Source organism: Aquarana catesbeiana, linkage group LG03 (genome assembly GCF_042186555.1).
Source record: "Aquarana catesbeiana isolate 2022-GZ linkage group LG03, ASM4218655v1, whole genome shotgun sequence".
Taxonomy (NCBI): Eukaryota; Metazoa; Chordata; class Amphibia; order Anura; family Ranidae; genus Aquarana; species Aquarana catesbeiana.
This window is the reverse complement of record NC_133326.1, coordinates 81,346,588-82,377,744: the sequence shown is the minus strand read 5'-3', so window position 1 is coordinate 82,377,744 and position 1,031,157 is coordinate 81,346,588. Positions and strand designations below refer to the sequence as shown.

At 41.2% G+C, this 1,031,157-nt stretch overlaps 2 protein-coding genes across 2 annotated transcripts in view; both read right to left on the bottom strand.

Annotated features, from left to right (window-relative positions):
* Positions 1 to 56,281: 56,281 nt before the first annotated feature.
* UNC13C (unc-13 homolog C) lies at positions 56,282 to 941,037 on the bottom strand. The gene is made up of 34 exons (XM_073618754.1): positions 940,347 to 941,037; positions 930,567 to 930,594; positions 920,755 to 923,933; positions 801,705 to 801,727; positions 801,097 to 801,161; positions 669,031 to 669,109; positions 658,133 to 658,138; positions 615,673 to 615,744; positions 611,316 to 611,535; positions 573,264 to 573,491; positions 567,428 to 567,569; positions 542,528 to 542,697; positions 507,878 to 507,993; positions 502,303 to 502,466; positions 498,298 to 498,448; positions 495,508 to 495,576; positions 480,386 to 480,475; positions 469,376 to 469,504; positions 416,310 to 416,443; positions 358,800 to 358,885; positions 322,316 to 322,442; positions 319,805 to 319,901; positions 318,475 to 318,618; positions 314,620 to 314,697; positions 287,025 to 287,102; positions 255,120 to 255,208; positions 252,196 to 252,345; positions 250,962 to 251,085; positions 240,210 to 240,266; positions 217,234 to 217,314; positions 207,759 to 207,906; positions 73,442 to 73,534; positions 69,533 to 69,692; positions 56,282 to 58,295 (listed from the first exon to the last, which is right to left on the bottom strand). Exons 3-34 carry the CDS (start codon positions 923,747 to 923,749, stop codon positions 58,013 to 58,015), a joined length of 6,648 nt encoding a protein of 2,215 aa, XP_073474855.1. The 5' UTR covers positions 923,750 to 923,933; positions 930,567 to 930,594; positions 940,347 to 941,037; the 3' UTR covers positions 56,282 to 58,012.
* Positions 941,038 to 980,863: 39,826 nt separating this feature from the next.
* Positions 980,864 to 1,031,157, bottom strand: part of LOC141131459 (protein unc-13 homolog B-like) — a 251,587-nt gene continuing 201,293 nt past the window's right edge. The window contains exon 8 of the mRNA XM_073618752.1: positions 980,864 to 982,608. Coding sequence (XP_073474853.1) covers positions 982,591 to 982,608 — 18 coding nt within the window. The 3' untranslated portion in view covers positions 980,864 to 982,590. The remainder of the gene's footprint in view (positions 982,609 to 1,031,157) is intronic.

The window sequence follows — 1,031,157 nt, the reverse complement described above, 5'->3', positions numbered from 1 at the left end:
TTTACACACAATGTTAAATTAACAAGGGACAACAATCTCATTGAGTTTGAAAAAAAACACACCAAAAATACATTACTAATGTTAATAATGTTCAAGTGGTGAGTCTTGAAAATCAAAAAAATTACGTAACCAAAAACGGTGCTTTGGGTTAACTTTATCTAAAAACTAAAAAATAAACACTATAAAAAAAAAAATAATAATGGGTTCTTTGTGTTAACTTTACAAACCTAAAAAAAAAAAAAAAAAAAAAAAAAGGGGGAAAAAGTATTATTAGTATGGAAACATTGTTTTAAAAAGGCATACTATATCATTCATGAGATCAAAGAGAAAAAGAATCCAGAAATCAGTTTGGGAGAACTCTGATTATGAACAGCAAAACACCTTCGTTCTTTAGAGCCTTCGTAAAGAAGAAATAAAATGCGCTGCATTGAACGATCACAGATTTTGCAGCGTGATGAATGTGCTACCTACAATACGAACACTAGTTTTACTAGACCGAGTGCTTCCGTTTAGTTTTTGCTTATGAGCATGCGTCGTTTTTTTGTCCGTCGGACTAGCATACAGACGAGCGGACTTCGGGGTCCGTCGTACTTACGACGTAAAGATTTGAAGCATGCTTCAAATCTAAAGTCCGTCGGATTTTAGGCTAAAAAAGTCCGTTGAAAGTCCGGAGAAGCCCACACACGATCGGATTACCAGCCAGCTTTAGTCCGTCAGCGTCCGTTGGACTTTTGTAGACGAAAAGTCCGACCGTGTGTACGCGGCATAAATGTTGTGCATAAAATGCCAGGACAGTTCAAACCCCCCCAAATGACCCCATTTTGAAAAGTACATACCCCAAGCTATTTGCTGAGAGGCATGTCGAGTCCATTGAATATTTTATATTGTGACACAAGTTGCGGGAAAAAGACAAATTTTTTTTTTTGCACAAAGTTGTCACTAAATGATATATTGCTCAAATATGCCATTGGAATATGTGAAATTACACCCCAAAATACATTCTGTTGCTTCTCCTGAGTATGGGGATACCACATGTGTGAGACTTTTTGGGAGCCTAGCTGCATACGGGACCCCAAAAACCAAGCACTGCCTTCAGGGTTTCTAAGGGTGTAAATTTATGATTTCACTCCTCACTGCCTATCACAGTTTTGGAGGCTATGGAATGCCCAGATGGCACAAACCCCCCCAAATGACCCCATTTTGGAAAGTAGACACCCCAAGCTATTTGCTGTGAGGTATGGTCAGTATTTTGCAGACCTCGCTTTTTGTCACAAAGTTTTGAAAATTGAAAAAAGAAAAAAAAAACATTTTTCTTTTCTTTCTTCATTTTCAAAAACAAATGAGAGCTGCAAAATACTCATGCGGGAATGTCAAATAACTCTGTAATCAATGGAATCAGATATCCTTTCGTTGTAATATGTTGGTACTCTGAAAATGTACACAATGTATTTAATCTCTCTCTGATACCTTTTTGATTGCAAAGGTATTAGTAATATCTATTCTGCATATTAGAAGATGTTCGAATTTCTGCTTCTTCCCCTTAGGTTACTGAATACCCAGCAGAATGTTGAACAGAATATTGAATATTCAGTTGCCATCTATTGTAGAAAAACCCCTATGAAAGTAAGCTACATTGAAATGTTTCATGTTTAGCACAATGTAACCCTAAAACTCCCACAATAAAGGACTTGAAAAATCCTTGACTTTGAGTACATTTTGAGATCAGTTTAAATTCAGTTTGGAATGTGTGTGAGATGCATTCACACAGATTTTTACAGAATAATGCAAAACTCAAACATTCCATATCCTTCAAAAATTCGTTATAAACCAATGTAAGAAGCACATCCCTAATTTTCCCTGGACTACGAGGTACATACCACTTGAACCCTGGTTTACGTCTATGCATTTTTAGTGCTTTTTTTTCATAATTGTATTTTTATTAAATTTTTAAAAGAAAATATACAATCTTGTTATACATTGTACATTACACTAGTAATAACAACGCAATGTTAACCAACATATTGAAATAGAAAGAAAAGTAAAGGTAATTATAAACCAATGATGTCCAAGGATACAGGACACAGGAGTGGTCTGTATCGCTTCTTAGCAGTGTATAAAACAGGTAACTCGTGGATACATATTAAAATTTAAGAGCAGTCACAAAATCACAGGACTTCTTTACAGGGTATGGCATAAGGATTATAGATATCAATAAGTGATCAATCAGTATATAGAGAGAAAAATAGAAGGAAGGAGGGTGTACAGGCAGGAATAGCATGAAGTTAATATTACTTAGGGTGTGCTGTTTGGCAGAGGCGTCCCAAAATCAGATAGATCCCAGGGTTCCCAAATCTTATTAAATTGAAAGATGGAATCATGTACGGAGGCCGTTAGAAACTCCATCCTTCGAATTTCAGCCACCAAATGTAAGAATCTGGACCACGAAGGAGGAGCGTTGGATAGCCAGCACAGTAGAATAAGCCCTCTGGCAGCTAATAAAATATAGGAAATTAACGGATTCCTTTTTTTTGGTTGTGTTTGGAAGGGGAAGGCCCCAACAAACAGTTCAGGGACTCCAACGGGAGGGACACACCAACCACCTTCTTTATGAGTATACTCACATCACGCCAAAAAGTTTGTATCAGAGAACACTGCCAAAAGATGTGAAATAAAGAGCCTGTATCGTTTCCGCAACGCCAACAGCGCGGCGAGACCAAGGGGTCAAATTTATGGATTACATCTGGGGACCTGTACCAGAACATAAGAATCTTAATGGATGTCTCTCTCTGGGTTACACATTTAGAAGACTTAAAAATAGAGGACCAAATCCTATCCCACATTTGTACCGTAATGGGTCGGACCATCTTCTCATATAATGATGTGTGGTCTCCTCAAGGGGAGTCGACTCATGGAGGATACGGTAGATGTATGAAATTAAGTGTAATTGGTGCGGACCCTGTGCACATAGGTATTCAAAAGCGGTAGGTATGTCTAGGGTCAGGGTGGAGGATTTAGAGTGAAAGAAGTGTCTTACCTGCATATAGAAATGGAAGAAATAGGAGGGTATATCAAATTTCTCACATAAAGTGTTGAAGGTATGTAATTTTCATGTAATGGGGTGGACTAGATTTTGGAGCTGAAAGAGGGATGGCGGTGAGCCATGGGAAGGAGACAGGGCAGGGGAGGGAGGAGCCGGATGTGGGCGAGGACGGATCGCTAGAGATGTGAGGCGGCAGCTCGGCGTCCCTCCAGCCGTGATGCAGACGACGCGCTCACAGAGTAAACACTAGCCTCCCCCCCCTCTCATCCCGGCGTGCTGCGACTACTGCGCGGAGCAAGCAGCCGACATCCCCCCCCCTGTTCGCCCCCCTCTCCTTCGGCATCCTCCCCAGCTCCCGAGATTGAAGGTAGGGAGGAGGGCAGTGGAGGCGGTGCCGCGATTCACGGAGACGGCGGTGGCAGCAAGAGAGGATCACGGCCGGGTCTGTGGCCGGGGATGCCATCACACCCCCCCTCCCGGAGATAAAGTAACCAGCTCTTAGGAAGCGATCTTCATCAGCGGTGAAATCACTGAAAGAGTTGCTGAAGTGCACGTAGCAGGAATTGAAGATTTCAATAGAGAAGCAAGTAAGTGGGAATCTAAGCACTGCGGGAAGCATCCAGGAGGTGCAAGGAGCCAGGAAGGGTAAGACTCTGCAAAATGCTAAACCCACGAGGAGGGTAAGTGACTGCCATAATGTGATTTACAGCTGGCTGGATATCTTTGCCCCCCCATCCCTGAAAAGATTGGGCCTCAAATCATGATGCTATCTGTAATATCTTGCAACATTAAGTGTCTGAAACCATTGTACAAAAACTATCTACTCAGTGCTAAATAATTAGTCCTAACCAGGATATAACTGAAGAAGGGGTAGATAGGAAGGGCGGGAGGAGTTAACGACGATCTCACAACGACATTGGTACCCCCAGAGCCCTTCACATTTGATAATACCCGGGATCATAATCGGGGGTGGAATAGTGGCATACGTTCCTGAGTCTACGACCATACCTTCTTGTCTCTTTATTTTTGTGACTGTCTTGAATATCAAGCACAACTAGTCTAGCAGTAGACCCCTAAGATTGAAATCCCAGGTACACTGCGAACACCATTTTGGGGTAACTCCTGGGGACCCCCTCACCTTCAGGGTCAGCATATCTCAGCGGCCTACCCCTTCAGGGGCCGGAAGAAACAGGGAAATGAGGGGCAAGTCAACCAGAGGGAATACGGCAAATCCACCCAGGACTAGCTCAAGTCCAGGTACAATCAGGAGATACATGACGAATGATGGTAGCAAAGAGAGTTTGAGCGAATTAACAGGGGCTACAGCGGCAGCAGTGATGACAGGCACAAAAAACAAGACACCGGAGCGGGCAGGCAAAACGGGAACAAGAAAACAAACGGCTGAAGGGGACACAAGACCTATAGGTCAAGATAGAGATGAGGAATCATCAGGCGAACTCCAGCAGGGTAGAATACTCCCCACGAAGGAAGAAATAGCAGAGATGTTCGCCAGACTGGAGGCCTCAATCAAGGGGGAGATCAATATAGTCCATGAAAATATGAGCCACCTACTGAAAAGAGTTGAAGAGGCGGAAACCATTGTGGGAACACAGGGAGCCGAAATCCAAAAAATGAAACACCAGATGGAAGCAATGCAGGTCGAACATAGAAATATCAAATACAGATTGGAGGACCAAGAAAATCGCAACAGAAGAAAGAATCTCCGGATCAGAGGCCTCCCGGAACCACTAGATGGAATAGAGAACCTCCAGCTTAAAATGGAAGAAATTTTTAATGATTTGTTGAACCCAATGGAAGTAGGCCGAAAGTTGAAAGTGGACAGGGTGCACAGAATTAGGAAACCACCTGATGTCAGAGGAAACCCACCACGAGATGTTATCGTGCGTTTCCACAATTTTGCAGACAAAGAACAAATAACCACCAATTTAAAGAGAAATCTCCAGGCTAAGTATAAAGATACAAACCTTCAAATCTTCCAAGACCTTGCAGCAGAGACGCTCAACAGGAGAAGAATTCAGAAACCTCTCCTGGCGACCCTAAAAACGCATGGAGTACAATACTCCTGGGGCTTCCCAGCCTGCCTGATCGGACGCAAAGAAGGCCGAAAGGCCGTGCTAAGATTCCCTGAAGAAACACAAAAATTCTGTGAACATTTAGAAATCACCCCGGTGGACATCCCGGGTTGGTGGGAGAAAAATACCAACCACGAACCAATAGGGGAAATACCTAGTTGGAGACCTGTTTGAAATCAGTAGTATACCTGCAAATAAAAAAAAAAAAAAAAAAAATAATAATAAAGAAAAAGGGAGAAAGAAGCAGGAATAAGGATAATCAGTGGCTTGTGTATAGACGTACAAACAGTCTACCCAGCGAGGATATAGTAGACCATGGGGCTGGTGGGGGATGGTGGAGGGGAGGTGACCAGGATGGGGGGGGAGGGGGAGAGGCATGAGGGAGGGAGAGCCGAGGCTGATAGCTCCTGTACAAGAAATGGAGCCCCGCGATCGCGACCAAACCCCGTACCGAGCTCAACTTCTGGGGGATAACCGGGGGGTTGAGTGGCGGTGGAGAACTTCGGTTATAATTCAAGGACCAAGTCAAGGCCTGCTACACCCCCAAAAAATAGGGGAAAGGGAAGGGGGGGGGGAAAGGGGTTATTGCGGGGTTTTGGAGGGTGGGGGGGGTCGATGGGGGGGGGAGGGGAGGGGAGTAAGGGAGAACCCAACGCAACCCATAGTATCAGGAGCTTGTCTCATAGAAAATAGAATATTAACAGAAAAGAGAGATGCCTGCTAACTTAATAATCATCTCTTACAATGTAAGGGGATTAAATGCCTGTGTTAAACGTGCAAATATTTTGGGGGAATTAAAATTCTTGAAGGCCGAGGTGGTAATGTTGCAAGAGACTCATTTTAGCACCAATAGGAATCAAACCATCTTCTCCAGGGAATTCCCAGAATGGTACTATAGTGATTCACCAATTAGGGGAGCAAGGGGAGTGGCCATAGGGTTTGCCGGGGGAACGAGATTCAAACTAGAGGAGAGGCTCTCCGATCTGGAGGGGAGGTATCTCTTCTTGAAAGGGAAAATTAACGGACGGAAGTACTCCCTGGCGAACATCTATTTGCCAAATAAAAATACTTACAGAACAGTAATGGCCATACTGACCAAATTTGAGACTTTTAAGACGGGGAGAGCAATCGTAGGAGGAGACTTTAACCTATGTCTCGACCCCAAGAGAGATTGTACGTCCCATGCTCGGGGGAAAAGAGGATTGTGGCCGGAGAAACTTAAAAAAAACTTCACCAGCTCCAACTAGTGGATGCCTGGAGGATACAACAGGGAGACACAAGAGACTACACCTACTACTCCCCCGTGCATGGGACATACTCAAGACTCGATTTTTTTTTGGTAGAACACAGGATGTTGGAGGAAATCGCAGAGGCTACCAATGGCAATATGTCCTTTTCGGACCATGCGCCTGTGAGTCTGCATTTAAAGATGGGTGAAACCGATGCACAGGGCACAGGATGGAGATTAAATGAGGATCTTTTAGCTGATAACGTTATCTTAAAAAGACTAAAGGAGGAACTAGAATGGTTTTTTAAAATTAATATCCCCGGTGAGGTGAATGAGGCCACAATTTGGGAAGCGCATAAAACATACATAAGGGGGATCTTTATGATGATAGGCGGGGAAAGAAATAAGAGAATGAAAAATCAAAGGCTTGCCCTGACCAGAGAGATTTACAAACTAGAGCAACAACACAAAACATCAGGGGGGAGGGAGATTTGGAGGACCCTACACCAAAAGAGAGAAGAGCTGAGGATATCCCTGGAACAAGAAACACGTAAAACTTACTACTTGGTCAAAAAAGAGAGGTACATAAATAGCAATAAGCCCGGTAGATACCTGGCAAGGACCCTAAAAAAGAAGAAAATAAGTGATTACATCGAAAGAATTAGAAACAGCTCGGGGGATATTAAATACAAAACGCAAGATATAGCCAAAACTTTTCAAAAGTTCTATGAGGCATTGTATGCAATTAAAGCAGGTAGCACTCAAGAACAGGTCATACATAGGCAAGAAGCCAGTAAAATGTTCCTAAAAGAGGCAAGCCTAAATAAAATCTCGGAAGAGGACAGTAACATGCTGGATGCCCCCGTGACCCTTCAGGAAGTCAGGAGGGCCATCCAGGATATTCCTAACGGGAAAAGCCCAGGACCCGATGGGCTGACTGCCCTCTATTATAAAAAGCTGCAGGAACCCTTCCTCCCTATATTATGCTCTTACATTAACGGGATCGGGGAAAATTGGGAGATAAGAAAGGAAGCATTAGAAGCGAAGATAACGGTTATAAAGAAGGAGGGGAAGGATGGCACCACATGTTCCGGTTACAGACCCATCTCTCTCCTGAACATCGATATAAAGATCTATGCAAAGATCCTTGCAGATAGACTGAAAAGGGTTATAAAAGAAATGATCCACCCCGACCAAGTGGGATTCGTACCAGGGAGGGAAGGGAGGGATAACGGTATAAAAACCCTAATGGTGACCCAGATAATGAAGGACAGGGGAGCCCCAGGACTACTCCTGTTGATCGATGCTGAAAAAGCATTCGACAGGGTAGACTGGGGCTTCATGTGGAATACTTTGGAGGAATTTGGGATTGGTAACAAAATGATTAATAAGATCAGGGCTTTATATACTTACCCCACGGCCAGAGTCAAAATTAATGGTACCCTGTCTGAGGCCGTTGAGTTGAAAAATGGCACCAGACAGGGTTGCCCACTTTCCCCGCTGCTGTTCGTGCTGACTCTGGAGCCGCTGCTTGCCACGATCAGACACAGCCCGGACATCAGCAGTATTAAAATAGGGGAAGACGAATATAAAATAGCAGCCTTCGCAGATGACGTCTTGTTATACGTCACCCGCCCAAGGATTACCCTCCCCAATATATTAGCGACCATTAGAAAATATGGGCGGCTATCAAACTTCCGGGTAAACGCGACAAAGTCAGAAGTAATGGAAGTCGTAGAAGAAAAAGGGGGGGATAAGGCCTACCAAAAGAGCATACCTTTTAAATGGGGGGTAAAGGAACTGAGCTATCTGGGAGTAAAAATAACATCAACAAAAGAAGAAATGTTTCAAGCCAATTTCATGAATCTCCTTAATGAGACTAGAGCAGAGCTAAATAGAGTTCCGCGGAATAGGCTATCATGGGGCGGGAGAATAAATTTACTTAAAATGTCAATTCTGCCCAAAATCACGTACAAAATTCAAATGCTACCTCTGGCAATCACACAGAATTCTTTGAATAAAATGCACACACTTTTTTTAAACTTCATATGGAGAGGGAAGAAGTCACGAGTAAAATATGCACAATTAGTGAGTAGCAAGAAGAGGGGGGGTTGGGGAGCACCAGACATCAAAAAATATTACACAGCTGTAATCTTATCATGTATACCAGATTGGATTAATAACAACAAGGAAAAGCAATGGGTGAAAATAGAAAATATAATGAGCGGGGTAGAACTGGGAAAAAATATTTGGATACCACCACAAGTTAGAAAATTAAACACTAAACCATTCGATATCACGAAACACGTTTTAAATACTTGGGATAAAATTCACACTAGAGAGAGGTGGAAATATAACTCGCCACTAGTCCCGCTTAAGGGCACAGATTATTTCCCGCCGGGGAGGGAAGACGTGGCTGGAAGATGGATCCTGAGTGAAGAGGTCCAACTTAAGGACATTACCAGCCAGGGAACATTACGTACCTTCCAGGATCTCAAAGTACGAGAATCTCGGCTGGTGATGGACAGCTGGAAATACAGGCAGCTCAAACATTTTGTGGAGTCACTCCCGCAGCCAATTAGATCAATAGAAGATCTCTACCCCCTTGAGAAAGCACTCATAAAGAAAAATAGGAGGGGAGGAATGTCAAGAATATACAGAAGCCTGATAGAAATGGGAGAGACAGGCCGACCAAGATTTCTTGGGAAATGGGAGGAGGAAATAGGAAATAAGATCAGTGACAATGAGGCGAGGAGAATTCTGAGTAGAGTAAATGGCATGTCAGTAAACTATAGGATTGCGGAGATGAACTATAGAGTTATGGCCAGAATGTACATCACTCCGGACTTAGCACATAAAATGCAGGATGAGACTTCGCAGTTCTGCTGGAGGGGGTGCGGGGAAGTTGGGACAGCAGCGCATATCTGGTGGTCGTGCCCAGAAATTAAAAAATTCTGGGAGGAGGTGCGAGAGACCACATACTTGATAACCAACAAGAAAATCCCGGGCGACCCCTGGGTTTGCCTGCACCATGGTAGCAATACACCATCCAAAATATATCGTAAAAGCCTAACACCACACCTCCTCAATGCGGCCAAGAGTCTCATCCCTAGACACTGGCGAGACAGTATGAGACCTTCAATGCGGGAGTGGCTCGACAAAATAGACGAAATCTATCATATGGAATATCTGAGGTACAGTGAAGGAACGGAGATGGAGGAGTATGAGGAGACATGGAGAGACTGGGACAAATTTAAGGCCTCCAACCAGGCAGCTGAGGTGTGGGAGGACAAAGCAGAAAACTCACCCTAAATGAAGCATCCTAATTAAGATTGAAGTTACCTATTGCGACAGGCTATAGAATCACTAGAAATAGTAGGAAGGGATTACCAACAGCTTGAGGTTGCGTTGGAGCTCTCTCTCTCAAATGGGGGGGGTTTCGGGAGGGGTGGGGGTGAGGGGGGAGGGTATATAGTAATAGGATACGGAATTAAACCATGAAGGTAAAAGGCAAATATTGTATAGAGTATATAGGGATTATAAGGTGTACCTGCCAATAGAAAACAGCCACAAGGATGTGAAAGTATTGAGGGATAAGTTTGACTGAAAAGTTGAAATAATATATCCTCATGAAAAGTACTTAGCTGATGTGGCAAGAAAAAAAAAAAAAAAAGAGGCGGTGAGCCATGGGAAGACCCTACCCAGGAACAGACTATCTGGTATGAGCAGGTTAGATAGCACATTAGCAAGAGGAGAACATGGCGAAGTGAGGGGGTAGTTTTTAAGACACTTACTCCAAATGGTTAAGGTAAAAGTCATTGGAGCAGTGCATTGGCGTTTGTATATGGGATCCAGGGAAGGGAGGGCGCCTCAACCACAGAACGTGGGTGAACTGGGTATAGCACTCCCTTTTCAATAGCAGTCCATTGATTAGATGCATGCAAAGAGGACCACGATGTGATAGCCCTCAAGTGTGTGGCGTAGTAATATTTAGTAATGACCAGAGCTCCCAGACCTCCCCTGGATCTCAGAGAAAATACTACCGTGCCTGCAATGCGGTGGGCTTTGCCGTTCCATATGAATTTTAGGAAACTCCTCTGGAGTGCTTTTAGTTGGGAGGAGGGTACAACTGGCAATGTCTCAAAGTGATAAAGCAATCTGGGTAGAATAGACCTTTTTGAGGACATTAATCCTACCTAACAGGGATAGAGGATATCTTGTCCAAGTCGATAGAGATTTATTAATGTCTAAAATCAAAGGGGGAAAATTTGCGGAGTAAAGGGAAGAGTAGGATGGGGTAAGTAATGCCTCGTACACACGGTCGGACTTTCTGGGAAGATAGGTCCGACGTACTTGCTGCCAGACTTCCGGCTGATTACCACCGGACTTTCTGAATGGACGGACTTGCCTACACATGACCGGACTTTCCGGCAGACTAGGTCCGCCGGTCTTTCTGACGGACTTTCAGAATGAACGGACTTGCCCACACACAGCCACGTCCGTTCATTTTGAACGTGACCCGGGTACGACGGGACTAGAAAAGGAAGTCAATCTCACCGCTTTTATCAGCGAGATTGACACCTTGCGAGGCCCTTAGGTCTGGTATGGATTTTAAGGGGAACCCCCTATGCCGAAAAAATGGCGTGGGGTCCCCCCAAAATCCATACCAGACCCCGATCCGAGCATGCAGCCCGGCCTTTCAGGAAAGGGGGTGGGGACGAGCGAGTGCCCCCCTCCTGAACTGTACCAGGCCGCATGCCCTCAACATGGGGGGTGGGTGCTTTGGGGGAGGGGGGCGCCCTGCGGCCCCCCACCCCAAAGCACCTTGTCCCCATGTTGATGAGGACAAGGGCCTCTTCCTGACAACCCTGGCCGTTGGATGTCGGGGTCTGCAGGCGGGGGGCTTATCGGAATCTGGGAGCCCCCTTTAATAAGGGGGCCCCCAGATCCCAGCCCCCCACCCTATGTGAATGAGTATGGGGTATCCTGAAGGGCCTGGTATGGAATTTAGGGGGACCCCTACGTCATTTTTTTTTTAAATTTTGGTTCAGAGTTCCCCTGTGGGGAATGCCCATGCCTTTTTTATCAATTAACTTTTATGTGTATTGTTGGACCGGCAATTCATTAATAGCCGCAAGTAGTTTTAAATGACTTTTTTTCCTTTGAAATGTCATTTTGCTGTCAGACTGTTCTAAACACGGGAAACATGCGCCCCTTTACAGGCATACTATAGACACCCCTCCAGGTACGAAATTTAAAGGAATATTACACTTTTATTGTTTCACTTTAAGTATTATTAAAATCACTGCTCCCGAAAAAACGGCCATTTTTTAAACTTTTTTTTTGCATTGATCCATCTCCCCTGGGGCCGGACCCAGGTCCCCAAACACTTTTTATGACAATAACTTGCATATAAGGCTTTAAAAATAGCACTTTTGATTATTCATGTTCGTGTCCCATAGACTTTAACAGTGTTCGCGTGTTCGAACAAATTTTTTGCTTGTTCGCATGTTCTGGTGCAAACCGAACAGGGGGGTGTTTGGCTCATCCCTAGTGAATACATCTTATGCGCTGGAGAATAAAACGTGAACTGTTTAGCAGAGGGATGTTTTATCCTCCATGAGTCGAATAACCGATGTGATCTAATACATCTACGAAAGGCAGCAGCTTGGGATATAATCTTTTTGGAAGGTACATTACCGAGGATCCCCCAGATGAAGGCACGTATACCCTGTTCCGAAGACGCGTAGGGGAGGGGCAGGACGGAGCTTTCTACACACAGACAGGCAGAGGATTGTACACCGCACCGCACACCACAGGATTCATCTGTATTGCATACTTTGGATAGGATGGTGCACTGACGCACCCAAGCATTGTGAGTACCCTCCTGGAGGGATTGTTTTTATGGCTTTTCAAATAAATTCCTGGCGGTATTATGCTATGAGTCTCCTTTCTTTTATATATGTCACCATTTGAGCGTGGTACAGATCATCACCAGCAGACCCTGTATGAGCCCTGGAGTGGCTCTAATGCGTGTTTTGACACTGTTTAGCCACTGTGTCACATGCTCTAAGGTGAGCGCATTATCCATTGGGGGTCACTGGAGAGCACTGCAGCATGCCATAACGTGCACATCTCTTAAGAAGAGCATGAGGAATATTTAGCACTTTTTCATAAATACAAGCATGAGGAATGCCTGCTATTTGTTTGAACACTATTGTGCACTTTGATTTATATACTCTTGTGAATGGTTTGGACTGAGATATATTCATTTGTATGAATTGGTTTCGGACACTTTATTTATCAAGTAGCACTTATATATTTTTGTTAATTATTTAAAGGATTTTTTTCTTTTCTTTCTCACATTTTTTTTTTTTTTTTTTTGCATGTTGCATGTTACCATTTATTCATATATTCAATTGTGGATTTTAGTCACTTTCTTCACAGGCGTTTGACACTGTTTGTAATTTTCAATATTGTATAGATTTATTATATTCTTTGTTCACGTATTTATAGCCTTTAGCGCATGCACATATATTTATTTTACATTACCGAGGAGGGTTTGTCTATCTCTAATGGGTGACATAATCAAATTGAAATCCCCGCCAATAACCATAAAAGGTTGTGAGTAGTATTGGGAGGAGTCAAAAAGTTTGTTAAGGAAATCGATCTGGCCTGTATTAGGAACACATAGGTTAACCAGAGTAAAAGAAGTGGACATAAATTCACAATCTAAAACAAGGAATCTTCCGTGGGGGTCAATGTGAGAATTTTTGACCTTAATAGGGCATGACTTCCTTATTAATATAGCCACACCTGCCTTGGGCATGGAATCAGAGGCAAGGAAGGAGGTGGGAAAAAACTTTGAGGCAAATTTAAATGAACCTCCTGCTTGGAAATGTGTTTCCTGTATCATTACCACATCAGTGCCAGAAGCCCTGAATTCCTTCAGGGCCATCCAGCGCTTGCTAATGGAACCTAAACCCTTCACATTATATGATAAGATCCTCAGGGCCATGGATGGGGTCTATTCAGATAAGCTAGTGTGAAAATAGTGAAAGGGGTAGAATGTATGATATCGGTTACATTGAGATAAACATAATGCTGTTTACGAGTATTATCAGTACTTGTTAGTACTTGGTATCTGGGTATGAACATACATAGCCTGTGGTGGAATCGCTCCAAAATAAAGGAGAAAGGATAATACAATTATAACCTATAGAGTAAATCTATAAACATGGACATAGGAATAAGGAAAATCAACAAACACAACACCAAAGAAAAAAGAAAAAAAAAAAAGAAAAGTTGTTGAAAACCTGAGAACAGACTACTTCTCAGGAGGCCTTGGATATGATCCAGGGCTTGGCAGGGGCGTGCATGAACTTCCATCAGGAGACTATAGATGGAGTACATGGAGGGCCTGCTGCTCATCTTATGAACTCAGTATCATGCAATATAAGTTTGACATTGAAAAATCTGTTTACCATGGGAGGAAAATGTCAGCAAATAAACAGAAACATTTTGTGATCTAAGACGTTAATACCTCTAATGGAAAAATCTCATGGGATGAGAAAAAAGAACTACTCCGAACAAGGAACAGAGTAGGCACCAAATTTTGTGAACCAGCACAACAAGTTCATTTCAATTAAGCCATAAGGAAACGGAACCACAAAAGGCATTGAAGTGTGGATCCAAAAAAAGGAAAAATAGGAAAAAAGAACACACAAAAAAAAACAATAAAAAGTTCAAGGAGGTTGTTTAGAGGGACGTAGACATTGAGGTGTAGAGAGATGTTTCTTGGATTTGCCCCATTGTCACGTACCTTACTGTGGAGTCTGAAATGACGAGGGTGGCCTCTTGCATGGTTCACGGTCCTAACATCCCTGGAGGTGGAGACAGGAATGCTAGGGCAATGGAAGGGTGCAGGTGCCTGTTGGCAGGATCAGGAACACCGGAGCCTTAGAGGTGCTGGAGAGATGTTGATCCTGGATTGGTTCAGGAAAGTCCAACAGGAGAACTTGCAAGGTCGGGAACAAGTAGGAGTCGACAACGTGCTGGCAGGAAGGTACACAATCCATAGGCAGGTTCGTAGTCAGGGGCTAGCGGAGGTTGGCAATGGGCTGGCAGAGAGGTACAAGATCGGAAGACAGAACCGTGGTCAGAAGTTCAAGCCGGGTTCGGTACAGGAAGCGAAAGTAAGCAGAGTTGCAGGGATAATCCAAAAGAGTAGTCAGGAAGGCCAAGGTTTCAGGATCAAGGTTCAATCAAACAGCAACAAGGATACAGGAACTAGCTGAGACAATCCAGCACTGATATTAGTATGCTGATCCTTTAAATAGGGCGCCCTGTGCCGTGATTCGTTGGCGTGCGGACGTGCCCACGCCAACGTGCACTCGTTCATATGAGAGTACTAACGTGCGTGCCTGGTCCGGGGTTCACACGTTCGTGCCGCACGTCTAGCTGGCGCACGGAAACGAGCGTTTGTAATGGTTCTCTGACACCCGTACAGGGATCCAAATGCGGCTAGGAGTGTTTGGAGGCAGGCGAACCTGAGCGGCAGGAGGTATCAGATCTTCGTCTGGAAGTGGAGGCAAGCCAAGATTTTTAAGGAAGGCGTCCGCTTCCTGCAGTTCACGCAGGGTAAATTGGTTTCCATATTTTGACACAGTAAGGCGAAAAAGGAAGCCCCAGTAGTATGGGATCTTATGATGTTGTAAATAAGAAGTGATTGGATGTAGGTTCCTTCGTTTAGCAAGGGTGATGGGCAAAAGGTCAGTAAAGATTTGCAATTTCGCACCCTTGTACATAATTTGGGATTTGTTACGTGTGGCCAGGATTAGTGCCTCTTTACTTTCAAAATAATGAAACCTCACCACGACATCTCTTGGTCTGGCTCCTGATGGGGGTTTTGTGCCCAGGGACCGGTGCGCTCTGTCCAGGCGCCAATCTATGTCCACGATTGTGGGGGCCAGGTTGTTAAAAAGACCCAGAAGGAATGAACACAGATCGGGGTCTCCCACTGTCTCCGGAATTCCCCTAAAGCGTAAGTTCTGTCGTCTCTCTCTGTTCTCTAAATCCTCCTGTTGCAGTTGTAGCTGGGAGACTGAGAGATGAAGATTGTGGTTTTCCTCTTCTATGGCTTGAACATAGCTTATCATCTCATCAAATTTATTTTCAAGAGTGTCCCCAATCTGGGTTATTTCCCCCCTCAATTCCGTGGCCAATTTGCTCACCTCCGCCGAGACATTAAACGTGATTTGTTGAAGCAAAAGCTGTAGTTTAGTGTCCAGGATATCAGGAGTGAGAGGCTCATGTGAGGGTGGTGAATTAGAGACTTGGGTCTGAGTAGTAGCTAATGAAGGATTCACTGGATCTTCCGTGTCCAAGGATGGATCCATTATGGTGAAAGGGTTCGCTGAAGGGTTCAGGGATGCAGCTTGTGACCTAGTGACAAAGCGTTCCATATTTAGACCCTCGTGGCTTGTAGTAACGTTGCTGCTGGCCAACTTTGCCCATGAGGTGCTCGTGGAGTATGGTGGTCAGTCAGGCTTACCTCTGTAGCTATGTGTGTTTAAAGAAGCATGTTGGAGGTCTCGGTGAGCAGGTGAGGGCCCTAAGTTCAATTAAGCGACATCCTCCACAAGAGTAGAAACAAGCTTTACAAACTGGGTGTCATCACTTATCAGTGTCCCTATAAACCAGCATTACAGAGGCACGGGCCAATAGAGCAGTAATGATGGGGCACAGCTGATAACACGGTGAAGATAATATTTTATTCTGCCGGGGTACAGGTTGTGGCAGTGGGAGGGCAGCACAATGTTGCTGGGGGGCAGCGTGTTAATGCGAGGATTGTGTCCCGTGTAGTAGGTCGTGGTGTGGTAGTAAGTAGCAGGCAAAGTCTGAGGATCTGGTGAGGGGATTAGAGATGCTGGGATGGTAGACTGCCTGCACCAGGCCAAGGCCCTTAAGGGAACACAGCTTCCATGAGGGTGGAGGCACTGGGGAGGAAAGACAGGATCACAGGTGCCCAGATGGTGGTACAGAGAGGGCAGTAGGAAACGTCCAGGGCCTAGCTTATGGCACAGGGAGAGCGGTGCCGCTATGTTGAAATAAAGTACCTGGTCCCGGAGGCTCTGTCCTGGTTAGTAGGCCGCAATATGGCGGTGGGCAGCGGGCCTCCAGGAACAGCCTCCGTGGAGCTTTCGGCGTCTTCTAGGGTCCCCCCACAGTGTGGCCCCCTCCCAGGGATGTCCGATGCCCGTGTGTGGCAATCCACTGCCTCTCCACCCGCAGATCGTGGTACCAGAGACCGGGGATGCAGGAGGCACAGTAGGCCTCAAGATGGCGATGGGCTGCTGTGTTGTAGGCCCGGCCGCGGACCTAAAGACACTCGATTGTCGGGCCAACCACTGCAATCCCCACTGGGGATAGTGTAGATGCTGTCTGGGGATGACTGGGGGGAGTTTGGAGGTTCTCCCACTGCTGATATCCGCAGTATGGCTGTGGATTGTGTCAGGCTCTGCGGAGCTCCTCTGGAGCACATCTTGCTCCTTCGACAGTCGGACACGCCCCCCCATTTAGTGCTTTTTTACAATTTGCAGATATGTACTGCAGTCTATTTAACATGGTTTCCTATGGAACACATTCTGTAGTGCAAATCTGCAAAATGCAAAAATCACTTAAAAATGCATAGGTGTGAATCAGGCCTAAGTACTGTATTGCATGAGAAATGCATGCTTGAAAATAGTTTTGCTTAGCTATGGTGAATGGGGATGGAATGGAGTCTGTGTGCTTAGATACTGTATATTCCAGAAATATTCATCGGATTAATTCTCAGTATCTTCTTATTGGCTTTTCCATGTAAACGTGGTTTACTAAAGCCAAATGGCTCTTTTGAATACTATAGCTACACTGGTATGTGCTACACAGTAACACATTGGATCCACCACCACAAAGGTCTTGATGAATCATTTTCTTGAAAGACTGCTTGCCATTTGTCAGTATAGGCAGAGATGTTATACTTATAAAATGATTGATATCATTCATTGTAACTGTTAGAGTCAGCACAAAAAGAGGCAATGTGACCCTATCTTTACTATTTTAAGTGACCAAAGTAACATGCGGTATGTCAGTAGGAGCTCAGATCTGTTGGCCTTCTGACAGCTCACTGACAGAGCTTTTCAGAGTCCCAAGGATATTTTTATATTATAATGACACCAAAAAAAGTTTAATTAATTGAAGTAGTCTAATTGTGTTAGCAGGCATGAGCTGATAAGATGTTCTTACATGTGTCAACATGTCATGGATAATAAACTAGCAGAACATCTGTGCTGAACAAAAGCAGAATGTTGTTGTACTCCAGTGCATAGAGCTGACAGACAAAGGTCATTTGTATATACAAAAAGGTTGGGATATGGAAGCTGGCAAAAGGAAACATATTTTATTTGTTTATGGCAAAATAATTTTTAATCTTAAAGTGATTGTAAGGGTTTGTTTTTATTTTTTAAAAATAACAAACATATCATACTTACCTCCACTGTGCAGCTCATTTTGCACAGAGTGGCCTCGAACCTGCTACCCCGGGGTCCCCCGGCAGCTCTCGGTCATGTTTTAACAAGGGGGTTACCTTGCGGGTGCGCTCTCGAGTCCAGCATTCGTCATCCATAGCTGCTGAATGTATGACTCGACCCCGCCCCCAGGCGCCCGCGTCATTGGATTTGATTGACAGCAGTGGGACCCAATGGATGCACTGCTATCAATTTATCCAATCAATAGCCGAGAACCCAGGGCAGAGAGACAGCGCGTCAAGTTCAAGGGCTCAGGTAAGTTAACGGGGGCTGGGGGGCCAGTCACTGCCAGGTGTTTTTTCACCTTAATGCATGGGATGCATTAAGGTGAAAAAACACAAAGGTTTACAACCCCTTTAAGTACAAAATGACTTTGCACCTTTCTGGCTACTGTAGACAACATAATTTTGCACAACTATTCCAGTGCTTTAATAAGTCTTTCCTTGATTCTCTATGTCTGCTTCTTGTTTATAAGTGGCTCTGCATTGTATCTCAGAAGTGCAGACAAACTGTTAACAGATCACCACTTTTATTAATCACACAAACTTCTTGCTCTGACTACTCTTAGTGTCCTTGAGTCTGTGTTCACACTAGTGCGTGTGGAACACTGCATGTGATTTGCACAGGAATTGCACCAGATTCCTGTGCACATCACAATGCAATGTTTGTGCGGTGCGGTGCGATTTGAACCATACATATTGTATGGCTCAAATCGCATCACATGCACACCGATATGGAGCAGGACCCTTTTTCCCCCCCCCCACCTGAATCCTATTGCATAGAAAACCCATGTGACGCAATTCTGGTAGTGCATCGCACTGCATTTTGCGATCTGTTTCATTAATCTAACATTGACACCTGCAGCAGATGCATGGATACTGTGCGATTGCCATGCAGTGCATTGCGATGTTGGGAAACACAGTGAATCTTGTGGAGTTTCCCACATTGCATCAGTGTGAACCAGGGCTTAGTCCTCATGCACACTGGATGTTTTTACAGCTGCTGTTTTTGGCTTCAGGTGTTTTTTCTGCAGCCAGTAAACTCCCCAGCATGTTATCCTATATAGGAAAAGAAACTGTAAATGCAAAAGATGGAGTAAATGTAAACGTATAAATGGATAGTAAGCTAATAATCATGTGAGACCATTAATCCTTAAAGCATCAGTTCTTAAAATGAATGGTGGCAGCTATCCTCAGAGGGAGCCAGCTCTGCGAACAGATAAGGAGGGGAAAACACAGGAAGCGCCACCTCAATGTAGTAGTAAAACAAAATGTTAATCCAAGGTATATAGTATACTCACGCTCATCTGTGTGTATGGGGGTGACTCTCCAGGCATCCAAGACCATCATCCAGGCATGAGGGAGATAGCAGGGGATCCGTTCTGTGGCCACCAGGAAGTCATCCGGAACCAGCGTGGAATGCACAGAAATGACGTTACCGAACGTGTACGGATATCAAGGAGAGACCATTCTAGACGGGCATAATAGGCAGGCTACACCCCCGGAGCATCAGCTCCTTCTACAGGTCTAACAAGGCAGTGCTGGAAAGGTGCTATTTATGTGCCCAGGCCGACCATGGGACAACAAGCTTCAGCGCATACAGTGCATCACCAGCACTCACACGGAAATAATAGTATGGGCCAGGATTTTAGTATAGACACTGATTACATAGCCAAAAAGATGGTACCTTGAGATATAAACATTTAAAATAGTTAAAAATGTGCAACATGCATGAAGAATGTATGCATACATAAATCATTATTCACAGCCACTAAAATAAAAAATATATACTTTAAAAATATATATACAGGCAGTCCCCGGGTTACAAACAAGACAGGGTCTGTAGGTTTGTTCTTAAGTTGAATCTGTTTGTAAGTCAGAACAGGTCCATTTTTTAATTGTTGCTCCAGCCAAAAAATCTATTTTTAAGCTTTTTGGACAACATAGGGAAGGGTTATCATCCCTGTATCGTTCATTTTGCTGTCTGTGCCCCTGTTCAGAAGATTTCACCTCACTTTCTGTCCCAATGGCAATTGGATTTTGAAAATTTTGGGTTGTTGTGGAAACCAGCCTTGGTGATAAAGCATCAGTGGAGACACCTTTTTCCCATAATACCTCTTACAGGAGAGAATTTCCCTTCCTAGGGGTAGATTTCCTCTCACTTCCTGTTGTCTCCCTCCGTTTGTAAGTAGGAGTCATTTGTAAGTTGGATGTTTGTAACTAGGGGACCGCCTGTTTATCAAAACTAATATGCAGAAAAATATATGAAAGAATATACACATAATAAGTCATAGATAGAAAATTATATATATGAGATATATGATATAAAAAAATCTACATAAAAAATATAAAATATATATTATTATTTTTATTATTATTATTATTATTATTATTATTATTATTATACAGGATTTATATAGCACCAACAGTTAGTGCAGCGCTTAACAAAATGAAGACAGACATTACAGTTACATTACAATTTGGTACAAGAGGAATCAGAGGGCTCTGCTCACTAGAGCTTACAATCTAAGAGGGAGGGTCAATTGATACAAAAGGTAATAGCTGTTGGGGATGAGCTGATGGAGAAAGTAAAACAGTGTATTAGTTAGAAGCAGGATAAGTTTCTTTAAAGAGAAGGTTTTTCAGGGATCGTCTAAAGATGGATAGATTAGGGGACAGTCGGACAGATTGGGGTAGGGAGTTCCAAAGGATGGGAGAAGCTCTAGAGAAGGCAAGCATGGGAGGAGGTGACAAGGGAGCTAGAGAGCAGGAGGTCTTGGGAGGACCTAAGAGAGCGGCTTGGTTGGTATTTTGAGACTAGTTTAGTGATGTAGCTGGTGACAGAGTTGTGGACAGCTTTGTAAATTATTGTTAGTACTTTGAATTTTATTTGTTGGGTGAGTGGAAGCCAGTGCAGGGATTGGCAGAGAGAGGTGGAAGTCACTGAACAGTTGGTAAGGTGGATCAGTCTTGCAGCAGCATTCATCAAGGACCGAAGGGGGGGATAGTGTATGTAAAGGTAGTCCAATGAGGAGTAAGTTGCAGTAGTCGAGGTGACCGATGACCAGGGAGTAAATTAGAAGCTTGGTGGTGTCATTGGTTAAAAGGGCGTATTTTAGAGATGTTGCGGAGGCTAAGGTGGCATGATTTGAGCAGGGATTGGATGTGGGCCTGAAAGGACAGTTCAGAATCTAAGATTACCCCTAGCACCCTGGCATGTGGTGATGGACTGATAGTTGTGCCAGTGATATATATATATATATATATATATATATATATATATATATATCCTATATGTCCATGCACACATAGGCTTTTATCAGCACTTTTTGGCAGGGGCATTTTCTGTCTGAAAAAAAAAACAGAACTAGTGGGCTCTAGCTCTGAAAAACACTGCAAAACGTGGCTATTCTGCTTTATGAGCATTTTTGAGTCATAAACTTTTGTGGGAGTATAGTTTTGCTAACAAACGCTAAAACTGCTAATGCAAAAATGCTGCAAGACATGGCAAAACTTGCGTTTTTAATGCGGCATTCTACAGCTAAAGCTACTAGCATTTTTATGACTCCCAGTGTGCATGAGGCCTTAAAGGATAAGTTCACCTTTACAGAAAAAATAATAAATGCACATTTTTTTGCAGGTAAAAAAAATGTGCATTTATTTATTTATTTATTTTTTTTGCAGAAGCCTGTAAAGCATTGCACCAGTGATCAGCAGATAGCTGATGCCATGCAGACCTGTCAGTGTATCTGCTTCCTCGTACGAGGAAGCCAATACATGCTGACAGGAAGAATGAATGAACTACCACAGTACTCACAGTGCCATGGCAGTTCATTGAAAACTACAAGCCGACACCCACAAAGGCTACCAGGCCTTGTCGTTTTTCTTTCACAGAGTGCTATGAATGAATTATGTAGCCGGGTGGGTGGAGCCCAGCACTGTCACGTTTTAATTTAAATTTTGACAGCGAGCCGGTGGAGAAGAACCCTAGAGGGGATCGGGAAGGTGTGGGGGCTGGTGCATTCATAACATGTTTCACCCCGAATATGGGTGTAATATGTAACATGTTATGAAAGGTGAACTTATCCTTTAAGCAGTAATACAAACTAATACACATAACTTAAAGGAGAAGTATGGGATTAAAAAAAAAAATCTATGTGATGCTGCAGCTGTCCCATGTTGTCTCTAAGAGAACTAAGCAATCACATGACCACTGATCACTCACTTCTGGGTCTTGGAGAGCAGTCATTGGCCTTCACTCTGACCCTCCAGTGCTCACTAGAGTATCAGGCTGAGGAGGGGGCAGGCTCAACTGGCTCTGACTCTCAGCTATGCACTGAAAAGCTGAGTGAGCTGTCAGTCAGTCAGAGGGGTGGATCCTGACGATATTGCCAAAATCATTTCCTAGCCTGGTGCTGATAGCCCAATGACAGAAGAATCTGGGTCACAGGAGGACAAAGCATTGTACTTCTGTGACCCTCAAGTGAAGTATAGCTAAAAAGGCTTTGGCTATACTTTTCTTTTAACAAATACACAACACCTCAGATATGTAAGTAAAAGAAACTTCAGACAAAAAAACAAAATCAGTAATCAAGTATTAGGTCTGTTTTTATTTTATTTTCGATGCACCATTTGGAAGTAATAAAATAATGTTCCTTAAATTCTTGACCTTCTAGAAGTAAATTTAACATATCTAAAACAACATTCTCCTTTTGTGCATGGAAAATATATACACTGCTGTGCCTATTGCCATTCTGTTCAGGGCTTAACCTTCCAAATATTGCTTTATTAACCTCTTCAGCCCCGGAAGAATTTTACCTCCTTCCTGACCAGAGCACTTTTTGCAATTCGGCACTGACAATTGCGCGGTTGCACGACGTTGCACCCAAATAAAATTGACGTCCTTTTTTTCTCACAAATAGAGCTATCTTTTGGTGGTATTTGATCACCTCGGTTATTATTTTTTGCGCTATAAACAAAAAAACTGCGACAATTTTGAAAAAAAACGCATTATTATTTACTTTTTGCTATAATAAATATCCCCCAAAAATATATAAAAAATTATTTTTTTCCTCAGTTTAGGCCAATATGTATTCTTCTACATATTTTTGGTAAAAAAAAATCGCAATAAGCGTATATTAATTGGTTTGCGCAGAAGTTATAGCGTCTACAAAATAGGGGATAGATTTATGGCATTTTTATTATTATTTTTTTTTTACTAGTAATGGCGGTGATCTGCGATTTTTATCAGGACTGTGACATTATTGCAGACATGTCGGACAATTTTGACACATTTTTGGGACCATTGCATTTATACAGCGATAAGTGCTATAAAAATGCATTGATTACTGTAAAAATGTCACTGGCAGGGAAGGGGTTAACACTAGGGGGTGATCAAGGGGTTAATGTGTTCCCTAATGTGTGTTCTAACTGAAGCGGGGAGTGGACTGTGTAGGGGAAGAAATAGATCACTGTTTATACTCTGTATGAACAGACAATCTGTCACTTCTCCCCTCAGAGAACAGGAAATTGTGCTATACACACACAGATCCGGGTTCTCCGTGTGCCCCGAGCGATCGCGGGAGCCCAGCGGTGATCGCGACCGCCGGGCACTCGCATCGGCTCCGTGGGCGAGCAGGGGGTGCGTGCGCTCCCCTAGTGGACAAAAAGGAAACCAACGTAACATGACAGCGATTCGCGCTGCTGAGCTATGTTGCCACAGTATAACTGCGTCGGCTGGTCAGCAAGTGGTTAAATGGAGAATGGGGACTTTTTAGTTTTAGGAATAATTTGTTCTTCTACCTTTTTTTTTTTTTTTTTTTTTTTTGGAGGCGGGGGATTTGTATCTCCATTGAAGAGATTTCACCTTACTTCCTGTTCACAAGCGTTCACATGTACAGCAAATTTTTGGAAATCTCCAGAATGTAGGGATAATTAAAAACAGCTTTTCTTAGTAGAGTAGGGAAGAGTTAGAACCTCTGAGGTATCCTCCTTTCCTAGTGACACCTGTTTTTCTGTTTTCCTGTCATAATGTCACAGATTAAAAAGAGAGAGGGAAATCTTCCTGATCGGTCAAATTTAGCAATAAAAGCTTAGCAGACGCTCTTTCCCTTTGCCCCAATTGATAAAAAGCTTTGCTTGAAGTTGGAATTAAATGAAAAATTGCTTCCAAGTGGCGTACTTTGTTTTCTTACAACATAAAGTATATTTATTGGCATATTGCAGGTGAGATGGTTTTCTGAACATCTGCAACTGTAATTTAATTCCAAATGAGCTTCCCTTCAGCACAATGTGACAGAAATGCATTCATTTTGACCACATTCTTGTGCCACATTAAACAACATTTAATTAGTAGGAAAGCAACTCTTATTAGATTCCAGCGTAGGCCACTGAGATTAGGTTTTGATGTATTTAATAGCAGATCAATTCCTCTGTGGCTCTGGGACAAGATTTTTAATTACAACTATGAAAAAATAAATGCCGTAATCTCAGGTTTATATATATAAAATGAAGGCATCACTGGCTTCAGGTGGTTTGGGAACTCATTGTTAGTCACATTAAAAAAATGAATGATAAAAGCATCATGCTGTATTGTATGAGGATATGCAGCTGCGGAATTTGAGAAGAGCCTAAGTATTATGAATTGATTCCAACAGTGTGTTAGCAACCAAAATCTCCCTTGGCTATCGGTTAGTATACAGGTAATAAATAGGATTTGCTTATAATAGGGTGCGTACAAGCAGAACATAAAATAGCCAAAGGATTGCTAATTCTTAATAATTCAGTTGATGCGTGTTTTGACCAGTGACTGCCACAGAGCAAGGCCCCCCTGTCATTCTCCAGGGCAGTGTTTCTCAACTCCAGTTCTCAAGGCGCCCCAACAGGTCAGGTTTTCAGGATTTCCCTCAGATGAAACAGCTGTGGTAATTACTAAGGCAGTGAAACTGATCAATTCATCTGTGCAAAATAATGGAAATCCTGAAAACATGACCTGTTGGGGCGCCTTGAGGACTGTAGTTGAGAAACACTGCTCTAGACCTCATTTATCGAAATGATTTTCATGAGGACTCTCTTTTTTGCATTAAGACAACCAATACATTCCAATCTGCCCTGACTGGATCTGGTTTGTTATCTTAATTTTCTTACATGTTGTTAGTCCTGACCATTCCAGTGTTATGGAATCACTCCAGCAGTGTGCAGCACTCTATAGCAAGTATACATGGAAAAAGAGTCATGGGGAAATATCAGAGTAATATGATAAGGTCATCATCCTTCATTTCAGTAATGTCACTTGCTTTGAGACCAGAAACCCAACAAATAAGCTTCTGTGGTTAGCAAAATTTGTTTGCCACAGTTAGCATGGCCACTTGGGTTTTGTAGATCAAATGGATTCATGCATAGCTTCCTTAATATCAGATCTATGTTGACTTTGATGCCATTCACATATTCAAAGGGTTTGATTTACTAAAAGAGTAAGGGCTGTATATTTTGAAAAGTATATATTGAGAAATAAAATGAAGTGGTATTCATTTTGAATACAATCATGTGCTAGCAAAAGTCCTTTCTTTATCGTACATCACAGGACACAGAGCACCATAATAATGACTATGTGGGTTATACGCTTACCTTTAGGTGATTGGACACTGGCAACCAATAGTAAGACGGTTCCTCCCATATAACTCCTCCTATACCGGAAGTACCTCAGTTTTTTCGCCAGTGTCTTGAAGGTGATGGTCATGGCTGTTGAAGCTCTTCAAATTTTGTCAAAAAATGTCCTACTGAGGACATTATAATCGGATCCATTCGGATGTCTTAACAAAGCTAAAGTGGATGGTACCCGAACCTCAGTTCAAGAACGAGGTATTGCTTGTAATGTGTCCTATATAGGCACTGGACCCTTGTTAAGTTGGTATTCCTGGTCAATCTTGCCCAAGGTAAACCAGAAAGGGTGCTTTACAGGTCCAGGGTGTGGACCCCAATATATGGGGGACCCGGTCCCTGAAGGTCCTTAGAGGCGCTACCCGCCGTGATGGGGGAAGATTGGGTCTGGTAAGACAGGCCCTGCTGCTTGGGATGGTGAGTACTCCCTTTAGGATTTAAATATATATATATATATATATATATATATATATATATGTGTGTGTATTTCCCTTTGAAACTGCTGGTAACCTTGAGCCTGTGTCTGGGATCACAGATGGATGGTTTTGGCGCGCATTTTTGAATACTGGCGTGTGCGAGTGTGTGCATGCGCGTGCGTGCCGCGTGCCCGCCGTGTGCGCGCCACCGGTGGGTGTGTGCACCCCTGGTGTGCGCCATCGGTATGCGCGTGTGCCGCTGCTGTGCAAGTTGCAGATGCGCCGCGTGCGTCAGGATGGCACATGCACCGTGCGGTGGGCGTGCTGCCAGTCGCTGATGCGCGCGCTCACTCTCAAGCTAATGCTTTATAGGCATGGAGCTCCTGGCATGCGTGTGGACAACACAGAGCGATAGTTGGGCACATGAGTCTGGTGGTCTTGGACACAGTGGTGATAGGTTAAAGGCTGGTTATAGTTTTTGGGGAGTACTCCTTTTCTTCCTCGTGTGTAAGCAATGTCTTCCAGAAAACGTGGTATAGAGAACAAGGCAAGCCAGGGGTAAGAGTACCTCCTTTAAAAACAGGAGACCAACCCCATGCTGATGCAGCCTCAGTTTCTTCTGAAAGACCTGCGGCATCTGGCCTGGCTGAGCCATTGCATTTGTCAGGCATAGTGGCCACTACTAATATACCTGCCTCGGCTTATGTTACAAATGAGGATTTGGAATCTGCCTTAGCGGCCTTGAGGGTAAAATAGTTGGCATGATTGCCTCTGTAACACAGGGGGGAGGAAGTGTAATAGATCTCCCTCCCCTGAGCCTGGGCCAAGTGGAGAGTCACTAGAGCACCAGGACTCTTATAGCCAGATGGGTCCAGGTGAGCTGGAACCAGAGTGGGCAGAGGATTTGGAAGAGGTGGTCATAAAGGACCGAGAGGAAGGAGAGGCTGAAGGATCCTCGGCTGAGGACTCTGGCTCTGAAGAGCCAATTTCAGCCTCCCATTCCCAAAAATTGTTTATCCAATCTCTAATTGAGATGGTACGAATTGGGTTTAAGTTACTCCCGGTTCAGGAGTCTGCACTCTCCTGTTCTACTTTGGGTTCTTTGCGACCTCTAAATTTCCCAAGCGTTCCCTTTGCATCCGTTACTGGAGCAGGTGGTTTACGCGGACTGGGAGCATCCTGACAGGATATACTTACCTCCAAAAGGTTTTCTATCTTATATCCTATGGAGGAGAAGTTCAGGAAGAAATGGGGCACACCGTTGGTGGATGCTGCCATATCTTCTGTAAACAAAAGTTTAACCTGTCCAGTGGATAATGCCCAGGTTTTCCAGGATCCGGCTGAAAAAAAGCTGGAGTCCTTATTAAAGGCCTCCTTTTCGGTGGCTGGTGCAGCAGTTCAGCCAGCAGTTGCAGCTATTGGGATTTGCCAATCCCTAAAGGATCACTTTAAAAGGTTGGTAAAGAACATATCTTGCCAGGAGGAATCTGCAGAGGAGTTATTGGAGATTCCACATGCCTTATGTTTTGCAGTAGACGCATTGAAAGACTCAATCCAACAGATGTCTCATTTTGCGTTACTGTTGATTCATATGTGCAGAGTCTTGTGGCTAAAGAACTGGTCTGCTGAGACACCATGTAAAAGACTACTCACAGCTTTTCCATTCCATGGAGAGCGCTTGTTTGGCGAGGATCTGGATAAATATATCCAAAATATCTCTGGAGGAAAGAGTGCCCTGCTCCCTATTAAAAAGAAAGGGAAGCAACCCTCTTATAAAATTCCTAATGCTCCAGGACCTGGTGCTTCTTCCCCTAAGCAGTATCAACGGCCTCAGCCATCTGGGTTTAAAAGACCCCAGAGTCAGAAGAAACCCTGGACCCAAAAGACACCCAAGCCCAACTCCATGTCTACCTTGTGAAGGGGCGCCCCCGCTCTCACGGGTGGGGGGCAGGCTTCGGCTGTTTGGGGAGGTCTGGGAAGAACTGGTTCAAGACAGATGGGTCATTTCCACTGTAAAATATGGTTACAGAATAGAGTTCCGGGAGATCCCCCCGAATCGGTTTCTGTACTCAAGGGTTCCGTCGGATCCAGAGAAAAGAAGATGCCTATTCCTAGCTTTACACCATCTGCTGATGCAGGGGGTAATTGTAAAGGTTCCGCACCAGCAAAGATTCAAGGGGTTTTACTCAAACCTATTTACTGTGCCGAAACGGTAAATCACGGTAAAACGGTAATAAAATCCCTGAGAAGGGGAGACTATTTAGCATCCATAGATATCAAGGACGCGTACCTTCATGTGCCAATCTTCGGTCCACATCAAAGATTCTTACGCTTCGCTGTAGAGGGCAGTCATTTCCAATTTGTGGCACTACCTTTTGGTTTGGCCACAGCCCCCTGCGTTTTCGCAAAGATTCTGGTGCCGGTGTTGGCTTCCCTAAGGTCTAAGAAAGTCTCCGTAGTAGGATATCTGGACAATCTTATTCTAAGGGAATGCTCTCGCCCCATACTGGTTCAAAACATATCAAGAACAGTACGGGTTTTACAACGCCTAGGTTGGATGCTAAATATGGACATGTCAGCTCTTTGTCTGACCCAAAGCTTGGTGTATCTGGGTCTGGTCTTGGACACCGCCCAAGAAAAGGTGTTTCTTCCTCCCTTAAAGGTTGCCTCCATAGTGGAACTTGTACAGAAGGTGAAAAGGAACTAACACCTTCTATTCGGCTGTGCATGAGGTTACTGGGCAAGATGGTGTCATCCTTCAGCGCGGTGCCATATGCACAGTTCCACTCCAGAGTGTTCCAGAACAGTATTCTAAAGGCCTGGGACAAGTCAGCTTGAACCCTGGATCAGCCTATGGTTCTATCTCCACAGGTTCTATGGAACCTCTCTTGGAGGTTAAGAACCAGCAACTTGAAAAGAGGGAAATCTTTCCCACCAGTAGCCTGGAAGGTCGTAACCACGGACGCCAGTCTTCTCGGTTGGGGAGCAGTCCTAGAGGAAGCGTCTGTTCAGGGAATATGGTCACAGACAGAAAGGACCCTGCCCATCAATCTATTGGAGATTCGGGCAGCTCATCTGGCTCTGCGGTTCTGGACATCCGGATTGTGGGGTCTTCCTGTCAGAGCCCAGTCCGACAACTCCATGGTAGTGGCATATATCAACCATGAGGAAGGTACCAGGAGTCGGGCAGCCCAAAGAGAAGTAGATCGTATATTGACTTGGGCATAAATACATGTGCTGTTTCTGTTGGCAGTGTTTATTCCGAGGGTGGACAATTGGCAGGCGAATTTCCTAAGTCGCCAGAAATTGTTACCAGGGGAATGGTCCCTGGTTTTTCTACAGATCTGCCAATACTGGGGGATCCCAGATGTGGATCTGCTGGCATCCAGATTCAATGCCAAGCTGGACGGGTTTGTATCCAGGACCAAGTATCCGCTGGCTGTTGGGATAGACACATTAGTAGTTCCTTGGGATCAGTATTCTCTGATATATGCCTTCCCTCTGATCCAAATTCTGCCGCACTTACTACGCAGAATACAGGAGGAACGAAAGCCGGTGATCTTAGTGGCTCCAGCGTGGCTCCTGGAGATCCTGGTACTCAGAGATTGTGAAGTTGGCAGTAGGGGACCCATTGGTCCTTCCTTGCCGTCCAGACCTGTTGTCTTAAGGGCCCATATTCCATCCTTCTTTACGGTTGCTGAATTTGATGGCCTGGCTATTGAGACCAGACTATTGAAAGACCCTGGTATTATGGGTTCAGTCTTGTCTACTTTGATAAATGCTAGAAAGTCAGTTTCTAGAGCTATCTATTATAGAGTCTGGAAGTCATACATTTCTTGGTGTGAGGAAAGAAAATGGAACCCTCGTAGGTATATGATTGGAAGAGTTCTCGCCTTTCTTCAAGCAGGAGTAGACTTACAGCTCGCTTTAGGGACAATTAAAGGACAGATTTTGGCCTTATCGTTTTTTTTCCAAAGACCAATTGCATCCCATTATTTGGTGCGAACCTTTGTCAAAGGAGTAGCACACCTGAGGCCACCGCTTAAACCACCGTTATGTCCCTGGGACCTAAATTTGGTACTGTCAGCCTTACAGAGTCAACCTATTGAACCTATTAGGCATGTTGCTTTTGTCCTATTGACCAGAAAATTTGTTTTTTTGGTGGCTATTACATCGGCTAGAAGGGTGTCAGAATTGGCCGCCCTTTCTTGCAAAGAACCTTTTATGATTCTTCATCAGGACGGAGTGGTCATGCACCCTCGTCCGGATTTTCTACCGAAGGTGGTTTCCAAATTTCATTTGAATAAGGATATCATTTTACCTTCCTTTTTTCCAAACCCTAAGACTAGGGAGGAAAGGTCGCTTCACTCACTGGATGTGGTGAGGGCGATAAAAGTTTACTTGGAAATGTCAGCTCCCTTTCGGAAGACTGACAGTTTTTTTGTCTTGCTTGAGGGTCCTAAAAAAGGACAGCCGGCAACAAGTTCAACTATATCCAGGTGGATTCGTCAGACTATTATCCAGGCGTATGGATTAAAGCGCAGGGTTCCACCCCGGGATTTAAAAGCACACTCTACTAGAGGGATTAGTGCATCATGGGCAGTACGCCAACAGGTGTCTATGGCTCAGGTTTGCAAAGCGGCCGCTTGGTCTTCAGTTCATACGTTCACCAGGTTTTACCAGGTGGATGTGAGATCTCAAAAAGAGGCTGTTTTTGGCCACAGCATGTTGCAGGCAGCTTTATAGTCTCAGGCCCGTTGGGCTTAGGGATAATGTGTTCCCCCCTCAGGTGCATTGCTTTAGGACATCCCACATAGTCATTATTATGGTGCTCTGTGTCCCATGATGTACGATAAAGAAAAACAGATTTTTAAAACAGCTTATCTGTAAAATCCTTTTCTTGGTGTACATCATGGGACACAGAGGTCCCTCCCCTCTTTCTGGGATTGTCATTGCTTGCTACAAAACTGAGGTACTTCCGGTATAGGAGGGGTTATATGGGAGGAACCGTCTTACTATTGGTTGCCAGTGTCCAACCACCTAAAGGTAAGCGTATAAACCACGCTCTGTGTCCTGTGATGTACTCCAAGAAAAGGATTTTACAGGTAAGCTGTTTTAAAAATCCGTTTTTTTCATAATTTCCTATACACATGAGTGGGTATTCAAAGTGAAATTTACTAACATGCACGCCTCAAAGTAAAAATTCACGCTGCCAAGCAGGGGCATTGCTAGGTCTGCAAAAGATCTGGGGCTAGAGCCCATAGCAGCGGTCACCAACCTTTTTTGCAGGCCCGGGGGAGGGGGGGTGGGCACGCTGGTGGTAAGCAATTTTTCGCGGGCAAAGGCTGGTGTTCGCGTTTCAATCATTATGGCACCATCGTTGATATGGTGTCAGGGTGATTGAAGCGCATTGTTTCTATTGCTACATTCTAATATATAATGAAGTAGTTCAACTCACCATAATGCAGAATCAGTGGGAGCCCTGGGCGTGTCATTTGCCACATCTCCTGCCACCAGATGCAGCTTTTTAACTTGCCACCGTCACCTGCCACTAGACGTGGACTGTCACTTGCCACATCACCTGCCACCATTTACAGATTGCCACGTCACCTGTCACCATTTGCAGATTGTCACTTGCCACGTCACCTGCCACAATTTGCAGATTGACACTTGCCACGTCACCTGCCACCATTTGCAGATTGTCACTTGCCACATCACTTGTCACATCACCTGCCACCATTTGCAGATTGTCACTTGCCATGTAACCTTCCACCATTTGCAGATTGTCACTGGACACGTCACCTGCCACCATTTGCAGATTGTCACTGGCCACATCACCTGTCACCATTTGCATATTGCCACGTCACCTGCCACCATTTGCAGATTGTCACTTGCCACGTAACCTGCCACCATTTGCAGATTGTCACTGGCCACATCACCTGTCACCATTTGCAGATTGCCACGTCACCTGCCACCATTTGCAGATTGTCACTTGCCAAGTCACCTGCCACAATTTGCAGATTAACACTTGCCACGTCGCCTGCCACCATTTGCAGATTGTCACTTGCCACATCACCTGCCACCTGATGTGGATTGTCACTTGCCACGTCACCTGCCACCATTTGCAGACTGTCACTTGCCACATCACCTGCCACTAGATGTGGATTGACACTTGCCATGCCAGCCAGTGCCACTAAATGTGCATTGTCGCTGCATTAGTGGCAGGCTGGCAGCACTGGTCCATTTAGTGAGGGCAGGAGAGCGGTGATGCGGAGTGGGCAGTGAGAGATGATGTAATCTCTCTGCTCCCAGCCACACCTCCGACATGGAAGAGGCCTGCGCTGTGAGGGCGGAAGAGCGCTGATGTGTGGCGGGCAGTGAGAGATGATGTCATCTCTCTGCTCCCCGCCACACATTGCTCCCCCATTGAAGTGGCCCGGTTGTGAGGGTAGAAGAGTGGTGATGTCATCTCTGCTCGTCCGCCTGCTAGTCTCTCTCCTCTACCTCTAATGCAGCCCGCCTGCCGAAACCGCGACCCTGTGGCATACCTCCCAACTTTTGAACTTCAGAATGAGGGACACTTGAGGCAGGAAGCAACCGGTGGCACACTACGTGAACGTGCTACGTGCACTACAGCATAAGTGGATGTGGTCAAACTTAACAGTGGGAGGGGCTTAATGGACATGGTTAAACAAAAGGTTAATGCAAAAGTTGACCTGGGCCCCCCACTACCACCTGCCACTTCCACCACATGCCAAGATAATCCAAGTGGCTAAAGAATCATTTCAGATCTTTATTTACATATTTAGAGGATCATTCAAAAGAATTTGGAGGAACAGCATGTCAAAATGTGGACAGTTTCTCCAAAACCTATTATATACTGCAGGTGTGAAGGATGCACTTTGTGAGAGCGCCCCAAACCTGCAGGTAATAACAGAAGTCTATGACTCAGTGCAGGCAACCTGCAGCTGCACCTATGGATCAGTTTGAAAGCAGCCCAGTATAGAAAACAGACATGTCCATTTCTGTTCGATTTTATAAAAAACTGACCCCAATCTTCATGGCTGCTGCTGTCCCCCAGGGCGGGTATGGCTGGCGGCTGCTGCTGTACCCCAAGGGCGGGTATGGCTGGTGGTGGCTGCTGCTGCTGTCCCCTAGGGTGGGTATGGCTGGCGGCTGCTGCTGTCCCCAGGGCAGGTATGGCTGGAGGCTGCTGCTGTCCCCAGGGCGGGTATGGCTGGCGGTTGCTGCTGTCCCCAGGGCAGGTATGGCTGGCGGTGGCTGCTGCTGCTGTTCCCCTAGGGAGGGTATGGCTGGCATGGCTGCTGCTGCTGCTGCTGCTGTGATCCAGGCGGGTATGGCTGGTGGCTGCTGCTGTCCCCCAGGCAGTTATACCCACCCTGGAGGGACAGCAAGCCAGCCAGCTATACCCACATGTGGCCCGCGGGCCAGCGGCTGAGCACCCCTGACATAATGTGACAGGGGGGTGGAACGGGCCCCTGGAGCATGGGCCCAGCACTATGCCATTATGTCCACAGAGGTCCCGCTGCTGCCTGCACACTACAAGTCCCAGCATGTTCAGAACTTATCCCTTCCACATGCTGGCTCCTGTCACTCCAGGGGGAATCCAGGGAAGTCTCAGTCCTCTTCTCTTTTAATAGAAGCCCCCAGCCCTGTCAGTTTCCTGGACAGTAGAATGTACTCAGTCACCCCCATCCTCTGCTCTCACCATAAACATGCTTGCTTGTAGGATCCACTGCTAGAAGGCAGGACCAGCTCCCGGAGGTGGCTGGACCAGCTCGTGTAGGGGAGGGACCAACTCACAGGGGCGGGATCAACTCGTGGAGGAGACGGGGCCAACTCACGGAGGTGCATGGATAGGGAGGAGAGTGGGTTGGGAGGCAGCGTCATTCTAAGTAAGAGAACAGCCCCTTAGCAGATGACCCGCCTCCTCCACTCAACAGCGTTCCAATGGCACCTGTGTACAGGGGAGGGGAGTGGTCTGTCCTATAACATACTGGCCCCTCATGCGAGCCCACTACCCACACACACCAGCGACATAAAATCAAATGTAACAGGGAGCCACACAGCCCCCCTGAAGCATGGGCAGGGTCACAGTTGCAGCTCCTCAAGCTACACACTTTGTCCCGGCCAGCAATGTATGCATGCTGGGTCTCCACTGGTTGGATGACAGAAGAGTGGGTCTGGGTAGCAGTCCCACCCATACCCAACATCACACTCTCGATTTGACAGGTGAAGTCTTTCTTCCTGACTGCACAGTGTACATCCAGCCAGCTTGTCCACCAATCCCTGGCTGTGCTGGATGATCACACTGCTGCAGGTCCTACTGAGCCAGAACCTATCACATAATCAACAAAATTATGTGGGACAGCAGGGCGGGACAGAGACTCTGGGCTTTGGGCTCCAGATTTGGGGCTCCAGCCTCGATAGCCACCCCCTGGCGACGCCTATGCTGCCAAGTAAACACCCAATATTTCTTTATGAAATCAACCACACAGTGTTATGCATGTTATTGTTCACATACAGTCTATACAAAAGTTTTTTTTTTTTTTTTTTGAGCATCAATACATTTTTTTAATGTATGTCCATATGGGTTTTGCTGTTTTCCTATATGTGCTATTAAAGTTCTCTCCTTAAAAAACCATGGTATGCTTCAGTATGCTGCAATAAAGCACAACATGAGGCTGATTTATTAGGCCTCATGCACACTGGACGTTATAAATATGCCAGCAGCGTTAACCGTAGCTGTAGAATGAGTTTTGGAGAGTTTTTTAGCTTTTTTTTAGCAAAACTATACTCCCACAAATGCCTTTGGCTCAAAAACTCTGATAAATGCCGAATAGCCAAGTTTTTCAGTGTTTTTTTCAGCTTTTATCAGTTAGAGAGTTTTTACAGCTGAAAAACTCTTCAAATCCACTAGTTCTGGGCTTTTTTCCAACCATAAAACGCCACTGCCAAAAAGCGCTGATAACAGCCTATGTGTACATGGACACATAGTATAACATTCTGGGGAGTTTATTATCTGCAGAAAAAAACACCTGAACCCAAAAACACCAGCTGTAAAAACATCCAGTGTGCACACCTATGCATTTTTTAGTGCATTTTCAATTTTGCAGAAACACGCTACAGTCTATTTAACATAGTTTCCTGTGGATGTAGTTCACATCTCTGCATTCTATGGAATGGGCCAGGGAATTTTTTCTGTTTTTTTGTTTCATAGACTTCAATGGATCAAAAGTGTGTATTGAAAAATGCAAAATGCACCTGGAATATGCAAACTGCAACTTGCATAGGTGTGAACCAGGCCTTAAAGGATTTGAGAATGTTGACAAAATAATAAGTGTGCACTTCAATTATTCAATCATATGATTCAAAGAAAATTCATGTTTACTTATTTCATCTTCACGTGATTAGATGATTTAAGTGCATATTCACTCAATTAATTGTATGATTACTGTCAAATCAGGCTCTATATATTAATGTTACAGCATTAATATTCATTTCAGTAGGCCCCTGAAAGTATGCATTCATGCAGCAAAATGTATGCACAGTATGTACAGGCCTAACTGACTTGTATAACAATTCTAATTTTGCTGTAGTGCTGCATGAAAACAGATTCAATGCAAAAAAAAGCATAATAATAGAAAAGCTAATATACACAATAAAACAACTACAAATTAGTTTTCTATTTTGGCTTGTTTCTAACCAAACCCTCATCATCAATGCCCATTTTCTGTTTATAAGACACCTCTGCCATGTGTCTTGGTTTTGATTGGGCTACATAATTGCCTAGGGTTGGGTCAAAGAGCCATGGCAATTGTATGCCTTATTGGGCACTCCACTATGACCTCATTTTAATCTATTCTGATAAACATATGGGTATGTTTTAATAGCAGTACCATTCCTCTTTAGAAAACAGGTTCAACACTGTATCACCAACACTTTCAGTGTAAAGCAAGAGTGTAAATTTTACACACAGTAGCATCTATCTAATAATTTTATTTTATCTTGCTGTTATGCACAGCAAGATAAGTTCGTTGTGAGCTGCACGCCACAGAGTTTGAAATTATTTTTGGACATTGCATTTTTCATTTTTACTGTATATGGTTGCTGGATGAAATACTTCAACTACAAAAAACAATAAAAAATAATGGCCTTCACAGTTTGTTAGCACAGGGAATCTATAAACTGAGAGTAACATTCATTTAAAACTGAATAAATATAAGTGTACTCTTTCAGGTGACTTGTGAAGACTTATATCCCATTTATAAAATGATTTAGTAACCTACTTACTCCTTATGTTTACATATGTGCAGTCAGATAATTCCCATCAGTGCATGTTTATATGTAATGCATTACATTTTTTTTCTAGTTTTTCTACCTACATGTAAATGAAAGGCTTTAATATAAATATTATAAATGTGAACCACTTTGATATATACTAAATAATCATGCAGCAAACTGCTGATGTTCATACAGTAACTCAACCCACTATAATGTCCAAAAACAATAGGCATGGAGATGCCTATACATCCAACTCAAATACAACAAAGCCTGCCTTTATGGGTCTTGGAACTTGACTGAAAGACAAATGTGCATGGATAGTTAATAATAATAAAGTTACCAATGTAACTAACTAATATTATAGTTGCTAAAAAATGCACAGATAGTTACTAATAATAAAGAGGATGGAACAGTCCCCATTGCACAAAGATTTCTCACACAGGATGCAAATTCTCTGTTTATGATAATGAATGTTTCAGGTAGAAAGTTTTGTGTTCAACCTCTAGGTAGCCAGAGCCCCAATTCTGAAAGGAGTTTGATTATGCAATATGGCATTTGTATTGCATACAGCCTAAATACAGGGAAATATCCTGTAACTGACCTTTTCCAATAAATATGATGTCACATATAACAGTGTTTGCATTTATCTTACTTATATTTTGGCTGAATCAGAAAGAACATTTTCAGGGGGTTCCAGTGGTACAACAATCAGTGTTCCCACTGTATACCCACTGACTATAGTGGGTATAGTCAGACACGTCACATTAACCACTTCTTGCCGAGCCTATAGGAAAATGATGGCCAGGCGAGAGCATTCTCAGTGGACACCACATGACATCCCACTAGAATCGGGTGATGCTTCGGGGCAATCTGTCACCTGCTGAGTCCACTGAATACATCGGATTACAGATCAGTGTACTGGCCTGGCCTCAATGTGACCAATCGCAGCAGATCACATGACAATCGTACACAATGCATGGCTTCCATTCATGCCATTCATTGTGTACTATTGTGTTGATCTCTGTGATTGAGTGAGAAAATGTCACCAGCACACCATGGATCTCCAGATAGGGTCCAAAGTGTTATTCAGCTATCATATCATTACAGCAAATAGTAACGTTTTGGAGCCTCGCAGGACCCCTTCTTCAGGCATGTGGCCACACATGCACATGGTTGAAGAAGGAGTCCTGCGAGGCTCCGAAATGTTGCTATTTGCTGTAACTATGTGATAAAGCTTTGGACCCATTCTGGACATGGTGTGCTCGTGACATTTTCTTGCTCTGACTATTTACAGTTCCAGCCGGTAGTCACTTCAGCACCCACTTATATACACAGCCATTTCTACATGAATGTGTGCACTGAAAATAGTGCGTTGGGATCTCTGTGATTGGTCACAGTGATCACATGGTGCAAACAGGGCCAATCACAGCCCATCTGTACCATGTGCTTAGCTGTGGCCAATCACAGCTAATCACAATAGTAAAGTTTGAACAAATGAATTTCATGCAGAAACAATGGTTGCTTTAACAGTGAAATTCACTGTTATAAGCAATCATAGTGTGTAAAATAAAAAATCCTGATCACCTCCCCAGAGTAGTACAGTGTTACTATGGTAATACTGTATTGCTCTGGTCACAGTATGTAAAGAAGATCATAGAAAAGGAAAAAAATGAATAAAAAGAAAAAAAAAATTAAAAGAAAAAAATATTTTTGTAATTTTTTTTTTGTATACTGGGCTCCATTCACAAAAATGATTGCATGCGGTATTTAGGTGTTTTCCCAAAAATTTCAATTCAATATTGCTTGATGCTGTATTTACCACATAAAGCAAAATGCTTGGTAAATAGCACATAAAACAGGAGTTAAATTTATTTCACAAAAGAAAAAAAAATGCATGCGGTAAACAAGTAGTGGTCCAAGCATGTGATATTTAAGGAACCGGCAGCCACTGGCATCCTTAGCAACCAGTAAACAGCAAAGAAAGATTATTTATTAGCAACATTTTATAACAGAAACAAAGAAAAACACAATTTAAAAAAAAATAGATTTTCGTTTATTTTCGGTTATTTATTGTGTGATACACATTTAATATGGGTACAGTTTTGCATGACTGCACAATTGTCATTCAAAATATGACAGCGCTGAAAGCTGAATATTGACCTGGGCAGGAAGTGGTTAAATTGTTCTCCATCAAGTTTAAGAGGTTGGTAATCTTAATGAGCTGTATCCATGAGCCTACCCATATATGGTGGCCACATGGACACAGTTCATTAGGATGCCTGGTTGAACAGTGTTACTTCTCTTATAAAATTTAAAGGAGACCTTTATTCTGACTAGTGGAACTCCAGTCAAAACCATGTTAACCCTTTCATGACTAAGCCTATTTTTGAAATTTGGTGTTTACAAGTTAAAATCCGTATTTTTTGCTAGAAAATTACTTAGAACCCCCAAACATTATGTATATTTTTTTAGCAGAGAATCTAGAGAATAAAATGGAGATCGTTGCAATATTTTATATCACACAGTATTTGTGCAGCGGTGTTTTAAACGCAAATTTTTGGAAAAGGGACACTTTCATGAATTTTAACCCCTTCCCGCCGACCGTACGCAGATATGCGTACTCGGCTTTCCGGGGTTATACCGGGATGATGCCCACAGCTGCAGGCATCATCCCAGTACCATTGTTTACAGAGGGCGATTGGCTACCCGAGTATAACAAACGATGCGGCTAAAAGCCGCTCGGTTGTTATACCAGAGGAGCGGGAGGGGACATCCCCCCTCCTGCCGCCTCCCGCCGCTGTTACCGGGCCTCCCGTGTGATCAGGAGGCCCGGTGTCCAATCGGGTACCTTCGGCAGCTGGGGGCGGGCTGGAACGAAGCTGTGGGTGGCTTCGTTCCAGCCTTCTCGTTGTAAACGCGGAAGCGACGTCATGACGTCACTTCCCGTTTACTCGGCTGCCAATTGCGCCGAATTTAAAAAAGTACACAGTATTCAGAATCGCTGTTTTCAGCGATCTGAATACTTTGAAGTGTAAAGGAGGGATGGGAGGTCTTTTAGACCCCCGATCCCTCCATAAAGAGTGTCTGTCACCACCTATTACTGTCAAAAGGGATGTTTACATTCCTTGTGACAGCAATAAAAGTAAAAAAAAAAATTTTTTTTAAAACACAATTTATAAAGTAAAAAAATAAATAAAATAAATAAAAAAAAAAAAAATTTTAAAGAGCCCCTGTCCCCGCGAGCTCGCGCAGCGAAGAAAACGCATACGGAAGTCGCGCCCGCATATGTAAACGGTGTTCAAATCACACATGTGAGGTATCGCCGCGATTGTCAGAGTGAGAGCAATAATTCTAGCCCTAGACCTCCTCTGTAACTCAAACCTGGTAACCGTAAAAAATTTTTAAAACGTCGCCTATGGAAATTCATAGGTACCGTAGTTTGTCGCCATTCCACGAGTGCGTGCAATTATAAAGGGTGACATGTTTGGTATCTATTTACTCAGCGTAACATCATCTTTCACATTATATAAAAAAATTGGGGTAACTTTACTGTTTGGATTTTTTAAAATTCATGAAAGTGTCCCTTTTCCAAAAATTTGCGTTTAAAACACCGCTGCACAAATACCGTGTGAAAAAAAATAGTGCAACAATCGCCATTTTATTCTCTAGATTCTCTGCTAAAAAAATATATATAATGTTTGGGAACTCTAAGTAATTTTCTAGCAAAAAATACGGATTTTAACTTGTAAACACCAAATTTCAAAAATAGGCTTAGTCATGAAAGGGTTAAAAAATCCAAACAGTACAGTTACCCCAATTTTTTTGTATAATGTGAAAGATGATGTTACGCCGAGTAAATAGATACCAAACATGTCACGCTTTATAATTGCACGCACTCGTGGAATGGCGACAAACTACGGTACCTACGAATTTCCATATGCGACACTTGAAATTTTTTTTACGGTTACCAGGTTAGAATTACAGAGGAGGTCTAGTACTAGAATTATTGCTCTCACTCTGACGATTGCGGCGATACCTCACATGTGTGATTTGAACACCGTTTACATATGCGTGCGCGACTTCCGTATGCGTTTTCTTTGCTGCGCGAGCTCGCGAGGACGGGGGCGCTTTAAATTTTTTTTTTCTTATTTATTTTATTTATTTTTAAATTCATAAATTGTGTTAAAAAAAAATGTTTTGATGACTTTTATTGCTGTCACAAGGACTGTAAACATCCCTTGTGACAGTAATAGGTGGTGACAGGTACTCTTTATGGAGAGATCGGGGGTGGGACCCCCCATCCCTCCTTTACACTTCAAAGCATTCAGATTGCCAAAAACGGCGATTCTGAATACTGTGTACTTTTTAAAAACCGGAGCCATTGGCAGCCGAGTAAACGGGAAGTGACATCATGACGTCGCTTCCGCGTTTACAATATGAAGGCTGGAACGAAGCCACCCACAGCTTCGTTCCAGCCCGCCCCCAGCTGCCGGAGGCATCGGATTGGTCACCGAGCCTCCGGATTGACCGGGAGGCCCGGTAAGAGCGGCGGGAGGCGGCGGGAGGGGGGACGTCCCCTCCCACTGCTCCGGTATAACAGCCGAGCGGCTTTTAGCCGCATCGGTTGTTATACACGGATAGCCAATCGCCGGCTCTAAACAACGGTACTGGGATATGCCTGCAGCTGCGGGCATCATCCCGGTATAACCCCTGAAAGCCGAGTACGCATTTCTGCATACGGTCGGTGGGAAGGGGTTAAAAAGGATAAACATTCATGAGATTGTTATGGCTGTCTTTGTGCCCATTGAGAATTGTTCCCTTTCTTCCATTCCTAGTAACCACACAAGTGTGGGGAATTTCCACAGCATGGGGTGATCTTGGGGAAGTTAACAGTCAGGGTTTGAAGGCCCATTTTTATTAAATATGAAAATAAAGTTCAACACAAACAGCTACTCTTACATGGTTTCCACCATGGGTTCAAACATAAGAAAAATTATACCAAGCCTCCTTGCTTCTTTTTGCAGCACTGCTGCACAGGCCTCAAGCTTTGGCATTGTGGCTGGTTGATCAGACCGTTACACAACACCCCTGTGCTCTCACACAAATCTGTGCCTCTCACAGCACTCTTTCTTGCAGCTCTCTCAGCTCACTCACTCTTTTTTTTAATCATTGCGCAGCCCATGCCCCGACCTCTTGATTGGGGACCTTCTGACTCCCGGATGAAGCCCTCCTGTCTTCTAGACTTCGACCCCCTGGTTCCTGGGTGCCCAGGCCTATGATTATAAAGGTGGTGCCCACCTGCACACACAGCCTGCCAGTCCCAAGTAAGGGCTTTCCTAAGACTCTTTGAAGACTCCAAACTCTGGAACCCAAACTGATAGTAACAAAACTGGGAGAAAGCTGTGAAATCAACTTTTCCAGCTCAGCACAGACACTCTGGAGCCCCTCGCGCTACATTTGTGATAACCACATGTCATTTTTACTTATTTTTACCAGGCCTTGAACTGTCATAAAGGATACGGAGAGTAACAAAATACTAATATAGATTCTTACCATCCCACATTCTGTGAATTATTCTGCTTGATTCCTGTCTTTGAAACCACACAAAAAGACTAAGAAAAAAATATGGCAGAATGGGTCTGTGCTCAGTGGATTTCTTGTTTATGAACCTTCATTACTGAAAACTCAGAAGCAAAATGCGTTCTCATTTTTGATGTAGATCTAAAATGCTATGAAAAATATTTTTTAGTTAGCCAAGGTTAAAAAAAAGGCACATAAAAAAAGAAAAATAGAAAGGTAAAAATAAGATGGCTATACACTTTGCATTTTTATTATTGGATTGTATGAATTTTGCTAGGTTTTTGTGGAGTTCTTTTTAATTAATATTATGGCAATGCTAACAGACCCGATCATTATCAGATTCTTTGATGCCAAGAGAAAGATTTGTAATTAACGCTGCTGGGATATTTAAAAAAAAAGCTAATAAAGTGACTGTATTAAATAAACAAAAACAGTAATCCTGAGAAATCACCCCGGTAAAGAATAGTGAATTTCTGGAAGCTGAGCTCCAGTCTGGTGGGAACACTTGTGGAGCCTACAGAAGGCAAAGTCAAATAATGTTGATTCAACATTCATGTTTGATCTCGGTATGACTCTTGTAAATCTTTGTTAATTAGGTTACAAATGTACAGTGGTGGGTTGGGAGGAGAGGTGTTTATTACAGCCACACTGATTGTATTTCAACTTAATTTTCTCATGTGTGTACATTGAGAACCCAAAGGAATGTAGGTATTAATTAAAACAGCAAGAAAAGCAGATCAAAAGAGGCTTCTATATCTGGGAATAGACTATTAATATGCACATTATCTGTTTTAATCTATTTGCTGTGCATTATGCAGTATTCATTACAATAATCACTTAAAAAGTCAAATTATCTAAGAAATGTTTTCATGAGATTTTAATTCACTTTTCAGAATTTTCATTTCAATTTTGCTCTCACTATTTTTCGGTTTTGAAAGTATGCATATAGCTTTGATGCCAACCAATAATAACATAATTCCCGATAAAATACATCATGCTCAGTTTTTAATTATTTCAAAAAACATAAAGACCTGTTACGTTTACACCATCTATTTAGAATCATAGTTGTCAATCCTGGTATCACAAAATAATTATCTGATTTTCTCCTTAGGAACAGTTTCTAAATAATCTTGGAATTTAGTGACTGAGTGCCTATGAGGAGTGCTGATCTTGTGCTTTCTGCACAATGTCAATACTTATAATGTTACTTTTTTCACTTTTAATACAATTTAAAAAAGTATCATTAAACAATGCATGCCCAAGAATTCAGGCTACATCCCCAAGGTAAGGAGGCAGCAAGCGTAAAAACACAGTATCAGCACCATGGAGAGCTCAGGCTGCCTAATTTACTTGCTGGTTAAAAGCTGTTTTTACAGATTACTGTAAGTGTGCTGTTTTCTAGATTTTACATTCATCAGGTATAGATTCACTCTATAAACAAACAACACATTTATAAACAAGGTAAATGTTACTGGGGAATGTTGGTGAATAAGTGAATATACCATAAAACAATCACTGGTGGATGGGCTGATGAGTGTTTTTAAATATGCTTTCATATAGGATTCCATAAATGTTCTACTTTTTTGGGGTTGATTTACTAAAGATAAAATAGGCTGTTTACTTCACAAAGGAAGTTGCACTTTCCAATGGAATTTGCCCCAGTGCTTAGTGAATTTGGTGAAGTTTCACTTCGCAAAGAATACCCAATGGAAAATTGGAACACAAGGAAAGTTTAAAAAAAACAAACAGATATTATTGTTAGCACATGTTTGGATGATAGAAGTTAGTAGAGCTTTGTCTAATTCACTAAGGTCTGGGGTGACTCCCCTTGCTAAATGCAACTTTCCTTGCAAAGTAAACCGCCTGTTTGCCTTTAGTAAATAAAGCACTTTTTTTCTTTTTGAAAATCATTAGAGAATCCCCTAAAAGCTGAACTCCAGTCAACACTAAAAAACAACAATGTAGAGACAGTAGTGCCCCAACACTCTTAGAATTTATGGACACATACAAGGGTTAAATGTCTATTTAGCCTAGGGGTTAATGAACTAACATTATACCTGATTCCACTTTCTTGCAGGCTTCCTCCCAGCTGTAGTATCATTTGTACAAGGCCACTCCTCTTAGCCAGAGGTCCTGCGTTGTAGGTGAAGGTGACCAGGGCTCTTCATAATGAGAGCAGAGGCGAGCACCGGCTGCCTAATAGACAAGGAATAAGGTTAGTATTCCTGCTTATTCCTTACCTCCTAGACTATGTAGGAAAGTCATGGAGGAAGATACCTACACATGACACCTCAAGAAAGTGTTTTAATAGCTAATCATGTTTTGTGTGGCAGTATTTAGTAAATAATAGAAAGTTTAGACATAAGTGATGGAATCTGTATAAAAGAAGCTTTGTTCTCCATAACGGACAGAAAAAGAGCAGCCTGGTGGTCCCTTTCCATGCTGTATGTTTAATAACCCTTCTGCAGATCAAAACCTCTGCTCTTACTGAAAACTATTCAAGATGTCTCTGTATTATGGTTTTAGGGTCTGTGAACCAAAAACCTAAAAGCCTAATATAAAAGGTGAACAGTAAATAGTTGCAGCTTTCAATAAGAATGCTATACTATATGCACAGATACACAAATGTCATTACTTGAAGCATTGTTAAACAATTCAGTGATAATTGGGGAGTGATAACATCTATTTGGAGAAGGAAAACATTTTTAAATGTTGGTGATAGGAAAAATAGCACATGTGAAACACTTGGGACGTGTTCATGAAAAGTCTGCAAAGCTGCTCCAAGCTGTTTTTTTAAATCAGCACTTATCTGAAATAGTCATCTCAAGACTTTTTGTTATTTAACTGTTCTTGTGAATAATTTACCTTAGCTGATAATTTAGCATAATAAAATAATCAAGTGTTTATTAGCCAACAAGACATGGCAGGAAGGAGGAAGGCAAGAACGATATGTTCATTTTACACACAGAGAAACATTACATTTCATTCAGAGGGGACTGGTAGGCTCAAGCAATTTAAAAAGATGAGTACCTTAAATTCAAATATTGGTATATTACAGATAATAATTTTCTACTACAGGCCCCATTAAAAGTGTGTTAACTTCTAAATGCCCTATGTATAAGGTTCACAATAATGAAAAATATTGTACTCCGGTAACTATATGTGTTTAATACCTGAAATGAGAGTATTCAGTAAATAAATTCCTTTTTTTTAATTTTACATGCAGGCCAAGCTGTCCAAATTGAAAGTTGATGATGGGGTACATACAGTGCTTAGCTTTTATTTACAGCATGCAGTTTCAACCTTTTTTTTACAAATGTTGCTTGATTAAAATCTAAAACTAAATTTCCATTTTACATTAACCTGTCTACGGGGTGGCATTGCTGCAGTAATTTAATTGTTGGCACTCCATTATATTACACAGAAAATTATTGGAACTACAGTTAGGATTAACAAGTACCATATTTATCTGCATATAACACGCACTTTTTCCCCTGAAAATAGGGGGCAAATCATGGGTGCGTGTTGTACGCCGATAGTGTACCTCGGAGGGGAAGAAGGGGGGCGAGCGCCGCCAGAATTCACTGAGCCGTCATCTCCTGTTTACTCGGCTCTCACATCACACACACAGTCCCACCTCCGCCACCAGCATTGGACCAGTGTTCTGCCTATCACAGGAGCTGGTCCAATGCTGATGGCGGAGGTGGGACTGTGTATGTGACTGCGGACTGAGAGCCAAGTAAACAGGAGATGACAGCTTGGTGATTTCCTGCACTGCATTGATGAGAGATGGTGAGGCTGCAGATGGGCATTAATCAGGCAGCTGCATTGATGGGAGATGGGCTGCAGATGGGCACAGATCAGGCTACAGATGGGCTCAGATTAGGCTGCATTGAAGCTGCAGATGGGCACAGATCAGGCTGCATTGAGACTGCAGATGGGCACTAATCAGTCTGCATTGAGGCTGGTCATGCCCAGTTCTACTTTAAAATAAAGCAAACATTGAATGCAAATGCATGGTCCACTTATCTTGGTGCACCCCCTCTCCATCTAAGGTTAAAGAGATACTTAAGTCTCATTTTTTTTTAGTTAAAAATAACAAACATGTTATACTTACCTGCACTATGCAGTGGATTTGCATGGAGCAGCCCAGATCCTCCTCTTCTCGGGTCCCTCTTGGATTCTCCTGGCCCCTCCATCCTGTTGAGTGCCCCCTCAGCAAGAAGCTTGCTGGGGGGGCACTTGAGCTGAGCCACAGCTCCCTGAGTCCACTCAGACACTAAACCGTGGCCCGCCCCCTTTCTCTCCTCATTGGCTGTCTGTCTTTAATTGACAGCAGCAGGAGCCAATTACACCGCGCTGCTGTCTCAGCCAATGAAGAGGGGAGTCCCAGGCAGCCGAAACACTCCTACAGCATTGCTGGATCTAGATGGGCTCAGGTAAGTATTAGGGGGGCCGAGAAGGGCTGCTGCTCACAGAAAACTTTTTATCTTAATGTATAGAATGAATTAAGATTAAAAAACCTTCTGCCTTTACAATCAGATTAAGTTAAAACAATCAAAGAATACAACATCAGAAAAAATATAAAAATATTCAAAATACACTTGGACCGCATGTCTAAGTGACAGGAACACCACTGAGACTCAGTGAGATGCAAGCTGAGGATCCCAAATTCCATAAAAAAATCATTCCTTCACATTGCAAAAGCATCTGCTTGTGAGATGCGTCATCCTCAGACTTCCCATAATTTGACAACGAAGTCCAGCAGTGGCATCAGCGCTTACAGGAAATGTGCAGAAAGTGAGGTGTAAGGAAATATATATTTTTTTTACATTTTTCATTAATTGTTTCAGCCCTGGAAGGATTTACCCCCTTAATGACCACTCTAAAATATATATATAAATCAGCATGAATATGTATATAAAATGGTGAGCAGCTGAACACCAGGGTCAAATAATCAAATCCCTAAAATGAATAAATATACAAATGGTGCAGCGCTAAATCAAACAAACACTAAATGAAAGTACATAAGTGAAATGATATTGAAAAACTGACACAATGCAGTGCAATTGTGTACTGATAAAATAAAATGATGAATATACTATATCAGTATCCGCAGAGCACATATGCAATGAGATCAAGTTCCAAAAAGCAATATCAAAAGTCCATTGAATCATCCAGTGAAATTCAACCAATCAAGTGTGATGAAACTGCATGCCGGTATAGGTGACTAATCGATGTGCCCTCCACCATTAATAAGAGTGGCCTCTCACCTGGCAACCAGGACCCTTTAATTACAGAGGGTCATACAGGCAATCCCATATGGGTCATAAAAGGATGTAGCACAGCGGATCAGCATACAAGACTTCCGTCAAATAGCAGGGTGTTGAAGATCAGGATACTCTGGGGAAGAGATGGCACCAGGATGCAGTATAGGAAGAAGGCAAGCAGTGTGATACTTTGGACAATGGTCTGCTGAAAACCTTGGGGTGGGTGTTACTTGACACGTATTACCTACCTAAACCAAGTGCACCCCTTCATGAAAATGATATTCTCTGATGGCAGTAGCCTCTGTTAGCAGCATAATGTGCCCTGCCACATTGCAAAAATTGTTCAAGGGAGGTTTGAGGAACACAACAACGAGTTTAGAGTGTTGACGCGGTCACCTACTGTAAATACCTTGCCTGTCAGCCATTTGAACAAAGAACAAGTTAACTTCCACTTTAAGGACAGATATATAATTAGAAAATGCATTTACCAAAGTATTTTACCACTAGGAAAGTATCACATTACAGATTCTCAAGACTTCATACAAGTATCAAATCTCTCCATCATAGAACTTACGGCAAATCCTTTGTTTTGCTTGAAGGTATTTCCATGAAGTAGAATGTATACCCTCACTAGTTATGAGATATTTTTATGAGACTAGAGTGGGCTGAGCATAGCACTGGAACTAAACACTCAAGTAGTGATCTATGTGACCATTTCACAGCTGGCTGCATTTCTTATGTATGGCTCAAAGTACATAATAAGACTCACTGATCAGTCATCTGGCTTCCAGGTGCCCCAGTCCAATCCTGCAATTAGTTTGTAATTTATGACTTGCTGACTTTTATAACTGATTGCCTTAAGAATGAAATGGGAAAAGTTAAACAAAGATGCCTCTACAAGTATCAGTTTGTTCTACAATAAGGAACACTATTGTTCAGACTCATCTGAATTATCAGCCAGGAAAACTATAATGTACTCCAGATGAGGGAGTGGGGGGCCACTCTGAAATGCGTTAAGATTTTTTCATGAATACAGAATCCTTTTGGAGCCTTTCTTCTGGATATTGATATTGTTCATGAGTGCTCAGCAGCATCCAGCCATGTGGGCTTTAAACACAAACAGGGTTCATTTACTAAAACTGGAGCATGCAAAACCTGGCGCAGCTCTGTATGGAAACCAATCAGCTTCCAGTTTTTTTGTAAAAGCTTGATCAAACAAGCTGACGTTAGAAGCTGATTGGCTACCATGCACAGCTCCATCAGATTTTGCACTCTCCAGTTTTAATAGGACAACCCCAAAGTGCTACTTGCCAAAAAGTAAGTGCATTCTAGCCAACATCTTGACAAGGTGGGCCTTTTCTTGGTATCAGTGTTTGATTAATACTGAACAGGTGGGATGTGCTTAGAGAAACCTACATTTGACTTTAAAGTGGTTGTAACCCTAAAAAATATATATCCTGTTCCTCTAAGGCATGATCTATTGCACAGTGCTTGTGGCATGTAATTTGTCCCTTTCTATGTTTTAAAATACCTGGTTGATCCTGTCTGTTCCTGTGCCCCCCCTGTGTGTGCTGAACACGATAATCATGGCTGCTGATCCCTGATAGCATGGTAAGTTTCTGTGCCTCCATTATTCCGCTGCGTGTTCTAAGTCTCTCCCCTCTCGCCCTCCCTCACTGCTTGTCAGTGTGAGAGCTGATCTCCTCCCCGCCCCTCACGCTGCAATATATAGCACAAATACTTGTATCCCCTCTGGTTTATACAATCATAAACTACAGTGTGTGTGTTTTTTTGCAAAGGTTAATGCTAAACACCTTTTCACACACAACCACTGTGCAGTCACGTGACCTGCCTCTGCTGGATGGCTGATGTCAGAGGGGAATCTCAGCCCTTCCCACTGCTCTTCTTAGATCGGGGAAGAAGAGCATAGGGCTATCACATGACTGCACAGCTGCTGTGTGAGAAAAGGTATTTTTTCACACGACAGCTGGGGATGCGGTGTTAATAGTGTTTCCAAGTTGATGGATGTAGCTCTTAAAGTAGTTGTAAAGTCACATTGCGACTTTGCTGGCATCCCCTCTGGTTACCTCTATACCATCAAAGTCACTATGTGACTTTACAACCACTTTAGGAGCTACATCCATCAACTTGGAAAGACTATCAACCTACCTGCTGTCGTTACAATTTTGTTTGCCATGATATAACGTGATCAAAAAACTGCTGTGCTGAAAAATACCTTACGGGCACTTTGTGCAGGTGTCTAATCTTTTACCACCAATAATATAAGCTAATATTTAACACCACGTGTAAAAAGGAACAACTAATGTATACAAATAAACACCAAATCCACAATAAAATGTGTAAATTAACACCACGTGCAATGAGACTTTAACTGTCCATCCATGTGTATTCGTTGGTACATCTGTGACTCCCTTCGCCTTGTCACACACAGCCTCTTACCGACAATGAAGATCCCACACTATAGGTGGTCAGTACTAAGCTTAGAGGTGTACGGACTCACTGCATTCAATCTTTCCACTCCTGGATCACAGATCTTGTCGAAAGAAGACACAGTGAGGTTCCTCTCCACAGACCTTACCCAGCAAAGCAAAACAAATGACAGTCTTCCACTGCATAAATCCATCAAATGTATTGATTTAAAAGCTGAATATCCACTCACATGAACTTCAATAAACAATGCATGTAAATTCACAGACACCACTGCTAGCACCCGCTCCAGTAGGCTTGAGTGACGTCAGCACCCCGACTTTTATTCGAAAAGACGCTCTAAAGGGGATCCTTTATAATATATAATGTTTTACTAACTGAAAAGCCAGGTGAGCCCACACTATTCCTGATACTCTTGAAGACACCCTTGTATCTCTTTTAACTTATACTATATATAGTTAAATCTGCCAGCCTCAGAAGACCAGTGTTGTTGCACTTTTCTTGGGAGGATTATTTAGAAGATTCTAATATGGAAGGAGTTCTGTTTTCATTCTAAGAACTGATCCTTTTTAAACATATTTATGTGAAACTCTGTTGTAGCTAATTTGCTGACTTATTTTGAAAATGCAACTTGCCTGGCAGTCAGATTGATGCTTTGACTTCAATCCTTTCTGAGTCACTGACCCAGAACAATAGAAGTATCATACCTTATATTATAAATTTAACCAGTGTAAGTACCTAGATTTATCTTGATATCAGCTTCTCATAATCTTCTGCGTGGCAGCACTTTAAAAGAGCGAGTCTAAGTTGAATAAATTGTGCACACATGCTAACAGAAAATATGACAGGAAGAAAGAGTACAGCGAACAATGTGTTGCCTCCCTTTCATTTATTGCAGCATGATAGGGATTTGTGCATGACTAAGCTATGCTACTGCTATGATGGGCTAAAGAAATGGAGGTGAAGTATGGATCACAAAACTAGCTGAACAGAATTACCTATGGCAGGAAAGGTAGCCAAACCTTTCCATATATGAATTTCATGTGTGTTTAGCTGCTTTTCTGAAGCTCCATGTCTGAAGGTGTCTTTTTTAACCTCTTGCCGACCGTCCGCCATCCTTTGATGGTGGCAGAATGGCTCCCCTGCATGAATCGCCGTAGCTGTAGGGGGTATAGGGGGCGTGTGCCCACCGCATCACTGAGGAGCCGATGCGCGTGCCCGACGGCCGTGATGTCCACTGGGCACCCGCGATCGCTCCTGACAGAGCCAGAACACGAATGTATGTGTGTAAACACACAAATCCACGTTCTGGCGGGGAGAGGAGACAGATCGTGTGCTCCTAGTATATAGGAACAACGATCAATCTCCTTCCCCAGGCAGTCCCATCCCCCTACAGTTAGAACACACTGAGGGAACACATTTAACCCCTTGATCGCTCCCTAGTGTTAACCCCTTCCCTGCCAATGACATTTATACAGTAATCAGTGGTTATTTTTAGCTCTGATCGCTGTATAAATGTCAATGGTCCCAAAAAAGAGTCAAAAGTGTCCGATTTGTCCGCCGCAATGACGCAATTCCAATAAAAATTGCCATTACTAGTAAAAAAAAAAATTAAAAATAAAAATGCCATAAATCTATCCCCTATTTTGTAGACGTGATAACTTTTGCACAAACCAATCAATATACGCTTGTTGCGATTTTTTTACCAAAAATATGTAGAAGAATATATATCGGCCTAAACTGAGGAAGAAATTTTTTTTTTTAATTTGGGATATTTATTATAGCAAAAAGTAAAAAATATTGTGTTTTTTTAAAAATTGTCAGTCTTTTTTTGTTTATAGCGCAAAAAATAAAAACCGCAGAGGCGATCAAATAACACCAAAAGAAAGCTCTATTTTTGGGAAAAACAGGACACAAATTTTGTTTGGGTACAGCATTGCATGACCATGCAATTGTCAGTTAAAGCAACGCAGTGCCATATCACAAAAAATGGCCCAGTCAGGAAGGGGGTAAATTGTTCCTCTCTATTCCTTCAAGGAACAGGTAGAAAAGGTCTTTCTAAACACCTTTCAATGCAGCCATGATATTCATTCCTTCCCCTATCGGTTTACAGTTTTTGAAAAAAATTAGTTCACATACATGAGAGACTTGACAATATCCCACAAAAATCAGGAGGAACAATGTAGACAATTGTGTTTTTACTGGTTGGTGTTCATGTGCTCCCAAGAATACAAGATAGCCTTTTCCAGGGGTTGATTTCCCTGTGCTCCTAAACACCTAGAGAGGCCCCAGCCAGTTTCCCCTCCCCCCTAATCCAGCACAACTTACTTATCTTATTTTTTCCTTTTCATATATTTATTTCCCCCCCTCTTTCCTTTTCTTGCCTTCTCCAGACATGTCTCTTTCTATTACTTCACCATCTCCCTCTCTTACTCTTTACGTTTGTGCATTACATTATATGTTGCTTTAACCACTTGCCGACCGCCGCACACCGATATACGTCGGCACAATAGCAGCGCTGGGCAAATGGACATACCTGTACGTTCCCTTTAAGAAGCCGTGCAGGGCACTCTCCGTGACCGTGCCTGCGGGCCCCATGAACTCGATGTTCACCGGTGTCCCGCGATCGTGTCACGGAGCAACAGAACGGGGAGATGCCGATCAAAACATTTCCCTGTTCTGCCTAGTGACAGGACAATGATCTTCTGCTCCTTGTCATCGGGATCAGTGATCAATGTCTTGTCACTGGTAGCCCACCCCCCCACACAGTTAGAATCACTCCCTAGGACACACTTAACCCCTTCCTTGCCCCCTACTGGTTAACCCCTTCCCTACCAGTGTCATTTACACAGTAATCAGTGCATTTTTATAGCATTGATCGCTGTATAAATGACAATGGTCCCAAAATAGCGTCAAAAGTGTCCAATGTGTCCGCCATAATTTCGCAGTCACAATAAAAATCACAGATCGCTGCCATTACTACTAAAAAAAAAATTATAATAAAAATGTCATAAATCTATCCCCTATTTTGTGTATGCTATAACTTTTGCGCAAACCAATCAATAAACGCTTATTGCGATTTTTTTTAACCAAAAATATGTAGAAGAATACGTATCGGCCTAAACTGAGGAGAGAAAAAGGTTTTTTTATATATTTTTGGGGGATATTTATTATATTATTGCTTTTTTTTTAAAATTGTCGCTCTTTTTTTGTTTACAGCACAAAAATTAAAAACCGCAGAGGTGATCAAATACCACCAAAAGAAAGCTCTATTTGTGAGGAAAAAGGACGTCAATTTTGTTCGGGTACAATGTCAGTTAAAGCGACGCAGTGCCGAATCACAAAAAGTGCTCTGATCAGGAAAGGGGTAAGTTCTTCCGGGGCTGAAGTGGTTAACTGTGCTCATACTGATCTAAACATATCTTATACTTGTGCAGGTGGTCCACTACTGCATGCTCACCATACTGGTTGACACTGTGCCTATGTTATTCATTTTAAAGGACCTGTAATTCTGAAACCTTATTAGCAATGTGTCATTTTCAGCAAAATACTATGTAACAATGCCCTTGGCTGTAATATCATCCTTGACTTTAAAAATAAAGAATTACAAAACAAAGTGCAGAAGAAAATAATAAAAGAAGCAATTGTTTTGCATATTAGGGCTCATTTGCACTTGCATGGGGGGGTTAAAAAAATGTGGTTGAGCTGTGTTTTTACTGCCTCCAACATCTTCCCCTTAAGCACCAAAAACAGCGGATGGGAGAGTACACATGCTGCAGCAAAGATGACTTGCAATAATTAAAGTATAAGTAAAGGCAAAACTTATTTTTTTTTATGTTTTGGATAGAGTAGAGAGGGATTAGAAGCCATGTCATTATTTATTGCACTCTGTGCCCCCGTTAATGAGATTCACCCACTCTATTTGTCCTGTTTACCATCATCATTGAAAGTTTGTCCCCGGAAAAGTAATAGAGGGGAAATCTTCCAATGGAACACTAGTTCTGGTGACCTGGGGGTCCCGAAGGAATTGCAGGAATTTTCTCTCACTTCCTGTTTGGCTATGGGACAGGAAGTGAAGGGAAATCTCTCCAATGGGACACAGATGGCGAAAGAAAATCTGACAGAGGTTATGACCCTCCCTTACACTATCTAAAATGAAAAACAAAAGTTGTGCCTGTAGTTCTACGTTAATCCCCCGAATGTGACCCATACAAGTGAAGGGGGCCATGCTGCATCTATTCCATGGCAACATGCAACGCATACAGTTGTGGCATGCTGGTGAAGGCTTAAGGCAGTAAGGAGATTACATAATGCATCTTCACCATTTGCTAAGTACCCTCTAAAGAATGGTCCACCATGGGCCGCTCCTCAGAGGGCTCACACTAGTGTAAATGAGGCCTTACAGAGGCCTCTAGCCAAACATACTATTAATCAGCAAAAAAGATACCTTTCTTTTCATTTTGTGTTCCCAAGTTTGTGTAATGCATACAATTTCATCTTGTGGAATGTGGCCTTTCTGTGTAAATTACTTTGTTGTATCTTGAAGAAGAAGTTGGAGCTTACAAACCAATAGAAGACTATAAACAGGAAAATTGAATTTATTAGTGTGACTCTTAATAGCCAATGCCCTTCTTCAATTGAAATGAAAACAGACATCTAATATGATATGCATAACAGGGGCTCATTTACTAGAGTTGCATATATATGTATACAGTGGGGCAAAAAAGTATTTAGTCAGCCACCAATTGTGCAAGTTCTCCCACTTAAAAAGATGAGAGAGGCCTGTAATTGTCATCATAGGTATACCTCAACTATGAGAGACAAAATGTGGAAACAAATCCAGACAATCACATTGGCTGATTTGAAAATAATTTTTTTGGAAATTATGGTGGAAAATAAGTATTTGGTCACCTACAAACAAGCAAGATTTCTGGCTCTCACAGACCTGTATCTTCTTCTTTAAGAGGCTCCTCGGTCCTCCACTCATTACCTGTATTAATGGCACCTGTTTGAACTTGTTATCAGTATAAAAGACACCTGTCCACAATCTCAAACAGTCACACTGCAAACTCCACTATGGTGAAGATCAAAGAGCTGTCGAAAGACACCAGAAACAAAATTGTAGACCTGCACCAGGCTGGGAAGACTGAATCTGCAATAGGCAAGCAGCTTGGTGTGAAGAAATCAACTGTGGGAGCAATAATTACAAAATGGAAGACATACAAGACCACTGATAATCTCCCTCAATCTGAGGCTCCACGCAAGATCTCACCCCGTGGGGTCAAAATGATCACAAGAACAGTGCAAAAATCCCAGAACCACACGGGGGACCTAGTGAATGACCTGCAGAGAGCTGGGACCACTGAAACAAAGGCTACCATCAGTAACACACTATGCCGCCAGGGACTCAGATTCTGCAGTGCCAGACATGTCCCTCTGCTTAAGCCAGTACATGTCCAGGCCCGTCTGAGGTTTGCTAGAGAGCATTTGGATGATCCAGAAGAGGATTGGGAGAATGTCATATGGTCAGATGAAACCAAAGTAGAACTGTTTGGTAGAAACACAACTCGTCATGTTTGGAGGAGAGAGAATGCTGAGTTGCAACCAAAGAACACCATACCTACTGTGAAGCATGGGGGTGGCAACATCATGCTTTGGGGCTGTTTCTCTGCAAAGGGAACAGGACGACTGATCTGTGTACATGAAAGAATGAATGGGGCCATGTATCATGAGATTTTGAGTGCAAACCTCCTCCCATCAGCAAGGGCATTGAAGATGAAACGTGGCTGGGTCTTTCAGCATGACAATGATCCCAAACACACCATCCGGGCAACGAAGGAGTGGCTTCGTAAGAAGCATTTCAAGGTCCTGGAGTGGCCTAGCCAGCCTCCAGATCTCAACCCCATAGAAAACCTTTGGAGGGAGTTGAAAGTCCGTGTTGCCCAGTGACAGCCCCAAAGCATCACTGCTCTAGAGGAGATCTGCATGGAGGAATGGGCCAACATACCAGCAACAGTGTGTGACAACCTTGTGAAGACTTACAGAAAACGTTTGACCTCTGTCATTACCAACAAAAGATATATAACAAAGTATTGAGATGAACTTTTGATATTGACCAAATAGTTATTTTCCACCATAATTTGCAAATAAATTATTTCTAAAATCAGACAATGTGATTGTCTGGATTTGTTTCCACATTTTTTCTCTCATAGTTGAAGTATACCTATGATGACAATTACCTCTCTCATCTTTTTAAGTGGGAGAACTTGCACAATTGGCGGTTGACTAAATACTTTTTTGCCCCACTGTATATATATATATATATATATATATATATATATATATATATATATATATATATTTTAAACAAAATATAACAAAAAAGTAAATTTCTTACTTTGGAAGAAACCTGCCATGAGACAAACATGAAAGCTGCTATTCATTGTTTTTTCCTCTAAGAGGTTGCCTGGCTATCATGTTAATCCATTGGCTTCAATACTTTGAGCCACAAGCCTGGAACAAGTGTGCAGATAAAGGTAACCTTGACCTGCCTATCTGTTCCTGGCCATGACTCCAGGTAGTAAAGCCAGGCAAATAGCATTTTGCAAAGGATATTAGCAACTGTATTGCTCTCATGACAGGTTTTCTTTAAATCCGATAAATAAATAAAACAAACTCTTTCTTCATATTTTATTTTACAATATGTCACTAAATATATTTACATAACAAGACTTTTGCCTCAGTGCAATACATTTTTTTATGTTGCATAAAGTACAAACTGTAGGATTTTTTTTTTCTTTAAAAAGAGACACTTGACTGCAGTTGCAGCTAAGTGTACAATGCAACATTTTCCAGTTTGCCACATTTCGTTTCCCTTAATGATACAGACAACACCCAGCTGCACACTGTTCTGAGCAATATCCTTAGTATTCATTACAATGTTTTAAGCACATACACTCTGGTAGATTTAGAGATTTTTTTAAAGGAAATTTTCTGTTCTTTTCTACACAGTACAAAAATACTGCAAATTTTATGGAAAATAACCCTTTGCTGTGCGAGAAGCTGAACAAACGACATGAGCAAAACTTAAGGAATGGTTTAAACACATTACCCCTCTAATATATTTTTACAAATGTACACTAACTCTTGACTTACAGAGCATACTGGGGCTGGTACACAAATCCCGATGGAAGGAAAAGGCAAAAGTGCTGTCCACACCAAAGGATCAGATTCTTTACATTTATGATCAACCAGTGCAAGAAGATGGCAGTTAAATCTGACTGGTTACGGTTAGCATCAGTTGTATTTTCTTCAGTGCTTCATTGTAAAAAAAACTTTAGCAAGAACTCTGAGCAAATCAGATTCTATTTTTTTTTAACTGTCAGTATCTTAAAATGACCCTGAGGCTGCTTTTTTGAACCCTACTTCTGAAAATGATAGTTGACTGGTTGCCACACTCAGCCTCCTGCTTTGGTATTTGTAATCACCGACCTAGAGCAAGTATGTAAGTAAGGACTTTTGACTTTTCTGATATACATATTTGTTCTTGGTCAATGACATTGAAGTTTTTGAAACCAAAGGGTCAACATAACAAACAGACTACTGACATTTTCAGATGGAGGTCAGCAATGGCAGCACTCTGGTTTGCTTTGTAGCATGGATCTGATTGGTGCCTGTCGGTTACACAGAAGGTTCTTATTTAAAGTGAGGCCATTGTGTTTAGCACTAATTGCAGAAAGATGCAATAAGATGAAAATGGAATACACAGCAGATATTACTGTATAAGAAAGGACAAGCGTCTTTACAAGTTATCTTCACAGTGATATACCAGAAAGGTTGTTTTGGATATACATAAAATAGCCCCATCCTTTCTTTTACGAAAAGGGAACAGTTCTAATCAGGAATGGATTTACAATGTACAAAACGTGTTGCAACAAACAATAATTTGATTATGCAATAAAGGCAGACGAAATAAACGATGATATGATTAAAGATAACAGGTCAGAAGAATTTGAGTATTACAGACTGCATGACAACACACATTTATTTAACAAATACAACTCAATGATCAATAGTTCATTACTCAATCAGGCTGAAAATTGGTAAGAAAACAATGTATACCAAAAATAACCAAGAGCATGTTTCAATTCTAAGGTGTAGGTTTTGGCACTTTATGGGAACAAGTCCTTGCCCAAAATCAGTCATATAAAAAGAAAATACAGTTCTTCTTGAATACGCCTTGCAAATATAGTACCAGTGTACTAGCAAACACTGAAACATATTGAATAAACATTCCCACTGATTTTCACATGCATACACTATTCAAAGAACAACACTGTATCAATGGTTTGTGTCTGTATTTAAAAAGAGTTCTTTGAGATCACTTCCCCCATGCAGCAGCAACCCTCTAGACCTCCTCTGGAGACCGCGTGTCTGATTTCAACTTGACAAACTCCTTGGAAACCTCGTCATTGGACCTCTGAGAAAGTATTCTTAGGATTGTCAATCCAGTTTCATCCATGCAGATGTTCTTTGTCAGTGGATACCAGGATGCACAGTTCCCTTTCTCCACAATGCCCTTTAGTTGGATGACTGTCATTCCAATGATGCGATCTTCCCTGGCAAAGCAGTAGTCTTTGACACACAGGTGAAGTTCATAGGCTGCTGGCTTTTCTTCATTGCCAAGAATACTGTGGATTAAAAAAATAATAATAACATTAGCAGCAAGGACTGTATAATAAGATCATCTTCTGCATTCACTAAGCTTAAAAGCTAACTTGACCTCATAGTTTGAAATGCATTCTTACATATAGTTACATAGGGTGTGATTTACTAAAACTGAAGTGTGCAAAATCTGGTGCAGTGGTGCATTAGAAACCAATCAGCTTCCAGGTATTAATTGTCAAAGCTTAATTGAACAAGCTGAAATTAGAAGCTGATTGGCTACCATGCACAGCTGCACCATATGTTTCACTCTCCAAGTTTAATAAATCAACCCCATAGTTAGTCTGGCTGAAAAAAGGCACAAGTCCATCTAGCTCAACCAATAAAAGGGCAAAAAAATTCTTAAGGCAATGATTTCATTTTCCCCATTGAAATATCATCAACGTCTCTTGACACCGTTTTTTGTTCATTGACAGTACTACCTTCTCATGATTTTGTTGCCTTTTCAAGAATATGTTTATACGTTTAATCCCACATATAAACACATGGCGGTTTGCATAGTGTTTCAGCGTAACTGCTGTTTTATACCATGTTTTTAATTATTTTTATATACTGTATAACCTTATATTTCAATATACAAAAATTGGATTTTGAGACTCATACAGGCTGTTTAAAGGACCTTGTATTGTCAAAGCATGCTGAGCTTTACAATAGGAAAATGGTAAGGTTCTCTTTTTTTATAACTAAGCACATTTCAAAATATTGTACCTCACTATAAGGCGACACTACTCATGGGACTCTTGGACTGGATCTTTAATGCCCAACATAAATTATGGGTATAACTAGGAACACAGCTCTCTGTGTGCTCTCTATACAACACCCAATGTAAATATTTTTTGTTATGTATTTCTGCTATTCTTCTAACATGAGATTCACAAGAGTTTCACTCTCCACTAATATAGGCCGTAAGAGTCCAATACTGGGGTACCCAAAATGTCCTCCCAGTTTGAATTGCTTTAAACAGTTTAAATTGACTTTCCTCCAAACCTTTTATTATCCGGGTTCTCATCTAGGAACTACCATTCATTATTTGGTCAAATACAAGCATCTGGTAGGCATGCATTCTCGGCTCCTCATTAAAGAATGTTGTGTAAAATATATGTATACAATTTTTCATGTCATGGTATGCAATTGTATGATTTATTATGTCAATTGACAAACAAAATCTCTTACGGTTGTTGTTTCTTTTGTAGTATTTTTTAAAAAAACTGCAACATTTTCAGAAGCTCCTGAGGAAGCTGTTTGAGCAAAACATGTAGAAGTGGTTGCACAGGATACTTAAGTGATATGCTATGTTTGAACCATTATGGTCATTTTAAAGAAACTCTGTTTGTCAATAAAGTTTATATTTGTATACTTTAAAAATCTTTGCATACTTTTTTGGTACCTTAAAAGTCCCATCCTTCTTCTAATTGATTCTATTTTCCAAGGTATGTGGTACCAACCAATGGACCTTCATTACCCAACCTTAAAAATTCCTTATCAAGGTTATGTTAAATAAGGGACACTTGTGACATCTTAAGTCCTAAATGAAAGATCAGACCATTCCCTGCTGAACTGGTTACTCTACATTCAGCTTAGAGATTATTATCATACTTTGCAACATCCGGTATCCCTACGTAGGGATCCTCATCTCTTTGAATCTCAATGCTTACAAAATATAGGCCCCATCAATTCTATCTCAACACTATAACCTTCTATTGTTATATGTATGTATCACCTTGCTCTCCTTATTACCTATCAGAATGTGAATGCTGTTTTCAAATCATATATTTTGACTCATCTATCCTTTATAGCTATTGATATTCAGGAAAGGTTTATTAAGATCCTCACTAGGTGGTATTGATGGCCCCATAAATTGCACAAACATTTCTCCCATGACCCAGACACTAGGGATGAGATCTGAGTTTACCATGGGTTTGGGTACATTTACAGGATTAGTAAAGTTATCAAACAGCAAACTTTTGGATGAGGCATTTGCAACTTCACTGTTAGAAATAAAGAACCAACTAAAATGTAGTGCATATCCTTTGTCCCAGATCTGCTGAATCTCAAAAGCCAATAATTTGAAGGAATAAATAACATAGATCCCTTCCTATAAATGTGAGGACTGCCAACATTTTGCCAGCTGCTAGGGAGAGATGCTGTTTTTAAAATGTTTATTCACCTATTTATTTTGGCATTTGTGCATATCCCCAATAATTTTGTTGGACAATAGCTTGCTTTTTAGCCCTACCAGAATCAAATAGAAAGATTTTGGATTTTTCATTTTTACTTTCGATGATAATGGCAAACATGACAAATAGAAAGGGGGAATCTCTCTAACAGGGGCACAGACAACAATATAAACATGAGAGGTATTTTAATCCCTCTCCATTCTATCCAAAACAAAACGAAAAGATTTGCCTTTAGCTATAATTTAAATAAACATAATCTCTAAAAAAAAAAAAAAATGTACTGAACATAGGGCTAGGCTACGTTGCTCCAGAAAAGGGAGTTTATATTCTCAAACTAAAATTGGAAAACTCCTTAAGGCCCTGTTTACACTTGCAGTTAGGGTGAGGGCAAAACATACAGTCAATTTAAGCTGCAAAAGGTAGAATCCTTTATCCCTCCTGTTGCGTTCTCCTAAATGGGGCCACAAAGCAACCGTGTGGAACCCACGTAGTTGACATACAGTTATGCAGGTTTTTAGGGCTTAAGACAGGCAGCTACCACCCATCAAATGCTACACTGCAGTGACCACTGTCTGAGAGGAGAATTCAGCTACTTTGGAGAGTTTTTCTCTTATTTGACATTGTGGCTACAGAACAGGAAGGGAAGGGAAATCTCCACATTAGAGCATGAATGGTGAAAAACAAAAAACTATTCCATTCTCTGTCCAAGAAGGAGAAAAAAAGCTTTGGCTTTAGATATACGTTAACGTTTCTGGCAGGTCTTACTTCGATCGTTTGTCCCCATAGGGGTTATTTCACTTCCTTTCTTTCAGAGAACTGCACAAAAAATGCACAAAAAAGGAGGTGCAGTTTTCATTGGAACAGGAAAGTGCAAATAGTAGTAAAAACATTGTCAGAAGTTCTAAACTTATTTCACTTCACTAGAAATATTGTTTTGTCAGACAGAAATAAAACCTAACAAAGCCTCTAACCTTGTCTTAAAACAAAATAAAAGCACTGCCGTGTTCGAGTTGTCTTTATTTGCTTTTTTCCTCCAGTCAGGGAATATATATTATTTAGAATGATTAGAAAAAATCCTTGTTTTATACACTTTGGTTTATGAGATCTTACCACAGTCAGTTAATTGGCATAGTATTAAAGAAAAGAAGGGTACAATAAATTACTGATAAAATAGCTCAGTGTGGTTAATTCCACATAGCTCCACAACAGACATATGACAGAGATCAGCAGTAACTCCCACAACACTGTGTGTAGGCAGCCTGGGGTCACTTCCATAGGGATAAGCACCTGCTTCTCATAAACTGAGCAGTAATAAGTGTCATATTTACTGTTTAAATAGAAAATGGCTAGAACAGGCCTGCTAGGTATCCTGAATTTAAGAGCTGTCACCATTGCCAAATGTAAGTCTCTATTATAGTCTATTATAGTCTAAACTTACTGCAGCCTATTGTTAGGAAAAAGAATTGTTTGTATAGTTCCATAAGAATGTTAATTTCTTACAAGCAAAATTATTTTAAAGTTGGAAGTTTCATTATTGTATTAACCTGTATAATTGTTATAATTGTACAAAACTGCTTATCAATTTTTACTTTAATCATCATTTACAAAACTGCTAAACCCTACTAATGGAACAGAAAGATTTGATATTTTGGATGTTGAACAAAATTCTAAAGACACATATACGTTTTGGACATTCTCATTCACATTCTCATTAGGTCCATATTTAAATTTAGAATGTTTTATTTTATTTTATTTATTATTATTTTTATTGTTATTGTTATTATTATCATTGTTGTTGTTTGTCTTTTTGCCCAGTTGATGAACTAAAATGATATGGTATATTATTCATGTGCTCACATTTGAGGTTTTTGTATATTGATTATCTATTTAATGTTCCTTGACATACATTTTTATACTTCCAATACTATTTGCTATTGGGTATATTGTTTTCAATATGACCTTGATGAGGGGATATTGTATTGATATCAGACTGAAATCGTGATGTTTCATTTTTTTTCTAGCTTTGATGAAGGGGTTTCTCTTGGACCCCCGAAATGTTCTGGATACACCTTGGATTGTCCCCGTGACTTTTATTGGAATTAAGTGGTATCTGAACCTCTTAGCAGTGTTGTGCATTTCAACTTCCATTTTTCTTAATTACACCAAGCCAAGGTGACCATGGAGATCCTGGGGGGTTTAGAAGCTGCCTGCCGGGAACCAGATCATTTATATCAACATCAATACTTTAAGACAGCAATACCAGTGAGATAACACCACTCAACTGCTCATGGTACTTTGGGCAGATTTAAAAGTTATTGTTTATTAATAGAAATACATTTGTTAACAAAAATTACAACCTAATAAAAGTTAATTGCTGTAAATATTTCCACACCTAACGTGAAAACACTGGCGGAAATTTACCAAAACTGGAATGTGCAAAATCTGGTGCAGCCCTGTCTACAAATCAATCCAGGATTTACTTCCAGGATTTACTGTCAAATCTTAATTAGAAGCTGATTGGCTACCATGCACACTTGCACCAGATTCTGAGTGTTCCAGTTTTAGTAAACTTCCCCCACTGCTCCTCCACATACTCAGCGAGCACTGTCACCCTAGAACAGGAAGTTTTTTCTAGCTGGTTCGTCGGGTAAAAAAAAGTAGAAAAATAGGTCTGAGAAAAAAACAAATGCAACTACCACACCTAAGGACTGGTAAGTAGGGATGAGCCAGATGTTGGAGAGAACATCAGGTGTTCGCCTGTTCGCCGAATAGCAAACAATTTGGGGTGTTCCCTGCAAATTTGAAAGCCGCAGAACACCCTTTGAAAGTCTATGGGAGAAATCAAAAGTGCTAATTGTGGTTTGAGTAGTTATCGTAAGGAGACAACTTATATGCTTGGTATTGTCATAAAAAGTGTTTGGGGACCTTGGTCTTGCCCCAGGAGACATGTATCAATGCAAAAAAAAGTTTTAAAAATGGCCATTTTTTTCAGGAGCAGTGATTTTAATAATGCTTAAAGTGAAACAATAAAAGTGAAATATTCCTTTAAATTTCATACCCGGGGGGGGGGGTGTCTATAGTATGTCTGTAAAGTGGCGCATTTTTCCCATGTTTAGAACAGTCCCTGCACAAAATGACATTTCTAAAGGAAAAAAAGTCATTTAAAACTACAATGCTATAATGAATTGTCGGGTCTCGGCAATACAGATAAAAGTCATTGAAAAAATGGCATGGGGGTCCCCCAAAAATCCATACCAGGGCCTTTGGGTCTGGTATGAATATTAAAGGGAACCCTGAACCAAAATTTAAAAAAAAATTGCATGGGGTCCCCCCAAATTCCATACCAGGCCCTTCAGGGGCAACCCTGTGCCAATTTTTTTTTAAATGGCGTAGGGGTCCCCCTCAAAGTCCATACCTGACCCTTCAGGTCTGGTTTGGATTTTATGGGGAACTCCGTGCCAAAATTTAAGAAAAAATGGCGTGGAGGTCCCCCCAAAAATCCATACCAGACCCTTTTCTGAGCAGGCAACCTGGCAGGCCACAGGAAAAGAGGGGAGGATGAGAGAGCACCCCCCTCCTCCTGAACCGTACCAGGCCACATGCCCTCAACATGGGGAGGGTGCTTTGGGGTAGCTCCCCAAAGCACCTTGTCCCCATGTTGATGGGGACAAGGGCCTCATCCCCTCAACCCTTGCCCAGTGGTTGTGGGGGGTCTGCGGGCGGGGGGCTTATTGGAATCTGGAAGCCCCCTTTAACAAGGGGACCCCCAGATCCCGCCCCCCCATTTGAAATGGTAACGGGTATATTGTACCCCTACCATTTCACAAAAAAAGTATCAAAATGTTAAAAAACCACAAGACACATCTTGGGACAAAAATGTTCTAATAGGGGAATGGCGCTGTTCACAGATAATGGAAAAATCAAAAAACGCAAAGCACAACCCACCAGAAAATGGGAAAGAAAAAATGTGAATAAAAAATGTGAAAAAACAATAAACGATAAATGTGCAGTCTGCACCAAAATCCACAGCAACCTATGTGAGAGAATCTAACTAAAATCCTGTAAATTAATCCATTACGTTAATTACATAGGGTGTGAATATGCAAGTCACTACCATAAGTGAAAAAATGCAAAATCATGCATAGTACAAGATGGATAAAAGTGACATAAAAAGTTATATCAGCATTTAAAAATCCCACTTATGTGCCCAATATCATAAACAATACATAAAATATACATGTAAATGAGCCAAATAAACATCTGTGATCTTCCTGATTTAAATAGTAAAAAATGTAAATAAAATTGTATATTGGAGGTGAATTAATCAAAAAATGAATTAATCAAAAAATGAGAATAATAAATATGTGCAATCAAACAAGTTATAAATAAATTGATGTATGTGATGCAATCAAAATCGTCCAATATAAATTGTCCAATGAAGGTATATCAGACAGGTATGTAATCCCCAACAAATTTCAATGTTAATGTGTCCGTGTCTGGCAGGCCCCCTCTTGTGCCCTCACTCACCAGAAAGCCCAACCCCTGCAGGGGTGAAGGGCATGAATCAATCCTGTGGCCGGAATACTGGAGACCCGGAATCCCCCTCTCAGGTTCAGCGAGCCCCTTCCAACTGGATCCGCGTTGTTAGCCAGTACTCTGCTCATGCGTGAGAGCTTCTTCTGCCAGTCCTTTGACGTCACCTCCGGGAGGTGACGTCAAAGGACTGGCGGAAGAAGCTCTCACGCAAATTCGTTGGGGATTACATACCTGTCTGATATACCTTCATTGGACAATTTATATTGGACGATTTTGATTGTATCACATACATCAATTTATTTATAACTTGTTTGATTGCACATATTTATTATTCTCATTTTTTGATTACCGTATTTATCGGCGTATAACACGCGCCGGCGTATAACACGCACCCCAAGTTTAGGTGGGAATTTTAAGGAAAAAAAACTTTTAGGAGGGAAGTTTAAGGAAAAAAACTTACATTAAAATGCCCATCAATGCAGCCTTATCTGTCCATCTGCAGCCTTTTCAGTGTCAGTGCAGCCTTGCCCCAGTGCAGTCTTGTCAGTGCAGCTTTGTCATTGCAGCCTTGTCAGTGCAGCTTTGCCCCAGTGCAGCCTTGTCAGTGTGCAGCCTTGTCAGTGTGCAGCCTTGTCAGTGCAGCTTTGCCCCAGTGCAGGTGCAGCCTTGCCCCAGTGCAGCTTTGTTAGTGCAGGTTTGCCCCAGTCCAGCCATGTCAGTGCAGCTTTGTGCACTCGGTATAGATTTAAATATGGCGCCGAGACTGCAGGGAGCCGAGATACACATACCCGAGTGTTCTCGGCTTTTTTCGGCGCCGCCGTCACGCCCAGTCCCGCCCCTGGACCTGTGTTATGTCCATCATAGGGCGGGACTGGGCGTGACTGTGAGCGGCGCCGAAAAAAGCCGAGAACACTCGGGTATGTGTATCTCAGCTCTTGTCGGAGCTGAGATACACATACCCGAGTGTTCTCGGCTTTTTTCGGCGCCGCTCACAGTCACGCCCAGTCCCGCCCTATGATGGACATAACACAGGTCCAGGGGCGGGACTGGGCGTGACGGCGCCGCCGAAAAAAGCCGAGAACACTCGGGTATGTGTATCTCGGCTCCCTGAAGTCTCGGCGCCATATTTAAATCTACCCACGGCTGTGTATGTCGGCGGCGACCGTGGCAATTGCCGCGATCGCTCTGATGACACAGAAATCGGCGGGGATCGGCCTATAACACGCACCCACGATTTTCCCCTGATTTTCAGGAGAAAAAAGTGCGTGTTATATGCCGATAAATACGGTAATTCATTTTTTGATTAATTCACCTCCAATATACATTTTTATTTACATTTTTTACTATTTAAATCAGGAAGATCACAGATGTTTATTTGGCTCATTTACATGTATATTTTATGTATTGTTTATGATATTGGGCACGTGAGTGGGATTTTTAAATGCTGGTATCACTTTTTATGTCACTTTTATCCATCTTATACTATGTATGATTTTGCATTTTTTCACTTATGGTAGTGACTTGCATATTCACACCCTATGTAATTAATGTAATGGATTAATTTACAGGATTTTAGTTAGATTCTCTCACATAGGTTGCTGTGGACTTTGGTGCACACTGCACATTTATTGTTTATTGTTTTTTCACATTTTTTATTCACATTTTTTCTTTCCCATTTTCTGGTGGGTTGTGCTTTGCGTTTTTTGATTTTTCCATTATCTGTGAACAGCGCCATTCCCCTATTAGAACATTTTGGTTATGTGGATTTCACTTCAGTGTTTCCATTTTGCTTGGGGGGCTGCAGTTCCTTGTTATTACTGATCCTAAACGCGGAATATTTGATTTCTAACATCTTGGGACAAGTCCTTTATTAAAAAATAAAAAAATAAAAATGTCCCACAAAGTCCATTCACCTTCTTCTCTCGCTCCGCCGACGGACCGAAAAAAAAACCTGCATGCCGCCACCGATCCGCCTTCATTGGAGGCACCCGCCATAATGACTGCCCTCTCAGGTGATAGTTCTTTTATAACTGAGTTCGGGGCCATATGGTGACATACCGGGGTAACCCCGCCCCCTCTGACGCTCGGGGACTTCCCAATGGCTTCCCCGTGGTGTCAGAGGGGGGCGGGACCACCCATTTACGTAAAAATGTGCTACTTTACAGGCATACTAAGGTCACCCCCCAGGCACGATATTTAAAGGAATATTTCATTTTTATTGTTTCACCTTAAGCATTATTATAATCACTGCTCCAATTTCTTCCATAGACAAATAATTATAGCCGCAAGTAGTTTTAAATGACTTTTTTTCCTTTAGAAATGTCATTTTGTGCAGGGACTGTTCTAAACACGGGAAAAATACACCACTTTACAGGCATACCATAGACACCCCCCCAGGTACGAAGTTTAAAGTAATATTTCACTTTTATTCTTTCACTTTAAGCATTATTATAAGCACTGCTCCCAAGTCCGTTTTTAAAACTTTTTTTTGCATTGATACATGTCCCCTGGAGCAGGACCCAGGTCCCCAAACACTTTTTATGAAAATAACTTGCATATTAACCCTTAAAATTAGCACTTTTGATTTTTCATGTTCGTGTCCCATAGTCTTTAACGGTGTTCGCACAAATTTTTTGCCTGTTCGCATGTTCTGCTGCGAACCGAACTGGGGGGTATTTGGCTCATTCCTATTGGTAAGCTGTTTTTTTTCTAGGGGGGGTTTAGATACTTTAAGTTTAAATATTGTTTTTTCCTTCTGTAAAGTAGCTACCCTGTCTAAGCCGCAGTTGCACTCTCAGCCTTTACGCACTTTCAGCAAGTTAAAAGTTAAGTGAGCTGATTGAGGAAAATTGCAAAAAATATGGATGCAACATTGGAGTTGTTCTCTTTAGTAACTAATCAGAAATGTTGGTTAACCCCTTCCTGCCACCACCTCCCAACTCTTTAAGAACTTCTAGATGCCGGGATGTGGAGGCCGGCATTCTGGTCGTGTGACCACTGTGATTGGCTTTTACAGTAGTTACATGTTTGGGAAATTCCCGATTGCAAGTATGCATTGGGAGCTTTCCAATCCCTGCCGGCAACTATGCTGGGAGCACATAGGGCATGCTCTCTCAGCACAGTAATGTGCCGGCCTCTCTGCGTTAAAGCACACCTGCCAGGAGGCCACATGCACACCTACTACTGGTGGGAAGAGGTTACATTTTACACGAAGTGAAATTAATTGTCTCCTTACGATAACTACTTAAACCACAATTGTAAAAAATAATGTTAGGGCTAAAAAGAAAAATTTTTACCTAGTGGAAAAAAATTTACAGCTTAATAATTCATTAATGGTTGTCCTCTAAATTCCAGATGCCTGAAAATATTCTCTCTGATAAAATAAGAATGAGCACTTTAATAATAGCTCTCAAATCACATCTTTAGAATTGTTTTAAATATAAAAAGCATAACTAAAGGAAAGGTGTTCTTTATTTGGGGGGGGGGGTGGATAGAGTGGAGAGAGACAGAACACCTTGTCCTTTTCATCTTTATGCCTTAAATGCCTATGGAAATGGGGCCAGTGGGAGTAATTGGCAGCACTGATGCCACTTGAACTCACCAATACATGTGGAGCATAACTTTTTCCAGTATGCTATCAATTTAGAAGAACAGCAGTGGTACAAATATAACCAACTGCCTAAAATATCAAGCACAGCTTTAGTATACACAGAAATAGGCAATGAAAAAAATGACAGCTGGACAAGCATGTTCCACTCCCTGCAGTGCTCAGATCAGATCCTCCCAGCGTGTACAGGATCACACATGATAGATTAGACATCCAGAGCTTTCATGCTAGTGCACTCTTATCTAATAATGGACCACTGTGCTCGGCACAGCTGGCAGCACTTGGAGCTCATTTAAGATGCATTTGGAGTGCATGAGCCCTAAATCAAAAATTTCAGCAGCAATTCTAATATGCAGGAGATGCTGAAAAGAGCAACAAAATATAACAAAAACAAAGAATATTCAGGTACAGGTCAAATAAAAACAGGGGAGACAAGGATTCAGAAATTAAATTCTTAAGGGATAAAAAGAATTGTTTTCAAGCATTTAAGAAAAAAATGTTGCGTGCAGCTACAGCGCTGCACTGAGTTATGTCATAAAAATGTGTTTGTTAATTGGGTAAGATGAAAAATAATTCCGTTAATACAAAACATAAATATAGACAAGGACCTGTGTTCTACAAGTAACACAAAAAGCATATAAATTAGATGTAAAACTTGAGAAAACTGGGAGAAGAGTAGGTTAATTGTGAACAATTGATGAAAATTAGAATTGAATTTGGCTAAGGTTAGGGGACCTCTGTCAGAGTCCAGTAATTAGCCATACCAATGTACTAGACTAGAAGGTCTGTTCAAATGCACATGCCGGGATAATAAAATCACAAATAACTCATAAGACCAGATGTCAGTGCAAAAAAAAAAGAAAAAAAAGTCTGATGAACTTACAATTGGAAAGTCTCATTGTATTTTGGTGACCAGGTGTTGCTTTTTGTTTTAGTGCTTAATTTCCTTTTCTTGTCAGCCAGACTGGGACCTAATACATAGACTTCAACAAAAGGCCGGAACATAGCTGTAGTCTGCCAAATCAAGCCATTGAGTGCCACAACTGCAACAAAAGAGAATAGTGAACATGGATCACAAATCATGTGATGTATGCTATACAAAACCACATTTTATGGTGTAGCTCAAGTTTGCTGGGTAAAAATGGAACTGTTTGTAGGTAAGCAACATACATAGCAAGGGTTTTAACAGTTTGTTTTGCTACTTTATTCTGAGCTTGACCACAGTTCGACTTTAAACTGATTTCTGAATGGTTAGCCTTTATTATACCCACCTGGTGCAGTTCAAGTGCTGTAATAAGAAAGGCTGTAGTGTCTCCATCCCTTTATGTTAGAATTAAACTTACATAGTATCTCAACAAAAATGAAACCCCTGTTGCATGTGATGAGTAAACATGAATATCACTGCAAACAATTGCACAAGCGGGAACTAGAATTCTGAATGGATGCCATGTGCATGCAAATTATGTACAGTTAATTTTTTTTTTTTATTGGGAATTTGAATGGAAAGGTAATTTTTATAAAATGTTTTAATTGAATGAAGTATCTTGTTGAGAAATTAAATAAGAATAGTAAATCTAAGAATATCTGGAGTCTTCTTTTAAATAACAAATCAATAGCGCAACATCACAGCCAATGGACTATATATTTTTCAGAAAGAAGTTACCAGTGGCAACTCCTGAATTTCTTTCAAGACAAAAGCTAAATATTTCTTTTTAGTTATGCACATTTATAATCAGGATTTTTTTTAAAGATATTTAAATTGTATAAAAAATATAAAACGATAATAACAAAATACAAAAACAGAAAGCTATACCAGGTATATATATATATATTAAAAAAAGATGAACAGTAAGCTGTTAGTGAATGTCCACTATATTAATGTAAATCTTAAACCAAAACTAAACTGAAATTAAATTAAAAGCAAAAGTACAAATCTTTTATCTGGGATTGGGTAGCACCTCAGCACAGCAGCATTAGCAGCACAATCTGCATATTAGATTGGGCATGGAGACTGCTGATGAAGAAGAACAAAATACAATTCTTTGGGCCTCATGCACACTGGCATTTGCTTAACTTCCCTGAACGCCTGTGCTCCTGACAGGAGAAGGGTGGCTTAAAAAGCCACGTTTAGCACATGCATTAAGGTGCATCAAACATTTGAGCGTTTATAGATTCCACTGGGCAGAATATAAATTTTATCGAAAAAACCTCAAGTGCTAAACAAGTCTAGCATTTAAGCATGTTTAGACGTGACTCCTCTACTAATGCACCTGTAAATGCCTATGTGTGCATGGACACATAAGCTAACATAGAGGGTACCAGTAAAAGCAGCATTTTTAAGCCCAGTGTACATGAACCCTTATAGTTGTTTTTTAGGGTGTGACAACACCACAACGCAGAGAAAGCCTCATTGCCTAGTCTTTTGGATGGGACCAGAAGTAAAATACTGATCAACAAGGAAAAAAAAGTATTATGATGGCCATGGAGACAGTTAAAAAGCAGGTCACTTTCCTATAATAGATCCATTGAGTGCAATCAAAGGACCAATAAGCTCATTGGGGAAGATAGCAATCTTGCTAGAAACCAAACAAGGACAATAAGAAAAGTTTAAGACATATTTACTAAAAGCAATTAAAACATGTCACTGCACTAATATAAAACACGTTATTGGCCCCTTCTTAGTGTATGCATTTAAACTGAAATTCCATCTCAAGCCTTTGCATAGCTGTCTCACATCCAACGCAGTTCCTGTATTAAAAGAACAGAGGTTGCAAGTGTGTGCAAATCCTAAAACAAATCATTCCCTAAACACAAGTTACCAGGATTGGTACTAGAAATGCTCTTGAAAAAAATAATTAAGAAAATAAACTGTGTACCTATTTAACCACTTAGTAACTCTTAGTTATTGGTAATCAGCCTTGCGTAACTCATTCCCTCTTGTCTCTTTGTTCTGCAACTGATTGTTTTTATTTCCAGTATTATTAAATTCCTTTTTTTATGACACATTTAAAAAAAGCACAAGATTGAAAAAAGAAAAAGAAAACCTTTATTTCATCTGTAAATAATTTGCTATGCTTTGTAATAGAAACCAAATTTTAGTGTCATTATGCCCACAAGAAGTTAAAGAATAAAATGTGCAATTTTTATTAACAGACAATTTGTTGTTCCAGTGCATTTCTTATTTTGTCACATCTTTCATCTAAAGATTGCATAGAAAATAAAACATTTTTCAAGGCAATTTTGTCAAGAGAAAGCCTTTCTTTTTTATAGCCGTACTCCAGGTAAATTAAAGGGATTGTAAAGTTTTTTTTTGTTTTGCTTTTTAAATAACAAACATGTTATACTTACCTCCTCTGTGCAAGGGTTTTGTCCTTGATCCTCCTCTTCTTGGGTCCCTCAGTGGCGCTCCTGGCTCCTCCTCACATCAAGTGCCCCCTCAGAGACCCGCATTCCAAGGGGACAAAGAAAAAATCACCGCTCTAGGAGGTTAATCAGGAACCTCTCCTCCAGACTGGAAGCCTCAGGGTCCGGCAATGCTAGTAGCTATAAATGTGAGAAAAGTCCTGGACAGCCACACTCAAAATGATAATTGCCTTTATTGATAAAAACAACAAACATACATGCCACAGCAAGAAGTACAGGAAAACTGACGCGTTTCACACTATAGTTAGTGCTTAATCATTAAGCACTAACTATAGTGTGAAACACGTCAGCTTTCCTGTACTTCTTGCTGTGGCATGTATTTTTGTTGTTTTTATCAATAAAGGCGATTATCATTTTGAGTGCGGCTGTCCAGAACTTTTCTCACAGTTATCATTCCAAGGGGACACCCGAGCGGGCATGCTCCCAAGTCCTGCTGCTGCGTCCGTTGACACAGACAGCAGGACTCGGCCCCTCCCCTGACTCCCGTGTCACTGGATTTGATTAACAACAGCAGAAGCCAATGGCTGCGGGGCTATTAATCTATCCAATGAGGACCCGAGACAGTGGCTGGAGCTGCTGTGCTCATCCACGTCGATGGAACGATCAGGTTCAGGTAAGTAAAAGAGGGGCTCTAGGGGGCTGCTGCACTACGGAAGGTTTTTCACCTTAATGCATAGAATGCTATAAGGTGAAAAACCAGGAGGGTTTACAACCTCTTTAAAAAACTATCCTTGCAGTGGGGCTCCTCCTTGCACTCTAAGGGTTAAATGCTAATTTTTGCCTAGGGTACCAGGAAGAAGGAATTACACTTACCCCACCCCTCACTCCCTCAGCAGCAAGCATTTACCTCTTCTCTCTGGAGAGGCTCTCAGTATCCTTACTTAAACTACCAGACTATTAGTCCTGCATTGTGATGACATCACAGCTGCAATTATCAAACAGGCTGCCAAAGAGAAGAGGCTTTGGGGACCTGTCACATGAAAGGCGGAATCAATGGAAAAGATAAGCCCCACTACAAGGGTCATTTTTTTCAGTTCCTCTGAGTTTAGCTAAAACTAATTGCAACATTACTGCTAATCAATAATCTGCATACATAGTTAATGCAAATATTACAGTAAATATTATAGTTATTTTCAGGTTCAATTTCTGGTATATAGGAAAAAAAATTATTGGATAGCATAATAAGACCCCTTGCAAATGAAGAATAACAAAACAAGACAAAAGTTTTTAAAGTGTGGATGATTACCGAAAATCTACCATGCAGTGGATGCAAAGTGTCATGGAGAAACAGTACTCCAACCCGCTGCTACCAGAAGAAATAATTCTGAGGTTGGGTTGCAATGAAGAATTTTGTTCATTTCTAGCTTACCCTTTACTGTAATCTTATGTTCACCATTCCCAGGATGAGTGACGATATCCACTTGAACGGAAATTTCTCCAACAGAGCTTTCTGAGGACTGGCCTGCAAGACATAAGTGAAAAGGTCAGGGCAATACTACCAGTAAAGGGCATAGCCTGTAACTGGATATACTATAAGGACAAGAGTTTGTCAGTTACAAGTCTAGATTTCTTGTCTGTTTCTCACCCGCCTTCTAATATAGAAAGGTCATTTATTTTTCTTTCAATTCAAGAGACCCCTTTAGGAAATAGTTTTGTATGCCAGTTTTGCCAGTTTACAGTATCAGTCAGGCCACCCTTCCCTCTAAATATAAAACTCTTGCTTTTTTTAATAAAATTCATATACATTGGAAGGATTCAGCAAATGTTATTTCTGATTCCTACCTACTTTGTCCATGACCCAGGACTCAATCCAAGACTCATATGAAACATTGCAAGACTGGCCCTGAGCTGGATGTAAAGACTTTATCAAAGTATATCATCAAAGTTGTAGAAAACCTTTCTAATATAAATAGCAGACCTATCTTAAGCAGACATTTTTCATAATAGTGTTTTACTGCAGTCCAGTGCTTAGTTCACACTAAGTTATATGCCAGGAACACCATAAAACATAAAAGAAGTGCACGTAATTTGGCTTTAGGTTCTGTGCTTAGTCCTTTGAGAGGGAGTAAGTCAAGCATAAATATGGAGGTGATAATCATTTTTTTAAATTTCTTTTGAACAAGGTAAATCAAAATACTATGGTGCTAGGGTAAGGGAGAGAAGAAGGAATCCAAATAATAAAGAAAAATGAAATATTAATCAAATAAAGAGTAATCCTGCAAAATGAGCATCCGAGGAATGATATACATAACAGTTTACTTAGTATGGCCGAGGTACACTGCCTAAATATTAATCATCTAAAACTAATCTTAATGTGTAATAATGGTTCCCAACCTGTTATGCCGTACCTGGAAAGGGCTAAGCTTAGCATTGTTTCCCTCTGCAGACACCTGCAGTGCTCTCTCCATGCAGTACCAAGCTAGAAGTCCTTCTGACAAAGCAGTTCCCACCACCAGCAAGGAACGTTGTTGTGATCACTGCCACATCTGTACTAAGATGCCCTCTGAGAACCTTTATGTGAATGTATTTTAGGAAAAACTTTCTTAAATAAATTGACCACAAAACTAGATCACTTTGGCTGTGTTTTGAACTACCCTCTTTGATTTGCTTAAGAACCTGTCGCCAGATTATTTATTTCATAAACAATCTTCCTATAAGTTTATATGTGCATTTAACATAATTTAGGCATATTATTTACCTGTAAACTCCTCCCTAGGCATTCAAAAGCCATGAGACTAGTGCTGGGAGATACCATCTTGGATGTGATGTCAGTGGCCCCAGCAGACTCAGAGCTGTCAACCGAGTGATATTCTATAGTATTCCCCTTCTCCCCACAACAACTACATAAAGATTTTTGTAGGAAGGGTAAGGGTTATAATGCTTGGCTGGCAGACAGTAATTAGACACTCCTAGAAGAGGAGAGAGCTATGATGTGCAAGGAGGAAGGAGCATGTGCTAGGGAGTTGACCTTTGTAAAATCATCAAGTTTTCTAGTTAGGCCTCATTTACACAGCGCTTAAAACTACTGCTTTTACAGGTGTTTGCCTTTTTTTTTCCAGCCTGTAAAAGCACCTCTATTAGCCTAGACATGTGTAGGCGCATTTGAGCACTAATGCATTCCAATGGGCAGAATAAATTAATATTCTGACCACTAGAATCCATGAAAAACCTTGACACTTTTTTCTGCCAGGAGTAAAAGGCATTCAGGGCAGAAAATCAAATGCCCTGTATGTATGAGGCCACAATGCAAGTTAATACAAAGAAAAATGCTGTTAGTAAGCATTTAAAGCACTTCATTTTTCAGTGCTTTTAATTTCAATTTTTTAAGCTGGTGACAGGGATCTGTGGAAGAGGAGGAGAGGGGATCAATATATGTCAGTTTGTATTACTATTTGTGTTGTTTTCTGTCGTGCTGAGAGTCCTCAGTGATAAGGATTAGCTCAGTCGTGTTTGGATCCTATTCTGAACCCACCTAAGCAAGCCCACCAGGATCCTGTCACTGTACTGGGTCAATCATAAGCAAGTGAGGAAACAATAAAGAGAAGCTAAATAATATGCCCAACTGGGCAACAATGTAAGATTATCTTCTGATTTGAGCTGTCTATGGTTACACTTCAGCCTCGTAGACACCTGATCGGACTTTCCAACAACAAAACCATGGAATTTTGTCCGAAGGGTGTTGGCTTTAACTTGTCTTGCATACACACGGTTACACAAATGTTGGCCAACATTTATGAACGTAGTGACATACTAGATGCACTACGTCGTTTTTCAGCTCTTTAGCTCCACCTTTGGGCTCCTTCTGCTAATGTCGTGTTAGTAGAAGTTTGGTGAGTGTTGATTGGCGCTTTTCTTTTTGTGTTTTTCATTTAGCGCTTTTAAGTTCTCGCTTTTCATTTCGTGCTTTTCAGTTCATTTCTGAACGGCCGCTCATCAACCAGACATGTTGCGGAATCAGAGGAGATAACGTGTTATTTATTATTGGCCTTGGAGTTATTGCTTTGACATTATTTTTTGGGTTGAATAATGATTTGTTTTAGCATATTTTCTATATTTTTGGATGCATAGAATGCACTTTTAGGTTAAGTTCTATTGGCAGATAGCATGTCTATTTTTTTTTTTTTTATTGCACAATAAAAACATTGTGGAGAATAATACTTGTGTTTTATTCTTGATATCACTAGAAAAAAAAAGCCTTTGAAAACTCGTTTGCAATAACTCCATCAGCATCACCAGCAAAGCAGCTTCATTATTATCCCATTAAAGAAGAAGAGAATTGTGCACTGCATTTGGAGATTTCATAATTTGCCACGTCATGAATTTTAATTCTCCATTACAAATGCTAGTTTAGAAGACCGACCGCTTCTGCTTCTGAGCATGCCTGTTTGTACTTTGGACTTTTGTCTGACGGACTTGTGTACACACAATCGGAAAATTCGACAACACACATTTGTTGGCGGAAATTTTGAAGACATGCTAGCCAACATTTGTTGGCGGAAAGTCCGACAACAAATGTCCAATGGAGCATACACACGGTCGGATTTTCCGCCAACAGGCTGACATCCAACATTTCCCATCGGAAAATCCGATCGCGTGTACGGGGATTTACACTTCAGGTTCCCCCAATGGCAGACCTAGGAAAATAGATCTTGCAATTATATCTATATCAATTATATATTAATTCTAAATGATATTTTTTTTAAACAAACATGTCATTTTCATCTGCTTTGTGCAGTGGTTTTGCACAGAGCAGCCCGACCCTCCTCTTCTCAGGTCTCCTGTCAGCGCTCCTGGCTCCTCCTCTTTGATGAGTGCCCCCATAAGAAGCTGCTTCTTATGAGGGCACTCGCTCCAAAGCATCACTACCTGTGTCTATAGACACAGACAGTGGGGCTGGCCAAGCCCCTGCTCCCTTATCAAAGGTTTTGATTGACAGCAGGCGCAAATGGCTCCCGATGCTATCAAGCTGCCCTATGAGGAGGGAGAGCGGAGGGAGCTGCTGCTCTCATGCATAGTGCTGGATCAAGATCCGGCTCAGGTAAGTATAAAGGGGGTGCGGACTTGGGGCTGAGCTGCAGAGAGAAGGCTTTTTACCTTAATGCCTTAAAGCAGAGTTCCACCCTGAATTTTTTTTTTCAGAATCGGACTCCTCTAAACCTAAAAAAAACATTTGAAGGCAAAATTTTTTTTTATACTTACCAGAATCGCCCTGTTGCTATGTAGTCCTCCTAATCTGCCACTTCCTGGTCCGCGGAGCTCCTCGTCACTTCCTCCCTCGCCTGTGCTCCTGGAAAATTATGTGTCATCATTTCCAAGGAGTCTGTGGGCAGTACTGTGATGTACTGTGTACTGTGTTGTTGCCATAACAACGGGGTGGGACCTTCCTCCATCGCTGCCCGTTGTTATGGCAACTTTAGAAACAATCAGCACCACAGCCAGTGAATCGCTCATGCACAAGATTGAGAGGTGCATGCTGGTTACCCAGCATGCACCACTCCAAAACTAATCTAGGAAGAGATCTTGATTGGGCTTCACATGCCCACAATCATGATGGCAACGGCCACAAACGGAGGCAGAAAACATTTGAGTAAGAAATTTATATTTATGCTAAATTGATCATGATCATTGTATAATCGTTTTTGTATTTCATTTGTAATAATGCTAGGATCAATTAAAAAAAAAAAAAAAAAATCGCCGAAACTCCGCTTTAAAAAAAAATCTTCACCTTTAGAACCACTTTAAGCACAGCAATACAGTATAAAATAGCTTGTATATGATATAAAAATCAGCCTGTCTATTATAATTTAAGAAATGTATTATAAATCATATATTTATGCAACAGTGAAGCTGCAAAATCCTTATACAGGATCATACAAAATATTTTCTTTATTAGCCATGTCTCTTTTTTCCCCGTGAGCTAATAAACTATGTTGCATTTCTTCTATTATGCAGCATGAAACTACTCTCCATTGTAATGCTGTATCAGCAATGCCAGTGAGCAATGACTAAATTGTAACCTTCTCTAGCAGTCTTGGCACAGTTCCAAAAACCTAGAGTGATACCACCTGTGAAATACAATGGCTGCACCAAAACAACCCATTGTTGTTGAAAACGTCAATGCAGGCACAAAGCAGATATGTTATCTGTGAATCTATATCACAGTGCTTTGACAGCAACAAGGCATAAACCATTTACTCATCAAATTTATATACCTATTACAGAGCATTCTGCAGAGGAAAATAAGCTTCATATTGGTTTATTCTATCTAGATTTCCAGTGTCGTAGTAGAATACTACATATGGTAAGGGGGCATAGATAAACCGAATATACTCTTACATTATTCTGGACACTAGTTCAAATATTTTACTTAATTTAAATATTAAGTTGCTGCATGTCAAAGTATTCTTTCTTTGGTTACAGAATCTCTTTTTAAGCCCATTAAAGTCACAAATGGACAACTTATTCGATCACTATGCCTCAAATGGGAAAGAGGATTTTGATTGATAGTTAAGATATAATCATAACTGTATGATTAATCATAAGTCATAAGATTAATCATATGATTAATCATAATTCATTGATTCTATCTCTGTTTCCAGCATGTAATCTCATAATCTGATCACTCAAAACATGACTGCGTTCATGAGCAAAGTATCATAGTGCTGCTGCCAATCGATGCAAATGATCGAAAAGTTTCCATCCTGGCCAATCGACTCAGTATCCAATTTGATCAAAATTGAGTCTAAATTGATCGTAAGGGAAGTTATGGCTAATTGATTGTTTGCAGAGTCAATTGTTTTGATCATCAATTAGATTGAAAAACTGGAGCATGTATGGCTACCATAACACACCACTTCTCTTAGGGTGGCCAAAGGTGGCTTAGCAAATTTTGTTTAAGAAATCCAAACAGGCAGGCAGAAAAAAAACTAGCTGAACAGTGACAACAGCCAATCAGATGTAGTCACTGTTTGTGTATCTCCCACTTTCGGCTATTGTATTCTGACAGCTGGCTCCTGTGGCTGTCAGAATACAATAGCTGACAGCAGGAGATTCAGCTATCCATGCTGTTTGGTTCCAAGCATGGATGGAGAAACCTGTGGATTTCTTTATGTGTATGGCTAACTGTACTCTGCAATTTGGTGTGAAACACATGTGCTGAGGGGTGTGAATGTTGCCTAGCTAAGCTAGCACAAAGCATTGTAATGTTAGCACGGGAAGCAGAATTTTACTGAGAGGAAAAGGTTATTTGTAAAAAGTTAAATATTACAAGTTATACTTGAAATGTAATAGACACAAATGTACCTTGCCCTTTTTGGTGTTCTTGAGCTGTTTCCTGAAATCTCACTAATATAAATCCTGCACCCTGGTTATTCCCTTACCTATTATTTTACATTGGGAACTGTTAGCACTGCAACTGATACCAAAAAATAACAGTTTAATTTGAAAAAATTGTACATAAAGTACTGTGCCCCATTATTCTTATATGCTAATTATACATGCATAAATACATAATAAATCACATGAAACAAAACATAAAAAGTCTTATTATGTATCCTTCATTTTTGCCCAAAAGTGATCAAATTTCATTTATTTTTGTGTCGTTTCATATGATTTTTTATTATTTATTTATGCATGTATAATTGGTATCTAAGATTTTAAGAGTACTTTTATATATAACAGTTTCCTATAATGAAGTTGTTTTGTTTTGGCAAAAATCATGTGGCACAGTTGTGTAACTTGGAATTGCATTCATTATTTTAATGCCTTGGCAATAACAGAACCAGTATAACACTTTGCATTGCTACTATCAGAAATTAAATAAAAAACTGAATATATAAATATTTTTTGCTAATTAAAGCTATTTTTGTTGTATAAAATTTAGAATTTACATAATACAAATAGAAATACCATAATTACTCAGTGCGCTAAATGAACATTTGGTTTATGGCTTAGCAAAATGGCAATAAATAAGCTGTCTTCTATAATTTTGATTATACAGATACTGCACAGATATTAACCACTTCAACCCTGGAAGACTTTACCCCCTTCCTGACCAGGCCATTTTTTGCGATACGGCACTGCGTTGCTTTAACTGACAATTATGCTGTACCCAAACAAAATTGACAACCTTTTTTTCCCACAAATAGAGCTTTCTTTTGGTGGTATTTGATCACCTCTGTGGTTTTAATTTTTTGCGTTATAAACAAAAAAACAGTGACAATTTTGAGAAAAAACACAATATATTTTATTTTTTCTACAATAAATATCCCAATTAAAAAAAATAAAAAATTCCTCAGTTTAGGCCGATATGTATTCTTCTACATATTTTTGGTAAAAAAAAATCCCAATAAGCATATATTTATTGATTTGCACAAAAGTTATAGCGTCTACAAAATAGGGGATAGATTTATAGCATTTATATTTTAATTTTTTTTGTTTTACTAGTAATGGTGGTGATCAGCAATTTTTATCTGGACTGCGATATTGCGGCGGACAAATCGGGCACTTTTGACAAATTTTTGGGACCAGTGACATTTTCACAGCGATCAGTGCTATATAAAATGCACTGATTACTGTATAAATGTCACTGGCAGGGAAGGGGATAACACTAGGGGGCGATCAAGGGGTTAACTGTGTTCCCTAGGTGTGCTCTAACTGTGGGGGGGTGGGACTGACTAGGGGAGGAGACCGATCAGTGTTCCTACTTAGTAGGAGCACACAATCTGTCTCCTCTCTCCTGAGAGAACCAGGATTTGTGTTTGTTTACACACACAGATCCCAGTTCTTGCTCTGTCACGAGCGATCACGGTTTCCCAGCGGTCATCAAGCCTATCGACACTCGCATTAGCTCCGGGGAAATGCTGCGGGTATGCGCGAGCGCCTCCTACAGCGTCTTAAAAGGCCAATGTACAGCTACGATGGTTAGTACAGGGGAGTCATCCTGCTGCAGTATAACTGTGGCGGCTGGTCCGGAACCAGTTAACCACTCTGCCCCGGAAGTTTTGGCTGCTCGATGACCAGGCCATTTTTTGCGATATGACACTGCGTTGCTTTAACTGACAATTGCGCGGCTGTACGATGTTGTACCCAAACAAAATTGATGACCTTTTTTTCCCACAAATAGAGCTTTCTTTTGGTGGTATTTGATCATCTCTGCAGTTTTTATTTTTTGCTCTATAAACAAAAAAAGACCGTCAATTTTGAAAAAAACACGATATTTTGTACTTTTTGCTATGATAAATATCCCTAATTTATTTTTAAAAGAAAGCTAATTTTTTTCCTCAGTTTAGGCTGATGTGTATTCTTCTACATATTTTTGGTAAGAAAAATCACAATAAGCGTATATTGATTGGTTTGCACAAAAGTTATAGCGTCTACAAAACAGGGGAAAGATTTATGGCATTTTTATTATTATTATTTTTTTTACTAGTAATGACGGCTATTATGGTGGACAGATCAGAAACTTTTGAAGCATTTTTGGGACCATTGGCATTTATACAGCGATCAGTGCTATAAAAATGCACTGATTACTGTGTAAATGTCACTGTTAACAGTAGGGGGCGATCAAGAGGTTAACTGTGTTACCTAGGGAGTGATTCTAACTGTTGGGGGATGGGACTGCCTGGGTGAGGAGTGTGATCTGTTGTTCATACTTAGTATGAACAACAGATTGCTCTCCTCACCCCTGACAGCACGGAGATCTGTCTGTTTACATTAACAGATCTCTGTTCTGTCTCTGTGTGGAGCAATCACTGGTGCCCGGCAGTCACATGCTCATTGGCTTTGGCATTGCACGCTCCCTAGTGGTCAAAAGGTGAACCAATGTACTGCTACGTTGGTTCGCCCAGGGGAGCCGACCTGCCGCTGTACAACTGAGGCGGCTGGTCAGGAAGGGGTTAAAGATAAACTCCCAAAAAAATCTAGAACTGCAATATCAACAATAATTTAGCAAATATATATATATATATATATATATATATATATATACATGCCTGTGAGTATGATACATTTAGAATAAATGTGTTTTTTGCCGCTGCTTGAGAGTTCAATACAAAATCACACAGATGAAATTAATTTGGCTGTGCTTCTTTGGGCATATGCTGCATATGCTGTGGCCATGCGCATTGGCTCCACATGTCCTAGCATCTGTGCAGCTGTGCATAGTAACCAATCAGCTTCCAGGTTTTATTGTCAAAGCTTAATTGAACAAGCTGAAGTTAGAAGCTTGATTGGCTACCATGAACAGCTGCACCAGATTCTGAGTGCTCCAGTTTTAGTAATTCCTCCCCTTAGCGTCCACTTAATAATCAAGGGTACACTATTTAAATGCCCAGCACTATATAAGACCCATCCCAAAGTCCCAATGTGCTATTTTTTTATGTCCCTAGTAATAAAATAGAATAGGTTTTGACAGGCTTGCTAGCCTTTACACCTTTACAAAACTGCAGTCACCCAACTTAGACACTCTACTAACTCTGGGAAAAAGTCCCCCAAGCGGGGTTTTTAGGCAGCTAGCTATAGATATGAGCAAGGCATTAAGTAAAATATTAAAATTTTTTATTGAAGGGTAATGAATAAATGTAACAACATATAAATATAAATTGGGAGCTCAAGTGGAAAAATACCAATTATATTTATATTTATATGTTGTTACATTTATTCATTACCCTTCAATAAAGAATTTTAATATTTTACTTAATGCCTTGCTCATATCTATAGCTAGCTGCCTAAAAACCCCGCTTGGGGGACTTTTTCCCATTTTTCTTGTCCATATTGGGGTGAGCAGCATTGATATCTCTCCTTAATGTGTCTTCCCTCTTTACTCCACTGACTCTAACCAAACCAAACTAGTAAGCCACATTCTCAATGTGTGTGATACCAAATTTCGATTAGTTCACATATTTTAGTGCCCAGGGTTCATTTTTGATCCTTCTTACATTTGCCCAGATTTTCTTCTATATCTCAGTCATCACTGCAGCAATAATGGAGATATCATTTTTTAGCCCCAGCAATTCTGCACAAAGTAAAAGTAATCCTAGTGGCTAAGAAGGCAGTGGAAGGGGGTCCCAGCACAACCTTTACTGCTTTTAGGATGCGACCAGTAGCATCCAGTTCTTGGAACACAGTGAAAGGGATGGATGTTGTTCCTCCCACTGTGTAATGTCAGAAACCAGAAGTGACAAGGATTTTATCACTTCTGGTTTCGGTCTCATGTAAACAAGCCATTACTGGCTTGAACAAACATCTGATCAAACAGATCTTGGTTTAATCAGATGCTTTAGAGGACAGATACAGGGTCTAAAAGACCCCAGATCTCCCATAAAAATTACCTGTCATGGCCCATGCCATCACAAGGGATATTGTTCATCTCTTGTGAAAGAAAAAAATAAATAAAGATACAGTGTGAACATTTTTTTATTTTAAATAAAATACAATTTAAAAGAAACATAAACTGCCCCCGCTCCTTCAGGCTTATGTGCAATTGCAAACACACACGTTGTCCCCACACACATATGTAAACTGCAACAAACCTGCATTTTGTCTTGAGCTGGGGCCAGGGGTGGGGTCAGGGGCATGGTTAAAGGGGGCCCCACCTGGTAGGCTGTACGGGGCCCCATGATTTCTAACAGCGGCCCTGGGTGGGGGAGTCAAATTAGCAGAACTGAATATTTATGTAGCTCCAGCCATTCTCTGGGGAGGTGTGCCCATATGGTGGTTGGGGAGTGCATAAATAGTTTGTAGCACCAGAGAGCAGGGTTCTTTTCCCTGAAGGAGAGGTTCTCAGCCAGGAGGGCTGCCAGCCCTTCTTGGTCACCTTCCCGAGGATCCAGTCTGCTAATCAAGTTCCCAGCTGGGGGTTTTATCTTTATAATAGTCCATGGGAGCCAAAGGGGTATAACTAAGGATCTTATCTGGGAACTCTACAGAGGAATCTGCCTGATGGAGTCTGAAGGAGTCATCCAAGCCCTAGGGACACTGTGAGTACAGACCAGAGAAAGAAAGGGATTGTTGTGACTTTTACTGCTGATAACCCTTGCCACACTCAGTTAAGGCTTGCCTGGCCTGGAACTTTGTTAAAGCCGATATTCATTGAATCTGAGCACTACAAACAAAAAACACTATTTAATTCATGTTTTAATATACACAGCAAACTTCACCATCCATCCATGTCTCTATGCTTTATTTTTGCTTTGAAAGACAACCTTCTAGCAGTTCTGGCTATGGTCATCTTGAGTAAGGGCAGATGATTCATAAAACATTTACTTCCTGGAATCCATCTGCCCTTCGCTCAAGCATGCAGGCAGGAGAGTTTGCTTAGCTGAGAAAACCACTCCTCCTCTCCTCTCCTACTGAAGACATCATTTGCCTAGGCAAGAAACCAGGAAGTAACTGAAAAAATGTAAATAAAAAAATGTTAATTGAAATGTAATTTAATTTAATTAAAATAATCAATGTTAATTAGGAGAGTGAAGTTCCAATTGTGTACCAGTGCTGTCCACTTAATATCCTAATACTTGGAGGACAGTGTTAAGAGGCTGCTGTGAAAGTATAGTGTCCTCACATTCTTGTTTAGTGTCCCAGAGTATTCCACAGCTCTCTGATCCCCATTCAAGTTGATCTGCAATAAAACTTCTAAAAAGCCAACCCATAGACTATTTCTCGAGCCAGAAGGGTGAAAGCTGTTGTTTGTCTAATGGGAAGCCCGGGACACAAAACAGCGGTCCTTTCAGAGGTAGCGCTACATAGGTATTACAGACTCAGGGTCACTTTAAGCTAAATCTTATATTCACCTTTATTTGGAGAAAAGCAACTTAGAACTGTTTCATTTATTCCTGTTTTTTTCAAATGCATTTTAAAGTATGAATACAGTGTTTAAACTGACCTGAACTAAAACACGGTATGCAAAAGCTTTTTAAAAGTCAAATTTAAACAAATTTTATATCTGCCGGTTTTCCTGCCAGTTGCTGAATAATAAAAGCTAAGAAATAAACAATTTTTGTTAGAGCTTCATCATCATGGCACTCGTATTTGCCTATTTTTGTGCTCCTGCATTAATAGGGCTGTTTATAAAACTAGCAGCAGTCATTGCCACTGTTAACAGTGGTTCAATGCCACAGAAACAAGTGTTTGTAATTGTGAAATTATGCAGTGTTTCAAGGATAAAAATATATAATTATTCCTAAGTGATGCAAAAAAAAATCATGAGTTTTACAAATGAGCATCTGCTAAAGTCTTTGTTCCTCTGGTAGACTAGTTTCTGTAGATTTGTTCCTCTGGTAGACTAGTTATTCTTAGGAAGACTCAGTAACACATGCTGTCTTCTATGCCCTATCTTCTAAATTTTTCATAGCTGATGTTGACAATTTTTACATCTTCTGTTTATAAACCAGAGAAAAGATTTCAAACCTCAAATGTGTCTCAAGTTTTATAAAGCTTTAATTTCCAGCCATCTGGCAGAATCCTGTTTAAAGGTTTGACAGGCTTGTTTTTAGGGAACAGTTGTTAAACAATGGTAAATTTACAAGAACAGATGGATTAATCTGGCTAAGGGATATGTGCTGTAAGAAGAAGCTGCTTTCTCAGTTTTGAGTGTGGTGTTGTGGCATTCTACCAATGACTATAACCCCTTGTCATTTTATGTTCTGCTAGTTGAGGAATATTTTTTCTTGTTGGATAACTGTCACATTTTAACCATAGATAAGACTCCTATTGTGACTAGAAAACGCAAGAAAATATTATTCAGATCCACTGGAGCATTGTTTCACATGCCTTGATAGCCATCTTATGACAACCTTACTAGTATGAGCAGCTTATATTATCTCGAACATTATATCTAAATCTGGCCACACAAGCAGCTTTCCAAGGTACCCACTGAACAATACAAATGTGATGTGTATGAATTGTTCCAATGTATAGATAATCTACATTTGACATTTCAAGAATTGTACATACATGTCACATAAAGGGATGCTCAGCACATATTCACAATACCAATCAAGCACTTCCTGACACTTAGTAGTATTGAGCTAAACTGCATACCAGTGCAAGGCATTTTCTACATGCATGGACGCAGTTTTATTGTTTTATTGTTCAGACTTTAAAAAAACTTATTGACACTATTTTACTAAAGTGTACCAGTGGGTTGAACAAGAAAAAACTCACAGACACCCTGCATCAACTCAACAATGTGTGATGCAGGGATCTCTCCTGCTGAGCTTTTGTATTCTGACAGAGGGGCTTCCCCCATCAGAATATACTGATTAGGGATGAGCCGAACACCCCCCCGGTTCGGTTCGGAATGTTAGAACCCCATTGACGTCTATGGGACTCGAACGTTCAAAAGTGCTAATTTTAAAGGCTAATTTGCATGGTATTGTCCTAAAAAGGGTTTGGGGACCTGGGTCCTGCCCCAGGGGACATGTATCAATGCAAAAAAACTTTTAAAAACAGACGTTTTTTCGGGAGCAGTGATTTTAATGATGCTTAAAGTAAAAAAAAAAAGTGAAATATTCCTTTAAATATCATACCTGGAGGGTGTCTATAGTATGCCTGTAAAGTGGCACGTGTTTCCCGTGCTTAGAACAGTCCCTACACAAAATTAAATTTTTAAAGGAAAAAAAGTAATTTAAAACTGCTTGCGGCTTTAACGTAATGTCGGGTCCTGGATGGATGAAAATCAGTGAGACAAATGGCATGGGTACCCTCCAGTCCATTACCAGGCCCTTTGGGTCCTGTATGGATATTAAGGGGAACCCCGCACCCAAATTAAAAAAAGGAAAGGCGTGGGGCCCCCAGGCCCTATATACTCTGAACAGCAGTATACAGGCTGTGCAAACAAGACAGGGACTGTAGGTTTGTTGTTAAGTAGAATCTGTTTGTAATTTTGAGCTGGTACATTTTTAAAGTGTAGCTCCAGCCAAAAAATCTGTTTTTAAGCTTTTTGGAAAACATAAGGAAGGGTTATCACCCCTGTTACATTTGTTTTGCTGTCTGTGCTCCTCTTCAGAAGATTTCACCTCACTTTTTGTCCCAATGAGAAATGTTTTTTGAAAATTTTGAGTTTTTAGTGAAACAAGGATTGGTGATAAAGCATCAGTGGAAAGGAGAAAAGTTTTTCCCATATTAATTCTTACAGAAGAGAATTTCCCTTCCTATGGAGTAGATTTCATCTCACTTCCTGTTGTCTCCTTCCGTTTGCAAGTAGGAGTCGTTTGTAAGTTGGATATTTGAAAGTAGGGGCCTGCCCTATATACTCAGCAGAAATTTGGGCCTTAGGTGTTGTTGTGGCCTCAACACTGTAAGCCCTCACAGGGCCCTGCTGTGAAATATTAGATCAAGAATTGTAATTACATGCCCCTGTTGAACAGGGCCAGAAAAATTGGGCCTTTGGTGATGGTGCTGGTGCCACAACACTGTAAGTCCTCACAGTTACTCTTGGTGGGCGCTGGAACGGGCCCTGCTGTGAAATATTAGATCAAGAATTGTAATTACATGCCCCTGTTGAACAGGGGCTGAAAAATTGGGCCTTTGGTGGTGGTGGTGGTGGTGTTGGTGCCACAACACTGTAAGTCCCCACAGTTAATCTTGGTGGGCGCAGAAACGGGCCCTGCTGTGAAATATTAGATCAAGAATTCTAATTACATGTCCCTGTTGAACAGGGGCTGAAAAATTGGGCCTTTGGTGGTGGTGGTGGTGTTGGTGCCACAACCCTGTAAGTCCTCACAGTTAATCTTGGTGGGCGCAGAAACGGGCCCTGCTGTGAAATATTAGATCAAGAATTCTAATTACATGTCCCTGTTGAACAGGGGCTGAAAAATTGGGCCTTAGGCACTGGTGCTGGTGCCACAACACTGCAACCCCTCACAGATACTCTAGTTGGAACACAGGAACGAGCCCTGCTGCAAAAGAATTGCATCAAAAATTGTAATTACACACCCCTGTTGAACAGGGGCTGAAAAATTGGGCCTTAGGCACTGGTGCTGGTGCCACAACACTGCAACCCCTCACAGATACTCTAGTTGGAGTGCAGGAACTAGCCCTGCTGCAAAGAATTGCATCAAAAATTGTAATTATATGCCCTTGTTAAACAGGGGCTTAAAAATTGGGCCTTAGGCACTGGTGGCGGCGCCCAGAACCAAAAATGTTCTTACAAGCTATCAGCATGATCATTGAGCAGGAAGAGGATAATTACTCAGCATAACAGGATAGTCACTCAGCATCAGCATAGGCAGTCTTTGAAGGGATCTGATATTGCAAAAAAAATTATTCGGTTACATCAGCATCAGGTGCTTGGTAGCTGGTGGTGATCCAAGACTGATTCATTTTTATGAAGGTCAGTCGATCGACCGAGTCGGTGGACAGACGCACCCTGTGATCGGTTACAAAGCCTCCAGCAGCACTGAATGTGTGTTCTGAAAGAATGCTGGATGCAGGACAGGCCAGTAGCTCAATTGCATACTGTGCAAGCTCTGGCCAGTGATCCATCCTCAAGACCCAGTAACCCAGAGGATTTTCGGTGGGAAAGGTGTCCAAGTCAGATCTTGCCCCTAGGTATTCCTGCAATATGTAAAACAGACACTGGCGATGGTTGCTGGAACCGATCATACCTTGGGGCTGCGGACTAAAAAATTGTCTGAACGCATCGGTCAGACGGCCACCTTCTCCACCACTCCTTCTTTGACTGACCGAAGCCTCAGCAACACGTTGTCCAGAAACAGGAGTTTGTAACCTCCCAGTCTCTGGGAACGCATTGCACAGACTTTCTGCAAGGCCTCCCGAAGATGTTTCATCCTCTGCTCCCTCTGCAACGGCAAGATAAGGTCTGCAACCTTACCCTTGTAACGTGGATCAAGGAGGGTTGCCAGCCAGTATTGGTCCTTCTCCTTGATACCATGAATACGAGGATCCTTACGCAGGCTTTGCAGGATCAGGGAGGCCATGCAGTGTAGGTTTGCTGAGGCATTCGGTCCGGAGTCCTCTGGGTCACTAAGGATGACATGGTCCACAGCCACCTCCTCCCAGTCACGTACAAGTCCATGTATTTCTTGGGACTGATCCCTTAAAGACTGCTGCTGATGCTGAGTGCCAGGCTCCACCTCCATACTGACACAATCCTCCTCCTCTTCCTCTTCCTCCTCCTCGTCCTCTTCCTGTGTGATCAGTGGGCACACAGGAACACTGTCTGGATAAAGGGGGCCTTGAGAGCTAAGGAAGTCCTCCTCTTCCTGCCTCTGTTCTGCCTCAAGTGCACTGTCCATTATTCCATGCAGCGTGTGCTCCAACAGGTGGACAAGGAGGACAGTGTCACTGATGCATGCACTGTCACTGCTCACCATCCTCGTGGCCTCCTCAAATGGTGATAGGACAGTGCATGCATCCCTGATAATGGCCCACTGGCGTGGGGAAAAAAAACAAGCTCCCCTGACCCTGCCCTGGTGCCATAATTGCACAGGTACTCATTGATGGCCCTCTGCTGCGTCTGCAGCCGCTGCAGCATGGCCAACGTTGAGTTTCACATGGTGGGCATGTCACAGATTAGGCGGTTCTTGGGCAGGTTAAACTCCTTTTGGAGGTCTGCCAGCCGAGTACTGGCATTATATGACCGGCGGAAATGCACACAGACTTTCCTGGCCTGCCTCAGGACATCTTGTAAGCCTGGGTACCTGCCCAAGAACCGCTGCACCACCAAGTTAAGGACATGAGCCAAACAGGGCACATGGGTCAGTTGTCCCTGTCAGAGGGCGGAGAGGAGGTTGGTGCCATTGTCGCAAACCACCATTCCTGCCTTAAGTTGGCGTTGCGTAAACCACATCTGAACCTACCCCTGCAGAGCTGACAGAACCTCTGCCCCAGTGTGGCTCCTGTCCCCCAAGCACACCAGCTCAAGCACCGCATGGCATCTTTTGGCCTGCGTATTTGCGTAGCCCTTTGAATGCCTACCGAGCACCGCTGGTTCCGAGGACAAAGCACAGGAAGAGGCCATGGAGGAAAAAGAAGAGGAGGGGGTGGAGAAGAGAGGTGTGTCACAATCATTAGTAGTGGCATTTTGGAGGCATTGTGGTGGAACAACCTCCAACACTACTGCACCTTGTCCTGCATCCTTCCCAGCTGCCGTGAAACTTAAGTAATGTCCCTGTCCATGCCTGCTGGACCATGAGTCAGCGGTAATATGCACCTTACCGCTGACCGCCCTGTCCAGCGAGGCCAGGACATTGCCTTCCACATGCCGGTAGAGAGCCGGAATCGCCTTCCATGAGAAAAAGTGGTGTTTGGGTACCTGCCACTGAGGAACCGGGGGGGCAGAGTCTACCAACTGAAAAGGTAGCAGTTGAAGTGCTAGCAATTTTTCCAGGCAAGCATTCAACTGCTGGGCATGTGGATGGCTGGGAGCGAACTTCTTTCGGCAGTGCAGCAGCTGGGGCAGGGAAATTTGCCTGGTACAATCTGAGGTTGGTGTACCGAAAGCAGATTGCCCACAAGTACTTGGCTGTGACACATCTAATTCTACACCTTCATTCCACTCAGTTTAGGTCTCAGAGAGGACTGAAGGTATAGTGGGGTTGGAGATCTCAGCTGATGAGGAGCAAGGAGAGGTCCTCTTTGTTCTTTGGTGTGGGTTTTTTAGATATGCTTGCCATCGAACTGCATGGCAGGTCAACATATGTCTGGTCAAGCATGTGGTGCCCAAGCGGGAGATGTTTTGGCCACGCGAGATACGCTTGAGACATATGTTGCAAATAGCAGCGGTGCGATCTGATGCACTCGTCTCAAAAAAGGTCCACACCAAAGACCTTTTGGAGTAACGCGCAGAGATAGCAGTGCCCTGCACATGCGGAGCTTTGCGGTGTGATGCAGTCAGTGTGCTGCCCTTAGGCTGGCCCCTGGAGGGCATCCTGCCTCGTTGGTGATATGCCTCCTCCTTCTCCTCCTCTCTCCTATCAGGCACCCATGTTGAGTCAGTGACCTCATCATCCCCTCCCTCCTCATCACTGGTGCAAACCTGGTAGTATGCTGCAGCAGGGGGAGCATGACTTCCAGATTGCTGTCCTTCTTAGGCACCCCCTCTGTCCGTGCTCACGTTACTGCCTTCATCTAGTTCCGTATCATCACTACACTACTGTGTAAATAATTTAGCTGCCTGCGGTAGTGATAGGATCAGGAAAACACCACCAACCTTCTACAGGTAGCATTAGCTGAACAGTGCAGAGGTCGCACTACACTAATGTGTAAATAATTTAGCTGCCTGCGGTAGTGATAGGATCAGGAAAACACCACCAACCTTCTACAGGTAGCTTTAGCTGAACAGTGCAGAGGTCGCACTACATTAACGTGTAAATACTTTAGCTGCCTGCGGTAGTTATAGGATCAGGAAAACACCACCAACCTTCTACAGGTAGCTTTAGCTGAACACTGTGCAGAGGTTGCACTACATTAACATGTAAATAATTTAGCTGCCTGCGGTAGTGATAGTATCAGGAAAACACCACCAACCTTCTACAGGTAGCTTCAGCTGAACAGTGCAGAGATCGCACTACACTAACGTGTAAATACTTTAGCTGCCTGTGGTAGTGATAGGATCAGGAAAACACCACCAACCTTCTACAGGTAGCTTTAGCTGAACACTGTGCAGAGGTTGCACTACATTAACGTGTAAATAATTTAGCTGCTTGCGGTAGTGATAGTATCAGGAAAACACCACCAACCTTCTACAGGTAGCTTTAGCTGAACAGTGCAGAGGTTGCACTACACTAACGTGTAAATACTTTAGCTGCCTGCGGTAGTGATAGGATCAGGAAAACACCACCAACCTTCTACAGGTAGCTTTAGCTGAACACTGTGCAGAGGTCGCACTGCACTAACGTGTTAATACTTTAGCTGCCTGCGGTAGTAATAGGATCAGGAAAACCACACCAACCTTCTACAGGTAGCTTTAGCTGAACACTGTGCAAAGGTCACATTACACTACACTTGTAGCTTTAGCTGACCACTGTGAGGAGGACACACTACACTAACTTGTAGCTTTAGATAAACACTGTTCAGAGGATGTACTACATTAACTTGTAGCTTTAGCTGAACACTGTGCAGAGGTCCAACTACACTAATGTGTAAATAATTTAGCTGCCTGCGGTAGTGATAGGATCAGGAAAACACCACCAACCTTCTACAGGTAGCATTAGCTGAACAGTGCAGAGGTCGCACTACACTAATGTGTAAATTATTTAGCTGCCTGCGGTAGTGATAGGATCAGGAAAACACCACCAACCTTCTACAGGTAGCTTTAGCTGAACAGTGCAGAGGTCGCACTACATTAACGTGTAAATGCTTTAGCTGCCTGCGGTAGTTATAGGATCAGGAAAACACCACCAACCTTCTACAGGTAGCTTTAGCTGAACACTGTGCAGAGGTCGCACTACACTAACGTGTAAAAACTTTAGCTGCCTGCGGTAGTGATAGGATCAGGAAAACCCCACCAACCTTCTACAGGTAACTTTAGCTGAACACTGTGCAAAGGTCACACTACACTACACTTGTAGCTTTAGCTGACCACTGTGAGGAGGACACACTACACTAACTTGTAGCTTTAGATAAACACTGTTCAGAGGATGCACTACACTAACTTGTAGCTTTAGCTGAACACTGTGCAGAGGTCGCACTACACTAACGTGTAAATACTTTAGCTGCCTGCGGTAGTGATAGGATCAGGAAAACACCACCAACCTTCTACAGGTAGCTTTAGCTGAACACTGTGCAAAGGTCACACTACACTACACTTGTAGCTTTAGCTGACCGCTGTGAGGAGGACACACTACACTAACTTGTAGCTTTAGATAAACACTGTTCAGAGGATGCATTACACTAACTTGTAGCTTTAGCTGAACACTGTGCAGAGGTCCAACTACACTAACGTGTAAATAATTTAGCTGCCTGCGGTAGTGATAGGATCAGGAAAACACCACCAACCTTCTACAGGTAGCTTTAGCTGAACAGTGCAGAGGTCGCACTACACTAATGTGTAAATAATTTAGCTGCCTGCGGTAGTGATAGGATCAGGAAAACACCACCAACCTTCTACAGGTAGCTTTAGCTGAACAGTGCAGAGGTCGCACTACACTAATGTGTAAATAATTTAGCTGCCTGCGGTAGTGATAGGATCAGGAAAACACCACCAACCTTCTACAGGTAGCTTTAGCTGAACAGTGCAGAGGTCGCACTACACTAACGTGTAAATACTTTTGCTGCCTGCGGTAGTGATAGGATCTGGAAAACACCACCAACCTTCTACAGGTAGCTTTAGCTGAACAGTGCAGAGGTCACACTACACTAACGTGTAAAAAATTTAGCTGCCTGCGGTAGTGATAGGTTCAGAAAAACACCACCAACCTTCCACAGGTAGCTTTAGCTGAAAAGTGCAGAGGTCGCACTGCACTAACGTGTAAATACTTTAGCTGCCTGCAGTAGTGATAGGATCAGGAAAACAACACCAACATTCTACAGGTAGCTTTAGCTGAACACTGTGCAGAGCTCGCATTACACCAATGTGTAAATACTTTAGCTGCCTGCGGTAGTGATAGGATCAGGAAAACCCCACCAACCTTCTACAGGTAGCTTTAGCTGAGCACTGTGCAAAGGTCGCACTACACTAACTTGTAGCTTAAGCTGAACACTGTGCAGAGGTTGCACTACACTAACTTGTAGCTTTAACTGACCACTGTGAGGAGGACGCACTACACTAACTTGTAGCTTTAGATAAACACTGTGAGGAGGACGCACTACACTAACTTGTAGCTTTAGCTGAACACTGTGCAGAGGTCGCACTACACTAACTTGTAGTTTTAGCTGAACACTGTGAGCAGGACGCATTACACTAACTTGTAGCTTTAACTGAACACTGTGCAGAGGTCACACTAAACTAACCTGTAGCTTTAGCTGAACACTGTGAGGAGGATGCACTACACTAACTTGTAGCTTTAGCTGAACACTGTGAGGAGGAAGCACTACACTAACTCGTAGCTTTAGCTGAACACTGTTCAGAGCACGCACTACACTAACTTGTAGCTTTAGCTGAACACTGTGCAGAGGTCGCACTACATTAACTTGTAGCTTTAGCTGAACACTGTTCAGAGGACGCACTACACTAACTTGTATCTTTAGCTGAACACTGTGAGGAGGATGCACTACACTAACTTGTAGCTTTAGATGAACACTGTTCAGAGGATGCGCTACACTAACTTGTAGCTTTAGCTGAACACTGTGCAGAGGTCACACTACACTAACTTGTAGCTTTAGCTGAATACTGTGAGGAGGACGCACTACACTAACATGTAGCTTTAGATAAACACTGTTCAGAGGACGCACTACACTAACTTGTAGCTTTAGCTGAACACTGTGCAGAGGTCGCACTACACTAACTTGTAGCTTTAGCTGAATACTGTGAGGAGGATGCACTACACTAACTTGTAGCTTTAGCTGAACACTCTGCAGAGGTCACACTAAACTAACTTGTAGCTTTAGCTGAACACTGTGAGGAGGACGCACTATACTAACTGTAAATAGTCTAGCTGCCTGACTGTGGTACTAATAGGATCAAAAGAACACCAGCAATTTTCTTCAGGTAGCTGTAAATACTGTAACAAGACAAGCCTGCCTGCCAGTAGGAAGATAACAGGAACGGATCTAGCTAAACTGAATACAGTGTATATATATATATATATATATATATATATATATATATATATATATATATATATATATACACAACACATGGGATGCATATATATACACAATACACTGTAAGTGCAGCTAACTGACTGACTGTCCTGCCCAATCTATCTAACTCAAATGAAATGACACTGTCTCTCTCTTTCTCTCTCTCTCTCTATCTCTCAGCACGCCGGAACACACTACACAAGGTCGCCGTGCAGGCGGCCTTATATAGTGTGGGGCGTGTTCTAAACCCCCTGAGCCATAATTGGCCAAAGCCACCCTGGCTTTGGCCAATTACAGCTCTCTCTACTGTCATAGTGCATGATTGGCCAATCATCAGCCAGCAATGCACTGCGATGCCGCAGTGAATTATGGGCCATGATGCGCCACACAAATTTGGTGCGAATGGCCCATATCGTTTGCAATTCAACGAACGGTCGAACAGATGATGTTCGAGTCGAACATGGGTTCGACTCGAACACGAAGCTCATCCCTAATACTGATCAGCGCTTGCAGACATTCGCTGCAAATGCTGATCAAATGCTGGTTTTCCAGTAGGATTGTTCAACAGAAGCTGGTCATTAGACCAGCTTCTGTTGAACAGACAGCAGTATACATGTACTGCAAATGTACTGCAAGTTGGCCGGTCACTGCTGAACCAGCAAATTTTCGATACTTGTGTACTGGATTTAAAGGATTTGAGAATAAATTGTATACATATTCACTTCAATTATCCAATCATGTGCAGATGAGATTAGTAAACAGGGGTTTTCTTTCCAGATGATTGGATAATTAAAGTGACTCTTGAACATTCTCAAGTCCTTTAGTAAATAGTGGCAGCTGGTGCTCAATATTTTGGGGGGACGGCACACAACCCACCCCCCTGGTGGGTCAGACTAGAAGGTGGCGATTCGTGACCTTACTTTCTGATGATGAGGTGGTGCTGGACCTGGGGTAGGGCTCTTCTAAGCTGCTGTTGCTGCCCCTCTGCCCGCTGCTCCTCGCTCCAGCGAGTTAGGGCCATTGCTTCTCCTCCTGGCTGAACAGAAAGTGGGTTCTGAGACCCAATTTGCCAGGATTCCTAAGACTTCCTGGCCAATCAGGTCTCAGGACCCGCTTCATGATTGACCAGAAGGAAAAACAGGAAGACATTAGTGAATATTAATTCACTAATGTCACACAACAGGGTGGGCTCAGGGCGCAGTACCCTGCGCCCCGAGCCCTCACTTTTTTTAAATCCAATTAGAGCCTCAGGCACCCTGCATGGATCGGCTTGGTCAAGTCCCTGCACCCCTTATGGAGCGGCCTCCATTGTTAGTAAATCAGCCTCATTGCATGAAGATCCTCTTCTTGTTTTATTCATCGTTTGCATGAGACAGCATGAGATTGGGAGTGTACATTGCTTTTAGAGTTTGGTAAAAGAGTATTGATTCAGCTGGACCATTTTGAGTGGGGGGCCAGCAAGAGGCACTGTAGGAGAGACAAGATTCCGTTGTTACAGAGTTTGAGAAGCTGCTGCACACTGACTTTGTGCTGTTTTTAGCCCACATTCAATTGTCCCTACCATGAAAAGGCCATTTGGTTTTGTTGACCTTCCAAGGTAACAGTTCCCAGTCCTGCCATGTAGCTGTGTGGTTCCTAGGAGGCAACACTCCTTCTGACCTAAATTGCATTTGCTTCAAGCAGGTTTTGCATTGCCATAGACATGTATTGGAATGCAAAACCCATCTACTGCAAACAAAAGCCCAATTGACACAGACCTTAAAAGACTGGAAGTTAGTTTGACATCATAAATTAAAGCACATGTGCATAGTAGGGGTGCTATGAATTCCTAAAGGTGTCATCATACCACCCCATAATGTAAATAAAATAGAAAAGGACAAGCGCACCCACACATTTTATAAAACATTTCATGTATTAAAATGACGGAAATACCTAACAAAGGGCACTTACAGTGCCTTAAAAAAGTATTTATATCCCTTGAAATTTTTCACATTTTGTCATGATACAACCAAAAACAGAAATGTATTTTATTGGCATTTTATGTGATTGACCAACACAAAGTGGCACATAATTGTGAAATGGAAGGAAAATGATTTTCAACATTTTTTACAAATAAATATCTGAAAAGTGTGGCGTGCATTTGTATTCAGCCCCCTTTACTCTGATATCCCTAACTAAAATCTAGTGGACACAAGAGCCTTCAGAAGTCACCTAATTAGTAAATAGAGTCCACCTGTGTGTAATTTAATCTCAGTATAAATACAGCTGTTCTGTGAAGCCCTCAGAGGTTTGCTAGAGAACCTTAGTGAACAAGCAGCATCATAAAGGCCAAGGAACACACCAGACAGGTCAGGAATAAAGATGTGGAGAAGTTAAAAACAGGGTTAGGTTATAAAAAAATATCCCAAGCTTTGAACAGCTTACGGAGCACTGTTCAATCCATCATCCGAAAATGGAAAAAGTATGGAACAACTGCAAATCTGCCAAGACATGACCGTCCACCTAAACTGACAGGTCGGGCAAGAAGAGCATTAATCAGAGAAATATTCTATATTATTCCCGCGCTACCACTTAAAGTGCAAATTGTGATCTGAAGAGCTGCTGACACTTAATAGTTTATCCATAACTATGGTGATGTATTTAATAAAGGTGTAGTGTCACGCTGTCCATCAGGATAAATAAAGTGACTCTTGTGCTATAAATTGTCATGTGTTTCCCAAAATTTTCATAAATCCACATATAGATATGAATGTAATATTGCTTCCAAAAAAATAAAGTGACTGAGTGATGCAATAGATAAATAGTGCTACAAGTAAATAATCAATATTTATGAAACACGCACATAGAGACTCTTCTTCATTAAAGTGCTGTCAGTGCAATGAAATTACTAATCCTTAGACATGTGCACACTGAAATATTTCGTTTCGGAATTTCGTTTTCGTCCGAAAAATAAATGTATTTAGTTACTCCCAAAATTAGTTTTTATTTATTTCATTTTTCGTTAAAAATTGCATTCGTCCGAAAATCCAAATTAAGGTTGAATCTGTCATTGAAGGCTTATGGTGTCTGTCGAATGTTCAAAGAAGATTCGACGGAGCAGCTAAACTGTACGACGCTGTATAGTTTACCTGCTCCATCGAATCTTCTTAGAACTTTCAACAGACACCATAAGCCAAAGTACGTGTGTACTTAGTTCTAGCTATTTTACTGCTCCTCCTCTTTGGTTACAATCAGCCAATAACATTCATCATCATCATTATTTTTATTTATCTTTTCTCCCCTACGTCGAATCTTTTCTCCCCTACGTCGAATCTTTTCTCCCCTACGTCGAATCTTTTCTCTCTATGTAGAATAATCTTGGACTAATAGAGTTAAGGTTAGGCACATTCGACCACAGGTTTGATGGACACAGATTGTTATTGTCATCATCATGTCGAATCTCCTATCTATATCGATCTATTGTAGCAACGAAAACGAAAATAAAGCATTTGTTTATGTCGGATCTTTCGTTTTTCGGATTCTGCACTTTCGTTATTGTTTGTTAAAATGATAACGAAAATACCTGAAATTCGGACGAAAATGCATTCGGACAAAAACGAATGCACATGTCTACTAATCCTGTTTATCAAGGCTGGACACTAAAACAAATGTGAATCCTCTCTTCGAATAAAGTGTTAACTGTGCAATAAATCAATAATCGTGTGTCTCAAGGCTGGACACTAAAGCAAATGCGAATCATATAAACCATAAAACAATTTATTTCTTTAATCAAAAATTCTTTGATTTCTTGGATAGTTGTCAGTGATTTATCCCTTCACCATGGTGAGAAATCCTTATAATTTGGTGACTTAATCCCTTTCTTCCTGTGCCACCTCCATGCTCTCTAGTCTCTCACCTTGGATATGCTTTAAATCAACATATGCGGTTGTCTCCCAGGGATTGTGGTATAACATGGAATCACCTGTAGCTTTTAACCATTTTGCATAAAATGTCATTAAGACAAAATTTTAAAATTCTAATATAAGCCAGCTTTTTTATAGAACCTATTTTTCATTTCAATTTTGTTTGATTAACATAATGTCCTGAACAGACTTCAATTGTATGGCCGACAGACGAATATAGATCACCAGAAACATGGGGGATGCTTAGATCTATGCAGATCCATTAGAAAATGGCCACCGTGTACAGCTACAAGAAAATTGCCACAATCATTGACCCTAAAACACTATAAAAAGACACTTCCATCTACCCTCCATTATCCCTGATGAAGTCACGTGACTGTGACGTAATGCGTAGGGCGTGAGTGGAGGAATACCAGAAGTGACGCCACACATGAACGAGTTTGGCACTCCTGGATTTTTGCTGGCAATCGGCTTTTTAGATGTGAGTTTTCAGCTGTTTATTTTTAATAAATTGTTTACATTACGGTAATACACTACGAGAGTCTTCTTTATCTACATACATTTGGGAGTACATGGAAGAGGCTATCCCTAGGATGTTTAAGTGACCCAGCATTTCCTAATAATAATTAGAGCACTGGAATCAGACAACAGAGGACCCCTAGAGGCGATTCCATGTTATACCATGGCACGGGAAGAAAGGGATTAAGTCACCAAATTATAAGGATTTCTCACTGTGGTGAAGGGATAGATCACAGAAAACTATCCAAGAGATCAAAGACTTTTTAATTAAAGAAATAAATTGTTTTATGGTTTATATGATTCACATTTGCTTTACTTTCCAGCCTTGAGACACACGACTGTTGATTTATTGCACAGTTAACACTTTAATGGAAGAGAGGATTCACATTTGTTTTAGTGTCCAGCCTTGAGACACATGATTAGTAATTTCATTGCACTGACAGCACTGTGGAGGAGAGTCTCTATGTGTGTATTTTATAAATATTGGTTATTTACTTGTAGCACTATTTAATTATTGCATCACTCAGTCACTTTATTTATTTGGAAGCGATATTACATTCATATCTATATGTGGATTTATGGAAATTTTTTGAAACACATGACACTTTACAGCACAAAAGTCACTTTATTTATCCTGATGGACAGCACAACACTACACCTTTATTAAATTAATCATAAAAGCGGTCAAAAGGACCATGGTGACTCTGGAGGAGCTGCAGAGATCTACAGCTCAGGTGGGAGCATCTTTCCACAGAACAACTATTAGTCGTGCACTTCACAAATCTGGCCTTTATGGAAGTGGCAAGAAAAAAGTCGAAAGAAAGAAGAAGAAAGAAGACGAAGGAAAGAAAGCCAAAAGAAGTTCTGTTTGCAGTTTGTGAGAAGCCATGTGGGGGACACAACAAACATGTGGAAAAAGGTGGTCTGGTCAGATGAGACCAAAATTGAACTTTTTGGCCTAAAAGCAAAACGCTATGTGTGGCGGAAAACAAACTCTGCACATCACCCTGAAGACACCATCCCCACAATGAAACATGGTAGTGGCAGCATCATGTTGTCAGGATGCTTTTCTTCAGCAGGGACAGGGAAGCTGGTCAGAATTAATAGGAAGATGGATGGAGCAAAATACAGGGCAATCCTACTAGAAACTTGTTAGAGTCTGCAAAAGACTGGGGTGGAGGTTCACCTTCCAGCAGGACAACAACCCTAAACATACATCCAGAGCTACAATGGCATGGTTTGGATCAAAGCATATTCATGTGTTAGAATGGCCCAGTCAAAGTCCATACCTAAAAATTGAGAATCTGTGGCAAGACTTGAAAATTTCTGTTCACAGATGCTCTCCATCCAATCTGACAGAGCTTCAGATAATTTGCAAAGAAGAATGGGCAAAAATGTCACTCTCTAGATGTGCAATACTGGTAGAGACATTGCAGTGAAAGGTGGTTCTACAAAGACTCGGGGTGCTGAATACAAATGCACCTCACACTTTTCAGATATTTATTTGTAAATATTTTGAAAAACCATTTATCATTTTCCTTCCACTTTACAATTATGTGCCACTTTGTGTTGGTCTATCACACAAAATCCTAATAAAATACATTTACTTTTTTGGTTGTAACATGACAAAATGTGGAAAATTTCAAGGGGTATAAATACTTTTTCAAGGCAATACCCTTTTATAAAATAACAGATATAATATGCAACAGTATGAGCAAAGTATGCAATGTATACAACTAAGCTCAGGCCTATAAGTTTACAATGACAATGGTAAAGACAAGGATTCATAAGAAACTAGCAATTGGCATAATAGTCAAGTATAAAGGAATGAGGTCCAGAAATCCAATGTTTTGGTACAAACATCCCTTTTTCAAGGAGGACCTGCACGGCCACTGTCCCTCTTTCCTTTAATGACACCGAAAACTTCTGCAGGCTGGCCCATCTGTCAAATCATGAGCTTGGAGGGGATGTCACGGCACATCACTTCCGATGCAGCTGGATTCTGGGCCAGTGCCAACTATGAGGTAAAGCAACCTGTGCACTAGGGCTGCTAGCTCCAAGACTAAAAAGCGGGGGGCAAGGCAGAGGGAATAAAATAGTTGGAAATGCACTAAAAGTGCACATACTACCTCAGATTATCCTATGGAGATGAATAAAGTACAATACTTCTTTTAATTTAAGTTATAGGCTAGAGACCCTAGTGATGCAACAACATTTCTACAGGAAAGGTAGACATTAATGTTTCAAATAATGACATGAAGCAAAATGTGTGTTTGTCATCAGGCGTAAGCATTCATACTCTAAACTCTACTTGAAAAGCAGCAGTGGTTGCAAAGGGAACATTGACCCTTATGTCAAAGATTACATTCTTGTTTTAGGCCTTTGAGAGATTATGTACATTTCAAAAGGAAAAAATAGAACAGTATGTGTAAATTTAGTATCTGTACTATTTCATTTTTTATTGGTAAGCACTACTAAACCCATTGTTGAATATTTACATTTTAGTTTTTTTTACATATTTTCGATAGAGTGTGTTAGTGTGAGATGTAAAAGCCACATGAATTTAGCATGACATTTCACAATGACTTTTTCTTTTATACACACACTGCAGGATGATATTATTAGAAAAAAACTGTTCCAAGAAAAGGCAAAATAGGAATGATGCATCTCTCAGTTTCTTGTAATCAAATATTAAGATGCATAATTTAGCACTGGCTCATTTTTCTGTTGTGTCAACAAAACTCATCTGGCAAAAGTCCCGACACTGAAGCACAATATACAAAAATAACAATTTCTTTTTTTTCATTTTTCTTTCTTTAAAATGTGTAAGGATTTTAACAGCAGTTCTATGTTTAATTTAGCCTTTACTTGCTGATCTGTCTTTCAATCATCAGCTGAAATATCACAGGTGGTGTTTTTTCTGTGTTCATAGCTGAGCTATGTTCTGTAGACATGTGCACACTGAAATATTTCGTTTCGGAATTTCGTTTTCATCCAAAAAATACATTTATTTTGTTACTCCCGAAATTCGTTTTTATTTATTTCGGTTTTCGTTAAAAATTGCATTCGTCCGAAAATCCTAATTAAGGTCCAATCTGTCATTGAATGCTTATGGTGTCTGTCGAATGTTCAAAGAAGATTCGACGGAGCAGCTAAACTGTGCGACGCCGTATAGTTTACCTGCTCCGTCGAATCTTCTTAGAACTTTCAACAGACACCATAAGCCAAAGTACGTGTGTACTTAGTTCTAGCTATTTTACTGCTCCTCCTCTTTGGTTACAATCAGCCAATAACATTCATCATCATCATTATTTTTATTTATCTTTCCTCCCCTACGTCGAATCTTTTCTCCCCTACGTCGAATCTTTCCTCCCCTACGTCGAATCTTTCCTCCCCTACGTCGAATCTTTTCTCTCTACGTCGAATCTTTTCTCTCTGTGTAGAATAATCTTGGACTAATAGAGCCAAGGTTAGGCACATTCGACCACAGGTTTGATGGACAAATTGTTATTGTCATCATCATGTCGAATCTCCTATCTATATCGAACTGTTGTAGCAACGAAAACGAAAATAAAGCATTTGTTTATGTCAGATCTTTCGTTTTTCGGACTCTGCACTTTCGGTATCGTTTGTTAAAACGATAACGAAAATACCTGAAATTCGGACGAAAATGCATTCGGACGAAAACGAATGCACATGTCTAATGTTCTGTTTACAATTAGGGTGAATAGACATTAGCCACCACTGGGAATGATCTTTCACAATGGTCACGGAGCCTTTTTATTGAACACTCTAGCAAAAATATCAGGGCATAAAAATCGAAATGTTGTGTTCCTGCTTGTTTTTGTTAGATGTATTAATAACGCTAAGGATCAATAGATATCTATCTACAGTACTGAATGATCTCTTTTTCCAAAGTAGTAAATGCAGCTCAATGCAAACACACAATTTATTGATAGGGAGGAGCCCGACGTTTGAGTCGAACGTAAGTTTGACTCGAACATCGGGTGTTCGCCCGTTCGCCGAATACCGAACATTATGGGTTATTGACAGGAAATTTGAGCGCCCGCGCAACGTGCCATAATGAACGGTGAGACCGTCAATGCACTGCAGTTGCACCTGACCTGCATGCTTTGGCCAATCACAGCGTGCTCTGCTGTGAGAGCCATGGTTGGCCAAAGGCACAGTGCCTTTGGTCAATCATGGCTCAGGGGGCTGAGTCCACGCCCCACACAATGTAAGGCTGCTTACACAGCAGCTGTACATAGTTTTATGAATGAGAGCAGAAAAATGACATTTGTAAAGGAAAACATGTAATTTAAAACTGCTTGCGGCTGTAATGTGTTGCCGGATCCTGGCAATATAGATAAAAATCATTGAAAAAAAAACGCATGGGTTCCCCCCTAGTCCATTACTAGGCCCTTCAGGTCTGGTATGGGTGTTAAGGGGAAATCCCAAGCCAAAGCACCTTGTCCCCATGTTGATGGGGACAAGGGCTTCACCCCCACAACCCTTGCCTGGTGGTTGTGGGGGTCTGCGGCGGGGGCTTATCAGAATCTGGAAGCCCCCTTTACAAGGGGATCCCCAGATTCCACCCCCCCATGTCAATGTGTATTGGGTACATTGTACTCCTACACATTCACCAAAAAAAATGTCAAAATGTTAAAAATGACAGGAGACAGTTTGGGACAAGTCCTTTATTTAAAAAAAAAAGTGTCCCGTGATGCAACTCCATCTCCAGCATACATCATGCTTTTCAGGATATAATTTAAAGCTTAGATATTCTTTACTTGCATTAAGAGATTGTATACTGAAGATAAGATCTAGTATCCTAATACTATCTAGAGCAGTGATGGTGAACCTTGGCACCCCAGTTGTTTTGGAACTACATTTCCCATGATGCTCATGCACTCTGCAGTGTAGCTGAGCATCATGGGAAATGTAGAAATGTAAAACATCTGGATTGCCAGGGTTCGCCATCACTGATCTAGAGCATGAGTGCTCAACCTACGGCCCTCCAGCTGTTGCAGAACTACAAGTCCCATGAGGAATTGCAAGCCTGACTCCCAAATGCAGAGGCATGATGGGACTTTGCAACAGCTTGAGGGCCATTGGTTGAGCACCCATGATCTAGAGTCTGACCTACAGACTTTTGTGTATATGTCTAAATCATTAATGCATGATTGACAGCACAGCTTACAGCAACCTGTTAGGGGACCAAACTTTTCATTTCCCAATCCACGAGATGCTGAGCAAAAAGTCCTATTCATCAGTTTATCATGGCTAAGCAGGTTTGAACCTAGCAATGAAAAACTCAGCCCCCAGGTGTAATGGAAATGTCACGTATTTGCGGGATGAGTGCATATATTGATAAGGTAAATTTTAGGTTACTATTTTTTTTCTTTGTTATGGCTTATTTCAATAACCTTATGTAGCAACAATGAAACTTCAATAGAAAAAGAGGAATTTGAGAAATGTACCTGGCACTATGCCCAGAGCCTTCTATAGAAGCTTCTTGCTTGTGTAAGTAGAAATATTTTATGTTCTGATATTGCGTTATTAAGCATGCCTTTGGATTGAAAGACATCCAGCCCAGAACCTCCCGCCTGCCCTGTGGGGCTGACAGACATCACCCCCCTGCCAGTCTACCTGATCTAGGGCTGGGGCAACCTCTCCTCTGGTGCGGGCAGCGGCTCCGTGTCCGCTCCTCCTGTGGCCTCTTCTGTCTCCTTCCTGTTCCTCTAAAGCTAGCATCCAATAGGAATGACTAACGCTTTGGCCAATCGGGAAACAGGTCTCACGACCTGCCTATACCTGCCCTATTTTGAAGCCTATCAGAGCCTCTGGCTCTAATCGGTGCTTCAAAAGATGTACTCCTGCCCCATCCCTGCAATTGTAATTCATTCATGGCCCCTTTCAGGATGCCAGGTGCATGGATGGGGGGCGGTGGTGGCAGGGATGGGAGGGCGGCACCCGTGCACACACAATGCACGGGCCGCCACTGGTCCATAGACCACACCCAAATAAATGGGTCTGTCCCCCATTGGTGGGAAACTATAGGTGGATATTCTTTATTAGTTTAATGGAAATATTGCCCCATCATATCCTGCTTTGTATACTGTACTTAAAGTGGTGTTCCGGCTGAAATTATACTTTTTAAATAAAAAAACCCCTATAATACACAGGGTTATTGTATTCTAGTAAAGTTAATCTGTAAACTAAGGTCTGTTTTGTTACTTTATAGCAGTAGTTTGTTATTTTATAAACTTACAGCAGGCCGTGGCCATCTTAAGTGTAGGCATCTGGAGCCAGACTGTATTTCTTCCTGGATCTCATCCTTGCAGATCTCGCACATGCTCAGTGCAGCACAAGCAGTGTAATAGGTTTCAGGTCAGGTTTCCATAGCAATGGCAGTGTCAGAGGAAGTTGCCGCCCCTTCCCAGAAGGCATTGCAAACAGGAAATTATGCGATGGGCCACGGCCAGGGAGGAGGAAGTGAAAAATGAATACAGCAGATATACAGTAAGTGCTGAGAAAATGTTTTTTTTAAATATCCAATTCGTTTACAGTGCACAGTTTAGTGAGGGATGCTGAAGAGTTCTAAAAGTGGGTGGAACTCCACTTTAAGATGCAGAAAAGAAGAAATAAAATGAGTAATGCTTTCATGACTTTCTGTGTTTGTGTCTGAGTGCATTGCTTCCGAAGCTTAGTGTCTGGGAGTGGGGAACGGAGGGTGTTGGTACAGGTTAGTATAGATAAGGTAGATAAGTACAGTAGGTGACCGCGATATTGTGTCAATCTCGCCGCATTTCTCTGCGAGATTTGACACCTGCGAGCCCCATCGCGGGAGCCAGTGCTGAGATGGCTCACTCATCGGGAAAGGAAAACTTTTTTCCTTTCGCGATGAGTGACAGGCAATGCTGACAGCTGTCTGGTATGAATCCTGAGGGGGGAACGCCGTGCCAAATTTTAAATAAAAAAACGGCGTGGGTTCCCCCGCTAATAAATTATTCTTAAAATCTGTGTACTTTGTTTTTTTTTATTGACACTTTTTTTCCTAGGTGAATGGGTAGGGGTACCATGTACCCCATACTCATTCACATAGAGTGGAGGGCCAGGATCTGGGGGCCCCCTTATTAAAGGGGGGCTCCCGGATTCCGATAAGCCCCCCGCCCGCAGACCCCGACAACCAACGGCCAGAGTTGTCGGGAAGAGGCCCTTGTCCTCATCAACATGGGGACAAGGTGCTTTGGGGTGGGGGGGCCGCAGGGTGCCCCCCTCCCCCAAGGCACTCACCCCCCATGTTGAGGGCATGCAGCCTGGTACGGCTCAGGAGGTGGGGCGCTCACTCGCCCCCACCCCCTTTCCTGGCCCGGCCAGGCTGCGTGCTCGGATAAAGGTCTGGTATGGGTTTTGGGGGGACCCCATGCCGATTTTTCGGCGTAGGGGGTTCCCCTTACAATCCATACCAGACCTAAGGGCCTGGTATGCCCCTGGGGGGGAACCCACGCCGTTTTTTTATTTAAAATTTGGCATGGCGTTCCCCCTCTCAGGATACATACCAGACAGCTGTCAGCACTGCCTGTCACTCATCGGGAAAGGAAAAAAAGTTTTCCTTTCCCGATGAGCAACCCAACGCGACATGCACAGTACCCTGTCGCCGAGAACCAGCGCGATGGTATCGCGCTGGAAACACAATCTCGCGGTCAGGTACTGTAATACAAAGGTAATAAAGCCCTTTGGTAGATATGTACTGTTAAGACGCTAGATATCTGGGATATTCTTTTAGTGGATTTTATAATGCAGTCTTGAAAAGCAATAATAGAATAGTGCTACTAATATACTCAAGGTCATGTGTGAGTAAATGAATAGCTAGGATCTTTAAGGTGTTGTACATGTTTGTTGTATTGTCAAAGCCAGATATTGGAAACACATTTGTGAAAACAAATTGCTTTCCCATCAAGGGAAAAAAAAAAACTTGTATTTCAGCTATTATTTTCCTGTTGGCTATATTGTACCGTGGGCTCATTGTAACACCTGTGGTTTTTGTCTTGCCACGGGTCACACAGCGCCTGTCGAATATATGTCACATAACCTCCCTACAGCGCACAGAGCCTGTAAAATACACAGCAGGACAAAACTGCTCATTATTATGCACAAAAGCAGCTCTGATGAGGAGCTGCCAATGTACTAAGCCAAAGCAATTCTGATTAAGACCTTTGCTGTGAGCAGCCAGTGTTTTTTTGTTCTGTCTTTTTTGTATCGTTCATTTTAAAATCTTCCTTTCTACATCTTGACTGTATGCTAATATTTTACAAGAAATAATTAAAGCTTCTTCATGCAACACATAACACCATAGTTTTCATCATGACAGGAGCTTATCCTTTTCTGAAGATGTTGTTTTTTTTTTTTTTTAATTGTCTAAGCCTGAGAATATATAATTTGTTATGAGCCGCTCACTTTTATATCTTGAAGATTTACTCAAGGAAGAGCATGTATTCTTTTTAACGGCTTTTTGACATTATTACTATCTTTATACCTTTGTCTTTATGCTTAAAATAACAGAAAAACATATGAAACAGAACTTTTATATAGCTGTTTCTTTTTCAGTTTTATTGTTTTGACTTTCTACATAGGATTCATCATATGATATTCTCTTTGGGAATGCTCTGACATTGCAGCTACAAGTTCCTGAATGTGTCAGGCAGAGAACTGATTGAAGGAATGTCTAGGTCAAGGAAAGCCAAGCATCACGCAGAGCTGTCTATTTACTGTTCACTGCTATTCCTAAACACACTTTCTGTGTTGACATGCAGAAAATAAATTAACTAGAAGAGCTGCTGTTATTACAATACTAACGGGTTGAGAAACATTATTGTAACAAGCACAGCTCAGGAAAATACAATAAAACTAAAATGTACAAACTAAAGGAAGGAACAAAATAAGAAGTTATACTCTAAATCAGAAGTAATAAGAATGCACCATTTAATGATAAAGTGACAGTACCAACCTGCTTTCTATAGCTGTACACCATAATTATCTTATTAAAGTGGTTGTGCACCCTATACAACCACTTTCACCTACAGGTAAACCTAGATTCAGGCTTACCTGTAGCAGCTGGAAATATCTCCTAAATCTACACGGTTTAGGAGATATTTACAATTCTACGTATGACGAGTTCTTCTGCGCATGTGCTGATGTATTTGGTGCATGCGCACTTTACAAAAGGCACGCTGTGCCGTTTCTAGCTGGGATCATGCCGTGACTGGCGGCTCCTGCGTGCATGTATGGGAGTGACATCACGCAACTCCGGCCAGTCACAGAGCTGGAGTTCGCAGCCTCGGAAGGAAAAGGGCTGAAGATGGTCGATTCCAGCTAGCGGGGACATCGGGGACATCGCAGGCTTCGGTTTCAGGTAAGTGACACATAATGGGCTACTATGCGATGCATAGTAGCCCATTATGCTTTACCTTTGCAGGGAAATAAAGAGGAAGTAAAACCCACCAGGGTTTACTTCCTCTTTAAATGTAAACCCCAATCAAAGTTCTAAATGAAATAGGTAATAAACCCAAAAGCAAACATTTATTATTAAGCAGCTTTATTATTAAGCAGCTTACCAATTCTTATATGTGATGGCTGCATTAGATTTATTTTTTAGGCTTTTTTCTTTTGATTGCACCTGGTGATCAGACCAGTAAGTTTGTTGTTTTTCTACATACCAACATGTAGCAGTTAGGGGGCTGAGACAAACTATTTAACACTAACAGGGGTACTTACAATTATCAGCTTTCATTTATGTAAAACCTTTATCCCAAGAAAACAACTGTTGCTGTAAACTGCCTAAATGGTGTGAGTTTGAGTTTGGCTTCAATTTTGTTTAGTGAATCTAAATCTGCTAGTACATCTAACACTACCCCCCCCCCCCGAATGACAATGCTAGTGTCCAAAGGTGTCCCTGCTGCTTTTTCATACTGAGTGGAAGCACTCAAAAGCAGGAGGTTTGTTGCTGGCCAGATTACCAAGTGAAAACAGAGGCATATAATAACCTAAAAAAGGAAACATGCAGCCACCACATCAAATGATTGGTAAGCTGAAATATATTACAATTTTAGTTTTGGGCTTAAGCCTCAAGATACAATTAGGGAGCAAAGCCTATCTACTCAGTATTTCAGATTTTGTACAGGCATTGTTGTAGCTGACTGGTTGACTTTTGGTGACCCCCTGCTTATGAATCAGAAAAGCAACTCCGAACACTGTAGACTGTTGTTCATACATAAAAAGGACTGGACTTAAAACAAACACCCGCCAACCAGAATCCAGTTCAGCTTTGTCTGCTCAAAATATGATTGGTGGTACAGGGAACAAAAAGAGTAAGTCACCCAGGAGACAACACCAATAGATCTTATGAGGTGCTTCCTCAATAATGGTAGCAGTGGACAACAGAAAACTCAAAATAAAGCAGAACTAAACCCTCCTATTATTACAGCCAAGGAAGCTGCCATCTTAGCCTCTGTTTGAGTCATAGTTGTCATGGTGCTGCGTATGTGATTATTTATGACACCAGACATTTGACGGTTTTGACAGTTTGGTTGAGGGAACAAGCAACTGTGACCGCTATCATTCAAGGAATGCCTTGGATCTAAGGGCTAGTTTACACTTGCTTCAAAACATGGCTTCGGACAGGCTTTGTTAAAGCTCTCTGAACGCCAGTCAAAACCCCTGTCACTAAATAAAATGGTTAGCTTACAGTCCTGTTTCCATTTTGCTTTTGCTTTGCTTTGGCTTCGCTTAAAAAATTATACAATGCTTTGGTGGGCTTCGATAAGGCTTCGGTGGGCTTCAAGCGAGCTTTGTCATAGACTTCTATGGAGGCTTTGAAGATTCTTTGAAGCACAACTAAAGCGACATGAGGTATAATTTTTGAAGCGAAGCCAAAGCAAAGCAAAGCAAAAGCAAGGTGTAAACAGGACTGTAATCTAACCATTTTATTTAGTGACAGGATCTTTGACCAGCGTTCAGAGAGCTTTAACAAAGCCTGTCCGAAGCCTTGTTTTGAAGCAAGTGTAAACTAGCCCTTAACGTGTGTTGAAGCCGAAGCAAGTGTAAATGAGCCCTAAGGGCTAGTTTACACTTGCTTCAAAACATGGCTTTGGACAGGCTTTCTTAAAGCTCTCTTAACGCTAGTCAAAGATCCTGTCACTAAATAAAATGGTTAGATTATGGTCCTGTTTACGCTTGGTGCTTCGATGAGGCTTTGGTGGGGCTGCGGTGAGGCTTTGGTGGAGCTTCGATGTGGCTTCGATCAGACTTTGGGGCTTTGGTGGGGCTTAAGTGAGGCTTCGATGAGGATTCAGTGGAGCTTCAGTGGGTCTTCAAGCGAGCCTTGCCATAGATTTTTATGGAGGCACCACTAAAGGTACATGGGGTATAATTTTTGAAGGGTAGCTGAAGCAAAGCAAAGCAAAAGCAAGGTATAAACAGGACTGTAAGCTAACAATTTTATTTAGTGGCAGGAGCTTTGACTAGCATTCAGAGAACTTTAACAAAGCCTGTCCAAAGTCTTGTTTTGAAACAAGTGTAAACTAGCCGTTAATGTGTGTTGAAGCCGAAGCAAGTGTAAATGAGCCCTTACTGTTTTGAGAAACAAGCGCAACTAAACCCATCAATCTAATGGTTTGAAAAAACAGGTATTATCATGGCAGGCTGGGAATGCTAACTGTCACATTTCCTTGACATATGCTCACATGTGCAATGACCAAACTATCAAATGGCTGGTGTTATAACTGATCACATGTGCAGCATCATGGCAGCTCAGATCAACCAGAAGCTAAGACAGCAGCTTCCTTGGATAAAATAAATAAGAGGATTTAGTTCCACTTTAAATTGATGGATTTAGGTCACTACTTTATTAGTGGTCTCTATAATAGTGTTCCTCTACAAATACCATTGGTGTTGAGAGCACAAGCAAATGTGACAGTTATCATTCAAGGCATTACTTGAATGCAACTATTTTGGGAAACCATTACATTGAAAGATTTAGTTCCGCTTTAAGTTAAACAGTGAACTTTCTGACTGCAGCACAGTTATGTCCGATACTCACGTTGAGATTATTGGATGAATGACCGTCCGTTTTTCTTTGCAAGCTAATCTCAGATCAAATCTGATGAGTTTACTAAAGTCACAAAAAATCTCATACGACAGAACAAAAATTCGTAAGTGATGCCATGTGTTGTAATGCATTTGTATTGCATTTTCAAATGACAACTGTATCGATTAAACAAAAATCGTACGATCTGGCATCATACGAAAAATAATTTCACGCATGTCCGATCAAATAATATCGAATGAACTGTCCAGATTCGCTCTTGAAAGCTCTGCACTAACGATCAGATTGTCGTACGATCGCCCTGAAATCTGCATTTTTCGTATGATTTTCTGATTCTGCCTTTAGGCTAGTGCTACTTGGACAACTATATGTCTTTGCTGCTGAGAGATGTAACTGCTTATTTGGTGTCACCTTATTTTCAGCAACTGAAATCAATGTGTTGTTAATGAGATAACTGCCAGCAAGCAGTTAAATCTTTCAGTAGCAAACAGATTTAGACACCTGTGTATACCTAGGCCTACGGCTCTTGCTGGAATGCAATAGTAGTTCACTGATTGGTTTCACTTGTTGCCTGAAATTGCTTTTTAACAGCCACACCTAAGTCAATAATGTGAAAATGTAGAGCCACAAGGAACTCTACTTAGGCTCGATTCACACCTATGCATGTTGCTTTTGAGCGTTTTTGGAGGTTTTTTTTTCATGCTTGGCACGTTTTTGAGCCGCGTTTTTGCCGCGTTTTTGCCGCGTTTTTTGCCGCGATTTGCGTTTTGCGTTTTTTTTTTTTTTTTTTTTTTTTTCATTTTTTTTACAGTCTTAAAAAAAAATTACAAAAAAAAAAAATAAAAAACGGCAAAAACGCACCAAAAACGCACCAAAAACGCATCAAAAACGCTGCAAAAACGGTGCACTTGCGTTTTTGATGCTTGTCCATTGAAAACCATTACATGCAAAACGCTGCTTTTTGCATGAAAAAAAGTCCCCGACCCTTTCCAAAAACGCAGAGATACAAAAAAGCATTGATGTGAACATGTTCCATAGGAACCCATGTTAAAAAATTCCCGTGCATTTCTGCAAAATGCAAAATGCATCAAAAAACGCGCTAGTGTGAATGGGGCCTAATGAGGTCTTCAGATAAGGAGCGAGTGGTTCGTATTACCCCTGGCTGATGTTATGAGATTTATGTTGGCTTAATCATTGTCCTTATAGAATGATAATAAATACAACCATTCCAAAATTATTGGAATAATTCCTAGTCTAATGGGTAAGTCATTATAATGATAGCTGTTACAACCACTTTATATACATGAGTAATATTACAAACTTTAGACTAGACAATGCATTAGACAGCTCAACTAGACAAATTTTAGTTAAAAACAGGTTGAGGGAATGTCGAGTAAATGCGCAGGGAAGGTAACTTTTCTTAAATAGGCTAAATGTTACAGAAAAAAAAATATTCCTATTAAAAAACATATGTTCCAGAGTGTCAGTAATTGTCATTTTCACTGGACATATCTTGGGCAAATGCAAATATCTTATCACTTGGCTCAATACATGGGGTGAATGCTCACTAAAGAACTTTGGGAAATTTTGCAAATTTTTTGGGAAACGCAAAACTATATGGCGTTAAACTGACAGTAACGCGCACAGAACTATATGGCGTCAAACTGGCAGTAACACGCACAAAACTATATGGCGTCAAACTGGCAGTAACACACACAAAACGATATGGCGTTAAACTGGCAGTAACGTACACAGAAGTAAATGGAGTTAAACTGGCAGTAATGCACACAGAAATATATGGCGCTAAACTGGCAGTACCACACACAAAACAATATGGCGTTAAACTGGCAGTAACTCACAAAGAAGTAAATGGCATTAAACTGGCAGTAACGCACACAAAACGATATGGCGTTAAACTGGCAGTAACACACACAGAACTATATGGCGTTAAACTGGCAGTTTCGCATGCAAAACTATATGATGTTAAACTGGCAGTAACGCACACAGAAGTAAATGGCATTAAACTGGCAGTAAAGCACAAAGAAGTAAAAGGCGTTAAACTGGCAGTAACCTAATCAAATAGACGGTGTTCAACCGTCACTACACTGACGCTAGGGATGAGCTTTGAGTTCGAGTTGAACTCATGTTCGACTCGAACACAGGCTGTTCGCCAGTTTGCTGAACAGCGAACAATTTGGGGTGTTCGCTGCAAATTTGAAAGCCGCGGAACACCCTTTAAAAGTCTATGGGAGAAATCAAAAGTGCTAATTTTAAAGGCTTATATGCAATTTATTGTCATAAAAAGTGTTTGGGGACCTGGGTCCTGCCCCAGGGGACATGGATCAATGCAAAAAAAGTTTAAAAAACTGCCGTTTTTTCAGGAGCAGTGATTTTAATAAAGCCTAAAGTGAAACAATAAAAGTGTAATATTCCTTTAAATTTCGTACCTGGGGGGTGTCTATAGTATGCCTGTAAAGGGGCACATGTTTCCCGTGTTTAGAACAGTCTGACAGTAAAATGACATTTCAAAGGAAAAAAAGTCATTTAAAACTACTCGCGGCTATTAATGAATTGCCGGTCCGACAATACACATAAAAGTTCATTGATAAAAATGGCATTGGAATTCCCCACAGGGGAACCCTGAACCAAAATTTAAAAAAAAATGACGTGGGGTCCCCCTAAATTCCATACCAGGTCCTTCAGTTCTGGCATGGATATTAAGGGGAACCCCGGCCAAAAAAAAAAAATGGCGTGGGGTCCCCCTCAAAATCTATACCAGACCCTTCAGGTCTGGTATGGATTTTAAGGGGAACCCCGCGCCAAATTTTTTTAAAAAATGGCGTGGGGTCTCCCTAAAAATCCATACTAGACCCTTATCCGAGCACGCAACCTGGCAGGCCGCAGGAAACGAGAGAGCGCCCCTCCCTCCTGAACTGTACCAGGCCACATGCCCTCTACATTGGTGCTTTGGGGTAGCCCCCCAAAACACCTTGTCCCCATGTTGATGGGAACAAGGGCCTCATCCCCACAACCCTTGCCCAGTGGTTGTGGGGGTCTGCGGGCAGGGGGCTTATCGGAATCTGGAAGCCCCCTTTAATAAGGGGACCCCCAGATCCCGGCCCTCCCCCTGTGTGAAATGGTAAGGGGGTACAAAAGTACCCCTACCATTTCACAAAAAAAGTGTCAAAAATGACAAGAGACAGTTTTTGACAATTCCTTTATTTAATTGCTTCTTCTTTCTTCTATCTTCTAGCTTCTTTCTTCTATCTTCCTTCGGTTTCTTCCTCCATCTTCATCTTCAATCATGACTTTGACAGTGCTCTGTGCCCTGATTGGCTGAAGCTTTCACTGCTTCAGCCAATCAGGGCTTGCAATGCACTATTCAGCGCCACAATGCATTGTGGTTGGTTGGGGGGGCGAACAAACGGTCAAATGACTCGTTTGTTCGGCTGTTCGCCGAATGTCCGAACAGCCAAAGTTCGGCCTGAACTTATGCTCGGGCCAAATCTTTCACCCATCCCTAATATTCACCTTGCACCCTGCTTTCCAGCAAAATTACTTAGGTAAGGGTAATATCACTGGGCCCTCTCCTAGAATACTGGTAATGCTAAGGAGCCCAAATCTTACAAAAAGTTATCAAGAGATTTTGGCTCTTTAGCATTCCTGGGATCCATGGAGAAGCCCAGTGGTATCACTCTTACCTAGGTTTACAGACACACTTGATGGAGATCACAGTTGATCTTCAGCAAGCTTCTCTGTGATCCAGCCAACCAGCTGCTAATATCCAGCAGAACTTGATACAGGTTAAAAAAAAAGCATTAGCAAAAAGCTTTAGCAAAGGTGTGAGTTTAGTATACAGTAATTAAATGAGGAGCTACACCTCCATATTTAGTAGCTGTGTTCATGGCACCTTTCACATGATGAATAAAAAGTTCTGTGATTGTTTTAGATCCTAGTCCATAATCTATCCCACAGCTTGGAAGCAAAATGATGAAAACTCTCTCAAGGTGGTGACAGGCACACCTGTGCATATTATTTTACAGTATAGACAAAACAGGTGCCCCATAAAAAGTTAGCAATCGTTTTTATGCTTTTAAATCTTTGTACAGTCTGTTGCTGCCAGTATAATTCCATGAACCCTTTCTTTTTCTAATTGATGTAGTCATTGTTAATGTGGTTGTTGATGCTAAATATAGGCATAATAGAAAATAAACAAGACATATAAGAGAAGATTGATTACAATAGATCAGAAAAAAAGGTAAATGTCAGTCCCTATTATTCAGTCTTTGAGAGGAAACACTGTGAAAGATACATGCTATTCTCTAATTGACTCCAGTGCTTTGAATTGTTTTTAACTAACAAAGGAGGCAGACCTAAAGGAGGTTCTCCATATGGAGACAAAACAGATGCTTACGAAGGTCAGTAAATGTTGCAGCGATATAGAATAAGAGTCAAATATCACTAGGGAAGTTTCATGTAGAAATGCCAGATAGATAGCAAAATTAGAGAGAAGCAATGGAAACTTTTAAACATGCCAATATAAAAGAGGATACTATGACCAATGGCATGTCATGACATTTAATATTACTAAAAATCCTGAATTTATCTGGCCAGAATTTGAAAGCTTAAAGTTGGGATTTTTCTATAAACCGAAGTCCAAGTCTTAGAGTGATAAATGACAGGCATATTGTTGTTGAAAGATGAAAACTATGCAAGAAACTTTACAAAAAATGTATCTTTAATTTGGCCACTCTGTGTGAGTTTTAAAACAGAACTTAACTCATTATACTTTCCTCTTCTCTAAATGTCTGAAGTCCGCAAGGGGTTTCTCACTGGCATCTGCTCGACTCCTTCTTGGTGACAAGATGAGCCATCTTTTGTCCTGGCTCTCTAAAGAGCAATCTTCCATGGTTTCTATAGCCAATATCAGAGATGCAGATGGCACCCTTGTATCTGACCCAGTAACAATCAATACTCAGTTTGTAGAATTTTATCAGAAGCTTTATTCATCCAGAGCCCAATATTCTGAGGGGGACCTCTACACTTATTTTGATGGTATAGAATTCTTACTTAAGAGCTGCAACATCAGTTAGAAGCCCCTATATCTTTGGAGGAGTTCCAGCAGGTTATTTACTCCCTGCAGTCTGGGAAAATCCCAGGAGTGGATGGTCTCCGCTCTGAATTTTATAAGACCCACATTGAGATGTTTGCTCCAAAACTACAGGAAATGTTGCATGCTGCTTTGAAGGAAGCTGTCACAAGCTATAGTTATTGTTCTTCCTAAACTAGGTAAAGTCCCTGAATTATACTTCTCACCTGATGATAAGTGGCCCCGGATCCAGATGCTGCAACTGTAAGGAGTAGGCTACACAGATCTGATAGGCAGCAGAAGTGGCCAGATGCTGCCTCTGGAAGCCCCAGATTTTAAAAATCCTTACAGTTGCAGCGTCTGGATCCAGGGCACCTATCATCAGGTGTGGGGATCGTGCCCTAATTGCCCGTGCTAGCACATAACCAGTGGAGGAAATAATGTTGAAAACTTCCTCTACCGGCTTCAGTGTTGACTGACAGCTTAGAAAGGAGAGTGCTGCCAGAGGTGGTGGAATGCTGAAAAAAAGCCCTGTGTAAAGCCCATGGAACTGCTTACGATCATAGAGTATGAATAATGGGAACTGGAGTGTACCAACTGATGGTCTCGGTGAACCATTTGAGATATCCTGGTAGATGACTCCTTGATACTTACCGTCTGGACATAACAAATCCAAAAGCATGATTTGATATATATCTGGTGAGTGCAATTCCTAAGGGACTGGAATCACGTGGTGTGGTGAAGGTGGAATCCCCATACAACTGACGATTTCCCATATGAACTGTCACTTAAGCACTTTAACTGGATTTTTTTCACTGGGTGTTTCCATAATACTTGGTGTATAGCAGGGATATGCAATTAGCGGACCTCCAGCTGTTGCAGAACTACAAGTCCCATGAGGCATAGCAAGACTCTGACAGCCACAAGCATGACACCCAGAGGCAGAGGCATGATGAGACTTGTAGTTTTTAGGTCAGCTAATTGCATATCCCTGATGTATAGTATATAATTGGAAAGTGCTGCTTTTCCTGAAGGACTATTTGAGACAAAATTTATGGCTTGTGGGTTATGATGTATTGTATTAATATAGCGGCTGCTAATTTAATCAAGTTCTCATTAAGAATTTCTTTACCCTCATCTACACTGAAGCGCCAGATAAGTGACCCTGGTTACTTTTACTTTGGCTTGTTAATACAAAACCCTGGACAGCGCTCTGTGTGCATCAACCATGGCTCAAAATGAAAGCTTCTGTCTACAGTCTACAGGGTGTGTCCAACAGTCACCACCTGTTGGACACACCCTTATGACACTTTCCACCCTGATTGGGCTTAGTTGTAGAGGTCCCTTCCAAAAAAGAGTTATTCCTAAATTACTGCTACAATGCCTTATGTATAAAGCCTTTACAGTATATTCTGCTGCACAATGAGGGAGATTCATCAAGCAGGTAGACAAATTGAGGAATATTTCTACTCCAACAGCTAATGCTGTCAATTATTTCAGTAGGTTTTGTCTGTTTGTGTAGCCCCTGAAGCTGAAGTCCTTGGCAGACAGATTCTTCAAAATACAAGCACTATCAAGAAGTGGTTAGGGTCATGTTCTATGTAGGCACAGATATGCTTTTGAGCAGCAGGGGGAATGTATAACTCAAGCAGTGATCTCATCATAAAGCTATCTCATTGCTCCTGTTTTGTGTTTGCTTGCTGTGCACAAAGATGAATAATTCCCCTAATGTCTTTATGTTGTTGCCATATAATTCTTGTACCTCCCTGAAATCGAAAAACCTACAGTATATTTAGTTTTGTCTAATTTAAACCCATGCTATTTATTTACAATATTATACTTTCAATTATTATCTTTCTATTACAATTGTTTTTGAGTTTTTTTAAGGTGTCAATAAAATGGATAGTCTGAGTGGGTGGCACCTTATTTTGATCTCTAAGGTATAAAATGAATCTTTGCAATCAAATCATACCCGAGGGGTCCCATCTATGCTGTGAACAAGATCCATGTATGTTCAAGTCCAATCCCAGGAGCAGGAGAAACGATTTTTCTATAAGTTATTTTTATACTTTTTTAATTTATTTTATTCAATGTTTTGGTCATTTTCAGAACTTTTTACAAAACAAATAAGCTGGCTTTCTAAGGAATGTACATTTGCTAAAGAGACTGTTGCATTCCCAAGTAAGTTTGTTGTAAGTTTTCTGATAATCTTTGTAAGACTGCACTGTGTGGCTGTATCCTCGTGTTTTCTGTAATTGATGTGGTTGCACAACAGAGAACAAGATGGGCAATCTAACTGCCTGCAGATTAATTCCACTGTGTGGAAATAAATTTATCTGTCATAGGCAGGGATAGATGTCAGTGCCAACAGCAGGAATCTGGATGTGTGTGGACAGTAAGAAAAGTGATCATGAAAAGATTCTAGCTCATAGGATAGCTTTAGGAATTTCAGAAGTAGGATTGACCTAGCTACACAACCCTTGGAAGGCACTAGATTGTATGCAAGATTTGCATCTGTCTGTATGTCCACCAATTTAGATTTTGGTGGAGTCTCCCTCTAGTGGTGGCTGGCAGTAAGAGACAATGAGTGGTGGTTTACACTAATGACCTGTACACATGACTGGTTTTCCTGTGAGAATAAACTCTGAAAGTTTTTCCGACTGAGTTCTGACGGAATTCCGCTCAAGCTGTCTTGCATACACACGGTCACACCAAATTCCGACCGTCCAGAATGTGGTGACGTACAACACGTACGACGGGTCTAGAAAACAGAAGTTCAATAGCCAGTAGCCAATAGCTTCCGTCTCATACTTGCTTCAGAGCATGCATCGTTTTTGGTACGTCGGAACAGCATAAAGACGAGCGGTTTTCCTGATAGGAAAAAATTTAGAACATGTTCTCTTTTTAGGTCTGTAACGAACCCCTGCTCGCTCGGTTCCACTCTCCCGACACTCCTCTGCGGCTATAGAATCAGATTGCAGATCGCAACATCTGATGGTTTGGTCATCCGATGCTCTGGGACTAGAACTACAGCTATGTGCTGTTCTAATCTAGTTGTGATAGCTCAGAACAAACACCAGGCAGGCTGTATGTAAGTTCAAACAGGGATCACTTTTATTGAAAAATACAGGCTCTTTTAGACACTAAAAGTGGAGGTGCATACCTCTGGCTCATATTACTCTGAACATAAACCTAATTAACATGGGCTAATTAACTAATCCCTTTAGACAGCCTAGATGACTCAGACATGACCTTTAGGCCAGACTGGCCATCTTGTAGCTCAGAAAATCCAATCAACATTATCACAATAGCAGAGTTAATTAACACAAGCAACAATGGGGATCTAATGACTCTTAGATCCCATACTAGAGACGTATTTACAATACACATTCTAGCAGGCAACAGACAGGTGGCGGGAATTGATGTCAGCATCTCCTAACAGTATTTGTCCCAGCATTATGAATCAACCACTATTTCTAATATGGCAAATCCAGGGTCCCCAGAGCCTGTGTGTCCTGGGGGACCAGGACCCGAATCCACAGTAATACCACCTCAAGGGTCCCCAGGCATACAGCTCACAAAGAGCACCGTTCCCCCAAATGCCAGGGCCCACGATCGACGGCAAGAGGCTAGCATTCAGTCCCCTCCAAAAGTCTCTCTCTCGGCTAGGTCTGTCACAAGGTCTGTCAGAATTTTCAACGTAAAAAGTAAGATGGGGCATGCACACGATCGGAATATACAATGAAAAGCTCCTGTCTGACTTTTTCTGTTGGACATTTCGCTCGTGTGTACATGCCATTACTCTATAAGTGTATTGCCTGGGTTAGCCAACCTGTAACTGCTAGTGAGAGTGTGGTCAGCCAGAACCAATGTGTCATTCTGCTTGAGTGCAAATTGTACTGATTGGAGGTGTCAAGGGCAAGGTTTCTGGAAGTTGTGAGTTGTGGCAACTTCATTGTTAGGGAGTTATTTACGAAAGGCAAATTCACTTTGCACTACGAGTGCACTTTCAAGTGCAGTCGCTGTAGATCTGAGGGGGACATGCAAGGAAAATAAAAAACAGCATTTTACCTTGCACACGATTGGATGATAAAATCAGCAGAGCTTCCCCTCATTTCAGATGTTCCCCTCAGATCTACAGCAGCTGCACTTCCAAGTGCACTTTCAGTGCACTTACAAGTGCACTTGCACTGCAACATGGATTTGCCTTTCGTAAATAACCCCCAACGTGTGTGTGTTGTGTTTGGTTGTTTCCTGTGTCTGGATTGGGGTACTCTAGGCTCTTGTCATAATTTTCTGCCATGTTGGTCAATTTCTGAGAGCAAGTGATGGATTGTGATGGATCGTGATACCTTGTATATCTTCCAGCTTCAATCACCCCTGTACCCTCATGTGAAACAATTGTTCTACAATTTATACTACTATCAAGTGTAAATCCTACATTGGCATTACTGTTGAAACTCGTAAAATTTTTGGTAAACTGTGATCATGGTGCATTGTAGTAGGAGGAGAGGATGAAATACTAGAGAATTCCAGAGCTATCTAAGTTTGTAGAAAAAAATAGCAGTAGTATAAACCAATTACTGTCCCATGGGAGTATTCTGCCTTCAAATGAAAGATTATTCCACCCTTCTGAAAGAACATTGCAAAAAAAAAAAAAAACAAGATTTTTATATGGCTAAACATAATGAATATACTAATATGGCTAATTTGTCTACATAAATTTAAACCTCGTGCTCCAAGGTAAAAATGGCATCTGAAACCTTCAGCTGCTAATAAAACATAGATTGTGTAAAGTGACAAACATACTGTATGGAAACCCATGAAATCGATTTAAATCATGGGCGTAAAATGGATACTCGACCCCTGCTTTGTGACACGAATCCAGGGGACAAGGTAAGTGTACAAGCACCACTTCAACAGCTGCCCACATACTAAATAATCTAACAAAATGCATTGCTGTTGTTATTCAACACATCTAAACATTTTTTTTTTAATTTATCTACACTCCCCGTTGCCACCACCAACTGTGGAACAGCCTTACCGCTCAAACAGTAAAGAACCCCTGATCCAAATTAAAATTGAACCGCTCTTCATCCAAGTTCATTGTGTGGCTGCATATCTTCTTTAGAGACCTTAGGTTAAATAGTTTTGTCCCAATGCTAGAGTCCCCATATTTGTATATTGTGATTATATTCCTTCTTAAGCGTCTCTTCTCCAGGGAGTATATGTTTAATTTCTATAGTTGTTCCTTGTAGCTGGGGTTCCCCAGTCCCCTCATTAGCTTTGCTGCCCTTCTCTGGATTCTCTCCAGCTCCAGCACATCCTTCCTTCCTGAGGATTAGTGACCAGAACTGGACAACATACATGAAATGTAGAAGAACCAGAGTTTTGTAAAGTAGTAGAATTACAGATTTGGCTCTTGAGTAAATACCTTTTTTAATGCATGCTAATAGTCTGCTGGACTTGCTTGCTGCAGTTTGGGATTGCATGCTATTGCTCAGCAGTGGCAGCTGTTTTTTTTTTTGGGGGGGGGCAGCAAACAACCACCCATGTCCCACCGGTCAGTCCAGCACTTACCCCATCGTGTCCGGTGGCGGGTGGCAGCCAGCGTGGTGCAGCGGCTCAGCTCCAAGTCCTCTGCTCCATGGCGGCTTCCAGCTCAGCCCCTCCTCCTCCTAGTTATCCAATAGGATCACCTGTCCTTTCAGCAAATCGGGTGACCGCTGTGATTGGCCGGGAGGAGGATCAGTATTACAACAGCGAATATTGATTAGCTGTTGTAACACACCTGGGTGGGCTCGGGGTGCACTCTCTGCGACCCTGAGCCCACCCTATAGTGAAGCCTATTAGCCTCTGGCTCTAATTTGTGCTTCAAAAAAACAGCCCCTCAGCATTGAAATCCATGCACCAGTGTCCTGATAGGGGTCGGAAGCATGGATAGGGGAGGCGGCGATGGACAGGAGGGCGGCACCCATGCGCTCCTAATGGATGGGTCGCCCCTGTTGCTCAGTCTGTGATCTACTAGGACGCTGGGATCCTTTTCAAACTTCAATTCCCCTAGAGGTCCCCCACAGCGAGTAACTTGCATTCATTTAGCTGCCCACCCCTCTGTTTTAACTAGGTCTTGTTGTAAATTGCTATGGCCTATTGTGAAGGTATTGCCTTGCTTAGCTTTGTGTCATCAAACACTGAGAATAAACTATGTATTCCAACCTCCATAGCATTTATGAACAAGTTAAATGGAACTGGTCCCAGGACAGGGCCTTGGGACATGCTGCTGTCCCTTAGAAAGGACTCATGCTGGAGGTTAGAATGTCACTGAAGGACTTTACAAGATGGTACATAGTATTATCTCTTAATACTTAAAGTGGATGTAACCCTAAAAAAAAAAAAAAGATTGTGCTCCTTTAACCACTTCAATACCCGCCCATTGTCATATGACACCCGCAGATGGGATCTCCCATCCTGGGCAGGCATCATATGACGTCCTCTGCTTACCGGTGGTATAGGGGGCGCACATGCCCGGCGGCCGCGGTGTCCGCCGGGCACCCACGATCGCTTATGACAAAGCAGGAGCGTGGATCTGTGTGTGTAAACACACAGATCCACTTCCTGTCAAGGGAGAGGAGACAGATTGTGTGTTCCTAGTATATAGGAACACTGATCGGTCTCCTGCCCTAGTCAGTCCTATCCCTCCACAGTTAGAATCACTCCCTAGGTAACACATTTAACACCTTGATCGCCCCCTACTGCTAACTCCTTCCCTGCCAGTGACATTTATACAGTAATCAGTGCATATTTATAGCACTGATTGCTGTATAAATGTCAATGGTCCCAAAATATTGTAAAAAGTGTCCAATCTGTCTGCCGTAATGTCACAGTCACAATAAAAATTGCAGATCACCGCCATTACTAGTAAAAAAAAAATAATAATAACAAAAAATGCCATAAATCAATACCCCATTTTGTAGGCGCTATAACTTTTGCGCAAACCAATCAATACACGCTTATTGCGATTTTTTACCAAAAATATGTAGAAGAATACTTATCGGCCTAAACTGAGGAAAAAAATTGTTTTTGTTTTTTTTTTTATATTTGGGATACATATTATAGCAAAAAGTAAAAAATATTGTGTTTTTTTTAACTTGTGGCTCTTTTTTTGTTTATAGCATAAAAAATAAAAACCACAGAGGTGATTAAATGCTACCAAAAGAAAGCTCTATTTGATGGGAAAAGAATTATAAAAATTTCATTTGGGGACAGAGTTGCATGACTGCGCAATTGTCATTCAAAATGTTACAGCGCTGAAAGATGCAAATTGGCCTTGGCAGGAAGGGGGTGAAAATGCCCTGTATTGAAAGGGTTAAAGGTCATACGCAGGAACTTGGATAATAGTAATAGTTACATTAAAAGAGAAGTGTGGGATTATTAGCCTCTAAAACCAAAGACTGAGTGATCAAAGACTGTCTTCACTAAGCAGAGAGTCTGAATAACAGCACAGTGCTTGTGCTGTGTAATTTGTCCCTTTCTATAATCTAAAATACCTGGCTGATCCTGCCTGGTGCTGCCCACCTCTGTAAACTGACCACGTTTATCATGGCTGCTGATCCATGATTGCTGTGTTCAGTTTACGTGCCTCCATCATCCGCTGTCTCTCCTCTCTCCCCCTCTCACCCTCCCTCCCTGCCTGTCAGCAAGTCTCTGCTGATCTGCTCCCCACCCCTCCCTTCCTGCTGCTAAAATAACAGTTTTTTTCCCTAGAATCCCCTGTGCTTGATTAAGTTATATGCCCCAGTGTATGATCTTTATAAAAAATTTGCCACTTTATACCTTATTTCAGAGTGCCACTCGGCACTCATGTGACTGCCCACCTGCTCTCCTCCCCTCCCCTGACTGACATCATAGGGGGATTCTTAGCTCCTCCCACTGTAGTTCTCAGATCAGGCGAGGAGAGCGGCAGGTGGTCACATGAGCACTGAGCGGCGCTCTGAAATAAGGTATAAAGCAGAATATCTTTTATAAAGAACATACACTGGGGCACATATTTTAATCTAACAATGGGGAATCTGGAAAATAAACAACATGTCTTTACATCCACGTTAAGAAGCCAAAAATAAGTATACTAATAGACGCAAATGGGGAGGGCTTAAAATACACTGAAAATGTGCTTACAAAATCCAGGAGATAGCACACTTTGTAATCTAGCATTTAATAGAAAGCATGTTGCACACAATTGCAATAATTTATGTTTACACATACAGTGATCTGATAGTGGAATTATGAACACATTTTATTGAATGAGATTTTCTCAGCACTTTATTTCATTTTGCAATCCAATCGCACATAAGATACATATCAGTTAAATCTCACCTCGGGAGTTTTTTCATTAACCCCCTGCTATCTTATAACTATCTTACACTGTGCTTGTGACGTCTATGACAATTCTTGTGATAATAAATTATAAGGATCGCTTGGTTGAAAAAAGTTAAGGTGCCTGTGCATCCATCCTTTCTCATATATCTTCTTTTCACCAAGATACTGTGAGACTGTACAAAATGACACAGTAAACACAGGAACATCCCAATAGATTTTACTAAGAAATGATGGACTTGGTTGTTCTTGTACAGGAGAGAGACAAATTATGTATAATGCGACTTTTAAGAGACATTTTTATTTAGAAAGGATGCTATGATTTACTATTCCAATATATTCTAGTAGATAAGCACCTGCAGCCATTTTTATGCTCGGATTATATAATGCATGTCTTTAAGTAGAATAATTTGCAAATGTACTGGCTGAGAATTTGACCTTTTAAACTAATCTTTAGATGAGATAGTTTTGCTATTACTATAAAGGAGACAGATGTTGAAGGAGAAACACTTCCTGTTCTCTTAAAACAAGCTTTTACTGTAACCACGAAAGGGCTCACTTTACTGGCAACCCAATCATATACTCACTTGTACTTTTCCTTTACATGTGTAGCACCCTCTACCAATAGGTAGGTGCTAGTAAGGGTTATTTTACTAGGATTTTTAGCAAAGGCAGATTTAGCCAGGCCTATGCTGCAAGCTAGGCCTGTCTGTTTTGATATGGGGGCTGGGAGTGATCAGAGTAGCAGTGGGTGTGACCACCTGTGCTCTAGTTCTGGGGCGCCGCCCCTGCTTCCAGGGAGAAGATTCTGGAAGAGGGGCTGGGCCATGAACTGGAGTGGCAGGCATCTCCTGTGGGAGCCCTGACCAATCCTCAATCGGCATTGGAAGGGTGCGGGTCTCCTATATAAGCTGAGGTGATATGCCACTGGGGAGAGAAGTCGGCTGAGTGAAGTGAGGAATGGAATGCTAGGCAGCAGCAGGAGGTCATCTCCATCTGGGGGGGTGCGCCGATCGCAGGTGAAGGCTGGGGAGAACTGTGAGGGAACATTGCCTCTACACGGTCATTGGCAATGTCTTTGTCAACACACGGTCGGCCTGGAGCAGAGGGGCAGGTGAAGCTGTCTGAATGCATGGTCCGGTCAAGTTCCTCATCAAGGACTCAGGGCTAGGGATGAGCTTCGTGTTCGAGTCGAACCCATGTTCGACTCGAACATCGGCTGTTCGATCGTTCGCCGAATTGCGAACGTTATGGGCCGTTCGCGCTAAATTCGTGTGGCGCGTCACGGCCCATAATTCACTGCGGCATCGCAGTGCATTGCTGGCTGATGATTGGCCAAGCATGCACTATGACCCGCATGCTTGGCCAATCACAGCGCTGTCAGTAGAGAGAGCTGTAATTGGCCAAAGCCAGGGTGGCTTTGGCCAATTACGGCTCAGGGCATTTAGTACACACCCCACACTATATAAGGCCGCCTGCACGGCGGCCCTGTGTAGTGTGTGTTCCGGTGTGCTGAGAGATAGAGAGAGAGAGAGACAGTGTCATTTGATTTGAGTTAGATAGATTAGGCAGAACAGTCAGTCAGTTAGCTGCACTTACAGTGTATTGTGTATATATATGCATCCCAGGTGTTGCATATATATATATACACTGTATTCAGTTTAGCTAGATCCGTTCCTGTTATCTTCTATCTAGACTATTTACATTTAATGCAGTGCGTCCTGCTCACAGTGTTCAGCTAGATCCGTTCCTGTTATCTTCTAGACTATTTACATTTAGTGCAGTGCGTCCTGCTCACAGTGTTCAGCTAGATCCGTTCCTGCTATTTACATTTAGTGCAGTGCGTCCTGCTCACAGTGTTCAGCTAGATCCGTTCCTGTTAAATTCCTACTGACCGGCAGGCTTGTCTGGTTACAGTATATAAAGCTACCTGAAGAAAATTACAGGTGTTCTATTTGATCCTATTAGTACCACGGTCAGGCAGCTAGACTATTTACATTTAGTACAGTGTGTCCTGCTCACAGTGTTCAGCTAGATCCGTTCCTGTTAAATTCCTACTGACCGGCAGGCTTGTCTGGTTACAGTATATAAAGCTACCTGAAGAAAATTACAGGTGTTCTATTTGATCCTATTAGTACCACGGTCAGGCAGCTAGACTATTTACATTTAGTACAGTGTGTCCTGCTCACAGTGTTCAGCTAGATCCGTTCCTGTTATCTTCCTACTGACAGGCAGGCTTGTCTGGTTACAGTATATAAAGCTACCTGAAGAAAATTACAGGTGTTCTATTTGATCCTATTAGTACCACGGTCAGGCAGCTAGACTATTTACATTTAGTACAGTGTGTCCTGCTCACAGTGTTCAGCTAGATCCGTTCCTGTTAAATTCCTACTGACCGGCAGGCTTGTCTGGTTACAGTATATAAAGCTACCTGAAGAAAATTACAGGTGTTCTATTTGATCCTATTAGTACCACGGTCAGGCAGCTAGACTATTTACATTTAGTACAGTGTGTCCTGCTCACAGTGTTCAGCTAGATCCGTTCCTGTTATCTTCCTACTGACAGGCAGGCTTGTCTGGTTACAGTATATAAAGCTACTTGAAGAAAATTACAGGTGTTCTATCCCAGCTTAGTGCAGCTACAGGCCATTAGTATGTCTGGAAGGCCAAGAAGGAGAGGCAGACAGTCACAAGCCAATAAGAGAGGGCAAGCAGGCTCTGTGTCTAGTGCTGGTCGTGGAGACGGTGCATCCTCATCAGCACGTGGCCATGGGACACGCTTGGCCTTTTTTTCGGCAGCTGGCCATGTTGAGCCGCAACATGCGGAAGACTTGGTCGAGTGGATGACCAAGCCGTCCTCATCCTCCTCATCCTCTCTCACCCATGCCCAGGGTGCTTTGTCTGGCAAAGCAGCGGCCTCTTCCCTCAGCTCAATGTCATCAGTGACTCCTTCCCTAGCTCCACCATGTCCTCATGAGGATTCCCTCGAACTGTTTGACCACAGTGTTGGGTACATGCTCCAGGAGGATGCCCAGCGTTTGGAAGGCTCTGATGACGATACTGAGCTCGATGAAGGCAGTAACATGAGCGCGGACAGAGGGGGTGCCCAAGAAGGACAGCAATCTGGCAGTCATGCTCCCCCTGCTGCAGCATACTGCCAGGTTTGCTCCAGTGATGAGGAGGGAGGGGATGATGAGGTCACTGACTCAACGTGGGTGCCTGATAGGAGAGAGGAGGAGGAGGAGGAGGAGGAGGAGGAGGAGGAGGAGGAGGAGGAGGAGGCGGCAGCACATCACCAACGAGGCAGGATGCCCTCCAGGGGCCAGCCTAAGGGCAGCACATTGACTGCATCACACCCCAAAGCTCCACATGTGCAGGGCGCTGCAGTCTCTGCGCGTTATTCAAAAAGTTCTTTGGTGTGGGCCTTTTTTGAGACGAGTGCATCAGATCGCACCGCTGCTATTTGCAACATATGTCTCAAGCGTATCTCGCGTGGCCAAAATATCTCCCGCTTGGGTACCACATGCTTGACCAGACATATGTTGACCTGCCATGCAGTTCGTTGGCAAGCGTATCTAAAAGACCCACACCAAAGAACAAAGAGGATCTCTCCTTGCTCCTCATCAGCTGAGATTTCCAACCCCACTAGACCTTCAGTCCTCTCTGAGACCTACAGTGAGAGGAATGAAGGTGTAGAATTAGGTGTGTCACAGCCAAGTACTTGTGGGCAATCTGCTTTTGGTACACCGACGTCAGATTGTACCAGGCAAATTTCCCTGCCCCAGCTGCTGCACCGCCGAAAGAAGTTTGCTCCCAGCCATCCACATGCCCAGCGGTTGAATGCTAGCTTGGCAAAATTGCTAGCACTTCAACTGCTGCCTTTTCAGTTGGTAGACTCTGCCCCCTTCCGTGAGTTTGTGGAATGTGCGGTTCCTCAGTGGCAGGTACCCAAACGCCACTTTTTCTCACGGAAGGCGATTCCGGCTCTCTACCGGCATGTGGAAGGCAATGTCCATGCCTCGCTGGACAGGGCGGTCAGCGGTAAGGTGCATATTACCGCTGACTCATGGTCCAGCAGGCATGGACAGGGACGTTACCTAAGTTTCACGGCGCATTGGGTGACTCTGCTGGCAGCTGGGAAGGATGCAGGACAAGGTGCAGTAGTGTTGGAGGTTGTTCCGCCACCACGCCTCCAAAATGCTGATTGTGACACACCTCTCTCCTCCACCCCCTCCTCTTCTTCTTCCTCCATGGCCTCTTCCTCGGAACCAGCGGTGCTCCGTAGGCGTTCAAGGGGCTACGCAAGTACGCAGGCCAAAAGATGCCATGCGGTGCTTGAGCTGGTGTGCTTGGGGGACAGGAGCCACACTGGGGCAGAGGTTCTGTCAGCTCTGCAGGGGCAGGTTCAGAGGTGGTTGACGCCACGCCAACTTAAGGCAGGAATGGTGGTTTGCGACAATGGCACCAACCTCCTCTCTGCCCTCCGACAGGGACAAATGACCCATGTGCCCTGTTTGGCTCACGTCCTTAACTTGGTGGTGCAGCGGTTCTTGGGCAGGTACCCGGGCTTACAGGATGTCCTGAGGCAGGCCAGGAAAGTCTGTGTGCATTTCCGCCGGTCATATAATGCCAGTGCTCGGCTGACGGACCTCCAAAAGGAGTTTAACCTGCCCAAGAACCGCCTAATCTGTGACATGCCCACCAGGTGGAACTCAACGTTGGCCATGCTGCAGCGGCTGCACACGCAGCAGAGGGCCATCAATGAGTACCTGTGCGACTATGGCACCAGGACAGGGTCAGGGGAGCTTGGTTTTTTTTCCCCACGCCAGTGGGCCATGATCAGGGATGCATGCACTGTCCTGTCACCATTCGAGGAGGCCACGAGGATGGTGAGCAGTGACAGTGCATGCATCAGTGACACTGTCCCCCTTGTCCACCTGTTGGAGCACACGCTGCGTGGAATAATGGACAGGGCACTTGAGGCAGAACAGAGGCAGGAAGAGGAGGACTTCCTTAGCTCTCAAGGCCCCCTTTATCCAGACAGTGTTCCTGCGTGCCCGCCGATCACACAGGAAGAGGACGAGGAGGAAGAGGAGGAGGAGGAAGATTGTGTCAGTATGGAGGTGGAGCCTGGCACTCAGCATCAGCAGCAGTCTTTAAGGGATCAGTCCCAAGAAACACATGGACTTGTACGTGGCTGGGAGGAGGTGGCTGCGGACCATGTCGTTCTTAGTGACCCAGAGGACTCCGGACCGAATGCCTCAGCAAACCTACGCTGCATGGCCTCCCTGATCCTGCAAAGCCTGCGTAAGGATCCTCGTATTCGTGGTATCAAGGAGAAGGACCAATACTGGCTGGCAACCCTCCTTGATCCACGTTACAAGGGTAAGGTTGCGGACCTTATCTTGCCATCGCAGAGGGAGCAGAGGATGAAACATCTTCGGGAGGCCTTGCAGAAAGGTCTGTGCAACGCGTTCCCAGAGACTGGGAGGTTACAAACTCCTGTTTCTGGACAACGTGTTGCTGAGGCTTCGGTCAGTCAAAGAAGGAGCGGTGGAGAAGGTGGCCGTCTGACCGATGCGTTCAGACAATTTTTTGGTCCGCAGCCCCAAGGTATGATCGGTTCCAGCAACCATCGCCAGCGTCTGTTTTACATGGTGCAGGAATACCTAGGGGCAAGATCAGACTTGGACACCTTTCCCACCGAAAATCCTCTGGGTTACTGGGTCTTGAGGATGGATCACTGGCCAGAGCTTGCACAGTATGCAATTGAGCTACTGGCCTGTCCTGCATCCAGCGTTCTTTCGGAACGCACATTCAGTGCTGCTGGAGGCGTGGTAACCGATCACAGGGTGCGTCTGTCCACCGACTCGGTCGATCGGCTGACCTTCATAAAAATGAATGAGTCTTGGATCACCACCAGCTACCAAGCACCTGATGCTGATGTAACCGAATAATTTTTTTTGAAATCTCAGATCCCTTCAAAGACTGCCTATGCTGATGCTGAGTGACTATCCCTGAGTAATTATCCTCTTCCTCCTCAATCATCACGCTGATAGCTTGTAAGAACATTTTTGGTTCTGGGCGCCACCACCAGTGCCTAAGGCACAATTTTTCAGCCCCTGTTTAACAGGGGCGTGTAATTACAATTTTTGATGTAATACTTTGCAGCAGGGCTCGTTCCTGCATTCCAACTAGAGTGTCTGTGAGGGGTTGCAGTGTTGTGGCACCAGCACCAGTGCCTAGGGCCCAATTTTTCTGCCCCTGTCTAACAGGGGCGTGTAATTACAATTTTTGATGCAATACTTTGCAGCAGGGCTCGTTCCTGCGTTCCAACTAGAGTGTCTGTGAGGGGTTGCAGTGTTGTGGCACCAGCACCAGTGCCTAAGGCCCAATTTTTCTGCCCCTGTCTAACAGGGGCGTGTAATTACAATTTTTGAAGCAATCATTTGCAGCAGGGCTCGTTCCTGCGTTCCAACTAGAGTGTCTGTGAGGGGTTGCAGTGTTGTGGCACCAGCACCAGTGCCTAAGGCCCAATTTTTCTGCCCCTGTCTAACAGGGGCGTGTAATTACAATTTTTGAAGCAATAATTTGCAGCAGGGCTCGTTCCTGCGTTCCAACTAGAGTGTCTGTGAGGGGTTGCAGTGTTGTGGCACCAGCACCAGTGCCTAAGGCCTAATTTTTCAGCTGCTGTTCAACAGGGGCATGTAATTACAATTCTTGATCTAATATTTCACAGCAGGGCCCTGTGAGGGCTTACAGTGTTGTGGCCACAGCAACACCTAAGGCCCAAATTTCTGCTGAGTATATAGGGCAGGACCCTACTTTCAAACATCTAACTTACAAACGACTCCTACTTGCAAACGGAAGGAGACAACAGGAAGTGAGATGAAATCTACCCCTAGGAAGGGAAATTCTCTCCTGTAAGAGTTAATATGGGAAAACAAGTTCTCCTTTCCACTGATGCTTTCCAATCCTTGTTCCACAAAAAAACCCAAATTTTCAAAAAACATTTTTCATTGGGACAAAAAAGTGAGGTGAAATCTTCTGAAGAGGAGGAAAGACAGCAAAACAAATGTCACAGGGGTGATAACCCTTCCCTATGTTTTCCAAAAAGCTTAGAAAAGATTTTTTGGCTGGAGCTAAACACGTTAAAAATGTTCAAAATTACAAACAGATTCTACTTAACAACAAACCTACAGTCCCTGTCTTGTTTGCACCGCCTGTATACTGCTGTTCAGAGTATATAGGGCCTGGTGGCCCCACACCTTTCCTTATTTTAATTTGGGTGCGGGGTTCCCCTTAATATCCATACAAGACCCAAAGGGACTGGTAATGGACTGGGGGGTACCCATGCCGTTTGTCTCACTGATTTTCATCCATATTGCCATGACCCGACATGACATTAAACCCGCAAGCAGTTTTAAATGAGATTTTTTCCTTTAAAAATGACATTTGGTGCAGGGACTGTTCTAAACATGGGAAACACGCGTCACTTTACAGGCATACTATAGACACCCCCCAGGTACGATATTTAAAGGAATATTTCACTTTTTTTTTTTTACTTTAAGCATCATTAAAATCACTGCTCCCGAAAAAACGGCCGTTTTTAAAAGTTTTTTTTGCATTGATACATGTCCCCTGGGGTAGGACCCGGGTCCCCAAACCCTTTTTAGGACAATACCATGCAAATTAGCCTTTAAAATGAGCACTTTTGATTTCGAACGTTCGAGTCCCATAGACGTCAATGGGGTTCTAACGTTCGTGCGAACTTTCGGTCCGTTCGCGGGTTCTGGTGCGAACCGAACCGGGGGGTGTTCGGCTCATCCCTACTCAGGGCTGAGGAAGGGCGGTGAGTGTTACCACCATGGATGGCTAGAGGTGCCAGGAAGTCTGTGAGGGAACTCTGCTTTTACACGGTCATTAGCAGAGTCTTCAGCAAACACACGGTGGATGATAGGGAGTCCTGGATCAGAGAAGAAACTGTGGAGATCTGTGTCAAGTTGATGTGGCCTGAGGGCACATAATTTGCAAGTTGGGCTGGCTGGGAAAAGTAGTCAACCACCTAAAGTAATGCTTTTAACCTACTAGGCCTTCGGGGAGAGGTTCTGCAGGCCTCAGGCCTAGTAGTAGTGAGCAGCCAGAGCCTGTAAAGGGACTTATTCAGAGTGGGCCCCTATTACCCATTAGAAGAAGATGTGACATACTTCATTTCAGTAACTACAAGTATTTGCAGGAGGAAACCAGTGTGGGTAGAAGGAAGCAAGTTTGTGCAGGAGGAGTAACAGTCTGCATGGAGATGCAGAAAGAGATTTACATTTATTGTCCATGCGCATCTAATCTTCTGGCTCTAACATTGTGCTTTTGTGCTTAAATTATAAATATGATGGCAAAGACAAATCCTATGAGCATCCCATATTCCTATCCAAGATGTACCCCCTAATAAAACAACAAAAGCAAAACCAGCAAAAGACTGTTCATTGTCTCTGGAAGTGATGTATGAAGTCTGGCAGTGGGGTGATTTGGCGGATTGTTTGTTACTAGCTGCAACACCATGGCTACACATGTCTGCCATTGTTTGTATAAAAAAAAGAGTTGTGCAAGTACAATGTTTGCATCACTCCTCCAAACATTAAAATGATGTAGATTTGCTCCTAATTAACAAGGTGGAACAAGCCTCTATGCTCATTAGGAGCAATTAGTTCTCTGTTCTGCCATGTCTGTGACAGGTAGCCCATGGAACATAAGCGCTGGCGTTGCATGTTCTGATATCTCTGCTGTCCCCACCCACCCTCGGCTCGGAGCGGAAGGGTGGAGGAAAAACTGCACGAGCAGAGAGAGGGATGTGAGCAATCTAATGACAGACCACATCCCATATGACAAAGACTCTGAAATAGAAACTGGCACAGGAGGCACAGGTAGACCTGAAGTCTGTCTGCTTAGTCAATGTGACAAACACCACTTGTGATAATTTCCTTATTTAATGTCTTTGTATCTCCATGTATGGAAGTTATTTCACTTATTCACATTCTCCTGTGTGATAGTGCTGGTGTTCGGCCAGGTGGGGTAGGGTGAGCTGCCACAAAAGCACACTTGTTGCTTGTATAACAAAAGGGTTGTTTTACTAAAGGCAAATAGACTGTGTACTTTTCAAGTGCAGTTGCAATCATTTTTTCTCAGAGCTTAGTGAATGTGGTGAAGCCAGGTGATTTTAAATAATCCAATCATGTGCAAGCAAAAATGTTGTTTTTTTATTTTTCTTGCACCTGATTATTCTTTCCAAAGTGAAGTTTCACTACAATCACTATTTAGAAGAGAAAACCCATCGTAAAGAGACTATGGGGTTGGTACTTTTTGTTCTATATATTCAATTAAGGGATGTTGGTAACACAATTTGGAGACTTAGGGTTTATTTACTAAAGGTAAAGCCACTTTGATACTTTGCACTACAAGTGCACTTGGAAGTGCAGTCGCTGTAGATCTGAGGGGAAGATCTGAAATGAGGGGAAGCTCTGCTGATGTGATCATCCAATCATGTACAAGCAAAAATGCTGTTTTTTATTTTCTTTACATGTCCCCCTCGGATCTACAGCAACTAAACTTCCAAGTACACTTGTAGTGCAAAGTGGATTTGCCTGTAGTAAATAAACCCTTAAGTCTCCAATGTGTGTTACCAACATCCCTTAATTGAATATATGGAACAAAAAGTACCCCCCGGTACTGTGGGACTTTATGGGCAGACTATAATAGATACTTGTATTTATTAAAATATTTCAATAAAGTTTATTAGAGTATTAAAAAAACGAGTATTGGTGCCAACATCACCATTAAAATACAAAATACAGGGGGCGTGGCCAGCAGCCGAGGAGAATGGCCGCAGTGTGAGAGAGCTCCGTCATCCACGGACATACCGGAGCACATAGAACGACTCCTGAGCCTTAGAGAGCGGCGATTTTTACCCACAGCAGGTCGGGCACATCCTGGGAACATGTCCAGGAAAAGAAAAGAGACCGGGAAACTCAGTAGAATGACGGACTTCTACACGCTTTCCCGCAGCACACAGGCCCAAGATGGCGCTGGTAAGCATAACGGCGGAGAGCGTGGCAGGCTCTCTAATCACAGCAGCAACACACAGCACTCCATGTCTCACCCTCACAAGGGGCACAAGGGGAAATACACGAATTCTCAGTCATCTTCCTCCTCATCCAGCCCAGTCAAGGCAAAACAACAACACATGCAAGGAGGAATTATGGCTGATGAGGAAACAGACACATCTCTTAATGACACCAGGGAGCTCCAGGACTCCATATTAGAATTCCCTACTAAAAACCAGCCAGTAATTGACACAACATTAAAGGACATGTTGGTGTCCCTCCACAACACCTTGCATGCGGATATATTAACCCTTACCAGCCATTTCAAAACAGAAATTAAAGCTGTCAATAATAGGGTTACCCATATAGAACATAAGATGGGAGAATTTGCTGGTGCCATCAATGAAGTGATTGATGCCCACAATGAAAAGGAAGATGAACTACACCAATTAAAGTCCAAAATGGCCGACCTCGAAGATCGTTCGAGAAGAAATAACATTAAAATCCGGGGGATACCCGAGTCGGTGAAACCACCAGAATTAAACGCTTACTTTCAAAACATCCTCCAAGAAATACTCCCTGATGCTTCAATGACAGACCTATCTATTGATAGGATTCATAGACTGCCAAAACCTAAACATTTGCCTGATCATCTGCCAAGAGATACGATTGCACGGATTCATTTCTACCAAACTAAAGAGAAGTTTCTTCAGTGCATGAGAAACCCTGATAATGCATTGCCCTGCATCTAAGGCCTTTCTTTTTATCCTGATTTGTCGGCATATACAATGCAAAGAAGGAAGAATATGGCCACCATTACCAAACCTTTGCGGAACCACCATGTTGCCTACAGATGGGCCTATCCTGCAAAACTGCTAATAACAAAGGATGGTAAAACGTTCCCTATCCAATCAGTGGAAGATGGTATATGGTTACTGAAAAAATGGGACATTCTAGACAAAACAGAGGATCCACCCTCCAGTGATTCATCACCCCGTCCACATTCTCCCACCTGGCCACGAGACGCAATTGATTGAGGTTCAGGCTGTACAGAGCTACTAATACACAACGTTGTGCTCTGGTGCACCCGTGGAACTTTATTCAGTTCTCTTTTCGTCCCTGAGAAGTTACGGGATTATATCCCCACAGATTCAGTTGAATTGTTACTTTTTTACTAGTTTTCTTTTTTCTATACTTTCCATTGGAGATTTCTCGTTTTTTTGTATTAATCTCTGAGACAATACCCTGACTGCTTCACAACAGCTGGACTCTGGCTCACTGTTAGATTAATTCATCTACACAACATTTTACTTCAGTCCATATCCCTTTACGATAAACAACATGGGGTTCAAAATCTCTTCGTTCAATGTTCGCGGACTGAACAGCCCACAGAAAAGATCAATGCTATGGAAAGAAACTCGAATCCTACAAAGCGACATTCTTTGTCTTCAAGAGACTCATTTCTCTGCATCAAAGCCTCCAAAATTTTCCCATCAGAACTTTCCAACAATTATTTGCTCCAATGCCCCAAAAAAGAAGAGGGGAGTGGCTATTCTCATCAAAGACACTATTTCCTTTCATCAGATCTACAAGGAAGCAGATGAAATGGGTAGATTTATTATACTGGTTGGTGAGGTAAACAACACAGTATATACCATAGTGAATGTTTATTTACCTAACGTGAAACAAATCTCTTTTTTAAACAAAGTGTGGAAACGGGTACGTGCAGTGCGAAAGGGGTACACCATAATTTGTGGAGATTTCAATGCTATACCAAACAAATCTTTAGATGTCTTGGCCGAGACCCCGAAGTGTCAGGAAAGAGTGACCCTTTCACGCTTCATGGCCTCAGAAAGCCTACACGACGTATGGAGATGTCAACACTCGACTGAGAGGGATTATTCCTACTTTTCGAGTGTGCATCACACATATTCAAGAATTGATTTCTTTTTGGTGGATAAATTCCTGCTGCAGAATATTAGTTCATCCAATGTACACAACATTACGTGGTCTGACCACGCTCCGGTCTCTATGGTGGTGGAGGGATCCCGCACTGAGACAAGGGCAAATAGATGGAAAAATTATATCTCACTTTTTACACATCCAGAACATAAACATAAAATTACTAAAGAACTACGCGAGTTCTTTACTACTAATGCCATGTCTGTGCCGGATCCCTTCACGGTCTGGAACTGTCACAAAGCATACATAAGAGGTATCCTCATAAAAATGAGCAGTGTGGCTAAGAAGCAAAGAAACAAACAACTAAATGATCTAATCCTTCAAATAGAAAATTTAGAATCGGTAAATAAGAAATCCCCTGATCCTAACATTAGTTCACAACTGGATAAAGTCAGACATGATCTTCGACTGCTACTTATCTCCCAACACAAGCACACGGTTCAAAAATGGAAGGCACATTACTATAGTCATGGTAACAAAGCAGGTAAATTGTTAGCAAATCAAGTAAAGGAAAAAACCATCAAACAAAAAATACCGTTTATCTCACACCTGATTACAGGCACTAGACTATCCAACCCAAAAGATATTGCTAATGCATTTAGGGATTACTATAACAATCTCTACAATCTAAAAGAAGACGCTTCTACCCATCAACCATCCCCTGAGATGATCCAGACATTTCTGGACTCTATCTCAATGCCCAAGTTAAACTCAGACCAACTACAAACTATAAATGAACCAATTTCCATGTCTGAACTTCACAAAACAATACTATCTCTCCCCAACAACAAATCCCCTGGCCCAGACGGATTCTCATCCGAATATTACCGTACATTTTACTCCATATTGGGTCCACACTTGTTAAAAGTTTATGCTTCAGCTATATCCACATCTTCATTCCCCTCAGAAATGTTAACAGCCACAATTGTGACTTTACCCAAACCTGGGAAATCACTCGATACTCCACAAAACTTCAGGCCTATATCTTTATTAAAAGTAGACCTGAAGATTTATGCCAAGATCTTAGCCAACAGACTGTCCCAATTCCTGCCCACTTTAGTAAAACATGACCAAGTTGGGTTTATCCCAGGTCGACAGGCGCCAGACGCCACACGAAGAATTATTAATTTACTCCACGCTGCAGAATCTTCAGGTAGTCCTTCTCTGCTTCTATCATTAGATGCAGAGAAGGCCTTTGATAGGATCCACTGGGGATATTTGAAACTCGTTTTAGATAAATTTGGTATTTCAGGAACAATTAATTCAGCTATTTTAGCACTATATACTAATCCCTCTGCAATGGTGTACACAGAAGGAATGTTCTCTGACAGCTTCAATATTACTAATGGGACGAGGCAGGGTTGCCCCCTGTCTCCCCTCATTTTTGCTCTGTTAATGGAACCCTTGGCCGAAAAAATTAGATCTCATCCAGACATTTCGGGTATCCCAATTTCCAAACAGGCACATACTATCTCCCTTTTCGCAGATGATGTGATTCTATCCCTTTCCGATCCCAATACTTCCCTACAAACAGTACACAACATATTAAAACACTTAAACCAAATCTCATACTGCAAAGTGAACGCATCCAAATCTAACCTACTTGTCATAAACATAGAAGAAAAACTCCGCAAATCTCTCTCTTCTCGATTTCCATACCCATGGGCTGACAAACCTATCCAATACCTAGGGATTCAGCTGACGACGCCAAGCCCTAATTTATTCAAAGTAAACCTAGTTCCCTTCATTTCCTCTATCCAACCAGATCTGAACAGGTTAAAATCCTTTTGTTTGTCTTGGATGGGAAGACTGGCGGCATACAAAATGCTTATTTTACCAAAAATACTTTACTACTTCAGAGCTCTCCCGATTTTCATACCAGCAAAATTTTTCAAAACAGCTCAATCGCAGTTACACAAGTTTGTATGGGCAGATAAAAAACCAAGATGCTCTCAGTCTTCCCTATCAAGACACGGAAAGGCGGGTGGGATGGGGTTCTCAATTTTAAGAGATTACTGGATCAAATAAAATATTGGTTCCAAAATCATTCTTCTAAACACTGGGCCACTATAGAGCAAGCCTGGTTAAACCCTAACTCCTTGAGATCCACATTACTAGCAAACTCATTCTTAAATACTCACCTCAAATTTAACTATCCCATTATACAACTAGTACTAGACACATGGAAAAAATTCTGCTCCGAAACAAGACACAACACAGAACTTACGGAAGTACCTACCCCACTGAATTCGATTTGCACATACATTAGTGATCTAAAACCAACACAATGGGAACATAAAGGAATTACCCTAATCTCGGACCTGTTTGATCGAGGAAAAATCATTCCCTTCAATGTACTAGCCCAAAAGTATTCTCTCCCCACTTCTGATTATTACATGTACATAAGAATTACGACATTCTTGAAAACTCACCCGCTACAACCTACTAAAATTCCACATAAGGCATGGACATACTGGAACGACACATCTACCACAAAAAAAGGAATTTCCTTATTCTACACTCTAATACAACAAAAAGACTCTTTTAATAAATTACCAGCACACCAAAGGTGGGAAACAGACCTCTCTATGACCTTTTCAGATGGTACTATACCCCCTATCTAACTGCCAAATTTTCTAAAAACAGCTCCAATGAGTGTTGGCGTGGTTGTGGAAAAGTAGGCACACTTCTTCACATGTTGTGGGAGTGCCCCAACCTTTGGAGCTTTTGGAAAGCAATATTCAGACTAATATCAAAAATCACAGGCTTTATTAGGAAAGGTGAAGCAGAATTGGCCATATTAAGTATATATATAGACCAATACCCACCTGCTCTTAGACCAATAGTGTTACAAATTCTGATGGCAGCCAGATTAACAATCACTAGCAAATGGAAATCTAACAGCTCACCGAATATTAGTGATGTCGTTAGAAAAGTAGATGAAGCTTATAAAGATTATGGCAAGTATGCATGGAAATACACCCCGTTTGTACAAACAATGGGATCCTTGGATTAGATTTAGACAAATTGCATAAAAAAACTTTCTTTGTGTGCTTCCTTTTTTTTCCTATCTGGTAACGGGGAGCCAGAGTCCCTACCCTTTCCATTAATAATGTTTTCTTTTTCCTTTGACAATCTATTGTCTTAGATACATATTCTCCAGTTCATTATATTGATTGACAATATATCTATATGCTGATTATAATCAATCAACGTTTGTTTAATCATAAGATGCTGTTATCGTTTTAAGATCTTATGAGGATATGTTAACTGAACTTGTTCAATTGTTATACCATTTTTGAAAATACCTTGTGTGGTATAATATTGTGAATTATTTTTTGAAAAATCTTTAATAAAAAATATTTGAAAAAAATAAATAAATAAAATAAAATACAAAATACATAGTACAATTAGAATATACCAGGCTCATAAAGAGCTAATGAAAGACATGAAAGTTGCTTCTCATGAGGCCTTTCAATGGTATTTCGATGGTGATGTTGGCACCAATACTCCTCTTTTTTTTTTTTTTAATACTCTAATAAATTTAATTGAAATATTTTAATCAATACAAACGTCTATTATAGTCTGCCCAAGTCCCACAGTACAGAGGGGTACTCTTTGTTCTATACACCACAATCACTAAGCTCTGGGGAAAATGAGTGCAATCGCAATTGCAAAGTGTACAGACTATTTGCCTTTAGTAAACCAACCCCAAAGACTCTATCACTTTGATCAGAGTAGGCAAGGTAATAGTGTCCCTTATGTGCAAAAAACCTTCTAAAAATTGTAGATCCATGAACTATATACAAATTCCAATATCTATTCAATGGGGTTGATTTACTAAAGCTGGAGAGTACAAACTTTTGTCCAGCTCTGCATAGAAACCAATCAGCTTCCAGATTTTATTGTCAAAGCTTAACTGAACAAGCTGAAGTTAGAAGCTGATTGGCTACCACGCACAGCTGCACCAGATTTGCATGCTCCAGTTTTAGTAAATCAACCCCAATGCGTATGTTTATAAGCAAGTTTTGAGTATCTCCAGAGTTCTTCTTTATTACAAGAAACCCAGTATACTCATGCAAATGAAAAATAAATATTACTCAGAGCCAGTGTATAAGCATGCTGGTGTTGCATAGGTAGATCAATATTGGCCACACAATATATACAATTAATCTTATGTTAAGTAAAGCACACAGGGCTCAGACCAGCACAGAATGAGTCATGCTACTGGTTGCTACTGTGCAAGTTAAATAAAAAAGTGCAAGCTACCGCTTCTAAAAGATTATGGAAACTTTAACAGCTAACAACATTAATGTTATTATGGTACGTGAAGTTATAAATTTGTAGATATAAGAACTCAGAAAGTACATTTCCACATATCAGGCAAGAAAGTCTGCCAGGCATTTATTGGCAAAATGAATATATAAAGCACACAGAAATTGATACAGTATTCTGAAACCTTCTCTGTAACTATGATCAAGCGCTAGTCATTAGGGCTTCAGGATAACAGTTTTGTTTAAAAAACGATCACTCCACTGCTTAACAAGCAAACTTTTTTCATTGTTCCTATCAAAGAACAAATCTGCTCTCTTTTTGTCCTAACCCATTCTTTGGGAGTGATTCAATAAAGCATTTGCAGCTCTTTTCTGGCATTATGCCCTATTAAAAAGTCCTGTTAAAATTTGTGTGCCAATTCACTCAAAGTCCTGCACCATGCAGCTGTTTTCTTGTTATTTCCTATGCAAATTTAGGTAATTTTTTATGTGCAGCTCTTTTACATTCTGGTGACGCTATGGCTGGGACAAGTTCATTATGAAACCCCTCATATTGATGATAAGAAAAGTGGAGGTAAACAAGACTTCTTCTGTGTTCGAGTAAATTATGTTGCATGTGTAAGTATTGTGTTTTGCAATTCTGCAACAGATTCATATATACCTTACCGAAAGTTACACAAATCTGTTATGCATTGCACCATTTGTTGCACTTATGGGAGGCAGATTTTTAACGACTGTCTGTGACACTCTTTATGAATTAATACATAGAGAGAGCAATCCTATATGTGCATTCGGTGCCTTCTAGTTTGAACTTTCAAGTCACAAAACTCCTGAAGGTAGGAACACCAGCTGGTAAATATTTCTAAAGGCATAGTTCTCCTTTATTGAAAAAACTGCCTATGCAGATAAGGGACATCTGTAGATAAAAACAACCCATGCAGCTTTGACCAGAATTAAACAATGCCCTTGCTAGAGGGGTAGTCTTTTTACATACCTCATGAAACCTGACTGGAAAACTCCTAGGATGTTGCTAAGAGAGCCTCTACCATTATAGTTTACATTCATCCACAGGAGTGAGCATTTTCTTTGATTCAACCCCCCCTCACACACACTTTTTCTCCTCTGATGTCATAGCTCTGAGCTCAGCATTTAAGAGCTCACTCCTGTGATGGTGAAGTTTAACAGTAACAGATAGGCATCCCTTAGCAAAGTCCTTAGCAACTTTCTAGTAGTGTTGGGCAAACCCGAATTGGCAGGGCATTTGACCGTTTGTTTAGCCCGCTGAGCGCCCCAAAATGCACTGCACACTGCACAGTGAATTCTAAACCCTGATTGGCTGAAGCAATGAAGGCTTTGCCCAACTGGGGCACAGAACACTGTCTGAGCCATGACTGGTGAAAGTCATGATGACTTAGGCCAATCATGACTCATTGCTCATAGACTCATCCCACACTATACAAGGTTCCTTCCCAGAGGAGCCATTTGCAGTGGGATATTGGAGTGGACATAGATAAAACAGGGGTCTGTTCATTGCTACTAGCTAGTTAGTGTGCTATACAGTACTATTTTGATTCTATTGTGAGTTTAGAGTGTCAGTGTACTATGATTAGTGCAATGTCAGTGTAGTTCGTCAGTGTCGTTTTACTGCAGTATATTGAAGTGCATCAGTGTAGTGCGTCCATGCAGTTTTACTGCACTATATTGAAATGTGTTAGTGTAGTGCGTCTGTGCAGTTTTACTGCAGTATATTGAAGTGCGTCAGTGTAGTGTGTCACTGCAGTATATTGAAGCGACAACTCTTTCAGCAGCAGTCCGCAAGTTAAAGTGCACCAAACACCACTTTCCATTGATTAAAGTGCATCCAATTACAAATTTCCCCATCTTTATTACATTTGGGTAATAAGCCCCCCCCCATCATGTCTGAAAGGCCAAAAAGGAGAGGCAAATGTTCTCATGCCACTATCAGGGGTCCAGCAGCGTCTGTGTCCATAGGCAAAGGTGGACGTGGTCCGTCTTTAGGCAAGGTACCATGTTCTCTCTTTAGTGATGTTGCCAGTGCTATCCAGCAACAGCATGCAGAGGAGGTGGTGGACTGGCTTACTAAACCATCCTCATCCTCATTCTTCATCCTCTATCACCCAAGTAGAGACTAGTGCACAGTCCACCGCATCTGCCAGAGCAGCTTATTCTGCCTCCTTGTCCACAGCTGAATTATTTGAATACAGCGTCAGCCACTTGCTCCTTGATGATGCACAGGCATTACTTGATTCTGATGTTGGTTCTGACTCTGAGGTTGAGGAATATAGGAACATGAGCCAACAGGGAGTGGAGAACACTGATAATCAACAAATTGGCAGTCATGTTCCCCCAGCTACAGCGTATTGCCAAGTTGGCTCCAGTGATGATGAGGATGGAGGGGGTGACGATGATATGGTCACTGGTGCGACTTGGGTGCTGGATAGAGCAGAGAAGGAAAGAGACGGTGAGGCACAACCCCAATGAGACAGGATGTCTTTTAGAGGCAGCCATCATGGAAGAGTAGAGAACAGCCACCCTATTCCATCAGATTATGGAACTGTTATCTCCTGGCCCACTTCCCACATCCCATCTGTCTGGGCTTTTTTTAGCACATGCGCAGCCAATCGTACTGTTGCAATTTGCAAACTTTGCCTCAAGCAGATTAAGAGTGGCAAAAACACCAGACATCTGGGTAACATATGCTTGACAAGGTATTTAACTTCTCACCACTCATTGGCAAGAGCACCTGAAAGCCACACAAACGTTATGCTATTCTTCTCCTCCTCACTCCTCACCTTTCAGGTCTACCCCTGCTATATCTCATGACCTGCCAGCAGCTTCCACTGACAGGGGTAATGGTAAAGCGAAGGGTGCCATAGGTCTTTGCAGCATGTCTGCCAGCAGCACACCACCAGCTGTAGAGTATAGCAGTCAAATTTCTCTGCCCCAGCTGCTGCAGTAAAAAAAAAATACAGTCACTGACACACACATGCCCAGCATCTAAATTCCAGCATGTCCAAGCTGCTGGCTCAAGAACTGTGCTGTACTACAATGACAGGTTCCCAGTCGCTATTTCTTTTTACGTAAGGCCGTTCCAGCTCTGTACCATCACATGGTAGGCAATGTTGTGGCATTGTTGGGCAAGGCAGTCAGCCACAAAGTCCACCTTACTGCTGACTTGTGGTTCACCAAGCATGGTCAGGGATGCTATATTTCGTTCACAGCACACTGGGTAACTCTGCTTGCAACTAGGAAGGATGCAGGACATACCTCAGTGCTGGAGCTTGTTTTGCTGTCACGTCTCAATATAGCTGGCGGTGATGATGCAAGATTTGTCAGATCCAGCCCCTCCTCCTCCTCCGTGCCCTCCTCTGCTGAATTGTCCTATGAACCACTAGTACCCCCTAAGCATTCAAGGGGCTATTCATAAAATCAGGCCAAAAGATGCCATGCAGTGCTTCAGCTGGTCTGTCAATGGGACAGGAGCCACACTGGAGATGAGATTCTTTCATCACTGTAGAGGCAGACCCGGAGGTGGTTCATGCCATGCCAGCTTAAAGCAGGAATGCAGGTGATGTGCGATAATGGCACTAACCTCCTGTCCAACCTTCAACAGGCAAAGTTGACACATTTGCCATGCCTGGCACATGTCCTCAATATGGTGGTGCAGTGCTTCTTAAACAGGTACCCTGGGTTGCAGGATCTTCTGAAGCAGGCCAGAAGAGTCTGTAGCCATTTCAGGGGGTCAAACACAACAAGTGTTTGGTTGGCTGAAGTTCAGTGGGAATTTCACCTGCCTCTAAAATGCCTGATTTGTGACATGCCCACCAGATGGAACTCAACTTTGGCAATGCTGCAGCAGCTGCACATGCAGCAGAGGGCTGTCAATGAGTACCTGTGTGAGTATGGCACAATGGCAGGCTCAGGACGGCTCGACCTTTTTTCCCCATGCCAATGGATGCTGATAAAGGATGTATGCACCGTACTGTCACTATTTGAGGAGGCGACAAGGATGACGAGCAGTGACAATGCATATATCAGTGACACAATCCCACTTGCGTTCCTGCTGGAGCAGACCCTCCATGGCTTTATGGACAGGGCACTTGAGGCAGAGCAGTGGGAGGAAGAGAAGGACTTCCTTTCCTCTCAAGGCCCGCTTTATGCAGGCATCATTCTTGTGACGCCATAGAACACACAAGAGGAGAGGGAGGAGGAGGATTCTAGCAGTTTTGGAGGCACCGAAGCATAGGAAGACATACATTAAATCTTAAGAAATTGGTTTTCTGTCCCCGGAACCCTTGGGAGTGGTACATGGCTGGCAGGAGGCAGTTGCAAATACTGTTATTCTCAGTGACCACGAGGACTCACTGCTTCTCATGCCTCTGCAAACTTGCGGTGTATGGCGTCCCTTATTCTTCAAAGCCTGCGAAAGGACCCAAGATTTCCTGGCCTCTAGGAGAAGGATCATTATTGGTTGGCAACCCACATTGACCACCGTTACAAAGGGAAAGTCTCGAAACTCATCCCATCCCCACAGAGGGAGCACAGATGAAATATCTTGAGGACACCTTAAAGAGAAGTTTATGTAACGCCTTTCCAGACTCTGGTAGGTTACAGTCTCATGGAATTCTTTGAGGAACAAAAAAGTAAGGCAACATAGATGGTTGAAAACCATAATTCGACAATCGGGAAGCGGTATTGACGGCACTATTGTGCTCAAACTCTGCCCAAGGTAAGAGGTCTGACCAGTTGTTATAGTGGTCAGAAATATTAGGGGGATACGCAGAGAAGAAGGTGTCAGGAATGGTTTCACCTGCTGGTGACGCTGTCAGATCTATGGGCCAGGGATCTGGTGTTGACCAGCAGGTGTCTCCTGACAGTCTGGAGCCGACATAATCTCCTACAATCAGGCATCATCTGAGACTGATTGCAGGAGGTGTACTTATACCTGGCAGATGCTTACACTCATTGCCTTGGTATTGTTCCTTGAGCCCTAACCTGTATTTGCTATCCTGAAACCTGTATGCCTGTAACGTGTACCTTGTATCCTGTGTTCCTGAACCCTGCATCCATCCCTGGACGCCTGTCTTGCAGACTGATTCCTTCCTCCTGCTTTCCTCTGTCCCATCCTGTTCCCTGTTCTATCTGATTGATCTCCCGTGTATGACCCTGGCTTGGTTATGTTTATATCTTAATCTTGTATATATGTTTGGTTTGGAGAGTTGTTATTGTGTGTCACCGTGGTTGGTTGCTGGTTTAGTGTTTGTCACATGAGGTGTTAAAACGATAACGAAAATACCTGAAATTCGGACGAAAATGCATTTGAACGAAAACTAATGCACATGTCTACTGGATATGTCCTGAGACTACAAGGTAAAATGTAAGGAATGAAAGGAAGGGTAGAGAGTACCAAGGCAGAAGGGGGTGCACCAAGTCTTTGATGTGCCGGAGGGGTGAGGTACCAAGGCAATGGTTAATACTTGAGTGAGTCGATGTGCATTCTTAATCATTAAGTGATTGAGACCCTTATAATCAATACAAGATCTCAGTTCACCACTCTTCTTTTTCAAAAAAAAGAAGAAGCCAGAACCAGCACCAGCAGGAAACGAGGATTTGCGGATGAACTCTAGAGAAAGTGCGTCACAACATACTCCTTCATGGCTTTATCCTCTGAGACAGACAAAGGGTAAACCTGGCTACAAGTGGGCATGGCACCAGGTTGAAGGTCAATTACACAATCATATGACCAGTGTGGGGGCAAATTACCACCTTGACCTTTGTCAAAGACATTGCTAAATTTGCGATACTCCTCTGGCAAGGAGGAGAGTGAAGAGGTGCACATGACCTTAGCCACTTTCTGAAAACATGTTTTACTGCATCATGGCAACCAGGAAAGAACCTCAGCATGAAGAGGGGTTGTGCCACTGTAGCCAAGGATAACCAAAAACCACCACAAAATGAGGTGAGGAAATTACTTGGAATTGGATTATCTCATGGCGCAGAGCCCCTATGGCCATGGTTAACAGAGCAGTCTCATGAGTCACATGGGCAGGCTGTAGAGGTCTCCCATCAATAGCCTCAATGGCAAGTGGAGTGGCAGGAAGCTGCAGCGGAATTGAGTGCTTAGACTCAAAGGCACTATCTATGAACAGGCCTGCAGCCCCAGAGTCGATTAGAGCCCGTGTCTCGATGGACGACTCAGACCAAGAAAGGGTAACCAGAATTAAAGGCTTATCCTTCAGGATAACTGGGGGCTTAACACCGCCACCTAAGGTCTATCCCCTACAGGACCTCAGGTGCAATGCGTTTCCCAGATGGGTAGGACAAGACTTCAAAAAGTGACCTGCTTGGCCACAATAAAGGCACAATCTCTCCCTCCTCCTAAAAGCCCTCTGATCTGCAGAGAGACGTGTGAAGCCCAGCTGCATGGGTTATACTTCACTGGTGGACTCGGTACCAGAAGGCATGGGAGGTGAGGGAGGCAAGGGTGGGACTGCAAAGCTTGGAGCCAAATGTACAGAAGGCTTCCGAAAGCGCTCTTTAAAGGAAGGTCTCTCACGGACTCTGGAGTCAATGAGAATGGCAAACGTGATCAACTTCTCCAGATCCGTAAGTATGTCTCGGGCTGCTATATCATCTTTTATGTTATCCAAAAAAACATCAAAGAAAAAGCAGCCACGAGGGTCTCATTGTTCCAAGCGATTCCCAGAGTACAGAATGTTTGAGGGACATGAGGCTCTTTTGTTTAGGCAGCAGAAGTGAAGTGTGCGGGAATGTCAAATACCATTTTAAAGGAAGCCACAAGCTCGGGGTAACTCAGAACAATGGGTTTTTGCATCTCCCATAGGGGGTTTGCCCAGGCCAAGGCTCTATCAGAAAGCAAAGAAATAATGAAGCTTACTTTGCTCCTGTCCGTGGGGAACGCCTGGGGCAACATCTGAAAGTATATCCCAACCTGGTTGAGAAACCCTCTGCATTGAACTGGAGCACCCCCAAATCACTGGGGAAGCAGAGGGGAACCAGACATACCTCATAGAGATAAAATTCGAAGCAGGTGCCCGCACAGAGACTGGAGCAGCAGCAGGGACGGGCTGCAGCACAGGCTGTACTGGAACAGCCACAGTGAGAGGATCCAGGTGAGCAGTGCGAATCAGGAGCATCTATAACGATATGCAAACTGATCCATGTGGTGGTCCTGCTCATTCAATCTGGAAAAAATATTACTGGTGGATTGCCTGCATCTTCTGAATTCATGGCCTTCACCTACTGTCAGGAACCATGAATCAGACGGAGACAGAAAATGCAGTAAAAATCACACCTTTTAATATAATCTTAAAAATGGTACAAATAGTAAACTTAGTCAAAACATAGCCAGGGTATGGTAGCCAAAGTGGGTAGTCAGAACAAGCCAGAGATCAGGAAGCCAGAGATCAGCGTAGTCAGAGGCAGCAGTCAGAATGAAGGACCAAAAGGGACGTCAGCCAGGCAAGTCTTCAACAGCAGAGAGTCTCCAGATATGTTTGACCAAGGCAAAGGCAAGGAAGAAATGAACCAGGCAGTTTAAATAGCCAGAAGGGGCTGGCTGTAGGCTGGACTGACAAGTGGGAAATGATCACCAGGTGAACCACTTTGGAATGATGAGTACTGACAATTAACCGACAGCTGAGCAACCTGAGCACTGAGAAGGGAGGGATGAGAGCCCAGTCCTGTAGGAACACGCTTGTTCATAGGCAAATCAGCACTAACTTGTTAAACCAATGCTGGCCATATACATATGTGGTGATCCAAATATTCAAAAATGGCTTCTTTAACAATCAGATGGCCTCTTCACTTGACATACACATCTGGACATATATGGAGTATAGTTCTTGATAGGTGGAAAAACAACAGTAAATCAGTTGAAATTGTTGTTTTTTTCCCACCTATAAATTATATTATTTATGAAATTAAAAGATAATACACCAAACGCTTGCATAAGCAAATGATGTACGAAAGAGTAATAAGGGAAAACAGGCAAATTTACAATGGCATTTTTCTGATCTCAAATCACTGTAATTTTGTGGCATGACATGGGCTTCCAACAAAGATCGCACTGCAATGTTAACATGGAAGAATATGAAATAGTAATTAAAAGAAGTGAAATAAATGGTAAGCCATGCTGTGCAAAGAATGGGTCATGAGTCAACTGGCATCCTGTCACCTGTTAAATCTGAACTCTAGGCAAAAATGAATTGCCACCCTTTTATCTAATTATACATTCTATACATATTTTAAAAAATGATATCTTCACATGCTAGTAGCCTAACCCTAAGTCTTTGTGTTACCTTTCCATAGTCCCTATAACACTAATGCCGCGTACACATGATCGGATTTGCCGACAACAAAATCCATGTTTTTTTTCCGACGGATGTTTGCTCAAACTTGTCTTACATACACACGGTCACACAAATCTTGTCGGAAATTCCAAACGTCAAGAACGCGGTGATGTACAACACGTACGACGAGCCGAGAAAAATTAGGTTCAATAGCCAGTGCGGCACTTCTGCTTGATTCCAAGCATGCGTGCAACTTTGTGCTTCGGAATTGTGTACACACGATCGGGATTTACAAGAACGGATTTTGTTGTCGGAAAATTTGAGATCCATGGAGCCTACACACGGTCGGAATTTCTGACAACAAGCTCCCATCAAACATTTCCCGTCGGAAAATCTGACCGTGTGTACGTGGCATAAGAATTAAAAGCTTCTGGAAACAGCAAAACATGTGAAAAAGAGCTGGCAGCGCAACCTGTTGTCTGCCTATAAAAATATAAACTATTTATATACAGTCATAATTTTCTGAACCTGTACTGGATAAACTATTGTGCTCGGTTAACACCACAACACTGGTGTAAGATATGCTATGGTACAGTGCAGAAAAGTGCAATATGTCTGCAACTTTCCACACACACTGGATGCCACTGCATGTTATTGCACTGAATTACAACACACCATGCTGCTGTGCAGCACCATGAATGAAGTATTACTATGTGCCACTTCAAATAGCATTAAAAAAAAGAAAACATTAGCTGTGCAATGCGCTAAAACACGCATTGCTCCATTCCTGCCAAAATTGATGCTGACAGCTGCTGAGTTTTGCCATTAAAGACAGTGTAATCCTAGTCTAAGACATAATTCCCACAAAAATTCTTATGCATGAACAGAGAGCAGCTTAGCAAGAATTAAGAAATAACTGATCCCTGTTACTGCATGCAAAAGGTTCTGGCTAACATAAATAATCAAATAAGTAAATGGATAACACTAGTTTTATCAGTCCGACAAAGAACGCATTCTACATCTCTATACCAGGGACAGGTCTGTATAGACAACAAATTCATTACCAGTTTAAAGGGCTAGTTTACACTAGCCGTAGCTCTCTGAAGATTGATCTGCAGTGGATTGTTTTTCAGAGGGCATTTGCTGTAGTTGCAGTTGTGGCATTACTCCATTCAATTGAATCAGTCGTGTTCAGCGGGCGGAATATACAAAATGATTCTGCGCTACCCCAAAAAAGAAAAACAAAAGCAGCCAACACGACCAACAAAGTATACATGTGAAAAGCAACAAAAAAGTGTAGCGCTAAACAATGTCACACATAAAGCGACTATGGACCAGTCAATGTGCAGTGAAAGGGATCAACTGTATCTGATATAAATAGGTAGTCCTCATGTAGACATTATGACTGAACCTTACAGGTAAGTAGTCCTTATAAGGATATGTTATAAACGAAATTATGAAAAATTATTTTGGCATCCCAAATGCGGACCAGCTCACTCCCACCGAGAGATGAAAAGGCTTACTGAATAAGGTGGACCCAATGGGGCATACGCCGAATTGGGTCAGATAAGGCTTAGGTGGTGAGTAGCTGTGTTGGGCAGGACCCCATTGTCGCCACTTTTTCTCACAGCGCTGTTTTATGTTTTGGATCTACATGTGAGTGTACATCTTTTTATTTTAAATAAACATTTTTTTGCTTTTCGGATTTACACTATGTGGCCCTTCTTTTCTTTCCTTATCCTACCACATTATTTCCTGGTCCGTGGAATGTTTCTTTGAGGGGTTTACCTACGGAACACCCCACCCTCCTAGAAGTTACGTGACCACCTATATCCGTGAGATTGCCTACATCCTTCATGATCCGGGTGCTACTTGGAGGAATACAGTAATCCGCGAGACAATATCCTTCTTTGAGCCCAACACAGCTACTCACCACCTAAGCCTTATCTGACCCAATTCGGCGTATGCCCCATTGGGTCCACCTTATTCGGTAAGCCTTTTCATCTCTCGGTGGGAGTGAGCTGGTCCGCATTTGGGATGCCAAAATAATTTTTCATAATTTAGTTTATAACATATCCTTATAAGGACTACTTACCTGTAAGGTTCAGTCATAATGTCTACATGAGGACCTATTTATATCAGATACAGTTGATTCCTTTCACTGCACATTGACTGGTCCATAGTCGCTTTATGTGTGACATTGTTTAGCGCTACACCTTTTTGTTGTGTTCAGCGGGCGGTACTGTCTGATAAACATTTAATTTTTGCTACGTCCGTGAAGTAAAGCATTGCAGCCATGGCATGTGAACACACCCATCTACTGTCTTTGCAGCTGAAGGCCTCATGCACACTGAGGCTCTTCTAAATGCTTTTCTCCTGGCAGGAGAAAAACAGCTGCAAAAACGCTTCTAAGCCACATTTTTTCAAGTGTGTATAGGCACGTCAATAAGTTAATATTCTGGTCAATGAAATGAATAAATGCTCAAGCACTATACGCACTTAGTATTAATGCGTGTTTAGGCACGTTTACCCGCATTTAGGGGTGTTAGGCATTTTTTATGCTTAAAAGCTCCTCCCCTGAATGTACAAGTGATGGATGTTTTTCCTGCCTCTAAACTATGTAAACTCCTATAGTGTGCATGGACACATAAGTTAACATGAAGGGATGTTTAAAGGCAGAAAAAAATAAGCTCAAACGCCTGTAAAAGTGTGCATGAGCCCTAAATGGGAGGGGATGCCGGCAGTAAAAACAAGGCTCAACCACATGTTTTTACTGGCTCCTCAACCACAACTGTAATTGAACCCTTAGAGCATGGATGCACTTTGCAAACAGCAAAGCAATAAACAAAAAAACAAAATATGTTTCCTGGTACCCTTACCAGCTAGGCAGTGAAAAATACCAGGTCTGCCTAAGTCTGTCTTATATGTCATTTAGCATTCATGTTTTAACTATCTTAATTGATCCAGTGCTATATTTGAACATGGTTGTCCAGGTTGGACATGTCTTACCATTGGAGTAACAGCTGTTTACTTTCAAAAGTGAATGTTGCCTGATCCTAGTCAATAAGATAAATTGATGTTCACTTTAAGCACCCAATCATGTCCAATTAAAAAACTGTTTTTTTTTTTTTTTCTTGCATGTGATTGAATGATATTGAAGTGAATGCAGCTTCACCTTAATACCTAAGCTCAAAGAACATTCACTCTCCTAAGGAAACAGCCTTTACTCCTGTAGTAAATCAACCCCATTGCATTCAGCAAGAAATCTCCATCTCGTTCTTCTTTGTATATGAAGAATAGCCCTCTGAGGAATTACCCTATGGAATATTTTTTCATGTTTTTGCCAGCAGACAATGAGCCCAAGTCCAAAACATTATGTGTTTTTCTATTGTAAACAAGGGACTTAAAAAGAGTTTGGATACAAACTTTCCTCTTGTGGCTATTTCTGTTTGTGGTCTCTCAAGCCATAAAAAGCTGTCAGAGACATTTCTTCACTTTGCCAATGTTCTATAATATAGTAAAAATATATAATAACCCAAAACTATTTAATGCAACACCCCCCAATGCATAACAAGATATTACACAAACAATTTCAAAAGTATATGTTATATTAAAAATACTTTACTAAGAACATTAGGTTTTGGATTGCTCAGTTGTTCATAGAGTCATTGACACAATATATATCTCAAGTTATCTCTAACTTTGCAGGTCTCCACAGGTAGCGAAGACTAAAATGGTTGTCACAGAAACTGCAGTTGATTAATATATTGGCAACTATGGATGATTGTTGTGCTGAGAGAATTTTGGAGTTTGTTGCTGAATTATATACCATACTGCTAGACTTGGCTACTTGTTTATATACTTTTATGGCTGTTCATTCTGCTGTCATGTCATATACCCCAGGTCTTAAAAAGTTCACACAACAGGAACAAGTGTCTTTCTCTTTTAGTAATGGTTTAACCTTTTCACTGCTAGCGTCCATAAGCCGTACGGAGCTCACATTCCTCCCTGTGTTATAAGCTCATGGTCACTTCAGTGACCATGAGCTTATATCAGAACTGTTCAGCAGACTCTGCTGAACAAAAGAATACCACTGATCAGCAGATGACATTCCGCTGATCAGAGCTATTCCCCAAAAAATGTGCATCCCCTGCCTGCTGCGACCGCTGTTACAATGTGACGGGAGTCGCTTTGGGTGGGGGGCCCGTGGAACCCAGAATCCCTTGGAGAGGTTGACCTACACTAACATTCCTCCCTGCTTTACCCTAAAGTACAGTAATTCCCCACCTAACTAATCCCTACAGCACCTCTGACTAAGTCTGTACACTAAAACTGTACACTCTCTGAACTCTCTTCAGTCCCTTTTTCTGTCTAAAAAAGAGACATTGGAGGTCTGTTTAGATCCCCCCAAAATTGTGAAAAAAAAAATTAAAATCATAGTAAGGCCCCTTTCACATGGGCGTCTCCATGGGACAGAATCTGCTTGCTCAACGGGAAGATCGGGTGAAAACAAACCGCCTGTCCATTTTCATCCGATCATATCTAATCTGATCTGCCAGAAAGATGGAAAATAGGACCACCATCCGTCTGTTTTTTGCGGGAAGGATCGAATCAGATAGTGGAGGAATGTCAACAGACATGTCAGCGCTGACATCCGCCGCTCCATAGGGGTGAATGAAGGGTCCGATCAGGTCAGCCTGAAAAACTGACAGCGGACCTGATCAGACAGCCTGTGTGAAAGGGCCCTAATGCCACGTACACATGAGCAGACTTTCCAGCAGAAAAGGTCAGATGGAACAAATCCGTCGGACATTCCGATCGTGTGTGGGCTTCATCGGACCTTTTCTGTCGAAAAATCTGACGGACCTTAGAAATAGAACATGTTTCAAATTTTTCCGACGGACTCAATCCCTATCGAAAAAAAAAAAACGTTTGTCTGTATGCTAGTCCGACGGACTGAGAACGACGCAAGGGCAGCTATTGGCTACTAGCTATTGAACTTCCTTTTCTAGTCCGGTCGTACGTCATCGCGTTCAAAATGATCGGACTTTGGTGGGATCGTGTGTAAGCAATTCCGTTTCGTCGGAACTCCGTTGAAAAGTCCTTCGGAGTTCAGTCCGACGAGAAGTCCGCTTATGTGTACGCGGCATTAGGGTAGATTTAGACATGCATCTAAATCACCCTTGCCTCTGAAGCCCAAGGCTACGCTCCAGAGACTACTGACAAGCGATGAGGAAGCGACACATTGCCTCCTCACATCCTGTTTTAACCCCATTTTTGATGATAAATGGGCCACAACTGCATGCATTGAATGCAGTTGCGGTGGTTTGCGGCACTGCCCCATTTATTTGAATGTGTAGCGTTCAGCAGCCGGTATTGCTACAAGTTAGGTCAACTTTGCCACGGGCGCAAAACATTGCAGCCCCAGCATGTAAACACCCCTCTCTGCTGCCTATTGCAGAAACACAGCTCAATCGTGCATTTTTACCACCCCCAACAGTCTAAACAAAGCCTAAGGCTTTGTTCAAGTGAGGCATATTACTACAGGGCCATGTTTAGCTTCAGAGGGATGCAGAGGTGTTTCATGCATCCCCATAAAGGCAGTCTCATTGATGTCAATTGGGACACAGCAGCTGCATGGGAATACACAGGCGTTCCGTGCATTCATGTGCCGGCAGTCCCATTCATGTCAATTGAGATGCGGCAGCTGTAAGGATACTGCTCCCACTGCATATTCCTGAACTCACACTGTCTGCATTTGGGTCCATGCACCTACACCTGCATGGATGCCAGAACTGTCCTTGCAGCTGCTGCGTCCCAATTGAAATGAATAAGACTTATGTTGTTATATTGTGTTTATGTGTGCAAATAAGGATGTTAGTGGTTTTTTTTGTGAAAATAGTGATTTGATAAACATTTGCGCAAACATTGTAAGGCCTTAAAAGTCAGTAGCACCTTCTTTTTTTCTAGAGGTCATATGCTTTCAGAAAATATATGGTTTGGGGGTCTTTCACAAATTTCGAAAGCTGTAAGGGAAAAATGAAGACCTTCAGATTTTTAGAGAAATTGGGATATTTACATTTTTGCGTACATTCGATTTCGACAATTTCGCAAAAAGGCGCAATTTAAAAGTTACAAATATTTGTTATTTATTAACTCAATACAGGTTAAGCTTTTATATTTAGTAGGAATTTTGTAGGAATTTAGTAACATTTGCTGTGTTTTTATCTGCTAATAATGATTTTAGTGTATGTTAAGCAGAAATATTGTTTTGTTAAACATTTTTGCAAATATTGTGAGGCCTTAAAAATCTGTAGCAACTTCTTTTTATTCTACTGGTCCTGTGCTTTCAGAAAATATATGCTTTGAGGGTCTTTTACAAACTCTGAAAGTTCTGTACACCTGTGGCCCGTATTCAGCCAACAGAGGGCTAAAATCTGCTGTCAACTGACATCACAGAGCACCTGGGAGACTGGGTCAGCTGCTCCCGCCCCCTGCACAGCCCTGTGAGCACTGGAGCGGCAGAGCAGAGAGCAGTGACTGACAGTCACAGACTCTCTGCTCAGTGAAGACCGAGAACTGAGCGATCAGCAGTCTTTGATCACTCTTTGGAGCAGTCTTTGGTTTTAGAGGCTAATAATCCCACACTTCTCTTTTAATGTAACTATTACTATTATCCAAGTTTCTGCGTATGACCTTTAACCACTTCAATACAAGGCATTTTCATCCACTTCCTGCCCAGGCCAATTTTCAGCTTTCAGCTCTGTAACATTTTGAATGACAATTGCGCAGTCATGCAAAACTATACCCAAATGAAATTTTAATAGTTTTTCCCCACAAATAGAGCTTTCTTTTGGTGGTATTTGCTCACCTCTGCGGTTTTAGTTTTTTGCACTATAAACAAAAAAAGAGTGCCAATTTTGAAAATGAATTTTTTTTTTTAAATGTTTTACTTTTTCCTATAATAAATATTTTCTCCTTAGTTTAGGCTGATATCCATTCTTTTACATTATTTTGGTAAAAAAAAAATCGCAATAAGCGTATATTGATTGGTTTGTGCAAAAGTTATAGCGCCTACAAAATAGGAGATAGATTTATGGCATTTTTATTATTATTATTTACTAGTAATGGCAGTGATCTGCGATTTTTATCATGACTGTGACATTGTGGCAGACACATTGGATACTTTTGACACTCTTTTGGGACCATTGACATTTATGCAGCGATCAGTGCTATAAATATGCACTGATTACTGTGTAAATGTCACTGTCAGGGAAGAAGTTAACACTAGGGGGCGATCAAGGGGTTAAATGTGTTACCTAGGGCATGACTCTAACTGTGGGGGGATGGGACTGACTAGGGGAGGAGACAGATCGGTGTTCCTATATACTAGGAACACACGAGTTGTCTCCTCTCCCCTGACAGGACGTGGATCTGTGTATTTACACACACAGATCCACATTCCTGCTCTGTCACCAGCAATTGTGGGTGCCCGGCAGACATCACGGCTGCCGGGCACGCGTGTTGGCTCCTGAGTGACACGGTGGGCGCGCGCGCCCCCTATACCATCGGGAAGCTGAGGATGTCATATGGCGCCCGCCCAGGATGGGAGATCCCACCTGCGGATGTCATATGACAATATGCGGGTATTGAAGTGGTTAAACATAGATCTACATGGGGTTGTACAAACTGCTGCAATTTTGTCAAAAAAAATGAAGACTTGAGATGTATAGAGGCAGAACTGCATTGCTGCTCAGATTTTGACCTTTCACCCAGGCATTGCTGTGCTACATTAGTCCACCCCACTTCCTTTATTGATAATCTGGCAATCTGATAACCCCTCTCTGTGAGGCAAAAGGGGGGTTCCCAAGTGCACCTAATGCATGTCGCTCACACCCAAAAAAAAAATAAATATAGTTAGAATTTCATTACATTTGTTAAAGTGGTTTTAAAGGCAGAATGTTTTTACCTTAATGCATGCTCCCCCCCCCAGGCTCCCAAAAATGTACCTGTGCCCCATCTCAATCCAGCGATGTGCATGAGAGCAGCGGCTCTCCCGAATCTCTCTCTCCTTATTGGCTCACACAGCAGCAGGAGCCATTGGCAATCACAGGGAGTGAGCCAATCCGGAGAGAGTGGGGGTGGGTCTGACCTACACTCTGTGTGTGAATGGACAATGTCCATTTACAGATGCACAGCTCAAGAGCTAGAATGCTCAAGTGCCCCCATAGCAAGAGGCTTGCTATTGTAGGCACTTGGCAGGGGGGAGGAGCCAAGAGCACTGGTGGGGGACCCAAAAAGAAGAGGATTGGGGCTGCTCTGTGCAAAACCATTGCACGGAGCAGATAAGTATGACATACTTGTTAAAAAAAAATAAATATATAACTTTAGTATCACTTTACATATATTTCAACCTGATGTAATTACTCATATCACACAGCATTGCTTTCTGTAAAGGATGTGCAAAGATCTCAGCAATATGCATATTAGCTAGGGTCAGGAGGCAAAGTGGAAAAAAAACAATATCACCAACCATGATCACCAATAAAGAAAAAATCATCACCTAGCATTATGGGAGGAAACTGCTCTAGCAGCAAGCTATAATACCAGATGTAAATTAAAGCTGCATATAATTCCTATTTTCTTTCTCTGATTCCATTCTAATATAGTGGCAAACTGCATCATTCTGGCGAATGCAAATGCTGCAAATAATATTACATTTAAATATTCTCCTCTCAGGATAATTCATAGAAGTTCTATCTACATTATTACATATGCCAGCTACTAATGTATGAAAATATGACTGCCTATTACCTTGATAAAATTTTGAAGGAAGTCCTTGTGCTTAATGTCAGGCTGATATATTATTATGGCTTCACAGGTCAGTTGGAGGAATTTACAAGGAATTATTTGGGAATATAAAATTGTTTAATATATTCGTGATCAAATAGTAGTTCATGTGCAGAAGATATAAATATCTAAATTAATCTGTACAATATAAACTTACTTAGCTCAGCTTGAAAACATAGAAAGAAGAATTTTTTTATTCTTATAACTAGCCCTTTTTGTTATCTTGGGTATCTTAGCACCACAGTTTTCTCCATATATTCAAATCAGTTTTAAAAGGTATGCAGTCTTTTCAGTGTTAAGTTAGATATACAGTACTGTGTAAATGTCTTGGGCAGGTGTGCAATAATGCTATAAATTAAGTATGCTTTCAGAAATAGAAGTGTTAATAGTTTATTGTTATCAATTAACACAATAGAAAGTAAACAGAAGAGAAATCCCAATCAAATCAATATTTGGTGTGACCATCCTTTGCCTTCCAATAAGCATCAATTCTAGGTACACTTGCCCACACTTTTGTAAGGAACTCGGTAGTTGGTTGTTCCAAACATCTTGGAGAACTAATCACAGATCTTTGGTGGACGTAGGCTACCTCACATCCTTCTATCTCTTCTTGTAATCCCAGACAGACACAGTGATGTTGAGATCAACATCCCATGCCTTCTTGATGGTATGGTATGATGAATGCCTGTATTTCTTAGCATTGAGGACACCATTGATCCTGACCAAATCTCCAATTTCATTTGCAGAAATGCAACACCAAACTTGCAAGGAACCTCCACCAAGTTTCACTGTTCCCTGCAGACACCCATGAATGCACCACTCTCCAGTCCTTCGCAAACAAACTGCCTCCTGCTACAGCCAAATATTTAAAATTTTGACCAGAGCACCTGCTGCCATTTTTCTGCACCGCAGTTCCTAAGTTTTCATGCATAGGACATGGAAACAAGGCTAAGCTACTCAACTATGAAAGTCCTGGAAGTAATGGTTCGATTTTGATTTGGTTACCACTAAGCCCTGATTTCCACATCATCAAGTCTATCTAGGATTATATGAAGAGACGGAAGGAATTGAGCCTGCCTACATTCACAGAAGATCTGTGGATAGTTCTCCAAGATGTTTGAAACAACCTACCTGCTGAGTTCCTTCAAAAACTGTGCAAGTGTACCTAGAAGAATTGAATAATTTATGCTGTTTTGAAGGCAAAGAGTGGACACACCAAATATAGATTTAATTTGGATTTCTCATCTGTTACTTTACTTTCCATTATATTTAATAAAAATAAAATACTAACACATCTATTTCTGAAAGCATTTCTAATTTGCAGCATTTTTTCACACCTGCCTAGGACTTTTGAACTGATTCATGTTTTACAGTTTTACACAGCTGTCCTGTTTTAATACTTATTACAATTTAAAGTGGATGTAAACCCGATTCATGAAATCTGAGCTGAGCACATATATCTGCATTGTTTTATTATCTCTCTTTAACCACTAGACATCCGCACTATGGCCGAATGACGGCCACAGCGCGGACCTGCATTCCCGGGAGGCCGTCATATGACGGTCTCCCCTGTGCACGCTCCCTGTGCGCGCCCTCCCGGGCACGCGTCGGGCGCGCTGTGATCACCGAGTCACTGAGACTCGGCTGATCACCGATCCGAGTAAGGGGCCGGTCCCGGCCCATTTACCATGTGATCAGCTGTCAGCCAATGACAGCTGATCACATGATGTAAACAAAAGATCGGTAATCGTTTTTTTTTTTTACTCGCGCTGACAGCGCGAGTAGAGAAAACAGCCGATCACTGGCTCAGATGTCAGGGACATCGTTCCCGAAGTGGATGCACAACATCTGCCTCATCAGTGCCACCTAAAAGTGCCACCTAACACTGCCCACTAGGGATGAGCTTCGAGTTCGAGTCGAACTCATGTTCGACTCGAACATTGGCTGTTCGCAAGTTCACCGAACAGCGAACAATTTGGGGTGTTCGCGGCAAATTCGAATGCCGCGGAACACCCTTTAAAAGTCTATGGGAGAAATCAAAAGTGCTAATTTTAAAGGCTAATATGCAAGTTATTGTCATAAAAAGTGTTTGGGGACCTGGGTCCTGCCCCAGGGGACATGGATCAATGCAAAAAAAAGTTTTAAAAACGGCCGTTTTTTCAGGAGCAGTGATTTTAATAATGCTTAAAGTCAATCAATAAAAGTGTAATATCCCTTTAAATTTCGTACCTGGGGGGTGTCTATAGTGTGCCTGTAAAGGGGCGCATGTTTCCTGTGTTTAGAACAGTCTGACAGCAAAATGACATTTTGAAGGAAAAAACTCATTTAAAACTACCCGCGGCTATTGCATTGCCGACAATACACATAGAAGTTCATTGATAAAAACGGCATGGGAATTCCCCAAAGGGGAACCCCGAACCAAAATTAAAAAAAAAAAATGACGTGGGGGTCCCCCTAAATTCCATACCAGGCCCTTCAGGTCTGGTATGGATATTAAGGGGAACCCCGGCCAAAATTTAAAAAAAAAAATGACGTGGGGTTCCCCCTAAATTCCATACCAAACCCTTCAGGTCTGGTATGGATTTTAAGGGGAACCCCGCGCCAAAAAAAAAAAAAAAAAAAACGGCGTGGGGTCCCCCAAAAATCCATACCAGACCCTTATCCGAGCACGCAACCTGGCAGGCCGCAGGAAAAGAGGGGGGGACGAGAGTGCGGCCCCCCTCCCTCCTGAACCGTACCAGGCCACATGCCCTCAACATTGGGAGGGTGCTTTGGGGTAGCCCCCCAAAACACCTTGTCCCCATGTTGATGAGGACAAGGGCCTCATCCCCACAACCCTGGCCGGTGGTTGTGGGGGTCTGCGGGCGGGGGGCTTATCGGAATCTGGAAGCCCCCTTTAACAAGGTGACCCCCAGATCCCGGCCCCCCCCTGTGTGAAATGGTAAGGGGGTACATAAGTACCCCTACCATTTCACGAAAAAAAGTGTCAAAAATGTTAAAAATGACAAGAGACAGTTTTTGACAATTCCTTTATTTAAATGCTTCTTCTATCTTCCTTCATCTTCTGGTTCTTCTGGCTCTTCTGGCTCTTCTGGCTCTTCTGGCTCTTCTGGTTCTTCCTCCGGCGTTCTCGTCCAGCATCTCCTCCGCGGCGTCTTCTATCTTCTTCTCCTCGGGCCGCTCCGCACCCATGGCATGGGGGGGAGGCTCCCGCTCTTCTCTTCTTCTCTTCTTCTCTTCTTCTTTTCTTCTCTTCTTCATTTTCTTCTCCGGGCCGCTCCGCAATCCATGCTGGCATGGAGGGAGGCTCCCGCTGTGTGACGGCGCTCCTCGTCTGACAGTTCTTAAATAACAGGGGGCGGGGCCACCCGGTGACCCCGCCCCCCTCTGACGCACGGTGACTTGACGGGACTTCCCTGTGACGTCACGGGGAATGCCACAGGGAAGTCCCGTCAAGTCACCGTGCGTCAGAGGGGGGCGGGGTCACCGGGTGGCCCCGCCCCCCCGTTATTTAAGAACTGTCAGACGAGGAGCGCTGTCACACAGTGGGAGCCTCCCTCCATGCCAGCATGGATTGCGGAGCGGCCCGGAGAAGAAAATGAAGAAGAGAAGAAGAGAAGAAGAGAAGAAGAGAAGAAAAGAAGAAGAGAAGAAGAGAAGAGCGGGAGCCTCCCCCCCATGCCATGGGTGCGGAGCGGCCCGAGGAGAAGAAGACAGAAGACGCCGCGGAGGAGATGCTGGACGAGAACGCCGGAGGAAGAACCAGAAGAACCAGAAGAGCCAGAAGAACCAGAAGATGAAGGAAGATAGAAGAAAGAAGAAGCATTTAAATAAAGGAATTGTCAAAAACTGTCTCTTGTCATTTTTAAAATTTTTGACACTTTTTTCGTGAAATGGTACCATTTCACACAGGGGGGGGCCGGGATCTGGGGGTCACCTTGTTAAAGGGGGCTTCCAGATTCCGATAAGCCCCCCGCCCGCAGACCCCCACAACCACCGGCCAGGGTTGTGGGCATGAGGCCCTTGTCCTCATCAACATGGGGACAAGGTGTTTTGGGGGGCTACCCCAAAGCACCCTCCCAATGTTGAGGGCATGTGGCCTGGTACGGTTCAGGAGGGAGGGGGGGCCGCACTCTCGTCCCCCCCTCTTTTCCTGCAGCCTGCCAGGTTGCGTGCTCGGATAAGGGTCTGGTATGGATTTTTGGGGGGACCCCACGCCGTTTTTTTTTTTTTTTTTGCCGCGGGGTTCCCCTTAAAATCCATACCAGACCCTTCTGGTATGGAATTTAGGGGGAACCCCACGTCATTTTTTTTTTTTAATTTTGGCCGGGGTTCCCCTTAATATCCATACCAGACCTGAAGGGCCTGGTATGGAATTTAGGAGGATTCCCACGTCATTTTTTTTTTTTAATTTTGGTTCGGGGTTCCCCTTTGGGGAATTCCCATGTCGTTTTTATCAATGAACTTCTATGTGTATTGTCGGCAATGCAATAGCCGCGGGTAGTTTTAAATGAGTTTTTTCCTTCAAAATGTCATTTTGCTGTCAGACTGTTCTAAACACAGGAAACATGCGCCCCTTTACAGGCATACTATAGACACCCCCCAGGTACGAAATTTAAAGGGATATTACACTTTTATTGTTTGACTTTAAGCATTATTAAAATCACTGCTCCTGAAAAAACGGCCGTTTTTAAAACTTTTTTTTGCATTGATCCATGTCCCCTGGGGCAGGACCCAGGTCCCCAAACACTTTTTATGACAATAACTTGCATATAAGCCTTTAAAATTAGCACTTTTGATTATTCATGTTCGTGTCCCATAGACTTTAACGGTGTTCGCATGTTCGAACGAACTTTTTTCCTGTTCGCATGTTCTGGTGCGAACCGAACAGGGGGGTGTTCGGCTCATCCCTACTGCCCACAGTGCCACCTAACAGTGCCCACAGTGCCACCTAACAGTGCCCACAGGTGTCACCTATCAATGCCAACAAGTGGCACCTATCAATGCCCACCTGTAGTGCCAATCAGTGCCACCTGCCAGTGCTGCCCATCACTGCCACCCATCAGTGCCCATTACTGCCGCCTATCAGTGCCCATCACTGCCGCCTCATCAGTGTACATCAATGAAGGAGAAAAATGACCCGTTTTAAATTTTTTATAACAAAATATAAAAAAATAATTTTTTTTTTTTTTTAAATTCAGTTTTTTACATTTTTTTAACAAAAAGTAAAAACCGCAGAGGTGAACAAATACCACCAAAAGAAAGCTCTATTTGTGGTGAAAAAATGATAAAAATTTCATTTGGGTACAGTGTTGTATGACCGCGCAATTGTCATTCAAAGTGCGTCAGTGCTGAAAGCTGAAAATTGGTCTGGATAGGAGGGGGGTTTAAGTGCCCAGTAAGCAAGTGGTTAAAGCACTAAGTTCCGTGGCTTTCTCCTGCTTCATTTTCCTGTTATCAGCATGATAACTTCTGACAAGTTCTCTGTCAACTGTGATAAAACCAGCCTGAAATTTGTGTCAGGGCGGGTGCTATAAATAGATTAGCAAAGAGCTGGTCCATTCACAGCACAGCTCTGCAAGTCTCTGCTTATAATGTGAGTAGGTGTGTGCCTTTCCTTCAATCAGCTATCTCACAGGCTATGGCAAGGCTCCCCTCCCCCTGCTGGAACAGGAAGAGAACATTCTAACACAATGTGCACTTTCTAAACAATATATAAAGCTGAAGACAGCAGATATACATGTAAAACTTATGTAGGGGGATTTGATTCATCTTTGTGTATCATCTGAGGCTGTTCACTTCACTGGGTATAGGTGAGGGTTTACATCCACTTTAAGTCTATGAATAAGGTGACCACGCTAAAAACAATACGCCAGCATCAGCCTTGAACCTTTACCATTTGTTGACAATTAATCAGCTTTGATCTGTGCTATGCACGGGTGACATATTTAGTAGACTTCAAGGTCAGAACTGCCTGTTGCAGTTCTGATCCAACACAGCAGGTATCAGTCCAGGTCCCCTCCTGCTGGGAGGTAATAGAGGGCGCTTGTGTGAAAAAGGCTTAAAGAAAAATATTAGATTATTTATGGTGCCATTATGGAGAAACAATGTAAAATTTTACTTTTACTTTTAAATAGGTAGTAAATGCATCATAAATTAAAACAAAAAAAAGTTGTGATTCTTTTTACATTATTGCTGCATTTTGTGAAAGAAAAATAATATTCCATTAACCTCAGGGTCAGTAAGGGGAAATGAAGCCTAAGGTCATGTACTTCATTTGTAGCCATGCATAATAAACATCAATCTAGCCATTATACACAATGAAGTTTTGTGTCGTGGTGAATCATCTTTATTTTACATGACCCTGCCAAAATGAATGTGCTTTTAGCTTCTGGGAAGAAAACTATATCAGTTTAGATATTGCTGTAGCTTACAAAAAAGCAGCACATTAACACAACATGATACTATGCAAGCATTGTGGCATTTACATTAAGACCTAGGGTCTGCTTTAAACAATAGGTACATTTATTACACAAAAAATTCCACCAGTATATAGAGAATAATTTTGGACAATGAGACAATTTAACAGGAGGGGGAGCTATCTTCAAAGGCTGATAAATGTCAAATACAGTAGTATTTAGTCCCAAATGTTCCTGTTATGAGTTGTTTACAAGCCCTGGGCTAGCAAGCTATTAAAGTTAATAAGAGTAACAGAAATTGTTTAAAAGCTTAGAAATGTAAGAGAAGAATACAATTGAGCACATTGTGCTTCAGAAGGTTTTTGGGTTGATCATTTACACTAGCATAGTTTTGGATAAATTGCCCTAAAATATACATGTAACATACTTTACAACTTTGGAACTTGAGAAAGGGGGACACTTCAGGATGGAGAAGACATGCATGGTTAAATTGTGCTGAATAATGGGTGGGATTTAAAGCAGCATGAGTAAAAAAAGCCTGAGCCTACATATTGCATACACTGTGCACAATATGTGTTTATTAACACAATTGCTGTGCTATGAGTGAGGGTTTCCCATGAACCAAAAGGATAGAAAAATGAGTATACACCATTGTCTAACTTTATCTGAGACTACCTTAAAGAAAATCATAATTAGTTACAAACTACACAGCAATTATTAATATTATTATTATTCAGGATATATATAGCGCCAACAGTTTACGCAGCGCTTTACAAAATAAAAGGGACACAATACAGTTACAATACAACAAAATACAAGAGGATTAAGAGGGCCCTGCTCAAAAGAGCTTACAATCTTAAAGGGTGGGGCAGGAGGTACAAAAGGTTGTAACTGTAGGGAATGAGCTGATGGAAGTTGTAAAAGATTAATTGGAGGCGTGATAGGCTTCCCTGAAAAGATGAGTTTTCAGGGAATGCCTGAAGGCAGCTAGAGTAGGAGATAGCCGGACAGGTTGAGGTAGAGAGTTCCAGAGGATGGGAGAGGCTCTGGAGAAATCCTGGAGATGAGCATGGGAGGAGGAGACAAGAAAGCTTGAGAGTAGTAGGTCTGTCTTGAGAGGAGTGGAGAGGATGGTTTGGGTGATATTTGTAGACAAGATTGGTGATGTAGCTTGGGGGGAGTTGTGAATGGCTTTGTATGTTGTGGTTAGTATTTTGAATTTAATTAGCTGGGCGACTGGGAGCCAGTGTAGGGATTGGTGGAGGGGGGTGGCAGACACTGATTGGTTGGTAAGATGGATAAGTCTGGCAGCAGCATTCAAGATAGACTAAAGAGGGGATAGCCTATGGAGAGATAGGCCAATGAGAAGTGAGTTGCAATAGTCAAGGCGAGAGACAACAAAGGAGTGAATAAGTAACTTGGTGGTTTCATTTGTTAAAAAGGGGCATATTTTAGAGATGTTACGGAGGTGTAGTCTAAAAGTTTTTGACAACGATTGGATTTGGGGCTCAAAGGACAGGTCAGAGTCTAGGATTACACCTAGTACCCTGGCATGAGGGGAGATATTGATGGTTGCATTATTGATTTTGATGGAAAAATCATGGAGGGGGGTGGGGGGAATATTACTAGCTCAGTTTTAGAGAGATTTTGTTTAAGGAAGCGATGCGACATTAATGCTGATATGTCAGTTATTAAGTTAGTAATGCGAGAGGAGACTGAAGGAGTGAGGTGAGGAATAGACAGATAGATTTGGGTGTCATCGGTGTATAGGTGATTTTGGAAGCCGTGGGTGGTTATCAAGTGACCAAGGGAGGAGGTGTAGATAGAGTAGAGTAGGGGTCCAAGAATAGAGCCTTGGGGGACCCCCATAGAAAGGGGCAATGGAGAGGAGAAGGCAGAGTTGTAGGTAACTCTGAAGGAGTGCTGTGAGAAGTAGGAGGAGAACCAGGATAGAGTAGAATCTGAAAATGGAGTTTACTGAAAAGGAGTGGGTGGTCAACAGTATCAAAGGCCACAGAGAGGTCAAGTAGTAGGGGTATGGAGTAGTGGCCATTGGTTTTAGCAGTTAGTAAATCATTAGTGAGTTTTAATAAGGCAGTTTCTGTAGAGTGCTGCGAGCAAAAGCCAGACTGTAAGGGGTCAAGAAGGTTATTTTCACTGAGGTAAGAGCTAAGACAGTTGTAGACTAAGCATTCTAGAAGTTTAGAGGTCAAGGAATAAACAAAAAAGGCGCCTCTTATTAGGATAGTAAAAATTTAATGTACAATAACATTAGCACACTCACATATAGAGACTGTGTAGTCCGGCAGGGGTAAAGTCAGTAGAGGCCATGTCCGTGCTCTCAGATGCCTGGTTCCTCACTGCTGGCTGCTGTCGTTGCACCGACTTCCGGGATCCGTGGATCGCTGTTCAGAACGAGGCTTGGTCAGGCAGTCAGGCAACGCGTTGCTTTAAAGCAGTACAGCTCCACCATTCCATCTGCGTTCCAGCCTTCCACCTGACTGCCCGACCAAGCCTCGTTCTGAACAGCGATCCATGGAACCCGGAAGTCGGCGCAACGACAGCAGCCAGCAGTGAGGAACCAGGCATCTGAGAGCATGGACATGGCCTCTACTGACTTTACCCCTGCCGGACTACACAGTCTCTATATGTGAGTGTGCTAATGTTATTGTACATTAAATTTTTACGATCCTACTAAGAGGTGCCTTTTTTTGTTTATTCCTTGTCTTACATATTGGAGTGGCTTCACCCCCTTGATAAGACTGCCCTAGCAACAGATTGTATACATCTCACGAATAGCTTTTCAAAGCTTAAAGGACTTCCTTAAATGTGCATTGGGACTTATTGTTACACACTGTAACCTGCGCTGCTTATTGGATTGTTTTTTCTTGTATCTTTGAAGCAAAATGTCTAGTGGCTGCAATCTTTAGTGTGTGTTTTAAACTCATGCCATTTATTGTCTATTATTTTGAAGTATTCATTTAGAGGTATCCCGTTTCCCTGAGGTTTTATATCTTACTCTTTAATTCACATCTTTTTTAGATATTGTCATTTATTTTACAATTTTGTCTTGGAGACTGATTTTAAACCTATTATCGAAAACTCTTTCACATTTTGAGCATATTACCGCATATATTGTATTTATATGTTTTAACCTACAATTTAATATCAGACTACTCCCAATATTTTAGGTAATTCTGTAACGCATATATGTGCATAGATGTGCGCATGTATGTGTATACATTGTATGACAGATTATTTTTATAATTTTCTTAGCCGTTATATACTATATGGGGATGGATTTCATTATGGAAATAGAGTCATTAAAATCCAGTATTCTGGAGGAACTATACAGCTTTTTACCCCCATCCATTTTTAGTCCAGATGTCTCTCTGGACAAAAATGTTCGGTATAAACTATGTGGGAGGTTCAAAAAACTGGAACGCCTCATACATTCCACCAATTCACAGTGGTGGGATAAGTACTTCCTCAATCAATATCTAAAAAGCAGAATCTCGCCACGGGGTCTTCATATCCTAAAAAACTGCTCCTTCCTAGAAACAGATGACGCCAAGGAATGGGGGAGTTTGGCAGAATTCTGTACCACAAAGTGGATGACTATATTGGTCAAACACAGGGATAAAGAGTTTGAGCAGCTTCAAAAAACTGTGCAAGCACTGTCTACAGAAATTATTAATATGGGACATAAAATTCCCTCTCCATGGTTAGATATTCTTAAAAACAATACCAAAAAACATGAAAATGAGCTCATATATAGCAAAATAGGGAAATTTAGGCGAGATATCCAAGATTATTCTAATAATAAGGTGTTTACATGGATGAAAAAACCAACATCGATTCCGCCACTAATGGGAGTAAATTTACCCCACCATAAGGCTTTACAACCACCCCAACTCACCCCCCTCCCTCAAGTAATACCTTTGTCATCTGCTCCACCAGAGAGGCCCAATATAGGTATTAGCCCAGATTGTTTCCCCCACACAGGTCAAAACATACGACAGTTATCGTATGTCAAACTTTCTATCCAATCACCAAAAGTTAAACTATTAACAAAACTAAATCAATTTTACAATCGGTCATGATCTGGCTCCAAGAACAGTATTCGTACCACCAGCGAACCCCCCCAACCACAAGAAACAGAAATGGAAATTTGTACTCCAGTATGTGTACCTAACAATAAAAGCAAAATGGGCCATAATCCCAAAAAAGAGTCTGCTATAACAACTTCTTCTGCAGCTAGAACAACTATTAGTCCAGCATCTAATGTTTCTCCCAGTTGTTCCATTCATCCATCCCACAGTCCCCCATTAATACTATTATCACACCAATAGGGATGAGTCGAACACCCCCCGGTTCGGTTCGCACCAGAACCCGCGAACGGACCGAAAGTTCGCACGAACGTTAGAACCCCATTGACGTCTATGGGACTCGAACGTTCGAAATCAAAAGTGCTCATTTTAAAGGCTAATTTGCATGGTATTGTCCTAAAAAGGGTTTGGGGACCCGGGTCCTACCCCAGGGGACATGTATCAATGCAAAAAAAACTTTTAAAAACGGCCGTTTTTTCGGGAGCAGTGATTTTAATGATGCTTAAAGTAAAAAAAAAAAAGTGAAATATTCCTTTAAATATCGTACCTGGGGGGTGTCTATAGTATGCCTGTAAAGTGACGCGTGTTTCCCATGTTTAGAACAGTCCCTGCACCAAATGTCATTTTTAAAGGAAAAAATCTCATTTAAAACTGCTTGCGGGTTTAATGTCATGTCGGGTCATGGCAATATGGATGAAAATCAGTGAGACAAACGGCATGGGTACCCCCCAGTCCATTACCAGGCCCTTTGGGTCTTGTATGGATATTAAGGGGAACCCTGCACCCAAATTAAAATAAGGAAAGGTGTGGGGCCACCAGGCCCTATATACTCTGAACAGCAGTATACAGGCGGTGCAAACAAGACAGGGACTGTAGGTTTGTTGTTAAGTAGAATCTGTTTGTAATTTTGAACATTTTTAACGTGTTTAGCTCCAGCCAAAAAATCTTTTCTAAGCTTTTTGGAAAACATAGGGAAGGGTTATCACCCCTGTGACATTTGTTTTGCTGTCTTTTCTCCTCTTCAGAAGATTTCACCTCACTTTTTTGTCCCAATGAAAAATGTTTTTTGAAAATTTGGGTTTTTTTGTGGAACAAGGATTGGAAAGCATCAGTGGAAAGGAGAAATTGTTTTCCCATATTAACTCTTACAGGAGAGAATTTCCCTTCCTAGGGGTAGATTTCATCTCACTTCCTGTTGTCTCCTTCCGTTTGCAAGTAGGAGTCGTTTGTAAGTTAGATGTTTGAAAGTAGGGTCCTGCCCTATATACTCAGCAGAAATTTGGGCCTTAGGTGTTGCTGTGGCCACAACACTGTAAGCCCTCACAGGGCCCTGCTGTGAAATATTAGATCAAGAATTGTAATTACATGCCCCTGTTGAACAGGAGCTGAAAAATTAGGCCTTAGGCACTGGTGCTGGTGCCACAACACTGCAACCCCTCACAGACACTCTAGTTGGAACGCAGGAACGAGCCCTGCTGCAAAGTATTGCTTCAAAAATTGTAATTACACGCCCCTGTTAGACAGGGGCAGAAAAATTGGGCCTTAGGCACTGGTGCTGGTGCCACAACACTGCAACCCCTCACAGACACTCTAGTTGGAACGCAGGAACGAGCCCTGCTGCAAAGTATTGCATCAAAAATTGTAATTACACGCCCCTGTTAGACAGGGGCAGAAAAATTGGGCCTTAGGCACTGGTGCTGGTGCCACAACACTGCAACCCCTCACAGACACTCTAGTTGGAACGCAGGAACGAGCCCTGCTGCAAAGTATTGCATCAAAAATTGTAATTACACGCCCCTGTTAGACGGGGCAGAAAAATTGGGCCTTAGGCACTGGTGCTGGTGCCACAACACTGCAACCCCTCACAGACACTCTATTTGGAATGCAGGAACGAGCCCTGCTGCAAAGTATTACATCAAAAATTGTAATTACACGCCCCTGTTAAACAGGGGCTGAAAAATTGTGCCTTAGGCACTGGTGGTGGCGCCCAGAACCAAAAATGTTCTTACAAGCTATCAGCGTGATGATTGAGGAGGAAGAGGATAATTACTCAGGGATAGTCACTCAGCATCAGCATAGGCAGTCTTTGAAGGGATCTGAGATTTCAAAAAAAATTATTCGGTTACATCAGCATCAGGTGCTTGGTAGCTGGTGGTGATCCAAGACTCATTCATTTTTATGAAGGTCAGCCGATCGACCGAGTCGGTGGACAGACGCACCCTGTGATCGGTTACCACGCCTCCAGCAGCACTGAATGTGCGTTCCGAAAGAACGCTGGATGCAGGACAGGCCAGTAGCTCAATTGCATACTGTGCAAGCTCTGGCCAGTGATCCATCCTCAAGACCCAGTAACCCAGAGGATTTTCGGTGGGAAAGGTGTCCAAGTCTGATCTTGCCCCTAGGTATTCCTGCACCATGTAAAACAGACGCTGGCGATGGTTGCTGGAACCGATCATACCTTGGGGCTGCGGACCAAAAAATTGTCTGAACGCATCGGTCAGACGGCCACCTTCTCCACCGCTCCTTCTTTGACTGACCGAAGCCTCAGCAACACGTTGTCCAGAAACAGGAGTTTGTAACCTCCCAGTCTCTGGGAACGCGTTGCACAGACCTTTCTGCAAGGCCTCCCGAAGATGTTTCATCCTCTGCTCCCTCTGCGATGGCAAGATAAGGTCCGCAACCTTACCCTTGTAACGTGGATCAAGGAGGGTTGCCAGCCAGTATTGGTCCTTCTCCTTGATACCACGAATACGAGGATCCTTACGCAGGCTTTGCAGGATCAGGGAGGCCATGCAGCGTAGGTTTGCTGAGGCATTCGGTCCGGAGTCCTCTGGGTCACTAAGAACGACATGGTCCGCAGCCACCTCCTCCCAGCCACGTACAAGTCCATGTGTTTCTTGGGACTGATCCCTTAAAGACTGCTGCTGATGCTGAGTGCCAGGCTCCACCTCCATACTGACACAATCTTCCTCCTCCTCCTCTTCCTCCTCGTCCTCTTCCTGTGTGATCGGCGGGCACGCAGGAACACTGTCTGGATAAAGGGGGCCTTGAGAGCTAAGGAAGTCCTCCTCTTCCTGCCTCTGTTCTGCCTCAAGTGCCCTGTCCATTATTCCACGCAGCGTGTGCTCCAACAGGTGGACAAGGGGGACAGTGTCACTGATGCATGCACTGTCACTGCTCACCATCCTCGTGGCCTCCTCGAATGGTGACAGGACAGTGCATGCATCCCTGATCATGGCCCACTGGCGTGGGGAAAAAAAACCAAGCTCCCCTGACCCTGTCCTGGTGCCATAGTCGCACAGGTACTCATTGATGGCCCTCTGCTGCGTGTGCAGCCGCTGCAGCATGGCCAACGTTGAGTTCCACCTGGTGGGCATGTCACAGATTAGGCGGTTCTTGGGCAGGTTAAACTCCTTTTGGAGGTCCGTCAGCCGAGCACTGGCATTATATGACCGGCGGAAATGCACACAGACTTTCCTGGCCTGCCTCAGGACATCCTGTAAGCCCGGGTACCTGCCCAAGAACCGCTGCACCACCAAGTTAAGGACATGAGCCAAACAGGGCACATGGGTCATTTGTCCCTGTCGGAGGGCAGAGAGGAGGTTGGTGCCATTGTCGCAAACCACCATTCCTGCCTTAAGTTGGCGTGGCGTCAACCACCTCTGAACCTGCCCCTGCAGAGCTGACAGAACCTCTGCCCCAGTGTGGCTCCTGTCCCCCAAGCACACCAGCTCAAGCACCGCATGGCATCTTTTGGCCTGCGTACTTGCGTAGCCCCTTGAACGCCTATGGAGCACCGCTGGTTCCGAGGAAGAGGCCATGGAGGAAGAAGAAGAGGAGGGGGTGGAGGAGAGAGGTGTGTCACAATCAGCATTTTGGAGGCGTGGTGGCGGAACAACCTCCAACACTACTGCACCTTGTCCTGCATCCTTCCCAGCTGCCAGCAGAGTCACCCAATGCGCCGTGAAACTTAGGTAACGTCCCTGTCCATGCCTGCTGGACCATGAGTCAGCGGTAATATGCACCTTACCGCTGACCGCCCTGTCCAGCGAGGCATGGACATTGCCTTCCACATGCCGGTAGAGAGCCAGAATCGCCTTCCGTGAGAAAAAGTGGCGTTTGGGTACCTGCCACTGAGGAACTGCACATTCCACAAACTCACGGAAGGGGGCAGAGTCTACCAACTGAAAAGGCAGCAGTTGAAGTGCTAGCAATTTTGCCAAGCTAGCATTCAACCGCTGGGCATGTGGATGGCTGGGAGCAAACTTCTTTCGGCGGTGCAGCAGCTGGGGCAGGGAAATTTGCCTGGTACAATCTGACGTCGGTGTACCAAAAGCAGATTGCCCACAAGTACTTGGCTGTGACACACCTAATTCTACACCTTCATTCCTCTCACTGCAGGTCTTAGAGAGGACTGAAGGTCTAGTGGGGTTGGAAATCTCAGCTGATGAGGAGCAAGGAGAGATCCTCTTTGTTCTTTGGTGTGGGTCTTTTAGATACGCTTGCCAACGAACTGCATGGCAGGTCAACATATGTCTGGTCAAGCATGTGGTACCCAAGCGGGAGATGTTTTGGCCACGCGAGATACGCTTGAGACATATGTTGCAAATAGCAGCGGTGCGATCTGATGCACTCGTCTCAAAAAAGGCCCACACCAAAGAACTTTTTGAATAACGCGCAGAGACTGCAGCGCCCTGCACATGTGGAGCTTTGGGGTGTGATGCAGTCAATGTGCTGCCCTTAGGCTGGCCCCTGGAGGGCATCCTGCCTCGTTGGTGATGTGCCGCCGCCTCCTCCTCCTCCTCCTCCTCCTCCTCTCTCCTATCAGGCACTCACGTTGAGTCAGTGACCTCATCATCCCCTCCCTCCTCATCACTGGAGCAAACCTGGCAGTATGCTACAGCAGGGGGAGCATGACTGCCAGATTGCTGTCCTTCTTGGGCACCCCCTCTGTCTGTGCTCACGTTACTGCCTTCATCGAGCTCAGTATCGTCATCAGAGCCTTCCAAACGCTGGGCATCCTCCTGGAGCATGTACCCAACACTGTGGTCAAACAGTTTGAGGGAATCCTCATGAGGACATGGTGGAGCTAGGGAAGGAGTCACTGATGACATTGAGCTGAGGGAAGAGGCCGCTGCTTTGCCAGACAAAGCACCCTGGGCATGGGTGAGAGAGGATGAGGAGGATGAGGACGGCTTGGTCATCCACTCGACCAAGTCTTCCGCATATTGCGGCTCAACACGGCCAGCTGCCGAAAAAAAGGCCAAGCGTGTCCCATGGCCACGTGCTGATGAGGATGCACCGTCTCCACGACCAGCACTAGACACAGAGCCTGCTTGCCCTCTCTTATTGGCTTGTGACTGTCTGCCTCTCCTTCTTGGCCTTCCAGACATACTAATGGCCTGTAGCTGCACTAAGCTGGGATAGAACACCTGTAATTTTCTTCAGGTAGCTTTATATACTGTAACCAGACAAGCCTGCCTGTCAGTAGGAAGATAACAGGAACGGATCTAGCTGAACACTGTGAGCAGGACGCACTGTACTAAATGTAAATAGTCTAGCTGCCTGACCGTGGTACTAATAGGATCAAATAGAACACCTGTAATTTTCTTCAGGTAGCTTTATATACTGTAACCAGACAAGCCTGCCTGTCAGTAGGAAGATAACAGGAACGGATCTAGCTGTACACTGTGAGCAGGACGCACTGTACTAAATGTAAATAGTCTAGCTGCCTGACCGTGGTACTAATAGGATCAAATAGAACACCTGTAATTTTCTTCAGGTAGCTTTATATACTGTAACCAGACAAGCCTGCCTGTCAGTAGGAAGATAACAGGAACGGATCTAGCTGAACACTGTGAGCAGGACGCACTGTACTAAATGTAAATAGTCTAGCTGCCTGACCGTGGTACTAATAGGATCAAATAGAACACCTGTAATTTTCTTCAGGTAGCTTTATATACTGTAACCAGACAAGCCTGCCTGTCAGTAGGAAGATAACAGGAACGGATCTAGCTGAACACTGTGAGCAGGACGCACTGCACTAAATGTAAATAGTCTAGAAGATAACAGGAACGGATCTAGCTGAACACTGTGAGCAGGACGCACTGCACTAAATGTAAATAGTCTAGAAGATAACAGGAACGGATCTAGCTGAACACTGTGAGCAGGACGCACTGCACTAAATGTAAATAGTCTAGAAGATAACAGGAACGGATCTAGCTGAACACTGTGAGCAGGACGCACTGCACTAAATGTAAATAGTCTAGAAGATAACAGGAACGGATCTAGCTGAACACTGTGAGCAGGACGCACTGCACTAAATGTAAATAGTCTAGAAGATAACAGGAACGGATCTAGCTGAACACTGTGAGCAGGACGCACTGCACTAAATGTAAATAGTCTAGAAGATAACAGGAACGGATCTAGCTGAACACTGTGAGCAGGACGCACTGCACTAAATGTAAATAGTCTAGAAGATAACAGGAACGGATCTAGCTGAACACTGTGAGCAGGACGCACTGCACTAAATGTAAATAGCAGGAACGGATCTAGCTGAACACTGTGAGCAGGACGCACTGCACTAAATGTAAATAGTCTAGAAGATAACAGGAACGGATCTAGCTGAACACTGTGAGCAGGACGCACTGCACTAAATGTAAATAGCAGGAACGGCTCTAGCTGAACACTGTGAGCAGGACGCACTGCACTAAATGTAAATAGCAGGAACGGATCTAGCTGAACACTGTGAGCAGGACGCACTGCACTAAATGTAAATAACAGGAACGGATCTAGCTGAACACTGTGAGCAGGACGCACTGCACTAAATGTAAATAGTCTAGAAGATAACAGGAACGGATCTAGCTGAACACTGTGAGCAGGACGCACTGCACTAAATGTAAATAGCAGGAACGGATCTAGCTGAACACTGTGAGCAGGACGCACTGCACTAAATGTAAATAGCAGGAACGGATCTAGCTGAACACTGTGAGCAGGACGCACTGCACTAAATGTAAATAGCAGGAACTGATCTAGCTGAACACTGTGAGCAGGACGCACTGCACTAAATGTAAATAACAGGAACGGATCTAGCTGAACACTGTGAGCAGGACGCACTGCACTAAATGTAAATAGCAGGAACGGATCTAGCTGAACACTGTGAGCAGGACGCACTGCACTAAATGTAAATAGCAGGAACGGATCTAGCTGAACACTGTGAGCAGGACGCACTGCACTAAATGTAAATTGCAGGAACGGATCTAGCTGAACACTGTGAGCAGGACGCACTGCACTAAATGTAAATAGTCTAGAAGATAACAGGAACGGATCTAGCTGAACACTGTGAGCAGGACGCACTGCACTAAATGTAAATAGCAGGAACGGATCTAGCTGAACACTGTGAGCAGGACGCACTGCATTAAATGTAAATAGTCTAGATAGAAGATAACAGGAACGGATCTAGCTAAACTGAATACAGTGTATATATATATATGCAACACCTGGGATGCATATATATACACAATACACTGTAAGTGCAGCTAACTGACTGACTGTTCTGCCTAATCTATCTAACTCAAATCAAATGACACTGTCTCTCTCTCTCTCTATCTCTCAGCACACCGGAACACACACTACACAGGGCCGCCGTGTAGGCGGCCTTATATAGTGTGGGGTGTGTACTAAATCCCCTGAGCCATAATTGGCCAAAGCCACCCTGGCTTTGGCCAATTACAGCTCTCTCTACTGACGGCGCTGTGATTGGCCAAGCATGCGGGTCATAGTGCATGCTTGGCCAATCATCAGCCAGCAATGCACTGCGATGCCGCAGTGAATTATGGGCCGTGACGCGCCACACGAATTTAGCGCGAACGGCCCATATCGTTCGCAATTCGGCGAACGGGCGAACAGCCAATGTTCGAGTCGAACATAGGTTCGACTCGAACACGAAGCTCATCCCTACACACCAATCACATTTGGTTTCAACAGTGTTTTAGAAAACCCAACTTTTTTATCCAAAAACCCCTCTCCAGCCATTCAGATGAAAAGAAAGTTCGTCGGAGAGGATGCAGAGGGGGAAGAAGCAGAAACAGATATACAAGTAAACAAAAATCAGAAACGGTCAAAATCTTTAATTTGTCCCAACACATCTTGTCCCCAGCAGAAATCTCCTTGTTGAATCAGGGTCTAAACTTCTCACCATCCAATAAACCAGATCCATTTATCTTATTCAAAGACCTCAATAGGTATTTTAGAAATCTTACATTGCATAGATATTTTCACATCCAAAACACAAAAAACAGTAGGAATAACAATAGTTCCCTCCCAGTAGACAAGGTTGATCATCCTTGTGAGGATCAAACATTTGACTTTGATGTTGAAACCATGGAAATGCTAGAGCAACTCTATCATGATGACTCATACACCGGATTAGATCTCTTTACTCAACATCTACACACTTCACCACCAGTCATACACACAGGACTATAACCAAAATCAGTCTTTTTTCCATATCAATCAAAAGGCCCACACCTCACCACTTTTTACAACATGGTATATTCAGAGTTGAAAAAAATGTGTGCTTGTACTGAAGTAAAGACCACCAATCTTGGTAGCCTTACATCAAAAGAAAAAGTAGCTCTTAAAACATTAACCGACAATAAAGACCTGATCATTAAAACCGCCGACAAGGGCGGCGGAATCGTGATCCAGAACAGATCGAACTATATCGAAGAAGCAAATCGTTTGCTTTCAGATAGGTCTACTTATCATAAACTAAGTTCTGATCCTCTACCTAAATTCCAAATAGAAATAAATTCACTTATAGATAGTGCTATTGAAACCAATATTATCAACAAAAATGAAACTTCATTTTTGCGAAGAGACTACTATAGGACCCCATATTTTTATCACATACCAAAAATTCATAAGAACCAGACCAACCCACCAGGAAGACCAATTATTGCTGCCATGGATAGTATTACCTCAGGACTATCAAAATACATTGACCATCATCTTCAACCTTTAGCACAAGGGTTGCAGTTCTATATTCGTGACGGAACCCACCTTTTGGACTTATTAAAATCCTATAGATGGGAAGATCAATACGTCTGGATATCTTTAGATGTGAATTCCTTGTATACATCTATCCCCCACACTTTTGGTATAGCAGCCCTCAATCATTTTCTGTTTCAGGACCCGTACATGAGTAACAAACAGGCCTCATTTATCCTGGATTGTGCAAGTTATTGTTTGACACATAATTACTTCACGTTTGACGAACAATACTATTTGCAGGTACAAGGAACAGCCATGGGGGCTAATTTTGCGCCCTCATACGCAAATTTGGCAATGGGACTATGGGAAGATAGGTACATCTGGCAAAATAACCCATTTCTTAGGCATATTATTTTCTATGGTCGCTTTATAGATGACATTATAATCATCTGGGATGGGCCAGATGCTGTCGTGAATGACTTTGTTTCCCATTGCAATGATAACCCACATGGCCTCAGTTTCACACATGTTATGGATAAAGACAAATTAGCCTTTTTGGACCTTGATCTGTACCATGAAGGCCACAAAATACACACTAAGAACTTTTTCAAACCCACGGCAGGAAATTCCCTATTACATTATAAGAGTTGTCACTACAATAAATGGAAACGAAACATCCCCAAGGGGCAGTTTTGCCGGTTGCGGAGAAATTGCACCAAAATATCTGCCTACATGGAACAAAGTCACTTGCTTAAGAAGAAACTCAAGGACAAGGGTTACCCAGACTCATTAGTGGAACAGGCACAAAAACATTACTTGCAATACATACCTGGAGCTCAAGAAAAAAATGATGGAGATTCCTATCAGTCCGGCGCTTCATCACTAGGTTTCACGCTAAGTTTTCTAAAATGGAAGCAATCTTTAAAAAGTACTGGCCAATCCTTTTAGAGGATCCACATCTTAAACCTGTTTTACCAAACTACCCAAAAATTACCTATAGAAAGGCCCCTAACATTAAAAATAAAATTGCCCCAAGCAAACTCAAATCCATCAAAGAAATTGCACCGACACAGGCCCACATGATTCCACTGAAGGGCATGTTTCGGTGCAAAAAAGCTATGTGTAAAACCTGCAATTTTGTCCAACATGGAAAAAAACATTTCTCCACCAAAGGAAAAACATATACGCTAGAGGAATTTTATAACTGTGGCTCAGACTTCCTGGTCTATGGCCTTAGTTGTCCTTGTGGCTTGATGTGGGACGCACTATCCGCCCTCTAAGGCAGAGATTTGGCGAACACAGAAGAAAGATAGAAGGTGGAAAGGACAAATATAGTGTCCCACACCATTTCTGTGAATACCATAAGAAAAGTACAGAAGGTCTCGAAGTATGGGTGATAGAGCAGATCCCCAAAAACCTCACTACAGCAGAGAGATTCTATAGATTATGCGAACGAGAGACCTTCTGGATATATTCCTTAGATACTTTAAACCCAGGCGGAATCAATGAAGAACTAGAAATCTAACAAAATTGCTGCAGATTCATAGTAGATATAGCAATAAGTTAATCTAACAATGTTCTAACTCTAGTATCTAGATGTATATACAGATATTATTCCTATTAATATATACAAATAGACCACTTATGAATTCTTTTCCTGGTAGATACATTTTTCTTTAAGGATTGGTAATGTTGTGTCAAGCATATGTACATGTATACTGGCAATTCTGTAGATATGGGTATATATGCATGCTCTAAGGACTATAGTATATTTAATAATCTTATCCCCTTATTTTAAAGTCTGCTCCCTAGCCCTTCTCTATTTAAAAACACAAAACGTTATATAAGCGATAATATTAATGTCACAGTTGTAATTGATAAGAGTCTTCCTCTCATTGTGTATGCAATAAATATATAGGCATGCATACATATATAGGTATATATGCATATATAGTGGCCGTAATAAGTATAAAAAAAGTAGTGTAACACAGAAAATATAATTACAATAAGGCAAGTTGCATGTTATAATTATAATTTTAATCTCAATTTTAATTCAATTTTAATCCATTTTAATTCTTTAATTCTTTGTTTTTAATATCTTATTTCTCTTACGCTTTCCCTTCATTGATGCTAAATAAATTTACCTTTAGATTACCCATTATGTCCATTAGGTGGCAGTGCTAGGTTAGCACATAAATAGGCCGCAAACACAGTAATCTAGTAATAAAGGAGCGCGCCGCAATGCGCATGCTCTGAAACGCATTGCTTTACAGCAGTACAGCGCCACTATTCCATCTGCGTTCCAGCCTTCCACCTGACTGCCCGACCAAGCCTCGTTCTGAACAGCGATCCACGGAACCCGGAAGTCGGCACAACGACAGCAGCCAGCAGTGAGGAACCAGGCATCTGAGAGCACGGACATGGCCTCTACTGACTTTACCCCTGCCGGACTACACAGTCTCTATATGTGAGTGTGCTAATGTTATTGTACATTACATTTTTACGATCCTATTAAGAGGCGCATTTTTTGTTTATTCCTTGTCTTACATATTGGAGTGGCTTCACCCCCTTGATAAGGCTGCCCTAGCAACAGATCGTATACATCTCACGAATAGCTTTTCAAAGCTTAAAGGACTTCCTTAAATGTGCATTGGGACTTATTGTTACACACTGTAACCTGTGCTGCTTATTGGATTGTTTTTTCTTAGAAGCTTACAGGTGAATGGAAGCAATGAGATGGGTCTTAAGTTGTTCAGGTTGGGGGGTCCAGTGAGGGCTTTTTAAGTATGGGAGTGATCTGCGCATGTTTTAGAGGGGGGGGTGCCATAAAAGAGGGAGGGATTGAAGATGTGAGTGAGGGAGCATAGGCTAGAATAGGAGGGTGACCATAGTAGTTGTGAGGGAACAGGATCCAGGGGATGATTGGTTAGGAGGGCATCTGAGAAGTGTTTTGTAACATCCTCAGTAGTAGCCAGTTCAAAAGAGGAAAGCGTTGACTGTGCTGTTAGGCAAGGTTTGTTGAGTCGGGAAGATGTACCCACAGCGGAGGTGTCCTCACGTATTGCATCAATCTTGTCTTTGAAATGATTCGCAATCTCTTGGGCTGTGAGTGAGTTAGTGGGTAGAGGGGGTGGGTGAGGAAGCAGAGAGTTAAAGGTTGAGAAGAGCTGACAGGGACTGGATGACAAGGTATTAATAAGAGAGACAAAGTAGGCTTGTTTGATAGCATGGAGGCAGGAATTGTATTTTAGAAGGGTAGATTTATACAGGGTGAAGTTCTGCTGGCTTTTGATTTTATGCCACAGTCTTTCAAGAGCACGGCAATGTCTCTTGAGGTTTCTGGTGTTGTCAGTTTTCCAGGGTTGTAACGGTCGGGGCCTGATTCTGCATGTAGTTAGAGGAGCAAGTGCAGCCAGTGATGAGAGTGAACTGTTGTAGATGGGGTGGCCAGATCAGAACAGGACAGGGGAGAGATTATGTCAAAGAGCTGGTCAGTAGCAGAATAGAGAAGAGAAGGGTTAAAGTGGCGAAGGTTCCTACAAGTAATAATTTTCTGCTTGGAGGGATGGGTGGTTGGAGGCAGGGATACATTGAAATTGATGAGGTTGTGATCAGAGTGAGGAAAGGGGGTGTTGGTGAGGTTGCCAGGAGTGCAGAGATGGGAGAATACAAGGTTGAAGGTATAACCGTTGGAGTGAGTTGAAGTGTGTGTCCATTGGGTTAGTTCAAAAGATGAGGTCAAGTTGAGAGGTTGAGCTGTAGCTGGACTGTTAACATTGACAGGGATGCTGAAGTCACCAAGAATGATAGTGGGCATTTCAGAGCAATGAAAGTAGGGTAGCCAGGCAGCAAAGTCATGCAAAAAGCATGATACTGGTCTAGGAGGCCTATAAATCACTGCAATCCTCAAAGAAATGGGAGAAAACAGATGAATACAGTGCATCTCGAAAGAAGATAGGGATAGAGAGGGAGGGATAGGAAGGACTTGGAAAGTGCTTGTAGGGATAGAAGAAATCCAACGCCACCTCCTTCCCGTCCATTGCAATAAGCAACTGTTGAGAAAATAAAGAAATTGGTCAGGACTATGTAATGCACAACACATCTTACAGCATTTTTATGGTACTCCCTGGCAGGTAATGTGGGCTTACCCAAGGCATAGAGTTTAAGTACCAGCTGGTCTTTACCAAAGCTCCTAATCATGGATATGGGCCAGAAACCTTAGCTGTTCTGGATTGATTTTGCTGCAAACTTCACCAGGTTGCAGACCCCAGGATTGCCCCACCATGAGGTTGCTGCAATAAAAGGGCTTTGGTGCGGAGACTGCCCACAATGCCATAAGCATCAGAGGTCGAGACATGCAGCAAAAAAGAGAATAGTCAAGTCCAAGCAATGGTCATGGCAGCTGATAGGCAAGAGAGTACTCAGGTCAAGCAGGTTGGCCACAAACAGGCAACTGAGAGGTAAGTAATATTGCTCTTTAGTGCTCTGGTAGCTGGTGTCAAGATACAGCACCAGCCACTTCAAAGGCTGGAGCTTAAATATCGTTCTATTTAGAGGACACACCCAGTGTCATTACTGGGAAGTTCTGGAGGTAGTGAAGGTCCTAGGAATCCTGAATATCTCAGCAGGAATTCTGGGAGGAATCTTGGAAAACCAGGCAGAGGTCCTGCCAGCAAACCCAAGAGAACCAACAGGGATTCTATGAGAAATCTTGGAATTCTCAGCAGGGATTCTGCAAGGAACCCCGGAAAACCTGGCAGGGATCTTGCAAGGAATCTTTGAAGACATGGCAAGGATCCTGTGAGTACTGTAATAAGAGTGCAGGGATCAAGTGTGTATATAATGTGCTATACAACACATATAGTGCAGCTGTCAGAACAATGTACAACACAGCATACAGAGTGCATCAGTAAGGCGTATGTGTCATAGGATCCCTTATGTGTCTGATTACCAACATGCAACATTAAAAAGAAAATGCTGGGCAGAGGCCAAAAACAGGTAAGCAGGATTCAGAGAAAAATAGGCATGATCAGAGGGCCAGAGATGGGCAGGTCAGGGCCAGAGAAAAGTGGGCAGGGGCCAGAGACAGGTGGGCAGCCATGGCAGGGTCTGTGTTCCAGTGGAATGGCCCTGTGTATTGCAAAGGAATTGCAAAACAACATCCTCTACAGGTGGGAGGTCTCCTTTTACTCCAGAGCTTCTAGTGTGTCTAGTAAAATTACCTTCTTCCTTGTTAAACAGACAGAAAGTGGGATAAAGCAGGGTGATGTGAGACAAACCAGAAGTACACTGGACTGCAGGATTCAGGTGAAAATGCAGGACAGTTCTGCACAACCCAGGACTGTTTGGAGGTATGGCTGCAATGTGAAATGTGTAGGCTTCCATTACTGACCCACTTCTGAAAATTCTGGTTGCCTGGCAGTTATGCTGATATCCATGCTTACTGAGTTGCTGACCAAAAATTATGCAGCCAGCGAGGTCAGATTGAAATAAAAATTAGTTACCTACATGCTTTTTCCAAGTCAATGACTCAGAGATTTTCAAAATGTCTGCATGACGACCAGAGGCTTAACATTTTCAGAAGAAGAGGCACTGCAAGTAAAAGAAGCCTTTGAATTTTCCTCATCACGGGTTTTCCTTTTGCTTGTTATAAACTTTAGATTATATATAGAGTTCTTTGGTACTCTTACTTCCAGCATTAACATCCATCTACAGCGTCTAGTTTTTCTCTGAATAGTAAACTGACATTTTCATTACAAGCTGGCATGATAAATGTCTTAAAATAAAAGCTACCTTTTATCTTTTTAATTTTAAATAAAGCTCTGAAGCTGATTTCACTGCAGTAAGAAGAGTATTGTCTATCAAAGGACGTGAATACTCAGATGTTTTACTGGCAGGATAAACAGGTATTTACCAAATGATCCAGAGAGCCCATTCTTACAAGTATGGGAAGCCAAAATCACACAGGTGATTTATAGTTTTATCATAGTTGTATTTTATCTGGAAATAGATTTACTATGTATTTATTGACCTCTTAAACTCTCACTTCTGTACACCACCAATAAATTTTACATTTCTGCTATGGGTCTATTGATTTGGCAATAACTTTATTACTTAAGATAACAATGTAATACATGTATTGTTTTTTTTTTTTTATTTTAAGACAAACAAGGCTTTCTGTTGGTGTTTTATTTTTATGCAATCCATTGACAAAAACGCAACTAAAGTATTACTGTAGATAATTAGAATACACTTTATTCTATCAGTTGTCCCATTAAAAATAACACTAAAATCACAATTCTGGCACAAAGCATTGCAAAGCTTGTAGCAGTCAGTCACATTCAGTTGGACATGTTCCATTATGTTGAATGTTGTCAAAGCTTCTCCAAGCCACTTCTTCAGTTCTAGTGAGAGTCAGAAGTATACCCCAGTATCTACATCAGTGCAGGTAGCAAAGATATCTTATTTCAAACACAATGGAATGTGTAGATTTTCCAAGAACAGGATAGGAGGAGTAAATATGTTTTAGAATCACCCCAGCCTGTACTGGGAGACCACTCTTTGACCAATTAAGGTAAATAGCACTCCCTTCAGTTAATGAACGCACTATCAAGGAGGTTATTTGTCCCATAGACTTCTATTTTATTTTTATTTTTAATTAATTTTTTTTTTGGGCTGTTGTGCAGTATCACTGCCCATTAATAAAGTTGGTGGGAAGGTGTGGTAGACAATGGTCACTTCCCTTCTTTGTTTTTTGTTTTTTATTTTCAGTTCCTGCTACCAATTCAACACGTAAACTGTGTTGGGAAATTGATACTGCATCCTCTGTGGGGCATGATAGGTTGAAAAGGAGGCTAGACCAGACCTCCAACCACGCCATCCACTGTCAGTGATGACTTAGTCTCTGCCTGAATAATTGGACTCTTGAGTGCTGCACCATTTACTATATGCTGGTAGGATGCCCATGAACGTGGGATGTGCCTCTTCTCATTATGCTATGCCAATATAGCTTTTGCATCATAAACTATTTGCTCTATTTTTTTGTTATTTACTAGAACTTAGTTTCTCCTATATAAATACCCCTGACAAAAGGGCTTGAACCTGAAATGCATCGGGTACCGAAGATTTTTCTCGGACATTGGAGAGTAACTACTCAGAACTTATGTACAAATTTATTCAACTGCAAGAAAATATGTGTTTTCGTTCAATGTCCATGTGTTGTTTTTACCAATCATCACCATGTGTGATAGATTTTTTAGTCAAGTTAAATAAACATACATTTTATTATAGTTTTGTAGTGTTGTTGCCATTTAAAGTCCCATCCAGGGAGTATTTCTTTCTTTCAACACATAGGGATGCGGCAACTCACTACAATGTTCTGCTATGGTGAAAACATATTTTTAGAATCACCCTATTCCAGATACATAGCCCCTACCTTTCTGTCTTAAAGTCTGCATAATTGTTAATTCCTCAATTTACATGGCTAGGTGTGAATTGTTGTCAAATTGCCAGGGTAGAGATGTTAAAATGGCAGTATATAAGGAAGACAGATGGCATTGAAGACTCCCTCCTTTTTAGTGATGGTTGTTACAGTTTGATGTCGATGGCCTTTTTCAGCGCAGCCATGTCTGAAGAAGCTATCCATGTACTTAAAATAGGTGGTGTTGAGACAAAGTTCCAGAATAGTACACACTTATCACAAGAGTTCAAGAGAAGCGTAAAAGAGGTTACCTACATCAAATGGAACAACCATTCCTGAACAGGTATGCAGGCCCTGAAAACATCTGTCTTCCACATGGGGGGGGGGGGGGTCTAAAACTGGTGCACACAGAATCTTGTGCAGCTGAGCATAGTAACCAATCACCTTCGAACTCCAGCTTGTTCAATCAGACTTTGACAATAAAACCTAGAAGCTGATTGGCTACTATGCACATTTGCACCAGATTCTGTGTACACCAGTTTTAGTAAATCTCCCCCACAATGTTGTTTTAACATCTCTACCACAGTAGTTTGACAACACTGCACATCTTTAGCAATGCAAATTCAGGGATTAATTTTATGCAGACTCTTTGAAATGAAGGAAGGGATTAGGTAATTACAACATGGTAGTTTCACAACATTCACACCTTCCATCTTGTTTTTGGATAATCAACATCTACACATTCCAAGGTGAATGAATCTGGTGGCTGTACTACCAGAATAGATATAAATGCTGGGGTACCTTCCTGAAACTCATAGGACCTAAAGAAGTGGCTTGGAGAAACTACTAAACATCTTTAACATTACAGAGCTAGTCCAGTTAAATGTTATTAGCTATACCATGACCTGGATAAATGAGAATTTTCACAGACTTGAAGCATTGCACATTTTTTACAAATAAAATGAAAGATAATTTTGTTCATTTCACATTTTTTTAAGTGTGACACTCAAAAACAAACAAAATGTTAGAAAACTAGATAGAATTAAGGGAAGAAGCAGAAGAAGGAGTTAATTAGTACTGATTAGGGTATGCTAAGGGTTGCAATGAAGAGAATCCCTTTGATCTTCAGATGAATGAAACAGAGAAGATACAAAAGTTACAATGGTACTTTGCATCTCTCTATCTCATATTTGAACTTAGTTTATAAACACTGTGTCAGAAGTTACATTTTCTGACAGCAGTAATTATTACAGCTGCTGTATTCACATGGCAACTCCTGACTGCTGGCAAGTGTGTGTGTGTGTGTGTGGGGGGGGGGGGGCAGCAAAGAGGCAGAGGGACACACATGTCCTATGCACATTTATGAGTTTTTTTTAGATCTGTGTAAGTACATCCAGTGTCAGCAACTGAATAAAGATAGTGAAACTCTAACTCCACTGTCTTTTAATTATTAAAGTACTGTCAAGATAATGTTCTTTTATTGTTAGTGTAACCCGATCCATTATTTTAAGCATGTTTGATCTAGTAATATATGGATGACCTAGTTTAAGGGTCTCTCATATAGATAACTGAAAGCATAGTAAGTGCAATTTAAATTGAATTTATTGAATACAAATTACTTAATTTTTTAGTTATTTTACATTTTAATTTCTTAAGTGATTAATTTTAAAAAAATTCAGAGAAACTTTTACTGCTTATCCTTGATGCAGGTAAACAAACAGTGGCTAGAGTGCACCCCTGCTATATTAATTATTAGAAACTCAAAACCACCTCTATTCCTGTCACTTTAACTTATGGATTTCTAAGGCATAAGTGACACTGGGTTAACACAGCATGTATAACGATGCTGTATATTATTGTCTAACAAATCTCCTTTAGCGAAAAACAAAATATTCAGACAAGTCTGGGGCTTTGGAGATAGTGATTCTCATGGAAACATATTGGAAAATTAAAGCTTGACTTTGGCATTTCAATCCACCTAAGATGAGCTTCCTTTGAAAGGAGATTTGTCAAATGAATTTCGAAACTACTATGATTGATTTCATCGTTCCAAACTTTTTCTGCTACTGTACATCAAGAATACGTGCCAATGACAGAATCAATAACGTGACCCTTTTGAAGGGAGAACAGATTCTCTTTTAGTACATTGTGGGAAGCGATTTTATTTATTACTTTCCTTTCATCAGAAAGAAAACATGGGAATGGGTATTAAAATAAATCTATGCTCAAAACTGAAAGTGCAACTAAACCCTTCTTTTAAAAACATTGCTGACAGGCAGGTTTTTATTGTAGAAGGGATTACATAAGTCTCTTCTGCAAAATTAAAGAATCTGACCTGCAGCTCAGTGTATAATCCTACCATTTGAGCATACACGGAAGTACCATCATCTCTGGCTGGCCAAACAAGATGGCCAAAGACAATGAACCTAGAAGAAGACCATGCAAAAATGTCAGTGGCCTTGGTGGAGCAACAAAGGAGATTGCAGCCATCACAATGTTGAAAGGATCCCTTTGGCAGGTAAGCCTTCAAAAATTTGCAAATATGCTGTGCATGCGTGCAGATTATGAATAAAACCCTAGACGCCAGCAGATGAATTTAATTTCGCTTTAACTTAAAGCGGAAATAAACCCATTTATTTAGCATGTGCCTGGAATGTAACACTCATATTGGTTATGCTCAACTCAACTGTGAAACCATCCAATGGCTGGTGTCATAACTGATCACTTGTGCAGCATCATGGCAGTTGTAGATTAAACAGAGGCCAAGATGGCAGCTTCCTTGGCTGAAAAACGATAGGAGGGTTTACTTCCACCTTAATGCTAGATTGCTGAGATAAATAAAGAATAAATAAAATAAATAAAGAGCAATAGAAGAGCTTAAATGCTCTTTCCAAGAGAGAATGCTGCTTCAGGCTTCCACCAGTGCTGATCATATGATTAAAAACCTAGGTATACTAACCTCCCCTCAGGGTATTACCTAAGCAAATGCCTGGTTATTTGGTTAGGTGACATAGAACTGGCAGTTACATTGAAGCAGCATATTTTCCAAGAACGTAAAGAATTTTACTGTTTATGTATTCATTTTAACAGGAATAACATAATTTCAACTTAAAATTTTAGCTATTTGCGTGTAGGTCTACTACCAAGAAAACATATCAAGAAATACAGCATATGGGCATTGTGAGTCAATGACCTTAAACACATATTAGAAACAATTATGTTTGACCTTATTTTTTTTCTTATTATTTTGCAGAATGCTTGTTCCACGTCCATTGACTCAGGAGCTAGACACAGAGATATGACTAGTACTTTCAGAAATGTTCTTTCTTACCTTGTTTAAGAAGTTTTGGCATGTGATCACGCATCTCTTCTTCCTGATAGTGGGTGGCAGGGTTACAAGGCACTGTGCAGACACACAGGGGTTTACAGTATTTACTAAAACTGGAGAGTGCAAAGTCAGGCTCATTTCCGCATAGAAACCAATCAGCTTCTAACCTCAGCTTGTACAATTAAGATTTGGCAACAAAACCCAGAAGCTTATTGGTTTCTATGCAGAAAAGAGCCTGATTTTGCACTCTCCAGTTTTAGTAAATAAACTCCAGTGCACCTATATTTCATAGTCTGTTCAGCCTGAGGACGAAAACTGGCTACGTTACAACAGATCAGCTTCTGTTCCTTCATGTGGTCAGTTTAGAACAAATAAGAAAGGTCACTGGCAGGATCAACCTAGTACCTTAAATGGAAGAAGTACATTAAAATGATACATACTAAGATTTATACAATACATAAATGTAGATTTTAAGTTAAAAAGTCCACCCAAAGTATATTTATATAACTGCTTGCAGCCTCTCTTAGGGCTTCTGAGAGGATTGCAGACGTTAGTCATATGATTCTGTACTCTGTAATCAATCTACAATGCACTATGGATGAAGTTGCTTCAATTAGGGGACATATTACCTTGTATTTCCACAAGCTCAGACATATGACTAGTTAAAAACAAGTACAATTTTATGGATTTAGCTATTGGAACATTACGGTGAAAAAAAAGATGCTAGTTTACTTTGTTTTCTTTAGATTAACACAAATAAAAAGAAAACAAAAACCATTCAGCAAGTACAATGTGCTCCCTTAATGAGTCTGAATACAAATGAAGAGTTAAGAATCAATAGGTTTTAGTGATTTCTGGTGGAATTGAAAAGGAGAAACAGAAGAATAGAAACCAGTAATTCACTGCAATATATTATTGGGTATGGATTCACTTAAATACTTTCATTAATATAAAAAGACAAGAGTGTGCTTTGCTTCAGTTGCGTCACTATGGGAGTGGGGGGGGTGCAGACAGGAGTGACACCTGCCATGGCGCTGCTGTCATTTTATCTGGAGGGAGCCGTCTACGGGAGGAAGAACAGCTGAGGTTAGAGGGTGGGGTTTCCAGAGTTAACAGCTGGTGACTGGTTGTTTGGATGCAGGGCGGTCCTAGCAACCAAATACCAGCTTGCAGCTCCAGCCCTCGGTCCAGACCCCCTGTGTCTCCAGCCCTCCAAACTGTCTATGTAAGGTAAGACAGGAGGAGGGGCAATGAGGGGGCAATGAAGGGGTGCTCAGGACAGTAATGGGGGAAGGGGGGAGCTGAGGACATTAATGGGGGAAAGGGGGGGAGCTGAGGACAGTAATGAAGAAACGGGAGGAGGGGGCTGAAGACAGTAATGGGGCCAAGGGGGAGCTTAGGACAGTAATGGGGCACTGCAAGGGAGGGGCTGAGGACAGTAATGGGGCGGGGGTAACTGAGGACAGTAATGGGGCACTGTGGGGGGGCAGGGGGAGCTGAGAACAGTAGTGGGAGTCCGGGGGAGTTGAGGACAGTAATAGGGCACTGTGGAGGTGGGGGAGCTGAGGACAGCAATGTGGGGTGCTGTGAGAGGGGAGATGAAGACAGTAATGGGGCGTGGGGGGACCTGAGGATAGTAATGGGGTGCTGTGAGGGCCTGAGGATAGTAATGGGGCTGTGAGGGGGGCTGAGGACAGTAATGAGGCACTGGGGGGAAACCTGAGGACAGTAATGGGGCGCTGTGAGGAGAGAACTGAGGACAGTAATGGGGTCCTGTGGGGGGGTGCTGAGGACAGTAATGGGGCACTGACGGGGAAACCTGAGGACAGTACTGGGGCTGTGAGGGGAGAACTGAGGACAGTAATTGGGTGCTGTGAGGAGGGGAGCTGTGGACAGTAACAGGCGCTGGCGGGGAATACTGAGGACAGTAATGGGTGCTGTGGGGGGGACTGAGGACAGTAATGGGGTCAATGAGGAATTAATGAGGGGACTGAGGACAGTAATGGGGTCAAATGAGGAAAGTAATGGTGTCACTGAGGACATTAATGGGGTCGCTAAAGACATTGATGGGGTAATTGAGGACATTATTGGGGGACCGAGGATATTATGGGGGGGTCTGAGGACAGTAATAGGGGCTTGAGGACAATAATGAGGACCTGAGAACCATAAATAGGTCACTGAGGACATTATTGGGGGGCCTGAGGACAGTAATTGGGTCACTGAGGAATTGGGGGACTGAGGACAGTAGTCGGGTCACTGAGGACATTAATTGGGGGGACTGAGGACAGTAATTGGGTTACAGAGGAAATTATTGGGGGGGACTGAGGACATTATTGGGGGGACTAAGGACAGCAATTGGGTCACTGAGGGCATTATTGGGGGGACTAAGGACAGCAATTGGGTCGCTGGGGACATTATTGGGGGGACTGAGGAAAGTGATGAGGAACTGAGGACATCATTGGGGGGACTAAGGACGGTAATAGGACAGGAATTGGGTCACTGAGGACAATAATGGGGGAAGAGCCTCGTCGGTGCGCTAGCCTGCTCAGTGTCACTCAGTGCACACGGCGGACACCAACCACTACTTTGCGCACAGGTCAGTATATCACATGTTGATAGCAAAAGGTAGTGAAATAGTAATTAGCTTTTCTGTTAGATGACTTATGCGCACTTGGTGCACACTTGGAGTTGAACCCAGTATTGTAAAAAGTCATCAGCTTGTCCATCAGATAGCCTATTTTAACTTAACACTAGAACATGCAAACCTAATTTTACTGGATTATAACCCAACACTAGTGTGGTGTGAGAAAAAAAACTTCAGAGCAGTTTATTGGGGACCTTACCATGGAGAGAAGCCAAATGCTGCACTGTCTGTACAAAAAAGAGCATCAATTCTGCATCTTTTTAATTCTGTATTGTTTTCGAAATTCTAGTTAGACAAAACTGAATTTCTGTAAGTTCCATAGACAAAAATTTGCGTTTTTTTAAATATGTTTTTTTACCTTTCTTCTAACCTTAAACATATCCCCTAAAATCTCAAATGCTACCAGTCCCATGCCCAACACTACATTCTGGTGTGAAAAAGCAACGGTTCCAGGTTCTCACAGCTCATCTACTGCAAAGGAAGACTGCTAAAATTGTACCCACATTTTAGTGATGACATCATTTGCTAGAGCAGTAGTTCCCAACCCTTTTTCACTTGCGTACCTATTGGCAGATTTTCATAAAGTGTACACCTCAATGGGGGTGGGACAGAGGGTGGGGTAGGAGACAAGTTAATGATAGTGCACAATGCCGAAATGGTGGGCATGGCCAAATTACCCTGACAGTGGGAGAGTCTAAAGGGGTATGAGCCTGCTCTACTCTGGGTTAAGAGTGTGCAATGCACAGAATGCAGGGATCGGGAGTGTGTAACAGAGTACAGGAGTTACGAGTAAGGCGAGTGCAAGGGTTTAGGAGTAAGGATGAGCCTGCCGTTCGAATCGAATGTAAGTTTGACTTGAACATCGGGTGTTTGTTTGTTCTAAAAGGAAACCAAACATACGGGGCGATCGCAGGAAATTTGAGCGCTGCAGAACGCCCCATAATGCACTACGAGATCGCAGTGCATTGCTGTATGATGATTGGCCAAAGCATGCAGCTGACCTGCATGCTTTGGCCAATCGCAGCGCGCTCTGCTGAGAGAGCCATAATCGGCCAAAGGCAAGGTGCCTTTGGCCAATCATGGCTCAGGGGGACTAAGTCCATGCCCCACACTATAAAAGGCTGCTTACATAGTGGCCGTGTATAGTGTGTGGATAGAGATAGGTTAGGCAGGCAGGTTAGTTAGTGGCAGTGTATTTTAAATATATATATATATATACAGTCTAGTATATATATATATATATATATATATATTCTGCATTTATCGTAGACTAGATATTAAGGGGTTGATTTACTAAAACTGGAGAGTGCAAATTCTGGTGCAACTGTGCATGGTAGCCAATCAGCTTCTAACTTCAGCTTGTTCAATTAAGCTTTGACAAAAAAACTGGTAGCTGATTGGTTTCTCTGCAGAGCTGCACCAGATTTTGCACTCTCCAGTTTTAGTAAATCAACCCCTAAGTGTAGACTCTATATTCAGTCAATGCAGGCAGTGTAGTTTATATAACACAGTGTATTGAAGTTGTTACCTGTTTATTATATTTAAGATTTAATATCTCAAAGATCTGATGTGGGTTAAATGAGAGTTCTTTGACCAAGAGTGAACGCTTTAACACAATAACAACATTTATTGGTAAGTATTTGAAAGTCTATCTAATACACAAGCATCTATCTATAGTCTACACCAAGGAAGAAAATATTAGGTTAAAATAAAAGAATTACATGAAAGAATACAGAGTATATTCCTTAACCAATTGACCACTGGGCACTTAAACCCCCTTAATAACCAGACCAATTTTCAGCTTTTGGTGCTCTCACATTTTGAATGACAATTACTCAGTCATACAACACTGTATCTATATGAATTTTTTGTCCTTTTTTTCACACAAATAGAGCTTTCTTTTGGTGGTATTTAATCACCGCTGGGTTCTTTATTTTTTGCGCTATAAAAGAAAAAAGACCGAAAAATCTGTAAAAAAATAAATTTTTCTTCGTTTCTGTTATAAAATTTTGAAAATTAGTAATTTTTCTTCATATATTTTGGCCAAAATTTATACCGCTACATATCTTTGGTAAAAATAACCCAAATCGGTGTATATTATTTGGTCTTTGTGAAAGTTATAGCATCCACAAGCTATGGTGCAAATAGCTGAAAATTGATCACACCTGAAGTACTGACGGTCTATCTCATTTCTTGAGACCCTAACATGCCAGAAAAGTACAAATACCCCCCAAATGACCCCTTTTTGGAAAGAAGACATTCCAAGGTATTTTGAAAGATGCATGGTGAGTTTTTTGAAGTTGTCATTTTTTCCCACAATTCTTTGCAAAATCAAGTTTTTTTTTTTCTTTTTTTTTTTTTTCACAAAATTGTCATATTAGCAGGTTATTTCTCACACACAGCATATGCATACCACAAATTACACCCCAAAACACATTCTGCTATTACTCCCGAGTACGGTGATACCACATGTGTGAGACTTTTACACAGCGTGGCCACATACAGAGGCCCAACATGCAGGGGAGCACCTTCAGGCGTTCTGGAGCACCCAGGCCAATTCTGACATTTCTCTCCTACATGTAAAAATCATCATTTATTTGCTAGAAAATTACATAGAACCCCAAAACATTATATATGTTTTTTTAGCAAAGACCCTAGAGAATACAATAGCGGTCATTGCTACTTTTTATCTCGCACGATATTTGCGCAGCAATTTTTCGAACGCTTTTTTTTGGAGAAAAAACTGTTTTTTGCTTTAAAAAAAAACAAAACAGTAAGGTTAGCCCAATGTTTTTGCATAATGTGAAAGATGAAGTTACGCCGAGTAAATAGATACCTAACATGTCACCTTTCAAAATTGCACACGCTTGTGGAATGGCGCCAAACTTCGCCACTTAAAAATCAGCATAGGCGACGCTTTAAAATGTTTTACTGGTTACAAATTTTGAGTTACAGAGGACAGGGCCAAAATGATTGCACTCGCTCTACCGATCGCAGCGATACCTCACATGTGTGGTTTGAACACCGTTTTCATATGTGGGCGGGACTTACGTATGCGTTCGCTTCTGCATGCGAGCACACGGACAGGAGCGCTTTAAAATTTTTTTAATTTTTTTTTTATTGTTCATTTTACTTTATTTATTTTAGTTTGACACTTTTTTCCAAAAAAAAATGTTTTTGATCACTTTTATTCCTATTACAAGGAATGTAAACATCCCTTGTAATAGGAGTATGGCATGACAGGTCCTCTTTACAGTGAGATATGGGGTCAATAAGACCCCACATCTCACCTCTAGGCTGTGCCTGAAATAAAAAAAAAAAAAAAAAAAAAAAAAGATCCTGGCTTCTATCTTAGCGGTGAGTCAGTAGAAGCACCGGAGGGCGGCGGGAGGGGGGACGTTCCCTCTCGCTTCCCGTAAGAACGATCAAGCAGTGGAACTGCCGCTATGATCATTCTTATGGTGTAGGGAATCACCGGCTGAAAAAGCTGATATCTGAATGATGCCTGTAGCTGCACCCATCATTCAGATATCCCCGCACAAAGTCAAGGACGTCGTATGACGGAAGGCGGGAGTGGTTAAAACGCTTTTTTTTTTTTAACACAAAGTTGTCCATTTATACAATATTTCTAACACATAACATGTACATACCAAAAATGACACTCCAAAATAGATTCTCCTACTCCTGAGTACGGCGATACCACATGTGTGAGACTTCCACAGCCTGGCCACATACAGAGGTTGGGTATGGCTGAGCATGGCTGAGTATGGCTGAGCATGGCCGAGTATGGCTGAGCATGGCTGGGTATTGCAGAGTATCGCCGAGTATGACTGGGTATGGCAGAGTATGGCTGGGTATCACCGAGTATTGCAGAGTATGGCTGGGTATGGCTGGGTATGGCAGAGTATGGCGGGTTATGGCAGAGTATTGCGGGTTATGGCAGAGTATTGCAGATTTTTGCGGGGTATTGCAGAGCATGGCTGGGTATGGCAGAGTATGGCAGAGTATAGCTGGGTATCACAGAGTATTGAAGAGTATGGCTGGGTATTGCGGGATATTTCAGGGTATTGCAGGGTATTTCAGGGTATTGCAGGGTATGGCAGAGTATTGGGGGGTATTGCAGGGTATGGCAGAGTATTGCGGGGTATTGCAGGGTATGGCAGAGTATTGCGGGGTATTGCAGGGTATGGCAGAATATTGCGGGGTATTTCAGGGTATGGCAGAGTATTGCAGAGTATTGCGGGGTATTGCAGGGTATGGCAGAGTATTGCGGGGTATTCTAGGGTATGGCAGAGTATTGCGGGGTATTGCAGGGTATGGCAGAGTATTGCGGGGTATTGTGGGGTATGGCAGAGTATTGCAGGGTATGGCAGAGTATTGCAGGGTATGGCAGAGTATTGCAGGGTATGGCAGAGTATTGCAGGGTATTGCAGGGTATGGCAGGGTATGGCAGAGTATTGCGGGGTATTCCAGGGTATGGCAGAGTATTGCGGGGTATTCCAGGGTATGGCAGAGTATTGTGGGGTATTACAGGGTATGGCAGAGTATTGCAGGGTATTCCAGGATATGGCAGAGTATTGCGGGGTATTCCAGGGTATGGCAGAGTATTGCGGGGTATTCCAGGGTATGGCAGAGTATTGCGGGGTATTCCAGGGTATGGCAGAGTATTGCGGGGTATTGCAGGATATGGCAGAGTATTGCGGGGTATTGCAGGGTATGGCAGAGTATTGCAGGGTATGGCAGAGTATTGCAGGGTATTGCAGGGTATGGCAGAGTATTGCGGGGTATTGCAGGGTATGGCAGAGTATTGCAGGGTATGGCAGAGTATTGCAGGGTATTGCAGGGTATGGCAGAGTATTGCGGGGTATTCCAGGGTATGGCAGAGTATTGCGGGGTATTCCAGGGTATGGCAGAGTATTGCGGGGTATTCCAGGGTATATCAGAGTATTGCGGGGTATTCCAGGGTATGGCAGAGTATTGCAGGGGTATTGCGGTGTATGGCAGAGTATTGTGGGGCATTGCAGAGGGCATTGCAGAGTAGTGGGGATGGCTGAGCATGGATGGCTGGATGTCTCTGTGCAGCGTTGTGGGCACTACAGATGCAGCCCACAGCGCTGCTACCATCCATCCATCCCCCTCTCCGCTCACAGTGTACCGATCGGAGAGGAACCGGCATCATCAGATGACGCCGGTTTGTTTACATGTGATCGCGCCGTCATTTGACGGCGCGATCACGTGGTAAACGGCCGCGATCAGCGGCCATTTACCGGGATCCATGATGCGCCGGGTCCTCAGGACCCGGCGGTCACGGATGCTCTCGAGTGCGCGCCCTGGGGGGCGCGCGAGAGCAGAACTCTGGGAGGACGTCCCTGGACGTCCTCCCAGAGTTAAGCAACCGCCCTGTAGCCGTCATTTGGCTATGGGCCGGTTGTTAAGTAGTTAAAACATTAATCTACAAACATATTTAGTTACAAGTAAAGGGCATACCTTTCCCATAATTATCCTTTCTTACCAAGGATCCATCCTGATGGCTGGTCTCCCCAAAAGAGAGCGTTTCCTCCCAGCTAGTCTGTGTATATCAATGCAGGCTGATGCCTCATTGATTGGCATAGCGTGACTTGTGATTGGTTAGCTACCCTTTACTTTATACTTTGCCTGTCAGCCCCCTTTAATGCAAATCCTTGTAAGCCAGAGATTGACTTTTTCTTTTTTTTTTTTAATTTTCCTGGGAAGTTAAGTATTGATTACGGGTTGGCCTCCGATCATTACATATCCCAGCATGGGATTCTTTGAATTGAGTTTGTGTACAACAATGAGGTTTGAATCCCATTGTACACAAAAGCCTGGGCCCCGTCTTGTCTGGTCTTTTCACAGATATGTGTGAAGATACTATCTTCCGGCCTGCATAGATACAAGCTAAATGATATATATTCCTAATTACAATATTTTACAGCTATTAATGGAGATTTCACATAAACTCATAAGGTAACAGAAATGGTTAGGGGGAATCCTGCGCCAAAATAAAAAAAAAAAAAATCTATCAAAAAATGGTGTGGGGTCCCCCCCTCAAAATCCATACCAGGCCCTCCAGGTCTGGTATGGATTTTAACCGCTTGCTGACCAGCGCACACCGATGTATGTTGGCAGAATGGCGCTGGTAGAAAAAGGGTGTACAGGTACATCCCCTTTAAGAAGCGGTGTCACGGGCACTGCCCGAGGCCAGCGGCACGTGACTGCGGGTCACTGCGCAGTCCCAATAAAAATCGTAGATCGCCATGATCTCCTATTTTGTAGACGCTATAAATTTTGTGCAAATCAATCAATTTATGCTTATTGTGATTTTTTTTACCAAAAATATGTAGAAGAATACATATTGGCCTAAACTGAGGAAAACATTTTTTTCAAAATTGTTGCTCTTTTTTTGTTTATAGCGCAAAAAATAAAAGGCGATCAAATACCACCAAAAGAAAGTTCTATTTGTGGGAAAAAAAGGACGTCAATTTTGTTTGGGTACAACGTCTACATTGCTATGAGTAAGCACTCTCGATAGTGTGAAACGCGTTAGCCTGTATTGCTTTGCTGTGGTTTGTACAGTGTGATCCTGTTTTTACAATAAAAGGCACGAGATACTTTTCTTTGTAGTGCGGCTGTCCAGAGTTGTCCAATTATCTTCGTTCGCTAAAGCGACGCAGTGCTGAATCGCAAAAAGTGCTCTGGTCAGGAAGGGCGTAAAATCCTTCGGGGCTGAAGTAACCGAGGTGACCCCACCCCTTATGATGTCATGTGACATCAGAAGCGGCATGGTATGGATTTTGGGGGGACTGGTATGGATTTTGGGGGGTCATGTGATGGCAGAAGGGGCGGGTATGGATTTTGAAGGGGTCTGGTATGGATTTTGGGGGATCTCCACGCCATTTTTTAAAAAATTTTGGCATGGAGTTCCCCTAAATATCCATTCCAGACCCGAAAAGCCTGGTAATGGACTTTTTTTCAATGATTTTTTATGTATATTGCCGGGATCCAACAATACATTACAGCCGCGAGCAATTTTAAATTACATTTTTTCCTTTAGAAATGTCATTTTGCTGTGGTATTGGTATAAACATGGGAAAGAGGCGCTACTTTACAGGCAGACTAAGGGGATCCCCCAGGCACAATATTTAAGGGAATATTTCATTTTTATTGTTTCACTTTAAGCATTAATAAAATCACTGCACCTGAAAAAACGGACGTTTTAAAAACTTTTTTTTGTATTGATTTATGTCCCCTGGGGCAGTACCCGGGCCCCCAAACACTTTTTATGGCAATAAATTGAATATAAGCCTTTAAAATTAACACTTTTGTTTTTTATATGTTCTTGTCCAATAGACTTTAACAGTGTTCGCATATATGCACAAATTTTTTATCTGTTTGCATGTTCTGGTGCGAACCGAATCGGGGGGTGTTCAGCTCATCCCTATTTAGGAGTAAGTAACATGCAGAGTGAACATGTCAAAAAGTACATAAAGCACAAATGCCTCTAAGAATGCCTCCTTCCAATACAATCACTTCCTCCCCCCTGACATATCCACCTCCAACACAAATTAGCCTCCTCCCTCTCCGAGTTGAAAATGCATGTATGAGAGTATGAATGAAAGTATGAATGTATGAAAGTACAGTACATGTACAGTATATATTCTGTGAATGGAAGAGGAGCAGCCAAACGACAGGATCTTTACTGCCCATGCACAGAACGTGATACATTGTGGGATAGTAGCAATATGGGCAATATCGTTTTGCTAGGGCAGAAGGAGGAAGGCAAGAGGCTCAACATTCCTCAGTAGCAGTGGCTGCTGTTAACTCTCACAGTGCCAGGAGAAAGTCACTCAGGGCAGTATCTGAAAACTATGAAAGAAGCAGAGACAAAACCAGAACCAGAATTCGTAGCTGCAGATAATGGGATACACAACATTAAACAAACTAATATGTTTGGTGCTGTATCCCACCCCCCACCCCCCCCAAAAAAAAATCTCATTACCTACGTATAACAAGAAATGCATATACAGTAAATCTCTCTCTCTCTCTTTTTACCAGGGGAGAAAAATGTAAACAAAGCATGTGTAAAAAAAAAAAAAAAAAGATAATAATGAAAAAAAAAGAAAATAAAAAAGTTAGATCAAGGTATTTTCTAGGTGATCGTTAGGGTTAATGTTATGGTCCAGGTAAGGGACAAAGGTCAAGGCCAGGGTCAATATATTTTTGGTAGGATTTAAACAAAACAGCATTTTTAAAATTAGCATCATTGTCAGTTAGTGTCAGTGTGTTTTAAGTAAGGATAAATAAGCACAAAATGCACACCAATGTTTCTGGGCCATACTATGGGTACAAACAACAAATAACATCCAAGTATGTGGTATCGCTGCGATCATCAGGAACAGGAAAATTTATTTTGGATTGTTCTTTGGTGGTAAATATTGCAAGAAATATGCAGCTAAATTGAAAAAAAATGTTTTTACTATTTTTCTTTTGTTTACAGATTTCCTTTGATAATAAAAAAAAACATCAGGATATATCTGATACCATCTAAGCAAAGACCAATTTATCCTGAAAAAAGGTCTAATCCACCTGGATACAAAAAGTAGTTTAAATCAGTTTTACTAACATATGTCAAAGTTGCAAAATTGGGTCTGGTTTGTTTCACCTTTGGACATAAAGGGGTTAAGAAGCTTTTGTGCGGACTCTTCCTTGCTATCCATTGCATTAATACAGGACTGCAAAAAAGCAAATAACTATAATAACTGTAATTCTGTTAACCATACAGTATATATTATGTCTTGGTTCCCTTTTTAACCCTTAATATACACTAAGAGTGACTGAAAACCCCTACATAAGCTATTTCATTTGGAAATTTATTTTTATAAAAAGGGAAATGGCACCTATCACCAGATATTTCTATTGAAAATTTCCTTTATTCACTAGCAACAAGGTACTATCTGCTGTATGCACAGGTTATTTCATATAATAGATAAGTTCTCAGAAATCTGCTGTATGCCTATACAGCCAATATCCTAAAAAAACTTTTGCCATTCATTCAGAATACATAAGTTACATAGAAAAAAAAATATATGCAATGAGTTCTGTTCACAATGTGTGTTTCAGTTATTGCTGTTAGCTTAAAAGCCTCATGACATGGCTTTTATATAGTATAATAATGGCAAGAGTTATGTGAAATGTACCAATATTTAAAAGTACTCTAAAATTACTTCTAATCAAACCCATTTAAATCAGTATCTAACTACGGGTTTAGTACCTTGGCATAAAAAAGAATTCTGAGAAATAAGAAAAAATATTTTCATAGGAATAAGTAGCAGTGTGCTTAGAAGTGGCCAAATTGCAACAGCAGGGTGCACGATAGGCTATGAGTTTCAATGTGCAATTTGTAGGGATTTCAAAGTCTCTCTCTTATGGAAACCACAGGGCCGACTATTATAATTAATATTCACAAAATCTAGTAAGTTCTAAAGTTACTGCTTAAACCATTTGTGCACATTTTGACTAATCTCAGCTCATTTAGAAAGTTGATAACTTTTAGTTCGCAAAACTAAGCTAGAAAATGCATGCCCACTAATAAATGTTTTTTGGGCTTTCAGAGATTCGTATTATGTTGATATACAGTACTTAGCATAATAAACATCACAAAACAATAGTGTAGCGCTTAGATAAATAACAATTTATGTGCAATACAATAGTACAATGCAAATATATCAAACTATTGAAAAAATAAAATAAAGAAATCCAAATATGAAGCCAAAAACTGTGAATTCAGTGGTTCTTCGATTATGAGGGAAATGACAGATGTGAATACCAAACGCCACCAAACGTCTTAATGATAAACCACACAGCACCTCAGTGTACAACAGAGGGAGGCTTACCAGAATCATAAACCCCCAATTAAGAGTGGTCAACCAGCACTTGTGTATCAACCTAAGATATCCAGCTTTCCTCAAAACCCCATGTCAAACGATGGTACTGCTGCATTGTAATAGATAGCTGTGCGTATATACTCAGTTGGACATACTGTAGTATTATGAAAAAGAAAAAGACACTATCTCTATAGTGTAATCCCGATTAAAACACCAATTTAATGGGGTAAATGCACTTACAATGAAGAGATGACAACCAGGCACTTTATATCATAGAAACAACTCATATTCCAGAATCCAAGATGGCCGTGGCGGGATTGCATATGCGTAGTGGCGTGTGTTCCACCTTTGCCCTACTAGTTTAGTCAAAGATGATGTCATCAGGAGCACAGGACACACGCTGCCACTCTTCCCTTTTATACACCATATACTGTATATATGTACAGTACATGTATATGTATGAAGAATCACTGAATTCACAGTTTTTGGCTTCACATTTGGATTTCTTTGTTTTATCTTTTTCAATTTGTGGTGACACATAATGGTTTGATATATTTGCATTGTATTTTGGTATTGTGCTAGATGCTCTGTTTTTTAATATCCAATAGAGACCTTTTAGTTCCCATTTATGATATATATTACTGCCCAAAAACACAATGCTTTAGCTGGACATTAACTTTTTGGGAAAGTATGCCATCTTAGCAAATCAGCCATGGTGGGTGACGAAATGTAAGTGGATTGTGCAAGGACGGGATTTAAAACCAAAGTGTTCTGATCATGGAACATGGGGAGAAAATGAAGAGAGAGAGAAGGGGCAGAGAGTAGATGATCATGGACAAAGAGAAGAGAAAGATGCTGGGGAAACTTTACCATTTACAGGAGATAGAGGGGATGTGCATGATCTGATCAAGGACCAATGGGTAAATAGGTAAAGTAGGGCTAAATATGGTTGGGGGACAGAAAGGAAGTTTATTATGGCTGGGAGAGAGAGGGATAAAGTGTGAGCTGATCCAAGCCAAGCCAGGAGAGAAGAGGCAGAGCAAGAATTGTTGTTAAGGGGTGGAAAGAGGAATGGTAGCTGATTACATTCCATTGTGAAGGAATGCAGAAAGTAACTGGTCATGGGCTAAAAGGTCAATAGGGAGCAGACAATACACTGGAAGAAGGGGTCATGCATGAGCCATTATTTTTTGAGGTACATACACTTTATCCTGATGTGGGTGAAATAATGGTGTAGCTTTTACACCTGCTATGCCACATTTCTGAAATTTCTGGGCTTTTTGGTAAGGGGCAAGGCTTGGATGCTTTGGAGTACTCTATGATAGGCTGGGGAAGGTATTCAGAGACAAAGAACTATAGAAATGATAGATTGATGGAGAATGGGGCATGCAGAATAACAGAGACACTGCCCACAAAACTGGTAATTAGGCAGCAGTCACAGAGCTTAGAGTTGAGATACTGTACAAAAGCATTGGGGATCCAAAAGTGTGTGGTGCTGATTATAACAGATGATAATGATCAAGATAGAGAACAGTGAGAACAGGTGAAATCATGATCATGGTTAAGTGTGGACAGTGGGATAGATATACAAGAGAAGCAACCACAGACAGTGAGGAGGGATCCTTCAAAGAATGTAATGCAGGTATTGGGGAGAGACCTGCCACACAATGTAGTCAGGGGAGATCTGCAAGAGAATACAGTGTTGTCCCACAATATAGTGTGAATCTGGGGAAAGGTGGGGGGGGGGGTTTGATAAAAGAATATCTCTACCAAAACATGGGCCCCATTAAGGCCGGGACCAGCTGAGTTTGGATCCATGAATGGGCACTGTGGGTCTACCAATCAACTTTTGTACATCTGCTCTGTCAGATTTGTCCAGCTCAATCAGCTCTGCCAGCTATAGCATTCAACCCTGATTGGTGTATTCTGATGGCAAAAAGTCTTCCTGGTGTCAGCATACAATGGCACAGCAGGGAGGATTCCCCTATCCACCTCAAAAGTTTTTTTGTTCAGCCCTCTGGTTGAACAAAAAGCAAATTGTATCATCTATGGACTGCCTAAGTGACCAATATGTGTGCTTAGAATCTGTCAACAAAACTCCACAAGGCATAAGGGGAGAGACGAAACACATATGCTTTTTTTCTATATCCATTCCTAGTGGCTAAACCCCAGCTAGTCAGGTATGATCACTCAAATCTCACAGGAAACACTGGCAAAAAACACAGTAAATAGGGGATGTATCAATCCCTCTTTTTCTTTTTAAATATACAATATATATATATATATATATATATATATATATATATATATATATATATATATCTTACACAACATTCTGCCACGGCCTTGGTGCACCCCCTCTACCTCTTATGCACTTGCTGCACTTTACCTCTAATGTCTATGTGTTGATAAACTCTGAGAGTGCAGTGGTAAAAGGGTAAGCTCTTTTCCAGTATATGTATCCTAGGTACTAATCCTACCCATGATACGGTACATATATTCCTTCATTTGCTTGCATGAGTTTGTGCTAGGTGCTTCTCTCACAATCCAAACAACTTACTTGTAGATTATTGAGCTTCCACCGAAACTGGCTCTAGAGTGTGTGTCAATATGACTCTAGATGTAGGGACTGTTGTTAAAGTGGAACAAAAGATAACAAATGATATGCTATGCTAAAAACATAAAGAGGCAGTTCTTTATTTCATTGATTTTATTATTGCATGTCTTTTCTTCGAGAACATACACCTAGCTGTCTGTTCAAAATCTCCTGTATAATGCTTATGCGCAGCTCAGTTTACATTCCGGCACATTTCCTGTGTGACGGGACGACTGCACTCCTGCGTATGCATGTCATCCTGTGACAGTCAAAAAAGGCTTAAGACCGGCAAGAAGCTAAGGAGAAGATGACGGTGCTGGTGAGGGACCTCGTAGGCTTTGGACTGTTGAAACTAAGGTAATTAATTTTGCCTTTAGTCTTGCTTTAATGCTTTGTTACTGTAGTAGAGTCTTGTACAGCGTTAAGTTGGCCATACATTATACAATTTTCTTGTTCAATTTCCTTTAGATTTGTCTTCAGCTGTGTAGTGCAAGGGCCTGCCTGATTGCAGGGCCGGATTTCCCACAAGGCCACCGAGGACAGGCCTCGGGGCAGCAGTGGTGCAGGGGCGGCGCCGCTCCTGCAGCGACTTCTTGGCTTTCGAGGCCACTCTGCCCGCCCCCGCACTGACATAGCAGCATGGCAGGTATGGCAGGTGCATGCCTTCTCTAATATCACTGCACTGCCCCCTCCCCACACTGCCTGTCTTATTTACACAAAACATGAAGCGTGGCCGCTCTAGACAAAGGGGGGACTATTTAAGTTAAGAAGTGGGTGATTGGTTGCTAGTCAGCGGGGCGGTCCCAGCAATAACTCACTTTTAACATGAAAAGTCCGTCCATTGTCCAGAGCAGCCAAGCTCCATGTCTTGTGTGAATAAGGTAGGGTTCTTTGGGGAGGGGGGAGTGCTGTGCTGTAAAGGAGTTTGATATTGAGAGAGGACTGTGATGGGGGCTCAGTCTGTGATTGGGGGGGTCAGTCTGTGATTTGGGGGGTCAGTCTGTGATGGGGAGTCTGTGATGGGTCAGGACCAGTTTGTGATGGGGGCTCAGTCTGTGATGGGGGGTCTGTGATGGGGGTCAGTCTATGATGGGGGGTCTGCTATGGGTCAGGTCAGTCTGTAATGGGGGTCTGTGATGGGGGTCAGTCTGTAATGAGGGGTCTGTGATTTGGGGGTCAGTCTGTGATGGGAGGGTCTGTGATGGGTCAGTCTGTGATGGGGGGGTCAGTCTGTGATGGGTCAGTCTGTAATGGGGGGTCTGTGATGGAGGTTTGTGATGAGGCGGTGGATGTGACGTAATGGGGGGGCTAAGGACACTGATGTAAAAGGGGTTTGTGATGTAAAAGAGGGTATGTGATTTAAAGATGGGACTGATGACACTGATGTAAAAGGGGGTCTGTGATGTGATGTGATGTGAAGGGGGGACTGAAGACACTGATGTAAAAGGGGGTCTGTGATTTCTGCACTAGCAAAACACAGGTCTCTGCAAGGGCAGTAGAAAACAATTGTTTTCTATGTGTCCTGTTCACACTGCAACAGTGCCACTGCGTGCTGAGCAGTGTGATGCAAAATGCATACTGTTTCTATGCACTGCAACTGAGCTGTGGTGCATAAAATTAATGAAATGTATTTGCATAAAGAACTATTTACGATCATCTTCGGGTCAAGATAGACTGAACAGTTTAGCTTTACTTGCCATTGAGTCTGAACTTTGAAATACTTTGTCCTACGAAGATATTATCGATGAGTTTGCCAAAAGAAAAGTTAGAACTAAACTTGTAGGGAGTTTCTTACTGCTATAATCTTTAACCACTTCAATACCAGGCACTTAGACACCTTCCCGCCCAGGCCAATTTTCACCTTTCAGTGCTGTCGCAATTTGAATGACAATTGCGCGGTCATGCTACACTGTACCCAAACAAATTTTTTATCATTTTGTTCCCACAAATAGAGCTTTCTTTTGGTGGTATTTAATCACCTCTGCGGTTTTTATTTTTTGCACAACAAATAAAAAAAGACCGAAAATTTCGAAAAAAAACAAGTTTTTCTTTGTTTCTGTTAAAATTTTTTGTAAATAAGTACGTTTTCTCCTTCAATGATGGGCACTGATATGGCTGCACTGATGGGCACTGATACGGCGGCACTGATGGGCACCGATGAGGTGGCACCAATGAGGTGGCACTGATGAGGTGGCACTAACGGGCACTGATGATGGGCACTGATAGGCGGCACTGATGGGCACTGATAGGTGGCACTGATGGGCACTGATAGGTGGCACTGGTATGCGGCACTGATGGGCACTCATAGGTGGCACCGATGGGCACTCATAGGCGGCACTGATGGGCACTAGTAGGTGGCATTGATTGGTACATATGGGTGGCACTGATGGGTACTTATGGGTGGCACTGATGTGTGGCACTGATGGGCACTGATAGGTGGGCACTGATGGGCACAGATGGGCACAGATGGGCACAGATGGGCACTGACAGGTGGCACCAATGGGCAATGGCAGGTGGCACCAATGGGCAATGACAGGTGGCACTGATAAAACATTGCTGGGCAGATCTGGACATTGCTGGGCAGATCAGTGATATAATGGTGCCAATCAGTGCCCATTTGTGCACACTGATTGGCACAGATTGGGCACATGTGGATGGCCATGGGGTACATACCTGGCCATCCATGTTGCCCCTTCCCTGGTGGTCCTAGTGGCGATCCCTGGTGGTCCAGTGTGGTGATCTGAAGGGGGGCTGCGCTGATAAACAATCAGTGCAGACCCCCCCTGCCAGGAGAGCCGCCGATCGGAGGCTCTTTACCAAGATCGGTGTAGCAGTGCGTCAGGCTGACACACCGCTCCACCGATCACCGCGATGCGCGCCCCCGGGGGCGCGCTGCGGCATGTTATCCTGCTGGACATCATATGACGTCCAGTCAGGATAACAGAACCACTTCCCGGACGTCAATCCGCTATAGGGCGGGCAGGAAGTCTTTAAAAAGCATTTTCTGTGTTACAGAGTATTTTCAGTCTGTACAATTAAAGCCAGTTATTTTCAGTGTTCTTGTGTGTGTAATTATGTTTTTAATCGATCTATTGTAGCCGTCATCGATAAAGGACGAAAATGGTGGTGTGTGTGGGGGGGGGGGCATGGAAGGACCCGGCCTTGGGGCGGCAAAGGGAGTAAATCTGGGCCTGCCTGATTGCATACAAATTTAACGTGTTTAGGTTTGACCTCATATTATATGGTTTTGGTAAATCTAAAGGAAAATTGAACAAGAAAATTGTATAATGTATGGCCAGCCTTAGCCACGTAAGGCAGAATTTGGCAATACTTAATATTTCAACTGTATGGAAGTTACATTTATGTGCAGTTATGCTCAATGTGTGTAATATACATGATTAAGATGAGCTGTAGTTTTCTAAATGTGAACAACAATATAAAGGTCCCTCTGTTGCTATCACAGAAGGCATTTCTATGTTATTATACAGGGGGGTATGAGAGCAAAATGTTAAAAAGCCATAAAAATTATATTTGAGTGTTATGCTACTTTTGTTACTTGAAGATGGCTTTCCTCCTTTAGACTAATAAGTTGAAACCCCTTCATTTTGCTTCTGAGCCCCACTAATAAGCTGTTTGAGCGCACACACAGCTTTTTGAATACATCTGTTTAGAGCTGTACAGAGGTTTCATGCATCCTAACCTATCATTACTGTGGGTAGAATGAAGAGGCTTTCTACCTAGTAGCCCAAAGGCAAAAGACAAAAGGATCCTAGCAGCACAAGAGCTTTATGTGCATTTTCTGTATTTAGGAAAAAAATGTATTCTTTTTATGTTTCCATTGCTGTATAATCAAATAACCCCATACAATCAACAAACAATAACATGTCTCTAGTTTGGGTTTTGCAGAAAAGAGAGAAGCTGTGCTAATTCATTAAAGACAATCTGGATAATCTACAGAATACTAATGAAGATGGCATCTCTGCCATTCCTTTAAATACTGTTGTTTATTTCCATATTGTTAGTACTTGTGGTGTTTACTGGAAGAATATAAATGAAATACACTTACCTTGAGATGTCTGAGTATCTATAAATTTTTTGATCAAAGCATCAGTAGTTTGAGTATATAAGCTAAGAGCATATTTCAGAGACTGGAGGTCTGGGCTCTTCTCCAAGAAATTTTTTTTCAGGCCGCTTCCCCCAGCATGAAAGTATTGCTATAGTAAAAACAGACATTAGGATAGGAGAAATTTATAAAGAATAGTAACTATGCTTCTATGCTGTAATCCTACATAATTAAAGGGCTGAATGCTTTATGAGTTTGATTATGAGAGCAGCAACAATAATATCAATCTACACCACTGAGTCCTACAACAATGATGGCTGCTTGTAAAAAAGACCCCTAACTAAGCTTCTTTACCTGTAAGCCTTGTTCTTTTGTATACAGCTGCTATAGGGAGATTAAAGTAAAAGTTCACCCTAAAAGTAAAATCTATAAAACTACAGACATCCACAATCTTTTGAAGCTGATCCGGTCTGGTCTTCAGCGGCGGAAGCTCTGTGCAGGAGACAACTGATAATGGTTGTTAAAAGCCAGGAAAGTGACCTCACCCATAGAGTTACTTTGGGGCTTCCGTTGTTGGCTGCTTCACAGCGAAGCCGCAGGTGACAGCTCAGCGCAGGGCCAGACCAAAGCGGCTTCAGAAAAGGTATGTATAGCGATTTCTTCTTTACAGGGCTAGATAGGTTAGTCATAGATCGTGGATGCCTGTAGATTTACAGATTTTAGTGCTAGGGTGAACTTCTACTTGTTGTATAGTTTATGGTGTCACTTACATTAATAGCAAGAGGTGTTGAATGAAAGCAGATTCTATTGCACTTACCTCTAACTTCTAAGTCTAACTTCTTAGTGAGGTGTTTTTGTTCTGACAAATATTATATATATTTGATATTCCATATTTTCATGGTTATATTTCATACATAGACTTACATATTATCTCTGTAGTAATGGTTTATCAGTCATTTAATCGCATGGTTAAAGCAGTATTAAACAAAAATGTAATATCCTGTAGCTTAGTAATCTGCTCTGCCTCTCTCTTGCCCAGCACTACAGTGAGTGCTAGAGGGGCAGAGCAGAGAGCGGTGACTAACACTCACCGCTCTGTGCTTAGAACAGACCCAAAAACTGAGCAATCAGCTGTTACATGATCGCTAAGTTCTTAGTCTTAGAGCCAATGGGGGACAACTGTTATATTATGTTATACTTACCTGCTCTGTATAGTGGTTTTGCACAGGGCAGTGAGGATCCTCCTCTCCTTGGGTCCCTCTTTGCTGCTCCTGGCCCCTCCTTCCCGTTGAGTGCCTCCAGAGCAAGTAGATTGCTATAGGGGCATCCGAGCCAAGTCACAGCTCCTTGTGTCCATTCAGACATGGAGCTGCGACCCGGCCCTGCCCCCTCTCTCTCCTGATTGGCTAACTGACTTTGATTGACAGCCAATGGCGTCACTGCTGTGTCTCAGCCAATCAGGAGGAGAGTCCTGGATGGCTAAGACACTCATGGACATTGCTGGAGAGAGATGAGTCTCAGGTAAGTATTAGGGCGTGCTGGGGAGGCTGCTGCATAAAAAACCTTCTGCCTTTACAACTCCTTTAACCAGAGTTCAATTTTAATATGTTGGTCAAGTCTATCTAAATCTGTAATTCTAACATTACTTTCCCCCAGAGTGATAATTCTGCTGTCCAAGGGTGGCTCCATTGCTTTTCTATCCAGAGTGGAGACATCTTAGGAGAGGAAGTGTTTTACCGGTTGGATCATAATTTGCACATAGAAGTGTGGGAGGATTATATGATGGAAAGGGCTAACCCAGCACTATACTGAAAGGTCATCGACCCAATTTAATTTATATCATCAAGAAAAAAGGGAAATTAAAGGTTGTTCAAAGAAGGCCCATCAGTATCAAAACTGCAGTAAATTCATAAAAACATATATATTTTCTTACAAAAAGTAATTTAAAATATAAAAAGTCATGTAAATCACAGATCCAAAATTGTATCACCATCTATAGATATTTTGGTATAGAAGTAGCAAATGGCAATTGTCATCTAACCAAAAAGTCAATGCGTTTCACAGTCATTGAAGTTTCTTCGGAACCTCACTTTTTCAAATGACAGATGCCTTGTTACATGTAATTTCAATTTAGAAGTCAAAACTGTAAACATAACATTGAAACATATGTTTGAATTTGTGACTTCTAGATTAAAATTACATGTAACAAGGCATCTGTCATTTGAAAATGTGAAGTCCTAAAAATGTGGCAACAACCACAAAACATGTTGACGTTTTGGATAGATGACAATTGACATTTGCAACTTCTATACCAAAACATCTATAGATGGTAATAACATTTGAGATCTGTGATTTATGACTTTTTGTATTTAAATGACTTTTTGTAATAAAATATGTATGTTTTTAGGAATCCAGTGTAATTGCGATACTGATGGGCCATCCTTTAGTTTTCCTTTTTTCTGGATGATATTTACTGGTTGGATCACCAGGTGAAACTAAAGAGGAAAAAAACCTAAATAGCAAAACTAATGGAGCCACCACATATAAGGATTGGTATGCTGCAGTATATAAGTCAAACCATAAAATTGATGTCAGTTGGTTTTAATCTAACAGTTCAACGTAATAAAGTTGAAGAGAGAGAAAAAAAAAACATCATGTACTGATAAAAAGCTATACCACCTGCTACAACTTAGAACCCATTCACTCCACTGCATTGCAAAAACATATTGTAACACATCAATCACAGTGTGATTTGTGGCTCTACCATTCATTTTTAATGACATCCCAGCACACCTACTAATCACATCTATGCTACACACAATGCAGCACACCGCAACACAATGTGCATTTTGGTAATAAGCAATAAAAAAAATACAAGCTGTTAATGAATAGGAAGATCTGCGTACTCATAGGAAGCTTTGAGTAAGCACTTTGTATAAGTGTGAAATGCATCAGCTGTTGAGCTGTACCACTCCAGTGGTGTCTCCTGTACCCTATGTTCCTGTTTTACAAATAAAAAAGAAGAATTTAATCTGTTTATCCTGGTGTGCGGCTATCCAGATCTTCCTATTCATTAACAGCTATAGTAGCAATTGCCAGCACCTGGGGCTCTCTCACTTCTTTCCGGAGGATGAGGAATTTCAGTTTGGCTTGTCCGGAGCGGTGGTAACTATTTCTGTTTCGTTTTAAAAAAAATACAACTGGAGCTATATCTCCTGCTTTGGAGCCCATTCAAAATTAACAGATGTACAGTGCTTTACTACATTGTAAAATGGTGCGATTGGGCTGTTAAATATACTGCTGATATTCATACTTGTTTAAAGTGTATTTCCCCTTGCGCAGCCTAAAAAATTCTTACAGTTTAGATGTTTTTTAGGAGAAGATATCATGGCCAGCCTCAAGCAATTTTCAATTGAAAAACTTATGACAGACTGAGTTTTTCCTCATTAACGCCCAGGCTTCTAAATCTTTAACTTTTTGTTAGTACTGACAGTGTCCAAATCCATTTTGCAACTGATAATGAGATCTGCCAGCACAGTTAATAATATCAATCACAGCTCCCCAGTCCCTCATAAACATAGAAAAACTAAGTAGAATTTTCCAGTGCTGGATTTATCAGAAATATGCTTCTAAAATGAGAAGCAACATTTTCATTCATTTATTTATTTTATTAAAGGTATGCTATATAAATGAAAACATGTCACAAATATAAAGTAGGTGTTATCCGAATTAAGGTGTAAAAGTAGAAATGCACTTCAGTGACTTGTAATTGTGCATTTTGCACACTTCTGCCATTCTGCCAAGCCAGGAAGAGTCAATGAGTACTTCCTGAGTCACTAGACAGAGCTAGAAATACTGATTTATTGTCTAGGAACCAGGCTGGAGGAACAGATAAAACATAGGATGCTGCAATCCCGAATCATGAAAAAAGTGTGCTATGTGCCTGACTGTACAGTGTGTGTAAATCACAGGAAAAGTAGTACAGAATCACAAAATCTGTAAAATTGTGTATAGTTAAAATGTGTAATTAGCTATTTGCTCACACTCCGACTTGAAACCTGAAATACTGTAATACATCAGGGCCTACATGACATTTAAGTGTCATCGCCAGGACTGTTTTATTTATAAACAATCATATGCATTTAAATATAATTTATCAAATGACATTTAAATAATAAAATGTAATGCCATGTCAGAATGCTAATTATTGAAAGCAAAATGCTTTGGAGAATACAATATTATTCTTGATTTATAATTGGCTTGTATAAATCTTCAACTGAAAAGGTAATTATGGAAGCCCGGGAGAGGTTTAACAATTCCATGCTAAAATTTGTTCTATTTTTTTTTCTTTTATTTTTTAGTTCATTTAGTTCATTTTGTTTCAAAGTGCAAACTTGGTTTGACTCTCCAGCTATACTTCCATTTGCCCACATTTACAGCAAAGTGTGTTCAATTGGCAGCACTGCCTTCAAGAAGCAGATTAATTAAAACATGATTTGCATTCAGACTTTAATTTCTCAGTTGATTTCATTTTCACACAACATTGTTTATTGTTTGTTCTGCCTGCTGCTCACTTAAAGGAGCCCTTACTGTAACATGCAGTTATTGAGAGGAACAGTTACATACTAGAGAGCAAGCATATTAAAGAGAACATTTTCCACTCTGACCAAAATTAAAATGTGTGCCTGGGCAATATAGAAAATACATTCTGTACATCTCTGCAATACATGCACCTTTGCCCATATTTTGTCTCTTTAACCCCTTAGATCTGGCCCTGCCAGCCCTTAAAGCGGTTTAGCATGCTGGGGCAGGGCTTACGGTCATGTGACCGCCGTGATTGGCGTTCACATGATCAAAAGGTTCCCGATCACAAGCTGCAAACAGGAGCTTTCAGTTAGCCACCAGTAACTGTGCCAGGAGCACGCTGGGTGGGCGCTCTCAGCACAGCTTTACTGGCGCTATTGCATGCAAATATGCGGTGCTCTGCACCAAGGCCCAGCCACTGTTAGATCCCATATTTGAGTGTGCTTGGTGCCAAGGAGTTAAAAAATCCTGTAAATACAAAAACTATCTATTCGTCTTGCTCAAAATCCAGTGAACTCTTAATTCCCTGTTTGAGCTGAGAACGCTAACAAGACAAGGAATTGGTCGCACACTGGAACTTCAAATTATCTCGATGATGTTTCACAAGCGATAGCTTGCTTGTTCAAACGTCTACCATTGCCTGTATCTGTCTGACCCTTTTGACAATAAACATGACATTGAGATAATTTGGAGTTCCAGTGTGCAACCAATTCCTTGTCTTGTTCGTCTTCCACAGTAGTGAGCCGAGGTCTGCACCTGTGATCCATCCTGCACCTGATTTTGCCTGGAGAGGTGTGCTTCTCTATGTTCTGAGCTGAGAAGTCTGCCAAAGTGAGGAGCCAATGGTCCCCCTGGCAAAGTCCCCCCTGCCCATGTTGAGGACATGTGGCCTGGTATGAGTCAGGAATTCCCCTGCTTTCCTTTCCAGCTAGGCTGCATGCTCAGAATAAGGGTCTGATATGCATTTTTAGGGGGGCTCACACAATTTTTTTTTGTGTTTTATTTGCATGAGGTACCACGCTTAAAATCCATACCAGACTCAAAGGGTCGGGTATGCATTTTTGGTGGCTCTACACAATTTTTCTGTAGGATGTGCTACCACAAAACTGACATTGAGCCCAGGTTCACACTGAGCTGTGGTAATGTGGTCGTTCGAGTTCAGCTGAACTCGAATGATTTCACTCCCGCATGTCAGTCCTGATTTCGTCCTTGATTTCAGAGACATCTGTGCAGGTTTCTGCACAGATGTCAATGTAAATCACAGCTCAAAATCAAAAAAAGTAGTACAGAAACTACTTTTTAAAATCGGTGCGGCGCTGCAAATGCAGTGTCGCACCGATTAGGATGGTGCCATTGCCGGCAATTGCCGCCGATTTGACATGTCAAATCATACCAATGCGAACCAGGGTTTACAAAGAAAAAATATGACAGTGTAAATTGCTAGCAAATAAAACTTTATAGCGCTGCGTAAATTGACGGCACTATATAAGTACCTGAAATAAATAAATAAAAATAAAATATTATTGCCAGCTTCTTAAAAAAAAAACAAAAAAAACACATAGACCCCTCCAAAGGTCCTTCACAATACATAATAGACCCTATGTGCCAATGTATCCTTTAAAAAGGAGGGAGATGTAATTTCCCTGTAATTTAAAACACATCATTTGTGTTTTGTAAATGTCAGTGCTTTAAAAAAAATTACTGCTCCCAGACACTTTGAAAAAAAAAAAAAAGTTTTGCATTGGTACATGCTTCCTAGGGAACTGCCCACTCCGATGCTATTTTTGACACCCTCTTGCCTATTAGTCCAGAAATTGGGCATTTTGAATTTGACAGAATCAAGTCCCATTGATTTCAATGGAGTTCGCGTTTGGCATTCAAACTCAAATTTGAAGTTCAACGCACCCTAGTCAAACTGATCCTAGAGCAGTTTGGCTCATCACTACTCTACTGTGCTGACATCTGAAAGTGCTGTCACCCCTGCTTGAGTTCTTCCCTTTTGGAATAGAATACTTTCAGTGTCCTTTATGTTGTGAGGATGATGGAAAGGGGGGAAATTCTGTAACCTAAACAAGAGACTGGGCAGGGCTGACAACATTGCTTGGGATTTCAGTGCAGCAGAAGCAGATTTGTCAGATCAGGCAGATCAGAGGAGAGAAGATTCAATATATCCGCTATGAAAATGTATGATTTACTGTTTATACATAAGGACATGGTTTACGGGAATATGCATATATTATAAATTATCATTAACCACTTCAGCCCCGGAAGGATTTACCCCCTTCCTGACCAGAGCACTTTTTACAATTTGGCAATGCGTCGCTTTAACTGCTAATTGCGCGGTCATGCAATGCTGTACCCAAACAGAATTTGCGTCCTTTTCTCCCCACAAATAGAGCTTTCTTTTGATGTTATTTGATCACCTCTGCGGTTTTTATTTTTTGCGCTATAAATGGAAAAAGACCGAAAATTTTGAAAAAAAATGAAATTTTCTACTTTTTGTTATTAAAAAAATCCAATAAACTCAATTTTAGTCATACATTTAGGCCAAAATGTATTCAGCCACATGTCTTTGGTAAAAAAAATGTCAATAAGTGTATATTTATTGGTTTGCGCAAAAGTTATAGCGTCTACAAACTAGGGTACATTTTCTGGAATTTACACAGCTTTTAGTTTATGACTGCCTATGTCATTTCTTGAGGTGCTAAAATGGCAGGGCAGTACAACCCCCACCAAATGACCCCATTTTGGAAAGTAGACACCCCAAGGAAATTGCTAAGAGGCATGTTGAGCCCATTGAATAGTAATTTTTTTTGTCCCAAGTGATTGAATAATGACAAAAAAAAAAAAAAAATTAGAAAAAGTTGTCACTAAATGATATATTGCTCACACAGGCCATGGACATATGTGGAATTGCACCCCAAAATACATTCAGCTGCTTCTCCTGAGTACGGGGATACCACATGTGTGGGACTTTTTGAGAGCCTAGCCGCGTACAGGGCCCCGAAAACCAATCACCGCCTTCAGGATTTCTAAGGGCGTAAATTTTTGATTTCACTCCTCACTACCTATCACAGTTTTGAAGGCCATAAAATGCCCAGATGGCACAAACCCCCCCTAAATGACCCAATTTTGGAAAGTAGACACCCCAAGCTATTTGCTGATAGGCATGTCGAGTCCATGGAATATTTTATATTGTGACACAAGTTGCGGGAAAAAGACAATTTTTTTTTTTGCACAAAGTTGTCACTAAATGATATATTGCTCACACATGCCATGGGAATATGTGAAATTACACCCCAACATACATTCTGTTGCTTCTCCTGAGTACGGGGATACCACATGTGTGAGACTTTTTGGGAGCCTAGCCGCGTACGGGACCCCGAAAACTAAGCACCACCTTCAGGCTTTCTAAGGGCGTAAATTTTTGATTTCACTCTTTACTGCCTATCACAGTTTCAAAGGCCATGGAAAGCCCAGGTGGCACAAAACCTATCCTAGACCTAAAAGGGGCTAACACTAACTGCCCTACCACACTAATGCCCCGTACACACGGTCGGATTTTCCGATGGACAATGTCCGATTGGAGCGTGTTGTCGGAAATTCCGACCGTGTGTGGGCTCCATCGGACATTTTCCATCGGATTTTCCGATACACAAAGTTTGAGAGCAGGATATAACATTTTCCGACATCAAAATCCGAGGAGAGATGACATCATTTCCTTTGCTGCTGTTTAGCATACAGCAGCAGAGGAATGATCTGATTGGCTGGGAGCGATCGCAAGGGGGGGGCCACGAATGGATGGTCTCCCCCTCACGTCCGATCACTCCCAGACACTAGCCGACCGCCTCGGGCACCGGGGGGGTCCGATCGCACCCCCGCCCGCGGGAGGCAGATCACGTACAGGTACGTGATTCTGCCTGCCCATGCCATTCTGCCGACGTACATCGGCGTGAGGCGGTCGGCAAGTGGTTAAAAATCTCAGAGTCTGAAATGATATATATATATATGGATTTTCAAAACTAAATTGACTATATATACAGTATATCATGTTTCCTATTATACAGTATACACTGAATGATTGTGCTTCAAGTCTCCCATTTCACTGCAAATGTTCAAACACTTCAATCTTAGCGATTTCAAAGTCACCAGTAAATCTGGGATTGAGTACTTGGTATTTATTTTTGATATTTCAGCTATGAAATCCTTAATTTCTCAAATATCCAACAAAAACAAGAAAGGACCCATTATTTTCACACTTTACCCAAAACTGCAAAATGATTTGGCTGAAATTCCACTTTAATTGGTAGAACAAGTGATAACCATTTGACTTTATCATCATCACCATTATCATTATAAGCTGCCTTTATCCTGTTTGTTACATGTTCTAAAAAAGACTGATTAACTGTAGCACTAGCTTTTTATAGAGACATGCTGTTGTATTTGATGCTCTATTGTCCAAGGACTGCACTATACTCTCACAATGTGCATTATAACCATTAGTCCACATACAGTAGTTATCATACCTGCATCTAATATTACCATATATTAGCCATCTTTTCTGATCATGCTGTTCGACATATTTCTCTCTGATTGCATCCTAAATTCTATAACAACAGTCTATTGGCAAAAAAATGCAAGGTCCAGTTGTCTCAAGGGTTCTAAATATTCTTTCTGTGCTGAGTAAAAGAAGAGTCAATGTGCAGTTAATATCTTTCCTACTCCCCAAGGCAAATTCTACCTCTGTAATGAAAATGATCAGATAAGCCATAGAACGTCCATTAAGTAGCAGAGAAATGATTCAGAAGTACCAGTTAATATATTTACAGGAGTCAGCAGCTGTAAAAAGATCAATTCACTTGTGCAAGATGTTCATAATGGATGTTCACGATACCTTAATAGTGGCGAGTACGACTTCCATAATGGAGCATTGGCGAGGAGTGAGGCTCCTGGCTTCCTCTCGAATGACATGGTCCTGAAAAAATGAAAAATAAAATAAATGAGGCCTTCTACACAGAAATATCTAAAATGTATCCAAAATGCTGATTAATATGAATTCTGCAGCATTTATTTCTTGGCCCATGTAGAAATATTATTCACAGTAGATTAACTGGGATTATTAAATCAAAGAAATTCATATAATTCATATGCACTCAACCATTTGCATCTGCCCAGTTAATAACAGGTGTAACCCTGTATGCAGCTGCAAACTATACAAACATCATATTACCCTGAGCTAATAACGATTATTCTTATGTCTTGCCAGAAATTATTTTTTTGTGTTGGTAATAGAAAAATGAGCTGTTGCTGGTAAAATCACTGCAAATCATCTACAATTTGGGGTAATGATATTTACAGGACTGAACTGGCAAGGTAGTGTTTACATTATCTGACCAAATGGTCTTTAAAGTGTTTGTTAACCCCCCCAAAAAAAGAAATGTAGATTCTGGCCCCTTAAAGCAGATTACACAGCACAGCGTTTGTGCTGCGTAATCCTGTCCCCCTCTAAACTGTAAAAAAAAAAAACCTGAACCTGGCACTTCCTGTATCCCCTCTCTAAATAGACCATGATAACCAGGGTAGCTCCGCCCTGATCACCGCAGTCTAAGTGCATTCCTCCATCATACGCTGTCCCCTCTGCTCTCCTCTCTTCACCCTCACTCCCCTCCTTCCTCCCTGTCATCTGCCTCTGTCTCCGGCCCTGACCCGCCCCCCCCCGCCGCTATTGCTTGTAAAATAAAATCATTAAATTTTCACTGCCAGACTCTCTATTAGAGGCTGGCATAGCACACTATGTCATTTTTTTTACAAAACGAGCAGTGTAAATACCTAATTTGAGCTGTCTTCAGGCCGGTCACATGACTCGAGGCCGCTTTACAGCTCAGAGACAGGGCTTCTGTGGAGGAGATGAGCGGTCACGTGGTCTCCCCGGGTGGCGTCAGAGAGAGATCATGGCCCCTCCCTCAGAAGCCATCCATCAGAGCTAGAAAGCGGCCCTGAGTCATGTCACCGGCCTGAAGACAGCTCAGATTAGGTATTTACACTGCTCGTTTTGTAAAATGAATGACATAGTGTGCTATGCCAGCCTCTAATAGAAGGGCTGGCATAGTTTTATATATATATGGGTTAACAAACCCTTTAACCAACTTAGCAACCGGCCCATTGTAGCATGACTGCTACAGGGCGGCCGTTCTGTGCAGAATCACAATTAGCGGGTGCTGGCCAATGGATGCCCACCAGCACCCACTGATCGATGAGGAGACAGACTGGATGGAGCTCTGTCTATGTAAACAAAGCAGAGCTCCATCCTGTAAGCGAGGATGTGCTGGATTTTGTTTCCCTGCAAAGCAGGGAATAAAATCCAGCACATCCCTTAGTGAAAGCAGCACATAGTACACACAAAAATACTAGTTAGGCACACAGTTAACCCTTTGATCACCCTAGATGTTTAACCCCTTCCCAGCCAGTGTCATTAGTACAGTGACAGTGTATATTTTTAGCACTAATCACTGTATTAGTGTCACTGGTGTCAAAAGTGTCAGTTAGTGTCAAATTGTCTGCTGCAATATCACAGTCCTGCTATAAGTCACTGATATAAGTCACTGGTCACCGCCATTACTAGTATAAAAATAAATGAATAAAAATTTGAGTATATACAGTATGCCATAGTTTGTAGACACTATAATTTTTGGGCAAACCAATCAATATACACTTAATGGGATTTTTTTTACCAAAAATATGTAGCAGAATACATAACAGCCTAAATGTATGAAGAAATTTGATTTTTAACATTTTTTATTGGATATGTTTAACCACCTTTTTGGCCGCTGCGCGCCGATATATGTCTGCACAATGGCAGCGGTGGGCAAATGGGCGTACATGTACGTCCCTTTTAAGAGGCAGGGATAGCAGGTGCACACGCCCCGTACAGCGGGACTGGCAAACTCGATGTCTGCCGGTCTCCTGGCGATCATGTCACGGAGCCGCAAAATGGGGAAGTGCAGACCAGGCATTTCCCCATTCTGCTTTGTGTTATGACAGAGATCACTGCTCCCTGTCATCGGGAGCAGTGATCGCTGTCATGTGAGTTGAAGCCCATGCCCCCACAGTTAGAATCACTTCCTAGGACACACTTAACCCCTTCATCGCCCTCTAGTGGTTAACCTCTTCCCTGCCAGTGTCATTTACACAGTAATCAGTGCATTTTTATAGCACTGATCGCTGTATAAATGACAATGGTCCCAAAATAGTGTCAAAAGTGTCCGATGTGTCTGCCATAATGTCACAGTCTCGATAAAAATCACAGATCGCCGCCATTACTAATAAAAAAAATAATAATAAAAATGCCATAAAACTATCCCCTATTTTGTAGATGCTATAACTTTTGCACAAACCAATCAATTTACACTTATTGCGATCAGCCTAAACTGAGGGGAAAAAAAATGTTTATATATTTTTGGGGGATATTTATTATAGCAAAAAGTAAAAAATATTTTTTTTTCAAAATTGACACTTTTTTTGATTACAGCGCAAAAAATAAAAACCACAGAGGTGATCAAATACCACCAAAAGAAAGCTCTATTTGTGTGAAAAAAAGGACGTCAATTTTGTTTGGGTGCAACGTTGTACGCCCGCGCAATTGTCAGTTAAAGCGACGCAGTGCCGAATTGCAAAAAGTGCTCTGGTCAGGAAGGGCATAAAATCTTCCGGGGCTGGGGCTAAATTAACCATCGCAAAACCCTGGAAGAAACCTAGAGTTTTGTTCCTTGGGTTTAAGAGGAAGGTCTCATGGATTATAGCGCAGGAGCAAATAGTGGCAAAACTAAGCGACAAAAGCGGTAATTTCTTTGCCATATGGGAACCCTGGGCCAGACACTGTGACGTTCCCCTGTTTCCGGGGTTACCGTAGACACCTAAAGATGCATGAAACTTACAGTTATTCCACCCCTCCCCTACTCTTCCCCTTTTCACACCTTTCTCTCTTTCTTTGACTGAGACACTCTTGTCTCCTATTTAGGATATAGATGGTCAGTTTTTCGCAAGATATACATCCGCTCAAGAAGAGTACTTGTAGGTAGTCCTATCTCTGTTGTATTTTGAAGTCAGGTTTGGGGTAGACTACATTAACTGAGTTTGGTGCTCCCCAGCCGAGTTCCCGGTAACGGGGGCTCGGGGGCTATTAGTGGGAAGACATGAGAGACTTCAAGGACAAAACGGGAGGGAGTAGACCCAGGACTGACAAGCGCTTCCACAGAGTGATCCCATTGGGGTGGAGTGCTGTTAGTCTGGGTGAGGTGTCGGATATCCTTCTTTTTGAATAAAAGGTATTCATACTACCCTACATTCGGAGTTTTAGTCGACCTCTCAAGCCTCTCTCTAAATACTCTTTATAGGCTGTCTTAAAGTTTTGGTTAGTCCTCTTGCTTGAAGGTATTTTTCATCGTTCCTCTGTCATTATATGTACAGCAAATGTTATGTACTTTCTTTTCTGCTATGTATGAACATTATCTCAATAAAATTAAAATGTAAAACTTTAAATCTTCCAGGGATGAAGCGGTTAATAGCAGAAAGTAAAAAAATATTATTTTTTTTTTAAATTGTCAATTTTTTTGCGTATAGCGCAAAAAGAAAAAAAAAAAACAGCAGTAATCAAGTATCACCAAAAGAAAGCCCTATTTGTGGGAAAAAAATTACATAAATATAATTTATGTACAGCGTTTCATGACTGCACAATTGTCAGTTAAAGTAACACAGTGCCGTATCTCAAAAAATGGCCTGGTCATGAAGGGGGGTAAATCTTCCAGAGGTCAAACGGTATAAATAGAAGACAGGCTGTTTGTGAGCTAAAATGTGCCAATCTGAGCAAGGCAGTGTCAATTATATCTTTACAGCAACTGGGACTTTCAGACTTGTTTGAATGCGATTTTGTTAATATGGAGTAACAGTAAAATAGCCATATATAATACATTCTATAAGCAGCTACCAAGTATTGCAGCCCTCCCTTGGCTAACTTCATGTTAACACTAACCTATTAAAAAAGGACCAGTTTCAGCTAGCCTCTCAATTTGAGTATATAAAACTATGAAGCTATGCACTACAGGGCAGTGGCATGCACCTATGGGAGCTGTAGCAAAGAATGTATCACAGTATTCAAAGCAGTGGCGGCCCTTCCATGTGGGGCTGAGGCTCTAATTGGCTTCAAAAAAAGGGTGGGCTTGGGGCTTTTAAGTTTATGGTGCCTTAAAAATCTGTGTTACTATTTGTAATATATATTGATTTTTTTATTTGTGCATTTTTTGGATGTGGCACCCCTTACCACCTTATGTAAGCATTGAAATCTATATCTAACAACATTATAACTGGATTTATTTATATAAATTATTTTTGTATTTTATGTTTAAAGACTTTTTAATTTTTTTTTTTTTTTTTTCCGTTAGTTTCCTTTCTGCAGTTGTGCTACATCTTTGTTGCTAACTATTAATTAAATCAGCAGAGGACAAGCCATTTGCTAAGCTCAAATCACCAATTACTTTATGAAAAAAATAAAATATATAAATTGTTTTGCTTTCTTAAATAAATCTGAATACAAACTGATCTTTCAGTTAATGCATAATCTGTTACAATCATTGTATAAAAATGTCTTCTTACTTCAGAATGCAGTGACAAAATAGGTAAAATAACAGTGACTTTGTAACTTCAGAAACAAGTTCTACACTGGCTCAGCGGTTTGTAGGATAACAGGCTACTCTATCATTACAGACAGCAGGAAAGCAACTTTGAATCTATTGAGAGCTACTAGAATCTCAGGGTAAAGCAATATTTAATACTTGTACTATAAAATACCCAACAAAGCTTTCATTATCCAACACAGAGTAACTGTTTGTAAATCCACTTATATAACATTCAAAGATATTCACTGAATTTAAAGAGTTCTAATCTAACTTTCTACTGGACAATGCCAGTCATTTACATGGATTTATATATGGTTGAGTGAGGATGCTAATTGCTGGAGCTCCTGTTCTATAGCATGTTTTCTTAACCCAGAAAAAGTACATCTTACCTTCTATCTGCTATGAAAAAAGTTCCAGAGAACCAACGAGACTCACAGGATCACCCCCCCAAGAAGAAAGAAATAAGTACTTTCATTAAGTGCAACAATTGCCCAGCTAACCCTGGTCCCAAGATGGCTTTGATTGAAGATGAGAAAGTTACCCAACTTCACCAACTCTCTGGATTTCCAGTACGATATTGGTTCCTCTGGCTCACAAAATTAATTTTACCATTCTGACTATCACATTCTTTGAAACCAAAATACTTAATACTATCTAAATAGACTGTTGACAAAAATAAATATTGGGGCATACTTATATAGCAATGAATGTTACATTTACAAAACATTCATTGCATTTGAATGTTCCAGGTACATGGCAGTGATTGATTCATCACTACAGAATATTTGGTGGAAGTCACATTCACTGCTTTACAAATAGAACCCATAGGGATTGATTTACTAAAGGCAAATAGACTGTTGCACTTTGCAACTGAATTTTCACCAGAGCTTAATAAATGAAGTAATGTTCTGCTGACTTTCATCATTCAAACATATGCAAGCAAAAATGCTGTTTTTTAAAAAAAATTCTCCTTACGTTTGATTATCCAATTATCTATATACCCATTGTTTGCAAAATGAAATTTTACCACATTCACTAATCTCTGGGGAAAATTCCCTTCCAAAGTGCAATTTCATTTGCAAATTGAACAGCCTATTTGCCTTTAGTAAATCAACCCAATAATGTCAATGTTCACTAGGAACTGATAACTCACAAAGGCATGCCATGGCTGAGCTTGAGATAGAACTTCACTGACCTTGAAAACAGGCAATGCCTAATTAATATAAGGCTCTAGAGTCTTTGAAGCCACAAGCCCAAACAGCCAGGGTACCACAGTACAAGTAATATTCAGTCTGGAGTGCATACTGAGTTTGACTGGGGCCACATACTTACCAGCTACAAGAGAAATCACCTTATTAGACTACACAGAGTTTTCTGTAGAGCCCATTTTTTTTTAAGTTATAGAGCACTCTAATAAAGTTCTTGTTTTCATGTTCCATCAATAGGAGAAAAAGAATGGAAAGTCATCAATCTTCAAAAATATCTAATACTTGACTACAATATTTAAGGCCTTGGTCTTTAACAGTGGGGTAAATTTTCTGTGAAATAAGCTGTTTATTTTGCAAGATAGTTACATAGTTATATAGTAGGTGAGGTTGAAAAAAGACCCAAGTCCATCAAGTCCAACCTATGTGTGTGATTATATGTCAGCATTACATTGTATATCCCTGTATGTTGTGGTCCCTGTTGTGGGGTCACTAGTAGGGTATTTGTATATTGAAATCATATGCCCTCTCAAGCATCTCTTCTTCAGAGAGAATAAGTTCAGTGCTCGCAACCTTTCCTCATAACGAATATCCTCCAGACCCTTTATTAGCTTTGTTGCCCTTATTTGTACTCGCTCCATTTCCAGTACATCCTTCCTGAGGACTGGTGCCCAGAATTGGACAGCATACTCTAGGTGCGGCCAGACCAGAGTCTTATAGAGCGGGAGAATTATCATTTTATCTCTGGAATTAATCCACTTTTTAATGCATGCCAATATTCTGTTTGCTTTGTTAGCAGCAGCTTGGCATTGCATGCCATTGCTGAGCCTATCATCTACTGGGACCCCCAGGTCCTTTTCCATCCTAGATTCTCCCAGAGGTTCTCCCCCCAGTGTATAGATTGCATTCATATTTTTGCTACCCAAATGCATTATTTTACATTTTTCTACATTGAACCTCATTTGCCATGTAGTTGCCCACCCCATTAATTTGTTCAGATCTTTTTGCAAGGTTTCTACATCCTGCTGAGAAGTTACTGCCCTGCTTAGCCTTAGTATCATCCGCAAATACAGGAATTGAACTGTTTAGCCCATCCTCCAGGTTGTTTGTGAACAAATTAAATAGGATTGGTCCCAGCACAGAACCCTGGGGGACCCCACTACCCACCCCTGACCATTCTGAGTACTCCCCATTTATCACCACCCTCTGTACTCGCCCTTGTAGCCAGTTTTTAATCCATGTACTCACCCTATGGTCCATGCCAATGGACCTTATTTTGTACAGTAAACATTTATAGGGAACTGTGTCAAATGCTTTTGCAAAATCCAGATACACCACGTCTACGGGCCTTCCTTTATCTAGATGGCAATTCACCTCCTTATAGAAAGTTAATAGAATGGTTTGGCAAGAACGATTCTTCATGAATCCATGCTGATTACTGCTAATGATACCGTTCTCATTACTAAAATCTTGTATATAGTCCCTTATCATCCCCTCCAAGAGTTTACATACTATTGATGTTAGGCTAACTGGTCTGTTATTCCCAGGGATGTATTTTGGGCCCTTTTTAAATATTGGTGCTACATTGGCTTTTCTCCAATCAGCTGGTACCATTCCAGTCAGTAGACTGCCAGTAAAAATTAGGAACAATGGTCTGGCAGTTACTTGACTCAGTTCCCTAAGTACCTTCGGGTGCAAGCCATCTGGTCCTGGTGATTTATTAATGTTAAGTTTCCCAAGTCTAATTTTAATTCTGTCCTCTGTTAACCATGGAGGTGCTTCCTGTGATGTGTCATGAGGCTAAACACTGCAGTTTTGGTTACTGAAGCCCCCCCGATTCCCTTGTGAAGACTGAGGAGAAGAATAAATTCAATACCTTCGCCATCTCTCCATCCTTTGTAACCAGATGCCCTTCCTCATTCTTTATGGGGCCAATATGGTCTGTCCTTCCTTTTTTACTGTTTACATACTTAAAAAATTTCTTGGGATTTTATTTTGCTCTCCTCCGCTATGTGTCTTATATGTTCTAGCTTAGCCTTCCTTATTGCACCGTTACATTTCTTGTTGAATTCTTTATAAAGTCTGAATGCTGATGATGATTCCTCAACCTTGTATTTTTTGACATTTAGGAACTGGCAAGCCTTAGATGAATGCGTGGTTTCCTCCGCCCAGTCTATGTCTGGATAATTAAAATTGTGATAGAAGATCTGTCTCCCCTTCCTGCCTCTGGTTAGGGGGCCTATAGCATACTCCCAGTATTATTTTCCCCTTAGCTTCATCCCTTTGGAGCTCTACCGATAAGGATTCCACCTCCACCCTAGCTCCCATAGTGATGTCATCTCTCACATTCACTTGTACATTATTCTTGATATATAGGCATACCCCTCCCCCTTTTTTACCCTCTCTTTCCTTGCAATAAAGGTTATATACCCTTGAATGGTTGCCAGCCAATTATGAGAGCTGTTGAACCAGGTCTCTGAAATTCCCACAAAATCTAAATCCTCCTCGCACAACAGTATCTCTAGTTCACCCATCTTGTCCGCCAGGCTCCCGGAATTGGTTAACATGCCACGTAGTTTAGACCGTTCGCATATTATCCTCTTATTGGGTGTTCCGAGGTTGCAACTAAGACTTGCTACTATACTTTCCTTGGGTTTATGTGCTTTGGTCAACCTACCACTAATGCCCCCAATACTACCCTCTAGAATATGTTCCGTGCTGACTATCTCTACCTCTGGACCCTGGAAAGATCATTTCAATGCTAAGAAAGACCTCACCCTTGCTCATGTAGAATGTTACATTTTATTTCACCTTTACAAGCTGACAAGCATTGATAGATCTAACCTTCTACCAATGACACCTTTTACTATACCAGACACCTTTTCTGTCACAGGAGACTCTACTTACTTTACCTAACTTTTTCATAACCTCACAAAAACACTTGAAAACTTTAGTTTCCTTGACACACTTTTGAATGCATATTTCCAGTTTGCCTCCACAGAGACAACACATTGCCATCTATCTCCTGTTCAAGTTTACTGAGGTTGTCCAATCCTAATAAACATAACCACTCAACTCAACACTTAGCTAAGCCCTCAAGCCCTAAAACTTAAACTTTTTCAATACTGACTGACCTCAAAGAATGTTTTAAACAGACATGTTATAGTTGTTAATTTAATTACCACATATGGACAATAATAAAATGTACCATGTAGTAAATCTGAAGCCCCACTATATTTAATTAAAAAAGTGTCGTAAAAAAAAAAGTGATACTTATCTGGCCCTAATTTTAGATTTATCCTAAAATTTAAACCTCAACGCTCACACTTAACCTATCCTCTGAAGTGAGCCCTTTATACTTTACAATGCCTAACTTCACCCTTTCACTCTTAAAATGCCACAATGCTTAACTAACAATACAAAACTAAACTCCCATCTTTTCAAGCAGTGCAAGCATAACCATCAAAAATAGATAAATCCTGCTATGAAAAAATTATCTGCACCCAATTGCTGATGTAAAACACCTGTTGTAATTCGCCCAAAAAATATGCAAAGTTTGAATCGCAGGTTGTGGTTTTGATGTGTTTATTGTTGTGTTCACAGAAGGTGAAATATGTGGATGGGGTCTTGTACTGACATTACTGTATTTCCTAACCTAGACCAATTGCCAACCATCTACTAAGTTGGCAATTGGGGATATCACTATCAGACTGTTTTTCACAGTGGTTTCAGATGAAGCTATTATACATTAGCCTTTGAAAAGTTCTTGCAAGCTAATGCCAGATTTGGAGCTTGCTACTCTGGGACTGCTATTGTGTGTTTTGTTTACAAGAGAATCCACAAGGTGGCATCATGAATTCGATAGCAGGTAGCAAATTTGTGCATCAAAGATTGTGCTGAAGAGACAAGTTTATGGCATGTCTAGAAAAAATATCTATCTATGTATCTTTGACACTTTTCATGTTAAGATTTAAAAAGGATAAATTGTATTTAGATGTTAAAATTTACTGTAATCCTTGTGTTCATATATCAGTATTTTGAGCTCCAAAGCTGCTTACTGCCTGTTATCAAATACTAAATGAGGGTAGAGTGATAGCTTAGCAGAATGCAGTCAGCATGTGGTATATTACTCTATTTTAGAGGAAAAGAATAAAGCAAATCATTTTCTTCATTCTATGCTATTTTACATTTCTGAATGCTTAAGAATTTTCCCATGGGAAAGACATTTGTTTTCATGACCATCTTGGTATTGGATCATGGCTTTGCTGCTTCATGTCAGACCTTTCCCCTCGATAACTGGTGATCTGATGACTGGTGGGGTAATGATAAAAAAAACATCAGGTAAATCCTTGCACTGCAGGTTCTCCCAGCTCATGGTTTTCTTGTCAGCAAGAAGAACAGTGAAGAGCTCAGCAGTCACATCATCAAATCTCACTACAAATGTTCTGAGGATAGAATACATCTCCTGTTACACATAATAAATACACAACATTTGTAGTGAGATTTAATGATGTCATTGCTGACCTCTTCACTGTTCTTCTTGCTGGAGAGAAAACCATAAGCTGGGAGAACCTGCAGTGCAAGGATATCCCTGATTTTTTTTGATCATTTCCCCACCAGTCGTCAGATCACAAGTTATCGGGGGGGGGGGGGGGGAGGAAGGTCTGAGACGATGCAGCAAAGCCATAATCCAATACAAAGATGGTTATCCCTACACAGAGCAAAATGTGGAACAACACATCTAAGTCAGAAATAGGGAAAATATTAGCTGTAGGTAGACCACAAGCAGTACTGGTGACTAGACCATCATCATCTTTCATTGGGCAAAACTTTTACAGTTTATATCCTCTCAAATCAATATTTATTATGTTTAAGAAAAGAATATTATTTTGGCAGACCGCTAGAAACAAAAGCAATTTCAAGGCACCCATACAGCAACAAAAATGAACAAACAAATTGACAGGTGTTTCTTGTCACCACGAAAAATGGCAAAATAAGTAAAAATTGGTTGAACAAGACTTAATGGTGTCTTTTTTCAATCAGATTATGTAACTCTGGGGTGTATTTACTGAAGGCAAATAGATTGTGCACCTTGCAAGTACAGTTGCACTTATTTTCCCAGAGCTTAGTAAATGTGGTAAAACTCAGCTGATTTCCATCATCCAATCAGGTACAAGAAAAATTTAATTTTTAAAAATGTTCCTTGCACCTGATTGGGTTTTCTTTTCAAAATTAATCTTTACCACATTTATATTTACTAAGGAAAATTTGCCTTTAATAAATCCAGCCTTATGTCTTGTAGAGCATGGCGAGTTAATATGAAAAGTTCTGGACACTGGTTGAGCACTCTTTTAAACTCTTTACAATGCCATATTCTTCCAGCATCAAGTTGATATTATACATAGTTGAGAGATCAGTGTTACATTAAATACTTGAGCACTGCAGAAGTTATATGGTTAGCAAATTCTGATCAAACAATGTATAGTATAAATGTTTGTAGTTAACTATCCACAAATGGACTGAGAACAAACAAAAAATACAAACAAATATGAATATCAATCTTTACACTATACTGTAGCATTTCTAAGGAAAATAAATGGGCAGAGTAAATAGATCACTGGGCTTTCATCTGCTAAAAAGAGTGATCAGCAAAAAAAGTAGTACAGGCTTCCGGGTTCGGTCATACCCTGGAAGCAGCGGCACCTGACTCCTCCCTCCCTGACGTGTTGCGTCACACCACATGTGACTTTATCAAAGAGATCACTTTTTTTGCTGATCGCTCTTTATTTCATGTAAGTCACTACAGCGTTCTTTATTAAAATATTTTACTTACTACACTATGAAGCCTATTTTTTCCTTTCACCATTCATTTGAGAACACTGAGTGTGGGAGAGTGCCATTTTTCCCTTACTAACTTATACCCCCCGGGAGCTGGGACCACGATTGGAAGCCAATTCTGAAAGCTGATCCTGTGTACACATTGCTGCCTACCTGTGAATTCTAGCTTGATTCGGCCCATTGGGCCTGCCACTACAGGTGAGAGGCTGGGGGAAATGGTTGCCGCACACCGGAACAAGATTGGATGAATTGTTTCTTGCTGCCACTGCACTTGCACTTTTCTCACTATTAGAAGATTTCCTCTTGCTGTCATTGGGAGTCGCATTGGAAGTCACATTGCATGGTGTTGGACTGCACTTTTAATTTTAATATATTTTTTTATTTTTATTGTCACTTCATTTTTTTGATGTTATTTCATGCTACCAGTTCACAGTCGATTGGACACACAGTATATTACGGGGCAATATTGACATTGTTTGTTTCTATTTGCTTGCCTGCATAATATTTTCTCATTTTATGCACATTGCACTTTGTTAGAATATTTTTTCTCTGGGCTGATATTGGGAGTCGCATTGGAAATTGCATTAAATGCTTTGAATTGCACTTTATTTTTCACATGTATTATTATCTTATTTGATGTCATTTCACGCTAGTAGTTCACATTGGATTGGACACGTATTATACTACGTGACATTGTTCACATTGTCTGTTTTCAATTTACTTGCTGCTCAATAGTGTAGTTTATTGCGTGTACAGTGCACTTTGTTGGTATATTATATATCAATTTTTGCACATATCAATTTTTGCACTTATCCCCATATAATACTTTGATACCTTATTTAGGTTTTAGAACTTATTATTATTACATATTGTTTTCACGATTTGGTTGGAGTTGTTACACTGAGACTGAGGTAGCGCTACATAATTTTATTACACTTGTCTATTACGGTTATGTGAGTACACTGTTTTATGTTGGCAGCTCCTTGTCTATTTTGATCTAAGAGTGTGGTTTCTTGCGCATTAGTTATTACCTTTTACTCATTGCAGAATAGTGCACACAATTATCACACGGCTTAGGGAGAAAGGGATAGGAATGGTGTACCAGAAGCCTGTATGTTATGCCATGTGAAATTTCCCCCTGGGTTACCATTTAAGTTCATCCATTAAAGAGAGAATTTGGCGGGGAGATTTTGTGGATATTTTGTCACTTCTTCCCTGCCAAAAAAGATTTTGCATTTAAATCGGACAGAAGGGGGGAGGAAAAGAAGGAGGAGGACAGGAGTAGAACTGTACCTAGATCCTTTCACAATTGGCTGTAAGCATATTGCATTTATGCTGGAGTAGCAGGGGAAAAGTGCCCAGAATTGTGTGGGGGTCTTTTCCAGCATCTGGACCACATTTTGGAGGCCTATAAAAATTTTGGGGGCTTGAGGTGATATTTTTATGACGATTCCTTTTGTCAGAAGCTGGCTATTCACCCGTCGCTCCGGTGGGGCATGAAAGTTGTGGGCCTATGGCTGAACCTGATTTTGCCCCAAAAACAGGTCGCTCCAAGAATCAATGCAGTTACGCTTGCTCAAGCAGCCTATAGAAAAGGCTGTTGCTTTGCATTCATTGAGAATCAGTGTCAGTTTAACACTTCATGCAAGTATAGGCATGAATGTGCCTTTTGTGATGGAGCGCATCCGGTGACTAAATGTTTGAGGAAATCTGCTTCCTCGGGTGCAGGCCATGCGCAGAAAGATATTTTTCCAAAGAGCCTGCACTCCAGTGAGGCTGGAAAAAATGCGATCATGGCTGGCCAAATATCCAGACAGGGCGAAAGCTCGATTGCTCATTGAAGGATTTTCCCAGGGCTTTCCTTTACCCCCCTTTTTGGGAGACGGGTGTGAGGTGATGGATAACCTGAAGTTGGTTGAAAGTTTTCCGGATATGGTTAGGGATAAGTTGTGGAAGGAGATTGCTGAGGGGCATGTAGAGGGCCCTTTCAGGGAGCCGCCTTTTAAAAATTTTCGCATATCCTCGCTTGGGGTAGTTCCCAAGAAGGAGTCCCATGCGATCCGATTCATCACCTGTCATTCCCGAAGGGAAAATTGCTGAATGATGAAATTGATGAGTCATTGTGTTCGGTGAAATATGCAACGTTTGATGAGGTCAGCGAGAAAAAAAGGACTTGTGACCAGGGGCTCTAATGGCCAAAGCCGACATACAATCAGCCTTTCAACTATTGCCAATCTCTCCGGTTTTAGCTCTCTGGGTATGCATTTTGATGATTGTTATTTTTTCAACAAATGTCTTCCAATGGGTTGCTCATTGTCGTGTTCATACTTCAAAGTTTTCTCTACTTTCCTTCATTGGGTGGTCTGTTCTCAGTCAGGATCTGACAGCTTGGTGCACTACCTATTTTTTGTTTGTGGGTCCGGCTGATGGGGCGCTTTGAGCAGAGTTGCTGCAGGCATTTCGGTCCATCTCACTTGATTTCGGAGTTCCGTTGGCGGAAGAGAAGATGTGTGCACCATCATCAGCTTTGGAGTTCCTTGGGATTCACATTGATACTGTTAGAATGGAATTTAGTTTGCCTGTGGCAAAGTTGGAAAAATTGAGATTTTTGTTGACCCAATTTTTGCAAAAGAAAAAAGTTTTTTTGAAGGAATTACAGTCATTATTGGGTAATTTGGCATTTGCATGTAGAATCATGCCGGTGGGAGGAATTTTTTCTTGGTGGCTTTATCTTGCTTGTTCTGGCCTGAAGTCTCCGTTTGCCCATGTAAGGTTGACTACCTCCCTGAAGGAGGATTTACGAGTTTGGCCAAAATTTTTGGAGTCGTATAACGGGTGGTCTTTGTTTCAGCAGGATTTTGTGTTTGCGCCGGATTTTCATTTATTTACTGATACAGCTGGCTCAAAAGGTTTTGCGGCCATCTGGGAATCTCATTGGTGTTGCGCAGCCTGGCCGGATTCTTGGATAAGTCAGAATGTCACGAGAAACATTGTGCTTTTGGAACTGTTCCCAGTCTTGGTATCAATTGAACTGTGGGGTGCATATTTTGCGAATAGAAGATTTTGGTCAAAACAGACAATAAAGGGGTTCTTTTTGCAGTGAATTGCATTTCTTCCAGCTCATTGTGGGTTATTATGGTGCTGCGTCGTCTTGTTTTCTTATGTCTTCAATACAATATTTGGTTGAAGGCTAAACATACTCCAGGGAAATTGAATGTTATAGCTGATTCCTTATCCCGGTTTCAGATGAACCGTTTTCGGCAATTGATGCCAGAGGCAGACATGGAAGGCACCAGGTGTCCGGAGCATGTGTGGACGTTGATCTGACGTTGGCATTAGAGGCTATCCAGGGATCAGTGGCGCCTAGGACTTGGGCCAGCTACTCGGCTGCGTGGCAGAATTGGTTATCCTTTGCAAGCTCAGCAGGCGTAGATGGCGACAGGCCATCGGAAATAGGGATTCTGGCTTTTGCGTCTTCCCTAATGCAGCAAGGTTTTTCAGGCAGTCACTTGTTGAAGTCTTTAGATGGAATTTCCTTTTTTTGTTGTTTTAAGGGCCTGCCGTCCCGTATGTCATATTTTTCGGTGAAGCAGGCAATTGAAGGGTACAAGAGAAAGTCTTTTGTTCCAGACAGCAGAAGGCCAATTTCGCTAACCATGCTTAGTGGCCTTTGTGCAGCTACATCAACAGTTTGCTATTCTGAATATGAAGCATTGCTTTTCAGAACAGCTTTTGTGTTAGGATTCTTTGGTGCTTTTCGCATCTCAGAGCTTGTGCCGGGCTCCAGATTTGGCAGCTCGGGCTTCCTTTATGAGCAAGTACATTTGGAACACTCAACGATTCACATATGGCTGCGGCGTTCTAAAACAGATCAATGCAGGAGGGGTACATGGATTACCTTGCGGGAGCATGATGATAAGTCTGTGTGCCGGTCTCTGCGGTACGACAATTCATTGAGGTCAGGTCCCAGGTAACCGGCCATTTACTCATTTATTGTAACTTGTACCGATGTCACAATATCAGTTTAATTCTGTGTTTAAAAATTGTTTGGGCATAATGGGTTTCCATGGCTTCCGGTTCTCTTCCCATTCTTTTAGAATAGGCGCAGCATCAGAAGCTGCCAGAAGGGGGATGGATGACTTGGCCATTAAAAAATTGGGGAGGTGGAAATCTAAGTGTTTCAAACTGTATGTAAGACCTAATTTGTTTATTTGATTTTCCAGACTTACATCGCACAGTATGGATTCTGGGACACTCTTTTATACATTGGGTGTGGAAAAGAGTGGCTCAATGAAAATATTCCACAAACTTGTCATTACCGCCTGAATCCTTTGAGTTATTTTGGAAGGGTGTGCGAGGCCTTCAAATGGCATCAATTATATTTTCATTTAACCAGATTGTTTCAGGTGTGGCCCCCGCCATTCATTTTAGTGCTACATGTCGGGGGTAACGATTTAGGTAACGTTAGAACATTAGATTTGTTATTTATGATCAGAAGGGATCTTCACCGATTTATGTTGATGTCTCTGGGCACGACTATCGTGTTTTCTGAGATAATCCCACATCTTTCTTGGCTGTCTTCGCCTCAGAAGAAAGTGAATGAAAGAATGAGAAGAAGGGTGAACAGAGCCGTGGGAAAATTCATGCCTAGTATTGGCAGTTTGTCATATAGGCACATAGATTTGGAGGGAGGGATCCCGGGTTTTAAAGGGCTGATAGGGTTCACCTCTCAGAAGTGGGTGTTGATTTGTTTAATTTAGGTCTGCAGTCGGGGATTGAGATGGCCGCGGTGGTGGGGGTGGGCCGGACTTGATTTCAAGTCCGGCTGGTAGGGATTTTTTGATATATGAAAACTGTGGTTCGTTTGCTGCTCGAGTTCTGATAACTGGGCAGTATATTTATTTGGTGTGAATTAAAGTTATGATAAGTTTAATTTGAAAAAAAGAAAGAATTTATGTTCAATTAATTATACCAATAAAGGTGCCGTGGCCAATTATTTGCCAAAATGGTGTATGGTATTATTATATTTAGCAGAGTTTGGATTTGGTTATATTAAGGGGACGGGTGTGTGGCCTACAATCTCATATAAAGGGGGGGGCACACATTCGGGGCCCACCTGTATGAGATTGTGGCCAGCACACATGCGTTATATTTGATCAGGTTAAATAGGGGTAAAGGTAGGCAGGAATTGGGTTACTGTCTCTTTAAATTTATGGTACAGGTAACAAGGGTCCAATCAGATCAATGGGGTGGTTCTGGAAGCCTGGAGGTGTCTATATAAGGAACCTGCAGTGGGGCTTATTTCCTTTTCCCCTTTGGTCCGGAGCAGTACCAGAAGAACTCCCTCCCTCCCTTGTCGCGTGCACCTCTTATGTGGTAGGATCACCCTGGATTTCAGGGGGGATTTTTTGATATATGAAAACTGTGGTTTGTTTGCTGCTCGAGTTCTGATAACTGGGCAGTGTATTTATTTGGTGTGAATTAAAGTTATGATAAGTTTAATTTGAATAAAAGAAAGAATTTATGTTCAATTAATTATACCAATAAAGGTGCCGTGGCCAATTATTTGCCAAAACAGTGTATGGTATTATTATATTTAGCAGAGTTGGGATTTGGTTATATTAAGGGGAAGGGTGTGTGGCCTACAATCTCATACAAACTGCACACTCACCAGAAACCATCCCTTATATTAGGCAAATAAGGCCAACATTACAAGATGCTCAACAGTAAGGTTCTTCTCTTTAGAACAGCTAAAAAAAATACCTAATTGCAGAGCTAAAGGTAGGTTAGTTTTATTAAGTTCTAAAAAGTTCCAGAAGTATTTGCAGGGGAAGACTATTACAGATACTGCTAGTACAGTACAGACCCAAATCCATCAATGTAACTGTTTCTCAAAACAGTTACTTTCAAAGGCATACAGTGAATAGTAACTGTCACAGTTGCCTGTGCTCTGAACCAAACTGTCAAACCATCAAATGGCCAGGGTCATAACTGATCACATGTGCAGAACCATTGCAACTGCAGATCAAAAAAAGACTACAGTGGCAACTTTTTTGGGCTGTAAATGATAGGAGGGGTTTAGTTCCATTTTAAGGTATTAGACTCCAGCTTGCATCATAAACTCATACTTCCTAGCAGTAGTATTTGTATATAAAGAGTAACATGATCATTCTTCATTCATTCATTCATTTACTGGACTACTGGGTCTCTTAACTAGCATGGACATTTTGATGAAAATAGGATTCATTATGATTCCAGCTTAGTCACATAATGGAGTTTATATTTAACCATTAGAAAATATTAAGTGGCTTTGTTTATACAATAATCCCAAAGGTTATATTATTAATGACATTACATTTTTCAATTGGGCAGTCATGTTTTCACACAAAATTTGGATTAAATGAAAAAAACAAAACAAACAAAAATACTAAAATGCACCCATACCTTGACTGATCCTTGGGGGGGTTTGAATTTAATGAATGGCAGACACCAGCTCAGACACTGACACATTCAAATCTAATACAACTGATGAGATGCAGGCAGGTCATAGCTGGTGGGGGAGGCCAGCACCCTGTCTCAGTACTCCTTTCAAGAGCCCGAAGTCCTGATGCAAGGTGTGGCCTGGCAGTTGGGTGGAGTTTTGCAAATACTAAAATTCCTTGATAAGTGGATGTTAGTCTAGAGGGGAGGGTATTCCCAAACAGACTGCATTAGCATGCAGACCAGTCTAGATAAAAACCACATATGATGCTGAGCCTCCATTATTGAAAAAAATGAAATCCACTGAATGAAACGGGTGGCTCAGGGCCAGTAAAACTGGGGAGGAAAGTGTTAGATGATGTTGGACTTCCTCTAGCCAGGAAATAGGATGGGCTCTATATGATTTGCTGCAACTTCTAATGCACACATTGAGAACCTCAAAGTGTGCAGTGAAATCTAAGCAAGAAGTTTCAGTACAGAAGTGGAGCCAATGCAACTCAAGACTGAAGATAAGGTTCAGCATTGATGAGTGATATCGCAGGGTAAGCAGCAAACCAATAACAACAGCTTTATTTTTTAAGTATTCTTTCATTGCAAGCACAGTGCCTTAGTGGTTAGCACTTCCGCTTTGTGGCTCTGGGGTCCTCGGTTCAAGTATTGGTCAGGACACGATCTGCATGAAGTTTGCATTTTCTCCCGTGGATTATGTGCTAAAGATATGCTGGTAGGTCAAGTTTCACCTGTCTAAATTTTGCCCTAGTATGATATTATCTGAGCGCCCCCAAGATGACTACCTCCCATCTCCCCAAAAGAAGATAGTGCTTTGTGTTCCTAAGGAAAAAAGGCACTAACAAAAAAAACTGAATAATGTATGCTAACTACTATACTCTTAGCATAACCACACCTGGCATAGTTAACCAAAAATGTATAATCAATCCAGAGCGCACAACATAAAACCTCAGGATACAACTTCTGTAAAAAAATTCAACTTTTATAGGGCGTCTTCTAATATATATTTATAGAGAACAATAAAAAAGAAAAATATCTGACTCTTATACAGCTAACTGTATAAAAAATAAACTTTATTACATAGAAAGTATAAAGACACACAGACACAAGTTCAAAAGCAAAGCTATACCTACTAAAACCCAAAATACCCCTAAAATAATCTTCAAAACATATATAAATGCATCCTACAGTATAAATCAATGAAACAAAAACACTTAAATCAAATATACAGATAAGAATGTAATAACTATACAGGTGGATTTAGCCTGCCATTAGTAGTGTATGAATGTCCACATGCAGACAAGAACCACCAAGCTTAGATGTGTAACTTGTATACATGGCTTGTACAGTTGGTACCTAATCATCCAGCCTCCAGGTGGATTTAACCTGTCATTAGTAGTACTCGAATGTCCACATGTAGGCTTCTACAGGGACCACCGAGCTCTTATATGCATGGCTTAGATGCATGGCTTAGATGTCACCCCAATTAGTTGAGGAGCCCATTAAGCAGGTGACCAAAGTAGAGGCAAATATACACTAGTGCCCTTACTCAAACAAAAATCAAATCACAAAGGCCTCATACCAGGTATAAAAGTAAAAGTCCATCCATCATAAAAAGGACACGGAGAACAGTTGGCTGTATACGAGTCAGATATTTTTCTTTTTTATTGTTTTCTATGAAAATATATATCAGAATTTTTGTGGAAACCCCATAGAAGTAAATATTTCTACAGATGTATACTCTTAGCATGCTTTAAATAAAGGGATTTTAAAACCTGCAAATTTTAGTCTTAAAGTGTTCCTGCCAAAGAGCCTCTAATTCTGTTTAGCCATTCTTGTGATTTACACAGCTTTGCTACACTGCACATAGGGGACAGTGGCAGCATTTTTCTCTACAAAATAGAAATACAACAAGTGCTTGATTGACAGTGCTGTGCAATGCAAATATGACTAATCGATTCACAAGAATAGCACTCCCTCTCAGTGGCAGTGAGTTCTGGTATTCAGAGTATAATAAGAAGTCAAAATAAAGAGAAATCATGAATATTTGCAGTATTTAAAAATACTTTTGGCATAAAGATTGTACTCAATTAAGAAACCCTAGGCCTCATCCACACAGGCGTACTTAAGCATACGCCCCTGTGAGGGCCATGTGTGCCCGCGCAGGGATACTAAGGTATTCTGTGCACCCCCATGCAGGCAGCTCGATTCATGTCAATCTGACAACTGTGCGGGTGGGCACCTGTGCATCCCTGTGCAGGTAAATATAGCCCTCGCAAGGGCGTGTGCTTAAATATGCCTGTGTGAATGAAGCCTTACTAAGCAGTTTTTGCAAACTTTCAAAAGTTTTGTCAACACTTTAAAACCAAACCCAAAAATATAACATCACCAATGTTTTAAGCTAACCACCTGATACCTAGGAAGGTTATGTTTAGAGAGGCGAGAAAAAAGGAGCGCCCGATGTCCAATAAGATACGTAAGTTGTAAGGTGAGTTAGAAGTTGTTTATTGAAAATAGCAACAAGTACATCGAGCCAATAAGTTTTGGGGGAACAGGGATTCCCCCTTCTTCAGGGCTGTTGCTCCATGCTGATAAATGGGAAGGGTTCCCAAATAGAGGTGTCAATGGAAAAAAATTAGAGGAATAACTGTCAGATACAACCGACACGCTGACAATTATCCCTTAGATTTTTTATTATTGACACACCTGTTTGGGCACCTTACCATTTATCAGCATGCAGAATGGTTCTTCACTGGGCATCTCTTGTTGGGCATATCCTGCTGTCACAAGGTCCCCTATGTGACTTTACCTAAGATTTCTTCAAGCCTCTGCAAGTGAGATGTTTATTACAATGTGCTAGCCCCCCCCCCCTTTTTCCTTACCCATAGGTGTGCTAATACTTCTATTCAGCAGATATAGGGCTCCCTATCATTGCCTCAATTACCTTTATGACATATGCTTTTTTAGATCTTTTGGTGGGCTCCTCAGTTTGGCGCAGTGGCCCTAGTGGCTACCGGCGGTGTTTATCCCCCATTCAGCCCTGACTGGCAACAGCATCCAGGATTGCTTTTAAACTATGTGTGGCTTTAAACGATTTACACATGCATTCTTTCAAACCATGAGTGTGTAAAAAAATTTAGACATGTATGTTATCGCTGCTTATGACTTTTTTTTTCCAAAAGATTTTTATTTGTTTATGGCTTATGACTTTTTATATTCTAATTGGAAATAATGATAACTGTAATTTATTGCAGGCATAATATATGTTGCTGTTTGATACTCCCCTGAAGAAAGGAAACTGAAATGCATTGGGTGTTTCTTCAACACATTAAAAGCATTTGATTTTGTGATATCATGTTATGCAGAAGGAACTATGCATGTTTATAATACATGAATATGAATATTTTATATGAATGCCATGCTTTGTTATGTGTTTCCAACAAACAAGCCACCCAGCAGTTTTTTCATGTTTTATGATTGTCAATAATAAAAATACCAAAAACTATTTAACTAACTAAATATTCTAGTGGTTACCTTAAAAGTCCCAAGGGGACAATTTACATTGGTCTTGGCTGCCCCTCTCCACTTCTGAATGGGTGGCATGAAATCTGCCAATTAGCCCCTGAAACCAGGAAGGAGGAGTTGAGGGGCATGATTTCCATGTCTAAGTCAGCCTCCACCTTTTTTGGAGAGAATTTTTAACCTTTGGTGTTAAAGATACTCTCCCACCACTCTTTAAAATCTGGTGGCCAGATGTTGTTGTCACATACATGTCTGATGCTGTCCCCTTCGGTGTTTCCATTATCCTCATCGTGCTCTTCTATTGAAAGAATTTGATTTTGGGACCTTGCAAACATGGTGTGTCTCCTCCAGAGGCTTCCAAAAAGCTCCCGTTTGGAAATGTAACATGATGAGTTAAAAGTCCAGTGTGAGAATGGGAGTTGGCAACTGAATGCAGGGAAATAATATATCCTCCACCACAGCAGTGACGTTTATTTATTGTTGGTGCAAGGAGTTAACATCCATAGTGCAGTGTGAAAAGCCCCTGAAGATAAGTTACACAACTTTCTTATTTCTCTTGGTTAGTGACATTTCTTCTCATAGGGGGCTGAGGCTTAGGCTTATGGATAATGAAAAAGTACTTTTTTTTTTTATAAATTAAAGTTGAACTCCAGGAAAGCAAATAAATTACATATATGAGATCTGTGTTACCTAAAATGATTTTGAGTTGGTGACCGGATCAGATCAAGCTGATCAAGCGCAAAGTAATACAACTATTTAAACTGAGAATTCAAAAGTTTTTTAACTTTTGCATACAATAATAAAAATTATTAATAATTTTGTTGTTTTAGAAAATGCATATTTTATATCTGCATAGCATTGCTGGGAGTTGCAGATGAAACTTACATAATTTAAGCACTGTCTGAGTTCAGTAACATTAGGATCTAAAAAATATGAACTGCTAAAAAATAATGTTCATGTTAAATAAGTAAAACATTTTCAGAATACATGTTAAAGTGCTGCTATCGTCTTCTGTTTTTCAGATAAAGTGATTTGTTCATCATGAATGGAAGAACTGTGACAGAAGTGAAATAACAAGGAGCTAAGGAAAAGCAGAATATAAAGTTACTGTGGCAGGTGATTAACTATTGATTTAACAGTATTACCTTTAATTTAGACAACTGTCCAAGGTCTTTAGCTGCACTGAAAATAATTTGTGGCCCCTGGAGAAAATAAAGACAACAAGTTATCGAAACAAGATCAATGATAATAGTCATGAATATTAATACTGTCACATTTAAATGGTATAATTGAAGCACAGGAACACCATGCAGAGTTTAGGCTTTGTTTAATTAATAGACAAAGTATTTGCAAAATCAAATTATCATTTACAGCGTTTACTTCCTTCACATACTGTAATTCCGGTAAGCCTAGATGAAAAGCAACTATTGTGTTCTCTCTGTAAAGGAACAACGATTGAAGCTACGTCACCTTTATATTTGTAAAAAAAGACAGAAAAATATACATTTTCATAAACCATAAATTAAGCATTCTATTGACACTTTCATGACCAGAGTTTTTCAACTTTAGACCAGTCGTTCTCAACCTTTTATATATGGGGGAACTCTTAAAATATTATTCCAGACTCAAGGAGCCCTTTCTAGTACTTAATATAATATTTATAGTTCATTAGTACATTAGTTCATTAGTGTGATGGTCACTGGGAAAAATGCCCCTTACAGAAAGCAAAAAAGATCATTGGTGTCAGTGGTTACTCACCTGAGAGGCAGAAGTTTTTCAAGGAACCCCTGAAAACCTCTGGAGCAACCCTAGGGTTCCACAAAACCCTGGTTGGGAAAGGCTGGCTTAGACACTCAGACTGAGTTTATCAGCTATTATGCGTCAGTTATCTTGACAATAACTCTCTGACTAATTGTTCTGACTGACAACGGAACTAGAAACATACAATCTGTACATTCCTAGTGTTGCAAGTTTAATGAACAGTCTCACGTAAAGGGGCATTTTACATTTATACTTATAAAGTCATGTTGTGGTTACAAAGGGTGTTAAACAGAAATACAGTGTTCAATGTATTCAGGGGAATTGGTGCTAAGAATCTTCCTTTAATGGAAAAATGAGTACAAACCCAAGTTGGCTTACAGTATGTAGGTGTTTAACAACGTTCACAGATATATGGAAAGTGAAATGTGAAAGCTAATTTCATATGCAAGGGTCTTATTAACCTGCAGGCAGACTCTTGTAAACCTTAAATGACTGCTTACAAAAAATATGCTACCCTGAAAATGCTATCATGTTAACCTCTTGCCGACTGCCTGCCATCATTTGATGACGGCAGAACGGCTCCCCTGCGCAAATCCCCGTAGCTGTACGCCGCCCGCTTTAAAGGGTATGGGGGCGCACTTGCCACGTCACTGAGGAGCCAGTGCTCGTGCCCGGCGGCCGTGATGTCCACCGGGCAACCGCAATCACTCCTGACAGAGCCAGAATGGGGATGTGTGTGTAAACACACACTTCCCTGTTTTGGCAGGGGAGAGGAGACAGATTGTGTGTTCCTAGTATATAGGAACAATGATCAGTCTCCTCCCCAGGCAGTCCCATCCCCCCTACAGTTAGAATACACTGAGGGAACACATTTAACCCCTTGATCGCCCCCTAGTGTTAACTCCTTCACTGCAAGTGACATTTATATAGTAATCAGTGGCTATTTTTAGCTCTGATCCCTGTATAAATGTCAATGGTCCCAAAAAAGTGTCAAAAGTGTCTGATCTGTCCGCGGCAATGTTGCAGCCCTGATAAAAATCGCAAATCGCAGATCGCTGCCATTACTATTAAAAAAAGAAATAATAAAAATGCCATAAATCTATCCCCTACTTTGTAGACACTATAACTTTTACGCAAATCAATCAATATACGCTTATTGTGATTTTTTTTAATCAAAAATATTATCAAAAAATTTATCAAAAATATGTGGAAGAATATATATATATAAACTGAGGGAGACATTTTTTTTTTAATTTGGGGATATTTATTATAGCAAAAACTGTCAGGCTTTTTTGTTTATAGTGCAAAGAATAAAAACCACAGAGGTGAGCAAATACCACCAAAAGAAAGCTCTATTTGTGGGAAAAAAAGGACATACATTTTGTTTGGGTACAGCATTGCACGACCACACAATTGTCAGTTAAAGTGACGCAGTGCCATATTGCAAAAAATGGCCCAGTCAGGACGGGGGTAAATTCTTCCGGGGTTAAGGCATTTAACTTAACATGGTGCAAAAAAGTCCAATTGGTGTGAATATGTTGTACATTACCTCCCTTCCCATAATTCTTCAATTCCTATGTAGATTACCACCGCACCACATGAGGCAATGATGGTGATGATATGTTCATTCCCCTTTTGTAGGCGGTTGATGCTTTGAGAATAGGTCTTTACTTTTAAGTCCCCCATCTTAATGCCCACATGGAGCTGAGGACCACACTGGCTGGTATATGCATGGTGGCTTATATACCCACATCATTCCATATTTTAAGACTTAATGCTTATGGAACTCTTGGATCTCTTTTTTTGTGAAAATTTTCAATTTTGGCGTAGCTTGGATAGTGCGGCAGATGGCAGCACACTAGAGAAGCCCCGCGAACCCTGGAGCTTTTCTAGAGCACAGTGATCTCCCGGAGGCACCGACATGGGCAAGACCCTCCACTACTCTTTCCAAAGCTGTCAGCAATGCACAGCAGCATCCTCCATGAGCAGGAACACCTCCTCAATGTTTAAAGCACAGGCTGCATCTCGTCCCGGTGTTGAGCAAGATGGCACAGGCCTGCCTCGAGGCAGACTACAGCAAGGAGTCCCTCTCAGCACATGAGGACAGGGTAAGAGATGTAACCTCCCCTGACTACGCATTAACCTATTTGGACATGACAACCATAGCCACAGACATAAAGGAAACCTTCTCCACAGCTATAACAGATCTCAAGGCAGATTTATTAGTGCTGACAGAGAAGCTGGCCCCTACAGAAAGGGCTGGGAAGCTCAGGGACAGATCCATACAGCACTTGGTGCATACTACTGACTCACATACTGCATATCTTATTGGGATGAACAGGCAAATAGAAGACTTAGACAACTGGGGCAGATGCAACAACATCAGGGTGAGAGGAGTCCCTGAATCTGTCCCTGAGCAAATCAAACAAGCTCTTCAAAAGATTTTTAACAGCCTGTTAGAAAGACCAGAAGATGCCTCTATTGACTTTGTCAGAGCTCATAGAGCTCTCCGCCCTAAAGGCCCAGATACCTCTTCCCCATGAGACATAATCTGCTGTCTGATGAACTTTCCGATGAAGGAAGATATACTGACGAAAGCGAGATTGAAAGACCAAATTATGTTTAACAATGAAGCCATTATTCTCTACAAGGATCTATTCCCTTTCAGACTCAGAAACAGAAGGGCCTTGCACTCCTGGTGGATGCCATTATACACAAAGGTCATTCATACAGATGGAAATTTCCTTTTGCCCTCAGTGTTAGGTACAATGGCAAAACACACCTGCTCCACACACCAGAAGACCTCCCATCATTCTGTGATGCCATACAAATCCCACAGATGGAGGTCCCAGAGTGGTATGTGAAATTCAGATCCCCAGAAATACCCAACAGCCCTCCAACTTCACCTCTCCTCTCAACGTATAAGCAACCCCACAAGAAGTCTAATTCCGCGTACACATGAGCGGATTTTCCATCGAAAAAACTTGGATGGTTTTACCAACAGGATTCCTCTCAAGCTTGTCTTGCATACACACAGTCACACAAAAGTCCTCTGAACTTTCGACCTTCAAGAACGCAGTGACGTACAACACTACGACGAGCCAAGAAAATGAAGTTCAATGCATCCGAGCATGCGTGGAATTATTTCCAACCATGCGTAGGAATTTTGCGCGTTGGAATTTGTACAGACGATCGCATTTACGTATAGGAACTTTTTCCAACTAAAAAATTGAGAACCTGCTCTCAATCTTTTCTGGTGGGAATTTTGCCAGCAAAAGTCTGATGGAGCATACACAAGGTCGCATTTTCCGACCAAAAGCTCTCATCTGTCTTTTGCTGGCCGAATTTCCTATCGTGTGTACGCGGCATTAGGCGAATAAGCATCACACCAGAACCCCGGGACAGGTATTATACCAATACAAGACATCCACCATATGGAGATATCAATTGCTATTGCTCATGAAACTACTTCCCAATTTCATGATAACTGGACAACATGGTTCTTGTTCAAACTATCCAAACAGTATTCGGACCTCATGAACGCATACACCAGCGTCATGCCATATACCACACATTGAATAGTATTTTCTTTAGGTTCGTACTATCTACATTCTTACCAGATCAAACACGTCACCTTTGATCAATAACTACCACCAGAGCTTATCACCCTCTTCTTACTTGATTCAAACCCTTTTCTACTTATTCCTTCATCCTTTGGTCCCATCTGGGACCAGGCTGTTTTTACTTTGAGACATCAGAGGAGCTAAAAAATTTGGTTACTAATACATCCTCTGGCTGATATCAAGGACACATTTCTGTTTAAGTTCTAAAATGATTATAGATGCCTAACTGTTGGATACATAACAATGCATACATCTGAAATCAGCAATTATTAAGCCTCATGATATCTGATCTATATGTATTAACTTTTGCTACTCTGAATCCAATATTTTTTATACTGTTACTACATCTCAACAACTTATCTGATGGATGTATTATATGTTCTTTTTCAATAAACTTTATTGAAATTTATTTATTTTTTATTGAACTTTATTGAAATTAAAATTAAAAGAATTAAATGGAAAAAAAAATTAAAATTGTGTAAGAAACACACATTTAAAAAAATAAATAAGAAAAGTCAAGGAACAAAAATAGCTTGGAGCCATACAAAGTACAGTTTGAAACTCACAGATTTTTAAGACTAAGACATTCTGTCATTCAGTGTTATAGGCCTAAAGAGGATAATAATAGAATCCTTAATACCCATCAATATCCCTGATGCTCTCTGTCATAAGTGCGATATTTAGAAACATGATTTTGATTTTAGTGCAGTTGATTCAGTCATGACATCATGCATCAAATGACATGTCTCTCCTCTCTCCGTAACTACACTGTGCAAGTACAATACTAATGGCTATTTTGAAACTATGTTCAACTTTGGGTATAATAAAACTCGCCCTGTGTTCCATGATATAGATCGCATTTAATAAAAATGAATTTGTATCCCATTTGAAAACTCCCTGTAAAGTTTAATTCTGAATACTGTTGCTTTCTATTTAAACCTAGCTACTTATAAAATGTGGTTGTCTTGTCTACAGCAATTAACTATAAGTAGCTAGGATAAATAGGCAGCAACTGATGCCAGAATCTGTCAGGATAGTGCAAGCCGGTTCTACCCCTTTTTGTGTTTAACAACCATCTGCTTAGCTTCCCACTACAGTGAAATGCTAACATGTGTTAAATCACAATTATCCTAAGAACTATAATTACTGGATTTTTTGGCAGAGAAACAAGGAACAGTCAGCATGGCAGTGTATCACAACATATGATAATAATATCAGTATGTTGTTTGTATTAGAAAACCTCCATGACACTCACAATATACATGATCCTTTAAAATGTTCAGTTATTTCCAACTGCCATCTATGAGTAATGAAAACTGATATAAATAGGTGAAAAACTAGAATGTTTGCTATGCACACTATCTGGCGATCCTTCTCATATGCTCTATATAAATTGTAAAAAAAAATTTGTTACGCTATTAAACTTCTAAATACAAAAATGTTTTCAGCTGAGAGAGAGAGCAAGAACAAACATATGTTATTTAACTAATTATAAGACATTCTGTATAGCAGCTCTATAGCAATGTTTAATGTAAGAAGTGCATTGACTCCCCCAAAAATATTGAGGCCTACCACCGATTCGCAGTTGTATTTTGCAGGAGGATTCTGTATGCAGTCTACTCTTCCTGGCACGTCGAAAGTTTACATGAGGGAATAGGTGATTAAATGGTCTGCTCACAGCTGTCAGGTAATTTAGTATATTAAAGAGAAACCCTAAAGCAGTTAACTTTTCATTATGTTTCAAAGTCTACGTCCAACCCTTTATGTAGCAAAAGAACTTCTATAGCTCAAAAGTTTGAAAGCCATATTTAAATGTCATTTGCTTACTGGGTATTTCATGAGATCAAATTCTGCCTACAAAACAATGGGCAATTGCTAAATATAACAAACTGTTCAGACTTTCTAACCTGCTCTGTGACTAAACAATGGAAATTATTGAGGCAGTTCAAGTTTGAGTTCTGCAGCAGTCTCAAAGTGTGTGTATAAAGTTATTCCTGTCACCACAAATTAGCCTGTGCAAGTTACAGAGTTCAGAGTGCACTGATGGGAGAAGGAAACCTGTGCACCTACAACCAGTAGTTAGTAACTAAATGTGAGCTATCATGATATGCTACATTTACTGTGAAAGTACATTTCTGTGAAGAAGGCACTCTCTCAGATCAGTAAGGGGCCTTTCATCAAGAGAGGAGCAAGAGTAAAGTGCTCCCCAGGGAGAGAGTACAATAAGCAAGTGGCCTGGAAAATGAGGGTAGGTACAGGTAAAGTAATATTTTACAGTTGTCACATTAGCAGAATTAGAGGGAATATCTTCAATTGGGTATACTTGTTCTGATGACAACTGTCAGAAGTGGGATGTACCCTTATTTTGGAGAGATTTTCACTTACTTCCTTTTATGTCCCTAATAATAGGAACGGCAGGGAAATCTCTCTGATAGGGACAAACCTGGTTGGGTTCACTTTAACACTTTCTTTAGTGTTTTAAGCTTAAAGAAAAAGTTTGGGGTCCTAAAAAAACAAATATACATATTTATCTCTCTGCTGCAGCATCCTCCTGATGCTGGCTCTAAGAGAGCCGACTGACAGCTCTCTGCCTCTATTTCCAGCAATGCCTCTGCTAGGATTTCCCCTCCCCCTCTCCAATCCTCCAGCTACCAGACAGGGTGAGCGCTGCTGTCTCCCGCATTCAGTCACATGGTGAGAAACTGAACCTTTTGTCAATCAGACATCGGGGGTGGATCCCAATATTATTATCAACATCCTTCATGACTTTGGCTCAACTCTGCCCCGTCAGCCACTAGTGGACAATAAAATTAATAAATGTACTTCTGTAACCAAAAAAAGTATAGGCAAATACAATTTGCCTTTACTTTTCTTTTAAATATCAAAACCAAGTTTAGCTGTTAACTTGGTAATAAATCTTTGGCTAATTTGTCCGTTAGACTTGGGGTTTGAGAACAAGGGACACATATATCATTTTGCATTTGAAGATCTTTGCTGCAAGTTCTCATGGCAAAGGGCATTTTACATTTGGATTTAAAAAAGGCATAATGCTTTTATAGTGGATGAACTAATCTTCCTATCTCTGTAACATATGTTTTTGTGCTCTTCAGCAATAACCTGATTCTTTTCCCCATAATAATGGAGAACGTCTTGGGACTCACAAGATTACAAGGAATACAAAAGCAAACAGTGATGACGCAACTAGTTTATCATGTATATTTGCATGACAGCCTATGACTGTAAGAAGAAAATTAAACATAATCTATTTGCCATCAAATGTCAATTCCTGAAGAGGAAACATCCTGATGTCTTTATTTAATTTCCAGTACTGATCTAAATGGTGCTGAGTTTTGTTATGATCCTCAGTTCACAGTGTCATATGTAGTACACATCCACTGTGACTGTTATGAATGGATATAAGGCAGATGAATAAAATGTATCTAAGCAAAGAAGAAAGAAAAATCTCACAATGCCAAAGAGGCCTGTTGTGACATAAATGTGCTGACTGTCACTGCGTGAGCAACATTCTTTTACTTTACAGAGTTCTATTTGAAAAATATTGAATGTAAACTTAAAAACGTGTTGCTGTTTGCCTCCGAAAGTCATAGTGCCTGTTTCTGCTTTTTAACAGATGTTGAAGTCAGACTAATATGGTTTTAGGTAACGTTATTCCATTAATTCCCTAAATTTTTAACCTGATGTTCTTTTTTCTTATCTTCCCCTATATCTCATTCTCTTTCATTTTACAAACAACATTTAAAGTGTTACTAAACCCAGGACCCTCTATTCACTGTATCTGGCCTCCCACAGTACACTTAACATGGAAATTCAATTATTTTAGTAAATATACATTTCTAAATACCTTTTCTCCTCCTCGGAGCAGTCTTGCGATTTGTATCAGTGTCTGCTTAAAGCTTGTAGGAGGAGTTTTCATTCTCCCCTGATCCTCTGTCTGGACAGTGCTGATTGGCCCTGTGCTGATCACATGTACTCTCCCAAGAAAAAAACAAACTCTCTAGCAATACACACCAACCCAAGCATGTGCAGCCTGACTCCTAATGCTCTGTTTTATTAGGAGATGGGTTGGAGTCAATTAAAGAAGAGGAGGATCAGCCTTTATACACAACGCAGAGGATTAACCCCTTAGGTTCCACAGTGAGTGGAGAGCATATACACACTGATTTTACTGTTGTGGGTTTAGTAACACTTTAAGACATGATAAAGGATTTACAGGCTCCCCCGTCCTTTGGCTTGCTCTGTCTGAAACCTGAAAAGGAGCCATCCATATTCGTCTGTGTGTGTGTAAATTGCATTTGGAGCTACCAAGATCTGTAAATAACAGGCTTTGTACAAAGACAAAAAGGAGACAGAACATTTTTTAAAGTGGAGCCTAAACCTCCAACAGCTGGAGATATTAGTATTTATATGCAATATTTCATATTTACAAAACCATTGCACATTAAGTCTGCCTTTTATACATTTGAGAATTTGTCTTCTGGATGTACCTTTGAATGAACATTAGGCTGTAGTACGTTTACTCCATTAATACCTGTGACTCTACATGTTATAAAATGTAACTGCTAACTACATGCTGGCGAACTGGATACTAATGTGCTGTGCTAGGAATACATTAGTAAATGCTCTCTCATGCTCTCCCTTTGAGAGCCAACAGGTAAGACAAGGAAGATAGGAGTTACTAATGACAGAAATATTGCTTTTGTAAAAACGTTTTAATTTACCGTTTTTAAATGATATTTATAAATAATTTATACTTTTGTAACCGATATGTTGTAATGTGTGTGCCTAAGAATTCCTCTAGTTATAAAATAAATCTCTTTTTGACAGGCAACAGCCAACACTTTGTGTGGCTGGTGACTTTCAATTCCTAAATCACTTGATCACTATGTTAACTATTGTGTAGTAATCATATGCCTATACAATTAAAAAAAGAACAGTACACTAAAATAAAACCATATATGGCCTTAAAAATATATATAAAAAAAATTAGGATATTCAAGTTAGTTATAAAGTTATTGCCAAGTTAACTGACCCGTTCTGAAGCTGAATTCTTGAACGCAGTATAAGAATTTAAAATGTTATCAATTAACACATCTTTTTTAATAAAAATGGGATGCTTTTAGAAGAAATAAAGGATGAATATATGTCTCATTGAGAATAATGACAGTGAGACAACTGGTGGCTCTATCATCTGTAGGTACCCTACTGAATATTTGTGCACTGTAGTGATTAGAGATGAGCTAAATGTACCTGGGCTTGGTTGGGACAGGTTCAATGAACATGATTACATTTGAACACTACTGAAGTCAATGGCAGCTGAATAACAGAAACAGTCTTTTTCTAGATGAATATACTAGGGATTGTCGGGGTTGGGGGGAAGGGGCTAGGCACTGCATTGTGGGACATGTACAAAAGCAAAGTTTTCAAATTCCATTTGGTAGGGAGCAGTGATTTTAGTATTGTATAAAGTGAAACATGCAAAATAACATTAAGTAACATTCCTACGAAATGCCCTAACACCACCTGTAAATTGCTGTATATGTATTATGTAAATAACTTACTACAGCAACACTGATATTTCCAAAGAAAAATGGCAAAATATTCAGGCATTTGTCTTAACAGCCAAGGGTCGGTCCAAGCTTGTGTGCTGACCATATGTTAACTTGATTGCAAAGTCTTGGGGTTTTTTTTAGGTAAAAATAACAAACATGTTATACTTACGTACCCTGTGCAGTGGATTTGCAGAGAGCAGCCCAGATCCTCCTCTTCTCGAGGCCCTCTTCAGTGCTCCTGGCCCCTCCCTCCTGATGAGTGCCCCCACAGCAAGCAGCTTGCTATTGGGGCACCCAAGCCGAGTCACAGCTCCCTGTGTCCATTCACAGAGAGTTGTGCCCATTCAGACATGGAGCCCGCAGCCACAGGCCCTGCCCCCTTTTATCTCCCATTGGCTGACTAACTTTGATTGACAGCAGGGGGAGCCAATGGCGCCGCACTGCTGTCTCAGCCAATAAGGAGGGGAGACCTGTGCAGCCAATAAATTCCTACAATATCGCTGGATAGAGATGGGGCTCAGGTAAGTATCAGGGGGGCTGAGGGTGGCTGCTGCACACAGAAGGTTTTTTATCTTAATGCATAGAATGCATTAAGATAAGAAAAACCTTCTGCATTTACAATCACTTTAAGCTTATCCCTATTAGTCATGTATGATAAACCACCCCTGCGAAAAGTCCACCCCTGAGAAAGGTCCACCCCTGTTCTTTAGAAGGCTTGAAAAACTGTGTGTGCAAAGAAAATGACTTCCTATAGTCAGAGGCACTTAGAACTGCCCTCTAGCAAATTCCTACAAGGCCTAATTGCTTTAGTGGTCTAAGATCAGGCTATGCATGACACACTTATATAAAAGCAAATTTGATTGTTTTAGAAAACATTGATGCACATTTCAAGGCAATGCCACTTTTATAATAATTAAATATGCACATGGGTTATATTACTTACTGTTTGATCTGTCAGAGGGGGTAGTACAATCTGTTTTTCAATTTTATTGAGGACTAATTTCCACAGCTCCTTCAAAACACGTTTCAACACAGTCTTCTCACATATTTTAGCAGACATTGATAAACTAAAACAAGTTTGAGAAGAAAAATGAAAATGATAAAAATGGTTGTGATGATCTAAAATATCACAAAGCAAAGATAATGGGGGTTATTTACTAAAGGCAAATCCACTTTGCACTGCAAGTGCACCTAGAAGTGCAGTCGCTGTAGATCCGAGGGGGACATGCAAGGAAAATAAAAAACAGCATTTTAGCTTGTACATGATTGGATGATAAAATCAGCAGAACTTCCACTCATTTCAGATCTACCCCTTAGATTTAGAGCGACTGCACTTTCAAGTGCACTTGCCGTGCAAAGTGGATTTGCCTTTTGTAAATAACCCCCTATGCCTTCTTCCTTTGACTTATGAGCCCACATACATTTATGCTATATTTTACAGCTTGTGTTCTTATTAAAGCAGCTATAGCCTGAGTAGAAACCTGCATTCTGTAGAGTACAATCCTTGCTCTCTGTGTGGAAGCATTTATCTTTCTGCAGAGGTCTGACACACCCCCTACTGGGTCAGACCTATAGTTCTGCAATCAGCAAAGCTCAGGCTCTCTAGTGATTGGAGTACTCTACTTCTGATTCAGCAGGAGGGCTGTTGGACCTCTGCAAAGGGATCTCTGCTTCCCTACAGAGAGCAATGGAGGCACTCTTACTTCCTGTTGCCTGGCAGCATGCTTCAATCTTAAATCACAGATGAGGAAAATGTATTTATTGATTATTCAGTTTCTGAAAAAATACATTACATTTTTTTAATTTGTATTTTAGATTTTCCTTATACACACAATTACATGCCACCTGAATGGGATATTCAATTGTATTTGCATGAGCTATATGAGAGATCTCTTTTTCTTTCTCAGATTTTGCAAAGCAGTTGTAGCTCTTGTGGCTTTTAAATACAGCTCTGTCTCTCTCCGGGGTAAGGGACATAAACCATAGCGAATCAAATGTATAACTGCTGCATATACCTTACATGCTACCTATTTTTCATACATGCATGTAACCTGATGATCCCATTTTATTAATACTGTATTATTCAAACATTGGTCATCAGTTTACAAGAAAATAAATATTTAAACAAAAAACATTAAAAGGCATTGGCACATCAACACTGGTCAGTCAGTACTAACGTTTTATCCAGAAAATCCATCAAAGGCCGCAGTACAATTTCGGCATCCATGGCTGCGTTGTTCCTGTTTGTGGATGTGTTTCCATTCCCTCTCATCTGATTTAATTCTACATTCATTTGTCTCACACAGTCTTCAATTATGATCTGGAAACTGGAAACAGAAGAAACTTGAATTAGGTTTTTAGACTTCTTTTCTTTTGCCACCAAGTGAGATGCTTTGTCAAACACAAAAGAAGTAAACGAAGCGTCCTACAAAGATTTTTATCATTGCCTCTCTTTCCTTTTTCTTCATTTGGAATACTGTTTCTTTACATTTCCCTGCACTGATCTCTCCCCGTCTGCTTGTTTTTTTAATTCTATACTATGATGCTGATTGCCAGCATTGCTGTTAAGCTTTACTAAGCTTGTGTGAGTTAAAGCCAATACAGATCAATTTTGCTTCTGATGCTTTTTTTTTTATTAACAAATTATGGATATCATGGCACTTTTTTTGTAAGCTGTAGACAGCTGAAAACAGCAGACTATTTTTAATTAAAGGCATCAAAGTGCCTATAGCATCAATATAATAATAATATCTAATGAATAATCATAATAATAATTATTACATTTTAAAGTAGTACCACATTTACTTTATATTAATAAAAAGTAATGTAACAAGTATAATTAAGAGACACATTTTCCAACAAGGGGTTTTATCTTCACTGTGAAAGCTTTCTTTTGACTTCCTGTTGATTCTCATGGACAAAAAGTGAAAGAAAATCTTTCAAATGGAAAACAGACAGCAAAAAGAAACTGACTAAGGTTTTACCACTCTGTAGCCTATCTAGATTTAAAAATGTGATGCCTATAGAGAAACTTTATAGTAAAAGCAGTCCACATGTATTAGTGCCCTTAACAAAAACTCCAATTTGTAAAAGTACAGTTTTACTAGTGATATAAACATCTTCTCAAATATCCTTTGTGAAATGTTTCTTTTGTGGGAAATCTAGAAGTGATTGCAACATCCAAACGTGAGCTGTCAGTTTTGAGCTCCCAAATCCAAAAACTGCACTGTTGTGCATTTCCTAATTCCCTTTCCAAAAAGCTCAAACATGCTGGACTACAGAACACTCCCTTATGGTATTGAGATACAGATATGGGAAGGCCATATGTAGTCCTGAAGGGGAGAGCAGGGCAGGGAAGCTAACACTGTAGAGGTAGCGATGCCAGCTGAAACAATAGGTTAGGAGCTTACTGGATTTCTGGACGGATTGACCTATATTGTACTGTAAATGCAGCATTTTTAATGGGATAAAACAAACATATGGAAAGGCCATGTGCTACACAGATGTACTGAATATGTTTATGCTAGGGCATAAAGTACAGTATATTCCAAAAAAGGGGCACATTTATGTACAGGGAATAACTGAATATAGAGTATAACAATATAAAGTCAACTTATTTGCGTGCTTGGTACATGGATATAGTAAGAAGGTGCTGCAGTGCTCTGCATTTAAAGGACCTCTCCTGATTTAAGGATAGATGTTAAATTACAATATTACATCTTTGAACCAAATAACTTATTTAAAGTGAACAATATAAGCTGATATGTGTCATATGTGCCTTTGCACATTGCACTTTATTAATAATCTGCCCTTTATTTATTATACAATTTCTCTTTGTAGCTAGATTGGTCTTTCATTAAAAAAGAGTTTATGTACTGTCATCAGTTGCTGGAATAGTTAATCTAATGCAAAAGCAAATAGTGGATAGCTTCTGATGGTCGATGATTGCAATTTTTTTTGGCAAGACTCAGATCACTCCAGCTAGGACAGGTTGGAGCAATTCTTAGATTTAGAGATATTGTATACCTTAGTGACTATTAGGAACATGTGAACACCAAAAAGAGCAGGTGTGTTCCCACATATAGGGTTGGTGTTTCCTTGCATAAATGTAGGGTTCTGAAGTTCTCTTTTAAGTCTAAACTGATATTTTTATAATTTACACCAGATCTGGTTTTAGATGGTACCTGACATCATTCCAGACCTCCTATAGGTAATAGGGCACCTTTTATTGTATCCAAGTACTTTGTGGTTGATTGTGACCCCACACAAGCAAGTGTACAAGGTTTGACAAAAGGCAACGCCTTAATACCCTTGTACCATTAGATCCTATTGCATGGGACCATAAAAAGGTGTGTAGTTGGTTTAAGTGATGAGGTGTCTGATACAGCACCTGATTTTTCTGCATTAGCAATTTGCTAGTATAAATATATATTTGCAAATGCACTTCTTACTAACCAGTAAGATGAAATACGATACATATGTCATGCAAACAATGGAATATTGCTGGAACTGATTTGTGGGTTCTAAAAAAAAAAATCAGAGCTGTTGCCCATAGTTACCTGTCTTAACTTTACTTTTTCTTTTCTTAGGAAAATAAAACAATCAACCTGTTTAGTTGCTATTTTTACATCTCCGTGTTTTCTCATAGTTGTTGTTTTTTTCTTTTTTTCTTAGTAAACAGCTTTCGTCAGCAAGTCAAAACTCACCTTCCTAGATTATTTGTGTGATTGTTTTTTGCTTTTGAAGCATTCTCAAGTGTAACTATAGACATAACTTCTTTACGGAAGCTACATCAATGTCTACACAAGGAACGCGGCCTTACCATTTATTCATAATGCCCCGTACACACGATCGGATTTTCCAACAACAAATGTTGGATGTGAGCTTGTTGGCAGAAAGTCCGACCGTGTGTATGCTCCATCGAACATTTGTTGTCGGACTTTATGTAAGACAAGTTGGAGCCAACATCCTTTGAACAAAAATCCATGTTTTTTTTTGTCGGAAAGTCCAATCGTGTGTATGGGGCATTACACAATACAAACTATTATATTCTGTATATATAATATTAAACATTTCATAATAAAGATGCATGGGTGTTTACCTTGTGCCATATATACAGCTGAGTTCATCAAGCACTGAACTGAGCTTCACTTGAAGTTCTTTCAGCATTATACTGGCATCAGGATCCAGCTGTAGAGAGGAACATTTACACGTACATGATTAGTGCATATTTTATAACATATATGAAACCCTATCTAAAACTAAGCTGACTTAAGTCTTCTTTAATGATGATTTTCCCAACACTTTGCCAGAGAATCTGGAAATGATTGCTCAATGTTGACACCTATTAGTTGATATATTGTAGCTAAAGGAATCCAACAACACTATGTATTTTTGATGTATTTTTGTTTACCAAACATGGAATAGCATATAGGGGGTATTTAATGAAAAACTGCCAAGGCCTAAAGCAAAAAAGGCCAGTTGCATATGGACATAAGTATTGACTGATGTTTATACTCAGGATCATGTTGACATTAAGCTCCTGAGTAAAATGTTCTGTAAAGACCTTGCATAAACGTGCATAAAAGCATATACAAACATAAAATTCTTTAGGGCTAGCATTGCAATATTCATGCATATATACGCATGTAAACATGTGTATAGGTGCATAAACACATGTACGCATGTAAATTACTGCACTTAAATATAACATTTTCTATTTTTGTTTTACAACCCTGTACTTATCTCTCTTCTACTGATATATACACAGCTGTGTGTAGGGTTCCATAGATAACAATGCATCTATATCCAGAACAGTAAAATAACGTGGTGTTTTTCACTCCCGTGTGCAAGAAACCTTACACTCATGCTTTTCAGTAACTGCTATTGCCTACTAGCAGTTTGAACGTTTCATTGTCAAATTGTAAGACTTGCTAGCCTATATTCTGTGACTATAGGCAGAACAATCTGCTATACTGCCTACTGGTAGTTTGTATATCCTCTATGTAGCACCAGCATTCACTAATGTCTTACAGAGTTCTTATTGCATGCCATTCTTTACAGACCCCTGTATTCTTACTCAATTTTGAAAGATTTTTTTTACATTTCTAAAGAACTATATTGCACAATTTAGAATAAGTCTCACCAGAATAACACTATACAAATGCTATTCTATTGGTGCAAGTACATGGACTCTGATGTTCTAAGGCAGAAAATAAAAATGTTGGAGTAATAAGTATTGCCTAACAGTGCAAGTGATCTTAATATCTCCATGTAACAAGTTTGTACATTTAATTGTTTTTTGTACAAAAGAAGTAGATGACTACAATATAACTGCAATGGTGTCATTTTGGTTACAGATATCGCAGTGGACTCAGTTTAAAGTTAGTACTACTTCCAAATGCTTGGAACTACTTCTGTCCCCTTGGCTTCATCAGAAATCCCTTAATTATTGTGGAAAGAATGTTTTTTTTCTTTTGAGAAGTGTACATTGGGAAGCAGTTCAGTGACAAAACACAAGGAAATCTTGCTGAAAGTCTGATAAGGCTAGTGCACTGTGATCCCATGTTAATTGCCATTGACTTGACATGTAGTTAGTAGTAACCAAGGAATTGTATTGAAATAACATGCTGTACGGAATGTTAAAAGGGACAATCAATTGATTTTAAGCTCAAAGTTAATGTGAAAGATCAGTTTGTTAAGTAGGTTAAAAAATGTGCATAGTGTATAGTGTCTCTACGGTATCAAGCGCATTTGTTTTGTCTAGACTTTTTAATGCTTTTTTCATATTTTAATTTGGTTGTCAGTAAGCGGGTTAAACAGTGAATGAGCTGTTTACAGTGTTTCCAAGTTCTCAACAATGGGATTTTAGAATAAATGTTCCAATATTAAATTCAGCCTACGCTAATATTATACAGCATGGGGCCTTTAGGAATTTTGGGAGTGAAAGTAATACAGTAAAGTTTATACAAAATGAGTTTTGTTAATGATTGCCCACTTCTAGATTAGACAGCATACAACATGGCCATTTACTGTTTTAAATCATCAAATTAATGTCAGTATCATTTGTGGCAAGCAATCTACAGAGATTTCATTTTAATACCACTGTTTCATTTATTTCAGAGTACAGCCTATTTTATGGATTAATGAAATATTAGTTTATCTACCCCACATGCAGTACTTAACATAGTGAATAGCTTGGCTGTAGGCTTAAAGGAGAATTGCACCCTGGACAGTAATCTGTAGCTTGACTGCAGTATGCAAGTTATTAACATCCCTAAATTTTATAGTCAGTTTAATTGGTTTCCTGGAAGAATTGAAAATATGCATATTGTTTCTGAATCCCAATATTCGGAAAATTTTAGGGGCTGACATATGATGACTGTATTAAAGGAAAAAAATGCTGTTCATGCAGAATCCTTGATTTGGAAATTTGGACTGTAAGATTGGTAGTTGAAGTGTGACCCAAAAAGAGCAAATTTAGGTTCTGCTCAGGTAGAGAGGTGAAGTCCAACTAGACCGCTGTGAGTGCAGACAGGGGCAGGGAGCTCATCCTAGCTCCAAGCTGCAGCAATGTCAAAGTAAAGGATCCGTAAGCCGTACATCATCAAGATGAATGTCAGCCTCAGTCTGGACTCCAGCCAGGCTATGCTCATTCACCCCTAGAAAAACCATTAGAATTTACTAAAGCTAGTAATCCATGGATAATATTGGTTGGTTGGTTGCCATGGGAACTACTCTTTGCATTTTTGTTTCCTGCCTTGTTTTGTTGTCTGAGCCTATGGGTCATGCTACACTAGCAAACTTGTAGCAAAATACTGTAGCAGATGCAGAGCTCTTTCATCATTTTCTTTGTGGCTAGTCATAGGGGTTATATAGTTACATAGTAGGTGAGGTTGAAAAAAGACACAAGTCCATCAAGTCCAACCTATGTGTGTGATTGTGTGTCAGTATTACATTGTATATCCCTGTATGTTGCGGTCATTCAGGTGATTATCTAATAGTTTCTTGAAGCTATCAATGCTCCCCGCTGAGACCACCACCTGTGGAAGGGAATTCCACATCCTTGCCGCTCTTACAGTAAAGAACCCTCTACGTAGTTTAAGGTTAAACCTCTTTTCTTCTAATTGTAATGAGTGGCCACGAGTCTTATTAAACTCTCTTCTGCGAAAAAGTTTTATCCCCATTGTGGGGTCACCAGTTCAGTATTTGTAAATTGAAATCATATCCCCTCTCAAGCGTCTCTTCTCCAGAGAGAATAAGTTCAGTGCACGCAACCTTTCCTCATAACTAAGATCCTCCAGACCCTTTATTAGCTTTGTTGCCCTTCTTTGTACTCGCTCCATTTCCAGTACATCCTTCCTGAGGACTGGTGCCCAGAACTGGACAGCATACTCCAGGTGCAGCCGGACCAGAGCCTTGTAGAGTGGGAGAATTATCGTTTTATCTCTGGTGTTGATCCCCCTTTTAATGCATGCCAATATTCTGTTTGCTTTGTTAGCAGCAGCTTGGCATTGCATGCCATTGCTGAGCCTATCATCTGCTAGGACCCCCAGGTCCTTTTCCATCCTAGATTCCCCCAGAGGTTCTCCCCCCAGTGTATAGATTGCATTCATATTTTTGCCACCCAAATGCATTATTTTACATTTTTCTACATTGAACCTCATTTGCCATGTAGTCGCCCACCCCATTAATTTGTTCAGGTCTTTTTGCAAGGTTTCCACATCCTGCGGAGAAGTTATTGCCCTGCTTAGCTTAGTATCGTCTGCAAATACAGAGATTGAACTGTTTATCCCAACCTCCAGGTCATTTATAAACAAATTAAATAGGATTGGTCCCAGCACAGAACCCTGGGGAACCCCACTACCCACCCCTGACCATTCTGAGTACTCCCCATTTATCACCACCCTCTGAACTCGCCCTTGTAGCCAGTTTTCAATCCATGTACTCACCCTATGGTCCATGCCAACGGCCCTTATTTTGTACAGTAAACGTTTATGGGGAACTGTGTCAAATGCTTTTGCAAAATCCAGATACACCACATCTACGGGCCTTCCTTTATCTAGATGGCAACTCACCTCCCCATAGAAGGTTAATAGATTGGTTTGGCAAGAACGATTCTTCATGAATCCATGCTGATTACTGCTGATGATACCGTTCTTATTACTAAAATCTTGTATATAGTCCCTTATCATCCCCTCCAAGAGTTTACATACTATTGATGTTAGGCTAACTGGTCTGTAATTCCCAGGGATGTATTTTGGGCCCTTTTTAAATATTGGTGCTACATTGGCTTTTCTCCAATCAGCTGGTACCATTCCAGTCAGTAGACTGTCTGTAAAAATTAGGAACAATGGTCCGGCAATCACTTGACTGAGTTCCCTAAGTACCCTCGGATGCAAGCCATCTGGTCTTGGTGATTTATTAATGTTAAGTTTCTCAAGTCTAATTTTAATTCTGTCCTCTGTTAACCATGGAGGTGCTTCCTGTGTTGTGTCATGAGGATAAACACTGCAGTTTTGGTTACTGAAGCCCCCCGATTCACTCGTGAAGACTGAGGAGAAGAATAAATTCAATACCTTCGCCATCTCCCCATCCTTTGTAACCAGATGTCCTTCCTCATTCTTTATGGGGCCAATATGGTCTGTCCTCCCTTTTTTACTGTTTGCATACTTAACCTCCCTGGCGGTATGATTATTTCGGATTTTAGGTGCTGAAAGCGGTACCATTATTTTGCATGGAAATTTGGCGTTTTATATTGTAGGTCTGTAATTCTTAACAATAACACACTTAAATCTGTCCAAACAAGAGTCTAGTAGATATCCCGGGTATGATAAAGTTTGAAACACAAAAACATAAATTATAATATAATAAATAAAAATAAATAATTAAAAAAAATAAAAATAAATAGTAAAAAAATAAATTACCCCACGATTCACTATCGCTCAATTCTGCAAGTGTTCTAATTTATTATCGCTGTTTTCTAGCTGGTCTAAAGCCATTTTTGACGTAAAGGGACACTTTTTGGTTGCTATGGACAATCTCCAGTTTCCAGGCAGAAAGAACAGTATATATCACATAAAACTGCATGCAGGGCATGGGCCAAAGCACTGGGGACAAAAGGGAGGTGAAATCATTTCATACAGTACTGTAATCTGTAAGATTACAGTACTGTATGTGTTATGATTTTGACATTTTTTTGAATTTGCCGCCAGGCTCCACCCCCGTGCGTCACGACGCTCGCAGGGAACGGAGCCTGGCACGGAGAGGCTTCGGGCAGAGGACACAGCCCGCGGACACTGCGGGGGACATCGCAGGATCCCGGGGACAAGGTAAGTAATGCCACACCAGGATCCTGCGATGTAATCCCGAGTGTGGCTCGGGGTTACCGCTAATGGTCCTGATTTTTAACCCCGAGCCACACTCGGGAAAACCGCCAGGGAGGTTAAAGAATTTCTTGGGATTTTTTTTGCTCTCCTCCGCTATGTGTCTTTCATGTTCTATCTTAGCTGTCCTAATTGCACCCTTACATTTCTTGTTGCATTCTTTATAATGTCTGAATGCTGAGGATGATCCCTCAACCTTGTAATTTTTGAAGGCCTTCTCCTTTGCTTTTATATGCATTTTTACATTGGAGTTAATCCATCCAGGATTTTTGTTCGCTCTTTTAAATTTATTACCCAATTAAATACATTGGCTAATGCCCTTATTTAATATGCTCTTAAAGCAAACCCATCTCTCCTCCGTATTCTTTGTTCCTAATATTTTATCCCAATTTATGCCTTTTAGCAAGGTTTGTAGTTTAGGGAAGTTGGCTCTTTTGAAATTCAGTGTCTTTGTGTTCCCTTTATGTTTCCTATTTGTGTGATTTATACTGAAACGAATTGACCTGTGATCGCTGTTACCTAAATTGCCCCGTATTTCCACATCCGTGATCAGGTCTGTATTGTTGGTAATCAGTAGATCCAGTAATGTTTTATTTCTAGTTGGTGCGTCTACCATCTGACCCATAAAATTGTCCTGCAAGACATTAAGGAACTGGCGAGCCTTAAATGAATGCGCGGTTCCCTCCACCCAGTCTATGTCTGGATAATTAAAATCCCCCATTATGATAACACTTCCCATCCTTGCTGCTAATCCAATTTGTGATAGGAGATCCGTCTCCACTTCCTCCCTCAAGTTAGGGGGCCTATAGCATACTCCCAGTATTATTTTCCCCTTAGCGTCATCCCTTTGGAGCTCTACCCATAAGGATTCCACTTCCTCTCTAGCTCCCTCAGTGATGTCACCTCCACATTCGCTTGTACATTATTCTTGATATATAGGCATACCCCTCCCCCTTTTTTACCCTCTCTATCCTTGCGGTATAGGGTATACCCTTGAATGTTTGCCAGCCAATTATGAGAGCTGTTGAACCAGGTCTCTGAAATTCCCACAAAATCTAAATCCTCCTCGTACAACAGTATCTCTAGTTCACCTATCTTGTCCGCCATGCTCCTGGCATTGGTGAACATGCCACATAGTTTAGACCGGTCGCATATTGTCCTCGTATTGGGTGTTTCGAGATTCCAACTAGGACTTGCTACTATACTCACCTTGTGTTTTTGTGCTTTGGTTAACCTACCACTAATGCCCCCAATACTACCCTCTGGAATATCTTCCGCGCTGGCTATCTCTGTCTCTGGACCCTCCCCCCATCGCCTAGTTTAAAAACCCCTCTAACTTTTTGGCCATCTTCATTCCCAGCAGATCTGCACCCTCCTCATTTAGGTGCACTCCGTCCCTTCTATAGTACCGGTTACCGACTGAGAAGTCGGCCCAGTCCTCCAGGAACCCAAACCCCTCCTTACTACACCAGCTCTTCAGCCACTTGTTTACTTCCCTAATCTCCCTCTGCCTTTCTGGTGTGGCTCGCTGTACCGGTAGTATTCCTGAGAATACTACCTTGGAGGTCCTTTTCCTCAATTTAGCTCCTAAGTGCCTAAGTGATGTACTAAAAGCAAATAGGCTGTACACTTTGCAAGAAAAGTTGAACTTTGCAAGGGAATTTGCCCCAAAGCTTAATGAATGTAGTGATATTTAACTTTGCAATGAAAACCTTCACCTCATTCACTAAGCTCTGAGGAAAATTCCCTTGCAAAGCAAACAGTCTATTTTTCTTTAGTAAATCAATTCCATAGAGTTGCTTCTATAGCTGCACAAATTCTTGTTTATCCAGCTACAAATTGTTGGTATGCCAAGATCATCAACGTCTGCATTGGATAACTAGCTCTTAAGATAGCTTCTTCTATACACATTCCTGGAACCCCAGCAACAAATGAATAACTATATGTGACATGACCCCAAATATTTTTCAGGCTTAAACATATGCTTCTGTCAAGCAATGCTAACCCCATAAAATGTGAGTATTTGAGTATAAAGCAGTTTTCAGAAATGGCTACAATATTATGCAACTATGCCATTTTAGACACAAAAGCAGGCCACACATGGGTTGAATTCTGAACTAATTTTCTTTAGAAAATCCGATTTTTTTTGCGTTCTGTGATCCAATAGTGCCACCACAGGTCCAAAATGAATAGCACTGTGGTTGGTGTGGTATTTTGTATTGCAGTAGTGCGCTGTAAAGTGTGAAAGACCAATGTTAACAAGGAAATGCTCCAAATACTATAAAAAAAAGAATAAGGTTGATTTACTAAAACTCTAAAGTGTAAAATCTGGTGCAGCTGTGCATGGTAGCCAATCAGCTTCTAGCTTCAGCTTGTTCAATTGAAATGATTGTAAACGATCATCGTGTAAAGCCATTCAGTTTAAAATAGAAATTAAAGCAAAGCATTTGTGTATAGATATAAATAACAACATTATAAATAGTTTTTCCTTTTTTTTAAAAATAAGTGATCTATTCCCTCTGTTCTCAGCTGCATAGAGAAGGCTGTGTGTGTGTGTGGGGGGGACCACAGTGTGTTTGTTGGTGTGGTCAGTTTTTGATAGGAAAACAGAGACACTCGCTATAACATCAGGGATGTCACACAAAGGAAGCAATACATATGGGATTTTAAAGCAATGGGATTTTAGAATAAATGTTCCAATATTAAATTCAGCCTACGCTAATATTATACAGCATGGGGCCTTTAGGAATTTTGGGAGTGAAAGTAATACAGTAAAGTTTATACAAAATGAGTTTTGTTAATGATTGCCCACTTCTAGATTAGACAGCATACAACATGGCCATTTACTGTTTTAAATCATCAAATTAATGTCAGTATCATTTGTGGCAAGCAATCTACAGAGATTTCATTTTAATACCACTGTTTCATTTATTTCAGAGTACAGCCTATTTTATGGATTAATGAAATATTAGTTTATCTACCCCACATGCAGTACTTAACATAGTGAATAGCTTGGCTGTAGGCTTAAAGGAGAATTGCACCCTGGACAGTAATCTGTAGCTTGACTGCAGTATGCAAGTTATTAACATCCCTAAATTTTATAGTCAGTTTAATTGGTTTCCTGGAAGAATTGAAAATATGCATATTGTTTCTGAATCCCAATATTCGGAAAATTTTAGGGGCTGACATATGATGACTGTATTAAAGGAAAAAAATGCTGTTCATGCAGAATCCTTGATTTGGAAATTTGGACTGTAAGATTGGTAGTTGAAGTGTGACCCAAAAAGAGCAAATTTAGGTTCTGCTCAGGTAGAGAGGTGAAGTCCAACTAGACCGCTGTGAGTGCAGACAGGGGCAGGGAGCTCATCCTAGCTCCAAGCTGCAGCAATGTCAAAGTAAAGGATCCGTAAGCCGTACATCATCAAGATGAATGTCAGCCTCAGTCTGGACTCCAGCCAGGCTATGCTCATTCACCCCTAGAAAAACCATTAGAATTTACTAAAGCTAGTAATCCATGGATAATATTGGTTGGTTGGTTGCCATGGGAACTACTCTTTGCATTTTTGTTTCCTGCCTTGTTTTGTTGTCTGAGCCTATGGGTCATGCTACACTAGCAAACTTGTAGCAAAATACTGTAGCAGATGCAGAGCTCTTTCATCATTTTCTTTGTGGCTAGTCATAGGGGTTATATAGTTACATAGTAGGTGAGGTTGAAAAAAGACACAAGTCCATCAAGTCCAACCTATGTGTGTGATTGTGTGTCAGTATTACATTGTATATCCCTGTATGTTGCGGTCATTCAGGTGATTATCTAATAGTTTCTTGAAGCTATCAATGCTCCCCGCTGAGACCACCACCTGTGGAAGGGAATTCCACATCCTTGCCGCTCTTACAGTAAAGAACCCTCTACGTAGTTTAAGGTTAAACCTCTTTTCTTCTAATTGTAATGAGTGGCCACGAGTCTTATTAAACTCTCTTCTGCGAAAAAGTTTTATCCCTATTGTGGGGTCACCAGTTCAGTATTTGTAAATTGAAATCATATCCCCTCTCAAGCGTCTCTTCTCCAGAGAGAATAAGTTCAGTGCACGCAACCTTTCCTCATAACTAAGATCCTCCAGACCCTTTATTAGCTTTGTTGCCCTTCTTTGTACTCGCTCCATTTCCAGTACATCCTTCCTGAGGACTGGTGCCCAGAACTGGACAGCATACTCCAGGTGCAGCCGGACCAGAGCCTTGTAGAGTGGGAGAATTATCGTTTTATCTCTGGTGTTGATCCCCCTTTTAATGCATGCCAATATTCTGTTTGCTTTGTTAGCAGCAGCTTGGCATTGCATGCCATTGCTGAGCCTATCATCTGCTAGGACCCCCAGGTCCTTTTCCATCCTAGATTCCCCCAGAGGTTCTCCCCCCAGTGTATAGATTGCATTCATATTTTTGCCACCCAAATGCATTATTTTACATTTTTCTACATTGAACCTCATTTGCCATGTAGTCGCCCACCCCATTAATTTGTTCAGGTCTTTTTGCAAGGTTTCCACATCCTGCGGAGAAGTTATTGCCCTGCTTAGCTTAGTATCGTCTGCAAATACAGAGATTGAACTGTTTATCCCAACCTCCAGGTCATTTATAAACAAATTAAATAGGATTGGTCCCAGCACAGAACCCTGGGGAACCCCACTACCCACCCCTGACCATTCTGAGTACTCCCCATTTATCACCACCCTCTGAACTCGCCCTTGTAGCCAGTTTTCAATCCATGTACTCACCCTATGGTCCATGCCAACGGCCCTTATTTTGTACAGTAAACGTTTATGGGGAACTGTGTCAAATGCTTTTGCAAAATCCAGATACACCACATCTACGGGCCTTCCTTTATCTAGATGGCAACTCACCTCCCCATAGAAGGTTAATAGATTGGTTTGGCAAGAACGATTCTTCATGAATCCATGCTGATTACTGCTGATGATACCGTTCTTATTACTAAAATCTTGTATATAGTCCCTTATCATCCCCTCCAAGAGTTTACATACTATTGATGTTAGGCTAACTGGTCTGTAATTCCCAGGGATGTATTTTGGGCCCTTTTTAAATATTGGTGCTACATTGGCTTTTCTCCAATCAGCTGGTACCATTCCAGTCAGTAGACTGTCTGTAAAAATTAGGAACAATGGTCCGGCAATCACTTGACTGAGTTCCCTAAGTACCCTCGGATGCAAGCCATCTGGTCTTGGTGATTTATTAATGTTAAGTTTCTCAAGTCTAATTTTAATTCTGTCCTCTGTTAACCATGGAGGTGCTTCCTGTGTTGTGTCATGAGGATAAACACTGCAGTTTTGGTTACTGAAGCCCCCCGATTCACTCGTGAAGACTGAGGAGAAGAATAAATTCAATACCTTCGCCATCTCCCCATCCTTTGTAACCAGATGTCCTTCCTCATTCTTTATGGGGCCAATATGGTCTGTCCTCCCTTTTTTACTGTTTGCATACTTAACCTCCCTGGCGGTATGATTATTTCGGATTTTAGGTGCTGAAAGCGGTACCATTATTTTGCATGGAAATTTGGCGTTTTATATTGTAGGTCTGTAATTCTTAACAATAACACACTTAAATCTGTCCAAACAAGAGTCTAGTAGATATCCCGGGTATGATAAAGTTTGAAACACAAAAACATAAATTATAATATAATAAATAAAAATAAATAATTAAAAAAAATAAAAATAAATAGTAAAAAAATAAATTACCCCACGATTCACTATCGCTCAATTCTGCAAGTGTTCTAATTTATTATCGCTGTTTTCTAGCTGGTCTAAAGCCATTTTTGACGTAAAGGGACACTTTTTGGTTGCTATGGACAATCTCCAGTTTCCAGGCAGAAAGAACAGTATATATCACATAAAACTGCATGCAGGGCATGGGCCAAAGCACTGGGGACAAAAGGGAGGTGAAATCATTTCATACAGTACTGTAATCTGTAAGATTACAGTACTGTATGTGTTATGATTTTGACATTTTTTTGAATTTGCCGCCAGGCTCCACCCCCGTGCGTCACGACGCTCGCAGGGAACGGAGCCTGGCACGGAGAGGCTTCGGGCAGAGGACACAGCCCGCGGACACTGCGGGGGACATCGCAGGATCCCGGGGACAAGGTAAGTAATGCCACACCAGGATCCTGCGATGTAATCCCGAGTGTGGCTCGGGGTTACCGCTAATGGTCCTGATTTTTAACCCCGAGCCACACTCGGGAAAACCGCCAGGGAGGTTAAAGAATTTCTTGGGATTTTTTTTGCTCTCCTCCGCTATGTGTCTTTCATGTTCTATCTTAGCTGTCCTAATTGCACCCTTACATTTCTTGTTGCATTCTTTATAATGTCTGAATGCTGAGGATGATCCCTCAACCTTGTAATTTTTGAAGGCCTTCTCCTTTGCTTTTATATGCATTTTTACATTGGAGTTAATCCATCCAGGATTTTTGTTCGCTCTTTTAAATTTATTACCCAATTAAATACATTGGCTAATGCCCTTATTTAATATGCTCTTAAAGCAAACCCATCTCTCCTCCGTATTCTTTGTTCCTAATATTTTATCCCAATTTATGCCTTTTAGCAAGGTTTGTAGTTTAGGGAAGTTGGCTCTTTTGAAATTCAGTGTCTTTGTGTTCCCTTTATGTTTCCTATTTGTGTGATTTATACTGAAACGAATTGACCTGTGATCGCTGTTACCTAAATTGCCCCGTATTTCCACATCCGTGATCAGGTCTGTATTGTTGGTAATCAGTAGATCCAGTAATGTTTTATTTCTAGTTGGTGCGTCTACCATCTGACCCATAAAATTGTCCTGCAAGACATTAAGGAACTGGCGAGCCTTAAATGAATGCGCGGTTCCCTCCACCCAGTCTATGTCTGGATAATTAAAATCCCCCATTATGATAACACTTCCCATCCTTGCTGCTAATCCAATTTGTGATAGGAGATCCGTCTCCACTTCCTCCCTCAAGTTAGGGGGCCTATAGCATACTCCCAGTATTATTTTCCCCTTAGCGTCATCCCTTTGGAGCTCTACCCATAAGGATTCCACTTCCTCTCTAGCTCCCTCAGTGATGTCACCTCCACATTCGCTTGTACATTATTCTTGATATATAGGCATACCCCTCCCCCTTTTTTACCCTCTCTATCCTTGCGGTATAGGGTATACCCTTGAATGTTTGCCAGCCAATTATGAGAGCTGTTGAACCAGGTCTCTGAAATTCCCACAAAATCTAAATCCTCCTCGTACAACAGTATCTCTAGTTCACCTATCTTGTCCGCCATGCTCCTGGCATTGGTGAACATGCCACATAGTTTAGACCGGTCGCATATTGTCCTCGTATTGGGTGTTTCGAGATTCCAACTAGGACTTGCTACTATACTCACCTTGTGTTTTTGTGCTTTGGTTAACCTACCACTAATGCCCCCAATACTACCCTCTGGAATATCTTCCGCGCTGGCTATCTCTGTCTCTGGACCCTCCCCCCATCGCCTAGTTTAAAAACCCCTCTAACTTTTTGGCCATCTTCATTCCCAGCAGATCTGCACCCTCCTCATTTAGGTGCACTCCGTCCCTTCTATAGTACCGGTTACCGACTGAGAAGTCGGCCCAGTCCTCCAGGAACCCAAACCCCTCCTTACTACACCAGCTCTTCAGCCACTTGTTTACTTCCCTAATCTCCCTCTGCCTTTCTGGTGTGGCTCGCTGTACCGGTAGTATTCCTGAGAATACTACCTTGGAGGTCCTTTTCCTCAATTTAGCTCCTAAGTGCCTAAGTGATGTACTAAAAGCAAATAGGCTGTACACTTTGCAAGAAAAGTTGAACTTTGCAAGGGAATTTGCCCCAAAGCTTAATGAATGTAGTGATATTTAACTTTGCAATGAAAACCTTCACCTCATTCACTAAGCTCTGAGGAAAATTCCCTTGCAAAGCAAACAGTCTATTTTTCTTTAGTAAATCAATTCCATAGAGTTGCTTCTATAGCTGCACAAATTCTTGTTTATCCAGCTACAAATTGTTGGTATGCCAAGATCATCAACGTCTGCATTGGATAACTAGCTCTTAAGATAGCTTCTTCTATACACATTCCTGGAACCCCAGCAACAAATGAATAACTATATGTGACATGACCCCAAATATTTTTCAGGCTTAAACATATGCTTCTGTCAAGCAATGCTAACCCCATAAAATGTGAGTATTTGAGTATAAAGCAGTTTTCAGAAATGGCTACAATATTATGCAACTATGCCATTTTAGACACAAAAGCAGGCCACACATGGGTTGAATTCTGAACTAATTTTCTTTAGAAAATCCGATTTTTTTTGCGTTCTGTGATCCAATAGTGCCACCACAGGTCCAAAATGAATAGCACTGTGGTTGGTGTGGTATTTTGTATTGCAGTAGTGCGCTGTAAAGTGTGAAAGACCAATGTTAACAAGGAAATGCTCCAAATACTATAAAAAAAAGAATAAGGTTGATTTACTAAAACTCTAAAGTGTAAAATCTGGTGCAGCTGTGCATGGTAGCCAATCAGCTTCTAGCTTCAGCTTGTTCAATTGAAATGATTGTAAACGATCATCGTGTAAAGCCATTCAGTTTAAAATAGAAATTAAAGCAAAGCATTTGTGTATAGATATAAATAACAACATTATAAATAGTTTTTCCTTTTTTTTAAAAATAAGTGATCTATTCCCTCTGTTCTCAGCTGCATAGAGAAGGCTGTGTGTGTGTGTGGGGGGGACCACAGTGTGTTTGTTGGTGTGGTCAGTTTTTGATAGGAAAACAGAGACACTCGCTATAACATCAGGGATGTCACACAAAGGAAGCAATACATAAGGAACAGGATACTTTTTATACAAGTACATATCAGAAATATATAATGTTGGAATTACATACTCTTTAAACTTTGAAAAATAAGTGTTTGTTTTCTATGCACAGCTGCACCAGATTTTGCACTCCCCAGTTTTAGTAAATCAACCCCAATGTCTCTTTGGTTTACCTTAGGCTGAGTTCCCTGTATGCCTTTGAAGCTAGATTGAAGAGACTGCATTACATAAGGGTGCATGGGTCTGTTTTATAAGGTCTGTAAAGCCCCGTCCTCATCCAAGGCAAGTCTGACTGTAAGGTCTCATGCACACAGGGCATTAAAAACATGGCTGTTGGAGGCATTTGATTTAAAACATACCTCTATGCTAGCCTATGTGTCCTTGCACACAAGCTTAGAGGCAGAAAAAAAATCACTTGTGTGTTCAGGAGAGGAGCATTTTAGTGAAAAACCACTAGACACACCTAAAGACCTGTAAACATGTGTAACACGCCTGAACGCTAGGCACATTTAGAGCTTGCGTGATCATATTCAATGGCCAGAAAGAAACAGTATTATTATAGCCAATAGAAGGAATAAACATAACAAATGCTTTACATGCCTAAACATGCCCAAATGCTTTTGTAAAATGCTGCTTTTTCCTCTTCTGGAGCAAAGGCATCCAGGGGAAAAAAAAATGTCCTGTGCGCATGAGGCCTAATTGGTTCCTCCTTTCTTAAAGATTCCCTATACCAGGGATATGCAATTAGTGGACCTCCAGCTGTTGCAAAAGTCCCATCATGCCTCTACCTCTGGGTGTCATGCTTGTGGCTGTCAGAGACTTGCTATGCCTCATGGGACTTGTAGTTCTGCAACAGCTGGAGATCTGCTAATTGCATATCCCTGCCCTATACAATAGTTATCACTAAAATTCAACATAATTGTATAAGTGAGATATTGTGATGTGTTTTTGTGCTGTTCCCTAATATATTTGGCAGACATAAGTACCTCAAACCATGACAGTTGAATATAACATATGAAGTGCAATTGCCAGTATAACATTTGCCCTGTCCAACAAGTTCTTTAAGTGAGCATTTTATTGTATTTTAGACAATGAATTAAATATTTACTGATACTTTTAAAGTCTCCTACATCTTTTTCTGAATCTAACTGGCAACCTTGGGTGATCACAGCTGGTGTGTTTGGGAAAGCTCAATGGGTTTGCTTGAATGCACAGCGGGTACATTTGGGAATAAATATCCCGAATGAAAAAAGTAAGCAAAAGCATCTCCTAGATCATCAGACAGGGGTAGGTTGGTACACTAAATATCTCCCCGTCTATAGAACTAAAGTCCAGGGGCTTTATTTATACAGTTTTGATTAAATTGTGGAATCAATTTTAATCCATCCATGGACAAAGCTGGCTGTTTTTTCTGCCCCCAAAATTTGCTCTCTTTCATGTTCTTTGTAAAAAGTTATAAGACATATAACAATAACAAAAGTAATAGCCAGCTACCTTACTTGGATATTTACACCACATTTCCCTATATCTATAAGCTATATTGTGATATTCATATTCCTCTTAACCTTTCCCTGTGTATTTTGCTGCTTAGCTATCTTCTAGACATCCAGAGAAATAACTAATAATAATAATTAGATTTAGTATAAGACTTGACTGTGGCCTCAGCTTGTGTATGGGAAACTAATAGATAGGCATGGGTCAAATGGCATTAAAGTTTTTAATAATGGATTGTGGATTCTTTTTTGTGTGCACATTTACAACATGCTCTGCAAGCAGGTGTTTATCCAAAATGCAAATGTTGCCTGAAGTGAACTTGTACTGTTAAAGTTTGCTACTTGTTTTGTGCTACAGTTTCTGCTACATAACTGATTTAAATGTGTTTTTAATTTCTTTACTCTAAATGCTTATTACAAAAACATACACTGCATGGTTGTTCTTAATATATGAGGCTGGAATACTGGGGTCAGATGTAATGAATCAAGAATGTCAGTGATTGCAGAGGCTAGGTTTGATATTGCAGGGGCTTCCAACTTTCTGAACCCCTAATAATAATGTGCTTTCTACAGAATGTCAAATGAATGTAGCTGATCACAGTAACTTTAGATGCAATGGTGCCGTCTAGTCATGAGGCGAATGTACCTGGGTCCGGTTTGGGCAGGTTCAGTCAATGTGATTAAAGTTTGGGTGCTGAATCTGAACCCCACTGTATTCAACAAGAGCTGAATGTTAAAAAAACAGCAACAAGCAGTAACAACCGTTTTCTAGGCTGATTTATTAGATATTGTCAAACAATGGCATGGTTTGCATGGATGGTTGTGTGTGGGTTTCCTCTGGGTACTCCAGTTCCCCCCATACTCCAAAGACATGCTGGTAGGTTAACTGTCGAAACTGACCCTAATATGTGTGTGTATGAATGTGAGTTAGGAACCTTAGACAGTTAGCTCCTTGAGAGTAGGAGCTGACCTGAATGTACAATATATATTTAAAGTGCTGCATGAATTAATGGCACTATATATATACCTGTAAAAAAAAAAAATAAATACAATAAATTGCTGGCAAAATGGCAGCTTTGGTCACTTCAATCTGTTTGTAAAGAAAGTGGCCTGGGGATTTCTATTATCTATACCACACTTTTATCCCAGATGACAGTCTGATATAGATGTTAATAGGAGACACCCACAAAAAAAATGCATGGGGTTTCCCATATCTCACCAAATCCTTCAGGTCTGGTATGAATTTTAAGAAAGAACTTTCGCCAAAAAAATATGGATTATGGTCGATGACATCACTTGGGAGATGCCACCTCTTTGTAAATAACTCCTGTCATCCACCAGACCTGTCATTTGGTAGGAGTAAAGCAATGAGAACAGACATGTGTAAAGGACCCATGGGTTTTGTCCTTCAGGTAGTCAGCAGGCATTAGGCATTATGATTCATGTGGATTTACATCAACGGATAAAGTTATTGACAGTGGATTTACACCATGGACTTGTCAAGAACTGGGTCTGTCTTTGTTTATAGTTTCCTTTTTTTCTGTGAATGTGTAGGGATACAATGTACTCCTTATTCATACACATGTGGGGACCGGTATCTGGGCACCCCTCATTGTTAAAGGCAGCTTCCAGATTCTGATAAGTACTCCCCACAGATTCCCACAACCACTGGGTCAGGGCTGTAAGGAAGAGGCCCTTGTCTTCATCAGCATGGTCCCCCTAGCAAAGTACCCTCCCATCTTGAGGGCATGTGGACTGGTTTGGTTCATGATTGGGTGCCACACGCTTGCCCCCTCCCCCTTTCCTGCCAGGCTGCATGCTTGAAAAAGGGTCTGGTGTGGATTTTTTGGATGGAAAGCACACTTTCATTTTTGTGTGGATTTTCCCTTAAAATACATACCAGAGCTACAGTTTCTAATATAGATTTTACTGGTGTACCCCTTGCCAATTTTGTTTTTTTGCATTACTGGTGGTAGAGGTCACCACAGTGCCTGTTCCCACTGACATCCTTAACAAACACTGACAGCAAGAAGCTGTTATATATAATAGGTCAGTAATACCGCTACTAAACATTATGTACTGAATGGGTAATTATTCAATCATTCATCTAAATGCCAAGGTTTGATCAGACTGAACCATAAGGTAATTCATAGTGCTGTCATGCTATTACCAATAAAATAATCATTCCCAGCAGTAAGGCACCAGAAGCAAAACGTGATCTGAGAGTATCTGGAAAGTAAAAAAAAAAAACCATATCGCAATATATAATATTTTTTTACTTTTTATTATAATGAATATCCCCCAAAAATATATTTAAAAAAAAACACATTTTTTCCTCAGTTTAGGCTGATATGTATTCTTCTACATATTTTTGGTGCAAAAAAAAATCGCAATAAGCATATATTGATTGGTTTGCACAAAAGTTATAGCATCTACAAAATAGGGGATAGTTTTTTGGATTTTTAAAATTTTTTTATCATTAATAATGGCGGCAATCTGTGATTTTTATCGGGACTACGACAATTATGGCGGACACATCAGACACTTTTGACACTATTTTGGGACCATTGTCATTTATACAGTGATCAGTGCTATAAAAATGCACTGATTACTGTATAAATGACACTGGTAAAGAATGGGTTAACCACTAGGGGGCGATGAAGGGCTTAAGAGTGTCCTAGGGAGTGATTGTAACTGTGGGGAAATGGGGTTCCACTCACATGACAGCGATCACTGCTCCTGATGATAGGGAGCAGTGATCTTTGTCATTTCACAAGGCAGAATGGGGAAATGTCTTGTTTACATAGGCACTTCCCCGTTTTGTGGCTCCGTGACACAATCGCCAGGAGACCGGCGGATATCGAGTCCGTGGATCCTGTGGGCACAGTCACATTGTACGCAGCGGGCGCATGAGTGCCACTGGTGGCACGCATGTGCCCGCTAGCCCCGCCATTTAAAGGGGACGTACAGGTACACCTATTTACCCACCGGTGCCATTGTGCCGATGTATATCGGCGTGCAGCGGTTGGCAATTGGTTAAACAAACATGGTCCACTATCAGTAAACCCAATCAGAGAAATATCATGAAATCATCACTAGGGTGCATGTAGACAGGAAGTGACTGTAAAGAGGCTGTTGGTGTTCAGCAGAACTAAGATGTAACACTGAGGGTGAAAAAGGCAAAAAACAATAACTTTCCTATAAATAAACTGGCAATTGTATATGATACACAATACCCTACTAACAAACCAAATGTCATTCATTTAGGGTTAATATCTACTTTAAAGCATTAGCTTCCATTCAGTAACACTGGAAATTCTAAAATAGTAGTAAATGTCTTAATTGATACTTAAGTAAGAGGGTATTAAAAACTAGCTTATATAGGAGCTCAGAGCACCAATTACAGATTCATACTGAAAAGGTCGTCAAGTTAATAAAAAATGAATACATTTTAACATTTTAAAGCATTGAATGTTGGTAAAGGAAGCAAGACTGATTTACTCAAAAAGTACAGAATCTTTACTGAAAAAATTGTGTGAATATTTACTTCAATTATCCAATCATGTGAAAAGCATCTGCACATGGTTTTGTATTCAAAGTGAACAAATATCATCTTTTCACATTATTGGATAATTGATGTAAATATTCATACAATTTATTGTGCTAAAGTAGTTTAGAATCTTCTCAACTACTTTAGTAAATCAACCCAAGTATCTCATTGAAACACTCTAGGTCACATTTTTAACTGTGTTGCCTCAAAGCATTCTATCAGAATCTCCTTTTATAATATGCAATGATAGAAGAAGTTGACTATTCCATAGCCTTAATGAACTGATAATGTAATTCAACTAATTACAGCCAATATGTATTCATAGCTCTTTGTGTGTATGTTTTGGTGAGTATGCTCACATACAGCTATGAAAATTCATAAATAAAATGTAGCAGCTTTATGTATTTATATGATTGGCTATAAAGTATTATTATTAATAATCACATTTTTGTTCAGTAGCCGAGTTTTCTTGTAAAATTGGTTCTAGCTATGATGACAAACAACAATTTCATCTTTTTATGCAGCTAAGATATACATTTATTTTTCCATCTTATTACTTGTAGGTAACTTTGAATGGAATTGAAAGACACTAAACCAAAACAGAGACTAATATCTTTCAAATCATTTAGAATATAACAATTCCTCTTTAACCACTTCAATACAGGGCATTTTCACACCTTTCCTGCCCAGGCCAATTTTCAGTTTTCAGCGCTTTAACATTTTGAATGACAATTGTGCGGCCATGTAACACTGTACCCAAATGAAATTTTTATTATTTTTGTCCCCACAAATAAAGCTTTCTTTTGGTGGTATTTGATCACCTCTGCGTTTTTTATTCCTTGAGCTATAAACAAAAAAAAAAAATGACAAGTTTGAAACAAAACACAATATTTTTTACTTTTTGCTATAATAAATATCCCCATTTAAAAAAAAAAAAACACATTTTTTCCTCAGTTTAGGCCGATGTGTATTCTTCTACATATTTTTGGTTAAAAAATTGCAATAAGTGTATATTGATTGGTTTGCGCAAAAGTTATAGTGTCTACAAAATAGGGGATAGATTAATGACATTTTTTTTTATTTTACTAGTAATAGCGGCGGATCTGCAATTTTTATTGTGATATTGCGGCGGACATATTGGACACTTTTGACAGTATTTTGTGACCATTCACAATTATACAGCGATCAGTGCTATAAAAATGCACCGATTACTGTATAAATGTCAAGGGTAGGGAAGGGGTTAACACTAGGGGGCGATCAAGGGTCTAAATGTGTTACCTAGGGAGTGATTCTAACTGTAGGTGGAGGGGACTCACAAGGGGAGGAGATCGATCGATGTTCCTCTGTACTGGGAACACACCATCGGTCTCCTCTCACCTGACAGGACGTGGATCTGTGTGTTTACACACACAGATCCACGGTCCTGCTCTGTTATTGGGCAATCGCGGGTGCCTGGTGGACATTGCAGCTGTCGGGCACGAGCATCGGCTCCCCTAGATGGCCGGGAAGCCGAGGACGTCATATGACGCCCGCCCAGGATGGGAGATCCTTTTTTTTTTATGGGAGATCCTTACTTTTTAGTATTGTCAAAAGAAAAGAAGGGCTTTGTAAGTGTATTACCTCATGTCAGGATTCATTGTAATATTGTTACAAGGAACTTGTCGAGATGATCAAGGACAGAAAACTGCAGAAACAAGCTGGCATGGTTTAATCACTACACTATTACAGGCTAAAAAAGGTTTATCACTGCATCCCTCTGGTGCAGGAATGAAAAATCCTCCGCTTTGGCTTTTACTCACTTGAAAGTAATAGGGTTTTTAATTGATACTTCTGGGCTCCTTTGCCCAAAGGCAAGATGGATTCACAAGAATCCATCTTGCCCTTGCTTACAGACATATGAGTATGCATATATATATATTTCAGTCTGGGCCATAATATCGTTTGCTTTTATCAAAATATTCCCATTTACTCTATTCAGTATAACGTAAAACATCTTCACTTGCATGACTTTGTAAGTGACTACAGTTTATTAATTTGTTCCTGTAGCACTTCCTTGGCTGCCAGACATAAATTAATATTTGTCTTTATTGACATTTATGTATCAATACTAAAAAAAAAGAATGGCCTGTGGTAAAGAACAAAATGAAAACATGTTCTTGGAAATAATTTGTGGGATCTATACAAAAGGATGGAAATGATTTATTATGTAGTATGTTATTAGTTGCAGGCTGCCCCTCCCTGCACGACTATAAGAAGAGATATGTAACAATAAAAGGAAATATGTTTAATCTGCATGTCCTTTGAACAACAAGCTGAATGTATGCAAAACTGAACAAGCAGTGTTCAGTGAAATAGGGACTAACAAGAATTAATTATACTTGCATTCCTCACTCCTAATTTTGATAAATTAAATGGTCTTTCTATCCAATTTATTTCTTGGTAATTGCCCCCTGTTTTTTTACGTCTTTGATACTTCAACTGTGACAATTTTCTGCCGTAGTTTGTGAGCGTTCTTTACCTGGAAAGAATTTGTGTTCCTGTTTTGTTTTTTTTATATTATAAAACAAATATACAGGTAAAGTGGGGCCCCCTTCATTATGGTCAGAGCAGATATGGTGATCCAGGGACTCAGGAGAAGAACTTTCACCAACAGAGTTCCCAAGGGATAAAAAAAGAACCTGTCAGGTGGTTTAACTCTTGCATCTACCAAAAAAATTAAATTTAAGATTTGGGTGGACTGACCAATTAAAGGCCACCTCTCCATTAAAAGGAAAGTGAGAGGAGTGAATAGAGTATTAAGAACTACTTTCAGTGTACATTGCCACTTCTGTGTCTCTACTTCCTCACTCTGTCTTGATGCAATTTATTTCTAGGATTTGTGACTTGCACTTAATATATCTGGGTGTTGGTGAATTTTCCATAGGCTCATAATACAGGACTAACCTTGGTGGCTGGGGTTAACATACATTGTAATGTGTGAGATAAATACTATCTAAATCTCCCTTTTACCCATCGTGGCCTTTGCAGCCTAATTTTTGGAGTTGTTCCTCCCACGAGGATTTACTTCACCTTCACCCACTTCCCTACCCTACTTTTCCTCTATTTCTTCCTCTTCCATGGTCATCTCACGTAATTTTACTTCCCTATTTATTTTGGCTCTTTCCTTTTGTCATGGTGCATTAATGGTATGGTTCCCAATCGAGGACTTTGTCTTTAGCTACATCAATTCATCACAGTTGGTCCTTCTCTAGTGCAAAGATTGCAGGGATTGACACTTTAGCCGCTCCCGCAGTTTTGTTAACATTACCTTTATGTTCGCCGCCTCCAGCGAGTGCTGTGTCTAAACTCAACTTTTGAAACCTTTGATCTTTCTACCTGATGCCAGACCAGTACATGTCTATGTCTACTTATATATCATCCACTGTGCCTGAATTGTTCCTATTACATATGGCATTATTTAAAGTGGCACTAAACTCTGGCCTAAAAAAAGAAAATTGTATTTAAGTATGTATTCTTAACTCAAGAAAGTCCCTTCTATTATTCTCAGCCTCCTTTTAATTTTTCTTTTTTTGCTGCTGTAATCCGACTTCTTGTCTAAGATTGCTACATTCATTCTAAATGGTCCCACTGTATGTAGAATGGTAGCCATCCTCTTTGCTCACTTCCTAGATGGACTAGGGGCTATAGATTTTGTAGTGCATAGAGCAGTGCACATGACTGAAACTAATATGAAATGAGGGGGAAAAGGAGAGGCTACAAAGAAGCAGAAAAAAACACAGTTAAAAATGTTTTCATGAAAAACAGATTACAGAGCCATTAACCATTTGATGTCCATGGATTCGTTTTGGAGAAGGGCAGTGTCACTTAAAAAAAAGGTTTAAATGCATAGAATTTTGTAGACAATTAATTGATGGTGTGTTGCATACAGTCACTCTACTGTAGTCCCTTGGCCTCTATATTTGCTAGTACTAAATTGATAAAAAAATGTTTTGTTTTCACGACTTGCAGATCAGCGATCCAAGCTTTAAGTCAGGTTTTCCCACTGGTTTCCACTGAAAGTATAATATTAATTATGATCCTTGAGTTAAAATGGTCTTAAATGTATGTAGCAATGTGCATAGAGTTAAATATATTTGGGGCCATCAAGCAGTGCAAAGAAGTAGGAGCAGATACCAGTCCATACATCTTTTCTTGTATGTGTCCCGCCAGAATTGTTTTTTCATTTGAATAGAGTAGGGAAGGGTAGAGTTTTTACTATTATTGGGGCTCCATTAGGGATATTTCATCTCACTTCCTGTGTGGTGAAACTGTTATCACCCTGACAATAAGAGAAGGCAAATCTCTTTAAGAAAGGACAAGATAGCAGTAAAAACCTGACAGGGGTCCTGATTTCTTCCCACTCCATCCAAAACTAAAAAGAAATGTTTGACTTGACATACTCTTTAAGGATTGGTTCACACTAGCCCTCTCAAAAATTGCATGACTTTCAGTGCAACTTTGGAGTCCTCCTTTGATGTGTTTTTTTTACACTCTGTGACATTGAAGGCATATTAAAGTCAGACCAAAGTAGTGTAGAAACCTCTTCTAAAGTCAGAAAGACTTGTGTAGTATCAGTTAAGACAGCGCTCATAGGGAAACATTGAATTCACATCATCCGAGTTGGGGTCTCACAAGTCATACCCTACGTCGCATCAGTTTGAACAGCGCCTAATAGTTTAAAATAAAGTTTTGCTTTATCAATACAAGGTCCCTACGGTTTTCCATTCTGAGCAATTTAAACCTTAGGGATTTATTGTTCAGAGCATCTTGTATGAGCACCTTGTACACTATAAATTGTTGAGCATATCAGTCAGCATTCTTTGTATAGGCAACCTCAGCCAGAATAAATGGTTAAGTATCAATAACACATTAGACATCATGGTACTAGGCTGATATTGGAGATTTAGTTCAGCAACAGGGTGTCTTCCAGAGATTTAGGCTGTCAATCAAGTTGTATTTGACTACAGCCAGTATTTTCTGAAAAGGAAATACATCTTAGGGAAATAATTTGTTTACTGCAGCTTTCAGATATAGATAACGAGAGTCTAATTTTAGCTCTAAAAAAGACTGACTCTAAGCATTCTCCTCAATCACTTTCCTTCCAAGACAAAATCATAACATTGCATGACAGTGACTGACCTGTCTCCCAGCAATAAGAACAGACGCTATCTTCAAACCAAGTTTTCATATAGACTCAAGTGAGCAATTTGACAGAAATAAGGCAAGCAAACTGTGCTATTTATTTTCAGTATAAGAAGCTCAGTAATATGATCTTTGCTGCTGCATCTTTACAAGGCTGTCTTTTATAGCCCTGAGAAAGCAAGCTAACATTTCAATTGTCATAGGCTTGGTTTTCATGCTTACTGTGCATTTTCCTGGAAATACACATTGCAACAAAAAGCTACATTGCATGTGCTTTTTGTTAGTATATTAATAAATACCTGTTTTATTAATATAGGAAGGAAGAAAGCAAGCAATTTTAGAAAGTAAATGTTTGCTATACAGCAAGAAGTTAAAACATATACTTTTAAGATGTTAGGATACAAAGGCATGCTGTCAAATTGGTATCTGCGTTCACCAATGGAGAGCTGGATAATATTGGCTAGTAGAGAGCTAGCAAGTCCTGATTTTCAACAGCTTTACCCTCCCAGAGCATAGTCCTAGTTTTGACTATTATTGCTTATTGTAACAGTGAGATTTTTTACCAAAAAGAGCAAAGACCCTGGACAAAAATGAGTCATTATGTGCTCAATTCTGATAGCATTTTGTACTTAAATTGGAATTGAAATTGTTTTTTGGGGGCCTTACAAGTTAAATAGGGGACAAACCTAGTACCACCTCCATCAGTTATTTATTAATCTAAACCAAACAAAGATAAAAATGTGGACTTTAAAGGTATCAGGTGAGACACTAATTATATATTAAAATAGATGTGTATTTATTGAACAAACAAAATTAAGATTAAAATTTATAAATAGGATACAATTACAGGTAAATATAATGGTGGATCTATATACTGTACTTTTGTTAATTGTAAGTTTGTTTGTGTAATAAATAAGTATCTAATTTAATATGCAATGCCATAATATCGCAGTCACGATAAAAATCGCAGATCCTCACCATTACTAATAAAAAAAAAAAAAGAAAAAAATGCCATAAATCTATCCCCTATTTTCTAGACGCTATAACTTTTGTGCAAACCAATCAATATACGCTTATTGTGATTTTTTTTACCAAAAATATGTAGAAGAATAAATATCTGCCTAAACTGAGAAAGAAATTCGTTTTTTTATATACTTTTTGGGGGATGTTTTATTATAGCAAAAAGTAAAAAGTATTGCTTTGTTGTCAAAATTGTCGCTCTTTTTTTATTTATAGCGCAAAAAATAAAAACCGCAGAGGTGATCAAATACCACCAAAAAAAAGCTCTATTTGTAGGAAAAAAAGGACGTCAATTTTGTTTGGGTACAACGTCGCACAACTGCGCAATTGTCAGCTAAAGCAACGCAGTGCCGAATCGCAAAAAAATGCTCTGGTCAGGAAGGGAGCAAAATCTTCCGGGGCTGAAGTGGTTAAAGTCCACATTTTTATCTCTGTTTGGTTCGCATTTATAAATAACTGATGGATGCAGGACTAGGTTGGCTTCTATTTAATTTGTAAGGCCCCCCAAAAAAACAATTTAAATTTTAATTTGAAGTAAAAAATGTTACCAGAATTGAGCACATTAAGACTCATTTTGATGTTCTCTGCAATCTTTGGTCAAAAATCTCACTGTCAGAATAAATAGTAATAGTCAAAACTAGGACTTTTAGGAGGCTGTTTATTTTCCCTAGCTTTTATCCAGAAATTAATCTGATTATGCTGACTCCTTTTCTGAAGTATCAGTGAAAGCTACTGAATACTGGTTTACATAGGCCTTCTAAAAATTTTAGATAGATACTATGTGCGGGTGTATATCCTGTGGGCTGTGTAACATTCAGGGAGAAGTGCAGACATTTGTAGAATAGTACAGCCCAGGGGAACTTGGATCCTTTTCCAGCCCTCCCCTGCTGGCCCCTTCCTCTTAGCTTTGCCTCTTCAATAATAATATGAAACAATTATTTTTTTTTTTTTAACACGAGGCATGCCCTAAATTTTTTTAGACAACTCTGGGCACTGGTTTAGAAAGTGCATCAAAGTGTACCAAATCCATTTTGTTAAAGCTGTCTGCAATTATCGGAAAAACAAGAAAGAATAGTAGAAATAATTAGCCACTTTACTGGCAGAACGGAGACAGGTTATGCCGTGTTCTGTCAAGAAGAAAGTGGCTCAGGGCACAGGGTTTTGGTGCAATCCAAGCAGAAAACATCTCCTCGGTTTCCTAACATCATGCAAACTGATAAAATAAACACAAACTACATACGGTATCTGATTTTGTCTGGTTATTGAGGAATCAGTAACTGAGCTGAAATTTAACTGCTGTGCAAATAAGCCAGCACCAGCAACTTTTTCTTAGGCTGTTTCATTTTGTATCAAAAACACCATTTAAATAAAATATAGTAACATTATGCCTCTTCAGCCCACACTGATCTTCTGATATGCTTCTGGAAAAAACGATCAAATGTACTTGCTGAAATAAGATACAAAATAAATAAAAAAGTACCAGTTATAAAGCATACAGTGGCACCAGCTGACTAAGCAGTAGTAAGCTGCAATGTGAGATTTACATGCCAATGCTTAGCACCAGTTAGTCAGTACCTTAGAAAACCATTCCTCATCATGCATAGCCAGCATGTAAGAGCATATAGTGACATGGATCTGCCTAAGATGTTAGGAATTTTCTATCACTAGAGGAACACAGTCTTTAGGTTGTTTCTTTAGCTTATTTTTTTCTTTTTTTTTTTTGCATTGATCAATCAATCAAAACACATGGGCCTTTCAATAATGCAGTGCAAAGAGCAAATCAGTTCAGCAATATATAGTAATCTGATTTTAATTTCTCTAATCATGTGAGTTTTTAGAGGGCCTATAGTCTGTTACCTATAAAGTAGGACGTGCCCTGTCTTCTTAAATTAAAAGTTAGTAACAGATGTTGAGCACTTTCCTTTCCTCCCACCCAATTGAATTGTACACATGTAGGGATGAGCAAATCTGCCTATGTTTGATTTGTGGGGAGTTTATCGAATCCTGATTGAAATTAACGAAACCTAAATTTAACATTGAACTAAAGGCTATGGGGTGGGGTGGGGGGCTGGGAAAGCAAATCTTGAAATTTTTTAGGCAAGCTATTGCTAAAAAATATGGGGAGCAGGGTACTGCCATGGGGGACATATAATAAAGAAAAAAAATATAAAATAAATAAAAAGGCCACGTTTACCATTTTGGAAAAAATAATAAATGCACATATGTTTTGCAGAAACAAAACATTTATTATTTTTTCCTGGAAAGCATTGCACCTGTGATCAGTGGATCGGGCTTCTACAAACAAGCCCTGCAGCTTCCATACCTCCACACTACAAGCCATCTACCATGGTAGATGATGGTACTTGTAGTTCACTCATTCACAGGAAACTGTGAAAGAATGATGCGGCTCTGTGCATCGAGCCCAATGCAGCTGTGCTGTTTTTGATTGGGGAGGGGGAAGAATCCACAGCCACTGTCACTCTGATCCTGGGGAGAAGCAGCAGGAGCTGGAATATGTTACATGTAACATGTTCCATAAGATAAACATATAATTTAAAAAATACTATACAGCAAGGGGAGGGTTCTTTTAATGTGACTTCAAGAGCGAGGAAAAAAAAAACACAAATCCTTTTAATTACATGCGTGGAAGATGCCTTTAAGCTGGGTGTGGTGTTAATGAACCTTAGAGTGACTACTACAGTTATTTCCAGCCTCGACAGGGATCCCAAAAGTATGGTATATGCATACTTACGTTGGTTCAAGCTGGACCAATGTAACTATGCAATGCTAGCCATACCTGGAATTCAGCTTTAAAGTAAAACTCCAGTTTATTTAAATACACATATAAGTGCTAAACAAGAATTGTTGTATTATAATCTTATTTTAATTACCTTACTGGGCCAATCAATAGCCAGCTATGATTTTCTGCATTTTCCACAAAAATTCAAATCCCTATTTTTTGCTGCTATGACTACAGTTTGTGGTCAGGATTCTCTAATAAAACTCCTCCTGTAATTATTTCACTACAGCTCCCAGCAGTCTGCTTCAGCTCCAATTACAGATGACCTTACATGGAAGAAGATTATCAAATCTTCATCAATATCCATGTGTTGACTGCTCTGGGGTTTTTAATTTTGGTGTGGTACTTAAACAGAGTGTTGTAAAGACCAGGGGTTTAGGAAAAATGATTAAAATACTAGGACTGATCATATTAGGGAGGATCTCCCAATTAAAACTCCCAGATAGCTACCAAAATTTTGACAAACTAGGACCAGTAACAATCATCTTGAAATTGTGATACGGTCCTTGCAATGTACAATGCATCTGGAAAGTAATCAAAGAGCCTCACTTTTTCCACATTTTGTTATGTTACAACCTTATTCCAAAATCGAATATATTCATTATTTTCCTCAAAATTCTACAAACCATACCCCATAATGACAACATGAAAGAAGTTTGTTTGAAATCTGCAAATTTATTAAAAATAAAAAACAAAAAAAATCACATCAGCTTTAAGTCTTTCTGAGTATGATGAAACTGCCTATTTTTGGGCAGTTTCTCCCATTCTTCTTTGCATGACCTTTCAAGCTCCATCAACTCCATCCAGAGGCATCGGTGCACAGCCATTTTCAGATCTCTCCAGAGATGTTCAATCAGGTTAAAATCTGGGCTCTGGCTGGGCCACTCAAGGACATTCACAGAGTTGTCCCATAGCCACTCCTTTGTTATCTTGGCTGTGTGCTTAGGGTTGTTGTCCTGTTGGAAGATGAACCTTTGCCCCAGTCTGAGGTCCAGAGCGCTCTGGAGCAGGTTTTCATCAAGGTTGTCTCTGTACATTGCTGCATTCATCTTTCCCTCGTTCCTGACTAGTCTCCCAGTTCCTGACGCTGAAAAACACAACCACAGCATGATGCTGCCACCACCATGCTTCACTATAGGGATGGTATTGGCCAGGTGATGAGCGGTTCATGATTTCCTCCAGACATGACGCTTGCCATTCAGGCAAAATATTTAAATCTTTCTTTCATAAGACTAGAGATTTTTGTTTCTCATGGTCTGAGAGTCCTTCTGGTGCCTTTTGGCAAACTCCAGGGGGGTGGTTGTGTGCCTTTTACTGAGGATTGGTTTCCATCTGGCCACTCTACCATACAGGCCTGATTGGTGGAGTGCTGCAGAGATGGTTGTTCTTCTGGAAAGTTCTCCTCTCTCCACAGAGAAATCCTGGAGCTCTGTCAGAGCGACTAAGGCTTTTCTCCTCTGATCGCTCAGTTTGGTCGAGTGGCCCACTTAAGGAAGAGTCCTGATTGCTCCAAACTTCTTCCATATGATGGAGGCCACCAGGGGCGGCTTGTCCATTAGGGGCACCGTTCCCTCTATATGCAGTGGATAGATTCATGCATAGCATGAATCTATCTATGGCTGCCGTGGCCACCCCTATTTATGTGTCCGGCCCCTTTTGGGTCACCGAGCATATGAATTAGAGTGGCTAGGTTTTTTTTTTGAAGAACCTGATTTGAGCCATAGGCTCTAATAGGCTTCAAAATTGGGTGTACTCGGGACACAGAGAATTGCGTCTGGAGCCCAACCAGGTGTGTTGCAACAGCGAATGAAAATTTGATGTTGCAACACTGATCCTCCTCCAGGCCAATTGGGAAGCAGGTATGAAACCTGTTTCCCGATTGGCCAAAATGTCAGAGGAGAGAGGAGACACTGTGGAAGCTGCTCCAGGAGAGGACACCGGAGCAGATTTCCCTGAGCTCACCACACTCTCACTGCCAGCATCCAGGGTAAGGACAACGGGTTGGGGCTGTGTTAATGCTGCAAGAGGGTAGTGCCGATCCACCGGTGGCCTGGGGGGTTGTTTGCTGCCCCCCCAAAAAAAATCCCCACCAGCTGCCACTGGAGGCCACTGTGCTCATTGGGAATGCTGAGGAATTTTTCTGTACCCTTCCCTAGATCTGTTCCTCAATACAATCCTGTCTCAGAGGTTTACAGACAATTCCTTGGACATTTTGGCTTGGTTTGTGCTCTGACGTGCACTGTTAACTGTGGGACCTTATATAGATATATAGACAGGTGTGTGCCTTTCCAAATCATGCCCAATCAACTGAATTTACCACAGGTGGACTCCAATCAAGTTGTAGAAACATCTCAAGGATGATCAGTGGAAACAGGATGCACCTGAACTCAATTTTGAGCATTATGGCAAAGGCTGTGAATACTTATGCACATGTGATTTTTTAATTTTTAATAAATTTGCAAAGATTTCAACCAAACTTCTTTCACGTTGTCATTTTGAGGAAAATAATGAATTGAATCTATTTTGGAATAAGGCTGTAACATAACAAAATGTGGAAAAAGTGAAGCGCTGTGAATACTTTCCGGATTAACTGTATATAGTTGACCTGAAGATGAAAAAACAAAAACTGGAGTCTCACTTTAAAGCAGAACAAAACCCACACATTTAACTATTTTCCAAAACAGTTACATTCAGGGTATGTCACTTTTACCATTACTAGTGCACTTGGTGTCAACACTCACCTGAACTGTCAAGTCATCAAATGGCTACTGCCATATCTGATTACAAGTGCAGGCACCATGGCAGCTGCAGTTCAAACAGAGGCTAAGATGGCAGCTTCCTTGGTCTTAAATTATATAAGGGTTTAGTTCCCCTTTAAGGTCCAGGAACGGAGTCCTGTATCACTGATAGTGGGAATATGACACTTGTTGCTTTCCATTGTAAATGGATTAACATTTTTTTTTCAGCTGACAGAGGAGAGAAAGCTATATCGATGTTGTAATTTATAGTTATTGCACTGCATCAGTTTAATGCCTATGTATAAAATGTGCAAAAGACACAGACCATTACTTTTTAGAGCAAAAAAGACATAAGCACCCAGAGGTCAAACTAGGATGCTCCACGTGTCTTGTTTTTATTACTAAGCAATTGTTATAGCAGATGTCACAATGTAAAATGTTTATTTCATCTCCCACTGAATTCTCAATAGAACATTTGTGTTCCTATCTTAGGCTGGCACAGTCACAATAGCCTGTCAGGCTGGCACCATGATGCAGCCTGTAACATATGGTTTGAACTACCAATGCATGCTAGCTTTCACAAACCTTGTAAAAAGCTATTGCTCCTTCTATCTTCTGCTCGGTTGATTGCAGGTTAAAAAGCATTGGACAAAGACATGACACATTACAGACAGAGCACAAAACACAATACCATCAACACAGATACAGAAATGTCATATGCAGTAATAGCTGGAGATGATGGACTGGTGATTACAACACAAAACATAGAATATCTTTTTTTTTTTTTAACGTTACAGATCATTAGCATTCAGTGCACCGGAATCTAGGAATTTAGTGCTTTATTTTTTGCTTAACTTATTGCAATAAGGTTTATTACTGTTTTCTAAGATCAAATACTGATGTGAATTAATTGTTAAATAGGCATATTGCTAATGATCTTTAAATATACTCTGATAAAAACCACACACAATATATAAAAAGGGTCTTACCTCCTTCCCACCCATATTTTCAAACATCTTTTCCAGTTGGACTCTTAGCTGTTGAATGTTGTTCATCAGTATACAGGCCTGAAAATGATATAATGAAAATGATGAAAATTATCACTTCTATATAAACAATCCATCAGCATTTTGTGTTGTTTGGTAGTGTGGATAGCTGCATCTCCATGAGATACTAAGGCTATTTATGTGAAGGCATTGGTGTGTGTGTTTACTAAGAGCATCGGTATTTGCTTTCAGACACAGGCTTATGCCTAAGCTTAAAGTGTATGTTACACCAACATTTCATATTTCCAATATGTGTTTGTGACACCACATACTTGTATAAAAGTATCCTGTTTTCTTTGGACTGCTTTCTTGGCATGAAATACCTGGTGATCCTGCCAGTCCCCCTGCATTCCTATTTTAAATTGAACATGCTAGTTACGGAAGCACATCCATCCCAGTGTGGTCAGTTTTCTTCTTTGCATTCTACTTGGGGCACAGCCTGCCTGTAATCTAGTGGTCAGACTTGTACTGGTATGCCCCCCTGTACAGCTCTTTACCATGAAGATCAGTGTACTGCTGTGTCTCTGCCTCCTGCTGACATGCCCCTCCTGCAGTCTCCACCCACAGCTCTCTAATCCCCTTAAGCAGCTGTTAACTGAGGTCATGTGATCGCTTTAAAAAAAAAAAAAAAGATAAACGAAATGGGATATTTTACAACATGCTCTTTTAAAGGACAGAGCTGCATATTATTAACATGTATTTAGCATACATTTCTTGCACATGCAATTTAAAAAAGGTTGGACATTTACTGTAAGAGTGTAAGTTTCCATGACATATGCTTTTTGTATGTTTATTGCCTTTTCCTTCTAGTCTTGAATATATATGTTGCACACTGAGATGCAGTGAATTGTTGTTAACAAAATATTTTATTTTGTTTTCGATAGAGCTGGGAAGGGCCAGAGCCTCTGTTAGGTTTTTATTGCCATCTGTCCCTATTAGCAAGATTTCTCCAATGTAGATACAGATAAAAAAAAAAAATATATATATATATATATATATATATATATATATATATAAGGGTAAGGAAAGGTTAGTCGTTCTGACACTGGGGGTGATTTATAAAATCTGGTGCAGCGCTGCATATAAACCAATCAGCTTCCAAGTTTTTTGTCAAAGCTTAACCACGTCAGCCCTGGAAGGTTTTACCCCTTAATGACCAGGCCATTTTTTGTGATACGGTACTGCGTTACTTTAAGTGACAATTGCGCAATCAAGCGACAGTGTACCCAAATAAAACTTTTTTTCCCACAAATAGAGCTTTCTTTTGGTGGTATTTGATCACCTGTGCGGTTTTATTTTTTGCTCTATAAACAAAATAAGACCGTCAGTTTTGAAAAAAAACAATATTTTTTTACTTTCTGCCATAATACATATCCAAAAAACAAAAGTAAAAAAATCTAATTTCTTCATCAATTTAGGCCAATATGTAGTCTACATATTTTTGGTAAAACCAATCCTAATAAGCATATATTGATTGGTTTGCACAAAAATGAGGGCATCTACAAACTATGGAATAGAGTTATAGACTTTTAATTCATATTGTTTTTCCTGCTAATGGCAATGATCAGCGATTTTTAGCGGGACTACGATATTGCAGCGGACAAATCTGACACTTAGTGACACTTTTTGGGGACCAGTGACACCAATACAGTGATCAGTGCAAAAAAAATGCACCGTTACTGTATAAATGACACTGGCAGGGAAGGGGTTAACATCAGGGGCGATCAAAGAGTTAAGTGTGTTCCCTGGGTGTGTTTTCTAACTGTGGGGGAGATGGACTGACAGAAAGAACACAGAGATCGATGTTCCTGCTTACAAGGAACAGAAGATCTCTGTGTACTTACCTGTCAGAATGGGGACCTGCCTTATTTACATAGGCAGATCCCTGTTCTGCCTCTCTGTAGAGGGATCTTGGGTGGCCGGCGGACATGGGGTCCGCCAGACCCTCTGCTTGGCTCCCACTCAGTACAGTATCTATTGCACGAAATTAAATACAAGTACGTTGTTTTGCACAATGGAGCTGCCCTGCCACAATATATAAATGCAGTGGGGGGTCTTTAAGTGGTAATTGAACAAGCTGATTGGCTACCATGCACAGCTGCACCAGATTTTGCACTCTTCAGTTTTAGTAAATCAATCCCAATGTTTTTATTGCTGTCTGTGCTTTTACATGGTGACGCTGTGATGACCTCTTCTGCCATTTATTTTGTCTCAAGAGATTAGGGTTAATATATCTACAAAGGGATCACAGATAGTAAGAAAAAAAATAACGAAAAGAAGAAGTTTTAACTCTTGACTGTAGCCTAACACAAAAATGTTGGCTGGAGTAAAGCTTAACATTGTATAGTAATAATATAAATTTTGTATGTTAAAGTGGTTGTAAACCCTGATATATACCCAATGAAGTGAATAACCTCTGGTGATACACAGAGATAAAACAAATCCTCATCCAAAGTCGTACCTGTTTATCAGCAGTTTTCTGTTCTTTTATTCAAAAAACGGGGGCAGAGACATGATACAGTTTACACACTGCAAAGCTCAGTGAGGAGAGCTCTGAGAGCTAATTGGAGGGAACAAAGCTGAGGCTGTCAATGTCCCCCCATCACCATTTTTCTCTTACGGTCAGGAAACCGTATCATAACTGATTCATTCTGATAGCAGAGGAATGCGGCAGCAGACAGAAATGACACTTAGGGGTTGATTCACTAAAACTGGAGCACTCAGAATCTGGTGCAGCTGTGCATGGTAGCCAATCAGCTTTCAACTTCAGCTTGTTCAATTAAGCTTTGGCAATTAAACCTGGAAGCTGATTGGTTTCTATGCAGAGCTGCACCAGATTTTGCACTCTCCAGGTTTAGTAAATCAACCCCTTAGTGCTCTTAATTGAGACAAGTACACACTATAGAGCAGGGATATGCAATTAGCGGACATCCCGCTGTTGCAAAACTACAAGTCCCATCATGCCTCTGCCTCTGGGTGTCATGCTTGTGGCTGTCGGAGTCTTGCTATGCCTCATGGGACTTGTAGTTCTGCAACAGCTCGAGGTCCGCTAATTGCATATCCCTGCTATAGAGGGACATGCTTTGTTCATATTTCATGTCTGAGGTTTACAATCACTTTAAATGCATTTTCATATCATCAACATGGGCTGAATCTAAAAATAATAGTTCTTGAAAACTCAAAGATCTGCAGTACGTGGTTTAGAAATGCCCCCCTGCCAAACTCAGCTTGCCCAACACAGCTGCTTGATCATTTCCAAGTTTTTTTGAAGATACAAATGAATTTACTGTTGAAGTTGGCGACATAGAGTATATATGTTATTGATATATATGGTTTGTTGAGTACATACATATATGCCCTCAAGCCCTGATATGGTGTAGCCAAAACATATATGACTCAAATTCCACCATATCACAGTTACAAAGTAATAATAATAATAATAATAATAATAATAATTATTATATTATTATAATGTTTTTGTTGATGTGATCATTCAAGAGAAGAATTTGTCAGGCGTTGCTATAATTCTGGATAAATAGTGGTTTCTTCAGTCTGTTTTTAAAAACACCCAGTTGGGGTGCTTACCGGACAATGGATGTCAGTGAGTTCCATATTGTAGGTATGCATGATAGAATGCATTAGAGCCAAAAGATTTGGAGGTGCCTTTGGGCTTGTGTAATTTTCCTTTTTCTGAGGTTCTGTTAGTTCTGAAAGCCTGGGGCCAAGTTAATTAGAACTTTATAATTAAGTAGGCTGATTGTAAATGACATGCTCCATTTGATTAAAAGTCATAGTAGGGAGTGAAGAATTGGGGTGACGTGGCAGTGGCAAGGTTGGTGGGTGAATAACCTGGCTGCTGCATTTTGTACCAGATGCATTATGTAGCAGATGTGGTTCTTTCTCATGGAGTCTGAAATAGAGGAAGTTGCAGTAGTCCAGTCTTAAAAATACAAAAGCATGGATTAATGTTGGCATATCCTCTGCTGGAATCAGATGTTTAAAGTCTTTGAATATCCCTGAGATGTTGGAAGGATAGGTGATATCTTTTGCATAATTGATAGGACAGCGTCCAGGATCACGCCCAGGCTGTGCACATGGTCTAAGAACATACGATTTGTATTCCCAAGGTTTAAACCAGCTTGATGTGTTTGTGGCCACTGTAATGTTTGCCTCTGCCCTCCAATCAAAAACATTTCTGTCTTGTCTTTGTTCAGCTTAAGCCAGTTACAGTTTATCTACTCTTGTATGTCATCTTGGTCAAAGGATCACCTGTTTTGCTTGAAGAATAGGTAGAGTTTGGTTTCATCTGCATAGCAATGGTAGCGAAGGGCATGATACTGTATCGGATGTTTTATTTCCCAATAAGGCAAATGACAGAATAAAGCTGTGTGTAATGGAAGTGAAGAGGATAAGTGGTGTCCCGCTGTAACCCTTTGTGATCTCCTTGACAAAAAGGATTTGAACAAGCTGAGTACTGTGCCCTCTAGACCACAGAGCAGCTTTAGGTGATTCAATAATGCATCAAATACATCAGGAAGATTAAGGAAGATAAGCATGGAGCATTCTTCCATGTCTCTAGCCATTAATAGACCATTCAATACTCGAACCAGTGCTGTTCCTGTTCTGTATTTTTTTCCACCAGATCATAATTTATGTTATTTGGCTACCAGGCCTCTAGCATTCTAGTGATTGCCTTTTCAATAGCCTTTCCTAAACAAGTTTGACATTAGTCTATAGTTGGTCAGGACAGAAGCAATAGAGTCAAAAACAGAAGTGACCATTTTGTTGTTAAAGTATAAATAAAGTCAAAACTTTTTTTTTTTCTAGTTTTGGACATTGTGGAGATGGATTAGAATACCTGTCATATTTTTATTTCTACCTCTGTCCCTGTTAGGGAGATTCATCCCCTCTAATTGTTGTCCTGTTTACCATTATCATTGAAGGTGAAAGTAAAAGAAAATCATACATCTTGGGTTGTCCCTTAGAATAGTAATAGAAGGGAAATCTTCCAATGGGGTCCAAGAGCTTACGCTAAGTAAAAATTGCAGTCTTAATGGGCTATATATCTAGATGGAAGAGTAGCACAGAGATGCACAAGATGCTGAAATGATTATACAGCTGGGATTTTAGGTTGATTTAATTATTTACTTGATTGACTTGACTTTTCCGCTACCTATTGGTTGGTGTATGAGTAACATTTTGAGCCCTCGGTCACGCCAGTATGACTTCAGGTACAACATACGATTTACAAGTCGTACCTGAAGTAGCATCTAATTTATTTCTATGGCAGTATCTTAAGAGATAAGATTTCAGGTAGTACAACAATTTGAGAAGTAGTTCATGTATTACTTTTTCAGGACTTCAGCACGATTTTACTGCCATAGACTATAATGTAAATCGTGCTGCAAATCGTGCCGGTGTCCTTATCAGCACTACTTGAGCCTGAAAGAAGTGAAAGATTAATCTTTGCTAGTTAAACTTTTGTATATAATATCACTGTTTCTCCCTGTGACATGGACAGCCCCTCTCACTGAAGTAGCACTGAAGTAGTGGTTGAAGTCGGGCTTTCAATCGCATTACTTTAAATCGTACCTGGTGTGACTGCAGGCTGAAGCTCATTTCTCTAGTTGTGCACTTACATATTCAAATGAGTGAGTGAGTTGGGCCAATAGAGAGGGGTCTAAGGTTCAGTTTGGATTTAAAGCAGATTGCAACTCGTGTGTTCTTGTCTTGGGTGGTGAAATTCTGAGTTGCTGCTTGAAACTGCTACTTCTAGGATGGGTCCTGTATTTATATTATATTTGCACATAATTCTTTATGTCATTCTTTGCAGTGGGGAGGTGACACAAAGGATTTTGTGTTTTTGCCCTCTGTATTTTGTGCTCAGTCTGGGCAGGGTTAGTAATAGTTTACTTAGTTGGGGAGAGCAGAATGTAACTGATTTATTCATAGTGAGTAGATTTTTGTCTGCCTGTCTTCCTCTGCATCCCTATGGCTCTTTTTTTTAAAACTCCAAGAGACGTAGGATGGGAATAATGGATCATGTCTGCAAATGGAGCTAGGGATGTTTGCAGCTTTGGTGGCAACTCTGCACATGCTCAGTTTTCAGTGAGTTTCTATGCTGAACATTTCCTCCCAATCCCATCTGAGCAGCCCATGTGACTATAGAGACGCGCATGTGGGTGTATACACAGTGGCAAATGACAGCCAACTCCCTCCCCCATCCTCATAGCCCACTAACCAGCTAAACACAACGGGGGCAGAATATTACATGTAGATTAAGGGAGGCTTTGTCCCCTTCTTATTCTAAGACACACTCTTGAGGGATGTGACACAGCCTGTGACTGGCAGAAATCTGCCCACACCATGTTATTAAAAAACAAAAATAAAAATAACCTTGCGCTAACTCCAAAACGTGTTCTAAAACATGTAAGCCGCTGACACTGCAAATAGAAATTTTGCTGAAAACTGTACAGTATATAAAGTGGGTGCAGCGCTATAAATTCAAAGTGATTCAAGAAAAAAGTGAACAATTATGAATATTAATATATAAACAATAAGTGTCCATCATAAATAAATCCAACAGTCCATCTTGATAGTGAGACACTAATAATCACCACGTGAGTGTATAGTGAACACAAAAGGTCAAAATAGTTCCCCGAATGATGGAAACAAATCATGAATATTGGGCATAAAGATGGTTGATGCTATAAGGCTTTATAAGTCTGGTGGCAGCCGTGCCAATCAGGAGAAAAAAATGGAAATCCAAAAATGGAAATAAAATTATATAAACAATCTTGGTGACCTTCTCCGGGGTTTGATGCAACAGATAAAGATGTGCAGATACCACCACCCATATGAAATGGAGGCTTACCGAAAAGTTGGGACCCAAAGCAGCGTATGCTGTATGAGTCAAGAAAGCTTAAAAGTTGCCCCCTGGCGGATGATAGGGAGATCCCAACGGTACTCTGGAGTCCTAGGGATGCCTCACCGGGGTGTCTTTTCTGTGTAGAGGTTAGAGACGTCCTACACACATATACTGGCAGAGGGTCAGTCTGGGGCGGGTTAGGAAAGGGTTCATTGAAGAGAGCAGGAACCTCTCCTTCAGACCTGCTTACTGTCAGCTGATTCATGGTTTCTGCGAACCGAACCGGGGGGGCTTTCGTCTCATCCATACTCCTTAGCATGTCTTTGGAGTGCAAAGGAAAACTAAAACAAGTGCAGAGAGAACATGCAAACTCTATGCAGGTGACATCTGGGGATTCAAACTGAGGACCTCAGGGTTGCAAGGAAAAAGTATTATCTACAAAGCCATCAATCATTTGTATATACATTATAAAGGTGGTCCTGCATATCTCTATGTTTTTCACTCTGCCAGCTGGCTGAATAAAAAAAAAAATCCTGAGTAGATTTCCCCATCTACACACTCAAGGTGGGAAAACAGAAAAGAGAGGGCGCATCAGCCTTGTGCATTATCCTTTGACACATTTATTAAGAAAAAAACATAATTAAAAACTACTCACAAAGGTAGATAGAAAATCACACTTGTAAAAGACTGTTTCAAGTGTGATTTTCTATCTACCTTTGTGAGTAGTTTTTAATTATGTTTGTTCTTAATAAATGTGTCAAAGGATAATGCACAAGGCTGGTGTGCCCTCTCTTTTCTGTTTTCCCATTTGATTGCTAGGATATCCCTGTCCTGCAGGGCAGCAAGGCCAAAAGCTTTTGTCCATCCTGAACTTTGAACTGCCTGGCTAACACATTCGTGCGCAAGACTGTTTGTTTTGCTGTACTACACATTCAAGGTGGACAGGAAAATTCTTCCTGCTGTGTGTTTGTATTCTGACAGCAGGACTCCCCCGCCACCAGAATACACTGATCAGCACAGCAGCCCCATTGGCTGCATGCGCTTTATTGAATGCTGGTTTTCCAGCAGGACCAGCTTCTGTTGAACAGAGAGGGCTACACATGGATTAAAATTCAGCCAGGTCCTGCTGAATCGGCTGAATTTTGATCCATGTATGGCTGGTTTAAGGGAAGTGCTATGAACAATCTTAGAGCTAGAACTTCCCAGTGATAACAAAGAGCAAGATAAATCCAAGAGAAAAAAATGTTTTAAAGCAGAACTACAGCTCAGACAATTTTACATGTTTTTGGTATAGGAGTTTTTGGTATAGGAGTGCAAGCTAGAACCATGTCTCTCCAACAGGGACAAAGAGACCAGCAACAATCGTTACCACTCTATAGCCTTCAGACCACTTAAAACACACAAAAAAGAAAAGAAACGGAGAACCACTCAAGAAGGAATCAAGAATGCCCATGTGTCTATGTGTAGGCAAATTTAAATAGTAGCAATTGGGTTAAAATGTGGTCTGAGCATCTGTTTGTGAATGACAATATAGAATAGTTTTATGTAAAGAAACTGAAGCCCTAAGTACACCTTTGCTTTGCTTTCAGTGAATTTCATTTGACATTGCTACAAGATTAGGGTAATATAATTTACATAAGCCAGCATGTGTGTTATATTTCAAGATTTCAAGAGCTAACTTCAAACAGTAAATTAAACACCATGAAATCTGGTATGACATAAGAATACTCTAAATTACAATTATATTGAATTTCTCTACTAGGTAGATGGGTATGGTATATGACTGCTAGCGTAAGACCCTACAATATAATCTTTTAGTCTTTGTGAAGCAAGGCATTGTACATAAACGTAATGCAAATAATTAGTCTACTTGCAACATCAGATCACTCTGCTGACTCTAGAATATATAAATTAAAGAAGGGACTTACATTCATAATTAAGATCACTGTCAATCTAAATTGTGCAAACATATCTTATTGTGAAAGCTGAGAACCAGGCAGAGGAAAAAACACCAACAGAAGCAATTATGTGCTTAAATAAAAAATTCTCATGAAAATGACACATATGATTAAATATAATAAAAAAGAAATTATGGGTACCTCATTTTACACCTGCTATTGCTTGCTCTAACCCTCCTCCCTGAGCCTGTGCCACTGGATTCACATAGTGCTGCTGGAAGGAGTCTTGCAGAGATAGCACGTCATTGCTCTCCGCTTTGCTAGCGTCTGTGTCTTGCACAGGGAACATTCTTGTACAGTTCCCATGATTCAATGGGCAGTGGACAGAGGCAAAGGAGGGACATGAAAGGGCATAGGAGGGGCATAGGTGAACTGAATGTGAGAAGAGCAGGCAGAGCATTGGCGTGTCTTCTAAGTTTATTGACATGCTAGGGCTTTCTAAGGAAAGGAAGCAACACCCCCTAATGACATCATGCCGCCACTCTGTAGTCTCCTCAATAACAGCAAAAGCAAGAGGAAGATGTGTTGTCCCCACAATAAAGGAAACTGACAGGCTGGAGGAGGAGCAGGTAAATATCTCTATATACTTGCATTCACATGACAAAGACAGGCATATTTTACATCCTACTTAGCTTTATCACATATTGTTTTTTAGTTTTTGGCCTTAGTTCTACTTTAACTTCAGCATCTTGAAATTATCTATTTAACAGCATTAAAACAAGTAGGAGAAAGGGCAGAGCTTGGGACCAATTAGGCATCCTGCATACAAATGTTAAAGTGATTGTAAGGATTCTTTTTTTTATTTAAAATAACAAACATATCATACTTACCTCCACTGTGCAGCTCGTTTTGCACAGAGTGGCCCCAAACCTGCTCTTCTGGGGTCCCCCGGCGGCTCTCTCGGCTCATTGCTGCATCAGATAATCCCCTAGGGGAAGCACTTCGTTTTTAAAAAAAAAATTTCTAGCTGCACATTAGGGCATCAAGACATCTTGGACCCAAATGAGAGACCAAATATAGCCCAAAAAAAAAAATTATCTGGAGAATAGGGTCTGACACTCAAAAACATATTAAGGCTCACATATTAGACACGTTTTTACTGCCTAACAACTGCCCCCCCTTAAGCTATAAGGGTAGCGGATAGGGGAGTACACATACAGCGGCTGTAAAGCTTTACATTACATCACAGTGTGGCAAAAATGATCCCCTATAGCACTTACCTGAATGGGGACATGCAACAACTGCTCTGCAATAACAAGCAGTGCATGCAGTTGTGGAATGGTGATCTGGGATTTTAGGGGTTACAACACTCTCTAAAAAGCAGTCCATTGCAGATCACTCTTTAGAGGGCTAATGCTAGTGTAAACTAGCCCTAAGGCCTGATTCACACCTATGCATTCTTCATGCTTTTTGCATTTTGTAGATTTGCACTACAGTCCATTTAACGTGGTTTCCTATGGAACATGTTCTGTAGTGCAAATATGCAAAAAGCACTAAAAATGCATAAGTGTGAACCAGGCCTTATGCTGAATTTTGGTCCATGTGTGGGCACTGTGTTTGAACAAAAGTCTATCTACCAATTAAATTCTGCTTAACCAGCCTGTTGGAAAATTTCTGCTTGCAGCGTGCAGTGCAGATCACTGTATTCTGACACAGTGGAGAGGATTTCCCCATCTACCTCAAATGTGTGGATGGGGAAATCGGGTCCGTTTTTTCATTTAACTTGCTGGTCGAACAAATAAAACTGACTCATCTTTGGCCAGCTTTAGTGAGCGGCCGTTACACTACTCCCCTACGCTGGACTCTTAAATTTACCTTAAAATGACTGGTAAAATATATTTGTTGTGTTTAAACTTTGTATATTAATCACTTCAAATCCTTGAAATAAACAGGCTGGTATAGGTACAAATAAGAAAACTTCTTATATCCCATTAATTATTTACTTCTATATTCCAGTTTGTGGTGGGAATATCTGTTGAAAATTCACAAATTTTCTCAGAATGGATTTTATTTGTTTTTAGAAAAGCAGATAGTTGAGTTTTCACATAAACCTCACCGTCAATTTACTCAGTGCTTTTACATATACAGTCAGGGCCGCTATTAGAAATAATGGGCCCCTGTACAGCCTTCCTGACTGAGCCCCCCCAACCCCACTCACCCCTGTGGTGCAGTGGAACAGCAGCACTGGCTTTATCCATCTGACTTTATCCATCTCTTCTTTGCTCACACCTCCTGGGCCCCACTGTTGACCTAATGGAGCCCGGGGAAATGTAATTTAAGCTCTGGTAAGCAAGTAGGAGTGGGTGTGTGGTCTGATAAAATCCATTTATTCATTTAGGCATAAATTAATAATAAAGCTGTACCTGGCCCCCCTATGTAGCTGCTGGGGCCTGGGCCCAGTACAACAGGACCGATTGTACTGGCTTATCAGCGGCCCTGTATACAGTATATATTCACATCAGTCCCTGCCCTTAAGGAGATTACAATTGCATCTATAGGGCCAATTTGGAAAAGAGCCAATTAACTTACCAGTATGTCTTTGAGCGTGGGAGTAAAACAGAGTACACAGTGGAAACCCACATAGGCACAAGGAGAACATGCAAACTCTGTGCAGGTAGTGCCATGGTTGGGATTTGAACTGACAACTCTGGTGCTGCTGGGCAGAAGTTCTAACCACTTACTTTATGTGCCGAATCTGAACCCTATTGAAGTCAATAGGAGCCAAATGTAAAAAAAAAAAAAAAATAAAAAATAAAGTAATGGCCATCTAGGCTAATAAGCAAGGAATTGTCAAACAAATGAAATGAGAGATAGAGCACTGCACCGGGACACATGTACCAAAGCAAAACAAAAAAAAATTGCAAGATTCTGTCTCTCTGGGAACATTGATTTTATTAATACTTAAAGTGAAACTTTAAAAATGCAAAATCCCTTTACATAACATGCCCATTGAATGCCCTGACCCTGCCTGTGAAGTGGCACATCTGTACAATGTTTACAACCTACTACATCAAAAATGACCAAATAAAAAAAGTGCCATTTAAATTGCTGGTAAATAACAGCTTCAGCCATTTTCATCCTAGATGAGGGTCTGATACAGATGGTAATAGGGGACCCCATTACAAACAGGTCTGTAGAGGAACAATACAGAAAGGGCCGTAATGTTTTAAGCAGGTGTCCTATACGCTGGGCCCCAAAACTCTTTCCCTGTTTTTTGAAGGAAAGTGAAACTGGGTGCACATATGAGCATGCAGTGGCTCACAGCAGGGGTCCAGTGCGTCCTCATTCAACATTTCAGGTCTGATTTCAGACCAAATTTTTGGCTGAATTCGGACCTGAAACGGACCAAAAGACGCACAGGGCTCCTGTGCAAATCGCACCGGAGCTGCTGTGGAGATGTGTGAACCGGCTCCATAGGTCACAATCTCCTGCTGTGCTAACTGGATGTGGGGAAACATGCATCCAATTCGCACTAGGGAGAACCCAGCCTAAAATGTTAAAAGCATTCAACTTCCACTTATTGGTTACCATTTTTTATTAATGCATTTTTGAAGCCCTACACCTACAGGTTCCAGGAGCAGCTGATGTCTGATTTTAGTGTGATAATAAAAAAGAATCCGACATCCCTTTTTTCACTTATAATAATCTGCATACTGTGCTTTACTGCAAGAGCTAAATTAGCTTAAACATACATGTTGGGTTTTGCCTATCAATGATGTTATCCAGATGCAAGGAGACATGTCCAATTCTGTGAAGCTGCAAAGGCTAATTGCTGAATACATTTACATGTAGTACATTTTAATGAGTCTCTACATGTGCATTAGGAAGGCAGGGATCCATAAAACCTTATTGTGGACTTCAAGTGGTTTGAATGGGTAAAGCCTGCATTAGGTATTAGCAATACAGGATGGCCTGCCATCCCCATGTTTTATTGTGCTCCGCCAATATGGCAAGTTTAAGTCCCTCTAGAGCATTAATAAAGATTAGCTATCTGGGGGACCTGCATAATCAATCATACTAATGAGCAAATAGGAATCCCGGGGGTAGGTTAAGTGACAAGTGTTGTAATGTGCACTTACTCATAGCTCTTTGAACTTCATGAGACAGCACGCTGGCAATTTTGCTGCCCTTAAGAGCACCCTTACTGCAAAATACTTTACACTGATTGTGTCATAGCTAAGTAAAACCATGCTCTCATGATTGCAGGCTTTCCTATTGTAAACAGAATAGAGAAAGTAGAAGCTATGGCTAAAGTGCTGTCATTACAGTTATTGAAGAGGAGCAATTTACCTGCAGCTGTTCTATAGAAAAAAAGAAAGTTGATGCAGTATGGTCTTTTTAAACAGTCACAAACACAGACATGTTTTTTATTTTTCAATTACACTGTCTGTAGTCCATTAAATATTATTAAAAAGTCTTTCCTGCCAAAAGGCTAAATATAGACTTGATATTTTTGCATATTTTGTGTCAAAATATTTATGGACGCCTTTGTTGATGGGCTTTGACAGGCAAATGCAGTGTGCTTTTGATATCTTCCACGATTACTTAGTTTTAGTTTGCAGGTGGAGTTGACCTGAATTTGAATTGCAACTGACATGAAGCTAAACTATAGATGTGTGCACTTTATACAGGTGTATTTCTATATGGTATGCAGTTGCACATTTAAAATACTAACAGTGCTTAGATAGACCCAACAATATTAACAGAAAATTTCATTTCAATCCCATTTTAATTTTAGGCACATCATGGCATAGCTAGTATATATTTGGATGCTAGAGAGTTTATTTTATAGCCAACAACCCTTGCTAATACATTTTACTCATATGCTATAGCCTCTGGGTAAATGTTTGTGAGCATTAGGAAACAAATTATTCATTTCATGAGCATAGATTTTCTTATCTACAAAGCATCGATGCATGATCCTATGCACATACTGTATAGTTTTGTAAATCAGGGCCTACAGCTAACCCAGTGCTTAATCTCAGAACATTTCTTAACTCAATTCTGTATTCTATGCATAAGATTTTCAAAGGGATTGTGTAATCATCTCTTAACAGTTCTGACATTATTAATCGGTACAAGGATGTCTTTCATGGGCAAGGACAAGTTTCTGGAGATTACAAAACTTGAAAAGACCTGCCACCGTGGAATTCTGACTTGAGAGAGGATAGAATAGTGTGGCCTCGTAGTCTGTCATCCAAGAAGCTTTGTTACAAGCTTTTCACCTTCATTTTTATGAAAAGAAGAAATTGATCCTCCAGAAGATCAGAGGCAAAATTGATTTTGATGGCAAAATTGATTTTGATGGAGCCTTGATCAGATGTGGCACAGGAAAAACTTCTCCACAGTATGGCTTTAAAAACCTTACTAGACCTACTGTACAACTAAGGAGCCAACTACTGCTGGGCATACCCCTTCTCTCTGTACAGGCAAAGATAGCAGTTCTACAGTACTATGCTACCCAGAGGAATGCAAGGGCTTTTGTCTGGTGCTAGGTATCCAAGTTCCACAAATCTCGGGTTGGACCGAGTATCTGGATCTACTGACTTCTCTATCATACCATCTTGGCAGGGGGTAACCCACAAAAGCCCAACATTGGGGAGATGATCCTTAATGAAATTCACCAAGATCCTGGACTCAATGACAATCTATAAATGGGCACATCCTTCTGAAATGTTGCTGACTAGGGATGAGCCGAACACCCCCCTGTTCGGTTCGCACCAGAACATGCGAACAGGAAAAAAGTTCATTCGAACACGCGAACACCATTAAAGTCTATGGGACACGAACATGAATAAACAAAAGTGCTAATTTTAAAGGCTTATATGCAAGTTATTGTCATAAAAAGTGTTTGGGGACCTGGGTCCTGCCCCAGGGGACATGGATCAATGCAAAAAAAAGTTTTAAAAACGGCCGTTTTTTCAGGAGCAGTGATTTTAATAATGCTTAAAGTCAAACAATAAAAGTGTAATATCCCTTTAAATTTCGTACCTGGGGGGTGTCTATAGTATGCCTGTAAAGGGGCGCATGTTTCCTGTGTTTAGAACAGTCTGACAGCAAAATGACATTTTGAAGGAAAAAACTCATTTAAAACTACCCGCGGCTATTGCATTGCCGACAATACACATAGAAGTTCATTGATAAAAACGGCATGGGAATTCCCCACAGGGGAACCCCGAACCAAAATTAAAAAAAAAAAATGACGTGGGAGTCCTCCTAAATTCCATACCAGGCCCTTCAGGTCTGGTATGGATATTAAGGGGAACCCCGCGCCAAAAAAAAAAAAAAAAAAAACGGCGTGGGGTCCCCCCAAAAATCCATACCAGACCCTTATCCGAGCACGCAACCTGGCAGGCCGCAGGAAAAGAGGGGGGGACGAGAGTGCGGCCCCCCTCCCTCCTGAACCGTACCAGGCCACATGCCCTCAACATTGGGAGGGTGCTTTGGGGTAGCCCCCCAAAACACCTTGTCCCCATGTTGATGAGGACAAGGGCCTCATCCCCACAACCCTGGCCGGTGGTTGTGGGGGTCTGCGGGCGGGGGGCTTATCGGAATCTGGAAGCCCCCTTTAACAAGGTGACCCCCAGATCCCGGCCCCCCCCCTGTGTGAAATGGTAAGGGGGTACATAAGTACCCCTACCATTTCACGAAAAAAGTGTCAAAAATGTTAAAAATGACAAGAGACAGTTTTTGACAATTCCTTTATTTAAATGCTTCTTCTTTCTTCTATCTTCCTTCATCTTCTGGTTCTTCTGGTTCTTCCTCCGGCGTTCTCGTCCAGCATCTCCTCCGCGGCGTCTTCTATCTTCTTCTCCTCGGGCCGCTCCGCACCCATGGCATGGGGGGGAGGCTCCCGCTCTTCTCTTCTTCTTTTCTTCTCTTCTTCTCTTCTTCATTTTCTTCTCCGGGCCGCTCCGCAATCCATGCTGGCATGGAGGGAGGCTCCCGCTGTGTGACGGCGCTCCTCGTATGACAGTTCTTAAATAACGGTGGGGGCGGGGCCACCCGGTGACCCCGCCCCACTCTGACGCACGGTGACTTGACGGGACTTCCCTGTGACATCACGGGGAATGCCACAGGGAAGTCCCGTCATGTCCCGTGCGTCAGAGGGGGGCGGGGTCACCGGGTGGCCCCGCCCCCCGTTATTTAAGAACTGTCAGACGAGGAGCGCCGTCACACAGCGGGAGCCTCCCTCCATGCCAGCATGGATTGCGGAGCGGCCCGGAGAAGAAAATGAAGAAGAGAAGAAGAGAAGAAAAGAAGAAGAGAAGAGCGGGAGCCTCCCCCCCATGCCATGGGTGCGGAGCGGCCCGAGGAGAAGAAGATAGAAGACGCCGCGGAGGAGATGCTGGACGAGAACGCCGGAGGAAGAACCAGAAGAGCCAGAAGAGCCAGAAGAACCAGAAGAACCAGAAGATGAAGGAAGATAGAAGAAAGAAGAAGCATTTAAATAAAGGAATTGTCAAAAACTGTCTCTTGTCATTTTTAACATTTTTGACACTTTTTTCGTGAAATGGTAGGGGTATAAGTACCCCCTTACCATTTCACACAGGGGGGGGGCCGGGATCTGGGGGTCACCTTGTTAAAGGGGGCTTCCAGATTCCGATAAGCCCCCCGCCCGCAGACCCCCACAACCACCGGCCAGGGTTGTGGGGATGAGGCCCTTGTCCTCATCAACATGGGGACAAGGTGTTTTGGGGGGCTACCCCAAAGCACCCTCCCAATGTTGAGGGCATGTGGCCTGGTACGGTTCAGGAGGGAGGGGGGGCCACACTCTCGTCCCCCCCTCTTTTCCTGCGGCCTGCCAGGTTGGCGCGGGGTTCCCCTTAAAATCCATACCAGACCTGAAGGGTCTGGTATGGAATTTAGGGGGAACCCCACGTCATTTTTTTTTAAATTTTGGCCGGGGTTCCCCTTAATATCCATATCAGACCTGAAGGGCCTGGTATGGAATTTAGGGGGACTCCCACGTCATTTTTTTTTTTAAATTTTGGTTCGGGGTTCCCCTTTGGGGAATTCCCATGCCGTTTTTATCAATGAACTTCTATGTGTATTGTCGGCAATGCAATAGCCGCGGGTAGTTTTAAATGAGTTTTTTCCTTCAAAATGTCATTTTGCTGTCAGACTGTTCTAAACACAGGAAACATGCGCCCCTTTACAGGCATACTATAGACACCCCCCAGGTACGAAATTTAAAGGGATATTACACTTTTATTGATTGACTTTAAGCATTATTAAAATCACTGCTCCTGAAAAAACGGCCGTTTTTAAAACTTTTTTTTGCATTGATCCATGTCCCCTGGGGCAGGACCCAGGTCCCCAAACACTTTTTATGACAATAACTTGCATATTAGCCTTTAAAATTAGCACTTTTGATTTCTCCCATAGGCTTTTAAAGGGTGTTCCGCGGCATTCGAATTTGCCGCGAACACCCCAAATTGTTCGCTGTTCGGCGAACTTGCGAACAGCCAATGTTCGAGTCGAACATGAGTTCGACTCGAACTCGAAGCTCATCCCTATTGCTGACTACGGGGTTGATTTACTAAAACTGGAGAGTGCAAAATCTGGTACAGCTATGCATGACAGCCAATCAGCATCTAGCTTTTTAAATGAAGCTTTTACAATAAAATCTGCAAGCTGATTGGTCTCTATGAAGAGCTACACCAGATTTCGCACTCTCCAGTTTTAGTAAATGAACCCCCATGTCTTCCCAATTTTGTTTATCCCTTATTGACCTGTGCATCCCCCTCCCCCCCTCCTGTGTACCCAGTTTTGTGTTACATTTGTCATGGCCAAACAAGCTCATGGATGTATGGAGAACTTGGCATCCCACAGTGAAAAACGTTATATACTAATCCACAGTACACAACTCCTTTTCAATAGTGGATCTGATATTTTACTTACCACTGTCTCCTGCTTTGAGTCATTGCAGCAGCAATTCAATATAACACACTATCTGACCATGCTCCAATCAGCATAGATGTGAGCAATGGCAATTGTTTCTTTAAACCCAGCAAACTGAGATTGAAAACTCTTTTAAACAACCCTTTACATTTTTGAAACTGGACTTACAATCCATTTTCATGGCTAATGTAAATGGATTATTGTCTCATGATTTGTAACATATTCCATGGTGAAATACACTTTTCCTCAGAAGACATAGCAAAGGCCTTTTCCCACTATTATCAATTATTATGCAATATTTGCCCTGATGACTCCTGCACTGTAGCAGACAACAGGCAGAAAGACCTCTCATAATACATGTTGGCATTGCAAAGATTCCTTCTGGCACAATAAAATGAATGGAGACAGACATACAGTATCTGAGAAAAAGCTCCTGGAGGCAACAAAAAATATGTTTAATGGAAAGAGACCAGGCCCAGTTGGCTATGTTGTTAAATCCATCTAGAGAGAGTGGATGGAGAGGTGTGTTTGTCTCAAAAGGATCCCATTGTCTTTGCATTATTATGTTTACAGTAATGTTATCTGTATGGTATTTAAACAATATTGGTCCATTCCAACAGATTTATATCCTGACATTCCTTAATTTTAGGATGACCTCAATGCAGTTTAGAAGGATGTTCTCTGTTCACCCAGAGCTCTAATCTGCAGCAACATCGTGCTCTGCACACTGGCTCCAATCCATTCCCTCGTAAGATCTGTGGATTAGAATTCAACAGAGCTTCCAAGCTCACGTTGCACCAGATCAGACACACTGGCATCCTGCCTTACAAATGCCCCGATTGCGGCAGGACCTTTTTACGCAAGACCTCGAGACTGATTGTTACATGATGATTTAAAGAAATCTTCAGCACAAGTTCCCCAAACATTCAGAATAGATAATTTTCTTGCCTAAATTGTATCACAATGTTCATTGATAATGAAAGGAAGAAAGTTTACACACTTTTAAACTAAAGCAGAGTTCTCCATTAAGGGTTATTATATGTCAATCTTCCTTTGTAATGTATGCATCAATTTGTCCTCACAAGTAGAGATGGGCAAACTGTTCGGGCCAAGCATTGGTTCGGCCTCAAACACTGTCCATACAGGTGTCCACCAAAAAACCTGAATTTTCAGGGTGCTCAGTGGGGCGTTCGCTGGCCGAACGCACAGTGAATAGCTGCTGGTTGCTATGGAGTGGACCAGGAAACCGGCCGCCGTGTCCTTAACAATGGACGAGTCTACAGCTATCAACAGGCTTCCCCTCTCACAGCTTAATAAAAAAAACATTGCTAGCAATAGCAAAATTTGAAAAATGGCGTGAGGGTGTCCCCTTAAAATCCATACCAGGCTTGGGCGTGGGGTCTCCGCGTGGGGTCTCTGCCAAAATCCATACCAGACCCTTATCACTCGTCCCCCCTCCTGAACCATACCAGGCCACATGCCCTAAACATGGGGGGTGCTTGCGAGCAGAGGGGGCTCTGCCCCCCCACCTCAAAGCACCTTGCCTTCATGTTGATGGGGACAAGGGCCTCTTCCCCACAACACTTGATGGTGTTTGTGGAGGTCTGCGGGCAAGGAGCTTATTGGAATCTGGAAGCCTCCTTTAAAAAGGGGTCCCACCTTCCCCTATGTGAGTAGGTGACGTCACCTGGTGGCACTGCCCCCAGGCTGCATGCTCTGATAAGGGTCTGGTATAGATTTTGGGGGGGACCCCATGCTATTTCATTTTTTATTTTAGCATGGGGGTTCCCCTCAAAATCAATGCCAGACCCAAACAGCCTGCCATGGATTGGGGGGAAACCCCATGCTGTTTATTTTCACATTTTTCTATTGCAAGAAATGGTTAAATGTTATTTTTTTCCCTTTATATATGTCAGTTTTGCTGCAACAGGTTCTATACACGGTACAGATGCACCACTTAACAGGCAGGGATTTTTCATTTTTCTCTTGTTTTACTTTAGGCATCATTAAAATCACTGCTCCTTTAAAAATACATTTTTAAATGTTTTTTTTGCATTGATACATATCCCCAGGGCAATACCAAGGGCCCCATTCCCTTTTTATGGCCAATAACGTACATATAAGCCAATAAAATGGGGACTTTTGATTTTTCAAGTATGGGTCCCATAGCCTTTAATATGATTTGCGGTTTGGGTCCAAACTTTTTCAGTTTTAAAAAGAAATAACTGAGGTAACTGGTAGCCAGGCATTTTTCTGAGAAAAACATATTCTGATCATAACTTAAAGTTTATGATGTTGGAATAAAAACCCTAGACATTCATACATACTGATACTTAAAAAGATGGTTTGGAGGATAAACTTTTCAACCTACATCTTTATGGCTTGAGCTGTGATTTGTATCTTTACATCATATTTTTTTTTTTACAGCAATTGATTTTCTTGTATCCTATGATGAGTGTGATCTGTACTACATTATATTTGCAGATGCTTTGGAGCACCTTGATTTTGCTAGAGAAAGTAACATTTGGCATTTAAGGATGTGGATATATAAATTGACTTTACGATACTTTGTTTACCATGGTTACATAGTAATGATAATACGATTCTGTCACAGAACTTCCTACACTCTGCTTGAGTGCTTCCGTCAGTATACCACTTCCTTGTAGTCTGGATTCAGATATCAGATATTCCAACCGCTCTCAAGCATAAAACAAGGCGAGACTTGCTTCACTGCTAACATGGACTGTTTTATTTAGAATCAAAATTACAAGACTTTATATGCCGTTGGAACCTCTAACAATACAACTGTGCCCTAATTAACATAAGCTAGTTTACTAAATCATTTACCCAGACTAGGTGACTATTCAATACACATTACCATAAACATCAACACAGGGTTAATTAGAACAAACAACAATGTGTGGAATACCCTTAGAACCTGTGGTAAGCCAGACTAGACTGTTCGTCTCCTAGCCAGTCCTGGAGGCTAATGTGATCAGCTCACTCAATTAACAGGTTGAGTTCAGAATCAAACAAACCAATAATAGTCTCTACATACATCCTGGGAGATATTGTGGACAAATATTACTGTCCCATTTTAAGTAGTCCAAGATATATTTTCTCACTCACCCTGTGCCAGGATAGCACAGGGTGACTTAGACATAAGAGGTGTATGGGGAGCTGGAACAAGGGCATCCCCTACTTTCCAAGGGATTCTGAGTTCCACGGGCCCTCCCATCACAGATTCTAATCAGAAACATCTGTTTTCTTACGGCATAGCTGTAAGCTGTTAAGAAAGCTAAGTATAGGGGGCGTGGCCGGCCGGAGACTGTGATGGACGCTTGATCACACAGCTCGTCAGCCAGGGGAAAGAAACAACACAGGCCGCACCAGAGATCCCATCCACAGCCATCCTTGCTTCTGTCACACTGGAAAACAAAATGCAGGCCTCCAGGAAGCGATTCACGGACCACAAACACCAAAAACTCACTGAATTCGCCTACAAACCGGAGATCAGTGAACAACAAGATGGCGCCGGCTTGGATGGACCTCAAGACTCCTACACAGACCTCCCGGACGATATCCCGGAGCATAAGCTAGATCCAGGTACCCACGCTGAGACCCTTTGTTCCCCAGAGGGTGACCCCCTACCAGGCAGCCCAGCAAAGGCTAAAATGCGGCTAGATGCGCCGCCGCTGCGGTCGCAGCGTCAGCTAATTGAGGCCCAGGCTCCAAATCCCTTCTCTATGCACCAGGCCTTGCACTCTTCCATGGCCTCCTTCCCCACCTCAGGCCAACCGATAATCGATACCACCCTAAAGGACATGCTAATCTCCCTGCAGTCCTCACTTATGACTGACTTATCCTCCATGTTCCACAAAATTACTTCTGACTTACACTCTTTAGATGACAGAGTGCATAATACTGAAAGAGGCCTCACTGAATGTACCACCACAATTAATGAAGTCATTGACTCCTATGAAGCTGTAAAGGAGGAACAGTCGTGGGTGCACGCCAAGCTGGCCGATTTAGAGGACAGGTCCCGCAGGAACAATATTAATATGAGTCCATACCGCCTGCAGACCTACCATGGTACGCAAAAGAGCTGATGCATACCATTATACCTGAAGCGTTTCCGAGGGATGTTATAATAAATAGAATACACAGAATCGCTAAACCATCCCACTTGGCAGCCTCGGTCCCTAGAGATGTCATCATGAGGGTACATTTCTATCATATTAAAGAAAAACTCCTCATGGGCATCAAGGCTAAATCACCTCTAACTGCTCCATACACAGGGATTCAATTCTTTCCAGATCTTTCCAAGTTCACCCTCCAACTGCGACGTCAGATGAACCCGGTCACCAAGGGCCTTCAGAATCACAAGGTGCCCTACAAATGGTGATATCCAGCCACTATCCTTGTTGTGAGGAATGGTCAATCACACTCGATTGTTGACCTAGACAAAGGTCTCCGCCTCCTTCACTCCTGGGGCATAATACCAGAACCTCCCTCAGCAGCTCCAAATGGCAGAGGATACACCTGAATGGCGCACAGATACAAGTCTAAAAGGCCGAATAACGTCACTACAGCTCCCCTGAGCTCTGACACCAAGCGAACTCCTGTTCTCACACTCCCAAGTTAATAACTTTATATACCCCATAACAGAGGCTTTCAAGGTGATACGCACCTCCTCTTTATTCTCTGCATTATATTGCTCTCATCAGTTCAGCAATCCTACCACTGTCAAAGCGGTTAACAGACTTCCTACCTTTACACCCTTGTGCAGTTCTCTTTGTTTTTGTTCCTAACATATTGCTCTATTTGCAGTCTTTTAGCCAACTTGCTTCCAGATTTTGGACTTTCGTCTACCTACTTCTGAATAAAGCTGCCATGCATCTTAGGATACCGAATACATCGACAAACTGTAAGTGTTGCACACATCACTCACCAACCTCACAATCACAAGATGCCGATCAACATTCTCTTGCTAAACGCCAACGGACTGAACCACCCCACCAAGCGCCACTCACTCTGGAAAACTGCTACGGCTCTCCATAGTGACATTCTTTGTGTCCAGGAAACCCACTTGTTAGCATCAAACTCATCCCTTTGTAACAACCACCACTTTCCTCATGTCTTCCACGCAATGCACTCCACTAAAGCTAGAGGAATCATGATCGTGATCAAAGACACCGTAGATTTCCAACTACTAAATGTCACCACAGACCCAGAAGGTCGCTTTATTGTCCTAGTATGCAGCATTAATAAAGTGACATATTCCATAATCAATCTCTACGCACCAAACTCCCACCAAATGAAATTCTTACGCAGAGTCATAAACACCATCAAATCCACTCAAAAAGGCCACGTAATAATATGTAATAATCTAGTACCAGATGTATGCATGGATTCCACGTCACCAGCAAAGAGACGAGACTCGCCCTTGAAAAAATACACCTCTTCCCAAGACCTTTATGATGTTTGGCGCTGCCATCACGGTTCAGAATGAGACTTTACTTTCTTTTCTTCCAGACATAGCTCGTATTCAAGAATAGATTTGTTCCTAACCGACAAATACATTCTACAAAAAATATTGAATTCTGTGATCCACGGCACGACATGGTCGGACCATGCCCCTATCTCAATTACCATACAAGATTCTAACCTAGGGCAAAACGCATTTATATGGAGGGCTAATAACTTCATTATCCAAAATGACAAATACGCCCTAGAAATAAAAGACCACATTACCGACTTTTTCATGCTAAACAAAGGCTCGGTCTCCGATCCTGCCATGGTGTGGAGTGCGCACAAAGCGTACATGAGAGGAATGTTACTTAAAATGGGTTCATATCATATACGAAAGAGCGTGTGGATGAAATCACAGCTCAGATACACTAGAATTAAAACACAAAACTAACCCGCACGACCCACTGACAAACCAATTACTCTCCCTGAGACAGGAACTAAAAACTCTTTTACTTCATTCCTACGAATTCCTTCAAAGAAAATTTAAAGCAACCACTTATTCCACCTCTAACAAAGCGGGGAAAAGACTTGCGCAACGACTTAAAGGTAAACGTGTGAAAACTAAAATATCCCATCTAATTCACCCCCACACGTCAACTCCCCTAAGTAACCCCCAAGACATAGCCGACGCTTTTAGTGCCTACTACAGTGACCTCTACAACCTACACCGGGACCCCCACACCCTGCAACCTACACAAGCCGTCATAGATCATTTTCTCCACAATCTAAATCTACCTACTCTGACTGGTGACCAACTGACTGAACTAAATGCTCCCTTTACAACCCAAGAGATTAAGAACACCATAGACTCACTACCTAACGGTAAGGCACCAGGACCCGATGGAATGACAGGGGAATATTATAAACAATACGCCCCTCAACTAATTCCACACCTCATTGAACTCTTCAATCACGCTGCCTCCTCTTCCTCCTTTTCAAAGGAATACCTAACAGCATTGGTTATAACGCTACCGAAGCCAGGGAAAGAGTCGAATGTCCCCCAAAATTTTCGCCCGATATCTCTGCTCAACCTCGACCTCAAAATATATGCTAAAGCGATAGCAACAAGACTAATCCAAATTATGCCAACTCTAATCCACCATGACCAGACAGGGTTCACTAAAGGTAGACAGTCTTCTGATGCCACCAGAAGAATGATTGATTAATATCATACACCAGGCCGAAAGTACAGGAACGCCTTCTCTGCTCCTGTCTTTGGATGCAGAGAAGGCGTTCGATAGAGTCCATTGGTCCTACCTACATACGGTCCTCCAAAAATTTGGATTTCAAGGTAACATTTTGAGTGCCATTATGGCACTATACTCTAATCCAGAAGCCCAAGTGTACACGGAAGGCTTGTTATCCCGTCCGTTTCCCATTATCAATGGCACACGCTAGGGATGCCCGCTATCACCGCTCATATTCAACTTACTTATGGAACCTCTGGCGGAACACATCCGTTCCCACCCCAGCATATCCGGCCTAGTAATTGGCAATGTACATCACAAAATCAGCCTGTTCGCTGATGATGTTATTCTCATCCTTACCAACCTGACTGGCTCCCTGGCTGAGGTACAAAAATTACTAAACTGGTTTAGCTCGGTCTCGTACTACAAAGTTAACACCACCAAATCCTTTATACTAGATATCAACATAGACGCTACTGTGAAAAAATTATTACAAACGCAATACCCATTTGCATGGGCAACTACATCTATAGCATACCTAGGTATTCATTTACCAAGAACGACTAAAAACCTTTACTCATGCAACTTCCCACCACTCCTCCAGACCATCCAATCAGCCGCACAACAAATAGCAAAACATGAATTATCTTGGACAAGCAGACTAGCGGCCTTCAAGATGATTTGCCTTCCCCAATTGCTTTACTACTTCAGAACTCTTCCCATCCCATTACCAGCTACATTCTTCAGATCCCTCCAAACATTGTTTAATAAATTCCTGTGCAATGGCAAACGACCTTGATGCGCCCACTCCAAATTGATTAAACACAAACTAGCCGGTGGTATGGGTTCTATAGACTTTGAAGATTACTATTTAGCAGCTATTTTAGCCCAATTACCGGGTTTCCAACCTAGTCTGATAACACTATGGGGACAAATAGAAGACTCCTCGCTCATCCGCCCTTAGTACCGACGTATTTATCTCCTACCATGAAAGCCTCGGCCCATGCGTGGTCCAAATTGACAGCCTCCCACACATATAAACCTAGCACCCCACAATCCCACATACCCTTAAATGTTCTTCGACATTTAATGCCTGACCTCTCACTAACAGCTTGGACTATAAAAGGTATACACTCACTACAAGATATACTCTGTGACAACAGCATTAAAACATTTTCCCAACTACAATCTGAATTCAACCTCGCTGCAAACGAACACTATACATACTTACGCATACACCATCGCCTACGCACTATCAATTTCCCTATCTACAACATCCACCCAAAGACCTGGGAATACCTCACTAATACTGCCATGAAAAGCAAGGGTATTTCATACTTTTACAACACTCTTCACCAAAAACAAACTTTCTCCAAAACAACTGAACATCATAAATGGGATAAAGACCTTGCCTGCATCTACAAAGAATCCCAATGGCAGCGGGCACTTAAAACTGTCTACAAAGTCACCAAATGTGCGGCCCTTTGGGAGCTCACACAAAAAATTTCCTTACGTTGGTATATAACCCCAGCCAAACTATCATCCTTTGATCCCCGAACCCCCAACACATGTTGGAGATGCAAATCTTCTCCAGGGGACATGCTTCATGATTTCTGGTCATGCCCTTCCCTCCAGACATACTGGGAAAAGGTCTTCCGACTGATCTCAACGATAACCTGAATAAAACCCCCCCTCACCAGCACTGGCAATCTTAAACCTCACTATTGAAGACATCCCATACTCCTTCAGACATGTAACTACACACATACTCCTGGCAGCGAGACTCAACCTGGCAAGACAATGGAAGTCAGATAGCCATCCAACACTAACCCAAGTAGTACACATAGTTGCCCTACACTTCAGCTACGAGATCACATCAGCAGCCCACACGGGCCACACAACACAAATACACACCTACTGGCAACCTTGGAAAGACTGGACTAATACTGCATCCCTCACATAATCACTTGGTTAGACAATACTCTTTCTTGACCGAGCAATATTGGATACTCTCCCAACGTTAATTCACAAAGGTTCTGTTTAAGATAATTTTAGATAAAATCAGTTTTATAAGATTTGTACACCGGCGCTCTGCGCTGGTGTGGCACTATGGATCCCAGTTGGGGTGTCACACCAGTGAAGAGGGTTATTAACGGTAGTAACATAAGACTTTTAGAAAAATTGCAACTTGTTCATAATTTGTTACACATGTATACTGTGAGCAAAAACTATTCACATCTTGTTAAAGCATATTCACTTCTTGTTAAAGCACTTTGACGTCGTTGCACGACGTACAGTTCTAATTGTACAATGTATTCCTTTGCAAAATTAATAAACATATGGAATTAAAAAGAAAGCTAAGTATACACCTTATAAGTAATTTGGACGCTGTTTTTGAAGCCACAAGAACTTCCAGTATGCCAATATTTGACTAGGCAGAGGTTTCTTGTGTCTTCCCACTAGACTATATAGGAAATCTATAATGCTCAAACACAGCACAATGTGATTGCTTCCAATATTTACTTTTGCATGTCTATCTGTTGCAGTAAGGACAGAATCTAAGCTGCAGTCCGCTCACATAATTTGTAATAAAAACATCTTTTCCATTCTGAAGCTTCCTTCCAACCACTTTGCATATTATTTTATATATACTGTGACTCTGTACTTGCCAACATGCTGCATAAATCTCCCTCCACTGAGTCTGGCTGCAATCGTTTTAGCAGTGGGCAGCTGAAGCTGCTGCCTGTTCACTTCCTGGATTTACACAGAGACACGGAGGCACACCTCCAGCTCTGCAGCTCCCATTGGCCCTCTTATGACTCATCCCCCCTCCCATTCTGGCAAACTCTCACGAGAGTGAGAGAGAGAGAGCTGTGCATGATGTCATACATTAAGCCTAGGCTTTTTACCAAACATGAAACGGGAAGTGGGCTGTATAAGGTATTTACTAGCAGAAAAAAAAAATGTTTTACTATCCAAAGTTAAAACAAGGGCAGAAGATTTAATAGATGGAAAGTTGAAAAAATGACTGAAGGTCCGCTTTAAAAGGTTTTTTAGTGTTGTGAATAAAAACAGAGCTTATTACTTACCACATTTTCTTTTCCACAGTATGAGCTGAAATCATTGGATATAACTGCAGCATATTGAAGAAGCACTTTGTTGATGGTCTAAAATGAAAGGATACATAATTACCAACAAAATGAACAATCTGGACTGTTATTTGCAAGCCACCTACTAAACCCACAGTGTACTGTACTTTTAGTGGTAAAACAAGAACTAAGTTAAAGTGGGGTTCCACCCAAAAAAAAAAAAAACTACATGAAAAATACTAAAAAAAAATACTAAAAAACATTTGGATATATATATATTTTTTTACTCACCTCTAAATGCCTGTTGCTAGGGGGTCCCTGGTAGTCTGCCTCTTTCAGTAACTGGGCTGGTGACATCACTTCTGACTCAGCACAGGAAGGGCTCAGCGCTGCTCCCTCCCTCCTGTCAATCATCTGGGACCCATTACAGGTCCCAGGTGACTAAGCGGCCAATCACGGCGCGTGGCACCGCTTGCGCATGCGCATTGGGTGCCAGGCTGTGAAGCCACAGCCCGGCGCCCACAGTTGCAATGCCAGTGCCGCTGAATGGAGGGGGAGATGAGCGGGGCTTCGATCCCCCGCATCGCTGGACCCGGGACAGGTAAGTGTCCAATTAAAAGTCAGCAGCTGCAGTATTTGTAGCTGCTGACTTTTATTTATTTTTTTTTGACTGGCCCTCCTCTTTAAGATTATGAAAGCTATTATTAAGTGATACAATTTTAAAAAGGCAAAGCAAAAAAACGACCTCTAGGGACTTAGCACAACTCAAAATTAAAATTAGGTTTTGTGTTGTTGCAATCAAGTGGAATTACATGCTGATTCTCAGTGTTGTATATCTTTGGGGCTCTAGTGGAGAGATCCCACTGGTGTTTCCAGTTCTATCTAGTTGCCACACTTAAGAAAGGCCAAGATAGGAAAAACAGAGTATTCCTTGGGACTCAGATGTCTGTCTTCATACCAGGCAAAGCAAGCTTTCCATGTGTGATGGCAGATCTTTCAGGAGGTATATTTCTTTGCTCTGAGCAAGCTCAGGATGACGGAATCAGATATACCCCTATACTACAGAACCTGAATTTAAACAGCCACGCTGTTAAAGTCAGCAACTGACAAGCAGGGTGAAATAGTAAGTCTTGAGACAATATATATGGCCTGTTTGGAAGAGCCAAAGAGACTAAACAGATTAGTACCAAATCCTTCTGCACCAATTTAATAGTATGGGAACTTCAGGAACCTTTTCCACCTCAATCCTGCACAGCAAATGAAATAGAATCATTAGTGGTGGAAAGGCATAGATCAGCTTGAATGGAGTCGAATAAATTACTAGCATATTTACTGCAAAGGCTAGAGAATCCCTCGTCCTGGCTAAAAATCTGTGCAGTTTGTTGTTAAAGTGGTTGTAAAGGCAGAAGGTGGGACCCTTGACTCTGTGTGGGAGCTAGATCTCTCCAATAAGCAGGGAGCTTACATTTTGGTGATAGGGACCTCTACAGAGATATAACTGCTACCACACAGAAAGCAAGACAGACTCTATTTGGGCTGTAGCTGCTTTCTAAAGAGAGTGGACTGTTTGTTTTAATGTCTTTGGAATGTAATTAGTGGATTTAACCACTTGAGGACCACCCGCCGCAGTTGTATGTCAGCTGTTAGCTGCCATAACCCCGGTATCCTCTTCAACAGCGGGCGGCCTGCTTTCAGATAAAAGTGGTCTCTGGGGTGGATTCGCCGTGAGATCACTTTTATCCGGGGCAGTAGAGGCCCCCCCTCCCTCCGCACTCCGGTCATCTCTGCCGCTCTTGTCTCCGGAGCCGTCGGTAGCGGCGGAAATGATTGGGTCCTCTCCCCTCACTGGCTGGATACCGGGTGAGGGAAAGATGGCCCCCACTCGGCTCCACACCATTGTATGACGGATGCGATGCCAAACGTCACTTCCGCCCAATGGTCTTTTTAATTTTTTGTATTGCATTTTAGTGTAAATGTTAGATCTGAGGTCTTTTTGACCCCAGATCTCACATTTAAGAGGTCCTGTCATGCTTTTTTTCTATCACAAGGGATGTTTACATTCCTTGTAATAGGAATAAAAGTGATCCTTTTATTTTTTTTTTAAAAGGACAGTGTCAAAATACGCGCCCGCATGTGAAAACGGTGTTCAAACCACACATGTGAGGTATCTCTGTGATCATAAGAGTGAGAGCAATAATTCTAGCACTAGACCTCCTCTGTAACTCAAAAGTGGTAACCTGTAGAAATGTTTAAACTTCGCCTATGGAGATTTTTAAGCGTCAAAGTTTGTCGCCATTACACGAGCGGGCACAATTTGGAAGCGTGGCATGTTGGGTACTAATATACTTGGCATAACATTATCTTTCACAATATAAAAAAATCGGCTAACTTTACTGTTGTCTTATTTTTTAATTAAAAAAAGTTTATTTTTCTAAAAAAAATTGCGTTTGTAAGACCTCTGCGCAAATACGGTGTGACATAAAGTGTTGCAACGACCACCTTTTTATTCTCTAGGGTATCTGAAAAAAAATATATGTAATGTTTTGGGGTTCTAAGTAATTTTCTATAAAAACAAAATGATTTTAACATGTAAACACCAAGTCTGAAAAATAGGCCCAGTCCTTAAGTAGTTAAACTAAAAGTTTAGTTGATCTTTAAAAATATATTTTACCCAAATTTGTCTATTGCAGTCTACTGGGGGAATCAGCACAAACAGCTAAGTGTACTGCAGTATAAGAACAATATTGACAGGTTGGTGGGGAAAGCACAGTGACAGAGAGATGAGCTAATCAGTGTGCTGCTCTTCCTTTCATTGTCCAGTCACAGGGCTGGGGGGACCGCTAAGTGATTGTCAAACTGCAGCAAAGAAAGCTCAGGTACCCTCCCCTGCTATACATGAAAGGTCTTTGGGGCAGAACTCTGAAAATCAAAGGACGAGATGGACAGAAATACAAATCCTTTTGCAGGTAAAATAGCTCCCATATGCATTTAAAGCATTATTAAAGGCAATTTTTTATTAAACTAATCAACATTTATACTCACCTGATCTGTGCAATGGTATTGCACAGAGCGGCCCAGAACCTCCTTTTCTGGGGTTCCTTGCTGGCGCTCTTGGCTCCACCTCTTCTGTGTCTGCCCTCATAACAAGTGATTGCCATGGGGGCAGATGTGTGGGCTCATTTCCAAGACGGGCTCTGTTTGTTCATGGACAAACACAGCATGGGTTGGCCTTGCCCTCTGCTCCCTCCCCACAGGATTTGGTTGACACCAGCAGGAGCCAATGGCTCACTCTGCTGCCTCTGTGTCTGTGAGGAGAGAGTGAGAGCAGTGCAACTCTTGGGCACAGTGCTGGAGGAGCCAGGTAAGATAGGAGCCAGGTAAGTGTGTGGGTGGGGGACTGGGGCAGCAGATACTCGAAAGTGGTTTACCCTAGCACATAAAATACATTAGGATAAAAAAAACTTAAGCCTTTAGAACCACTGTAATCTTAACAGCATTGAGCTTTTTGCCGGTACCTGATATCAGGCTGATTTACATCAGCAATTTTTACAGCATGATGATAATTTATTGCTTCTCATGCATTGGGGTACTAACAGAAAATCTATAAAGTGCTACTTTCTGAATTATTTCAACTTACCAGATGACTCTGCAATACCAACACCAATACCAACACCAACACCAACAGTTATGTTTCTGCTGCAATTCTGAACCATATGGTGGCAGTGTTAGCAGTCAGATAATATATGGGTGATGTAAACATTTTCCTACATTCTTCCCAGACTGGCACAATATAACTACAAACACTCAGCTCTAATGAATGCACATACACATATGAACCAGCTCACTGAAATTTACCTTTGCAAATCTCCTCATTAAATGAGAGAGCGCTTCTGGATTAGGGCACTCCAATTTCTTGATAATCTCAAAGCTCTGATTTAATTGTGTGAAGACATCAACCACTGAGCAGGAAAACAAGGCATGTTCTGATGTTGCCTGGAACTAGGAAGAAAATACATGACTCAGAAGCACTGAACTATACTCTGGTACCCTGCTGCTCACAATATCACTCACCGATTTATGAACCAGGACAGGTCTGTTTATAACAAGACTTTCATTAGTATACATCCAACAAAATATAACTATTTATACAGAAAGGACTTAAGATTAAAGTGGAAATGAACTAAAAAAATGAAGGTTTTATATGTTATAGGGAACATCTAAAAATGTTAATTGCATCTAAGCAATATGCTGAAAAATGTACCTGGAAATACTCTTAAAAAAACATAATTGCACTTAGTATTGCACCTAGTATTTGAGGGTTCCTACTTCCTAGGCACTTCTGTGACAACATCTTTATAGGTTTATCTGCAGTGTTAATCTAAAGCATTTTTGTCTATGCCTGCTGGTCTCAAGAGATTTGCTCATTACTGTGCTGCTTACTTTCTCATTGCTGGATGCTCTGATATGAGGAAGCAACAGCCATCTCTATACAGAGACGCAATACAGTACAAGGCTTGGTAAGTCATGAAAAGTCTTGCAAGGCATAACGCTGCCATGTGGAAGAAAAACCCTGCCTCTATGAAAGCAACCACCTATACACAGGGACACAATGCAGAGCAAGGCAGATGGTAAGTCCTTAATGAAGGAAGATCAGCTGCAGAAGACCAGAAGCAATATTAGTAACTAGTTCTTCACCTTTTGCTTGCCTTTTTTTAGCCACAGCTTCCAAAGTTCAGTTCCAATTTAAGGTATTAAAAGTGTATGTAAACCATAAATCTATTTTTGTATGCTTGGCATCATGCCGTACTGTAGATGGTTTTTTTAAGCAAATCATTTTTGTCAATTTGTTGCAATGTTTATTACCTGCAGATCCTACCAGTGATAACACCTTTTGTTGCAGGATGACTATGCTAAACCACTGCCTAGCAATTAGTAGTAGAGTTGGCAGCCTGCTATGCAAGATTCTTCAGTTCCATTCCTGACAGACCTAATAGGCAACCCAACCTGCAATGGACGGAGCAAACACGGCAGACTGACAACCTTTCTGCCAAGTGTGGTAAAAATGAAAAATAAATTTTGGGTTTTTATACACTTTAAACTGAGCTTTTATAGACTTAACCAAGAACACAGATTTATGTGTCACTTCTATCAAATGTAACGTGACAAGCAATTACATTCAACTTACTCCATCTTTTTTATCCCTTCCGAGAGCGCCATGAAGAAATTCCGTCGACACATCTTCATTTTCATCCAGCCACTGAATAACAAAAGGCTCAAACCATCTAAAACATTGAGAATGTTCTGAATGAGATATCACCTCTCATAGAGGTACTACCACTGTCCCATTAACTAGCTTTCCAAGTAACATACATATAAAAAAAACTATATTACAGGGTGGGAAGGGGATCATTTTAAAAGGGTAGAGAATGAGTTATTTCTATACAAATTAACCAGCACTGCAGTAATCTTTATCTGTATTCAATAATCTAATTTGTAACAGAAATGTATAGTATTGGTTGCTTTTGGCACCAATAAAGTGTGTACTACTAAAAATGACAAAAAAATTCTAGTTTAAGTCTAAAGGATTGGACATTCAAATGACACTGACCACACGATGTGTGTGCATATCTGCAACATACATGCTTGATGACACAGAGACAGATTAAGTTGGAAAAGAGAAAAGCCACAGTGTTGAATTTCCAATATAAGAATATAACCAGTGCCAGTCATAGTTTACTGCGAGCACATCTGAATAGTATCCTTACATTGCCTAAAAAGCTTGTCTTTACCATGACTGCCGGACAGGCATTAAATTAACTCAAAAAACCACTTGAGACCATGAAGGAACTTTAACCGCTTGAAAGATCAAACTTATTAAAGCTGTAGAATCCATGTTTGAAAAATTGGGTGGGATGGTGTATTGGGCAACATGATTGATGTGGCTCTGCATCGCTGGACCACATGATTGATGGTAGATTTACATCATAGTTACATAGTTGGCGAGGTCAAAAAATACACAAGTCTTTAAATAGGGCATCTCTTTTTTAATTAAATGACTTGTTAAATAGGGTGTGTGTATGTTTATTTGCCACTGATTTTTTTGTAAATGAGTAGGGGTACTATGTACCCCTTTCCCATTTACGGAGCGAGGGCTAGTATCTGGGGGTGCCCTATTTTTTAAAGGGACCTTCCAGATTCCAATAATTCCCCTGCCTGAAAACACCAACAACCCCTGGGCCAGGGTTGTGGGGAAGAGGCCCTTGTCCTCATCAACATGGAAACAAGCTTGAGAGCACATGGCCTGGTATGTTTAAGGTTTCCTGGTCATTTAGAATGCATTGTTGCATAACAGTCTATTGGTATGGATTTTGAAGGTGGGATTTTGAAAGCTCATGCTTTTATTTTTTGTGCTTTTCTTTTTTGCACGAGGCTCCCCTCAAAGGGTCTGGAATGGAATTTTGGGGGCACCTCACTTGTTTTGTTTGTTTTTTTCATGGGGTCCCTAAATGGCTGGTATGACAGTTGAATGTGCCAGGCGGGGATGAGTCATTGGTTGTTAGGATGCTGGCAGGTTCTAGCTCCCTAACAACTAGGAGAAAGCTGTCACATTTAGTAGTGACAATAATACCACTGCTAAATGTTTTGCTTTACACTGCAGCTGGAGGTTCATTTAGTCGTACACCCATTTGTTCTGCCATTCACACAAGATTCTCCATAGACTTCACACAGTGCAGAAGTCTCCCTCACATTATTTCCCCTGCTGTTAGAATGTTTTTAGTCTATAGTGTTAGGCTATTTTCTCTATTGGCAAATGTTAATTCCTATGGTTTAATGTTCTTAAAGATATTTTTGCTCCTAGGAATCCAATGTTAGGGAATGTTACATTTGCCTGGCAAAAGGCAACATGAAAACTATTACACATTTATGGGTAATTTTTGCTATACTTGTTACGAATGTTATAATATTTGCATTGGGAATGTTTCATAAATAGACTCCAAAGTGTAGATTCCAACAAATGGCCATTCTTAGCTGGTTCTCATTAAATTAGAAGTTTAAATTTCATGAGGGGAAACATTTGTAAAACATAGAAGTCCCCTTAAACTGACTGCAAAATATTGAAGCAATGTACAAAAACCTGAGAAAATTATAAATAATGATTATTTACACTTCCTAAATGGTTGCTGTAGGAAACACCTCCAAATTCCTCTTCCATTGTGTACAAAAGAGATATATTTGATATTATTCTAAAGAAGGACAGGCCTTCATTTCATAAGACAAACAGTGATCGGCAGCAAACCCTAGCACCTAATGAAAAATCATGTTCATTTAGTCTGTCTTTTCTAAATTGAAGGAAACTAATTGGTTGATCAGGGATACTGGCAGAAAAATACAAGTAAATATTCCAATAAACAAGGGTCACAGCTTATGCAAGCTAACTCGAAAGAAAACAAGTGTAAAACAAAGCACAGCGAACTATCCTGGCCTGAGCAAACATTATTAGCTCATTTAATGGCATTCAAACGTTATAAACTCCCTGATATTAAGACGCCTGAATTAGACAGTATTGGACCAGTTTTTGTAGTCCTAACCCACAAATCCCAATTAGAAATAAACAGCTATCATTTATATCCTCTTATCCCTTTATCTGTCTGCAGCTGAATTAATTTCATTTAGAAAATAGAGAAATCAGACTCACAGAGAATATTCCGGGACGGTATCCTTGAATGCTGAAAGTTCTCGCACATATTCATTATAAAACCATTTTACTTTGAAGTGCAAATTCATATAATCTGTACTCTTGCATAGACGGTGCTTTTCATGTTCTGTAATAGAATGATTTAAACACTTCATTGCAGTTCCAGGGTAACCATACATTATAACAATTTCATTGTTGGGATTATAGTGTAAATGAATACAAGGGCCTGCCACTGAAAGCCATCATCAGCACAGTGTATGAAAACACATCTAGAAACTTGATTAACTAAAATACCGTTACGGGCTCAGTGTTAAAAGACCAGCAAATTTAACAGGTGAAACGTCATGCTAGCTTTCATTGATGGTATAGGGCATCACCAGAGGAATTTCAGCCAAAGGCACATTTATTGAACAGGTCACAGAGCAGCATTCTTTTCATCAAAGTATATTGTCACAATCTAAGCAATAGGGATTCTTTTGTGTTTCTTTTAAAAGAAGGTTTTATTTTTTTAAACAATTAGTAGAAGGAATAGGTGGTCTATTATACAGCCCCCCTCATCTTTATTTCAGATGCATACCTTCTTTTATAATGTGGACAGAGACTCACCCAAGCTCTACCGCACAATTGTAAAATAATGAGCGGAATATCGGTGCTCAGGCTTGTTGTGTCCCATGAACATCAAAAGAGCAAGAAATGCCGGCAACACGATTGCTTCTTCTTACAAATCTTTATTTGGCACTAACAGCAGTGCTACATCTATAGTGCTAACGCATTTCAGCCGGAGCCTTCCTCATAACACACAGGTTTACAATAAAATCAAGTTTATATCGAAAAAATATCCATTCCTCCTAAAAAGGGGCGGTACAATCCAATTTAAAATCAATTGACAATTAAAAACATGTGAGGTTGGTGGAACCTGAGAAGGAGGGGAGGAAAAACGGAGACACAGACTGAAAATTCTAGGGAAGAAATTAACCCACAGTGGGCTCATATCCCTGTGGTTATACCACCTGTATAAAAGACACAGAAAAAGCAAGTCTGTTTCTTTTTCAACAGGTAGAACATATCCAGGTAAAAGTTATATAAATTGTAACTCAAAGATGATTGTTTAATTAATTGTAGTAGCTGTAGAGCACAGTATGTGGAATGCACTATTAGCAATCTATGTATTTGAATATCCGAGCATCATAATGACACTCTTAACAGCACTGCAAAAAATATTTCAAATGTGTAATTTGGAGTCCTTTTCTTTTGCGGTCTGGAACAGGTGAGAAGCTCTCTGTTGGGGGGGGGGTGATTCACACCACTCCAGCGGGAAGTGTGGTGGATGCACAGATTGAACACTCGATTCCCTAGTGGAATGAACAGTAGCATGGATGTGACTTTGTTTTTAAAGTAATACAATTTGATTCCATCATGGGTTAATTATTCCCCTAGAGTTTTCAGTCTGTGTCCATTTTCCCTCCTCTCCTTCTCTAGTTTCACCAACCTCACATGTTTTTAATTGTCAAGTGATTTTAAATTAGATTGTACAGCCCCCTTTTGGATTGTACAGCCCCCTTTTTAGAAGGAATGGATATTTTTTCTATATAAACTTGATTCCATTGGAAATGAGGAAGGCTCCGTCCGAAACGCATTAGCACTATAGATGTAGCACTGCTGTTAGTGCCAAATAAATATTTGTAAGAAGAAGCAATTGTGTTGCCGGCATTTCTTGCTATACCTTCTCTTCTATCTGTAGATACTTTGTAATAGTGTAAAAGTGCATATGGTGAAAAATGGTGCTAAGTGGGAGGGTCTGCATATAAAAATGTACCAAAGTGTTGTAAAAGGAAACACTGTGCCCCATGTCATTCCTTTACACATACAAAATTGTTTGCACTGCCAGGTGTGAAGCTAATCAGGTCATTTTAAAATGGTCATACCACAGCTATACCGATGCTTAAAATAAATAAATACATAGTTCCCTACATTTACAAAGCACAATAATATGCTTTACAAAGGTGTGTGGTGCTTGATTTGCTCTACAAAACTGGTGGAGTACAATAAAAAAGGAATGGGGGATGTAAACAAATAGGGGTGATCTTGGTCTTGCTCAAGGTCACATTATTATCTCTCTAGAAATGCTACATTAAGTACCACAGGCTCTACACTATGGGTGATAAGATGCTGGCCACGGTATTGAGTAATACTGTAGAATTTGAAGGAGAGTGGATAGCGACAATGCTGTCTAAAAATGCTGCCATAGTTGCAAGAATAAATAATCTAATTTTAAAATCATGGCTAAAATTATGGGTGTACTGTGTTGTCAAGAATAGTGCAGGAACATTTTCCTATGCACCTGCATGTAAGGAATAGGTTGCCTTCACACAACTTGCCTTAATTCGCAACAACCAGTGGGTGTACTCAATATACATGTTTATAGTCCCTTAACCACTTCAGCCTCAGAAGGTTTCACCCTCTTAATGACCAGGCCATTTTTTGCCATACGGCACTGCATTGCTTTAACTGACAATTGCAGTCGTGTTATCGAGTCTACAAACTATGGGATAGATTTATGGCATTTTTTAAACCTATTATTTTGCTAGTAATAGCAGCGATCAGCGATTTTTAGTGAGATTGTGACATTGCAGTGGACAAATTGGACACTTTTTGGGGACCAATGACACCAATACAGTGACCAGTGTTAAAAAAATGCACTGTCACTGTATAAATGATACAAACACTAGGGGCGATCAAAGGGTTAAGTGTGCTCCTAGGGAGTGATTTCTAACTGTGTGGGGGATGGACTGACTGGACGAAGAGAGACATCTGTGTTACTGATAAGCAGGAACACAAGATCTCTCTCTTCCTCTCTGATAGAACGACGGTCTGCCTTGTTTACATAGGCAGACCGTCGTTCTGCCTCTCCAGCGAACGATTGGCAGATCCAATCACAGTGGAAGCAGGACGCTGGTGGTGCGCATGCGCCCCAGACCCTGAGGCGGAAACAAGGTTGTTTCATGCAGCCGGGCCGCCCTACAGCAGTGCTTCCGGACTGCGGTGGGCGGTCCGGAAGCAGTTAAAGCATATTTCCAGGGTAAATTAACATTCTTTGTCTAGGACGTCTCCATGCACTAATCTTCGAAAAAGTTAGGAAACTAAAGATTTCACCCACAACACCCCCAATAAAAAAAAATCTGCCATGGCAGCAGTGTTGCCAACCTACCAGATTGAAATTTAATGGCACAGCACCCAAAATTTCCTGGCACAGCCAAGTTTTTACTGACATTTGCAAAAGCTACAAAATTACAGTTTGCAAATTTTAATATTTAGGCTTCAAACAAGTACAATATGCAATTAGCAATGTGATTTAAGGTAGATATTAAGGCAAAAAACATTTTTCTTATTTTGTTTTCAATATAGTAAGCTCAGGGACAGGACTCAGTAGGGCAATAACTCAGAATGGGTAGGATTACACACATAAAATTGACTCTCACAGTGACACTGACAGTGACCCCATCGGCATCACACATCCCCTCCTGAGTGACAGTGACAGTCTCTCTCCACGCCAGGTGGTCCCTTCAGTCCAAACAACACTGACAGTCCAGCTCCCAGCCTGCCTTGCTCCCATCCTGCAGACCTGCACATGAGGCTCTGGCCGCTCCACTTGGCTCCCTTGCACTATGACATCACACGACATGCTCAGAGCCCCCTCTGCCAGGCCCACCCCCCGCAGCGCAGGCACCTCCCAAACACAGGCACTCGGATGGTCTTGGCGCACCCTGGGCATGTCACTGCATGGCAGTGTAGCAACATAATCCTAACATACCTTATTCTGTATAGGAAAATAAAATATTCTTTGGTCAGTCCTCCAAGAACTGCAAACAACTAATATAGGGTCCCACTGTTTTCTAGCGGGCTATGAGAGTTGGGAACACCCCAACATTACTTTACAATCAATTATGGGAGTTTACCATTTCTCAAAAATGTGAGCTCTAAGTTACAGTATGCAACTCAACAAGAACATTACAGTATCAAGCACTGCTATTTATAGAGGTATTTATATAACACTGAAAATCAGCACATCAGTCCCTTCTCATAAGGAGCTTACAATCTAAATCTCCATTCACACCTGAGTATTTTAAGAAGGCACACAAAATCATATGTGCATGTTTACAAAAAGTGTGAAAAATTTGTGTTGCGCTTCTGGTATCCATTCTTAATGGCACCTCAAACACGGCATGCTAACACTCATTTTTTTGTGTTTGTAAACATTGAAAAAATGTGTTTAAATGTGTGGTTAAAAAATGTGCAAAGTTCATTGCGCACAAAGCTACATGAGATACTCTTGTCAAGTTTAGGGCAGCCCATTGATTTCATGAGATGAAAAATGCACACATAAACAAGCAAAAAGGCAGTGCAATTTTGCGCACAATATTAAAATGCCTAGTTGTAAATTCACCAACAGAATTATAAAAAAAAAAAAAGTACAGAGAATCTTAAGTATCCAGAAGCTCAAGCCAACACTCCTCTATATAAAGCAAACTGAAAATGCCTAAAATATTGTATTTAGAAGTAATTTTGATTCAAATAATCATGACACAAGAGGCAGAGCTTGTACAACAGGCACCATTATTCAGGTGTTCTTAGGACAGCATGATGTCTAAATAAAAAGGAGGGGGGTACTGGGCTCTTCACCCCACAGCGGCTGCATAGGCAAATATGTTGATTGTTGTTATCTTGGAAATGGCAGGTACTCTAAGCCTTGAATGCATGATTCTGATAAGACCAAGTTTGCAATTCTTTGCTGGTGCTTTAAATGTTATTCTAGTTGCATAATTCATTAGATAAACCAAACAGCCACTATACAGAATACTTTGTTTTTTTTTAAATGATAATTCTGTAAATTTATCATGCAGAATCAGGCAATCAATAAACATGTAGGGAGGCACTTGTTTGTGCTATAAATGCACTTAGTGTCTTGTCTATATCAAATGTGTGTTCCTAATATAGACATTAGGATAAAAGGTTTTGATTTTTTTCCCTCAATTTTACTTCAAAGACTTTGTCATGATGCTCTTAGTGTGTCTAAAAGAAGTTTAAAAAAAAGTTCTGCGAACTATTTAAATGAGTTCCCCTAATGTGATATTTTTTTGCAGGTCAGACATAGCAATGTAACTCAAAGATAGTCACCCCACAAGTATAGATTTATTATAGCCTAATGCTCTGCTTTTTACTTTGCATTTGGTGAACGAATGAATGAAAGAATTCATTGCACTTATGCACAGAGGTGTTTTCATGCTAAATATAGGCAGCCTGATAGAACGTGTGATAAATCAATGCAGTATGACTATTACCTGTGAAGACTAAAATATAATTGCTGCTTTAGAACAGAGGGAACGTCACAGAAAATATTTTATATTTACAAGAAAAGTGAGACTAATGATCTAGGTTAATTTACATGTACTTACCAGGCCCTTTTATATACCTGTTCTAAACTCCTCTATTTACAATATGGTTTGATTATAGAGGCCTTTGTTAGGGTTTTGGCTTGCTACAATAAGCAAAAGCAACTTGATTTCAGGTGCATTCCACATTTGGGATCAATCTAAGGCACTTTTCTGACCATTTTCAACAGATTTTCAACAGGTGTATTTAAACTGCAATTGACCTCCTCAATGGACTGCTTTTGCTTTCCCATTGTATAAGGAGAGAGAAGGTTATGGCGTGAATGAAAGCCCAAAAAAGCACTCAAGATATATAGTTTGCATAGCAGGACATTCTTTTGTGGATTATATAGGGTCTCATTTATTAAAAAAAAAAACAAAAGTACAATGAGCAGAAATAAACAAGGTTCTGTTCAATCACCATGACCCCAAAAAACAAAATTTAGGTGGTGCTCAGGTAGAGAGGTAAAGTCTAACTAGACCACTGTGAGTGTATGCAGGGACGGGCCCCAGGTTCATTCCCATGATTAAGCTCCAAGGTTCGGAGTGAAATGTGTTAGGGGCGTGGCCTACTGGAGTCTGAACTGAGGCTGCCATTCATCTCACGTCATGCACATGGGTCTGCTTCATGATGTGCGACTTATGGATCTTTTCCTTTGACATCTCTTCAATCATCCAATTGTGTGCAGGATTGGTTTTAAAAAATCAAACTTCTGCTATGATTGGATGTTAAAAGTGAGTGCAGGTTCACATTGTTGAACTTCACTTTGATTCTTTTCAACCCAAGTGTTAAAGGACATTTGCATGAGATGCTAAAATATTTACACCACAAGAACACCTTAACCTAATTCATAGCTTTATAAAACACTTTGTTATTGAAAACATAATAATGTCATAAAACACAGGATGATAGGAGATATGGGCATGTCTGACATCAAAGACTACTACTTAGCTACTCAATTAGCCCATCTCAAGCACTGATTTCTTGCTCCCAGTTAAGCCTTATGGGTGGCTATAGAGGCCTCCTCAGTGCAGACCTCCAGTTTACATGCTTTCTTGATGACAGATGCTTGGAAACCACTCACACCGACATCCATGCCCTTAATGACTCAAGCCTCCCTACTAGCACTGAGAACACTTCTTCACCAAACAGATCAGGGACCCCACTTCGATTCTCCATTGAAACTTTGGAACGCTTCATTCCCTTTGTGTCCATAAAATGTTGGGTGGATAGAGGACTTCTGTGGGTGGAAGACCTCTTTAATGGTAATGTCCCCAAGACCACAAATGCTTTGGTGACAGAGTACGATATCCCTAAGGCCCCTTTCACACTGGGGCAGTTTGCAGGCACTATTGCGCTAAAAATAGCGCCTGCAAACCGACCGCAGAGCGCTGGCAGGACAGTAAAAAAAGTCCTGCTAGCAGCATCTTTGGAGCGGTGAAGGAGCGTTGTGCATACCGCTCCTCCATCGCTCCTGCCCATTGAAATCAATGGGACACCACGGCAATACCGCCGGCAAAGCACCTCTGCAGAGGCACTTTGCGGTGGTTTTTAACCCTTTCTCAGCTGCTAGCGGGGGTAAAACCGCCCCGCTCGCGGCCAAATACCGATAGTAACAATAGCTGCATTTTTACCGCCGACGCTGCCCCCGCCCCAGTGTGAAAGGGGCTTAAATCTTCACTTTTCACCCATACCTGCTTTTTGAGCTTTATTTCTAAGCACTCTCTTCCCTCTATTTCCAATAATAAGAAAGCTTATGGCTTTTACACTTCTCTACCTGAAACACAAAAGGGCACATCCTTGTTTTATAGTGTACTTCAACAAAAGGGACAGTTCACCAAAACTCACCGTGGCAGTCTGATCTTAATTGCTCCTTTACCCCCTCACAATGGTCTATGGATTTTCAATACAATTATATTGCATTAATCATTGGGAACTGACCCAGAAAGTAGTAACATGATGGTACTGGACCCCATATTAACTCTGTTGCTTAATACGGTTACTATCTGTGATATTTCCATGCAATTTTGTGTCCTGCGAGGCACAGTATCTTAATCTAGGAATCCAATTCAACAGTGTCAGTTTTTTTTCTGTATTTATCTGTACTGTTAACTTATATAAAATATATTAAAAAAAAAAAAAAAAAACATAATTATGATATAAAATACTATTGTAAACAGATGTGCCCCACAGGATTTTAAAGTAGAGTTGTGACAAGAAGTAGAAAAGCTGCCCCAAGTCTTTTTTAAGTGGGAAAAAATTCACTGAGCAAGAAACTATTACACACTATTAAACAGAGCTTTGCACTTCCCTTTCTCTAATGTTGGCATTTTGCAAATAGACAATTTCATCAATTCTGAAAGTTCACAACACAGGCAGAGGGGTTTAATATGAGAACTGAATCATGACAGGCTGCCAACCCTCCAATTTTAAACAACCAGGTGTTTTAAAGGGACCAGCTACAGTGGATATAAAGAAGTCTACACACCCCAAAGTCAGGTTTCTGTGATGTAAAAAAATGAGACAAAGATAAATAATTTCAGAACTTTTTCCACCTTTAATGTGACCAATAAACTGTACAACTCAGTTGAACAACAAACTGAAATATTTTATTTAGAGGGAAGTAAAAATAAAAAAAAAAATAAAATAACATGGTTGCATAGGTGTGCACACCCTTAAACTAATATTTTGTCAAAGCACCTTTTGATTTTATTACAGCACTCAGTCTTATGAGTCTATCAGCATGACACATCTTGACTTGGTAATATTTGTATACTCTTCTTTGCAAAAACACTCCAAATCTGTCAGATTGTGAGGGCATCTCCTGTGCACAGCCCTCTTCAGATCACCCCACAGATTTTCAATCGGATTCAGGTCTGGGTTCTGGCTGGGCCATTCCAAAACTTTAATCTTCTGGTGAAGCCATTCCTTTGTTGGTTTGGATGTATGCTTTGGGTCATTGTCATGCTGAAAGATGACATTCCTATTCATGTTCAGCTTTATAGCAGAAGCCTGAAGGTTTTGTGCAAATATTGGCTAATATTTCGAACTGTTCATAATTCCCTCTATCTTGACTAAGGCCCCTGTTCCAGCTGAAGAAAAACAGCCCCAAAGCATGATGCTGCCACCACCATGCTTCACGGTGGGTATGGTGTTCTTTTGGTGATGTGCAGTGTTGTTTTTTCACCAAACATATCTTTTGGAATTATGGCCAAAAAGTACAACCTTGGTTTCATCAGACCATAACATATTTCCCCACATGCTTTTGGGAGACTTCAGTTGTGTTTTTGCAAAATTTAGCCAGACATGGATGTTTTTCTTCGAAAGATAAGGCTTACGTCTTGCCGCACTACCCCATGGCCCAGACATATGAAGAATACGGGAGATTGTTGTCACATGTACCACACAGCCAGTACTTGCCAGATATTCCGGCAGCTCCTTTAATGTTGCTGTAGGCCTCTTGGCAGCCTTTCTGACCAGTTTTCTTCTTTTCATCAATTTTGGAAGGACATCTAGTTCTTGGTAACGTCACTGTCGTGCCATATTTTCTCCACTTGATGATTACTGTCTTCACTGTGTTCCATGGTATATCTAATGCCTTGGAAATTCAATTGAGTTGTACAGTTTATAGGTCACATTAAAGGTGGAAAAAGTTCTGAAATTATTTATATTTCTCTTATTTTTTACATCACAGGAACCTGACATTTTAACAGGAGTGTGTAGACTTTTTTTATATCCACTGTATAGAAGTGCATTGAGCTGCGTTAAGCTGGACATGCAATAGTACATTTTAAAATGGATGCTCGTACAAACATTTGTGCAAATATTCGTACAAAAATTATTTGTAAATTCAAAGGACGAATGTCATTTTAAAGTACTTCAAATTTTTCTTTTCCTTTAACATTTGATTTTGGAATGAATGTAATTTCCCAAACAAAAATCACATTCACTGTTAGAATTTCATTCATTTAAGAAAAAATTGTATCCTGCTACTTTGATTTTTTTTTTCATTGCTGTGGGTCAGGTTTACTTTAGGCCTTCTCACCATAACCTGCATGGTTATAATGTCTTGTTGGGTCCCAAACCCTACTCCATAGAAGATGTGGTTTCCAAATAATGCACTGGTAATGGCCAAATAGCCTGAAACAGTTGTATGCAGTTTGAATAAATGGCATGTTAATGTTTTAATAGTAGGCTATATTTGCACTATATACCAATAGTTTTGGATGTGCATCTGGCCAATGGGATTTAAAGCAATAATATTTACAGCTCCGCCAAAGGGAAGAAATAAGGAATAATCCTCTTAATTTTGGAGTATATGATGGATGCTTTAACCATACATGTTTAACGATGTTGTTAAAACACCCCCTGCTGAGTCATGATTTCTACATAATACAGACACAAAATACAATAAAAATTCACTGTGATCTATTTATGATTATTTTAAATCATTTTCTTAATTGATTTATTGCTGCAATACAGCATTGACTTTAAGAACGCATTGACATTACAGCAGAAATGAATACCAAAGATTTGCATGTTATTGATTTCCAGTCTTTGACACACAGCTATAAATAAAGTAAGAGAAATAAATCAATGTGTTGAAGTGCATGTATATAAAAAGTCAGACCTGTTAGGCTAGCACCAAAAATTGGATTATGACATGCACAGTGAGTGTGGCATTCTCTCCAGGACTAAGCGCAGGAAAAACTACTTTACAATGAAAGCATATATTGCCATCTTAGCTTGTGCATTTTCCTACCGATACTGCCAGATTTAATCCCAGCTCTCTATTGATTTCTGCAAAGGAATTACTTCTCAGATGGTCATATCGCTTTTCATCCATGGAGATCTCCATTTATTTCACTCCTCATCTGTGACTCCAATCATTTTGATATGACTAGTAAAATCCTTTCCCCTGCTGTACCAAAGCTTAGGTCTTTTATTTTCTATTGTGCTGTGTATCTACTCGTGCAAAACGTAAACTGGAACGCTGTAATTCATAGATTTGTGATAGGTTTTACCTTGCTGCTTTTGTACGTCATTTTATATTTAGGCTATTTTACGGCTTGGATTTTCAAGGCATTTGAGATTATATTGTTTTTTTTTCTTTATGGACTGTAACAAACTTTTTTATTTATTTTTAGTTATTTCCCTTCTTGAATGGCACCAGCTATTTAACAGCCCAAATTTTAGACAATTATAACCCTTTATAGTCGAAAATATAAAAATTTACTTTTTGATCCGTCGCCTGCATATATACAACATTTCCAATGCAAATTTTCTAGCCAACTTCTCCTTCATATTACTGCACTGCGTCTTTTCACGGTGTCAGAAGATTCTGGTGTCACCCAGGGTTCTCACCCATGCAGGTTGAAGGGCTCTGGAATGTCTGATCTGAGCAGAGAAAACTGGCTTTGCAGTTTTCTCCAGGATTGGTATGTCCTAAATTGGATCCTGGAGCTGAGAGGTTTTGCAGAGATTTAGAAGGGACGAAGTCTCCAACCCTGAGTCCATGTTTCAACCAGGACAATGTGCAAATGTGTCCAAGCCTTATGCTAGGGGGCACTTGGGAGACAAAAGGGTGCCACCCAGGAGAGGGTGAGCCAGTGAAGCAAAGAATTGTTTGCACACACTTTAAAAAGATGGTCTGTGGAGAAACAGACAGGTGCCTAAGGCTGAGGCCAGAGCAGCAGTGGAGTAAGAGAAAGCCAGGAGGCTGAAGTAAAGTACTTGCTTCTGCTTATGGAAGTGAATTCCTGATCAGCCCTTGCAAGGGTAACTCTTTTGTGTGCCTTAACCTTATTTTTAATAAATGTGGGCAATGAAGCCCTAAAATTTAGCAAGTGGATGCATCCTTAAAGCTCTGAACATTTAAAAATAATGCTCTATATACAGCATGTAGCCAAACATTTGTGGACATCTCCTTTCAAAACCATGAATGTGGAGTTGGCCAATGCTTTGCAGCTTCAACAGCCTCCACTCTTCTGGGTAGGCTTTCCACGAAATTTTTGATTGTGCCTTTTGTAATTCATGTCAGTTAAGTCAACTGAACATTTAAGGATCAGGCACTGATGTTGGACAAGTAATCCTAGCATGCAATAAGCATTTTCATTAATTCCAAAGGTGTTTAATAGGGTTGGCTATACAGGCCAGTGGCTGCTGGTGCTTGATAATTCGGGGGGGGGTGCCAAATACCACCCCCCAGGCAGGAGATGAGTTGGTCCACCCCCCTCCCTGGGAAAATGCTCTGTGCCCCGAGCCCACCCTTTTTTGAAGCCTATTAGAGCCTCTGGCTCTAATCACCTACTTAAAAAAAAAAAACATTGGAATCCATAGTCCGGTGTCCCCGTATGTAGATCCAGGGGATGGACACATGAAAAGGGGGGCACCACTGATACCAGCCACTGTATTTCCTACACACCAAACTCGCCAAACCATTTCTTTGTGGAACCGGTTATGTGTACATGGGCTCAGCCATGTTAGAACAGAAAATAACCTTTCCCAAACTCTTGTCAAAGGGTTGAAGGTGCACAAGTATCTATGTCTTTGTTTGCTGTAGAATTAATAGCATGCCTCACTTAGAAAACTTGAACTCAATAATTTGAAAAGGTCTCTGCATACTTCTGGCCATATTGATGGAATGAGAAAATTTTTTAAGAGAAACCTCTGTTGAGGATTAGAACTGGAGACCCAAGCCACATCCCATATATAGAAATTTGCAAAAGGGAATTGCCCCAGGGATTGTATGGGCATGTGAGGTAACACTAGATCATACAGAAAGTGTTAAAAAGTACAACATTTATTAGAAATACATATAAGCATAAACTGGGTTTCCAAACTCTAATGCCCCGTACACACGGTCGGATTTTCCGATGGAAAATGTCCGATCGGAGCGTGTTGTCGGAAATTCCGACCGTGTGTGGGCTCCATCGGACATTTTCCATCAGATTTTCCGACACACAAAGTTGGAGAGCAGGAGATAAAATTTTCTGACAACAAAATCCGTTGTCGGAAATTCCGATCGTGTGTACACAAATCCGACGGACAAAGTGCCACGCATGCTCAGAATAAATAAAGAGATTAAAGCTATTGGCCACTGTCCCGTTTATAGTCCCGACGTACATGTTTTACGTCACCGCGTTTAAAACGATCGGATTTTCCGATAACTTTGTGTGACCGTGTGTATGCAAGACAAGTTTGAGCCAACATCCGTCGGAAAAAATCCTAGGATTTTGTTGTCGGAATGTCCGAACAAAGTCCGACCGTGTGTACGGGGCATAAGAATGCCTATAAAAACAATTATATATGACACAAATGATAAACATCAAAGATTAATGTACACATGAGGTCTAGACCTGTGGTCGACCAAAATTTGTTGCCCCACATGTTTCGGAAAAATGGTAATATATATATAGATGGAATGATAGCAAAGAAACTAGATTTCAAGGAATTCTGTACTGAGGTAAATTTGATGGCTGTCATTGCTGACCTTCTGAAAATTTTAGTAGCCTGGCTGTCACTGACTTTAATACTTTTGGTGAATGGCATGAATGAATGAATGATTTGTAAAGCTCTGCAAATGCGAACTGAATCGCCTCAAGGCGCTAGATGCGTTCTGTGTTGTCAGCATCTTAGAAGAGGTAGGTCTTGAGTTTTTTCCTGAAGGCCTGATGGTTTTCTTCCATGTGGATGTAAGTCGGAAGAGCATTCCATAGCCAAGGTCCTTGGACTGCGAATCTTCGTTCTCCCTTTGCTTTGTAGCGGTATTTGGGAATGAGGAGGAGGTTTTGGTTAGATGATTGAAGACTGCGATTGGGTGTGTAGTGTTTTATTTTCTTTCGAAGGTATTGAGGAATGTTTCGTTGTATGCATTTGTGGGTGAGGCAGAGGGTCTTGAATGTGATCCAATTCTTTACGGTTAGCCAATGTAGGATCCTCAGGGATGGGGAAATGGATTCCCAGGGTTTTTTCCCTGTTAGCAGTCTTGCCGCTGTGTTTTGGATGAGTTGGAAGCACGCAAGCTGATATTGGGGTAATCCTATGTAGAACGAGTTTGCGTAGTCGAGTCAGGAATTGATGATTGTTCCAACTACTGCTGCTTTGTCCTCTTCTGGGATGAAGGGGATGAGTCTACGTAACAGGCGGAGGAGATGGTGAGATCCGCTAACTACTGATCCTATTTGTGCATCCATTGTTATTTCTGAGTCAAAGATGACTCCGAGACTCTTGGCTTTGGTGCTTGGAGAGATGGTCTGTCCAAAGATGGTGGGAGGTGTCCATGGAGTCTTGGTTTTGGAATTTTTGTTAGTGTGTAGGAGAAGAAGTTCTGTTTTTGAACCATTGAGTTTGAGGGAGCTAATGGTCATCCAGTAATCAAAGTGAGGCATTTCTCTAATTGCTGATGATGGTCTTTTTGTCCAGTGATGCGAAAGTAGAGTTGGGTGTCATCAGCGTATGAGTAGAAGCAGAGGTCTGATTTTCTGATGATTTTGAGGAGTGGGCGGATGTAGATGTTGAATAGCACTGGTGACAAGGGTGAACCCTGAAGGACCCCACAGGAGATTGTGCGGGTTTCAGAGGTGAATGCTCCTAGTTTCACTGTCTGAGAGCGATTCTCTAAGAAGGATGCAAACCATTTTAAACCAGAATCTGTGGCTCTTGCTACTTCTCTGAGGCGGACAAGTAGGAGTATTGTGGTACACTGTATCAAATGCTGCACTGAGGTCTAACAGTACCAGGAGACATGATTCTTCGTCATCTGCTGCTTCAAGGGCGTCGTCCCATATTTTGAGAAGTGCTGTTTCTGTGCCATGGCCTGGGCGGAAGCCTGATTGCAGCAGGTCCAGGAGTTGGTGTGTGTCCAGGTGGCATTATAGCTGTTGTACTACTGCTTTCTCCATAATCTTGGAGATGGTGTTGAGGCTTGTTATCAGTCTGCGGTAGTTAGGGTCCTTAGGGTCGAGATTGGGTTTCTTTAGCAGGGGTTTGACGATGCCTTGCTTGAGGGTGGTTGGAACAATCCCTGCTTTGAACGACTGATCTATGAGGTGTGTTATAGTAGGGGCCAAGATGTCGGAACATTCTTTCAGGAGTTTTGTGGGAATGATGTTGTTTGGTGATGTGCTGTCTCGAAGGCTTCTGATAATGTTTTTAGTCGTGTCAGTGGTGATTGGGGTCAGAGAGAAATTCGGTGGTTGTGTGATGTTTGTGTCGATATCCTCTTTTTGCTTTGGTTGAGTGAGGTTGGTTATTTTTTCTGTTGAATTGATTTGTGAATATTGTCGATTTTGTTGATGAAGAAATTTGATAACTCATTGCAGAATTCTTGAGTATCGTTTGCTGGGGGCTCTAAGCAGGTTGGGTTCATTGACTGGGCGACTATTTTGCAAAGTTCCCGCGGCCGGTTTAAGGCAGTTGAGATGGTGACATGGAATAATCATGCAACAAGAAAATTGGAGGAAATTCAGACATTCTAATATGAATGCTTTTTCTAGATTAGTGACTGAAAGGGTTGAAGTTATTGCATCAGAATGACAGGAAGGAATTTGTCATATGTAGAAGGTGAGGTCAGTAGTAGCAGCGTACATATTCTCTCAGTAAAACTTTCTACATTATAGGAATCTTATAGGCACTAGTCTGAAGTGACAGCTTCAGAACGTACCACTAGTGCCAATTATATAAAACTTCCTAAAGAATGAACCCCATACTGCATGATCAACATGACAAGGCCTGGGTTTTAATGGTGTTGAGCCCTGATAATCTTGCAACAGAGGTAAGCACTCGTTTATTATGCATTATTATGAAGTGTAATGCTGACAGTGAAAGTGATGCTTTTTAAAATCATTAAAGAGCATGTTTTGATTGATGATGTTTCCACAAGCTGTGCTTTTCAAAGATGTCTTTCATAAATTCATCACCAATCTAAACACTGGCATGCTACAAAGAGTTTCAAAGTCCTCTAGAAGGGTGAAATGTCACCCACTGAAATACAATTCAAATACAAAAGTTAGTATTCTCTGAGTCTCTCAATCCTCTTTTGCATTTCTATGCAAACGTCAATGCTTAGTTCATCATTAGATTTCTTATTACATCTGATAAAAGTGCATATATAAATGTACAATGGAATTACAGAATTACTGCTCTGCGATTGACAATCCCCAAGTCACTGCTTCAGTTGCAATGCACATGAGATTTTATCAAAAGCCTTCAAAACAGAAAGTCTAACTAATGTTACAAGGTGATATCTGTAAAAATGTGTTGAGTTCATCAGAGGTTGTGTAACCTTGTCAGAGGATAAAGAACAAAAACTTAAGTTGGTAAAGATGCAGTCCTGCAGAATGCCATTCACAGGAGAATTGCTTTGTTAATGGCAGAGGGGGCTCCACATAAATCTATGTGCAAGTTTCATTTGATTTGTACAGTTTCCATACTTCTGATTTCTGAGGTTGTCGTTGAAAGTGAGAATATTTTCACACATGACAAATGTTCATTGCACATATACTAGCATTTCTACTGTAAATAGTCACCAATAAATACTAGTGGCTGTTTCTGCAACAGTTACAGTATGTATAGTGTTCATATCTAAAAATTTTCATTCTTAACCTAATGATTATTGGTTGCCATTTACCAATTACAAGTGCTATAGGCATAGGTGAGAATCTATTGTTTTTTTTTTTTTTTTTGCTTTTGTGCCAAGATTAGCCTTCTCAGGTAGTGGGCAAGAAGCATTTGTCTACTTTACAAATAATCAGATGCTTATTGCTTGCTGTGGTATGGTAGTTCCCTGCAATGGAGTAATAGATCACATTCATATTTAAAGGTATTGGTAATCGACCCGAAGAAATCTCAGTTACGCTAAACTATCTTTTTTGAAATTGTCTTTATTATTATGCTTGGCCAAAGCTATTCATTGATATAAGTTAATAGTCACCCTGATTGGGCAATCTCCTATGGTAAGATTACTAGCATTATGTCCATGGCTGCCAGCAGACACCCCTAGGCCAACTGTTAATAGACTGGTGACATGTTAAAATCTACTGTAATGGAAAAACTTGACAGGGCACCCCAACATGAGAGATAGTAGTTCTTGTTAGCAAATAGCTAGCTTTGCTAACCTTAGCAACTCTGATAATAATAGTTTCAAGGCTTTGACCTGTAATAAGAGAAATATGGGGCTGCCATTACCTCCTTTTGAAGATGTCATTTGCTGACCCTCTGGTTGTAATACTTTCTCAGCCACTGACCCAGACAAAGCATGCAGATAAGAAGATAAAGTAAGGTCAGGAATCATAGGCCACTGACCCAAAATATTGAAGTAGCAGAATTAGAAAGATGGTCAGGCAACTAGAATTTTCAAGAAGGAGATAGCAAAAATAGCAGCTTCTGTTTCTCTGATGAAAGCTCAGTTGTTGCATAGAGAGCACCCCTCAAATGTCTGTTCACCAAGAGAAGTGGGAAATTGAAACCTCTTACGTTAGTATACATTTTCGTATTAAATCCAGTTGTTGATTTTCTCATGCATGCTTCAACGTCTGTCAGAATAAAGGGAATCTTTGGTCATATTAAATGTTTTTAGATCAGTTAATGTGATTAGCTTACTGAAAATACATTTTGAAATGTGTTAATAACCTCAAAGACTTGACAATGTTCCTAGTCTTTGATAAAATATGGGGGCATACATGTATATGTTTGATGTTTACATATACAATCTGTGCTTCCTGCATAGAACATTGTGCTTTCTATTCTGCTCAATACACATTTTGGATGGACTAGTCTGTTATGTCAGCATTTGTTCCATAAGGGTCAATGCAATGCACAGCGCAATAGCACAAGGACAAATATAATGTTTCCTAAAATTTACGAATATACTGTATCTATCCTGAAATATTTAAGATGAATGTGGTCCTATAAAGTATGTGTAGCCAGGTGCTTGGCTAAGAATGAGTGTGAGAGATACACTGTGCTGCAACTGTTCCCTATGCTTTCACTAAACTATTCATGCTGTACCTAGCAACATTGCCTGTTTCCAGCCAGTAGGGGGAGCAGACAAGTCTAAAGAATTCAAGCCACCTCTATGCTGGCCACAATGGAATGTGGAAATTGAAGTTCAGGAAGGGAGCCATACTATGGATTCTTATGTACCATTGGACTACAGTTCCCAGAGTGAGACAGCAATAGGTGGAGAAAAGAGCTGTATTTCTCAGGTTGCAGATTGAATAGCTTCCTTTGCATGAGGGAGACCAGAGAGTGCATATCGCTGTCCAGTGCACAGTACAACATCACTGCAGCATGTCGGCTGCCTAAGAAGGATCTGGAGTGTTGAGTTTGGGAGTACCAATGGCCAGAGTCCCCTGGGTATAGAGCAGTGGTCAGATGGAGAGCTGCAATTATGCTGGGACTGGTCAGCTGCTGTTGTGAGAATTTACTATCAGCTGCTTGAGTTACTGAACCCTTTATGAACTGACCATACAGCCATCTAATAGCCTTATTGCTGCCTGCAGGCTTAACTGGGAATATTCTCATGTGAACCTACGGTACAATTGGGCCCCAACACTAGCCGACTGAAGAGTTAGGAATTTACAGCTGCTACACAGAGACTTTTACTTCTTGCCTACACTAAGAGGTACCTCCCAGGGGACATTGCACCGTATCCTAGCAAACCTTCTAGCATGTACTCTAGACTATCTGTAGTATTATTATTCACATTACAGTTAATGCTTAAATGCACTGTTTATTGTGATGCATGAGTTAATTCCAGTCTAGTGGTACAGAACTCTATTCAAAGTTACCTTGGAACAGTGATTATACTGTCTAGCAGACCGTGTCAGAACTTACCTTCTGTATGCTCATTTATGCTCAAACCACCATTTACTCTAACCCGTACCGATACATTGAATTCATCTACCACTAAACAATTTTCTGTCTATTTATTGATTATAAATCAAAAGACAAATGTATCCACACTTGTGTTCCTTTAAGTGTTTGCAGTAACTATCATTCAACCAGGTGTGCCAGGGGGGCTGATGTTGTTCTTGAAGTCTAGGTGCAAAACAGAGATTCCAAACGACCCCTTTGGGGGTAGCGCTACATAGGTGTAAATAATGCTTTAATATTAATTAAGTTATTGTTGTTTAAATTTGATTGACAGTGCTCTAGCAACTAATTTTTGCGTTAGAAGAATTTGTATGGCTTCCAAACTTAAATACTTTAGGGGACTGAAATCACTACATAATATGTGCAAGAGCTAAATATGCCAGTAGAAGGTCTACACGGTTGTTTAGGTAGAGAAAATAACAAACAAACAGACACAAATCATTACTAATTATCTACTGAAAAAAGGAAAACCTTTGCCACAGAGCCCTGTTAAATTACAAGCAGCTCTTCCATCTCTCCACTCTCAAGAGACGAAAAAAGAAGAAAAGAAAAAGAAAGCTTAAAAAAAAAGGCCAGAGCAAATTATATGGTACTTATGTGCATTGCCTGTTTTTTGTGCATTCCCATTAAGTGCTGATTGTGAAAAAAGCATTCTTCTTTTTCTGGACTGTAAGTGGGAAATCACAGCATGAGATAATGGTGGACTCTGCGGATTCCTCAGATCTCATCAATTTACAATTAATTGGCAAACTGACATAACGTATAATTTTGCATTACAATGCAGAATTTCTTGTCATTTGTTATACACATGATCATCAGGAATGTGCACTTTTATCAAGCAAACGTAAAATTCTCAAGTGAATAACAATGTTTACCAGGGTAATTAATTACACAAAGTGTAGAGAATGCAAAAAAAGTTCTCAGCCCAACCTATGTTCTATACAGACATAACCGTATGTTCTAAATACTATTATTTTGCACACTTCTTCCCTTCAATCCAAGTTCTCAGATACACATACATGTTTAATTTCTATGAAGGTTAAACTATTGTATCGTACTGTAATTTGATAAAACCAGGGGCGGACTGACCATTAGAGTACTCGGGCACCAACCGAGGGCCCCATGGCCAGTAGGGGGCCCCATGAGCAGGGACACTCTTTAAGAAGGTGTTCCATTACAGCTCAATCCCGGGGTTTGTCAGCAGCAGTGTCATTGCTTCCAAATACTTACACTGCCCGGTGGTTTATGTATTTAGAAGTTCTGAGTCTTCTTTCTGTCTCACCCCTCAGTGTTCTCCTGCACACTCGCTCTGTGTTCCCCTCAGCCAGATCCCCCCTTCAGTGCAGTGTGATGGGAGAACCCAGAGGAGGGGAATAGCTACTGCCGACTACTGAACGCTGTATACAGGGAGGGAGGTGAGCTGAGTGAGTGAGGAAAGTTTCATGGAGGTAAGCTGCTGCAGTGCACACAATAGAAGGTTTCATGCCAGGAGGAAATGTTTGTGGCAACATGTGAAGGGTTATGTAAGGTGACAAGGAGGGTTGAAATAGCAGGCAACTGTGTGTGTGTCGAGCTGGCAGAGTTTGCAGCCCCCCCACACCCTCCACCTAGCTGACAGACATGGGGACAGATATCTCCTAAGCAGGCACACAGCACTAATCACTATCTATCTACAGAAACATCCCCATCGCTCTGTGTATGTCCCAGATAATGGGAAGTTCAATTATGACCTTTCCATGTAACCCTGTGTTATGCACACCCTGTACAATGAAGTGCACACTCACCACATAAACTGTACACTCTATATACAAAACAACATCCTTTAATAAACATATCAGAGCACAATGTTCATGACTATTTGCATGGTATCACAACTGTATGAACACTGATCATTTAGAGAATCATCTATGTTTATGGAGAATTTATTTTTTTTATGTGCTAAGGCCCCTTTCACACGTGCTTTTTGATCAGGTCCGCCTGTCAGTTTTTCAGGTGGACCTGATTGGACCCTCCAGTCTCCCCTATGGAGTGGCGGATGTCAGCGGTGACATGTCCGCTTACACCTGCTGCTATCCAATCTGATCCTGTCCGCCAAATCAGATGGATGGTGGATGGTGGTCCTATTTTCCATCCGTCTGGCGGATCGGATGAAAATGGACAGGCAGTCCATTTTCATCCACTCTCCTCATAGAGGGAGGGACAGGTCCGTCTCTGCACAGTGAGTGGAGAATGATCTGTCATCCACCTGCTCAGCGGGGATCAGCAGATCGATCCCCCACTGAGCAAAGCGGAGCCCATCAAAACGAACGTGCCCCATGTGAAAGGGGCCTTACGGTTAGGCTTGGTTCACACCTGCAGGTGCAACCAAGCATGGGCATGTTTTTCACATATCACATGTAGGCCATTCATTTCAATGGGCTGCCCTACACGCAAGCAACATGGAAAAGTAATGAAAGAGTCCAGTTTGATGGGCATGTTTGCAGATGCATGGGGGTGCCATTAACAATTAATAGAACTGTTGTGCATCTGCTAAAGGGCAGCTCATTTCTGTGCAGTTTGGGAAAGCATACATTTGTGCATGCATTCCCCATATGCATAGATGTGATTTTGATTGTACAGGGTTTGGATAACACAGGGTTAAATAGAATGGTCAAAAAAAAACAAAACACATTATCTAGACATACACAGAGTGATTGGGGTTGCATATATCTCTTATAACAGGAGGTTGTTCTCTTTGAGCAGTACCATTGTATTATTTATTGTTTTATCTATTAGAAGATGATCACAGACATATTTAAATTATAGACGTCTTTATCTGAGTACTTCAGCCCCTGCCTCCCCCCAGCTTGCATCTCCCCCAGGCCACTTCATACATCCAGCTGACAGACATCACTTTGAGCTACTTTTTATCCCCCAGCTGAGTGACATTATTCCATGGTCACTTTTCATTCTATACCTTCCCACCATCACTCCCCGGTCACCCCACAGACACTGCCACTGAAATAAATCCCTCCACTAACTCACCCCTACCAACTGTCTCACAACCCCATCCCACTGGTGCTTGGGGGCACCCCTGCGCCTGCAGTTATTCCCACCAGGGGGATCATGTGTGGATAGAGTAGGTAATCACTGCAGCAGGTGGGGGGAAATAACTGAAACTGATCTTTTCTGGCTCTCACTGCAGCAGCTGAAAGATCGATTCAGTTATTTCCCCCACCCGCTGCACTAATCTGGATTTCTCTCACTGCCTGAAGGACCCCCCCCCCCCCCCGCAGCACTGCCTGCTTCCCTCCTTTTCTCTCCCACCAGCAACAGTTGTGGGCACATAGGGGAATCTGTCAGGATGGAGAGTGGGGAAGGGGCCTGTAAATATGTCATTTACCAGCCCCTTTCTTTTCTGAGTGAACACAGTGAGTGATGGATACTATATTCATTCATTTTCAGTGCAACTGAGGCTGCAGAGAAAGGGACTGTAGAATCTCTGTCCTCAATACCTGTCTCTGTCTCAAAAGTGAGACTTCACCAATCCCCTCTCCCCCCAACAGAGTTGTGAAAAAAATTTGAATAAAAAAAACTATTGTAAAAAATCTGACTTAAAGTGGTAGTAATCTCTGTACTACCACTTGTACCTACAGTTAAGACTATAACAAAGTCTCCTACCACTCTGCATGTCGCCAAGCTAAGTGCCCGTCCACGAGCCCCTGCCGCATTAATGTTGCATCAGAAAGATGGCTGCCATGTGGTGGCCATCTTTAAACCTGGGGGCCCCATGATTCCCTAATGCCTGGGGGCCCCATGACTTGTCAGTCCGCCCCTGGATAAAACTGTGCAAACGTTTGCAGTTTATGAATTTTTATAGGTATTAGCTAGCCTATATATACTGTGTGTGTACGTATATGTTATATGTATGTGGGATATATATATATATATATATATATATATATATATATATATATATATATGCATACAATCTAATATATATTGACTAATATAGGGCTTATAGGGCAAATTTAAAAAGCAGTAGGATGACCTTACCACAGCCATACTGCTGCTTGATAAAAAAAAAAAAAAAACAAGAGAAAACAATTTTTTTCAGCAGATCTTATTTTTTTACACAAACTAGAAGATTTGCCACAACATTTGTATGCAGATCTTTCTGATTTGCAGAGAAAGAAATACATGATTAATGAATCTGAAATATTACACCTAATAGGGGTCAAGGTAGAGCACGAGCACGTGGATGATTTTTAGTAGCTTAAACTGTATCTTAACTTAAAAATAAATGTTGAATATATTGCAGCTTACCAGCCCTTAAATGAGGAGACTGCAATCATTTACAATTTTTCCTTTATTTTCACTTAGTGATCCTATGAATACCACACTTCCTGTCCTGTCCTAGAAGGGTACTCACTCTCTTCATTGTATCTATGCAGGGAACCATGGTTTGTGGTTTCTGTTCAGCTCACATGAAGTGACAAAGTAATTTTGGGATTGGATTTACTAAAGGCAGATATACTGTACACTTTGCAAGTGAAGATGCACTTTGCAAGAGAATTTTCCCCAGAGCTTAGTAAATGTACAAGGAAAATAAAAAAAAAAAAAAAAACATTTTTGTTTACAAATGATTGGATGATGGAAATCAGCAGTTCTACTTCATTCATTAAGCTCTGGGGAAAAATCCCTTGCAAAGTGAATGCTCTATTTGCCTTTAGTAAATCAACCTCTTTAATTTGATGAACAGGTATTTTCTGGACTTGCTAAATGTGTTCTTAGACTGAAAAAAAACTAAAACTAATGCAACCACAACTAAAGATTATATAATGCTGTTTTTTTTTTTTTTCATTTTCCTTGCACATGATTGGGTATTCTTTTAAAAGTGAAATTTCACCAAATTCATGACAAATGTTTGTTGGTGTTAGGCCCCTTTTACACTGGGGCGGTAGGGGGCGTCGGCGGTAAAACAGCGCTATTTTTAGCGCTGTTTTGCCGCGGTATTCGGCCGCTAGTGGTGCGGTTTTAACCCCCCGCTGGCGGCCGAAAAAGGGTTGAAACCCCTCGTATAGTGTGGCTATAGCCGCGGTATTACCGCAGTATAGCCGCGCTGTCCCATTGATTTCAATGGGCAGGAGCAGTTTAGGAGCGGTGAATACACCGCTCCTTCACCGCTCCAAAGATGCGGCTGACAGGAGATTTTTTCTTCTCCTGCCAGCGCACCGTTTCAGTGTGAAAGCCCTCGGGCTTTCACACTGAAAAAACAGTGGAGGCTGTTTAGGGGCGGTTTGCAGGCGCTATTTTTAGCGCAATAACGCCTGCAAACCGCCCCAGTGTGAAAGGGGCCTAAAAGACAAGGTACACAGTACCTGACAGCTCACAGCATTGGTCATAGTGATCACATGGTTACAATGTAAACAAAACAGTCAGGAATGGCTTCCATTCCTGACTGTTTTGCTTACACTTGTGATGCTGTGATTGGCCCACAGCTATCACATGGTACCCGAGCATCACAGATCACAATAGTAAACAAACTATTATGAATAAACTCTATTCATGATAGCTAAAACTTTCTTATAACAGTGATCATCACTATTATAAGCAGTACGTCGGCAGAGCGGCACGGCTGGGCAAATGAGCGTACCTGTACGTCCATTTGAATTTCCCGCCGTGCCCGTGCGTGCGCGCCGCCGGCGGCGCGCGCCGGCCGGGAGCTCCGTGAGTCGGGTCGCGGGTCCCGCGGACTCGATCGCCGCGGGGATACCCGCGATCGCCTCACGGAGCGGATGAACGGGGAGATGCCTTTGTAAACAGCATCTCCCCGTTCTGCCTAGTGACAAGTGTCACTCGATCTCTGCTCCCTGTCATCGGAGCAGAGATCAGTGACGTCACCCACACAGCCCATCCCCTACAGTTAGTAATCACTCCCTAGGACACACTTAACCCCTCCCCGCCCCCTAGTGGTTAACCCCTTCACTGCCAGTGTCATTTACACAGTAATCAGTGCATTTTTAATCGCACTGATCGCTGTATAAATGACAATGGTCCCAAAAATGTGTCAAAAATGTCCAACATGTCCGCCATAACGTCGCAGTCACAATAAAAATCGCTGATCGCCGCCATTACTAGTAAAAAAAAAATTATTAATAAAAATGCCATAAAACTATCCCCTATTTAGTAAACACTATAACGTTTGCGCAAACCAATTAATAAACGCTTATTGCGATTTTTTTACCAAAAATATGTAGAAGAATACGATCGGCCTAAACTGAAGAAAAAAATGTTTTTTTTATATATTTTTGGGGGATATTTATTATAGCAAAATGTAAAAAATAATGCGTTTTTTTCAAAATTGTCGCTCTTATTTTGTTTATAGCGCAGAAAATAAAAATCGCAGAGGCGATCAAATACCACCAAAAGAAAGCTCTATTTGTGGGAAAAAAAGGACGTCATATTTTGTTTGGGAGCCACGTCGCACGACCGCGCAATTGTCAGTTAAAGCGACACAGTGCCGAATCGCAAAAAACGCTCTGGTCAGGAAGGGGGTAAATCCTTCCGGGGCTGAAGTGGTTAAAAAATCCTGATCACCCCCAGGGTAATACAGTGTCACTATGGTGACATGGAACTACTCTGATGACAGGATGTAAAAAAAAATTGTAAAAAAAAAGAAAAAGAGTTTAAAAAATGAAATAAATAATTTTTTAATGAATTGATTTATTTTACATACTGTCACCAGTTAGTATCCCTGGTCACCACCACACTAGTCAAATGATGACGCTGTACTGCACCGGTAACAGTATGTGAAAACATTTTTAATTTCTTCATTTTTCAAAAGATTGTGCCAAAAATTACAACTCCAAAAAACTTGCCACGCCTCTTACTAAATGCCTTGGACTGACTACTTTTCAAAAAGGGTTCATTTTGTGAATTGTTGTACTGTCCTGGCATGTAAGGGTCTCAAGAAATGAGATAGAACATCAGTACATCAGGACTGATCAATTTTCAAATATACAGTATATACCATAGTTTGTAGACCCAATAACTTTCACACAAACTAAATAATATACACTGATTTGGGGTATTTTTACCAAAGAAATGTAGCAGAATACACTTTGGCCTACATTTATGAAAAAAGAGTATTTGTTTGCAAAATTTCATAACAGAAACTAAGTAATAAGTTTTTTTTCAAAATTTTCAGTATTTTTTTGTTTATAGCAAAAAATAAAAAACCCAGTGGTGATTAAATGCCAGCAAAAGAAAGCTCTATTTTTGTTCTATTCCCTGCTCATGAAAGGGCTAAAACCTTCTGGTGGTCAAGTAGTTAAAGAGGAAGTAAACTCTGATGTTTTTTTTTTTTCTCTTTTGTTCCCTGCAAAGTAAAAGCATATCGGGCTAGTATGCATCGCACAGTAGCCCATTATGTGCCACTTACCTGCAAATGAAGCCTGCAATGTCCCTGATGTCCTCGCTGGTGGCAGCATCCATCTTCACCCCTCTTCCTTCCAGGGCCATGGACTCTGGCTCTGTGACTGGCCGGAGTCGCATGACGTCACTCACGTGCATGCGGGTGGGAGCCACCGGTCATGGTACGAGCCCCTTAGAAATGGCACGAACACACCCTTTCTTCATTGCGCATGCACCGATGAGGTTGACCCAAGCGTGTATGGTAAATATCTCCTATACCGTGCTGGTTTAGGAGATATTTCCAGTACCTAGATGTAAGCCTTATTATAGGCTTACCTGTAGGTAAAAGTGGTGTAACTAGGTTTACAACCATTTTAAATAAGATGCTTTCCCCCCCCAAAAATAAAAATTTTAATCTCAAGTTCTTGTTGCCTTTAGATGATGACAATTACAGCATGGCAACAATGACACAACTAAGTTACAATAATAAGACATCCAAGCTTTGAATCTGGCAGACCTTTTGCATTTCTATTCTAGGAACTTTCTAAAGGCTGCTAGATGATTATACATTTGCTAACAAATAATGTAAATAAAAATGGAGCAAGGATCTTGCTGACAACAGCTTGTAGACAATTAAATACTTTTCTTTTTCTTTTTTGTATTTGCTGGTAATTCTCTCTGCTATATTTTGTAAAACAAGTGTCCCAGACTATATGAGAAAAATAAATCAAATTTGCTAAAATCATCATTGGGTGAAAAAAAAAAAAAAAACTTGTATACACATCTCTGCTTCCTTCCTGCAAATATTGACATACTGGTGTCAAATTTTGTCAACAGACATGTACAATCAATAAACCTATTAAAAAAAATATCTGTTTATCAGGCTCCTATTTTATGAGAATAAAAATAACATGTAGAAAATTCGAACCTGATATGCTGTGGTATTTGTGGCATTATATTACGTATAGCAGATTGTCTAGTTTAACAATTCCTGACATTATAAAATTTTCTAACATAAAAAGACACAAAGCCAACTGTGGTACAGAAATGTACGATGTGTCTGAATGAGACATGGTTTCAGAAATGTGATGCTAAAAGTAGCTGTGTGTCACTGATCTCTTAAATGTACAGGGAGTGTAATCACTTTTCCTGTACCAGAGTGCATTTTCTGCTTTCATACTGCTTCCTAAGGGGCATATGCCAAATCTCAGACAGGGAGATCAAATAATTCACATGGTCTTCACGTGGATCGTAGTCACTTAGTAAAAGACACTCTACAATTTGAAGGAATTTCAAAATGACCTTCACTTGCACTCTTGAAAGCAGAGTTCTAGTACAAAGTGAGAATGAAGAAAGGTAGAGTAAGTTATCAGAAAACCCTTCTTTCAGTGAATATGCTCTCACTCAGTGCATTGCCTTAGGGTTTTTTATTAGGAGTCATCCAACAAGCACCAAAATTGAAAATTCTGTATATTTTCCTTGATTGCTGAGCAATTCCTGGCATTCGCTATGTAGTAAGTCAAAACTCGTCATTTGGTGGAGGGGAGATTAGGGTGTGGGCTTGTTTTTCAGGGGTTGGGCTTAGCGCTTTAGTTCCAGTGAAGGCATCAGCATACCAAGACATTTTGGACAATTTCATGCTCCCAACTTTGTGGGAACAGTTTGGCGATGGCCCCTTCCTGTTCCAACATGACTGCACACCAGTGCACAAAGCAAGGTCTAAAAAGACATGGAGGAGCTAGTTTGGGGTGGAGGAACTTGACTGCCCTGCACAGAGTCCTGACCTCAACCCGATAGAAGACCTTTGGGATAAATTAGAGCGCAGACTGCGAGCCAGCCCTTCTCGACCAACATCAGTGCCTGACCTCACAAATGTGCTTCTGGAAGAAAGGTCAAACATTCCCATAGGCACACTTCTAAACCTTGTGGACAGCCTTCCCAGAAGAGCTGAAGCTGTTATAGCTGCAAAGAGTGGGCCAACTCAATATTGAACCCTATGGACTAAGACTGGGATGCCATTAAAGTTCATGTGCATGTAAAGGCAGGCATTCCAATACTTTTGACAATATGATGTGTATATATATATATATATAGATATATATATCTATATCTATAGATATATATATCTATATATATATGTATAGATATATATATAGATATATATATATATATATATATATATATATTATATATAGAGATAGATAGATAGATAGATAGATAGATAGATAGATAGATAGATAGATAGATAGATAGATAGATAGATAGATAGATAGATAGATAGATAGATAGATAGATAGATAGATACAGTATATAAATATATATATATATAGATATATATATAGATATATTATATATAGAGATAGATAGATAGATAGATAGATAGATAGATAGATAGATAGATAGATAGATAGATAGATAGATAGATAGATAGATAGATACAGTATATAAATATATATATATAGATATATATATAGATATATCTATATAGATATATCTATATATATATCTATATATATATATATATAGATATCTATATATATATCTATATATATATATATATATGTAATGTAGTACACATTACACATTGTTAGGCACATTGTTAAACCTTTTCCAGCCAGTGTCATTAACACAGTACACAGTGACAGTGTACAGTATTAGCAATGATCACTGTATTAGTGTCACTATTGATGTCAATGTTAGTTAGTAAGTTAGTGTACCTCCCAGCCAGTGTCAGCTAGCGCCAGATTGCCCATCATACTATCACAGTCAAGTCACTGATCACTGCCATTACAGTATAGTGTCATAGCTGCATAGATTCCAGTATAAATATCATAGTTTGAAGATACTATAACTTTCGCACAAACAAATCAATATACACTTATTAGGATTTTTTTTTTTACCAAAGACATGTAGCAGAATACATTTTGGCCTAAATTCATTAAGAAATTTTTTTTTATTTTTTTTTTATTGGATATGATTTATAACAGGAGCTAGAAATGATATATATATTTTTAATTTTAGGGTTTTCTTCATTTATATCACAAAAAATAAAAAACCCAGTGGCGATGACTAATCACCAAAAGAAAGCTCTATTTGTGTTGAAAAAAATGATAAAAATGTAATTTACATACAGTGTTGCATGACTGTGCAATTGCCAGGTAACGTAGCACAGCGCTGACTAGTAAATAATGCTTTGGTCATGAAGGGGGTAAAACCTTCCAGAGCTCAAGTGGTTAAAAACAGTCAATTAAACACAGCCAAGAACCACTGTTTGATCATAAATAGTACATTTTTTCTATTGTTATATATTGTGGTACGTTATGAATGTATTGCATGCATCATATGGACCGGTAAGGCTGCAGATAGTTCTGTTGTAAGAAGGCTACAGTGTGTGAGTTCTATATTTAGCAAACATCGAATTCGATTTTACAGCTTTAACTTGAAAACTTGCTTGTGATTTGTCCTAAAAGGTGCTTCTAATGTACACATGACTGGACTTTCCAGCAGAAAAGGTCTGACGGAACAAATCTGTCGGACATTCCGATTGTGTGTGGGCTTCATCGGACCTTTTCTGTCGAAAAATCTGACAGACCTTAGAAATAGAACATGTTTCAAATCTTTCCAAAGAACTCGATTCCTATCGAAAAAAACATTTGTCTGTATGCTAGTCCGACGGACCGAAAATGACGCAAGGGCAGCTATTGGCTACTGGCTATTGAACTTCCTTCTCTAGTCCAGTTGTACGTCATCATGTTTGAAACGATCGGACTTTGGCGGGATCATGTGTAGGCAAGTCCGTTTCGTCGGAACTCCATCGAAAAGTCCTTCGGAGTTCAGTCCGACGAGAAGTCCGCTTGTGTGTACGCGGCATAAATCTTTGTGCTTGTTTTTCAAACAACTGTTTTGAATCTAGTTTTGCAAGACATAGAGGCAAATCTGGTAAACAGCGGCAAACCTTAATTACAATTCAGGTAGTTTATATTCTTCATGTCTTTTGTCTGATTTCAGTATCAGAAGCACAGCTAAAAATCTGCAATAAATAGTATTAACAACAAAAGGAAAAAAGATTATGCCTAGGGGAATATTTAAAGAATATAGTACTTCAGAACAACCGTAATGACAAACAGTCATAGAAAAGCCATAGAGCATTGTGACTAAACATATGCCTAAGCAGCTAACTTGTTCTCGGCATTATTTATTATGCTTTTCAAATACAATCTCAGTGGGAGTTTACCAAGGTATTTTTACATGCAATCCCTTGAAAATGCTGTGCATCACCTTATACAGATTTAGACTTAAAGCCCAACTCTAGCTTAATCAATATACTTTTAAGGTGATTTTTCATACTTCCTGCTGACAGCATACCCCCCTGCATTTTTGCTTCCCCACTGTAATGCTAAATTGTCCCTTCACAAAGTCCACATTCAGCCTATGGGATTCTCATAAGTTCCAGGCTGGATGATGTCTGGCGTTATCCAGCAACTTTGTCTGCAGATGAGGGGTAGTCCTTATCATGGTGTCGACACCACCAGTCAGCATTACATATGGTGTTCTACATGCTAATGCAGCCCACACAGTAATACCTACTGTATATTAACAAAAAAAAAAAGCGCATTTACCCTTGATATGCTACTGTATATGTGCTGTTACAGTGTTGGCACTGGAGACATGCAGGTACTTCCTCCCAGCTAAACTCCCTTGTCATCACCATTCATCCAACCACAGAGCCCGCCTTCACTGTTGACTCTTCCTCTAGTGACCCCAATTGAAAGCTACAAAGCATGTCATCATTAGGTCTAAAAATTGTTACATCTTCAAGAGGGAACAAAGTATGTGATATTTTTTTCTGCTATAATGTCTTTTAGGTTGATGCCTCTTTGTCCATAGGAATTACAGCACCAAGCTTGACATCTACAGGAAAAATCAATATTTACATATTACTTCAATTGCTTATATCTTTGCATCTACCAATCATTTTGACACGTGAGCTAAGGCAACTTCTGCTTTTCCCTTTGCTCAGTTGAAATTTGTGACATGTTTCCTTCACTGCATAGTTTACAAAAATATGAACTTGCGGCTAGTGATTACTATCATTTAGTGGAGGGGAATGGGAGTGGTAGTGTCCCAAATACCCCTTAAACATGCAGCTGAGCAAAACTGATCCATGAACTGAAAAAAAAGATCCCAAGATGCATTGCAAACTATTTGTTTTCTTCTTTTTTTTATTTGGGGTAGACTAAGGAAGATTTACATTTTTTGCTAGGCTTCTAAAGTGACCCCCGCTGGAGAGATTTTCCCTGTGCTTATGATGCCGAAATTTGTGTGTGTGCGTGTGTGTGTGCGTGTGTGTGTGTGTGTGTGGGGGGGGTCACTGGAACAGGAAATCTATTGCTAGACCTTCCCTTTGCTACTAAAAATGGAGTTTTGTCTGTGTCTCTGCTGAATACATTTCCATTCACTTCCTGTCTTGACAGGTAGTTGGCTAAATCTCTCAAAAAATTTTTTTTTTTTCTTTCTCCCCTTTCTTTTCCTCCCCCCCTTCCCTTTTCCCTTCCCTCCCTCCTTTCCTTGTTTTCCCCTCCTCCCTCCTTCTCCCCTTCCTTCCCCTTTCCCTTCCCCCTCCCCCTTCCCTGGCTCTCCCCCCTTCCCCCCTCCCTCCCCTCCCTTCTTCCCCTTCTCCCCCCCCCCGTCTCCTCCTCTTCTTCTCTCCTGTCCCTGGTCATTGGGGATCTAATAATTATATAAAATTAAAATATATTCTATGAAGTCCTTTTACATTGTCACATTCTCCAGCTACTATCTAATATTATGTTGTGTATGCCCCCATGGTAGCCTTTCATCACCTCTTTGGTCTGTGCCCTTACCCATTACTGCACTGTCTCAACCAGCATGAAGTTCTTTGAATCTATAATATGCGGCGTCATTTTAGATGCCGGTTTTTATGGTTTTATATACTAATTATTTATATGTTATCTTATGTATTTTTATAGCCACAATATATATTGTTTCGCTCTTGAAGAAGCGTGAAGACACGCGAAACATGTCGAGCATTGAATATCTACATGATATGGACTAATCAATTGCAGATTTGCTATCTAGCCATCTTCTTGGACCGGTTGCTATTTGGGGTGGTTATCCTTATGTCCGAAGAACTGTGTACTTAGATGGTGTTGTATAGCTAGCTTTAATATATATACATGATTTGTGGTTTTTAATCAATGTCTTTTTTGTTATTTTTCAAATTCAATAAAACAACCTTGTTATAGACAATTTTTGAAGTCGTGCCTAAAATGCCAAAGTCCCTCTTTTTTGCTTTTTGATTATAAATCTCCCAATAAGGTCAAAAATGCAATAAACACCTGATAAATGATTTACCTACTTCTTCCCTGTCTAAAATAAAATAAATTATTTGGATGAGATTAGGCTTAAAGTGATTGTAAAGTCTCATTTAAAAAAAAATAATAACAAACATGTTATACTTACCTCCTCACCTCCTCTGTGCAGTTTGTTTTGCACAGAGTGGCCCCGATTCTCCTCTTTTGGGGTCCCTCTTTGCTGCTCCTGCCCCTCCCTCCTATTGAGTTCCCCCACAGAAAGCAGCTTTCTATGGGGGCACTGGAGCCGAGTCACAGCTCTGTGTGTCCATTCAGACACAGAGCCCCGAACCGGCCCCACCCCCTCTCTCTCCTGATTGGCTGGCTGACTGACTTTGACAGCCACATGAGCCAATGGTGCTGCTGCTGTGTCTCAGCCAATCAGGAGGAGTGTCCCAGATGGCTTAGACATTCGTGGACATTGCTGGAGAGAGATAGGGCTCAGGTAAGTAATTAGGGGGGTGCTAGGGAGGCTGCTACACACAGAAGGTTTTTTATCTTAATGCATTTTGCATTAAGATAAAAAAACCTTCTGCCTTTAAAACTCCTTTAAAGCAAAATTTTGACCTGGGGCAGTCTTCAAACTGAAGAAATAGGCCTTATCTTAGACTTATTAATGGATCTCTCCCATTAAAAAAATTAAATCTTTGAGGACTTTTCACCAGAATGTATGCATTAAAGGAAAATTATAGCCAAAGCTCTTTTGGCTATACTTCTCCTGGGGTTTACAGGAGTGCAGTTTGTTCTGCACTCTTGTGACCCATTTTCAGCCGACATCGGGCTAAAGCCCGCTGGTGGCTGACGTCAATGAGCCAATCCAGGCTCTGAAAAGATCCCAGCCATAAAGTCAGGATCCACACAGAAGACTGGTTTGGCAGCTGGCTCAGCCTCTCAGCAAGCCGCTGAGAGGCTGAGCCGACTGATCCTGCCCCCTCCACAGCCCAGAGCTCCAGTGAGTGCCGGAAGTGCAGAGCAGAGAGCCAGAGACTGACAGTCACCAGCTCTCTGCTCACAGAACAATGAGAAATGAGCTATCAGTGGTCTTTGATTGCTTAGTTTTCAGTCTTAGAGAACCCATACTTTTAACACTTCTTGTTTCTGCATATATTTTAGATGAAATTTTGTTTTTAAAGACTTGATTCGATTTGACTTGAAGATCAAACTTCAGATCAACACACCCTGTGCTACATCCACTTTCTTTCAATGCACATTGGGAAAATGGCCCATAAATATGTATTTTATACACTCATGCACTTTTGTCCATGTTAATGTGAGCAGCAAATTGCATGTCAACATGCCTGGTATGAATGAGCCCTGAAAACAAAAGAGCTGTAGAAGTGATCATAATAAGTGATTATTATAATCAGGAAAAGCATATAAGTAATTAATATGAATATGAAATTTTCCTTCAGTGGGCCCACTGCTATTGCGATGACAGAGTAACTGGCTTAGACAAGAGTACTACATGTCTGTCATATTTAATGCCTTTCTTAAAGCCCAAGGCCTTCTGGCATGCAACTTCAGCCGGCATCCTATATTTAGCAGATTAGATTGATTTTTGTTATTCTCTTAGAATTCAGTGGGAGATGTATGTTCTACTGCAATCTCCCTTGAGGTGCTGTTTGATCTTGTGTGAAAATAACAACTTGTCATCATTAGGATCACAGGAAAAAGTGATATTTAAGCTACATGTATTGCACCAAAAAAAGTCCTTCTACACTATCCAATAAATAAAATAATCTTGTCATCTGAACACATAATAAAAATATAAGGCGGTGTAGCAAAGTGTTAACAGCTTCTGGCAATTACAGCTTGAGCAATGTTTATGATCTCGGCAGCTATAGGTTACTGTGCAATGACCTTGTGTAGTTATACATTCTATCCAATCACATGAAAGCATAAAGCAGACTACCACAACAGAGACAAGCATGAAGGATACAACATAATTGCTATACCCAATGGATCTTACTATACCAAGAAGACAATCAATCTTGCTTGTTAACGGGTAGGCAATTAGAATGTTTGTAATTCTGACTGGCTTCTTAAAGGAAGTCAAACGGATGATGGACATTTTTTCTCAAATTTCACAGATGTTAGTCAATTGCTATGAAGCAGGTCAGTGCACAGGATAAATACATGTATGTCTGCAAAATTATAGCTTTTAATATAATGTATTGTGTCCTGAACTTGTAAGAGCTTATTTCTCTGAACCTCCTAGCAGTTCACTCAAAGACATAGATGGTAATACGTTATTGATTTACAGAATCTATATAGTTGTTAAGCTGACAGTTGGATGCCATGAAGCTAGAATGAAATCTCACAATGTATATATATGTAAAAAACAAAAAGGAAATTAAAACATTATTTCATTTGGTGAAGCATTTTGAATTTATTGTGCATTTCTCCTTAAAGTGATGCATCAGCCATTTTAAAAGTCCTGTGTAAGACCAGCTACAATACAGTAAAATGTACATGTATAAGGAGCTTAAGGAGAGAGAATATCAAATAATGATCAAAGAAGTCAGCCGCTGCTGAGGACTGAAGAGCAATTCTCCTAAATGGCTAGTGAAAATTATGTCATCAGTGCTTGCCTTCAAGGATTCAAAGGAAAATAAACTTTACTAAAATAAATAAGGTCAAATAACATGCAGATAGACCCCAAGGGACAGCAATGCACATGCATCAGAAGTATGCCCAGATAAAAGCTGTCAAACATTTTGGGAGAGAGATGTTCCCCTTTCTCCCCTTGTCTTGAGAAAGAGGGATCTCTCTCTCCCAAGACACATCAATGGAGTCCATGTGGTCGTACTATAGGCACATGCGTATTGCTGCTCTTTGATGCCTAAGGCCCCTTTCACACTGGGGCGGGGTCGGCGGTAAAACGCCACTATTGTTAGCAGCGCTTTACCTTTGGTATTCGGACGATAGCAGGGCAGTTTTACCCCTCGCTAGCATCCGAGAAAGGGTTAAAAACCATCGCAAAGCACCTCTGCATGGGCAGGAGCGGTGAAGGAGCGGTGAAGGAGCGGTGTATACACCGCTCCTTCACCACTCCGAAGATGCTGCTAGCCGGACTTTTTTTCCCGTCCTGCTAGCGCACCTCTCCAGTGTGAAAGCCCTCGGGGCTATCTATCTATCTATCTATCTATCTATCTATCTATCTATCTATCTATCTATCTATCTATCTATCTATCTCTGTCATTTTATTAAAAGTCATAAGCTACAGAATTTTAGCAACTGACTCTTAATCTTTTTTGAAGGGGGGCACTGAAGAACTGCTTTAAGCAGACTTTTACTTTAAAAGTTTAAAATGGCTGACGGGTTTGCTTCAATACAATATAGTCCCTGCTGACAGCTTTGTCTAACAAATAACAAAATGGAGGAATTTGCAAAGCTTAGGATTTGGAATAAAAAGAAAAAAGCCTTGTTATATAAGGTCAAGTGTAGAAAGTATTTGGCTATGTGTTCCTGTCTCTTTGGTTTCAAATCCACTCGAATCAGACTGAATAAAAATATTGCCAAACACTTGCAGGGTTCATTGAACTCTATGTGGAACATGAATGTAGAATATACAGGTGCTGCACTTCAGCTCCATGGGCAAATAACTAGGTCCATACATATAAGAGATGATAAAAACATGACACGGACACCAATCAGGTCACCCATGTACACAATGCCTAAAGCAGCCCAGCTTACACTTGAGTATTTGACCGAACATTCACAGCTAACCATTTTGAATATATGCAGATGTTTTGTTATTTAGAAGTAAATACATGTCATTTCTTTACAAATGGTTACTTCAATGTTACTTTTACACAGGTGAAAATTATGCACAACATTTCTTAGGATGATGCAAGATTTCCTTCTGTCTAAGTTGTCATAAAGGTGCTAACAGGGGTAAAGAGGAAGGTTCTCATCATAATTGTTAGCCATAACTTCCTAGTGCTATGGAAGGGATGGAAGACCTTTTTATAAAATGTTTTCTAGAGCTTGCAGAATTGGAGTTTGTAAATCTTGGTGAAGAACTTGCTTATGTAGCAAAAGGAGAGCAAAAGCCCTGAAAATATTAATTGTTACTGCTTTAGTAGTACCATTATAACGTATATAATCTCCAGACAGTCGATGTTGTAGAACATTTACCGCCTTTCAGTTGGAAGGAAAAATACTACCAGTCATGACAATAAGATGTATCTATCCTGTTTATTTTAATAGGGGTAAGGCTATTATTGCCAAGGTCTAGTTGTAAGTATTTCTTGTCTACAACATGATATACTGAATTAATGTTGGCACAATGTTATATATTTTTTTATTTAAACAGGAGTACTGGAAATAATGTTGACAGTATGTTCCACACTAAGTGTGTCAGTAGAATTATTATTGTATGATGACAAGCAGAGCACGAAGATTACCTTCTAATGCATACTTCATATCCTGAGCAAACAGGTTCCACATCACATCTGCACTGAGCTTGCCCATGTTCAGTTCCTGGGGGAACCTGCAAGAGACAGATTCTCATTAGTCTTTTCAGACAGGGATTAGATACAAACAATGGATAAGCATCAAGATGATTTATTAACAACTAGTGTGCAACAGTTCCCAAAAAGGTAACTGCTGGACATTTCTGTAGTTCATGATCTGTCTGTGTGACTACATGTAGAATTATCTATCTATCTATCTATCTATCTCTATATATAATATATCTATATATATATATAGATAGATATTTTTTTCAATTCGAATGTGGCACAGTGAAGAAACAAAAGAAAAAACTTCATCAAATTATCACAATGACTCTTTAAATCACATTTGGCTTAACTAAAACAGCATTATTTTGAAATGGTACTCTAATAACACACACAGGGGGTCATTTACTATAGCGCCACGGCGCTAATTCGTGGAGATTTGATGCACATAGCCAAGGGCTAACACAGTTGTGAATAGTATTATGTGTTCCTGTTCATCAGGTGCAATCACTTTAGACATACATGAAGAGACAGATTGAAAGATACTGGTGGGCGTGTACTTCTATTGGGTGTGTCAGTGTGCTAACAATACAACCTCTCTTATATAAAGGCCTGCAGTAGGGGGGTTTGTTTGGCCTGAGAAGGTCAGGTTTTTTGCTGTGATTTGTGGGGGAGAAGGAATGATATTGGGAGATTTGATGAAATTCTTGTGCATTTTTTCACTCAAAAGTGGGTTTATGTGGCCATGCTGTCAATGTTGTGTGTGTGTATTGTTCCTGTCTGATCATGCAAACATCGTAGGCTGACCTACTCTTTTTGATCTTGTTTAATCGTGTACACAGAAATGCAGCTTCCAGCAGAACATGGTCACCAATGTATGTATGTGTGGATTGTGGGCTGGTGGTGGGTGTTTTGAATAAGTATTTTGTAATATTATGTTGGAATGCTTTGTAAGAATGACTGTTAAGTATGTTTCTATAATCTTGCAGATAAAAATGTGATGTGTTGCCCATTATACACTGAAATTAAAGCTGTGTCCACGCTAAGGTTTTGTCAAATTTTAGATTGTAAGCTCCTATGAGCAGGGCCCTTAAAATCCCATTGCTAAATGTAGCGCCATATATCCTGTCCAAATTTTTTTGAAGCTAGTAAATGAATGTAATTTTTTTTTTCTGCTTGTAAAATAAAAGTACATTATTGAGCTTTTGTTGTGGTGGGTTTTTTTCTTCTACTTTTCTTTCTCTTTAGTTTTTGTGGGTGGTGGTTTTGGGAAAGTGCAATATCTCTTATTTTATTTCAATATGCATTTGTGCACCAAAAAACTAATCTCTTTGCCCTGGTTCACATTGATGCTACTTTGAAATCGCACTACTTCACTTGAAGTAGCAAGATTTCAAAGTAGCAAGGTCAGCGTGATTTCAGGTGTGACTTGATAAACATCCGTGTGGCTTCATACACATGTCCTATTGAAGTCGCACCTGAAATCTGCAAAAGTGCAGGAACTACTTTAGCAAATTGGTGCGGCACCACAAACTTGTCGCATAAATTGGAACAGTGCTATTGCCGCTAATGGGCTGTGTCTTGTCATGCAATTTGATCTCTCAAATCGCTCCAATGTAAACCTAGGCTTCAGCACACCTGCAAATTAATGATAAAGGTGGAATCTTTATACATAACAGCTGTGGAGAATTGCAGGTAATGAATTCAGCTGGTGGATAGGCAGTGTTTGAATGTGTCAGCTCTGGTTCACATTGGTGCGATTTGACATGTCAAATCGGTGGCAATTGCACTGTTCTAATTGGTGCGATTTGTATTGATATCGGTGCAGAAACCTGCACCGATGTCTCTGATGTTGCCCCCACAGTCGGGACTGACATGCAGGAATGAAATTGTGTGAGGTCAGCTGAACGATTTCCTCCCTCTGTCAGTGTGAACCAGGGCTCAAACTGGGCCTTTTGTCTTTGTAATTCACCTGCTGCTAACCCAGGAACACCATTTCTTACCAAACTTCCTTAAGTTTACCTTCAAATATATGTAGAAATACAGATTTGCATATCTGAAAATAAAAAATACTAATCGTAGTTGAGATCAAATATTCGCAGCTGCAATCAAAAGCGTGGTTTCACCTTCTGACCCAGAAATTAGTCATTGTATGCACCCGGAAGTTCCTGTGCTGGTCAGGATCTCTATCTAGGTGGACATGGCGAGGTCTCTTTAGCAAAGACGAGATGCTGCTTATTGGCCGGGTAAGTGTAGGATATGTACTTGTACTTGATCAATGTGGGGGTGGATGTGGTAGTTGGATTTGGTGTGGGTGGGGTTCATTGATTTGTCTGGCATCACCACACATTTGCTTCCGTCCCATGTGCACACATCACTTCCTGCATTTGTTCTGCTGATGTAAATCAGTAAGGACTATGCAAGTATAAATGAGAGCTCCTTTTATTAAAATATTTATGACTTGTTTCACAGTTGGGCGAATTTTCCAGCAAATTTGGACCTCAGAGTTGCAGGACAAGTTGTACCCCATGATTCTCAATGATAACCATTCATATCTGTGCTACTTTAAGTCACACCAACTTCAAAGTAGTCCCTGTAGTACTTTGGTGTGACTTTCATGTGACTTGAGGTATATCGGGTACAATATTACACAGGCATTCCCAGAAGTTGGGGCCAAGTTGCAGCGGCAAAGTGGCAGCAAAATAGTGTGACTTTCAGGTTGCAGCAGTGTGAATGAGATTCAAGGATAACACCTTTGAATTTGGCCCTATTGTCACTTGTGCATCCTGAAAGTGTAGCAAATTCGTCCCTGCACTACCTTGGTTTGACTTTGATGCAATTTGAGGTCCATACACCACAAGATTACACAGACATTGCTTCAAGTCATGACAAAGCTGTGCAATTTTAAGGTCGCACAAGTGCAAATGGGGCCTTATTCAAAGGTGTTATCAATTAATCGCGTTAGGTTACTTTCACACTTGGGTGAGTTTTCACGCAGTTTTGGACCTCAGAGTCACAAGAAAAGTTGTTCCCCATGATTTCCATTCATATTTATTAGAGCTGCTCGATTAATCGTCATCATGATTTTTTCTCCTTTGCGATCTTGGAAAAAAGCGTTTCACGATTCTTGCTATGCAAAGAATTCTCTCTGCTCTTCTGAAGCCACAGCCATCAAAAGAAAGGAATAGAAAAACTGGGAAGTCTGCCAAGAATTAGAACATTCTTTATCAGTGAACTTAACTAGAAACCTTGTAACAATTTGTCAATGAAATAGACTTCTGTGTAAGTGAGGAAAGTTTAACCACTTAAACACTAAACCTTTTTCTGACATTTGTTGGTTTCAGGTTAAAATAATTTCTTTTTGCTAGAAAATTACTTAGAACTCCCCAACATTATATATATTTTTTTAGTAGAGACCCTAGAGAATAAAATGGTGGTTGTTACAATATTTTATGTCACACTGTATTTGCGCCTTTCAAATGCAATTTTCTTTGGAAAAAAATTACTGTAATGAATTTAAAAAAAAAAAAAAGAAAAGTTAGCCCAATTTTTTTTGGGATAATGTGAAAGATTTTACGTTGCGAGAATCGTGATCTTTTTATTCTAAGCAAAAAAATTGTGATTCTCATTTTGGCCAGAACCGTGCAGCTCTATCTATCTATGCAACTTCACCTATGTTCACATAGCTCTGAATTGACATGTCAAATTGCAGGCCAAATCAACGCCTATTGATGGCAATGGAACTGTCCGAATTGGTGCGACGCCACAACGATTCCCAAAAGTAGTTCCTGCACTACTTTGGGCGACTTCAGGGGCGATTTCTTACCTCCCAACTTTTTGAGATGGGTATAAGGGACACCTATTAGCAAAAGTAGGTAGGCATAGGACACCTTCTTAAAGGAGAACAGTTGGGACCTATGTGATTTCACTAGACAGCTGTGCAGGAAAGTGCACTGATGTCTCTGAAATCGCTCAAAATGTCGGGCTGAGTCACATTTGTGTGACTTTGGACATCAGAGTCGCATGACAAGTCATACCCCATGATTTTCAATGTGTACCATTCATATCTGTGCGACTTCAAGTAACACTGACTTCAACGTAGTCCCTGTACTACTTTGGTCTGAATTTGATGCGAGTTGAGGTCCATAGACCTCAAGTTTACACAGTCATTCCCTGGAATTGCGGCAAAATTGCTAATGCAAAATCGTGGGAAAGTTGCGTGCCTTTCCCTGCGACTCCTGCGTCCATAGACCTCAAGATTACACAGGCATTGCTTAAAGTCGCATCAAAATCTCGCAACTTTCAGGTCGCACAAGTGTGAAAGGTGCCTAAGTCACTGTGCTGAGTACTATTATACCTAGAATATAAAGTAGTCCCACCATCAAACACTAGTAAACGTATGTTCTCAATATAATTGTGCTCAAATGGCTGAAAATCACACAGATGATATCACCTTCTGAAAGCTCAAATCCCACTGAAAGCATCACCTCCTGGAAATGTGCATTGTACTCAGAAGCATAATTAGCCAAAGCACATCAGCTTGCTTTATTCCATATTTTAACTCTTCAAATGCATGCAATGGTATGTACTTATTCAATAATATTATGGTATGGAATTCCAAAATTCAAGGAAAAAAATGTCGTAGGGTCCCCCCAGTACATACCAGGCCCTTCGGTATGGACTTTAAGAGGAACCCCACACCAAAATGTAAAATAAATTTGATGTGGGGCCCCAAAATCCATACCAGACCCTCATCCGAGCATGCAGCCTGGAGGTCAGGATAGGGGGGGATGAGCGAGCACCTTCCCCTTCTGAACCTTACCAGGCCACATGCCTCAAAGCACCTTTTCCCCATGTTGATGGGGACAAGGGCCTCTTCCCGACAACCCTGGTCGGTGGTTGTCGGTCTGCGGGCAGGGGGTTTATCAGAATCTGGAAGCCCCCTTTAACAAGGGGGCTCCCAGATCCTGCCCCTTATATGAATAGGCAGGGGGTACATTTTACCCCTACCCATTCACCAAAAAAAGCAGTGAAATGTAAAAAAATCAATAGCCGGTTTTTGACAAGTCCTTTATTGTAAAATAGCTCCAAGCTGTCTTCTTCCCTGAGCCATCTTCTCCAGATGCTGTCTCTCCCTCCTCCATCTTCTCCCCGAGCTGTATTCTCCCAGAGCCGTCTCTCCTGCCACCGCCATCTTCTCCATCTGCTGCGTTCTTCTGCACCGCTGGTTACCCGCTAATAAAAAAAAAGCTGCTCTTCTTCTGTGGCGGTCTTCCTCCGCTGTGTTGTCACCCGCTGTGTGGCGTCTCTTACATAGCCATGGAGTGGACTCTCTGGGTGACATTATCGGATGGCCACAGAAGACCGCCACAAGAAGAGCGTTTTTTTTTTTTATTAGTGGGTAACCGGCTGCGCGGAAGAACACATCAGCGGGAGAAGATGGCGGCAGCAGGAGAGACAGCTTGGGGAGAAGAAACATCAAACACTAGTGAATGTACTTTCTATGTATGACTGTGCTACGCCCAATAGGCTAGTGGTCAGCACTTCTACCTTGACAGAACTCATGGGTTCAGATCCCACAGAGAAATACTAAAAGATTGAGTTGGTGAAAAAAAGGCAAATGACTATTAGCCAATTAGCCAAAGCAGCATATGCTGAAAATAGGTGAATGCCAATTAGCCAATGCACTTTAAATTTGGCTGATTCTATTATATTAACTCTTCAAATGCATGCAATGATATGTAAGTATTCAATACTATTATGGTGTGAAATTCCAAACACCACACACTAACTAATGGGCAGATTACATTTTTTTGTTTGTTTATTTTAATTCGCTTGTGCACTGAAAAAATAAACACAGCTGGTGGATGGTATTTGAACTTGTACCGTGAGTGCTGTGGAGACATCTGAGCAGACCACTAAGTCATTGTGCTAAGTACGAGACCTGCATAATAGTGTAGTATGATTAAAGAATGAATATAAATAATTACCGCTTTATAGTCACCTAAATTAAAAAATAAAAAACAACATACAACAAATAGGTAACCTAAATGTTTAATACATGTAACTTTAGAGAATAGCAGACATTACTGTAATAATCATTCATAACTGCATTCGTTAGCAAAAGAAGGAAAAAACTAGGAATACTAATTGCAACATACATCAATAGATGCACACGAGGTAGAGCACATCTCACATAACAATGTTTCTTTCACATACATGGATCATGGTTACAGTGCAGTACTATATAACAACTTGGTAGGAATTGGCATTTGCATATACGCGGAAGAGCTAATTAGCGCTGACTTAGAATTGACTAATGTGTGTTTCTCACTAATGGCGCTAATTTTCATTCGCACATTCGCTTGTTGAAATTTTATTTGGCTAAAATGGGAGCTATTATTTGCCATAGTGCCCAGTACTTCCTGGCACTATAGTAAATGACCCCCACAGTCTTTGATTTCAAAAACATGTTTACAGTTGCATTTCGATGTAAAATTTGATTCAAATTTCAATTTGAATTTTGGAAATGCAGACAAATTTTGTTTTGTTATTCAGAGCATTCTATAAACTTTGTTTATACTGTAATTTGGGTATTCAGACTTATCTAAATCTCTGAATAATGAAAAATGTGTCTGAATATTTATTGGGAATGAAACAAACCACGCATGTCTAGGTAGAAACACTGGCATCAATCTGTCTTCTTGACATGGAATATTTATACACCTCTGGAAACATTTTATCGGTGTGCCTCTAATTTTAGTTAGGGTAGAATGCCCCTGACTTACTGAAGTAACACAAATGTCAGAAATCACTTCATTTCCAACTCTTAACTTACATCTTTTTTCTAACTTGCATAACCAATAATCCTTTATGATTGACAGACGGAAAATACTAACATGACAAACACCAAAATAAAACATGGAATATTTTATCCATCTACACTATACTATAGTTGTAAGTACTTTTTTAAGTGTTAAATATATACAATTGGTTCTACTTCTGAGAATTCACTATCATTTTTCTAAATGTTGTTTGATAGCCATGGATGATACAGACAGCTAATATTTAGAACCTTCATATGTGAGTGTGCAGCGTGAGCCGTTACTATTATTATACATTAATCACTTGTGGCATAGTGATATATGTCTTGTGGGCAAAACAATTTGACATACAGATACAATTGGGGGGTTAAATTTCAGTACCATTAGCGGTAACCCCGAGCCACACTCAGGATTGCATTGCAGAATCCTGGTGCATATATTTACCTTGTCACCTGGATCCTGTGATGTACTCCAGTTGTGTCCTCCACTGGAACATCTGTACGGTGTCCTGTGTTTCAGGATCCGCTCCCTGCAAGCGTCGCAACGCAGAGGGCAGGCGGCAGATTCAAAAAGTACACAAAACATAACACATACAGTACACTGTAATTTTACAGATTACATTACTGTATGAAATAATTTCACCTCCCTTTGGTCCCTAGTGCTTTGTCCAGTGCTCTGTATGCACATTTATATTATATATATACTGTTCTTTCTGCCTGGAAACTTGAGATTGTCCATGGCAACCAAAAAGTGTCCCTCTACGTCAAAAGTGGTTTTAGATCAGCTAGAAAACAGCGATAGTAAATTAGAACACTTGCAGAATTGAGCGATAGTGAATCGTGGGGAAATTCTATTATATATATATAGATATATATATATATCTATATATATATCTATATATATATATAGATATATATATAGATATATATATATATTGTATAATTTTTTATAATTTATGATTTTGTGTTTCAAACTTTATCATACCCGGGATGTCTACTAGACTCTTGTTTAGACAGATTTAAGTGTGTTATTACTAAGAATTACAGGCCTACAATATAAACGCCAAATTTCTATGCCAAACAATGTACCACTTTGAGATTCAAAAATCTGACATAATCATACTGCCTGGGAGGTTAAACTGCAGCAGAGAAAAAGGAGGTCAGATCCTGGCAGTGCCATATGAAAGGGATAGTCAATAGAGAACACTAGCTGAGTTAAATGACCAGCTTGTAAAACAGATCAGATTTTATACTTGAACTATACTGTGAATTTGGGCATTTGCCTTCACTTCCACTTAAAGTAATTCTGAATACAGGTGTACTTTAAATTTCTCCATCCATAAAGGGTATCAAATAGAAGAATTGATGGGTGGTCACCTAGCACCACACCCCCAACTTACAAATTTGAAAAAATAGGTACAAACAAGTAAGTCTTTTAGGCCAATTTCGCTCTGCTGCATTGTGGTCTGGCTGCAGCGTGGGTGTGTCCGCGTTTTTTCATGCATTTAGCCCCATGCCATAGCTGTTTGTGGCCAGGACCCAGATTTTTTGTTAAGCTGATTAGTGCTCCACCTTGCTCTGCTTCTATTGTACCTGTCATCGGGCACAGTGGCGACTGGTGGTATATTTTTAGGGGAGTAAACAATGCACCCGCACCACTCCCCGCCTGGTGGGTCAGTTGGTTGAGTCACCTACACCCCCCCAGCTCGGTTGGTTACCAGCCCCGCACTTACCCCATCTATGGCATGGGCAGCGCTTCCCTCTGGGCGATGGCTTCCTCCATGGCATCACTTGAGCCATGCGTCTCCTCCCTCCTCCTCCTAGGTCGATAGGATCGCTTCTCTTTTTGCCCAATCGGGAAACCCACTTCCTGTTTGGCCGGGAGGAGAATCAGTGTGACAATAGCCAATATTCATTTGCTATTATCACACAATTGTGTAGGCTCAGGGTGTGGATCTCTGCACCCCGAGCCCACCCTTTTTTTAAGCCTATTAAAGTCTCTGGCTCTAATCACATGCTTAAAAAAACCCCCATTGGAATCCATGCGTCCGGCGTCCCGCATGTGTATTAGGGGGCCGGACACATGGATAGGGGGGCGGCACCCCTGTGCCCTGCATTGCGGGCTGCCACTGCTTGCACTACATTAACAACATTGAAGTAACACAGTTACAACTCACAAGCAGCCGCCATTATAGAGTGAGTGTCTTGTTTTATTGTTGCGAATGTTATTTCTCTGATCTTATCTAATGATTTTCTAATAAAGCTTTATGCTAAATTTTGGAGCAAGAACAGGTCAAGCACTGATGTTGGAAGAGAAGACTTGCCTCACAACGAGCATTCCAACTCATCCTAAAAGTGTTCAGTAGCCTTGAGGTCAAGGCTTTCTGCAGGCAACTCCAGTTCCTCCATAACAAAGTCATCAAACCATATTTTTGGACCTAGCTTTGTGAACAAAGACACAATCCTGCTGGAACACAAAACAGTCTTTCTTAGGCTATTTCCACAAGGCTAGAAGCTCACAATTGTCCAAAATGTCCCTGTATGCTGTAACATTATTCTTTATTATATACACCTGAACTCAATCATTTGGAGTGGTGTGTCCACATACGTTTGGCCATGTACTCTACATATGCTGTAAGGAAAAAAGTGTCTTCCTAGGTCTATTGGAAATAACATTTACAGATGAGGTTTGATGGTTTTGGTATCTAGTTACCTAGTAAACAACTGAGTCAAAGCTATTTTTGACATCATACACCTTATATTAAAGAGTAACTCCACTTTTATTGAGAAAAAAAGAATCCCATCTGGGTGATCAATGTACATTGCAAAGATTTTATCACATTTTGTTGCAGATTTCTGCCTGTTTCTGCTCTGAAGAAAAATCTGTCTGTTTTATTATGTCAATGAACAGAGTGAATCTGAATAATAGTGATTTTTTTTCATTACCAATCAGCTGATGCACTTGCAATGTTCTAATAAGGAAAGTTGCAAGGCCTTATTAGTACAGTGACAGCGCATATTTTTAGCACTGATCACTGTATTAGTGTCACTTCTCCCAAAAAAATATCAAAAGTGTCAGTCACAGTCGCTAATCACTGCCATTACTAGTAAAAAAATAAAATTAAAAAAATTTATAAAAATATCCCACAGTTTGTAGACACTATAACTTTTGCACAAACCAATCAATATACGCTTATTGTTTTTTTTTTTACCAGAAAATATGTAGCAGAATACATATTGGCATAAATTGATGAAGAAATTAATTTTTTACATTTTTTTTAATTAGATGTTTTTTTATAGCAGAAAGTAAAAAATATGTTGGTTTTTTTTTTCAAAATCGACAGTCTTTTTTTGTTTATAGCGCAAAAAAGAAAAAACGCAGAGGCGATCAAATACCCCCAAAAGAAGACTCTATTTGTGGGAAAAAAAAGGACATAAATTGTATTTGGGTACAGTGCCTCATGACCACGCAATTGTCAGTTAAAATAATGCAGTGCCGTATTGCAAAAAATGGCCTGGTCATAAAGGGGGGATAAATCTTATGGAGGTCAAGTGGTTAATAACATTCAATTACTATATGTCTTGTGTTGTAGTTGTATGTGTATTTTTTATTTTATCCCACGAAAGTGGAGTTACCCTTTAATCAACATCTTTACGTTGAGGGGATAAGGAGATAATGAAGTAAATTAGATGGAAATGGAACAACATAAATCAAACATTATAAATAAATGGGCGGAAGCAGTGCAGTGTATAACTAGTTAATTAATGTAGTGAGAGCCTACAGGCTTAGCAGAAGACTTGCTCACAGCTGGAAATGTTTGCTATCAATACGAAATTCTTTTCTCAGCATGGACAAACTAGAGTTCAAGAATAAAACTTCTGAAACAATAATAAAGACATCCTCAAACTTTCATAATATTGCTAGATAGTTTAAAAGATAACTGCCAGTCTGGCATTTTGGGTCAATAACCACTCTCCGATAAAAGTAACAAGTTAATTTCAATATCTGTTTATTAGGCAGATCACTGAAACTGCAGAATATTGAAACGCTATTAAAAATAACATCTTAATTCCTTCTGCAATGTGATATGAAAGAAACATTTTTTTACTTGTCAAGTCAGTGGTAAAACAGGAGATCAAGTAAACTTTCTTTGTTAAAAAAATAGCATTATTAGAATAATTACTGTGACAGGGGAGAATGAGAAAAGCTTGCTCTTGCCTGCAGTAGGCTTATGATTTAATTCCCCCAGCCTACACCTCTTATGCCGTGTACATACGAACAGAATTTCCAACAGAAAAAGTCCGACGGGAGCTTTTCATCGTATATTCCAATCGTGTGTATGCCCCATCAGACTTTTTACGTTGAAAATTCTGACGGACCTAGAAAGAGAACATGTTCTAAATTTTTAACCAATTTCTATCGGGAAAACCGCTAGTCTGTGTGCTGTTCCGACGTACCAAAAATTACGCATGCTCTGAAGCAAGTACGAACTTCCTTTTTCTAGTCCCGTCGTACGTGTTGTACGTCACCGCGTTCTTGACGGTCGGACTTTGGTGTGACCGTGTGTATGCAAGACTGCTTGAGCGGAATTCCGTCGGAGAAACCTTCAGAGTTTATTCTGATGGAAAAAACGCTTGTGTGTACACAGCATTAGGTGCAACAGATACTGTTGGTGTATGATGAGACTTCCCAGAAATGTATTCATATAGACTTGTAAAGTTACTAAACCAAAGATCTGTTAGGAATATTATCATTTACGTATTAGGAGATAGCAAGGATGATTACAACAGTGGACTGTAACTGTTATCTATAACACCTTTATTTCTTCCCTTTGACACCCAAAAATAATCTCTAAAATAATATGATGATTGAGATAAGAGATAGAAATTGATTCAGACTACTAAACTCAAAAACATTTATTATATTTGAAACTTCATGACAAGCACTTAGTAGTTAAAGCATGTGCCCCTTAGCTAATGGCAGTATAAATTCACTGCTTACAGCCATAAAATGGGTGGAGCAAAGTGTTAGATATGAGCTTGCCACAAGTATGTATTAAATCCAGTATAAGAATATTAATCTTGAAAAAAGTAAGAGGTCAAAGCCAACACGGGTCTCAGAAATCCCCCTTCATCAGGGCTAAGAAACAAAATAATATAAAATCATATACATCCAAAGATAAAAAAACTGTGAACACATACAATTATGCTGTACTGTACAATCATATTTGTAACCCTCTAAAAATGATATATATGTATAATTACAAAGAACTTAAAAATACATAACATTACCAAATATATCAGCTATTAAAATATCTATTCATATTTAAAGGATATGGTAATAATTATCATGAAGCAGACCCATGTGCATGAAGTAAGATGAATGGCAGCCTCAGCCTGGACTCCAGCCAGGCCACGCCCCCAATGCATTTTCACTCTGCTTCTTGGAGCTTAATCATGGTAAAGCTCCAAGGGGTGGAGAGAAACATGTTTGGGGCGTAGCTTGGCTGGAGTCCAGGCTGAGGCTGCCATTCATCTCACTTCATGCACATGGATCTGCTTCATGATGTGCGGCTTATCCAGTAGTCAAGTACCATAATTTCCAAAAAGCCCATCGTTCAATATGCACAGAGTAATAGACTAGTAACAATATGAATTCAGTACATTGTGATAGAAAAAACAAATCCCCCGAAGATGGAGTAAGGACAATTGGAGCTCTAGAATGAGTTTATCATAATAATAGCATCCCCACAAATCTCAATTTTAACTATTTAGCCAACTATAAAGAGATAATAGCCAAAAACCAGTGACAGCATTTTTTGCAATAGTTTCATTAGTTAAGTGATAAATAGTACATTTATTTGTATCTTTTATGCAAGCTGCAATAGAACCCAATACTGGTCAAACAACTACAAAGCAGACAAAGTTCTGGAAAAAGTAAATATACATATGGAGGGTTTAAAAGTCTCCAAAGAAATAAAGTATTATTCTAGATGGAAAGAACAAGATGATGATAATGATGAAATGTCTAAAATAACAGTTGCAAAATAGATCATAGTAGTGTGAACTGGGAATAAACACAACTCTTTATGGTGGCCAACAAAGAAGCCATGAGTGTTGTAAAGTAGAGTGAATACTTCATGAAGAACTGTGTATTAGTATAGTACACTGTAACAGTAGACACAAAATGCCATAGAGCCAAATGAGTATGGACAAGAATTTTGGATGATATCTTTCTCTATATTGGCAATGCGGTCACCATGTGAGGCAGTTGTGTTTCAATATGCTAGGAAAGATGAAACGGTAACAGCCGGGCAGTTGGTTTCCATAATCCTGAATGAAACAACAACCAACCATGGAAACCATACCAACATCATTGTCCTGCACCATTTAATCCACATAGACACATCCCTGGTGCTGTCAAGTTTCAAGCTCTGAGAATAGACAAAGGTGGATATCTAAATGAGGGCTGTAAGATAGCCATGGATATGTCTGGATAATGCTGGTACCAAGTAGGATATTTAAACTGAGCTGCTGCACATGATCAGTGCTGGTATACAGCATTCATTGTGAAATTTGTTATCTGTTATCTTTATGTGTCTGACAAACTTTATGTGTCTGACAAACTTGTTACCAACCAGGTTTGCCTAGACTACTCCTGAACCAAGCTTGTCCCTGGAATACGCTTCTGTCTACTCCTTTTGCTCGATCTACATATCTGTTATTGACTCCAGCTTGAACCTTGACTACGTCTTGCTTACACGGTCACACCTGATCTGACCACCAGTAACCAACAAAGCTTGCTTGACTCTGCTAGTAATCTGCCTATTGCTCATCCAGTTCCTGCTGAACCTCTGCCGCTGTCCAACCAGTTACTGCTGAAAATCTTTCTGCTATCCATTAAGTCCCTGATGAACTGCTGACTGCTACCAGCAAGTTCCTGTTGAACCTCTGCCTGTTGCTCAGAAAGTCCCTGCTGATAACCTACCTGCTGCCAGCCAGTCTTCACTTATCCTCTATCCATTGCTCAGTCTAACTCTTTGGACACACAGGCTAACTATCCGTTCCAGCTGCTGGAAGATATACAAGGCACTCATGCCACTCTGCACCCTTGTGCATTCTGTTTGCTACTTTTACAGGTGTAAAAGAGAACATCCTCATCACATCAAACTCCTCCACCTAGTGCATGAAAAAACCTCTCTATATTTCAAGACCATTGACCCAAGTACCCACAACCACATGCCATTTCAAGCCTAGACAAATCTATCTCTATAGACAAGCTAACTGTTCACATAGAAAACAGGGCATTTTCACATAGAAAACTCCCACAAATCCTTGAACAAGGATCCATATGTATCCATATACAGGTATGTCTCCACTTTATATATGTCTCCGGTAAATTATATTTCCACTCCATATGTATCCATATATGTCCCACTCCATTTTTTAGACCTAGTAGCCCTTATCACTTTAGTAAAACTACACCCCCCATTACCCCCATTGTATGAACAACTGCGCGGTCATGCAATGCTGTACCCAAACAAAATTTGTGTCCTTTTTTTACCACAAATAGAGCTTTCTTTTGGTGGTATTTGATCACCTCTGTGGTTTTTATTTTTTGTGCTTCAAACAAAAAAAGAGCGAAAATTTTGAAAAAAAAACAATATTTTTTTACCTTTTGCTATAATAAATGTCCCCCAAATTAAAAAAAAAAAAAATGTCTTCATCAGCTTAGGCCAATATGTATTCTTCTACATATTTTTGTTAAAAAAATCACAATAAGCGTATATTGATTGGTTTGGGAAAAATGTATAGAGTCTACAAGCTATGGGAAAGATTTATGGCATTTTTATTATTTTTATTTTTTTACTAGTAATGGCGGTGATCTGCAATTTTTAGCGGTATTGCGACATTGCGACGGACAGATCGGACACTTTTGACATATTTTTTGGACCATTGAAAATTATACAGTGATCAGTGCTATAAAAATGCACTGATTACTGTGTAAATGTCATGTAAATGGTAGGGAAGGGGTTAACACTAGGGGGTGATCAAGGGGTTAAACGTGTGTTCCCTCAGTGTGTTCTAACTGTATGGGGATAGGACTAGGACTGAGTAAGAGAGGAGACATAACGCTGTATCTACTTGCTAGGAACAAACAATATGTCTCCTCTCTTCTGACAGCACAGGGATTTGTGTGTTTACACAAAAATCCCCATCCTGGCACTTGTGCACGTGATCACGCCTGGCCGGCAGAGATCGCGACCGCTGGCCACACGCATCGGGTCCCCCACCGTGAAGCGGTCGCACCCTCTGGTGGCCAAAAAGGGGAAGGACATACCCGTAGGGGGTTTAGCCCAGGAGAGCCATTCTGCCGCAGTATATCTGGGTAAGTCGGTCGGGAACCAGTTAATGTCTGTGTTGAGTTATTTTGAGGGGACAGCAAATTTACACTGTTATATAAGCTGTACACTCACTATTTTACGTTGTAGCAAAGTGTAATTTCTTCAGTGTTGTGACATGAAAAGATATAATAAAATATTTTAAAAGATGTGAGGGGGGTACTCACTTTTATGAGATACTGTATATATATATATATATATATATACATATATAGATAATACCATACCAGTCTACTTCTACACAGAAAGTCAGAACATTACTGTCCACTAAACGAATAGGCCAAGCTCTTTTTGCCAGTCCATTAATTGGTTATCTAGAGACTTTCTTTTTCATGTCAGTTAGGCAATATCAAAAGATGAAGCTCTTGGAGTTTTAGAAGTTGCATGTCCTGTGAGCTTGCAGTATAACTTTGTGCTGATGAACTGAGAATTTTCAATGTTCAAAAAGAATTTTACAAGCAAGTAATTTTTTGTCTCATTGACACTTCTGCAAAACCATTCCAGCAAATAAAAAAAATAAAAAACATACCCTTTACGTATTTGTATTAGATGCTTTATGATCATTATTAGTATCATTACATGCTAGTTGTAGTAGCAGAAACAATAATCAGAGCAAGGCACCCCATAGCTTCCAATAAGAAAATTATATTTGCATTGCTCTAACCACACTGAATGCTGTGGGTTACTGCACTTTTTATACATTCATTACACACTGCATAGCCCTACTTAATAAGTAAAGTGATGTTTATATAGTACAATAACCATTTTCATTAACAAAAAGAGTAGGGAGTAATTACCAAGGTTGCTTTACCAAGAAAAGAGTCTTAGGACACAAGCCTTACTTTTTTGTCTTTTGTACTAGATGAGCTCAACAAAAACTGTTCTTTTCTTTACATATCTTTTACCATTCTGTAATGAGACGTATCCTCTAAAGGCCCAAATTAGCTTTCAATTGAAATACATTCCAGGTGCATTAAAACAAAAGATAGGTACATTTTTACAGTTCATTTTATTAAGAAAGCAACTAAAGCCTGAGCAGAAAAGCATGTCCTCTGCCAGCATGCTGAAGAAAAGAACCATTGTTCTTTGTAGGGAATGCACAACTATAGGTCTGAGTTACCAGTGGGTCTGTTGGAGTTCTGAAGAGAGCCCAAGCATCCATATGGGGAGTAAAGGTCCTTCTTTGCAATGAACAGGCTTTTTTACTCAGGTGGTGGCAGCTTTCTAAAAACTTTGCATACCTTTTGCTTTGATACACCTGGAATGTATTTAACTGATTCAAACTGAATGTTCAGTTATGTTTTAAAGGTTCAGTTTTAGGCCCACTTCTGCTGTATGTTGCATTGCATCTGCAGGAGAAGTTGCGTGCATATATCTGGGAACATGAACATGAATGATGAGGTTGTATTGTTGAAGGGCAAAAACTGTGTATGTGAGAATATTTTTCGTATTCTTGTATGCATCAATACCTATGATAGACATCTCCTAAAAATGAAACAAAACTAAGCCCTGTAAAAAAAATATATAATACAGCAAAAAATATAATAGAACATTTGAACTAATAATATGATTATTACATAAAATCATACTAAGCAATTTTTAATTAACAAAGAAGATCAAACAGGACTACAAACTAATGAAATCATTTTAAGCTGAAAATAACAAATGCAGTAGAAATGTCCTTAGGCAAGCTTCAGACATCAGATTTTAATGAACATTTAACATTAAAAGATTTGGTTTGTCTAGAAAAATTATAGTAAATGTACTTTATTTACTCTTTAGAAAAAGCATATATTTTAGCCTAGCTTTCAACCTCGGTCCCTGGTGACTATTTACTAGGTAGATTTAGAGGATAGCTCTGTCTGAATTCATGTGAATCACTGGCCGCTGGGATGCAATGGTTGGATCACTTATTCAAAAAGAAAAAACTTTTTGGTGTGGAGATACCCCTAAAAATTACAAATTTGAATTCTTGACACCAAAACACAAACACTCCTAAACCTAACACCTTTGTATTGACCTTTGTATTCTTTTCATAATAAATCTTCTACCTCTGGTCCACTGTTAACTCTCACTGCAGTCTGGCTCTGTTACTTACCTAAAAACACCTTATATTCATTATTTCTCATTGCGTATGCAAACATGAGTGGATGAATTAATATTCTCATTATTTTCTGCCTTAAAGGCTAGAACTTCCTACTACTGAGTCTTCGTTTTAGAAAATAAGCTCTTTTTTAGCCCTTCTTAAATACAGCTGTTACACTCATTTTTATTAGTTTAGTAAACTCTGCTGTTCTTTCCCAATCGCTGCTCTGGCTACCAGTTTCTAATATGATACCCAAAAGCATGAGATGGCAACTGTAAGATCCAAATAGCTTCCTATCATAGAAGGATAATGTAGCAAATACTGTATCCTCAACTGCACTGACCGAACATGCACCTTCATGCCCTTTTACCTCTCCTTCTCTTCGCTCCTGAATTTGCTTTACCACTTGTTGTTCTTGCTTTCATACAGTATTTAGACTTTGTGATGTAATTCTGTAATTCTCCTTTATATTCTCCATTATGGCTGTCTTTGTCTCTTTTGAGTAGCGCTGCCATTTTCTGTCAGATAAGTCAATCTTATTTCTACTACATAATGTTTGTCTTTTTAATGTGTTCTTGTGTATTTTCCTGTGTTTTTAAACAAACTGGTTTAGTCCTTGCTCCTCCACACCCAACTTCACCATGCTGGTGAATTTTTTTTTTATTATTATTTACCTCTAGCAAAGTCAGAAAACAGAAAAAAAAAGTCTGCTGTATGTTTAAAATCTGGAATTGATTCTATTACATTTATCATCTTTGTGAATTCAACTGCTTGTTGATCTTGTCAGCAAGCCATCGTATTCACTATACAGACTGGATTTCAGGAATTATGTAGCTTACATAAAGAAGCATTTGAGATCTAACATTTCATCTGGGGTATTTTTCTGGCACTTACTACAACTGAAGAAATGGCTTGGACAAGCTACAAAAGTTTTTAATATTACAGAACAATTTCAGTTGAATGTGACTAAGCACTGATTGATGCCTCACCTCTTTCTTCTGCTTTGTTTTTCTCTCTGTCCCCCTGCCCGCTATCAGTCATCCTCCTGCCCTAGTGCTGTTTCTCAGTGCACCATCTTCTCGTTGTCCCAATAAGTGCTCTCCTGCTCCTCTCTTTTGTGTTAACTGACCACAGCCTTGACATACAGTCATCTTCTGTGGCTCAATGGTGTGCTCTGTCTCTTTCCTACCCATACATCCCGCCCCTTGTTAACCACTGCCATCACCTCTCTGCCCTCAACTGTCTGCTGTGCTCCTCTGCACTCCCAATACAGCACCTGTCTGATGAACTCTCAACTTGTAGTCTTCCTTTCTACCATGCCCCTTTGACTGTGCTGTTATTATGCATCAAGAACACAGAGAAAGCTGCAAAATTAGTTGAAACAATGAACCATATTTGACCATAAAGTCAATGGCATTTTAGTAAGGTATGTTACATTTGCACAAGTATTTTTGAAACCCCCACCTTGTCCTGATTATATTATATATGTTGTGACTGCTCTTTTCCCACATTACGCTACAACTAACTGTCTGGGCTGTATATTGTGGTAGGCTCTGTGACGAACGCGGGTATCAGATCCCTGCCCTCCTCTCTAACTCGTGATGAAGGACCGGCCAACCTCACACTAAGCTGTCACTTACATAACAATACCACTCTCAACTGGGCCCAGCACAAACATTTCCCAGCTTGCGGGACCACAATCTAGGTGTCAGCAGCCTGAGAGTGATTGTCACTGGGCTAATTAAGAATATAACCCTTTAACTGCCACCACTGACCTTTGATTAGGAAGGGTCAGAACTTCCATCAATTTAGCAATTCCAATTATGATTTTAGAATAAGCATCTGTAACACACACTGCCACCACAGACAGGTCTGCTCAGAGGCCTTACTCTAGAACAGTAGCGCTCTTCAAGAGACAGGTTCGTTTATAGCTTGCATTAAGAGCTTTAGAGACAAGGTTAACACTTTTCAAAATAAGGGTTTAATAATGAAAAGGTTAAAATTGGTGCAAATAAAATATTTACAGAAAAATATTTTCAAAGAGATAAAGACAATATACAGCCACAAAGAAATAAGGAAGAATTGAGGAGGGTTGATCAGAGTTCAATCAATGAGCTGGGTAATTGGTTCTCAAACTTGGCAGATGTTCCTGCTTGGATGGTAAAAGGAGAACTGACCACTGTCTTGGCATCTCCTCTTTTCTGTCAGATCAAAGGGGTGTTGACAGCTACCAGTGACCAATCGTCTGGTCATCTTGTTTAGGGGTTGGTTGCTGGGAGGTCTCTACATTCATGACCATGTCCCAGGTACACTTTGTGATACATATTCATATCTCTGCATCTCTACAATTTACAGACTGCTAATATCCAGATTATTGTCCAGCGTGACATTTGCTTCAAAACAAATATAAACATGGCAGGTTTACAATGTCTAGTTTACCTAGGAGGATGGGGTACCAGTGGTTTCCCATATGATCTGACATAGAGGTGTCTGGACTTGAAACGTTACAAATTATCTGAGGAAATTAAATATGTCCATATTATGGCTGTGCTATTATTAGTTTGGAAGTTATGAAACATGCTGAAGTTTATGAAACTATACTAAAGTGTTTGAGCTTTATGTGGATTGAGGTATTTAGACCGGTATCTTTTGGTTCTCTGAATTGAGAGGGTGACAGTTTTACGATAGGACTGGACATCCTGCCAGGCCGACATTAGTTGTTTTCACAGGCCTAAGCCTGGTTCTCTATGTTGAGATAACAACTCTTTTGATGTGTTCTGAGTTAAGCCTATGAATTCCTGGAAATAAGGGAGGGGGTTCAGATTTCTAATGCAATGTGTAACTTTTAGCAAAGACTGTCATGGCTGCCGTAAGGTTCCCAAAAAACATGGCTGTTAGCTACAGCTTTTTGTGTGTCCAGTACATGCTATCATTACAGGCTCGTCTTTCTCCACCACTTTTCAAAAAGACTAAACCAGAATAATAAGGACAAAGACAGTTCAAATGTGAATCAGCTTTGTAATCGGCAGGATACCCACCATACAGTTGTTCAATTACATATACACTGGGGAATTTGACCCAACTCAAGCTATAAAAAAAATCACTTATTGCAGTGGATAATATTGGCAGTTATGCAATATTAGCAGTTATGCATAGATCACATCATAAATGCAATCTTTGTGTGACGCCTATCTTCCTCCTGTCTGTTTAATATGGGGATGAGCACCTTTCCACAACAAGTTCTAGTAAATTGAGTCTAAAACAGGGGTCTCCAAATTACGGCCCTCCAGCTGTTGTGGAACTATAAGTCCCATGAGGCATTGTAAAACTCTGACATTCACAAACACAACTAGGCATGATGAGAATTGTAGTTCCTGGAGGGCCATACTTTGGAGACCCCTGGTCTAAAGCAATAGAAACTGCCACTTATTTGCACCACAAGACAGTGTTATTTAAGCAGGCAAATGCAGCATGGCCCTAGTTCAAAATTATATAGTTAGGTTCATTTTGTTAAATACCTGACAGGTTTTAAAAGCTGACTATGCCCCCATTGTGGAGATTTTCTTTCAGATTTGTATACCCAGAGAGTAAGCCTTCTGTCAAATTCTGTCATAATCCCAAAAGAATTTCGAAACCTTCCTTTTTTTACTGCCTTTGTCCCAATTGGAGGGTTTTTGCAGGACCTCTTGTTTTCTCTTAAAACCAAACAGACAGAAAGTTAGGAGATTGACCCTCATTGACATCATTACCTGTTAGCTTCTGCTAAATAAAGTCAATGTTTTTCACAACCACCAGTCAGTTTCTTCAGTTGTGATACTTGAATCTGAAACTTTTAATTTAATTTTAACTGCTGCCGGACCAGCTACCGCAGTTATACTGCGGCACGTTGGCTCCCCAGCGCAAGCCGTTGTAGCTGTACGTCGGCTCTTTAAGACGCTTTAGCAGGCTCGTGCGTACCACCAGAGGTGCGCACATGCCCGCAGCATGTCCATGGAGCCGATGTGCATGCCTGGCGGGCACGATGCCTGCCGGGCACCCGCGATCACTCATGACAGAGCAAGAACCGGGATCATGGGAGTAGAGACAGATGGAAGTGCTGCTACTAAGTAAGAACACAGATCAGTCTCCTCCCCTTGTTAGTCCCATCCCCCCACAGTTATAACACACATAGGGAACACAATTAGCCCCTTGATAGCCCCTAGTGTTAACACCTTCCCCACTGCCAATGACATTTATACAGTAATCAATGGCTATTTTTAGCTCTGATCACTGTATAAATGTCCCTGGTTCCAAAAAGTGTCCGATCTGTCTGCCGCAATGTCGCAGTCATGATAAAAATTGCAGATCGCTGCCATTACTAGTAAAAAATAAATAAATAATAAAAATGCCATAAATCTATTGCCTATTTTGTAGACACTATAACTTTTGCGCAAACCAATCAATATATGCTTATTGAGATTTTTTTTACTAAAAATATGTAGAAGAATACATATCAGCCTAAACTGAGGAAAAATTATTTATTTTTTTTTAATTTTTGGATATTAATTATAGCAAAAAGTACAAAACATTGTGTTTTTTTCAAAATCGTTGTTTTTTTGTTTATAGCGCAAAAAATAAAAACCGCTGTGGTGGTCAAATACCACCAAAAGAAAGCTCTACTTGTGGGGAAAAAAGGACATCAATTTTGTTTGGGTACAACGTCGCATGACCACGCAATTGTCAGTTAAAGCGACGCAGTGCCATATCGCAAAAAATGCCCTGATCAGGAAGGGGGTAAATTCTTCCAGGGCTGAAGTGGTTAAGCTGCAGTTCTTACTTAAATTCTGATAGATCAGTTCAGGTTGGTCCCTTTTGCAGGTATAGCTATGTAAAATTTAAAAAAAAGTGCTTATTTTATTTAAAATACATGGTCTCACCCTGCTCTGCACATGCTCAGTTGTTCTCTATTTTTTGGCACTGTACCCAAAATGTAGAGGCCAAACTGCTCACAGCCTAAAGGTTTACTGCTGCTCAGGGGCTTTGGGCTTCAACAAAATGGCAACCTTCGGTGAGGAGAGACAGGAACAACGCTGGAGGCATTTACTGCACACACAAATTCTGGTAGAATAATTTGGAATGTATGTTCCTTGTTAAAGAACATTCTTTTATCAAGTTGTTATGGGTAAAGTTCTTCTTTAACATTTAAAGTTTATAAGGTTATTTCAACATAGGCCATACATTAGGAATTGTGGTTTGTTGCAATGTTATGCAATATGTTTGTTAAAAGATAAGAGTAGACACAAGGCACAGGAAAGTGTTACAAGAAACTAGAGGCCAGGTGCATGGATACTTCCAGAGTGGTGTCATATAAAGGAAACCAGAACACTGGCCACTGCTCCCCAACTTAAAATACCAATGAGGGATTAAAAAACATGAACACGGGGGCGCTGTTCCAGTAATAGTAGAGACAAGGAAGTGTCTACTTGCATTGGACTCAATGTTTTCTCTTTGTCTCTACTATTACTGGAACAGCGCCCCCTTGTTGATGGTTTTTAATCCCTCACAGGAAGGTGTTACTAGTATCAAAGTATTTAATTAAAAAATAACACTGTCCACTAACATATAATGTAGATCAGTAAAGTCAAAGTGATGCCACCCTAGGTGAGTGACCGACTCTCACATGTTGTGAACTAGAACCAAGGGTGCTGCACAGCTCGTCTGTGAGATTTGATAACATGCACAAAACCAGAATATTGCCGTACCCCTTGGTATCTTTATTGAAGCATTAAAATGACATCACAGATATGGCAGGAAGATTAAAAGTTGACAAATTTTGCGCTAAATGCAGCACTTGCTCAAACTGCTTGAGTAAGCACTGAATTTAGTGCAAAACACGTTGCTTTTTAATGTTCCTGTCATACCTGTGATGTAATTTCAATGTTTCAATATAGATACCAAGGAGTGCAGCAATATTCCGGACATGTGCATGTTACTAACATATAAAGTAGGTGATAAATTAAAAAAGATCTCTGCGCTGAATAACCTAATCTATACATGTGATTCAGAAACTTACAAACTCTAATTCAGGGGTGGTTAATTCCACCACCGAATCATAAACATTAGAGGTACAGGCATCTAGTACCAACCTTCCAACCCAGGTGAACCAACATCATAATAGGGATGATAGAAACAATGTGGGACCCTTGCCTTTATATAATTAAGCCCCCAGTAATCATCACCCTAGATCCAGTGGAGGTTGAGTAAAAGGAATGATATCCCACATGCACAGAAAGTGTTTTTGGGAAGATATTTGGATTTTTGCTTAGCGCATAATTATTTTTGGTATTCAGGATCATTTTTTCAACAAAAAAGTGGAGTTGCGATGGGCGCCCACTTTGGCGAACCTCTTCGTGAATGAGTAGGAGGACAGATTCATTTTTAACACCCATAAACCGGAATTATTGTTCTGAAGAAAGTTTGCACCAATTTATGACAGATATCAATAACAATATTATTAATATCAGATTGGATTACCAATGGAGTAGAGAGAGTTTCAATTTCCTTGATGTCACAGTTTTCAAACACTGTAATAGATTTGCTACTAAAGTTTTTTTCAAACCAACGGATAGAAATAGTTACTTATCCATCACAAGTGGCCTCCACCCAGCCTGGCTTCCTAATATACTGCAAGTCCAAATCTTGCAAAGAAGGAGAAATCGCACGTTTGAGGATGACTTTACAGTATTTCACAATCTCAGATATTAAAAAACTGATTTATACAGAAAGGATACCCAGTGAACAAAATAGACAACATCATTCGAGAAATCCTTGAGCAACTAAGAAATCTCTGTTTTCAAAACAAAGTTAAAAGTAGGGAAAACAACGACCAGCAGTGGAATTTTATTTCCAGTTTTCACTGTCAGTATAAAGAAGTGGAGGATATTTTTTAGAAAACAATGGCACATCTTGCTGATGGATAGAACCGTTGGCCGAGTGCGTCCCAAAACACCAAAGTTTATACACAGGCGAGCACGTAACTGGTGAAAAATTTGTGAAGAAAATAATGATTCCACCTATAAGTAAATCAATGTTCCCAGAGAGAAAATGCTTTGAAACATGCAGAAAATGCAAGGCCAGTAAAACGGCTAAAAATTATTGTCTAAAGGTCTAAAAAAGAAACCTTTAATAACACCCTGTGGGAGGGGCGAAACGTGTCGATGTAGATTCCAGTTCCTCAGTGATTTCACGTCCGGCAGGCAGCGGAACGCACGCGAGGTTGCGAGAGAACCAAGAGAGTTCCTGGAGCGAGTGGACTTCCCCATATTAGGATGTTTGAAACATGATTTTAATTTTGGAACATTGTAAGTGTGTTTTTTTTTTATCTCTTATCTTAATAGACGAGACGTACTACACTTAATGGATACTCTCTCCTTTATCCATAAGTCGTAAGCACAGAGGAAGATATAAAAGAAGTGTCATCTCCCTGCTCACCAGCCTAAGCCTGATAGACCCATGTGCAGTACTGCTAAGGGATCCATACCATCTGGTTAAAGCACAAGGGGGGTGTGTGGAGCACTGATCACAGTGTGATATCTTTTAAGCACTATAGCTTATTCTTCTGCGCAGGAGCACTTTTTAAAAGAAAACAGTGTTTGGGACTGCTTTAAATTTCTACACTGACTTTCACTGGCTACATGTTTGTCAGGACACATTTGATTTGTGATTGTATTTTATATGTTTTTGACATTCATAATTTATATGCACATTAATCGCACTTTAGAAATCTGCACTACAATTTGGTACTGTTTGCGATGTGGTTTGAGGTTTATATATTAGGTTTATATATTTTGTTTGTATTATGAGCAGCAGCAACAGGAGACGTATATAGGTATAAATAGATCTAGCGCGGGTGGGGTGTTTTTTTAGATATTTATTGCTAGTTGCGATCTGTAATACTGGCATTTTAGTTGGTAATTGCACAGGCGGACATCTGAGCGGGGAGTAATCCTACTGATTCAGAGTGTATGTGGGCCAAGGAGTTAACACTTCATTGGCAGAGATAGTGTTAACCGGGATGGAAGGGAGGATACATAAGCATGGTTGCCGTGCCGCGTAACCACCCCCCTGTGATGAATCTGGAAGTGACAAAATGCGTTGGCATGGTTACGCGGCAACAGCTGAAGGCATCAGGAAGTAAGGAAGGAAGACAGATGTGAACACAGAGATGTCTAAAATAATTACCCTGAACTCCAGAGGTGGTGAGACAACCAAGCCTATCACCAGATATACCTGATGCCACAGCGTAATGTTACATTTTATGTGAGTTTTTATCTTGTGCATTATTTTGGTTACTGTACCATTGGAGGCCATTTCTGTTTCCTTTCATATGCCAATAAGTATTCACTGTTATGGAGATACACAAGAGCATCCTCTGATCCTGACAACAGGACATCTGTTTCTGCTATTTTTGCCAACCACAAGAGTGGAAGGCCATTGATTTTGGTGAGTGTGCACTCAGGGAGAGAAATCACTAACACATGTGAAGAGGTGTGTGATGGAGTTTAATTACATAAATGAAAATTTGGACACTTCTTTTCACATCTTGGTGGACTATTGTTACACTGATACACATTTTTTCTTTTCCATTTTACCCTCACTTTTATATGAGGATTATTCCATTTTATTGTTAAGGTTTTGCTTTGAACACTATATTTGTATGTTAATTAATATTTAAGCACAGCGCTACCGTTTGAAGTGTTTTTTCACTTTTTTGAGAGTAAATGTAGCTGATAGTCTCAGGAAAGTTGCCTCAGGTCATCCAGATTATAAATAGAGCTCTGTTGTAATCCAGATCTTTAAACCGGCAAAATGTCAGTACTAAAGTCGGTGCTGAAACTTGCGCTGGCACACTGGCGTTCAACACAAGAGGGAAGCACACATGGAGAGAAGAGGGATGGGCTGGGGGTGCGTTTCATAGATGTCCACCCCTATCTCTAGCCTGAGAAAGTTTAAGAGCTCCGAAACGTATCGCTGGCCTGTCCCCCTTCCATCAATGTATGTTTCTTGCTTGTGTTGTGCACCTATAGCTCCCCAGTGTGTCAGTGCAGGTTTCAGCACTGGTTTATTTCTTACAGTTTGCTTGTTTATAGACCTAGATTATAACAACATTTTATATGAGTGGATATTATTTTTAATTTTTAACTAAACACTTTGATGCCATTAACACTTTCCTTGCACCCTGCATATTTACATCAGCTGGATTTTCCTAAGGTCCTGAATATGGAGCTGTAGTCGGTGTCTAGTGTGACTTTGGATGGATTTTGATAACCTTTATGTATATTGTAAATCTTTCATTTAAAGACTTTACAAGAATACTGTATGGCCATTTATGATTTTCATAATACTTGTTTCTGCCAAGTTTTTAATTGCCAATATATGTGTGAAAGCCCAATTAATGTCACTTTTCTTTATTTGGCTCCATAGGGGCAATGTTTCAGGACAGGACAGGAAAACATGGACAATAATAAACTTAATCACAAAAATTTTACTACACCTTACTCTAATAAAAGTAACATTTAAAAGAAAAAGTGTTTTTTGTGTGTTTTGTGCCCCATTACAAGAAATTGCCCATCATTTACTGTCCTGGTGACAGCTTATCACAGGGACAGTGTATATAAATAAACCACGCCACTGAACCAAGAGATGTGTGTGCCTTTGGTTAAAGACACCACTAATATATTTCAAAACCATCCATATAAACAATGTGACAAAACTATCCCTATCACAGGACAGCAAATTGAAAGACAAAATCTTCCCAATAGGGATACATCCAGTAGTAAAAATCTGACAAAAGTGCTAATCCTTCCCCAATCTAACCAAATCAAAAAAGTTTTGTCTGAAGTTGGACTTCTAGAACAACATATACAGTAGGTATCTTTACTATTATTTAACCTGTTGCCCCCCACGCTATAGCCGAATGACAGCTCCCGTGATCGTGCTTCCTGCACGCCCCCTGCGGCATGCATTGTGATTGCACAGTCTGAAGGACTCAGCTGACCACAAATCGATGTAAAGGGCCAATCACAGTGGCCCTTTACCATGTAATCAGCTGTGTCCAATGACAGCTGATCACAGATGTCAACACAAGCCGGTTATCAGCTTTTTTCAGCGTGAGGAAAAAAGAAGAAAGCCGATAACCGTCTTGTGTTTAAGGGACATAGGTTATCAGTGTCCTGATTATTGGTGCAGTCCCAAAAGTGTTACCAATCAGTGCCCACCAGTGCTGCCAATCAGTGTTCATCAGTGTTCATCAGTGCTGCCAATCAGTGCCCATCAGTGCCTCATCGTCAGTGTCACCTATCAGTGCGGCCTATCAGTGCCACCTATCAGTGCTCATCAATTCCACCTATCAGTGCCCATCAATGTGCATATCAGTGCTGCCTATCAGTGCCGACCTATCAGTGCCCTTCAGTGCCACCTATCAGAGATCATCAGTGCCACCTATCAGTGCCCATCAGTGCTGCCTATAAGTGCAGCCTCATCAATGCCTCCTCATCAGTGCCCACCAGTGCCGCCTCATCAGTGACCTTCAGTGCCACCTATCAATTCCCAATCAGTGCCGCCTATCAGTGCTCATAAGTTCCACCTATCAGTGCCCATTAGTGCTACATATCAGTGCTGCCTATCAGTGCCACTTATCAGTGCCGCCTATCAGAGCCCATCAGTGCCACCTATCAGTGCACCCTCATCTGTGCCTCCTCATCAGTGCCCACCAGTGCCACCTCATCAGTGCTCTTCGATGCCACCTGTCATTGCCCATCAGTGCAGCCTCATCAGTGCAGCCTATCAGTGACTGTCAGTGCAGCCTCATCAGTGAAGAAAAAAAAATACCTGTTTGCAAAATTTTATAACAAACTATGAAAAAACATATTTAAACTTGTGTTTAGCAGAAAATTAAAAACCAGTGGTGATTAAATACCACCAAAAGAAAGCTCTATTTGTGTGAAAAAAAATGATACAAAGTTTGTTTGGGTACAATGTTGCATGACCGCGCAATTGTCATTCAAATTGTGGCAGCGCTGAAAGCTAAAAATTGGCCTGGGTAGGAAGGGGGTAAAAGTGCCCAGTAGTTAAAGTCTACTATATGGTTAAAGTCTGAAAATTGGCCTGGGTAGGAAGGGGGTAAAAGTGCCCAGTGGTTAAAGTCTACTATGCACTCCTCTGTATTATCTCTGTGCAGTGCCATAGTATATATACCACGCCATTGCTAAAATTCAGTATCACACTATAAATGCCCACCTTTGCTCCTAATAAACTCATAAGGCCTTATGTTAGAGTACTAATCCTTTAAGGAGACATTTAAAGGGAACCTAAAGGAACCTATAGTAACTTAATAAGAAAATAAAAGTTGAGTTTTATTTTTTTAAGTGACATTAAAAGACGTGAGTCCTTGTTTGTGACTTTAGGATGAATGGATACCCATTTAGTGTCATGCTTTTTCTTGTGGCTATGTATTGATTGTTCTTAACAGCTTTGCTCAAGGTGTTAGTGTAATGGAAATGTAGGTGACTAAGATATGTAAGAAATACTGACGTGACGAAAACAAAATACCGACGGATACAACACATTTGAATTTTTTTTTGCATTTTGTGCAAGGCCTACATGGTATTAAAAATTTTCTCCAGGAAAAAAAATATATCTAATATGAGGTATTTTGCACACTTTTATTACATGCTTTTAAACTCCACCACTGAATGTTAAAAAAAAATTTAGCTCCCAGTCACAACAGCTAATGTATGCCCCGCATGTTTAGTGAGCATTGCATGAATGGCTCATAAACTGGTTTTGGGTTAGACACAGGTTGTATGCAGTGAATCGTTTTTATCTGCAACACACGGAAACAGGCTGTTTTTTGTTACAGGTACAAAGCTTTGCAGAACATGCCATTTTCTAACATCCACTGCATCAAAATCTAAGAGCAGACATGCAGAAATATCTATTCACATAGGAACATATTTATTGATTCTAGGAACATTCCCATGCCTGAATTCATGGCTGCATTGGTTTTCTTTTTTAGGCTTTCTTTCACCTGGTGATCTGGCCAGTAAGTCTGTTGTTTTTCAACAGAACTCGCTGTTCTGCAGATGTAACAGTTTACGGGGATGAGGCAAACCTTTTAACACTGGCAGGGATGCTTATAATGATCAGCTTTTATTTATTTATGTAAAACCTTTATCCCAAAAGAAAAAAAATGTTTCTTGTAACTGATTATAAAGTGTAAGCTAGAGTTTGACTTCAGTGTATCTAAACCGGTTACTACATTTAACACTCCCCTTCCCCCCAGACTGACAATGCTGCTGTCCAAAAGCGCCCCCTATGCTCATTCGTCCAGAGAGGGGGCACTCTAATACAGGAGGTGTGTTACTGATCAGATCACCAGGTGAAAACAGAGGGGAAAAAGCCTAAAAAAAGAAAACAAACGCAGCCACCACTATCAATGATTGGTAAGCTGCAAAAAAAAATTATTTTTTAGTTTAAGCTCATTTCACATCCATGCCGTTTATGATTGGTGCATTCTACAGTGCATTTATTTTACTGCCATTTTGCGTTTTTTCACAGCAAAAACACATTACATGCTTTTTTTTGCAGCTTCTCCATTGAAGTCTACGGAACCAAAAAAGCAAAAAAGTATTGTTTTGCGTTTTAAAAAAAAAGTCCCTGACCCTTTCCAAAAATGTAGTGGCTGAAAAAAAGCATAGATGTGAACATGTCTCATAGGAAACCATGTTAAATGGACTGTAGTGAGTTTCTGCAAAAAGCACCAAAAAAACACATAGGTGTGAACCAGGTCTAATACCCTGTTTCCCCGAAAATAAGACCTAGCTTGAGTGTCAGTGATGGCTGCAATATAAGCCCTACCCCCCAAATAAGCCCTATCCTGTTTCCCCGAAAATAAGCCCTACCCTGAAAATAAGACCTACAAGGACTTTAACTAGGGATAATTTGGGGGGTAGAGCTTATATTGCAGCCATCACCGACAATCACGCTAGGTCTTATTTTCGGGGAAACAGGGTACTACTTTCACTATTTTTAAATGGCAATTTTTTAAAATTAATCGGTGGCAGTACATTTGAGATTATCTAAGCTATTTTGTGAACACTACTTGGAACTGGATTTTTCATTGAAGAACTGAAACATCAGATACATGTTCTCAATGCAATGCTTTGTCCTGGGATTAGAGAACAAGAGAGACCGACCCATAGAAGTCTATAGGGCTGTAATGTACAAGTTTGGTCATCGGAATAAAACCTGTAATGCTGGTTGTGAACAAACACCAGAGGTCGCGGCTATCAGATCAGAAGGGAGAGGGTGTGTTAGGTTAGCTCATGGCAAAGGGGCAAACAAGGATAAGTGCACTTTGTCATAAAGTGCATTTGTCCTGTAAAAAAGCCAACTAGTTCTAATGTCTTTCAATGACTGCTAGAGATTCTCTGTTTGCACACCTATTGCAGCCATGAAGAGTGGGGTCATATTCCCCTTGTTGGATCTATAGTTTAATGTGTATGTATTGCTAAAACTTATGTGTTCTTCACTTCTTTCCCCTCCCCCCCTCTTTTTCGGTCACATTATATGTGTTAACTAGGGCTTAATCAATGTATCCAGTCCTCGCTATATACAGGACAATTCAGGTGCTGTTGTAACTCTACAATGTTGGTAATATCTATATTGACATGTATCATAGCGAGCATGTCAAGTGCGAGCAATAAGCACGTTTTCTGAAGGATTTTGTATTTCACACCCAGTTTGGGTGTATGTAACGCAGCATGTATGTTGGGTACAAGTAGCAAATATGCTTGCTGACTATTTTTGTATTTAACGCCCAATTTGGTGGCTGACACACTGCAATTTCATAATGGTTATAATGCCAATATCGATATGTATATCATTACATGTGTGCCAGACATTAATAGCAAATATACACACACTCGGTTTATGATACATAGGACACACTTGGGGACACAGACATTAGGACTGGTATTTACATACACATCATGTGCACATTTACATGTTTACATGACAATAACTCAAGCTCTATGTCTTATGCCTCATTTATGGGTTGCATTTTTACAAGGCTTGTTATGCCAGTATAGTTGTATATCGTTGTGTGTATGCCGAACATCAGCAGCCATTACAAATTGTGTTGATTGTATTAATGGGTTTGGCATGAACATAGAAGCGCTTATTTGTGCATTGTTTATTTAGAGTTTTCATTCGGCTAGGACACTAACTACTTTGGTTTATATACATTATACACTATTAGCCATCACTCAGACTTAAACTCACAATGGTTTATAGAGTCCACATCGTTGTGTGTATGCCCGTTATTGAAGGCTAGGGTGGCGGAACCCTTGTCTTCTTGATATGGACAATCTTGAACACACACGCCTGTGGACATACATTCACATACGAGCAGACACATAGCTTACGGATGGGACTATATTTACATGTCGGCTTTCCAGTCAGTTACCAAGATTCTGAGTAGGACATACTTCATTATTAAGGATTATTATTTATGAGCAAGGAGACATCTCATTGATTATTGTCTGTTTATGGTTATATCCTTTATTCAGTGATTCCAACCCCCCCCCCCCCCCCCTTCCTTTTATCGTCTATTGCTGTAAATTTGTTAATTTGTTGGTTTGGCTCTGTATTAACCCATACATTTGGGTCTTGCTCTTGTACTAGACACACTTATTGATGATTTTTGCATCTAATTCAATGTTTAAACTAGGGGATGACATTGTGCAGCCTTTAGTTCAATGTTTTTTTAATCTGAATTATATGTGATTGATCAGAACACAATAGTCTAAGTTGGTGAAGTAAAATTAGAAAAATAGATACATAAAACTATTTTTCAGAAATAAAAAACTGATAATTGGCATGTGCGTATGTATTTACCCCCTTTGTTATGAAGTCCATAAAAAGCTCTGGTGCAACCAATTATCTTCAGAAGTCACATAATTAGTGAAATGATGTGAAGTGTTCAAATAATATATTTTAATAAATTGTTCAAATGAACTGTGAACTGTGAATATATCCAATTGATATATATTAAATTGTTGGTAAACTAATTGCAATGTGATAATAACTATACAGTGAAGATTATTTAAATAAAGTGAATAAAAGTAATATGAATCTGAATATAAATGTGAATATAAATATAAATCTATAATAATGAAATATAACAATACAGAATACGTGTATGTGTATGTGTACAGGAACTTATATAATTAAGTAAATATATATATGTGAACAAATAAATATATGAGTGCTACCTTACAAACACCATGTATAGGGAACGTATAGTCATGTATTTCTTATATATATATATTTATGAGATCCACCAGGTATCTATTATATATGTGATAGGTTTGCCATGGAATCACAAATATCCAAAAGTATACATATGGACATATAATATAAATATACAGTGCCTTGCAAAAGTATTCACCCCCTTGGCTTTTTACCTATTTTGTTAAATTACAGCCTTTAGTTCAATATTTCAGAAATAAAAAACTGATAATTGGCATGTGCGTATGTATTCACCCCCTTTGTTATGAAGTCCATAAAAAGCTCTGGTGCAACCAATTACCTTCAGAAGTCACATAATTAGTGAAAATATGTCCACCTGCAATCTAAGTGTCACATAATATGTCATTACATATACACACCTTTTTGAAAGGCCCCAGAGGTTGCAACACCTAAGCAAGAGGCACTACTAACCAAACACTGCCATGAAGACCAAGGAACTCTCCAAACAAGTAAGGGACAATGTTGTTGAGAAGTACAAGTCAGGGTTAAGTTATAAAAAAATATCCAAATCATTGATGATCCCTAGGAGCACCATCAAATCTATCATGACCAAATGGAAAGAACATGGCACAACAGCAAACCTGCTAAGAGACGGCCGCACACCAAAACTTACGGACCGGACAAGGAGGGCATTAATCAGAGAGGAAGCACAGAGACTTAAGGTAACCCTGGAGGAGCTGCAGAGTTCCACAGCAGAGACTGGAGTATCTGTACATAGGACAACAATAGGCCGTGCGCTCCTTATAGTTGGGCTTTATGGCAGAATGGCCAGAAGAAAGCCATTACTTTCAGCAAAAGACAAAATGGTACGTTTTGAGTTTGCGAAAAGGCATGCGGGAGACTGCAAAAATGTATGGAAGAAGGTGCTCTGGTCTGAGACTAAAATTGAACTTTTTGTCCATCAAAGAAAACACTATGTCTGGCGCAAACTAAACAAATTACATCACCCAAAGAACACCATCCCCACAGTGAAACATGGTGGTGGCAGCATCATGCTGTGGGGATGTTTTTTAGCAGTCGGGACTGGGAAACTGGTCAGAGTTGAGGGAAAGATGGATGGTGCTAAATACAGGGATATTCTTGAGCAAAACCTGTACCACTCTGTGTGATTTGAGGCTAGGATGGTGGTTCACCTTCCAGCGGGACAATGACCCCATACTCACTGCTGAAGCAACACTTGAGTGGTTTAAGGGGAAACATGTAAATGTGTTGGAATGGCCTAGTCAAAGCCCAGATCTCAATCCAGTAGAAAATCTGTGATCAGACTTAAAGATTGCTCTTCACAAGCCCAAACCATCCAACTTGAAGGAGCTGGAGCAGTTTTGCAAGTAGAAATGGGCAAAAATCCCTGTGGTAAGCTGTGGTAAGCTCATAGAGACTTATCCAAAGTGACTTGGAGCTGTGATAGCCACAAATGGTGGCTCTACAAAGTATTGACTACTCACTAAGTCAGTCTTCAGACAGGCAAGTGCTAAGGCAATGCTTTGTACCTGGAAAGCACTCCACAATTCATTTTACCAGAATGGAGTCTGGAAAGTGCCCTACATGGAACCCAGTACCTGAAGGTCACTTATAGACAAACCCTGCAATGTTTAGTCCAGCATAATACAGTTATGGTACTCTAAAAGCTAGACTAGACTACACAGAAAAGCAGATGATTGATTAGATGAGAAACTTCCAGCAGCAGTCTAGATTAAAAAAAAAATGCCCATTCTCCTAGAAGACTAGCAAAAACTGAGGCATGATAGTAATAGGAGGGGCTAGCATACAGTGCTTTTTTGTTTAAAGATGAAAAAAGGAAAAGGTGAGTGCATCAATCTAACACAGTAAAATCACTTTGTTGAAATAAAAGCAAATAAGCAGTGCACTTACATGTGTCCAAAAGAAAGAGCGCCTTGTTCACGGTCACACCAGAGGGAGAACGACTACCAAGTCCAAGCTGGGGCTCTCCATTGACAGTGGCTGTAGCCCATCTATTGTATGTAATTGCCACTTCCTCTTGAAGTGTACAGATGATAACCACAGCAATGCATTTCGAGGGTCAGTTCCTCTTGCTCAAGCCCGTTAGTCTATGTGCACTGAATTGGTTCATATTTGCAGAGCGCTCTATAGGTATTGTTTTGATATTATAGTTTTTTTCAGGGCACACTGTGCTCATATAAGATGTAGAGCTCTCCACACTGACAGTAACCAGGAGTTGGATAAGCTACTTAATTGCTTTTATTTCAATAATAAAGGGAGTGTATGTGCTTCCCTCTTTGTCTTTAAGCTTTGTCATATCCTTGTGTTGACTTGGGGAAGCCGCAAGTAATCTTGGCAGCTGGAACACTTTCCAAGAACAATACATTTCCAAGTATACTAACCTGGATGTATATATTGGACAATTTTATTGCAGATTTGTTAAGTTTCTTATGCTTTTATACTGTAGGTGGCAGTATAAGATTTTTGGGTCCCTCAATGGACGAAAAAAAAAAAAACTGTTGTGGCCCTCTCAGATTTTACTTCACTTTGTTACTGAGGTCTGATCTTCCCTAAGTTTATGGCTAAGCTCCATCAACTGCCATCTCCTGTCCAATAAGAATACCTTTAATAACCACTGAGGAAGTCCACTAGTCAATGACAGGCCAATAAGAGTGCTCCCAAAGCAGCAAGAGATGTGCTGAGCTGTGGTTGATGTGATGTAGTCTAAATTTACATGTCAGAGTACCTTAACATTCTGGGTTTATAGGGTGCTCTGTTGAAAAGATGACTGTCACCCGGGGAAGACTTTACTGTATAGTAAGTGTGTTGGTCTTGTACTTTTAGTTATCACCACAAGTGCATTTTAATATGCCTTTGACTAGGACACTGTGTAAGCATCCATAATGCTGCACAAGAACCCAAAGTTGCATGGTTTGCCCTAAATGTATATCAGACCTATACTTACAGAGTATGAGTTCCATTTCAACAGAGTTTATCATGTAAATAATAAAATTGAATGTAAGCAGATGAATTTCAATAACAAATAGTTGCAATGTAAGCAGTTGAATTTTTCTATTAAATTGAAAAAAAGTGCTATATTTGCTGTCACAAGCTTTTTTTAAATTTGCTGATTGTATATTTGGAGTTTCATTAAGACTAAAATAAAATCCTGCCGCCGTGAAAATGTAAAAAGGAAACAGGGTTCGCATGTATGCAGAGTGTGGAACTCCGGAGCTTTGATTATGACCGGAGAAAATATTTTTTATAGCTTTCTCTGGTTTTTAGTATTCCAGGATTGAACTCCATAGTTTGCAGATTTCAAAGTGCTTTGGGAGGGAAGAAATCTCCAATGCAGTATCCAGGTGTTGCTGAAAACCAGCAGGGTGTGTGTTCCGGTATATACAGCCCCTATAATGATAGGCTGGGACATAGTTCAGAGCTCCTGTTAGGAGACAGCTGCACTTCACTCAATAGACAGGTCTGCCCTGTCGAGAGGACAGGTGCCCTTCACCCGAAGGCCAGGAGGTCTTAGGCTAGGGACAAAGGGCTTTTAGGTAGGTGCCAGGATATCCCATATTGAGAGGAAAGGGCATATGTCTATGAAGCTGGGTGCTGAGAGCCAGGAGAATCCAGGGAGCCCGGGAGAGCTGTGTGAGACAGTCTGAGGGACCAATGAAAAGCCAAAGGCCAAAGTTTGTGCCCTGAGCAGCAGCGCTGCTGAAGAGAGAGCCGGGTGGCTAGGTACTATTTTGACCATGTTTGTTTTGATCGTGAAGACTTCTGCATGGGAAACCCCAATATAAGACCTTTGCTTTATTTTTAAATAAAAGAGGGATGGCAAGCCTTAAAACCACAACTGGGACTGGCATGACTCACTACTGCTACCACTAAGCAAAACAACCCCCAATATCACTATTTATCTTTCTCTATAAACACAGTTTGTAATTCTGTCCAGCCAGTCTTGTGATTGACACATCACTTTGTTTCTTGGGTCACCTTACTGCTTTTTGGAAGTATATGGTTATGGTGCATCACCGTTCATTTAAAATGAGTGTGATAGCTATGAATGAAGCTATGAACCGAGCTGCACTAGAAAATAGAGATTCATTTCAACTGCTTATTTAGCTGTCCGCCTGGAGTCCCACTTTACAGTTAATTTGTAACATGAATAACAGTTAAGGATTTTTTGCTTTGCTCTAAAGAATTTAAAAGGGTCATTGTTCCTCATTTCCTGGCAGGAGACCTTTAATAAACTTTGGTGTGTGTTGTAGTATCTAATAGGCCAGCTTCCTATAGACTTCACAGCAAGAGGGATGATAGTTACACAGAAAAATGCCTGGGGCTCAGTATACAGTACTGTATTGTGTTTGGTGGTATTTCCCAAACCTCTGAAGTTTTCTCTTGTGAAACAAGTAGGAAGCCAGAGACAGCATAGTGCATGGCATTTATGTTATAGTAAAAGCCCTCTCTCTATGAAGCCAATGGCTATACTCCAGTTAAACATGAAAATGTTGAAATTGAAAACAGCTAAGAGCCTGCGTGTCTGCCAAGTTATTTTAACACTGCCATTCACGTTGTGCAGCTGGCTGTCCTATTAGTTGATTTCCAAAGGCTGTAGGCATTCTTATAGTGTTACTAAACACACAGCAGTAAAATCAGTCTGTATATCAAGTAAAGCATGCTTGTTATACTCACTGTGAAACCTAAGGGGTTATTCCTCTGCATTGTGTAAAAAGGCTGTTTGATCCTGTCTCCTCTGATCCTCCCCTTCTTCCACTGTCCCCAATCTAGCTCCTGATAAGACAGAACCTTTGGAGTCACTCTGCACATGCTCAGTTTGGTGTGTATTGCTAGAGAGTTTTTTTTCCTTGGGAGGGTGCATGTGATCAGCACAGAAGCAATCAGCACTGTGCAGACAGAGGGTCAGTGGTCCTGCAGCTTCATAGGACAGTCAGAGTTGAATGAAAACTCCTCCTACAAGCTTTACTTAGACACTGATAGTCACAAGACTGCTATAAACTGCTGATGAGAAAAGATATTGAGTAGTTTATGTTTCCTAAAATAGTTGCATTTCCATGTTCTGTGTACTGTGGTAGACCAGATAGTGAATGCAGGGTCCTGGGTTTAGTAACACTTTACTAAGTGGTAGTAAACTCAGAATCTTTTGAATCCGCTGACAGGCAGGATTTTTATAACAGAAGAGACCCTAGCGGTCTCTACTGTCATACATGTCCACCCTGCCTGTCAGTGGGTAATGTGATCTGAGCTAGATATGTGCAAATCAGATCACATTTACAGCCCATTCTGTGCGCCACAGCGATCTGTGATGTCACATTGGCCTGGCCAATCAAGTGCCCAGAGATGCGAAACCTGGAACGAAGCCCGGGTGAAGATGGAAGTGCCAGAGACCAGGAAGAGCCCTGGCAGTGCATCGCTGGAGGGCTCTGTTTGTAGATAGGTTTGTCATAATGTACTAGTATGCGGTGCATACTAGTACATCCTGGCTTAAACCTGCAGGGGGCACATTATTTTATATTGTCATAGACAGAGCCATCTTATCAAGCGGGCAGACCTGGGCATAGCCCAGGGGCCACAGATGCACACGGGGCCCCATCGGGGCTGGTTAGATCTAGAGCAATGCTGCTGACACTGCTAAGGTGGCATGGTGCACTGCGCACAGAGATTAACAGTAACTTTGTTAGCAGTGATGTGGCACACACCTTCTTCCTGCAGTCCTTAGGTGGTCACCATGGCTGATTGCTGGTGTGGGTGGATCGACCTGCCCCCCGGCCGGGAGTTTGTGGCTGGGAGCGGGTATCACAGTCACTGTGCCATGCCATGCCTTTCCTGTTACTTATTATCTCACTTGCACAAAACCTGTCAGATAATGAGAGACACCAGAATAGGAGTGCACAGCGCAGCGTGTTGAACAGGCTAGTGACTCTGCTCCTCCTCCCTGTGATCCATCCTATCCCTGCTATGCTTGCCCCCTCAGCCCTGCCCATACTCCACCCCCTGCTATGCACACACAGAGCACTGTGAAAGGACTTTCTGTGTGTACGTGCAGGACAGATGCCATATTGGAGTACACACACAATAGAGCATATAGTGGTAGATCCTGGGGGGAGAATTGGTGAGTGTCTCTAAACACCCCCCCTTGTTAATTGCAGATGGCCCTACCTCTGCTTTACTCTAAGTCTCTGATTGAGGGCTAGGGTTACATTCACATTGGCGATTAGGGCCAGTGTGCATTGTAGCAGCAGTTCCTCCTGCGGCTGTCAGTGGGTACATGTGGCCGCTGACCCTGTTCACTATAGTGACCATTGCTGCATGCACTTTGTCTGTGTCCAGCAACAATCACCACAGGTAATCAATCACTAGCTGTGCAGAGAGCCATGAATAGGTTCAGCTACCGGTGACCTGTCCTTATAGTAAACAGGGCTGGTGGCTGCACCTCAGTGGCGGTGCGTTTCTTAAGGGCTGCATGGGCGCTGCCCCCTTTCTCCAGCCACCCCCTCTATGACTAATGGATAGATTCATGCATTGCATGAATCTACGCATGGCTGCCCCTACTTAGGTGTCCGGCCCCTTTTCGGATGCCGGGTGCCTGAATACAGCGGCAGGGGTGTATTTTTTAAGCACCTGATTAGAGTCATAGGCTCTAATAGGCTTCAAAAAAGGTGAACTCGGAGCGCAAAGAATTGCGCTCGGAGTCCACCCAGGTGTGTTAGAAAAGCGAATGAATATTCGCGTTTCTAACAATGAACCACCTCTCCACCAATCAGGTAGCGCGGGTCTAATACCCGTCACCTGATTGGCTGAAAGGACAGGCGCTGCGATTGGATGCCTATCAGGAGGAAGGGAGGAGACGCATGGAGGACACAACTCGGCACTGCAAGGTCCCACAGCTCGCCGCCGTCACCCGCAACCTAACCCACCACCAAGATAGGGTAAGTACCGGGCAGACAGCAAGCGGGTGGGGGCTCACAATGGCAACTTTTGATGGGCACAGTGGCAGCATTTGATGGGGCACAGTGGCTACAATTGGTGGGCACAGTGGCTGCGTTTGATGGGCACAGTGGCTGCATTTGATGGCACAGTGGCTGCAATTGATGGCACAGTGGCTGCAATTGATGGCACAGTGGCTGCAATTGATGGGCACAGTGAGGCTGCAATTGATTTTTTTTTTTTTTCAGAATTTTCCAGTTTGTTTGCACCCCCCCAAAAATTTTGAGCACCAGCCACCACTGCTGCACCTACCTGCTGACAGCCGCTGAGAGCTGCAGGAGGAACTGCTGCTTCAATTTGCACCTGTCTCAATCACCAGTGTGAACGTAGCCTAATGTACACTATATGCAGTGACAGAAATTTTACTGCATTGTAAAACGTGACTATCACACCAGGAACACTCAGGAAACAACTGTTTCCTATGTGTCCCATTCACACTGAAACGCAGCATATGGCGGCTCTTCAGCATTCTGCAATAAAATGCAGACATGTTGCATTTTATCGCAGCACACATGCCAAATTGCACGGCAATGCAGTATGTCTCATTGCTGTACATTACTGAGAACAAAGTGTACGTTTTTTACACTTCAAATAAAGTATATACAAAAAAAGGGAGCCATGTGATGCGCTGAATTGCACACCACACTGCCCCCACAATTGGCCATGCAGAGCTGTCGGTGTGGTGAATCATTTCGGGCAGCTTTGCATTATGTGTCAATACAGCCTGAAAAAGGCTGCCACTACTCTAAAAAACAATTCATACATTGATTTCTTTTTAGAGACATTTGTCAGGCAGTGAGGAAGCAATGTCAGCTCCTTACCACTTGTTTTAACTCCCAAAATGCTGTATCACCCCACCACAACCGTGTACATTGCACATGGTTGTGGGGAAGTTGCAGCATGACTATCAATTCTAATAAACAAATAATCTGATAACAAATCAAATTATTCTATCAACTATTTATACTTTAATTTTTGAGAGTAGGTGCTAAAATTGGGACACGCTTGTAGGGGCCCCAGAGCCCAGGGGCCCATGATGCTGTTAAGATGGCCCTGGTCATAGAGACGTTGTGACCACTTTAAATGCCTGTTGAGAAAATGAAACTGACCAAAAAAGGTCTCCCTGAAAAAGAAGAGGGTAATAACTGTAACAGAATGGGTAATCAGTTGAATGATCAGAGAAGGAGCAACTGTATCCTGCAGTTCACTAAACTAAGTGCAAAGAAAGACAATCAGACCTCTTTCTCTCTGGGTGAGGAGTGAGGTCTACTGACATACAGCATCTCCTTGCTATCATGCTGTAACCCTGGAGGTGGTGACAGAACTATCACTTGACAACCCCAATAGGGTTGGGAATACAGGCATGAAGATGTCACTGATCTGTGGAACTAGGAGACATAGATATGGGAGCCAGCAACCATGGCCGCAGATACAGCAGCATAGCGTTATGGTTGATGGCCCTCTACAGGAGGATTCCATGCCTACACTGACAGGATAAACATGTTAATAATCACAAAGAAAGATAAACTTACACATGATGTTGCAACAGTTTAGAAAGGAGAACTCACATATGCAATTCTTTTTCATTTTCAGTGGAGTTTCACTTTAAAGACCTTGACTGAACTCACTTCCTAAACATATTTTCCCTGCATTTGTTTTTAATGTTTGTAATTGTTCTATTTGGACTCTCATGGGAGAAGAAATAAGTAGCACACTATTCAGTGTAAGGTCTTTCTACTAATTAAGAAGTGCAATACCTTGTTCTCCTAAATTGCCCATTCATCTCTATCTTTAGGTTTGTCTAGTTTGTACCTGCAGAGAAGTGTAAACACTATATTAAGGTATCGGATAGGAGACAAGGATTCCTCCTTGGTTAGTTTATATGGATATTCAATTTTCTTTATCTATGTGAGCTCAGCAGAATGTAACATACACAATACTGACCTGGGGGAATCTTGGCAATTTAATTTAGTGCACCATTCTCAATAATACATCTGTTATACTTCCATGTCAGAGCTAATTTTAACTATGGCATTCTTCTCATCACTATTAAAGCCCTTATATTCTAAATGACCAGGTAATGCTTATTTAGTAGTATAAACAGCAAGTGATACGTGATGGCTGTATCAAAACTGCTTGAAGCATAAGCGATAATGAGATCTTTTTGCTAAGTAGTTCTCTGCCATGTACATTTTCGAGTGCAATATGAATCTCCTAAAAGCCTGTTCTAGCCTGGGTGAAAAAAATAAATAAAAGCCAGCAGCTACAAATACTGTAGCTGCTGACTTTTAATATAAGGACACTTACCTGTCCAGGGAGCCCGTGATGTTGGCCCCGAAGCCAACCTGTCCATCAGCTCCGGGTGCAGGCACCAGCATCCTTACTAAGGGAAACAGGAAGTGAAGTCTTGTGGCATCACAGCCTGTTTCCTACTGTGAATGCGCGAGTTGCACTGCACTTTCTGAATGGTCCTGCTGAATTCTGGGTACTGTGTGTCTCCCAAGAGGCAGCGTGGGGGGGGGGTTAGGAGGAAGGGCCAGAAGTTTTGTAGATCGCCGCACAACGAGAGGGTACAAACTAGCGGAGCTTCCACTTTTGGGTGGAACTTTGCTTTAAAGAGAAAGGGTTGGTTGTACTGTATTTATATGTCTGTGTATATATGTATAGTATATATGTATAGTATAGTTTAATATCTCTTCTTAGTGCCCTAATATGACATCAAATTGGAACCCATTAAGAGGAACTTGCTCTGAACACATTTAAACAGATTTCTGTATTTTTAATAAGATTTTTCATAATTATTTAGGTTGAAGTAACATTAACCGCTTCAGATCCAGGCCATTGCCAAATGACGGCAACAGCGCGGATCTAAATTGCCGGGACGACGTCTATTGACGTCGTCCCGTGCACGAGCGGCCTGCGCGCCCGGTGATCAGCGGGTCTATGAGACTCGCCTGATCAAAGATCAGAGTAAGGGGTTGGTCCCGACCCCTTACCACATGATCAGCTGTCAGCCAATGACAGCTGATCATGTGATGTAAACAGAGCCGGTAATCGGCTATTTTTCCTCCTCGCGCTCACAGCGTGAGGAGGAAAAAAAAAACCCGATCACCGGCGGCCGTGATCGGGACATTAGTCCCGAACACGGTGATCTTATAACACAAAGCAATAGGCAGCAGTGCTGCCTACCAGTGCCCACCAGAGTCACCCATCAGTGCCCACAGTGCCATCAATCAGCGCCACCCATCAGTGCCCACAGTGCCATCCATCAGTGCCCACAGTGCCACCCATCAGTGTCACCCATCAGCACCCACATCAGTGCCACCCATCAGCACCCACATCAGTGCAACCTATCAGTGCCCATCAGTGTCACCTACCAGTGCCCATAAGTGCCCATCAGTGCTGCCCATCACTGCCCATCAGTGCCACCCATCAGTGCCCCCCATCAGTGCCGCCCATCAGTGCCCCCCATCCGTGCCACCTATCCGTGCCACCTATGCATGCCACCTATCCGTGCCACCCATCCGTGCCACCCATTCGTGCCACCCATCCGTGCCGCCCATCCGTGGCCATCAGTGCCGCCTTATCTGTGCCCATCAGTACCGCCTTATCTGTCCCCATCAGTGCCGCCTTAACTGTGCCTATCAGTGCCGCCTTATCTGTGCCTATCCATGCCCATCAGTGCAGTCTATCAGTGCCCACCAGTGCCGCCTCATCAGTGCATATCAATGAAGGAGAAAAATTACCTGTTTGCAAACTATTAAACATGATTTTTTTTTTTTTCAAAAATTTCCATCTTTTTTTTGTTTGTTTAGCAAAAAATAAAAACCCCAGCTGTGATTAAATACCACCAAAAGAAAGCTCTATTTGTGGGAAAAAAATGATAAAAATTTCATTTGGGTACAGTGTTGTATGACCGCGCAATTTTCATTCAAAGTGCAACAGTGCTGAAAGCTCAAAATTGGTCTGGACAGGAGGGGGGTTTAAGTGCCCAGTAAGCAAGTGGTTAAACAAAGTAATTTTACTTGGCAGTAATGGTCTCAGTTTTATTTCAGACTTGTGCTATATGTATGTTTTGATATGGTTTATTTTACTAAAAAAAGTTTGATGTATAAGGCTGCAATAGCAAAGTAAACAAAAACCGATCAGATTCAAAAAGTCTGTTTAGCAAAATGCAATATCCCTTAAAAAGTGAATTATATTTATTTTAATGTATTTATTTTAGGTTTTAGGATATTTACTGTGGATTTCCATTTGGGAAAACAATATATAGAAAAGACCCTGGTGGCCTGCATTACCAGTCCAAATGTCATCATTTTTCCCTTTCATCTGGACATTACTATGTCCCCTTTAATCTGCTTCCAAACCTATAAATAAATAATATGGTCTCATCTTACAATTAGTTTGACATCTAAATCTAAATATTATATTCTAAAAAAAATATCTTCATAAGTAACCCCTTCATGAAGAAGGTAAAATAAATCCTTCAACTTTGACATGTATTAGTAAAACTGTACATATCATTACAACTATTTTGTGTATTCAGGTGACCTATACCTCGTTTTGTTCAGGATAAATTGGCTTTCACTTGGTGGTAAATGGTAATGGATATATTCTGACTTTTCTTTTTTTTTTTTTTTTTTATTACCAAAGGAAACTGGCACAAATAAGTAAATTTTTTTATATTTCGTTGTATATTTCTTTCTATTACCATAACCTACTACCAAAGAACAACCCTAAAAAATAATTTCCTGCTCTTGACGATCACAGCAATACCACACACAGGTGGATCTCATAAAATTAGATCACCAAAAAGTTAATTTATTTCAGTAATTCAATTCAAAACGTGAAATAGAGTGATATATTTCAACCTTTTTTTTCTTTTAATCTTTATGATTATGGCTTACAGCTAGTGAAAACCCCAAATTCAGCATCTCAGAAAAATAGAATATTACATAAGACCAATAAAAAAGGATTTTTAATACAGAAATGTTGGCTTACTGAAAAGTATGTCCATGTACAGTATAGTATGCACTCAATACTTGGTCGGGGCTTCTTTTGTATGAATTACTGCATCAATGAGGCATGGCATGGAGGCAATGGCAGTGTTATGGAAGCCCAGGTTGCTTTGATAGCAGCCTTCCGCTCATCTGCATTGTTGGGTCCTCTTGACAATACCCCATGGTTTCTCTATGGTGTTTAGGTCAGGAGAGTTTACTGGCCAATCAAACACAGTGATACCATGATCATTAAACCAAGTATTGGTACTTTTGGCAGTGTGGGCAAGTCCTGCTGGAAAATGAAATCAGCATCTCCATAAAGCTGGTCAGCAGAGGGAAGCATAAAGTGCTCTTGAATTTCCAGGCAGAGGGCTGTGCTGACTTTGGACTTGATAAAACACAGTGGACCAATGCCAGCAAATGACATGGCTCCCCAAATCATCACTGACTGTGGAAACTTCACACTGGACTTCATGCAACTTGGATTCTGTGCCTCTCCACTCTTCCTCCAGACTCTGGGACCTTGAGTTCCAAATTAAATGCAACATTTTCCATAGTCTGTTTTTCCGATACCAAAGAAAGGCAGCGCCAAAGAATGTTAAAACTGACGTAGGATTGCACTCATCTCACATGCTAGCAAGGTTATGCTGAAAATTCTACAAGCTAGGCTTCAGCAGCATATGAACCGAGAGCTACCACAAGTACAAGTTGGATTTCAAAGCGGCAGAGGAACTAGAGATCAAATTGCCAACATTCGCTGGATCATGGCGAAAGCAAGGGAGTTCCAGAAGATTGTTTACTTCTGCTTTATTGACTAAAGTAAAGCCTTTGATTGTGCGGATCGCAACAAGATGTGGCAAATACTGAAAGAAATGGGAATACCAGTCCACCTCACCTGTCTTCCAAAAAACCTGCATGCAAGTCTAGAAGCAACAGTTAGAACAGGTCATGGAACAACTGACTGGTTTAAAATTGAGAAAGGAGAGCGGCAAGGATGTATATTGTCACCCTACTTATTTAACTTATATGCACAGTACATCACACGAAATGCCAGGATTGACGAATCACAAGCCAGAATTAAGATCACAGGGAGAAATATCAACAACATGAGATATGCAGAAGATACCACACTAATGTCATTAAGTGAAGAAGAACTAAAGAGTCTCTTAATGAAGGTAAAAAGCAAAAGCTGGCCTGAAACTTAACATTAACAAAACTAAGATCATGGCAACCGGTCCCATCACTCCTTGGCAAATAGAAGGAGAAGAAATGGAAAGAGTGACAGTTTTTTATCTTCCTAGGCTCCAAAATCATGGCAGACGATGACTGTAGCCATGAAATTAGGAGACGCTTGCTTCCTGGGAGGAAATCAAAGACAAACCTAGACAACATTATAAAAAGCAGAGACATCACCCAATTGACAAAGTACCGTATAGTCAGAGCTATGGTATTCACCATAGTAACCTATGACTGTAAAAATGTGACCATAAGGAAGGCTGAATGCCAAAGAATGGATGCTTTTGAACTATGGTGTTGGAGAAGATTCTTGAAAGTCCCTTGAATGGCAAGAAGATCAAACCAGTCAATGAGCCTAGGTTCACACTGTAGCAATGCAGGAACCAGCGCGATTACAGCGCCGGTTCCCACATCGCATCTCTCCACTGCCCTACTCTCCATTCACACTGCCCTCTGCGAACCACTGCGGGTGTCAATACAATGTTAATGACACCCCCAGATCAGTTCACAGATCCCAGTGCGAACTGTTAACTCGCACAGGAATCAGATCGCATAGGTGAAAACCCCCATGCAATCTGATTCCAGTGCGGGAAAAAAAAAGTCCCTGAACTATTTTCCTGCAAATCCAATGCAAGCTCAGCCATACAACTGTATGGCTGAACTCGCATTGCAGAGACATCGCATGCAATCAGCACCGCAGTGCAGGTGTGAATCACATGCGATGTCTGTGTTCAAACAAGTGTGTACCCAGGCTGAAGGAAATCAACCCTGAATATTCACTGGAAGGACAGATCCTGAAGCTAAAACTCAAATACTCTGGCCACCTAATGCGAAGAGAGGATTCATTGGAAAAGACAATGATGCTGGGAAATATAGAAGGAAAAAGGAGAAGAGGAGGACAGAAAAAAAGATGGATAGATAGCATATTTAAAACAATGAACATGAATTAAGCAAGCTCCGGGAGGCCATGGAAGACAGAAAAACCTGGCACGCTATGGTCCATGAGGTCATGAAGAGTCAGACACAACTGAACAACAACAACAAGCCATAATCACCAAAATGAAAAGTAAGAAATGCTTGAAATATATCACTCTGTGTGTAACACATCTTTATAAAATATATGAGTTTCACTTTTTGAATTGAATTGCTGAAATAAATTAACTTTTTGATGATATTCTAATTTTATGAGATGCACCTGTATGTGTATATTATTTATTGTTTGTACCCTCAGTAGAGCTCAGGAACAATAGTGCACATTTTGTTTTTTTATCTTACATAAAACACACTGGTATTGATGGTTCCTAAACTTGACCCTAACCCTAACCTAGATCAAACCCTGATCTAGCTATTCTTTATTGTATTATTAATATTTACAAACAGACTTATTTTTGTTTACAATTTTATCCTCTAGCAAGGAGATTAAGATACAATATATCTTTTTTGCCACTCAAGAGAAGAAAACAGCACAGGAGAGGGCTGTACAATGACTGATCACTGTGAAAGGCGATCAGAGGCTATCACAGCGATTCAGATGTTCCTGTTTGTTGGTACAGGACCTAGGGCTTTCAGTGAGAGCCTGGTCTCTGCGCTGTGTATATATGCAGCCCAACGAATAATGACCCTCTTTTGGGAGGTCGCATATTTGTGTACAGTCAGCGGAAGGGGGTTAAAGCTAAATTACAGATATGAATATTTTTGCATCGTTACATTTAGCAGGGCAGTCACTTGGCATGGGACCCAGAAGCGGCAAAGTGGTTGTGATATCCTGACCGGACATCATATAACGTGATCAGGATAACACAGCCAGCGCGCCTGCGGGGGGCAGGAAGCACGGCAATCGGAGGTGCTGTGTGTCAGTCTTCATCAGTGCTGCCTATCCAGGCCACTTCAGAATAGGTCTCTGTGACCTCTATAGTTTATTTTCATTGACCTGAATCATATAAAAAATGGCTTCCTCTGATCATCAATGGTGACTACAACAAAATGGCTGCCAAACTATTTCCGGTCTCCACTAGATAAGTGACAGCTAATACAGCCAATCCAGTTCCCCTGATGAAGTCTTGTGACATGGCGTAATGCCTTAGGCTCTAATCTTGTGCTTCACCAAAAAAAACCATTGAAATCCATGTGTCTGGTACCCTGCACGTAGATTAGGGGCGGTTGCATGGATTAGGGGGGCGGCTGCTTTGTGCCCCTAATGGAGCAGCCGCCTCTGCTAATGTTCAGAATTATATAAGTATAAGCAGTGTTGCACAAACTCACTTATATATAGTGCATAACATAAATCTCAAATAACATTAATGTAAACATATATCAAGCAATACATCAGCTATAAAGTGCATATATCAGACAATTCATCAAACTATGAAGTGCATAATAATAGTGCAGTTCATAGACAAATATATATGTGATGATAAATGTGTATTAGTTCATTTTCAATTCATCAGACAATTCATCAAACTATGAAGTGCATAATAATAGTGCAGTTCATAGACAAATATATATGTGATGATAAATGTGTATTAGTTCATTTTCCAATGGTGACATCCACTTTCTTCTAAAGGAAGAAAACTTTGTGTGTAAACTGCATATATAAGTGGTATGATTCCACCTCTTTGTGACACCAATGTGCTCACAGAACTCTCACCTCCTTGTGTAATCAATTGCGCCTTTTGATTACACTGACATCCTTTTGGGTGATGATCCACTGATCTAAGCCTGGTCCTGGATCTGTCAGATATGGCGAGGTGATGTGTGATAATAGTCCTATTAAGGCTTTATTTGCCACTCTCACCCATATGAAAATACACACATAGATGTGAATACATGTGGGTGGTAGTAAAAACCACAATCTACTGAGAGCAAGTAAATGACTCCATGAGTGGTAGAAATATATAAGTGCAAAACATAAAAACTCAAATAAAAAGAAGAAACAAAAAATGTGTACATGTGAAGTACAATGATATTAATAGCATGAAAATCTGAAAATCAAACAAACTCAGTCCATGGGTTCAAACATAAAAAGTTCATCAGTGAAAAAAAGCTTCCATCCACTATACAGCTCAGCAGCAACTAATCCCCCTATGAGTGGATTGACAAAGGAGAGAGATGTGCAGGATGGTGCAAATCCACTGGCGGTGACTCCAATAAGTGAGAAAGTGATAAAGGTGGACTCTTACCCTCCGTGTTGGACCCCCTCCTTGGCAGGGTCTATCAGGCATGCAGATTTTTGCCCTCTGCAGGGACCGTGTAATGAGAAGATCTCCCCAGCAGCTGTCAGGAATGTTGTCTCCGATCCAGGCTGGTCCAAGTGAAACGCCTCTCAAAGTCTTGGATTCCACTCCACTCAGTGGGGTTATTCTGATCCTGCATGTCTGCATGCTCTCCACTGAGTGGAGTGGAATCCAAGACTTTGAGAGGCGTTTCACTTGGACCAGCCCGGATCGGAGACAACATTCCTGACAGCTGCTGGGGAGATCTTCTCATTACACGGTCCCTGCAGAGGACAAAAATCTGCATGCCTGATAGACCCTGCCAAGTAGGGGGTCCAACACGGAGGGTAAGAGTCCACCTTTATCACTTTCTCACTTATTGGAGTCACCGCCAGTGGATTTGCACCATCCTGCACATCTCTCTCCTTTGTCAATCCACTCATAGGGGGATTAGTTGCTGCTGAGCTGTATAGTGGATGGAAGCTTTTTTTCACTGATGAACTTTTTATGTTTGAACCCATGGACTGAGTTTGTTTGATTTTCAGATTTTCACGCTATTAATATCATTGTACTTCACATGTACACATTTTTTGTTTCTTCTTTTTATTTGAGTTTTTATGTTTTGCACTTATATATTTCTACCACTCATGGAGTTATTTACTTGCTCTCAGTAGATTGTGGTTTTTACTACCACCCACATGTATTCACATCTATGTGTGTATTTTCATATAATTAGCACACTTTATTTATTTTTTATTTTTCATGGTATACACAGATATTGGTGTATTTTGTGTGCAGCTTTTACCTTTGACCTTTTTTGCTCTGCAGCGCAGTTTTTCTTTTTATTTTTGACTCTCACCCATATGTTAGGGTGAGACTAAATTATCTCCCATAGTGTAGTACTTAAAATCAGTGAATTTATTTAAAATAGTAACTCTTACATCAATATTGAGTAAAATACGCCTTGGTAAATCAAGTATATCTCCAGCATGAGGGTCTCCTAAATCACTTCAGGTCCGGGATGCCCTGTGTGTTGCGTTACGCCACATCACATGACTTCATCAGGGGAACCAAATTGGCTGTATTAGCTGTCACTTATCTAGTGGAGACCGGAAATAGTTTGGCAGCCATTTTTTATATGATTCAGGTCAATGAAAATAAACTATAGAGGTCACAGAGACCTATTCTGAAGTGGCCTATATCGCTGCAGCTGGATAAACATTTGTGTTCTAAATTGGGTAAACAATAAGATACCATATTTAATCCATCTCATGACCCAAAAGCAGACACCCATCCTAAATATTATTATACTACACTAAAAAGAGATCCTGGCCTCTACAGGCAACACAATTACTTGATTGAGATTGTTTCCATCATGAAAGGCTTGATTTATAGGACATAGCTATTTACCAGGAGCTCAACTTCATGAGCCTTTCCACATCACACACTCTTTATGCAATGTATTTGAAGCACGATTAATTTGCAATCACTATTTCAGAAAATGAGCCAAGAAGCCAGCAGGTTAGCATCTATAATAGATGGAAGAATGACTTCAAAACAGTATAACAGTGGAACACAAATAGTGGCAGCATCACAATCACACAGTAATGATTACCTGAGTTTGCAAACAGACATGATTACTGAATGCAGCTTCAGGAAGCACAAGAGCATCCAGCAGGGAGAAAGAGCTAGTCACATATTTCTCACTTTTAACACTCATTAGGATGAAGAATGACAGTGTCAGGAAATCTGACATCCTTCTTTTATCTCTCCTCTTTCACCATCTTACTCTGAAGTAGTAAAAAGGTTTTGGATTATTTAGAACATTTGACTAACAATCAGCGTACTGGTTTAGGGCTGCTTCTGATTGCTCAACCATACTACCTGTGATTTTCCACTTAATTAATAAAGGCATAGACAGAAACGCTGATATCACAACTGTAACTAATCCACAGCATGCGTTCTGAACTTGCTAGTATATCCTAGCTTCCCTTTAAGCTCTTCTAGAAAATGTTACATCACTGCTTATAAGGAACAGCTATACAAAACTCAGTTTACAAAGCAGCCTGAAGAGTTTCTGCAGGCAGTTTTCAGTTATTTATATAGGTCAGTTTTCAGTTATTTACATAGGTCATGCTGAATGCATATCCTACAAAGCAAGCTAATTGTAATAATCACTAATCAACATAGTACATGATAAATATGAAAAGTATTTTTGCAATACCCTGAGATCTCTCAATATGGAACTGGGCTAAAATAATAAATGCCCCTTCACTTTCAGTACTCATCATGTGAAGAGGAAATAGGAGACACACTGGGGATGATTTACTAAAGGTAGATAAACTGTGTACTTTGTAAGCAGTGGCGGCCGGTGGAAATCTTTTTTTGGGGGAAGGGCAGAAAACCCCTCCCCTGGTTGGTCGGTCGGCTGCACTTACCCCATCACCAGCGCCTTCCCCTTCTTGGCGGTGGCCTCTCGTTCTCCTGCTCTCCACGGGTCATCACGACGATGGCTTCCGTTTCCTCCCACCTCCTCGGTGGCCAATCGGGAGTCTTCTCTTTTTGGCCTATCGGAAAACGGGTCTCACACCCACTTCTGATTGGCCGGATTCAGGATCACTCTTTCAAAAGCGAACATTCATTTGCTATTGTAACACACCTGGGTGGGATTGGAGCGCATTCTCTGCGACCAGGTGCTTAAAAAAAAAATCCTGGCCGCTCTAATTCATGCGCCCGGTGCCCTGAAAGGGCTATGGATGAATCTATCCATTATATATAGGGGGTGCATATAAGGGGTGGAGTGGAAAGAGGGGGCGATGCCCGGGTGCCCCTAATTGACAGGCCGCCACTGTTTGCAAATATAGCTGCTCCAGAGCTTAGTAAACGAGGGGAAGCTCTGCTGACTTCCATCATACAATCATGTTCAATCAAAAATGTTGTTTGTTTTTTATTTTCCTTGCATGTGAATGTAAATTCTTTGCATAGTGAAGCTTTACCTCATTTACTAAACTCTGGAGCAACTGCACTTTCAAAGTGCACAGTCTATTTGCCTTTAGTAAATTAACCCTATTTTTTATGTCCCAGTGCCCGCAATAAGGCAGGGAGTAATGGAGCTTGTCATTGTTCAATACCAATTTGAAATTGCAGACCAGAACATGATGAGTGCCTTCCATTTCTTAGGAGAAGTCCCAGCCCACACCTGACCCATATCCACTATAAATGGGCCTCTAGGTCTCACAGTGTCCTTGTGAAGCTGTACAGTCTGTACAAAAGTTACACCCACCCTCTATGAACAACTTGAGGCTGAAAACCAGCCTTACCATTGACATTGCACCGTTGTACAGGCTCCTTTCCTCTACTGAAACAGCTTACTGTGATTTCATTGCACATTGTGAGCTTTGACTCACCCACCTCATTTCCTGGCTGAAGGACATCCACAAACAACAGTTTTTTTTTCCTCCCCAGCCTTACTATCCCTGACTCATTCATTGTATTAATTTGATTTCAGTTCTTTCAAGCATGAAGGTTTAGCATCACACGTGGGCATTAATGGCCTAGAAATTCCCACAAGACTGATACCCGTCCAGCACGGCATTTTGGTAACTGCATAACTCCTGCCAAGACCAAGCCCACTGCTTCCATCTGGGCTGTGGGCTCTTGGGAAGAATACTGGCAGGGTCTTGTGATGTTTTCAGGAAGCTGTATACAGCAGCTTGCCAGTCCACCCAGCCAACCATGATCTGCCTGTAATGCATAGAGATGCTATCACTGGGTCTAAAATAAGTTATTTCATTAAAAACAGAAAGATTTTATTTAAAATGTACCTTTGCATGTTGATGAGAGGGGAAAGAATAAAAAACAGGGAAGGCAAAATATATAGCAGAAAATAACCTGTTATGAACTGCCCCACGTAGATATACTGCAGCAGGGTAGCCCTCCTGCGTGAAATCACGTACCTTACGTGATTCCATGCACCGGGTCTGGGGCACACGTGTGCCACCGGCGATCCGCTCCCGCTGTGATTAGACACGCCAATCGTTCTCAGTAGAGGCAGAATGGCGGTTTGGCAGACCGCCATTATGTGAAAGGGGAAGATGGAGGTCTTGTGTTCTTGCTAAGCAGAAACACGGATCTCTGTTTTCCCTCAGTCAAAACATCCCCCATAGGGTTAGAAAGCACTCCCTAGGAGCACATTTAACCCTTTGATTGCCCCTGATGTTTACCTCTTCCCTGCCAGTGTCATTAGTACAGTGACAGTGAATTTTTTTAGCACTGATCACTGTATTATTGTCACTGGTCCCCAAAAAGTGTCACTTAGTGTCAGATTTGTCTGCCGCAATGTCGCAGTCCCGCTAAAAATCACTGATTGCCGACATTACTAGTAAAAAATAAATAAATACAAATTCAATAAATATATCCCATAGTTTATTAGTTTATATACACTATAAACTTTGCGCAAACCAATTACTATATGCTTATTGGGAATTTTTTTACCAAAAATTTGTAGCAGAATACATATTGACCTAAATTAATGAAGAAATTTGATTTTTTAAATTTTTTCATTGGGTATGTATTATAGCATAAAGTAAAAAATATTGTTTTGTTTTTTTAAAAATCTTCGGTCTTTTTTTTGTTTCTATCAGTGGCGGTGCGTCCATAAAGAGCGCAGGAGCGCCACCCCCTCTCTCCTGTCACCTCTCTCCCACAATAGATAGATTCATGCATAGCATGAATCTATCTATGGTCACCGCTGCCGCCCCCTATTCAGGTGTCCGACCCCTTGTCGGGCGCCGGGCACCTGAATTACAGCGGCGGGGTTTTTTTGGAAGCACGTGATTAGAGCCGTGGGCTCTTATAGGCGTCCTGATTAGATCTAATAGGCTTCCAAAATGGTAAACAGCGGGCGCAATGCTGTGCATTCACTGTTTACTCAGTGTTGTGTTAGGAAAGCGAATAAATTGCTTTCCTAACACTGACCCGCCTCTCAGCCAGTCAGGTACTAGGGTCTGGTTACCTGTCACCTGATTGGCTGAAACAACAGGCGCTGTGATTGGATGCCTGATAGAGAGGACTGGAGACATCGAGGAGCGTGGACGTGGAGGAAGCCACCGTGACCCACTGCAAGACAGGTAAGTCCTGACTCCCAGGCGATGCACACTGGAAGCATTTGATGGGGCACAGTAGCGGCAAATGATGGGCACACTGGCAGCAATTGATGGAGCAAAGTAGCGGCCATTGATGGGGCACAGTAGCGGCAATTGATGGGGCACAGTAGCGGCAATTGATGGGCACACTGGCAGCAATTGATGGGGCACACTGGCAACAATTGATGGACACACTGACAGCAATTGATGGGCACAGTGGCAGCAATTGATGGGCACACTGGCAGCAATTGATGGGTACAGTAACTGTGTTTGATGGCACATTGGCGGCAATTTATGGGTACAGTGGCTGCGTTTGATGGGCACAGTGGCTGCGCTTGATGGGCACAGTGGTTGCGCTTGATGGGCACAGTGGTTGCGCTTGATGGGCACAGTGGCTGCATCTGATGGGCACAGTGGCTGCGTTTGATGGGCACAGTTTGTGCATTTGATGGGCACAGTAGCTGTGTTTGATGGGCACAGTGGCTGCAAAAATTTAGAGCACCAGCTGCCACTGGTTTCTATGCAAAAAATAAAAACCACAGAGGTGATCAACTACCACCAAAAGAAAGCTCTATTTGTGGGGAAAAAAAGGACATCGATTTTAGTTGGGCACAGTGTCGCACAACTGTACCATTCTCAGTTAAAGTAACACAGTGTCATTTTGCAAAAAATGGCTTGATCATGAAATCATATATGGTTACTGTACGGAGTAGACGTTTCTTGGCCAGACAGCATATATTTCCAGCTAGCACACTAAAGAAACTTGATTGGCATTAACCGATCACATGCCATTTGGTGTTAAAGTTTGCTTTCAACACATGTCCATATTTACATTGCAAGACCAGCAGGGAGAAGACACAGATCTTGAAAGCTTGGTGTCGTGTTTTTCAATGACTATATGCTGCAAAGCTGTTTTTACTCAGGATATAGCATCATGATTAACAAAATGTTTAGTATCACATGACCAATCTATTTGAATAATAGGAATCTAGCTCTATGAAAGTGAAGAATAATGCGTCACCAGTAGGGATGAGCTCAGACATGTTTGAATACTAGTCCAAACCTGCCTGAGCTATTCTACCAGGAAGCTGTCGCTGTGGACTGCCAACCTTAAGTGGCCGAGGCATGCTCTGCCCCACAGCCACACATATGCAAGGGATATGTATACGTGTGGCTGCGGGATAGGGAATGCCTCTGTCCCTTATTATTGGTGGTCTGCAGTGATAGCTTTCTGGTGGGATAGCTCAGGCTGGTTTGGACTAGTACCTGAACATACCTGAGCTCATCCCTGATCAGGGCCAAAGATGGGTCTATCCAAAAAAAAAAAAAAGTTTGTCTAAAGTTACACTTGTTAGTAAAAAATGAGCCACAGTAACATGTTAGTTTTTCAGGAGAGTTGTATTTTCACAAAGGCAACAATAGGTGATAGTTGCCTTAAAAAATTTCATCCAAGGTTACTTATTTAGTCTAAGCATAAGAGTATGGTTTAGCCAAAGAAAATATGTAATTCTTTGAGATAATCAAAGTGAATAGTCTGAAGCATAGATGAAAAGAACATCCATCATGTTTTGCTAGACTGAACACTAAACACCTATGTCTGCTCTTCTGAGGCCAGTGTGTACTAGGAGCCATAATAGAAGTTAGCTGGGCATTATAAATCAATAGTCACTATTACAGCATCATACCTTTTCCATTACAATATATGATACCTAGGGAGATATTCTTCTGGCTAACAGCATCAGTGACATTGCCGGGTATAAGGAAATAAAGCAATATAACATAAAATATATAACCCACAATTCTTCTACTTTATAATAAGTAGAGTGGAACAAGGATTTTACTTTAAATTTCAGTTTTGATTCTGGAGATACACCATAGTCTATAGAAGGGTGACTTTTTTTTCAGACTAGAGGTTGTTCAGGGTGAGGTGACGTGGGTGTGCTGAAATGAGAACTGGCACATACTGTATGGTCACATCTAAAAACAGCCCTATGTTTTTTATTAATTTCCCTTTGGGATTAATAATGTATTCTGAATCTGAATGACTATGAGCCATCTGATTACGGAGCAGGATTTGACTTACTTGGCTGAAAGCTATCATTCCTTTGAGATTAAATGAGAAGTATGGACAAAGAATCTGGATCTGTCCAGATGGCTGACTGACAGGCTCAGGCTCTGAACATGCTGCTGAGAGCCTGAGCCAGCCACTCCCATCCTTTCCATGCCCCGATGCTCCACGGTGCACTGGAGGGGCGAATCAGAGATCCAGGAACTGACAGTCACTGCTCTCTGCTCAGTGAAGACCAATAACTTTTTGATCATGTGTTAGAACCAGTGGGGGGACAGCCACATAGGTGTGTATGTAGGTTTTGTTTCTTTAATATCACACTTCTCTTTTTAATCATGTCTCTTTTAACTCGGAATGATTATTTCTATGCCCTTAGACTGCAATCTCAGGTAAACAGAAACCAGGAACAGAAGTGAGGGGAAATCTCATACAGCAATAACACTAGTGTAACTCTTTCCCATTCCATCCAATACTAAAATGTGGTTGAAGCTCTACTTTAATTGCTGTTTACTTAAAAATAAGCTGGCTCTCAAACTGCTGTCTTGACATTTGTGACTCTTATGCCCTGTACACACGAGCGGTTTTTCCATCGGAATAAACTCTGAAGGTTTCTCAGACGGAATTCCGATGGAATTCCGCTCAAGCTGTCTTGCATACACACGGTTACACCAAAGTCCGACCGTCAAGAACGCGGTGACGTACAACACGTACGACAGGACTAGAAAAAGGAAGTTTAATAGCCAGTAGCCAATAGCTTCCGTCTCGTAGTTGCTGCAGAGCATGCATCGATTTTGGTACGTCGGAACAGCATACAGACAAGTGTTTTTTCCGATAGGAATTGGTTCCGACGGAAATATTTAGAACATGTTCCATTTCTAGGTCCGTCAGAATTTTTGACGTAAAAAGTCCGATAGGGCATACACACGATCGGAATATACGATGGAAAGCTCCCATCGGACTTTTTCTGCATTCTACATTCCACTCCTGTGTACGCGGCATGAGAAGCAAGTAGATATGTCTAACATAGCCCTTAAGTAACAGCATAAAAATATGCATCAGTCTTTTTACAGCAGTTCTTAAAATTCTTGGGTGTAAACACAGGATGGTACCCTGTAGATTTGTAGCAGATTATGATTGATGAATGCATTCAGTTTTTAGTACTCACTGGTTTAAAATAGGTGTGTAGGAAGTCTTATCCTCATCAATGATAGTGACCATAAGAGTAATGAGGTTTCCCCAAAAATCCAAGTTTTTAATTGTTGGACCTTGTTCTTCTCTTGGAAGGTCTTGCTTCTTACTCTATAAAATATTATAAATGAACATATTAACATTGAATCACATAATACTTTTTGAAAGTGATTGCATAGGGTTAAAACACAGTATTGTACTCCCTGCACTGAAGTGCCTGGATAGCGTGAAAATTCTCTAAACTTGGTTTCTGCTGAATTGCAGCACGTACTCACAAATGTATTGATCCTATACGTTAATGATCCTCTATGGGAATACAAAAACATTTTGCTTTGGTGTAAAGTTTGAATTCATTCTCCTATGATCAACAGAGAGTGAAGCTTTCAATTACTATGCAGAAGAAATAGATTACCACTTTTAAAATCTAGCAATTAAATGTCTTGCTTGTTGATTAAATGGACAATCATTTTTATACCTTGTGAAATATCAATACGATCTTGCCTTTTTACAAATTTTGAAATACAGTGTTGGTAGAAACCACAGGTTGGATCCCAGTTTATGTTCCCTAACCTGAGGTAGGTAGTGAGTGACACTATTTTGTTATGCCCATTTTACACTACTACACAAAATAAAGTAGAAACACTTCATTACTTATTCCCCTCCCACAACTAACAACATTTAACAGAGAAGCAGAAAACAAGGAGCCATTTTACACAGATTGAAAAAGTACATATTCTAACCTGGAATTTTAAGAATTACTATACTTTAAAGGCTTACTTTATGTTTCTGAACATGTTTCATGTTGCACCCATATTTAGGGTGTATTATTTATTTATTACAGGTACTTATATAACACTGTCAATTTACACAGCACTTTATAAATATTGTACATTCACATCCATCCCTGCACTTAAGGAGCTTACAATCTAAGGTCCCTAACTCTTATTCATACATACACATACTAGGGCCAATTTAGTAATATATGATATATGATAATATATGATAATATATGATAATAGTATATATCTTGGACAGCCTCATGTCTCAGAGTCAGGGCCAAACAAAAAGACTAGACTTACATGTTTAACCTGTTTATTCCACAATCCCTACATGATTAAATGGTCTGAAGAGGAATCATTCATGTTATCTGTAATCTGTTTTCTGTAAAGTCTTCTATTGACAAACAATAAGCTATGACATGAAAATGTATTGATTGAATACAATTTTTAATTTAAATTCCAGATATGAGAATAGGTTTCCCTGACTTGACCTAGAAAGGCAAACTGTTAATGGACCCAAGGCACAATTTGGAACTTTCTGGTAATGAATTCCTGCATTGGCATAATAGTGGTCATGGATTATGTTACTTCTACTTTAGGCCAGTAATAGGTGGATCAAAACTTTGTTGATTCAGCGTGGACTGACATAGTTTCAATCCAATTTTGGCCATTCCTGTTGATGACAAGTTGATCTAATGATCAACGTCTCACAAACGGGCTTGTTGGAAAATGTTTGTGCAAATCAGCCAATTGGCTGCAGCGCGGATCAATATATTCTGACAGTGGAAGAGTCTTGCTGTCCGAATACATCAACAAAGCGAGGTGGATGGGGGAATCCATTCAGTTTTTTCAATCAGCCTCCTGGCTGATTAAAAAACTGACCCATCTTTGGCCAGCTTTACCAGGATACATGGACCCTTTTTTAACCTTTAAGTATTATCTTAAGACACAACTGCAGTAAACAGATGCATGTATTTAAATAAAAACCAGACTCAAATTCTTTAGAAAGTCTCTTCTTCACACTATGGCCAGATGACCCCATATGTTTTAAGTCCTGCTGTTGCACATGGACAGGCATTGCATTTTTTATTTTTGTTCATATGTAAGGTTCAGTTTTAGAAATAATACTCATATTAAAGTACAGTCAATGAACTTAAAGAGGAAGTCCAGCCCTCCCCATGAAAAATTTGCAGCTGCAAATACTGACTTTTAATATTAGGACACCTACCTGTCCAGGGAGCCCGCAATGTCGGCACCCCAACTGATCTGCAGATTGGCTGCTGGGTGCAGCCGCCACCATTTCGGCTTCACAGCCAGTTCGCTACTGTGCATGTGCAAAGCATGTTGCGCTTTCTAATTGGTTCGGTGGCGGAGGAGGGGGCCGAACTTCCCAGAGTACCCGTTCCCCCCTTCCTCCTGAAAGGTTCCAAATGTGGCACTGGAGGGGGGGAGCAGATGGATAAGCGGAAGTTTCACTTTTGAGTGGAACTCCGCTTTAAGTTTCCTGGGATGTCAAGTGGTAAAGATACAATAGTCAGATATACTAACCTGGTTGTTGTTGCCATTGTTAATAGGACTCTCACAGACCATATATAGAAATGTGATCATAACAAAAGGTGTTTAAAATCTTATAGTCCATTTTCTTTGGATACTAGATTGAGCCTGTTCCCTGCCAGCATGCTACATAGAAGGATCCTTGCTCTCTGTGTGCAAGCAGTGGTTTCTTTGTAAAAGAACATGTCCCCAGCTAAGTAAGTCAGACCTGTAGCCTGGGATCACACTACAACAGACAGCTGCTGTAGCCCTTTACCTCTATGGCAGATATTCATTGACGGCTGTAGTAGGGGCAGTGTGGTGAGTGATTTAGTGCATCACACTCCTCGTTTTTATTTGTATAAAATTCATGTGAAGTATACAAAATGTGCAGATCATTAATGGCAATGTACAGAAGTGCAATGTGCTGTGTGTCTCTGGGCTGCGTTGCAGTGTGAATGGGACACATAGGAAACAATTGTTTGCTATGTGTCCTTGCCAGTGGCGTGCTCAGATTTTGGGGGGGCGCAAACAAACTGAAAAATACTGAAACTTCCCCATCAATTGCAGCCTCACTGTGCCCATCAAATGCAGCCACGTGTGCCCATCATATGCAGCCACTTGTGCTCATCAAATGCAGCCATTGTGCCCATCATATGCAGCCATTGTGCCCATCAAACACAGCCATTTGTGCCCAAACGCAGCCACTTGTGCCCATCAAATGCATCCATTGTGCCCATCAAACACAGCCACTTGCCCATCAAATGCAGCCACCTGTGCCCATCAAATGCAGCCACTTGTGCCCATCAAACGCAGCCATTGTGCCCATCAAATGCATCCATTGTGCCCATCAAACGTGACCACTTGTGCCCAAACGCAGCCACCTGTGCCCATCAAATGCAGCCACTTGTGCCCATCAAATGCAGCCATTGTGCCCATCAAATGCATCCATTGTGCCCATCAAATGCGGCCACTTGTGCCCAAACGCAGCCACCTGTGCCCATCAAATGCAGCCACTTGTGCCCATCATATGCAGTCAGCTGTGCCCATCAAATGCAGCCACTTGCCCATCATATGCAGCCACTTGTGTGCCATCATATGCAGCCACTTGCCCATCAAATGCAGCCACCTGTGCCCATCAAATGCAGCCACCTGTGTCCATCAAACGCAGCCACCTGTGCCCATCAAATGCAGCCATGTGTGCCCATTAAACGCAGCCACCTGTGCCCATCAAATGCAGCCACTTGCCCATCAAATGCAGTCACCTGTGCCCATCATATCCAGCCACTTGCCCATCAAATGCAGCCACCTGTGCCCATCAAATGCAGCCACTTGCCCATCAAATGCAGCCACTTGCCCATCAAACGCAGCCACCTGTGCCCATCAAATGCAGCCACCTATGCCCATCAAATACTGCCACTTGCCCATCAACCCCCCTCCACTCTCAGGGTTTATGCCTCTGGCTGCATCCCCCCAACTCCCTCCCCCCTGCACGCACAGTTCGTGGCTCTGGCACCCCCTGCATGCAGATCGTGGCTCTGGCACCCGAGGGGGGGTGCCAGAGCAGCGATCCACGTGTGTGGGGAGGTGGTCAGGATGCAGCCGACTGAGCCAAGGGGACTTACCTCTCAGAGCAGGGGCAACCTCCGCTCCAGCACGAGTCTCCTCACTCCTCTTGTTAAGCACCAGGCATCCAATAGGGTGGCCTGGCGCTTTAGCCAACCAGGAAGCAGGTCTGACGTCCTGCCTCCTGATTGGCGGGGAGGAAGGTTAGTATGAAAATAGTGAAAATTAATTTGCTATAGTTACACAATTAGGTGGGATCGGGGCGCAGAGAGCACACCCTATTTTGAAGCCTATTAGAACCTCTGGCTCTAATCAGGTGCGTCAAAATTTACCACCCCCTCCCATCCCTGCCATAGGAATCCATGTGTCCGGCGTCCTGAAAGGGGCCGGGCACATGAATGGGGGGGCTGCGCCCACAGTGCATGGGCCGCCACTGGTCCTTGCGGTGACAGATGTTTTACAATGCAGTAAAATCTCTGTCACCATATATAGCGTGAATTCTCCTATAGGTCTGCAATCAGTAAAGTATACGTTCCCTACCAATGGGAGAATTCTAGGTCTGACTCAAAAGGGAGAATGTTTGACCTCTGTAGAGAAACCACTGCTTCCATAAAGAGAGCAAGTGTTTTTCTGTGAAGCATGGTGCAAAAGTTGTGACGGCTTAAAAAAGAAAATGAAGAAATAAAAGCAGCAAGGGCGAAGGATAAGTTAATTATAAAGAATTTAGTGGCAACCAAAGTATCACTCACGTGTATAATTGCCTGTGTCTGGCTTAGGTGCAGGAGGAGGATGTATGCCATTCTCCATGTAGAAAACACTGTGAGTGGTGGAAACAGTAATTGTGCCTAGACCCGCTATGAAGCAATGTGGCATCTACAGGCGTAAACACTGCACCTCTCAGACAGATCTTAATCACAGGACGGAGGACGTTTCCAGGGCAACACCCTCTTTCTCAAGCATGAGCCCATCAAGGAATGGACAACACTAGATCTTTAAAGGTATGCTGTTGTGTCTGGCACCAAACTGTCAGTATCAGATCCATTAAGTCCTTTAAGTTGTGAGTTGGGGCCTACGTGGATTGGACTTGTTTTTCCAGCACATCCCACAGATCACAGGTGCCTGAATGGATTAAGATCTGGAGAATTTGGAGGCCAAGTCAACATCTCAAACTCTTTGTTGTGTTTCTCAAATCATTCTTGAACCATTGAGGTGTGGCAGGGCGCATTATCCTGCTTAAAGTAGCCACTGCCATCAGAGAATACTGTTTCTATTACGGGGTGTACTTGGTCAGTAATAATGTTTAGGTAGGTGGTACATGTCAAAGTAGCATCCACATACATGGGAGGGCCCAAGGTTTCCCAGGAGAACATTTACCAAAGCATTACACTGCTTGCCATCCTCTCATACTGCATCCCCGTGCCATCTCTTCCCAGTTAAGTGATGCACATGCACAAAGCCATTTACATGATGTAAAAAAAAACATGTTTCATCAGACCAGGCCAACTTCTTCCATTGCTCCGTTGTCCAGTTCTGATGCTCACATGGCCATTATAGGTGCTTTGGATGTGGATACGGGTCAGCATGGTCACAGCTATGCAACCCCACACCACAAACTGTGATGTCCAATTTTGCTGCTTTCAACACATCAACTTCAGAAACAACATGTTTACTTGCTGCCCAATATAGCCCACCATTTTTCAGATCCCATTGTAACGAGATAATCAATGTTATTCACTTAACCTGCTAGCCAGAACAATTGCACTAACAATTACTAGAAAATGCAAAGCATTACTCAAATACATGCTGTTATGTAATACCACAACACTTTCCAAATGCCTTAAATTCATTGATTTAACAAGCTCTGTTGTTAGGATGATTGAAGATCTTTATATACATTTTGGAAACTATTTTTCTACCTTCTTATTTATAAATTCCTCTCTTCACAATGTGGATGCAAAACAATTTTCGCCAAGATTATAGGAATTCATGAATGTATCCTTTAAGCAAAATTGATAGGAGATGCTTGTGGACAAAAACAGCCCAGCAAATAAAACAGACCGAGCCCATGAAACAACGTGACTGACAGCTTGCCTCTGCTTCCGCAAACCAAGACCTGACAGAGAGACAAGATTATTCCAGTACCAGGGTGATCTTTGAGATCAGCATTGTGAGACTGATAGAGCTTTCATTACTATGCATGTTAAATAGCAGACAAGATTTATTTTTAGTACCCTTACTGCAAGGTTGTTTCCACTATTTCTATCAAGATGAATTTTATTGTATCGTGCCTGCCATTCACTTCACTGCAGAGATTTTGGGAGGTCAGGCTAGAGCACTTTGCTTGCTATCTCTCTGATGATAATCAATCTTCTTTCACTGCTGTCTTATTAACAAAATAGCAGGATGTCTTAGACAGGTGCCAACAGCCAAGTGTTGCTGCTAATTTCCTATTCTATTAAGGAAAATGTTAAATTAACATTAGAACTAATAGCCGGATAGATAGCTTTACTGACATACTGATAGATAAACAAACTGGCTCCCGTCCAACCTAGATTGGACTGAAACACGATCATGCAATCTGTTGCAGTCTGAGTGAAAGCTTGACTCTACCAATCACTTTTTACTATCCTCCACAAGGAAGATATATGGGTAGATAAATCAGATCTCAGGTTTCCAAGATAGGAATTCCAGAGTGACCTCAAATTTAACCTAGATAAGCATGCCTAAAAAAAACAAAAAAAAAACAAATCTGTAGATGGGATTTCTCAAGATTGTTTCAACTTCAATAGATAAGAATCTTAGGGCTAAGCACAGGACGAAAAATTCTTAAAGTGGTTGTAAACCCTTACAGACCACTTTGTGCTACAGGTAAGCCTATAATAAGGCTTACCTGTAGCTACCCAGGATATCTTCTAAACCTGCGCAGTTTAGGAGATATCCCCTGTATTTGCATGTGCCTACGCCATCGGCACATGCACACTGACACAAACTGAAGCAATGGCACGTATGTGCTGTTACCACACGCATGCGCGAGAGTGACATCTTTGTGGCTCCGGCCAATCACAGAACCGGAGCCGCAAAACCCGGAAGTAACCCCCGGGAGTGATGTCGGCCTCCGAAACAGTGTACGGGCACTGCAGCGAGGGTTTCGATCTCAGGTGAGTATTACATAATGAGCTAGTATGCTATGCATACTAGCTCATTATGCCTTTGTCTTGCAGGTGTGGGTTTACACTCACTTTAAGGGTTTACTTTCAGGGAAATGGAAAGGAATTACAAATTTTGACCTTTCCTCTAAAAATCATTCATGGCCCTACCTTCTTTCGTGAGCTTTCCTCTTGGTCCTTAAAGTGGAATTTCACTCATAACAACTAAAATAATGTTCTTTTGCAAGAAACATACATTCCACATTAATAATTATACAACAAAAATTAGCGTGTGCTGTAAATTGGTTCCAGCATTGCCCCTGTTTCTTCTTTGGAGGCTGCCACCATTTTGCTGAAGCCCAGAGCCCCAGAACAGCAGTGAATCTTTAGGCTGTCAGCAGATCGGCCTCTACAAATTTGGCACAGTGCCTAAAAATAGAGAGCAACTGAGCATGTGCAGAGTAGGGTGAGAGAGTGTATTACTGGATTTTAAACAGTATGGCCACTTATTTTTAATGTTTTACATATCTATACTTGCAAAAGGGGCCAGCCTGAAGTACTCTAGCATAATTATTTTTCTGACTAAAATTCTACTTTAAGGGTATTTAAAACTGTATAAAACCAATAGCAAGGCATGGGATGTTGGGGGGGGGGGGGGCAAGAACAAACTTGGCAGGGACAGTTTAAACTTGCATAAAAAACACAGCCTCTATCTCTGGACCTACTTATGCCTTTCATATGGTGTGTTCACTAAAGGCAACATCTGGTTATACAAATTTTCATTATATGCTCCCAGTTTTATGACAGTATTAAGGCCCTGTTTGTGGTGGTTTTACTTTAAGCTGTGATGCTACACAACAATTATGATGTTATATTCATTCATTCCTATAGTGACAGTAAAGCATAAGGCTTCAATTTATTACCTTCCATGACATTTCTGAAGAAAGACTCATGTTACTTATAGTAATCAAATTGATGTGTTTATTTGAAAAAGTGCTCTGGAAAAGGACAGTGGTAATTTGATTGGTAAAGGCAACACAAGCAGTTTTTTGCTTTTCAGCACTGTGCTACTTTAAATGGCTATTGCACGTTTATGCAACTCTGTATGCAAATGACATGTATAACCTTTTTTTCACACAAATAGAGCTTCATTTTGGTGGTATTTGATCACCACTGGGTATTTCACTTTTTTCCATTATAAATGAAAAAAAGACCAAAACTTTTGAAAAGAAAAACAAATTTTCAAAGCGGCCACATATCGGGAACCATAAACCATCAGACACAGCTGTTACGGGAGCAGAGCACTGTGCAAAGCAACGTATTTATACATTGCTAAGCCTGCCGTGCTGCCTACCCCTAGTAGTAATACTGTGGGTGGTCTTAAGGTGTTTAGACAATTTGATGAATGACCCATAGGTATCCTTGCATTATACAAATAACAAACACCAGTTTGGCACTTCAATGCAACAAAACACTATATATGCTGGGAAAATATAAAGAATATATGATGCAGATAACCTTATTTTGCATGTTCTTTACTGATGATTAGGGATGAGGTTTACATTGGACACTAACATGGGTTCGAAATACAAGCTTTGGCCAAAAAGAACGACTTATAGTGTACCGCATAACCCTTGCCCCTGGTCAGCTGGGTCACAAGGGCCAATAATTTGAACAAATGGATAACTCAGCTCCCTTTCTATAAAATGGTGGGTTGAAGGCAACCATATTGTCAGTGTGTGAGTGTGTTGAAAATGAGTTGAAAAATCTGTGTTTACTAATTATTTATTTATTTTAATTTTGACATTGTTACATTTACTCTGTGGCAGTGATTGGCTTCAAAATTCCCCCCTTATAGCTTCAATGGGGTTCTCTGCAAAGTTCATAAACATAAAACTTCAAGCAAGATTTGGAAAACTGTTTGCTAACCAAACTTAGGCAGGTTTGCTCATCTCTACTGATGAAGAAAAGCGAAGACAATAATACAATGGAGTTGTATTATTAAAGGCAAATAGGCCATTCACTTTGCAACTAAAGTTGCACTTTTCAAAAGGATTTGCCCAAAGTTTAGCAAATGTGAAATCAAATCCAATGTAAATACAGTAAGTGGTGCAAGGTTTTCATATTCTGTACAAAATGGAATAGTTCAAGTCACAGAATGTTCAATAAATACCCCAAGCAAGAACACGCTCATCAGGGCTTAAGTGAACCAGAGGGAAACCCAAGGAATGTGGAGATATGACCTCCAACCTACTAACCCTTGCAAGCTCTCTAAAAGTATCCATAGGCAATACATGCAAATTCTGACACACAAGCACTCTCTTGTGTTACTAATTGTTCACAAACTACTAAAATCCTAAGTATGGATAAGTCCTTATAATAAACCTACCTTAAGAGAATATGGAGCAGCCAATCCTGACCTGTCTTTCTCAAAATGCTATTTACCTGACTACCATGCTAATCCAATGGCCTCAGTAATCCATTAAATCAAAAAAAGTATGCAGACTTCTGACTTTCTAATATGCATGGTTGTTCTTGGTTAGTGCTTCTAGAAATATGTTTGCCAGAAACAGCAAAGCAGCAATTTAAGAAAAAAGTTAATAAAAGCTACATATTTCCATCAGTACATGCTTTCTTTATTCACTTACACAATCAAACATTGCTAACCCATAGAATAAACACTAAAGCAGCTGGATGAAGCAATCAAAACATCCAGAGAATATAAACATATAATAGTGCCCCAGGTGTAAAAATAATACATGAATATGACCCTTTTATTTGTTTTTTTTTTTAATATTGAAACAATTATGCCCCGTACACACGGTCGGATTTTCCGATGGAAAATGTCCGATCGGAGCGTGTTGTCAGAAATTCCGACCGTGTGTGGGCTCCATCGGACATTTTCCATCGGATTTTCCGACACACAAAGTTGGAGAGCAGGAGATAAAATTTTCCGACAACAAAATCCGTTGTCGGAAATTCCGATCGTGTGTACACAAATCCGACGGACAAAGTGCCATGCATGCTCAGAATAAATAAAGAGATGAAAGCTATTGGCCACTGCCCCGTTTATAGTCCCGACGTACGTGTTTTACGTCACCGCGTTTAAAACGATCGGATTTTCCGACAACTTTGTGTGACCGTGTGTATGCAAGACAAGTTTGAGCCAACATCCGTCGGAAAAAATCCATGGATTTTGTTGTCGGAATGTCCGAACCCCGTGTGTACGGGGCATTACAGACATACAGTCACCGCCCATGATATGCCTTGCTTGAAATAGTGGTAAACTCAGGCAATGGCCACAGCTATTATTTAATATTTTCATTGGCAGTAACATTCTGTGCATACAAAAAAATGACATATGGCAAAGAGCTGATACATTTGCCATGAGCAAAATTAAATCTGTTGTTTCAATGCTCAATTAAGACACATTCCAACTAGATTTATCCCTGTTTAGACTAGGAATTAAAAATATGGTATTTATTTTAAAAGAATATCTAAAAGCAATTATTTTTGGATGAGATGATCAATGGAGTAGAATGTACATGTGGCTAAAGTTGGCTGTGGATGGAGAAACTATAATACATTATGAAGAATATTGATTCAATGTCCTGTAATGCTTTAATCCTAATGCATATGGAGAAAAACCCAACAAGAGACCAGTGCAGTATTTGCAGGTGACCTGGCAGGAAGAAGAATGTTGTCCTGTCCGTATTTTCCTCGGCTACAGAGAGGTATTTGAACTGGTATTTAACTACTTGTGGAGGGTTGTCATTTGCCACCCTTTCTAGGACAAATATCAGTTTATTTTAATATCCAATTCCTGCTAACAGAATTTACAACAAGTCCTAGTTTTGCCAGTTGGGCCAGTACAATATCGAGCAGATTGTAACTTCATAAAAGTATCAGGTAAAAAGTATCAGTAAAGTAACAGGGAGTATACTAGTTTATACTGGATACTAGTTACACATTTGGGTGGATGGATCTCAAGATATAAAATAAGAATCTTCCCTATAATACCTTGATATAGTAATAATCCTGTCCTTTATTCACATGAAGTAACAGGAACATTTTGGGAATGTTAGCTTGTGACACCTGTTGTTTTATTAGAATAAAATATAGGATTATCAATAAACCCAGGTGTTCTGGTGAAGATTCTAATTTTCCTATATTTTCTTGATGGCGCCATCCACCAATTCACTACAGTGGCCTGCACCCAAGAAGACATAAGGTGGAATTGTCCTTTCTTTCCATATCTATTATTTTAGGGGCATCATACCTTAACGACATATCGTATAGAACAGTAGTTCTCAACTTCAGTCCTCAAGTACCCCCAACGGACCATATTTTGGGAACTTCCCTTGGATAAAATAGCTCTTATCAATACCATACAATTGATATTGATTTAAAGCAGCTGTGCAAAGTAAAGGAAAACCTGAAAACATGGCCCGATAGGGGTACTTTAGGACTGAGGTTGTGAACCACTGGTATAGAACATGTCCTGCCTAAACAGAGTGGGGGTCATAAAAATGGGACTTTACTTGTGCCATCAAGAGATTATATACATCAACGTATAAAATTAATACAGCCTTTTATTTTAATTTTTTTCAATGTTCTGGTTTAAATAAGATGCTGTCTTCTGGTTTAATGGGAGAATCATGGTTTGACCCTGATGTTATGTGCTTTTATTTGATGACATGTTCCATGTGCCAAGGTAGGCAAAGATGCTTTATGATGTTTAACCCCTTCCCGCTGAGCATACGCAGATGTGCATACTCAGCTTTCCGGGGTTATACCGGGATGATGCCCGCAGCTGCAGGCATTATCCCGGTACTGTTTTTTTAGAGCCGGCGATCAGCTATTCAGTTATAACAACCGATGCAGCTAAAAACCGCTCGGCTGTTATACCGGAGGAGCGGGAGGGGACCCTCCCTCCCGCCGCCTCTCGCCGCTCTTACTGGGCCTCCCGTTCCATCGGAAGGCCCGATGACCAATCGGCCGCCTGCAGTGGCTGGAGACGGACTGGAACGAAGCCATGAGTGGCTTTGTTTCAGCCTCCTAATCGTAAACACGGAAGCGACGTCATGACGTCACTTCCCGTTTACTCGGCTGCTAATGGCACTGGTTTAAAAAAAAATATACAGTATTCAGAATCACAGTTTTCAGTGATCTGAATACTTTGAAGTACAAAGGAGAGATCGGGGGTCTTTTAGACCCCCAATCCCTCCATAAAGAGTACCTGTCACCACCTATTACTGTCACAAGGGATGGTTACATTCCTTGCGACAGCAGTAAAAGTGATCAAAAAAAAAGTTTTAAAAACACAATTTATAAATATAAAAATAAATAAAATAAATAAGAAAAACATTTTTTTAAATCGTCCCCGTGAGCTCTCGCAGCAAAGAAAACGCATACAGAAGTCGTGCCCACATATGTAAACGGTGTTCAAATCACACAGAGCAAGAGCAATAATTCTAGCACTAGACCTCCTCTGTAATTCTAACACGGTAACCGCAAAAAAAAATTAAAGCGTCGGCTATGGAGATTTTTAGGTACCGTAGTTTGTCGCCATTCCACGAGTGCATGCAATTATAAAGCGTGACATGTTTGGTATCTATTTACTCTGCGTAACATCATCTTTCACATCATACAAAAAAATTGGGGTAACTTTAGTGTTTGTTTTTTTTTTAATTCATGAAAGTGTCCCTTTTCCCAAAAAGTTGCATTTAAAACACCGCTGCACAAATACTGTGTGACATAAAATATTGCAACAATCGCCATTTTATTCTCTAGATTCTCTGCTAAAAAAATATATATAATATTTGGGGATCTAAGTAATGTTCTAGCAAAAAATACGGATTTTTAACTTGTAAACACCAAATTTCAAAAATAGTCTTAGTCATGAAAGGGTTAAAAGGGTGGCTGCAGTGTTTTTTTTTTCCCCCTGGGTTGCGTTGTGGCCATATCCTTTTAAAGGGAATGTATGGTAGCTTTTCTATAAACTATATTGATCTGGGAATCTGTTGCAGTATATTAAATGTTTATTTGTAAATGTAAGATTGTGTGCAAATGATTGAAAACAAAATAATAACAAACAAGTTAAAAAAATACAGTACATACTGTACAATGAATAAAATTAGTCAAACATAAATGTTGAGTCCTAAAGACTTCTGACATGTTCTAGAAAAAAAATCCCATTCCCTAAACCAGGGGTCTCCAAACTTTTGAAACAAAGGGCCAGTTTACTGTCCTTCAAACTTTAGGGTGGGTGGGGGGGCACTAGGGCCAGTGGGAGTAGAAAATGCGCTGGCATAGATGTGGGAGCAAAACATTTTTACATAATTGGTCAGTGGGAGAATTACTTCCCCATTTCTGATATGAGTGGGAGAAATAGTATCCCGTTGCTGGTGGCAGTGGAAGGAATAGTGCCCCAAGGGCCGGATAAAGGCAAGCAAAGGCCACATCTGGCCCACGGGCTGCAGTATGGAGACCCCTGCCCTAAATCATAGAGAACATATCTATTCTGAACACATTTAAAATTGCTTTTCTTGCATCTTTTTATGACTTTAAAAGTTTTTAATTAGGTGTTTACACAAGTTACCCATTGACATGACAACTAAAAATGTGCTTATACGATTACATTTTCCCCTAGCTAAGCATATATATATATATATATATATATATATATATATATATATATATATATATATATATAAATATATATATATATATATATCGCTTAAGTAAAAACATCAAACCATAACAGTCTAATTAAAGCAGCACAACAGATAGATTTGTAACATCTTAACCTTAAATGTCAGTATTGCCATTTGACACTGAGTGTCATTTTTTGATGCTAATACTGTGCACACATGGCTCTAAATTTTCCACATTTCGTTTTTTTTCTATTAAGACAATTTAAGATGAACTGATTTTTTTAATTGAATTATCATGTTTTCACATGTTTACTGCTCCATGTTTTGTTGATTTTATTTCATGTACAGATTTGCAGATTCTTCTTCTAGTGCCTGTCATTATCTCAGGAAGGGTCAGTACCCTTGTTTACCACCTACTGAGATATAAACAATTAGCAACAGACTGTTATTTTCAACTAGTCTAAAACAATCAACAGGCTTCAGAAAAGAAAAGCACAATTACCACAGCGCAAATATTTAACAAAGCTAGCTCTCATGTATATATTCAAATGTATAAAATCATAAGCCATACAAAGAAAGAAGGTTTACAAAACCTAAGATACGGTAATTTATATTAAAGAACAATAATGGACATGGCCCATGTATTTTCTTCACAGTCAATGCGTGGAATCAGGTAATATCTAACAGTGAATATCTCTGGAGCTGGGATAAAGGTAAATATAATCCCACCAGGCAGGCTGCACTCAGCAGGGTAAGAGGTTTACTTGAAGGACAACTGTTCTTTTAGTACAGGTATTTTTTAAGCTAATGGTATGTACATGTACAGTATACATTATTGATGTATCTTATGCTTTTCTGCAACCACATCTAATTCCTAAGTTTGGGCATTTTGTTTTGTTTCAAAAGCTATAGGAAATAGAACTCTGATCAGGTTTTTAATGCTGTCAGTGTTTCCTTTCGATTGACAATGCTCATGGAGTCAGAAAGCAAGAAAAAAGTCCTTTTAGTAAGCTTAGTGACAATGTGAAGTGATGTGTCCCAGTTGTTCTGATCAACTCTGCCTATCACTTTTTCAGATCAAAAAGTCCATTCATCTCTAAGGACAGGCGGGTGTAAAGGGACTTGTGTCTGCCTCGGTGTCTGATCATGTCTGCTAAAAAATAATGTAAGGGGAACGTCCTCTTCCATTTAGGGGGAGCGGATCGCAGGGTAGATGGGTGTAAATGGACAGCAGAGTCTGTTTACTCCCGGTCGCCCATAGAGCAGAGTGGGTTCTCTCTGTGTCCACTCTGCAGAAACTAAGCGGACATGGACATTTCATCCACCCGCTCTACTCCGATTAGCAGGGGATCTGTGAGGTGATCCCCTGCTAATCTGAACAGAATCCATCTGGTGTGAAAGGGCCTTACTCAACAAAAAGTGCATTGAATTTCTAGGTTATCATTCTGCAGCCATTTTTCAGTATGGTCAAGGAAAGATCGAATGTGTCTGGTCTTCTTATTATGTTTAGCAGGGCAATACAAGGACAATATGTACAGTGCTTTATGTGGTGGCACTATACAAACTCTTGGCTGGGACAGAAGACTGCTATAAGCTGCACAAAATTTGATGCCATCTATACAAATAAGACAAAATAAAAATTCAGGTGCCAACAACTTCCAGATGCTGTTTGCTTGCAACCCCATTTTTTAAGGAAAGGTCTATACAAGCATTTCCAGTCAACCTTTATTCACTGGCAATTTCTCAGCAATTTATAAAGCTGTGAAGACAAGGCCAAAGAAAACGAAAATGACTAGGAAACATAGTGAAAAATCAGTTATCTTTTGTCCAAAATGTGATAAAAACACGGTGAATAAGAAAATAACTTCTGTCCTTTCAAGGCACAAACAAGTGGGTGCAAAACTTGGAATATTTCCATTAGATTTCCATTAGATTCCCACATAAAATGAAAATATTTGCAACATACTGTACATACAGGTACACAAATTGGGGTTGATTTACTAAAGGCAAATAGCCTGCTCAATTTGCAAGAGAATTTACCCCAGAGCTTGGTGAATGAGGTAAAGCTCTGCCGACTTCAATCATTCAGTCAGGTGTAAGCAAAAATCCTGTTTTTCTTGCACATGACTGGTTATTCTTTGTAAAGTAAAATTTCACCACAATCAGTAAGTGCTAATGCTTTTCAAGGACCATTATCCTAGCTGGTTGTGATGCCCCAAAAATGATGTGGCCATCAGTGATTCATTTGTCACCTCTCCTGCCGAGGTCGCCTGCTCATACTGCATATATTGACAGTTTATGATTCACTAATGACTCGCAAAATAATTGAATCCCTGGAATTATTTTGACCGAAAGTGTATATGAACCACTGTCAGCAGTTGCTATAGACCCTGATTTTGATTAATTTGCCCTGTCTTACATAGTTACATAGTAGGTGAGGTTGAAAAAAGACACAAGTCCATCAAGTCCGACCTATGTGTGTGATTATGTGTCAGTATTACATTGTATATCCCTGTATGTTGCGGTCATTCAGGTGATTATCTAATAGTTTCTTAAAGCTATCAATGCTCCCCGCTGAGACCACCGCCTGTGGAAGGGAATTCCACATCCTTGCCGCTCTTACAGTAAAGAGCCCTCTACGTAGTTTAAAGGTTAAACCTCTTTTCTTCTAATTGTAATGAGTGGCCATGAGTCTTATTAAACTCTCTTCTGCGTCTTCACTCTGTGTTTAAAAAAAACATAACGAAAGAGTATTTTTTAAAATTAAATTGTGGATGCAATTACACTCTCATTTAGTAGGAAAGCAGAGATCAAGCTTCTACCTGGTGAAATGTCAGAGAATGGTGGTCATCTGTGATCTGACATTTTCAATGTGCAACTTATTACTTTCCTATTGAGTACATAAAGTGTGGTTGGGTTCTCTGGTCAGCACGCAGAATTTAGAGGAGGAATTTTCACATAGGCAATTTCTGGATTGATTTTTCATGGATTTTTGTTCAAAGGGTTTTGGCTCCCACTTGTCTTGCATACACACGGTCACACAAATGTTGGTGAACAATTACGAACGTAGTGACATACATAACATACAGTGAGCCGATAAAAAGGAAGTTCAATAGTAATGTGATATCTCCATTACGAACACTAGTTTTATAAGACCTATTCTTCCGGCTCGTCCTTGATTCCGAGCATGCATGTTTGTACTTTAGACTTTTGTCCAACGGACTTGTGTACACACGATCAGAAAGTCCGACAACACACATTTGTTGATGGAAAATTTGAGAACCTGCTAGCCAACATTTGTTGGTGCAAAGTCCAACAACAAATCTCCGATGGAGCATACACATGGTCAGGCTTATCGCCAACAAGCTCACATCCAACATTTCCTGTCGGAAAATCTGATCGTGTGTACCCGGCATTAGAGTATACAGTATATAGACCACTCAACCAAAGCTTTGTGGAGTCTCAAAAAACATTAATGAATTATTCATGACTATTATCATTGAAGGACAATTTTGACTCTTCTCATATATATGCATATGTTTGATTCCACATTTTTAATGTTTATGTCTGGTGGATTTTCATATGAATTGTAATTAAAAAAATAAAAAAAAACTCATTGATTTTGTATATATGGATTCTATGTCAATTTAGTTTGAAAAGTCTCTTCCTTCACTGGTTGTATGATGCTATATGTGAACCACTGTCAACAGTTTCTATAGACCATGATTTTGATCAATATGCCCTGTCTTCAGTCTGTTTAAAAATATACCATATTTAAATAGTATTCTTCTTGTTATGGAATTGTGAATGAAATTATACTCTCCTTTAGTAGGAAAGCAGAAAGTCGCACACTGAAAGTGTCAGATCACATTCAACTTTATTAAATCCGCATATGGTACACTGCAGCCCCACCTATGACTGCCCCTCAGCAATGTTTCACTCAGTCCAGGTTTGATCACAGAGATCAAACCCGTGTTGGGTGGGTCATTAGGGGGGGGTGGTAGTCATCTGTGATCTGGCATCATCAAAGTGCAATTTCCTTCCTATTAAGTTAATAGAGCATGGTTCAACTCCCTTTAGTCGGCATGCAGAGCTCAAGGGGAGCAGGATTTTTACACAGTTTTTGAGATGTGACATCTCTGTACACTTTGAATTTAGAGCTGTGTAGGACTAAAAATGTGTTGATAAAAATTTCAAAATGTAAATTATATGTAAACCCAACCCATACAATCTTATATAAGCTGTCACATGAACAGGCATTTAAAAAATATGTGATCCTGCCATAAAGGTACTTTTTCAGGTACTTCCTATTACAGAGTGACAATACTATGCTCCTGTTTTCCAACTGTGCGCATGCGCGTCTCTCTGTCACACAGGTTTCTTTAGAGGACTACAAGAGGTTGTTTCAGCATGCAGTATGCAGGCATGGTCCACTGATGTCACTATCAGGAAAGAAACCTTTTTTTAAAGGGTAGCTCCACTTTTGGGGGGAACAAAATAATAAATAAAATAAAAATATAGCATATACAATTGCCACCCAATTATTTTGTAATTGCATGCTATTATAAATTACCTTTCCTTTTCAATCTGCAGCACTATCAATGCAATATGGCAACTTGGAGGCACTTCAGGTGATGTACAGAACACCCCCCAGATATGTATTTTCCTGATTGGCTTACTGCTTTTCTCAGAAGTCTGCACTAAGATATAAGCCAGATTTTGGGCTGAGATAATTTTGGTGAGATACTCCCAAAGGGAAATTACCTTTTAAGGGATAAGGGATACAAACTGCCACTTTCCTCATTCGAACCCTGTAAGTGCAGCAGCTGATTGATAATTATAAAATCACTCCAATTTACATTCATTTTGCACATAGACACAGATAAACCAAGAGCTATTTTAACAAAATAACAAAAGGTAGGAATCTGCAGCAAAGTTTGCTACAATCCCTGCATGGGTGGCACACTGGTGTATTGGGTAGCACTCGTGCCCAGCAGTAAAAAGGGTCGCTGGTTTAAATCCCAACTACGACATTACCTGCCTGGAGTTTACATGTTCTCCCTGTGCCTGCGTGGGTTTGTGGGTACTTCAGTTTCCTCCCAGACTCCAAAGACATGCTGGTAGGTTAATTGGCTTCTGTCCAAAATTGGCCCTAGTATATGAATGTGAGTTGAGGATCTTGGATTGTGGGCTCCTTGAGGGTAGGGACTGATGTGGGTGTGTGATGTATGTGAGGAGCGCTGTGTAAAAATTGACTGCTCTATATGGGTACCTTAAATAAATAATCATATAATAGATGAGCATCTTAATGAGACACAATGTACAGGGATAGGGTCAATTGTAGACATGCACCCACACTCACTCAGGTTGAACTGGATGGACTGGTGTCTTTATTCAACCTTACTAACTATGTAACTATGTACATCAATCATCTAGAGCAGTGGTCATCAACCCTGTCCTCAGGGCCCACTAACAGGCCAGGTTTTATGTATTACCTTGAGGAGATGCAGACTAGAATACTGCAATCACTGAGCAGTAAATGATATCACCTGTGATGTATTTCAGTTATCTTGCAAACCTGGCCTGTTAGTGGGCCCTAAGGACAGGGTTGATGACCACTGATCTAGAGAGTTACTCTTTAAAGTGATACTAGCATCTCTTTTTTTTCTTTTTCTTAAAAAAATAATAAACATGTTATGCACAGAGCAGCCCAGATGCTCCTCTTTTTGGGTCCCTCGCCGGCACTTCTGGCTCCTCCCTCCTGTCGAGTGCCCCTACAGCAAGCAGCTTGCTATGGGAGCACCTGTGCTGAGCTGCTACTCTGTGTGTCATTCAGACACGGAGATGCGGTTCAGTCCAGTCCCCCTCTCTCCTGATTGGCTAACTGACTTTGTTTGACAGCAGTGGGAGTCAATGGCACCGCTGCTGTGTCTCAGCCAATCTGGACAGTCGAGGCACTCGTGCACATCACTGTATAGAGATGGGGCTCAGGTAAGTATTAGGGGGACTGAGGGAGGCTCCTGCACACAGAAGGCTCTTTTATCTTAATGCATAGAACGCATTAAGATAAAAAAAACCTTCTGCCTTTACAAACATGTTAAGCAAATTGTACTTGGGTAGTAGGGGCTGTGAGTAAAGTGAACATTCCAGTTTTTTAGAAGGTCCGCTTTGAGACTACACCCAAAGCCTGTTTCATGTTAAAAGTTTATTTACTCTGGTTACTTTTAAAATTGCATTATATTTGTACTTAATTAATGTATCAAGTGAAATAAAAAGAAGTCAACATAAATACAGAGCAATTCATAACACCCCATAGGCCCCTTTCACACAAGAGGACCGTTCAGGCCCGCCTGTCTGTTTTTTCAGACAGACCTGAACGGACACTTTACGTACCTCTATGGAACGACGGATGTGAACGGTGACATGTCCACTGACATCCAATCCACTCCAATCCGATCAGCTCTGCTACATCCAGACAGATGGAAACCCTATTTTCTATCTGGTGGATCGGATCGGATGCAAGCAGACAGGCGGTCCATTTTCATCCAATCTCCCCATAGAGGAGAGCAGAGATCTGACAGCTCCATCTCTGCACAGTGAGAAGAGACGGACCCGTCATCCGCCTGCTCAGCGGGGATCAACGGATCGATCCCTGCTGAGCAAGCGGAGTCTGTGAAAATGAATCCATATGTGTAAAAGGGGCCTTATTCCAAAAATAAAACTTAGCGTAGTTTCTATATTTTATTTATACTGGCCGGTTACATTTTCTATGCTTTGTCAAACACAAATTGCTGACTACTGAGAAAAAATGTACATGTTCACTACACTGAGGATACATTTGGTTTTATAATTTTAATGAGGGAACTGGTAGACAGAGATAATTGTTTCAGTCAGCTAAACAAGGAGAAAACATCAAGGACGATAAAAGGTTGATGCTTTCTACTTTTAAGTCCAGCGATTGTGTTCAGGTGAACTATCAGCAGTTGGAGAGAAGTGAACCATGAACAGAAGGCATTTAAAGCATATGCACACCGTGAAGTACGACAACTCTGCTAACAACCTCAGGGCTATGTCTGGGTGCGGAGGCCTGAGAAATGAGGTGTGACAAGATGGTGCTGTCACAAAGCTGACAGATGTAAACAAATAGCATTGAATGTAATCCATTCAGTGCTTCAACTCTGCTCTTTATATACATCAATATAAATATCACAGATGATTCCAGCAGCATACTAGTAATAAGCAGTTATTATTGTACCCCCTCTTCCTCTGAAGACCTTAAAGCTGAACTCCAAGAATTCAGCCACTTTGTAAAATGTGCAGGAATACTATGAGTTAGGTGCAGCAAGGTTCATGATGACACCTCATGAACTTATTTCCTCAATTTACATATGCTGTCACTATTCTTCTGGTTATCTGTCAGAATAACGAACCCGCCAGATTAGGTAACGGAAGTAATGTTCCATCACCTGCTCATGTGTTACACCACTACCAGGTTTGCTAATCTGACAGAACACCTGCAGTCAGATGATGGCAGCAGACATCTTACTACACCCAGCTACCTCTTGAATTTCAGAGTAATTTTAGCAACAAACTGAGCGTATATAAATAAAATATAGTATATTGACATCTGTGATGCTGTTTGGATGTTGAGAGCATAAAGGTTTAGCGCTGAGCAGTGCGTGGTGTACCAATATCACCTCCGCCACCTTCATACTGTTAGCATCCAGGTTCTTTTCAAAATGTAACATCCAAACAGTATCACAGATGTCGATATACTATATTTCTTTATATATGCTCAGTTTATTGCTGTACTCTGGAATTCAAGACGTAGCTGGGTGTAGTAAGATGTCTGCTGCTGCCTAGTAGCGGTGGAAAGCCCATGCACAGCTGCCAAAACGTCACTTCCATTACCTAATCTGATGGGTTCGCTATTCTGATAGAACACCGGCACTCCGGTGCTGGACCTTCTGGGCTCAGATCCTAAAGCTGCAAAGTTGTATGCAGTTGCTGTGCCCACCTTTCCCTCCTCCTGCCCAATCACAGAGCACTTTGTATTATGTGAACTCATTCACAAAATACAAAGGCTTCTGTGAATGGGCAGCAGAGGAGAGGGCAGACAGAAATGCTGTGTGTGAGAAGACAGCATGATAGCTGCTCTCCCAGAGCTCCTTAAAACTGTCAGGTGTAAATTAAAGAGATAAGTCTACAAGGTGACATGCACCTAGTTGGACTTAACTTAGAGTATATAGATAAAATTTGAAACTCGCGCTCAGCCACTTTTGAAACTAAACTGATTCCTGAATACAGGACCTACATACGCTTAGCTTAAAAAAACAGTGTTCTGTCTCTTTAACTATCATGTATTAAAGCCTATACGTGATTATCGTTCAGATAACACAAACTATCTCATATCATGTGCAAAATAACAATATGCAATAAAGATCAATTAACAATTTGTGTACCCAAAAGCTTGAATTTTAAAAAGTAAAGTTCCAACTCTGGGGGAGATACCAGTGGTGCTCTCCAACCTTTGAGAGGGTGCGTTTGGTCAGAAAAAATTGGTTGCTACAGCTGGAGACTATGAAGAGAGTCACAGACTGGGAATATGGTCCCAGACAGCTTGGGTTCAGAGAAAGTAATTTGAATAATGTCTTCAGAAGATTGAAGCCATCCAGTGGCAGAAGATGAGTTCTGTGACCAACAGCTAAAAATTGAAGCTCTTATGCAACTGAGAACAGAGGGAATGTGATCACTTATAACAAAGGGAAAATAAGGTGTATGTCGGAGTCTGTTGGTGGAGTCCAGAAGATTAACTACCTTCTCATGGTGGGGATACCACAGCAAGCGGTGATTTATGTGGTTGCTGAGACAAGATAGTGAGAGTATTGGTTCTCTAAAGTGGAATATGCTAAAGCGCTGATGATCTCCATGTGTGAGATCATATTGGTCTGGTAAGCAGACTCTTTTGCCTTAAAGTGGTTGTAAACCCTTACAGACCACTTTAACCTACAGGAAAGCCTAGATTAAGGCTTACCTGTAGGTGCTTGATGCATAGTAGCCCATTATGCTTTACCTTTGCAGGGAAACAAAGAGGAAGTAAAACCCATCAGCGTTTACTTCCTCTTTAACTGTGATACAAAAGCACTGAAGTACTTTTTATGGTTCTAAGCACAGAGCACATTTTTGTCTTTGTCACCTGGATGGACTTTTTTAGATTTTTTTTTTTTTTAAACATTAACTTATTTTTATTCACTTACAGTATTTATGAATGTTTCTTTGCACTTTGTACCTTTTACCTTGGTTTGGTACATGAAATTCAAACTTTTGGGTACCTTAATTGTTAATTGATCTTTACTGCATATTGTTTTTTTGCAAATTGCACATGATATGAGATAATTTGAACACTGTGGGGTTTATTTACTAAAACGAGAGAGGGCAAAATTAGTCATAATTCTGCAGAGAAACCAATCAGCTTCTAACATCAGCTTGTTTAATTAAGATTTAGTAATAAAACCTGGAGGCTGATTGGTTTCTCTGCAGAATTAAGACTCATTTTACCCTCTTAGCATTCGTAAATAAACCCCTGTGTGTTATCTGAACGTTAATCATTGATAGGCTGTAATATGTGATAGTTAAAGAGACAGCATGCTTTTTTTAAGCTTAAAGCATTTGTTACCCCAAAACTCCCTATTCATGATATGTGCCTGCTGTACCTGTTCCTGTTCTCTTTGTATTGCTTCCTTTATGTGAAATTCCTGGTGTTCCTGCCAGTCCCTTTGATTTCCTATTAAAAATTGACCACACTAAGCAAGAGAGCACATTGTGGTCAGTTCCATAGATGTGCTCTCCTCCAATGATCAGACTTGTCCTGGCATGCTCTCGCTGCACAGCCATTCACTGGGAAGCTCAGTTTGCTTCTTCTTTTCCTCCCCTCAGCTTGTATGCAGCTGAGAACAGAGGGAATGTGATCACTTATAAAAAAGGGTAAAAAAGTATTTATAATGTATTTTTATATCTTTACAAAAATGTTTTGCCTTTCATTTCTATTTTAAACTGAATGGGTTGTTTTACAATGTGATTGTTTACAATCACTTTAACTTATAATAGTATGCCTGAACATTTTATAAAGTGGCTGACTTCCTGGAGTTCATATTGGCACCTTTATAATCCACTCCATCAATTGTTTTAAATGCACTTTTTTTTCTGAAATGTCCAGAGCACACAGTAAAAAGGGACAGCAGATACTAAAGGTAGCTGTCCTTTTTCCCTACCCAATCTTCATTAGCCTGTGGCAGAAGTTAAAAATACAAAATATTAATATATGTGGAGGAATTTGTGATGCTATTATTGGTATCCTGCACCTTAGACAAATAGTCAACCAAAATAACAACTGCTGTCAGTGGGTGTTTCAGTGCAGCTATAAAGCAAACCACCAGTAGGAAGGTACATAACATTATTCAGCATTTCATTAGCTCCTTCAATGGTCTTTGCTCCATACTGTACCTGTGTTGCCCTCTTTGTGTGTTAGCTACACAGTTGGCAGAATGTTTGACTAATAAAATAACAGCAATCATGCTTGATTCAGCTTGAAGCAAACATTTATGTTTCTTCTCTCATGCACGGTAGCTGTGTGGGAGCTCAGCTACTGAACAAGGGTTCTCCAGGAGTGGAAACATGATTTTGTTAACAGTATAAGAAGTGAATAAGAAGTAAGAAATAAGGCAAGCACTCATCTTGACATGCAGATGCATATTCTTACATATAACTATATTTTAGCTACTTTACAGACCCAGTGGGTGGCATTTCTGCTTTCAGTAAAAGGTGCTTGAAATCTGTATAAGCAACAATCTTGAAAATGATGTTTCCAAAATTGCTGCAAAGAAATCTACAGTGCTTTAATCACAATGACTGGAGTATTTGAAAAGTTTCAGCTTGACAGCTTCAAATACGTTTATTTCAGTTATTCTATTTGCAGTTTGCTCATATTCTCCTTCACAAGAAAATGATTATATAATGCAATAGAAATGTGTGTGTATATACAGTATGGTTATGCCTATTTTCTACAAGAAGAATCCTGTCTCCTCATCCTGCCCATGACCCACCTCCTCCCCAAATCAGTCTTCTAAATGTTTGCATATCAGATGTAATCTCAGCACCCCTATTATGGAATATGAGATGTTGCACCTACCACCTACTTGCACTGTGGCAGTAATATGTCTCTATCTGTCCATGAGCTATAGACACCTGCCTTCTGAGATAGCCTGTATATAATCAGAATATTGCTCTTTACAAAATGTCTGCCCAGAGCGGTATATATCTGCTTAGCAGTTAAAAATGTATTGTAAAAACGTTTTCTTTTTAGTTTTAGATAGAGTAGGACATTGTTAGAATTTCTGTTGGGTTTTTATGGCTTTTTGTGCAAATCTCCTGCCTATCCTAACTACTCAGTACAAACCCCCTCATTATAACTCCTCAGTATAGACAACTCCCCCCAGTACAAACCCCACTCAGTACAGTGCCCCCCGCCCAGCCTAACCTTTCAATACAGACACCGCTCCTATAATTACCCCTCAGTACAAACCCTTAAGCACTGTCCACCCTTCCCAGTACAGACTTCCCTCAGTACAGATCCCCCAAATACAGACACCCTCCAGAACAGACTACCCCAATATAGACACCCCCAATACCCTTTCTGTACAGCCCCCCCCCCCCCCCCCCCACACACACACACACACACACAGACCTTCCACAGTAAAGATTCTCTTTAGTAAAGACCCTTTCCAGTACAACCCCCCCCTCAGTACAAACAACCCCAATACAGCCCCCCTTAGTACAGAAATGCCCCAGTATAGACCCCACCCAGTGCAGACCTCTGTCAGTACAGACTCCCCAACAGTACTGGTTCCCCCATACAGACACCCCTCAGTACAGACCCCCCCTAGTACAGACATTCCCCAGTATAGACATCCTTCGGTACAGATCCCTCAGTACAGACCCCCTCAGTACCAACACCCCAGTAAGGACACCATTCGGGACAGAACCATTCAGTACAGACACCCCCTCAATACAGACTCCCCTTTAGTGCAGATCTTACCAGACCCAGGCAGTTCAGAGTGAGGGAAGTCTTCCCCTTGGCTGTGCCATGTGAACAAAGACAAGAAGGAGTCCCCCCCTGTTCTGATACTATGGCTTTCAGACAGGCAGAAATGGTACTGTAGTGCACATTAGCACTTAAAGCACTACCTCTGCCTGTTTGACAGCAGCAATTGCACTGTGCAACAACAACAAAAAATGTCGGATGGCATACACCCCCCATAGTGCTCATACCAGATGTAAACCACACTCCCCCAAGTATGCCACTGCTTGTAGAGGCGATAACTGTCTAAGAGGGGACTTTCATTTAGAAGAGATTTATCCACACTTCCTGTCATGTCATCAAAGCACAACGTGAGGGCAAATCTTCTCAAGGGGTCAAAGCAAAATTTAAAAAAAAAGATTAGGGTCTTAACAATTTCCTACTCTACTTAAGAAAAAAGTTTGGATTTCAGATACACTTTAATCAACATATTCCCCCTAGTGTCTGATATCTTACATCAGAATAAGAATAATCTTAACCTAATGGCTACCATGCATTATAGATTGCTTAGATATGTGTACTAGAGATGTCTTCTTTTGTGGGTTCCATTTAGTTCTCCTTATACACATTAAGCCCCACTATTGGTTCTATACACTACACTTTATGTAATGCTAGTCTGCCATAGCATCATTAGAGATGTACATGAAAATACTTGCAGGCAAAAAACTGTATCAGTTAATAATCCTTCATAATAATAAATAATAAATCCTATACAGTTGCAATTGTATATGTAATGGACTGAATGATATTAAAGAGGAACTGCAGTCTGATCACATAATTTATAATAAAAACATCTTTGCCATTCTGAAGCTTCCCTTCAACCACTTTGCATATTATTTTATATATACTGTGATTCTGTACTTGCCAAATATGCTGCCAAAATCTCCCTCCACGGAGTCTGGTTGCATCCATTTTAACTGTGGGCAGCTGAAGCTGCTGCCTGTTCACTTCCTGGATTTACACAGACACACAGAGGAACACCTCCAGCTCTGCAGCTCTCTTTGGCCCTCTTATGACTCATCCCCCCCTCTCTTCCTGGAAAACTCTCACGAGAGTGAGAGAGAGAGCTGTATATGATGTCATAAGCCTAGGCTTTTTACCAGACAAGAAACAAGAAGTGGGCTGTATAAAGGTATTTACTGGCAGGAAAAAATGTTTTACTATCCAAAGTTAAAACAACAAGGGCAGAAGATTTAGTAGATGGAAAGTTGAAAAAATGAATGAAGGTCCGCTTTAAGGTGAATGTATGACTTTGAGAATTTTTTTTTAAAGCACACAATCATATACAAAGAGGTATATTTAAGAAAGCAATATTGATCTACCCATGAGAACCTCTAAGCCTTTATCTTTAAAAAAATATGAACTCCAACAACACTCTATAAAATCACAGGTCTCAGAAAGCACACTAATTAGGTGACCTTGTATACTATGTACATAGGGAAGTTAACTGATAACAGTGAATTATTAATACCAACAATGTACATTTTCAAAAAGAGTGTGGTTGCCTTGACAAAAAACTTCTGTTTATAACCTTATTGTATGACTAAGGAGTATGACTACAGTATGTACTGTATGTTTGTGCTGACTGTGCTGCAAAATATTTGTGTTGTTCAGAGTACTGAATTGCATCTTTCCTGTACCATTTATAATTTTATCTAAGTGGTTGCGATTCTTTATTTTGTTACATTTTCAAAAAGTGACTTTAAATTGCTAGAAAAAATATATTTTGTGTAAACCACTTAACTTTCAGTTTGATCGTAATGAAATCACGTGATTCAATAAATTTGTCTTTTATTGAATCTGTTGAATATTTGTGAATAGCTGAATTTTAAACAACAACCCTCTCATCAGCTGCCAAACAGGATCAATACAGCTACAGGAAAATTAGATTTGCTGCAACATTCTATAGTGTCCCCCGCTGCCAACCTGAATGCAATATTTAATTCCTTTACTGTAATTGCTTCTCCATGAGAGAATGGATATATTCTGATTTCCTTCACAGCCCATCTCACCAAATAATTATTAAAACATTGGAAATTACACAACATTGAATATCCTACTTTCCATAAAATGTGAATTCCAGCTTTATAAATGTGACCCCGCGCCCCTCTGACGTTATCTGATGTCATGTAACGTCAGAAGAGGGCAGGGTCACCCGTTTACATCACCGGGTGGCCTCGCCCTCAGCTATATAACAGCTGTCATCGCAAAGAGGCTTCAATCAGTGGGAGCCTTCCATGGAGGTGGAGTTTTTTCCGTTTTTTTTATTGGGTCGCTGTGATCGAAAATGGATGGACATCGCGGGACAGTTTTTTTTTTTTAATAAAGGACTTGTCCCAAATTGTCTCTTGTCATTTTTAACATTTTGACACTTTTTTTGGTGAATGTGTAGGGGTACAATATACCTGATACCCATTCACAAAAGGGGGGTCGGGATCTGGGGGGGCCCTTGTTAAAGGGGGCTTCCATATTCTGATAAGCCCCCTGCCGAAGACCCCAACAACTACCGGGCAAGGGTTGTGGGGATGAGGCCCCAAAGCATCCTCCCCATGTTGAGGGCATGTGGCCTGGTACTGTTCAGAAGGGGGGGCGCTCTCTCCTCCCCCCCCTTTTCCTGTGGCCTGCTAAGTTGCATGCTTGGATAAGGGTCTGGTATGGATTTTGGGGGGATCCCTATGCCATTTTTTTTTAATTTTGGGTCGGGGTTCCCTTAAAATCCATACCAGACCTGAAGGGCCTGGTATGGATTGGGGGGGACCCCTACGCCATTTTTTTTTTTAAATTTTGGCACAGGGTTCCACTTAATATACATACCAGACCTGAAGGGCCTGGTATGGATTTTGAGGGGACCCCTACACAATATTTTTTTTTATTTGGGTGCAGAGTTCCCCTTAATATCCATACCAGACCCAAAGGCCTGATAATGGACCGGGGGGGAACCCATGCCGTTTTTTTCAATGATCTTTATCTATACTGTCGGGACCCGACGATACATTACAGCTGCAAGCAGATTAAAATTACTTTTTTCCTTTAGAAATGTAATTTTGCTGTGGTACTGTTATAAACACAGGAAAAATGCGCCACTTTACAGGCATACTAAGGACACCCCCCAGGCATGATATTTAAAGGAATATTTCATTTTTATTGTTTCACTTTAAGCATTATTAAAATCACTTCTCCTGAAAAAACTTCAGTTTTTAAAATTTTATTTTGCATTGATACATGTCCCCTGGGACAGGACCCAGGTCCCCAAACATTTTTAATGGCAATAACTTGCATACAAGCCTTTAAAATGAGCACTTTTGGTTTTTCATGTTAGTGTCCCATAGACTTTAATGGCGTTTTGCGGCTTTCGAATTTGCCGCGAACGCCGCACATTGTTCGCTGTTAACCGAACGGGGGAACACCCGATGTTTGAGTTGAACATTGGGCTCATCCCTAGTATTTAGTAAGAGGAATGGCGAGTTTTTTAAGCTGTATTTTTTTTCACAATTTTTGGGGAAAATGAAGAAATGAAATAAAAAAAAAAATGTTTCCACAATTGTTTTACAGACTGCCACCATGCAGTACAGCATAATCATATGACTGGTGTTGTGGTGAACAGGGAATAATTCTGTTTTACAATTTTTTTTACATACTTTCATCAGAGTAATTCAGTGTAACCATAGTGACACTGTACTACTCTGAGGGGGGTGAGTCAAGTATTACCTGACATGACTGTAAGTATGATTTATTCCTTTACTTTTAAAAATGTTATGATATTTTAGTGGAGATATCACACTCTAAAGCTGACTAGAAACAAAGGGTAGTGAAGCATCTCTTTATACACATGACTAGGACTTGCTAAAGTCCCTCAACCAGTGGCGGTCTGTGCACTGTGGGCGCACGAGCGCCGCCCCCCCATCCATGTGCCCGGCCCCTATGGCGGGGGAGGGAGGGGGCGGTACATTTTGAAGCACATGATTAGAGCCAGAGGCTCTAATAGGCTTCAAAATAGGGCAGGCTTTGGGCGCAGAGAGTGCTTCCTGATCCCACCCAATTGTGTGACAATAGCGAATTAATTTTCTCTATTTTCACACTAACCTTCCTCCTCGCCAATCAAGACTCAGGGCGTCAGACCTGTTTCCTGATTGGCCAAAGCGCCAAGTGGCTTCATTTGATGGGCACAAGTGGCTGCATTTGATGGGCACAAGTGGCTGCATATGATGGGCACAACAGTGGCTGCACATGATGGGCACAATGGCACAATGGCTGCAATTGATGGGCACAGTGGCTACATTTGATGGGCACAGTGAGGCTGCAATTGATGGGGAGGGGTTCAGTATTTTTCAGTTTGTTTGCACCCCCCCAAAAATGTTGAGCATCAGCTGCCACTGCCCTCAACCAATACCTTAGTTGCTGGGCAAATAAAGCTAAGGTCTTTGCCTTCTCCTCATGTCTAACACCAGTTTTGTTAACCGCTTGCTGCCTGGCCACAGTACATTTTCTGCAGCAAGGTGGCATGGGCAGGCTGGATTACGCACATGTACATGATCCAGCCGAGGGGCATGCTTTGAGTGGCCGGGGGATCATGATCACAATGTCAACAAAGCTGGTAAGAATGCATTTCATTCATAACAGCTGTGATTCCTATAGTGATGCTGTACCATGTGATAGCTGTGGGCCAATCACAGCACACAATTGTAAATCACAGCTGTTATGAATGTAACCCATTCATGACAGTGCAAAACATTGCTGTTAGAGTGATCATCACTGTAACAGCAATCAAAGTTGCTTGGCAGAATTGTGGATGGTGTGTATGTGTCACCTTGGTTTCTCATCTACACATGGTGAGCCTGTACCCTTGTGAGTTCTCTCATTCATTCCTGCATCCCCATGCACAAGATTCACAGATGATGTATAATGTGGGTGGAAGCACAGTTAGGGAAGAAAGAGCTGAACAGCTTCCAAAATGGTGCCCCAGTTTAGGGAGGATATTTCAAATTTACAAAGTATACAACTTTATTAGCAAAAAAAAATCATATTGAGGTAGGATATATTCCTGCAACCTTTATTTCCTTCTGAATGATCATTTACTGATTACTAAGTCCTGTTTTCGCTCTCTCACCAAAGTTGTGCATTTTTAATGACAGGGGTGGGTTTGATTCCACTTCAATTCCACATCTAATTCTAAATCTACAGTACATATACAGTATAGCTCTATACACAAAACATCAAACTGTCTAAGAGAGCAATGTTAAATATCCACAAATAAAAAAACACCCTCATTTTTCCAAACACTAAAAACTGATTAATACTGAACTATAAAGATATAAGAACGTCTGAGCATACCTGCTTCCTTTAATTACATTTTAGTAAGTACCATTGTATCACCTCCAAGGAGAAGCAAGGGCAATTTGATTATAGGTTCCTCAGTGTAATAAAACAATTTGATATACTTTACAGGTAAAGATAATTAACAATACTGGCATATTTTGTATACATTGTACAGAGTATTTTCCATCCAAAAGACTCACACTTCAACCTCCTGCACTGTGCAGTGTGCCTCTATACAAATGTGAACTCTTTACTCTGATGCTTTGAAATGGATAGTTCACTCCTCGCTGCCTTCCACAGACTGGGGAAATCTGAAGCACTGGAACATGAACTGGAACAGAAGGCGTGTAAGCTTAGCGCATTATCCTTAACCAAAGGCTTTATTAATATACAAAGGTAGGTAATATACTCACAAAAAAAAAACTTGAATAAAAGCATGTCTAATTATTCTTCCATATAGGTCCAAAAAAGCGTCCACATCAGATGCTCTGAAGAAGTGGAAATACTCGAAATGCATTAGCCTATGCATCTACTGGGACATCCCATGGGATGTGGATGGTATTATGGACTCATGTGGAGGAATAATTAGACATGCTACCTACCTACCTTCGTATATTAATAAAGCCTTTGTTTGAGGATAATGCGTTAGGCCTACGTGCCTTCTGTCTTTTTCATGTTCCAGAGCATTTTCCATGTTGTGACACAGTGCATTTCTGCAGGTGCTTAACAAAACCACCGGTTAATTTTCACAGATCCTATGTACTTGTGTAAAGTATAAGTAATTACGAATACATAATTCAACACTAACTCATCCAACTGGGTTGGACTTGATGGACTTGTGTCTTTTTTCAACCTTGCCTACTATGTAACTGTTAAACTAACCAGCTGAACTCCAGACAATTTTTGGCCCCTAATTGGGGTCAGCAGGAAAGTAATGGGAAAACTGTCTAATGATTACAAAGACAGCAACGTAGCCTCCCTGACGGTAATCCCGAGTGTGGCTCGGGGTTAAATTTCAGTCCCATTAGCGGTAACCCCGAGCCACACTCGGGATTACATTGCAGGATCCTGCTTTACTTACCTTGTCCCCAGGATCCTGAGATGTCCCCCGCTATGTCTGCGGGCTCTGTCCTCCTCCAAAGCCTCTCTGTGCCAGGCTCCGTTCCCTGCAAGCGCTGCGACGCACGGGGGCGGAGCCTGGCAGCAAATTCAAAAAAATGTAAAAATCATAACACATACAGTACTGTAATCTTACAGATCACAGTACTGTATGAAATCATTTCACTTCCCTTTTGTCCCCAGTGCTTTGGCCCATGCCCTGCATGCAGTTTTATATTATATATACTGTTCTTTCTGCCTGGAAACTGGAGATTGTCCATAGCAACCAAAAAGTGTCCCTTTATGTCAAAAGTGGCTTTAGATCAGCTAGAAAACAGCGATAGTAAATTAGAACACTTGCAGAATTGAGCGATAGTGAATCGTGGGGAAATTTATTTTATTATTATATTATTATTATTTTTTAATTATTTATATTTATTTATTATATTATAATTTATGTTTTTGTGTTTCAAACTTCATCATACCCGGGATATCTACTAGACTCTTGTTTGGACAGATTTAAGTGTGTTATTGTTAAGAATCACAGGCCTACAATATAAAACGCCAAATTTCCATGCAAATAATTGTACCGCTTTCAGCACCTAAAATCCGAAATAATCATACCGCCAGGGAGGTTAAAGAATAAAAAAAAGACTGCAGAGAAGGTAGAGTGGAGCAAGGCCACAACCTCTGTGAGATTTTAACCACATCTCCCTGTCCACTTGGGTGATTGAAGAGGAGCGTCCAGTATCCAGAAAAATGTCTCACTTGATGATTTGTTATTATCATTTATTGAAGAGAAAAGATCTATCTTATCCTCTTTATGAATATTTATCAATATTTTATTATTTATGTTTTATGTGTAAATAATTTGATGATATGGAATAGGTTTAGACATTTCTTATAATCTGTTGTATTCATATTTCCCTAATGATTTATCATCTATGTGTTAGGTGTATACAGTATATTTTTGTGATATACAATTGGTCTAGAAATTTCTTACTATCCATTATACTCATATATCACTTTTATTATTTATTATTGATGACATCACTTACTTTTTATATGTATATATCATTTTTATGTAATTTATAATTTCATGATACGAAAAAGTCATAGTGTATATGTTATATTAAAACTATCGATTAGCATCGATTATATGTGGCGAAGCCCACTCTACCAATTTCACCCTATATCCTTAGATGAGTTTAGTTGTGATTTCGGATTTTCTGTTTGATACTGATTGATGGAGTAGCGCCACATATTTTTATTTAATATTCTATCCTAGGGGAGTTGAGTGGACCCATCTGTGTTGGCAGCTCTCTATCGGGTATTTTACCGTCAGTCTCAGAGTTTTCTTGTTCGCATTGTGGGTTTTGCGCACTAGTTCGTATACATTTATTCATAGTGTATATGGCTTTATTTTATATGTCTCCTGCAATATGTTTATAGAGACCATATGAAGATTTTACTTTATCCAGTATCTTCAATTAGCCAAGTGTTCCTTGCAGTAACAGCCCCAATGTTGTTATCAGAAAGGTAGTAGCCCTAGACCCCAACGGAATCTATCCCCTACCACCTACAATTGGGGTACAACCCATTGGAAGCAATTCCCTCTATACCCTTCAGATAGAGATCAGCCTCCAGCTGCACCAGTCATGTCTCCCACCCAAACTTGATCTCCCTGTTCAGGAAACCTCATTGGACTCTCAGCCTGCTCAGAGGAGTCACAAGCATCTATAAAAGCTTGTCAGACGTTCTCTTTCCATTCAATTCAAAAGAAGAAAAATAAAAAAGTTTTGGCTAGAGGTTGGCTTTAAACAAATAACATTTCCTAGTATTCCCTTCTGAAATGCAAGTGAGTATTGTTTGAGTACTGCGATCATTTTATTTTTGAAAAAACAATTAAAACGATTTATTTATTTTTTGCCGTTTAGAATTACTCACTAAACACAATTCTTTTGTTGTGATTAAAACTGTTGTAATTTGCTTGACTAATTTATTAATTTGTCATTTAAGCTAGAAAGAGCTCACTGCCCTGGGAGATTTCACTAAACAAAATTTAAAGCTGAAATCCGGGAATTCCCGAAACTCCTAGACTAAACAAGCATTTAACCCTTGCAGTGCAGGGGAGCTGCAATGGTGGATTTTGTCTAATTTGCGGAGGTTAGCTTTAAAAGTAGGATACATACTGGATTCCGTAAAATGACTCCACTAAGAAATATTAGCTTTTGCAATGGCCACATAATATAAACATGATCACTATAACCCTTCCTTTACATTAAAGCAGAGCTAACTTTATACTATACACAATATTACCAAAAGTATTGGGACACCTGCCTTTACATGCACATGAACTTTAATGGCATCCCAGTCTTAGTCCATAGGGTTCAATATTGAGTTGGCCTACCCTTTGCAGCTATAACAGCTTCAATTTATCTGGGAAGGCTGTCCACAAGGTTTAGGGGTGTGTCTATGGGAATGTTTGACCATTCTTCCAGAAGCGGATTTGTGAGGTCAAGCACTGATTTTGGACAGGAAGGCTCTAAGTCTCCACTCTAATGTTCTGTCGGGTTGAGGTCAGGATGCTGTACAGGCCAGTCAAGTTCCTCCACCCCAAACTCGCTCATTCATGTCTTTATGGACCTTGCTTTGTACACTCGTCCAAATCATTTGGTGGAGGGGGAATTATGGTGTGGGGTTGTTTTTCAGTGGTTGGGCCCCTTAGTTCCAGTGAAGGTAACTCTTAAGACATCAGCATACGAAGACATTTTGGACAATTTCATGCTCCCAACTTTGTGGGAACAGTTTGGGGATGACCCCTTCCTGTTCCAACATGACTGCTCACCAGTGCACAAATCAAGATCCATAAAGACATGGGTGAGCGAGTTTAGGGTGGAGGAACTTGACTAGCCTGCACAGAGTCCTGATCTCAACCCGATAGAACACCTTTGGCTGGGATGCTATTAAAGTTCATAAAGGCAGGTGTCCCAATACTTTTGGTAATATAGTGTATGCATGTTTCTTTTTCTAACTTTATACTATAGTTAGGCCTTTAAGTAAAATTTGAAGACACAGGGATTTAAAAGTCTTAGGTTGTAAGTGTAGCCGATCAGCCCCTAGACTGCAGAATGCCTGCGTCCAGGGCTGATCAATCGCATGTGATTGCTGCATGAGAGATTACATGCGAGAGGCTGGGATTAGCTATGGGAGCTGGTAGCCTCCCATTGCTTTCAATGGGACTACCTCTCACAGCGAATCACAGGAACCCCCGCTGGAATTCTCGCATCGAATTGGAGGCAGGGTGCATTCGCTGGTCTGAATACACCCGTAGTAAAGGCAAACAGACTGTTCACTTTAAGATTTGCTTTGTGAGGGAATTTTCCCAGAGCCTAGAAAGTGTGGTGAAAATTCACTTAGCATAGAATGCCCAATCATATGGAAGAAAAACCTCAACCCATTCACTAATCTTTTTTAGATTTTTTTAGAAAAAAAATTCTTTGCAAAGTGAGCAATCTATATACCTTTAGTAAATCAATACCTAAAAGTTTATTCCTCAACACAGAAAGAAGTGTCCACGCATTTGACCTCATGAAAAATATAAAAATATAAAAATGTATTCTGCTTGCCTTAGTGTTTGACACAGAAACCTTTTTTTTCTCGCATACTGCACTGGAGGAAAAAAAGTATTTGACTTATTATTACAGATAGAATTATTATTCCATTGGATACTTCTACATAAGGCCCTATAGTGTAACAATATACTGATACAGCTTTGAATGGAGATTTACTGAATGACACTGAGGCACATGTATGTCAGAAAAGCTGTTTTATTGTATTTTTTTTTTTTGTTTAGATTTTTGGTGGCTGCATTAGTTTTCTTTTCTTGGGCATTTTCCCTCTGTTTTCACCTGGTGATCTGGCCAGTAAGACACCTCCTGCATTAGGGTGTCCCCACTCTAGATGGAAGAGAACAGTGATACCTTTGGGTAGCAACATTGCCAGTCTGGAGAAAGAGGAGTATTAGATATACTAGCATATTTAAATACACTAACAAGCAGTTACAGCAAACTGTTTTTTTTTCCTTTATCCCAAAATTTTACATAAATAAATAAAAGCTGATCATTTTAATCACCCCTGCCAGTGTTAAGTGGTTTGTCTCATGTTCATGTCAACTGATACATTCTGCTGGAAAGTTTGTGCTGCAAAAAACAAGAGACTTACTGGCCAGATCCTCAAATGACAATATAGGAAAGAAAGCCTAAAAAAGAAAATGAATGCAGCCATCAACAAATGGTAACCTACAATATAATAAATGTTTCTTTAATGGTTTAATACCGCGTAATAACCTTTGCCTTTGAAATCAATGTTATGTTTTTAGCCTTGAATTTGAAGTAATTCCATTTTTAGAGCACTTATCATTCAGCAACAACCACATATATCTATATGTATATTTGTATCTTGCCCTATTTACCACTCTCCACCCAACCTCTTTCCTAATGTTTGGCAAAACATTATCTTTGTCTCCACATCTCCACAGTACTGATGAGGAAATAATGTCAAATAGCATACAAGTTTATTAAAAGTTTATTAAAAAAGGTTTGTTCCCCAGTGGGGCTTTAAAACAGCAATGTACAACATCACAGAGATTATTTCTAGATAGTATTGAAAAGACAATTAATTAACAATTTATTATTATCTTAGAATTTGAAATACTTATTTCATCCTTTAACGGTAAAACCCACCATTATGATTTATTTAATGTAATGAATGAAAAAAAAAAAATTAAAATTCTGAATACATGTATTATATTTTTTAGATCCAATTGTGCCCCCTGAAGAGACCACATCTAGGTCGAAACGCACCGGGGCTCATATATCATATAACACCATGTAATCTAATGATGTGTCGAATGTGTTTTTTGCCGTTTTATGGAATATGAACTTTATCATTGGATCAGACTCTATATGTATGCACTGTATTCAACCAAATGATTTTATTGGACATCTTGTTAATAAATTGTCTTTTCAATACTCACTAGAAATAATCTCTGTGATGTTGTACATTGCTGTTTTAAAGCCCCACTGGGGAACAAACATTTTTTAGATAAACCTTTCTCGGGGTGTGCAGCTCCTTTGGTCTCTTTCATATGTGTCTTTCCTATTTGCATTAAAAGTTTATGAAAGCTTTACAAAAACTCCAGTGTTGTCCATAGGTCTACCCAGGGCTGAAACGGGGGGGAGCACATGCCCCAGGTGCCACATCTAGAGGGGCACCACCGGGAGTGCCACTCTCACCCACACTGGGAATCGCTGCTCTAAGGGTACCACTGCGACCTAAACAAAGGGGAATAGACAGGCAGCACCCGCTGCATAGTTTAGCAAATACCGGAGAAACAAATAGAAGGAGGAGACCGCACAGCGCACTAGCGCTGAATCACTCCAATCCTCCTGCCCAGCCGCCCTATAGAACAGCATTTTTTAGCTATGCTTCAGCTCCTGTTGCTATGTTGCTAGCAACAGTAGCTGCAGCGTCACTCTTGAGCACTTTTCTATAGGGCGGGAGGAGAGATTCAGCGCTAGTGCGCTGTGCGTTCTCCCCTCTTTCTGATTGTTTCTCCGGTATTTGCCAAACTATGCAGCTGGCGCTGCCTCTCAATTACACTTAATTGCATGACAGTGGCACCCTTAGAGCAGCAGTTCCCGGTGTGGGTGGAGGGGACACTCCCTGCGGCCCCCTCTGGATGCAGCACCTGGAGCATGTACCCCTCTTATATATAGAAATATACAGTATAAGTGGATTAAATACGTTTTTCAACTTACCGGAGAATCCTTTTCTTGGAGTACATTACAAGACACAGGATGAGTATTCAGGTACATAGGGTATGCTGTTGCATTTAGAAGCTTGGATACTGGCAAATCAAAGCTGTAAGGACAACCAAATATAACCCCTCCCACTCCCAGCATGCCTACGTTTTGGTAGCAAGCAATAGTGGGAGTGGATCAAAGGAACTAAGGGAAGGAAGGGACATTTGTCCAAAATGTACTCCAAGAAAAGAATTTCTATGGTGCATAGAAAAAAATCCTATTTTATTACTGCACTTTACACGGGATGAGTATTCTAGTACATAAGGATGTTCAAAAGCAGTCCAACTGAGGGAGGGGTAACAAAGCAAACAAAAGGCCATTGTATACAGCAAGTAGGTTTGGGCTCTTTTTAACCAGGCCCCTTAAAATCACACCCTATTTAACACCTGAATATGACTACGTCCACTATTGCCACAGTGAACTATTTGCATCTCTGCTTCTCTTTTCAGTGTGTCTAAAGCCGCGTACACACAAGTGAAATGTCCAACAGAAAAAGTCAGACGGAAGCTTTTCTTTGTATATTCCGATCGCGTGTATGCCTCATCTGACTTTTTTTTTCCAAAATTCTGACGGACTGTTGCTTCCGACAGAACCAAATCCTATCGGGAAAACCGTTCATCTGTATGCTGTTCCGATGGACCCAAAACGATGCATGCTGTGAAGCAAGTATGAGACGGAAGCTATTGGCTACTGGCTATTGAACTTCCTTTTTCTAGTACCATCGTACGTGTTGGAAAACCTTCAGAGTTTATTCCGATGAGAAAACCGGTTGTGTGTACACGGCATAAGAATGCCACAGGTCTTCCAGAATATTGGCAATCCTCCTGGTAAATTTACTAACATAGTAGTACAATCCACATATCTACATAACAGAAACACAAACCAGCCGACACTAGACTCATTGATTATATCGATAACTACCATAGGATAGAGTAAAGCAGAATTCTTTTTTAAAAGGCATATACTTTGCCATTGTTGGTCTGTAAAGGAAACAAACAGCAACTCCTCTTTTCATTTCTCTGCACAAATAATCTGCATGGTTAGTAATGTTAGCTGCTTAAACTACACATGCTGTTGACCTACATAACCCTACCTAAAACATAACCATGGAGATAAACTAGAGCGGATTATTTCAATAACTACACATTACAGAGTATATGAACATGTAATTTAAAATAAAAGACCATTACTAAATCGTGTATTTATAGGACATAAGACTACAAAATAACATGTATTTAAAAAATAAAATAAAAACTGTTTGGATGCATGATTGAAAAGATTGGAAGTTAATGCACATTTAATAATACGGAACTAAAGACATATCATTTTTTTTTTTATTAGGGAAAAGGCTTAGTACCTCAAGTTTTTTGCTGTCTGTGTCTCGTTGGGAAGATTCACTTTCCATGTGAAGGGAAAGTGAAGAAAATTCTAGAGCTGTCACACATCTAGGAGAAAGGCAATCTCCCAATATGAACGGTTGTTTCGGTGACAACTGTCAATGAGAAAATACCTCTCTCTTCCTACTGTTGCTCCAGGACAAGAAGCAAGTTGAACTCTTCCCCCATTCTGTTCATATACATCAAAAAAAAAAAAAAAAAAAACACTTTCTAACTCTTTACCACTCTATCCAAAACTAGAATTAAATGCTTTGGCTTGAGGTTCACTTTACACAGCATAATGTAAAAGTACAAAAATTGTTAGAAATTCAGTGCAACCCAAAATCAGTTTTAAGGTTAATAATTTATCCTATTACCGATTGATTGGTTTCTGTGCATTACATTCTCCAGCCTCTAAGGACTACAATTTAGGAGCTACATGTTTGGACATCGTATTTATTATAAGTTGTTAGTAGACAATGGATTTTGTTTTATATGATATTCTATTATTTGGTGTTTTTCCATGTAGAACCAGTGGTTTTGAAAACCAGACTTAGCGTGGTGAGTTTTAACATTATGAGTCAAAAGCATTTAAACAAAATGCTATTGGTGTCTTTTTTTTACAGCACAATGATACTGTACAAAAACAAGTCAAGTTATTTGTCTTGGGGGAACAATTGGGGTAACCCTAAAATATCCATCCAGGTGGTCTAATCCCCTTCTCACACCACACAGCGTATCCCAAACAAACCCAATTTTAATTCTTAGGTGCATTCGATCAATATGAAGTAAACTAGAGGTGTACTGAATGGAAATTTTGGTGCTGAAACCAAAAATGCAGGATGCACTTGGCCGAAAACCGAACCTGAAACCGAAAATGATAGTTTTTAAAAAATATTTATACTTTTATATATAATTGTATTATATTTGACTTTTTAATTACTATCACCAATTTAAATGAATATGAATTTATAGCAGGCCATTATTGGCACCTTTTAGCGCAAGAAAAGCTCAAGAAAAATGTATCCCTTTAAATTCTATGTATGTATGCACACTGGTCCGTTGGGCTTCCATTATGGTGTTAAAAATACAGCTTGGTGCATTTTTGGTCAGTTAAAAAATACGCACAAAAACCTTCCAATTCAAATGCATTGAAAATGGGGCAAGAACGCATCATTAACGCACCCGTGTTAAGTTTTTGATGCGGTTTTTGAGTCACATGACCTATGAAAAACACACCATATGTACAGTAAATTATGGTAAAATCGGTCGAAAATAGCGGCAAAAGCACGGTGTGTTTTCGGTGCCATTCTGCCGATAACACCATTTTCAGCGAAATTTCGGTGCATCTCTACAGTAAATATTTTAATTCATGCTGTAGGTTTCAAGATCTATAAACCAGAGGGAGCATCATTTCTCATATTTCATCAAATAGAAACTACTCAATAAATGTATACAGTAAGAGTTCTTGATTAATGGATTAGATACATTTGGGTTTAGTAAGAGGCTCTGGTCATCACCATTTAAATATTGTGTTTCCATCCTTGCCTAATATATGTAACAGATTCTTTTGGAGAGGGGAGAAAGGCCATTGATAGAGAGAATTGTTCGAATGTACTAACCTTGTAACCTGTTCCTATAAAATTCTGGACAAGCCTGCATTGCTTATAATGCAGCGTACACACGACCGGTTTTTCCGTCAGAATAAACTCTGTTCCGACGGAGTTCCACTGAAACGGACTTGCGTACACAAGATCACACCCAAGTCCGATCGTTTAGAATGCGATGACGTACAACACATACAACGGGACTAGAAAAAGGAAGTTAAATAGCCAGTAGCTGCCCTTGCGTCATTTTTGGTCAGTCGGAATAGCATACAGATGAACGTTTTTTTCCGATAGGAATTGATTCCGTCTGAAAGTTTTTAAACATGTCCTATTTCTAGGTCCTTCAGAATTTTCGAAAGAAAAAGTCAGATGAAGCCCACACACAATCGGAATATCCAATGAAATGATTCCATCTGACCTTTTCTGCCGGAAAGTCCGGTTGTGTGTATGCGGCATAAGTCTCTGTACTTGTTTGATACCTTGACATTGACATATAATTGTTGGATTTAGTCTATGGAGTCTAGCAGGCTTGAGGTAAACTTTTGTCTAAAAAAGCCTATCCTTAGTCTACCCAGTCTTCTACAGTTAGATCTTCTACAGACAGAGTTAAGCTGGCCATTGATTGTTTGAATCCCGGCTGGCAATTATTGCTGGCGGCTATAGCACCTAGCAATAATCACTGCGTTCTCCCAGCAGGCAAGCCCCCCCCCCCCTGGAAGAATACAATAGCTCTGCAAAAGGGATTTCCCCATCAACACTGTGTTAATAGGAGAATCAAGTGAAGTTCTTACCTGCAACTTGTGGCTGCAGGAGAAAAAATCAAATCATCTATGGCCTGCCTTAGACCTCCCTGCCCTAAAATATTTAACCCTATAACAGGCCTAATCATAGAAATCAATCTCTATGATTAGGTCCACTCCAGGGTGAAATGCTTCCAAGAAGTTTGTTACAAGTTTGTGCATGTTTTCCGGAACAATAAAGCTGTATTGAAATGCTAAGCTCATTGGTATGTGGCTGGTCTTTTGTTGTGAAGTATTGTATTCCCTATTACCTGCAATTGCTCTGCAAATTATGACTGCAGCCTATGAGTATGGCTGTAACATTTCTAAAAACAAAAAAAAAATCTACCCATAAAGTCATACAATAAAAAAATGTTGCCTTAACACATGTAGAGTATTACAATTAAGATGAAAAAGGAGGTTTGAATTGCCCGCAGTTTATTTACTCTCCATTATTTAAGAGCATAGCAGAATCTCCTATTGCAATCTGTTTATATTGGCTTTCCCTGCCCAGCGAAACAGCAAAAGAAGCCGTAATTCAATAAACCCTAATTAAAATGTTCCCGCATTGATGAAGAGTAGTAATTTATACCCTGCATCTAGTTCAGAATAAACAGTCTTTCATGAATCCATTATTACTGGAGATATACAGTACTTATACAGTGTAGTTTATTTTTTTCGGTGTACCCACAAAAGGAGTTACAATTTGCTAAAAGTCATTAAATCAACTATGTTTTTGTAGCTGTGAGGCTCAAATGGGTTTTCAACCATCAAAGGTAAGTCAAGTGTCAATGAGGTAAAAAAAAAAAAGTTTAAAGATCAGCTGCAGGCAACAAGTGAAATTTCAAATACAGTAAACACTGCAAGTATGCTAATGACAGCAAGTTGTATGTAGCCTAGTATAGCTAAATTCCAAGAACGCAGCTTGGTGTCATACTGTACAACTCCTCTCTTTCTGTGAGAGACACTAAGGGGTTATTTACTAAAGGCAAATAGACTGTGCACTTTGCAGTTGCTCCAGAGCTTAGTAAATGAGGGGAAGCTCTGCTGACTTCCATCATCCAATCATATACAAGAAAAAAGGTTGTTTTTTTTTTTTTTTTCCTTCCATGTGATTGGGTATTCTTTGAAAAGTGTAGCTTTACTTAATTTACTAAGCTCTGGAGCAGCTGTTCTTGCAGCATGTAACTGCATTTTACAAAGTGCACAGTTTATTTGCCTTTAGGAAATCAACCCCTATGAGCCTACAGTCAGAACACCCAGGCTTGTACGCATGGCTCAACCATTTGCTTTCTCATAAAACAAGATTACCAGAACCAAGGTGGTTTTAAGCAGCGGGGGGGGGGGGGGGGGTCTGGCACACTAAGCATGCCAGATTGAGCAGGTATAATGTGTAGTAATTTGTTACTACTGATTGGAGCCTACCTATAAGGCTAGAAGAATACATAGCTTACACTTTTACCGTGTGGTATTTACAGCCCTCAGCTACTTAAAAGGCTAAGTATATCCAGCAGCATTGTAAAGTATGCATTTTCAACGGTTTATTTTGTTTTCTTTCTGAACCATCCTTTTAACACATCAACATAGCATTTAAAGGTATTCATGCATTACATTATACTCAGGAATATATGAGTGTGCTTCAACCTGGTGTAAATATCTAAAATCAGATTTTCAATGTCTTATTCAAAACTAATTATCAGTAACCCCAGGGATGCTATATGCAGGACCAATTTAATTTTCTAATTTATATTTCAGGTATTAGAGAAAGGGTCCGCTGTTATACACTGACTTTGATTAACCCACTGTTACACATGCCATTACATGCCTCATCATAATTCATTGTGCTCTAGGTCCAGTTTTATAGGCAGCTCTTAGGAATAGGTTCAGAGGATTTTATTGTTTTAATTAACATGTTCCTGGATTAATGAATCGTAACCAGATGAAAGCAATGACATTTGAGGGGTTATTTCAAGGAATAACAAAATATCCAAAATATTACGTGCTTACGGAGGCACTTTTCCAGTAAAGCTCATTTGAATGTGGGTTTATTTATTTTTTCAGAGAGCTATTTGATATTGGATGAAACAGATATTTACATATTTTGTAGTGATTTTGCTTTGTAGCTAGTTGAAAGAATGATGACCTGGTCAAAATAACACATAAAAAGAACATCAATCCATACACACCTACAAGCAGTTCAGAAAGTCAAAGAGGGGCACAACATTTTAAAAATATCTACATTTTTTTGCAATAAGAGCAAACACAATCATACAGCAAGCTATAATATGCAAACTGATGACTGTACGTGTAGCCTACTTGATCCCTATGCAGGAACATTGTCATAGCCCAATAGTATGTTGAAATAACTAAGAGTGACACATTGATGTTGATTTAATTAAACCGGAGCGTGCCAAACCTGGTGGGGCTGTACATGGTGCATCAGCTTCTAACTCCAGCGTGTTCAATTACGCTTTGACAAAAAAAAAAAAAAAAAAACCTAAACTGATTGGTTTCTTTTCAGAGCTGTACCAGATTTTGCACTCTTCAGTGTTAGAAAATCAACCCCACAATCTTCCCACCACACTTATGCTGCATACACACGGTCGGATTTTCCGATGGGAAATGTTCGATGGGAGCTTGTTGTCGGAAATTCTGACCGTGTGTAGGCTCCATTGGACATTTTCCGTCGGAATTTCCGACAAACAAAATTTAAGATCTGGATCTCTGACTTTCCGACAACAAAATCTGTTGTCGCAAATTCCGATCGTGTGTACACAATTCCGACGCACAAATTTCCACGCATTCTCGGAATCAAGCAGAAGAGCCGCACTGGCTATTTAACGTAATTTTTTCTCGGCTCGTCATACGTGTTGTACGTCACCGTGTTCTTGGCGATCGGAATTTCCGACAAGATTTGTGTGACCGTCTGTATGCAAGACGAGTATGAGCCAACATCCATTGGAAAAAAAACATGGATTTTGTTGTCGGAATGTCCGATCGTGTGTACGCGGCATTAGGGCAAAAATGCTGCTGTATACACTAGACACATTTGCCCATTGTGACTTTGCTTCCCATTTCCTAAATTTTAATTATGGTTTAATGGTAATTAAATTTAATGGTAATTTTTCTATAAGAAGATTATAGATGCATGCCCAGATTTGATCCATTCTAAAGTTTGTAATATCTTGCATTTTCACCTCTAATTAAGTTTACCATTTTGAATTGTTATCACCTTCGACCAAAATGCAATTGCATACCTGTAATGAAACATACACAGAACCGAAAATGTCTTCATTTTTTAAAACATATAAACTATTTTATAACTTTGTTTTGTTTGTCTAAAATGCTTCTATTACAAATAGACAATAAATACACAGCAATCCAATGCTTCTGTGTATTTATAATGCTTATTAGACTATCTAATAAGAAACATGAACATTAGCTCTACACTTGTTGACTGTTTTTAAGAATGAAAATCTAAAGGATGCCTTCTGTTCTTGAAGGTGAGGAAGTGTCCCTCCTTTGAGTTAATTTACCCTAGGTTCACATCTCTGTGTATTTGCGACCCACGTTTGCGTGGGCACGGCAGCCCATTCAACGAGCTGCCGTGCCTGCGTTTTCCCGCAGAACAAGGGTGCATGCACCTTTATCATACGTGGCCCGCAGGGAAAACGCATGGTCATTTTGACCATGTGATTTCCCTGCAGTTTCTGGACCCACAAACACACTTCATTTTTACATGCATGGGGGTGCCATTCAAAATGAATGGCAGCCCCGAGTGTTTTCACACAGCAGCGCATTTTCACTGCATATGGTTAAGGGTGCAGGAATTGCTGTGATTCCCGCAGCCACATGCATAGATGTAAACCAAGCCTTAGGTGATTGTGTGTGTGTAATCTCAACTAAACTCTACTAGACTTGCACTCACTGCATGCACAATACAAAGTACCAGTGTGACTTATCATGTGACTTGGGACTGCAAAGTCGCATGAGAAGTTGTTCCCCATGATTTCCAATGAGTACCGTTCATATCTGTGTGACTTCAAGTCGCAGCGACTTCAAAGTAGTTCCTGCACTACTTTGGTCCCACTTTAATGCGACTTGAGATCCATAGGCCTTAAGAATACACAGGCATTGTTTCCAGTCGCATCAAAATCGCAGCAAAAAAATGGGCGACTTTCAGGTCGCAATAGAGGAAACCTAGCCTTGATCAAACATACCATAACATAAAGTAGAAATCAAAATGAAACTTGTTTTGAAACCTGCCTATATCATTTAAATATTTTATTTACGCAGATCCTATTGGAAAAAGAAATCAGAGGATTAAAATGTCAGATAGCGTTAATTTTTAGTTCTGCAAAGAGAAATGCTTAAAAAACGGCTTTGACTCCTACCGACTGAATATGTGCTGTAAAAATCAAGCCTTCAATTTCCTACCACTGTGTAACACTGAGAGGGTTATACTTCACAAAAATATAAAGGGGAACATTCAGAATACACAGGATCTGGTATGTGCACAAGAAAATAAAAATAACAAGATCTGTTAGTGAAAATGTAGTCAGTAAGGATTGCTCAATACAAAGACTGATGAGAGTGCATAATGTAATGTACTGTAGCTCATCATGCATAATACATGTATAGACCTCACTATGCACCGATGATCACTAAGTCACCAGCTACAGCAAGCATGGGGAAGTACTTGAAAAAGTGTCAATGAATCGACCTGGGAAGGAGCACAATGTCGCTGGACATTAATTCAAAGCTAAGGCATTACCCATAATCCTCATGACCTCATTTCATTGTCTATAGTCATGCATTTTACACGTAAGTCATTTCAACAGGCAACATATACCACCTTTATTCTCTGACACTGACAATTTGTTCAATTAACATATTTTAATGAACTTCACAATCTGTGGTTTTATATCAATATTATGTCTGGAGAACTAAGCGGTGTTGACATGCTCCAATTCATTTATTAGTTCCCTAGCAACAAGCAATGCTTTCTCATAGGTACCGTTTATTTTACCATTGTTCCTTTAGAGTTGTGGAAATAAGGAAGAGAATGATTTCTGGAATTCAATTGTTCATATAGTATAGCTTGCCTCGCACACTAGTCATTATAAATGGAAGATGCTCTGATTTAATTTAGCTAAGAAGCCATTCCATTTACATGTATGATTTGATGTATTGGCACTATGGACTGAGAACTCTCCATATATTGCTAATGCAAAATTGCTGGTGGCTTTCTGTCCCAGCAAAGTGTCTAAAAAACTTGTGACAGACCATCGAGGAGGATTCTTCATTATATATCAAGTCTCTCATACTATGTGGTGTCAAAAAAGTGCTGTAGGTGTCTTACATAGTAAACTTTGTATACAAGCAACTGTGTTTGTAGTCAGAGTCTTCACTTGGAAATGCGATAACCCTAACTACCAAGACCTGAGGGCATACCCTGAATGAATAAGTATAAAATGTAAATTAAATAATGAAAGTATGGGGGAACGGGTGGGTGGGAACCGAGAAATGAGCAAAGGATCTGATAGAGGAGGGATATATAGCCCTCAGACTCCTCCTACAAATTCAGGTTAGCCTCCGGCCAGCCTTCTAACATATTACTGAAACTATTTAAAGAAACAACAGTTATTTGGATAGGATAAGAATCATGCAGAATGGGGGGGGGGGGGCAATCATGCACAAATCATATTTTCTTAGCTAACTACAGCAAGCAAACCTGAATGGTTTCAAAGGGTTGCTGTACTTGTTATCATAGCTTTCTGCTTTGCCATCAAAACACAGTTCTGAGATCCTCTGCCGAAGTATGCTGGGAAACCAACATTGTGTTGATCTTCTTATTCCCTTGCAACTCTCACTGATTCCTCTTGTGACCTCGACTTCACTGCAGGACACAGTACGTTAAGGTGCCTTTGAAATGTACATTGGGGTACCTTTCAAAATGAATGGAACTGCAACGCACTGTAACACATACATTTCAGTAAGGTGCCATAAAACTGCAACAAATAGGTGTGAAGCTAGCCTTATGCCGCGTACACACGACCGGACTTTCCAGCAAAAAAGGTACGACGGAATCATTCCATCGGACATTCCAATCGTGTGTGGGCTTCATCGGATTTTTTCTTTAGAAAATTCTGACGGACCTAGAAATAGGACATGTTTTAAATCTTTCAGACGGAATCAATTCCTATCGGGAAAACCATTTGTCTGTATGCTATTCCGACGGACCAAAAATGGCGTAAGGGCGGCTATTGGCTACTGGCTATTGAACTTCCTTTTTCTAGTCCCATCGTACGTCATCGCATTCTAAATGATCAGACTTTGGTGTGATCATGTGTAGGCAAGTCCGTTTCAGTGGAACTCTGTCGAAAAAAAACGTCAGAGTTCATTCCGACGGAAAAAACGGTCGTGTGTACACGGCATTAGTTTTGTTTGTCTTGTTCTGTTTATACAGTGTAAGTCTTTTTGTTTTTTGCTTCAGCCTAACATATAGTCCAACATTGTTTTGCTGTTTGCAAATGGCCTCTAAAGTAAAAGTGAAAAAAGTATTAGCATGTATCTTTAGGTATCTACCCCTAAGGATTTGAGTTGTACCCACAACAGTATCTTATCCCAGAGGTATGTGCTTTTGTTTCCATCTCCTTTCACTATTCTAGGCTCTATGGGAATCTCCATTGAATTAAATGAGCAACTTTCTGTCTGTTTTGTTAGCAGGGGGCTAAGTAATACTAAAACCCCTTTCACACTGGGGCGGTTTTCAGGCGATTTTGAGGCTGGAAATAGCCTCTGCTAAGCGTCTGAAAACCACCTCCAATTCATTCCATGGTGACTTTTCACTGTATTTAGTGCTCCCAAAAACCCCTGCACATTGGAATGAATGGGCAGCACTTTCAAAGTGCCTGAAAACCCCTTTTTTGGGATTAAAAGTGCCCCGCTAGTGGCTGAAAGTGGCGCAAAACAGCACTAAAGCGAGCATCACTTTAGCGCTAACGGCCGGCACTCGCAGAGTGAAAGGGGTCTTATTGAAAACTTTAATTGCAGCTGCAGCTCCATGATGTGTATGGTGCATGGTAATTGGCCCAGGACTATCGCATGGGGGTGAAGAGTCATTCAGCATTGAGTAAGCCCTGACTAGTAATCTAATTTGAGCTAACACAGAACTGTTTTTCCTTGCTTCCTGGGGCTAAACAAAAAGGTGGGAGAGTAAAAGGAAGTTAATAATATGGTGCTAGGAAAGGGAGCCTTAAAGTGATAGTAAAGCCTGTTTTTTTTTTTTCAACTAAATTAACAAACATACTTACTTGTTCTGTGCAATGGTTTTGCATAGAGCAGCCCTGATTATCCCCTCCCGCCTAGTGCCCCCATAACAAACTGCCTGCTATGGGGGCATTCCTGCATAATAGCTCCTGCACCCTACTCTGTGTGTCGAAAAAACACACAGTGCGGGCCCCGCCCCCCACTTCCTCGTCACTGGTTTTGATTGACAGCAGCGGGAGCTGTATCTGCTGTATCTGAGCCAATGAGAAATGAGAGAGCCTCAGCTCCCATGCACATTACTGGCTCAGATATGTATTGGGGGGGGGGTGCAGGGGAAGCTGCATGCAGAAGATTTTTTTTACCTTACTGCATTTTATGCAGTATGGTAAAAAAAAAAAAAGAAAAAAAGAAAAAGAAAACTTCTGCCTTTACAACCACTTTAAATCAAACCTGTTGATTTGCTTGCTTGTGCATAGCACAGATTCACTCCAAAAGTATGTTTTCTTTATTTATGTAGGGGAAATATGCATTAGAGCCAGAAGGTGGAGCTATAATCTCCTTTTCACCTTATTAGCATGATTGTTTTCAGCTGTACACACAGGTTGAACTTGATGGACTTGTGTCTTTTTTTCAACCTTACCAACTATGAAACTATAGATAAGCACCAAAATGACCACAACATACAGGGATATACAATGTAATATTAACATAAAAGCACACACACACAGGTTGGACTTGATGGACTTGTGCCTTTTTTTCGACCTTACCAACTATGTAACTATGTAACCAACTATGTATGCTGAAAAGAAGCTTGCTGATTACCAAACTCAAACAAGTCATAATAGCAATAATCAAAAGGTGAAGTTCCAGATTTCAAGCAGAAAAAACGGAGCTGTAAAACACTCTGCTCTGCTTTGCTGATGAATCACTGGGCTCTTAATAATATATAAAACATTAGTTTAAAGTGGTTGTAAGCTCTCATACTAGCTCATTATGATATACTTACTTTAGATCAAAGCTGTTGCAGCGGTCCCTGTACACCACTGTGACCAGCGACATGACTGCCGGAGTTATTTCCGGGTTCGAGGGCTCCGGCACTGTGATTGGCCGGAGCCACAATGACGTCACTCCCGTGCGTGGGAGCCGCTGGTCATGGCACAGTTCCTGAAGAAATGGCACGAGCGAGACATTTTTTCAGTGCGCAAGTGCCGATGATGTCGGCAAATGCGGAAACAGTAAATATCTCCTAAACAAGTTTAGGAGATATTCATGGTACCTGTAGGTAAAAGTGGTAGTGCAGGGTTTACAACCACTTTAAAATGGAATTTCTCAACTGGGTTTTTTTCAAACTCTGGGTTTCTGGAGGAAGTCTTGAGGGGTTCTGTCATGATTTGCCTTTGCAGCAGATATGTATCCTCCCAACTGTGCCTTTAATTTCCTTCCATTCCATTGTGTGAGATAATGGGGCTGATTTACTATAACTGGAGAGTGCAAAATCTGGTGTAGCTCTGCATAGAAGCCAATCAGCTTAAAGTGTCTTTTGTCAAAGCCTAATTGAACAAGCTGAAGTTAGAAGCTGATTGGCTACCATGGACAGCTGCACCAGATTTTGCACTCTCCAGTTTTAATAAATCAACCCGAGTACTGCTTGGCGCCTTGATATCATCCAGATGGGACTCCTCGTTCTGACCCAGCCATCATCAAGCAAGTTGTACAGGTTAAGAGGAGCAGCTGAGCCAGTGGGGAGGGGGCAGCAAGACTACTCTAGGTAAGTACAATGGGGAAATGTTTTAAAGAATGACTAAGCACCTCTTCAACCAATGAAAAGGCAAGGTCTGACATGATTGTCTCTACTTTGACATTTTATGTGAATAATTTCATCTGTTTAGGTAGATGCAACAGCAAATGTGCTTAGTTGTGATTTTCATTCCCGACACTTAGACGGCTTTCACACCGAGCCGCCCATAGTGCCGGCGGTAAAACACCACTATTTTAGGGGCATTTTACCATCGGATTTGCGGCGCATTTGGGCTGATAGTGGGGCATTTTACCACACGCTAGCGGGCAAGAAAGGGTTAAAACTGCCCCCAATGCTCCGCAGTAGCGGCATTTTGCCAGCGTTTTGCCAGCGGTATCCCAGCGCTGCCCCATTGATTTCAGTGGGGAGCAGTGGTGGAGGAGCAGTAAACACATCACTCATTCACTGCTCCAAAAAAGCTGCTGGCAGGACTTTTCCTGACGTCCTGCCAGCGCACTGCAATGGAGCAGCTGTTTGAGGGCAGATTGCAGGCGCTATTTTTAACGCTATAGCACCTGCAAAACACCCTCGGTGTGAAAGGAGTCTTATCTGGCTCTAATAATGATGCTGCAATGCTTTACATGAAATACTTTAGTATGATGTGCTAATGGTACATGAACAGATTTTGCAAGCTGGTTACCAGTTTGTATTGAAATGAAATCTTTGACTTGTTCAAATATAAGAGTTTGTGCTGTAAAGGTAAATACATTAGGGCCCAGGGCTCTTGCGCCTACCAGGTAGAAACTGAAAACAGTGGACTTATTCCATGTTATGCAATTCCTATAAAAGCAATTCCTATAAAAGCTACAAATTAATGGCATAATCACTTATTACGTCATGTATGCTATTATGTGCTTTATATTTTTTTGTGTGAGCTTCAGCTTTCATATTCAAGTAGTTGTAACAGAAGTATGTTATCCTTAGCAAATAAATGAATTATATTAAACTGTTGAATATGCATGAGAAAAAAATGACCAACATTTGGCATCTACTGTATATGTCACTTAAGGATCATATAGCACAACTGAGGCATGATAGTATACATTTCATTGTTATTTCTACAAATAGTAGTTATTGTAGCTGCAGCTCACTGATTACATCAATGTACTGTGAGCTGTACATTAGAAAATTATTTCAGGTGTCTCCTGAAATCTCAGCCTTTATTCAAAGGTTTCTCAAGGTTAAAAAGGTAGAAAGAGGTTTGTTCATAGACGTATTAACCTAAATAAATAAAAATTATTGATCCAAAACCATTAAAGTTTCCTTTTAAGCTATTTTTATGGCTACTATGTTCAGATTGGCACAGGTTATTCTAATGCACATATACTCTCAGTCAATTTGCTGATAGCATTTCTTGCCAAAAGTTTTTAATAATTGTATGTTCAATGACAAGAATAATAATAATAACAGTATATAGTAGAGAATATTAACAACATAAGAAAGATGATTAATATATAAACTGTGAATATAAAGATATGTATGTAATAATTATACAAACATTTGATTATTCAAATAAATCTGGGGGTTTAGTATGGGTTTAAATGCCAATAAAAGAAATGCATACTGTAATATTGAGTAAAGCCCTTTATATATATTATAGTTTAATGGGAAATAATATTTATATTTGATAGAATAATACGTTTTAAAGGAAAGGTAAAGTACGAAAAGTGAGGGAAGAAAGAGGAGAAAAAAGGTGAAGTCCACAGGGCCGACCCAAAAACCAGCTCATGTTATATTCTAGCTGTATGGATATTCAAGTATCCAGGAATTCAAATATATTATCTTCTAAGCAATTAGGCACTCCAATAACTAAGCACACGAGTATCTAATACGTAAATTAGCTACCATGGCAGAAGAACGGATTCATTAAATGTTGGTGGGAACTGATATTTTATCCAGGGGTACCATATTTTTTAAATATGGGGAGTTGGTATCTTTCAATCGCTATCATTTTAGCGTGAGACATGGAAGTGTTCAATGCTGATAGCATTTCTATGTGTATGACTAGCTATATAATCCACAACAAAGCAAACATTACAACCAATGTGGTTTTCCAGCAGTCACATTCTGTGTTGGCACAATCCAGACTAAAAAGGCTAGTTCTCAAATCTTACCTGGTCCAATAGCTGTGAGTAAAGCTCATAGCAGTTTACAAAAATATACTTGTAGGTGGAATCTAAACAAGCTCGCACACAGTCCTTCACCACAGTGCTAGCTCTTGGAGGACTCTGAAGTTCAAGAACCTGGAAAAAAAAAATCAGCATAAAAGCTTTGCATTGAAATGCTTCCATTGTGGCATAGCAAAATCATTGCATATAGATGAATTGTTACACCCACACAACAGAAGTATGAGCAGTAACATGCTGATTCATTTTATTATTTTGATTTATAAGATTCATCCTACAACATGTTTCTATTCAATTCGAAGGTTGGGCTAATACACTCACTCGGCCTACATGAAAGTTAACGTTAAACTGCATTTAATTGAAAAAAACAATTGTGGACTTCTCACGAAACTAATATCTCAGTAGTGGTTGGGTATTGTAAAATTAATTCACTGCTTCATATGTATTTTAAACACAATATTATTGAATGTGTCCCCTTTTACGAGATGACGTCTTGCATCTTTAGCAATATGATGTTGTATTATGTACTATATATAATTTATTTATGTATTTTGATTTGTATGATTATGCCCTCGCAGCGTGATTTTCTGTTGTTGATGATATCAACTAATATATAGTGTATATTTTATAGTATATTTTGTAGTACTGTTCACATAAGTACTTTTTAAATAAGTTTTAATTACATATGGCAAGAATTCTTTTTATTTAGATTTACATTAAAGATAGTGCTAATTCTCTATGTTTATTTGTACTAAACACCATTTTAGGATGCTGTTACTATATAACCCCCTCCGTCTTGTAGATGCTTCTTGCTGTGTACTCCGTGCTCCTGTTCTGTTATGATGCCATTGGTTCATAGATAGGAGGGGCGGGGGGTTTGAGCATATATTATCACTAGAGGAAATGAGGGCGTTACCTGAAGGAGACCACGCCTCCGAAACATGTTGTCCTAGCAATTGCATGAAGCTTAAGAGAGGAGTCAGCTGCATCACTGTGCATCCCCTCCCCGGCCCCGAGTGATGTCAGGCAGCGCCAGCTGGTCCATGCGAGTGCTTTGGGCGGTGTGTGTTACAAGGAAGCAGGCGGTCTGTGCTTACTGAAATACTTTACCACGCTGCTAGTTGCTGTGAGCTAACTGATCTCTACGGACCAGGAGAGGAGGCTATTATGGAGCTGTTTATGCCATTTAATGCTGGATGTTTGTAAGTGCAACCCTCGTTTTTTATACACTTATCTTCATCTATTAAAAGATAACACACTAGGGCTGGCGTGCGCTCTCTCTTGTCTTTATATATTTTCAGAATCATGTCTACCACCCAGTGGACTTTTGGGAGAGCTGCAACACCTTAAGTGAGGAATATACATACAGACTGTTCACTGTTGGAATAGGTATAGTGGGGACAGCGCTAAACTTGGTTTGTTGTGTGCCCTCAGATGAAATGGCTGTGGTAATTACTAAGGCAGTGAAACTGATCAAATCACCTGTGCAAAATAATGGAAATCCTGAAAACATGACCTGTTGGGGCGCCTTGAGGACTGGAGTTTAGAAACATTAAGTTAAAGGCATGGTGAGTTTTTTTAAGTTGTAATTTTTTACCATTATTCTTTGAAAAATTAGGATTCTTTTTCACATTATTGTCATAGTAACAGGTTATTTCTCTCACATAGCATATCATACTTGCAACTACACCCCAAAACACATTCCGCTACTCACAGCCTGGCCACATACAGAGGCCCAACATGCAGGGAGCACCGTCAGGTGTTCTAGGGACATAAATTACACATCTAATTTCTTGACTACCTATTACACTTTTGAAGGCTCTGGAGCATCAGGACAATGGAACCGCCCACAAAATGACCCCATTTTGGAAAGAAAACACCCCAACACATAATCTAGGAAGCATAATGACTCTTTCGAACATGTCATTTTTGTCCACAAGTTTTGGAAAATGTGGAAAGAAAATTAAAACATTTTTCTTTACACAATGTTGTCAATTTAGAAGAAATTTCTAACACATAGCATTTACATACCAAAAATTACACCCCAAAATACCTTTCTGCTACAACTCCAGAGTATGTCGATACGACATGTGTGAGACTTTTACACAGCCTGGCCACATACAGAGGCCCAACATGCAGGGAGCTCTAGCAGGTGTTCTAGGAGCAAAAAATGCACATCTAATTTCTGACTACCTATTGTGAGGTACTGTAGGACACTGATGGTATTGTAGGGCACTGATGAGCACTGTAGTGGCACTGCTGAGCATTGTAGGGCACTGATGAGCACTGTGATGGCACTGTAGAGCACTGTGATGGCACTGATGAGGCATGGATGAGCACTGTGATGGCACTGATGAGGACTGTGACAGCACTAATGTGGCACAGAAGAGCACTGTGATGGCACTGATGTTGCACAGATGAGCATAGTGATCGCACTAATGCGGTACAGATGAGCACTGTGATGTCACTGATGTGGCACCGATGGGCACTGTGATGGCACTGATGTGGCATGGGTGAGCACTGTGATGGCACTGATGTGGCACAGATAAGCACGGATGTGGCATGGATGTGGCATGGATAAGCACTGATGCGGCATGGATGAGCACTGATGTGCCACGGATAAGCACTGATGTGGCATGGATGAGCACTGATGTGGCACAGATGAAGTATGGATGAGCATAGATGAGGCATGGTGAGCACTAATGTGGCATGGATGAGACACGGATGAGCACTGATATGGCATGGATGAGGCAAAGATGTGGCACGGATGAGGCCTGGGGGAGCACTGATGTGGCATGGATGAGGCACGGATGAGCACTGATGTGGCAGGGATGAGCACTGATTTGGCATGGATGAGGTACGGATTAGCACTGATGTGGCATGGATGAGGCATGTATAGGCACTGATGTGGTAAGGATGAGGCACGGACGAGCACTGATTTTTCACGGATGAGCACTGATGTGGCATGGATGAGGCATGGATGAGCACTGATGTGGCATGTATGAGGCACGGATAGGCACTGATGTGGCACAGATGAGTACTGATGTGGCATGGATGAGCACTGATGTGGCATGGATGAGGCACAGATGAGCACTGATGTGGCATAGATGAGGCACGGATGAGCGCTGAAGTGGCATGGATGAGGCATGGATAGGCACTGATGTGGCATGGATGAGGCACGGATGAGCACTGATTTGGCATGGATGAGGCACGAATGAGCACTGATTTGGTACAAATGAGCACTGATTTGGCATGGATGAGGCATGGATGAGCACTGATTTGGCATAGATGAGGCATGGATGAGCACTAGCACTGATTTGGCATGGATGAGCACTGATTTGGCATGGGTGAGGCTCAGATGAGTACTGATTTGGCACAGATGTGGCACTGATGAGCACTGATTTGGTACGAATGAGCACTGTTGGCACTCAAATCCAGCCCACTCACCCTGCTGCACTGTCTCCCTCTTCTCCTCACACGCTGTATGGATCGGTGTGAGGAGATAGCTGAACCGGACGTGATGCCTGTTTGTTGACAAGTGATTGTTCCATTATTGGACAGAGCAATCAGGTGGTAAAGGGCTGCTTGGATTGGCCCTTTATCCCGATCTGTGATGCGCTGGGTCCTGAGGACCCAGCCATCACAGACACTCCCAGCTGTTCACACAAGAAGCGCAAGCACAGGAGGACTCCAATAGACGCCCCTTCCAGAACTACCTGGCCGCACTGCAGCCATCATTCACCTATAGCAAGGTCGGAAAGTGGTTAAAGAAGTACTCTAGGCAAATTTTTTTTAACAAAATTCAATGTGTAAAAAAGTTAACTCTCATGAGCTGTATCACATGTAAACTTGGAATGCCTCTCACAGCTAGAAAATAACAGGTATTTCTACCAGTATTTAGAAAGAGGGAGCAGGTGTCACACACTAATTCAGAAGCGTAGACATATGTGGGATAAGACGCTGCTGAAACCAACTCAGTGCTTCAGATGTGGATATGGCTGTGTTTGGCCTCAGCCAGCGCTGCTCCGGCCATGCCCCCTGACATGTTTCAACCCCGCCTGGCAGGACTTGGTTACAGAGGTGGTCACAGGCAGGGGTGAAACATGTCAAAAGGCATGGCCAGAGCAGCATTGGCTGAGGCCAAACACAGCCATATTCACATCTGAAGCACTGGGTTGTTTGAGTGGAGTCTTATCTCACATATCTCATGAGCTGTATGCCACTTTAAGGATAATTAACATTTTTTCATATTTACACTTTCATTCAGGCTGAATAGTATAGCTCTCACAATACTTCCGATATGCTGTGGCTATGAGGGTAGAGGCTCTCATACACAGAAATTGCAGTGCTGAGTTTCTTGCCTATTCACATAATGCCTTGTAATGGCTCACATAATTTTAATGGATCCTGGTTATTGGCAATAACCAACATTTTTGTAGCTGTTGATTAGACCTTGGCACCAATATTTCAGTTCAAGTATTTGTGTTTTGGATGTCCTGCACATACAGCTTGTTTCATATTACACTGCATCATTTCAATACAGGCAGAGCTTGGGGCGTCAATTTGGCCTTTATACAATATGGTCTTCTTCTGTCTGAATCACTTTTGTTGATTTGTTATGGGTTTCTGGGCATGTAATGTTCATGTTTCAGGTGACATACAAATTCCCTGACATTCTGCTGTAGAATTTCAGAACACAACTTAGAATTTATAGATATTTCAAAGGCTGTAAGCCATCCAGGCCTAAGGCTGCAAAGCAATCAAACAAAATGATGCTCCCATTATCAAGCTTTACAGATGGAATGATGTTTTTCTGTTGATGCCCAGTGTTTTGATGTCTCCAAGAACTTCAATCTCATCTGTCCATAGAACATGTTCCACTAATGCTTAATGCTGTTGTCTATAGAAAACCTGAGAGTAGAGAATTTTTTTTTTCTTTTGGAAAACAATGGCATTCTTTGTGATAATTTACAATAACCTTGTTAAGCGATTTCCCAATGTTGACTTGCCAACTCTTGTTATGAAGTGCAAAGGAGGCTTTCTTATTATTAGCTGTGACTCTTTGTTTCTTTATAAGGAACTGTGTTCACTGTGTCCTTGCAAAGATCTTTGTAGGATGCTCAATCAGGAGCAATGGTGCTGAAATTTCTTCCACTACTTTGTCAATTATCTGCTCGGCTCTTGATAATGGAGACCCAAGTCTATAGATTCAGTTTGAAAACGTCTTAATGAGCTTAAACAACTTTTGTTGAGGTAATCTAAGGTCATCTAAACAATTGGACCATATGACTATATGGCAATATCAGGTGGTGTGTGTTGTCAGTTGGAATTGTAGCTACTTTGGATGCCACAGTTACAATTCAGTTATACTTTGTTAACCCTCCCACAACTAATATCATATCATTTTTCTTTTACCATTAAATATGAGATATTCAAATGGTTTCTTTTTTTCAAAACAGCCTGTCTGTTTTTTATGCTAAATACTAAAAATATACTTGCTTCTTATGCAATAACTGATAATTCAGAAACTGAAACAGTCATGGGGGGGGGTTACTAAAACTGGAGCTTACAAGATCTGGTGCTACGCATAGAAACCAATCAGCTTCCAGGTTTTATTGTCAAAGCTTAATTGAACAAGCTGAGGTTAAAATCTGATTGGCTACCATGCACAGTTGCACCTATTTCTGAGTATTCCAGTTTTAGTAAATCTCCCCCAAAGTCTTCTACCTATCGGATTTTACTTAATATAAAACAAGCTGAACCCAGATTAATTAGCTTAATAAAATGTTATGAGAACTAAAGAACAAAGGCTTTAAACAATTTCACATCACTACAAATATTTAGAGGTATATTTATAAAGCAGTGAATGTGACATTTACCATATATTCCCTATATAGTTACATAGTTAGTCTGGTTGTCTATCCAGTTCAATCAATAGAAAAAAAAATACACACAAATAGAAAACCCCTGTGTACACAATCCTATATCCACAGTTGATACAGAGAAAGGCAAATAAAAATACAATTTACTCCAGCGGTGGAGGGGGGGGGGGGGATAGGTGGTATTACTTATACATATTAGTATCCAGTTATATTTAAAAGGTTTTTTTTTAAACAATCTATTAGGCTGGCCAGAACCAACACTTGAGGGAGTCTATTCCACACTTCCATAGCTCTTACTGTGAAAAAGCCTTTTTGTATTTGGAGGTTAAATTTATTTTCTGCCAGATGTAAAGGGGGCCCCTTGTCCTTTATGATGACCTTAAAGTAAATAACTCAACACCAAGTTCACTATATGGATCACTTATGTATTTATACTACACCTGTATCTTCCTGCTGAATGTGTTTTAAATTACAGTAAATTCCACATTCACTGCTTTATACACATGCCTCTTAAAGAAGAACTATAGACAAAACTTTTTTTTTCTTCATTTTTGATAGAGTAGGGGAGGGTTATAAGCCCTTTCAGATTTTTTTTTTTTTTTTGCCTTCTGTGTCCAATTAAGGAGATTAACCTTCACTTTCTGTCCCATGACCAAAATTGGAAGGGAAAGGAAATCCCTGCAAATTAAGGGAATCACTTGGGCCCCTTTATTCCCTTACCCTCCCAGGTCATCAGAACTACGGTCTCCATTGGAAGATTTCCCCTCTATTACTTTTCTGGGAACGATCTGCAATTTAGGATTCTCTTTTACTTTCACTTGTAACAATACAGGCATACCACACTTTTAAGTACACAATGGGGTTTATTTACTAAAGCTGGAAAGTGCAAAATAAGGCTCACTTCTGCATATAAACCAATGAGCTTCCAGGTTTTATTACCAAAGCGTAATTGAACAAGCCGAGGTTAGAAGCTCATTGGTTTCTATGCAGAAGTGAGCCTGATTTTGCACTTTCCAGCTTTAGTAAATAAACCACATTGTGTACTTAAAAGTGGGGTATGCCTGTAATGGTAAACAGGACAAATAGATAGGGTGAATCTCCCTAACAGATGCATAAACACCAATAAAAACCTAATAGGTGTTCTTATTCCACTTTAGTGATACTTTAAAGCAGGTAGTAATGTGCAATGAAATCTCCAGGTGATACTACTCACTTGAAATACATACTTCACATTATATATATATATACCTACACATAGGTGTGGGCAGCCTATTGCATTAGGGTGTGTACCCCAAAGCTCAAACACACATGCTTTTCTCTGCATCCTCAGCTGCCAGGGACAGAGAATGAATGGGAAGTCCTCTGTGCTGAGTGGCTTCCTGTTCATTCACAAACTGAAGCATAACAAAGACAGTTTACTATGCTTCAGTTATGAATGAACACAGTGAGTGAATGTATTCACTTAGAAAAGAAAGGCACCAGTAAATTACATATTTACTAGACCTTTCCCCCGCTCTCCATCCTGACACAATCCCTGCAGCAGCCGGGGGGGGGGGGTGGTAGGAGAGGAGGGAAGCCAGCAGCACTGCGGGGCGAGGGGGGCAACACTGGGAGAAGCCTGGACAGTAGGGGGAATCGGCACCATACATGTTGATTAGGGTGTGCCCAGGCACACCCGGCACCCCCCTGCACATGCCTATGTATCTACAAGAGGTCAATGTTCATACTGCTATTAGGAAGTATTCCATATAAATATATAAATGTAGTACCAAAAAAGAGGTTTAAAAAGGTTGCCAAAAAACTTTCATAGATGCAATTAAAACATTATTAAGTCCAAGAAGCTGGAATTTATAGATTTTAAATTACACATTTATTATATAAAAATATGAAAATCAATGCAAATATTACAATAAATAACACATCATCTAGCATAGACGTGCACAACTCTTGCTGGCACATATCTTTTAAATGCAATTAAACTCAGAATTGTCAGACACTGGAGAGATATTATGCTTTTACAAAGTAGTTTTTTGAAATGAATAAAATTAGCTTGCTGGAAAAACTCTAGCAGAATAGGAAACTGACAAATATGTATTTAGAAATATCTTGAAATAAATGCTTCAGGCTTTACCAATTAAAAACATTTGATGTTATTTTCTGAAAACATTTGGTGACCACTGTCATCAAGATAGGAACCCGTAAGATAATCTCCCCCCCGAGACGCTTTTTTTATGTTTTGTTCAGTCATATTTATGTTCTTTTTTCCTTGTATTTTTTCGTGAACTTAAAATTGAAATATGTAGTTTATGAAAAAGGAACCTATATTTATCCTGACTTGAAAGCAATCATACTTGAACACTGGGATTGACTTACTAAACACAGGCTGTTCACCTAGCAAAGTGAATATTCAGTTTATAAAGTTAATGTTCATTGAGCTGACAACATATTACTTTACAGAACAAGCAGCTAGAGAGGTGAGGGATGGCTTGTTTGAAACTGTTTTACTGTTTAACCGCTTCCCGCCGACCGTACGCAGATATGCGTACTCAGCTTTCCGGAGTTATACCGGGATGATGCCCACAGCTGCAGGCATCATCCCGGTACCGTTGTTTACAGCGGGTGATCGGCTATCCGAGTATAACAACCGATGCGGCTAAAAGCTGCTCGGCTGTTATACCGGAGGAGCGGGAGGGGACGTCCCCCCCTCCCGCCGCCTCCTGCCACTCTTCCGGGCCTCCCGTGCGATCGGGAGGCCCGGTGTCCAATCGGCTGCCTTCGGCGGCTGGGGGCGGGCTGGAACGAAGCTGTGGGCGGCTTCGTTCCAGCCTTCTCAATGTAAACGCGGAAGCGAGGTCATGACGTCACTTCCCGTTTACTCGGCTGCCAATGGCGCCGGTTTTAAAAAAATATACAGTATTCAGAATCACTGTTTTCAGCGATCTGAATACTTTGAAGTGCAAAGGAGGGATCGGGGGGTCTTTTAAACCCCCGATCCCTCCATAAAGAGTACCTGTCACCACCTATTACTGTCACAAGGGATGTTTACATTCCTTGTGACAGCAATAAAAGTAAAAAAAAAAATTTTTTTCTTTTAAAACACAATTTATAAAGTATAAAAATAAATAAAATAAATAAATTTTTTTTTTTTTTAAAGTGCTCCTGTCCCTGCGAGCTCGCGCAGCGAAGAAAACGCATACGTAAGTCGCGCCCGCATATGTAAACGGTGTTCAAATCACACATGTGAGTTATCGCCGTGATCGTCAGAGTGAGAGCAATAATTCTAGCCCTAGACCTCCTCTGTAACTCAAACCTGGTAACCGTAAAAAAAATTTAAAGTGTCGCCTATGGAAATTCATAGGTACCGTAGTTTGTCGCCATTCCACGAGTGTGTGCAATTATACAGGGTGACATGTTTGGTATCTATTTACTCGGCGTAACATCATCTTTCACATTATACAAAAAAATTGGGGTAACTTTACTGTTTGAAATTTTTTAAATTCATGAAAGTGTCCCTTTTCCAAAAATTTGCGTTTAAAACACCGCTGCACAAATACCGTGTGATATAAACTATTGCAACAATCTCCATTTTATTCTCTAGATTCTCTGCTAAAAAAATATATATAATGTTTGGGAACTCTAAGTAATTTTCTAGCAAAAAATACGGATTTTAACTTGTAAACACCAAATTTCAAAAATAGGCTTAGTCATGAAAGGGTTAAGAATGTATAGTATGTAAATACTTTAAAGTTAAAGTTTGGTGATTGTTTTTTTTTCTTTCCTACAGCTTCAAGTACATAACTTACCAGTAATGAAGTGTACACCACATCTTGCTGATTGCTCTTTAGCATAGCAATCTGTTTTCGGTAATGCCTGGTCCTGTTTACAGTGCTGAATTTCTGATGTTGAAAATACCCGTTTGAACAAGCCTCCTCTCTCTCCCTTTTGGATAAACTGGATAACAGACTATTTACTCCGCATTTTCCTCCCTGCCCATCTGACGTTTTATCTAGCCTATACAATGGTATAGGGTGGGCCACCACAGCGTAAGCCTAATATTTCCATAAAGCACCTGAGGAAGCGCTTTTGTGCGCAACATATGGAGTGGCACTATACTACACTTTCCCGCACCAAACCCGGTTGGATACTGGCTACTGTTCTACTTGGATGCCTTACGCTTACCAGGAACAGGTCTTGGTGGTTTTGATGGTGTTACCTACAGTATATACCCGCTAGGAATTTTCTGTACTGTGTGATTTTTTTTTAACATTATTATTTTAATCAATTTTCTGTAATAAAAGTTAAAAAGTTTTATTCAACTTTGTGTACTCTGTGCCTATAAAGTCCATGACATTGCCCAAACATATACTCTCTATCTATCGGGGATGTGGCACCTTCCTTATTAATCTGTGTACCCACAGTTCCATCCTGTGGTAAAACATCCTAAATAATCCTGATTTTGTATTAGTTAATTACCTTGGGTCTAGTCTTACAGTACATTGAAGAAGTCCTGACAGCCGCCTACCACTTTCTTTCTACTCCTTAAATCAGAAAACTCCTTGCATTGTTTTCATAGAATGCAACAGAATCCTTCTCCCCCATTCACAGAACATGCTGCATTCAGTGAGAAAAACACAAAGACTTTTCTGAATGGAGGCAAGGAAAAGAAAAGGGTGGGCGGCCATCAGTTCTGCAGTGTTAGACATGAGGCAATTACCCAGCTGTAAAGAGAACCTGTCATCAATGGAGGGAATATTTCTACACTAAGGAACAGTCAGAATGTGGGATACACTTCATTACAGGTAAGATATAGGACGGAAGTTGTAGCCAAAATTTTAACTAAACTTCAGCTATAATGTCTATAGTCTGGGCACAAGTGCACTTGAGGGTAAACAGTCTGATATTGTATTTGGGACAGAAATAAACAGCATCAACAAAATAAGCAATACATTTTTTCGAGAAAAAAAATTGTATGATATATTAGAATCACAATTCATCTGGCAGTACCGGAAACAGTAGATTTCAATTACCAGGGGTTCATAAAATATGCATTTCAAGAAATCTAGTAAGTCGCACAACATAAAATGCGCTTTATAAAGACAATGGCTACTGACTGTACCTTCATTCGGAAAAAGGTGATGCTTGTTAACAGGTCCACTGTAGATTTTAGGTCTTGGAGCCTTTCAGGGTTAGAAGCTGGAAAGTTATCCTGTTGGTAAAATAATACAAACTTACTTTATTTATTTTTTTATCATTAAGCTACAATTATTACAAGGCAGCCTAGGCTACATTTTAAATCCATGATTATCAGGGGAAACCAGTAACACAAGTTTTTGCATATAGTTCTACCATTAAAGATACAAAAATATCCACAGCATGAAGTTTGAATACAGTTTATTGCTAAAACAACATTTTTGGAAGGCATATTCTCTTACAATAAAATCTCTTGCATGATTTTCAAGGAGAATATACAAACGAAAACATACAGATAAATACAGTACATGTGTACTGTTCATAGCTGTGCTAGATGACTTGGAAATTAGCAGATTTCATGAATAGTAATGAGCTGAACCTGGGTTTGTTTCGAGGCAGGTTCACCAATCATTATGGAAATTCAGGTGTCAGATCCGAACCCCAAAGAAGTTGTAATTGGAGCTAAGTTTTGAAAATCAGTTCTGGACATTTTTTAGGCTAATCATCCCCACTCCTATATGAATGAGTAAGGGGTACTTAGTGACCCTACTCAATCCCCTAGAAAAAAAAATTAGTACAAAAGACACAAAAAAGCCCCATGAAGTACAGCAAATCCACCACCAATTGGTATCATCCAGTGATGCAGATCCACATCAAACATGATGCCCACCAACCCACCTAAAGAAAAGAACCTGCTGACGCGATCCTGACGACTGCTCACCCACGAATGACAGCTCTGGCAGATGAGAGCTAAGTAAAAATATAGGAGCAGAGATGCCCAGGTGATGTACTCAAACTCTTTATGAACCCATATTTAGACATTGACGTTGCAGGGATCTTTGGCCAGTAAATGAAAATGGCCGGGTGATGTCACTGCTTGCTGACTTCTTCCTTAACAACCTTGACAGCAGAAGAAAGAAGCTATCATTTATAGTAGTGGAAGAAAAACCCACTACTATACATTATGTTCTGCTCCTGCCAAATGGGCTGAAGGTCCAGTGTTCAGACATACACCCAACAAGCAAGGTTATGCCTTAACTGGCCCTCCTTTGCATCCCTTAGGCAAGTATACTTGTGGCTGGGATCCCAGGAGTTCCAATCAGTGGTGACTGCTCATTCTGTACAACTGAATGACATGAATTTCAAATGCTAAATGAATCCAGCACCAATTCATACTGTACGTATGTCATGAGTGGTAATTGGTGATGGGTGAATGTGCTTGGGTTTGATAAGCAGGGCCATTTAGAGAATTCCCTCCTGGACTTATATGGATTTTTAAAGAGACCACAAAGAAAAATGTTTTGGCATGAGGTCCCCCAAAAATCCATACCAGACCCTTGCTTGACTATGCAGTGTGGTTGTCCAGCAATGAGTGGGATAGCAAGCATGTGTCACCCCTTCTGAACCATACCAGGCCACATGCCCTCAATGTGCACAGGATGCCTGGTTGTAGAGGGGAGTCCTGGGCAAAGTGCCTTGTCTCCAGGTTAAGGACAAGGGCGACAAGGGCCCCACCCCCACGGTCTTGGTTATCAGGTTCTGCAGAAGGACTTCTAATGCCGCGTACACACGGTCGGACTTTTCGTCTACAAAAGTCCAACGGACGCTGACGGACTAAAGGTGGCTGGTAATCCGATCGTGTGTGGGCTTCTCCGGACTTTCAACGGACTTTTTTAGCCTCAAATCCGACGGACTTTAGATTTGAAGCATGCTTCAAATCTTTACGTCGTAAGTACGACGGACCCCGAAGTCCGCTCGTCTGTATGCTAGTCCGACGGACAAAAAAACGACGCATGCTCATAAGCAAAAACTAAACGGAAGCACTCGGTCTAGTAAAACTAGTGTTCGTATTGTAGGTAGCACATTCATCACGCTGCAAAATCTGTGATCGTTCAATGCAGCGCATTTTATTTCTTCTTTACGAAGGCTCTAAAGAACGAAGGTGTTTTGCTGTTCATAATCAGAGTTCTCCCAAACTGATTTCTGGATTCTTTTTCTCTTTGATCTCATGAATGATATAGTATGCCTTTTTAAAACAATGTTTCCATACTAATAATACTTTTTCCCCTTTTTATTTTTTTTTTTTTTTTTTTTTTATTTTTTTTAGGTTTGTAAAGTTAACACAAAGAACCCATTATTTTTTTTTTTTTTTTTTTATAGTGTTTATTTTTTAGTTTTTAGATAAAGTTAACCCAAAGCACCGTTTTTGGTTACGTAATTTTTTGGATTTTCAAGACTTACCACTTGAACATTATTAACATTAGTAATGTATTTTTGGTGTGTTTTTTTTCACACTCAATGAGATTGTTGTCCCTTGTTAATTTAACATTGTGTGTAAAATCAATGATTTCAAAGAAAACACATAAAGTCTTTTGCTAAACTCAAAAAATATCCATTTATTCATGGTCAAAATAAAATAAAGAGGAAGTCAACGCTGGAAAAAGTCGGTGTACCAGAAAATTGGGATCTTGAGGAGTCCATATAAGAGGGAGCACAATCTGGTCCAAGAATCCCAGAGATCAACAGCACCAGCAGATGATCTAGATGTCCCCAGACTGTGGTCCTACAACAGCCTGCGTCTTCTGTCAGACCAGACTGAACCCAGGTCATCATTTTCTTCTCTTCCCTGCAGCCTTTCCTCCACGCTGCCCTGCAGCCTTCCCTGTAGCCTTCTTTTGAGGCTGTGGCTCTGGTGTTTCAGTTGTGGCAGGAGGAGGAGGAGGAGGAGGAGGAGGAGGAGGAGGGGGGGCTGCCTCATGTAGTTGGGTGTTTTGTGTTAGCGTGCCCTGCAGCCCCTTATGGATTGTTTCCCCAAATAGGCGCTCACAAATGAGGCGCTGCTCCCTATTCATCTGAAGAAGCCTGCTGGCTAAGTAGCAGCCATAGGATTCTTCCGCTTCAGGGGGGCTCCTTAAAAAACGGGTGGCCTCTTGCATGAGGCGCAGGGATGCGTCCTGTGTGACCATCCCCTTCCTGGCCCTTTTTTTGGGAAGGTGGAGGGGAGGCACTTGGGATTCGGTCAGGCTCCTACTGGGCCCAGCCACCTCACTTGGCCCAGCCACCTCACTTGGCCCAGCCACCTCACTGGGAGCAGCCACCTCACTGGGAGCAGCCACCTCCTGCCTGACACTGGGCCCAGCCTCCTCCAGGATGATGGTGAATCCGGCCTCCTCCAGGCTGTTCATGGACTGGTCTTGGGCTGAAGAATAAACTACAGCACCAAGCACATACAATGCACGAGCTCTACGACGAGTACGTACAGGTAACATGGCTTCAAAACGGTCGGCTGGTCAGAACGCACTAAACAGAACGCACTGAAGAACAGCAAGGCCTGTGAAGAACGACCTGAAAATCAGGAACGAGCGGCCAATAAAACAAAGATTTCTCAATGCCAACTGACCAAACGCACTGAAAAGCAGATACAAACCTCACAAGCACAGACTGAACAACAGTTAAAACGAACTGAAAAATACGAGTCTCACAAGCGCGAATCGTCTCTCACCAAACTTCTACTAACACGAGATAAACACGAGATTAGCAGAAGGAGCCCAAAGGGTGTCGTACGGGCTATTGAACTTCCGTTTTATAGTCTCGTCGGACTTGGTGTACGTCACCGCGTACTAGGCTGTCGTACTTTTGTGTGGTCGTGTGTGCGCAAGTCCGTTCGTAACAAAGTCTGCCGCAAGTCCGCCGAAGGTACGTCGGAAGTCTGTCGGACAGGCTGTCGGACTTTTGTAGACGAAAAGTCCGACCGTGTGTACGCGGCATAAGATATCCAGATATAATTTTATCTAGATCCACTTGCACTACTACTTACTACTTACTACCTACATTATTTTACATTGGGTGCAACCCCTTGGTAAATTTATTCCAGGATATTTATAGTTACTTTCTTATAGTACAAAAAAAAAACTTGTTAGCACTATTTGTACTTTGCGATTCCCTTTTGCATTCTGAACATAAAAGTTGAGGTTAATCCTCTGGAGCCACATAAATCCTCCCGATGTCGATCATATGAGCTGTTTTTGATTCTGTGGGTGGGAGATCCAGAGTTTGTATACATGCATCTATGGTAACTGCCTAATACATCACTTTCTGGTCTGCAGTCAAATGATTTTGATAGGAATGTATGGTTTAGAGCACTATTGTTATGTTCCCATGGAAACTGAAAGATTTGGTGGAATACTTACGGGTCTGGTGATCACATTGCCTAGATGTATGTAACGGTATCTTGGGTGATCATTATTAGACTTTATTAGTGTGGTGGCAGTGTCAAGCTCCCACCTTGTGAAGAAGTCATACTGCAGGATGATATGCGTAAAGGGGTGGAATCTATGACTTTAAAGATGCCATAATGCTAATAGGTGCCTAGGATCCATGAGAGTAGCGCTGCGTTGTGCAGTTGGTGCCATCTTTTTGGTTCACATATATTGGATTGCTTAAACATGTGCTTTTACTACTTGCGTGTGAGTATTTTTAATCCTTATTATTGTTGAATAAAGAGAGCACTGTGAGAGTTTATTTTCTCTTTCATATGGATGCATATGTGGTGATGAATATTATGCAGAGGATTGTTTGCTCTAGAAGACCTAAAAACAATTCTTGATCTGGATGACTGAGCAGATTTTGCACTTTCCCTTGCCAGTCAGAAGAAGAATAATTGTGGCTACTATATGTAACGTACTGTATGTATATATAACAGTGCAGCCACCAGCTCTCCCCCATTTCTGTTAACATTGGCAGATCATGTAGTGGTTGCTTTTCAGTAGGATAACATGATTTCCTGAACCTCTCCCAAGACTTGTGCCAGGATTATCATTTTGCAGCCAGACAATTTGACTAGAGACTTTTTGCCAACAGAAAATTTCCATTCCATTAATACCCAGGGACAGATTTCCTGTGTGTATGTTACTGACTATGCTTGGAGGATGAGGAAGTGTCACCATACAGATTTTTGTGTCATATGGGGAAGCCCGGTTTCACCAGCTGACTCTTTAAAAGCAAACAGTATTTTTTTTGCTCAAAGAGCAAAATCAAGTTGCTTTTTTTCAGCATGAAGTAAACAAAACAGTCCATACACACCTGGAACCAAACAAAGATTTGGCTCACTGCCAGTAGAGATCGATCCAACAACAGGGTTTACAGTTCCCACCAGCTCTCAAAGTCCCGAAAAGGTCACAGAGCCAAGCAGAGTCTAAGCAAATGGCAGCTCACAACACAATACGCCCAGCTTCACAGAACACCTCACAGACCCTTGCTGTCTGCTTTCTGCTCTGTTCAGGCTTATCTCACAGGTGCCTCTCTTTTTGTCTCCCTTAAAGGGACCACAACCCAAACAATGCTGATGCATATTTACCCTCAAGGACCAATCCTTGGTGTTCTGTACAATATATAGCTATCTATAGATAGAGAGATATATTTAATATAACTCATAACTGTAACTTTGGCTTAAAACAGCATTAAATGGAAAAGAAAATATTTATTATATTATTGCAGTTTACCAATTCTTAGGTGTGATGGCTGCATTCATTTTTATTTTTAGACTTTCTTTCCCTTGTTTTAACCTGGTAATTCAGCTAATAGGTTTGTTTTTTTTTTTTAACAGAACAAGCTGTCCTGCAGATGCAGGAGTCAGAGGGTTGAGACAAACCATTTACTTTTGACAGGGGAGCTTACATCGATCAGCTTTTATTTTTTATGAAAAACCTTTATCCCAAAAGGAAAAAAAAAAACTTGTTGCTGTAACTGCTTAAAAATGTGTTAGCTAGCGTTGGGCCCTAATTTGTTTAGTGTAATTACATTTGCTAGTACATCTAACTCTCCCCTTCTCCCAGACTGACAATGCTGCTATCCAAAGATGTCTATGTGCTTCTCCATCCAAAGTGGGGGCACCCTAATACAGGAGGTGTGTTACTGGCCAGATCACCAAGTGGAAACAGAGGGAAAAAGCCTAAAAAAAATGCAGCCATCACATCTAATAATTGGTAAGCTGAAATATTTTACATTTTTAGGTTTGGGTTAATACCACTTTGACATGAAAGACAACAGTAAAAATTGCATCTCTTTTAATTCTGAGCATAATTTTCAGGATTTTAAATTTCATGAAAAAAATAAATATATATCTATATATATATATATATATATATATATATATAGATATAGATATAGATATAGATTAATATATATCTATATATATAGATATATATATATATATGTCTATATATATATATATCTATATATATAGATATATCTATATATCTATATAGATATAGGTATATATCTATATAGATACATCTATATAGAAGGCGCATGCGCGGAGCTCGCAAGATGGCCGCAAAGCCTAGAGCTCCGCTCCCTCACGAACAACCGGCGCTCACAGCACGGACCACAGCGCACCACCGCGCGAATAAAGTACCTGGTGATACTCCCCAAGGTCCTGGCTACACCCCCATATGCCCGGGGCCCCGGTGAAACGGAACCTGTGGCCACAACAGGAGCGAACAAAAACGGCTGAGACGCCCAAGATGGCCGCCGCTACAAAGGCACAGCCTCTGCCTCAGATTCTCTGCTCCACAGGCCCGGCGGACTACAGGTTAGAGCAACCCCTCACTCCCCCTCACTTCACCCCAGGGAGACAACCAGGATACCCACCTCTGCTGACCCCCTCTCCAGCCTCTACAGGATCCCTGCAGGATCGCCCCCTCTGTGAAGGCCCTCTGTCCCCCCAGGGATCTACCTCAGATCACACAGGCCTCACACCATATGCCTTCCCTGCCAGTGACTCTGCTTCTCACATGGACTCCCTCTTCCACAGATTCTCTGAACTTTTGGACAGAGGCTTGGCTCAAACGGCAGCTAAAATTACGGGGGACCTGAAGGCAGACTTTATTAATTTAGGGGCCCGTATCGACGCGATCGAACACAAAATGGAGGACACTATAGCTGTCACTAATCAACACTCGCAGCACATCAGCACTGTGCAAGATCAATTAGACCTAGCAATGGCTCGTATTGACGAACTTGAGAATAGGTCCAGACGATATAACATCAGAATCCGCGGCCTACCGGAAACGATTCACAATGTTCCAGAAGCAGTCCAGGACCTGATTAAACAGCTAATCCCTAATATCTCCTCTCAACACCTTGAATTGGACAGGGCACACAGAGCCTTAGGGCCCCCCAGAAAAGACGGCACCCCAAGAGATATTATCGCTAAGCCCCACCACTACACAGTTAAAGAGGAAGTGATGAGAAAGGCCAGGTCATCTCACTCAGTGCAATGCATGGGACACCCAGTACAGATCTTCGCAGACCTGTCGCCCTCTACGATCCAAAGGAGGAGATCATTGAAACCTCTCCTGCTCGCTCTCACCCAAAGAGATATAAAATACAAGTGGGCCTTCCCGTTCGCGGTTAAATTCTCCGTCCAGGGGAAACAATACGCCTTCTCCTCCCTACCAGAAGGAGAAAAACTGCTCCTGCACCTGAAAATCATCTCCCAGGAAGCCGAGATGGACACGACCAATGCCGGGACCAACTCCAACAAACGACAGACCCCCACCAGCCCTCAATCTCCACTGTGGTCAACAGGAAAAGCAAAGAAGGCCAAAGACAACAACCAAACCTGAAGCCAATGATGATGTGAACTGCACCTCTTCTATCCCGATTGTGAAGTAGGGATCGTTTTGACCATCCCCTGGAACAGGGGGATCCCTTGGGTCTAGTCACTAGGCAGGCTAAGCAACCGGCCAAAGTTTTCTGACTTTCCAGAACTTTTTGCTAATTGTTTTTTGTTTATCTAGTTCCAGGGGGGAGGGTTTTTTGGGATCTTTATCCAAATTTTCCCTCTTTATTTTTTGATATTTTTAACTAGCCCATCGACATATCCACTATGCTCAAGGGAGCAGTGCCTCTCTAGATTGAGAGGGGCTGCTTCCTCACGCCTATCTATGAGGGGGGGGAGGGATCTCATTCCCCTTGATTAAGGTTTTTATTCAGGTCTAGTTTATAGACGCTCTGCTGTGATAGCAAATGAATAGCAAACTAGGAGGATACTATATTGGGCGGCGGTTTAAGGGCCACTAACTAGTCACTCTGTTATGACAACCGGGTATACCACGGTAATGGTTTCAAAATTTTCTTTGTTTTTTCTTCCAGCCTTTTTTCCCGTAAGGGTACAAGTTTTATGTTGGGCGTTCGGTTTCGTGAGGAAACACTTGCGCACCCACCTAACCCCTAGACACCCGAAGGTCTCTGGGGGCTAGGCTGTTTGAGCCCAGATGGGCCAGACATACTCAAATTTTTTTCTAGAAGACATAGGGGGTTTCTCCTTCCCTGTGTCTTTTTTTTCTTCTATAGGAGACCTTCTCTTTTCTGTCCTGCTCCCCCACCCCTCATCCCCATTCAATACATTGTGCCTAACCACATCTTGTGTTTCAGATACCACACACACACCCACAGGAATTCCTGATATCTTCCCGCCAAGAAGACTCTACGATCATCATCCTAAAGTCCAGGTTCCCACGCACCAAAGGGTAAGTGAGGGCCATTGCACTTCACTCCAACTGCTCCATGGCTAACGACCCTACAGCTGAACTCCACATAGCCTCTCACAATGTCCAGGGAATCAATTCCCAGATTAAGAGGAGAAAGGTCCTCGATTATTACAAGCATCTCAAGCTAGACATTATTATGCTGCAAGAAATGCACTTCCCCTCCCGGTATAGCCCTAAGTATCTCCACCCTCATTTCCCACAGTTTTTCTTAGCGAGCGCAGACAACAAAACTAAGGGAGTTGCAATCATCATTTCCAAACACCTTAAATTTGTAAAGATCTCTGAATTCGCTGATCCGGAGGGCAGGTTCCTCCTGGTCAAGGGCACAGTGGGGGGCCACCTGTATTCCCTGGTCTCCTACTATGCCCCAAATAGAGGACAAGCAAAATTTTTTGACTCCCTACTGCGCAGCCTCGCTCAGAAATTGGAGGGAACGGTCATCTTTGGCGGAGACTCGAACGCAGCGTTCGATCAGGGATTGGACAAGTCTAAACCCCTTCCGACTCAACTAACACGACCCACCAAAGAGAGCCTCAGGATCGCCAAAACAATCCATGCCCACGGCTTAACTGACACTTGGAGGGAACTTAACCCCAACAAAAGGGACTATACCCATTACTCTCCCCCTCATAACACCTATGCGAGGATTGACCACATTTTAACCCCATCCTCCCTGCTCCCTTTGATCCACAAAGCACAAATCAGGGAGTCGGCCCTCTCGGACCACTCCATAGTAACCATTTCACTCAAAACGGGCCCCCTGGGCGGATCCAGGGGACACTGGAGACTGAATGAGTCACTATTATCTGACCCCATCAGGGTCATTGAACTTGAAAAAGCCCTAAAAGAATACTTTAAACTCAATAAATCAGAAGACATTTCTCCAGAAACGTTATGGGCTGCACATAAAGCGTTTATAAGAGGTACCCTCATCCAGATTGCCACTCAAACCAAACGAGCACAAAAAGCAGATCTAATTAAGTTGGAAAAGGAATACACAACTCTGAAAGCTTCCCACAAAATGGACCCCTCCAAGACCCCTGTTTCCCTTCTCGATAAAGCGAGAATTGATCTCAATCTAGCACTCACATCCAAGGCCGAAAAGGCCATTCGCTGGAATGGACAAAGATTTTACACTCAGGCAGACAAAATAGGTCCCCTCCTGGCTAAAAAACTGTCTCCCCCCATCAGAACCCAAGCCTTCCCCAAACTCAGATTAAATGGCCAACCCTCCACGACCAATCCTTCAAAGATTCTAGAAGCCTTTCGGGGTTTTTACTCTACATTATATAGCCAAACAAATACACCAAACGCGAACTTAATCCCTCAGTTTCTGGAAGGTATCCCCCTACCCTCCCTGAAAGAGGTCCACAAACAAAAGATGGAAATACCCATCTCTGAGGAGGAGGTTTTGGGGGTCATAAAAGACCTTAGAGGGGGATCAGCTCCAGGTCCAGATGGCCTTTCTGTGGCATACTACAAGTCTTTTGCAGCCACTCTGGCACCTCACCTGACCTCCTTCTTCAACTCCAAAACCAATGGAAACCCCCTAGACATCCACCTCAACACCGCTTTAATCACGGTCATACCCAAAACCTGGCAAAAACCACGAAGACATTAGCAACTACAGACCAATCTCACTCATAAACAATGACCTAAAAATACTCGCCAAAATAATGGCTAACAGGTTGTCATCTTTTATTACACAATATATACATAAGGACCAGGTAGGATTCATACCCGGGAGACAGGGTCCTGACCAAATAAGGAGGGCGATAGATATCACCTCGATTCTTCAAACTAACTGGACAGGGGGGCCCAACCAATCGGGATTCCTTCTATCCTTAGACCTGCAGAAGGCCTTTGACACGGTCTCCTGGCACTACATCTTCAATATACTGGAGAGATGGGGATTCGGTAGTCGTTTTCTGGGACTTCTGCATGCTCTCTACTCACAACCAAAGGCCCAAATACGCATCCAAGGTCATTACTCCAAACCAATAGACATTTTACGGGGCACTAGACAAGGGTGCCCTCTATCCCCCTAATCTTCGCAATAGCCATAGAAACCTTAGCAATCGCAATTCGACAAAACCCAGACATAAAAGGGATGACCTGTGGAGACCAAATGCACAAATGCGGGCTTTTCGCCGACGACATCCTCCTTTTCCTGACATCCCCCCTCACTACACTACCTAATCTCTGCCTAGTGTTAAAGAACTTTTCTAAAATCTCTGGACTCAAAGTCAATTTCAACAAATCTCAACCTCTTAATGTCTCATTACCGCCACAAACAGTTGACTCTCTAAAACAATCCTTTCACTTCAAATGGGGCGACACATCCATTAGCTACCTGGGAATCACACTGACGGCCAAGACGGAAACTCTTTATGCGCAAAATTATCCTTCACTCTTCAAGAAACTAGAGGCAGACCTTATTACATGGTCAAAACACAAGCTATCCTGGCTGGGTCGGATCAACTCCGTTAAGATGACCCTACTCCCCAGGCTCCTCTACTTCTTTCGCTCCCTCCCTATCCCAATCAGAAAAGATCACCTGAGAGCTTTGCAGAGTAAAATTCTCCAATATATTTGGGGTAAAAAAGGATATCGTATCCCTCAGAGTACCCTCTTCCTTCACGGACGCAAGGGAGGGATGGGTCTTCCGTAAATACGTAAATACTACTTGGCTGCCAGATTAGCCCAACTGTCCTCAATTTACTCTCGCTACGAAAAACCAGACTGGGTGAATATTGAAAGACAAGCCATCCCCAAACATACGCTAGACTACATTCTTTGCCCACCTAAATCTAGACCGCCCATCCTATCACCCACTTTATCCCACTCCTGCGCCCTTTGGGACTCCCTCCGGCACTCCACAGCCATGGTCTCCACGGGTCAACCCCTAGCTCACTTATTCCACAACTCTGACTTTCCACCTGGACTTGACATCTCAGCATTCAAATGGTGGTTGGACAAAGGGCTATACCGGATAGGGCACTTCTTCACTCCCAATGGACCAATCACCCTCAAATTCTGTATCAAACACCTGGACCTCCCGGAATCGGAACGATTCCGCTTTTACCAAATCACCCACTTTCTCCACTCTATTTGGAAGGAGAAACCGCTCCCCCCTAAATTCACAGTATACGAACAATGGTGCGGACAAGCCATGGAGCAGAGGGAAGGCATATCAGTGATAGATTCAGCCCTCACTTGCCCTACAGACAAAACCACATATATGAAGGCTTGGGAGTCTGACTTCCAATGCTGCAGGGACATAGAGATCTGGCAAGCAGCTCTTACTAAATCCTTTAAGGGGATCCAGAACATCTCCTTGAGGGAGGCAAGCATCAAATTGATTACCAGATGGTACCTAACCCCTACCAGGTTGGCAGCAATCTATCCCTCAACGAACCCATTATGTTTCAGAGGCTGTCAGCACCTGGGCACTATGGCCCACATTTGGTGGGAATGCCCCAAAATACGCATGTTTTGGAGAAAAGTTTTCTCTATGATTTACAAGGTGACGACTTGCCAGATCCCTAGATCCCCAGAGGTGGCTATTCTCAACGCTAACCTATCTGGAATTTCTAAGGCTAATCAAACACTGATCAACTTTATATTATTGGGCACCAAAATCTCAATTGCCAAAGCATGGAAACAGCCAAGGCCCTCGTTCAACGCAGTAAAAAGGAAGGTATCATGGATTATGGCTCAAGAAAAACTTTCTAGCATCCATGACAAACACCTCTACAAAATTCCAAACAATATGGGAACCCTGGGCCCAATACATGGGAACCTCCCTCATACCAGGGGTTCAGGCACGCAACAACCCCTAACCCACGCACAGATGAATTCATCCTGCATTAAACTGGAAAAAACACAGATGTACTCCTGCTCCCCCCTCACCCACCTGGAAGGACCCCTCCAACCCCCCTCCCTCCTCACTCTTCTCTCTCTCTCTTTCAACTCTTCTCCCTGTCTTCTATCTCACATCAGTTAGATAACTGGTGGCAATTCAATATGCAGCTACCATACGGTAAACTACCTAGACCATGGGGATTCATAGTCCCTCAACACTCCTGAGGGCTCCAACCTAATGGGCAAAGGAGAAATACAGGGTTTTTCCCCACCTGGCACAGCTAGATCCCGTCAGGGGTGCCGGGGTAGGGGAAAGTTCCCGTGAGGATTTAGAGACAATACATGGAGAATGTATAATTAGAACATAGATACGGATATATATCAGATTTATGTCAATGCATAAAATGTATAACGTAATTGACAATAAAAACATATTGAAAGATAGATATATCTATATAGATATATAGATATATATATGTATATCTATTGTATAACCATTAGCAAACACATTTCTTTGGCTGATCTCTCAGTTTAGCTTAGCTTTTTAAAAATTGCAGTTGGGTGCAGTAATACAACCCTACAACCAATCAGAAATCAGATTTTCGGGGGTTTGAAGTAGACCTGACATGAAAAAGCAGCAGTTTAACAGCATAATCCATACTGCTTACTCAGCTTTGTAAAGCAAACGAAATGTGTTATGTACTGGTGCCAAGGGCCTGTCCCTTTATATTGCACCTTGGTGATTTTGATTAAGCAATGAAAATGCTAACAACCTAGACATGCTGGTCTCTCATCTCAATTTCTGGCTGAAATTTCATCTATGTGGGTCTGAAGTCTAACAAAAGTGATAAGCAAGTAACGGCAATACTATCTACATACAAAAGAAGTAAAGGGGTCAGCAGTGTGCGGCTTTACTACTTTTGTATGCAGGTGGTGTAGGGAAGTGATGGAACCAAGAGGTTGCCAGTACCAGAGGGCCAGAGGAAGAGAGGGACAGGACCTTAAAGCAGTATCAGGGCTATTTACGTGACTTCAAACAGTGAGCTATCTCTATAACCCTGGTGCTAAACAAGTGGCCTATTGGTTCTCTGTGTGTGGCCACTGACACCAATACTGGGGGTTAATATTGCAGCCACTGACACCAATGCTGGGGGTTTTGATAGCAGTCACTGGCGCTAATGATGAAGCCTCTTTTATTCTATCCCTCTCTTCAGTGTAGGGAAGGGGAGATATCACTGCTCCAGGAAGGTCAAACGATAGTAAACCTCTTCACCAGTTTAGAAGCCACAGGTGCTGGCAATGCCTATAGCAATAGATAGAAAGTAGTTCTGGACAGCCGTTTTTTTATTCAAAAAACAAAATCAAAAGTACATGCCACAGCAGAACAGAAGAGCTGACGCGTTTCACACTACAAACAGTGCTTAATCGTAGCTGTCCAGAACTACTTTTTCTCTTCAGTGTGCATTGCAAAAAAATGCAGGAGTAAAATTAGTGAGCGTTGAGGTGCATTATAGTCTGTTCATTTAAATTGGTTGCCTATCTTGATGCAATGCACTTCTCAACACATAAACGTGCACTGCTATTGTGTGACCCTGTGGAAGTGAGGGGGCCACATTTGAGGCCCTTTATAATTTACAAGTTTACCACCAGTGCTCTGTGTAGTCTGAGGATAATTTGATAGGGCAGCACACATAAGAAGAACAGAGGTAAGACTAGGCAGTGGCAGTAATCAATAATAAAAGTAAAATTGGATAATATTTCTAGACTGCAATTATATTGCATATAATATTTCAAGACTGCAATTTAAAGTATCCAGAACAATTAAAACGGTATTTGGTTACTCTTAGTTATGGTAGATGTAACAGAAACTCAGAATCTGTATTGTAGTTATTATGGTAAAATTTTAAATGTTTTGTTGCACTAAAATGCAGTTCAAACACTAGCCCATGCCGTATGGTTTTATCGTAGTGGATCTGTGGCATACATAAAGGAAAGTTGTGTAGAAACACTCAGTAACACTGGAACAATCTTTCTCTGTGTAAATCTAATCTTTTCTATACAAACATGAAAACTATAATGAAAAAAAAAAAAAAAAAAACACTGGGGTTGATTTATTAAAACTAGAGAGTGCAAAATCTGGTGCAGATGTGTATGGTAGCCAATCAGCTTCTAACTTCAGTTTGTTCAATTTACCTTTGACAAAAAAAAAAAAAAACTGGTTGGTTTCTATGCAGAGCTCCAGCAGATTTTGGACTCCCCAGTTCTAGTAAACCAACCCCCACTGTTTCTATATCGGTGTCTCCCCTGTTATATTTACACTTTTTACAGTTGGACTGATCTTGATACAAAAAAAACATTTCCATGTTCTAATGGTCACTACAAGGCTAAAATAATCAATCAAAATTAAATGAAATGCGTATAAAAAACTGATAAAACTGCCCACTTCATCATTTGACAGTTACTATTTTACACAAAAGGATCATGAAATGTTCATCCATCCAAAAATAATACAATGTTAAAAAAGCAAAATGCACTTTGACATGTTGAATAGTCAGAACATAGCACATTATTAGAATAAATGTCATCTATAATTAATGCTTGGATTGCATCAATAACTTGTTACACTTACCCTGTATTTAGAAAGATCTATTCTGAGGGAGTTGTGCAACTGATCCAATAGTTTTATAAATTTCTCTCTCTGTGTAAGCAAATGAACAGTCATGTAAATAACAAACCATAGGAAAAAAAAACAACTAGAACAATATTTCAATAAATGTTTTGGCCATTCAACTAAACATTCACCTAAAAACAACAATAACAAGTAGAATTAAAGATGAAATATGTGACATTACATGAAGTGGTTGGACCTCTATGCAGCAAACAGGCACAGTTATAATCACAGTCTTGTTGATTGAATACCCATGTATTGCTGTAATTAGCTGGTTGCTATGTGTCAAGGGGAAAGGACAACTTCCTTATCTGGGTCATACAGCACCCAACGCATGCCTTGCCATCTCCTCTGTTGGGTCATACATGTGGGAGTGCTAATGTAAAACACTACATGAGTGAGCTTTCACAGAGAAAAAAAAAACTTTGGTACCAACGAAGGCTCTCGCCATCTGCATGCCGCCTGACATTTTTTAAATAACCAAAGGGTTAAGTCCCCCAATGATGTCATCCCTGACCCTGCCCCATGTGACATCATCTGCCCAGCATGCAAAAACAAAACAAATTTAGTAGCATAACGAATCTATCTGAAATGAAACAAAGCTAATTTTTTTTCTGTACTGCACATGTCTAGGAGAGGAACAGGGAGCACAAATTTGCAGAATGAATGAAGCAGGAACAGGGAGATCCTTGCACAGTTACTGTTTGCTCTCCAGCATGGATAACAGTGAGCAGCAAAGTGGTGACTATACCAAACCTCCCTGCAAATCTTGTGTGACTAGCAGACAAAGGGAGCAGTGCCTTAGATGGTCTCACATTGCAGATAAATTTGATTGTTCAGAGTGCTGCGTCAGCACAATTAAAGGGGTTGTAAAGTCAGAAGGTTTTTTTACCTTAATACATTCTATACACATTAAGATAAAAAGCCTTCTGTGTTTTGTGTTTATTAGATGAATTGGTAATTCTGGAAGCAAATGCATTAAGTACTGCCGATTCAATTATTTTGGAAATTTCTGTCTGGAGCATATCTTCCATGTAGTCATTCTTCTTATCTTGCAGAAGCAACGCTGTTACTTTACTCAGATTGTTTTCATTTAGAATTTTGTTATTTTTTATTTTTTCTTGCTTAAAGTGATTGTAAGGCTTTGTTTTTTTTTTTGTTTGTTTTTTTTAAATAACAAACATGTCATACTTACCTACATTGTGCAGTTCGATTTGCACAGAGTGGCCCTGATCCTAGAGAAGCTCTCTCCCAGGGGGTTACCTTGCGGGCGAGCTCCCGAGTCAAGCATTTGCATCCATAGACGCAGAATGCCGTACTCGTCCCCGCCCCCCCAGCGCCCGCGTCATTGGATTTTATGGACAGCAGTGGGAGCCAATGGCTGTGCTGCTATCAATCTATCCAATCAAGAGCTGAGACAACGGGCATAGGGGAAGAGCGCGTCTCCGGTGTGTGAATCACAAGACTCAGGTGAGTAAAACGGGGGGACTGGTCAGTGACAGCAGTTTTTTCACCTTAATGCATAGGATGCATTAAGGGAAAAAAAATAGGAGGGTTTACAACCCCTTTAATGTTATATTGAGAGCTTTATACCTGTACAATCACATGTTGGTTTTTGAATGCACATTCTCTCTATGCATTAATAGTTTTGTACTTGCTCAAATACGCTAATAAAAACGTTTGTAAACAAAAAGCCTCCTGTGTGCAAACTGCCCCCCTTGGCCCACCTAATACTTACCTGAGCCCCATCTCTGTTCAGCGATGTCCACGAGTGTCTGAGCCGATCCGAGACTCTCCCTCCTGATTGGCTGAGACACAGCAGTGGCTCCATTGGCTCCTGCTGCTGTTAATCAAAGTTAGTTAGCCAATCAGAAGAGAGAGGGGGAGGGGCCGAACCACAGCTCCATGTCTGAATGGGCACACGGAGCTGCAGCTTAGCTTGGGTGCCCCCATAGCAAGCTGATTGCTGTGGGGGTACTCAATAGGAGGGAGGGGCCAGGAGCACAGAAGAGGCACCCAAGAAGAGAAGGATCCAGGCTGCTCTGTGCAAATCCAATGCACAGAGTGGGCAAGTATAACATGTTTGTTATTTTTTTAGAAAAAAAAAAAAATGAGACTTTACAATCACTTTAACATTTCTAGATGTTCCCCATAAGATTGCAAGCTTTTATTTTTGCATTCAGGCCCACATTAAAGCCCAGTTCTGGTCGCAACTAAATAAATAAATAAATATCCTTTCAATATGGCCCTTTAAGGTTTAAATGTGGTTTTATGTATAGGGGTGTTAGAATAAGGAGAAAAACTTACCTTGTTCTGTGCCCTAGCAGGCTCCCCCCAGTGCAGTCTCCTCTCTAAGCTACTCACAGCAGCAATTGCACACTCACCTTCATGTATAATGCAGGGTTCCTAGTCCTGCATTGTACATGCAGAGGGACAGAATGGAGTTTTGGGGAGAAACAGGGAGCATAGTGGGAACTAGGGGTTAGGTTTAAGTAATACTGTCTCTCATTCTACCCCCTAAACCTAATAAGCATTTAACCCTTGTAGTGTGGGGAGCAGTGTTGGGCTTCAAGTACTGATGGGATGTCCTAGTTTCTGATATTTAGATGTTGGGAGTTTGTGACAGCACCTAAAAACAATATTTAAGGATGCTAGGGAAGTAAATAGGTAGCAGTATCATGGCTGTAATAAATAGGAACGGTATAATATAAAACTCATGCAAAGCTAGTACATATTTGTCTCATCACTCACCCCAAAATTTGTTGCAGCAAATCTGTCTGATGCAGAAACATTAGTTGATACGGTTGTATGTGCATAGAATGCATTTATATTTGCCAACAAGGTACTCATGACGGCAGGGACACCCGGGCACATGTATTTGGAAGACAGGCAAGAAAAGTGCCTAGAAAACATACAGAGCAATAAACAGTTCCTTAAAATATAAATAAAATAAAAGTCCATTAAAAATCATCCACAAGCCTACTTTAGTATGATATATTAGAATATCAGGTAAGGTATCCAGGTGTTGACGTCTATGTATGTGCTTTTCTTAATAGGGTTGACACAGCTGTAAGCCATTTTTATAACAGTTAAATAACAAAGTGCCTTCTTTGAGGATAGAGATGCATTATATCTGTGTTCTGTGCACTCATCTGCCTTTTAGAAATGCCCATAAGCACTCTGATGCGCGATGACTTCATTCTCATCTTTTCTCATGTTTTCAATGACAAAGACACAAATGTGAAAAGGTGCTGAAAAGTCAACCAGGTAAATAAAGCTGAATATAACTTTTATTTTCTATCATATATTATTTTGCAACTTTTTATCACAGATTAATTCCTATCAATGCTATGATGAATTTTAGTTAGAATGAAATGTTGCTATATTATATAATTCCCTAAACTAGCTGGGGAATCCACATTCTATTATGGTCTTACCTGGTCTATAATAAACCAGCAAGACCAGAGATGTGGCACTTTATTTCCAGGACACTGTGAGTACAAGAATGCTCAAACATATAATGCAACTATAGAAAATGGATCTACAGCCAACAATGCGAGGGGAAAAAATGTTTTTCTATAGGATGCTTCTGTGAGTAAACTGAATACTGCCTTCAGTAAATGTCAAAAAGCTGACAATGCGGAAGGGAAAGAATTCCCAGGAGCTGCATATCACACAAAACCCACTCATGTAAAGAGTGGAAGCAGCCTCAGCCTGGGCTCCGTACAAGCCACAGCCCTGACATGTTTTGTCCCGCTCATGTGGGGTCACAAAAAGCTGGCAATGTCCCCAGTCTTTTCTTTTTTGATTAAAATCATGAATTTCTTACAACACATGATGAACAAATGCCTATCCTCCATAGCTGTAAGTTAATATTTTAATACTTCAGAGTACAATAAGCTGAGGAGCCGCTGTGTCATTTTTGTTAGGTATTTAATAGGATATAGCTTACTGCCTCCCAATTTCTCAGAGCCCTTGTTTTGTTTCTCTATCTGAGCAGGGCTGCTGGGTATGTGGGAGAAGGGGTGGGCAGCTAGATGGCAAATTAAGTTTAATAATGAATAATTTAAAATAAACCCCTCCAGGGACCCCATCAACATCGCATTCGCTACCCACTAAGAACTCTGGAACTCCTTATACACTGCATCTCCCTTAAATAATGGGAGGCAGCAGTAATACATTGGGTGGATTACCATTTCCAATCTAATCAACTAAAACCCATCAAATCCTTATTGGCAGAGTACAATGTTCCCCCGATCCGCCTCCTACGCATATGAAAGTATATCTACTTTAGCTTTTTATCCAAGCATACCTCTCCTTGTATGATCATACCCGAAAACATTTGGCATTTCCTATTTTACCCGACCTCCATCCACAGAAGTATCTCCCTATTCTACAAATCTTTACAAAATAAGATAACATACATACTCATGATAAAATGGGAAGAAAATCTCCACACATCCTTCTCTGAGACACAATGGACAACAGTCATTCACTGTAATTACTAAATCTCTCACTGTGTAGCCCGCTGGGAACAAACACAAAAGCTGCTCACCCTTTGGAACCTGACATTATATCAATTATCAATATTTACCAAATCCCACTCTCCCCCTTGCTGGAGGGGGTGCGGACAAGTGGGTAAATGTATTCATATATTCTGGACCTATAAAAGTTACCAGCTTTTGGAGAAAATGTTTCACTCTCCTTTCAGAGTCCACAGGCGTACTGACCTAACCTGACCCTGCTCCATCCATCCTACACTTGGGTATAGATAACTTTCATCACAATATCAGAACAGTTGCCTTACACATTCTAGTGCCAGCCAAAATGGTGATAGACAGGCACTGGACTAAAAATATGGCACTCAATCCCTCTGAAGTTGTAGAACTGATTAATATGCAATTTTCCTATGAAAGCAGGTACTCCACAAAAATTCCACACGTGCCTTATTTGACAAACTATGGCAACCATGGGAGCACAGCAAATACTATATTGATGTATTTTGATATTAGGTTGCTTTAATATAATGATATATTCTTCTGACTGGTAGGATATAGCGTACTGTTTTATGCTCTATGTCATATGATTGATATAATTATTGTGCTTATGTACTCCTGTGTGCTAACTTTTTTTTTTTGGAAGTATGTTTTTTTCTTCATTCTTCTATGTGTAAAGCTTTGTAAAACTCAATAAAAGCAGTGACTCATAAAAATGTAAAATAATGCACTTGAGAGCTAAAAATATGAAAGCAAGTTACATGTTAGGTTGAGAACCACTGGGGAATCGAGGATGGAAAAAGATCTGGGGGTCCTAGTAGATGATAGACTCAGCAATAGCAAACAATGTAAAGCTGCAGCAAGCAAGGCTAGCAGACTATTAGCATGCATTGAAAATGGTATTTATTTCAGAAATAAAACCTTAATTCTACCACTTTGCAAAACTCTGGTTCAACCACAACTTCAGTATGCCATCCAGTTCTGGTCACCAATTCTCAGGAAGGATGTCCTTGAACTGGAGAGAGTCCAGGGAAGGGCAACAACGCTAATAAGGGCCTGGAGGAACTCAGTTATGAGGATCAATTACAAACATTAAACTTATTCTCCCTGGAAAAGCACTTGAAAGGGGATATGATTGCAACTTATAAATCTTTAAATAGTTACTATTTAATCTAAAGCCTCTAAAGAAGACATACGGCCACACAATGAAAATGGATCAGAATCAATAAAATCTTAAACTGTCTAAGGGTTTTTTTTACTGTTCGAGCGGTAATGATGTGAAACTCCCTTTCACAGTTGGTGGTATCAGCGGGGAGTGTCAACAATTTCAAAAAACTTTTAGATGTGTTTCTTAGCAAACACAATGTACAAACTGGTTGGACAAGTGTCTGAAAATTCAAACTTCATGCAACCATGAAACTATGAATGTAATGGGAAAAGTGTATTTGTCTCTCAAGATAATTAAACTAAGGATGTCTTCTTAACAGGACCAGGTAGCAATAAATGCCGACAGAGGTTCCAGCCTTCCTTTATTTACTAAAGAAGAGTTTTTGTGCTACTGCATCCCTGTTAGATAGAACTTGTCTCACTTTTTGGCCTGCAGACAATGTTGTCACTAGGATAGAAAGTGAAGGAAACTTCCCTCAGTGGGAAGAAGAACAGCCATAGCAAGCCGATTGCCACCAGACAATTCTTTGGTTAAGTATGCTAAGTGGGTAGGCCTGCCTTAATCTCACCATCAGTTTCAGTCTTGTAAAAAGACTAAAACTGATATGTATAAAAAAAAAAAAAAACAGTGATCCAGCCACCAAACTTAGCATAAGATCACATTTCTGGGAACATTTTAACAGTGTATTAAATGTTCCTTGTTGCCATGGTTATAAGGAAGCAACATTTAAAAGTTTCCGAAGTTAGAGAAATATGAGTTGTTTGCAGCTCCAAATGGAAACGCAATTGTGTAGCAGTTATAGATGCTATTTTTTTTTTAAGTGGAGATACCCTTTAGGTAGATTGCTACATAAGTGGTGACTACTGAATGAGAAGTCCTTGACTGTCTAGTATTCTACCTGCAACATCTAAATAGCCCTTTGATTGTCTAGCATTCTGTCTACAACAACTGAATAGATCTAAGTGTAAAGGCAAAGAGTCTGTATTCACTGCACAAAAGTTATGAGCTTCTTTTTTATACACGGCTCTTTTTTTTGAAGTTTGTACTTTATACCAGCTCTTTGCTTGTTATTAATGCAGCTCATATACTTACGTCATAGCTTGATAAATAGACTCTATTCCATAGCGCATTGCAAATTCATCCACTATTTCTTGTGCAGAGTCGTCAAAGTAAACCTTCCAGGCTTCATCTCCTTTTACTTCAGGGATCTTGACAATACCATTATTCTGAACTTCTGTCAAGTAGTGGAATAAGTTCTGCGGATAGAGTATGTCGTATATTGTTAGGGACACCTAGACTCAGGATTGTGCCAACCTGGTACATGATATGTCTGAAACATTTAATTTCACTGCACAGAGCTGAAGTAAATAGAGAGAGATATGCTACCTGAGCAAAAACATAATTTACTGCATCAATAGAAAAGCTACATGCACCTAGATAAATGTGATACGTTCTATGGAATGTGATACTTTAGAAGAAAACTGCTGGCTCACAGATTCAAAGATAAAACTCTACTAGTCAACCTGCTGGGACCAGATAGTTTTACTGTAGTTAACTCAATCAAATCTGGCATTTCTCTGAATCAGAAATTAAATAAAGTGTTTGTAAAGCCTGGATTTTCTTTTAAATAAAAGAACATACTGGTTTATACTTACCTACATTGTGCAAGGGTTTTGCACAGACCGGCCCCGCACCTTCTCTTCTCCCCAACCAGCACTCCAGGTGCCTCATCTTCTTTGTGTGGCCCCATAGAAAGCCTTTTGCTATGGTGGCACAACTGTGGGCTTGGTCCCGAGCTGGGCTATGTTTGTCCATTTACACACACAGCACGACTTGGCCCCACCCCTAGCTCCCTCCTCAGAGGATTTGATTGTCTCTTGCTGCTGCCTCTGAATCCCTGTGAGGAGAGGAAGTGAGGGGAGGGAAGACTGTAGCCAGGCACAGTGCTGGATCGCTGACAGGCTCAGGTAAGTGTTTAAAGGGGGAGGGGAGGGAAATAGTTATTTGGGTGTTTTTTACCTTAATTCAGGGAATGCATCATGGTAAAAAAAAACACCAAGGCTTTAGAACCACTTTAAAATAAGAAAAACTGAGTTTTTTTATATAGCTCTACACAGAAAAGAGCAAAGATGTTCAGAAGCTTACTGCATCTACAAATAAATCCTATTCAACAGTTTAGCATAGCCAAAATAATTAATAATACTTTTTCATTGATTTGAACATTTTCTATACATTAAATAACTAATATTTTTCTTATAGCGCAATAAATATTTTTGTGCAAACCCTGTGATGATAATACTTAAAGAATAACTCTTAGAATAACACTTTTGTTGAACAAAAAACAATCCTATTTGGTGATCAATGTACATTGCAGGGATCAGTGGCGTCACTAGGGTTGGTGTCACCCCCCTCCTGTCTATCCTGCCCGGCACCCTGCAGGCAGCACACAGTCACTGGGCGCACCCCCGAATGGCCCCTGTAAATGATAGGGGTGGTGTAGGACAGGCTGGGGTGGCATAGGGCAGGTAGGGGTGGTATAGGGCAGGTTGGGGTGGTATAGTGCAAGGTTAGTACTCTATGTAGTGACTTGTACATTAACTTACAGCATGCCCGGAGATGAAGACACTCCGACTGCTGGGTTATCACCTTTTTGTCCTTCATCTGAAGGATCAGCCAGAGTGAAGGAGTCTGTGGGAGGAGTGGAGGAGCCACACCACCGGCTCTGCCCACCAACTCCGGCTGCCTCAGGAGACATTGGAGATCCTAGAGGGACAGCTTAAGACAGGGGAATGGTTACAGGTAGCCTCCCCCGCATTGCTTAGTGCCCTGCTAACACTCGCAAGCACAAGCAATTTGGTACAGTATGTAGTGGTGGGCAGCGGCCCTGGTGTCACCCCTCTGGAACCATCTCGTTTGGACAAAATCAAGCCTGTTCTTGTCAGCGGTTGTTCCGGCTACCCCTCGGTTCCTCTACCCTCCATGGCCATCTCACCATCCACCACCGGGGCTTTGGTTTGAAGCACCTGACCCTCCATCTGGCCCTGCGCACATTGGTTCTCCCCCTACAGTGGATTTTGCCAGGCACATGAGGTATTTACCACTGCAGCATTGCTTCACAAAGCTGGTGATCAAGTTGCACAAATGTATTATTGCTGTTTCAGTATGTTACCGAAGTTACTAGACAGACTAGTCAGAAGGGGGTCGTCTTATACGGCGAGTGTATCTCAAAACCAACTTTTTAGCTGGAAAATTAGGGGGTCGTCTTATACGCCCAGTCGCCTTATACACCAGCAAATACGGTAACCCTAATGAATGTGGTTTCACAATAGATGATTAGGGTACCTTTAATGGAATGCAATTGGTGCCAATTAATTTGTCTGCCACCACATATACATCTTAAAGCAGTTGTAACCCTAAAAGGAAAAAAGCTTCTGTTTCTTTAAGGCATGATCTATAGTACAGTGCTTGTGCCATGTATTTTGTACCTTTCTATGTTGCAAAATACCTGGTTGATTCTGCCTGTTCCTGTGCCCCCCTTAGTGTGCTGACCACAGTAATCATGGCTGCTGATCCATGACACTGTGGTCAGTTTACGTGCCTCCATCATCCTGTTCTCTGCTATGAGTCTCTGCATCCCCCCTCCCCCCTCCCTCCTTGCCTGTCAGTTCTGAAGCCTGTGCATGAGAGCCAATCCCCTTCCCTGCCCCTCCCCTCCCCTCCTGCTGCTCTTCCTTGTGGCTTGAAAATAATGTATATAAATAACTGCCATCCCCTCTGTTGTATCAAGATATAAAGTGCAGTGTGTCTGTTTTTTAAGAATTCTAATCCTAAATAGCATTTCTCACAGCACGGATGTGCAGTCACATGACCTTCCTCTACTGGCCAGCTGACATCAGAAGGGTATCTCAGCCCCTCCCTCTGCATTCCCGCATTCGGGGAAGGAGAGAGGAGGAGGACATGTGACAACACAGAGGTGCTGTGAGAAAAGGTATTTCAGATTAGAATAAAAAAAAAAAAATGGAAACACAGTACTTTGTATCGTGATAAAACAGAGAGGATAGCAGTTACTGAATATGCTAATTTTACAACCACTTTAAGATGGAACTAATGACAATCCTTTGGCACAATGTAGCCAACAATTCCACAGACTGTGCAAAAAAGTCTTATCTTATGAAGGTAATAGAAAAAAAGACAATCACAGAAAATTGTCTTACAATCATTCCAACAACACTCTGTACTCCTTTCCTTGGAAAGTTGAGAACATCCAACTTCCTTTCTCCAAGCTGTCTAGCCCTCCATCCCATCTGCGCAGAACACAATCTTCCATTAAAATCTGCATACTCCTTTCCATTTTTTGAAGAAGTTTGTTTTACTAAAATTCAGTACATACATAATCCAGCACAAAGGAAAAACTATGTTGTCATGAAAGATTTGAAAGTTGGATCAAATGCGATTTCTTATACTTCTTATATTTCTTATTGACTTTATTATAACAACGTGTCTCTGTACAGTTGCCTTTTCTGGTCTCTGTACTGAAATGCTGCTCAATGTAGTTATGCTCCATCGTCCTAATTCACTGCACACAACTCGTAAAAGGTTCATTCCTCATCTGTATGAAAATGGAGCAAATGCCAGATGAGGTGACTGGTATTATAATACTATTACAATATCTAAGAAAATAACTTTGTGCTACTCTACTCATAATTACTGAAAATCTTCTCACTGCTTTCATTTTAAAGGCTAAAAAAAGATTAAACATTTGATTTTGTTTTTTATGAAAGGTAACCGTTAAGCTGAGAAAGATGGGAGGGGGAAGTAGCCAGATGACATCAATTCCCCATGTATCTGGAAAGCAGTGACCTGCCTTGGATGCCTGTGACCAGGAAGTGCGGGGCATTTCATGTTTTATACATTTCTGCACAGGATTCTTCTGTATGATCTTGCACATTTTAACTATGGTAATGGGTTGACTCATGACTGTACAGACCTCAGTCCACTTTAAGCATTTGGTTGCTACTTATAAATAGGTGACTCACACTGTTTTGTACCCCTCCATTAAAAAAGCAAACTGACATGGATGGGAATACAGACAGACACAAACACTGGCCCTCTTGTTACTATCTTATATGCCTGGTGTGCTGAGCTGTGGGAGGGTGGGAGCACTATTTCTTCAAAGCTGAACACCAGTAATTTAACAAAATCTATATCCCCTTCCCTGGCCAGCACTGCAAGGATAAATGCTCATTTAGGCCAGCCATACAGTGCATGGGGCAAATGTCTTTCCTGCAACCACAGATTGCTGTGAAGAAATTCTCCCGGGCAGGAGGGCGGGGAAGCCGTTCCAGCCGGGAGAAGACAGCGACTATTGCTAGTGGCTATAACAGCCGCTAGTGATGTCACAGGTAAAACTCGGCATGCTGGTTGTACCCAAGTTGATCAATTGATCAACTTGGTACATTCAGCCTGCTCATCCACAGTTCGAATCTCAGCCTTAGCCTAGAGGTGTAGGGATAGGTTGTATTGTTTACTGTATTTAGACCTGTACTCTTCTACCCAAAGCCTAGGACTCCTTGCAGTCCCTTGGCATCATCACATAAGGGTTGATTTACTAAAATTGAAGAGTGCAAAATCTGGTGCAGCTGTGAATAGTAGCCACTCAGCTTCTAACTTCAGCTTGTTCGATTAAAGTATAACTAAAAGCAATTTTTTTTTAGTTTTGGATAGAGTAGAGAGGGATTAGAACCCCTGTCAGTTTTTATCTTTTTCTGTGCCCCTATTAGGAAGATTCACCCTCTCAATTATCCTGTTTACCATAGTCATTAAAAATGAAAGCAAAAGTGAAAGTAAAAGAAAATCCAAAATGTTGGGTTGTCCCCAGAAAAGTAAGAGAGGGGAAACCTTTCAATGGGGACACTAGTTCTGGTGACCTGGGGGTCACCAAGTAATTCTCTTAATTTGCAGGGATTTTCTCTCACTTCCTGTTTTGGCTATGGGACATGAAGTGAAGGGAAATCTCCCCAATGGACTACAGATGGCAAAAAATTAAATTACATGGGTTATGACCCTTTCTTACTCTACCAAGTTAAAAAAAATGTTTTGCCTATAGTTCTACTTTAAAGTGAAATGAAAGTCTTTTTTGTTTTCGTTTAAATGCATTGAGATAAAAAAAACTCCTGCATTTAGAACCACTTTAAGCTTTCACACAAAAAATAAATAAAGCTGATTGGTTTCTTAGCATCAGATTTTGTACTCTCCTATTTTATTAAATCAACCCCATATTGTATGTGGAAGAGGCAAGCATGTGACCAAGGCTTAAAGCACCTTAGAGAGAAAACCTGCTGGAGGCAGGAATAGGGCAAGTATTACACCTTATTTCTGCATCCCTAGACTAAATGGGCATTTGACACTGGCAGTGAATTTTGTCTAAATCATGGAGTTCATTTTTTGTATTATATTCAGAACATGCGCTGTGTGAATTGGTCAGATGCAGGATAGATCTATATAAAATAGATTGCTCATCTGTCCCAGTACTATACTGGTCATCTACTTCAAATATTTAATTAAAGCACTGATTGAGGATTAGCTGCTTACATCAATCCACCTGTTCTCTTTTACATCAGCACTTCTGGTACCTACCAGAGATGCCCAAGGAGGGTCCGAAGCTTACCTCATGCAAACATGTGTACTGTATATGGTATGGAGGCACATTCTCTTCTCCCTTGATTTCAACATGGATCTTCAATCTGATTGCACCTGACACTGCAGATTTATCTGTCCTTTTCTCTAAAAAATAAAATTTTAAAAATGGTAAGAAATAATTATTTTTATCAGCTGCAATTTTCACAGATATTCAGGGTTTTCTAGAATTCAGTCCACCATGACTCAATGTTCTATGACAAAAACAGAAACTTCCAAGAGGTTCAATACTTTATAGAGCATATTTATGAAGCAGTCAATCTGACATTCACCAACCAGATAAATCTTCTAGGCGCTATATAGAGATATATAGGTCTATCTATCTATCTATCTATCTATCTATCTATCTATCTATCTATCTATCTATCTATCTATCTATCTATCTATCTATACTGTATGTTTATACACACTCACATACTATTTACTGTATGTACATATACACACAGGCGAAGGAAAAAAAATAGATTTTTTTATTGAAGAACAGAATTGCAAAAGTGCAGTGTGAGAGACCTGTACCTGTAGGCAGCAAATGCAAACAATCTGATTACCATTTCACATCTAATATATGGAAATGGCAGCCAGACTGATCACTACTTTATAAATATTCAGCCTATTCCCTTCAATTGTGAACGTACTAAAGGATTTCTTTACCATCTATCAAAGATTTGCATATTAAACATTTGCTTATAACTAGTGTCAAACAGTGAACGAATACCACAAAACCATTGAATGCAATTTATAAATGCATGTTTACTCTGAGTTCTGGTAAAAATAAAAGCAATATAAAACACAAGGGAAAGTCAATTACCATAAAGCATTTTTTTTATTTTTACTGGGCTCTTTTAAATACCAAATGCAATGTATTGAGTTGATTAACTTTTTCAGTGACCTTTTCATACCATTTGCCTACAGCTACAGTGACCAATGGCCTTCTGTTTTATTTAATACACAAGAAATGTTGAGCCTTCTCACAATACCATAAGTAAAAGCAAACAATTGATAAATATGTTATAAAGTTCGAAGATTTCAAAAAAATGTAACGTGCTGTACTAATATCTCTAAATATATTTAGTTGAACAGTGCACAGCGCAGAGAATATATGCAAACTGTAGAAACCTATACCCAATTAGAATATTATTCTATTACACTAAACCTTTAAAATCCTATTATTGCTTATAAGTATTATGTAATTAAAAAATAATGGTGGGGAGAAATGCTTATTTATCCTATAAATATATTGAGAGGCCTTTAGTGTCACTACCCTCCCAGCCACCCAATCTAATTTTCCCAGGAGCATTTGCACTGTCTGCACCACCCATACTTACACCTGCCCATTTTATATTTCACACACATATCTCACACATTAGCTCTCTTTTAAATTACAGTTCTTTAAAGGTTTCCTCCCCATAGAATAATAACAGTAAAAGCACCTGGAATGGTATAAAGTTCACCCAACTATAGCTACAATTAGGGTGGTAGGGATTCAATCATAAGAACATTAGAACCGACTAACTATTTTACTTAAAGCCCAACTCTACCTTTATGTTTTTCTAGATATTGTAATTTTTTTTCAGCCCTGAGTAGAAATGTACTGGTTAAAATGCACTGTTTCCATTCACCTTTAGCACTGCTCTTTCCATCCTCTTCTGCCAGTGGTCACAACCCCGTTTCTGGACTGAATGATGGCCAGTGTCTTCTGACCCCTTCCTGTGAGCTCAGTCTGTTATTGATACACTCTCAGGGCTGAGCATAATCATACAGCCTGGGCTTACAGTGGACTGGTGCAAAAAATAGCCCTTACATGACATAATATTGTGACACGTGAGGGAGCCATACCACTTTTAAGCATGCCCCACAGCTCAGCACTAGAGAGGAAGAAGAATGACAGTACTTGTCATGTCACTGCTTGGAAGATACTCAAAAGTAAGTTATGTATTCATTTCTCAAATGTTCGGTTCAGAGAAGAAGACTGGAAGGATTTTAGGGAAGCTGGAGTTGGTCTTTAAAGCCCAGAAGAAATACATTGTGCCTGCACTGCAAAGGTTAATGGCTTGTTTTGTCCAGGGGAGAGGAAAAACAGTTGTATGTGCCTGATCCTCCACCCCTCCAGGATCTGATGGTGGACTGTCCCTTGGCATCCTTATGTCCAGTGCTGTACATATGGACAAATTGGCGCTTACACAACAAGCTTGATGCCGGCCCACAGGGTCAATAAAAACATATGGGGAATCAACAATAGGATGGGGAAATAAAAACATATAGGGCATTAAAAAGACATGGGAAAAGTTTATGATGAGTCCATAGTGTCCATACACATAAAACCTTGAAGGCAGCTCAGTGTGAAGCAAGTGCAGGAGCATCCATGGGACTGGTCATCAAAAGGCTGTGGTGCTGTAGCACTCAGGAGGACAGCGCCGGTGAGTACCAATGCTTCCTGGAGTCCTGGAACACACAGGGAGCCAAAGATGATATCACTTCTGGGACACGATATGAAACCTGTGTGTTCCAGGACTCCAGGAAGTGTCAGAACCCACTGGCGTGGTCCTCCCAAATGCTACACCACCACAGCCTTCTTGATGACCAGTCTCATGGATGCTCTTGCACTTATTATGCACAATGCCTGTTGATGTTTACCCCCGTAAGTACCAGATATCATATGTGTATTACATTTTCTGACATACTACACTTAGAGTGGTGCTTTTGTTTCTTCCTCAGTTATTTCCAGTGCTGGGCTGTGGATGCTGATCTGGTCTTAATGACATCTGGACCCTAGACCGCGGGGATACAAAAGCTGCTGGGACTAGTCTAGCTGCAGGGAGTAAAGAAGGATAAGGTAAATATATTTCCTTTTATTGTTTCCCTAAACATAAATGAATATTTAACCCTTGTAGTATAGGCACAGCCCTACTGCAAGGGGAAATTTTTAATTTGCCTTGGGCTTTAACACTAGCTCTCAAATGAAAGAATCCTATACTGAGAAAAATAAGGAGGCTGCCATTGCTACCCTCCTCTTGCAAATGCTATATTGCTGGCTTAGATACTTTGAGGCAATGCCTTTGGACAAACCTGCAGATCAGAAAAAGTCAATGTAAAGTCAGAAGTCATAATCTGTATTTTTTTTTTTTTAGTAAGTATTCAAGCCATCAAATCACTATCCAAAAAATTATATTTTCAGGGGAGGTCAGCAGAGACAGTCTGTATTCTCATTAAAAGTTTCCTATATGCTACTCATTAAAACTTTCAACTCTGCTCAAAATATTTAATTAAATATCATAATTTCTGTGTCAACTAATTTTAATTAAAATAAAATGCAAATACAAGTAAACACAATGTATCAAAATTAAACCAGCACCAATCCTGTCCATGCAGTTTAGTGTCAACTATACAAGATTAGTGAAAACCTGTAAATAATGAAACTTGTGGACAAGCAGTGTCAACTTCAAATCAGTCACAGACTTGAAATACATTTGTCTCCTGAAGCATAAGCTTATGTAAATGAAGCAGCTTTGTCTCAAATCACACAATGTTCAAAGTCTGAGCAGGCAGGTAACGTCCTGCAAACATGAGATGTCAGATTTGGTGTATGATGGTTAGCAAGCAATTAACTCTGAATAAGTGACAGGTCATATACAAAGAAGGTGAAAATTAATATATGCAGATGAGAAATGAGATCTTCTCTAAAGTTTTGCATAATATTTTATTACAATATTTTCAGAGGTGACTATGTGAAAGAAATAAATTAAGCACTACGCCTACAATAAAAGTATGTATAGAGTAAACTTGGTCTAAGTATTACTGCATAATTTTAACAAAAATTGTTCTCGTTATCAACTCTAATATGACAAATTAACCTAAACATGGAATACCAGCTAAAAGAAATTGAAAACTTTAGATTGAGTTATACATTTGCTTTACCACCAACACATGCAAAGCCTTAATTGTAAGTGAAGTCTGACTTATCACAGCCCACTGTTCACTGTCAAGTGGGTGTACCTCGCAAGTTATATAGCACTTGACTTCTATAATTTTACACCTCTGTAGCTTTACAAATTGCCCACTCTTCTTCCATTTACTATAATCATCATTTCACAAAAATAAAAATGATGGTGTAAAAAGCACAGGGTAAAAGCAACAAAAGTTTTCAAATGCTCAAAGTACAGTAGATCTACTCTTTAATATGCAATTTGAATATGCAGATTTTAAAAATATTAAAAGGATAAAGCTGGCCATGGATGGGTCGAATTTTGATCCATCTATGGCCGTTCCTGACAGAGGGAAGTTGATTTAATGATCAGCTTCTCTTGAATGGCGAAGTTGGAAAATTATTGTTTAATCAGCTCTTCAGCATTCATCAGTGTATTCTGACAGCAGAGGAGTCCCAATGTCAGAATTTAAAAGTGCAATGGGGTGGATTCCCCATCCACCTCGATTCCATTGTGTGGATGGGAGAATCCGTTTTTTGTTTTTTTTTGATCAGCCACCTGGCTGATTAAAAGAAAAAAAAAAAACAATCCATATATGGATTGTTACCAGCTTAATGCGGAGTTCCACCCAATAATGGAACTACCGCTTTAAGTGATGGAGACCCACTGACATGCCACATTTTGCATGTAATTTTTTTTGGAGGGGGAGTGGATATTCTCTTTTTAGAGGCACCCAACTCCCACTTTCTCTCAAGGCTCTGCAGTGCCAGAAGGAAGATCACCTCTCCCCCTCCCTCTCTGCAATCTTCTGGGACACGTCAAAGGTCCTAGAAGATTGCCCGCCCATTCACAGCGCACAGCGCGGCTCATGCATGCCACAGCCATGCGCCCACAGTTACAATGTCGACGCCGCAGAGAGGAGGGGAGAGGATCGGGGCTTTGTTCACTCGCATTGCTGGAATGTGGGACAGGTAAGTGTCCGATTATTAAAAGTCAGCAGATACACTTTTTGTAGCTGCTGACTTTTAAATGGGTGGAACTCTGCTTTAAGTACTCCTTTTGCAAACAAATAATAAATGCATCCATATTAATTAATTAAAGAGTGCGTTTATTATTTGTTTGTAGTGGAACCTGCAAAGCATTGAAACTACAGTACGATCAGTGGATCATGGGTGCAATGTTTTGGCTCTTTGCATACTAGTCCTCCAGCTGCAGGATCTAGAATTACAGAACTGAAAAAGGATCATGTGACCGCACGTGTGCTCCAGTTAGAATAATGACTGTCATGGTGTCAGATGGAACTTGTAGATGTTTTTTTTTTTTCAAAAAGTTTTTATTTGAATTTTCAGAGAATACAAAAAAAAATATACAGTATAGTGTACAGTATGTAATTGTGACATATACGGAAGTAACAAAATAAAAGGGTTACTTAATTGTAAATTAAATTTTTAAGACGTGGGAGGGTTTCCGGTATATATACCCATGTAGGGTGGCTGCTTGGAGCGTGTGTACCTGTACATAGCATTTCAATAAATGATAACAGTTAGTGGGTACCTGGATACCTGGATGGATCTGTTTGAAAACCCTGAGTACATATTATAATTGAACTTGGAAAATAATAAAGAAAATACGAAAACTGGGGGGGGGGGGGGGGGGGGGGGGGGGGGGGGGGGGGGGTTGGTTGGTTAAGTGTGGGGGGGGGGAGCCCTGGAAAGAGTAAGAGAGTTGTTATGGTAAGTTGTAAAGCCATGCAGAATTATCCAGTAATCCCATTTACATTTGCATTGGCAAAGGGTCGGTTGGTGCCAGGGATAGGAGTGTGGCATCGGTTGTGGTCTTGAGATGGCAGCGGATGGGAGGGATCGTAGTAGGAAAAGGAGGACGAGGAGATGTTTGCTATTTCCGCTTGTGAGAGAGATGATCGCATGAAGGCGAGCCATTTGAAGTAGAAATGTTCTGTAGATTTTTTGTGCTTGAAGTCCGTGTTTAGGCGGTCCTTGTATAGAAGATGCATGAGGTCCCGTTTGACTTGAGAGATATTGGGGCTTATTGGTGTAATCCAGTTTTTCAAAATGGTTCTCCTTGCGATTAATAGGCAAGTCAAGGACCACCCTTTATGTGATGTGATTTCTTTCGGGTTTTTTGGGGAGCCGTCCCTGGTGGTGTCGGTTTTGGACCAGGGTAGTAGAATTGGGTCCCAGTGGCCGAAGATAAGAAGCAAAGGATCCTTGGGTAGTTTGATTAGGGTCACTTCAAATATGTAGGCAAGAACTTGGTCCCAGAAGGCGGAAATGTAGGAGCAGTGCCAGAAACGATGAGCTAGGGATGGTTTCTGATGGTTGCAATGTGGGCAAAGAGCTTTGTTTTTGTCAGTTTTCGAGGTTGAAAAAGGCATGTATGCTCTGTGGGCTATTTTCAGTTGTGTTTCTCTCCATATTTCATTGGGTGTTAGCTTTTGTACAGCGTTGAGCCCTTGGATGATTTTTTCTACTAGGTTTGGATCGGGGAAGTCTTTGTTCCAGTTTTTGATTGAGGATGAAGAGAGAGGTGGAGAGGACTTGTTGAGGAGTGGTTTGTATATGTCTGAGATTTTGTAAGCATTGCTCATTATCATTGGATCCGTGACGTTTGGTTGGAACCTTTTTTCGTTGTGATTGCACGCCTCCTTTAGGAAGCTGATACATTGCCCATAGTGGAAGATATGTGTGGAGGGTAGAGTGAAGGATTCAGCGATATCAGCAAAGGGTAATGGTTGACCCGTCTGGGTGTTGCAGAGGAGGGAGAATTTCGTTAAACCTTTTTGTTCCCATGTTTTGAAAGATTTATGTTCTAAACTCGGCGGGAATGCTGGATTTCCTTGGATCGGGAGGTGTATTGACACAAAAGGGGATAGCTTGAGGATCTTTCGTGTTTCTCTCCAGGCTATTGCTGTATCTCTTAATAGGAGATTATGTTGGTGGGGATGGGGGACCGACTTCCATCTGCAGTGTAGGAGGGCTACTAGTGAGTAGGGATGGGCCATGGCAGATTCCAGAGAGAAGTTTGAGTAACGAGAGGACTGGGTTATCCAGTCTAGACTTGTTCTTAGCAAACATGCAAGGTTATACATTCTAACATGAGGGAGACTAATGCCCCCTTCGCGTCTGGGAAGATAAAATTTTTTAAGAGCAATGCGTGGTCTTTTGTTCTGCCATAGAAATTTAGATATAGCGTTGTTAAGGGAGGTCACATCTTTATGGTGGAGGAGTAATGGGATGGTTTGCATTGGGTAGAGTAATCTTGCAAAACTGACCATTTTCACTAAATGACATCTTCCCAAAAGCGAAAGGGGCAGATCCATCCAGGTATTTAGTTCCTGAGTTATTTTTGACAATAAAGGAGGGTAATTGAGGTGGTATAGTGAAGAAGGGAGTTTTCCTATTTTTATTCCTAAGTAGGTGATGTGAGATATAGCAACAGGAAAGATTGATTGCTGGGTCCATTTTGGTGTGGAGTGAGTGCCGATGGGAAGAATTTCGCTTTTGCTGTAATTGATACGGAGGCCCGAGCATAAGCGAAATTCATCGAATACGTTTTTTATGGTTAGCATATCTGATGTAGGGTTGGCTGAAAATATAAGGACGTCATCTGCAAAAAGTGAGGTGTGTAGGTTATGTGGGCCTATCTTTAAGCCATGTAGTGGGGCTACTGTCGTTAGATATCTGGAGAGTGGTTCTAGTGCTATATTGAAGAGGAGTGGCGATAGGGGGCAGCCCTGGCGAGTGCCCTTATGGAGGTGAATTTCTTCTGATAGCAGGCCTGCTGCCACTAACCTTGCTGTCGGAGCTGTGTACATGGCAGTAATTAGATGTTTGAAGGGGCCAGTGAATCCTATTGCCGTCATTGTCATGGATAACCAATCGAAACTGACGTTATCGAAAGCTTTTTCCGCGTCTAGCGTGATAATGGCATGATCGGTGTTCGGGTAATGCATTGCATGTTCTAGGGCCAGCATGACTTTGCGGATGTTAAGGGTGGCCGTACGTCCTTTAATAAAACCTGACTGGGCGGGGTGGATAAGGGAGGGCATAATATCTGCTAGTCTAGTGGCAACGATTTTTGAGAGGATTTTCACATCTAGGTTAAGAAGTGATATGGGTCTGTATGAACCCGGTTCTAGGGGGTCTTTACCCTTTTTTGCCAGTAGTTTTATGATGGCTTGGTTTCCCGAATGTAGGTATGCACCTCCTGCCCATATATGTTGATATACTTGGAGGAGAGTAGGTTCTAGTAGGGGTTGTAGGGTTTTGAAGAATTCGCTGGTGAATCCATCTGGGCCTGGGGCTTTGGACAGGGTTAAGTTGCGAATGGTTGTCGATATTTCAGGGATGGTGATAGGTGCGTTTAAGGTTTCTAATTGTGTTGGGGATAGTTTGGGTAAGGTTATTTTATCTAGAAAAGCGTGCGCAGTAGGTTTGTCTATGGGGTCTGGGGCATAAAGAGTGGAGTAGAATTTTTGCATGACTTTGTTAATCGAAAGTGGAGTGGCGTGTAGGGCGCCTGATTTGTCACGTAGGGACGTGATGTGAGTGGGGCGATATGGACCTTTGCATAATCTAGATAGGAGTTTTCCTGCTTTGTTTCCAAATTTATGGAATGTGGCATCTAAATGGGCCTTCTTGGTGTTTTCTAAGGTGTTTACCCAAGTGTCAAATTCCCTCTTCGCTGTCTGCCATTCAGAGCGTGTTGTTGGGGAGTCATTAATGTACATTTCTCGTTGTGCTTGGTGTAAGCGTGAGCTGGCCTCTTTGTATTTAGTTAGGGTGTTACGTTTAAAAGAGGTTGCATACGATATGATACGGCCCCTTAAGAAAGCTTTACCAGCGTCCCAGAATAGGTTGGGGTTGTGTATGTGTGGGGCGTTATTGGAGGAATATTCAGCCCATGCGTCAGAGATGTAGTTTTGGAAGTCAGTGTTGTTGTGTAGATAAGATGGGAACCGCCATAAGTTGGGGTGTGGGGGTAGGTCTAGATTGTCCAGTGTCACCTCAATAGGGGCATGGTCTGAGATAGTTATGTCGTGGATGGTGGAGTTCTGGAGGTAGGGGAGAATGTTATCAGAGCCAAAGAGGTAGTCTATCCTGGTGAATGTTTTGTGAGGGTTGGAGTAGAAAGTGAACTCCCTGTCTGTTGGGTGGGAAAGGCGCCAAAGATCTTGGAAATGTGTGGATTCCATGGTGCTGGCCAGGAGGGAAGGGGGTGGTGGGTTAGTGCCCTGTTTTGGACGTTTTTGTGAAGATCTGTCGTCTATCTGATGGATGATGTCATTGAAGTCTCCTCCGATTAGATGAGGGAGATGAGGGTTATTTAGTATCCAACTGGATAATTCAGTGTAAAATTGTCTGCCTGGGTTATTGGGTGCATATACATTAGTTATGAGTAGTTCTTTGGAGCCTATTTTGATGTGGACCGTGATCAGACGCCCCTGAGCGTCGTTTTTCACAGACAGGACTGTGCACGGGAGGTTCTTGTGTATGAGCAGGAGAACGCCAGCTTTGCGTCCTGCTGCCTCTGAGCCTAGCACAGTGCCTACCCATAGTTTCTGCATGCGATGAAAATCTGAAGCTGGTAGGTGGGATTCTTGTATTAGTGCTATATCAGTTTTGAGACGTTTGAGATGCCTTAGGATTTTCATTCTCTTTTGGGGGGATCTTAGACCCTTTACATTCCATGAAGTTATTTTCATATCAGGGGGGTCGAGAGGGGGTATGTGCTGTTAAGTATGGTTTACTATTGTGAGGTAGGTATGATAGAGTGCCAGTTGTGTCCAGGGGCTTGATGTTGTTGTATGGGAGGGATAGAAAAAAGGAGGTGGATTTGAGTTGGCTAGGGCCGTGTGGGAGAGAGGGGAGATGGGGAGAGGGGTTAATCTGTAGGAGAGTCAACATAGGGGAGAGTATCACCAATAAAACAAATGAACATGGAAACTTCGCTTTTTTCCGCATGGAGTCACTGTGAGGGTCAACTCCCATTTCGGGACGGTAATGATAAAGCCCCAGAGAGCCCTTGGCCGTGAGACAGATGTTTATGTGGACACCAAGGGGTCGCATACATGGGGGAGGGGGAGAGGGGAGTGGTTGTCCGCACACAGTGAAGCCAGGAGGATGTAGAGAAAAACACTTAAAAATTGTAACTTGCTAGGATGAATCCTAAAAGGAGAAAAACATTTAAAATGGAAGAACAAACATATGTATAAGAGACATTATACATTACGTGTTGGTGAGGAACAGAGGATATGTGGAACCTGTGGGGGGACAGAAAATTTACTGTCCAAAAAAGAAGATGGTGGAAACCAGGTGAAGGTAGGTTTCTGGTTTCTGTTCAGCGGTGGGTGTAGCGATGCTGGTCCGGAACCGAGGGTCTGAATCGCTTGGGGGAGTCTTTGCGCGGGCTGCGTTGATCCAGGGAGCGGTTGATTGAAGTGCCTTTCGACGGGGTGTGTTGTTGGGCGTTGGGGAGCAAAGACCGCATGTAGGCTTCTGCTTCTGAGGGTTCCTGGAATGATAGCTGGTCCCCGTTGGGTGTCTTGAGGCGTAGGATAGCCGGGAATGCCAGAGTAAATTTGATCTGTTGTTTAAAGAGTTCAGAGCATATCTGTTGGAAGGCCTTGCGCTTTTTTGAGACTTCGATGGAGTAGTCAGCAAAAATCAGGACCCTCACCCCGTCGATTTGAAGCGAGCGGGATTGTCGGAATTTTTGAAGAATTAGAGCCTTGTCAGAGTAGTTCAGATATTTGGCTATGATGGGCCGGGGGTTCTTGCGTTCTTCACTATATGACCCCATCCTGTGAGCGCGTTCCACCGTGCAAGGGCCTGTTAGGCCTAGCGCCTCAGGTATGCGTTGGGAGCAAAAGTCCATTAGGGCAGATGCTTGGAGAGATTCGGGAATCCCCACGAATCGCAGGTTGCTCCTTCTGGACCTATTCTCCAAATCGTCGAGTTTTTGGATAATGTATTGGTTGGTTTTGTCTTGTGCTTGTTCCGTGGCTTGAGCTTGATACAACTCTTCCTCTATGCTTGATTGGCGATGTTCTAGCTCGTTTAGCCTAGTGTTGTGTTCTCCTAGCTGGGCCTTTATCTGTTTCATCCCCGCATTAACAGCCTTTTCTACCGAGGCAGATATCATGGGGGACAGAAGTGCTGCCACTGCCTGTGCAATGCGTTCAGTTTTGTGGTCCCCGGCGAGCTGTGGGGATGTAGCTGGCATGGAGAAGGCTTGTGGAGAGGGTACTTGAGGAGAGGAGGCCTGAGAATGTGGCTGGGCAGGGGATGCCTGTAGGGATGTGTGTGGAGCTGTGCTTCCACTTACTTCCATCTCCGCCGTGTGCTGATGCTGCTGCTGGTGCGCGCCTGTGTAGACTTCCGTGCAGGCCGAAGCCGGGGCCTCGATTTGCGGCAGGGCCGGCGGCGCCGTCAGGGCCGTGTTGGAGCGGGAGCCGCGGACCTCCACGAATCGGTCCATAGAGCGGGTACAGGTGCCCGAGGTGGTTGAGGGGGGTTTCTGGCTTCTGGGCCGGTTTTGTAGGCTGGTTTGGGCGTCCTCAGAGCGGGAGCTGATAAAGGGTGCAGCTACTCCATGCGGCGCCGGAACCGGAAGTAGTAGATGTTTTATTCACAGATTACTGTGAACGAAGAACACACTTGTGCAGTTAAAGCCATGCACAGCCATGCTAAATCCAAATATTAGAAGCTGACAGTGACACATACCTGGGGGGGGGGGTGCTGCAGACTCTGCATGGTCAGAAAGGTTGATTCCTCTTTTAAAATAATGGCAATCCTCTCTTTCTACGTCCCCCTATCTTTTACTTCTAAATCCTTGGAGCACAGATGACATATATTCACGTGAAAATAATACCTTCTGATACACTACCTTGTGTCCCCCCCCCCCCCCCCATCTATGTCACATTATCTTTTATTTCTATAATACTGCTTTATTGAACAGTCATAAATCTATATGAATCTTTGCCACTTATGTGCTTATAGTTTTATCTAGTTGGACGTTCAAGATTTGTTATGATAAATAAACTAGTATCTACAGGCAAGCTTATGATCTGGCTTACCTGTAGGTACTGTGAATATCTTCTAAACTGGTGCTGTTTAAAAGATTGTTATAGAAGCTGCAGCCCGTGACATCATTGGCGCACGCGCAATGCCCTCTGCGTTGAGAGCACACCGAGAGTGCCCTCAATGCAGAGGGTGCTGTGCCGTGATTGTGACTCTCGTGCACATGCGTGGGACTGGCATCATCGCAGCCCAGCCATTCAAACAGTTGGAGAGCGCAAATTCAGAAGGAAGACCGGGTGAAGATGGAAGAGCCGCCAGCAGTGACAGCGCACCACTGAAGGCCTCAACTGACAAGGTAACTTTGTCATAATGTGCTAGTATATGGTGCATACTAGCACATCATAGCATAAGCCAGCAAGGGGACCATTAAAAAAAATGGTGGAGTTTACTACCGCTTTAACACATGATCCTCTAAACAGCATTTGGAAAATATCCTCAAATCTGCTGTATATATCTATATATACAGAATCTACATCTCATCTGTTTGTTGATGTCTGCACTGTTTACTGTACCTCCTGAAAAAAAAATAATAAAAAAAGATGCAACATAAAATAATGATAATCCTGCTATGAAAGACCTTTTCAGGCACTTCTTGTTATAGGATAACAACATTTCTATTGACCCTTACTTACCCTCACTTTTTTAAACTGGTTGTAAATCTCTGACATGAACAATGAACAAAGCATATCCTTCCGTAGTGTGTACTTGTCTAAGCCTATAGCGCTTAGTGTGATTTCTGCCTGATCTCTCATTCCTCTGCCATCTGCATGAGTCACTTCTCACGGTTTATGCAGATAGCAGGAAATCACTGGAGCCCCTAGCCCTCTCCAGCACACAGCAGGTGATTGACAGCCCCTGCTAGGCATGTTTCCCCTATGAAACTGTGTAGAGGTGTGTACATTCCTTCCACTCAGATTACACTCAGCTTCCTGCTCTTTGCTGTGCATTGCGTGACATCAGATCAGAATACAGAATACTTTATTAATACCAACAGTGAAATTATTATTCCCCTCCCCCTGACTTCTTGAGCTCAGCAATGCTATGTAAAATGTGTAGTTTAGAAGACTATAGAGAAGAGAGGGATGCAGATAATCAGTTACAGCTTATATAGGAGGATTTGTTTCATACCTGCGTATCACCTGTCACTTCAGTGGATTAATGTAAGGTTTACAACCATTTCAGTGTTTGCAGATAACACCAAGCCATGCAATGGAATAATGTCCTAACAGGATGTCTCCAACCTACAAGCCGACCTCAATGCACTGTTTTATTGGGCAATTATGTGGCAAATGAGGTGTAATGTTGATGCACTAAGGAGCTAAAAACATGCATGCATCATACATTGTAGGAGAACAGCTGGGGGAGTCAATGTTAGAAAAAGATCTGGATGTTTTATTGGATCATAAACTTAATAAAAGCATGTAATGCCAAGATGCAGTTTCTAGCAAAATCCGTTCCTGTATTAAAAGAGGTATGAACTGCAGAGAGATCATTGTACAAATCATTAGTAAGACCTCATTTGGAATATGCAGTTCAGTTTTGAGCACCAGTTCACAAAAGCATATTGGGAAACTGAAGAAAGTGTAAAGAAAGAGAACAAAACCAATAAGAGGCATACAAGAGCTCAATTATGAGAAAGACTAACCGCTTGCCGACCAGCCACCGCAGTTTTACTGTGACAGAATGGCACGGCTGGGTGAAACAACGTTTCCTTCTGTCGCTTCGCCTTTTGGCACTAGTGGCGCTCCCGGTTCTTTCAGGGGAGTAGAGACAGATCGTGTGTTCATACTAAGTATGAACACCAATCTTTCTCTCCTCCTAGACAGTCCCATCCCCCTACAGTTAGAACATACCTAGGGAACACAGTTAACCCCTTGATCACCCCCTAGTTTTAACCCCTTCCCTGCCAGTGACATTTATACAGTAATCATTGCATTTTTATAGCACTGATCGCTGTATAATTGTCATTGGTCCCAAAAATGTGTCAAAAGTGTCCAATTTGTCGCAGTCCCGATACAAATCGCAGATCACCGCCATTACTAGTAAAAAAAAAAAAAATAATAATAAGAAAATAAAAATAATAAAAATGCCATAAATCTATCCCCTATTTTGTAGATGCTATAACTTTTGCGCAAACCCATCAATATACGCTTATTGTGATTTTTTTACCAAAAATATGTAGAAGAATACATATCGGCCTAAACTGAGGAATTATTAAATTTTTTTTATTAAAAAATATGGGATATTTATTATAGCAAAAAGTAAAATATATTGTGTTTTTTTTTCAAAATTGTTGCTCTTCTTTTGTTTATAGCGAAAAAACCAAAAACCGCAGAGGTTATAAAATACCACCAAAAAAAAGCTCTATTTGTGGGAAAAAAAGGACGTCAATTTTGTTTGGGTACAGCGTCGCACAACCGCGCAATTGTCAGTTAAAGCGACACAATGCCTTATCGCAAAAAATGGCCCGGTCATTGAGCAGCCAAATCTTCCGGGGCTGAAGTGGTTAACTGAACTGAATTCTCTCTTAAAGTGGTTGCTAACCAAATTGACCCCAATTAATCAGGCACACAGTGCATGGTTCCCTAAGCATTGCAGCATCTTCTTCTTCTTCTTTGTTTTTGTGTAAATGCCTTTTATTAGCATTTTTTAGCTCTGTCAATTGTCCTATTTCATCTCCATATCCGAGCCGAGGGAGCTGAGTAGGAGGGACACAGATTCCTTCTGACGTATGCAAGATACGTCAGAAGAGGAATCTCTTATCTTCCTCCCTTTGGTCATCAATGCAGTGTGTAGGGGGGGGGGGGGAGGAGAGAAAAAGATTTAACCTTCACATACGGACTTCACAGTTGGAGCTGCGAAAATGTGAAATAGGCTCCCTCAAAAACTAGTTCTGGTGGTCAACTTAGTAGAATGTTTTAGAAAAGAGCTGGATGCATTCCTTATTGATCAAAACTAGGGATGAGCCGAACACCCCCCGGTTCGGTTCGCACCAGAACCCGCGAACGGACCGAAAGTTCGCACGAACGTTAGAACCCCATTGACGTCTATGGGACTCGAACGTTCGAAATCAAAAGTGCTCATTTTAAAGGCTAATTTGCATGGTATTGTCCTAAAAAGGGTTTGGGGACCCGGGTCCTACCCCAGGGGACATGTATCAATGCAAAAAAAACTTTTAAAAACGGCCGTTTTTTCGGGAGCAGTGATTTTAATGATGCTTAAAGTTAAAAAAAAAAAGTGAAATATTCCTTTAAATATCGTACCTGGGGGGTGTCTATAGTATGCCTGTAAAGTGACGCGTGTTTCCCATGTTTAGAACAGTCCCTGCACCAAATGTCATTTTTAAAGGAAAAAATCTCATTTAAAACTGCTTGCGGGTTTAATGTCATGTCGGGTCATGGCAATATGGATGAAAATCAGTGAGACAAACGGCATGGGTACCCCCCAGTCCATTACCAGTCCCTTTGGGTCTTGTATGGATATTAAGGGGAACCCCGCACCCAAATTAAAATAAGGAAAGGTGTGGGGCCACCAGGCCCTATATACTCTGAACAGCAGTATACAGGCGGTGCAAACAAGACAGGGACTGTAGGTTTGTTGTTAAGTAGAATCTGTTTGTAATTTTGAACATTTTTAACGTGTTTAGCTCCAGCCAAAAAATCTTTTCTAAGCTTTTTGGAAAACATAGGGAAGGGTTATCACCCCTGTGACATTTGTTTTGCTGTCTTTCCTCCTCTTCAGAAGATTTCACCTCACTTTTTTGTCCCAACGAAAAATGTTTTTTGAAAATTTGGGTTTTTTTGTGGAACAAGGATTGGAAAGCATCAGTGGAAAGGAGAACTTGTTTTCCCATATTAACTCTTACAGGAGAGAATTTCCCTTCCTAGGGGTAGATTTCATCTCACTTCCTGTTGTCTCCTTCCGTTTGCAAGTAGGAGTCGTTTGTAAGTTAGATGTTTGAAAGTAGGGTCCTGCCCTATATACTCAGCAGAAATTTGGGCCTTAGGTGTTGCTGTGGCCACAACACTGTAAGCCCTCACAGGGCCCTGCTGTGAAATATTAGATCAAGAATTGTAATTACATGCCCCTGTTGAACAGCAGCTGAAAAATTAGGCCTTAGGCACTGGTGCTGGTGCCACAACACTGCAACCCCTCACAGACACTCTAGTTGGAACGCAGGAACGAGCCCTGCTGCAAATTATTGCTTCAAAAATTGTAATTACACGCCCCTGTTAGACAGGGGCAGAAAAATTGGGCCTTAGGCACTGGTGCTGGTGCCACAACACTGCAACCCCTCACAGACACTCTAGTTGGAACGCAGGAACGAGCCCTGCTGCAAATGATTGCTTCAAAAATTGTAATTACACGCCCCTGTTAAACAGGGGCTGAAAAATTGTGCCTTAGGCACTGGTGGTGGCGCCCAGAACCAAAAATGTTCTTACAAGCTATCAGCGTGATGATTGAGGAGGAAGAGGATAATTACTCAGGGATAGTCACTCAGCATCAGCATAGGCAGTCTTTGAAGGGATCTGAGATTTCAAAAAAAATTATTCGGTTACATCAGCATCAGGTGCTTGGTAGCTGGTGGTGATCCAAGACTCATTCATTTTTATGAAGGTCAGCCGATCGACCGAGTCGGTGGACAGACGCACCCTGTGATCGGTTACCACGCCTCCAGCAGCACTGAATGTGCGTTCCGAAAGAACGCTGGATGCAGGACAGGCCAGTAGCTCAATTGCATACTGTGCAAGCTCTGGCCAGTGATCCATCCTCAAGACCCAGTAACCCAGAGGATTTTCGGTGGGAAAGGTGTCCAAGTCTGATCTTGCCCCTAGGTATTCCTGCACCATGTAAAACAGACGCTGGCGATGGTTGCTGGAACCGATCATACCTTGGGGCTGCGGACCAAAAAATTGTCTGAACGCATCGGTCAGACGGCCACCTTCTCCACCGCTCCTTCTTTGACTGACCGAAGCCTCAGCAACACGTTGTCCAGAAACAGGAGTTTGTAACCTCCCAGTCTCTGGGAACGCGTTGCACAGACCTTTCTGCAAGGCCTCCCGAAGATGTTTCATCCTCTGCTCCCTCTGCGATGGCAAGATAAGGTCCGCAACCTTACCCTTGTAACGTGGATCAAGGAGGGTTGCCAGCCAGTATTGGTCCTTCTCCTTGATACCACGAATACGAGGATCCTTACGCAGGCTTTGCAGGATCAGGGAGGCCATGCAGCGTAGGTTTGCTGAGGCATTCGGTCCGGAGTCCTCTGGGTCACTAAGAACGACATGGTCCGCAGCCACCTCCTCCCAGCCACGTACAAGTCCATGTGTTTCTTGGGACTGATCCCTTAAAGACTGCTGCTGATGCTGAGTGCCAGGCTCCACCTCCATACTGACACAATCTTCCTCCTCCTCCTCTTCCTCCTCGTCCTCTTCCTGTGTGATCGGCGGGCACGCAGGAACACTGTCTGGATAAAGGGGGCCTTGAGAGCTAAGGAAGTCCTCCTCTTCCTGCCTCTGTTCTGCCTCAAGTGCCCTGTCCATTATTCCACGCAGCGTGTGCTCCAACAGGTGGACAAGGGGGACAGTGTCACTGATGCATGCACTGTCACTGCTCACCATCCTCGTGGCCTCCTCGAATGGTGACAGGACAGTGCATGCATCCCTGATCATGGCCCACTGGCGTGGGGAAAAAAAACCAAGCTCCCCTGACCCTGTCCTGGTGCCATAGTCGCACAGGTACTCATTGATGGCCCTCTGCTGCGTGTGCAGCCGCTGCAGCATGGCCAACGTTGAGTTCCACCTGGTGGGCATGTCACAGATTAGGCGGTTCTTGGGCAGGTTAAACTCCTTTTGGAGGTCCGTCAGCCGAGCACTGGCATTATATGACCGGCGGAAATGCACACAGACTTTCCTGGCCTGCCTCAGGACATCCTGTAAGCCCGGGTACCTGCCCAAGAACCGCTGCACCACCAAGTTAAGGACGTGAGCCAAACAGGGCACATGGGTCATTTGTCCCTGTCGGAGGGCAGAGAGGAGGTTGGTGCCATTGTCGCAAACCACCATTCCTGCCTTAAGTTGGCGTGGCGTCAACCACCTCTGAACCTGCCCCTGCAGAGCTGACAGAACCTCTGCCCCAGTGTGGCTCCTGTCCCCCAAGCACACCAGCTCAAGCACCGCATGGCATCTTTTGGCCTGCGTACTTGCGTAGCCCCTTGAACGCCTACGGAGCACCGCTGGTTCCGAGGAAGAGGCCATGGAGGAAGAAGAAGAGGAGGGGGTGGAGGAGAGAGGTGTGTCACAATCAGCATTTTGGAGGCGTGGTGGCGGAACAACCTCCAACACTACTGCACCTTGTCCTGCATCCTTCCCAGCTGCCAGCAGAGTCACCCAATGCGCCGTGAAACTTAGGTAACGTCCCTGTCCATGCCTGCTGGACCATGAGTCAGCGGTAATATGCACCTTACCGCTGACCGCCCTGTCCAGCGAGGCATGGACATTGCCTTCCACATGCCGGTAGAGAGCCGGAATCGCCTTCCGTGAGAAAAAGTGGCGTTTGGGTACCTGCCACTGAGGAACCGCACATTCCACAAACTCACGGAAGGGGGCAGAGTCTACCAACTGAAAAGGCAGCAGTTGAAGTGCTAGCAATTTTGCCAAGCTAGCATTCAACCGCTGGGCATGTGGATGGCTGGGAGCAAACTTCTTTCGGCGGTGCAGCAGCTGGGGCAGGGAAATTTGCCTGGTACAATCTGACGTCGGTGTACCAAAAGCAGATTGCCCACAAGTACTTGGCTGTGACACACCTAATTCTACACCTTCATTCCTCTCACTGTAGGTCTCAGAGAGGACTGAAGGTCTAGTGGGGTTGGAAATCTCAGCTGATGAGGAGCAAGGAGAGATCCTCTTTGTTCTTTGGTGTGGGTCTTTTAGATACGCTTGCCAACGAACTGCATGGCAGGTCAACATATGTCTGGTCAAGCATGTGGTACCCAAGCGGGAGATATTTTGGCCACGCGAGATACGCTTGAGACATATGTTGCAAATAGCAGCGGTGCGATCTGATGCACTCGTCTCAAAAAAGGCCCACACCAAAGAACTTTTTGAATAACGCGCAGAGACTGCAGCGCCCTGCACATGTGGAGCTTTGGGGTGTGATGCAGTCAATGTGCTGCCCTTAGGCTGGCCCCTGGAGGGCATCCTGCCTCGTTGGTGATGTGCTGCCGCCTCCTCCTCCTCCTCCTCCTCCTCCTCCTCCTCCTCCTCCTCCTCCTCTCTCCTATCAGGCACCCACGTTGAGTCAGTGACCTCATCATCCCCTCCCTCCTCATCACTGGAGCAAACCTGGCAGTATGCTGCAGCAGGGGGAGCATGACTGCCAGATTGCTGTCCTTCTTGGGCACCCCCTCTGTCCGCGCTCATGTTACTGCCTTCATCGAGCTCAGTATCGTCATCAGAGCCTTCCAAACGCTGGGCATCCTCCTGGAGCATGTACCCAACACTGTGGTCAAACAGTTCGAGGGAATCCTCATGAGGACATGGTGGAGCTAGGGAAGGAGTCACTGATGACATTGAGCTGAGGGAAGAGGCCGCTGCTTTGCCAGACAAAGCACCCTGGGCATGGGTGAGAGAGGATGAGGAGGATGAGGACGGCTTGGTCATCCACTCGACCAAGTCTTCCGCATGTTGCGGCTCAACATGGCCAGCTGCCGAGAAAAAGGCCAAGCGTGTCCCATGGCCACGTGCTGATGAGGATGCACCGTCTCCACGACCAGCACTAGACACAGAGCCTGCTTGCCCTCTCTTATTGGCTTGTGACTGTCTGCCTCTCCTTCTTGGCCTTCCAGACATACTAATGGCCTGTAGCTGCACTAAGCTGGGATAGAACACCTGTAATTTTCTTCAAGTAGCTTTATATACTGTAACCAGACAAGCCTGCCTGTCAGTAGGAAGATAACAGGAACGGATCTAGCTGAACACTGTGAGCAGGACGCACTGTACTAAATGTAAATAGTCTAGCTGCCTGACCGTGGTACTAATAGGATCAAATAGAACACCTGTAATTTTCTTCAGGTAGCTTTATATACTGTAACCAGACAAGCCTGCCTGTCAGTAGGAAGATAACAGGAACGGATCTAGCTGTACACTGTGAGCAGGACGCACTGTACTAAATGTAAATAGTCTAGCTGCCTGACCGTGGTACTAATAGGATCAAATAGAACACCTGTAATTTTCTTCAGGTAGCTTTATATACTGTAACCAGACAAGCCTGCCTGTCAGTAGGAAGATAACAGGAACGGATCTAGCTGAACACTGTGAGCAGGACACACTGTACTAAATGTAAATAGTCTAGCTGCCTGACCGTGGTACTAATAGGATCAAATAGAACACCTGTAATTTTCTTCAGGTAGCTTTATATACTGTAACCAGACAAGCCTGCCGGTCAGTAGGAATTTAACAGGAACGGATCTAGCTGAACACTGTGAGCAGGACGCACTGCATTAAATGTAAATAGTCTAGATAGAAGATAACAGGAACGGATCTAGCTAAACTGAATACAGTGTATATATATATATGCAACACCTGGGATGCATATATATACACAATACACTGTAAGTGCAGCTAACTGACTGACTGTTCTGCCTAATCTATCTAACTCAAATCAAATGACACTGTCTCTCTCTCTCTCTATCTCTCAGCACACCGGAACACACACTACACAGGGCCGCCGTGCAGGCGGCCTTATATAGTGTGGGGTGTGTACTAAATGCCCTGAGCCGTAATTGGCCAAAGCCACCCTGGCTTTGGCCAATTACAGCTCTCTCTACTGACAGCGCTGTGATTGGCCAAGCATGCGGGTCATAGTGCATGCTTGGCCAATCATCAGCCAGCAATGCACTGCGATGCCGCAGTGAATTATGGGCCGTGACGCGCCACACGAATTTAGCGCGAACGGCCCATAACGTTCGCAATTCGGCGAACGATCGAACAGCCGATGTTCGAGTCGAACATGGGTTCGACTCGAACACGAAGCTCATCCCTAATCAAAACATAACTGGACATTAACATTTATAGGAAATAACACCAGAGATTAATGATCCTGAGAATGTCTGATTGCGTCCTGGATATTAGGAAGGAATTTTTTTGACCCTCATTAGAGCAAAGTGGACCATGTTTCATAAGGGTTTCTACCTTCATCTGGATGAACTGTGGGTATAGGATTCTATATATGGAGGTTTTCTATTTCTATTTATTCAGTTTTTTTTTTCTATTAGTTGAACTAGATAGACTTTTGTGTCTTTTTTCAGCCGACTAACTATGTACCTATGTAAATGCTCTCTTGCATTGTCACCCTGCCATACATGCCCCTGGTGGAGGCCATAAAGAATGAGTCACACTTGCTTTGTTGCAGTTCATTTATCATGTACTGGGCAGACCACTCATTAATGAATTAATAATGAATGGGTTGCAAATTCTCCATAATGGATCAAAAAGACACATAATCCTTTTTTAGCAGTGCAGCACATCAGAACATATGCTATCTGCGCTATGGTTTGCTACGGTGCATCATGCATTGCACCCTATGGTACAGTGTGTTGGGTTGCCATTCACTAGGAATGGCACTGCACATAGAGCAGGTGCATTGCCATACATTTTAACATGATTTGCCACAATGTACATCTGTGAATTGACCCCCAATTAACCTTGCCTATGCTCATTGGGCAGGCATGGTCTGCCATTGTCACTTTCAGAAGGTTGACCCTGAGACATGACATACAACTACTACTGGAGTGCATGAAACTGAAACTTTTAGGACTTACTTTTAGATTTCAATTAATTTATTTTGACAAAGAAAATCATTTTCTTGGTTTAATGAAATTAGTTTTTTTTCTAATTGCGTTTGCTCTGTTTTCATTTGTAACTTTTATTATCTACTGATATACTACTTTTTCTCAATACGCGCAGACTAATTGTTACTCTCCCTTCATATTCCTCTTATTTACCTCTCTCTCTTTCATGACTGTGTTCGCTCTTACGCACATCATTCACATTCATCCCCCCCCCCCCAGTCTCTGCATATTACTGTATACCTCCACTGTCTGATCATGCTTTCACTTCTACCCAAGCCTTCCACATGTTTATACCCACACAGAAACACAAGCATATTACCTCCCTTTCTCCACAAACCAGTGTTCCCCTTTCCTCAGGCCATTCATCTGTGCACTCTCACTATAAAATATTTCAGCACCCCCATCTACAGTATACCCCTATATACTGTGTACAGTATGTCTGTCCCCCTCATTCCTCTACTTTTACTCTCCCTCGTGTCTACTGAATACTGGTGTTCCCCTCATCCCCTCCTCATTCCTGTGTTTCCACTCACTCCCACTCAGTGCCTGTGCACTCCGTTTCCACATCTGCATTCCACACACTTATGGTTCCATCACACATCTGTATGCCTATGCATACCTGTTTTACCTGTTTTGTTTTTCTTCTCTCAATCTTTTTACTCTTTCCACACTATGATGTTTCCCTTAACCCTATACCCTACATTCCTCCCCATTTACACCATATTTCTGCCTTCACATTCTTGTATTTTGCTGATCTATTTCTTTCACTACCTTCCCATGACTGTGTTCCCCTTTCTACCTCCGATTACCTGTGTTCTCTGCACTCTCTCTTCCATGTATGTGTCATCATGACTTCCTTCCCACACCTGTGTTCTCCTTACTCTCAATGGCAACACTGTGTCCTTCTCACTCCTAACTCAATGCCTGCATTCTCATCATTCTCAACCCATTCTTGTATCTTCCTGTTCTATTTCTTTCACTAACTTCCCATGCCTGTGGTTCCCTTCCTACCTCCCCACACCTGTGTTCTCCTCACTCCCTCTTCCACGCTTGTGTTATCATGACTTCCTTCTCACACCTGTGTTCTCCTTACTCCCAAACTCAATACTGTGTTCTTCTCACTCCTAACCCAACACTTGTGTTCTCCTAACTCCCAACCCAAAACCTGTATTCTCCTAATTTCTCACCCAACACCTGTGTCCTACTCACTCCCTCTTCCATGCATGTGTTATGACTTTCTTTTCACACCTGTGTTCTCCTTACTCCCAAACTCAATGCTGTGTTCTTCTTACTCATAAGCCAATGGCTGTGATCTCCTTATTCTCAACCCAAAACCTGTGTTCTCCTCACTCTTAACCTAACACGAGTGTTCTCCTCACTCCCAAACCAAAGCCCGTATTCTACTCATTTTTCACCCAACACCTGTGTCCTCCTCATCCCCAACCCAAAACCAGTATTCTCCTCACTCCTAAAGCAACACCTGTGTTCTCCTCCCTCCCAATCCAAAATTGGTATTCTCCTGTTTTTTCACCCAACACCTGTGTCCTCCTCATTCCCAACCCAAAACTGGTATTCTCCTCACTCCTAGCCCAACACCTGTGTTCTCCTCCCTCCCAATCTCTACCTATCTTCTCCTTCCTCCCAACCCTCACATCTTTGTTCTCCTCACTCCTAGCCCAACACCCGAGTTTGCCTGAGTTCTTCTGCACTTTCAACCCCTACCTTTGTTCACTCTTTAGTCACACCTATTTTTGCCACACTCCCAACTCCTTTCTGTGTTTGCCTCCCTCCCTCTACACAATTCAATATATTACCCATATTTATAATTACCTGTATATGGGTATACACTGGTTGTAAGCTCAAGTCTGAAATATCCAGCACTTAGTGTCTTAAAGGAATTTTATAGTAATTAAATAAAACAAGCTATTTTAGAAATTAAATATCTTAATTTTTTAACACAATTATAATTCTTCACAACTGTTTAAAGAGTACAGCAAGTAATGTTCTTTAAGTGTAATGCTTTAGTAAATATTTCCATTAATTGCTGAATACATTGAAGAATTTTGATGGTTTATTATATTTAATAAATATAATGTATACCAGTCATCTGGGTAATTAAGAAAGTTATATTATGCAAATTTGTATTTTTGTTTTCTAACCCTTATTCACAATAATTAAATCTATAAAAATAAACTTTTTTCACCTAGATATATTACACTAATGTTATTGTTGTTTTAAAAGCCTTATTTATAATAATGAAATCTATAAAGAAATAAACATTGGAATATTTAATATTTAAATACATAACTGAGGCTCCATCGGATGGCTACTATTTTTTTGGCACAGAGCAGTGCAAATAAAATTTGTGAATTAGTAGTATTAAACCCAAAGACAAAAATGTAATATATTACAGCTTGCCAATCCTTGATTGTGGTGGCTGCATTGGTTTTCTTTTTTTAAGAAATTGGTGATGGTGATCTGGCCAGAAACACATGTCCTATGTTAGGGTGCCCCCACTCTGGATGAAGGCACAAGAGAGAATCCTTTGTACAGCAACATTGTCCGAGGGGTGAGGAGTACTAGATTCACTGGCAGATTTAGATACACTAACAAATTGAAGATGAACTTCAGCTAACACTTTATAAGGAAGTACATTAAACAGTTTTATTTTTTTCCTTTTGGGATAAAGAAGGAAAAGAGATTTAATCTCCAAATACGGAAAGGTTTCTTCACAGTAAAAGCTGTGAAAATGTGGAATAGTCTCCCTCAAGAGCTGGTTCTGTCCAGCTCAGTAAATTGCTTTGAAAAAGGCCTGGATTGTTTCCTGGGTGTAGAAATCTCATCTCTACCCGCATCCAAATCGTGCATCAAAAAGACCATGCAATTTCCATGCGGCCACATTTTTGAAAAGGTGCATGCACCTTTTTTTTGTGGAAACGCTGACACAGCAACCCATCCATTTGAATGAGCTGCCATGCCTGCACAAACGCGGCCCACACAGAATACGGGAGTGTGAACCTTGGGTAAATGTACATCATATAACTGGATACTAACATTTATAGGTAAAGTTGATCCAGGAAATATCCGATTATCTTTTGGGGGATCAGGAAGGAATATTTTTCCCCTGCTGGAGCAAATTGGATCATGCTTTGGTGGGGTTTTTCGCCTTCCTCTGGATCAACTGTGGGTATAGGATTTTTTCCCTTTTATTGATTGAACTAGATGGACTTGTGTCTTTTTTTAACCAGACTAACTATGTACCTATGTAACTATGTATATAAATGAATACAAGTTGATCATTATAAGCACCCCTTTCAGTGGTAAGGCTGCATTCACACCTGAGCATTTTCAGCTCATAAAACGCTTGTACAACGCCCGAAAAAGCATCTGAAAAATGCCCAACAAGCAAAATCCCATTCAGTTCAATGGCACCTGTTCACATCTGAGCGTTTTGTCACCTGAAAAAATGCCTTAAACGCAAAAAAGAACATGAGCTTCGTTGGGGCAGATTATAGGCATTTTTCTGCTTATTACATTGGTGACCTGTACAAAATTGTGACAAAAACGCGGCAAAAACGCACAACTGTGAAACGCTCAGGTGTGAATGCAGCCTAAGTGATTTGTCTCAACCCTCTAATCGCTACATCTGCAGAGCAGCTTGTTTTGCTGACAAACAACTGACTTACTGGCAGGATCACCAGATGACAATAAAAGAAAGAAAGCATGAAAAAGAAATCTAATGCAGCTATCACATCTAAGAATTGGTAAGCTGCAATATAATGAATGTTTGCTTTTGGATTTAATACCGCTTTAAACTTTTACCCCCCCAGGGCTTGCTTTCCTTATAAATACACAAAATGTTCTGATGTATTTATGAGGGAACCATCTTTAACAGTGGTGAGACAGTAATGACAGTTTTCAAAGTGGTGTTCGCATGTTATATCTTTAAACAACACATTCACTCAGGTAGTGTGATAAATTGCACAGCAAAAACATATCCTTACCAAACCCTTCTGTTACATAATTTATCTGTATATCTTCTTCCGCTTCCATGACCTACATTTTTTTTTTCCTCTCTCAAACCTAATTCCATTAAATGAATATTTCATGGCCATACCTGGGATGGTAGCTAGACTATTTCTTCAAGATGCAGAGTCTCTGTTAAAAATGTAAGTTAATTCAATGTGCCAAATGCTAAATCTTCTGGAAGACCTGTGTAATATGAAGGTGAACAGATGTATGTCTCCCCACATTTGCAGACAGCAAAATGTTATAAAAGAGTAAATGTCTAGCATATTATTAATCATTCAAGAATTGGGAACTCTGCGCCACTTCCATGCCAAAATATTTCATAAAACTGTCAGTTTCTTGCAAACTGTTTCTCCAGCATGGCCATTATTTTTATAACAGATAGGGCTTAAATTAAGTAGTTGATCTGAATATACATTTATTTCATAATGTTCTTCTTTTTTTTATTTTGTTTTGCACAACATTAAAATGGGAAATACAGTGGAACCTCAGATTACGAGCATAATCCGTTCCAGGAGAATGCTCGTAATCCAATAAACTCGCATATCAAAGCGAGTTTTCCCATTGAAGTCAATGGAAATGAAAATAATTAGTTCCGCATTGACTTCAATGGGATGCAATACCGCATGCGGCCAGAGGCGGGGGGCACCGGAGAGCCTTGGGAACGGCCGAAAGGGCCCGAGGGACACTTCAGCGGACCTCGGCAAACCTCGGAAAGACTCGGTTCACGAGCCTTTCCGAGGTTTGCCGAGGTCAGCCGAACTGTCCTTGGGCCTTTCCGTGCATTTCCGAACGGCGCCGATCGGCGACTTTCGGCTCTGCTCGGCTCCGGCGCCCCCCACCTCAGGCCAAAAGCGGTACTGCACACCTCTTTTGGCCCGAATCCTGCTCGTTTTGCGAGACAACACTCGCAAACCGAGTTAGAAATTTTAGAAATACAGTGCTCGGTTTGTGAAACGCTCGTTAACCGCGTTACTCGCAAACTGAGGTTCCACTGTAATCACTTTTGATGCTTTACACCCATAGGGGTGTTTACAGCACATTTGTGGTGTTTTAATAAAAGTAAATAGAAGCGGTTGCAAAGAAACAAGGCCTGCTGAACGCTGCAAGCAATTTTTTTTTTGCCCTGCCACAATGCAAGGCAATGCTAACACTGCAGTGTTTACACCTCCACATTTTTTTAAATATTATTATTATATATATTTTTTCATTTTCTTTTTTTTAGATATTTTTAACTTTATTTTTATTTTTTTTATTTTTGCTTCCATTCCTATCTTTATTTAACTGTGTATCTTAATATATATATATATATATATATATATATATATATATATATATATATATATATATTTTTTTTTTTTTTTTAAATCATACTGCTGCCCCCCTCCTCCCTTTTGGCTACATAGGATTGTGACCCCACGGCATCTTGGGTAATGTAGTCTCTAGCTCCCATGTGAGCAGCATAAATACAACCTCACACCAGCATGGCATAATTACTACCTGAAGAAGAAGCACGCATGCCCTGAACACGCGCCTGGCGGCCCTTCATACCCTTGCCCATTGACGTCAGAACTGATGAGAACGAGACTCTCAGATTCACTTGGAGCCCTGGAAACCACGAGAGAGGACGAGCCTCCCCCAGCTTTACTAATCATACTACACTCATATGAGCACTGCTGTGACTCCCTGCTTTACACCTCCACCGACTCCCCATTTTAATCATTTTGAGTAGTATTGAGAGGTAATCGGGAAGCGGTAAAAATGGGATCCAACCTCCTATTTTAAATGCCGTGTGCAACAGCCCTTACAGAATCCTACAACATGTAAGATAGGCATTAACTCCTTCATGCCGCGCATATGCAAATGTGCCTCCCCACTGGACTGGGCTTTTTTCTGTGGGGCCGCATATTTGCGTATCTTCCTTTGTGCTGAGTGCACCGTGCGACTGGGGTCCCAGCGGGATCTCCGAGCCCCATACTAATGATTGGGACCCGAAACTCCCAATTCCAGGTCACCTGATCGCTGTGATAGCCTTTGATTGCCTATTACAGTGATCAGCTACTGTGAAGCCTGCACCCGTCTTTTCTCTCTCTGTGAATGGAGGAGAGAGATACATTGTATCTCTCTCTCTGTCCTTGCAGAGAGAGAGAAAAAAAAGTGTGTGTAAAAAAAAAAAAATGATAATAAAAAAATACCCAGATCAAGGTTTGATCTAGATCAGTGCCAGAGTTAGTATTTGGGTCAAAGGTCAAGGGTCAGGGTCAGTATTTATTTTGGACAGGATTTTTTTTTAAATTAGTATCAGTGTCAGTTAGTGCCAGTGTGTTTTAGGTAGGTTAAGAAAAAAAAAGCAAAATGTGCACTATTGTTTCTGGGCTTTACTATGGGTACAAACAACAACTAACATACGCATATGTGGTATCGCTGCGATTGTCAGTAGCAGGAGAATTTATTTTGAGTTGTTCCTTGGTGGAAGGTTATGGTAATAGCAAAACGTATACAGCTACATTTTATTTTATTGTTTTATTATTTTGGGCTAGTTTTACTTTGATAATAATAATAATAAAAAAAAAAAATCAGGAGATATCACTTACCATAAACCACAAAATGAAAGTCCAATTTGGCCATATTAAAACACAGTATAATCCACCTGGATGCACAAAGTAGTTGTGATAATATGTACAGTTTTACTAACACATGTCAATGTTGCAAGATTGTGCTTAGGAACTAAGATTTATTTTACCCTTAGGTGTGAAGGGGTTAAAACAGAAAGAAATACAGAATTACTCATATTTTTTCCAGAACTATTGTTACAGCGATTGTTAGCCTAGTCCCAGACACAACTCTTTTTAACGTTACATCACAGTTTAGATACATTTTTGGCATGCATTAGTGAAGAAATATGGTAAAAATTGGATGAATTGATGGGTGCGGAAATTGGGACACATTTTTATGATAGCAAAAAAGGTAAATGAGATTGGTGAATTATTGCAGAATATTTGGCTTTTCTATTAACCACTTAAGGACCGAGCCTCTTTTTGAGATTTGTTGTTTACAAGTTAAAAACAGTGTTTTTTTTGCTAGAAAATTACTTAGAAACCACAAACATTATACATTTTTTTTAACACCCTAGGAAATAAAATGGCGGTCATTGCAATACTTTCTGTCACACCGTATTTGAGCAGCGGTCTTACAAGCGCACTTTTTTTGGAAAAAATACACCTTTTTTTAATGAAAAAATAAGACAGTAAAGTTAGCCAAATTTATTTTTTTTTATATAAAAAGAAAGATAATGTTACGCCAAGTAAATTGATACCCAAACATGTCACGCTTCAAAATTGCGCTTGCTCATGGAATGGCGACAAACTTTTACCCTTAAAAATCTCCATAGGCAACGTTTAAAAAATTCTACAGGTTGCATGTTTTGAGTTACAGAGGAGGTCTAGGGCTAGAATTATTGCTCTCGCTCTAATGACAGCGATGATATTTCACATGTGTGGTTTGAACAAGTAAATACTACGCCACGCTATACAAATTATATCATCATGTAAATAGATAAAAAAGGTATAGGGGTGATGTACCAGAAATGTATGGGGGTGATGTGCATCTCCTCCTAAAGCATGTACACTGCTTCCCGTGCCGTCCTGTCCCCTCCCCGATGCGTATTCGATACAGGGAATTATGTATCTACTTCAGGGGGAATCCTTCTTAGGAGGAGACGCACATCATCCCCATACCTTTCCGGTATCTTATTTCAGTGATTATTGCTGGCAATAGAGTGGTGCACTAGACGCACTTTTTAAATCTGAGTACCCTGCATTGGAGTTTGTTTTACTTGTGTTCAATAAATTGTTCAAGCTTTATTACACTATCAAGCGCTTTTTTTCTTTGCATAAAACGGAGGTATTTTCACTGAGGAGTCCTGGATGCAGTTTTTTCCCTTCTGAGCCCAGAGGAGGTTCAAATGCGTGTTTAAACTGAGCTTAATTACAAAGTCGCACGCTCCAAGGTGAGCATTCACTACCTAGGGGATCACTTAAGGGAGGACACCTTGGCACATTTGATCACCTACCAAGCTGTTTTTGTGATTGCATGGACTACTTAGCGTATTGATTAGAAGCACAGCAGGACACTTTGTCTGCACATGAGCACTTTATTATTTTATATATATACAATTTATGGACTTTTATGTATTTTATGAATCTATATGTTTTTTCACATGAGCACTATATACTTACTGTGATTTGACTTTCCACTCCCTTATTTATTTGTTGGCACTTCACTATTGATCAATATTTGTGTGTTTTTATGTTACGCATTTGGTATCTTATTACAGGGTGTAGTGCATAATACCTAGCACAGCACTTTCCTCATTTAATGAATTATTATGATTTTAGCTGCTGTATTTTATAGCGATCCAATACCTTTTTTATCTATTTACATGATGATATCATTTGTATAGTGCGGTGTAGTATTTACTTATTTATGTTCGCACGATTTATGAGACATGTTTAACGCCAGCAGCTTTTTCTTTTTCTATATTTATCTGGTTCTTGGTGGCTCGCAGGATTCTTTGAGTTTTTTATGTGTGGTTTGAACACCGTTTTCATATGCGGCTGCTGCTCACGCATGCATTTGCTTCTGCACGCGAGCTCGGCGGGACGAGGCGCGTTTAAAAATTTATTTATTTATTTATTTATTTCAGGTACTTATATAGCGCCGTCAATTTACGCAGCGCTTTACATATACATTGTACATTCACATCAGTCCCTACCCTCAAGGAGCTTACAATCTAAGGTCCCTAACTCACATTCATACATACTAGGGACAATTTAGACAGGATCCAATTAACCTACCAGCATGTCTTTGGAGTGTGGGAGGAAACCGGAGTACCCGGAGGAAACCCACGCAGGCACAGGGAGAACATGCAAACTCCAAGCAGGTAGTGTTGTGGTGGGGATTCGAACCAGCGACCCTTCTTACTGCTAGGCGAGAGTGCTACCACTACACCACTGTAATTTTTTTCTCATTTATTTTACCTTTTATTTTTTTATTTTTACACTGTTTTTTTAAAAAAATGTGTCACTTTCATTCCTATTACAAGGAATGTAAACATCCCTTGTAATAAAGAAAAAGCATGACAGGAACTCTTAAATATGAGATCTGAGGTCAAAAAGACCTCAGATCTCATATTTACACTATGGGAAATAGAAAAAGTACTGCGCTGCCACTATGCAAGTAAAACCACCCAAAAGAGCAGCAGTTTAACCGTGAGATGCACACCAAAAATATGAAATGTATATAGAAAAAAACTGCGCTATACCATAGATTGAATGTGAATATACATGAATAAATCATACATATCATGAAATAATGAAATATAAATCTAGAAGATTCCTCTTAAGAAATCACGACACTAAAGAAATCCCCAAAAAAGTGCAATAATCAAATAAATCATAAAGAATCAGTGACAAACAATGCAAATAAGGTTGTGAATCAGTATCTGCATATCAGAGTTCATAAATGATCTTGACTGAAGAAAAAACAGAGACCTCAAGTGAAAATGAGAAAAAGTCCCAAAGGAAAGCCCCTCAATACTCTACAAAGAGGACTTGATAGTGAAAATTACGTTGACCCACCGCTCACAGTGATCCTTCACCACATAGATTTTGCTCTTACCAAAAAGCAAGCAGTAAAAGCTTGTATGCAGACCAAACCAGGGACATCCAGCTGGCAGTATAACTTGTCTGTGTGCAGCGTAACAGCGGGAGTGCAACAGGAGATCACCACACTCGAGCTCAAAGGCCTTTGCTTTCCCTCACAAATCAAACTTCACATAAGCAGCTCTTTAAGGCTTTGGCTTCCTGAGTCCCAGGCCAAGAGGCTCTTGGTTACATGGAATTTTTTAAAATTTATTTATTTTACTAGTAATGGCGGCGATCAGCAACTTATAGCGGGACTGCGATATTGCAGCGGACATTCGGACACTAACTGACACTTTTTAGGGACCAGTGACACTAATACAGTGATCAGTGCTAAAAAATATGTACTGTCACTGTACTGATGACACTGGCTTGAAAGGGGTTAACATCAGGGGCAATCAAAGGGTAAACCATGTGCCTAGCCTGTGTTTTAATATAGTGTGGGAGGTTCTACTAGGGGAAGCCATGCATCCATGCCCCTGCTTTGCAGAAACACAGGATCCATGCCTTCCCTCCTGTCAGAGGTCCTTGATCATCGGTGGGTGCCTGCGGACATCAAGTCTGTGGTACCTGCCACCAGGCTCCCACTGTGTGATCACAACGGGAGCAAGCCACCGCCAGCATGCATGACTGCCCCTACCTGGAAGGTCCGGATCACGTATATATATATGTGATCCATCGCACGAGTGCCACCCTGTAGCAGTAAAACTGCTATGGGGTGAACCTGAAGTAGTTAAAGGGCCAAAATATGCAGGCAGAATTGAGAACTCATATCTTGTAGTAAATATTATGTAAAGGAAAAGATGCTTGAATTATTAAAGTAACATTAAACCATATGTTTATTCTCCAAATATATTCCATACACACCCACTACCTAATAGCTCTGTAATCTACTTTTCATTAAATCATTTCTTACTGTGATTTTCTTCCACTATATTACATCCTCCATGAGCTCTGAAACCTCCCCTTTCCCCCTTCACTTTCCTTTGTTTGGAACGAGCAACGCACGTTAGGCTACTTTCACACTGAACACCGTCCCATGCTAGCTGTAAAGTGGCTATTGTTTTAGTGGCGCTTTACCGGCACTGTACAGGCAGTAGCAAGATGCTTTTTACCCCAAAGAAGGAGTTAACAAGGGGTTAAAAGCACCAGCAAAGTGCCGCTGTCAAAGCACTTTGCAGGCGCTTCGGCAGCGCTGCCCATTGATTTCAATGGACAGGACATTTTGGGATCGGTGTGTACACCACTCCTGCACCGCTCCAAAAATACTGCTTGCAGGACTTTTTTTCCCGTCCTGCAAGCGCACCGCTCCAGTGTGAAAGTACTCGGGCTTTCACACTGGGGAGGCATGAGAGGCAGTTTTCAGGCTCTTTACATGCTCTATTTTTAGCGCTAAAATGCCTGAAAAGTGCCTCCAGTGTGAAAGGGGTCTTACTGCTCTATGCACACTACAAATCCATAGTCCATCTCAAGATTGAGCAAAAAAGGGTGGCTATAATCCTACATATAGTGGGGACCATGGAGAATGAAGGTAGCCACCCTCTAACAAGTCAGATCACAGCAGCAAAAAAAAAGAAAGGAATTTGAAGATTTGGAAGATTTGGAGGAGCCTAACAGCAATGGAAGGCACATTTTGAATTTAGAATACAAACTTAAATATATTTTTTAAATCTAGAGTTTAGTATCTTTTGGGATGGTAGTTTTGTAGCTTACTAGTAGAAAATCCAAGTCTAGCTGCATTGTTTGTCATGACAGTCTGCAGTGCACCTTATTGAGCAACTGTTATAAAAAAAACATTATACCTACAGTGTTTCCTTTTACTTTACCCACTTAAGGGTCTGATACATTGCATTGATACTGATACCTAAAGTAGAACTATGGCCTCCCATGGAAAAAAATCTGTGATGTGGCATTTAATTGTAAATTCATCTAATTGTACAGTTCTCCATTAATCCCTCTGCAAAGTTTTACAAATACTTGTTAATCCTACCAGTTGGTGACAACACCACTACACTGATCCTAAATTCGGAGCAGCAGCATCACCCTCCAGCCTGCTTGTACTAAAATGGAATGAGAAGATGTTAAAGATGTGGTTATCAGCACTGTCATTTTTTGATTTACAAACCTGTAACTTGTCAATCCGCACTCGGCCACACCTACTCCTGTTCACTGTTTTTTTGGATTGTCAGCACATACTTCTGTTGCTGAAATCCTCCCACCGTGAGCTGCAGTGTCTGGGAAGGTGAGCATGTGAGACACAAATGATGGAGGATTCTGCTCACTCAGGGGAGGTAAAGCTTTATTTGATCAATGCAATAAATATAAAAAAGAATGTAAAATCTTCCACGTAAAGCGATAATAGTTCCTCGGATACACAATCATGCCACATGAGTCTCTCCCCACCTAAAGGAAAAGCACACACTGGAAGGGCTAACCTTCAAGTTATAGGTCATATAAGGCATGATCTAACATCCAAATGATGAATCTAGAATATATTCCTAAATTAGTAGGCAACACTCAACCAGTGCTAAATGTAACGATAAATTGTGAGAAAAGTCCTGGACAGCCGCACTCAGAATAATAATCGCCTTTATTGATAAAAACAACAAAAATACATGCCACAGCAAGAAGTACAGCTTCCCTGTACTTCTTGCTGTGGTATGTATTTTTGTTGTTTTTATCAATAAAGGCGATTATTATTTTGAGTGCGGCTGTCCAGGACTTTTCTCACAACTTATCGCTATTAGCATTGCCGGCACCTAAGGCTTCCAGTTTGGAGGAGATGTTCCTGATTGACCGTCTCAGAGTGGTGATTTTTCTTTCTCCAGTGCTAAATGTAACCTTCGGGAGCTGAAAACTTTTCTTCAAGATATGTATCTTGCAGGAAAGTTTCCAAAACCACTTTTCTTTAGGTGGTCAAAACAGCTGTAATATCCAGTATCATACTGCAAGCTACATGGGATGCTTTTCCAATATGGCACAATGCCAAGACATTTTGTTCCATATGCTGAAAGTTACCTAGGTTGTACCAAACGTCCATTTCACCGCTGAGGGTTCTCACATCAACAATTGTCTGCCCAAGGAAGTCATCTGATTCTTTCTTAAAGTGTTGCTTCACTCTGGACTTTATATCATCATCTTCATCCCATACTCTCACCTTTATTCTGTCTGTGGAGTTGTGGCATTCACTAGCAATAAAAAAAGAAATTAATAAAATAAACAAATAAAAGGTATGTCATTTACATTTTTTTTTTTTTTTCCACACAAAACTATAAATGATAAACAAGAATGTATTTTTTGTCTTTTTTTTTTTATAAACATTCTATTCATATCCGACATCTTAGTTGAGAACAAGATCAGGTGTATTTTACTCTTCAGTATTCCATATTCAGAAACTATTTGAGATATGTACACATAAAATAAAATAAATGTTATCTTTCATCTTTTCAATTCTGATGCAACATTAGCTGCTTTGACAATATTATAGAGATCGGAAAAGCACCATGTGTTATATAGCAAGAATAAGAAAATTCAGATGAGTTTGAACCATATCACATTCATATGTGCTTATATTGGCTGAAGGTCAGCACCTACAGCATCTACAGTATATGAGGATCTAGTTAGTCTTCATTTGAATCTCCCACTGTGTTCCCTGATATTAGGAATTCTGGAGTCAACTATCTCATCAGAGTCTCTGTCTCTACCCACCAGCCATGAGGATTACAAATGTCTCACTTTACCATTATATTCTCCACATATTTACATAATATAGAGGTTCTGGCAGAAGGCTTGCATCTCTTTAGCTTTCATTGATATTGTGATACTCTAGCTTCAATCTAAATGGAAGCAGCAGAGCTGAGAGCTCACTGATGTCAAAAGACATACAAATCAGTGCATGGTTTAGCAAACTGTTGCCTGTGCCTTATTGATTTCTGTCCATAAAACCCCTTTCACACGTAAGCGCTGCTAAAAGGGCTAAAGCGCTGGTAGTTTTTGCAGTGCTTTAGAGGCGTTTTAGCAACGCTTTTGGAGCGCTTTTTGGGCACTAGTGTGGTGTTTTTACTTTAAGGTCATGTGACAACGTGATCTTAAAAAAAAGGAAAAAAGATCAGTTTTGCGGCGCTTTCAACATGCTTTTAAGGCACTTTGGAAGCTCTGCCCATTCATTTAAATGGGCAGGGGCATTTTGGGAGCGCTATTGATAGGGCTCCCAAACTGCACCAAAGATGCTGCTTACAGGACTTTTTCTAACATCCTGCAAGCGCACCACCCAAATGTGAAAGCCCACATTGCAATGAATGGGAGGCAGTTTTTAGGCGCTTTTCAGAGGCTATTTCTAGCACTAAAATGCCTGAAAACTGCCTCAGTGTGAAAGGGGACTTAAGTTGAAGTGACACTAAAGGTTCGATTATTATTTTTAAAAAATAACAAACATATCATACTTACCTCCACTGTGCAGCTTGTTTTGCATAGAGTGGCCCCAAATGGCATTTTCTGGGGTCCCCCGGCGACTCTCCTAGCTCCTCCCTGTCTCAAATAACCCCCTGGGAGAAGCGATATCCCGAGGGGGTTACCTTGTGGCCACTCTCCCGAGTCCTGCATTCAGCGTCCATAGCCGCCAAGTGCAGGACTTGGCCCCGCCCCCCGACGCCCGAGTCATTGGATTTGATTGACAGCAGCGCACCAATGGCTGCGCTGCTATCAATCTATCCAATGAAGAGCCGAGAAGATCGGGTCGAAAACCAGCGCGTTCTCGAGGCAGGACTTTCGAGGGCTCAGGTAAGTAAACGGGGGGGCTGGGGGGCCAGTAAACATCGGATGTTTTTTCACCTTAATGCATAGGATGCATTAAGGTGAAAAAACAGGAACCTTTACAACCCCTTTAAGGGCTAAATTGGGTGAATTGAAGACAGAGAAATTAGTATTTCATGCCAAATTGGAAATGGCAGCTTTTTCCCCCTCAAACTAACTTAGTTTGTGCTTTTTTTTCCCCTAACATATTCTAAAATCTCTAAATTCAATGACAAGGAAATTATTTTAGAGAATGAAGAATTTAACCTTTATGGCTGGTGTTTTAGGTTAGTATCTCTTTGGAAGAGGAGGGGGAAGCAGTTTGATTGCTTTTTGTATAATAGCAGAAAAAATAAATAATGAATATCATTTGTGCTGCAAAATTGTAGGAACAGAGCTGAACACTTCAGGACCTTGGACACTGCTTCGCTAACACAAATTAGGGGTTGACTTGCTAAAGGTAAATAGATGTTTCCGTTTGCAAAGGGATATTCCTCAGAGCTTAGTGAATGAGGCAAAGCTCTTCTGAAGTTCATCATCCAATCATGTCCAAGCAACAATACATGTTCTTGTTTTTCTTGCACATGATTGGGTATTTCTTGTAACGTGAACCTCACCACATTCACTAAGTTCCGCGACAAATTCTTTTGCAAAGTGCAACTTCCCTTGCAAAATGAACTGACTATTTTTCTTTTCTTTTACAAAGGTTTTTTTTGAGTGTAAATACAATAAAGTTATATTCAATATGCATGTTATGCAGAGTGTAAGTGAGCATGTGCGCTACAGAGAAAGACACTTTTAAAATAAACTGAAATTCTTATACAGAAGAAAAACATATTGCAGCTTTAACTGTTTAATAGTTTCAGGGGAAGTAGTCTCGGGGTGGTTTGTTAGAAAAAGTTAGGGCTCATTTATACTTGCTTTGACTTCAACGTACATTAAAGCGACTACAGCTTCAAAAAAAATTTTTATGTGTTTTTAATGCTTCTGTGATGCTTCGGTGAAGCTTTTTTGAAGCTTGGCAGATGCTGTGTGTGTGCTGATATCTCATGCCTGCAATACCTCCAAAACAAAGTGAAGCTAAAGGAGAATTAAAGCCTCTCAAAAGCTGTAGGTGCTTCAAGCGAGCTTTGTAATAGACTTCTATGTAGGCTTTGAAGATGCTCTGAAGCCCCACTAAAGCGACATGGGGTATCATTTTTGAAGCAAAGCAAATGCAAGGTGTAAATAGGACTGTAAGCTAACTATTTAGTTTAGTGACTGGAGCTTTGACTGGTGTTTAGAGAGCTTTAGGGCTCGTTTGCACTTGCTTCAAAACATAGCTTCAAACACTCTTTTTTAAAGCTCTCTGAATGCCAGTCAAAGCTCTTGTCACTAAATAAAATGGTTAGCTTACATTCCTGTTTACACCTTGTGTTTTTTTTCCTTTGCTTCAAAAATTATACCCCATGTCGCTTCAGTGGTGCGTCAAAGAGTCTTCAAAGCCTCCATAGAAGTCTATGACATTGCTCACTAGAAACACCTGAAGCTTTTGAAAGGCTTTAATTCAGCTTTAGCTTTGCTTTGCTTTGGGAATATTGCAGGCATGAGATCTCCACACACACACAGGACATCTGCTAAGCTTCATTAAAGCTTCAACAAAGCATCACCAAAGCATCACTGAAGCATCAAAAAAGCATGTTGAATTGGTAGGAGCTGTAATGTGTGTTGAAATAGAAACAAGTGTAAATGAGCCCTTAAAAAAGTGTGTCCGAAGCCATGTTTTGAAGCAAGTGTAAACAAGCCCTTTAGGATATCGGATCAGTCCAAGGGTAAGCTGCTGTGAGAAGGCTACCTAAAGCCTCATGCACACCGGACATTAAATAAAGTAGATTTGCAGTGAGTTTTTCAACATTTTTGCAATAGCATTTTTTAGTGTTTATTAGCGTTTTTCTGTGTTAGCGATTTTTTGCCCTTTTTTTTATATATAAAAACGCCAATAGCTTTGCAGTGAGTTTTTCAATGTTTTTGCAATAGCGTTTTTTAGTGTTTTTTTCTTTAGCATTTTTTAGCGGTTTCTGTGTCAGCGTTTTTTAGCATTTTTCTGCATTAGCGTTTTTTAGCATTTTTTTGAAAAAACATATATTTTTTTTTCAATGGATCAAAAATGTTAAAAAACGCTGGTGAGCCGTGTTTTTGAGCATTTATCAGCGTTTTTTGACGTTAGAACATTTTTACAGCTGAAAAACTCCTCTCAGAACCCATTAGTTTTGGGTTTTTTTTTAAAAAGCAAAAAACGCCCTTGCCAAAAACTGCTGATAACAGCCTATGTGTGCATGGACACATAGGGTAACATGATGGGGAGTTTATTGACTAGTAAAAAACGTCTGAAGCCAAAAACAGCTGCTGCAAAAATGTGCAGTGTGCATGAGGCCTTATGGTGATGATCTGAGTAGTATTATATGGAGAGGAGGGAGCAGGAGAAGGAACTACAAGGAATGAGGAAGCAGAAAGGAAATGTGACGGTTTAGGTTTAAAGAATCATAAAGCTTATGCCGTGTACACACGAGCGGAATGTCTGATGAAAAAAGTCAGACGGGAGCTTTTCATCGTATATTCCGATCGTGTGTATGCCCCATTGGACTTTTTACATCGAAAATTCTGACGGACCTAGAAAGAGAACATGTTCGGGAAAACTGCTCGTCTGTATGCTGTTCCGACATACCAAAAATGACGCTTGTTCTGAAGCAAGTACAAGACGAAAGCTATTGGCTACTGGCTATTGAACTTCCGTTTTCTAGTCCCGTCGTACGTGTTGTATGTCACCGCGTTCTGGATGGTCTGAATTTGGTGTGACAGTGTGTATGCAAGACAGCTTGAGCGGAATTCCATTGGAACACCGTCGGAAAAACCTTCAGAGTTTATTCCGATGGGAAAACCATTCGTGCGTACATGGGAATAAAAGTTAGTAATGGGAGGGGGGAAGGGGGCTAGAAGGAAATTATAAAACAAACGGAAAGGGTGGGGGGGAAGTAGTGTGAAGAGCAGGGAAGTGTAGGAAGGCTTGATCGGGTGCATCTATGTCACAGGTTATCTTACACATAGTAGAGATCTGTCAATTTTGGAGTCATGATTATCTAAGTCAGTGTTTCTCAACTCCAGTCCTCAAGGCGCACCAACAGGTCATGTTTTCAGGATTTCCCTCAGATGAAACAGCTATGGTAATTACTAAGGCAGTGAAACTGATCAAATCACCTGTGCAAAATAGTGGAAATCCTGAAAACATGACCTGTTGGTGTGCCTTGAGGACTGGAGTTGAGAAACACTGATCTAAGTTGACCATGTTTTCAAAAATTTTGAGTGAGCATCATTTAATATGGATGTGGGTTTTTATATAAACTATGGTGAACAGGATATTTTTGTTTTGTAAATCAATCCCATTATTCATATAACTGTACAACATCATACATGACAACCCAGCACACTGTAGTAACATCACCTCTTCAAAAACCACCAACTGATGCAAACTGATTGCAAAGCAGAATTTAGTAAGTAGGGAACAAAGGCAATGTACTGCAGCATTTGACAATGTGTAACAGAGATATTTGTCAACTTTTAGGGTCCTTGCAAACTGGGTTTAAAAAAAGACAATTCTTTTGGCAGAAAGAAAAACTCACAGAGTTTTTTTTTTTTTTTTTTTTTTTACAGGTGTTTACAAGCATTTAGCATTTTATTCTGCCAGAAAACGCCTCTCAAAAAATGCAAACCAGAAGGGTTTTTTTCCTGCCTCTTAATGCTGAGCTTAAAATATTCCTCTAAATGACCTAATGTGCATGGACACATATGATAACACTGACCTGCTTCTACAGGCAAAACACAAAACTCTTCTAGAAGCAGCGATTTTTAAGCCCAATGTGCATGGACCCTTAGTAAGATGACACCTATATTCTTTCTGCACATAAGGGGTGATTTACGAAAGCCGTGCACCATCAGTAGGGGCACAGGGAGAGGCGCAACACACATTTCCATATTTACGAAATGGTGCGCGGGAACAGAGCATGAATCCCCCATATACTATAGCGATCTCAGTACACGGGAGAATGTAATCAGCACTCCACTATGGACATGGAGTACGGCATCTCCAAATCAATATTGACGGAAGATGGAGGTGCCAATATTATGGGGTGATGTGAGGAAGTTTAGTAGTTATTACTAAGTAACAAATATGCCCAAAATAGAATGAGAAAGTAACTTTTTCAGAGAAATCCTGCTGTGCCTGCAAGTACGTTTAGAACTGTGTGAGACCAATGTAAGCAATGTGCATGCACAAGCCGCTCTTGCACTCGTTCACACGCGTTGGTTCACTGCGCGGCCAAAATCTTAGTAAATGTTAAGCAATGTACATGCAATTGCATGGGTTGAACGGGCGCACCCCTAAACTTGACAATTTATTTTTTACGCTGGTTCACCTTTATGTATTTTGTTAAGGAGATTTGCACACAGGTCATGTTGGCATGTTAGGTTGCCAATATGTGACATGCACCTTGTTAAAATTATGTAAAAAGACTCTCACTCCTCTAGCTCCACCTAAAAGGGCATTTAACCTTCCCCCTCTAATGCATACAATTTCCATAGGCTAGCTTTTGCTTTTAAAAGAGAACTCCACACTCTATTCTCCAATGCCCTTGTCTCCCCCCTCTAACCCCTTGGATTTCCATGGGCTAACTTTTGCTTTTAAAGGGGAACTCCACACTCCACTCTATTCTCAAAGGGCTGTGAACTGCCCTCACCAATCCAAATCACATCCTTTTTCAGAGCATACAACAGGTCTAGCTAGGAAAGGGGCTAGAAGAGCGATCGCCCAACCCCCTACTGAACCATACAAGGCCACATGCACTCAATATAGCTGGCTGCCTATGGGGCATGTTGGGCTCAGCCCAATACCAACCACAAAGCACCTTGTACCCACTAGTTTAAAGGGGCTTTCCACATTTCATTAAGCCCCCTGTCTGCAGCGTCTATGTGTGTGTGTTTTAAAGCACCTGTGCAAGATGAAGGTAAACATGGCCTGTTGGGGGTACTTGAGGACAGGGTTGAGAACCACTAATTTAGAGCACTGAGCTAAAATCTAGCTCAAGGCAATCCTATTCTAATTGTGGGCATTTGAGATAAAGCAAGTGAGTGTTAGAACCCTTGCTTCTCTCTTTTAGGTTGGGCTTTGTGTCCTTTTTCTGAAAATTGGCTTCACTTCCTGTCACATAGACAGACAGGAAGTGAGGGTAAAACCCTACCAATGTCTTTCCTTGGGGAGACACACAGGTCAATCTAACCAGTGTCCCCATTAGGCAAATTCCACTCTAGCACTTTGTTGTGTACACCCCAAATTATTTGGTATTTTGGGGTTTATTAAAGGCAAATCCACTCTGCAATACAAGTGTACTCACTGTCAGTCTGAGGGGAAGCATTGGTGATTTTATTATCCAATCATGTAGAAGCAAAGATGCAGTTTTTTTATCTTCCTTGCATATCCCTCTCGGATCTCCAGCAAGTGCACTTGTAGTGCAAAGTGGATTTGCCTTTAGTAAATAAACCCCTAGGTCCAAGATACCTAATAATTTGGGGTGTACACAGCAAAATGCTAGAGTGCAATTTACCTAATGGGGAAACTATTTAGATTGACCTGTGTGTCCCCAAGGAAAGACATTGGTAGGGATATACCCTCACTTCCTGTTTGGCTATGTGACAGGAAGTGAATACGATTATAAATTTGAAGGCAAAACTTGCAAAATCTGGAAGGTGTCTTCACCCTGTCAGGGGTACAGACATCCCCACAAACTGATAAGACTTCTAATCCCTCTGCACTCTATCCCCAAGCAAAAATAAGAAAGGATTTCATTTAGTTTAACTTTGCAAAGACACATTCCTAAGTTCAACTGTGATGCCTGTCAATGGCCCATTTAGACCTTGTTTAATAGAAAACACCAGTTGCCTTTCACTAGAAACATTTGTCAGTCCAGTCCTGGAAATCCGAATCTGCTTTACTATTAATTTCCATAAAAATTGGGTTCCTGCCACGCCAAATGCATCTACATGCGTGACCGCTGGGTATGTGAGATGCACAACTGCTGTGTGCACAAAGGTATGTACCCGTGGCGCATATCTAGTTCCGGAAGCGGCGGAATTACATCACGCCCCTCCAGGAAGCTGCTTGTCCTTCAGTGAATTTCTTCCCACCACCATGGCCCCCCTCACTGTTCTCTGAGGAAGAAATTATCCTTATTTGCAAATTAAGATAATTTTTGATTTATTTTTACATGGGGTGTTGTTTGTGTGGGTCATGTGCGTATGTCTAAATGATTTGGCCTCAAAACACACACCTACTTCCTGTGTACAGATTCACTTCTGGGCCAATGTATATTGCTTCCTGTGTGTGTGTATCTATAGATGTAGGTTCTTGTGTCCACCAGCAGAAAGAGGTTGGGTAGATGCCACATTTCCAATTCTGGAGGCATAATAATGGTCTAGCACAGGGGTCTTCAAACTACGGCCCTCCAGCTGTTCAGGGACTACAATTCCTATCATGCCTAGTCATGTCTGTGAATGTCAGAGTTTTACAATGCCTCATGGGATGTGTAGTTCAACAGCTGGAGAGCCGTAGTTTGAAGATTCCTGATCATTCTAGCATGTCTTGATAAAAAGTGTTTTTTCATGTGCCTTGTATAATGCCCAAGAAATATTGTTTGGAAAATACAAGTGGGTCATGGCACATCTACATTTCAAATTTGGCACTTAAAATGGTCATGCATTATGCAATCTGATTGGCCAATCTCTGTACAACTCAATATTTAGGCAAAATAGGTAATAGGGAGACACACTTGAACAATTAATTAAAAATATAGGAAATTAAACAGGCTCTTGCACTAAATCTAATTTATTTAAGATCTAACTGATTGCAGTGTATGGTCACCTTTAAAGATCAAGATCTGAAAATATGAAAATATGAATTTATTGGGGTTAGAAACACTTCTCTGTTCTTTGTAATACATTGAAAGATTTGGGTAAAAAAAAGAAAAAAAACACATTTCAAAGATATATTAGAAGTGATAGGAATGAGATTGGCATCTAAAGGGTTAATTAACTGAGTAGACCTACTAATTGCCTAACAGGGCACATCCAATGACATGAAATTAACCAATTGTATTGGGCGTGGGCTATTATCAATGAGAAAACCGCAGTTACCCTAGTGCCAGTTGCAGTTTACATATGCAAGTATTTATTATCGTTATTTGCGCTTCAATGTGCGCCGGTTCGTACGTTCAATTGATGACTTTTCAGGTGCACCAATTATAGTATGAACTGGTGCAGTGCCTTCTTCTTAGTAAATCACCCCCCATAGAGTCTTTTAGAGAAGTTATGGATCACACAAAGGTGGTGGCTTTACTAAAGACGAATAGGCTGTGGACTCTGTAAATGAAGTTGCACTCATTTTCCCCAGAGCTTCATAAATATGGTAAAGGTCTGCTGATTTCCATCATCCAATCGGGTGCAAGCAAAATGCTGTTTTTTTTTATTTCCTTGCACCTGATTGAGTATTCTTTACAAAGTAAAGCTTTGCCACATTTAGGTTTGCTAAGGAAACAAAGTGCACAGTCTTTTTTGCCTTTAGCAAATCAACACCATGACGTCCCCAGAATTCAACTGTTTTCCAACCACTGCTTTACAATTTTCAAGCTTCATTTATATCAGTAAAAAAGCACCTTGTAGTCTTTCAGATCTATGCATACACACAGGCATACTGTTCACATGGGTCCGATAATACTTAACATTTAATAAATTAAGTGTCCTGAGTTGTCTTTTTTCTGGTATTGCCTTATGACCCCTTTCCTTGTAATACCTTTATTGAACAGTAAAATGTGACATAAAGAAAAAATAAATCAAACTGTATCCATTAAATGCACAATACAGATTACAAGGACACGGTGCCACTTCAACATAAATCTAGCTGCATTTGCATTTAATAATATATATCGTAATACATTGAAATGGTGTGTTCAGAGCTGACAGGAATACAAGACAGCAGATGGATAGCTTAAACCAAAGCTGATTTATAAGCTCCTGAGATGCATCTGAAAGCTTTTTTACCCATTCACTGCTGATGTAGCCGGCAAAGTAGAATAGAATACACAAGCTTTTACTGCACTGGGGAATTTACTTGTTCTGTTGATTTCTGTGCGCAGTATAGAGACATGAAACATCCTCACTGCTCGTTTAGTTTGTTGCTTACATTTTTCAGATTTGTTTAATAAGGCAGTACAAACCAAGTTGACTTTGTGCAAAGGCCGTAACCCACACCAACCAAACATTTTTCCATTTACTGTAAGACGATAAATAATAGAGTAATTCGGATTGGCTGTCATTGTTTACTGCATTTTAATTACAGATATTAAATATGCAATACATAATATGCCTATGTATGTACCAAGCTGTTGTAAATATCTCTACAGCCTTTGTTACTTTAAACTGTTGGAAATGAATCCTATATTTTCTAAACCTCAGCTCACCCCATCATCCTCACACATCACTAATTTACTAACAGACATATCAATAATTGTCACAACACTTCCTGAAACTCAATCTATCCAAAACTGAGCTCATAATATTTCCTCCCCTACGTGCCCCTGCCCCTGACTTCTCTGTCGAGATGGATGGCACAACTATCAGTCCATCCCCACAGGCCAGGGTGCTAGGGGTAATCCTGAACTCTGAACTTGCCTTTCGGCCCCACATGGAATTGTTTGAAGCCTCAACCGCTGCAACGTCTCCAAAATAAGCCCCTTCCTAACCAATGACACCACAAAGCTTTTATTTCACTGCCTGGATATTTCACGTCTTAACTACTGTAATTTCCTCCTCACTGGATTACATTTACATAGGTTATCCTCCCTTCAGTCCATCATTAATGGTGCTGCCAGATTCATATACCTTACCATACATCACACCAAGTTGAAGTTGTAGCCTTGAACCTTGGTAAGGGTATATAGAAAATTACACCACAAAAATAATTATATAAAACCACATTTATTATACATAAAATTTAAAATCGCATATAGGACCATGTCCACAAATTATTTTATCCAACAATCTACATGTGGACTCAAGGAGTTTCAAGTGATCTTTCTCAGGAGCATGTGCTACAACTTCTTCTTGGCATGATGTATATAAACTACAGGATGTGATCATATGGAACACAGAACCTCTACCAAAAACAGTTTTTCTCCACCTTACCAACCATTCAGTGTCTGCTACCCCTCTCTGCCTATCCCTCCATTGGCTTCCGCTCACCCAAAAAAAATGTAATTACTGACAACAACCTACAAATTCATCCACAACTCCTCCGGAACACCTTACTATAATTTGTCCAACTATCTCCTAGGCAATCCCTGAAAACTTGTTGGAAAACCTTATCCTGCTTCTAATATACTGAACTTTTACTTTCTCCATCAGCTCATCCCCCAGACGTGTTACCTTTTGTATCACTTGACCCTCCCTCTTAGATTGTAAGCTCTACCGAGCAGGGTTCTCTGATTCCACTTGTATTGAATTGCATTATAACTGTACAGCTGCCCTCAAAATTTCCACTTGCACTAGGTGAGTGGAAATAAGCTGAAGGCGGGTGAGGAACGTCATTGGCGTGGGGGAGGCATGCGCCACTGGCAGGCGGGGTTAAACTAGAGCCGATTTTCCTTCTCCTCCCAGCCTCCACTCCCTGTCTTTCTCTTAGCAGGGCCTGGCATACAGCAGGAGTCAGCAAAGAACTAGATGAGGTGGGGGAGGGACGGGGCCTGTTAACTTTTCCTATTAACAAGCTGGTGATTGGTTGCTCTGACCACCTCACAACCAATCACCAGCTTGTTAACAGGAAAAGATAACTTTAACAGCTCCCGCTCTCCTGCTCAGTGCTGTGCTCTGCTGTAAGTCTCTCTGCATCCTAAATCAGTGAAAGTGTCATTCATTGGTTTACATTTATTTAATATAACAATAAATATTTACTTAACAAGGCAGTAATGATGTGTACAGTGTCTATAGTAGCCAATCATATGTTATCCTTATTTTATGTATCACAATCAGATCAATGAAATATGCTTTATGTTAATATTGTTAAAGTTGTTGTTAATATTATTTTTTTAACTTATTTCTGCATAAAACATTTAACTGTCATTTCATGAGATGCAGTGCTTTGAAAGTATTCATACCCCTTAAAATTTTCCGAATTTCCATAAATATGTGAAAAGTGTGGTGTGCATTTGTATTCAGCCCCCCTAAGTCAATACTTTGTAGAACCACCTTTCACTGCAATTACAGCTGCAAGTCTTTTTGGGGATGTCTCTAACATCTATAGAGTGAAATTTTTGCCTATTCACAAGTCTTTTGCAGACTCTAACAGGTTTTCTTCCATGATTGCCCTGTATTCGGCTCCATCCATCTTCCCATCAACTCTGACCAGCTTCCCTGTCCCTGCTGAAAAATGATGGTGTGTTCAGGGTGATGTGCAGTGTTAGCGGTCTGCTTTTAGGCTGGAGTGTTGCTTGGCCTTCGTAATGCTGTTTGTTCACTAAGGCTCTTTAAAAAACCTCTGAGGGCTTCACAGAACAGCTGTATTTATACTGAGATTAAATTACACACAGGTGGACTCTATTTACTAATTAGGTGACTTTTGAAGGCAATTGGTTCGACTAGATTTTAGTTAGGGGTATCAGAGTAAAGGGGGTGCTGAATACAAATACACGCCACATTTTTCAGATATTTATGTGTAAAAAATTTTGAAAACCATTTATCATTTTCCTTCCACTTCACATTTATGTGCACTTTGTGCTGTTCTATCACATAAAATCCCAATAAAATACATTTATGTTTTTGGCTATAACATGACAAAATGTGGAAACATTCAAGGGGTATGAATACTTTTTCAAGGCATTGTGATTTGCAAGGGTGTGTTTAGGGGTGGGATTATGGGGCGGGGCAGGGTAGGGATCTCAGAAGCTCAGGACTTGAGCCCTGCTGTACTGTCTGCCTTCATTTTGTAAGGTGCTGTGCATACTGTTTCTGCTATATAAAACCTGTGTAATAATGATAATAATAATAATAATAATAATAATAATAAAAATAATAATATTTTACCAGTTTGGCCTTGTTGAGAATTTTTTTGTTATTTAGCCATTAAAATAAAATAATGTGGTGGTGGATAGGTTACATAAACCACATAAAAACAACTGTGTACAATTCATATTCTATTACCTGCAACTTCTTGTATTTCACCTAGTCTAATTAGCGTAAAGCTATTGGGGTCTAGCACAAAATTTGATCAGATGTAAGCAAAGGACTAAACACAGCAGATAGACATTGCTTTCTGATACAGCATAATCACAAGAGAACAGAACAGTGATGTAACATTACAAAGCTCCTAGATTAGAAAAGAATTGTGGCATTCAGGTCATGTTGGTGTGATAATAATAACAAAGAAAGGGAAAGATCCAAGCTGTGTGCTAAACTGTGTAAAATAACAGGATCACAGCATGCCCCTGGAGTTTCTGGGTCAGGGTGCAGCTGCAGTGCAATGATTTTGCAATCCAACTAATTTTTATGCAGCATTTGCCTTATGGAAAATATTTCAAGGATTCAGAGTATTGCCAACTGTGCCATCTGAGAATCTTTTTCTCCGTTTGTATTTTTTATATATATATATATAAATTATATCATTTTTATTTTGTTTTACTATTTCTAAGGGTCCATTCACACATGTGGTTCCCTCTGAATGGCGATCAGTGTTTGGATTGCTCTTCAGTGGACATTTGACAGATGGTGAAGAGGCATCAAGTGGACTCCTCATCACCTGATTTAACCCTGGAAATGCCACACTATCACATTGTAATCACATGCATTACATGCAGCTGTAAGGTGGTTGCGGCGTGGTCCCATAGGCTTGCATTGATTGTGTTTGGCGATGGTAACGCCTGCCAAATGTGATATGCTATGAAATAGAATTTTTGCAGCTGCAATGATGTATAGCATTGTGGCCACAGCATGTGTACGGCATCTGTATGTCAATGTTCAGGTAGACCGTAGACTCCAAAGACATGCTGGTAGGTTAATTGGCTTCTGTCCAAAATTGGCCCTAGTATATGAATGTGAGTTGGGGACCTTGGATTGTGGGCTCCTTGAGGGTAGGGACCGATGTGAGTGTGTGATGTATGTGTGTAGCGCTGCGTAAATTGACGGCGCTATATGGGTACCTTAAATAAATAATAATATAGTAGATGAGCATCTTAATGAGACACAATGTACAGAGATAGGGACAATTGTAGACATGCACCCACACTCACTCAGGTTGAACTGGATGGACTGGTGTCTTTATTCAACTTTACTAACTATGTAACCATTAGGGGTGGTAAAATTGCAGCTCAACCACCTAAATTTACTGCTCCCTGGCTGCTTGTGTGAACAAGCCCTTAGCCCCACAACCACTTCTTAGCTGCAAGGGCAGCAGCCAGTTTACACAGGAAATATACCCCCTGTCACTTTTGGATGGTACCACTGCACAACAACATGATCCATTCAAGTAAATGGGGCTGCAGTGCAATGCCCCGCAACTGCGTGCAATGAATGCAGGTGTGTGCCATTTAGATGGTTAGAACAGGCTGTGAGAAGGTGACATATCACCTCCTCACTGCCTGCAAAATGCCTCTGAGAAGCATGTGTAAAGGAGCCCAGAGAGTAAATGACTAATCTAATAATAATTCTAATAAATCATAATTACATAGTTGGTAAGGTTGAATAAAGACAACAGTCCATCCAGTTCAACCTGTATAGGTGTGTGTGTGTGTGTGTGTGTGTGTGTAGAAAAATAATTTCCCATATCCCTGTATATTGTTTTCGCTAAGATGCACGTCCAAGAGTCTTTTAAAACTATCCATACTTCCTGCCGACATCACCGATTGTGGAAGAGAGTTTTACATCCTTACCGCCCTGACAGAGAAAACTCCCTACGCAGCTTAACCTCCCTGGCGGTATGATTATGTCTGATTTTTTTATTGTCAAAGCGGTACATTGTTTTGCATGGAAATTTGGCATTTTATATTGTAGGCCTGTAATTCTTAGGAATAAAACACTTAATTCTGTCCAAACAAGAGTCTAGTAGACATCCCTGGTATGATAAAGTTTGAAACACTAAATCATAAATTATAATATGATAAATAACTATAAATTATAAAAAATAATAATACATTTTATTCAATAATGTAATCAAATAAAAAAAAACACTGAAATTTGTCCAAACAAGGGTGCAATATTACTAGTCAAAGTAATACTAGACACTGCATATTGGTTTAGTAAACATCCCGGGTATGAAAAATTTTGAAAAATGGGACTGCACAAAGTCCGACAGAAAGCTTCCCTCTACATCAAAAGCGGTTTTAGACCAGCTAGAAAACAACGATAGTGAATTAGAATCACTTGAAGAATTGAGCGATAAAGATTAGTGGGGAAATTCCTCATCAGACACTGAAAGTGACAACAGAGATGATTCTGCGACTGAGCTCAGTGCTGTGTGATCCATACCACAGTGAATAGAGCACCAAGTTCACACATCACTGAGCTCAGTCGCAGAATTGTCACTGTCATCACTTTCAGTGTCTGATGATGAATTTCCCCACTAATCACTATCGCTCAATTGTGCAAGGGATTCTAATTCACTATCGCTGTTTTCTAGCTGGTCTAAAACCGCTTTTGACGTAAAGGGACGCTTTTTGGGTGCCATGGACATTCTCAAGTTTCCAGGCAGAAAGAACGGTATATATAATATAAAAGTGCATGCAGGGCACTGGACAAAGCACTAGGGACAAAACTGAGTTGAAATGAATTGATACAGTAATGTAATCTGTAGATTACAATGTATTATGTGTTATGTTTTTAGAATTTGCTGCCAGGCCCCGCCCCTATGCATTGCAACGCTTAAAGGGAACGGAGCACGGAACATTGATGCATCAGGCGGAGGATCTGGTGAAGGATACAGCAGGAGAACATCAAAGGATCGTAGGGACAAGGTAAGTAACTGTACCTGAAAACTGCGATGCAATCCCAGGTGTGGCTCTGGGTTACCGCCATTGGTACTTAAAATTAACCCCGAGCCACACTTGGGATTGCCACTAGGGAGGTTAAGGTTGAACTGCTTCTCTTCCATTCTCATCGTGTGGCCCTGTGTCCTCCTACACTCCCTGGGACTGAAAAGTTTCATACTAATGCTGGTATCACTGTTGAGATATTTGTATATCTCTATCATATCTCCTCTCAAACGTCTCTTCTCCAAGGAGAATAAATTTAGCGCTTGTAGTTGTCCCTTATAAGTGAAGTCCTCCAATCCCCATATTAATTTAGTTTCCCTTCTCTGGATTCTCTCCATCTCCAGCACATCTCTTCTAAGGATTGGTGACCAGAACTGGACAGAATACTCCAGATGCGGCGGAGTTTTATGAAGTGGCAGAATAATCATTTTATCTCTGGAGTAAATTCCCTTTTTAATTCATGCTATATTCTGCTGGCTTTGGCAGCCGCCGCTTGACACTGCATGATATTGCTCAGTCTGCCTTCTACTAGAACCCCTAGATCCTTCTCCACCCTGGAAGCACCTAGGGGTTCTCCCCCCTCATGAGTAACTTGAGGTTATGTTTTTACCCCCCCAAGTGCATTACCTTACATTTACCAATGTTAAACTTCATTTACCATCTAGTTGCCCACAACATTAATTCATTCAGGTTCTCTTGCAAAGCTTCTATATCCTGCTGTGTTGATATTGCCCTGCATATTTTTTTTTTCAGCAAACACAGAGATCGAGCTATTTATCCCATCCTCTATATCAGAGATGTGCAATTAGCGGACCTCCAGCTGTTGTAAAACTACATGTCCCATCATGCCTCTGCCTCTGGGTGTCATGCTTGTGGTTGTCAGAGACTTGCTATGCATCATGGAACTTGCAGTTCTGCAACAGCTGGAGGTCCGCTAATTGCATATCTCTGCTCTATATCATTAATAAATAAATTAAACAGAATTAGTCAAAGGACAGAGCCTTGGGGTACCCCACTAACCTAACCAGAAATTACCGAAGACTTCCGAGGAGCGACGGAGCGAGCCGAAGTCTGCTACTGGACCGTCCGATGTTGGGAGGAAACGAAACGAGGGGATTGGATCATTTCCTTTATATGAATGGAAACATGAGCTCATCGTGGGGAGGATTACATTCATCGCAGAGCCACGTCAAATAATAACAGTGTGCTCTGAGAACGCCTGGACGGGGACTGGTATGGAACTTAGAACAACTAATTATCCACTACAGGACATACTCTCCTACTAGCCACTCCCTTCCATGTACACATGTCGGCCTACCGGCCTGTACAGGCTGTGCTCCTGTTCTCCTGGCTCTGATGAAGAGGTTACCCTCGAAACGCGTCAGCCTTTTAACTACTTGCCTCAACATGGGCATACCCCAGTTTTAACTTTTTAGTGCTTATTTTGTCACCTGTTTTTATGCAACGTAGTATCTGAATGATGTAATTCATGTTTGTATATATATTTTTTATACACGATTAAACCTAACCTGTTTTGATGTGAGCGTCTGATCACGCGCCTTCCATCCACCTCCTACTAATCAGTCTCTTCCAGACCACCCCTGGTCAGCTAAGGCAGCGGGACACGCTTCACCATCTTCTCCGGTCCTCCCACCTTCTACAGTACTACCCTTTTTCATACAACAAATGGCCTCACTAGCGCAGGAGTATTTCTCACAATACCTAGCCCTCATTTTCCACCCCACTAACCACCCCAGACCAGTCTGAGTATATGTTATTTATTTTTGACGAGCCCCCGTAGCCAGTTTTCTACCCAAGAACAAACCTTATGGTCCATGCCTACAGACCTCAGCTTGTAGATTAAGCGTTTGTGGGGGACTGTATCAATGCTTTTGCAAAATCCAGATACACCACATCCACTGGCCTACCTTTGTCCAGATGGCAGCTCACTTCCTCGTAGAATGTCAATAGGTTAGTTTGGCAGGAGCAACCTTTCATAAACCCGTGCTGATTACTGCTATTAATACTGTTTATATCAGCAAATTCTTGGTTATAGTCCCTTATTATCCTCTCAAATAGTTTTCAAACTACTGACATTAGACTGACAGACCTATAGTTCCCTGGTATATATCTCTGCCCTTTTTTTAATATTGGTACCATGCGGGCTTTTCGTCAATCAGCTGGTACCAATCCTGTCAGTCTGCTGTCCATGAAGATTAAGAATAGCGGTCTGGCTATAACCTGACTGAGTTCTGTAAGGACTCTCGGGTGTAAGCCATCTACGAGATGTTTTGTATGGCTGAATGAGAATTTTGGGCAAGTGCCTAATTACATAGTTATAGTACATATTTGCCTGCAATTAACATAAGGAGTTTATTGATAAAAAAAAAAAAAATTGCTGTATGAAAATTACAAGCATTCGCACAGTCATCATGGATAATCTCCGGTGCATTACAACCACTGGATGGAGCTGTTGATCCTAGGAAAAAAACATCTTCGAGAAAATACGACAATTATTTGTGATAACTGTGTAAATGCTTGTGACTTTCCCACAGAATAATCTGGGGGAGGGATTATTATATATCCTTACATAACCTAAATAGCAAGCTTGCATTCCTACTCTATTTTCACCACAAAACCAGGCCATTTTGTATTGTACTATTGTGCCAGCTTCAATGGCTCTGGCCTCACCCTCTTCCATTTATGCTGATTACTAGTGATGGCGAGACAGCATATCCCAATGATGAGAAGAGAAGAGGGGGGCAGGGCCAGAATAGCCACCATGGATACAAGGCATTACGGAGCATCCAGGGTTTTGGAATTCCTGTTTGATCTACACGCTGGCATGCAAGAATTTGGAGTTGCCAAATAATCTGGGTAATAAGGGCTTATAACTTTTTTAACATATTTATTTTAGGATTTCCATTGGCAACTAGTAACCATGGAATGGTGCCATATCACATAAAAGGGGGCTCATAATTGGCTGTGTGTTGGCACCAAACCATGCAAGTCCTCACCCAATTTCTTCTTGGATAGGACAGCTACCCACCTGATATAGATAGAACTTTCCACTATATTGTGACAAACTCCTGGCCGTAGGCCTGCTCACAACATCCCCAGCCATAGGCTTGACTATTCAAGAATAAAGTAATGTCCACACATGAAATATATTTCCACACTTACTATAACTATAAGAATTCTTTGGCGTGGAACACAATACACAGCAGCATACATTCTGTAGGTGCAGAAGGCCTGAACAACATTTTGTCAACTTTCCCTTGTACCTCCTCTCTCCCTGGGAACACCACAAAGTTGGGACCACTTACCCCATGTATATAGGTCCACAGCATTCAGCTTCCCTAACTGAGTATAATCAAGGTACCCTAATCAGTATTTTAGTCTCTCTCAATGTCTCTTCAATAGCTCTGCCCAGCCGGGCAAACTCCCAGATGACACACTCATACCCAGGTTTACAACTAACTTCAGAGGACTCTGCATCCTGTTTATGGCCCTCTGAAAGACCTTAAAAAAGTCGGGGCGACTACAGCTTTTGCTACTGAGTGTTGAACCACTTCGTCTGGAGTTTCAGCTATATTAAGGGCCTTTGGGCAGTAGCCCACTACATCTTGCTCTGGTTGGTTTGTCTCCCATGCCCCATCACACAAGGCCCTTATCCCATCCTGGCATTTATATGAATACTAACTTCACTACATCACTAGAGGAAGATTTTCTCTAAAAGGGATCTAACCCCCAATTACCATTTTCCTTATACCAGACTATATTCGGAACAAAGCCATCTAGTGGCAAGCAAGCTAACTGAACCTTCTAATACACTTGATACATGGCAAATTCAAGCAATGCAAATGCTTAATAGTTACTTCTATTAAAAAATTATACAATATTCTTTTTAATTGCAGGAAGCATAGATAGCCATGCATGACCAAATATGATATAAAAGTAGCCATAACAGTTCACTCTATTAAAACCTCTGTCAACCATGTCTGACCACCCTTAAACATCGACTTTAAGCATACATAATTAGTCACCTAATAGCAAACCACAGGATAATTGCTAGATTTTGATCCCAGCTCTTGGAGAAAATTGCTATACTGATATGTTTACTCAATTATAAACCACTTTTTAATCACGGGCTGCTATATTTACCTTGGGGTTAATCACATTTTTTTGAATATTCAGTTTTTAGAACTCTAATGCCGCGTACACACGGTCGGACTTTTCATCTACAAAAGTCCGACAGCCTGTCCGACAGACTTCCGGCGGACTTCCGGCGGACTTTCGGCAGACTTGCAGCAGACTTTCTAACGAACGGACTTGCCTACACACGACCACACAAAAGTCCGACGGATTCGTACGTGATGACGTACACCGGACTAAAATAAGGAAGTTCATAGCCAGTAGCCAATAGCTGCCCTAGCATGGGTTTTTGTCCGTCGGACTAGCACACAGACGAGCGGATTTCGGGGTCCGTCGTACTTACGACGTAAAGATTTGAAGCATGTTTCAAATCTAAAGTCCGTCGGATTTGAGGCTAAAAAAGTCCGTTGAAAGTCCGGAGAAGCCCACACACGATCGGATTACCAGCCAGCTTTAGTCCGTCAGCGTCCGTTGGACTTTTGTAGACGAAAAGTCCGACCGTGTGTACGCGGCATAACTTGCACTGTGTTGTTCTCTAGCTTGCTTGGCTTCCAGCAAATGAACTTTCACATATGCTTCCCAGGCATGTGTCCTTATGATGTTCTCATCACAAAGCTCCATTAGTCGCACCTCACAGTATTATGTTCATCATGCATTTTTTTTATCAGATGTTATTACTGGATATGTTACCAACTTAGTGACTTTTATATGTTTATCTATAAATTTACAGTGTTTTATGAGTCAGGCCTTATAATAAAAAGCACTTTGTAAAATAAATAGCATTTTATGGGCCAAATAAATAGTCACTTTCTTAATAGATTTTTTTACCACAAAAACTAGCATGATTCATAACATATCACTGTACTATGTTCACCATCAAAGTGCAAACATGTGAAGTTAAAGGATACCTTTTATTGTCTTGAATCTTTAGGTATGGTGTAGTCACAAAGTCTTGAAAGCTTTATTTTAATTTAGTTAACCACTAGCAGACATTACTTAAAGCGGAGTTTTGCGAAATTTTTTTTTTAGATGTCAGCAGCTGCAAATACTGCAGCTGCTAACTTTTAAAATAAGGACACTTACCTGTCCCGGGGTCTAGCGATGTCGGCACTCGAGACCGAACCGTCCCTCGATCCACGGGTGCTGCCACCGCCATTCTCAGTGAGGGAATCAGGAAGTGAAGCGCTGCGGCTTCACTGCCCGGTTCCCTACTGCTCATGCGTGAGTCGCGCTGCACGTCTACACTGGTCCCCGTTGTGTTATGGGAACTGTATATTTCCCACAACACAATGGGGGTGGGCGGGCTTTTTGCGGCTAGCTGCGGCTAGCTATTCCCGGAAGTGGGTGCAGATAAATGTATTATACAGGTATCTGCACCCCCTTCCCCCTGAAAGGTGCCAATTGTGACACCGGAGGGGGGGAGGAATCCGATGAGCGGAAGTTCCACTTTAGGGTGGAACCCTGCTTTAAAGTGGTTGTAGACCCATACCTATACCCAGTGAAGTGACTGGCCTCAGGTGATACACAGACATGAAACAAATCTCCCTACATACGTTGTACCTATTTATCTGCTGTCTTCTCTTCTCTACATCCATTCAAAGTGTTGAATGTATAATGCTTGTCTTAGAGTTCAGAAAAAAAGGGGACAGAAAGCTGAAATTACACACTGTAGAGCTCAGTGAGGAGAGCTCTGAGAGCTGATTGGTGGGAAGAGACACACCCCGTCCACACAGCACACAGGAACAGAGCTGAGGCTGTCAATCAGCTGGAGGTCCCTCCCCTGTCACCATTTTTCAGGAAAACTTGTCAGAAGTGTGTCATGCTGATAGCAGAGGAACGAAGTAGCAGAGAGAGATGACACGGGATGCTCTGGATTGAGAGAAGAACACGCTTTAGGGGGATATGCTTTGTTATTATTTCATGTCTGAGGTTTATAACCACTTTAATTCTAAATATTGCTTGAATATAGAAGTATGAGGCATTTTACAAAGTGCACACCATATAGTGTAATAGTAGTACCCACACTGAAAGATTATCTGTGGCCGGATATCTGCATCTTTAATATTGAGATATTAATCCTGAAGTCATAGCTACCTAAAAGAGACAGGCTATCCCAGCCGGAGTGTGGAATAAAGTAAATATTCCTGTTAATCCCTTACTCCCTAGACAAAATGAGCAATCAACCGTTCTTATGTTTTCATTTTTTGTGCTGACTACAGATCAGCTTTGATACTCACCTCTCCTGCTGCCTGTGTCTCGGATGGTTGCTATATTGTAGACAAAATTTCCCTTGAAGAATCTTCCAAAACTAACATATCTGGTCCCCCACCCTGTGCTGTTGTATCCCCCATCCCACCGACTCCTAAGTCACAACATGACACAGTATTGATGTAGGTGCTACAGAAAAGAACCACAACACATTGAACAGAGATCTGGCAACCTCTGAAGAGATTCAGATTATCCAGGAGATGGTTTCACACTAATACAGCAGCAGTTGGTGGGGCAGGCAGTAGAATGAGTAAGCAATATCAAAACATGTTGGAGTGAGGCTTGGTCTGGGTGGACTCTTCTGTTATCTAGTCCTGGAATAATAACAATTATTATGTGTCACTCGGGGTATGGTTGCCCCCATCCTTATTAATTATATCTGAAAAACCACAATTGCTCTTTATAGGACCTTAAAGGCAACTTCTAACAAAAAAATAAGATTTAAATAATAACATTTATTTTCTCGATTTAAAAGGTTTGAACCATATATATTACACCATATATTAAATTGTACAAAATATTGTACAAAATTGGGTTACAACATCAAGAAGTGTAATCCAAATGGTATACCCCATAGCTGATGATTTGGCTTGCAGTTATTGGTTGCCCCATTCAGCTTTGGGACTCCAGTGCATTTCAAAATATTTATAACACTTATCTTCTTGAGGGATAAGACACCACATATTACAATGTATACATAATAGTTCAACCATCATGATAAAAAACAAAAAGAAAACTTACATAATTTGTTGCACCAGTCTTATATGGAAAAAGGAAAGTCTGGATCGGGGTTTAGTATTTCAACTAGAGGTGTTGGCCTGGATATGCCCCCCTTTAAACATATTACCACTGTTATTCCATGGAAATTGAATGGGAGACATTAGAATTTATTATCATTGTATATGCCTTAACAGCCTGCAATATGAATGGTGGTATCAGGACCTGTATTATTGCTTGGGTCACCTGCTAGTGGCACTGTTGTTTTTAACACCAAAGGATGTAGGTCTGGTGGCCATCAGCGGGTGTCTCTCAGCAGATGTACATACTGATAATCAAGCTGCACCTGATGTGGAACTGTTGGGAGTATATAAGCCTGCCCTTCACTGAGGCTCAGGACTTCAGTATTCCCCCTGCAATCCTTGTCCCTGCCTGAGCCTGGCCTGTTCCTGCCTTGTGCCCTGAACCATGTATCCTGAATCCTTACCCAGAGACCTGTCCCATGGTACCTGCTTCCTGCCCCCATTACTTACTGCTCCCAGTACCTGGCTTCCTGTTCCCCTTTTCTCTTGTCCCTGTCTTGTTTGCTTATTTGTGTTCCCTTCACTTGTATATAGCTAGTGAGATCATTAGTTAGGTGTTATTTGGGGTTTGCTGCGTTCATTTACATTTCATTTACTTGTTTATGGTTACTGGTGTTGGTTCTCATGTGTGTCTTTATCTTTAATAAATATACATTTTCACTCACACATCTGGTCCTGATTCCTTTAAGTGCATCCAACTGATCTGATGACCCCTGCTAAATGCCTGCATGTGGTGTCTGTGACAGGTGGTGTCTGTGACAGGTGGTCTCTGCATGCACTTATGGGGGTCCCAATGACCTGGGAGTCTATTTACATAGATCTGGACTTTCTTTTTTCCATATATAACTGGTGTGACAAATTAAGTATGTTTCCTTTTTGTTTAGCACCATGATAGTTGAACTATTATGTATAAATTATAATATGTCCCAAAGCTGAGTGGGCCAATCAGTAATCCAATAACTGCAAGCCAAATCATCAGCTGTGGGGGATACATTTGGATCACACATCTTTATGTTATAACCCAATTTTGTACAATATTTTATACTATGTACAGTAATGTGTGATGTAATATATGTGGTTCAAACCTTTTAAATTAATAAAATAAATGTTATTATTTAAACCTTATTTTTTGTTAAAAGTTGTTTTCAAAGTCTTATAAAGAGCAATTGTGGTTGTCCTGGAATAATAACGCTTTGATGTGGATGATGTCATTGGAATCAAGTGTCTTCTCTGTAAGCAGATTTACAAAATGATTGAGCATTCTGGTGACTAGGTTGAGACTCTGACTCTATTACAGTTTTTATAATTTTGCAAATTATCGGAAAGTATAAGATTTGCTTCTAAATAATAAAATATAAGGGCCAGTGTCTGAGTCAAAAGCAATTTGGCAAATGCATAGGAACTGTGGTGACCTACATTAGAACATAGGGTAAACCAATGTGACTTGCACCTAATTAACTAACTACTGCTCTATATTTACCATTCTATAATGAAACATGTACCCTTTTCTTGGTTGATGTAACCTGCCTGCATAAGAAAAGATAAGTGTAACCTTTTGTCTACTAAATCAGTGCATAGGACAAGTATTTCTCTATCAGTTATTCACCACTACTGTTGTACAGTAAAATAGCATTGATTAACCTAAAGATCTACAACACTAATAAATTACCGTTCAATATATTTCACTACCCAATGACACTGTATTGGATTAACAGTGTAATTGATTCTGAAAGGCTGTCATGCTCTCTTATTAGTAAGCAGATAGAGAACCTCTAAGCGCTGCCTCCATTATGAGTTTAGATACTTACAAATGAAAGATTTCATTCCACACTGGATTTAGGTTTCCAAATATGGTTTTCGTTCTTCTCTTGGTTTTCCCAATTTGGACAGTCACATAAGGGTCACTGGAGCCCGTTTTGTCTTTTGCTTGTAACCCCTGAGCACAAGCCACTGCAAAATGAATCAAATTATTTAAATACTGGTATATAAATTGTGTCCTATGTAATCAGATCTAAATGTGGGAACAAATTAAGGATAAAAATCATGAATGAAAAAAATGTGCAACAATATATCTGAATATATACTGTAGTTGAATTAAATAATAGTTTAGCAGATACACAGTTATATTTTCAAACCGACAGCTTATAATGAATGTTGCCCCCCCCCTTAAAATATTTGTAAGATATAGATAACAATGCTGAAGTTCAATCAAGAGAGGGGAGAGAAGCGCTAGGCACGTTCCTAGCAATAAAAATTTATTAGAGATGAAATTCTTTAAATGACAGTAAAATGGATTGCACTCATATAGTGCTCAGTGGATGCGGGCTTGCCAAGTCCAGTGAGAGAACAGAAAACCACCGGGTGACCCTTGGATGATATGCTGCAAGCACCTTCACGGCAGGGAGCAGAAACCTCGAGGAGCCATGGACGGATGCAGGCTCAGTGACTTGGCGTATAAGTGAACTGTGACTGTAGACCTGGGAACTGCCTACCACTGTAATCGGCCAATCAGAACGTGCTTTGTAAGCACGGCCACACCTCCTTCATCAGTTTTCTGTTCTCTCACTGGACATGGCAAGCCCACATCCACTGAGCACTATGTGAATGTAATCCATTTTACTGTCATTTAAAGAATTTCATCTTAAATAAATTTTTATTGTTGTACTAGAACTGTGCCTGGCACTTCTCTCCCCTCTCTTGCTTTTATCTTCCACAGTTCCTGGGTTCCCAGCCCTTACTTGAAGAAGCCTCGCCACCCACTGCAGCAAAATAATAGAGACTCATTTAAGGGGTTCACCCCCCAAAACTTCACAATGAAACACAGTCTTTGATTCTCATAAACCTTCATCTTTGTACTTTTTTATATCAATATAAGATTTATGAGCATTTGTGTACTCTGATTGCAACTATCATGTGCCTTTTGCACTGAATTTCACACAAGCTTTGTGTGTTTTTTATCGTTTAGTTACTGAAGTTCAATTAACTTAGGGTACCTGTAAGTACCCATGTTAGTTTTTAATTATCGTGTGTCTATGGAGACCTTGGGCTAGCTTGTACTTCATCCTCAGCTACTACACAAGTTAATAGTAGATTGTAAGTCCTACCACCTCTTGGCACCACCCCCTCTCGTTCAACTATCAAATGCTTAATCCTCTACTGTTCACTGAAGTTCTGACACTTGACAGTTGAATGAAAGTAGGTGGAGCTAAAACAGGGAGGGAGTACTTGTTCTTTTGATCAGCTTTTTACTATCCAACAGTTTTCTGCCTTAAAGTAGAACTAAACTCTCCTGTCCTTAAAGTGTTAGTAAAGCCCACTTTGTGATTTTTACCTACAAGAAAGCCTATAATATAGCTTACCTGTAGGTAAAATGAATATCTCCTAAATGTGCACTATTTAGGAGATATTCACCCTCGATGCAGCCAGTGACATCACTGGTGCATGCGTTTTGAAGGTACGGCATAGTGTGATGGACCTTCAGACCTTCATAATGGAAATTGCGTGATGTCATCATGGCTCCAGCCACTCACACAGAGCCTATGAACCCAAAAGAAAGACTGGGTGAAGATGTCAGCCCTCTCAGTGGTGACAGCGTGCCGCTGAAGGGCTTCATTCCAAGGTACAGTAAGTATTATATAATGTGCTAGTATGGAATGCATACTAGTACATTATGCAATTGCCTTACAGGTGTTTTACTATCGCTTTAACAGTCAAGGAAGCTGTTATATTAGCCTCTGTTTGATCTGCAGTTGCCATGGTACTGCATGCGATCAATTATGACACCAGCCATTTCCTTGGCTTGACAGTTCGGTTAAGAGCACAAACAACTGTGACAGTTATCATTCACAGTATGCTTTGAATATATTTGTTTTGGGAAACCGATACATTGATAGGTTTAGTTTCACTTTAATAAGAAGTGTCAGCAGCTTCTATTGTGCCACCATCCACTCCTCCCCTCCCCCACTGAAGTTAACAGGTTGGGGCAGAAAGTTTGTAATATGTTTGCTTTATTTAAAGACTGTGTACCCCAAAACATCCTACATGTCCAATGTCCCTCAAATGTTTGCGACAAACTTGAACCCAATGAAAGGCTGGATATCAAAACAGTAATCAGTTAGCAATAGTAAGATTGGCAACAAAGCCAGGCCCTCCGATGCATTTAAACTTTAATTGAAAACAATATAATGGGTGTCTGCAGCCTAATTTATTCGTTTCAAATTGTAACTAATCCTTTACGTTCTCCTGCATTTACAACACTTTCATGTTATGAAGTAATTATTAAAATGGAACTAAACTCATTGATTTAACGGTTACATTTCCGGCATGCCGGTACTGCTAACTGTCACATTTGCTTGTGCTCCCATCCAAACTGTAAAACCATGAAATAGCTGGGGTCATAACTAATCATACGTGCAGCACTATGGCAGTTGCACATCAAACAGAAGCTAAAATGGAAGCTTCCGTGGCTGAAAAGGATAGGATGGTTGAGTTCCACTTTAACAGAAAGAAAAGCACACATCAGATCAGATTTACATTTTTAATCATTTTCAATATGCTGTATGTCTTTGGGTAACAGCCCTCATCAGGTTTGGGTGGACTTATCCTGACTAAAATACCATGATTTTCTAAACATCTAAAACATTTTAAACCAGTTTTCCAAAATGATTGCATGTTAATGCAAAGCACTCATTATCCCATATAACAATATACAGTAAAAGGTTGCTGTTAGAATACCTTTATTAGTTTGATTGTTGTCTCAAAGCTGTTGAGATCAGTGGCGTATCATCCATGTGTGCAGGGTGTGCAGTGCACACGGGCCCCAAGGGCAAGGGGGCCCACCGTGCCCTGTCACACTCTGCCCACATGGAGTACGAAATCATCCAATGATAAAATGCACATTTCTGGGTCCCAAGTGGTGGTAACAGGCTGGTAGCTTTGGGACTTTTCGTTTTATTTGACAAGCACGAGGCAGTGGACGCATTTGCCATGCCTAGCCTATAGATCCGGCCGCTGCCTCCCACAGCCACTGAAACTAGTGCCTGGTGGAGTGATATGCCTGACAAGCTTGCTGTGCTGTGCCATACTCTATACATTTTAAGGGTGGAGCTGTGGAAAGCACAAGAGAGATGCTGCTTGTGAGGAATAGAAGCTGCTGGAATGTGGATGACAAGTGGCAGGAACAAAACTGAGTGGCTGTGCGACACACCATGTGACCCTGGATTAAGCTAGCAAGCCGTGCGGCTCCCCTGTCATATTACTATGCTGCATTCCCCCACAAAATCCCGGAGTACAGCTCTAAATAGTCTTTACTCCCACAGCCGAGCTCTGTATGCACTAGGGAGCATTAGTGGTTGGTTGCTAAGGACGCATGGCGTCTAACAACATGGTTGGTCCTCCCCCAGCATTGAGTTGGAGGAGAAAGGAACTTTCTTTGCTGGACCTGGTTGCTGCCTGTGACCCGCCTCCACTCCCTGCTGCTTTTAGACTTGGACCACTACACTATCAATACTGCATTAAAAAAAAATGCCTGCCTGCCTGCTAAGCCCTGCCCACTGAGTCCCACCCGCTAAGCCCTACCCACTAATCCTCACCCAATGAGTACAAACTCCCATCCAGCCCTTGGTCAGGGCAGACTAAAGAATCCAACATGGGGGCAGTCAGTGTTTCTGCTCATTGCACCCAGCTGTCAGTGTTGAGCGACACCGATGGAAGGACCTCTCATGAGGGGGACACTGCTGCCAGGAATCTCTAATGAGGGAAGATGATGGTAGAGGATGGAAATGATGGTAGAGGATGGAGATGATGTCAGAGGATGGAGATGATGGCAGAGGATGGAGATGATGGCAGAGGATAAAAATGATGGCAGAGGATAAAAATGATGTCAGAGGATGGAGATGATGTCAGAGGATGGAGATGATGGTAGAGCGTGGAGATTATGGCAGAGGATGGAGATGATGGCAGGGGATGGAGGTGATGGCAGAGGATGGAGATGATGGCTGAGGATGGAAATGATCGCAGAAGATGGAGATGATGGTAAAGGATGGAGATGATGGAAAGGATGGAGATGATGGCAGAGGATGGAAATGATGGCAGAGAATGAAGATGTTGGTAAAGGATGGAGATGATGGCAGGGGATGGAAGGGGTGGAGATAATGGTAGAGCATGGAGATGATGGCAGAGGATGGAGATGATGGAATATGCTGTACTGTATGAGGACAGGTTGGGTGTTGGGAGGTATTTTGGGGTAGTTTATTCATTTTGTCTCCTTCTGTACTCTTTGATGGAGGGGGATCAGACAAAGAGAAGAGAAGGCAGTGAAAGTCCATGGAGGTAGAGAGAGACCCTCCACTGACAGGAAGATGCCTCCAGCTCGGTGAGTGTTGGAATAGGGAAGAAGTAGCTGCAGATGTGAGTAGTGGAATGGGGGGTGCAGAAGTGAGTGGTGGAATGGGGGTTGCAGAAATGAGTGATGGAATGGGGGTAAGGCTTACCACCCGCCCTGGCCGGCACTGTGTCACTCACTGGAGGACTGGACATGGACTCTGGAGGAGAACTTGCAGAAGAGGAGAGAGGTGGGTGGTATGAGAGGAGCCACCCAGAGGAACGTGCCTGACTGCCCTGCATGTGAGCCAGCAATGGAAGAGGTCAGTGACAGGCAGCTCCAGCCTCCAGTGGCCACACAAAGTTCACTGATGTAAGGGGAAGTGAATACATTAAGGTAAGGTTAAACACTGATATAAAGATTCCTCCTTATATCAGTAACTCTCCCTTACCTTTGTGTATTTACTCTGCAGAAGGTGGTCTGTTTCCGACATTCCACCTTACATCAGAGTCTGCAGGATTTTCCTTGCCGTGCATGAGAGAACTTTGTGGACCCCGATGTAAAGGGGAACTCTGTGGACTCTGTTGTAAGGGAGAACTTTGTGGACTGTGATGTAAAGCAGAACTCTGTGGACTCTGATGTTAAAGGGAGCTCTATGAACTCTTATGTAATGGGGGGGTGGCACTAGTGACCTGCTTTCCTGCACACACTACCCACCGCCGTACACTCTGCACTCCTCTCCAGCACACACTACCCACCCCTGTACACTCCGCACTCCTCTCTCTGCACATACTACCCACCATAGTACACTCCACACTCCTCTCCTGCACACACTACCCACCACTGTACACTCCGCACTTCTCTCTCTGCACATACTACCCACCACTGTACACTCTGCACTGCACATTCCCTATTTAACATTACTGTATTCTGCATGCAAGTCATCTCAAACACTATTAAACCACACCCCATTTAAGCCACACCCACTAGTGTGTGCAATTTATATCATGTCCACATTTAAGCGAGGCGCACATTTTTTTTATTAGGATGCCTAGGGTCCACTTTTTATCTCACACACGGGCCCACTGATTTCATGATATGCCCCTGGTTGAGATGCTAAAAAATGGCCAGGATTGGTCTAATGTTTTTATTTGTTTTATAAAATGCTTACTTTAAAAAGCAATATTCTTAAAATGCTGGTTATGAAGAAAATGCTAGTGGATATTTAGCCATCTGATCTAAATGCTGACTCTTCAAATCTTCATACACATTTTTTTATTATTCAAAAAATGTTCACTTAAAAAGAAGAATTGCTGTCTGACCTGTGATGTTGATTTTAGCTGACCACTTGGACGTTCCATCCAAAACACTTTGCTTGGCTGACTTGGTATGATGCACAAAGTCCTCTTTGGATATTTGGAAAAGCTCTCGAATAACCTCAAAAACTTCTGGATGGTTTCTTTCTCGGATTTTCATTCTTTCTTTCATTGCCATAATTATATGTTGTGTTTTGTCCTCTGCACCATGTTTGGAACTTTTTTCTGCAGCTCCTTAAGAGAAAAACATTAATTAATTTTACATTTGTAATAATTAATTGATTCTAAGTCTGATACATTTACAAATGCACCAAAATCTGTTTCTGTATTTTTTTTTATCATAAGTTCATATAATAGTCATAATGTTGTTGAGGGATAGTTGCTCACTAATATTTGAATTATGTGAGTGTTCAGCTAAGTGACACAAATGACAGCTTCTGATATTTAAAAATGTCTCCAGTGCTGCTATGTATTCATTCTCAGTTTCACACAACTAACAACACAACAGCAACTGCTAACACAACTATAAAGCCAAACAAAATTGTTAAAGCCCAACTCCAGCCCAATTATTTTTATTTTGCCTTGGATACCACAGGGAAGAATTTAGAGCTTCTGTCGGGTTTTTATTGTGGTCTGTGGAAAAGTATGTAAGCCTCTATGCATGTACATGTTTAGAAGGTTAATTGTATTGGATAAATTGGATATTAGGTAAGAGTAACTAGGGGTGACCCCTACAAAACTCTTAGTAGGAAGAGTATCTCGGTACCCAATTGCTGAACAAAAATATTAAAAATATATACATTTTATTTGTACAAAATTGTTAATAAGACATAGAAGCACAATGTGTGATTAAACAGCAATTCATGATAACATACGGTAAGTTATATAAACATGTCTAACTGGTCGCATAGTAGCCTCAGACAAATGCTAATTTGCGATGTAATGTATATCCTCTACATGTTTTGCAGCAGAGGCCGCTTCTTCAGGAGGTGTTATATATAGTATCATCTACAACAAAGCAAACATTTCATTATACCAAAGTATCAATAAATTGTAGTGAGGGGAAAAGAGTCACCGATTTCTTACCCAAGAGAGATATCCTCTCTTTTCTTGTCAGGACTAATAGCGAAGGGAAATATTGGCTATGAAGATGTGGGCATAAACCAAAGCATTTTAGTAGAATGCAGAAGGGTTATAAATGTTGTTTTATTGTTGTCTGTACCTTCCTATTCTAGTGGCATTCTTACCCTGGAGTAACAGAGACTGAAAGTAAGAGAAAATCTCCCCAATGGGGTCACAAATAGAGATAACAATCTAAGAAAAAAAATGGATCCACTCTATTCAAAACTGATTATTTTTTTGGTTAGGCTTTAGTTTCATCTAGCTTATTGTTCATAATCTAAAATGTTACTATATATATAGATAGATAGATAGATAGATAGATAGATAGATAGATAGATAGATAGATAGGATTTGGAAGTCACAGGGAATTACCTTTTACATAAATCCTCCCAAGGTTTTGACAATGAGCAAGAACCAAACCATTTTCTTATTATTAAAATTTAAAAAAAGAGTATTTTTTACTGCATGTGCTAACACCCATTGTAATCGAGTCATAAAAACGGAGGCCTGCTGAATCATCCATACTAATTTGGAAATATTTGCTGTTGAAAACTAGGCATCTTCACACGCTTGGCCAGTTCCCTAATGCTCCATATGAAGCTGCAACTAAAACATGACACTGAACATTCAGGGTGAGAACCATTAAATACTCACGCCTGTTAAACATCCGTCCTTCAGAATTAATCCAATATCCACAGTTATCAATATGTGTCAGAGGGATGTTGGCGTGGATTGATTATATTTTCTATGCATCAGTACAGTATACAGCTAAAACCTCTACATACAACAGAAACAAAGGATACTCAGTAACCTTCTCACAGTAACAGAATTTTGAGGCTAAATTGATTTGTTACTATATTTTTGACTACTTTGATCATATATGCTGTCATCATTTTATTTGTCAAACTTCTATTACATGTAATGTAGCAAACTTATAAGAGGATATGTTTACTGTTTTTTTTTTTTTTCTTTCTTTCTTTTTTTTTATATGAACTCTATATGTACATGTATTGAAATTTAAAAAAAGTTCAGTAGGTGGTCAGATATTTTTCAAAAGCAGGATATGGGAATTTGGCAGGGTATTCTGTTGAGGTGAATTATAGTGTGTGAAATGACTAGCTGCACCCACCGCCTACATCAAATTGGTTGTCATTATGAGGTTTTGGTAAGTGCAATGGAACATTAGTTTTATTACCAAACAATGCATTTTCATCTATTGGGTACCAGACAGATCAAAATATTCTCACATAATAGTTATTTTTGGTTTGAATTTTATTGCAGATTGATAGAAAAGTTTAACCTCCAAGCACATCAGTTTTGGAGGATGGTAACCATGTTGGCACAAGAAAGTATATCATTTACAGTTCTCTAGCTTGTCTTTTCTGTTTGCTACAGCAACATCTATACAGTGGCGTAGCGTGGGGGGTGCGGGGGGTGTTGTGGCCCCGGGCGCGACATTTAGGGGGGCGCAATTTCGTGCCAGTAGTGTCACTACTGGCTGCCTCCTCCTAATTTAATTTCCTGTGTCCCCCGCGCTCCGCCGCCATGTCCAGTGTTTGGCGCCCTGTGATTGGGCGTATCGGGGTCATGTGTGGCGTGGGGCTGGCCTATCCGCGATCACGGTTGCTCCTGAAGTCCCGCCTCCGCACATGACCCCCATACGCCCAATCACAGTGCGCAGGGAAACAAGGAACATGCTGGCCGGAGTGCGGGGGAGACGAGCACTGGAGAGTGTGAGCCGCCGGGCCGTTGTCTTCTACTCCTCCTCCTATCCTCCAGACTGATGCAAGACAAGAAGGTGAGGAATGGATAAACACGGGGGAGAGAGAAGAGACAGGCGCCGTATATGTAGTGTCAGTATAGGAAGACTAGGCAGGACAGTATAGTGTACAGTGTAGTATAGTGGTCAGTATAGTGTAGTGGACAGTGTAGTATTGTGGTCAGTATAGTGTAGTGGTCAGTATAGTGTAGTGGACAGTGTAGTATAGTGGACAGTGTAGTGTAGTAGTCAGTATAGTGTAGTGGACAGTGTAGTATTGTGGTCAGTATAGTGTAGTGGACAGTGTAGTATTGTGGTCAGTATAGTGTAGTGGACAGTGTAGTGTAGTGGACAGTGTAGTGTAGTGGTCAGTATAGTGTAGTGGTCAGTGTAGTATAGTGGACAGTGTAGTATTGTAGTCTGTATAGTGTAGTAGACAGTGTAGTGTAGTGGTCAGTGTAGTATTGTGGTCAGTATAGTGTAGTGGTCAGTATAGTGTAGTGGACAGTGTAGTGTAGTGGACAGTGTAGTGTAGTGGTCATTGTAGTGTAGTGGTCAGTGAAGTGTAGTGAACAGTGTAGTGGACAGTGTAGTATAGTGGTCAGTATAGTGTAGTGGACAGTGTAGTGTAGTGGTCAGTGTAATATTGTGGTCTGTATAGTGTAGTGGTCAGTGTAGTGTAGTGGTCAGTGCAGTGTAGTGGTCAGTGTAGTGGACAGTGTAGTGGACAGTGTAGTATTGTGGTCAGCATATGGTAGAGTTGTCAGTATAGTGTAGTGGTGAGTGTAGTATAGTGGACAGTGTAGTGTAGTGGACAGTGTAGTATTGTGGTCAGTATAGTGGTCAGTGTAGTGTAGTGGTCAGTGTAGTGTAGTGGACAGTGTAGTATAGTGATCAGTGTAGTGTAGTGGACAGTATAGTGGTCAGTGTAGTGTAGTTCTCAGTGTAGTGGTCAGTATAGTGGACAGTATAGTGTAGTGGTCAGTATTGTGGACAGTATAGTGGTTAGTGTAGTGGTCAGTATAGTGTAGTGGACAGTGTAGTGGAGTGTATAGTATAGTGGTCAGTGTAGTATAGTGGTCAGTGTAGTGTAGTGGACAGTGTAATGGTCACTGTAGTGTAGTTCTCAGTGTAGTATAGTGGTCAGTATAGTATAGTGCAGTGGACAGTGTAGTTCTCAGTGTAGTGGTCAGTATAGTGGTCAGTGTATTGTAGTGGACAGTATAGTATAGTGGTCAGTGTAGTGGACAGTATAGTGGTCAGTGTAGTGTAGTGGACAGTATAGTGGTCAGTGTAGTTCTTAGTGTAGTGGACAGTATAGTATAGTGGTCAGTGTAGTGTGTAATGGTCAGTAAAGGAATCAGGTTGGTCAGTGTTGAAATCAAGTAGGTTAGTGTAGTGGTCAGTATAGGAATCAGGTAGGTCAGTACTATTGTATTTGAAGGGACTCGGGGAGTGATAAAAGTCTGCAGGTTAGGGGGGGGGGCGCAAATTACTTGCCTTGCCCCGGGTGCTGACAACCCACGCTACGCCACTGCATCTATATCATATATATATAATGCATTTATCTGTGTGCTTTAATCACTTATGATCCCTACGAACAGAGGATAGCACTACTGTAAGGTTGACTAGCTCACATCTTGCTCTGCAAAGATACCGTATTCCTACTGCTACATGCTTGCCTCCAGGAAGTAAGGTGCAGTGCTATATTTACTGAACGGGGATGCTTCCCAGCAACTCCAGGGGTAGAAAGTTCATGTACTGTGTCAGATGGCCTCAAGATATTGAAAAGGCAAGTACAGTATGCAGGAAAAACAAGGACTAGTGTCTGGCTGGATACCAAGCATGCAGTGGTCAGAACTGGCTAGCAGCAGGCAGTAGCAGAGTCCATTAACCTTGCAAGGATCAGGTAAGGCAGCAATCAGTGGAATAAACAGTGTCCAGGCAAGGGTCAAGTAAACAGTCAAGCAACAGTAGCAATACAAGACAAGACAAGGCACAGGTACAGGCGTCAGGAAGCTGAATGCTATTACAAGTCCAAAGCCTTGGGCTTGTGATAATTAAAGTGTTACTAAACCCAGGACCCTGCATTCACTATATCTGGCCCCCCACAGTACACAGAATATGGAAATGCAATTATTTTAGTAACTATAAACTGCTGAATACCTTTTCTCATCGGCAGTATATAGCAGTCTTGTGGCTTCTATCCGTTCCTGGTAAAGCTTGTAGAAGTTTTCATACTGCACTGAGCTGTCCTATCAGGATGCAGGACTCCCGACCCTCTGTCTGGACAGTGCAGATTGGCCCTGTGCTGATCAAATGCACTCTCCCAAGAAACAAAAATAAAAACCCTCTCTAGCAATACACACCAAACTGAGCATGTGCAGAGTGACTCTGTATTATCCAGACATGTTCTGGAGTCAGTGGAAGAGTAGGAGGGTCTGTGCATACAGGATCAAACAGCTTTTTTACACAATGCAGAGGATTAACCCCTTAGGTTCCACAGTGAGTATAACAAGCATGCTTTACTGCATATACAGACTGATTTTACTGTTGTAGGTTTAGTAACACTTTAAATCATCACAGTTCCACCAGCCAATCAGGGGAGAAGAGGCTAGCCAAACGGAATCCCCACACTACCTAGAAATGAGGATGCCACCAAGTGGTTCCTCCAGCCAAAAGAAGAGGGGGAGGCATTACCCAACAACCGACACTCAAGGAGGGAGACAAAGGAGCAGCTGTGGGAACAGGAGGAATGGATTCAGGGAAATGGAGGGTGCACCGGATGAAATTACGAGTATTTCGGGGGGGCAGGAGGCGGAGCCTAGCAGAGCAGACATGCATTGTTAGAGCTCCACACCGCTGAGGAGAGAAGAGAAGGACAAAGCGGAGCCTGCAGGCTCAAAAGGTATCCATTTGAACCTTTTTGCCCCAGGGAACAAACTGTGAAAGTTTGGGCAGGAAATATGGTACTGGGAGGAAACCGTGGCAGAAATAAAAATCACCTCACAAAGAGCTCACAGGCACTCACTGCAGCTGAAGCAGCTCCAGTCACCTCACAAGATACAGCATCAGGGCACTCTCACAGACAGAAAATGTCGCAGCAAGACTCTCCATTTGAGTCAGATACAGAACAAATCCTCTCACAAACTTCTCCACAAGCCTCCTCAGTATCCCCAGTAATATTATTACAATTTGAAAAGATGCTTCATAAGGCTTTAAAACAAACCTCAGACCAAATAACAAAAAGCCTAACCAAAGAAATAAGAGAGCTGGGAAACCGCACCGCAGCCTTAGAAATAAAAATGGATGAAATTGAAATTACAACCCAAGAAAATATAACAGAATTGGAACAATTAAAAAAAGAGAATTTAATACTTCAAACTAAGCTTGAAGATTACGAAAATAGAGCCAGACGTTCAAACTTGCGCATAAGGGGAATACCTGAAACTGTGACAGACCTGCAATCTACTATTACTGCTCTATTACAAGAACTAAAGCCAGATATCCCTATTGAACGTTTAGAACTGGACAGAGTACACAGAGCCCTCACAGCCAAAAAGAAAGATGGACCCCCACGTGATATAATCACAAAATTTCATTATTACAGAACGAAAGAACAAATACTAATTGCTGCAAGAGAAAAAAAGGAACTTAATTTTCAAGGACACAATTATCAAATTTTTGCTGACCTATCCCAACTTACTATTACTAAAAGACAATCCATGAAACCCCAACTAATGGAACTGCAACGCCACAACATTATGTATCAATGGGGCTTCCCCTTTTCAGTCAGATTTAACTACCAAGGTACAATTTACAGAAGCAGATCAGCAGATGAACTACAACAAACCCTTTTAAAATTAAATCTGACAGAACCCACAAGCAGCAACACTCCCACACGCAGAAGAATGGCATCATCTTCACCTTCAGGCAGCACCCAGAAAATTTCAGAACAAAATGGGAATCATCATTCTCACAAAAGAGGCCGTTATGCCACATCATCCATGGACCAAGAAGATTCAATGGACTGACATCCTAATTCCTGATATCTCTTCATTTATTATACTAAGAGATGGTTCTCTATAAAAAACCTATATTTATAACTGAATGTAACTGCATTCTGATAGTCACACACTGTGTGGGATCATGTTACATTCCAGTTATATTTCTTATTACTTCTGATTCATATAGCCTTAGAATATATAAGTGAAATAAGGAAATTCTTGTTCAGTTATATATTATCAGGTAATAACAATAGATTTATTACTTTTTAGGACAAATATGTTCAATAATCCAGAAGTAATGGAAGCTTTTTCTTTCTTTTCTTAAAACAAATATATTATTACCTAACTAGTTCCTAGAACTATGTTTTTGTTTATTCTAATCTGAAGCAATACAACCTCAATTTTATGAGTTAACATATCTAAACAGTTACATATGAATAAAATATGTAATTGTTTACTATAAAAGGGTTAAAATCCCAAAATAATTCAAACTATCTTCATCAATACCAAAGTTATTAACAGTACCTTTCTAACTGAATTATTTAGCCTAGGGCAAGACTAACCATATACAACCACCCTGGAATAAATAATTTCAACAAAAACTATATTCTGCACTCCAATTAATGAAACATCATTTTGATGTCTTTTGACATAGCACTTCTCTCCTGTAAGCGGAAGATCCGTGTACCCCCATTAGCCCTCCTCATTCTCCCAACCATATTATGTGGGAGTGTGACGAAGGCACTTATTCCCCTGAGAGAGATATTTATCCTCTTTCACGGGTAAATTGTGATTACTTGCAAAAAATAATTTATACAATGTATCATCTAATCACATATGTTTTTTGTTTACTCTTTACTCCAGAATTCACTGGTTTCTTTTCTATCTATTCATCTCTTCAGTCCACACAGGTTGATCTGCGCAGTCAGCTCTGCATAACAAAAAGTAAGTCAAAACTATTTGATCTATTGCCATGGCACCACTGAATATACTTTCCCTGAATGTTCAGGGAATAAATGTCCCTCAAAAAAGGACCAAAGCCTTCCGTACTTTCCATAACAAGAAGGCTCACATAGTATGCCTCCAAGAAACACACTTCACCAAAGATTCTACTCCAAAATATAGTTCTCCTTTTTATCAACAAATTTACACGGCTTCTGCCTGTACCAAACAAAGGGGAACTCTAATTGCATTTCACCGATCCACACCATTCACCTTATCATCAGAAATTAAAGACCCAGAAGGTAGATACCTGATACTCATGGGTTATATAATGGATACAGCAATCACGGTGATTTCCTACTACGCTCCTAACAAACAACCTACACCATTCCTCTCACATATATTACAAGTGATTAATACTCACAAAATAGGAACAGTGATAATGTGTGGGGATTCGAACCAGGTCCTCCTCCCATTTCTAGATAAATCACCTTTTACACCATCCAAAATAACCTCTAGATTACCTTTTTCTCAACTTCTTTCCAAATACAATCTGGTAGATTCATGGAGAGAAAGTAACCCAATGAAAAAGAAATTCACTTATTTCTCGCACCCTCATCAAACCTTCACCAGAATAGATCATATTTTTCTAACAATAGGAATGATACCAGAAATTATTGCATCAGATATAATTCCGATTCCGTGGTCTGACCATAATGCAGTATACACTACTATAGCCTCAGCCATACCAAAAGCGCATGACCCAACGTGGTACTTACCGGACATAATGCTCAAACACCCACTACATCAGATGGCCATTGAACAAGCTTTAAAGGAATACATATCAATTAATAATACAACAGACATCTCCCCAATAACACTGTGGGAAGCTCATAAGCCTGTCTTGCGTGGTACAATACAAAGACAAATGGCACTATTTAAACGGGAACACAAAAATCTAGCAAAAAAACTAGAACTCAGTTTTAATGCAGCCTACATATCATTTCAAGATAATCCATCTCAGAGTACAAAATCTCATCTGGAAAAATCTAGATTGGAATACGATCTATTTCTCACTGAGTCAGTTGATAAATCCCTCAAACGCTCCAAACACAATTTCTACATGAATACAAACAAACCAGGTACATATTTGGCTCGGGCATTAAATTCAACTAACAAATCTTTCAAACCAATACGTTTGAAATTATCAAAAAATGTTTACACTTGTAATCCAGTTAAAATAGTCCATAAATTTCACTCACATCTCGCAACTTTATACAAGACAAACAATGAATTTAATCCTACAGAGGCTGAATCCTTCTTCTCAAAAATAACCTTACCTGAGTTATCTCAGAATCAAAAAAGCAGTTTGGATGAGCCTATAACTATAGATGAAGTTGCTAACGCCATAAAAGACCTAAAACTTAACAAAAGACCAGGCCCAGACGGCTACTCGGCTTTATACTATAAAACATTCTCAGAAATACTCTCTCCCATTCTCACTGAAACTTTTAACAAACTTCTAGATGGACATTCTTTTCGGCAAGAAACACTAATGCCGCGTACACACGGTCGGACTTTTCGTCTACAAAAGTCCAACAGCCTGTCCGACAGACTTCCGACGTACCTTCGGCGGACTTGCGGCAGACTTTCTTACGAACGGACTTGCCTACACACGACCACACAAAAGTCCGACGGATTCGTACGTGATGACGTACACCGGACTAAAATAAGGAAGTTCATAGCCAGTAGCCAATAGCTGCCCTAGCATGGGTTTTTGTCCGTCGGACTAGCACACAGACGAGCGGATTTCGGGGTCCGTCGTACTTACGACGTAAAGATTTGAAGCATGTTTCAAATCTAAAGTCCGTCGGATTTGAGGCTAAAAAAGTCAGTTGAAAGTCCGGAGAAGCCCACACACGATCGGATTACCAGCCAGCTTTAGTCCGTCAGCGTCCGTTGGACTTTTGTAGACGAAAAGTCCGACCGTGTGTACGCGGCATAATGGCAATTGTTTGTATGATCCCAAAACCCCTTTCTGATGATACTTCCTGTGTGAATTATCGGCCTATCTCTCTGTTAAACCTCGATATTAAATTATTAGCAAAAATAATAGCAAAACGCCTCAATAGCATTATAGGAAAATTAATACATAGAGATCAAGTAGGCTTCATGCCAAATAGACAGGCAGGCGATAATATACGCAGGGCAGTGTTATTGGCACATATTGCTAAAAAACGGAAAATCCCTTTATGTTTTCTATCTCTCGATATTAAGAGGGCATTTGACACAGTATCCTGGCAATATATGCAATATTCATTACAAAAATGGGGTTTTGGACCCCATTTTTTAACATGGATCAAAGCATTATATAATAAACCCAAAGCCTATATAAAATATGCTGGATACAAATCTGAAGCCTTTAATATCGAAAGAGGTACCCGACAGGGTTGCCCATTATCTCCCTTATTATTTGCCCTTATACTCGAACCCATGGCCCAATACATCAGAACAAACCAAACTATAACTGGCATTGAAGTAGGAGGTATTACACACAAATTATGTATATTTGCAGACGATATATTACTTTTTCTATCATCACCACAGGTCTCTGGTCCTAACTTAATACCAGCTCTTGATGGATTTGCAGCCCTATCCGGCCTTATGATTAATCCTAAGAAATGCCTAGTGCTTAATATTTCACTCACAAACATGGAATTGATCCCGGCTAGGGCTGCACTCCCATTCACATGGGCAGAAAAATCAATCCCATATCTTGGAATTCATTTAACAGCATCTCATTCTGACTTATTCTCAACCAATTATCCTCCTGTATTAAGACAGATCACAAATCTAATAAAACAATGGTCGCAACTTCCTTTATCCTGGATAGGGAAGATTAATGCAATCAAAATGACTATTCTACCCAAATTGCTTTATCTATTCAGAGTCCTCCCTATTCCAATTCCTTCCTATTTTTTGAGAATAGTACAAAAAAGAGCAACTTCGTTTATGTGGGGCTCTTCTAAACCACGTATACCTATACACACACTACATCTTCCCAAAAATAAAGGAGGCCTGGGATACCCTAATTTTACTAACTACTACAGAGCAGCACATTTGGCCAGTCTGTCCAAATACCATGCAAAACAGGAAATCCCATTATGGGTATTTATAGAGGCTTCAGAAAATTACCCTCTATTAATATCAAATTTATTATGGCTTGATCCTAAAGACCGCTTTAAAATTCATAATCCCATAACTAAACACTTCTTATCTCTCTGGGATAAACTAAAAACCAAATATCAGTTACAATCTCCACACAATCCTCTCCTTTCTTTTATCAGAAATCCGGCCTTTTATCCGGCTTGGATCTACCCAAATTCTTTTAAAGCTTGGACAACATCAGGCATTCAGACACTAAATGACTTCATAGCATCTAAATCATTCCTTTCATTCCCATCGCTTAGAGAAAAATATGATCTACCAAACTCTGAGATATTTAGATATCTCCAAATCAAAAATTTCTATACACCATTCCTAAAGGGGGATACACCATTATCCCAATTATCCATTTTTGAATCAATCTGTACAAAAGATCCATTTGCTAAAGGTACAATTTCATCACTTTATAATCAATTATATGGAGTACCAAATCTTAATAGACCCTCTTACGTTCAGAGGTGGGAGGAGGACCTGGGACGAACTTTAGAAGACACGGACTGGTCTAACATATGGCTCACATCTAAGTCATCTTCACCCAACATCTTAGCACTGGAGACAAATTATAAAGTCCTAACTCGCTGGTACCTTGTACCCGCTAGAGTGGCAAAATATTCACCTAATACCTCAGCTCTTTGTTTTCGAGGATGCCCAGAAATAGGCACATATTTACACATATGGTGGACGTGCCCAGTAATCCAAACCTTCTGGAAGGAAGTCTTCGTGATTGCATCTAAAATATTTAAAAAAATAATACAACCAGATCCATATTTAACTTTACTTAATCTAAAACCGGAATGGTTAACACTCTCTCAATTCAAACCTATGATCCAACTAATAACGGCTGCAAAACAAACAGTGGCCAAGGCATGGAAATCTCCTACATTGGTACTAGCAGAAACAATTCACAGAATGAATAATACAATGTCCCATGCTAAGATGGTTGCCATCGATCAAAATCAAATTCCAAAATTTGAAAAACTTTGGCATCCTTGGATAAAACAACAGTTCCTGTCAAACTTCAATGACTCTGTCCTGTTGCCATGGTAACAGATTAAATGACTTACAGAGACACCCATTCTAAGGCTTCAAAGAGAACTAAAAAGAATAATAAACTGACGAGTGGGACAACCTTGTGGACCATACCTCTACCTTTCAACCCTTTTTCTTCTTTCTCTTTCCTTTTCTCCACCTTACGATTAAAGCTCATTATCAGAATTTATTTGACCTATATACACTCTACTTGTAAACAATATGTATAGTAGGTATAAATCATTTAAATACCTACAAAAGTAACTAAGGAAATGATATATATCTTTAATATAGGTTTACGTGAACCCAATGTTTAATATTTGAAATTTCATGATATTTACCTATATAAACCCTACTGTAAAACAATGAGCTTACTTTATAGATCCTTGTAAACTTACTTTATGTATCTTTATAACATTGTATACTCAATAAACTTCTTTTGACAAGGAAATTACGAGTATTTCTTAAACCAACTTTGTATTCGTTTAATATTGTGCATTTAACAATTAATGTGGCTATTTGACTGGACAAACAACACATGAATGATGAGGTTTGTCAGTGTTCATCCCTATGGCTGTTATTTTACCAATGCCCACTCTTCCATATAACAGATCTTATGATATAGCAACAACATAGTTTTATTTAACTCTACAGAGTTGCAGCAACCCATTATGAACTCTTTTTAGTACGGTTAGACCAGAACAAGATGGGATCATATTGGTTGCTAAGAGTAACGCATTTTACAATCTTTAATCGAATAAGCCTACAGGTTTTGCCATTATAGATGCTCAATCAATAGCTTAAAGTATCTCTACAATTTATCTAGTGGTTTAAAAATATGAATATTTGATAGCAAATAAATTGAAGAGGAAAAAAATAAAATGACAACTAGATTTATCTCTGTGCAGTTCATTTTATTTCACTCGCTTGGATGTTATTGTTTATCAGAGTCTGCTTTTAGCACTGCAAATATGGTATATAGGGGGTTATTTACTAAAGGCAAATCCACTTTGCACTACAAGTGCAAACTACAAGTGCAGAGTGCACTTGAAATTGCACTGAAAGTGCACTTGGAAGTGCAGTCGCTGTAGATCCGAGGGGGACATGCAAGGAAAATAAAAAACAGCATTTTAGCTTGCACATGATTGGATGATAAAATCAGCAGAGCTTCACCTCATTTCAGTTCAGATTTACAGCGACTGCACTTCCAAGTTCACTTTCAGTGCAATCTCAAGTGCACTTTGCAAAGTGGATTTGCCTTTCGTAAATAACCCCCACAGTGTTTAAAGCTGAACTTCAGGACTTCAGACACTTTCTAAAATCTGCTAGCTTACTACAGGTTAAGTCCAATGAGGTGCATGCCACCTCATGGACTTTTCTCTTTTATTTATTTCCTTAGCATCGGGAGGACAGCTATTTTCTAACACAATAGCTACTCTCCCTGCCCCTCCCCTCTGCTATCCATTCACAGAAAATGTTGTAATTTGTAAATGGGTTCACATAACACAAAGCTCTCTGTGATTGGGCAAGAGAAGAGGAGGGGCAGGCAGAGCACCTGCACACAATTCTGCAGCTGCAGTAGCTAAGACTCATGGTGGTCAGTAAAACTGTGAATTGCAAACCGAGGAGGAGCTGCAGTCTGCTCACATAATTTGTAATAAAAACATATTTGTAATTATGAAGCTTCTCTCCAACCACTTTGCATATTTTTTTATATATAATGTGATTATGTACTTGCCAAATGTGCTACAGAAATCTCCCTCCACTGAGTTTGGCTGCATCCATTTTAATTGTGGGCAGCTGAAGCTGCTGCCTGTTCACTCTGCAGCTCCTATTGGTCCTCTTAGGACTCATCCCCCCTCCCTTCCTGGCAAACTTTCACCAAAGTGAGAGAGAGAGCTGTCCATTATGTCATAAGCCTAGGTTTTTTACCAGACAAGAAACAGGAAGTGGGCTTAAGGTATTATAAAGTATTTACTGGCAGAAAAAAAACACAGCCCATCTGTAGATACATATAAAGAAAGGAATCCAGAATTCACTGCACTCCTCGATTTCTTTATTGAATATTTCACATCACAGACAGTATGAGGACAATAAATGTTTTGCGATATAAACGGCGCTTACTCAAGTAAACACTGTTTATAATGCAAAATGCATTAATATTTATTGTCCCCATACTGTCTGTGATGTGCATGTGAAATATTCAATAAAGACATCGAGGAGTGCAGTGAATTCTGGATTCCTCTCTTCATATATAACTTTACAAGCCTATGGGAATAAATTCTAGATGCGTCACAATTCAGAGCAATAGTATGTTCTGTCAAAGAAACTCCAGCCTCTCTGGTACAGTGACCTAGACTGAAAGGTGAAATCTGGAAAAGGCCTACTGCAGCCAAAAGGCACCAGTTTCTCAGTCAGAATATTCTTAAATAAGTTCCACCTTCTCCAGTCCAAGACTACCTAGCCTGAAAGGAGAAATCTGAGAAAGGTCTACTGCAGGCAGATGGGAGTAGTTCCTCAGTATCCCTCCCCCAATTCACACTCTGTTCATTATAAAGTCACAAGATGGAATGTACCATCATGGGGTTAAAAACAGTGTGTGTGAACAGCCAGGAACAGAACAGACACATATACATATACAGATACATATGACTATCACTACTGAGCCAGCATCCCACTCCAGGAAGTTACACAGTTACATAGTTACATAGTTAGTCAGGTTGAAAAAAGACACAAGTCCATCCAGTTCAACCTTAAAAACAATAAATAAATAAAATAAAACATATCGTACAATCCAATATACCCAATTTTATACCCTCAGTTGATCCAGAGGAAGGCAAAAACCCCAGCAGAGCATGCTCCAATTTGCTACAGCAGGGGAAAAAATTCCTTCCTGATCCCCCAAGAGGCTATCAGATTTTTACTGGATCAACTTTACCTATAAATGTTAGTATAAATGTTGTTATATTATGTACATTTAGGAAAGTATCCAGGCCTTTCTTAAAGCAATCTACTGAGCTGTCCAGAACCACCTCTGGTGGGAGTCTATTCCACATTTTCACAGCTCTTACTGTGAAGAAACCTTTGCATATTTGCAGATGAAATCTCTTTTCCACTAGTCGTAAACAGGGGCCCCGTGTCCTCTGGGTTGACCGTAAAGAGAATAACTCAACACCAAGTTCACTATATGGACCCATTTATCTGGACATTAGTAATAAGCTCTGCATGGTTTGAGATTACCAGGTCCAAAAGAGCTTCATTCCTAGTTGGGGCCTTAATAACCTGGACCATAAAATTGTTCTGTAATAGGTTTATACATTTTTGCCCTTTAACTGTCCCAGCAGTGCCATTAATTCAATCAATTTCTGGGTAGTTAAAATCCCCCATTATTATCACTGTCCCAGCCCTTGCAGCCCTTTCCATCTGTGTTCCGAACAAAGATCTGGAGAGAAAAACAGAATGTCAGTGGGTATATATATATATATATATATATATATATATATATATATATATGTCATTAGATTCCTAAACAAAAGATGGGAAGTGGAAGATCCACCCAGCACACCATCTTTCTGAAGAAAGATTATTTCAAAAACATGAACCATAACTCTGGCAAAGTGTGATTGTATATGTACTGAGCAAACATGTCTGCCATTATCTAGCAGGAGAACTAGTGATCGACTGATTAGTGATCAGCTGGCCAGGGGGTCTCAAAAGAGGGGACATATTGCCTTTGAGCATACAATCGCTTACTGCTCTAAATGTAAGTGGCCAGATCAACCAAAACCATTTCATATCTATGGGCACTTTTAGTTGGACAGATTGCCCTCCTTCAACTCACATTTGTCTTATTTTTCTGCATGCTGTGCTTCTAGCTGCCTACATAGTGCATTAGCCAAGAAATGAAAGCCAAGTTTCTTTTTTTTATGAGATGTAACATCATTATGGCCAACAATAATCTCTCTGGAGCTCATTACTTTAATATTATTGTCAGCCTTTGCCAAAGCACAGTATAAATCCAGCAGTCTAGTCCTTTCCAAGATTTTCCCAACACTTTTAGATCCTCTTAGCGTATGAGTTATTGGAATGAGACATGGATTATTCCAATCACCATTTCATTATGTGGGTTTCCTTGGCCAGCAGATAAGACATAAATGTACATAGATCACCTAGAAGGCAGGCAATGGCAATCATTCTGAGCAATGTAATGTGACTTAAAGGGAAATTATTATTAAATATGCTGTCAACATTGTGCAAGCTTGTTTTCATTACAGTAATCAAATGCCTGATTCTAATTCCTCCTTAAAGTGATTTCCTATATTTCATAGTCTGTCAAGCATCAACTGGAAGAAACCAGTAACCAGATAAATAGGAGGGCTGCTTTACTGACTGATCCTTATGAACACGATAGCAGCTTGACAGTCATATTGATTGAATAGCTTCAATACCTTTCAAGTCACCAACCTGAACCAAGCACGTAGAACAGAAGTTCTGATTTTACTCTGATATAACTTTTGATGCTTGTTCTAGATGAGCGACTTAGAATGAATTGGAGCTGGAGATGGCCTGGCAAAAAACATTTTGAAAGAACTACGCAGTATCTATATATTTTTCTCCGTTCTTTAATGTTAATTGTTGCAGAATGTGTTCATGAAAAGTTGTAGCTTCACTGTGCATACTCTGGACTTTTCATGTGTATATATTGAAAGAGTGGCATTGAAAGACAAATATCAATTGGATAGTGTCCAATTCTTAATGTGCTGTTTTTAGAAGGTCTGCACTGTATGCAGGCTGTGACAGACCTAGCCGGGAGAGAGACTTTTGGAGGGGACTGAATGCTAGCCTCTTGCCGATCGATCATGGGCCCTGGCATTTGGGGGAACGGTGCTCTTTGTGAGCTGTATGCCTGGGGACGCTTGAGGTGGTACTACTGTGGATTTGGATCCTGGTCCCCCAGGACACACAGACTCTGGGGACCCTGGATTTGCCATATTAGAAATAGTGGCTGATTCATAATGCTGGGACAAATACTGTTAGGAGATGCTGATGTCAATTCCAGCCACCTGTCTGTCTGTTGCCTGCTAGTATGTGTATTGTAAATAAGTCTAGAGTCATTAGATCCCCATTGTTGTTTGTGTTAATTAACTCTGCTATTGTGTGACGAAGAGTTCGGTGTGGATTTGTGATAATGTTGATTGGGTTTTCTGAGCTACAAGATGGCCAGTCTGGCCTAAAGGTCATGTCTGAGTCATCTAGGCTGTCTAAAGGGATTAGTTAATTAGCCCATGTTAATTAGGTTTCTGGTCACAGGTGTATGTTCAGAGTAATATGAGGAGGAGGTATGTACCTTCTCTTTTACTGTATAAAAGAGCCTGTATTCCTTTCAATAAAGAGAGATTCCTGGTTGAACTTACATACAGCCTGCCTGGTGTTTGTTCTGAGCTACACAACTGGATTAGAACGGCACATAGCTGTAGTTCTAGTCCCGGAGCATCGGATGACCGAACCATCAGATGTTGCGATCTGCAAACTGATTCTATAGCAGCAGATTAACTAAAAAAGGAAATTCCCCTAATTGGATTTTTCCGGCACTTGCACAAGAAATTGTATAGATTGTGATCTCATATAAGAGTAAAAACAATATTTTTATTTAAAGATTATAAAAACAAGACATTCCAAGCAACGGAAACATATATAATACATATAATTCAAAAACAGTACTGATTATATTCAACTAGACAATGATATTCCTACAGTCGGGGCTTTTTAGGCCCATTAATTATGTTCCACTACACGGTGGTATTTAACCACTTGAGCCCCGGACCATTATGCTGCCTAAGGACCAGAGGTCTTTTTCCAATTTGGCACTGCGTCGCTTTAACTGCTAATTGCGCGGTTATGCAATGCTGTACCCAAACGAAATTTGCGTCCTTTTCTTCCCACAAATAGAGCTTTCTTTTGATGGTATTTGATCACTTCTGCAGTTTTTATTTTTTGCGCTATAAACGGAAAAAGACCGAAAATTTTGAAAAAAAATGATATTTTCTACTTTTTGTTATAAAAAAAATCCAATAAACTCAATTTTAGTCATACATTTAGGCCAAAATGTATTCGGCCACATGTCTTTGGTAAAAAAAATGTCAATAAGCGTATATTTATTGGTTTGCGCAAAAGTTATAGCGTCTACAAACTAGGGTACATTTTCTGGAATTTACACAGCTTTTAGTTTATGACTGCCTATGTCATTTCTTGAGGTGCTAAAATGGCAGGGCAGTACAAAACCCCCCCAAATGACCCCATTTTGGAAAGTAGACACCCCAAGGAAATTGCTGATAGGCATGTTGAACCCATTGAATATTTATTTTTTTTGTCCCAAGTGATTGAATAATGACAAAAAAAAAAAAAAAAAAAAATATTTACAAAAAGTTGTCACTAAATGATATATTGCTCACACAGGCCATGGGCCTATGTGGAATTGCACCCCAAAATATATTCAGCTACTTCTCCTGAGTACGGGGATACCACATGTGTGGGACTTTTTGGGAGCCTAGCCGCGTATGGGACCCCGAAAACCAATCACCGCCTTCAGGATTTCTAAGGGTGTAACTTTTTGATTTCACTCTTCACTGCCTATCACAGTTTCGGAGGCCATGGAATGCCCAGGTGGCACAACCCCCCCCCAAATGACCCCATTTTGGAAAGTAGACACCCCAAGCTATTTGCTGAGAGGCATATTGAGTCCATGGAATATTTTATATTTTGACACAAGTTGCGGGAAAGTGACACTTTTTTTTTTTTTTTTTTTTTTTTGCACAAAGTTGTCACTAAATGATATATTGCTCACACAGGCCATGGGCCTATGTGGAATTGCACCCCAAAATACATTTAGCTGCTTCTCCTGAGTATGGGGATACCACATGTGTGGGACTTTTTGGGAGCCTAGCCGCGTACGGGGCCCCGAAAACCAATCACCGCCTTCAGCGTTTTTAAGGGCGTGAATTTTTGATTTTACTCTTCACTGCCTAACACCGTTTCGGAGGCCATGGAATGCCCAGGTGGCACAAACCCCCCCCAAATGACCCCATTTTGGAAAGTAGACACCCCAAGCTATTTGCTGAGAGGCATGGTGAGTATTTTGCAGCTCTCATTTGTTTTTGAAAATGAAGAAAGACAAGAAAAAACTTTTTTTTTTTTTCTTTTTTCAAATTTCAAAACTTTGTGACAAAAAGTGAGGTCTGCAAAATACTCACTATACCTCTCAGCAAATAGCTTGGGGTGTCTACTTTCCAAAATGGGGTCATTTGGGGGGGTTTTGTGCCACCTGGGCATTCCATGGCCTCCGAAACTGTGATAGGCAGTGAAGAGTGAAATCAAAAATTCACGCCCCTTAGAAAGCCTGAAGGCGGTGCTTGGTTTTCGGGGTCCCGTACACGGCTAGGCTCCCAAAAAGTCTCACACATATGGTATCCCCGTACTCAGGAGAAGCAGCAGAATGTATTTTGGGGTGTAATTTCACATATTCCCATGGCATGTTTGAGCAATATATCATTTAGTGACAACTTTGTGCAAAAAAAAAAAAAAAAATTTGTCTCTTTCCCGCAACTTGTGTCGCAATATAAAATATTCCATGGACTCGACATGCCTCTCAGCAAATAGCTTGGGGTGTCTACTTTCCAAAATGGGGTCATTTGGGGGGGTTTTGAACTGTCCTGGCATTTTATGCACAACATTTAGAAGCTTATGTCACACATCACCCACTCTTCTAACCACTTGAAGACAAAGCCCTTTCTGACACTTATTTTTTACATGAAAAAGTTTTTTTTTTTTTGCAAGAAAATTACTTTGAACCCCCAAACATTATATATTTTTTTAAAGCAAATGCCCTACAGATTAAAATGGTGGGTGTTTCATTTTTTTTTTTCACACAGTATTTGCGCAGCGATTTTTCAAACGCATTTTTTGGGGAAAAAACACACTTTTTTAAATTTTAATGCACTAAAACACACTATATTGCCCAAATGTTTGATGAAATAAAAAAGATGATCTTAGACCGAGTACATGGATACCAAACATGACATGCTTTACAATTGCGCACAAACGTGCAGTGGCAACAAAATAAATACATTTTTAAAAGCCTTTAAAAGCCTTTACAGGTTACCACTTTAGATCTACAGAGGAGGTCTACTGCAAAAATTACTGCCCTCGATCTGACCTTCGCGGCGATACCTCACATGCATGGTGCAATTGCTGTTTACGTTTGACGACAGACCGCCGCTTGCGTTCGCCTTAGCGCAAGAGCAGGGGGCGACAGGGGTGCTTTTTTTTTTTTTTTTTTTTTTTCTTTATTATTTTTTTGCTTTTTTATCTTATTTTTAAACTGTTCCTTTCATTTTTTTTTTTTTTAAATCATTTTTATTGTTATCTCGGGGAATGTAAATATCCCCTATGATAGCAATAGGTAGTGACAGGTACTCTTTTTTGAAAAAATTGGGGTCTATTAGACCCTAGATCTCTCCTCTGCCCTCAAAGCATCTGACCACACCAAGATCGGTGTGATAAAATGCTTCCCCAATTTCCCAATGGCGCTATTTACATCCGGCGAAATCTAAGTCATAAAATGCTCGTAGCTTCCGGTTTCTTAGGCCATAGAGATGTTTGGAGCCACTCTTGTCTCTGATCAGCTCTATGGTCAGCTGGCTGAATCACCGGCTGCATTCTCAGGTTCCCTGTTGAGACAGGAGAGCCAGAGAAAAACACGGAAGACGGTGGGGGGGGGGGGGGGGGGCATTCCCTCCCACGGGTTGTAAAGGCAGTCTAGAGGCTAATTAGCCGCTAGGATTGCTTTTACATGAAAGCCGACCGCTGGCTGAAAAGAATGATACCAAGATGATACCTAAACCTGCAGGCATCATTCTGGTATAACCACTCAAAGTTGTGAATGGCGTACCTGAAGACAAAAAAATGGTTAACAATAAAGCACAGTAAACAATAAAGTATAAATAATTACATACCTGAAAAACAAACATGATAAAACATAATAACAATAACAATAACAATAACAATAAAACACTGCAGAATAGAATACAGTAAAAAAAGAGCAGAACAATAGAGAGAGAGAATAGAGAGAGAGAACAATAAAACGACAACTATTTTTTTTTATTTTATATATATTTTTTTTTTTTTTACACTTTTTTTGTAACTAACTTTTATAACTGTAACCGGTTCCAGGTTCGGGTCTCTCAAAATGCGATGGCATCTTGGGAGACCCTGTGAAAGTGTGCCTAGTCTGTGCAATGCTGTACCCTACGCTAATACTCAACTAGTGTATGGTAGCGTTCAAAACATTCACCAATGCAAAGACCAGGATTGTCAGGACAGAAGGGACAATAATAGCGGGTGTCACGCCTATATCCGCGTTTGCTGCAGACACAACATCTTTTTGGGGGGGGTTCGTTGGGTAGGGGTACTCGGGAGCACATAAAAATGCCTCTCATGCAGCCGACTGCATTTCGTTGGGGGATGTGAATGGGGGAAGTACGGGCGCTGCAGAAGTGGTGGGTTCCCAATTAGGATTGGCGAATGCAGCAGGAAGGGCACTATGGGCACGACGGGCCTGTGTTTGTCTTTTTGGTGGCAGCGGGACACTACTTGTGCTTGTCACCTCACCAGCTTGAACTGCACTTATGGGACTCGCCACGTCACCAAGTGTTACTGCAGTGCTGGTTTGACTACGACCGGGGTGTACTAGGCCGCTGGTGCTTGCCAGTTCAATAAAAAGCTTCCAAAAAAACTGTTAGCGATCGCAGGGATCAGGCCTGACTCTGCAAACGCTGCAGTTATGCGTTTAGTGTTTTGTAAGTGACAGTGATCGATCGATACTGCACTTGGGTGGGCTGGACTGGGCCGGGCGGAGGGGCAAAACGCAGGTGCTAGCAGGTATCTGGGTTGATCCCGCTAACACTGCGTTTTTGGGAACCCTAAACTGCTGGGGACGCTAGTATAGATCTGATCTGATCGGATCAGATATTGATCCGTTCAGATACTATACCACTAAAGGAGGCGTATGCTGCGTGCGTGGGTGTTAGTGGTACTGGCGCTAACCTGACGCTGCCTGGGGCCGGTGCTTGCTAGTTCACCAAAATGCTACCAAAAAAACTGTTAGCGATCGCAGGGATCAGGCCTGACTCTGCGAACGCTGCAGTTATGCGTTTAGTGCCTTGTAAGTGTCAGTGATCGATCGATACTGCACTTGGGTGGGATGGGCTGGGCCGGGCGGAGGGGCACAACGCAGGTGCTAGCAGGTATCTGGGCTGATCCCGCTAACACTGCGTTTTTGGGAACCCTAAACTGCTGGGGACGCTAGTATAGATCTGATCGGATCAGATATTGATCCGATCAGATACTATACCACTAAGGGAGGTGTACGGTGCGTGCGTGGGTGTTAGCGGTACTGGCGCTAACCTGACGCTGCCTGGTGCTTGCTTGCCAGTTCACCAAAATGCTACCAAAAAAACTGTTAGCGATCGCAGGGATCAGGCCTGACTCTGTGAACGCTGCAGTTATGCGTTTAGTGTTTTGTAAGTGACAGTGATCGATCGATACTGCACTTGGGTGGGCTGGGCGGAGGGGCAAAACGCAGGTGCTAGCGGGTATCTGGGCTGATCCCGCTAACACTGTGTTTTTGGGAACCCTAAACTGCTGGGGACGCTAGTATAGATCTGATCAGATCAGATATTGATCCGATCAGATACTATACCACTAAGGGAGGCGCATGCTGCGTGCGTGGGTGTTAGCGGTACTGGCGCTAATCTGACGCTGCCTGGGGCGACGCATATCACCGCCGGGCGATCAGGGGGCTAAACCTTTATTAGGTAATAAACGGCGGGTGCCCTGACACTATAAAAAATAAACGAACTAACCTGCGTCACCCGTAACGGTTATACGGTGATCAGTGGTGAAAGGGTTAACTAGGGGGCAATCAAGGGGTTAAAACATTTATTAGGTAGTATATGGGGGTCCCTGTCACTATAAAACGCTGACGGCGAACCTAAATATTTACCTCACTAACTAGCGTCACCAGCGACACTAATACAGCGATCAGAAAAATGATCGCTTAGCAACACTGGTGACAGGGGGTGATCAAGGGGTTAAAACTTTATTAGGGGGGGTTAGGGGGGTACCCTAGACCTAAAGGGGGGTGATACTCACTGTCCCAACACTGTAACTGTCACAAACTGACACTATGCAGTAATCAGAAAAAAAAAAAAAAAAAAAAAAAAAAAACCTGCTGGTGTCAGTTTGTGACAGGGGGGGGGGTGATTGGGGGGGGATCGGGGGGCGATCGGGGGGGGGATCGGGGTGTTTTGTATGCCTGGCATGTTCTACTGTGTGTGTGTGTGTTGTGCACTCACATTGATGTCTTCTCCCCTCGGCGCTGGAACGGAAAATACCGAGCCGAGGGGAGATGACATCATTTCCTTTGCTGCTGTTTAGCATACAGCAGCAAAGGAGTGTTCCCATTGGCCGGCGGCGATCGCGAGGGGGGGGCCACGAACGGATGGCCTCCCCCTCATCTCGGATCGCCGGGGAACAGAACGGGACCGCTTCGGGCACCGGGGGGGGGTCCGATCGGACCCCCCACCCGCGAGAGGCAAATCACGTACATGTACGTGATTTTGCCTGCCCGTGCCGCCTTGCCGACGTAAATCGGCGTTAGGCGGTCCTTAAGTGGTTAAACGATGGAAACTCTTTGCCAGACCAACGCGTTTCGGGATATATTAAAATTCAGTCCTTCTTCAGGGGCTTAATTGGAAAGAGGAATTCATCTGAATTAATTAAGAAAATGTAATAGGTAAATTACCATGCATATTTTTGTGTCAATATCTAACTGTATAGGTTGATCAATTGATCACCTACCTGTGATGTTGACGTTGCTTGTTTTAGAACCAATGGTAAAAAGGGAGAACGGAAGTATTTGAAAATATGATAGCAGATGGTTATAATTTTTATATATATGAAGTGCTGTTCTCTGGATAGTTCATCAATATGTTTCAATCCCTCAAATTGTGGATATGCAAAGTTAACCTTACACCTACCCTGTCCGTCCTGGATGCGTGCTGGCCGCAGCGGTACACTGGAGCAAAAACAGGGAAGAAGGCAAACCTATGGATAGAATTTAAATATAGATTCTCTTTAAAAATAAATATTTATTCAAAGTAGCTGATTGTGAGGAGAAAAAAAAAAAAAAAAATTATTGTATGAACATATATGCATGAATGCGTAGTACGCACACAGACGTATACGCACAAAAAATTCAAATGGGCCATTGTTGTTGCATCCTAGGAGTGGAAATGTAAAAGATAATAATGAGAGCTAATAAAGAGGAAGGACCTCTAGAGTATTGCTGCATTGAAGTCTTTTTTATTATCCTAAAAACAAATAGTAGTATTACCTATGGTATTCCTACACATAGGTCTTCTAAATGTTTTAAGGGCGTTATTACATAATTATAATTAGGGCAAAACAATGTGTGAATATAGTAATAAAATATATCCATATGTAAAAATTGTTCAATAGCAGAAGCAGTATAGACAAAACGATTGCCTTGCATAGCTTGTAGAGATAATTAACATATCGTCTCCACAATGTGCACCTAAATTGCACCTAAAGATATACCTAAATAAGTCAGGGAGCAGTCAATGTTAATAGGAAGCAAAGCTTAAGTATATGGTTGTAGATGAAGAAAAATAAAATAATTCGTTGCAGTAGAATAGTAAAAAATAATACCTGTAGTTGAGTGTTTTAAAGTTTTAGCCAGCCACAGATCCCAGCATCCGACAGACACGGTGTCTGGGCTGGGAATGAATGAAGCTGGTTTTTAAAGTAAAATGAGTTCCCATCAGCTGGCGCGATAATCGCGCTCAGCTGATAAGTGGAACTCATCAGCTGGAGAGCCTTCCTATTGCTCCCTGGGACAGGGATGCGCGGCGCCGCCCCTACCGCGCACGCGCGAGCGCAGCTACGTTGGGACGGCGTCACGCACCTCCATCCCACTGGCACGGAATGCCTCATCGGCGGACTGCGCATGTCCGCCGGAGTGGCAATATGGAGGAGAGAGGGCGTGATGTTAAGTCGCCCTGATAACCTCCCAGAGCGCCGCCCAGACCAACATTCTGGGCGGCTTTCCGTGCCGGGTGACCGCCGAAGCAACACGCACCCAAAGCCGGACAGTAGAGGGCAGACATAAAGGGGCATATTTGTCATCATTTCCAAAATAATATGTATATCTTATGGTATAAGATAGAGTATAAATATTTCGATGTAATAAACAAGGAGCAACAGAGATATCAGCACGACACATATTTTTCAGTTAGAAATCATCATATATTCATAAAATAACATTATGAGGTGGGCAAAAGACTGGCACTACAAATATTTGTTTCTAAAAGAACATGAGGTGATAGACATAGAAGGAAAATACATTCCATAAATCTCTGTTAATTGCAACAGACTATGCTTAATTTGAACAGTATATAATGAGTGATACAGATGTAATTGCTAATTCGAATTCTACATAACAGTAATAGACAATTAATGTTAGTAAGTAGACTGATACAGCTCAAGGGTCATCTCACGAGTTTACAGCATAGATGTTAAATACATATTATTGCATGGTACTCACATGAAATCATATTACGAGAGACCTAAGCATCTGAGGGGACGACTAGAACAAGACCCCGATACATGTCAAATGTTTTATATATCATTCCTGCAAGATTGTGAGAAATCCTCTATTAGGGTAAATCTTACATTATATCTTATTTTTCCATTCCACCGGAGTTAAACCCTTCTAGAAATGGTTTAAAACATATAGCCTCATTAAGGCCTGGAGGCGAGGTAGCTTTTAATAAATAGATCCATTTAAGCTCTTTCTGGAGCAAGATCTTGTTCCAGTCGCCCCCCCTAGGGCTCGGGTGCACCCGATCTAAGATTAGAAATCTGACCTTGGGAAATTTGCCCCCATGTACTAGGGCAACATGGCGACCCAGGGGAAGCTCAGGATCGGAAGTTTGCATAGACACAATGTGTCTGTATGCTCTTTTCCAAAATTCTTGTTTTGTTTTCCCTATATAAAAACAACCGCAGTTGCACTGGAGTAGATAAACCACTCCAGTGGTTCTGCAGTTAGCAAAATGTTTCGGATATAATTTCCTTCCATTGGGGAGGATAGGGTTCTTCTGTGTGAACATATATGCACAATAACGGCAAGAGCCGCACATGAATGTTCCTTTATATTTACAGTGTACCTTTGTCGATTCATTTCTAAACTCACTGTTTGTTATCTTGTCGCCAATAGATGTCGCTCTCCTAAATGTAAACTGGGGTTTACTTGGCACCAGATGGCCCAGAGATGGATCATGGGTCAGTAGGTGCCAATATTTCTCAACTATTTTTTGTACTTGACGGTGTTGTTGATTGTATGTGGTTATAATACGAAGTGGATCCACTTCGTATTATAACCACATACAATCAACAACACCGTCAAGTACAAAAAATAGTTGAGAAATATTGGCACCTACTGACCCATGATCCATCTCTGGGCCATCTGGTGCCAAGTAAACCCCAGTTTACATTTAGGAGAGCGACATCTATTGGCGACAAGATAACAAACAGTGAGTTTAGAAATGAATCGACAAAGGTACACTGTAAATATAAAGGAACATTCATGTGCGGCTCTTGCCGTTATTGTGCATATATGTTCACACAGAAGAACCCTATCCTCCCCAATGGAAGGAAATTATATCCGAAACATTTTGCTAACTGCAGAACCACTGGAGTGGTTTATCTACTCCAGTGCAACTGCGGTTGTTTTTATATAGGGAAAACAAAACAAGAATTTTGGAAAAGAGCATACAGACACATTGTGTCTATGCAAACTTCCGATCCTGAGCTTCCCCTGGGTCGCCATGTTGCCCTAGTACATGGGGGCAAATTTCCCAAGGTCAGATTTCTAATCTTAGATCGGGTGCACCCGAGCCCTAGGGGGGGCGACTGGAACAAGATCTTGCTCCAGAAAGAGCTTAAATGGATCTATTTATTAAAAGCTACCTCGCCTCCAGGCCTTAATGAGGCTATATGTTTTAAACCATTTCTAGAAGGGTTTAACTCCGGTGGAATGGAAAAATAAGATATAATGTAAGATTTACCCTAATAGAGGATTTCTCACAATCTTGCAGGAATGATATATAAAGCATTTGACATGTATCGGGGTCTTGTTCTAGTCGTCCCCTCAGATGCTTAGGTCTCTCGTAATATGATTTCATGTGAGTACCATGCAATAATATGTATTTAACATCTATGCTGTAAACTCGTGAGATGACCCTTGAGCTGTATCAGTCTACTTACTAACATTAATTGTCTATTACTGTTATGTAGAATTCGAATTAGCAATTACATCTGTATCACTCATTATATACTGTTCAAATTAAGCATAGTCTGTTGCAATTAACAGAGATTTATGGAATGTATTTTCCTTCTATGTCTATCACCTCATGTTCTTTTAGAAACAAATATTTGTAGTGCCAGTCTTTTGCCCACCTCATAATGTTATTTTATGAATATATGATGATTTCTAACTGAAAAATATGTGTCGTGCTGATATCTCTGTTGCTCCTTGTTTATTACATCGAAATATTTATACTCTATCTTATACCATAAGATATACATATTATTTTGGAAATGATGACAAATATGCCCCTTTATGTCTGCCCTCTACTGTCCGGCTTTGGGTGCGTGTTGCTTCGGCGGTCACCCGGCACGGAAAGCCGCCCAGAATGTTGGTTTGGGCGGCGCTCTGGGAGGTTATCAGGGCGACTTAACATCACGCCCTCTCTCCTCCATATTGCCACTCCGGCGGACATGCGCAGTCCGCCGATGAGGCATTCCGTGCCGGTGGGATGGAGGTGCGTGACGCCGTCCCAAAGTAGCTGCGCTCGCGCGTGCGCGGTAGGGGCGGCGCCGCGCGTCCCTGTCCCAGGGAGCAATAGGAAGGCTCTCCAGCTGATGAGTTCCACTTATCAGCTGAGCGCGATTATCGCGCCAGCTGATGGGAACTCATTTTACTTTAAAAACCAGCTTCATTCATTCCCAGCCCAGACACCGTGTCTGTCGGATGCTGGGATCTGTGGTTGGCTAAAACTTTAAAACACTCAACTACAGGTATTATTTTTTACTATTCTACTGCAACGAATTATTTTATTTTTCTTCATCTACAACCATATACTTAAGCTTTGCTTCCTATTAACATTGACTGCTCCCTGACTTATTTAGGTATATCTTTAGGTGCAATTTAGGTGCACATTGTGGAGACGATATGTTAATTATCTCTACAAGCTATGCAAGGCAATCGTTTTGTCTATACTGCTTCTGCTATTGAACAATTTTTACATATGGATATATTTTATTACTATATTCACACATTGTTTTGCCCTAATTATAATTATGTAATAACGCCCTTAAAACATTTAGAAGACCTATGTGTAGGAATACCATAGGTAATACTACTATTTGTTTTTAGGATAATAAAAAAGACTTCAATGCAGCAATACTCTAGAGGTCCTTCCTCTTTATTAGCTCTCATTATTATCTTTTACATTTCCACTCCTAGGATGCAACAACAATGGCCCATTTGAATTTTTTGTGCGTATACGTCTGTGTGCGTACTACGCATTCATGCATATATGTTCATACAATAATTTTTTTTTTTTTTTTTTTTTTTTTTCTCCTCACAATCAGCTACTTTGAATAAATATTTATTTTTAAAGAGAATCTATATTTAAATTCTATCCATAGGTTTGCCTTCTTCCCTGTTTTTGCTCCAGTGTACCGCTGCGGCCAGCACGCATCCAGGACGGACAGGGTAGGTGTAAGGTTAACTTTGCATATCCACAATTTGAGGGATTGAAACATATTGATGAACTATCCAGAGAACAGCACTTCATATATATAAAAATTATAACCATCTGCTATCATATTTTCAAATACTTCCGTTCTCCCTTTTTACCATTGGTTCTAAAACAAGCAACGTCAACATCACAGGTAGGTGATCAATTGATCAACCTATACAGTTAGATATTGACACAAAAATATGCATGGTAATTTACCTATTACATTTTCTTAATTAATTCAGATGAATTCCTCTTTCCAATTAAGCCCCTGAAGAAGGACTGAATTTTAATATATCCCGAAACGCGTTGGGCTGGCAAAGAGTTTCCATCGTTTAAATACCACCGTGTAGTGGAACATAATTAATGGGCCTAAAAAGCCCCGACTGTAGGAATATCATTGTCTAGTTGAATATAATCAGTACTGTTTTTGAATTATATGTATTATATATGTTTCCGTTGCTTGGAATGTCTTGTTTTTATAATCTTTAAATAAAAATATTGTTTTTACTCTTATATGAGATCACAATCTATACAATTTCTTGTGCAAGTGCCGGAAAAATCCAATTAGGGGAATTTCCTTTTTTAGTTAATATGTATCTCATGGATGTGGCACGGCCCCCCCTTATAAACCTAGAATGAGCTAAGTTATTTTCTTGTTTATTCTATAGCAGCAGGGGAGTGTCGGGAGAGTGGAACTGAGCGAGCAGGGGCTCGTTACACAGGCATCCCAATTTGCTGTGCAGCTTCAACATATATTTGTAAAAGTAATGCAAAGTGCTTGGGAATGTTCTGCATGCACAGTAAGTTGCATAATAAGTTGTCCCTTCCAGTGTGTACTCATCATGTTGTTTTTTGTATATTGATCACGTTTTCACATTGGTTTTAAAGGCTAAGTCATTAAAATAAAAACACAAAAAATATCACAAGGGACATACCTCACAGTCAATAGGATGTGCCCTTGTGCTCATTCTTTAGCTCAGACTCAGGCATTGCACAGAGGAGGATTTCACCTAATAGAGGCATCAGCACAAGGAACACATACTGCTGACTGTAAGTTATGTCCCTTGTGCTGATTCTTTTTTTTTTGGCTGCACTTAGGCTTTAAACCATGGGTGCTTTAAACAAGTCCCATAAGGCATTGCAAAGCTGATAGTAACAAGTATGACTCCCAAAGGCTGAGGCATGATGAGAATTGAAGTTCGGCAACAGCCGGAGGGCCACAGATTAAGCACCTATGCTTTAAACTGAATATACTGCAACTGAATATCTAATGCCCTGTATACACGACCGGTTTTCCCGTTGGAATAAACTCTGAAGGTTTTTCTGATGGAATTCCACTCAAGCTGTCTTGCATACACACGGTCACACCAAATTCCGACCGTCCAGAACACAGTGGCATACAACACGTACGACAGGACTAGAAAACGGAAGTTCAATAGCCAGTAGCCAATACTGTAGCTTCTGTCTCGTACTTGCTTCAGAGCATGCATTGTTTTTGGTACGCCGGAACAGCATACAGATGAGTGGTTTTATAGGAATTGGTTCCGTCGGAAAAATTTAGAACATGTTCTCTTCCTAGGTCCGTCAGAATTTTCGACGTAAAAAGTCAGATGGGCCATACACATGATCGGAATATACGATGAAAATCTCCCGTCTGACTTTTTCTGTCGGACATTCCGCTCATGTGTACACGGCATAACAGTAAACAATGGTCTATGTCAAGTATGCATCCTGTATTAAATTATTATTAGTAAATTAAAGATGTTGTATTAATTGGGAAAATTGTAAAGTAATCAAAATAATAAAAGCAGGCATGGACATATGTAAAACAGGCAGTTTATAAAATAAAAAATACAACAAAAATAATATTACATTGACACAAAACCTTTATAGTTTCCCATCATTTTATAAATATATTTAAGACATTTGCCTCTAAACCTTCTTTCATAGCCTCTCATTCCCTTGTAGCTGAAATGTTCATTGATCACTTTGGCAACATTTGTATTTGTGTTTGTCACTTCTAGGAAGCACAAACCATTTGGTACCATTTTAACCTGTGCTATGAAACCTGTATTTTACATTTAAATGGCTCCAATTTGCGAAGACCAATTTGACTTCAGTTTGTGAAGCGTCTTGCAAATATACCAGCAGCAGTTATGTCCATTGTAAAAGCTGGGTTTTATTCCAGCTCTGCTTTAACACTGAATACATGGTGATTTACCAGAAACTCTTAAAAAGGGTATCACAGGTAGCACCAGATAGCAGAGGCTGCATTATATTACTGTCATCTATGTTAGGCTCGCTGCAGGAGAGACAGTTTGTATTCTTGGCAAGCGAAATGGCTTTGAATAAAAAGATTAGAAGGACAATATTGTATGGTCTATACATAGTGAGGGATTTTTACACATAGCAAACTGTTGAATAAAAAATAACTTTGAATAAAGTTTTCTTTCTCTTTTTCCTTTAAAAAGGAAATGCTCCAGTTATATCTAAAAATGTGGAATCTTTTCTAACTATTAAAAATTACTGGGTAGCTTTTCTCCAACCCGCTAAAAATCTACTTTTTTAAAAAGTTTTAGGTAACCTTTAGGAGCAGGCTGTAGCAGATATAACCTATAACATGGTGGACTGTGCTAAATCTATGCACCAGTAGACAAGAAAGAGAGCTAAAAGATGTAGAGACCCCAACCAGTCAATCTTTAAGAGATTCTGCTGGGGGAGGGGCTGCCAGATATGAAGTACAGACATTTCCTGTCCTAACCAAGTTTTGGGTCGTGATAAGCAAAGCTAGGTTTTTGCACATCTCTCATACCTACCTTCTGCATAGTCCTTTTGGCCAGTGATACTCCCATCATAATAATTGGCCAATAGAAATACATGGGGAAGGGGGTTGTGGCAAGATCTAACACCCAGCAATGTCAGATATTTATGAACAAGTGCCTCTAGATGCCTACAATTATTTTCTCTAGTAGCTTTAAATACTCCATATACTCTGCCCCCATCTTCAGGGTGTCACTCAGGCATGTCAAGAAATGGTCAGCCACTTCTGGTATTCTCCTATTTTTCATGAGTTGTTCCTACTAGGACTTGCTAACCAGGAGTTAGTTGCAGCAGCTGAGACTAGGCAGTGGCATTGGCCATGGAAGAGACACAGATGGCTACAAGGAGTCTGGGATAGGCTGGATACCCATAGGCACTGGTGGGGGAATTCAGCATGCCCACACAACAGCAGAGGTGTAAGCCTTTAGAAGGGCCAAGGCACAGAGTCTGCCTGTCTTCATTAGAGCTCCTGAAGGTGGAGATGGATTTGGCTGCAGACAACACCCAAGTTGAGGCCCTCACCTGAGGAAGTAGCTACTGGGAACTGGAAGTAAGTGTGCAGGAGAGAGTCCTTTGCAGTGCTGGGGACTCACCCCTCAGAGAGTAACACAGTCTAAGTAGATAGGAGTGCACATAATACACTGGAAGCAGGTTGCAGGCCAGGGTTTGTAGGAAAGCAAAGCAGGAATCGGTCAAGGGGGTGTTAGCAACAAGTGGCTTGTTGAAAAACTCAGTTAATTACATGGGGATTGAAGAGCAGGTTACTGGAAGGACATAGATGATGATAGCTAGAAGCACACAGCAACTGCAGTGCCAAGGCACAGGAATCACAAGCCCATAGGTAACACAGTCTAAAGAGATAGGGGTGCATGGAAACACAGAGAGGCACAGATAAGTAAACTGGGAGTGTACAAGTGCTGGTAACAAGAGGATGGCTGGAAAACTCAGAGAATCACACTTGTGATGAGGAGCAGGTGGCTGATTGGAGTATATTGGGAGACATGGTGATGATGGGGTATACAAGGATCACAGACTTGAGTGCAGGGCTGGAGTACACAAGTATCATAGAGCTGGAGGCAGATTGGAGTACACGAGGATCTCAGGGCTGAATTCAGCCTGGAGTATACAAGGATCCCAGGACAGAGGACCAATGATGGAGCATGGACCAGGTGAGTGGGACACCAGTACTACAATGTTATGGGCCAACGGCAGGTGTAGAATGATGGGAAGAATGGAAAAGCTCTTAACACTAAAAGGAAGTTTCCAAATTTACATTTGAGGGCACCATAAGACTAAGGACACCTGCAGAAGCTGCATCAGACATGTAAGGAAGGAGCAAAGGTTGCACAATATAACAGGTGGACTTTAGAAGAGAATCCCAGATAAAACATAAAATCAAGCAATTGAAAGTCTGTTTTATAGAAAGTCTAAATATCCACATCAGATTTTAGCTTAAAATAATTGCTAAGGCCTGCTTATGGTATATGCTCAAGGAGGACAGTACTGTAATCCTGCATTTACACAGACTAAGCTGAACAGATCCACCCATATTCAAGGATTGTAATAAGGGTAGTACCCGGAAAATTGTTACATTTCAATATAAGAGTATTGAAGCTCACATTTAAAACAAAGAAATACAAAGATAAAGATAAACCTTTTTTAGCTTTCAATAGACATGGATAGAGTAAAAGTTTCTGTCAAGTGTCTATTGCTGTTTGTGACCCCCATGGAAAGATTTTACCCTACTTTCTGTCCCTGTGAAAGCAGGATAAGAAATGAGACAGGAGGTTGTCACTGGGACAGAAAGACAGGGACATTAATAATTCCCGAACAGAAATTCTATCCTTTCCCCATTTTACAGAAAAAAAGTGTTTTGTTTTTTGCGTTAACAATGATAGGATTTTGCCCATGATGAGGAGCTTGGTGTCCCTCGGCACTGGGCATCGGTGCTTTGCTACACTTGCTGCCCCCTGGCTATGGGGATGCCATCTTGTATGCCTTATGGGCCAGGCTGGTTAGCTATGGTAAGGGGGAAGTTGTCATGTTGTTTATTTTTTCATTTAAAAAAAAATCTTCAAAATGTCAACCCTAGAAATGTAGAACAACTCAGCCAGGCACATTTTATGTACAAAAACGTGTGAACATTTTTGATGAGATGTCAGCTAAATGTGCAATAAAGTTACCATTTCACCTAGGTTGACTATTACAGTAAAGTTCTTCTATTGAAGAGTGTTGCCAAATGACAGGGAACATAATTTCCATTGTGTGAATGTTGGGTGACTTGCCTTGGATTTTTGCATAGGGTAAATGTTGCTCAAATATTTCAGATGAAGTTTGGGAAATTGCCCATTGAGTCTTTTTTAAAACATTTTGTGGAGCTACAGTGAATGAGACAGACTTTAAATGGATTGATTCCATGGTTACAGATAGCAATACATAAAAGTTCCCTGGTGGGTAATAACCTTATATCTCATTATAGCTTCATTATAGCTTAATTTAGTTATGACATATTAAACTGTGGTAGCTCTGACACATATGGTATTGCCTGAAAACTACGGTACATGTTATAAGCTGAAGTTCTTCAAAAACGAACCATTTACTGTAAAGCAATTCAGCCGTGTAATTCTGCAATATATTATGGAAGCTTCAAAAGCAAGCATTATTCCACAAAAACAGTGCAAATGATCCCAAACAATGTGCATGTGGCTACACATAAGATTTAACAACTTCGTTTGGCACTGTTAAGTTATATGAGTTATAAGTCAGACCATAGAGAAAGATAATAACTCAAAGTAACAGCACTTCTCATTGCTTTATTGATGCTCTAAAAGTACATGTGTAAATAACACAGACTGATACAAAAGAAATTCATCTCTGGTCTGCTTAATGGAAAATCAGGCATGTAGAACACTATTTTCAAGCAATTACTATCATTCACTGGATAGATTATTGCACATAACATATGTTTGTGCAATTAATGAGGAGGTAATGATTACTATACCCCCATTACAACACATGCAACAAACTTATCAGTCTCTTGCAACTCAATCTTCACTCACAAGCAGTCAAACATGTTTAGGCTATACAGCCAGCTTTATAACAGTCACAAGGTATTCTGGGAAAATATGTACCAACCTGCGCAATAATTCTTCTAATGCTTCAGAGGCACTATTATTCTTTTCAGACTGCTTTGTATTTCAGATACTATACAATCTATCATTTTGAATAAAGTTCTTGCATTTATGGAATTTAGGTCTATGGTATGACATATGCTATATTTTAGAAAGTTAAGGAACCTTGGTTCATTTTATATACCCAATCATGTGCAGGGGAATTACAAAGGGTGGGGGTCCTTCCACAGGATTGGATGATTAAATGGAACACAGCTTCAGTAGGCTAAGTGATTGACTTATTCTTCACCTTTAGTAAATCAATCCCTTACACGTTGCACTTTATCTATACAGAGATTCAGTATAGTTTTTCCAGATTAGACTAGGGACTAGAAAAGTGCAGAAGCCCTAGCGAATAATCAAAATCCCTATTCTACTGCTCTATTTTCAGCAAGATGAATTCTGATTGGTTGAGTTACTACACTTAGGGTTGCACGCAAGGTTTGCCCTATGAACAGAATAAGCCTAGTTCTCTGCAATGTATTAAATGCATTAAAATTGCTCTGATATTCTTAATACTGCTTCTAGTTTCCTTATCCTCATTAAAGGAAACCTGTAATTACTGTATTTATTGGCGTATAACACTCACTTTTTCACCATGAAAATCGGGTGCAAATAGTTTGTGCGTGTTATACGCCAATACTTCAATTTTAGCTGCCTCGGAGGGGACAGGGAGGGGGGCAGGACGAGCGCCGTCAGATTACATACTGTGAGAATCTCCAGTTTACTTGGCGGCCTCTGTAATAGGAAGTCCCGTCTCCTGGGCTGCTATTGGACCACTGTTCTGTCTATTTCTGTCTATCATAGGAGAGTCTCACTGAATGTAATCTGTTGGCGCTCGTCCTGTCCCCCCTTCCCTGTCCCCTCTAGGCTGCAGATGGGCATCGATCAGGCTGCACTGATGGCAGTGGTGAGGCTGCTGCATTGAAGGCAATGGTGAGGCTGCTGCATTGATGGCAATGGTGAGGCTGCATTGATGTGGACTGGTGAAGCTGCATTGATGGCATTTGAGAGGCTGCAGATGGACATTGATCAGGCTGCATTGATGGCAATGGTGAGGCTGCAGATGGGCACTGACCCTTATTTTGCTTCAAAGTTCCTTATTTAAAATTTATGTTTTTTTTCCTGAAACTTCGCTCTTGCAGAAGATGGTCCCATTCTGAAAATGCTTGCTTGATGTTTAGGGGTTTTGTCTTCCTTCTGACTTCCCTGATCTACATACCTGTTCTAGATTTGTAGTTAGCATTTTAGGAAGAAGGTCAGTAATGGCAACATCCATATTTCATGACCGGTTTGTTAAACTTTTAAGCAACGCTTTACACAATTACTGGTGGAGAAACATTAAAAATCACTTTTTAATTTTTGCATTGCAGGGTGCTGGGATTTAGGATAATGGTCCTAGTCCCATATATACTGTACCTACCAAACTATTTTTAGAATTGCCTTATTGGTTTCACGTATAGTAAAATATGATTTGGATTCCATGTTGATTTGAGCATTCACATAATTCTGATAAATATTTTTTAAATATAAGCATGATTTATGCATAGTGTCATAACAGTTTATGTCATAATTCTGTAAAATGTACACATTCTCTGAGCACAATAAACAGAGTTTTAAAAAAGTACACTGGTGCTATAATGGACATTTAGATTTAGTTCTTTATATCAGAAAATGGAATAAAAAGATACAGATTTAAAAAATAATACCAGAAAAAAAAACAGCTATCTAAAAAAAAAAAAAAAAAAAAAAACCCCGACAAAGCTCCTTTATTGTAAAAAAATATCAAATGCAAATGAAAAAAAAAAACTCCTCTGGATAATTGACATGTAATACATATCTGGTGCATTGGTGATCACTTATGTGTATATGGTGCATTTACTTACCAGTGGAACTTGATTATTATAGTTTATCTTTCAAACTAAAACCTAAAATATATAATTTCTCTTGCTAGGCTAGATTAACAATTCTTTTTGTTTAGCAGTGCTACAATTTTTCTGAAATACAACTACTCTTGAATTCTCTTTTGTACTTTATCCTGCATATTAACATCCTCAGCCTCGGCTATGAATAACCCGCTTAGATTCGCAAGGTTAGTTAAAATTCATTAAAAAGATTTGCAAAATGCATATTTCTAGTAGGCCCTTGCAGACTATCCTGGAAGTTATAAAGCAGGGGTAACAGTTTATTTTTAGGGGAAGTGTCTTTAACTTTTGCAGGTCAAAGCAAAGCCGTTACAAAAACACAGAAATATATCTTGTATGCTGCTGGCATCTTAACAGTCAGTAACTAAGTATTACTTCACCTTGGAGAAAGCATAGCCACAGATGGCTTTTCCAAAGCAAAGTGAACTTAAAGAGGCAAGTGTGGATGCACCACAGCCACTGTGAGCCTTATTCTTTTCTTTTGGCTCACAGTACAAATCTGGTAACATGGATTCTAGATTACACTATTATTGCATCACCCTGGAAAAAATTATTCTTTCTCTTCACAGACGTGGACATGGTAGAGGTAAGGGTAGATCCATCTGCAAAGACAGTCTCCATGATGTCAACCTTATTGGCAATAAGAAGAGCAAATACGTTTATACAATGTTTGCATATGGATGGGAATCCTATACCCCAAAACCAATCAGGATTTTTTATTGTCGCCATTAATACATTCAATAATACTATCTTAAGGAAAGCTTAAAATTTAAACTTAAACTTAAAATATTTATAACTTCTTATTGTGGCATACCGTGTAGCAAAAGAGAAAGAAAGGCACCCAGTATAATGGCCTGCCATTACATGGCCAGGTGGTTGACTGAGTCAGTGAAGCCTACTATCAAGTCAGTCTTTCTGGTAAATATCATATTTACCAGAAAATATGTCTAGTCTTATCTGCAGCAAATCCAAGCTATTGTAACATTTTTGGAAGAAACAATATAACACTACATTTTAGCACAAGAAACAGCCTAGAACTATCCAGCAAATGATATACTGCAATAAAGTATAATGCATTATAATGCTAGAAAATTAGCTAAAAGAGATACCTACTTTGCAAGCAGTCAGCATTAAGAAGGTCTTGGCATTTTTCATGACACTTGACCCCACATTCTGTACATCTCATGCCTTGTCTTGCGATCCCCCATAGCAGACCTTCACATTCATAGCAATATGTTGGTGTAGTCGCTGTCCATATTTCAAAGTTGTGAGGGGTGGTGGATGATATTGGGTAAATAAGGGCTTGCAGGGTCTTTTTGAAAACATGGGTTTTCTATTGAGTGAAACATCAAGCAGACTGTTATTAGTATCAAGCAGCCTCTATGTTTTCACAGACAGTTATTCTGCAGTGGTTACAGTACTATACAATCAGTTGTTGGCTGATGCATACAGAGAAGCAAAACACTTATATAAATTGCATGTTACAACTGAAAACTCATTTCTCTTTTAATCAATATACTAAAACAAGCAATTCTGGCAAACCTATAATATATGACAATTATTTACAGAAAGTAAAATCTAACAACAAATGTCTTTCCATTTATCCACCCATTGTTGCTGAGGATAAAAAAAATACTTTTGAAATTTTTTACAAACATAGGACAAAGAATGTATTCACTCACATGTTTCAATTACTGTTCTTTTTATTTATAAAAATATTATTTTTTATTTATTTTATTTATATTTTAAATATGTCAGAAATAATCAATCTTAGTCTCTTTAAAGGGAAAAGTAATTTCTGGCTTAATAACATTTCATGGCAGGTCTTTGTGGGAAAACCTCTATCTACTAGAGCCACTGGGGAACATTTATAAACAGCTTTACAACTTTTTTTCAGTTGGATTAAAAAAATCATGCTAACTATTCGCAATCTTTTTATTAAAGCATTAGTATAACCAAAGCTTTTTTGGCTATACTTCTCCTATGGATCACAAGAGTGCAGTTCATTCTGCGCTCCTGTGACCCATTTTCTGCTGACGGCACTCAATCGGTCCAGGCTCTGAAAAGATCCCGACCATATAGCTGGGATCCGCCCAGAAGCCTGAACTGGCAACTGGCTCTGCCTCTCAGAGAGCAGTGGTCACATGATACAGAAGCCACGCCGTCTCCCAGACATTAAAACCCACATAAAGGGCTGTGGGGAGGCAGAGTTAGGGAGTTAATAAAGTGAATATATAGTCTTCTGCCTCACATCTGTCTGGAAATCTCTCTACCCTTATCACATTGCTGCTTTCTTATACAGTACCTATAAAAATGGTCTACCACCAATGGCGGGCCGTCCATAGGGGGCGCATGGGCGCCGCCCCCCCAGCAGTCACAAACAATACATTTTAAAAATGTCCTTTAAGTGCACTGTTTTCGGGCGCTGGACAAAGTGCACTATGGGGAGCGCCACATCAATGAAATCACGTGATTGCAGACGAGGCGCTTCATTTGCAGGCTTTGGAGTTGGCTTGTGGCGCAATCCATCTCGCCGGACAACTTCCGCCCACCCGTAGTATCACTTAACTCGGAGGTGCTTTGTTCTCCGAGTTAAGACGTCACTTCAGGTTTCCCTGTGCCAGTTGTAAACTGGAAGTGATGTTAGAAGCTCCATGGAACACACGGCCTGAGTGGAGCTGGTAAGCTGCAAAATAGGTGAACTGCAAGCGCCATGCTTGGCGCTCGCAGTCCACTCAGCTTGGTTAGGAAAGCGAATGACTATTCTGTTACCTGTCACCTGATTGGCTGAAATCACAGGTGCCACAATTGGATGCCTATCAGAAGGAGAGGACGGGAGATGAGGCAGGAGACATATGAAGGACCCCGCTCATCGCCATCACCCGCTGTCCCACAGACACAGAGTAAGTGCCGGGCAGATGGCCAGTGGGTGGGGTGCAGACTGGCAGCATTTAATGGGCATGCTGGCAGCATTTGATGGGCACAATGGCAGTGTTTGGTGTGCACACTGGCAGCATATGATGGGCAGTTGGGCACACTTGGCAGCATTTGTTGGGCACACTGGCAGCATATGATGGGCAGTTGGGCACACTGGCAGAATATGATGGGCACACTGGCAGCATTTGATGGGCACAGTGGCAGCATTTGATGGGCACAGTGGCAGCATTTGATGGGCAGAGTGGCTGCGTTTGATGGCATAGTGGCAGTGTTTGATGGGCACAGTTGCAGCGTTTGGCACAATGCCTGCATTTGATGGCACAGTGGCAGCGTTTGATGGGCACAGTGGCAGCATTGAGCACAGTGGCTGCGTTTGATGGCACAGTGGCTGCTTTTGATGACACAGTGGCTCCAATTGATGTTTTTTTTTTCAAATTTTTTCATTTTGTTTGCACCCCCCAAAAAATTTTGAGCACCAGCCGCCACTGTCAAAGACCTGCCCTCACCACACATCCACCCTAAGGATGCTTTGTTCCTGGTCATGACCAACAGCATTCAGAATGCACCCTTCCCTATGACTTTCTCCTCTTCCAAACATAATGCAACTCTCTTTGTCAACTCATCATCCACCCCCCACCCCCAAAAAGCATACTACTTTCTCTGATCTTTCCACCTCACTTCTAACCCTCTTTACCGACGGTGTTCCAAGTTTCTTTCGAGGCATTAGTTCCCGATTCTCTTCCGGTATAAACCCTGCTTTCAAAATAACACTCCAACTTTCCTTAGTTCTACATACAAATCCATGTATTTATGCACTTGCTTCGACAATATGCTTTCTAGTTGCAAAATGACTTTCCCCTGCGGGAGATTCTACAACGGAATAAGCACTAAAATGGTAACACAGTTACAATATGTGCTTAAATTTAAGAATGCAACCATTTACTGGAAACAATGGGTGTAAAGGGGTTGATAAATGTCCCTCATTGTTTTATAGTCGCTGGTAAGCTGAACCCCATGCAGAGCATTTTATCTGCTAGAAACTTCACTTTATTATTATTTATATACAGGATTTATATAGTGCCAGCAGTTTATGCAGAACTTTACAACATAAGGGCAGACAGCACAATTACAATATAGTTTAATACAGTAGGAATCAGAGAGCCCTGCACGTTAGAAATTACAATCTAAGAGGGAGGGTCAAGAGATACAAGAGGTAATAACTGTGGGGGATAGGCTAATGGAGAAAATAAATGTACAGTTGTTAGGTGGGGGCTGGATAGGCCTCTCTGAAGAGATGAGCTTTCAGGGATCGTCTCTAAAAGTGGACAGAGTAGGAGTGGTCTGACAGATTAGGGTTGGTAGTTCCAGAGGATGGGTGAGGCTCTGGAAAAGTCCTGGAGGTGGGCCTGAGAGGAGGTAACAAAGGGAACTAGAGAGCAGGAGGTCTTCGGAGGAACGAAAAGAACTATTTGGTTGGTATTTTGAGACTAGGTTAGTGATGTAGCTGAGGGCAGAGTTGTGGATTGCTTTGTGAGTTGTTGCGTGAGTGTGATATTCCCAGTTTAACCCCACTGCAGCAATTATCACAAAGCCAAATGGTAGTGTTATACTTCCCCAATGGAATCTCTAATATAAATTTAACAACTGATTATAGCTACAAGAAAGTGACACCTTATTTGTAACCATGTGGGAGTAGTGAAGACAAAAAATACAACAAGAAAATCAGGCATGTGAAGTGTTTGGGAGATATAAAAAGCTGGGGATGATTTAAACCCCCACCCCATTGGAGTACCCCCTTGGCTTATAAAAAAATATAATTTCCTTCCAGGGGTCTTTGTTTTGGGTCCAAGGATGTCACAGTTCTAGATCATTCTCCTGTGAGACAAGGGTGGTGTTGGTGTGTGGATCCTTGACACAGTGGTCACAGAGCTCATGGGTTGCCTGACACTAGTAGCCATTATTCAACTTAGAATAGGAACACAGCTGCATTGGTGAGTGGTGAGTGTGCAGTGGACAATATTATAGAGGAGGTGAGTCAAACAATCGAGTTGCTTTTACAAACTACTGGGCAATTTATGTTTTGCCCAAGCTGGAATTGGACTTCAGTTAAGTCTAAGTAAACCTGGGTTTATGTAGAAAACAAGGATTTGAACATTAGCAAGATGACCATGTAAAACTTGTGTTGAGGGGCTTTTGATCACATCAGAACTGCTTCTATTTCAATTCATCCAATTCAAGTCAATAGGCATTCAAATGCAGCTTGAAGCAGGTTGATAGAGCTTAGAAAGAGATTGAATGTAAGAGAGAAGGAGGTCTACTGCAGTTCATATGCACCTGTCATTTTACTCTCCTTGATCTCAGAAGCATCTCCAAATAATCTTAAATGCAAATAAACGCACCTTAAAGAATGCATTTTTCCAATGACACAAGCCCAAAGCCCATTCACACAAGTCTATATACTGCTTGTGCTGGCCTGGCAAGCCTACTTGTATTTTTAGTTTTTTTATATATTGCTTTATAAAACAGTACCTACCAGTTCCTCGTTGTTCACAGATGTCCGGATTACCATTGCAAGAGAGATTCCAGCTTTCCTTGCAGCCAGTGTCTAGTAAGCAGAAAGACAGCACGTCACTCTCAGCATAGTGGAAACATGACATCAACTTTCAATATATGATGGCAATGTAATAAAGCAGACTGCTCGTGCATTATGACAGAGTGCATTGTAAGAGATATAACAATTATTTGAATTTTAACCATTAAACAAGAATTGCCAGGAATACAAATATTATGTAAAATTGTATTTAACCCTTTTTTGATAAACCAGTGAAGCCAAAAGAAAAAATTATGTGCAGACTATTGGCAGACATCAGTACTATAACACAGTGTTCTGCTGCCATGCTGTGATTCTTATCATTCTATTATGTATTTATTACAGGAAGTATATAGCACCAATTTTTGAGGTGCTTTGCATACTATTCATTCACATCAGTCCCTGCTTTCATGGAGATTAAAATCTAAGGTCCTTATCTAACATACATACATTTACATACTATGGTATGTTTAGACAGGAGCCAATGAACCTACCAGCCTGCCTTTGGAGTGTGGGTGCAAACCAACATAAGCAAAGAGAGAACATGCAAAGGCTATGCATATAGTGTATTGGTTCAGATTTGACCTGAGGCCCCAAATGCTGCAAGGCAGAAGTGCTGGGCAGGGCAATGTGTGATGTATGTAAACTGGTCCTCATTGATAAAAAGTCTACATTTAGAAATAGTTATTTAGTACCAATTTTACCCAGGACACAGACAAATTACGAGTTCCTTCATATGGATGTCACATGGCTAATGCCTGCCCATTACTGTGAAAACCACATCCAAACTTCCCTGAAAGTTTCCACATTTACACTCTGAAGAGAAAAGTTAACGTGCGAAGGTGTAAAAACTAGTAAACACTACATTTTTTTTTTTTTGGTACTCTATTAGTACTCATTCAAACAAATGTAAGTAGTAAAGGAAAAAAACACCCACACCATATCAACAGCTCCTGGTCTCCAACAAATGATCAAGAGACAGGAGCCAGAAGCCAGGAAGTAGGTAATCTCAATAAATCAAACTGTCCAAAAGGCAAGGACTTTAATTGAGGCTTTAGGCAGTAACTATGCAACTAAGCAACTATGTAAATATAATCCATATTATGTAGGTATTGCACTTATTGCAGATATTGCAGTTCATCACAACTTGAAGATATTGGTAAGTACATGTAAACAGCATCTAAATAAAAGTGCAAATCTTGATTATATAGAACAAGTCCAACTGAAGCATATACATGGAACAGACTATTTGAGTGACCATCCTGCAAAAGAAGATTTACTACACTCAATCATGCTGCATAGAAATCACTGAGACATACAGTTATGCATGCAAAATGCTTTAAAGGCTCCATCAAAATTCAGAGGGATCACACAATTGGTATGAATATATTTAATATAGTTTAGTTTAGTTATAGATAGTTTTTTGTCTAACCTAGTAAGCACATTAGTTAGATAGTTGGTCAGTGGGTGATATCCCAATTGCGTAAAGTTTGGGGACACACAAATATCTCCTGTAAATCACAGCAGTTCTTGCATATACTGAAAATGGGTGTCAGAAACAATGTAGTGATCTATAGGTCAGTTCCAATCTGCTAGTCTGTAGTACAATATAAACAGGAATATATAATAAATGTAATCCAGGAAGGTAAGCAGCCCTGAAAGTGTTTGTATATTTATATATTAGCCTCCCCCAGGTGGGCAGCAGAGTCATTCCAGTGTCTCTGTTGTTGAAAAATGTCATTCACATAGAAGCATGCAGACAGGTTATGGGCCATAGTTGTATCTCACATAGCAATTGTCAAATATAAATTGCAAACATAAGTCACTGAGAATTCCAGATATTCACAGTCATAGTGATATAAGCCCTCAATGGCTGTAGCACAATACAAAATTATAATGATAAATCCATACATGTTTCCATGGACAATAAAGTCTTGGTAGCTGGTTATATGTGTAGCCCCCTTGTCTTAAACAGGGGCTACTAGCAAATTTACCTGTGCTAGGTTGTAGTTAACCTGGCTGGTTTGTTGTATTTGTGATCATTTGGGTTTTTTCCTAAGCCTGGTGTGGCTGTAGTTCCTACCTTCTGTCAGTAGGTGGCACTGTTTCCTTTGGCATTAGTATGATGAGCTACAGTAAAGCTAGGTTATGAATATGCATACTTCTCTCAGCCAATCAGTAGGAGTTTCCGGGGCACTGGTGCATGCTGGGAGATGGAATATATATTCGGGGAGGTCAAATGTTCAAGGTCCTCCCACCCAGACTTTGGTCTGGTGTGGATGTGTGAGGAACAGCTGCATTGGGTGAGGTCTGAAGCCTAAGGCCTAGCCATGTGTTTGTGGCTCTGCTAAAGAGAGCCTGTTTGTTGCCTGGAGGCATGAGGACAGGGATTGAGTACTAGAAGTTACTTCTCCATGAGCCGGGGATTGTGGAGAGTCTGGGAAAGCACCAAAAAGGACTCAATCAAAAAGAGTTTTCCTGCACGGTGCTGTGAGTTTTTGGTTGCTCTAGGAGACAGCTGTTCATACATAGCTACAGAATATGGGGTGTAGGCCTAAGGATGTTGTTCTGTATTGCTCAATTTTCATTTGTTCTGTATTGCTGCCTACCTGGCTGTTTTTTTTTTTTTTTGCAGTCTGCTGGTCTGCTTGCCTACAGTCCTAGGGTGTCGTGTGCTCTAACTCTCTCCCTATATTTTGTTGTGAGCCATAAACTCACTTTTGTTCAGCCTAAAAGTGACTGATGCCCATTTTTCTGCAACTGTCCACATCCACCATGCCTAGGAACCAAACCAGCACCTTGAGGTGAAATGTCAGCCCTCCCTTATGCCGGGGGTCAGGGGTGCGCTATATATGGAATAACAAAAATATAAGTAAAGATGTATTTCACCCAGATCTGGAGGCTTTGGCTTTAGAGACTGCAGCATCCAATAATTTAAATACACAAAATCCAATAGTTCCTCTTATACTTCTGCTTCCACAATCATGAAAAGAATATTCAAAACAAATCATATAATTCACTATCAAACCAGGTAAAAATAAAAAGAGCATGCCGACCAGCCACCGTCATTTTACTGCAGCAGGTTGGAACAACTCCGCAAACCGTCGTAGCTATACGTCGGCTCGCATGATCGGGATAGTAGGTGCGTGCGCCGCTGCACTGCGGGGGTGCTGATGCTCGTAGCCGATGGTCGCGATGACCGCTGGCCATGAGAGATCGCGAGCACGAGGGACAGAACACGGAGGTGTGTGTGTAAACACACAAATCCCTGTTCTGTTCTGAGAGGAGTGACAGATCGTGTGTTCCTATTAGCTAGGAACCACGATCCGTCACTTCCTCCAGTCAGTCCCCTCCCCCTTCAGTTAGAATCACCTCCCAGGGAACACAGTTAACACCTTGATCGCCCCCTAGTGTTAACCCCTTCCCTGCCAGTGACATTTTTACAGTAATCAGTGCATTTTTATAGCACTGATCGCTGTATAAATGCCAATGGTCCCAAAATGGTGTCAAAAGTGTCCGATGTGTCTGCCATAATGTCGCAGTCACAATAAAAATCACAGATCGCCACCATTACTAGTAAAAAAAAAAAAATAATAAAAATGCTGTAAATCTATCCTCAATTTTGTAGACGCTATAACTTTTGCGCAAACCAATCAATATACTCTTATTGTGATTTTTTTTTTACCAAAAATATGTAGAAGAATACATATCTGCCTAAACTGAGAAAAAAATAGTTTTTTTGTTAAAAAATGGGGATATTTATTATAGCAAAAAGTACAAAATATTGTGTTGTCGTTCTTTTTTTGTTTATAGCGCAAAAAATAAAAACTGCAGAGGCAATAAAAAACCACCAAGAGAAATCTGTATTTGTGGGAAAAAAAGGATGTCAATTTTGTTTGGTTGCAGCACCGCACGACCGCACAATTGACAGTTATAGCGATGCAGTGACGAATCGCAAAAAAAATGGCCCGGTCATTCAGCAGCCATATCTTCCGGGGCTGAAGTGGTTAAAGAGTTTTGACCTTTTGTCCTCCTGATAACATAAACATTAAAACAATAAAAGACTTACATTAATTTGCTAGAAAAGTAATTCTAGAATACTTTAATGCTTTGAAAGATGATCACCCCTTTGCAGTTTAGTTGGGAACTGGAGCCAATTAAGTCAAGGAGAATACAAAGCTTTGAAAATACATTATAATAAAAGAGCTTTGGGAAGAAGGCCACATAGAGGATAACGACAATATTGTAAACAATTAGGTCCAGCCTTTCTTTGAATACCAAAGATGCCATGAATGTCAGCCAATTTACCAAGGATATTGACAAATTGTTTGTGGATACTGTCAAACAAGGCAACTTTGACAAAAAAGAATATGTAGTATCCACTTAGAACATTTTCCAACTGTGACTTCTGACCAAAAACTGTTTGACAAGAGTGGCAACATGGTGGTAAAGGAAAGAGGTAAATATGAAGCAATGTGTTAAAAGGTACCTGAAAACAAGGAATAGTATGTTAGGACTACCCAAAAACTGATATTAAAAAAATCAAAGGAGAGTTTTTTTTAAAAATTGATTTTGCTGAACAAGATTATAAAGATACTGCTCTATTTCGTAAAGTGGATACTACATATCTTTCTATGTTCTATGCCTTGCCCAAGGTACATGCCACTGACTAATCCGTCAAAGTAAACAAAAATGAAAGGGGTGAAGACTTTAACAAAGGCCCTCTTAAATTATAATGTCACTGGATTTAAAGGCTAAAATCCATTGGGCCTAAAAGACTGTATAAAGTCTACAGTACCTTTACCTGTTTTTTTTTTTTTTAATTATTATTTTTATATAAAACATATATAAAAATGCCATATATTGTTTCAAAATATTCTTTCAAGTGTCCTGCTCTGCTACACTTTGAGACCCAAGTCTATTTGTTTTCTATTCTCCAATGTACAATGTTTTCACACACTATTGTTGGTTGACCCTGTGCTGCTGTGGGAAGTGTGGCCGTATTGTATCAATATTTTTAGAATCATTATTATTTTTGTATACTTTTAATTTTATTTGGTACTTTTTTATCTGTGTTTTTGTTTTGCCTTTATTATCAATCTTTTTTGTTAATATATCATTCTAATTATTTATATATTTCTTAGATTATTGATAGTTTTTTGTATTTTTTTATTTTATTTTTTTGATTCCCCTTGAACCTTGCTAATGTTAAATCTTTGCATTCTGTTTTGTTTATATGTACATACACCCACTATAGTTGAACAATATCATTTTTGTTTGAGCTCCATTGTTTGGAACACAATCCTTTGGTATTGTCCTTGTGGCACAATGATATATATTCAATGGATATAGAAAAGAATCACCCCACCCTGTAAAATATTCACATGTTGTTGGTTTGCAGCCTGAAATGAAGACAGACACAGTTTTTTTCCAGCTGTATTTACTAGTGCAACATATAACATCCAAGTTAAAGATATAATACCATGTCAGATTTTTTTTTTTAAAAAACAGAATCACTGAGTTGGAAAAAAAGGATCACCCCCTTATGTCAGTATTTTGTTGAACCACCTTTTGCATTAATCATAGCCTTTAGTCTGTTGGGATATGTCTCTACTAACTTTGCACATCTACACTTTGCAATATTTGCCCACCCTTCTTTCCAGAACTGCTTAAGTTCAGTTAAATGGTGACTGTTTGTGGACTGTAGTCTTCAAGTCCTTCCACAGATTTTCCATGGGGTTTAAGTCTGGGCTCTGCCTAAGCCATGCAAGGACTTTCTGACAGAGGACAGCACATTTTACTCAGGAATTTGATGAATTTTGCCCCATCCATTTGTTTTCTATCCTGACAAGTGATTCAGTCCCCGCTGCAGAGAAACACCCCATAACAGAATATTACCATCTCCATGTTTTACTGTCGAAGTAGTTTTATGTGGATGGTGAGCTGTCTTGGATTTCCGCCAGACATATTGTTTGGTGTTGAGGCCAAATAATTCAATTTTAGTCTCATCTGACCACCTTAAATGCACCTTGAGGATTCTGAGGCCACATGGAAAAATGTTCAGAATTGAATGATTTGGCCTCAACACCAAAATGTCTGGTGGAAATCCAATACAGCTCATTGTCCAAATAACACCATCTCTATAGTAAAGCATTGAGGTGGTAATATCCTGTTATGCGGTATATCTCTGCAGCAGGGACTCAAGCAATTGTCAGGACAGAGGGAAAATGGATGGGACAAAATTTCATCACAGAAAGTTGTCAGTGGTAAGAAGGTTTACCTTCAACATGACAATGACCCAAAGCACACAGCAAAAATTACCACACAGTGGTTGAAGAAGAAAAAGGTGAATGTCTTTGCATGGCTTAGTCAGAGCTCAGACTTCCCCATTGAAAATCTGTGGAATGACTTGAAGACTGCAGTCTACAAACAGTCACCATAAAATGTAATTGAACTTGAGCAGTTCTGCAAAGAAGAGTGGGCAAATATTGTCCAGGTGTGCAAAGTAAGTAGAGACATATCCCATTCTGTTTTTCAATTATTATTATTTTTCTGACATGTTGATGTTTTAACTTTCACTTAGATGCTATAAGTTCCACTAGTAAATATAGCTGGTTAAAAAAAAAATACTGTCTGTCTTCATTTCAGGCTGCAAATCAACAAAATGTGATTATTTTAAAGCGGGGGTGATTCTTTTCTATACTCATTGTACGTGTAACTATACACAACAATGTCAGACGTCCACTGTTTTTGGATATTCAAACCCGCCAGAGTCCAACAAGTCCACCAGATTACCATATTTACATGCCTTGACGAAGGTGTTGTTTAACCTCCCTGACGGTATTCCCGAGTGTGGCTCGGGGTTAAATTTCAGCACCATTAGCGGTAACCCCGAGCCACACTCGGGATTGCATTGCAGGATCCTGGTGCGGTATACTTACCTTGTCCCCAAGATCCTGCGATGTCCCCCCGCTGTGTCCGTGGGCTGTGTCATCCACCCGAAGCCTCTCTGTGCTGGGCTCCGTTCCCTGCGAGCGTCACGACGCATGGCGGCGGAGCCCAGCGGCAAATTTAAAAAAGCGTAAAAATCATAATACATACAGTACACTGTAATCTTACAGATTAAAGTACTGTATGAAATTATTTCACAACCCTTTTGTCTCCAGTGCTTTGTCCAGTGCCCTGCATGCAGTTTTATATGATATACACAGTTCTTTCTGCCTGGAAACTGCCTTGAGATTGTCCATAGCAACCAAAAAGTGTCCCTTTTTCATCAAAAGTGGTTTTAGACCAGCTAGAAAACAGCGATAGTAAATTAGAACACTTGCAGAATTGAGCGATAGTGAATCGTGGGGAAATTAATTTTATTATTATTATATTATTTTTTATATTAATTTATTATATTATAATTTGTGATTTTGTGTTTTAAACTTCATCATACCCGGGATATCTACTAGACTCTTGGTGGACAGATTTAAGTATGTTATTGCTAAGAATTACCGGCCTACAATATAAAACGCCAAATTTCTATGCAAAATAATTGTACCGCTGTGAGACGCAAAAATCTGACATAATCATACCGCCAGGGAGGTTTATGAAATAAAACACACTGCATATGCAAAATTGTAGTGGTTACACACAGATATTCCTGGCTGGTTTCCCTTCATAATACAATGTAAACCCATTGAATAGTATCTGCATATATTGCTTCTCTGTTGTGGACACGCATTGCACCTTTGTTGTGGCTGACAAAGGACTATTTGAACATAAGGCCCTAATAAGTCACATGAAGTTCTGTCTCTTTTAATTGACTCCAGACCTGGGTAATATACATCTTTACACTGACTTTATTGCCCATGGAATTATGTATGGATGCACTAATATAATGTTGGACTTATGTTACAGCCAGGGAGTGCCTATATAACTGTAATGCCGCGTACGGACGACCGGAATTTACGACAACAAATGTGCAATGTGAGCTTGTTGTTGGAAATTCCAACTGTGTGTATGCTCCATCGGACATTTGCTGTCGGCATTTCCGACAACAACTGTTTGAGGGCAGGTTCTCAAATTTTCTGACAGGAAGACTTGTTATCGGAAATTCCGAGTGTGTGTACAGAATTCCGACACACAAAGTTCCACGCATGCTCGGAATCAAGCAGAAGAGCCACACTGGCTATTGAACTTCATTTTTCTCGGCTCGTCGAACGTGTTGTAAATCACCACGTTCTTGACATTCGGAATTTCCGACAACATTTGTGTGACCATGTGTATGCAAGACAAGTTTGAGCCAACATGAATTGGAAAAAAATCCACGGTTTTGTTGCCGGAATGTCCGATCGTCTGTACTTGGCATAATAGACTGTGGGTATGTTGAATTCTTAGTGGCCTATGTTTGAAATTTATACTTGCCATTTCAATTTTGAAACACAAATAAAACTCATAACCTGTCTGTATCCTACAGTATGGGAATTGCATTTTTCAACAATGGAGACACTGAAATGACTCTGCTGTCCACCTGAAGGAGGCTAATATATGACACCTAAACAAGCACTTGCATGGCTGCTTACTTTGTGTAATTACAGGTTTTATGCAACCCTGTTTACAATATACTACAGCCTAGCAGACTGGAACTGATTCATGGATTACTACAATGCTTCTGATATCTACGGTATTTTCAGTCTTCTTTTATATGTAAGAAGTGCAGTGATTCAGAGTAGATATTTAAATTTCTCTGAAACTTCACAGGACTGGAATATCATCCACTGACTAGCTATTTGGATCTGTGCCTAGTGTTCTTACTGAGCTAAACAAAAATCACATTTTGTAAATAGATATTGATAATATTTATACTGATTGTGTGATCCCTCTGACATTTGATACAGCCTTTGAAGCTTTTTGCATTTATGATTGTATGTCTCACTGATTTCTACATGTTCGTATGTAGTAAATCTACGTTTGCAGAATGAACACTTAAGTTAGTCTATTTCATGCATATGCTTCAGTTGGGCTTGTTTTATAGACTCAAGATTTGCACATTTATTTAACATGATTTGCACATTTACATGTACTTAACACATCTTCAAGCTGTGATGAACAGCAATACCTGAAATACATTTTGTTGCATAATAAGTGCCTCTATACTGCATGAAATCTCACTTAAAGTTAGTGCCTTTCAACAGTTTAATTTAATATGTATATATGGCACTTCTCCCTGGATGTGCAACTTTCACATTTGGGAAGAAACGCCATACAGACATACACAAATAAACTCAGATGCAGAGCCATGGGCATTTACCCAAGCACAGTTGAGTACTGCTATACACTTGCATTGGTGGCTGTGTATGGCTTGTGCAGCTCCCTGGGCACCAGAAAGCAAAAATATTTAACCCCTTGGAGCCGGTGCCACCGGGCCCTTTAAGGGGTTTAGGGTGTCGGGAGGTGGGGTGGGGTTTATGATCATCTGACTACCGTGATTGGCTGTCACAAAAGTCAGACGATCAAGCAGCGATCAGGAGCTTTCCATTAGCCCTCGGTAACTGTTCCAGGAGCCCGCAGGGTGCACACTCTCGGCACAGCTGTATTTGCACTAATGCACGCAAATATGCGGCCACTCTGCGTCAATGTCCACCCGCAGAGAGGCTGCATATTTGCATGCAGCCAGCATGAAGAGGTTAAACTTTTATTTATTTTTTTGGTTCAGATTTTAATCTGATTGAAGGTAGTTCCATTGAAAAATACAATGAAGTCAATGCAAAATGTTCTTCTACCATTGGGCTGACTGTTTCAAAGATAAAAAATAAGATCTGTTGCGCTTAATATGATGTAAAATAAAAGCTGCTGACACAAAAAATTGCTGGGTACAATTAAGGAGATATTAAGAGGAGTTGTGCAGCGCTAGAAAATAAGTCTAAATGTCCCCATAAAGTTAAAAATAACAATAGCTGATCAAAGTCCTCTTCATCAGAAGGAACACTCTGTTTAGCGGGATCCATAATGAAAGGACACTCAGAAAGGAGATGTAAATGAATATGAGTGACTCCCGCGCTGTCACGAAGGGCCTATACTAAGGGACACTGCTGCAACACCTGTGTAACTGATCCAAGCAGAAAAAAGTATAAACAAAAAGAAAGGTGGTGGTTGCGCTGTGACAAAAAGGGAAGGGGAGGTGGGATGTGGGAGGGACTAATTTAAAAATATTGAATATAATAGAGGGGTGAAAGCAGCCAAAGTGAGTGCGGCCACAAATACACTTAGAGAAGATAACAGTTTATAAAGTGCTAAAGCCAAGTGTGAAAAAATATATATATGTAGCATATAACAAATGTGACGAAAATATAAATGAACAAAAAATCAAACAGACATAAGTGAAAAACTCAACCAAACGTCCAAATAATCTAGTCACAAAACTAGCACATAGTGACTGACATAAATCTGAAAGTTATATGTAGTAAGTCCAAATAGGTGAGTATATAACAGTCCCACCACCAAGCAACATATAATGGGGGGGCGGAATATCTTCAGTGTGAACACCTCCGTGTCTGTAAGCAGCTCACCTTACTGCTGTAAGGTATACAGCATATGCTTAGTTGCAGACCACGGGCAGACATGGATATCCCATCCGTTGTTTGAAGCAGTTCTAGTGATGGATAAATAGAACGATATATGGAAAACGATGTAAACAATAAATCAAGTATGACACCGTGATGACCAGAATGAGAGGAGACGGACCAAAGGAAAGGGATGCACTCACTTTTTTAAAATTAGTGTGGGCACCAATCCACTAACGCCGAGTTCGTATGCTTCAGTTGGTGTCTTCAGTCAGTCACGGCTCCACAATGCTTGTCAGATATAGTGGGTGTCCCCGGGGGACCGCCGTATGGTGACAGGCATAGATCAGATCTCCGATCCTCCCGCTGACGACGCATGTTGATGACGAAACGTTGAGCAACAAGAGATTGGTGACGCAGGACGCGGTTGGACAGTGACACGGCGGCCATCTTTGTGGTTGTGGTCATATTAATGGCCAGAGACAGGGGCCTCCACCTTATCAAGTTTGTGCCCAGACCAACCAGCAGGGATATGGCCCTAACCATACATATGGATACAATGTATATGACCTGGTTGTTCATTATAACAGGGAGTATGATAAAAATGAGTATGATTACAACATTCCTGTTCAAAACAATTTTTTCCCCTGAGGGATATGGGGGGCCCAGCAGATGGACCCAGCCACCACAGAACCAACTACGGTGGCAATGGGGGACATCAAAATGGCCCATATGGTTTTAACCATGTGGAACAGCAGGATGGAAATGTCATTGACAACCTGGATCATCAGATGTGGGGTTTTCCCAGGGCCAACCAAGGCGTCAAGAGCTGTACAACTAAGAGAGGAACTAGAGGGGGGGCGTGTTCAGTCCAAAAAGGAAAAGGACATAAAGGGAACTGGGATCTGTAATCTGAGTTCCCAGGTGCTGACTGACTCCAAGGTAAGAGTATTGGACCAGGGTCTGAAGTTTGCTCCGCCTAAAAGTTTGAACAAATTCCAGACCCACATGGATGTCAACAAGTATGTCTGCAAATTAAACAACAAAGGTATTTGATTTCTAATCCTATCAAAGATAATAGGGCAACCTCTATTGAATATCAACACCCCAGTTTCTCTAACTCATCACTGTTCAACCCACCGGGGGGCCCTGGCTCCCTCTTTGAGGGTTTTCAGGGACGTGGTGTTGAGGGATTTGGACAATATGAAGTTGAAACATGTTAAGATGAAAAGGAATTTAGAGAGAGGCATTGAGTCATTATGTGCTAACAAGGAGCTGGTTATACGACCAGCGGACAAGGGTGGAGGAATTATTATCCTTGATAAAAAAGATTACATGAAAGAACTGAATAGGATAGTAGGGGATGTGGATTCATATACCCCTTTGTCCTCCAACCCAGGCAGGGGATATAAAGAGGAACCTGAGAGTATTGTTCAGAAAGGTTTCAATCAAAACATTTTAAATAAGAAGGAGAGGGCATTCTTGGTTCCTAAGGCACCAAGGGTACCTATTATATACTATCTACCAAAGATCCATAAGAGTCTCACTTGCCCCCAGGTCGCCCAACAGTTAGTAGTATTGACTCTGTTACGTCCGGGGTGGGCAAGTACATAGACTTCTTCTTACAACCTTTGGTACGCACTATGCCCTCATACAATGCGGATACACATCATGTTATCAATCTCTTGTCAAGACTAAAACCACGTTTGATGGTCAGTATTTTTGGCAGAATAGGGGTGTCGCTATGGGGACTAAATATGCCCCAAGCCTGGCATATTTCTTCATGGCTCAGTGGGAGGAGTTGCCACCATGCCTCCTGTCTCAGGTCAGCACCTAAGAGCCAGTATATGAGGCTCTTAGGTGCTGATGAGATCTGCCACATTGGCTACAATGCCCTCTCGGGGGTATAACATCTTTAATGTGAGGTGTCATATGATATATATAGATACAGTACATCAAGTTTTTAAACATTATTTGTTAGGAATAATCATTGTGGAGGTTTTTGATCGATTTTGATAATATTGGCTGATCTGTCCATATGGGCTGCAATGTCCCCTTTGGGGTATCACACCTTTAATGTGAGGTGTCATATGATACACCTAGTTTTTGATGCTGCCCTCAAAGGAATAAATCTTCTTTTTGGTGATATTTTGAAGGGTAACCAGCCCTTGAAATAATACTCACTAAATTTACTCATAGTGGAGATGACTGACTGATTTTGTTATAATTGGTCGTTCTCTCCTCACGTGTGGCTTTTGATAGTGACATTAAAGTCCTTTCCCATCCACAGTGGCTACCATTTAACCATGAACGTAGATGGCAGTCTACGATATTTTTAGGTTATGTGTGTCAATTTGTTTATAAAGTTAGCTGTTTAAGTATTATAGTTTCAGTATCATTTATGCTTATTGAATATGCAAGTCATCTTTTGAGCTTATTTTGGTAGTTCAGTTGTGGTGGGTATGCTGGTTTAGTGGTGAGTGCTTTGATTGTTGCGCTTGCTGTCTATCTGCATTTTCCACTCTCTGTAGGACTTCCAGGTTGGGTTTTCGATTTTCCCACATTCAAAATGGTGTTTACAGCATCAGCCACATAAGATTCAGAACGAGGCTTGGTTGTATGTGTTTACTATATAAAGCGGTGCGTCAGTACACCGCCCGTGCCCTAGGACAGCATCAGATTAGTGACAAAACGTGTCATAGGAGCGATGTGCTGACGTCACCGCTCTGTTTATGTCCCGTTTGCACAGCGTTTGTATTGTTGCTGGCCGGCCCCATTTTCTATTGAAATTTTTTATTGAATTTTGTATACGCCTTGCAAGAGATACTGCTTTTATATTTGAATAAACAACCATCTGGTTTTACCAATGGCGATTTTCCCTGCCCTTTCTTTCTGAGTTGACATCGCCTCATCGCCACTTGTACCGTGTATGGGTCCACAAGCTGTACCTCCAACCACCTTCCCGACCAAACGGCTTACTACATCGTATGACCAGACCGGACATCTGAAGTCTTTGGAGGAAAAGGCCCTGGCTGGGTATTAGCCACAAGTGTCTAAACTTGTGCAGCTGGTAAGTGTGCACCCTGTGCGATGGTGGATTCACTTTGTTCATTTCATAAGTCACAAGATTTTCACTGAACTTTGGCTGCTGGTCTGTTCTCCATTGGAGAATCCTTAAAGTTTTCAATGTTTACTGGAGGACATAAGTTACCTGCTTTTTCACTTTCTATAATGATTTTTTCAATCACTTTTTATTCATTTATTTTGTTTTATGTTTGCATATTTGGCTCACATGTCTAAATAAAAAAGGGGGGGAGCTGCGCTAAATTGATTGATCTATGAGGAAATATTCCATACACTCACAATGCAAATGGATAGTATACCACAACAGGTGAAATTGTGATTAATAAAAATAAAAAATTCTCTTAGTATGGGTACAAAAAACCAATGTACAAATGGAAAACGTTCAGTGAAAAAAGACAGCAATATCTAAAGAATATAATCACACTATAGATGATATAAATGTTGACACCTAAAATATTTGTGACAGTGAAAAAAATGCTGAACTACATCAAAAACAAATTGTTGCTGAATGCAAAGTCCATGTGTGATAATAGTGACCATAAAAAATTGATCATATATCAATTAGAAAAGGTTTCTTTTTTTGACAATGTGGAAAAAACTGATCTTTAATTCTAAATTATTTGTGTCCAAATGTCTTCTAGATTTTTTTTCCCTGTTATCTGAAGCTGAGAAATATGTCCAAACACAGTATTTAGAAAAAAAAAATAGCTCAGTTACTCTCAAATGGCTTGTGTATTGGGCATTGTGCACACGACTATCGCAAGCTGGGAAATTGCTATTAATCCTCCTGGAACTATCCAATTGGTAACTAATTTCTTGATATGGTAATATCTGCCTGTCCATGTGAGAAGGTTTCATTCTCTAAAATATATTTAATGACCACAAACAGCTGTTAAGAACATAGACTGTCAATAATCACCACTAAGTTCTTTAAGGAGCATAGCCATGCATTCATTGATTTGTGTGTCAGAATATTAAAGAGCAAATCCAGAAGAATAAGCAGAATGTGGAATTTGAAGCAGACGTGTGATCCACAGTAGATGAGAGCTGAACACTGACATAGCTGATACGATACTTACAATGATTTGACATTCAGTACATTTAGTACTTTTCAATGAAATAGCTGTATTCTCAGCCTGTCATTTTGTACATTGAAAAAGAAACCATTTGGGGCACTTTAAACACTACCACAAAGTGAAATATCCTTTTCCAGTGAGCCAATTTATGGAGTGAAAATAATTTTGTATCTATAAAAGTATCAGCTGAAGTAATACTGTGTCAGCTGGGGGGGGGGGGGGGTAAAAGCAGGCTGTTGAGCTGTGTTGAGCCATAGTTTTACCACTCCCAGATGCCCACCTAAACAAAGCAATGCTGCTGCTCAGGGCTGAACCCATTATGTGACTGCAGCAAAATGTGAGCATCGTGCCAAATTTGGCATGTGGCACTGCTAACGAATGTGACCGAGTCAAGTGAATGGGGCTGCTCCTCGACCACCCTGCATTGCACATGGTTGGTGCACATTGGTACAGCATTTTGAGGGTCAAAAAAGGCGGTAAGAAGGCAACAAATCATCTCCCCACCACCTATTAAATGCCCTCTGAGAAACAATCCTCCACGGATTTCTTTTCAGAGGAATGGCTATGTTTGCCACACATTTGAACAAGATCTTATTGTATTTATAAGCTTAAAGCGGACCTTCAGTAAATTTTTCAACTTTCCATCTATTAAATCCTCTGCCCTTGTTGTTTTAACTTTGGATAGTAATTTTTTTTTTCTGCCAGTAAATACCTTATACAGCCCACTTCCTGTTTTTTGGCTGTCAAAAAGCCTAGGCTTATGACATCATGCACAGCTCTCTCTCTCTCACTTTCCTGAGAGTTTGTCAGGGAGAGAGGGTGGATGAGTCCTAAGAGGGCCAATGAGAGCTGCAGAGCTCGAGGCGTGCCTCTGTGTGTCTGTGTAAATCGAGGAAGTAAACATGCAGCAGCTTCAGCTGCCCACAATTAAAATGACTGTAGCCAGACTTAGTGGAGGGAGATTTCTGCAGCATATTTGGCAAGTACAGAATCACAGTATATATAAAATAATATGCAAAGTGGTTGGAGGGAAGCTTCAGAATGGCAAAGATGTTTTTATGACAAATTATGTGAGCAGACTGCAATTCCTCTTTAAATCATGTTCTCTTTTGCCCTTATTTTTTGGGGGTTGTTGGGATATGCTGCTCTCTACTCATTCAATAATTGTGATGTCTGTTCTGTGAGTTATTTATGTCTTGTCTCTATGGGGCTGGGTTAAAAAAAAAAACAGATGGGAGAAGGGGGGGGGGGAGTTTATATTCAGCTCCTGTTATTTGAGATAACCCTGTCCCTTCTGGCCTGAGATTCTAACTAGTTATAGCTCAGGGATCAATAACCAACATAGGCTACAGCCTGGCTAGGCATTCAATGGCCACTTCCAGTAGTTAGAGGTCCGTTTGCATGACAGATCAGATGCTACTAGGAACTAAGCACACAGTCATAGCATAGGCTGACTCTGAGTTCCAGTGCTACACCATGGTTCTGTTGGTGAAAAGCTCTATTCCAGGCTGGTTGGACAACAGCTGGAGCTTCTTTTCATCACCACAGATCTTGTCTTCAGGTTTCCAACACCAAGACGAATGCCACATCATGATCATCCTCAGGGGCCCCTGCAACTTTGCTAGGATCTTCATCTCGCTGTATTTTTAATAATAGCTATATATATTCTAATAATAGCAGGGTATATGTGTATGATTCCACCAGGACTCTTGTGGGCCCTAATACCTGTTTGAACATTGGATGTACAGTATGTATTATTATTAATCTTGTTTTGTTTCCTTTATGTTTATGATGGGGATTTCCCTCTTGCACCAGCTCCTCATATGGTCTTTTTCCATTTTTGTACAACTGTTATATTTTTTGAATAAACATTTTAAAACTCAAAAAAATATATATATATATTAAATAAATGTTATTGTTCCAGGAGTTTAACTTTAAAACCATTTTTTGGGGTTTTAAAAATGTTGCATGTTTAAAGTGGTACTAAATCCAGGCCGCTGCATTCACTATATCTGGTCTCCCACAGTACACAGAACATTGAAATGCAATAAATTTAAATATAAACTGCTAAATACATTTTCTCATCAGTAACATATAGCAGTCTCGTGACTTCTTGTGTCTGGTTAAAGTTTGTAGGAGGAGTTTTTATTCTACTCTGGCTGTCCAGTGAGGCTGCAGGACCCTCTGTCTGGACGGTGCTGACGGTGCTGATAGGCCCTGTGCTGAACACACGCACCCTCCCAAGAAAAAAAACTCTTTAGCAATACACACCTAACTGAGCATGTGCAAAGTGACTCCAAAGGTTCTGTACTATTAAGAGATGGATTGGGGACAGTGTAAGAAGGAGAGGATTAGGGAAGACAGGATCAAACAGCCTTTTTACACAATGTGGAAGGTTAATATCTTAGACTTCACAGTGAGTATAACAAGCATGTTTTACTACATATACAGACTGATTTTACTGTTGTGGTTTTAGTAACACTTTAATATACTGAATAACTGAAGCCTGAACTGTCTGAAGATAAGTATGAGGAGGAAGAAATGAAAAACCCCACACAAATATTGTATCTCAGTGAAGGTAAGAAGGAAGGCCAGTGCAGTAAGTAATCTGAGTTAAGTGTCTTTTCATTCTGGATGATTGATTAGGTTACATCCCCTACTGACAAAGTCAGCAAGTAAGATGAGCGGATCAATGGAACTGACGGAATGGTCAAATTTTTGCAAAGGAAAGCACCTCAGACAAAAGAACATTATTGGTGTTTTAAAGAGAAAGCTGGCAATCTGCTCCCCATGACAAAAAGATGGTCTCAAAAACCTTTGATGTATTTCTATGCAGCATTTTTGTTTAACTTGCTTTGACTAATAAAACTATTGATGTAGACCTAAGGTCCCATTCACATCTAGCAACAGCAGAGCATCGTTGTTTAAGGCACATATTTAAATGCACAATTTTTGTTTTTTTTGGGAGCAGTACCATTCATTTGAATGCACTGCCCTCGGCTCCAAAAACACGTCAAAGTAGCTTCTGTATCTTGTTTTGGAGCCGATTTTAAAAGTATGGAAATGTGGCGCTTGCAAATGTTATTAAACATGTGTGACCAAGTGTAGATGAGTACAGATGTGAATATACAAAGCAAAAAACATGTAAATAAAGTCCAAATAAATGTGCTGAATGTTCTGATCTGCAATGGGAAAAAACTTTTGAAGTGCAATGGACCACAGACGCTCCAGGACTTTTCAGGTGCAGAAACGCCACCCCCACATGTGTCCCCCCACTCACCAAATGGCGATGACCCCCACTATTAGTTCAATGTTTTCCTTTTTTGGTGCCTGGTGATTCTGCTGAGAAATTACAACAAGAAATCTGAAATTTTATGTGCACAACACCACTCCTGAGCTTCTCTGGATACCACCACATAAGCCTGAAGTGAACCCCAGACTGCAAAGCTGGGGATCATCGCCATTTGGTGAGTGGGGGGACACATGTGGGGTGGCATTTCTGCACCTGAAAAGTCCTGGAGCATCTGTGGTCCATTGCAATTCAAAAAATGTTTTCCCATTGCCAAATAAATGTGCTGAATGTTCTGATCCGCAATGGGAAAAATGTTCTTGAAGTGCAATTGACCACAGATGCTCCAGGACTTTTCAGGTGCAGAAATGCCACCCCACATGTGTCCCCCCACTCACCAAATGGCGATGACCACCAGCTTTGCAGTCTGGGGTTCACTTCAGGCTTATGTGATGGTATCCAGAGAAGCTCAGGAGTGGTGTTGTGCACATAAAATTTCAGATTTCTTGTTGTAATTTCTCAGCAGAATCACCAGGCACCAAAAAAGGAAAACATTGAACTAATAGTGGGGGTCATCGCCATTTGGTGAGTGGGGGGACACATGTGGGGGTGGCGTTTCTGCACCTAAAAAGTCCTGGAGCATCTGTGGTCCATTGCACTTCAAAAGTTTTTTCCCATTGCGGATCAGAACATTCAGCACATTTATTTGGACTTTATTTACATGTTTTTTGCTTTGTATATTCACATCTACACTTGGTCACACATGTTTAATAACATTTGCGAGCACCACATTTCCATAATTTTACATTTCTAGTGAGTAGCACTTTGTGTGTGGCAGCTGCTTTAGTTTTCTTTTGCACTGTTTTTTCACCATTCAGCGCGAGTTTAAATTTTATATTATTCACTTGGAGACGATTTTTCCATGTTTTTGCAAAACTCCTGTTTCTTTTGTGTGTTTGGGGGTTCCATTAACAATAATAACACCCAAACATGCATTGCATGCTTTGTGATGACATTACCATGTTCTAGAAGCACAGGCAGAATCACATGCTTTTGCCAGCGATTCTAGAATGCCCAGATGTGATCGGGGCCTACATCAGGTTTAGGAATACACGGATTGATAGCAGATAGAGGCAATGGCGGTATATCTGGGCTGGCAGAGGAAGCAGTCATAATGCTGTAAGTTGTTTGTATGCATGATATGTGCTATTATGCTGTGAGGTCTAAAGATGGCTTTACACTAGTAGACCATCATCTGAATGTGAAAACTTGTATGAAAGTTCTCAGTACATTTCATGGCTTGACAAATGTAGTTTGAAAATTGTTCGAAATTTTGTTAGATTTTTACATTCGATTTTGCCAGGAAAGGACTTTCCCATACGAAAACCATATATGCTGTTAGAAATGTATTTGTTCGAGAAGTATTTTCCATCCTGCTCCTTCACCTTTTCTCATCACTCTGCTCAAAAATGAATGTTGACTTTACCCCACAAACCAATATTCTTAAAACAAAAACATTTCTAATGAAATTCTAATAGTGCATGACCGGCTTTAGTGCCTCCAAAAAGCACAGATACATCTACAGACAATATCAGTACAGTCAGTTTATACAAATGCAGCTAGAGGATTTTCCAGAATAAGCTCCATTACTGCTACCACAACTTGGCTATCAGTTCTTGCACTCATGAGACAAATTCCAAGATAATTTTGATTGTGCATCTTTATATATTTTTATCCCTAAAATATAATATTATTGTATGTCATGCTACCCTATATGAACTCAAAACATCTTAAAGTCGACCTAAAGGCAAAACTTTTTTCATTTTTTGGATAGCTTTGGGGAGTGTTATAACCCATGTCAGCAAAAAAAAAAACTATGTCTTTGTGTAGATTCCCCTTCATTTTGTGTCCCATAGCAAAAACAGGAGGTTAAAGGAAATCCTTCCAAAGTAAGTGAAGGCCTGATTGTCACCAAGGTCACCAAAACTAGTGCTCATTGAAAGATTTCCCTTCTATTAGTGTGCTTTCACATTGAGGTGTTGGGGGCGTCGGTGGTAAAATATTTTTAGCAGCACTTTACCGTCGTTTTAGCGGCACTATTAGGCCACTAGCGGGGAGCTTTTATCCCCCATTAGCGGCCGGAAAAGGTTTAAAACCACCCGCAAAGCGCAGTTCGGCGGAGCTGCCCCATTGATTTCAATGGGCAGGAACACTTTAGGAGTGGTGTATACACCGCTCCTACAGCGCTGCAAAGATGCTGCTTGCAGGACATTTTTTACCGTCCTGCCAGCGCAACGCTCCAGTGTGAAAACCCTCGGGCTTTCACACTGGAGAGACAGGAGAGGCTCTTTACAGGCACTATGCAGGCACTATTTTTAGTAAAATGCCTCAGTGTGAAAGCAGCCTTACTGTTCTGGGGACTTTGGATAGAGAAGGTGGATTTCCTTAGGGACACAGACAGCAATAAAAAGATGACAGGTGCTCCAATCGCTCTCGACTTTATCCAAACCATAAAAAAAATGCTTTTAATTATACTTTAACCGCTTCCCGACCAACCGTCGCAGTTATACTGCAGCAGGTTGGCTCCCCTGCGTAAGCCATCATGCCAATGCTCGTGGCCGACGGTCGCAATGACCACCAGCCATGAGCGATTGTGATCAGGAGACACAGAACAGAGACGAGTGTGTGTAAACACTTCCCTGCTCTGTTCTGACAGGAGTGACAGATCGTGTGTTCCTCTTAGCTAGGTACCACGATCCGTCACTTCCTCCAGTCAGTCCCCTCCCCCCTTCAGTTAGAATCACCTCACAGGGAACACAATAAACCCCTTGATCACCCCCTAGTGTTAACCCCTTCACTGCCAGTGACATTTTTACAGTAATCAATGCATTTTTATAGCACTGATCGCTGTATTAATGCCAATGGTCCCAAAAATGTGTCAAAATTGTCCGATGTGTCCGCCATAATGTCGCAGTCCTGATAAAAACCGCAGATCGCAGCCATTACTAGTAAAAAAAAAAATTAATATTAAAAATGCTATAAATCTATCCCCTATTTTGTAGATGCTATAACTTTTGCGCAAACCAATCAATGTACGCTTATTGTGATTTTTTTCACCAAAAATATGTAGAAGAATACATATCGGCCTAAACTGAGAAAAAATTAGCTTTTTTTAAAAAAAAATGGAGGATTTTTATTATAGCAAAAGTACAAAATATTGGGGTTATTTACTAAAGGCAAATCCACTTTGCACTTGAAAGTGCACTTGGTAGTGCAGTCACTGTAGATCTGAGGGGGACATGCAAGGAAAATAAAAAAACTGCATTTTAGCTTGCACATGATTGGATTATAAAATCAGCAGAGCTTCCCCTCATTTCAGATTTACAGCGACTGCACTTCCAAGTGCACTTTCAGTGGAATTTCAAGTGCACTTTGTACTTGTAGTTTGCATTTGTAGTGCAAAGTGGATTTGCCTTTCGTAAATAACCCCCATTGTGTTTTTTTTTCAAAATTGTCGCTATTTTTTTGTTTATAGCGCAAAAAATAAAAACCGCAGAGGCAATCAAATATCCCCAAAAGAAAGCTCTATTTATGGGAAAACAAGGGTGTCAATTTTGTTTGGGTGTAACATTGCACGACTGTGCAATTGTCAGTTATAGCAACGCAGTCCCAAATCGCAAAAAGTGCTCTGGTCAGGAAGGGGGTAAATTATTACGGGGCTGAAGTGGTTAATATATTTCATTGAAAAAAGTGGAGGTGTTGTCTGAAGTTAGACCCCTTTCACACTGAGGTGCTTGAAAACTGCCTATAAAATGCCGAGAGCTTTTGCTGCGCTTTTAAAGTGCTTTTTAGGCTCTTTTGAGGCGTTAACAATGCGCTTTTTTTGAAGGTCACGTGACTCAAAAAACTGCTCCAAGGACCATTTTAAAGTGTTTTTGAACCATGCATTTCAATTGAAAGGGGCGCTTTTGAGACACTTTTTTTTAGCTCTCCAAACATGCTCCAAAGATGCTGCTTGCAGGAGTTTTTTCACCTCCCCGTCTGCACACCGCCTCAGTGTGAAAACATCCATTGATTTTAATGGGAAGCAGATTTCATGAGCTTTTCAGGTGCTTTTTTTAATGCAAAAGCACGTGAAAAACTCCTCAGAGTGAAAGGGGTCTTATATACATTGTAATGTAAAATAGTAAATTAATTCCAATGTCAAATTGGCTGCCATTGGGAACCCCACTTTTTTCCCCTCTAAGGACTTTAATTGCTAGTTTGTTATATTTCAGGAACACCTAGCTTTATAGGTACTGTAGATAATGAAAAGGAAAAGTATTGTATTTATTGACCCAAATTCTATTACAGATTAGTAAATTAATTTTAATGTCTGATTACCTGCAAATGACAAGCCTGCTTTTCTTTTCTAGGGGCTTTAATCTCTAATCTGTTAAGCACAATTTCCCTATTTTTATTCTGTACCATTTCCTGCCTTTAATATTTTATATACAGAAGACTATTTGCCTGCATCTCCTTAGCTTACAAACTGATGTGTACTAGTTTATCTGTAGTTTTCCCAACTGTATACAGCTGTGAATCATCATAAAAAGTCTTTATAGATCATTTCAGGTGGATAGATTTACATATCCCAATAGTACCCAAGTCAAATGCAACTCGTATTTACGGCACAAATTAAAAGCCAAAAAAGCAAGAACGTAATCCCAACTGATGTTATTCAAGCGTGAACATCAGAATAGTGAGCAAAGTCTATAGCTAGCATTGGGTAATTCTTCCTTAACCCCTTAATGCCTAAGGATAAAAGAAAGATTCACCTCTAATCACAGTTTTGCAATTTTGCAGGTGTTAGTTGAACTGTACATATCTAGGTGATTATAGCATGAATTTTTTCAGGACAAATTAGGCCTTCAGTTGGCGATACATTTTAATGCATATCTGTTATGCATAGGGATTCCACATATGTGTGTATTATGTGTTGTTTGTGATTGTAGTAGGGCCATGGAACAATAATGCACTTTTTTTTTTTAATCCTACATAAAACACACCGACACTAATAATGGCACTGGGACTGACACTGTCACTAGTATTAAACCTTTTCTGTATCCTGCTTAACCACTTGCTGACCACCCTATAGCACTTTTACTGCTACAGGGCAGTAGCTGTGCGCAGGATCACATATCTACAGTATCTCACAAAAGTGAGTACACCCCTCACATTTGTAAATATTTTATTATATCTTTTCATGTGACAATACTGAAGAAATGACACTTTGCTACAATGTAAAGTAGTGAGTGTACAGCTTGTATAACAGTGTACATTTGCTGCCCCCTCAAAATAACTCAACACACAGCCATTAATGTCTAAACTGCTGGCAACAAAAGTGAGTACACCCCTAAGTGAAAATGTCCAAATTGGGCCCAAAGTGACAATATTTTGTGTGGCCACCATTATTTTCCAGCACTGCCATAACCCCCTTGGGCATGGAGTTCACCAGAGCTTCACAGGTTGCCACTGTGGTCCTCTTCCACTGCTCCATGACGACTTCACAGAGCTGGTGAAAGTTAGAGACCTTGCGCTCCTCCACCTTCTGTTTGAGGATGCCCCATAGATGCTCAATAGGGTTTAGGTCTGGAGACATGCTTGGCCAGTCCATCACCTTTACCCTCAGCTTTTTAAGCAAGGCAGTGGTCATCTTGGAGGTGTGTTTGGGGTCATTATGTTGGAATACTGCCCAGCGGCCCAGTCTCTGAAGGGAGGGGATCATGCTCTGCTTCAGTATGTCAAAGTACATGTTGGCATTTATGGTTCCTTCAATGTACTGTAGCTCCCCACTGCCGACAGCACTCATGCAGCCCCAGACCATGACACTCCCACCACCATGCTTGACTGTAGGCAAGATACACTTGTCTTTGTACTCATCACCTGGTTGCCACCACACACGCGTGACACCATCTGAGCCAAATTTTCCAAAGACAGCCTCTGGATATGACGCTGAGCATGTGCACTCAACTTCTTTGGATGACCATGGCGAGGCCTGTTCTGAGTGGAACCTGTCCTGTTAAATTGTTCTATGGTCTTGGCCATCGTGCTGCAGCTCAGTTTCAGGGTCTTGGCAATCTTCTTATAGCCTAGGCCATCTTTATGTAGAGCAGTAATTCTTTTTTTCAGATCCTCAGAGAGTTCTTTGCCATAAGGTGCCATGTTGTACTTCCAGTGACCAGTATGAGAGAGTGAGAGCGATAAAACCCAATTTAACACACCTGCTCCCCATTCACACCTGAGACCTTGTAACACTAACAAGTCTCATGACACCGGTGAGGGAAAATGGCTAATTGGGCCCAATTTGGACATTTTCACTTAGGGGTGTACTCACTTTTGTTGCCAGCGGTTTAGAAATTAATGGCTGTGTGTTGAGTTATTTTGAGGGGGCAGCAAATTTACACTGTTATACAAGCTGTACACTCACTATTTTACATTGTAGCAAAGTGTCATTTCTTCAGTGTTGTCACATGAAAAGATATAATAAAATATTTTAAAAAATGTGAGGGGTGTTCTCACTTTTGTGAAATACTGTATATGTGATTGTACACTCCTGCCAGCAGCGGGCGTGCACACCGCTTCTGCTGTGATTATTTACAGCAGAAGCCGATATGCGGCTGCTGGGCAGTCAATATCCGCCAGCACCCGCCGATCGTCGGGCAGAGACTTATGCCGCGTACACACGAGCGGACTTTACGGCAGACTTTGTCCGGCGTACTTTTCAACGGACTTTACGACGGACTTTCCGAATGAACGGACTTGCCTATACGCGATCAACCGGATTCGTACGTGATAACGTACGACCGGACTGAAACAAGGAAGTTCATAGTCAGTTGCCAATAGCTGCCCTAGCGTCGTTTTTTGTCCGTCAGACTAGCATACAGATGAGCGGACTTTTCAACCGGACTCGAGTCTGTCGGACAGATTTGAAACATGTTTCATTTCTAGGTCCATCAAACTTTTGAGAAAAAAAAGTCCGCTGGAGCCCACACACGATCGAATTGTCCGACGGACTCAGGTTCGCCGGACCAAGTATGCCGTAAAGTCCGGTCGTGTGTATGTGGCATTAGAACGGAGCTCTGCCTATGTAAACAAGACAAAGTTATGTTCTGACAGGGAGGAAGGGATGGATCCTGTGTTCCTGCAAACTTACTTCCCCTAGTAAAAGCAGCACACATAGTAAACACAAACATTGGTTAGGCACACATTTAACCCTTTGATTGCCCTAGATATTTAACCCCTTCCCAGTGCCATGAGTACAGTGACAGTGCATATATTTTATCAATGATCACTGTATTAGTGTCACTGGTTCAACATGTAACAGAATACATAATTTGATCTTTTTTTATTTATAGTGCAAAAAATAAAAAACATGGTGGTGATCAAATACCACCAAAAGAAAGATCTATTTGTGGGGGGGAAAATGTATTTGTGTACAGCTTTGTATGACTGCGCAATTGTCAGTTAAAGTAACACAGTGCCGTATTGCAAAAAGTGGCCTGGTCATTAAGGGGGGTATATCTAGTGGTATATCAAGTGGTTAAAACACACTGACACCAGCATTGCCAGACACTGCCAATGACCCTAATGCTGACACTAGCACTAACCTAGATTATGCCCTATCTTTTTTTTTTTTTTTTAACAAAGACCCAGGGATAGATGTAGGGTTGGCCTTTAAAATAAGTGATTGGTGTGATTGAATATAACTGCAATCATGTGATGTGGATCCACTCTTAACAGCTCCTAATCATTATTCTGTGATAACTTGGTCTCTATGCTGAGGAATCACTACAGCGTGTGCCTCCAAAACAAAAACATGACATATATACTATATTACCAAAAGTATTGGGACACCCGCCTTTACATGCACATGAACTTTACTGGCATCCCAGTCTTAGTCCGTAGAGTTCAATATTAAGTTGGCTCACCCTTTGTAGCTATAACAGCTTCAACTCTTCTGGGAAGGCTGTCCACAACATTTAGGAGTGTGTCTATGGGAATGTTTGACCATTCTTTCAGAAGCACATTTGTGAGGTCAGGCACTGATGTGGGCAAGAAGACCTGGCTCGCAGTCTCCGCTCTAATTCATTACAAAAGTGTTCTATCAAGTTGAGCTCATCCATGTTTTTATGGACTTTGATTTGTGCACATGACTAAGCTCTGGGGGCAGAGCAAAATACGTTGGGGGCATGGCCTGGTTGGAGTCCAGGCTGAGGTTGCCACTCTATTCACCTCTCTAGGACATGTTAGCTGTGTGACTTCCAGGGGCTACCCCTTTCTTTTTTGAACCCTTGCAGGAGCCAGGACGGGCTCCATCCCCTGTCAGCACTCTAACAGCAGCTGCAGATGCTCCATTCACATACCCCCTCTCTACCAAGCCTGAGTGGCACACTCATTCTTTCCAAATCATTTGTTGGAGGGAGGATTATGGTGTGGGTTTGTTTTTCAGGGGTTGTGTGTCGCCCCTTAGTTCCAGTGAAGGGAACTCTTAAGGCGTCAGCATACCAAGTCATTTTGGACAATTTCATGCTTCCAACTTTGTGGGAACAGTTTGGAGATGACACCTTCCGGTTCCAACATGACTATTCCCTATTGCACAAACAACGTCCATAAAAACATGTATGAGCGAATTTGGGGTGGAGGAACTTGACTGGCCTGCACAGAGGCAGGCGTCCCAATACTTTTGATAATATAGTGTATATGCAATGCCACAAAAGAAAGCTCAACCCTATGAGGCCACATATGTGATACATCATTATCAAGAGGTTAAAGTATAACTTAAAGAGCAACTCCACTTTTGTTGAGAAAAAAGCATTCCCCTCTGGTTGATCTATGTACATTGCAAGGATTTTAACAAACTTTTAACACTAGAAGAAAATGATATTTCTGGGGACGTTCTGTACACATTCTGTTTACAGAACACCTCCAGGTAGCCATATTGCACTGCATTGCATTTTATGGAAAATGACATGTTGATAGCCAGCACCCATTCAGTACTGAAAGACACTGGACTTGTGCATCATTATAACACCTTGAGCAGCACTATAAGCTTGTATATGGTAACATGACTAAAACAGCAAAGTCAAGCTACCTGAACAATCACAATCAAAAATCCATATGTAAATGTCCCACATGTGTACAGGAGACAAAGTGTTTGACATTTATCAATTTTGCTGTGTTTCCTAGTATTCTAGACATTTCTGGAAATACTGTAGAAACAATTGATTTGTTTTAGGCCGATCTGCTCTTTCTTTTTGTATCATTACAGAAATAAACAATGTATTAACACAAAGGAGATATTCTGCATTTGTCAGCTAGATACATGCAATAGCGTTATCTAATTCTTCTAAGTTGACGGATATTGCACTAGCAAGAAATCCCTGTTTGAGATTTCTGGAAGTCAAATTTTAATCTTTGATCTGAATACCTCTCATTATTTCTTTGCTGGTTTGTATCTCTAAAAGAGGGAACAAAAACCTGCAAGGTTCTCATGGGTAAAAAACAATAAAACAAGACATGACAAGAAAGACAGCTTAACAGTAGACTAGTTTGATGTGTATATTTTTTAAACTTAAGATAAATACCCATGGAGCTGAGGATGTTTTGAAAGATGAACATTTAACTGCTTTTACACCAGAGCCATATAAAGAAAAAGGTGCATTTATAGAGCAAATACTTTTTTCGTACATATACGGAGCAAAATTATAAATACAACACTTTTGTGTTTGCCCCTATTTATCATGAGCTGAACTTAAAGATCTACAACTTTTTCTATGTATACAAAAGGCCTATTGCTCTCAAATAGGGATGGGCCAAACGGACCCCTGTTCGGTTCACAGCAGGACTTTCAAACACTGTTAAAGTTTGGACCTGAATAGTGAACCCCATCAAAGTCAATGGGACCCAAATGTTAAAAATCAAAAGTGCCCATTTTGAAGGCTTACATGCAAATAATTGGGCATACAATGGTTATAGGGGTCCGGGTTCTGCCCTGGGGGACATGTATCAATATAAAAAAAGTTTGTGAAAAACCGTCATTTTTAAATGAGCAGTGATGTTTTGATTTTTAGAGTGAAAGCATAAAAATTAAAAATTCCTTCCAATATAATGCCTGGAGGGTCCCGTTAGTCTACCTGTAAAGTAGCAGATCTGTACCACGTCTAGAATATGCTGCAGCAATAATTGCATTTATAAAGCCCAAAAAAAATAAATTTTCCCCACAAGCTGCCTTTATTTTGCTCAGCAACAGCTGTGAAGCCAGTGTGTAAGATGAGGCCACAATGTAGTGCACTGGGAACAAGATTAAAGATTTTTTGGATACATTCTGGTGTCACTTTGACTTTGGATAGAAGTAAGGGGTGCAGAAAAATTGGTCTTTGGGTGTCGGTGGCGCCTTCCCACCGTAACCCTATAGAGGTAATCTTGATGAAAGCAAGAATTGGCCTTGCTGTAAACAATTGCAATGATATGCACCTGTCAAACAGGTGCAGAAAAATTGGTCTTTGGGTGTCGGTGGTGCCTTCTCACCGTAACTCTATAGAGGTAATCTTGATGAAAGCAAGAATTGGCTTGCTGTAAAAAATTCCAATGATATGTGCCTGTCAAACAGGTGCAGATAATTGTTCTTTGCGTGTCGGTGGCGCCTTCGCTTCATAACCCTATAGAGGTACTCTTGATGAAAGCAAAAATTGGCCTTGCTGTAAAAAATTGCAATAATATGCACCTGTTTGATAGGTGCAGAAAAATTGTTTTTTGAGTGTTAATTGTGCCCATAAAACCTATATCATAAACATTCTTCCAGATGAAATTATTTAACAAAGCTAGGCAGCCTCGAAGTCCTGCAGAGATTCCACTTCCCAGAAGGACTTTATCAGTGACATCGGCATCAGGGGCTTCATAGCTGGTAATCCAGGACTGATTCATATTTATAAAAGTCAAACAGTCCACGGAGTCTGTGGACAGACGCGTTCTATAATCAGTAACAAAACCTCCTGTAGCACTGAATGCCCGTTCTGAAAGCACGCTGGATGCAGGGCAGCCCAACAACTCAATAGCATACTGGGCAAGTTCTGGCCAGTGGTCTATTCTCATAACCCAGTAAGTCAGTGGATCATAAGCTGGAAAGCTTGCCATCTCTGTTTTGGCCCCGAGGTAATTGTCCACCATTTGATGCAGACGCTGCCGATGGGATGTGGAAGCTGACAGCCCTGGGTGGCAAGGACTAAAAAGAGGAGACCTTCTCCAACGCTGCTCTCTTGACCAACAGAGGGCTCAAAACATGCTCCAGCATCCACATATATGTAAAAATAGAAAGGAACAATCATTGCGCAATGATCGATGCAAACTAATTTATTGAAGATAAAAATGGATCCACTCACATTTAATGTAGGTAAAAACAGGCATGTAGAAACGTCCAGCATTTCAAACCACTAAGATGGCCGCCACTTCACCGCCCACGATCTGCATCACACGTCCCAGACTTCACCCACATATATATATATATATATATATATATATATATATATATGGATGCTGGAGCATGCCTGCAGTAGGTCTTTTCTGGATGTGGAGTGATTCCCTTACCCTTAATGGTCTTACATGAGATGGAGCAGCTTTAACTGCATGTGGAGTGGAACAGTGTTTGTAGGAAGGATTGATGGTGCCGCTATTCAGTATATTTAAAAGTGTATACCCCATACACTGATGGTAAGAGTCAGTACTATTGGGTGATGGTGATGGTCTATCTTTCCTTCCATATATGAAGACACCTTAAAGGGACTTTATGCTAATCGATCAAACATTTTTTGATGAATTTTATTATTGATTTATATTTTTAAGCGCTACACTTCCTTTTCCACCTCATCATCATCTCCATCTCCTCCATCTTCATCATTACCACTGAAGACAACTTGGCAATATGCTGCGGTTTGGGGAACATGAATGGCAATTTGTCTACCAGTGTTCCTCCCTCTCTCTAGGTTCATGTTCCTGTCATCCTCAACCTCAGAACCAACCTCTGAATCCAGTAATGGCTGGGCATCATCAAGGAGCAAGTGGCTGACACTGTGGTGAAATAACTCAGTTGACTCATCAATGGCTGGTGTTGGGGCTATGACAGAATTAGATGTGGACAAAGAGGCAGGTTTATCCACTCTGGCAACTGCAGGGGACTGCACACTTGTCTCTGCTTACGTGACAGAGGATGAGGAGGATGAAAAAGGTTTAGTAAGCCAGTCCACCACCTCCTCTGCATGCTGTGGCTGGATAGCGCAGGCAAAATCACTAAACAGAGGAAATGATGCCCTGCCTGAGGACTGACCACCACGTCCACCTTTGTCTGTGGCCACATTTGTTGCTGGCCCCCTTAAAGTGCCAAGGGAATGTCTGCCTCTCCTTGTTGTCCATCCAGACATTATTGGGAGGGGGAAGGTGCCTATAAGCAAATGTAAAGAAGAGGTTGACATCTGTACGTAGATGCACTTTAATCAATGTAAAGAGGTGTTTGGTGCACTTTAATTTGAGTACTCTCACTACACAGACACACTCCACGGATACACTATAATATACTGCAATATAATGCAACAAACGTACAGTGACGCACATGACTATATGGAGTTAAACTGGAAATAACGCACACAGAACTATGGTATGATGCGAACAAAAGTCCTGGATGGCTTAACCAATGTAAAAATGCATATAAAAGCAAAGGAGAAGGCCTTCAAAAAATAAGGTTGAGGGATCATCATCAGCATTCAGACTTTATAAAGAATGCAACAAGAAATGTAAGGGTGCAATAAGGGTGTAAGGGTGCAATAAGGACGGCTAAGATAGAACATGAAAGACACATAACGGAGGAGAGCAAAAAAAATCCCAAGAAATTCTTTAAGTATGTAAACAGTAAAAAAGGGAGGACAGACCATATTGGCCTCATAAAGAATGAGGAAGGACATCTGGTTACAAAGGATAGGGAGATGGCAAAGGTATTGAATTTATTCTTCTCCTCAGTCTTCACAAGGGAATCGGGGGGTTTCAGTAAACAAAACTGCAGTGTTTATCTTCATGACACGTCACAGGAAGCACCTCCGTGGTTAACAGAAGACAGAATTAAAATTAGACTTGGGAAACTTAACATTAATAAATCACCGGGACCAGATGACTTGCACCTGAGGGTACTTAGGGAACCCAGTCAAGTAATTGCCAGACCATTATTCCTAATTTTTACTGACAGTCTACTGAATGGAATGGTACCAGCTGACTGGAGAAAAGCCAATGTAGCACCAATATTTAAAAAGGGCCCAAAATACATCCCTGGGAATTACAGACCAGTTAACCTAACATCAATAGTAGGTAAACTCTGGGAGGGGATGATAAGGGACTATATACAAGATTTTAGTAATGAGAAAGGTATCATTAGCAGTAATCAGCCTGGATTCACGAAGAATCGTTCTTGCCAAACCAATCTGCTAACCTTCTATGAGGAGGTGAGTTGCCAGCTAGATAAAGGAAGGCCTGTAGACGTGGTGTATCTGGATTTTGCAAAAGCATTTGACACAGTTCCCCATAAACGTTTACTGTACAAAATAAGGTCCGTTGGCATGGACCATAGGGTGAGTACATGGATTGAAAACTGGCTACAAGGGCGAGTTCAGAGGGTGGTGATAAATGGGGAGTACTCAGAATGGTCAGGGGTGGGTAGTGGGGTCCCCCAGGGTTCTGAGCTGGGACCAATCCTATTTAATTTGTTCATAAATGACCTGGAGGATGGGGTAAACAGTTCAATCTCTGTATTTGCAGACGATACTAAGCTAAGCAGGGCAATAACTTCTCAGCAGGATGTGGAAACCTTGCAAAAAGATCGGAACAAATTAATGGGGTGGGCAACTACATGGCAAATGAGGTTCAATGTAGACAAATGTAAAATAATGCATTTGGGTGGCAAAAATATGAATGCAATCTATACACTGGGGGGAGAACCTCTGGGGGAATCTAGGATGGAAAAGGACCTGGGGGTCCTAGTAGATGGTAGGCTCAGCAATGGCATGCAATGCCAAGCTGCTGCTAACAAAGCAAACAGAACATTGGCATGCATTAAATAGGGGATCAACTCCAGAGATAAAATGGATAAAATGATAATTCTCCCGCTCTACAAGACTCTGGTCCGACCACACCTAGAGCATGCTAGGGCACCAGTCCTCGGGAAGGATGTACTGATCTACTGGAAATGGAGCGAGTGCAAAAAAGGGCGACAAAGCTAATAAAAGGGTCTGGAGGACATTAGTTATGAAGAAAGGTTGCGAGCACTGAACTTATTCTCTCTGGAGAAAAGATGTTGAGAGGGGATATGATTTCAATATACAAATACCATACGGGTGACCTCACAATAGGGATAAAACTTTTTGGCAGAAGGGAGTTTAACATGACTCGTGGCCACTCATTAAAATATGAAGAAAAGAAGTTTAACCTTAAACCACATAGAGGGTACTTTACTGTAAGAGAGGCAAGGATGTGGAATTCCCTTCCACAGGCGGTGGTCTCAGCAGGCGGCATTGACAGCTGCTGCAACAATCAGTTTGTATAACCAAAGAATTTCTGTTACAAGCTGTCAGAAACTGTCTCCGGGAAGCTCATATGCATGCTCGTCGTCCTCATCGGGGTCTCAACCTGACTGCAGTTCGTCATCGTAACCGACTTGAGTGGGCAAATGCTCACATTCAATGGCGTCTGGCACTTTGGAGCGGCGTTCTCTTCATGGATGAATCCCGGTTTTCACTGTACAGGGCATATGGCAGACAGCGTGTATGGCATTGTGTGGATGAGTGGTTTGCTGATGTTAATGTTGTGGATCGAGTGGCCCATGGTGGCGGTGGGGTTATGGTATGGGCAGGCATATGCAATGGACAATGAATACAGGTGCATTTTATTGATGGTGTTTTGAATGCACAGAGGTACCGTGATGAGATCCTGAGGCCCATTGTTGTGCCATTCATCCACGACCATCACCTCATTGTGCAGCATGATAATGCATGGCCCCATGTTGCAAAGATCTGTACACAATTACTGGAAGCTGAAAACATCCCAGTTCTTGCATGGCCAGCATACTCACCCGACATGTCACCCATTGTGCATGTTTGGGATACTTTGGATCAGCGTATTCTAGTTCCTGTCAATATCCAACAATTTTCCACAGCCATTGAAAAGGAATGGACCAACATTCCACAGGTCACAATCAACAACCTGATCAACTCTATGTGAAGGAGATGTGCTGCACTGCATGAGGCAAATGGTGGTCACACCAGATACTAACTGTTTTTTGGACCTCTGGACCCCCCCCCCAATACAGTATAACTGCACATTGTAGAGTGGCCTTTTGTTTATGGCCAGCCTAAGGCACACCTCATGCTGTCTAATCAGATCAGCATCTTGATATGCCACACCTGTGAGGTGGATAGATTATCTCGGCAAAGGAGAAGTGCTCACTAACACAAATTTAGACATATTTGTGAACAATATTTGAGAGGAATAGGCCTTTTTTGTACATAGAAAAAGTTGTAGATCTTTAAGTTCAGCTTATGATAAATAGGGGCAAACACAAAAGTGTTGCATTTATAATGTTGCTCAGTGTAGTTTTTAATTACACATTTACAGGTAGAAAAAATATCATCTAATCTAACTAGTTTGGCCAACACAAAAAAACCTCCATATTCACAATACTTTACCCAGAGTTGATCCAGAGCAAGGCAAAAAACCCCAATAAAGAATGATCCAATTTGCTCCAGTGTGGGGAAAAAAATCCTTCCTGATACCTTCTACTTATTTTGTCCTTTTATCATAATCTACTATAGATCATAGAACTCCAACACGTTTATTTATTTATTTTTTATATAGTGCAGAAATTTCAGAATCTCAGATTTTTATTTTTTTTTTTATTGACATGTGTATGCTCATTATGGATATTTTTCTTTACTTCCATCTTCATCATGGATATTTTCCCTTACTCCCTAACAGTGGTCAGTGGATATACCCTAATAAAACATTTTTGTTAGTAGAGTGGGTAAAGCTTAGATTTTACTGGTGTTTGTGGTCCTGCTGGAAGAACTGATTTCCCTTTTGTGACTCAGTCATAGTAGACACTGAGACATAAGTACCTACCCCGAGACAGGAAATGAGAGTAAATCTTTCCACTGAGTACACAGATAGCAATACATACCCAAAAGAGGTTCTAACATGCAAGCTCCCTCTGCTTCATATTTTTTATATGATGCTTGGCTCTGGCCAAATAGGGGCTGGACAGTCAAAAGTTTGTGAAATCCCAAATAGCCAGAATGCATAAACCTAGTTTAATCCTTAGTTAGAATTACATTTTAATTGATCATTGAACATATATATAACTATCTGTGTAGATGAATAGTTTGTTAATAGCAAAGGGAATTAGCTTCCACCACTCATTAGATGCTGGCCAGACATGCGCACACTAACTGCCGATTGAGCCCTCTTTTGCTAAATCAGCACAAAGATATTTATACTGTACATATATTGTAAAAGTGAGCATATCCCTGCACTCCCCCAGACCTGTCACTCCCCAAAGCAAGATTAACCAGTTTTTTTGTCCAAGAATAATGCCATGTACACACGGGCGGGCTTTTCGGCATCAAAGGTCCAACGGTCTTTCCGACTGACTTTTTGACGGACTTCCGACAGACTTTCGAACGAACGGACTTGGCTACACACGATCACACCAAAGTCCAATGGATTCGTACGTGATGACATACGGCTGGACTAAAATAAGGAAGTTGATAGCCAGTAGCCAATAGCTGCCCTAGCGTCGATTTTCATCCGTCGGACTAGCATACAGACGAACGGATTTTTCGACCGGACTCGAATCCGTCAGAAAGGTTTGAAACATATTTCAATACTAAAGTCTGATTTTCAATCGAAAAGGTCCGTCGGAAGACCGATGAAGCCCACACACAGTCGGATTGTCCGACGGATTCGTTCCGGCGGACGAGTTCGGTCGTAAAGTCCGCCCGTGTGTACATGGCATAAGTGTCTGCTACAAAAGTTATCAATATGTATCTCCATGCTGTCATATTTGTATAAAGTAATATTTCTGCTTTCTTCTCTATAACATTAAAAGGTTAATAAGCTCAGTTTTTAACTGATATATAAATAGCCAACTAACATATTATTAGGGTGCACCACAGAATCAAATATAATCAACTTTACAAGTTTGCTTGTTGCAAGATCCCACTTATAAATCAAGACTCATGCCTCGTACACACGGTTGGACTTTCTGGGAAGCTAGGTCCGACGTACTTGCCGCCAGACTTCCGGCGGTACTTTCTGAACGGACGGACTTGCCTACACATGACTGGACTTTCCAGCAGACTAGGTCCGCCGGAGTTACGGCGGACTTTCCGAATGAACGGACTTGCCCACACGCGGCCAAGTCTGTTCGTTTTGAACGTGACCCAGGTACGACGGGACTAGAAAAGGAAGTCAATCTCACCGCTTTTATCAGCGAGATTGATGCCTTGCAAGCCCCGTTACGGGGCATGACAGGCCCTTAGGTCTGATATGGATTTTAAGGGGAACTCCCTACGCCAAAAAAACGGCGTGGGGTCCCCCCAAAATCCTTACCAGACCCCGATCCGAGCATGCAGCCTGGCCGGTCAGGAAAGCGGGTGGGGACGAGCGAGCGGCCCCCCTCCTGAACCGTACCAGGCCGCATGCCCTCAAGATTGGGGGGGCATAACCACGCCCCCTGAAACGTCACAGTCCCAGCATGCCCAGGCATAAGGGGGCGGGGTCTCTGCCTATATAAGTCACAGTGGAGAGCTCAGAGAGCAGTCCAGCCAGAGAGACCGTCGTGTCAACATCTGGAGAAGAGAAGTAGAGAAGAAAAGAAGGAAGAAGGCGGAAGACAGAAGGCAGAAGTCCGAACCCCTGCTAACAAAAGAGCTGCAAAAGAGCAGAAGATAGCGGAGGAGCCCGGCAGAAGACCCGGAGAGCGCGGAGAAGAACCAGAGAGACCCCTGAAGGCGGAAGAAGACCCCGGAGCTGTCTAATAAATTATTTTAAAAACCTGTGCAGTGTGTTTTTTTTATTGACACTTTTTCCCTAGGTGAATGGGTAGGGGTACCATGTACCCCATACTCATTCACATAGGGTGGGGGGCCGGGATCTGGGGGGCCCCCTTATTAAAGGGGGCTCCCGGATTCCAATAAGCCCCCCGCCAGCAAACCCCGACAACCAACGGCCAGGGTTGTCGGGAAGAGGCTCTTGTCCTCATCAACATGGGGACAAGGTGCTTTGGGGTGGGGGGGCCGCAGGGCGCCCCCCTCCCCCAAAGCACCCCCCATGTTGAGGGCTCGCTAGTCCCCACCCCCTTTCCTGACCGGCCGGGCTGCATGCTCGGATTGGGGTCTGGTAAAGATTTTGGGGGGACCCCACGCCGTTTTTTCGGCATAGGGGGTTCCCTTTAAAATCCATACCAGACCTAAGGGCCTGGTATGCCCCGCACTCGCCGCAATAGGAAAATTTGTTTTTCCTATTGCAGCGAGCGCGAGATGCAATAGCCTGCCCTTGCGTCGTATCTGGTCTGTCGGACCAGCATACAGATGAACGGGCTTTCCGTCAGGAACTCAGTCCGGCAGAGTTACGATGTAAAGATTTGAAGCAGGCTTCAAATCTAAAGTACGTCGGATTTCCGGCCGAAACAGTCCGTTGGAAGTCCGATGCAGTCCGATGCAGACCACACATGGTCGGATTGTCCGCCGGATTTGGTCCGGCGGCGTCTATCGGACTTTTGTAGCCGAAAAAGTCCGACCGTGTGTACGCCCCATCAGAATGAACCCTGGGATGCTTGATGGACAGTCTGACTTGAATCAACCTAAACTGTGTTATCTTATACAAACAATGTATTCATACATTTACTGGTATGACTAAATGTTAGTTATAACTTTAAAATTTAAGGTGAACCTTGACAGACTTAAGAAATCAACCAACTGCAATATACACAAAATGGAAATGCTAGTTTTGAATGCAGTTGTTCTTTAATTCATCTTTCCAGGTGATGTGGTCATATTATCTATTAATCAAAATGTTCCATGACAAGCATTCCCTAGTTAGTGATGATGGCTAAGCTAGACTTTTTCATAGAACTGTATGGATATATTTTCTGGCTGATACATTGCAAGTCATGTGTAGTATCAAGATATTACATTGGAGACGTGTGGCTGTTACTCAATTCAGTAACAGGACCACCATGGTAGGCCAGTACAAAAACAATGACTTGAGTAACATTACACACCTACAACCTTACTCTGGGGCATTCAAGTAGACCTGTGTCAAGAATATGAACCATAAACTATTTACATATTCTTAACAAGCAGTAAAGCTTTAAAGAAGAACGCCTGTGAAATCCCTATAGGAGCTGGAAGTCACTGCAGTAGGCACATTTACTACAGTGATTTTTACTAGCTACTGGGTCCCATGCTGAGTGGCTGCCCTGCTGCATTGTGAACACAAGAGGTCAGCCACTGGTCATGGGCACCATTCAGAAATTGCTTTGCATTTTTTTAATAAATGCAAAGCATTCTCTGATTGAACAAGGTGGACAGTGTAACTTCACCACCCCACCTCTCCACCTCATTCAATCAGAGATTGTTTTGCATTCATAGAGAAAATGCAAAGCAATTTCTGAATGGTGCCCGTGCCAAGCAGCCAACCTCCTGTGTTCACAGTGCAGCTGGGCACCCAGACCCGTAAGCTAGTGGAGATCACTGGAGTAGTGGTGTCTACTAGAGATGAGCCGAACACCCCTGGTTTGGTTTGCAGCAGAACATGCGAACAGGCCCAAAATTTGTACGAACACGCGAACACCATTAAAGTCTATGGGGCATGAACATGAATAATCAAAAGTGCTAATTTTAAAGGCTTATATGCAAGTTATTGTCATAAAAAGTGTTTGGGGACCTGGGTCCTGCCCCAGGGGACCTGTATCAATGCAAAAAAAGTTTTAAAAACTGTGTTTTTTTCGGGAGCAGTGATTTTAATAATGCTTAACAGTGGCGTTGCAAGGTGGGGGCGGGGGTGTGGGCCGCACCCGGGTGACACCCGCCAGAGGGGTGACACCCATGTATAGCAGAACCGCAGCCGCTGACACCGCCCTCTGCCCTGTGCCTCTCGTCTCGCTCACTCTGTGTCCCCCGTGGAGCGGACTGAAGCTGCCTCCTCCTCTGTTTACATCCAGTGAGGAGGAGGAGCTCCGAGTGACACACACCTCTGTGTGTATACGTCCGCGGCCACGCTGTTCTGAGGTACTGTACACTCTAAGATTAGTAGATGGACATGTGCAGGGGGGGCGCTATGGGAGGGGAGAGGGGTGCTTATACTGATGGGGGGTCTGCACTAGGGGGATTCTATACTGATGGGGGCTCTGCACTAGGGGGATTCTATACTGATGGGGGCTCTGCACTAGGGGGATTCTATACTGATGGGGGCTCTGCACTAGGGGGATTCTATACTGATGGGGGGTCTGCACTAAGGGGAGGTTATATACTGATGGGGGGTCTGCACTAAGGGGGTGATTCTATACTGATGGGGGGTCTGCACTAAGGGGGTGATTCTATACTGATGGGGGTCTGCACTTAGGGGGTGATTCTATACTGATGGGGGTCTGCACTAAGGGGTGATTCTATACTGATGGGGGGTCTGCACTAAGGGGGTGATTCTATACTGATGGGGGGTCTGCACTAAGAGGGGGTGTCTATATTGATGGGGGGGTCTGCACTAAGGGGAGGTTATATACTGATGGGGGGTCTGCACTAAGGGGAGGTTATATACTGATGGGGGGTCTGCACTAAGGGGGTGATTCTATACTGATGGGGGGTCTGCACTAAGGGGGTGATTCTATACTGATGGGGGGTCTGCACTAAAGGGGGGGTGTCTAAACTGTGGGGGTCTGCACTAAGGGGGGATTCTATACTGATGGGTGGTCTGCACTAAGGGGGTGGATTCTACTCTGATTGGGGGTCTGCACTGAGTTTGGAGGTCTATACTGATGGGGGGTGTCTGTACTGATGGGGGGGTCTGCACTGAGGGTGGAGGTCTGTTGTTAGTGAGGGTGATCTATACTGAGGGAGGGGGATCTATACTGCAGGATCTGTACTTAGCGGAGATGGGTCTGTACTGAGGGGGGACTATATTTGGTGGAGGGCGGGGGGGAGGGGGGTGACACCAATTTTTTCAGCACCGGGTGACACCAACCCTAGTGACGCCACTGATGCTTAAAGTGAAACAATAAAAGTGAAATATCCCTTTAAATTTCATACCTGGGGGGGTGTCTACACTATGCCTGTAAATTGGCGCATGTTTCCCATGTTTACAACAGTCCCTGCACAAAATGACAGGAAAAAAAGTAATTTAAAACTACTCGCGGCTATAATGAATTGTCGGTCCCGGCAATACACATAAAAGTCATGAAAAAAACGGTATGGGATTCCCCCACAGTCCATTACTAGGCCCTTTGGGTCTGGTTTGAATATTAGGGGAACCCCAAACCAAAATTCGGCTTTTTTTTTTAATTTTTCGGTCCTTCGGCGGAGCAAGAGAAGAAAAAGAAGACTTCATGGGACATTTTAATTGTTTAGTTTTTAATAAAGGACTTGTCCCAAGCCGTGTCTTGTCATTTTTACCATTTTGACACTTTTTTTGTGAAATGGTAGGGGTACATTTGTACCCCGTTACCATTTCACACGGGAGGGGGTTGGGATATGGGGGTCCCCTTGTTAAAGGGGCTTTCAGATTCCGATAAGCCCCCTGCCCGCAGACCCCCACAACCACAGGTTTGTGGGGATGAGGCCCTTGGCTACCCCAAAGCACCCCCCATGTTGAGGGCATGTGGCCTGGTACAGTTCAGGAGGGGGGACGCTCTCTCGTCCCCCCCTCTTTTCCTGCGTCCTGCCAGGTTGCGTGCTCAGATAAGGGTATGGATTTTTGGGGGGACCCCCACACCATTTGGGCTGTGGGGGAATCCCATGCCATTTTTTTCAATGACTTTTATCTGTATTGCTGAGACCCGACAATTCATTATAGCCGTGAGTTGATACATGTCCCCTGGGGAAGGACCCGGATCCCCAAACACTTTTTATGACAATAACTTGCATATTAACCTTTAAAATTAGCACTTGATTTCTCCCATAGACTTTTAAAGGATGTTCCGTGGCTTTCGAATTTGTTCGCTATTCGGCGAACGGGCAAACAGCCAATGTTTGAGTCAAACTCATGTTCGACCCGAACATAAAGCTCATCCCTAATGTCTACTACAGTGATTTCCATCTCCTAGAAGGAACCCACGAGTATGGTTACATTTTAAGGTGAACCTTGACAGACATAAGAAAACAACCTACTGTGATAAACACATGCATAGTTACATTGATCTCCCACCAACAACATTGATTGGGAGATCTGATGAGCGATTTGGAGAAGTAAAGCAGTTAATGTGTAATATGAGCTGGATTTCTGGAAAACATCTCTACCTCTTTAACCCCTTGTGAGGGGAAGGCTTTTGTAGACCTATATGTTAGCTCAGTGGGTCCACTGTGCAAAGTGAGCGGCCTGTATTTCTGTTGGTGGTGGTATTTTCACGAATCTGCACCAGATTGAAAAGCATCTTTACCAGCACAAGTGTTCACAGCTGAGGACTCTATCTGCCTAACTCCATATTTACCCATTTTATGCATGGACTTTCTCTCTGAAGTTTTTAAATTCATACATTTATTAATCCTTAGTGATTTAGTCTAATTTTATGTAGCGCTGCACGATCTGTCTGCCGCAAGGTCGCAAGTCACAATAAAAATCGCAGATTGCCACCATTGCCAATAAAAGAAAATTATAATAAAAATGCCATAAATCTATCCGCTTGTTTGTAGACATGATAACTTTTGTGCAAACCAATCAATATACGCTTATTGCGATTTTTTTTACCAAAAATATGTAGAAGAATACTTATTGGCCTAAACTGAGGAAGAAATTTGTTTTTTTTAATATTTTTTTGGGATATTTATTATAGCAAATAGTAAAAAATATTGCTTTTTTTTCAAAATTGTCGCTCTTTTTTTGTTTAAACAAAAACCCCAGAGGTGATCAAATACCAAAAAAAGAAAGCTCTATTTGTGGGAAAAAAAGGATGTCAATTTTGTTTGGGTACAACGTCGCACGACTGTGCAATTGTCAGTTAAAGAGATGCAGTGCCGTATCGCAAAAAAGGGCTTGGTCAAGAAGGGGGTAAATCCTTCTGGGGCTGAAGTGGTTAAAGGCTTAGTTCAGGCTTAGGCTTAGCAGCTCTTGCTGATGTCTCCCTCCTCTTTGAGCAGATTGATAGCAAGTGAGCCATTGACTCCTGTTGCTGTAAATCAAATGCTGTGCCAAGGGAGCGGGGCCAAGCTGCCCATCCTGTGTCAATAGGCGCAGGTAGGGTTTTTATCATGTGCTCGGATCAGATAATATATGGAAATATATGTATAACTATAAAATACCTCTAAGTATCTCTCTTTATACTGTCATTATTGTGCAATATACTACATTTGAAAATGTTTTCTATGCTATTCATTCATATGAACTTTATACACAATATGTTTTAACTTGGTTGTTGACCCAAAATGTCTATTTAAAGTGGTTGTAAAGGCAGAAGTTTTTTTATCTTAATGAATTCTATGCATTAAGATAAAAATCCTTGTGTGTGCAGTAGCCCCCCTCAGCCCCTCTAATACTTACCTGAGGTCCCTCTATGTCCAGCAATGCTACATAAGTGTCTCAGTTGCCCAGGACTCCCCTCCTCATTGGCTGAGACAGCAGCGTGGCCCATTGGCTCCTGCTGCTGTCAATCAAAGTCAGTCAGCCAATGAGGAGAGAAAGGGGGCAGGCAGGGACGGGCCACGGCTCTGTGTCTGAATGGACACAGCGAGCTGTGGCTCAGCTCAGGTGCCCCCATAGCAAGCTGCTTGCTGTGGGGGCACTCAACAGGAGGGAGAGGCCAGGAGAGTCAAAGAGGGACCTGAGAAGAAGAGGATGTGGGCTGCTCCGTGGAAAACCACTGCACAGGGCAGGTAAGTATAACATGTTTGTTATTTTTAATTTAAAAAATAGACTTTACAATCACTTTAACTAAACTACTCCAAACTTCCTAGTTAAGCAGGGTTAAGAGTTTTGGTTTTTCTCCTTTCATAACAGTTCTCGTTGCAAATAAAGGCTGTGTTAGCAAGAATGCATAAGTTATTTTATTTATATTTTTTTACATTGTCCCCTCTCACAACTCATGGACAGTATATTAGTTACATACAAATAAACAGAGATCTACTTACCATTGCCTGTACTCGCAGTAGGCATATTGAGGGAAAAGTAAAAAAAAAAAATTATTAGTGAAAGCATAAAAATAACAGTAAATGCAAATTAGTAATTTCCAGAATTGTCAGTGATTAATAATGCTTCCTGTGAAGAAGAATAAAAATAAGTTATTGCATTACACTTATTAGAGCAAGGTACTAAAATTAATACATTACTGAAAAAAAACAGTATAGGCTTTGGCTAGAATGTGCTGTTATAAAATATAATTAAGATAGAGGCATACAGTATATCTTGATCTTTAACTGGACCCACAGGGCAGTTTGTAATATTTCTTAGCACTTCTAAATGTTTACATGCCACCTCCCTAAATACTGTTTTCTTAAATAAAATAACATTCCAAGCTTTGAAGATGGACCCCTTCTGATGTAGGGGGACTTTCCCAGATAGCAAGTATAACTTGTGGCAGTTTTGAATTGTAAGTCTTGTTAACTTGTTGCATATTTTCACTGGCAAGTTGTACACTTGCCAAACACTTGAAGCACAAGTTCAAGTTTAAACTTTTCCAATTTGTAGCACATCTGTGTATCAAGTCTCTAGCAAGAGCAAAGTTGCAGTGGTGAGTCTACAGAAAGAGTTCTGCAAGTCACAGTGACCCCTGTGGTGGGATGACTATTGCACAACATAACTGAACCAGAACTTGCAATGCGGACTTGCTGCAATTGTACAACAAACTTGTGAAGCCTGGCAAGTCTAGCAATAGCTTAGCAATTCATTTTCAAACTTGCAGCCAACTGCTTGCTGTCTTGCTTGATGCTGGTTTGGGTAGTTTGGGAAGACCAGCTGGTGGTTTAGTTGATTAGATTTAATTTCATGGAAGTGTGAACATTGAGGTACCTTTTTCAGCATCTATCTTGCTTTCACCACAAATATGCTGCTTCCTCTTAATATATCTATTGCTCTCATTCTTAGTAATAATATGCAAGCCTTGACAGCCCCCACAGAATAAGCAATGACCTAGGGTAAAATCCTGTATACCTTATCTCCCTGACAAGATAATTATAGAAGTTGGCTTGTGTAAAATAGATAATACAAATTGTTTTTACTTGCAGAGTAAAACAGAGTAAAAAAAATTTCTCTATCCTAATCAAAAAATTTCTGAGTTTGGCACAAAAAACAGGAAAGCTTTTGACCTATTTGGACATAATCGAATATAGTCTAAGAATCATAGACCATTTAGGTAATGAACAAACCTAGACAGAGCAAATTCTGAGGATGTCACTATGTGCAAGGTCCTCACAGTCCTTATACTTAAGCCTAATAAGGATCCCATATAATGTGAATCCTACCGCCCTATCTCTCTTATTATTAAAGATGCAAACATTTTACCCTATACCCTTTTGACAAAAATTCCTCTCAATCCATACACTGCTCCTCGTAACTTCAAATTATTGACCAATTTAGATATCTGGAGATAACAATACAACTTCCTCCTAAAAATGATATTACAGCAAATCCATATCCTCTCCTAACAGTCCTTCACACACCTGTATTTCACTAGAGACCTCACAACAGGAGATTGACACCCTCCTTGTCTGTAACCTTAAAGATTAAAACCTCACGTGAAAATTCTCCTACATATAGTAACAATTATTAAGGAAGAATGGTTTATCTCCCCTAACATTCCTACCTGGTTTTCAATTTCTTTCATTTCCAAACATATCTTACAGGAACACTCCCATTAGAAAACATTTGTACAAGTTCTCTGGAAAATTGTAGTAATTTTGACAATTCCAAAGAGACTTTGGTCTTTCTTACATAGTACATATATTCAATTAATACCAACAATCCCAACTTGAAACAAATACACTTACAACCAGGAAAAAATAAGTTGGTTGCTAGGTATTATTTAGTCCTCCTAGGTGAAGGTACTGTTAGATATCATAAGGCTACAAAAAGGTGGCAAAGTAAAGTCTTAGACTGATTATTTAAAGTAAAAAATAATCTAAACTTACAGCTGATAATTTGCCATGTTTCAGTCAATCACCAACCATGCTAAAGACCACATTCATACAGACCAAACAAGGCAGCAAACAAGGCAGCATCGGGAAATTAGGCCATGTCAAGTCACTGGTACAGCTTCGGTATAGCTTGCGCAGGCTTCTGGGAATAACACATTATTACAGTACCTACAGATTGTATAAATATTTGAATCTTCCTTCATATTCACTTCCCAGAGTGCCCTGTACAGCCAACTATAGAGTGAGTGAGTTAAGGCCAATAAGGGCTCTACCACTTTGAACAGGACAACAAACATTTTTAAAAAGACCCTGTCACCAGAGCAGCAGCTTTAAAAATATTTTCGTCCCCTAAGCTATAAATGTTCAAATTGTCAGAGAAATCCAACACTTCATAGAGTGTCAAATCCAGGGCAAATAGGCTTTTTACTTTGCAAAGGAATGTTCCCTTAACTTAGTGAATGTAACAAAATTTCACTTTGCAAAGAACATCCCAATCCCATGCAAGTAAAATGAAGGGAAAAACTGTTTTTGCTTGCACATTATTGGATAATAGAAGTCAGCAGAGCTTAGTTTCCTTCACTAAGCTAAGAGAAAATTACTTCGCAAAGTGAACAGCCTATTTGCCTTTAGTAAAACAACCCCATAGAGTAGAAGCATATAGCAGCTGAGCAGAGAGAGCTCAGTTCATGCTTTGTATTACTATACTGCCACTGACATGGCACACATCCATGCCTTCAGCTTGGTTGATACCATGCATGAGTGTCTCTAAAGGAACGGCTCTAAATCTGATGGGTCCATTACTGTCCTGTCCATGACAGAAGACCTCAGCAGTTGCAACCTGTCTGTCCACTATTACAAGGGAGGAAAATTCTTATAGTAATTTTAGACAGGATGCTATAAAAAAAACTGACATTTATAATATAAATGTTCAAAATGTCATAGGAAGCTTTTAATTACTAAATCTCATAAGTTGATATTGTATCTCAAAAAGACCCTCTAGAAATGATAATTTTTTCCCTCTTCTTAAAAGACACATCATAAAACCTCATTATCATTTCCAGATATAAGCTAGCTATATATTAAGAAGCAATGACCTTTGCAATAATCTTTGTGAACGGAATTTAGTATAAAAAATACATGCAGTATAATGATACCGCACACATGCAGTACATTCAGCACATTTGTACAATATACACTTTATTTAGTTAAAAGCATAATTTTTTAATTGAAAAATAATGCACATTTATAAAAAATCCGCATTTGCTGTGCTTTACTCAACTGACCTTATAGAGAAGTATATATACACTAAGCAAAATTATAAATGCAACACTTTTGTGTTTGCCCTTATTTATCATGAGCTAAACCTAAAGACCTACGACTTTTTCTATGTACACAAAAGGCCTATTTCTCTCAAATATTGTTCACAAATCTGTCTAAATCTGCGTTAGTGAGCACTTCTCCTTTGCCAAGATAATCCATCCACCTCACAGGTGCGGCATATCAAGATGCTGATTAGACAGCATGATTATTGCACAGGTGTGCCTTAGGCTGGCCACAATAAAAGGGCACTCTAAAATGGGCAGTTTTATCACACAGCACAATGCCACAGATGTAGCAAGTTTTGAGGGAGCGTGCAATTGGCATGCTGACTGCAGGAATGTCCACCAGAGCTGTTGCTCTTGAATTGAATGTTCATTTCTCTACCATAAGCTGTCTCCAAAGGCATTTCAGAGAATTTGGCAGTACATCCAACCGGCCTCACAACCGCAGACCATGTGTAACCACACCAGCCCAGGACCTCCATATCCAGCATCTTCACCTCCAAGATCATCTGAGACCAGCCACCTGGACAGCTGCTGCAACAATTGGTTTGCATAACCAAAGAATTTCTGCACAAACTGTCAGAAACCATCTCAGGAAAGCTCATCTGCATGCTCGTCATCCTCATCGGGGTCTCGACCTGACTGCAGTTCATCATCGTAAACGACTTGAGTGGGCAAATGCTCACATTCTATGGGGACTGGCACTTTGTAGAGGTGTTCTCTTCAAGGATAAATTCCGATTTCCACTGTACAGGGCAGATGGCAGACAGCGTGTATGGCGTCATGTGGATGAGCACTTTTCTGATGTCAACGTTGTGGATCGAGTGGCCCATGGTGGCGGTGGGGTTATGGTATGGGCAGGCATATGCTATGGACAACAAACACAGGTGCAGTTTATTGATGGCATTTTGAATGCACAGAGATACGTGACAAGATCCTGAGGCCCATTGTTGTGCCATTCATCCACAACCATCACCTCATGTTGCAGCATGATAATGCACGGCCCCATGTTGCAAGAATTTGTACACAATTCCTGGAAGCTGAAAACATCCCAGTTCTTGCATGGCCAGCATACTCACCGGACTTGTCACCCATTGAGCATGTTTGGGATGCTCTGGATCAGCGTATACGACAATATCCAGCAACTTCACACAGTCATTGAAGAAGAATGTACCAACATTCCACAGGCTACAATCAACAACCTGATCAACTCTATGTGAAGGAGATGTGCTGCACTGCGTGAGGCAAATAATGGTCACACCAGATACTGACTGTTTTTCAGACCCCCCGGACCCCCCCCCCCCAATACAATAAAGTGGCACATTTTTGAGTGTTTTTTTTTATTATGGTCAGCCTAAGGCACACCTGTGCAATAATCATGCTGTCTAATCAGCATCTTGATATGCCACATCTGTGAGGTGGATGGATTATCTCGGCAAAGGAGAAGTGGTCACTAACACAGATTTAGACAGATTTGTGAACAATATTTGAGAGAAATAGGCCTTTTGTGAGCATAGAAAAAGTTGTAGGTCTTTGTGTTCAGCTCATGATAAATAATAGGGGCAAACACAAAAGTGTTGAGTTTATAATCTTGCTCAATATATATATATATATATATATATATATATATATATATATATATATATATATATATATATATATATTGGGTTGTTTCTAAAAGGTCAGTTCATATACAGCATATACAGTATAAAGATATATATAAAGAGAGAGAGAAAGAGAGACTATTTGAACAGTCAGAACAGTCAGTTGGAAGTCATCACTAAGCTTTAATAACTACTTATTGTAATACCAGCTCAAACTATAATAACAATGTGAGTGGTAAGTGTTAGAACAAGCACTTGGCTAATCAGTCTAACCTGAAATGTGCTACGCATCCCAATATCACAATGTAATGTTTGTGCTGATGCAGCCTGAACATTGATTTGCAGAACGCAAATACTAACTATAGTTAAAGACTTGTGTTTACATTGAATTTTGAAGTATTTTGTTTACTCTGAATGTACGAGGGGCGTTAAAGTCAAACTGGGACTTTTAATTTTACAGGTATACAAAGGGATGCTAGTGTGGCGGTACTACATGCAGTAGTAAGTGGCACGTTTGTCCTAGTACTGATAGGCAGCGCACATGTAAAAATATCAAGAGTTAAAAAAACAGGTACATAATGATATTAAGTATATTGAAGTGCATGTCAAGCCAAAAATTGTTTTCTAGTTTTGGAGAGCGTGGGAAAGGTGTCAGGGCTGGGCTCAGCCCTTCCTTCTCAGAGCTGGCCGCTCAGCTGTCGGCTAATTGCCAGCTCCTATATTTCCACAGGTACTCAGCTGTTGATGATATCCTGCTCGTCAGTCCTGCCTACTTAAACTGCTCAAGCCCAGTGGATCTCGGCCTTCGCCTACTGTCAGAAACCATGATATCAGGCCGAGACAGAAGTACAGTTAAATCACACTTGTTTAATAATATAAGTAAAAAGAACAAACGTGGTCAACATCACAGAAACTATCTCCTACGATCCTGTTCAAGACTTGCTTTGCTGACATCCCTTCTGGCTTCAGATCCTGCTTGCTGTTCCACTACATTGATTCCTGACTTCTGGCTTGGCTGAATATCCGATCCGGTTACTGAACTTTGGCTATGTTTTGACTATGTTTGTTCTTTTTACTTTTATTATTAAACAAGTGTGATTTAACTGTACTTCTGTCTCGGCCTGATTTCATGGTTTCTGACAAAAGGATTAGAATTGTCTGTTTTTACAGTGATCTGGGGCTCCATTCGAGAGATTAAAGCTAGCCAAACATTTCATTTTTTCGCTCAGCCAGAGGGCTGAGTGAAAAAAAATATCAGATTCCTCCATCACTCAGGATAACTAATTGGCGGCAGCCGTTAATTCATAAAAATTCACAAAATCAGCTTTTGTTGAGCGGGAGCGGCCGCACTCTGATCAAAATTTGGCCAGTCCCTGCTGAACTGGTGCAATTTTGTTTAGTGTAGTGTATGGTCAGCTTTACTCTCACTTCCTGCCCTGATGAAAATAGTTTCACCATACCTGAAGTTAGGGAAAATCTGCAAAAGCATCATACACAGATATACAAATCTGACATGGGTTCTAGCCTTCACCTACTCTACTAAAATAATATGTTTTTCTCTCTGTGTTGCTTTAGGAGAGTTCACCCCAAGTCCTATCTGATAAAATATTGTTAACAGGAAAGAAATTGAGGACAACTCTCTCTCTCCAGATACCAATAAAAGAATGACGTTCTAACTGTTCTCCACGGTATCCAAAACAAGGAAAAAAGCTTTAGCTGGACATACACTTTGAACATTTCTTCAAATCTAAATCCTACTGTCAATATTTTCTTGTGCATTATCAAATGAACATAGAATCTAAGCTTGAAGCCAGACTATACTTACCCCCTCTTGCTCCCACTCTGGTGATGACATCTTCAATGAGTTCTCTTCAGGATTTGGGATCTTTGGCCATCCTAACAGGCTGCATCAGAGTGATGCAACTTCCACGCATGTGAATAGGAGCAAACAGAACAACTGTCTTCCTGGAACAACTGCCTTGAATGTATACTAAGCCGCACATATTCTCAAGGAGTTTGCAAACAGGCAGGTATGCTTCCTCTATTGCGGAAGAGGCAAGGAGCTCCATCTCTCTACATTTGATTTTCATATGAACAGACTCTAAACAATCAGCTCAATGTTTCTCAGTGTGTGCCTTCAAATATCTTTATCTATCTTCTACACTATCTGTAATAGTTGTTTTTACTTTCTAGTGTCAGCTTTTATTGTTTAAGTTGATCATAGGTTAGCTTTAAAGTGTAATCTATCACACTATAAAAACACAAGATTTTGGGTACACAGGAGGACAGATCTTCGTAGCATCAACACCTTAGGGTTGCTGGGTAAAAACACAATTAATGCGCTAGAATAAATTAAAATATGATGGCATGTATCTGACTAGTTTTCAGAGAGAGTTAACTCTGATGCTTCAGGGTCCAGCAAAAAAAAAACACAGGAAACAGAAGGAGGCAGAGGTGGCAAAAAGCTACCAAGAATAACAGCTGATTGACATTTGCACACTAGAGCCTTCCAAATTTTAAAGCCTTGTTAGGAAAGCTGAACAATCACATTGACACCTGCACCTGAGAATTTGAGATTCAGACAGCATTAGTTATCCAAACGCTCCAGCCTTACTAATATAGCCAGGTCCTAGACCTGTAGGTAGACTACATTGCAGCCAAGTGATGCAGCTTCATTCTAGGAAATGCTAGTCTGTGACTTTAAAATGAAGAAGGAACAGCACATTCAAGCAAAATTAAATCCTCCTATCCTTTACAGCCAAGGAAACTTGCCTTAAATGTAACTGCTTTGGGGGACGGTAAAAAGAGGAACTAAAGTCTGCAATACTTTCCTCTCCTTCAGTGGTTCTATGACACTGTCATCTTCTACCCAGCTTCTTCCAAGTGCTGATCCGTGGCCGTCTTAATTAGCTGGTGCAGGATGACATCACTTCTGCCTATGCACAGGAGCTTAGTAATCCCAATACGCAGGATCTGTACTGGAAAGTAAACTGAGCTGCGCATGCACAGCTCAGTTTACATTAAAAAAAAGACAGCAGGTAGGCAGGTGGGTTTATTTTATTGCTGAAGAGACACTGCGCACCTCTTCTACAATAAAGTGCCTGGCCACTAGCAATGTTCTATTTTGACACTTTAGTTCTGCTTTAAATCTATAGATTTAGTTCAACTTTAATGTGTTTTTTCCCTTGCTCTCCCTTCCTGTAAGCAATACTGTTTTAGTAAATCAACCTCAATGTTTGTGAAACAACCAAAAAAAGACTATAAAGTAAATGATGTAAGATAAAATGATTTTGTTTTTTTTTTTTTAACAAACACCAACATTTTATACTGTCTTCCATTTTTATATATCTCTCGTAGCCTTAAATGACCTTTAGTAGTTATTTATATGACAATGAGAAAAGGCTGAATTTCACACAGAGATAACTGCTCTCCACGGAGCAATGCAATCACTGTTCCCACTGCCTGTTTTCCAGAAAGTAAGAGAAAGGGGACATAGGAAATACAGCATGGTAAGCCCTTCTCTGCCCATTGCTCCAACATGCTTTATACCCAGACAATTAGCATAGCATACCTCTGTTTCTGCAGAGATAGACAATATATTTATAAGATTTTAATTCTCAGTTGAAGAAATTGCAGAACAGAGGTGGGAAAAGGAACCTTGTTCACTTGATCAGGAATTTCAAGTGAAAAAAAAAATCACCTTGTCCATTACCATTTCACTGATTTTCTGTAGCCGGTGAAGATTTCATCAACCTGACCGACAATGACATAATGCAGCAAAGGTCTGTATCAGCTGCAGGCACTTCTGCGCTCAAGTCTCTTGGTGGCTTACATTATCCTCTGTTACTTACAGTTTTTATGGGTCTAATTTCATACAAAATAAAAAGGTTTTATCCATAACGCTAATTTCATTTAAAAAATAGTTTTTGCTGCTAGCTATTTAACCCTATCTAAGATTAGGGATATATTGAGAGTTATAGGTGTTTTTGTAGCCAAGTGATCTCCCCACTGTAAATAAAAAACTAGCACATTTACATATCAAAATAAAACAAACTGACTGCCCCAGGGGACATGTATCAATGCAAATTTTTTTTAAAAAAACGTCCGTTTTTCGGGAGCAGTGATTTTTTTTTTTAATGTTTAAAGTGAAACAATAAAATAGAAATATTCCTTTAAATATTGTGCCTGGGGGGGTGTCTATAGTATGCATGTAAAGTGGCACAGTTTTCCCGTGTTTAGAACAGTACCACAGCAAAATGACATTTCTAAAGGAAAAATTGTCATTTAAAACTGATTGTGGCTATAATGAATTGTCGGGTCACGGCAATATAGATACAGATAATTGAAAAAAAGAGCATGGGATCCACCCCCCCCCCCCCCCTGTCCATTACCAGGCCCTTTGGGTCTAGTATGAATATTAAGGGAAACCCCGAATCAAATTTTAAATAAAAAATGGCGTAGGGGTCCCCCCCAAAATCCATACCAGACTCTTCAGCTCTGGTATGGATTTTAAGGGGAACCCTGCGCCAAAATTTTTTAAAAAATGGCATAGGGGCCCCCCAAAATCCATACCAGAGCCTTTTCCGAGCACCTAACCTGGCAGGCCGCAGGAAAAGAGGGGGGGGGCGAGAGAGTTCATGTAGCCTCAGCTAAATACAGTATACAGATCTGTTTTCTGGTAGTGGGATGGAAATTTCCCTTCCCACACTCCAAACAAAATTGAGTAGAACTGAGAGCCGCTCAGCCATTCATAGGCAACTTTGTATTCCTTGAACGTTGGGGAGAGTCGGAGATCCTGATGTCACCCATCTGTCTCTTTGTCTCAGCCAGTACACATTAATTACAGGATACGGCTGTATGTGGCAGTATGCAGGTGTATGCAGCTCGGAGCGTAAACACTCATATGCCTACAGACATATGCCCCTGGACTGTGTTTCTGCTAAAAGCTGTGTGTACCTTTGTACAAAATTGTACAGTCATATCCTATAATTAATGTGTGCATGTGGCTGTACACAAGACCTCTGGCTCCCAGGTGCCAAAATAGGGCCATGAGCACGAGCCCTTAGATTTCCACTAAAGTTCTACCCTATAAATATACTCATAATTCCATCACGCAGGTTTATCGAGTCAACATATTTTATCTAGTGGCCTAATGCCCTGTACACACGGTCGGATTTTCCGACGGAAAATGTGCAATCAGAGCTTGTTGTTGGAAATTCCGACCGTGTGTGGGCTCCATCACACATTTTCCATCGGAATTTCCTACACACAAAGTTTGAGAGCAGGCTATAAAATTTTCCGACAACAAAATCCGTTGTTGGAAATTCCGATCGTGTATACACAAATCCGACGCACAAAGTGCCTGGCATGCTCAGAATAAATTAAGAGATGAAAGCTATTGGTACTGCCCCGTTTATAGTCCCGACGTACGTGTTTTACGTCACTGCATTCAGAATGATCGGATTTTCCGACAACTTTGTGCGACCGTGTGTATGCAAGACAAGTTTGAGCCAACATCCGTCGGAAAAAATCCATGGATTTTGTTGTCGGAATGTCCGATCAATGTCCGACCATGTGTACGGGGCATAAGTATTAAAACTGTACAGAGAACATTGGTACACACAATGACAGCTTATTATAAATTAGTGTTTAATAGTACACCACTATACTCATAATGCTGTCACACAAGCTTATGAGTCGACATCTTTTATTGGCTTTAATTGGCTTATGTAATAAAATAGTGCTGAGAACACTGGCATGCACTACTATGACAGCTTATCTGAAATTAGTGTTTAATGGTGTACCACTAGTTATCACACATCACTGCTATATGGAATAAGCCCAACATTCCAAATTATGCATCATAAATGAATTCATCATTACTTTATCCTAAGCATCACTTTTAATCATCATTCATTTTTGCACCTCTACTACAAGTATGAATTAGTCAATTGCAAGGATTACTGCTTACCAAATCTCTCACTATAGGCAAAGTCTTCTTCCTCCGTAAATCTGGCATACTGTCAATCCCATAAAGCCCACTTCCAGGTCTGCCAAGAAAAAAAAGACGCCTTAGTTAAAAAGGAAAATCACTTTTTTATTTTGACTAATTTTAATGATTGCACTGTAACATTTAAGTGTTACTAAACCCAGGACCCTGCATTCACTATATCTGGTCTCACACAGTATACAGAACATGGAAATACAATTATTTTAGTGAATATAAACTGCTAAATACCTTTTCTTATCAGCAGTATAAAGCAGTCTTGTGACTTCAATCAGTGTCTGGTTAAAGCTTGTAGGAGGAGTTTTCATTCTACTCTGACTGTCCCATGAGGCTGCAAGACCCCTGACCCTCTGTGTGGACAGTGCTGATTAGCCTTGTGCTGATCACATGCACCCTCCCAAGAAAAAAACTCTTTAGCAATACACACCAAACTGAGCATGTGCAGAGTGACTTCAAAGGCTCTGTTCTATCAGAAAATGGATTGGGGACAGTGGAAGAATGGGAGGATTAAACAGCCTTTTTACACAATTCAGAGGATTAACCCCTTAGGTTCCACAGTGAGTATAACAAACATGCTTTACTGCATATACAGACTGATTTTACTGTTGTGGGTTAAGTAATGCCCCGTACACACGGTCGGATTTTCCGATGGAAAATGTCCGATCGGAGCGTGTTGTCAGACATTCCGACCATGTGTGGGCTCCATTGGACATTTTCCATTGGAATTTCTGACACACAAAGTTTGAGAGCTTGCTATAAAATTTTCCGACAACAAAATCCGTTGTCGGAATTTCCGATCGTGTGTACACAAATCCGATGCACAAAGTGCCACGCATGCTCAGAATAAATAAAGAGATGAAAGCTATTGGCCACTGCCCCGTTTATAGTCCCGACGTACGTGTTTTACATCACCGCGTTCAGAACGATCGGATTTTCCAACAACTTTCTGTGACCGTGTGTATGCAAGACAAGTTTGAGCCAACATCCGTCGGAAAAAATCCATGGATTTTGTTGTCGGAATGTCCGATCAATGTCCGACCGTGTGTACGGGGCATAACACTTTAACCTAAAATTAACCAACCAATGAAGCGCAATAAGTGTGCTGCTATTGCTAACCTTTTCTGAAGTAGCTAATTATCAAGATAATTCTCTGTCTTCAATATTGTATTCATAGTACATTTATTAAAACATGCCAGTTAAAGTGATATTAAACCCAAAAGCAAACATTCATTATATTGCAGCTTACCAGTTCTAATGCCGCGTACACACGGTCGGACTTTTCGTCTACAAAAGTCCAACGGACGCTGACGGACTAAAGCTGGCTGGTAATCCGATCGTGTGTGGGCTTCTCCGGACTTTCAACTGACTTTTTTAGCCTCAAATCCGACGGACTTTAGATTTGAAACATGCTTCAAATCTTTACGTCGTAAGTACGACGGACCCCGAAATCCGCTCGTCTGTGTGCTAGTCCGACGGACAAAAACCCATGCTAGGGCAGCTATTGGCTACTGGCTATGAACTTCCTTATTTTAGTCCGGTGTTCGTCATCACGTACGAATCCGTCGGACTTTTGTGTGGTCGTGTGTAGGCAAGTCCGTTCGTAAGAAAGTCTGCCGCAAGTCCGCCGAAGGTACGTCGGAAGTATGTCGGACAGGCTGTCAGACTTTTGTAGACGAAAAGTCCGACCGTGTGTACGCGGCATTAGATGTTATGTTTGTTTTAGGCTTTCTTTCATTCTTTTATTTTTACCTAGTGATCCTGGCAGTAATGCCGCATACACACGGTCGGACTTTTCGTCTACAAAAGTCCAATGGACGCCGACGGACTAAAGCTGGCTGGTAATCCGTTCGTGTGTGGGCTTCTCCGGACTTTCAGCAGACTTTTTCAGCCTCAAATCCGACGGACTTTAGATTTGAAACATGCTTCAAATCTTTACGTCGTAACTACGACAGACCCGAAATCCGCTCGTCTGTGTGCTAGTCCGACGGGCAAAAACCCATGCTAGGGCAGCTATTGGCTACTGGCTATGAACTTCCTTATTTTAGTCCGGTGTACGTCATCACGTACGAATCCGTCGGACTTTTGTGTGGTCGTGTGTAGGCAAGTCCGTTCGTTAGAAAGTCTGCTGCAAGTCCGCCGAAAGTCCGCCGGAAGTCTGTCGGACAGGCGAAGAGACGAAAAGTCCGACCGTGTGTACGCGGCATAAGTCTGTTTTTCAACAAAACAAACTGTCCAAAAGATGTAGTAGTTAGAGTGTTGAGATAAACCATTTAACACTGATAGGGGTGCTTACATTGATCAGCTTTTATTTATGTAAAACTTTATTCCAAAAGGAAAAAAAACAATTGCTGTAACCGCTTAAAAAGTATTAGCTGGAGAGTAGGCACCTAATACAGGAGGTGTGTTACTGGCCAGATCCCCCGGTGAAAGCAGAGGCGAAAAAAAAGTCTAAAAAATAAAACGAATGCAGCCACCACACCCAATGATTGGTAATCTGCAATATATTACATTTTTAGTTTTGAATTAAATCTTGCGATGCACACAAGCACATTATGACTTAAACTGCCCGGGCCCGTTTTTTTTTTTTTTTTTTTATGTGGTTTACTACTGCTTTAAGGTAAAAAACATTTGTTTGTTTTTGCAGCTCCCCCTTGCCCCACCCTAAATACCTAGTACTTACCTGAACCCGATTTTGATCCAGTGCTGTGCCTGAGAGCAGCGGTGAGAGCCGTGGGAGCCATTGGCTCCTGCTGCTGCCAATCAAATCCAGTGACAAGGGAATGGGGGTGGGGCCAAGCCACACTGTGTGTGTCAATAGACGCACACAGTGTGGTTCTGGATCAAATAACCTGCAGGGGACCCCAGAGAAGGAGGATCGGGGCCCCACTGAACAGAGCAGATAAGTATAATAAGTTTGTTGTTTAAGAAAAAAAAAGAAATCTTTACAATAACTTTAATTATGGTTCAAACAATGTACTTTTCTTCAAAGTTTGATATTAACCAATGTGAATATGTCTTTCCTGTTTTAAAACGAGAGTCTGTGAACTTATGCCCGCCTTTTGGGAAAAGTGTCCACAGTCCGCTTCTATTCATTACAATGTGTTCTCTCTTCTCTTGATACTTTGCTTTAGTATATTGTTTTAATTAACTTATCTTTGTGTTCAATATTCAAGCGGTATGTTTCCTAATTCATCTTTTTGACTAATATATAAAAGATAAGTGCATATGAAACACAAATTGCTGATGGTCAATTTTTATATAGCTGTTGATCCAAAAATATTTTCGGTTTTTAGAAATACAGTTTGGGAACAACAATCCAGAAAATGAATCAATATAAAACAAAACCGCTGCAGGCTGTACATTTCAATATTGCTGATCTTTTCAGTTTGCTGTCCCCCATTGTGCTTTTTCTTTCCTAAAACAACCTAAGAAAATCTAAAAAGACATCTAAAACGACAAAAGTGAAACTGTTGATTGTAAAAACTGTGCAGCGGTCATATCATATAACAAGATTCATTGTTCCACCAGGATAGCTTCTAAAACAAAAATTACAGGAGCAGATGAAGCAAAACTGCCTATAGCAAAGCCTGAGATTAAAAAGGTATTAAAGTGTAAGTCCAGGCAAAAACCAAGTAACTCTAGACCTCCTCTCTGAAACATTGTAAACCTAATCTATTTAACCTTGTAAAAGCAAAAATCCCTGTACTTACCTATTCTGCAGCTGATCCAGTTGGGTTTCCAGCGGCAGAAGCTGTGTGCAGGAGAGGCCCGACAACGGCTATGAAATGGCTGGGAAGTGACATTACCCATGGACATACTATGGGGCTTCCATTGTCGGCTGCTTCTCCTGCACACTGAAGCCGCCACTGACAGCTGATGCTGGGACCGGACCGGATTGGCTGCAGAATAGGAAAATATAGTGATTTCTGCTTTACAGGGTTAGATAGATTAGGTTTAGAATGTGACAGAGAGCAGGATTATCGCTAATTAGGTTTTGCCTGAACTTCCCCTTTAAAGATTCAGTCCAGCAAAAACTGACATTTCTATATGTTTGGTGTCAGAAGGCTGAGGCTCATGACCTAAGCTCATTATCTAAGATCCAGTGTCACCTTCTAAAATTTTTACTTAGTTACACAGTTAGTTTGAAAAAAGACAAATATACACCATGTTGCCAAAAGTATTGGGATGACTACCTTTACACACACTTGAACTTTAATGTCATTCCAGTCTTAGTCTGTAGGGTTCAATATTGAGTTGGCCCACCCTTTGCAGATATAACAGCTTCAACTCTTCTGGGAAGACTGTCCACAAGGTTTAGGAGTGTGTCTATGAGAATGTTTGACCATTCTTCCAGGAGCGCATTTGTGAGGTCAGGCACTGATGTTGGATGAGAAGGCCTGGCTCGCAGTCTCCGCTCTCATTCATCCCAAAGGTGTTCTATCGGGATGAGGTCAGGACTCTGTGCAGGCCAGTCCAATTACTCTACCCCAAACTAATGTCTTTATGGACCTTTCTTTGTGCACTGGTGCGCAGTCATGTTGGAACAGGAAGAGGCCATCCCCAAACTGTTCCCACAAAGTTGGGAGCATGAAATTGTCCAAAATGTCTTGGTATGCTGACACCTTCCATTCACTGGACCAAGCCCAATCCCTAAAAAACAACCCCACACCATAATCCCCCCTCCATCAAACTTTGCACTTGACATAATGTGGTTAGACAAAGACTGTTTTCCTGGTCAGGCAAACACTGTTTTCCTAGCAACCGCCAAACCCAGACATGCCCATTAGATTGCCAGACAGAGAAGCGTGATTCGTCACTCCACTGCTCTAGAGTCCAGTGGAGGCGTGCTTTACACCACTAAATCTGACACTTTGCAATGCACTTGGTGATATAAGGCTTGGGTGCGGCTACATGGCCATGGAAACCCATTCCATGAAGCTCTCTATGCACTGTTGTTGTGCTAATCTGAAGGCCACACAAAGTTTGGAGGTTTGTAGTTATTGACTCTGCAGACAGTTGGCGACTTCTGCGCACTGTGAGCTTCAGCATGCGCTGACCCCGCTCTGTCATTTTACGTGGCCTACCACTTTGTGGCTGAGTTGCTCTTGCTCCCAGTGGCTTCCACTTTGTTATAATACCACTAACAGTTGACCGTGGAATATTAAGTAGCAAGGAAATTTCAGCAATGGACTTACTGCACGAGTGGCAATCTATCACGGTACCACACTTAAATTCACTGTGCTCCTGAGAGCGACCCATTATTTCACAAATGTTTGTAGAAGCAGTCTGTATGCCTAGGTGCTTGATTTTATACACCTGTGACCATGGAGGTAATTGGGACAGGTGTCCCAATACTTTTGGCAATATAGTGTACATCCAGTTCAACTATAAAAAAATAAATAAAAATAAAATAATCATGTCTGACCTCCTAAAACAACTGGATATTCTCCATAATGTTATTTCTTATAAAAGTCAATAGCCAGTTGTATTTTAGAAACACATTCAACACTTTTGTAAGTGACCTATGAAGTTGGCTAGAATCAACTATTATGGAAGTCTATTAAATCTTGTCTTTTGCAAGGACTTTAAAGTGAATGACATTCCATGAACTTTACCTTATGAACCATTTATGTTTTTATACAAGGCGATCATATCTCCCTTAATCACTGTTGTTTATAGGGAAATACATTTAGTTCAGGTAACCCTTCTCCATAGTCAATGTCCCCAGTGTCCCTTATTTATTTGTTTGCCATTTTCAGCATTCTTTTCAGATTCAACATCCATTTTGTAAACTGGTACCTAAAACTGAAAGGCATATTCAAAAAGAGTATTAATAACACATTGGGTGGATTTACTAGAGGTAAACAGACAAGCAAGCACAGTTGCTCTCATTTTCTCCAGAACTTAGTAAGGCTCCATTCACACTAGCGCGTTTTTTGATGCATTTTGCATTTTGCAGAAATGCACGGGAATTTTTTAACATGGGTTCCTATGGAACATGTTCACATCAATGCCTTTTTGTTTTTCTGCATTTTTGGAAAGGGTCAGGGACTTTTTTTCATGCAAAATGCAGCATTTTGCATGTAATACAATTCAATGGACAAGCATCAAAAACGCAAGTGCACCGTTTTTGCAGCGTTTTTGCAGCGTTTTTGATGCGTTTTTGCCGTTTTTTTTGTTTTTTTTTAAATTTTTTTTTTTTTTTTTAGACTGTAAAAAAAACTGTTAAAAAAAAAAAAAAACGCAAAACGCAAATCGCAGCAAAATCGCGTCAAAAACGCCGCAAAAACGCTGCTCAAAAACGTGGCAAGCATGAAAAAAAAACCTCCAAAAACGCCCAAAAGCAACATGCATAGGTGTGAATGGAGCCTTAGTAAGGCTCCATTCACACTAACGCGTTTTTTGATGCATTTTGCATTTTGCAGAAATGCACGGGAATTTTTTAACATGGGTTCCTATGGAACATGTTCACATCAATGCTTTTTTGTTTCTCTGCATTTTTGTAAAGGGTCAGGGACTTTTTTTCATGCAAAATGCAGCGTTTTGCATGTAATAGAATTCAATGGACAAGCATCAAAAACGCAAGTGCACTGTTTTTGCAGCGTTTTTGATGCATTTTTGGTGCATTTTTGATGCATTTTTGCCGGTTTTTTTTTTTGTTTTTTTGTTTTTTTAATTTTTTTTTAATTTTTTTTAAGACTGTAAAAAAAAACTGTAAAAAAAAAACAAAAACAAAAAAAAAACGCAAATTGCGGCAAAAACGTGGCAAAAACGCCGCAAAAACGCTGCTCAAAAACGTGGCAAGCATGAAAAAAAAACCTCCAAAAACGCTCAAAAGCAACATGCATAGGTGTGAATCGAGCCTAAATGTGGTAAAGCTCTGATGATTTCCATCATCCAATCATTTACAAGCAAACATTTCTTTGTTCTCTTTCACCTGATTGAGGATGCTTTACAAAGTGAAACTTTACCACATTACATTTACCGAGGAAAATAAGTGCAAGTGCACTTGCAAAATGCATAGTCTATTTTCCTTTAATAAATCAACCCCAATGTATAGGGATTTTAATTCTCTATTTGAGTCAATGCTACTTTACAATAAAGTATCTATCTCCCTAGAAGCATTAAAATAATATCTTTTTGGAAAAAGAAAAGAAAATGGACTTTCCAGAGCTTAAACCTCTCAAAATAAGATACAATCACATGTGGATAACAATAACCTTTTATTAAAAAAAAATGTGTTTTACATTATAGTAACCTAATTTTGATAATTGAAAATGTGCACATACCACATATCAGCAGCTCTGTATCCAATTTCCACATACAAATAACATGAACATAGGGTTAATGACACCTAAGTTGAAGATATTCATATCTCCAGTGGGACAAGTATGCTGATTGATCCCTACGCGTTTCACTATTATAGCTTAGTCAGGAGATTTTTGAAAGAAAAATATGGCAAATATGTGGGGGGCACCAATCACCATTGGCAAAGAGAAGATTATTTCAAAACCCCCAAAACAAGGTCATCCAAGAACGGTAGTCCATATAATTTCAGAGGGGCAGGATACACATCTTGGGAAAAAATAGGGGACTTGCAGTTCTCTCCCAAAGCAAGGAAGGGGTCGGGGTGCACTATCAAACAGATGCTCAAGCAGCATGCACAGCACCTTTCAACCTTTTGTGTGCTGTATACATTGATGAGTCACCATTAAATACTGCACTGAGAGTTTATCTTGTTGTTATTGGTGCCTTGTCAATGTGAGTGCAGATTGTGCCCCCAGAGGACAGAAGCAGTACAGCTAATATATCAGTTAATGAGAGAGAAAGCCTGGAGGGAACTAAAAAACAAGTGCGTATTGCTGTTCTATCCAGGGGCGGATCCAGGTGGGGCAACGGGGCAACTGCCCCCTCCGAGAAATGCGGGTGACTGTGACAGAGCCCGCCGGCGGGCGGCTCCGTAAGTTAGAGAGCCGCTGGGCGGCTCCATGAGTGAAAGAGCCGCTGGGCGGCTCCGTGAGTGAGAGAGCCGCCGGGCGGCTCCGTGAGTGAGAGAGCCGCTGGGCGGCTCCGTGAGTCAGTGAGAGAGCCGCTGAGCGGCTCCGTGAGTGAGAGAGCCGCCGGGCGGCTCCATAGTGAGAGAGGGTGGGCTGCTGGCCAATCAGGGAGCCGGCGGGCGGGGGAGCAGAGAGATGACATCATCTCTCACTGCCCGGCGCCCGCCCTGCATCCCTGCAGTTCCCCTCCACCATGCAGGCAGCTGCGGCAGCAGAGAGACTACATCATCTCTCTGCTGCCTGTCTCTGGGACACAAGAGACCACCTTAGCAGGTGGCAAGTGACAATCTTCATCTGGTGACAGGCGACGTGGCAAGTGACAATCCGCAACATGTGGCAGGCGACGTGGCAAGTAACAATCTTCATCTGGTGACAGGCGACGTGGCAAGTGACAATCTGCATCTGGTGACAGGTGACGTGGCAAGTGACAATCCGCAACATGTGGCAGGCAACCTAGCAAGTGACAATCCGCAAAGTGGCAGGCGACGTGGCAAGTGACAATCTTCATCTGGTGACAGGCGACGTGGCAAGTGACAATCTGCATCTGGTGACAGGCAACGTGGCAAGTGACAATCCGCAACATGTGGCAGGCGATGTGGCAAGTGACAATCTGCATCTGGTGACAGGTGACGTGGCAAGTGACACACTCGGGGCTCCCACTGATTCTGCATTATGGTGAGTTATTTAATTTTTTATAACAATGTAATAATAGTAATAATGCGCTTCAATCATCCTGACACCATAATAACCATGGTGCCGTGATGATTGAAGCGCCAACACCAGCCATTTCCCCGATAGATGTACCCCAAAAAAATATATTTTCTGGCAGTGCCCCTCCCGAGACTAGACTCTGGATCCGCCCCTGGTTCTATCCTTAGACTGCCCATCATTGTGTTAAGTTTAAAATCTCTCTTTATGGTGGAAACATTTTCATGGCTGGTGTCTTGATTCCTTCATAGTGAAAGATTGAACACAGACATTATTGAACTGTGTTTGCTCACATGCAGTTTTCAACATTCTTTTGCAATTGGTTGCATTTGGTCTTATTGGTTGGATTTATTTTTCACAAACCTTCACAATGGATTACTTTAGTATTAATATGTATGGTGGATTTAAATGATTCACAAAATATGGTTTTGAGTGCAGCAATTATTTTTGATGTTTTTATTTAGGTGTATTGTACATCTATACCTATTGCATGCAGTGTTTTTAGTTTTGATTTATTTATAGTGCTGACTTTTATCACATTTTAACAGCTCCTTTCGATGTTGATTGCCTCTGCCTCTCTAGAAGCATTGCCATTGCATGCTGTTATTATATATGGCTGGTAGTTTTTGTTTGTTTTTTGGTTTTCAATATAATAGTGAAGGAATTTTCCCGCTTGATAGTAGTGTCTTCATTGGAAGGTTTGAACTCATTTCTGATGACAATGTTTTTAGATTTCCTTTACTTTCTTTAGCAGTAACAGTTGTCACCACGACAAATAGAAGGATAAATTAGGGAACAATAAACATTTTCAGAGGATTTAAACCAATCCAAAACTGAAAAAAGTTTTGCCCTTACATACTCTTTAGGTCATCAACCAGGATGCCCAGACTTTTTCTATCACTGATTCATTTAGATTTACTCTCCTCAGCTTGTATGGCATGTTTATATTTGAAAGTGTATTTCCACCTTTGCAGCCAAATTTGAGAAACCCCCACTATATGATTGGTATGTGTTCCCACTCAATAAGCATACCTAGATAAAATATGTCCTACCTTTCTAGTTGTTTTTTTTTAGAAGAATGATTATACATAGCACTCTATGGGCAGTGTTTATTGTGCAGAATAACTTACAAGGGGCAGATTTAAATTCAAACTATGGGCAAAACCTTTTTTTTTTTCATTTTGGATAGAGTAAGGAAGGGTTATAACCAGTGGCAGCCGGTCCATAAGGGGCCATATGTTTTGACCAATAGGAAAGCGATTAATAGAACAATTTATTTTGAAATAAATGATAATATGACTAACATTTTTTAACATCTTAAAGTTATTGGAAAGTTAATGTTATACTTACCTCCTCTGTGCAGTTGGTTTTGCACAGAGCAGCCTGGATCCTTCTCTTCTCGGGTCCCTCTTCGCTGCTCCTTGCCCCTTCTGTCTAGTGCCCCCACAGCAGGCAGCTTGCTATGGGGGCACCCGAGCCACAGCTCTGTGTGTCCATTCAGACATGGAGCTCCGACCCTGGCCCGCCCTCTCTTTTCCCTAATTGGCTAACTGACTTTGATTGACAGCTACGGGAGCCAATGGTGCTGCTGCTGTGTCTCTACCAATCAGGAGGAGAGTTCCGGGTGGCTTAGACATTCGTGGACATCGCTGGGGAAAGAGGAGGCTCAGGTAAATAATTAGGGGGTGCTGGGGAGGCTGCTGCACACAGAAGGTTTTTTATCTTAATGCATTAAGATAAAAAATCTTCTGACTTTACAACCCCTTTAAAGTTAAAAAATGTTAGTCATACTATAATTTATTTAAAAATAAATTGCTCTATGTGTGTGCAAGTGCACTGCGGGGGCGCTGGACTAATAGAAATCTATTAGGTCCGTCAATGTTAAACTAGCATGTGATTAGAGGCTCTAATTGGCTTGTTCAACATTGTGCTCGGGGCGCAGAGCATTGCACCCCTAACCCACCAACTTTTGACTATAGCGAATCACAATGCACCATATTTTCACTTCTGGTTTCACGTCCCTGGTCAATCAGGAGGCTGAAGATGGAAGCTGCCGGGTAACAGAGCCGTGACAGCCCAGGATGGGCAGGTAAGGACCTAGAGGTTTTGGGGGTTTGCGCCCCCAAAATTTTTTATCACCAGACGCCACTGGTTATAACCTGTCAGATTTTTTTTGTCGCCACCTGTGTTCCATTGTGGAGATTTCCCGTCACTTCCTGTCTCATAACCAAACAGAAAGTCAGAAGAAATCCCTGAAAATTAAGGGAATTCCTTGGGTACCCCAGGCCATTAGAACTAGTGTCCCCATTGGAAGATATCTCCACTATTACCTTTCTGGGGACAACCCAAAATTTGGCATTTTCTTTTACTCTTACTTTTAATGATAATGGTAAACATGACAAATAGAGAGGGTGAATCTCCTTAACAGGGGCACAGACAGCAATGAACACTGACAGATGCTCTAATCCCTCCCCACTCTGTCCAAAACTAACAAAAATGTTTTACATTTAGTTATACTTTAAGGACAGATTGGTTTAAACATGCAACAATATACCAGCCAAACTTTGAGATATTTAACCTTTTGTTAGCACAGACAGTGTGCAAGTTTAGTTTAAAATTGATAATAAAAATCAGCCAGCACAGTACAGACAAGGATAATTATGGTATACCTAACTTCCCAACCCACTTCTTACCATTACATAGAATAGGTAAACTCCAGTTTTGGATTTTACAGAAAACAGCAAGTAAAAAAGGTAAGTATCAACTTTAATCTAGTTATAAATTATGCTACACGAATGGGAACGTGTAACAAATATAAAGCAGGTGTTATCCCAATGTGGCTGTAAAAGTGTAAATGCCCTTTAAGCCCCCAAGTACAACATCAAACATCAGCTTTAAGCAGAATTATGAAAGCCATACACCTGTCAAAAAATCTTTCAAACTAGTTCTTTTAAATGAACACATGGTAGTGAGAGCAAATGATTTTGCCATCATGTAATCTAGGGTGGCCCTGCCCCATGCCAATATAAGTAGTGGCACACGGCAGACCCAGCATTCGAGCAGGAGAGAGCGTTGAGTCAACATAGGAGGAAGAACTGAGGGATAGGAGACCCGGCAGAGGCAGAAGACAGAAGCAGAAGACAGAAGAACCAAAGAGGGCTAGAAGACATCAGCAGGGAGTAGAGGAGAATCGGCAGAGGAAGAAGATAGCGCCAGAAGACGGAGAAGAGCTGGAGAGGGGAGAAGAAATTGGAAAAGAAGCCAGAGCTGATCTATTAAATTATTTTGTCAAAAACCTGTGTACTGTTTTTTTTTTGACACTTTTTTTAGTTGAATGGGTAGGTATACAATGTACCCAATACTCTTTCACATAGGGTAGGGGCCAGGATCTTGGGGGCCCTCTTGTTAAAGAGGGCTTCTAGATTCTGATAAGCCCCCTGCCTGCAGCCCCCAACAACCACCGGCCAGGGTTGTCGGGTGGAGGCCCTTGTCCTCATCAACATGGGGACAAGGTGCTTTGTCCCCAAAGCACCCACACCCCATGTTGAGAGCATGTGGCCTTGCATGGTTCAGGAGGGGGGCGCTCGCTTGTCTCCACCCCCTTTCCTGACCTGCCGGGCTGCATGCTCAGATAAGGGTCTGGTATGGATTTTGGGGGGACCCCACGCCGTTTTTTTGGCATGGTGGTTCCCCCTAAAATCCATACCAGACCAAAGGGCCTGGTATGCTCTTGGAGGGGAAACCCCATGCTGTTTTTTTTATTTGGCAAGGAGTTCCCCTACAAGATCCTCAGAGCACAAGTTGCATGCCAAAGTTGGATCAGTTAAGACAAAGATCCAACTTTGATCCGACTTTAATGATATTCAATGGGCTGAAGTAGGTTTAAAGTTGGACCAAAATAGTGCATGAACTTTTTCAAAGTCAGACCGACTTGTGTCGGACCAGTCAAGACGGCTCTCATAGGGAAACATTGATTTGCATACATCATACCACATGAGCTGCCAATGTCGGAGCGTTTGGCATACAAGTGTGAACCTGGCCTAAAACTGGAGAGTGCACAATCTGGTGCAGCTGTGCATAGAAACCAACCAGCTTCCAGTTTTTTGGGGTTTTTTTCATCAAAGCTGAAGATAGACGCTAATTGACTAAATCAACCCCAGTGGCCCAATATAGAACACATGGGGGGGGAATTTACTAAAATTGGAGCATGCAATAACTGGTGCAGCTCTGCATATAAACCAAACAGCTTCCAGGTTTTTTTGTTAAAGGCTTAATTGAACAAGCTGTTTGTCAACTATGCACAACTGCACCGGATTTTCCACTCTCAAGTTTTAGCAAATGAACAGCAGGGTGTTAAATGCTTATGTTTTATGAGTTATTGGCACTATGAATGTTTAATGAGACATAATACATGTTATGCCTATTTTGACAAACTTAGCGGTTTGGCAGTTAGATCTGCCACAAACTACAATGTATTTTTTAATATATATATTACATGGTGAAAAAATGCTCTAATCATTTATAGACTCAGCATCCATCTGTAATGACAGACAAAAGATATGGTACATTTTCCTTAGACTGGGCTGATATTTTTTCTTTGTGTCTCTTTGGGGTTGATTTAATTAAGGCAAAAAAACTGTGAACTCTGTAAGTGCAGTTGCTCCAGAGCTTAGTAAATGAGGTAAAGCTTCACTTTGCAAAGAATACCCAATTACGTGCAAGGAGAAAAAAACAAAAACATTTTTCCATGATTGGATGATGTAAGTCAGCACAGTTTCGACTCATTTACTAAGTTCTCGAGCAATTGCACTTTAAAAAGTGCACAGTCTGTGTGCTGTGTGCAAATCAACCCCATTGTGTCTTATATTAATTATCATTATCTTTTAAAATGTAAAATTATCAGCCACAGTGTTTGAATTGCCATTCCAATTATGCACACCCTTTTAGCTGGCTGGCGACTTAACATAGAGACTGATTTTTTAGATTAATACTTTGCACCAATATGGTTGATGATTAGTTTTAAACTACCTGGAGTTTTTTTTTTTTTTGTTCTCCTTATGTTTGTTTCCTTTCATACTTCTGAAAATAGCAACTACGTTTATTTAGTTTCTGCCATTCTTCTCTACCAGAATGGAGATGATTTACTAAAACTAGAGAGTGCAAAATCTGGTGCAGCTGTGTATGGTAGCCAATCAACTTCTAACCTTAGCTTATTCAATTAAGCTTTGACAAAAAAAACCTGGAGCCCCGGTTCACACTGATGCAGTACGAATTTTAAGCGGTACACGGTACAAATTTGCATTGCAATTTTTTTTACATCGCAATGCGAATTCTGCTTAGCATGTGCGGTTTCCATGCAAAATTTGTGAGGGGAGTGATCACATCTGCAATTTTATTTTACTAGGAAAAAAAAAAATTGCAGTGATGTGAACACTGGACTGCGAATTCAATTTGGTCCCATAGACTTCTATGGGGATTAGATTTGCACCAAACTAAACCTGCACAGGACCCTGTTGGCCAATTTATGTAGGATATTCTCTCTCTCTCTCTCTCTCTCTCTCTCTATATATATATATATATATATATATATATATATATATATATATACACACATACATACACAGTTGTTTTTTTATGTGTACATACTGTAGGTGTATGTGGGGCTTAACACAGCTGGCAGACAAGTTGCATTTTAGATATAAAGAGGGCCAGGGGAGTTACTTACAGAAGATTGTAAAATGTGACTTTGTCTGAGCTATTTGGAAAGAAAGCATTCATTCTTTTACACATTATTCATCAAGATGAAGGGACAGATCTAGATTCTAATACACATTATTGAATGTATGGAAGCTGTATAGGTACATATTATAGATTAGACATATGTTGGATTATAGTGTCTCTGTGCTTGCTAGAATGTTCATTGTAATATTTACAAACACTCTTTTGGATTTTGTCATTTGTTGCAATTATCTTGTGAACTTTATTCTGTGCTGGGACTCAATAAATGTATCTCTCTGGATTAACCAGGTTGCTGCAGGAATAACTATTTTATTAATAATTATCACCCCCCTACATTTATATCACTACAGACCCTTTTCTAACTGGATCAAATTTGAATTGCATATATGTGAACAGCCTTCATTGGAAAATAATGTTTTTTACATAACATGCAAATCTATTCTTTTTGGATCACATCTGACCTGCATAGAATTTGCATAAGTGTGAACCGGGACGGAAGCTGGTTGGTTTCTATGCAGAGCTGCACCAGATTTTGCACTTTCTAGCTTTAGTAAATCAACCCCAATGTGTGCATGCATTTGCTTGTATACAGTAACTGCAGTGGTCATTAGACCTTGACGGACTGATGTGACTAGGGTAAATGGACAGATCTATTTATATAGTTGGACTAAGACATGAAGGTTGCCTATCGGGAGGTAATGCTACTGAGGGTGGCCAAGGCGAACAAACACCAACTGGCCCAAACTCAAAGAATATTTGAGCAAGGGGAAAAAACAGGTAGGCTTCTGGCCTGGTTGTCCAGAGAGCAATCCCCTATATCCACAATAGCTCGTATCCGAAAGAATGATGGGACCCTAGTATCAGATCCTGCGAAGATTAACGCATGCTTTGCTGAGTATTACTCGTCCCTATACTCTTCTAGGGCACAATACTCAACGAAGGAACTACTGGACTTCCTAGACGAAATAACGCTTCCGACCCTCACGGCTGCAGCACGAGAGAGCCTCGAGGCTCCAATAACCCTGGAAGAGGTCCAACGGGCTCTAGGCTCCCTACAAATGGGGAAGACACCGGGAATAGACGGCCTACCCCCTGAATTTTATAAATTGTATATGGGCGAGGTGGCGTCTAGGATGCACACAATGCTTACAGAGACCCTACATACTGGGGAAATACCGCTTTCTATGTCACAAGCCATTATAGTTGTCCTGCCAAAGCCTGGAAAAGACCCCCAACTATGCCCCTCATATCGACCTATATCTTTACTTAATTCAGACGCGAAGATTTTAACCAAAATTTTGGCCCAGCGGTTAAACTAAATAATATTGGATCTAATTCATGAAGATCAAACAGGTTTTATGCCTGGAAAGGGCACGGACATAAACATTTGTAGGTTGTATGCTGTCCTGGCCTCTGGGGAGGAGGATGCTCGAGACGAAATAGTGGCCTCTCTAGACGCGGAAAAGGCCTTCGACTCTGTAGAGTGGGGCTACCTATGGGAGGTCCTCCGCAGGTTCGGGTTTGGACCGGTCTTTATCTCCTGGGTCAGGATGGTATACAAGGCCCCCACAGCCAGAGTTCGTACAGGTACAGTACTCTCCCCTACTTTTCTTTTGGGTAGGGGAACTAGACAAGGGTGCCCGCTATCGCCGGGTCTTTTTGCCCTGGCGATAGAGCCTATGGCTGTCCTTCTCAGGGCCACACCCGGGGTGAGGGGAATTACGAGAGGTCCTCTACAGGAAAAGGTGTCGTTATATGCTGACGACACCTTACTCTATCTTAAGGATGACGGTACTTCCCTACAGGAGGCCCTCTCAGTAATTAATAGATTTGGGAAATTCTCTGGTATATGTATTAACTGGGGGAAATCGATCCTGTTTCCTCTGCGGGCGGGGTCTACTCCCTCGCAGACGGATGGACAACTTAGTAGGGTTTCCCAGTTTAGGTACCTAGGGGTAGAAATACACCAAGACTTGAAAAAATACATCAGCCTAAACTTAAACCCGGTGGTTCACCACCTATCCCAAAGATGTAACACGTGGAGATCCCTACCACTAACTCCGGTTGGCCGTGTCAACCTAATTAAAATGTCAATTCTACCCAAATTTATATACCTATTCCGACAAACCCCGATCCCTATATCAATAACCTTCTTTCGACACTTAGACAGCATTATGACCTCATTTATTTGGAATGGGAAGGCTCCTAGAATAGCCAGGGCAACTTTGCAACTTCCAGGGACCCTGGGAGGTCTGGCCTTGCCATGCTTCCTAAAATACTATTGGGCAGCGGTGTTGGTAACAGTTAAATGGTGGCTCTCGGAGGAGCCGGCTAATCCTGCTGCTTCCTTGGAGGCGGCGTTGATCGGCTCCTATGCAGAGTTGAGAAATTTGGTGCACAGAGGCCCTAGATCAAATGCGGATGTGACCTGCCCAATGAAGACAACCCTTAAGGTATGGGATACTGTCAATAAGCTATTTCTGGGACCTGGTGACTGGTCCCCAGCGACTCCTCTATGGGGTAACCCCCGCCTGCCCCATTTTCACTCCATTCCTGACCCGGTTGCGTGGGCCAGATATGGAGTCACAACCCTGGGAGATATAGTTACCCAGGGACAACTAATCACCTTTGATGCTTTAAAAAGTGAAAAGGATCTACCCAATCATATGTTCTTTAGGTTCCTCCAAGTGAGGCATGCGTTCCGGTCCCAGTTCCCCGGCCCGTTGACTCTGGAGGAGACACCGATAGAAAATGTATTAAAAAACCAAGAGGGCGGAAGAACATTATCCGTCGTCTATAACCTACTTGTGACTCAAGATACATCTAAAGTCTCCCAGTTATGTGAGCGATGGAGGGTGGATGTTCCAGAGTTGACGGATGGGGACTGGGAAGAGGGAATTCAACAGTATTTACCCTTGACAATCTCAGCAAGGGACAGATTTATGCAGCTGAAATTCATACATAGGGCCTACTATTCTCCAATACGCCTGGTAAGGATATACCCTGATAGAATAGCGAGGTGCCCTAGATGTGGGTCAGGGGAAGCCGATTTCTTCCATGTGGTCTTGTCCTGCCCTGGAGTGGTGGAATTTTGGAAGAATATACTTGATGACATTAACTCTATAGGGGGACTGCAAGTCCCATATAGCCCAATACCCCTTCTACTAGGTATCTGTGACTTTCTTGAAGTCACATGGGGGAAGAAACTATTCATCTTCTACGCCACACTATATGCTAGAAAAGCAATTTTACTGCAGTGGAATCAGTCCCAACCGCCCACCAAACAACTCTGGCAATCTCTGGTAAATAAGGCGCTCCCATTATATAAAATGACATATATGGGAAGAAATTGTCCAAAAAAATTCGAGAAAATTTGGGCAGCATGGGTGAAAGCAAAACACTTAACTATTGAATGAAATGTTGGGTTCGAGCCCTTTGGGGATGGAGTTGACCTACCCACGGGATTCTCCAAACTATATATGTATAGACTAGAATATTCTGTGATGGAAGGTGGGACCCCTTGCACTTACGCCATGTATTGTTATCCTTAACGTGTGTACTAATATATCCTTCTGAAATAGATAACTACTGTGATAATTGAATCTCACATATACCAGATTATGAAACGGTTTTATGTATGCCATCTGTACTTAAATCTAATACGAAGTGAATTGTTTCTGTTGTGAAAATTTAAATAAACTTCTATGTTAAAAAAAAAGTATGAGCCATCATTTTGCATGTGTGATTTCTGCCAACATAAGGTAGTTATACCTTGTAACATTAAAGTATAACATTCAAATGACCCGAAGGCACAATTACTATAATTACCTGTAATCACTTGGTTGTAGCGTTCCATAATACAAACATGAATGAAAACATCTTTAGAGTTCTTTAACCACTTGCCGACCGCCTAACGTATATATACGTCGGCAGAATGGCACGGGCAGGCAGAATCACGTACCTGTACGTGATCTGCCTCCCGCGGGCGGGGGGTCCGATCGGACCCCCCCCCGGTGCCACCGGCGGTCGGCATCTGACTAGGAGCGTCGGGAGGCGAGGGGGAGACCATCCGATCGTGGCCCCCCCCTCGCGATCGCTCCCAGCCAATAGGAATCCTCCCCTGCCTGTGTGTAGTTTCACACAGGCAGAGGATGTGATGTCATCTCTCCTCGGTCTGGCAGTTTCCGTCCCAGCGCCGAGGAGAGAAGACATGTAAGTGCACACAACACACACACACACAGTAGAACATGCCAGGCATACCTTACACCCCCGATCCCCCCCCGATCGCCCCCCGATCACCCCCCCCCCTGTCACAAACTGACATTAGCAGTATTTTTTTTTTTTTTTTTTCTGATTACTGCATAGTGTCAGTTTGTGACAGTTACAGTGTTGGGACAGTGAATATTACCCCCCTTTAGGTCTAGGATACCCCCCTAACCCCCCCTAATAAAGTTTTAACCCCTTGATCACCCCCTGTCACCAGTGTCACTAAGCGATCATTTTTCTGATCGCTGTATTAGTGTCGCTGGTGACGCTAGTTAGGAACGTAAATATTTAGGTTCGCCGTCAGCGTTTTATAGCGTCAGGGACCCCCATATACTATCTAATAAAGGTTTTAACCCCTTGATTGCCCCCTAGTTAACCCTTTCACCACTGATCACCGTATAACTGTTACGAGTGACGCTGGTTAGTTCGTTTATTTTTTATAGTGTCAGGGCACCCGCCGTTTATTACCGAATAAAGGTTTAGCCCCCTGATCGCCCGGCGGTGATATGCGTCGCCCCAGGCAGCGTCAGATTAGCGCCAGTACCGCTAACACCCACGCACGCAGCATACGCCTCCCTTAGTGGTATAGTATCTGTACGGATCAATATCTGATCCAATCAGATCTATACTAGCGTCCCCAGCAGTTTAGGGTTCCCGAAAACGCAGTGTTAGCGGGATCAGCCCAGATACCTGCTAGCACCTGCGTTTTGCCCCTCCGCCCGGCCCACCCAAGTGCAGTATCGATCGATCACTGTCACTTACAAAACACTAAACGCATAACTGCAGCGTTCGCATAGTCAGGCCTGATCCCTGCGATCGCTAACAGTTTTTTTGGTAGCGTTTTGGTGAACTGGCAAGCACCAGCCCCAGGCAGCGTCAGGTTAGTGCCAGTAGCGCTAACACCCACGCACGCAGCATACGCCTCCCTTAGTGCTATAGTATCTGATCGGATCAATATCTGATCCGATCAGATCTATACTAGCGTCCCCAGCAGTTTAGGGTTCCCACAAACGCAGTGTTAGCGGGATCAGCCCAGATACCTGCTAGCACCTGCGTTTTGCCCCTCCGCCCGGCCCAGCCCAGCCCACCCAAGTGCAGTATCGATCGATCACTGACACTTACAAAACACTAAACGCATAACTGCAGCGTTCGCAGAGTCAGGCCTGATTCCTGCGATCGCTAACAGTTTTTTTGGTAGCGTTTTGGTGAACTGGCAAGCACCAGCCCCAGGCAGCGTCAGGTTAGCACCAGTACCGCTAACACCCACGCACGCAGCATACGCCTCCCTTAGTGGTATAGTATCTGAACTGATCAATATCTGATCCGATCAGATCTATACTAGCGTCCCCAGTAGTTTAGGGTTCCCACAAACGCAGTGTTAGCGGGATCAGCCCAGATACCTGCTAGCACCTGCGTTTTGCCCCTCCGCCCGGCCCAGCCCAGCCCACCCAAGTGCAGTATCGATCGATCACTGACACTTACAAAACACTAAACGCATAACTGCAGCGTTCGCAGAGTCAGGCCTGATCCCTGCGATCGCTAACAGTTTTTTTGGTAGCGTTTTGGTGAACTGGCAAGCACCAGCGGCCTAGTACACCCCGGTCGTAGTCAAACCAGCACTGCAGTAACACTTGGTGACGTGGCGAGTCCCATAAGTGCAGTTCAAGCTGGTGAGGTGGCAAGCACAAGTAGTGTCCCACTGCCACCAAGAAGACAAACACAGGCCCGTCGTGCCCATAGTGCCCTTCCTGCTGCATTCGCCAATCCTAATTGGGAACCCACCGCTTCTGCAGCGCCCGTACTTCCCCCATTCACATCCCCAACCAAATGCAGTCGGCTGCATGAGAGGCATTTTCTTTATGTCCTCCCGAGTACCCCTACCCAACGAACCCCCAAAAAAGATGTTGTGTCTGCAGCAAACGCGGATATAGACGTGACACCCGCTATTATTGTCCTTCCTGTCCTGACAATCCTGGTCTTTGCATTGGTGAATGTTTTGAACGCTACCATACAATAGTTGAGTATTAGCGTAGGGTACAGCATTGCACAGACTAGGGCACACTTTCACAGGGTCTCCCAAGATGCCATCGCATTTTGAGAGACCCGAACCTGGAACCGGTTACAGTTATAAAAGTTAGTTACAAAAAAAAGTGTAAAAAAAAAAAAACATACAAAAATATAAAATAAAAAAAAAATAGTTGTCGTTTTATTGTTCTTTCTCTCTCTATTCTCTCTCTCTATTGTTCTGTTCTTTTTTACTGTATTCTATTCTGCAATGTTTTATTGTTATTATGTTTTATCATGTTTGCTTTTCAGGTATGCAATTTTTTATACCTTACCGTTTACTGTGCTTTATTGTTAACCATTTTTTTGTCTTCAGGTACGCCATTCACGACTTTGAGTGGTTATACCAGAATGATGCCTGCAGGTTTAGGTATCATCTTGGTATCATTCTTTTCAGCCAGCGGTTGGCTTTCATGTAAAAGCAATCCTAGCGGCTAATTAGCCTCTAGACTGCTTTTACAAGCAGTGGGAGGGAATGCCCCCCCCCCCAACGTCTTCCGTGTTTTTCTCTGGCTCTCCTGTCTCAACAGGGAACCTGAAAATGCAGCCGGTGATTCAGCCAGCTGACCATAGAGCTGATCAGAGACCAGAGTGGCTCCAAACATCTCTATGGCCTAAGAAACCGGAAGCTACGAGCATTTTATGACTTAGATTTCGCCGGATGTAAACAGCGCCATTGGGAAATTGTGAAAGCATTTTATCACACCGATCTTGGTGTGGTCAGATGCTTTGAGGGCAGAGGAGAAATCTAGGGTCTAATAGACCCCAATTTTTGCAAAAAAGAGTACCTGTCACTACCTATTGCTATGATAGGGGATATTTACATTCCCTGAGATAACAATAAAAATGATTAAAAAAAAAAAAATGAAAGGAACAGTTTAAAAATAAGATAAAAAAATAATAATAATAAAGAAAAAAAAAAAAAAAAAAAAAAAAAGCACCCCTGTCCCCCCTGCTCTCGCGCTTAGGCGAACGCAAGCGTCGGTCTGGCGTCAAATGTAAACAGCAATTGCACCATGCATGTGAGGTATCGCCGCGAAGGTCAGATCGAGGGCAGTAAGTTTAGCAGTAGACCTCCTCTGTAAATCTAAAGTGGTAACCTGTAAAGGCTTTTAAAGGCTTTTAAAAATGTATTTAGTTTGTCGCCACTGCACGTTTGTGCGCAATTTTAAAGCATGTCATGTTTGGTATCCATGTACTCGGCCTAAGATCATCTTTTTTATTTCATCAAACATTTGGGCAATATAGTGTGTTTTAGTGCATTAAAATGTAAAAAGGTGTGTTTTTTCCCCAAAAAATGCGTTTGAAAAATCGCTGTGCAAATACTGTGTGAAAAAAAAAAATGAAACACCCACCATTTTAATCTGTAGGGCATTTGCTTTAAAAAAAATATATAATGTTTGGGGGTTCAAAGTAATTTTCTTGCAAAAAAAAATTATTTTTTTATGTAAACAATAAGTGTCAGAAAGGGCTTTGTCTTCAAGTGGTTAGAAGAGTGGGTGATGTGTGACATAAGCTTCTAGATGTTGTGCATAAAATGCCAGGACAGTTCAAAACCCCCCCAAATGACCCCATTTTGGAAAGTAGACACCCCAAGCTATTTGCTGAGAGTCATGTTGAGTCCATGGAATAATTTATATTGTGACACAAGTTGCGGGAAAGAGACAATTTTTTATTTTTTTTATTTTTTTTTGCGCAAAGTTGTCACTAAATGATATATTGCTCAAACATGCCATGGGAATATGTGAAATTACACCCCAAAATACATTCTGCTGCTTCTCCTGAGTACGGGGATACCACATGTGTGAGACTTTTTGGGAGCCTAGCCGCGTACGGGACCCTGAAAACCAAGCACCGCCTTCAGGCTTTCTAAGGCCGTAAATTTTTGATTTCACTCTTCACTGCCTATCACAGTTTCGGAGGCCATGGAATGCCCAGGTTGCAAAAAACCCCCCCAAATGACCCCATTTTGGAAAGTAGACACCCCAAGCTATTTGATGAGAGGTATAGTGAGTATTTTGCAGACCTCACTTTTTGTCACAAAGTTTTGAAAATTGAAAAAAGAAAAAAAAAAATTTTTTTTCTCGTCTTTCTTTATTTTCAAAAACAAATGAGAGCTGCAAAATACTCACCATGCCTCTCAGCAAATAGCTTGGGGTGTCTACTTTCCAAAATGGGGTCATTTGGGGGGGGTTTGTGCCACCTGGGCATTCCATGGCCTCCGAAACTGTGATAGGCAGTGAGGAGTAAAATCAAAAATGTACGCCCTTAGAAATCCTGAAGGTGGTGATTGGTTTTCGGGGTCCCGTACGCGGCTAGGCTCCCAAAAAGTCCCACACATGTGGTATCCCCATACTCAGGAGAAGCAGCTAAATGTATTTTGGGGTGCAATTCCACATATGCCCATGGCCTGTGTGAGCAATATATCATTTAGTGACAACTTTGTGCAAAAAAAAAAAAAAAAATTTGTCACTTTCCCGCAACTTGTGTCAAAATATAAAACATTCCATGGACTCAACATGCCTCAAAGCAAATAGCTTGGGGTGTCTACTTTCCAAAATGGGGTCATTTGGGGGGGTTTTATGTCATCTGGGCATTTTATGGCCTTCAAAACTGTGATAGGTAGTGAGGAGTAAAATCAAAAATGTACGCCCTTAGAAATCCTGAAGGCAGTGATTGGTTTTCGGGGCCCCGTACGCGGCTAGGCTCCCAAAAAGTCCCACACATGTGGTATCCCCATACTCAGGAGAAGCAGCAGAATGTATTTTGGGGTGCAATTCCACATATGCCCATGGCCTGTGTGAGCAATATATCATTTAGTGACAACTTTTTGTAATTTTTTTTTTTTTTTTGTCATTATTCAATCACTTGGGACAAAAAAAATGAATATTCAATGGGCTCAACATGCCTCTCAGCAAATTCCTTGGGGTGTCTACTTTCCAAAATGGGGTCATTTGTGGGGGTTTTGTACTGCCCTGCCATTTTAGCACCTCAAGAAACGACATAGGCAGTCATAAATTAAAGGCTGTGTAAATTCCAGAAAATGTACCCTAGTTTGTAGACGCTATAACTTTTGCGCAAACCAATAAATATACACTTATTGACATTTTTTTTACCAAAGACATGTGGCCGAATACATTTTGGCCTAAATGTATGACTAAAATTGAGTTTATTGGATTTTTTCTAGAACAAAAAGTAGAAAATATCATTTTTTTTCAAAATTTTCGGTCTTTTTCCGTGTATAGCGCAAAAAATAAAAACGGCAGAGGTGATCAAATACTATCAAAAGAAAGCTCTATTTGTGGGAAGAAAAGGACGCAAATTTCGTTTGGGTACAGCATTGCATGACCGCGCAATTAGCAGTTAAAGCGACGCAGTGCCGAATTGTAAAAAGTGCTCTGGTCAGGAAGGGGGTAAAACCTTCCGGGGCTGAAGTGGTTAATAAGGCAAAGAATAATGCACAGCAATCATCTTTTATTGTTCTGACCGTCTGATGACAGCTGAAATCCTATTGGTCTTTAAATATCTTCTCCATTCTACCATCTGCCTTATTTTAAAAGCAACAAAGGGCATCATGTTTGTACCGTGTGTCCTGATATTGAAGTTATTAGAGTAACTGCCATTCTAAAGCTTTTTTCTCTTAATAAGATAAGAAATTTTAGTGGATTCAGTAAGTCTGAAGAAAGCCCAAGAATCTGCAGAAATCCCAAGGAACACACCAGCTACAGAATTTCATTTTTCCTACTTAGCATGTCATACCAAAAATGTCAATTAACATCCAGCCCCTTGCGGTAAGAGAACCATCTGGCCTAGAGAAGATTGGCAGAAATGATTTTCCTTTTATTACATAGTCAAGCCAAAAAAAAAGATGATTGGCTGAGAAGACATTTTAACAAAAAGCAGTGAAGGTTTTTGGATCAGTCTACTGATATAATCAGTAAAAACTAAACTGCTTGTGATGTTGGGTTGCTGGATATTTGGAAAGATATTGTGACTGTTTTTGTTCATTATTAAACAATAAAATAAAATTGTATACTAAAACAGCCTGCAATGAGTAGTCCTTTATTTGGAATAAACACATGAATGGAAAATGACTGCTTATTATTATACACTGAGCAAAATTATAAACGCAATACTTTTGTTTTTGCCCCTATTTACCATGAGCTGAACTCAAAGATCTATGACTTTTTCTATGTACACAAAGTGCCTATTTCTCTCAAATATTGTTTACAAATCTGTCTAAATCTCTGTTAGTGACACAGGACACTTTTTTAATTCGTATTTGCATTATATATATATATATATATATATATATATATATATATATATATATAGTATATACCGTATATACTCGAGTATAAGTCGAGTTTTTCAGCACATTTTTTTGTGCTGAAAGTGCCCCCCTCGACTTATACTCGAGTCAAGCACTTTTCTGCAGCAAAAAATTTCATTTTCCAAACCAACTTTGGGGCCCTGTATCTCAGGGCCACTTGGTGCTAGGAATCCCAAATTTGGTGTGCAAACCCAGTGGAACTGGTACCATAACATATCCAAAGCTAGGGTTCCTAGCACCAAGTGGCCCCGAGATACGGGGCCCCAAATTAGGTTCAGAAAATGTCATTCTCTGCTGCAGAAAAGTGCTTGCCATTTTCTGAACCGATTTTTGGGGCCCTGTATCCCGGGGCCACTTGGTGCTAGAAATAACAGCTATTTGATATTTTATGGTGCTAGTTCCACTGGGTGCACACATTAAATTTGGGGTTCCTAGCACTAAGTGGCCCCCGAAATACTGGGCCCCAAAGTCGGTCAACTGTGTCCACCTGCAGCAATGTCATTTCGTGACACTTTGGGTTCAGAGACCCCAAATTTTGGCTGCAGCTAGGGGGCATCTAGGAACCCTTAACTACTGAGTTTGAAGTTCAGGGGACCTATGGCTGCAAATGGGCACAGTGAGGCATGCAAATGGGCACAGTGAGGCTGCAAATGGGCATTGTTGACCCTCTTTTCCACTTACAGTAGCTGTGCATTTCTCACCCTCGTCTTATACTCGGGTCAATAAGTTTTTCCCATTTTTTTGTGGTAAATTAGGGCCTCGACTTATACTCGGAACGACTTATACTCGAGTATATACGGTACTTGTTCTAGAAATTGTTTAAATAGGCAAATTCTATGTGGTTCCAAATTATTAATAACTACTGCAGTAGGGAACAGTTATTTGGAACCACTAATCAATATGAGGATAGAAGTTGCCTATCTATAAAATTTGCAGAACAATACTGTATATACGGTATAATAAATAAAAAACAGTTGAGTACCATTTAGTAACACCTTGACAGAAATGTTTCTACTGTCAGTTGTGTTACCACTTTAATCCATTTATATTCAGTTCCCTTTCCTCTTGATAAATACAACTGGAACCAATCAATCTGTTAATGAACTATGGTCCCAATTACAGCTGCTTTTTAGTAATGCTTTGGGAGTTGTAGTTCAGAAACATCTGGAGAAGTGTAGGTAAGTGACCCTTGGGTATTAGCTCTGCACATTGCTTGTCATGCTGGGCTTTGTTTGCAGTTCAGCAAAACACGCTTGCTTCTTCATTATTAAACACATAAAAATATGGCACAGACATTGTCAAGCAGATGTTAACTGATATTTTACCTGCACTACAAGCTGCATGGTCTGTATCAAAATGGAGGATGAAGCAAGAGTATATCATAAAATTTACACTAGCACAAAACAAGTATTAATTTTCAAGTTCATAAGTACAAATAATTATGTACAAATTCACTGTTATACAATGTGTATGGCCATTGATATACAAAACTGATTTTATGAAATGCCTAGTGGACTTTATAATATTATAAAAAAAATATAAGAGTGTGCTGTCCCTTTAAATGAATAAGTATAAACACAATAAATATAACTTCAATTCATGTAAATGTTTCTAAAGTACTGTCATGCATTAGGAATATCCACACAAGTGCTTAGGATTGACTATTACCATGTAATTCTTTCATATAAGTCACTTCCCTGAGGTAATACAGGATAGAAAACAAGCTGGAAACGTGTGTACAACTTATTGTTACATACTGTATATACAGTACATAATAGGTGAGGTCGAAAAAAAGATACAAGTCCATCAAATCCAACCTATGTGTGTAATTATATGTCAGTATTACCTTGTATATCCCTGTATGTTGTGGTCGTTCAGGTGCTTATCTAATAGTTTCTTGTAACTATCGATGCCCCCCACTGAGACCACCACCTATGGAAGAGAATTTCACATCCTTGCCGCTCTTACAGTAAAGAACCCTCTACGTAGTTTAATGTTAAACCTCTTTTCTTCTAATTTTAATGAGTGGCCATGAGTCTTGTTAAACTCCCTTCCGTGAAAAAGTTTTATCATTATTGTGGGGTCACCAATATGTTATTTGTAAATTGAAATCATATCCCCTCTCAAGCGTCTCTTCTCCAGAGAGAATAAGTTCAGTGCTCGCAACCTTTCCTCATAACTAATATCCTCCAGACCCTTTATTAGCTTTGTTGCCCTTCTTTGTACTCGCTCCATTTCCAGTACATCCTTCCTGAGGACTGGTGCCCAGAACTGGACAGCATACTCTAGGTGCGGCTGGACCAGAGTCTTGTAGAGCGGGAGAATTATCGTTTTATCTCTGGAATTAATCCCCTTTTTAATGCATACCAATATTCTGTTTGCTTTGTTAGCAGCAGCTTGGCATGGCATGCCATTGCTGAGGGTATCATCTACTAAGACCCCCAGGTCCTTTTCCATCCTATATTCCCCCAGAGGTTCTCCCCCCAATGTATAGATTGCATTCATATTTTTGCCACCCAAATGCATTATTTTACATTTTTCTACATTGAACCTCATTTGCCATGTAATTGCCCACCGCATTAATTTGTTCAGATCTTTTTGCAAGGTTTCCACATCCTGCGGAGAAGTTATACCCTGGTTAGCTTAGTATTGTCTGCAAATACAGAGATTGAACCGTTTACCCCATCCTCCAGGTGGTTTATGAACAAATTAAACAGGATTGGTCCCAGCACAGAACCCTGGGGTACCCCACTATCCAACCTCTGCCCATTCCGAGTATTCCCCATTTATCACCACCCTCTGAACTCGCCCTTGTAGCAGTTTTCAATCCATGTACTCACTCTATGGTCCATGCCAACGAACCTTATTTTGTACAGTAAACGTTTATGAGGAACTGTGTGAAATGCTTTTGCAAAATCCAGATACACCACGTCTACGGGCCTTCCTTTATCTAGATGGCAACTCACCTCCTCATAGAAGGTTAATAGATTGGTTTGCCAAGAACGATTCTTCATGATTCCATGCTAATCCATTACTGCTAATGATACCGTTCTCATTACTAAAATCTTGTATATAGTCACTTATCATCCCCTCCAAGAGTTTACATACTATTGATGTTAGGCTAACTGGTCTGTAATTCCCAGGGATGTTTTTTGGGCCCTTTTTAAATATTGGTGCTACATTGGCTTTTCTCCAATCAGCTAGTACCATTCCAGTCAGTAGACTGTCAGTAAAAATTAGGAACAATGGTCTGGCAATTACTTGACTGAGTTCCCTAAGTACTCTCGGGTGCAAGCCATCTGGTCCTGGTGATTTATTAATGTTTCTCTAAGTCTAATATTAATCATGTCCTCTGTTAACCACGGAGGTGCTTCCTGTGATGTGTCATGAGGATAAACACTGCAGTTTTGTTTACTGAAGCCCCCCGATTCCCTTGTGAAGACTGAGGAGAAGTATAAATTCAATACCTTCACCATCTCCCCATCCTTTGTAACCAGATGTCCTCCTTCCTCATTCTTTATGGGGGCCATTATGGTCTGTCCTCCCTTTTTTACTGTTCACATACTTAAAGAATTTCTTAGGATTTTTTTTGCTCTTATGAAAAAACAAGGCCAAAAAAAGTGTCTTTCAATAATATCAAAGCAAAATCCACCACCGGTTTAGGTAGATGATACTCCCAGTGGCCGTCGGTCAGTAGGTCAGGTCACAGGCACCCCCCAAGTCGGTCACCAACACCGCACTTACTTCATCTAAGTCAAGGGCAGCGCTTTCTCCGGGGCAGTGGCTTCACCCTGCATCTCCTCCTCCTGGGCTTCACTGCGGCTTCCCCTGCATCTCCTACCTCCTCCTTGGCAGCCAATAGGATCATTTCTCCTCTCGGCCAATCGGGGGATGGGTCTCAGGATGCTCTGCGTCCCATGCTCACCCTTTTTTTAAGCTAATTAGAGCCTCAGGCTCCAATCATGTGCTTCTAAAAAAAAATCAAAAACTCCATTGGAATCCATGCGTCCGGCATGTAGTCTAGTGGCCGGGCGCATGGATTAGGGGGGAGGTGCCCCTGCACCCTGTATGGATGGGCCGCCACTGCTCCCAGCACAGCCTAGATGTAACAGTTGCTGTTACATCCTATGTTTGGATACTAACTTACATCTTCGGTAGCGGTAATGCCAAACAAGTGAACCCCATGAGCAGCAGCGATGTTATGGCAATGGAATGGCCGTGGTTGGTATATCCTGTAGCTGGAATTGGTGGACCAAAATCACCACTGTGTTATGGGTCTAGATACACCAGGAATTACGGCAGCCGGGCCACCAAGGGAACCAGGAAAGAGCTGCTAAGGTGGAGGAGTAATAGAGCTGTTGGTACTGGACAACACATTTCACACCAATGCGCTTTATCAAGTCATGCACCTTTTGAGCTGGCCGACGCTTGTTATGGAGAAATGTGTTGGATGTGGACTCACAAGTGATGTCATTCCACACCCTGGGTGGAAGCTCAGAAGGTGCTTGTGTATGGAGTTACATGCTGTTTGAATCCATGTGTCTTGTAAGTGTAATCTTATTATTTTTAAAAAATGGTTTGCCTAAAATACTACACTATATTGGCATCCTTTGCACCTTAATCCCCTCTATTGAGTGAACCAACTTGGGAACGAAGAGAGTGTTATCTCCTGGATCAGGATTTATGTACTGTAGCTGCTAAGCAGCAAGGTGTTCTTTGATCTCTGTGTGAGATCTAACAGTCTAGTAAGGAGCTTAATAACTCTTTGTGGTGGAGTGGCTTCGGTGGCACAATCTTTCCTTTGGTGGTATTATCTGCTCAAGAATTTCACACAGAAGTAGAAGAGTGTGGAGGATTGTATATTTGCAATTTATTTGGACTCTTCTTTTCTTATGTATAATGTACTTATATCATATGAAATGTATGTATTTATATATGTTTCGTACACTATTGGTTTAGTACAATACTTTAGAAGTATTTACATGAACTGAAATTATATTTATTGTGTTTATACATAATCACTTAAAGAGACAGCGCACTCTTATATTTTTTTTTATAGTTTTATCACTTCCAACACCCAGATAGGTGGTGGATTTCAGCAGTCTCCTAACTTTATCTATTTAATTAATTTAATTTATTTATTTTGAATGAACAGATTGGTTGGAAATATTTCATCTATATTACTCATAAGCACACAATTATTTTTGGGTTTTTAACTTTATAGTATTGCAATGCTACTAATGCAGATTTGTTTACTAAGACCAAGCAAAAAGCCATGATTAACTGCATAAGACAGCAGCTTATAGCAAGCAATGATTTCTTTTTCTAATTTTAGGCTAGCCATAGATGCTCAGAAGTCTAAACCAGAAACAATGGGTAATAAAGCTGGTTGCTTCATGATGGGGCATATTTTTTATCAGGCAAAGATGTTCCTGACATCTTAAAAGGTAAAGGTTGTCTCTCACTTCTTGCACTCTATGGACCACATGTGGACTCCCATCCACAAACTTTGGGATCATAAGATTAATTCCGAAGCTGCTGCAAGCACTAATGTGCATCATATTATGGACACCCCCCCCCCCCCCTCTCGAGTGTGGTGTGCTATTCGCCTTGGTTGTCCGCAGGTAACGTCCCCACAGCTCCCGGCAGGGACGTTTTCTCAGCCTTCCTCAACTTTCAGCTCTCAGGATCATATGATCAATTTTGAAGTAGATATACAACCATTCTGTGTTTGCTGTGAAGAAGTGGAGCTTCATCCACTAAACGCATCAAGCCTTTTCAATGCAATCCTTTATACATGCGTATATACCCACATCATATACTGCATATGAACTTTATGGAATATTTGGAATTATGAACCTACCTACTGTTGTTAATTGTATGCATATCAGCTTTCTATATTTGCAATGTACCATGTTCTTTTATGTGTACCTCCATGAATAAACTCATGTGCCATTGTACACTAATTTATCATCTGTGTGTTACACGTCTCATTTAAAGTCCCAACCCCTCTTTTTTTCTCAGGTAATTACTGTTGTTGTGCTATAGCATTAAACATGCTGGGATGAACTAATCCAAGAGCAAAATATACTTAAGGTATGAAATTCTGTGTAGCTATCGGTAAGTGTGGATCACCAGTCTAACATCTCTAAAGACCAAGCAAACCTTCCATTTATAAACCTATGAAAAAGTCACAAAATATATAACTCAAACACATAATAGCTATGATTTTTCAAGCTGCAGTGGCATGCAAAACTGTGGCATGATAATACCTGGGGCTGCCGATAGTGGGGTACAGAGAGCCCTACTGGGCCTGGACCCCACGGGATCAGCAGGGTGGCCCAAGTTTAGCTTGAAAGCAAGATTAGTCCTGCACAGTGTAGAGTGCAGGGGGCAGGCACCCTGCCCTGCAACTGTCATAGGATCACAAGGGAATGCTGCATATCCACCCAACTCACTGTCAATGGACAGCCAGTGAATTAATGTGGGAGGTGCAGCATTCCTTTGTGATCCTTGCCTTTTTTTTAACATACTGCTGGGCCTATATATGATACATGTGTTGGTACGATATGGTGGCATACATTCCCAATGCCACCTAAATGCACCTTGCAACAAGTGTGTGTTATCCTCCCAAAGCGTGGGGTGCGTGCAATATTTGTTGGCAGCTCAGCACGCATCTGTTGTAAGATGTGTAAGAGTGCCATTCAGAGTGATGCGCCAACACATGTAACGTACATTGCCACAATGCCATACTGCATCGGAGAAACACATGTGACATGGAGGGGGGGGCGGAGGGGGGGGGGTTCAGCTAGGCTGTAGAGGGCTCCATGATTGCTAATGGTGGCCCTGATAATAACAACTTAAAGGCTATATTACCATGCACTTAAGTTTGGGTAAAGTCATTGTAAATGATCATCTTGTAAAACAACCCCTTCAGTTTAAAATGGAAATGAAAGGCAAAACATTTTTATTTAGATATAAAAAAAAACATTATAAATATATTTTTTCCCTTTTTTTATAAGTGATCACATTCCCTCTGTTCTCAGCTGCATAAGAGCTGGGGGAGGGGGGAAGCAGCAGCACACTGAGCTTCCCAGTGAATGGCTGTGTAGTGGGGGCGTGTTAGGACACATCTGATCATTGGAGGAGAGCAGCCTGAGTTCCCAGGATAGCTAGAGAACTGACCATGTTGTGCTCTCCTGCTTAGTGTGGTCATTTTTAAATAGGAAAGCAGAGGGAATGGCAGGAACACCAGGGAATTCACATAAAGGAAGCAATACAAAGAGAATAGGATATGTTCTCATACAAGTACATGGTACAGCAGGCACATATCAGGGATATGAAGTGTTGGGGTAACAAATGCTTTAACCCCCCTGGCGGTATTCCCGAGTCTGGCTTGGGGTGAGAATTTAGTACCAAAAGCGGTAACCCCGAGCCAGACTCGGGACCGCATCGCTGGATCCTGGAAGACGCGACTCACCTTGTCTCCGGGATCCCGCGATGTTCTCCCGCTGTGTTCGGCGGCCGGATCTTCCGCCCGATCCACTGTGTGCCCTGGCTTCCGTTCCCTGCGAGCGTAGCGACGCAGGGGGTGGAACCGGCGGCAAATTCAAAATGTATAAAGCACAAACACACTGACACATTGTAATCCTATTGGATTACATTACAAAATATAATAAATATTAAAAAATTGACCTCAGATTGCCCCCCAGTGCTTTGTCCAGTGCTCCTGCCTGCAGTTTTACTGTACTTTGTGTCTGGAAACTGCAGAGCGACCATGGCATCCAAAAAGCGCGCTTCAACATCAAAAGCGACATATGACCTGCTGGAAAACAGCGACAGCGGGACAGAATCGCTTGCAGATGTGAGTGATAGCGAATCATGGGGAAGTTCGTCATCAGGCACGGAAAGCGATTTCAGCGATGATCCTGCGACTTTGCCCAGCGATGTGCGGACTTGGTGCTCGATTGATTGCGGTACGGAGCACACAGCACCCCCAAGGATTCCCGTTTACCGGAGCGCCTGGTATAAAAGTGGAGGTGGAAGATGACAGCCCCTTGGGATACCTCCAACTCTTTTTGACTGATGAGGTCATAGAAATAATTGTTACAAAGACCAATCGGTACCAGGAACAACAAGTTGCTATACCGCAGGGGTTTTCAAGGAGCAGAAAATGGGAACCAGTGACCAAGGAGGACATCTGGAAGTTTCTGGGCCTAATTATTCTCCAGGGAGTGGTAAACCCCTGCAAAAGTGGTACTGGACAACCAACAAAATATTAGCCACTCCTTTTTTTGGCACCATAATGTCGGAATACAAATTTTCACTCATAATGAAATATCTGCATTTTCAAAATAATGACGAATTTGATGAGACTTCTCATCCAGCTCCAAAACTGAAAAAAATTTGGGACTTATATCAAATTATTCAGAAAAATTTCCAGCAGACCTATGTACCAGACAGAGACGTCAGTATCGACGAAAGTCTTATGGCCTACAAAGGAAGACTTAGCTGGATACAGTACATCGCGTCTAAGAGAGCGCGATTCGGCATAAAATCATTCATGCTCTGTGAAGCCAGCACTGGTTATATATGGAATTCGGTCCTTTACACCGGGAAAGGGACGAAATTCCACGACAGATTCAGTCAATATGGAATGGCAACCGCTTCTGTTCTCACTTTGATTGAGCCATTGTTGAATCAGGGGTACTGTGTAACCACAGATAATTTTTATACTTCTCCAGAACTCTATGAGTTCCTTCTACAACACAAGACAGATGCTTACGGGACTGTTAGAGCTAACCGGCGTGACATGCCGCCAACCTTTGCCAAAAAAAGCTCACTGCAGGAGAAATAGTTGCCTGGCAAAAAGGCAAAATGATGGCACTAAGATGGCGAGATAAAAAAGATGTGTGCCTAATGAGTACCATTCACAACACCTCTACTGTCATGGTACGTACAAAAGTTGGAAAAGATGTTATGAAACCTCAACTCGTAATGGAATTACAACAACACAATGGGAGGTGTTGACAGAGCTGACCAGGCCATGACTTTTTACCCTGCTATGAGAAAGCAACAAAAAAAAATTATAAAAAAATCTTCAGGCATCTTCTTGAACAGTGCCTGTGGAACGCTTTCATTCTTCTAAAAAAAAAGAGTGACAGGCCTGTGATTCATGCAGACTTCGTTTGGAAAGTTGCAGAACTCATATTTCTGAAGCACCAAACACCAACCACTGTAAATCGATCTGGACGTCGTGCTGCTGGCGTTGTGAACCCGGAACGTCTGACAGGTCGACACTTTGTGGACCACATTCCACCAACAGAAAAGAAGGCAGCACCCACAAGGATGTGTGTGGTTTGCTGCTCTAAACGTGACGACACAGGAAGGAAAGTCAGAAAAGAAACCCGGTTCTACTGTCCCGACTGTGACGTCGGACTTTGCGCTGTACCCTGTTTTAAAATTTACCATACCCGAGACGTTTACTAAAAGCAATATGACTACTAATATTGCACTCTTGTTTTGCCAAAAAAAATGTCAGTGTTTTTGATTTATATTATTTACTAAAATTTATTGAATAAAAAGTATTATTACCATTATATTATTATTTGTTATTATTTATAGTTATTTATTATATTATAATTTATGATTTTGTGTTTCAAACTTTATCATACCCAGGATGTATACTAGACTCTTGTTTGGACAGATTTCAGTGAGTTATTCCTAAGAATTACAGGCCTACAATATAAAACGCCACATTTCCATGCAAAAATAATGGTACCGCTTTCAGCACCTAAAATCTGAAATAATCATACCGCCAGGGAGGTTAAAGGTACCTTAGTTTTACTTCAAAATAGTTCCTCTATTGCAATAGAAAAATCATGAATCTTTCTCAAAAGGTCTATGGTAAGTACCTTTCTGCTGTTTGCGAATATACACTACATGTGATAAAAAGCTTTCTAAAAGGAAAATTCACAGCACTTTTTTTTTCTAATATTTTAATCTTCTAAAGAACATCTAACACATCCAGTACCAAATACAACAGACAGCTATTATTTTTTTAGCATTTTGAAATCAAGCTACACTCAAAGAATCAAAGAATGTTGAAAGAAAAAAAAAATTTAGTTCTTAAACGTCATCTTTTTTTTCCATTGCAAACATGTACACCTGGACTTTCGCTGGTGTGCGCTGATGCATGATCAAAACTTCCTTTGATGTTGAGGGAAAAAAAAGACTACTTAGAAAAAATATACAGTATACATTAACTTTTGTTCATTTTTCGTGCTTCGTTTTGGACAGTTTCATCCCGTAATACTTGGATACAGGGGCAATAATTTATGTGTTTTTGTTTTATAATATTGTGCATATTTGTTTTACTTTGGATGTGCATCGGTGAAGCATGTATTGAAGAATGGAATGCAGTGTTTGAATTTTAAATAGGATCTTAAAAAGCAGTTTATTTTTGTTTTTGCTATGTATCATATGAATACCGATAATGTAATATTTGCTGCCAAGATTTAAACTGAGACTATTAGATAAAGATCCAAACTGAGACAGAGCAAACAGTTGGACCCTTGCAAAGTGAAACCACATAACATCGGTCGAGAAAAAAAATGTATATTAAAAATGCTGATATGTTTTGTGCCCAATTCATATGTATCTCTATGTATTATTATGCATCTTATAATTATTTTATTTCTATATTATATTATATTGCAATCGTGTGTCCTGCAGCAGACCTTCCTGGGGCCGGGTAACCATTATATTCTTAATACTGCGCTACATTATTTTTTGCCGTTGGCAACACTGACCTTCAGGTAGTCTGACCTTACAGACTCTATTAAAGTTGATCTTCCAAGTGCTGACTGTGATCAAGCTAGCAGACACCTAAAGAAAGCTACAAACATTTTAATTACCAATTTTGACAGAAGATACATTTAATTCCTTCAACACAGTCTTTCCTGCCTCTGCATCTTTATGTAATAGTCTCTGTTGGATCTTGGCAGCAAATATTATAGTACAGCTTTCCAACTTTGTATACTTTCTTAACCTTCTAAGTCAAGTAGGGGCCAAGTAGGGTTCTTGGAAGGTATTCTTCAAAGACACGCTTTTAAAGAAGATCTTGCGCTAAAGTGCTTGGTCTGCTTACACTTTTCAGACCCCTCCTCTATAAAAAAAATCACCTGAATATACCAGATCCAAAATATAGCTGTAAAGAAGAAAGCTACATTTATATTTTTCTTACCCCCATCCTCTACGCATGGTGTCTAAGTGAGGGTAATGTCACACTCCTTCCAGAGTGATCCCAGAGAATACAGAACAGCTGAAATCCTGGGACAAGATGCTCTTGCAGTGGGCTGGAGTGTTTTCTCATGGGACTTTGCCTGCACTGCATTTGCCAGGAATCGTACCTGGAAGATGGTGATGCCATACCCAGAGATAATAAAAATAGTGACATTATGTAGTGGGTGAGCATTTTCACTTTTAAACCCATTATGGCCCTGCCATGTGATCATGCCAGTGCTATATTCCAAACTGCTCCCTACTGGGCCCCAGTACGAAGGGCCATTTCCAGTCAATGGCTCTATATAAGTTAGTAGAAAGTAGTCCACATATGGAGGTACCTTTTAAACAGTTTAATAAGTTATAAAAGTTTAATACAGATCAGCCTCCCAGGGGACAACATCACATAGCTTCAAGGTTGATAACAGTCTGTAGTAGAATTCAGAGGTTATAGAAGTCATAGAGGAAGCACCATGGTAAAAGCCTTGCAACTACATCCTGAGCCTTGATGGCCCAACCACAGGTAATGCAGTCAGTCACTTCTTACAGTACTGGCTAGCATTTCTGGCTTCCAACCCTACAAAATATTTATCACTTCCTTCCCAGGGTTCCCCTCTACAAGGGCAGAGCTGCCACTTAACCTCAGTGACTCCTAAAATCATAGTTCTCACTCCACCTATGCGGACATCTAGTGGCCAACTAGGACAACTACCACAGACCATATCTATGACCTACCCTACAGATGTTAAGTCTTTTCCTTTTACATATATTTTGGACCTTCTGTCTTCAGGTGATTTTTACTAACGAGGGGTCTGGACAATTTAAGTGGATCTAGCAATGTCTGCTTTGAAATCTTGTCTTTAAAAGAGACTTTTCACATACCCTCTATTGTCCCTGCAATGACTAACTATTCAGCTGATGACATGGTTAATGTCTCATCAGAATACAAAGAAAACAATGATGGATCTTCAAGGTTAACCGATGTTTGAAAAATAAATATTTTTTTTTATTTCATCCTTGTTTGATTATTTGAGTGTAACATGATTTCAGAATGCTAAAAAAATATATCTGCTTGCAGTATTTGCTACTGGATATTATTTAAAAGATACAAAATCTTAGAAAAAAGAAAAACAAGTGCTATGAATTTTCTTTTATGAATGATTTGTTTTTTGAATCATTGTTGTGTGGTAGGTATGCACAAAAAAAAAAAAAGGTACTTAGCTTAGAGCTTTTGAGCAAGAGATGAATGACTGCTTTTTTGCAATAGAAGGAAAAGTTTATGCACTGGGTAGAATCTGTTAGTCCAGATTCATTAAGCTTTAAGGGGTAAGGTCGGTGTAAATCTTTTTCTTTAAAGGTACATTTTGCATATACTAACACCAGTTGACCTTTAAAGGGGGAGGAATCCCAGACAGTATATGCGAACTTTGAATTGTAGTGCATAGTCTGCTTTAAATCTAATTAATGTCCATAGAATCTAGAATATGGATAAGAATCAGATTCTCTGCAACCTTGGTTTAATTGCAAACCCTGCTAGCCATTTTTTTAATCAGAAAGTTTTGCATGGCATCAAAACCATGCCAGCATTCAGCCATCAGGTTTAGAAAGGCAGTTAAGGGAGCTTTTGATAAACCAACCCACTCACTTTAAAAGGGGGGCTGACTTCGGGTTCTGGCGCCACATGTGAGGATAGTGGGACACAGCAGCTCCATGTCAGCCCGGCTACAACCTGCTTCTAAAAACAACAACCACATGAAAAACTGGACACATGCGCCATGGACCAACCCCCCTCGCTATGGAGCGGTATCTAACCAGCTCTCATTCCGCCTCCCCGACTCCCTCCTGCTCTGAGCTGGCGTGTCTCCCCTCAGAGGGAACCAAGATGGCTGCTGCACTGGCTCCAGAGCCTGAGAGCGTGGAAATACTCTGCTACACCTTTGTGCATCTCGCATACCAGAGGCTCTAAGCCTCCCAGAGCACTGTGTGGCTGAACGAGCACACAGAATTGGCACGCCAGACTCCAATCGTAAGTCACCCAGACCAGTGATTGTTAAATATTTGAACTATGCTGACCAGCTAGCAATCCTCCAGGCATTTCGAAAGACCCACACAGTTAAAATAGATGGTCATAATCTACTAATCTTTGCTGACTACTCAGCTGAGGTCTCCCGGAGGAGAAAATAATTTCAACCCATCTGTGCAGAACTTTTTAAACAGGGCCTCCGCTTCACGCTAGTATACGTGCCACGCTGCGATTATAAGCCCTGAATGGTGACCAATTCACCTTCCACACTCCTGGGGAGGCAGGAACATACTTCCGCTCACGCTCTCAACGTTCAGGAAGCTCAGCTCCACTCATGTTAAAATCCTTTACTGAACCTTGGGAGCAACGTAGCCCCAGGAAGGACCCCCCCAAGCGCCTTCGAGTGACACATGACTTTGAAGCGGCTAGAAACAAGTGAACCTCTCTGCTCTCAGCCTATCTATCTCAATATTAATTTTTTTCACAAAGGATAACAAGCTGGTCAGAGATTGCTGCGGAATAATTTCATATGATCCCACCCAGAAATCTTATCTATCAGTTACTTGTTAATAAGGGTTTCCCAATTATTTACCATAATCGTGCCCCCAGCAGCCGACAAGGGCGTTTATCAGAGGTCATGGTGGACACTTTATTTGACTAATGCCACGTACACACGAGCAAAATTTCCGACAGAAAGAGTCCGATGGGAGCTTCTCATCGTATATTCTGACCGTGTGTATGCCCCATCGGACTTTTTCCCTCGAAGATTCAAACGGACTTAGATAGAGAACATGTTCTATATTTTTCCGACGGAACAATTTACTATCGGAAAAAACGCTTGTCTCTATGCTGTTCCAACGCACCAAAAATGACGCATGCTCTAAAGCAAGTACGAGACGGAAACTAATGGCTACTGGCTATTGACTTCTGTTTTCTAGTCCCATCGTACATGTTGTACGTCACTGCGTTCTGGACGGTTGGAATTTGGTGTAACCGTGTGTATGCAAGACAGGTATTGTTCTCCGGTACATAACCCTGTTCAGATCTTACTTCTTGCTTCATAGGCATATGTTATACCAATATTACTTGTATCGCTTTCTTAAACACAAATAAAATATGTTTAAAAAATAATAAAAATACGGGGGGCTGAGAATATCCATAGAGTTAGTGCATTGGTAGGAAGTGGGTAGGGAGATTTTTAAAAAGTGCATTGAGAACAGCAAGGCATTCTTTTAAAAACAAAAGTGGGATTTTGTACTGCCACATAGAAACATAGAAAAGAAACGGCAGAAAAAGACAGAGTGGTCTATCGAGTCTGCCCTTTTATTGGTTTTGGCTTTGGCTTTTTTTTTAGTTACCTTTATTGTCTGACTATAAATTTATGTCTTTCCCAAGCATGTTTGAAGCCATTTACTGTTCACTGTCTCACTACCTCTACTGGTAGTTTATTCCAAGCATCAACTACCCTTTCAGTAAAATAATACTTTCTAAGATTAGTTTTGAACTTTCCTCCAGTTAGTTTAAGGTCATGTCCCCGTATTCTTGATTGTAGTTTCATATTGAAAAAACTGCCCTCCTGAACCTTATTCACCCCCTTGATGTATTTAAAGGCTTCAGTCATGTCTCACCTTTCCATTCTTTCCTCCATACTGTACATATTACGTTCCCAAAGTCGCTCCCAATATGTTTTATCCCCCATACCTTTCACCCTAAATGTTACCTGACTCTGGACTCGTTCTATTTTATCAATATGTTTGTGTAAGTAAAGGGTCTCCAGAACTGAACACAGTATTCTAAATGAGGTCTCACATCTTTTGAAAGAAAACAAATGCTAATAAAGTCAGTACCTAAACCACCCAATATAATATTACTTATATTCACCACACCCCCTTATCCCCATAGTAAAAAAAGGCATACACTAGAAGGCCTATTTTACACAGCTTTATCTTCTGTGGTACCCTAATTCTTAAATGAAAACACCTGCCTGTGCCCAGTGTCTCTAGTATGCTATGAACTAGTCTTATTAAAACTGACATGCCACTAGTACATTTTTACACAGCTGACCTGTATCTTTTTTAGTATGGAGCTCTTGAAGAAAAACACATGTCTGTGCCTTGTGTCTCTAGTAAATTTAGTTCAATTTTACTCTTTAAAAAAATCCAGCCACTGGACATTTCTTACTCTGCTTTAGCCTCATCACATATGTGGTCTCCTAATTTTTAATGAAAGTTTTATAGAAATTGGCCAGTGGCAGCAGTAGCAAAACAGTTTAACATCAGCAAGAACAGAGACAGAGTGAGCTTGCAAATTTCTTTGCACTGTTCAAACCAGGCCTATTACCGCTTGATGAAAAAAGCATGTGTCATTGTTAAAACTACCTTGAAAAAACAAAACTAAAACTCATTGTAATTAAAATGAATCAGCTTGAGCTGTTGATGCCTTATGTGGCCCAAGGCAATTGTGAAAGAAAAAAATCAATTCCATAGCCAAATATGCACTGCCAGAGAACACTGTCGCTGTGCATAAAAAAATGTGCTTTTAAGCAAAGATGTTTTTTGGGGTTTTTTTGCGCCTCAGCATTAGAGACATCACTTACCTGTAATGAAGTATGTATGTTCCACATTGCGCAGGCAGCTGAATCCTGTAGAAATCTGCACTGCTGGACTGCACTATCCTTCTCCTGGGGCTGAAAGTCCAGAAGTAAGGGGGTTAATATCTTCTCACTTTGGTCTGAGCTGCTATAAAAAAAAGTTTCAGATGAGGACCTGCCCCCTCCTCCCTCCATTGAAAAAGGTTAATTCATTGCTTTCACTGCATGTAACATGATCTGTGAATGGGCGAGAGAATCCTGTGACTCATCAGACTCTCCCCCATTCACAGATCATGTTACAGGAAGTGAAAGCAATGACAGACCTTTTCCCAATGGATCAAAAGGGAGATGGTGGAGGCCCTTGTGGGAAACTTTTTTCACAGTACAGCCACGGGAAAAGGTTGGGACAGTCCAGCAGTAAAGATTTCTCCAGGATCCAGCTGCCTGCATGTCATTGGACATACTTCATTACAAGCCCTCAGTCCCCACCCCAATCCAGTCTTAGGCACCGCGTCAATAACTAATACACTTCTCTAATAGAAGTCTTTAATAGACTTTAATGACTTTTGCTGTAAGTTCAAGAGTTGTGAATTTTAAACAGGACTGATGACTTCCCAGCAAGTTGGCTCATCACTAGAGGGACTTACATGTGGATGTGTGCCTTGCCATCCTAGGCTATGGGTCTGTGTGTTTCTATTGGTGTAGGAAGACACAACTCTATTTCCTGAATGCAAGGGTGATTCCAAAGAATGCTGCAGGAAAACGGAGCCACTCTAAAACTGGAAACCTCTGGCAGTGGTCATTGCACCACCTTAAACATGAACATAGCCAAGGATTAAACGGTAATGAGGCTGCATACGCAGTAAGTGATTAAATCAGCTGCTGAAAAGAGATTAACAAATGTAACGTTTAATATCAATTTTTAAAATGGAAGATGAAACCTGGATTGTGTCGGCGGAACAAACATACTTTACAGACTGTATAACAACAGCAGGAACACAAGGTCCATTATTGGCTTGGAATGCAGCTTTAGTAAATTGCATCAAGGCTGCAAAGTATTCAGAAGTGGCCACTGTAAATATTGTTTTTACTACGAAAGGCTCATTACAGAAACTCATACATACAGTACATTTATTTGCCTGCCATAATATTACGAGTGGTATCAAAAAGTTTCGACACACAAACAGATGGCAGCACAAGGCTGCACACACAGTCACAGGAATCCCCGACCTTCATAAGCCAGTGTGCCAAAAGACATCGTTCTGTGTACATCAGGAGCTGTGCAACTGGTGCTATTCTGACCACGTGCATTGTCACATCTGCTATTTCATCATGGACAGTTAGAACAAAGAGCAAATGTGAAATTCTGCATGAAACTGGGAAAATCTGCCATAGAGATGTTTGACATGATTCGGCAAGTTTGAGGTGATGCTGCAATGAGTTGTTTGAGGTGTTTTGAGCGGCATGAGCACTTCAAGAGCAGAAAAACATCACTGGTAGACAACGAGAGATCAGGAAGACCTTTAAAGAGCTCAACCCCCAAAAATGTTGAAACCATTTGGCAACTTGTGCATGATGATCGTCGGGGAACAATCGCTCCTGTCACTCAAAACCCCTTGAATCACTCATTGCAGCATCATCGTAAATTTGCTGAATGTCAAACATCTCTGTGGCAGATTTTCCCAGTTTCACACAGAACTTCACATTTGCTCTTAGTTCTAAGTTGCTGTCCATGACGAAATAGCAGACGTGTAACGCACGTGGTCAGAACAGAACCAGTTGCACAACTCATACAGTGCATGTACACAGGGTGATGTCTTTTTGGCATACTGACTTATAAAGGTCGTCATCCCTGTGCCTGTGCATGCAGCCTTATGCCACCATCTGTTTGTGTTACAAAACTTTGATACCACATCGTATAGAAATTATGTAATTGTCAGGAGCATGAATGCTCCTGCTCCATCATAGCTGCTGGTTTCAGCATCCTGGTTTTGGCTGTGGCATTCTCATTCTCTGTCTGTCCACCTGCAAGGTGATTGTGGCCAGTCTCTGGGTGGAGACCAAACCTGATTTAAGCCAGCCAAGCCTGCAGTCCCATGCTTGTGATATCACATGTAACACCTGATAAAGCTACCTGTTTGTCTGCCCTGTTCTGCTAGGTTGGATTATCTTGTTGACGACCTTGGATTGGATATTGACTATTCTCTGAACTCTGCCTGCCTTTTGACTTTGGATTTTTACCCTGACTATTCTGAACCTTGCCCGTCTGCCAACCGCAAGTATCTGTTTGCTTTGCTCAGTACGCTTATGCCCTAGCGTGGTAGCCAGGCACTATAGCATTGTGTATGTCCTGGGGCAACTGAGTACCAGTAGGCCTGCTTGCCTTATGGGAAAGGGGGCTGCTATAGGTGAAGAACACAGAAGCCAGCTATAGTGTCTGACCATCTGAGTTAGGGGTAAGCATGAAAATAAAATTGATTACTTATATCATGTACTGTATTATTACCATTCTCCTGTATTTTTAAGTTGTGTGTTGAAATTATTTCCTCTAAAGAAAGAAGAGAATGTTTTTGTGTTTACACTTCTTTTTTCATCCACTCATTTCCCATTTGAATTTCTGATTTTGCTGACTGAAAATAAGATACATAATTGTATTAAATATTAGCAGCCCTAGGGTTAAATAAGACTGTCAAAGTTTGTTTTATGAGACATAGGCAGCTGTTCATATATAACACTAGGACCCCCATGGCTTTTAGCTACATTTTTTTATGATGTTTACTAAATATTGAAATATTAGTACTAACTATGCTAATACCGTATTACGCAAATTGTGGAAAAATTAAAGCAAAATGAAGTTAGGTGGCCCACTTACACAAGAATTTGACAAAGCAACACAACAAAAATCCTGCACATATCATAATACAAGTATTCTAACATTCACGGTTCAAAAGCAAAACCAAACACCAAAAAAATTGATTTAACACATAACGCTATTCAGAAATTATTCAAATTTGTATGAGTGCAATTAGTTTTCTTGACTGATGGATTCATTAATTCTGTCTTCTTAGTGAAATTCCAATAAACATACAGACTGCTTGATATGGGTTTAAAAAGTCAAAACAGCCCAGTCAGAAAGGTGGAACAAGATGCCCAATTTGTGACACATGGTTAATTCTGTCAGATGGAAAAAAATCTTCTCCAAACATTGGTCCATACTCCAGAAACCTAAATTCTCATAACGGAAAGCCCCAAAGCTCGAAGCAAGGTCCCTCCCTCTCCCAAAACTACTGTGAAAGCTGGAAAATTATGTGGACATCTCACAGGAAAGTATCAATGAAGGAAGCTAAAATGCCTCACTAGCAAACACGTTAAGCATGGTCAGAAAAACTTTGCAACAAAGGGCAAAACTTATTCCATCAGTACATTCCACAGTTGCTCCTCCCAGTTTTTAATGTATTGCCTCACATGCCCCGGGTGGTCTCCTCTACTTGGGCAGAACCATCCGCACATTATGTGCCAGATTCAGGGAACACAGGAGATCTGTGGAAGAGGGTAACCCTAAACACAGTGTATCCCGTCAAATCGTTTGGAAGCTTACAGGTTTGGGTTATTTAATCCACTTCACAGAAACTCCCAGCCGAAGAACGTTTCAAGAGACTCTGCAAAAGAGACTGTCTGTCCCTGGGTGGCCTCAACGAGGAGATAGAGATAAACACTAACGCCATCTACTCCTCCCTAGCCCTGTACACTTACAAACATATATATTTGGACTATAAAGGCATGGCATACAAAAACTGCCAAACAGATCCCCATTGTTTAGGACCACAGTCATTTAATGCCATCTACTTTTCTATATCCCTCTACATTTACAAACGCACATATTCATATTACAAAATGCATGGCACACAAATGCGTATAAACCGCACATAAAATCTCTCTTGTAACACTCCATAACCAAACACTGTGATCTCGTGCATGATTTCATTTTCTGTATGGTGCCCCTAATATACACTCCTGCGGAAACATTATATTTCTTTGTTATATAGCCTTAGTACACAAATTCCTGTGCATCATATTAAGTTATATTGCACCTATAGTATATTTCAATTGTATTTGTAATGAGATTTTAATTTAGGTCCATGTATCCCACTAACAGTTGTTACTCTGTTTTCTACTTGCAACTGCCACAAGCACAAGTGAGTCTAGGTAGTGTTCTTATCATTCTTCCTGGCCCCGCCCATATACTGTGCCCATTGTTCATAATACACAGTTTAAATAATGCTACAGCTCACTATACTTCTCTTATAATACTCAAGGACTTCCCAGTGATTAATCATTATTTTTTTTAAAGTTTGGCATGCTGCTCCTTGTCCCACCATTGTAAAAATAGATGTGCATATGCATAGGGGGTGTTAGCTTGAGAAAGGGGCTTGGGCGGCCTTGGTGTGCATAGCCCCGCCCCCTGACATTCTGATGACATCACGTTCGGTCTATTCTGCATCCCACAAGAAGCTCTCTGCCATCTTGTTGGTTACCACTTCCTTACCTAAGCTGTCATCCAGCCTGACATCCGGACTCCCCTTGCTGCAAGTTGTAGGAAGAGGCTCGCCATCGCAGATGCATGAGCTGACAGCTCAAGGATTACATACGAAAAGTGCCAATTCTTTTTCCCATGTGATTTGCTAATTTACAAGTATTTCTCAGTAAAATTAAAGAGATTGTAAAGTCTTGTATTTTTTTCTTTAAAAATAACAAATTCGTCATACTTACCTGCCCTGTGCAATGGCTTTACACAGAGCAGCCCGGATCCTCCTCTTCTTGGGTCCCTCGTCACTGCTGAGTCCTGGCCCCTCCCTCCTGTCAAGTGCCCCCACAGCAAGCAGCTTGCTACGGGGGTACCTGAGCCGAGTCACAGCTCTGTGTGTCCATTCAGACATGGAGCCACGGCCCGGCCCTGCCCTCTTCCTCTCCTGATTGGCTAACAGAGTTTGATTGACAGCAACGGAAGCCAAAGGCACCTCTGCTGTATCTCAGACTATCAGGAGGGAGAGTCACGGATGGCCGAGACACTCATGGACATCGCTGGACAGAGATGGGGCTCATGTAAGAATTGAGGGTGCTGAGTGGGGCTGCTACACACTGAAGGCTTTTTATCTTAATGCATAGAAAGCATTAAGATAAAAAACCTTCTGACTTTACAACTACTTTAATGCTGTGCTTAGTTTTGTGCCCCCGGTTTGTGCGCTTAGTCCTGCAGGTGTATCCATCTACCCAGTATTCCTACCCTGGTCTAAGGTTCCCTGTTGTTGTGAGACTGTCCATCGGTAGCCCTTATTATGTGATGAACCTGATTTTAACCACCACAATAAATCTGTTAATACACTACACTCATATTGCACACTGCTGTTTTTCTTATCTGCCTAGAGATACTTCAATCTCTTCAGAGGTGCTGCATCTGGTGCATTGGGAGCAGCGGAAAGTTACTCTGAACACTCCAATTTGACTCTATGAACATTTTGCTGTTCTCCATAGATATTTATGTACACACAACACGTATTGCACCATATACACCATTACGCTTTAATTTAACACACTAAATAATTAAAGTGTCATTAAACGCAACATCTTTAAAAATTTCTTTACTTGCCATTGATCCTGTCTTTGGCTGGTGCTGCCTTGTCTTTCTCTGTGCTGCAACCTGAGATCCTAGAATCACCTGTTGCCACCATACTGCGCATTCTCTGGTGGAAGTGAACAGGCTAGCTGTTCACTTTCTCCTGCATGCCATTCTAGGCAGCCCACATGACTATACAGTCATATTGGTGGGCATATACTGTATATAGTGCTGAGCAACCCTTACCTCTTTTCTCCCTCCCTCTCTCCTCCATGCCGTTGTATTCCAAGCCACTAGTGGGTGGAACTAACATGCACTGATAGAGGCTCCTCCCATAGATCTTACCCTGCAGACTGAAACAAGCAGGGAAAGATCATGTGACCTCTTCACAGCACAACTAAAACAAGGTATTTCGCTGTTTTCGTTTTTTTGTTTGTTTTTTAATGAGAACTAGAAGTATCATGTATATACATTTTTATAAGGATCAAATGCACTTAAGCAATCCAATTTTAAATAAACAAAACTAAACTATAATAAGATAAGGCCTGTTGTTTACAAGAAGTGGTCTTTGGTGTTTGCTAGCCAAAAAGCTTAACTAAAACTCCATCCTTGTGCCCAGCCACACCCCACCTAAGGACAGCTCCAGAATTTACTATTTTGCAAGGTACTAAGCCCCATTGAACAACTTCCACTATTGAGTACGCCACATACCTCCAGGTAAGCAACCTGCTTTGTAACCGAAAGACCCCATATCCCTTAATCCACCAAGCTGCTGAGACAATCATCTATAAAACAAATCTGAAAGCACACATTAAGTGAGGGAGGGTGGGCGGCACAACCTTCCTTTCTTGTTGTTCCTCCAGAAAGAACTTCCAGTAGATCAGTAGGTCATACCTCTGCAGCTCCTCCCTGCTAACTGACCCTTGACCTCAGATAAGGCTTGCATTTCATTCTAACATTTCTCTCCTGGAGACTAGTCCTTCTCCAGTCATGCAGCCCCATCATTCATTTCCTCTGGGCTTCTATTTAATTGATCTGTGTTTCACTGAATTTTTAAAAAATTAAGATTATGCAGTCTTTCGTGGGAGGAGTTGCAACCTCTCATCACATTATTCTCTGTTGTGTTTCCCCCTTATCTGTGCACTGTAGTAGATGGGGCTCAAAGCTTATGGAAAAATGGTCTGCATTTTTAAACATTTTCACATTCTGTTCTATTTAGAATATAAATACCTGCAACTATAGAAGTTCAAAAATACAACCACTTGCTACACAAGATGAATGCCAGGATGGAAACTCTGGATAGCTTTTTCAAAGGTTTTCCTTCCTGAAAAATGTTTGGCGATTATGATAGACCCCTTCAAACTGAACACAAACATCATTTCAGAATTACTGTATCACGTAGGAATCTTGAGAAATATGAAATTATTTCAATGACTATAATGTATTTAATTGCATAATGTTTCTGACAAGCCATTTAAACAGGGCTAAAAGTGTTTTGCTGCAGATGTTTAAACTATTTGTCATTGATGACGTATATGATCTATGGACCAACAAAAAATGGCTTCCTTAATCTTGGCATCAGCTATTCTTGGAAACATCTGTCTCAAATAACAAAAACCTTCAACCTTCCTTGCTGTTTAAATAGCAAATTGAACGTGAAGCGCTACCTCACCCAGGATAGCCTAAATAGGCTCATACTACTACTCCAAGTGATAACAAGTAGAGATAACAATCTGTGAAAATCAATAGGTGAAAAAAAACCTAGACTGGGGTCTCCAAAATAGTCTCTACATAATCAAAATCAATCTCACAAGGCAACAGTGTCCACAAAGTACATAAATAATGATTAGGAATAAGTGGCAAGCTGATTGAAACAATTCATTCATTCCATTTGTGTTTCCATCCATATGCACTGTGCTAGTGTAAAGTTCTCCAATAGTACAAATCCAATTGTGATAGTGACTGTAGTGCACAAATGCCCTACAGCGGTCACACTATGCGCTCACCTCCTGGGGAGACCCACCAATGGGTCAAAACACACCTTCACAGGCTTCGCCTCAACGCGTTTTGTCTCTGCACACATGACTATATCTTGATATAGTCACACGTGCAGTGACGAAAAGCGTTGAGGTGGAGCCTGTGACATTGCAGGGTTTTTTTCACCTATTTAATTTCACAGATTGTTATCTCTGCTTGTAATCACTTGGAGTAGTAGTATGAGCCTATTTAGGCTATCCTAGGTGAGGTAGCGCTTCATGTTCAATTTGCTATTTATGTTTATTTATGTGGGAACACATTCAGTGTTGAGCAGCACCTATTTTATTTGTTTTGCATTTATTATTCACATTTATGATTATTGAATTACACATAGTAGCGCAGAAGTTATTTTTATACTTGTTCGTTGCTTTCACAAAATTTTTATGTGAAACAGAGGAAAAAATATCTTTGTTGGCCCAATAAGTGGTTCATACGCATTGTTTTTCTGGCCTGAAACCAAATTATTTCTCAGTAGCCATTTCTTTCTACTGTCATGCAATTTTGTTGCACAGCTGTCCTGTTTGCATACGTAACAGCAGTACTTGGTATATAGGAGGTGCATTCCACGCAACAGATCCACTTCTTTTAGATCTCCACAGATAGTCCAGTTGTACATGGTGTACTGGATGTGCTTCTACAAGAGTTCCATGCTTTCATATGTGTCTTTCATGTGTGCAACATAGCCAACAGGTATTGCAAATTGCAAAACAGAAGATTTCTTTAAAATGGTACATGAGAGGTTAAATTACAGGTTATTTTTGTGATTAGCAGCAAAAAGGACTATACAATACACCAAAAGGTGTTCAGGAAGCAAAATATTTGCTTTCCAGTGAAGGTGACTCCACATGCTGCAAGACTGTGTCTCCTCAGTTTAAATGCAAAAGTCTATAGTTGACTATACAACTAGCCAAAGAGCTACACATGTGGCTGATGTTCAACATATAAAACATGCAGACATGTTCATATTCACACTATTGCACTGCGGTAGTGCGCACATTTGTGCGTTTGTTACCGCATTGCATGTTACATGAATTGGTGCAATGCAGTGCCTTTCGTTCTCAGAAACCTCAAATCATTTAGAAAAGCACTCAAACTCACCTTACCTACAGATTTGCATTGCAGCACAGTCCAAGGTGTGTTAACATGCTAAAGTGAGTTGTGGTGTCCTGCCAGAAATGCTACATGTATTTTTGGTGTATTTTGGAGCATTCAGCAGCCTATTTAAAGGAATGGGCTGTCTCAACACAATGCACATTAATGTGAGTGTGCTAAAGCAGCGCAAGAGTTTGGGACTTAAAACTGAAAGCGGTGCACCATCTACTGTAAGTACAGTAGCTTTGAACATAGAATGATTATTAGTGGCAGACGGTAGTTGAATCACTGCAACTGCTGTCCTCTTGGGATTCTTACATAATCTAGTCTCTAGAGTTTACAGAGAAAGTTTCAGTTTCATGTCCTCATTTGTCTTCTTGTCATTAAGAATGTTCCTGTCTGTTGTAAACGTATATCTCTGTAACAGCTGAGCAATAAAATCAATAAGCAGATTTCATCTTTATCCCTACAGAATGAGAAAATATTATAGCTTTCCTCATCTTACTCTTTTCCTTCTCTCCCAACCCCATAACCCTACTTCCCTCCTCCCAATTCCTCACTCTCTCCTCTCTCCCCTCCCCCCACCTTTTTTTTCTTTTTAATTCCCTCACCCTTTGAGTGAGGTGGTCCTGTGCATCACTGGAGGTCTGGTACTATAGTCCTCTTTTTTATACACACACCTACAAAGGTTGAACTAGATGGACTGTTGTCTTTATTCAACCTTATCAACCAATGAATATCAGTTTAACAGTTCCAATTTAAAATAACCAAAACTAAACACAACAAACCTCTAATAACACTGTGGCAATTATCCAAAACATATAACTCAATCAATAATAAACAGTAATAATTAATAGTTTAACAATTCATCAAATAAAAGTGAAAGCCTTCCTGCTGCCTCCCTAATAAATAAATACATATGCCACTTCAAAGAAAAAATAATATTAGTATACTTAGACCTACAGGTCTTGTCTTATTATTTTGAGTAGTTTTGTCACTTCAAAGAAATCAAAAAAAATATTAGTAGAGTTCAGATGGCGCTAAAGTAATAGTAAAATTCAAACCATAAAGTGTAAAAGTTCATAACAAAGTCCAATAGGTGGTGCAATCAGATGAATAACCGTGTTCCAAATGTGCAGGAAGATGATGCAATTAACCCATTCCACAGATAATCAAGTGCCCTCTCTATGTGAGTCTCACTCACCGAACAATTATGCCTTACATATACATGCGTTTACAATTTATGGTTTGACTTTTACTATTACTTTAGCGCCGTCCAAAATCTACTAATATTATTTTGATTTCTTTGAAGTGACAAAACGAAACTAACCAATAAATAAGATAAGACCTGTTGGTTACAAGAAAGAGTCTTTGGTGTCCACTAGCTAAAAAAAAAAGCATAACTAAAACTCCACCCTTGTCCCCAGCCACACGCCACCCTCTCCAAAATGTACTTTTTGCCAATTTTGCAAGGTAACAAGTCCCACTGAACAACTGACACCATTGAGGACACCCCATACCACCACCATACAACCTGCTTTGTAATAATTTCACCTTTTTCACAGACCCCTAATCCACCAAGCTGCTGCAAAAATCATCTATAAAACAAATCTGAAAGTACACATTAAGTAGAGGAGAGTGAGTGACACAACCTTCTTTCCTCATTGATCCTTCAGAAAGAACTTATAGCAGCCCAGTAAGTCCTACCTCTGCTGCTCCTCCCTGCCACCTGACCCTTGACCTCCATTCAGGTAAGGCCTGCATTTTGTTCTAATATGTTAACTCTTTCGTGGGAATTAGTCCTCTCCCCAGTTATGCAGCACCACCATTTATTTCCTCTGGGCCTCTCTTTAAGTGATCAGAATCTGTTAAATTAAGATTATGCTCAGGGAATAAATGTCCCTCAAAAAAGGACCAAAGCCTTCCGTACTTTCCATAACAAGAAGGCTCACATAGTATGCCTCCAAGAAACACACTTCACCAAAGATTCTACTCCAAAATATATTTCTCCTTTTTATCAACAAATTTACACGGCTTCTGATACCTGATACTCATGGGTTATATAATGGATACAGCAATCACGGTGACTTCCTACTACGCTCCTAACAAACAACCTACACCATTCCTCTCACATATATTACAAGTGATTAATACACACAAAATAGGAACAGTGATAATGTGTGGGGATTCGAACCAGGTCCTCCTCCCATTTCTAGATAAATCACCTTTTACACCATCCAAAATAACCTCTAGATTACCTTTTTCTCAACTTCTTTCCAAATACAATCTGGTAGATTCATGGAGAGAAAGTAACCCAATGAAAAAGAAATTCACTTATTTCTCGCACCCTCATCAAACCTTCACCAGAATAGATCATATTTTTCTAACAACAGGAATGATACCAGAAATTATTGCATCAGATATAATTCCGATTCCGTGGTCTGACCATAATGCAGTATACACTACTTTAGCCTCAGCTATACCAAAAGCGCATGACCCAACGTGGTACTTACCGGACATAATGCTCAAACACCCACTACATCAGATGGCCATTGAACAAGCTTTAAAGGAATACATATCAATTAATAATACAACAGACATCTCCCCAATAACACTGTGGGAAGCTCATAAGCCTGTCTTGCGTGGTACAATACAAAGACAAACGGCACTATTTAAACGGGAACGCAAAAATCTAGCAAAAAAACTAGAACTCAATTTTAATGCAGCCTACATATCATTTCAAGATAATCCATCTCAGAGTACAAAATCTCATCTGGAAAAATCTAGATTGGAATACGATCTATTTCTCACTGAGTCAGTTGATAAATCCCTCAAACGCTCCAAACACAATTTCTACATGAATACAAACAAACCAGGTACATATTTGGCTCGGGCATTAAATTCAACTAACAAATCTTTCAAACCAATACGTTTGAAATTATCAAAAAATGTTTACACTTGTAATCCAGTTAAAATAGTCCATAAATTTCACTCACATCTCGCAACTTTATACAAGACAAACAATGAATTTAATCCTACAGAGGCTGAATCCTTCTTCTCAAAAATAACCTTACCTGAGTTATCTCAGAATCAAAAAAGCAGTTTGGATGAGCCTATAACTATAGATGAAGTTGCTAACGCCATAAAAGACCTAAAACTTAACAAAAGACCAGGCCCAGACGGCTACTCGGCTTTATACTATAAAACATTCTCAGAAATACTCTCTCCCATTCTCACTGAAACTTTTAACAAACTTCTAGATGGACATTCTTTTCGGCAAGAAACACTAATGGCAATTGTTTGTATGATCCCAAAACCCCTTTCTGATGATACTTCCTGTGTGAATTATCGGCCTATCTCTCTGTTAAACCTCGATATTAAATTATTAGCAAAAATAATAGCAAAACGCCTCAATAGCATTATAGGAAAATTAATACATAGAGATCAAGTAGGCTTCATGCCAAATAGACAGGCAAGCGATAATATACGCAGGGCAGTGTTATTGGCACATATTGCTAAAAAACGGAAAATCCCTTTATGTTTTCTATCTCTCGATATTAAGAGGGCATTTGACACAGTATCCTGGCAATATATGCAATATTCATTACAAAAATGGGGTTTTGGACCCCACTTTTTAACATGGATCAAAGCATTATATAATAAACCCAAAGCCTATATAAAATATGCTGGATACAAATCTGAAGCCTTTAATATCGAAAGAGGTACCCGACAGGGTTGCCCATTATCTCCCTTATTATTTGCCCTTATACTTGAACCCATGGCCCAATATATCAGAACAAACCAAACTATAACTGGCATTGAAGTAGGAGGTATTACACACAAATTATGTATATTTGCAGACGATATATTACTTTTTCTATCATCACCACAGGTCTCTGGTCCTAACTTAATACCAGCTCTTGATGGATTTGCAGCCCTATCCGGCCTTATGATTAATCCTAAGAAATGCCTAGTGCTTAATATTTCACTCACAAACATGGAATTGATCCCGGCTAGGGCTGCACTCCCATTCACATGGGCAGAAAAATCAATCCCATATCTTGGAATTCATTTAACAGCCTCTCATTCTGACTTATTCTCAACCAATTATCCTCCTGTATTAAGACAGATCACAAATCTAATAAAACAATGGTCGCAACTTCCTTTATCCTGGATGGGGAAGATTAATGTAATCAAAATGACTATTCTAAGCAAATTGCTTTATCTATTCAGAGTCCTCCCTATTCCAATTCCTTCCTATTTTTTGAGAATAGTACAAAAAAGAGCAACTTCGTTTATATGGGGCTCTTCTAAACCACGTATACCTATACACACACTACATCTTCCCAAAAATAAAGGAGGCCTGGGATACCCTAATTTTACTAACTACTACAGAGCGGCACATTTGGCCAGTCTGCCCAAATACCATGCAAAACAGGAAATCCCATTATGGGTATTTATAGAGGCTTCAGAAAATGACCCTCTATTAATATCAAATTTATTATGGCTTGATCCTAAAGACCGCTTTAAAATTCATAATCCCATAACTAAACACTTCTTATCTCTCTGGGATAAACTAAAAACCAAATATCAGTTACAATCTCCACACAATCCTCTCCTTTCTTTTATCAGAAATCCAGCCTTTTATCCGGCATGGATCTACCCAAATTCTTTTAAAGCTTGGACAACATCAGGCATTCAGACACTAAATGACTTCATAGCATCTAAATCATTCCTTTCATTCCCATCGCTTAGAGAAAAATATGATCTACCAAACTCTGAGATATTTAGATATCTCCAAATCAAAAATTTCTATACACCATTCCTAAAGGGGGATACACCATTATCCCAATTATCCATTTTTGAATCAATCTGTACAAAAGATCCATTTGCTAAAGGTACAATTTCATCACTTTATAATCAATTATATGGAGTACCAAATCTTAATAGACCCTCTTACGTTCAGAGGTGGGAGGAGGACCTGGGACGAACTTTAGAAGACACGGACTGGTCTAACATATGGCTCACATCTAAGTCATCTTCACCCAACATCTTAGCACTGGAGACAAATTATAAAGTCCTAACTCGCTGGTACCTTGTACCCGCTAGAGTGGCAAAATATTCATCTAATACCTCAGCTCTTTGTTTTCGAGGATGCCCAGAAATAGGCACATATTTACACATATGGTGGACGTGCCCAGTAATCCAAACCTTCTGGAAGGAAGTCTTCGTGATTGCATCTAAAATATTTAAAAAAATAATACAACCAGATCCATATTTAACTTTACTTAATCTAAAACCGGAATGGTTAACACTCTCTCAATTCAAACTTATGATCCAACTAATAACGGCTGCAAAACAAACAGTGGCCAAGGCATGGAAATCTCCTACATTGGTACTAGCAGAAACAATTCACAGAATGAATAATACAATGTCCCATGCTAAGATGGTAGCCATTGATCAAAATCAAATTCCAAAATTTGAAAAACTTTGGCATCCTTGGATAAAACAACAGTTCCTGTCAAACTTCAATGACTCTGTCCTGTTGCCATGGTAACAGATTAAATGACTTACAGAGACACCCATTCTAAGGCTTCAAAGAGAACTAAAAAGAATAATAAACTGACGAGCGGGACAACCTTGTGGACCATACCTCTACCTTTCAACCCTTTTTCTTCTTTCTCTTTCCTTTTCTCCATCTTACGATTAAAGCTCATTATCAGAATTTATTTGACCTATATACACTCTACTTGTAAACAATATGTATAGTAGGTATAAATCATTTAAATACCTACAAAAGTAACTAAGGAAATGATATATATCTTTAATTTAGGTTTACGTGAACCCAATGTTTAATATTTGAAATTTCATGATATTTACCTATATAAACCCTACTGTAAAACAATGAGCTTACTTTATAGATCCTTGTAAACTTACTTTATGTATCTTTATAACATTGTATACTCAATAAACTTCTTTTGACAAGGAAAAAAAAAAAAAAAAAAAAAAAATTAAGATTATGCAGTCTTTTTACAGTGGGAGGGATTGCAAGCTCTCATTTCATTATTCTCTACTCTATTTCCACCTTATCTGTGCTCTGTGATAGGTGGTGCTCAGAGCCTGGGGAAAAAACAGACCACATTTTTAAAGGCTCACATTTTATTCCAATGGTCAATAACCTGCCAAGACCTTAAAGGTAGCAATAGTTTTCACAACATTTCCTGCTGTTGGATTTCCCAAAGAAATAGGCCTAAAGAGGAGCAAATATACACTTGTCAAACGCATGTCTTTGATCATCATCTCTTAATGTGTTTGCATATTTATTTCCTAGTTTTGTGAATTCTGTGCTTAACATAACATACAGAAAATAATCATGAAATATTAAACTGTTCTAAAACAATAAACCTTCTATTTTAGTATTGTGTGGATTTCTACAGTACAGTTATTATAATGTATGACTATATTTGTAGTTGTAGTTGCTATTTCTACTTATGATATAATTTTGCATGTTTTTAATGTCTTTGTGATGTGTACACAGTACATTGCAATGTGACTCCATTACTTAACTCGGGATACATTTTTAATTAGTAACTAAACAAAAATAATAGATTATTTTTGTGGCTTCTCCTGACTGCTGGAATTTAAATTCTGTTTGGCTGCTAGAGGATATACCGTATTTATCGGCGTATAACACGCACCAGCGTATAACACACACCCCAATTTAGGAGGGAATTTTAAGGAAAAAAAAACTTTTAGGAGGGAAGTTGAAGGGAAAAAAACTTACATTTAAATGCCCATCATTGCAGCCTTCTCAGTGCAGCCTTGCCCCAGTGCAGCCATGTCAGTGCAGCCTTGTCAGTGCAGCCTTCCCCAGTGCAGCCTTGTCAGCGCAGCCATGTCAGTGCAGCCTTGTCAGTGCAGCAATGTCAGTGCAGCCTTCCCCAGTGCAGCCTTGTCAGTGCAGCCTTCCCCAGTGCAGCCTTCCCCAGTGCAGCCTTGCCCCAGTGCAGCCTTCAATCCCCTGTCCCTGCTTCCTGGGCTTCAAAATCGCCGACCGCGATTTGAAAATGGCGCCGCCGGCGCCGAAATACACAGAGCCGGTCCTCGGCTCGGCTCTGTGTATTTCGGCGCCGGCGGCGCCATTTTCAAATCGCGGTCGGCGATTTTTAAGTTTTGACAGCTCAGGATCGCAGGGGATCGGCGTATAACACGCACCTGCGACTTTCCCCTGATCTTAAGGGGAAAAAAGTGCGTGTTATACGCCGATAAATACGGTACCTCAAAATGTTTCTTTTCATAGTGAGTTCTTCTTTTAGTAAATATGTTCTGTTGCAGTATTTACACATTCTTACTTGTGACACCCCATAGTAATGGGATGTTCAGCAGTTTTCCACACAAGGGCCCATAGGAGAAGTTTTTATGTATTTTTCAAGATGGGGACCAGTGACCCAAATGGCCATCTGTCCGGTCCTCCATTCAGCTTAGGTTCCGATTTACTTTGGCCCAAAGCGACACAAGAAGTCAAAAAAATATTTTTTTTAAAAAAGGTCTCACTCACACATCAGTTTTTACAGGTTGAATTTTTAGGGGTCACTCCGGACAGTCAAGGTCTTTGTTACACAGGGGGCTCAGTTCACCAGGAGCATGAAACCATTTACTTTACCACCAGGTGGGTGGATCTTCCTCCATTAAACTACCACTCATTACTGACCAAAATCATATATTTTCTTTCACATTTTCCAGATATTGAATTGAGCTCTGTCATTTCAAGGCCATTGTTTATAATATTTAGGGACTCATTAATGACTGGAATGGTGCTACTGGATTGGTGCCCATATTTAAAGAGGGATCACAGTCTTTGCCAGTACTATAGACTGGTTATGCCGCGTACACACGATCGGACATTCCGACAACAAAATCCATGGATTTTTTCCGACGGATGTTGGCTCAAACTTGTCTTGCATACACACGGTCACACAAATCCTGTTGGAAATTTCCGAACGTCAAGAACACGGTGACGTACAACACGTATGATGAGACGAGAAAAATGAAGTTCAATAGCCAGTGCAGCTCTTCTGCTTGATTCCGAGCATGCGTGGAACTTTGTGCGTTGGAATTGTGTACACACGATCGGAATTTATGACAACGGATTTTGCTGTCGGAAAATTTGAGAGCCAGCTCTCAAATTTTGTCTGATGGAAATTCCGATGGAAAATGTCTGATGGCGCCTACACACAGTCAGAATTTCTGACAACAAGCTCTCATCAAACATTTTTCATCGGAAAATCTGACTGTGTGTACGGGGCATTAGTTTACCTTCTATAGTCGGGAAGACACTGGAGAGTTTAATAAAAGACCACATAGATGAGTTCTTGCTGGAAAAAAAATATTTTAAACAACAGACAGCATAGATTCATGAAAGACAGAAGTTGTCAAACAAACCTGATTTCTTTTTATGAGGAAGTAAGTAAAACCTTGGACAGAGGGGTGGCTGTAGACGCGGTATACTTGGATTTTGCAAAAGCGTTTGCTACAGTTCCCCACACATAAGCTCAATAATAGCATGCAATGCCAAGCTGTGATTTCCAAAGTGAGCAAAGTCCTTTCTTGTATTAAGAGAGGAATGGACTCCAGGTAGAGAGATATCATTTTGCCCCGTAAAAATCATTAGTAAGACCTCATCTGGAATAAGCAGTTCAGTTTTGGGCACCAGTTCTCAAAAAGGATATCGGAGAACTGGAGAAAGTGCAGAGAAGGGCAACCAAACTGTTAAGAGGCATTGAGAAGCTCAGCTATGAGGAAAGAGTTACTGAATCTATTCCCTCTCGAGAAGAGGAGATTAAGGGAGGATATGACCAACATGTACAAATACATAAGTGGTCCTTATAGTGAACTTGGTGTTGAGTTATTCACTTTAAGGTCATCACACAGGACAAGGGGGCACTCTTTACGTCTAGAGGAAAAAAGATTTCATCTCCAAATACTGAAAGGTTTCTTCACAGTAAGAGCTGTGAAAAAGTGGAGTAGACTCCTTCCAGAGGTGGTTCTGGCAAGCTCAGTAGATTGCTTTTAAAAAAAGGCCTGGATTCTTTCCTAAATGTACATAATATAACTGGTAAAATCCGAATGCCTTTCGGGGGATCAGGAAGGAATTTTTACCCCGGCTATAGCAAATTGGATCACGCTTTGCTGGGGTTTTTCGCCTTCCTCTGGATCAACTGTGGGTGTAGGATTGTGTATATGGGATTGCATTATTTTATTTTTTTGGATTGAACTGGATGGACTTGTCTTTTTTCAACCTAACTAACTATGTAACTATGTAACTATCTTAGAAAGATGAGTAGACTTAGTCAGCACCTCTAACATTGCTGTCATTGCTGCCATGCTGATATTCCTTGCTGCAAAAATTAAGAAGATTTCCCCTCCTTCTTCCCATTTAAAAATGTCACTGTTTTATTTAGGACATAAATATCGCTTAGCAACTATCTATATACTTTTTCACAGTGCATCAGTCATGTTTTTCAGTTCATAAAGTATTTTTATTTTATTTTTAAATACTGTATATGCACAAAAAGGTGTTTTACAATAACCTAAGACCACAATAAGTAAGCCCTGCAAGACAACACTCCCCATTAACCATGCCTAACAATCACTGTGGTGCTGCAGCACTCCTTGTGTGGTGAACCCCTACCATGAAAATGCAAGCCAATTTTGTTTACCTAGCAGACTTTTTAAAGGTTTCCAGTCCTCTGCTGGTGTTGCCACACATGCATGCTTTTTTTGATAGCACGGTAAAGAATGACATGTCTATGTACAAAGTACAGTAACCCACAGAAAACAGCTTTCATATCAGGCCCATGTCAGGCTGGCCATTATGTTTTCAGCAATACACCACCAGTGACAGACTGATTAAAACTCAACCTACTGTACATTATACTTTGTAGTTCCTCTTTCATTCCCCAGTCAGCCCTTGCCGACAGTTGAGTTTCAGTAGTATTTTGGTCAATGGAATTACTTCTACTACTAATAATGATAATGAAAACTGAATTGCAGCAATTTTGTCTGCCAGAGTCACTGAAGACAGGGCCAAAGTCATATAATATATAATTTCATGAATGAAAGATATATCCCAGATAGCAAGCTATTGTGCTGCAAGTTTGAAAAAGACTTGCTAAGCTATTGCTAAACTTGCCAGGCTTCACAAGTTTGTTGCACAATTGCAGCAAGTCCACATTGCATGACTCCAGATCAACTTTCTTTGCAAACATTCTGCAAGTCTGCTGCAAGTTCTGGTTCAGTTTTGTTATGCAATAGTCATGGATCACTGTGGCTGAATTTTCATGCTATAGACTTGCAGAGCTCTAGCTGTAGACTCATCACTGCAACTTTGCTCTTGCTAGAGACTTGCCACCCAAATTTGCTACAAATTGGAAAAATGTCAACTAGAACTTGCGCTTCAAGTGTGCTGCAAGTGTACAACTTGCCAGTGAAAATGTGCGGCAAATTAACAAGACTTACAATTCAATAGGGATGAGCCGGACACCCCCCGGCGAACAGGCAAAAAATGTGTTCGAACACGCGAACACCGTTAAAGTCTATGGGACACGAACATGAAAAATCAAAAGTGCTAATTTTAAAGACTTATATGCAAGTTATTGCCAAAAAAAAATGTTTGGTGACCCGGGTCCTGCCCCAGGGGACATGTATCAATGCAAAAAAAAGTTTTTTCGGGAGCAGTAATTTTAATAATGCTTAAAGTGAAACAATAAAAATTAAGTATTCCTTTAAATATCGTGCCTGGGTGGTGTCTATAGTATGCCTGTAACGTGGTGCAGTTTTCCCGTGTTTAGAACAATATAACAGCAAAATTACATTTCTAAAGGAAAAAAGTCATTTAAAACTGCTCATAGTAATGTATTGTTGGGTCCCGGCAATATAGATGAAAATCATTGAAAAAAACGACATGGTTCCAATATCTTCATGCCCAAAAAGTTAACGTAGTCCTTCTACACGAAACGCACTTCCCAAAACGCTTCTGCCCTTCCTTTATACACTCCAATTTCCCCTCCTTCACACTGGCTAATGCTGAAGACAAGACTAAGGGAGTGGGCATTTTCATTTCTAAACGGTGCAAATTTACCCTAAAATCTGAACTCAGGGACCCAGAAGGACGGTATATACTCCTAGTGGGCGAACTTGATGACCAATTATACTCATTTATTTCATACTATGCCCCCAACAGAGGCAAAGTATCCTTCTTCCAACACCTGTTGAACACTCTGTCACCACTGGTAGAAGGCACAGTGATTTTTGGGGGCAACTCCAACACTGCCTTCGACCAGGGGCTGGACAAGTCCCGACCCCTGGCAAGCGTCTTACTAGACCCACCAAACAGAGCCTCCGAATAACCAAGTTGATCTACCAACATGGCCTAGTAGATATTTAGAGAGAAGTAAACCCTACTATTTAGGATTTCACGCACTTCTCGAACCCCCACAGATCTTTCGCGAAGATAGATCATATCCTCATTACTTCAGCTTCCATCCTACTTACGCACAGGGCATACATCAAAAATGTGGTCTGGTCGGACCACTCCATGGTATGGCGCTTCGGCGCCAGGCAAGCCATACACCCAGTAGGCGTTGGAGACTCAATTAGTCTATTCTGAGTGATCCAATCAGAGCAACGCAAATCGAAAATCAGATCCGAAATTATTTCCTTACTAACGACACACCTGACACTAGCCCCTCATGCCTATGGGCAGCCCACAAGGCGGTACTCAGAGGTCACCTAATCCAAATAGTCTCCCAGATTAACAAGACTAACAAAGCGGAGACTGAAAAGTTAGATCAGGAATATACTATTTTAGTTAAAAAATACAAGAACAACCCAAGATCGGTCCCCACTACTAAACTGGATGCTGCCCGGATGGCATTAAACCTCGCTCTAACCACCAAGGCAGAAAAATGGATGCGGTGGAACATAGCACGGTTCTACTGTCATGGAGACAAAATAGGTTCTATGCTAGCAGACAGGCTTTCACCAAAATTTAGATCCCTGGCCCTCCCCAAAATTAAAATTCAAGGTGGCACCCTATCACAGAACCCCCAACGTATTATGGGAGAGTTCCACAATTTCTATAAATCATTATATAGCGGAGAACATGGCCCTTCTCAAATGACGATAGATCATTTCCTGAACAACATCCAGACCCCTAAATTAGAAGACAGGCATTGTCAGAGTTTAGACGCCCCTATCTCGGCAGAGGAAGTGTGCACAGTCATAAAGAATTTAAAATCACATTCAGCGCCAGGCCCAGATGGCTTCTCAGTACCATATTACAAATCATTTTCTATCACACTCGCTCCCTATATGGCTCGCTTTTTTAACGCTCTCAGACAGGGGGAACAATTAGACACCTCACTTAACATGACCCATATTACAGTCCTCCCCAAACCAAACAACGATCCCAGCTCAGTCAGCAACTATAGACCAATATCCCTCATCAATAATGACTTAAAGATTCTGACTAAGATCCTTGCAGACCGCCTGGCCTCCTTTATTAGCTTATCCATTCATAAAGACCAACTGGGTTTTATCCTGGGGAGACAGGGTCCTGATCAGACTCGCCGTGTGGTAGATATTATCTCCCTCCTCAATTCTAACTGGGATAAGGGCCTTCCCAGGCAGGGTTGTTTGCTCTCACTTGACCTCCAAAAGGCATTTGATTCTGTTCATTGGACTTATATTTTCAGTACTTTACCATGATGGAGCTTTGGACACTCAGTCCTTAATGTCATGCATGCCCTTTATTCATCCCCTTCGGCTCAGGTCTTTCCCCATTTCTAGAGGCACAATACAGGGTTGCCTGCTCTCCCCGTTGATTTTTGCCATAGCAATTGAATCTCTGGCAATAGCTATCAGAAACAACCCAAACATCCAGGGCATTCAATGCGGCTCCTGTCACCACAAATGCGCATTATTTGCAGATGACATCTTAATGTTTATTTCATCCCCACTAACCTCCCTTCCCAATGTTTGTCGTCTTTTGGACGAATTTGGGGCAGTCTCGGGCCTTAGGGTCAACTATAACAAATCCCATGCACTTAATGTTAACATCCCAGAGCCTCTCCTGACCAGGCTTATGGAGAGCTTTAGGTTCACCTGGAATAACTCAACAATTACGTACCTGGGGATCAAACTTACCCCCAGAAGAGAACTCCTCCATCAAGCTAACTACCCACCACTTTATCAAAAACTGGAGGAAGACCTAGCTCAGTGGTCTGGGCTCTCCCTATCCTGGTTAGGCAAAATTAATACAATTAAGATGACCTTGTTACCCCACATCCTTTACTATTTTAGAGCCCTCCCAATTCCCGTTGACAAAGCTCGCCTAAAAAACAACCAGCACTGTTGACTGTAGACACAGAGGCTGCTTGCCCTCTTTTAGTGGCCTGTGAGCATCTGCCTTGGTGGCCTTCCAGATATGATGTATATTTTGTTTTCAAAATTAGTCACCGCGCTAGCACTAATAAAGCAGCTGACATAAATTGTATAGTAACAATAAAAAGCATAAAAAATAAACATATGCAGAGCTAGTAACACAACATTAACATTGAAAGTAAAAGTCCATAGTGTTTAAAAAAAAGTCCTTGTTTAGGGAAAAAGCTGGAATCACCCACGGTGTAGACAAAGACACAATTAGGTGAACACAAACTTATCCTCCACCGAACATCAACACACCAGGCCTCTTACCAAAGAAAATGGACCACCGAATTACAGGTGGTCAAACAAGCAAGATACATCCACAGCACCACAAAACCACTTCACTTGAATCATAGATGACTGGGTCTTGTAGTCTCACCAGATGGAAGTTCAAAGGTGCATGCATAGAATACAAGAAGGCAACTCCTCATGGTGTAGTATATTAAAACCAGGATCACATTTATTTAAAAACAGCCAGAGTACTCACATTTTAGCAAATAAAAACAGGCATATCAGAAGCAGCAGTCTGTTGTGGATAGCATTTGTTTCCAATCACAAAGATGGCCGCTGTCGACACGTTCAGAGCTCCACCCAACGTGTCGACCGCGGCGATCGAGATCGCAGTGCATTATGGGGCATTCTGCGGCAGCCAAATTTGCCGTAAATGCCCCATAGTGTTCGCTCTTCGGCGAACACCGATGTTCGAGACGGACGTATGTTCAACCTGAACATCAAGCTCATCCCTACAATTCAACGCTGCTACAAATTTGTGTGTATCCTTAGATGCAGACAAGCAAAGAAAGTGTTTCCACCGCTCAGGCTGACACTGACCCAGGTGTAAGTAAAAGTTTCAGAGCAGAAGAGCTCCAGGTGCTGGCTGAATGCTAGGCAAAGCAGGCTTGAATGGAGGAGAAGATTCGGATGCCACACACCGGATGTAGTTAAAAAAAATTTTTCACTTTATTGAAAAAATGGGATCATCAAAATAACAAGACTGTCATGCAGAAAGTACAGATAAGCTGACGCGTTTCGCACTCAGGACTGAGCGCTTACTCATAGCTATGAGTAAGCACTCAGTCCTGAGTGCGAAACGCGTCAGCTTATCTGTACTTTCTGCATGACAGTCTTGTTATTTTGATGATCCCATTTTTTCAATAAAGTGAAAAAATTTTTTTGACTACATCCGGTGTGCGGCATCCGAATCTTTTCCTCCATTCAAGCCTGCTACAAATTTGTGCCAAGTTATCCTTGCTATCTGGGATTCTCTGTTCCTGTCCCGGTGACCATGTTGAAAATATGAAACAGCTGTTTGTAAGTTTGTAATACTGCTTTAAATAAAACTATGGCTGTGCTGTACACTAGTGGTTCCGGATGTACTGATTGCTAAAAATGTGAAAAACTAGTGCTTTGCATGACTCTTGCAACATTCCTCTAAGCACATCTATAAGTTCCTTGGCTTTGGGTTTTATGCTGGAGGTGAGGATATGTACAGTAAATACAGTACATTCTGGTTATAAGAAGTATACAAGCCTAGCTAAAATACTCACAGCCAGCAATCCTTACATTCCGTTGCCTTGTTGCTAGCATGTGAAAACCATTGGATTATCACTCCCAGCATTACAGGAGCGAAAACCAAATCACGTCCCAGCAACATGGAAGGATGGTAAGGGATTGCTGAAATGCAATTTTTCAGCCAGGCTTCTAGGTGGGCCCAAATGGCCCACAGCTATGATAATACTCATTTTACAAAGTGACACCGATTTGTAATACTTACTGAAGCCCCTTGACTGCTAACTATTTCCTGGAAAACGTAAAGCTAGCCTTTAATGGCTGTAATTTTCCCTTTCATATTCATCTGAAATGATGAACTATTCAGTTCCATAGGAGCGCTTCTTATAAACAGACACAATAATACTTGAATTTGAATTTTTGTCATGTTAATCATGTAACAATGTTGTTGCCCAAATGGATGGAATCTGAACAGAAAGGTGCCATTACTGGTCCTTGCCTAGGACATTGTCATATACAGTAATGATTGAATATAGAGCAAAATCTATGTGCATCATGTAATTACTGTGTCAATTTCTGGATTGCTTTGCTTTTCAAACTGATATCTCCTATTTATATCTCCTATTCCTATACACATTTGCTAATGCTTGTTTTGCAATGGTATACTTCATCTCATATGACAGCCCTCACAGAAATCTTCTTTCATTCTCTCTTTTTTTTTCAGCCTGCATAGTCCACTAAAATTATACTTTCAGCAAATTGTTCATGACACATTATTAGTCAGTGCTAATATAAGTTTGAGTGATTATTATAACTTTCTACCATTACATCTAATCAAAACTAATGTTTATTATAATAATAATAATAATAACAACAAATTAATAGAAAATATGCCAAGACCTTGAGTTAAATACTATATCACTTAAAATATTATTTTTTAATTTTAAAGGCATCATCAATCAAAATAAAATATAATAAAAATATGCATTATTAAAATATTTAAGGTCTCTGCAGACTCTTCCACTAATACGATAAATCTTTCTGTACACTGTGTTTCAAATATTATCTTTGGCACTAACCCATTGTCAGCCTACTAAATAAAAATTGCAGCCTTATCTACCTATTATATAACCAATGGTTATATGTACACAAAAGAGAAAAACAAGGTAAAAGTAATGATAGTAGTTTTTCTTTTGCTTTATCGTAAAGCCTTGCTGGAGAAATAAATAAAAAATAAGCACAAGGACCATTAGTTACCATCAATGTGATGTGACTGTTTTGCTGCTGTCTCTTGGTTTAGGTAGAATCTTCCTCTTCTGATAAATCCCTTCCACCACCATAATCTTCCAGGACAGTGGGGAGTTAATAGAACTGAGGGTGTTTTGATAGTCACTCATCAAGAGTATGCCCACACTTAGTAGCCCGACTATGCCCACACTTTTCACCCAGGTTCTCCATTCATAGAGGCTGTACTATTACTTCTATTACTTCTAAAATTAAAACAATATATGAATGGAGGGGCAGACCTTTCAATCACCCACCTGCCCTCCATTCATAGATAGAAGCTTTAGTCACCCAAACATTTAAATATCACCCAAACCGTCCTCTCCAGTCTTAATTCAATACCTCCTGCTCTCAAGCTCCCTTGTCTCCTCCCATGCTCATCTTCAGGACTCTACAGAGCCTCTCCCATCCTCTGGAACTCTCCACCTCAATCTAGTGTACATATTCGCCAGCACACCAAGGATCTACAATCACCGTCCAAAGGTTTTTATTGCAGAGAGGTCACATCATAGAGACAAGTGCAACGCTACCGAGTCGCACAGGACCCCTTCGTTATGTCTGACGAAGGGGTCCTGCGCGACTCCAAAACATTGCATTTGTCTCTATGATGTGATCTCTCCGCAATAAAAACCTCTGGACGGTAATTGTAGATCCTTGGTGTTTACTGGCGAATATGTACACTCTCTCGATGTTTCCAGGATCCAGCTTGTAATCGCTACAGAACCCACCATTGATGAGCCTTGTTTTCCAGGAATATGTACTATAGGAATATAGACAAGACTCTACCTCAATCTGTCTAGCTATTTCCTACTCTGGCTGGCTTTCGGTGATCCCTGAAAACTCATCTCTTCATGGAAGCCTATCATGCCTCCAACTAATCTTTCATCCCTTCCATGAGCTTATCCCCCACAGTTACAACCTTCTGTACCACTTGCCCCACCCTATTACATTGTAAGATCTTAGCAGATCTTGGGGAGCAGGGTCCCCTTGTATTTTATTGTACTGTAACTTAACTAACTCCCTTTTATATTGTAAAGTGCTGCGTATCCTGTTAGCGCTATATAAATCCTGTTTAATAATAATAATACAGCCTCTATGAACCTAGGCTTTAAGGTATACATTCTTAATTTAAAAAGCTGCCACCCGATGTCCCTTTAGGTGGACTTTAAAGCCTGGAACCCGGAGCAGGATCTTTATCATGTGATTACTGTGATTGGTTCTCACAATACTCACAAGATTTGGAGCCCATAGTGCTGGCTCATTATCAGAAGCTTTGACTGAGAACTTTCACGTGACTGTGACGTAATGCGTAGGATGTGAGTGGAGGCATACCGGAAGTGACATGATTTTGGAACGAGCTCAGTGCTCATGGATACACGCCGTTACTGGGCTTTTTAATGTGAGTGCACTGTATGATGTTTTGATTTTAATAAATTCATTCTACATTACTACACTACGAGAGCGCTCTTCTTCCTTTATATATACCCCATTGAGAGGACACTAGAGGGAACCTCCTTGGAGAAAACAGAGTCGCAACATATGTGAGAGCAGATCACTGGAAACAACAATAGAGGAGTCCAAGAGGTGACTACACGTCAGTACACCATCTAAGGAACAATAGGCTATGCTGATTTAATAATAACCTGAGGTGAGAGGCTAGAGAGCACAGAGGTGATGTGGGAGCACAATTGTCACCTATATTATGAATAGCCACCACTAGGGATGAGCTTCGAGTTCAAGTCAAACTCATGTTCGACTCGAACATCGGCTGTTCGCCAGTTCACTGAACAGCGAATAATTTGGGGTGTTCGCGGCAAATTCGAAAGCCGCGGAACACCCTTTAAAAGTCTATGGGAGAAATCAAAAGTGCTAATTTTAAAGGCTTATATGCAAGTTATTGTCATAAAAAGTGTTTGGAGACCTGGGTCCTGCCCCAGGGGACATGGATCAATGCAAAAAAAAGTTTTAAAAACGGCCGTTTTTTCAGGAGCAGTGATTTTAATAATACTTAAAGTGAAACAATAAAAGTGTAATATTCCTTTAAATTTCGTACCTGGGGGGTGTGTATAGTATGCCTGTAAAGGGGCGCATGTTTCCCGTGTTTAGAACAGTCTGACAGCAAAATGACATTTCAAAGGAAAAAAAGTCATTTAAAACTACTCGCGGCTATTAATGAATTGCAAGTCCCACAATACACATAAGTTCATTGATAAAAACTGCATGGGATTTCCCCACAGAGAAACCCCGAACCAAAATTTTTTAAAAAATGATGTGGGGGTCCCCCTAAATTCCACAGGCCCTTCAGGTCTGGTATGGATATTAAGGGGAACCCCGGACAAAATAAAAAAAAAATGGCGTGGGGTCCCCCTCAAAATCTATACCAGACCCTTCAGGTCTGGTATGGATTTTAAGGGGAACCCCGCGCCAAAATAAAAAAAAAAATGGCGTGGGGTCGCCCCAAAAATCCATACCAGACCCTTATCCGAGCACGCAACCTGGCAGGCCGCAGGAAAAGAGGGGGGGACGAGAGAGCGCCCCCCCTCCTGAACCGTACCAGGCCACATGCCCTCAACATTGGGTGGGTGCTTTAGGGTAGCCCCCCAAAACACCTTGTCCCCATGTTGATGGGGACAAGGGCCTCATCCCCGTAACCCTTGCCCAGTGGTTGTGGGGGTTGTGGGGGTCTGTGGGTGGGGGGCTTATTGGAATCTGGAAGCCCCCTTTAACAAGGGGACCCCCAGATCCCGGCCCTCCCCCTGTGTGAAATGGTAAGGGGTACCAAAGTACCCCTACCATTTCACAAAAAAGTGTCAAAAATGTTAAAAATGACAAGAGACAGTTTTTGACAATTCCTTTATTTAAATGCTTCTTCTTTCTTCTATCTTCTATCTTCTTTTTTCTATCTTCTATCTTCCTTCAGTTTCTTCCTCCATCTTCTTCTTCTTCTGGTTCTTCTGGTTCTTCCTCCGGTGTTCTCGTCTGGCATCTTCCTCTGCGGCGCCGGCGTCTTCTTCCCTTCCTCTTCTCGGGCCGCTCCGCATCCACCATGATGGGAGGCTCCCACTTTGTGATGCTTCTCCTCTTCTGACGGTTCTTAAATAATGGAGGGCGGGGCCACCTGGTGACCCCGCCCCCCTCTGACGCACGGGAACTTGATGGGGACTTCCCTGTGGCATTCCCCGTGACATCAGAGGGGGCGGACAGGGAAGTCACCGTGCGGCAGAGGGGGGCGGGGTCACCGGGTGGCCCCACCCTCCATTATTTAAGAACCGTCAGAAGAGGAGAAGTGTCACACAGCGGGAGCCTCCCATCATGGTGGATGCAGAGCGGCCCGAGAAGAAAAAGGGAAGAAGACTCCAGCACCGCGGAGGAAGATGCCGGACGAGAACACCGGAGGAAGAACCAGAAGAACCAGAAGAAGAAGAAGATGGAGGAAGAAACCGAAGGAAGATAGAAGATAGAAGAAAGAAGATAGAAGAAAGAAGAAGCATTTAAATAAAGGAATTGTTAAAAACGGTCTCTTGTCATTTTTAACATTTTTGACACTTTTTTGTGAAATGGTAGGGGTACTTTTGTACCCCCTTACCATTTCACATAGGGGGGAGGGCCGGGATTTGGGGGTCCCCTCCTCTTCTGACGGTTCTTAAATAATGGAGGGCGGGGCCACCCGGTGACCCCGCCCCCCTCTGACGCACGGGAACTTGATGGGGACTTCCCTGTGGCATTCCCCATGACATCAGAGGGGCCGGACGAGAACACCGGAGGAAGAACCAGAAGAACCAGAAGAAGAAGAAGATGGAGGAAGAAACCGAAGGAAGATAGAAGATAGAAGAAAGAAGATAGAAGAAAGAAGAAGCATTTAAATAAAGGAATTGTTAAAAACTGTCTCTTGTCATTTTTAACATTTTTGACACTTTTTTGTGAAATGGTAGGGGTACTTTTGTACCCCCTTACCATTTCACATAGGGGGGAGGGCCGGGATTTGGGGGTCCCCTTGTTAAAGGGGGCTTCCAGATTCCGATAAGCCCCCCGCCCGCAGACCCCCACAACCATCGGGCAAGGGTTGTGGGGATGAGGCCCTTGTCCCCATCAACATGGGGACAAGGTGTTTTGGGGGCTACGCCAAAGCACCCTCCCAATGTTGAGGGTATGTGGCCTGGTACGGTTCAGGAGGGGGGGCTCTCTCATCCCCCCTCTTTTCCTGTGGCCTGCCAGGTTGCGTGCTTGGATAAGGGTCGGGTATGGATTTTTGGGGGGACCCCACGCCATTTTTTAAAAAAAAATTTGGTCGGGGTTCCCCTTAATATCCATACCAGACCTGAAGGGCCTGGTATGGAATTTAGGGGGACCCCCCACGTCATTTTTTTTTTTATTTTGGTTCGGGGTTCCCCTGTGGGGAAATTCCATGCCGTTTTTAACAATGAACTTTTATGTGTATTGTGGGACCGGCAATTCATTAATAGCCGCGAGTAGTTTTAAATGACTTTTTTTCCTTTGAAATGTCATTTTGCTGTCAGATTGTTCTAAACACGGGAAACATGCGCCCCTTTAAAGGCATACTATGGACACCCCCCGGTACGAAATTTAAAGGAATATTACACTTTTATTGTTTCACTTTAAGCATTATTAAAATCACTGCTCCCGAAAAAACGTCAGTTTTTAAAACTTTTTTTTGCATTGATCCATGTCCCCTGGGGCAGGACCCAGGTCCCCAAACATTTTTTATGACAATAACTTGCATATAAGCCTTTAAAATTAGCACATTATTCATGTTCGTGTCCCATAGACTTTACCGGTGTTCGCATGTTCAAATTAATTTTTTACCTGTTCGTATGTTCTGGTGCGAACCGAACAGGGGGGTGTTCGGCTCATCCCTAGCCACCACTTAGGGTGACGGGATATCATGCACAACTTCACAGAAAGGACTTTTTATATAAAGACATGTATCAATGGACATGCATTATTATATTGTTGTTTAGATTTATGTGTTAGGTGTCCTGCCTTGAGACACACGTTATTATTTATGCACTAGGATCACTTTAATTATATGTATGTGATTATTATTTGTATTGTATGTTTATACACTATTTTTTACTGCTGCTGATTTTACACAGTGTGAAGAGTGTGGCTATCACTGGGTGATTAGGGGTATCACACAGTGATTGCTTTAAGCGTTGAGGTTACACACATTCATTTTCTATTGGTTCATGCACTGAAGTCATATTACATTTATATTTTTATTTATTTTGATGTTATTTTATTAGGAGTGATTAATTAGGTTTACCAACCACAAGATTACACGTCATACATTGGCTATATTGAGTTAACTGTCAGCGCCTCATTACTCTCTAACAATTTATTTATGAATAGTCAAGGATAAGCTATTTAAGTGAAGGCAGCAGGCTTGCTATATTTTTTATCCCACACACACAGTGGTAGCATGAGAGTAACACATAACTCTCAGAAACAGCTCAGTCAGTGTGCTGGGAGTGTGCAGTGAGAGTGCTAGCAGCACACAAGTTCATCCTGCTGTGGACACATATGTGCAGGAGCTGGGTTTAAAGCCCACCTTTCTTGCCACCCTATATATGCATTCTGCAGTTGGCAAAAGGTTAAAAAGGGTTTTTTTTTACAGGCAATGTTTTTACAGAAAAAAAAGTAGAATCTTCTGCTAAAAATCCATGACATTTGAGCTTTTTACTTACAAGACTGCCACTACACAGTGTCTCTCTCTGCAGGTCAACATCTTTTCTTCCAGCAAGACCTATTTAGACCTGATTAGGTTAGCTTTTTAAGATATGCAGTTGTAAAAATAATATCCTTCCACAGCTGAGCTAGATTTTCTGTTATGCCCTGTACACACGGTTGGACATTGATCGGACATTCCGACAACAAAATCCATGGATTTTTTCCGACGGATGTTGGCTCGAACTTGTCTTGCATACGCACGGTCACACAAAGTTGTCGGAAAATCCGATCGTTCTGAACGTGGTGACGTAAAACACGTACATCGGGACTATAAACGGGGCAGTAGCCAATAGCTTTCGTTTCTTAATTTATTCTGAGCATGCATGGCACTTTGTGTGTCGGATTTGTGTACACACGATCGGAATTTCCGTTGTCGGATTTTGTTGTCGGAAAATTTTATAGCAAGCTCTCAAACTTTGTGTGTCGGAAATTCCTATGGAAAATGAGTGATGGACCCTACACACGGTCGGAATTTCCAACAACAAGGTCCTATCACACATTTTTCATCGGAAAATCCTATCATGTGTACAGGGCATTAGTGTAGTATAAAAGTGTAGTGTTACCTGGGTTCTTCAGCATTCTGCATCAACTAATCATTTCACCATACTTTACATGTAGAGTGCAGAAGAAGCTGGTTGGCAATTGCACAAAGTGGGTAGTGTGAGCATCATACTAACAATCTGGCCTGAGAAGGGGACTTTTCTGTGCCTACTATTCCCACTATGCATGATCACTGCAGTGCTGCATGCAACATGACTCTTGACCGTGCCAGCACAGTGGTAAAATACTGTAACACCAGCAGAGTACAGGACATCTAGGTGACATTGGGGGCCATATGATCCGACGGGCAGAGGTGAGGCAATATTACAAGCTCTGAGACCCCTATTCTTGCACCACTGTATACTGACATCTACAGGACAGTTTTCTAATGAGACGACGATCAAGTTAAAAAAGTACAGTGACTATCAGTCAGCTAATTTATTTCCAAGAAATGGCAAGTTTTTCTGTAGGGTGAAACAAAGTTTGACTTTGAAGCAGAATATAGATTGTGGACATCCAAGCTGGCCCTCACCTAGTGTTTCTGTCAGAGTTGTGCATTGCCAATGGTGTACTATAGCTCCAATTTTCTGGCCCGAAAGTCATTTTTTGTAACAGTGGCTTCCATGTACTCTGAAGAATAAAACAGGGTAGAACTGGCCACAACCATGCGGTGGCTGAAATTAGGCGCAAATGTCACTTGTATAACTAACCAAAGTCACAGGTTATTTTCTATAATATCAAAGTACATTGACATATGTATTGATTAAAGGAGAGGTATATCAAATACACACAAATGCATAATAAAATAAATGTTAATAATGGCTATTTACTTTTCCATGTCTTGTTTAGGAACACACTGTTTGGCAAGAAAATGAATCAACCCATATTGGTATTTAGCCCTTTGCATTTGCCTACAACCCGAACATTTTTGTATAATTGTAAACAAAAGTATTTATTTCAGAATATTTCTTATTAACAGTTGTTAGGTAGAGGCAGGATAGGCTTCTCTGAAAGGTTTTCAGGGATCGCTTAAACATAGACAGAGTAGGAGGTAGTCTTATAGATTGAGTAGAGAATTGCTTATGATGGGAGAGGCTCGGGACAAGTCTAGCAGGCGAGCTTGGGAGTAGGTGACAAGGAAACTAGAGAACAGGAGGTCTTGGGAGGAATGAAGAGAACAATTTGGTTGGTATTTTGAAACTAGGTTAGTGATGAAGCTGGGGGCCAAGTTGTGGATGCAAGTTATTGTCAGTATTTTGAATTTAATTTATTGAATGAGTGGCAGCCAATAGAGGAATTGGCAGAGAGGAGTGGCAGACAATGAACGGTTGATAAGTTGAAGGAGTTTGGCAGCAGCATCCATGATGTACTGAAAGGGGTATAGCCTATGTAAAAGGTAATCCAATGAGGAGGTGCAGTAATCAGGGCCAGAGATAACCAGGCAGTGAATTAGGAGCTTTGTGGTGTAATTGGTTAGCAAGGGGCATATTTTGGAGATGTTGTGGAGGTTGAGGCTGCGAGCTTTGGACAGTGATTGGATATGGTGCTGAAAGAAGGTTGAGAGTCCAGGATTACCTAGCACCCTGGCATGCGGGGAGGGGTTGAAGGTTGTGCCATTACTCTTGGCAGAGAGGTCAGGGGAGGGGGAAATAGTAGAAGCTCAGTTTTCTATAAATAGAGTTTGAGGAAAATGTGTGACATCCAGACTGATATGTTGGTCAGTAAATTAGTGATGCGAGAGGAGACTAATGTTGTGAGCTGAGGGTTAGAGATATAGATTTGAGTGTCATCAGCATAGAAATGATATTGAAAGCCATGGGAGGCTGACCTGGGTAGGAAGTGTAGATTGAGAATAGAAGAGGTCCAACAACAGAACCTTGGGGTACCCTGACTGAGAAAGGAGGAGGATAAGAGAAAGTAGAATTGTAAGTGACACTGAAGGTGCGATGGAATAAGTAGGATGAGAACCAACGAAGAGTACAGAGACCAAAGGAGTGAACATTTTTGAGGAGGAAAGGGGGTAGTCAACTGTATCAAAGGCAGCCGAAAGTTCCAGAAGAAGGAGTACAGTATAGTGTCCATTGGTTTTAGCTATTTAGTAAATCATTTGTGAGTTTTAATAATGAGATCACTCAGTTGGTTGTAGACCAGGCGTTCAAGGAGTTGGGATGAAAAGGGGAGCAAGGAGATGGGGCATAGGTTATTAAGATTGGTGGGGTCCAAGGAAAGATTTTTAAGTATGGGGGTAACTAATGCATGTTTTAGAGATTTGGAGAAAGATGTCAGAAGAGAGGAAGAGATTGATGATGTGAGTTAGAGAGTGTAGGATAGAGCCAGGGGGTGATCGCAGTATTTAAGAGGGAATAGGGTTCAGGGTTAGAAAAAAGTTTGGCATCCTCGTCTATAGTAGCAGGGTTGAATAAAGGGAAGTGTTGAGTGTACCTGTGGACATTGGGTCAGAATATACATTCTGACCCAACAGCAGAGATGTGAAGATCAAAAAATTTTAAAAATACACAAAGTATAGGAATTCCATTTAAACTTCATGCGAGTGCCAGAGATCAGAGACACAGAAATATCAAGTGGACAAAAGATGTTATCTTAGCTTACTAGTATTTTTTTTTTTCCTAATATTTAATACTACATTTCTCAACAAGCTATAATTGCATTGTGTTAAACAATCTAAGTGTTCTTTGGAGTGGAAATACATAAACATCAGTAAAGCGTAACATGAGCCATTCTGAGCCAAGGAAAAAATGTATATCCAATTGTATTGACACGTACACATTATATTTTTGGAACCAGACAGCATTTTTGCTCATACTTCCAGCAAGTCTCTCTGCCAGCAACAGTGAAATAATAGACAAGGCGCATAAACCATATTCAGCATTTAAGTACTAGACTCAGTCCAACAGAAGGAGCACCATTTCACATTAGTGCCATAAGGGTTTATGAGCCTTTACCAAAACATAGTGCACAATATTGTTTTCATATCCTCTTTAAAATATGGAAATCTGAGTTTTTCATCATTGAACAGTGACACAAGGTAACTATAGCATCCTTAATGTAAATGGTGCAAATATATGAATTTTTACTGTAGGTAAGTTAAGCCTGCCATACATGGATCGAAATTTGGCAGGTTCAGCAAGGACCGGCTGAATTTTGATCCATGTATGGGCAGGGTGAAAGCCTCCCCGCTGTCAGAACACAATGTGGATGGGGAAATTTGGTCTTTTTTTTAATCAACCTGGTGGATGAATGAAAAAAAAAGAATTGTGGGTGGGGCATGCGCGGCAGCTCCATGAACGATCGCTCGTTCTGAGAGCTCCGCTCCACTCCGGCCTACAATCCCCGCCACAGCCACAAACAGCAGCGGAACCGGACCATCGGACCCTCTCCTCACCTACCGGAGTCCTGAGGGACCCCCTCGCATGACCGGGGGCTCAGCCAGACGGGACCTATCCCGATTCCTCTACTCCGGCCTGCTGATCACGGCCTCCACGAAAATGGCGGCCGCCGGCGCCACATGAGGCTCCTCAGGGAATCCAGCGGCATCCTTGGAAGACTTTCCACCTCTGCCCTCACACAAAGATAGGATGAATCCGCAAAATGTGAGTAATTCCCAGGATGGGTTATTACCAGGATCCCCCATAAACTCCTTAGGCTGCAGCCTCATGGAAGTCCCCCCCCTATCCCAGATGGAGGAGAGTTGCCCCACATCCAGCCCTCAGAATGATCCCTCTGCTCTCTAATATGCTTTCAAGAGGGTTAGCACACAATGCCTCACAAATCACCACAACTATACAGGCTGACCTGCAGTAGCTGGGTGCAAGAATTGAAGCAATCGAATCTAAGACTGATCACATTGCTGCAGTTGCCAACCAGAACACTGACAGGATCCAAGAATTACATGACCAACTGGATATGGCATACTCAAAACTCGATGACCTCGAGAACAGGTCTCATAGATACAATTTTAGGTTAAGAGGCCTTCCAGAATCGTTTAAGGACACAGATAAAATAGTTCGCTCTTTCATCAAACATTTAATTCCGGACATACCAGACTACAGGCTGGAATTAGACCGGGCACATAGGGCCTTGCAACCTCCACGCCAAAACGGCCTACCCAGAGATATAGTGGTTAAACCCCACTTCTTCAGAGTTAAAGAAGTTATGCACAGAGCAAGAGAATCAGAAAATCTCTCCATCCAAGGACACCCGATTCAAATTTTTGCGGACCTTTCCCCCTTCACGATACAGAGACAGAGATCCTTAAAGCCTCTCTTGATCATCCTATCACAAAAATCGATTGCCTACAGATGGTCGTTCCCCTTTCACCTCAACTTTGCCTACTTAGATAAGTCCTACAGCTTCACAAATTTTGGAGATGGGGAACGGTTGCTGCTACAACTGGGCCTTATATCACAGTCGCCAGCATCATCTGCTGCTATGGATCCCAGAACACCTCAATCCACGAAGAGACCACCACCCTCGAGCCCCATCCAACCCTTATGGCACAAACAACAAGCCAAGAGATCCAAAGATGGACGCCCTCCTTAATGGAAAGTCTACTATCAACAGTGCCTTCTCCTCCCCAGGATTTCCTGAGGCAACCTTCCGGCAATAGGACGCTGACTTCCCAAGCCCCCATTTTCCTCTGGCTGGATTTTAGCCAGAGCTTTTTTGGATTCTGAGACGTTTTCTTTTTGTTTCTTGTTGCCTCATTTTTCTCAGGACTCCTACAAGTTTGTTTTTATGGTTCTATTTTTGTTTTTTCTTTATGGCGGTTTGGCCGGAGTGGCTGCACTTCGCCTCCACGAGTTTCGGAGTGGTATTTTCCCCCACTCAGAAACACCTTCATAACCCTCTTTTAGGGTTTTTTGTTCTTGGGAAAACCTTACAGGGGGTGGCTTACTGCCCTCCCTCCTGTGAGGGTTCCTAGATTGTTATCTAGCTACACTAAATATGTTTGATTGCTTATGGCACTTGTTTTACATTGCTTTTGACATGTCCTGTCTCTCTTTCTCAGGGTCGATCTTCCCCCATTTTCTCCCCTCCTCCTCTCACCTATTCCCAGAGTCACTCAGAAGCCCAACTATGCAACTACAACCTAGAATCCAAAACTCTCAGGCTGCGGAGGCTTGGACACGAGCACAAATCTTGATGTCTCAGGTAGGCACTTGTTGTGTGAAGCGCACATCCCCCCCTCTGATCCATGCATCCTGACACACACATCCCTCCTTCCCCACTCTGTATAACCACGCATAATGTACAGGGCATGAGCTCTCCTGTCAAAAGACGTAAATTATTTAATCACTACAAGTCACAAAAAAATCGCAATTTTTTTATTGCAAGAAACTCACTTCCCATCCTCATACAACCCCTCCTTCTTACATGGTCACTACACTCAGTTTTTTCTTTCTAATATTGAAAAAAAGTCTAAAGGGGTAGCCATCTGTTTTGCAAAACACCTTAAATTTTCCCCCTCCGAAGTTATTAAAGACCAAGCGGGCAGGCTTCTACTGGTAAAAGGTACGATTGAGGGTTCATTGTACTCCTTTATTTCTTACTACGCCCCAAACAAAGGTCAGGCTTCCTTTTTCTCCACAATGTTGTCCACACTAGGCCCGCAACTTGAGGGGAAAATAATAATGGGAGGAGACACAAACCTCCCTTTCGATATTTCTCTAGACAAATCGGGGGCTGGACCTCCCCGCTCCAGAAAACCTCCAAAACAAAGTACTAAAATAACCTCCACATTGTATTCTCTAGGCCTGGTGGACATATGGAGAGAAATGAATCCTAGGTCCAAAGACTTTACCCATTACTCCGCCCCACACCACCTCTACACCAGAATCGATCACATTTTTATCCAATCACATAACATCCCCAGGGCTATTAAAGCAGTTATTACAGACTCCTCCATTTCAGACCACTCCTTGGTTCTTGTATATGCAACAATTTCCTAGCCCGGGTAACAAATTCATATGGCGCCTTAATGAAGAGCTCCTCAGTGACCCAATACAATGCTCGATTCTAGCAAAAGAAATACAGGAATATTTTCGTTTAAATGACACGGAAGAAGTTTCTCCGGAAACGTTGTGGGCAGCCCATAAGGCAGTCCTCAGAGGGAAAATTATTCAAATCTCCACCAACCTTAAAAAAGAACGCACGGCTGAAACTAATAATCTTCGGTTAAAATTTCAATTCCTGTCTGGAGCCCATAAAAGGAATCCCACCAAGGATTCTCTAGAGGCGCTGGAAAATGCGCGGACATCTTTAAACCTGGCCCTCACCTCCGAGGCTGAGAAACAGCTCCGGTTGTCAGGCGCTCGCTTTTACCACCAGACTGACAAAATAGGAGCTAAATTAGCAGCCAAATTGTCACCAAGACCACGATCAGCTGCCTTCCCCAAAATTCGCTCTCTTTCGGGAGTACTTTCTCAAAACCCAAAAAGCATAATGGAAACATTCCACGACTTTTATACTTCACTATATAAAAAGGAACAAACAACACCTGATCATTCTATATCGGACTTCCTAAACAACCTATCCCTCCCCAAATTATCGTCTGAACATTCAGACCTACTAGATGATCCTATCTCAGAAGCAGAAGTACTCAAGGTGATTAAGCACCTGAAACTAAACTCGGCCCCGGGTCCCGACGGCTTTTCCGTTGGATATTACAAAAAATTCGGCCCTATCTTAACACCGTATTTAGTCAAATTCTTTAACTCTCTCAGGTCTGGCTCTCCCCTGGATAAAGCCCTCAATCTTGCCTTCATATCGGTCATTCCAAAACCTGGCAAAGACACAACTATGGTTTCCAATTATCGTCCTATCTCCTTAATTAACAATTATTTAAAAATATTAACTAAAGTTCTTTCTAACCGGCTAGCATCCTGCATAGCCTTTTATATTAATAAGGACCAGGTGGGCTTTATCCTGGGGAGACAAGGACCTGATCAGATCAGGAGAGCAATTGACATTATTTCACTTCTCAAATCTCAATGGAATGGAGGCTCCCCACAACACGGCTATTTGTTATCCATCGATTTACAAAAAGCATTTGACACAGTCACCTGGCCCTCCCTATTCCATATACTAGAACGCTGGGGTTTTGGTCAACATTTCATGAGTATCCTTAGAGCCCTGTACTCTGACCCAAGTGCACAGGTCAGATTGCAGGGCTACTATTCTGAGCCTCTTACTATAGAGAGGGGAACTAGACAGGGGTGCCCTCTCTCCCCCCTTCTGTTTGCCATAGCCATGGAGTCCTTGGCTATTGCAATTAGAACTCATCCTGACATCAAAGGGGTGTTGTGTGGTAAACGCGAGCACAAATGCGCCCTTTTTGCTGACGACTTTGTGACTCTTCGTGACTTCCCCTCTAGTCTCTACTCCTAATATCTTCTCTTTGCTTGATAAGTTTGGGGATGTATCTGGTCTGCGAGTCAACGTAGCCAAATCTTCTGCCCTGAACATCACGGTCCCTCCTAATGTTCTATGTAGCCTTCAAAACCACTTCCCGTTTTCCTGGAACGAGGTCTCACTTCCATACATAGGGGTCAATCTCACAGCAAATATAGCCTCACTCTATTCATCCAACTACCCGGCCATCTTTCGTAAATTGATTTCGGACCTATACTTTTGGGATAATCATAACTTATCTTGGCTAGGCCGTATTAACGCAGTCAAAATGACCCTCCTACCCCGTATACTTTATTTATTCAGATCCTTGCCCATCCCTATCCAAAAATCGCAAGTTCACCTACTCCAATCCAAAATCATAAAATTCATTTGGGGCTCGAGGGGAAGTCGTTGCGCACAACATATCTTATTCAGGCCTAAATCACAAGGTGGTCTAGCTCTACCCAACATTTGGTGGTATTATCAGGCAGCCCAGTTGGCCCAGATCTCCATTGTATATTCAAAGGGTCCGAAACCTGATTGGGTATCAATGAAACGTCATGCAGTCCCTCACCACATGATTGATTTTTTGCTTTGGTCTCCCACTAAATTGAGACCACCCATTCTAGCCCCCACGTTATCACATTCTCTGGCATTATGTGACCGACTCTATTAAAATCCCTCCCTGATCTCCCCCCTCAAACCCCTGACACATATTTTTCATAATCCTGACTTTCCGCCTGGAATGAACATCTTAGCATTTAGTTGGTGGCTGAATAAAGGATTACTTAGAATAGGGAACTATTTCTCCTCCACAGGCCCGCTCTCCTTGGCATTCTGTACAAGTAAGCTTGAAATGCCCCCTGCTGAACGTTTTCGTTTCATGCAAATCCAACACTTCCTTCATTCCATTTGGCCAAATAAATCAGAGCCCCCTTCAGTAACTAACTATGAATCATGGTGTGCGGGTGCAATGGATCAGAGAGGGGGGATCCCCATCATATATGCTTCGCTTGCCTCAGCGGTGTCCAAGCCTCCATACGCCTTATCCTGGGAAAAAGACCTTGATATCTCCTGGGATAGTGATCAATGGTTCTCCTGCTTTCATCGCTCGTTTAAGGGAATCCTTAATGTTTCCCTCATAGAGGGCAGCATTAAGGTGCTCATGAGATGGTACAGGGTACCCTCTCTTCTTGCTAGGATATATCCTGATGCTTCCCCACTGTGCTTCCGTGGATGTAACCATATAGGGACTCTGTACAACGTATGGTGGACCTGCCCACGAATAAGGAGCTTATGGAACAAAGTATTCTCAGTGATCCGCAAAGTAACCACCGCTCAGATTTCTCAAAACCCAGAGATAGCCCTATTGAATCTGAAAGTAGATAAGGTAGATAAATATACCCAACAACTGATCTTTTTCATCCTACTGGGCACCAAAATAACAATAGCCTCTTGTTGGAAAAAACACAGAGTCCCATTCACAGCGGTGAAGCATAAAATTTCCTGGATTATGGCACAAGAAAAGATAGTTAGCATTATACAAGACAAAGTTCATAAGTTTGAGTTAACATGGGAACCTTGGGCCAATTTTTGTCATATTTCCTTATGCCCTGGCATTAGCCCACCAGGGCAACAGGCACTCTGAGTGACTCCATTGATAATCCTTATCACGTGCGATTGTCTTCTTCCCCTCCTTCCTTCCCCTCCCCCTGGTCTTCCTTCCTCCCCTTTCCTTTTATTACCTCAGACTCTCTGATTGTTTTCTCTGTAAACTGTTCAACCCTGATATTTATTTATTTATGTATTTTTCTTTTGCTTTTCTTTGGAGGGACATGGTATTACCTTAACAATCCCTCGGCTCCCCGGACCTAGGGCTTTTCTGATTGAATACCTCCCCTTAAGCTAGAGTCTATGTATCTAAGCTGGTTAGATCACTGGACTATAGTCACTAGCGGGGTAGGGCTTTTCTCACTGCTAGATTAGAACAATGATATAGGGCTCTCCTGCTTGGGAAGGACTCGACCGAGGTTGGGGTTTCGGGAGGGTGGAGTGGCCCCACGCCCGCAGTGTGTTCCCATATGGGGCGGGTGGCGGTCGTCTCTCCTGCTCCCTGAGCCCTTGCAAATAAACGAGTGAAGTCTTCCTTATTTACACAACCACATCACCCTCACCCCGGAAAATGTGTTATATCTGTCTCCTTCAGTCTTTTGATCCGGCAGAATACACATCATTTATTAGTCTAGCTTCTGAGACATGTCTATTTTAGATAATAATCCTGATATACTTTAAATTGTAACGCAGAATTTTGCTTTAATGGGCTTTCCTTTTTACACCTTGCATTGAGAGGTTTTGCCTCAAATTCAATTGCTCCTTATGTTTCTTCATATCTTACTGCTTTGTATTGCCTATTACAAAGGTTCTGTAAAATTTTTGTTACTACTAATAAAAATCTATTGAGAGAAAAAAAATGAATTGACTATGGGCTACCTAAGATCTAGTGTTAGAGTTAATGAAGGATCTATAGCTCCCACCAATGGTGGAAAAAACAAGGGCAGGTGGCACTAAACTGCTTGTGCCAAAAGCCTTCTATCAGTCATGCACAGTTGAAACTAACTTCAGCCAAAAATGTTGTTGTTACTCTTAAACAATATGGGGTAATATGTTCCTCCTGCATCAGGTTTTATTGCTGTTAATAGTCTTGCTGGTGAGATTCTCCTAGTACAAATTTTATCATTGGAGTAGGAAGTGAGGGAAAATCTCTGACAGAAGCTCAGGTGCTAGCCTTCCCCGTGCGATCAAAAAAAATTGCTTTGTTGCATGCTCACAGGCATGCTTTTTATGAATAATTAATAATCACTTTAGATAAACCACACCCATTTTAGTGAATCAAGCTCGCTTGAATTAAGCTCACTTTAGATAAAGGTTCTAACCCTTGCCTTCTCTAACCAAAAAAAAGTTTGGGCTGAAGCTCCAACTAAGCACAGACTTTGATTAAATACAAAGCCAAAATTAAGAAGGCACATTGGGATACTGTAGAATTGATCCTTTCCCAGTTGGGCACAACTTCCATTTGCATATGAAATATTTCCAGACCTGTTACTACCACTAAAGATAAAATACTTACTGAAATTCAAAAAGGAGGTATAATTTCGAGGGTGGACTAGACATAAAGTGGCAGACTTCCTTCTTATACAGAAGGCTAACTAGTATTATCAAAGACAAAAATTTTGTCAACTCATTACCTAACTTAAATAAAAAAATAACAATTTCTAATTGCACGTTTATGGAAGTCACCAAGTCGTATTCTTTCTGAACTAAAGAGGGATGTTACAGGGGCCATGGTCAATGAAAAAAGTTTGGCTTTAAAGTGGATTTTACTTTAGTGCATTCCCTGCATTAAGGTAAAAAATGTTGCATTACCTGTTTCTTCTCCACCCGACCCCCTCAAATTACTTACCCGAGCCCTCTAACGATCCAGTGCTGTGACCACCTGGAACAGCACTGGTCTCTGTTCCTCTTCTCATAGGACAGATTGAGAGCAGCAGAAGCCATCAGCCCCTGCTGTTGTCAGTCAAATCTTGTGAGAAGAGAGTGAGAGGCAGGGCTGAGCTGCGCTGTGCATGGGATGCACGCAGCCCGGCTTGGAAGTGCAACTGCATGTGTGCCCCCATAGCAAGTGGCCTGCTATGGGGGCACACTCAGGAGAGGAGGAGTGGACAGTGCTGACAGGGGACTCAAGAAGAGGAGGTAAGGGGCCACTCTGTGCAATGGTAAGTATAACCCTCTTTTTCTATTCTAGGAAATACATATAGCCATTACAACCACTTTAATATTGGACATCAGGTCGAAATTTCCTGTCAAGCGGGTTCCATGGGTACAAGATTCTAGTTTTAATTTATTGACTCCTGCATTTGAGGTAGAGTGTACTTGATCTCTGGATAATCCCCCTCTTTGTCTGTGCTTCCACTCCCTCCCCCATTTTTTTCCTTTCATTGTTCTTTATTTTATTCTCCCTTTTCCTGGACCCTTTTCTTTTCTACCCTCCTACTCTTTGCTAACCTATGGCATTTCACTTGTTTTTTGTTCTCTGGCTGTAGACTGAACTGTACCCAGTAATTTTCTGAGGTTTGGTGATGCCCAGGTCCAACTCCTTGATTGTATGCTCCTAAGGACCAGTTCACACTGGAATGCATGTGTTCAAACACGCACATTCCCGTGCTATTTCAACACATTGTCCTGCATTGCGTTTTGCCAGCCCATTCATCTGAATGGGCTAGAAAATGCACTGGACTGAAGGAGAGATAACCTACGTAAAGTTAAGCCAATGAGTAGGGAGTTGCAGTAGTCAAGACAAGAGATAACCAGAGAGTGATGTTGACGCTTTGAGGTGGTGTTGGTTAAGAAAAGGCATATTTTGAAAATGTTGCAGAGGCTGAGGTGGCTAGATTTGGACAGGGGGGTTACACCTAACACCCTGGCATGCGGGGACAGACTAACAATTGCGCCATCAACCTCTACAGAGAAGTCATGGGAAGAGGCACGTGGGGGAGGAAATGTTATGAGCTCAGCTATGGATAGACTGAGTTGGAGGAGGTGATGTAACATCCATATTGATATGTCTGTTAGTAAATTAGTGATGCATGTGGAGCTGGATGAGGTGACCTGAGGGGTAGAAAGATGGATTTTGGTGTCATCATCATAGAAATGCTTTTTGAAACTGTGGGAGTTCATGTAGTTTCATCGCTAATTGTGTGGTGCCAAGCGTCTAAGATTTGCAGAGACTTTACCAGGTTTATAAGTTTTGCCTTTACCAATTATGTGATAATGACAATTCTGTTCTCCAATCTCCATATGTTGATTTAATTTAGACTGTCAGATCTGAAATAGTTCATGGCTGCAGTTTTATTTCTAACCCACAGCGCCAAGTGTCAATGCTGGACTTTATCAGGTTTAGAAGTTTTGCCCTTACTCATTGTGGAAATGAATGATGGTCCCGTTCTCCATATGTTAATGCCTGTCAGACGCAGACCTGATACAGCTCATGGCTGCAGTTTTTATTTCTAACCTACAGTGCTAAACATCCTTGATTTCCAATTCATTGTGGAAATAATAATACTGTTTTGTTCAGGTACTTCATATGTTGGTGTCACTGTGTCAGACGGCAGGTCGCCCAGTGGGCAGCCACTAAAGACAAATTGCCAGCGAGCGGCTGCAGCAGAATGGCTAAGAAGCTGCCCGGCAGCACTCTGTGTCTCCCCTGTCTCTGGTTGCCCTCCCCAATGAATACCTGGAGCCACTGCACCCTTGGCCCCACCCTTTGCACACCATTGACGCTGCCTAAACATTGAATGGGCCTAGAAAATACTTGGGGGGCTCTTTTTTCTGTCTGTATACTAGGTTTGCTTATTGCTATACAAAAACTGTTTTGTTCTCTTTGTGATGTTCTGGTGACTTGTATAATTATATACTGTACAATTTTTTGAGTGGTGTTGGTGGATCACACCCATGTACCCGCTTCTCTGTCTGTTACTTGAAAGTTCAATAAAAGAAATAAAAGAAATACAAATAACTTTTATTAATCAGAGCTTAATTGTAAGCCAATTCCAAAGGCATTTAAACATCTACTGCCATTTGGACAACAAGGTGTGTGGTGTGCATTTTTTCCAACAGCTAAGAAATCATTAATTAGAGAAGATAAATGATGTGCAAAACTCTGAAACTTAATGAAAGAAAAACAGTGAAAGATGTTGTGCTATGGGTTACTGAACTTTGCAGATTTCTCTTTTCCTGATAAAGCCCACATTGCCACAGCCTGCACCACTAGTGGGGAAGGCAATATTTTATAATAACGGTAGAATGTTTCCAAGAACAAGCCAATCAGGGATTGCCAGGTTTTTATGTCAGGTGATCTATCAAATCAGTGGAGCTGGAGAGAGTGAGATTAGAATAAAGTGACCTTTCTTCAACAGGTAAAAAGCTTAAGCTAAAAGTTTTTGCTACATAATATTTTTTTCCTCTTAAATTATTATACAGGATTTATATAGCATTAACAGTTTATGCAGCGCTTTACAACTTGAGGGTAGACGGTACAAATACAATACACTTTAATACATTAGGAATCAGAGGGCCCTGCTCATTAGAGCTTAAATGGTTCTTAAAGAGGTTGTAACCCTAAAAAAAAAAAAGAGACCCTGTTCCCGTATAGCAGGTTTTAACTGTGCTTGTGCTGTCTAATCTGTCTCTTTCTATGCTGTAAAAAACCTGGTTGATCCTGCCTGTTCCTGTGTCCCCCTTAGTGTGCTGACCACGGTAATCATGGCTGCTGATCCTTGATACCGTGGTCAGGTTAAGTGCCTCCGTCTGCCTGCTGCTCTCCTCTCTCCCACCTCATCCCCATCCCTCCCTGCCTGTCAGCTCCTGTGTGTTTGAACCGATCTCTTCCCTGCCCCCCCGCCTGTCGCTATTAGTAGCTTGCAGTAAAGTTAAATAAAGATTACTGCCAGCCCCTTTGTTCTACTAAGTCATACTACACTGTGTACATTTGTATAAAATTGTGCCTGTAAATACCTTTTTTCAGTTTGTTTTTGGCCGGTCACGTGACATCTGGCCCTTCTCCTCTCCTGATCTAAGGGCTACAGTGGGAGGGGCTGAGCAGACAGCACCGTGGTCACGTGACCTATCGTCTGACTTCATAGGGGGATCTCCCGCTGTAGCCCTTACATCGAGGGAGGAGAGCCACTGGAGGTTATGTGACTGGCCAGAATAAAACTGAAATAAGGTATATACAGGCACCATTTTATACAAACATATGCACAGTGTAGTATGGCTTAGTAGAACATAGGGGCTGGCAGTATTCTTTATTTGAGTTTACAACCACTTTAGTGCCTCTCATATTGCTAGAACATTTCATTTTTGACCACATGCAAAGCTCACTTCAGGATTATTCTGCCTGAGAAACAGCATAGGGGAAATTATATTTTATGTAATTGTATGTGTGCTTGGTACAAAAATAACACAATTAAAGTTGAACCTCAGCCTCTCTCACTTTTGACAAATTACCTTCCTATGCTTGATAGGGTTACCAAGAGAGGTCAACTGAACCAGTAGGTGTTCCTACTGAGGTACTAAACTGTAGAATATTAAAACGGGCATGTAAAGTTCAGTGACCTTTCAAAGGTAATAAATCATTATAATACTTAAACAAACTGAGAAAGTATACCCAATTATGCTAATTAGGTCCACATTTAAAAAAAAATGCTACTTGATTTAAAACACAGGCTCATACTGTACAAGGAAAGAGGAGAGCTTACGTTTTCAAAAACAAAATGAGACTATCATAATTCTCCTTTTTATGAGATGGTACTGCTTCTAAGCGGAGGTAAGATCTTATATGTTTAATGAATATGAAAAAGGATTTACCTAAGCTAAAGTTTTATAACACTTTTCGAAACACTTCTTAATTGACATTTGCTTTGACTATGAGATCAACCTAATTATGAAACCATCCTTTTAAACAATAGCATATTTGTCTTGTCAATCTTGTTTTCAATACCCATAGATTAATGGCTTGTCCTGTATTTAATTATAGTTAGAATGCTATAATATAATTTACATGAGTTAAAGGAGAACCAGTTGAATTATTTTAAATTAATTATTTTAATAAATCACACTTATGCATGGCACATAAGTGGTGGTGATATAGAGTTCTACAAACATGAATCATTAAATGGAATAAAGACACTACAGAAAATGGGTGTAAAGGTCAGCCCATCCAAAACTGATATTTCTGTTTTTGGTAAAGCTAGTTAAATCGCCTAACTGTTTCCTGCATCTCTTAGGAACCCTATTAATGATATTTCTACCACCCCGAGTTCTTGGGTCTGCAAACCTGCTTTGGTCATTACAAGGTTCTTCCAATCCCTCTTTCAATTGTGTTTATGCCTATAAAATAGTTTAAAGCCTCTCTGCCACAAAAATATAACTGAATAACTGATGGCCCTCCAAAGAAGGTAGTAATTGCGTACAATTCCCACTGACTGCCCCCCAAATGCTACTTTGGTGAAGAGAAATCGCTGACTGAAATCGCTCCAGAAACCAACACTTCCTGGGAGTGTTGAACTCCTGTGTCCCCTCTGATCAGTAAAGCCAAAGTAATGCCGCTCTAGACGAGTAACTTTACTTGAGCCAAGGGTGCTGCACAGCTCATCTGTGAGATTCATTAACATGCACAAATGCGGAATATTGTTGCACTCCTAGGAACATTAAAAAGGTGACGCGTTTTGCTCTAAATTCAGCACTTACTGTTTTATTTGTTTAAAAGCAGTAAAATCTCATAGATTGCAGAGTCATTTGACAACAATTTTGATCATGTAAACAAAGTGTGTGACTATGACTGCCATGGATAGAAACATTTCCGCCTGCTCCAATTGGTGATGGGAGAATCTGTTGGGTTAGGTTTCCTAATGCCGCGTACACACGATCGGACTTCTCGTCGGAAAAAGATATGATGGCTTTTCTGACGGGATTCCGCTCAAGTTTGCCTTGCACACACAGGGTCACGCAAAAGTTCGCTGAAATTACGACCGACAAGAACGCAGTGGCGTACAACACTACGACGAGCTGAGAAAATGAAGTTCAATGCTTCTGAGCATGCGTCGAATTGATTCCGAGCATGCGTAGGAATTTTGCGCGTCGGAATTGCCACAGATGATCGCATTTTTGGATAGGAACTTTTCCCGACCGAAAAATTAAGAACATGCTCTCAATCTATTGCTGGCTGGAATTCGGCCACCAAAAGATGGGGCATACAAACGGTCGCATTTTCCGCCGAAAAACTCTCATCGGTCGTTTGCAGGGCCAAAATTCCGATCGTGTGTACAGTACACGACATTAGAGTTTAAAAATCTTGTTGAAAATTTAGCAAACTTTTAATTAGATGTCAAGACTAGTCAGTAAAGACAAAAAGTACAGATAGGGGCTCTATTATAACAATTAAGATACCAAAGAGGTGACAGCAGTGTAAATTTGGCCAGCAGCAGGACAGTTTCAATCAGGGATAATAGGCCAAAATGTACTAGAGACAAAAAGTACAGAAGGGTGTTTTACTACAAGAGTTAAGAGACTGCAGACAATACATTGGTGAAAAAATAGCCAACAGTAGGACAGTTTAATTTAGGATAGTATACCTAACTGGTGTATGCCTAATTTTGTTGTGGAGGATTACAGTGAATTTGAGTGATTTAAAGCAGAACTATACTCACCAGGGCTGTGGTGTCCTGGCCCTCACTGTCAGCTGCTGACATCTTCAGTTGGGCTGCTTCTAGGTACTGACCTCCATCCATTTTTATTGACCGGGCCTAGATGTCATTCATTTTGACATTGCCGAAAGTGTACACTGAGCTGCATGTAAAGGGCAGAAAGGCAGGAAAGACACTTTAATGCAGAAGAGACATAGCATGTCTCTTCTGTATTAAAAATCCTACCTGTTCCCCATTTGTTTTTCTAAAATTCCACTTTGATGTGAGGTGGTTTAGGTGTACACTGTTCTTGCATTTAACACTTTTAATTTCAAAGTATGCTGCAGATGAAGATAAAAGACAGTTTCAAATACAACATGGTCAGAAACAAGTGAATGCTCCACTTTGAGCACCTCAAACTTTAAAATGGCCCTATTAATATGAAATAAAAACAAAACCCACAAAATAAATGAAAAAACCAAAGTACCACCCCTGAAACAAAAGTCTACTGTTTTAACTGTTTTAAAGAGAAGCCTTGCAGTAAAAAAATAAAAATAAACAATAATGGAGTATATGTTAGAGCCCAGGTCTGTGTTGTGATGCATTTTAATTCTTTAAATGCATTTGTTGTATGTGTTTTCCAAGAGTATTGAGTTGCCTGTTTAAGGGGCATCGTTATGGTGCCTAATTTGTGATCCATGAGTGAGTGGGGAGAATGTATATTTACAGGCTGTGAAGTGGTAACAGAAGGACCGTGGAGCAGTGACTGCATTGTCTGGTGCAGGATAGAAACAGGGATAGGTGACACAGTTACGTGAAGCGCTCAGTGTAGGAAAGTTGGGTGGCATTAAGCTTTCACGTTTGCCCATTAAAGGACACAGCTGGCATCTTTAGGTCATAGCATCACCTTTAGGAGTGGGAAACTAGGTACAAAAGAGAAAATCACAGCCTAGGAGCACCCTTACCGATAGTCAAACTCCCATCTGCTAAAAGCAGCTCAGTGTTTTGCCTTGCTTTGAGGAGTAAGGACTTAAGTTCCCTGCAGGGAATATTCATTTCTTTCTTCTTTGCAATGCATGTTTTTCACATTTTCTTTGTTTTCAGTTTTTAATCAACGGCTGTCTGAATGAGGAGCTGGGCATTCTGGATTTTTGCAGTCCCCCAGCTCTACTAATGAATGCATGCAGATCCTTGCTTTGTTATTTAAAAGAAAAATCTGAACCTTTACAAATGCTTTAACCTAAAATAAAGACCCTATCAGCATAAAAAAAAAAAAAAAAAAAAAAAACAGTATACCCTCATAATACCCTATAGTTAAAAGAGAAGTATGGGTTCACCCCAAAAAAAAAAAAAAAAACAGCAACTTTATACTCACCTAGGTAAATGTAGCATTGGTCTGATGCTGCATTTGTCCCCGCCGCCTATGTACTGACAACTGAGAGATCAAAGACCGCGGATAATTCAGTTCTCCCCTCTGCTCTGAGCAGAGAGCCAGTGACTGTTAGTCACTGCTCTCTGCTCTGTCCCTCCAGTGCTCACTGGAGTGCCGGGCTGGGGAGGGGACAGGAGCAGCTGGCTCAGTCTCCCAGCGGCACAGCTGAGAGGCTGAGCCAGCTGCTGGTCCAGCCATCTGGGTGGATCCTGACTGTAAAGTTGGATCTTTCCCCAGCCTGGACCGGGTGAGTGATTTCAGCCAACAGCAAGCTTTAGCCCGCTGACAGCTTCCCAGCTAATTCTAGTCATTCCCAGTGCAGTGTGTCATCTTTCTCAATATTTTCCCTGCAACAGCTTCCAATACACTGACACTATGGCTGCCCTGTGACCCCATTTCCACATTTTATAGTGAGATGGCTGGCTTAACCCAAAACCTCAAATTGGCCCTTCTAAGCCTACTGGTCATAGTTGAAAGTCTATGCAGTGCATTATGGCTTGAAAAGTTCTCCCTGGCGAATCTGCACATAAATTTGCCTGGACTGCAAATCTCAAACTAACAGCATTCGCTCAAACCCATGGCAGCAGCGATCCCAAGCCTCACCCCTCTAATTTATACATGATATCATTGTATATTAACAGTTGTAATATATTAAGGTTGATTTCAAATTTAATGTTCGCTGAGCTTAGAAAATATGATGAAGCTGTGCACACTTCAACCAACCAATCATTTATTTTCTATGCACGTGATTGAATATTCAGGCTGGGTTCACACCATCGCTGCATGCGGCTCCCAGCAGGGGTCCGGTGCATCCTTGTTCACCATTTCAGTTCCGATTTCAACATAATTTATTGACTGGATTCGGACCTGAGATAGACCAATAGATGCACAGGGCTCCTGTGCAAATTTCCACTAGAGCCGCAGAGGAGATATGTGAACTGACTCCATAGAGAGACAGTCAAAATCTCCTGCTATTGCTAATTGGATGCAGAAATCCACATCCAATTCGCAATGGTGTGAACCCAGCCTTAAAGTAAACATAGGTTCATCTTATTTACAAATATTTACTCTGTAAAGTGAACAGTGACTTTACTAGGTGACTAGGTGAACAGCCTTTTATTCCTTTAGTAAACTCACAGCTGTGTGATTCAATGATCCCAACACTTATTTGCAAGGTAAAATCCTCTTTTTTTTTTACCTCTTCTACAGGTGACTTAAGGTAACATAGCTTCATGTCTCTACTGCTTTGAAAAAAAAATCAGCCCAACAGAGTTTTTAATGGAATTTAATCTAAATGCAGTAGACTGAACAAACAGAATGTAATACGTGTGCATAGAGATTTCCCCCCACAGAATACAGAATGGAACACTCACATGATTTATGCTCTGTCTATGCTGTTATCACAACCATTTATCCATCTGTTTTTAATTTGATTGTGGTTGTTCCAGCTATGGAATTACACTAAAGAATTATAAGGCTAATTTAGAACGCCAACATTGCTGCAATCATCAATGGACAGACCCTCCGTTCTGTATTTAGTCATTCATTTTGGCAGAGTTGGCTTTCCACAGGATAAGGGGATTTTATTCTGACTTAGATCAGAGCCACAAATCTGTAGCACTGACTGAAGATAACCTCCAGCATGCTGGAAATGATATGCTCATGTAAAGCAGGGATGTTCGTCATGGTACCTACAGACAAGAGGCTGATCTCAGACAGTATTATTAGGGCTGGCCAAGCCATCATGTTTGTTATTTAGCCCACAGGATCAGCTTACTGTACATTAAATGGTTTGCAATACATACAGATATTTTTTCTAGCCTGGTGCAAATGCTGCTGTGTTTCTTCTAGTCCTCCTCCTTCATATGCCAAGTCATCCTTTGGATTTCTGCAGCAGCAATCAATGTATTATTCATTCACAGTGCTACTAAGGTCCTAATTACTTCTCATTACACAATTGTTAGCTTTGGATACCAAAGCTAGCTATGCCGGCAATCACAACGCAAATCGTTTTCTCATGACAGGTGTACATTAAGGGGCATATAAAACAGTGAATCGGACATTCAACAAACATTCACTCCAGGTTCATGTGTTTTCAACGACTGTGATTGATTTACCTTGATTTAACATCTGGTTATAGTCACATCCACTGCTTTATAAATAAACCATAGGTAAAGGTAGGTGCAAGGCCTGAGCAAATGTGGAGGTCAGTACTGTTCTCCAAGTGTACTTACAAGGATAGAAATATGAGAGTAGCCATGGCTATAGGAACCTGGTGTAGAAGAGGTATTGAAGCTGCCAGTACTTACATTTCCTTCTGAAAATGCTAGTTACCTGGCTGTCAAACTGAATCAATGCTTTTAATATATTTTACAAAAAAAGACACCGTTCCTCATCTACTTGTTTACAAATTTACAAGACCTGAATATGGCGCATCATGCTGCAAGTTTTGAATGGAAGGGAGCTGGGATGAAGAGCACATGCCCATTGTTACTGATAAGCCCCATGTTTAACAGTGGTTGTTTTCTGAATGTAAAATAGTAGTTCTCTGCTGGAGAGATGATGCCTTTTGATTTTGTACTTAGTAAAAGAGAACTTTTAGTATGTACTTCCAGGTGCATTTTATAATGTGTTGTAATGCATTTTGTTTAGCTATAAATTGTTATTGGCGTTATTAAAAAAAAAATACAGATTTCGCACATGCATAAAAATGTATACAGTGAGGCACAATTTGTACAGTAGTTTGCACATATGAGTATAAGATTGAGTAAACAGTGTAATCACAGAAAAAAGAGAAGTTGTGATATTATCATCATCATTAGCATCTTAAAGGGTGCACAAATGAGAATATTAGAGTAAGCTAATGATTAGGTAACACCAACACAGTATCACTAAATCTAAATGACACCTATGAGAACTAGATCTGATATTATAAATATTTTGAGACGATTAAAAATTTGCAGTGCAATCCAGATGATTCAACCATACATACCACTGTCTCCAAAATGATTCACAGTTGAAATTTTGATGGCAATCATCAATTCAAATTTTGTTAGCATTTTGAAATATTGTATGCAGTGTGACTGGTCAGGAGGGCTTGTTTGCTTTCAGGCTGTGTCAATTGTTCCTCTGGCTGCAATGAAGCCATGAACAATAATGGAGTATATGTTAGAGCCCAGGTCTGTGTTGTGATGCATTTTAATTTTTTAAATGCATTTGTTGTATGTGTTTTCCAAGAGTATTGAGTTGCCTGTTTAAGGGCCATCAGTAGGGTGCCTAATTTGTGGTCTGTGTGTGAGTGGGGGGAATGTATATTTACAGGCTGTGAAGTGGTGACAGAAGGGCCGTGGAGAAGTGACTGCATTGTCTGGTTAGGAACAGGGATAGGTGACACAGTCGGTGTAGGAAAGTTGGGTGGCATTAAGCTTTCACTTTTGCCCACTAAAGGACACAGCTGGGATCTTTGGGTCATAACATCACCTTTAGGAGTGGAACACTAGGTACAAAAAAGAAAATCACAGCCTAGGAGCACCCTTACTGATGGTCAAACTCCCACCTGCTAAAAGGAGCTCAGTGTTTTGCCTAGCATTGAGGAGTAAGAAATTAAGTTCCCTGCAGGGAATATTTGTTTCTTTCTTCTTTACAATGCATGTTTTTCACCTTTTCTTTGTTTTTAATTTTTAATCAACAGCTGACTGAATGAGGAGCTAGGTATTCTGGATTTTTGCAGTCCCAAGCTCCACTAATGAATGCATGTAGATCCTTGCTACATGTAAGACTGTGACAGCCATATTTTGGATTGGAACAGCCTATGACAGTGATGGCGAACCTTGGCACCCCAGATGTTTTGGAACTACATTTCCCAGGATGCAACCTACAGGGCGATCTTTCTCTTCCTTGGTGAGCAGATTCTGCACTCTACCTTTGCTCCTGCTGTTGTAGCTGTGGTTCACAAAAGGTCTCTCATAGGGGGCAGTGATTTTGCTGAGCTTTCCCCCAAATCTTAGGCAGTACCTTTATTTTGGGTAGGGCTAATGTGTCTCATGGTCATGTCTGAGTAAGTTCGGGGGACTAGCCATTTCACTATTGTAGATGCATGGGGATGAAAAACCTATATATTCTTTGTAAGGTCACCTCAGCTAGTTTCTTCTCAGACCCTGTCTGCATTAGAGTAAGTCGCTTAGGGCTTTGCCAGCATCCCTTTCACCTTTGTTTTTAAATCAACCACTGGTGGTCTGTTTACACATTTATTAAGTTAGATGGTGCTCTTGGGGCACCCTAGGATACCGGGATTGGTTGCAAACACTTATAGGCAGCAGTGTATTTACCCTGCCTTCCCAACCCTCAGGAGATATTGCTCCCAACAGTCAAGATCCAAAGATCTCTGCACTGTCCTTCAAAAAAAATGTAGGAAAAAATAGGATTTTTTCTGTACTCACTGTAAAATCCCTTTCTCTCCATTCAGTGAAGGATACAAAAACATCAGTTCTGGTTTTCATGTCTGTGACCAGTTGTCCTATGTACAGCTTTGTGACTAACTGAGCTGCCCCTTGCACATGGCGGTTTGGCCTCTCTGCTGTGGGTTTGTTTTTTTGTTTCTAGTGTCCTACTCCTAAAGGTGGAGCTAAAACCCTAAAAATCTAAATATCTTCACTGTGTCCTTTATTGAACACAACAAAAGGATTTTATTATTAGTGCAAAAAAAGTTGTGAAGAGATGTAGAGTCAATGGCAGAAGAGGTAGCCAAGTAAGAATGTATATCAGTGGTGGGTGAGGTAGCTATGGAGCAATTTCTGTCAGCAGCAGGTGAGGTGGTGGAAGAAGTATGTATGTCAACAGTGGGTGAGTTGGCTGTGGAGGGCTCTATGTTAGCAGCAGGTGATGTGGGCAGGGACCCCTGTTGATTTGTGGGGATAGGGGAGCTGAAAGGAGCTGCATGTCAGAGGGGACAAGTGAACAATGGAAACACAAACATGCTTTACTCAACCAACAAAATAGAAACAACAAAGTTGCTTCACTTATATGTTTAGTAAAATTTCAAACTAAAAATACAGGTGTTTCACCAACTTTGGACTTGGCTTGGTAACTGCATAAACAGGCCTTTCCACATGCATCCCGAAGAGGAAACATCTTGCCCAGTTTTTTGACCAAATTCCATCCTGTGGCCATGGAGCCCAACCTCCCTTTTGGTGCCCAAAATACAGGAAACAGGATTCTTGTTAAACTCCACATATCCTGTCGCTAGTATCAATTACATCAACTTGACAGCACAATGACAAGCTTTGGGCCTTTAGTTGTCAATAGCTGTAATACAACGGATTCAGTTGTATTCAAGAAAATAATAATTGCTCATTAGACATTTTTAGTGAGAATTTTCTTGAAAAAAAAAGAAAAATGCACGTGTGCCCTTGTAGCTATTTCTTTCTTTTTCTAAGAAAAGCATGCTGAGCAGGTTCAAAGAGGCTGATTAGGTTCCAAGGAGTTTCTAGAAGAAACAATTTAACATCAAACATACTCTTTGTTTTCTGATTGTGTTTTATTCTTAGTTTTCTGCATACTAACCACGTCACCATTAAGCCAATAGAAAACAATCTTATTTTTTTTAAAACCCAATAGCATTTATCATAATATAAAACCAGCACTGTACTCCAACTGAGCTTTACTGAAAACAATTTATCCCAGAATATTGACTGATGGGAAAAAAATTAAAAACACCTACACTACTATAGCTTTATATAGCTTCACATAAAATGAAAAACTGTACCATTAGACAGTAAATAGACTATTGGATGGTTGTCAGCACATGACACCTGTAGACATCAGTAGCACATCAATTTATTTTGAAAATCACATTGTTATAGTCTTTTCAAGTATCCCTATTATGAAGGAATGTGGGCATAGTTTATATTTAGGTCTGTAATATTTACAGTAAAGACTCTATGCCTTACGTAATGCTGCTTCATTAAATGGTCCTCTATTTTGCAAATGCATTATATTTGTTGGAAAGGCTAATGCAAGTTCAGAGTGTATGAGGTAATGAATAATAAAAATCATCCAATAACATAAACCCTGGCATCTTAAATTTACTACAATAATCTCAGAAGAAAACAAAAAACAAAAATAGGACTAGTGAAGGTGTGTTGTTTCCAGAACGGGCAAGGTTGGGCTGGAGTGGTGGCAGGTGCGGTGGTGAGTATCATCAGTGTCCAAAAAAGACATTCATTTTTTTTTTACAGATTCTAAATGCATGCTCAATCTCTCAGAAATCGTGGCCCGTTTAAACAGGATTTTTATCTGTGGTATAAACCTGTATGCTGTCTCCTTCGTTGGTGTTGAAAAAACACTAACATTTAATTTTTTTTATGGATGCTGAATGCCTTTCAATTGCTAATAAACTGTGGTCTGCTGATACAGGCCTAAAGTAGTTCTAATGCCTTAAGGTTTTTTCTTTTTTTGCCTTAATGCATTACTTGCATTAAGGCAAAAAACCTTCTGTGCTCAGGATCAACCCTCTCCAGCCCACCCTTGTACTTACCTAGACCCGATCTCAATTCAGCACCGTGCCCAACTGCAGCTCTCTCTCTCTCCTCACAAGGCCATTAGCTCCTGCTGCTGTCAATCAAATCCCATGAAGAGGGAGATTGGGACAGGGCTGAGCGGCTTCCTATGGGGCATTTGCTAAAGAGGGGCCAGAAGCACTGGCGTGGCTGCTCTGTGCAAAACCATTGCACAGAGCAGGTGCATTTAACATGGAAATTATTAACAAAAATAAATAAATAAGGTTTAAGTGATTGTAAAGCTTCATGTTTTTTTTTTTTTTAAATAACAAACATGTTATACTTGCCTCCTCTGTGCAAGGGTTTTGCAAAAAGCGGCCCTGATCCTCCCTTTCTGAGGTCCCCCCATGGCGCTGCTAGCTCCTCCTCTTTTCAGGTGCCCCCACGAGGGGGCGCATTCCATGGGGACACTTGTGCATGCGTGCTCCTGAGTCCTGCTTCTGCCTCTATTGACACAGACAGCAGCACTGTGTCAACAGAGGCTCCCCTGTCACTGGATTTGAGGGGGGGGGGGGGCGACGAGCTGCAGCACAAAAGGTTTTTAACCTTAATGCATAAATAAGGTTAACTTTCAGGAGACAAAGCATTTTTTGCTCAAATGTCGAGGATTTTGCTGAAATTCTTCTGAATTGGAAATACCTGATTCCACTCATCAGAACTTGCTGTGCATGAAATGGTAAACAACAAAGTATAGACACTTAAAAAAGAACTTACAACTGAACTCTAGGCAGATATAAAATAATGCAGATCTTAATAATTATTAATACATCTTTAAATGTATATTTAATGCATGTATGTGACCCAGCATCAGCCTTTTGCAGCCCCTGTACAACAGGGCTGTACAACAGGGATGGAGTGTGAAAGGAAGAAGCAGCACAAGGAGCAAATCAGTTAATTTGCTGACAAGAAACATGCAAACAGTAGGAGAGAGCAGAGCGACAGAGGGATGAGCTCATCATGCTGCCTCTTCTTTTACTTAGGCTTTTTTGAGAAAAGGACCTGTGCTTAGAAGAAGTTGGTTGAGTAACACTGGCCGTCATACACAGAACGTCTAGCAGCCGTAAAACGTCTGCAGAGGAAGCTGGTTTATTTTATATTTTAATGAGCTATTTATTTTTATCTGGTCATTTTTGCCTGGACTTTTTCTTTAAAACTGTGATAAAACATATGCAATGTAGCAACAAGTATCTGTTTATGGTAAAACATTTATAACCCTGACTTGAAAAAAGATTGGTCAACCCCTCCCATCAACTTTTCTGGTGTGATATTTTCTGTAGATTCCAACAAAAATAAGCTCTGAATCATTGCATTCAGATGTGGTTTTATTATTATTATTTTTTAAATAACATTTTAGCCTATTCTTACAGGCAGCAGTTTCAGTTATCTATTTTACTTTTTTCATTCATGTTGCAGTTTTACATATTAGGAATAAAAGTGGATTTTAATGTTTTTTTGGTCAGTTTTAATTTTATCAAGATTTATTTTTTTTCCAATCTAGACAGTTCAGAAAAGAGCTGCGTCCCTTCTCGCAATTATCACTTTTGTGTGCAATATGATATCCCACTATGTATGAAGTCTATTCTTGATTCGGTAACTATGTTGCCTGCAGGCCAAGAATGGTTAAAGTGGATCTACACTCGAAAATAAAAGTTGTTCTTATTATCTTGCTCCACTCAGCTGCTATCTAAATTGCACCTTATTTTTTTTGGGGGGGTGCAGGTACCTTTTTTTTGACAGGTACCCACTTTCTTAATACCCACCCCCACACCTGCAGTCTCCTGAGATAACGTCACACATCCCAGGAGGCTGCAGAAGCAGTGTTCCTGCACCACTCGATCTCACACATGCACGGGGGAGTCACATAGTTACATAGTAGGTGAGGTCGAAAAAAAGACACAAGTCCATCAAGTCCAACCTATGTGTGTGATTATATGTCAGTATTACATTGTATATCCCTGTATGTTGTGGTCGTTCAGGTGCTAATCTAATAGTTTCTTGAAACTATTGATGCCCCCCCCCCCCCCGCTGAGACCACCGCCTGTGGAAGGGAATTCCACATCCTTGTTGCTCTTACAGTAAAGAACCCTCTACGTAGTTTAAGGTTAAACCTCTTTGCTTCTAATTTTAATGAGTGGCCACAAGTCTTGTTAAACTCCCTTCCGCGAAAAAGTTTTATCCCTATTGTGGGGTCACCAGTATGGTATTTGTATACTGAAATCATATCTCCTCTCAAGCGTCTCTTCTCCAGAGAGAATAAGTTCAGTGCTCGCAACCTTTCCTCATAACTATTATCCTCCAGACCCTTTATTAGCTTTGTTGCCCTTCTTTGTTCTCGCTCCATTTCCAGTACATCCTTCCTGAGGACTGGTGCCCAGAACTGGACAGCATACTCTAGGTGCGGCTGGACCAGAGTCTTGTAGAGCGGCAGAATTATCATTTATCTCTGGAATTATTCCCCTTTTTAATGCATGCCAGTATTCTGTTTGCTTTGTTAGCAACACAGCGTAGAGTCAGCGTTGAATCATCAGGAAGTCACAGCCAACTCTCAAATCCAAGATGGCAGCAGGGAAGATAGCTCTGGATATAATGGACCAGTTTATTTCTTAAAAGTCAGCAGCTACGATATTTCTAGCTGCTGACTTTCAATTTTCAAGCATTAGGTTGAAGTTCCTCTTTAGACCTCTTGCACTCCGGTGAAAAATAAAAAAAAGGCACGTTTGTAGCCGTGTAGATTTTTTTTTTTTTTTTTTATGGATCTAAGCACAGGTGCATTGCTGTCAGGGGGAAAATGCACACAGCTGTGTAGAGATCCATAGAGATGCATTCAGAGACATAAAAAAAAATAATTTTACATTTGAGTGCAGTCAATTATATTTAAACTGTACGTGTAAATTGAAACAATGGCAGCTAGAAGAGGATGAAGAATTTTAGGCGTGTATACACGTGCGCACATTCATACAGCCGTTTGTGTGTATATGGAAGGTATATACTGAGCATAACTGTCTGCTAGCAAGATCCCGTATAAAAACATCAGATTATTCCATCCACGTGCAAGAGATCTATTTATTCAGAAGACATCAAGGGGTTGATTTACTAGGGACAAATAGACTGTGTACTTTGCAAGTAGGGATGAGCTTTGTGTTCGACGAAAACCGAACATTATGGGCAGTTTGCGCCAAATTCGAGCGGCGCGTAACGGCCCATAATGCACTGCGGGAGCGCAGTGCATTGCTGTATGATAATTGGCCAGAGCATGCACCATGACCTGCATGCTTTGGCCAATCACAGTGCCCTCAGCTAAGAGAGCCATAATTGGCCAAAAGCAGAGTGCCTTTTGTCAATCATGGCTCAGGGGGACTAAGTCCATGCCCCACACTATATAAGGCCACCTGCCCGTCAGCCTAGTGTGTCGTTGGCATGGACAGAGAAAGAGTGTCATTTAAAGTGAGCAGGCAGGCAGATTATTCAGTTAGCTGCAGTGTATTTAATATATATACACAGACAGTCTCATATATATATATCCACTGTATCCAGTTTAGATAGATCTCATTGCAGGCCATTCCTGGTGTACTGTTTCTAATATACTTCAGGCAGGCAGGTGAGTCAGTTAGCTGCAGTGTATTTAATATATATATTATATATATATATATATATATATATATATATATATATATATATATATATATATATATATATATATATATATATATATATATATATATATATATATATCCACTGTATCCATTTTAGCTATATCTGACTGCAGGAAGTTCCTGGTGTACTGTTTCTAATATACTTCAGGCAGTGTACACAGTATACAGTACTGTGCACCCATAGTGCAGTTGCTCATACTCTTCTGGTGGTCAATACAGTACACCCATAGTTGTTATTAAACTTCTGTTGGTGTACACAGTACAGTGCACTCCTTGTGCAGTTGCTACTACTTTCCTGGTGGTGTACACAATACATACAGTACACCCATAGTTGTTATTAAACTTCTGTTGGTGTACACAGCACTGTGCACCCATAGTGCAGTTGCTACTACTTTCCTGGTGGTGTACACAATACATACAGTGTACCCATAGTTATTATACTTCTGTTGGTGTACACAGTACCGTGCACCCCTAGTGCAGTTGCTACTACTTTCCTGGTGGTATACACAGTACACAATACAGTATAGTGTTTTTTTGCTAAACAAAATTTACAGCATGTGCAGAAGGCCACCAAGGAGAGGCAGACGCTCACAGGCCACTAAAAGAGGGCAAGCAGGCTCTGTGTCTACAGTCGACAGTGCTGGTCGTGGACATGGTGCATCCTCAGCACGTGGCCGTGGGGCACGTTTGTCTTTTTTCATGCAGCTGGCCGTGTTATTGAGCCACAACATGCAGAAGAGTTGGTGGAATGGATAACAAAGCCATCTTCATCCTCCTCATCCTCTGCCACCCAGGCTCAGAGTAGTTTGCCTGCCAATGCAGCTGCCAAAGCGGCCTATTCCATCGGCTCCATATCAACAGTCACTCCTTCCCTAGCACCACCATGCACGGAGGAGTCCCCCGAACTATTCAACCACAGTGTCAGGTACATGCTGCAGGAAGATGTGCAGCGATTTGAAGGCTCCGATGATGGTACCCAGGTTGAGGAAGGGAGTAACGTCAGCTTAAAGAGAGGAGGTGTCCAAGAAGGTCAATAAACTGGCTGTCATGTTCCCCCAGCTGCAGCATACTGTCAAGTTTGTTCCAGTGATGAGGAGGGAGGGGATGATGAGGTCACTGACTTAACTTGGGTGCCTGATAGAAGAGAGGCGGAGGAGGAGGCACAGCTCCAACGAGGTCGGATGCCCTCCAGGGGGCAGCTTAAGGGCAGCCACCCTATTGCATCACACCGCAGAGCTAAGCAGGTACAGGGCGCTGCTGACTCCCAGCATATTTTGAAAAGTTCTTTGGTGTGGGCCTTTTTTGACGCATGTGCAGCAGATCGCACCGTTGCTGTTTGCAACATATGTCTGAAGCGTATCAAGCGTGGCCAAAACAGCAGTCGCTTGGGCACCACATGCTTGACCAGACATATGACGACCTCCCGTTGGCAACAGCACTTAAAAGACCCACATCAAAGAATAAGGTGGACATCTCTTTGCTCCTCATCAGCTGGGATCTCCAACCCCACTATACCTCCAGTCCTCTCAGAAACCTGAACTGAGAGGAATGAAGGTGTAGAAATAGGTGTCCCAAGTACTTGCGGCCAATCTGCTAGCGGTACACCAACATCAGATTTTAGCAGGCAAATTTCCCTACCCCAGTTGCTAAACCGTCAAAAGAAATTCAGTCCCAGACATCCACATGCTCAGCATCTGAATGCTAGCTTGGCCAAATTGCTAGCACTGCAACTGCTGCCTTTTCAGCTGGTAGACTCTACCCCTTTCGTGAATTTGTGGAATGTGCGGTACCTCAGTGGCAGGTTCCCATATGCCATTTCTTTTCATGGAAGGCCATTCCAGCTCTCTACCAGCATGTGGAAGGCAATGTCTTGGCCTCGTTGGACAGGGCAGTCAGCAGTAAGGTGCATATTACTGCTGACTCATGGTCCAGCAGGCATGGACAGGGACGTTGCCTTTCTTTCACGGCGCACTGGCTAACTCTGCTGGCAGCTGGGAAGGATGCAGGACAAGGTTCAGTATTGTTGGAGCTTGTTCCGCCACCACGCCTCCAAAATACTAGTGGTGGTTCTGCCACAGCTCTCTTCTCCACCCCCTTCTCTTCTTCTTCCTCTATGGCCTCTTCCTCTGCAGATTTCTCCTCTGAACCAGCGCTGCTCTGTAGGCGTTCAAGGGGTTACACAAGCACTCAGGCAAAAAGATGCCATGCAATGCTTGAGTTGGTCTGCTTAGGGGACAGGAGCCACACTGGGGCAGAGATTCTGGCAGCTCTGCAGGGGCAGGCTCAGAGGTGGTTGATGCCATGCCAGCTTCAGCCAGGAATGGTTGTATGCGACAAAGGCACCAACCTCCTCTCCACCCTCCGACAGGGACACTTGACCCATGTTCCCTGTTTGGCTCACATCCTGAATTTGGTGGTGCAACGGTTCTTGAGCAGCTACCCGGGCTTACAGGATCTCCTGAGGCAGGCCAGGAAAGTCTGTGGTCATTTCCGCCGGTCATATAATGCCAGTGCTCAGCTGGCTGACATTCAAAGAGAATGCAACCTGCCCAAGAACCGCCTCATTCGTGACATGCCCACCAGGTGGAACTCAACGTTGGCAATGCTGCAGCAGCGGCACACGCAGCAGAGGGCCATCAATCAGTACCTGTATGGCACCAGTACAGGGTCGGGGGAGCTTGGCTTTTTTTCGCCACGCCAGTGGCTACTGATCAAGGATGCATGCACTGTCCTGTCACCATTTGAGGAGGCCACAAGGATGGTGAGCAGTGACAGTGCATGCATCAGTGATACTGTCCCGCTTTTCTTCCTGTTGGAGCACACGCTTCATGGAATAATGGACAGGGCACTTGAGGCAGAACAGCAGGAGGAAGAGGAGGACTTCCTTACCTCTCAAGGCCCCCTTTATCCAGATACTAGTATTCCTGCAGGCATGCCAACCACACAGGAAGAAGAAGAGGTGGAGGAGGAGTAGGAGGATTGTGTCAGCATGGAGGTGGGGGATAACACTCAGCATTAGCAGCAGTCTTCAAGGGATCTTTTTCAGTCTCCAGAAACTCATGGATTTGTACGTGGCTGGGAGGAGGTGGTTGAGGATCATATGATCCTTAGTGACCCAGAGGACTCAGGATTGAATGCATCTGAAAACCTAAGCTGCATGGCCTCCCTGATCCTGCAAAGCCTGTGAAAGGACCCTAGGATTCGTGGTATCAAGGAGAGGGATCATTACTGGCTGGCAACCCTTCTTGATCCACGTTACAAGGGTAAGGTTGCAGAACTTATCCAGCCTTCGCAGAGGGAGCAGAGGATGAAACATCTTTGGGAGGCCTTGCAGAAAGGTTTGTGCAATGCGTTTCCAGAGCCTGGGTGGTTACAATTTCCTGGTGCTGGACAACGTGTTGCTGAGGCTTCATTCAGTCACAGAAAGAGCGGTAGAGAAGGTGGCCAGCTGACCGATTACTTCAGGCAATTCTTCAGTCCTCAGCGCCCAGGTCTGATCAGTTTCAGCAACCATCGCCAGTGTCTGAATTAAATGGTGCAGGAATATCTAGGGGCAAGATCAGACTTGGAGACCTTTCCACCAGAACATCCACTGGGTTACTGGGTCTTGAGGATGGACCACTGGTCAGAGCTTGCTCAATATGCAATTGAGCTACTGGCCTGTCCTGCATCCAGCGTTCTTTCTGAAAGCACATTCAGTGCTGCTGGAGGCTCTGTAACTGATCACAGAGTGTGCCTGTCCACAGACTCTGTTGATCGGCTCACATTCATAAAAATGAATCAGTCTTGGATCACCAGCTACCAAGCACCTGATGCTGATGTAACTGAATGATTTTTCTATGGATGTGGGATCCCTTGAAGACTGCATATGCTGAGTGACTATCTTATTCCTCCTCAATTTTCATGATGATAGCTTCTAAGAATATTTTCGGTTCAGGGAACCACCACCACTACCTAAGGCCCAATTTTTCTGCCCCTTTTTAACAGGGGCGTGTAATTACAATTTTTGATCTAATATTTTATAGCAGGGCCTGTTCCTGCGCTCAACAAAAGTATCTGTGAGGCTTTACAGTGTTGTGCCGCCACCACCATCACTGCCTAAGGCCCAATTTTTCTGCTCCTGTTTAACAGGGGCATGTAATTACAATTTTTGATCTAATATTTCACAGCAGGGCCTGTTCCTGCGCTCAACAAAAGTATCTGTGAGGCTTTACAGTGTTGTGCCACCACCACCACCGCCTAAGGCCCAATTTTTCTGCCTCTGTTTAACAGGGGCGCGTAATTACAATTTTTGATCTAATATTTCACAGCAGGGCCTGGTCCTGTGCTCAACAAAAGTATCTGTGAGGCTTTACAGTGTTGTGCCACCACCACCATCACCGCCTAAGGCCCAATTTTTCTGCTCCTGTTTAAAAGGGCATGTAATAACAATTCTTGATATATTTCACAGCAGAGAGTAAATGTGAGGGCTTACAGTGTTCTGGTACAAACATCTAAGGCCCAATTTTCTGAAGAGTGTATAGGGCAGGCCGTATAGTATATACAGGCGGTCCCCTATTTTCAAACATCCGACGTACAAACAACTCCTACTTACAAACGGAGGAAGTGGGAGGAAATCTACCACTAGGAAGGGAAAATTTTCTCCTGTAAGAGTTAATATGGGAAAAAGGTGTCTCCACTGATGCTTTATCACCAATCCCAGTTTCCCTAATAACCCAAAATTTTCCAAATCCAATTGTCATTAGGACAGAAAGTGAGATGAAATCTTCTGAACAGGAGCACAGACAGCAAAACAAAAATGTACCTGTTCCAAATTACAAACAGATTCAACTTGAGAACAAACCTACAGTCCCTATCTTGTTTGTAACCTGGGGACCGCCTGTATACTGCTCTTCAGAGTATATAGGGCCTGAGGGCCCCACGCCTTTTTTTTGTAATTTGGGTGCGGGGTTCCCCTTAATATTCATACCAGACCCAAAGGGTCTGGTAATGGGCGGGGGGGGACCCATGCCATTTTTCTCAATTATTTTCATCTATATTGCCGGGACCCGACATTACATTACAGCCGCAAGCAGTTTTAAAGGACTTTTATTCCTTTAGAAATGTCATTTTGTGCAGGGACTGCACAAACACGGGAAAAATGCACAATTTTACAGGTATACTATAGACACCCCCCCAGGCACGATATTTAAAGAAATATTTCACTTTTGTTTCAATTTAAGTATTTTTAAAATCACTGCTCCTGAAAAAACATCCGTTTTTAAAACTTTTTTTGCATTGATACATGTCCCCTGGGGCAGGACCCAGGTCCCCAAACACTTTTTATGACAATAACTTGCATATTAGCCTTTAAAATGAGCACTTTTGATTTTTCACATTCGAGTCCTACTTTAACGGGTTTTGCGTGTTCACACAAGTTTTTGGTCTGTTCGCATGTTCTGCCGCGAACCGACCTGGGGGGGGTGTTCGGCTCATCCCTATTTGCAAGTGCAGTTGTATTCTGTAAGAGCATTTTTTCAAGAACTTAGTAAATGAGGTGAAGCTTTAGTTTGCAAAGAACATCCAATCGCATGTAAAGAAAAAAAAAATGCACAGTCTCTTTGCCTTTAGGTCCCATTCACACTGATCTGCTTTTCCTCCGCTTTTGCCCTGCTTAACCCATTCGCAGCAAATGAGAATCATGAGGTCAAAGGAACTGCCTGAAGAGCTCAGAGACAGAATTGTGGCAAGGCACAGATCTGGCCAAGGTTACAAAAAAAATTCTGCTGCACTTAAGGTTCCTAAGAGCACAGTGGCCTCCATAATCCTTAAATGGAAGATGTTTGGGATGACCAGAACCCTTCCTAGAGCTGGCCGTCCGGCCAAACTGAGCTATCAGAGGAGACAAGCCTTGGTGAGAGAGGTAAAGAAGAACCCAAAGATTACTGTGGCTGAGCTCCAGAGATGCAGTTGGGAGATGGGAGAAAGTTGTAGAAAGTCAACCATCACTGCAGCACTCCATCAGTCTGGGCTTTATGGTGGAGTGGCCTGACGGAAGCCTCTCCTCAGTGCAAGACACATGAAAGCCCGCATGGAGTTTGCTAAAAAACACCTGAAGGACTCCAAGATGGTGAGAAATAAGATTCTCTGGTCTGATGAGACCAAGATAGAATTTTTTGGCCTTAATTCTAAAAGGTATGTTTGGAGAAAACCAGGCACTGCTCATCACCTGTCCAATACAGTCCCAACAGTGAAGCATGGTGGTGGCAGCATCATGCTGTGGGGGTGTTTTTCAGCTGCAGGGACAGGACGACTGTTTGCAATCGAGGGAAAAATGAATGCGGCCAAGTACAGGGATATCCTGGACGAAAACTTTCTCCAGAGTGCTCAGGACCTCAGACTGGGCCAAAGGTTAACCTTCCAACAAAACAATGACCCTAAGCACACAGCTAAAATAATGAAGGAGTGTCTTCACAACAACTCCGTGACTGTTCTTGAATGGCCCAGCCAGAGCTCTGACTTAAACCCAATTAAGCATCTCTGGAGAGACCTAAAAATGGCTGTCCACCAACGTTTACCATCCAACCTGATAGAACTGGAGAGGATCTGCAAGGAGGAATGGCAGAGGATCCCCAAATCCAGGTGTGAAAAACTTGTTGCATCTTTCCCAAAAAGACTCATGGCTGTATTAGATCAAAAGGGTGCTTATACTAAATACTGAGCAAAGAGTCTGAATACTTAGGACCATGTGATATTTCAGTTTTTCTTTTTTAATAAATCTGCAAAAATGTTAACAATTCTGTGTTTTTCTGTCAATATGGGGTGCTGTGTGTACATTAATGAGGAAAAAAATGAACTTAAATGATTTTAGCAAATGGCTGCAATATAACAAAGAGTGAAAAATGTAAGGGGGTCTGAATACTTTCTGTCCCCATGTATATTACCACTTAAGGACCGAGCCTCTTTCTGAGATTTGTTGTTTACAAGTTAAAAACTGTTTTTTTTTTGCTAGAAAATTACTTAGAACCCCCAAACATTATACATTTTTTTTCTAACACCCTAGAGAATAAAATGGTGGTCGTTGCAATATTTTCTGTCACACCGTATTTACGCAGCGGTCTTACAAGCGCACTTTAAAAAAAAAAATACACTTTTTTGAAATAAAAGATAAGACAACAGTACATAGTTACATAGTTACATAGTAGGCGAGGTTGAAAAAAGACACAAGTCCATCAAGTCCAACCTATGTGTGTGATTATGTGTCAGTATTACATTACATATCCCTGTATATTGCGGTCATTCAGGTGATTATCTAATAGTTTCTTGAAGCTATCAATGCTCCCCGCTGAGACCACCGCCTGTGGAAGGGAATTCCACATCCTTGCCGCTCTTACAGTAAAGAACCCTCTATGTAGTTTAAGGTTAAACCTCTTTTCTTCTAATTGTAATGAGTGGCCACGAGTCTTATTAAACTCTCTTCTGCGAAAAAGTTTTATCCCTATTGTGGGGTCACCAGTACAGTATTTGTAAATTGAAATCATATCCCCTCTCAAGCGTCTCTTCTCCAGAGAGAATAAGTTCAGTGCTCGCAACCTTTCCTCATAACTAAGATCCTCCAGACCCTTTATTAGCTTTGTTGCCCTTCTTTGTACTCGCTCCATTTCCAGTACGTCCCTCCTGAGGACTGGTGCCCAGAACTGGACAGCATACTCCAGGTGCGGGCGGACCAGAGTCTTGTAGAGCGGGAGAATTATCGTTTTATCTCTGCAGTTGATCCCCCTTTTAATGCATGCCAATATTCTGTTTGCTTTATTAGCAGCAGCTTGGCATTGCATGCCATTGCTGAGCCTATCATCCACTAGGACCCCCAAGTCCTTTTCCATCCTAGATTCCCCCAGAGGTTCTCCCCCCAGTGTATAGATTGCATTCATATTTTTGCCACCCAAATGCATTATTTTACATTTTTCTACATTGAACCTCATTTGCCATGTAGTCGCCCACCCCATTAATTTGTTCAGGTCTTTTTGCAAGATTTCCACATCCTGCGGAGAAGTTATTGCCCTGCTTAGCTTAGTATCGTCTGCAAATACAGAGATTGAACTGTTTATCCCATCCTCCAGGTCGTTTATGAACAAATTAAATAGGATTGGTCCCAGCACAGAACCCTGGGGAACCCCACTACCCACCCCTGACCATTCTGAGTACTCCCCATTTATCACCACCCTCTGAACACGCCCTTGTAGCCAGTTTTCAATCCATGTACTCACCCTATGGTCCATGCCAACGCACCTTATTTTGTACAGTAAACGTCTATGGGGAACTGTGTCAAATGCTTTTGCAAAATCCAGATACACCACGTCTACGGGCCTTCCTTTATCTAGATGGCAACTCACCTCCTCATAGAAGGTTAATAGATTGGTTTGGCAAGAACGATTCTTCATGAATCCATGCTGATTACTGCTAATGATATCATTCTTATTACTAAAATCTTGTATATAGTCCCTTATCATCCCCTCCAAGAGTTTACATACTATTGATGTTAGGCTAACTGGTCTGTAATTCCCAGGGATGTTTTTTGGGCCCTTTTTAAATATTGGTGCTACATTGGCTTTTCTCCAATCAGCTGGTACCATTCCAGTCAATAGACTGTCTGTAAAAATTAGGAACAATGGTCTGGCAATCACCTGACTGAGTTCCCTAAGTACCCTCGGATGCAAGCCATCTGGTCCCGGTGATTTATTAATGTTAAGTTTCTCAAGTCTAATTTTAATTCCGTCCTCTGTTAACCATGTAGGTGCTTCCTGTGTTGTGTCATGAGGATAAACACTGCAGTTTTGGTTACTGAAGCCCCCCGATTCACTCGTGAAGACTGAGGAGAAGAATAAATTCAATACCTTTGCCATCTCCCCATTCTTTGTAACCAGATGTCCTTCCTCATTCTTTATGGGGCCAATATGGTCTGTCCTCCCTTTTTTACTGTTTACATACTTAAAGAATTTCTTGGGATTTTTTTTGCTCTCCTCCGCTATGTGTCTTTCATGTTCTATCTTAGCCATCCTAATTGCACCCTTACATTTCTTATTGCATTCTTTATAAATTCTGAATGCTGTGGATGATCCCTCAACCTTGTATTTTTTGAAGGCCTTCTCCTTTGCTTTTAAAGTAAAGTTAGCCCAATTTTTTTATATTGTGAAAGATAATGTTACGCCGAGTAAATTGATACCCAACATGTCACGCTTCAAAATTGCGCCCGCTCCTGGAATGGCGACAAACTTTTACCTATAAAAATCTCCATAGTCGACGTTTAAAAAATTCTACAGGTTGCATGTTTTGAGTTACAGAGGAGGTCTAGGGCTAGAATTATTGCTCCCGCTCTACCAATTGCGGCGATATCTCACATGTGTGGTTTGAACACCATTTTCATATGTGGTTGCTACTCACGTTTACGTTCGCTTCTGCAAGCAAGCTCGTCGGGACAGGGCGCGTTTAAAAAACATGTTTTTCTTATTTATTTTACCTTTTATTTTTACACAGTTTTAAAAAAAAATTGTCACTTTCATTCCTATTACAAGGAATGTAAACATCCCTTAATAGAAAAAAGCATGACAGGACCTCTTAAATATGAGATCTGGGGTCAAAAAGAACTCAGATCTCATATTTTCACTAAAATGCAAAAAAAAGAAAAAAAAAAAGAAAATTGTCATTTAAAAAAAAAAATTTTTTTAAATGGCCCTTTAAGAGCTGTGGACGGAAGTGATGTTTTGACGTCGCTTCCACCCTGCAGTGTTATGGAGACGGGTGGGGGCCATCTTTGTCTCACTCGTCTCCGTGCACAGCAAGTGACAAGACGCGATCGCCTCCACCGCTGCCAACGGCTCCGGTAAGTGGCGAAGGGCACCGGATCGCGACGGGAGGGGTTGCCTCTCCCGCCACCGATAAAAGTGATCTCGCGGCGAATCCACTTTTATCTTGTAGCGGACCGCCCGCTGAAAAGGAGGATACTGTGGTTATGGTAGCTGCTGCCATAACAACTGATATCCTCCTTCAAACAGCCAGTGTAAAACTGTGGCGGGTGGTCCGTAAGTGGTTAAAAATCATTATAGGCCTGAAGATTGCATAAAACCCCCAAATATTATATATTTTCTGAAAGAAAACCCCCTAGAGAATAAAATAGTGGTGGTTTCAATTTTTTTATGTTACACAATACTACCGCAAAGGTAGTAAAACATACACTAAAGTTAATTTTAGGGCCCACAAATCCAATCAATGACCCCATTTTTTGGTAAGATATAATAGATGAGGTTGCATTGAGTAAATAGATAACCAGCATGTCAAACCTTAATTTTGCGTGCACTCGTGAAACGGTGACAAACTTCAGTATCCTATATTTACCATAGGCTACGCTTTAAAAGCCCCCTATAGGTCATCATCACAGAGGAGGTTTGGAGCTAGAATTATTGCACTCACTCTGGCTGTGTGGCAATATGTAACGTGTATCAAAATCAACGTTTTTGTGAATAAGCACCCCGAAATATTGGGGGGGATGATTTTATGTGCTTGGGTGTAACTTTAATTTTTTTACACTTTTTGACCGCTTCCCGGCCACTCGCCATCATTTGAGAAGCAGAATGGCTCTCCTGCGCGAATCGCCATAGCTGTACGGCGGCTGCTTTAAAGTGTATAGGGGGGCGTGCGCTCCTGGCGTGGTACTGAGGAGCCAATATGCGTGCCCGGCAGCCACGATGTCCACCAGGCACACGCGATCACGTCCTGTCAGGGGAGAGGAGCCAGATCGTGTGTTCCTAGTATATAGGAACACCGATCGGTCTCCTCCCCTAGGCAGTCCTATCCCCCCCATTTGTCTGCTGCAATGTCGCAGTCTCAATAAAAAAACGCAGATCGCTGCCATTACTAGTAAAAAAAAAATAATAATAAAATGCCATAAATCTATCCCCTATTTTGTAGATGCTATAACTTTTGTGCAAACCAATCAATATAAGCTTATTGCAATTTTTTTTACCAAAAATATGTAGAAGAATACATATCAGCCTAAACTGAGGAAAAATTTTGATTTGTTTTTTAAATTTGGGTATATTTATTTTAGCAAAAAAGTAAAAAAAATGTTTTTTTTTCAAAATTGTCAATCTTTATTGAGGCATCCGGGGTCTAAAAGACCCTGGATGTCTCACATTTGCTTCAATTAACCACTTGCTGACCACAATACGTATCTATATGTTGCAGTTTGCAAGTGGTTTACCAGGATTATTATTTGAAGATATCAGCCATAATCCCGGTACTATATTGTTTTTTTTTTCAGCCAGCAGCTGGTTTCCTCTTGAAAGCGTTCTGACTGACTCATGAGCAGGTGGAACACTTTCAGAAGCTTCCGCTGCTCGCTGGTGTTTCTGGGGCTTACCGTTTCCGCCAGCTCGCTGGGAAAAGATCCAATGGTGCAGCCGGCTGGTCACAGAGACGTTAAAAGACTAGATTGTCTTTGATTGCCTCTATGGCCTTGGAGGAACAGAGAGAGGTCATGGGTGGAAGTAAACTATTTTTTATATTTTTTTAAGCAAAGGATCAAAAAATGTTTTTTAATCTTTTGCTTTTAAAGGTAAAGGAGAGATTTGGGGTCTTTATGACCCCAGATCTCTCCATAAAGAGGACCTGTCATCCTTATTTCTATTACAAGGTATGTTTGCTCTTTCTATTACAAGGGATGTTTAGCGAGATTACACTGCATGCAAATGTTTCCTGGCCATGCTGACTGGGGAAAGTGAAAGGTTTACACATCGCTCCTGCATCAGCAAGAGGAAGCATGTCAGCTAGGCTCCCTCCCCTAGGGTGGGTGGAGATACAGCTGTTACGGGGGGGGGTGTGGAAGCCTGCAGGTGCTGGACTGCTTTCAACTGACAGCCAGTCATCGGCTTGTCAAATCACCCCCCCCCCATCAAGTCCTTATTATGTATGGACCTGGCAGCGAATGCAAGAAAAATATTTCCCTTTAAATCCTATGAAACTCTTCACATCAGTGTACTCTGTGTGCAGTGCATTTTGAAAAGTCCTGCATGCTGCATCTTTGGTGTCCTATTTCAGAAGAACAAAAGAAGTTTACCATGTTTTTAAGCGCACTAGTGCAAAAGTGCCTAAATCAATGCCACTGATATGTAATATTGCATATTTTCCTCACTAAAAACTAATATATATATATATATATATATATATATATATATATATATATATATGAAGAGAGAATGTAGCTATTGAGTTTGTCTAATACATAAGACTCTGGCTTTAAAATAAAAAACATTTTTTACATGTTCCTTTCACATTCTCACAATGAACTAAACGAACACACCTCCTATGTGTCTGGGTTACATAGCACCACAACACATAGTAACACATTGTGGTTCATTGCGGTGGAAATTATGGTGCAGTTTGTGGTCTACTGTGGTGCGTTGACAGTCTATACAAATGAACCTAATTTAACATATGATTTAATCCACACATGTTAACACACCTCATCTGTCCACACAGGTGGGAAGTTAGCCATAAGCTTAAGAAAAAAAAAAAAAGAGAGGCTCACTCTCTGGAAAAAGACATGGTTGCTAATATTATGTTATTATAAATGATTTAGCTACACATAAAGGAAAGGCAAGTTTGATAAATCAACTTTGTTTCTGACAAAAGCAAATTGTTTTTTCAAGCCTCACCAGAGATTCATGACATCATATGATCGACTACAGAAGGAAGCTGATGGAGGATCACATGAACCATTTCATTTGCTGTAGATCCTCCGAGTGTGGAAGACTGGAAGTTATTAGTGAAGGTACATGTGGTTAATAAAGGACAGCAAATTTATGGAATTTGTGCCTACAGCGAAAAATGAAATGTTGGTACTTTAAAAAGATCTTTGATTTGAAATATTTAGTTTTGTTTTTGTTTGTTTTTTTTACCAGTAAAAATAGATTTCCATTTCCTATCGTTAGGTGACTGGGTTGCCATAGCAACAAAATACCCTGATGCAGGTAAATGCTTTGCACAAATGAAAAGGCTATAATTTTAAGGTATAGCTCCCTTATGTCTTTGTTTTCCCAAGACAGAGTGATTTTCTGCCCGTGGAAATATTTAACTTAGAATACTTATTTCCTTTAAATTTAGATTCCCAGTAGATCTGCATTAAGTTGGTTACTGGACAGGATCCAAGTAATCATGCTGGACCAGAGAAGAAAAAAAAGATATCTAAGACATTTTAGGCACTAAGAAAAAAGCATGTAAAAAGAGTGGTAGAGTTTTTCATTTTATCATGTTTTTATGTTTATAGTACCAAAATTGCCATAAGATTTTTTGGTATAAGCATGAACTATTATTAGTTAATAACTGTTTTAGAGAACAGTATGTAGCTCATTTTTGTTCAAGTTTCAATACAATATAAATAAACCTCTGCCCACTGCTATGTACTTAGGCACACTTCTTACCTTTGGCCAGCTATAAGAAATTAATTCTGGCCAGAAGAAGGTAGAAAAGGGATTGATCTAAAAGGAATCACTATAACACAAAAAAATGTGTAAATAAAAATGTTTTTTTTTTTATATAGCAAAGCTAACTGGAAGAATGGTTAAAATTAAACTTTGCCGGATAAGAACAGACGGTCTCCTTTATTGCTGATACTTACCATACTTGTGCTTCCATGCCATCCTATTCTATTGTCTAGTGGCCAAGTGATGGCACATGCAGAGAGGTTTCTAAGATCTCACCCAGAGTTTACCCATCAGTGGAACTGTACACTGTATCCATTATTGAGTTGGAGGTCAACAGGAGAGTGCAGGGAGAGACTAGAAAATTGATCATCCCCAAAGTGTTGGTTTCCCAGCAGAAGTTTTTTTTTCAATGGGACATCTTTCAGTGGATGCTGGACTTGTATGAGGTGAGTAATTACTCTCCTCTTTCGCAGGGAGAGCTTTTTAGGCTAACTTGAACTTCCTGAGAGGCTTGATTTTCCCAGCATCCCCATTTGTAGCTACATGGTATGCAGCTCCTTCACTTTTCTGAGCAACTAGGCTGCATGCTTGGTTAAGGGTCTGGTGAGAATTCTGGAGGGATTGCAACTTTTTTTTTTGTGTTTTTGCATTGGGCCCCAGTTAACCTCCCTTGCGGTATGATTATTTCAGATTTTTGCGTCTCAAAGCGGTACAATTATTTTGCATAGAAATTTGGCGTTTTATATTGTAGGCCTGTAATTCTTTGCAATAACACGCTTAAATCTGTCCACCAAGAGTCTAGTAGATATCCCGAGTATGATGAAGTTTGAAACACAAAATCATAAATTATAATATAATAAATAAATATAAATAATTATAAAAAATAATAATAATAATAAAAAAAAATTCCCCATGATTCACTATCGCTCAATTCTGCAAGTGTTCTAATTTACTATCGCTGTTTTCTAGCTGGTCTAAAACCACTTTTGACGTAAAGGGACACTTTTTGGTTGCTATAGACAATCTCCAGTTTAAAGGCAGAAAGAACAGTATATATAATATAGAACTGCATGCAGGGCATTGGACAAAGCATTGGGGACAGAAGGGATGTGAAATTATTTCATACAGTAATGTAACCTGTAAGATTACAGTGTACTGTATTGCCCCGTACACACGGTCGGACTTTGTTCGGACATTCCGACAACAAAATCCTAGGATTTTTTCCGACGGATGTTGGCTCAAACTTGTCTTGCATACACACGGTCACACAAAGCTGTCGGAAAATCCGATCGTTCTGAACACGGTGACATAAAACACGTACGTCGGGACTATAAACGGGGCAGTGGCCAATAGCTTTCATCTCTTTATTTATTCTGAGCATGCGTGGCACTTTGTCCGTTGGATTTGTGTACACACGATCGGAATTTCTGACAACGGATTTTTTATATCCTGCTCTCAAACTTTGTGTGTCGGAAAATCCAATGGAAAATGTGTGATGGAGCCTACACACGGTCGGAATTTCCTACAACAAGGTCCTATCACACATTTTCTGTCAGAAAATCCGACCGTGTGTACGGGGCATAAGTGTTATGAATTTTCACTTTTTTGAATTTGCCACCAGGCTCCGCCCCCGTGCGTCGCGATGCTCGCAGGGAATGAAGCCCGGCACACAGGACATTGGGGCGGAGGACAGAGCCTGCAGATACAGCGGGGGACATAGCAGAATCCTGGGGACAAGGTAAGTACACTGCACCAGGATCCTGAGTTGTAATCCCGAGTGTGTCTCGGGGTTACCGCTAAAGGTGCTGAAATTTAATCCCGAGCCACACTAGGGAAAACCGCCAGGGAGGCTACATCTAGAATAAAAGTCTGGTGGGGGACCCCCCATGTAATTTTTTAATTGCCTTCCCTTAAAACCCATACCAGACTTATATCTAGGATAAGGGTCTGGTATAGATTTTGGGGGAGACACGATTTTTTTTAATTTTGTGCACAAAGTCATTGGTTGCTATGGTGTACAATAACAACCACTAACTGTGCGGCCAACAGCGTCCCAGCAACTAGTCCTGTTATTGGTTGCTAAGATACAGATGGCCAGCCTGCACAGTGCTCTTGGTTTCTTGGTTTCTTGGTTTCAGGGGCAGCTTCCAGATTCCTAGCAACCAACAACAATGTGCCACTGCTTGCATCCTAGCAGCCAAAGATGCTTGCAGCTCACACAGCAGGTTTTTATATAAAGGCAGTATAATTCTGCCACTAAATAAATGACTCCAGGTTGCAATAGCAGCCAGAGGTTAATGCAGGCAAACAGGCCAAATTGGGCTATTTACTTAGCAAATTCAATGAACCATGAACAGTTAAAGTTTGCTTCAACTCTGCATAGCAGGAAACTCAAAACCTCACGTGTAATACATTTTTGCTATATATGGAGCTCTGATAATTGCACAGACTAAAACAGATTTAGCAACTTGAGCTTTAACAGCACCTGAATCTTTTTACAATTTAAACAGAGAAAATTGAGTACTGTCCGTGATACTTTTTTTATTTGCACTAACATACAATTTTTCAGGACAAGCTTTCGGGGTATGTCCCCTTCTTCAAGGTCCAAGCAGTACTGATTCACACATTTTTAAGCAGAATGTTAAAGAAAAAAAGGAAAAAAAAAAAAAAAAGAAAACTTTCCTTTCCTGGATAGTTCTGAAATTCCCTTTAAGAACTAAGAGGTACTCGGTTATTTGTTTTTTTCTCTGTGTATTGGAGGAGATTTTCTCTTCGGGTTTTCAAGGCTGTGTTCATGCTGTTGTTTATGGTTTTGTCTTTGTAACCTTTCTTATGGAAGGAGTCTGCCAGTGTTCTGAGATGTTTATCTCTGTCTTCTGGGTCTGAACAAATTCGGTGGTATCTGATGGCCTGGCTGTGTATGATGGCCCGTTTGGTGTGTTGGGGGTGAAAACTGGAACTATGAAGATAGCTGCATCGGTCAGTCGGTTTTTTGTATATTGACGTGTGTGGCTTGTCATCCCTGATGTATACTGTAGTGTCCAGGAAGTTGACATGTGTGTTCGAATAGTCCATTTTTAGTTTGATAGATGGGTGAAAAGTGTTGATCAATGAAAAGAATTGGTTTAGATTTTCTTCACCTTCAGTCCATATCATGAATATATCATCAATATAGCGATAATATCTGTATGGCTTTTGTTGTATGCTGTTCAGAAATTTGTCCTCCAGGTCAGCCATAAATAAATTTGCATATTGGGGTGCCATTTTGCTTCCCATAGCAGTACCCATACACTGGAGATAGATGTCATTATTGAAAGTGAAGTAGTTGTGTGTAAGAATGAATTCAATGAGCCGTGTCACATCCTCAGCAGTGTATTTGTGGTCTGGTGAGGATGATAAGAATCTGTGACATGCCGCCAACCCATCCTTGTGAGGGATGTTACTGTACAGAGATTCTACATCCATAGTGACTAGAAGAGTATTAGGTGGTAATTGTTGTATATTGTTAAGCTTGTTCAGAAAATCAGTGGTGTCTTGCAGGAAACTTGCAGTGTTCATGACTAAAGGTTTTAACATGTTTTCTACAAGGCCTGAGATATGTTCAGTAAGTGTATTCATACCTGTTATAATGGGTCTGCCTGGATTTCCTGGCTTGTGGATCTTGGGCAGCATGTAGAAGTCTCCCATTTCTGGATTATCCGGAATTGCATTGATGAGTTCTGAATGTAGGTGGCTTGGCATTGTCGCAATGAGGCCTTTTAATTGCTTAGTAAAATCCTGGGTCGGATCATAATCCAGTTTTTTGTAGTAAGTAGTATTTGCCAGCTGCCTCTGGCCCTCTTGTATATATTTATCTGTATCCATCACAACGACTGCTCCCCCTTTATCTGCTGGTTTGATGGTTATGGCCTGATTATTGCGCAGATCATGTACAGCTCTTCGCTCCAGTGGCGAAAGGTTGTATAATGTTTTCTTTTGCTGGGTGGATATCAGGGATGTAACTCGCAGCCTGAAGCTGTCAATATAGGTATCCAGTTTGGGGTTGCGTCCTTGTGGAGGTGTGAAGTTGCTGTTCTTTTTCCTTTTGTAACCATCTATTGTCCTAGGATTCCTTTCCTTACTGTCAAAATATTCTTTGAGCCTTAGTCTCCTAAAGAATTCCTCCATATCTGACCATACCTGTAATTTTTCCAATTTGGTGGTTGGGCAGAATGTGAGGCCTTTGGAGAGGACTGTTGTTTCTGGTGTAGTAAGTTGATGATTTGACAAATTTATTATTCCGAGTTCCTCTGTTATATCCACATTTTCTGTAAAGTCAGCATTTACACAAAGGATACCTTGGGATTCTGGATTGGCTTCCAAGTTGCTGATAGCAGGAGTTATAGAAGTTGTGTTTGTTTTGTGTTGTTTAGGTTGTATCCAAAAGGTCTGCTCTTGGTGTAGCTTTTGGAGTTTTTTTTGCTTCCTGTTCATGGCAAGTTTTTGCAGTTGTCTTTGTAAGGTTTCAATTTCATTCTTAATTTGGTTGATGCTTGTGGGATCCAATGGTGTTGAGGTTTCAAACACCAACTGCTTTTGTTTCCGGATTGTTTCCCTTTTACCATAGAGTTTATGAATGAGGTTGTTCCTTAACCTCTCGCTGGTACGTCTGCAGAGTCCTTCTGCATAAGGAGAGTTCAGTGTATTTGCACAAGGATTTTTAATCCGGAGACCCTGTGGTATGAGATTCCTCTTTTTGCATCTTGAGAGAAAGAAGATGTCGCTGTTGACCTGTGTTTCCTTTGTGATCAGGTTGGTTAACTGCTTCTTTATGCGGCTATATGCAGTATCTTCCATCATACTTGATTTGTTGTAGCCGTATTAGTGCAATTGTGACAGAGAAAATTGAGTACTGTCCGTGATACTTTTTTTATTTGCACTAACATACAATTTTTCAGGACAAGCTTTCGGGGTATGTCCCCTTCTTCAAGGTCCAAGCAGTACTGATTCACACATTTTTAAGCAGAATGTTAAAGAAAAAAAGGAAAAAAAAAAAAAAAGAAAACAAAACACATACAAATCAATGGTAATAAAGATAGCAGCAGAGTTAGTGAGATAAGACAGAGGGAGAGCTAGGAGGGAATGCAAGGGGGGGAAATACTAATCACAGAGCGGTCGTAAAACTTTAGCATAATGTGTAAGGAAACCAATGTCTAAATTCAGGCCATTATTCTTTGTGTCAAAAAGAAGTATCATTCTTAGTTCAAACGTTTTCCTTTCCTGGATAGTTCTGAAATTCCCTTTAAGAACTAAGACATTGAGGTCTTCTATAGTGTGGTCCGATTGTGAGAAATGATGTCCCACAGGTGTGCATAAACTGTCTTCTTTATGTTCTTTGATGGTATGTCTGTGCAAATTCATCCTCACTTGCAACTTCTGTCCTGTTTCACCAACATAAGATCCTTTGCTGCACCTTTTGCATTGGATGAGGTACACAACATTACTTGAGGTACAGCTGTAAGATCCCATGATATAGAAGGTCCCATTTGTGTGTGTAACACTTTTGGATAGATTTATCTGGTTGCATAGTTTGCAGCGTTTTTTATTGCAGGGTTTGCAACCATTATTTTTGACTTCATAATCAGAGTGAAGTTTCCTGCTGATTAGTTTGTGTCTGAGGTTGGGTGGTTGTCTGAAAGCCAATAATGGGGGTTGTTGGAATATTCCTTTCAGAGTTTCATCCTCTGTTATAATGGGTTGTAAATCTTTAATTATCTTTTTGATCCCTTCAAGTGCTGGGTTGTATGTGGTCACTAGAGGTACTCGGTTATTTGTTTTTTTCTCTGTGTATTGGAGGAGATTTTCTCTTCGGGTTTTCAAGGCTGTGTTTATGCTGTTGTTTATGGTTTTGTCTTTGTAACCTTTCTTATGGAAGGAGTCTGCCAGTGTTCTGAGATGTTTATCTCTGTCTTCTGGGTCTGAACAAATTCGGTGGTATCTGATGGCCTGGCTGTGTATGATGGCCCGTTTGGTGTGTTGGGGGTGAAAACTGGAACTATGAAGATAGCTGCATCGGTCAGTCGGTTTTTTGTATATTGACGTGTGTGGCTTGTCATCCCTGATGTATACTGTAGTGTCCAGGAAGTTGACATGTGTGTTCGAATAGTCCATTTTTAGTTTGATAGATGGGTGAAAAGTGTTGATCAATGAAAAGAATTGGTTTAGATTTTCTTCACCTTCAGTCCATATCATGAATATATCATCAATATAGCGATAATATCTGTATGGCTTTTGTTGTATGCTGTTCAGAAATTTGTCCTCCAGGTCAGCCATAAATAAATTTGCATATTGGGGTGCCATTTTGCTTCCCATAGCAGTACCCATACACTGGAGATAGATGTCATTATTGAAAGTGAAGTAGTTGTGTGTAAGAATGAATTCAATGAGCCGTGTCACATCCTCAGCAGTGTATTTGTGGTCTGGTGAGGATGATAAGAATCTGTGACATGCCGCCAACCCATCCTTGTGAGGGATGTTACTGTACAGAGATTCTACATCCATAGTGACTAGAAGAGTATTAGGTGGTAATTGTTGTATATTGTTAAGCTTGTTCAGAAAATCAGTGGTGTCTTGCAGGAAACTTGCAGTGTTCATGACTAAAGGTTTTAACATGTTTTCTACAAGGCCTGAGATATGTTCAGTAAGTGTATTCATACCTGTTATAATGGGTCTGCCTGGAAATCAAGTACAATTTAAATAAATTCTTTACATTTCTGGGCAGAAAATGACTAGCTCCAAGACATCAGCACTCCCTGTCCTGTTCTGCAGTCTCTGTATGTACTCTTCTAGTGGCAGACAACACTGCTTGCTACTCTGTGAGTACAGAGAAAGCGGTAGGGTTGGGCTCCAGGATGCAGGCTAAGCAGCTGCCTTGAATGGGTGACCCACTCAATAGAAGATCGCAAACTTGACCTGGAAGACCACCAGTATTCAGGAAAAGCATAGATGTTTGTAAAGTTCCTGTTCCAGGGATACAACAGGAACTAGGGGGATAGCCTCTCCTACACAGTTACCACTTGAACATGTGCCACCATTGGAAGATTTCAACCGTCCTCCAGTTCCTATGACACGTTTAAAATGTTTACTTCCCCCATAACTTACTGACAATGGTCACCAGGGCACATAGAAACAGTGAATCCCCACAGCATAGACAGCAAAATAACCCTGACAGAGGTTCTAACACCTTCGCGCTCTGTATAATTTTATTTTTATTTTTTACATTTTGGCTTTACATAAACTTTAAAGCAGAACTTTACCCATAACAGTTTGATAATTAATATTCGTTAACAAAAGAACATGCTACAAAAATTAGTGTGTGCTCTAAATTGCATCCAGCATTGCTCCTGTTTCTTCTTGCTGGAGGCCGCCATTTTGTTGAAGCCACTTACTTTTTGGAAACTCTCCTCCTCTCCTGGGTCTCAAAAACTATATGTCAGTTTCTTAAATTAAAATGTGTGCATTTCTAGCCTTGATTGTCCGGGGAAGTCTGATAGAAGCTTTTACAGTGCTAAGTCTGATAGTGAGTGTTTAAGTCTTTCAGTCTCTTTAAGATAAAGAGATGCTAAGTTTACATCTGCTCTGGTGTCAACTGAAATAGATGCAGAAACATGCTGGTTACCCAACCAACAAAAAAACATCTATTCGGGTTATATTACCACCAGAGACATTTGGTGCAAAAGCCTACAAAGCAAAGGAAACAAGTCAATAAACAGCTACAGTGTACTGAAGCTATAACCAGGCAAAGAATGCAAGTAATCTAATGCTAATGGTATAGCAAAACAATCAAACATACTCGCACTGGTGAGTGCGCATTGCTTGTTTGATTTCTGTTCCTACTGTAACAGTAGACCCATCTCTTCGCTATGCCTGACCACACAACACACATTAAGTTTCGGGTTATTCACTTGATAGACTACATAGTTTAACTTAGCAAATCTTCCAGAAAATTAATACTTCATAAGGCAAAACAGTAGAAGTTCAGCATAACAAGGTGGGATGTTTTATACACTCTCAGAGCTTTTCAGAACCCAAAGCCAAATTAATTCAAGGGACTACAGGCCTCTCTTTACCCATTACCAGTGAACTCCATTGCTTGTTATAGCTGCAACTAATATATGCTAAAGGCATAGAAGAACAAACTCATATTAAAACATGTATGAAGCATTACTCAGATTTTTATCTTAGCAATAAGACTTTACTGCTCAGATGTGCCATGAGCTACTGTAAAATATTTACTGCCACAAGGCCAAAGACAGCACCATAAAACTGGCAAAGAATGTGATATTGCTTTGAAGACACGTAAAGATTTGATAAGCTAACTGTAATGTTTTCAAAGTGGAAAGAAAATACAAGCAGTATTAAACCCAAAACCAAACATGTATCCTATTGCACCTTATCAATCATTAGATGTGGCGTCTGCATCAGTTTTCTTTTCTTAGGCTTTTTTTCCCTCTGTTTTCCCCTGGTGATCTGGACAGTAACACACCTCCTGTATTAAAGTGCCTCCAGTCTGGAGGAATGAGCACTGGGGGGACCTTTGGATGGCAGCATTGTTAGTCTAGGGGGAGGGGAGTGTTAAAAGTATTAGTAGATTTAAATACACTAACAAGTTAAAGCCAAACTCCAGCTCACACTTTATAATCAGTTACAGCATATAGTTTTTTTTCCTTTTGGGAAAAAGGTTTTACATGGATAAATAAAAGCTGATCATTGTAATCACCCCTGCCAGTATTATATGGTCGATTTCATCTCTGTAATTATCAACTCAAATGAAGTGCAACACTATTGATTACTACCAATATTGCAATATATGAAAAAACAACTACAACTAATAAAACGTGCTTCTTTAACTACTTGCCGACTAGCCACCATCATTATATGGTAGCAGGTTGGCTCCTCTGTGTGAATTGCCATAGCTGTACGATGGCCGCTTCAAGAGCTATAAGGGGTGCACACACAATGCCGGAGCAGACCCGCAATTGTTCATTTAGAGAGCTAGAACGGGGATCTGTCAATGTAAACAGACAGATCCCGTTCTGCTGTTCCTAGTGATCAGGAACAGTGATCTCTTTCTACTCCCTATCAGTCCACAGTCCACTCCTCCCACAGTTAGAAACACCTCCCTAGGACATTCTTTACCCCTTGACAACCCCCCCCCCCCACTAGTGTTAATATTGTGTTTTTTCAAAATTGTTGCTCTTTTTTTGTTTACAGCGAAAAAATAAGAACCGCAGAGGTGATCAAATACCACCAAAAGAAAGCTCTATCTGTGGGAAAAAATGGACATCAATTTTGTTTGGGTACAGCGTTGCACAATTGCGCAATTGTCAGTTAAAGCGAAACAGTGCCATATCGCAAAAATGGCCTGGTCAGGAAGTGGGTAAATCCTTCCTGGGCTGAAGTGGTTAAAATGCAGAGTACATAAGTATACATATACACTTGTGAATGGCTTCAAAATTTAAGTCCTGCATGCAACAATGCTCTGCGTGTGATTATTTCTCCCAAATCTTCTTGTGAATAGTACTCACCCACCACCAGGTGAAAAACCTGCTCACCTCCAACACAATTCAAATAAGCTCATCTGTGTCATCCACTTATTATTACTCTCCCAGGTGGTTGACCTCCAACTGGTCCCCTCAGACTCTGGATGTCAACTCCTTATCCTTCCACTTCAACTTTTCAGGGATCCACCATATGTTAAATGGGACAAAATCCCTTACTAATTAAAACACCTACGGGAAAAAACAGTCAAATGCGCTTTAAAATCAAATCCACCAGCCAGCTCACCACTACACTTGTATTGCGGCAATGATGTAACGTCACAGGCGCGGTTCCTCCCTCCTAGACGCGTTGCGGAAGCTCTACTGAGGAAGCCCAATCGAAGGGTGCAATGCATCTAGGTCGACCACCTGGGAGAGTAATAACAATGGATGACACTTATGAATTCATTTGAATTGTGTTGGAGGTGAGCAGGTTTTTCCCCTGGTGGTGGATGAGCACTATTCACAAGAAGATTTGGGAGGAATAATCACACACAGAGCACTGTTGGGTGCAGGACTGTTTTATTTAAATTTTGAAGCCATTCACAATGTATAAGTGGACTTATGTACACTGTATTTTAAAGAAGCACATTTTATTAGATGTTTTTTTTTTTTCATAATCAAATGTTATTAAGTTTTACAAAAAGTACAGACTGCAAACAGTGCAACAATTATCCACAAGTAGTTATCAATAGTGCTGCGCTTCACTTGAGTTGATAATATTGCACAAAAAACCCTAACTACTAATTTGGAAGGACTGTAATGGTACCAATAGGGTAAAAAAGTATCAAAATATGTATTAATACATTTAATTAAATAATTTATTTAATAAATATTTTGATACTTTTTTACCCCATTGGTATCGTTTCAGTCCTTCCAATTTAGTAGTTAGGGTTTTTTTGTGCAATTTATTTCTTAGGATGAGGTACTGAAACCCTACTCCCATTATTCCTTTTACTTGAGTTGATACTAATTTATGGTGGAAGGTGAGGTTGAAACACCTTATAGTGTTATAGCTGGCAACACAAGGTTTTATATTTAAATTACATTTCTGTGTTTGGCTGCACTGATTGAAATCATTTTGTCATCTCTGTAACTAATGCATTTTGCTGGAGAGCATGTGCTTTTGAAAAACAACAGACTTACCGGCAGGATCACCAGATGAAAAAAGAAGAAAAAAAGCCTAAAAAAGCAAATGAATGCAGCCGCCATATCTAAGAATCGATACGCTTTAGGCCCCTTCACACGAGCGGACAGTATGTCCGTATTTCATCCATCTGTTTTCGGATGAAATACGGACATACATGCATCCCTATGGGATAGTGGTTGTCAGCGGATGAACATCCGCTGACACCCGATATTATCCGTCCCGCTATGGTCCGATTCTGCAGACGGAGGGAAATCCTATTTCTCTATCTGTCTGCAGAGCGGATCGGATGAACACGGACAGACGGTCCGTGTTCATCTGATCCCTCCATAGGGGAGAGCAGACATCTGACAGGGTGGTCTCTGCACAGTGTGCAGGGACCGCCCTGTCATCCGCCGGCTCAGCGGAGATCAACGGAGCGATCCTCGCTGAGCAAACGGATGTTCACGGGGTGGATCATCATGGATCCATCCTGTGTGAAAGGACCCTACCAAATGTTTGCTTATGGGTGTAATACTGCTTGAATTCCACATTCAATTTGATTAAAGAAAACTGTTTTTTGAGGGCCCATTGGTTAGTCCTTTACAAATACAGCAATGCTGTAGGATGACTTATTGTCCAGTCTACTATCTTCACAGAAATGATACCCTGGGTCAAGAATAAATTACCATTGTTCCAGGAATTATTTGATTTTTTTTAAAGTAAACCTATCATTACAATTCTCACTTCACATCCAAATTTCTGCTTTATCAAATCAAATTCTTAGGTCATCTGTGCATGAGCCACCACTCCAAATAAGTATGCTCCTTATTTCTGTGCTGCAGCTGGGTGCCAGAGCCTAGGAGCCTGCTGCCTCTCCATGCAGTACATGAATCCAAAGAATTGGGATGCACACCGATGACGTGTAAAGAGTTCAGTCAATTTTAATTAGTATGCAGATGGAATGTACAGCATACATTGAAAAACCTCCAACCTGAGGCCAGCAGTGTTTGTTCCATCTGCATGCTCATTAAAATTGAATGAACTCTCTACACGTCATTGGTGTGTGGCCCAATTATTTGAAATCAATTTAAACTATTATTATTTTGAGTAATAACAAAACTGTTTTCCTGCCATAAACAATAGACTGCTATTCCCCAGTTGTCTGCCTAGAACATATGATGCCCAAGCATTGGAAGCAGAGCTTCCAAGAATATGGCTTTCCCTATGTGCATCAATAACTACAAAACATTACACATGCTATGCCATGTATACATGATTTTTGAATCATTAACAAACGTTGATAAGGAGATTTACATAAGCAGACCTCTTTCACATGTATATCTAAAATGCATTGCAAAGGCTATAGTTGTCCTTTAAATCTGTATTTCCATTTTTTAAGCTGCAGGATAATTACTAAATTCCACAGAATTAAAAAAAAAAATATTCTCCTGAATATTGGTTTACCCCAGAAAATGTTTGACTTTCCTATGTAGGAGAAATACACAATTTAAATATCTATTCAGTATGTATTTCTCTGTCAAACTCTATTTTTAGCACAGCTACCTGTGCTAAAAATAGTTTTAGCTTGGGCAAATAATGTGGTTTCTGCATTTACTCGAAAAATGTAATTTCTGTGTGAAAGATTGATGGAAAATAGGATTTTGGCTTGGTTGACACTACACAATGTTAGTCCTCTTTGGTGTCCCGTGTATTAGAGTACTGACCTAGCCCTAAGCAGCAAACTAATGGCATAAGGTTTTACATTAAGCTGAAGGGAAGCTATAGCAACAACCCTATTTTTATGACTTTTCCATTTTGGAGTAATATGTAGGCTGAAGTCCAACAAACACCTATTGATTCTGCCAATGAATCCACTAATGCAACTTCCTGTGACAATGTGGCAATTATGCTGCACCGCTTCTGAATTCAGAGCAGTGTTGCCACCCTCGTGTAGGCTGTGCCTGATTGGACTACAGTGGAATAAAAAACATTGCAAGTAAGTGGCTATTAACATTGTCACTGTTGATTTACAGGTCTGTGCTTGTGCATCACATAGTACCTGGATTTGGTGTTTGTTTAGACTGTCATACAGCAGCTCTTATTTGTATATAGATTCATCATGTGAACCGTAGAGGACAGGGGTTGCAGGAGATGTAGAAAGGAGTCAGAAGGCTCACAATAGTTCAAGAAACATAAATCTATTTCAGATTTTTCCCATCTATTGCTCTGTAGAGTTAAAAGGAGCCGTATTATAAAGCAGACAGCATGTGGCCTTTAACACCGCACTAAAGCATCAGGTTTTACTAAAATAATCAACAAAAAATAACATGAACAAAAGGCACAACTAGTACAAAAGGTCACCATCATTTGGACAATATGATGTCTAAATACAGCCCTGCATATCAAAAAAGGCTGAATATTTTTTATGGAACAGGTGCTGCATTAGAAAACATTTAGTGACAGATCTATAAAAATGATTTTGACTACAGCAGGAGTTTCCTTTACAAGACAGCTTGATTGGCATGTTTTTGTGAAGTCTAAAATTATTTTGGGAGTTAGGTTTAGAGCCAGAGTTGGTTAAAGTGTGAATTTTAATTGGGATGATAAATCTTGCTTTTCTATCATTTTGATCACATTGTTTCCTATAGTCACCAAATAGTATTTGTCATATATTTGTAATCCGGTAATTACCGGAATTTTGGCTACTGTAAAGTCTGGTACACACTACCCGCTGAGTTGAATGAAAAAAATAGTACAGCGGCTCTGATCAGAGCTGTCCAAAGATCCAACCTTAGTGCAGCAATCTCCCTGGCTGAGCTTTTGTGTTCTGACAGGGGGATGGCCCCACCACCAGAACACTCTGGTCAGGGCTCTCAGCCATTCCCTGATAGAGCGGGTTGGGATCCAGTCAGCTGCTGGTTTTACAGCATGCAAGTCTGACAGAACCAGCTGAATGGCTGGCTTCTGTGGGACTGGCTGGCATACACGCAGACTAAATATCGGCCAGCTTTTATTAAACCGGCCGATGTCTCCTGACATTCGTCCCATGTGTATGGGGCTTAAAGTGGATGTAAACCCTCACATATAGAAAAGAAAAAGGTAACAGCTCTCTCTGCAAGGACAACCTGATCCATGCACCAGGTCCACTCACATATACTCAGCCTCAGATGATACACAGGCATGAAACAAATCTCCCTACATAAGTTTTACGTGTATATCTGATGTCTTCATCTTTATATACTGTTTAGAAAGTGCACATCCTGTTAGGAGATTTTCTCTTCCTGGTTAGCACTGCAGTGAAGCCTGGGCATACAGCCAAGACAGCTGATTGGTGGAAAGGCACACACCCCCTCTCCCCATAGGTAGAGACTTTCAACTCTGTTTGTTGAATCGTTCAGGGCTATGCTAATCTATTTATAGCATCCTCCCCAACACAAAACTCTGGCTACTTTTATCACGTGTGAGGGAGAACTTGTCAGGAGTTATTAGGCTGATAACAGAAGAATGAGGCAGGAGACAGGGGACATAGTGCTTTGAAGACAGATAAGAAAACAGTGCAGATATATGTGCCTAGCTCAAATTTCATGAATCGGGTTTACATCAATTTTAAAGCTAGTTTGTGTCAGGTATATGTAGCGTTGGTAGATTTGCAATCTACTATCTGATAGGTAAATTTAGCAAATTGTTTGTTAGGGGAAGTTAGATTTGCCTCTGTTCCAGCTTGGCTGACGTTGCATGTGTTTCCATACTGGGCCGGTGGGTGTGGTTGTTACTATTGGCTAGTGTTGGAAAGGCAACATGTCAAAGCGTATGGATGCTCTTCTGTCCCGGAGACAACTTGGTGGAGGTGGTCCTCGGAGTTGCATTCTGGAAGAGGGTATATATGGGGCAGATGCCATGTTTTAGGGTTTTTTTACAGCCACCTGCTGGACATCCTGGCCGACAGGTATGCGGAGTGCTACCTCGTGGTCCTCCGTTCCGGAGGCCCGCGCTGCTGCGGCGCATGGGTGGGCCCAGAAGCTTGTCTGGGGCCTTCCACAGCAGCCGAGGAATGGTCCTGAGCTGTCTATCTAGAGTGAAGAAGCTAGACAACCGAGGAGATCCCAGGGGGGGACCCGTCATGGAAGGATCACACAGAGTGCTGGTCTGGAGAGGGGCCTGGTGACTCGGTTGGAGGACGTATCCTAAAGTAACTTTACAGCATAGTGTTGCCGGGTTTGGCTTAAAAGTTCAAGCACTGTGACTGACATTCACCACAAAACCAATACATCCTGTGGCAGAGGATTGTACGGGTTTATCCCAAGCAAGTCTATGGCAGAGACTTTTGTTTGTGCTACGTACTGGCTGCTAGGCAAGTGAGAGAGGCCTATCAAGGCGAGCAAAGAGTGTGTCCCACGAGGGGAACGCATTCTATTGAAATATTCAACTCTAAAGGACATTTGTCAAGAATCCTACAGAAAGGTATTTGAGCTTTCCCTGCAGTTTCCCTTCTGCCACTTTCCTGCTACTTCCTTCGTTAATTGTTCAATAAAGCATCGAAAACGTACTCAAGTGTTGGTGGTTGTATCGTCCGGAGGTAAACTCAACGGAACCCTAGACCCAATGCCGGTGAAACAGAGGGAAGGAGAGTGAAGGTAACAAGCCCACTTAAACCAGCAGCTCCGACGAGAGTTATTGCTACATATATATACCAGATAATGTCAATATTCTCATTCTACACACTCCTGGATTGGGCTCAGAGAGAATGGAGACATCTCGGGTCAATGTACATCTTTGGCAGCATACCACAGAACTGTACCATCTGAAAGTTTTACTATAGAATGATAACATCACAATGAACAGAGTGCAAAGCTTTGGAGCCACATGCCTGACGAAGGGATTCTGCAAGGCTCTGAAATGTTGCACTCTGTCCATTGTGATGTGATCATTCTATAGTAAAACTTTCAGATGGTACCTTTTGATCCATGGTGTGCTGCCAAAGATGTACATTGACCTGCCTGGAGGAAATCCAACCCTGGATGGGTGCCAATTACCTAAAGCTAAATGGCACCAAAACTGAATGCATCATCTTCAGTAACCAGGTGTATTCCAACCTGTTACCACCCTGGCCGGAATCTTTCAAACCTTTTCCAATTCTGGCCACTCAGGTCAAGGACCTGGGTGTCATCTTTGACTCTAGGTTGACCCTGCCCCCTCAGGTAAATCAGGTGGTGAGTTCATGTCACTTCTACCTGAGACTCCTGAGGTTGACTTTTCGCTATATCGCAGACTCTGACAAGATCGCCATGGTCAATGCCATTGTCAGCAGTCAACTGGATTACTGTAATGCCCTGTATCTGGGTTTGCCTGCTTGTACCATCTACAAGCTCCAGTTAATTCAGGATGCCGCATCAAGGTTACTGACAGGTGTTGGTCGTCGTGACCACATCACTCCATCTCTTAGAGCCCTGCATTGGCTGCCCATTAAAGAACGGGTTCTGTTCAAAACTGGATGTCTTGTCCATAGGCAGTGAACGTGGCCCAGAGTATCTGAAGGAAAAATTTTTCAAGTATGTACCTACCCGATCCTTGAGATTAGCGAACTTGGCCATACTGAAGATTCCAAAATTTAAAAAGAAAACATGCGGAGGGAGAACGAGTGAAGTACAAGGTGCTGAATTTTGGAACTCCTTGCCTCTGAAACTGAGACTTGAGAATGCCTTTTTGAAATTCCGAAAGAAATTAAAAACTGTACTTTTTGTACAAGCTTTTGGAGTCACCTAATTTTAATTGGGGTGTGATGGACAGATTCCCTGGCTTTTATTTTGTATGTTGTCATGCTGGTTTGCTGGTTCTCTTAAGGTCTTTTAATGTCAATGTTCTTTTGTTTTGCGCATTGAGGCCTTTGGGTAAGACTGTGTAGGTTAAGCATTTTAATAAATATAAATAAATAAAATATATCAAATTAATTAGTTTGTACTCAGCTTCTTGTTGTCTAGCTGGTAAAATGTATCTCCATAAGTGCCTCTCATTGGATTATTCAAGCGTGTTCTAATTTAAAATGTGTTTTGTAATGGTCTTCTCTGATATTAAAACAAAATACATCTAAAGGTTTGTATTAGTTGGTCTTTGTTTGCTTCAAAACTACCTCTCCCCCACATAAATGTAAATGCAAAATAAACTTTAAGCAGGTTGATGCTGCTTAGATGGAGGTCAAATGCAGATCAGAAAGAGGTCACTTGCGAACTTGCACTTGTTAGTAAATTCTGAATGAAGAAGCCCCTTAAACTGTTTTTAAATGACACTGGAATTGACTACTAAAAAGTTGCATTTGCCCATTGACCCAAGTCCAAATCCAGTGGACACAAGCCCTAATAATGACACATACTCAAGGCACTGGTTACACTAGGGTGTAACCCCCTCCGTGTTATAGATTCTTCACACCTCATGTTTCAATGAAGACTTTCATACACAATCTGTTCTCTCCACTGTCAGAAGAGGGAAATGATAGGAGCAATTATGTAATAAAGTGATATAAAAAGATACACAATAAAAAAATAAAAAGGACTAGGAAAAATCAGATATAGTTGAAAACAAGGAGCCCATCCCTAGGTTTATGAAAAGGTGTTAACACCTCTGAAATGGAAAATTCCTATATCATCTGCCATGTGCCCTGTCTTAATTGTAGTTTTACCATCTTTTTAATATGTTGTTTATCTGTTATCAGTGGATTTAGTAGGCAGCCAAGTGGCGCTCACAACTAAACAAATACTTAAAATACTGTGACCCCAATAATGGCCATAACAGCATATTTAACAAACAATTTGAACTCTAAGCTATTGGGGCCGATTTACTAAAGGAAAATAGACTTAACTTTGCAAAAAATGTATCCTTGGTTTAGCAAATGAGGTGAAGCTCTGCTGACTTCCATCATCAGCATCCAGGCAAAAATACAGTGCATTTTTTTTATTTTCCTTCCATATGATTGGCTATTCTTTGCAAAGTAAATTTTCACGATATGCACAAAGTTTAGGGAAAAGTCTCTTGCAAAGTGTACAGCTTATTTGCCTTTAGTAAATCCACCCCATCATTTCTTTTTAAAAGACCTGTTGCTTTCTATGCACCTGAAAAGAAAAATAAAGTGTTGTTTTCAGCGTTGATTGTTAGTTTTCACATAACCTCTAAAAACAGTCCTTTTGGAATAGTGGACAAGTAATTACTTACCCGCCAGATGTTTGTATTTCATAAAGTTTGGATGCATCCAGTGAACCACCACCAACTATTCGAGCCTTTTGTAGAGAAAAGAAAAATAAAGATAATATTTTCTTATGAATGAAGTGCTTGTTCAATGACTTAAGACTAACCATACGCAGAACACCTAACATGAAAATATGTTAAGCAGGCTCAGCTCCAGGCCAGAACATGTATTATATGTTACACGTTTTTTAATATGCTTTAAAAGTTGGTGAACTATCAGTGGAGTATGTAGCTATTATCAATGCAACAAACAGCACAAACAATAAAGGACACATGGATACAAAAACGTGTCACAAGTCCAAACAAGTAGTCCTTCAAGCCATTTAACCCAGATATAATCATGAGTAAAATAGGGGGCTGACTCAGCAACAGGCTTGTATGTTACAGCACTTTGTGAGCATTAGGAGAATCCTGTTTAACAATGCACATTCGGTGTTCTTAGGAGGCAACAAAAGAATGGATAACCAGAAGGAGCACATGCAATATTCCACAAGTAAAATGAAGGAACCAAACAGGTCAAGTCACAAACAAACAATAACAAGACATGATCCCTTAGGAAAGAGGTGATTTTAAACCTTTTCATCCATAGCTTTGCTATCTGAAAGAGAACCAGGAAGAAGGAGGATAGATGTTAGATACAAGATTGTCCAAGCAGCTCACTGGAAGCTTCATACATTGATGAGAATGAATGTACCTTTTATATAGTGCACATTAGAACATTGCAAACAGAGTTGAAAACTACAAAGATTTATACCCTTCAATGTGGTGGAGGTGTATGGCAGCAAATCTGAAGACTGGCTGTTAAACAGTTAAATAAATACATTTGAAAAACATGCTATTTTATGGGAGCTCTATAACTTCTAAAAGATGTTAATTTCCATTTCTTACAGATTATGCTTATTTTTAATATATGTATTTGTTAAGAATTTTCAGAGATACTACTTTCCATAGAAAACAGCTGGTCTGTGCTTGGCTGTTTCATGATGTCACCCCCTCCCCTAGAAAAAACGCCTACTCAACGTCAGCTGTTTTTAGCAGGTAGGGGGTGAAAGCGGCTAGAAGGAAGAACATTGCAAAACAGATGCAGGTGGACATAGGTTATACTAAGAGTCAAGTCAACTATTTCTATAAAAAGAATTAGATTTAGAAATAGCCATTTTAGTAAAGATTGGTAAAAATTCCTAACTATCATCACACTAACTGATAAACAAAATATTTTAACTTTACCAATATCTTGGTACTGTAAAAAGATGCAGTTTCCTTTTTAAATTCAAGAGAAATAGGGGTTGATTTACTAAAGGCAAATAGACTTTATACTTTGCAAAGCGCAGCTGCTCCAGATCTTAGTAAATAGGTAAAGCTTCACTTTGCAAAGCATACCCAATCACATTCAAGGACAATTAAAAAAAAATGAAATTTTTGCTTGCACCCGATTGGATGATGGAACTTAGCAGAGCTTTTGATCATTTACTAAGCTCTGGAGCAACTGCTCTTGCAGAGTGCAACTGCAAATTGCAAAGTGCACAGTCTATTTGCCTTTAGTAAATCAACCCCATAATGACATATCTTAGAATTAGCGAATCCCCAAGAATACTGCACATCATTTATTTCAATTATTTTATTTGCCTAATACATTTCATAGTCAACACAAGGAACCATGGACTTTTCAGGAGGCTGAACTGCACTTAAAGGTGGATATCACTAGAATGTAGGTCCTGGTGGCTTAGTCAATTAGAAAAAAATAAAATAAATTGTCTGAATTTTAGAGCATTTCATTAATGCAAAAAGATACCAAATCAGTTGAGTGCAAAAACAATTAAACTCATGCCCAAATGAACCCCAATACAAGTGCATATAGTATTTAATTGAAGTGCTTCCTTTTATTGTTCTTATCCACAAAAGAAAGCAGGACAGGGTGATTTGACTGATTGCTTGATGCAAGAAAAACACTTTAGGCATTTTATAAAAGAACCCCTGTACTGTGTGTACTGTAGACCTCTGAGAATTGCATTTATCAATTACCCTATTTTTCTGCAAGAGCAATGAGCAAAATTATAATCTATTTAAGAACCATGTTCTGGTGCTCAAGGGTGTATTTACATTCATGTGGAATAATTTATGTACCTCTAGCCAGTAAAAATGTAAGGGTAAGGATCAGTTAGTGCTTAAAATTCTAATCTATTGTTTACGTATGATGAATATAATGAAGGAAAGTCTAAAAAGACTCATATTAGTATGAAACCGTTTGCTTATTTCTATTTAGCAATCAATAAACTGTTATTATTTACTAAAATGCTTAAATACAAGCACTGACAACTAATGCCATTTCTGTTATACAAAAGTCACCTTGACAGATCCTTTTATTTCTTTACTTCCATAAAATCTATACCATCAGTGATGATTATTGCCATTTTAAAATTACTGTAATTGTCACATACTTGAATTACATCAGCAATAAAAGCTGATGCGGTCACAGATGTCCTCGTATATGTATTCTAATTACAATCAACAAATAGAGAATGCTAGGTGTATGTAAGTGCAGGGGGAGGTGGCACAGCCCATACGCAAGGTATACATAAAGACAGCATAAAAATACAATTTGAATGTTTAGATTTGTTTTTTGTTACTGCTGATGTAGTGTTCATTTTACAGAAGTCTACATAATGATCTCTGCTTTTGAACTAAAACCAAGTTCATAGTCTCGGAAAATTAAGCAAAGTAAAATCTAATGTTATGCAGTAGTAGGGAACATTCACAAATGGTCCGCTAACCTATAGTAAGCCTGAAACCAGCTTGTAGTAGCCTGCTGTAGCCAAACCAAAAGCAAGATGGTTTCTTGTTGGTTACTATGCATTATTACACATTGCTCTTTGTACATATTCTAATTTAATGTTATTAAAATGACCTTTCCTTTTAAGTCTGCAGCCCTGTAGTTTTCTGTAAAAATCAATTCAACATCGCACCCTGCAGGCCTCCTCTACACATTTAGTGTACAGAACATCTCCAGGAATGTCATTTCTTGCTTGTGTGATTGGCTCACTGATTTCCCAAGAAGTCTGCACTAAGATAAACTGCAAGTCAGATTTTAGGCATCCTGTGCAATAGGAATTATATTTTTGGTGAGATACTGCATAACAGTACATTGCTTCTAAACGGATGCAGACACGGCTCATTAGAATTCAGAAAGTGCATCAGCTGATTATATTGAACACAGACACTTCCATTTAGGAATCATAATTCCAAGGAACATTTTCTTAGGCACAGAAACAGGTAGGACTCTGCTACAAAGTTTGTTAAAATCCTTGCAATGTACTGTACATTGATTGAAGGGATTGTTTTGTTTTTCTTTCCTCAACAAAAGTGGAGTTGCTCTTTAAGATACAAGCGAAATTATGATACTAAGAATACTCTTGTACCTCTAGCATGATGGGCAAACCTTATATGTGTTCCATGATAGTGGCTTATAGGTGCTAGTACATCTGTGAGTCCTGTTTGCACATATACACATAAAAGCAGTAAGCAAATGGATGTATTTAAATAGACTTTAAAAAAAAATTATGTTTTTAATTGGTAATTTTAATACTTTTTTTTGTTTACTTAATTTATTTACCTTCACAAATGAGCTGATGTCTATAAGATATCACAGGGACAGGTACAGATACTTTTTATGGAGAAATCATCAGTATATTACACCCCTTATGCCTTTTTTGCATTCAACCAGTGCAGATCAGGGACACTGAGCCCCAAGCTGATGCTTATTGGGCCACTGTTGACAGGATTCTCAAATCTCTGGCAACAGCTGCTTCTGTTATTCAACCTTACCCCACTCTCCATGAATACTACTTAAAGCAGAGTTCCACCCAAAAGTGTAACTTCCACTTTAAGCACTCCTTTAGTGGGACTTTAGTGGGACTTCCTGTCCCACTTCCTTCTTCCTGTTCTCGGCCGCCTAGGCGACTCCTCCTCTCACCCTAGGCGGCCCCTCCCTGCCAGCGATCTTCTGAGACACAACACAGGTCCCAGAAGATAGGCTGGCCAATAGCAGAGTGAAGCTGTAAGCTGTTACGGCCGGGTACCCACAGTGGCGATGACAGTACTAGCAGAGAGAAGGGGAGAGGAGCGAGGCTCCGGGCGGCCACTTCGCTAGATTGTGGGACAGGTAAGTGTCGGTTTATTAAAAGTCAGCAGCTATGCTTTTTGTAGCTGCTGACTTTCAATAAATTAAAAAATTGGGTGGAACTCTGCTTTAAGCAGTTTCAGTCTCGGTCTTCAGCATTCTTTAATTCGGAAATGTTCAGTGTATGAATTAGCCAGTTCTCCCAGTCGAATCTGGCATATTTGCTATACAGAATCATGACACAATGTTTTTTTTTCATGTAGCACCCTCCTAATTAGTTAGATTGCTAGTCGAATTAAGGAAAATTTAGTTTCAGCTCCTCTGTAGCCAGTGGAGCAGAGTTTGATTTATTTTGGCTGTTATGGGTTCTGCTGGTTGCAGGTTTAACCACTTTCCCCTGCTTTCTAGTACGTTCTAGAATGTAGCGGGTTGGAAGAGGCAGATCCTGGACTTGCATATTCATACAACCTCAGCCAATTCCTGGAAAAAAGAATGACCAGTAGGCAGCTGAACCCCCAAGACAGGGTCCTTATCCTGAATGTGGAGGGCTGTCACCCTCTGGGTCATTTAGCTTAATTCCGCAGGAGGCCAAAGAGCTCCCAGCTCAGGGAGAGCTGAGGGGCTTGCTCAAAGGGATTCATCGAGGTCCCAGCTCAGGGGCTTAGGACTACTTCTATAACTGGAGCTACCCGAGCTGTATGTCCACCTACGTCTAGAAAGGTTCACCCTGAAGAGTTTAGTTATAACCAGAGTGTCCTCTGTTGTACTTTGCAATTAATTTGGAGTATTTCAAAGCTCATCCTACACCCTAACCAAGTTTTACCAGCATTAGAGTTCAAAAACGACACTCACTACTTGCTTATTAAGTTATGAGACTGTGGAGCTGCTGTGTGCCTGGCTGCTGTGCAGCCAGTAGGGAATAGAACTTGGGACAAAACTGCAAGACCGGCCTGGGGTGTGGGCTACATAGGATGCAAAATATTTTAATGCATGCCAAAATTCACTTTCTGCGGTAGTAGGTAATGACAGGGAACCCCACCTTGTATTGACTTATGGACATTTATGAACATTAGCATCTGCTTATGACAGCTGCTTATTAATGTTTTCTGAAATTTACTAAATCCCTCTGGTTTAGGCAATTTAGTCTAATAAATACTACAGTAAACCCCTACCCCATACAAAATAGCAAGTATTTATTTAAAGGCAATGTTAAAATCAGAAACTATACTGCAAATGCTAGGTAGCAGTTTTCTGGTACTTAAAAATAGATCATACTGCATGTTCATGACACACAAATCATTGCAACTTATGGAGAGACAGTTCAGTGGTAGTATTTGAGATAAACTCAAGGATTAAGAAGACTATCACATATCACATTATAAACTGTACATTATAAGATGTTCCTTTATTATTAGTACAAAACCATCGCAATAATGTGCAGTGATGTGAAACCCACAAAACAAAAGTTAGCAACAGTCTAAAGATTGTTTTGCTAGTTTCCTATTATGCATGCTGGAAATTAAACAATGCTATCATCAATTTCAAATTGGGCTGCTACTAAAGTTGTTATTTGCACTATATTTTAAAGCACACTTTGGATACAAGTTTCTTCTTTGTAGAATTATCGGTCAAATGGGTATGATCACAAATAATATCAGAAAGAATCCAGCTTATGCCTGTCTTGTGATGCCACAACCAAAGTGGTTATATCTAATATACAGTTTTCTTATGAGCGTGGTTGGATGACTATACACCAACAATTCTCCCATATTGTGTAGCAAGAAGCCTCTATTGTTAACAAAATTCTATTTACATAGTTGCATAGACACATAGTCAACCAACAGGAAAAAAAAATAGCAAACCTTCACATACAATATCCCAGGGCTCGACAAATCCCAGGCGCCAGGTCACCATGGCGACTAAAAATTGCGTCCTAGTGCCTTGGCTTTTGTCAGTGACAGGTGCCTCAGCTGTCATTACAGGCAGGCTGTGGGGCAGGTTTTGGCCGGGAAGGTGGAGGCGGCACGGGCCTCATAGGCCCTCTGGACACAACAGAGCATTGCTCGCCATCATCATGGCAGTGGGGATAGAGCAGGAAGAGGGCAGTGCAGTGGCCACTGACAGAGCGGGAGGAGCGAGCAGCCAGTAGAGTTCAGTCACACTGGGGAATCCCTGGCGGCCTGTCATCCCTGCTGCTGCGGCTGCCATCCCCGAGGTATTGTTGGAACAGTGTTGGCTTAAGGAGGCGGCAGCCCAGCTCAGAGACGTGGCACTAAAGTGCCCTACTCTAGTGGCATAGCATGGCAGAGGGCAGGGATAAAGAGCAGGCGCTGGTAGTGGAGCCGCCAACCATGCCACCGATTAATCGGAGCCAGGGAAAGGGAGAGCTCATGGCAGCAACCATCATCCCTCCTTTACAAAGGTGTGCTTCATGTCTGCTGCAGAGAGGAGAAGCACCTGAGCTCTAATGTCTGGGGAGGATTAGGAGATTGTGATGTTGGAACATTTTCCATCTGCAGTGTCAATGTGGCTGAGGGGTGAGGAGATGATTGGCAGGTGCTGGCACCTTTTCTGCCTGAAGTTCTGTGCCAAGGGGGGCGTGTCCACCTGTACCATCCCCTGGCCATGCCTGCACACCTGAGATCTCTCAGCTCCTTCTCTCTGCAATGGCATGGATCGTATTATGGAGGTTCAGAGTTGGACCAGCTCACTGGGGACTTAGAGGAGCAGGACTGCAGTATGACAGGGGCCCCCCAGAGCCTACGATCTGCAGAGGGTCCTGTGCTGAGCAGATTGGATCTCTGAGCTATTGTGTTCTGACAGAGCGCTGTTAGGATACCAATGGGCAGACCTTTTTCAGTCCTGCCCCTTTGACAGAAGCCTGCCATTCAGCCAGCTTCTGGCTACCTAAGAGAATGGGTTTTGTCGTTTTTTTTTTTTTTTTTAGCTGGTTCCTAGATTGAAAGCAAATTTGTCAAGCCCTGCACTATCCTATACCCATAATTGATCAAGAGGAAGGCAAATAGGGCAAATTAGGCAATAAAAAAAATCAGTCCCACACAGTGTTTGAAACAATTATTTTCACAGTCATCAAGTCATTATGCCACTATATCCACTTGCAACTTTTACTATATAGCAATTTACTATGTATTACAGGCAATTATACTAGTTGTTTTATGGATGCTTAGGAAGAATGGTCCATAAGATAAACAAGCACTTTTTATCTTCACACTGGTATAGAATGAAGTCTGGCTTGTACTTGTCTTGTGATTAGGGATGAGCTTTGAGTTCGAGTCGAACGTAAGTTCAGAGTATATAGTGCCCTCAGTGTAGTATATATAATACATTGCAGGGTATATAGTGCAGTGTACAATATATAATATAGTGTATTGAAGTGGTTAAGAGGAGCCCTATGAGAGAATTAATAAAAAAACGGCAAGGGTTCCCCCCATTCATACCAGGCCCTTTGGGTCTGGTATGGATTTTGGGGGGGGGTCCACACCATTTAAAAATAAAAAAAATGGCGTGGATTTCACCTTAATATCCATACCAGACTCAATAGGCCTGGTATGGACTTGGGGGGGGGGACCCACACTTTTTTTTAAAAATTATTTTTTATGTATATTGCCAGGATCTGGCAATACATTACAGCTGTATGCAATTTTTACATTTTTTCCTTTAGAAATGTAATTTTTCTGCAGTATTTTTTTAAACATGGGAAAAATGTGCTACTTTACAAGCAGACTAAGGGGACCCCCACCCCCCCCGGCACGACATTTAAAGGAATATTTCATTTTTATTGTTTCACTTTAAGCATTCTTTTACTGCTCCTGAAAAAACGTCCGTTTTAAAAACTTTTTTTGCATTGATACATGTCCCCTGGGGCAGTTCCCGGGTCCCCAAACATTTTTTATGGCAACATATTGATTTTTCACATTCGTGTCCCATAGACTATCGGTGTACGCACAAATTTTTTGTCTGTTCGCAAGTTCTGGTACCAACCGAACCGGGGGGTGTTTGGCTCATCCCTACTACCTGATATAACACGATATCATGCAATATCACACCACAGCCATGATGGTTATAGCAATTATGCGGTGTTCTTCCCAGCATTTTTAGATGACCCAACACCAACAAATCTACTAGATATGTAGCAATAAGCCTCAATGTTTAGCAAAAAACAGTCCCATATGGCAGCAAATCACTATATCACCACGTCCTCAGAAAACCACGAATGTGAAAACTTTGAACAGGATTTGCTAGCCACCTCAAGTGTCTTCCCTATTCCCAATGAATCTTCAAAATTCATTCTATGGGTGGCCCTGCTAGCATCACCTGACTTGACAAAAGTCAATTTTTCAATATTTGTCAAAGAAGCAAGGTATAAAATTCTTGGCCTTTTATGGTGGCCATACATGCTTCATGCTACATGATATGCCACACAGGGGAAAGTGGATTTTGATTGATAGCTAATATACAATCATAACTTACGATCATAAGTTATCGATCACATCTCTGCTTCTACCATGCAATTTCATAATCCGATTGAACGAAATATGATCATATTCATGAACAAAGTATCTCAGTTCTGCCGATCTATGCAAAGCAACCAATATTATTCCACCCTGCCCAGGGCTACTCATAAGGTGGTAACACTGGGCCATAGTACATGTGCAATACTTACTGTTAGCACATAATGTTGTTCCCTGTGGCTCTCAGGTGGTAGTTCATATTTTCTTAGGCTGGGGGGGGGCTTCTTTTCACCCAGAAAGGCTAGAGAGACTGCATATACAGGGACTTTTTTTCATTTATTTGGCAAACATGGGGAAAGCCTGAAAAAGTCAGGGGCAGGGTTGAGAGCCCTGTCAGGTGGGCTGTATGAGGCCCCATGATTTCTAACAGTGGCCCTGATCCTGGCTGATTAACTCTAATCAAAATTGAGTCAAAAGCAATCAGAAGGAAAGTTATGGCTATTCAGTGGCTTGCAGATTTGTTCATTTTAATCAAAACACATATCACTTATATAAAAAAATCGATGTGTATATGGTCACCATTAGATAAGGGCACTGTTTGGGTATTCTGAAAGCTGTGGATGCTGGTTTTCTGCATACAATAGCTGGCACTACAGATTTGTCCATTTGTTTAGCATGCATGGGGGAATCAAGTGACTTTTCCCATTCAGCCAGTGAGGCTGATGGAGAGCAATTTTAACGTGTATGGACAGCTTTAACAGTTGTTCTTCTAACAACTAGCAAGGCTTGTTAAGAAAACACTTATTTGTTAACAAAATAAAAAACTCCAATAATATTAGGTTTTCTATGAGTATTTTTATGTATGTTGAAGACACAGAACAGTCAAAGCTTTATAATAGCAAGGCCATGCATAGGTTTGTTACAAATAGCCCTGGGAATACGATTTCTGTTCATTTCCTATGAAACGAATCTATCACGGGGCGTGGCCGGCAGCCGACGGAGATGGCCGTGTGAGGAGAGAGCTCTGAGTCTTCCAGCTCTCCCGGTCCACACAAAGCGACTAGGATTGACCACACAGACAGTCTATGGGTACCTGAGAACCCCGCCAACCTCACCGCTGATATGGGTAAGAGGAAATCCAAGGGAGGTCCCCGCAAGCTGACAGACTTCTTTGTGTCTGCCAGCACGCCGAAATCATAAGATGGTGCCGCCGCTTTCAGCGCACCAGGCAAAACGGCACACGATGAGAGGGACAGCAGCAAGCCTCCCTCCCTCCATCTCTCCCAGCCACAGCAGTCAATCCTCCTCCTGCAATACACCAATCCAAAGCCCACATAAGGCAGCACCTAAGCGTTCCTCTGCCTATACCTATGCAGGGGACAGAAAGGGGGTCTACACATCCCAGGATAGCACCACTGAATTTTATGAGCAAATCCACAACTTTCCAACTACTGGAAACCCCTCAGCGATACCACCATGAAAGAGATGCTGGTGTAACTGCGGGGATCCATGCACAGGGATCTCATGGACTGTGTTTCACAAATGAAGTCTGATATAGCTGAGGTGGAGGACCGAGTTAGCTATGTAGAGAACAAGATGGCGGAATTTGCGTCTGCTCATAATGAACTAGTGGATGCACATAATGACAAAGATGATGAAATCGAGGCACTGAAAAACAAAATGGCGGACTTAGAGGACAGATCTCACAGAAATAATATTAAATTACGTGGGGTGGCGGAATCTGTATCCCCCTCTGACCTCCAACGTTACGTGCAGCAGCTTATACAGGACTTGCTCGCAGATGCATCTGCTGGCGAGATTATTGTAGATTGGGCTCATAGGCTACCTAAGCCGTAACACCTCCCAGACAAAATCCTGCATGACGTCATAGCCCGCATACATTTCTTCTACGTTAAAGATAACCTGATGCAGTTCGCAAGACAACACTCTCCATTGCCTAACCCTTATTTAGGAATTCCAATTAATCTGACCTTTCCCAACACACCATGCTGGCACATAAGAAGTTAGTGCCAGTCACTAAGTTACTACGAAACAACCACCTCGCATACTCTTGAGATTTTCCGACCAACCTCCTCGTTACCAAAGATGGCAGCACTTACGCTATCAAATCCCTGGAGGAGGGTCTTCAACTTACAAAAAAGTGGGGTCTTCTCCCAAACGAAGAGGAGGCTACACTTCCTACCAATACTTCTGGGCGCATCTTACCTGAATGGAGACAAATTGATGCAACCTAACCCTGCCCTTACATCTTATAAGCCAGGGTCCCATAAAGGTGCACAGCTCAACAAAAGCAATGGCTGAAGCTGGACGCTAAGAGCTTAACCCCCCAGTTGCTCTTATGCGATATTATTCAAACATTCAGGACTACTTCCTCATTTTTTTATGTTACTTTTGTTATTTGACTGTTGACGTTTTTGTCTTTTCCTTTTTTGTTTTACCACCTACAATTACTCACGGAAAATCTGATGACGACTCTCTGGAATCTATTCATTTCTGGTCGCCACTACATGCAATTTACTATACCAACTTTAAGGACACCATATCTTCAACTACAGGTACTCATGTCTATAACTATCCACCACTAATCCTAAAGCTACCTTTATACGGCATTCTCTCCCTGATGAACAATGGTCCTTAAATTTGTGTCTTTGAACGCACATGGCCTCAACAGCCCCTTTAAAAGGAGGGCCATGTTGCAGGTGACGTTCTATGCATTCGGGAAACCCATTTTACACAGCAGAAACAACCTTTGTGCACAAACCAACTTTACCCACAGGTTTTTACAGCCTCTGGCCCAAAGAAAAAATGCGGTGTGTTGATTGCTGTTAGCCATACTGTTGCCTTCTGCCTTCATGACATGATCAAGGATACAGGGGGAAGATTTATTGTATTGGTTTGTGAAATGAATAATGTCATGTATACTCTAATCAACCTTTATGCTCCGAATTGTAGACAACTGTCTTTCCTGTATACTCTCAAGAAGAAAGTTGACAGTATGAAGAAAGGCTTAGTGCTATACTGTGGTGATTTTAATTGTGTACCTAACAAACAAATACATTGCTCTGCCCCACAGCGTTCAGCATGCAGTGAAATCTAACCTTTTTTTACATACATCTAACTTACATGCTATATGGCGTTGTGTCAATTCTGGGGAAAAAGACTTCACTTACTATTCAGCTCCCCACAAGTCATATTCAAGAATTGATTTATTTGTATCTGACTTGTTGTGTCAGCTAAAATTCATTAGATCATTAGATCACTTGGTCTGATCATGCTCCGATCTCCCTATCAATCAAAGAACAAAATTCTGCAGCGCCAGTGCACTTGTGGCTTAATAACACTTAATCCCAAATACAGGAGTAGGTTGCAGGATCAGATCGAGGATTTTTTCCTCCACAATGATATACCTGACACCTCTATCTTTTCTCTGTGGTGTGCTCACAAAGCGTACAGCAGAGGCCTGCTCCTCCAGGCAGCGTCAAGAGAAAAGAGGAGGAAACTACAAGCACTGACCAGTCTATTAGCTAAACTCAAATCCTATGAGATGCAGCACAAATCTAACCCTACCCCTCAGGTACACTATGCATTATTTCAAACCAGACAGGAGGTACGTACACATTTAATCTCCGATCACCAACTATACCTACAGAGACTCAAAGGCACCCACTATACCCAAGGAAACAAAGCTGGCAAATTCTTAGCTGCTTACATTTGCAAAAAACAACAAAAATCTAAACTTTCCCATATCACTGACCCCAACACGTCAAAACCTGTATATCATCCCTTAGATATAGCTAATGCATTCTGCAGGTATTACAAACAACTATACAACTTAAAGTCAGATCCCTCAACACCTCAACCTACTGATATAGGGATCGATAACTTTCTTCGCTCTATCAATCTTCCGTCCCTAGACATAAAAAAGTTGCAATACTTAAACTCTGCTATATCAGATAGAGAAATTTCCCAAGCCATCCACTCCCTTCCTCCCAATAAATCACCATGAGGCTACCATTTCTACCTCATTCTCGGAAGAGATGCTCCAAGCAGTTATAGTGGCCCTTGCAAAACCAGTGAAAAAGCCAGATGCCCCTCAAAATTTTCGCTCTATATCCCTTCTCAATACGGACTTGAAAGTATATTCAAAAATTTTAGCTAATCGCCTAGCAGAAGTAACTCCTCACTTAATAAAAGCAGACCAAGTGGGAATTGTGAAGGGTAGGCAAGCCCCAGATGGCACCCGCAGAATTTATAATCTTCTTAAAGGTGCCCAAAGTATTCCTGACACTCAATGCTAAAAAAGCATTTGATCGGGTTCACTGGGGGTACCTAAGAGCTACACCCAACAAGTTTGGCTTCATGGGTCCTATCTGCTCAGCCATATCTCCACTGTATACTGTACCAACCGCGCGAGCATACACGTCAAACACCATGTCGGATAAATTCTACATCACAAATGAGACCCGTCAGGGATGCCCTCTATCCCCACTGATTTTTTCACTGGTGATGGAGCCCCTGGCGGAGGCAATTAGACAAGACACTTGTATTAAAGGCATCCGAGTATTTGACACAGACCACAAAATCGGCTTATTCACGGACGACATGGTACTGACCTTAACCTCACCGGCAACTTCATTCGATAGGACACAAAGCTTACTCAACCATTTTGGGAGTGTATCATACCTTAAACTCAATATCAATAAATCTTCTATTCTTCCCATACATATACCCACCCCAAATCTCAATACATTAAAATCGCAATTTCCTTTTCAATGGGCCACAAAAAGTCTGAAATATCTAGGGATCAACCTCTCTTACCCCTCCAGCTCTGTATTTGAACACAACTACCCTGCCCTTTTAAATACAATTAAAAATGACCTAGCACATATCTTGTCACATAAACTTACCTGGTTAGGGAAAATAGCCACTTTAAAAATGAAATTATTGCCAAAAATAATCTACTATTTCAGAACTATCCCCATCTGCTTACCCGAATCCTTTTTAACTACTCTTGACAAAATGTTTAGGAAATTTATATGGGCTGGCAAATTAGCAAGGCTCTCCTACCCTATACTACTCAAACAACGACGGGGGGGGGGGGGGGACGGGGTTTCCCAACCTACGCAAATATTACTACGCAGCGTTGCTGGATCAAGCTAAGTCATGGTTCAACCAAATAACTGACCAACTTTGGGTGCAAATAGAGCGAGCAATAGTCACACAAAGAGATCTACCATCGCTTTTACTAGCAACGTCAACACACAGACCATTACACTACCCCAAGTTTCCCTCCATTGATGCAACGGTAACTGTGTGGAGGGCTCTAATGGACAAACTGACAGCAGTAAATCCCTACAAAGGAAAGGCATTACCCTAGGCATGTACAAATACCTTATCCCCTCTTTGAAAATAATTGAGGGATCCTTCTCAAAAGAAACCACATATACACAATTTATATCAAAACGCCCCCTTAAAACTTCATATGCAGACATTCAACTACACCATTACCACATTAAGAACCCAAACTCCTTCTTCACCTTACAACCAGATATATGAGAATACCTAACCACCTCCTTTCATAAGCCTAAAGGTCTCTCCTGGTTTTACAAGTAACTGCAAAACAATCATACCCATACTAATACTTCAAGTATGATAAATTGGGAAAGGGACTTCAAGGCTATGTTTGTTTCATCAAACTGGATCAAGGCAACTCAATCTAGCTATAACCATTCCCACTGCACTAACCACTGAAACTTATCTCTCAAATTATTACATAGGAGTTACTTAACACCGGTGAGACTATCACACATTTTTAAAGATGCTAATAATTCTTGCTGGAGAAACTGCGGCTTCAAAGGAACAATATTCCATCTACTATGGGAATGTAAATCTGTGAGGAGTTTCTGGAACTCAATATTTTCCCTATTAGCAAAAATCACAGGAAACATCCTCGCCCCTACGCCAGCTTTGGCCCTCCTCAACCTAGGGATAGATAACATACCCACGAAGAACAGATGTGTAATCACCCATGTCTTTATAACAGCACGCCTAACCATTACCTAAGCATGGAAAATAGACGCAATACCTAACATAACCAATGTAATAAACAGGTAAAAACCCAATATCTTTATGAAAAGTTCTTTGCACACTCATCTAACTCAATGCCTCAATTCACAGATAATGGATACTATGGTCCACACGATTTCCAGATACTCCTCTTTGATACACTGGTAATTCAACCAACAAAATCCTTAATGATATTGATTAGCTTTTCAATTGTGGTAATTCCGTTTCTTTACTCCTTGTTTATTTAGTTAATTTATCACTTTATTATTTTGACTCCTATTCTTTTACCTTGTTCTGAAGTACAATCATATGTATACATACCGTAATGCATAACCGACAAAACAATAATCGACGACAGGTAACTATTCTGTTGCCCCATGTGCATAGGTGAACTATAGGAAGGGTTGTGTTGTCTTCTCCCCAGGCACAGTTTGCTCCCAGATGGGGTGCCTGGATTTGGGAGGACATCACTTTCTATTCCACGATTGATAATTGATATAAAATGTACTAATCACCTAGGTATCGTTGTTTACTGTCATGCATTTTCCCTCAAAGAACCCTGGGAAATGTGTTATAATGTATGACAGTTGTGTCTAATGCCGCGTACACACGATCGGACTTTTCAACCGGACTGGTCCGACGGACGCTGACGGACCAAATCCGGCGGACAATCCGATTGTGTGTGGGCTTCACCGGACCTTCAGCTGACTTTTCCAGTCGCAAATCTGATGGACTTTAGATTTGGAACATGCTTCAAATCTTTACGTCGTAACTCCGCCGGACCCAGAAATCCGCCCGTCTGTATGCTAGTCTGAAGGACAAAAACCGACGCTAGGACAGCTATTGGCTACTGGCTATCAACTTCCTTATGTTAGTCCGGTGTACGTCATCACATACAAATCCTTTGGACTTTTGTGTGATCGTATGTAGTTAAGTACGTTCGTTAGAAAGTCCGCCGCAAGTCTGCCAAAAGTCTGTTGAAAGTCTGTCGGACGGGCTGTCAGACTTTTGTAGCCGAAAAGTCCGACCGTGTGTATGCGGCATAAGTGTACCTTCTACCTTTTTATGTGAAAACTTTAATAAAAAAACAATGAAACAGAACTAATCTATCACAATATATCACCTTATTTGACTGCAACGCCTGAGCAAGCGACAGAGGTTATTACATTTTGCTGTATATGAAAGTCTTGGTTACTAGGTATTTACACTGGGATATTTAATGTTACTAGATTTGGGCTTTACTCAGAAGAGAAGCATTTGAATACCCAGGCTTATGGCAAGTGGTGTCATCATGGAAGGTAATTAGATATCGTCATGATGCTTCCTTCTTAATGCTGGTCTTCACATGTACTTGTGTGTGACATGATATCTGCCATGCCTAAGTATAATATGTTCCAGAGCAACTGTTGTTTGCTCCATTGGTCAATCTTCAGTGGACATTTGTATTTGCCTGGCTTCCTGTAAGCCAATGCGAAAAGCTCATAAGAAAGCAACTTATGAAAGGTCCAATGTGTAAGGTATCCTCATGTACAACTGGGGGCACTAGGGCATGGGCTATGCCCACAGACATGAAAATAGCTACATGCTCTGTGGCCTTAATACTGTGTGGTTCTGTCATGGCTCTTGTCCACAAGTCTCAAAGTTTTTAATATGTGAACATTCCCCTTTTACAGCTTCAGGATGCACTGTGCAGCTATATCTACAATGAGACTAATAAAGATTGAGCATGCTAAGTTTATCTTAAAAGAAAAAATCAATTCCACAACTAAATTTGAATTGATAGTAATTTGATAGTTAGAGGACACGGGGACACACTATGAGATTGGAGCAGAAGCGGTTTAACCTTAAACTGCACAAGGGTTTTTTGACAGGGCAATACAGATGTGGAACTCTCTTTCACAATTAGTGGTGGCTGCAGGGAGTATGGATATTTTTAAGAGACTCTTGGATGTGCATCTTAAAGAACACAACACACAGGGATATGGGAAATAATTATAGACACTGACACATGTGCACCTACACAGGTTGAACTGGGTGGACTATTGTCTTTATTCAACCTTACCTACTACAGTATCTCACTAAAGAGAGTACACCCCTCACATGTTTGTAAATATTTTATTATATCTTTTAATGTGACAACACTGAAGAAATGACACTTTGCTACAATGTAAAGTGTAAATTTGCTGTCCCCTCAAAATAACTCAACACACAGCCATTAATGTCTAAACTGCTGGCAACAAAAGTGAGTACACCTCAAAGTGAAAATGCCCAAATTGGGCACAGTTAGCCATTTTCCCTCCCTGGTGCCATGTGACTCGTTAGTGTTACAAGGTCTCAGGTGTGAATGGGGAGCAGGTGTGTTAAATTTAGTGTTATCGCTCTCACTCTCTCATACCGGTCACTGGAAGTTCAACAAGGCACTTCATGGCAATGAACTTTCTGAGGATCTGAAAAAAAAATTGTTGCTCTACATAAAGATGGCCTAGGCTATAAGAAGATTGCCAAGACCCTGAAACTGAGCTGCAGCCCTGTGGCCAAGATCATACAGCGGTTTAACTGGACAGGTTCCACTCAGAACAGGCCTCGCCATGATCGACCAAAGAAGTTGAGTGCGCGTGCTCAACGACATAGCCAGAGGTTATCTTTGGGAAATAGACGTATGAGTGCTGCCAGCATTGCTGCAGAGGTTGAAGAGGTGGGGAGGTTAGCCTGTCAGTGCTCAGACCATACCCCGCACTCTGCATCAAATTGGTCTGCATGGCTGTCATCCCAGAAGGAAGCCTCTTCTAAAGATGATGCACAAGAAAGCCCACAAACACTTTGCTGAAGACAAGCAGACTAAGGACATGGATTACTGGAACCATGTCCTGTGGTCTGATGAGACCAAGATAAACTTATTTGGTTCAGATGTGTCAAATGTGTGTGCCGGCAACCAGGTGAGGAGTACAAAGACAAGTGTGTCTTGCCTACAGTCAAGAATGGTGGTGGGAGTGTCATGGTCTGGGGCTGCATGAGTGCTGCTGGAACTGGGGATCTACAGTTCATTGAGGGAACCATGAATGCCAACATGTACTGTGACATACTGAAGCAGAGCATGATCCCCTCCCTTTTGAGATTGGGCCGTAGGGCAGTATTCCAACATTATAACACACCTCCAAGATAACCACTGCCTTGCTAAAGAAGCTGAGGGTAAAGGTGATGGACTGGCCAAGCATGTCTCCAGACCTAAACCCTATTGAACATCTGTGGGGTATCCCCAACTGGAAGGTGGAGGAGCGCAAGGTCTCTAACATCCACCATCTTTGTGATGTCCTCATGGAGGAGTGGAAGAGGACTCCAGTGGCAACCTGTGAAGCTCTGGTGAACTCCATGCCCAAGAGGGTTAAGGCAGTGCTGGAAAATAATGGTGGCCACACAAAATATTGACACTTTGGGCCCAATATGGACATTTTTTTACTTGGGGTGTACTCACTTTTGTTGCCAGCGGTTTAGACATTAATGGCTGTGTGTTGAGTTATTTTGAAGGGACAGCAAGTTTACACTATTATACAAGCTGTACACTCACTACTTTACATTGTAGCAAAGTGTCATTTCTTCAGTGTTGTCACATAAAAAGATATAATAAAATATTTACAAAAATGTGAGGGATGTACTCACTTTTGTAAGATACTGTATGTAAATATATGCTGTCGCAGAGGCTAAAACTTGTATTGTTCTGTAACAACACAATGCCCTAAGCCTGTAGTGTAAAAATAAGCTATGTTTTCTATGTCTCCAAAAGACCTTCCTTCCACTGTACAGCAATTTAAAAAATATTATTGGCATTCGTACTTAATCCCTCATATCAGAACCCAGCTTCCCATGTCTTTTATTTTTTTTGCCAGATTTACTCCCTATGCAGGTGTCTTGACTATTAAATCTGACGGAACACTTTAAAAATGCTTGAGCCTAATAATAATGTTTCTGTAAGTCTTAAAATGGTTGTAAAGTAAACAAAATTAAAAAATTCATTTCCAGCCCCGCTGTACTATCAAGCCATTCTACATAGTGTAAATGTTTTTGTAAAAGTATATCTCTGAATACCTTATCTCAGATCTTTTCTGGCCAGTCACATAACCTCTGGCCACTCTCCTTCTCCAATCTAAGGTGTTCCAGCAGGATGACCGAGATCCCCTTAACCCTCTGTCTGCTCAGCCCCTCTCACTGTAGCCCTGAGATTGGAGGAGGAGAGTGGCTGGAGGTCACGTGACCAGCCAGAAAAGATCTGAGATAAGGTATTTAGAGGCATTGTTTTACATGAACATTTACACTGTGTAGGAAGGCCTGATAAAACAGAGGGGCTGGCAGTAATTTAAATTTTCATTTAACTTTACTGCCAGCTACTATTAGTGGCAGGAGGGGAGGGGAGGATAACACATATAGGAGCTGACAGGCAGGGAGGGAAGAGGAGAGGGGGAGAGACGAGAGCAGCAGGATGGAGGAGGCAGATAACCTTACCACTGTAATCATGAATCAACAGCCATGATTACCATGGTCAGCACTCTAAGGGGATACAGGAACAGGCAGGATCAACCAGGATTTTTACAGCTTAGAGACGAAGAGATTAAACAGCACAATCACTGTGCTGTTTAGCCTACTATAAGGGAACATGATCTTTTTTAAATTTTTTTTTTAGGGTTACAACCTCTTCAAAAGGTACACAAACCAAGCCTGAAAAAATTGAAAATGTGTTTTTTGTGTGGACTGAACCTTCAAACACTAATTTCAGCAACATGTTCATGATATCCTCTTATAGGCGCAGAGTGCAGTTTCATTCGTTTTTTTTTTTTTATTTATCACTTTATTTTCTTGTTTTTGCAAAATGTTGGAGCACTTCATATATCCGGCTGCTTCCAAGCCAGCTGAAACATATCATTAATAAAATACAATGTTTACGCAAAAGAGCAATGTCATTAAAAGACAATGGTTTTGTTCCATCTGACAACATTTGTGATTCCAAGCTGTGCTTTGTTATATGGATAACTGCAAAGAACTCTACTGTAATGTATTTGAGATGATATATGGGATATTATATTCATGCCTTCACACAAAAAATAATATACTGTTCATCTCTATACCATGTACTGCATTGCAAACATTTACAAATTTCATATAATATATTTTAGATATTAATTTAGATATCTAATAATTTCTCCCTGCAAGTTAACCGCTTCAGCCCCAGAAGATTTTACCCCCTTCCTGACCAGAGCACTTTTTGCGATACGGCACTGCGTCGCTTTAACTGACAATTGCGCGGTCGTACAAAAACAGAGCAACAATTTTGAAAAAAAATGCTTTTTTTTTACTTATATCCCCCAAAAATATATAAAAAATGTTTTATTCCTCAGTTTAGGCCGATATGTATTCTTCTACATATTTTTAGTAAAAAAAAAAAAAAAATCGCAATAAGCATATATTGATTGGTTTGCGCAAAAGTTATAGCGTCTACAAAATAGGGGATAGTTTTATGGCATTTTTATTACTATTTTGTTTTGCTAGTAATGGTGGTGATCTGTGATTTTTATTGGGACTGGGACATTAAGCAGACACATCGGACAATTTTGACACATTTTTGGGACCATTGGCATTAATACAGCGATCAATGCTATAAAAATGCATTGATTACTGTAAAAATGTCACTGGCGGTGAAGAGGTTAACTAGGGGACGATCAAGGGGTTAATGTGTTGCCTAGTGTGTGTTCTAACTGAAGAGGGAGGGGACTGTGCGGGGGAGTTGAAAGATTACTGTTTATACTCTGTATGAACAAAGAAAGGGGATACCCCTGAGGTGGGACTTTAAAGTCCCACCTCAGGGGTATCCCCTTTCTTTCTTTACAAATTTTTGGGATGTGGCACATGCATTCATAGTTTTCTCTGTCAGATATTCTTGCTATACTCTGTATAAACAGACGATCTGTCTGTTCTCCCCTCAAAGAACCGGAAACAGTGTGTTTACACACACAGATCTCGGTTCTCCATGTGTCAGCGGCAATTGCAGGAGCCTGGGAGTGATCGTTACTGCCGGGCACTCGCATCGGCTGGGGGGGCGAGTTCACGCACCTCCGGCGGCGCACGCGCGCCCCCTAGTGGCCACAGGGCGAAGCGACGTTACATAACGTCGTTTCGCCCAGCCGTGCCATTCTGCTGCAGTACAACTGCTGCGGCTGGTCAGCAAGTGGTTAATGTCATAATGTGCTAGCATGCATCGCATACTAGCACATTATGAAAGACTTACCTGAAAACGAAGCCCTTCAGTTGCGTGCTGTCACCACTGACAGGGGTTCCATCTTCACCCGGTCTTCCTTCCAGCTTCGTGGGCTGCAGCCATTTGATTGGCCGAGCTGCAAAATGTTCACTTCCACGCATGCATGTGGGAGTCATGGCTGCAGCACAGCTCTCTTAATGGACGGCACGCATGCATTGGGGATGCAGTGTGCATGCGATGGTGACATCACCGGTGCTGCTTATATCTCAAATATCTCTATATATAGCAAATATCTCCTAAACGGCAAACATTTAGGAAATATTTACTGTACCTTTAGGTAAGCCTATATAGGCTCACCTGTAGGTATAAATTAGCTAAAACACCCTTACTACCACTTTAGATGAGCTTTAAAACAGGCCTCACTGACCTCTGTACCTGCAGAGGTAGTACTGAAAATGTTCCAGTCCTTCTTGCTAGCAGCTCAGCTCACAATGCTTCCTCCTCCAAGAGCTCCTGCCCTGTGTTTAGAGATTAGGAAGTTGTCAAGTCACTTCTAAAAGAGGGTTAACTGAGCTGCTGAGAGAAGCAGTCAGATCCAGCTTCCTATTAGTCAAGGTCCCTTTGCTTGCTTAACCTCCCTGGCGGTATGATTTTTTCAGATTTTTTATGCTGAAAGCATTACAATTATTTTGCACGGAAATTTGGCGTTTTATGTTGTAGGCCTGTACTTCTTAGGAATAACTCACTTAAATCTGTCCAAACAAGAGTCTAGTAGACATCCCGGGTATGATAAAGTTTGAAAAACGAAATAAAAAATTATAATATAATAAATAACTATAAATAATTATAACAAATAATAATATAATAATAATAAAAATTATTCAATAATGTAATCAAATCAAAAACACTGTGTTAGTGTTTGATGATGAATTTCCCCACAAATCACTATCACTCAATTCTGCAAGTGATTCTAATTTATTATAGCTGTTTTCTAGCTGGTCTAAAAGCACTTTTGACGCAAACGGACATTTTTTGGTTGCTATGGACAATCTCCAGTTTCCAGGCAGAAAGAATAGTATTTATAATATAAAACTGCATGCAGGACACTGGACAGCCCACTAGGGACAAAGGGGATGTGTAATTATTTGATACTGTGTTTTTTACTTTTTGAGTTTGGCGCCGAACTCTGTCCCCGTGCGTCGCAACGCTCGCAGGAACGGAGCTCAGCACTGTGAATCGAGCGAGACATGGCGGCTTGCAGATCACAGTGGGGAGACATCGCAGGATCCAGGGGACAAGGTAAGTAACCTCTACATGGATCCGGTGATGTGATCCTGAGTCTGGCTCGGTGTCACCACTTTTGGTACTGAAAATCCACCCCGAGCCAGACTCGGTAATACCGCCAGGGAGGTTCAGTGTATTGAACTGGGGTAGGTCATCTGAGAAGGTTTCTGTGTATTTTTCTCCTTCAGGCAGTCCTATACCACTGCTTCTCTTAGGTGGGTGACAATTGTGAGTACTTTCCTTAAAATGTTTGTAAACCACTGAATTGAAAAATGAACAAAGCATACGCCTCTGTAGTATGTAGTAACTCCAATCCAAAGCACCTAGTGTGGTTTCTATCTGCTGTCACTTCTCTCTGCTATTTGAGTCATTGCTGACATGTTATACTGACACCACAGTGAGATTTATGCTGATAGCAGCAGAAGGAAGCCGCAGACAAAAGTGACACTAGAGGTTGATTTACTAAGAGCCCTTTCACACTGGGGCGGGGGCGGCGTCGGCGGTAAAACGCCGCTATTATTAGCGGCGTTTTACCGTCAGAATGCAGCCGCTAGCGGGGTGGTTTTACCCCCGCTAGCGGCTGAGAAAGGGTTAAATACCACCGCAAAGCGCCTCTGCAGAGGCGCTTTGCCGGCGGTATAGCCGCGCCGTCCCATTGATTTCAATGGGCAGGAGCGGTGAAGGAGCGGTATACACTCCGCTCCTTCTCCGCTCCGAAGATGCTGCTAGCAGGAATTTTTTTTACCGTCCTGCCAGCGCATCGCTCCAGTGTGAAAGCCCTCAGGGCTTTCACACTGGAATGAAAGTAGCGGCACTTTCGGGTCGGTTTGCAGGCGCTATTATTAGCGCAATAGCGCCTGCAAACCGACCCAGTGTGAAAGGGCTCTAAAGGCAAATAGACTGTGCACTTTGGCAAGTACAGTTGCTTCAGAGCTTAGTATATGAGCAGAAGCTCTTCTGACTTCCATCATCTAATCATATGTAAGCAAAAATGCTTTTTTAATTTTCCTTACATGTGATAGGGTACTTTTTGCAAAGTAAAGCTTTACCTAACTTACTAAGCTCTGGAGCAACTGCACTTTGCAAAGTGCACAATCTATTTGCCTTTAGTAAATCAACCTCTTAGTGCTCTTAATTGAGACACACTAAAGAGGGATATGCTTTGTTCATATTTCATGTCTGAGGTTTACAACCGATCTTTTTGTACCTACTGTGATGATTCTTAGTTTAGGGGGTGGAAGGGAAAGATTCCACCCGGCTCTCATGACAGCTGTCTAAGAGGAGATTTTTTCCCACTTTGAAGTAATTTTCTCTCTCTTGATATTGTGTCTCTGAAAAAGAGAATGGGGGGGATATCCCCAAAAGGACACAGGCAGTAAAACAATAAAAAGTTTGGGTTTTTTATAAACTTTTAGGATTTACACTATGTTACCAAAAGTATTGGGGCGCCTGCTTTTACACGCACATGAACTTTAATGGCATCCCAGTCTTAGTCCGTAGGGTTCAGTATTGGGTTGGCCCACCCTTTTTAACTTTAACAGCTTCAACTCTTCTGGGAAGGCTGTCCACAAGGTTTAGGAGTGTGTCTATGGGAATTTTTGATTATTCTTTGAGAAGTGCAGTTGTGAGGTCAGGCACTGATGTTGGAAGAGAAGGCCTGTCTCGCAGTCTCCGCTCTAATTCATTCCAAAGATTTTCTATCAGGTTGAGGTCAGGACTCTGTGCAGGCCAGTCAAGTTCCTCCACCCCAAATTCACTCATTCATGTCTTTATGGACCTTGCTTTGTGCACTGGTGCAGAGTCATGTTGGAACAGGAAGGGGCCATCCCCAAACTGTTTCCACAAAGTTGGGAGCATGAAATTGTCCAAAATGTCTTGGTATGCTGACGCCTTAAGATTTTCCTTCACTGGAACTAAGGGGCCAAGCCCAACCCCTGAAAAATAACTCCACACCATACCCTCCCCTCCACCAAATGATCTGGACCAGTGCACAAAGGAAGGTCCATAAAGACATGGATGAGTGAGTTTGGGGTGGCGGAACTTGACTGGCCTGCACAGAGTCCTGACCTCCACTTGATAGAACACCTTTGGAATAAATTAGAGCAGAGACTGTGAGCCAGGCCTTCTCGTCCACTTCAGTGCCTGACCTTACAAATGTGCTTCTTGAAGAATGGTCAAACATTCTCATAGACACACTCCTAAACCTTGTGGACAGACTTCCCAGAAGAGTTGAAGCTGTTATAGCTGCAAAGGATGGGCCAACTCAATATTGAACACTATGGACTAAGACTGGGATGCCATTAAAGTTCATGTGCATGTAAAGGCAGGTGTCCCAATACCTTTGGTAATTGTGACGGGAGTCACTTTGGGCGGGGAAGGGGGCCATGGAACCCAGCTTACCTTAGAGAGGTTGGGAAACCCCTGTCTCAGCTCCCCAGACCCCTCTTATATGTAAGTCACCCTGTGTCTATTAGGGGCATGGTGTCAGGGATGCCTTCTACAGGTATCCAGCACGGGGTGATCAGATCAGTAGGCTGCACCATAAAGGAGTCAAGAACAGATGGATGAGTGAAATAAACTTATTTATTAAGGATAAAACAACCAACACCAATAAATCATAACCAAACAAGTAAAAAAGCACAATAACACGGCAACCCTATACACACCTAATCAACTAACTAACTAAGTATATACAAATGCAAGGAACAAAACAAGGATAATTGGAAACAGGAAACAGGCATTGGGGAACAGGTCTCAGGGTAAGGATACAGGATACAGGGTCCAGGACAGAAGACAAGTACAAAAGAGCTGTTTGCTTGTTGCTCAGTTTGCTTCTGTTTTACGCTCGGAAGAGCATTGTACTTAAGTGGGGAGCCTCTTTTGCACCTACTCTGAATATGTGGAAGTCACTGGTTAATTTGATCATCCTGCTGTATAAAGAAACCTACATACACAGGGGCTGCCCGAAAAAATTTAACCAGGTGAGACTCTGATACCACTGTGACTCAACAGCATGACCCTGACACTAATCAACCTTAATTAGTCCTATACAGGTGGAGGTTAGGTTCACATATTCTACAGATATTGCAATGTGGCTACCCTATATGCTTGACAAAGTAAGTTCACTATGCACCTAGGGGTATTGGTACAGCAGAGATGAGTAAACATTTAGGGTGTTGTTGACAGGGGATTTTTCCCCAACACCCATACTGTTAAGTGTGAGTGAGCATCTCTCATCCTTTATGTTTAAGCAGCAAGTTTTTGGGATGTTGTTTCTGTTATGTTTTATTAAGATTTCCTTGTTTTTTTTTTTTTTTTTGTTTGTTTGTTTTGAGCCGGGGTATGCCCAAAGGTTCTATATCTGTACCTTTTCTTTTTTTTCTGGTTTTCCTTTGCCTTGAAAAAACAAAAATATGAATAAAAAAATACATGAAGATAAATGAATTCTATTATATCAGACTGAGAGACTCATAGCAGATGTTGATGTTATCAGCTCACCCTGGCTGGGGATGCCAGTATTATGTGCTTCCACCTTGGTTGGTTTAAGTGACTAGTTAATTAGCTCAAGGTAATTAAATCACTGTCAGCTATTAGTTGCTATTGAGGAAATAGTATACTGTGTGTTGGCTGTTCCTTAGTTATGGTAATTATATTTATGTATACAACCTGTTATATATTCTGTGCACGGTTTTTCAATAAACAGTTCCAGTTTTCATACAAGCTATTTGTTAGCTAGTCTTGTATGCTGCGGCTATAATATCTGGTTCCTATGTCCAGACTGAAGAAAGCTATATACTGACGGAAGCACCAAAGCTGGGTGCTGGAACGGTTCCGTCACAGTAATATAGTGTATATTTGAGCCTGTCTTCTTGATTTTGAACGAAAGCAATTAGGAATGGGCATAGAACAAAATAACTTGCACTACTGTCGGAAGACAGCTAGTTACTGTTCAGCATGGGTGAGCAGGTCAAACACCTGCCACAGCAGTAAGTAGGTGATGGTCAAATACGGGAATATTATGGAGGGGCGGTTCCACTTTCCATAAAAAAGTCCAACAGTTTTTTAGGCAAAATCACTTATATTCTTACAGTTTAGATATGCAAAGCATTATTTACTTATGGACCATGGCTAATAGATTCTCAATACCCATACTTCATGGATAATCTATTTTAACACACAAAATGCAATTCCAATTCAATGCACCACAACAACCATTATCTGAAAACCTGCTCATGTATCAGTCCAAATGATCATCTTCTGAAAGCCCATGGGTAAGATAGCATATGGCTAATTTCCTAGTATACACATGCTTTAAGAGCAATCTACATTTCTTACACCCACAATGCACTGCTGACTCAACACAGAAATTCCACACTCCTGACAAACCATGATCTGGATTACACTGTCTGTGTTTGGTTGAATGCAGATTTCAATAACACTGTCAGTGTGGAAAACTAGGTCACATAAATTCCTCCTTGAAAGCCTGCTTTTGAAAAATGCTTAGAAACATAGTTTATATGCATTTGTATTGTTTTCAGAATGTCTGCAGCCTTCTAGAACAGGAAGTTAATGCCTGTCATCACCTAAATTGCTGCAGGGCTGTTGCTCTTAAAATTGTAATTAACATGCTTTTTTTTTCAAAATAAAGTCAGCACTATTTCTGCACACACAGTATGTCCTCAGGAGAAGACACATGACCTAGATCTTTACCCATTTATAACATGATTCAGTTAATTTAGAAATATTAAAATAGGTAATCAAATGTCATTGTCGAGATTTTCAGGGGAAAAAAAAGGAATTGATCCTCTTGTTGATGAGAGAAGAAAATATTATATGATGTTGTTTGTTCAGTTTTTCAGAAATACAGTCAACTGTTGGGTTAAAATATGTAGTGGTTAATGCTATATCAAAGTCATAAGTCAATGACAAAAACAGCTTTTAAAATAAATAGTGTTAATTTTCTGATGTAATACACAAAACAAACCTAAAAAAAACCCACAAAAATAAAAAGGAAGTTTCTCTTGGTTCCTACTCAGCTGAAAGCCACTGAAATCAGTCGAATAGAGGCAATTTATCACTGGACAGTGAGTTGAACGAGTTTAAATTAAATCTAGACCAATGGTATTAATGTGTGGGTGTCAATTATGATCTCCAGGTACCTTGGGTGTAAAAACATTAAACATCCATATGCCTACCCCATATATTTCAGATGCCATTTTAGAGTAGTGTGTATAACTGACATTCACAAAGAATGGCTTTTCTTTTCATAACATTTCACAGTCATTCATCAGTGTTCTTTGTAATGGTCGCACTGAAAGAACCACTAGGTTAAATTTCAAGACAACACACTTTGAGGGAAAAAAAAAAAGTGGTTATTCATGGGATGTTAATTAAAGCTTAAACAGAAAAATACTGAAACATTTTAAAATACACATTTTTATGGATTCTAGATCAAGGAGCAAATGAAAAAAGGAATCTAAGATAACACGTTGATAGTGGAGCCTATTAGAGCAATTTGAAACCATTTGTGAGTCGTTCGTTAACAACTGCGGGTTTTCATTTTATTGAATTGGCATGTAGCTATGATAAAATGTACCCTTTTGTGAAGTAATTGTGGCACTTTAACTTATATCTGAATAACCAGCTCTTTCAGAAATCAGAACGTACTCTGTATGCAGTATGAATCCTGTAATTTAGATCCTGGGTCAAATTTGGACCTGACCACCAACATAAGAAGGCCTACCCACTGACATTAAACGTCACATGCCCAAATAAAACCCCAAATTTTATGTTTATACAAGATTTCTACTGGTGTATGATGTACTGTATAAACTGTATGAACAGTTAAACATAGAATATGAAAACTCTGCTCTCAAGCATCCTGCGTGTGGTGGATAGGGATAGTAATAGATGGCCTCCACTACTGGTGCTCTTATTGGATTGGATATTCCACAGGTCACCAGGTGCTCACTATGCCTTGCAGCCTTCTTCAGACAATAGGGATCCAAAACACTGTATAACACAAAGCAAGAAGGGTGCACCACCCTAGTGCATCACCAATGTCAATGTTTATTATAAACAAATAAGCAAATATGCACCCAAACATGTCTTTAAGGCTCATAACATACAACAGAAGAAAGTCCAATGTAAGCCACTGTCTCTTGCCCCAGATAGACACAAATTACATCCAAAATGTGTGTAGCAAGAGCTCTGAGGAAGAGGGGATACTCTTGAAATTTGCCAACATCTGCTACACATTTATTTTCAATGTTATTTGTGTTTATCTGGGGCCACAGACAGCGAGTTTGGTTTGAAGTTTATTCTGTTGTATGTTATGAGCCTTACAAACACCTATGTTTGTGAGCATATTTGCCTATTTCTTTTTAAATAAATGGTGGCATTGGTAATGCACTAGGCCGGTACACCCTTCTTGCTTCTTGCTATGTGTTTTACTGAACAGTTAAGCACTGCACTGAATCATAATGACTGACAATGAAGATAACACCTTTTGATCACAGAGTACAGAACAAAAAGAAAAGATTTTGGACATAACAACTACTATAAATGGATTCTTGATATAATAGTAGGAGACATCAACTATGCTTCCTGACACTTTTAGTTTAGGCTTACATGTTTTTATAAAAAGTGGCACCACCCTCAGCAGTCTGTGACCAGATGATCAGGTAAATCCTAATCTGGAAATTCCACTATTTCTCTCCACCTAGTACATTTGTACTTCATTACACTTATTCAGGGCTTTTTTTCAGCGGGAACGCGGGGGGATGCAGTTCCGGCACCTCCAGTACTGTATGTAATGGCAAGGGGTGCTGGGGTGTGCTGGAGGGTCTATTAATGCTGGCTTCTGGGGGATCCATTGCTGCTGGAGGGGATCTATTTTTGTATAGTGGTCTGGTGTTTCTGGTTTGCTGGGGGGGACTTATGTTGCTGGGGGGGGTAATTGTTGCTAGAAGGGATCTGCTGTTGAGGGAGGGGTCTATTGATGCTGGCTGCTTTGAGATCTGTTGTTGCTGCTCAAGGTCTTTTGTTGCTGGGTGGTATTTTTTTGACAGGGGTCCATTGTTGCTGGGGGAAAACAATTGTAACTGGGGGGGAGGGGGGTCTATTGCTGCTGGCTGCAGGGGATCTATTTTACTGCTTCTTTGTTATTAACTAATTCCATACAAATTGCTTAGCACCAAAAAATTATACTTGGCTCTGTATTTTCTAAAAGAGGCTGTGCTGAGAGGTGGGTAGGGGGTGGAATCAAGAAACGGTGCTCAGAGATGGATAGGGGGAGAAAAGTATTGACTTACAAAGTGGGAGTTCCTGCACCTATTCTCTGAGAAAAAGCCCTGCACTTATTTATTTATGAAATAGCTGGGTTCTGCTGAATCGTTCTCAGTACTACTTTAAATCCTGCAAACTTGTAGGGGCAAAAGATTGACTCTGCAACATTACTGAATCCCAAAGAAATATAATAAATACACCATGAAACAGCAGGCTAACTTGCATAAAAATCTGTCTGGAAGATGAGGAAAATTACACACGTGTTTCAGAGTTTGACCAGAATCTGACTGATTCCCAGACAGCCTAAACTTCATATATAAGTGTATATCTTGTTACAAAATGATACCAGGCACAGCCAGCGTACAGATTTCCAACCCCAAAGCAAGAGAGAAATCAATTGCGTTACTGATATCCATCCTGGCTTAAACTGAAAGAAGCCAAAAACTTAAAGATCTGACAAATTCTAAAGGGCAACAAAAATGTTTAACTCGGGAAGGTTTATTGAAGTTTCTAGGCATTGTTTACATTTGTGGTTAGGGGGTGGTAAAAATAGTCAGCTGAGATGCCCCCAACTCTCCCCCAGTTGAAAATGCAGTCATACTGGGGTAAATACACAGGGGTACTGCTGCCAAATGTGACCCATTCAAGTGAATGGGGCTGTATCACAACTGCCCCACAACCACGTGCAATGTATGTACATTTGCAGTTAAAGCACGGTGGTGCAGCCTTTTAGAAATTAAAATAGGTAGCATAATGCCCTTTTACCACCTGTCAAACACTCTCTGAAAAGTGATTCACCTTTTTCAGAGGGCTATTGCAAGTGTAAACAAACCCTAAGGGTGTATTTGCTACACCTGTCCTGATAAACTGGTATCTGCTCACTAAATGGCAAGCTTAATGCTAAAAGACTGGATACTGATTTCAAAAATATCCCATATCCAATCATTTTGTGAAAACAAAAATCCTGTTTTTTTTTTTTTTGCACGTAATTGAGTATTCTTTGTAACGTAAATTTTCACCAAATTTACTAAGCTAAATGAACATTCTCTTGTGAAGTGAACATACACCACTCCTTTAATAAATCAACACCACTGTCGCATCAGAGATGGTACCCTGTTAGGTTTCTTGTGGTAGCCAATAAAATGCCAATTTTTAATTAAATGTCTCCACCTGTGGATGTAGGAAGCAAATCATTCTGAACTGTTGTAGCCTGACCTTCACTGAAGATGAGGCAACACCTAGCAACAGGCCCTGATCTAGGGTGGTGTTGGGGTTATTACCCCCCCCAGATTGTAGGTCTCCCCCCCACCCCTTCCAGAGAACATCCACTGACCCATGAGCCAGCCTGATGGGGACAATTGGTCTAAGGGAGCACTTTGGGCAAAGTTTATGTAAGGGGACACTCTGATGGGGACACTTGATGTAAGGGACACTGTGATGGGGACCTTGATGTAAGGGGAGGCACTGATGGGGACACTGATGTAAAAATGTACTCCGACGAGGACTCCTGATATGGGGAGGGGACTCTGCCACAGGTTCTGAATTATCATCATAATCTAATAATCTAATTGCACTACCTGAAATTACTTCCGAGTCATGACCCATGGTACAAAAGCATGCTGAGCAAACAGGGATAACTGGTTCTTTGCATCTATGTCACATTGTGTGACAGACTGACAGTGACTTGCACATTATGTCCCTAGATCTGGCCCCGTCTGGAAACCAATTGGCTATTATACATGACTTGTTATGTCTCTTACAGAGTAACTTTGGTTAGCCAGCAAACCAAAATCTGTTACCTATGTATTATGCAAGGGAGTGAAATTTAAAAAAAAATGCCGGCTGCATGCTATGCGGTTCCAACAACCATCTGTCGTATAGCTGGTTTCTGACCACTAGGCACCACTGGAAAGTTTCAAGACATGCATACACTTTGAAGTGTCCAGGTAGATCTAAAACAATAGCATGTGAGTTAATATGTTAGATGTCTACTTCTGCCTTGTTCACATGGGTGGCCGGTGGGGGGGGGGGGGGTTGTTGGGAAGAGGAGGGCTTTAAAAACAGGAGATTGAGCTGTAGTTTGCTGCCCACCTGACCGCCAACCCTAAAAAGAACATGCAGCCTGTTGGGGTATTACACATGCTGCTGCAAAAATCATATCCTATGTCAAATGAGGCCACACTGCAACTGCAAGCCAAACACTTGGCTCTCGGTTGCAGTAAGATATTTACATAGAAAATCAATGTTAATCTGTCAAAAGGACATCTAGGAGGCAGCAGTATTGTCTTCTGAATGCCTGGCAGCCACTGTTCTACTACCCTCTGAAAAGTGACTTACCTTGGGGTGCCACCCTTGTGAAAGAGACCTTAGGGCAGACATTTGACTTACAGAATAATGTCCTTTTCTTTTCATGGTGAATGATTTTGTTTTGCTCTGATTTAGATGGGGTGCCGAAAAGAAACACTTTCTGCTGCTTAATTACTATTTGATAAAAGTGATAATGAATGGTAGAGCTTTAGAAAAGGACCAATTAACGGTGCTTGAAAATGCTTTCAATTAATACTTTTCCGAATGTAGCTTTTAAAATATTAATGTAAGTTAAGTGCTTCAAACTACATAGATCGAAACTTCTTTCTAATGAAAGTACTTAATACTAGGAAAACTAAAGCTAGACTGTTGTCTGTGGTAAGCTTAGCAGATTATCTAATAAAAGTATAAAGCTAGTAATACAGGATCATTTTTATATAGTACATTGTTCAAGCTTTTGCTGATAACGTTTATGCTATTTCACATTCAGCATTTGTGTGAATTAATAAGTGACGAATTAATAAGTTTCTCTAGAAAGGAGCTTTTTTTAGAGTGAATATGTAAGCTTTGCATAGTTACTGATTAGATAAATCACTTCCCAACCTCTTATATCTCTTATAGTAGCCACTGAAGGGCTATCATAATCAGGCTGAAAAAGACTTGTGTTCTTGGTGATGAACCAATAAAAAAGGATCTTGTATGCACAAAGCACTTAGCTTTCAATTAGTCTTTTGTGGTGACCTTAAAGTGATTGTAAAGGTTATTATTTGTTAAATAATTAACGTTATACTTATTTGGTCTGTGCAGTAGTATTGCACAGAGCGGCCTGAACCTCCTCTTTTTGGGTCCCCCACCGGTGTCCTCTTCTCAGTGGGCCTGGGGCCCACCTGCGGGCTTGCTCCTGTGCCATGCTCTATTGAGTTGATTTACTAAAACTGGTGAGTGCAGGGGGATGTGGCTAGCCGGCGGAGTGGATGGCTGCACACTGACACAGCTCCTCTCCATCACGGGCCTTCAGGGAAGAATACAGCGGCTCACAGCCTCGTTTTACACCTCCATCAGGCTCACCTACAGCGCAGCATAGATCACAAAATGCATGCTGGTCATACTAACAAGCGAGGACAAGGAGGCTATTCACCACCGCCATCCTCATCATCTAGCCCAGCAAAGAGTAAACAGAAAACGAATACCCCATCAGAGGACGACCTGGAGGTAAGCTGTTTTGTCTCTTTACTAAATGACACCAGGGAGTTACAGGACTCCATATCAGACTTCCACACCAATAACCAGCCTGTCATGGATACCATACTGGAAGACATGCTGGTGTCCTTGCGATCTACCCTGCATGCTGACATCCTGACATTAACACAATATTTCAAAACAGAAGTCACTGCAGTTAACAAGAGAGTATCTCACATTGAAACTAAAATGGGGGAGTTCGCTTCCACCTTTAAAGACTTAGTGCATCCTCTTAACGACAAGAACGATGAACTACTGCAAATAAAAACTAAATTAGCAGATTTAGAGGACCGATCAAGACGAAATAATGTCAAAAGTCGAGGGATCCCAGAGTTAAACTCCCCCGACCTGAAAGCCTATTTCACTAATCTCATGAAAGCAGCACTTCCTGAAGCAGCTCTAGAAGACCTTCATATAGATCAAATCCACAGGTTACCAAGGCCTAAGCATATTCTTCCTCATCTGCCCAGAGATACTATAGTCAGGATCCATTTTTATCACGCAAAAGACCAGTTCATGGCAGCCACAAGACACTGTGACAATCTAATGACCTACAAGAACTGTCCTTTTTTTCTGATCTGTCCGCCTTTACCATGCAACAGCGCAGGCAACTGACAACCATTACAAAACCTTTAAATAACCACAGTATCACATACCGCTGGCGCTACCCTGTCAAATTACTCGTGACCAAAGAAGGAACACCATACGTGATCACCAATGTATAGGAAGGCCTCCGCCTCATGTGAGAATGGCAAATCATAGATCCAGACACAACAGAGAAAGGCTTTTCTCGATCACCTGGGTCAACATGTGACAACTCAGATGCAGATACAGGCTGAAAAGCACAACTACTACAACTACAATCTTAATAATGCATCCCATTCTCTGATGGCCCAGGAGAATGCCACATTGTTACTCAGTTAACCCCTTAAGTTTAGCGGTTTACTTTCCGCACAGATTCTGTTCATAATCGATGGTTTTTAAATTCTTGTTTATTTCACTTTTTGATTCAAGTTTAACAGTTTCTTCCTGTAAGGTGTTCTCATTATAGACTTCCATCTCTGAATACTGGAACAAGTATCTTCATCCTATCCAAACTATGGCTCCTCAACTAATGAAGCACCAACAAGGTCGAACCTCGCAACAGGTAATACAACAGCACAGCATACCACAGTAACACAGTCCTGCCGTCTGCCACATTTCCCTACATACGATGTCTTTCATAATCTCATCCCTCAATGTGAAAGGCCTGAACAGCCCCTTTAAGGGGCAGATGGCATGGCAGGAAGAAAATAAACTCAAAAGCGACATCATATGCTTCCAAGAGTCACATTTTGCATCCCACAAACCTCCATCTTTCCAACATCACAAATTTCCACATATATTTCTAGCCAATGGTTCCTCCAAAAAAAGAGGCGTAGCAATTGCTATCTCTGTTCAATTTAAACATTTGGTCAATGGTCATACATTTGGACGATTCCGGCAGCTATCTAATCCTTATCTGTGAAATCAACTCTGTCACATACACGCTGGTCAACATATATCTCACCAACATGAAACAACTGTCCTTTTTGAAAAAAAAATTGGAAAATAGTTTAACCTATGAGACGAGGTAATGTGATTCTTTGTGGGGACTTTAACGCAATTCCTGATAGAGACATGGACCTTTCCAGTGTCACACAACACCAACAAAGTAGAGCGACACTTGCACATTTTATCTCCTTTTCTGGGTTATTTGATGTATGGAGATGTCAACATTCATCCGAAAGAGACTTTACTTTTTTCTCTAGTGTGCACCACACATATTCTCATATTGATTTATTTCTGGTAGATAAGTTTTTGCTACAAAAAGTGTCAGAAATTCAATTCATTACGTGGTTCGACCACACTCCTATTTCCATCAGTGTGGGGGACATTCGCACTGAAACCAGGGCAAATAGATGGTGCAGCAATATCTATACCCTCTCTCAACCCAAAAACGCAAAACAAATTCTCAAAGCTCTTAAAGAATTTTTTTATATCAATGCCCCATCGATCAATGACCCCTTCACACTGTGGAATACCCATAAGTTGTACATCAGGGGAATACTTATTCAACTATTTGCAAAAATAAAAAAGCAACAAAGCGGCTCAACGACCTGTAATTCAAAATTCGACACCTAGAAAACCTTAACAAACACAACTCTACACAAAATATTAGAGAACAATTGTTTCTCACTAGACAGGACTTACGCATCCATTTATTATCCCAACAAAACAGTTAGCTTCGATCTCTAAAAGCTCACTCATACAGCTGTGGGAACAAAGCTGGAAAACTGTAATGCCCCGTACACACGGTCGGATTTTCCGATGGAAAATATCCGATCGGAGCGTGTTGTCGGACATTCCGACCGTGTGTGGGCTCCATCGGACATTTTCCACCGGATTTTCCGACACACAAAGTTTGAGAGCAGGCTATAAAATTTTCCGACAACAAAATCCGATCACGTCAATTCCAACCGTGTGAGGCCAGTTCCGACGCACAAGTGCCACGCATGCTCAGAAGAAATTCCAAGACGGAACAGCTCGGTCTGGTAAAATTAATGTTCGCAATGGATACAGCACTTTCGTCACGCTGCAATGTTAAAAATTGTTTAATACAGCGCACTCTCTTCTTGTGATGTATGTAATATGAGAAGAATGAAGTAGTTTTGCTGCTCATATTCACACAGACTTCTCACAAACTTCTTTCTTTATTATTTATCGTGATTCCCTCAATATATTATGATTTGTCACATCTGACCAAATTTTTTTTGGTTTGTTTTTAAATATTTCTTTTTTTTTTGGTCAAGGCATTTTTTTTTTGTGTGTTTTTTTATTTTTTCCAAGGCTGATGTTTTTTTTTTTTGTGTGTTTTACTCCATAATATTTTTGTGTGTGTTTTGTGTGTCAAGTTACCACAACACCATTATTATCTTGTATTATTTAATCTCAAGGAGGTTGTTTGGTGTTGGTGTCTCTTGTTAATTTCACATTGTATTTTTGAAATGTACATGCCTCCTCACAAACAATCTGTTCTTTTTGAAGGAAAACACACATAGGCGAGTATAATTGAAACAAAAATTCCTTTATTAAGGGCTCAGAACCAAACAAAGAGGGAGGCAACGCTGGAGAAACAGCAGAAATTGGTGAAGCCTTTGGCCCCCAGGGCACACATCAACTATTTTCAAGCAAAATTGGTGGCCTGAGGAGTCCTTATCTAAGGGAGTGCAGTCTGGTCCAGAAGTCCCAGAGATCCAGAAAGCAGCAGATGACATCTGTGTCCCCAGGCTGTGGTCATACAAGAGACTGCATCTTTGGCCAGACCAGACTGAACCCAGGGCCATCACTCTCTGGTCTTCCTTCCATGCTGTGGCTCTGGTGGTGGAGTTGTGGCAGGAGGAGGAGGAGGAGGAGGATGTTCCAACTCAATCACGTCGGTATTGGGTGTGATTTCGCCACTCACCCCCTTAGTTAGGCCTTTATAAAGAAATTTCTCACACATGAGGCGTTGACCCTCCTGCATGCCCTTCAGTTTGGTGGCAGCCATGCAGGCAAAGGCCTCTTCAGGAGAGGGTAAGGCTCTGAGGGATGCAGAAGCCTCCTGAATTAGCCTGAGTGCTGAATCATGCATGTGACTCCCCTTCCTGGGTCTTTTGTATGGAAGGCAGAGGGGCGGAACCTGCGATTCTGTCAGGCTGCGACTGGTCCCAGGCTTCTCCTGGCTGCCACTTAGCCCCGCCTCCTCCTGGCTGCCACTTAGCCCCGCCTCCTCCTGGCTGCCACATTCCACAGCCTCCTCCTGTGTGGCACATCCCACAGCCTCCTCCTGGCTGAGGTCTTCCTGTGTATGAAAAAGGGACACAGTTTTAGTTTTTACTTCATCAATCACACACAATTTTCATCTCATGACTGTTGCAAATTGAATGTTAACAAATATAACAGACTATCCTTCTGAGCCCAGCATTTTTCATTCTTGGCCGAATTTTGGGTGCCCACTACTGTCTATTGATATGTAAAACACTTTATTAAATCAGCAATTAGTGATCAATAATAAAATCTAGTAAACATCATTTATTTATTGACCAGAAATCTGTAGAACAATGCTATACTTGACTCCATCTGGGCTCCTCCACTTTTTCCTGGCTGGAAGTCCCAGGTTGGACATCGGAAGCCTCAGCTGGGGTGGAAGGAAGAGTGGAAGGAAGAGTGGAGAGGGATTCCCAGACTCCAGTGTGGTCTGACAGAAATCACAGTCTCTCATAGTACCAGAGCCTGGGGACATAAACGTCATCTGCTGCAGCTTCTGATCTCTGGGAATCCGTAACCTTCTTCTGCTCCCTTAGATAAGTGCTCCTCAGGCCACCAATTTTGTTTTTTAAATAGGGGATGGTTGCTGTGGGGACCACCGGCTTCACCAACTCCAGCAGTTTCTCCAGTGCTGCCTGCCTCTTTTGTTTATTATTGTAATGTGGATGTCTCACCTGCCACAGACAGGGCAGCTCCCTGTATTTGTCTATGAACAGGGGGAGGAAATTGTGGTCATTGAAGCCATCCATTTTCTCTGCAAGACACAACACAAGACAAACCCTAATGTCAGGCGAAAGTCTCCTAATATAGTTACAATATAGGCCTCAATTTAGAAGCAGTATAGGCCCAAGTTTAGATCTTACCTTCGTTTTCACGATCGGCGCCTCCAATACTCCTTTCTCCTCTCACAGATCATAAGTACTACGCACGCGTGTTACACTTTATACACACTGTGCATGCGTGTAACTCCGCCCGCCCCCGACGTTCTTTCTAGTCTATTCCCCACCCCTTCTCGTTCTGCGCAGTGGGGAAGAGCACATGGCGAAGTCAGAGCAGGTGCATGCTAATTATAGTTACGAGGAGGAGGAGGAAAGCCCGGAGCCTGAAACGTCCCGATCCCGGAAGAGACGATTTAAGGCATCAAATATGTCCTTTGGGGAGATGTTGGAGATGGTCAACATCCTCAAGAAGGCCGACTATGATGGGAAGTGTGGACCTTACCCCAACCCCAATGTCAGAAAGGCCAAGATCATGGTGAAAGTGGTGAAGAGCCTGCACAGAATTTCGGGGTACGACGATCAAACGATCAGCTCAGGAAGCGGTGGTCGGACCTCAAATTAAGAGAGCATGAGCAGTACCGAAAGATCCGGAGAGTGCTGCAAAAAAGTAAGTAGTTGTGCTGTGTTCCTATTCTTTATGTTTATTACGTTCGCGCTGCTCCATGTGCTTTTATTAACTGTTATCCAGTTTCAAAAGGCAACTTTCATGTTCATGGGCACATTATTCGTTCATATCAAACATAGTTCGTTTGGCCATATGCATTTGCCAGCATTTTTTAGAGCCTACTTGTGTGAAAAGAATTGAGTTGTGTAGATGGGATTGTTACGAGAATGAAATGCCAACTACATTCTGTGTAAGGAGAGGACACTCAGCAGCAGTTTTCACATCTGGACGCTGGAGCACTAGTGTGGGACACAAGAACACCCTTTTTATTATGGGGGCCACACAGGTGCTCCAGTGTATACTATAGGGGTGTCTCCATCTGTGAAGCTTGTACAAGACAGGTAAAAGTATTCAAGCTTGACAAAGGACAAGAAAAATGCCACATCTTGGAACTCTGCCAAAACAGACAATTGTACCCCACTTCCAAACAATGTTTCATATTCCTATTTCTGCCATCAAATATCTGTGTGCTAAGTATACCTATTTTTTTTTACATAGGGGAGAAAAGACTCGGAGGACACCCCTCATCCGAGGAGGCCAGAGACCCCCCACCTCTGGAAGAAGGGGAAATCCACCTAAGGCCAGCAGAGGAGGAGGAAGGAGACGTGGTGGAACTAGTCACCACAACAGGTGATTGTCTGCGACCACAGGCTCAGGTAAGAGATGGATGCCGACATATTTATAATACATGGTGTTTTTTTGTTTCTATCTTTTTAGGGGATCATAATGTTGTGGATCCAGATCCTTTCACCAGTGAAAGTGCCCAGATCCTGATCGGGGAGATCATGGGGTGTAAAAGGGACTTGGAAAACATTGTGAAAAGCATCAATGATGTTCTGCAAAAAATGAAGAACATCATTGATGTTTTAGGGAGAGTTTAAAACCACTCAAAATGCCTTGCGTTTTTGTGGTGCCAAATGTATTTGTATTTTTTATGTCAATTTGTAGCAAAGCCAAATTTTGAAGAGGCACACAGTGTGTCAACATGTGCTATCTGCCATCACGGGAGATCAATGGACGTGTTTTGGGGGTGCAACCCCTTCCTCAATAATAAAACAGCTGTGAGGAAGGGGTTGCACCCCCAAAACACATCCCTTGATCCCCCGTGATGGCAGCTAGCACATGTTGACATTCGTAAATTTGTGTGCATCTTCCAAATTTGGCTTTTCCTGGGGTGACTTCACCCCATCTGAACGCAATATCAAACACAGTTTTTAAATACTCATGTCTGATATTGCCTTCAAGTTCTACCAAATGTGAACTTTGTAAGTTCTAAAATTGTGTATTTCTTGTTGGTTTTACACATGCCTGTTTTATCTTAAATGGACATTTCTACTTTTTTCTAATGTGACCCCAAAAATTGTTAAAAAACAAACATGTTGGTTTGTTTTAAAAACCTTTTGGAAATGCACATGTGATTGTGCTGGTATTAAAAAGATTCTTAATCAAGAATGTGTGGATTATTGTCTCAACGCTCCAACACTTTTGTGGTGCTCTAATTGGTGTTTTCTGTGACAATGGGGGGAATTTCCAAAGGGAAAATACACTTTGCACTACAAGTGCAGTTTCAGTGCAGTTTCAAGTGCACTTGTAGTGCAAAGTGCCTTTGCCTTTAGTAAATAACACCCAACAGTGCTTTGTAATGTTACACAATCACGCCATTTTCAGGACTGACCACATTTCTGTCAGAGTCAGCTACAAAAAACACAAGCAGTAAAAATGTCACCAAAGATTTGAGTTATTTCTTTATTTTATTTTTCTAAAGGTTTTACACATTGTCTGGCATATTGATAGCCCCCCTACCCGCAAAGAATTCAAGGCATCTTAGCCGGACATCACTGGCACTCAGGGGGGACAAGCCAGGACGGCCACTTTCAAGCACCATCAGGGTTAATTCATGTTGAATTCTGGCCTCAGGCCCAACTGAGCCAGCATAGTTGGCAGAATGTTGCCGTAAAAAGTTGTGTAGAACACAGCACGCCAGGATGATGTGATTCAGTTTGTACTCCGCCATATGTATGGGTGTAAGAAATAGGCGGAACCGGCTGGCCATGATTCCAAACGTGTTCTCCACCACTCTTCTGGCTCTGGCCAGCCGGTAATTAAAAACCCTCTGGTCCGTGGTGAGCGTCCTCATAGGGAATGGCCACATAAGATGGTCCCCCAGCGCAAAAGCTTCATCCGCAATGAAGACGAATGGGAGTCCTTCCACATTGTCTTCTGGAGGTGGCAAGTCCAAGCTGCCATTCTGGAGACACCTGCAGAACTCGGTCTGGGCGATGACTCCACCATCGGACATCCGGCCATTCTTCCCCACGTCCACATATAGAAATTCATAAGTAGCCGACACCACCGCCAACATCACAATACTATTGAACCCCTTATAATTATAATAGTACGACCCCGAGTTGGGTGGTGGGACGATGTGGACGTGTTTCCCATCAATTGCCCCTCCGCAGTTAGGAAAGTCCCACCGCTGGGCAAAGTGGGAGGCCACAATCTGCCATTCCTGTGGCGTGGAAGGAAACTGTGGAGTCAAAACCAAAAAAAAAAAAAAAATTAGTCTTTGTGCACATAAACAGGGAAAGCAGATTAGACACAAACATTGTTGGCCAACATCAAGATAACATTTATTAGAGGAAATTTTTAGAAACCAACGTATAAGGTCCAACTATCAGATCCCCCCCCCCCTCTCATGGGCCATTTCTAACATTATAGGGGGGGAACTCTGGGACAGGTAACCCTCTCCACTTCATTGAGAGATGAATGCCTAAATAATGGGTATTACTTTGAACAGCCCCTCCTTAGTTACACTATTGGCAGCCCACTGGACAGGTAAGAAGTGTCATAATACAAAGATATAAATACACATTGTACACATTTGAGCACATTTGGACATTCTGCTATTACCTTTTAAGATAATAATAGTATACAAAAACTTGAAACAGTACCATTTGAAAGTATACAGGCAGGCTCTTGCACTACATGCTTTGGGGAATTCATCCATAAATCTGAGCACAAAAGAGATGGGTATAGTGGGTATGGGTTTGGCAAAGTCACCAGATAGATAACTGAGGATAGATAGAGAATTGGTATCAGCTGACTTAGCAGTTGGGGGGAGGGAGGGTTACAAATGATTTGGGGACCCCCAAAAAAAGCCTATGGCACTCTTCCTGAATTTTAAGCACCAATCATATTTCTAAACATTTTAGGGGGTGTTTGGGGTAAAGCACTACTATGAAGCTGACAAAATACATTGTTAAGTGACTACATGAGGTGAATATAGGACCAGGAGACCATGCTGGGGAGGTAAGTGAAGGCAAATATGTATGAAGGACAACAAAAATAATTACATAAAAATCCAGCATGCATGAGAACAAAGGGGACATTCACAGCATGTTCCATTCATGGTAATTAGGGACTGAGGAAAGAAATACAATATATTATCAAACATTAAATACAATAAAATGTGATAGTAAAGGATAAATCTTACCTTAATATACTCCTTCTGCAGGACCTGTATGATGGCAGAACAGGTCTCTGGGATAATGATCCCCAGAGCCTGGGGGGGAGATGCCTGTTGAGAACTTCAAGTCCTGCAGGCTTCTCCCCGTCGCCAAGTACCGCAGGGTGGCAATGAGCCTCTGCTCCGGAGTGATGGCTTGCCTCATGCAGGTATCCTACCTGCTAAAATAAGGGTCAGCAAAGCCAACAAACGGTGAAATACGGGGTCCGTCATCCGGAGAAAGTTCCTGAAATCATCAGGATTATTCTCACGGATCTCACGGAGCAAAGGCATGTGACAGAACTGGTCACGCTGAAGCAACCAATTCTTGGTCCATGAACTCCTCCCCACCCAGTTCATGGACTGGACTTGTGTCAAGGTCAGGACCCCAACACCAAGCCCCCGCACAGCACGAACTCTACGAGGAGTACGTATATGCAACATGGCTAGAAAACGGTCGGCTGCTCAGAACGAAGTAACAGAACGCACTGAAGAACAGCAAGGCCTGTGAAGAGCGACCTGAAAAACAGTAACAAGAGGACAAGATTGCACTGAATAGTACAATACGAATTGACTGCACGCACTGAAGAGCAGATACAAACCCACAAGCACAAACTGAACAGCAGAAAACGATCTGAAAACCACGAGTCTGAAAAAGCGCAAATCGTCTCTCACCAAACTTTTACTAACACGAGATTAGCAAAAGGAGCCCAAAGGGTGCCGCGCTTGGTTCTGAACTGGCCTTTTCTAGTCTCGTCGTATGTGGTGTACGTCACCGCGTTCTTGGCGATCGAAATTCCGACAACTTTGTGCGACCGTGTGTACGCAAAACAAGTTTGAGCCAACATCCATCGGAAAAAATCCTAGGATTTTGTTGTCGGAATGTCCGATCAATGTCCGACCGTGTGTACGGGGCATTAGCCAACCAACTAAAAGAAAAAGTGGTTAAACAAAAAATCCCATTTATTAAAAACCTCAAATCAGGACACAAGGTAACAAACCCAAAAGATATAGCAGACACTTTCAGCGACTATTACTAAGCGTTATACAACCTCAAAAACTACCCTGGCACACCTTAACCAATGGACGAAACTATATCTGACTTCCTCTCCTCAGTAAACCTACCCACGCTCTCGCAGTCTGACTTATCCCAAATAAACCAGCCTTTCACATTAGTTGAAATAGAGAAATTAATCAGAAGCTTACCCCACAATAAATCTCCGGGACCAGAAGGATACTCATCTGAATACTACCAACTATTTAGCTCTACCCTGTCCCCATACCTAAAACAGGTCTTTGATGCCGCAATGTCCAGTGCTAGCTTTCCACCTGAAATGCTTACAGCTACGATAATAACCCTACCTAAATCAGTTAAAGAACCCAATATGCCTCAAAATTTTAGGCCAATCTAGTTGCTTAACGTAGATGTGAAATTGTACGCTAAGTTACTAGTTATCAGACTTTCAAATCTTTTACCAAAACTAATCAACCATGACCAAGTGGGATTTGTGTCAGTTCGCCAGGCCACAGATGCAACCAGACGAATGGTAAATCTTATACACCTAATGGAAAAATCCAGGGCGCCTTCTCTGCTTCTTACATTGGATGCAGAGAAGGCTTTCGATACACTGGGGGTATCTTAACAAAGTTCTAGAGAACATTCAGAAAGCAATTATAGCACTATATTCTTCTCCCGCAGCATATGTATACACAGAGGGCATGTTTTCCAAAAACTTTCAAATTACCAATGGAACCAGACAGGGCTGCCCCCTGTCCCCAATTAATTTTCACCCTTGTCATGGAGCCTCTGGCGGAAAAAATCAGATCACATCCAATAATACAAGGAGTCACATCTCAAGGCATCCAACATAAAATATGATAATTTGTGGATGATGTAATATTAACGCTATCTGACCCAACCATCTCTTTACCAGCAGCTCATGAGGTACTCCTCCTATTTAGCAAAGTGGCCTACTATAACATCAACGCCTCTAAATCTAGCATACTGGGAGTAGCAATCGATAAAAAGCTCAAATCATCCCTGCAAATAGGAATGCCTTACTCTTGGACCTCAGACTCCATAAATCACTTAGGAATCCAACTTACCTCCCCTCTTACCAATCTATACAGCGCCAACTACATTCCACTTATCAATACCATACAACAGGAGATGTCTAGAATCCCAAAAAAATTCCTCTCCTGGACAGGCCGCCTAACAGCATATAAGATGTTGCTACTACCCAAAATAACCTACTACTTCCGAGCTCTTCCAATTCCTATACCAACCACCTTCTTTATATCAATACAAAAACAACTGTCAAAAAGTATTTGCACGGGTAGTAGGGCAAGATGCCCCCCTATGATACAGAGAAAACACAAATCAGTTGGAGGAATGGGCATACCAGTCCTAAAAGACTATTACACTGCAGCGGTACTAGACGAGCTTAAAAACTGGCTCACGAAAACTACTTTAAAACCCTGGTGCCAACTAGAATTTCCTTGGCTATACCCCAAATCACCACTATCCTTTCTTTTAGCATCCTCACTATCCAACAAAGGCATTATAATAAACTACCCCACCATACAAGCGACAATCCAGGCATGGTTAGATTTGAGATCAACAGAGGGCAATACCTTATCGCCCACTAACATCTCCATCCCCTTAGAAACCCTCAAATGGATAATTCCAAACATATCTCTGAACCAGTGGATACGAAAAAATATCCATTCCTTCAGTGATCTCGTCACAAAAGACAAATTGATACCATTCACAGACATTCAACATAAATACCAAATTCCAACAAAAGAAATCTACACATACTCTCAAATTTCATCATTCTACCAGCAAACAAAAACCTCACATGTACCATTACCCGATATAGTGTGGACATTTTTACATATTAGTTACCCTGACGTGAAGGGTATCACCCTGATATATAATACACTTAATTCCAAAACTACCTTTAACAAACCTACACCTTTGATCAAACGGGAGAAAGAATTAGACAAAGTATTTTCGGACCAACAATGGCTAAGGGCGATCAGATGTAACCACCAATTTTCCAGACGTTCTAACTATGAAGAAATGGCACGAAAACTCATCCTTAGATGGCATTTCACCCCATACATAGTTGCAAAATTCTCCAAAGACAACTCAGATCTATGTTGGAGAGGTTGTGGACAGGTGGGTACTCTTACTCATATGATGTGGTCCTAATGCACAAATGTAAAACAAATGAAATCCCTAGTGTAAGGGAAATCATCACTAAGGTCAATACAGTAGCAGAATATAAAAAAATTCTAGTATGCGGAGATGGAAACGTCTCCAAATATAAAACAAATTGGTCTATCTGGAGATCCTTTTCACCTACACTTCAGTTTGAGCATTTCTTTGTTAAAACACACAACTGTTATATGTGTATAGTAACTCAATGCAAACCTTCTACAGGAACAGTCAATAAAGCAACCTCTTACTCCTTTTTTAAGGAATGTCATAAATAAAATGCAGAAATATCCTGACATTTCCCATTTTATCCTTGTTTAGTCAGGAGATTCATACTTAGAATGTTATTGAATGATCTATCAACAGTACTGAAGTATCTTAATTCACACACTGCTATACTTATTTACGATTGTAGAAACTATTGTAACCCATACCATCATTTCTTTATAAAACTTCTTTGAAAACTCAATAAAAATCATTTGAATTAAAACTGGAGAGTGCAAAATCTGGAGCAGCTCTGCATAGAACCAATCCGCTTCCAGTTTCATTTGTCAAACCTTAATCGAACAAGCTGAATTTAGAAGCTGACTGGCTGCTATGCACTAGATTTTGCACTCTCCAGTTTTAGTAAATCAACCGTCATGTGTCTATTGACATAAACATGACCTCAGATGCAATGGGTTTTGCTTACTGTGGATAGGCATGGCTAAAGTGGAACTTCATTCTCTTAATCAACATTGACTATTTTAATCCTTATGCTACTAGCATTAGTTAATAAATAGGAGAGTATATCATATTCACTGTTTTAAACTTTTTTTCCATTTTTTGGGGATTTTTTTGTACATTTGTTTGGTTATTTCCTTGTTTTCAGGCCTTGGCAAATGATATCATACATCTCAGGAGTCTTCAGAGGGCAGGGGGAGGGGTTTCTCAGCACACCTTCCTGCTTGCACGCCTGAGCTAAGGGAAGATGGATTCCTGGGAAGTAAATGCTACATGAATCATCTGCCCTCACTCAAGTTTGTTGAGGCTGTAAATGCCAGGGGAAATGTTTATCAAAGTGATTTCTCAGCAAAATAAAGTATGGAGACATGGATGGATGGGTGAGTTTGAGTATTAAAAATTAATGAAATATAATTTTAGGTTTGTGGTGCTCAGATGCAGTGTAGTTCCACTTTAACCACTTCAACCCTGGAAGATTTTCCTCCTTAATGACCAGGCCATTTTTTGTGATACGGCACTGTGTTGCTTTAACTGACAATTGCGCGGTCATTCGGTGCTGTACCCAAACAAAATGGATGTCCTTTTTTTCCCACAAATAGAGCTTTCTTTTGGTGGTATTTGATCACCTCTGCGGTTTTTATTTTTTGCGCTATAAACAAAAAAAGAGCATCAATTTTGAAAAAAAACAATATTTTTTTACTTTTTGCTATATCAAATAACCCCCCAAAAAATGTAAAAAAACAGATTTCTTCATCAGTTTAGGCCAATATGTATTCTTATAAATATTTTTGGTAAAAAAATCTCAATAAGTGAATATTGATTGGTTTGCGCAAAAGTTATAGCGTCTACAAAATAGGGGATATATTTATTGCACTTTTATTTTTATTAATTTTTTTTACTAGTAATGGCGGTTATCAGTGATTTTGAGTGGGACTGCGACATTGCGGCGGACAGATCAGACACTTTTGACACTTTTTTGGGACCATTAACATAAATGTCACTAGCAGGGAAGGGGTTAACACTAGGGGGCAATCGAGGGTTTAAGTGTTCCCTATGGAGGTGTTGCTAACTGTGGGGGAGTGTACTGACTGGAGGAGGAGAGAGATCACTGTTCCTGATCACTAGGAACAGCAGATCTCTCTCTACTTCCCTGACAGAACGGGGATCTGTCTTTTTACATTGACAGATCCCCATTCTGGCCCTCTGAGAAATGATCACGGGGCCGCCAGCGGACATCGCGGCCGCCGGCCATGCGCTTCGGCGTTGTGTGCCCCCTATAGCTCTTAAAGGAGCCAACGTACACCTATGGCAGTTTGCGCAGGGAAGCCAACCTGCCGCAGTATTATGACGGCGGCTGGATGGCAAGAGGTTAAATAGGCATGGTTAAAGTAAAAGTAAACCCATCGATTTAACAGTTTAAAAAAAGAGTTACATTCCCGGCATGTGTCGGGAATGTGACTGTGATATTGGTTTTGCTCTCAACCAAACTGTCAAACCATCCAATGGCTGGTGTCGTAACTGATCACATGTGCAGCATCATGGCAGTTGAAGATTAAACAGAGGCCAATATGGCAGCTTCCATGGCTGAAAAACAATAAGAGGGTTTACTTCCAAGTTTAACAGCAATGACTTATTCTTAGACCCCATACACACTATTAGATTTTCTGCAGATTTTTGTCTTCAGATTTACCAAGACTATGTAGTGCAAGGGCCTGCCTGTCTGCTTGCATACAAATTGAAACTCTTAAGATTTGACCTCATATTATATGGTTTTGGTAAATCTGAAGACAAAAGTCTGCAGAAAATCTAATGCCCCGTACACACGGTCGGATTTTCCGATGGAAAATGTCCGATCGGAGCGTGTTGTCGGAAATTCCGACCGTGTGTGGGCTCCATCGGACATTTTCCATCGGATTTTCCGACACACAAAGTTGGAGAGCAGGAGATAAAATTTTCCGACAACAAAATCCGTTGTCGGAAATTCCGATCGTGTGTACACAAATCCGACGGACAAAGTGCCACGCATGCTCAGAATAAATAAAGAGATGAAAGCTATTGGCCACTGCCCTGTTTATAGTCCCGACGTACATGTTTTACATCACCGCGTTTAAAACGATCGGATTTTCCGACAACTTTGTGTGACCGTGTGTATGCAAGACAAGTTTGAGCCAACATCCGACGGAAAAAATCCTAGGATTTTGTTGTCGGAATGTCCGAACAAAGTCCTACCGTGTGTACGGGGCATAATAGTGTGTATGGGGCTTTAGAATAGAAGAGAAGGATCCAATAAAGGAAAATATTTTCTGATCAGAAAAAGTATTCTTCTTTTCAGTAGTAAGGTAGAAAACCTTACCCGTCATCCACTGTTATTATTCAAATGTCATTGAAGACTAACAGAGGCTGCTTGCATGTATACAAAGTCTGTCAAAGACTGCCTTCACATTAAAAAAGATGGTCATAAACCACTAAAATGTAAAACAAGACTACCACAGACCATTAGCATGTTACAAGAGACTCTTATGCTCGTGTACACGCGGTCGGACTTGCCAATGGGATAACCTCCGTCGGCATTTCCGACTGAAAATTTAAAACATGTTCTCTATCTATGTCCGTCGGAAATGCCGACAGAAAAAGTCCGATGGGGCATACACACGGTTGGAACATCCGACCAAAAGCTCCCATCAGACTTTTTCTTTCGGAAATTCCGACCGTGTGTACAGGGCATTTGAAACTGCTGGCATGTTAATGCATGTCATTGTTCGCCCATTGACATACAAGCCATGCTAATTTAGCCAAAAAAAAAACATGGTTGGGTTGATTTTAACCTCCTGTCACCCACATAGCACATATATGTGGAGGCAAAGAGGGTGAGCTTTAATCCCCACATGCAACACATAGGTCCATAGTTGGCAGATGTTTCTCCGTGCATACTCTCAGCACATTGACTGAGAAGACACCTCCTGGTCACTAGTAATGATCAGGCAATTGTGACAGCTAATCACAGTGGTCACATGATCAGGCCCCCTTGGCGTAAGAGTCCTGTTAAAGGGATGTTGGATCTGGTTGGGATGGGTTAATAACAGGACTACATCATTCATTTTGTTTTGCAGACTCCAAAACCAGGGTACTGTTTGCAGGGATCCTAATATTATTTTTCCATTACTTTTTAATCTTATCAAAATGTTTTTCCGGGTAAATGAAATTAAAGAATATTGTTTTCTTCAATCTGGGGACCCCCAGAATTTACTTTGGTCTCCAAAGTCCCAGCAGAAAGCTTGCACACCAAGAGCCTAACAGAAAGGAAAACTAGTACTATAAAGCCTAAAGATAAAAACCATAGTAAATAACTTGTTTTCTTATGAAATATCCATGTCATTTTATTTGTACTATTGTTAAGCCTATCAGTAATCAAATACACAATTTCTAATTTAATTTGGGATCTTTACCAGCCAAAATTATAATGTCTTTTATAGAAGCAAAACTCCAGTACAGATTTTATGAGAGATATCACTTGTCAAACAATCAAATAAATTGTATTCTAACAGCCCCCAAGCAAGCAGAGATGCTGATCCGCTGTCAACAAACGCAAGTCCCAGGTAGTGGGAATTGTGCTGACAGCAGCAATGTCACCAATCACATTTTCTGGTCACTTCCTCTGAGATGTTATTTTTTTATCAGCTACAGTAGAAAATGTTGGTTTTCACACTCTGTATAATATGTGGTTTAATCATGGTATTCCATTTTACAAATGCTAGGATGCACTGGGTAACTTCGTGTACTCTATAATGCAATCATTTTTATTACTTTAGATTTATTTAAAGCTACTTTTTATTGAATTACGGTACTTTAAATGTGACTTCCAAACCCAAACCACAATACATTGTCCAAATAATTGTAGTAGGTTAGACCATGCAAATCAACAACCATGCTACAGTTTGTACCAATTCAAATATAAAATTATTAAACAGTATATTGAAATAAGAAGCAAAATTATTAAAATTAGTTAGTCATACAGTTCATCCAGTCTACCTGTCTCTGAGTTTATGTAATTAACTTTATCCAGCCCTCTGATGGACAGCATCTCACAAAGTCAGTAGAAGTCTATTTGCTGCAGTGTGTGTTCCAGCATTACCTGCAGGTGCATTCCAGGATCACCACATTACCAACAAATAAGAAAGAAGTAAAATGATGCAGAACAGCAATGCCTGGATGAAAAACTCAAATACTAACCAGGTAGGCCATGCTCCTTGTATGTGTAGCACTCTTGTCCTAAACAGGGCTTCTAGTAAATTTAGCTGTGCTAGGTGGTAGCTAACCTGGCTAATTTGTAGCCTATTGATCAAATGTGTTTCTCCTAAGCCTGGTGTTGTAGATGGCACTGTTACCTTTGGCATCAGTGTGATGAATCATAGTGGATTCAGTTTCTGAGTGTATATACTTCTCTCAGCCAATCAGCAGGAGTTTCTTTGGCCGCCGAGGATGCAGGGAGAAGGTATTTATTCTGAGATTTATTCTGAGAAGGTCAGGTGATTGGGGTTCTTTCCACCCAGACCTGGGTGGGTGCATGAGGAGCAACAGTTGCAGGGTAGGCCTGAAGCCTGAGGCCTAACCACGTGTACAGAAGCTTGCCCTGAGGGGAGCCTGATCGATGCCGGGAGGCATGAGAGAGGAAATTGCCAGAGGGTCAACACCTCAGGTGGCAGGTTGAGAGGGATGGAGTTCTGAAGGTGTACCAGAGGAGACTCTTCATAAGCTGGGGACTGTGAAGTGGCTGGGAAAGCTTCAGAAGAGAATTCATCCGCAGAACTACAGTGGGATACTGTTGTTGCTACAGGAGACAGCTGTTGCTATAGAATACAGATTGATGAATTCAGCTTAAAGACCCTTTTTCTGTATTGATGTCTGCCTGGTTCTACTACTTGTCTGAGGAGTCTGACAATTTGCTATTGCATTTGCTTAAGGGTGCCCTGTGCCCTATCCCTCTCTCCCACATTTTCCTGTTAAGAGAAATAAACTTCTCTTTGTTCATTTTTAAAAGTAACTGGTGCCCATCTTTCTACCTTGCACAACACCCACCATGACTAGAATCCTGCACCACGAGGAGGAATGTCATCCCTCCCTGTCTCTGGGGGTAACCACCAGGCCTCTGGAGGTTGGGGAGAGTGCTACATATAAATATTGTTTTACTTTAAATTTCAACTCATGTGACACTTTTAAAAGGAAACTTCCAGGCCAAACAGAAAGCTCATAATTGTGCAGGGACACATTGGATGCCTTCAGCTGCCATTATACAGTTCTGGGCTTCTGAAGTGACCCTGTGCATTTAAAGAGGAATGGGCTACCTCCAGGCGTACCTCCCCATAATTTATCTATCCAATATGGAGACTCTCATAGATTAGCATCAGGACTGCACATATAGAGTTAGGGCTTCCAAATATATTTGCATATGTTGTGCAACTAAAGCTGTTTTTGTTATTGAAAAACGTATAATTTATTGATGTATAGGCTCAGGGTAATGCACAATACATAAAGTAACAGAGAAACATAAGAACAAGGCAAACTGTGACATTACAATGGATGAATGATCCGAATACAATAACATATACAGAGGTCCTTTCCTGAACTAACATCTCTTTCAAAAGATGATACATGTGATATTATCTAGCAAAGGAAAGTAGTAAGGCAGTGAGGCCCATCAAGCAACATGTACAAAGAAGCTGAGCAAATCATGAACACAGTTTAAGAAGAACCTGGCCCTTAAAGAGCAGATCAAGCCAGATGTGGCATACGGTGAATAGGTTGCACTAACTCGTCTATGTCTCCACAACGAGTTTAAAGTACTACCTACTAGGGTCAGCCACATGTATTGGGAATTTGTAGCCAACAATCCTAGATTTTGTTGTATTTAGATGGGTAGACCCTATGTACTTATATGTAGATAAGCTTCTTATAAGGTAAAGTAGAGTTTATTTCCTGGATCCAGGATTTACTTTCATGTAGGGAGGCATGGCCTGCATCCAACCTTGTGCAATTAGCTTCCTCTCAAGGAACAGTTTCATGCAAGAACATTTTAATAAACTTATCTAAGTTGGGGTTGCACTAAAACTGTATTTAACTTAAATTGTTAGAGTCATTTTTTTGATGGTCAGCTGGTAAGTGTTCTAAAGTATGCTGAAGTCCCCCTCCCTGGCGCCACAACTGCTCTAGCTGCATCCCTAGCTGAGATGGAATCAACAAAAGTCAGTAATTTACATAGCAGTGTTTGTATACAATTTTCTAAGGTGACATTGTCTCCTTTAGGGCCCATTTAGATTTATTTTATTTCAGTGATATGAGTTTACAGCATTGTATAGACCAAAGTGCGGTGGGATTCATTGTAAGTTGCATGCCAACACTTTATACAGTAGCAGTCATTATACCAAAGTCACAACACAAGGAAGGGAGGCGCCTCTGGGTGTAGTATAAAAGGCCGTTTTTTATTTTTAAAAGCAATATGCAAACAACTCACATTTTGGTAGTGTAAAAAGAGCATCTAGGAAGCCAGAGGAATAATCCATCATGGGGCAGTTCATCCAGTGGGTCACAGTGGTGCTGGCAGGTCTGCGTGTAGCTCCTGGTATACCGCTAATGCCGGCCGCGGTAGTGATGGAAATCCAGATGAGGCTTGGAACGCAGATGGAGGGCAAGCGCACAGCTGTGACGTCACAGGGCCGCGACGCGTTTCCTGAGCGTACGGGCTACGATATTCTGGTAGCCGCGCTCCTTCATCAAGCTGTAGATAGATAGTGAAACTGGCTTATGTAGAAGGAAGGGAGGGAAGGGGGAGGGAGAGAGGAGGGGGGAGGACTATCTATCTATAGCTTGATGAAGGAGCGCGGCTACCAGAATATCGTAGCCAGTACGCTCAGGAAACGCGTCGCGGCCCTGTGACGTCACAGCTGTGCGCTTGCCCTCCATCTGCGTTCCAAGCCTCATCTGGATTTCCATCACTACCCATGCCAGCACCACTGTGACCCACTGGATGAACTGCCCCATGATGGATTATTCCTCTGGCTTCCTAGATGCTCTTTTTACACTACCAAAATGTGAGTTGTTTGCATATTGCTTTTAAAAATAAAAAACGGCCTTTTATACTACACCCAGAGGCGCCTCCCTTCCTTGTGTTTTTTCTATAGATTCTGGAGCTTGGTTTCAGTTCCTTGGAAGGCAGCCCTGCTTGTGGACTATACATTTATCCCTTTTCATATAGACTTGCTGCATGGACCCTTAATGGACTATTCATGCTGACTTTTCCTTTAAACATTGTACATATATTTTTTAGAATTGTATGCTGTTTACTGTGATGTTGCTAGATATTTTCCAGTTTTTTTGCGCCTTTTCCTTGTACATTATACCAAAGTCCCCCACAACAAACATGTCATGTGTGGCAGTGTTTTGCATTAAAAAATGCATGTATACTTTTCTGTGCAATAAGGCTGGCTGCCAGCATATCTAAAATGAGCACACCATACATTACGTTAATGCAATGCATAATTTGAAGTAATTTTCTTATTTTAGAATATGTAATCTTGCTACTTTAACACAAACCATCTTGTAGCCTACCACAATGTGTTTCAAAGATGACAAGGAAAAGTCAATGCAGCAAAGATAAATAAGTGTAGCTTTGAATTCAGACTTTTGTTTTTTTTCCTGGTGTGTTTTATGTTGAAACTAATAGAAGCACATCCAGAAGCATTTTATAGTGTGTTAAAAATCCACATCAACATGCAATGAAGCACATATCAATATACTTCGACGTGTGTTGACATGCATTATAATGTTCACTGATGTGCAATGTAAAGTGCACTGCAAAGAGCGTTAAAAATGGATGGCGATGTGCGGTGACATGCATTTGGATGCATTCTTATTGATTTTAGTTGAAAGCCCATCTGGAAAAAAAGCATCAAAATGCAAAGGTGTGAATGAGAGAATTTGGAAGAAAGACAGCATGAATGAGAAGTGAATGTTGTGTGACGTGGACACACAATCTCTTGAATAGAATATAAACCCTTTACCACTTGTGGGCTGGTGGCCGCTGTAGGCAAAGAAACATACCTGTAAGCCGCTGCCTACTTCTAGGTTTAGGGCGCGTGCATGCCTACCGCCTCCTGCTGTGATTGTGCGTGGCAAGTCCAGCAAGTCCTGCAGTCACAGCCCAGAGCTCTTGTATTGTAAACAACACAGAGCTCTGTATGAAGGGAGGATCTGTCAGTTTCTCATCTATGAGAAACTGAAAGATTAGTTAGTAGAAGCAGCACACTGTACACACATTACACATAGTTAGGCACATATTTAACCCCGTGATTGTCCTAGATGTTAACCCCTTCTTAGCCAGTGTCATTAGTATAGTGACAGTGTACAATATTTGCACTGATCACTGTATTAAAGTCACTGGTGATGTCAGTGGCAGTTAGTTCCCCATCAGTCAGTTAGTGTCAGATTGTCAGCCGCAATATCAGTCCCATTATAAGTCATTGATCGCCGCCATTAGTAGTATAAAAAAAATAAAATTCCAGCACAGGCATACCCCACTTTTAAGTACACAATGGGCTTTACTAAAGCTGGAAAGTGCAAAATCAGGCTCACTTGTGCATAGAAACCAATGAGCTTCCAGGTTTTATTACCAAAGCTTAATTGAACAAGCTGAGGTTAGAAGCTCATTGGTTTCTATGCAGAAGTGAGACTGATTTTGCACTTTCCAACTTTAGTAAATAAACCCCATTGTATACTTAAAAGTGGGGGTATGCCTGTATATATACCATAGTTTGTAGGCGCTATAACTTTCCAGCAAACCAATTAACCGCTTCCTGACCAACTGCCGCAGTTATACTGCAGCAGGTTGGCTCCCCTGCGTGAGCCGTCGTAGCTATACATTGGCTTGCGTGGTCGGGATAGCACAGCGGGGGTGCCAGTGCTCGTGGCAGACAGTCGCAATGACCGCTGGCCACGAGTGATCGTGAGCAGGAGAGACAGAACAGGGACGAGTGTGTGTAAACACTTCCCTGTTCTGTTCTGACAGGAGTAACAGATCGAGTGTTCCTATTAGCTAGGAACCACGATCCGTCACTTCCTTCAGTCAGTCCCCTCCCCCTTCAGTTAGAATCACCTCCCAAGGAACACAGTTAACCCCTCGATTGCCCCCTAGTGTTAACCCCATTCACTGCCAGTGACATTTTTACAGTAATCAATGCAATTTTATAGCATCGATCACTGATTTAATTGTCTGATGTGTCCACTTAATGACGCAGTCACGATACAAATCGCAGATTGCCACCATTACTAGTAAAAAAAAATAATAAAAATGCTTTAAATCTATCCCCTATTTTGTAGAAGCAATAACTTTTACGCAAACCAATCAATATACGCTTATTGCGATTTTTTTTACCAAAAATAAGTAGAAGAATACATATCGGCCTAAACTGAGAAAAAATTTGCTTTAAAAAAAAAAAAAAAAATGGGGATATTTATTATAGCAAAAAGTACAAAATATTGTGTTTTTTTCAAAATTGATGCTCTTTTTTTGTTTATAGCGCAAAAGAATAAAAACTGCAGAGGTGATCAAATACCACCAAAAGAAAGCTCTATTTGTGGGAAAAAAGGGACAACAATTTTGTTTGGGTACAACGTACATCCTTGAAGCGGTCCATTATGTGTTATTATTGTCATTACTTCACATGCTGACTGTAATGCCCCGTACACACGGTCGGACTTTGTTCGGACATTCCAACAACAAAATCCATGGATTTTTTCCTACGTATGTTGGCTCAAACTTGCCTTGCATACACACGGTCACACAAAGTTGTCGGAAAATCCGATCGTTTTAAACACGTACGTCGGGACTATAAACGGGGCAGTGGCCAATAGCTTTTATCTCTTTATTTATTCTGAGCATGCGTGGCACTTTGTGCGTCGGATTTGTGTACACACGATTGGAATTTCCGACAACGGATTTTGTTGTCGGAAAATTTTATATCCTGCTCTCAAACTTTGTGTGTCGGAAATTCCGATGGAAAATGTGTGATGGAGCCTACACACAGTCGGAATTTCCGACAACAAGGTCCTATCACACATTTTCCGTCGGAAAATCCGACTGTGTGTATGGGGCATAAGACCAGAGGCGTCATTAGGGGGTGGCTATTGGGGCTACAGCCCCGAGCCTGGGGCCAATAGCCCCGAGTCTCTTGTCCGGTCCAGGGACGAATGCAGGGGACAGGGGCGGACTGAGCCGTGGTAGCGCTGGCTCGGGCTCCAGCTCCGCCCCGCCTGACTCTATTCTTGGTCACTGCCCAGCATTCAAAGCGGAGGAGGATTGCACTTCCTCCTCCTCCGCGCTAGTGGGGCCTGGCCTGCGAGTTCTGTACTGGAACGTCCCACCGCTGGTCCGGTGGTGGCGTGTAGTGCAGAGCAGCAGGGAGGGGGATACCTCGGCAGCCGAAAAGAGCCCAGGAGGAAGAGAGAGAGAAGACACCGCCACCGCCACCCTGAGCAGCATCCCCAGCGCCTGCACTCCTTCAATCTCATCCCTCTCCCAGCTCGCTGTGAAGTCTGTCTCCTCCTGGTCAGGTAGGTCAGTCAGTGTGTGTATGTCAGGTACCAAGTCAGTGTATGTCTGTCAGGTAGGTCAGTGTGTGTAGGTCAGTGCGTGTCAGGTAGGTCAATGTATGTAGGTCAGTGTGTGTCAGGTAGGTCAGTGTGTGTCAGGTAGGTCAAGTAGGTCAGTGTGTGTCATGTAGGTCAGTGTAGGTCAGGTAGGTCAGTGTAGGTCAGGTAGGTCAGTGTGTGTCAGGTAGGTCAGTGTAGATCAGTGTAGGTCAGTGTGTGTAGGTCAGTGCGTGTCAGGTAGGTCAGTGCGTGTCAGGTAGGTCAGTGCGTGTCAGGTAGGTCAGTGCGTGTCAGGTAGGTCAGTGCGTGTCAGGTAGGTCAGTGTATGTAGGTCAGTGTGTGTAGGTCAGTGTGTGTCAGGTAGTTCAGTGTGTGTCAGCCCCAGTTCACACAGGGGCGACTTGTCAGGCGACTTAGCTGCCTGACAAGTCGCGTCCTGTTCTGTACTACGGAACCGTTCTAATAGGAGCGACGCAAGTCGCTCCGACTTAGAAAAAGATTCCTGTACTATTTTTGAGGCGACTTCAGGCGACTTGCATTGACTTCTATACAGAAGTCGTTTTGCAAGTCAAGGCTGAAGTCGTGTGCATGTCGCCTCGGTGAGTCGACCTGCAAGTCGTGTTGCCCCTGTGTGAACCGGCAATCAGTGTGTGTCAGGTAGTTCAGTGTGTGTCAGGTAGGTCAGTGTATGTAGGTTAGTGTGTGTCAGGTAGGTCAGTGCATGTCAGGTAGGTCAGTGTGTGTCAGGTAGGTCAGTGCGTGTCAGGTAGGTCAGTGCTTGTCAGGTAGGTCAGTGCGTGTCAGGTAGGTCAGTGCGTGTCAGGTAGGTCAGTGTGTGTCAGGTAGGTCAGTGTATGTAGGTCAGTGTGTGTCAGGTAGTTCAGTGTGTGTCAGGTAGGTCAGTGTATGTAGGTCAGTGTGTGTCAGGTAGGTCAGTGTGTGTAGGTCAGTGTGTGTCAGGTAGGTCAGTGTGTGTCAGGTAGGTCAATGTATGTAGGTCAGTGTGTGTCAGGTAGGTCAGTGTATGTAGTTCAGTGTGTGTCAGGTAGTTCAGTGTGTGTCAGGTAGGTCAGTGTATGTAGTTCAGTGTGTGTCAGGTAGGTCAGTGTGTGTAGGTCAGTGTGTGTCAGGTAGTTCAGTGTGTGTAGGTCAGTGTGTGTCAGGTAGTTCAGTGTGTGTCAGGTAGGTCAGTGTGTGTAGGTCAGTGTGTGTCAGGTAGGTCAGTGTATGTAGGTCAGTGTGTGTCAGGTAGTTCAGTGTGTGTCAGGTAGGTCAGTGTATGTAGGTCAGTGTGTGTCAGGTAGGTCAGTGTATGTAGGTCAGTGTGTGTCAGGTAGTTCAGTGTGTGTCAGGTAGGTCAGTGTGTGTCAGGTAGGTCAGTGTGTGTAGGTCAGTGCGTGTTAGGTAGGTCAGTGCATGTCAGGTAGGTCAGTGCGTGTCATGTAGGTCAGGTAGGTCAGTGTGTGTAGGTCAGTGTGTGTCAGGTAGGTCAGTGTGTGTATGTCAGGTAGGTCAGTGTGTGTCAGGTAGGTCAGTGCGTGTCAGGTAGGTCAGTGCGTGTCAGGTAGGTCAGTGCATGTCAGGTAGGTCAGTGTAGGTCAGTGTGTGTAGGTCAGTGTGTGTCAGGTAGGTCAGTGTATGTAGGTCAGTGTGTGTCAGGTAGTTCAGTGTGTGTCAGGTAGGTCAGTGTATGTAGTTCAGTGTGTGTCAGGTAGGTCAGTGTGTGTCATGTAGGTCAGGTAGGTCAGTGTGTGTAGGTCAGTGTGTGTAAGGTAGGTCAGTGTGTGTCAGGAAGGTCAGTGTGTGTCTGTCAGGTAGGTCAGTGTGTGTATGTCAGGTAGGTCAGTGTGTGTCAGGTAGGTAGGTAGGTAGGTAGGTCAGTTTAGTGGTCAGCATTGATGGGCACTGGTAAGCCAAGCAGCAACCAGCAAGTGAGCTTACCTCCTGCCACCCAACCCCACCACCCAGCCAAAAAACGCCATTAGAGCCCCCCCATGCCGGCCTTGGACTTCGGGCTGAAGCCCCTGGTCTTTTTGCCCCCTAGCAACGCCCCTGCATAAGACTAAGCTTATCTGCTACATACTAACAGCTGTCAGATGTTTAATTGCTATTAAATCAAAGCAAACAGCTCCCACTCATCAGAACTGGATCTCCAGTCAGATCCAGGAGGTGCAAAATATGGAGCTTTTATCAGTTAGACTAAATAAAATGCTTGCAAAATATAACCAGATATGGTACTCTTGGATTCAAAATTGCCTCGTCCTTCTAGAGCAGATGACAGATGGGATGAAGGAGCCATACTCCATCATCCCCATGGGCTAAACACATTCACCTCCCCCCTCTATTTTTCCTTCTCTTAGGTCTCTTTTGCCTCACAACTGACTCCTTTCATACCTTCTGACCTTCATACTTAACTCCACCTTGGTGTGCTTTGGACAATTAATGCAAGACTCCATTTTTCTTGACCTTTCTTGCACTAAATGTGCCAATAATGGCAAACAATAAATTCATATTAATTTACTCTGATGATATTAATTAAAAAGTTGAATATAATACAATTATATATAAAAATATAAATATTTTTTTAAAAACTGTCATTTTCGGTATCAGTTTCAGTTTTCGGCCTAGTGCATCCTTCAGTTTCGGTACCAAAATTTCCATTCGGTGCACCCCAACTATTTGCCTTTTGTAAATCACCCCCTACCTTTTCCCTACTATATTAACAATTAGAAAAAATTGCTTTAAAGAGTAATTCCGACTTTTGTTGAGAAAAAAACATTCCCCTCTGGGTGATGTCTGTACATTACAAGGATTTTAACAAACTTTGTTGCAGATTCCTACCTTTTGTTATTCTGAAGAAATCCCTGTGTGTTCCTCTGTGCCCATGTGGGAAAGTGAATCTAATGGGAGTGGTTTCATAATTATCAATCAGCTGCAGAAGCAGCTGGGCACTAATAAGGAGAGCTTCTGGGCCTGCATCCTTTAGACGTGTTCCTATTGGGAGAATCTCATCAAAAAAGACATTATTTTTTGCAAGGGATTCCTGAAATCTGACTTGTAGAAGTGCAGACTTCTGGGAAAATCAGTGACCCAATCACACAAACAGAAAATTAGATATCTGGAGGGCACTCTGTACACATTTTGTGTACAGAACACCTCCAGGTAGCCATATTGCACTACATTTTCAGAAAATTACAGCGGCTGCAGATTGAAAAGGAAAGGTCATTTTTAATAACATTCAATTGCAATATGACTCAATTGTGTATGCTATATTTTTTTTTTATTTATTTGCTATTTTTTTTCTTCACGAAAGTGGAGTTACCCTTTAAAAATGGAAAGTTCAGGAGCAGTAAGGCCTTGTTCACCAGCCTGCATCCCTTGCCACTTCTCTCAAAAGTGATGCATGGGCAGTTGACAGGTTCCTGGGAGGTGATATGTTGCCTCCTCACCTATTTTAACACAGAAAAGTCCTAAACACCATGCCCCGAATAGGTCACATTAGGTGGCGGAACTGCCTGCCAAACACAACAGGGGTTTTCATTTTTGTCCCAGCATCTGTACACCCCTGAGCGGTTGCATGTACTTCTTTAGGTAAGCAATCAGAAGCTGGTAAAACTGCAGCTCAACCCCCTGTTTTTACTGCCCGTGTGAACAAGGCGAGGCCTAAAACGTTTTCAAGTAGGCAGATTCCCTATTCAACAATACTTCTCTCCACAGTGTTAATGGCTTTGATATGCTTTGCTGCTGAACTATTTTTATCACAATACCACCTTGGATGACCTAAATCATACCATATTCACTGACTATGAATTATAAATCTTGTTTTCGGGTCTGTGTTGTTCACGCAACATCTAGTTAAAAAGACACTTGAAAAAAACATTAAAAGTATTTGTGGACTGCACTTGTCTCTGATGTTTCTTTTTTTGGATTCCTAAAAGATGTGAAAAAGCAGATGAAATGTAATATTTTGAAAGATCCCTACAAGCATGCACTGTGTTTCTCTAGTATTCCTATTTTTAAATTATTTAAAGTGGAGTTCCACCCACTTTTACAACTCTTCAGCATCCCTCACTAAACTGTGCACTGTAAACAAATTGGATATTTTTTAATTTTTTTTCTCAGCACTTACTGTATATCTGCTTTATTCGTTTTTCACTTCCTCCTCCCTGGCCGCGGCCCATCGCATCATTTCCTGCTTGCAATGCCTTCTGGGAAGGGGCGGCAACTTCCTCTGAAACTGCCGTTGCTATGGAAACCTGACCTGAAACCTATTACACTGGTTGTGCTGCACTGAGCATGTGCGAGATCTGCAAGGATGAGATCAAGGAAGAAATACAGTCTGGCTTCAGATGCCCACACTTAAGATGGCCACGGCCTGCTGTAAGTTTATAAAATAACAAACTACTGCTATAAACTAACAAAACAGACCTTAGTTTACAGACAAACTTTACTAGAATACATTAAGCTTGTGTATTATAGGGGTATTTTTATTTAAAAAGTATAATTTCGTCCGGAACACCACTTTAAATATAATTTTATTAGGTGAAATAGGTTAGATGGACATGTGCACAAACTCTAACAGTGTGCCACTTTTTTCTTGCTTTTTATTGACCAGGGTCAATACGGCTTACACTCAACCTTGTCTAGGAGGCTCTGTTAAGAGCTAATGTTGACCTTCTCTGCTGTCAGACTGACCCACAGCTGCAGCCCCCAAAAATTGGTGTGTTAGGCAGGTCATATATGGGTCAAATTTCGAAAGTATTTTCTTTTGAAAAACGTATCTAAGAATTTTCGTTCATATTTCACACCATTAGTGGGCTGCAGCAACAGCCGATATTTGTGCGGCCATTGAATTTGAGTAATCGGACATGTTGGAAATTTTTTGAAAAACAAACAATTTTCTAATCAATGATAGGAGAATCGTGCGAGAAATGTAATTGAAAAAGAAATGCGCATGTGCAAGAAAATGAAATTCCCAGAAAGAAAAGAAGATTCCCAGCCACAAAAATTCTTTTGCTGTAGCAACAGGAGGTAAAATTAAAGGCTTGGTTGGTCAAATTTCGAAATCAATGGTGTCACCATTGGATCACAAAACGCACTAAATTTCTGATTTTCAAATAAAATTATTTTGAAATTCGACCATGTATGACCAGCCTAAGCTTCAACTTTCACAAAATCTGAACATACAAGTTCAGGGGTCTGCATTCTCCTGCCCATTTCCCATAAAACAACACTTGGGTGTAGCGCTTGGCCATTTAAGCAATGAACACTCCATTATCGGAATCAATCTCTTGTGGCAGATGGTGGTGGTGTCAGGGAAGCAAAAAATATATATTAATGTCCAGTGGTGCCCACTATCAAGGTAACGTGCTATTTTGCCAGGCTTTAAACAAAGTCAAATATCTTCCCTCCCACTCCTATTCTTCTGTTTGCTGCCTTTCATAGTAAAGCTTCTTAAAATGTAGGACGCAGACCATGACATGTCAGTGAATATCTGTCGCATCACTCACTTTTCCTTACATTCAAGTATGGGAGGCAATGAGGATGAAAATGCAAATACTAAGAAAGGAAGCCTTTCGGTTGCTGCTACTTTCACCTTCAGCACTGTGATCACCACATAATACATGAAGAGAGGAGCTCTGATTAATCGCTCTGCTATCACTGTAAGCCACCTGCATGTTAAGAAGCCTGACTGTGATAGGTGATGGAAGAAAATACTGGGAAAGGAGAAAGGAATGTGTTCCCTGGATCAGGAATAAAACATGAAAATTAGATTATATATAAAATATACGGTATATTGTTAAAGGCTAACAATTTTTTAAAAATACACTCACCGCAGCAGAATTTTATCACAAAAATCTTTATTTCTTGCAAGCTCTTGAATTATTTAGATAAAAATATGTCATCAGCTTTTTAAAAATGTAATATTGGAACCCAGATCACTAGCCAGTCATAATGGCAAAAGCAAAAAAAACAGGCAAACAAAAAAAAGATTTTTCTCAGCACGGAAAATCAAACAATAATAGTACATCTGTTTTTGGCACATAAAAAAAAAAAAAAAAAAAGATCACCACCTGTAAGAAGTGGTCTTCATAGTTCAGCAGCTGTATCTCAGTCACAAGCCAGTCTATACTGCTCACTCAGCTATGTTTTGCTTTACTCCACCTCACTGACATATGCTGGCTGTTTCCATTGCCTTTCCTGGACCACCCTGTAAACTGGTTAACCCTTATTGGACCAAAATACCTGTAATCAGGGTTTGGAGGTCCTTTGCTACCTAAAGTCTCTCTGAGCCTCTAAATTCCAGGGCTCAAATAAGGACTTACTGAACCAAAGAGTACTGTAAATCAGTCCTCCACTCTCCGACTGGACTACCCCAAAACCCTTCACTCTGTATGGGAGACCCTTGAGTCCTTAAAATATCTCCTGAACTAATATTTTTCCTCAAATAAAGGGAAAATATTTCTTCCGTCCAGGACTCATCCCTGGCTTTTTGTATATAAAGTTATCAAGTATACTATAAAAACAGAAGCAAAACCCTGTATCCTGTCAAGCACAGGAATCTTCTTGCACCCCATTCAGGCTGAAACCCTCAATTAGCATTCTCCTTACTCCTAATGGCTCTGCTCTGTGTACCACTTCCTACTACCAACTCTCATAAGGAGAAGGCACCATCTGTTTGTTGTCTGTTTCTAGTACTGAATAGATCAGCTTTACATCACATGGCTCAGGCAGCACCTCTTTCTGCTCTTCTCTATAGCGTGACACACTATCCTTAGTGTCTGCTTCTCTCCAGTGTTGTTGTCATCCTGTGCCATCACTGGAGTACACAGGCTTTTAGGCCCAAACCTGTGGCCTACAGGTCACATACAGCCCTTTGGAACTTGTTTTGCTCTAGAATCTAGCAGTCAGTAGTGGAAATAGTCTATCAGTCTTAAGGTGCATGTCCTCAGTCTCTCTCTATCTCCTGAAGTGTGTCTTCAGTCTCCAACCACTTGCTGCATGTCTGCACTCTCTGATCATCTACTCTGGTATATCTGTGGAACATTGAATAATATGTGTGGCCCTCTGGATATGTCAAGGGGACAAGCTGAGGCCCTACAGTTTGTAAGTTGACCATCACTGCTGTAGCATCCCAAGAAATAAAATCTGTCGATTACCCTAACTTACAGCACGCAACAAAAGGATTGCACATACACAAAGTCATAGACAAAATACACAGAGTGAAGCTGGCAATGCACTAATAGATTTCTTTGGTCAGCCAGTGGGCTGAACAAATTAAATCTAACATATTCCTTCATTCACACAAACAATGTGGAAAAAAGAATTTCCCCCTTCTGGGCTACTCTATTCTTATAGCCGTGATTGCCGGATGTCAGTATACCCAGCTAGTATCGCAGTTGACTGGCTGCAGGTGTTATTTTGCCAACACTTTTTGATCTGGCTCTTTCAAAAAAGTTGATTACTTAATCAACATTTGTTGAGCCAGCAGGACCACCCACTGTTAGAATTGTAGTCAATTGAGCTTAAATCGGATCTTTACCCCTTAAACAAAGTTTCCTCCTCTCCACCCACTGTTAGAATTTTAGCTGATTCCTTAGAGCTTAAAGCTGGTCTTCATCCTCTAAACAAAGCCCCCTCCTCTACATTGCTCCTCCCCTCTGTAACACAAAAGCAATGTATTTTTCATATAAAGTGTCAGGCCTCTCCATGGTCACATGCCTAACCAAGAGGTTGGCTCTGAAATGTTGCTATTTGATGTAACAATGTGTTCGCTGAATAAAGCTTTGGACCCATTCTAGAAATCCATGGTGTGCTGGTGACATTTTCGTGCTCTGACTATTTACGGTTCCAGCCAGTGGTCGCTTTAGCATCCACTTATATAAACAGCCATTTCTATAGGAACGTGTACATTGGGAATAGTGCATTGGCTCCCCCATACACATTACTCTCCTAGACGAATTACATGCACTGTACTCCCTGTGCCCCCTGAGATATGCATGTCACATATCCCAGATTGCATAGTCCTCCACTCACCAAGGAGGAGGGGGTGGACCTAGCGGTGCATTATTGGGAGGCCCAACGGCTGAACCTTAAAGAATCAGCAGTTTTCGGATGATGAAATGAAAAACGCGATGACAAAGAACCCAATCGGTGGCCTAATAGAAGAGGATCTCAGCAGGGAAATGCTGGATCCGCTGGGTGTCTGTACTATGGCTGAACTTTTCAGAACACACCATCTGGTAAGCAGGGATTAAAAAAAATGGGGGGTGAAGATATTATTTAAAGTTATAGCTTAAAGGGGAACTTAACTCTCTAGATCAGCATTAACTATGTTTATTCCTTATGTTGCTTGCATTGGTAAATAGAGAGGAAGGTATCACATATTTACTTGTTTTAAACTTTTTTTTACATTTCTTCAAAGGCTTGGTTTCTGACCTTGGCCAAAATTATGTCAAACATCCCAGAAGTTTTCATGGGTATTTTTTTTTGTTTGATCCTGGAAGAGGGGAGGAGGAGCATTCTGCCCTCCGACCTGCATGCTTGAGCTAAGGGCAGATGAATTTTAGGAAGTAAATGCTACATGAATCATCTGCCCTTACTCAATATGGCTGCAGGTAGAAATGCTAGGGGTTTTGTTTTCAAACTGATTTCTCAAAAAATAAAGCACGGAAATGTGAATAGATAGGCGAGTTTACCTTGAATTTTAAAAATGACAAACACAGACACACGCATTAAGTGGGACACACAGTCTATCTGCAGTGGTCCTAAACCCTCTGCCCTGTCACTAGAAGTGACAAGCAGGAGACTCATTGGACTACTGCAGAGAGACTACTTGTCTCTCACACAGCATCCCTCTTTAGCTGCAGCACTTAGGGTCCTTTCACACGGAACGGATCCGTGATGATCTGCCCCGTGAACATCTGCTTGCTCAGCGGGGATCCCCACACTGTGCAGGGACCGCCCTGTCAGATCTCTGCTCTCACCTATGGGGGGATCGGATAAACACGGACCGTCTGTCCATGTTCACCCAATCCGCTCTGCAGACGGATAGACGGACATCACTTTGAGTTCGCAGAAGTGAACACATGCGTAAGTCACGCACACAGGGCTTTTTTCAGCGGGAATGTGGGGAGAACGCAGTTCCGTCACCTCCTGGACTGACTGTATGTAATGGCAAGGGGTGCTGGGGTGTGCTGCAGGGTATTGATGCTCACTGCTGGGGGATCTATTGTAACTGGAGGGGATCTATTTTTGCAGGGGGGGTCTATTGTTGCTGAGGAGGTCTATTGTTGCTGGTGGGGGATCTATTGTTGCTAGGGGTGGGTCTTATGTTGCTGGGGGGTCAATTGTTGCTGAAAGAGATCTACTGTTGGGGGAGGGGTCTATTGTTGATGGCTGCAAGAGAGTCTATTAATGCTGGCTGTGCGGAGATCTGTTGATGCTGCCGAGAGTCTATTGTTGCTGGGGGGGGGGGGGGATTTTGTTGTGGGTGGTACATTGTTGTTAGGGGGATCTATTGTTGCTGGCTGAAGGGGATCTATTTTACTGCTGTTCTTGATATTATTACCAAATTCGATATAAATTACTTAGCACCACAAAATGATACTTGGCTCTGTATTGCCTAAAAGGGATGGTGCTCGTTGGTGGGTAGTGGCAGGGAAAAGGGGTGACTCGGAAAAGGGGGAGTTCCTGCACCTATTGTCTGAGAAAAAAAGCCCTGCACGCACACATATGTAAACGATGTTCGTACCACACATGTGAGGTATCACTGCGAATGTTGGAGCGAGAACAATAATTCTAGCACTAGACCTCCTTTGTAACGCTAAACTGGTAACCTGTAAAAACTTTTAAAGAGTCGCCTATGGAGATTTTTAAGTATTGTAGTATCACCATTCCACAAGCGTGCACAATTTTAAAGCATGACATGTTAGGTATCTATTTACTCAGCGCAACATCATCTTTTATACTTCACCAAAAATTGGGTTATATATCATGTTTTTGTGCATTAAAATGTATCAAAATTCCAGAAAAGGCCTGGTCTTCAAGTGGGTATTTAACACCATGGATGCAATTAATTATCTCAGATATGGAAACTAATAGCATAGGTCACACAACAAAAAATTTACCATAAGATAGTGTAATCTCATAGACAGGTAGAGAGGCAAGGTAATTCTGTGCCTGCTGTACAGCCATCTTTGGTGTGCTAACATCACCATATTATTGGGGTTTATGTGTTACAGTACAGATTGCTGCGTTAACTATTATTTTTGCATGAGCAAAAGTTTTTCTTGTTTCTGTCCATTAAGTGCCATAGAATACATCTGATGTGAGTTTGGAGGAGCCATACCATTATACTGTCACCCTTATGTATCCAAAGCCTTACTAAAACACTGTTTACTGCTGAGTATGTTGTTATTGAAGTCCTAAAGGTCCCAGCTACTGTTACAAAATGCAGCAGGAATTGTAATGGGAGAGTCAGTAGCATGCATTAGCAAGTTAAAAACATGCTTCCAGCTGCTTCTACAGTAATCACAAAACAATTTACCGGTATTTATTTTCTTACATAAATAATTACACGGAATCGGATTTCAGACAGGCTTTGACCTTTTTGAGTTTTTTTTTTTTTTTACACAATTTTTGTCACTTTCTATAAAAAGTGATATATTTTTGGAGGATATATATACACTGAGCAAAAAATTTTAAACGCAACACTTTTGTGTTTGCCCCTATTTATCATGAGCTGAACACAAAGACAACTTTTTCTATGTACACAAAAGGCCTATTCTCAAATATTCACAAATCTGTCTAAATCTGTGTTAGTGAGAACTTCTCCTTTGCAGAGATAATCCATCCACCTCACAAGATGGCGATTAGACAGCATGATTATTGCACAGGTGTGCCTTAGACTGGCTCTAAAATGTGCAGTTTTACCACAGATGTCGCAAATTTTGAGGGAGCGTGCAATTGGCATGCTGACTGCAGGAATGTCCACCAGAGCTGTTGCCCTTGAATTTAATGTTTACTTCTCTACCATAAGCCATCTCCAAAGGCGTTTCAGAGAATTTTTGTAGTACATCCAACTGGCCTCACAACCGCAGACCACGTGTAACCACACCAGCCCAGGACTTCCACATCCAGCATCTTCACCTCCAAGATCATCTGAGACCAGCCACCTGGACAGCTGCTACAACAATCGGTTTGCATAACCAAAGAATTTCTGCACAAACTGTCAGAAACCTTCTCAGGGAAGCTCATCTGCATGCTTGTTGTCCTCATCGAGGTCTCGACCTGACTGCAGTTCGTCGTCGTAAACCGTCTTGAGTGGGCAAATGCTCACTTTCGATGGCTTCTGGCACTTTGGAGAGGTGTTCTCTTCACAAATTAATCCCAGTTTTCACTGTACAGGGCAGATAGCAGACAGCGTGTATGGCATTGTGTGGGTGAGCGGCTTGCTGATGAAAACGCTGTGGATCGAGTGGCCCAAGGTGGCGGTGGGGTTATGGTATGGGCAGGCATATGCTATGAACAATGAACACAGGTGCATTTTATTGATGGCATTTTGAATGCACAGAGATACCGTGACGAGATCCTGAGGCCCATTGTTGTGCCATTCATCCATGATCATCACCTCATGTTGCAGCATGATAATGCATGGCCCCATGTTGCAAAGATCTGTACACAACTCCTGAAAGCTGAAAACACCCCAGTTCTTGCATGGCCAGCATACTCACCGGACATGTCACCCATTGAGCATGTTTGGGATGCTCTGGATCAGCGTATATGAGAGCGTGTTCCAGTTCTTGCCAATATCCAGCAACTTTGCACAGCCATTGAAGAGGAATGGACCAACATTCCACAGGCCACAATCAACAACCTAATCAACTCTATGCGAAGGAGATGTGCTGCACTGCGTGAGGCAAATGATGGTAACACCAGCTACCGACTGTTTTTCGGACCCCCCAATACAGTAAAACTGCACATTTTAGAGTGGCCTTTTGTTTGTGGACAGCCTAGGGCACACCTGTGCAATAATCATGCTGTCTAATCAGCATCTTGATATGCCACACCTGTGAGGTGGATGGATTATCTCGGCAAAGGAGAATTGCTCACTAACACAGATTTAGACAGATTTGTGAACAAAATTTGAAAGAAATAGTCCTTTTGTGTACATCAGCTCATGATAAATAGGGGCAAACACAAAAACGTTGCGTTTATAATTTTGCTCAAAAAAAAAAAAAATATTTTATATATATATATATATATATATATATATACACACACACACACACACTGTATCTCACATTTTTTGCAAATATTGTATTATAACTTTTCAAGAGACAACACTGAGGAAATGACACTTTGCTACAATGTAAAGTAGTGAGTGTACAGCTTGTATAACAGTGTAAATTTGCTGTCCCCTCAAAATAATCCAACACACAGCCATTAATGTTTAAATGGCTGGCAACAAAAGTGAGTACACCCCTAAGTGAAAATGTCCAAATTGGGCCCAATTAGCCATTTTCCCTCCCCGGTGTCATGTGACTCAGTGTTACAAGGTCTCAGCTTTGAGTGGGGAGCAATTGTGTTAAATTTGGTGTTTTTGCTTTCACTCTCTCACTCTCTCACACTAGTCACTGGAAGTTCAACATGGCACCTCATGGCAAAGAACTCTCTGAAAAAATAAACTGTTGCTCTAAAGATGGCCTAGGCTACAGAAAGATTGCCAAGACCCTGACACTGAGCTGCAGAATGCTGGCCAAGACCATACAGCAGTTTAACAGGACAGGTTCCACTCAGAACAGGCCTCGCCATGGTCGACCAAAGAAGTTGAGTGCACATGCTCAGCGTCATATCCAGAGGTTGTCTTTGGGAAATAGACGTATGAGTGCTGCCAGCATTGCTGCAGAGGTTGAAGGGGTGTGGGATCAGCCCAGACCATACGCCGCACACTGCATCAAATTGGTCTGCATGGCTGTCATCCCAGGAGGAAGCCTATTCTAATGAAGATGCACAAGAAAGCTCACAAACAGTTTGCTGAAGACAAGCAGACTAAGGACATGGATTATTGGAACCATGTCCTGTGGTCTGATGAGACCAGGATAAACATATTTGGTTCAGATGGTGTCAAGCGTGTGTGGCCGTAACCAGGTGAGGAGTGCAAAAACAAGTGTGTCTTGCCTACAGTCAAGAATGGTGGTGGGAGTGTCATAGTCTGCGGCTGCATGAGTGCTGCTGGCACTGGGGAGCTACAGTTCATTGAGAAGACCATGAATGCCAACATGTACTGTGACATACTGAAGCAGAGCTTGATCCCCTCCCTTCTGAGACTGGGCCACAGGGCAGTATTTCAACACGATAACAACCCCAAACACACCTCCAAGATGACCACTGCCTTGCTAAAGAAGCTTAGGGTGGGGGGCGTGTCCAGGATGGCAGAGGGAGCAGACATGCTAGTCTGAGCTCCCTAAGACCGGATGATTTTATCCTGATTTACAGGGTGCAGACCCCACAATATTGCCCACACCAGATCCCTCCTGGTAGGGAGATCATCTGGGACCAATTTGGGACCAATCGGCTGTCAGAAATCCTCAAAACAGGCGAGTGGGCCGCACTTCGCGGACTAGGCCGAAGCCGCGGCCTCACCTAGAAGATCCTGCCGCGGCCTTGCACATGGTTCCGGTCCGGAAGTCGCCAACAGAGGTTCTGGAGGGCTCCCCCTGTCCCTCTCTACTCCTGGTGCCTTCCCTGGGGTATGCAAACAAGAAAGAGTCAGTCCAGATCCTGGAAAAAGGCTACAAAGCCCGGCATCACAGACAAGGCCGAAGCCGGGACTCGCCTAAGACTCCTGCCAGGATGGAGAACCAGGCCGAAGACCCTGACAGGCTGCCTGCTACGCTGATTTTAAAGCAGTTCTACAGGCCATAACCACTTTGACTGGTAAGGTGGATCATATACAGGCGAATGTGGAATTTATTAGGAGGGATTTTGATGCCTTTCGGGGGAAGAGTATCTGAGGTGGAGCAACGGGTCTCCCAGGCGGAGGTTACGGTGTATGACCATGGGGCCGACATTAATGCACTTAAAGCCAGGGTAAAGACACTCGAGTCCCACGCAGAAGATGCAGAGAATCGCAATAGAAGAAATAACTTGCGCATATTGGGACTCCCTGAGGGGGAAGAGGGTACGAATCCTACGGCCTTCATGGAACGTTTATTACAACTACTCCCTACAGCACATTTTTCCCCATTCTTTACTGTGGAAAGGGCCCACCGCATACCCACCACCAGGGGGCCCCAGGGGGCACCGCCCCATACCTTCATCTTCAAGCTTCTTCATTTTCGGGACAGAGATATTGTGATGAGAGTGGCCAGAGCCCAAGGTGAACTCCGCCTCGAAAATGCTAAGCTTCTAATTTTTCCGGTATATGCGCTGGAAACCCAAAAGCAAAGGAAATCATTTGACGCTGTTAGGGCGAGGCTTTGCTCTCATCATATTAAATACAGTATGCTGTTTCCGGCCAGGCTGAGGGTGGAAGACGGGGAGTCTGTGCGTTTTTTTGTATCCCCGGAAGAGGCCTCCACCTGGATCGACACACTCCCGCCCAGATAAGTAACCTACTTAACCGCCCGCTTAAGCGGACTGATATTTCTACTGTTTTTCCTGTATCGTGCCTTTTCCTGCCTGTTGGGCTGGGTCTTCCTAATGGATTTTAACATCCTCCACATGTTGTGTTTTTCACTTCTGAACTCTTGAGGGTCAGACAACTAGGCCTCGAGAGGGTTTTTTGAGGCCTCACTGCTGCAAGGGTGGCTTTGGGACTGTATCCTGCTTCTCCCACTCTCCCTCCCCACCTTTGCACATTCTGGTCCCGGGCCTATTGTCGACTTTGAGTGGAAAACAGATACTCAGTTACCATTATCCATACGGTTGGGTATCCGGCCTCATCCATATGGCTGGGAATCCGGCCTTTAACTGCCGTAACCATAAGTGGCCTTACAGACGTGTCTCTCTTATACATTGGGCCAAACAGGGCCCCCTGACCTACACTGTCCACTGCCACTCTGTTTTATATCCTTTGGAATGGCCGAAGCATTTGGTTTAACTTTGCAACGTTCATGTTAAGTTTGTACCCCTGAAGGCTGCCGGGAGCCTGCACCTGCTTTTTTATTAATCCGGTCTCCAGCAAGAGACTAGATGTAAGATCTAACTGCTGGACTGCGGATGCCGTTTTGCACACGTTTCCCCTTTACAGGCGTTATTGCCTTGGTTCGAAATTGGGATCCTGAGCTTCCCCAAAGTTGGGGCTGGGGTTGGCGGGGAGGGGGGTGGGGGGGGTTGGTTGGGTTTATTTTGTTATGTTTGGTTCCTATGTTGTTTTTTCACAAGCGATGTAAACATATATGTCACTAGATGTTTGAGATGCCACGTTCTGATCTGTGTGGTGATCCGAGCCTTGCATCTTATTTTGGGTGGAGGCCCATGGCTTGAAAATGTACTAACACATGATTATGGCTGACTGTACTATTGTCTCATGGAACACTAGGGGCTTGAACTCTTCTGTAAACGGTCCTTAGTATTTCAATTTCTCAAACCCTACCGTCCCCAAATATGTATATTACAAGAAACTCATTTGACAGGCAGTAAGCTCCTGGGTGGGGCATTAATATCACTCCACTTACACCAATTACTCTAGAGGGGTCAGAATTTTAGTTCATAAGTCTCTACCACTCAAGCTACTAGCGCTGGAACTAGACCCGGAGGGTCGTTTTGTTATCCTTCATGCTATGGTAGATAGATTAGAGCTGGTGATAGTGGGGATGTACCTGCCTCCCCCCCGGCCTCCACGAGATTACTTAATCAGCTTGTCTCTAAAATTGCCACTTATGCTACAGACAATGTGGTGATGCTGGGAGATTTTAACCTGGCCCCGGACCCTGGGGTGGACAGACTCTCACCCGGAGCGGGCTCATCTTCAGAGCTGCTCTCCTGGGCAGAAGTCTCTAACCTGACTGATGTGTGGAGATGGCGCAATCCCTCTCGAAGGGCCTACACGTCACTCGGCTTCTTACAAGACCCTATCACACATAGATCTTGCCTACGCAGGGGGGTCTGTTTTACCCAGGGTTAGGGATATCACCATTCTCCCCCGTGGCATATCCGATCACGCTCCACTTGCTTTGAAGCTATGCATGTCCTATTCCCTGGGCGAGAATCTCTGGAGATTGTCTAGATTTGATTGTCTAGATTTTGGTTGGATGATTCCAGGATATCGGAACCATATAGGTCTGAGGCGATGCAGTATTGGTGGGATTTGGACCAATCGGTATCTCTGACCACATCTTAAGACGCATTTAAAACCTTCACTAGAGACAACCTACAGTCACATATCCATAGGATCCATAAGAATCTGAGAGAGGAGACCCGAAGGGCTAAGGAGAAGGTGGCGGTGATTGAGGAGGAGTACTCGGAGTCCTGGACTCCGAGAGCGTGCTCTGACTTTCAGGCAGCTTTGCGGGATGTTCTCCTACTGCGAAGGTCAGCTACTAAGACTAAATTTCTGCATCAGTCCCAAAGAATTTGAGCACGGTGAAAAAACTGGCAGTATGCTGGCGGGCGAGGGAAAACTCCTCCCCGGTGACTATTTCGACTAGTCATGACCTGGACAGGACGTTCCTAACAGACCCCTCTTCCATTAATGACAGATTTGCGTCATTCTACCGGGAGCTCTATGCTTCTCGAATGACTTGCCAAACTGACGACATATCTCGACGGGGTGGAGCTCCCTTGCCTGACATCCACATTTAGAGAAGCTTTAGACGGTCCTATCCTACTAGAGGAATTGCAGAGGGCTGTGGCCTTCTTGCGAAATGGCAAAACGACAGGCCCGGATGGGATACCTGCTGAATTCTTTAAAACGTATGTAGAGGAAATATCACCATTGTTTAGAACAGTGCTGCGACACGCCATCGAGGGGAATTTTTGCCCCCAACAATGGCTGAGGCAGTTATAGTAGTCATCCTTAAACCGGGCAAGCCTCCTGAACAGTGCTCTTCATATCGCCCTATCTCTCTCCTTAATGTGGATGCCAAACTGTTGGCCAAGGTGTTAGCTGGGCGATTGAACACCGTAATTATGGCACTGGTGCACGCAGACCAGTCTGGATTTATGCCGGGCAGAGGGACTGACATTAACATCCGACGTCTCCTCACGCATTTGTCTAGGGCGAGCAGGGACAGCCCAGAGGTAGTTTCCTCTCTAGACGCTGAAAAGGCTTTTGATTCGGTTGAGTGGCGCTACCTCTGGGCGGTTCTCCGCAAATTCGGATTTGGCCCTCGTTTCATTAGCTGGGTCCAGATGCTATATCACAATCCTACGGCCCGTATACGTACGAATAACTCACTGTCCATGCCGTTTCCCCTGTCCAGAGACACTAGACAGGGCTGTCCACTATCCCCTGGATTATTCGCGTTAGCCATGGAACCCATGGCAGCTCGTATAAGGTCCGCCTCCTCAGTGCAGGGAATTCAAGTGGGTGTGATCACTGACAAAATATCATTATACGCCGATGATACCCTCCTTTTCCTTAAAGACATTTCCTCCCTCCCACCAACGCTACAAATAATAGATGAATTCGGATCATTCTCGGGAATTAGAGTTAACTGGGGGAAATATCTCCTTTTCTCACTGAATGCGTCGGGTCACCATTCACCAACAGGCACCCCCCTAAACTGGACATCTGAATTCAAATATCTAGGAGTAAGGATTGGGACTCCATTATCCTCATATTATGAGCTGAACCTTCAACCACTTCTAAAAAATTTTTCACAAAAGTGTATAGCCTGGAGGACCCTTCCCCTATCACCAGTTGGTAGGGTAAATTTCATTAAAATGGTTTATCTCCCCAAATTCCTATACTTTTTTCATAATGTCCCCTTAATTCCTCTGGCCTCATTTTTTGCAAAATTAAAAAGTATAATTTCTTCCTTTGTTTGAAATGGTAGATCCCTGCGACTACCCTTCAGCTGCCCGTCACCCAAGGTGGTCTGCCCCTACCAGATTTTCAGATCTACTTCTGGGTGGCTGTCCTGGTGATGGTCAGATGGTGGTTTTCCCAACTGCAGGACAACCCAGCGGTAACATTGGAGGCAGCCATAATGGGTTCATACTCCTCTCTCAGTAACGAGGTGTTCAGGGGGCGAGATCTCACCCTGGCATTACGGATCTGATGCGTACCACTATTAATATTTGGAATAAAGCCAGGGCCCGCTTTGCCTCCCCCGAGACGTTTTCTCCCCATAATCCTCTTTGGGGTAATCATAATCTACCGCACATGAATGCCGCACCAGACCAGGTAGATGGAGACTGGACATCCCAGATTTGTCAGAGGAGGAGTGGGAGTCATGTGTGTCATCCTTTGTCACTAATATGATTTCAGCCAGAGACCGTTTTATGCAGGTCAAGTTCTTTCACAGAGCCTACTACACTCCAAAGCGGTTAACTATTATGAATCCTAATGTCCCGGTGGCCTGTCCTAGATGTGGTCAGAGTTCCGCCACCTTCTTTCATATGATATGGTCCTGTCCCCGCCTCGGAGACTATTGGTTGAAGATAGCTGACACCCTTAGTCGGGTTACCTCTCTAGAGCTGGGAATAGACCCCAAAATGATGCTGCTCAACGTTTTTGACTCTAGGGTAAGAGGCAAATATACTAGACTATTTTTGAACTATGCCACATTTCATGCTCCTAGAGAGATATTCCTCCACTGGAAGGACAATGCCCCACCCAGGGTAACCTCATGGCGCCTTAAATTGAACTCAGTGCTACCATTATATAAACTTACATATGCCAATCGAAACTGTCCTGCCAAATTTGACAAGATATGGTTGGGATGGATAGATGCGTGGCGCACAGAGATGGACGATGGTCACCGAGATTTTGATATTGGACCTGCCCCGCAATAGTTTACCACTATTTTTTACCTTCTGAATGTTTAATCATTGTTTGAGTTCTGTGAACCTTATAGGATAGATGAGATCCTCCCTCGGGCCCTCCCCCCTCCCCCTTTTACTTCCTTCAAAATCTCCTCAAATAACACTGCCGGAAATTGCTACCTCAGATCTCATCTCCTAATGTGATATAATTCAATAAGTCTGTACATCTTTCTCCTGTTTTAAGACTTTGCCCATTCTTTCTGTGACAATCTATGTACCAGTAATTCTGTGAACAACTGTGTATTTGCATCACTTGTATTGTAAAAATCGAATAAACATTTCTTTTCTTGTTAAAAAAAAAAAAAAAGAAGCTTAGGGTAAAGGTGGTGAACTGGCCAAGCATGTCTCCAGACCTAAACCCTATTGAGCATCTGTGGGGCATCCTCAAATGGAAGGTGGAGGAGCGCAAGGTCTCTAACATCCACCAGCTCCGTGATGTCGTCATGGAGGAGTGGAAGAGGACTCCAGTGGCAACCTGTAAAGCTCTGGTGAACTCCATGCCCAAGAGGGCCCAATTTGGACATTTTCACATCAGGGTGTACTTACTTTTGTTGCTAGCAGTTTAGACTTTAATGGCTGTGTGTTGAGTTATTTTGAGGGGACAGCAAATTTACACTGTTATACAAGCCGTAAACAAGTGTTGTCACATGAAAAGATATAATAAACTATTTACAAAAATGTGAGGGGTGTACTGACTTTTGTGAGATACTGTATATTGTTAAAAGAGAAGACTCATTATACATGTGTATTTATTGACAGGTGCAATAAATAATTTGGTGACATTATTATATGAAATTACCATCACCCTTATGAAATTTCAGATTGCCATGCAATCCTATGTTATAAATTAATATTTCATGGTGAAAGGAAGAGGTTTTAAAGAACTCAGAATTTAAGAAGAGGTCACACAGATACAGATAAACCTCTGAAATGAAAAATGAACAAAGAATATCCCTCTGTAGGGTGCTTGCCAGATACAATGTAATTCCTGTGCTATCTGCATTAGCCACTTCTGACAGTCTTTGCCGACACCAAGTAATTCCGGGAGGAAGCCCCCCCCCCAAGCACTCAGGTCTCAGATTACACTCAGCTTCCTGCTCTATGCTGTGCAGTGTGTGACCTCAGATCCTGCACCTGCCTTCTAAAACAAAAACAAAATGCTGTGTACATTTTGGACATTTGAACCTATGTAGAGGAGAGAGCTGCAGATAAACAGATACAACTTATGTAGGAGGATTTGTTTCATCTCTGTGTATCACCTGAGGCTAGTCACTTCAGTGACAGTAAGAGTTTACAACCACTTTAAGTTAAAGAACTTACTTAGCACAGTTATGCCCCGTACACACGGTCGGACTTTGTTCGGACATTCCGACAACAAAATCCTAGGATTTTTTCCGACGGATGTTGGCTCAAACTTGTCTTGCATACACACAGTCACACAAAGTTGTCGGAAAATCTGATCGTTTTAAACGCGGTGACGTAAAACATGTACGTCGGGACTATAAACGGGGCAGTGGCCAATAGCTTTCATCTCTTTATTTATTCTGAGCATGCGTGGCACTTTGTCCGTCGGATTTGTGTACACACGATCGGAATTTCCGACAACGGATTTTGTTGTCGGAAAATTTTATCTCCTGCTCTCCAACTTTGTGTGTCGGAAAATCCGATGGAAAATGTCCAATGGAGCCCACACACGGTCGGAATTTCCGACAACACGCTCCGATCGGACATTTTCCATCGGAAAATCCGACCGTGTGTACGGGGCATAAGACTGATATTATAAATGGGAAGATGCACAAGATATTTTACGAAGATCTTGAAAACATTAGACATAATAAAGATTTAACAGATGCTGTCAACAGGTCAAGGGCTGAAACACTCTTACTTAGTTTAGATGCAGAGAAAGCGTTTGATCACTTTTACGATTTCTACCTTACAGTATGTAGGTGTTAAAGACCCTTTCTTAAAGCCATTCAAATGCTTTACTCAATTCTGATGGCAGTTATCAGACTACTTCATTCCACTTCACGAAAGAAAAAACAAACACTGTTCTCCCATTGTATCATCTTACCTACATGAGCAAAGGCTGTCCTGCCAAATGTGATAAGGTGTGGTTGAGTTTATTCTCTATTTCACCATTAACTGCTCCTTTTTTTTTTACTATAGCCCCCCCCCCCCCCTTAGATACTAAAAAAATATTTCCACGAAAGCAGAATATACAGCAAGCACACAAGACCAAGGAGAGTGTTTATGCAACGAAAAGGATATCTATAAACTCTATCTCTTATTAAAAACATAAATTGTAAGTGTAGCTCTCAAGGAAGGCACAAATGTACCAACGATGGAAATGGACATGCAATGTCAGATGGTTAGCACGCCATAAGTAAAAGTGCCATCATGAACCATAGAGATATATATATAAAAGGTGAGCGTGGGGTAGCCCAAAACGAAACAGCAGCAACTGATCCAACTATGGAAATGATGCAGCTGTGAAAGCCATAGGGGGTGCTCCATTCAAATCCAACTAAAAAATAAAAACAAGGCACAAAACCTCCACTATCTCCTCTAGTATAGCATGTACCATGCAAAAATGTGTAAATTAAAGCTTAAAAATGCACCGACAAAGGTGACACTGTATTAGCAGGTGGGCATAGGACAAATGGAAACAGAAGACAGAACCCCAGCCTTGGCTACCAGCATGAGTATAGGACCAGACCTAGACACCTTTGATCATTGGAGTCACTAATCAAAAGGACCGTTGTTGCCGATACCTGGAACCAAGAAGTCGAGCCACAAGACGAGAACCTCCTCCTCATCAATGATGGGAAGCGCAGTTGGAACACGTTTTGAGGCTTACACGCTTCTTTATCACCCTGACTACATTTGCTTCCCACAACTAATGTATACACAATCTGATCTTCCATGCGGCGAGAGAAAGGCAGGCCCATAGTGGCTACAGGCAGTGCCCCAGACTCAGTTAAACAAAAAGTGTATAAATTAAAAACTGACAGTAGGAAGACTGTAAGAGTCACATTGGGAAACGCTGATCATGTAGATCCACTCTACACCAAAGTCTATGTATATCGATAACAACATTAAAAATTAAAATATAATATATATAAATATATATGTATGTAAGAATGACAATAAAAATGAAGTAAATACTGGTTCGGGGATTTAGTATACTCAAATCCTTATAGATGGAATTTCATAAATACATCAATTCTAGCCAATCTAAATATATATATATACACAATGGTAATATATATATATATATATATATATATATATATATATATATATATATATATATATATATATATATATATATATACACACACACACACACACACACACAAGTGTACATATAAATTATATTAAAATCAATATTTGGATATTTGAAGTACAAACAATTTAATAACCAATAAATATATATGGAAAAGTAAGAAAAAGAATAGTGAATAATAAGATAAAAATAAAGAGAATAAAAAGTGAAGAGTAATTCATGGATAATAAAGTACTAAAAAATACTAAAAAAAAGGCTCAGGTCCTTCCTCCAAATAATTTTCAGTAAAAAAATAAATTAATGGATGATAAATACACATTTTATGTTAGAGAATCATTTTTTACATTTTCGCTACATGCTACATGTTCTAAACATGAAGGTTTTGTGCGTTGTTTTTATCTTTTAGTTGGATTTGAATGGAGCAGCCCCATCCTAAGATCTTGCTTCCAATTTGCCAAACTCTCTCAAACTCATCTTTACTATGATTCATACTCATTCATCCTAAGAATGAAAGCCTCATACAAAACATCCAACACTACCAAGCTCCTTTTATTACACTGCACAGTATATTTGAGAAATGTTCCCCATATATTATTTGCTGCTTTACATGTTCAATTCATATATATGCATCCCAGTGCTTTTATGTTCTAAGATCGCTTTAGTTTAGTCCTTACTATTGTACTTTTTTTCTAAATGATTACATTTAATAAAATGTACCTGTAAAAAAAAAAAAAAAAAAAAAAAGGGGCAATACTATACTTTGTTATACTATACTTTGTTGGTCTAGGAAAATATAATCAGTGACTGTGAAAGTTACTCATTCATAGCAGAGTTCAGTATTTCTGCTCTGCTTTTAGCTTGTGAGACAGAAGAAACCTCAAAGGGCAAGAGGGCAATCTTACTCCTTGTTCATACATAAAAGATGAACACATCTGTCCGATGATACTACAAGGTACTAAGGAAGAAAACGGAAAATTGAATTATGTCTTTACTGCCAGCAAATGCGAATGTGGTAATTTTTCAGTTCTGGAATAGAGATATGTATATTTTGTGCACTAAATTATTTATAAAAATATATATAATGATTCACAATTTAAACTATGTGTTTTGTTAAAATATTAAGCTGCTAAATAAGTATATACTGCCAAACGTGAAACTGGCCACTGATATTACACGGAAAGGGCATGTGAGCAAGTTCTTCCTCCAGCAAGGTGAACATTTATTACCAGATGTCTGCTCAATCACATATGATTGTTTAGTGTGAGACTACGGAAGACATCACTTACTGTTTTGAAGGTGAAAAAAAAAGAAAGCTATTTAAGGTTAGATGATTATTGTACATATAAAAGGGAGCATGCTATTAACAGATGGTTGCCATCTTACATTCAAATAATTTACATGGAGTAAGAGTCCTGGGGTAAACTGGCCTTTATAAAACAATGTATCAGTGGACCATTAAAATTCTTTAACAAGATAAAATTTTATTCTTCTAAATATAGAAACTGATGGAGGTGATGAAGGAGTTTAAGATCATATTAATTTGGACTGAGTTACAGTTGAACCTTATTGCCCTAATTCTTTTAAAGTTTAACCAACTAATGTTAATGTGATTCTGGGTACATATTATGAAGTCACACAGTGCTAGAAAAGGCCTTAATATGACGCTGTCAAAACTTAAAACAAGCTTCTTCACTTGCCGACCGCCTAACTGGGAAATACCGCCACTTCCCGGTGGTTTCTGGCTTACGTTACCAATCGCTGAGACAAGAAACCATCCGGGGCCAGAATGCAATAGAGATAAGCAATTACAAGATGGCCGCCACTCATCTCTATGCCCTTGGAGGACCGGAGCCACGTCATGAGTCACTTCTGGTTCTCAAGGTCATGGAGAGATCTTTTAGACCCCAGATCTCTCCAAAAATAGGACTTGTCATACTGTATTGATATCACAAGGGATGTTTACATTCTTTGGGATAGTAATAAAAGGAACAGTATAAAAAAAAAAGTAAACGGTGTTCGCATCACACATGTGAGGTATCGCTGCCAAAGACTGAGTGAGAGCAATAATTCTAGCACCTACTCTGTAAACTCTAAACTGGTAACCTCTAGAAATGTTTAAATCTTTGCCTTGAGATTCTTGAATACCTTAGTTTGGCACCTTTTCACGAGCATGCACACATTTCAAGCATGACTTGTTAGGTATTTATTTACCCGGCATAACATCATCTTTCATATTATACAACAAAAATTTGGGTATATATTATGTTTCATTTTTTTTTTAAATTCATTAAAGTGTATTTTTTCCCAAAAAAATTGCGTTTGGAAAAAAATCGCTGTGCAAAAACCATGCGACTTAAAAAAATTGCTACAACCGCCATTTTATTCTCTAGGGACTCATTCATTAGAAAGGACTTTCCATTCTATTCAAAGCTTGATAAAAAAGATAGGATTAAACCAGAATGTCTGCTAATCATACAATTTGAGAGTAGCTTTCTTTACCTTTCCATTACCCTTTAAGTTTTTGATTATTAGGTTATTTGCTTGATGTTATTACATTTTCTAGGGCTACCAAAATGTACAAAGATAATATTAAATTTAAAGAATTCTCAAGTGCATGTGTAATTCTACCTCTGCTATATTTAGCAAGCTGCGGTTTAATTATTAAAGGATATAATCCTTGAGCAAGGCAGGATGTGTCTCCGAATATGCTTTTTTACCGAAACAAACATTGATCCTTGCCATATTATGTTGCACAGATAATGAATATACATACATATGAGAGCTGATAGAAACAAAGCATGGATTCAGCCCTTTAAAATAAAATTATTTGGTTTACAATTAAAATTATATAATAATGTTTACAAATTCTAAGTAGCGCATGTACAAAATGTTGGAAGAAAAGATATCCCTAGAGGGCTCTATGAGAGGTCAGAATGAAAAGAAGAAATACAGAACACTGCGTTGCTACAAACAGAGCAGGGTCATTTATTTTATGCATTTGCATAGCCCAGCAAGCTATGCAGCGCTTTAGGCTAATGTTGTCCCAAGTCAGATCTGGGGATCACTCCACTTGGCTATAAGCCACAATCATTAGTATGAAACACTGGTCATCGATGTAAGGTGAGAACCAGGGCCCCTGACCCCAAGTCCACATAACCTTTCTTCCACATCACTAAAATGAATATGGGCTGTACAGGCTGTACAGGCTGTTAGCATATATACTGGATCAACCCTGAAACCCTTGTACTCCCCAACGCCTCAACAAATGGTCTTCCTGTGTGGAAGATCACTAAGGCCAGGAGTTTAACCTTTACTAACACTTTATTGCAAACAAGAACCCAAAAAGAATACGCTGACTTCTATAGACAACAAGGGCATAAAATGTTGCTTTCAGAAATAATAGCACTTTTGAGTAAACTGTCACCAGCAAGATGAAAGCATTTGGAGCTTCACTCAAAAATGTGTCTAAAATAAGAACTGTCTGTATTGCCAGTAAAGATTTAAATCAGATTGTTGCTGCTGGGTAAGACAAACCGTTTATATTTAATAAACTTTTCAGAATGAAGCCTTTGATGCTACCACATCATCACTATGGCTTTTCAAATCAACAGGGAAACATTAAGAATGTTGATTGGATTGATTCACACAAACTGGGATTACCATATCAGGCTACTGCACCTAGAAGCAGAAGTTCATAGATCCGACGGTTGAATAAATCTGACGGATTAATAGCGCAGCGAACTAGTAAATGTATTTGAACTTTGGACTACTTTCCAGTTACTTAAAGTGGTTGTAAACCTCAGACATGAAATATGAACAAATCATATCCTTCTATAGTGTGTACTTGTCTCAAATAAGAGCAATAAGTGCCATTTCTGTCTGCTGCTTCATTCCTCTGCTATCAGCATAAATACCTTCTGACAAGTTTTCCTGACACCAAGAGAAAAACAGGTGACAGAGGGAGATCAAGCTGATTACCAGCTGTTCCTATGTGCTGTGTGAAGGGGGGTGTCCCTTCCCTCCAATCAGCTCTTAGCGCTCTACTTAGTGAGCTCTGCAAAGTGTGACTTCAGCTCTCTGCCACCTTTTTTCTGACAGTTCAGACACGCCTTATAAATTCTGCACTTTGAATGGATGTAGAGAAGAGATGGCTGCAGATAAAAAAAGGTAAAACTTATATATGAGGATTTGTTTCATGTCTGTGTACTTGAGGTCAGTCACTTTACTGGGTATATATAAACTTTAAGGGTCTTTGAACTAAGTTCTCTACTCTCCTCCTTCACGGCCCAAATAAGAAGCAGAGTAAAACCATATGTGGGCAATGAATTTACGGTGGACAGATAATCCAGCCATAATCCAGCCATAGACATGAGTGGTGAGGGCCAGAAAAAACAAATGATACTTTTACTAATTCGTTACATGTGAATATCAGAACCATGAAGCCAGTCTGACCACCCACTCCACTGAATTACCAGTGGAGAGGATTAGCCAAGATTCTCACTAATTAGGAATCAAGGCAATCCTGACACTCTTCATGTGCACTGGGAGAATTTACCCATCTCTGCATTCTGTGCAGAAGATCATTAAAATGATTAATACATTCATCTGTTGCAAACTAATATTTTGCCCAATTTAGGGACGTCTAAAGACATCTGCAAATCTATAGTAATTGCTAATTTCTTTAGACAATGTGATAATTATTCCAGAGGTTATGCATCTGTATCATCTGTTGTTTATACCCCTTATTTGGTACAAAATTAGCCACAGGCATTGTAAGGATTACTTTGGATTATGAAGGGTCCAACCAATTTTAGAGACATTTTGATCAGTAAATGTACAAGGTTATGCAATAAGGCATTGCCCAGAGCAAAGCTAAAATGCAAATGTAAAATAATTTATGGCAACTTTAAATCTCTTTCCTGTACTTAGATTATGAAACTTTAATTGGTATGAGAAATGAACCTTGCAGATTTGTTTTTTCTTATTGAACAAGTTTGTTCGTATTTAACCTTGCAATTTTTCAGTCTAAATAGTCCTATGGTTTGTGGCAACATAAGTAAGCTACATTGATTGAAAAGGGCAAATAAAGGAGGAATTCATAAATGCACATAAGACTGAGATACCATAACAAAGGTCTAAGTGTAAGAAAAAAATGATGTTGTGTGAGTCAATTGGTTATGGTTAAATAAATGCGGGCATCTAAATGTCTGCCATGCCTTTGGTAGTGGCTCTCGGATGTGGGCCAGATCTATGTTCATATTTATTAAAGGAAGGAGTAGATAAAATAGTAATAATTAGGCTTTACCCTGTTGAAAACAAAATATTTAAAGCGGATCTGGGGGAAAAAAAGATGTATCCTTGCATTGGGTTCTCCTCCTCACTGCAGTGTTAATTGTTGGTTTTGCCTAGAAGGTGGTAAATATGGTGACATACTTACATTATTCCTCGCTTTCTTGGCACTTGTCTCCATTTTCTGAAGCTCTGGAATGTGGCCAGTCTGCTGGTTCTGCATTGAACGGGATAACATCAGAGAGCTGCAACTGACCGGGCAGGGGGACCCATCATATGTATAGGAGGAAGCATGCGGGGACAAGGAATAAGGTGGGTATATCACCTTATTCATTATTCCTTAGGCAAAACCAGCAATTAACTGTAATGCCCGGTACACACGATCGGACATTGATCGGACATTCCGACAACAAAATCCATGGATTTTTTCCGACGGATGTTGGCTCAATCTTGTCTTGCAAACACACGGTCGCACAAAGTTGTCGGAAAATCCGATCGTTCTGAACGTGGTGACGTAAAACACGTACGCCGGGACTATAAATGGGGCAGTAGCCAATAGCTTTCATCTCTTAATTTACTATGAGCAGGCGTGGCACTTTGTGCGTCGGATTTGTGTACACACGAACGGAATTTAACCGATCAGATTTTGTTGTCGGAAAATTTTATATCCTGCTCTCAAACTTTGTGTGTCGGAAATTCTGATGGAAAAAGTCCAATGGAGCCCACACACGATCGGAATTTCCGACAACACAATCCGTTGGAAAATCTGACCGTGTGTACAGGGCATTACAGTGAGGAGAGGCACCCACTGCAAAAGTAAATCTTTTTTTCAACTTTAAATGTAACAAATGGCTGTTTATAGCAATGGCGGAATCTATCAAGACACATTTTTTTAGTCAATTGTGTTGGGATCTATAGATAAAAAGAATATGAACTTGCCTCTACCCTACAATATTTACTATATGCTAGTACAATTCAGATGTCATAGTGTCAAAACAACCTTTATTTTCCTTAAATACTACACTATAAAATTCCATTTTGTCACTTAAATATTAATGACTAAATGGTTTTAAACAATTCGGAGTGTATATTTTCCCCAGACCTCTTAGCATGCATTACAATTAACCAGACTCACGTTCTAAAAGAAGTAATAAGCTTCACAAAAATGCATCCAGATCAACAAAGTTTGAAACAAAGATTTTACCTCATTAAAGTCTGTTAACATTTTATGAGGAAGTGAGCTGCCATATAGATAGGAGGAGGCATGTGGATGTGGTTTATCTGGATTTTGCAAAAACCTTCTATACAGCTCCCCATAAACGCTTAATCTACTGAGGTCTGTAGGCATGGCCCATAGGGTTTGTTCTTGGATAGAAAGCTGGTTACTGGGGCGTGTCCAAAGGGTAGTGATAAAAAAAAAATGTGTACTCAGACTGGTCTGGAGTGGTAAGTGGGGTACCTGGAGTGGTAAGTGGGGTACCCCAAGGCTCTGTCATGGGACCAATTCTGTTTAATTTATTCATAAATGATATAGAGGATGGGATAAATAACTTTGTGGACGACACAAAAATAAGTAGAGTAATAACTTCACATCAGAATTAGAAATAGCCAAACAAATTTTACAGGAAGACCTATATAAAATAATGGGGTGAGCAACTACATGGCAAATGAGAAATGTAAAGTAATGCACCTTTAGGCTAAAAACATAAAAGCAAACTACTCACTAAGGGGAGAACCCCTAGGTTAATCAAGGATGGAGAAAGATCTGGCAGTCCTAGTAGAAGACAGAATGAGCAACAGCATGCAATGTCAAGCTGCAGCTAACAAAGCCAGCAGAATATTAGCATGCATAAAAAAGGGGATTTACTCCAGAGATAAAATGATAATCCTGTCACTTTATAAAACTCTGGATCGGCCACATCTGGAGTGTTCCATTCAGTTCTGGTCACCAGTCCTCAGAAAGGATGTGCTGGAGCTGGAGAGAGTCCAGACAAGGGCAACAAAATTAATAGGGGGATTGGAGGACCTCAATTACGTGGAAAGACTACAAGCACTAAACTTATTTTCCCTGGAGAAGAGATGCTTGAGAGGAGATATGATAGCGATATACACATACCTCAATGGTGATCCCAGTGTAGGAAAAAACTATTCAATCTCAGGGAGAGTAAGAGGACTCGGGACCACACAATGAGATTGGAGGAGAAGCAGTTTAACCTTAAGCTGCGTAGGGGATTTTTCACTGTCAGGGTGATAAGGATTTGGAAAGTTTTTCCACAATTGGTGGTGTCAGCAGGGAGTATTGATATTTCTAAAAGACTCTTGGACGTGCATCTTAGTGAACACAACATACAGGCATATGGGAAATAATTATCTACACTGACAAACGTACACCTACACAGGTTGGACTGTATGGACTATTGTCTTTATTCAACTTTACCTACTATGTAACTATGTAACAAAATATACATTCCACAGCAAAACATTTTTTTATTTTTTCGGTTTTAATGCTCAGAAACTGCTGGCTCAAGCCCTCTCATCACCACTACTCCAAACTTCCTGTCAAGGAATGTGAATACTGAATACCAGCAAACACCACAAAGAACAGAACATTCTTCTGCAGCTGTCCATCTATAAGCCTAGAGGTAGAAGGAAGTGGGAGCAGAGGAGTGGCTCACCATACTAGGCTGTATGCCTGTGTGTTTGTAGGGAAGTGCAAAACCTAGTAACACACAATGTAACTTCATGTCTAGATCTGGCTAGGAGTGCATGTGCTATATAGGATTCTATATACAAAGGAAAGGACCAACCTTACATTGAAAAACAGGACTACTGCTTAACAAGACAATATGATCCAGGAGGAAAGCCAAACTTTATGACATCTAAAAGCAACACAGACTGTAAGTATTGCCATCAGCATTAGATATAGGTGTACTGGTATCTGAGAGCACATTTTCCCCAAAATCCACAAACTTTTTCTAATGGGCGACTCTCACCAGTGGTGCTGCCTGTGCTCATATACAGACGCTCCTCACTTAACAAACTACCTGTTTGATGACCATTCAGACTTTTGACCAGCTCTTTAACCAGTCAGTATTGTATGCTGTATGAGAACTTTGGTTGTGGAAACCTCAGTACACAGTACAGAACTGTATAAATATTTATTAATATACATTTTTTTTTTATAAATGGTGCAAAGGTGACATTAAAACAATATCTAAAGATGGTTGACATGGACCCCCTACCAGTCCAGTATGTTTGAACTGTTGGTAAGGGGCTGCTCCTCACTTAATGACCAAGCCATAGAAATGGAACTCAGTCAATGGAAATGGAACTCAGTCATTAACTGAGGGGTGTCTGTAATTCATAGAAGCATCTTTGAAAGACATCTTAACCACCCACCTACATGAAAACACATCGTTTTGGGGATATTATTTGGGGATATTTTTTTTTTTTCTACTGTGATCACCAATAACAGATACACCTCCTACCAACAAGAACATTAGCATATTATAAGGTCACTGCACTCTGGAGCTCTTAGAAATTGACATTTTAAAATATATTTTATATATTTTATTTATATATATATATATATATATATATATATATATATATATATATATATATATATATATTTATATATATATTTCTTGTCTTGGATATAGTATGCAGGTATTAAAACTACTGACAGTTTTTTTTTGTGTATTTTTTTTTTGGTCTGTGTACTCACTGGTGAGATTGATTCTTTGTCAATGGGACAGAACGTGATGGGGACTACTACACATACCATCCACAAATTCTAATATAATCAGCTCTATCTTATAAAACATTACACTGAAACAAAAAAAATCTCCCAAAGAACTACTTTGTAGGTTATATACTGTTGCCCACGTGAAGATGCCCTATACCCCGTGGAACCAGTTTGTTCTTGTTAGCTTCAGCCTTGCCTTGTTTTATTTCATTACCAGCAGCGATTCTAAGGTAAGTCCTGATTTATGGCTGCTTTGCGACAGATAACGCCATGATCACTGAAGTGTTTATACGGCTAGGCTCATGGGAACATGTAGCTACATGCAGGAAAAATGGAAACCCTGGAGCGAAACTCTTTTACAAAGAGTGATAGTATAAAAAGCTGTTGAAGATTTATCATACAAAGCGTATCTAAAGCCAAACCATTTGTATACAGATTTGGATGGAGATGGGTTGATTTACTAAAGGGGTAGAGGGTATTCACTAAACAAAGTGAATGTTCACTTCAGAGTAGAACTTTAGTCAGAAAATTAAGTCCTGCTAGGTCATAGCTATGTAAAACATTAAAAATAAGTGTCTATACTGTTTAAAATCCAGTAATACACTCTCTCCCCCTCTCACCCTGCTCTGCACATGCTCAGTTGCCCTTCATTTTTGGCATTGTGCCAAAAACCAGAGCCACTAGAGGCCGATCTTCTGACAGCTTAAAGATTTACTGCTGCTCAGAGTCTCTGGGCTTCAGCAAAATGGCAGCCTTCAGCAAGAAGAAACAGGAACAATGCTGGAGCACACACTCATTTTGGTATCATAATTATTAATGTGGAATTATTATTTTATTATTATTATTATTATTATATACAAAAAATGTATGTTCCTTGCTAAAGAATATTATTTTGTATCAAGATGTAATGGGTAAAGTTCTGCTTTAAAAAGTGAATTCAAAGTGAATTATAGCAAGTATAAGTAAGGTGAAGCTGTGTTCATTTCAACCACTTGCTGACTGGCTCATGCCGATATACATTGGCAAAGTGGCACGGGTTCGCAAAACAATGTACCCGTACATCGCTGCGTCATCCACGGCTAGTGGGCACACACACTTGATGTCCACCGGTGGCCCGCGATCGTGGCATGGAGAGGCAGAATGGGGAGATGCCTATGTAAACAAGGCATTTCCCTGTTCTGCCTAGTGGCATGACAGGGATCTACTGCTCCCAGTGATCAGGAGCAATGATCTCTGTCATGTTCTAGTGAGCCCACCCCCCTAGTTAGAACACAGTGAGGGAACACAGTTAACCCCTTGATCGCCCCCTAGTGTTTAACTCCTTACCTGCCAGTGACATTTACACAGTAATCAATCCATTTTTATAGCACTGATCGCTGTACAAAATGCCAATGGTCCCAAAAATGTGTCAAAATTGTCCAATGTGTCCGCCATAATGTTGCAGTCATGATAAAAATTGCAGATCGCCACCATTACTAGTAAAAAAATAATAATAATAAAAATGCTATAAATCTATCCCCTATTTTGTAGATGCTATAACTTTTGCGCAAACCAATCAATATACGCTTATTGCGATTTTTATTACCAAAAATATGTAGAAGAATACATATCGGCCTAAACTGAGAAAAAATTAGCTTTAAAAAAAATGCAGATATTTATTATAGCAAAAAGTACAAAATATTGTGTTTTTTTCAAAATTGTCGCTCTTTTTTTGTTTATAGCGAAAAAAATAAAAACCGCAGAGGTGATCAAGTACCACCAAAAAATGGCCTGGTCATTCAGCAGCCAAATCTTCCGGGGGTGAAGTGGTTAAATACCAAATTATGTGCAATGGATTTTTTTTTAAATGGTAATATTGTTAATACATGATTGGTCACTACAAGCTAAAGGCATTTATTTGACAGAATGTAAAGTACTAGCTATAATATGAATTTTTATTACATCATTAAAGATCATAGCTATGTATCAGTGCTACCTACTGAACTTTATGTGACCTTTAGTGACATCAATCATATTTTGATGCAGCATAAAATAAGTGAATGCAAAAAAAAATAAATGTACAGTATATATATCTTTTAAAAATGCATTTGCACTGTATGTCCTACTGCTTGACTTAGCACTGTATCTTGTGAAACAATGTTATAATTTCCCTGAAGACAAGTTTGGTCACTGCTAATAGGTCCTTATAATGCATTGCAATAGGCAACTTGGAGGTAAGCGCTTTTTATGTATTTGTGAGCATTTCCAGTGAAAAGATCCTGGGAAAATGTGTGAAGTCAGTTGCTTATGTTATTGTCAAAATATTATAAACCCAAAAAATCTAAAATGTAATATATTGCAGCTTGCCAGTATTAATCACTTGACCTCCAGAAGATTTACCCCCCTTTCATGACCAGGTCATTTTTTGCGATACGGCACTGAGTTATTTGCGTGGTCATGCGACGGTGTACCCAAACATGGTATTTGATCACCTTGATCATCCTGCTTAGCAGAAACACAAGATCTCTGTCTTCCTTACTAGCAGAACGGCAATCTGCCTTGTTCACGGGTTTCTGGTGGACATCAGGTCCACCAGACCTGCTTATTGCCTCCTGCTGTGTTTGGACACAGTGCGTGTGCCCCAGAGCTGAGGAAAAGAATAACGTACGTGTACGTGATTAAGGGCCTCCGTGCCACAGTGTATGTACATGGGGTGGTCTTTAAGTGGTTAAAGGTGGAAGGGAGAAAGCTAAAGAAGCTTTCTCATGCCATACCATACTGAATTTCAACTGCTAGGTAGAATTACACTTTTATTTAGTAAAGGAAATAGTGTTCAGTAACCATAGCAAAGAAAAGGGATTCTATCTTTCATGAAAGTCACAATCATGAAAATCATTTCAGGTTAGCTGCTATGCTTTACTGAACTTTATATGTCTACATTTACCTTATTAAATAAAGGCCTTAGATTTTAATGACTCTGAAAATCAGCATTATATTATTCTTTTTTACTGTCCATAAAGTGCGCTTGGCTGGAAAGTAGAAGAAATGCATTGGAAGGGAACCTAACAGAAGGGTAAGCAGTTGTATAGGGGTTAAGAATTTTCGAAGTCTTGCAAGAGCACAAACGTCTGTGAACAGGAAATATGCAAGTTTATTTCAAGTTGCAGCTAGAAACAGACGGAAAGGTGTTTGATCTATTTTGGAGCTAAAAATAGAACCAATCTTTTTCATCTAATGACAATATTTCAGACAGACCTGTGCTTCCATGCCGCAGAAGCCTAAGTAATTTACAATGTCCTTGAAATCGACTTTCACGCTCAGGTGTTTCCTTAGTTCTTGTAAATTCACTTTGCTATATAAACTGCTGAACTCTGAAGTATAATTGCTGTCTTGTCTCCTGGCTGAACAGGATGCCATGCTTTGGTTTGCAGAGCAGGTCTTGAGACTACATATTACGCAGAAGTGCTTGCATGCACAATGAGACAAATTTGGTTAGTGCAATGTACCTTTCAACTGCCCGCTTCTGGAAGTCTGTGTTCTACATCAAGTTAAGTGGCCTCTTAAAATCCCATGACATCCCAAAGCAGTATGTCTCTTAAAGCTGTGCTCCAGGCAAACAGCTAATTATGCAGTGGGAATGCATAAAAGGGAGAATTTTTAGCTGGGGTTTGTATTTCTGTGCATCCAGGCCTGAGATTTAAAAGGTCTTACCAAAAAGCAAGGCCTGGCCTGATTTTGCTGTGGCTCAGCACAAGAACCTTCTTCACAATCACTGCAACACAGACACGGCAATATGAACATTTCCATTGCCGGAAATGGGGTGCCACTTGTCATGCAATTTGGAATTGCCAAATCATATGACCAGTCGCACCAGTGTGAATGGGGGCTCAAGAAATGTTTTATTCAAGAAGAAACAATGAAATAAAATAATTTGTCTTCTGCCATGGTCTCTTTCTTTGTGTCTCAAATAATATAAGGTATAATGTAAAAAAAACAAAAAACAAAGAGGTTCTGTATATACAGGGTTCAGGGACAACCGTTGTTCTTATAGAAACATTGAAACTGAGAGATCTTCCCTGCTAAAATTCCAATGTTTCTGTCCCCTTTACTCCCACCTTACATAATATTAGTCCCCTTCTCTCCCCTTACCTTTTCTCAGTCTCATGTTTCTCCACGATGGGAGACCACAGTGAAGAAAAGACACTTAGTTCAGGCTACCTTATATGCCTTTTTACATTTCTGTATTCAGAGGTGACCATCAAAATTTTGTAGGAACTGTGAGTCCAGTCAGGACCCAGGACTCCCCAAGATGATGAAGAAACTTGAAGAGCCACTTGAAATCAGAGCAGGCATCAAATTCGCTTATCCAGAAGTATCAAACTGTATAGTGTAGGACGCCGCTCAAACCAACCCAGTGCTAGCAAAAAATATTGAAATGTGTGGCCTCAGCCAGTGCTGCTCTGGCCACGCCCCAGATGTATTTTGACCCACCCACCAGGGTATGGTCAGAGAGAGAGAAAATGCATCAGGGGGCATGGCCTGGAGCAGCACTGGCTGAGGACACACCTTTCAATATATTTTACTAGCACCGGGTCAGTCTGAGCTGCGTCCTACACTGTACAGTTTGATACTTCTCAAGATGATGTTGAGCATCCTTGGTTGAGGGCAACCTACTTCGATGCTAGTTTCTTCCTAGTAGCAATATCAAAGAGGTAGTCACCTGACCACTTTATTGACTTTTCCAAATAGAATGGGGCATATGCATAACAGGCTAAACACTCCATCCCCCACATGACAGGAGAAGACAACATTAAAGGGGACCTGACCCTTTTGTAAACAACAACAGGATCTCCATACCAATGTTTATGGTGCTTACTTAAGTATAATTCATTGAAATCCAACAAGGAACCACTGTTTCCTATGACACAATATCAGATCAGTTCATTAAGGGTTTGAACATAACTTCCCATGGCACGGCTCATGGTGAAAGTAGCATTTCTCTTGTTATATATTCTAAATACATTCCTGAGTACATCTGCTCTTACAGCATATATCTTTTGTTATAATTTACTGCAGGCAGTGTTAATTATGAATACAGTTTTACCAGGATCATGTAATGTAGGCAATGTAGTTGACAGATATTGTATACTATCCATGACTTGCCATATGTTTTTTAGGGTTTTTATAGCAAATCATGCAAATAGCACATCGAATCTGATTTATTATTCTTTTATGGGGAAAATCTGTTTTATTCCCTGAGCATGCACACCCGTCAAGCCACTGTATATTTAGTTACTCTGTCAACATCCCCAGTATTATTTGTAAAAAGTACTAATTGCTCTAGCTTATTCACAAGATACTGTATGTCAATGTATTTGGCTCTGTTTCCAATATTGTAACTTTGATACTCCATCAGGTTAAGCATAGTCAAATGCTGAAATGTGACTAGATTTGATTTCTAGGACAGCATGATTTATATTAAACTTACAGTACTACATACATTTCTACTGACAATAGCACGCAGCCTGTGACTACATCCAGCCATTGCAAGTGCCAATAAAAGATCATGCACTACAAAGGGCAAAGATGCCAAACTCCGCCCCCTCTGGAAATGGGGGGGCTAATAGCAGCATGCAAAGCCACAAAACATATATGATAGTTGCAACATGTGCTAAAATAGTGCCAATGGTTGTAGCACACTGCAAATAAAGAGTTTAATAAGCATGGGTGTGTATACTGTCCCGCAGTAAAATATGGGGTTAACTGTTTTAAAGGAAGAATTGGCCCACACCATATTGAGGAAGAAAGCACATGTGTTGGTGGTGTCACTGGACGTAAAATACAGTATGTCCCTGTGTGGTTGGTGTCACAATTGTAAAAAAATGCCCTTGTGTCGATAGTGTCACCAGAAGAAAAAAAATATTGCTGTGGGAAAAAATGCTGCTGTGTACGTGCCACTAGAAGGAAAAATGCCACTGCATCAGTGTTGGTGTGGAAAAATGGCTCTGCGCTGGTGTCAGCAGGAGGAATAAAAAATGCAGCTGCATTGGTGGTGTCAGTCTGAGGACTGCTTTGGCATCGGTGTTGGGGAGATGAAGCAGGGAGGGAAGCTGGGAGTGTTTGTGGGGTGCATTTAACTAAGAGGACCTGTGTGACTCCAGGGGAGGAAGGAATTGCAGCTGAAGGGTTGATAGCTTTGGGGCTTTTTGAAGCTATTATGGATAGAGGGGAGCTCTGACGCTAACTTACATTTCAGACATACTTCCAGTGGGTTGGCCACCTTGGAATGAAGGTAGCTACTCCTTTTTCCCATCAATGGTCAGATGATATGTCTCATGATAAGGGAAACTGGAAAAAGGGTAGTCTGCCCTCACTTCAGTGGATGTCTTACTGAGAAGGGGTCTGCTCTCAGCAGGTACCCTCCTCTCTCTGCTGCCCACATTAGGCTGCAATTACAGTAAAAAGGGAGCAAAAGCCTCCCTCCGGCAGTTATCATGGTCCCTGCAATGCCTGACAGGAGTAACAAGGCCATTGTCCCTATCAATGCTGGAGGACAGAGCGTTGACAAGTTGTCCCCACACACACACATAAAATCACTGTGCCTGGAGTAGCTGCTCCTTCTGCCCATCGTGTTCCAACCCTGCATAAGCTTTGCCATATTTATGCAATTTTATTTAGTTAAGTTATATTTAGCCATTTTAACTATTACATATTTATTAAACTAAAACTTACTGCTTCACCCATGAAGTGCTCGTTCATACACTTCCTGTTTTAGGGTACCAAGTGTCTCCCAAATGTGCTTCTGTATTGTCACCTTGTCATATGTATCTACCAACCAACATAGATTGCACAGGCATGGCCCACCATTATCACTATCAAAAAGCTCACCCAGAGTAATGATGTGCAACCAACAATGCAGCAAATGCATGCAGACATGAAGTGGCTACAAAAGGATGTATCAGCAGGATTGGCAATGCTAACATGCAAATGATGATGAAAAAAAATTGAAAATAGTAGTTTATGTAAAAAAACAGCATGGTGGTTGCACATGATACATACTGATATATGCAAACCAAGTGTAACTCAGATAGGGTTTAGATCCACTTTTTCGCACCCTGGGGCCCTTGTAGTAACACAGTTAAGGCACAGCAATTCAAACAAGCAACCATCAATAATTTTTCATCGATGCATCTGCAGTAAACTCAAATATGTGGTGGCTAGGAGTGACTGTACTTTGCACGGCACCATTGTTCTTGTCTTTCATTTACTAAAAAAACCTAATTATGGATAATGCATTTGTAGTTACAGTGAGCAATTGTAGAGGAAAATAGTGAGTGTTCCTCTGATTATAACAGGCATGACCCATGTTATTCTACCAGATGCTTCCTAACATTAGGCAAGTAATGCACAAACCCCGTCTTCAGGGGCCAGCAGTTGGTTAGTTTTCAAATGGATCAATCAGCTTGCCTAATCCATCTGTGCTTGCAGAGACAAACCATTAAATCCTGAACTGTTGAAAGCCCTTGAGGAATGGCAGCTATCTGCTAAGTCCAAAGCCAGCATGTTCAAAGCAACCCTTTGCATGGCTAAACATTCTAAATACTTGAAATCAATCGAATGAAATGTGCTCTGTGTGCGTTTTTTCATATGAACTTACAGGAACTACCCAGTAAGGTACATATGGAGGACAAAGAGATCATTGATTTCTGTAAAAATCAAAGGCAAAAGTCCATGTTGGAAGTCTTTTGTTATATAGTGCTAGCTTTTTGTCTGGCTCACCTGTACAGTTCTAGTCCAGGCAGCTAAGAACATATGCCACAACATATGTGAAGAAAGAGATATGACCTTTTAAGGTAACTTTGGCAGTTAACTAGCTCACTTATTCTGATAGCCAACAAAGCATTTGCATATCAAATAGCTTTTGCTATTACACACAGCCATTAAAAGATTTCAGCGGGAGAGTTTACTTACACAAACTGCTGTTTAGTTTGTGGTTTTAAATGTTGTTTTAATCAAGCAAAAAATACAACCAATCAGCATATTTTGCAATTACAAGATACCATTTACAGTATAAAGATTTTTTTAAAAATATGGTTAGTAAATTACCTGGGTTATTATCTACATGTTTCCACAGATCTATAGCCCCATACACACGATAGGACTTTGTACAAACTTTCCCTTGTATTTTTGTACAAAGGGCGTTGGCCAGAAGTTTGTCTTGCATACAGACGACAGGACTTTTCCAGCCAACTTTTACCAAATCACGTGGTTTTTCAGCTCTTTACCACCACCCTTTGGTCAACTTCTGTATTGTTGTCTGATATTGTGTCAATCTCGCCACTTTTATTGGCGAGATTGACACATTGCGAGCCGGGTTCACACTGGTGAGGGGATCCGACTTGGTTCCCCGCCAATGCCAGGCATTGTGTTTGGTATGAATCTTGAGGGGGATCTCCACGCCAAATTTTAAGTTAAAAAAAAGCATTGGTTCCCCTTCAAGGGCATACCAGGCCCCTTAGATCTGGTATGGATTTTAAGGGGAACCCCCTACACAGAAAAAACAGCGTGTGGGCCCCCCAAAATCCATACCAGACCCTTATCCGAGCACGCAGCCCGGCCGGTCAGGAAAGGGGGTGGGGACGAGCGAGCGCCCCCCCTCCTGACCTGTACCAGGCCGCATGCCCTCAACATGGGGGGTGGGTGCTTTGGGGGAGGGGGCGCCCTGCGGCCCCCCCACCCCATAGCACCTTGTCCCCATGTTGATGAGGACAAGGGCCTTTTCCCGACAACCCTGGCCATTGGTTGTCGGGGGTCTGCTGGCGAGCAGCTTATCGGAATCCGGAAGCCCCCTTTAACAAGGTGGCCCCCCCCAGATCCCGGCCCCCCGCCCTATGTGAATGAGTATAGGGTACATCGTACCCCCTACCCATTCACCTAGGGAAAAAAGTGTCAAGAAAAAAACACAGTACACAGGTTTTTAAAGTAATTTATTAGGCAGCTCCGGGGGTCTTCCGACTCCGGGGTCTCTCCGGCCTCTTCTCCCTCTCTCCGGTGTCGTCTCCATGCTCTCTGGTTCTTCTCTGGTGCCTTCTTCCTTCTGCCGGGCTCCTCCGCTATCTTCTGCTCTTTTGCCGCTCTTTTGCTAGCGGAGGAGCCCGGACATCTGGATCATCTTCTTCCCTATTCTCTTCCAGAGATGTTGACATGACACTCTCTCCGGCTGTAATGCTGTCTGTGCGCTCTGCTATGACTTATATAGGCGGTGACCCCGCCCCTATGACATCACAGTCCCTGGGCATGCTGGGACTGTGAGGTCATAAGAGGGCGTGGTCATAGGACGACATGACCACGCCCCCTTATGACCTCACAGTCCCAGTATGCCCCGGGACTGTGATGTCATGGGGGGCAGGGTCACAGCCTATATAGGTCATAGCAGAGCGCACAGACAGCATTACAGCCGGAGAGAGCGTCGTGTCAACATCTCTGGAAGAGAAGAGGGAAGAAGACGATCCAGATGTCCAGGCTCCTCCGCTAGCAAAAGAGCGGCAAAAGAGCAGAAGATAGCGGAGGAGCCCGGCAGAAGGAAGAAGGCACCGGAGAAGAACCAGAGAGTGCGGAGACGACACCGGAGAGAGGGAGAAGAGGCCAGAGAGACCCCCAGAGTCAGAAGACCCCCGGAGCTGCCTAATAAATTACTTTAAAAGCCTGTGTACTGTGTTTTTTTCTTGACACTTTTTTCCCTAGGTGAATGGGTAGGGGTACGATGTACCCTATACTCATTCACATAGGGCGGGGGGCCGGGATCTGGGGGGCCACCTTATTAAAGGGGGCGCCCGTATTCCGATAAGTCCCTCGCCCGCAGACCCCAACAACCAACGGCCAGGGTTGTCGGGAAGAGGTCCTTGTCCTCATCAACATGGGGACAAGGTGCTTTGGGGTGGGGGTGCCCCCTCCCCCAAAGCACCCACCCCCCATGTTGAGGGCATGCGGCCTGGTACGGCTCAGCAGGGGGGGCGCTCACTCACCCCCACCCCCTTTCCTGACCGGCCAGGCTGCGTGCTCGGATAAGGGTCTGGTATGGATTTTGGGGGGACCCCCACACCGTTTTTTTGGCGTAGGGGGGTTCCCCTTAAAATCCATACCAGACCTAAGGGCCTGTATGCCCCCAGAGGGGAATTCCCTCTCGCGCTCGCCGCAATAGAAAAATGTGTTTTTCACTATTGCAGCCAGCGCGAGTATCCTGTCGCCGAGAACCAGCGCAATGGGTTCGCGCTGGAAACATTCTCGCGACCGCGTACTGTAGTTTGTACAAAAGTCCGATGCTTTTGTGTACACACAATCGGACTTTGCTCCATCGGACTTTTGTTGCCGGAAAGTTTGTCCGTTCGCACAGCCAACAAAAGTCCGATGGAAACAGAAAAAGTTTGTCCGATGGTGCGTACACACGGTCAGATGTTGCTCCAAAACAGCTAATTTGCATGTTTGTTGTCAAAAAGTCCGATCGTGTGTACAGGCTTTAAGATTTGCCTATTAAACCACACCTTAAACATGTGAGATGTGCCATTTTTATTAATGAAGAGTTAAAATTGTATAGCTGGATTGTGTAATCTACCCTGCAACAATCATTTCATTACATAGGAAATTGCCATCTAAAATGTACTAACTAGTCACTCCATAAGGTGAATTTTCGAATGAAGCCTGATCCATCTGTATACACAACCATGATATAGTAAACCTATTTTCCATTTTAACAGTTTTAAAGCTTAATTCCAGGTATGGCATTTTTTAAAAAGTTATATTGGTCCTAACTGGGCCAAGTACATTTTTAATGTGCCATACCTGTGGGATCACCATGGAAACCAGAAATTACTGTGGTAGGCACCACCACTACAACAGTGATTGCTGATAGCTTCCAGGTCCCATGCCAAGCGGCTGCTCTGCTGCTTACCGAACACAAGATGTTGCCCGCTCAAAACAGGTGCCATTCGGAGAACACTTAATTTCCTCAAGGAATATAAAGTGTTCTCTGATTGGATAAGGTGCGTACATCACCGCCCAGCCTCTTCACCTCATCCAAAGAACACTTTGCATTCATTAACAACATGCCAAGTAACTACTAAATGGTGCCCATGCCAAGCTACATAGGAAAAGGCCTGGAAGCTTGTGGACATCACCACAGTAACACTGTCTACTAAAGTGATTTCCATCTTCCACTGGGATCCTACAGGTATGGCACATACATACTTGCATTGGTCCAAGTTGAACCAATGTAACAATGTAAAAATTGACATACCTGTAATTTATCTTTTAAATAAAATGTCTAGTCTAACAGCGCACGTCAACTAAAGTTATTTCCTTTATTTGCCAGGAGAAGACAACTCTCTGTCCCTTCCTGATTTAATTTCACTTTTTTACTAGGGCTCGTATTTTCCTGATAAACACTACCCTTCCAACATTGGTTGGGATTTGAACCAAAGACACTAGTGCTCTAAGACTGAAGTTCTAAATATGAAGCCACTCCGCTACCTGTTCCTTAGCTTACCTCCTTTTTGTTCTTTTTTTTTGTTGGTATAAAATTCCTTCTCTAAAGTGATTCTTAGTGCTAAAAAGTGCAGGCACATAGAGGTGCCTCATATACCTGCAGCAGCAATCTTTCCTCTTTACTACAGCTGAATGTTCGTGGTTCTGAATGGGCAAAGATCTGACACTTCCTAGTAGTAGTTAAGCTTGTCTGCCCTCACCGGACTCACGCACACATTCTTATACACCAAAAAGACAAGCCAAAAAAGAGTCTTTTTTTTTTTTTGTATGTGTTAGTCAATTTAAAGACTTGCCTACATAACACAATACCAATACTGCTTCAGAAAACAACAACCCGTTCCCAATCCATGTCCATTCACATCTATTGTCCATTCTAACGTGTATTCTAACACATGTAGGGACACATATGCATAGATGTTAATGGGCCCCTATAGTATCCCTTTAAAAATCCACTAAACTACAGTGCATGGATGTGTTTTAGTTACATTGGAAGACATGGCATTTCTAGTTAACGGGGTTGTAAAATCAGAAGGTTTTTTATCTTAACTACTTGCCGATCACCCGCCACAGATGTACTGTAGTAAGGTGGCTCTGCTGTGCAAATCGCCGTACCGGTATTAGCATGCACTAGCATTCATCAGCCCGATTGGCCAGCGGGGGAGTCAATTAAGCAGGAAAACAGATCTGTATGTTTCCCCAGTCACACAGTTCCCTATACAGTTAGTAATCACAAACAGGGAACAAATTTAACCCCTTGACCACCCCTGATGTTAACCCCTTCCCTGTCAGTGTCATTAGTCCAATGTCAGTGCCTGTTTTTAACACCGATCACTGTAATAATGTCACTGGTTCCCAAAAAAGTGTCAAAATGTCAGTTAGGTTTCTGATCTGTCCGCCACAATGTCGCAGTCCCGGTAACAATTGCTGATCACCACCATTACTAGTTAAATAAATAATAAGAAAAATGCCATAAATCTATCCCCTATTTTGTAAACGCTATAACTTTTGCACAAACTAATCAATATATGCTTATTGGGTTTTCATTTACCAAAAATATGTAGGAGAAAAAAAATATTGGCCTAAACTGATGAATACATTTGTTTTTTTTTATATTTTTTGGGGGGATATGTACTATAGCAGAAAGTAAAAAATATTGCCAGTCTTTTTTTGTTTATAGCGCAAAAAATAAAAAACGCAGAGGTGATCAAATACCACCAAAAGAAAGCTCTATTTGTGGGAAAAAAAAGAACATCAATTTTGTTTGGGTACAACATTACACGGCCGCGCAATTGTCAGTTAAAGTAACACAGTGCCATATCGCAAAAAATGGCCTGGTCATTAAGGGGGTAAATCCTTCCGGGGCTAAAGTGGGTAATGTATTCTATGCATTAAGATAAAAAGCATTCTGTGTGCAGCAGTCCCCCTCAGCCCCCCTAATACTTACCTGAGCCCCATCTCTGTCCAGCAATGTCCACGAGTGTCTCAGCCATCTGAGACTCTCTCTCCTGATTGGCTCCCACTGATCTCAAAGTCAGTTAGCCAATCAGGAGAGAGAAGGGGCGGGCCGGGCCCCAGCTCCTTTGTCTGAATGGACACAGGGAGCTGTGACTCGGCTCGGGTGCCCCCATAGCACGCTGCTTGCTGTGGGGGCACTTGACAGGAGGGAGAGGCCAGGAGCACAGAAGAGGGACCCGAGAAGAGAAGGATCAGGGCTGCTCTGTGCAAATTCACTGCAACAGAGCAAGTAAGTATACATGTTTGTTATTTTTATTGAAAAAAAAAAAAAAACGAGACTTTAAAATCATTTTAAAATGCAATTCAGAATATAAGCAGTATGGCAATGTACTTGTTAGGATGTGTGCTACAAAGATGTATACTGATTACCCGTTGATCAGACGACACGTAGAAAATAAACCGCTGGAAGAGAAGACTAAAGCTGGCCTTACAGCAGTAGAATTTAGTTGTTTTGGGAGCATTGGTTAGATTCTTTAATAGTGCAAAGGTCAAATCAATGATTGTTTTTCACTGTAGTGATATGGTAAAATTTAAGCAGCAGAATGGAATTTTTTTCTTGAACAAACAAGTCTGTAAATGTGGCTTTTGTATGGGAAGAATTTTAAGTATTATAATGTAAAACTAAAAGGAGAGTTTAAAATATTGTCATGGCAATCAAATGAACTTTTTCAATGTTTTCATACAAAATCTGTCAACTCCCCAATGGAACTATTGAATGCTACAATGAACAATTTTTCTGAAATTCCATACAGTACATTGGAATTATATTTTTTTGTTTTATGGCCAACTTTAAAGTAATATTTTGCTGCAATAGCATAAATGTGGATATGAAAACACTTAACCTCCCCAAAAAGAGAACGTTAAATTGGGTTTTTTGGACATGCTATCTGTTTGGAGCTGGTCTCTTACTATGCATAGAAAGAAATCGCAACAGATTTAATTTTAAAATAACTTAAAGTTCATCTCTAGCCAAAACGTTTGTATTAGCCGATTATCCCCCAGAAAAATATAAAACCCCCAAATAATAGAAATAATATTGGAAAAACATAAAAATTAACATTACCAATATATCACTATGACCACTACAATTAAATATATTTCGTTTGGAGCTGACACTCTATCACAGATATAAGTATTACAGGTGGATAAAAGTGTTTTATAGCTTTCTATGTCCCTGTTTCCGTTTACTATCTTTTTCCAGGGAGCCAGGCAGGCAGAATTTTTTTTTTTATGTGGAGACAGACAGCGATATGATGCAGTAGAATGGAGAAAGATTAGAACCTCTGTGATTTTTTTTTTTCATTTTTTTTTGCTACCTGTGTCTTCCTGTCCCAATGTTCCCTATCATTTATTTTCCTGATATTACAAGGATAAAAAGTGAGAGCAATAAAAGACTAACCATTTTCCAAATCTAGTCCACGTGGCTGAAGTTGCCCTTTGAAAAGCATTACAGTGGTTTAGTGGTTGGCACCAGTCCAGGTCAGACCACTATCTGCATGACATTTGCATGGTGGTACTCCAGTCTTCTCCCATGACACTCCAAAGACATGCTTGTCCTTTCCAAATTAGATCTAGCATGTGCATGTGATATAAGGCACTTAGACTGTAAGCTTCTTGAGGACAGGGATTCATTTGAATATGCAAAGTGCTACAAATTTTGTCAGTCCTAGATAGACACCTGTAATAAAAAGACCATCATTTGTCACAAAGTCAAATGCCTTTTCAGTGCCCTCAACCATTATGCTGCTCTGCAATTATAACCTTATGTAAGCTCTTTGTCAGTGCTTACATTGGGTTGATGATATTAACCCATCATTCACATGGCAGTGTTCAGGCCTGGTGATTGGCCACTCAGGTTAAGCACTAAATGTTGGGGTCGAAGTCACATAGCTATCTTGCAGTGAATCTTATGAAAACAGAAGAAGGAACACAATGAAGGTGAATATAATTGGCCAAAGTGACTTTTTAGCGTTAATTATTTTGTAAGATTTGCTAAGATCTTTTTAGCTATAAAAAAATACAAACAATACTACATTATAAGAATATGAGTTCAGTACTTTTTGAAGTATGAGCATTTAAAAGCAATTCAAATGGACTGGACGCAAAGAAGCGAAAGGTTTGCTCCTGTTCCAGGTCTTCAGTTAGTGATTGTAAACCATTTCTAAAAGCAATTCCAGTGGCAAAGCAAAGAGACAGATTTCAAGCTTGGCATGCCAGTTTTACAAATCCCCTAATCCGATGCAAATTAAAAACCCTGTAAGTGCTATTGGGACTTCTAATATGAACTCCCATCTTGACGCCACCAATAAATAGAGACTAGTCAAAGTAATTAATGTAAAACAGCTTTCTTAACACAGAATGTTATAACCTGCAGGTAGTTAGAGGATAATGCATCTATACAGTTCCCTTCAAATGAATATTAATTACTCTTACAACACAAAAGACTATGTCAGCTTAGTTGTACAGTAATAAGGATGTGAGCAAATATCTGTGAGATTAGACTTATTTGCATAATACAAGGCAAAATACAGAAATGTGATGTGGTATATCTACAGAAAGTAATATTGTGCCTGGGATTAAAGTAAGTTCATTCTAAGGATACATAGACTCACATATTAGTAACAGGAAAGACTGTAATTTTTTTATTTACTGTCATCAAAAGTTAGTACTATACATCATCTGAATTCAGCAATGTACTGTGTAATGACTGTCAATTGTAGGGCTAATTTGACATTGGGTCCAGCTCTTTGTCCCCAGTGGCATGCAAAATGTTTCTAGCTTGTCAGATCAGCTTTTTGTGCATCACATAGTGTGGCACAAACAAAGAGAGACCTTTACCGAAAAAACACAGAAAAAACACTGTCTGACCTATTAGCAGTAGACTCATTTTACCCACTTGTCCTTTTTCATAGGGCACTACTGATCTTGTGAAAGGTCACTACTAATCATAATGGCTTCCCCACCCTCACATGTTATTTCACTCCCAGCTACAGACATTAGATTAGCCTACGAAGTGGGTTGCAAACAATGGAATACTTTGGGCCAAGTGGTGATCCTAACTAGGTCAGTCAAAAGGTGCTTGCACAATCTTTTTTCTATTCCTCCAGATGTACTGTAGAATTTGACAACTTGCAGGCCTTCAAGGAGACAACTTCACCATTAGGGTTTATGGGGAAAAGGCTACACTTGAAGAGTACTTCAGAGCCCACAGGCTCTGAGAAGGATGGGAGTGCTACTCACAGTAGGCCACAGCTCCCAGTTGACATCACCAAATGATCTGAAGTTTGTAATTCAGGGTATAGATAGCATGGGAATATGAAAGGGGACTGTTTGGATTACCATTGGTAAATGTATTGTTACCTTTAAGCAAACAAGTTCCAAATCTGAAAAGAAATGTAAAAATTCTCCTCATCAATGTGTGTTAATGTTTTATAAACCTTGCATATGTACATGCAGCCATATTTACTTATTACGTGTGTAGGCTTTGTGTCCTGCTAAGTCTATGAGCCCTTTAAATAGTTTAAAAAAATGTCTTCCCTTAAAGCTGAATCCTAGGTATTTTATTTATTGCATAGTTACTTTCTAGACCAATGTACTTATCCATATCTCATACCAGAGCAGCGGTCTCTTGCTTGGCACTTCCACCAAAACATCTTGTATTTAATTAAAAAATATCAGACAGACAATCTCTGACTGGACGAGGTGGAGAGCCCACATTTTCGCCTAATTTAATCAGAGAATGCCTTATATTCATTGAAAAAAATACAAGGCATTCTTTGAATAGCAGCATTCCTCTTTACAACAGTTGTGTGTCCGCCATTCTGAATGAGCAAAGATCCAACACTTCCTTGTAGTGCTCAAGCTTGTCTGCCCTTGTCTGACTCATACAAAGCCTTAATTGCATTCATTCAGAAAATGCCTTATATTCATTGAAAAAAATACAAGGCATTCTGTGAATAGCAGCAGTGCAGTAAAGAAGGGAAGCTGCTCGGCTCAGGACCCTGAAGACGGCAGCTATCATTGTAGTAGCGCTGACTACAACAGCAATTGTCGAACTTCCACAGTGATCACTCAGGTATGAGATATGCATACTTACATTGGTTCAAGCTGGGCCAAAATATCTATGCAAAAAAGATCATACCTACAGTTCAGCTTTATGTGGCTGATCGCGTATCTCAAGAGCTGTTAATAGTATCCCACACATCTCTATATTTAAAGCTGTAAAATATAGAAAAATAAGCAGGTAAAATGTGAAAGTTACTTTTAGGTTCTCACCTAAAAAAAACAAAAAAAAAACCCTCAAAATAGTTTCTCATTAAAAATTTACTAACTATACTCTCCCTTTAAAGAAGACCTTGCATCTAAAATTTTTGACATAATTTTCATGTAGGGGCGACAAAATCTTGATGAAAAGACTATGCACTATGCTCCGGCATCTTCTGACGGGACATGGAGTACTCACCATTCATTGGGATTTAGCCAGAGGGAGAAGGATGTCACCCCTTGCACTACAAGAGCCTGAGAAAAGGTGAGTACAGTGTCTAACTTTTTGTCCCATACATGTGACTTTAACACGTTTACACTTATGCCGTGTACACACGGGCAGACTTTTCAGCATCAAAGGTCCGACGGTCTTTCCGATGGACTTTCGAACAAACGGACTTGCCTACACACGATCACACCAAAGTCTGACGGATTTGTACGTGATGACGTATGACCGGACTAAAATAAGGAAGTTGATAGCCAGTAGCCAATAGCTGCCCTAGCATCGCTTTTCGTCCGTCGGACTAGCATACAAACGAGTAGATTTTTTGACAAGACTCGAGTCCGTCGGAAAGATTTGAAACATGTTTCAAATCTAAAGTCCGTCTGATTTTCGACCGAAAAAGTCTGCTGCAGGTCCGATGAAGCCCACACTCGGTCGAATTGTCGGACAAGTTTGGTCGAAAAGTCCAGCCGTGTGTACACGGCATAACACTTCAACAAGCGGGGGTGTGAGGGGCACAATTATAATGTGGACTACGCATGCAGTAGAAGGCCCATCTTTTCTGAAACCAAACCAGTGCAAGAATTCTGGCAGGTTACCAATAACCTAGGCGTTACATCCTAAGAATTAAGAACTCTTAATGGAAAAAAATCTGTACATACCAAAGCAAAAGAAAAGCAAAATTTATGAATCCGGTGAAATATTTTATTTAATGTCACATTATGGGTAAGCTCTTAGCCGCTGATAGTATTCTATACAAACGTCTGGCTCTCCGAGAAAATCTGAGAGGTTTGGTAAGGAGTTCACAAGGTCACAGCTTAAAGGCTTTGGTCCGTGATGTCATTAACCTTTAACCACTCAAAGCACATCTGTGTTTGACTTATAGCAGAAAGGCTTCCAAAGACTCTATCTGTAGTTTTAGTTATGGTATTATTTCATGAAAATTCTGTCATTTAGCATATCTTTTAACAAAATGCTGTAACCATAGTGACAGTGACCCTTAAAATATTGCGTTAATTAAAACATGTATAACAACATTGTTGTTCCACTCAGAATAATCTGTTCTATAAAAAGGTATGTTTTGATCATTTAAAGAAAAGTTTCAAAAGTTAATAGATAGATCAAATTATAATACACTTGTCTGATTATGGTATCTTGTCTACTTGTCTAACTAGCTCATAAGTAGCAAAAAAAAACAAAAAAAAACATTGTTGGTTGGTATAAGGACCGCCATTCTGCTAATGCTGACTGCACATAACTTTAAGCTTCTTGCACAGTTTTATTGGCCAATAGAAAGGTCTCAAATATTCTGCAAGGAAGGGTAGGTATTTGCTAATGAGTGCCCTGAAATATGGTGTTCCAAGCCTCTTAAGGCCTCATGTAGACTGGGTGCTTAGCCCTGGCACATGAGGCTCTGGCATATAGCTGTGGGTAGAGGGAACAGGTGCACAAACTGTTTGCATTGCAAGTATTTGTCTCTGGACACATAGGAGGTTGATTTACTAAAACTGGAGAGTGCAAAATCTGGTGCAGCTGTGTATGGTAGCCAATGAGCTTCTAACTTCAGCTTGTTCAAATAAGCTTTGACAAAAAAGCCTGGAAGCTGATTCTATGGTTTCTATGTGGAGCTGCATCAGATTTTGCACTCTCCAGTTTTAGTAAATCAACACCATACTGCCCTACATATAATTACCACTAGGTTCAGCCACCAGATAGAGCAGCTGTCATGCTCTCTGTTTAACAGGTTGTGGCAGAATGGTGCACCTGTGCCCTCTGCCTATAGCTAAACACCAGAGCCTCATGCACCAGGGCTAAAAGTCAAGTGGGCATGTAGCCTAAGAAAAAATGTAAATGTCAGTAGGGTATGATCCAAGGGTAAATCTGTCTAATGGAGCCCCAGAGAGCAGTAAAAACCAGATAAGAGTTTATGTTCCCTACCCACACAAACATACACACATGCTTTTTATCTAAAACTAAAAAAAAAAAAAAAATAATAATATTAATGATAGTTTGAAATACACTTTAGTTTCAAGTGGTTGTAATCCTCTAAATTAAAAAAATAGCAAAGCATATCCTTCTATAGTGTGTATTTGCTATATGCATCAGTCACTTCTGACAGTCTATGCTGACACCACGTAAATCTGGGAGACACCCCCTTCCCCCCCTCCAACATACAGTAGGTGACTGACAGCCTCAGCTGTGCATGTTTCCCTATGAGACTGTGTTGAGGGGGGGGGGGGTTCTTTCCCTCCATTTAGATCTCAGATTACACTCAGCTCCCTGCTCTATGCTGCACAGTGTGTGGTGAAGTCAGATCCCCCCCTGCGTTCTGGAGCTGATAAATATTGTCCGCACTTTGAAAAGAGAGAGGATTGCAGATAAACAGCTATGTGTATTACCTGTGGGCAGTCACTTCACTGGGTACATGTAAAAGGTTTGCAATCACTTAAAAAAACCTGCAACATGCTGTATGACCAAGCAAATCTCATAATTCATTTAGATTTGAACAGAGAGCAGTAAAACTAAGCATCCTATAGGTACCTCTTATATCTGTTTCTAGAACTCCTGTTTATTAGAAAATGTTCACTGCATTGAGGGTTGAATGTCTCATGAGATATTTGAGCAAAGTGCTTTTATTTAAAGGGATCCTGGGGGTTCAATGCTTCGTTTAATACTGAGATCATGCACGTGTTCAAAACAAATGTAGAATTGGCCACTTGACACTCATTTAAAAAACTTAGTAGAGCATCTACCATTAAGAATGCTAAAACCCTTCCATTATATGTATTTGGCCTTTTTGTCTTGAATGTCAGTCATAAATAATGAACCACTACATGGCAGAGACAATGTCAGCTGGGGAAAATTGTGAAGCGGCAGTGACAAACATAAGAAAACACAATAAGCTGTGTTAAGATGTTTGCTTTTGCTGTAATTAATGCTCTTTGCATATGAACCTACACAGAAAAGCAATATATAATTACAGTCAAGTAGATATATTGTGGTCTTCATCAATCATGCCCACACCATTGCCACCGATCCATTCTATGTCCCTCAAAAGCAAACATACTAGCATGACTATTAAAGTGTATACAAAGTTTCACTTTCCTTCTCACAAAAGCTGACAAAGTTATACAGTATATACTCCCTAGAGTCTATTATACCTAGGGATGCACTGATACCATTTTTTCAACACCGAGTACCGCTACTTTTTTTTAAGTACTCGCAAATAGTAATTACCAATATCTATCGCCAATATACACTTATTGGAATTTTGTTGTATCAAAGTTATGTAGCAGAATACATTTTGGCCTAAAAACCCAGTGGTGATCAAATACCACCAAAAGAAAGCTCTATTTGTGTGAAAAAAAATATATAAATTTATCTAAAAAAATAAAAAAACAAGTGGAAAAACAAAAGGAGAACTGGCCATGGATATGTGTAGACTTCTGCAGAGCACTGCATAGCCCAAAGTGAAAGGAAAGCCTTCAGTGAAGGTCTGCAGGTGACAGCCCCTATCTGTCAGGGACAATCAAAGGCTGACATCAGATCTGATCTGCTGCTCCAGAAAGCCCCTAGAAAAAGCTGTGTTGTGATTGCACAAACTGTGATTGTTCCATACCTTTTGCCCCTGTGCACCCAGCCCAGCACTTGTCTATATCTATGGGAAAGTTTGTGTGTGCAGAGCCTGCAGGCCTCGCACAGCTGCAATGATAGGCAGCAAAGGAAGTTTCTCTTGAAGAGTGCGGAAAGGAGTGCACGGTCTTGTCCTAATCCCCGGTAATACAGAGCTGGCTCAGGGCACATAGGCTGCACACGGCGGCTGCAGGCAGTTGATTAAGAAGGACATGCATGGAGAGCAATGACCCCCAGCGCTGGGCACCCAACCCACACATGCAGCAAGCTCGCTCTGCAGCAGGGCTGTGCACCGCCCACCTACACTTTCCACTCATCACACCAAAATGTAACCCCCCGAGCCCACATGACTATTATATTTTTTTACTAGTAATGGCGGTGATCTGCAATTTTTATCATGACTGTGACATTGCTGCGGACAGATCAGGATGAGCTTGGGTTCGTTCCAAACTTAGAAAATAGCTGGGCCAATGAGCTGCGTGTCAGTGACGTCATGAACATTCCTTTTGTTATGTACAGCTGTTGAGTGGGAAATTTCTCACCCACAGCTCCTTAGGCCATTTAGGGTGTGATCATGCAACAGTTTCCCATGGGTTTGGACCTAGTTCGGATCCAAAACCAGCACATCCCTTGTGCTAAGTTACAGTATATTTAATTTCTAGTTTTGGGTGTAGATACACTTTAACAGAGAACCTTTGTGGCTGACTTTGTTTGTTGAGTTTGTTGCACGGGACAGAAGCATTTTCAGAAAGAGAGAATGGCATGGTGACAATGGGAGGTAAGTGTAGATGATGATGTCATACTCATATCATCAAGCACACCTCTAAAATAAGGGTACTTACATATCAAAATTGCAATGCCCACTTAGATCACTGTCTCTGAATCAGTACATCGAGTAAGCCTTCTACTCACCTCCAAATATTTTGCAGTAAATTACAGTAAACATATCCTACACTGAAATACAGAGCAAGTCCATTATCTGAATTTATTTATGTAGCTTAAACTACTTATTTCTGTTTGAAATCAGCACACTCTTGCAAACTTCTCCACAGTTCTAGTCACTAGGCTATTTTTCAAAACACGTCTTCTATATTTGTCTATTACCAGGGCTAGTGATGAGCTGAACTCCCATGGTTCGAATTTGGGGTAAGTTTGCGAATGTTTGGGTGCCCAGTCAGAACCCTGTTGAAAGAAAGGGGAGCTGAATATTAACCACTTGCCGATATACGTCAGCAAAGTGGCACAGGTGAGCAAAACAACGTACCCATACGTCACTCCTTCATCGGCGGCTAGCAGGCACGCGTGCGCCGTGGGAGCGTGCCCGCAGGTCTCGCAGACTCTATGTCCGCCGGTGGCCCGCGATCATGACACGGAGAGGCAGAATGGGGAGATGCCTATGTAAACAAGGCATTTCCCTGCTCTGCCTAGCAACATGACAGGGATCTACTGCTCCCAGTGATCGGGAGCAGTGATCTCTGTCATGTTCTAGTGAGCCCATCCCCCCTACAGTTAGAACACACTTAGGGAACACACTTAACCCCTTGATCGCCCCCTAGAGTTTAACCCCTTCCTTGCCAGTGACATTTACACAGTAATCTGTGCATTTTTATAGCACTGATCGCTGTATAAATGCCAATGGTCCCAAAATAGTGTCAAAAGTGTCCGATCTGGCCGTCGCAATGTCACAGTCATGAAAAAAATCACAAATCACCGCCATTACTAATAAAAAAATTAATAATAAAAATGTCATAACTCTATCCCCCATTTTGTAGACGCAATAACTTATGCACAAACCAATCAATATACGCTTATTGTGATTTTTTTTTACCAAAAATATACAGAAGAATACATATCAGCCTAAACTGGGGATAAAAATTTGTTTTTTTATATTTTTTTGGGATATTTATTATAGCAAAAAGTAAAAAATATTGCTTTTTTTTCAAAATTGTCGCTCTTTTTTTGTTTATAGCTCAAAAAATAAAAACCGCAGAGGTGATCAAATACCACCAAAAGAAAGCTCTATGTGTGTGAAAAAAAGGATGTCGATTTTGTTTTGGTACAATGTCGCATGACTGCGTAATTGTCAGTTAAAGCAACTCAGTGCGTATCGCAAAAAAGGACTTGGTCAGGAAGGGGGTAAATCCTTTCGGGGCTGAAGTGGTTAAAAACAGTAATGGCCATTTTCTAGGCTAATAGGCAAGGGTTTGTTAAACAAATGAATTTTTTTATTACAGGTACTTATATAGCGTTGTCAATTTATGCAGTGCTTATATATATATATATATATATATATATATATATATATATATATATATATTCACATCAGTCCCTGCCCTCAAGGAGTTTACAATCTAAGGTCCCTACCTCACGTTCTTACATACACATACTAGGGACTATTTAAACAATTTAGACAGGAGCCAATTAACCTACCAGTGTATCTTTGTAGTGTGAGAGGAAACCAGAGTACACAGGGAAAACCATGCAGGCACAGGGAGAACATGCAAACTCCAGGCAGGTAGTGCCATGGTTGGGATTCAAACCAATGACCCTAGTGCTGCTAGGGGGAAGTGCTAACACTTAGCCACTGTGCTGCCCAAATGGCAATGAGTCAAGGGCACTTCCCTGGGGAAACATATATCAAAGCAAAACTTTTTTTTGTTTAATTCCATTTGTCGGAGAGCAGCAATTTTAATAATGCTTAAAAGGTAACATTTTTTTAATAGTATGCTTGGGCAATGCCACTGCCTATGAAGTGGCGATGTATACAACCTCTTCAGCAAAACTGACATTTACAAACAAAAAAAAAAAAAATGTAGTTTATCCACTTGACCTCCAGAAGGTTTTACCCCCTTCATGACCAGGCTATTTTTTGCTATTCCGCCATTTTAACTGGGATTTGCTCTGTCATGCAACGCTGTATGCAAATTAAATTTATATATATATATATATATATATATATATATATATATATATATATATATATATATATATATATATATATATATTTTTTTTTTTTTTTACACACAAATAGAGTCTCAGTGACTCGGTGATCACAGCGCGCTCCCGGGAATTCAGGTCCGCGCTGTGGCCGTCATTCGGCCATAGCGCGGATGTGTAGTGGTTAAATGCCAGGAAAGTACAACCCCCACCCCCATGACCTCTTTTTGGAAAGTAGACAGTCTGAGGTGTTTAGTAAGAGGAATGGCGAGTTTTTTGAAGTTGTAATTTTCTGTCACAATTTTTTTGAGAAAATTAAGAGATTACTAGAGACAATATGAAATTACTAGAGAATAGCGCACTAGAGACAATATGAAAATATATATATATTTTTTTCTGTTTTTAACATTTCTTTAACCATTTTTTAAAATATATTCTTCAGACTAGTTTAGTGCCATCATAGTGAGGTGAGGGGAATTCTCTAACAGCAACACAAACAGAAAAAAAATGTTTCTGTAGTAGAATAGGGAAAGACTAGAACCCCTGTCAGATTTTAATTTCTGTCTCTGCCCCTATAGCTTCTTTACTTATTCTGGTGACCATTGGCAATGGAACTGAAAGTGATAGGAAAATGGAAATCCAAATGTTTCCAGTTGTCACCACAACAGGGGGTGAGGGAAATCTTCCACTGGAGACACCTTTACAACAGACAACTTCTTCTCACTGCATAGAGACATTTTTCTCACTTTCAGTAACATTTTCCAAACAGGAACTGAATTGAAATTCCTCAGACGCAAGACAGAGATGAAAAAAAAAAAACAAAGAAAAAATTTAAGCAACATTCGGCTCTCAAAAAAACATGTTTTTACTGCCCTCCAACTGCTTTCCCTTAATTTGCAAAGGCAGCACCACTGTCAATGCTCATCAGCAGTACCACCTGATGTATGCAACCCATTCAATATTCACCTGTTGAATGTGCATTGGACGTGCAGTGAGTTAGAGCATTGGCATGCCAATACATAGCACAGCACTGCAGAGGTGGGAATAAGCCCCAACAGTTATTTCACATAAATATGTGCTGAACCACAATACTATTACAGGTAAGAATGTTAATTATCCAGTAGGTACCACATAATGAGGTTGATTTACTAAAACTGGAGAGTGCAAAATCTAGTGCAGCTCTGCATAGTAATCAATCAGCTTCAAGCTTAATTGAACAAGTTGACATTAGAAGCTGATTGGCTGCCATGCACAGCTGCACCAGATTTTGCACTCTTCGGTTTTAGTAAATTAAACCTGAATGTGTACTTGAAAAGATTCAGTGACAAAACATAAGGACATGGTACAGTGCAGAAATCAAGTCAAATGCAGAAATCTCTATCAATCACTCAGCTATCTTTTACTAATCTGATCTGATTGGTTACTGTGGTCTTGTGCATTTTATAAGTTTTCAGTAATTCCTGCAGTGCCATATTAAATATGATTGTATACATCTTGCATTTATCAAGCCACCCAGTGGTATTTTCACATTTTGCAATGTTGTATTTTTGGACTAAAGAAAACAGAATACAGAAATGTATGCATTGTATGGTGTAAGCAGATTCACTAACTAATCCCTTTTAATTGAAAAACTTTGGTTTGATTCCAGCCAACTCATTAATATATTCTGCAATGCAATTAAGCAAGAGTAAAAGTGTACTTGCTTAATATTAGGCCTGTCTTTTCTTTTTAGTAGAAAGTCTGCATAGTGAAACTTTTCTAGAGTCACTCAGCATGATTTAGGCTAGGTTTGGATGAGGTAATATGGTTGCACCTGAAATGCAATCTGCATTTGGATAGTTTTTCAGAGGTGTCTGACAGGTGGTAAGGTGGTGGTATGACACTTCCTCGCTGCCTGTTTCAACCCTGTAAATGCTACACCACTGTACCACAAAGGGGCATCAGCAAACCTTTGAATGCTGTGGTGTATCACTATAAGTATTTGAGGGGCTGCCGCGCACAGAAGGTTTTTTACCTTCATGTATAGAATGCATGAAGGTAAAAAACCTTGAGGCTTTATAACAACTTTAATTGCTTGCTTAGGTCTAGAGAACTTGTTAAAGCGGAGTTCCAGGCTTTTTTTTGTTTCCTAAAAGTCAGCAGCTACAAAAAGTGTAGCTGCTGACTTTTAATAAACAGACACTCACCTGTCCCATGATCCATCGATGCGGCCGCCCGGAGCCTCGCACCTCTCCCCCTCCTCTCCGCAGTGCCTTCATTGAAACTGTGGGTACCCGGCCGTGACAGCTCGTGGCTTCACGGCCAGAAGCGCACTGCACATGCATGAGTCGCGCTACGCTCTCCCAGTGGACAGGCAATCTTCATACTCACCCACTTCCCCACCAAAAAAATTACATGCCAAATGTGGCATGTAAGGGGGTGAGGAGTGCTTAAAGCGGAAGTTCCACTTTTGGGTGGAACTCCACTTTAAAGAAGATTTACCGTATTTACCTGACCCTCCACTCCTCTGTGCTGCTATACCAGTTCACTCGTCTCTATGCTCCAATGGTCTAAAGTCCTGTTGACATCAAGACCAATGATGATGTCAAGGGACAGTCCATTGTTGGAACATAGGGGAACACCATCTGCTGGGAGAGCAGAAGATCAGGTAAGTTAAAATGCTTCTCCTCTCCCCAAAACTAAACAAACAGGTAAAAGAGAAGTATGGCCAAAGCTTTTTTTTGGCCATACATCTCTTGTGGGTCACAGAAGTGCACTTATTTTTGCTCTCCTATATCCTGACCCAGGGTCATCTGATTGCTGGCTACTGCCTGCTATCAGCTGATGTTGCAGAGCTGCTCCAGGCCCTGGAAGGATACCAACAATATTATTAGCATCCACCTGGTAGCCTGAGCTGTCTTCGAGTCAGCTGCGCCCCCCCCCGCCAAGTGCTTTGGTGAGCCCTGGAGGGGCAGGGCTGAAAGCAGTGACTAACAGTCACCATTCTCCGCTCTAAGCAGACTGAAACTGAGTGATCAGTGGTCATTTCATTGCACAGTTCTCGGGCTTAGAGCTGACATGGAACAGCTGCAGTATCATCACACTGCAAAATACAGTTGATTATGGATGTTTGATTTTTTTACAAACCCGTACTTCTTCTTTAATGCCCTGCAGTTGCGGGTACAGCCCCAGTGCAAGAGATCATTTTCAAATTTCCCAGAGTTAGGCTTTGACTGAGTACCAGTGGCTAATTCAATGACAAATAGGATGTGCTAGGCAGTACATGCTTCAGCATCCAAATGTATACCAGCTCAGTGGTGCCATATCTGCAATTAGAATACATTTTTTTCTAATATTTTTGGGGTCATCCTATAATAATTAGCTACAGTATTTTGCATTTATTTTTTACATAAGTACAATACATGTACATGTACTGAAATCACTAAGACCCCTTTCACACTGGGGCGCTTTGCAGGCGCTACAGCGCTAAAAATAGCGCCTGCAAAGCACCCTGAAAGAGCCGCTCCTGTTTCTTCCAGGGCTTTCACACTGGAGCAGTGCGCTGGCAGGACTGTAAAAAAAGTCCTGCTAGCAGCATCTTTGGAGCGGAGAAGGAGTGGTGTGTATACCACTTCTCCACCACTCCTGCTCATTGAAATCAATGTGCAGCGCGGCTATACCGCCAGCAAAGTGCTGCTGCAGCAGCGCTTTGCGGGTGGTTTTAACCTTTTTTCGCCAGCTAGCGGGGGTTAAAAGCGCCCCGCTAGCGGCCGAATACCTCCGCAAATACGACGGTAAAGCATCGCTAAAAATAATAGGGGTATTTTAGAGCACATTGCACACTTATGACAAATAATTCCATACACTGTTGCTTGCAAAAGTTATTGTAATGATAAATATCCACAATTATGCTCCTTATTTGCAACAATAGCATGGAATACAGGTTTTTGGCAGCAGATTTTTGGTTTGACAAATTGTGGTCATTTTGCATTATAGTTCATTTTCTTAGATAGCACACATATTCCTTAAACTGTAATTGCACTTTTCCCTGACCCCTAATGAGTCTTTATACTTACCTGTACCAGATCCAGTAAGATACGGAAGACTAGATTGCACAGGCACTTGTCAGACTGTGGGGTGACTACATCCGAAGTTTAACTGCACCAAAGATTTCTCCCTGCCTTGTACATTTCCTTTTAGTACATGATGAGACATTATGTTTTTGGTGGCACATGATACTCCTAAGGCAAGGTGACTAGACATCTCCATTTCCAGGGCAGTCTCTGATTTTAGGAGGCTGTCCCCAGTAAAAAAAAATCCCCCCAGTTTTGCTCCCCGTTAAAAGAATATATTTATGATTTCTTTCCAGATTCAGTAATGCGTCCCCAGCCCGGGCGGCTGTTTTATTTTTTTTTTACTTCTTAACAACATTTCTGTGATTGGCCTGGAGCAGGAGGAGGGAGGGGTGTGTCTGCTCCTAGCTGTGTCTGGGGTTATTGGTGATGTCATATGCCAATATTATATGGTCTTCCCAGTCCCTCCACTCTTGGCTTGCGCAGATTCTATTGCAGAAGATAAATATATGGATTATTAAGTGCCTTGCTCTTGCTTGTGACACCTGGGCCTGCACTCTTGACCCAGAGCAAAGTAGTCTTAGGTGTTATTAAACCATACCCCTTTAAGCCCCTCCTACTGTCAACACATTTTGGCCACACCCAACAATGGGTGTGGCGGCTTCACATAGCACTAATATCCCTACCCCCTGCTCCACTCCTAATAAAAATGGGTGTGGTCAGTAAGGTGTCTTTGGATTTCATTTTGAAAAGTGACCTTATTCTATGGTATGTCAAAAGCTCTCAATTTTATTCCAATGCTAATTTAAAGATGAACTTTAGTGAACAATACAGCAAAATATGCTTAAAAATCATTTTTAGGGGGCAAGTGGAAAAAGGAATCTTCTAAGGCCGCATAGCAAACACTGCAAATGTGCTAAAAGCAGGAAGTTCAAATAATTCCCCTGGATATGAATCCTGTGCAATCCAATGCAATCAGATTCTTTAAAAATGAAATATCGATAAATAGTTATAGATCAATCATAAATGAAACCTGTAAACAGCTATTTAAAGCAACCACAAATCATTTGGTTACCAAACCCTTCTGCATAAGCTCATTGAAATGGATGTTTACTGCACTCAGTTACTGACAGCGTTAGTGGAGTATATGTACCAAGCTTCATTTCAGTATCTCAAACAGCTCAGCTAGCCTTCAGATTTATAAGATTAATTTCCTAAGGCAGAAAATAAGCTCTAGAAAATGTATTTTTATGGCCACATATAGAGGGATTAGCAATGTTAAAATCAAAACTTTTGCACAAAAAAAATAAAATGTTATATAGATTTATTTTCTCTACCCGAACCTTGTCATATCACTTAATGATGGTTTAGAGCATTAGTGACTATAAAAAGGAACCAGTGGACAATAAGTAATACAGTCTTCAGAATGAATGGTAACATTTGCCCACAGGCTATGTACTGTAAGTAGGTTATTTGCAATTAGAAATCCAAAAACTAGACAGGCATAATCACTCACACACAACCACAATGCTTATGTTTTAATGGCATGATCACACTTGGAGGGTAAGCATTAGTCAAGCATTAGTGTGTGTAAACCTCAACAATGAACTTTCAGCTCCATCCAGTTCACCTCTGTGAAACTATAGGGGTATTGAGAAAGCACAAACTTCCATGTAAAACGTGTCTACCTACCTTTTCCCTCCCCTGCCTGATCAGTTGTGGTTGTTTTTTATGGACTTTGTTCTACAATAAAGGTGTTTTCTGCAAGTATTGAGTGTGCAGCCATCCAATCATTCGTATTAGTCATTGGTATTTATAAGATTGTCACGTGGAGCATAAAAGGACTATGCACCCACTAAAAATGCATGCAGGTATTGCAACATCTAAGAAAAAAATAAAAAGCAGATGTAGTATTAATTCAGGAATCCCATCTGAATGACGAGGAAATGCAGTGGATGCATAAATCTAGGGTTGTGGTAGTGTTTGTTCCCCCGCGCAGAGCCATAAAGCTGGTAGTCTCATAAAGGTCTTTCCTGCCAAATAGTACATCAAGGCACTGATTTTAATTTTGGATCTACCTGACCCTAACCTAGAAACTAAAAAAAAATCACTGATCTTAATGCATATGGCCCCAACGCTAACAATAAACCTTTCTCCAGTTAATATTCACCCACCAAACAAGACAGATCTCCAACCCCTAAAGCCTCATCGGACACATCCCTTCTGCAAACTACTCAGTTCTACAGCTTGACTGAAGCAGCTGACCTCACAGATGTTAGGAGAAACGTACATCCTCTGGAAGGAGATTTCACCTATTTCTCACACCTTTACCGATCCTTGTCCAGACTGGATACTTTCCTAATGTCACCAAAGCTACTGCCCCAAGTGTTTAGTGCCTAAATAAAAGTAAATCACATCAAGGGAGCACTTTCTCACAAGATCTTTTCTAGTGGATCAGGCTTATATTATTACATGGGAGAAAACACTGTTCTTATCATGCTGAGTATAATTTAGAGAAAAATATGATGCCATATTTATATTGTTAATTTGTGCACTTATTGAAAAATATCCATAAACATATTGTCCCCATTGGGCAACAATCATCTTTGGCCCATGGATACTTGATGGTACATATGTAAATACGAATGGGCCCATATAGGTTCTCTTCAAATACACTCTAAAGTACAGCACATAGATGTGAACCAGTCACATAGGAAAGACAGGGATTTCCACTTAAAATGCATTTTCATGCAGGAAAGTCACGTGTGTTATTGCAAGAAAAAGGAAAAGTGTTAGGAGTCCTAAAAGCTAGTTTTAAAGAATTGCTAGAGAAATGAACATACATACGTTTTTAAAAATTATATTCAAGAGGGCCTACCTTGTGCTAAAGGTTTTCAAATATGCTAAAACTATGAAATATTACTTGCTACATCCTTTCAATTAATTTACTTATTGCAGAGCAAAGATTCTGTCAAGGTGACAAATGTTATCAGACAGGCAGATAGATTATAATCACAATTAATTTGAAGAGACTAGATACAAAATTGATCAAATTGGTTTGTAGTGTATCTACTTACCTTTTAAAGTAATAGCTACTCGCATATAAAAAAGAGCAGTGACCCACATAAAGCAAGTACATGTTAGTTTGCGGAGCTTTGTTGTGTAGTTGCAGTTGGTCTAAGGAAAGGTGATTTCTAATTGGTTACTGTGGGACTTCAGTGTTCTCTATTATATAAAGCCTTCAACAGAAAACTTTTACAAGCAGCTTTTGATTAGCAATGATATTCTGGCCACCAAACATCATATACTTCAACCTATTACAAATATAATGGCCTCACAGATCATAAATTTTCCCAATTGCTATTGTATCCCGCTCACCCTGCACCCTATTATTAGCTGTTAAGATGCAATGAGATGTTGACTGGAATTTAACTAGTATATTTTAATGTTAAAAAAGAGGCTGATCGACAGAATGTTTTAAAATAAATGGAGACCCTATAATGATTTTGGAAATGTTAGTTTGTTAGAACATCACTAGTACATAGTAAATGGCAGATGTTATAATTATAGGCTAAATATTATTTTCTAGTAAACTTGCAGCTAAAAATATTTATTATTTTTATAAATATAAAACTAGCAGCAAATTTACTGAGATTGAAATGCTTACTGTAATATTTAACAGTATACAATCTTTAAGTTTACTACACAGATACTAGACTCAAAATATACAACCAACACACATTTCAAAATAATTTTAGAGTACCTCCTGCAAGGATCCGTTCTTCAAGGTCAGCCATTTCTTTCTTGTATGCTTTCATTGCAGCCTCCTTAAAGCTGGGGCGAATACGTTTCTTCTTTGGGACTTCAACAACTTTTTCTGGTACATTTTTGTTTTCATAGTCATTCTCTGTCATGTCATAAACTATTTCACATTCAGGTTCTAAAACATCCTCAGAGACCATGTCATCATATGGGGCATCATATCCATCCATTTGTAGACTTGCAAACTCTGCATCATATGAACTGTCTTCATATTCTTGATAATCTTGTATCTGCTCGAAATTCTCATTTGTATTAGTTCGGTTTTCAAGTTTGGCAAGAACCTGTTCCATCACCTCTACATAATCGCCTCCATTTTCATTACCAGCTGCTGACTCGCTGTGATCAATATCGTCATCGGCTTTGTAATAGTAAGGTTCTGTATAGACATCAGAATCAAGAGTTGTGCTGGATTCATTAGCTGTAGACTGTGATAAAGTTCTAAATCTGCCCATAAATGAAGAACCACTTTCATCATAACCACTTAAACTCTGAGTGCTTTTATTCCAAACAACCTCCAAAGCTGATTTGGCCCGCTGAAGAGTAGAGCCAAACTTAGGAAAGCTGAAGGTCTTATCTGAGAGATCAATGCTTAGTCGACTGTGCCAGGATTTTGGTGGAGCATCCTCTGAATCATCACTTTGCAACTCACTCTGGCTACGATACATCATTGGCATTCTTGTTTGGTTCTGGTAAATTTCATTGGCATTTGTTTCACTATAGGAATCATATTCACTAGTCCATTGACTTTGTACTGCCGTGCATATCTCTGGGCAAGATGGAGAATTGCTATCAAGTGTGTAGTTGTAGTTTTCCGTGTTATATGGAAGATCGGTACTTTGGCACTTTTCATAATTGTTTGCATAAATTTCCATCTGTTGTTCTGAAGGACAGTTAACATTATAGGCAAAGGCATGTTGGGTTGATGTGTCAAGACCAGAATCGGTTCCTTGTTCTAAATGGTGCCATTCCTTCCAAGGAGACAAATCACCATGGAGTGAAAGTTGAGAATCACTGTAGTGACTACGGTCTCCAGAAGCACAAAGTATTCCATTGCTAACGCCACTGTCAACAGTTTCAGTATTCTCTATTTCATTTTCTTCATGGTAAGGCTCTGCATCATTACCAAAAGCTTGTTCTTGTGAGCTTGCATACCAGGTTGATGAACTGTCTTCAGGTCTTCTTTGCCATAGTTCCCTATCAGAAGAGGACAACAAAGAACTGCCATTGGTTCTAGCAAAATACTGGTTTTCTGAAAAGTCTTCAGAGTAGGACTGACATAACTTTGAAAAATCTGATTCAGAACGACTTAGTTTGGGCGTAGAAAAATCAGTTTGTGAATGCCACAAAGGAGTTGAATCACTGTAATATACTTTGCTTTTTTCTAAACTATCAGATACCGGAGACTGAAAATTAAGATCCCCATAGTCATCTTTGCTTTTATAAGTGACATCAGCTGTCCTGTGAGGTTTTTTATTGTGAGATGATTGCCCACTCTTTTTGCTCCCAGAGGACTTCATCTGACTTTCTGATTTGGAAATCATTGCATAACTATTCCTGTTGATATCAGGTTCAATTTCCTTGTCACTATCTTCCTGACATTCCCATTCATCATGGTTAATCTTTGGCTCCATGGCAGAAAATTTCATATCCATACTCTCATAAGTCTGAGAAGAAGGTAGCACTTTTTCTTTTTTACCTTTCAAATCATGTGAAAGAATATCTGTAGAAATCCCTATTCCAGTTCCTTTTAGTTTATAACATTTTTTTAAAACTAAATCTCTGTCCTGTTGTGTACCAAAATAGACAAGAATTGGTCGAGGCTTTGCATTGGGACAGTCTCTTTGATGTCCTATTCTGTGTGCAAGTTCAATTTTCATGCTGTTTTGCGCATCAGCAAATCCCATTTTCTCGACTAAGATTCTATAAACAACATTTTCACTAATTTCCCCTTTCTCTTCAGGCACATTTAAAAATCTAAGACTGACTTTACTACTGTGGTGACCTAACTGTTTAATATAGTCATGAATATCTCGAGTTTCCCTTCTTGACTGTACAAATCCTGTTCTCAGCTGTTCGATTTCACTTTGTACAACCTCAACACTACTAGAAATTTCATCAATTGATTGCTTTAGAGAGTTCACATGTCCTCTTAATTCTGAAAGCTCAGTTTCAATTTGACTTATACCTTGCAATTCTTTGAAGATCATTTCCATGACATCATGGGTTTGACTTATGCACCCTGTTGAACTAAAGCTGGGCTCGAGCGTACTGCTTTTTTGCTGACGAACTGTTCTGTCTAAAGACTTGCTCCGCAACCCCCATGTTTTTTTCCATGTGCTTACTTCTGAATCTGAGGAAACACATTCTTGACTTTTTTTCCATTTTCTAAATTTGCGTAGAGCACCCATTTTTAAACTATGTAAGGTACGTTCCCCATCAGAACTTCCATCAGATGGAGCTAAACTGCTCATACTTTTCCTGTTTCGCCTCACTGGCATGGTGTGAGATGTGTATTCCTTGGTTGTACTGCCAGCCCTTGTTTCACTTAGAGATTCAGAGAGTGAGCTATCAAGAGAAGATACTTCTTGAAATGCATCCTCGTTATTATTGCCAACTAGAATAACATTCTTTTGCAGCCCATTGGCAATTGCTACCCGGTAACTGAAGGTTGGAGAAAGTGAAAATTCCTTCTTTACAATATCTCCTTCAGTTGATAAATTGCAAGAAGAAGAGCACTTGGCAATTTTTTTGACTGTGCTTTTTATGGTAGTTGAGATGTTGGGATTTTTGTATAGGCCAAATTGGGAAATATCCTGTTCCTTTTTGCTCGGACTCTCTTTCTTTTTAGTAGGATTCCCCAATTTCTTTGTAAACATTCCTTTGCAAAGCTTATATATATAAGAGAAAATCAGGCTCTTCAAAAGGGCAGAAACCATCAGGGGAACTTTATATTAACCTATATTTGCGAAAAAATGTAACATTGGCTCCTGAGAAAGGTTTGTACATCCACGGCATGCACAGCTGTAGCACAAAAAATTGTGCGTGTTACAAAGAGTGTCCTGTGGAAAGACTACAAAGTCTGCAGGCTGGCACTCCACTTCTCATGACTCCTGGATGTTTCTACAATGAAGGGAATTATAGTATCATTGCTGAGTAATTAGAGCATAGAAATACTAAATAATGAAGGCAGAATGCAAACACAGCATGCAACATGTTTTGGGTGATGCAGTAAGGTCAGAAACATATATGTTTAACTGTTTTTGGCATGCCTAATATTATTAATGATGTGCTAAATTCTATTAAGGTATTAGTGACAAAACATGAATTTAAGGGCCCCCAACTTCGGCCATCATTTTTTGTTTTTGAATGGAGTGGGGAAAGGTTAAAACGTATGTCAACTTGTCATTGTTGTCTGTGTCCACATTTAGAATATTTTTTCTTACTATTAACAGGTGTCAATCAGAACAAGAATGTAGGGACAGATCCAACATGACTACTCCTTTGATGGGTATCAAGCAGAAGAGAAAGTTAAGAAAAAATTCTCAAATTACTGTTTATTTAAGGATTGTCAGACAGAATAGGTAATCTGGTAATCACCCCTCACTGCCTGCCTTTTTGGTAGGTGTAAGACAGACCAATGATTAAGCTAAAATCTCCTTAAAGCTATTTGTTGGGTGTCAGACAGAAAAGAAATGCAGTTAATACCCTTAATTTTTCTATAGCTTTAGACAGAACAGGAAGTATAGGGATATCACCAAATAGGGGATTTATAGTAAAGTGGTGGCGATTCAGGCTGGGATCACACTGCGGAGCAGTTCACAGAAGGGGTCAGGTGCGTCCCTGTTCACCATTTCAGGTCTGATTTTGGTCTGAATTCTTGGCTAAATTTGGACCTGAAACAGACCAGAAGACGCAAAGAATTCCTGTGCAATTTGCTCCATAGCCATCCCGGAGCTGTGTGAACTGGCTCCATTGAGAGCCGGTCACAGTCTCCCGACATGCAAATTGGATGTGGAGAAACCTGCATCCAATTTGCATTATTGTGAACCCAGCCTTGGAGTCTTGGCTGGGATTTTGTTGCTATCTGTTTTCTCCTGAGGGAAATTTGTCCAGGTGTCAGATGGCACAGAAAGAGAAGATACATTTCTTCTGTGGGGGCACATGCAATATTTTAGCTGGATTTGGGCAGTAAAGCTGTTTGCATTAAGAGTGATCTTTTTTCATAATGCAATGATGTTTGATTAAAACTTTAAACATTCTTTATCTGGCCTATAAATAAGGTAGAAAAACATGAAATGATTCCTCAGTTACATATATTGGCATTTAAGAAGAGTTCAAACAAAAGATAATTATGTTGTAAAAAGAAGTCACTGCATACCACTTTAGTATAGCACATTAAAATGACATTGACTTCACTGACTTAGGCAGGCCATAGACGGTGCAGATTTATTTCCTGTAACCACGTGTTGCAGGAAAAAAATTCACATGATTCCTCCATCAACCCAGACAGTGCTGACAGGGAAATCCTTCCTGCTGAGCAATTGTCTTCCCCCAGCGGGGGGCGGGTGGTGGAAGCCAGTGCTTATCGCCAGCGGCTATAGCAGCCATTTGTGATAATTGCAAGTGAATCCGACAGGTTGGTTATACCCAAATTGATCTATTGATCAACTTGGTACCTTCAGTCTGCCCATTAATGGTTCGAATCTCGACCAGTTCCTGCTGAACTCTGTATGGCCGGCCTTAATGTGCCTTAGACTGGAATGCAACTGCCCAACTTGATATAAACTGTGACAATTTAACAAGATCAGACATTGAAATGCCTGTTCCCACACAGTAGAATATCTCTCATTAAGGGACTGTTCTTTTCACTATAAAACAAAATACATGTAGTACTTTGTCCCATGCCGCTAGCTGCTTCCTAACGCTAGCTGTGAGGTCCAACCTGCACCCCCTCTCCTCCAGCCATGGCTACTTTATGCAGACAAGTAACGGCAAGAGGAATGCAGGGGTGGGGGTGTCAGCCTCTGCATTTCTCTTGTTGCTTGTCCATGGAAAGTGCTGAGGCAAGCTGCTACTATGCTGCATCCGTCTCCTTCCTAGCTATTGTCAGATCAGTGTCATCAAGATAGGAGAGGGTGCTGGTTGGCCCTTATAGCTAGGTTTAGGAAGCACCTAGCAACATGGGATAGTACTAAATCTTCATTAAATGAATGTGGGTACATATAGTAAGTATAACCTATTTAAAATATGTTTAGCATGGGGAGTAGGACTACTAGGGCTAACTATGATTATCATTTAGGCATTTCTATGTATGGAAGACAAACAAAAACACAAAAGCCCAGACTTTGGAAAACAGAAGCAATGAAATGGTGTGAATGAAAATATGAAAAATAATTCAAGAGCTATCAAGAAGGTACATGAAGTCTATTTGGAAAGCTCATGCTCCCATCAAAGTTTTTTTTTTTTTTTTATATATTTCGAACACACTTATATTAATGTTAGGCTTTCCAATTTTAGCTGACAAATACCTTGCTTAATCTCATCATACCAGGGAATACTTTGAGTCCTTTTGACAGGAGTGATTTCTGGCAAAAGTGGTTATTTGTTTAATCGAGTTTTGCAACCCGAAGCAAACTGTGCTGTGTACTGTGCAGCAGTTCGTCTATCTCTGCTCCTTGCAGGCAGTGTCATAGGGTGCTCAGCTCACAATTCTTCAAACTTTAATGCAAGTTGCCATAAAAGGTCATTTTAGGGCACAGGTAAACCAGCTGTTGCCTAGTATGCTACCGGGATGCTAGAGTGGAGTGAGAAATCGCAATCCTAAATTTAAGGGTTATGTAATAGCATTCTAAATAAAAAAAATTCAAATATCTGCATACTTACAGCATTATACATTAAAGTATTCTTAATTGCAGATCGTATTAGAATTTACTTTCCTGAAGTCAGACACAGACAAGATGATTACTGGTCAGCTGCTTAGGGATACTACACTTACATTATTGTTTAAAGTGTGTGATAACTTGACTCAAGATCCCTTTACTGTGGGAACTGTGAATGGAAGACTACAAGTCCAATCTACCACCTTTCAGAGGGATCTGTAGATCTTAATAGAGCACAAGTGCAGTGATATCACCACACTTGCAGTTTATTAATTACTTCCTCCAGCCCCAAAGCTGTAGGTCTGTACATCCGTACCTGTACCTCTGCAGGCCTAAATGCAAAAAATTAATACAAGCACAATTTTCTTTTCTTAATAGGGGTGCTATTATTTAGTTATTTTCTACAAAGATGGACTATACTTTTAAAATACCAAGCTGTCCAGCAAACAAAAAGTTAAAAACATTTGAGTTAAAAATTTTAACCACAAAAAAAAAGCGGTTTCTATAATTTCTTAAATGGTGTTAGCTGTTATTAGGCTTTAATTTGTTAGGTCACTTATGGAACGTTAATTTAAATTTACTAGTCCATCACTAGCTTCCCCATGGGTTGACAATGCTGCTGTCTAAGGGTAGTTACGTTGCTGCTCCATAAATACAGTGGAGGAGTGAGTGTAGTCATCCTAAGACAGGAAGTATGTTACTGGCAGGATTAGCAAGTGAAAATAAAAGAAGAAAGCCTACAAAAGAAAACAGATGCAACCACCAAATCTAAGGATTGATAAGCTGCAATATAATAAATTTCTGGTTTTGAATTTAGAAATGATTTAAAGTGTATGCCAGGGGTCTCCAAACTTTGTAAACAAAGGGACAATTTACTGTCCTTCAGACTTTAGGGGGGGGGGGCGGACTGCGGCCATTGGGAGTAGAAAAAGTCCCAATGGCAGTGGAAAAAACAATGCCCCATCATTGGTGTGAGTGGGAGGAATTGCGCCCCATCATTGGTGTCATTGAGAGGAATTGTGTCCCTTCGTTGGTGTCAGTGAGGGGAATTATGTCCCATTGTTGGCATTAGTTAATTAAATAGTGCCCCGTGGGCTGAATAAAAACAAGCAAAGGGCCACAGTTTGGAGACCGCTGGTGTATGCAAACCCAAAATCGATTTTTCAGCATGTTTGGCATAATGCCCCACTATATACAATTTTCCCGAGCAAGCAATGGCAGCAGCAGCACCCGAGAGCTGATGGAAAAATCAGCTAGGGTGAAGACACAGTAGGATCCCTGGACAGGGAAGTGTCCTAATATTAAAAGTCAGCAGCTACAGTATTTGTAGCTGCTGACTTAATTTTTTCTGAAGGAGGCTGGACCTCCTCTTTAAAGTGGTTTAAAAAAAAGAAAACTGTATTTAAGTATGTATTCTGAATTTTAAAAAGTGCCTTCTGTTACTCTCAGCCTCCTCCATGTGGACTATGGACTAAAGGAATGTGTAGTGTGCATAGAGCAGTGCACATGACCACAACTAAACTGCACTGCTAGTGCCAAACAAATGGAAGTGAGGGGGAAAAAGAGTTCACAAAAGATGTTACAAGGAGGCAGTAAAACACATTAAGAATCTATTTCAAAATAAGGATATTCTTTAGTGTGTGTATATATATATATATATATATATATATATATATATATATATATATATATGTATATTAATATAGTATATTATATATTAATACTTAATATAATATAATATAATACTTAGTATATTAAATGCTGGTGTAATTATATTTGTTAAAACTATGGGGGGGGGGGGGGTACAGTGGGTGTCCAGCTTACAGCACCAAAATGGGTAGAAGCATTCCTGCTCGTGTGGAAGCTTAAGTTGTTGCATGAATATCTACAATGTACAACAGAAGAAATTTAGTAATTAATGGTGTCATATATACTTTAAAAACATCAGTTGTGCTCAAAAGCTTGCATACCCTGCAGAAATTGTGAAATTTTGGCATTAATATTGAAAATATGACTGATCATGCCAAAAAACTGTCTTTTTTTTAAAGATAGCAAATGAATGAAGCCAATTAGTATCACATAGTTTTTTTTGGATTCTTTTTAAAACATAATGATAACAGAAATCACCCAAATGGCCCTGATCAAAAGTTTACATACCCTGGAATGTTTGGCCTTGGTACAGACACAGAAGGTGGCACACACAGGTTAACCACTTCAATACAGGGCATTTTCACCCCCTTCCTGCCCAGACCAATTTTTAGTTTTCAGCGCTCTAGCACTTTGAATGACAATTGTGCAGTCGTGCGATGTTGTACCCAAACAAAATTGATGTCCTTTTTTTCCCACAAATAGAGCTTTCTTTTAGTGGTATTTGATCACCTCTGTGGTTTTTATTGTTTGCGCTATAAACAAAAGAAGAGCGACAATTTTGAAAAAAAAACACAATATTTTTTACTTTTTGCTATAATATACATCCCAATTAAAAAAAAAAAAAACCACATTTTTTCCTTAGTTTAGGCCGATATGTATTCTTCTACATATTTTTGGTAAAAAAAAAAAAAAAAAAACGCAATAAGCATATATTGATTGGTTTGCGCAAAAGTTATAGCGTCTACAAAATACGGGATAGATTTATGGCATCTTTTTTTTTTTACTAGCAATGACGGTGATCTGCATTTTTTTTTTTTGTGACTGTGACATTGCAACAGACATATCAGACACTTTTGACACATTGTTGGGACCATTCACATTTATTCAGCGATCAGTGCTATAAAATTGCACTGATTACTGTATAAATGTGACTGGCAGGGAAGAGGTTAACACTAGGGGGTGATTGAGGGGTTAATTATGTTTCCTAGGGAGTGATTCTAACTTTAGGGGGAGAGGACTCACAAGGGGAGGAGACCGATCGGTGTTCCTCTGTACTGGGGACACACATCGGTCTCCTCTCACCTGAAAGGACGTGGATCTGTGTGTTTACACACACAGATCCACGGTCCTGCTCAGTTAACGGGCAATCGCGGGTGCCCGGCGGACATCACCCCTAGATGACCGGGAAGCCCAGGACGTCATATGACGCCCGCCCAGGATGGGAGATCCCTCCTGCGGGCGTCATATTACTATCGGCGGGTAGGGAAGTGGTTAAAATGGCATGTTTTGTTCAAGTAACGTTGAATTGTGCACCTTAAAAGCAACCAAATTTTTGGAGAACAGCCTGTAGTCAATATTAATGCCAAAATTTCACAATTTCTGCCAGGGTATGCAAACTTTTGAGCACAACTGTAGATCTACTATAAGAGGACCTCAATGTACCAATATTAATCACAGGCATTATAACTGGTTAGACTTTACTGCTTTTAAGTGTATTCATTTTGTAGCGAAGGGCAGACAACCCTATAATTTGTAATCTGTGAGAGTTCTGGTTTAAGCAATGCATGTTTATTTTCTCCAAGAACCAACATTTTGAGTGTCCAGTACAATAGGGTTGCATCTCTAAAGGAGTAGAGCATGTTGGTTTGTACAAAGTGAACTTTTTCTTAGCTTAGTGAATGAGATGAAGCTAAGTGAAAATTCACTTCACAAATAATACCTAGTCATATGCAAGAATTAAAAAACAGAATTTTTGTTTGCACATGGTTCACTAAAAAAGTTTTAGATACAGGAGTAAGGGGTAGTGAGAAACATTAACAGAATTCAAGGAGCCTGAGCTTTACAAATAGCCCTTCAGTCCCACAACACATGTTCAAAATAAAACCTGGAGAAAAAAATACACATGTACATACAAATATAAATGTGCTCTGTGTAACAAATACCCAATCAATATATTTTATTTCATCAGAGCAAAACTAAGGCAAGAGGAGAGTTATATACATACATGTGTAATTCTATCCAAAACTGTCCACCTGAAAGTCAAATGATAGCAGCGTTAAGCACAAATCTCTACCCCAATGGAGCTTTAAACACAATTGATTTAGGGGACATACAGAAAACAATGGAATAATGATCAGCCTTTGTCCAATGAGATAATAGATGGAGGACGTGTAATGCACTGCTACCATGACAGTGATCTATTTTGCTTGTCCATAGGGATCTTTAATCCAGACATCCGGATCTGGATGTGTCTGCTGCTTCTTATTAATAATTCCATGCAATACACATGTATTACTTCACCGAGTGCCACTCTCTTAAGTCATTGTAAGCAGTAAAATAAATATAAAAACCCAGACCAGAATTCATAAATCAGTAATTTAAAAGAATGTTTGATATTTAAGGCACAGTGAAATAGATATCTAGAAATATTTCTCATTAATGACATTATGTTGAAAAGATTACGCTTAAATTATTCTGGATAAAAGATCCCAAACTACTTGGGTTCCTAGCATGTGGCTTTTGAGCTTTATACAGCTCTCTGCTTCCTTTGATGTTGTTCACAGCATCTTCTGCATTTTATACTTCCCTTAAAGTGCAACTCTGGGCACTGGCAATAAATGCAATTATAGCGAGGCCTCCTCACACTGCAAGGGTTAAAGTAGCATTTCAGGCGAAAGCTAACTACTCTTAAAAATGTTCTTTCCCCTCTCCAAACACCTAAACTGACTAAGCTGTAGATGTAAGATGTATATACTTGCTTATTCCCAGCCAGCTCCAGTCCAGTCACATGATCCAGCTCCCCTGTGTCAGCCAGCAGTGGATGCAGGGGAGAGGAAGGAGCACCAACAGTGGATGGGCCATAGGAGACTATGGGTGATGTTACCACTTTGCAGCTGTTGTCAAGCTCCTCTCCTGTCCCCCTGCAGATGTCGCAGGCTGACACAGGGGATCACATGACCAAACCAGAGTGGGCTGAAAATATGTGGCTAAAACATCTTTCTTATATAGCTTGATCAGCATAGGTGTTAGGAAGGGGAAGGGAGCATGTTTAAAGGATAAGTTGTTTAAAGGAGAAGTTCACCTTTGGTAAGATGTTACATGTTACACCGTAACATCTTACCAAAGAGCACCTGCCTGTGCCCCCAGATGCCCCGCTGTGACAGCGGGCAAGGGATTTTCTGCCTCACAATGTGACCATGCAGGGATTCGCCCATACATAGCCGCATCATTTATCCACAGTCATCTGTGAATGAATGAACTCCAACTACCGTCTGCCACTGTGGCAGACAGCTTGTAGTTCTTCATAAACTGTGAAGAACTACATGCTCATCGATCTTCCTGCTCTCCAGTAACCTTCTGCCTATACAGAAGGTATAAGCAGGCAGCTTTGTTGAGAGTCTGCAGGAGCCTGACATTGCACCCATGATCTGCTGATCAGGAGAGGAGCGTTTGGGGAGAAAAATGCTGAATGCACCTAAACGAGTGCAGACATGTCTAAAAGTCGAGGTGGGGGTCACCTTTGTAAGGCCTCGTGCACACATGACATTTTTTTTCCTCCCCTAGATGCCTTTGAGCGAGGGGAGAAAAAAGCAGCTTAGAAAACATGCCTAAAGTCATGCTTTGCTAAAGCATTTAGGTGCGTTTAGCGCTTGAGCGTTTATTCATTCCAATAGCCAGAATAAATTATCATTCAGGACAATGGAATGACTAAACAGCCAAACAATTGACGCATCTAAACACTTTTTCAAAGCATGACTTTAGGTGTGTTTTTAAGCTGCTTTTTCCTCCCCTTGATCAAAGGCCTCATGAGGCTTTACAAAGGATGCCCCCGACCTTGACTCATGGATACTGATCTTGCCAGGATATTCACCTTGCTCTGTCCCAGTTGGTATATTTGTCAGTTAAGCTAGCAGAAGCAACCAGGGAGGAGTGCTGTCAAGGTGAGAAGCAATGGGTTGGGGTCAGGGGTTTTGAATAGACACTGTCACTCTGCCCCGAATAGGCAAGGTGACGGTTTCTTTTTAATTAAAGGTTTGGGACTTCTGTTATCACGGTTCATTGCAAGAGGGCTGTATTCCTTTTAACTTATTTTTTTTATACCAGTCCAAAATAACAGACTGGCAATCTGACTTCTATTTCTAGTACACGTATATCAAGTGTTTGCTGGGCTGCCATCTAGATGAATCCACCGTCATATCACATTTGAAGAAGAAACGCCTGAACTCAGCCACTGAAAAAGCCAAAGTAACTTTCCCCACAGACAATGAGGCAATCAATATTGTGTACAACTCAACTACTGTAAGACAAGACAAACAGCATGTGTCACTAGATTTAGAAGTACAATACTGTTTGATTTAATAAAGACAAGTGCGTCTACAAAAAAAGATATGTCGAAGCTTTTGGGAGAGCGGTATTGTGACTAGATAAAGCATAGATATAAATACTCAATGTCATCTGCATGTTAAATGGGAGGCCTGCCTTAAGCTCGTTACACATGACAATTTTCAGTCAATATCAGCCACTTTTGATCCACAAATAAAATTGCAAATAATCAACAGAACCAAGCAATTTACCACCCAAGAATTTGATTGACCACCAGAAATCAGCCAACTGTGTTGTCATAGCTTGGCCAATACATGAACAGTTTCAATTGAAGGATCATGTTAAAATGGAATTGATGGCAGTTTTGTCAAAAGCAACTGGCACTACCTCAGAAATTTAGTTCCCATCTCCTTGCAGTTTGCTAAAAACACCATTTTATTTCTTAATTTGCTTTGGCATCTTGACAAAAAAAAAAAAAATGGAATCAAAAGTTTGAATCTATCAAATTGTCACATGATTGGTCAGCTTTGAGGCTACCAAAATGAAGATGTACTGCAGACCAACTCACACTATAAACTTAAATATATAGTAAACCCAAAAACAGAAATGTATTAAATTACAGTTTATTAATTATTAGATGTTCTTTTTAGGCTGTTTCCTTTATTTTCACCTGGTGATCCAGACAGTAAATGTTTAACTTCCTTTAACAGACAAAGCTGTCCAGACAAAGTAGCAGATAGAGGGTTGAGACAAACCATTTACCACTGACAGAGGTGCTTACAATGGTCAGCTTTTCCTGTATTATTTCCTGTATAATGTGTTAGCTGGAGTTCAGCTTCAATTTATTAATTGAGTCCATCTGAATCTGCTAGTCTAACACTTCCCTCTCCCCAGACTAACAATACTGCTGTCCAAAGCTGTCTGCTTTACCATTTCATTCAGCATGTAGATACCTTAAGATTAAGAAGGTGCAAACGGTTCAGCGCGATCATGAAGCCCACTGAATGACCACAATGCACTGCGTCTCCGCACAGTGCATTGAAAGCTCTGATTGGCTGAAGCAATGAAAGCTTTGCCCAATCAAGGCACAGAGCACTGTCAGAGCCATGACTGGACTCTGTCATGATGACTGTATCCAATCATGGCTCATTGCTCTTATTCTCGCCAACACAGCCATTTGTAGTGTGATAGCGGCGTAGAGAGAGATAGAACAGGGCTCTGTTCAGTGGTATTAGACAGTTAGTGTGCTATAGAGTTCTATTCTGATTCTATTGTCAATGTAGAATATCAGTTTAATGTGCATCTAGGGATAGATCAGTGTGAGTGTAGAGCGACCATTCATCTTTTAGTGTGAATGTAGGGATAGTTCAGTCGGTGTGAGTGTAGTGACCGTTTAACACAGTATATTTTCTTATGTTACTGCAAGTTTAACACCATATAGTTCTATGCATTACTGCAAGTTTAACGCCATATAGTTCTGTGCCTTACTGCACGTTTAACGCTTTATATTTCATTGTGTTACTGTAAGTTTAACGCCATATAGTTCTGTGCGTTACTGCAAGTTTAACGCTGTATAGTCAAACAGGTGCGGAAAGATTGTTCTTTGGGTGTCGGTGGAGCCTTCACACCGTAACCCTATAGAGGTACTCTTGAGGAAAGCAAGAATTGGCCTTGCTGTCAAAAATTGCAATGATATGCACCTGTCAAACGGGTGCGGAAAAATTGTTTCACAATACATGCCCAGAGTCTAAATGCAAGCTTGTCAATGCTGCTGGCTCTACAACTTCTGCCTTTCTGCCTGGTGGATTCTGCCCCTTCTGTGAATTTGCAGAATGTGCTGTACCACAATGGCAGGTTCCCAGTCACTATTTCTTTTCATGTAAGGGCAGGGAAGATATATTTCATTCACAGCACACTGAGTAACTGTTTGCAACTCGGAAGGATGCAGAACAGGGATCAGTGCTGCAGCTTGTTGTGACCCCATATCTCCATACAGCTGGAGATGATGCAAGATTTGTCAGCTCTACCCCCTCCTCCTCCTCCATGCCCTCCTCTTCTGAATTGTCCTATGAACCTCAAATACCCCCTATGTGTTCAAAGGGCTATTCAATGAGTCAGGCTAAAAGGTGCCATGCAGTGCTTCAGCTGGTGTGTCTAGGGGACAGAAATCACACCGGAGCAGAGATTCTTGCAGCTCCGCAGGGACAGGCCCAGAGGTGGTCCACGTCATGCCAACTGGGGCCAGGAATGGTGGTGTGTGATAATGGCACAAACCTCCTGTCTGCCCTTAAACAGGGAGAGTTGACTCATGTACCATGCCTGGCACATGTCCTCAATTTGGTGGTACAGCATTTCCTAAATAGGTACCCAGGGTTGGATCTACAGATCTACTAAAGCAGGCCAGGAGAGTCTTTAGCTATTTTAGGCGATCATACACAGCCAGTGCTCGGTTGGCTGAAATTCAGCGGGAATTCCACCTGCCAGTAAACAGCCTGATTTGTGACATGCCCACATGCCCACAGGTGGAATTCGACTCAGGCTGGCTTGGCTTTTTTTTCCCATGCCAATGGCTGCTCATAAAGGATGCATGCACTGTACTGTCACCATTTGAGGAGGCCACAGGGATGGTGAGCCGTGACAATGCATGCATCAGTAACACAATCCCTGTTGTGTTCCTGCTGGAGCAGACTCTGCGTGGCATTATGGACAGGATACTCGAGGCAGAGCAGCGGGACGAAGAGGATGAATTCCTTTCCTCCCAAGGCCCAATGTACTGCAATATACTGCATCAAACGCACAGTAACTTGCAGTAACGCACAGAACTATATGGCGTTAAACTTGCAGTAATGCACAGAACTATATGGCATTAAACTTGCAGTAACATAATAAAATTTACAGCATTAAACTTGCAGTAACGCACTGAACTATATGGCGTTAAACTTGCAGTAATGCACAGAACTATATGGAGTTAAACTTGCAGTAACACAATAAAATATACTGTGTTAAACAATCACTACACTCACACTGACTGAACTATCCCTACATTCATACTAATGTAAAGACTGGGACTGGGAAACTGTCATTGTGGTACAGCACATTCTGCAAACTCACGGAAGGGGGCAGAATCCACCAGGCGGAAAGGAAGAAGTTGTAGAGCCAGCAGCTTTGAAAAGCTTGCATTTAGATGCTAGGCATGTACTGTCAAACAATTTTTCCGCACCTGTTTGACAGGTGCATATCATTGCAATTTTTGACAGCAAGGCCAATTCTTGCTTTCATCAAGAGTACCTCTATGGGGTTCGGTGTGAAGGCACCACCGACACCCAAAGAACAATCTTTCTGCACCTGTTTGACAGGTGCATATCATTGTAATTTGTGACAGCAAGGCAAATTCTTGCTTTCATCAAGAGTACCTCTATAGGGTTACGGTGTGAAGGCGCCACCGACCCAAATAACAATTGTTCCGCACTCGTTACAGAAGTAGAAATCCAAAATCTGTGGAAGAGACACCAGAATTTACCAAAAAAACTCTAATTATGTTCCCAGTGCACTACATCGTGGTCTCATCATACAGACTGGCTCCCCAAGCCGTTGCTTACAAAATAAAGAAAGCTTGCAGCGAAAATGTCATTTTTTGGACTTTATAAATGCAATCATTGCTGCAGCAGCTTCTATACACAGTGCAGATGTGCCACTTTTCGAGTGGACTAAGGCGACCCCCCAGGCACTATATTGAAAGGAATTTTTCTGTTTTATACTTTCACTTTAAGCATCAATACATCACTGCTCATTTAAAAATAAAGTTTGTTACAGACTTTTTTTCATTGATACATGTCCCCCAGGGCAGTACCCAGACCCCATATTCATTGTATGCCCAATTACTTGCATATAAGCCTTTACAATGGGCACTTTTGATTTTTCACGTTCAGGTCCCATAGACTTCAATGAGGTTCATTATTCGGTTCCAAACTTTCCCGATGTTCGAAAGTTCTGGTGCGAACTGAATAGGGGGTCATTCGGCCTATCCCTACTTAAGATAAGAAGTTTGGTACTGACCAGATCACCAGGTGAAATAATAGAAAAAATGCCTAACAAAGAAAACAAATGCAGCCATTATCATATAAGGCATCATTTATCAACATTTTCAACACAGTGTAACCCTTGAAACAACTTTCTGGTCTTGAGAACCCCTGCTAAAAATTACTAATTCTACAACTAATGATACAATAGTGTGATGGTCAGTGGGAAGAATGCTCTTTACACTTGTAGACATTGGGATGAAAATTCCCCTTACAGATAGCTAAAAAGATCAAAGGTGTGAGTGGGAACTTATCTTAGAGGCAGAAACTGCTTATTGTTCAAGGAACCCCTAGGAACCTCTGGAGGAACCCTGGGGTTTTCATGGAACCTTGGTTGAGAAACTCTGATCTAGGGATTGGTAATATATTACATTTTTGTTTTTTGGTTTATTACTGCTTTAAATAGTTCATCAAGCACCTGTGTGAATGTGAGACTTATTACACGTTATTTACACTGGGTGTCAAAGAGATCATATGTGTGTAAGAACTGAATGCAAAGTATTCCCATAGAATATTCATGTGCAGGAAACACAGGGAGGAATTTACCATTAGGCACCGTGTCTATAGGCATTTAGAGGAAAAGAGGCATTTTTTGCTATATAAATATTGGCCATTTAATATTTATCATCAGCAGGAATAGTCAAATAATAATTATCTACATGGTATCATAATATTCTAAGTCAGGCTAGGACCAGGAACACAAAGAAGCATATTGTGTACAAGGGCTGACTCAAGCAGAGTAGTTTTATATATGGCACCAAAATCTGTGTGCCTATAGGCTCCATGATAAAAATCTAGGGCTGATGAAGTATAATGTGTAACCTAATATTGACAATTAGTCATCTGTACTATGGTAAATTTCATCTGTTTCTGTTTTTCTACAGGTACATTTGTTTAACTCAAGCGTATTCACTATTGGAAATACTACTAATATTTCACAGTACTCATTGATTGCTTTTTCACGTTTACTCTTACAGCAATATCTGATTCTATGTCTATGGTTTAAGAATAATGTATGCTTGTAGTCTAGACTCTAAGATTTCGAAAGTCTCTTAACAGAATGTGACTCAGTCTTACTCAGTCGTATTGACAACACTGAGTGGTTTGTTGATATTAAGCACTCAATATTCCTGTCAATGAGATGTTGTTGGTCAATTGAGAATATAGAATTAGTTGGTCAGTAAGGTGGGATATAAACTTTGAAGAAATTCTTTTTTTATTCATGTTGTCAGAGGCATATATCCACTTACGAGACTGTCAGGTCTACTAAAAGCAGAGTGATCCATGATTACCTGTTCAAAAATGATTTACTATACTCACTTTATGAAAAATAGATAATGCTATGGGATCGCTTTTGTACCTTTGCAACTCAAATTCAACATGAAATAACGATTGCATGGAATAAGGATGAACTACGGTATGGAGAACCTCAAATTTGGTTTACGCCATGTCTATGGATGGTATGTGACTTCTACCCATACCCAATAAAAATACCGGGGCTGCCATGGCTGAACGCCTTTTAAAAGTGCTAGGTGTCTGGCTATTGCATGGGTCCTCTGGAACTAGTGTGCAGATCAGGTAAGCATGAATAAAGTCAGAACCAGTCTGCATACTTCCTCCAAGTTAATAACTGAAACCAGTGGGTCAATATAAAATCCAGGCAACAAAGCTGGGGTCAGCAGTAGCAACCCCCAATTTTTTTTCATTGCAGGTTCTCTTTTAAATGTATCAGCTTAACCCTTAAGAGCACCTGTCATTCTTGTAATGGCGAAGCATTTATTGCGAATTGAGACAAAGTTGGGTTTTGCTGGATGGGGACTGTTTTGCCTACCACTGAACCAATGAAAATAAGCAAAATATTGAGGTTGTGATAGTAGAATCCGATCTCCCCTAGCTTCTTACATAAATTGCTACATTGTTTATGTAAGCTAAGCTAAGCTGCATGTAACCAAATAGAGCAGCAATCACTTCTCATGTTCTGGAAGATTGCTGGAATTCCCTTTTTTTCTGATGGGTTAACTCAGAGAGAAGGGATGGCACAGACACATTAACGCCTGCGAGTCATATTACATCAGGCAAATCCAATCTGTATTCTTGGCTAACTGAATACAGATGAGCATGGGAAGATTGGATTTTCAGATCAAAAGAAGTCAAAGAAGCACATTAATTTTTAAGCAGACCAATGGCATGACAGCACTGCATTCAGCCAGCCAGGAATCCCACTTTAAATAATGGTCACATCCAGCAGTGGACTCAGGTGTTTAGATTTTTGTGCAACCAAACATATGATTAGCATTAGCATCTTGCTGCCGGCCAAGATTAAATTAACCCACTGCCTGCCATAGCTAAAAACTAATTCTTAAGATGCTGCTTTTCTGTATTAAGTTTCACTAGATAAATCACAGGTTAGGGATCGCAAAACGATTTAAGCATTATGCACATCCGTTCACACTTCTAATCTATTCCTGTCCTTGTCGGTGATTGTAAAGATGTGACTTCTGTCCCTTTAATTAGACTGTGCAGTGCTGTAGCCCCAGCTTGCTTCCACTTCAAAGTGCTAATTGTTTCCAGTTTTCTTATCATGCTCGGCCCAAATCACCGTTTAATCTGAATGGCAATTGTTCGGGATAATAATCTACGGTATGCCGCAGCTGATATTTTCAGATAAACTGCGGGGTGTTCATCTTGAAAGATTAATCAAGAAGCAGAAATGCATAAGCATCTGTAAATCTCAATTTAATATTAATCCTTGGGTGAACTAGAAAAAAAAAAAAAAAACTATTTCACATCAACAGCAGCAGCACCACCAAACGTTGCCTGCTTGTCATGATGCACAGCCATAGGCAACAGCCTTGCGTGTGTGTACTAGAGATAGTGTGCAGAATATTATCACTGAACACAGCTCCCTCCTGCACTCTCCTGAATCACAGTGTTCTTTAGAGTCTGGGAGTGCAAGGGTTAAAACGGTTACCGAAAGAGTCACTCGGCACTGTATGGGGTCACTGAAACCCTGCAGTAAGTGTTTTGTAAAAAAAAAAGTCAAATTTTAACTCTATGCTTCCCAAAAGGAAGTAAGGATGGAGATGTGTGTTGGAGCTGTACCCATTCCTCATATGCAGATACATTTGCCATCAATCATTGTTGCATCCCTTAGGTTTTGAACTTTGAATGATAACATGGGAGTACAATATCATGCACGCATGCCGTATGGGTTAGCACTTTGGAGTGACGGTCCGAGCAGCTTTCCAACAAGCATGCAGTGGCTGCAGACCCCTGATAGGAATGGCCGGTTGCATGCAAGGAAGAAGGATTGTGCCGTACAAGTGGAAAATACAAGTTCACACAATGGGGATCTTGGGGAAAGGGAAGGAATGCATACATACCTGTCACCGGTTTCTTCTCAAAACAAAGAAAATTACATACCAATGCTTCTAGAGTAGGTTTTTCCCTCGTATTTCCATTGCTACATTCCTATATTCTCCATTCATCCATAGCATGGCATGTTACAATACGAGGCGGCTTCACAGTGATTTGACTCAAGTGCAATCAGGCATGTTGCTAGTCTGCAATGGTATCTGTTCCTCTAAATTCCACCGTGCTCTCCTGGCAGCATCAAATGCATTTTTTAGAACTCCTCCTGCTATTTCTATCTATCACTTCCTACTGAGGCACTATTTATACAGTGTGTCTGTGATATAAAAAAAAAAAAAAAAAACAAGGGAGTCAGATTCCCACTTCAGAAAAAAGAAAGAGGAAAAACATTAAGAACCAAGCGTAGTAGATGTCCTGGTGTTTTCAGAGCTGAGAACTTCACATATCGCTGTTCCTTCTGCCTGGTTTTCTGAATGCAGCACACACTGCAATAGCCACAGCCCACCTCTGTTGAAAGCAGCCCCTCCACTTGCCAGATTGAGTACAACAAGAAAAAAAAAAAAAGAAAGAGAAAGAGAGAAAAAAAAGCATCAGAGGCTGAGTGAGAGTCCTTGCTCACACATCCAGCACATGAGATGCACTCTGAAAGCCAGCAGGTGCATCACTGGCCACAGCACCGATAGCAGTGTGAGGTACCGCCTCTAGCTTGTAGAGGAAATCTGGTTGCTAGGGCCATGTCTCGGCTAACCTTTCATTTATCACAATAACGTGACCAAGAGTGACAACTGCACTGCCATTTCTTTCAGCAGAGTCTTTTCACTGCCACTGGACACTTCAATAATAAAACTGATGGATGCCTCTCTAATTGTTGATGCATGCTCGCCGAAGACAAGAACCGAAACGTCCCAGCGCACACATTTATTTTATTTTGTTGGATACTTTTTTTGCTTGTTATACACAGTTGTGAAACAAACTGATTTTTCAAACTTGCACCAATGCAAAAACCTAATATAAGAAACATAAGTAACAGTAGATGTAAACCCTGATTGTATGCAATTTACTGTCATTTGCTATAGTGCTGTATATCATAAAATTAAAAAAAGATATATTTTTTACCATTTTCATCTTTTTTTTGTATCTCAGCGCTGCTGATTTTCTCCAGCCCCACTTCTTGTCTCCATGCATTTACTTCAGCATTGGCTGCACTTACTGAGCAGGAATACCAAAGACATCACTGACCTCATTTGCCCTCATGGGCATATTAAATCAAAAATATTAATTTTACACTTCACCCAAAAAATGTATCTTTTTATGTAATAAAGCTGCTACTATTACCCACTTCAGCTCCGGAAGATTTACCTCCCCTTTATAACCAGGCCATTTTTGAGATACGGCACTGCGTTACTTTAACTGAGAATTGCACGGTTGTGTGATACTGTACCCAAATAAAATGTATGTCCTTTTTTCCCAAAAATAGAGCTTTTTTGGTGGTAATTGATCGCCTTTATGTTTTTAATTTTTTGCGCTATAAACAAAAAACGACCAACAATTTTGAAAAAAAAAATGCAATATTTTTTATTTTCTGTTTTAAAACATATCCAATAAAAAAAATTAAAAAATCAAATTTCTTCATCAATTTAGGCTGATATGTATTGTGCTACAAATCCCAATAAGCACATATTGATTGGTTTGCACAAATGGTTATAGCCTCTACAAACTATGGTGTATGTTTATGGAATTTTTATTAATTTATTTTTTTACTAGCAATGGTGGCGATTAGCAACTTATAGCAGGACTGCCATATTGCGGCTGACAAATCGGACACCTCACTGACACTTTTGACACTCTTTTGGGGACCAGTGGTCAGTGTTAAAAAATATGCACTGTCACTGCACTAATGACACTGACTTGGAAAGGGGTTAACACCAGGGGCAATCAAAGGGTTAACGGTGTGCCTAGCTGGTGTATCAGTGTAGTGGGGGAGGTGCTTTAACTAGAGAAAATGCATGGATTGGTGTTCCTGCTTTACAGAAACACAGGATCCATGCCTTCTGTACTGACAGAACACCGATGTGCCTTGTTTACATAGGCATATCGTCATTCTGCCTGTGTACAGAACAATCAGTGGGTGCTGGCAGGCATCGGGTCTGCGGGACCGCTGATAAGCTCCTGCTGTGTAGATTGACAGCAGGAGCAAGGCGCCACTGGCATGTACTCTTGTCCAATAGAAGTGCAAATAAATGTGCTATAGGGCGGTCAGCAAGTGGTTAAAGTTACATTAAAGTCTTGTTTTTTTTGTTTAAAAATAACAAACATGTTATACTTACCTGCTCAGTTGCAGTGGTTTTGCAAGAGCCCCCCAGATCCTCTTTCTCTTCTCGGGTCCCTCTTCGGTGCTCCTGGCCCCTCCCTCCTGCCAAGTGCCCCCACAGCAAGCAGCTAACTATGGGGGCACCCGAACTGAGCCACTGCTCTGTGTGTCAATTCAAACATGGAGCCATGGATCGGTCCCGCCCCCTCTCTCTCCTCATTGGCTCACTGACTTTGACAGCAGCAAGAGCCAATGGTGCCCGCTGCTGTGTCTCAGCCAATCAGGAAGGAGAGTCCTGGACAGCCGAGGCTCTCACGCAACATCACTGGATCGAGATAGGGCTCAGGTAAGTATTAGGGGGGCTGAGGGGGGCTGCTGCACACTGAAGGTTTTTTATCTTAATGCATACAATGCAGTAAAGGGGTTGTAAAGACAGAAGGTTTTTTTTATCTTAATGCATTCCATGCATTAAGATAAAAAACCTTCTGTGTGCAGCAGCCCCCCCCCAGCACCCCCTAATACTTAGCTGAGCCCCATTTCTATCCAGCAATGTCCATGAGTCCCGCGGTTGTCTGGGACTCTCCCCCCTGATTGGTTGAGACACAGCAGCGGCGCCATTGACTCCCACTGCTGTCAATCAAAGTCAGTTAGCAAATCAGGAGAGAGAGGGGCGGGGCTGAACTGCAGATCCGTGTCTGAATGGACACACTGAGCTGCAGCTCGGCTCGGGTGCCCCCATAGCAAGCTGCTTGCTGTAAGGGTGCTAGACAGGAGGGAGGGACCAGCGACGAGGGACCTGCAAAGAGGAGGATCTGGGCTGCCCTATGCAAATCCACTGCACAGGGCAGGTAAATATAACATGTTTGTTATTTTTTATTATTTTTTTTAAACAAGACTTTACAATCACTTTAGGATAAAAAACCTTCTGACTTTAGAACCACTTTAAATGATCAAACAAACAGAAAATTCATAAATCATAAGGAAGCGCTTACATAAATATAATCCTATGTACACCCCCAGCCCCTGCCTCTGAGGCTAAAAGGGGTAGCATGTCTCAAACACAGCGTTTTACTGCCCGCCAACCTCACATGTGAGAGAGCCCTTAGAAATATAATGAGACCTGATGTCAAACACAAAATTCACAAACACTTGTACAGTGTATAGGCTAATGAAGAAACATTTATCTTCATCCACCACTGCAAGTGCATTCAAACAAAACACCCCCGGTGCAACCACTCAAAGAGATGCAGCCCACCCTTTTTTTTACGCACAAATCAAGGAAGGAAAAACAGCGCGGCCTACCGTGTCTGTGCATGTGGGGGTACCTCTTCTCTCATGTACAGGCTCATCAATGCCCAGGACCAGACGGGGCCATGTTCATGTGAAAGTGAATATTGAGGCAGAACCTCAGCTTAGAGAAGAGCCGGATACTGTGTGCAGTAGTGCAATGTACAGAATCTGTCTGTAAAATATACCGTCCCATGTTACTACACACCTTTGCTGGATGAATATTCAATTTAGGAGGGATAGCACTGAGCCCCTGTCCTCTCCAGGAGTCCAGCATAACTCTTCCACCTCAGTCCATGACAGAATAGGGTCCTGTTGTGCACTAGCACGGATGTCTGCGTGTACTTACCTAACTCCTTCAGCTCTCCTGTACAATGCTGCTGGGTATATGGGGGCTCTGTACCATGGGTTCCGTCCCAGATACTTTGGAAGAACCAGCCACTAGGGAGGAAGCCAGAACACCGACCCCCTCACTACCGGAGGACCTGTCACCTACACCAGGTACCACGCTTTGTTGACTGGCTGCTGTACATTCCCACCACTCTATGGTTACCCATGGCAAAAATTCTCTTCTGATTTTCTCACTGAGTTAACCCTTCCGTGATGGCCTCTCTCTCCTACCCTGTGTGTGCTTTACTGGCCCTGTCTTTCTTATATGCCATGTACCACCATGAACCCCTTTAAATAACTTAAGACCAGGCAAACATCTCAGTCTCATAAATAACATTCACAGATTCTTCCTAACTAACTATCTTGGGCTGCCCAGGCATACCTTTGCAGGTAGAGATCTATATGTGGTAGAGTCCTTGAAGGTGAATCCCCTTAGGGTAGTAGTAAAGCATTGGTCTGGGCTACATCTTCCCCTTGCATTGGACCTTCTCATTTCCCATGCAGTCACACTGGTGGCCCTTGAACCTTCTCCCTATTTATATACAGACCAGGGTGGAGGGCAGAACAAAAAAGCCCAGAAAAACACAGATCCTGTATTAACCCTCTTTGTACTTGGGAAGTCAAAAACTAACCCTGTTTATTTTTAGGATGACTTTTGAGCCCCAAAGCTAAGAATAACAAATATGCCAAAGTCAAACAAAGCTAAAATGGTCAAGCTCTGGCCTACTACTTGTATTTCACTACTGGCCACTAAATGTGGTAGGTAAGCATGCCCTTTATTTAGACATTATTCTGCCCTAGGTACACCTAAATGATGTATGTGCTGTCCCTTTTAGTAAAAACTACTGCTAGAATGCACAATTGGAAATAGCAGGCCATCTGCTTTATTTGTATGTTTCAACTGTGCCGACTAAAAACAAGAGAATGGAGAGATGGTTTTCTTTTTACTCATCAATAAATAGCCTTCTAACTCAACTGAGCATCCTCTGCATCAACTCAGCATCCTCTCAACAGCCCCCTTCCTTAATTTGGCTACATGATAAAGAAAGCATTACCAAATTTTGTACACTTTGAGGCATTACACTGCCCCTCTAACCCTGCTGCCCTGGGTAATGGCCATCAGGTCATTATCACTAAGCAAAGTAAGGCTACAGTGTGTTACAAATTCATTCTACAATTACATGGCATCACTTTACACATTTCCTGGGCTCCAGTAGTTGGTGTTCCTAGGTAATCATTGGTGTGGATTTACTAAAGGCAGATTTGTGCACTTTGCAAGTGCAGTAGCTCCAGAGCTGAGTAAATAAGGGGAAGCTGTGCTGATTTCCAACAGCCAATCATGTGAAAGAAAAAATGTTGTGTTTTTATTTTCCTTGCATGTGATTGGGTATTCTTTCCAAAGCGAAGCTTCACCTCATTTACTAATTTCTGGAGCAACTGCAAATTGTACAGGCCTTTAGCAAATTTTCCGCACTGAGTCACTGCACTGCTATCAATATCAGCTTGGGGGTCAAATATTGTAGTCAAGTTTCTGAATTTAGGGAGTACATAATAACTATGTAGCATCCTGGGGTTTAGTCAGGGAGCTCCTCACCAAATTCCTTGTCAGAAGTAGCTACTACAGTTAATTGATAGAGATCTTTTGATTTCTCCCTAAGTTTGGCCTTGTTGCACTTTTCTCTTCTACCACTAGGTGGCCGGGAACTTGGTGGTACTAGATATGAGAAGGGCACTCAAAGGTCAGGTTATGGGTATATGAGGTTTTCTTGAAACCCTTGGCCTGCTGGGAGAACCTATATATTTGGGTAAGGTCAGGTAATCTCTGTTCTGTGCCACCTGGGCCGCTGTCTGTGTGGACATGTGTCGTACACCCCGGGCTTCTAGGCCAGAGATTTGGCCTATCCCAGGGGCATCGGGCTGCTAGGCTGTGTGAGAGCCTATCCAGAAGTAAGAGGGCAGCGGAGGGTTTGGACTGTGGCTTGCAGTCCAATCAAAAGTGGTCGGTGAAACTGTCATGGTCGGAGGTAGAAGGGAAGCTGTTGTCACTAAGGGACCAACCACGTTTACCAGAGACCACAGTGAGCAACTAAAGCAAGTACCGGAGCAGTATTTTCAAAGAACGGGCATGGTGGAGAATCGGCAAACTTCGGGCGGTGATCAAGTCAGGGACCCAACCAGCGGAGATGATGCTTGCAGAGCAGCCTTGTCTGTCAAGCCAAGGACCGAGCTGGTTAACAGGGGTGAAGCTTGAAAAGTATCTGGAGTGCCAGGCTAGGGATCCAGCAGGGAAGCGTGGGTGAAGCTTGAGTGAGATACCACCGCAAAAGCCTTGAGGAGCTCATGGGATTCAGAGTCAGTGAATTAGAGAGTCCAGTGAGAGACTAAGAGCTCAAGGGGCTGAAGAACTACAAGTAGAAGTTGTAGTGAAGCTGAGTGAACTGTTGAACTTTATGTTAGGAACTGTTAAGTACTGTTGCCATATGAGACAGCAATCCTGCACGTGCAGAAGTGGCTCCTTGCTGGGGCCTTTCCCTGTATGACTGTCCTATTGAAGTCTCGGAGTCTGCTAATTGAAATTGCAACTACTTAAGGATGTCCTGGCCCTAACCCTTTTTCCCTTCAAAATATAAAAAGAACTGTTAAAAGAAATAAAACCTCTTTTGCATCCAGGACGTGTCTGGCGCCCAATGACTTTGACCATCTTTGCACCCACTATGCCTCACAACCCACTACATATTGAAGGATGTCAGCTGTCTTTGGCCTTGAAGGTCCTCATTAGGCTGGAAGAGGTTAAAGACTTTGCTACAACTACAAAGCCGAGTAAGACAACAGTGTCTACAGTAAGTGGCATTCAGGAGACACATACAGTATGTAAGTCACATACAGTATGTAAGTAAGCGGTTTGATGAGTGTTATATAATGGCAGCTTGTAAACAGCAATGAAACAGCAATTTCTGGGCCAGGCTTAGCTTGATATATACAAATTAAATAAACAAAATGGCATTCTCATTGAAAACTATCTGATTTTGTATATACAGTAAATTAATACATTCTGAAAAAAGAAAATGAATCCAAAATGTTAATGTTATTCTTCTGTATAGAAGAGTCATGTAACAATCAGTGCCCATCTTAAAGGCAATCTATCACAGACAAAAATGTACTTTGGATATATTAAATAGTACTGAATATTTCTTCACTGGGTCAGTGTCTGGATCAATGATAAATTGTAAAAATATATTCATTTTAGGAATAAAGTAAACAGCAAAGTAAACAGCCTATTTGCCTTTATTAAAGACAGTGGCTCTAGCAGAAAAAATATAATGCAGATACAAGTGCAGGCACCAGTGGTGGCTGGTGTTTTTTTTTGGGGGGGGCAAACAATCCACGGACGGCACCCCCCCATCTGTTGGCCAGGCCACGGACGGCATCACCCCAGTTAGTGAGTCACCAGTCGGGGCCCCACACTTACCCTGTGGCGGGCGGCGGTGATGACTTCTCTCCTGGCTGCGGGCTGCATTAATCTTCTCCCTCCTCTCCTGCGTTCGCCATGCGTCTCCTGCTGGCCAACTCGATTGGATCTCCTTTAGGCCAATCGGGTCTCATGACTCGCTTCCTGATTGTCTAGGAAGAGATTCAGTGTTACAACAGCGAATATTCATTTGCTATTGTAACACAATTGGGTGGGCAGTGCTCTGCGTCCCAAGCCCACCTTTTTTGAAGCCTACTAGAGCCTCTGGTTCTAATCACATACTTCAACCCCCGCCCATTGGAATTCATGCATCCAGCACCCTGCATGTAGATCAGGGGGCCGGACACATGGATGAGGGGGGAAGTGCCCGTGCACCCCTGGTGGATGGCCACCACTGGCAGGCACCATACTGGCAGCAGCTTCAAAATCCTAAACACTGGGCTATTTTGACAAGCAAAAGTCTGATACTTGAGCATACAAGTATGAGTAGGGACTGTGTATTATTAACAAACTGACACAATCCCCCATTAAATTGTTGTAGGCAAAAAACAGGGAAATAAACCCCAAATCTCCAGACAAAGAGCTTAGAGTCAGGGTATGTAAGAGTGTCACAATACACAAGAATTTAATGGCATTTAAAAAGAAACAATGCTTCTTTATTCACATATATAACACATTTTCTTATTAAAAATTGATCCATTGATTCAGGGGTGAAAAAGATTGACCAACCACTCTGGGGGGTGGGGACAACAGAGACATAGACCAGACATGTTATGTCACCTAAAAACGCCAATAAATGTCAATCAGCCAGTGCATCTAAGGCTGGCCATACATTATACAATTTTCTTGTTAAATTTTCCTTAAGACCCCTTTCACACTGGAGGCGTTTTTCAGGCACTTTAGCACTAAAAATAGCACTTGTAAAGCACCTGAAAAAAGCCTCAGCTGCAATCCCAAAGTGAAAGCCCGAGTGCTTTTACACTGAAGCGGTGCACTGGCAGGGCGACAGAAAAAGTTCTGCAAGCAGCTTCTTTGCCCCTGCAACGGGGAATCTGTCCGCTGATCTACGCTGAGCAGGCAGAAGACAGCTCTGCATAGCAAAGCAGACATAGATAGCAGATCACCTATTCTTTTCCATCCAACTTTCATCTGATCCACTGTCATCTGTCTGTTTTTGGCGGCGTGGATCAGATCGAATGCCAGCAGATGTCAGTGGTCACATGTCTGTTGACATCCGCTGCTCCATAAAGAGCTATGGATGATCCGATCGGGTCCGCCTGAAAAACTGCCAGGGGGACCCGATTAATCCATCAGTGTGAAAGGGACCTAAGATTTTCCAAGTGGTAACTCGATGGCTAAGGCCCCTTTCACACTGACGGACCGATCAGGTCTGCCTGTAAGTTATTCAGGCGGACCCAATCCGACCATCCATCAGGGGCGGCCCATCCATTAAGGGGGTGGGTGTCTTTTTGAAGCACCTGCTTAGAGCCAGGGGCTCTAATAGGCTTAAAAATGGGGTGGGATCGGGGCGCAGAGAATGCAAACCGAGCCCACTCAGGTGTGTTACAGTAGCGAATGAATATTCACTATTATAACACTGATTCTCCTCCCAGCCAATCAGGAAGCTGGTCCCGTCACCCAATTGTCAATCCTATTAGATGCACTGGCTGATTGACATTTATTGGTGTTTTTAGGTGAGATAACATGTCTGGTCTTTGTCTCTGTTATCCCCCCCAGAGTGGTTGGTCCATCTTTTTCACCCCTGGGGAAGTTTTAAAACATGGTGGTGAGTTATTTTTTTTTCTCTTGTATAGTGGCAAGCTCTGTCACTACCTGTATGAGTAATGCCGTGTACACACGAGCGGACTTTACGGCAGACTTTGTCCGGTGTACTTTTCGACGGACTTTACAAATGAACGGACTTGCCTACACACAATCAACCAAAGTCCAACGGATTTGTACGTGATGACGTACGACCAGACTAAAACAAGGAAGTTCATAGCCAGTAGCCAATAGCTGCCCTAGCGTTGTTCTTTTGTCCGTCGGACTAGCATACAGACGAGCGGACTTTTCAACCGGGCTCGAGTCCGTCGGACAGATTTGAAACATGTTTCAAATCTAAGTCTGTCAAACTTTTGAGCCCACACACGATCGAATTGTCCGACAAAATCCGGTACGCTGGACCAAGTATGCCGTAAAGTCTGAATGTGTGTACGCGGCATTAGGCTTCATGCACACTGGGAATAAAAAATGCTGCTTATACAGGCATTTGGTGTTTCTTTCTTTCAGCTTGTAGAAACAACTCTATGTTGTCCTATGTGTCCATGCACACTTGGGCATTTGCAGGCATATTTGGAAAAGAGCATTTACATGCTGAAAAAAACCCATCCCAAGTGCATTTTTGAGAGGAGCTTTCAGACAGGAAAAACGCTTGATGCAAATAAATGCAGCATTTAGGCATGTTCAGCGTTTTCAAGTGTAAATTGATTATACAATAGTGGAAAATGAGCAAAAAGGGAATGTTTTGAAAAACAGCGCTTATAAACGCGCATAAATGCATGTGTAATATGAGCCTCTATGCGCGTTATTCTGCTGCTTTTTTTCTGCCAGAGGTTCTGCCGTTTTTTTGGCGTCTAGTGTGCATGGACCCTTACTTGTCAGAATTGCATTTGTTAAACCTGTAAAAGTTTGTGTTTTGAACCCACTTAAACTGCAAGCCAACAACAAAATACAAAGATTCCATGCAACTAATCTTGTAATTGAGGGTCACGTACCAGACAGGAGAACCAGGATGGTGACCTAACATTTCCCCACTGCAGTTAATAAATACAGCTTGCTTAGTGATCTACTCTATATTGTGACTGGACAATAATGAAGTACGACAACACTGATGAGTTTCTAATTCTGCTCAACCTGCTCTCTCCTCATATTCAGCATTTTCACTGATGGCACACGTGCACTGCCACTGTAGTAGAGCTTGACTGACTATTGCTGGCCTTCTCACTCCATGTATGAGTACTACTGTACAGGTGATTACAAGAGATGGATATCAGAAGAAATCTGAGACTACAGTTCCTTTAAGATCTGCCTGAGATTCAGCGGTGAAATATGCAGTTCCATTTAAATTATATGCAGGTGACTGAATACTTTTTGCAAACTTGTGCAGATTTATCATTAATTATCTCGTTACAATGAAATCAGAAAGTGGGTAGGATATATTAGGTAGCAAGTGAGCATGTCCTTGAAGTTGAAAGCAGAAAAAATGGGCAAGCATATGGATTTAAGCGACTTTAACAAGAGTCAAATTGTAATGGGTAGACGTAGACGGCTGGTTCAGAGCAACTCCAGAACTACAACTCTGGTGGGATGTTCCTGGTCTGCAGTGGTCAGGACCTACCAAAAGTAGTCCAAGGGCAAAAACCAGTGATAGGATCACGGACGGACAAGGCTCATTGCATGAGAAGCGAAGGCTGGCCCATGTAGTCCAATCCAGAAGAGCTACTGTAGCTCAAATTGCTGAAAAGATTAATGCTAGCTCCAATAGAAAGATGTCAGAACACACAGTGCATCACGGTTTTTTGTGCAAGGGATGGCGTAGCCGCAGACCGGTCAGGTGTTCACAGTCCTACAATGGGAACATGAGCATCTGAACTGACCAGAGAGCAATGGAAGAAGGTGGCCTGGTCTGATGAATCACATTTTCTTTCACATCATGTGGATGGCCGGGTATGTGTGCTTACCTGGAGAAGAGATGGCACCAGGATGCACTATGGGAAGAAGGAAGGTCAGCGAAAGCAATGTGACACTTTGGACAATTTTCTGATGGGAAACCTTGGGTCCTGCCATATATGTGAATGTTACTTGACACATACAACCTTCCTAAAAATTATTACTGATGAAATACACCCCTTCATGGTATTCTCTGATGGCAGTGGCCTCTTTCAGCAGTATAATGCGCTCTGCCACACTACAAGAATGGTTTAAGAACAGTTTAAGAAACACAACAAGTTCTAGTTGTTAACTCCAAATTCTCCAGATATCAATCTAATAGAGCATCTGTGGGATATGCTGGAGAACAAGCCCAATCCATGGATACCACACCTTGCAACTTACAGGGCTTTAAGGATCTGCTACTGATGTCTTGGTGGCAGAAACCACAGCATACCCTCAGAGGTCTAGTGGTGTCCATGCTTCTCCGGGTTAGATGTGTGTAAATACCTTACTTAACTCTGCTCCAGTCCTTTCATATGATACAAAAGCTCTGGCTCCCCTATGTCACGGAGCACCTGACAATTCCATGACACAGGATGTCACCCATAGGTTTCCATTGTCCATTTGTTCTCGGGGCTCCCTCTCCCCTTTATCATGGAACTACTGCTATATGGGAGAGGAGGGAATGCCGACAATAGATAGGCAATGAAAGCCGGTGGGTGACATCACGGGTTCCTGAATTCAGCCCTGTTGTCCAGCACTCCATGACATAGCGGAGCTTCTGCATTCTGTGACTGGATAAGAGCAGATTGAAATAAGGTATTTACACAGTTGTTTTTTACCAGCAGTATAAATCATAGGTGGTGGTGGGGGGGGGGGGAAATCAGGCTTTAAATGTATATTTACAAAGAATTTAACCAGTGCTCTATTTTCATCCTAAATCAATATCTAACCTTACATTAGATTACACCCATCTGCCACATATGCATTAACCATTGTTACATTTATTTGATGATGCCAAATCTGATTACTGCTTCCATCAGTGAAAATGGTGATGAGAATTTCTCCCTGTTCTTAGCTTAATGTTAAAGCTTGATGACTATAAGGGTATTTGTATATTGGGATTTTCCTACAGTCATACAAAGCAGGAATAAAGACTGAAAGAATCTGGAAGCTTGCAGTTTTTATCCTTAACTATATTTACTATTCAATTTGCAACCCTTCTTTTTAACTGAGCTTTTAGCATAATTTATTCTCTCACTCTTCCACTCTTTCATTTTTTAGGTGCTGATCTAGTTGCAAAACTAGGAAAAACAGATGAAAATGGAATTAAAATAGATTTGGCGTTTTATCTGCGTTCTATTGACTACAATGTAAAAAGACAGAAACCAGAAAGAACAGAACCTTACCAAGCTGATTTCTGAAAGCAGGAGGGAAATGTGATGCTAATGTTCATGCAAACAAAAAAAGCCAATAGCATTTCTGTATTATACTGACTTTTCTGTGTTGCTTGATAAAGAAAGAAGAATTAAAATAAATCTGTACCGAAGCAACATGTTGGCTACCATTACCAATTTTCCCTTCTAAATACCAAAGAGGCCAGTCACCAAAGTAATAAAGACATTTCATAATCAGAAAAGGCTAAAATAGAGACATAAAAAATTATGCCACCTTCAGGAAAGTTTAATCTACAGCTATTTTCATTTAGTTTAAGTTCACATTAAGCGGTTTTCATGGGACCACATTTGTGTGGGCACAGCAGCCCATTCTTTTGAATAGGCTGCTGTACCTGTGGATTAATGATGGCTTCACCTCCTTCTTATTCTAAACTGCAGGCAGAAACCTTCCCACACCATGTTATTTCCACAAAATTCCAAAGGCTGTTTTTTTTTGAACATGTGACCAGCAGTAGAGGACTAAAAGTTCCTCCTGCTTATGTTTCCCTGCAGACAGGCTGGGGATGAGCTGTGTCATGTGACAGCTGTATATTGATTAGGAAAAAGATGCTTACTTTTTTTTAACCACTTAAGGACCAAGCCTCTTTCTGAGATTTGGTGTTTAAAACATTTTTTTTTGCTAGAAAATTACTTAGAACCCCCAAACATTAAATATTTTTTTTCTAACACACTAGAGAATAAAATGGTGATTGTTGCAATACTTTTTTTTTTTTTAAATTTAAGATTTTTATTGTGTTTTATGAAGAGAAAAAGAATACAGAAACATTGCCAATTGGGCATACCCTGGCGTCTTAATGTTTACATAAACGGCAATGAGGGTAAAGCTTATTTAAGTGTAGCATTTATCGAACTATTTCAAGAACAAGTGGTTAGGAATAAGTAAACGATTATACTATAGATAACTATGGTAGCATACTGTAATCCTGTAACAGTAAGCTAAGTACTGTGGGTGTGGACATTTGTGTGCAATAAAAGTAATGGCATAACAATGTGAACAGTATTGAGTTTCATAACAAGATGTCCGTGAGACTGCAGTAAGGAAAGGAAGCTGGTGCAGGATCCAGCTAAGCTAAAGATAGAGTTGGTACGACAGTGGAGTACTTCTAGAGTCCAGAATCCAAGGTTGCCAGTTTCTGGTGAAGCGCTTAGTGGACATATTGGCCTTGGCAAAAGAGAATTCCATCTGGAAGTGTAGGTTAGGTAGGTGGATGGCATCTCTTAGTACAGGTGGATTGGTTGATTTCCACTTCTTTGCGATTGTCAGTCTTGCAGTAATGAGAATATGTGTGACCAGAGTTTGCAAATGGTTAGGTAATGTGGGGATTGAGAGTCCTAGGAGTAGGTCAAGTGGGGACAGAGGTTGGGATATACTACACAGAGACTCAATTAGATTTTGCACCTTTCTCCAAAAATTTTTGACAAGGTGGCACTCCCACCATATGTGTGAAAGAGATCCAGTTTCAGCACATCCCCTCCAGCAATTTGGTGAGGTGTTCGGGTGATTTTTGCTAGCCTTTCTGGGGTAAAATACCACTTGTGAAAAAGCTTTTGTAGTGCTTCCCAGTGGTTAATGCAGTGCGACAGGCGTAAGGGTAGTGTCAGGGCCTTCGGCCAGTGCAGTTCTGAAGGTGGTTGGTCCAACAGTGAGGACCAATACTGCGAGGAAGAAGCTGGTTAGTAGTTGGTTTGGTGAGCAGCTTGTACATAAAGGAGATTCCTTTGGCCTTGGGTGTAGCTATATTGTAAAACTTGAGCATAGGGAGTGAAACACAGTCCGAGGTTGACCAGCATATTTTTGATAAGCTAGATCTAATACTTAAGTAAAGAAAAAACGTATGTTTGGTTAATCCATACTTCTGCATTAAATGTTCAAATGAAAGCAAACCTGATGGTGAAAAGAGCATACCTAGGTAGCGGATGTCGGCTTTTATCCATTCTGAGAGAGGTAAGTCTGGGGAGATAATGTGTAGCTCCTCAGTGGGTATTGCTGTCAGTGTGTCCTTTGATATCCCTCCTTTGAGTTGCAGTATTGAGGTCCAGACTCTCATGGAGGACGTGATGGTATCAAGAGGGTATCGTTTGGGGTGAGGGTTGAGCCACAGTGCAGCTAGGAAGAGTTTAGGGTCTGTGGGTAGTAGGTTGGCTTCAATTTGTTTCCAGGTTGTGTGGTGTTTATCTGACCACCATGTTCTCAGTTGATCCAGAAAAGTTGCTCGGTGATATGCTTGAACATCCGGGGCACCCAGGCCTCCATGTTGAACTGGGGTTGTAAGTATGGCTTTTTTATTCTAGGTCTTTTTTGTTGCCAAATAAAGCCATTGATGATCCCTTGGATTTTTTTTATCTGATTTTGCGCTAGAGGTAGGGGTAATGTACAGAAAAAATATAGGACATGGGGGAGTAAATACATTTTTGTCTGAGCTCTTCTACCAGCCCAGGAGGCTGGGACCTTACTTAGTTCTTTTACTAGTTGTGTAAGCTTGCCCACGAGGCCTTCCAAATTGATCCGACTTGGGAATGTTAGTTGAATACCCAAGTATGGGAGAAAGGAGTTAGGGGCCCAAGCAAAGGGGGAGCTAGCGGTAATGGTGTTTAAGGTTTGAGAGTCTAGGCCAAGGTTAAGCATTAGAGATTTGCTGTGGTTCATTTTGTACATTGATACAGCGCTGAACATGTCAAGAACTCGTTGGACTGCTGGTAGAGATGAGAGCGGATTGGTTAGGGCAATGATCACATCATCCGCGTATAAGCCGATTTTGTGATCAGTTTGTCCAATTTTTATACCCATGATCGAGGGGTCAGATCTAATGAATTGTGTTAAGGGTTCCATTATCATGGCAAAAATTAGAGGGGACAACGGGCACCCCTGTCTCGTGCCATTAGTAATTTGGAATGGGTTGGAGACAACACCCGACGTCCAAATGCGTGCAGATGGGTGAGTGTATAGGCCTAATATGGCAGAGAGATAGGTGCCAGAAAGTCCAAATTTTTGGAGCACTGCCTCCATGTATGGCCAATAGACGCTATTGAACGCCTTCTCTGCATCCAAAGATAGGAAGAGAGAAGGCGTTCGAGTGTGCTCTGTCCATTGGATAAGGTCAATAAAACGTCTAGTTCCATCTGAGGCCTGTCTGCCGGGCACAAGTCCCACTTGGTCAGGACTAATAACCTGGGGGATGATGGTGGAGAGGCGTTGTGCCAAGAGTTTGGCATAAATTTTGGTGTCTGTGTTAAGGAGTGATATCGGCCTGTAGTTGGCTGGGTTGTCTGGGGGCTTACCCGGTTTGGGAATGGTAACCACTAAGGCATCGAGGGATTCTTTAGGGGTTATGCCTGTGGTAGCAAATTGATTATACATGGCACATAGGTGGGGGACTAAGGGTTGGGCAAATCGTTTATAATATTCATTGGGTAGTCTGTCAGGTCCTGGCGCTTTATGTAGAGGTAAGTTGTTTATCACTTTTTGGATTTCGGTCTGTGAAAAAGGAGTCGCTAGGCAGTCAAATTGTTCTGGAGAAATCGGGGGGAGGGAGATAGAGGATAAAAATGTTTTTATGTCATCTTGGGTAGGTGCAAGATGGGGATCTGTTTTCGTAAGGTTGTAAAGCTTTGTGTAGAAATTGCCAAATTTGTTGGCAATATCTAATGGATTGGTCAAGCGTTTGCCCTGGGGGCTGGTGATAAATGCAATTTTTTTATTGGAAAGTTGCTTTTTAAATTGTTTGGCCATAAATTCTCCTGACTTATTGGCTGATGAGTAGATCTGAAGTCGTAGTCGCTTGATAAAACAATCAAAATTTTTGTGGAGATGACCACTTAGTTGGGATCTAAGCTTTTTAAGTTCTGAAGAAACAATATTAGAAGGGGATCTCTTGTTTGTTTGTTCAAGAGATCGAATTTGTTTCAGGAGGGACTCGGTTATATGACTGTTGTTTTTTAGCCTGGGCCCCAAGTTTAATAAAAAGACCCCGTAGACAAGCCTTGTGAGCATTCCAAACAATAGCACAGTCAGTTACAGAATTAACATTATGCTGGAAATAGTTATCAATCTCGGATTGTATCTGGGACTCAAAGGTGGGATTGTTGAGAACGGAGGTGTTCAATCTCCAGACCGTATGTCTAGTAGTTTGGGAAGGAGATGCTAGTTTGATCGTGACTGGAGCGTGGTCAGACCACGATATGGTGCCTATGGTGAAGGCAGTAATAGATTGTAGTAGGTGTTTATCTGTTATGAATAGGTCAATTCGGGAATAAGATTGGTGCGGGGGGGGGAATAGGTGTAGTCTCTCTCCTCATCGTGCATGCACCTCCATGAGTCATATAGGTCCTCTTTTTTGAGAATATTAGATATCGCTGAGGGCCTACTTCTCGCAGCATTGGAAGTATCAAGTGTAGGGTCAATTACTTCATTAAAATCTGCACATATTATCAGGGGGGAGGATCTGTAAGGAGCTAGTTTGGCAAAGAGATTGGCATAGAATTTTTTTTGGGCTGTGTTGGGGGCATAAATGTTAACTATAGTGAGAGGGCGGTTGTCAAACGTGGCTGATAGGATTAAGAATCTGCCATCTTTGTCACTTTCACAGTGGTGGAGCTTAAAATCTATTGATGCGTTTATGGCAATCATTACTCCCCTCTTTTTTTTAGGGGCGCTGGCAAAGAAGCAGTGGGGATATTTTTTGTGATTGCATTGTGGTTGTTTAAGCTTAGCAAAGTGTGTTTCCTGGGCGCAGATTACATCTGCACGCTGTTGTAGTGCTTCTTTCCATAAGAGGTTATGCTTAAATGGTGAGTTTAGGCCTTTAACATTGAGGGAGGTGATCGAGAGCGTCATAGCGTTAGTGCAGTTGTGAGGGCCTGGGCAGAGGGAGAGAGACTTCACCTACTGTAGATGAATGTGAAATACACAAGCAGATGAATAAATGTCGTTTATGGTACAGGTATATGACAAAAACCAGTGAGTTGCCAAATACAAAAAAACAAAAATTCTAGGAGAGAAATATAGTCAATGTAGATTGATCTATACTGTAATCAAGAAAAAAAAGAAATAAAAAATCAGAAAAATGTGTGCTTAGCACGACTTTAAACCTGAGGGGTGGTGAGGAGAAGGTACAGATGTGTCGCCCAGGCTGGATATGAGTAGATCTGGGGACCTGGACTTAAACCAAGGTTAGGTCTTTTTGGATGTTTTGTTCGCCATATTTCTGGAGTCAGATGGCTTGTGGGAGGGAGTAGTTTGTTCCGCTTCTCTGGGAGCAATGGGGAGTAAACCCCAGTTGGTGAGCTTCTTGTAGCCATCTTTCGGAGAGAGAATAGGTACGATCTTTTGTTGGTGAGTAACCAGCAGCTTCGTAGGGAAGCCCCACTTGTATGTTATATTTTTCTGTTGAAGGATGGAAGTCACAGGGGCGAAAGCTCTGCGCATCTCCATTGTGGCAGGGGACAGGTCAGTGAACAGCTTGATATTAGTGTAAGGGGCTGGCAGGGGTTTCACGGATCTGGTGGCAGAGAAAACTTGCTCCTTAACATGGAAGAAATGTATACGCGCCAAAATATCTTTAGGGATATCATCGGAGAGGTGTGGCGGTTTAGCAATTCTGTGGGCCCGGTCAATTAGGGTGTCGCGAGCGTTAAGGCGTGGAAGTAAGGCAGAGATAAGTTGTTGCAAGTAAGGAGTTATTTCGTTCGGTTTGACCGATTCAGGGATGCCTCTGAATTTGATGTTGTTCCACCTAGAGCGGTCTTCTTAATCCGCTAATTTAATTTTTATATGGTGAATTTCTTCCGAGTGATGCTCATGAGTATCTAACATTTCGTTGTGCGCCTTAGAGTATTCTTGCAGATTTTCTTCTAGAGCGTCTATTTTGTCGTGCATCTGGGATAATGACATCTGGAGCTCTCTGTGCAAATCCTGCTGCAGTGTAAGAAGCATAGATTTCAGCATAGCTTCAGATACTGTGTTGTCAGTGACAGGTATAGCAGCCAGGGAGGGAGTATTTTGGGCTCCGTGTGTCCCTGCAACAACATGGGACCACAGCTTCTTCTTTGCATGTGGCTCTTTATTTGGGGAATGTGCACGGGAGGTAGCCGGCCTCTTACCTCTGTCTTGCTGAAGTCCTCCTGGGGATTCCTCTGGAGGGGGATGTGTGTACATGCTGTCCCTGTTAATTGATGTGGTTGTTTTTCCCTGAACAGGGAGTGCTGGAGAAGTAGCAGGCAGGCAATCTGGGTTATTGTGGAAGAGCTCGCCGTCGCTTTCGTCAGTGCCATCTTGGGCCTTCTGCATGGCGGCGGCCGTCGGATAATAGTCGGTGAGACGGCGGGGATTTGGCGGCTTGTAACACCGCATCGATATGCCCTGGAGTTTCCCCAGTCCTTCCCTGCTTTTGTGGTGTAAGAAGCGGGAAGGAAAGTAGGTAAGGGTTGCCGGTATCCAGACCGTGGAGCGGAGCTCGGACTTAAGGCAGCCATCCTGGTCCGCAGCAGGCCACTGTTGCAATACTTTTTGTCACACCGTATTTGCGCGGTCTTACAAGTTCACTTTTTTGGAAAAAATACACTTTTTTGACTTAAAAAATAAGACAACGTTAAAGTTATCCCATTTTTTTTTTATATTGTGAAAGATAATGTTATGCCGAGTAAATTGATACCCAACATGTCACGCTTCAAAATTGCGCCCGCCCGTGGAATGGCGACTACGACTAGAATTATTGCTCTCACTCTAATGCCCTGTACACATGGTCGGACATTGATCGGACATTCCGACAACAAAATCCATGGATTTTTTCGGACAGATGTTGGTTCAAACTTATCTTGCATACACATGGTCACACAAAGTTGTCGAAAAATGTGATCGTTCTGAACGCGGTGACGTAAAACACATACATCGGGACTATAAACGGGGCAGTAGCCAATAGCTTTCATCTCTTAATTTATTCTGAGCATGCATGGCACTTTGTGCGTCGGATTTGTGTACACACGATCAGAATTTCCGACAACAGATTTTGTTGTCGGAAAATTTTATAGCAAGCTCTCAAACTTTGTGCATCGGAAATTCAGATGGAAAATGTGTGATGGAGCTCACACACAGTCGGAATTTCCGACAACAAGGTCCTATCACACATTTTCCATCGGAAAATCCGGCCGTGTGTACAGGGCATTACGATCGTGGTGATACTTCACGAGTGGTTTGAACAACGTATTCATATGCGGGCACTACTCACGTATGCGTTCACTTCTGCACGCGAGCTCGGCGGGACAGGACACGTTTAAAATTTTTTTTTTTTTTTTCTTATTTATTTTACATTTTATTTTTTTATTTTTACACTGTTCTTTAAAATAAATCCTATTTTATTCCTATTACAAGCATGACAAGACCTCTTAAATATGAGATCTGGGGTCAAAAAGACTCAGATCTCATATTTACACTAAAATGCAATAATAAAAAAATAAATAAAATGAAATGTCATGTAAAAAAAAAAAAAAGACCCTTTAAGAGCTATGGGCGCAAGTTACGTTTTCATGTCGCTTCCGTTCTGCAATGATATGGAGATGGGTGGCCATTTTCCCCTCACTCATCTCCATACCAAGCCAGGGAGCAGACGAGATTGCCCCTGCCGCTACCGACGGCTCTGGTAAGGGCGGTGGGAGGGGGGCACCTCTCCCGCCGCTGATAAAAGTGATCGTGCGGTGAATCCGCCGCAGAGACCACTTTTATCTGAAAGTGGAACGCCCGCTGAAGAAGAGGATACAGGGGTTATGGCAGCTAGCTGCTGCTTTAACAACGATACACCTCTTCAAAGTAGCAACGTAAAACGATGGCGGGCGGTCCGTAAGTGATTAATTAAAATAATTACAGTGTCATCATCCACATGCAGAAAGAGAAGGGACAATATACATTAAACAGTATGTGCTTAGTATCACTTTAATGCAATCTATGCATTAAGGTAAAGAAAAATTCTATGCTGTAGGAGATACATGAACAGATCCCCTGCTGAATCGGAGTCGAAGGATATCACTTTTGTGACAGCTGTGTCCATTCAGTTATGCCCTCCTGGAGCTTAACACACCAATGTTAGGTGTATGGCCAGGTGGATGTAAATGGATGTGCTTCCATTTACATTTCACTACCTTAAATTCATCATGTTTATGTCAAAAATGTGGAAATAGATGCAAACCTTTTGGGGTTTTATTTGGACCTCTGAAGTATTCAGATGTAAATGAACACACGGCCATTTACATCCACTTGTTCATACAGTATAGTCAAACATGGAGCTTCCGCTTAGATCCTCCTGAAGAACTGAAAGCAGATCTGATCGAACAACCAATGTAAAAGGGGCCTCACTGCAAAATAGATCTTGTTTTTACATTTATTTAACTTAACTGCTGATACTCTATTATATGAAAAACTTTTATTTTTAGACAAAAGTTGAAAGCTGGCTCACCAATTCCCACACCTCTCTATTGATGCTTAATGTGATGGGTGGCCTTACTGACCAAGAGGTGGGAGAGGATAGGTTTGATATTTACAGGCAAGTTGAGATCTGAATACAACATCAGCAGCCTATTGTGTTTGACCTACTAATTATAGCTAAAAGGAAATAAATTCATCATTTTCAGCTCTTCAGCTCTTAGTTCTAAGAAAATCTAGTCATTTTTAAAATTCCGTTATTCGTTTTGCCATTACTACCTCCTATGGTCACTGCAGTGTTGTAAGTACATGTAAACCCTAATTAAATGACATTTAGGATACTAAAGCAATGTACTGTATATCATACACAATCACCATTCTTAAAAAATCCAATACTTATTCTCACTTTTTAGCAAAGTCCAGAAACAGTATTTACTACATGCAGATTTGAACCTACCTCCCCATAAAACTAGTTAGATATAACCTACAGTATATTATATGTTTTCAATTAACTATTTTTATACAGTCCTTTCAAATGTTTTCAAACAATTTTCACACCAGAAAAGACAGATTTATTGGTATTTAGTTTCCCTGTTCCTTTTATCATTCCTAAAATTTGTCAGAATATTATCTGTATGCTAGACTTGTAAAACTGTCCCAGGCAAAATGGTGTCTAATAAGATTAAGTGGTTTTTCAATTACTGATCTTAGTTCCTTTACCACATGGATGGATGGATGCCATCTAGGCCAGTTGTTTTATCTTAATTTTGATTAGGTATGACTGAACTTCTTCCAATGTGAGATAAAAAAAAATGTATATATACACACAGTTATATACAGTGTATATATATATATATATATATATATATATATATATATATATATATATATTGCATTTCCCAAACTATCTTTTAGAGATCCTATATTACCAGAGTATCTTCTCTTAGTTATAGTTATAAAATGGTGTCTAATAAGATTTAGTGGATTTTCAATTACTGAGCTTAGTTCCTTTACCACATGGATGGATGGATGCCACCTGGACCAGTTGTTTTATCTTAATTTTGATTAGGTATGACTGAACTTCTTCCAATGTGAGATAAAAAAATAAAATAAATGTATATATACAGTATATACTGTATATATATATATATATATATATATATATATATATATATATATATATATATATATATATATATAGATCCTATATTACCAGAGCATATTTTCTTAGTTATACCTTTGTAAAACATTTATTGGGATTCCATTTAATTTCATTAGCAATCAGTTTTTTTTTAACAACAATCTTTGCTAACTTGATTTATTGTTTGCAGTTTAAATTACATTTCCTATATTTCATTAAAGCAGTTTGAGTACTTTTAAGCTATTGGGATATAATAATGTTCCTTTTCTGTTCAGCCATATGTAAAACTTTCCTGTTTAATCATATCTGTTTAATACTATTCCCAGATTTTTTTCTCCATTTGCACATGCTGTTTTAAGAGACCCTGTTGCCAGACCATTCATTTAAACAAAAATCTTACCATAAGACTATATGTGCATTTACAATTTATTATGCATGTTATTTACCAGCAAAAGCCTCCCTTGTGTAGATATCTAAAAAACCAGAGACTTTGCTGGGTGTGGCCATCTTGGATATGATGTCAGCAGAACCACCTTTAGAAAGCATGGGTCTACCTTACAGGGCCCCCAATCTGACACGCCTAGGGAATGAGCCTCACCACCACTCCCCCAAGTAATTGCAGTATGAAATGGCAATGCAATGCTGTGTTGTATGTGGTATGTACAGTAGAAGGAAAGTGCAGAGCAGTGAGCACTATGTAGTAGTAAGTGTAGAGCAATGCACATTATCTTGTGGTAATTCAGAGAATACCGTGATCTGGATGTATTGACAGTGGCAGGCCAGTAAGAATAAATTCGCCCAACAATGGAGAGCTCGGGCAGCTGTTTTTTCCCAGCTGCGGTAGGGGGCAGTGCGGTGCGCGATATCACAAAGCTCTTTTTCTTTTTTTGTTTGTTTTGCACAAACTTTTTTTGAAGTGTACAAAATGTACAATGCACTGCTGTATAGTTCCATATGATTCAATATGGTGCACTGTGATAAAATGCAGCATTTCTGCATTTTATCGCAGCACACTGCAGCTCTGCATTGCAGGGTGAATGGGACACACAGGAAACAATTATTTTCTGTGTGTCCTTGCAATGACAAGCATTTTACAATGCAGTAAAATGTCTATCACTGCATCATGTGTGAATTCAGCCTAAATGAACAGTATGCTGTGTATATAAAAGCAGTGCAGGGCAGTCAGCAGTATTTAGTGGCAGCACTGTGTACTGTATATAGAGTCAGTGAATTAAGTATAATATAGTATTATATTATATAATATAGTACTCATTGCCTGGCACTATAATATAGTGCCAGGCAATGAGTAGTTTGTAGTAATAGTGCCAGGCAGTGAGTGGTGTGGAGTGGCAGTGCAGAGAGCAGCACTATGATAATGCCCGACAGCAGTGTTGAGTGGCAGCGCTGGACAGTGACAGGTGTAGAGTAACAGTGAGCAGAATGTAGTGGCAGGGCAGTGATAAGTATGTAGTAGCAGGGCAGCGAGCAGTGGGTAGTGGCAGGACAGGGTAGTGGGCAATATGCTTGTGTCAGGACAGTGAGCAGTATGTAGTTGCAGGACAGGAGAGTGATCTGTATGCATTGGCAGGGCAGTGAACAGTATGTAATAACAGGGAAGGGCAGTGAGCAGAATGTAGTTGTAGGGCTAGACAGTGATAGGTAAGCAGTCACAGGGCAAGGCAGTGAGCAGTATGTAGGGGCAGGGCAAAGCAGCGAGCAGTATGCAGTTACAGGGCAGTAAACAGTATGTAGTGGCAGGGCAGGGCAGTGATCAGTATGTAGTCCTATAGCAGGGCACTGGGCAATATTTAGTTGTAGGCTAGGACAGTAATTACTATATAGTAGCAAGGCAGATTATGTAGTGGGATATAGGGCAAAGCAGTAAGCACCATGCAGGGGCAGGGTGCAACAGGGACCCGTATGCAATGGAAGAGCAGTGATCAATATGTAGTGGTAGGGCAGGGAAGTGAGTAGTATGCAGTGGTGGGGGGATGAGCAGTATGTAATAGAAGTGTTAGACAGAAATCAGCATGTGGTGGTATGGCAGAGAAGTGAGCAGTATGTAGTGGTAGGGCAGGGTAGTATGCAGTGTTAGGGGGGTGAGCAGTATGTAATAGAACTGTTAGACAGAAATCAGCATGTGGTGGTAAGGCAAGGCAGTGAGCAGTATGTAGTTGCAGGGCAGGGCAGTTAGCAGCAGGTAGTGACAAGGCAGTTAGCAGTGTGTAATGGCAGAACAGCCCAATGAGAAGTATATAGAAGTATGTAGTGGAATGCCAATGAGAAATATATAGTATTTGGGAAAATGTATTCCAACATACAAACTACCATGATAAATATAATTGCACAAAAAAATCCCCTAGATCAAAAAGAAATAAATATATAAATAAATTCACAATATGAAAAAATAGATATCAATTTGCGTGTATAAAGTCATCATTAGTAAATAGTGACTTCTTAAAGTGTCCATATAGTGCTGCTCCAATACAGGAAATTTTACTGCGATACGTGCTACCACTTCCAACACCGGGTGCAATGCCCGCTCACCTTAAAAATCCCTTGAAGAAGTCACCTGATCAGTGACGGAACAGCGTTGGAAAGAGTCGGTGACGTCACTTCCAGTGTCTCAGCAACCCGGTAGTAGCGGTGAGGAGGAGAGCTCTGCATCTCCCTGATTTGCCTTATATTCAAATGCAATATACAAGACGAATGAATATGTGAGTGGAATATTGTTATATCCAATAAATCCGCACTTGTATACATGTTTGTGCAATTAAAGTTTTCTCCTTTTTTTTAGCTTTGAGTCATTCCAAGACAGTGGTTCTCTATGCACTGGAGGATATCCTGGACACTTACCCCCATCAGCAGTACTGAACCGTCTGAAGATCTTATGTCCTAAAGGCACGATCTGACCCATTGAGGGTCACTTTTTAAGGTGAGCGGGCATTGCTCCCGGTGTTGGAAGTGGTGGCACGTATCACAGTAAAATTTCCTGTATTGGAGCAGCACTATATGTAAACTTTAAGAAGTCACAATTTACTAAAGAGGACTTTATACGCACAAATTTATATCTATTTTTTCATATAGTGAATGTATTTATTCCTTTTTGATCTAGGGGATTTTTTTGTACAATGATATTTATCATGGTAGTTTGTATGTTGGAATAAGTGCACCATTTTCCAAAATGCAATTTCATCCAATGTTTTAAGACCATTTCAATAGTGCAGCTGTTCCTTGCTGGTTTTTCACACTCTTTCACACTGTGGTGTCCGTTTATGAAGCAGTGATCAGTGGTGATCCTGAGGATCGCCGCTGATCACAGTCCATAAACAGTTTATGAAACAGTGATAATCGGGGGAGAACATGTTTGAACTTGTTCTCCCGCCGATTATCTCTACACACGGAGAATTCTCATGAATGACACAGTAAGGGACAGTTTATGAAGCGGTGATCCCCATGCTTCACTGGCGATCTGAGTCAGAATTCACACTCCCCGTTTCACCAGCTCAGAGGTGGTGAATCGGGGAGTGAAGAGGGAATCTGGGGGGATCTGAGGGGGAAGGAGGAAGATTTTTAACTTCCTTATGCCTCGTTCAGACCCCCCAACACTGTAAGCATGTCCCCCTGTCATATTTATGTGTATACATATATATACATATATACATATAATGTGTATATGTATATATATATAATGTGTGTGTATATACATGTATATATAATGTGTGTGTGTGTATACATATGTATATAATGTAGGGGGACTCATTATTTTAATAACATTAATCGTCCGTGTATTGAGCGGTGATAATTTATCACCGCTTAATAAACTGACATCTCTGTATTTCTGGTGCTGTAATCTCGTAAAGTCTCAAGAGATTCCAGTATCAGGGGCCGTTCTCCACTGTTTGAAGCATTTGTAGATCTCTTCACTCCTCCGAAGGTGAAGCGATCTACAAAGCTTCATAAACTGGCACACAGAGGAGAAAGATCTTCACTGTGAATGCCGGAGAACGAAGCAGTGAATAGATTTCACTGCTTCATAAACGGACACCTGTTTATCTTCACACTCTTCACAGACGTAGCAGTGCTATAGTAATATTGGGGTTTATGCCTTCCTCTGGATCAACTGTGGGTATAGGATTGTATATATAGGATTTTAAATGTTTTCCCTTCTATTGATTGAACTGGATGGACTTGTATCTTTTTTTCAACTAGACTAACTATGTAACTAATTAACAGTGCACATTCATGATCTAGTGTGGGTTTTGTTCCAGAACTACTATTTTTTTATTATTTCAGAAAAAGGGGACCAGTAAGTTTACATTTTTTTTTATCATGTGCTTAAAGTCAATTGGCCTCATTTTATGACAGGTTTAACAAGTTTCTAACTGTAAATAAAAGGCACGCCAATTCACTACTGGGTAGGTAGGTGGTAGGTACATAGATTTTCTTACAGAGTGGGAATGATTCATTAAAGTTAGAAAAAAAATAGCACACATTTAAAGTTGAAACCACTGACAATTCCAGTTTATTATTTCCATAAAATGAAAGGTGATTGGTGGCTAGTGACAAGAACTGCTTTTGTGTTCATTTTCCTTTCTCCAGTTTTAATGAATCAGCCATGTGTATTTGTCATATGTCCTTGTAATGTTTGACTACATCCCATATTCTGCTTTTGTTTGTCCTTTCTGCAGATTTCAAGTCAGCAGAAAGAAAAGCTTTTCACATTCATGATTCTAAACATATTGGCATGAGGCTAATGAAGCAATGGTACAACTGTCTATATGAAGTATCTCTGCGTAATATTCTCTTTGTGTATCTATTCCGTAACAATACAGCAAGTTTATTATACATTTAAACGTATATGCCTAACACATTGAATTTCACATAGCCTGTTTCCATCTTTTTAGCAAGCCACAATTTTGCCTTCTTCAACTGGAGATATTTTTTGAAAAGATTGCCATATTTCCAAATGGATCAATGTTACATTATTGGACAGGATTCGTTCAATATTTGTCACTCTCAGTTGGTAAATTCAATTATTTCTTATGGAGATCTGCATTGCTCTTTCACTAATCTACATTGACCACAGAACCATTGTGGTATCATTGGATACCCTGAAGTAGATCTTAAAGCTTTAGTGGAAGATATTTCTTTTTGTACAGCGCTGTGTAGCAAAAACAACTGCCATGTTTTTTTGTTATCCTTTTTTGCATTTCAATGCTGCTAATCTCCTGCAGTCTTTTTCAGACTTCTAGCCAGCATTCACTTGCTCCACCATCAAGCAGCCCATAATTTTTTTCATAAAAACTTTAGATAGTGAACCATACTTATGCAATGTATGTTGGCATGGTAACTTGTTGTCTTTACGAGGGGCTCGTGTGACAAAGTGACAATAAAAGAGCAAAACTGGAAGATGGTTGTAATGCCATCACAAAAAACGTACTTTCATGGTAGACTCATCAAGTATTACTTTATGTAATACAAGGGTTATATAATGCTAACAATTTGGACCACTGTAGGGGGGAACAGGCAATCAGTCTGTACCAGGCCAAGGCCCCATCGGGTCAGAAGACTGACTTTTGTACAACCAAACTGCCCATACATGGATCCAAATTCATCCAGTCCCTGCTGAATCGGGTCCAATTTCAATCCATGTATAGCCAGCTTTAGAGACTGATGGGGAGGAAAGGGTTTCCTCCTCCATGATTTTCGCTGACCTGCTTACTACATTGCACACACACAGATGAGGTTGCACACCATGGAACCTTACTTACATAATTACCTGGGCCCTGCTCTGCCAATTTACAGTGCCATTTGCCTTGGCAATTCATACTTCTCATTGGCATTCCTCTATATTCTTCTCATTGGCATTCCTCTACATACTTCTCATTGGCATTCCTCTACATACTTCTCATTGGGCTGCTCTGCCATTACACACTGCTAACTGCCTTGTCACTACCTACTTCTAACTGTCCTGCCCAGCAACTACATACTGCTCACTGCTCTACCTTACCACCACATGCTGATTTATGTTTAACACTCTATTACATACTGCTCACCCCCTGACCACTGCATACTACTCACTACCCTGCCCTACCACTACATACTGATCACTGCTCTGCCATTACATACTGATCACTGTTGTGCCCTGCCATTGCATGGTGCTCACTGCCTTGCCCTACCTTTCACTACATAATCTGCCTTGCTACTAAATAGTAACACTATCCTGCCCCACAACTAATTATTGCCCATTGCCCTGCCATAGGACTACACACTGTTCACTGCCCTGCCCTGCCACTACATACTGTTCACTGCCACTGCCCTGTAACTGCATAGTACTTAGTGCTTTGCCCTGCCCCTACATACTGCTCACTGCCCTGCCCTGTGACTGCTTACTGATCACTGCCTAGCCCTACAACTACGTTATGCTCAATGCCCTTCCCTGTTATTACATACTGTTCACTGCCCTGCAAATGCATACAGATCACTCTCCTGTCCTGCAACTACATACTGCTCACTGTCCTGACACAAGCATATTGGCCACTACCCTGTCCTGCCACTACCCACTGCTCTACTGCCCTGCCCTTCCACTACATACTTATCACTGCCCTGCCACTACATTCTGTTCACTGTCACTCTACACCTGTCACTGTCCAGCTGCCACTCAATACTGCTGTCTGGCATTATCACTACAGGCTGCTCACTACCCTGCCACTCCGCACCGCTCACTGCCTGACACTATCACTACAAAGTGCTCATTGCCTGGCACTGCTATCTTACTTCACTGTACCTAATGTTTCTATGTGTGCAAATGGATAACTTTGTGACACACAGCAAAACACAGTGGCGCTAGTGCTCATGCACCTATAAGATATCTGAAATTAAAACAAAATACATTGGATTGGAGCGTCAGTATCTATATCGTTTATGTATATTCATCATTTATGCAGAGTAGTTGCAGGGATGAGTGTTCGGTCATACTAACGTTGTTATAGTGATAAGGGATGTTATGTCTTATGCCCATATTATAGACTGCTTTGGAGAATCGGAATGAATGGGCATTATGTGCATCCACTGCCGGTTTGTAGTACTGGAAATTTTGTGGCTGCGGGAACACGAGATGTGCGCAAGCGCGTCAAGGCTTCGTGAGTCAGGTGATGGGAGGAGGAGATAAAAGGAATGAGCATCACACCACACAGCCAATCCCATGATTAAGTCGGTGTATGACGAAACATGTCGGGGCGTGGCTGTGTGACGTACCCCACCAATGACGAGTGACGCTGCCGCATCGTATGAGGAAGTGACACATCGATAGAGCGGGGAGGCGCCGGGGAGTAGGTGAGAGAGATAGCCTGACGCCTGCACAACTCGGGTCCGCCGTGGCCGCAACTCATTTAGTGGCTGATCTGTATACGTTTTTTGCTGTGCTTTGAAGATCGGTTTGCTGTGGAAGTGTTTATCTGCGCATTTGATATTTGTTACATGTGAGTTTTATACTAAAGATTTGAAGTGCTTTTAAATAAATTTATAAACGTTTTTGCACTATTGGAGTATTTTTATTCTTCATATATGGAACGATCCCTGCACACGATTCTAATATTGTGATCTGCCGATGTGGCCCGTGTGATGTGGTCAACAAGCTTTTAAGCCCTAACACGAGAGTGTGGGCATTAGGAGTCGGTGAGTGGATTACCACAGGGAGTGGGATCACCAAACACTTGGGTGTGGTGGAAGTAGAAGAAAAGAAAAGAAAGTTCACATTGAAAGGACTATTGTTGGTCTTCTAGCAGTCATCCGGATTATTCATGTTTACATATGTTTATCACTTGTCACTGGGTGGGCATTTATGTATTTTGTTTTAATTTCAGATATTTTATAGGTGCATGAGCACTAGCGCCACTGTGTTTTGCTGTGTGTCACAAAGTTATCCATTTGCACACATAGAAACATTATGTGCAGTATCTTGATTCTTTAAAGTGGCAGCTTTAGATTAAATCTGGTTTTTAATATCCGAGGCGCAGTGGTGGGAAGTGAGTTAGGAGGGCAGTATCAAGACTCACATTACCAACGGCTGAGATATCTTACTTCACTGACTATATACAGTTCACAGTGCTGCCACTAAATAGTGCTGACTGCCCTGCACTGCTTTTATATACACAGCATAATGTTCATTTAGGCTGAATTCACACATAGTGCAGTGATAGACATTTTACTGCATTTTAAAACGCCTGTCACTGCAAGGACACACAGAAAATAATTGTTTCCTGTGTGTCCCATTCACACTGCAATCCAGAGCTGCAGTGTGCTGCGATAAAATGCAGACATGCTGCATTTTATCACAGTGCACCATATTGAATCATATGGAACTGTACAGCAGTGCAGTGCTTCATGCTGCTATACAGTTCCATGAATGAAGTGTACATTTTGTACACTTCAAATAAAATTTGCACAAAACAAACAAAAAAAGAAAGGGAGCTGTGTGATATCGCACACCACACTGGCCCTTACCACAGCTGGGAACCAACAGCTGCCCGAGCTTTCTATTGCTGTGCAAACTTATCCTTACTGGCCTGCCACTGTCAATACATTCAGATCACGGTATTCTCTAAACTACCACAAGGTACTGTGCATAGCTCTGCACTTCTTTACCACTACATAGTGCTCACTGCTCTGCACTTTCCTTCTTCTATTGTACATGCCACATACAACACAGCATTGCATTGCCATTTCATACTGCTCACTGCCCTGCACTACTGTTTGTTCATTACACTTTCTCTACATGCTGTTTTGCACTGAATGCATCCACACTGCATACACTGTACCGACAGTCACACTGAGCGGGGTGGGTTGTTTTGTCATGAGCCAAACCTACATGTTTGCCTTTGGATTGTGGGAGGAAATCAGAGTACCTGGAGGAAAACCATACTAGCACAGGGAGAACAAGCAAGCTCCATGAAAGTTGCATATTTTAAAGTATTTAAAGTGTATGTAAACTTTAAAAATCTATTTATTTATTTTCTCCCTTTTGGACTGGTAAAGTGGTTGTTAACCCACTTCTACAAAATCCTCCCATCCTCTCTGTACAATAATAATAAGTGTCCCTGTGTAATGTAAAAAAATCTGCCCAGATTTTTTACATTACACAGACACAGGGACACATATTATAATGGTACAGAGGGGATTACAGATATGAGAGCAGCAGCAGCGGGGGTGGGCACTGGTACGAGCAGACAGGGAGGGGGGATGCCAGGTATTACAGGTGTTACAGGGGTCAAATGACACAGCACAAGCACTCTGCTGTATAACATGCTTTAAGGGAACAGGATCCTTCTTTTTTTTTTTTTTTCGGGTTAACACTTTAAATATCCCCTTGAAAGTGTTTTATTATATCTGTTCGACAAATCCCCCCAAAAAGCTGTTCATCCAGCCAAAAATCTTGTGAGCTGATAACAATCTAGAGCCAGATACTACAGAAAGTTATCAGTTAGTATTGTTTCCATCCATCTTTGTGGACTACAAAAGACCTCCCACTGTTATGGAGAAGAAAGAGAGTTATTTAGTCCTAACACAGAGTAATGTAGTCATCCTAGGATCTGATCAAGGACCAGCAAGTTGTAATACTGTAATTTTTTTGTATTTTTGTATTTAAAGTAAATGTAAAGTCTTGATTTTTTTCTATAAAAAAATAACAAATATGTCATATTTACCGACTCTGTGTAATGGTTTTGCACAGAGAGGCCCCGGATCCTCTTCTTCTCAGGTCCTTCTTCAGCACTCCTGACCCCTCCCACCTGTTGAGTGCCCCCACAGCAAGCAGCTTGCTATGGAGACACCAGAGTTGAGTCACAGCTCCCTGTGTCCATTCAGACATGGAGAAATGACCCAGCCCATCCCTTTTCTCTCCTCATTGGCTGCCTGACTTTGATTGACAGCAGCGACAGCCAATGATGCTGCGCTGCTGTCTCAGCCAATGAGGAGGGGAGTCCCGGGCAGCTGCAAGCCTCCTGCAACATTGCTGGACTTAGAGGGACCTCGGCTAAGTGTTAGGGGGGCTGATGCTCACAGAAGGCTTTTTATCTTAATGCATAGAATGCACTAAAATAAAAAACCTTCTGCCTTTACAACCACTTTATTGCATAGAATGCATCAATATAAAAAAACCTTCTGACTACAGTCACTTTAATATGGTAAAGCTTATGTGATTGGGCTTAAAGTGGTTCTAAAGCCCTTAGATTTTTTTTACCTTGCCGCTGTCTCTTTCATCATTAGACAGATTGATAGCAGCAGGAGCGATTGGCTCCCATCAATGTCAATCAAATCCGGTGACACAGTAGTGGGGGCGGGGCTGATTCCCACTGTCTGTGTCAATAGACGCAGCAGCAGGACTTGGGAGCGAGTGCACAGATGCCCCCAAGGAAAGTGGCTTTCCCTGGGGGCATCCGATGAAGAGGAGGGGCCTGGAGCACCTGCAGGGGACCCCAGAAGAAGAGGATCATGGTTGCTCTGTGCAAAACCATTACACAGAGCAGGTGAGTATATTTTTATTTTTTAAAAAATGAAGCTTTATAACCACTTTAAGAGCTACTTTAATCTGTATTCTGCAGATTAACATTCAACAGTCGGCCTCATAAATTCCAAGAAAATGTTGCTGGGGAACTGGCAGTGAGTGTGAATGAATATGCTTGGATTTGCCCAGTCTATATTAATATACCCTTCAGACATATATCTGAAAGTTACAAGTTTATTTCTTTAACTAAGAATGGTATGTAGCCTAATAAATATCTTCAACAAGGGAAGTGAAAGTGCAGATGCTGAATATCAGCCTTTTCCTTTACTTCTTCATGCAAGCAAATCATTAAATGATTCTAAGTGTCAATAAATGTCGCAGTACTAAATTAGCAGTGATTTGTTGAGATGGTAATTAATTGCAGGAAAGTCCCGCTCATCACTTTCAGGGATGCAGGCCCCAAAAGAAAAGAAATGTTTTATTCATTTTTACCAGGAACATCACTGTGAATATTTCAGGGGAAAAACATATTTACTATAAAACAATGAAACAATCATGAAAAGTATTTAATGTTCATTTTAATGCTTATTTAACCACTTCAGCCTCGGAAGGATTTATCCCCTTCCTGACCAAGCCCTTTTTTTGCGATTCGGCACTGCGTCACTTTAACTGACAATTGCGCTGTCACATGACGTTGTACCCAAACAAAATTGACGTCTTTTTTTTCCCACAAATAGAGCTTTCTTTTGGTGGCATTTGATCACTTCTGCATTTTTTATTTTTTGCGCTATAAACAAAAAAAAAGCAACAATTTTGAAAAAAAAGCAACATTTTTTACTTTTTGCTATAATAAATACCCCCCCAAAAAATATAAAAAAACAAATTTCTTCCTCAGTTTAGGAAAAATAGGCATTCTTCTACATATTTTTGGTTTAAAAAAATCACAATAAGCGTTTATTGATTGGTTTGCGCAAAAGTTATCGCATCTACAAAATAGGGGATAGATTTATGGCATTTTTATTATAATTTTTTTTTTTATAAGTAATGGCGGCGATCTGTGATTTTTATTGTGACTGCGACATTGCAGCGGACAGATTGGACACTTTTGACACTATTTTGGGACCATTGGCATTTATACAGCGATCAGTGCTATAAAAATGCACTGATTACTGTGTAAATGTCACTGGCAGGGAAGGGGTTAAACACTAGGGGGCGATCAAGGGGTTAAGTGTGTTCCCTCAGTGTGTTCTAACGGTAGGGGAATGGGCTCACTAGAACATGACAGAGATCACTGCTCCAATAACTGGGGGCAGTAGATCCCTGTCATGTTGCTAGGCAGAACAGGGAAATGCCTTGTTTACATAGGCTTCTCCCCATTCTGCCTCTCTGTGCCACAATCGCGGTCCACCAGCGGACATCGAGTTAGTAGGACCCGCGGGTACGCTCCTGCAGAGGGCGTGCTGATGACGGAGTGACAATACGGGTATGTGGTTTTGCGCACCCGTGCTATTCTGCCGACGTATATCGGTGTGTGAGCCAGTCGGCAAGTGGTTAAAGCCCAACTCCAGCAGGGGGGAGGATAAAGGTGGGAATAGGGGGTCCAACCCCCCCAGGATGTCCATGGCATATAACAGCAACTAGTGCTGACAGCCGCGTTGGGCACTTGAAGTAGGAGCTGCTCTTTCAGCCTGTAAGTCCATAATGAGGAGGGCTGCTCCTCCCTCAGAACAATCATGGGACCCAGTTGAGGGAGGATTTCCCTTACTCTGAACTGCCCTAGTCTGGTAAGTGTGTTCCATGGAGGAGACATGTTCCAGGGTGGGGGGGGGGGGTGCTATTTTGAGGAGATAGAGCTGTACCTGGAGGGAGGTCTGTACTGAGAGGGGAGCACTGTATTGGAGGGGCGGAGAGCTGCACTGAGGGGGCAGAGCTGCACAGGGGAGGAGCTTTACTGAAGGGGCAGAGCTCTACTGGAGGGGGTCTGTACTAAAGGGACAGAATTGTACTGAGGGGAGAAAGCTGCACTGGGAGGGGTGCTGTACTTGAGGGGAGAGAACTGTACTGGGGTGGAGAACTGTACTGAGGAGGGATGTACTGAGGAGGAGAGCTGTACTGAGGGAGGAGAGCTGTACTGAGGGGGAGAGCTGTACTGAGGGGGGAGAGCTGTACTGAGGGGGGAGAGCTGTACTGAGGGGGGAGAGCTGTACTGAGGAGGAGAGCTGTACTGAGGGGGGAGAGCTGTACTGAGGGGGGAGAGCTGTACTGAGGAGGACAGCTGTACTGAGGGGGGAGAGCTGTACTGAGGGGGGAGAGCTGTACTGAGGAGGGAGCTGTACTGAGGTGGGCGGAAGCTGTACTGAGGGGGGAGAGATGTACTGAGGTGGGAGGAGAGCTGTACTGAGGGGGGAGAGCTGTACTGAGGGAGGAGGGAGCTGTACTGAGGGGGGAGAGCTGTACTGGGGAGGAGGAGCTGTACTGGGGAGGAGAGCTGTACTGAGGGGGGGAGAGCTGTACTGGGGGAGGAGAGCTGTACTGAGGGGGGGGAGAGTTGTACTGAGGGGCGAGAGTTGTACTGAGGGGGGAGAGCTGTACTGAGGGGGGGGAGAGTAGTACTGAGGGGGGGAGAGCTGTACTGAGGGAGGAGGGAGCTGTACTGAGGGAGGAAAGCTGTACTGAGGGAGGAGGGAGCTGTACTGAGGGGGGAGAGCTGTACTGGGGAGGAGAGCTTGTACTGAGGGGGGAGAGCTGTACTGAGGGGGGAGAGCTGTACTGAGGGGGGGAGAGTTGTACTGAGGGGGGAGAGCTGTACTGAGGAGGAGAGCTGTACTGAGGGGGGAGAGCTTTTACTGAGGGGGGAGAGCTGTACTGAGGGAGGAGGGAGCTGTACTGAGGGAGGAGAGCTGTACTGAGGGAGGAGGGAGCTGTACTGAGGGGGGAGAGCTGTACTGAGGGAGGAGGGAGCTGTACTGAGGGGGGAGAGCTGTACTGAGGGAGGAGGGAGCTGTACTGAGGGGGGAGAGCTGTACTGGGGAGGAGAGCTGTACTGAGGGGGGGAGAGTTGTACTGAGGGGGGAGAGTTGTACTGAGGGGGGAGAGCTGCACTGAGGGGGGGGGGGGAGTTGTACTGAGGGGGGAGAGTTGTACTGAGGGGGGAGAGCTGTACTGAGGGGGGAGAGCTGTACTGAGGGGGGATTGAGCTGTACTGAGGTGGGCAGAGTTGTACTGGGAGGCTGTACTGGAGGGGGGGAACTGTACTGGTTGGAAAACTGTACTGGGTGTGGAGAGCTGTGCTGCAGCAGGGAATGTATACTAGTTGGTTGGGGGGGAGTGATCTGTACTTGGGGAAAATTTAAACTTGAGGAGGAGGGTAATTTTAGTTGTACTCTGTCTACTAACCTGTGCATTGTGCTCTCCTGACCCCCGCACTCTCTGTTACACACTCCTAACCACTACATTTTGTATGTTACGCACCCCTGACCCTTGTATTCTGTATGTTATGCACTCCTGACCCCTGCACTCTGTGTATTACATACTTCTGACCCCTACACTGTAATACACACTCCTGATCCCTGTAATTTGTATGTTACACACTCCTGACTCTGCTCCCTCTGTCTTACGTACTCTTGACACCTGCATTCTGTGTCTGACACACTCCTGTTCCCTGCACTCTGTGTGTTATTTACTCCTGATCCCTGCTCTATGTGCTACGCACTCCTGACCCCAACTCTTTGAGTGTTATGCACACTTGTCCCTTGCACTCTGTGTAATATGCACTCCTGACATCTACAGTCTGTGCGCTATGCTCTCCTGAACGCTGCGCTTTGTGTCTTAGGCAGTTCTAACACCTGCGCTCTGTGTGATATGCATTCAAGTTTTAAGTCCCTCCGCTGTTATCACAATTTACCATGGCACACTGCATGTAACCCCTAATTTTTTTCTCTTGGTCCCCAAGGCTAAATACCCCCCCAGGGAAAAAAAAATATCTATGTCCCTGAACTCCAGCGATTACAAAAAAACTACCCCTGAGGTGGAATCTCTCCATACTGCAAGGGTTAAATGCTTATTGAATCTAGGGGATGAGGAATGAGAATGAGCTTCGGTTTGGCTCCAGGACAAGGATGCTTGTGGCATCAATGGTCTAATATGGCTACATGGCAATGTGGCAATATTAGTATATTAGGTCAATGATGTCATGAGTACCCCACTCTTTTGCGTGCATGCGTACAGCTACAGGGTAGGGAATATCCTGGCCACAGTTGATTGGCCCTGGCATAACAACTTACTTCCACAATCAGACCAAATCCAAGCACATCCCTATCCTTTCTCTGCTCTGGTGGGTGGTCCCTCACCATCCTCACATACAATGTGGTGCTATACTATACCCTTTACTGTGTACTGGTCTCTAGCCAAAGCACTGAGGGGGCTCAGAGATCTCCTGACTGAGCTCTGTAGTGTGTGACTTTAGATCCTCGCCCCCTGCTTTATAAAGCTGAGAGATGCTGTGTGAAATCCATGTTGCGGAAAACTATATAGTATAGCTGATAAACAGGTATAACCTATGTGGGAGTATTTGTTTTAAATCTATGTATGACCTTAGGCCAGTCACTTCGCTAGCTTAATGTAAGGATTTGCAAACACTTTAATGAGCATTTAACCCTTGCGGTGAGGGGAACCCCACTACAAGAGTCTTTTTTTTAATTTTTTTAATTTTAGGAGTTGGGTTTAAAAAGAAAATGTTTTTTTCCTGAGTCTTAATAAATGAAAGGGGTGCTTTAACAAGGATGTGTAACAATGGAAACATTCTGTGTGAAGCTTCAGATGGAAGCTGCCATTCTGTAATTTCTCTGCTACATATTAGTAAAAAAGCAGTAACATCACACAGTGTAAAGGTCAAAATGTTCAACCTAAATGCTTTGGAATTAGTTTTAGATAAGGATAGTTCTTACTTTCACACCAGTGCTTTTCAACTCTCGGGTGTTAAAGTGTACACAATCTTTAAAAGACCAGGGGCTGGCATAGATCTGGCATTCAGTGAGCAATGATGACATCTAGGCAGTACAGCGGTGCTCAAATTAATGGCTGCTTGAGCATTTTGGGCCACTATGGAGGGTTGTGGGGCACTATGGTAAGTTGTGGGGCACTATGAGAGCTGGGAGGCACTGCCGCTGGCTGGAGGCCCTGGAGAGGGGAGGTCATGGCTCAGCAGTGGGCCAGGGCCTGGTGGTTAAGAACCACTGTTCTAGTCTAGTCCATCTTTGTGCCAATTTCTAAAATGGTTGTACTGACTTTACACTCAGTTTCACAGACCCTCCCCTTACTATATTTTGAGCAATGCTGTCATGGTGCAGGGTGCAATCAAATCATTCTCCACAACACCATGACAACGTTGCTCAAAATATATACTATATTATATATAGTATATAATATTTGTAGGGGGAGGGGGCTGTGAAACTGAGTGTAAAGCCAGTACAACCAATTTAGAAATTGGCACAAAGATAGACTAGACTAGAACAGTGGTTCTTAACCACCAGGCTCTGGCCCACTGCTGAGCCATGACCTCCCCTCTCCTGGGCCTCCAGCTAGTGGCAGTGCCTCCCAGCTCTCATAGTGCCTAACAACCTCCCATAGTGCCCCACAACCCTACATAGTGGCCCAAAATGCTCTCAGCCATCCTGGGAGCCCGCAGTCTCCACAGTGTTTTTCAACCTCTTACAGTGCCCCCAAGCCTATTGCAAAGCCTCCAGCCCTCCATAGTAACCCCAACCAACAACAATATCCCACAGTGCCCACCAACCTCCCCTAGTGCTCCCAAGCCCCCTCCGAAAAATTAATCCCCCTACAAGTCAGCTGCAGAGTCCCATTCCACAGCCCCCACCCACAGTGACACCCAGCCCCATCCAGAGCTTTCCAGCATTTCAATACATTTTGGTTTCCCATACTTTTATAAGTATACATTTTATTCCTTACTGTTGGAGCATAAAATGTTTTTAAGGTCAGGGCCTAGTAAATTCTTCCAAAGGTTGAGAACCACTGGACTAGAAGATGGATTGGACTAGACTAAAAGGGCCTATGATCTGAGAGTTTTTTAAAACAAGTTTCTTACTAGCGCAAAAACAGAGCAAGATCTTTATATCCTCTGTGTGAATTGGTTAGCAGTTAAATAATAAGAAATACATTGCTTACTTTATGAAGGTCGATATTATTATGTGGATGTTACTTTGCTCATAAGGCAAATATCACCAAAATATAACAACAGAAAATAAAAACTTCAACCTTTGTAAGCAGTTTCTTCACACAGTGCTCTCATAGCACCCTCTGCTGGCAAACCAAATTCTCTGTGTCTATGTCCAAACTAAACCTGCTCTGATAAACAGCATGAGAAAATTAAAAATTACATTACCTCCAGAGATATATTATTCATTTTAATAAACCTCAAAATGATACAATAAAATGTCACCTGTTAGCACTCGACCTTACCCATATAATAAATTTGCAAAAAAAAGGTGAACTTTTAGACCCCTTTCACACTGAGGCAGTTTTCAGCCGTTTTATTGCTAGAAATAGCGCCTGTAAAGCACCGGAAAACTGCCTCCCATGCTGCCCAAATGTGAAAGCCCAAGTGCTTTCACACTGGGGTGTTTGCGGGACATTAGAAAAAGTCCTGAAAGCAGCATCTTTGGGGTGGTTTGGGGGCACTGTATACAGCGCTCCCAAAATGCCCCTGCCCATTGAAATTAATGGGCAGCACTTCTAAAACGAGCAGCGCTTTAGCGCTAACGCTCGGGTGGCCCCAGTGTGAAAGTATGTAATAAGTAGTAACAGCGCCACAGATGTGTGCTCAAGTGAACAGCTGCTACTCCAGTAATTGTGAAAAAAACAATTAGTGAACTGTGTAAAGTGATAAGAATAGCGCTGATCCACACACAAAAAAACTTTACAATCTGAAATGGTGCATACTACAAATTATAACATGTGTATTTATGTTTCACCTCCTTCTTGCTCAGGCCCATTTTCAACTTTCAGTGCTGTCACACTTTTAATGTCTTGAGACATTGTACCCAAATTCCATTTTTATGATTTCTTTTGGTGGTATTTAAACACCAGTGAGTTTTCTATTTTTTGCTAAACAAATTAAAAAAGACTAAAAATTTTGAAAAAAAAAGTTTTTCTTAGTTTCTGTTGCAAATAACAAATTTTTCTCCTTCACTGATGTGCGTTGATGAGGCTACACTGACGGGCACTGATAGGCTGTGCTGATGAGCAATGGTAGGCACTGCGGCACTGATGGGCAATGGTAGGCACTGATAAGGAGCACTGATGTGCACTGATAGGTAGCACTGATGGGTGGCACTGATGGGCACTGATAGATGGCACTGATGAGCACTGACAGGCATCACTGATGGGACTGCACTTATAATCATTGCACTGATTATTAGTGCGGATGTCGCCACTGAGAAAAGCTGCTTATTGACTCTCCTCTCCTCACACGCTGTCAGCGTGAAGAGAGCAATGCCGATAACCGGCACTTCCTATTTACACTGTGATTGGACACAGCTGATCACATGATAAAGAGCCTACGTCATAGGCTCTTTACCATGATCAATGATGCGGTGTGTCTGAGCGACACATGGCAGCATGGATTGCCTCACTACGCACCCCCAGGGGTGCGTACGAACGGCTATTCTGAAGGACATCACATGACGTCCACTCAGAACGGGAAAGCCACTGCCCGGCCTTCAATCTGCTATAGGCCATGAAGGAACTGGTTAATCACGCTTTGTTCTAAACTGAATGCTACAAATCTTTATATACCAGGAAAATTCTTCTGCTTTATTCATCCTCTGTGCTCAGAAAAAATGTGACTGCCCTGAGCTTTCATTTCTTATCACTGCATCTCTCTGCTCATTTCCACTACTTACTGGAGAGGTGGTGCAGTATGGGGGAGATGGGCACTGATTGGCAGCTCTGGTCCACAGTCTGAACTGGAACCTCTAACCTATATAGCTTTACTAATTTTAGCTCTACTATAACTGACATACCTTACACTTGTAAGTGACAGATTGGGGGCAAATTATTGAGGCACTTCACCTCCTTAACATTTCCAAAATACGCCCCTTCTGAACTAACGACACCAACAAGCTAATAATTCACTTTCCTGACTTCTGATTGCCCTGCAAATAAAGTTGAAAAGAATGACAACTTACAAAGTCATCCACAACTTTGCTACATCACCACCCTTGTCTCAAAATATCACCCAAACTGTCCTCTTCACTCCACCCAGTACTTCCTGGTCTACAGCGCCCTCATCACCTCCCCCCCTACTCAAACTTCTTCAGAGCATCTCCCAACTTCAGGAACTCCATACCCCAAGCTCTTTAATTATTTCCTACTCTGTGTGTGTTTAGGCAATCCCTGAAAACTAATTTCTTCGGGCAAGTCTAATCTGCCTTCTAACAACTATATTGTACTTTCTCATATAACTCACCCCTACACAGCTACTACTTTTTGTATCACTTGTCCTTCCCTTTCAGATTGTGAGCTCTCACTTGCAGCCATCCTCCCCAGTGATCTTGTCTTAAATTGTATTGTAACTGCACTGTATCCCCCTTTATTTTGTAAAGCTATGTGTAAGCTATATACTGTGCATTATGTATAGCAGGGGTCTTCAAACTATGGCCCTTCAGTTATTCAGGAACTACAATTCCCATCATGCCTAGTCATGTCTGTGAATTTTACAATGCTTCATGGGACGTGTAGTTCCACAACAGCTGGGGGGCCATAGTTTGAAGATCCCTATTGTATAGTAACAATAATATTAATAATAAAAAGAAACTCAAATAGGGTCCAAAGCAACCAATCAGGAGTGTGGTTTTATTGTATATCCTGCAGTTGAAAAGGAACATCTAAAATGTTATTTGATACTAAAGGCAATACCTGCACATGTTATGCTTTACTTCACTTTTACTGCACCAAACAAATCATCCTTAATATGATATACTGTCAGAGCAGTCATAACTATGCTACAGCAAAACTCTAAACTAATAAAAGCTGCACAGTCATTACTTGAATATACTTTGCAGCTGTTGATAATGAAAAAAATGCATTCCCAAATGTACCTGTATTGTACAGTATTGAAAAGGTTATTACATTTGGAGAATTCCACAAAAACTTGTTTAATACAGACAAAGCTGAACAAATAATGTGCTCCAATACGCACGCATCCTAACTGTCAATTAGCATATCTGCAATTAGCAAATGCGGTGGAAATGATCACAATTTAATTTAGTCTCATAAAGGCATTTGCATTTGTTGGAAGCCTGAATAGGTGAGCGGTTCTCAGCTGTGCCTCCGATTTTTCTTTTGGAGGCTTCAACCTCGGAATACAAATGCCTCTGATAGTTCTGTCACTTTCAATAGTGGTCAGGGAGACAGCATGCAGCTTGGAAAAGCCATAAATTATCTTCTCAGCAGAGCCATTTCTTGCCGAACCTTAAAGGTGATAAATGATGATCTGTATTGTCTGGTGCTCTCTACAAACTAATATAAAATATGCAGCCACCAAATAATGTGTCTTAATTGTTGTTAATTCTCTGGAGGAAAAGAAAAAAAAAACACATAATTTGAAGAATACTAAAAATGGTTGTATGAACGAAATGCTTAAATATTTAAAAGAGGAAAAAGGGTTGTTCTGTAGGCTGCTCAAGTTGTCTGCTTCTGTTAGTGTCAATGTGATTGCCTTAACAACTATTCCTTTAGCATTTAGGAAGGGTTGGCTCTAGGAACAGTCGACCTGGAGCAAAATGATTTTGGAAAGTCACTGAATACAATACATCATCCAATAACTTTGAGGATTGTCATACCTCTAGGCGGCAGATGTCTGGCTACTGTCGCCTGGCTCTATTTGCTTGTAATAGCAGGCAGGACTCAGGACCGAGGCACAGGAAATATTTTATATCTTATGACATATCTGTCAGAACAGTTTAGATTTTTGTCATTCATAATGATTCTTCAATCTTTTAAAACTGCCTGGACCACTGCTTATCATATTTCATTTTTGCTGAACAGGCTATCTATTTTTGTTCCACAAGCTAAAGTGTTTTCAATTTCAGTTATTGAATGTTATTTGCTAAATAAAACAGGAGTAAAGGAGTACAAGGCTACAGTACAAGCCCATTTTGCCATAGCAGCAAATTGAGTAATAAGAAATGGTCATCTCCATGAATAGCCACTGCTTATAGATTTCAACTTTATAGTGTTTTGAAATATAAATCATTTCACAATATGTATCATAACTTGCCTTTTTTTTGTGATTTTTCTTTATGCCAAAATGTCACTTGCCCCCCCTACCAATCATTGTCTCCTTGTCAGTGTCTCCCAGGAGGTCTGAGGGATTGTGGTTTGTGATATCATTCTTCTGCTGCTTTAGCAACAGCATGATAAGATGACCAGGGCTCAGATACTGACTGTGCTCCAGACTGGAACTTGTCAGGTCTGGGTGGAGCTGTAGCAGACATCCCAACCTGCAAAAACTCATTTCAGGGAGGTGTCAAGCTCATTTCAGGGAGGTCACGCTCCGTGCCGACAATCCCCCCCCCCAATTCATAATAAAATACTATAATAAAATAATACTTTAAAGATAATTAATAATATAATACCATAATAAAATAATACTTTAAAAGATAATGTTGTGTCACACTCACCAACAATGCATCCTCATTGTGCCCATTTGCAGCCTTATCAGTGCCAATAATGCAGCCTCACTGTGCCCATCTGCAGCCTTGTCAGTGCCCATCAATGCAGCCTCACTGTGCCCATATGCAGACTCATCAGTGCCAACAATGCAGCCTCACTGTGCCCATTTGCAGCCTCATCAGTGCCAACACTGCAGCCTCACTGTGCCCATTTGTAGCCTCACTGTGCCAACAATGCAGCCTTGTCAGTGCCCATTAATGCAGCCTCACTGAGCCATCAATGCAGCCTCACTGTGCCCATCTGCAGCCTCATTATTGTCAACAATGCAGCCTCACTGTGCCAAAAATGCAGCCTCACTGTGCCCATCTGTATCCTCATCGGTGCCCATCTGCAGCCTCACTGTGCCGACAATGCAGCCTCACTGTGCCCATCTGTAGCCTCATCAGTGCCCATCTGCAGCCTCACTGTGCCCATCTGCAGCCTCACTGTGCCAACAATGCAGCCTCAATGTGCCCATCTATATCCTCATCAGTGCCCATCTGCAGGCTCGCCAATACCTCGATTACACACAGTGGTTGTCTTCCACTGTGTCATACAGCTGAAGTCTTAATTGTTCAGCGGCTATCCACTGTAACAAAGCCCCGCCTCCACATTCATGATAGACGGTCAACTGAACACTGATACAATGCTGATACATTGAATTAGTGTTCCGTCTATCATGGATGAGGAGGCGGGGCTTTGTTACAGTGGATGGCTGCCAAGCATTTAAGACTGCAGCTCTATTTGTGGAAAAAGAAGGACATACATTTTATTTGATATAGCATCGCACAACTGCGCAATTGTCAGTTAACCAGTTGCAGACCAGCCACCACAGTTTTACTGCGGCAGGTTGGCTCTGCTGCACGAAATAATGTTATTGTACGTGAACTCGCGAGGCCCAGATAGCAGGTGCGCGCGCCCTGCCAGTCACATTTACACAGTAATCAGTGCATTTTTAATTGCACTGATCGCTGTAAAAATGTGAATGGTCCCAGCTGATTGCTGCCATTACTAATAAAAAAAAATTATTAATAAAAATGCCATAAAACTATCCCCTATTTTGTAGATGCTATAACTTTTGCGCAAATCAATCAATAAACGCTTATTGCAATTTTTTTTTACCAAAAATATGTAGAAGAATACGTATCAGCCTAAACTGAGGAAAAAAATGTTTTTTTATTTATAAATGTTTTATTTATTTATATATTTTTATATTTTTGGGGGATATTTATTATAGCAAAAAGTAAAAAATATTGCTTTTTTTCAAAATTGTCACGCAAAAAATAAAAACCACAGAGACAATCAAATACCACCAAGAGAAAGCTCTATTTGTGGGAAAAAAAGGACGCCAATTTTGTTTGGGTACAACGTCGCACGACCGCGCAATTGTCAGTTAAAGCGACATAGTGCTGAATCACAAAAAACGCTCTGGTCAGGGAGGGGGTAAATTCTTCCGGGGCTGAAGCGGTTAAAGTAACGCAGTGCCGTATCGCAAAAAATGGCCTGGTCATCAAGGGGGTAAAACCTTCTGGGGCTGAAGTGGTTAAAAAAGCGAGATAAATACCGCAAAAAAACATGAGATAAATCATTAAAGTAAATTTACTAAAACACACACATTAGTTATTTATCACCTGATGGTTGATGGCGATATTTTAGAAATGTACAAAATAACAATTAAAGGAACTCTGCCCTTGGCAAGAAAGTTAAAAGTATACAATGTATCAGTGTGAAAATGTTCTCCTCCGAGCTCAGGAATGAAAATAAATTGTAACATTTCATCAGAGGGAGATTGTTTTGTGAATGAAAGCACCCTTGAATGTTTTCATAGTTTCACAATATTGCTGTTTGCCTTCTGGTGCAGTGTTAGCCTGCAAAATAAAAAATTGTGAAAAAACAGCGCCAAAAATAACGCAAAATTTAAGTGCTAAATATGCAAAACATAAATATTTAATGCATACAGTAAATAATGCATGTTTTTTTTGTGAACTGACTACTTTTGAGATAAATACTGCATGAGTTATTTTAACTCAAAAATTCATACGGTATTTATCTTTTAGTGAATTGACCCCTTTATCATAAAAAATATTATCAGAAAAAAAGTCCAGAGAGATCACCCTAGGAGGAGTAGCAAGGATAGACACATCAAACATCTCTGTGAGTGCTTAGAACTTATGCTATAACACCTCACTGTTGGTGGAAATTGTCTTAGGAGTACACAGTGCCCAGCCGGGGTGAAGCAACAGTTCAGTTAGAACCCCCAATGTAGTAAAAAAAAGGAATTTATTAATCAGTCATTAAAGTCACATTAGAATAGACCACAGCTGGCCTCTGTTAAAAACATCATGCTGTATAAACGTTCATAACTGGGTGATTCTGCTTTAATTAAACATTACCATAGACAGCTATTGCCTCAAGCCCAATAAACAGTGGCAGAATATAGGCTGCTTGCCCACTATTGATGATATTCCAAACCTTCCTTCGGCTGGTGGGATCACCGCTGCGAGTGGAACCGCTAGGACATTAGCCAGGAAATCCTTGGTAATCCCCTGCATGAGGACGCAGCATCCGAGCTGCGGGAGCCGGGGATGATATCACAAAGCCACGCCGAAGGTTGGGCAGAGCCGGGGAGAAGCGGCTATGGATGGTTGCAATTGATACGCACACCAGAGTGTCAAAGTGTCACCACGACAATGTGTTTTGTGTTTTCTCAAGTCACCTTGAGGATTTCAGTTTTGTCTTTAGTTCTACTTTAAGGTAATGTGTTGTTCACAAAGCAAGACCATCTCACTCATCCCTAAATCAATTATCTTCTAACAAACATGTTATATTTACCTGCTCTGTGCAGTGGTTTTGCACAGCGCATCCTGGATCTTCCTCATCTCAGGTCCCACGCTGGTGCTCCTGGCTCCTCCCTCCTGCCAGGTGACCCCATAGCAAGCAGCTTGCTTGTGGGGCCACCCAAGCAGGCATGCTCTTGATCCGTGGCTTTGTGTGTCTATTCACACATGGAGCCATGGCTCGGCCCTGCCCTCTCCATCTCCTGATTGGCTCATTGGCTGATAATGACAGCAACGGGAGCCAATGACCAATCAGGAGTGCAAGTCCCCAGAGAGGCAAGGGATCGAGAAGGGGCGCAGGTAAATATTGGGGGGGCTGCTGCACACAGAAGGTTTTTTACCTTAATACATAGAATGCTTGAAGGTAAAAAACCTTGTGCCTTTACAACCACCTTAAACAGCCCATAGATGACTTGATTTTCTTTCCTTTCACCACGGGTTATAGGAAAGAAAGTTGCTTGATTTCCTTAAAAACACAGTCAGTGTTGAAGGGGGAATGCCTCCTGCAGTGCTATTATGTTCTGCCGGTGGTGTGGAGGGGGGGCATGGGGAGCCTTCCCGGACAGTAAAACACGATTAACAACAACAAAAAAAGTGCTGTATGAAAAATCCAACAACTTTTAACTCTGCTCCCTGAAGAAATACAAAAATTATCCAATAAACAATATTATAATTCTCAGATAATTAAGTTATTGCTGCCAACATAAACAGTATAAAATCATAAAGAATAAACCCCAAAATAATTACAATTTTAGGTAGCGCTATAAGATCACTGTTCAGCCAAATAATATAAAAAATGAAACAATAACACCCAGTGTCCACACATGATTTGTAATAATCAATAATGTCCAAAAAACGGAATTAAAACAACTGTTCATAGATTGAATTCTTCTCCACACTCCACCACGTGATTGGGTGAATACCATTCCTCGTAGGCTACACACTCACCAAATTTTAATGTCTCTCATTTTCATGATAGGTAAACTGCTCTTTCAACTGTGCACCACTGGTCAATCGCTGGCTGGGTCATCCGCTCCGCCTCCCTCAATGGACAAGCTCAGCAACAGGGAAAAGAAAGAGGCCCCAATAGTGTGATATTGCTAAAACACCTGTATTTATTCAATCATTGCCAAAATACTACTCACGAGCATCAAAAATTGACAGCCAAATCAAGCATCCAATCAAAATAACTCCCTCCACCAAAGCTGCTAGTGTGAGAATACCAGCCAGTACAAGCCGATACCATTGGCACCCACCCAAGCTGCTCCACCATCACTTCTGGTTTGTCACTTTCGGTGCAGCCACACAATTACTGCTAGTGGCTGTAGCTGCCAGCAGTAATTCAATGTAACAAATCTGACAGAATGGTTGTACCCAAGTTGACTGATGGATCGACTTAGATGCAACCAGCCTGTCTATTCATGGATTGAATCTCGGGAATCATTGCTGAACCGGACAAATTTCAATCCATGTATGGCTGGTTTTTGTCCATGTTACTGTGCATGGGGAAAAGCGCCAAATTCTCTGATGTGTAGGGGTTCCATTAGGAATAATGGCTCATCTGCTAAACAGCAGCACATTTTGGCTATAGGTGTGGGAACACGTGCAATGCACAGGTATCCCCACATCTGTAATAGAGCAAACCTATGATTATTCTTGCTTCTGTTATATGTGTAGTTACAATCACAGTTACACCCTGCTCAGACAGGATTCCTACACTGGTTTCCTATCTGCTCAATAATCCTGACCTATATGCGACCCTTGAGAAATGGAATTGAACACTACAGAATATATAATATAGGTGATGGGCTAGACACTCTGCCAATCACTCAACAGGACCAATCAGTGCATCCCGTGGTCTAGAGTTATGTCTCTGTACAAGCTTTCTACAAAAAAAGTTTTGGGTTGACCTTTCAGCACCAGCACCTGCAGCCAGAACAAACAGATTTCAGGCATTTTTCTGTAGCATCCTGGTGGACCTGTGAAATATTCCTTCTCCATTAATTTACAATTAAAGTTCATAGCATCCAAAGCTAAAATTCGAGACAAATCATATCAGTCAAATTTCTGAAAGATGAAGACAGGCCAAGTGTTTCAGCCAGAGACATTAAGATATCATCAGCAGTGAATGACACACTGAAAGGCTGCTTAGGTTTCCTAGAAGACAGACTCACTCAGAATATGACTCCTTAGGGACTCTGTGTATTTCCTGGACATTTAATACTTTTTACTTCACTGGATTACTCCAAGGATCCATTCTATATCTTCTTAATTGGATGCTTTGATTATAGAACATTCACTGCCTGCGAGCATTTTTTTTTCTTTACCACAAGCACTCAGTTCCTAAGTTACGATTTTCTCGTTCAACATTTTACGAAGCTATGCTTTATTCCACTTAAGATTGGCTTTGAAACAGCAGGAACACAAAATCCATCTTGAGCATCATCATAATCTTTTCTGCTTTGAATTTAGAAAGAAATACTTGTGTTTTGCAATAAAAAAAAAATCATCCAATAATAGAGATGCTGAAAGCAACGATAGTAAAAAGGAAGCCCCTTTGTTTTCTTTATAATTAGAAGAGGAATTCATTTTTGTTGTGTACATAGTTTCTTTGTTGCCTGGCTCTTAGCATATTCTAAATGAGTTGTGTTCACAATGGATTTTTTCGAAGCTTTGTCATTATGTTATTTGCCTCTTATGTGACTTCTAGTTTTGCTTGTGAGCTACACAAGAAATCAATACACTGACAGTCGAGACTGCAGTTATTCCTGCCTGTAGTAGGTACCTAGGCATTGAATCACTCAGAGCATCCATCAATGGTTCTCTCGCAAAGTAGCTAGGGGGAACAAAAGCTCCATGAAGTTTATATATTTGTTTTAAAGAAAGGGAAGAAAAATAAGTTTAATTTTCAACAGTATGTTGTACATTTAGTGCAGTTTATATTCTGAAAAGTAGGAATACTGTAGATTAGTAACCAATTTATGAAGTTCTAAAACAAATTAAATTATTTAATTAGATTTCTAGTCAACGTTTGTCCTTGGGAGTTCATACAGACTAATGTATGTTAGTTAGCTATGGTGAAGAGACCCTGTCACCATCTTTAAAGAAATTGTAGCTGAAAGCTCAATTAATCAAGTATTTTACATCCTTACAGAGTTTTTCCTCTCCATAAACAATGTTGTTTTCTTCACTTGCAATGTGCCTTTAAATTTGCTAACACGTTTTACTTCATCAAAATCAACTCCCTAGCACAGCCCCCTCAATCCTTGCACATTAGTGCCCTCTCTTCCTCTGGGAGTGTCTACTGTATGCATTAGTCTAGCTCCTCTGCCCCTCCACTTACATCCTTGATTGGCGGGCCCAGGATAATATGTGTGCATAGGAGTTACATCATCCAAACAAGAAGCATGCATACAGTGCCTTGAAAAAGTATTCACACCCCTTGAAATTTTCCACATGTTTTCATGTTACAACCAAAAATGCAAATGTATTTTATTGGGATTTTATGCGCTAGACTAATGCCGTGTACACACGGGCGGACTTTTCGGCATCAAAGGTCCGATGGTCTTTTCAATGGACTTTTGACGGACTTTCGATGGACTTGCGAACGAACGGACTTGCCTACGCATGATCACACCAAAGTCCGACGGATTTGTACGTGATGATATACGACCGGACTAAAATAAGGAAGTTAACAGCCAGTAGCCAATAGCTGCCCTAGCGTCGGTTTTCGTCCATCGGACTAGCATACAGACGAGCGGATTTTTCGACCGGACTCGAGTCCGTTGGAAAGATTTGAAACATGTTCCAAATCTAAAGTCTGTCTGATTTTCAACTGAAAAAGTCCTTTGCAGGTCCGATGAAGCCCACACATGGTCGGATTGTCCGACGGATTCATCCCGTCGGACCAGTCCGGTTGAAAAGTCCGCCCGTGTGTACACGGCATAACACAAAGTGGCACATAATTGTGAAGTGGAAGGAAAATGATAGATGTTTTTTAACATTTTTTACAGATAAACATATGAAAAGTGTGGCGTGCATTTGTATTCAGCTCCCTTTATTCTGATAACCCTAACTGAAATCTAATAGAACCAATTGCCTTCAGAAGTCAGAAGAGTTCTTCAGAAGAGTTATTACAGTGGTGCTCTCACATTTAACCACACATGTCAGCTATACACTAATCAACCCACTTCACCTATCAACTAACTCTAATTAGAGTAATTTATTCACAGGTTTGGGTCACATGTTTAATAGATATTAGTGTGTATATATTGCAGTTAATGTTTGTGGTTATTTAGCTATGAATAAGCACTTTTGAAAGTGTGAAACGCGTCAGTGTTTGTGATCCGTTGTTTGCTGTGGCTTGTACTTTTTGGATTATTACCTCCTTTTTTTAATAAAGGCATTTGATTTTGAGTGTGGCTGTCCAGAATCTTCTCTTCAACCAAATATTCTTTTTAGCGGGGGTTCCCTGAGACTTGAAAATTATTTCACAAGTTTCTCTGGGGAAAAATAAATAGAAAAGCTGGTGTACCTATTAGTCATATGGAGATCTAAAAAAGCCCATTTAGGGACTGTTAAATTAAAATTTCTGTACTTTAAAATGGTCCTAAAGGCAGAAGTTTTTTTTACTTTCTTAAAATAAAAAACCTTGTGTGTGCAGCAGCCCCCCTAAGACTTAACTGAGCCCGATCTTCCTCCAGCGATGTGTACGAGAGCCTCGGCTGTCCGTGGACTCTCCCTTCTCATTGGCTAAGACAGCAGCGGGAGCCAATCAAAGTCAGTGAGCGAATGAAGAGAGAGAGTGGGTGGGGCCGAGCCGTGACCCCGTGTCTGAATGGACACACAGAGCAGCGGCTCAGGAGTGAGCCTGCTCGGATGCCCCCATAGCAAACTACGTGTTGTGGGGGCAGGAGGGAGGGCCAGGAGAGCAAAACAACTGCACAGAGCAGGTACAGTAAGTATAACAAAAACAAGACTTTATATCACTTTAAGTACAGGGGGAAATGTTCCATACCCCATGCTGTTACTACTGTCAGTAAAATCAGCCACACAACAAATATAGGTGGGAATTCTGCATATATGCAATATGCAAATGCAGACTTGCATCAAAGTTACCACAATTGCTACTATACATTCATTTTTTGGAACTAGGTGGAGCTGCTGTGCACCAATCTGCTGCCCTCCCTTTTCTTGGAAATCAAGTTATCTGGGAAACATTATTGCACATTTGTTGTATTGAGCTGGAAAGGTGTTCCCAGACACTGTTGGCTGCTTGTTGTCTCTCAGATGCTGAATGCCCAATGAATCAAAATGTCAGTACTTTAAAAACCTGCTTCATATGTATAGCTGATTTTTTTTTTACAGACATACAGTATCGCACAAAAGTGAGTACACCCCTCACATTTTTGTAAATATTTTATTATACCTTTTCATGTGACAACACTGAAGAAATTACACTTTGCTACAATGTAAAGTAGTGAGTGTAGAGCTTGTATAACAGTATCAATTTGCTGTCCCCTCAAAATAACTCAATGCACAGACATTAATGTCTAAACCGCTGACAACAAAAGTGAGTACACCCCTAAGTGATAATGTCCAAATTGGGCGCAAAGTGTCATATTTTGTGTGGCCACCATTATTTTACAGCACTACCTTAACCCTCTTAGGCAAGGAGTTCACCAAAACTTCACAGGTTGACACTTGAGTCCTCTTCCACTTCTCCATGATGACATCACAGAGCTGGTGGATGTTAGAGACCTTGCGCTCCTCCACCTTCCGTTTGAGGATGCCCCACAGATGCTCAATAGGGTTTAGGTCTGCAGACATGCTTGGCCAGTCCATCACCTTTACCCTCAGCTTCTTTACCAAGGCAGTGGTCATCTTGGAGGTGTGTTTGGGGTTGTTATTATCTTGGAATACTTCCCTGCATCCCAGTCTACGAAGGGAGGGGATCATGCTTGGCTTCAGTATTTAACAGTACATGTTGGCATTCATAGTTCCCTCAAACTGTAGCTCCCCAGTGCCGGCAGCACTCATGCAGCCCCAGACCATGACACTCCCATGCTTGACTGTAGGCAAGACACACTTGTCTTTGTACTCCTCACCTGATTGCTGCCACAAACGCTTGACACCACCTGAACCAAAAAAGTCTCTTCAGACCACAGGACATGCTTTCAGTAATCCATGTCCTTAATCTGCTTGTCTTCAGCAAACTGTTTGCGGGTTTTCTTGTGCATCATCTTTAGAAGAGGCTTCCTTCTGGGACGACAGCCATGCAGACCAATTGGATGCAGTGTGCACCGTATGGTCTGAGCACGGACAGGCTGACCCCCCCCCCACCCCTTCAATCTCTGCAGAAATGCTGGCAGCACTCATATGTCTATTTTCCAAAGACAACCTCTGGATATGACTCTGAGCACGTGCACTCAACTTCTTTGGTTGACTATGGTGAGGCCAGTTCTTAGTGGAACCTGTCCTGTTATGGACTTGGCCACCGTGCTGCAGCTCAGTTTCAGGGTCTTGGCAATCTTCTTATAGCCTAGGCCATCTTTATGTAGAGCAACAATTCTTTTTTTCAGATCCTCAGAGAGTTCTTTGCCATGAGGTGCCATGTTGAACTTCCAGTGACTAGTATGAGAGAGTGAGATTGATAACACAAAATGTAACACACCTGCTCCCCATTCACACCTGAGACCTCGTAACATTAACGAGTCACATGACACCCGGGGGGGGGGGGCAATGGCTAATTGGGCCCAATTTGGACATTTTCACTTAAGGGTGTACTCACTTTTGTTGCCAGAGGTTTAGACATTAATGGCTGTGTGTTGAGTTATTTTGATGGGACAGCAAATTTACAGTTATACAAGCTGTACACTCACTACTTTACATTGTAGCAAAGTGTCATTTCTTCAGTGTTGCCACATGAAAAGATATAATAAAATATTTACAAAAATGTGAGGGGTGCACTTACTTTTGTGAGATACTGTATGTTTCATCCTTCCTTTCTTGCGTATTGAACAACTAATGGAAAAGATGAAGCCCATTTTGACTATTATGTCATTAAGTCATTATGGCTGTCTACAACCTAGTATCTCATGTGTTTTTCAAACAAAGGCAGGCAAATATAGCAAGAACAATTCTTAAATTACATGTCAAAACATAATTCAGGGGTAGGAGATCTACCTGAACAACACAGGAGCATTCAAAGATCACCAGGCACAGTGTGCCAGCCACAAAGATCACCAGGCACACTACTCAAATATGATTTAAAACTCTAATTGCCATACTACCGTGTCGCAAACATGTGCATTGCACGACAATCATGGCCTTAAATCAGGTGGTGAGGAGGCAACATAAATAGCTGACGTAAATGGGTGACCCCGCCCCTTCTGACGTTACGTGATGTCACGTAATGTCAGAGAGGGTGAGGTCACCCATTTATGTCACCGGGTGGCCCCGGCCTCAGCTATATAGCAGCTGTCATTGCTAAGAGGCTTCAGTCAGCGGGAGGCAACATAAATAGCTGACGTAAATGCGTGATCCCGCCCCTTCTGACGTTACGTGACATCACGTAATATCACAGGGGGCGAGGTCACCCATTTACGTCACTGGGTGGCCCCGGCCTCATCTATATAACAGCTGTCATTGCGAAGACGCTTCAGTCAGCGGGAGCCTCCCGTGGAGGCGCATTTTTTTCCATTTTTGTATCCGGTCTTCGGACGCTGTGATCGAAGATGAATGGACATTGAGGGATAGTTTTTTTTCTTTACTAAAGGGCTTGTCCCAAATTTTCTACTGACATTTTTAATATTTTGACACTTTTTTTGGGGAATGGGTAGGGGTACAATGTACCCCTACCCATTCTCATAGGAGGTGGGATCTGTGGGTCCCCTTGTTAAAGGGGGCTTCCAGATTCTGATAAGCCCCCCACACGCAGACCCCCACAACCACCGGGCAAGAGTTGTGGGGATGAGTCCCTTGTCCCCATCAAGGGGGGTGGCAAGGTGCTTGGGGGGACCCCAAAACATCCTCCCCATGTTGAGGGCATGTGGCCTGGTATGGTTCAGGAGGGGGGGCAGCTCTCTCACCCCCCTTTCCTGCGGCCTGTCAGGCTGCGTGCTTGGATAAGGGTCTGGTATGGATTTTGGGGGGACCCCTATGCCACTTAAAAAAAAAATTTGGCTCAGGGTTCCCCTTAAAATCCATACCAGACCTGAAGGGCCTGGTATGGATTTTGGGGGGACCTCTACGCCATTTATTTTAAAAATTTTGGTGCATGGTTCCCCTTAATATCCATACCAGACCTGAAGAGCCTGGTATGGATTTTGGGGGACCCCCACACAATTTTTTTTATTTGGGTGCGGGGTTCCCCTTCATATCCATACCAGACTCAAAGGGCCTGGTAATGGACTGAGGGGGGAACCCATGCCATTTTTTTCAATGATTTTTATCTATATTGCCAGGACCGGACAATACATTACAGCCGCGAGCAGTTTTAAATTACATTTTTTCCTTTAGAAATGTCATTTTGCTGTGGTACTGTTATAAACACGGGAAAGATGTACTACTTTACAGGCATACCAAGGACACCCCCAGGCACGATATTTAAAGGAATATTTCATTTTTATTGTTTCACTTTAAGCATTAAGCATCACTGCTCCTGAAAAAATGGCCATTTTTAAAACTTTTTTTTGCATTGATACCTTGGGGCAGGACCCGGGTTTCCAAACACTTTTTATGGCAAAAACTTGCATAAAAGCATTTAAAATGAGCACTTTTGATTTTTCATGTTCGTGTCCCATAGACTTTTTTGCCTGTTCGCAAGTTCTGGTGCGAACCGAACCGGGGGGGTGTTCGGCTCATTATGCAGTGAGAAACACCTTATAAGATCATTCTGTATTGAGTGATAAAGGTGCTTCCAATCATGTTGTCAGTTCTTAAACAATGCTTTAGGTAACAAATCAATAGCTTTTATACCCAATGGGGAGTCACGCCCTCTTCATCTTAAATATCAATACACCGCTTACTATAGCAGATACTTCACATTTTTTTAGTTGCTCGATTCTATTTAAGATACATAGCAGCAGCACAAAAAGCCTCAAGGTTTTTTGCCTTAAAGTATAACTAAAGGCAAACTATTTTTTTTTAGTCTTGGATAGGGTGGAGAGGGGTTACAATGCTTGTCAGTCTTTATTGCTGACAGTGCCCTAGTTAGGGAGATTCACCCTCTCTATTTGTTCTGTTTAAAATAAAAGTAAAGTAAAATAAAACCCACATTTTTGGGTTGTCCCCAGAAATGTAATAGAGGGGGAATTTTCCAATGGGGACACTAGTTCTGGTGACCGGGGGGGTCCCCAAGGAATTCCTTTAATTTGTAGTTATTTCCTCTCACTTCCTATTTGGCTATGAGAGAGGAAGCCAAAAAGTTCTACTTTAATGCATTCTATGCATTAAGGTAAAAAAACCTTCCCTGCTACAGGATCTCCCCAACCCCCCGTTATTCTTAACTGAGCCCGATCCGATCCAGCGATGTGCACGAGAACAGCAGCTCTTGACGCTGTCTCCCTCCTCATTGCGCAGATTGATAGCAGCAGGAGCCCTTGGCTCGCATGGGTGAGCCGAGAGAAGCATCGGAGGGCAGCAGGAAGGGGAGGCGTCATACTGTGCTCTTCATCAGCCTTTAATGTTCATCTCATGGCCGAGTTTTTGTGTAGATGAGCGGAAATATTAAACAGATTCCTCCAGCATATATATGAATATACACTATGATCTTGAGTAATAATGACAGTCACTAAGAGTCGGTAGACAGTGCGTTATATAGCTTGGGGAGATTACTGTGATCACAGCGGAACTATATATTGACCAAGGACATCTAAGTACTTCAACATTTATGAAGGAGACAGCAGCAAATATTCTCCTCTATGCAACAAGCCACCATCCTGAATCCCTTGTCTGTGGAATACCAACGGGCCTATTCCTTAGGATAAGGAGGAACTGCACAGATCTGGTACAATTCAAGAAGGAATCGGATTCCCTATATAAGCGATTCAGGCAAAGAGGATACTCTCACAAGACACTGAGCTAAAAAAAGAGCTTGTTATACAGAGAGAGATGAATTGCTGCTAACTGGTGACTCAAAAAGAGGAAATTAAGTCAAGAAGGGAAATGACCAATCAGATACATTACTAAATTTGGAGCCCAATGGGAAAGTGTCAAAAAAGTTCTAAAGAGCCACTGGCATGTCCTCACATGCAATCCACAGCTAGCAAGAATAGTGGGACCATGTCACCAAATGATAGCAAAACTAGCCAATAATTTGAGGGACTTTCTGCTCCATTCAGAATTCTCTAGGATTCCCCCAAAGGATCAGAAATCGAAAACAAATGGAATGTATCCCTGTGGACACTGCAGCATCTGCCCCTTTGTTGAGAAGACAAAAAGGTTCTCTAATGTAGAGGAAACTAAGACATATAAAATAAGAAGCTTTATCAACTGCTCAACTAACAGGGTTATATATTTGCTGGAATGCCCATGCCATAAGTTCTACATTGGGAAAACTAAGAGACCCCTCCGAGTGCGAATTGGGGAATATATACATTTAATTAAAAAGAAGAAACTAGATCTAGAATCTGAACAAAAACTTAACCAGATGGTATAACACTCTAGGGGAGTCGACGGTCTGAAAGTGAAGGATATAATAGCCCTAAAACTAGCGCAAAGAAGAGGAGACTTTGATAGAGTCTTGAAGCAGGTAGAGAAGAGGTGGATTTTTGACTTAGGTACCCTCTTCCGGAACGGTATGAACCGTGAGCTGAAATTTGGGGTCTTTCTGGACCAGTAATTCACCTTTCTGTTATCTAAATTCTTGTAAAAGTTAAATGTTGCACAATGAAGATAATCTATCTGCTTAAATGGGAACCATCCTATGAGTGCCCTCCCCTCTTTTCTACATCACTCTAAATAGTCAATATGGCTCAACCTAAATTACATTACCTTGAATTCTACATGCACAGTCGCCAGTAATCTTTATTTGTATGTTGAGTTTTTAATTGAGAAGTGTCCCCATCATGGTGTGCATTATGAGGTTAAAATAGGGGCCTCACACATACTGTTATGCCCCTAGTGGTAGATGAAAACATTAAATCTTTTTAATTGTATGAATAGATCTCTCTAATGTGCCCCCTGGAGGTTCTAAAGAAGCTTGCCGAGATTCAGAGCAGACGAAACATGTCAACCGAGGGACACACCACCTAGAGCCCATGGATCACAATACACCAGTTGGAAGGGGATAACATAACCAAGAGATCCAGGAACTTTCTTAACCAAAGTTGTGAGCGCACCATTTCCTGTATACATGCGAAAGCTAACAAGGAGTATCGTGACGGAGGAGACTCCTCAACTATGCATGCATCCAATTTACGCCATTTGATCTTTAACTAATTAAAATTTCATTCTGTGTAATAATATGTTGGTTGTCAGACTGTAAAACCTTATTTATGGAAATATTGATGCGTTTAGAATACTTATCATTAGGGAAGTACCTGCTCGAGCATAATAAAACACTTTAACCCTCCATTCAGCATATTCCTCAGACCCTTTAGTTAGTTGTGGTATTCTGTAAACTCGCTCTGCAAAGACCAGAAAATGGCTACATTTGCAATTCAACAGCTCTCAATTACCATTGGAACCATTGGAAAGATGCTAAGAGTAATTTATGAGAGCCGGTGACTCTGATATAGAACATTGGCCTGCAATGCAGGAAATTTAACTCTGCATAAAACCAAAGACCAGACAAACTTTGCTAAGTAATCTTTACTTTTAATCTAATTGTATGTACTCTTGCTTATCAACTGTTCTGTAATAAATTTTCTGGAAATATTTTTTGCACATTTTGTTTTCTTTTCATTAAAATTATAATTTAAATCATTAAGCTGAATTCAGTGGCGGCTGGTGCTCAATTTTCTTGGGGGAGGAGGGGTCGTGGCCTCCTCATCCAGCCAGACAGCCAGCCAACCAAAGCGAATATTAATTTGCTAATGTCACACAACTGGTTGGGCTCCGGGCACAGTGCTCTGTGCCCTGAACTCACCCCTTTTGAAGCCAATGGCTCTAATCATGTGCTTCTAAAAATAAAAAATAAACCCATTGGAATCCATGCGTCCAGCAACCTGCATGTAGATTAAGGGCCAGAGGCATGGATTAGGGGGGCAGTGCCCCTGTTCCCTGCATGAGCGGCCACCAATGACTGAATGTCCCTGAGTCCCCTGCGAAGCAAAGATGCTTTCATTTTGGTCTGGACATGGAAGCAAGTGTAACAGACATTTGCAAAAGGTTAAAATTGCAACAACAGATGCTCTGAATAGTGCCTGGTGACTAATAAAGTGAAAGATATTCCTGCGCTACCCAGTTGGAAAAAGAAAAGAGGAAAAGGTAAAAAAGAGGAGAGCTGTGGAAGATCTATGCAACTGGACAGCTGCACACACCATAAAAGGGCCAAGCATGAACCCAAAAAAGCAAAGTAGAAGAGGGAGGGGTGCTGCGCTAACCAGAAAAGAGTGCTATAGATCTTCGTATGTGGTCATTTCCTATGTGCTAATACCCAACAGCACATAGAATCGCATAAATAAATAAAAATAACAAGGTCGCAGAAAAAAAAAAAAAAATCGCATAGGTTGGTGTTGGTTGCTAAAAACCTTGTGAAGTGTAAAAATGCTAAAATGTATTAATAATCCAGGGAAGTGATGTAAATAAACTGGTTGTGAACAGTACAACGTAAATATATCTACACATAGAATTGCATAAATAAATAAAAATAACAAAGTCGCAGAGAAAAATCGCATAGGTTGGTGTAGGTTGCTAAAAACCTTGTGAAGTGTAAAAATGCTAAAATGTAATAATAATCCAGGGAAGTGATGTAAATAAACTGGTTGTGAACAGTACAATGTAAATATATCTAAAAATCATACAATGCATATATATAATCAATAGTGCAAAAAAACATATAATAAAGTGCTAGTGCTCAGGTGACCTGAGTGTAATTATTCAGACAAATTCGAACAAAGCATAAAGTGAATAAATAAATATTATAAATCAATATTGCAGTGAATAGTGGCCAAAATTGGTATTAAAATGCCTCAATACAGTGATTAAGAGTGCTAGATGTCCAAAGGTAATAAATGACATGCCAGTAATCCAGCAAAAAAATGTGCAAAAAAAAAAAAGTCTTATAGAAGTGGACAGACAACAGTGCTCAAAAAAACAGCAGTGAGGTGTTTTGGGATGCAATACACTCTGTGTCCTCTTCGTGCAACATACACTAGTGTGGGTAATGGCCCCTTACCTAGCGGTGCTAGGTCAACCGCAGAGATAGTCGCTAAAAGTGCAGGATCTTGAGCCTCAATCACATCCCTATGAAGAAGTCACGTGATCGGTGAGATCACGCGTAGGGACGGAATAGGCTTGTTCATACTGCTGGAAGCATTACGAGCTCGCTGCTCGTAGGAGATAGGCATTTGATCTGTATACTGCTCAATGTGAGTACTTTTTACCTATGTTTTTGAATAAAGCAACCCCCCTGTTCAAAACATACTTCACTATATGGTATCTTTGTCCTGCATATCCACTTTCTTATATACATCTGAGTTGTGGAGGAAGAGCTAGGACCCGCACTGGTCTAGGACCCCAGCTAGGACCATAGCTATATACATCCAGCTGCCATAAGGATCTTGGAACGCTGGCAAGCGTGGACATAGGGACGTGATTGAGGCTCAAGATCCTTCGCTTTTAGCGACTATCTCTGCGGTTGACCTAGCACCGCTAGGTAAGGGGCCATTACCCACACTAGTGTATGTTGCACGAAGAAGACACAGAGTGTATTGCATCCCAAAACACCTCACTGCTGTTTTTTTGAGCACTGTTGTCTGTGCACTTCTATAAGACTTTGGGGGGGGGGGGGGGGGTTAACTCATCCTCAAGCCTAAAATGTAAATTTAACTTGTGTGCAAAAAAAATAGAACAAACGGCCCTGGTAGCAAAATGGTTAAAGAGACCCTGTCACCACACCATACCTTGTTGAAAAAACATATGCTTGCAATGTGTACCAGTGTATTTACAGTAGCAATTTTAGCTACCCAAGCAAAGTTATCATATAAAAATCATCACTTTCTGGAGTATCTGAGTGTAAAAAAATCTCTCAAAAGCCACTGCTTAATAAACCTGCTGCCGGTATTTACGATGTACCATAAGTACATCTACTACACATTGCTAGCATGTGTTTGTTCAATAGGATATCATGAGATGACAGGATCTCTTTTATGATAAAGCTAGGGCACAAAACTGTTTTCCATAATTAGCATTGGACATTTTCCCAAGACTACTATTCAAATTATTCAAGCGTTTTCATTGAAACAAGTACACATGGGAAGTCAATCTGCATTTTTATTACAGTTCCAGAAGAGTTTATTTATGAATGGAAAAACTGCTAATAATTTCAGACTCTGCTGTTCTTACAGATTGTGCTGTCAATCCAGCTCAGCTCTCTGCTAAGGTTTATATGCCAGTCAATATATATTTCCTAATAAGCAATAGAAAACATGGATCTACTGAGTTGCTATGTAATGTAAGCATCTACAGTGCAATGGAATACAATATTAATTGTGTGTAGAAGGAAGTCTATGTTAAATCCAGTGGTTCCAGTGATTCTGTTTCAACAGCAGAAATATTGTATTGTATATTGTGTTTGTCGTTATTTTTATGTAGATTATAGAGATTATAGAGATTCAACAATTACTTGTCTGTGGTAGTGTATACACTTTCTGAAAGCACATACTCTGAAGAATAAAATGGTGGTAGTTGCAATTTCTTTCACATGATATTAGTGCACATGTTTATCAAACACACTTTTTTTGTAAAAATACACTGAAGTTTATTTTTGTGCACAAAAACATAATATATTATTCATTTTTGGTAAAATATAAAAAATAAGGTTGTGATGAGTAAATAGATGCTCAAAATGTGAAGGCCTTAAAATTGAACATGTCTGTGAAACAGCGATAGACAGTGTTACTCAAAATTGCCCATAGGCAATGTTTTAAAACCCTTTACAGATTATCACTTTATAGTTAATTATGGATGAGGGCCCTAAAATTATTGCACCTCACTGAGACATTTGCACCAATATCTAACATGTATAGCTCAGCCATCATTTTCATACATAAGTGCACCCACTGCATGTGTTCATGTTTTTATGTGCAAGTACTATGGCCAGATGTGCTGGTTGGAAGCTGAACAGTGGGAACCTTGAGTGGAGAACATGAACAAGTTTTGCTTTTGACTGCTGGTGATTGCTGTGTTGCATTTTTAGTTTTTTGGGGGGTTTTTTCTTGCAGCTTTTTTAACACCCTTTCTGTCTGTCAGAAACTAGGAATCAGACAGAAGTACAGTTAAATCTCACTTGTTTAATAATAATAAAAAAAGGTAAACAGAGTAAAGGTAGTCAAAACAGAGTTCAGGAACCAGAACAGATAGTCACTCAAGCCAAAACGTTAGGGAGCCAGAGATGAGTGTAGTAGAACAGCAAGCAGGATCTGGAGCCAGAAGGAATGTCAGCCAAGCAAGTCTGTAACAGGAACAAAGGAGAGCGTTTCTAGAGATGTGACCAAGGCAAAGGCAGAGATCATCTGGGATGGACGGCTTAAGTAGGCAGGACTGACGAGCAAGATATCATCAACAGGTCAGTCACTGTGGAGAGATAGGAGCTGGCAATTAGCCGACAGCTGAGCGGCCAGCTCAGAGAAGGAAGGGCTGAGCCCAGCCCTGACATGGTCACTTTTTAAACAGCTTTTTTTTCTTTCCTTCCTTCAGCCTACTAATTAAGGGGAGTGTTTAATTGGTCACATATGCTTGAGGCCTATATACCTTTCTGTAGAACAAATTTTAAACCTGCTATTCTTTGAGCTTGCCACCTTTTTGCTTGATGGAACTTAGACCAAGTGGAACTGGACTAAGTGGTGAAAAAAGAGAGTTCAAAACAGGAGGTTATAACAGGGGTCAAAGTACCTGTGTAGGGTGAGTGTGTACCTGTGTATTGTAAGTACATGAGTGCTGCGAGTGCACGTGGGCTGTATTGAGTATTAATGTGTATTGTGAGCACCTGAGTGCTGTCAGAGTAGTGTGTGTGGATCGTTAGTACCTGTGTATTGTGTATACTTGTGTAGTGTGTACCTGTGTATTGTGAGTGCACGTAGGCTGCGAGTGCATGTGGTCTGCGAGTGCACGTGGTCTGCGAGTGCACGTGGTCTGCGAGTGCACGTGGTCTGCGAGTGCACATGGTCTGCGAGTGCACGTAGGCTGCGAGTGTACGTAGGCTGCAAGTGCACGTGGTCTGCGAGTGCACGTGGTCTGTGAGTGCACATGGGCTGTGAGTGCACGTGGTCTGCGGGTGCACCTGGGCTGCACATGCACGTGGTCTGCAAATGCACGTAGGCTGCGAGTGCACGTGGTCTGCGAGTGCACGTGGGCAGCACTGATCGAGGGCGAATACTGCTGTGCAAAATGTAAGCAGATTGTTTCCCTGGAAGCCCAGGTTCTGAATCTAGTAAAGTGAATCTAGTAAACTAAAGGATAGCCGGGAACGTACCTGACAGGTGCTGGTAGGGGCCAGCACAGAGACGGGTGGAGACAAAGAGGTGCAGACACTAGAAACGAGTAGATGGGTGACAGTCAGGAAGGATAGAGGGGGAAGTGGCAGGAAGTCCGATCTTGGGGGCTGGAGCATCCCAATAAGTATGCTCTATTGAGTGACATTGGTGAAACCAGTCAGGGACCAGCACTGCTGGAGCTGAGGGACTCTCCTAGCTGCCAGGGGAAGAACTCCTCCAGTGAGAGTGGGGGGGAAGCGAAGGGAAAGGATAGACAGATTCTGGTGGTAGGGGACTCAATTCTTAGTAGGACAGAGGGAAATCTGTCACAAAGACCTGAAGCACCGAACTGTATGCTGTCTACCGAGCGCTCGGGTTCGGCACATCAGGGATCTGGTGGACAGATTACTGGGAGGGGCTGGGGAAGACCCGGCTGTCATGGTGTACGTTGGCACCAATGACAAAGTCAGAGGCAGATGGAGTGTCCTAAAGAACGATTTTAGGGACTTAGGAGCTAAATTGAGGAAAAGGACCTCTAAGATAGTGTTCTCAGGAATACTACTGGTACCTCGAGCCACACAAGAAAGGCAGAGCGAGATTAGGGAAGTAAACAAGTGGCTGAGGAGCTGGTTTAATAAGGAGGGGTTTGGGTTTCTGGAGAACTGGGCCGACGTCTCAGTCAGTCACAAGTTCTATAGAAGGGACAGACTGCACCTAAATGAGGAGGGTGCAGATCTGCTGGGAGTGAAGATGGCCAAAAAGTTAGAGGAGTTTTTAAACTAGGTGTCAGGGGGAGGGCCAAGAGGTAGAGATAGTCAGCAATGAACATATTCCAGAGGGTAGTATTGGGGGCATTAGTGGTAGGTTGACTAAAGCATATAAGCCTGAGGTAAGTATAGTAACAAGTCATATTTGCATTCTCGGAACACCCAATAAGAGGACAGTATGTGACCAGTCTAAACTGGCATGTTCACCAATGCAGGAGCCTGGCAGACAAGATGGGTGAACTAGAGATACTGTTGAACGAGGAGGATTTTGATTTTTTGGGGAATTTCAGAGACCTGGCTTAACAACTCTCATGATTGGCTGGCAACCATTCAAGGGTATTCCCTTTATTACAGGGATAGAGAGGGTAAAAAAGGACGAAGGGTAAGCCTATATATCAAGAATACTGTACAAGTGAATGTGAGAGATTACATCAATAAGGAAGCTAGGGAGGAGGTGGAATCCTTATGGGTAGAGCTCCAAAGGAATGAAGCTAAGGGGAAAATAATACCTGGAGTATGCTATAGGCCCCCTAACCTGAGGGAGGTGGGGGAGACAGACCTCCTATCACAATTTGGATTAGCAGCAAGGATGGGAAGTGTTATTATAATGGGGAATTTTAATTATCCAGACAAAGACTGGGCGAAGGGAACTACGCATTCATCTAAGGCTCCCCAGTTCCTAAATGTCTTGCAGGAAAATTTCATGGGTCAGATGGTAGACTCACCAACTAGAAACATGGCTTTACTAGATCTACTGATTACCAACAATACAGACCTGATCATGGATGTGGAAATACGAGACAATTTAGGAAACAGAGATCACAGGTCAATTGGCTTCAGTATAACTTACACAAATAGGAAACACAAGGGGAACACAAAGACACTGAATTTCAAAAGAGCCAACTTCCCTAAACTACGAACCTTGAAGATATAAATTATATCTTCCTAGAAGATATAAATTGGGATAAAATCTTAGAAACAAAGAACACGGAGGAGAGATGGGTTTGCTTTAAAAGCATATTTAAAAAGGGCATTAGCCAGTGCATCTCATTGGGAAATAAATTTAAAAGAGCGAACAAAAGTCCTGGATGGCTTAACTCTAATGTAAAAATGCATATAAAAGCAAAGGAGAAGGCCTTCAAAAAAGACAAGGATGATAATTCATCATCAGCATTCAGATTACAAAGAATGCAACAATATATGTATGGGTGCAATTAGGGCGGCTAAGATAGAACACGAAAGACACATAGCGGAGGAGAGCAAAAAAAATCCCCAAAAAATCTTAAAGTATATAAACAGTAAAAAAGGGAGGACAGACCATATTGGCCATATCAAGAATGAGGAAGGACATCTGGTTACAAAGGATGGGGAGATGGGGAAGGTATTGAATTTATTCTTCTCCTCAGTCTTCATGAGGGAATTGGGGGCTTCAGTAACCAAAACTGCAGTGTTTGTCCTCATGAAAAGGAAGCACCCTCATGGCTAACAGAAAATACATCCCTGGGAATTACAGACCAGTTAGCCTAACATCAATAGTATGCAAGCTCTCGGAGGGGATGATAAGAGACTATATACAAGATTTTAGTAATGAAAACTGTATCATTAGCAGTAATCAACATGGATTCATGAAGAATCGTTTTTTGCCAAACCAATCTATTAACCTTCTATGAGGAGGTGAGCTACCATCTAGATAAAGGAAGGCCCATAGACGTGGTGCATCTGGATTTTGCAAAAGCATTTGACACAGTTCCCCATAAAGTTTACAGTACAAAGTAAGGTTTGTTGGCATGGACCATAGGGTGAGTACATGGACTGAAAACTGACTACAAGGGTGAGTTCAGAAGGTGGTGATAAATGGGGAATACTCGGAATGGTCAGGGGTGAGAGGTGGGGTCTCCCAGGGTTCTGGGCTGGGACCAATCCTGTTTAATTTGTTCATAAATGACCTGGAGCATGGCGTAAACAGCTCAATCTCTGTATTTGCGGACGACACTAAGCTAAGCAGGGCAATAACATCTCAGCAGGATGTAGAAACCTTTCAAAAAGATCTGAATAAATTAATGAGGTGGACAACTACAAGGCAAATTAGGTTTAATGTAGAAAAATGTAAAATAATGCATTTGGGTGGCAAAAATATGAAAGCAATCTACTCACTAGGGGATGAACCTCTGGGGGAATCTAGGATGGAAAAGGACCTGGGGGTCCTAGTAGATGATAGGCTCAAGGAATGGTATGCAATGCCAAGCTGCTGCTAACAAAAATATTGGCATTAACTCCAGGGATAAAGCGATAATTCTCCCACTCTATAAGACTTTGGTCTCGCCTCACCTGGAGTATGTTGTCCAGTTCTCAGAGCGCACAGAGGACACGGGAGGCTGTATTCCTAAGCTAGCCAGCAGATAGGGGGCGGGGCCGGGAGCTCCACTGATGCTCTGACCTCGCCCCATGCAGCCTGTATGCTCGGAACAGAGCGGCTGTAGTGAGAGCAGTGATCGGAGTGGAAGCGTCAATGGTGCTCCCAGCTTAGCCCCTCTATACTGGGGAATACAGAGGTTCGGGGGTATGGCCAAGAGCTCCACTGATGCTCTAACCCCACTGATGCTCTAACCCCTAACTGATGCTCTAAACTGTATGCAGTTTGCTCTGATGGCCAGGTATGCCCTTACACCCATAAAATGTCTGACTGCTGTAACTCTGAGCTGCATTATTCAACTGTTAAGCTGTGCATTGCTGAAAGTTCTCTGACCATCTCCTGTATAATGTCTGCAGTCTCAGATTGTCTCCTGTATAATGTCTGCAGTCTCTGATTGCCTCCTGTAGCATGTCCGCAGTCTCTGGCTGTATCCTGTAGCATGTCTGCAGTCTCTGATTGTCTCCTGTATAATGTCCGCAGTCTTCGATTGTCTCCTGTAGCATATTAAATAAATAAATATGATGCGCTAGAGTGTGCTAACCATGCCCTAATCCTGGCACACAGAGATACAGTGCATATACAACAGAGTATAAAATAATTTAACCCCAATATGTGCTATATCCCCCAAGATAAACAAACTTAATGTGCACAAATAAACAGTGCAGTGAGCATGTGAAATGGTAATGTCAACAAAATGCTCCAAACTGAATCAGTGCAAACCAGGTGCTAAAAGTGCAATAAACAAATAAATAATAAAATAAATAACGTTAATTCATAAATGATTCATATATGCAAACAAAAGCTGAAAAATGTCATGTGCCAGCCAAAAAGTGCAGAGTGTCACACAATACATATACTTAATCGTCCATCATAAAATAGACATATATTAAACACAAAAGTCCTTAATGAAAGTGATGACAACTGTGCTTCAGTGATGATGTTTTCAAACGTGCTGCGATTCCATGTGCCACATATCATGCGATGGTGAAACAAAAGGTGACCCCCCCAAGGTAAAGCGCTCACCTTAGGGAATGTGACTAAGTCGCTAGACAGAGTCAGGAAACGCTTATGAGCCACCCAGGGCTCAGTGTGGATTACAGGAAAACAGGCTCCAGCATAGGCTCAAATCATAGGTAAAAAGAGAAAGGAACCATATGGTGTGATAACGTTTAAAAAGTGTTTATTAACAAGGTCAGATAAAAAACTCTCCCCCAGAAGGGGGTACTCACATTTTGAGGGTGCATCAGTGCACCACTCAGAAGAGGCATATAACCTGAATAAAACATCAGGGGGAATGTGATCACATTCGAAGACGCGTAGGGGAGGGGCCAGGACGGAGTGTTAGGCAGTAGCAGCTATCTGTGCTGGGACGGTCTCCATAACCTCACTGCTACATCCATTACCTATTGTTTTATTCAGGTTATATGCCTCTTTTGAGTGGTGCACTGACGCACCCTCAAAATGTGAGTACCCCCTTCTGGGGGAGAGTTTTTTGTCTGACCTTGTTAATAAACACTTTTTAAACGTTATCACACCATATGGAAGAGAGGAAGAGAAGCAGCCAAGAGGACCGTGGTAACTCTGGAGGATCTGCAGAGATCCACAGCTCAGGTGGGAGAATCTGTCCACAGGATAACTATTATGCCGTGTACACACGAGCGGACTTTGACAGAAAAGGTCCGACGGAACGAATCCGCCGGACAATTCGATCGCGTGTGGGCTTCATCGGACCTTTGCTGTTGAAAAATCAGACGGACTTTAGATTTAGAACATGTTTCAAATCTTTCCGACAGACTTGAGTCCGGTCAAAAAATCTGTTCGTCCCTATGCTAGTCCGACAGACAAGAAAACGACACAAGGGCAGCTATTGGCTACTGGCTATGAAATTCCTTATTCTAGTCCCTTTGTACGTCATCACGTTCAAACCAATGGACTTTCGAACAGACTTTTGTCCGTTCGTGTGTGGGCAAGTCCAGTCATTCGAAAGTCCGTAGTAACTCCGTAGAAAGTCCGTCGGAAAGACCGTCGGACCTTTGATGCTGAAAAGTCCGCTCATGTGTACACGGCATTAGTCGTGCACTCCACAAATCTGGCCTTTATGGCAAGAAGAAAGCCATTGTTGTAAGAAAGCCATAAGAAGTTTGTTTGCAGTTTGCGAGAAGCCATGTGGGGACACAGCAAACATGTGGAAGAAAGCCTAAAATCACAACGCTATGTGTGGCGGAAAACTAACACTGCACATCACCCTGAACACGTGACCGTGGTGGTGGCAGCATCATGTTGTAAGAATGCTTTTCTTCAGTGGGGAAGCTGGTCAGAGTTGATGGGAAGATGGATGGAGCCAAATACAGGGCAATCACAGAAGAAAACCTGTTAGTGTCTGCAAAAGTCTTGAGACTGGGGCGGAGGTTTACCATCCAGCAGGACAACGACCCTAAACATACAGCCAGAGCTACAATGGAATAGTTTAGATCAAAGCATATTCATGTGTTAGAATGGCCCAGTAAAAGTCTAGACCTAAATACAATTGAGAATCTGTGGAAAGACTTGAAAATTTCTGTTTACAGACGCTCTTCATCCAGTCTGACAGAGCTTGAGCTATTTTTCAAAGAAGAATGGTGAAAAATGTCACTCTAGATGTCCAAAAATGGTAGAGACAGCCCCAAAAAAGAAATGTAGCTGTGATTGCAGCGAAAGGTGGTTCTACAAAGTATTGACTCAGGGGGGCTGAATACAAATGCACGCCACACTTTTCATATATTTATTTGTAAACATTTTTCAAAACCATTTATCTTTTCCTTCCACTTCACAATTATGTGCCACTTTGTGATGGTCTATCACATAAAATCCCAATAAAACACATTAAAGTTTTTGGTTGTAACATGATAAAACGTGGAAAATTTAAAAGGGGTATGAATACTTTTTCAAGGCACTGTATGTTGGTTACTCATGTCATGAATGTATTTTTTGCTCATTATGGGGTTGATTTACTAATACTGGAGAGTGCAAAATTTGGTGCAGCTCTGCATAGAAATCAATCAGCTTCCAGTTTTTTTTTTTGCCAAAGCTTAATTGAACAAGCTGAAGTTAGAAGCTGATTGGCTGCCATGCACAACTGCACCAGATTTTGCACTCTTCAGTTTTAGTAAATCAGACTCTATGGGTAATACTCTGCAAATACTCCATGATATGCCGCACTAACTTTAACTCATAAATAGTGTTTCTAATATACCTTTAAGAAAATAATATGGATATCCAACTACATAAAATAGTGGTAGATTTGTATGAATAAAAGTATATATTATTGCAGGTATACATGCTTCCCCACATTATACCACATGTTGACTAGCCTCTATTGTTGGGAGTGTAAGGGCCCTATAATTAGGATTTCCTTTTCTAGTTACACTAGAAAGTTTAGTTATTTTGTGAAATCCCTTATACTGTATATAACTTTTCCTTATAGAGCTGGGGTGCTCCTGTCCTTTTACTTCTCCTGCATTCCCTTTATGATCTCTTGGGTTGTAACTTACAGTCTAGGCTAGGCTTCTATGTGGTGTTGTTTCTTGGTTTCCTCATTCTGGCAAAGTGTGTTGAAGATCAACTTACCATCTTTACTACACATGCCTAAGATAAACCCTGTAGTTATTCAAGGGTTACATTGTCAATAATAACATACATACCTGTAAATACTATCAAATGAATGTATTGTGTGATAGTTTTGATTGCAGCCACCACATTTAATGATTGGTAAGCTGCAATATATTACATTTTTGGTTTTGGGTTTAATACTGCTTTAATATACGTCATTGGAAAGTATACTTATGCCGTGTACACACGAGTGGAATGTCCGACAGAAAAAGTCCGATGGGAGCTTTTCATTGTATATTCTGATCGTGTGTATGCCTCATCTGACTTTTTACGTCGAAAATTCTGACGGACCTATCAAGAGAACATGTTCTAAATTTTTACGATGGAACCAATTCCTATTGGGGAAAACTGCTCGTCTGTATGCTGTTCCGACGGACCAAAAACGACGCATGCTCTGAAGCAAGTACGAGACAGAAGCTATTGTCTACTGGCTATTGAACTTCCGTTTTCTAGTCCCGTCGTACGTGTTGTACGTAACCACGTTCTGGACGGTTGGAATTTGTTGTGACCGTGTGTATGTAAGACAGCTTGAGCGGAATTCCGTCGGAACTCCGTCGGAAAAACCTTTAGAATTTATTCTGACGGGAAAACCGGTCGTGTGTACAGGGCATTACACATTAAAATCTCAATAATAGATGACAACTTGGTGTCAAAACAATGAAGTGAGTGACCTAGGTATTTATCCATAATATGTTAATTATAAGAAGATCAGTATGTAATATGTATGGAAATGCTATTAAAATATCTGATTGTATAGGAACAAGAGAAAAATACAAATACACGAGACTTAAGGTGTTGGAAACAACAGATCTGTATGTATATGTTAAAAAAAAATAAAAAATAAAATCTTTATTAAAGGCATAACAAGAGCATCACAATATCACCATTTTGGCATAAACATAATCTTAAATTACAAATCAAAACCATCAAACAATACTTTCATAAAATAACATATATGTTATGACAAATTAACCTTTGAATAACCACAGGGTTTATCTGAGGCATATGTAGTAAAGGATGATCTTCAAAGTGTTTTGTCAGAACAAGGAAACCAAGAAACAACACCAACAGAAGCCCAGCATAGTCTGTCAGTTAAAACCCAAGAGTTCATAAGAGGATCGCAGGGGGATTAAACAGACAGGCGCACCCCAGGTCTATAAGGAAAAGTTCTATATAAGGGAGTTCGCAAAACAACTACCAAAAGTTCTAGTATAACTAAAAAATTAAATCCTTAATATATGGCTCTTGGACAAGTTAATACTGGTGAATGTGGTGTAATGGTCGGAAGCATCGATACCTGCACGATTATACATTTCTGTACAAATCTACCACCATTGTATATAGGAGGATATCCATATTATATATATTATATATTGTTATGGCTAGGGGTAAGGTTAGTGGGGGGGGGGGGGGTGTCAAGACAAGTCTGATCAGAAAAAAAAATCAGAAAAGAAGATCTTGATAAAGACACAATTATATGCATGTGAACAGGGAAGAATTTAACCACTGCTAAAATAGCATTGCTGCTTTTGTATATATTTAATACTATCTCTGCCAAGTCCATAGCTTGCGTTTTTTCAACATTGCCTAATTCTATTACAGATTATTTTAGCTTGCATTGTCCCAGCTGAAGATGGATTTTTACATTTTGTAACAATTGGTGTGCATATTATATTTATTTTCGATAATAGTTTCTCGGGTTGCCTTTTAACAGTCCTCCAACAAATTCTCAATATGACCTTTTGTTTTAAAATGCCTCTATCTTTTCGTGTAATAGCTTTTATCTTTTTCACCAACCACCTTTTCATTTTTTTCCTCAACCAGGAATATTCTAATAAAGCATGAATATTGTTTAGTTCCAATTTCTCTCGACTGAATTGACTTGTTCCTATACACTCACTTATTTTAATAGCATTTCTGTACTTGTTAATGTTCTTATCATTTGTATAAATACCTAGGTCACTCACTTCATTGCTTTGACACCAATTGTCGTCTAAAATGTATTCCATTACTGAGATTTTAAAGGGTAAGTATACTTTCCAACAAAATATATTAAAGCAGTATTAAACCCAAAACCAAAAATGTAATCTATTGCAGCTTAACATTCATTAGATGTGGTGGCTGCATTCATTTTCTTTTTTTTTTTTTCTATTAAGACTTTTTCCCCCTCTGTTTTCACCTCATTATCTGGCCAGTAACACGCCTCCTGTAAAAGACTGCCTACACTCTGAATGAAGAAGCACAGGGGGCACATTTGGACAGCAGCATTGTTAATATGGGGGAGGGAAGTGTTAGATGTACTAGCAGCACACGCTTTATAAACAGTTACAACAACAGGTTTTTCTCTCAATGGGTTAAAGATTTAACATAAATAAATAAAAGCTGATGATTGTAAGTAAGGTCAGCACCAAAGCTCCATCCTTGAGTGTTTTGTCAGCCTGCTCCCTGAGGATGTCTATGCTGGTGAAACGCATAGGCTTGGAGCATTGGTGCTGATGTCATCACTCATGCATGCTTGGTTGGGTGGCGTGCATACTTGGTTGGGTGGCGTGGATGTACTATACACTGTAATGCTGTGAATCCTTTGTGAGTACATTTTCTATTTAATAAAGCACATTTTAAAGTGGTAATGGAATATAGTTTTTCTATCTTTCCTTATGACCGTTGGAATTCTATTGGAGCCATTATGTGTATGAATTTGTTGCTGCTGTGAGGCATTCATTGTTCAGGGTCACCATTACTGGGACTTGAGGCTGAGAGCGGAGCAGAGGATTTAATAGTTCTCATCCCAAAAGAAACAGCGCAGCGCACTTTTTTTTTGGAAAAAACACACTTTTTTGAATTAAAAAAATAAGACAACAGTAAAGTTAGCCCAATTTTTTTTATATTGTGAAAGATAATGTTACACCGAGTAAATTGATACCCAACATGTCATGCTTCAAAATTGTGCCTGCTCGTGAAATGGCGACAAACATTTACCCTTAAAAATCTCCATAGGCGACGTTTAAAAAATTCTACAGGTTGCATGTTTTAAGTTACAGAGGAGGTCTAGGGCTAGAATTATTGCTTTCGCTCTACCAATTGCGGCGATACCTTACATGTGTGGTTTGAACACCGTTTTCATATGCGGGCGCTACTCACGTATGCTTTCGCTTCCGCAAGCTCATTGGGACGGGACGCGTTTAAATTTTTTTTTTTTATTCTTATTGTTTTTACCTTTTATTTTTTATTTTTACACTGTTTAAAAAAAAAAAAAAGTGTCACTTTTATTCCTATTACATTAATGTAAACATCCCTTGTAATAGAAAAAAAAAAGCATGACAGGACCTCCTAAATATGAGATCTGGGGTGAAAAAGACCTCAGATCTCATATTTACACTAAAATGCAATAAAAAAAAATGTTGTCATTTAAAAAAATGAAAAAAATGTCCCTTTACAGGCGGAAGTGGCGTTTTGACGTCACTTCTGCCCTGCAATGATATGGAGACGGGTGGGGGCCATCTTCCCCTCACTCGTCTCCATGTCAGGTCACAGGAAGGATCCGATTGCCTCCACTGCTGCCGATGGCTCCGGTAAGCGGTGGCGGGGGGGCCTTCTCCTGCCACCGATAAAAGTGATCTCACAGCGAATCCGCCACAGAGACCACTTTTATCTTAAACCGGACCGCTCACTGAAGAAGAGGATACCAGGGTTATGGCAGCTAGCTGCTGCCATAACAATGATATCCTCCTTCAAACAGCCAACGTATAACAACGGTGGGCTGTCCGGAAGTGGTTAAACTCCACTTGGACAGGAAGTGAGGGTAATCCTTCTAATGGCCCGTATACACGATACGAAAATCGGACGAAAAATACCGCTTACGAAGCGATCGTACGATAATCGAATAGTTAGTACACAGCTTTCAATAGCCAATCATGACAGTTCATCCGATATTAACCGATCAGACAAGCATGAAAATTTTTCTCGTATGATATCCGATCGTACGATAAACATATGATTAGTATGGTATAAATTGCACGATGTCATATCATAGTAGGAAGCTAGCTATTTGGTTTGGTTGGTCCTTGAGAATCAATACCATTATTGTACAATACAAAGTTCATGGATGGAAATGTTTGCAAGAAATAAAATAAAATGTAATAAATAATGAGTAAACATTTTATGTTTCATATGTGCATCTCCCTACTCTCCCATGATTGGCTGACTGACAGCCGCAGGAGCCAATGGCACAGAGGGGATCGTGTATATTGCTAGAGATAGAAGAGGCTCAGGTAAGTAATTAGAGGGTGTTGAGGGGGGAGCTGCTGCACACAGAATGTCTTCTATTTTAATACAAAGAATTCATTAAGATGAAAAACCTTATGCCTTTACAACCCCTATAAGTAGCTTCCATCAGTGCCAAGCAGTGTCACCTCATCAGCACAGCCTCATAAGCGCACATTGGTGCAGAAGAAAAGAATACCTGTTTCAAATATTTCATATCAAACTACTATGATAATTTATTAATTTATATGTATAAAAAACTAAAAAAAAAACCACACTGGTGATTTTATACCACCAAAAGAAAGCTCTATTTGTGTGACAAAAAAGATAACAATTCAGTATGGGTACAGTGCAGCATGACCACACAATTGTCATTCAAAGTGCTACAGTAATGAAAAAAGAAATTTTGGCTGAGCAGGATGGCAAAATGGTTAAAGCGGGAGTCCGGCGAAAATTTTTTTTTTTAGATGTCAGCAGCTGCAAATACTGCAGCTGCTGACTTTTAAAATAAGGTCACTCACCTGTCCCGGGGTCCAGCGACGTCAGCACCCGAGACCGAACCGTCCCTCGATCCTCGGGTGCTGCCGCCGCCATTCTGAGTGAGGGAATCAGGAAGTGAAGCGTTGCGGCTTCACTTCCCGGTTCCCTACTGCGCATGCCTGAATCGCGCTGTGAGTTCTCAATGGTCCCCGCTATCTCCTGGGACCTGTGTGTTTCCCAGGAGACAGCGGGGGAGTGCGGGAGGGGGCGTGACTCCCGCGGGAGTCTATTCTCGGAAGTAGGTGCAGATACCGGTATTATACCGGTATCTGCACCCCCCCTCCCCCCTGAAAGGTGCCAATTGTGACACCGGAGGGGGGGAGGAATCCGATGAGCGGAAGTTCCACTTTTGGGTGGAACTCCGCTTTAAGTAGGCAAGGAGTTTAGTGAATAAACAGACAACTGTAACAACCAAAAACTTTTTTTATTAGGGAACTGAATATTCCAACCCAACATTAACCTTTCTACTTTCCAATGACAGGTTATGACAAATGACAAAATATTTTACCCAAGAACAATTTCCTAACAATTTCCTAACATGCGTATTACTATACTAAAGTGTATTCTAATAGATTAACATTTAACAAAGTAAAATAGAATAAAACAATTAACATGATCACCAAAATCACTACAGTTGAGTATAATTAAACTCCTGCGACCTGGTGGAATGGTGCCTTTCCATTTGAGGGTAGTGCCAACTGGTTGACTGCTGATGGGATGGCATGGGATGAGATGGCATGGGATGAGAATGCTGGTGCGATCGCTGTGGTGGTGGTATTGGTGGTGGTGTTGAGACTAGATCATCAAACACATGTGTGCTTGTTGACAAATACCCACCGACCCCCTTCTGCAGGACTTCCAAAAGTAAACTTTCAGCCAAATAGCTTTGCTCATCAGACATTTTCCTTAATTTGTTGGCTATGAGAATTACAAAACCATCATAATCATCAGGCTTTCCTTGGAGAGCTGAACTTGCGTTTGACAAGAATGAAGATGTGGCATCCTCCAGGTTCCTCCTTTTCTAGCCTTGTGTGTTAGTGTAACAGGAGTTGATGGAATGACATTCTCATTATCAGCAAATTCCTATGATCACTGAAGAAATTACACTTTTCTACCATGTAGTAGTGAGTGTACAACTTGTATAACAGTGTATATTTGCTGTCCCCTCAAAATAACTCAACATACATCCATTAATGTCTAAACCGCTGGCAACAAAAGTGAGTACACCCCTAACTGGGCCCAATTAGCCATTTTACCTCCCCGGTGTCATGTGACTCATTAGTGTTACAAGGTCTCAGGTGTGAATGGGGAGTAGGTATGTTAAATTTGGTGTTATCGCTCTCATTCTCATACTGGTCACTGGAAGTTCAGCATGGCACCTCATGCCAAAGAATTCTCTGAGGATCTGAAAAAAAGAATTGTTGCTCTACATAAATATGGCCTAGGCTTTAAGAAGATTGCCAAGACCCTTGAGTTGAGTGCACGTGCTCAGCGTTATATCCAGAGGTTGTCTTTAGGAAATAGACGTATGAGTGCTGCCAGCATAGCTGCAGGGATTGAAGGGGTAGGGGGTCAGCCTGTCAGTGCTCAAACCATAATCCGCACACTGCATCAAATTGGTCTGCATGGCTGTCATCCCAAAAGGAAGCCTCTTCTAAAGATGATGCCAAAGAAAGCCCGCAAACAGTTTGCTGAAGACAAGCAGACTAAGGATGTGGATTACTGGAACCATGTCCTGTGGTCTGATGAAACCAAGATAAACTTATTTGGTTCAGATGGTGTCAAGCGTGTGTGGCGGCAACCAGGTGAGGAGTACAAAGACAAGTGTGTCTTGCCTACAGTCAAGCATGGTGGTGGGAGTGTCATGGTATTGGGCTGCATGAGTGCTGCCAGCACTAGAGAGCTACAGTTCATTGAGGGAACCATGAATGCCAACATGTACTGTGACATACTGAAGCAGAGCATGATCCCCCTCCCGTCAGAGACTGGGCCTCAGGGTAGTATTCCAACATGATAACTACCCCAAACACACCTCCAAGATGACCACTGCCTTGATAAAGAAGGTGAGGGTAAAGGTGATGGACTGGCTAAGCATCTCTCCAGACCAAAACCCTATTAAGCATCCGTGAGGCATTCTCAGATGGAAGGTGGAGGAGCGCAAGGTCTCTAACATCCACCAGCTCGGTGATGTCGCCATGGAGGAGTGGAAGAGAAACTGTGATGCTCTAGTGAACTCTATGCCCAAGAGGGTTAAGACAGTGCTGGAAAGTAATGGTGGCCACACAAATATTGACACTTTGGACCTAATTTGGACATTTTCACTTAGGGGTGTACTCACTTTTGTTGCCAGAGGTTTAGACATTAATGGCTGTATGTTGAGTTATTTTGAGAGGACAGCAAATTTACACTGTTATACAAGCTGTACACTCACCACTTTATATGGTAGCAAAGTGTAATTTCTTCAGTGTTGTCACATGAAAAGATATAATAAAATATTTACAAAAATGTGAGGGGTGTACTCACATTTGTGAGATACTGTATATGCAATGCAAAAACAATGCATGGAAGCAATGTTATAGTGTCTATGCATGTACAACCTGTACATTGCTGTGGAATTTAACATTTCTCTCTTTTATTTCCTCTTATTGCAGGACAACATTTAAAGTTTAGAGCCAAATGGAGAGGAATGCAAAAAAGAAGCCATGCTAACCCCTGCCAAGTACCTCTTTGGAGCAAGAAGAAAATGATGAGGATGACACAGAAGATAATCTGCACACCAAAACTAAATCAAGTAGGTACTCTAGCATGTACAAACACCTTTGTATTTCTCATCCCAAAATTTTGTAACACATCTTTTTTTTTTTTAAAGGGACGCGCAAGAGGAGAAGACTAAAGTTTTTTGATTCAAGCATAGAAAAACCAGGTGAACACACTGATAATGGTGGAAGATTTATCTATATAGAGTCTAGTGTAAAAGGTTTGTTTTTACTTATCATATCTGAACCAGATCATTGATGTATGTCAGCTATTATAGTCAGAGCCGATCTGCCCTATACACTCACTACGCAAGCTGCGTAGGGCCCCGCTGCTGTGGGGGGGGTCCCCAAGGGTGGATCGGCTCTGCTCAGGGCCGGACTGGCCTATCGGGATACCGAGACATTTCCTGGTGGGCTGCCTGCCCTGGGGCCGCTGTGAGCTATGTTGCAGCGTAGCTCAAAGCAGAGTCCTGCTGTGTCATGGAGCTCAGTGTGAAGTCGTGCTGTGACAAAGGTCCTGCCCTCCACCTAGACCAGCTCGTGTGGTAGATGCAGTGTTTAGTTTATCACACAAGCTGGTCTAGGAGGAGGGCGGGACTTTTATCACAGCGCGACTGAACCTTTCACACTGAGCTACGTGACACAGCGTGAGACGCGCGCTGTGCCTGTACGTAATCCACTGGCACGAACTGGTGAGGCGGCAATGATTGGCACAGTAAGACAGCAATGATGGGCACAGTAAAGCTACATTGATTGGCACAATGAGGCAGAAATGATTGGCACGGTAAGGTGGCAATGATGGGCACAGTAAGGCTACATTGATTGGCACAGTAAGGCGGCAAGGATTGGCACAGTGAGGCGGCAATAATGGGCACAGTGAGGCTACATTGATTGGCATGGTGAGGTGGCAATGAGGGGCACAGTAAGGCTGCAATGATGGGCATAGTAAGGCTGCAATGATGGGCATGGTAAGGCGGCAATCATGGGCACAATAAGGCTGCAATGATGGGCATGGTGATGCGGCAATGATGGGCACGGTGATGCTACATTGATTGGCACGGTGAGGCAGCAATGATTGGCATGGTAAGGTGGCAATGATGGGCAAAGTAAGGCTGCAATGATGGGCATGGTGAGGCTACATTGATTGGCACGTGAGGCGGCAATGATTGGCACGGTGAGGCGGCAGTGATGGGCACAGTAAGGCTGCAATGATGGGCATGGTGAGGCAGCAATGATGGGCATAGTAAGGCTGCAATGATGGGCATGGTGAGGCAACAATGATGGGCACAATAAGGCTGCAATGATGGGCATGGTGATGCGGCAATGATGGGAATGTTGATGCTACATTGATTGGCACGGTAAGGTGGCAATGATGGGCAAAGTAAGGCTGCAATGATGGGCACGGTGAGGCTACATTTATTGGCATGGTGAGGCGGCAATGATTGGCACGGTGAGGCAGCAATGATGGGCATGGTGAGGCTACACTGACTGGCACAGTGAGGCAGCAATGATCAGGACACTGATTTAAGGGGGGCTTTCTAGGGACCCTGATGTAGGGGGAGACTCTCTGGGGACCCTGATGTAAGTAGGGAGGCTCTCTGGGGTCCCTGATGTAAGGAGGGGCTCTCTGAGGACACTGATGTAAGGGGGGGCTCTCTGGGGACCCTAATGAAAGGAGGGGCTTTCTGGGGACCCTGATGTAAGGGGAAGCTCTCTGGGGACCCTGATGTAAGTAGGGATGCTCTCTGGGGACCCTGATGTAAGGAGGGGCTCTCTGAGGACACTGATGTAAGGGGGGCTCTCTGGGGACTCTGATGTAAGGAGGGGCTTTCTGAGGACCCTGATGTAAGGGGAGGCTCTCTGGGGACCCTAATGTAGAGGGAGGCTCTTTGGGGACCCTAATGTAGGGGGAGGCTTCTATGAGTTTTTTTTTTTTCCCAAGCCACATAATTAGAGCCTGAGGGTCTAATTGGCTTGAAAAAGGGTGGGCTTTGGGCGCAGAGCACTGCGCCCGAAAGCCACCCACTTGTGACACTAGCGAATCAATATTCGCTATTGTCTTCCGACTTCTCCTCTTGGCCAATCAGGACAGGAGGTGGATCGGGTTGGCCGGGAAGAGAAGCCAAGGAAGCTGCAGCACACGACCATGGAGGGGTGAGTGAAGCAAGAAACTGGAATGAGAGGCAAGAAACTGGAACAAGAGGATTATATTGGGACATTGACGGCAGATAAGAGGAGCAGTACGGAGAGGGTACTGGAGGTAGACAGAAAAAAGTGGGGCAGTATGGACTGGTGGCATCAGAGGTGTCCAAAAATTCAATTACAGAGTGAGGTGCTGGAAAAGGATAACATAAGCAGTACAGTGAGGGGCTGGGGGAAAGACAAGTGAAGCAACATAGGGTGAAGGCTTTGTTTTTCGCCCTCCCCCAAAAAGTTGGGCACCAGCCGTCACTGCTCAGGACTTAATTATCCTTTATTAGTGACCCAATTCTGGTAAAATTTAGCTACTTTCATTTTTGAGGCTTGCTCCTTGTAGACCAGCGTATTCTTTGCAAAGTGAATTTTACTACATTTACTAAGCTAGGAGAAAATTCCCTTGCAAAGTGAACAGCCTGTTTGCCTTTAGTAAATCAACCCCAATGCTTCAGGAAAATAATGAAAATTAGGCCAGTACTTTTTATTGAGTATGCTAAAAATAGAAGTTTTTATTTATTTTTTTATAATTAGCAAAGACTAGTCTTTGTATTTTAAGACAACTGTGTATGAGTACAAATCAATTGCAATATTTAAAATATTGTCTGTACGATGAAGTTGACTATAATTTTGCTTATCTGTCATTCCAGTCTGGGCAAAAAAGAGTTACAGTACTGATAACAGCTGCTGTGCAATTATAGGATAATACGGCCTCTACTCACTGTCTCCAGAGCATAACTGCTGCAGCCACAACATATTCCTCACTCATGTCATTTTATCCCTTCCTAAACTCCCAAGGCAGTTATCATTAACCAGTTCTGCTGCTTATCAATTATGCAAACCATTCTAAAGAATAAGGCCCGGTGCCAAAAGGCAAAGACAAAAGTCGTATGCATTTATTGCAAGAGTAAACCTTTGCTTCATACTCATGCTGAGATGTAAAATATTATAGGAAACAATAGACCTCATCTAAATGGTACCCAATGGTTCATAAAATGGTGTTTGGCCCAGCAACCAATCTAAATTGTTAAATTATTTCTTTACTCTTAGGACTTCTTATACATAGGAAACCATACTGGGAATTCACTACAATTTATTGAATGTTGGTTTTATTGTAGTTGTTTATACTTGGAAGCAATCCTTATGTTTTATTAATATAGCACTATGTTTACTGCTTGCAAGGAAGGTGAATTCAAAGGCCAGCTCGCTGTGACTAGGAGCAATTCACGTTATCTGTTGTGTGACAAGTACTCTAACAGACACAAATATGTTATTTCCAAAGCCTAATGAGATCTTCAGTTTGCACCCAATAGTATTTGATCCGTTGCCAATTTCTTCATCATGCTTTCCAGTTCTAGTGCAAGGATAGTCTACTGTTATTGAGCTTATAACAATGCATCTCAGTTCTTGTCCACTACATTAGTACCTGATGCAGATAATTATGCATAATGTATACTAATACAGTACCCTAACTGGTTTTGTATTTGGTTAACTACAGTACATTGTATCATATACAACTCCCATGTTTTTAGCAAAAAATAATATTTTCACCTTTTATTCATCTTTTAGTCTTCAGTCACACCCCAGATAGCAAGCAATTGAGCTGCAAGTTTGAAAATGACTTAAATTTCATTGCGGGCCACATCAACAGCATGGTTGCCCCAAAAGGGCCGGTTGCATTTGGGGTGTGCTGGAGTGTACAGTTCAGGATTACACTACGTACAGAATGCAGAGTCCAGGAGTGCGCTACATATACCCACGGATCCTAAAAAAATTGTGCTCTGTCATTTCAAAGCCATTGTATCCAATTTTTAGGGACTCATTAATGATGGGAATAGTATCACTGGATTGGCGTAGGGCCAATGTGGTGCCTATAGTTAAAAAGGGAACAAAGTCTTTACCAAGTAACTACAGACCTGTTAGTTTAACTTCTATAGTTGGGAGGATAGTGGAGAGTATAAAAGACCACATACATGAGTTCTTGCTGGAAAAAAATATTTTAAGCAACAGACAGCATGGGTTCATGAAAGACAGAAGTTATCAAACAAATCTGATTTCTTTTATGAAGAGGTAAGTGAAACCTTGGACAGAGAGGTGGCTATGGACATGGTATACTTGGATTTTGCAAAAGCGTTCGATACAGTTCCCCACACACGGCTCATGTGTAAGGTAAAGTCTACAGGCTTGGAAATATCAGTTTGTAAATTGATAGAAAACTGGCTAAAAAGACCAAATTCAATTCAGAGTGTAGTGGTTAATGATTCATACTCTGAGTGGTCTAAGGTTATCAGTGGTTTACCACAAGGTTCAGTGTTGGGACCCTTACTTTTCAATATATTTATAAATGATATTGGGTCTGGGATTAAAAGTACCATTTCAGTCTTTGCAGATGACTCTAAGCTATGTAGTGGAATAACGTCCTTACGGGATGTCTCCAATTTACAAGCCAACCTCAAGGCACTGTCTAATTGGGCGACAATGTGGCAGATGAGGTTTAATGTTGATAAATGTAAAGTTATGCACTTGGGGGCTAAGAATATGCATGCATCATACATACTAGGGGGAGAACAACTGGGGGGATCCGTAGTGGAGAAGGTTTTGGTAGATTATAAGCTCAATAACAGCATGCAATGCCAAGCTGCGGTTTCCAAAGCGAAGAAAGTCCTTTCTTGTATTAAAGTGGAGTTCCACCCACTTTACAACTCTTCAGCATCCCTCAATAAACTGTGAACTGTAAACGAATTGGATATTTTAAATTTTTTTTCTCAGCACCTACTATATATCTGCTGTATTCATTTTTCACTTCCTCCTCCCTGGCCGTGGCCCATCGCATCATTTCCTGTTTGCAATGCCTTCTGGGAAGGGGCGGCAACTTCCTCTGACACTGCCGTTGCTATGGAAACCTGACCTGAAACCTATTACACTGCTTGTGCTGCACTGAGCATGTGCGAGATCTGCAAGATTGAGATCCAGGAAGAAATACAGTCTGGCTTCAGATGCCCACACTTAAGATGGCCACGGCCTGCTGTAAGTTTATGAAATAACAAACTACTGCTATAAACTAACAAAACAGACCTTAGTTTACAGACTAACTTTACTAGAATACATTAAGCTTGTGTATTATAGGGGTATTTTTATTTAAAAAGTATAATTTCGGCTGGAACACCACTTTAAGAAAGGTATGGATTCCAGAGAGAGAGATATCATTTTACCGCTGTACAAATCATTAGTAAGACCTCATCTGGAATATGCAGTTCAGTTTTGGGCACCAGTTCACAACAAGGATAAATTGGGGAACTGGAGAAAGTGCAGAGATGGGCAACCAAACTGATAAGGACCATGGAGGAGCTAAGCTATGAGGAAAGATTAGAGGAACTGAATTTATTCTCTCTTGAGAAGGAGATTAAGGGGGATATGATTAACATGTACAAATATAAAAGGGATCCATATAGTGAACTTGGTGTTGAGTTATTCACTTTACGGTCAACACAGAGGACAAGGGACACTCTTTACGCCTAGAGGAAAAGAGATTTCATCTCCAAATGCGGAAAGGTTTCTACACAGTTATGCCCCGTACACACGGTCGGACTTTGTTCAGACATTCCAACAACAAAATCCATGTATTTTTTCCGACGGATGTTGGCTCAAACTTGTCTTGCATACACACGGTCACACAAAGTTGTCGAAAAATCAGATTGTTCTAAACGCGGTGACGTAAAACACGTACGTGGGGACTATAAACGGGGCAGTGGCCAATAGCTTTTATCTCTTTATTTATTCTGAGCATGCATGGCACTTTGTGCGTCGGATTTGTGTACACACGATCGGAATTTCCGACAACGGATTTTGTTGTCGGAAAATTTTATATCCTGCTCTCAAACTTTGTGTGTCGGAAATTCTGATGGAAAATGTGTGATGGAGCCCACACACGGTCGGAATTTCTGACAACAAGGTCCTATCACACATTTTCCGTTGGAAAATCTGACCGTGTGTATGGGGCATTAGAGCTGTGAAAATGTGGAATAGACTCCCTTCAGAGGTGGTTGTGGCCAGCTCAGTAGATTGCTTTAAGAAAGGCCTGGATTCTTTCCTAAATGTATATAATATATACAGTGCCTTGAAAAAGTATTCATACCCCTTGAAATTTTCCACATTTTGTCATGTTACGACAATGTAAATGTATTTTATTGGAATTTTATGTGATATACCAACACAAAGTGGCACATAATTGTGAAGTGGAAGGAAAATGATAAATGTTTTTCAAAATTTTTGACAAATAAATATCTGAAAAAGTGTGGCGTGCATTTGTATTCAGATGCCTTTACTCTTATACCCCTAACTAAAATCTAGTGGAACCAATCGCCTTCAGAAGTCACCTAATTAGTAAATATAGTCCACCTCAAATGACAGGCCGGGCAAGGAGAGCAATAATCAGAGAAAAAGCCAAGAGGCCCACAGTAACTGTTAACTCTGGAGGAGCTGCAGAGATCTACAGCTCAGGTGGGACAATTTGTCCATAAGGACAACTATTAGTCGTACACTGCACAAATCAGACCTTTATGGAAGAATGACAAAAAGAAAGCCATTGTTGAAAGAAAGCCAAAAGAAGTCACATTTGCTGTTTGCGAGAAGCCATGTGGGGGACACAGCAAACATGTGGAAGAAGGTGCTCTGGTCAGATGAGACCAAAATTTTACTATTTGGCCTAAAAGTAAAATGCTATGTGTGGCGAAAAACTAACACTGCACATCACCCTGAACACACCACCCCCACCATGAAACATGGTGGTGGCAGCATCATGTTGTGGGGATGCTTTTCTACAGCTGGGACAGGGAAGCTGGTCAGAGTTGATGGGAACATGGTTGGAGCCAAATACAGGGCAATCTTAGAAGAAAACCTGTTAGAGCCTGTAAAAGACTTGAGACGGGCGGAGGTTCACCTTCCAGCAGGACAATGATCCTAAGCAAACAGCCAGAGCTACAATGGAATGGTTTTGATCAAAGCATATTCACGTGTTAGAATGGCCCAGTCAAAGTCCAGACCTAAATCCAATTGAGAATCTGTGGCAAGACTTGAAAATTGCTGTTCACAGATGTGCTCCATCCAATCTGACAGAGCTTGAACTATTTTACAAAGAAGAATGGGAAAAAATGTCACTCTCTAGATGCAAAGCTGGTAGAGACATTCTCAAAAAGACTTGCAGATGTAATTGCAGTAAAAGGTGGTTCTACAAAGTATTGACTCAGGGGCTGAATACAAATGCACGCCACACTTTAAACATGTTTGTTTGTAGAAAGATTTAAAAAACATTTATCATTTTTCCTTCCACTACACAATTATGTGCTACTTTGTGTTGTTCTATCATATAAAATCCCAATATAATACATTCACGTTTTTGGTCGTAACATGACAAAATGTGGAAAAGTTCAAGGGGTATGAATACTTTTTTCAAGGCACTGTAATTGGGTGCTGACATTTATAGTAAAGTTGATCCAGGGAAAATCTGACTGCCTCCCGGGGGATCAGGAACTAATTTTTGTCCCCTGCAGTAGCAAATTAGATCATACTTTGCTGGGGTTTTTCGCCTTCCTCTGGATCAACTGTGGGTATAGGATTGGGTATATGGGATTGTATGATATTAATTTTTTATTTATTTATTTATTTTTATGGTTCAACAAGATGGACTTGTGTCTTTTTCCAACCTGACTAACTATGTAACTATGTAACTATATAGAGTTCAGGGGTGCATTACGTACAGGGTGCAAAGATCAGGCGTGTGCTATGTACAGAGTGCAGAGTTCAGGAGTGCGTTACATACAGAGTGCAGGCTTCAGGAGTGCAATACATATGGAGTTCAGGGGTGCATTACGTACAGACTGCAGGGTTCAGGGGTGTGCTATATACAGAGTTCAGAGTTCAGGAGTGCGTTATGTACAGAGTGCAAAGTTAAGGGGTGCACTACATATGGAGTTCAGGGTTCAGGTGTGCGCGATGTACAGCGTTCAACTCCAACCCACTCCCCCAAAGCTTCTTCGCATCTCTCTCTCCTACCTGGCCCGGCTCTAGTTCCTCCCTGTCTACATGGCTCCAGTACCTCCTGTGTAGGTAGGCGGTTCTACTACCCATGTATTTGGCTCTAGTACATCCCTGTGTAGACAGCTCTTCCTCGCCTTGCAGGGAGATCACTCTCTCTCTCAGATTCTGGAGATCTTTCCCCGCTGTGCCCTGCCATGAGCGCGTGCAGGGATAGATCCAGGAGCCACTGAGAGCAAAACTGCCCCTTGTAAACACAGAAGGCTTCTGTGTTTGCAAGTGACAGCAGGGAGTCATATGACAGTCTCATCAGTGCCATATGACCTGGCGGGCTGGATTCATACTATATTACCAAAAGTATTGAGACACCTACCTTTACACGCACATGAACTTTAATGGCATCCCAGTTTTAGTCCGTAGGGTTCAGTATTGAGTTAGCCCACCCTTTGCAGCTATAACAGCTTCAGCTCTTATGGGAAGGCTGTCCACAAGGTTTAGGAGTGTGTCTATGGGAATGTTTGACCATTATTCCAGAAGCGCATTCGTGAAGACTGGCACTGATGTGGACGAGAAGGCCTGGCTCACAGTCTCCACTCTAAATCATTCCAAAGGTGTTCTATCAGGTTGAGGTCAGGACTCTGTGCAGGCCAGTCAAGTTCAACTCTTAAGGCGTCAGCATACCAAGACATTTTGGACAATTTCATGCTCCCGACTTTGTGGGAACAGTTTGGAGATGGCTCCTTCCTGTTCCAACATGACTGCGCACCAGTGCACAAACAAGGTCCATAAAAACATGGATGAGTGAGTTTGGAGTGGATGAACATGACTGGCCTGCACAGAGTCCTGACCTCAACCCAACAGAACACCTTCGGATGAATTTGAGCGGAGACTGTGAGCCAGTCCTTCTCATCCACATCAGTGTCTATCCTCACAAATGAGCTTCTGGAAGAATGGTCGAACATTTCCATAGACACACTCCTAAACCTTGTGAACAGCCTTCCCAGAAAAGTGTAGGCTGTTAAAGCTACAAAGAGTGGGCCAACACAATATTGAACCCTACGGACTAAGACTGGGATGCAATTAAAGCTCATGTGTGCGTAAAGGCAGGTTTCCTAATACTTTTGGTAATATAGTGTATGTGGTCTATAGTATCCCTTCATGTATTACTGATTACACTGTAAGGCCCCTTTTACACTGTCGGACCGTTCAGGTCCACTTGTCAGTTTTGTCGGCAGACCGGAATGGGCGCTCCATGTTAGCCTATGGAGCGACGGATGTCAGCGGTGACATGTCCGCTGACATCTGACCTGGTCTAATCCGCTAAAATCAGACGGATAGCCCTACGTTCGCATCCGTCCCTGGCGGATTGGATAGGGCGAGATCTGATGATAACGGACATGCCGCCCGTTTTCGTCGCAACCAGCGGCGCTCGACAAGCCCCTCCCCGCTCAGTGAGCAGAGAGGGACCTGTCATCCGCCGGCTCAGAGGAGATCGACGGAGAGATCTCCCGCTGAGCTGGCGGACAGAGGCGGACTCCGAGGCAGCGGATCCGCCTCGTGGGAATGAAGCCTAAATGTATGCATACTATTTATATTTATTTTAGTCCGGGTAAAGGGGGCACTCTTGAGCCCTCAAAATGTGTCGGATGCCTATTTTGTATAAACCATTTTAATGAAAAAAACACTTTTAGACTCCAACCCTCTAGTGTGGCCCTCAATTTCTTCCTTCCTCTTCTGGTTACATAAGCTTTTAAACATAACTTAGGTACAGTCCATTAGTTACTGGTTACTTAGTTCTTCGTAACTCATTAGTCAACATGTACTTTGATAGAGAGTGATTAGCCATTTTTAATAAGTAAAAAAAAATAAAAATAAATCTAGATTAGTAAGTGTTGTATATACTACTTAGTGTAGAAATTCCATTCTGAAATAAAACAAGCACAATATCATGTATTTGGAATCAACAAAAATATGGTTTTGTTAATATATTCTTAACAGCATTCACGAGTCTTACAATGGAGGTTGAGCAATCCCAAAGTGTTCCAAGGCACATATATAAACATTCTATGCAGCTACCAAATGACTGATATGGGAGTAAGAAATAAGATATGAATAATTCAGGACTGAGGAACAATTCACATTTACTGATGCTTGTTTTACAAATGGATTTGCTCGGCAGGAAACAAAATCATCACTGTTTCCCATTTGCACTATGATTGTGACTATGCATACATAGAATGAGTGTATGTTTTTTTTTTTTTTTTTCTTTGAATTGCTTAGAATAAAATGGATGTGCTTTATTCAGTTATGCCCTTCCTAACAGCATTGCCTAATTGGCAAGTCTTTTTGAATTTGATTGGTCTTCTAGAAGTCCTAATCAAACAATGACCAGGCCAGCACTATAACAAGATCAGGCATTACTAAGACTCATCTGCGTTTACGTCATCCCTGGCCGCCCCTCCGAAAAGCCATCCACCGTAGCTGACAAATGACTGGTAGATGATACGTCTCTTCCTCAGCATCTATTTTAACCCTTAAAAGCCCACATTCTGCTCCATAACATTGCCCAGTTGTAGGGTGGTTGTGGCGCAACCCTATTCATGTGAATGGGTTGCATTTAGAAGCAGTACAGTCTGATGAACACAACAGGGGGGATGATTATTGTTGCCGTGTCTGGGGCATAAGTACAACCCCCCTCTGCCTGCTGTTTTGAGTTGGGGGGTGATGCAGTAAAACTGCAACTCAACCGTCTATTTTTACCAAGCCCCAGCTGCAATTATGAGCGAACGCTTAGGAAAATTACGGAAAAAATATTTATTGATTATTGAAAAAAAATGTATACAAACATATATATACAAAAAAAAAAAAGTGTATGAGTGTGAATAATATTAAGCAAGACAAAATCTAAATAAAGTGACAAAAAATGCAAAAGTGTTTGAATCCATAGTGAAAGGAAACCACAAGTGCTCTAAAGCTTTTCAGGTGCAAATATACACGGATGCTTCCGAGCTGTTCAGGTGCAAGTCAAACACCCCCTTATGTGTCCCCACTCACCAGATTGCGGTGACCCCCAGCTTTGCAGTCTGGGGGTCGCTTCAAGCTTAAAAGATGGTCTTCAGGGATATTTAGGAGAAGTAGAATGCACGCCAGATCAATAGATTGTTAATTGAAGGTTCTCAGTAGATGTGACAGGTACCCAAAAGGAAATGGAAACAAAACGAAGCTTATAGTGAAAGTACCATGTGCAGTGGCACGGACATCATTTCCAGCTCTGTGGAACACATTTCCGGGTCCGTGGAACCTGCCAATACATTTTACATGCCTCTTTTTAACAAATGTTTTTTTACCCAATCTACCAATCTCCTTTAGAATAAATTCATTTTAAATGGTACTTTCACTATCAGTTTTGTTTTATTTCCATTTCCATTTGGGTACCTGTCACATCTACTGAGAACCTTCAATTAAGAATCTATTGATCTGACGTGCATTCTACTTCTCCTGAATATCCCTGGAGCCCATCTTTTAAGCTTGAAGCGACCCCCAGACTGCAAAGCTGGGGGTCACCGCAATCTGCTGAGTGGGGACACATAAGGGGGTGTTTGACTTGCACCTGAAAAGCTCGGAAGCATCCGTGTATATTTTCACCTGAAAAGCTTTAGAGCATTTGTGGTTTCCTTTCACTATAGATTCAAACACTTTTGCATTTTTTGTCACTTTATTTGGACTTTGTCTTTCTTAATATTATTCACACTTATACAATTTTTTATTTGTGAGCGCCACATTTATATATGTTTGTATATATATTTTTTTCATTTGTCTAGTGATTAGCACTTAGTGTGTGGCAGCTGCTTTAGTATTCTATTTTCACAGTTTTTTCAACATCAGCATGAGTATATTTTTTCACAATTTATTAATTATTGTCTGTGTCACTATCTCTTTATCTGATTTTACTCTGAAAGCACTATTTAACCGCTTTCCGACCAGCCACATGCTATAAATCTATCCCCTATTTTGTAGACGCTTTAACTTTTGCGCAAACCAATCAATATATGCTTATTGCGATTTTTATTACCAAAAATATGTAGAAGAATATATGTTGACCTAAACTGAGAAAAAATTTGCTTTTAAAAAAAAAAATATATATATGGGGATAATATAGCAAAAAGTACAAAATATTGTGTTTTTTTCAAAATTATCACTCTTTTTTTGTTTATAGCGCACAAAAATAAACGCAGAGATGATCAAATACCACCAAAAGAAACTCTATTTGTGGGAAAAAAAGAACATCAATTTTGTTTGGATACAACGTCGCATGCCTGCGCAATTGTCAGTTGAAGCAACGCAGTGCCGAATCACAAAAAATGGCCCGGTCATTCAGCAGTCAAATCTTCCGAGGCTGAAGTGGTTAAACATGAAAAACAATCAGGTCCTTCCTTCAGCACAGGCATAATCTTCCCGGCATGTGTGAACAAGTAGGTACCATACACAATATAATTTGATTCTACAATGAAGTCTACTTCATCATCAGTATATAATAATGTGACTGTAAAAATATGAATACCTTTCATGAACTGATTTTTAACATTCAGAGCATTTACAACAGATCACATTAGAATAAGAACCCAGTGCATAGAGCATATTACTCAAGTTAGATGAATTTCTTTATCCTGATTGGAGTTTTCCTTGAAATATCCATCTACTCCCCTACAGCTAGGTACTAATGTGAAGTTAAAGAGTTCCGCCAAAAAAAAAAAAAATTAAAAGTCAGCAGCTACAAATACTGCAGCTGCTGACTTTGAAATAAGGACACTTACCTGTCCAGGGCACCCGCAATGTCCTCACCCGAGGCTGATCTGTCCCTCGGCTCCGGGTGGAGGCGCCGCCATCTTCAGTAAGGGAATCAGGAAGTGATTGCGGCTTCCCTACTGCGGATGCGCAAGTCACGCTGTGTGTTCTGACTGGTCCCTGCTGTCTTCTGGGACCTGTGTGTCTCCCAGAAGACAGTGGGGGGGGGGGGGTGAGGAAGGGCCAGATATGGCGTAGATTCTGCGGCACGGATTCTGCGGTGATCTTTCGCCGGAAGTGGGATCAAATACCTGTATAGACAGGTATATGCTCCCCCTCCCCCGAAAGGTTCCAAATGTGACATCAGAGAGGGGGAGGAACCGGATAAGCAGAAGTTTAAATTTTGGGTGGAACTCCGCTTTAATATGAATACTGTAGCCTCACACAACACAAACATTCTTTAAATACCTAACTTGCCATGTAATGTCAAAGCACTGCATGGTGCCAAGCGTGATGGTGTGCTCAAATATTTC

Excerpts from the sequence above, each read along its gene's own strand:
- UNC13C (XM_073618754.1), bottom strand. The coding sequence starts at position 923,749 with ATGGTTTCTGCCCTTTTGAAGAGCCTGATTTTCTCTTATATATATAAG. Across the intron at positions 358,886-416,309 it reads TACACACCTATTTTAAACCA|GTTCCCCCAGGAACTGAACA; the intron begins GTGAGTACTAAA and ends TGTCTCTTGCAG. Across the intron at positions 217,315-240,209 it reads GACAGTTGTCTAAATTAAAG|GACCATGTCATTCGAGAGGA; the intron begins GTAATACTGTTA and ends TCATTTTTTCAG.